Source organism: Homo sapiens, chromosome 10, assembly GCF_000001405.40.
Source record: "Homo sapiens chromosome 10, GRCh38.p14 Primary Assembly".
Taxonomy (NCBI): Eukaryota; Metazoa; Chordata; class Mammalia; order Primates; family Hominidae; genus Homo; species Homo sapiens.
In genome coordinates this window covers 16,395,018-17,548,450 of record NC_000010.11, presented here as the reverse complement: position 1 = coordinate 17,548,450, position 1,153,433 = coordinate 16,395,018, and the positions used below count along the sequence as shown (strand labels likewise).

Below are 1,153,433 nucleotides of genomic sequence, written 5' to 3'. Positions count from 1 at the left end.
TAATGCTGTTGGATGGCTGCCCCTCCCTGTAGGCCCACCATGAATGTGACCGCTGCAGGTACAGCCAGACTCAAGTATGTTGCATTGGTGCTGCAATCAGTCCTGTGATTTCCCCAAATGGTGAACCACTCTTGGCAAAGTTCCAAAACAAATTTTGGTCATTGCAGTCCTAGAAAATTCAATGTATAAAAACCTGCAAAAAAAGTAACAGTTTGGTTTATAGGTATGTTAGGGAAGCAGGAGCCAAGGAAAGCCAGGGTGACACCATTTTAAGAAGACCTCCATCTTTAAACTAGCAAAGCACATTTCTTGACAGGCGCAACCCATGGTTCCAAGATGCTTACAGCTAAGAAAGCAGCTTGGTAATCCCTGCAAGGACAAACTCCTACAGCATCAGAAAATCCAGATGCCCCAAAACCCATAAGAATATATGTTTTCTAGGTAATAATTGGTATGCTTTGGTGTACTCACACACTAGACTGTCAAGGCTAGTTTTTATTTTCTTTTTCTTTTTTGAGACAGAGTTTCACTTTTGTCACCCAGGCTGGAGTGGAATGGTGCAATCTTGGCTCACTGCAACTTCTGCCTCCCGGGTTCAAGCAATTCTCCTGCCTCAGCCTCCTGAGTAGCTGGGATTACAGGTGTGCACTACCATGCCTGGCTAATTTTTGTATTTTTAGTAGAGACGGGGTTTCACCATGTTGGCCAGGCTGGTCTTGAATTCCTGATCTGAGGTGATCCACCCGCCTCGGCCTCCCAAAGTGCTGGGATTACAGGTGTGAGCCACCGCGCCCAGCCAAGGCTAGTCCTCTTTAAATCAACAGAGTAACACATTTGTCATGATGCCTGCTCACCTGCGCGTGGACACAGCTCAGTGTTTAAGAAAGACTTAAAGCCAGGGCTTTCCTCTACTTCCTTTCTGAGGATGCCTTTCTCTGTAAGTTTCTAATAAACTCGCTTCTTTCACTATGCTCTGTGACTTGCCTTGAATTCCTTCCTGTGACAGATCAAAGAACCCTCTCTTGGGGTCTGGATCAAGACCCCTTTTTTGGGTAATATCTTTATCCAAGTTGAGCTCAGCGAGTCATCAGTAGGTTTTCATCTTCATGCAAGTCCTGAGAGACAGGCACAATCTTGGCTGGACAGGACTCTCCCTGAATTGCAGAAGTTCTCAAATTCCTGATCCCTCCCCGCCAATGCCAGTGATCCTCCCTGTTGCTGTGACAATTTAAACTCTTCCACTTTGATTTCCCCCACAAAGCCCAGGGTAGGCCTGCTGTGGAGAACCACTGATTAGGAAATTCTTTTCTTCATTTTTGAGGTCTTTGCCTTCAAACCAGTGATGAGAAATTACAACTAATTCCTGCACATAATTGAAAAACAAAAGTCAAAAAAAAACTCATTTATTTATCTAGTACTGAACTGTTATAAATGCAAAACAAAATGTTATATAGGCATGAAACAATTATTTGAAGGTCTGAATTTTTTTTTTTTTTTTGAGACGGAGTCTTGCTCTGTCACCCAGGTTGGAGTGCAGTGGCCTGATCTCGGCTCACTGCAAGCTCTGCCTCCCAGGTTCAGGCCATTCTCCTGCCTCAGCCTCCCGAGTAGCTGGGACTACAGGCGCCCGCCACAACGCCCGGCTAATTTTTTGTATTTTTAGTAGCGACGGGGTTTCACCGTGTAAGCTAGGATAGTCTCCATCTCCTGACCTCGTAATCGGCCCACCTCGGCCTCCCAAAGCGTTGGGATTACAGGCGTGAGCCACCGCGCCCAGCCCTGAAATTTTTTTTTAATTGTGGTTAAATACACATAACCTAAAATCGATGACCTTAATTTTTTTTTTTTTTTTGAGAAGGAGTTCCACTCTTATTGCCCAGGCTGGAGTCCAACAGCACAATCTTGGCTCACCGCAACCTTTGCCTCCCGGGTTCAAGCGATTCTCCTGCCTCAGACTTCTGATTAGCTGGGATTACAGGCATCTGCCACCACACCCAGCTAATTTTGTATTTTTAGTAGAGACAGGGTTTCTCCATGTTTGTCAGCCTGGTCCCAAACTCCTGACCTCAGGCGATCTGCCCGCCTCGGCCTCCCAAACTGCTGAGATTATAGGCATAAGCCACCACACCCAGTCAGTGTTTTTATTTTATTTTATTATACTTTAAGTTCTGGGGTACATGTGCAGAACCTACAGTTTTGTTACACAGATATACATGTGCCATGGTTGTTTGCTGCACCCATCAACCCGTCATCTACGTTAGGTATTTCTCCTAATGCTCTCCCTCCCCTAGGTCCTCACCCTCTAACAGGCCCCGGTGTGTGATGTTCCCCTCCCTGTGTCCATGTGTCCTCATTGTTCAGTTCCCACTTATGAGTGAGAACATGTGGTGTTTGGTTTTCTGTTCTTGTGCTAGTTTACTCAGAATGTGGATGAAGCTGGAGACCTTAATGTTTTTTCAAGCGTAAGTTCAGTGGCATTAAGCACATTGTCCTTGTTGTACAACCATCATGATCGTCCACCTCCAGATCTCTTTCATCTTGCAAAACTGTAATTCTGTACCCAATAAACATTAACTCCCTGTTCCCTTTCCCAACTTCTGGAAACCACCATTGTACTTTCTGTCTCTATGAGTTTAACCACTCTAGGAACTTCATATAAGTAGAATCATACAGTGTTGGTCCTTTTGTGGCTGGCTTATTTTTCTTAGCATAATGTCTTCAGGGTCACCCATTTGTAGCATATATCAGAATATTATATTACCCTAAAAAGGATATAGCATATATATCACCATTTTTTTGTTGTTTTTTGTTTTTTGAAACAGAGTCTCGCTTTGTCGCCCAGGCTGGAGTGCAGTGGCACGATCTCAGCTCAGTGCAAGCTCTGCCTCCCAGGTTCACGCCATTCTCCTGCCTCAGCCTCCCAAGTAGCTGGGACTACAGGCGCCCGCCACCACGCCCGGCTAATTTTTTGTATTTTTTAGTAGGGACGAGGTTTCACCATGTTAGCCAGGATGGTCTCAATCTCCTGACCTCGTGATCCGCCTCCCTCGGCCTCCCAAAGTGTTGGGATTACAGGCGTGAGCCACCGTGCCTGGCCTATATCACCCTTTTAAGGTTGAATAATATTCCATTGTATGTGTGCAGTACATTTGTTTACCCATTCAGTCATTAATAGACACTTGGTTTCTTCCACTTTTTGGCTATTAGGGATAGCACTGCTATGAATATGAGTGTACAAATATCTCTTCAAGACTCTGCTTTCAATTCTTTTGGGTATATCCAGAAGTGAAATTGCTGGATCATACAGTAATTTCTATGTTTAATTTTTTAAGAAACTGCCATACTGTTTTCCATAGCGACTGCACCATTTAACATCGCCCTCAGAGCATAAGGGTTCCAATTTCTCCACATCCTTACCAACACTTATTATTTTCTAGTTTGTTTGTTTTTGATAGTAACCTATTTGGTGTGAGGTGACAGCTTTGAACTTTTTTTTTTCTTTTTTTGAGACGGAGTCTTGTGCTGTCACCTGGGCTGGAGTGCAATGGCGTCATCTCGGCTCACTGCAACCTCCACCCCCCAGATTCAAGCGATTCTCCTGCCTCAGCCTCCCTCGTTGTAGCTGGGATTACAGGTGCCTGCCACTACGCCCGGCTAATTTTTTCTATTTTTAATAGAGATGGGGTTTCACTGTGTTGGCCAGGCTGGTCTCGAATGCCTGACCTCATGATCTTCCTGCCTCGGCCTCACAAAGTGCTGGGATTACAGGCGTGAGTCACTATGCCTGGCCAGCTTTGAACTTTTAACAGTTATTTTATTTGTAATGTATCACTATGCTATAAATCACATTCGATGAAAAACAAAGGCTTGTGAATGGATAGTCTAAATTATTAACACATTTTTTTTTCTCTAAAATGTTGATATTTAACTAGTAATATGTGCTCATTAAATACAGTTGTTAAAGGCCAGGTGTGGTGGCTCACGCCTGTAATCTTAGCACTCTGGGAGGCCATGGCAGGTGGATCACCTGAAGTCAGGAGTTCGAGACTAGCCTGGCCAATATGGCGAAACCCTGTCTCTACTAAAAAGTACAAAAATTAGCTGGGTGTGGTGGCAGGCATCTGTAATCCCAGCTAATGGGGAGGCTGAGGCTGGAGAATAGCTTGAACCTGAGATCACGCCACTGCACTCCAGCCTGGGTGACAGAGTGAGATTCTGTCTCAAAAAAAAAAAAAAAAAAAAAGAATGGAATTCTAGCTTTATATGTGTCTAGACAGTCTAGAACAAGGATTGACAAACTGTCCTAACTGTCCTGTGGGTCAAACACAGCTTGTTTCCTGTTTTTGTATAGCCCACAAGCTAAGAATGTTTTTACATTTGTAAGGCGATGTTTAGAAACAAGCAAACAAAAAGACTATTCAATGGAGATGTTCTGTGTCCTGCAAAGCTTAAAATATTTACTCCCTGGCCTTTTATAGAAAATGTTTGCTGACCTCTAAGGCGGAATAGAGACATTTCCCAGCCTCCCTTGCAGCTAGCTGGGTGGGTCTATGTGCCTAGGCTCATGGGTTATGTAAGGAAGTGATGTGTGTAGCTTCTGTGGTATATGCTGAAGGGAGAGGGCATGTTCCTTTTTTTCACCTTGTTTTTCTTACCACTAGGAGCACAAGTATGATGGCAAGCCACATGGATTAGAGGAACAACCTAGAAATGGATAAGTGACATGACTGAAGGAGCCCAAATCTCTAGGTGACTTTGTCAAGTACATACTATACCAACCGCAGATCACTCACCCACGAACAGTTGTGGGAGAGAGAAATACCTTTCCATTTCATTGAAACCACTGTTATTTGGAGTGTGTTACATGCAGCGATATCTAAGATGCCATAGATTGTATGCACCATTAGTTTATATAATGCTAAGGAAGAAAATATGCTTTCAAAATATACTACTTTCCTATGGCCAGCTGCAGTGGCTCACGCCTGTAAATCCCAGCACTTTGGAAGGCTGAGGCAGGAGGATTGCTTGAGCCCTGGAGTTTGAGACCAGCCTGGGCAACATGGCAAAAACCTGTCTCTACAAAAAATATAAAAATTAGCCAGGCACGTGGCACACACACCTGTGGTTCCAGCTACGTGGGAGGCTGAGGTGGGAGGATTGCTTGAGCCCAGGAGGCAGAGACTGCAGTGGGCTGCGATTGTACCACTTCACTCCAGCCTGGGTGATGGGAGTGAAACCCTGTCTCAAAAAAAGAATATACATATATGCGTGTGTGTGTGTGCGTGTGTGTGTGCACTTACATATGTATATATGTATATAACTCCCCTATGCTTTCCTATCACTTAAAAGTTTTTTAAAGGACATTTTAAACAAACAAAAAAAACTCTTATAGGCTTATTTTTGCTGAGGTTAAATGAATTAATTATATATCACTCTTCTGCATACGTGAGGCATACAGACGCTCAAAGAAATACAAGCAAAACAAATTGGTTAGGGTATTACTAAAACTTCAGCTTGCAGTCAAATTCCTCTAAATGAGTTTTGACATGAAATCATCAAGATTTGTGTTTTGCAAAAGATCTTGTCCTCTGTGCCAACAAGGGTGTTGTTGATGTGGCATTTCTTAAATGAGTGTTCCACTCTGGACTCTGGGATAGCCTTCCAAGTGGCTGGCACAGACGCAGAGTTTGGCAGTTTTGATGCTCATGCACACACAATGATAACTGTGTTGCAGTTGCTGCAGGAATGAGATGCATAATTGCAAGGTACATCTCAATCTCAGAGATATTAAAATCTGCAAAAGTGCGTCTTATTTATTTATTTATTTATTTATTTATTTATTTATTTATTTATTTATTCTGAGTCAGAGTCTCACTCTGTCACCCAGGCTGGAGTGCAGTGGTACGACCTCGGCTCACTGCAGCCTCCATCTCCCGAGTTCAAGCAATTCTTCTGTCTCAGCCTCCCAAGTGGCTGGGATTACATGTGTGCACCACCATGCCCAGCTAATTTTTGTATTTTTAGTAGAGATGGGGTTTCACCATGTTGGCCAGGCTGGTCTCGAACTCCTGTCCTCGAGTGATTCGCCTGCCTCAGCCTCCCAAAGTGCTGGGATTACAGGCATGAGCCACTGCACCTGGCCTAAAAGTGCATCTTAGAATCGATGAAATCTGTATTTGCAGAACACTTGGAAATTACTGACAAGCAGAAAGAACAATGTGCACTCTTACTTATATTAGTACTTTGGTGTATTTCCTTTCAGTATCAAGAACATTTTTATTTGTATAGTTATAATCACACCAAACCTATAACTGCTTTCTCCATTAACATGAACATTATTTCATATTGCTCTATTTACTAGAGATGGAGTATTCCATTATGTGGATGTCCAATAATCTGCTTTATTATCTAATTGATCATTTAGTTAATCAAATTCATAAGCCACAGTTGAATTTCCAGATAATTTTAAATGAATGAGAGTCAGGTAGAAAGGAAAATGAAATCAACTATATAAGCTTTAAAGGCTTCCCCTCCGCCAAGAAAAAAGTCCTCAGAATCTTCAATAACAGTTTGAGGCTGGGCACATTGGCTTACGCCTGTAACCACAGTACTTTGGGAGGCCGAGGTGGGAGGATACTTGAGCCCAGGAGTTCAAGACTAGCCTGGGCAACATGGTGACACCCCCATCTCTACAAAAAATTATTTAAAAATTAGCTGTTGTGGCGGTGCACACCCATTGTCCCAGCTACTTGGGCAGCTGAGGTGGGAGGATGGCTTGAGCCCAAGAGGTCAAGGCTGCAGTAAGCTGTGATCATGCCACTGCATGCCAGCCTGGGTGACAGAGTGAGACCCTATCTAAAAAAAAAAAATTGAGATACTAACCTAAGCTATTCACAGATTTTGCAGTGCAAACACTCTTTCCTGGCCTTATCAAATAATACTATCCCATGCTGCACGATCACCAAAAGATACACAGAACTCCCATTTCAGAGTAAGAATGTATTTTGCCCTGAAAAACATTTTATCAAAATGCCTTCTAAGAGTGTTGGAAGAAGATCTTAAATGCTAAGAGTTTAGGTTTTAAGAAAGACCCAAAGAGTGAAAATTACATTAAAAGCAGAATGAAAAACTCAGGTCAGGTTAAGGTTATCTTCTCATAGAAAAAGCTTCAAGGAAGAAGCTAAAAGAAAGAGGTGGTGTGAGTTGAGGGCATGTCAATGGCTTCCTGAAGATGGAGAGGGGAATGAACACAGCCAGAAAAAGAAGGAAAAGAAAGAAAGCAAAAGCAATACCCTCTAAAAGGAAAGATAATCAGAGTCGCAGAAAAGCAATGTCTATTTTATTCCGGACAATTACTTTGGTTGATGTCCCCTTTTATATAAACTTCTGGGTTATTAAAATTTGGAGATAGCCTAGACGGACATTATCACTTACACAATTAAGGATTATGGCGCCTAAAATGACTGTCATGTTTGAAACGCACAGCAGCCAGTCCTGACAGCAGGAAAGAAGAAAAAAGCAGCCCTTAAACACAGCAGGAAGTTCATCCCTGGTTATTCTGAATTTTGACAGGAGCAGCCTGTGGGGACTATCTGGAGCTACAAGATGGAATATTAGCCTCGATTTTATGAATAAGACACAAGAGGTGAGAGCACTTATTGGAAAACCGTTTATTTTGGGTTGTTTATGGATAAAAGGCAATGAAAACTGCAGTGCAAGATACAAAGGAGAAACAGTTTATAGAGAAATGAACTACACATTCAATGTCAAGGTAATATTTTTGAGAATCACATGTTAAATAATTTTAGAATGGTGACATTGATTTTCAAACCAGAAGGAAAGAAATGGAGAGAAAAATACCAGTGTGAAAGGAATTATATCCAGAGGAACTTTTTCTGGCATTATTGTAATCTCAAATAAGCAAACATAGAATGTGTTTGGTTTTAAAAAAATTAATAACATATGCACAGAGTGAAAAAATATTTGTAAATCATATATCTGATAAAGGGCTTGTATTCAGAATATATAAATAAGTCTTACAACTCAACAATAAAAAATAAGAAATAGTTGAATAGACATTTTTCCAAAAAAAATTTGCAAATGGCCAATAACCACATGAAAAGATGTTTCAACCTCGTTATGATTACAGGAATGCAAATCAAAGTCATAATGAGACATCATTGTACACCCACTAGGGTGGCCATAATTTTAAAAACTGGACAATAGCCCAGGTGCAGTGGCTCATGCCTGTAATCCCAACACTTGCGGGGACTGAGGCAGGTGGATCGCCTGAGGTCAAGAGTTCGAGACCAGCCTGACCAACATGCTGAAACCCCATCTCTACTAAAACACAAAAATTAGCCGAGCATAGTGGTGGGCACCTGTAATCTCAGCTACTTTGCAGGCTGAGGCGGGAGCATCACTTGAACTCAGGAGGCAGAGGTTTCAGTGAGCCAAGATTGCGCCCCTGCACTCCAGCCTGGTCAATAAGAGTGAGACTCTGTCTCAAAAAGCAAAAACAAAAACAAACAAACAAAAAACCTGGACAATAATAAGTGTTGGCAAGGTTGGATATCTAAAAATTGGGCCCCTCAAACATTGGTGGTTGTATTAGGCCATTCTTGGTTTGCTATAAAGAAATATACTAGACTGGGTAATTTATAAAGAAAAGAGAGGTTTCATTGGCTCACAGTTCTACAGGCTTTACAGGAAGCATGGTGCTGGCATCTGCTCAGCTTCTGGGGAGGCCTCAGGAAGCTTAAAATTACGACGGAAGGTGAAAGGGGACCAGGCATGTCACTTGGCAAAAGCAAGAGCAAAAGAGGGGGGAGATGCCACACACTTTTAAATGACCATATCTCACAAGAACTCACTACTGCAAAGACAGCACCAAGCCATGAAGGATCTGTTCCCATGACCCAAACACCTCCCACCAGGCCCCACCTCCAGCAGTGGGGATTACAATTCACCATGAGAGTTGGCAGGGATCAATATCCAAAGTATATCAGTGGTAGAGCTGTAAAATGGTGCAGCCAGGTTGGAAAACAGTTTGACCGTATGATGGCCAAAAACAGTTTGATGACCATAGCATCTCAAAATGTTAATCATAAAGTTCCCATATGACCTAGCAATTCCACTCCTAGGTATATACCCAAGAGAAATGAAAACTCTGTCACACAGAAACTTGTACACGAATGTTCATAGCAGCATTATGCATAATAGCCAAAAAGTAGACATACCTCAAATGTCCATCAATAGGTGAATGGATAAATACAAAGAGATATATGCACACACTAGAATATTACTAGGCCCTGAAAAAGAATAAAATACAGATTCATGCCTCAACATGAATGCACCATGAAAACATGCTAAGCAAGAGAAGCCAGTCAAAAAGATCACATACTGTATGGTTCCATTTATGTAAAATGTCCAGAATATATAAATTCATAGAGAGAAAAAGATTTGTAGTTGCCAGGGGTTTGGTGGAAAGAGAAAATGAGGGGTGACTGCTAATGGATATTGTTTTTAGGGGATGATGGAATGTCATAAAATTAGACAGCGGTGGTGCTTGAACAACCCCATGTATGTACTCAGAACCAGGAAATGCACACTTTTTTTTTTTTTTGAGATGGAGTCTTGCTCTGTTGCCCAGGCTAAATTTAGTGCAGTGGCATAATCTCAGCTCACTGCAAACTCCACCTCCTGGGTTCAAGTGATTCTCTTGCCTCAGCCTCCCTAGTAGGTGGGATTACAGGCGCCCACCACCATGCCTGGCTAATTGTTTTATTTTTAGTAGAGACGGGGTTTCACCATGTTGCCCAGGGTGGTCTCGAACTCCTGACCTCAGGTGATCCACCCGCCTCAGCCTCCCAAAGTGCTGGGATTACAGGCGTGAGCCACCACGCCCAGCTTGCACACTTTTATAAATGTGAATTTTATGGTATGTGAATTATAGCTCAAGAAAACTGTTATAAGAATTGATAACAATTACATTTAGACTGTAAACACTGAATTTCTAAAGAATCAGCACAGAGTCAGGTCTCTAGCTTTATATTTTACCTTTTCTTTCTCTTTTAATATTGTGAATAACTATGCTGTCTTTATTTATTGACTGAATCATGAAAGTAAAATTGAAGTGATAACTATTCTGTCATGTGACTGAACCTATCTTGACTTTGCTTTCATTCATTTATTTATTTCCCATTTCATTACAAATTAGGAAGGGAAATAAGACTTTTAATTAATTCTTGAGATAAAGAAAACATATGTACTATTTTTTCATTTTTAACTACTATCTTTGTGTGTTCTGATAAATGTCACATCTTGTTTTTCTCCAGAATATACCATTAAAAAAAGGTATATTCTCCATTGGAGGAGGGATACGGGAAAGAAAAGCATCTGTATTCTTGCTACTTTTACAGAACTTTCTTCACATTTAATTTCTTTTTCTTTGAGACAGAGTCTCGCTCTGTTGCCCAAGCTGGAGTGCAGTGGCCCAGTCTCAGCTCACTACAACCTCTGCCTCCTGAGTTCTAGCGATTCTCGTGCCTCAGCCTCCTGAGTAGCTGGGATTACAGGCGCCCACCAAGCCCAGCTAATTTTTGTATTTTTAGTAGAGATGAGGTTTCACCACATTGCCCAGGCTGGTCTCGAACTCCTGACCTCAGGTGATCTGCCCACCTTGGCATCCCAAAGTGCTGGGATTACAGATGTGAGCCACTGGACCCGGCATTTCATTTAATTTTGATTTTGTATTTCATGTGTACATTTTTATATGCCATGTAATAATTTCAATTGTATATTTTCCTTCAATTAACGTCGTATCAGAAATGCTCTTCTGTGTGATGGCACAGTGTCAGGATCATTGTGGTAAGCAGAATAATCACCTGTTTCCCTTCACCCCCAGGACTATGTCACCCTGTGGCAAGAGAGACTTTGCAAATGTGGTTAAATAAAGCAGTTGAGATGCGGAGATGATCTTGGATTATCCGAGTGCATCTGATGTAATTACAACGGTTCTTATGAGAGAAAAAAGGAGGTGGGAGAAACTGAGGAGATGTGACAGTTGAAGCAGAGATCAGAGTGAGGTGGAGACCAAGGGCTGAGTAATGGGGGCTGCGTGTGAATACCAGAAAAGCAAGAAGACAGATTGCCTCTTAGAGCTTCCGGGAGGAATACAGCCCTACCGATTTCTTTTGGACTTCTGACCTCCGGAATCAAAGATAATAACTTTGTGTTGTTTTAAACCATAAATTTGTGGTAATTTGTCACAGTATCAATAGAAAACTAATATAATCATCATTTTAAATTGTTGCCTGTTGGTTGGGAGTAGTGGCTCACTCCTGTAATCCCAGTGGTTTGGGAGGCCACGGTGGGAGGACCCCTTGAGGCTGGGTGTCCAAGACCAGCCTGCGCAACATACCAAGACCCCATCTCTACACAAAATATAAATAAATTAGCCAGGCATGGTGGTGTGCACCTGCAGTCTCAGCTATGTAGGAGGTTTGCTTGAGCCCAGGAGTCTGAGGTTACAGTGAGTTGTGGTTGTACCACTGCACTCCAGCCTGGGCAACAGGCTGTCTCTTAAAAAAACTTGTTGTCTATTATTTTCATAAGGAACCATAATTTCCCAATCACTTATTTGCTTGGAAAGAGCAAACATCTTGAAACAGCAATTGAATCCATTTAGCCAAGTCTGTGTGTGAAGGTTTGGTTCCTGATTGCAGAGGGTGACCAACTTCCATGAAGCCAGCCATCAGGGTGGTCTGGGGCCATGTCCACTGACACTACCATCTTGTTCTCCTCTCTAAAGAAAGCTTAACGTTGAACAGTACTAGACAGCAGTTTGTCCACCACTGCAAACAAACCTCATTGTTGTCTCAGGCATCACTACTCAAGTAACACAGCTGGGCAGTCACAAGCCCTGAGTACAGAAACCCTATTTTCTGAATGAAGCACTGGGACACAGAATATTTGAAATCAGAACTTTTGGGACATCTGGAACCTATTGTTGTCATACGTCTGAGTCAGTGAGGGATAGTTCATAATCCCCTTAACTGGTGGATAACACCGTAAGCACTTCAGAGAGCAGAACTTCATGTGCCTGCCTTCTTGATTAATGAGCGAGAAACAATCCCAAATAATTGCTTGTTGAAGCACTAGAAGTTTCCATCTTGCCTCTCAAAGTTAGCCTGAATCCAAACAGATGGAAGCACAGTAGCAGTGGCTATGATGGCCATGGAGAGAGACTTGTAAACAAAAGGAGGTAACAGGAATTTCGTTCCAAACCGTGGAAAGCCCAGAGCTTCCCAGCATTCAGATTTTTACTGGGGACAAAAAATTCATGGGACTAACGTTCCGTGAGATTCTTTCAACCTGTGGGCACATAGGCTAGCTTAGGCTACGTGAGTTATATAAACTGTGATATAGAAAGACAGAGTACACATTGTCCAATTAAAAGCACTTACTGTGACACATATGTGGTGATGTGGACTATTGTTAATATGCTGTATGGTGATGAGTGAAATGGCTGCGTGTCCACATGAATGACTGTCATTGGCATTCTTTACAGAAAGAGCCTTTTGTAAATTTTTTCTGGGACGGAATCTTGCTCTGTCACCCAGGCTGGAGTGCAGTGGTGTGATCTCGGCTCACTGCACAACCTCTGACTCCAGGGTACAAGCGATTCTCCTACCTCAGCCTCCTGAGTAGCTGGGACTACAGGTGCCCGCCACCATGCCCAGCTAGTTTTTGTATTTTAGTAGAGATGGGTTTTCACCATGTTGGCCAGGCTGCCCTCGAACTCCTGACCTCAAGTGATCTGCCTATCTCGGCCTCCCAAAGTGCTGGGATTACAGGCATGAGCCACCGTGCCCAGCACAAAAGCCATTTTTAAACATGTGTTTTCCTCTTTTCATTTTCAAAGTTTTCCAGTGTCTGTCATCAGAATCAGATCACTACTTCTCGTTCCATGCTCCCTTTTCTATGTAAATCATCAGACAGACCCACACGGAAAGGCAATGAATGGTCCTGAGTTCCTCCGACGTTCGCCCTGCACTGTTACTCAGGGGCTGAAGTCCCTCGCACATCATCCTCTTTCCATGACACTTCCCAGTTGCTTACCTGAGCGTTCTGGGCAGTGAAACTTGGTGCCAAGACTCTTTGACTTGCTCTCTGCATGCCTAGGTTAGGGAGGGTGGGGTGTCAGAGGACACTGAGCCAGCACTGTGAGAATTGATTATAGAAATTGAGTTATTTTTGTCATACCCAACTAAATAAAAGTCAAGGGACCTGGGAGGGAAAAGCACTCAAGGCACATAGCACCTGCTTCAGGAATCATCCCCAAGCCCAGCTGCTGAAACGACCTGCTGTAACCCTTAGGTATGTTTTACCTGGTAGCTGCTGAAACGACCTGCCATGACCACCCTAAGACTAGTTTTACCTATTGTCGTCACTCACCAGTCAGGGCTTGCCAGCTCCTCAAAGCTCTAGTGCCAATGAGCTTTCTTCCAAAACAATACCTAACACTGAACTTTCTCATAAAACCTCCAATCTTCCCTTTGTTCTTCAAGCATACTGAAGACCTCCTCCGTCTCTGTGTATGCCCTCAATTGCAATTCTGTTTTCCCAAACAAGATGTTTTGTTTAGAGAATCATCTGTGTGTGTGTGTGTATATGTATATGTGTATGTCTATATGTATATACATATATATGTATATACATATATATGTATACATATATATGTATACATATATATACAGATGAATATATACAGATGAATACATATATATATTATACATATATACGCTTTTTTTTTTTTGAGATGGAGTCTCACTCTGTCACTCAGGCTGGAGTGCAGTGGCGTGATCCTGGCTCACTGCAAGCTCTGCCTCCCGGGTTCAAGCAATTCTGCCTCAGCCTCCCAAGTAGCTGGGATTACAGGCACCCACCACCATGCCTGGCTCATTTATGTATTTTTAGTAGAGATGGGGTTTCACCATGTTGGCCAGGCTGGTCTCAAACTCCTGATCTCAGGTGATCTGCCTGCCTCGGCCTATCAAAGTGCTGGGATTACAGCTGTGAGCCATTGTGCCCAGCCTCATCTGTATATTTTTATTTAACTTTGACAGGACACTGTAAAAATTTTCTCTGAAGTTCAGTAGCACCCCAGGGGCAGGGCAGTGGGACCAGTCAGCCCTGGGAACAGGCACTAAGAGGATGCATTGTCTGTAGAGAAGTGGAAAGCAAGGAGAAAAGTGACTGAAAGGGGTTTGGCTTTTTATCATCACCGTGGAGCAGCAATTTTATGTAAAATTGATAAAATATCCCACCCCCTCTTTTTTTATTGTTTTAGATTCTGAACAACCACGGTTTCCTGCTGAATTTTAGTGCTATATATGTATGTCTCAAATAAGAACATTTTAGCTTCTGTTTTCATACACACTGAAGTCTACATAGAAGTTAACTTGGAGAATGTCCAGTTACATAACCGCACACAGACTAAGATGCACGTGGACTCAGCTACACAATGATTGCTTTGAGACTCAGTTTGTCATGGTTTAGAATCATTGGCACTCACTTCAGGCGTGGTTTAGGCCTCCAAAACCTGTGATACTCATATGCATCCCTGTGTTTAAACAGTGGATTAAAAATTTAAAAAGACAGCACAGAGATTGTAAAGACAAAGAAACCAGAAATTGAATTGCTTCAATCTGTCATTCTATGTGACCACTTGACATTTTTAATTTTGTTTAAGATTTCTTGACTGTGGGTACATCTGACACCTGCTAGAATTTATCCTGAAGAAATAAACACATAGACATTATTGCAAGTTCTGGGATTTATTGTAAAATCTCTGCCAAACTTATCTTTGTCTTTAAAACTTTTCCAAACTATTCATGTATCTGTGGCTTTGTGGGAAACAAAGGCTTTCAAACGAAAGTGAATGAAGTGTACTTTGGTCATCGGTGAGCATACATACCTAGATTGAGAGACTCAGCCCACTGTTGCATGACCATATATACAGAAAAGATCAGGTTTTTTTGTTTTTGAGATGGAGAATCTTGCTCTGTTGCCCAGGCTGGAGTGCAGTTGTGCGATCTTGACTCACTGCAACCTCTGCCTCCTGGGTTCACGCCATTCTCCCGCTTCAGCCTCCCGGGTAGCTGGGATTACAGGTGCCCGCCACCATGCCTGGCTAATTTTTGTATTTTTAGTAGAGACCAGGTTTCGCCATGTTGGCCAGGCTGGTCTCAAACTCCTGACCTCCAGTGATCTGCCCACCTCAGCCTCCCAAAGTGCTGGGATTACAGGCGTGAGCCACTGCACCTGGCCAGAAAAGACCAGTTTTGATGAAGTCATTTAGACTTTAAAATAGAACACGTTATTGTTCATTACTGAGATTGAACATAGATAAAAATGTTTCCCCTCATTTTCAAGATAAAAATATAAATCCAATTAAAAAGAATTAATTCATTACCTTTTTCTTTTTTTGTATCATAATATTAATTTTAATTTTATTAACAATGTTTTTTCTGGCATAATCATACAGAGAGAGTTAAAATCAATTTTCACTGTGTTTATTTTCTGGCCATTATTATGATTTATTTCATTGCACGGCTATTACTAAAAATAATTTTGGCCTCTTGGGGGTGGGTGGGCTAACAATGATATGCTGTTGATGTCAAATATGCTAAGTATGCCACTGCTGAAAGACTCAGCGTTTGAGTTTAGTGATAAAGTGACAAGAGGAAGAAGAAGTATTATAGAAAAGAGAAAAGTAGAAGAGGATTAGTGGTGACTCTGTGATTCCGAGTCCTTGTTTTGTTCAGAGAGTGGCTGCCTATGTGAATTGAAAGAGTCTACCTTCAGCACCATTTTGGTTTCAGGAGTGAGAGGAAAGCCATTGTTTCTTCCATTTGTTGGCCATTCCTTTAACGGGAAAGAAAGCTTTTAATTACACAATCAGAACCATAAGGCATATGGCCGGGCGCAGTGGCTCACACCTGTAATCCCAGCACTTTGGGAGGCCGAGGTGGGTGCATCACATGCGGTCAGGAGTTCGAGACCAGCCTATCCAACATGGTGAAACCCCGTCTCTATTAAAAAAATACAAAAGTTAGCCAGGCGTGGTGGCACACGCCTGTAATCCCAGCTACTTGGGAGGCTGAGGCAGGAGAAATGCTTGAACCAAGGAGGCGGAGGTTGCAGTGAGCCGAGATTGTGCCATTGCACTCTAGCCTGGACAAGAAGAGCAAAACTCCATCTCAAAAATAAATAAATAAATAAATAAATAAATATAAGGCATAAAATGTGGATGCCTTCCATTTCCTTAACAAATATTTTTAACTGTCTAATATATGATAATGTTCTCATCGCTGAAATCCAGCAATGAACCAAACAAAGCCCTGTCTTTAGAGAACTTACATTCTACTGGGGAAGACAGACAATGTAAAAATCAAGTAAGAAATAATGTAGTAACTCAGAATAGGGTAAGTGTGAAAAAAGAAAAATAGAGCAGGAAGGGAGATGGGAATGAGGGGGAGAATATATATATATATACATATTAATACTTTAGTGAGGTATGATTTATACATGTTAAAATGCATAAATCTTAAGTGTACAGCTTGAGATACGTCTACACACACACGCACAGACACAAGTGTGATCTCCATTCACATCAAAATATAAGATAGTTCCATTATCTCAGAAAATTATCTCGTGCCCTTTTGTCATCAGTGCCCACACCCTACATGCAACTTCTCTTCCGATTTCCAACAGCAGAGATTAGTATTACATATTCTTGAACGTCACATGAAATCTTACAATATGTACTTTTTTTGTGTCTGGCTTCTTTCAATCACCATAAATAATATTTTCACGACTCATTCATGTTCTAACGTGTATCTGTTGTTTGTTCTTTTTATCACTGAATAGTATTCCATTGTGTGAATAGACCATAATTAGTTTATGCATTCTCTTGTTGATGGACAATTGAGTTATGTCCACTTTTGACCTATCATGAATAAAGCTTTAATCAGTATTTCTGGAAAAGTCTTTTAGTGGACACACTTACCTGTTTCCCTTGGTTAGGAGTAGAATCTGTGGGTCACAGGTAACTCTGTGTTTAACTTTATCAGCAATTGCCAGTTTTTTCAAAGAGGTTGTACTATTTTACACTCACATCAGCAATATAATTCCACTGCCTCCCACCTACCCCAACATCTGCCGGGCTTGCACTGAATCTAAATATTAGTTTAGGGAGAACTGAAATCTTAATACCCCTAAGCTAGTCCATTCCATGAAGATTGTATATCACTCTTATTATGTCTCCTTTATCTCAGCAATGTTTTTAATTTTTAGGTTTGAGTACTCTCCACTCAAAAGTATTTAATGTCATTTATTCTAAGTGGTAACTTAAAAAAATTTAATTTTCTAATTGTTTTTTGTTGGTATATACAGATATAATTGATTTTTCTGCATTGCCCTTGTAACCCACAATCATGCTAAACTCAAATTAGTTCTAGGAACTTGTTGGTTCCTTAGGATTTCTATGTACAAAGCGATGTTATCTTTGAATAACAGTCTAAATTATTTCTTTCCAATTTTTATTATCTCTTTTTGGTGCCTTATTGCACTGGCTACAACCACTAGTACAATATTGAACAGAAGTGGTAAGAGTAGACATCGTTACTGTATTTCTGACTTAGGAGGACAACATTCAACAGTCTATTATTAAGAATGATAGTAGCTGCACGTTTTTTGTTGCCACGTTTTATCCAGTTGAGAAAATTCCCTCTATTATTGGTTTGTGGGTATCATGGAGTAGTATCCCATCCTGTGAATATAGCATAATTAGTTTATATATTCTCTTGTTGATGGACAATTGACTTTTATCTATGACCCAGTATTGACTTTTTTGTTTGTCTGTTTGTTTTTATTTTGAGATAGAGTCTTGCTCTGTTGCCCAGGCTGGAGTGCAGAGGCTGGATCTTGGCTCACTGCAACCTCCACCAGTTGGCCAGGCTGGTCGCGGACTCCTGACCTCAAGTGAGCCACCTGCCTCAGCCTCCCAAAGTGCTGGGATTACAGGCGTAAGCCACCGCACCTTCCCAGTATTGACTTTTATCTAGAGCTTTATTTTCAGATACTGAGATAATTGAATGTTTTGCCTCTTTATTCTGCTAATGTGGTGAATTACATTGTGTTAGTCCATTTGTGCTGCTATAACAGAATACCACAGACTGGGTAATTTATAAAGAATAGAAATTTATTCTCCCAGTTCTGTAGGCTGGGAAGTTCAAGATGAAAGCACTGTTCTTTCAGGGTGGAAGGTGAAAGCGTGAGGAAAAGGGAACCCACTCCAGCAAGCCCGTTTAATAGCAGCATTAATTCATTCATGAGGGTGGAAGCACCATGTCCTAAATACCTCCCATCAGGCCCCAGTTCTCAGTACTATTGCATTGGGGGTAAAATTTCCAATACATGAATTTTTGAGGAACCATTAAAATCATAGCTGTTAAAGTATTTTTCTATCCTAGAATAAATTGTCCTTTTTGTTGACATATTATCCTTTTTATAATATTACCAAATTTGACTTGTTTATATTTTATTAAGGATTTTTGTGTTTATATTTATGAGGACTCTTAGTCTGTAGTTTTCCTGTAATGTCCTTTCACCAATGTTATATTGGCCTTATAAAATGAGTTGAGGCCGGGCACAGTGGCTCACGCCTGTAATCCCAGCACTTTGGGAGGCCGAGGCAGGCAGATCACTTGAGGTCAGGAGTTTGAGACCAGCCTGGCCAACGTAGTGAAACCTCGTCTTTACTAAAAATACAAAAATTAGCCGGGCATGGTGGCAGACACCTGTAATCCCAGCTACTCGGGAAGCTGAGACATGAGAATTGCTTGTACCTGGGAGGTGGAGTTTGCAGTGAGCTGAGATCACACCCCTGTACTACAGCCTGGGCAACAGAGTGAGACTCAGTTTCAAAAAAAAAAAGAGTTGGAAAATGTTCTGTCTTCCTTTTTACACAAAAAGCTTGTGTTCTGTCTCCCTTTTTACACAAAAAGCTTGTGTATTATTGTGATTACGTCTTCCTTAAAAGTTAACTAGGATTCACCAGTGAAATCTGGGCCTGGAATTTTCTTTAAATTAGGCATTGGCCCTTAGTATTTCCTTAATGTCATAGGATCCAGAATGCTGTCCTTTTATTCATTCATGATATTTGTTATAAGTGTTTTTTCTCTTTCTTTTTTTTCCTAAGGATTACTGGTTTTACTAATCTTTCCAAAAACCAACTTTGGTTTTGTTGATTTTCTCCATGTTTTGTCTTTTTTTATTTCATGAGTTTCCTCCTTCATCTATTATTTCCATGCTTTAGTTTCTGTGGGTTTATTTTGCTGTTTGGATTCTAGCTTTTTGAAGTGAAAGTTTAGATCATTGACTTTGAATATTCTCTTTCTAATATGTGCATTTAAAACTAAATAACTTTTCTTCTAAGCGCTGCTTTAGTTGCAGACTATAGATTTTGATGTATCATTTTTATTATCATTTGGCTCAAAACATTTTCTAATTTCCAGTGTGATTTCGTCTTTGATCCATGGTTTACTGAGAAGTGTACTATATCATTTTCAGTTATCTGGGGGGTTTCCTGGTTACTGTATTGTTATTTAGTTCTGGTTTGATTTCCTTGTGACCCACTTCCATAGGCACACTTCATGTCTTTTTCAAGGTAAAGTGCCGTATTTCTTGTAATATCCTTCCTAACCATTTAACATATGGAAAACTGTGCTGCTCTTTTAATTAGGTTACTATTTTTTTAAGGTGTCACTGGCAAAGTATTTGAGTATTGTGCCCCAATGCTACTTTTTCCATAAACTCTGTGGTTTTTATAAGGTCATTTTGAATAGCATGGTGGGTTTTAGTAATGATCATGTTGCACCATGGCAAAACTGACTGGTTTGAGAGAGAAGTTGAGGTTTAACGGATTATGCTGATGAATGGACCATAAGTTTCAATGAACACAGTGGAGGGGGATTTTTGGGAGATAAAGAGCAGTTACAGGGAAGGACAGAAAAGCCATAGGCAGAACTGTAATCTTTTTTTTTTTTAAGACAGTCTCACTCTGTCATCCAGGCTGGAGTATGATGGTGTCATCTCATCTCACTTCAACCTCCACTTCCCAGATTCAAGTGATTCTCCTGCCTCAGCCTCCCAAATAGCTGGGATTATAGGCACATGCCACCACATCTAGCTAGTTTTTTGTATTTTTAGTAGAGACAAGGTTTCACCATGTTGGCCAGGCTGGTCTCGAACTCCTCACCTCAAGTGATCCACCCACCTCGGCCTCTCAAAGTGCTGGGATTACAGGTATGAGCCATCATGTCTGGCCAGAACTATAATCTAATAATCATTAGAACGCAAGATATAAGAAGTGATCTGGGAGTCAGGAGCTGCTGGGACTGAACTAGAGGCAAAGGGTAAAATGGGATTAGTACTGTGGTCTCAAGGTCGACAGTGGCTGCAGGCTGTGAGTGCTGGAGTCAGGAGGGCTGAAGTTCTGGACCCTCATTATTTCTGCCTAAGAAAGCGAGGAAGTATGGAAGTAAGGGGGTCAGTGTAGGTGGGCTTTCTCTAGGCACAAGGGACTCCTTGAGTTAACATTTGTGAGTACTTTAAAGATGAAAATGAAGCAATACTTGGTGTTTGTTTGGATAGGGGCAGGGGATTTAAGAAAAGGAAATGACTATGCCAGAAAATATGGGGTGGGGTGAGGCTGGAGGAACTTAAGCCAGCACAGGAGAAAGAACATAACAAAAGAAGGACATTTGAGACTCAATCGAAACAATTTCAGGGCCTTCCCAGTTTTGTGTTGCTTTATTTTCAGTATCTGAGCAGGAATTGTGATGGATACTTGGCATTACTTCTGTCAAAACTGTCAGGCACTTTATAAAATCGTTTGAGAATGGATGATAACTCTTTGGATAGAAAACATCCTTATTATATTTTAAAGATAAAGTTAACGTTCTTCCACCAAAAAGGTGAGTAAAGAGCTAAAAAGTAACGCAAGAAGAGGATCTCTTTCTCCGCCGAAACCTATTACTCTACCTTTAATATTTTAGTGTATTTCCTTCAAATATTTTCTGTTTCATACTGGTCCACTGGTATGAGTGAACCATAGACTAAAACCAAGAGAGCGTATACTCATTGTTATTTTTTAATTAACTAATTAATTTATTTTTAGACACGGGGTCTTGCTATGTTGCCCAGGCTAGATTGAAACTCCAGGGCCTAAGCGATCCTCCTGCCTCAGCCTCCTGAGTAGCTGGGACTACAGGCATGTGCCACCATGTCCAGCTGTTAATCATTTTTAAAACATTTCTTTCTGGTTTTAAAAATGTGCATCTCCTATTCACAATAGCAAAGACATGGAATCAACCTAAATACCCATCAATGATAGACTCGATAAAGAAAGTGTGGTACATATATACCATGGAATACTATGAAGCCATAAAAAGGAATGACATCATGTCCTTTGCAGGGACATGGATGGAGCTGGAGGCCATTATCCTTAGCAAACTAACACAGACAGAAAACCAAATACCACATGTTCTCACTTACAAGTGGGAGCTAAATGATGAGAACACACAGACACAAAAAGGGGAACAACACACACTGGGGCCCATCAGAGGTTGGATGGTAGAAGGAGGAAGAGGATCAGGAAAGATAACTAACGGGTACTAGGCTTGATATGTGGGTGATAAATAATCTGTATAACAAACCCCCATGACACAAGTTTACCTATGTAACAAACCTGTACTTGTACCCCTACACTTAAAAATAAAAGCTAAAAAAATAAGTGCATCTCAACATAAAAGTCAGGGAATATAGAAAAGTACAAAAGAAATTAAGACTGGTAAGAATTTCACCACCCAGAGGCTTATGTGTTTTCTTGAAGTCTATCTTATTTATTTATTTATGGTTCAACACCATAGTATCCCATTGTATTAGTCTGTTCTCATGCTGCTAATAAAGACATACCCAAGACTGCGTAATACATAAAGAAAAAGAGGTTTAATGGACTCACAGTTCCACATGGCTGGGGAGGCCTCACAATCACGGCAGAAGGCAAAGGAGGAACAAAGCCATGTCTTACGTGGTGGCAGGCAAGAGAGCTTGTGCAGGGGAACACCCATTTACAAAACCATCAGATCTTGTGAGACTTACCCACTATCACGAGAACAGCATGGGGAAAAACCCACCCCCATGATTCAGTTACCTCCCACTGGGTTCCTTCCATGACATGTGGGGATCATGGGAACTACTGTTCAAGATGAGATTTGTGTGGGGACACAGCCAAACCATATCAACCATGTGCAGTAGTTTTAAAGTATAGTTACCATAGGTCTATTCACAGGTTCAACATCAGCATTTCTCAAACTGTGGCCAGTGGACCAGCTACATCAGAAACTCCTTGAGCTTGCTGAAATCCTGATTTTTGTGCCCCATCTCAGAACCACTGAATGAAAGTCTCTGCGGGCGGCGGTAGGCCCTGGAGCTGGTATTTCTACAAACTTCTTAGCTCTTTCTCACAGTAAAGTTTGAAAATAGGATCTAGGTGGATCCTATATATATATATAGGAATCATCCTATATATATATAGGATCCACCTAGCCAATATAAGCCAATATAAAGAGGAACTTAGGTGCAGATGTCTGGCTTATTAGCCTTCTCCAGTAAAAAGAATTGAATCATTGAGGTCATTCAAAAGTGATCCAACTATCACTTGAGGTCAGGAGTTCGAGACCAGCCTGGCCAACATGGCAAAACCCCGTCTCTACTAAAAATACAAAAATTAGCTGGACTCAGTGGCACATGCCTGTAATCCCAGCTTCTCAGGAGGCTGAGGCAGGAGAATCATTTGAACCTGGGAGGTGGGGGCTGCAGTGAGCCGAGATCACACCACTGCACTCCAGCCTGGGTGACACAGTGAGACTCCATCACAGAAAAAAAAAGAAAAAAAAATGTTCACTAGGGGTGGAAGATATGACTCAAAATATTCCCATGCTTAGGAAAAAAACGTAATGATACAACTCAGATCTGAGCTGTAAAGGAAGCATCATTTTAATACACTGTAAATGAAATTTAACCTAAACTAAGTCATTTTTGTTTTGTTTTTAATTGACAAAACATCAATAACAACAAAACACAAAAAATAAAACCAAAAGTGATTAAACTAAAATTTATTCAGCCATAATGTGCCAGGTATTTTACATATGGAATCCAAATTTCCCCATGACTCTGAGTACAAATTTAGTGATATTAAAGATCTTATTTCATGAATTCATGCCCCTAAACTGATAGCACAGTCCAGCTTCAAACCTACCCAGTCAGCTCTGAGACCCTGTGCTGACATCTCCCTTGAGTTTTCTAGAAGCACTTGAGGATCGCGCTTTATTACTTCTGCTGATATTTCCCTTACTTACTTACTGTCTCTCTCTCCTTCCTAGTTCCACAGGTACCTCCATCTCCCTTACACAATCCCACTGGCACCCATTATATTATATGAAGAAATTAAATCGTTTTTATATTGCAACCTAGTTATTAGAGAACACATATTATTATGTATTAAAATGCTAATTCAGGTTTTTAAAATAAAGTATTTCGCTTTCACAAACTAAATTTAAACATACAAATTCTCTGATATTAAGGAAGAGGCATAGCAGTTTGGAGTATGTTCTGGTACTTAAATGGTTTTGCCTTTATTTTTTTACAAAAAAGACTGTGTTTGTCCATGCTTTCATATTTACTCATGTTATTTTATTTATATAGGTTTGACCGGGCATGGTGGCTCACGCCTCTAATCACAGCACTTTGGGAGGCCAAGGTGGGCAGATCACAAGGTCAGGAGTTCGAGATTAGCCTGACCAACATGGTGAAACCCCGTCTGTACTAAAAATACAAAAAAAAAAAAAAAAAAAATTAGCCAGGAATGGTGGCAGTCGCCTGTAATCTCAGCTACTCGGGGGCTGAGGCAGGAGAATTGCTTGAACCCGGGAGGCGGAGGATGCAATGAGCCGAGATTGCACCACTGCACTCCAGCCTGGGTGACAGTACAAGACTCCATCTCAAAAGAAAAAAAAAAAAAAGAACTCTATTTATATAGGTTTATTGCAAATAACATATTCATTCATTTTTGTCAACAAATATTGTTAGAAGGCTTCCTATGTGCAATTCCCGCAAGCATTGCAGATACCCCCACGGGCATGGAATTGCAGAGCAGTGGTGGAATAAACATCAAACAAACCATTACATAAGCAACCTTTAGCAACACGCATGGTCGCGGAGGAAAATGCAGGGTGTGACATATAATGGTACCATTGTTCTAGAATTGCAGGTTGGGAAACTTGTGGAAATTTCCTCAAGTGGAGGCAATAAAGGATGAATTAGAGTTAGCATCATAAACGGTGGAAGAAAAACTATTTCAGGCAGGGAAACTGAATGTACAAAGCCACAGAGACAGGAAAGAGTTTAGGGCATTTGGATAAAAAGAAGCCTACAGTGGCTAAAGCTAAGTGCAGGGGCCCCATTGGGCAGACCATGCAGCCTTTGTTGAGGATTTGGGGTATTTTCCTAAGATGAATAAAAAGCCTTTAGAGGATTTTAGGCAGGGTGGTGCCATGATCAGATGTGTAGTTTGAGATCACCCCGGATGCTCTGTGGAAAATGGGACAGGGTGGGGAGGCATGTAGCTCCAGTCTGAGTCCGAAAGCCCAAGAACCATGAAAACCAATGGTGTAAGTTCCAGGCCAAAGGCCAGCAGGCTTAAGATCCAAGGAAAGCTGAGGTTTCAGTTTGAGTCCTAATGCAGGAAAAGACTGATGTCCTATCTAGGGCATTCAGGCAGGAGGAATTCTCTCTTACTCACAAGACGGTTGGACTTTTTGTTCTATTCAAGCCTTCAACTGATTGGATGAGGTCCACCCACATGAGGCAGGGCAATCTGCTTTGGTCAATATGCCTATTGAAACATTAATCTCACCCGGAATCACCCTCACAGAGATACCCAGAGTTGTTTGACCAAATATCTGGGCACCCTGTGACCCAGGCAAGTGGATACACAAAAGTAACTGTGGTTACACCTTGTATAATAATTAACTCAAGATGGATTAAAGACTTAAATGTAAAACCCAAAACCATAAAAACCCTAGAAGAAAACCTAGGCAATGTCATTCAGGACAGAGGCATGGGCAAAGACTTCATGACTAAAATACCAAAACAACAGCAACAAAAGCCAAAATTGACGAATGGCATCTAACTAAAGAGCTGCTGCACAGCAAAAGAAACTAGCATCAGAGTGAACAGGCAACCTACAGAATGGGAGAAAATTTTTGCAATCTATCCATCTTACAAAGGTCTAATATCCAGAATCTACAAGGAACTTAAGCAAATTTACAAGAAAAAAACAACCCCATCAAAAAGTGGGCAAAGGATATGAACAGACACTTCTCAAAAGAAGGCATTTATGCGGCCAACAAACATATGAAAAAAAGCTCATCATCACTGATCATTAGAGAAATGCAAACCAAAACTACAGTGAGATACTATCTCATGCCAGTCAGAATGGAAATTATTAAAAAGTCAAGAAATAGATGCTGGCGAGGCTGTGGAGAAACAGGAACACTTTTACACTGTTGGTGGGAAAATAAATTAGTTTAACCATTGTGGAAGACAGTGTGGCGATTCCTCAAGGATCTAGAACCAGAAATACCATTTGACCCAGCAATCCCATCACTGTGTATATACCCAAAGGAATATAAATCATTGTACTGTAAAGACACATGCACTCGTATGTTTATTGCAGCACTATTTACAATAGCAAAGACTTGGAACCAACCCAAATGCCCATCAATGATAGACTGGATAAAGAAAATCTGGTACATATATACCATGGAATACTATGCAGCCATAAAAAAGAATGAGATCATGTCTTTTGCAGGGACATGCATGAAGCTAGAAGCCATGATCCTCAGCAAACTAGCACAGGAACAGAAAACCAAACACCGCATGTTCTCACTCATAAGTGTGAGTTGAACAATGAGAAAACATAGACACAGGGAGGGGACAGCACACACTGGGGCCCATCAGTGGGTAGGGGTCAAGGGGAGGGAGAGCATTAGGTCAAATAAAATACCTAATGCACGTGGGGCTTGAAACCTAGATGATGGGTTGGTAGGTGCAGCAAACCACCAAGGCACATGTATACCTATGTAAGAAACCTATACATTCTGCACATGTATCCCAGAATTTAAAGTAAAATTAAAAAAAAAAAGTAACCACACCTCTCGCCTATAATCCCAGCACTTTGGGAACTAAGGTGGGCGGATCCCTTGATGCCAGGCGTTTGAGACCAGCGTGGCCAACATGGTGAAACCTCGTCTCTACTAAAAATACAAAAATTAGCTGCACGTGGTGGTGCATGCCTGTAATCCCAGCTACTTGGGAGGCTGAAGCAGGAGAATCTCTTGAACCTTGGAGGTGGAGATTGCAGTGAACCGAGATTGCACCACTGTATTCCAGCCTGGGCAACAGAGTGAGGCCCTGTCTCAACAAAATAAAATAAAATTTAAAAGAGGTACCATCATACAACTACTCCTAAAAAGAAGAGAGGGTGAAGGCTGGAAGTAGTGTGGTGATGGGGAGTAATGAATGCTTTTGACAAATGAGTAAGAGGCAGAAATGACAGATTTGGATATGAATGAGGGAGAAGGAGGAGTAAGAACTACCGGCAACTTGTAGGATAATTAACTGGGTGAATGACAGTGCCTTTTGTTGGGAGAGAGCGTGTGTGTTCTAGGAGGAAGATTGTGAGTCCACTCTGGACTCACTATGTCAGCAGGACATGCAAGGAGAGCAATATTAAGTAGACAGTGTAGAGTGAGGAGCGTGGGCTGAGCTGTTGCTGTATAAAATGTTTTGTCTTTGATTGAATCTGGGCAGACTAATTTTTTGGAACTAAAAGCATTACTTCCAGACCTCCACTGACTTTTCTGCTCAATTTATTTTATGGTGATTGCAGCCTCCAAATGGATTTAGAAAGAAAGGAGCTGGTTGAAGAGGTGCAGTGAAGGTGAGCAAAGACTGATAGCATCATGAGTATCTCAAAAGTCTACACATGCAGAACAGGAACAGCTGCTCAGTCTTCTCCATGGCCCAGGTCTTATATATCAGACCTGGAAAATAATACTGGAGCAGGAAGAGAGTCTTTCCCTATTCTCTTCAGTTAGTCAGGCTCATTTTGTTTGCAATTCTCTTGGACTTATATTAAGTTGAAATGATCCCCAATACTAGATTTTCCTGGTGGTACTTTTTTTTTTTTTTTCTGTTGTTGCATACCATATTTTAATGGAAGTTCAAAATGCTATACCAGAAGTTACTAGACAAAAACCATTTCAAACTGGTGGTTAAAATTCTTTCTTTCTTTCTTTCTTTCTCTTTCTTTCTTTCTTTCTTTCTTTCTTTCTTTCTTTCTTTCTTTCTTTCTTTCTTCTTTTTTTCTTTCTTTCTTTTTTTTTTTTTTTGTCTTAGTTTCACTCTTGTTGCCCAGGCTGGAGTGCAATGACGCGATCTTTGCTCACTGCAACCTCCATCTCCTGGGTTCAAGCGATTTTCCTGCCTCAGCCTCCCAAGTAGCTGGGATTACAGGCACCAGCCACCACACCTGGCTAATTTTAAATTTCTTGCTTTCTGATTAAAAAATAATAATAATTGGATTTAGTTGAGTCTACATAAACAATATGTTGTTTAGGATATTTCCTTTTAAATATAATCAGAAATGTATAAAAATGGTACTTTATTACATTAAATAATTTCCCCCATTTTTAAAAATTTTTATTTTTAGTAGAGACGAGGTCTCACTATGTTGCCCAGGCTGGTCTCAAATTCCTGAGCTCAAGCAATCCTCCCACCTCAGCCTCCCATAGTGCTGGGATTACAGGTATGCGTCACCATGCCCAGACTCCCCCAATTTTTAAAGGCAGAAAATTGAAAGTGATGATAGGAACTGAACAAGTCCTTTAGTTTTTAAAATTTATATTTGAATAGATCAATAGTTAACATTAATGGGGCATTTTGTTTTATCTCATTGAATGATTTAGGACCCAGAATAAAAAATATAATGATAATATAATGGACCATTATGTTTCTTTCCAGTCAGGGAATATGGTATTACATTTTAAAAATAAGGGTCATGGTATTTACAGAGCAGCAAGAGAACTATATCCTTACCTAAGGATTTAAAATATATATATTATTTAGGCTCTTGTTCTTTCCTGCATATCAAGAGTACTCAAGATAGCCTTCAGTTTAATTCATAATTAAGTTACTAACTAATTCAGTCAGTTGGAAGATGGAAAAAGATAACATAAAGCTGAAATAAATTGAATCAGGGTTTCTTTAATGAAAAGCACAGTAGACCCTTGCACTTCATTCATTTCTTTTGTTTCCCTGGGCTCCTAACCTTATGAACACTTAAAGGAATATATTTTAACTGTAATGTGTAAAACATGTTAGGGTGTCAACAGAACATAAACACTATTTTGACCAAATATCAAGTTATCAAGTTAGTCTTTTCAGTACAAACATAAGGCCATCTTTTATAGTTTTCTTTTGTGCTGGTAAAAGCCTTTCTTCCTTCCCTCCCTTCCCTTCCTCCCTCCCTCCTTCCCTCCCTCCCTTTCTGCCTTCCTTCCTTCCTTTCTTCCTCCATCCCTCCCTTCCTCCTTCCCTCCCTCCTTCCCTCCTTCCTCCCTTCCTCATTTCCTCCCTTCCTTTGTTCCCTCCTTCCTCTCTTTCTCCCTCCCTTGGCCTCCTTTTCACACCCCCTTCTCTCTCCCCCTTCCTCTCTCCTTTGCATTCTTTCTTTCAACAAAGCACTAGACAAAACCATTTTCCCAAAATATGTCATGTCTTAGTCCATTTCTGCTGCTATGACAAAATACCTTAGACTTAGGTAATTTATAAATAATAGAAACTTATTGCTTACATTTCTGGAACCTAGGAAGTCCAAGATCTAGGTGCTAGCAGATTCAGTGTCCGGCAAGGCCTCGCTCTCTGCTTCCAAGATGGCGCCTTGTTGCTGCATCCTTCAGAGGGAACAAATGCAATGTTTTCAAATAGTAGAAGAGATGGAAGGGAAAAAGGGACAAATGTAGTGCCTTCACACAGCGGAAGACATAGAAGGGCGAGGCCCTCTCGGAAACCTCTTTCATAAGGACATGAATCCCTTTCATGAGGCCGGAAGCCCTCGTGACTTAATCACTTCCAAAAGGTCCCACCTTTTAATACTATCATACTGGGCTTTAAGTTCCAACAGTTGAATGTGGGGGAACATTTACATTCAAACCCTACCATGTAGGTGGTATGTTGATGCCTGTGGTACATGTGTACCCTTAAAATACCTACATCTAGTTGGGGAGGACAGATATACATGTACATAATGTAAGAGGGGAAACCAAGAGATTGAGTGAGCTGAAAGTGCACACTAAATTTGGTTGCAGCCAACTCTAGCATTCCAAATTAAAAAATTGGGTTTATGGTGTGGTCTTGGCAGGGCTGAGAGCAAGAGAACTGGCCAGACGGAAGGGGCTCTTTGAAATCACCTCAGTGACTGTAGATGAAGTGATTTGTTGACGACATTTCCAATTTGGTACTAAAAATAAGGATTTTTATGATTGAAACATTTTATGGGCAAAATTAGAAGCCGTTAAAAGCAACATTCAAATCCAAATGACCTCACTTAACCAAGGGCCCACATGACTTTGTGGATCACAGTTGCCAATGTGAATTGCTCTCAGAGGTGAATCCAGAGCCAGAACAGACTGGGGCCCAGTTGTCTGTTGCCAGGACAGACAGGTCAAGCCAGGACCTCTAAGTGAACAAGCTGCTGCACTCCGAAACCTCTGATACTTTGAGCGAGTAGAGAGAATTCAGACTCTGAAACCTCTGATACTTTGAGCAAGTAGAGAGAATTCAGACTCCGAAACCTCTGATACTTTGAGCGAGTAGAGAGAATTCAGACTCCGAAACCTCTGATACTTTGAGCGAGTAGAGAGAATTCAGACTCTGAAACCTCTGATACTTTGAGCGAGTAGAGAGAATTCAGACTCCGAAACCTCTGATACTTTGAGCGAGTAGAGAGAATTCAGACTCTGAAACCTCTGATACTTTGAGCGAGTAGAGAGAATTCAGTCTTGGTAGTGCTTCACTCGATGGTATTATGGATTCAAGACAAAAAAAGTCTTGCAGTTAAATAAGCTTACCAAACACTGAGTAACAACAAAGTTAAACAAGATTTTCTACTGCAGGATTTACTACTCTAAGATTTAGTCCAAGATTTGAACACACTAATGTGAGTGGTGAATTCACAAGAGTATTTCCCAAGTTTATTTGTCCAGCGAGCTCTTTTTCCTAGAGCATTTTCTGAGTTATGGTCCACAAAATACACTTTGGGAAACATTTTATGAGACTAATCTTTGGATATAGCCTAAAGCTGGGCTAACAATATTTTTTTATCCAAAGTGGGAGACTTTGAGAGTATGCAGGGGGCTGTTAATAATTATGCTTGATAGAAAATGTAATCTGGGATTAGCTTGGGCAAATCAGGATGCGTGATTCTCCTAGTTACAGCTAACAAGGGATGTCACAACAGCAGTTATTCTCTGTACATCAATATAAAAGCAACAGAACAGAGTAGGTTGGGTCAGTTCAGGAAAGCAGGTACCACAATGAGTGTAGATATGCAATAGATTTATTGTGTGAAACTTCTGTGAAGGATACAGGGAGAGGGAATAGAAGGGGATGGAGAGAGCTTCAGATGGTAACGTAGGTCTGATACCTGTGAAAAGAGAGAAAGGAGGAAGGAAGGGAGGTAGGGCTGGTTGGTTAGGAAGAGCTTCGGATTGCAGCACAGTTCTCTTTTTTTTTTTTTTTTTGATTTTGACAGAGTCTTGCTCTGTCACCCAGGTGCTGGCATGCAGCGGCGCAATCTCGGTTCACTGCACCTGCCTCCTGGGCTTAAGCAATTCCCCTGCCTCAGCCTCTCCAGTAGCTGGGATTACAGTCGCATGCCACCATACCCAGCTAATTTTTTGTATTTTTAGTAGACAGGGAGTTTCACCATATTGCTCAGGCTGCTCTCGAACTCCTGACCTCAAGTGATCCACCCACCTTGGCCTCCCAAAGTGCTGGGATTACAGGTGTGAGCCCCTGCGCTGGCCCCAGATTGCAGCACAGCTCTGAGAGACTTGACCAGGCTGAGGAGAGCCCCAAGCAAGGGCACCTGTTGGAGGAGTCCCGCACAGGCCAGCTCTGGTATCCCCACTGTGGAAGCAACACAGAGGACTCTTGTCCTCAGAATGAATGTCATGATGGATCCCAGGGGGCGGCGAGTAGAGACTCCCTGCAGTAGACTCTCTGGAAGGAAATCTGAGAGGCATACCGCTGTAGCTACCACTATGATCAACCTGCAAAAGGACAAAAATAGTATTTGCTGAATTACCATTATATTTATTTCAATTCTATTGTTTGTCTCTGGAAATTGCATCTTGGCTAGGTCCCCACAGCCCAGTGGAAGAAGAGGCGGGCATTTCTTCATAACTGGGAGATTCCTCCTTCTCCAAGCAGGCATTCAGTGGACGAGCCATCAAATTACCCGCAAAGATGCATTTCATCCTGAGAAACACTTCATGAATCAGTGAGAGGATTCCGTCCTGGACTTGTTTGTAACCTGGTTTCCAGTGAAATAATATTAAATAGATGTGCTGCTTTGTAATGGCCACAGGACTGTCCTGGCTCTGTGGTCGGTGGTTACATGCATGACTCCCATTCTTGGGAAATTCCAGTATGGAGAAGAGAAAGCAGAATTTCAACTGTTTGAATTCAAGGCCCTGACTTAGGTAGTGAAACACAGTTCTCAGAGATTTCAGTGTGCTCTCTGCAGAAACATGTTGTCTCATCAGAATTGGCGACCTATCTGGTAGATGGCTCTGTCCTCGTCTACAACTGTTAGGCCTTGGTGAAGATGGATTTTCATCAGCAGAGCAAAAAGTAGCATTTGTCTATGATAAATCCATTGTGATCATGGCTCTGCGACAGTTAATTTTATGTATCAACTTGGCTAGGCCATGGTAGTCAGATATTTGCTCAAACACCAGTCTGGATCTTGCCGTGAAGGTATTTTTTAAGGTGTGATTAAATCAGTAGATTTGAAGAATGCAGATTACCCTCTGCTAGAGAACGAGTGTTTGCCCCCCCCACAAATTCATATGTTGATACCTCAGTCCCCACTGTGATGGTATTCAGAGGTGTGGCCTGGGGGAGATGATTAGGTCATGAGAGAGGCACCCCCATGAATGGGATTAGAGCCCTTATAAAAAGAGGAAGGGAGGCCAGGTGCAGTGGCTCATGCTTGTAATCCCAGCACTTTGGGAGACCGAGGCCAGCAGATCACAAGGTCAGGAGTTCAAGACCAGCCTGGCCAACACAGTGAAACCTCATCTCTACTAAAAATACAAAAATTATCTGGGTGTGGTGGCAGGTGCCTATAATTCCAACTACTGAGGAGGCTGAGGCAGGAGAATTGCTTGAACTGGGAAGGCAGAGGTTGCCGTGAGCTGAGATCGTGCCACTGCGCTCCAGCCTGGGCAACAGAGGCAGACTCTGTTTCAAAAACAAAAACAAAAAAACAAAAAAGAGGAGGAGACACAAAATGTCTCTCTCTGCTCTCCACCATGAGAAGATACAACGAGACGGCAACCGTCTGCACAACAAGAAGCAGACGCCAGCCCTCTCAACAGCTTGATCTTGGACTTCCCAGCCCCCAGAACTGTGAGAAATAAATGTTGGTGGTTGTTTATTACAGACTCTCTTACTCCGGCTATGATAATTTGTTGTAGCAGTCAGAATGGATTAGATACCCTCCATCATGTGGGCGGGCTTCATGCAATCAGATGAAGTCCGGAAGAGAAGAAAGGCTGCAGTGTCCTGGGCAAGAGAGAATTCTGCCTCTTGACTGCCTTTGGACTTGAGCTGCAACATCAGCTTCTCCATAGATCTCTACCTGCTGGCCTACTCAGCAGAATTCAGACTTGCCAGTTCCTATAATCCCATGAGCCAATTCCTTAAAATAAACCTCCTTCCATCTCCCATGTAGATACACACATGCTATTGGTTCTGTTCCTCTGGAAACCCCTGACTGATACAGCCACCTAATAGTCAGGAGTCATAATATGCACAACCCTAAATGGTGACGAACTGAAGTACTTGGTAGATTACATTGAAACACCTTATCGGCCAACCCTGTGCATCCTCCTAATGATGGGGAAAACTATAAATAATAATACTGATCGTAGTACTGGCAAAGGGAGAGATTGTAGTCAGAGTACTCTTTTGGAGCGCTTACTAAGTGCTAGGCACTTTACATGTATAATGCTTTGAATCTGTAGTTAACAACTCGATGAAGTGAGCACAGTTGTTCCCATTTTATGCATGAGAAAACTGACGCATAGAGAAGCTATGCAGCATGGCTGAGATCTATAGCTAGGAGGTGGTGGAGGTAGAAAACCAACCCAGGTGGTAAAGTTCAAGAGTCCGTGGTCTTAACCATGGCATTCTATGGCCTGTCGTGCAGCCACACGTGACATGACATGATGCCCACTACATTTCAGCGGTGCCTGCTGGAAAGGCACCGGTCTCCTCTGCTCAGCTTGGTGTCTTCCCTCCACACCCAGATAGGCCAGGGAGCGCTGGTCTATATGTCCTCCTGTCTTCTCCAGAGGCCCAGAAAACACACCTGCCCTGTCCAGTTCCTCCTCTCCCCTCAAAGAAAGCTATGTTTTGGCTTGATTTCTAAGCCCAGGTAATAGAACTTTCTGTGGCAGGACCTCCAAATTTGATCCGCTGTTTCTGGGCTCTCTGGGAGGGTCTAGAGCTGACCTTCGAGATGGAAGACAGGAACTGCTGTGTTGAATGAATGAAACCAACGCCTATGAGACACACAGAGATTGTTCGAAAGGGATTAAAGCTCTGGAGCATGAGAGAGAAATCCATTTTAAACAGGGATCTGAATATCTTTGTGCCTATGGATCTCTTCTCAGAATGATGTTTTAAAATGCATTAAACAGGATACATAGGATTACAAAGCACACCAATTCTATTGAAATGTAGTTACCAGCTGGGCGTGGTGGCTCACGCCTGTAATGCCAGCACTTTGGGAGGCTGAGGCAAGGGAATCACAAGGTCAGGAGTTTGAGACCAGCCTGACCAACATGGTGAAACCCCATCCCTACTAAAAATACAAAAAATTAGCCAGGCATAGTGGCGGGTGCCTGTAATCTCAGCTACTGCGGAGGCTAAGGCAGGAGAATAGTTTGAACCTGGGATGCGGAGCTTGCAGTGAGCCGAGATCATTCCACTGCACTCCAGCCTGGGCAACAAAGCGAGACTCCAACTCAAAAAAAAAAAAAAAAAAGAAATGTAGTTACCAAACTATTAAAAATGTATTTGCAATGTAGCAATATAGGTGCTTCTTTATTGGCATCTGAACATAAGATTTAGTTATGTTAGTCTTGTGACTAGCAGAATTTCAAAGTAGTGAGTAGGTAGAAGTGATCTTCTGACATATCTGCAAATTGCTGTGATATGAAAATATATGTGATTTCAAGTGGTCATAAAACCACAGGTATTGCTAATACTGTTACAGTTTGTTACCAATATTTATAAGTGAAGAAAATGCTAGATTTCAGTGAACAGATAGTGAAAATAAAGATGTCATTTCCCCCTGATGCAAGTTTTATGATTGCCATATTAAAAACCATTGTTTTGGGTCGGGTGCAGTGGCTCATGCCTGTAATCCCAGCACTTTGGGAGGCCGAGGTGGGAGGATCACTTGAGGTCAGAAGATTGAGACCAGCCTGGCCAACATGATGTAAACCCCGTCTCTGCTAAAAATGCAAAAATTAGCCAAGTGTGGTGGGTCATGCCTGTAATCCCAGCTACTTGGGAGGCTGAGGCAGGAGAAAGGCTTGAACCCAGGAGGCAAAGGTTACATCAGTGAGCCAAGATTGTGCCACTGCACTCTAACCTGCTGAGCAACAGAGCAAGACTCTATCTCAAAAAAAAAAAAAAACCCCACAAAAAACAAACAAACAAAAAAACCTAAACCATTGTTTTAAAAGTTTCTAGACACTTCTCACTCAGATGGAGACCAAAAATCACCTTTGACAGTGACTTTTATTTTTCATTCTTGGAAGGATCACTTGTGTGGCCTCTGTCTACCCAGACACGGAGGTGCCTAACTGCTCTGTGGAGTGGATCATGCAATACTATTTGTTGTTTGACAAAGTCTCTGCTCTATAATCTTTAAAGTATTGGGTTTGGGGAAGTAGACAGGAGGGACATTCTTACACAGGGCTCCGGGAACCTCCAAGGAAACAGAGACCTCAATCTCTTCCCTTTGGAATTTAAGGGAGCTGTGGTTACAAGTACCGGCTCTGGAGTCCGCCTTCCTAGGTTCAAATCCTCCCGCCAGTTACAAGCTATGCTACCTAATCTCTTGATAGCTCCATTCCTTCATCAGAAAAATGTGGCAAAAGTTGAAAGGATTCCTATGAGAATTAAATGAACAAAGTACTTAGAACAGGCTTTTAAGTATTAATGTCATTACTGTTTCTGTTATTGAAGAACTGCTTTGAGAACTGAGGTGGTGCTGACTAATGTCTGAGGCTGGCTTGCATGGATACCAGGAATTTCCAAGACAGAACTCATATCAGGAAGGGATTGTCTGGGCTTGTGGCCAGGATCAACATAGGACCTTGCTTGTTGGTTTCAGGGCAACCTTTGGATGAGGCTGGAAATTGCTCCTGCTTCTGCTAGTCTGCATGGGCTTAGGGCACTGAGTAGGTGAATGCAAATAAAAGAACTATAGTCATAAGGGCCCTGCTGTGAAGTACCACAGAGAGAGGGATCTTTCTCCTTTTAAGAAACTTCACGGTCTGAGCAGTAGGATCATTGGAAACCAGAGTAGACAATGACACAGGGTCTTCAAGAAACTATCTGGCAGCAGCATTAAACAATGAAAATGAAAGTCAGGACTGATCAGATTCACAGTTTTCTCTCCTCTTGGAAAAACTTCCAGAATTCTTGGGGGCAATTCTGGGCAAGTGAGCACTTAAGTAATAAAATTAAAGATGTGTAATAAGCTTGTTTGTGTCTGAATGTGGCAAGATAGTCATGCTATTAAAAATATTCTTTAGATGGATATTATAATTATTTTAATTCTGTGAGTATATGTAGCCTTGGAAGTGGCACTAGGATTGGGGAATAAAGGAGAAAACCAATCTAGAATTTAAAAATATACTTGAGACTTGTTTTACAAGTAATTTGTATTAGCCCTTGTTTTAAAATATCACAAACCTTGGCTGGGTACAGTGGCTCACACCTGTAATCCCAGCACTTTGGGAGGCCAAAATGGGAGGATTGCTTGAGCCCAGGACTTCGAGACAAGCCTGGGCAACATAGTGAGACCACATCTCTTAAAAAAAAAAAAATTAGCCTGACGTGATGGTGCGTGCCTGTTGCCCCAGTTACTCAGGAGGCTGAAGTGGGAGGATTGCTTGAGCCCAGGAGGTTGAGGCTGCATGAGTTGTGATGGCACCACTACATTCCTGCCTGGGTGAGAGAGTGAGACCCTGTCTCAAAAATAAAAATAAGATAAAATAAATGCAAATCATTTTTTAGTTTTCTGCAGTAGTATTGATAATTCAAAGTTAATTCAACTTTTCCCCCTACAACTTCCAGAAACAGATGCAGAAATTCAAACCATAACAAATACTTTCTGAAGTGACAATGAGTCATATCAGAAGTGTGATGATCACGCAGATGGGCTGATATAACTCATGATCACCCATCCGGACTGTGGACGTTCTTGTTTTTCAAACGTATTTGAATGCGTTTGATAAAAGCTGTAAATTTCTGGCTAGTCTGTAAATTGCAAGCATTCTCTTTGGGGCTTACATGTCTACTTCCCTTAGCTGGGATCAGCGACTTCTCTTGGGCCTTTCCTCCAGCAGGCTGGGTCCCCTCTCTGTACAGAAGTTAAAAGGATGTTGTCAAGCACAGAAAGGTAAAGTACGTGGAGAAGCAAGAGACTGAGGTTCTTGTCTTCTCTCCACCATTTAGTGGCCACGCAATCTGGATAAGTCACTTAACCTTACTGGATAAAAAATGCCTTCGCTACCGAAGATGGGAACTGGACCAAATAATCCCTTAGGCTCACTGCAAAACAGCAATACTTCTATCCAGCTGCTAAAATTTTGTACGATGTCTCTGGGCAGGATTATTGTCTTTTAACATTCCCTTCTTTTTTCAAATATTATACAATGATAATTTATTGCTAGTTAAAATTATTTAACCAAGAATTTGCACTATTAGTACTTCTTTTTTTCCCCAGCTAAAGAATTGCTGAAATGTTGGCATTACAAATTTAAGAATTTTTGCTAACATAACTCTGCTTTCCATATGTTATTTCAAAAATGGGCTGGGCATAGTGGCTCATACCTGCAATCCTGGCACTTTGGGAGTCTGAGGCAGGAGGATCGCTTGAGCCTGGGAGGTCGAGACCAGCCTGGACAACATAGCAAGACCCCATCTCTACAAAAAAAAAATCAGATGGGCATGTTGGCACGTGCCTGTGGTCCCAGCTACACAGGAGGCTGAAGCAGGAGGATTGATTGGGCCCAGGAAATCAAGGCTGCAGTGAGCTGTATTTGTGACACTGCACTCCAGCCTGGATGACACAGTGAGACCCTGTCTCAAAAAAAATTTTTTTAATGTAGTAAAATGTGTAGAATTAATGATCTTGATCCTAAATCATTAGCAACACTGTCAACTTGAAGCACTAGAACAGAAAAGAGAAGCTGTTCTCTGGTATCACAAAGGCCACCAAAACTCTTGTTTGCGGTTAGTGCTGTGAGAGGTTCAACTTTAGAGTCCCAAGTTCCTTGTGGGTTGTGAGACCACAGGCCAGTTTTTTAGTATCTCTTTTTTGCTACCTGTAAAAGGAGAGTTGCTTTATGAATTAAATAACTGCAAAGCTTTATAGATAGCGTCACACTGTAAAGGGTAGATATTTACCAGCATTTTATAAATTAATTGTGCTAACAGAAGGAAATTCTTTTCCAATATTTTTTTCTCTGATTAAAAATATTTTTATTTGTCATATCATAGTCTCTGGCTACAGATTGCCAAATACAAGCTGTTATTTTATTTGCAATAATTTTCATTATCTTAAATTCAAATCTCGATATAATGTGATACATTTGCTATGTTTTGATTCTTTAAAACAGGATGTTTTTATTAGAATAGTCGTACTCTAGCCACAGTAAGAATGAAAAAATTGAAAGACTCAAAAACAAGTCATCATTACTTTGTTTATTTTCATCCAAGTATAATACGTACTTGAATATCATCTCTAAAATACCATTTCTACCAAATGAATTTGTTCACTAGTGTGGAAATATAGAAGGGAAAATAAAATTAAGGAAACTTTTAAGGAATTATTAGAAGTTAGACGTGTGTTTTTGACAACAAAGCAGTGGAAATGCCTCAACACTGTGAACAATTTAATAGGGTAATATTTTAAAATCTATACTTTAATAAATATCAATTATATACACAATTAAGTTGGTTTTTCAAGAACCTGATCTAGACACAAAAACAAGGATGTGCAAATCCCAATTTAAATTTTTTTATTTCATTACATACAGAATATTTTACTAAAGTTGCTTAATATACAATCTCTCTCTTGTCGCTTTGAAGACCTTTGTCATGAAAACAATAATTCATTTGCCTGATATTTTGCAATAACATTCTTCTCAGTTATTATATTTAGTCTCATTACTGAATAAAATTTGTGTTCTCATGAAACAGTTTTCAGTGTCTTAGCAGTTTCTGGGGAACTCTGATGCATTAATCAGCTTGTCACTTGACTAGCCCATAGAGTGGTGTGCCATGCAGAAGTGAGAAGATGTGGCTTTCTCACTGCAAAGCTTCCCATCCATTAGACTTGTGTGTATCTTTTCTGTCAGGAAATGTTCTGCAGTTTTGAGATAAGATTGCTTCATGTCTGACTGCTTAGTTGGCAATGATCACAGCTTGTGAGTTCGGTTTCACCAAAAATGTCCGTGGACCTCACCTGTAAACTTTAATCCATGCACTTTTTTTTTCTTTGAGGTGTAGTCTTGCTCTGTTGCCCAGGCTGGAGTGCAGTGGCACGATCTCAGCTCACTGCAACCTCTGCCTCCTGGGTTCAAGCAATTCTCTGCCTTAGCCTCCCGAGTAGCTGGGATTACAGGTGCCTGCCACCATGCCGGGCTAATTTTTTGTATTTTTAGTAGAGATGGGGTTTCACCAGCTTGGCCAGGCTGGTCTTGAACTCCTGACCTTGTGATCCACCCCCTTGGCCTCCCAAAGTGCTGGGATTACAGGTGTGAGCCACCACACCCAGCCTATTCCATGTACTTCTTACTTTGCCTTCCCTGGGAAATCAGTTTCCTGGAATATACCAAGGGGCACATTCTACTCCTTTTGCAGCATTCCCAGAAAACCATCGGCGTCCATGCATATGTATACATGTTTGCATATGCATGAACATAGTCATTCATTCTGGCTTCCTTTTCGAGTGGCTTGCGTCATTCTGCCGTGTATTTCCAGAGATTTCCCAGAGATTCCCCAGCGCCCCTCTGATGACTGGCTTATTAGCTTTGCTTGCCTTCATGTCTCTGTATCAATTTCCCCCGTCACCTATCTGTATTCCTTGCACCTTTCAAAAGACTGCCATTTTAGTCCCTTCCCCCAAACCCTGCAAACAGGAATGAGCTATTGTTTCTGTGTTGTATCGTTCAGCTTTCTGGGATTCTGCCATACGGTCTAAGTTTGGAAGTGTTCAGAAAACCCTTCAACTCAATCCCAGTTTGTCTGCTCTTTCTTCATCGTGTCAGAACTGGCAATGGCGTTCTGGTGGCTTGGATGGATACCGCTTTACTGCCTGATATAGTTTGGCTGTGTCCCCACCAAAATCTCATCTTGAATTGTAGCTCCAATAATTCCCATGTGTTGTGGGAGGGACCTGGTGGGAGGTGAATTACAGGGATGGTTTCCCCCATACTGTTCTTGTGGTAGTGAATAAGGCTCCCAAGATCTGATGGTTTTATAAGGGAAACCTCTTTCACTTGGTTCTCGTTTTTCTCTCGTCTGCCACCATGTAAGAGATGCCTTTCGCGTTCCGCCATGATTGTGAGGCCTCCCCGACCAGGTGGAACTGTGAGTCAATTAAACCTCTTTTTCTTTATAAATTATCCGGTCTTGCATATGTCTTTATCAGCAGCATGAAAATGGACTAATAAACTGCACATCTTTCAGGAAGCCACTGACTTACCCAGAAGTTTGTCCACACATCTGGTCTACTCACCAATCAAGGCACATATGTTGTCAAACTAGCTCTTCATTGTCACTGGGGACAGAGAACCTATTTCAATTCTCCATCTATTATTAAAGACTGTTATTTCTCATAATTCGCTGGGCTCAGTTGAGATGTTCTTCTGCTCCAGTGAGTGCGTGCTATGGTCACTCCTGTAGCTGCATTTAGTTTCTGCTGAGGCAGCAACATTCAAGTTGAGGTTGGTCGTTCACACATCTGGTACCTCAGCTGGGTGATGGGACTGGCTCGGCCTCTGTTTCTTTTCTTTTTAAATTTTTTTTTTTTTTTCAGAGAGAGGGGTCTGCTCTGTGGCCCAGGCTGGGGTGCAGTGGTGCAGTCATAGCTCACTGCAGCCTTGAACTCCTGGGCTCAAGTGATCCTCCTGCCTCAGTCTCTCAAGTAGCTGGGACTACAAGCACACACCACCATGTCCAGCTAATGTTTTATTTTCTATAGAGATTGGGTTTTGCTGGCCTGGAACTCCTGGCCTCAAGCGATTCTCCTGCCTTGACCTCCCAAAGCACTGGAATTACAGGCATAGACCACTGTCTCCATGTGGTTTCTCACCATGTTATAGTCTAGCCTATAATAAATGGCTTCCAAGAAAGCGAAAGTGGAAGCTACAAGTTCTTTTAAGGCCTTGGCTTAGAAGTCTAGGTGAAGTGATGTCCCATCACTTCCATTATGTTCTCTTGGTCAAAGCAAGATACAGCATAGCCCAGATTCAAGGGGGAGAGAGATAGATTGATGAATCTTGATGAAAGGAGTGGCTTGCACATTCAGGGACTGTGGCAATTATTGGCAACCATCTTTGGAAATGATCTACCATTGCACCTAATCACCCTCACTGGTGGTCAAAACATCTTGTTTCTTCTCCTTTCCTAATTACTTTGACTACTCTGGCCAGAGATTTACTTCCCATTTTCACTGGGTCTTCAATCTACAAAAGCTAGTCCTCTCTTGATAATATGCCTCTTTTATACATATTCGACAGGGCATAGCAGTACCAGTGGGTATGCAGCAGAGATATCACTTATATAACAGCATTGGTAGTACCTTTGGTAATTATTTAAATAGTTCCTTTTGTGCTTAAATCTAATTAATTATTTAAAACAAAACAAAACAAAACAAAAAAACTGTAGACTTCTCAAGATGAATCTGTTTACATAGTCTTTACGAGAACCTGGAAACTTTGCTGTAGCTATTCAACTGTTCCTGTCATATAATCCTCTTCGCGTCATTTTATAAGAGGCACACATAACAGGAAGTTCGAGCTGACTACTTGCAAAATTAGCCTCCTTTTCCTAGAATTTTAATGGGTGTGAGATCTAAGAAATTTATAGTTGCTCTTCTGGAGCTGCTGCTTGAAGCAACTAGTTGGCTTTGTCCTTGGGGAAACCTGTCGAGCCTTTCTGTCTCATTATCTCTCAGAGTTTTCTCCTAATGGAATAGGACGATGGACCTTAATGGTTTATCCTTCTTTCCCCATCCCCTCTCCTCAGAGAGTGCTTCTTGAATTAAAAACAGGTAGGAGATCAGTCTTCATGTAGAAGTGTTTCTTCCTTTTTTATCTTTTTTATTCTCCTCCTTTTTTTTTTTTTTGAGACAGAGTCTCACTCTGCTGCCCAGGCTGCAGCGCAATGGCATGATTTCAGCTCACTGAAACCTCTGCATCCTGGGTTCAAGCAATTCTTATGTCTCAGCTTCCCGAGTAGCTGGGATTACAGGCATTCGCCACCATGCCCGGCAAATATTTTTTTTTCTGTATTTCTTAGGAGAGACGGGGTTTTGCCATGTTGGCCAGGCTGATCTCAAGCTCCTGACCTCAGGTGATCCACCCATCTTGGCCTCCCAAAGTGCTGAGCCACTGTATCCGGCCTATTCCCCTGCCTTTTGTTATTATTTTAGTTCTAGGGAAAATATTTTCCCTAGCACCAAAATAATTTTGGGTCAGTATTGCAGAGATAAATTTTAAAGCCATGTTTTATATATCTTTAGTATGAAAAGAAATTATTTACTATTTGCCCTTTTCTCAGTAGGAATATCATTATTCAGATGACAGAAAGGTATGGCCTTTCACCTCATTTTACAGATATTTTGAAACCTCTTTTTGCTTCTCTAAAGGAGAAGTTCAAGGAGCAAAGGAATTTGCTTATTTAATTTGTTTTTTTATAGCTATGGAATAGAACCATTTAAAGAACAGCGGCCAGGCATGGTGGCTCACACCTATAATCCCAGCACTTTGGGAGGTCGAGGCAGGAGAATCACTTGAGCCCAGGAGTTTGAGACTACAGTGAGCTATGACTGCAGCCACTGCACTCCAGCCTGAATGACACAGTGAGACCCTGTCTCTGAAATAATAAATACATAAATAACAGGGAAGCTTTTCATCCTCACGTTACTATTGTTTGATTCCACATGACTTGCTTGGCCAGAATAAACCTAGTCTCATTCAACAGGTAAGGCAGATGCCAGGAAATGTCTATGTAAAGGCAGATGTTCTGAAGGGATACCATTGGCCAAGTGGGCAAGCATTAATTAGGGGGTCTGGTGAAAGTATTAGAGTGCTCTGAAACACTGGTCTGGCTTGGTGATGGAGATTGCTGGCACAAGTAATTTATGGAGCCCTAAGTGTGAACTGTTAGAGAAGTCTGTCATAGTTAGCGAGGACTCCAGCCACTACCAGGGTTTCAAGGCGGAAGTTGAAATTTTCCAAGCAGTTCATTAGCAGGAGCAAGACAGCACGTTAGTGCAAGAAGAGCTAAGTTTCTAGACAAGATTTCTCACTGGGTAATGAGAGAAAGACCATTTATCAGACATGCAACAGAGGCATCAGAATGCATTTTTACTGCTTGAGTTTGAACTCTTCAAATTCCTTCTAAGTGAGCTGTCTGCAGTGGTCACTTGGCCTCCTTCCTGAGAAGTGAAGACTTCACAGATTAGGGACCCTGCAAGCCTCATCGGTCGCAGTGCATTGTCTCTTGCACCAACTGTGACAAAGTATGTGAGAAGTTAGTGACTGTTTTTATAGTAAGAGATTTTCATACTTGTGATTCATATACTGCCATATTTTAAGTGGGGTTTTTGTCTCCAGGAAAATTTTTAAACGCTTTAAGTATAAAAATTCCTTCCTGTGTTTGACTCTGCAGGATGGGATGTAGTAGGTTACAGTAGTGGACAGAGGACGATGGGCATGAGGCTAGATTGTGGAAAGGGTTTAAGGATGTGTAAGATTCAATGAGAGGGGAGAAAATCTCACTAACTTTATAGTTGCAGTGAAGGTTGAATCAGATGTGGACCACTGCAATATCCATATCCACAGTTGATAGTCAAGACCCCTCATTTCCCAAATTAACTTTTTTTTTTTTTTTTTGAGCCAGGTCTCACTGTGTCACCCAGGTTGAAGTGCAGTGGCATGATCATAGCTCACTGCAGCCTCAACCTCCCAGGTTCAAAGCTATCCTTCTATCTCAGCATCCCCTCCTTCAAGTAGCCAGGACTACAGATGTACACCACCACACCCAGCTAATTTTTTGCAGAGATGGGTTTTTACCATGTTGCCTATGGTTGGTCTTGAACTCCTGGGCTCAAGGGCTCAAGGGATCCTCCCACCTTGGCCTCCCAAAGTGTTGGGATTATGTGATTGAGTCACCATGCCTGGGCCCAAATTAACTATTATTCACCAAACCCAGGCATTTACAATTTTATTACTCTAGACTTAGCTGAAAAGGCAAGGATTAAATGAATTGTATAGTCTGATCTCTTCCCAAGATAAATTTTAGAATTTCATAGACTGTAACAAGAATACAACTTCTAATAATATTTTTAAAATTCCGTCTCAGGTCAGGAAAATAAGATTGTGGGTTTTTTTTGCAAACTCATCTTTTCTGTCCTCGAGTCTGTCCTCAATTCAAGTCAACGAGCATATGTTAAGCACCTCTTGCACACTCCAGTGCCATGCTAAATGTTTTAAGCAAAGCCAAATCAGTCGAAGAGTTAACCTTAAGATCCATTCATTGAGCATTTCTTTTGCCAAACACCATGCTCGTTGCTTTATGTACATGTCTTATTTAACCCTCTCGATAATCCTTCGAGGTGTTGATCCAGTTACTACTGCTGTGCTAAAAATAACCCCAAAACTTGGTAGCTGAAAATGACCATTTTATCATGCTCGCAGCTTCTTTGGGTCAAGAATTGAGCTCATCTCTCTTCTCTTGCATTTTATCACAGACAGAAAGAAAAAGTCAAGTGGCTCTTTTAATATTTTCTGGGGAAATTTGCTTAGCTAGATCATCAAATTCCTTAAGCATATTTTCTACTTTTAAAATTTTTTTGTAATTATCATTTTCTCATTGTGTATTTTTAATTTTTTTATTAATAGTTTTTGGAGTACAGTTGGTTTTTGGCTACAGGGATAAGTTCTTTAGTGATGATTTCTGAGATTTTAGAGTATTCATCTGCAGAGCACTGTACACTGTACCCAATATGTAGCCTTTTACCCCTCACCAACCTCCCAACTCCTCCACAAAGTCCAGGACATCATTCTTATGCCTTTGCATCCTCATAGCTTAGCTCCCGCTTATAAGTAAGAACACACGATATTTAGTTTTCCACTCCTGAGTTACTTCCATAGAATAAGGGCCTCCAGCTCCATCCAAGTTTCTTCAAAAGACATGATTTCATTCCTTTTAATGACTGAGTAGTATTCAGGGTGTATATGTACCACATTTTTCATCCAACATTTTCTGTTTTTTTCACATTACCACATGTGACAGTGTGGCCAGACTTTCACCACTAGGCAAAATGATTTTGCTTTCCTCCAGCTTCTAATGACATTTTCCTTGCTTGTCTGCAAGTCCCCACCAACAGCCTTCTCCAGCCTAAGATGATAACAGTCTCCTCAAAGCCCGTTCAGCTGCTGCTAGACAGTGGTTTCAAAGTCAACGCCTCATGCTTTAGATTTTTGGTATAGTAGCACTCTATTTCTAGGTGTGAAATTTCTGTTCTGATTATTTTTGCTACATAACAAGTTATCCCCAAAGTTAGTAGCTTAAAGAAACTCTTTTATTATGTTCTTGCAGGCTGTAGCTCAGGAATTTGGACAGAGCAAAACAGAAATGGCTCGTCTCTGCTCCATGAAGGCTGGTCCTCAACTGGGAAGACTCAATGAACAAGTGGGAACTTCACAATTGAGGGCTGGCATCACCTGGACAGGTCTTCAGTCACATGCTTAGCAATGGATGCTGGCTGTTGGCTGGGAATTCAGTTGAGGCTTCCTACCAGACATTTAGCCAAGGGCCTTTTTGTATGACCTAGCTTTCCTCATAGCCTGGTGGCCTCAGAGTAATTGGACTTCTTAAATGCTAGTTTAAGCCTCCACAAGTGAATATCTCAGTGAACAGGGAAGAAGCTGCGTAACTTTTTTTTTTTTTGCTTAGTCTTAGAAGTTACCGAGTGTCGTTTCTCCTGCATTTCATTGTTTACAAACAAGCCACAAGTGTACCTAGTTTCAAGAGGAGGGCACACAGACTCTGCCTCTTCATGAGAGCGTTGTCAAATAATTTATGGATGTATTTTAAAGTTTTCTGTGTTATCATCTTATTTTGCAGATGAGGTGAAGTAAGTGGGCTGAACCCAAGTTGAGTTAACTTCACAGCCACACCTCTCAATTATTAAGGTCTATTGCTTCCAAATATGTTAGAGAATAAGCACCAGTCACAGAAGGGAGAACATGTTGGGCTAAAAGATAGACTTCTTGAGGTGAGCTTGGGAAGAAGTGATGATACAAAAGGTTTTCAATGTCAATACAAAAGAGAACACCAGTTTGTTATGTTGTTCTAAAATCATATGTTCATTAAGAGGATCATTAACATGTTGATGTTCTTAAAATTAACCCAGGCTGGGAAGTATGTCAGGTCAGAAGGAAGGAAGGCAAGAGGTATTTTCTGTGGGCTTTGGAAAAAGGGGAGGAAGAAAAGTCTCAAAGATGGAGAAAAAAGGGCAGGTCATGTCCAGAAACACGTAGTCCAAATTTTTTTGCGAGGAGAATACGTTAGATCTAGGAAGAGAGCAAAGGCTTAACAGGTAAGAGGATGGAATCTTTTTTTTTTTTGAGGCAGAGTTTCACTCTTGTTGCCCAGGCTGGAGTGCAATGGTGTGATCTCGGCTCATTGCAACCTCTGCCTCCCGGGTCCAAGCAATTCTCCTGCCTCAGCCTCCTGAGTAGCTGGGATTACAGGTGCCCGCCACCACATCTGGCTAATTTTTTGTATTTTTAGTAGAGATGGGGTTTCACCATGTTGGCCAGGCTCCTGATCTCAGGAGATCTGCCCACCTCAGCCTCCCAAAGTGCTGAGATTACAGCCGTCAGCCACCACGCCGAGCCAAGAGGGTGGTATCTTATAAGGATTTTGAATGCCATGCCTAGGAATTCAGCCCTTATTCTGTAATCGTGTCATCTAAGGTTCCAGAGCAGAAAAGTAATATGATTAAATCTTTGTTTCAGACAGATAATTATGTAAGTACTATGATTATGTAAATTATATAAGTAATGTGATTTAATCTGTGTTTAAGACAGATAATTTCAAGACGATAGATGGATTAGTGTGGTAAGGCTGCAGGAAAATAACTAGAGGATAATTATTAGGCATGATGTTATTTTATTTCAGGCGTATTTTCCTAAAGAGGCATTAATCTTTTGTCTTAGTTGTACCCTCCTAAAAATACCTCTGATTTTCTCAACAGCATTCTATAACTGAAGGACTTATTTATATGTATAAGTTTACACATATAAATAATATGCATTTATATGTATACATATGTGTATACTTTCATTTACTCTACAAAAATTTTGATGAGGGTCTAAAAGCTATATATAATATGAGAGTAATTTAAAAAATCAAGGCCAGAGAAAAATTTACATTCATTAGCAAGATAAAACAAACTAGAAAATATTATGGGCCGGGCGTGGTGGCTCATGCCTGTAATCCCAGCACTTTGGGAGGCCAAGGCAGGCGGATCATGAGGTCAGGAATTCGAGACCAGCCTGACCAACACAGAGAAACCCTGTCTCTACTAAAAATACAAAAATTACCAGGCGTGGTGGTGTGCACCTGTAATCCCAGCTATTCAGGAGGCTGAGGCGGAGAATCGCTTGAACCTGGGAGGTGGAGGTTGCAGTGAGCTGAGATTGAGCCCATTGCACTCCAGCCTCGGTGACAAAGCAAGACTCTGTCTCAAAAAAAAAATAAATAAAAGAAGAAGAAATAACATATTATGCAGCAATGCAAGGCATAAGGCCATTGGAGTTACTAAATTGGGTTACAAGTTTGACCCTGAGCATCCAGGAAGCCAAAGCAAAAAGGAAAACACAAACTCCTACAAAACATATGTCACCCATGAGACAAAAATTTCCTAAGGAGAAGCAGAGTGAATGATGGTCATGAATTTGAAAGCAGTTATCACATACAGTCAAATAAAATTAGTCATTTGATCCTGGTTTTAGTAATAGAAGGAGCACATTTGTGTAGATTTTTCTTTTTTCTTTTTTTGAGACAGGGTCTCACTCTGTTGCCCAGGCTGGAGTGCCATGGTGCAGTCTTGGCTCACTGCAACCCCCGCTTCCCAGGTTCAAGCGATTCTCGTGCCTCAGCCTCCTGAGTAACTGGGATTACAGGCGCATGCCACCACACTTGACTAATTTTTGTATTTTTAGTAGAGACAGGGTTTCGCCATGTTGGCCAGGCTGGTCTTGAACTCCTGACCTCAAGTGATCCACCCACCTCAGCCTCCCAAAGTGCTGGGATTACAGATGTGAGCCACCGTGCCTGGCCAGATTTTTCTTTTTTTCTTCAGAGACAGGTTCTCACTCTGTCACCCAGGTTGGAGTGCAATGGTGCAATCATAGCTCACTGTAGCCCTGATCTCCTGGGCTCAAGTAATTCTCCCACCTCAGCCTCTTCCCAAGTAGTTGGGACTACAGGTGCGTGCCGCCATGCCTGGCTAATTAAAAAAAATTTTTTTTTTTTTTTTTGTAGAGACAGGGTCTCATTGTGTTGCCTAGGCTGGTCTCGAACTCCTGGCCTCCAGTGATCCTCCTGCCTTAGCCTCCCAAAATGCTGGGATTATAGGTGTGAGCCACCATGCCCAGTAGATTTTAATAAACTGAGAAAAGTGGAGTCGGTATGGTGCCTCAAGCATCATGTGGAGAAAGAGGTAAATGAGATACAAAGGCGTAGACTAGAAAGAGAAGAAATTTGTTACAGCAGGTCCTGGTCAGGGTACAGTGGGAGGTCAAAATAGACAAGGAGGAGTCTTACTCTCATTCTGTAGCTCACAGAAAGACTATAGATACACACAGACACACTTGAAACGTGTATCACCAGTTGTGTTTTTCAGAGGTACAAGTGCAGGTTTGTTACAAAGGTAAACTTGTGTCATGGGGGTTTGTTGTACAGATTATTTCGTCACCCAGGTATTAAGCCTAGTACCATCAGTTGTTCTTCTTGATCCTCTCCCTCCTCCCACCTGCCACCCTCTGAAAGGCCCCAGTGTGTGTCGTTCCCCTCTAGGTGTTCATGTGTTCTCATCATTTAATTCCTGCTTGTAAGTGAGAACATGCACTATTTGGTTTTCTGTTCCTGTGTTAGTTTGCTAAAGATAATGGCCTCCAGCTCCATCCATGTCCTTGCAAAGGACATGATCTCATTCTTTTTTATGGCTGCATAGTATTCCATGGTATCACCAGTTTTTAAATTTTTTTTTTTTTTTTTTTGAGGTGGAGTTTCACTCTTGTTGCCCAGGCTGGAGTGCAATGGCGTGATCTCGGCTCACTGCAATCTCCGCCTCCTGGGTTCAGCAATTCTCCCGCCTCAGCCTCCTGAGTAGCTGGGATTATAGGCTTGTGCCACCATGCCCGGCTAATTTTGTATTTTAGTAGAGACGGGGTTTCTCCATGTTGGTCAGGCTGGTCTTGAACTCCCGACCTCAGGTGATCCACCCACCTCGGCCTCCCAAAGTGCCGGGATTACAGACATGAGCCACCGCGCCCGGCCAGTTTTTAAACATTTTAGCAGGTATTTCATGGGAATGTATAGGCCTTTTATTATGTGCATATTTAATTGATAGTGTCTAAAATATTAAAGAACCCACCAATTTAATTAATTGACTTGTAGCAAAGAACCCTATTGATGATGGCACCCTAAATGTGAAATTTGGCTGTAGGGTAAAAACCATTCCAAGGGCCATGAAAAGAGTCAGGAAACCTACAAAACCAATGGTTGTGCTACCGTGTCTATTCTATGAATCTTTACCAGTGTGATATCTGGCATTGGTATTCATTCCCTCTCACTTTTATCTTTGCTTTTTTCAATAAAGATCTTATTTTTGAAATGTAACTATTCAAGGCAAATGGCCAGGGATAATTTTCAGGGAAACAGACTTAAAACAAGACCTTTGACAGCCCTGTACTCTGTGGTAATGACTAGACAGCGGGCAGCACCAATTCTCTTGATAGATTCCTCCCATCATGAAAACAACCCAGCCGAGCACAGTGACTCATGTCTGTAATCCCAGCACTTTGGGAGGCCGAGGCGGGCGATCACTTGAGGTCAGGAGTTTGAGACCAGCCTGGCCAACACAGTTAAACCCCGTCTCTACTAAAAATACAAAATTAGCCAGGCATGGTGGTACGCACCTGTAATCCCAGCTACTTAGGAGGCTGAAGCAGAAGAATCACTTGAACCTGGGAGGCAGAGGTTGCAGTGAGCCAAGATTGCACTATTGCACTCCAGCCTGGGCAACAGAGTGAGACTCTGTCTCAAAAAAAAAAAAAACAAAACAAATTAAGGGACACTTATCACACTCAAAATGGATATCTAATATTTAGAAAACATCTTTAGCTATACTACAGATTTAACAGCCAGCCAAATTGGAGGTGAATAGCAGAAGAAACATTTCCTTAACAGAGTTATGCAAACCAATAAATTATATGTCCCCTTCAGTTCGAGTTCTGTCAGAAAACGTCTCGTTCCTGTTCCTGGATGAACTAAAGACTCTGCCTGGAAAAGAACTAAGCTGCAATATACACACACCTGACTGCACAGCTGCTGAAGAGGAGAACTTCTGTTTAATCTGTTTTAAATAATAGACAGGTCAGCTCTGAAGTGTTTACATGTTGGCAGACAACAAGTTCTTTCGGGTCTATCTTCCTCTTTTCCTCCACTTCCAAAGGTTGCAATAGCTTTTAGGTTTTTCGTATCTGTAATTCAAGTAAAAACGAAGCCAGGAATGAGCCTACTTCTCCTAAATTGTCAAGGGAAGATGAGCTCATGGTCCCAAATGGTGTGACTTTTTATTTGAGAAATGTCATCCAATTGAGGCAATTTCTAGTGGAAGCTTTACTGATTTCCTGAGAAATAGCTTGCAAAGAAAGCTTTAGCTCACATATCTAAAGTAATGGAAGAATGACGGAGCAGAGACTATGGTGCTCCTAAAAATGATTAAAAACACTTACTGGTCTTCATCCTAACAGGTCATTGAGTGACAGGACATTCAGAATCTTAACACTCCAAAAAGAAGGCTTAGCATAAGACGAACTGTTTTTGTATAAGATCGATCTGTTAGAATAATAGAAAAACGACTCAAAGGAAAACCTAAAATCTTCAGCCATAAGATAAACCAATCTGTACAAGCCCCCAGTCTGTGTTAATATTTCTTACTTGTTCAAAGAGAAGCTAAAATAGAAAAATAATATGGGATGGGGAGAAGAAAAGAGCTGAACAGGAAACCAAGAGACCAATTTCCACCATTCATTTCCTAAAGCACCTCTTTGAGCTCAAGTTTTCTCATTTGTAAAACAGGAGTAATAAACACTCTCATGAGTCTCTCCTAGGACTTTTTTTTTAAAAAAATAAAGTAAGGTAGTAGGTGCAGAAGCTTCTTTGAGTAACGTAAAATATAAGCTAACAATGATTATTACCATTTATATACATTTATGCCATTTATACATTTCTATTACCATTTATACACAATGATTAGGTTATACCAGACACAGGTTTTAAACATATTATCTTATTTAAGCACCACAACAAACTTAAGGTAAGTATAGTCACAATTCTATAGAAAAGACTGAGATTTATAGAGGCTAAGAATTTGCAAATGGTCTTGGTGGTAATAGAGGATAATGTAGATTCTCTGATTCAACAACTGCTACAGAGTTATGGAAGCGTTTAGTTTATTTAGTTCATTCTATTTTTGAGATAGGGTCTCACTCTGTCACCCAGACTGGAGTGCAATGGCCTAATCATGGCTCACGGTAGCTTCGACCTCCCAAGGCTCAGGTGATCCTCCTGTCTCAGCCCCTTGAGTAGCTGGGACTACAGGGACATGCCACCACGCCTGGCTAATTTTTCTATTTTTAGTAGAGATGAGGTTCCACCAGGTTGCTCAGGCTGGTCTCAAGCTTCTGGGCTTAAATGATCCAGAACCCCTCAGCCTCCCAAAGTGCTGGGATTGCAGGAGTGAACCACCATGCCTGGTCAGTTATGTAAGCATTTAGAACTGGAAGGACCTAATGGGTCATTTAGTTTAATCCTATCATTCAGCAAGTACGCCTATTTTCTTATCTTCCTCCTTCATTGTATTTTTTTATTTTGAGACAGAATCTTGCTCTGTCGCCCAGGCTAAAGTGCAGTGGCACGATCTCAGATCACTGCAACCTCTCCCTCCCAGGTTTCTGCAATTCTCCTGCCTCAGCCTCCCGAGTAGCTGGGATTACAGGCATGTGCCGCCACACCCAGCTAATTTTTGTATTTTTAGTAGACATGGGGTTTTCCCATGTTGACCAGGCAGGTCTCAAACTCCTGACCTCAGGCGATCTGCCAGCCTCGGCTTCCCAAAGTCCTCCTTCATTCTAAATCCTACATCCTCATTGTATACACATCCTTTTCCTAAGCACCTTTGAATTTCTCCTTGCTCAAAACACTCCTATCCTTGACTCGTCATTCTTCTAACTCTTAACCATCTTTCTGGTGTCAATTCAAACACCACTGTAAGGAGGTGATATCACACTTACCCCTGTATTGCTAACTTCAGCACAAATGTGGGCACTTAGAAGGTATATAAATATTTATTCAATGAAATGTTGAAGGAGGAAAACTGAGACCTAGAGAAATGAGAAACTGAGACCAAGAGAACATGCCATGTGGCAGTGAACCTCCGGATGTCCAGATCCACTGTTGTACTATATCACTGGTTGTAAAGTTTATTTCTGGCCTAAAAGAATGGGTTTTGAAGCTGAACACTTTGATCATAATCCATTAATTAAAACTGCAGTGATTGCCTAAATTAGCCATGTACTGTAAAAATAGGATGATATATTATTTTGGTTAAGAAAAAAATCAGCTGAGAGGAACACTGAGATAGCTAAAACAAGATTTGTGACCAATTAATAACAAGAGAATGAAAAGCTAGAAGCAATATGCAGCTATAAGAAAGAAAAGCCCAGGGCTACTTCTTATTAATTTTTGCATCATGTGGAATACTTTGTGTCAATCCAGTTTGAAGAATACAACATTCTTCCTCCTACTTAGCTATGCAAAGTTCAATTTCAGCTTTTTCCTGCTCGGGTGCAGCCTTGTTAAAATAAACTGAAAGATGAAAAACATGCAGGAATAAAAATTCTTACATAAGTAGAGGTTTTCATAAATTATGTTTAGGTGAACGTGTAATGCCGAGGCAGGATAATAATTTTAAATGACAAAAGATATTTTCATCTATTAAGAAATGGGATAATTTCAAAAGTGATGTCACCATGCCACACAGCATTGATAGATGGTGTTATTCATGCCAGTGGTATAATCCATTTTCTCTTTTGCCTATTTAGTATAAAGCAATCAGTATGTCACTGAGTGTTTATTAAAATTCATTGACAAATGATATAAACCAGCATCAAGGGAAATATGTCACCTTTAGAGTTTGATTTATTCTTTTAACTTAGGGCCCATTTTCAAACGGCTGGGTAACCTGAAAAGTTAATCTAGCATACTTATAGTAGATGCACTGACTGGTTGAGATAAATTTGGAGTAGAAAAAAAACAACAAAAAAAGCAGAACCATGTGTGTTTTCTAAATTCCCCCGACCGGAAATTTTAAGGATATACAAAAGTGTAGACAATAGTATAACAAACCCCAAGTCTCATCACTCGATTTTAACAATTATCAACTCAAGGTCAATTTTGGTCCATTTATACTTTCTTGCCTCACCAGATTATTTTGAGGCAAGCTCATTTTTAAAATCTGAAACAGTCTTATGATATTCTTTGCTCCAAAAATATGTTTGTATGAATCTGTAAAGCATAAGAACGCTTTTAAAATATAACCAGAGCATCAATATTAAACTTTAAAACGTTAATAATTTGTTAATATTCTAAGCTATTCAACTAGTGTTTACATTTGATTATCTCATAATTGTTTTACAGTTGACTTATTTGAATTAAGATACAAATAAGGTTCATACACTGCAATTTGTTAATATGTCTCTTTCTTACTTTCCTTTTTATCTATAGATTTCTCATCTTTCCCCTTCTTTTTGTTCATTATAACTTTTTTTTTTTTTTTTTTTTTTTTGAGACAGAGTCTCGCTCTGTCGCCCAGGCTGGAGAGTGGTGGCGCGATCGCGGCTCACTGCAAGCTCCGCCTCCCAGGTTCACGCCATTCCCCTGCCTCACCCTCCCGAGTAGCTGGGACCACAGGCGCCCACCACCACGCCCGGCTAATTTTTTTTGTATTTTTAGTAGAGATGGCGTTTCACCGTGTTAGCCAGGATGGTCTCGATCTCCTGACTCCGTGATCCGCCCACCTCAGCCTCCCAAAGTGCTGGGATTACAGGCGTGAGCCACTGTGCCCGGCCTATAACTTATTTTTTACACTTGATCTTAGCCAAAAGGCCGAGAAGCGATATAACTTATTTTTTAAGGAAGGCAGGACACTTCTCTGTCAAGCTTCCCATATTCTAAAACTATCTGATTGCATCCCTATATGTATGGTTTAACATGTTTCTTTTCCTTGCATTTCCTTTAAATTGGGTAGGTTCCTATCACCTATATGCTCATATATAAATAATAATCTATTTTTATTATTTTTCCTTCCATTCCATTTTCCACTTTTTTCTTATGATGTTTATTTGTCCTTGCTTCAGCAGTCTGGTTTAATTTTTTGATGGTAATATTTCCTAAGCGGGGTTGTATATTTCTATCAGAGGCATATATGTCTGGTTGGCTCTCTGTGATATCAATGGCCATTAATGATTTACTATTTCATTAAGGTTAGTAATAGAGTAATATTCTAAGTCTATCACGTTTCTTCATTAGCTAGAATGCTTCCAAATTTTTCCCTCATCAGTTACTGTCTCAGGTACACTTCAAACATATAAGGCAAAATAATGGCTTGATTTCATTTTATCTGCATCAGTTTTCAAAATAACGAGTTGATTCCTAGCATCTTCCATATGTGACCAGTGAGGTCTTTTAGTATCATTACTGACTAAAGGATTGAGACATATCTGGCATATTTCAATTAAGGGTGGTTAATATTCCTTCAAAATTCCAATGGTCCCATATTTGGCTAGTTGAAGACTCTTCAATTTGACTCCTTAAGGCATTTTGACATGATGATTTAGGCTTGTTTTGGCACAAAATATTTAAGATTTACAAATTTTTGGCATTTGTAATGCCAAATATTTTGGCGTTACAAAATATTTGTGTGTTTCTTGCCCTACACCTGCAATTAGCCATTTGTCCAAGAAGCTCTAGTTTCTTTTAGTGCAAAATAGTATTTATATTCCACAACGTAGACACCAGGGGTACTCACTGCTACTTGTTTTATTATTATTAAGCCCCCTTTTTTTTTTTTTTTTTTTAGGTGGAGTCTTACTCTGTAATCCAGGCTGGAGTGCAATGATGTGATCTCAGCTCACTGCAACCTCTACCTCCCAGGTTCAAGCAATTCTCCTGCCTCAGTCTCCCAAGTAGATGGAATTACAGGTGTGTGCCACCACAACCGGCTAATTTTTTTTATTTTTAGTAGAGGTGGGGTTTCACTATGTTGGCCAGGCTGGTTTCGAACTCCTGACCTCATGTGATCCACCCGCCTCAGCCTCCCAAAGTGCTGGGATTACAGGCGTGAGCCACTGCGCCCGGCCTAGTAAGCCCTTTTAAAGAACAGAACTGAAGTCTATATATGTGTGTATATATTTTAAAATTACATTATTAGTTCATATTTACATTTCCAATCGAAATTTTAGGATTATAAAGTTTTAATGTATTTATTTGATTCTATCTTTTTTTTTCTCAAGTGAAAAATCCTGGTTCCTAACAGCATGCACATAATTATTTACTTGATTTCTCTTATATATTATATAACAGCTTGGCCAGGCATGATGGCTCATTCCTGTAATCACAGCACTTTAGGAGGCCAAGGCAGGAGGATCACTTGAGCCCAGGAGTTCGAGACCAGCCTGGGCAACATAGCAAAACCCTGTCTCTATTTTAACAAAGTAATAGTTTCAGAATAGCAATGTCAATAGTATTAGTAGAAATTTGAATGCTAAAAAAACAGTTTAAGACTTTCTGCTTGTTTGATTTTATGGTACATACTACCAGGGATGTAACCTCAGATTACTGTATTTTAAAGTTAATTAAAATACTTCCTCCGTCTGAGCTTATGCCACCAACTCGTGGAACAGTTAGGTTTATTCGTTTCATTTTGCCTTGCTTTATAAAGATAGCTTTTAAAAGCAATTGTGTTATAATTGTTTATAGTAGTACTGTATCGTGTAACAACTACATTCTATAGGGTCACCCTTGTATCCATCATGTAATGATTGTTATACAGGTAAATATATATATTCAACGCCCACCTGATCCTTATGCCAATTCCTCTTCGGTCATTTGTTTGTCTTTTTCTAGTAGGTTCCTTAGGAAGGGCACAGAGAACAATACTCCATGAGTTCTGGCATATTCTTAACAGTTTGTGCATGACTTTAAACTTGACTGGGTATAAAATTCTTGCCTACATTTTCTTTTCTTTTTTTTTTTTTTTTTTTGGAAGGGAGCTTTGCTCTTGTTGCCCTGGCTGGAGTGCAGTGGTGTGATCTCAGCTCTCTGCAACCTCCGCCTCCTGGGTTCAAGCGATTCTCCTGCCTCGGCCTTCCGAGTAGTGGGATTACAGGTGCGCGCCACCATGCCTGGCTAATTTTTTGTATTTTTAGTTGGGACCGGGTTTCACCATGTTGGCCAGGCTGGTCTCAAACTCCTGACCTCAGGTGATCTGCCCGCCTTGGACCCCCAAAGTGCTAGGATTACAGACGCGAGCCACCGCGCCCGGCCTTGACTACATTTTCTTAACTGTTTGTAATATACTTTATTCCATTGCCCTATGGTATAAAATGTTGCTGTTGAGAAATCTGTCCGTCTTAGTCTCTTTCCCTAATGAGTGGCTTGGTTGTTTCACTTTGATGTCTAAAGATTTCATTTGGTTTTTCCCTTTTCTTTCAGTTCAATAAATTTACTTTAAAAAAAAGTCTCATTTTGGCCACTATCAATGGATTTTCCGAGGTACCTCATGTGCCCGTTAAAGATGTGGATTCAGATCTACTTGATATCAGTAACATTTTTCTGAACTATAGCTCCAGTTTGCATTCATTCCCCTTGCTTTGAGTTTCTTCTTTTGAGACTCTTATTACATGTATGCTAATATATAAGTAATAATCTATTACTCCCTCTCCAAACCATTTTCAAAAATTTTAAAAAATATGTTTTTTATTTTTGTAGAGACAGAATCTTGCTATGTTGCCCAGGCTGGTGTTGAACTGCTGGCCTCAACCAATCCTCCTGCCTCGGCCTCTCAAAGTGCTGGGATTACAGGTGTGAGGCACCACACCTGGCTTCTCCAGCCCTTATCTTTTTTTAAAATTTTGTTTTAATTTCTTATTTTCCTCTCATTCTATTTTCTCTTTTTTTCTTATGATGTTTATTTGTCCTTAAGCTCATCCTACTTTGGTCTTCATTTCTGAAATTATTTTTTCTTTTACTCCTAGTTCTTTTTAAAATTCTCTTAGCTCACATTTCAAACTTTTCTTTTGTCCAATCATCTCATTTTCTTTTTTTTTCCTCTTTTAAAATATTTTGAGACAGGGTCTCACTGTGTCACTCAGGCTGGAGTGCAGTGGTGCAATCATAGCTCATTACAGCCTTGACCTCCTGGACTCCAGCGATCCTCCCACTTCAGCCTCCTAAGTAGCCAGGATTACGGTAGCACACCATCATGCCTGGCTAATTTTATTTTTTGTTTTTTGTAGAGACAGGGTCTTGCTATGTTACCTAGGCTGGTTTTGGACTTTTAGTCTCAAGCAGTCCTGCTGTCTCAGCCTCCCTAAATGCTAAGATTACAGGCTCATTTTCTAATTCTGATTTATGGCATTCTTCCATAGCTACAATCATTTTCTGAAATTCTCTAAGCTCATTTGGAAATGTTGGACTAATATTTTTATTATTGTAAGTTCGTGTCTTTATGACATGATTTCATTATCTATAGGAATAATATTCTCTGTCCACTTAATCTTTTTTTTTAAATTTACATCATATGGGATATTCAAGCACAATGACGCTTTAGCTCACGGCTTTCCTATCCTCTTAGAGAGGAGGATGCCGGGAATATCTTCCCTAGGGCCGGTGTTCTAGGGCTTCGTTTTCTGCTGTTACTGTGCTGCATTGAGATCTATGAACTGAGATCCAAACATGGACTTAGATCTGAACACACCACATTCTGAGACGTGTTCCCTTTCCAGCTCGGTGTGGCTATCCTCTTTCTTAAGTTTTGGTGTCCCTGTTCTGTTCTGTTTCCATTCAATGCCTGGCAGTCTCTCCTCAGTATGGGGATTTGTCCTACTTTATGAAAGTGGCGTTGAGCATTTCGGTGCATAAATATTAACCGTTTTCTCTTCCTTGTGTATTTTAACTTCTAGAATTACAAACACTTTTTTTTTTTTTTTTTTTTTTTGGTGACAGAGTCTCACTCTGTTGCCCAGGCCGGAGTGCAGTGGTGTGATCTTGGCTCACTGCAACCTCTGCCTCCTGGGTTCAAGCAATTCTTCTGCCTCAGCCTCCCAAGTAGCTGGGATTACAGGCACGCGCCGCTATGGCTGGCTAATTTTTGCATTTTAGTAGAGGCGGGGTTGCACCATGTTGGTCAGGCTGGTCTCAAACTCCTGACCTTGTGAACCGCCCACCTCTGCCTCCCAAAGTGTTGGGATTATATGCGTGAGCCACTGCGCCCGGCCAAGACTTCTCTCTTTTTAAACACATTTTCGTCGGAGCAATCACAGAGTTTGCAGGAGATCTGGAGCCTGCAAAGTCACCCCCTTCCCCCACCAACAGTTTTGGCTGCTCTTGTCAGATTGACCTGATGGTCTGAGAGTGGACTCATCCCCTGGGGAATGGATGGCTTCCATGCTGACAGTGGACTCTTCCCTTTGGGAACGGGTACTCCAGCCAAGAGTGGAGTTTTCCTTTTGGGAATGGGTACCTTCCATGATGAGAGTTTACTCTTCCCTTTGGAAATGGTATTTTTCCAGGCTGAGAGTTTACGCTTCCCTTTGGAAATGGTATTTTTCCATGCCGAGAGTGTCTCTTCCCTTTGGGAATGGGTAGCTTCCATGTGGAGAACAGACTTTTCCTTTTGGGAGTGGTTGCCTGTTGCTAATTTGCTTTCTAGGCTGTTTTTTGGAAGTCGTTTTTCTTTCTTCTGTTTCTTCCTACGGCCGTTACCATACATATCTTATTGCTGTTAGTGGTTTGACCCCTCCTCCTCATGGGAATATCTTATCACTTTTGTTGTAGACGTCCACAAGATTTTGCTTTGCTGTATCAGTGGTTCTGTCTATTTTTGTAGGGGGACTGGGGGAGATTAAAACGTTTTAGCTGCTGCTGCTATTTATTTGCCTATGGGTAATTTTGGAGCAAATGTGGCACTGTAGACATTTTGAAGCATGTTAAACCCAAGGTGATGTTTTATATGTTTTCTTTATAATAATATTATCCTTTTCCTCTTCTTAAACCTGTCAGATAATAAACATAATACTGATGGAAAATACAATAAAAATCATTGAACAGGACCTGTAAAATCTCAGAGATCCCAGGAGAGAATGCTGTTTTGTCTGTTTGTAACATTATGGAATAAATCATTCCAATCCCCTTCAAAATAAATACTGAGAATTATGACCTTTTTTCCTCTATAATGAGCCTCTTAGAAAGTCAAGCTTAAAGAATGTATGAATAATAAACCAAGAAACACAAACTGGATGAATGAAAATGAAATCAATTTCTAGACTTTCAAGATCTGTCTATTAGTGTGTTACCATATAATATGCAGCTGCCAACATCTTACGTCACTTATTTTCTATTCAAAATGATTAATAACAACCCATAATTTCTTATCACATGATGTGACAATTAACTTATATAATTGTTTCTGTGTTGTTGTTGTTGTTGTCTGAAAAGAATTTGATTCTTTTCATGGAGTAACTAAGTACACTATGTAACATACAAAATCAGGGCCAAGTGCGGTAGCCCTGAATCCTGTAATCCTAGCACTTTGGGAAACCGAGGCAGGGGGGATTGCCTGAGCTCAGGAGTTTGAGACCAGCCTGGGCAACATGTTTGAACCCCATCTCTACTAAAATACAAAAAAAAATTAGCCGGGCCTGATGTCATGTGACTGTAGTCCCAGCTACTCAGGAGGCTGAGGCAGGAGAATTGCTTGAACCTGGGAGGGGGAGGTTGCAATGAGCTGAGATCATGCCACTGCACTCCAGCCTGGGCGACAGAACGAGACTCTGTCTCTTTTCTATTTTATTTTTATTATTATTATACTTTAAGTTTTAGGGTACATGTGCACAATGTGCAGGTTAGTTACATATGTATATATGTGCCATGTTGGTGTGCTGCACCCATTAACTCGTCATTTAGCATTAGGTATATCTCCTAATGCTATCCCTCCCCCACCACCACCCCACAACACTCCCCAGAGTGTGATGTTCCCCTTCCTGTGTCCATGTGTTCTCATTGTTCAATTCCCGCCTATGAGTGAGAACATGTGGTGTTTGGTTTTTTGTTCTTGCAATAGTTTACTGAGAATGATGGTTTCCAATTTCATCCATGTCCCTACAAAGGACATGAACTTATCATTTTTTATGGCTGCATAGTATTCCATGGTTTATATGTGCCACATTTTCTTAATCCAGTCTATCACTGTTGGACATTTGGGTTGGTTCCAAGTCTTTGCTATTGTGAATAGTGCCACAATAAACATACGTGTGCATGTGTCTTTATAGCAGCATGATTTATAGTCCTTTGGGTATATACCCAGTAATGGGATGGCTGGGTCAAATGGTATTTCTAGTTCTAGATCCCTGAGGAATCGCCACACTGACTTCCACAATGGTTGAACTAGTTTACAGTCCCACCAACAGTGTAAAAGTGTTGTTATTTCTCCACATCTTCTCCAGCACCTGTTGTTTCTTGACTTTTTAATGATTGCCATTCTAACTGATGTGAGATGGTATCTCATTGTGGTTTTGATTTGCATTTCTCTGATGACCAGTGATGGTGAGCATTTTTTCATGTGTTTTTTGGCTGCATAAATGTCTTCAAAGAGAATAAAATACCTAGGAATCCAACTTACAAGGGATGTGAAGGACCTCTTCAAGGAGAACTACAAACCACTGCTCAATGAAATAAAAGAGGATACAAAGAAATGGAAGAACATTCCATGCTCATGGGTAGGAAGAATCAATATCGTGAAAATGGCCATACTGCCCAAGGTAATTTATAGATTCAATGCCATCCCCATCAAGCTACCAATGACTTTCTTCACAGAATTGGAAAAAACTACTTTAAAGTTCATATGGAACCAAAAAAGAGCCCGCATCGCCAAGTCAATCCTAAGCCAAAAGAACAAAGCTGGAGGCATCACGCTACCTGACTTCAAACTATACTACAAGGCTACAGTAACCAAAACACCATGGTACTGGTACCAAAACCGAGATATAGATCAATGGAACAGAACAGAGCCCTCAGAAATAATGCCACTTATCTACAACTATCTGATCTTTGACAAACCTGACAAAAACAAGAAATGGGGAAAGGATTCCCTATTTAATAAATGGTGCTGGCAAAACTGGCTAGCCATATGTAGAAAGCTGAAACTGGATCCCTTCGTTACACCTTATTCAAAAATTAATTCAAGATGGATTAAAGACTTAAACGTTAGACCTAAAACCATAAAAACCCTAGAAGAAAACCTAGGCATTACCATTCAGGACATAGGCATGGGCAAAGACTTCATGTCTAAAACACCAAAAGCAATGGCAACAAAAGCCAAAATTGACAAATGGGATCTAATTAAACTAAAGAACTTCTGCACAGCAAAAGAAACTACCAAGAGAGTGAACAGGCAACATACAAAATGGGAGAAAATTTTCGCAACCTACTCATCTGACAAAGGGCTAATATCCAGAATCTACAATGAACTCAAACAAATTTACAAGAAAAAAACAAACAACCCCATCAAAAAGTGGGCGAAGGACATGAACAGACTCTGTCTCTTAAAAAAAAAAAGATCATTTCAGTTAGCAACTTCTATTGTGTATACAGCTACTACTTTAATTAATATGCCCAATCTCCTGGAAATGACTCTGCCAACCAATCAGTTGCCCAAGCTGGAAACTCAGATATCACATTAGACTCCTTCTTCCACCTCACCCCTCCTTTAAATGAGCTATCACATCCTGATTACTTCATCTAGAGATGTCTCTACTTCTCTCTTCTCCCTGCTACCACTTAGCCCTGGGCCACTGTCTCTCTTGCCTGGGCCACTGTAATATGCACCTTCTCTCTCCTCCTGTACCATCTCCAAATTTTAATTTTCTATTTAGTTATTTACTTTTGGGACAGGGTTTTGCTCTGTCACTCAGGCTAGAGTGCAGGCATGATCACAGCTCACTCCAGCTTTGACCTCCTGGTCTCAAGTGATTCTCTCATCTCAGCCTTCTGAGTAGCTGGGACTACAGGCAGGCACCACCACTCCCACATAATTTTTATTAGGAGGAGGTTTAGGAGGAGGATTACGTTAGGAGTTTGAGACCAGCCTGGCCAACATGATGAAACCCTGTCTCTACTAAAAGTACAAAAAAATTAGCTGGGTGTGGTGGCACGCACCTGTAGTTCCAACTACTCGGGAGGCTCAGGCAGGAGAAACTCTTGAACCCAGGAGGCAGAGGTTGCAGTGAGCCAAGATCGTGCCATTGCACTTCAGCCTGGGTGACAGAGCCAGACTCCATCTCAAAAAAAAAAAAAAAGCCCTGTTGCTGTAGGTTCTCCATGTTCTTTGTATTTTCTCCATAACACTTATCATCTTGACTGTTTCATGTACATTTCACTCAGTGGACGGTGAGCTTCATGAGGGCAGGGACTGACTATCTTGCTTACTACTCACTCCCTAGAACTGAACCCTATGCCTGATGCTCAGCAGGTGTTCAATCAATATTTCTTAAATTGCTTGGACTGCCATGAAATCCACATACATAACACAATACCCGCGGCCCAGAGCTAGAATTTGGCTGGTCCAGGGCCTCACTCACTTCTGGTGTAAAAGTTCAGAGGGTACAAAAAAAACATGCAGTAATTAGGATAAATAATATTTACAATGGTTAATGTTCTGTGTCAACTTGACTGGGCCACAGGATGCCCAGATACCTGATTGAACACTATTTTTGGGTGTGTCTGTGAAGGTGTTGAATATGTTTTTGGAACAGCCATCTCTCTGTTGCCCAGCCTGGAGTGCACTGGCATGAACACGGTTCACTGCAGCCTCAAATTCCTGGGCTCAGGCGATCCTCCTGCCTCAGCCTCCCAATCTCTTAAATACTAAGGGATTAGTATTTAAATGGAGGAACTGAGTAAAGCAGATGGTTCTGCCCAATGAGGGCAGGCACCACCCAATGCGTTGAGGGCCTGAAGAGAACAGACAGGCAGAGGAAGAGGAATCCGCCCTTTTACTGCCTGACCACTGAGTTGGGACATCAATATTCTTCTCTTCTTGATGCTCCTGGTTCTCAGGCCTTCAGAGTCAGATTGGAATCTACACCATTAGCTCTCTGGCTCTTAGGCCTTCCAACTACACCACTGGCTTTCCTGGGTCTCCAGCTTGCAGAAGGGAGGAAATTTTCACCTCTATAATCACATGAGCCAGTATCTTATAATAAATCTAAAAAAAGATTTAGATTGATTCTTCTATCTAAATTGGTTCTGTTTCTCTGGAGAACCCTGACTAATGTGATATTTTAAGATATCAAAATTAATATAAAAATATCCATGATGAACAAAATATCAAAATTTTAGATAAGGCAGGCATGGTGGCATGTGCTGGTATTCCTAGCTCTGCAGGAGGCTGAGCTCAGCAGGAGCATCCCTTGAGCTCAGGAAGTCGAGGCTGCAGTGAGCTATGATCATGTCACTGCACTCCAGCCTGGGGACAGAGCGAGACACTGTTTAAAAAAAAAAAATTTCAGATAAAGTCAGAATCAGTCACAGTGCTGTGTTGAGCCAGATTTGCAGCCTGAGGCCAAAAGAAAAAAAAAATTCAGTCATAATGATCCTGGCTTTATTTAAAAATTGGATATTTGTCTATCGTGGGTCTTTTTGCATTAATTTTGATTTATTAAAATATTGTATGAAGGCCGGGCACCGTGGCTCACGCCTGTAATCCTAGCACTTTGAGAGGCCAATGCAGGAGGATTACTTGAGCTCAGGAGTTCGAGACCAGCCTGGGTAATATAATGAGACCCTTATTTCTACAAAAAATTTAAAAATTATCCAGTCATGATGATGCACACCTATAGTCCCAGCTACTTTGGAGGCTGAGGCAGGAAGATCGCTTCAGCCCAGGAGGACAAGGCTGCAGTGAGCCGTGTTCGTGCCACTCAACTCCAGCCTGGGGAACAGAGTGAGACTCTGTTTCAAAAACATACAAATATTGTATGAAAATACTATTTGTCTGGATCACCAAGTATTCTGGAGCACCCTTAAATTTTTATTTTATTTTTTATTTTAAGTTCCATTAGTTTCCTCCATGCATTCACCTTCTTACAGTCTGTTGTTCCTAAAAGCCCAAAGCCCTTTTCCTTTGTCTTGTCATTTCTCTGTAAAATGATTGTTCTTTTATTATAATGCTATATAAGCCCAGGTTCTAACCACCCCTATGAGTCCCTCATCACTAACTTCTCCTGTGTGTATGCAGGATGGACGTGTTAATAAACTTTTTGTTGTTGTTGTTATTTTGAGACAGTGTCTCACTCTGTTGCCCAGGCTGAAGTACAGTGTTGTGATCTCCGATCACTGCAACTTTTGCCTCCTGTGTTCAAGCAATTCTCGTGCCTCAGCCTCCTGAGTAGCTGGAATTTCAGGCATGCACCACCATCCCCAGCTACTTTTTGTATTTTTAGTAGAGACAGGGTTTCACCATGTTGTCCAGGCTGGTCTTGCACTACTGACTTGATCCACCCACCTCGGCCTCCCACGGTGTTAGGATTACAGGCGTGAGCCACCGTGCCTGGCCTTTCTCTTGTTCATCTGACTTTCAGCAGTCTGATTTGCAGGGATCCAGCTAATGAACCTAAGGTGAGTAGAGGAAGAAGGAATTCCCCATCACTCAGTCTACATTGTACTATCTCCTGAGTTCCCACCAGAAAACAAAGTTTTCATACCCATCATTTAATTATGCAAAACAAGCAAGCACCTTTGACTAAATTCTTCTCTCTATGACTTGCCCAACGACCCCTATTTTCTAAACCTAAAAAGTTCATCTAGGTGTTTTTTTTTCCAATGAATATCCCATTTTCTACAAAAATATGTAAGCAGATGCCTCCACTCTCTTAGAATGCAAAGCTTAGCTATCATTCTTTCCTAAATAACTAAGAATTTTATTTTTTTACATATGGATCTTGTATTTATTAACAGTTTACTGCTTGCGAGGAACTATGCTAGATACTTTTCAGATATTTTTATACATTTTCTGTTCTTGCAACTATGCAATATGGATATTATTGCCTCCATTTTATAGATGAGAAAATTGAGGCTTCAAGTATTTTGGATGTGAGGGGGATCTGGCTGTGGCATCTGTCACTCCCTTGATGGCCAGGGTTGATGTGGCTGATCTGGCTGGCTAGGTGGGTGTCCCCTTCCTCACTCACTGCCCCATGTGCATCCCTCCTGAAGCTGTGTGCTAGGTTGAAGAGGAAGACCAACCCCGATAGAGGAGGACAGGTCTTTGGTTAAGGGTACATGAGTAGCTGCATTCCCCTGCTAGAACCTGCAAACAGGCTATCAAGAATTGTAGTATTTTGCTTGAAGTCATATAGCTAGTAAGTTGGTGAATGAATTTGAATCAGATCTAACTTCCAAGTCTGGGCATTTGTCATGAGACTGCCTCGCCTCCCATAATTTAGCTTGCCCCCTCCCTCCCTTCTGCCTTCCCTTCCTCTCTTCCTCTCCCCTCTGCTCCCTCTTTGCTTCCTTTCTTCCTTCTTTAAACAAATATTCACTGTAAATGTGGCAGTGTTCTAGGTGCTGAGGATACAGCACAGAATAAACCAAGTCCCTGCCCTCATGAAGTTTATATTTGAGTTAGTGAAACCAACTTTGCAAAGATTATGACAGTGAGAGGAATCTAGTGTGGCTGACTCCGTCTTGCTTCTAGCCTCACAGGCCAGCTGTCCTCACTCAATTCTGGGCAGAGGCCAAACTAACCATGGGAGGAATTTAGTTTATAGTTTAACTTGGAAGGAAGGATGATAACAGACCCTCCCTAAAACTGATCCCCTCCTTGTTCAGGGACTGAAACTGCCTTTGTAAGGCTAATAAAAGGCCACAAGATTAAGATTACAAGAGGGCCTGAAATCTGCTAAAATGCGGGTGTAGTTTCTATGATCCTTTACTGCTCAGGCGTCATGTGGCCAGAGGTCACAAGAATCGTGACTTCCCCAGGTGCACCCATAGACAACATCACTATTGTAGAACCTAACATTTGTCTTTTGAGATGTTTTTCAGACTTTTGCATTCTGGCAACTGACTGACCCCACCTGGATTTGTGATTCATGACTCAAATGGGTCTGTGGCCCCTACTCAGAGATGGACTTAGTGCAGGAGGACTGTTTTCCACACCCCTATAGTTTCACCCACAACCAATCAGCAGTACCCATTCCCTGGCCCCTATCCACCAAATTATCCATAAAATCCCTAGCCCCTTAGTTCTCAGGGAGACTGATTTGAGTAATAACTCCAGTCCTTCCACTTGGAGACCTTGGGTTAATTAAACTCTTTCTCTACTGCAATACCACAGGTTAAGTGAAGTGGTTTTTCCTGTACATCAGTCAGGAAGAACTCACTGGGCAATTATATTAGGACTGAATGTAGAGACAGACAGTAAACAAATAAGCAAATGTGTATGTTTGTGTGTCAGATGGTGGTAAGTGTTGAAGCTCCCACCATCGTTCCTCCACCCACCAAAAAGGGCAACAAGATATGAGGAATAGGGGTGCTGGGCAGGAGGTTTGCTGCTTTATACAGGGCATGCATATATGCAGCACAAGACCCACACATTTACTATTTATTACAATTGAAAATCTCTCCATCAGCCTCTTTCCCACGTAAATCTTTACTAAAGTGAAAAATAATTTGTCATTTATGTCATTCTTTTTTCTGTATGCTCTAAATGCTTTTAATGAATATATAGCAATATTGCATGCTCTTCTGTTGAATGTTTCTCAGCTCTCATCAACACAGCTTGTTGGTAAGACAAAGCTGAGTTTACTGCTTACCACGCTCTGGGAGAATGCTCCCTTGGCAGAGTTTCTACAGGGTTTCAGGGAGAAAGGCAAGGTCAGATTTTATTGAGAATCGGAAGTTTGGTTTAAGGTGGGGCTTTCAAAGCAAGAGTTTGACTAAGATTGGGTCAGGATCATGTTTACCAATTTAGAGTTAGTGGAAGTAGCATGGCAAAGAATTTGAGGCAAGGGGTTCAAGAGTCTGACAGAATTGTAAACCAACAGTTGATGCTTCCCAGTGAAAAGCTGACAGATCTTTTGGGAACTTCCAGTAACGAACAATCAAGTCATTTCCGAGGGCAAGAGTACCCTGGAAGAGTCAAGTTATGCCAATCAAGTTATACTAATAAAGCTACAAAGACATCATAGTAAAGTCATGTTAATGTAAACTCTTTGAATATATAAATAGATGGCATGCATAGTAAAAGTGGAATAAAGCTTCATGCAATTCCTATAAACCATAACATAGATACGTTTTTAAATTCTTGATAAGTTGGTTTTGAGAACTGTATGAAATGTCATGATCAGAGATGACTCCAGTGTCAAATTTGTTTTCTCTATTTTCTGTTCTGAAACTTCCGAGGTGTTTTGACATCCATTGTTTTTGTCATCTGGATCCACAGTCTAAAATAGGACAAAAATTTTGTTTCTGACCCATTTTAAATCTGTACCGATAGATTATATGAACACATATTATTCTATTTGCTTAAACTGGCTGTGATACAAATAGGGATGATTCTAGGCCAAAATATTTGTTCTTTGCAACTTTGCAATTTGGCATTTGATTACCAGGTCTTCACTCCACTTTTTTCACTTTTCACACCTGGGCCCCAATTTTCCACAGTGCTTCATATAGACGTGCTTCTTTTATGATGGTGGCAGTGGTTAGAAAGAGGTGAGGAGGTGGAATGGAAAAGTCTTAGCTGGCAAGTTCCCCAAAATACTTTTTCAAACTCTCTGGCCAATTTGGAGAAGTGATCATCATTCATGGGTGGCAGACGGGGCCATTCATCCTCTTTGATGCATTTCAGTTTCAGCACAGCTGTCAGGCCAAGGAAGTTATAAATCTTCCTACATGTTAACATTCACATTTAATTAATACTGATAGGCAAAAGTGTCCCTAGAGGGAGATAATGCGATAGAGAGAAGGAAATTTGAGAAGCAGATAATAAAGGTAGTGTATGATAGTGTTATATCTGGATCAATCCAGTTTGATTACTAACAATATCACCTTCCGTTGATATTTGCTTTTTTTTTTTTTTTTTTAAGAAGTGGCTCTTCTGTCATTTGGATTTGGAGTTTTCTAATGCTTACTTTAAAAGATTAGATATCTCTCCCTTTTTTCTTTGGAAAAGGTAGGAGAACAAACTCAGACCCTTCCAATTTCTCATGCAAGATTTTAGAACTTTTATACCCATTCCTGACATCCATCAGTTTAATGGAAGCCCCAGACAGTTTCTTTTGGGCATCAGGGTATGACAATGTCCGGAGGCTATGATTTCTAAATGGTCCTTGGGCTCAGCCAAAGTCAAGTTGACTCAGCAGCCATGAGTTATGCAGACATTAATAGTCCTTTCACAATTTCACCCTGCATTTTTTACATGCTAAAAAGCAGCCTAGAGGATGACCTTCCCTTAGGTGCCTAAGGCAATCCCTATTTAGATAATGAACAACCATGCAAAGTTGGGGGAAAAAAAACAAAAACCACAGCATACCCAGAACAGTCCTATTTGGTTGTGTTCAATGTGTGATATGCTTCTGAGATGGGTGATGGGAGAGGAAGCCTCATTTAACCTCTCTTCTTACATGCATACTCTTAACCTTCAATCTACGGCCGATAGGGTGGCCTCCTAGGGAATTTCCAAATATTACCCTTCCCCAGGTCATGTTTTTCACCAGAGATGATCTCAGGGATTGTCTGAGTACCTTGTAGCCACCTACAGAGCGTGGAAAAGTGGTCAGGTAGTCCAGCAACGTTGCATCTGGATGAATTTACTTTCTTCTCCAGGCTCTAGTGAAGGTAACTTCCCTTCCTTCCAGATTAAAAGTCTGACTATTAATGCAACAATATTGCCAATTGTTAAGACTTCTTTTTATATTTATTTACTTCTAGAGATGGGGGGCAGGGGTCTCACTATGTTGCTCAGGTTGATCTTGAACTCCTAGGCTCAAGTGATCCTCCCATCTTGGCCTCTCAAAGTGCTGGGATTACAGGTGTGCATAACTCCACCCAGCCAAAGCCTCGTAAACAATTCCTGTATCTGATTTTTGGCTTTTCGTTAGGATGGTGAGCCAGGATGGGTTGCTGGCTTTCTTTTCCCAAATCAACCCTGGAGAATCTAGTAGTAAGACAGAAGCTTGGAGCTGAGAAACTAACATAAATATGGCATGAACATCCTGGGGAATGTGAACAGTGGGGTGAACTCCTGTGTGTGGATGGTGGGTGAAATGGGGGCCAGGCTGGAGCGACAGAGACAGCTTGAGGAGAAGGATCTCACAGGCACAGTGAGAGCACAGCTTGAAAAAAGCTTTAATGTTCTGCTGTTTCTTCTTTCTTCCAAGGTCTTGGGTTAATGGTTGCTACACTCTTCACTGCAGGAATCAGCCATTATAGCCTGGGTCTTCAGGTTAATATCAGAGCAGAACAAAAGCCTTCCAAGAATGAAGAGTTTATAACAGTATACGAAAAATGACTAGCCACACTCTGGCACTTTCTTCACCTCTGTCTCTCTAGGGCAAGTAGGTTGTAACTGAGGGAGACTATCTACTCAAAATGCCTATTCTTTTGAGGAGTTTAAAGATGAATTCTTGACTGGAACAGGTGCTCACCAAGCATGAAGCATGATGAATACATTAAATAAATAAACAGCAACAAAAACTCCCTCGCCTAGATGCCATAGTCACATTTCAGAACATCAAAGACAAAGAGAATTATAAGTTTCTGGAGATAAACAGCAGACCATCTACAGAGAAACAAAAATCAAACTTTTCAATAGCAATGCTGGTTACAAGAAAACAATGGCTTAGCATTTTAAAACAAAGAGAAATGAACTTTGAGCCAAGATTTTTATATCTAGCCATATGGCATTTAAACATGAGGGTATACATAAAAATTTAAGTACTTTCTCCAAGTGTGTGTTGTTTGTTCAACAGCAGTTCAGGATTAATGCGGCAATTTCATGGTATGGGGGCCTATTCTCCTACTATTATGTTGTTGTGTCATCCTGAGGTGCTGGCCTCATCTGTATGATCCACTATTGTTACTCTGGATACCACCATTATATCTGCATTTCAGCCACCAGAAACAAGGAACTGGAAGACATACCCATTTCTGATATGGGTGATGGGAAAGGAAGCTTCATTTAACCTCTCTTCTTACATGCATACTCTCTACCTCCAGAAGCAATCTACGGGATTCCTGATAGGGTGGCCCTTTTTAAAGTTACAAGCAAAAGATGATCACATCAACTTCTACTCATATCCCATTGACCAGAACTTAATTACGAGGTCATATCTAGCTGCAAGAGAGGATGGTAAAGGCAGTCTTAATTCTGGATGGATATAACTCTAGTTAAAATTCAGAGTTTCTGTAACAAAGTGAAAAAGTGAAAAAAGGAGATATTTTTCCTACCACTATATACCCCAAAACAAAAAAGTTCACTTTATAGTAGAGGAAAAGACAAGAATGTATGTCTCTAACACCGCTACTGCTTAACATAATCCCAGTGAATGCCATAAAAAAAAGAAAAACAAATGGTGTATAAAGCTTGGTCAAGAAAGAGATAGATAACATAATTTACCTAGGAATGGAATCAATAGATGAGCTACTAGAACAATGAAGGGAGTTGATCAAGGTTGCTGCATACATGATCAACATAAAAATCAGTAATTTTTAATGCTTGTATTAACTGTCTAGAAAATATAAGAAAAATAAGGCATGATTTACAATTTCAATAAAAACTAAAGGTATTTAGGAATTAACAAGGAATAAACCTTTTTTGAGAAAAAAATTTTCAACTGAACAAAGGACATAACAATTAATCCAACTAAATACGCTTTCAATGTCTCTGGATGGATGTTAATACCATAAAGTTGTCAATTCTTCTCAAATTAATCTATATAGTCAAGGAAATTTCAATGAAATTCGTGGTTAAATTTACTACAGAATTCATGTGAAAGACTAAAGGTCCACGAATGGTCAATTTGATCTTTACAAAAATGAGAAATGTGGCTGCTCCTGTTCTATCAGATACTAAGACATACTACAAAGCCTCACAGTGCTAGAAACAGTGTGATATTGGTAGACAGGCAGACAGTAAAACAATGGAACAGAACAGACAATTCAGCAACTTAATATATGATGAAGATGGCTCTACAGATTAATATGAAAGCATACATGTTAGCAGATGATGTTGGAAACACTGACTCCCATATAAAGAAAGTTGAAACTGATTCCTATGTACCACCTGCAAAGTTGGACTCCAGATAAAGACTTGGATATGAAAAATATACATATCAGATTTAATAGAAAATATAGCATGAGAATATCCCCTTACATGAGGGATAGGAAAAGGCTTCTTCTATTTTTGCAAAAGATGTATCATAAAGAAACAACTAAGGATTTCCATGCAATGAAAGATGCCACAGACAAGGTTAGAAGTGACAGATATTGAGAAATCATTGGCAAGGCCTAAAGCTGACAAGGAACCGAAACCTAGAAAACACAAGGAACTGGGGATTTCTGCACATCAACCAGAAGAAGGTAGGGACTCTGACAAAACAAAACAAAACAAAACAAAAAATCTAAGAATACAGATAGGTGATTTACAGAAGGGAAAATTCAAATAAAAGTTAACAAACAGAAGAGTTGCTCCAATATATTATTCCTCAGAATTGTAAGTCAACATACAATGAAGTATCATTTCCACACAATAGCCTGGCAAAGGATAGGGATGTGGAATTACAGGCACCCTCATGAATAGGCTGATGGAAGTATAAATTGGTATTGCAGTCTTGAACATCCGGGCAGGAAATCTTTAAACTGAGTATGCATATTTCTAGGATACAGGAATTCTCTTTCTTGGTATTTCTGGAAGGAATTCACACACAGGCCCACGTTGGAACAGGCTTACGGATATTCATCATAGCATTGTTTGTGGGAGTTAGAGGCCATCAGGGTACCTATCTCTGGGATAGAGGATTAGTGTAATGTTCTGTATGTCTGCTGTGGAACACAGGGCAGCCCTTAGAAGCAATGCACTGAATGTCCACACAGCAACATGGCTCATTCTCAAAGACAGAGTGCTGAGTAACAGTTGGAAGAAAGAATGCTACCTGTAGCTCAAGACCATTTACGTAATACAGTAAGAAATGCACACAAGACCAGGCGCGGTGGCTCATGCCTATAATCCCAGCACTTTGGGAGGCCGAGGTGGGAGGATTACCTGAGGTTGAGAGTTCGAGACCAGCCTGGCCAACATAGTGAAACCCCATCTCTACTAACAACACAAAACCTAGCCGGGTGTGGTGGCACACGCCTGTAATCCCAGCTAGTCGGGAGGCTGAGGCAGGAGAATTGCTTAAACCTGGGAGGCAGAGGTTGCAGTGAGCTGAGATTGTGCCACCACACTCCAACCTGGGCACCACCACACTCCAGCCTGGGCAACAGAGCAAAATTCCATCTCAAAAAAAGAAAAAAATAAATGCACACAAACCTAAAATAAACTTCTTGAAAGAATAAACACAGATGAGAGGATATGCATCAGAGGAATTAGAAATTTTGGTGTGGCAGGGAGGTTGGAGGAGTGGGAGTGGGAAAAGAATAACTAGAGAAAGGAGGGAGGAGTCCAGCACAGACCATTACTGAAAGCATTTTCTGTTTGTTTCCCTCCTGAAAACATTAGGATGGGTGAGCTCTTGGAGGGATCCTGGCTCTGAAGGCACCTAGGTGAGAATGGACGTGGGATAGTGTGAGGGCATGGATTTGAGGCTGGTGGACGGGTGAAGGGATGACTTAAAAGGTGATTTGCTACTGATAAGGATCCCAAAGAGGAGAAAATTAGAATCCAGATGAGTACAGCCTTCTTCCTAGCTTTGCCGGCTTTTCCTTGGGAAAGAACATAATATTTACATTGAAAAAAAAAAAAAAAACAAACCAAGTCCAAGTACAAACCACAGGGGGGCACTTTTCCCTCATTAAAATTGAAGAGCCAGCATCTTAGAAAAAGGAGTCCAGAGAACACGGTGGGAAGGCTCCGTCTCACATCACTGGGGAGTTTCTGGCTCCACAATTAATTGCCAACACCTGGGCTAATTTCCCCAGGTGTAATTTGTCTCCACAAGGGGCCAACCTTTAAAGTCTTACAATGCATGAAATATAGCAGAGAAAATACAGTTGAAAGAAAAAAAAATAGCCATTCAAACTTTAAAATCACCTGATTGAAATAAAATTAAATAGCATAATACTGGTGTAATGCTATATTTGTTTCTTCAGATTCCCCAGAAATGCTTTATAAGTCTATACTTTAAAAATATTTAAACTCTTCTCTCTTAAAAACCTTCGTAAATCCTAAAATATTAGTTTTGGAAAGCTCTGATTTATTTCTTCCTAAAGCTGGGATTTTGTTTCTAATTTTGCTCTTGAAAATGATTTCAAATTCACTGACAAATGAAATAAAATAACATAATGAAAATTTTTGGAGTATGGCTGTAACAAAAAGACCAACTTAGTAATATAACAGCTCTATAGAATATCATCTTACATAGAGACTTTAAAATACCGAAGTGTATATTATTTTATTTCTTACGAATAAAGGTAGTTGGGGCAGATGTATTATCCTGAATTCAAAAAAAGACAAGACTTTTAAGTGAAAATTTCAAGGGAAGTATTGGTATTTGCGGTAGACTTTGAAAAATGGGTAGACTTTATATGACGAAAAGGTCATTGAAGGCAGAGGGAACAATTTGAGCAAAAGTTCACGTATTAGTCCTTTTTCACATTGCTATAAAGAACTGCCCAAGACTGGGTAATTTATAAAGGAAAGAAGTTTAATTGACTCACAGTTTCACATGGCTGGGGAGGTCTCAGGAAACTTACGATCTTGGCAGAAGAGGAAGCAGGCACGTCTTACGTGGGGACCCACAAGAGAGCTCAGGAAAAACTACCATTTATAAAACCATCAGATCTCGTGAGAATTCAATCACTATCACAAGAACAGCATGAGGGAAACTGTCCTCGTAATCCAATCACCTTCCACTAGGTCCCTCCCTTTACACAGGAGGATTACAATTCAAGATAAAATCTGGGTGTGGACACAGAGCCAAACTCTATCAGTTGAGAAATGATAAACGTGAAGACATGTTTGGGAAATGGTGTTTCTATTTGTTAGGCTCTAAGACTGGTCATAACAAGAAACACCAATATAATACCTACTAAGCGCTTGGTACTATTCTAAGTGCCTAATATACATATATTAACTCAATCTTTACACAACCCTAACAGAACACTTTTCAAGTGAAGTAACTGACACATAAAAAGTTGATATCTGAGCTCACACAGATGTTGAACCTTGGTGTCCCGGTGCTGATAACAACAAGGGTATAGTTTGTAGTTTGGATATTGACTGTGGAGTTAATGCAGGACAGGTGAGCCGTCAAAGTGGCGCTAAGCCCACGAAGTTTCTTGGCTTCACCCAGGAAAGAAATCAAGGATGAGCCAGTAGAGTTAAGACAGCAATCTTTTAATTGGATGCTACTGCTCCCTATGGAGTAGAGCTAACTCACAAGCAGGGCACCACAATCAGCAACAGCCTGGGCTGTTGGCCACTGTATTCATACTCACGTGAGCCCACTTTCAGTTACATGCAAATTGAGGGGGAGTTACTTTGAACTTTTAGGAAATGAGGCAGTAACTTCCAGGTTGTTACCATGGAAAGGAGAAGTAATTTCCTGGGTTGTTGCCATGGCATTTGTAAACTGTCATGGCGCTGGGGGGAGTGTCTTGTGCTAATAAGCAATGAAGATAGCTGGTGATCACTTTCCTCATCTTCTGCTGGTTCCTGCTGGTTGGTTTCTTTCCTTTCTTTTTTTTTTTTTTTTTTTGCCTTTTCTTTTTTTGAGACAGGGTCCCACTCTGTTGCCCAGGCTGGACTACGGTGGCATGATCATAGCTCACTGCAGCCTTGATCTCCCAGGCTCTAGCAATCCTCCCACCTCAGTTTCCTGAGTAGTTGAGACCACAGGCACAAATCAACATGCCCAGCTAATTTTTGTAGAGACAGGGTCTTGCTATGTTGCCCAGGCTGGTCTTGAACTCCTGGGTTCAAGCCATCCTCCTGCTTCAGCCTCCCAAAGTGCTGAGGTTACAGGTGTGATCCCAGCCTAGTTTCTTCACTTCATCCTCTTGAGACTGGGAAATAAGTCCTACCCATCTCCTACTCAGTTTCATCTCAACTGCCTTGCAATGGAGAGAAACTGCAAATTTGTTCTTGGAACAGCAGCATGGCATGAGACCTACGTGTGACAACTCTGAAGAAAAATATTTTGGAAGTGCCATATAGGATCGATCAGGTTAGGAAGTAAGTGAAGTCAAGGGACCAGTTTCGATGCTAGAAGAGGGGAAGGTGGTGACAGAGAAAATATATTGAAGAGGTGAAAAGAGGGGGAGAAATTAAAGATAAAGATAAATCTAGGAAATCTAACCTGCGAGGCTTGACAGTGGCTCAATAGCATCATCATAGGAAATAGGCCAAGAGGAAGGTTTAGTTTGGGCAGGAGGAGCAGATAAGAACTTAAGTGAGGTGCTGGTGGGAAATCACAGTGGCGAGATATCCAGGAAGCTTCCAGAAACAGGAGTGTTTTCTGTTCATTAGAGAGGACAAAGCTGGAGGTCAAATTTAGGAGTCATCCAGTTAAGGAACAAGGAAGCCAATCCGTGCATGCGAAGTGTTCCCTGAGAATCACAGCAGAGGGACAGAACTCACAACTGGACCACAGAGAAAAGCATTTTAGCCTACATTTTTCAAAGGTTTTTGACTTTCTTCCACCCGCTAAATCCAGAGCCATATAACATACCCACGCCACTAACAAAGCCTTTAACTGATTATTACAGGACTCCACATCAGTTTAGGACAAGGCGGCTTCACCAGAGCCTCTGGAAAGGCCACTCTCAGATGCTGAGGCTGAAAATCTCTTGCTTCTGTGTTAAGAATGATTCTCTTTCTGCCTTCTACCACTTGCTCCTATGCTGTGAGTGGGTGTGGTGGGTGCACTTCTTATAGCTGTGGATCTTGATCAATAAGCTATTATTTTATGTTTTATTTATTTATTTTTTTGTACAGATGGGGTCTCGCTATGTATTCCAGGCTGGTTTTAAACTCCTGGCCTCAAATGATCCTTCCACCTTGGGTTCCCAAAGTGCTGGGATTACAGGCACGAGCTACTGTGCCTGGCCCCAGCTATTATTGTACACTTTCTGCTTTTTCTGTTCCTGAAAGAATACTGCAGATGAGGACATCACTGGAGAACTTGCCTCCTTTCCCCAATAAAAATGGAATTTAGTCTGGCTTGCCAGGGTTTCAGAAGCAGAAAATGTTATGGTCTGTGTGTTTATCATGCTGGTGAATTCCATAGATCTGCCATTTTCAAATTCAAGAAGCCTCCGAAATTAAAAAAAAACTCAAGATACTGTCTGGGCCAAGTGAAAACTTTCTCTTCACCCTCTGAAGGTTCACTGGAAATCACTGAAAAGAAGCAGATTAACGAGAAAAAGCATACACATTTATTTGATCTTAATTTTTTTTTTTTTTTTTTTTTGTGAGACAGAGTCTTGCTCTGTTGCCCAGGCTGGAGTGTAGTGGTATGATCTCGGCTCACTGCAAGCTCCGCCTCCCGAGTTCATGCCATTCTCTTGCCTCAGCCTCCCGAGTAGCTGGGACTACAGGTGCCCGCCCCCATGCCCGGCTAATTTTTTGTATTTTTAGTAGACACGGGGTTTCACCATGTTAGCCAGGATGGTCTCGATCTCCTGACTTCATGATCTGCCCGCATCAGCTTCCCAAAGTGCTGGGATTACAGGCGTGAGCCACCGCACCCGGCCTTGATCTTAGTTTTATGTGATGTGAATGCCTTTAGGTGAAGACCCAAAGATACAAAGGTAATTGTCAATTTTTTACTTAGGTGCAACAGAATATGAACAGCCATGTAGAAATAGGCTTGGACAAAAGGGTCTGATCTAATGTTAATGGACTGAGTGGGGAAACCCAGCAAGGACTTTCTATCTAGATTCTTCTTGGCCTCTCTGTGCAGCAATTTTTCCATCTGGGAATGGGGCACAACCCTCTCTGGAATGAGGGTCTTATGACCTATAGTCAATGTATTTGTCTGTTTTCCTGCTGCTGATAAAGACATACCCGAGACCAGGAAGAAAAATGGGTTTAATGGACTTACAGTTCTGCATGCCTGGGGAGGCCTCACAATCATGGTGAAGGCAAGGAGGAGCAAGTCACATCTTACATGGATGGCAGCAGGCAAAGAGAGAGAGCCAAGCAAAAAGGGGTTTCTCCTTATAAAAGCATCAGATCTCGTGAGACTTACTCACAACCATGAGAACAGTATGGGAGAAAGCACCCCCATGATTCAATTATCTCCCACCGGCTCCCTCCTACAACACGAAGGAATTATGGGAGTTACAATTCAAGATGAGATTTGGGTGGGGACACAGCCAACCGTATCAGTCAAACAAGGTAGATCAAATAATTTCCTTATGGCTTGTGGGTTATTTGTTTTGTTTCGTTTGAGACAGGGTTTTCCTCTGGCACCCAGGCTACGTACAGTAGCGCGATTACAGTTCACTGCAGCCTCAAATTCCTGGACCCAAGCAATTCTCTGGCCTTAGCCTCCTGAGTAGCTGGGATTACAAACTTGTACCACCATACCCATCTAATTTTTTAATTTTTTGTAGAGTCTGGGTCCCAGGCAGGTCTCAAACTCCTGGACTCAAGTGCTCCTCCCACCTTGGCACCCCAAAATGCTGGGATTGTTCAAGAGCCACCACATCCAGCCCTTATGGCTGGTTTTTACATGGAAACTTTGGGATGGGGGAGTTAGAATGATATTTTTAGGTTTTTTAGCTGGTTTGGGGGAAAAACATTTCTGGTTCTATGACCTGCCTTGGGGAAGAAAGATTCTAGTTTCCATGGCTAGCCTTGGGAGAGAATGGGATGAGAGACGGAGGGCAGGAAAAAGAAAAAAAATTTTTGCTTCTGAGACCTTCATTTTGAGGTATTATTTTCTGAGTCCCAACAATACTATGAAATTTATTTACATTTATGAGACATCATCATAATGCATATTTTGCCAATGAACTCCTAATCTGTGTCTTTAATATGTTATGGATCCATTCATTCTGCAAATGTTTTCTATCACCTACTTAAGTAACAGTGTGGTTCAAAGTGCTGGGGATACAGTGTGAAAAAGACAGTCAACATTCCTGTCCACTAAGAGTGTTGACTACCAAACAGGAAAACTGTGAGTTTGAATGTATTTCCTTAAATGAAAAGAACAATTAAAAAGAAAATAAGAAAAAAAAGGTAAATTTAAATTTCTTAAATATAGAGACAAGTAAAAATCAATTTAAAAAGCTTAATTGGTCATTCCTTTAAAAAAAGTATGGGAGAACTGTTACTTTTATGTGGGGCTCAAAATAAGTCATATTATTTCAATATCAGTATTGAAACATTATAAATTCTGAATATGTGTTTTATGTAAAAACGAATGGATGAGAAAAAGGCATGAGGAATTTTCCTTCCCTCGGGTGTCGATTAAAGTGCTGTTTGTTTCAGAGAGAAGGAATCTTCCTCTCCTAGGCTGGATAATATTCATCTGTTCAGCTCTGCTTAAACCTGATGACCAGCTCTATAAAAAGGCACATTCTTAAAATGGCAACTCATCTTTAGTCTGTAATTTTAGATTTGGCAATCTTTTGTATTAAATTTTTATTATCTAGCTGTCCTTTCTTCTAATTAAATCTCTAAACATTTTGTGTGTGTGTGTGGTGACACTGGTCTATTCCTGTATCTCTATCCTATTATATCATTGACACATGCCTATAATTTATACTTACTTAACAAAACTCCTAAGTAAAAGTTGTTTCATTTTAAAGGCATTTTCTCTGAAAACATGAGTCCCAGTAATACGACTGATATTATTGCACTTATTTAAACTATTTTCCAGAACAGATTTAAAATAACTAGGACAACATCAGTAATTCTAAGGTGGAATGAAATCAGTAGCAGCAATAACATGCCATAGTTCTCAGAAGAAAGGAAAAATATCTTCTTCCAATTCAGTGGCAACATGAGGTCATATTTGTTGGGCACCTGTGGAGACAGTAGAGATTCCTGGGTTCACAGCTGCTAATAACTTGCTTTGGGACCTGGAAAAAGAATCATTTCTCTTCCCACGGGTTGGCTTTCACAGCTGGAATAGAAAGGGTAATTAGACTGTTGTCTGGATAAGGCAGGAAAGAAAATTGGAGCCGTGCTCTCCTTAGCCCAATAATCTAAACACAAAATATGATATTGGCTCAAATGATTTGAAAAACTCCTCCAAATTTTTATTTTGTGTGTATGTTGGAGACTTGATTGAACAGACAAAGTGGTCGTCAAAGAAAAATTGTCAAAGCAAAACAAATAAAAATGCCTGTGAGGGGATAAAACAGTGAAAATAATTGGCCGAGAGAAGTTCCAAGTTAGTAAGTTTCTCAGAGAAAGCGAGAAGAGAACGCCAAGTTGTCTTGGCTCTGTAATATTAGTTATAATATAAATTTGACTAAATTTCTATAAGATGTTAAATATCACTGAAACGTCTTAATGGAGTTAATGAGGTGATAAGATAGGGTACAAAAATGCCAGCTAGGTCACACATGAAAAGTTCATCATCAAAGTAGGCAAAATATAATTATATTCATTCTCTAGCCTAGGTAATCAATTCATTAGAATCAGGTGCCTCTGAACACAGGTGCAAAATCGGAATCATTCAAATATGCAAAACATAATTAAAGGAACATTTTCCAAGGGAAAATTAATTATGCTGGGTAAACATACGGTTATCTCACAACTTAAAAATGAAATTACCACTTAGAGCTCGTGTAGAGTCTGGGAGAATAAGAATTCTGAATTATAACCTAAGCAATTTGGAACAGCGAGGTGATCAGCATCCTTGGGATGGAGCCATCCTAAGTAATTCAGCGAATGTAAGAGTGTAAGAAAATGCTCTCCAAAGGCCAGGCACGGTGGCTCACGCTTGTAATCCCAGCTCTTTGGGAGGCCGAAGCGGGTGGATCACGAGGTCAGGAGATCAAGACCATCCCGGCTAACATGGTGAAACCCCATCTCTACTAAAAAATTAGCTGGGCGTGGTGGCGGGCGACTGTAGTGCCAGCTATTCGGGAGGCTGAGGCAGGAGAATCACTTGAACCTGGGAGGCGGAGGTTGCAGTGAGCCGAGATCGTGCCACTGCGCTCCAGCCTGGGTGACAGAGCAAGAGTCCGTCTCAAAAAAAAAAAAAAAAAAAAAAAAAAAAAAATAGCTGTAGCTGTCTCTCCAGATAAAAATAAAATTAAAAAAAAAAAAAAGAAAATGCTCTCTGGAAGCATGGTGAGTAGGAATATGTGAAATGCTAAACAGAGGTCTTCTCATCGAAAATTCTTCTGAGGGATTATCATTTCCATGGCCAAATATGAAGGAACGGAAGTGACAACGTCTAAAAGGAAGAGATCTGAAATGAGGCATTTTATTCATCAAGGATTTTCTTAATTATCAGAATATTTTGGCTTTAAATAACAGTTCCTGTGCTATTCATGTGACTCTAGATCAAAAATGCCTCCAGATCTTAATTTCTCACCTCCTACTCTTGTAGGGTACAGAAGAAGAGAGATCTAATTTCTGTGCAATTTCCTAATCACAACAGTACTATTTCTTAATCCCCAAATGACAACCTTTGGTATTCCATTTGGACATCCAATTTTCCATATTTAGCTTTTGGAACAAATAAGTCTCTTGGATGAGTGTTTGATTTTACTGAATTGTGCTTTTCTGGGCTCTCAGGCTTGCTTTTTAAAAACTTTGATAGTGATCCAAGAAACCTATTTTACCTGTGGAAAGCAATGGTGAAATGTACTGGGCTTTGAATAATTTATAGTATCTTTTTCGGAAAAAAAGTAAACATTTTATAGTAAATAAAATATATATTTAGAAGAACAACAAAAATATGAGATAGGTCCCTGGGTCACTGTTTGTTCAGAACACCTTTGCACAGAATGTGTTATATCTTTAGACCCACAATATATTTTATTTTTTTATTTATTTAGAGACGGAATCTCCCTCTGTCGCCCAGGCTGGATTGGAGTGCAGTGGTGAGATGGCAGCTCACTGCAAACTCCGCCTCCTGGGTTCAAGGGATTCTCCTGCCTCAGCCTCCTGAGTAGCTACAATTACAGGCCTGCACCACCACGCCTGGCTAACTTTTGTACTTTTAGTAGAGACGGGGTTTCACCATGTTGGTCAGGCTAGTCTTGAACTCCTGACCTCAAGCAATCCACCCACCTCATCCTCCCAAAGTGCTGGGATTACAGGCGTTTTCTTTGCAACAACTCTGGGAGAGAGATATTCTTATGCAATTAATGAATTCATTAGAATAGTTAAAACACATACCTAGCACTTAATTCTAAAAAGGCCAGAGGACTATACAGTGGAATGTGAAGTCTCATACCACTCCAATGCTTCCTCTCCTGAAATAACCACGGCTACCGCTTCGCTTCGTGTATATAGAGTGATACTTGAGTAATATGCTACTTTTCCTAAACAAGGCAAATGGGACCACACTATACATAGTTGTGCACCTTGCTTTGGGCACTTAGTATCAAGAATGATATTTTTGTCCTTATTTTATAAATGAGGAAATTGAGGCTCAGAGAAGTTGTCTTAGCAAACTGAGCAGAACTGACAATTCAGGTCTCTCTGACCCACGTCTCAGGTTTATTTTCTTTTCTCTTGTTGACACTTGAAAGCACAGGGATGCCTTTTCATCTATAAATAGCAGTGACTGCCACCAAGCCTGGGTGGATTTACAAAGCACCGGAAGTCCATCTTTTCCCCTTCCTTTGTGAATTCTTCTCCCACCTCCTAGAACTCTCTCCCAGCCCTAAGCTTTCGGTGCCCTCATACAACTCACAATGCCCTACTTTAGCTGTGTCCTTATTATAGGTCTCTATCCTTATGGTTTTCTCCAGAAATGCCTAATGCATCCCCTTCCAATTCTCTCTTCTTGACACCTCTCACTCAAGATCAGAAATTCTTTTTCTAAATAAAATAGCTAAGTATTGAGCTCTCTGGGGAAAGTACCCCACAAAGGGGAAAGGGGTGATCAAAGAACTCTGCAGGTGACGGCATGTGACTGCAGCTAGACAGCCACAGCCTTATCCCTCTTACTAGAAAGATGAGCTTATGACTCCAGCTGGGTCCTGTGGAAGGATTTTTCTAACTGAAGCTGGGGTGAAAGCCATCTCTTCGGGACCCTATAGGGCAATAGGTGTGAAGCTGCCTACAGCAGCTAGATGAAGAGAGCTCTCTTGCATTAGAAAGATGTAAGTTCACATGCAATGTGTTCAAGAAAGGCTTTCTGAGGGAATTTGAAGCTGAGATCCAAAGGACAAGTAGACATTAGCCAAGCGAAGGATGGATGGGTGGGTGTTGGGGGGTGTTGAGTACAGCATACAGGGGAGGGTCTTGGAGAAAACACGGCACGTGCAAAAGTCCAGAAGCAAGAGAGAGTATGTCACACTAGCTCATCTGCGGGAGGGCGAATGTGGCGGGAGTACAAAATGAGATGAGGAAACTGGAGAGGTGAGAGATGCTTGAATCCCAGAGCAATGCTAAGGATGTAGGCATGAACAGGAGGCCACTGGAAGCATAGGTTGGTTAGAAGGGGATGGAGGGACTGGACATTTCATGATGTGCCAGTCAGTGCTCCTGGTTACAAGTAATTGACCTGGGCAGCGGTGGAATTTAATGGGAGGACATTTATTGGCTAGTTCTGGAAACATCAGGAGGACTAGAGAACAGGAATTGGTAAATAGGCATAAACCCAAGGAGGCCAGGCAACAGAAACAATCCCACCAGGCATCGGCTACAGACACTGTTGTGCAATAGATCACTGCACGTTTGTCTTTTAGGGCCATCATTCTTTCTGCTGTTTGGGGAATGGAGGGGAAGTGGTGGTGGTGTGGTGGTGGGCAAACCGGCCACAATAAAATCAGATAAGAGGCTGTTGCAATAATCCAGACAGGAGAGATAGTGGTGGCCTGGACCATGGAAAAGGCAAATGGCAGTGTGGATGGAGAGAAAGGAATGGGTTCGAGAGATATTGATGACATTGAAAGTGTGTTGATGGGTTGGATGTGGTGGCTGGAGGCACTGAAGAAGAACAGGGAGTGAGGGGTGACACTCACGTCTGGCTCCGGCATCTTGCTGGCTGAGGGTGCCCTTCATTTAGAGAAGTGGTCCCCAATCATTTTGGTACCAGGGACTGGTTTTGTGGAAGACATTTTTTTCCACAGATGGAGTGGGGGTGGTTTCGGGATGGTTCAAGTGCATTGTATTTGTTGCGCACTTTATTTCTACTATTATTACATTGTAATATAGAATGAGATAATTCTACAACTCACTGTAATGTAGAATTGGTGGGAGCCCTGAGCTTGTTTTCCTGCAACTTGATGGTCCCACTGGAAGGCGATGGGAGACAGTGACAGATCATCAGGCATTAGATTCTCGTAAGGAGCAAGCAACCCAGATCCCTCACATGCGCAGCTCACAACAGGGTTCGTGCTCCTATGAGAATCTAATGCTGCTGCTGATCTGAGAGGAGGCGGAGCTCAGGCGGTGACGTGAGTGATGGCGAGCGGCTGTAAATACAGATGAAGCTTCGCTCACTCACCTGCCACTCACCTCCTGCTGTGTGGCCTGGTCCTAACAGGACACGGACTAATAATGGGGCTTGGGGACCTCTGATTTAGAGAACCCAGGAGGAGGAACAGAGTCCCTAGTAGGTTCACTTCACCCTCATTTTGCAGATGAAGAAACTTGGAGAAATTAAACATCCCACTCAGGGTCACATACCCAGTTAGTGGCACAGCCAAAATCCACACCAAACCTGTTTAAATAAAAACCTCATGCTCTGTATCTTACAACAGGGTGCTCTGAGTATCAGCATGGGAAGATCGCGGAGTAATCTATTAAAATCTCAGTACTACATTGACACGTCATCTTTTCCAAAGAAATATGACCAAGTGAAATTTTTAGCGGGAAAAAGTATTTTCATGGGAAAACAACTTGCTCGAAATTTTTCAGTCTGTGGCTGACACATTTATCTGCCCTTTCATTCTGCTTTATTCTGCACTGTTTACTGACGAAAGCTTCTCCTTATATTTACTTTTCTATCATTACTGTGATCGTACCCAGCATTTCTAAAGGCCATTGAAGTTTTCAGAGGAAAGGCAGTGGTTAGGTTAGCTACAGAAAAATGTCAGTTGCATATTATAAACACTTTGGCATTTACATTCATTTCTGTATTTAACAAATGCTTATTTTGTCCCTTCCATGTGTTCTAGGCACTGGAAACGCAGGAAAAGGGCAAAATAGCCCAAGTCTGTGCCTTCATGGAGCTTCCATTGTAATTGGGAGAAGTCTCTAGCAATGTACAAATAAATACATAATGTATTTGGTGGTAACAAGTGGTAGAGAAAACATAAAGCAATGTAGGGAGGTAGGAGATGTTGAGTGTCTAGGGTTGAAAGGTAGTTCTTATTTTATTAAGGCAATATTTGATAGGACTAAAGAAAGGGGGGTTAAGTCCAGAACATATCTGGAGCAAGAGCTTTTCTGGCAGAGAACAGAATGGCAAGAGCAAAGGCACGGTGACAAAATCACGTTGACCCTGTGTTTTACAACCACATCATACATTTCCTTCCCAAGTGTAGAGAACCGATAGAAGGGATGTAACCAGAAAATGATCTGAAGTTTATGCCTGATTCCCAAATATCCCTAAATATTTATACTCAATCTTGAAATATCAGATCATGTTCTAGAAAGATGCCTGGGAAAAAGAGGCCTTTAAATGAAAAGAAAAAGTTGAATTGCTTGTGTCAATAGACCTGGAAATTTTCTACCAAGTCCAAAACCTACATGCATATAAGTAGGGACAAAATTGGTCCTGTAAATCAGTAGTGAGGATTATTATTCTGGTTAGTTGCCAATGACTGTAGAATCAGCTATTTGCTAATTTTCTGTTCTCTATTGTCAGAGATAGGTACAAAATCAATACTAATTTTTAGTGTTAAATATAGAAATGGAACAACTGATACTTTTCAGTTATACTGATTCTTAAGCTACGGATGAAAGTGTTGAGTATTTTACATGGTTTTATTTAGGTTTAATGCTTCAATGATATTAAGAAACTTATTTTTAGTATGTTTAGTAGTCAAATGGCATGTCAAAAACCTGCACGGGACCATGGACACACTTCACTCAAACAATGTTAAGATCCTGTCTCATTCTTGGTTTGAAAGAAATTGTTTTTATTAAGCAATTAAGCATCTGGCTCCTTTTTGATTTAAGATATTAATTTGTGTTATCATTCTGTTTGAAGCTGCTGTCAAACTCATCTTGTTTTACTAAAGTTTCTTTTCTTTTTTTTGAGATGAGATCTCGCTATGTTGCCAGGCTGGCCTTGAAGTCCTGGGCTCAAGTGATCATCCTGCCTCAGCCTCCCAAGTAGCAGGGATTATGGGCACGAGCCACTGCACTTGGCCTCAGATTTTTTTTTTTTAATTTAGGAAAAGTTGCTAAATATATCCTTTCTAAGATGATAATGGTTTTCCTCCAATACCCCAATAATATGGTAAATAAAATTAGATTTTCTCATGTTGAAACATCCTTGCACCATAAGAATAAATAGTAATGGTTCTTGTGTTGTAATTTTGGGGATTTATGGTATATAAACTTTGTTCTTTCATTTGAATTGCTGAATAAACAAATAGATGTGGCCAGGCGTGGTGGCTGATGCCTGTAATCCCAGCACTTTGGGAGGCTGAGGCAGGCGGATCACGAGGTCAGGCATTCGAGATCAGCCCGGCCAACATGGTGAAACCCCGTCTCTACTAAAAATACAAAAATTAGCCTGGCGTGGTGGCACTTGTCTGTAATCCCAGCTACTCAGGAGGCTGAGGCAGGAGAATCGCTTGAACCGGGAGGCAGAGATTGCAGTGAGCCAAGATTGCACCACTGCACTGCAGCCTGGGCGAGAGAGTGAGACTCCATCTTAAAAAGAAAAAATAGATGTATATTTAATATCTGTCTTTGGGCCAGGCACGGTGACTCATGCCTGTAATCCCAACACTTTGGGAGGCTGAGGCGGGTGGATCACCTAAGGTCAGAAGTTCAAGACCAGCCTGGCCAACATGGCGAAACCCCGCCTCTACTAAAAACACAAAAAAATTAGCCGAGCATGATGGCCCACACCTATACTTCCAGCTACTCAGGCTGCTGAGGCAAGAGAATCGCTTGAACCTGGGAGGCAGAGGTTGCAGTGAGCTGAGATCATGCCACTGCACTCCAGCTTGGGCAAAAGAGTGAAACTCCATCTCCAAAAAAAAAAATCTGTTTCTGATACATATATATATTTTTGATCAGTGTAGTTTCCATGTCCTTTTCCTGTGTGCTTTTTCTTTTTTGCAATTGTCACCAGTTCAATCCGACATTGATTCAGATTTTTGCCATATAAGTTCTGCCAGATATTCTAAGTTCTGCAACATTTTTCTGTTTTGTTTTGCTTTAATGTTGTCAGTTCACTTCTCAACATATTCTACTGCCTTACTACCTCTTTTTCAGTTTTTCTTTCTTTGGACTTTCCTACCATAGTGTTTACATTATATTTAGTTTCCTGGGGAGTATGAAGTGATCTTGCTTAAATTTGTCTGCTGTTTCCTGGAGTAAGTCTCTTCCAACACATTTTCTTCACTTCCCTTTTTACTGGTTACATTTCTTTCCTTTTATCTTATATTTTCCAGAACATTTGCATAATTTCCTTTCCTGTCTGGTCATCTTTGAAATGTCATGTCTGTTCCTTTCTGCTACTTGCTAGGAATATTGTGAATGGAAATTCTCTGGCAGTCCTTCTTTTTTCTTTGTGCACTTGTTGAAATTTAGTTTTGCATTATGGGCTGGCTGTCGATTTTTTTTTCAGTTTACTGTTTATAGTTTAGGTTATATGGAATGAAGAGGTGGGGAAGAGAAGTTGGAGGAAGAAATTTGACAGAGTTTGACATATTATCTCTGCATGCTCACTCTCCACCCCTCAATCTGTTGAAACAACTGAAGTTTTGCCTGGTCTGACAGGGTCTAAAATTAGGCAGGATATTCTGACCCTGGGAGAGGCCAGTTTGGTGTGAAAACCGGTAAATCAAAAACTTTTTGTTATCAGATAGGTAGAACAGGTACTCATTTTTCCTTGGTAAATTGACTTTAGTCAGTAGCCACAACATTCTTTTGCAGCATCTCTCCCTCAGTTTAGCAGCATTTCTAGGTAACTAGCATTCCTCTGGCAAGAACGCTACATTTGCTGAAAACAGAAATGTTAGCTTCCAGCTCTTTTTTAATCTGGCAGCCCTGGCTATTCACACTGATTACTACTTGTTTTTACTGTGGTTTACTCGTAGCCTTTGCCCTTTCAAATTGAGAATTAGTAGGGCCTTAAAAACTTTTCTACTTTTTTTTTTTTTTTTTTCAAGAGACAGAGTCTTTCTCTGTCTCCCAGGCTGGAGTGCAGTGGCATGGTCTTGGCTCACTGCAACCACCGCTTCCCCGGCTCAGGTGATCTTCCCACTTCCCCTTGCCAAGTAGCTGGGACTGCAGGCACAAGCCACTGTGCCTGACTAATAAAAAAAAAAAAGATTTTTTGCAGAGACGGCGTCTTGCTGTGTTGCTCAGGCTTGTCTTGAACTCCTGGACTCAAGCAATCTTCCCGCCTCGGCCTCCCAAAGTGCTGGGATTACAGGCATGAGCCACCACACCCAATCAACTTTTCTACTTGTTTCCCACAAATATAAGATCATAAATAGAGGAGACATGTCTTGAAATTGGCATTCTTGTCCAATTAGTTCGCTTTAAGCAGGGAGTTTGTGAAATGGGATTGTTGCCATTTTATAGTCTTGAGATATTAATAAATAGTGTGCATTTCCCCTTTTAGTCCTTTATAGTGTTTTAAGTGCATTCCAAAGAGAGGGATTTAGGAAATGTGAATGTTTATATGTTAAAAATCTATTTTATAAAGTGAATAATAATTCTCATATTTAGTCCCGTAGTTTTAGTTATACTCTTTAAATTAAAACTACTTTATGCATAGAATTACTTTATTATTATTATTATTATTTTTTGAGACAGAGCCTCACTCCATCACCCAGGATGGAGTACAGTGGTGCCATCTCAGCTCACTGCAACCTCCACCTTCTGGGCTCAAGTGATCCTCCCACCTTTGCCTCTAGAGTCGCAGGGACCATAGGTGTGCACCACCATGCCCTGCTAGTTTTTTTTTCTTTTGGTATTTTTTATAGAGGAGGGGTTTTGCTATATTGCCCAGGTTGATCTCGAACTCCTAGGCTCAAGCGATCTGCCCACCTCAGCCTCCCAAAGTGCTGGGATTACAGGTGTGAGCCACTGCGCCTGGCCCCCAATCTTCAATATTCCACTAACAGCGGTCAAAAATCTGTAATAAGACATATTTGGAGAGATACTGAGGTCATTGATTTTTTCAAGTCATTTCTACTTTTACTTATGTCCTATGACTTATTGAAAATATGTAGTCTGGCAGGGCGCGGTGGCTTACGCCTGTAATCCCAGCACTTTGGGAGGCTGAGGTGGGCAGATCACGAGGTCAGGAGATCGAGACCATCCCGGCTAAAACGGTGAAACCCCGTCTCTACTAAAAATACAAAAAATTAGCCGGGCGTAGTGGCGGGCGCCTGTAGTCCCAGCTACTTGGGAGGCTGAGGCAGGAGAATGGCGTGAACCCGGGAGGCGGAGCTTGCAGTGAGCCGAGATCCCGCCACTGCACTCCAGCCTGGGCGACAGAGCGAGACTCCGTCTCAAAAAAAAAAAAAAAAGAAAAAAAAAAAAAGAAAATATGTAGTCTTGGTTATCATAGTCTTATAAACGTCCTCCCCAAGGTATAGCTTAATGTTATAAATGACCTATTGTCCTGTAGTCCTCACAAATCTTTAACGTTACAAAAACCAGTCAAGCAGTCTGAAACATCAGAAATCATCCTTTCTAAACAGAGAGGTAAAAATGTCTCCCGAATGAAGAAAAGAGTCTTTGGTGCATCAATTTTTTGTGCGTTTCTCACAGCATTCCTTTTTTTCCTTATATTGAAGATGTTCATATATACCAGTGAGATATATTTGTATCTGCTATGTATTTAGTGTGTATATACATAGTATACATGTATATGCATTCTATATACACATATTTATTTATATAGTGTGTGTATATATACACATAATCTATGTAGAGATATAGCATATCTATGTACACTCATTCACTGTTATATATCAGTAAGAATCTTCAATATAAGGAAAAAAATTATGGAGATACATTATAGCTATCAGTATATATACATACTATGTAAACAAATATATGTATATATAGTTTCTATACATTTATATTATATACATAATATATAATCATGTATATACACAATATAATATAATATACATAATATATATACATAATATTATATAACAATTTGCATATGCATAATTATATGGAATGTATATGCATAGTATATATATACATAATGTATAATGTATATATACATACATATATAGTATAATGTATCTAGTGTGTATATATACATTATATATTATATATGTAGTATATATTATGTATATATGTAGTATATACTATGTATATAATATATACATAATATGTATACATAATACGTATGTGTATACATAATGTGTATACACAATATGTATATAATGCTATATATTCTGTACATTATGTATTATGTATATAGTGTATATACATATATATTATGTATATATCAAATGTCAGGTAGACTCTTGATATTTGTGATTCATCTTTCTGAATCCCCAAATCCACACTTATGGAAATCTTACACGTTTCTAGCTTTCCCCTGAATCATCTTTTTTGTGGAAAGTCACTTGTTAGCCAAATAAGAAACCTTACACTCCAAATCAGAAACTTCAACTTTCAAGATTTCCATAGGCCTGGAGACTTTTTATATATCGAAACTTCCCAATCATTTTTTAAAAGTTATTTTATGAAGGTAAGGACATTCATGATGATGAATAAAGAATAACAAAGACAAAATGAGAGGCCCATGTGGAGTGGACTGGGTGAGTGAGGTAGGCTCGCCACTTACACAAGCTTGGGAGCAGCATCCGGATGTCAACCTGAGTTTACGTTTCAATTCCTGGCCTCAGCAGCATTTCAAATTACTACATGGCATAGATCTTTAGGGTTGCAAGTCAAGCCTGGAAATGTTAAGCTACCAAATGCACACTTTTCCAGTAGTGGTTCTATGGCTAATAATGTTAAGGTATCATTTTCTTGTCAGGTTTCTTTCTCTCTCAAGGATGAGCAAGATAATTCATATCTTACCCACCCAGGTCTTAAATTAGAAAGCTTGTGGTAAAGTTCCCTACTGTCAAATTTTAACACTGGGCTCAGAATTCCCATTGCAAATTTACACTTGTTTTTCCAATTAAAATGGGCTTTTGTGAGTCCCCTGCTGATAGCCATTGGCTTGATAAAAAGTAACTTCATTTGCAGCAAGGGTGTTTAGGGAACCCAGTGCAAGGCTGACTCTTCTGCTGTTGCCTTGAGCCCAGCTGTGCTGAAATATTAAACTTTAGTAAATTAGGTGAAATTGCAGCTTCCTGGCTGATACAATAATGCCTTTTTCTTTTTCTGCAAACCATGTTCAGCATTAGTTTTCTGCACAATTTTCTGCACTGAGATAAAAATTGGAATATCTTTCAAATCCAGGCAACTCTTCATTTTCTAGATGATTGTGCCATATTCTACTTATTTAACAAACGGCTTAAACTTTGAAATATGTAGAACTAGATTTCTGTATTATTCTATCACTACCTGAGTATAGCATTACTTTATGTCATACTCAGATGAAGCAACTGAATCCCTACAAATATTAGTTTTATATAAAAGTAGAAGCCTGTTTTTATTCCTGATTAGTACATATATTAACAGCAGTGATGAGCTATAGAAGGAAATCACATTCCTAGTCACATTTATTTTTAGTTTTTTTGCTCCATTTTCTCTTTAAAAATAACACTAGTTCTTATGTGCTTTTATTCATTGACTAAACATTTATTGATCAATTATTATGTGCAAACTTCTGTTTTGTATTCAACAAGATGTTTTTAGAGTAAATCCGGAATTAGCAGAAAGAGACTAGGGACACTGGTATCTCTTGCCTTGATATATGTTTTCTTGTGATGGAATCTTTGGTGACAGCTTTATTTGGCTGTCTGGCCTGGTTGCTCCCAAATGGCTCTCACTTGGGCCTCTTTCAGGTGAAGACCATATGCTTCTAGGAGATGTCAGTTGAAATATCATATTTTTGTTGCTTGGGAAAGTTAACTCATGAAAGCCTTTTCAAAATTGAAGTCATTTCAAAAGATCTTATCAAGGTACTCCCAAGATGGTGGAATCCAAGGGTTGCATTTGGAAAAATCTCGAAACTATACAAAAGTAAGAGTGAATAATTTTATAAGCCTGCATATAACCACAATGGAATTAAAACCTAGGGAAGTGGCTAAGTGGGGGCTTGGGCAGTCAGGATAGTTTAGGGCATAGAGAGTTGAGACCCACTTTTAAAAAAATAGAGAGCCAGTCTGTTTCATAGTGTCATTGGATCACTCTCCTGCAACAGATGAGATACTCGTAAATGAGATACTAACCAATATGATCTAGACCGTGGTTTAGTTCTGGCTGCCATAAGAAGGATACCATAGGCTGGGTGACCGAAAGAACAGAAATTTATTTTTCACAGTTCTGGAGGGTAAGAAACCCAAGATCAGTGTGCCAGCATGGTCAGGTTCTGGTGAGGGTCCTCTTCCTGCTTGGCAGAAAGCTGCCCTCGTGCTGTGTCTTTACACTGCACAGAGCAGAGAGAGAGGAGGCAAATTCCCCGCTGCCTGCTCTTATGAGGGAACTAATTCCACCAGGAAGCCTCCACCCCATGAACTAATCAGGTATGAAAGGCCCCACCTCCAGATACCACCACATTAGATTGGGGATTTGGGTTTCAACATATGAATTTTGTAGAGACACAAACATTCAGCCCATAGCAGTGTTAAAAGAAAAACATCAGACAAATTAAATTTAGCACAGTTTATTCGAGCAAAGGGTTCATGAATTGGGCAGCACTCACAACCAGAGGAGGTCCAGTGAGGTCCACCCCATGGTGTGAGCAGCAAAGCCTGATAGGCCAAACTCAGAAGCACAGTGGAGAAACTGATTGGCTATAGCTATGCAGGCTGCCTTGTGGGGCCTGGTATAATGAGTTGGTTGCCCATGATTGGCCAGTAGCCCCCTGTTCATTACAGCCTAATGTAGGTTTCCATTGTTAGGTGGGAACTCAACGTACAGAGACAGCCTCAAGCTAATGGCCTCTTGCTTATTTAAGAGCAGTATGCAAACTTTTCCTGGAAAGTTTCAAATGGTAAATATTTTAGGCCCTGTGGGCTATGCCACCTCTGTCATCACTACTCAATTCTGCCCTTGCAGCCCTAGATCATACAGCCATATGCAGTCACTGATAATACAAAGCCATGGGCATGGAGGTTTTCCAATAAAACTATTTGCAAATACAGGCAGGGGCTAAACGGGTCTCCAGGTAGTAATGTGCTCATGCCTAAAGGTCTCCTAGCCCCTCATACCAGTTCGCTGTCCCTCTGAATCTGGGTTGAAGTAAGCACAGGTTACTGCTTCTGTTCAGTGTCATGATCCACCCAGCAATTCCCCAGTCCCCAGCTTTCTTCATGCGTGGGAGGATCCAGCCAAGCGACTGCACAGTTTTGAAAGTTTTTGAAGCGGCCCCTTTTTCTCCTCTCCTCTCTCCGCAGGCAGAGTTGTGGTGTGGCTGGGTGGTCTGCGTGGGCGTCCGGGGGATTCGCGGGCACTCGGGACGAGGCGAGGGCGCAGAAAACTTGGAGCCCAATCAGCACGGAGTTGAGCTTCCGCGCCCCAACCTTCAGGTGACCCCGCGCGGCGGCGGCGGCAGCAGCAGTGGCAGCGGCGACCGGAGCCCGCAGCAGCTCCGAGCGCCTCCGGGAGGACAGGCGGCGAGCTCGGCGAATCGTCATCTGCCAGCCGATCGCGGCGCTCCGCGGGCCGGGGCCGGGAGCCCGGGGCGAGCCCGAACGCGGCTTCTTCTCCGCCCGCCGCGGAGACTCTGCCGGGTGGGCTGCGGGCGCCCCTCGCTGCCGCCTGTGAACGCTGTGGGTGCGCGGGGCTGCGGCCACGGCGGCGGTGGCGGCGGCGGCGGGAGCCGCGAGTCGGGGCCGCCCGGGCTGTGCTTCGCCCCGGCAGCAGCGGTGGCGGCGGCGCCTGTGGCTCAGGATGCGGCCGGGGGGCGCACTGCTCGCCCTGCTCGCCAGCCTGCTGCTGCTGCTGCTGCTGCGCCTGCTCTGGTGCCCGGCAGACGCGCCCGGCCGCGCCAGGTAACCCACCCACCCGCCGGCCGCGCCCCGCGCCGCGCGCCCCGCCTGGCGCCCCCGGACCCCCAAGCCGCCCATCGCTTCCCCTCGGGCGCGGAGACTTTTGGCCGCGGCGGGGAGCAGCCCACGGGCGGCGACGGCCTGAGAGTGGAGTGGGGGAGGGGGTCGCAGGGAGGCGACCCTCCGACCGGTGGACGGCGGCTGGGGAGCAGAGGGACCGGTCAGGGCTGCGGGGGCTCTAGCGCGCATCGCTGTGGGCGAGGCAGCTGTGGAGCGGGACCTGCCGTCGGGTTCCGCATCAGGATCTCATGCTCCCCATTCTGGTCCTTGCTGTCTCTTCCTTCCCGCCCTAAGGCTCTTCCAACTCTGGGGCTGGGGACCTGGCCTGGGAGCCGGGGAGTGCGAGATCTCCCTGCCAGGCAAGGAGCGCGACTCCCAGCCTTTCAGCCAACAGCTCCCGGCGGGGTGTAGCAACTTAAGTTTTCTCCCCGGCTGTGCAGGATTCTGGTGGAGGAAAGCAGGGAGGCCACCCACGGCACCCCCGCAGCGCTGAGGACGCTCCGGAGCCCGGCGACCGCGGTACCGCGCGCCACTAACAGGTACAGCGGCGCCCAGCGCGGGCGGACTGGGGCTCGGGAGCTGCGAGCCGGGCATGGGGCGCGGCTGCACCGGCTTGGACTCGTTGGGAGTAGGCAGGCTGGGACGGCGCGAGTGAGTGTAAGAGTGTGCGTGTGTTTGAAGAGGGCGCGGGGTTGGGGGGGGGCACCCTTCACACTCCCTCAACCCTCTAAGCCTGGATGTGAATGGTCTTTGAATCAAGGGGGATCCTCCAGCAGCTGCATTTGAAAAACGGGTGCTGAGTTTTCCTCTCGACAATGGTGTGTTGAAAGCACCCCCGCCCCCGACCCCGCCACCTTTGGAGAGAAGCAGCTCAGCCTGTCTTTATGGAGGGATTTGGTTGGTTTGCTTTTTCTTTTCTATGCTTTAAAGGGCACCGGTGTTAAGATTCAGGTTTGTTTTGCGTGCTAGGAATGATTTTGTCCTTAGTGACTGGAGGCTTAAATTTTTTTTCTTATCATTCACATGTGTTTTTATTCATAGGCAGTAATTGTTTTTTTTTCAGATTGTAAAAGTAATACAGCTTTGTGCAGAAAGTTAGAAAATAGAACTGTATAAAAGAAAATGTTATTCATTCAGAGTCCTTACCTCTCAGAGACCATATTCAAGGTGGTTTTGGTCTATATTTCTTCCAGTAGTCTTTTCTATATACATATATTTCAAAAATATAACTTAGATTATACATTGCAGTTTATGTTCTGCCTTTTTTCTAAAAATCCTAGACCTATACCTGTCATTACATTCCCCTCCCCCCACAAAAACATTGCTTTGGATTGTTGCATAACTTATTATCTGAACATGCCATAATCTATTTAATAGTTTCCATTTTCAGACATTTAGGTTGCTTCTTGTTTCTGTTTTATTTTGTTTGCCATCAGTAATTCTATGAAATGCATCCTTGTATGTAAATCTTTATCTTCATTTCAAATTAATTACCCAAGATGGACAGACAGGAGTTGAGATTAGTAAGTCAAAGAGTATGTACTCTTTAGATTCTAAGTCACATTGTCAGTTGCTTCCTCGAAGGGCTGAATCAATTTACATTTTCACAAGCAGAATGTACTGCTTCCTGCCTTAGCATTGCTATTATGATTGCAATCTGCTATACGGTCTCTTTTCCTCTTTTTATCTCTTGCAAATCCCTTTTCTTCTGCGTATGCTTCTCTATATTCTTGGCTCTTGGATCCACCTTAATCTTCTGATGGTGTAACTCCAGGAAGCTCTAGCACGGCTCTAAGAAGGGTCTGGAAGTGGCTGGATAAACCCTGAATTGAGGAACACCACTGCCTGCCACCCCCTCATTGGAATTTCACAGCATATTAGAGGCACTAGGACCTCCTGGAGTAACAAAAGCTTTTGAGAAAAATAGTGTCCTATAGTTTTATTCTATTCAGGTTGGTGTACTATAGGTAGCCTAGCTTTCTTGATGAGCTGAGAAGCATTCCATCTTTTCCCGAGTCCTGTGGCTATTACACATTCGAGGGTTGACCCTTGGGGAAAGTTGGAAAGAATGTACTCATTAAATGGTTTGATCTCAGGTCGTTTTTAGAGGTAATCTTTGATGAATTTTTCACTTTCTTTTGACATACTTCTTTTCTACTTGGCATACTTCTTGGGCTAATATAGGTAACTCATAATTCTGAATATGGCCCATTTTATTAAGCTTTCTAAAATTTATACCATTCTGTGTTTGTAAAAGCCTCTTTATGTTTTGATTTATTTTATGTCCCCTTTATCATTTATGATTTTGGTTATTTATGGAGCAGGGGTGCAAGTTTTAATCCACCATACTACTTGGTTGTATAGAGAAATTGTAATTTCTTCATTTTTCTGGAGCTGGTCTGATCTTCCCACATGAGCCTCATGGTAATAATGCTGGTAGGAATAAGGAGAGCCAACAGTTAATGAACTCTTCTTATGGGCCAGACACTGATCTAAGCACTTGACATTTTTAATTTAAAAATTTTTCAAAATAGGTTTAGGGGGTAAAGTGCATTTTTGTTACATGGATATATTGCCTAGTGGTGAAGTCGGCATTTTAGTGCAACCGTCACCCAAATAGGGTGTACTCATTGTACCCAATGGATAATTTCTCAGCTCTCCCCTCACTCTCACTCTCCCACCTTTCTGTGTCTCCAGTGTTTATTATTCCACAATCTGTGTCTATATGTACACATTATTTAGCTCCTATTTATGAGAACATGTGGTATTTGACTTTCTGAGTTATTTCATGTAAGAGAATGGCCTCCAGTTCCCTTCCTGTTGCTGTAAAAGACATTAAATCCTTCTTTTTTTATGGCTGAGTTCTAGTATGTGGTACATATATGCCACATTTTCTTTATCCAGTCCTCTACTGAGGGACACTTAGGTTGATTCCATGACTTTGCTGTTGGGAATAAGCACTTTACATTTAATTCATTGAATCCTTAAGAAATACTAAGACAAACTATTGTTATTCTAATTTTTACAGAGGGGCAAATCGAAGCAACAAGATGAAGTAAATTGCCCACAGTCACAGAGTTAACACATTGTGGAGCCTGGAGTGAAACCCAGGCCAGGAGAATCCAGAATCCCACACGTTTAATCTCCCACTGTGTTGCCTGCCATAGGTGCTGGGAAAGATGGTGTGTGTGTGTGTCTGTGTGTGTGTGTGTGTTCAAATATTCAATCCAGGCAAAAGCTTAGAGGTGACAATTGAAGAGACTCTTTCTGGCAATATTTGTTCTTTCTGAGGAAAAATGCCCAGGCTCTCGGATTGCTCCTACCATCTCATCTCACTTTAAGATGCTATCCAAGTAGGCCGAGCACGGAGGCTCAAGCCTGTAATCCCAGCACTTTGGGAGGCAGAGGTGAGTGGATCACTTGAAGTCAGGAGTTCGAGACTAGCCTGACCAACATGATGAAACCTTGTCTCTACTAGAGGATACAAAAATTAGCTGGGTGTGAGTGTGTGCACCTGTAGTCCCAGCTACTCAGGAGGCTGAGAGGTGAGAATCGCTTGAACCAACGAAGGGGAGGTTGCAGTGAGCCAAGATCATGACACTGCACTCCAGCCTGGGTGGCAGGCCAAGGCTCTGTCTCAAAAGAAAAAAAGAAAAAGATGACATTCAGGTATATTAGGGAGGGGGCCTTAGGTGATGCAGCGGTCAAGAGTTGAAACTCATGATTATGGTATCTTTTCCTTCTAATCTACAGGGTGATGTTGATCCTTTTCCATCCGGTGTCCAGGCACTCTGTTGAGAGCCAACGATAAGATCTGCAGCTTGTGGCTCTTTCTTTTCCCTCAGGTGTTGCACCTGCTGTTGCTCCTGGCTAGTCTTGTCCTCACCTCAGATCCTACTGATGTTACCTTTCAGGGATCTAGCAAAGATTCTCTTCTGATCCTATCTTGGGTTGTCTCTCTGCGACATTTGCTATGATGCTACTCACTCAGCTGTTGCTAGCTAGCTCCACAGCCACCTCTCACCTATTTCTGGGCCTCATCTAAACATATAAAAACCAAAATTGGTTCAGAAAACTAAATATCATGGCCTCCCTCTACTTGCTCCAGCAAGTAGATGTGACCCTACTCTTAGTTATCTCAGGATGGAGTGCTGCCCAAGAAGTGATCTATTTCAAAATCCTGATTGGAGGAGGAAGCAAAGCTTTTTTGTCCTTGTTATTACTCTTGTCACTAGCTTTTTATTGCCCCCATCTTTCTCCCTCTCTGAGCCAAAACTTTCCTCTTTCTTTTTTGCTCTTCTGCTCCTACTGACTCAGTTCCAGAAATTTGCAGGCTTCCCTGTTTCATATTCTATTTGCCCTGATGCAAACCTCCAAGTCTAACTCAAGCTCAAGCCTTAATGATAAATTGTGGGGACTAGAGGCAAAGGATTGGGGAAATTCAAGGAGCTGTGTCTTCCAGGTAAGATGGTTAATGTGCTAAAGTGGGAGAATGAAAAGAATTTGGAATATATTCTCTTGAGGCTGCAGAAAATTCTATTTTACTTGTCTAAAGTGGATTATTACCTTATCTTCTCTTTTTGCATTCTTTCAGGAAAAAGTCTTAATCTCTTCTTCCTCCCTGCAAAGATGTTTCAAGTGGTCTAGGGTAAGGTCATATACTCAGAAAGACAAAAGAGAAAATAAACTAGTAGTTTTCAAAATATCACCCCATTACAATGGATCCTTTCTCTTGCTAATAAGCTTTGTCAAAGTTTTTCATTGGCTTTCTTGTTCTTTAAATAACCAGCTCTTGGATTTATTTCTCAATTTATATATATTTTCATGTTCTATTTCCTTTGTGGTACTTTTATCTTTTAAAATATTCTATTTTTTCAACTTAATATCTTGAAATGAATACTTGATTTATTTATGTTATTTTTCCTCTTTTTTGTAACAAAAATATTTAATACTATGAATTTTCCATTGAATGCAGCTTTGGACTCATTTCTTCAGTTTCTATATATGTTTAGATTTTTAAAAATACATTCTAAACTGTTTATAATTACATTTTAGAACTTTTTGTTTATCTTCAGAGTCATTTAGGTGAAGACTTTGAATATTTTATTCTAAAATATTATTTTCTTAAATAATATTAATTTCATTTTGATTATGAAAGAAGCTCAATAAAACCCTGCCGGCCGGGCGCAATGGCTCACGCCTGTAATCCCAGCACTTTTGGAGGCCGAGATGGGTGGATCAAAAGGTGAGGAGATTGAGACCATCCTGTGAATGGTGAAACCCTGTCTCTAACAAAAAAAAAAAAAAAAAAAAAATTAGCCTGGCGTGGTGGCGGGCACCTGTAGTCCCAGCTACTAGGGAGGCTGAGGTGGGAGAATGGAGTGAACCCAGGAGGCGGAGCTTGCAGTGAGCCGAGATTGTGCCACTGCACTCCAGCCTGGGTGACAGAGCGAGACTCTGTCTCAAAAACAACAACAACAACAACAAGAACAACAACAACAATAAAAACCCTGCCATAATGCCATAAGTGAGTACCCAAATATCCAATCATTAGAAATGAGGGGTTGAATTATTGGGAGATTAATGAAACGGCCCGCACAAGCTTGTGTAACTAGCTAATTTGGAGTTCCATGGGAACATCCATGTCTTGGCTATGATTTGGCACCTTTTGGTGGCAGCTGTCCACTTTGGCTTTAAACATCTGTGGTGATGATTTGGGATTGTGTGGCTGGCCGTGACGTCCTGGACAGCAACTGCTGTTATTCTTTGAATGTCCTGGTTAGTTGGTGTCTGTTTCATTGGCCCATCTGTGATGATTGAACCATGAGTTTACCAGAGACGGGGGACCTCACCTTCATGTCTCTGTTTTCCTATAGAGGTTCGCCTGCTATTTATCTTAATGGCCTTTCTCTCCCTTTCCTGTGGTCCTTTTCCTCTGCAGAAGGACTTTGGCCTCTACTTGCTAATTGGTAAGGCTAATTAGAAATCCTCAAACTAGGCCAGGCACAGTGGCTCACACCTATAATCCCAGCACTTTGGGAGGCCAAGGCAGGCAGATCACTTGAGGTCAGGAGTTTGAGACCAGCCCAGCCAACATGGTCAAACTCTTGTCTCTACTAAAAATACAAAAATTAGCCAGATGTGGTGGCGGGTGTCTGTAATGCCAGCTACTCAGGAGGTTGAGGCACGAGAATCACTTGAACATGATCTCACCAAGATCGCTCCACTGCACTCTATCCTGGACAACAGAGTGAGACTCTATCTCAAAAAAAAATTTTTTTTAAATTTTAATATTAGTTAAATTAATCTACATAGTTTTTGGGGTCATGTGGCAAAGGGGTGGACTTTTTAGTTAGTAATTATTATTTTATTATACACTTTTTCCTATGAAAATTATTTTTTGATTTGAATTGAGTTATTGCTTAACAACCTAGTACTATTTAGATTATCTTTTCATTGCTTGGAATTTATCATTTTAAATGATCCCCTCCTCATTTCTTCAGTTCTTTGTTCTTTATTTCTTTCTTGGTCATAAGCTTGGTATTTATTTGCATAAGTCTAATATTTTTAGCATTGGAATATGGATTATAGTCATGAAACTTTAGATATTTGAGGGCACTTTTTTTTTTGGTAGTTCATGAAAGCTTTCCTTGTATTTTAAGGACATAATTCTTTTTGTTTTTTTTCTTTTGAGAAGGAATTTTGCTCTCGTTGCCCAGGCTGGAGAGCAGTGGCGCAATCTTAGCTCACTGCAACCTCCGCCTCCTGGGTTCCAGTGATTCTCCTGCCTCCGCCTCCTCAGTAGCTGGGATTACAGGCCCACACCACTGCACCTAGCTAATTTTTATAAAGATAGGGTTTACTAATTTTTAGTAAAGATGGGGTTTCACTATGTTGGCCAAGCTGGTCTCCAACTCCTGACCTCGTGATCCAGCCCCCTCGGCCTCCGAAAGTGCTGGGATTACAGGCATGGGCTACTGCTCCCGGCCACAATTCTTATTTTTCATACATGGATTCTGTTATTTGATCACAGCTTTATTATTTTTTCTCTTTTTCTTTTTTTTTTTTTTTTTGAGACAGAGTCGGTAATGGCGCTATCTTGGCTCACTGCAACCTCTGCCCCCAGGGTTCTAGCAATTCTCCTGCCTCAGCCTCCCAAGTAGCTGGGAATACAGGCAGCATCTGCCACCACGCTCAGCTAATTTTTTTTTTTTTTGGTAGACACCAGGCCAGTCTTGAACTCCTGACCTCAGGTGATTCACCTGCTGCAGCCTCCCAAAGTGTTAGGATTACAGGCATGAGCCACCGCTCCCAGCCCTTTTTTTCTTTTTATTCTTAAAGCTTTGTAGACATTTTTCCTCTATTTTGTGAAGTGAATCTTTGTTTTCTGTCTCGCATAGTTCTTATTCTGCCTTTTCTTCACCATCCCCTCCCCAAGTTAATAACTTTATTTCTCTTTCAGATTTTGGCTTTGTCTTTTTCCTCTGCTTTCTGGGATGGCTTCTCAAATTTGTCTTCCATGTTACTGAATTACTTTTCCGAAGTGTCACTTCTCTGTTGTGCTCTATCAAAAACAGTAAATTGGTTACATTTTTATTCTTTACAATTATTTTCTTCTCTCAGCCTGAACCTTACTGTATCAGTTTACATCTCAGAAAGCATTTAAGTAGCCTTTTACATCTCACTTTCCATTTGTTATTTTGTGTTTTCTTATATTTCATTGAGTCCACCAAGGGAATGTTTTCTAAAGATTTCCTGTTTCTTGTAGTTAACTGTTTTTCAAAAGTATGATTTTTCTCTGCATTTTAAGAGCAATAGCCTCCTCCTACATTATAGAATATTTTCATAAGTTTTGTGATTTTTTTTGTTTGTTTTCGACCTAGATGTCCTCAAGTGAGGAGTCCTCTGTCCCACTATGCTTATCAGATTGGAGGACTTAGGACTTGCTGCTGTCCACCTCAGGGACTAAAAGATTTCCCTTTTTACAGCATTATGGATACCAGAGCCATATACCCCTTAAACAAATCTCTGAATGTTTAAAGTTTGAGTTTTTTTTTTTAATTGTGATAAAATACACATAACATGAAATTTACTAATTTGAATTTTTGGATACCAGACCCCAAAACTATCTCTTGCTCTCATGCCTTGGTTTCATGACTGTCAGAAGTACATGCATTCCTAGGTGATCCTGGTCACCCTGACCTGCCGCTGCTGCCAGGAATGGTACGTGACAAATGTCATCTAATAACCCTGGGAGGGCTGGGTCCACCAGGCTGTCCCAGTATCCACCACCCTCTTCCTATCCTCAGGGTGCAAAGGCCAATTCACTCCCTTTCCCGTTTCCTTTCATTCTTTCAGTGTTGCTGTATTATGTAGTACGATACAATAGAATATAATGTAATCAACATGTAATCTCAAGAGGATGTAGGAAGACAGAAATGAAGGGGCACTGGGGACAGAGGCACCCAAGCAGCCCTTTCTGCCTCAGGCAGCAGATCCCTTCCTGTGTGGGAGAAGCTACCTGATTTTCCAGTTGGGGCAGGCTCTCTATTCTTTGGAAAAGAAAGGCAGACGGTGGGAGGAGAATCAAAACCTCTCTAGTTTTTTTCTCCCTGGACCTGGTCTGTTTCTGAGGTGAAAATTTACATCAGCTGCTGGTAATTCCTCAGAGTGGTTCCATATTTGCTTTTGTTAATAATATCTCTTCCCCAAGCCAGATAAATTTCTGAAGCAGCTGATCTGTTGCCACCGAAATGTGCGCTTGTCATTTTGTGTAGACTTGTGTCTGTTCGTAAGAATGTAAATAGTCTGGAAGAGAGAAAATCAGGCACTGTTTACTCTCTGCTGTCTTATATTGAAAGTTGTAATAATGTTTTATTTGACATTTTTTGTTGTATATGTTCACAATGGGATCATAACTACAGGCTTCAGAAAATTCAAGATGAGTGTGAACTAGAGCTTGAAAAAAGAAAACTAACCCTAACTCTAGAACACTTGATTTTTACCCTTTTACCACTTTCCTTTCCACCTCATGCTCCAAATAGATGAAGGCTATTAGATTTTACTTCCAAGAGCAATAAAAGGTTTTTCACTGTTGTGTCTTTGCTTTTTGAAGTAATGATACGAATATGTGTTCTGATTTTAAAAATTCAGAATGCTTTAAAGCTGCCTTGAGTCTGGTTTCTGAAAAGCTTTGAAATGGGCTTAAATCTTGCATTCTGCTTCTTTTTCTACTTCCTAATTCCATCTTAATTGCAACCCTTCTCTTTTAAGACTCAGAGGGGTTTCTCCCCCATCTCTGTTCTGATGTGACTTGCTTTTCTCCTTGCCTTCCCTGTTTGGAAATGGGTTTCACATTTGCTTCCCAGGTTGACATTTTTCAGTGCTTTCATTCTTTGTCACCTCTCTGGCTGCTCTGCTCTGGAAAAGCTATCAGGTGCAATTGTCCGGGGCAGCTGGCCCAGGTAGAGGGCTACAGAGTATGGGCTGCAGTCACCCCTGAGCTTCTGTGGGTGTCTTTTCACGTGCACAGGAGAGCCAGGGAGAGCTTGAAGGACACAAGGAAATGCCCTGCTATTGCCTTTCCTCTGTGGACTGGGTAGAGGAACAGGGCAGCAGTTCATGAAGAAATGGTGTCTGAATGACCCACCTCCCATTTCAGAGGTTGTTGGAGGTGGAATTTTATTTTCTGTCTCACTCATATAACTCTACTACTTACTTGACAGCACTTCTCTTAACAAAGAGGCTGGGATGTTTCTTTTTATGACTCACGAGGCAACGTTCGACAGACAATACCGTTTACACACATATGTCAAAGCAAAGGTGGTTTCCCTGCAACAAAAATCAAGACTTCCTTAGTTGGGTAGCGTTGTCTGGTCTTGTGTATTAATTCAGTGTCTCCTTATTAGACATTTCCTTTAAGGCAACAGGCATTAGCATAAATGTGAAAGAAGAAAAAAAACCTGACTGCCCAGGGGAGGCAGGAAGGATATCTTTGGAGGGGTGGTTATAGAGAAACACAGACATTTTGGCCTATTAGGTGCTAACGCTGGAAATAACGAGACCAGAGGCTTGGTTACAGCAGAAGGGATATGAAAGGAAGAAAAGGAAAGAAATATATCCCCTCTTTTGCAAGGTGCAGCGATTCCTTTTAGAGTCAGTAGTCTTCAGCTGTTCTGTGATCTAAGGGTGCGAGGGTTCTGTAATCTCTCATTTGCAGGGCAAAAAGAGAAGCCCTTTAAAAAGCCACGGATGGTTTGGTAAACATGAGAAAGGTGCTCTTTTCTTCCCCGATGCCTTGTTTTATAGCTTCCTTTGCCATTAGGAAGATGATCATTGCTGTAGTACATTTATCTACATACACTTAGGAGTTTAGCTTGTCCAGGGCAGCAAAGCCCATCTTTTCTATGTCCTCAGATTTAAACAAATTTATTATGATTTTTCACCAAGTACTAAGAATGATTTGTACATGCTGTAGATAATCAGTCATTAATTCTGGGGAACATTCATATCCATGGGCATAATTATTTCTAAAGATAATTTTATAGGGCACAACCTGTGCTTTTGCAGTTATTGTAAAACAATTTTTGTTATCTTGCTAGTTATTGTTGTTATTGTAAAATACACCGAAATTCTCTACCGTATAATTTTTAAATGCAGCATTCCCAGAAATTGAGGTTGTAAAGAGACCATTAATTTTGCAAATGATTAAAGTCTCTCACTGGTTGCTGGAACCTCTGTTGGAATGCTGTCTTTAGAAGCTGCATTTGGATTCCATATATTCTTTTTTTGAGATTATATCCCCTTATTTCCTAACTCTATAAAATAAATGTGTGATTCCAAAACCTGGTGTTTGCCAGGTATCTTCTAAGTCTATAATACGTATTTTATAATATTGTTGGTACTTTGCTATTTCAGGAGGACACCTATATCCTACATATTTATATTTGCCAATGTTGCTTTACTGTTTGCACATTAAGTTGTGGGCATATTTTTGTGTTTTTGAGCTGGGAGTCCATCCAACACACCATGTTCACTTTGGGTATACCAAAGTATTTACGCTTCCTATATCTAGGGAACATTATACATGCAATAGATTGTAGTTCTGGGAAGTCGAAGCCTTGTCTATCTTTTTCACCACTGACCCCATTTATAATCTAGAACAGCAGCTTTTTGGGATTTGAGTTTTGTTGCCTTGTCTAGGTTTTTGGAGGTGCACTTTACCATGTTGTATTACAGGATGGATAGACAGTGAGATTTACGTGACAAAATAGCCTGAGTTTATAGTTGTGTGCTTATGTGTAAGCATATAAAATAACATTTTCTAATTGGAAGAGGATGATTTAAACCTGCAGAGTTGAAAACCCATATCTATAATTATTTCTTAAAGGCAGACTGTATATTAACAAAGAATTTGAATAATAAGCTGGTATAAAGTCTTATGATATTTGTACTTAGGAGAATTTTTTCAAATAAATAATTTGGAGATTAATGATCACATATCTCTTCAGTCAATGCTAGCACTCGCTTCTGTAGGATTTTGAACACTCTTTGAAAAGCTACAGATCAATGGAAACTTTGTATAGAAATGTAACTTTAGAAAAATAATGATTTTAAAAAATGCATCTCCAAGGCAGAAATTAGTGTTACTCAGGTTTATTCTGGGCTGCTGCTAGACAATCCTTTTGAAGAAAAATGGCACATTCTAAGCTAAAAAGTGTTCACATAAATTTTTTGATTTTGTCGTATATCACTACTCACATATGTGAGTAGTAATATTGGTTTCTTGGGCTGGTTTCTTGGAAAAAGCTGTAACAACCTGGAAAATATTGCATTTACCAAACATTGCCCACTGTATAAGGTTTCTTCCATTTTCCTTAAGAGTGTGTTTTGGCAGAATGAGACACATATAACATTTTAAAAGATTGTTTTGGCCGAGTGCAGTGGCCCACGCCTGTAATCCCAGCACTTCGGGAGGCCGAGGCAGGTGGATCACGAGGTCAGGAGTTTGAAACCAGCCTGGCCAACATGAGGAAACCCCATCTCTACTAAAAATACAAAAATTAGCCAGGCGTGGCGGCAGGCACCTGTAATCCCAGCTACCTGGGAGGCTGAGGCAAGAGAATCGCTTGAACCTGGGAGGTGGAGGTTGCAGTGAGCCCAGATCACACCACTGCACTCCAGCCTGGGTGACAGAGCAAGACTCCATCTCAAAAAAAAAAAAAAATTGTTTTATATCGTCTTTACTATAAAAACAATAAAAATTAGAGCTTGTGTTTAGGGCCAATTTCAAATGTGGAACTTTCAGATAAGTCTTTTTAATAAATGTAATTTTATTGAGTTTGACAGATTCTTTCAAATGAAACTTAATTAAATTAATTAACAAATTTAGAGGGTGGGACTTCCAGATGGTGGAGCGAGGATAGTTTTCAACAAATGGTGCTGGCACAATGGGATCTCTATAAGCAAAAAGATAAGTTTAGATCCAGGGGCCGGGTGCAGTGGTGCACGCCTGTAATCCCAGCACTTTGGGAGGCTGTGGCAGGTGGATCACTGGAGGTCAGGAGTTCGCGAGCAGCCTAACATGGTGAAACCCTGTCTCTACTAAATACAAAACAATTAGCCAGGCATGGTGGTGCATGCCTGTCATCCGAGCTACTTGGGAGGCTGAGACAGGAGAATCGCTTGTACCTGGGAGGTGGAGGTTGCAGTCAGCTGAGCTCGCGCCATTGCACTCCAGCCTGGGAAACGAGCGAGACTCCGTCTCAAATAAATAAATAAATAAATAAATAAAGATAATTTAGATGCTTACCTTACACTATACACAGAAGAATGGTTTCCACATGGATCACAGACAAAAGCTACAGACAGAAAATGTCCAAAAGAAAACATACAAGAAAAATTTTAGAAGCTTGGATCAGGTAGCATTCTTAGATGTGGCACCAAAAGCATAATCAATAAAAGAAAAATTTGACAAATTATATTTTTCCTAAATTAAAAAAAAGTTTGTGCTTCAACAGACACCATTAAGAATATAAAAACATAAGCCATCCACTGAGAGAAGATATTTGTATATCATACATCCAATAAAAGACTTGTATCCAGAATATGTAATGAACTCTTGCAACTCAATTAACAAGAAGACAACCCCAGTTTAAAAATGGGCAGATGTGAAGACCTATCTTCAGCAAAGAAGATAGACAGATGGCTAATAAGCATGTGACAAAATGTTCTACATCATTAATCATTAGGGAAATGCAAACCAAAACCCCAATAAGATACAACTCCATGTCTTTTATAATGACTTTTGTAGCAATGCCACCGTGACATGGAGAAGGCTTCCTCCCAAGGTTAGCTTCTACTGCCGAAGCTCCTGACAGTGGTTCTTTAGCGGGATCACAGAAAGGTTTATTACTCACATAGGCAGGAAGTCCTGGGGTAGGGTTAGAGGAGGATAAGAAGTTTTAGAACACGGAGAGTGCATAGCCGGTGTAGTGCACAGGAGTTTTGTCTACTCCTTATGAATGTATGGATAGCCCTAAGACCTTGAGGCAAAGTTTAACATTTGAGAAACTATTACAAATTACATTTGAGGCTGGGTGCGGTGGCTCACACCTGTAATCCCAGCACTTTGGGAGGCCGGGGCAGGTGAATCACTTGAGGTCAGGAGTTCGAGACCATCCTGGCCAACATAGTGAAACCTCGTCTCTACTAAAAATACAAAAATTAGCAGGGTATGGTGGCGGGCGCCTGTAATCCCAGCTACTTGGGAGGCTGAGGCAGGAGAATTGCTTGAGCCCGGGAGGCGGAGTTGCAGTGAGCTGAGATCATGCCACTGCACTCCAGCCTGAGTGACAGAGTGAGACTCTGTCTCAAAAAAAAAAAAAAAAATACATTTGAGAAACTATTGAGTTGAGAAACTATTACAAAACTGACTAAAAATCAGTATCCCTTTGCCTCCAGGAGTTGTGGAGTAATTTCCTATTGCTTATGATTATGAAAGCCGTAGGCACTGTCATCCTGAATCCCATAGTTATACCCCATTCAAATTGCTGTAATGGAGTGAAGCCAGAGCTGGCATCTGATTTAAGATTGTTGGCACTGGGAGTTTATTTAAGATCTTCCTTTCCTCGTTGGAAGATCCACATAGTTCTAGGGAGTGTTGAATCTTTGTTGTACAATTGAAAATACCTCCATTTGTGTTCATGAACTTTGTAGGAACAGCTGCATAGATATTTTATTGCTCTAATGATTTCTAATGAGCCATTTCCTCCTGGGAGATAGCCTCAGCATGCCTTGTAGTGATTCCTCTTCTTCACATGCCGTTGGCCTGGGAGTCTCTAAATTGACACGTGGGAAGTGGGGGTAAAGTGAGCCTTGTTAGGATTGTGCAGGAGGCGACAGACACGGTGGGGAGATGAAGCTTAGAGATTGCTGGCACCAAATCAGACATTCATGGAGGTCCAAGTGCAGCTACTTTGGAAAAGAGTTTGGCAGTTTCTTAAAAAGTTAAACATATGCTGGACATGGTGGCTCACGCCTGTAATCCCAGCACTTTGCTGAGGCCGAGGCGGGTGGATCACCTGAGGTCAGGAGTTTTAGACCAGCCTGGCCAGCATGGCAAAACCCTGCCTCTACTACAAATACAAAAATTAGCAGGATGTGATGGTGGGTGCCTCTAATTCCAGCTACTTGGGAGGCTGAGGCACAAGAATCACTTGAACATGGAAGGCGGAGGTTGCAGTGAGCCAAGATTGCACCACTGCACTCCAGTCTGGGTGACAGAGAGAGGCTCCATCCCCAACTCCAAAAAAAAAAAAAAAAAAAGAGAGGGAAGAAGCACAGAAAGTAATAATGCATGACCTGTAAATCACATGTAGTGAGATGTGTAAAAAGCTGAATACCTAAACACTTGAGATATGAATCTGAAAAGCTGGAAGAGGAAGAAATGAAATTATCATTTTAAATGAAGAAGATAGCATTTTCAACTTGAAATTAAGTAGAAACTGTAAAACTGTAAAAAGCTGTAGTTTGGAAGGTGGTTTGTGTTTTTTATTTGCCATAATATGTCATCTTATGGAGGCTGTGAAGCACATTTTGGGTAAAGCAGTCTGAGTCAGTGACCAACACACTGGATTGAAAAAGAATTGTTAACTCTGAAAATGTGACTGAATTATGTGAAGAGGCTCAAAAGGTAAGAGTTATTCTAACAAGGTCTGTGCAATATTCTCTTGGTCTTAATCCCTTTTCCTCAAAGATGAGAGTTTGCCTTTCCTTTTAGTACAGAGGAAGTGTCTTTTACATGGGAATTTAATCTTTTGCTTTTAATAAATACCGCAAAGGTCAAAATGATTTTCTTTGTTATCTTCTGGTTTCCAAGTGTCTTTACTTAAATAGTCAGTATGACAGAATAGCTGAGGAGTTTTGGAAAAAGAGAGCTTAGCTTAGAGAAAGATAAAGAGGAGGAGGTGTAGGAAGGGAAGGGAAAGGCTTTGGACTGGAAAGTCTCAGCTAGCTCACAGGCAGTCTTTGAGTCCTGAATGTGTTTTGGAGCCTTCAGATACCAATTGAGATATGTGTCCTATTTGGACTGTGTGATTTTATAGGTGTCATTTTTTTTTTTTAGTTTAGTTTTCAGAAAAACAGACTCTTTGAATAATCTCCATAATGTTTGTATATGTTACCAGCTGGGGTCCCAGAGCTAGGAGCTATATTGGCATGCCTTTGAACTTTGAGAGCCCATTTGTAAATAAATTTATCTAGGTGATTCGGTTTAATGCCGAATACACAAAAGCCAAATTAAACTCTTAAGTGTGCAAATGAATTGGAGTCTAAAGTACATACTTATCAAGAAAGATGATAACTCTTCTCCAGTGGGGAAAAGTCCCTGTAACCAGGAGGGGAAAAAACCCTTTCTAAACAGGAGATCTCATAACCAGGACAGGGAAAGACCTCTCATAACCAATTCCCAAATAAAATCAAGCTCAGTAAAATAAAATAAAAAGAGAGTTTAGTCCAAGAGAGACTCAACAGGCAGTAAAAGAGGCAACCTACAGAAACAGGGGGGCATGGCCAGGCATGGTGGCTCACACCTGTATTCCCAGCACTTTAGGAGGCTGAGGTGGATGAATCACGAAGTCAGGAGTTCGAGATCGGCCTGGCCAATATGGTGAAACCCCATCTCTACTAAAAATACAAAAATTAGCTGGGCATGGTGGTGCCCACCTGTAGTCCCAGCTACTCAGGAGGCTGAGGCAGAAGAATCGCCTGAACCCAGGGGGCAGAGATTGCAGTGAGCCAAGATTGGGCCACTGCACTCCAGCCTGGGTGACAGAAGAAAGAAAGGAAGAGAGAAAGAGAGAAAGGGAGGGAAGGGAGGGAAGGGAAGGAAGGGAAGGAAGGGAAGGGAGAAAGAGAAAGAGAAAGAGAGACAGAAGGAAGGAAGGAAGGAAGGAAGGAAGGAAGGAAGGAAGGAAGGAAGGAAGGAAACAGGGGGTCCAAGGGGCCTGAATGTGGGTACCACAAGCCATAGTTCCAGGGCCTGTTGTTGATCTCTCCAAGGTGAGTCTGCTTCAGACCCCACTTCTGACACCAAGTATGCTGAAATCAAAATAAAATATAGAGATTGTCCAGGCATGGTGGCTTACACCTGTAATCCCAGCACTTTGGGAGGCCAAGCCAAGAGGATTTCTTGAGGCCAGGAGTTCATGACTAGCCTGAGCAACATAGTGAGACCATGTCTCTATAAACTAAAAATTAAAAAATAAAATAAAATTACCTGAGTGTGATGGCACATGTGTAGTCCCAACTACTTGGCAGGTTGAGGCAGAAGAATTGCTTGAGTCCAGGAGTTCAAGGCTGCATTGAGCTGTGATTGCGCCACTGCACTCCAGCCTGAGGCAACAGAGCAAGACCCTGTCTCAAATATATGTGAAATACGTATGAGAGAGAGAGAGAGAGAAATGAATCTGTAAGTGAAATGTTTTATTTGGGAATCATAGAATTGCAATTTGGGGCATACACACAGATGGAGTGTTCTTGGGTATGCCTGAAGAACAAAGAGAAGGTTGGGAGTTTGTATTAGTTAGTTTTCACGCTGCTGATAAAGACGTACCCGAGACTGAGCAATTTACAAAAGAAAGAAGTTTAATGTATTCACAGTCGCACGTGGCTGGAAAGGCCTCACAATCATGGTGGAAGGTAAAAGGCATATCTCACAGGGTGGCAGACAAGGGAAGAGGGCTTGTGCAGGAAAACTACCCTTTATAAAACCATCAGATACTATTCACAACAGCAAAGACTTGGAACCAACCCAAATGTCCAACAATGATAGACTGGATTAAGAAAATGTGACACATATACACCATGGAATACTATGCAGCCATAAAAAATGATGAGTTCATGTCCTTTGTAGGGACATGGATGAAGCTGGAAACCATCATTCTCAGCAAACTATCACAAGGACAAAAAACCAAACACTGCATGTTCTCACTCATAGGTGGGAATTGAACAATGAGAACACTTGGACACAGGATGGGGAACATCACACACCAGGGACTGTTGTGGGGTGGGGGGAGGGGGGAGGGATAGCATTAGGAGAGATACCTAATGCTAAATGACAAGTTAATGGGTGCAGCACACCAACATGGCACATGTATACATATGTAACAAACCTGCACGTTGTGCACATGTACCCTAAAACTTACAGTATAAAAAAACAAAAACAAAAACAAACCATCAGATCTAGTGAGACTTACTCACTAGCATGAGAATAGCACATGAAAGACCTGCTCCCATGATTCAATTACCTCCCCCCCAGGGACCCTCCCACAACATGTGGGAATTAAAGATGAGATGTGGGTGGGGACACAGCCAAACAATATTGGAGTTTTATCAGTAAGACAAGTGTTATGTATTGTTTTGAAAGAAAGCTCATTGGCACGATAGAAGGTTTTGGGAGCTGGCAAGCTCTGACTGGTGAGTGACAGTGGTAAGTAAAACTAGTCTTAGAGTCGCAGCAGGTGATTCCAGCAGCTGCTAAGTAAAACTCATCTTAGGGTTACAGCACATTGTTTTAGTAGCTGGGTTTGTGGATAATTTTTGAAACAGGTGCTATGTGCGGAATGCTTTCCCTCCGCTGGTCCCTAGACTCTGATTTATTTGGGTATGGCAAGAATCACCCAATTCACATAATCAACTTTCACAGAAGTAATTTTGTTGTTGGGATATGAGAGGATGTAACTTTTTGAAGTGCATCAACTTTTAAGAAGTCTCGTTAGGGAATCCACATTGTTATAAAAAATATCTTGAGGTGAGACACAGACACAATGGGCAAAATTCTCCATTAATATTCAGATTTCTTGTATTGCCTGCCCCCCACCCCCCCAACCCCCCATTTTATAAGCAGTTCAAGTCAGGGCTGAAATGCTGTTTGTTTAAGATAGAGAATAGTCACCCAAATGGGAGTCCCTGTGATCTATGGGGCTTTGTGTCAAGCTGAATAGAACCAAGGAAGTTTAGCAATTATTCAACTGTTCCTAAGTGCCAGGTTTCAGCAGCTTAGTATGATTTCATTTAATTCTCACCACAATGTTATTATGTAGAACTGGTAATATTCTCATTTTACCAAAGGAGAAGCCAAAACACAGAGAGGTCAGTAACTTGTCCCAGGCCACAAAGCTGAAGGCTGTGTTCCTCATGGTCTTTGCCCTCATGGGAATTAGGCTCCAGATGGTGAAACAGAGATAAGCTGCAGTGTGTCTCATAGGAAATGGAGATAAAGCTTTCTGGACATTTAGGGGACTTGGAAGAAGGAGGTGAGCACATATGACAGGCTTTTGGGGACAGAGGACCTTGGGGAGACCTGGAAGTGATAGAATTTGGCCTAGAAGCCACATACCATACTGAGAGGCAAGAGAACAGCTCAGATCTTTGAATCTCTTCAGATTACGAAGTCAAACTTAATGAATTCAGATATGCAGCAGCAACAAGGAATGCAGAATAAGCCACGCATGGTCAGCTTCAGGGGGCTTTCCAGGGGGCTGGCATCCCCCTGAGTGTAATTTAGGCCCCAGGCCATTTTTGAAAATAACCTGGAGAGCTTTCTCAGCATGGGAGTCCTTGCCGAATCTGGGAGCTTGGAGCTGCCCCAATCTGTGTGGGTGGGTCGGAGAGTCTGTGCCCAGCCTTAAAGGCGGAAGCTGGTGTTCTGGTGGCCACCTCCAGAAAGTTGCCCTCTCCAGAAAGTCACAAGAGAAACCATAAACCATGCCAGTGAACATGCACTGAGGCCTCATTATTTACTTTACCCAAGTTGCAGTTAACCAACTCAGTTTTCCTTTCCCGTGTGTGTGTGTGTGTGTGTCCTCCCAACACCTACAGACACAGGTTCACCCTTCATTCCTGCTGCGTACAGGCTGTATTTGTGGGATTGCACTGTACTTTCAGGAAGGTCCAGGGAATAAGCACATCCGCCTCATTCACCCTGAGTTTCATTAAGAGCAAGTCCCCTAAGAAAAGAATGAATTTATATCCAAAGATTCTATCCCAACTCACTCAAAAAGATGATTTTCTTTTCTTTTGAAAATATTCTTCTCAGCACAGTACTGACTCTTAGCACACAGTCAAAAGGTTATTAATGGCTTCATTCATCCGTTCAGTGGATATTTATGCTGCAGGAAACCTGTGCTCTTATCTTAGAGCCTGGGTACCAACAGGGTGAATATGCAGGTGGTACCTAATTTGATCGGGTAAAAACATCCTTCTTTCCTTAGGAAGGCAGGTGCTAGGTCCAGATCTGCAGTGTTTGTAGCAAAGCACGTCAATTGTTGAATCTTAGAAGATTTTCTGGGACTCTGCCCTGGTCAGCCGGAGTTTCAGAATCTGTGGACATAGTCCCAAGAAAGCATCTGTCCCTGCTCCCAAGGAGTCCCCCATCTAGAGAGTGGGAAGCAGCATGTGTAATGACCATTCTGCATAAATGCTGTCCTTGAGATATGTCTAGGCATGAAGAGGGGGTAGCCCAGGGGAGAGAAGCCAGGGGAGGCTAAACAGGTACAAGTGCCTGTTTTGAGTCTTGGAAGGATAAGTAGAAATTCCTTGAGCAGGCAAGCAGGGAAGAAGACATTTGCACCACATCTAAAGGCTTAAGGATATAAGAACAAGATGGGTTTGTGAAGCTGAAAAATCCCTCGGGATGGCTGGGTCCCAGGATATGTGTTGAGGACAGGTGAATGTGAGGCTGGAAAAGTAGATAGGGGGGCTAGAAAACAAAGGGGCACTCCTTGCTAAATAATTCAGGCATTATCTCACAGGTTTTGAGACTCTACTGAAGGCTTTTCAGGTGAATGACCTGATGAAGTCTGTAATTTGGAGAGATTACTGGGGCTACAGTGAGGCAGAGCTGATATTCAAGCCAGGATGGCCATACCAGTTATTAAAGTGCTGAGAGGGCTGCATCCCTGAGTCCCAGGTGCTCTGTCCCCAGCCCCTGGCCCTCCTTCCAGGGACTCCAGAGGTGGATACCTGGTTGAGTGGCTGTCTACACTGGGGAAGTGCCTACCATGGACCCAGCATCTGTTTCTGATCAGTTGGGGTCTATCATGAACATTAAGTATTATTATGTTTATATTTTTGTTAGCTTGATGGGCGAAAATGGTATCTCTTTGTTTTAATTGGAATTTCCGTGATTACCAACGGTTGGATATTAAAGCTCTATCTTACATCTTTAATCTGGCAAATAAATTAGTGATGCCCTGTGATTATTTTTTTGGACCACAGGTGTTTAACAATTATTTAAGCAAGGGTGTGTGTGTAACAACTTGATATAGATGTGTCACGTGTGTTTAACAAGCTGATATAAAAATGTGTTATTGTCCTGTTGAGGAAAGGTACAGGTTATTTTTTTTCCCCCAGATTTAAAATGTTCCTGAGTCATATAAAGAAGCCAGAGAAGTTGGGATGTGACCTGTCATTGGTCTGTTAATAGAGAAACTTCAGCCAAATTAAATTTAAAGGAGTTTAATTGAGCAACAAACGATTCATGAATTGGGCAGCTCCCAGAATCACGGCAGATTCAGAGAGACTCCAGGGATGCCTCATTGTCAGAGTGAATTTATAGACAAATAAATAAATAAATAAATAAGGAAGTGACACATAGAAATTGGCAGTGAGGTACAGAAACAGCTGGGTTGGTTACAGGTTGGCGTTTGTCTTATTTGAACACAGTTTGAACACTTAGCAGTCTATGAGTCGTTGAAGTATGGCCGCTGGGATTGGCCAAAACTCAGCTATTGTTATAGGCACATACTTCTAAGTTAGCTTTTCAATCTTGTCTGACTATTAAGCTAGGTTACAGTTCGTCCACAAGGACCCAAATATAGAAGTACGGAGTCCTCAGGCCATATTTAGTTTGCTTTAACAGGTCTCACTCATCTGTTTCCTTGAGCCATTAAGCAGGATCTAAATCAGACACCAATTTGGTGTCAACTCTTTGAAAAGCTGAAAAGTGTGTTTATCATTGTCTGTGAACTCATATGCAACTGCATTTGTTGGCTATATTTTTTCCTGCTAGCATGTTTTTAGCATAAAGGTCATAAACTGGCAATAATAATGTATCATAAACGCAGGTAGTCTCTTGAAATTCACATTCGTACGCATTACATCACGGCAAATGCGTGGGGTGGAAAAGGACCTTCTCCTCCTGTCTGCCCGGATTGTTGTAATTGCCTCAGAACTAGTGTCCCCTTCCAGAATCTATTCTCAAAACAGCACACTAAGTGGTCCTTTTAAATACAAACTCCATCCTGTCCTCTCCTCCAGTGACTCCTCAGTTCACTCAGTGAAAGCTGAAGTCCTTTCCGAGGCTGGTGAGTCATTAAAAAATCTGGTCCCCACTGCTTCTCTGACTTCATCTCTTTCAATTCTACTTGCTCACTGTGTTCCAGCTGCATGGAACTTCCAGTTATTTCTAGAACATAGTATGCTCTGGCGCCTTGTCTCCAACAGTGTTCTCTTCCTGGACTAAGGGTCTTTCATGAGCATCCCCCAGATACCCACCTAGTCTACTTCTTGCTTCCGGTTTTCGGCTTCCGGCTTCCGGCTGTCTCTCCCTTCAGCCTCCACTCCTATCCCTACTTTCCGCTTCCTCTTTCTTTGCCCTATTTTTTCCTGTACCACTTTTCACCATATGACACCACATATATTTCACAGTACTTGTTCTTATCTATCTCCTCCTACTAGGCAGCGAGCTCCATGTGGACAGAGATGTTTGTCTGTTTCATTTACTGTTGTGCCTGGAATAATAATGGCATATAGTAGAAACTGACTATTTGTTGGGCAAATTCCTTTTTTTTTTTTTTTTTCCAAACGAAGACCATGAGGCACAGAGAAATTGCAGTGATTTGCCTAAGGTCACACAGTTAGTAAGTATACAACTTGGGACTTGAACCCAGGACGCCTTCCCGCAGGGTTGTTTTTAGGACAGAGAGGATCTCACGCTGGCTTTCTGAATTCTTTCCTTGTTTTTCCAGCGGGCTCTGCGTTGTTGTTCTAACAGTTTATGCTTTTTCTACCATAGCCCAGGCGGGCTATATTTTTCAGAAATCCAAATAAATCTATATTACAGTCACACCCTTTCCCCCCCCTTAAAACGAAACTTTTATTCACTAAAATAACTGCTTTCAAATTGGTATATCATTATTCCGGTCACACTTTGAAATGATGTGCTTAAAATACTTTTAAAACAGCACTGTGAAGAAATTTCTTTTATATAAATGTTACAAATGTGGTTCAAAAGACCTGCCCTGACTTTCTTTCCCTTACCCTCCATCTCGGGGTGGGAGCTACCTGATCCTCAGGTGACTTCCAGCCATCCTCAGCGGCTAGTTCTCATCCTCATGTCGGCCAAAGGTGGCAGCCCTTGGGGCAGTCTGCATCACAGTTGAGAAGAGAAAAAAGGACGAGAGCAAAGGGCTTCTTCCTAATGAGGCTTTGCCTTTGTAGTTGAAAAGGAAATCCCTACTCAAAGATTTCTGCCTAAATCTTTTTAGCCATAAGTGTCACATGCTCAGCCTTGGCTTCTGGAAGTCTAGAAATATAAATGTCTCGCTTGGTGCCTGTGTATTGAAGGCAGGGAAAGGAAAGGGGTTTGGGAATGGCTTTGGGCCACTGTCTGCCACAAGAGGGAGCCCCAGATCACACTGAGCAAGTCTTTCACGTAACCTTAATAAGAACATAAAAGGAATAATCAGCAGAGCAAATAGACAACCCACAGAATGGGAGAAAATATTTGCAAACTATGCATCTGTCAAAGGGCTAGAATCCAGAATCTACGAGGAACTCAAACAAATCAGCAAGAGAAAAATAATCCCATCAAAAAGTGAGCAAAGGACATGAATAGACAGTTCTCAAAAGAAGATATACAAATGGCCAACAAACATAGGAAAAAATGCTTGACACCACTAATCATCAGGGAAATGCAAATTAAAACCACAGTGAGATACCACCTTACTCTGGCAAAAAAAATGGACATTATTAAAAAGTCAAAAACAACAGATGTTGGCGAGGATGGGGAAAAGGGAACACTTAGACACTGCTGGTGGGAATGCAAATTAGTACAGCTTTTATGGAAAACAGCGTGAAGATTCCACTAAAAGTGGATCTACCATTCAATCCAGCAATCCCACTATCAGGTATCTAGCCAAAGGAAAAGAAATCTATATGAAAAATACACATGCACACACGTTTATAGTAGCACAATTCACAATTGCAAAGATGTGGAACTGACGTAAGTGCCCATCCAATGAGTTGATAAAGAAGATGTGGTGTATATACACCATGGAATACTACCCAGCCATAAGAAGAAACAAAATAATGTCTTTTGCAGCAACCTGGATGGAGCTGGCGGCCATTATTCTTAATGAAGTAACACAGGAGTAGAAAATCAAAAACTGTATATCCTCACTTATAAATGGGAGCTAAGCTATGAGTATGCAGAGGCATACAGGGTGCATATAATGGTCTTTAGAGACTCAGAAAGGGGAAGATGGGAGGAGGGCTAGGGATCAAAAAACTACACATAGGTACAATGTACACTGCTCCGGCGATGGGTGCACTAAAATCTCAGAATTCACCACTGTACAATTCATCCATGTAACAAAAAAACACTTGTACCCCAAAAACTATTGAAATAAAAAAATTTTAACAAAGAATATAAATATTTGGAAGAGAAGAGATGCTATAGAAGAAGGTACCAGATGCTAAATGAAGCTCCAAATGGTAAAACGTGAAGTACAAATAGAAGTTGAAAAAGTAAGGCCAGGCATTGTGGCTCACGCCTGTAATCCTGACACTCTGGGAGGCTGAGGCGGTCAGATCGCTTGAGCCTAGGAGTTCAAGACCAGCCTGGGCAACATAGTGAGACCCCATCTCTACACAAGATACAAAAATTAGCTGAGCACGGTGGCATGCACCTGTAGTCCCAGGTATTCTCAGGAGGGTGAGGTGACAGGATCACCTGAGCCCGGGAGGTGGGAGTTGAAGATTTCATGGGCACACAGGGAGAAACACACAGGGAGAAAGTGAAAGGGAGGAGAGGCAGTTGGAAGGGCTTCCCGAGAAAAGCAGCCGCTGAGCTGTGTCTCCGGGGACGAGCTAAGCAACCATCCAGGTGGAGGAAGAGGCGGCCAAGCAGAAGGAACAGCAAGTAAAAGAAAAGCTGAATTCATGCCACTGCACTCCAGCCTGGGCAACAGAGTGACACCCTGCCTCGAAAACAGAAAAGAAAAATAGAAATAAAAGGTAGAAAAAGTACTGAGGAGTATGTGGGGGTGCTGGTGGTGGGGTTAGTCGTGGTGATGATCTATTATATCCCTAAAGTGAAAAACTGGCAGTATAAATGAATAAGCGATCATAAATTGTAAGGGTAATTGATGTAGTCCAAAATATGAAACCAAGTTTTAAAGAGATATATCTACTAATACTAGATATAAACCAACAGGAGGAGGGGGCACTACAGAACGAAACACAAGATGTTAAATGAAGCCCCAGATCCCGCTTACTGTATGTGCTACTAATATCATCATGAATCCCCACACACAACAGGAAGGGGGTGTGGCGGTGCAGCTCAGGCCACAAAAGCCACATAACATGTTGACAGCGTTCAACCCCCATTCATATCTCAGGTTATCATGGACTGACTTCTGCCCCACCTACTGTTCTCCCAGCAGGCTTTCTGCCGAGATGGTCGGCAACATAGCCAACAGGCATCTATCCTTGTATTACTTGCTTCCTCGAATTTGACCATGCCTTCCGCATCACACGATGCCAGCTCTGTGGCTGTCCTCTGCTTCTTGGCACTGCTCTTCACCTTCCTGTCCCCTTTTCTATCAATTCAGACACATTCTTCTGTCTGGCCTCTGCGCCCTTTTACTTGCTGTTCCTTCTGCTTGGCCGCCTCCTCTTCTACCTAGCCGGCTGCTTAGCTCCTCCCTGGAGACACAGCTCAGCGGCTGCTTTCCTCGGGAAGCCCTTCCAACGGCCTCTCCTCTCTGTAACTTTCTCCCTGTGTGTTTCTCCACATAGGTCAGTATGACGCCAGTGTCGACTGACTTTATTTGCCCACTTCTAGGGTAGATTGAGAACAATGCAACAGCAGGGACTACCCATCATTTTTGTATCTCCAGCATTTATGGAGGGTCATATATCAAATAAAAATAAGCATTTGCTACATCAGTGAATGAATGAAAGTATTAGGGTTTGTAATGTGCTCTACAGACAGGAAGCCATCAGCAAGACAACTAAGGAGGGCCAGAGTGTGGGGAGGGGAGGGGAAGGGCCGATGGCGGCTGCACCAGGACACACCCAGCTGGGTGCTTGGCACATATTATCTGCTTATCATCAAAGCAACCTATGGAATACATGTTCCAGGTTTTATGCGATAGCATTTAAAGAAATGGGCATTGAGGGAGATTTGGTCACTCACTTTAGTGAGGAAATCTGCTAGAGATAAGACTAAAAGTTAACAGGGCTTAAAATGAAGTCAAAACAATGTCTCAAAATGCTCTGACAATAAACACGATGATCTTGTTTCTTTTTCTTCATACAAATAGAAGGACTCTTGTGTACTTCTTGCCTACTCAAACTCAGAGGCAAAAAGAGAAAGTGCTAGTCAGGGCTGTCCTCTTTTCATCAGCAAGTGTGTTTCCATGAATCCAAGATACCTGGCCATTTCTGATAGGCCATTGCTCCTGCTCCTTCAGGAATAAAGGACGAAGTGCAAGGCATCGCCTTATCAACAGGCAAGTGTCCAATGATTGCCTCTGTGAGACTGAGTCTGACTTCAGTTCTCAATATTGTCTTTTTTGGAAACCCCTTGTCATACTGTCCCTGGAGAAGAATGTCCATGTATATCAGGACTTTGGCTGAATTCACATTCAGCTGCCATCCTCAAGTTCTTGTTTTCACTTGACTGTCTCCGTGACCTTGATCTATAGAAAGGAAATCCCATCACCTTCTCCTCTGTAACTGTGAGGCAGCAAAGACAAAGCTGCTGATTGTTCTATGGCTTCGGCTCATGCTGTGATGGTGCAGCGCACTTTGAAGAGGCCTCTTCTGGAATCATTCTGACTCTGTCACATCCCCATCCCAGGTCTCCATCAGGTCTCCATCGCTCTACATCTGAAAACCTTTGGTTGTAGAACCTTGGCCTAGAGCCAAGTGTGGTCCCCAGGCCAGCAGCATTGGCAGCACCAGGGAACTCCTTAGAAATACAGATTCTCAGATCTCACCCCAGAAGACTTAATGAGAGACCCTCCAGTTGAAACCCAGTCCCTCCTAATGACTTTGATACATGCTAACATCTGAGAACTCTCATTCCTCAATGCTGGAGGTATTAGCAGTATCTTTGATCATCAGACCGTGGCATTGAACATTTTTCTCTGTTTTTTCTTTATCCCCCTTTCCCCCTTTCATGCACAGAACTTTTTTTTTTTTTTTCAGACACAGTCTTGCTCTGTCTCCCAGGCTGGAGGGCAGTGGTGCGATCTCAGCTCATTGCAACCTCCGCCTCCGGGTTCAAGCTATTATTCTCCTGTCTCAACCTCCCAAGTAGCTGGGACTACAGGTGCACACCACCATGCCTGGCTAATTTTGGTATTTTTAGGACAGACAGGGTTTCACCATGTTGGCCAGGCTAGTCTTGAACTCCTGGCCTCAAGTGATCCACCCACCTCTGCCTCCCAAAGTGCTGGGATTAGAGGCGTGAGCCACTGCGCCTGGCCCCGTGCATAGAACTTTTTCTGTACCAAAAGATGAAGTCTTTCTGCCAGTAGATCCATGAATTTTGTGGAAAATATCAAGAAGGGACAGGATTTTGGTCTAAAAGACCACCACGCTTTTACATTGTAGCAGCCAGGCTCAGCCCGTAGCCCCTCAGGTCTTACAACGAAAGTGCTTGCAAGTCAACTTCCACCTGCCAGCCTGAACATTTCTTTGCTTGAGGGCTTTCTCTGGCTGGCTGAACCACTTTCCTTGAGATGTGGGAGAATTAATGTCCCTGGGAGCAGCCTTCAATTAATGACTGACAAGTGTTGGCTTTTAAAAACGCCAGCTCTTTTTCCCACTTGGGTATCTCTGAAGCTGGTTCTCACTGGCTCCCAGAACTCTCCACACCGTTTTTTGCTGCAGTTTCTCAGTTAGCCATGTAAAAACTTGCTAGATAGCATGCATTTTATGACATGCATTTCCTTATGTATCTGTTTTAATTGCCTCCTAGTCACCCCATTGGTAAAGGGAGATTCTCACCCCAGGATTATGGGGATACCTAGACACATGACACCCAGCACTAGATAAGGAGATGGATGGCAATGTATTAGTCCCACATGTTCACAGCAGGGCAGAAGAGGACATCGCGTGCCACACAGGGTCACCAGCACTTGGGAACAGAGTGAAGAAGCAGGGGCTGTGGGAGGCTGGCTTTGTAGTATCAGCAGGGTGGAGCTTCCTCTAGTGCCTGTGGGAGGATGTGACTGTCTCGTTTGAATAATGCTATGGGGTGGCAGGCAACTGAACCCCACTACTCAGAGATAAGCAGGAACCGTGACTGGTTCCTGTGATAAGGAGGATGGCTTGGCTAGGGTACCTTATCTGTGGAAAAAGAGTGGGGATGGGAACTTGCAGTTAGGGCATTTGAGGCCCTCACAGTTTTTCCCAGATGTCAAAGCATGCATAATATTGGATCTTAATTTTAGGCCTTATACCACCGTATCTCCACCTTCCCGCTTCCCTCCCATTTTACCTGCAATTATCTCCTAAACAACCTACTTACATTTCTTTCTTTCTTTCTCTCCCTTCCTTCCTTCCCTTCCTTCCTCCTTCCTTCCTTCCCTTCCTTCCTCCTTCCTACCTTTCCTTCCTTCCTTCTTTTTCTTTCTTCCCTTCCTCCCTCCCTCCCTCCTTTCTTCCTCTCTTTCTTTCTTTCTTCCTTTCTCTTTCTTTCTCCTTCCTTCCTTCCTTTCGTTCTTTCCTCTTTCTTTTGACAGGGTCCCACTCTGCTGCCTAGGCCGGAGTGCAGTGGCATGATCTCAGCCCACTGCAGCCTCCGCCTCACAGTTTCAAGCATTTCTCCCACCTCAGCCTCTCAAGTAGCTGGGATTACAGGCGCACCACCATGCCTAGCTAATTTTTATATTCTAAGTAGAGACGGGGTTTCATCACGTTGGTCAGGCTGGTCTTGAACTCTTGATCTCAGGTGATTCAGCCTCCTCGGCCTCCCAGAGCGCTGGAATTACAGGTGTGAGCCACCCATGCCTGGCTTATATTTCAGTCCTTGTCTTGTGGTCTGCTTTTGGGACAACCCACATTGAGACAACTATAGGTATACATGTATCCTGCCACTCGAGATGTGTGTATATGTAAATAAATATATATATAAAATATACGTATATGTTTGTAATTTCTGAAAGTCATTTCACTTTATAGAATATTCCTAGGTTATTATTCCAATGTTGAGTCCCAAATAGCTGGTGGTAAGATGAAGCAATTTTTTTAGAGTTAACATTGACGGGTGGCTGGGCGTGGTGGCTCATGCCTGAATCCCAGCATTTTGGGAGGCTGAGGCGGGAGAATCACTTGAGGCCAGAAGTTTAAGACCAGCCTGGCCAACATGGAGAAACCCCGTCTCTACTAAAAAATACAAAAATTAGCCATGTATGGTGGCTTGTGCCTGTAATCCCAGCTACTCAGGAGGCTGAGGCATGAGAATCGCTTGAACCTGGGAGGCAGAAGTTGCAGTGAGCCGAGATTGTGCCACTGCACTCCAGCCTGGGTGACCGAGACTCTGTTTCAAAAAAAAAAAAAAAAATTTATGATGTTATGTATTATTTCTTCCTAAAAGAAAAATAATTAGTGGTTGATGGGCACAGCTGCAAGTAAAACAGGGAGATAATGAAATAAGTATGAATAAATGGAGTGAGAAGAAATCTCATATTAGACCTGTCGAAATATCCTGTAAAATGAAAATACGGTTTGTCTTTTATCACTGACAATCAGAGCACAATCTTTAAATGAATACATTAATAGATGGCAGGCTTATACTCACACTCATATACTCACACACACACTGTGTGGGGGCACAGGCAGGATTGAAATATGGTGTCTGTTACAATGACAATGATGCAACAACAGAACTTGGAAATAGGCCAGGAACGGTGGCTCACACCTGTAATCCCAGCACTTTGGGAGGCCGAGGCAGGTGGATCACCTGAGGTCAGGAGCTCGAGACCAGCCTGTGCAAAATGTGGAAACCTCAGTCCTACTAAATATACAAAAATTAGCTGGGCATGGTGGTGTGCACCTGTAATTCCAGCTACTCAGGAAGCTGAAGCACGAGAATTGCTTGAACCTGGGAGGAGGAGGCTGCAGTGAGCTGAGATTGCACCACTGCACTCCAGCCTGGGCAACAGAATGAGACTCCATCTCAAAAAAAAAAAAAAAAGAATTTGGAAATAATGTTATAGAGGTCAAAGGTAAGGCAGTTAAGGCATCAGGTGGGGTGATGGAGAGAATGTTGCTGCAGGCAGAAAGTTAGAAAGTGTGAGCATGACCATAGCTGGACAGAAGGATTCAAGGGAGATTTGCTATCTGTCTGTCCTTGATGTGGGATAATTTTGCAATAACTGTCACGTGGTAGGTACTGGATGAACATGTGTGGTTTCTGCATCACTTTAGTTATCTACAGAGCACCTAGTAAGATATATATTGTGTGGTTCTGAAGATGATTTCAGACAGAGATGTAAGATTCCTGTGAGATTATTGCCTATGTATTTTGGGGCCCATCAGGGATGCCTGACTGCACTGGAACAAGTGATCTATTTTGGTGTGCAGAGTACAAAGGGGTGGGAGGGGCATGCCCCTTTTCTGTAGATGTCGTGTTGTTCTAGGGATGCTGTCTGCTATTGTATTCTCATCAGAGTGGTAGTGGAAGAGAAAGGAAGAGCATCTAGAGACAATGCAAGTAACAACCCAGAAAAGCCTGGAAAGTGAAGAGAACTGCTAGTGTGTGAGAAGATTATTAATTTATTAAAAAGTATATTTGGAGCACCTGTAATGTAAACCCACACTGTGCTAGGCATGCAAAGAACCAAACAGACATGAGGTCTCTAGACTCATGGAGCTAGTTGGAGGAGGGAAACACAAATTACTGAATCCCAGGAATATTAAGTTATGTGCAGGAAATGAAAATAAGATGCTACGAAAACAGATGACAAGGAAACCAACTCTGGGGGATTCCAGAAGTTTCCCCCAAGGAAATTAATTATTAGGATTTCGAGAACAGAAGTGCGCAATTGTAAATATAGTGAATTTCACAAGCTTCCACTTATTTGTTTTAGTACGTGTTTGGAATTTCTGGGATAGCTGCTGTTTCTGGTGCAGTTTCAATGCTTCTGTCTAATTACTTGCTAATTTGGCTGCATAATTTATCAGGTCCATATTTTTTGTTACCAAGCACTCCCTGAGTGTCTCCTTGGCTCCGGTGCAGCCAAATGAATGGCAGTACTATTCTATTAAAATTGCACCCATGCACATTTATTTTCTGTTACATTGAACGGGATTTTCATCATTTTCCACTTGGCTGTATTCAAAGTGAAATTAGCCTTGTGCATCATCCTATCTAGAACGTATTGTTCAATAATTTCTATCCTTTCTATCATTCGCTTCTCTATCTCTTAGCATGCTGAAAATTGTTCAGTATTTCTTGTTTAATTTTGGAAATTTTAGCAAAATTCAGTTGGCTTTTAAGTGATACTCAATCAGTGAAACCCAGTCATTCCAGGTAATTTTAAGTACCATTGACTGTAAAGACATAGACACAGCATCGTCATTAAAGTAGAAGAAGACAAATTGTTGCCCCTCAGAGTCAGTAAAATAGTTTTTTTACAGTCCGTTTCACTAAGTGTTTAGAATGTGTATTACCTGATTAATCAATGTGTCTTGAACCTTGACAATGTCAATGTATTCTCACTGTTCAGTACAGGATTGGCAGCGAGAGAGGAGTAGAATTATTAAGGTCTATTTGCCATGAAGTAGTACATTATCAGGCTTATGATTAAAGTAGCTGTTGGCTAACATTTGGTAAAGAGAAGATCAGAATTATGGGAGGACAGAAAAGGATATATAAATTTTGTCTTTCTGATTCACAGTAATTGGATCTGACTGGCTAACTCTTGTCCCATAAAATAACTCTTAATTACTTGTGGGAGGGGGGAGGTGCTTCAGGCAAAAATGTGGACCAGGGAATAAATTCATTATTTTGGACATTGAAAATGGTATTTCACAAACGTTTTAGAACAGTTGACTCTTTCAAATGTAAGCTTTTCCCTAAAGATTTTTAAATTTATTTTGCTCTTCAATATTCAGTTTTTTTCTCTTTTAGCGTGATTAAAGACTGTTTCTATTGGCTTAAAGATTGTTCTCTTGATTAAAAGTGAAAGAGATCATTGTTAGGTGTTCTCCTTTATTGATGCAGATTTAGGATTGAAGTTATCTTTATGTATGAAATTATAAATTCTATATTATAATAAATAAAATCTATAGTATAGTCTATAATAAATTCTGAAAAGGGCTGTATAAAGCAAACACTTGCAGAATCTTTATTCTTCTCTACTTGTTTCCTTTATACTTTGATGGCTGCGTACCCATGGAAAATATCGTCATCAAAAGGAAATAAAATTGAAGGCCGGGCACAGTGGCACCTGCCTATTATCCCAGTACTTTGTGAAGCCAAAGAGGGAGGATGACTGGAGCTCAGGAGTTTGAGACCAGCCTGGATACCATACTAAAACCCCATCTCTACAACAATTTTTTTTTTAAATTAGAAGGGCACGGTGACACACTCCTGTAGTCCCAGCTAGTGGGGAGGCTGAGGCAGGAGGATCCCTTGATCCCAGGAGGTTGAGGCAGCAGTGAGCTGTGATTACACCACTACACTCTAGCCTGAGCAACAAAGCAAGACCCAGTCTTAAAAAAAAATTAAGTTTAAGACTTGTTCTAATTTGTATGAATCCTTTTAATTCTAAGATCTCACTCATTCAGGGCTAGTTAATTGGGCAATTTATACACACAATTTTTTTGCATGCCTGTTAGAAGCACAGGTCAATTAAACTACATACTATACAATTTCTTTTGTATTACGGACTGCTGTAAATTGGATTTCCTGGGCAACACACTCTGGGATACAGATTTGTATATAGGACACTTATTAGGAAGTGCTCTCAGGAACAATGCCCATGAGGGAAACAGGACTAAGCAGCAGGAGAAGACAGATAGATCCTAATGCAGTTGCAACAGAGGACTCAGCCAGTTCCACAGGGGGCTTGAGGCTGGCATGGCCTTTCCCAGTTGTGTTCTACCCCAGGTAAGGGGCTAGGCATCAGTCAGTCATGACGTGGCTGCCTCTCAGGAGCTGTGATATGTTTTGGCTCTGTGTCTCCACCCAAATCTCTTGTCAAATTGTCATCCCCATGTATCAGGGGAGGAGCCTGGTGGGATGTGATTGGATCATGGGGCTGGATTTCCCCCTTGCTGTTCTCGCGATTTCACCCTTGCTGTTCTCGTGTTCTGTTCTCATGACTGAGTTCTCATGAGATCTGATGGTTTAAAAGTGTGGGCACTTCCCCCTTTGCTCTCTCCTGCTGCCCTGTTAGAAGATGTGCCAGCTTTCCCTTTGCCTTCCGCCACGACTGTAAGTTTCCTGAGGCCTCCCCACTCAGGTGGAACTGTGAGTCAATTAAACCTCTTTCCTTTATAAATTACCCAGTCTCAGGCAGTTCTTTATAGTAGTGTGACACCAATACAAGGTGTCACCTTGGAAGAGACAGTTCCTTTCACAGAGGACACCTGTGTGGGAAGGATCCAGTGTGGGCCATCAGCAGACAAAACTCCCAGTAGCTGGCAGGATGAAAGTAGAGGGCCTGGGTGGCATGCCACAGCATTCTGTACAGGTGTTATCAACTATCTCATGGTGCCTAAATCAGCCCCAGGAGATATGCATGAGTATCTAGTCTCTAGATGACCCTTATAGAGTTTTTGGGTATGATCACATGTAATGCAAATATTCACATGACTTTCACCATAACAAAAATGTGCACTAGCTTTTATTTTATTTTATTTATTTTTATTTATTTATTTTTTTGACGGAGTCTCGCTCTGTCGCCCAGGCTGGAGTGCAGTGGCGTGATCTCAGCTCACTGCAAGCTCCGCTTCTCGGGTTCACGCCATTCTCCTGCCTCAGCCTCCCGAGTAGCTGGGACTACAGGCGCCCGCCACCACACCCAGCTAATTTTTTGTATTTTTAGTAGAGACGGGGTTTCCCCGTGTAGCCAGGATGGTCTCGATCTCCTGACCTCGTGATCCGCCCGTCTCGGCCTCCGAAAGTGCTGGGATTACAGGCATAAGCCACAGTGCCCAGCCCACTATCTCTTTTATAAAGCACTTTAGAGTCTTTAGACTTTGAGGTAATAATTTTTTTTAAAAGTTAACTATATCATGGTTATCATTTTAAAACCTCCTCCTTATCCATTTGGAAAACGTGTGTCTATTTAAGTCTCCACCAGGTTGTAATATTTTTTAAAGGAAATTCTGATGATATAAATGCAAAAGAAAAAATAGGAAAGCATCTTTCAAATTAGCATGACTGCATGATATCAGATTCAGAAAGGGTAGGTGGAAAGATAAAGTGTGTGTTAAAAAAATGTGTGCAAATCAATGGCTGTGAAGTTGTAAGAAGATTGTAGGAAAAAAGCTAAAGGATACAAGAACCTCCAATGTTTTTTGATAGCCATGTTTTAAACAAAAACAAGAAAGGGATATGATGCTCACTGTTTGGAGCAGATGGCATATTGTTCCCTGAGGGTGGGGAAATCAGAACAGCTCCTTTTTTCTTCTGTCTATGACTTCCTTTTCAAAGACAATGATCTTCATATTGGAAACATCTAGCCATAAAGGAGGCAATGGAAACGCGACTGTGTGGAGTCGTTATTTTTTTTGTTTTTTTGTTTTTGTTTGCTTGTTTTGAGACAGAGTCTTGCCCTGTTGCCCAGGCTGGAGTGCAGTGGCACAAACATGATTCACTGCAGACTCATCCTCCCCCTCAAGCCATCCTCCCACCTCAGCCTTCCAAGTAGCTGGGACCACAGGCACACACTGCCATGCCCAGCTAATTTAAAAATTTTTTGTACAGACAAAGTCTCACCATGTTGCCCAGGCTGGTCTCGAACTCCTGAGCTCAAGCAATCTTCCTGCCTTGGCCTCCCAAAGTGCTGGGATTACAGGTGTGAGCCACTGCCCCCAGCTCTTCCAGTCATTTTAAGCAAATTTCATTCTCCACATGGAGAAAAATTACAGCCTGGTACTAAAGGTTCTTTATATGTGTAATTCGATACTTACTACTGGTGATCATTAATGAATCACAGAGAAGTTGAGAGATGATAGAAAATGACAAAGGGAAAAAATGTTATTTTGCTATGTAAAGGGAAGATAAAGATTTATTTTGGAAACCATAGATTGGTGAGCATGACTAAATTTTTCTTTTTTTTTTTTTTTTTTTTTTGAGATGGAGCCTTGCTCTTATTGCCCAGGCTGGACGGCAGTGGCACGATCTCCGCTCACTGCAACCTCTGCCTCCCAGGTTCAAGCGATTCTCCTGCCTCAGCCTCCCCAGTAGCTGGAATTACAAGCACCTGCCACCACGCTTGGCTAATTTTTGTATTTTTAGTAGAGACGGGGTTTCGCCATGTTGGCCATGCTGGTCTCGAACTCCTGACCTCAAGTGATTCACCTGCCTCGGCCTCCCAAAGTGCTGGGATTACAGGCATGAGCCATCGCGCCCAGCTAGCTTGACTTAAATTACTGTAAACAATTTGAAAGGAAAATGATAACAATTGGAGGCCATATGTCTGGCTAACCTCATTTCTTGCTTTGGAGGGAAGCAAGGAGAATGCTTGTAACAACAAGGGCCCTGTAGGTAAAAGCCATGGGTTCGAATCCTCCTTTTGTCATCTATCAACTGAATGACAGTGGTCATGTCCTATGAACACTCAGAGCTTCAGTTTTCTCATATGTATGTAACCTTGTTGAAATCACAGGCCCATGGCATTCAGCCCAGGCTGGTATTTCAGGAAGCACAACTCAACATGCCAGAAAAAAAATTTGTGTCCTTATTTTCCTTCTTCTTAAAGTACATAAAAAGGGCTCCAGGCTGCACATGGTGGCACATGCCTGTAATCCCAGCACTTTGGGAGAATCACTTGAGCTCAGGAGCTTGAGACCAGCCGGAACAAAGCAAGACCCCATATCTGCAAAAAAATGCAAAAAAAAATTAGCTGAGTTTGGTGGCACATGCCTGTAGTCCCAGCTACTTGGAAGGCTGAGGTGGGAGGATTGCTTGAGACCAGGAGCTCCAGGCTGCAGTGAGCTTTGATCGCACTACTGTACTCCAGCCTGGGTGACAGAGTGGCCCTAATTCAGAATCCTCATCTATGCTGCAATCCCATTTACTCTTCTCAGTTATTTATTTCCCACACCCTCTCCCAAACTCAAGTTTGACAAATGCTGAAAGAACTTTCTCACTTACACCTGGACTATATAGATTTCTTTCCCCTTCCTGTACTCCCTCCCCTACCTCCTCACATACACCTCTGTACTTTATTATTTTTGACTGACAACAGATTTCTCCAAGTCTTACCCCTCCTAAGCCTTTCAGGTTCTATCTTCTATTAATTCCCTGTCAACTCTCTAACTCTGATGTGTGAAGAGCCCAGGACTGGTCTAGCTGAGACAATTCTCCCTAGGAGACAGATGGGGCAGGAACAAAAGGAGAAGCAGGGAAGGCAATTAGGGGCTTATTTTGGCAGCCTGGAGCTGGGTGGAGAGTCTGAGATCAACTTCATTCTTTCAGTGAACATTCATTGTGTGCCAGGTCTGTGCTTGGTGCTGGAGAATGTGCAGGGAGCATGCCAGACAAAAGCCTGCCCTCCTGGAGCTCACTGTGCTAAGTGGTAGGAAAGAAGTCGAAATAAATGCTGATGGCGGGGGTGGGAGGTGAGCATTCCATAGGGAGTAGCAAAAGTCACTCTGAGGGGTTGACATTCGAGTTAAGACCTGAAGCACTAACAGGAACGCTCAAGGCAGAGGAACAGCAGCCCTAAACATGGCATATTTGAGAAGCAGAAAGAATGGATCATGGAGGGTGATAGGGTTTGGATGGTTGTCCCCTCCAAATCTCATGTTGAAATGTGAGCTTCAGTGTTAGAAGTGGGCCTAGTGAGAGGTGTTTGGGTCATGGGGGCAGATCCCTCATGAATGTCTCGGCAGTAATGAGTGAGTTCTTATTCTCTGAGTTCACACAAGATCTGGTTGTTTCAAAAAGCCTGGCACTGTCTCCTCTCTCTCTCTCTCTATCCATGTGATGTGCTGGCTCTCCTTTACATCCCGCCATGATTATAAGCTTCCTGAATCCCTCACCAGAAGCAGATGCTGGCACGATGCTTTGTGTACAGCCTGCAGAACTGTGAGCCAAATAAACCTCTTTTCCTGATGAACTACCCAGTCTCAGGCATTTATTTACAGCAATGTAAATGGACCAATACAGAGAGCAAAGGAGGAAATAGACCTACTAAGTCAGGTTATGTTGTAGGATGCAAGCCTTGGTGAGGATGAGTTTTATTCTAATAATAAGTGAAGCCTCAGAAGGGTTCTGAGCAAGGGCATGACAATATGTCATGTATGACAAGTATGATTTAAGTTTTTAAAAGAGTACTCTGATAGCTGCATAGAGAATGTGTGGCAGTCAGGCAATTGAAGCAGAAAGACTACTTATGGGGCCATGGCTTCCATCCAGACAAGAGCTGATGTGCCTTGAATGAGGCAATAGAAGTACCGATAAAGAGAAGTAGATGGATTTACGGCTGAATCGTCAAAAGCCCGGGTATAGGAGAGAAGAGAAGGACAGGAATCCGAATGATAAATGTTTGGCTTGAGCAGTTCATTACCATCCATAGAGATGGGGAAGACTGGAAAAGAGGGAAGTCAAAGGTTATGTTTTGGATATGCTACATTTGACAAGACTATTAGACGTCCAATTGGAAATGTCAGATGGGCATTTCGACCATATAAATGAGTCTGGAGCTCAAGGGAGAGGTCAGAACTGCACATATCAATCTGGGTGTCATCGCCAGAGAGATAGGACTCAAAGCCAGAGAGTAGAATGAGCTCACTTAGCTCTGGAGATAGGTGGAGAAGAAAAGGGGATCTAGGAGCAAGTTCTAGGGTATTCCCACATTTAGAGGCTTGAAAGAGAAGCAGAAGCCAGCAAAGGAGAGGCAGAGGGAGCAGCCAGGGATGCAGAAAGAAAACCAGGAGAGTGTGATGTGGTTTTCAGGGAAGAGGAGCAGTTGACTGGGTCAGGTGTTCTTGAAAGATCAAGTAAGATAAGTGCGGCCCAGTACAGTGGCTCACCTCTGTAATCCCAGCCCTTTGGGAGGCTGAGGCCGGTGGATCACTTGAGGTCAGGAGTTCAAGACCAGCCTGGGCAACATGGTGAAACCCTGTCTCTACTAAAAATAAAAAAATTAGCTGAGCACGGTGGCGCACCTGTAATCCCAGTTACTCGGGAGGCTGAGGCAGGAGAATCGCATAAACCTGGGAGGTGGAGGTTGCAGTGAGCCGATATCATGCCACTGCACTCCAGCCTGGGTGACAGAGCAGGATTCTGTCTCAAAAAAAAAAAAAAAAAAAAAAAAGACAAGTGAGGCGTCCATTGAATTTGGAACATGGGGGCTTTTGATGAGCTTGAGATGAGCCATGTTGGGTGAGAGAGCCCTTTCTTTCCACTCTGCATGTCTGATATTTGAGTCTGAGAAATAAACTAACAGATCACTTAACGAGAGAAAAGGCTAACACATATATTATGTGTATGCGTGCATTCCAGGAAGGTGAGTGTCCAATGACCCAATGGGATTTAGAAGCTTATATACCCTTCTTCACAGGGAGGGGGAAGGGTGGGATGCAGACAATTTAGAGGAGGAGTAAATGAGTTTTAGGGAAGATGAATGGGCCTGAAGAACAGATGGTAGTCTGAGACAAAGCCCATCTGGACTCCTGGTGTGTCATCAATTCTAGTCTTCTTTTCCTGGGATAGGCTTCAGTCTTCTCCCAGTCATTGAGATACCCTGGGGAAGCGATTGACAATGATTGAGTATCTTAGGAGAATCCTGTGTTTAGGTAGGGAGGGACCTTTGGGGAAAGTCCTTCTCTGCATTTGCTGCTCTCCATGTGCTCTCAGTTTGAAGTCTGAAGTGTCATATTTTGGGCTTTCATTTTCTGAGTCCCAGAAGCTACATTAGCCAGTTTTAAGTCTTCTGATGAGGGAATAGATTGTTGAGGAAGGGGAAGCAGTAATTTTAGATAATTTGTTAGAGAAGTGGTGCTTACAGGGGGTAGAAAAATGAGTTGGGAGATGGAGAGGGATTATGGAGTCAAGGGAGGAGCGTGTTTGTGTGCTTGTGAGAAGGATAACCCTAGTTATGTAAGAGAAGGAAGAGATGAGGGGGTCAGTAATGTTAAGAAAGTGAGACGGGCAGGAGCCAGAACATACTGGGGGTTACTGATTTTTGATGAGAGCAGGGACATTTTTTTCTGTTGTAACATATGGTAAGATGAAAAACACAGGCACTCTGAAGGACTGAATTCTGTCTCCCCAAAATTCATGTTGAAGCCACAGTCTCAAATGTGACTATATTAGAAGATAAGGTCTTTAGGGAGATAATTCTATTTAAATGAGGTCATAGAGCTACCCCTTAATTTGATAGGGCTGGTGTCTTTATAAGAAGAGGAAGAGACACTAGCACTCTCTCCCTCATGCATGCACCAAGAAAAGACAATGTGAGGACCCAGCCAGCAGGCAGCTGTCTGCAAGCCAGGAAGAGAGCCCTCACCAGGTACCAACGATGCCAACATTTTGAGTCTTCAAAATATGAGATGAAAAATTTCTGTTGTTTAAGCCACTCATTTTATGGTATTTTGTTATGGCAGCCCAAGCTGACTAAGACAGGCACAGAAACTTAGAGATTTTTAGATACAGTGGGAGCAGTATGAAAGTGTTGCTCCTCTGCAGGCTTCTATTTTTTTCAATAAAGTATGAAGTGAGGTCATCAGCAGCAGAGAGTGAGTGTGGAGGTGGGGATATGGGAGGTTGGAGGAGACGGGAGAATAAATAACAATTTTGAAAGAGGAAAATGAAATTTATTAGGAAAACATAGTAGGACTGCCAGGTATCCTTAAATGCCCATTTGAAGTTCATAGAACTTAGAGTGAAATCATTCAGGAGAGTTTCTCTAGCAGTATTTGGCTAGTTGGGGGTAGCCCCAAATGGCAAAGAGTTGGGTACATCCATGCCTCCAAATTTGCCAGTCAAGGACAACAGAAAAAGAAACAAGAGAGATAAGAATGTTTTCAAGGGTGTGAGTTGGGGAAGGAGGGAAATGAAGATAGGAGGCGTGTATGAAGATAGGAGGCGTGTATTGGGCATGGGGGCTTCTCAATGAGATTAAAGAATCACTGCAGAGAGAATACTAGAATAAGTGAGCTGGATAAATAGAATGTATTGACATTAACAGTAATATATTCATTATATGAAACTAGTGATAAAAAATACCCACTTCACAGGATTATTCCAAGGAACAAATGGAAATACTTGGTAAACGACAATGTGAGTTATCAGTCTTACAGTAACTAAAGTAATGTAGAAGATAAAACAGATCTTGATTTCTTTAGGCCATTCTACTACAACTATCATGAACAAAATCATAATATGTAAATGATAACATGCTAACTAGATTTATGACCATTGAAGAAGAATATCAAAATTGTTTATTCTGCTTATTTTTAGCTCTGGCCCAATTCTAGGGCCATTCCCTTGTCAAAATGGTCAGTATTTCTGTGTAAGACAATCCTTTATGTGAGAAATTTCAGAGTGGGACACTGTGTAAGTAAGCCATTTGGTGTTTTCCAGGTATCAGCAATGATTAGACAGAAGCGATGTCAAAGAACTATAATTTTAATTTCAGGAATTTTAAGCCAATAGTTGGAGGAACTCTGAAGAAATGTAGACAGTCTGTTTTTCTTATATCTTGAATTGCTCAAGCAGAATGAGAATGTGATAAGACTCGTAAATTCCAAATTACATTCGACTGTATCTAATAAAGAGATTTAAGAAGTTGAGAAAATATATGTTATTACTGGGAAAGAAATAGAAAGTTAAGCAAAAAAAAAAAAGAAGAGGAGAAGAAAAGATAATAAGTAGTTGAACTAAATGGAAGCGTTCAATGCCCAAGGAAAAAGCCCACAGCTGTAATAAAAATAATCATCCTGAATATTATATTCCTTGAATTAAAAAATGCATTCAATCTTTGATAGAGTTGAAAAAGAGGTGTTTTAGATAACAAAATGCTAGCACTGTGTAAACACTGATCTCAAATTCTCCTTAGTTCTCTTATACTAATGTGCACTTATATGGATTTACAGGTCCTTAGAAGTACTTACTGATTCATACATACTTTTATCTTTTGTTAATTGATGCATAATAATGTACATAGTTTTGGAGTACACATGACAATTTAATACATTTGTATAATTTGTAAATATCAAATCAGTATACTTGGGATATCCATTAAGTATTTGTCTTTTCTTTATGCTAAAAACACTCACCTTTTTCTCTTGTAGCTATTTTGAATTGTACAAAAGATGGTTGTAAACTATAATTACCCTGCTGATCTATCTAACATTAGGTCTTATTTCTTCTATCATATTGTATATTACCATATATACTTTTAAGTACTTACAGATATTTACCCATTCCTGTAAAATTCTTGCAGTCAAAGTTTCTACAGACCTGAATATTAGGAAAATGCAGGTTTAGTCCTAAAAAGGATACCGTGATGCAGCCATTGATGTAGCAGTGACTGGCTCCCCTAGGCTCAAACAATGCATTGACCTTTAGAGGGCAGCCAAGTGGAGCTCACGCAGGTTAATTCCAGTGCATGGCCTTGTTAGATCACATCATATCCCCTGCCTAGTGCCAGACACTTAATGCAGGAATAGTATGGTTTCAGGAGCCCCTCTCTGTCCAAAATTTGGTACCTGCTTCAGAGTCAGAATCCCAACTTTAGTGCCTTTGATTGGATTAATAATTTCTCTGAGCTCCAGGTCTGGGGATTGGGCTTGGCTTGGCAGTTGGGTTAGTCAATGGGATAGGATGTGGCTCTAGAGTTGCAGTGGCTGGAGGTTGGAGGGCCTGGGATGAGGGATAGGCTAGCAGGGAGAGCAGGCATTGTCCTAAGAAACAGAAGCCCAAAAATCTGTGATGTGAGGATGGTCACAGCAATTGCTAACCATGGTCAAGAGGGATCCCCAAAGGTGAAAGCTGAGAATGGCAAATCTCTTCAGCTGGAGTGGGGGTAGAAGTTGAGACAGGGGCAAGCATGGGCAGGCTAGGGAGGCAAGAGGGGCCAGGGTGCAGCGAGAGGGGCTTAAATGATTGCAGCCATTTGAACAGGCTGGCCATGGCTCTCTTTGGTTTTGCTTAAAGGCAACTGAGTTAGGAGTGAGGGCAGAAAAAAAAAAACATTCCTTAAAAGCATTTTCTGAAATGCAAATATATGTTCATCATGAAGTGTGAAACATTAAAAACTCATTAGAACTCATTGCCATGCATGATCCTGCTCACAAAGCCTAGTTTTTCAGATGAATAGGAAATAGGGCCAGGAATTAAAGAACAAGAACAGATATCCTCCAGGTGGAAGGTACTTTAGAGAGAAACCTGACATGTCTTGGAAAAGAGGTCTTGCAGGCAAATAGAGACAAAGCACCTGGGCTCTGCCAAGTTAGAATGAAGACAGCAAAGCAAAAGAAAATCTGCAACAAGACAAAGTAGCTCCAACTTAACTAGATGCAGGTTATTCCAAATTTAAGTGAAATAACAGTGGGGCATTTTATCAGCTGGGAAATTGGGAATAAGCAGATAGAAGATTAATACACTTTCATGCAATCAAGAGTTCAAGTCTGGGCCAGGTGCAGTGGCTCATGCCTGTAATCCCAGCACTTTGGGAGGCCCAGGTGGGAAGATCACCTGAGGTCAGGAGTTCGAGACCAGCCTGGCCAACATGGTGAAACCCCTTCTCTACTAAAAATACAAAATTAGCCGGGTGTGGTGGTGGGCACCTATAATCTCAGCTACTAGGGAGGGTGAGGCAGAAGAATTGCTTGAACCTGGGAGGCAGAGGTTGCAGTGAGCCGAGATCGCACTGCACTCCAGCCTGGGCGACAAGAGTGAAATTCTATCACACACACAGACACACACACACACACACACACAAAGAGTTCAAGTCTGTTGGGTAGGGTTATTCCTTCTGAGTTGTCTGAAATGACATGTGATTGATTGCATTTCTCAGAACCGACTACCACATTCAAGTAATTTTATTCCATCTTTTTTGAGGATCACTGTTTTGTGTGTTTCCTTGTTGAAATTCATCTGTAATTGTATCGCTTCATTTTGTGATTGATAGGTCCCTTGGGATGCTCTGCTAACCCTTCCTAATTACAGTTTACCTAAGCACAGTAAATTTGGTTAGCCAATTCTCTCACACTTTCATTAAATATTAATGAGAACACTTGAGTAACATCATTTTAAATATGGTAAAATCTCAATTAAATAGAATAAACAAGGATTGAGTTTTTCTAGTTAATTAAATCTTATAATTAGCTGAAGGTTAACCAGGGGATCTTTTGGTTTGAAACCCTCCTGGTGATTTTTTTCTAGTGTCTTATTTTGTTTTTCCATCTGATCCACTCCAGGTTTTAATTTTCCCTGGATGAGTTACCATCTTGCAATACCTCATGCTTAGTTGTCTCTTATTCATTCATTCATTTGTTCAAATTTATTAGGAGGCTACTAATAGATGAGGAAGTCATACCAGAGACAGACATGACAATGGTAAAACAGCACATAAAGGGCAAATTCTAGAAGTTGTTCTTTCAACAAATTCTAGTTTATAGTTTTTGCTATTATTGTCTTACAAAGCGTGGGTTATAGAAAAAAAAAATCTTGGTTGATGGGGAGATTCTTGTGTGCTTCCTGTTAACTGAATGAAGTAGTTTTCCTCCTTTGCGTTTCAGAATTTTGAAAATCATCATTATTTTTTGACAAGGCCTTTGCCTCATTTATAAAACTGTCTCAGTACGATGAGACATATCACTTGCTATTTATACTTTATTGTGACATACTCTTCTTGCTATTTCATTTCTTATTTAAGGTGCATGCAAATGTTTGGGCATGATTTCTGAAAGATTTTTTGCACTAATCTTTGTTCTGATGACACTCAGCTGAACTCCACAAATAAACCCCAAACAGTCTTTAGAAGATACACAAACACTCTCCAGTTTTGAATGTTAAACCAGCATATTAGGATTCTGTTCACTGCTCACATGTGTCTGACAACTAGTTTTTGTAGTGTTAGGTTTTCATGGTATATCATTTCCCTGGGGCTTCCACATTAATTAGGCAGCTTTTCCATATTGACTCCCAGACTTGGACCGGTTTTCATTGGTTCACTTCTTTCTTGCTCTGTTGGCCAGAAATCACTCTATGGTTTTTGTTTATTGTTTGTTTGTTTGTGATGGAGTTTCGCTCTTGTTGTCCAGGCTGGAGTGCAATGGCGCGATCTTGGCTCACCACAACCTCTGCCTCCTGAGTTCAAGCAATTCTCCCGCCTCAGCCTCCCGAGTAGCTGGGATTACAGGCATGCACCACCATGCCGGCTAATTTTGTACTTTTAGTAGAGACGGGGTTTCTCCATGTTGGTCAGGCTGGTCTCAAACTCTCGATCTCAGAAGACCCGCCTACCTTGGCCTCCCAAAGTGCACTGGTACAACCACAGCTTACTGCAGCCTCATACTCCTAGGTTCACTTTTTTTTTTTGGTATAGGCAGGGTCTTGCTATGTTGCCCAAGCTGGTCTTGAACTCCTAGGCTCAAGTGATCTGCCTGCCTTCGCCTCCCAAATTGCTGAGATCCTGCCTTGGCCTCCCAAATTGCTGAGATTACAGGCATGACCCACCACACCTGGCTGCTCTACCCTATTAAACTTTGTTTTGCCTTGTTTTGTTCTTTTAAAGAAGATTCCACAACACCCTCTACAGGAGTTCCTAGGTATTGAACCTGATGCTTTCCTGAAAATGAATATAAAACATGAATATGTAAAAGTTGAGCTATAGACTTGCAGATTGTAAGAGAATCTTCACTCTTAGATGAGTAAACTTATTTTAAAACTGTAGTTATGGTTCAAATATTTAAGTATTTGTAAATTATTTAATGTTACAGCACCTAATAGCCATCTCAAACACTCAAATTAGCATGGAGTCAACACTGAATACAGATAAGGTATTTTCCCATTAAAATTCTTATTTCAGCTGGATGCTGTGGCTCACGCCTGTAATCCCAACACTTTGGGAGGCCAAGGCAGGCAGATCACCTGAGGTTGGGAGTTTGAGACCAGCCTGACCAATATGGAGAAACCCCATCTCTACTAAAAATACAAAAAAAAAAAAAAGAAAGAAAGAAAATAAAATTAGCCAGGCATGGTGGCACATGCCTGTAATCCCAGCTACTTGGGAGGCTGAGGCAGGAGAATCTCTTGAACCCGAGAGGCAGAGGTTGTGGTGAGCCAACATTGTGCCATCACCCTCCAGCCTGTGTAACAAGAGCGAAACTCCGTCTCAAAAAAAATAAATAAATAAAAATAAAAAATAAAATTCTTCTCTCAAAATTCACTTATTTGAGTTTTAGTGAAGATGTATTTATTTATTCATTTATTTATTTTATCTTTTTTTTTTGAGACAATCTCGCTCTGTCACCCAGGCTGGAGTGCAGTGGCACCATCGCGGCTCACTGCAACCTCCACCTCCCGGGTTCAAGCGATTCTCCTCTCTCAGTCTCCCAAGTAGCTGAGATTACAGATGCCCCCATGCCCAGCTAATTTTTGCCTTTCTAGTAGAGACGGGGTTTCACATGTTGGCCAGGCTGATCCTGAACTCCTGACCTCAAGTGATCCACCCTCCTCGGCCTCCCAAACTGCTGAGATTACAGGTGTGAGCCACCGTGCCTGGCCTGAGGAAATATTTAATTAGCAGAGAAATTTACTTCTTTTTTTGGTTGAGAAAAAGAACTTGCTGATGGTGATTGCATAGCTAATATGGACACGTAAGCATGTATATAACTGACATTTAATGACATTTCCAGAACTCACATTCTTGGATTGGGTGTCTTCTCAGAAGCGACAGGGTTTCTTCGGTCGTCATCCAGTTTGCTTGCACAAACCCTATTCAAGGGTTGCATTTGTCGGGCTGGATCCAGAGCGGAGCCTGACTGGGTGCTTTGGCCATGATGGATGGGGGTTACTCTCTTCTCTGTAGCAGAACTCCTGGAAGACTGAACCATGCCACTGAATCAGGAAAATAATTATGTTAGATGTCCCCAGTAACATAAGTCTCCTCTTCCATTATTTCCTTTATTATGATTTTTATCTGAAAATTAAAAACAGAACACTTATTGGTGACATGATGAGAGCTCACTTTACTTTTGTAGCTTTCAAATGGACTCACTGCTTTTCCCACAAACCCTTCTGCCTATGAGACAGTCCAACATTTCTTGTGTGTGAAGTCTTGCTCTAGACTATTATGAAAAAGACGGTCAGGGCAGAAGAACTTGATCCAGGAGACTTTTAAGAACTTGTTACTCAAAGTGAGACCCTTAGTCCAGTGGGACTGGCATTGTCTGGGAGCTCGTAGATATGACACCAAACCAGGTTCATTCTGCCTGCACACAGTAAGCCAGTCATGGTGACAATGGGTTTTGCAAAAGAGAAAAGATTTACTCACAGGGCAACCCAGCCAGGAGATGGGAGAACAGCTCTCAAATCTACCTCCTCAAGGATAATGCTTAGGGATATTTATGGAGTAAAGAATTAGGATGGTCTAAGGTGGGGAAAGGTGATTGAGGGTGGGGAGAAGTGAGGTAACTGGTGATCTGAGCAAGTGCAGTCTGGGCTCACGGCTCTTCTTAGGACACATGGTCAGAAAATAGCAGTGTTAACATGATCTGAGGGTGGAGTTTTGGCCCTCTGATGGCAAGTGTCACTTTTCCGACATCCATGCAGGTGCATTCAGAGGGTTGGTGGTCTCAGCTGGTTTGAACTGGACAGGGGCCGCCCCAAGTTCCTGAAAGACAACTTAAGCAATTGTTACTATGGTGACATATATGTCAGAGTGTTATTTATAGGGAAGCTAGTGAAGGCTAAGTTATAGCATTTAGCAGCCTGACTTTAAGCTATGTGGGTTTAAAAAATCAACAAGCAGCAAAAATCAACAAGGTGCAAGCAACTTAAAAGATTAGCCCTCAGTAGCCGGACGTGGTGGTTCACACCTGTAATGCCAACACTTTGAGAGGCCAAGGCAGGCAGATCACCTGAGGTCAGGAGTTCAAGGCAGCCTGGCCAACATGGAGAAACACCATATCTACTAAAAATAAAAATTAGCCAGGTGTGGTGGCACATGCCTGTAATCCCAGCTACTTGGGAGGCTGATGGGGGAGAATCACTTGAACACGGGAGGCGGAGGTTTTGGTGAGCTGAGATTGCACCGTTGCACTCCAGCCTGGGCAACAAGAACAAAATTCCATCTCAAAAAAAAAAAAAAAAAAAAGATTAGCCCTCGGTTTCAGAAATGTAGAATATTAGGGCCTACCCTGGATCTACTCAACCAGAATCTGCATTTTAACACATTTCTCAGGTGATTCATGGGCACACTGCAGTTGAAGAAGTGCTGCCTTAAGAGGCCTGCCAAGACAGTAACAACCGCCGCTGTATAGACTATGAATGGGAGAAAAAAGTAACTCTTCCTCAACCCTCATACGTTTGTAGTTGGGACAGACTCACAAGAAAAGACAGATTAACAAGAGAAAAACAAGCAAGTATATTAATGCATGCAGTGCACATCCCGTGGGAGAAAAGTAACTCAAAGCAGTGGCTTTAAGAGTCTGGCTTATGTCGTATATTCGACAAAGAACAATACAGCTCAGAGAAGTGACAAGACAAAGGGGAAGCTGTCCCAGGATCCTAGAAGTGGGAAAATGTGGGAAGGCAAATTTATGGGAAATGAAGGGAGTGAAGTCCACTGGCAGAATCTCCTGGCTTTGTTGCTGAGCTGATAAAAGGTTGTAAAGGAGAATTTACATCCTGGCTTTAGGTGCAAAATAGGGGGAGGGTAGAAGACCTTTTGTCTTTGCAATTCTCTGCCCTGCTTTTAGGCAAACAGAAGGAAGGCAGAGAGCTTTTCTGTCTGCTTCTTAATTGCCTTTAGCTCAAAAAACATTTATGTCAAAGAGGCATATTTTGAGGTGACACATTCTGGTTTCTTTGAACAAATACTGCTGAATACTGATTATTAAGCAGGGTCTCCACTCCAATGACTGTGCTAAGTGTTTTTATGCATTGTCTCATACAGATTTTGCATCAAATTCATCAAAGAGAGGATTATTCTCATTTTGCACCTGAGGAAGCTGAAATCATAGAAGGGCTAAATAACTTTCTTCTTTTTTTTTTTTTTTTTTGAAATGGAGTCTTGCTCTCTTGCCCAGGCTGGAGTGCAATGATGGCATGATCGTGGCTCACTGCAACCTCCACCTCCTGGATTCAAGTAATTCTCCTGCCTCAGTCTCCTGAGTAGGGGGCACTACAGGCACCCACTACCACGCCCGGCTAAGTTTTGTACTTTTAGTAGAGACAGGGTTTTGCCATGTTGGCCAGGCTGGTCTTGAACTCCTGACCTTGTGAAATGCCCACCTCGGCCTCCCAAAGTGCTGGGATTACAGGAATGAGCCACCACATCCAGCCAATAACTTTCTTAAGGTTAAGCATCTAGTATGTATCAGAGCAGGAATTTGAGTGATTGTCCACTTGCCTTTAAAGTTTATCCTCTTGATCACTGTAATTTGTTTATTTGATTCAAATATGTTGTCAGCAACCTCATTTGAGGTGTTAAAAGATAATTTTCATATAAGGTAAAATCATGTATTTCATACAGCTACGAAAATGATCACTTTTTAAATATTTATTTTATTTTTTATTTTTTAGACAGGGTCTCACTGTTGCCCAGGATTTCAGTGGTGTGATCGTGGCTCACTGCAGGCTTGAACTCCTGGGCTCAGGCAATCCTCCTGTCTCAGCTTCTGGAGTAGCTAGGACTACAGGCAGGTACTACCATGCCTGGCTATTTTTTAAAGTTTTTTTATAAAGGTGAGTTCTTGAAATTTTGCTCAGGCTGCTTTCGAACTCCTGGGCTCAACCGTAAAGATTTAATTTAAATTATCAGTGAGAAAACTGGAAAGGTGTTATAACCAGTTCAAAGGAGAATCCACAGAATAGATACATTTACATGTATAGATCAGAACTATTGAGCTGAGTGTGTCAATGGAGGCAGAACTACTTTTTCCTTGTGGTGTGGGAGAGGGAGAGTTGCCTCTCCCCTGGACACAATTCATTTGCATACCTATGGATAAGAATTATTTTGTACTGTTATCAGTTATGCACAATTTATAGAATTGCAAAATAGCTCAGTTAAAGAAGAAAGTATTCATGACACTCGTTAAAACAGTATGGCAGAATTTATTCAGGACTATTGTGGTAGGTGTAGAGACTACTGCAATGAGGTTTGCAGTAGGAAAGAGAGATTGGGGTCAACTTCGAATACAAGGAAAGGTGGGGATTTATAGGCAAGGAGCAGCGCAGCGGGGTCAGTGGATGGAAAATCACTACGAGGAAACATCAGAGGTAAGGTGCAATTCTGGGTAAGGCTGACTAGGGTGATCAGACATCACCTAGGGCATGGTGAGGGATGAAGAATTTTATCAGAAATCAAAGATGGTCAGATATTAAGCATAGGGGATTCTGGCCAAACTGACTTAGTAACATCTTTGCTAAGATGAGCTCTTGAGGCTGTGTCCAAGGATGAGGGCTTGTTGAAAAAGAACTGGGGTAGCTTGGTTAAGGAGAACATCTTTGTCAGCTCCCATAGACTCAGAATTCGATACAATGGAGGGGCTGCTGGTGCTGTGGACAATGAGGTGGTTCTCCATTGAAGGGCAAATTTTCCCCTATGAGGGAGGTAGAATGGCGTAACGTCTGAGTTCAAAACTCCACTCCACTTCCAACTCGGACAGCGACTTCGGGTATGTTATTTAATCTTCCAGTGTCTCAATTTCCTCAGTTTATAAAATAGACCTAGTATCTAACCTGTATGTTCAATGTGAGAAGTAAATGAAATGAGATGACACATGTGTAAACTTCTTAAAACAATACACATGGCACCTAATGACCATTCAATATACATCACTCTTATGGCCTCCATTCTTTTTTTTTTTTTTTTTTTTTTGAGACAGTGTCTTCCTCTGTCACCCAGGCTGGAGTGCAGTGGCACCATCTCTGCTCACTGCAGCCTCTGCCTCCCGGGTTCAAGCGATTCTCCCACCTCAGCCTCCCAAGTAGCTGAGATTAAAGGCATGCACCACCACACCTGGGTAATTTTTTTTGTAATTTCAGTAGAGACGGAGTTTCATCATTTGACCAGGCTGGTCTCAAACTCCTGACCTCAGGTGATCCACCTGCCTTGGCCTCCCAAAGTGCTGGGGTTACAGGCATGAGCCACCGTGCCCAGCTCCTTCATTCTTAACTAAGATGGCATATAAGGATTCTTACATCAGGGAATGTGGATATTAATATTAAAAAATACTTAGCGTATCCAAGATTTTCAAATTCAAGGCACACTAAAGAGAGGTCAAAATAATCTTAGCTGTTTAGAGTAAGAAAAGATATGTATATTAGACCAGACAAGTGCAGTAATGAGAAGGGGAAAAAGAGTAGAATGAGGAATTCAATCTGTAACTGACGGTGAACAATCAATTGAGATAACTCACTACCTTCAGACCAGCCTAGAGTAAGAGAATATCGTTGGAAGTCGGTTAAAAAAGACAGAAACACTGTACTGTGGGTGAATTCCACACTGACTCTACACTTTTAGGCTTGCTTCCCACAGCCAAGGACCTGTCACTTCTGGACCAGTGAAATGAGGCACAGATGCTCATGTTTGCAACTTGTTTTCAATCTGTTTCTATTTTATTTTCTCTCTACTCGCCTAAAGACACCATTTCCTAATTAGGGTCCCACTTTTGCACACTGAATTTGAGGTTTTTATAAATCTCCATATCAAATCTGTCCTTTTGATAACTCCCACTTCAGGCAACTGAGGCAAGCCAATACTTTGACTGCCCAAAGGACTCACGCCTGAGCCAGGTCCATCTGTTTCCCTGTTTGGGGTAATCTGTGGGGTGGAGGGAGACTGAAATTCAGAAGAAGTGAGTCTGTGAGGTTCATTCCTGTGAATCCTTCCCTTAACATTAGAGTGATGGGCAGTGATAGTGTTCATGGTGTAGGGAAAATTTTGTGCCACAGTGGATAGGTTTGCACTGTTGAGATCACATACTTCTTTGACTTTTGTTGTTGTTATTTTTTATTATTATACTTTTAAGTTCTAGGGTACATGTGCATAATGTGCAGGTTTGTTACATATGTATACATGTGCCATGTTGGTGTGCTGCACCCATTAATTTGTCATTTACATTAGGTATATCTCCTAATGCTATCCCTCCCCACTCCCCCGACCCCAACAACAAGCCCCGGTGTGTGATGCTCCCCTTCCTGTGTCCAAGTGTTCTCATTGTTCAATTCCCACCTATGAGTGAGAACATGCGGTGTTTGGTTTTTTGTTCTTGCGATAGTTTGCTGAGAATGATGGTTTCCAGCTTCATCCATGTCCCTACAAAGGACATGAACTCGTCCTTTTTTATAGCTGCATAGTATTCCATGGTGTATATGTGTTTTCTTAATCCAGTCTATCACTGATGGACATTTGGGTTGGTTCCAAGTCTTTGCTATTGTGAATAGTGCCACAATAAACATACGTGTGCATGTGTCTTTATAGCAGCATGATTTATAATCCTTTGGGTATATACCCAGTAATGGGATGGCTGGGTCAAATGGTATTTCTAGTTCTAGAACCTTAAGGAATTGCCACACTGTCTTCCACAATGGCTGAACTAGTTTACAGTCCCACCAACAGTGTAAAAGTGTTCCTATTTCTCCACATCCTCTCCAGCACCTGTTGTTTCTTGACTTTTTAATGATCGCCATTCTAACTGGTGTGAGATGGTGTCTCATTGTGGTTTTGATTTGCATTTCTCTGATGGCCAGTGATGATGAGCATTTTTTCATGTGTCTGTTGGCTGCATAAATGTCTTCTTTTGAGAAGTGTCTGTTCATATCCTTCGCCCACTTGTTGATGGGGTTGTTTTTTTCTTGTAAATTTGTTTGTGTTCTTTGTAGATTCTGGATATTAGCCCTGTGTCAGATGAGTAGATTGCAAAAATTTTCTCCCATTCTGTAGGTTGCCTCTTCACTCTGATGGTAGTTTCTTTTGCTGTGCAGAAGCTCTTTAGTTTAATTAGATCCTATTTGTCAATTTTGACTTTTGTTGCCATTGCTTTTGGTGTTTTAGACATGAAGTCCCTGCCCATGCCTATGTCCTGAATGGTATTGCCTAGGTTTTCTTCTAGGGTTTTTTATGGTTTTAGGTCTAACATTGAAGTCTCTAATCCATCTTGAATTAATTTTTGTACAAGGTGTAAGGAAGGGATCCAGTTTCAGCTTTCTACATATGGCTAGCCAGTTTTGCCAGCACCATTTATTAAATAGGGAATCCTTTCCCCATTTCTTGTTTTTGTCAGGTTTGTCAAAGATCAGATGGTTGCAGATGTGTGGTATTATTTCTGAGGGCTCAGTTCTGTTCCATTGGTCTCCATCTTTGTTTTGGTACCAGTACCATGCTGTTTTGGTTACTGTAGCCTTGTAGTATAATTTGAAGTCAGGTAGCGTGATGCTTCCAGCTTTGTTCTTTTGGCTTAGGATTGTCTTGGCAATGCGGGCTCGTTTTTGGTTCCATATGAACTTTAAAGTAGTTCTTTCCAATTCTGTGAAGAAAGTCATTGGTAGCTTGATGGGGATGACACTGTATCTATAAATTACCTTGGGCAGTATGGCCATTTTCACGATATTGATTCTTCCTATCCATGAGCATGGAATGTTCTTTCATTTGTTTGTGTCCTCTTTTATTTAGTTGAGCAGTGGTTTGTAGTTCTCCTTGAAGAGGTCCTTCACATCCCTTGTAAGTTGGATTCCTAGGTATTTTATTCTCTTTGAAGCAATTGTGAATGGGAGTTCACTCATGATTTGGCTCTCTGTTTGTCTGTTATTGGTGTATAAGAATGCTTGTGATTTTTGCACATTGATTTTGTATCCTGAGACTTTGCTGAAGTTGCTTATCAGCTTAAGGAGATTTTGGGCTGAGACGATGGGGTTTTCTAGATATACAATCGTGTCATCTGCAAACAGGGACAATTTGACTGCCTCTTTTCCTAATTGAATACCCTTTATTTCTTTCTCCTGCCTGATTGCCCTGGGCAGAACTTCCAACACTTTGTTGAATAGGAGTGGTGAAGGAGGGCATCCCTGTCTCATGCCACTTTTCAAAGAGAATGCTTCCAGTTTTTGCCCATTCAGTATGATATTGGCTGTGGGTTTGTCATAGATAGCTCTTATTATTTTGAGATATGTCCCATCTATACCTAATTTATTGAGATATTTTAGCATGAAGGGCTGTTGAATTTTGTCAAAGGCCTTTTCTGCATCTATTGAGATAATCATGTGGTTTTTGTCTTTGGTTCTGCTTATATGCTGGATTACGTTTAGTGATTTGCGTATGTTGAACCAGCCTTGCATCCCAGGGATAAGCCCACTTGATCATGGTGGATAAGCTTTTTGATGTGCTGGATTTGGTTTGCCAGGATTTTATTTTGGAGACAGTCTCACTTTATCACCCAGGATGGAGTGCAGTCGCGTGATCTCAGCTCACTGCAAACTCCGCCTCCTAGGTTCAAGCAATTCTCCTGCCTCAGCCTCCCAAGTAGCTGTGATTACAGGTATGTGCCACCACGCCTGGCTAAGTTTTGTATTTTTAGTAGACATGGGGTTTCACCATGTTAACCAGGCTGGTCTCGAACTCTGACCTTAGGTGATCCACCAACCTCGGCCTCCCAAAGTGCTGGGATTACAGGTATGAGCCAATGCACCTGGCCAGATCACACACCTCTGAGTGTCTGATTCTGATCCTGTGGGAGCTATTTTATAACTCCAAGTTGCAGTTAACTGATAGCAATGCAAAATAATTCTTGTCCATAAATATGCAAATTATGTCCTGCATGATAGAGGTCCTAATGACTCACCCTGCCCCTCACTTTGCCAGTTCTTTTACTGGCAAATTCACCTCAATATTCCTGATCTGCAAAGGTGGTGGTGCTCTGCATTCTCCTTTGAACTGCTTCCCTCATTATGAGTAAAATAAAAGCTTTCACACATGTTCATTTTATATGTGCATGAGAGTTACAATTTTACTTTTTTTTTTTTTTTTTGAGACAGAATCTCCCTCAGTCATCCAGGCTGGAGTGCAGTGGTGCAATCAAAGCGTACTGCAGTCTCCACCTCCCAGACTCAAGCAATCCTCCCACCTCAGCTTCCTGAGTAGCTGGGACCACAGGCACACACCACCACATCTGGCTAATTTTTAAATTGTATATAGAGACAGGAGTCTCACTATGTTACCCAGGCTGGTCTCAAACTCCTAGGCTCAAGACCCTCCCCTACCTCTGCCTCCCAAAGTGCTGGGATTACAGGTGTAAGCCACCACACCTGGCTGATTTTACATTGTTGAAAACTATCTTGCAACTATGGTAGGAGGGCAAAATACATTATGGTAACTGACTCAGAAGCAGAGAGCTAGCTAATTAATCTTCATTGAGGGTAACTGAAGGCAAATAAAAGCCAACTAAGCAGATACTATTTGCAGACATTTTTGCAATTTTAAGCTGCCTGCAATGTTTGTGTATAAAAGAATGAAGTTCTATGAAGTCATTTTAAGAAAAGTTCCTCTATTTTGAATTAAATGGCATTCACCAAAACATAGAATCATGGTTTCTTGAAATTAATATGATTATGGAAGATAGCCGGCTTTCATTCTGCAAGCTCAGATGGTAATTGTGTGTTTACTTGTCTGTCATCCCCACCAGGCTGTTTGCTTCAAGGCAGCAAAGAAACTGTTTTCTACCTTGTTTTATCTCCAGAACTTACCATTCTCTGGCACAGATATCAGGTGAAGGACGAAATTAAAAGGCAGCCAGAATCTGCCCCTCATCTTTGTAGGCGCCGTGACTTGATTTTGTCAGTTCCTAAGTACAATGGATATACAAAGGCAGACTTTTGTTAAACAGATTCATACAAGACGATTTATAAATCAGAATATTAATTTGTTAATTAAAAAGAGTATTCAAACCATGCAGTAGACTACGATGCTTGCCTTTCTCCCTCAGGAAAACTACATGGTGTATGTGTGTTGCAGGGGCGGTGGCTACATTACAATTAGAAGTTTGCTTAATGAGCTGGAAGTTGGTGCACAGCTAATTACTGTGGCCTCTGTCCCAGGGGCAGGTCAGCCTGTTACATCCCTCTACAGTGCTCAGGATGCTGGTGGCTAGGGTGCTCTCCTGGCTCCTCATCCCTAGAATGAGGACAGAGTGTTTCTAAGTATATGGAAAGAACTGTATAACCCTTTGGGCTTTCTGTTCTTTGATAATATTCCCTGTCTGTTAAAACATTCTTTCTTCAGAGAGAGTAACATTGATTTGGTTTTAAGCTTTACATTTAAATTCACAATCCAGTTTTAGCCCCTGTATAGTCATTGTAAATAGAATTTGGGATATTCTTGAAACTCCTTTGTTGCCCATTTGCAGATTATTCTTTGGGATGTTTTACTTGGCCAGGGGACCGATTGCATGATTGTATTAATTACGAGTCATATACAGAGGGTGACATTAATTCTATGTTTTAGAGGTCTTTGTGGATGATCGGTAAGCACTGATGGCATTATTTTGTAGGGATTGAATAGTTTGTTTCCTTCAAGAGACATTCTTCGCACTATCAGAGTCTTAATTTTTTTTTTTTTTCCTTAAGATGGAGTCTTGCTCTGTCACCCAGGCTGGAGTGCAATGGTGCAATCTCGGCTCACTGCAACCTCTGCCTCCCGGGTTCAGGTGATTCTCCTGCCTCAGCCTCCTGAGTAGCTGGGATTACAGGCATGCGCCACCATGCCTAGCTAATTTTTGTATTTTTAGTAGAGACGGGGTTTCACCATGTTGACAAGCCTGGGCTTGAACTCCTGACCTCAGGTGATCCACCCGCCGCAGCCTCCCAAAGTGCTGGGATTACAGGCATGAGCCACTGTGCCCAGCCCAGAGTCTTAATTTTTCTTACTTGGCAGTAGCCATTGTAGTCTCTAAGCTTTTGGCTATTCTGTGGAATCTTGTCAGTGGGGCTTGTAAAGTGATCACTTTCAATTCAAGAATGACTTATACAGATATAATTTTTTAAAAGTATATCAACCATATGTGGATAACAGTGATAGCAGAACTGCTTGTTTTTGTGTATCTTTTTTTTCCAACCTTTTTAAAGATTTCCCCCCCGCAACATACTGAAGTGATGAAAACATGCCTAAAGTCTTGGTTGCCAGTACCAAACAAATTCTGTAATCAAATAATAAAAGCAGCCAGAAGCCATAATATAAGACTGGAAGGAATTAAAAAAGGGAAATGTGTACCAATTAATGGTTAACAAATGCAGGCAGGGGCCAGGTGGTGGATGGCTTTGCATGCCCAGTTAATAAGGAGTACGGAGCACATCTCAAGAGCGATGGGGATGGAAGGTCTTTGAGCAGGGAAATGATGTGATCAAATGTGCACAGGAGGCCAGGCGCGGTGGCTCACGCCTGTAATCCCAGCACTTTGGGAGGCCGAGGCGGGCGGATCACCTGAGGTCAGGAGTTCGAGACCAGCCTGGCCAACATGGTAAAATCCTGTCTCTGCTAAAAATACAAAAATTAGCCAGTCGTGGTGGCAGGCATCCTGTAATCCCAGCTACACAGGAGGCTGAGGCAGGAGAATCACTTGAACCCAGGAGGTGGAGGTTGCAGTGAGCTGAGAATACGCCATTGCAGTCCAGCCTGGGGGACAAGAGTGAGACTTCGTCTCAAAAAAAAAAAAAAAAACAAAAAACAATTTGCAAACGACACAACCCCTCGCGGAGAAAATGAGGATGGAGCTGAAGGAGAAAAAGGTTGGCAGAGATGTTTACAGGAAGCCAGCAGGCTAAGACATGAGACATGGAGGCAGTGTATGGGGGAACACCAGTAAACTGAATACCAGCCACTTACTTTAAATTCACATCAGAAAAAGAAGACTCATGGGAAACACCCACTCTTATGCACTGGCCCAAGAAAGAAACTGCGAAAGGACCCTGAGTAGTAGTCAGAGGTCAAAGGACAAGAAGAGAGGACTGTGGTGGAAGCCAGGTACTAAGTGAGTTGTCAGTGGTTCAAATACCCTCAGGGGTCAAATGGCAAATGTTGAAATAGCTCTTGGACTTGGTGATGCTTTCCAAGAATGGTTTAGTGGATTTTCAGGTAAAGAAAAAGGACAAGAGTTGGTTGCACTTTGAATGAAAGGTAAGGCAATAGATGGAGGAACACAGCAGAATGGGTGATTTCGTTTGTTTTTGATTTTGAGATGGAATTGAGCTGGGAAAGGACTGTGGTAGGGAAAGGGGAAATATTCAGGAGAGAGAAAAATCAAGGGATGGGCTGGATCTCAGAGGAGATAGAGAGGGATGTGATGGCAGGTGGATTATTCTTTTGTGAGAGGGGAGGCATTTCTTTCTCTGAGAAGGAAAGTCAGGGTGGCTTGTATTTACAGGCCAATGCTCACCCAGCTGCACCATGTTTCTCTGAAAAAGGAGCACAGTTAAATGAGAAGTTAGGAGTCCAGAGAATAGGCAAAGACAATAAGAAACAGTGGATGCCTAGTGTAGCCATGGAGGGAACTGGGCATGTAATAGAATTGCCAAGGTATATAAAAGGCCCTACAAATTGGACACTATGAATTTACCAAGGCACCAAACCACCCGCATGATTTTTTTTCCAGCACTCCTCATGAGTCAGGTATAGGAATATAGGATGCCAGGGGCTGTATTGCTACATTATGGCAGATTTGCCAGGTGACAAGATGTCAGTGGATCAGGGAATTGAGAGGGCTGTCAAGATGTGACAAATGCTACAAGTGGGCAGAAAAATAATCTTGCACAGTGACATGTGAACAGAGATTGTGATCTTCTAATGAAGCAATTAGAGAAGTATTGGCAGAACAGTTAGAGCCATCTCCACTCATGGGTCGGAGGCTTCTCATGCTAACCCGACTACAGAGCTCTAGCAGAACACCATGAGGGTCGCCATGGTCTCTCCCATAACTTATCTCTTTGGGGGCGCTCTCAACTGTATAGTTTGGCAGTTCTGATGTGAACAGGTCATTTTTTCTATTTCAGCTAATTCTGGTATGAAGGGTTTTTTGTTTTGTTTCGCTCTTGTTGCCCAGGCTGGAGTGTAATGGCACAATCTCGGCTCACCACAACCTTTGCCTCCTGGGTTCAAGCAATTCTCCTGCCTCAGCCTCCTAAGTAGCTGGGATTACAGGCACGTGCCACCACACCCGACTAATTTTTATATTTTAAGTAGAGATGGGGTTTCTCCATGTTGGTCAGGCTGGTCTTGAACTCTCGACCACAGGTGATCTGCCCGCCTTGGCCTCCCAAAGTGCTCAGATTACAGGCATTAGCCACCATGCCTGGCAAGTTTTTAAGAAGTGCTTTCAACAGAAAATTAGAATAAAATTAAAAAAATTTTTTTTTTGTCTCAGAATTCACAGAAACAGAATTCATACTTTGAGCCTGTAAGAGCCTGGCTTCAGGGTTTTGGTTCTTAGAGTTTGCCTGGCAACCCTACTGAGTCCTCTTCTTTTTCTGTCCCTAGACTCAACTGCTCAGACTTCTAACTTGGTTAGTTTTAGGTGGGTCCCTCTGCATTCATATGCTGGACTTCTACCTGGAAAGGAGTTCTCCTGCAGCAGGATGTGATATGATCCCCAGTATATTAGTCAATTTTCATGCTGCTAATAAAGATATACCCGAGACTGGGTAATTCATAAAGAAAAAGACATTTAATGGACTCACAGTTCCACGTGGCTGGGGAGGTGAAAGGCATGTCTTACTTGGTGGTAGACAAGAGAGAGAATGAGAATCAAGCAAATGGGGTTTCCCCTTATAAAACCATCAGACTTATTCACTACCATGAGAACAGTATGGGGGAAACTGCCCCCCGTGATTCAATTATCTCCGACAGGGTCCTTCCCACAACACGTGGGAATTGTGAAAGCTATAATTCAAGATGAGATATGGGTGGGGACACAGCCAAACCACATCACCCAGTAATCCTTCCTGGGCTTACAAATCAGCCCACGCTTGTCTTGCAGCTATCTCTTGTGCCACGATGTTGTTCCTGGTTTAGAGTCTTTGCAATTCCTACTTTCACCTGGATCAATTTCTCTCAATCCCCTATGACTTGTCTGAGAGATGTTCCCAAATCAGCATTTTTTAAAAAAGGACTCAACCCAACGTCTTCACTTGTGGTGTGCCCCAACCTCTTAGATGGGATCTGCTCACAGCTAGTGTCCTCTCTTATCCCAGAATTGAGAAGGTCTCTTTCTGGAGCAAGTTTGAATGACATTAGATGAAAAAAGGAAGAAAACTCTGAAGACTCTTGAAATGAAAAGGAGGGGACAGGGAAGGTACAGAAGCAAAGATAACTAAAAGGGCTTCTCTGTCTGTACCTTTCATTACTGGGTGACTTCTTACCAGTGTGAGATGCTTCCTACCTCTATGGCAATAACAATGACTGATTTGAGGAAATAAAGCAATAATGACTTTGAGAGAGTAAGAACACATCTATTTACTGACTTCTGCTTGTCAGGTGTTTTTATATACATCCCATTAAATTCCTAAAATTCCTTTATTGGGTAAGGATTTTTTTTTTTTTTTTCTTAAAGGCAATCCCAAAGCTCAAGAGCTAAAGTCAGAGAGTGGAGCCCAGATTCAGAGACTGGCCTTGCTGACTCTGAAGACCCTGTTTGGTCCCCAAGACTTCATTCCGTCACCTTCACTTCTATCCCAGATCCTCTCATTTGTTTCCACGTATCTTCTGTGATTTTAGTTTGCGCAACTAAACCTATTCTGAGTTTTTATTTAAAAAGATACCCTCTCTGATTTAAGAAGAGGCATAGGAGACACAATCCTATTGGTGCCTACTGGTCACAGTTTCACAATTCAATACTGCAACGCCATCGTAATTCAAAGCATTGCTGGCTTGGTAATTCACTTCATTAACAGTCCTGCCTGCATAAAATACAAGGCAAATGGGAAATAAACAAATCCTTGGACAGTATAATACATTCAGAAAGCACAGAAGGTGATGCGTGGAGAATGAATTAGAGGGAATTGGGAAGGAAGTGGCGGGGGAGATAAATTCTATCAGGATTAAGAGGGACTTTTGTGAGCCCATGTGTACTCTGCAGGCAGTTTTTAGAAAGGATTTCTGAGAAATATTGGAGAATTACTTATGAATCTGTCTTGTTTATTTCTTTACCTTTATGCCTTCCTATCCCTCACTTCCCACATCCAATCTCCTAGGAAGTCCTGTCAGTCTTGCCTCTAGAATGGATCTCAAATCTGTCCACTTCTCTGCCTGCCGATGGACACAGGTGTGCTGAAGTCTCCAGTTACACCTGTGTCAGATCTCCTCTCTGGGGACACAGGAGGGTGGCTCATTTCTGACTCCCACGTTGCAATCAGGTGGGGCATGTGACCAGCTCTGGCTAATGATGCATTGTAATTCTGGTTCAAACATTTGGATACAGGGCAAGACCTTCCAGCATGTTCTTCTCCTGCCACATCAATTATAGAAGCAGCTTATTGAAATGAAGGTGCCACAAGACTGAAGCAATTTGGATCCCTGTATTAGTCAGAGTTCTCTAGAAAAACAGAAACAATAGAGAGATAGCAAGAGATTTATTACGAGGGATTAGCTCCCATAATTAGGGGAGGCTGAGAAGTCCCATGACCTGCCTTCTCCAAGCTGGAGCCCCAGGAAAGCCAGTGGCGTAGCTCAGTCTAAGCCCAAAGGCTGAGGAGACTTTGATGGAAACCATGGGGCCAACAGTGTAAGTCCCAGTCTGAATATGAAGGTCCTAGAACCAGGAGCACCGATGTCCAAGGGCAGGAGAAAACGACGTCCCAGCTCAAGAAGAGAGAGTGAACTCACCCTTCCTCCACTTTTTTGTTCTATCCAAGTGCTCAGCAGATTGGATGCTGCCCACCCACACTGGTGAGGGCAGCCTTTACTCAGTCTGTTGATTCAAATACTCATCTGTTCCAGAAATACCTTCACATCACACCCAGAAATCATGTTTTACCAGTTATCTGGGCACCCCTTTGCCCAATCAAGTTGACACAGAAAATGAACCATCACAAGCCCTAAACCACATGGAGCACAGCTGCCCTAGACGGGCCTCCAGACATACAGTGGGCATTTCATCGGCAAGAAACAAACCTTTGTTTTGTAAAGCAACTGAGAGCTTGACGTTGTTATCACATCATAGTCTATTCTATCCTGACAAGCAAAAGGAGTTGCCATCAGCTCTCTCCTAGAGTCCTGCAGAAACCTCCTAACTTTTTCACTTCCTCTCTTGCCCCATTTCTCCTCATTTCTCTGCAATCACCCCATGGCTCTTCAACCTTGAATCCTATTATCTTTTTATTTCCTCAGATAATCCAGGCTGCTCCCCATTTTGGAACCATTGCACATTTATTTTTTTGAGACAGAGTCTTACTCTGTCACCCAGGCTGGAGTGCAGTGGCCCGATCATGGTCACTGAGGCCTTGGACTCCTGGGCTCAAGTGATTTACCTGCCTCAGCTCCCCAAAGTGCTGGGACTAGAGGTGTGAGCCACTGGGCCTGGCCTGCACACACTTTTTCCTCTGCCTTGAACGCACTACCCACTTTGTTTGGATCATCCTTGGGTGTCTCCATCTAAATGACACTCACTTGGAGGCCTCCTCTGACCCCTCAGTGTGAGTAGAGACCTACTCTTCTGAGCCACCTACTCTGGTTCAACCATAACCAATCACGGTTCATAATTCTATATTCATTTGTTTGGTTATTTGTTGATTGATACCTTTCTCCTTATTCAGACTGCAAGCTCCATTAGGGAATAAGACCATGTCTATTTTCTCTTCCTCTCTGTCCTAAATAACCTGTGTGTGGGCCCAACCCATATTAGGCTATCAACGAATACCTTCAGGATGATGAAATAAATGCATTAACAGCAAGTTAGAGTTGCATATATATTTTTTAAGTCTAAGGAAAGAGATAGTTGATTTTTTTTTGAGCACTTAATATATGTGACGCATGTTACAAGTGGTTTACATTGTTTCCTTAGCATATATATATCATGGCAATAACACTATGAGGTAAGCACAATTATCCTTGATTTAGAAATATGGAAGTCTATGCCTGGAGTGGGTTAAATAACATGCCTATGTCCCTGAGGCTCATTAGGCAGGCTAACTTTGTAACCCATGTCCTTAACCTGACTTCAGATTTTTTTTCTTTTGTTCCACCTCCAATTTTCAAAGTTTATAAAACAAATAGCACCAGGCCAGTATATTGCAGCTATCAGAATAATCAAAGGCCAGATTTGTGTTCATTATGGAGAGAGTTAATGATCTCCTATGTCTGCATATTTTCTACCGAAGAAAACATCCTTTAAAAATAAACGCGACTGGGAGCGGTGGCTCACGCCTGTAATCCCAGCACTTTGGGAGGCCCAGGCAGGCGGATCACGAGGTCAGGAGATCGAGACCATCCTGGCTAACATGCTGAAACCCCGTCTCTACTAAAAAAATACAAAAAATTAGCCGGGCATGGTGGCAGGCGCCTGTAGTCCCACCACTCGGGAGGCTGAGGCAGGAGAATGGCGTGAACCCGGGAGGCGGAGCTTGCAGTGAGTCGAGATGCACCACTGCACTCCAGCCTGGGCGACAGAGCAACACTCCATCTAAAAAATAAATAAATAAATAAATAAAAATAAAATAAACACACAGTGATTAAAACTATTAAATAACTTGTTCATTGTAAATACTAACCTCAGAATATGAAAACCTGCCAGTATAAAGTCCTCAAAGGCCAGGCACGATGGCTCACGCCTGTAATCCCAGCACTTTGGGAGGCTGATGCGGATGGATCATCTAAGGTCGAGAGTTCCAGACCAGCCGGACCAACATGGAGAAACCCCGTCTCTACTAAAAATACAAAATTAGCTGGGCGTGATGGCAGGCGCCTATAATCCTAGCTACTCGGGAGGCTGAGGCAGGAGAATCGCTTGAACCAGGGAGGTGGAGGTTGCAGTGAGCTGAGATTGTGCCATTGCACGCCAGCCTGGGCAACAAGAGTGAAACTCCATCTCAAAAAAAAAAAAAAGGTCTTCAAAATAGAGTTCTCTTATGTTTGACTTTACAGCGTAAGTTTTTTGTTTTTTTTTTCATTTAGACCCATCAGAGGTGAAAATATTAATTTCCTTTTCCATGGAGAAATCCAATAATGGAGTAAAGATGAGACTTCATTTGGACACACTTTATCAATTAAATCTGATTTTTGTTAACAATATCTTATAAGCTCTCATTTTAAATCAATCTTTTTAAAAATCTCTTTCATGAAACAGCACATATCTGAATGAGAAGTCGCTCCAACTGACGGAGAAATGCAAAAATCTGCAATATGGCATTGAGTCTTTCTCTAACAAAACGAAAGGGTAAGTTCTACTCTTCACATTTAATTTCCTTTTACAACAAGGGTTTTATTTTCAGAATGTCTGACAGTGTCTCTGAAGTCATTTGGAATATGAGACTGTTCACTCTCAGGCTTACCATTGGGCTCTGAAGCTCCTGTTAATGAGCATGATGGACCTGGGGCCAAACAATGTGTACCAGGGTCAGACCCTGGCAGTGGGACTCAACTTATTTGTCCCTGGATCCGCATTTGTTAAAAATACCATGTAGGGGCCAGGTGCGGTGGCTCATGGCTGTAATCCCAGTGCTTGGGGAGGCAGAGGCTAGAGGATTGCTTGAGGCCAGGAGTTTCAGACCAGGCTTAGCAACATAGCAAAACCCTCATCTCTACAAAAAATAATTAAAATTGGGTGGCATGTGCCTGTAATCCCAGCTACTCAAGAGGCGGAGCCAGGAGGATCGTTTGAACCCAGGAATTCAAGGTTGCAGTGAGCTATGATGGCACCACTTGCACTCCAGCCCAGGGGACAGAGCAAGACCCTGACTCTAAAACTAATTTTTAAAATTAGCTGAATGTGGTGGCTCAGGTCTGTAGTTTCAGCTACTCAGGAGGTTGAGGAAGGAGAATTGCTTGAGCCCAGGAGTTCAAGGCTGCAGTGAGCTATGACTGCACCACTTCGTCCAGCCTGGGTGACAGACCGAAATCCTGTCTCTAAAATCAACCAAAAAACTCCTCAAAACACCATGTAGTTATACTGGCTAAACTTTTATAGGCCCCCAATCCTTTTGAGAACATGATATGTATTCTGAATGCTATCCTAGAAAAATACACACTTGTACAAAATTGTGCTTACAATTTCAGCCAGGTGAACGATTTACCCCCCAGTCTCAGCTGTGACACTCCCTCAGCTTCCCCTGCGCTGCTTACAATCCTATATTTTAGAGGGTTTGCTACATCATCTCCTTCAAAAAAAGGAAATCCAAGTGCTCCATGCCTCATCTACATGGAAGAGGCACTGGTGGCCTGAGACTCTGATTGTTCCTAGAAGGTGCCCAGTCCAATGGTGCTGGACAAAGGATGTGTGTGTGTTGGGCAGGGACACGAGGTTATGCCTGTAACCTCCCTGAAAGGAAATAACCCGAGTTTCATCTTGCTTTATGCTTGCCTGACAACATTTGAAGATGGTTCAGGATAATGTAAACGCCCAGTGGTTTCACCTTGCCCACTGCCTAGACAGAACCGATTTATCAAGACAGGTGAATTGCAATGGAGAAAGAGTAATTCACGCAGAGCTGGCTGTGTGGGAGACCGGAGTTTTATTACTCAAATCAGTCTCCCTGAGCGTTGGATCGGGGATCAGAGTTTTTAGAGATAATTTGGAGGGTAGGCGCTTGGGCAGTGGGGAGTGCTGATGGTCAGGCTGGAGCGAATCAGGGAGTTGAAATGAGTTTTTCTTGCCATCTTCTGTTCCTGGGTGGGATGGCAGAACTGGCTGAGCCAGATTATGAGTCTGGGGGGTGTCAGCTGATCCATCCAGTCTAGGGTCTGAAAAATATCTCAAGTACTGATCTTAGGTTTTACAATAGTGATGGTATCCCCAGGAGCAACATGGGGAGGTTCAGACTCTTGGAGCCAGAGTCTGCATGACCCCTAAACTGTAATTTCTAATCTTGTAGCTAATTTGTTAGTCCTGCAAAGGCAGACTGGTCCCCTGGCAGAAGGGGGTCCTTTCAGGAAAGCGCTATTATCAATTTTGTTTCAGACTCAAACCACGAACTGAATTCCTTCTCAAAGTTAGCTCGGCCTACACCCAGGAATAAACAAGGACAGCTTAAAGATTAGAAGCAAGATGTAGTCAGTTAGGTCTGATTTCTTTCATGTCATAATTTCCTCAGTTATAATTTTCAAAGATGGTTTCAGTAAGAGGTATTGCTGATTTCCACATGCCAATCCTATACAAGGAAGACCCAGTGAGCGGTCTTCCTGCCTTCATGTTTTTCACTTTCTCTTCCTAATAATAATTCTCTTTCTCTCTCTCTCACACACACACTGCTTCTTTTAATGTTAGAAATAGTGTTTATACAGCTGCCTCTAATCCATTCCTTCCCTTCCCTGGGGGTGTTGGAGTTTGATCTGGGGATAAAGAAACCAAGGTAGGTAAACCGGTTTAACTGTTTCTCCACTGAGCCTCTGGGTAAATAGACTAACGATATTTGCTTAGAGGAAGAGACACATCCATTGAGTGTCCCTAGCAGGCTGATCTCTGGCTGAGGTCCTGCTTAAAGTTAATGGAATCCAGGATCCAGGAGGCAGGACTGCCTGGAGAATGGCTCAAAGGCTGTGGAACTCCCTGGGTCTAAAAGAGAAACCGTTTAACAATTTAAAGTTTCCTGCTGTGTGAGGAAGCCCACTGACCTCACCTAGAAACCTCACCTACGATCCTGGGCCATGTGCAGTGTGGGAAGACAGGACTGGGGTGTCCACCCTTGATGTCCCAAGCCTGTCTCTGCTTTGTCTGAGTCTGTTGACATAACCAGAAATTATGTTTTACCAGCTATCTGGGCATGCCTGAGCCCAGTCAGGTCGACACAGAAAATGAACCATTGAAAGCCTTAAACCACACACAGCACAGCTGTCCTAGACGGCCCTCCAGATATACAGTGGGCATTTCATGGGCAAGAAACAAACCTTTGTTTTGTAAAGCAATTGAGAGCTTGGCGTTGTTATCATATCATAGTCTATTCTATCCTGACAAGTAAAAGGAGTTGCAATCTCTCTCCTAGAGTTCAGCAGAAATCTCTTAACTTTTTCACTTCACCTCTAGCCCCATTTCCCCTCATTTCTCTGCAGATCTTTGAAATTATTAGGAAAGCTTGATACTGGCTAAGATCTCTGATTTGGGTTAATCGATGTGACAGCAGTCCAGTCCTGTATGTTAGCTCCGTTTCTCACAGAAGGATAGCCCTATGAAAATCCTAGTTTTCTGGGCCCGGCGCGGTGGCTCACACCTGTAATCCTAGCACTTTGGGAGGCTGAGGCGGGCAGATCACCCGAGGTGGGGAGTTCGAGACCAGCCAGACCAACATGGAGAACCCCCCCCCCCCCGCCCCACCGCCCCGACTAAAAACACAAAATGAGCTGGGTGTGGTGGCGCATGCCTGTAATCCCAGCTACTCGGGAGACTGAGGCTGGAGAATCTCTTGAACCCGGGAGGCAGAGGTTGTGGTGAGCCAAGATCACGCCACTGCACTCCAGCCCGGGTGACGAGAGCGAAACTCCGTCTCAAAAAAAAAAAAAAATTATTGTTTTCTTTTCCTTAAATTCCAACTAGCGGGCCTTAAGCTTGCAAGGGGAATCCACGGTGCTGTGCGTCTTCCACTGGGCCCACTCAATCCACTTTCACCCTCATAGCTTTTCACCCTCCAGTTTCATCTCTGCCTGACTTTTCCCAGGGAGGCTGACGTACGTGGAACTCACCAATAGGTTCTGGGCTCTTTTGCCATCCGGCTTTTCTTTGGAGCAAGGAGGAGCATGAAAAAGAGATCAGAAAGAGGGAGGTGAAAGACCATCCCCAGGGCCTAGAAGCTGGCGGAGGCCTGAATAACTCCTCCCTTCTCAGGCCCAGTCCCAAGGCGCAAGGCGGCTTACGTCATCAGCGTGCGTCAGCAAGATAGCAGAAGCGGGGAGAGAGCTGTTCTGAAGACCCAGAGAGAGGCCTACCGGGTATCACGTAGCAGTAGATACACAGACTGAAACACTTCCTGTTTACGGGAGACTGTAAAACCCCTGCCCGTCCTCATTTGGGGCTGATGCCATTTTAGGCCTCGGCCTGAAATGGCCTGAAGGTCTGCCTTCAGGCATTCATTAAAACTGCCTGTTGCTCCACACTGCCTTGTGTTGTTTGTTGGCGTTCTCTCAGGGTTCGAACCAATACAAGAGCCTTGCAGGAGGAAGGAGAAGAAACTCTGTGTTTGATGTCGTTGCAGGTTAACTACATGCTTTTCTTTCTTTTTTCTTGGAGACAGTCTCACCGTCACCCAGGCTGGAGTGCAGTGGTGCGATGTCGACTCACTGCAACCTCCACCTCCCGGGTTCAAGTGATTCTCCTGCCTCAGTCTCCCCAGTAGCTGGGACTACAGGCGCGTGCCACCACGCCCGGCTAATTTTTGTGTTATTAGTAGAGGCAGGGTTTCACCATATTGGCCAGGCTCCTGACCTTGTGATCGAGCTCCTGACCTTGTGATCGAGCTCCTGACCTTGTGATCGAACTCCTGACCTTGTGATCTGCCCGACTCAGCCTCCCAAAGTGCTGGGATTACAGGTGCGAGCCACCGCGCCCGGCCTGTGTGTATGTGTGTGTGTGTGTGTGTGTGTGTGACAGTCTCACTCCGTCGCCGAGACTGGAGTGCAGTGGCACGAACACAGCTCACTGCAGCCTTGACCTGCTGTATTCAAGCGATCCTCCTGCCTCAGCTTCCTGAATAGCCAGGAAGACAGGTGCGTGCCACCATGGCTGGCTAATTTCTATTTTTTGTAGAGATGGGGTCTTTCTTTGTTGCCCAGGTTGGTCTCAAAACCCTGGGTGCAAGTGATCCTCCTGCCTTGGCCTCCCAAAGTGTTGTGTTTACAGGCACTTGAACCCAGAAAATCTGAGACAGGTCTCAGTTAATTTAGAAAGTTTATTTTGCCAAGGTTGAGAATGCGCCCGTGACACAGCCTCAGGAAGTCCTGACAACATTTCCCCTAAGTAGCTGGGGCACAGCCTGGTTTTATACATTTTAGGGAGGTATGAGACCTCTGTCAGGCTTCTGAGCCCAAGCCTGCACTTATACATCCAGATGGCCTGAGGCAACTGAAGAACCACAAAAAGAAGTGAAAATAGCCAGTTCCTACCTTTACTGATGACATTACCTTGTGACATTCCTTCTCCTGGACAATATGTCTCCAGCTCTCCCCACCAAGCACCTTGTGACCCCTGCCCCCACCTGCAAGAGAATAACCCCCTTTAACTGTCATTTTCCACTACCTACCTAAATCCTATAAAACTGCCCCCACCCCTATCTCCCTTTGCTGACTCCTTTTTCCGACTCACTCCGCCTGCACCCAGGCGATTAAAAAGCTTTATTGCTCACACAAAGCCTGTTTGGTGGTCTCTTCACACAGACACCGTGACAACATCAATCATTATATGTAAGAAGTAATTGGTTTAGTCTGGAAAGGGGGTGACAACTTGAAGCAAAGGCAGGAAGACTCGAAGTGTGGGGGGAACTTCCAGGTCACAAATAGGTGAGACACAAATGGTTGCATTCTTTTGAGTTTCTGATGAGCTTTTCGAAGGAAGGCCATCAGATACGCATCTATCTTAGTGAGGGGAGGGATAACTTGGAATAGAATGGGAGGCAGGTTTGCCCTGAGCAGTTTCCAGCTGGAGTTTCCCTTAGTGATTTTGGAGGCCCAAGATATTTTCCTTTCACATTTCACCCTTTTTCTTTTTTAAAATCTTTTGGAGAAATGATTTTACAAAAAAACAAACAAACAAACAAAAAACAAAACAGACTCTCTGGTTTCAGATTTCATCTGATCTTTCATTGCTAGGATGGTTTACTCCTAGATGGGTAGGTCCCGAAAGTTCATTTTAGCAGGTTGTGAAGTCTCCTGTCCTGTGAAAAGAAAATTAGGGGGAGGAAGGGGGAAAAAGCTACAAACAAAAGAACAATCCTGGAAAAATTGATATAGGCCAATTACTCGGAAGTCCATACATTAGTAAGTAGGTATGAAAGTAGCTTATGTATGTAAATTGGTTGCTGTTATTTTCTTCTTAAGTTTAAATTGTCTGGCTTCAGTTCTCATGGTTTGAAGAAAGCACAGCTTAGATTTTAGTGACTCCAAATTAGGAAAACTGGAAAAAAAAATGAAAACATCATTTTGAAGACTTGCAGCCAAGAAAAATTAGAATTTGGTCCAAACTGTAGAAAATAATAAAAATGGAAAAGAAAACATTAGGCAAGACTAGAATTTAACACGTGTACTATCGTTTTGAAACACAATTTTTTTCTCTCTCCAGTTTCCCATGTTATTAAAGACAAATCATGGTAGCACTGGTTTGCTTATTATACTTGGCCTAATTATTTGTATATAGTGCAGCATGAATAATTATTTTTTACATAGTTTTTTAAATTGGCTTTGATGGAACTCTGTTCCATAGAAGCAATCTCAGATAAGACTTTTTAAAAGCCAAGCCCAGTCATGGATTTGTGCCATCAAATACTTACGAGTTTCGTGAATTTCCTCTCGAGGTTCCAAGTTTATCCTGGGGGTACTGTGCCTGTCAGAAAGTGACATTCTGTTTTTACCACAGGTCAGAAACCCTGTACAGGGACTGTGTACACAAAATTTGAGGCCAGTTTTTCCAAGGGCTTTATTGGCTCCGTAAGTCAAGTTTGATTCTTTAAAGGAAAGCACATCATTCCAGTCAAAGCCTTGGTAAAATAACCAGTTTCTCCAATTGTGTCCTGTCACAAATGAAAACAGATTCCTATTGCACTTACGCAAATAACTGTATTGCCATAAGTTAAGAATATACACAAATAGTTTCCAAATTCCAGAGAAATCAGTTAGAAACAAATATGCTCCAAATTTTGTTCATGGGAGTATACTAAATTGTTACAAGCTGTCAGTAGCTCAAAAGAAATGTTTTAAGAGTCTGAAAAACAAAACAAAGGATCAGTAAACATTTTAAGCAAAAAGTCAAAAGGATTGGTTTAGTCCATGCAGTTAATTCCTGTGTTTTGCTTGATACTCATGAATATTTTAGCTCTCCATGAGTTCTGAAAGTTTTTCCTGCATTCTGATATCACAATCTACAAAGTTATTAGAAACGTGCATTTAAAAGCACCTGTTGAAGTTTTATAGCTGATTATAAAACCACCCTCTAAAGAGGAACAAAACAAGACAACAATTGTCCATGGATGAAAAAGAAGTTTTAAGACAGCCATAGTCAAAAAACACAATTGACAAGAAAATTTATCTCTGTGGCACACAATGATTATAACAATTATGATTATTACTGATAAGGTACACTAAGGTATATCAGAATTACAGGAGTTTCCCATAATTTTGGAACACATATCAATAACATATTTATACAAATACAGCCCTAAGAAAACTAAATACCACTTTATATTTGACAATGCTTCCTGTATAATTTTTATACCAAATAAGCCAAATTATGTCATTTTTTGGACTTTAGGGAACCTAATGTCTTAAAGGATTAATTAGATTAGAAAAAGACATAATTGATAATTTGATTTTAGAAAGTTTGTCATATATCAAAGGTTTAAAACACTTGATATTACAAAATAGGATTACAGGTCATTGTGAAGTCATTTATTTAACCAAAGTGATAATTCAAGTATTAAAAAAAAAAAGTGAAAACCTTCATTCTTTGTGAGAAGAGACTTAATTTTCTAAACAAGAAGCCCTAATAAAAACAGCATGAAGCCAATTACATTTGTTCAAAATTTTGTAAACAGTCTATAAAATTTAATCTTCATTATAAAATATAACTTCCACAAGCCTTTTATAACCTTTATAACCTTTATTAAGGAGTTGGTTAATGCTTCTAGAAAATCTTGTTAATCTGACACAGGGATCCGTATACTAGTTTTGCATCAGTGTGCCTTTGACACTAATGGTTAATTTATAGAGAAACTAAACTTATTTTAACTTTCAAAATCGGCCCTTACGATCTTATGGGCCCACCTCTTTCACAGTAGTCCCTGGGCCTTGAGGTGTTGAATAGCTTTAATTTCTTGCCCTGTATCTCAGGCATGCAGTTTATTTTGATTGGCATCTTGTACGGGGCCTGAAGATAAGGCTTTAATTGCTATCAGTGTTTAAGATTTAGCAGGACTTGATGTCCTTTTCAAACCCAGGAGTTAAAGCCCTGTAACTCAATGTTAACAAGGACTTTAAAAGCATATACAGGGGCCAGGTGCGGTGGCTCACGCCTGTAATCCCAGCACTTTGGGAGGCTGAGGCCGGCAGATCACCTGAGGTCAGGAGTTTAAAACCAGCCTGGCCAACATGGTGAAACCCTGTCTCCACTAAAAATACAAAAATTAGCCAGAAATGGTGGCGGAGACCTGTAGTCCCAGCTACTCTGGAGGCCGAGGCAGGAGAACTGCTTGAACCTGGGAGGAGGAAGTTGCAGTGAGCCAAAATTGTACCAATGCATTCCAGCCTGGGTGATAAGAGCAAGAAGATACATGGATGTAATAAACTTAATTAAAAAAAAAATTATCACTGAAACTTCTTTTATTGGAAAATTCCCAAATATGAAATATCTATTATTTAATTTAATACAACTTTATATTCTAAATTATGACCAGTTTGTCTACAAGTATTTATCCCATTACATTTACGTAATTATTTATTTTAATAGTTTACCTAGATTATTTATGAAAACTGTGATAGTCATGATTTAAAGTTATGAAACCACCATTGCAAAATTATAACTGAGACCGTGAAAAAATTTTGACTTGACTCCATCTTGCTGTTAACCTTCAAGCTGTCCTTGTTCATTCCTGAACACAGGCCAAGCTAATTTTGGGAAAAACTTAGTTTATAGTTTAGCTTTGAAACAAAGACGATAACAGTTCTTTCCCAAAACAAACCTCTTTATTGTCTGTGGACTAGACTGCCTAAAGCCACAGGATTAGAAGTTATGATAATCTTACTAAATTTGAGATACAGCTATTTTCATTAAACGCATATCAATGTCTCACTTATTAAAAATTACACAAGCAAAGATCATTCTGTTTGGGGCTGGGTTTACAGTTTTGTAACCCATGCCAAATTTTGACACCTCATAGTATTTGGCAAGGATAAGTATGAAACTGCTTGATTAATAAATGCAAACAAAAATGTGTGCTGGCAATTCTTAAGACACTTATAATATTACTTTACCAATAATTTTAAAGCCAGCTTATTTATTAAAGATTTTACTTAAGTTATATAACCTTTAAAAGCATGTGACTAGTCTTTTTTGGTATTTGATTTAAGCACTTTTTTTTAAAGCCAATTAATTAGAGCTCTTTTGTGTATTTTTACTAGTGAAACATTGTGTACACAACACCTAAAAACATATAAAGACGTATTAGGCATGCCGATGGAGGTACATTTTATAGATTTATAACCCCACCCCCTTTTTCCTATTATAGACTTTCAGATTCTTGATAATGTGTTTTACAACCCTAGGTAGTTGTCAGCTAAATAGCCTTAAGTTTGCACATTAAAGGAAACAACTCAGATGAAAATCAAATAGCAAAATTTACATCATAAGGTATAGAGAGAATAAGTCTGGTGGTACTAGAGGGAGACACTTTCATTTTTATTTGAGTCAAATTAAACTACACTCTTCCTTAAAAACCCGAGTAAACTCTGTTTCAATAACTATGTTAGTCAAACAATCAGGTGACGACAGAACTCGTTCAACTGAGAAGATAAAGAAAAAAAAAAACTTTTGCTCAAAAAAAGACAAAATCTTAGGAGAGAAAAACAAAAAAAACCCCTCAAAACATGAAGGCCTTTCAAATACAAACACGTACACATACACACAAACACACACACACACGCACAAACACACATATACACATATGCATACACACAAACGTGTACACATACAAACACATACACACAAACACACAAACGTACACATACAAACACACAAACGTACACATACATTCACACAAACATGTACACATACACACAAACATGAACACATACACACAAACATGAACACATACACACACACATCTTGGCTGTTAGCCTTTTCATTAAGCTGACTTTTAATCATGGAGCTCCTTACACAAATTTGTTTTTTAAATCTTATTACCATATTTCAGCTAGGACAAAATGCTGCTATTTCAGAAGTACAGCCATTGCTCTTTCAGTTTGGTCTGGCTGGCAAAAAGGTGGCCTTGTTATGTAAATAAAGCCCCTTTTGTAGTTAAAATTAAAAATCTTTTTTTTCCTTTTGATGGCCATTTTCCTCCCACTTCAGAGACCCTGTTCCCCATAATTTAGGGTTCCCCTTCAGATTTGACCAAGACAGAAAGAAAAAACAAAACCATTAAGCAAAACTAACAATGATCACACAAATTATATGATTTCTGAGTGCTGTAAGTGTAAGCAGACATTAACACCAGCTGGTTGTTAAATACTAACTTTTGTTGTTTAAAATAATTGGCAAGATGGAATCCCAAACCAGTTTCTTACTTAGTCATGGGTCTCAAGCTGTAGACTGCTCTCTACCATGCTAGAAGCAGGAAAAAAACAAACAAAACAAAACTTATCTTCCCTGTTGGAAGTGAGCTCAAGGTCCATAAAGGAGGTACCTGTCTTCCATCGACATGGAAGCAGGAAAACTTGCCTTCCTGTTGGAAGCAAGTAAAGTCCCCCCAAAAAGGAGTTGTACAGAAAAATAAACTTTAGATCTCAACCAAATTTTGGGAGATCAGGGATTCTCTGGAGGGTGCTCTCAGACCTCAGCAAATTGTCCTATTGGTTTGAGCTATAAAGTTAGCTCATGCTGGTACTAGGCACCAAAAGGAGATTTGTCAAAGGTGAGGGGCATCTCCACTCAGAATCCCTTCATGGTTACCAAAATGTGAACCCAGAAAATCAGAGACAGATCTCAGTTAATTTAGAAAGTTTTTATTTTGCCACGGTTGAGGACACACCTGTTACTCAGCCTCAGGACATCCTGATGACACGTGCCCAAGGTGGTCGGGCATAGCTTGGTTTTATACATTTTAGGGAGACATGAGACATCAATCAATATAAGAAGTACATTGATTCGGTCTGGAAAGGTGGGGCAGCTTGAAGCAAAGGCAGGAAGCCTCCAAGCAGGGAGGGAACTTCCAGGTCGCAGATAGGTGAGAGACAAACGGTTGCATTCTTTTGAGTTTCTGATTAGTCTTTCCAATGGAGGCAATCAGATATGCATCTATCTTAATGAGCAGAGGGATAACTTTGAATAGAATGGGAAGCAGGTTTGCCCTAAGCAGTTCCCAGCTTGAGTTTTCCTTAGTGATTTTGGGGGCCCAAGATATTTTCCTTTCACAGGTGTGACCCGACACTCCTGGCCTACATCCTTGACTGAAAGAAGTGCTGCATCACGGAACAAACGCTAAGGTGATTATTAGGTCTCTCACCCTCTCCTTTTCTCATTCTTACTCTTTCTCTCTCACTTTCACTCTAGCTTTCCCTCTCTCTGCCTCTCTCCCATTCCCTCCACTGGACCCTTGAACTTAGGGATAAGCTGTTAATAGTCCCCTACTATTGTACCTGTATTTCTCTACAAGTTGCCTAGCTAGATCTTTGGGAAAAGTCCCTTCGGTTTTTTTTGTTTTTGTTTTTTTTTTGAGACAGAGTCTCACTCTTGTCACCCAGGCTGGAGTGCAGTGGTGCGATCTCAGCTCACTGCAACCACTGCCTCCCGGGTTCAAGCGATTCTTCTGCCTCAGCCTCCCCAGTAGCTGGGACTACAGGCGCCTGCCACCACGCCCAGCTAATTTTTTGTATTTTTAGTAGTAACGGGGTTTCACCATGTTAGCCAGGATGGTCTTGATCTCCTGACCTCATGATCCGCCCGCCTTGACCTCCCAAAGTGTTGGGATTACAGGTGTGAGCCACCGTGCCTGGCTGAAAAGTCCCTCCTTTAATCCCTTCTTAAATTCCCTCATTGGAGCAGGCCATCATTCCTGCCAGGACTCTAGGTTTCTATAGACTGGTTGGAACACTTTTGCAAATGCTTCTCCTCTTTCATGATAAAGTCACTGATTTTGGGGGTGGACTTAAAGTAGTTCACGCATTGGAGATGCACTACTTGCCGGTTTTGATGTTGAAGTTGTTGTTTTGTTTGTTGTTTGTTGGGTATGCGGGTGTTACACGAGGATCTTTATGAAGCTTTTCCTGAGGGACTTGAGTTCCAAACCTTTTGTGGCACCCTCCACACATCAGACATAGACAAAATGATGCAGGAAAAGTAGAATGGGAAAATTGGCCTTTGCTCCATCGGACCCTGTGGAAAGCTGGCTATATTCCTTGACAGATGTGCAAATTAGTGAGTAAAACTTGCCTTTGACTCTCTTCAGTGGTCTCTGACATTATCCGTTTTTGCTTTCCAAAGTGACAAAAGTTCTCAACTTGAGAGTGACAAATAGCTGTGTGTTTTTGCAAAACACCTGAGTGAGCGAGGATGAAAATTCTCTAATCATGGAAGACATCTTTTTCAAGGCAGAGAATTTGACAACTCTTTGATGTGCATCAACAAAAGTGGTTAACTGCGGTATGCTAATGAGAATGCCGGGTGCCCATACCCCCATGTTTGCCTTCTCACTCCTTCTCTGTTGTTTTGTTTTTGGTGCTAAGACCTTTTCTCAGCTATTCTTTAAGGGGATGCCTTTCCATTAAACACACGCAATTTTCAGCTGGCTTATATAATTAGCCTGCACTGGTATTCTGTTTGGCAAAGGTCTAGAGAGAGCAGGCATGAATTGCCTGTTGTTATAAAAGTGTTGTTTTGCACACAGGAGACTAATTTTTCGGTTGTATTGTCTATGGTCAGGGGTTGTGTGTTCCATAATCAGTGCTATTACAGACTTAGGGAGCACAACGGGGAAAGCCATTCAGTGTATGGCGATAAAAAAGTAATTTCGTTTTCTTAGAAATAATTATCTGGCCCTATTTTTGTCATGGTCTGTTAAAGACTTAGAATTTTCTCTTTCTTCAGCCTATCTGTCCCTTTCACATTGCTAAAATAGGATTTAGAAAGATGGAGTTATAGTGGGAGGGAAAAGTGCTCTTTTTCTCCCCTAGTCTTAACTATATTTTTTGAATAAATGAAAATTAGGCAGTTGCCATTAGGAGAACAAGTGGGATAGGGTCTTTTGTGCCATAATTCTTTATTCTGTGTTTCAGATTTTGAGCTCCAAAATGAATGGGACAATGTCTTGTTCACATGCCTATCCCCTGGTGCCAATCACAAGGGTGCAGCACATAGCAGTTGCTCAATTAATTTTTGTTGAATAAACAAATAATTAAATGAATGTTTTTCTTAGGTTTTCAAAGCATTTTTATACCATCTCTGTTAGGCGTGTCCATGTGAAGAGACCACCAAACAGGCTTTGTGTGAACAATAAAGCTTTTTAATCACCTGGGTGGAGGCAGACCAAGTCCGAAAAGGGAGTCAGCAAAGGGAGAGAGGGGTGGGGCAGTTTTATAGGATTTGGGTAGGTAGTGGAAAATGACAGTTAAAGGGGTTTTTTCTCTTGCAGGCAGGGGCAGGTCATAAGGTGCTCAGTGGGGAGCTCCTGAGATTCACTGTCCAGGAGAAGGAATGTCACAAGGTCAACTGGTTAATTAGGGTGGGGCAGGAACAAATCATGATGGTGGAATGTCATCAGTAAAGGCAGGAATTGGCTATTTTCACTTCTTTTGTGGTTCTTCAGTTGCTTCAGGCCATCTCAATGTATACCTGCAGGTCACAGGGGATATGATGGCTTAGCTTGGGCTCAGAGGCTTGACAAACTCTAATTCCTAGATGTAAAAAAAATTATAAATCTATAAACCAATACTTTTTTGAAACCTATTTTAACTTCTTTGACTCTTTCTCTTACTTTGAGTTTGTACTTTTCTGTTTTTTTTCTACCCCATCCTCTTCCCTTGAATATTTCTCTGCCTTTCTGCAGCTCTATTCTTTCTAGTAGGTTATCTCCCAGATAAAATATTATACTGTATTAAAAATGCTTTATAGCCATCTTATCACTGCTAGTTCGCTCATTTTTTAGTATGACAAACTTATTACTTGTAATCTTTCTTGCCTGTATTTTTAGAAAAATGTCTCTATGGATATCCAAGCTGTCCATCTTATTCCTCATTGCCTCAGATAAATGAAATGATTTTTCTAAGAGCAGATACTTAGAGGTGCTGACCCAGGAAATCAACTTATTTCCTTTTCTTGGGTTTTTCTGCTTCTGTTGTTTTGCCTTCTCTTTTTTATGCTTTTCTTTCATTTCCCCCAAGAGTCCTGGCTCCCAAGAAAATGGACCATTAGGTTTGTTCAGTTTCTACCATTTGGTTAGAGTAGACACACTGCTCTAATAAAAGCTCTCGGAAGTCTGAGCACAAAATTTTACTCTCTCTCGCACAGTGTAAAATATTCCTTCTTTATCAGGCAACGCTCCTGGGTGGCTTTTCCCCCAGATGTTGATTCAGGGATACTGGTTCCTTCCATCTTAAGATCAAGCCATTTTCAACCATCTTGCTGCTCAAAGAGTAGCTACTAATAAAGAGAAAGCGGATACTGCACGCAGCCTGCAGGGGGCGCACATCACTCCCATTCTCTGCCATCTGGGACTGACCCTTCTAGATGTTAGAGACATGTTGGGGGTTTTGACTAATAAAATGCAAGTGGCACTGATGTGCGGTGGGTGTTTGGGAATGGAGTGTCTGGCTGGGCAGCTGCTTGTAGCATCAAGTGTGTACTACAGAAAGGGAGCACCAATCAGTGGTAATCCGCCAGGCGTCTCTGCCACGTATGTATTAAATAGCTCTACCATTCTGATCATTCTATTGATTATAGGCCTCTAGGGTGTCTCTTAAAGGTGGGAAGAAACACTTTTTTTTAAACAACAGCAATCTTGTACATCTTCTGAGCACCGGAGCATTTAAATAGATCCTCTAGTAAGGGACTGAGATGTCTTCTAAGGAACAGCATGTAAGCCACTGCCCTGTAACTTTCTGCACAATTGCTAGGGCATGCATGGTGGGCTCACTTGTATTCAGATAGCTTTCTGGGGTAAAATACAAATGCTCAGAATCAAGATTTGGAACATCTGCCTTGCACAGACTAAGTGCGGCTTACGCCATAGGTGAGTGTCTATGTTTGATGAGCTATTTCATGCTGTACCACTTAAAATCACTGAGAACAATTGAATTTTCTGAAAGATATGTTCCTCATGGGGTGGCATAAAGTTGCTACTCGGGAGGCACCGTTTTGCAGGGTGAAATGCAAAGTGAACTGAAGACTTGCCCTAAGTGTTCTTCACTCTATTATCCTGGAGAGAACAACATGACCTGATTGCTGCTTGAAAAGAAAAGGCATAAATTATGGCCGATCAAACTTCAAAAAGCCCAAGTGTGAGCATATCACTTGAAAGCCTGCTAACTATGCAAGTAGTCCTAAGTTTCAAGTTGTCCATCAGGAAGAAAGATTTTTGGTCATAGACAAGATTTTCTTGGCCTAGAATGATGTATGACTTGTTTCCATTCTACTTTAAATCTATGGTGCTTTGATTGCTTTTTAAAGCGATGTGTACATTTTTGTCTTTCTACTCACCTCTGACCTTTTAACTTGCCTTTTCTCATCAGTTTTTAAGAGTTCCAGAGCTGGGCATGGTGGCTCACACCTGTAATTCCATTGCTTTCGGAGGCTAAGGCTGGAGGATCGCTTGAGGCCAGGAGGTTGAGGCTGCAGTGAGCTATGATCACAACCCTGCACTCCAGCCTGGGTGACAGAGTGAGACCCTGTCTCAAAATATATATATATGAAACTGGAAAAAAAGAAGAGTTATAGATCAGAAAATATTACATCCACACAAAACAGCCATTCATACCAACACACTACATTCTTAGTATTTTGGGAAATTCTTCTTGGTAATCAAAGCAAAGGCTGTGTTTGCTGATATAAAATTTCAAGTTGGGAGGGCAGTTGAGCTAAATATATATATATATATTTATTATTTATTTATTTATTTATTTATTTATTTATTTTTGAGACAGAGCCTCATTCTGTCACCCAGGCTAGAGTGCAGTGGTACGATCTCCGCTCACTGCAACCTCTGCCTCCTAGTTTCAAGTGATTCTCCTACCTCCGCCTCCCAAGAAGCTGGTGCCCGCCACCATGCCTGGCTAATTTTTGTATTTTTAGTAGAGATGGGGTTTCACCATGTTGGCCAGGCTGCTCTCGAACTCCTGACCTCAGATGATCCACCCGCCTTGGCCTCCCAAAGTGCTGGGAGGCCTATAATCATAGGCATGAGCCACCACACCCTGCAGAGGTAATAATATTGAGAGTATGATAGAAGCCTCTGAAAATGTTTGCATTTAAACAAAAGTTATGTCAAATTTATTAAAAGGTGGTTTAACAATCATTCTGTACTTCAAAGAGTACATGAAAAACAACTACAGTCTAAGAGTTTGAAAGCATAGTCTCTCTTAAATTATTTGAATTCGTATATTGTTTGTTTCAATTATGAGCATGTATGACTTTTTTTTTTAACTCCCTCAGTTTAAAGATAAAAAAATGGGATTATGATTTGTTCAAAGTCACGCAATCTGTTAGTGGGAGGATGAGAAATAGACTACTTTTCCCGTGTGTGTGTGTGTGTGTGTGTGTGTGTGTGTGTGTGTGTGTGGTGGTTGTTGATGTTAAAAGATAACTAGCATAATCCTAATCTGAATTCCTTAATTAACACTTGGTAAGATTTCCTTACTATCATTTTTACTATGCTGAAGATTGGAATCATGTATTATTTTATTATAAGTATTTGTCACTGGAAACAAAACTGAATTTTCTCTCAGAGAAAAATGGAAACACTGGCTTGCTAGACTACAATGTTGATTACGCATTCATATCAGAAGGCTTCCTCATAGTTCCTCAAATAACTAGTCATTTGAATGAAGCCTTTTTGGGAAGACCATGGTAATAAAAATAATCAAATTTATTTAAAGTCATTGAGAAATAATTGGAATTATTTTCAATTTTAAAAGTGGCACCGGGAAAGATAGCAAATCTGTTGCTGTTTTCAATGCCTTCAAATATAACAGGCAATGTTAAAGGTATAGTTTATTTGCTATTTGTGGTAGCCAGAGCTGCAAGGTGACTGTCATCCAAAAGACCATCCGAACGGCTAAAATAGTAGAAAGGAGGGCTTTATTGGCAGTATCAGTCTGCAAACTGGGAAGAGAGTCTCCAGCGTGGACCATAGGTGCTCTCTCTTTAAAGAGAGGAAGAGCAGGTTGGGTTTTATGCCTCGCAGGGTCTGTATTACATGGTAAAGTCAAACATATTCAGCAGGTTTTGGGGAAAAGTTATGCATATTTATAAGGGGGAGTCAAATGCATGTGCTATATATGTAACATACATCCCATATTCACTTTGGGGTGGGTTTTAGGATTTAAATGAGGTGGAATTTGGCTCCTTTATGTCAAAAGGTGAACTATAGGACACAAAGACAGTTTGTGCACAGCCTCTATAAGCTGATGAAATTGGTGTAAGATCTGCTGGAGTTGCTTGTCAGAAAACAATGTTTGTAAGGCTGTCCTCCGTCCAATCAGAGGTGAGGTTATCTGGGTTATAAATCAGCCTGATAAATTGCCTGATAGCTCCTGTTAGGGAGTTTAGAAAGAGTGTGTTTTTTCTTGCAGCCGTGGGAATTTATGGAGTTGCCATGCTGGATGCCCTGTACCCTCGATCTGTAGGTAACTTTTGTTTTCCTAACCTTGTGATCCTTCATAGTTCATAAAAGGGCATCTATTTTGGTCTCTCAGATCACAGCCTTAAAGATCCTCTCTTCCTGGTATTTATACACTTCTATAGTCCCTGTCAGCCTAAAGAGGGCTGCCCCATGAAACCAATAGAATATTGCAGAAATAATGTGTGACTTTCAAGAAAGGTCATAAGAGACTTTGTGAGTTCTGTGCAATAATGAATGTTTACTGTTATTTTAAGCCACTAAGTTTTGGAGTAATTTGTTACATAGTCATGGGTAACTAACCCATTACTCAGTTCATAATCCTTTACATTATTATATTTTTGTCATAATGACGATAATTATTATTACTGTAATAATCAATAGTGATAGTCACAATTACCATTTCTGTGGGCCGACTCTCTGCCAGGTAATTTAAATGTATGTATAGTTCTTGCGATATTTCTTCAGAGTAGGTTTTACTATTTTAATTTTACAAGTGAGACAAATGAGCTCTGAGGTTGGCTTGCAGAACATCAGCCAGTTACAAATAGCAGAGCTGGGATTTGGATAAAATTCTAACTATTCTATTTCCACTACTCCGAGGCACCACTCTTAATGACAGCAGAATTTTAAGTCAGAAATTTGAAAACGGAAAGCATTGGATTTTGATTTTATAATGTGAAGCTATTCAAAAGTGATCCAGCTCCAAAATAGTAACACACGTTCCTCACTTTTTGTTACTTATTTTACACAAGCGTCCATGATAGAAATATACTTAGATAGCATTATCTTACGTAGCAGTACCCTACTTGAAGCTCGGGTATCAGTATGGTTTCTCTTGGTAAGATCCTGGCTGATGGCTAATTATTGTCATTGTTCAAAATTGATGTCTGAAAGCTTTGGACATTTTTAAGTTCTAGTCGTACATTAAATATTAATTTCAGAAATACAAAGCAACTACTAAGTGCCCAATACCATGGCAAGCATAGGAAGAGTTATTTTCGACCTGGAGAGTGCATTAGACTCACTGGTGAGCTTTTTCAAAGTATACATGGTTGAGAATGGATTTAGAACTCTTGTATATAAGGAGCATGACAATAAATATATTATTTCTATTTCTTAGCAGTCCACAGTATATTAAGAGAGTTGTACATTTAAACAAATATTTATCATACAGTGGCTTTCCCTTCTCATTTTTTACTTTCTTTCTTTTTTTTTTTTTTTTTTTTAATGGAGTCTTGCTCTGTCACCCAGGCTGGAGTGCAATGGCATGACCTTGGCTCACTGCAACCCCTGCCTCCTGGGTTCAAGCGATTCTCCTGTCGCAACCTCCCAAGTAACTGGGATTATAGGCGTGCACCACCACGCCCTGCTAACTTTTTGTATTTTTAGTCGAGAAGGGGTTTCACCATGTTGGCTAGGCTGGTGTCAAACTCCTGATCTCAGGTCATCCTCCCACCTCTCCCTTCCAAGGTGTTGAGATTACAGGAATGAGCCAGTGTGCCCAGGCCCTTCTCATTCTTCACTGTAGATTCCTTCTCACGTCTCCTTATTTTTGACACTGGATGCCCCAGAATTCAATCCTCAGGCCTCATTTCTCTTCATCCTCATCCATCCGGGACCTCATTTAGTCTCATGTTTTTAAATACCATACTGACAATTCTCAAATTTCTATCTCCCACCTGAACCTCTTTGCAGATTTGTATGTATCTCTGCCCAGTCAGAGCTTTCCTGGAATGCCTGTAAGGGATCTCAAACCTAGTCTGTCTCACACTGATGTCCTGGAATTCCCTCTCAACTTTGCACTTTAGCACTCTTCCCTGTATCAGTTAATGACGTGTCTATCCTGTCAGTTCCTTGGGCCTGAAACTTTGAAGTTATCCTTGATTCCTCTCTTTTTAGCCATACCATGTCCCATCTATAATTAAATCTTATTGGCTACCTTCAAATCAAATCCAGAAGCTGCTGATTTCTTCCTAACCCCACCAATCCTACTTTGGTTTAAGCCACCTTCATCCTGCTGCTGGATTATGGCAAACATCTCTTAATTTTCTCTCAACTTCTACCTCTTGCTCTCTTAAGGACTATTTTCAACAAAGTAGGTAGGGGGATCCTATTTCTGTAAGTAGACAGATAACTTCTCTGCTCCAAAGTCTTTTAATTTCACTCAAAATAAAGGACAAAGTTCTTCCAGTGACCTGCAAGTTTCTTACAAGTGCTTCCCAAATATATATGCATACGTTTGCCATTAACAGCACCAAGGAAGTGGGTTGGAGCAAAGGTATACTGTGCTATAGAAATGACAAGAGATGATAAAGTAATAATGATAACAAGGTATAGTTGGGTTTGTAACATTAATAGGCCTAATACCTATAATAATAATATCATAATTAAGGAGAAAAAAGAATAGAGCTATGTAGGAATAATATTCCTATGTATCCCTACAATTAAACTAGTATAAATTTGAAGCTGATTCTGATAAGTTGTGTATGGTAAACCTTAGAGCAACCACATTGAAAATAGTTAAAATTATAAAAGATGTTAAGATGCTACATTAGAAAATATTTACCTAAGTCAAAACAAAGCTATAAAAGAAGAATAGAGAAACAAAAAAGAATATGAAACATACAGCAAACAAAAAGTAAAATAGCAGACATAAATCTAACTATATAAATAACAACATTAAATTTGAATGGATTAAATCACCCAATCAAAAGTCAGAGATTGTCAGGCAGGGCGTGGTGGCTCACGCCTGCAATCCCAGCACTTCGAGAGGCCGAGACGGACGGATCACGAGGTCAGGAGATCGAAACCATCCTGGCTAACATGGTGAAACCCCATCTCTACTAAAAATACAAAAAAAAATTAGCCAGGTGTGGTGGCGGGCGCCTGTAGTCCCAGCTACTGGGGAGGCTGAGGCAGAAGAATGGCGTGAACCCAGGAGGCGGAGCTTGCAGTGAGCCGAGATCATGCCACTGCAGCGACAGAGCTAGACTCCGTCTCCAAAAAAAAAAAAAAAGTCAGTGATTGTCACACTGAATTAAAAACATGATCCAATTCTATGCTGTCTACAGAAGACACACTTTAGACTCAAAGATACAATAGATTGAAAGTAAAAGGATGGAAAAAGTTACATTGTGCAGATAGCAACCACAAGAAAGCTGGAGTGGCTCTACTGATATCAGACAGAATAGACTTTTAAAACAATAAAGTTAAGAGATAAAGAAGGAGATTTTATATGATAAAGGTCATCCATTAGCAATATATAATAATTATAAACATGTATGCACCTAATAACAGCACCAAAATACATGAAGCAAAGAGAGAAACAAGTCAACAATAATAATTCAAAACTTCAATATCCACTTTCAATAGTGGATAGAACAATGAGAAAAAGATTATCATGGAAATAGAAGACCCTGAAGAACACCATAAACCCACCAGACTTAAGCACTCCATGTAACAACAGACTATGATGATCTTCTCAAAAGCACACAAATCATTCTCCGGGATATACCATGTGTTAGATCATTTTTTTAAATGCAGTACATTTAAAAGAATAGAAATAATACAAAGCATAATATCTGATCACAATGAAGTGATATTTGAAATACATAGCAGAAAAACAATTTGGAAAACTCACAAATGGGTGAGAATTAAACAACACATTTCTAAATATCCAGTGCATCCAAGATGAAATCAAAAGGAGAATCAGAAAATACTTTAAGATGAATGAAAATGAAGACATAGCATACCAAAACTTATGGGATGCAGGGGGTAATAAAGGATACAGGATTTTTTTTTGAGGTGATTAAAATGTTGTAAAATTGACTGCGATGATGTTTGAACGTATCTGTGAATATAACAACCACTTAACAGTACATATATGATGGGTGAATTGTGTGGCATACAAATTATGTCGCAATCAAGCTACTAAAAACTTTTAACTACATATCACCTGTGGGATTTTGTTTCAATATAGATTCTAATTTTGTGAGTCAGGGATGGGGCCTGAGATACTGCATTCTTAACAAGCCTATCCTATGTGATGCCAGTACCACTAGTCTCAGGTCCACCCTTTGAATAGCAAGGCCAATAGCATCAGACTTCTTATTACCTTTCTGATCTCATCTCCTGCCACCTTCATGACTGGATTCATGAGTGACTCAGAGGTGGATTACAGCCACCCACATCATTTCGTGTCCCTCAAACACACCATGCCTGCCTTTACCTCCAGCCTTTACAATTTCTTTCATTTTGCCCAGAATGGTCTCCCCACACTTGCACCACCCCCTTATATTTGCACAGCTTACTTAATTATTACTTTATTAATTACTTAATACTTTTTTCAAGTATTTGCTCAATTACCACCTCTCAGTGAGGGCTTCCTTGGCCACTCTACACAAACTGCAACACTATTCCTCGTACTTTCTTTTTCTATTGTCCTTCTTTCCTTTTTTTTTGTTTTTGTATTACTTAGTACATTGAAGTACCTAGCACTTTAACATGCTATTAATGTATGTATTATTTCAGTTTGCTATCAACCGTTACTACAATATAAACTTCACGAGAACATAGAATTTTTTTTTTTTTTTTTTTTTTTTTGAGACAGAGCTTCACTCTTGTTGCCCAGGCTGGAGTACAATGGTGCGATCTCAGCTCACTGTGACCTCTGCCTCCCAGGTTCAAGCAATTCTCCTGCCTCAGCCTCACGAGTAGCTGGCATGTGCCACCATGCCTGGCTAATTTTGTAATTTTTTTTTTTTTTTTTTTTTTTTTTGTAGAGACAGGATTTGTCCATGTTAGTCAGGCTGGTCTCGAACTCCTGACCTCAGGTGATCCACTCGCCTTGGCCTCCCAAAGTGCTGGGATTATAGGCGTGAGCCACTGCGCCTGGCGGAGAACATAGATTTTTGTGTTTTGTTGGTTATTACTGATGCATAGAACAGTGTCTCATGCATAGCAAATGCGCAATAAATATTTTTTCAATAAATATATGAAAATAAAAGGATAAGTGCTGTACGGATACGTAATAGATATAGGGGTGGTGCAAAGGAGAGTCAGGAGGGAGGGAAGGGTCAGCTCTGCTTATGTGTGTTCGGACAATTAAAGATGCAAAAGGTTAATAGCCACTCATATATGGTTTAAGAATCTTAGCAGGTGTTTTATGCATGCTTGCTTATTTACTGTTGTAACTTCAAGAAATGGTGAAATAGTGAATTTATTGGTTTTATCAGACTCTGCAATTTATAGGTCTTACTTGTAAAAACTGATGGTATAAGATCACTAAATTGTCACTTTCATCTCTCAATATTCTCTTATACATCTGGAGATTTCCTTGAAACTTGAAAAATGGGTCATCATTTTTTTCATCTTTAGAAATCTAACAGTGATTGTATGACAAGAGGAAATTCAAAACTCTTAAATATCAGACTCATTATTTGTTTATTGATTCTCTTTATCCTGGTGATATATTTGCAGGTTGCAGATATTTGTGAAGAAGAAGTGATATGGTTGGCTGTGTCCTCACCCAAGTCTCATCTTGAATTACAGCTCCCATAATCTCCATGTGTTGTGGGAAGGACCTGGGGGGAGGTAATTGAATCATGGGGGCGGGTTTTCTCGTGCTGTTCTCATGACAGTAAATAGGTCTCAAGAGATCTGATGGTTTTATAAAGGGCAGTTCCCCTGCACATATTCTCTTGCCTGCCACCATGTAAGATGTACACTTGCTCCTCCTTTGCCTTCCTCCATGTTTGTGAGGCCTCCCCAGCCATGGTGAACTGTGAGTTCATTAAACCTCTTTTTCTTTATGAATTACCCAGTCTTGGGTATTTCTTCATAGCAGTATGAAAATGGACTAATACACGAAGCTTCAAGATACTGAAAATTCTGTTTTGTATTTTGCTGTGAGCTACTGCTTGATTTTGGCATTGTATCAAATTTTCCATTGAAGTACAATTCAGTTACCCCAAAATAATGCTGAGAACTAACATCATAAATAAATTGCTGTTTGTGCTATAAATTCTTGGCTGATCATTCAGATCTACCATCTGTGCTTTTTCTTCTTGCTGCATGTCCTTGAGGCTGACTTCCTTGGACTACATTAGTTGGACCCTCTTTCTCTTACCCTTTGGGTTCTGGTTAGGTTTGGCCTATGGGAGTCATTGGCAGGAGAATGGAAGGTGGAAAGAGAGACAGTTTGGGGGATTTACTCCCATGGATCCCTCTCTGTGGGCTGGGATTAGGGATGACTGCATCTTCTACCAAAGGCTACCACCCTTGTCTTCACCTACAATCACAGCTCTTTCTGGGTCACCTGTAGATTTGGGGGTGGTAACAGCTCTCTTACTCTACCCTGTTGACGGCCCTAGTGTGCTCCACCAATCTATAGCTTTTGCTACGTCACATCCCACCTCTTTGTAAACAGATACACCATTCCCTCTTGGTTGGCTGAGGTTAGTCACTGCTCACAGCATTTCCTAGCACATCTTAAGTATATACTTAATACCAGTACCCAATAAGTTAATTTTGTAGAACAAAGGAAGCATCCCTTGAAAAAAAAAAAGAAAAGGATGCCTGGCTTTTTCAAATAATACAGTACAGCACTTTGGAGATTTCACTGGGGCTGTGAAGAAGTACATTGGCATCTTCAGGAGTTAATCTCTGAAGCTGTGTTCTAATATTTATTTAACTTGTCTTAGGGACATTTAAAGATATGGAGAAAATAAAAGTTGCAGATCCCTTTTTCCCATGCTGGTTGACAATACCCATGACACTCTAATTAGAAGTTACCATCGTGCATAGCTGAAAACAATGTAAATTGAACTCTTCTACCTTTAGTGGATGAAATGTCGGTGCCACTGCATAGCTCAACTCAGTCTACCAGCCACACACTTCTCCTAGTTTGGCTTTCATACACTCATTAGCTATTCCTTTAAAGAGTATTACCCAGTGGAAATGATTGACTGTATTGACTGAAAGTCTTGTAGCACTGTACTCGTTTGCAGAATTTTTTCAAGCAGAGCTGAGCTCTTCAGGGGCTTGGTGAAAATGCTGCAAAAGACTTTTTGATCTACACAGAACATCACTCAGAAAACTACTGACTTAATATTACTGTGTTGTTCCCACCCATTTCAATGGATGAAAAATGGCTGGCTTTCACCATGAAGAGATGTCATAGGAAACCAAATTGGTATCTCAGCTGCTTACATAAGACTAGTAAATCAGTATCTCCAAGATAACTTCTATGTACTTAGTAAGTACCCAATACAGTAGTTCCCCTTATCTGCATGGGATATTTTTCAAGACCCTCTTTGGATGCCTGAATCCACAGATAATGCAGAACCCTATGTATACTATGTTCTTTCAGTTTCATAACTGAGATGGCTACTAAGTAACTAAGTCAGCAGGCAGGTGGCACAGACAGGGTGGATCTGCTGAATGGAGGGATGATTTACATCCCAGGCAGGATGGAGCAGGATGATGTGAGATTTCATAGCTCACTCAGAGCAGTCCACGATTTTAAACTTATGAATTGTTTATTTCTGGAAGGTTCCATTTAATATTTTTGGACTGTGGTTCACCATGGGTGGCTGGAACTGAAGAGGATGAAACCATATGTAAGGGGGAACTACTGTAAATATTTAACCATTTTATTAATTAACCATAAATTATAGTGCTTGAAAAGCCCTATTTATATCTTAATTGAGATAAAAGTAGTCACAGCATGTGGGTCTTCATCTTCAAAGAGACGTTTCTAGAAAAATGTTTAAAATTTTAATATGACATTTATTATCATTTAGTAGGTTATTTATAATTTGTGGTTCGAGTATTACTAATAATGATTTAAATAGACATTATTCTTTTGAACATAACTTGCTGCATTATTTAGTGTGATTTATTTTATGTCTTGGGACAGAAAACATTTCTGATGGGATTAATTTTCAATTTCATTATGAAAATAGATGAGATACAATATGATATATTGGTAAGAGCCAGAATGTGAATCAAAAGACATGAGTTTAATTCTTAGCTCATCTACATACAAGGCAATATTGAGCAAGCTGTTTATCTTCTCAGAACTTTCAGTTTTGTCATCCAGAAAAACAGAAATGATATCTGAAGCAGAGCTACCTCCCAAGATTTTGGGGTGAGATCTGTGCTTTATAAACTGAAAATCAATTATATATGTAAGTGTGCAGAAAATATGATGTGATTTAGAACATTTTACTTAACAGGAAGCTGTTGCAGAGATACACCTATCCCCAACTTGGCCCACAGCTGGAGCACACATGTGGTTTTTCCTCCTCAAATGATTTTTGGTTACAACCATGCTTCCATTTTATAATTGTGATGATCCTGTGGCAATCTTAATTTTCTCAAAAAGCTGTTGGTGATTTAACTTTCACTAAAAAGGGCAAGCACTTAGAAAAAAATTCCCTTTTATATCCCTTATTCTTTTGTCTTCCCCTCTATAACGTCAGAGGATAAGGCTTCATTTCCAGATTGGACATAAAAATGATTTTTTGAACACTTAATCTCAGGGAGTAAGTACCTTGAGTACTGTCTTCCAATTGTAAAATGGCCAGAAGTATATCTAATAATAGATGGGTCTGCTATAAGGTATTCACTTGGTTTTACATACCAGTTACCATAAAGTCAAAGGCCATTTTATTCAGCTAACCTACCAGTAAGCTTAGATACATTATGATTGGCGTCTTTCAATATTAGGTTAAATTGGAACCAGCTACAACATATAGGGGGAGTGATGTTTAAAACAAAATATTTTAAAGACTATCCATATTCTACAATGCACATTTTTCCCAGTTGTCCATGGATGGCAATTTTAATGTTCCAGACTAAGCTCAATATACAGGCAAGAATGATTGCAAAACAATCTCTGCTTTTCAAGTAAGCTAAAATAAAAGTATCAGGAGCATTTGCACAAAATTTTGGTAGTAATAAAGTAATCTTTAATTTGCTAAGGTAGTACTTGCTGTTTGGATGTTATATGATAGTTTTGTATAACCCAGAACCTCTCTGGATCAGTCTTATTTGATGAGTTAGATGTGGCAGCAAAGTCTTACCTGGCCTTTTCAGCAAGCCTCAATGAAGCTCAAACTATGGGGATAATGAATGAGTATGAGCCAGCCCAACAGGCTCACAGCTGGGATGAGAAGTATAGGAGCTATGGTGAGCTCATTCATGTTTTACTATCAGCTTGGGTGGAGGGGGGAAGCAGAGAAACCTGATTTGTCAAATTTGCCAATTCCTGTGGTGTAAATGCTTCCACTTTGGCTGATTTCAAGCTACCAATAGTTTAATAACCTGTTCACAACATTCCTGAAAGCTTAGCGGTCAGCTCCCATAAGCTTGTATGAGCCAACTCCAGCATATTAATAAGATAAAGTATGGAGGAAAGGACGAGAGGATCCTCACACCCATGCCATGCCAACAAAGAGGGCTGAGAAAGGAGATTACTCTCAAGTCCACGAGTCAGCCAAAAGGAGGGATTTATTGTATTCTTTAAGTTGCAGAGGTTACATCACTACTACCAAGCAATATAAACCCCTTTCTCAATTTCCTATGTGAACTAATTGGCAAGTTCTACATTGATCATTATTGAGGGAGCTCAAAAAGGAAGATGGGTACAGTTAATGTATGCGTTACTCATGGAAAAAGGGGGTAGTAGTTTAACAGGACACACACACACACACACATATGCATGCCTTTAATGCTAAGAAACTAGCTGAATTGGATTACTGGATTGAGAAAATTGACTAATGAGCTATTGAGCTCTAACGTGAGAATTCTCAAGCGATAGATACATTGAAGGAGGGCTGGGCTTTAAATGGGGAGATTTGTAAATAGGAAAAGTCAGTGGAAGTAAGTCAGTACTGAGGGAAGTTTTAAGTGGAAATCATAATCCAAGCTTTGAGCTTATTCAGAATAGTTTATGACCTCATTACATGTTGTATTTATATTTAAACATGCATTTCCAGGCCAGGCACGGTGGCTCAGGCCTGTAATCCCAGCACTTTGGGAGGCCGAGGTGGGTAGATCACAAGGTCAGGAGTTCGAGATCAGCCTGACCAACATGGTGAAACCTCGTCTCTATTAAAAATACAAAAATTAGCCGGACATGGGGACGCGCGCCTGTAATCCCAGCTACTCAGGAGGCTGAGGCAGGAGAATAGCTTGAACCTGGGAGGCGGAGGTTGCAGTGAACCGAGATCCCACCACTGCACTCCAGCCTGGGCAACAAAGCGAGACTCCATCTCTAAATAAATAAATAAAATGCATTTCCTAGGTTAATGAAAACAAATCAGCATGTCGTAGGGATTGTGCTGGGCTAGAAAAGGTCAGTCCTCAAAGTCCTGAGGGGAAGGACGAGACCAAGAAACCAACATGTAAAGTCATAATTAAATTTAACATGAGAGAGGCTATTATAGAAACGTTGGTCAAAGCAGTCTGAGCGCTCATAGGAAGTAGCATCTTAGCTATCCAGGGAACTCTTTAAAAAAGTATATCAATTTAAATATACTGTAGGTTCATAATAAATCAAATTTCAAATTTTAGATATTTGATCCTTAAAAATGGCTGATATGTAATGCTTATTATCTTAGTTATAGCATCATTGAAAATATAATTTTTAGTTTAGTAATAAACATTTAAAAGTTTTTTGAGGAGTAATGTTCAATGAACTTCAACTTAAGTGTATAATTTGTCAAGTGTTGGAATATGTATACATCATTTCTACAATCATTAGATGATTATGTCATCTCTGAATAAAGACAGTTTTACTATTTCCTTTTTAATCTGGATGGCTTTATTTCCTTTTCTTCTTTATTGCATTGGTTGGACCTCTAATACAATGTGGAATAGAGATGGTGAAAGTGGACAATCATGTCTTTTTCCTGATTTTAGGGGGAAAGCATTCATCATTCAGTCTTTCACCATTAAGTATGATCCTAGCCATAGGTGTTTTTGCAAATGTCCTTTATCAAATTGTGGAAATTCTGTTTTACAGTGAGGGTTTTTGTCATTGCTGAATGTTGGATCAGGTCAAATCCTTTTGTGTGCTGAGATTATTATTTGTGCTTTTTAAAATTATGTTAATATGGTGAGCTGCTTTGATTGATTTTAAAATAAACCAAATTTCTGATATACCCCTCAGTAGGTCACAGTGCTTTATCCTTTCTTCATGTTGTTGGATTCAATTCAATAATATTTTGTCGAGGATTTTTTGCATCTATCTTTATAAGAAATGTTGGCCTGCCCGGTTTTTTTTTTTTTTTCCCAATGTCTTTTCCTTATTTTTGTATCAGGGTAACCCTGTTCTCATATAGTGAGTTGGGAAGTATCTTACTCCCTTCAATTTTCTAGAAGACTTTGCATACAATTGGTATTAATATTCCTTAAATGTTTGATAAAATTCTCCAGTGAAGCCATTTGGGCCGTGTGTGTGTGTGTGTGTGTGTGTGTGTGTGTGTTTTGTAGGAAGAATTTTAATTACAAAATCAATATTATTAATGGCTATAGGACTATTTATGTTATTAATTTCTTCTTGAGTGGCCTTTGGTAGTTTGTGTCTTTCAACACATATCTCCACTGCACCTAAGTCACCAACTATTTTGGCATAAAGTTATTATACTTTTAATGTTTTAAGGATTCTTAATGCTCCATCCTCTCTCATTTCTGGTACTGGTCATTTGTATCTTCTCTGACTTTTTTCTAATCAGTGTGGCAAGAGTTTTTATCAATTTAATTGATGTTTTCAAAGAACAAGCTTTTCATCTCATTGAATTTTAAAGATTTTATCAATTTCTACTCTAATCTCATTTTTCACTAATATTCTTTGCTTGGGAATATTATTTTCTTGTAGTAATATTCCTTGCTCAGAAATACACTATGAATATAGCCCTTCTAACTTTGTTTTAATGATTCTTTTTACTTTTATTTGCTTATTTATACAAAATATGCTTCATGTAGACAACATGTGGATTGGTTGATTCTTCTTCTCCCTCTTCTTCTCCTTCTTCTTCTCCTCCTCCTCCTTCTTCTTCTTCTTCCTTTTCCTCTTCTTCTTCCCTTCTTCCTCTTCTTCTTCTTCGTCATCTTCTTTCTTCTCCCAGTTTGAAATTTTTTGCCTTTTAATTGGTATGCCTAGATCATTTATATTTGTTGAGATTAGTCACACAGTTGGGCCTAAATCTGCCATCTTGCTGTTTGTTCTCTATTTACCTGTTCTTTGTTCCCTTCCCTCTTTTTCTGCCTGCCTTTGGATTATTTTTATGATAACATTTTAATGATTTTGTTTGGTTTTGCTCGTTGTTTTAGGTGAAGAGTGTTCATCTTTTTCTTATTGGTGTCAGTTGTCAAATGATTTATATCACTTCTATTTCCACTTTCCCACCCCCACCTCTTTCTGGCCTTTGTTCTATAGTTCATGCATTTATGTCTACATATATAAGCCCACCTCAAATATTATTATAGTCACTTTAAACAATTTTCTTTCAAGAAGACTTAGAAAAATAAGAAAAAGTCTTTCATGTATATGTGAATATTTTCCGTTCCCAGTACTCATCATGTTCTGTCAATCTAGATATTAGTCTGGTTTCATTTTTCTTCTCCATTATGTCTTCAACATATATTCTATCTCATTGTTGTAGAGCCTTTGATCACTAATACCTGGCAACTAATGAATAAGTTACTAATTGAAATAAAATTTAAGAGTTTTCTCACTCAAAGGGATACTTGCATTTCAAATGAGAACGCAAAGACTAAAGGATATTCTGTGCTTTAGAAATTAATACTTAATGGTGGAATTTCAGACAGGGAGAGATCTACCAGGGACTGGGATCCTGCTCAGTGCTTCTCAAACTATACCACTCTACCTATAGATTTTTATGTCAATAAACTTCTCTCTCAACAGTCCAATCTGGGTGTTGAATGTACAGTTCAAAATTATAACTTAAGATAATTATTTGGAGGAAAATTTTGCCTATACATTCCAAGGTAAATATGTGAACTTAGAGTCTGAAAAAATCTATTGAGTACATATTTATGGCAAACATCTATAAAACATCTATAAATATATATTTGTCAATTATTTTAAGCCAAGGTGAAATGTCCATTAGATACATATGCAAGTTGGTGTGTTGTCACGGTTTTTAATACTACACTTGGCTTATGACATGTGCAAATTATAAATCCCTAAACCAACATAATAATCATTTACAAATTGTATTTTCTCAGTGTTTTGAAATGAGTATGATTTTAATTATTTCTGCCTCACCTTATATCAAAAAATATTTATAGACTAAAGGGAGTAGATTATAACAGTATCTTCTAAGAAGACTTACATATGAGATCATTATTTTCTAATTATATTGACATTTAATTTTTAGGTATTCAGAGAACGACTACCTTCAGATTATCACAGATATACAGAGTTGTCCATGGAAACGGCAAGCAGAAGAATATGCAAATTTTAGGTAATTTTTTTCATAAATAATATGAGATTTTAAAAATGTCTTGTTCATTTGCTTTGTAGAAAAATAGGCAATATGTTATTAAAAAGAGAAGTAGAACCAACCCCAGCTGGCAATGAGGCCAACTGAATTCTAAGACCCTCTCATGAGGCACAGGGCATTCCATCTCCATCTCTTGTGTATAAATTTGCATTATGTTACTGTTTGAATTACAAAAGTTCCCAAATTCAAAAGAAAGATTTTAGTATGTTTTGTAAGTTATATTTTAGAAGATGTTGTGTTTTTTGGTACCATTTACATTTAGTATTTATTTGTTTAGTAAATAAAATGTCATCGTATTAAAGTATGTTTGGAAAACATAATCTCTAATCCCATCCCTTTAGAACAACTTTTGTTTTCTACCAGTTTTTCCTCATTCACTTTTTAACACAAGTGACATTCAGGGGCGTGAGTTGCTTTAAGTAATAACCCAGGAAGGAGGTGTCAACTGGCAAAACCAGGTTATCACTTGACCATTATAGGGCTGTAGCTGGAAAACTTGTAGCCCATCCAGACAGGAATAAATTTTGTTAAAGCAATATGCAGTGAGGCAGCATCAGTACTTATCTGATAGTTCTTACCCCCATACCTCCACATATCATAGATCAAGGTCAGTTGTCTCTGTGCTTGGTCTAGATTGCTCTGGTTTTTTTGGGGGGCGGGGCTTCTTTTCTTTTTCCTCCTCCTTCTTCCTCATCATCTTCTCCTTTCTCTTCTTCTTTCCTCCTCCTCCTCCTTTTTCCTCTTCCTCTTCTTCTTTCTTCTTTCCTCCTCCTCCTCCTTTTTCCTCTTCCTCTTCTTCTTTCTTCTTTCCTCCTCCTCCTTATTCTTTTTCTTCTCCTTCCTTCCTTCTTTCCTTCCTTCCTCCCTCCTTCTCCTCCTTCTTCCTCTTCCTCCTCCTTTTCCACATTCTGATTTTTTCCTGTACATCCCATTCCAATTTTGTGCTATGCCAAATTATTTTATCCTATTACAATCCAGAGACATGTCTTTATCTTTACTCATTATTTTCAAAGTTTACTTGAAGCATTAAACTTGTAAAAAAATTACTAAAGAGATTTTGCTTTCCCCTAAAATACTCTAAGAAATATCTGCAGTATGGTTCTCTTTTTTTATGTGGGAAGGCAGCTCTTCTTGTTTGCCTTATATAGTGGCTCTGCCTGTTCCTTCTTTAGTCAGAATATGCTGGTATGATTGGACCAACTGCCTTTGATTCTGCTACCAATGTGAGGAGGGTTCTGCTCCACCCCCAGTAGGTGAAAGAGTGCCTTCCTGGTGGTGTCAAAGCTAAAATGGGTATATCTTCCCTCCACTGGGTAGACACATGGATATCATGACTTCCTGGAGGATACCATTAAACATCTTTCCTATCTGATATTTTAGGAAGAGAGGCTGGAAAGGGGATTCCTGTTTAACGATTTCATTTCCAGGACGTTTTATGCCAAATTCAATCTATTTGAGACTGGATTTGAGAGGTCCTGGTGGCAGGAAGATGAGATTGAAAATTGCACAATCATAACCTAAATGATCACAGGGTCAACAAGTGATAACAGAGTCTGATTTTGAGAAACCTTTCTGCATATGCAGAATAGACAAAAAAAGAAGAGGGAGAGATTCAGGTAGTGAGCTATTGAGGATCAATCTAAGATAATTAGCTGGAAAGATAGATTTGTAATGACTGTAATGATCAAAGTAGGGAGTATAGGAGCTTTTACTTCTGGCTGTTAAGTTCAGACCAAGCCTCTTGAGAGTAATGAAAATAAAACAAAGTCTACCAAACACCTGTGTGAGGACACTGGAGCAGGTCCTCCCTGCCACGAAGGCAGGGAGAATTTAAAGGACTAAAGCCCAGAAGGTGAAAAGAACCCATCAATTTGGGCTGGTTTTTGTCATAAAGAACTTGCCGAATACAAAAGCAAAATTTGGCTGAGAGGCAGAGAAGCTGAGCAGAGCTTCCAGCAATCCCTGGAAAAACCAGTTTTCAAAAGAACTGAAGGCCAACTTTGAATCCCTGGAAAAACCAGTTTTTAAAAGAACTGAAGGGGCTGGGCGTATGGCTCACGCCTGTAATCCCAGCACTTTGGGAGGCTGAGGCAGGTGGATCACGAGATCAGGAGATCAAAAGCAGCCTGACCAACATGGTGGAACCCCGTCTCTACTAAAAATACAAAAAAAAAAAAAAAAATTAGCCAGGCGTGGTGGCATGCACTTGTAATCCCAACTACTCAGGAGGCTGAGGCAGGAGAATCGCTTGAACTCAGGAGGCAGAGGTTGCAGATTGTGCCATTGCCCTCTAGCCTGGGTGACATGACAGAGAGACTCCGTCTCAAAAGAAAAAAAAAAAAGAACTGAAGGCCAACTTTGAAACATTTCCATCCTGAGCTGGATTTAGATCTGCCCTTAACTTAGATGCCCGATAGGAGCAGAAGGAAATCCCTTCTTGGGGATTCCCTTGGGGGAAGGTAACCTTATTCAGAGCCTTAAATCATCTCTATAAGTATCCACTCACAATGTCTGGCTCCATTTAATAACTTATTATCTGTAAATCTTTTGTCTTCCTTTCCTTTCTTTTTTTTGGACAAAAATCAGTCTCTTCAAATCCAGAGATGTATGAAAGTCACTGCTGCAGATTATGAGGTATAGAATCTGTATAGATGGCTGGTCCATGGAGGGTACAGCCATTATTACCTTAGTACCATTTTCACATTAAAAAAAAATGCATCAGTAACCATGACAATTACTCCAAATGGCCTATCCATCCCTTCAGGGCCAATTTAAGTAAACATCTTAGGCCAGGTGCAGTGGCTCATAACTGCAATCCAAGCACTTTGGGAGGCTGAGGTGGGTGGATCACTTGAGGCCAGGAGTTCGAAACTGGCCTGGCCAACATGGTGAAACCTCATCTCTACTAAAAATATAAAAATTAGCTGGGCATAACGGGGCATACTTGTAATCCCAGGTACTCAGAAGAATCACTGAGGCGGGAGAATCACTTGAACCTGAGAGGCAGAGGTTGCAGTGATCTAAATTGTACCACTGCACTGCAGGCTGGCTGACAGAGTGACTCCACCTCAAAAAAAAAAAAAAAGTAAACCTCTGGGGCTATAATACATTTTGTTGTCATAGAAGAGAACAGGCACACAGACATTTATTTATTGACTTGAATATTTATTATATTGTAATGTTCTTTTTATGGGCATATTTCTAAACTATGCACTGTATAGTTTAGAGCACTGTAGTCTTTTTTTGTTCCTGCTAGAGTGCTGGGCACAAAATAGGGCCTCAACAAAAAAAAATATTAAAGAAATGGATGCATGAAAGTAAACAAAAAAGTGTCATGTTTTCTTACTGAACTCAAAGAATTTATAGTCACTTTAGAAAGACAAGAAATATAAGTATGAATATTTATGATTGAATATCAGAATGAGTGATTTAGACAAATACTGTCATATATTAATGCAAGATCACTGTGGGATATAGTTTTTTGAAATATTTTGTGAAAAGAGGCAGAACTTGAGCTATAACTCTGAAGATGGCTGCAAAGGGAGGGTGAGACCAATTTGGGAGTGATGAGGCCAGGAAGAAAGGCAATAAGATTCAAGGCCAGCTGGGCTGGAGCAATGAACTTGTACTATTAGGTACGCAAGATAAAGAGGATAATTTCAGGTAGACAAGGAAGGATCTGATGCATGGAGATCTGGTTATCAGAGTAAAGTCCACAGACATTCTGTAGCTACCAGGAGCCCAAGAGCAATATTGCTAGCAAAGGAATTACAAATTGAATTTACTGTTTTAGGGAAAGTATTCGGACAGCATAATGAATGAAAGCAAGTTGGAGTATTAGGAGGGAGGGAGTAGTGTAGAAAAATCAGAGCAGGTAGGGGCTGGTTGTAGACAAGTAACTACAGAATGGTGACCAACTACAACATCAACGGTAGCTATGAAAATATCAAGAGAGAGATGCTTGACTATGAGCCCTTTGGGGACATGGCATTATCTTGTTTATCTTTGTATCTCCAGTGCCTATCTCATAGATGGTACCCAATAAATTGCTCTATGACTGAAGACTTGGTAGGACTTGGTTACTTGTTGACTTCCAGTTCTCTCATTGAAGGAGAAGAAAAATAAAGTCAAATGAGAAATCCTGCATCTGAAATACTCATGCTGCTACTGACAGAAAGATTTCAAAGAGAAATTGGATTGAGAAGATAAAAGCATCTTGGACAGGATGTGTTTGAGCTGACTTTAAGACAACTGGATACAGAAGACCTTTTGCTTGGTCTGGGGAAAATATAAATGCTAAGAGAAAATGAATTCTCTCAAAAAAGAAAAGCAACTGCAGTTTAAATCTGGCTTTTGTAAGAGATAGGGCTTCTCCAAGTCTATCTTCTCAGCAATTTTATTTTAACTTTCTTGTTGTGCTACGAGGGGGTTTGTCCTCTTTTTATAGATTCCTAAGCTTTTACTCATTCAGCACTTAATTGTGGGTCTGAGAACTTGGCAGCTTGGCGCTTGAGTCTCAAACTTCCTTCAGCTTTTACCCGGAAACATGAAAGGCTTAACTAGGAAGATTCTTAATCTGAAGTCCATGAAAGCGGTTTCCTAAAACTCTCAAAATTGTGAGATTTTGTACACGTTTCTGGGAAAAGAATCTGTGGCTTTCATCAGATTCTCCAAGAGTCTAGAACCTTCCACATGGACTAATGTATTTCTAAGGATCTTTCTGGCCCTGAGACTCTGGGATTCAATTGCCTATCCAGGATGCCTATCCAATCACCTTCCAAGATGGCATGGTTATCCCAAGCATAGGTGTGAGTCTGGCTCAGATTTACCTGAAATTTACCGCAGATTCTAAGTTTCCGCTATGAATTTACATTTTGTGAGATACTAGTTGAACTCAGTTAAAGAGAGATTTAAGTAAGAGTTGAAGATGTCCTGCTCTCTGTTCTTTCTTGGTATCTAATTTCTTTTAGGTGTAGCAGTACAAAGTCAACAATGTTGAGGTGTCTGCCTTTTCTGCTTTTAAAAGCTTGATTGATTCTCCTATAAGAGGTCCCCACCCCCTTCCCTCCAAGGACAAGCTAATGCACAGAATAATTTGTGAAAAATCTACCTGGATTTCAGTCTAAGAAATTATTGCTCTTCACAGTCTCTCCCTCTGATTTTTAGAAAACTGATGGATAATCATTTGCTTGAGCGTGACACTCAGCTATTTGAGAATAACATTGAGATGGTTAAATTTAAATTAAACATGATATGAGACGCCCTCTAGTCCTCCTTCCCCAGTTCTTCTGCTTCACCCATGAAGGCTTCTTTGTGAAGCTCTGGAAACTTCTGGTAAGCAGGTTTTATCCCCGCAGATCTTTGAGCTCCAGTAATTAGTCTTAGATTCCCTAGGTAACTTGCATGGTAATTACTGCATTAGCTTTCTTGAATAGTTTTCTAACTTAAAAGAACTGTATTCATTTCTGTAGCCAATTACAGAAAACTAATAGGTACACAGTAACAGTCCTTAATTTCTATTTTACTTTCTTCCCGCCCCCAACCCCGAAATACACACACTATTATTTTGTTTCTTAGTTTCTTTTGGAGCCACTAATACCATTTGATTTTTATAGACATCGTCAGGTTTCAAAGAGATGAGCTGGAATCCAAGATGACTGAATATTATCAATCACATATTTACTGAAAACTTAGTGGCAGGAAACAGTGCTATTATGTCAACCCACACATTTATGACTCATGCAAATGAGATACCTTTCAAATGACTTGTAAAACAGGTATTTCGTGCCTGATTACTTTGTTACAGATAACTATTACACTGTGGCAATTTTATTAAATCTTGTATTATCCCCTCAGGTTTGATTAAAATTTCTTGGAAGTTATTCCTTTGTCTTTCTTGTGTTGGATATGTGAGAAAAGATTCCAGTGCTGTATTTGTAGATTAATTGATATTTCTAAAATAACAGTCACCATCTTGCTTTCATTTTTATTTATGTTCTTTGAAGAAAATAGTGTTAAACAAAATACACCTGCATATCTACCACCTATGTTAATTGTTTCAGCTATATGACATTTACATTATTCAAACCATACCATTTAATGATTTAACTTTGTGAAACGATATAAACTATGAAAAGAGATGGGATAAGTTAATCAAATTTTTGCATTAGATCATAAAACTGGAAAATCACACTTAGTTTTACCACAAAGTTTTCACTTTATTTTCTGAACTATTTCTGCAAAAGCAACAGTATTGTCTGACTTTGGTAAGTGTTTTGTGAGCTTACACTTTTTCATTCAATTAACATTTATTGACCCTTATTATGTCCCAGGCATTTTGTTCTGTAGGACAAAGTTCTTGGAGAAAACCAAAAATCATCTCTGCTAGGGGCTTCTTTCAATAATACAAGACTAAGTTCATTTTTCTGAGCCTCTAAATGTTTGCTGTTTACAATTCATACAGGGTGACTACATTGACAGCTGAAAGCAATACATATTTTATTTTTTTTTAATTTAAGAAGTGTGTACTTTATGATAGGTGATTTGGGTCAGCTGTCAGATTGAAAAAGCTTTTTTCTTTGTTTCCTCTGCATCAAGACCATTTTTCAGCATTAATATACTGTCATATCATCTTCTATTTGTCATTACCATACAGCATGCCTGTGCATTTAGAAAAAGCAACAGAAACCACACCATGTCATTACTTCTTCCGTATTTAATAACAGAAACTAACTCTTGCACATTTAGGGACTAGCTCCTCTCCTTGGTCTTCAGAATATAAACTTTGCCATCAAAGTATATGGAACTCACGTGGGGTTCACTGGTCTTCTAAATTCTACTTCAAAATTTATCTCCCAAGTTGTACTCAATATTAGCTATATATTTTTATGTTCACATGTCAAATACGCTCCCTTTCAGCCTGCCTTGTGTTTCAAATTCTCTTTTCCTTACAACATTGCTTGCCATGTCTTCATTGGTACATTACATTGTTTACACTGGTACAATATCAAAGTAGATAGATCTTTCTCCAGTGTTTTAACATTGTTCCTTCACTCATGAGTTTATATTTCAATTGACTTCCTATCCTTTGCTTTAATCATCATATTCTTTTATATTTCATTTTACCTTGCGTTAGTTCTGACACTCTACTCAAATATATGAGCTGGTCTTTTACAAACTGAACAATATCAATGTACGCATTAGCTGTTAAGGGAAAAACTTAGACATCTGAGTTGCTGATTGAATTTGGACTTTTTGAAGAGTTTTACTTATTATTCCTTTAAATTTAAATGTTTATTTTTAATTGATGAATATTGTATCTATTTATGGAATAAAATATGGTGTTTAGATATATGCATACACTGTGGAATAATTATATCAAGCTAATTAACATATCCATCAGCTCATATGCTTAACATTTTTTTTTTTAGTGAGAACATTTAAAATCTGCTCTTTTAGCAGTTTTGAAATCTGCAATACATTATTAGGAACTATGGTCACCATGTTGTGCAATGGATCTTGAAAAATGTATTCTTTCTGCCCAACTGAAACTTTGTACCCTTTGACCATCATCTCCTCCCAACCTGTTGTAACCACCATTCTCCTCTGTACTTCTATAAGTTCAACTTTCTTAGATTCCACATGTAAGTGAGACCATGCTGTATTTGTCTTTCTGTGCCTAGCTTAGTTCACTTAGCATAATGTCCTCCAGGTTTATTCTTGTTGTCTGCAAATGACAGAATTTCCTCATTTTTTAAGGCTGTATACTATTCCACTGTGTATATATACCACATTTCATTTATGCATTCAGCCATTGATGGACACTTAGGCTGATTCTACATCTTGGCTATTGTGAATCATGCTGTAGTAAACGTGGGAGTGTAGGTATCTTTTTAACATATTGATTTCATTTCCTTTGGGTATTTATTCATTTTCTTTCTTTAGCTGTCATGTTATGTGGGGCCCTAGGAGTTTGGGTTTCATCTAGTATGTGATGGTGGAATAATTTAACATAAAATGAAGGTTAAATATAGATGTCCTGGTTACAGTACTAAAATTTTTTTTTACTTTTATCCTGGAAGAAATTTAACTTTTTTTTTAACCCCATTTAACAAATGAAGAGGTAGAGGTTCAGAGAATTGAGATGAATTTTCCAAGGTGTCATCACTAGTAAATGAAGGAACTGGATATCTAGTCTTGGAATTCTCAATATCCATTGCTGCCTCTGCCATCACATGTCAAAATGATTAGTGCAGTAGACTTGTGCAGGATAGATAGGACAGGTGGCCTCTTCTGCACTAGGCCAGGTGTGAAGTGATGAAGACATGGACTGAGAAGCCCAGTAGAGCAATTAGAAGAGAGATGCTGGGGTGGGGGCAGGGAACACTCAGCAGTTTCAGGGAAAGGGAAAAGTGGCAAGATGATGAAATGAGGCTTCTCCAGTTATTGAGGTCTCGTAATATTCTTGGCTTTTCTGAATACCATGTCTTCCATTTTGTATCTCACTAGATTCATTAAGGGGCAATCACTGATGTCTGACTTTCTGATTCTAAATGTACAGGTCATGCCACCTTCCCAATTTTTTGAGGGAGCCCTAGTTTGAAGATCAAACTCTACTCTGAGATTAGTGTCATGGATTAACCTGAAGCAGGGATAACTATCAATGGCCGTATCTTACCTGTCAGTGTGATGTCAGCCTGATGATCACACAGACTACAGACAGCTCCCCTGTAGGTTGCTGGGATTTTTCCCAATGTACCAAGTGGCTAGTTCAATAGACAACTCTATTTTAACTGAGGTATAGAAGTGTTGCTAAAAAAAAAAAAGGTGGTGTCTATTTGAAGCTCTTAATTTTCCTCCAATCTATTGGGGCTGAAATGGAATGTTTTCCTGCCTTTGGAATCCCTAAATCACTGGATTTCTTAGATCATTTTTGTTTTGTTTTGTTTTGTTGAGATAGGGTCTCACTATGTGGCCCAGGCTGGTCTCGAACTCCTGGACTCAAACGATCCTCCCGCCTCAGCCTTCTGAGTAGCTGGGGCTAGATCACTGTTTTCTTAATAACATAAACTACTCCTTTGGTGTGAAGCAAGCATTCATTGTGAGCCAGTCGATTCTAAAATCACAGTATGTCAGCATGCCATCTCGATTTTATTTTTTGTTTCATTTCTTAAATACTCAAAGATGCTTTGTCCTCCACGACACAGCCAAATCCTGGAAGGAGCTGTCTATACCTACTCTTTCATAGTACCTTCTACTTATTCCATGACCTTCAAACTGGTCACCATGAACCACGATGAATCCTTCTCATCTACTTCTTGCCCAATAACTGGAGGGACTACGGACTTTGGCCACATCGCTCCAACCACTTCCACCCCTGTCCCAACCAGTTTAGAACCAGTTATCCCTTCCTCAAGGAAGCCTTCCCTGGACAACCTGATTAAGTCATTGCTGATGTATTATCCTGAAATTCACCTTCATTACACTAGCCACGATTAATACATTTTCATTTGTGTGTGTATGTGTGTGTGTGTGTGTGTTTATTTAATTTACAGACCTGGTTAATCTGAGTCATGTGTTTTATGTAATGCATCAGGAAGAACAAAGGATCTTTCTAGGTGGTTCAGAAAATAGGTCAAGACTCACTATAGGAACTAGGAGTTGGAAAGGGCTGGGGAGTACAGTCTGGTTTCTAGGCTCAGCTTTAAGTTGACTCCATGTGTCTTGTTTGTTTCAGGCATTTTATTATTGATGTTTCTTGTTTGTTATCCCTAATCTTTCATTTTCTTTTAAATTTGGTCTCCCCTGTAAGTGAATAAGTTACTACTAGAACATCTTAAAGGCAGCATTTTACCTTTGCCGCTGGTTATTTATGGCAACGTCTTTATTCTTATTAGGCTAAGCCAGTTTTCCTAGCCAGTGTCTTTATCAGTAAAATGGAGCAATACTTAACCTCTGTGAGTTTTTATGAATATTCAATATGTCAAATGCTCAGTACAGAGTCCGTTATATATTAGAATCTCAGTACATGGTAGCTATTCTGATTATTTCCAGTTTAATATCATTTTTCTGGCTTACAATTAATATTTTACTAACTAGTTTAAACTCTTGGTATCTGCAATAAATACAGCAAGTCTGTGATGGAGCAATAATGCTATAATAGTTTCTGTTCCAGTCCTCTGCCTAGGGGGATGTGTAAACAATTATAAACCCCAGTTTTGCTTTTGTGATCATTTCATATGGATTATACCACGTTCTTGGTAAGGACCAACTCTTCCTGTTCAGTTCGTTCTGTTTGAACTTTCTTTGGTCTTTTCATGATGGAAAGTAGGTCACACCAAGCAGAAAGTATTAAACTTCAACTTTCTAGGTTATCGTCTTTCTGTGCATTATTTTCCGTAGAAAAGGATTTACCTTTATATGAACTGTCTGTGGCTTGTCCCTCCCTTTCCAGATGGCCGGTCAAACCACGTGCTCTGAGGTCTAATCAGGAATCGCTCTGAATTCCCTGAAAATTAATCAGCTCGAGTACAGGCAGAGCCAAGAGTTACGCTTCCCGCCCCGCCCCGCCCCGATTACTTAGCCCTTGACTAGGGCTAAGTAAGGGCTGAGGAACCCAGGGTAGGAAGGATCATTCTTATTTGAGATTCTGCTGGGTGAAGCCTAAGGGCATAGATGAAAAGTTAGGATTTGGAAGGGAGCCAGAAGCCAAAAGCAGTTCCCAGAGGCCAGGCAAAAACAGAAGCTGAGTGTGGGACTGAAGCCAAAAAGCGGAAGATGATGAATTCCACAGCGAACCGTGGGAGCCGTCCTGGAACAATGCCTGAGATGCGCGCTGGCTTTCTGGGAGCAGTTAGGGCCCCTTTAGGTATGTGAACCCGCCTCACTAAATGGCCATGAGCAGAACTGAACTGCCTACCTGTTTCTCCACCTGTGCAAGACACAGTTTCTCAGAGCACAGACGAAGCTCCTTGAAATATACGTGCATTGCTGGCCCTTGCCTAAGCCTACAGTTAGGACTTGGCCTGGTAAATTGAAGTTCATGAAATAATGAGACCTTTTATAAAAGACAGTGGCATAAATACAAAATATACCACGAACATTTCCCTTAAGAAATGTTTCACAGAGTAGCATATTGGTGTAATTACACATAAGACTGATTCAGCATTATAATTACAAAACTGTTTTCATAGGATTCAGTGTTAATTCAGGCTCTCAATATGTTGCCAAAGTCTGCAAAAAAAAAAAAAAAAAGGTTCCTACTCTTCCCTTTTCCTTCCCTAAAAATATCTAACTGAATAAAAGTTTATAATCCGTCAACGAAAATTGGTTTCTTTACATTTTCTTCTTCACACATTGAACAATAATAGCAGTGACCTAGATTTTTTTTTTGTCTGCAAATTAAAATATATTCTGAAATCTTAACATTCATCTTAACTGTTGATTTTGTATTTTTAGAACTTGTGTTTTTCACACTTAGCAATTCACAATCAGCTTTAATTTTTTTTTTTTTTTTTTTTTTGAGACAGAGTCTCACCATCGCCTAGGCTGGAATGCAGTGGCGCAATCTCGGCTCACTGCAACCCCCATCTCCCGGGTTCAAGCGATTCTCCTGCCTCAGCCTCCGATTCTCCTGCCTCAGCCTCCCAAGTAGCTGGGACTACAGGCACGTGCCACCACGCCCGGCTAATTTTTTGTATTTTTAGTAGAGACAGGGTTTCACTGTGTTAGCCAGGATGGTCTCGATCTCGTGACCTCGTGATCCACCCGCTTTGGCAGGCAAAGGACACTCTTGCAATTAGACCCCTGGAGGGATCCTTGCAAGTCACTTCTGTCACAGCTTTATGCTCATTGCAAATGGCACCTGAAGGCAGCCGGATGGGTGCACCCCTTACTTCTTTCCAAAGATTTCACAGTCCTGCTTTTTCACAATCTCACTCCGATTCTGCAACGTGATCCCGTTTTTTTTTTCTTTACAAGTCTTAGCATGAATTAAAACCACAACAGGTCACCACCTTCATTATTATCATTGCCCTCTCCCCTCTCGTTTACGCTACTCTGTGTGTCAGAGAAGTCAGCATCCTTCTCCCAGTGGCCTGAATCAGAAAGCCCTGCATGACCCTTGCTGTCTTCTCCTTCAGTGTCCATTTCTAGTCCATCGCCAAACTTTTGCTAAAGTCTCACACCCTAATGTTTTAAATCTATCCTTTTGCAATCTCACCACCCATCTCTGGTCTGGGTTACTGGGATGGCTAATTGTATGTGTCTACTTGGCTAGGCTATAGTACCCAGTGATTTAATCAAATGCTAATCTAAGTGTTGCTGTGATGTATTTTGTAGATGTGGTTAACGTCAACAATCAATTGACATTAAGTAAAGGCGCTTTCCGTTGATAATGTGGGTGGGTCTCATCTCAATCAATTAAAGGCCTTAAGAGCAAAAACTGAGGTGTCCCAGAGAAGAGGTATTTCTGCTTCAAGATTGCAGAATCAACTCCTGCCTGGATGTCCAACCTGCAGGCTTACCCTACAGATTTTAGATGTGCTAGCCCTTGCAATTGTGTGGACCAATTCTTAAGTCTCGATAGATCGATAGATAGATACATAAATACATAGATACAAAGATACATAGAGACATACATAGATAGATAATACAGATATAAGATAGATAGATAGATGATAGACTGTTGATTGTATTTTTCTGGAGAGCCCAGACACACATAGCTATTGTTCTCTCTTAACTGGCATGTTGGTTATCTATTGCTGCATAATAAACTGCCCCCAAACTGATGGCTTAAAACAGTGATTTCATATTCTCTCTCAGTTCCGTGGGCTGCCTGGGCTCAGCTGGGGAATTTTTTTGTTGTTGTTGTTACTGTTTTTGAGACAGGATCTCACTCTGTCACCCAAACTGGTATGCAGTGGCACCATCACAGCTCACTGCAACCTTGACCTCCTGTGATCAAGCAATCCTCCTGCCTCAGCCTCCTGAGTAGCTGGGACTATAGGAGCATGCCACCAAGCCCAGCTAATTTTTGAAATTGTTGTAAAGATGGGGTTTCCCTATGTTGCCCAGGCAACTCCTTGGCTCAAGCGATCCTGCCACCTCAGCAAAGTGTTGGGATTACAGATGTGAGCCAGCACACCCAGCCCAGGGAACTCTTAATGGAGGGCTTTCATAGGGTTGCAGTCCACTGGAGTCATCTGAGAGCTCGCCTGAGTTGGACATCCAAGATGTGACGCTCACATGTCAGTTAAGTTACCATTGACTGCTTACTAGGAATTCAGCTAGAGCTGCCACCTAAAGGATCTTCAAAGGAACCTCCATATGTGACTTGAGCTTCTTGCAGCTCAAGAAGGCTCAATTCCTTTGGGGAATGGCTGGATTCCTTGGGGAAGTGTCCAGAGAATGAACGTTCCAAGAGATCCAGGCAGAAGCCACAACACTTTCTATGACCTCGCATTGGAAATCCCAGAATGTCACTTCTTCTGCCACATTCTACTGGTTCAAGCACTTCCTAAGGCCAGCCCCGATTCAAGCGGAGGAATTTTAGGTTTCATTTCTTGTCATGTGCATGTAGGGAGAGAAAGAGTTGATGGTGGCCACTGCAACACTGTGTCATTGCCTATCTTTCTAACTGATTAGTGGGATCTTTCTGCAGACCCACTAATCTATCCTCACTGAAGCCAGGGTGCACATCCTAAAATGCATATCCCATGTGTCACTTCCATAAATAAGACCCTTCAATGCTTTGCCCTCTCCCATAGAAGAAAGCCACATTGTTGATTTTGTGATGCCTGTAAGACTCTTGCTATAGTTCTCCAGCATTCTCCACCTAGTTCTCCATCTGCCAAGCCACACAGGATTTCTTTCAGAATTTTGCACATTCTATGCTCTCTCTCTCTTCTCCAGGCTTTCACATTCCCTCCTTCCTGCTTCTCAAACAGTCTTTACCCCTCCATCTCCTTCTCCTGCCTCACCTGGCTAGTTCTGTTTAAGTTTTCAGCTTAAGCTTTGTGTCTTCTGGGGAGCTGAGTCCCCATACTTTGGGTGGCTTAGGTACCTTCCAACGTGCTCTTGACGCCATGCCTGGCCCAGTTCCTTGGGCTTGCATGATTGTGGATTTGTACTCAGCCAAACTTGCTTGTACTTTGCTTTAATTACAGAACCAGCAAAATATAAACACAAGATTAGGGAGTGGATTGTCCCACTCAGAGCAGCACCTGAAATGCTCCAGGCATCTCAGTCTCAAAGGTCCACTGTTGTCACAAGAGGAAGTGGGCCTTTGTGCTGCAGTCTCACCCCTTGCAGCTCCTTCTGTGATGCCTCAGAGGTATATAGTAGGCCTGGCCTAGCCCAGCTCTTCCCTCCTCCTCCCCCTGCTGCAGTGTAGACTGACGGCACCGTGTTCTAATTGTTTGCTGTTGTCTCTCTCCCACTAGCTAAGAGTTCTCCATGGGATGGGATGTTCTCTGTCTTTTTTTCTGTTACATTCCTAGTAGTAAGAATAGTACTAAGTGCTTGATTTGTTTATCCATTCATGTCCACGTGAAAAGATATCCTATCTTTCTTGCAGGAGTTTGTCTTGGTTCACCCAGCCCCAAGCAATCTGTTGCCTGGGCATGGATTTTCACCCTTAGCCTTGACTCTGTGCACTCCAGTTTCCAACCTGCAGCCCCTTAACCTGTATCTGGCTGGGTCTTCCCTGGCCCTTGCGAGGGAGGGATTTGGACACTGTTTCCCTCCTTTCTTATGAATATAGCTGGGAACATTCAGCACAGCTTAAGAATATTTAATCACAATTTCCAAAATTTCCAAAGGTGTAGATATTTTCCCACGAAGGACAGATGATGTGGTTTGACTGTGTCCTCACTCAAATCTCATCTTGAATTATAGCTCTCCTAATGCCCATATGTTGTGGGAGGGACCCAGTGGGAGATAATTGAATCACTGGAGTGGTTTCCCCCATACTGTTCTCATGGTAGTGAGTAAGTCTCATGAGATCCGATGGTTTTATAAGAAAAGAGACCCAAGTGGTTTCGCTTGGCTCTCATTCTTTCTTTGCCTGCCACCATGTGAGATGTGGCTTTGCTCCTCCTGGCCTTCTGCCAGGACTGGGAGGCCTCCCCAGCCACGTGGAACTGTGAATCCATTAAACCTCCTTTCTTTATAAATTACCCAGTCTCTGGTATGTCTTTATTAGCAGCGTGAAATCTTACTAATACAACAGAGTTTATTCATGTCTTGTGACAGTGACTGTGTGGGCTTTCTTCTTGACTTTTCCCCCTCTGTGCATCTTTGCCATGGTTTATTTGTGCATATATTAGACAATAATTAGAGGGATATAGGGCAGTATTAAGAGCACACAGCTATTAAGACTAGACTGCCTGTGTCCAAGTCTCAGTCATGTCATTAGCTAGCTGTGTGACCTCAGGCAAGTAACTTCACCGCTCTGACCCAGCTTCTACATCTGAAAAATGGGGACAACAACAGGGATGATAATAGCGCTTCCCTCATAAGGCTTTTATAAGGATTAAATAATATATAAAGTGCTTGGAAGAGTGCTTGAGACAGTACAAGCCATGCATGTATTTATTATTATTATTTATGCATCTATAGACATGAGCTTCAAATACGTTTCCCTTTTTATGCTCCTATCTGAGCCACTGTCTGGCGTCTCTCTTTCCGGGCACTTTCTGTAGAACGTTCTATCTGTGTAAACCTGCTCCTCTGATCACGTGTTTGCATTTCTATCTGTCTATTTCATGTGTCTCTATAATCCTTGGTTTCTGTGGATGACTGTCTTTTGCCTTCTGTCTTCATCTCTTCTGTTTTTCTCAGGGCTCTCTTTCTGTGTTTTATTTCATGTGCCCATTACTTTTCTTTCCTCCTCTGTTTTGTGCAATGTTCACCTGTTTCTTCTTCTTTTCCCTTGGTTTCTGCAGTCTTAGTTTGCTCTTTCTCTTTAACCTCTCCACCTCTCTTCTGCAGGTACCAATAACATCAGAGCTGAAATTTAGAAACTATTTTCTGAGCTCATTAAATAGTTTTCTATTACCTTTTCAAACATTTATGAGCTTACGAATACAATATTTTCTGTGGCTCTCTAGGGGAGAATCAAATTGTTCTTTGCTTGCACAACCGTCTATTGATTTTTCTTCCTGTGGTTCAGTGACCCTTTGTAGAGAAAAGATTCCCTCTATCTTGCTGACCTTTCTTCCTGGACCATAGTTAACAACCGTTGTTCACCTTTGTTACCTTGTTCAGAGGCTTCTTCCACCTTCTGCTTCTCATCTACATTGTGCTGTCCCAGGAGCAAGAAGAGGACAGGCTGGGGGTCTGGGTCATTCCTTGGCATATCCCCAGAGCCTAGCACAGTGCAAGGCACCCGGGATGCCCTTGATGAATATTTGCGAAAGGAATGATTTGCTCTGGGAGTACTGAGGTTTAGGGGAAGACCAAGAAGAGCATCTCATATTGAGCCATTATCATAACGCCCTGCTGCCTTTGTCATTCTTATTTTTATTTTTTGAGAGGGTGTCTCTGTCACCCAGGCTGGAGCATGGTGGCGCGATCTCAGCTCACTGCAGCCTCCGTCTCCTGGGTTCAAGCGATCCTCCCACCTCAGCCTCCTGAGTAGCTGGGACTACAGGCACCCACCACTATGCCCGGCTAATTTTTGTATTTTTAGTAGAGAGGGGGTCTCACCATGTTGGCCAGGCTGGTCTCAAACTTCTGAACTCGTGATCCATCCGCCTTGGCCTCCTAAAGTGCTGGGATTAGAGGCATGAGCCACTGTGCCCAGGCTGTTCTTTCCACCTACTAAATATATCACAAGTCTCCTTCCTCCTCTTTTCAACTTTAAAATTACTTGTTTCATGTAGGCCCTTTTAATCTTTAATTAGGTGACTCTAGTAAAAACCTCGCAGCCATGTCCCAGCTGGCTTTCTTCCCTCTGATCTCCTTCCACTGCCATCCATCCTATATGACCCAAAGAATTATCCTCAAACACAAGTTTATTCATTCAATGAGGAAATATTTATCAAGTGCCTTCTGTGCGCTGGGTTCGGTGTTAACAGCTCCATCACAAAATCTCCCCTAACTCCCAGACTGGTTAAGTGCCCCTCCCCTGTGCTGCTCTCATAGCCTCATATGATAGTGAAATGATACTTAAATGCCAGTGATGCTTTGTGTCTGTCTCTCTTAATACACGTAAGCTCCCAGAGGGCAAGCCCCATCCATGTTTTATTCATATTTGTATTTAATACTTTGCAAATTGTAATACCATGACCTTGGGCCATGGACATCACCGCTGGCTGCTCAGTGAATGTGGGCTGAATTGCTCTATGTATCGGTCTTTGTCTCAGTCAGCTTGGGCTGCTATCATCAAATGGCATAGACAGGGTGGCTTTAACAACTCACATTTATTTCTCACAGTTCTGGAGGCTGTGAAGTATAAGATCAGGGTGCCAGCATGGTTCTGGTAAGTTCTGGTGAGTGCCCTCTTCTGGGTTATAGACAGCCAGCTTCTTTCTTTTTCTTTCTTTCTTTTTGTTTTTTTTTTTTTTTTTTTTTGAGATGGAGCCTTGCTCTGTTGCCCAGGCTGGAGTGCAGTAGTGCGGTCTCCAGTTACTGCAACCTCTGCTTCCTGGGTTCAAGCGATTCTCTTGCTTCAGCCTCCTGAGTAGCTGGGATTACAGGTGGCTGCCAACACACCTGGCTAATTTTTTGTATTTTTAGTAGAGATGGGGGTTTCACCATGTTGGCCAGGCTGGTCTCGAACTCCTGACCTTGTGATCCTCCTGCCTCAGCCTCCCAAAGCGCTGGGATTACAGGCATAAGCCACCGCACCTGGCCCCAGCTTCTTACTGTAACCTCACATTCATCAGAGCTCCACCTTCATGACCCTAAACACTTCCCAAAGACCTCACCTCCTAATACCATCATACTGGGGCTTTGGGTTTCAAAATATTTATTTTGGGGAGACACAAGCATTCAGTCCATATCAGTCCTCATTCTGTATCTTGAAGCTACAGAAGTTAAATCTCATTATTCCTTTACCTTATGGTCCTTAAAATATTTGAAGAGAGCTACTGAATCCTCCGAATCTGCTCTTCTCCAGCCGGGACGTTATTAGTTCTTCACCTACCATGGATTTCAATCTGTTCCCTCCAGACAGGCCCTGGTTTGTCAATTGCCTTTGAAAGTAAGCTTCCACAACAGATCCAAGCACACTAGGCATGGTTTTGAACATTATAGAGTTGTATGTATCTCTGTCTTCCCTTTGTAGCCATGATTCCTTTAAATATACAATTTCAGATCACACTTGAATTTTGGAAAGCCAGTGCACACTGCTGGGTTCTAGAAAGTCAAGTGAAAGCCTGTAAATCTTCCTGACTTCAATGGCCTCTAACCAGAGATGTCTTGTTCTCAACCTGTAATACCAAAGTATTCTTTCTCTTTCACCTTCTCTGGGCCTTGCCTCCCGTAGCTGCACAACACAAGCCCACAGGCAAACACACAGACTCCTGCAGTGTCTAGAGCAGTCACTGGGATATGAAGACTGTGTGTGGAGGCTGGGCAGCTAGGGTGCAGGGGGTAAGTCTTCTACACTATGTGACAGCAATGGAAAGGCCCCTTGAGCCCAGAAAGCTCTTTTATTTTTTGTTAAAGAAGTTCTTCCAAATACGAACTTGAGAAATCTAGAAAAATATTTTGGGTTGTAAGATACAGTGGCTCAGATAAGAACATTTTAATTTCCCCCATTGCACACCATGGTTTTGCTGGAAATAAATTTTTGGTGCTGCAAAAGAAATAACACTCAAACATAAATTTTCTCAGCAAGGCAATTTTACTTCTATAGAAGGGTGTGTCTCATGAAGGGAGCAATGGCGAGAGCACACCTGAACAAGGGAGGGGAAGGGGTTCTTATCCCTGACACAGGAAGCTCCTACTGCTGCGACATTCCCATATTGGCTGGGTTTGGACCGCACAGTCTAAGCTTAATTCCGATTGGCTGTTTTAAAGAGAGCAGAGGTATGAGCCAGAGTGGCGGGGTGAGCAGTTTTGGCAGGAAAGACAGTTACGGAACACGTGACTAAAGGTGACACAGGTCAGAGCAGGTGACCAGGGGTGACTCAGGATGGAGCAGGTGACCAGGGGTGACTCAGGACGGAACAGGTGACCAGGGTGACTCAGGACGAAGCAGGTGACCAGGGGAACAGATGTGAACTACTGATGAGAACTGGTGGGAAGGTTGTTTACGGAAACTAGGGGCAAGGAGACGAAGAGAACGAGGAAGTTAAACTTTAAGATGGAGAACAAAGAACTGAACATATCGACATACTGATTCTTTCAAGAGAAACTTAGAACTCACTGTATTTATCAGTTCTTTGCAGTGCAAGCCCTGGCAATGGCTTTAGAGGAATAGTTTGAATTCTGGGTTTGAATCTTTGCTTTGCTACTTACTGCCTTACAAGTCATCTTTCTAAACCTTTTTATTTTCTTTCCTACAGGATCACAAACACTATAAAGGCAGAGACAATGCTTGATTTATTGACCAATGTGTAGCCAGCACTTCTCATAGAGCTCAATATTTAATAGGTGCTAAATAAATATGAATGAGTGAATGAACGTGTCATATGTGACCTTCTTAACTTTATGATCCTAAGTTATCCTCATCTATAAAATGAGAATATTAATTGCATCTATTTTGTAGGGCTATTGTAGGGTTTAAGTGAAATAATCTATGTAAAATATTTAGCATGCAGTGAGAATGCACTAAATGTTGGTTATTGTTATTATTGGTCAATCCATGAATTACATGTCAAATGAGGCAAGAAGAGAAGTAAAAAAAGGGGGCACCAACAGGAGACAGGCAAGTGCTGGATTGTTGGCCTATGTATGTTATATTTTCGTGAAGAAAAAGAAATGTGGCCATTTTAGAAATGATTTGGATGGTAAGTAAATCCTTTGACTTTCTGCTGTGCTTACATTTTAAAACTCTTTTTCCTAGGACCCTCATTAGAATCATGGAGAATGAATTCTGGAAAGGTAGCTCTTTATCAATACCTGGAAAGTGCCTGCAGCCTCTACCTTATGGGAACTTTTTCACATCTCATTAGGGAGGCTCAGAGTTTAATAAACAGAAGAGGTGCCTGGGAGCCATGGGTTTGGGCCTTTAGGTCGTTAGCCTCGGTCTGTGAACTGTAAGCCTTAAGTAGTTGTTAACACTTCATGGAAATCCAGGAAGCACTGCATTTAGAACTGAAGAAGAATTTTGACCTGAGACTTGAAACAAATAAAAACAAACAAACAAAAGAAACAGAAAAAGAAAATAGCACCTACAGTGAAAAAAAAAAGGAATTTTTACAATTTTAATAAAGATCCCTTTCTCAAAAGGAATTTGTAATGCAAAGATGATTTGACATCTGGATGCAAAGGTGATTTTGCAGATCTTCGATTTCATCCTTATAGATCCAGGTGAAAAGCACTAAGTCAGATTCTCCCAGAACCAACCTACTCCTTGAAAGTTAAGCATTTTTCAAAGTATATGAACTCTCCTGAATTCTAGAACTCGGTGCAGTACAGAAAGTCTCAATTCTTTCCTTGGGGGATGCCACATGGATGGGCAGTGTATGCTCTTTTGAACCTGGGTTGCATGGAGGAAATTGCTGAAGGTAGAACGCAGCAAGAGTTAGACTCGCAGCAAGCCAGAGGCTTCTTTTCAATTTATTTTAGGGTGCATTGTTCGGGTCACCTGATAATCCTGCTCCCATAGGGCAGCTTATACATCTTCCACGTAAAAGGAGAGCCTCAAATGTCTCAGTTATACAGGCTTTGAAGCATTTATATGTACATTGTATGATAGCCTTTGAATTGAGTCTAGGTAGGTTTTTAGCAAGACGCTACCAGCATTACTTTGGGAACAACTATCTATGCTATGGTGGTACCATTTTGGAAAGCATCCAAGGGGAACAGGCTTAGATAATGACATTTCCCCAATTACAACATACTCTAGTGTAAACTGTAGAAAAGTGGATGTCAAAACACAAAGGTTTGAGTTGTTTACAAACTGTATGCTTTGGTCATATAACTTACCCTCTCTCAACCCCAATTTTCTCATCTTTAAAATGGGAATAACAGCCGGGCACGGTGGCTCACGCCTGTAATCCCAACACTTTGGGAGGCCGAGGCGAGCGGATCACTGAGGTCGGGAGTTCAAGACCAGCCTGACCAACATGGAGAAACTCCTTCTCTACTAAAAATACAAAATTAGTCAGATGTGGTGGCACATGCCTGTAATCCCAGCTACTTGGGAGGCTGAGGCAGGAGAATCAATTGAACCCGGGAGGTGGAGGTTGTGGTGAGCTGAGATCGCGCCATTGCACTCCAGCCTGGGAGGGAAGAGTGAAACTCCGTCTCAAAAAAAAAAAAAAAAAAAAGAATAGTATTTTCTGCCTCCTTGTGTGCTGTGGAAATCGGGTGGGGGTAATGGCAAAAGTGTACAGTGTTTTACCAGGTTAAGGCTTGTGCCTACTAATCTGGTGGGGATATTTACTGCCATGGAAGGTGAAACCTTGCATTATAGACAACTGAGATGTCATGGAAATGGCAGGATTTCTGATGAATACCCACAGTGTCCTCCATTTCTTAATGTATCCTCTTCTTTTTACCCAAGAAGGGAGCAATGGCCATACCCATTATTGTGAACATGTCTAGTTGACTTTAGAGTCACCCAAGATCAGAACTGATTCTGACTTTAGGGGTGATGGGAAATAGCATAATAGAGATAAAAATTCCATTTTGTTTTATTTGTTGTAAGCAGGTCAGCTTTATACCAACACTGGCTCTTACTCTCTGGCACATGGATGAGCTGGAAAGTGACAAAGAGCATATGCTTATCACTCCGCCACCGCACACAAAAGCTGGAAAAGTCCCCTTAGCCTGTGACATCTTAGATTATAATTCTGATATTTTTCCTGGGAGATTATAACGAGTGCTTTGGGGTTGAATGTTGATTTTTGATAGTGAGATCTTCAAAAGTTGCAAGGGGGATGGCTAAACCAACTCTGGTACATCCATACCATGGACTACTACTCCAGGAATAAAGAACAGTCTGCTGCTACACAAGGTGTATTAGTCTGTTCTTGCACTGCTCTAAAGAAATAACCGAGATGGGGTAATTTATAAGGAAAAGAGGTTTAATTGGCTCACGGCTCTGCAGGCTGCACAGGAATCGTGGCTGAGGAGGCCTCAGGAAACTTATAATCATGGCGGAAGACAAAGAGGTGGCAGGCTCTTCTTAAACGGCCGGAGGAAGAGAGAGAAGGGGAGGTGCTTCACACTTTAAAACAACCAGATCTCGTGAGAACTCAGTCACTATCACGAGAACAGCTAGGGGGAAATCCACCCCCATGATCCAGTCACCTCCCACCGGGCCCCTCCTCCAACACGGGATTACAATTCGTCATGAGGTTTGGATGAGGACACAGACCCAAACCATGTCATATGGTAGCATATATGAATCTCAAAACACATTTAGGCTGAGTGAAAGAAGTCTTACCTAAAAGCATACATGTAGGCCAGGCATGGTGGCTCACACGTGTAATCCCAGCACTTTTGGAGGCCGAGGGGGGTGGATCAACTAGGGTCGGGAGTTTGAGACCAGCCTGGCCAACATGGTGAAACCCCGTCTCTACTAAAAATATAAAAATTAGTTGGGTGTAGTGGCGGGCACCTGTAATCACATCTATTCGGGAGGCTGAGGCAGGAGAATCGCTTGAACCTGGGAGGTGGAAGTTGCAGTGAGCTGAGATCGGGCCACTGCACTTCAGCCTGGGTGAGGTAGTGAGACTCCACCTCAAAAAAAAAAAAAAAAAGCACACATGTGATATAATTCTGTTCATATACTAGAACAGGAAAAACGAATCTGTGGTGAAAAATCATCACAAAAGTGTCCTCTGGGGCTTGGCGGAGGGTCGGGAGATAGGAAGTGTTTGAAGGTGACATGCACTCAGATCTATAATTTACTTTGAATTGCAACAAGTACAACTATAAAATTGGATTAATGGACAGATACACAATAAGGCAAATATAGTGAAAAGTTAATTGTCAAATCTAACTGCTGGTTATTCAAGCGCTTATTGTCCAGTTCTTTTAACTTTCCTACAGGTTTGGAAATTTTACACGATATTTAAAATATATAATTTAAGAAAAAGGCCCAGTGCGGCGGCTCAGGCATGTAATTCCAGCACTTTGGGAGGCTGAGGCGGGCAAATCACTTGAGGTCAGAAGTTCGAGACCAGCCTGGTCAACGTGGTAAAACGCCATTTCTACTTAAAATACAAAACATAAGCCGGGCGTGTCGGTGCACGACTGTAGTCCCAGCTACTTGGGAGACTGAGGTAGGAGAATTGCTTGAACCCAGGAGATGGAGGTTGCAGTGAGCCAAGATCCCACCACTGCACTCCAGCCAGGGCAACACAGTGAGACTCTATCTAAAAAAAAAAAAAATTCAGCAAAAACTCTATTAATGTTTTAAAAAGCATAAGGAGAAATCTGATTTAGTGTTTTTGGTGATGCAATATTCTTGAGGGCATTGAATATCCTTAGAGAAATTGTTTGCCAAAGGTAAATGAGAATTTATTATGTTGCTTTTTCTCAAAATGCTGGATAAAAGAGCCACTAAAAATTATATACGCATAAGAATTTCTGAATTTGCAATATGTCACACAAATTTTTATCAAATTAAATGTATAATTAAAAACTACTTAGTATCATGTTTTTGACTACACACCATTTCATTTTCATTTTTTCTCTTTTGTTAATCTCCATGAACCATCTTTTTTGAATGGTAGGTTGTAAAATACAAAAAGAAATAATAAGTGGGTGACAGAATCCAATTAAGAAGGATATACTATTTTAATGAATATTTTAACATATTTAACTGATAAGAAGTATTTTTAAAAACCTTAACTTTGAGGTGCAAATATTACCCCTACTTTTCACGTCTTGAGAATTATTGGAATTCAGAAGACTAAATTTTAGATGACCTTGACAAATTAGATCGTTGTATTTTTGCAAAAGGGCAAAATTCAGTAGAAACATGTTTGGAAGCTTACTTTTCAGGACTAAACCAATAATAGAAGTGTGGACTGAGGAAGGACTATTTCTAATGACTCACTACCATCAACATTTCTTGCTGAATATTCACTGACTCTTGTCTTATGACTGGATCTGGCTTGGATACAGATTTTTAAGTAATACGGAGAAATAAGTTGAGGTTTAAAGAGAAACAAGATGACTAAAACCATGAAAAACTGGTCCTATGAGGAAAACCTGAGAGAAGAGAAAATTCTGTAAACTCTGCAAGACTGAAAAAGGCTAAAGCTTTGCTTGATTTCCATTTTCAAGTACGTGAAGTATTTTCACAAGGAGATTCTATGAAAACCTAACAAGGAAAATAGATTTACATTAAAACATAGTTTCGTTGTGCAAATGCAGAAATCTCTTTGACTTTAAGGTTGATTAAACCCTGGAACAATTATCAAGAGACTTTAAGGCATCTACATCATTGGAGAATTAAAGAAATGAAATATGAATTCTAAGTGGTTCTACATGCACTTGCCAGAGGTTGGGGGTTAACTCAGATGATCCTTGAAAGCACTTCCTAGGTCTACATTCCAATAATAATGTTTCACTCCATGGTAATCATTTTGAAACGTAGCTTGGTATTAATTTATGCTTTGCTGGGCTTTCTACAAGGAATGGCAACTTTAAATTCACCCCACTTAAAAATTCACTGTATATTTCTTTTTTTCATTGGACTTGTCTGATAATAAATGATTATGTATTGTTTTAGTGACTGTGATACTGTTCTTAACTTAGTTTCTGTATTTTATTATTATAATAATAATAATAATTTTTTTTTTTTTTGAAACGGAGTCTCGCTCTGTCGCCCAGGCTGGAGTGCAGTGGCGCTACTGCGGCTCACTGCAAGCTCCTCTTTCTGGGTTCACACCATTGTCCTGCTTCAGCCTCCCAACTAGCTGGGACTACAGGTGCCTGCCACCGTGCCCGGCTAACTTTTTGTATTTTTAGTAGAAATGGGGTTTCACCGTGTTAGCCAGGATGGTCTCGATCTCCTGACCTCGTGATCCGCCCGCCTCGGCCTCCCAAAGTGCTGGGATTACAGGCGTGAGCCACCGCGCCCAGCCTGTATTTTATAATTATTATAAAATCATTACAATGAATCCTCTCATTTTTTGTCTTTAGTGTTATAACAGTATCATCAGAAGAAAGTTCGTATTTTTAAAAATGTTATATTCATGAGCATTTTCTATTGGTGAGTAGGTCCCTACCTAAGTGTGTTTAACTGCTTTGCCATTTATCTTGCCAAGTCACCATGCTACAATCCAGGGCCAGTTAGAAGTCTAGTGAGATTTAAAAAAAAAAACCAGGTGCAGTGGCTCACGCCTGTAATCCCAGCACTTTGGGAGGCTGAGGGTGCAGATCACTTGAGGCCAGGAGTTCAAGATCAGCCTGGCCAACATGGTTGGACCCTGTCCTTACTAAAAATACAAAAATTAGCCGGACATGGTAGCAGGTGCCTTTAGTCCCATCTACTCAGGAGGCTGAGGCAGGAGAATTGCTTGAACCCGGGAAGTGGAATTTGCAGTGAGCTGAAATTGTGCCGCTGCACTCCAACCTGGGGGACAGAGCAAGACTGTAGCAAAAAAAAAAAAAAAAAAAAAAAATATATATATATATATATATATATATATATATATATATATATATATCCCAGCACCATTTATTAAGTAGGGAATCCTTTCCCCTTTGCTTGTTTTTGTCAGGTTTGTCAAAGATCAGATGGTTGTAGATGTGTGGTGTTATTTCTGAGGCCTCTGTTCTGTTCCATTGGTCTATCTCTCTGTTTTGGTACCAGTACCACGCTGTTTTGGTTACTGTAGCCTTGTAGTATAGTGTGAAGTCAGGCAGGATGATGCCTCCAGCTTTGTTCTCTTTGCTTAGGACTGTCTTGGCTATATGGGCTCTTTTCTGGTTCCATATGAAATTTAAAGTAGTTTTTTCTAATTCTGTGAAGAATGTCAATGGTATTTTGATGGGAATAGCATTGACTCTATAAATTATTTTGGGCAGTATGGCTGTTTTCACAATATTGATTCTTTCTATCCATGAGGATAGAATGTTTTTCCATTTGTTTGTGTCCTCTCTTATTTCCTTGAGCAATGATTTGTAGTTCTCCTTGAAGAGGTCCTTCACATTCCTTGTAAGCTATATTCCTAGGTATTTTATTCTTTGTGGCAATTGTGAATGGGAGTTCAGTCATGATTTGGCTCTCTGCTTGTCTGTTGTTGATGTATAGAAATGCTTGTAATTTTTGCACATTGATTTTAAACTAAAGAGCTTCTGCACAGCAAAAGAAGCTAGCATCGGAGTGAACAGGCAACCTACAGAATGGGATTTTTGCAATCTACCCATCTGACAAAGGTCTGATATCCAGGATTACAAGGAACTGAAGCAAATTTACAAGAGAAAAAGAACCCCACCAAAAAGTGGACAAAGGATATGAACAGACACTTCTCAAAAGAAGACATTTTATGCAGCCAACAAACATGAAAAAAAGCTCATCATCACTGATCATTAGAGAAATGCAATTCAAAACCACAGTGAAATACCATCTCAGGCCCATCAGAATGGCAATTATTAAAAAGTCAAGAAATAGCACATTGGGAGGCTGAGGCAGGCAGATCACTTGAGGTCAGGAGTTCGAGACCAGCCTGGCCAACATGGTGAAACCCTGTCTCTACTAAAAAAATTAACCAGGCATAGGTGGTGCACACTTGTAATCCCAGCTACTCAGGAGGCTGAGGCAGGAGAATCACCTGAACCCAGGAGGCAGAGGTTGCAGTGACCCAAGATCATGCTACTGTACTCCAGTGTGGGAGATTGAGTGAGACTCTGTCTCAAAAAATAAAAAAACAAAGTCAAGAAATAGATGCTGGTGAGGCTGTGGAGAAATAGGAATGCTTTTACACTGTTGGTGGGAGTGTAAATTAGTTCAACCATTGTGGAAGACAGTATGATTATTCCTCAAGGATCTAGAACCAGAAATACCATTTGACCCAGCAATCCCATTACTGGGTATATAGGCAAAAAAATATAAATCATTTTACTATAAAGGCACATGTACACGTATGTTTATTGCAGCACTGTTTACAATAGCAAAGACATGGAACCAACCCAAATGCCCATCAATGATAGATTGGATAAAGAAAATATGGTAAATATACACCATGGAATGCTACGCAGCCATAAAAAGGAATGAGATCATGTCCTTTGCAGGGACATGGATGAAGCTGGAAGACATCATCTTCATCAAACTGACACAGGAACAGAAAACCAAACACACCACATGTTCTTACTTATAAGTGGGAGTTGAACAATGAGAACACATAGACACAGAGAGGGGAACATCTCACACTGGTGCCTGTTGGAGGCAAGGGGAGGGAGAGCATTGGGACAAATACCTAATGCATGTGGGGCTTAAAACCTAGATGACGGGTTAATAGGTGCAGGAAACGACCATGGCACACATGTACCTATGTAACAAACCTGCATGTCTGCATATGTATCCCAGAATTTAAAGTAAAATTAAAAAAGAAATCAAAATAAGATTAAACAAAAGACAAAAGAAGAATGAAAAAAAAGAGAGTCAGTCCCAGTCCTCAAGGGATATGAAACCTGGAGGACAAAAATCAAAGTCATCTTTGTGAATAATTATCTTCTTTTTGAAAGTCAGTTTGGCAAAATCCTCTTCGGCATTGTCCATCGTGGTCTGCATTTTCGGTTTCTTAATCTTATACTTTGGCTTCCTTTTCATCCTTTTCCTTTGCAGAGCCAAACTTGCTTCCTGCTGTGATGCTGTTCAAAACTTTGTTGTTTCTCAGAATAACACTCCAGTTGGGACTAATATGAGTTACGAGGTGGAAAGCAAAAAAGAAATCCCAATTAAGAAGAACATTTTTCATATGTTTCCAGTGGTGAGTAAAGGTTTCTGGTGGGTTATTTGTGTTACCATTCCAGGTGAATTTTCTTTTACTTTAAGCTGTAACTTACAATTATGATGGACTCAATTAAAATACCATATTGTTATGTTGTATAAAATTTGGACAGTGAGCCATTTTTTAAAAGGGCCATTTTGAATGCAGTGTGGCTCTGTAGGGAAGGATTATTTATATCTTAAATGATAAGCTCTTCCAGTCCTGTCTTCCAGACTCTTCTTCGAATGAGATGAGACACTCGGGCTTCCTGCTTAGTAATTACTGAGGCTTGTGAAGACGGCCATTTTTCATCTCAAATAAGATTCTTCCAATTGTCAGTTATGGTGACTAAATCAATTCCTTCCCAAGGAACGGTGCGTTTATGTGGCTCATCTTTGGGAAGTAAATATGTAAGAATTTATAGTCAATAAACGTACCCACCATAAGATAGAGATTGTTGTCTGCTGTGTTCACAGATATATCCCAAACCCCTAGAACATTTCCCAGTACATATATGCACTCACTACCAATTTGTAAAATTAGAAAAATGAGTAATGATATGATATAAAACCACTTCACACAGTTAGGAGAAACTCGACCCTTAATGCAAACCCACACTTGGGGAAGTTTTGGTTCTGAGGAACATAAACATCTCATTGCTTATAAACATACACTCTCCAGCGTCTTTCTATGATTCCATTAAAAAACAATTAGGCCATATCAAGATGGTCAAAATAGGATCCCTCTATATGTGCAGTATACTAACTGTAGGATATGAGATTCTTACAGTTTTCTTTTATTGGAGCTTTGACCTCTTTCAGCTAATTTTTGTTGCTCATGTAAATTGTTCCAATTTTTTTTATATTAGGATTTAGAGGAAGAATAACTAGCTGAGAATGAATGAGAAATAAATAGAAAATGATAGAGAAAAAATACTGTAAATTTTCTGGAAGAAAAAGGGACAAAAATATAAAGCTTTCTCATGACGCCCTGAAATGACCAGTGATTGAAAAGATGATAAGGAAAGAGTATTTATCTTTCCTATCAGGGAAAGCCTTGGAAAGTTTGACAGTGAGCCCTTTCACTCATTCATCCATGCAGGTTTTGCCAGTGTCTGCCATGTTTTCAACTGACCAGAACAGAGGAGCAGCAACTGCTTTACCCTCATTTGGCACTTTGAAAGGATTAACTTAATATAGGCCTGATAATTATGTATGTAACTGGGAACTGCATCTGCTTTCCAAATTTATACTGATTTTCTTTTTTAAACTGGGGAGAGGAAATTCTGCAGTCAATACAGCAGCAATTGCAGAGCCAGGTCCCTATTTTTGTGTTGCTCCAGCCTTCTCCTTTCATAGACGGGGCTCGTGGTGGAAATGTCCTCTTTCCCACGTTGCTTTACTCTGCCCTTCTGCATGAAACTCTCCAGGACGAACTGCTGGGCACACAAGAAGACGGCATTAAACGTTTTAATGAAATGATATGGAGCCACTTCCTCCACAAACTTGGCTAAGTTACTTGCAGAGAAAAAAATAAAAGTTGATTTTCAACCAGAGTGGGCAATGAGCAGGCAGTGGAGCGTGCACATTTGCATTTTCTCAGGAGGTTTATTTAAGGAAACGTTGAGATTTGTAATTTATTTAAATTCATACTGAACATGAGATACTAAAGCATATAGATGTTTTCCTCCCAGTTGACCAAGAAACCAGAGAAAAACATTCCTTATTGTGAGTGCATAATTTGAGATATGTTTCCTTCAGTAATCTTTTCTATTTTATACCATAATGAGCCTATTTGCATTTTTGCATCCTACCCTATCTATAAACTTCAGAATTTATGGTGGCACCATTTAGTAGATACTGGCTGAAGACATCTTGAGCTAGAAGTTCAGTGACATGAAATAGCCTGAGGTATCTAGGAACCATTCATTTAAGAGCCAGTCACTCTGCTAGCCATTGCAGATATAACCAGGAATAAGATACATAATTATACATAATTAAGTTATCATTTTAATCCATGGAATTGTAAGAAACGATAATGTGTAGTGGTTTAGAGCAGGTACTCTGGAGCAAACCGCCTGGGTTCCTATCCCAGTTCTGCCACTTTCTAGCTGTTACTTGGACTCATGCCTCCATTTTCGCATCTGTAAAATACTCAAAAGGTTGCTGTGTAGGTTAAATGTGCTAATAAAGTATGTACTTGAAATAGTGCCTCTTGCATAAAAAGTGCAATATGACTTTTACATTTCAAAGGCAAACCTACAAAGAGAGTTGTACTGAAACCGAGTTTCTTTGCTAGTTGGGCAGCTCCCAGAGCCAGCATTAGGGGCAGACAGCAGTCACAATGATTCTGGGGCATCTTCTGTCACTCCGGACTGCTCAGAACCACATCGGCCCTGGGCTGTTGTCAGTTGGGCTGGTAAACTGACTTTGACAAGGGCGATGTGCCTTGATTTTGCAACCTTTGCCAAATTCAGTGGTGTCAATACCCCCACCCTGGACAATTTTTAGTTACCAATGCTTTAAAAAACCAGCTCACAAAATTCCTGAATATTTACCAGTGGCCCCTTCAATGGTTACAGGCCAGGGTCAGGTTCGTTCTGCGCACGTGCAGTAAATTAATTCCCGTGATACCGGTTTTGCAAAAGAAATAAGATTTATTCACAGAGCCACCTAGTGAGAAGGTGGGAGAGCTTGTTGAAAGCCCATGAGATGGGTATTGAAAGCTGTGCACATTGCACTACACAAGATCAGGAGGGAAAAATGAGGGGAAATTAAAGGAAATTAAAAATAATAAACAGCCTCTCTGCTCTTGAGGACTTACACCTTAATCCTACAGACAAAATCGGTAGATCAGGACCTCATCACTGGGAAGCACGAGCCGGCACCCTGGCCGTGGGCTCAAGGTCACATTATTACTTCATGGAAAGTGACCAGGAGAGGGAAGGAAAGCGCACCATTGAATTGAAAAGTTAGATTTCAGTCTGCAGAGAACTTGGGGAAAATAGGAAACCTTCTGGGGTAAGCAGGCCAGGTCCTAAAAGGAATAAGAAAGATTCAGGTCTTGGAAATTAATTTGAAATATGTCAGTCCAGTTGGTAGGCCTCCCTGAAGCACGCTGGCTGGTCATTCGCAGAGACGGCAGGCATAAATCTAATGCCTTACTGAGCCTGAAGGTCTAACTATTTAAGAAGCACAGGAAATTTTTGCTAAATCACCTATTAATTTTATGCCTTAGAATAGATTTAATGCTGCTTCCTAATTTCTTTATTTTCTCTTTCTTGCTGAAAATGTCCTTGTTTATCAGAAAGGCAGAATATGGGGTTTTGCCATTCTAATTTTTTTCCTTAATTATGTGATGAAAAATACATGATACTGTATTTTGTATTATTACATTATGCCGTGTATCCTATGATGTCTATTTCTCTCAAGAGAAATGAAACTTAGGTTCACATAATGATTTATTTTATTTTATTTTACTTACACATTTTTTAAAATTTAAGAAACAGAGTCTTGCTCTGTCGCCCAGGCTGGAGGGCAGTGGTGCAATCATGGCTCACTGCAGCCTGGAACTACTAGGTTCAAGTGATTCCCCTACCTCAGCCTCCCAAGCAGCAAAGACTACTGGCGCTCTTCACCAAACTCAGCCAATTTTTCTACTTTTTGTAGAGACAGAGTCTTGCTTTGTTGCCCAGGCCCATCTTAAACTCTTGGCCTCAAGTGACTCTCTCATTTTGGCAGCCTCCCAAAGTGCTGGGATTACAGATGTGAGCCACTGCACCTGGCTGGTTTTTTGTTGTTGTTGTTGTTTTGTTTTGTTTTGGAGACGGAGTCTCATTCTGTTGCCCAGGCTGGAGTGCAGTGGTGCCATCTTGGCTCACTGCAACTTCCACTTCCTGGATTCAAGCAATTCTCCGCCTCAGCCTCTCGAGTAGCTCGGATTACAGGCACCCACCACCACGCCCAGCTAATTTTTTTGTATTTTTCGCAGAGACGGGGTTTCACCATCTTGGCCAGGCTGGTGTTGAACTCCTGACCTTGTGATCCACCCTCCTTGGCCTCCCAAAGTGCTGGGATTACAGGTGTGAGCCACTGCGCCCAGCCCCAGCTGGTTCTTTATGCTAAGTCATAGTAAGTTGATTAGCAAACTGGGCTGCTGCTTTTTCTTGTTCGTATTCTTCTCCTTAGCATGTATAAAGAGTTAAGTTACTAGAATTAAGCTGTTGTCTATGGTTCTAAAATTAACGGTATTTCATGGTAGTTTTCCACTTTCTCCTGCTAGTCCCAGCCTTTTGTGGACTACCCTTATAATCAGTGTGCAGTGGTCGGAAATGGGGGAATTCTGAATAAGTCTCTCTGTGGAACTGAAATAGATAAATCCGACTTCGTTTTTAGGTAAGACCTGACAAATTGGTTTCTTTGAAACAATAGATCAGTTGGGTATTTCAGAGGGGGATAGTGTAAAGATATCCATTGTATATTTTCACCTTTGAGCTCTGTTACAAAAGTCTACAAATTACCCGGGAAGGTTTCCTGAAGTGTTATGTGGCTCATGAGTTCCTCAGAATGTCAATACCAGAAGAAACAAAATGTGCTATGTTTATATATGTTTAGGAAACTCTGGGTGAAATTGTGGTGAAAGAGGGTTTGGTAGTGCAGGACCTTTCAGAGCGTTCAGTACGTTAATGGCTACCTTGGGAGGACTCCAGAGGGCAGCATGTCTCAGGCTCACCTGACCTTGAAGATCTTTTTTTATTTGTTTGTTTGTTTTTGTTTTTGTTTAACAGCGCATTTCAAGGATGTTTTGTTCTTAGACAATACTTGGGAAAATGCTGATCAAGACATTTTTCAGCCCTGCAAACTGTATCATTATTTCGTTTTCTGGCTTGCAATTTAAAAAACAAATTTGTACAGCTTCTAAGTTCTGGTCTTTTAAAATGTTTTCTATCTGAATATCAGCTAGCATGCAAAAATAGAAACAAAATGGTTTTTCTGTGTGCCTTGTACTAATAAGCCATACCAAAGCATCTCCACTGTCTCAGTGTAATGGAAAGGTAATTTATCCTTCTGAGGATGGGTTTCAATTGAAATGCACCTTTTCAAAGAGTAAGTGGAAGTCTGGTTCTTCCTGTTTTAGGAGCACTGATTTCATACATCAGAGGAGATGCTTTGATCCCTCTTGATTTAATGCTGCCCTTTTAAGCAATTGAAAAAGAAACAGGGTTTCTAGTAAACAGCTCCCTCCCAATTTCAATCTCATTTTTAAATTTTGTGCTGCAGGTAATGATGAAGCCACAATAGACCCGACAGTGCAACAATTATTGAATGTGTTCTTCATGATTACTGTTAAAATGGCCAATATCTGAATGGTTTACACATTTTGTTCAAGTATCCAGTGTGAAAAAGCCATAAGGAAGATAATTCTTCTTGCAGTAGACTTTTTATAGGCTTAAAATTCCCAAAACATCTGTAATGAGGATCAGGCCTAAACATTCATTATACTTTATAGCAAGTATAGGCAATACAATAAGTTTTGATTTAAAACCCAGAAGAAAAATATCTCAGCAGATATTTCACTTATAATTCTAAAATAACTGTCTATGTTTCTAGATTCCACACTTGCTGATGAGAGGTATTTTCCCGAATATAGAATTTCCTTTAAAACTAGCCATTTGAACTGAAAGGCAAAATGAGGGCTAGACGTGTTTGGTGTCATTAAAATATACTTAATTTTTTAAGCCTGTACTTATTTTGGTGCTTCAGGTTGACAGTTCAGAAAACAAACTTTTATTTTTCATTTCAAAAGATTTGGAGCTATGAATAAAGTGTGTGAGGAACAAAAATAGGCAATGACTATATATACTACTGCTATATATGACTATACCAGTTTATATATACACATATATGTATTACAGTAGTAGTAATATATAATCACATATATATTACAGTAGTAGTAAAATATATAATCACATATATATTACAGTAGTAGTAATATATATAATCACATATATACTGTCGTATACTGTAATACATATAATCCAGTAGTATTTATATATTACATATTATATATACATATTATACATATGTATGATAAATATATAATACTGTGTTATAGATAGTATGTAATATATTGTACATTGTATAGTATATAATATAGTATATTGTATACTATATAATATACTATATAATACAGTATTATATGTAATTATATACGTATAATATGTATACATTACATATGTACATATTATATAACAATATGCATACATTTTATAAATCTATAATAGCATATATACATATATTCTGTATAAAATTATATAACAGTATTATATGTAATTATATATGTATAATATGTATACATATATACATATAATAAATACAATTATATAACAGTATTATGTGTTATATATTTATAATATGTATACATATTATATATTACATATTATATACACATTATGTGTTATATATGTATAATATGTATGCATATTATATATTACATATTATATATACATGTTATATATAATATACATATATTACATATATGCATATTATATAATATACTAATATTACATATAATATATAATCTATAATATGTATGCATGTACATATATAATACATGCATACATACCATGCATGCATGGTATGGTACATACCATGACCTATACTACTGTTTGTGTGTGTGTGTGTGTGTGTGTGTGTGTGTATACTCTATATTCAGGAAAATACCTGGCATCAGCAAAAGTAGAATCTAGAAACACAGGCATTTTAGACTCATGAATTAAATATATTCTGAGATATTTTTCTTTTAAGTTTTAAGCCAAAACTTATTGTATTTCCTCTATAAAATACCCTTCCCTATGGAGTCTCCTATGATATTCTACTAGAAATCACTTTTGATTATTCAGAAGAATATGAGACTGTTCTGGAAAGGACATATGTTGTGGGAGGCCCACTACTGAGATCACCTTTATGGCCTAGTACCTATGATTAATCTTTATCATTGAATATGTATTATTGATATTTGATTCATATTTATTTTACCAAGGTGCCGTATTTATTTTATTTTCTGACATAGCTTTTATATCAATGAGGGAAGTTCATGTTTCATTCATTCATGTGTTTTATAGGACATGGTACAGCTTATTTCATCTTCTGTCATGTTATAGACCACATCAACTTTGAACAACCTTCCTTAGGAAGCACTCAAAGATGCTCCCTTCTTATGTTTAGCCTTACTACTTGAAATTCAGTAAATGATATTTAGAAAGTCATAGCCAATTTTTCCTTTTTTGTGACAAGAATATAATTACTCAAAATTAGAATTCTTAATTTGTTTTCCAATTTAAAAGCAAATTAGTACTCAAAGGAAGATGAGAACATCAGTTTGAAAACATCACTATAAGAACATTAGGATTTTATTTATTAAAACCATAATTTGGTGGCAAAACTATCCACATGGGAATTGGGAGGTTTTGATTTGTTTAATTTAGTCTTTGCTTCTGGCAGACTGTATAACTTTAGTCACAGTACATCAAGTTTTTAAGAATATGCCAATTGGTGATCATACCACTATGGGAACATAATCAATAGAAATAATATAAATAACAATTTTAATAAAAGGATTGGGAACTCTTCTAAACTTAGACAAGGTGTAATTGTCATTTCTGGCTTTGATACTTATAAAAGTTATTATCCATATTGAAAGCATTTATCAAATTTGTAATTTTCGCCGGGCACAGTGGCTCACACCTGTAATCCCAGCACTTTGGGAGGCCAAGGCAGGTGGATCACTTGAGGTCATGGGTTCAAGACAAGCCTGGCCAACATGGTGATACCCTATCACTACTAAAAATACAAATTCGCTTGGTGCATGCCTTTAGTCCCAGCTACTCAGGGGGCTGAGGCAGAAGAATTGCTTGAATCCGAGAGGCGGAGGTTGCAGTGAGCCCAGAGCACCACTACACTCCAGCCTAGGCAACAGAGCGAGACTCTGCCTTAAAAAAAAAAAAAAAAAAAAAAGGTGTATATTTTATACAACATTGAAATGTCAACTAAGAACTGAGTAATTATTAAAGTAAATAATTTAAAATAGAAACCAAATGGATTCTGAGGGTCTCAATAGCAATGATTTCTCCAACATAAGAACAATTATTATAGATAGGTGTGTGTGTGTGTGTGTGTGCGCGCATATGTGTGTATACAATCTTTTTTCTACAAGTTCTATTTTGAAAATGATTTTCTTTTCAAATTTCAGGTGTAACCTACCCCCAACCACAGGAGATGTTAGTAAAGATGTTGGCAGTAAAACAAATCTTGTGACTATAAATCCAAGCATCATAACTCTGAAGTAAGTAGCTGCAAGTTACATAACTGATCAGGAACACTTTTTCATTGTTCAACATGTTTCTCAGCTTAAGCACTAATCTTGTTGCTGAGACTGACTTGCAGTACAGGTGGAATGAGTTTTTGGAAAAATATATAAGAATTCATTTGCAAATTGTGGCATTCTATCAAGGTCGTTTTTCCTAAGAGTTATGATTCAGTTGTACTTCCAATGTCATAAGCTAATCAAATGAGAACATATTTATTTCTTTATCTCTTTTAACAATAATGAAGCCACTTTTTTCCATTTTCTTTTAGAGTGTTAGCATTACTCTTTTTTCTTGGTAGCACTTTCTTGATAAAACTTACTCTATTTAGAAACTTCAGAGAGTAAGGGCTAAGACAACCTGGCAAAATACAGTTATCAAGTTAGAGTTTATTACTAAACAATAATTACCATCTTTCATTTCTGCAACATAACTACCATACAATTGTTGGCTAATAAGTAATCTTATACAAAGTTTTTACTCCATTGTTTTCGTCAAAAGTGACTGATAAGCATTAGTAATAGAATATGTTCGTGCTAATAGTTATAGCATCCCTTGAAAGAAAATAAAATAAATATTGAACTTGCCTTTCAAAGTATATTTTCTAAACACTCACGATTATACTTACCAGGATACTAAGTTATTTAAATCATACACATAGATACTACAATGCATGGAGGAAATTTTTAAAAATAACCTATACGTATATCTATATTTGCATTTAGATATTTTAAATCTTCTTTCCCTCTTTCCTTCCTTCCTCCCTCCTTCTTTTCTTTCTCTCTTTTTCCTTTCTTTTTCTCTTTCTTTTTCTTTCTTTCTTTTCTTTCTCTTTCTTTCCTTTCTGTCTCTCTTTCTCTCCTTCTTTCTTCCGTCTTTCTCTCTTTCTTCCCTCTTTCTCCCTTCCTTCCTTCCTTCCTCTCTCTCTCTCTCTCTCTCTCTCTCTCTGTCTCTCTTTGTCACCCAGGTTAGAGTGCAGCAGTGCAATCACAGGTCACTGCAGCCTCAAACTCCTGGGCTCAAGGGATCCTCTCACCTCAGCCTCACAAGTAGCTGGGACTACAGGCATGCACCACCGTTCCCAGCTAATATTTTTATTTTTTATAGAGATGTGGGGCGGGGTCTCACTGTGTTACCCAGGCTGTTCTCGAACTCCTGGCCTCAAGTGATCTTCTCGCCTCAGCCTCCCAAAGTGCTGACAAGCATGAGCCTCTGTGCCCAGTCTATTTTCAGTTTTCTAAAGGAAACTTATAATGAAATATGTGCAAAAGATGTACAAATCATAAGTGCGCAGCTCAATGAATTTTTTAAAATGTATTGATATGCATACTATGCTTGAAAAAATATTTTATCATTATACATTTGGAAGGTGTTTCAATAACAAAAAACAACTTTAGGAAAAATTAACGAATAAGAATAGAAAATAATACAAGAAATGTCTGTTCATTAAGGCTATAGCCCAGTAAGAAAGTAGAAATTGAAAGGATTCCAAGAAAGAGAGATGAAGATCTAGCTGTTGATATTGACATTATGCTTACTTGAATGAGTTTTCTCTGAGTCCACACTTTATCTGTTTTATATACAGTATACAAATCGTTCAGTGTTTTGACCAATGGTAAATTCAGCTTTATGTTATCAAAACTGCTACTTTGATTATTATTCTTGGGATTACTATAATTTTTTTTTAATTTGGCAGATATGGGAACTTAAAGGAAAAAAAAGCCCTATTTCTGGAGGACATTGCAACCTATGGAGATGCATTTTTTCTTCTGCCAGCATTTTCCTTCAGGGCCAACACGGGTACCTCTTTCAAAGTATACTACACGCTCGAAGAGTCTAAAGCAAGACAAAAGGTTCTATTTTTCCATCCCAAGTACCTGAAAGATCTGGCCCTTTTCTGGAGAACTAAAGGTGTGACTGCATACCGCTTGTCCACCGGCTTGATGATCACAAGTGTTGCAGTGGAACTGTGTAAAAATGTGAAGCTGTATGGATTCTGGCCCTTCTCTAAAACTGTAGAAGACATACCTGTCAGCCATCACTATTATGACAACAAGCTACCTAAACATGGTTTCCATCAGATGCCCAAAGAATACAGCCAGATCCTCCAACTTCACATGAAAGGAATCCTCAAACTGCAATTTAGCAAATGTGAAGTCGCCTAAACAAAGTATCTTAAAATGGGAATAATTTTAATATAATGCAGTAGGTGATTAACAATGTCTCCAAACACCAAAGGAGGTGGCTAAAGAGTATTTTGAGATGAGCCCCAAAATTTGGTTTGACCAAAGCTTCCCCACTCATTTTGCAATGATGGCAAGTCATTCAATCCTTCTCATCTTCATTTTTTCTCCTTATAACATGGACACCATATCTGACTCATACAAATTTTTATAATTTATGAAAATTATTGGCATGGCCTTTGGTGTGAGGTAGGGACTCAAAGAATATTTCTTTCTTACTATTTATACCAGCCATCTCCACCTTCACCAGACCGATAATAAAAGCATGCTTTCTTGGAGATCTCTTCTAAAGAGAATAGCTGCATTACCAGTATCCATTGGATTTCTTTCTGTGGCAGGTCTCTATCAATAATATCCTTCCCATTTTTCTGTCTCAAAGACTGCATGCAAGAAAATTATATACTTAAGCAAAAAGTTCTTGATCATTCGGGAATGAAATTCTTCTCTGAGTATGGCAGTATGCCTGCTTCTGATTAAATTCACTTTTAATAGTAGCTGTGATGATATTTTGGTTGAATTTAAGCCATTTATTTTCCTCTTATGTCTACATTTCTTCATCACTTAATAATTTTATTTTAACTTCCTGCCTCATTCTTACACTTTTTTCTCTCTCACTTATACGATATACTTCAAGGACGTGAACAGTTACAATACCCAGTCTTTCTTACCTGTTGTCTTGCCTGTGGGGTCACTCACTCAATTTTATTTTAAAATTACTGAATAACTACTTCATGCCAGGCCCTGCACCAGGCTCTGTGAGAGGACAAGAAGGATTATTGCCTCTTGTAGGAGAAAACAGATGTGCATATCATTAATTATGATGGGGTATGATAAGTATTACAATGACAAAAGCTATGAATAAAGTGCTACAAGGAACAGAAGCAGGGATAATTAAATCCATTTCAGTGGAATCTATTTCAATGTACAATAGTCTCCCCTAATCTGCAGATATGGGAAGACCCCCTGTGGATGCCTGAAACCATTGATGATATTAGAAATATGTAATTGATTAGTAAAAGTAACAAAATATACTGAAATAATTAAATATACAATGTGGGGACTTTATATGCTATTTTAATAAAACTTACATATAGTTAGGACATTTAGAGCTTACTTTTTTTTCCCATATAATATCCTATCTTAAAAATTTTTCTTTAGAACATCAAAACAGAATCTCTAGTATCACTGATATGGATTTCAGAAATATTCCAAATGGTGTGAGATCAAACAGCATAGTGATACCCATGTTCCAGTAAAAGCTTAGGAGAAAAAGAATGTTTGCGGGTTTTCTTTTGTGGAGAAAATTGTAGACATTTCCAAGTTAACACATCTGAAGTTTCTGGTTCGACATCTGTGTTGCCATCCTAAAAGCACGTGTGAAATTTTACAACAATCCTACCTAGATTCACGTTAGCCAAAAATCTTTGGCTAAACAGACACCCCGAGATTTCATAAAGTGTGTTATAGTCAGAATTGGTGGTAATTAATCTACAAATCTGCAAAATAGTGTTCATAGTTTTTCTTTTTATTTTGATCTTGGTGAAAAACTTGCAGTAACTCACCATTACAGAGCGACAAGAACTGTGACGCATGTTTTATGATTTACATAGCTGATGTGGTGTATTATCGATATCCATAATCTGTCATATTTAGACACATTCATTGTGACACATATAACATGTGCATTCTTTTTATCTTTTTCTCAAGTGGGTCTATAGTTGTGATTTCACAGCAGATTGGGGTTGTTGGCCATTGTTTGAAGCTCTCCTACTCTCTTTCTAGCATAGTCAGTGTGTTGCAGAGAACTAAAGGGAGTAAAAGACACAGTGCCTCATTGAATCCTAACATTTTCTTCCTGGTAGGGCATATATCCCACCTTCCATATATCCTGCTGTGAGGTGCCAATAATGTTCTTTTGTTCCAAAACAGAACATTACTTAGAACTTTCTAAAATATGATAGAACATGAATGTTTACAATACAGCATGTCAGCTATGTAAACTGTAAAACGTAAGTCACAGTTCTTTTTGTTCTGTATTGGTGAATCATTGCAAATTTTTCACCAAGTGCAAAACAAAAAGAAAAACTATAAACTCCATCTTGTAGATTTGTAGATTCGCCACAACCAAGTCTGACTGTGACACTCCCAAGAAATCTGTATGTAATCAGCATTGCTTAAATATTGTTAGATCTAATGTGATCTTCTGCTCTTAAAACTCAAGTACATCTAAGGGCATTGAGAATGGAAAGTCTGAGTTCTGGTACTAGACAAGAGCAGCCCTTTAGGCCAGGCGCAATGGCTCACACCTGTAATCCCAGCACTTTGGGAGGCCAAGGTGGGTGGGTCACTTGAGGCCAGGAGTTTGAGACTAGCCTGGGCAACATAGTGAGTACCCTTCTCTACAAAAAACAAAAAAATTAGCTGAGCATAGTGGCGTGCACCTGTGGTCCCAGCTACTTGGGAGGCTAAGGAGGGAGGTTCACTGGAGCCCAGGAGGTAGAGGCTGCAGTGAGCTGTGATCTTACCACTGCATTCTAGCCTGTGTGACAGAGTGAGACCCTGTCTCAAAAAAGAAAAAAAAAAAGTAGCCCTTTAGTTAGGATTCTAGCTCATAACGCTGCATACTACCAGTTTCTAAGAGAAATACTAGCTTGCTGGATTCTATTTTCCACTTGTTGTTCAGCCTCATTGAGCAATGAAACAGAATAACAAGATTCCAATATAATTTTCAGCCAAATCCAAAGGCAAGGCAGAAATATTCATTTAAGTATATAGTCCATAGTACTCTGTGGTCCCTGCAAAGGGCTTCATGATCAATTGCATAGTGTTAATTTTTGCGCAGTGTAATAATCCTCGAACATCCTTGAAGTCTCTGGTGCTTTTCCCTTGGAACAAAAGGCAATGACAAATAGATCATGGCTTTCACTAAAGGATATTTCCTTCTTCATGTAAGTCCTAACCCAGTAACTGCGTGGGCTCTCAGCCAGGTAATCAGTCAAAAAGTCTTTTTTTGAGGACTCTCTGTAGAATACAGAATTAAGCAGCAAATCAGACCTGTGTTTGCCTAAATTTTTCCTTGCTTATAAAAAATTTACCAGCTAAGTATTATGTAATGTCAAGTACCGTAAATCACTCCATGAATTAGGAAGCTTTGGGAAAAGTGGAAAATTTTGTGGAAAACAGGTCCACTAACATCCTAAACAGCTACTGCAGAAGTATAGTTAAGATGTGATATATAATATATTGTGATCTTCAAGACATTTTATTTATCTAACATGACATGGAAACACATTATTATGCCATTAAAAATTGAAGGCATTGTAGGAATTCATCTGATATATCTGATGCACTTGATCTGATAAATCCACTTGAGGCTGCTAGGAGTGTTGAAGATTTCCTATTTACATGTGGCTTCAGAAGGCTGATCCCATAGCGAGGAACAGTGTCACCAGTACCCTCCTGAGAGTGGAAAGGCAAGAATATTTCTCATGGTCTTTCTTATTTTGGGTCATCACTCTTCCAGAAGCATTCTTCTTTTTATAAAAAAAATGTGGGTGATATATGATAAAGATGCGCTACTTATGTAATGGAGACAGGGCAAACTCTTTAGCAGATAATATTGAAACATTGGCTCACTCTATGGAGAAAAATAAATGCCTACATTGCACCATATAAAAAGTTGGGCTCCAGAGGGATGAAAACGATGGATTAAAAAGAAAACTTTAAAGCTCATAGAAGAAAATGTAGGAGAATTATGTTTGAGATACAGGTGAGGAACTGTACTTCTTCAACATGACCCAAAAATATCTTTTTAAATAGTTGGGTTAAGAAAGGATGGCTATGACTGTATTAAAATGAAAGAGTTCTAGTCAGTGAATGACACCTTAAAGTTAATAGGCTGGGGACAGACTGAAATAGCTTTTAGTAATGCATAAAATTAATGACATTAATAGAGAGACATTCCAAGGAATTGTAAATCAACAAGTAAAAGACAGGAAACTCAATATAAAAATGAACAAAAGATAAGAATGTGATTTACAAAGGGGAAAGCTGAGTAGCTAATAAGAATAGGAAGTGATACTCAAATTTACCAGTAACCTGAGAAATGCAAATGAAAGTGAGATACTACATCCATTGCATTGGTAAAAATGAGTAAGGTCATTAACTTCAAGTGTGGAAGTATAAGCTGATTGAATCATTTTGGAAAGCAACCTAGGAGTACTGAGTTAGTAAAATTCATCATATGTCTGTCCTATAGTCCAGTAATTGCACTTTTGCATATACAGCCAAGAGGACCTGTTCTGATCCACACAAAAAAACAAGTATTAAGGTATTTATTCCATTATGGTTTGCGGTAGTAAGTAGACAAATTGGACTCACAGATATCTGTCTCTTCGGAAGTCAGTGAACTAACTTGACTGGATCCATAGTGTGGAATATGATACAGCAGTTAGAAGCAACTTACTGGACATATATACAGAAATAAGGGTATGTCCTTTAAATTTAGCATAAAGGGAAAACAAAAGCTTTAGCACAATGCCATTTAATTACTTTAAAGCGTATGCATGCATACATACAAACATATTCAAGGCTACGTGTCAAATACAAGAAGGGTACCCATTAAGAAGAGGGTAATCGGAGTGGGTTTAGGGATAAAGAAGAAAAATATACATGTTATTATATTTAATACAGCAAGCCTTTGACATATATATTCTTATACTCACATATGATATTCTTACTACTACATAAATAAATATAGAAGCTGACTCAAAATTGTAAGTAACTTATATAAGGTTGCATTATATATAAGAGCAGAGCTAGTATTCAACTCATATGTCTGACTCTAAAGCCAATATTATTTCCATTATGCAATTATAAAATGAAAAGAAAAATCAGTATTATCCCATGTCATTGACATGTAATAAATGGCACATATTTATGTACATGCATATACCCATGAAACCGTCTCTCCAATTAAGACAATGTATATATTCATTACCCCAAAATGTTTTCTTGTGCTACTTTGTAATCCCTCCCTCTTCTTCCTCCCTGTCCATCCCACCCTCGTCCCCAGAAAATTCCTAATCTGTTTTTCTATAGACATTTACATTTTTACACTATAGACTGTTTACATTTTTTAGAATTTTATATAAATGGAATCTTACTGTCTGTACTCATTTCTTGTCTTGCACTTTTGCTCGACATAATAATATTAAAACTCATTCATGTTGATTGTGTATCTGTAGTTTATGCCTTTATTTACTGAGTAGAATTATGTTATATGGATGGACCACAGTTGGCTTATCTGCTCATTTGTTGATGAACATTTTACTATCTCCTGGTTTTGGCTATTACAAATAAAGGTATCATGAACATTAATGTGCAAGTCTTCTTGTGAACATATTTTTATTTCCTTGGGGCAAATATCTAGGATTGGAATGACTAGGTCACATGGTCCATGTATGTCTAACACTTTTAGAAAACTACCATGCTGTTTTACAAAGTGGTTATAACATTTCATGTTCCTATCAGTAGCCTATGCCAGTTGCTGTTGCCTGACATCTTTGACAAAATTTGGTTTGAGTAGTATTTAATTTTCGACAGTCTATTGGGTACACAGTTTTATCTCTGTATCTCATTGTGATTTTGATTTTCATTTCCCTTATTATTTTTTCATGTGTTTATTTGACTTCCTTATATCTTCTTTGATGAAGTGTCTGCTGAAATATTTTGGCGGTTTTTAATTGGGTTGTCTTCTTATAAGTGACTTATAAAGGATATTTATATATTCTAGATACAAGTCTTTTATTAGAATGTATTTTGCAACTACTTTCTCAGCCTTTTCATTTTGTTAACAGTGTTTCTCAATAGCAGAAGTTTTTAATTTTACTAAAGTCTAGTTTATTAATTTTAAAAATTTTATAGTTTGTGTTTTTGGTGTCAAATTTAAGAAATCTTTGCCAAACCCAAGGTAACAGATTTTCTCCTATGTTTTCTTTTAGAAGACTTATAGTTTGTTATATTTAAGCCTATGAGCCATTTTGAGTTAATTATTTTACATATGTGTTCACAGTGTAAGGTAAAGTTTAAATCATATTTTTGCATGTATCTGATCAGTTGTTCCAGTAGAATTTGTTGAAGAGACTTTGTTGTACTGCTTTGCACCTATATTGAAAATCAATTGATTTATATTTGGGCTTATTTATTTGTAGACTCTATACTGTTTCATTGATTTGTCTGTTGTTATGCCAATATCATACCATTTTTATTACGGTAGCTTTATAAGTCTTGAGATAAAACTCCAATCTTAATTCTTTCTCAAAGCTGGTATTGGTTTTGTTTGTGTTTATGTTTTACTTTTTGCTATTCTGGAAGAATTTGCATAAGTTCAGCATTTTCTTCTTTACATTTGGAAAAATTCACCAGACAAACCATCTGACCTACAATTTTCCTTGAGGGAAGATTTTTAATATTGAACAATTTCTTTAATAGATGCAGGATCATTCAGACGGTTTATTTCTTCTTGAGTGAGATGTGGTAGTTTGTGTTCTTCAGGAAATTTATCTTCTTCATCAGAGTTGTAGAATTTATCGTAATAAAGTTGTTCATAATATTCCTTTATCTGTTAATATTGTGGAGTCTGCAATGATCCCCCTGTCTGATTTCTCACATTGGTAATTTGTGTCTTCTCTCTTTTGCCCCTGGTCTGTCCAGTGTGAGATTTATCTATTTTATTGATTGTCTCGAGAACCTGCTGTTTGGTCTCTGATTTCTTCTCTGGTCCTTATTATTTCTTTTCTTTAGTTGTATTTGCTTTTCCTTTTATAGTTTCCTAAAGTCATCGATTTGAGATACCTTTTTTTAAACTTGAGAATTTAGTGCTGTATTTTCCTCTAAAAACCGTTAGCTGTTTCCCACAAATTTGTATATGTCATGTTTTCATTTTCATTCCTTTCTAAATACTTTCTAACTGCCTTTTGAAATCTTCTTTGGACCAAGGGTTATTTAGAAGTATATTATTTAGTTTCTAAATATTTCTGATTTTTTTATATGTGTTACTGTAGATCATTTTAAATTAATTTCACTGTAGTCAGTAAATATGCTTAGTAGGATTTAAATCCATTTAAATTTATTGAGACTTTGTTACAGCCCAGAATACAGCCTTTCTTGGTAAATATCTTGTGTGCATTTCAAAAGAATGTGTGCTCAGTTGTAGTTAGGTGGAGTGTTCTACTAATGTCAATTAGATCAGATTGATGCTGTTAGTCAAGTCTTATCTTTCCTAATTTTCTGTACACTTCTATCAATTATAGAGAGAAGAGTGCTACATCTTTGACAATAATCGTGGCTCTATTTCTTCTTGCAGTTCTAGCGATTTTTGCTTCATGCATTTTGAAATTCTGTTTAGTATATGCATGAATATTTAGGATTGTTATGTTTTCTTGATCAATGATCCATTGTTATAAAATAATCCTCTTTATCCCTGCTAATATTTTTTCTCTAAAATCTAATTTGTCTGATATTATTATAGCCACTCCAGCTTTTTATGTTACTGTTAGCGTATCTTTTTATCGTAGTTTTACTTTTAAGTTGATTCTTTATATCAAAAGTGTTTTTAATTAACTGAATATAGTTGAGTTTTGCTTTTTGATATAACCTGGAAATCTGCCTTTTATTTGGTGCTTTGTAATTAATGCCACACATTATTCTTATACATATATTGTAAACCCCCAGGACATTATTATTTTTCTGCTTTAAACTGTCAGTTACCTTTCAAAAATATTTTTTTAAGGCTGGGCATGATGGCTCACACCTATAGTACCAGCACTTTGGGAGGCCAAAAACGCTGACTCGCTTGAGCCCAGGAGTTCGTGACCAGCCTGGGAAATATAGCGAGACCTTGTCTGTACAAAAAATACAAAAAAACCCACAAAACAAAACAAAACGAAAAACACACACAGCCATTGTGGCACACACCTGTAGTCCCAGCAACTTGAGAGGCTGAGGTGGGAGGATCGCTTGAGCCCAGGAGGTCGAGGCTGCAGTGAGCTGTGATCATGCTACTGCACTCCAGCCTGGGTGACAAAGTGAGACTGCGTCTCAAAAATATTTTTTTCTTTTTAAAGAAAATATTTTTTTCTCTTAGCTTTCTTTGTTTTTTTTAATTGATTAACTTATTTATTATTTTACTTTAAGTTCCAGGATATATGAGCAGAACGTTCAGGTTTGTTACATAGGCATACATGTGCCATGGTGGTTTGCTGCACCTATTAACCTGTCATCTCGGTTCCCTCCCCTCAGCCCCCAACACCCCAACAAACCCTAGTGTGTGTTGTTCCCCTACCTGTGTTCATGTTTTCTCATTGTTCAACTCACACCTATAAGTGAGAACATGTGGTGTTTGGCTTTCTGTTCCTGTGTTAGTTTGCTGAGGGCAATGGCCTCCAGCTTCATCCATGTCCCTGCAAAGGACATGATCGCATTCCTTTTTATGGCTGCATAGGATTCCATGGTCTATAGGTACCATATTTTCTTTATCCAGTCTATCATTGATGGGCATTTGGGTTGGTTCCATGTCTTTGCTATTTTAAATAGTGCTGCAGTAAACATATGTGTGCATGTGTCTTTATAGTAGAATGATTTATATTCCTTTGTGTATATACCCAGTAATGAGATTGCTGGGTTGAATGGTATTTCTGGTTCTAGATCCTTGAGGAATCGCCACACTGTCTTCCACAATGGTTGAACGAATTTACATTCCTACCAACAGGGTAGAAGCGTTCCTATTTCTCCACAGGCTCACCAGCATCTATTGTTTCTTGACTTTTTAATAATTGCCATTCTGACTGGCGTGAGATGGTATCTCATTGTGGTTTTGATTTGCATTTCTCTAATGATCAGTGATGTTGAGCTTTTTTTCATATGTTTGTTGACTGCATAAATGTCCTGTCTCGAGAAGTATCTACTCATAACCTTTGCCCACTTTTTGATGGGGTTCCTTTTTTCTTGTAAATTTGTTTAAGTTCCCTGTAGATTCTCGATATTAGCCCCTTGTCAGATGAGTAGATTGCAAATATTTTCTCCCATTCTGTAGGTTGCCTGTTCACTCTGATGATAGTTTCTTTTGCTGTACAGAAGCTCTTTAGTTTAATTAGATCTTATGTGTCAATTTTGGCTTTTGTGGCAATTGCTTTTGGCGTTTTCTTCATGAAGTCTTTGCCTTTGCCTATGTCCTGAATGGTATTGCCTAGGTTTTCTCCTAGGGTTTTTATGGTTTTGGGTTTTACATTTAATTCTTTAATCCATCTTGAGTTAATTTTTGGGTAAGGTGTAAGAAGGGGTCCAGTTTCAGTTTTCCACATACGAATAGCCAGTAAGAAAAGAATTTATATTTACTTATATTTACCATTTCCAGTGTTCTTCATATTGTGTGAAGATTTAGACTTTTAATGATTATCATTTCTCCGAGGGATTTTCTTTAACATGCCTTATAGTGCCAGACTGCCTGGTAATAAATTTTTTCAGCTTTTGTATGTCTGAAAAGTGTTTGTTTCTTCATTTTCAAGTGATATTTTTGCTGGCGATGAATTCTAGATTGATGGCATCTTTCACTACTTTAAATGTGTGCTATTCTTCTGACTTGTATCATTTTCAATGCAAAGTCTGTTGTCATCCTTATTTTTGTTCTCAGATACATCATATATCTTTTTGTTATTGTTCCTTTTAAGATATTGCTTTCTACCACTGGTTCTAAGCACTTTTATTTTTATATGTATTGGTGTCATTTTCTTTATGTGTTTTGTACTTGGAATTCTTTGAGCTTCTCATTAATAGATCTGTGAGCTTATAGCTTTCATTAAATTTAGAAAGTTTTTTTGCCATTATTTTCAAATCTTTTCTGTGTACTCCCTTCCCCTTTTCAGGGACTTCAATTACTCATACATATGAAGCCACTTTAATTTGTTCTGTAATTCACTGATTCTCAGTTCATTTTATTTGTTTTTTTCTTTGGAAAAGAACTTTCCAAAGTAAATTCTTTAGATAATTTCTATTATCTTTGTGTACTACATAATTTCTATTTGGATCATTTCTGTTCCTATTTCTTCAACCTAACTAGTATTTTCTTTTGCAATGTCTAATTTTCCATTAATCTCAATCTATGTGTTTTAAATCTAAAACACTGTAGAAGTCTGATTTGTGTCTTTTTCTATCTTCCTTGTCTATTGTCTTAGTCCATTTGCACTCCTGTAACAAAAATATCATAGACTGGCTGGCTTACAAATAAGAGAAATCTATTTTTTCTCACCGTTCTGGAGTCAGGGAAGTACAAGATGCAGGCGGCAGCCTTGGTCTAATGAAGGCCCACTTCCTGGGTCATAAATAACCTTCTTCTTACTGTGTCCTCACATGGCAAAAGGGTGGATGGAATTTTCTGGAGCCTTTTCAATAAGGGCACTAATCCCATTCATAAGATCTTTGGCTTCATAAGCTAATCATCTCCTCAAACCCCTACCTTCAAATATCATCACATTGGTGATTACGTTTCAACATATGAGTTTAGGGGAGTCATAAACATTTAGTCTATAGCATCTCTATTTGACATGTGCTATCATTCTTCTACCCTCTTCAACACATAAAATATAGTTTTAACTCTTCTAATGTCCTTTTCTACTAATTTCATCATCTGTGTAATTCCTGGATCTGTCTCTACTAATTAATTTTCTTCTCATTATGGGTTATATTTTCCTACTTCTTTGAATGTCTGGTAATTTTTTTATTGAGTGCCAGACATTGTGAATTTTACTTTGTTAGATGCTGGATATTTTGATATTCTGACAAATATCTTAAAATTTATTCCCAAAGCATTTGAGTTACTTGCAAACTTAGAAACAATTTGCTTCTTTCAGAGGCTTACTTTTAGTCTTTGTTGGAATGAGAGCAGTGGTTATTCTAGTTTTTTGGTGTTTATTTTAGTTTTCTCTTGTGTCTATTCTAATTTTTTCCTGTTCTCAGACAATACCCTTGTGAGTACACTACTCCAATTCAGGGTCACAGGTGGCCAGAGCCTATTCGAGCAGCTTCAGGGCAAGGAGGGAACAAAACCTGGCAGGATTCCCCTGCATCCCAGGACACATTCACACCCACACCCCACACCCAGTATTCTCATTAGACTGCAACCATGTTGACACACCAATTCACATAATATGCACATTTCTGGTATATAGTGAGAAATTGGAGTACCCGGAGAAAAACCAGGCATGTGTGGAGAGAACATTCAAGCTCTACACAAACAGTGGCCCCAGCCAGCAATTAAAGTTTTTTTTTTTCTCATCAACAATATAACAAAACAATGTTGAATGAACCCATGTTATTCAATGACCTGCTGGGCAAGGTTGTCCTTTCTGTTGGGTGGGAGCATGAATTATTGCTGGTCTTCTAAGTTTCAGGGGATGTTCCCTTTGCTCCTTTGGGGTGACTTTTCCCAGACTCAAGTAGTGATATGGTTTGGCTGTGTCCCCAGCCAAATCTCATCTTGAATTGTAGCTCCCATAATTCCCCTGTGTGGTGGGAGGGACCCAGTGGGAGATAATTGAATCATGGAGGCGATTTCGCCCATACTATTCTCATGGTAGTGAGTAAGTCTCACGAGATCTGATGGTTTTTTAAGGGGAAACCCCTTTTGCTTGGCTCTCATTCTCTTCTTTTTTCTGCCGCCACATGAGATGTGCCTTTCACCTTCCACCATGATTTTGAGGCCTCCCCAGCCACGTGAAACTGTGAGTCTTTTTTTTTTGGTAAATTGCCCAGTCTCAGGTATGTCTTTTTCAGCAGCAGGAAAACAAACTAATACAGGTAGTTTCCTCCCACACATGTGCTGGTCGGGACTCATTTGAAGACTAGAGGGAACCCTCTGCTGAGATCCATGAAGCTGTCTTCCCTCTGCAGCTCCCTTGGTGTTCCAGGCTCCTAGATCTGTAACCTCTCTACTCAGACCTCTGGACCCCACTGAGTTCCTCCTGCCTGTGCTGTAGTCTGCAAACCCTCCAGGCAGTGGGCTGGGCATCAGTAGGCTCACCTCATTTCTTTTCTCTTTCTTGAGGATCACAGTCCTGAGTTGCCTGATGTCCAGTGTCTGAAAACCATTGTTTCATATAGCTTGTCTGGTTTTCCTTTTTATATTTGTTTAGATGGCAGCTAAATCCAGTCCTTGGTACTTCACCTTATTCAGAAGGAGAAATTACCTTCTGATTTTATTTTTATAGTGTTTGTCTCTTGTTTTTATTGGGGTTGCTGCAAATATCTTCTAGTAGTTCCCTCTGCCCATCTGAAATTTGAGCCTGTCTTCTTAGTCCCAGGATTATGTGATCACTTTCAACTTAGACCACCAGAAGTCAGTGGGATCCCATGGCACTAATTCTATTAGAAGAAAGTTTTATTTTAATAAAAACATTTTATTGGCCGGGTGCAGTGGCTCCTGCTTGTAATCCCAGCACTTTGGGAGGTAGAGGCGGGCAGATCACTTGAAGTTGAGAGTTCAAGACCAGCCTGGGCAACATGGCAAAACCCCATCTCTACTAAAAATACAAAACTTATCCCGGCATGGTGGTGCAAGTCTGTGGTCCCAGAAACTTGGGAGTCTGAGGCACGAGAATCGAATCACTTGAATCCAGGAGGCAGAGGCTGCAGTGAGCAGAGATCACACCACTTGCTGAGGCGTTGGTGGTATAGTGGTTAGCATAGCTGCCTTCCACACCACTGCATTCCAGCCTAGTCAACAGAGCGAGACCCTGTCTCAAAAAAATTTTTTTTATTAAGTGCTTACTATATATTTGGCACCTATATAAGCACTTGGCCTAGATTATCTTATCTTATTTAAACCTAAGTCAGGGTAGAGTTTTACTATCTACATTTTATAAGTCTGAAACCTGAGGTTAAGAAAGGCTAAGAAACTTTCCCTAGGTTTTATAGTTACAAACGTTAGGGGCAAGTTTCAAATTCCGATTGTATACCCAAAGCCCAGGTGCTTAATCAGTATCTTTTAGTTTCATTGTTGTTGATGGTTGAAAAAAATAACATCTAAAATTTAAAAGTTTTGGAATTTGACCATCATTATATTGGTTTTTTGTTTTTTTTAAATTGTCCCGTTCTTTGTGATTGGTTCCAAATTTTAACTTTTCTCATTTAAGGAATTATCACTCAAGCTTATACTATAAATTTTGTTTATTCTACTGGATTTATTTTAAAGTTTAATTAACTTTGGAATTATCCAATATGTTGTACTCTGATAAATTAGTTTATTTTCTGGGCCTTTAATAAGAGTGTGTGTGTATGCCTGTGTGTGTGTGTGTGTGTGTGTGCGACATCCAATAAAATACCACTGCATTATTATTCTATTCTTTGTCTTTTGAGGATCTCAAAGAGATTGAAAACCCTTAACTCAGCGATTACAGTGTCTTCCCTGGACACTAATATCACCAACTCATCTGATGTGAAAATGCAAGCAATCAAAAATCCAGGCTGTTAAACATTTGCTTAATTGTTCCCTAAGTTAGTAGCAGGTATTCAGTGTGTAGACAACAAACACCCCACATCTGGTGTCCTTTATTAAAAGCTTGCTCTGTGTCGAGCACTGTGCCCAATACTTTACATGTAATATCATGAATTACTGGAAGAATGCAATATAGCTATCCAGCTGACTTTCACAGATAAAAAACTGGCTTAGAACCATTAGAGTGCTTTCAGCCACAAATATCAAAAAGCCCCACCAAATTCTTTTACACTGTTTGGAATTCTTGGCTCACAGATCTGGAAGTCCAGAGACAGGGAAGCTTAACAGTTGCCTTCACCCTTTGGTTCTGGCTTCATTTCCCTGTGGCGTCTTAGCCCAGTTTACCTCTGTGTGATGACTTCATGCTGAGACCAGCTGTTGAACAAGTGTCATACATGCAGGTCTCATATCTGTACATCTGTATATCTGCAATGTAGAGGAGAAGGTCACTTCTGGACTATCCCAGAAGAAAGAACTTTCCTTAAAGCCCCTACAAACCTTTGCTTGTTTCTCATTGGTTCAAACTGTCCACACGCCTATTCTATTCTATTCTATTCTATTCTATTTTATTCTATTCTATTCTATTCTATTCTATTCTATTCATTTATTGTTTTTATTTTTGAGATGGAGTCTCCGTCTGTCACCCAGGCCGGAGTGCAGTGGTGTGATCTTGGCTCACTGCAACCTCCACCTCCCAGGTTCAAGCGATTCTCCTGCCTCAGCCTCCTGAGTGGCTGGGATTACAGGTATGAGCCACCACGCCTGGCTAATTTTTGTATTTTTAGTAGAGATGGGTTTCACCATGTTGGTCAGGCTGATCTCGAACTCCTGACCACGTGATCCACCCGCCTCAGCCTCCCAATGTGCTAGGATTACAGGCCTGAGTTACTGCGCCCGGCCCACATGCCTATTCTTAAAGTAGCCATTGGCAAAGGGATTTGGGGTGTAACCTTCACCTTTAGTCTCATCCCTAGGGGTTCTAAGGCGGACACATGTGTACCTGAGCAAATTGAGGGTTCTGTCGGGAAGGAGGAAGGGAGGAATAAATGATGTTGGATGGGCAACTAACCATAGTTAGTATAAGTATCTTCCCCTATCTCCTAAGTGACTGAACTAGAGTTTGAGCTCAAATAGTTCGGTCTCCACATTTCGTGATCTTCTCTCAAGTCCTGAAGCTTCTTAGAATGCCATCCTGCTGATCACTGAGCAGATACGCTGTAGGTGACATTAAATTTTCCCCCATAAAATTAGTTACTAGACACGACATGCATTCACTCTAGAAACAATACTTACATCAATACCTTTTAAAAATTCCTTTTATGCACTGATTAAATTACATCATCGATATTTTATTAATACCACAGTGTGTAAACACTGGAAGATATTATATAAATATCATCGATATTGTGTTAATAACATAGTGTGTTAACACAAGATGATATGAAATAGATAAATATCATTGATATATTTTATTAATATCACGGCATGTTAACACTAGATGATATGGCTGGGCGCAGTGGCTCACACCTGTAATCCCAGAACTTTGGGAGGCCAAGACGAGTGGATCACCCGAGGTCAGGAGTTCAAGACCAGCCTGGCCAACATGGTGAAACGTTGTCTCTACTAAAAAATACAAAAATTAGCTGGATGTGGTGGCGCATGCCTATAATCCCAGCTACTCTGGGGGCTGAGGCAGGAGAATTGCTGGAACCTGGGAGGGGGAGGTTGCAGTGAGCCGAGATCACGCCATTGTACTCCAGCCCACGCCGACAACAGCGAGACAGTATTACAGGGGAGTGTACACACCCCCTGCGACATAGGGGTACTATCATCCTTTCTCTTCCTGGATATTACGACCGCTATCATAGGGGGGTGTATACATGCCCTGCGATATCGGGGGTACTATGAATCTTCCCCCCGCTGGGTTTTTTGACCAGTATCATAAAGGGGAGTACAAACTCTCTGCGACATTGGGGTCACTATCATCCTGTCCCTTCCTGGAAATAATATCCGGAATCACAGGGGAGTGAAAACGCCACATGTGATATGGGGGGTACTATCATTCTGTCCCCCCTTGGATACTGCAACCGGTATCACGGGGGGTGTACACATCCCCTGCGACATTAGGGGTACTATCACCCTATCTCCCTCTGAATATTACGACCGCTATCATAGGGTGGTGTATATATGCCCTGCGATGTCGGGGGTACTATCATCCTGTCCCACCCTTGATATTTCGACCGGTAGCATTATCCTGCTTCTCCCTGGATATTACGACCAGTATTACAGGGGTGTGTACACACCCCCTGCAATATTGCGGGTACTATCATCCTGTCCCCAATGGAATATTACGTCCAGTATCACGGACTGTAATTTTAGGAGTAATGTCTCTGTAGAATATGATAAATAATATCACAGAATGGACACCAACTGTGATATTAGGTGTAATATCTCCCTAGAATATTAAGAATAATATCCCAGTGTGTACACCCCCTTGTGATATTAGGAGTAATATCTCCCTAAAATATTATGAATAATATCACAGGGTATACACCCGCTATGATATTAAAAGTAATATTTCCCTAGGAAATTATGAATAATATCACGGTGGGTCTACACCCTTCATACTACCTGTGATATTGGGTGTACACCCACCGTGATATTAGAAGTATTATCTCCCTGGGATATTACGAAAAATATCACAGCGTGTACAGCTACTGTGATACTAGAAGTAAAATCCTTCTAGGACATCACGAATATCACAAAGGGTGTACACACATGGTGTACACCCACTGTGATATTAGGAGTAGTATCTTCCTAAGATATTACAAATAATACTCCTAATTATTTACTCCTAAATATTATTCCTAATATCACAGAAGGTGTATACTCATGATGTACACCTACTGTGATATTAGGAGTAATATCTCCCTAGGATATTACAAATTACATTACAGGGTTTACACAAATGGTATATGCTTAATGTGATATTAGCAGTAATATATCCCCAGGATACGTACAAATAATATCACAGGGTGTACACTCACTGTGGTATTAGGAGTAATATCTCCCTAGGATATTACAAATAATATCACAGGGTATACACACATGATGTACATTCACTGTGATATTAGGAGTAATATTTCCCTAGGATAGCACAGATAATAAAACAAGGTGCACAGACTTGGTGTAAACCCACTGTGATATTAAAAGTAATATCTTCTTAGAATGTTACAAATAATACCACAGGGTGTACACTCACTGTGATATTAGTAGTAATATCTCCTTAGGATATTACAAATAATTTCACACGGTGTACACCCACTGTGATATTAGGAGTAATATATTCCTAAAATATTACCATACTATCACAGAGCCTACCCCCACTGTGTTATTAGGAGTAATATCTTCCCAGGATATTACAAATAACATCACAAGGGTGTACACCCACTTTGATATTAGGTGTAATCCATGCCTAGAATATTACAATAGTATCATAGAATGTACACCTATTGTGATTTAGAAGAAATGGCTTTCTAGGATATTGCACATAATATCACAGGGTGTACACCCACTGTGATATTAGGAGTAATCACTCCCTAGGATGTTATGAATAATATCACAGGGTTTACACCCACTGTGATATTAGGAGTAATATCTCCCTAGGATATTATGAATAATATTACAGGGTGTAACACACATGGTGTACACCAAATGTGATATTAGGAATAATATCTCCCTAAGATATGAATAATAGTGTGTTAACACTAGATGAAATTATACAGCTATCATCGATGTACTTTGTCAATATAATAGTGTGCTAACACTAGATGATCTAGAAATAACATTGATTTATTTCATCAATATCATAGTGTGTCAACTCTGTGTCAACACTAGATGATATTACATAAATATCATCCATATTTATTAATATCACTAGATGATATAAAAATATCATTGATATTTTATTAATATCATAGTTTGTTAACACTAGATGTTCTGTATTAAATTGAAATGTAATATGGAGGATCTGATATTCTTATTTTTCTCTTTCATAAGACAATACCTTGATTAGTTTTTTCATCAAACAAGTGTAATGAAACGTGTGCTCAAGTGTGAAGTCTTAGAAATAGCTATTAAGACTAGACTTTGTAGTACACTTTCTGGACCTACTGATCTTTGGGTAAAGATAGTGATATTTTAACAAGTTTGTCTAAAGAGCTCAATGCTGATGGCTTCCTAAAATAGTTGCCCTTTCATTCAGTATTCACCCAAGCTGCTCTTCTAAGAATCATGCAGTGTCTTATACATTAGCAGCACCATAGTAGTTCTACTCACAGGACAATGGTTGGTTTCCTAGCAATAAACATCTCTGAAGACAATGCATCTTTTCATTTTACATCAGTAAGTCAACAGCTTATAAGAGTTTATTCTTTTTGTTTTGTTTTCTGATATTTATTTTAAAAGTCATATATTTGTATTAGCAAATTACAAAGAAAGGTATAGAGTAAAAAGTAAAAGTTGTGGAGTAAAAAACTCCATGAACAAAATGAAAATATAGTACACAAAGGATTACTCTCCAGACTATATAATTACTGACATTAAATCAAGACAAAAACATTTAAATACAAAAAAGTTAATAATAAAAAGAAGTAATTCACAGTTTTAAAAATCTAAGCTTCATTTATACTCAGGAAAATGTAATCATTGAAATCACACTGACATACCATTTTCAGTCCAAGAGATTGGGGGGGGAAGTTATGAATAACGCTAAATGATTAATCTCAATCTACAGTTAAGAATGTACATTAGAATCACTAATTTAGAGAACAACTTGACAAAATCTAGTAAAGATGACGATGCACATGCCAGAAACTCAGAAAATGAATTTCCAGGTATTTGCCCAAGAGAGACTCTTGCCCATGTGCTCGAAGAGAGATGTACTGGTAACTAGCATTGTTCATAAATGCAAATAAAAAATACAAATTAATCCAGATAGTGGATAAGTAAACTGCATATTACACACTACAATACCACGAGAAGACAAAAATTAACTAAATTTTAAAAGTCTATGTTTCAATGGGTTAATCTCAAAAACACAGTCTGGAGGGTTTTTAAAGAAAATTTGCAAGTAGTAGAAGAATATGTGCAATATTATATTATTTTATAAAGATACTATTTAATAGAGTAATCATATGTCCTAGTTTGCCCAGACAGTCCTAGTTTATCCTTTTTCATTCTCAAAGTTGTCCAGTTTGAATGGCAATGTATATAGTCACCAAGGTTCTTTGAAATTAGAATTTCATAAACAGAATTCATTAATAATGTACCATATCATTACTGAAAAGTTTAAAGTTCAGGTTTTTAAAACTCTTAACCAGAGATTGCATATTTCTAACTCTCTGAGATTCAAGAGGACATTGATACCTGGTCACACAGGTGTGTAAAGGTCTTTAGGGGAATTGCCTGAATTTTGAACGCTTTTTATCTCTACTGTGAATGGATTTTGTTTTCTGAATGGGCATCTCTCTAGAAATGATGCACAATTAGAAAACTATGAGGTCAGTTCCAGTACTTCCCTGATTCATTCCAGTACCAGCTTCCAATTGCGGTCATAAATATATTTAACCTCTCTTGTTCTTTTCCTTCATTCTAAGAAATGTAGATGGAAGTACCCACGCCACAAAATATCTTCATAGATTAATACGTTCAGCACTTTAAAGGCAAAAGCAACCTATCACTTAAGTATCTTAACATATTTATTGTCAGCTTGTCAAAATATTTCTGGATACAATTAAAGCTAGACATTGAAGACACCAGAGTAATTATAGCTCTCCTGAAGATCAGAAAAAAAATTCACGTGTGAAAAATAAAACTGGTCCTAATTTAAACATAGGTTTCAAAAGAAGACCTTATGCAGCCAACAAACATATGAAAAAGAGCTCATCATCACTGGTCATTAGAGAAATGCAAATCAAAACCACAGTGAGATACCATCTCACACTATTTAGAATGGCAATCATTAAAAAGTCAGGAAACAACAGATACTGGCAAGGATGTGGAGAAATAGGAATGCTTTTACACTGTTGGTGGGAGTGTAAATCAGTTCAACCATTGTGGAAGACAGTGTGGCGATTCCTCAAGGATCTAAAACTAGATATACCATTTGACCCAGCGATCCCATTACTGGGTATATACCCAAAGGATTAGAAATCATTCTACTGTAAAGACACATGCACACATATGTTTATTGCAGTGCTATTCACAATAGCAAACACTTGAAACCAACCCAAATGCCCATCAATGTTAGACTGGATAAAGAAAATGTGGCACATATACACCATGGAATACTATGCAGCCAAAAAAAGGGTGAGTTCATGTCCTTTGCAGGGACATGGATGTAGCTGGAAATCCTCATTCTCAGCAAGCTAACACAGGAACAGGAAACCAAACTACACGTGTTCTCACTCATGAGTGGGAGTTGAACAATAAGAACATATAGGCACAGGGAGGGGAACGTCACACACTGGGGCCTTTTCAGGGGTGGGGGGCAAAGGGAGGGATAGCATTAGGAGAAATACCTTATGTAGATGACAGGTTGATGGGTGCAGCAAACCACCATGGCACATGTATACCTATGTAACAAACCCGCAGTTCTGCACATGTGTCCCAGAACTTAAAGTATAATTTAAAAAAAGAAGAAAAATAAAACTGGTCCTGATTTAAACACAGGTACCAGCCCACTCAAGAGGAGGTGCCAATATTTATTTTCCCTGTTGACAAAATATTCCTCCCATCTCCATGGCACAGTAGTAACAGTAAATAGGCTTCCTTGTCTATACATGCCAGAGACAATTATTAACTTTTTTTTTTTTTTTAAGACCAGCAGTCTCCCTTTGTCACCCCGGGTTGGAGTGCAGTGGTGTGATCATGGCTCACTGAAGCCTCGAATTCCTGGGCTCAAGCGATTCTTCCACCTCACCCTCCTGAGTAGTTAGAACCACAGGAGTGTACCACCACATCTGGAAAGTTTTTTAAGTTTTTGTAGAGATGGGATCTCACTATGTTTTCCAGTCTTGAACTCCTGGCCTCAAGCCATCCTCCCTCCTCAGCCTCTCAAAGCACTAGGACTACAGGCGTGAGCCACCACGCCTAGCCAATTATTAACATTTTTATGGTATATTGGAAAACTTAAGAAAACATTTCTTTGCTTCTTGCTTTTTGTCTGTCTTTTCTATGTTTTGAGAAGCTACTAAAAATTCCATACAATTTCTAAATAATTCTTAATATCTGATAAATTTCCAGTTCTTTCCATTTCATTTAATACATATCTTTGGGTAAATATGTTTGTTTTATAACTAGAGGGCTTCTGTGATAAACAGCCTGTTTTACAATGTTTGCATTTGTAAATATTGAATATCACTGAGCACTGATGGCCATGTAATAAATATGGTATCAGCATATTTTCTTATCATAGTAGATCTCATATAAGGACTCAGCTACTTGTAACTGACTAAAACCAAAATACATAATCTATTATTTATAAATAACTTCTGAGATTTGTATAAACTATCACCAACTTTTCTTGAGTTGTCATTTTATTGAATTTTTTGAGGTTGTCACTAGTGTTTTATCCTCATTTTATAGATAAGAAAATTAAAGATTCAAAACTTGAGCTAGATTTATAGCTGATAAGTGGAAACTAAAAAAATACATGTATAATAACTTCTTATTTTGAAATATTTTAAATTTCCTAGTAATAATATTTTCAAGAATAGTATAATAAATTTCCCATCTGCTCCTTTAGATGAAATTACCAATTGATTTGGGGTTATATGAATGAGATTATGATTCTTCATCCTAGATTCCTAAATCACCAAGTCCTTTCTTTTCCTTTCTTTCTTTCTCCTTCCTTCCTTCCCTCCCTCCTTCCTTCCTTTTCTTTCTCTTTCTTTCTCTTTCTTTCTTTCTTTCCATATTTCTCTCTCTCTCTCTCTTTCTTTCTTTTTTTTTTTTTTTTTTTTTTGACAGACTCTTGCTCTGTTGCCCAGGCTGGAGTGCAGTGGGGCAATCTCGGCTCACTGCGGCCTCCACCTCTTGGGCTCAAGTGGTCCTCTCACCTCAGCCTCCCAAGTAGATGGGACTACAGACATGTGCCACCATGCCCAGCTAATTTCTTTTGTATCTTTTGGTAGAGAGAGGGTCTCACTATGTTGTCAAGTTTGGTCTAGAAATTCTGGGCTCAAGTGATCCTCCCACCTTGGTCTCCCAAAGTAATGGGATTACAGTTGTGAGCCATTGAGCCTGGTCTCACCAAGTATTTTCTAAGAACAGTATCATCTGCTTATATAACTACAATATAATTAGAAATGAATTGCAGAAAACAAACTTCCTTCTTTACCAACATACTCGATTGCCTCCTCCATCTGGGTGAAGAACAAGAGTATTATTTATGTCTGCAATCCTTGAGTCAGTTATTTATTCAGTTCCTGAGAAGAATTTTTCTAGTATTTTTGCTATTCTTTGGCATATTTATTTGTAGGCAACTGGTGAGTGGTATTTTACTTGTCAGGAAATACAGTCTGAAAATACTTCACAAAATTCTTATTATTATAACTCATTTTTAGCTAGCTTTTAAGCAGCCTACATGGTCTCTGGATGCAAATTAGAAAATTGAGCAAGAGATGAGAGTCAGCAGATTTTCTCTTCCAAAATATCATTCAACACATTTACTGCAGTGAATCAAACAAAACAGAATTCTTTGGTCTTCAGAAGTCTTTGGTTTCTTCTGTATGCCTTAAGAAAATGTCAGGGTCATTCATTTTTGTCACAGCCTTTCTCAGGATTATTACAAAACCCTGGAAGGTTTTAGGGTTCCCCTGTCTTCTCTCCATTTCCAGCAAAGGGGTGAACACTGGTTTTTAACACATCTTCAAGCAGAGGACTCTATAGGCTTCCTATGACATGTATTCCAAGGATGTTTTTCTTTCTTCTGCATAATAAAATTTGGAATCAATGAATTCTGACCTTAAGGACTTCACTACATTTACTGGTCGAGCCACGAACCTGGAAGTATTTTGTGAGCTCTCAACCTTGGCACTGTTGCAAGGCAAGTGACATGGTTTTGCTGTGTCCCCACTCAAATCTCATCTTGAACTGTGGCTCCCATAATTCCCTTGTGTTGTGGGAGGGACCTGGGAGGAGATCATTGAATCATGAGGGCAGTTTCCCCCATACTGTTCTCATGGTCGTGAATAAGTCTCATGAGATCTGATGCTTTTATAAGTGGATACCTCTTTCACTTGGTTCTCATGCTGTCTGGCCTGCCGCCACGTAAGACATGCCTTTCACCTTCTGCCATGATTGTGAGGCCTCCCCAGCCACGTGTAACTGTGAGTCCATTAAACCTCCTTTTCTTTATAAATGACCCAGTCTCAGGTATGTCTTTATCAGCAGCATGAAAACAGAGTAATACAGCCAGACACAAAAACAAACCAGCCACATTACAGCATCCCATCACAGGTAACAAGTTTGACTTTTCATTCTAGTTCCTCAGTAGAAAGGCAGTAAAATTGTATGTATAATATTAGGCACTTGGAGGTATGACCTGTCAACCTCTGAGACAACGGGGATGGCAAAGCACCTCCGTTTAATAAAGAGCAGTATGAACTGGCACTTCTGACATTAAATATAACATCCATCTTTCCCCAGACACTTCACGGAAGCTAGATTCCTGATGAGACAATGATGTCATTCCCATTTTATTTTTCATAGATCTACAGTCTCAAAGCTTAAAGCTGGCATATTTTTTTTGTTCCCAATATTTCAACCATATGTCAGATTCACGGAGTTGATGAACTCAAGTCCCTTGGCATGCTGAGGGCTCTGCCTGCTTAGCCACCCGCCAGGTCTCAGAAGAGAGCTCAGAGATGCCTGCCCTAAGAGGTTGGCTGTCCTCATCTCTAAAGTTCTCTCTTTCATTCCCCCAAATCAACAAACCAGTGATGACTACTTTGTCCAAGACAAGATGGGAGGGGAGGACATTTTAAAGGCAGGATGGGGCTGGACATCGTGGCTCACACCTGAAATCTCAGGACTTTGGGAGGCCAAGATGGGAGGATCGCTTGAGCCCAGGAGTTCAAGACCAGCCTGGACAATGTAGTGAGACTGCATCTCCACAAAAAGTTTAAAAAATTAGCCCACTGTGGTGGCACACACCTGTAGCCCCAGCTACTTGGGAGGCCCAGGTGGTGGGATCACTTGAGCCCAGGAGTTTGAGGCTGCAGGGAACCACGACTGCACCACTGCATTTCAGCCTCGGCAACAGAGCAAGACTCTGTCTCTAAATTTAAATAAATAAATACTAATTTTAGATGCAGTTAATTATTTCTTTGAGTTGCCTTGCCCATAAGGCTGTGGGGTAAATGAGCCATGAAAAGTGAGAAGCACATAGGGTCTCAACACATGTAGCCATAGCTGTTTATTACTATTATTATTATCTCACACACATTTCTGTTTTTTTTTTTTTATTTTGAGACAGGGTCTTGCTCTCTTGCCCAGGCTGGAGTGCAATGGAACAATTACAGCTCACTGGAGCCTTCAGCTCCTGAGCTCAAGCAATCTTTCTGTCTCAGCCTCCCAAGTAGCTGGGGATACAGGTGCACACCACCATGCCCAGCTAATTTTTGTTTTTTGTGTTTTTTTTTTTTTGTAGAGATGGGGTCTCACTATATTGTCCAAGCTGGTCTCCAACTCCTGGCTTCAAGCAATCTACCTCCCTCAACTCCCCAGTGTGCTGGGATTACAGGTGTGAGCCACTGTGCCAGGCCTACACATTCCTTTTATAACCTCTAAAAGTGTGGAACAGAGATGTGTCAATGAGAACATCCTAAAAGCTGACGGTACGCAAATGTAACTTGTAGTGAAATAAAGTCAATATTATATATGTAAAGAGACTTCTGCCATTATATTTAAACTGCAATTAATCAAGACTACATCGTAAAGCATCTTATTCTTTTTTCTTTTGAGGTATATAAATGGTTGTCTTTTAGTTTTGATTTCCAAGCGCAGAAATTTTTAGTAGGCACCCTGGACTTCCCCTACATTATTTTTGTTCCAGGGAAATGCAGCTTCTCATAGGTTCTAGAAATCTATACTTGAATGAAGTCATTTTTCAAAATAAAATAATAGAACTGTTTTCAAAGATATATTCAAATGACTGGATTTTTAAAATATTAATCGACATTCAAGAGAGGCAAAATTAATGCACTGTTTTTAAAGTATAAGTCAAGTATTGTTAAGATATTTCAGTCAGGCCAGGTGCAGTGGCTCATGCCGGTAATCCTAGCACTTTGGGAGGCTGAGACAGGAAGATCACTAGAGCCCAGGAGTTTGAGACTGGCCTGGGCAACATGGCAAGACCCTGTCTCTACAAAAGATTAAAAAGTTAGCTGGGTGTAATGGCAAGCACCGGTAGTCCCTGCTACTTGGGAGGCTGAGAAGGGAGGATTGCTTGAGCCCAGCAGGCTGCAGTGAGCCATGTTCACACTGCTGCACTCTAGCCTGGGTGACAGAACAAGAACTCGTCTCAAAAAAAAAAAAAAAAATCCAGGCCACGTGTGGTGGCTCACGCCTGTAATCCCAGCACTTTGGGAGGCTGAGGCAGGTAGATCACCTGAGGTCAGGAGTTTGAGGCCAACAAGGTGAAACTCCGCCTCCACTAAAAATACAAAAATTAGCTGGGCCTGGTGGCAGGCGCCTGTTATCCCAGCCATTCAGGAGGCTGAGGCAGGAGAATCACTTGAACCTGCGAGGCAGAGATTGCAGCCAGCTGAGATTGTGCCATTGCACTCCAGCCTAGGTGATGAAGCGAGACTCCATCTTAAAAAAAAAAAGCCCAATAACTACTTTGTGTTTAAATCCTTGAAAAAGTATAAAGATGCATTTGGTTCATTTGGCGACTAAGTAATGTTTTAAGGAACGAGCAAAGACATCTTTTTATTCTGTGTTTATGGTTTCTCTGCCAATGTGATTCCCTCAAAAACTTAAGAAAAGTCTCTGAAATTTTACTTCCTATCAGTTGCTTGTGTTAGTAACCAAACCTGTGTTCTTTCCTAGATGTAATCATCAAGACCAGTTAATTTTTTTTTTCTATCTCTCCTGCCTCTTTTTTTCCACTTATTTTTAATTACCTTAAGGCTGGCGGGGCGCGGTGGCTCACGCCTGTAATCCCAGCACTTTGGGAGGCCAAGGTGGGCAGATCACGAGGTCAGGAGATCAAGACCATCCTGGTTAACACTGTGAAACCCCCGTCTCTACTAAAAAAAAATACAAAAAAATTAGCCGGGCGTGATGTTGGTCACCTGTAGTCCCAGCTACACAGGAGGCTGAGGCAGGAGAATGGCGTGAACCCAGGAGGCAGAGCTTGCAGAGAGCCGAGATCGCGCCACTACACTCCAGCCTGGGAGACAGAGCGAGACTCCGTCTCAAAAAAAAAAAAAAAAAAAAAAAAAAAATTACCTTAAGGTCGTGCAATGTAGATAAGGCAGGAGGGAAGGCTTGGAAAAGTTGTCATGCTGAATCAAACTTTTGGCAAAACTGTCACTGCTACAAATTGGGAAGAAGACCACATGCCTACTAGAACTGTAGCTTTGAGGAAAGAACTTGGAAATCAGAACATTAGAAGTGTTCATTGCTATCACTTATATTTAGCAAAGTGTTTTAAGAATGAGATGAGCACATATAAGAAATGGCTGCTTTGAGACACAGATAGAAGGGAACCGAGTGAGACCATCCATCTGGTGATATGAACTGTTGGAAAATCCATGCTTTGCACTATGCAAGGGATGCTTTTGGATCCTATGCAAAAGGGGAAGACCCCCAAAAGCTTTCCCTGAGATTGCCACTGACCAAGCATCATAATTCTAAAGTACTAAATGCTACTGCTAACTCCTTTGTTTTAGTTGAAAATTCTAGCTTTCATAAATATAACTGGTAGTCCCCAGCTTATTAAGTGATTGCATAAATAGAAAAATCAGGCCAGGCACAGTGGCTCATGCTTGCAATCCCAGCAGCTTGGGAGGCTGAGGCGGGTGGATCACTTGAGGCTAGGAGTTCAAGACCAGCCTGGCCAACATGGTGAAACCCCATCTCTACTAAAAATACAAAAATTAGCCAGGCATGGTGGCAGTCGCCCATAATCCCAGCTACTTGGGAGGCTGAGGCAGGAGAATCACTTGAACCTGGCAGGCAGAGGTTGCAGTGAGCAAAGATTGCAGCACTGCACTCCAGCCTGGGTGACAGAGCGAGACTCTGTCTCAAGAAAGAAAAAAAAAAATAGAAAAAGCATGTAATAAAATGTAATGTAATCTTTATTAGATGATATTCAACTGCTCTTATTATAATTGTAATCTGAATTCAATAAGAGATGAAAATGCATTATCTTCATCTATAAAACACATACACAGCACATACATATTCACACACAAGTACACAACAACACACACACACATACATCTAAATTAGAGCTCTGTGACTCCTTGGCAGTGCCACTGGGAAACACAGATGACAGAAACTTTATATTTGGGTTTCTAGGAAAGCACGTTAGCATAAATTATAACAATGAGATTTTCTACCAATTTACGGTTTCCCTGTTATCTGCACTTACTTTAAAATCTCTCCAATAATGATCTTTACTGCAAGTATATTCACAGTTTACTTATAGGAAAAATGACATAACCATAGCTACCAGCCTGGTGCGGTGGCTCCCCCCTGTAAACCCAACACTCTGGGAGGCCGAGGCCAGCAGATTGCTTGAGCTCAGGAACTTAAGACCAGCCTGGGCAACATAGCAAGACCCCGTCTCTACCAAAAATACAAAAATTAACCAGACGTGGTGGTATGTGCCTGTAGTCCCAGCTACTTAGAAGGCTGAGGTGGGAGGATCGCTCGAGCCCAGAAAGTCGAGGCTGCAGCGAGCGTGATCTCACCGCCCCTGCACTCCAGCCTGGGTGACAGAGCAAGACCCTGTCTCTAAATAAATAAAAAAGTAGCTACTATTTATTGAATGTACTTGCTGGCATTTTACACATATCCTCTAACTTTCACAGTTGCCCTCATATTTAGGTACTATTAGCCTTGTAGTGGGTGTGAGTATTTTATTTTCTACTAATAGGAAATTCACTTTAAAATATCTTAAAAAAATAGGAAATTGACTAAAATATACTGCCTCAGTCAAGAGCAGTTTGGCCTCTTGTGTGACTTAAGCCAAGAAACGAAAGGCCATGGGATACCAAGACAGTCCCCTCTTCAGTCATGCTCCCTATGTCTGGAACCACATTGACCTTGATTTCCACATATGGCTTCTAGTTCTCTGCTGTCTGACTTTCTTGGCTTTTTCTCACACCTGCTACCCCACCATTCTCTGGTGCCAGTCACAAACAGAGATTCAGTGACAGCTATTTCATGTCAACTACAACTTCCCTGGAGAGGAAAGCTAATGGTTCGGTCTGGGTCACACATCACATCCACTCCAGATAATAGTCATGCAGTAACAAACATGGCTGCTAAATGAGTCACAATAGCCAACATATGGAAACAACCGAAGTGGTGAATGGATGAATGGATACAATGTGAAATATACATACACACACAATGGAATATTATGCAGGCTTAAAAAAGAAGGAAATCCTGCCATTTGCAACAACTTGAATAAACTTGGAGGACATTATGTTAAGTGAAACAAGACAGACACAGAAAGACAAACATTGCATGAATCTCATTTATCGTGGAAACTAAAAGAGTCAAACTCACAGAAGCAGAGGGTAGAGTGATGGTTGCCAGGGGCTGGGAGTAGAAGGAGAGGTGGGGGAACGGGGACATGTCAATCAAATGGTACAAACTTTCAGTTATAGATGAGATAAATAAGTTCTGGAGACGTGATGTACAGCATGGTGACTACACTTAATAATTACATATTGTACACTTGAAATTTGCTGAGAGGAGATCTTAAGTGTTCTCAACACATACACACACATACACGCACACAGAAATAATAACTGTGAGGCAATGGATACGTTAATTCAGCCCTCATAGAAACACACAGCATATTTTAATATATTAACATATATTAACTGGCTTGATTGTGGCAATCAATTCACAAAATAAACTTATGCAAAACATCATATTGTACTCTTTAAGTATTTGCAATTTTTTTGAAGAAAGGGTCTTGCTCTGTTGCCCAGGCTGGAGTACAGTGGTGCTATCATGGCTCACTGCAGCCTCCACTTCTCCAGGCTCAAGTGATCCTCCTACCTCAGCCTCACAAGTAGTTGGGACTACAGTTGATGCCACCACACCTGGCTAATTTTTTGTATTTTTTTTTTCAATAGAGACAGCATTTCACTATACTGCCTAGGCTGGTCTTGAACTTCTGGGCTCAAGCAATCTGCCCACCTTGGCCTCTCATAGTGCTAGGATTATAGGCATGAGCCACTGCACCTGGTCACAATTTTTATTTGTCAATCAACAAAGTTTTATTTGTCTCATTAAAGCTGGGGGAAAAAAACTCACGTGGTTGCCAACACTCCAGTCTGAGCAGGAACATAGGAGGAGGGGACTTACTTAGAAGAAGGATACTATGAGGTCTAAGCAGACACCGTAAGGAGATATTCTACAACCACTATCTTAAAAATAAGAAAGCAGAGACATTGAGAAGGCGAATAATTTATCCAAAGCTGCTAAAAAGAGGAGAAGCCAGCAAGAATTCAACTCGGGTCTGTGTGACTCCTAAGCCCATATCGTTAAGCTTTGCTCTCAGCTTCCTGTAAAGCATTCACCGCAGTTCTTTGAATCACCATCTTCTCATTTTATTATCTGAATTCAGATACATACAACTCCTAAGTAAATGAATAATCCATGATCATCATAATCCTCAACTCCTTTAGAAATGTTAATAAATTTTCAGTTAACCTGTCTTCTCCTTAAGGATTTATCCAACATGAATACACACTGGAGAAATAAGTAAGATTTTAAAAGCCTTACTATTAATTTATTTTCCCACTAAATCCAGTGGATTTCCCAGAAGTTGAATCTTCTGGGAAAAAATGTTTAACTCATTGATAGGCAGAAATGAGAGACCCATTGAGTAGATAATATGGTTCCTCCGGAGGTGACTTTTTTTTTTTCTTTGAGATAGGGTCTCACTCTGTTGCCTAGGCTGGAGTGCAGTGGTGCTATCTTGGCTCACTGCAACCTCCGCCTCTCCTGCCTCAGCCTCCCGCGTAGCTGGGATTACAGGCACTTACCACCACCCCCAGCTAATTTTTGTATTTGCAGTAGAGACAGGGTTTCACCATGTTGGCCAGGCTGGTCTCAAACTCCTGGCCTCAAGTGATCTGCCTGACTCAGCCTCACAAAGTGCTGGGATTACAGGTATGAGCCACCACACCCGGCTGACATTTTTAAAATCTTAAGGCCTGCTATTAGTTGTAGTTAGAGCCTTGTAATTCTTCTTCATAACTAAAATAATGGAACGCCCCTTGAACCAGCTGGTGTCTTAGTTATGACACTTCTGTTCTGCAAGAAGTGAAGGTGAATGGATGGCAAAATGTTTTCTGCTATCAGAAAATAAAGATTTTATGATTCTGAGAAAACAAAAAGTAGTAAGAGCAATTCCTGGTGAAAGATTCTGTGCAAAAATGGGTAAGCTTTTAATCTTACCGGAAGAGGAGTGATTCCGCTCTGTAGTGCTTGAACCTGTCTAAATGGAAAAAGGCTGTCACATAAAATCAGCATGAATTCATACACGCAATGGCTTTTTGATGTGGATTGACTATCCTGTAGGGCCCTCTAGGGACTGAACTGTAATCTCCAAAACTCGTTTCAATCAGACCCGAGAACCAGAGGTGAAACCACAGTGTTCAGGTGACCCACGTCTTCAGCTCAATCTTGCCTTCAAGAGATTTTCTGAAATATGTCATTTGACTTCATTCACTAGGTACAAAACTAATATTTGAGAGAGGAAGGAAAAGGGGCATCGTCATATTTTCTTAAAGGATTATTTATTTTAGCATAGAGTAGCTATCAGGGAACCGAAGTTTCATAATCACCACTATCTAATAACCTGCACTGTGGCTAAATCAGATTTGCTCTTCTCCTGAAATGAAGGATTAGCAGAATTGCAGGTGCTGAAATGGCAATTTAATAGAAGCTTCTATTTTCTACAATTTAACAGAGGTGAGAACGGTTGGCACGCATGGGACAGTGGAATGCATAATGCTGACAGCCCTGTAGAAATGCACCTGCTCTAATGGTTGATTCTTTCTCATTATACACAGAATGCTATTCACAAGCTATCAACTACAGAGAGTCAAAATATTAGATCGCAACCACAGGACACATTAAAAGTTAAACCGGCTGGGCGCGGTGGTTCACGCCTATAATCTCAGCACTTTGGGAGGCTGAGTCGCGCAGATCACGAAACGAGGTCAGGAGATCGATACCATCCTGGCTAACACGGTGAAACCCCGTCTCTACTAAAAATACAAAAAATTAGCCAGGAATGGTGGCGGGCGCCTGTAGTCCCAGCTACTCAGGAGGCTGAGGCATGAGAATGGCGTGAACCCGGGAGACGGAGCCTGCAGTGAGCCGAGATTGCGCCACTGCACTCCAGCCTGGGCAACAGAGCAAGACTGCGTCTCAAAAAAGAAAAAAAAAAAAAAAACAAGCTCTCCAGATTGCTAAATGGTGACTTGGGCTGATAGTTATTTTCAGCTTTTGATTTTCAAAGCTTTCTGAGGGTGCTTTGGGTTGCTCACAGGTCAATGTTCCTCTTCTTTTTGTTTTACAGGGAAATAAAATTCTCACCTCCTGGGTGTGGGGACAATTTTTCATCCTCAAAAAATTAGGTGGCAGGGAATAGTGGAGATCTTCCAGCTTGCTCAGGATTCAACTTGTAAAGCCTCCAGTATTCATAAATTTCAGCTCATGTGATCTTTATTGTAGACAATTTAAAAAATTCTAGCCTGGATCTCTTTTATGAAGTGGGTCTTCCGTGCTATAAATGATTTAGTGGGAACTCAAAAATATTTATTGGTTCATAATTTCATAAATGTGGTGCAAGTGACTGGGGAAAACGAAAAAGTAGTGCTTCTTTTAACATAAAATAACACTCGATAAAAAGTTAGTTCTTCTCTCCATTCTCAGGCTAGACATTAATCCCATGGTGTTCTTGGCATTCTGAAATACAGTAATCCAAAGGAAATATTTCTTTCTTTCCATGCACATATGTATGTTTGAATGAATGTAAGCTACCTTCTGTGTTTTCAACTGATTCTGAATTACTGGCAAAATAGCAATGGTAGTGCCACCAGAAGCCATTTGATCAGCATGAGTAATAGTGATACCAGGTTATAAAAAAGAATTATGACTTCTTCCCATTTATCTTTTTTCCATGAGGTCTTCAGGGTGGCAGCTCTTAACCAGTAGTTCAAAAGAGCAACGTTTACATTTTGATTTAAAAAGAAAAAATAGTAACTCTCCACCCAAACAATACTGACCCAATATTACAAAAAGAGATTGTTGAGAAGAGAGATTATTTAGACTTGACCTGGTATGCCTAGCAGCAGCCTCTTTTTTGCATATTAGTATTATACTAACTTGAATTTGGTTTATTCAAACTAGAACTGTTTATCAAATGACTTTTGTAGTCTGTGTCACCTGTACATACAGCTTGAATCCTTAAAAGGTGCAGGGTAAATGTATACAAATTTACCTATAAAAGGTGCATGGTAAATGTACACAAATTTACCTATAAAAGGTGCATGGTAAATGTGTACAAATTTACCTATAAAAGGTGCATGATAAATGTATACAATTAATGTCATACATGCATAGTAGCAGGTGGAGTGTTGCACAGAGTGGATGAGAAATGCGTTACGGAGTGAGTACCTGCCCCTGCAAATGATTGGTCTCACTTAGCTTCATGTCGCTGTCAAGGAAGGAAAAGCATTTAGGAAGCGAGTGAACACTTGAACTCCTGAGTAAACAAGAGAAGGCTGTCAGGATAGGAGACTGTTGTATTCAAAAGATGCTAAGGGCAATTAATTGCGGAAGCCGAGGAAACCCTCAATTTCACACCATGATGTATTCAAGAAATAATTATTACTGTGGAAGTCCATTTCTGACCATTCGTTTTGTGTTATGTGAACCCAAAAGTATCTGAGACATATCTCAATCAATTTAAAAAGTTTATTCTGCCAAGGTTAAGGACATGCCCGTGACACAGCCTCAAGAGGTCCTGAAAACATGTGCCCAAGGTGGTCAGTGAACAGCTTGGTTTTATACTTTTTTTTTTGAGACACAGTCTCGCTCTGTCGCCCAGGCTGGAGTGCAGTGGCACAATCTTGGCTCACTGTAACCTATGACTCCAGGGTTCATGCCATTGTCCTGCCTCAGCCTCTCAAGTATCTGGGACTACAGACACCCGCCACCACGCCCGGCTAATTTTTTGTATTTTTGGTAGAGACACAGGTTCACCGTGTTAGCCAGGATGGTCTCGATCTCCTGACCTCGTGATCCGCCCTCCTCAGTCTCCCAAAGTGTTGGGATTACAGGCGTGAAACCACCGCACCCGGCCGGTTTTATACATTTTATGGAGACATGAGACGTCAGTCAATATGTGTAAGATGAATACTGGTTCGCTCTGGAAAGGTCGGACAACTTGAAGCCAGGAAGCGGGCTGCCGTGTCATAAGTAGTTAACAGAAAATCGGTTGCATTCTTTTGAGTCTCTGATTAGCCTTTCACTGAATACACAATCTACCTGTGAGATGACAGTAGAGGAATAGTCACTCAAGCCTTAGTGTGGCTCAGTGAAACAAAAGGGCAGAGAAAGCTATCAGATATGCATTTGCCTCACATGAGCAGAGGGATGACTTTGAGTTCTGTGTGTCCCTTGTCCACAAGGAATTTCCTTGTGGGCAAATTGTGAGGGAGGGAGGTATCTTGTTTATCTTTGTAGCTTTGTTATTTAGGAATCAAATGGGAGGCAGCTTTGCCTGATGCGGTTCCCTGCTTGACTTTTCCTTATGGCTTAGTAATTTTGGGATCCTGAGATACGAGTCTCTAGGTCCCTCCAAGTACGTCCTAGATTTGCAAACTTGCAAGAATAAATCAGACATGGATCCTATGCTCAAGAATGCCACACACTAGTTAGGGAAATAAAATATGTAAGAAGCAATTCTAATAAAGCCTGGAAGTGAGCCACAGCATGTGAGAAATAGAGGGGGATAGCTCAGCTGTGCTGTGCAGACTTTCCTGCGGATCCTCCGGGAGGAGACCTGCTGTGGGGAGTGGAGTTAGCTAAAGAGCTCCACTGGCCACACCTCCAGGACCCACTGCAGACTTCAGCCAGGGCCATACACTCTCTGGGTTGCTCCCAGTCAGTAAGGATGGGACACCTGAGCCAAACCATTCTGCTCCAGTGCAGCACTCTAACAATCTTTGCTCCAGGGCACTCCATCATCCTGGCCAGGCTTTCTCAGAGCTGCACTGGAATCTGAGGTTCTTCCTGACACCTCCTCCTCCCTCTTCTTTCACAGGTGTCAGACTGCAAGCCTGGTCTGGAAGCTTTGCCGACTCTTGTTCCTCCTCTCCTTTACCTTCTACAGGGGATTCCAATTCCCCTAATAAATTTCTTGCATGTGTTATTCTATATTGATATCTCTTTCCTGGATGACATGAACTGATACTGAAAGCTAAAGTCTTTGAAGGTTCAGAAAAGTGATCAGTTTTCATTCATTTGCAGAGATTAGGAAAGAAGACAAAGATAAGGGAACATTTGAGCTGGGCCTCTCTATGAGGCAGATGGGAGTAAAAGTATAACAGTCTTTAGCACATTTAAAAATATGAAATGGTTTATATTAATGAATGAATTCTAAGACCATTCTTTGAGACTGCCATAGTGGTGCTCCATTGATTTCAATACCAACTGGTATGATTTGGATCTGTATCCCCTCCCAAATCTCATGTCGGATTATAATCCCCAGTGTTCGAGGTGGGGCCTGGTGGGAGCTGCCTGGATCATGGGGTGGATCCTTCAAGTATGGTCTAGCACCATCTTCTAGGTGCCGCTCTCATAATAGTGAGTGAGTTATCACAGGATCTGGTTGTTTAAAAGTGTGTACCTCCGGCTGGGCATGGTGGCTTATGTCTGTAATGCTAGCACTTTGGGAGGCCGAGGAGGGTGGATCACGAGGTAAGGAGTTCGAGACCAGCCTGACCAACATGGTAAAACCCCGTCTCTACTAAAAATACAAAAATTAGCCGGGCGTGGTGGTGTGCGCCTGTAATCTCAGCTACTTGGGAGGCTGAGGCAGGAGCGTTGCTTGAACCTGGGAGGCAGAAGTTGTGCTGAGCTGAGATCGTGCCATTGCACTCCAGCCTGGGCAATAACAGCGATACTCCGTCTCAAAAAAAAAAAAAAAAAAAAGTGTGTACCTCCCTCCCCCTTTCCCTTCTCTCTGGTCCTGCTCTGGCCACATAAGATGTGCCTGCTTCCTCTTCACCTTCCGCCACGATTGTAAGTTTCCTGAGGCCTCCCCAGAGGCAGAAGTCATCATGGTTCCTGTACAGCCTGCAGAACCATGAGTCAATTAAACTTCTTTTCTTAAGCTGGGCTCAGTGGCTCACGCCTGTAATCCCAGCACTTTGGGAGGCTGAAGTGGGTGGATTACTTGAGGCCAGGAGTTTGAGACCAGCCTTGCCAACATGGTGAAACTCTGTCTCTACTAAATATACAAAAAAATTAGCTGAGCATGGTGGCAAGTACCTGCACTCCCAGCAACTAGGGAGGCTGAGGCAGGAGAATCACTTGAACCCGGGAGGTGGAGATTGCAGTGAGCCTGCAGTAAGCCGAGATCACAAGACTGCACTCCAGCCTGGGTGACAGAGCGAGACTCCATCGCAAATATATATATATATAAAATAAAGCTCTTTTCTTTGTAAATTACCCTGTCTCAGACTACTACACCAACTGTAGCAAAATTCATCATTGGGATTCCATGACATCTCTTTCCCACCAGGTATTCTAGCAAATGGCTTACCTTGACCCCTTCTACCTTCCCTGCCTATGCTGTAGATGAGGGAACTACAGAGTTGTGAAGTTGCGTAAGTCACTGGGGGCAGCTGAGGGACAAAGTGAAGGAAAAAATATTCCACTAATGATCTCAGCCTTAAAATACTCAGCTGCCCCACTGGGATTTATGTCTTTGAGAAAAGAAACCATTATTGTCTAGCACCTCACTTCTATATTAATTTTCCTAAAACATTTACTAGCTTGCTCCAAAAGCTTCTCTGTGGCTATTCACTCCCTTGAGAAGGTCCAAGAAATACAAGAATCTCAAACGGCTTTCCACTTCACAAACAGGGCAGGTGTTGGGCATCCTATGGTTAAATAAGATCTAGAAACAGTTTGTACCATAGCATATACTGAGGAGGACTTACCATGCACATACACAGAGAAGGTCCTGGAAGTTCTAAAGTAAAGAAAACATTCAACTTCATTTACTTTCATGTTTGCCAAACTTATTTGATCACAGTGTTCTTAATTCAGCCACCCCCAATAAATATCTCACAGAATTTGTCCTCTTTGAGAAATTCTGGCTTGGAAGTTTCTTTTATTCTATTTCATAAAAGTTTTATTTTTTTTTTTTAGTCATAAAAGAACACTGTGATGGTTAATTTTAGGTGTCAACTTGACTGGGCTAAGGGATACCCAGATAGCTGGTAAAGTATTATTTCTGGGTATGTCTGTTCAGGTGTTTCCAGAAAAGACTGACATTTGAGTCAGTGAACTGAGGAAGAAAGATCTGCCCCCACCAACATGGGTGGCACCTTATAATCCACTGAGGGCCCAGAGAGAACTAAAAGGAACAGAAAAGGTCAATTTGCTTGCTCACTCCTGGAGCTGAGATGCCAATTTTTTCCAACCCTTGGATGTCAGAACTCCAGCATCTGCAGTTGTCAGACTCTGGGATTGCACCAGTGGCCCCCGCAACCCCAGATCTCAGGCCTTCAGACTGGGGCTGAGCCACAGTATTGGTTTCCCTTGCTCTGCAGCTTGCAGATAACCCATTGTGAGACTTTGCAGCCTCCATAGTCTTGTGAGGCAATTCCCCTCATAATTAATCTTTTTCTTTCTTTCTTTCTTTCTTTTTCTTTCTTTCTTTCTTTCTTTCTTTCTTTCTTTCTTTCTTTTCTTTTCTTTCTTTCTTTCTTTCTTTTTCTTTCTCTCTTTCTTTCTTTCTCTCTGTTTCTTTCTTTCTGTCTCTCTCCTTCCTTCCTTCTTCTTTCTATCTCATTTATCTGTCTATCAAATCATCTATCTGTCTCTATCATCTATCATCCTATCTATCCATTTATCTCTACCATCTCTCTTTCTCTATCTCTATTAGTTGTTTCTCACACTGCTATGAAGAAATACCTGAGACTGACTAGTTTATAAAGGAAAGAGGTTTAATTGATTCACAGTTCCACATGGCTGGAGAGGCATCAGGAGACTTACAATTATGATGGAAGGCAAAGGAGAAGCAGGCACCTTCTTCGCAGGGCAGCAGGATGGAATGTGTACAAGCAGGGGAAATGCCAGATGCCTATAAAACCATCAGATCTCATGAGACTCATTCCTTATCACTAGAAGGGTATGGTGAAGACTGCTCCCATAATCCAATTACCTCCACCAGGTTTTGCTCTTGACATATGTGGATTATAATTCAAGATGAGATTTTGGGTGGGGGGCACAGTCAAACCATATCATTCTGCCTCTGGCCCCTCCCAAATCTCATGTCCTCATATTTCAAAATGCAATCATACCTTTTCAACAGTCCCCCGAAATCTTAACTCTTTCCAGCATTAACCCGAAAGTCCAAGTCCAAAGTCTCATCTGAGACAAGGTAAGTCCTTTCCATCTACGGGCCTGTAAAATCAAAAGAAAGTTAGTTACTTCCTAGATATGATGGGAGCACAAGACTTGGGTAAATTCTCCTGTTCCAAATGGGAGAAATTGGCCAAAACAAAAGGGCTACATGCCCCATGCAAGTTTGAAATCCATCAAGGAAATCATTAAATCTTAAAGCTCCAAAATGATTTCCTTTGATTCCATGTCTCACATCCAGGTCATGCTGATGCAAGAGGTGAGCTCCTATGGCCTCGGGCAGCTTTGCTTCTGTGGCTTTGTAGGGTATCGTCCCCCACCTCAGCTGCTTCCACAGGTGGCATTGAGTGTCTGTGGCTTCTAGGTGCATGCTGCAAGCTGTCAGTGGATCTACCATTCTGGAGTCTGGAGGACAGTGGCTCTCTTCTCACAGCTCCACTAGGTGGTGGCCCAGTGGGGACTCGGTGGGGGCAAAAATCCCACATTTCCCTTCTGCACTGCCCTAGCAGAGTTTCTCCATGAAGGCTCCGACCCTGCAGCAAATTTTTGCCTGGACATCCAGGAGGTTCCATACATCCTCTGAAATCTAGGCAGAGGTTCCCAAATTTCAATTCTTGACTTCTGTGCACCCACAGGCTGAATACCACATGGGAGCTGCCAAGATTTGGGGCTCACAACCTCTGAAGCAACAGCCCAAGCTGTACTTTAACCCCTTTTAGCCACAGCTGGAGCTGGCACAGCTAGGATGCAGGGCACCAAGTCCCAAGGCTGCAAACAGCCGCAGGGCGCTGGACCTGCCCCACAAAACCATTTTTTCCTCCTAGGCCTCTGGGCCTGTCATGGGGGTAGGGCTGCCATGAAGTTATCTGTTATGCCCTGGAGACATCTCCCCCATTGGCTTGGTGATTAACATTTGGCCCCTCGTTACTTATGCAAATTTCTGCAGCTGGCTTGAATTTCTCCCCAGAAAATAGATTTTTCTTTTCTCTTGTATTGTCAGGCTGCAAATTTTCCAAACTTTTATGTTCTGTCACCTCTTGAATGCTTTGCTGTTTAAGAATTTCTTCTGTCAGATACCCTAAGTCATCTCTGTCAAGTTCAAAGTTCCACAGATCTCTAGTGCAGGGGCAAAATGCTGCCAGTCTCTTTGCTAAAGCATAGCGAGGGTCACCTTTATTCCAGTTCCCAACAAGTTCCTCATCTTCATCTGAGACCACCTCAGCCTGGACTTCATTGTTCACATCACTATCAGCATTTTGGTCAAAACCATTTAACAAGTCTTTAGGAAGTTCCAAACTTTCCCACATCTTCCTTTCTTCTTCTGAGCCCTCCAAATTGTTCCAATCTCTGCCTGTTACCCCATTTCCAAAGTTATTCCACATTTTCAGGTAGCTTTCTAGCAGCACTCCACTTCCGGTACCAATTTACACTGCTATGAAGAAATGGGTAATTTATAAAGGAAAGAGGTTTAATCGATTCACAGTTTATTATGGCTGGGGAGGTCTCCGGAGACTTACAATCATGGCAGAAGGCAAAGGAGAAGCAGACACCTTCACAGGGCAGCAGGACGGAATGAGAACAAGCAGGGGAAATGCCAGATGCTGATAAAACCATCAGATCATATGAGACTCACTCATTATCACAAGAACAGCATGGGGGAAACCACCTCTATGATCCAATTACGTCCACTTGGTCCATCCTTGACACATGGGGATTACAATTCAAGATGAGATTTTGAGTGGGGATACAGCCTAACCATATGACTATCTGTCTTCCTATCCATATATCTATCATCCATCAAATCATCTATGATTTATCAGTCTTCCTCTCTATCTCCCTATCTATCATCTATTTATCTTCCTATGTATTTATCTATCTAAACATCTATCTATATCTATGTCTATCCTCTATCTTCCTATCTCTCTAACTATCTATTAAATCATCTATTTATCTCTCTGTTTATCAAATCATCTATTCTCTCTCTCTCTCTGCCATTGGTTCTGTTCCTTGGAGAACCCTGACTAATACAAACACACATTAATTAAAATTAAGACTCAAAAATATGTGAAACAGAGAGGCAAAACCATCTCTGATATCTTGTCACATGACACTATTTAATTTTGGAGACCTGCTTTTCATATATTTCTTTATATCCATACACATATAGAATGATGCATAGATATTGATATTGTTTGGCTCTTCATCCCCACCCAAATCTCATGTTGAATTGTAATCCCCACATGTCAGGGGAGGGGCCTGGTGGAGGTGATTGAATCATGGTGGCAGATTTCTCCCGTGCTGTTCTTGTGATAGTGAGGTGTTCTCACGAGATCTGATGGTTTAAAAGTGTGGCACTTCCCCCCTCAGTCTCTCTCTCTTCCTACCATGTAAGAAGTGCCTTTCTTCCCCTTCACCTTCCACCATGATTGTGTTTCCTGAGGCCTCCCCAGCAATATGGAACTGTGAGTCAGCTAAACCTCTTTTTTTATAAATTACCCAGTCTCAGAGAGTTTTTTTTACAGCAATGTGAAAATGGGCTAACAGAGATACCATACATATTTTTTAATCTTGGGTCTCTCTCTCTCTCTCTTTCCTTCCCAAACATTGGCATTACTACCATCTCTCTCCACCACCAGAAGAAGCAGGGTACCTTGTGTACCAAGCTACTGAGCATCCTTCTGGACCTTCCTTCATGCTTTTGTACAAGCATAAACACAGACACAATGTGATTTAACTTTTTTTTTTACTAAAATGAAATCATATTATGGAAATTCCTCCATATCTTAGCTTTCTCACTTAATAATACATTGAAAAATTCTTCTGATTTGATCTATTTAGATCTAACTCATTTTAAAATTTTATTTTATAAATTTATTTAAAGTTTTTTAAATTCTTAGTAGGGGTGGGATCTCACTATGTTGCCTGGGCTGCTCTTGAACTCCTGGCCTTAATTATCTTCCTGCCTCAACCTCCCAAAGTGCTGGGATTACAGGCATGAGCCACCATGCCTGGCCATAACTCATTTTTAATAGCTGAACAATTGTACATGGTATGGAGGTATTAATATGTTTTCAGCCATTTTCCTATTGATTGGCATTTTCTTTTCTAAAAATCTCTACAATATTGCTGTAAAATCTCCCTGATCATATATTCCTATAGATTGTTGTGTTTATTTTATTTCCATGGGATGGATCCCTAGAACTTGCTAAAACAAATTACATACACACACACACACACACAACTTGAATTTTAATGGATATTATTGGATTGTTTCTCAATAGGTTGTGACAATTCATACTTCCACCACCAAATATAAGAGAATCTTTTTTTCCTGTGGGCCTCCAGCCATAAGCATCTGTAATTCCCCCTTGTAATTGCCAATATTATGGGGCACAATGATGTCTATTGTTTTAATGTGCATTTCCTTGCCTACCAGGGCAATTAACATATTTTTGCCCTAGTAGTTGTTGCAGATACTATCAGCGTTCTGTCAGGTCCTCTCACTCTTACCTTTTCTGTGAATGCCTGCTGGACTTCCAGCTGCCAACACCTGCATCTCCTTGCTAGAGGGCTTTCCTCAGCTGTGACAATATCTTATACTGCTGTCTTTCTTAATTGTAGATCTTCCATTATCTTGTCCATCCCTTCTATGGTAATTTGTTTATTCATGGTTGTTCCTTCCTCTGGGATCAATAGTGGCAGCTTATATTTTGCTAAAAAAATACACATTTCCTCCAGGTTTTGACCTTTATTTCTACGCATTGTCCTAGGATATTCTTAAAACTATTTTAATGCCTTCCTTATCTACGGTCATGTTTTCTTTCTCATTCCTAAGCTTGTATATTTCTGTCCTCTTTAATTCTTGATTAAACTCATGAAAGTTTGTCTATTTTATTGGTCCTTTGGAAGAACTGGCTTTGGGATATATTTAACCTATTATTACATTTTATTTTTTTGTTATCTTAATTCCTTCTTGTGCTACTTTTTGTTTTTTTATTTCTAATTTCTTAAACCAAGCATTGAATTTTTAAAAAAATTTATTGTTTCTTCTATAATCGTGGAGACATTTGTGCAGAAGGTGCTAACTGCAGGTCTGGCTGCTAAACTCCACATGTTCCCAAAAAAGGCCTGCCTTTACGATCAGCCCTAGCTGGCTCCTGGGAGCTGAGCTCTGAGATGTTGAAATATTCTGCAGGATCAGAGAGTTTTGCATGACTGAGGCCTGGGGCTACCTGGTACTAGTTTAGTCAGATTGTTTATGCTAACAATGTGATTTATGGTGATGCTTATTTTTGCTATTTTTGCTCTGAGAGGCTGAGGGCAATCATGCATGTACTACGTCTATGTTACTGACTCTGCCAATAAAAACCGTGGACACCAAGCCTCAGGTGAGTTTCCCTGGCTGGCAATATTTTGCATGTATAGTCACACATTCTTGCTGGGAGAATTAAATGCACCTGTGTTTCTCTACTGGGAGAGGACATCTGGAAGTTGGCACTTGGTTTCTCCTGGACTTTGCTCCATGACCCTTGGCATTTTGCTGATTTTAATCTGCATCTTTCCCTGCAATAAAGTGTAATTGTGAGCACAACGGCTTTTATGACTCCTCTGAGTCCTACTAGTATATTGACAAGCCTGAGGGTGGTCTTGGGGACCCCCAACACAGCTTTCAAGGTTGTAATCTCCCAATGAGTATAGTTGTCATTGTGTACCAGATGCTTTTATTATTATTATTATTTGAGATAAATTCCTTCCTCTGTTGCCCAGGCTAGAGTACAGTGGCGTGGTCTTGGCTCACTGCAGCCTCCACCTCCTGGGTTCAAGCGATTCTCCTACCTCAGCCTCCCAAGTAGCTGAGATTACAGGTGCGCACCATCACACCCAGCTAATTTTTGTATTTTTAGTGGAGATGGGTTTTCACCATGTTGGCCAGGCTGGTCTCAAACTCCTGACCTCAAGTGATCTGCCTGCCTCGACCTCCCAAAGTGCTGGGATTACAGGCAGGAGCCACCATGCCCGGCCTGTGTGCCAGAGGTTTTAGAATGTAGTGGCCTTCCTTTCACTGGTCTACCTATAGTTGATGATTTTATTTTGACTTTTCTCTTCTATCAAAGATTTAAGTAGAAGTGGATTTATTATTTTCTGAGTAATAGAGGCATAGTTTTATTTTTTGCTTAACTGTATCAGATTATGATCAAGGAATGTGGTCTCTTAAAATTTCTTCTTTTGAAAATGTGTTAGTTTTTTTCTTTGTTTGAACAATTAGCTTCATAATTAAATACTGTTTCTTGACTATTACATGAAAGCAAGATAGAATTCCTATATACTTCAGATACTCTATTTCCCTATTGCTTTTATTCATACACCAGAAAGAAGATAAATTTAGACTACTTTTAATTTTACTTAACTCACTCCCATCCCCTCAAGGCCTAGCTTTTCCTAAATTTATAACTTTTAGTACAAGGCTGTTGTTAGTATTTCACTCACAGTGCATGGAAGAAAGAGGCTTTGTACTCTATATGGATCAGATCTGTCAGAGGCAGCTTAAATCACTTCTATACTGTTGGGAATAGAACTGGTAAGGGAAGAAAAAGCTCTCTAAAAAATAGGAGAACAGGCACAGTGTGGTGGATTCATTATCACAAGGCCAGAAAGTTCACATCCTGAGTGGTAGGTTACTTATCACAAAACTGATGAGTTAATTTACAGCTGAAGTGAAGAAAATCAATTTCCCATAACAAACGTTTTCAAGCTTTGTGGTTAAACCATTATATTTACAGGCCTTGTTGTCAAACACTTACATTCCTCAGGAATTCCTGTTGTTGTTTTTTTCTTATAACTATCAGTAAATTTAGGGACAGTACCTCTAACTGAGCTAGCACACGGTTTGTTCTCCCAGACCATGAATGCTTTTAGTTTCTAGCACTGTTTGTTTGTTTAGAGTGCTCTCGTGGCCACCAGGAAATAAATATTCTTTATCTTTTTTTTGTTATCTTGCTAATGTCAGAAGTAAGAGCTCAGGGTCACAAAGAAAATGAGCAGTAAAACAAAGAATTTCTCAGCAAGGTAAATTTACTTCCGCAGAAGGGTGCTGCTCATAAACCTGGCTGTCACGAGAGCATGCGGAGCAAAGAAGAGTGGGGGTTTTCTTCCTAATGCAGATTCTGCCTCTGTGTCTTTCCCCCCATTGCCTGGGCTTGGACCGCACAATGTAAACTGGTCTCAATTGGGTAAACATTTAAACTTTCTTAGTTAAGGTAGGTGTGTGATAGAGGAGAGAGGGGGAGAAGGAAGGGGTCACCTACAGGGCACTAGAAAGCTAACCTATTCCCACATAAGGAAAGGAATGTGGACTGGGGCTGTGGCATGTCTAAGTATGTTTAGACAGGTTAAGGCGCAGCAAAAGCGGGGGCAGGGGGTGGGTACTTGGAATGAGAGAATAACGAACAGGAGAACTGGGCATGCTGTTTGCAGAGGAACCTAGCCGTATCTAACACTAAGAAAGGCAGTATTAGCACAGCCCTTAAGGACTTAAGTCACCAAATCTAGTTTCCTCACAAGGCTTCTCATCAAATAAAATGGCAAATTAGATTTCTATCACTAAGATCAGCCAAAAAAATTAAATGCATAATTTCTAATTTTTATATTCTACCATTCTCTGTTTAGGCTTAACAATGTATACATTTTTTGAAATGTTCTTTATTGGCCACTATTTAATCTTCTTTTCCCCTTTCTCTGTCCTCTGATATCTGAGATATTTTGTTGTTTGGCTAAAAGTTTTTTTCTTGAATATTCTCCTGGGATGTTCACAGATTATATAGTTTTGGAATTCTGGCATATTTATAAATGTCTTTGTTTTCCTTGATGGCTGAATGATATCTTAGATGGAAACACATTTCCTGGATTTTAGTCTGTGGGTGTCCAAACTCTTCCATGTTCATTCCACAGATAAATGTAATGCTAATCTTATATGTGTATGTATACATTACTAAATTTTATGTCTAGAATGTAAAAATTTATTCTTCATTTTGGAATTCAGCAATTTTGATGAAATGCATAGAGACGCCCCAGAACTCTCAATTATTGAATTTTAGACTCAGTTGAGGTAATAGGCAGAATAGTGGTCTTCCAAAGATGTCTAATCCCAAGAATTTGTGAATATGTTCTATTACAAGGGGGAATTAAGATTGTGGATGGAATTAAGGTTGCTAATCAGATGACCTTGAGATGGGGAGGTTATCCTCGATTATCTAGGTGTGGGAGGCAGGAGGGTCAGAGTCCTGTAGAGATTTGAAGAGGCTCCTTTGCTGGCTTTGAACATGGAGGAAGAGGCCATGAGCCAAGGAATGTAGGTGGCCTGGAAAAGGTAAGGACATGGAGTTTTTCCCTAAAGCCTCTTCAAAAAACACAACCCCACCAACAATTTTCTTTTAGTCCAGTGAGACCTATTTTGAACTTCTGACCTCCAGAACTGTAAGATAATAGATTCGTGCTGTTTTTAAGCTGCTAAATGCATGGTCATTTGTAACAGCAGTAATAGAAATCTCATACAGTTGATCTGGCATCAAGAGGGAAACAAATCCTGCCTAAGCTACTTCCTGTGGGCCTGGGTAGAGGCTTTGCTGACATCCTCCAGGTCTGCTAACCGCTTGCAGGTGCCAAACTGCAGAGAAACAGCTGGAAATTGGAGTCCAGAGAAAAGGACAGGAGGAAAGCACTCTGGAGTCCTCTCTGCAAAATCCTCATTACTTAAGCTTTTCAACCTTCTCTCCTGCCGTTCCCTAGCACCGTATCTTCATGTTAGCCCTGAGCTTCATTTCTCTAGTAAAACCAGGCTACGTACTGTTTTTCCATGCCATTTGTTTGAGTTGAAATATTCTATTGTGTAACAAATGTAGAGGTTGCAGGCAAGAGAGAGGGAAAAAAAAAAACACCTAGATCTGAAAAACAAACAAAACCATTGTCAGGTATTGCTCTTGTTGTCTGGGAGATAAAACCAGAGTTATGGGTCACAGAGATTTTGACATTCCCTGAACTGTGTAGGGTAAGAGAGCCTCTAACTACAGTAAGCAAATAAATTAGTGAGAATAATTAGCATGACTTACAGTAAGACCAGGGTTAGGCTAAAGAAAATAACTGACAAAATAGAGTTAAAGCCATGCCTGAGACTTTCAGTGAGGGAATTAAAAAGCAACAGATCTAATTAAGTAGTCTGGTACACCATTTGGAATTTGGAATTTGCTTGTTAATTAGAAGCCTTGCTCTATTTGGCAATAATTATTGCTGAGTGGAAAACGTATACATGCAGCAGTACTCTTTTTAATGAGGCAATGCACTCTCAAACACACTTCTCTGTCAAAAGTACATATTACCGCAGGCAAAAATAAGATAAAAGGCACAGGAATGTTTCCAGATATCAGACAGCAGTTTAAGAAATGTAAGTAAAATAACATCAAATGTTCAAGGAAAAATAAGCTACCTCGGATTTTGTTTGGAGGGGAGAGGATGGTGAATTGCAGAGGAGAGAAACCCACCAAGGATGGGCTAACACTGGATGATGAAGGGAGATGAGGGTTCTGTCTGAGTCCAAGAGTGGGCGAGAGGTGGTAAGAACAGGGTTGGGGAACTACACAGCCCCTGAGCCCAATCAGCCTGCTCATCATCGCAAATAAAGTTTTATTGGAACATAACTAGCACCCATTGGTTGAGTCATCATCATCTACAGCTGCTTTTGTATTACGGCAGCAGGGCTGAATAGTTGCGGCAAAGACCATATGGCCCCCAAGGTTGAAAATATTTACAGCCTCACCCTTTACAAAAGTAGTTTGCTGAGCCTTGGTTAGAGGAAGGTCTCTGGTCATAGCTCTCCATAGAAGCACTGAGATTAGTTGTGAGGTACATTGGGATTCAGTGGTAACTAATAATAATTTGATGGCCCAAGTTGACAAATGATTCACTTTTTAAAAATTAAAATAGAGCGGATGCAAAGTTATCCCCATGAAGAACTCTCGTATACTTTCCTTGGGAAAGAAAGAGATAATAGGCCAGGTGCGGTGGCTCATGCCTGTAATCCCAGCATTTTGGGAGTCCAAGGCAGGTGGATTGCTTGAGACTGGAGCTCAAGACCAACTAGATAACATAGTAGGACCTCCCCCCATCGCTACAAAAAATGTAAAAATGAGCTGGGCAAGGTGGTGCACACCTGTAATGCCTGCTACTTGGGAGGCTTAGGTGGGGGGATTGCTTGAGCCCAGGAAGTCAAGGCTACAGTGAGCTGTGATTGTACCACAGCACAACATCCTGGGTGACAGAGTTAGATCCTGTCTCAAAAAACAAAAGCAAGAGAGAGAGAGAGAGAAAAGAAGAAGAAGAAGAAAAGAAGGAGGAGAAGAAGAAGGAGGAGAAGGAGGAGGAGGAGAAGGAGGAGGAGGAGAGGAGGAGGAAAGGAGGAGAGGAGGAGGAGGGAAGAAGGAGGAAGGGGAAGGCGGGGAGGGGGAGGGGAGTTACAGCTACCAAGCAGAATTTTATATAGAAAGAAAGAGAGAGAGAAAGAAAGGAAGGAAGGAAAGAAAAAGCGAGTTACAACTAGCAAGCAGAATTCTGTATGTCCAGGAAAGAAAGTGAGTTACAGCTACCAAGCAGAATCTTCTGTTCCCTGGACATGAAATGAGAGTGAGGCTCTATCACGTGACTCACTCTCAGGGTTAATCCCAGCACTCCTTTTGAGTGAGTTGTGTGGTAGACATGACTCACATCTATCATGAATACCTGCTGAAAAAACAAAGTGAAAACTGCTTCCCTAGAGAAGCCTGAATTAAGGGTTTGGGGAAGAGTGTGTGTGTGTGTGTGTGTGTGTGTGTGAGAAAGGTGTCAGTGATGAGGAGACCCAGAGGACCTTTCTTCTTCAGCAGCACAGCCTGGCCTAAACCTCTACAAGGCTCACCCTGCGTCCTCCAGCTCTGATTCAGGGGTCATTCTAGGGCCGCCTATTTGACGGCCCTCCCTCCTGGTTGTCTATCCAAAGGTCAACATCAGGTTTTCCTTTCGATCCACTGAAAAGGCCTAAAGGTGATTTCAGGTGTTCCTTGTATCCTAAAAATGTTCTACTCTCTCTGTTGGAAGTTTAGGGTGGTGAGGGTGGTGGGGAGGTGGGTATGGAGTTGAGGACATAGGATGAGAGGTTTAGAGAAAATGCAACGTGTGATTGAGCAAATACCTAAGAGTGAATCTGTAAGCTACACGGATGAGCTTTGGTCAAGAATTAGGCTGAGGCAGACATCCGGGCCTGCATGACTTAGTGAGTTTAGGGCACAGGCGCAATACTCCACTTGTTATATAACCTGTTTGGGTAAGCTCATACCTGTCTTTGAGCCATTATTCTTTGAAAAAGTATAACTGCCCGGCTGACACTGTGCATATGGCTTGGCTCGGCCCAGCACGGAACGGAATGGCTCGACATGGCTCGGGCGCTGGTGCCCAGAGAGAGAGTAAGGCTACTTACCCCTGTAAGGGAGAGTGGGTCACCTTGAAGGCAGGCAGTGGGGAGCCAGGAACCAGCTTGTGCCCAAAGGGAAAGAGTTAAGCTGCTCTCCCTGTAAGAGAGAGCTGGCCTTGTAGGGCAGAGAGCGCAGCTGCAGGTGTGGGGTCGGCGAGAGCCTCAGAGCTGGAGCAAATAGCCGAGGTAAAGGTGGACGGTGTGAGTACGCTGCCGATGACAGAGCTGCTGCATAAAACCATATTCACCTGCCTACGGCCCCCTGAGTGTTCTTTCAGTTATCTGCCCATCCACCCACTCCCCTCAAACCTCAGCTGGGGCTCACACCTGAAAGAATCGCTTTCTGTTAGTCCCTACTTAACTGATACCATATTCTCTCTGGTTTGGGGAGTGGAAGGAGGTGGAAAGAATAATAGCAAAACGGTCTCCTAAAAACTAGAACGTCACAAACTTTTCCCAAGGCAGACCTGGGAACGTATTGAAGGCAGAGACGGGATCTGCAGAGAGAAATTTTGAAGCTCATAATTTTATGAAATGCTGAGCTATTTGCCTTCAATTCGACCAGGAAAAACAGAAGCTTTATGTCAAAATATGTCATTTTTTTCATAAAGCAGACCCCTGCTTTAGATTACATAGAAAGATACTTGAGTTTGTCTTGATTACTTTAGTCTTTTTTTTTTTAAAAAAATCATAAATGTAAATTCCATATGCTTTAAAGGTTGGGACTTTATCCTATCTCCTGTTAAATGCATCTGTTCTAGTGCCGGATAGCACTCAATAAATGAGTTGATTGCAATTAATCACAGACACTTCACAAACGGTCATTTAATAAAGTTGAGCAATGCTTATCCAGGTGTTTAATATGGAGGAGTGATTTCATTCCTGAAGGTGGGGGAAGAAGCTAGTGCTTCATTTGTGAGATCTGAAATGTTTTCTGATGTCTACCACCATAAATGTATTGTTCCAAATTCCCCCTTACACTCATGGTCTCGGAAAGGAAATAGAAAATGCGAAAAATTCACCATATATATATGTGTGTGTGTATATATATATATATATATATACACACACACACATAGATACACATATGTGGGTATATATATATATATACCCACATATGTGTATATATACATACATATGTATACATTATAGATATATACCATGTATGTAAGTATACCGTGTGTGTGTATATATATATAACATATATACCATGTATGTATACAATAGAAATAGAAAATGGGAAAAATTCACCATATATATGTATATATACATATATATACACACATACATAGTATATAATTTAAGCACCTGGAGGGCAGAGTCTTTATCTTGTTCACTGTGTATCCCTAGCACTTAAAATCTTATCTGACACACAGAAGAGACCAAGTTTTTTCTTTTCTTTTTTTGTTTTTCTTTGTTTTTTTGAGATGGATTCTTGCTCTGTCGCCCACCACCGCCTTGGCCTTGGATCTGCCCGCCTCAGCCTCCCAAAGTGCTGGGATTACAGGTGTGAGCCACTGCGCCTGGCCTGTTTATTTGTTTTTGAGACAGGGTCTCTCTCTGTTGGCAGGCTGGAGTGCAGTGGTGCAGTCATAGCTCACTGCAGCCTCAACCTCCCAAGGTCAAGCGATCCTCCCACCTCAGCCTCCCAAATAGCTATAGTAGCTAAAAGTACAGGTGCACAACACCATGCTCAGCTAATTTTTATATTTTTTGTCAAAACAGGGTTTCACCATGTTGCCCAGGCTGGTCTCAAACCCCTGGGCTCAAGTGATCCTCCTGTCTCAGACTCCCAAAGCTCTGGGATTCCAGGCATGAGTCATTGCACCTGGCCAAGGCTAAGTACTTTTAAAATTGTACTCTTAACAGACTTTTTTTCTTGTGTTGCTGTAGTTTTAACTCCTTAAGTCAAATATTCTGATTTCTGAATGTCTTTCTGCAACCACAGGGAGAACTTTACCAGATATTATGCAGATCAAATTTAAGATGTGAATAAACAAGAATAGAGAAGTAGACTTCATATATATTTGATTTCTCAAGAAAGTGTTCCTTTACTTCCCTTGCTTTATTCTGTCGCATCTTATTTATTTTGCTTTATCAATTCAAAGATATCATCTCAGTGTTTATTTTCACAAGGGGAGCCTGTGAGGTTGGGGGAGCTACTGTTTCTTTAGGGAAAAAGAAGCAGTGGTCTGGGCACGGTGGCTCATGCCTGTTATCCCAGCACTTTAGGAGGCCGAGGTGAGTGGATCACTTGAGGTCAGGAGTTCAAGACCAGCCTGGCCAACGTGGTGAAATGCCGTCTCTACTAAAAATAAAAAAAAATTAGCTGGACGTGGTGGCAGGCGCCTGAAATCACAGCTACTTGGGAGGCTGAAGCAGGAGAATCACTTGAACCTGGGAGGTGGAGTTTGCAGTGAGCCAAGATGATGCCACTGCACTTCAGCCTGGGTGACAGGGCGAAACTCAGTCTCAAAAAAAAAAAAAAAGAAGAAGAAGAAGTGGCAACTATAATAACTACAATGTACTCTTTACACAGCAAGGTCTTTGTGTAAAAAGAGGGCATTTACGTAAGTTTGAGGTAAATATAAAAATAACTTCCTCAGGCTTCCAAAACCCTTCACTATGCCCTATATTCTCTCTTTAACCAGAAATGAATAAAAGTGAAATCTAGAATGAGGTTAATATTTTAGAAGTACTGTGATCCCATCTGTTTGGTAAGAGAGAAATAATATAACCTTCACATTTTTAAAGTTCTTTCAAGAAGATTTGAAGTAAGTACAAGAAGGAATATAGGTTCATAACTTTGATCTACTACAAGTCATAGATATTTTAGGTTTCTATAGGAGGGATGGTGTGCGCCATAGCTGAGCCTGGTGTACATCATTCTTTTATAGCTATACATAGTGTTCATTTGCCTTCAAATTTGAGATATCCATTAACCTGAGGTTTCTATATTTATGTTTCAAGATAGCTGGAAAGAGCAAGAATCAACAAAAGGTGATGATTTAATAGGGGACAATTGTGTCATATTCTTAGACTAGTGAGTGGGAAGACTTCAGATTAGAAAATAACCAAAAGTAAGACTTTATTATTATTATTATTTGAGAGGGAGTCTCACTCTGTCACCCAGGCTGGAGTGCAGAGATGGGATCTCGGCTCACTGCAACCTCTGCCTCCCAGGTTCAAGTGATTCTCCTGCCTCTGCCTCCCAAGTAGCTGGGACTACAGGCGCACACCACCATGCCCACCTAGTTTTTGTATTTTTGGTAGAGGTGGGGTTTTACCATGTTGGCCATGCTGGTCTCAAACTCCTGACCTCAAGTGATCTTCCCACCTCAGCCTCAAGACTTATATTATTTTAACATTGAATTAGAGACTATAGGGTGAATTTTAAGGAACTGAATAAAAATTATCATTTTCTTTAATAAAAAAGTTGTATGATGTTTATAATCCTAAATAAAAGAAGGTTACACTGTTATTTTGAGTTTTTCTGTTTGACGATCTTCAACTCACTTATTTCTGGAGTATCAAAATAAGGTGGGAACTGGGTCCTACCAAGCTGCTGGGCTTCTCTATTTGAAAAAAATGAAGAGTTAGAATCATCAAGTTCATGTCATTCACACTTTGAAGTTATTTTACATAAACTTTAAAGTTTTAAAAAATCACTGTAAATTGAAATAGAGCCCAAGGTTAAGAAAGCAATTAGCGGGTTTGGAGGAGAGGCAGGAAATAGCTATTTGACTGAGCCAGTTTCTGAATAATGCTATAATTTGGATTTAATCTTCTGGCCGTGTGGTTTGTTATGCAGTCCGCTTTAAGACTTTCTCAAAATATTGAATACTTTTATGGAGTTCTTGATTGCCAACTATAGATTATATCATGCTAACATAGTTTTATTTCTCAGGTTTTAATGAAACTCTTATTCTTAAAAGAAAAATTCAGCATATTGATTCTTCTTTACTCATGTAATAAGCTCTGCAATATCATAGTAAAACACACTGGCTTCATTTTTTATGTTAGTAGTGTTTTGATATAAAATTCCTGTTAATTTTCCAGCTAATAGAACAGCAGTGTGTTCTGATTCAAATTGAGACTGGCCAGCTTTGTTGTGCGTATTTGATGGAAAATAATTGCCCTCCCTGCATGTCACCTAGCTAAATGGATTTTATCTCATTTCTGAGACGTTTTATATACCATAATCACATGGAACTTGAAAGGGACATGAAAGCTTGCCTGTGCTGGCAAATCTCACCTTATTTGAACCATTATTATGTGTTAATTTCCTTCTGTGAGTTTTTGCTCTGCCATTGATTATAAATCGGAGTCTATTTTTTCCAATGTATTAGTCATCAATACTTATGACATTTATAGATGGGTGGAACGTGGTAATTTTCAGTGATTTTTCATATACCTTGTCCCATTTGGCCCAAGGGGGCATTCTTCTTCATTTTGCAAAAGGGAAGGCCACAGCTCAGCAGGATCAAATGGCTCCAGGTAGACCCACAGTGGATGAATGACAGAGCCAAAAGCTGTGTTGTATTTCTGGCCTTGAGGATTGGTAGAGCTGTCTCACTCCACATGGGATGAGTTTTTAAGATGTCCATCATAAAATGCCAGCAACAATAATCTATGGTAATCATCATAGATGTTGGATTGAAGCTTCAATTTTCTAGAACCACTGCCTCTAAAGGAGCTCTAGTGTGTCCTACAAAAGGGTTCTATTTCATCTTTTGGTGTACTTCAGGAACTAGAAGTTTTCATACTAGAGATTCTCCAGAGGATACTGAATTATTTAAACTACTGAAAAGCTACCCTGAGAAGAGTGAGGGAACCACTTGAAAGATTATTTTAATGTAGAAGGATAATGGAACAATTTGCTGAGTTTTAAACCACCACATTAGCAAGCCAGTTGCTAAGCTAATTACGCCTCCAGCCCCATGTTGTGCCACTGAAAGCTGAAGTCCTCAACCAGTTGCCTCATTTCCATTCTCCTGTTTTGAGAGCCTGCATTTCTCCCAATGAAGAGGTAAACTGTTTCTTCTCTGGGAAAGCAGGGGGCTGCCTGACATTGACTTTCATGCTGCACCCTTTTGTGCTTATTATCCCGTAAAAGGGAGTCCCTGTCTCCTGCCACTGAAGTGTACCTAACACCTGGATTGTTGTGAGACGTGCACACTTTGCCTAGGTGAACTGTGAATTTTTGCAAAAATGTATCACTATTATAAAGGGCCCTGCCCTACACTGTTGTTCATCACATGCAGGATGTATAGTAAATGTCAGCTAATGGAGTAATCATTCGTCTAAGACTTTCCAGCTCCTTTTCTTAAGCTGGCAACACCTGTGCTAGGTGCTTTTATGTGTGTTTATTTTAAAAGAGAAGAAGGAGGCTTAAAGGGGAGAGCAAAGAAGCTGGCAAGCACCAGCTTAAGAAAAACGTTAGCAATTAAGATAGTGGGAGAGGCTGGGTGTGGTGGCTGACACCTGTAATCCCAGCGCTTTGGGAGGGCAGGGCAGGTGGATCACTTGAAGTTGGGAGTTCAAGACTAGCCTGGCCAAAATGGTGAAACCCCGCCTCTACTAAAAATACAAAAAAATTGGCTGGGTATGGTGGCACGCATATGTACTCCCAGCTACTTGGGAGGCTGAGGCAGAAGGATCACTTTAACCTGGGAGGCAGAGGCTGCAGTGAGTCAAGATCATGCCACAGCACTCCAGCCTGGGCAACAGAGAGAGACTCTGTATCAAAAAGGATAGTGGGAGATAGGGTGGGGCACAGTGGCTCACACCTGTAATCGCAGCACTTTGGGACCAATCCCACATTTCCCTTCTGCACTGCCCTAGCAGAGTTTCTCTATGAAGGCTCCGACCCTGCAGCAACTTTTTGCCTGGACATCCAGGAGTTTCCATACATCCTCTGAAATCTAGGCGGAGGTTCCCAAACTTCAATTCTTGACTTCTGTGCACCCACAGGCTGAATACCACATGGGAGCTGCCAAGGTTTGGAGGTCACACCCTCTGAAGCAACAGCCCAAGCTGTACTTTGACCCCTTTTAGCCACAGCTGGAGCTGGCACAGCTAGGATGCCGGGCACCAAGTCCCAAAGCTTTGGGAGGCCAAGGCCAGTGGATCACGAGGTCAAGAGACCGACACCATCCTGGCCAACAGGGTGAAACCCCATCTCTACTCAAAATGCAAAAGTTAGCTGGGTGTGGTGGTGCATGCCTGTAGTCCCAGCTACTCGGAAGGCTGAGGCAGGAGAATTGCTTGAAGCCGGGAGGCGGAGGTTGCAGTGAGCTGAGGTTGCGCCACTGCACTCCAGCCTGGTGACCAAGGTGTGAGCCCCAAACCTTGGCAGCTCTTATGTGGTATTCAGCCTGTGGGTGCACAGAAGTCAGGAATTGAGGTTTGGGAATCTCCACCTAGATTTCAGAGGATATATGGAAACTCCTGGATGTCCAGGCAAAAAGCTGCTGCAGGGTTGGAGCCTTCATAGAGAAACTCTGCCAGGACAGTGCAGAAGGGAAATGTGGGATTGGTCCCAAAGTGCTGAGATTACAGGTGTGAGCCACTGTGCCCAGCCCTATCTCCCACTATCTTCTTGGATACAGAGTCTCCCTCTGTTGCCCAGGCTGGAGTTCAGTGGCGCGATGTCGACTCACTTCAGCCTCTGCCTCCTGGGTTCAAGCGATCCTCCCACCTCAGCCTCCGGAGTAGCTGGGAGTACATATGTGTGCCACCACACCAAGCTATTTTTTTTTGTACTTTTAGTGGAGGCGGGGTTTCCCCATTTTGGCCAGACTAGTCTTGAACTCCCGACCTCAAGTGATCCACCTGCCTTGGCCTCCCAAAGTGCTGGTATTACAGGCGTGAGCCCCCTCGCCAAGCCTATCCCACTATCTTAATTGCTAATGCTTTTCTTAAGCTGAGACTCTGTCTCAAAAAAAAAAAATAGTGGGAGATACCCACTGTGGAATCCATGCTGCAGTCTACACAAGTAAGGTCAAGAGAAGCCAACTCAGGCTACTTTCTTCTTCCAAAATAATGGTTTGTTTAGTTATCCATTAGAATTCTTTCTACAACGTGCACCTCCATAAGAAATGACTCTCCTTAGTATTTCTGACTCATGAAGATACATCTCATGGAACTCGTGCCTTGACATGAATTTCTAGGCAATATCAGCTCTGAGCTTGGCTACACCCCAGACTTTGCAGAGCAAAACAAAAGCAAAAATAAAGGAGGCAGTGGGGAAAGAATTCCTTGAATAATCCATATCATAAACCATCACACAAAAACCACACTGAACTTCTTTGAAGCCTGAAATCTCTGAAGCTGACCAGTAGATAATTAGATATTTACATTCTCTAGAGTTCTAATTTAAAGCAGAAATGATGGCAAAGAAATCAGATGAGACAGTTTGCTAGTTTACCAGACACAAAAACCGTGTGTGTGTGTGTGTGTAAAATCTTATTTTCCTTTCTGAAAATCTGGAGCAGATTTTTTTTTCTTTTGAGATGGGGTCTTACTCTGTTGTCCAGGCTGGAACGCAGTGGCATGATCTCAGCTCACTGCAACCTCCACCTCCCAGGCTCAAGCTTGAGCAGCTTTTCTGAAAAGATCACTCACTCCTGATAAAATGAATTTCCAGGAACCACAGTATAAGATACATCAAGTCCATAGAATCCATAGATGGACTACTGTTAACCCTCAGATCAGAGTCATAGAATTTAGTCTGCCTACTAAAGAAAAGAGAAGAGGAAGCAAAGCAACACCTATTAAGCCCTCGTTTGAGGCCCTCCCTGTGATAGGTGCTTTTATTTGTGTTTGTTTTTAAAGTGAAGAAAGATGCTTAAAAGGGAGAGCAAAGAAAGATGACTTAGAATAACCAGAGTGCCAGATGCTTGCTTTGAGTTTACAGCTTGACTCTATCACAAGGTAAAGGATATAACCTTAAACTAGAGAACACTCTTTCATAGTCTCCACTCTAAAATACAATCTCTATTTAGACAACTAATGGTCCTTAAAATGTCTCATCAAGGAAGCTGTGGAACACGTCTAAAATGTAGAGTTGTTTTTCCTTTCTTTTTTCCAGGTAATAAACACTCGACATTTAGAAAATGCAGTTCTAAATTTACGAAGAACACCACGTTTTCAGCTGTGCTCACAGTCACACACGTAAATATTTCTTATTAAACAGGCTTCCATTTATTACTGTGGGAGTTACTGTCAGCTTTAGAAAGGAAGATTACTGCCTGTAATCTCTCTGTCTGTAAATGGAGAATAAAGTGATATTCAATTTAAAATTATGGAAAGAGAGATAACTACTTTGTAATTACTTACCCTGCCTTTCTTGGTGACTCATGTACCTCGCACAATTATGAATCATGGTTTAAATTGTATTCCCTCAGATCATCACAAGAAGGTTGGCAGTAGCTTTAGCAAAAAAAAAAAAAAAAAAAAAAAAAAAAAAAAAAAAAAAAAATGCAGGCTTGGTTCATCAGGGTCTTAGTGGCAAGCCAGATGTTATGGGAAGTCAGGGATCCCGAATGGAAGGACCGGCTGGAGCCATGGCAGAGGAGCATAAATTGTGAAGATTTCAGGGACATTTATCACTTCCCTAATAATATTCTTAAAATTTCTTACGACTGTCTTACTTTAATGTCTTAATCCTGTTATCTTCGTAAGTTGAGGATGTACGTCACCACAGGTCCACTGTGATCATTGTGTTAACTGTAAAAGTTGATCGTAAAACATGTGTTTGAACAATGTGAAATCAGTGCACCTTGAAAACAAACAGAATAACAGCGATTTTAGGGAACAAGGGAAGACAACCATATGGTCTGACTGCCTGTGGGGTCGGGCAAAAAAAACCATATTTTTCTTCTTGCAGAGAGCCTACAAATGGACGTGCAAGTAGAAGAGATATCGCTAAATTCTTTTCCTAGCAAGGAATATTAACATTAAGACCGTAGGAAAAGAATTGCATTCCTGGGGGGAGGTCTATAAACGGTCACTCTGGGAGTGTCTGTCCTATGCGGTTGAGATAAGGACTGATATATGCCCTGGTCTCCTGCAGTACCCTCAGGCTTACTGGGATTGGGAAACCCCACCCTGGTAAATTTAAGATCAGACTAGATCTCTGCTCTCGAACCCTGTTTTCTGTTGTTTGAGATGTTTATCAAGACAATACGTGCACAGCTAAACATAGACCCTTCTCAGGAGTTCCTGATTTTGTCCTTACCCTGTTTCCTCAGAAGCATGTGATCTTTGTTCTCCTTTTTGCCCTTTGAAGCATGTGATCTTGTGACCTACTCCCTGTTCTTGCACCCCCTCCCCTTTTAAAATCCCTAATAAAACTTGCTGGCTTTCAGGCTCAGGTGGGCATTACAGTCCTACTGATACGTGATGTCACCCACAGCGGCCCAGCTGTAAAATTCCTCTCTTTGTGCTCTTTCTCTTTATTTCTCAGACCCGCCGACACTTAGGGAAAATAGAAAGAACCTACATTGAAATATTGGGGGCGGGTTCCCCCAATACCACAGACTCCAACTCTAGCTATCTTGAACTGCATTTCCAATTTATTGGAATGAGATGGCAGATGGACGACCAGGCTTGGAAAAAACAGCCAAGAAGTCTGGGGAAGCTAGAGAGCTGGAATCACACAAAAGAGCACGCTGTGTCTAGTCCATAAATCATCAACCATGTGGCCGTGAACATGAACCTCAGACATCTCTCTACCTTCCTAACACTCACTGAAGATTTGAAGTCCAAGGAAAGAGTCCTCCATCCCTGACTGCTTTGTGGTAGAAAGAGGAATTGTCTGTTACTTAGATTTCAGTAGAAAGACTTCCACACTATGGGAGATTTCCTAAAAGGGAGAATAGGGTACTAACAGGAGAATAGTGTTGCTGTTGGACGATGCTTTGGATGACATTATATGCTCAACATTCAAGGACAAGCTTATCTAAAATAGAGAATATAATATATTCTTATATTTAATCTTATCTCTTGTTATAAGTAAAATGTTTATTCAGAAACAGAATGCTTGTTCCTCGGTACTGCAAGGAAAAATCACCATTCAGCCAAAAAGTTTTCTCAGCAAGGCAAATTTACTTTCTGCAGAAAGGGTGCTCCTCGCAGATGGAATAATGGCGAGAAGGAGGGAAGCAATTTTTATCCCTTAAAGTGCTTGCCCTTGCTACTGTGTCCTGTCTCCATTGGCTGGAGCCAGACCACACAATCTAAACTGAACCTGATTGACTAACAACTTAAAATTTTCTAAATAGATAAAAGCAATGTACAACAAACGAAAAGTGGAAGTTGTTTATGAAAAGACTTAGAAAAGTAGTAACATTCCTAAATAAGGAAGGGGTATAGGCTGCGAGCTGGGACATGCCTGTGAGCATGTCCAGCACAGATATCTTGGTTAAAGTACAAGGACATAGAATGTACTCATTCCTTTATATCTAACAGCTACATAATATAGGGCTTAAAAACGAGTTATTAGTGTGAAGCAAGGAGGTTTGAAGAAAGTTAGTCTTTAAAAGAAACTATGATTTCTAACACTTATGATTTATTCTTTAACAAGAAGGGATAATTTGAAGAGGAACTTTTTGCTTTCTACATCTCTCTTCCTCTGGCAATGAACACTGTTAAATCAAGTTTAGCCTAAAGTTACCTCCCTACATATTTTAAGTTCAGCCTAAAGGTTTCTCTGTACATAGTGAACCATAACCTAAATGGAATTGTAAACAGACTGTAGCCTACTCTTGCGCCAGTCACCAAGTTTTGCCAATCACATTGGCCAACTGTTCAAACCATGTTCAGATAAGGCAAATGCCAAGCAACAACCAATCTGGCTGTTTCTGTCCCTCACTTCCATTTTCTGTATGTCATTTTCCTTTTTCTGTCCATAAATCCTCTTCCACCACATGGCTGTCCTGGAGTATCTGAGCTCACTCTGGCTCAGGATGCTGTCTGAGTCATGAGTTGTTCTTTGCTCAATTAAATTATTTTAAATTTAACTTGGCTACAGTTTTTCTTTTAACCCCACCATCCCTACCACCAGTTTAAAAGCAAAGAAGACTATTGGCTATGATCTAGTTCAAAGTCCTCCTTCTACAGGTAAAGCAAGAATCTGAGATAACCATGGTTTTGCTCAACATCACCGGTGAAAAGTAACAGTGCTGGGCCTTGAACTCATTTCTTCTGAGCCGATATACAGTGACTTTTTCCGTCAATCATGCTCAAGTCTCAATCACCCAATAGTGGTAAAAACACAGGGCATTTTCACCAGCCCAATTAAATACTACTTTCTGCTCCATGAGGCTCTACCATAAGTTCTGTGGGAGGGAGAATATCTTTCACTGCGAACTCCATGGTCTTAAAAAAGTTGCTTAATTTCTCTGAGTTCCTGTTGCTTTGCTTGTAAAATACATAAATAAATAAAAACACACTCACCCTTCCTACCTTACACCATTGTTTTACAAAATGATGATGCTAATATGTAAGGAAAACATTTGTATACCGTAAAAAATTATCCGTGTGTAAAAATACTTTAAAATATCATTTAACTAATTACAATAATTAAAACATGACTTTGGGCTGGGCATGATGGCTCAAGCCCATAATCCCAGCACTTTGGGAGACTAAGGCAGGCAGATCAGTTGAGATCGGGAGTTTGAGATGAACCTGGCCAATTTGGTGAAACCCTGTCCCTACTAAAAAATACAAAAATTAGCCGGGCGTGGTGGCACACGCCTGCAATCCCTCAGCCTCCCTCAGCTCCTCAGGAGGCTGAACCAGGAGAATCGCTTGAACCTAGAGGTGGAGGTGGCAGTGAGCTAAGATCACTCCACTGCACTGCAGCCTGGGTGAAAAAAAAAAAAAGCAGGAATCTAGGTAGAGGAGTCAGGGGAGTCTAAGGAGCTACCGAACCTAAGTCAGAAAACACTATATCAATATTAATATCCCACTGTATTATGTAATATCCCACGGTGGCTTATGCCTGTAATCTCAGCACTTCGGATCTTGTAGATAACCTGAGGTTAGGAGTTCAAGACCAGCCTGGCCAACATGGTGAAACCCTGTTTCTACTAAAAATACTAAAAACTAGCCAGGCACAGTAGTGGGTGCCTGTAATCCCAGCTACTCGGGAGGCTGAGGCAGGAGAACTTGAACTCAGGAGGCAGAGGTTACAGTGAGCTGAGATTGTGCTACTGCACTTACAACCTGGGCAAGAAGAGCAAAACTCCGTCTCAAAACAAAAACAAAAACATAAACCAAAAAACCCACTGTTGTTAATAGCAACTAATTTTGAGGGCTGATTGCATAGCAGGACTTGACAGAGTTTTCTAATCCTCACACCGCCTACATTGTCATCTCTCTATTGTGCAGATGAACCCTGAAGCCCAGAGACACTATATAACCCAGCCCAAAGTCCTCCACCATTCTGGTGGTGGAACTAGGATTTAAACCTGCATCTTACTTCCTGCAAAACAGCATTCTGTGCTGTTCCACTGCTTTCTCTACCACACTCTTCCCCAAAGCCATAGTGCTATACTTAAAAATTAAGGGATGACTCTTGCCTGTAGTACCAGCTAATTTGGAGACTGATCGCTTGAGCCCAGGAGTTCAAGATCAGTCTTGGGAACACAGAGAGACTCTATTCTCAAAAAAAAGTGTGCTGGGGAGAAATAACAGCTGCATTATTTTGTCTAAAAATAATTATAATACAATCATTTATTGAGCAGTATATGTGCTAATGTGTTATCTGTATTATCTCATTGAATTGTTCACAATATTCACAATATACTCTGAGAAATCTGAGGCCTAGAAAAGTTAAGGAAGTTGTCTATGACCTGGCAGATGGCAAGTTACCGAGTCAGGATGCAAATTCACCTGTGACTCCAGATCCCCTTAGCTTAATTGCTTGCCATTGCCAGATTCTACAGAAAGCCTAAAGCTGAAACAGAATAAATTAACTACTGGGATTTCATTCTGTCACCCTAGCTGGAGCAACCATGAACTTCTGGGCTCAGGCGATCCTCCCACCTCAGCCTCCTGAGTAGCTGGGACTACAGGCATGCACCACCACACCTGGCTAATTTTAAAATTTTTGTAGAGATAGGATCTCGCTACATTGACTAGCCTGGTCTCAAACTCCAGGGCTCGAGTAATCTTCCCACTTCAGCCCCCCAAAGTGCTAGGATTGCAGGTGTGACCTACCATGTCTAACCTATGGGGGCATTTCTGATTCAGAACCCAAACACCTCTTCTCTATCATGATAAGTAGAATCTGTATATTGGGAATGGGTGTGAAGTAAATTTTTAGTATTTATTTATTTATTTATTTGGAGAGAGAGTCTCTTGCTCTGTTGCCCAGGCTGGAGTGCCGTGGTGCAATCTCGGCTAAGTGCAACTTCCACCTCCCGGGTTGAAGCGATTCTCCTGCCTCAGCTTCCCGAGTAGCTGGGACTACAGGCACGTGCCACCATGCCTAGCTAATGTTTTTTTGTATTTTTAATAGAGATGGGGTTTCGCCATGTTGGCCAGGATGGTCTTGAACTCCTGACCTCAGGTGATCCACCCACCTTGGCTTCCCAAAGTGCTGGGATTACAGGTGTGAGCCACTGTACCCGGCCAATTTTTAGTGTTTCTACATTAGGCAAACCCATCTTTCCTGGCAATTTTCTTATGTACACTTTGTTTATACTTTGAAACAACTGAAATTTTGAGAGCTATTTCCCCTCACATAGGAAGCCAATTGACAGGGGCCACCTCAATGCTCTTGACCTCTAGTGGGGATTGGACCCCACAGATTCTTGCTACTCAGTGCTGTCCCAGGCCAGCATATCAATATCTCTTGGGAGCTTGCTGGAGATGCAGTATCTCAGGCCCCGCCCTTGGCAGCTGAAACAGAACCTTCATTTTAACAAGATTCCCTAGTGAGTCGAGTGCAAATTAAAGTTTGAGAAGTACTCTCCTAAATCACAGCTTGGTCAATCAAGAAGCAAGTGGTCCCAGGATGTTTCTATCCTTTAAATGTAACAACAATCCCATTACTGAGTTTTTTTGTTTCTTTTATTTGTTTGTTTTTGTTTTTTTTTTGAGATGGAGCGTTGCTTTGTCGCCCAGACTGGAGTGCAGTAGTGCCATCTCAGCTCACTGCAACCTCCACTTCCCAGGTTCAAGCAATTCTCCTGCCCCAGCCTCCTGAGTAGCTGGGGCTACAGGTGCATGCCACCACACCCAGCTAATTTTTGTATTTTTAGTAGAGATGGGGTTTCACCATGTTGGTCAGGCTTGTCTCGACTACCTGACCTCAGGTGATCCACCCGCCTCGGCCTCCCAAAGTGCTAGGATTACAGGTGTGAGCCACCGCGCCCGGCAATTACTCAGTGTGTAATGTGAACCACAGGCACTTTGAGTTCGTGGTCTCTAATTACTGACAGAGTCATTCAGGGCAGGTATCCTCAATTCTCATTTCCAGCTGAGAAAGAATGAGATTTGGGAGACAAAGTAACTTGGTAGAAATTACACAGCCAATAAATGAAAGTTCCTGGATGTGAACACAGGTTTATCTTCTGACTGAGCAATATTGCTTCCCATTCTTCTTGCTGTTTTTCAAAGCACCGTTTTTGATGAGGTAGGTCCTGGGGTCATAAAGAGAAAGGAATTTTGTTCATTTTACTCTTCCCTGGACTGTGTGAAATATTTCAGGTACAGAGACTAAGTCAATGATTATCTATCTGGTGGATTAAAGAACAGACAATTCAGAAATGCTCTTGATGGTCATAAGTTAATTTTAAAAATTTATTTAGAAGGGATCCTCAGGAATGCCTAATTGTATCCACTGGATTTTAATACTTTCAATTCCGTGCAACTAAATGTGGCCCTTGGAAAAGTCCTGTGACTTCCGAACCCACCAGTAGATGTCAGTATTTCTTTGGACACCACAATGGCCTCTCAAGTTTTTGCCCTACCAGGCTCTTCACAAGATCCGTTGTGTCTGAAGAAGGAGCGGCGACTTTTTGTCTACATTTTTACTTGGTTGGAACAATCTTCTGAGATATCTTCAAGGGTGTTAGTGACCCCAAGGCAGTACTCTCTTGCCCTCTCTCTCTCCCTGTCTCTCTCTGTCTCTGTATGTGTGCGCCTCTTTCCTTCTCTTTCTCTCCCTATTTCCTCTCCCCATACTCCCACACTGACATTTTTTAATGAAAAAGATGATTTTCTCCCATGAAGATATTTCTGTGCAGATGTTAGAAAAGGACATTCGAAGACACTAAAGTCAGATTTTGTCAAGCCCTCTGGCTGGTAAACCAAGCAGATCCCACTCTCCAGGAATGAAGCAACTATTACGTTGGGGCGAAAGTTATTGCTATTACTTTTAATGGCAAAAAAACACGATTTTTTCCCCCAACCTAATACTACCATGCTAAATGCCAATTCAAAAAGGATTGCCCTTTGAAGAAAAAAAGGCAGAAGTAAGCAGGAAGGATAGCTCACTTGGAGTATCATCCGAGTTAGCTTAGGTAAAGACTGTAGCTTTCTACTAAAGCGTAATTTATTTCTCAAAGAATATTTTATATGCAACTATTTTCTGGGCTCTGTTCTGGAGCTTTATTAAATGTGTAAGAAGGCTGAATAATTGATCAGGTTTACCAAAGACTACAATTTAAGCTGACAGGCATTTGATTTTAGATGCTGGTGTCTCATTTGTGTGGCTTTTTCATGCATCTGCCAGCAACGGGTATGCTAAGACAATTATGTTCTTCCCACTGGACTGCTTTTTCTTGTCTCCTTTCCAGAACGATCCTTCTATTTTTTTTTTAGAAAAAGCTGTGCTTTAGGTTAACCACATAAAATTATTTGACAGATATCTGAAGAGACTCACTTTCTTTACAAGAGAGGTTAATAGTAGCTTCTCAGTAAGGAAAAAAAAAACGCTGAGAGGGATTAAATAAGAGAAATGCTTTCTGAGTCATTAGATGCTAGACAGGTTAAAATACCAGAAAAGTACACTGTAGCATTCAATTTGGCACGAGGTAATGACTTAATGATTTTCCCGATTTCTGATATTCGGTGTGGAACACTTAAGCCTTTCTGAGGCCTGATTAGCAAACAGTTTTATTTCCCTTTGCAGAAGAGGATGTAATCAGTTGTTAGGTGGACAATTCAGAAGTGCTTTAGGATTTTTCACACTGCCGGTTTTATAATTTAGCGATTATGTAGCTTGATGGTGAGAGTCATTACTTTCAAGAAGTTTGGAAATTGAACTAGTCCAGTGTTTCCCAGAACCTCATCTATTTACAAGCTAGAGAGTTTTTTTTTTTTTTTGCTATTAATACTCTATAGTGGTTGAGGACATATAGTGTGTAACTGCATTCAGAGCCCAGCTTTGTAATTTACTAGCCAAATGACCTTGTCAATATTACTTAACTTCTATAAACCACAGTTTCCTTATCTGCAAAATGGGGGTGATAATGCTTTATTTGTAGGATGATTGTGAAGTGTCTATAATGTTATTAGTTCTCTATCCCCATCCTCCACTCTGAGGACTGGTTTTAGGTATGTATGGGGGAGGCTGGCCTACCACAGATTTTATCTACTCTTTCAAAATAATCACAAGTTATGCACATACTCTGTGCCAGGCAGTATGAACTGAACACCGAAGATACTCCAGTGAACAAGACAGAAGAGGCTTCTACTGGCATGAAACTTACATTCTAATGGAGGACACAGAAAATTATAAAGTAAACAAACACATAAATACGGAATAACATAGATAGTAATGAGTGTGTAGAAGAAAAGTAAGGTAGGATAAGGAAACAAAGTAAAGAAGAAGATCAAGGAAAGTTACTTTGAGTAAATGACTGTGTTAGTCCCTTCTCACATTGCTATGAAGCACTACCTGAGACTGGGTAATTACATAAATTACCTAGTATAAATTTATAAAGAAAAGAGGTTTAATTGACTAACAGTTCTGCAGGAAGTACAGGAAGGTGCCTGGGGAGGCCTCAGGAAACTTACAATCAGAGTGGAAAGGGGAAGGGGAAGCAAATATTTCTTCACGCAGCAGCAGGAGAGACAGAGCATGAAGAGGGAAATGCTACACACTTTTAAACAAGCAGATCTTCTGAGAACTCATTGTTACCACAAGAACAGCAAGGGGGAAGTCCGCCCCCATGATTCAATGGCCACCTACCATGCCCCTCCTCCAACACATGAGGATTGCAATTTGACATGAGATTTAGCTGGGGACACGGAGCCAAACCATATTAATAACATTAAAGGAAAACAATAATTTTAAAACTTTAATTGGGCCTTCGTGTAGCTGATGAGGCCATCAAAGGATGGCTGGATATGTAATCAGTTTCTTTTCTCAAATGCAGAGAGAGCCAAGGCACAGTCTGAAAAATGAGAATGAACACATACACTGTTCTGTCTCAAAATGTAATATTTTCTCCTCATTGGAGGCTCAGAGGAATCTTTGCAGATTCTGCTGCATTTACGGAAATATTCTTCTTTAATAATAATTAGTGTGTGGCCCTGATGACCAAACAGATGACTATGGAGGTTCAGAGCTCCCTTTGAGAAATGGAATACAGCTGATTGACAGTCTCAAGCTGTCATACCCCTGCATTCTTTCTGAACCAATTATACCACTAGGCTGTTCCCACCCAATGACGTAGCCGGGCATGTACACTGGCATAGGACCATTTGCCTGTTGAAAGATTCCTCTAATGGGTAACTTTTGTTCAGGACACCCCATAGTCCTAGCCAAGACTTTTCTTAGAGAAGCTCTGTAAGCTCAGACTCTTCCAGATCAATTCTTCCTTTTTCCTCTCCTTTTACAGATATAAAACTTACACTGTGATCTGAAGGCTTGTCCTGCCTACTTCTTCTCCAGCTTCTTTTATCTGTCACAGACTGTATTAGTCTGTTTGCATGCTGCTGATAAAGGCATACCCAAGACTGGGCAATTTACAAAAGATAGTGGTCGAGTGTACTTACAGTTCCACGTGGCTGGCTTCACAATCATGGTGGAAGGCAAGGAGGGGCAAGTCATGTCTTACATGGATGGCAGCAGGCAAAAAGAGAGCTTGTGCAGGTAAACTCTCATTTTTAAGACCATTAGATCTCATGAGACTTATTCACTGTCACAAGAACAGTACAGGAAAGACCTGCCCCCATGATTCAATCATCTCCCACTGGGTCCCTCCCACAACACATGGGAATTCAAGATGAGATTTGGGTGGGGACACAGCCAAACCATATCACAGACATTTCATCCAATAAATCTTTTGTACATATAATCCTGTCTTGGCTTCTACTTCTTAGAAGACCTGAACAGACACAGTTGGAACCAGGAGTGATCAGAGAAAACAGCTAGTAAGATAAGGTCTGCAGGCCTGGACTGATGGTGGAGGATGGGGTGTCACTTAACCATTAGAAGCCAGGGAGTCACGATGACCATAGTGACCAGCAAGCTTGGAAGAGCAGCCAAAGAGTCTTGGCCTACAGAAAGTTGTGAAGATGGTTAATAGAACCTAACTCCTTTAGGGGAAAAATAGACAGTCAACCAGCAAGGGGCCTTCTTAATTTCTACAACAAGAAAAAAGGCAAGAATGGAGGAGCAGAAAACTAATGGTGATCACCCAATAAAAAGTTTTCATACCTTGCTCAGTTCTCAGACTTTACTCAATTTTCAGATCTAGAAGCTATTGGCTCAAGAGGTAGTTGGAGCCCTAAGAGAAAGAACTCTGCAATGCTGCAGCAATAATTCCTGTAATGATTCCCAAGACTTTTCTCCAGACAGATCTGTAGCTGTTTACCTGAGCAACTGTTCACTGGGGTAAGTGGAATCTCTAGACCTTTTGGGGGACTTTTGAACACAGGCTCTCAACTGATTATAGTACCCAGAGATCTGAAGCAACACTATGGCCCCTCTGTTAGAATGGGGGATTTGGGGACAAAGAAACAAACAGGGTTCTGGGTAAAGTGTAATTCAGAGTGGGCCCACTGGGTGCATAGACAAGTCCACTCATCATTTTTCTAGTCGGCAAGTGTAGAGTTGAAATGAATGTACTTGACAGCAGGAGTATCCCCACCTTGGGACATTAGCTTACGAGGTAAGAGCTATCACAGTAGAAAAGGTCAAGTAGAAGTCTGAATCTTGCCCCCTCCATGGTCAAGATAGTAAATCACAAACAATATCACATACCAGGGGGTGGCAAACATAAATACCATCATTAAAAACCAAAGGAATGCAGGAATGGTGAGCTCTGTCCTATCTCTGTTCAATTCACCACTGGCCTGAGCCTTGCAGAAACTGGCTGGATCTAAGAAAATGACTGTAGACTAATGATGCACACTCAACCAAGTAGTAGTCCTATTTTGGCTGCAGTGCTGAAAGTGGCATTGCTAGAACAGATTAATAATGTCTCCAGTAAGAGCGTGCTGCCATTGATTTGGCAAATGTGGGTTTGTGTGTGTGTGTTTTTTGGTTTTTTTTTGAGATGGAGTCTCATTTAGTCACCCAAGCTGGAGTGCAGTGGTGTAACCATGGCTCAGTGCAACCTCTACCTCCCAGGTTCAAGTGATTCTCCTGCCTCAGCCTCCCAAGTAGCTGGGACTACAGGCGTGTGCCACCATGCCTGGCTAATTTTTGTATTTTTAGTAGAGACGAGTTTTGCCATGTTAGCCAGACTGGTCTTGAACCACTGACCTCAGGTGATTCGCCCACCTCGGCCTCCCAAAGTGCTGGGATTACAGGCATGAGCAACTGCGCCCAGCTTCTATTCTTATCAGAAACAGTTTGCATTCACGTGGAATGGACAGGAACATTCATTTACAGTTTTGCTCCAGGCTTCTGTTAATTCCCCACTCTCAGCTGTGGTGGAATCCAAGGAGATCTAGACCTCCCATAGAATATCATATCCATTCCCCATATCAATGCCATCATACTGATTGAGCAGGACCAGGAAGAGATGGCCAGGACACTGAAGGCCTTGGTAAGAAACATGCATAGCAGAAGGTGGAGGATAAACCCTGTGAAAAGTCAGGGACCTGCTGCTTTATAAAGTATTTAGGGGTCAGAGGTTAGGGAAATGCCTGGCTATTCCCTCCAAAGTGAAAAACAATTGCTGCATCTTGCATCCCTTTCCCCAAAGAACAGCACACAGCCTGTTAAACCTCTTTGGAACCTTCTTGGTTTATGGAATGCTGCTCTTGTCCATACACCAGCTAACACAGAGGGCTGCCTGCTTTGTGAGTCCAGAGCAAGGAAGGGCTCTGCACAGGTCCAGCCCATGGAATGAGCAGCCTTGATTCATTGGCCATAACGTCCAAGGAAGGACTCTGCAGCAGGTCCAGCCCATGGAATGAGCAGCCTTGATTCATTGGCCATAACATCCAAGGAAGGGCTCTGCAGCAGGTCCAGCCCATGGAATGAGCAGCCTTGATTCATTGGCCATAACATCCAAGGAAGGACTCTGCAGCAGGTCCAGCCCATGGAATGAGCAGCCTTGATTCATTGGCCATAACATCCAAGGAAGGACTCTGCAGCAGGTCCAGCCCATGGAATGAGCAGCCTTGATTCATTGGCCATAACATCCAAGGAAGGACTCTGCAGCAGGTCCAGCCCATGGAATGAGCAGCCTTGATTCATTGGCCATAACACCCAAGGAAGGACTCTGCGCAGGTCCAGCCCATGGAATGAGCAGCCTTGATTCATTGGCCATAACACCCAAGGAAGGACTCTGCAGCAGGTCCAGCCCATGGAATGAGCAGCCTTGATTCATTGGCCATAACATCCAGCTGACGTTTTGATGTCGGAGGGGTCCTCGGTGAGAAAAGATGTAGTGTGTCATTTATAGAAAGTCCAAACAGGAAAAATACTATGCAGACCCCTGGATTCTGAAGGAAGGCCATGTCATCTGCAGAGAATCACATCATTGAGGAATAGTTACCGTTACTGCATCTTACTAAAGATGAAAATGATACATCCCAAGTTAAGCCTGAACAGGGCCAGAGAGCACAGGTAAGCTGCAGGATCAGGCAGCCCAGAGGTCCCCAAGTCACCATCCATGGTTGCATTAATCCCCCTTCCCCAGCTCACACCCGTGGCCCTATGGGGAGAGATGCCACACAACCAGATGAACGAGGAACAACTTGAGTTTGGTTTATATATGGGTTGGCTCAGTTTGTGGGTATATGATGAAAATACCTGGTGGTTCCATTGCTGACATATTCAGAGGTGGCCTTAGAAGATAGTGGGGGCTGGCTACAGTGGCTCAGGCCTGTAATCCCAGCACTTTGGTAGGCCGAGGTGGGCAAATCATCTGAGGTCAGGAGTTCGAGACCACCCTGGCCAACATGGTGAAACGCTGTCTCTACTAAAAATACAAAAATTAGCAGACACGGTGGCACGTGCCTGTAATCACAGCTACTCAGGAGGCTGAGACAGGAGAATCGCTTGAACCCAGGAGGCAGAGGTTTCAGTGAGCCAAGATTGCACCACTGCGCTCCAGCCTGGGCGACAGAGCAAGACTCCATCTCAAAAAGAAAAAAAAGATAATGGGGAGGGGAAAAAAAGTTTCCTAATGAGCAGGATGCAAGTGGTGTTTCTGGCATAGAAGGAGAAGGAACCCAAGGTAAGATTATATAGATATCCCTAGGCTGAGACGAACAGCATGGCTAGCGGGTCAAAGGCCTGTAAAGAAAAGGACCAGACCATTAGACACAAGGAGGGCTGGGGTAGAGGCAGGTGGATGGACAAAATGGAGATGCACAGCAATGAAAACATTAACATGTGATCCAAAAAGTTTTGTACACAAAGTTTTTGTATCACATGTTAATGGCCACCAGAGAGCATCCCACCACAGAAGTCACACTGAACAGTCAAGTGGACAAAATGACACAGCCAATTAATATTAGCCAGCCTCAGCATTGATCTCTCTGGAACTGGGAAAATGAGCATAAAAATGGAGTGGGCATGGTAGCCAACCAGAGGCTACACATGGGCCCAAAGCTATAGACACCCATTTCCCAAGGACAGGCTACCTACTGCAGGCACTGATTATTAAAGTCAAGCAGGCCTGCCCGCCTCTGGGCCACGTGATAGCTTTGCACTTAGTATGCATAACCAGAGACCCCAAACCTCTCTATGTTCTCTGAGCAGCTGGCTTGATTCCACAATTTATCTTCTCTAGCTTTGAAGACAGTAGTCCATCCTTAGCAGAAATCCATTTACAATGTATTTTTAGAACATCCAAAAAAACAACATTTGAAATTCAACTTTGTGTCATTCTAGTAGGCTCACATTTTATAACCTCAAACTTTATTTGCAGAAACCTATTAAAAAGAAGGTCCATTAACAAAATTATAAGAATGCAGAGTTGCTTTGGAATAGGCCACCTTGTCGTTTTTCTGATCGACCTTCTTTAGATAGTTGTTGGCATTACCAGGTCCTGCTTTTGTTGTTGACTTTAGCACAAACGGTAAAATCTCATCCACACAGTATTGTCAAGAGAACTTTATAGTCAAGCCAAGAAATGTCATTAGCTCATGGTACTGAAAGCCAGGCATAGGTCTGAATATATCAAATTCTTGAATACAACAGACTGGAACTGCATGGGTGACATTCTGTTTTCATTTTCTCCATCAGTTTGAGGCAAAAGAACTCAAATGGTAACTCGTGGCTTGAAAGGTGACTACTCACAATAGGCAGAATGATTTGCTAAAGCACATGGCATTTGGAACAACAATTGTCTGTACCTGTCAAACCCCATAGGGAGAAGCATTTTGAAATGTGTACTGCCTGGAGTGGATTGCATTGTTTCATAGGCAGTTCATCCTACCTACCACCTGGGGACAACGTCAACCTATCCATTTCTTTTTTTCCTCACAGTAAACCGATTTATGATCAGTGAATCACAGAGGGGAAGAGAATTTATCTGGAGGTGGTAAGGAGAACATTCAGTTATCTGACTACACCCGTAACCCTACATACACTGGATTCTACAATGGTAATTTATATTATCCATATTTAATTGGAATTCAAAGATAAGATTTGTGGGGTGAAATTGGCAACAAATAGAAAGAGAAACGTTTTTAAGATTGTCAAACATAATATGGGCTTTCCAGAATTAACTTCAGACTATGAATTTATCTAAAATTAATTTTGTTTGTAGTTGGTGGACAATTAGGTATGAAATCTGTGTATTGTCAAAGAAATCCTTGAAAAGTCATAAAGGGACATTAAAACCATCCATTCATCATCCTTTTTCCTTAAAGAAGGAACACATTTCTTCAGGTCAGAAGACAGGGGACAGAAAGAGAATGTTGGTACATGTTACAGAAAACTGTCAGAAAAACTTTTGGTTATATAATGCTGGCATCTCCCTTTTAAGGGTCCTCCTCGAGGTAATTTTCTAATTAATGCATGTTACAGCAATGCTTGCTCTATCAAAAATAAAATTTCATACACATGGGTTCATTCTTGAGTGCTTTATTATGTTTCCTTGGTGCCTGTTTCTGTACCAATCTACACTATTACATTTTACTACAGCCGTATCTAGTAGGATGTGTTTTTCTATCTTGATATTCTCCTTATCTTATCCCATTCTCACCTTATCTCATCTTACCTTACCTTATCTTATCTTATCTTGTCTTATCTTATCTTATCTTGTCTGGGGTGTCTTATCTCCTCTTGGCCTTTTGCTTTTCTTTATACATAATTTACCTGTAAATAGTTTTGGATTTTCCAAATAAGCAATAGTATCATTTGTAATTCATGACATTTTAATCTCTTCTATTACTATGCCTTTTTTTTTTTTTTTTTTTTGAGATGGAGTATTGCTCTATTGCCCAGGCTAGAGTGCAGGGGCACAATCTCAGCTCACTGCAAGCTCCGCCTCCCAAGTTCACGCCATTCTCCTGCCTCAGCCTCCTGAGTAGCTGTGACTACAGGCGCCCACCACCATGCCTAGCTAATTTTTTGTATTTTTTAGTAGAAATGGGGTTTTACCGTGTTAGCCAGGATGGTCTCCATCTCCTGATTCGTGATCCGCCCACCTCAGCCTCCCAAAGTGCTGTGATTACAGGTGTGAGCCACTGTGCCAGGCCACTATGCCTTTTAAGTCTTTATTTTTTTGAGACAGGGTCTCATTCTTTCACCCAGCCAGAAATGCAGTGATATGATCATAGTGCACTGCAGCCTCAACTTCCCAGGCTCAAGCCATCCTCCCACCTCAGCCCTACCTGCACTGAGTAGCTGGGACTACAGGCATGGACTACCATGTCTAGTTAAATTTTTAATTTTTTGTAGATATAAGGTTTCACTATGTTGCCCAGGTTAACCTCAAACTGCTGGGCTTAAGCAATCCTCCCACTTTGGCTTCCCAAAGTGCTGGGATTACAGGGATGAGCCACTGTGCCTGACCTTTTTTTTTTTTTTTCCTGTGGTACAATATTGGATAGGAGTGGGGATGGATAGTGGGTATTCTTTTGATCTTATAGGGACTAGTTATATTATTTCAGTATTGTTTTTTATATTTACTCTTGGTTTCTTTCTTTTTTTTTTTTTCTGAGACAGGGTATCACTCCCTCACCCAGGCTAGAGTATAGTGGCACAATCTCTGCTCACTGCAACCTCTGTCTCCTTGGTTCAAGTGTTTCTCCAGCCTCAGCCTCCTGAGTAGCTGAGATTACAGGCATGTACAATCATGCCCAGCTAAATTTCTTTTGTATTGTTAGCAGAGATGAGGTTTCACCATGTTGACCATGCTGGTCTTGAACTCCTGGCTTCAAGTGAACCCCCACCTCAGCCTCCCAAAGTTTGGTTTCTTATAGATCTTTTACCAAGTTAAGAAAAGTCTTTATATTCCTATTTTTTTCTTAAGTTTTCATAATGATTAGATGTTTCAACATGATTAGGCAGATCATGTTACAGCCTAGCCAATACACCACAATGTAGCAGTCTCTCGTTATGAGGTTTCGCCTGGAGTTCTTTGTCTCATGACCAAGAGAATTAAGGAGTGTGGACACAAAGGGTGAGGTTGGAGCAAAAGTTTAATAAACAAAAGAAGAAAGCGCTCTGCTGTGGAGAAAGGGCCTGGAAAAGGGTTGCCATTTTTACAATTGAATGCAAAAGCTTTTATAAAAAACCGATGAGGGCTAGACATCTCATTTGCATAAGGTGTGGATTTCTGGTAGCTCCACCCTGTCCTCCTAATGCACATGCAGGCCATTAGGTTGAGTTACTCCGTATTGTTTTGTTCCCCTTGGTGTGCACATGTTAGGGGACAGAATTTTCCATTGCAGGCATGTCTGGACAAGTCACCTGTGTAGTGTTTCTTATCTGTGTGGCTGTAGGCATGTCTCAAGCAACCCCCTTGTTCAAGTTCCCTTATCTGTGCCTGCAGCTTGAGTTTTCAGGCTGTTCTTTTGTTTGAAAAAATTCAACTGAGGACCCACCCTAACTGCCTGCCTGCCAGGTTTTTTCCTTTTTCCCCTCTCCATCACATGATTTTCTGCTTTAATTTTTTTTCTTCCTCTCTTTTTTTTTTTTGAGCTAGGGTCTCACTCTGTTGCCCAGGCTGGAGTCTACTGGTTCAATCATAACTCACTGCAGCCTCAATCCCTGGGGCTCAAGCAATCCTCCCACTTCATCCTCCTGGGTAGCTGAGACTACAGGCATGCACCACCATGCCCATCTAATTGTTTTTTAAATTATTTTCTTCTTAATTTTTTTTAATTTGTTGCACAGATGAGGTTTCACTATATTGCTTAGGCTGGCCTCAAACTCCTGGGATCAGGTGATCCACCCACTTCAGCCTCCCAAAGCACTAGGATTACAGGTGTGAGCCATTGCATCTCACCATTTTTTTCCTCTAATTTCTTAATGTATTAAATTGTGTACATCAATTTTGAATATTAAAATAATATTACTTTTCTGAGCTATATCCAACATGCATATTATCTTTATACACTGATAATACATTTAAACATCTTAGAATATATTGCTAGATTTGTGTAGTGGCAAGGAAAATAGATCATGAACATCTCTTGTTTCAGGGAGCATCATTAACTGACAGCTCCACTTGCCACCCTTCTGGATCATCACTACATCTGGGTCAAAAGCATGCTTCCCCCAGCCTCCTCCCAACCAATGACTGCATGTGGTAAAGATTATGATACTGACCCATTCTTATGGGACATAAAATTCATCTAAACTGTGACTGACTTAAGGACCCCCTCATTGACTTGGCCAAAATTTTCTTGAGTCTGCCCTGCAATCCGAGGTACTCCTATTCCTCCATCCTTCCCTCTCTCCTTTCGCTGGTGTAAGAGTTAAATTAAAACCTGAAGTCTTACCTGCCTACTCCTACTTCTTCCCATTTATCCTTCTCTACAAGTCTCTTGTACATCTAAGCCCACTTTTTGCTTCTCAAAGAACCTTAGCCAACACAATTGTTTTGCTGATACTTCATTAGGATGTTTGCCTCAATATCCCTGAATAAAGTTAGGCTGCAATTTTCATCTCCTGTTGCATCTCTGTATAGTTTTGGAATTAAGGTTATGCTACTGTTTTTGTTCCCTTCAAAATTCACGTTGAAACCTAATCCCAATGCAGCAGTATTGAGAGGCGTGGGCTTGAGGGGGTGATTAAGTCATGACAGTTACACTCTCATCAATGGGATTAGGTTTCTTATAAAAGGTCTTGACAGAGGGAATACAACCCTTTTCACCCCTTCCATCTCTTTTGCCATCTGAAGACACAATATTCCTCCAGAGGGGAACATTACAGCAACAAGGCACCATCTTGGAAATGAAGAGCTGACCTGACCAGACTCGGAACCTGCTAGCGCCTTGATCTTCGACTTCCCAGCTCCAGAACTATGAAAAATAAATTTCTGTTCTTTATAAATTACCCAGTCTCAGATATTTCATGACAGTAGCACGAATAGATTCACAAATATAGTAAGTTTGATAATGTTTCCTCATTTTCTGATCTGGAAGCATTTGACTTGACTTTGTATATTAAATGCTTGGCAGAACTTGACTTGACTTGATGGTAACGAGACTATTGAGATTTTTCTTTCTTTCTTTCTTTCTTTTTTTTTTTTGAGACAGTTTTGCTCTTGTTGCCCAGGCTGGAGTGCAATGGCGTCACCTCTGCTCACTGCAACTTCTGCCTCCCGGGTGCAAGCAATTCTCCTTTCCCAGCTTCCCATGTAGTTGGCATTACAGGCGCATGCCATTAGGCCCAGCGAATTTTTGTAGTAGAGACGGGGTTTCACCATGTTGGCCAGGCTGGTATTGAACTTCTGACCTCAGGTGATCCACCCTCCTCGGCCTCCCAAAGTGCTCGGATTACAGGTGTGAGCCACCGCTCCCAGCCTATTTAGATTTTTCATATCTTCTTCAGTCAGTTTTGATTGAGACTTCTTGTTTAAAAGATTTATGGTGTTTCATTAACCTAGTTGAGCTACCCTGCAATAAACTCTTCTTCAGTCAAGGAGCACACCAAATGCATGGTACTTTTGCACCATCATAAAGTGGAAAAATCATAAAGTAAACAATAGAAGAATAGGTTGTATCTATGGTAGATTGTATCTGCCAAAATTGCACACAATCTTATCTCATCTCACATGCTCTTCTGTAGTGTGACCTTGCCACTCTCCCATGAAGAAGTGGAATCTGCTTCTCTATCCTGGAATTTGGGTGGTCCTTGTGACTTATTTGACTGACAAAATATAATGGTAATTATCCTGTGCCATTTACAGATGCAACCCTTATCAAACCTGGACATTACTGCTTTCTGCCTCTTAGCAGTGAGTCACAATGCCAGAAGCATAAATAACCTGAGATCTTGCTGTGAGATGCCTAGGCCCTGGATTCTGAGATAATTAGTAGAAAGTAAAATAAGTCAAGGAGCACTGAAGAAAGAGACAGAAGAATGAAGAAGACATCTTACAAGTCCAGTACAGTTTGCTTCAGATAACCACAGCTCAGCTGCCATCTCATTGTAATTGCATGAACATTCCCTAGTAAACTCTCCAGCTGAGCCAACTCACAGAAACATAAATTGTTGTTTTAAGCTGCTGAGTTTTGCAGTTCGATGTTTCAGAGTGGCAATAGATAACTGGAATGCAAATGCTATTCAACTTATGGTAAGGTTACCTCCCAGTAAACAAATCTTAAGTCAAGGAGCATACTCAATGCATATCTCTTTCACACCATTGTAAAGTGGAAAAATCATCAAACCATTGTAAGCTGGGGATGTCTGTACCTCTCCCCTCCATAAAAACAACTATAGTATTTGGAACACACACACACACACACACACACCCTGCCCCACCACACACACACCCCTACCTGTTTGAATGCCTATGAAAGCAAACAATGCAGTCCTGAATTGAGTTGGAGAGTTATACTCCTTGAAAGAAGAAAAATATCCAAGGTAAAATTCATGTTTGCCTGGCTTTTCCCATGAGGGTAATTTCCAAATGAGGGAGAGAGAGCTCAAACATAAAATGGAATTCTTATTGGGCTTAGGGGACAGGAATTCATTCCAATTATTGGCCGTCTCCTAAGCTGCATGTTCAGGAAGAGGCTCCAAGAAACACAGCAGAAAACAGCACCCAGGAAGCTAAAAGTTGGGCAGAGATTTCAGCACCTGAGTAGTGTTGGAGAAACAGAAGTTAGAGTTTAGCTCTGCCAAGGTGGAAGGGCTTTGATAAACGCACGCAGGTTGTAGTTGAGGCCGAGAAATAGCCCACACTAGGGCTAAAGAACGCAGTTGGGAAGTAAGTACCAGTACTAAGATAATGTTAAAATAGACCAGCCCTAACAAAGGCTAAAACTAACTCTGGCCAGGATCGAGGTAATGCCTGGTTCTCCCTTTGCCTGTAAAAAAGAAAACTTTTCTTGTTCTTTAGAGGAAGAGAACATCATCCAGGTCCTACCTAAGTATCCATTTAAAAAGTCCAGCATTAAGGAGAAATTATGAGACATGCTAAAAAATAAAAAAAGAGAGACCAAATGATCATAACAAAAACAAAAGATGGATAAATGTAATTCACATGTTATTCACATGTTGACATTAGCAGAGAAGGACATTTAAGCCACTATGAAAAATAAATAAATAAAATAATATAAGTACAATTTATATAATTAACAACATAAAGGAGAAGATAATAGAAAAAATATCTCATATTCTGGAGAGACAGAAGCCTATATTGAGTTATGAACAGCATCAGGACTGGAATCTACTGTCTGAACTCCAAGGACAGAACTTGACCCTCCTTCAGGTTACCTTGCGTCAAGGAGAATTGAATTGAACTGAATTGACCTGGTGGTCTGCTTTGCCACATTTACCAAGTAAAACGGGTAGGCCGTACTGGTCAATATTCCTGGAGAAGATAGCTGTTATATGGGGACTGGAATTAATGGATTACAGTTGATTTAAGAAGTAGACAGAGCTTGCCTGTAAGCATGTCCTGTAGGCTTTACTTGTGCTGTATAGCTTTTGTATGTACTATGTACAGTTAAACATATATAGTACACCTCATGCATTTTCCTTATGTTCTCTGTTCTTTCCCACTAGGCTGATAGACTGTGAACTCAGTAACGGAGGAAACTTTATCATTGTACAGCCAGCACCTAGCATAGTGCCTGATACATACAAGAAACTGAAACTTCCTAAGAAATCGGCCTTCTGGTATTGTGGAATGAGAAAAATTTTCACTTGCGGGTACCCTACTTATTGACTCTTCCAAGGTCTTTGACGGCTGCCTGCTCACCTCCTACAGTGCCCTAAAAGAAGTATTTGCTTGACATGAAAGATCTTTGTAGAAAGACTCCATGGAACTGACCTCAAACTGCCCTGACTCTAGACAAGGGACCAAAAAAAAAAAAAAAAAAAAATGGAGAAGCTGGGCAGTCACAAATGATCAACAAATCTGTAAGCCATGCATTCCCTATCAATGATTTTGCAAATTTACAGCTTTTGAAAATCTGTATCACAGACCTATTGTGAGTACAGACAAGGAGAGTGTTTCCCAATGTTTAGTGGTGATCCTAGTATGAGCTGAAGTGTGTTTCCCCAAAATTCATATGTTGAAGCCCTAACCTCCAGTACTTCAAAATGTACTGGAGGGCTGGGCATGGTGGCTCACACTTGTAATCCCAGCACTTTGGGAGGCCCAGGTGGGCAGATCACTTGAGGTCAGGAGTTCGAGACCAGCCTGGCAAACATAGCAAAACCCTGTCTCTATTCAAATACAAGAATTAGCTGGGCATGGTGGTGTGTAGCTGTAATCCTAGCTACTTGGGAGGTTGAGGTAGGAGAATCGCTTGAACCCAGGAGGCAGAGGTTGCAGTGAGCCAATATTGTGCCACTACACCCCAGCCTGGGTGACAGAGTGAGACTCCATCTCAAAAAAAAAAAAAAAAATTGTAACAGTATTTGGAGATAAGGCCTTTAAATAGGTGATTAAGGTAAAATGGAGCCATATGGGTAGGCCCTAATCCAATGGGACTAGTGTCTTTAGAAGAAGACACTAGGACACAGACCAAACAGACTAAGGGGTGACCATGTGAGGTCATAGAGAGAACGTGTCATCTGCAAGCCAATGGGAGAGGCTCAGAATAAACCAACCCTGCCAGCACCTCTATCTTGGACTTCCAGCCTCTGTTACTGTGAAACAATAAAATTCTGTTGTTTAAACCACCCAGTCTGTGGTATTCTGTTACAGTAAAACTAGCTGAGTAGTACAGACCCTTCTTCATGCAGCTGGTCTGGCAGGTTGGAGAGGGAGACTTCGTGTGGGCATAGTGTCTGCTTTATCCTTGCTTCCTTCACAAAGCTCATGAGTAATCCTTAGGATGGAGCTGTCTTAGGCTGTTTCGGGTGCTGTAACAAAATCATGCACACTGGGTGGCTTTTAAACAACAGAAACATTTCTCACAGTTCTGGAGGCTGAGAAGTTCATGATCAAAGCACCAGCAGATTCCGTGTCTGGTGAGGGCCACTTCCTGGTTTATAGAAGGTGCCTTCTTGCTGTGTCCTCGCATGATGGAAGGGACAAGTGGGTTTTTAAGGGTCTTTTTTGAGATGGGGTCTCCTCTGTCACCCAGGCTGGAGTACAGTGGCACCTTCTTAGCTCACTGCAGATTTGAGTTCCTGGGTTCCTGTGATCCTCTCCCACCTCAGCCTCCAAAGTAGCTGGGACTATACGCACGTACCACCATGCCTGTTTTTTTTATATTTTTATTTTTTGTAGATATGGGGCCTCTTATTGTTGCCCAAGCTGGTCTTGAACTCTGGTCTCAAGCAATCCTCCTGCCTCAGCATCCCAAAGTGTTGGGATTATGGGCTTTTTTGTTTTATTTTATTTTATTTTATTTTATTTTTTTGAGGTAGGGTCTCACTCTGTCACCCAGGCTAGAGTGCAGTGGCATGATCTTGGCTCATGCAACTTCTGCCTCCGGGGCTTAAGTGATTCTCCTACCTCAGCCTCCTGAGTAACTGGGACTACAGGTGTGCACCACCACACATGGTTTGTTTGTTTTTTGTTTTTTGTAGAGATAGCGTTTCACGATGTTGCTCAGGCTGGTCTGGAATTCCTGGACTCAAACAATCCACCTGCCTTAGCCTCCAAACCTGCTGAGATTACAAGTGTGAGCCACCACGCCCAGCCTGGAGTTTCTTTTATAAGGGCATTAATCTCATTCATAAGGGCTTCAGCCTCCTGACCTAATCACTTCACAAGAGACATATCTGAATACCATGACGTTGCAGGTTAGGTTTCAACATACAAAGTTGGGGGGACACAAACATTCAGACGATAGTTGGAGTGAAAGTCTGTCTCCCTCCCCCATCACTACACACACTCACTCCCTTAGTCTCATAGCCTGGGAAGAGATTTTATTTTTTTAGCGCCTTTGTTAGCGGCTAGTTGTGGGAAGACAACTCACTACATTTTAGGCTAAAAGTAGACATTTGTTTCATTCACCAGCAGCCTTTTCCATCTGTCACTGTGAGAAAACTTAGTAGGACTTGACAGTCACATGAGTTCCATGGATTTCACCATCCCCTTAGTAACTTTTTTCAGACTTAAACACTTTAAGCCACCATTTCTTTCTCCCCATCCCCCTACTTTTTCCGTCTCCTTTAATCTTGGATTAATATTATACATGAAGGAACCAAGCATTAATCTCTCTTTCACCATAGGTGGTGAGAACATAATTTCTTTTTATAAATTTTTCAAAGTGGAAGATAAGGAAAAACACTAACAGTATAATTAAAGATAAAATAGAAGAAGACTGAAATAAATTTGAATTCTTCGGAGATGGGGCACCTGTGAAGCTTTTCATTATGGTCTAATTTCTGACAGTCACAGATAAGGGAGGCCCACTCCTCTTTTCCATTTCTGGGATGTGACTTTAGAAAGAGCTGTAAGATATTTTTTTTTTTAATTGAGATTCAGGGGGTATATGTGCAGGTTTGTTACATAGATATATTGCGTAATGCTAGAGCTTGGGCTTCTATTGAACCCATCACCCAAGTACTCAACAGGTGGTTTTTCAACCCTTGCCCTCCTCCCAACCTCCTCCTTTTTGAAGTGCCCAGTGTCTGTTGTTTCCATCTGTAAAGGATATTTTTTCTTTTTCTGAGACAGAGTCTCACTCTGTTGCCCAGGCTGGAGTGCAGTGGCACAATCTCGGCTCACTGCAACCTCCATCTCCTGGGTTCAAGCAATTCTCGTGCCTCAGCCTCCCGAGTAGTTGAGATTACAGGTGTGCACCACCACCCCTGGCTAGTTTTTGTGTCTTTAGTAGAGACGGGGTTTCGCCTTATTGGCCAGGCTGGTCTTGGACTCCTGACCTCAGGGGATCCACCCACCTTGGTCACCATGCCTGGCCTCCATCTGTAAAGGATTTTTAAGAGTGGGAGTCTACTAATCTCAATAGGTATGAGCAGAACTTGCTGTCCTGGTTCTTTTCCCCTGAAAGAAAACTGTGGCTTGTTTTTCAATTTTTAAAAAAATAATAATGAGTCTGGTGTGTGAAGAAAGCCAATATGGGGCTGGGGTCTTCCCTGGATGACCCTTATAAGCCAAAGGTGGGATACAAGTGGAAGAGGAGACAGGGATCCTAGGGTTAGGAGGCTGCGGGGAACAGTGGTGAGAATGGCTAAAGAACAGAAAGCAAAACGAAAAATCAAATAGAAAAGGTTTCATAAGGGCCCAAAGACCTGGATGTTTACACTAATAAAATTAATTATGCCATTGTCCATGTCAGTTGTTTGAATATGGGGGCTGAGGGGACAGACACATTTTCTGTAAGATTATTCTAAGGGTAGCATGACCTGACCACATACAATCTATTGTCCAAACTGTTATTATTAATAATTATGCTTACACAACAGTCATAAACCAAGAATGTCCCAAGTAAACTAGAATGTAAAGTTTACTTTTACATTTAGAATTTACCTTTAGAATGGCTAGGAGTTACTTCAGCAGCCAATCCTTTTTTTCTTTATTTCTAAGACAGGATCTCGCTCTGTCACTCAGGCTGGAGTTTAGTGGTACAGTCTTGGCTCACTGAAACCTCTACCTTCCAAGCTGAAGCAATTCTACTGCCTCTGCCTCCAGAGTAGCTGGGGTTATAGGCATCCACCACCACGGCTGGCTAATTTTTGTATTTTTTGTGGAGACAGGATTTCGCCGTGTTGGCCAGGCTAGTCCGGAACTCCTGACTTCAAGTGATCCACCCGCCTCAGCCTCCCAAAGTGCTGATATTACAGGCATGAGCCACTGCATCCAGCCCCAATCCTTTCTTTATTCATGCAGTACCCACGGTAACCAAAATGATGAAAATCACAGTGAACATTCCTGCAAATGGGCAGGGCTTTGTGAGAACCATCTCACTAGTTAACTCCAGAGAGAGGCAGATGCAAACACAGAAAAATTATGACAATGTCTACCACATCATTCTCGGAGGAGAGAAGATAATAATATTTCCATAATTTGAAACTTAGAGATGTCCGAGAATGTACTCGAAGTTTTCACTCCAGAACACACATTATTGACCATTACTACACTATTGCCTCTTGGCAATACCTTCTCTCGTCTATTTATGTAAGTTCTATGCTCACACTGAGTGCTTTCTAGGGAGCTTTCCATGACTGCCCCACTTCATTTTTATTGCTCCAGACTTTGAAACCTTATTACACCTACAGTTAGCACCATGCGATTCACATGTAATAATCTCATCTCCCTGGAAGAAAAGGTAGGAGGTTTTATTTTGTGCCTAATGCCATTCTCCAAACACAAAGGTCTTTACAAATATCTGTATCTATAGATAGATGGATATAGATATAGCTATCACACACACACACAATAAAGCAGAACGGTTTCATATATTAAATCTTGGTGAACTAGGCTGAGTGTGGTGGCTCATGCCTGTAATCCCAGCTTTTTAGGAGGCCGAGGGAGGATCACTTGAGCACAAGAGTTCCAGACTAGGCTGGACAACACTTCCAGACCCCATCTCTACAAAAAATTAAAAAAATTAGCCAGGTGTGTGGCTAGTTTTGGGAAGACAACTCACATTTTAGGCTAAAGTTAGACATTCGTTTATTTGTTTTGAGTACTCCTAGCTACTGAGGAGGCTGAGGTGGGAGGATTGCCTGAGCCTAGGAGTTGTTGGCTGCAGTGAACTATGATTGAGTCACTTTACTCCAGCTTGAGTGACAAAGTGAGATCCTGTCTTAAATAAAAGAAAAACTTGGTGAACTTTTTCCATTTCTCTGCATCTTGCTAGCGGAAGATAAGCCCCTATATCTTGGCAACTTCCTATGCTTTAACTCCCAAAGTGGAATTTGTGTTACTCATATGCTATATGTACTAAAAAAAGTTTTTATTTTTTAATTTTAGGAAGTCTGTTTGTTATGATTAAAATCACAGACCTGAGCTCATTTTAGAGAGACCTATCTTCATTTTGGTACAAGTTATTTTATTCGACACCACCTATTTGTAAATGTTTTTAAGTAATAATAAAAAGAAGTGAGGTCTATCAAAAATGACAAAATTAAGAACTACATCTCAAGCATAAATAACCTGAATTTATCAACTTACATGATTGTAATGACAAATTAACTAATAGGACCAAGTAGAGAATTGTTTAGATATTATCCAATAAATAACACAACAAAAGAGTTTTTCCAAAGATTTATTGAAGCAGAACCAAGTTGGTTGGATACTTGCTGGAAAAAAAAAAGCAGTTTTAATGGTATTCAAAATACCTTTTAAAAAGTATTCTAGCACAAGATTTTTCTGTAAACTAGATTATGTTGTAAACTTTTTTCTAAATCTTGTAGGAGTGTCGGTTGTTAAGAACTAGAGCTTATTCCTATTCCAAATCTATCTTGCGCTCCTGAAAAACTGCAGAAAGGCACTTGAAAGCTGTTTCTTTAAGATATGGATTTCTTTTTTATTCTTGCTGGTAATATATTGCTGCACTGAGTGTGTGCAATTTTTATTCAAGGTCATCGTGATGCTGAGAAGTTTCGTTGATAACCTGTTTAAAAAAAAAAACCAAAATAAATATAATGCCACATGCCAAAGACTAAATTATCCTATATATCACGGCAAATAAAAATCCTGCTAAATATATGTAATTTATTGTGCAAATCAGAAGGTTATGTTGCTTCTGCATGAGTGAAAACTAGAAGGGGCAGACACACAAGACCCTCTTCCACTACAGGCAATATAAGGATCCAGTGGAATGTTGTAACTTACAAAAAGAAATTTCTTAAAAAACTGTGTTTATAAAAGATGGTATAATAGTTGTACACAATACAGCCAAGTTTAAAAGCAATTAAGACATATTAAAATGTGCAGCAGGTACATTTTAAATTTATGTGCAAGGGAAGATTTCATGATGACTACAATAAATTGCAACTATTTCTTTCCTGGCATAGGGAGGTAATAAGAAACTAAATGATCGTATGGCACATGCTTGTATTATATAGATGGGTTTAGGAATCTATAAAGTATGGAGGTAGGAAGACACCATATGTCCAGGATCAAAACATTCCTCATATTGAGGTAGTCTAGTGAAGCTGTTTCATGTAGCTGCTTTAGGAAGTGGTTTAAGGAAGCTTACTCCCACTTCAAATTAAGCACCAAAGCAAATCACTAATTCTGGAGCACAGGAAGACTGCTATCTCAACTTCACATCCAGGAGCCAAATAATTAGTTGGCTGTGTGTACTGCTGGAAGAAGAAGCCTATTCTTTTTTTAGTAGGCATGAATGAAACCTGAACCTCTCAAATTAGCCAGCTGTATCTGAGATTCAGATTCACTGATTTTAAAATATATCAACTCCTGTCTGAGATTACCCTATTTTTTCCTTAAAAGATACCAACCTGTCCATCTCTAGTTTCAACCGTCTTAATCAGAAGTGTCCTTTTTGAGTGGGTATCAACCAGAGGGAGTGAATCCAGATTAGTTTCTAAATAAACAAACAGGCCAAAAATGAGTAAAAACGAGTTTTTTCTTGGAAAAACCAAGTAACCATTTTACTGAAACAATTATGATTTGTGGGGGAGAGGCAATTGTGTAAAGTACTACTCGCCAAATAATTTTAGGGTAGTCTCTGTTTGGAAACCCAGGCCCTGACACTCTTGAGCATCAGGATGAGATAGTACTTGCAGCAGGAAGAAGGAAAAAGGAGTTTGCATTTAACTTAAAGCATAGAATGCAAGAGTGTACTTGGGTTCGAAAATTATAGATGTTTTATAGAGTTTTCTCTTATATGGCATTTTTTCAGATATCCTAAAAAAAATGAATGCTTTGACATAAACACAGTGGTTACAAGCAGCTGACGTTTTTCCTAAAGGGAAATAAAATGCTTACCCCTCAGGTTCAGGGAGGAAAAGTTTGGAAGAGGCAGAGAAATCCTATAAACAGATGAAGAGAAACAGTAAAATTGTTGGCAAATAACTTCAACCACTGGGAACAAATTAACACACTTTTTGTTTTCGTCACGTAAGAAAACGTACTGTTTTAAATCATAAACTAGAGATTTGTCTCAGAAACATTTTCCCATGACTGGTCTTGTTAGTACATTTAAAATATGTTACTACAAGCATTTTCTCCACAGGAGCATGAACAGGAGTTAGGAGTGGAGGCTTTGACAGAGTTATGGGTTCAAATCCCAGCTCTGCTGTTGATTAACCCTTTTTCAGCAAGTCACTTACTCTCTCTCAATTCAAATTCCTCCTCTACAAAAAGTGGAAAGCAGTTACCTCAAAGAAACTTTCTAAAGATTAAATGTGACACTGCTTAGAGCCCAGTGGCACAGGGCCTAACAAATGGTCACCATTAGTTCACGCATCCAAGTCTGAGTTCCCTACCTGCTCTCCTCGCCTTCCAGCAGCTTCCTGTAGGTGGCAATCTCAATGTCAAGGGCCATCTTAACATTGAGCAGGTCTTGGTATTCACGAAGGTGACGAGCCATTTCCTCCTTCATATTCTGAATCTCATCCTGCAGGCGGCCAATAGTGTCTTGGTAGTTAGCAGCTTCAACGGCAAAGTTCTCTTCCATTTCACGCATCTGGCGTTCCAGGGACTCATTCTGCAGGGGGTGAGAAAGATGTCTGGTGTTATTTCTCAGAAAAACCCAGCTGTTCCCAGAACCATTTACAGACCTTCTGCAATAATTTCCATTAGCGGCAAATGGCGACCACTCTAATTTTAGGTGGAGAATGCGAGTACCAAGTCCTTCATATTAGAAGCAATGATATAGGCAAGCTAAAACCTTCAAGAGTTCCATGAAGTCCCTTTTGAGTCTGTCTTGATAACTCATTTTCTTTGCATTATGATATACATTTTTACTCACTCAACATTTTGTTCAGGTATCATCATGAGCCTAGTCAGCAGAATGGGTCATTATTTTCCCTCTTTTACTGCAGGGTTGGTACTCACGGTTCCTTTAAGGGCATCCACTTCACAGGTGAGGGACTGCACCTGTCTCCGGTACTCAGTGGACTCCTGCTTTGCCTGGCGCAGGGCGTCATTGTTCCGGTTGGCAGCCTCAGAGAGGTCAGCAAACTGTTGGGAAGAAAACAGAAATGTAGATTGCTCACATTCAAGTCTTTTGACTCTCTTAGAAAAAAAAAATCATATTTCTCACTGAATGTCTTCCAGTATAGGTTTAAATTTCTGTTTTGAAAGCCAGGGAAAGAGCAGTGGAGTACTGACATTAGTATTTTCAGAGTTCACTCTACAGTGCTCATTTCAACACAGTGGAGGTCAAAGGTATGGCATTGGGGTTTACTTGGAGGCAAGGTTAGGGGGAAGAGAGTCTGCTATTCTGAAGGAGGTGATGTGGCCAGGCGTGGTGGCGCATGCCTGTAATCCCAACATTTTGGGAGGCTGAGGAGGGTGGATCACCTGAGGTCAGGAGTTTGAGAGAAGCCTGGTCAACATGGTGAAACCCCATCTCTACTAAAAATACAAAAATTAGCCGGGCATGGTGGTGCTTGCCTGTGGTTCCAGCTCTTAGGGGGCTGAGGCAGGAGAATCACTTGAACCTGGGAGGCGGAGGTTGCAGTGTGCCAAGATGTTGCCACTGCACTCCAGCCTGGGCAGTAGAGCAAGACTCTGTCTCATAAATAAATAAGAAAATAAATAAATAAATAAAGGAGGTGATGTGAGTGGTGGGGAGGCTGTGGTGGCAAACACAATATGAGCAAGAAGTCAAAGCCAGCTTTGCATTGGAGCTAGAGGATATTTAGGAATCACACACAGGTATGGGGTTTTGAGAACACAATGCTTTTCTTTGGTTGAAGCCGCACTGATTTGTTTCCTACCTTGGATTTGTACCATTCTTCTGCCTCCTGCAGGTTCTTGGCAGCCACACTTTCATATTGCTGACGTACGTCACGCAGGGCAGCCGTGAGGTCAGGCTTGGAAACATCCACATCGATTTGGACATGCTGTTCCTGAATCTGAGCCTGCAGCTCCTGGATTTCCTGCAAAAAGAACAGACAGACGGTCAGCTCTGCCAACCGTGGGGGCTGCCTTACCCTCATTCATTCCCCGAAAGTCACTCCACTAACCTCTTCGTGGAGTTTCTTCAAAAAGGCAATCTCTTCTTGCAAAGATTCCACTTTGCGTTCAAGGTCAAGACGTGCCAGAGACGCATTGTCAACATCCTATTTTGAACAGAGAAAAGACAGGACATGGAGGATGTAAAAGTGTATGGCTTATCTCATTTATTTGTCTTAGATTAACCATCTGAACCTAGTCTCCTTACTATAGAAAAGCCGTTGACACATTTTATGACCCTGGAATAGGTTTATAAATCATTCAGTGCTATAATATGCTGTGCTTTCTCCTGCTCACTAATATATTTTAATTGTGACTGCTTGTGTTTTACTCAAGGTGGTGATCAGACAATTTTAAAATAAATAAATGTCCACACACATGGTAAACTGCACTCAATCATGACTGAATCCACATTTTACCAGTGATATTTTAAAATTACTTTTTAAGGCTGGTCATGGTGGCTTATGCCTGTAATCCCAGCACTTTGGGAGGCTGAGACGGGTGGATCACTTGAGGTCAGGAGTTCGAGACCAGCCTAGCCAACATGGCGAAACCCCGTCTCTACCAAAAATACAAAAATTAGCTGGGTGTGGTGGCACATGCCTGTAGTCCCAGCTACTTGGGAGGTTGAGGCAGGAGAATTTCTTCAACCCAGGAGGCAGAGGTTGCAGTGAGCCAACATAGTGCCACTGCACTCCAGCCTGGGCAACAGAGTGACACTCTGTCTCAAAAAATAAAGTAATTCATTTAATTTAATTACTTTTTAAATCTAGAAAATCTATGCCACAACATTTTTAAGATTTGTTTTGTAATTTCATGGAATAACATGATGATAGAGGTGGACAAATTTTCACAACTTCATGTACACTTGAGTACATGGAGAACAGAAACTTGTGCTTCAAGAGTTTTAGCTTTTCTTCTCCACTCAAATCTTTTGAAACTTATCCTTAGGCTCCAAAGCAAATATGTAGTCATCTGGCATCCATTGTACAAGGCTAGATTTATATTCAATAACCCAATTCAGGATATGCATGCCAAAGATTCAGTTCAGGAAAAAATGGAAAAGAAATGTAACTCTGAACTGTATTTGCTTGGCTTTCTCTGGTGGATTTTTCTTCTAAAACTCCTTTGACTCATCCTGTAAAGGCATGTCTTTTTCACTTGCCACTGTATCAGTTCAGTTAGCCTGTTTCAGAATGACTGGTCAAGCTTGCAAAGAATGAAACTACATAAAGGATTTTTGCTGATTCAGCCGTCCTTCTATATTTCCATTTAAAAAGCTCAGCATTCCAAATCAGAATATGTAATCTTGCAACTAAGATTTTATTTCCTCTCAAAAGGATGCGTGAGGATTGCTTATCTTGTCAGCAATTATATTTGGAGTTCATAGCCTTACGGTCTTAAACTGTTGAGACTTTTCTATCACCTTAGTGGAAAAATGAATGAAGAGTGGGTGACAAAAAGATCAGACTTGATGAAAACATTGATTTTTACTTGTTAAGCCCTGAAAAATACATAAAAGATATTTTACTAACCTCCAAAGAAAGATCAATGTGGTATTCTATCACATTGAAGAGAATGAGGAATTTTGCTTAATCTCGAAACAGAGGATCTTTTGTATTGATGTTGTTTTATGTTAACTCACTACACTGCAGAAAACATGACAGGTATGATAATCAAAAATGCTCAAGGACTAAAATGAACCACACACATTGCTGTGGTTAAATTAATTTGGTAAATGTATTTCAGTTTCAAAATGTTATACTACACTATTCATCTGAGAGTGCTTTGCAGTTAATCCCAGTAAATATTCCAGGGAATACAACTATAAACTATAATGGGGATCTTCTGGCTTTTGGATTCCAATTTTAAGTTAAAAATTCTGTAAGTCCATCTAATTTTGGTGAAAAAAAAAAAAAACACGCACAAAAACCCTTTAGTTAAAATTCAGTTTTTCAGCCTTGGGTTTATTACTGTTATTATTTTTTATGGCAAGAGTGCTAAAGAACACAAGAACCCAATCAAGAAAGGACTTTTAAAATGTGAGGTATGCTTGTAGCTTTAAAAACTTTTTACATTACCTACTTCTCAAGTCTGGGCCAGATATTAGATAACGGATGTTAGCAAATACTTGTGTCCAATTAGAACCGTGCTTACATCATTACATATTCAGTAAGAATGTAGCCTGTTGCAAAGCTTCCCTGGGAATACAAAGACTCCTATTATTTCTGTCCAGAGCCACCACATTTGCCAGAATGTCTGTATCTACATTCCATAGTGAAGCCCATAGAAACCATTAATACCCCTTAGCCAAGGGGACAGATGGCTCCTTTTCACCCTTATTAGATCACAAAATAGTTGTGCATAGTGATACTTCCATCGAACTTTAATGACACAATAGAATTTGCAAAGAAGAAAAGAAACTTGCTGGCTCCATTCCAGTTGGAAACTAAGTTTTCTTATCTTCCAACACGTTTTCCATTTTAAACTGCAGGGCATAATTGCGCTTTTTGTGGCCTTGTAAAAATTAAGCAACTTGACTTTGGCAAACCACAATCTAAAATTGTAACCGTTCGAAACCAGAAGGTCAATGTGTTGCAAAACTGTGCAACATTTGGGAAACAAAGTAAAAAGTTAAAAGATTTTTCTTTATGTCCCAAGGAACTGCTTAGAAATCATTCAAGGATCGCTTGAACCCGGGAGGCGGAGGATGCAGTGAGCCAAGATCTCGCCACTGCACTCCAGCCTGGGCGACAGAGTAAGACTCCGTCTCAAAAAAAAAAAAAAAATCGCTCAAGGGGTTTTATTAATATTTTTCTAATCATGAGAAGCTCCAACCTGTGGTCTTCCCGCCACTAGAGGGCTTTACGCGCAGCCCTGAAGTTTTGCACTTTTTAGACGTGAGTTAAGCAACTTTTAGAATTGCTCGTGGGTTGTGTTGGGTGGGGTCAGGCGGCTGCGAGTGGGAAGAGAGTCTACAAACCTGTCTGAAAGATTGCAGGGTGTTTTCGGCTTCCTCTCTCTGAAGCATCTCCTCCTGCAATCTGAAACAGTTGCGCATTAACCAAAGGGGAACGAGGAAACCGCCAGGGGCGGGGCGGCCACACCCAAACACCACGTATTCGCTCTGCGCCTCCAGAGCAGCTGCGCCACCTCCGCGCAACTAGCGCCTGCAGCTTTCAGACCTGCTGCCCTCGGCAGGTTTCAGCGGGACTTCGGGCACCGCGCAGAGGGGCAATCACGGTGGCCGCACAGACCTACAGGACAGCCCCGCCATCCCCGCCCCCGAGGGACCATCCCTTTGTCTCGCTCCCTCCACCGCCTTCCCCTCCTTCCTTCTCCCGCCCGGTGATTGGCAGCCTGCCAGAAGGGGCAGGAAACTTTCTGAAAGTTTGGAGGACTGGCTCTCATTGTGCCCAAGGGCCTTCAACTGCACACAAAGTGGTAGTTTTAAGAAATCTGTAACTTGAAACGGAGCGTCCTTGGGCAATGTGTGGGGACAGAGGAGGAAATGCGAACTGCAAGGTCTGGGTTCTGGGCGGGGCTGCGCCACCACAGCCACAGCCCCGCTCTCCGCTGTCTCCCTGGCAGGCCTCCCCCCGGCCACATCCCCAAGGGCGTGGCAGCTCTCGCGGGGGCCGGGGGGGCGTTCCCCTCTCCCTCCAGCCCCCTCCCGAGGCCCAGCTACTTGCATGGGCGCAGCCTTACTTCTCCCGGAGGCGCATGATGTCCTCGGCCAGGTTGTCGCGCTCCACCTCGACGCGGGCTTTGTCGTTGGTTAGCTGGTCCACCTGCCGGCGCAGCTCCCGCATCTCCTCCTCGTAGAGGTCCCCCAGGCGCGACTTGCCTTGGCCCTTGAGCTGCTCGAGCTCGGCCAGCAGGATCTTATTCTGCTGCTCCAGGAAGCGCACCTTGTCGATGTAGTTGGCGAAGCGGTCATTCAGCTCCTGCAGCTCCACCTTCTCGTTGGTGCGGGTGTTCTTGAACTCGGTGTTGATGGCGTCGGCCAGCGAGAAGTCCACCGAGTCCTGCAGGAGCCGCACCCCGGGCACGCTGCTCCGCAGGCGCACGGCAGAGGAGCGCGTGGCATACACGCCGCCCGGGGACGAGGCGTAGAGGCTGCGGCTGGTGCTGGGGCGCAGCGCGCTGCCCAGGCTGTAGGTGCGGGTGGACGTAGTCACGTAGCTCCGGCTGGAGCTCGGCCGGCTCGCGGTGCCCGGGCCGCCGAACATCCTGCGGTAGGAGGACGAGGACACGGACCTGGTGGACATGGCTGCGGAGGGTGGCGATGGCCTGGGCGGCGGCGGTGGCGCGGACTGGCTCCCGGAGAAGAGGCGAACGAGGGCGCGGTGGGTGTGGGTGGTGGGAGCGCGGCTGCGTCTCTGGCGCGGGGACCTCGGAGCGAGAGTGGCAGAGGACTGGACCCCGCCGAGGGCGCTGTTTTTATAACCCCGTTAGGAAAGAGGGTCCCCTCCCACTGCCATCCCAGCCGCGGAGCGCGCCAGCCAATAGGGACCTAGCGAGAAGCGGGGAGGGTGGGCGGGTGGGGTGGGGGCGCCCTCGAGCCTTCCTGCTCCGGGGCCTGGGACTGGGCATGGTCCCGTTACTTCAGCGCTGGGCTGGGACTTTTGGGGGCTTTCCGGATGATAGTCTGAGCTGGGCTCACCCTGGGGTGCTGAAAAAGGCGGGGTCGCGCGGTGAGGGGGGGGTCCGCCTGGGACTGAACCAGAGGGGTCCGGTGGCACCACGCCAAAGGGGCGTGGGAGGAGGTGCGCGGCGGTCTCGGGGCTGCGGTCAGGCGGGGAGACCCGCGGGCAAAGGAGCGGGAAGAGGAAAGAGTAAGGAATCCCTCAGATCTGAAGTCGCGGAGAAAGAAACAAAGAGCGCCTGAGATTGGAACGCGGGGTGGGGGCGCGCACAGCGCAGGAACGCAGGGCTCAGGCCTCGCCGCAGCCTCGCGCGCCGCCCGCTTGGAAAGGGGGGCTGCTCCGGCCCGCGCCTCTGTCCATCGACTTGCCTTGGCGGAGAGATGTTGGGGGGAGGGGAGGTTCTGTCGAGGGACCTAACGGGCTCAGTCCAGCTTCGGACGGCGGGAGTTGCGAGACGGCGGTGGCAGAGGAAAGCCCGAGGGAGAGGGGTGGGGTCGCTTAGTCACCGGCGGTGACTCACCGCGCCCTGCTGTCCCGCCGATTGAGGGCTCCTAGCGGTTTAGGGGAAACCGTTAGACCAGATTGATTCAAGTCTCAGCGGGCTCCGCGCGCGCTGCTAGTTCTCAGTGCTACCAACTTACAGCTGGGCCATCGCCTTGCTGTGTGCGGTCGGGCCCTGTGGGGGACAAGAGCGCCCCTAAGTTTTTAATAACTCGCTAAAGCCTGTCTTTGCTCGAATGTGCGGACTTTTTGTTAGCAAGAAACTTCTGCAGCCTTTGGAGAGGCGCCATACGTGGGCCTCCCAGATCACGATTGCACCGGGAAGGTTTTTCTTGCAGAGTCCCCGCCCCCGTCCCTCTGGTCTCCTCTCGCTCTTCCCCCTCCCCCCATGAAACCACACCCAACTTTTTAAACAAGATCTGAAAATTCTGGGTGAAAGAGGAAACTCGACGTCCGTAGTTTCAAAATAGAACTCAGTGATCAGTGGTTTTTACCCTGGTGGAAGTCATTAAAGGTATAATATGAGCCAGTTAAAGAATTAATTAGGTGTTGCTTAAAAACCCCAATTTGATTAATGAGTTCAAATGAAAGGCAATTATGTAACACAAATGACAGAATCTTTGGCGGCAATAGATTTATGTGTTAATTTTAGGACAGCAATGCACAGTACAGGGTTCACGGTGATTTGTCTGGGAAATGCCATAGGTCCTGTTTTCCAAAAGAATTCGTGCAATTGACCTTGGGGTGAGGGGGATAAAACTGTCTACGCAGCAAAAAACTTCGTGTCCAAGACATGGAGGGAGTGTTCAGATTCGGTCACCTTAACCTTTCTAGGGAAATCACTCAATTCAAGGGCTGTTGTTTCAATATTAGTAACGAGCAGAGCTGAGTACTTACCCGCCAAGGGAGATAAAAGGAGACTATGTAAATCAGTCTTCTCGTGATTTAGTAGCAATTGAAAAGGCACAGGTTTTTTTGAGTATTTAGATTTATGGTGTACTGAAAGGATTAACTGCAGAACCACTGTAAAATTGATTCTGCAGTGGATAGGAGAAAAAAAAGTATTTCTCTCTTTTTTTTTGGTGGCGGCAGGGGGTACTGCAGGTTACTTGGTATTTAAGAAACATAATTTAGAGGTAAATGAAGAGCGTATTCTGACTTCTTTGGACAAGCCTCTTTTAGGCAATATTTTGTTTACCTTATCCCAGTTCGTTCTTGCAAATGGTGCTTGCCAAGGTGGAATTACAGGACTCTCTACTGCCCAGCTCGCCTGCTGGGGCTTTCTTTTATTCTCTCTTTCACTGGGAGGCTGCAGGTCATTCCCCAAGAGCATTCCTGGGGCTGGGTGCCCTGGAGGACAAGCCTATGCTCTGAGTTACATCTTGCTTTCTGAGAGCCCTTTATTCAAGCCACTGCTCAGCAAATGCCACCATTGTGAGTGTGCCTGGAACCCTTAGAATGAGAAAAGTGATCTCCCTATGGGAGGAAGAGAGTGTGGAACTCACTTCTACGTGCAGTGCCGATCCCAGGGCAATGCGACGCTTGCTGACTGACTCACTATGGAAAAGGAGGACAAGGCATTGGCGAGGTGTGGCACTGTGCCCTGCTGGTGCCCATAGCCGATTCCTCAGGGCTGCGGTGATGTCTCCTGGAATGGGCACTGGTCCTCTTCATCATCTCAGGGATAGGTAGCTCCTCCTTCCAACCTGTCCCCATTCTGAAGTCTCTGGGCTGTGATAGGCTGCTCTCTTGTCACAGACATATGTTTGTTTGATGCATATAGAATGTATAAAAGTGTAGGTGTTCTGTAGTCCCAGCACTTTGGGAGGCCAAAGCAGGAGGATTGCTTGAGATCAGGAGTTTGAGACCAGCTTAGGCAACATATATATATGAAACCAAAAAAAGCCAGGCGTGATGGTGCACACCTGTGGTCCCAGCTACTTGGGAGACTAAGGCAGGGGGATTGCTTGAGCCTGGGAAATTGAGGCTGCAGTAGGCTGTGCACACCACTGCACTCCACCCTGTGCAACAGAGTGAGAACCTGTCTCAAAATAAAGTATATGTATGTACTACACACACATATACATACGCACATATACAGCGTTCAATGTGTTTTTCCTATTAGAAAATGCCATTGTTTTTGGTGGGCTGCAAGAGAAGTGAAAGTTGCAGAAACACTTTCATTCATTCATGTAGAATTCATGAGACTTAAGAATTCATTTCATTCTGAGATAAGATATACAGTGCCTCAATCAATGGGTGATAGTTTTCAGTCAGGGAGATCAATGAATCTGAACTCACATCCTTGAGTGAGACAACTCAGCCTGCTCTCTATGCTACTGTGTTCTTAGGTATCTTTTGGGTACACAGACATAGCTTTCCCGGGTTTTGTGTTTATTTTTTAATTGCTATGAAAACCTATCTGAGAAGTATTTTCAAGTGCTGGACTGGGAAGCTGCTTTCAACACAGCATGATGCAAGTTGCATATAAATAAAGACGTGGTGGTATAATTCATAGGCCAGGCATAAACACTACCACATCTAAATTACCAACAGTGATTTTGGAATTTGCAAGCTGTCATGATGTCAGTTGAATTGGGTGACTTAAACTGACGGACCAGCCAGCCGTGTGGACAGAAGCTTAGTGGCCTATGGAGGCTTTGGGAAAGCTGGCTAGCCATGCCAAGAGAACAGCATCTAGCAGGACTGTTTGGATGGAATGTTAGAAAGAAGAAGGAGGGTACACTGAGAGCATGAAAACCATAGCAAAACCTAAAATCCATGGAAATACAGGTAATAATAATAAATAGTATAATAGGTAATGTCGATGCCAACTGAATGACAGACACTGTGTATATATTTAATTTAACTTGATGCACTCACACCCTCCTGCAAGATAGACTTGATCATCCATTTCACTAATGAGGAGCCTAAGATGCAGGCTAGCAATTTTCTTGTGGTTGTATGACTAGCAGGGGTGGGAAGAAGGGGACAAGAATTTGAATCGAGGCCTTTCTGACTCTAAATGCACTTCTCTTTTCTGTTTGCCTTGATAACAAAATTTTGCTTACTATCAACCAGTTCAATTCACAAATATTAAGTGCTGGACTTATCATTTAGGGACCTACTGTGTTCCAGGAACTGAAGAGATGGGATGATTAACACAGATCTTGCTGCGAAGGGGCATATTTTTAGAGGAATTTGGCAGACAGCTATAACACCATGTTTACGATGTAAAATGATGTAAAAAACAAAATCAAATGACGTAACAGTGATCATACTATGTAAGAAGGGAGATTTGTTTTCACCTGCATTCTAAAACATTACTTTCATTAGTGAGTTAAAAATTTTCATTTAGATTCCATTTTGCCTCTTAGGAGGAATCACATTCAAGACTGGGTTTAGCTCGTCTCACGCCCTAAAGCCCATGAACCACCATCGCTTCCCCTGCCAGCTTCCCTGTCTATTCAGGGCAATACAGCAAAACAACAAGATTGGAAACTTTCATCATTGCCACTTCCTAACTAACTCTTCCATCTCAGATCCAATGGGTATCATGCCCCGCTCTTCCTGGATCCACTCCTCTGTTACGTTGCTGTCACTCAGATCCAAGCCATTTCATACCTCCTTCCTGCAATACTGCAATTGGCTTCCGTTCCTCCATGCTTTCTTGCTTTCTTTCTTTTCTTTTTTTTTTTTTTTTTGAGACGGGGTCTCGCTCTGTCCCCCGGGGCTGCAGTGCAGTGGCGCGATCTCGGCTCACTGCAAGCTCCGCTTCCCAGGTTCACGCCATTCTCCTGCCTCAGCCTTCCCAGTAGCTGGGACCAAAGGCGCCCGCCACCAAGCCCGGCTAAGTTTTTGTATTTTTTTAGTAGAGACGGGGTTTCACCGTGTTAGCCAGGATGGTCTCAATCTCCTGACCTCGTGATCCACCCGCCTTGGCCTCCCGAAGTGCTGGGATTACAGGTGTGAGCCGCTGCGCCCGGCCCCTCCATGCTTTCTTTTCTGCCACCAATGCATCTATCTTCAAGCCATCACCCCTTTTTCTTTAAAACTTATATATATATATATAGAGAGAGAGAGAGAGAGAGAGAGAGACAAAGGCTTGCTCTGTTGCCTAGGCTGGAGTGCGGTGGCGCAGTCATAGCTCACTGCAGCCTCTTAACTCTTGAGCTCAAGTATTCCTACTGCCTCAGCCTCCCTAGAAGCTGGGAGTGCCATCCATGCCCAGCTAACTTTTTATTTTTTGTAGAGCCAGGGTCTTGCTATGTTGCCCAAGCTGGTCTTGAACTCCTGGGCTCAAGCAATCCTCCAGCACTGGCCTCCCAAAATGTTGGGATTAAATGTGTGAGCCTCCACATTTGGCCAAAAACTTCCTTCTTTAAACTTCTTGGCAGGAATTGCTCATTTCCTCACTGGAATGTAATCTCCCTAAGGGCAGGTAGGAATTTTTCTCTCTTTTGTTGACTATTGTATTTCCAGTGGCTAGAGAAAAGCCAGGCACATCTGTCGAATATATACATTAATACATGAGTAGTTCATAGAAGGAAGAAATATAGGTGTGGGGCTAATATTTACTGGTGCTTATTATGTTTAAGCATTGTGCTAGTCACTTTAGACATGACTGCATTTAATCTTCACAAGGTATCGTGATACACAACTTTTATTCTTTTACTCCAAACATACTTATTGAGTATTTGCCATGTGCCGGGCAGTCTGGTAGACACTGGGGAAGGGACCAAAGCAGGTATGGCCCAAAGCCTCTTGGAACATAGTGTTGAGTCTGCGTATATGTATATGATACAGAGAGACAATACTCGTAAAGGAACAAACAAAATGATTGCAACTGGTGATAAAGACTATGAGGGAAACAGAAATTTTCCTGCAGAGGAGGTTGAGGATCATAGTTAACTAGTGGCCTTTGGAAGTTATGTCAAGTATATATATCTATCCTCATTTTCCACTGTTCCCCACAAGCAGCAATTTCAGTAGAACCCTAAGCTCCTTCTTCTTCCATGAATATAGTACATTTCCCCCACCCTCAGGTCTTTCCTCATATTCCATTTAACAGATAGATGTATTCATATTTTTTTGCACTGCCTGCAATGTTTCTTAGTATATTTCAGTAAGTAAGGTGCTTTTTGTGCCTCTAGGGATCTCATAGCTTTGTATAAGGATTAGAAAGCAGGTAAAGAGTTGGAATACATAGCAGAATGTGGTAAGTGAGTGCTGTAGCACAGATAGGATAAAATGCTAAAGAGCATAGGTGGAGAAATAATCATTGCAGCGCTATTCACAATAACAAAGACATGGAATCAACTCAGGTGCCCATTAACAGTGGATTGGATAAAGAAAACATGGTACATATACACTGTAGAATATTACATAAGCATTAAAAAGAATGAAATCATGTCCTTTGTAGCAACACGGATACAAGTAGAAACCATAAACCTAAGCAAATTAATGCAGAAACAGAAAACGAAATACTGCATGTTCTCACTTCTAAGTGGGAGCTAAACATTGAGTATACACAGACACAAAGATGGAAACAGTAAACACTAGGGATTCCCAAAGTGGGAAGGGAGGGAGGAGGCAAGGATTGAAAGACCACCTATCGAGTACTATGGTCACTATTTGGGCAACGATATCATTAGAAGCCCAAACCTCAGTATCACACAACATACCTATGTAACAAACTTGCACATGTACCCCCTAAATCTAAATTAAAAAAAAAAACTATAATACTATACCTAAAAATAAGTTAAATTTTGTTGAGAAAAAAAATGATCCTATCTACTTGGGGGAGAACAGAAAATGTCATTAGAAAAGATAGTATTTGAAGAATAAGTACAATTTCTACAGCTTATCATGGCAAAGAAAGGTTGCTCTAGTGCTGACCAAACAGTATAAGCAAAAACTGGGTGGGTGGCAGAGTGCTGAGGACATTTAGGGAACAGGAATAATCCCAGGGTTGCTGGATTATGGAGTATTTGTAGGGGAGAAAGGGAACTGAAAGTTAACGTGGGGCCATGCGTTGGATGAGTAAATGCCAGGAAAAGGAGTTGATAATTAATGTGGTGGGCAGAGGGAATGCATTGTGAATTTCAACTAGGAGAAAGACATGCTTGTAGCTGTATTTTAGGGGTGGAGAATGAGGCTGATTTGAGGTCTGCTTGAGGTAGATCAAGTGGATGGTAAAGGGAGCCTGACGCGGAGATGATTTAAGGAATTGTGATGTTTAAGGGCTAGGGGATAAGAAAAATCGAGTGGGCTCTGAGCCTTGTGAACAGGATAATTAAAAGAATAGATGCGGCTGGGCGCAGTGGCTCACGCCTGTAATCCCAGCACTTTGGGAGACCCAGGCGGGTGGATCATGAGTTCAAGAGATGGAGACCATCCTGGTTAACATCGTGAAACCCTGTCTCTACTAAAAATACAAAAATTAGCTGGGCCTGGTGGTGCCCGCCTGTAGTCCCAGCTACTAGGGAGGTTGGAGCAGGAGAATCACTTGAACCCAGGAGGCGGAGGTTGCAGTGAGCCGAGATTGTGCCCCTGTACTCCAGCCTGGCGACAGAATGAGGCTCCATCTCAAAAAAAAAAAAAAAAAAAAAAAGAAGAAAAAAGAAAGAATAGATGCATTCCAGACAGAAATAATTAGTTGGAAAGTTAATTTGAGTTGAAAGACGGTTAATTCAGGTCCCTTAACCTGGAAATATCTTCCCTTCTCTAGTCTATATAAATTATAGTCTCATGAAGGTGAGCTATAATTGGATAGTGTGGTTTTACATTATGCAGCAGTGGTCTCCAGCCTTTTTGGCACCAGGGACCGATTCCATGGAAGACAATTTTTCCATGGACCAGGCAGGGGGATGGTTTCAGGATGATTCAAACATTTCTATTATTATTACATTGTAATATATAATGAAATAATTATACAACTCACCATAATGTAAAATCAGTGGGAGCCCTGAGCTGGTTTTCCTGCAACTATATGGTCCCATCTGGGGATGATGGGAGACAATGACGGATCATCAGGCGTTATGTTCTCGTAAAGAGCGCACAACCTGGATCCCTGGTATGCACAGTTCACAGTGGGGTTCACGCTCCTACAAGAATCTAATACCCACCGACCACTATCAGACCATAGCCCAGGGTCTACAGCATTTCTAAGCACTTCTAATCTCTTCCCTTAAAGGAATAAAGTAGATGGTCTTTTATTGTCATTTAGCTGCTTTGAGTGTGTTAGTCTTGTTCCCATAGCTAGTATAAAATCATGAACATCACGATTCTCTAAAACAGTGTTTAAAACATCAGAAGGGAAAGAAAAACCTTAAAGACACTTTCTGGGAGGTATCTTTGAACATTTGAGGGGGAAAACATAGCTAACAATTCCCTGTAGACTATAAGTGATTTTTTAACTTCATCAATGTCTAATTCACAGTCTATGACAGAGGAAAGAGAAGGTGGTAAGTATGTAGGGGGAACACAAGAGTTTAATTAACAAATGGAGGAGAAATCTAGTGCAAAAATAAGTTCCAGCTGATGTTGGACAAAGAATTAAAGCCAGATTTTCAGTATTAGTTCACTTGATCAAAAAACAGTAACAACCAAAAACAAACAAAAAACCCATCAATCCAGTTATAAAAACCTCATGTCACTTGAAAGAGCCCTGAATGACATCATCCCAGTTTAGTTACTGGCTGAGTTAGACTACCATAAGAAAACTAGCAGGTATTTGCCCAGTGGCCTATAATGTTGTTTTTCCTTTTTTTTTTTTTTTTTTTTTTTTTTTTGTAGACAGAAAAAGATTATGCCACAGCTAGAAAATTTGCCAAGTGCAATTGGCGTCTTGGGAATTTACTCTGCCTACTTTGAGGAGGTCATGTAGTTCCCCAGTGGTAGAATTTTTTTTCTCAAGATATTTAGGTAAGGGACCTAATAATAATTTTGTTTAATAGCACAATTTTCTTTTTTAACTTTTATTTTAGGTTCAAGGGTACATGTGCAGGTTTGTTATGTAGGTAAATTCGTGTCATGTGGGTTTGTTGTATGGCTGATTTCATCACTCAGGTATTAAGCTTAGTATCCAATAGTTATTTTTTCTTATCTTCTCCCTCCTCCCACCCTCCACCCTCAAGTAGGCCCCAGTGTCTATTGTTCCCCTCTTTGTGTCCATGTGTTCTCATCTTACCTCCCACTTATAAGTGACAACATGCAGTATTTGCTTTTCTGTTCCTGCATTAGTTTGCTAAGGATGATGGTCTCCAGCTGCATCCATGTTCCTGCAAAGGACATGATCTCTTTTTTTTTTTTTTTTTTTGAGACAGAGTCTCACTGTCTCCCAGGTTGGAGTACAGTGGCACGATCTTGGCTGACTGCAACCTCTGCCTCCCAGGTTCAAGCAATTCTCCTGCCTCAGCCTCCCAAGTAGCTGGGATTAGAGGTGCATGCCACCATGCCTGGCTAATTTTTGTGTTTTAGTAGAGACGGGGTTTCATCATATTGGCCAGGCTGGTCTCGAACTCCTGACCTCAGGTGATCTGCCCACCTTGGCCTCCCAAAGTGCTGGGATTACAGGCGTGAGCCACCGTGCCTGGCTGATGTTCTTTTTCATGGTTGCATTGTATTCCATGGTGTATATGTACCACATTTTCCTTAGCCAGTCTCCTATTGATGTGCATATCAGTTTATTAATTTTCTTTTAAAGAACAGATAAATTTATAATGTAAATTTTTATTTGCCTTTATGGTAACCTGCGACATTGGAAGGGGATTATTGACCATCTATATAGTCATAATCTCTTTCCTCTAAATCTGCAAAATATAATGGAACTCCATCTTATGTATTTCAAAACTGATTAATGAATTGACTGATATTTTCAAAAATGGACAATTGGGAGATACTTTAACTCTGGCATATCACATTCACTCAGCCAGTGAAATGATTTTCTTCAGTATATTAAATATTATATTTAATTGTGAATATGTTTGATAAACTCAGAGTTTAAAATAAACCTCTCAAGCTTTGGTTTTTGTGTATAGTGACAAAGATCAGTGTGATTTGCAGAGGTTGGAAATGAAAATCAAAGACAAATTCTAGAAAAAAAATAACACAAAGTAACCCTAAATGAAGCCATGTAGCAAATGGAAGGAAATATAAAATGACATAATGACAATATGCAAGGATGAAAAGATAAGAAAATTCATTAACATTACAATGAGATATAAGTAAAGAAAGACCATTCAGAGTTAACTAGCAGAATAAAGGATTTGGCAGCCCTCTTTGTAATTCTACCATGACGATTTCCAAACCACTGAATAAGGTTTTGTATTTCTAATTAGCTAAGTACTAGAAATATGTTCTCTAATGTGACTCATATGGATATGTGGCATATGGACAAAAAAATTCTGTGGTACTCAAGCTTAATATAGATTAAGTACATGTTGTTTGAGACATAAATTATGAGAAGTTTTTCCGATACAATATTGTAATTTACTTGAATGGCATCTCTAGAACTTCAGACAGGTGTGATAGAATACGCTGCAGAGATATTTATGTGTTTGATCAGGGTTTTTCTTTTTCTTTTTTTAAGACAGAGTCTCACTCTGTTGCCCAGGCTGGAGTGCAGTGGCACTATCTCAGCTCCAACCTCTGCCTCCCAAGTTCAGGCGATTCTCCTGCCTCAGCCTCCCAAATAGCTGGGATTACAAGTGCCCACCACTACGCCCGGCTAATGTTGTATTTTTAGTAGAGATGAGGTTTCACCATGTTGGCCAGGCTGGTCTCGAACTCCTAACCTCCAGTGATCCACCCACCTCAGCCTCCCAAAGTTTTGTAATTACGGGCGTGAGCCACCACACCAGGCCAGGGTTTTTCCTTTGCTAACTCTAGGCTAGCTTTCACAGTCCTTGACCAATACTAGGTCCTTGAGCGAACCCCAAACAATCATCACCAGGCACACTTTGATATGATTGCTAAAACTGGAGTCTGACCTGGATAGAAAGGCTAATGATAACCGTAATGATTGCTTTCATATATTGAGTGCCTATGACATATGAAAGCAATCATTATGTACTGCCCATGGGTTAACTTATTTAATCCTCACGACAGCCCGGTTTGACATATGAAGAAACTGAGGCACAGAGAAGGTAAGTAGCTTACTCAAGTTTATCTAGCCAAGAAGTGGCAGACCTGAACACAGGACTTCTGGCTCCAGTCCCCGAACTCTAAACCTCACCGTGCTGTAGTACTTTATATGCCATAGTAATTTTGTGCTACCATTGGAGATGTCCCCAAATCTCTTTGGCATTGTTATCATGATGTTTGTCTCTTTGGTCTACTTTTTTCCTATTCTGATGCAGCAACAGGACCCATTTTGATTCAGAGAATATGGTGCCCTTAATGAATCATCAAGAAGTCCATAGACAGTTTTAGGGGTTTTCTGTGGAGATCTCATTTCTTAATTCTGACTCAACCCACCAGAATGAATGGATAATTATGGCATTTGAATCTTGCATATGATTAAGTGAATAAAAATGCTTTGCCCCATTTGCTAGTAGAAAAGAAATAAAACCACATTTTTGGAATGCAATACTTATATCAGTTAAAAACAACTTCTCCCTATACTTACCATCTATTAGTTTGATTTTTAGGGAGATTTATTAACATTTTAGTCCTTCATGGTAGTACTATTGTGCAATCCAAGAATTATGGGGGAGTTTTTGGAAATGAGAGGAGGCTCAGGGAATTATAGGCAACCAAGATTCTCAAGGCCAAACCCAACAGCGATACTGATAATACATGTGTGCTTACTATCCAGTTTTTAAATTTTCTCATGCAATACTAATCTCATTGCTTTTGTATGTCAGATTTTAAAATAGAGCATGCTTAATATACTTCAGATGTCTGCAAGGGGAACAGCAGCAAATACCACAGTCCCATGGTAAATATAAGGGAAAAACAAAGGCATATATGTGTTAACAAGTCTGATGAATGGCTCATGCCTGTAATCGCAGCACTTTGGGAGGCCGAGGTGAGAGGATCATGAGGTCAGGTGTTCGAGACCAGCCTGGCCAACATGGTGAAACCCCGTCTCTACTAAAAATACAAAAATTAGCAGGGCGTGGTGGCAGGCACCTGTAATCCCAGTTACTCGGGAGGCTGAGGCAGGAGAGTCACTTGAAACCAGAAGGTGGAGGTTGCAGTGAGCTGAGGTCACACCACTGCACTCCAGCCTGGGCAACAAGAGCAAAACTCCATCTCAACAGCAACAACAACATCAATAACAGCAAAGCCTGATGAAATCCTAACTCAGCAGTGGCGCAATTACTTCATAGATTGGATTATTTTGAAAAGAAGCAGCAAACCCCATTTGGTGGATGTATTTTGAGTCTTTTTTTTTTTTCTGAGACAGGAGCTTGCAATACCACCCAGGCTAGAATACAGTGACTCCATCACAGCTCACTGTAGCCTCGACCTCCTGGGCTCAGGCAATCCTCTTACCTCAGCCTCTTGAGCAGCTGGGACTACAGGCACATGCCACCATGCCCAGATAATTTTCTTAAAATATATTTTGTAGAGACAGGGTTTTGCCGTGTTGTCAGGCTAGTCGCAAGCTCCCGAGCTCAAGTGACCCCTCCTTGGCCTACCCAAAGTGCTGGGATTACAGGCATCAGCCACTGCGCCTGCGCGGCCTGCGTTTTGAATCTTTAGGTGAGCAGGCTCCCTGCTAGGTGCTAAGGACGCAGAAATGAATACCACCCCTCCCTTCCTCTCAGAGGGCTCCCAATCTGCTCCTCTTTTCTCTGTTAAATATTTTGCCTTTGAGTCTTGCATAATGATGTGGCCACATTGAGACCTAGTTGAACAGTTTCACAATAACTCCCTTAAGTCAGAGGGCCTTGGTGAAATAACATTGACTTTTACTCTGAAATCCATGGAAATACAAAATTTACTGTTTTGTTCTCCTTGATAAAATATAGCATAATAACTAGTTGCTGGGTTACTACCTAAAACACAGGCCCCAAACTACAGCCAGGAAGGGCAGTTAGCAATTAAGTAAAGGAAATGACTATGACTAGTGGGTCTGAAACCCAACACACTGCCCATATCCTTCTTAGCATAGGGAGGCATTGATGTTACTTAGGCAACTTTTATCACTAAGGAAGTAGTTTTGGTGACTCATGCTCATAACAGAATGACTTATTTCAAGACCTGAGTGTTCAGTAACCTTACCATTATGCTTCTGTTTTCTTTTTTTTTGGACTCAGACAGCAAAGCTCCCTTTGGATGACATAGATTTATTACTTAGTAGTATATTATGTATTGGCTGTCCCACATTTTGAAATTTAATGGACTCGTGGTGATCAGAATAAAAGGTCAGTATTTCCTACAATATGTTGATACGTTAAAGGCAGAACTAACACCTCATTTTCTAAGCAGAACTATTATCTTATTAAATGTCTAAGTTGACATTTCTTGCCAATTTTTTTTTACTTAATGTAACAGTGCTGTTTCAAATACTAGTCATTATTTAATAACTAAAATGGAATGCTGAAGAATTTTATGCTATGACATAAAATGCCGTATTTTTTCCCCAAATATATGAAAAATGGAATTAAAATCTCCACTGAGTGTTGCTATTACAAAAGGAAGAAATCCTAAGGAAATTCATTGGCTAGGTTCTCGGTTCAGATTTACAGCCTACCTGCTTGATGGCCCAACAGCATTTATTTCTTGACAATTGACATTTTTTTCTGTGTTAAAAATAGCTGAGAAGTTGTAGAAAAATTAGTTAATTAAAAGAGTTATAGGTTGCTAATGTGTTTGGAGAGCTTTATGGAAGAACTTACTGTTGACAGAAAAAGCAAGCCACAAGCCAAGGACCTGAGCTGGCTTCTGGGGTAGTGCAGGAGCAACTTGGCTTGGGTTCCAGGGTTTGTCGGGAGCCTTGGAGATGCCAGCTTCCAGTGTGGTCAGCCAAGGATTTACCTGAATCACTAGTATACCTTTTGTCCTAATTCCAGAAATCATGCCATAAGTCTCAAAATTTGGACAGTGTTACTTGAGCTGTTTTTATTTTGCTTTCAATTGAGTCCTTTTCTGGTTTTAATTTTGTAGCTGGAACAGCTTGAAAAAGGCAATGAGTCATGACAAATATTTCTTTTCTTCTCAATATAGAAGCCTTCGATGTGAGGCCCAGGCATTGAGTACCATGTGTGCGATTCACAAGCCTTGGCATCTGAACAATTTTTTGGAAGGATCCATCAGGACAACACGTCGGGGGTGTACTAGTGAAGTGATTTTCCAAATGTGCTACTCAGACCTGTAGCATCAGCATCACCGGATAATTTGTTAGAAATTCCAACTGTTAGGCCCCACTTTAGACCAACTGAATGTGAAACTCTGGGAGTACGTGGGGCCCAGCAATTTGTGTTTTTACAAGACTTACCAGGTGATTCTGAGAACCACTGTGCTAGTGAATTGTTCCTGTCTGTGGCCACGTAGAATAAGAAAACCATAGGGTTGGAAAATGGGGAAACTGGTGAGTGTTCGCTTATGAGGAAATGAAGAATAGATAGAAAAGAATTAGTTAACTTTTGGAATTCAAAAGAGAAGCAGTTTGTAAAAGCCAGGAATTTGATTTGAAGGACTAATTGCTTGCAGAATCTTTGCTTTCTCAGAGAGGGGCAATCCAGATCACTAGGTTACCGTGAAATATGTTGGTATGGCTCTAAAATTCTAGAATAATCTCTCTAGTGAGAAAAGGCATACCTTTCCATATTAGGACAAAACTTCAAATCAGGTTTGTAAAATCCTATAAGATTATTGTATCCCATTGCCATGGCCAACTTGTTTGTCTCTGGAGATCCCAGTTTCTACATCTGAAAACCATATGCATTCCTGCTCACCAGGAATTATCTCGCTGAATGAAGCAAGAGATTCAGGATGTGTAAGAGAATTTATGAAGCATTTGGATTACCAAGAAATGTGAAGTATAAAGATCAAGAATGATTATTACAAACACTGATGGTAAAGAGGTGTTTCGAAGTCGATGCAAAAAATGAGTTGCTTATTTCAGTCTCTCTTTGATATATCTGCCTTTTTAGTGCTGACTCTATCATGTATTCACTATTTGATTTTCAGTGAATCACATTTTTTAAAGCTTTTAATCTGTTTCCTCAAAAAATATATTTTTTAAAAATATTTACTCAGGATTGTTGTGAGAATAAAATTGATTCGATTGATATTTCAAAAAAGAAATATATTTTTAAAAAATAAAGCAATACCATTTTTGGATATGCTAGTGCTCTGACTGTTATTTTATGTCTGGGTTGAGGAATCCTAAAGGACTGTTGACATAATGACATCATCCAGGGGTTTGGAATAAGAGTATACATCAGCAAGTTTTCTGATTACAAAAAGTAGCTATGTTTACTTTTCTGTTAATTCTCCTTCAGTGGAATGTTTCAATTTTCTCATGAGATGGGGGAGATCCATTTTTTTGAGAGCTCTGTTTTATTAAAGAAAGCAAGTCTGGTGGCTCATGCCTATAATTTTAGCACTTCAAGATGCTGAAGTGGGAGGATCACCTGAGCTCAGGAATTCAAGACCAGCCTGGGCAACATAGCAAAAACCTATCTCTATGAAAAATTTTTAAAAATTAGCTGGGCATGGTGTTGCATGCCTGTAGTACCAGTCACTCAGGAGGCTGAGGTGGGAGGATCACTTAAGCCCTGGAGGACTAGGCTGCAGTGAGCAGTAAGCTATGATCATGCCACTGCACTCCGGTCTGGAAGACAGAGTTTGTTTAAAAAAAAAGGCAAATTTGATACTTTGTGTCCTTTGAACTGAGAAAATACATTTCATTCATTCTTTCAGGGAAAAAAAGTGGGACTCTGGAGTCAGAGTCCCCAAGGTAAATTTCTCAGCTCCTATGCTTAGTAATTATGCTACCTTGGAAGAGCCTCATTTTCTTGATATAAAAAATGGAGGTGATAATAACAGTTGTATGTGCATGAAATGAGAAATGTATATAAAATACATAATCGATTGTCTGGCCTAGAGTAAATCCTCAATAAGTGTTGATGGTTGGTGATGATATTATTAAACTATGGCATAAAGAGGAGAAAAAAGAACCTGTGTCCAAAAACCAAGGGCAGGAAGGAATAAGAAGACAAGAGAGCAGTTGATAAACGATCATTTTACAAATGAAAATTTGTGCAGCTCCTGTGACTTTTCCAGTCATTTATTAAAACCAAACCATTCTTTGATCACTTCTAAGGAGAAAAGTGATCATAGTAATTTACAACGCTTACATGTATGTAACTTTCAAAATTTCAATCTTGCCCAAGAGTTAATATCCTCCCTCCCATGGCTTGACTGTGCCTTAGGAAAGGGAAGTCCTGGGTTTCTCACTCTCCCTACTTAGGTGCCTCCCTTCCTCTTCCCTCATTTTGCTAACTAAGGTTTCTTGCCACTGCAGGATTAGAGCTCACAGAGGGAAAGAGGTGCAGGAGATAAGAAAACTCTTACTTGACAAGGGCTATTGGTGATCTGGTGTTTACACCTCAAGGTTTGGCATATGCTCAAAGCTGGCCCTTTTTCTAGCAGGTGCTTCTTTGGGGTTTTCTTCTCTCTCTCTCTCTTTCTCTCTCTCTCTCTCTCTCTCTCTGTCTCTCCCTCTCTTTCTCTTTCTCAAAGCTTCCCTGGCATGCAGACATGCCCTTGTGTCCTGCTTCTCTGTGACTGCTGCCACAGCCCCTAGGAGTCATTCAGTGGTATACCCCTTGTTCCTTTTTGCATGACACCTTTTTTTCTTGTGAGTGACCCCTTGAACAGGGCTTAAGACAGCTTTCTGTCTTGTATGGCTCAGATCTATCCAAGGGAATTACTTTGCCTCCCCAAACTCAAAGGTTAGATGGTTACATTTTAAACTCTCTCGGTGGTTCTCTGAATCTCCTTGTCTCAGGCTTGAGGTGAGAAGCAGACAGCCTCTATAGCATGCTGATAACTTTCTCCAAAGACCTTCTCTTTGTCTTCAAGAATCTTCAACTCTTTTATACCTTCAACATAAGTATATGGTTGTAAGAATTATGTAACTATTTCTGCCCCCCTTCCTTTGGAAAACTTGCATTATACTGCTATATTTCACTTTGGAATATGTTTCTAGTGTTTGGGTACCTTAGGCAAAATATACTCATTTTTTTTTTCCTTTTTCTTTTTGAGAGACAGGTCTCACTAGTCACCCAGGCTGGAGTGCAGTGGTACAATGATAGCTCACTGCAGCCTCAAACTCCTTGGCTCAAGTGATCCTCCTGCCTCAGCCTCCTGAGTACCTGGGACTACAGGCACACACCCCCACACCTGGCTAATGAAATTTTTTTGTTTTGTTTTGTTTTGTTTTGTTTTGTTTAAAGGCTGGTCTTTAACTTCTGGCCTCAAGGGATCCTGCTGTTCTGGTTTCCCAAAACACTGGGATTGTAGACCTGAGCTACTGCACTGCAATGGCCAAAATGTGGTCTATAGCGCCATATTAAAGGTAAAAGGGGGAATAAATCACTTTGTGGATGCCCTGACTTTACAGACCATCATCGTGTAGGAGGTGAGGCTGCTGAGGAGAAGATGCTTTACACACGCAAGGGTTGTAATAATGACTTTCAAGGTACTCAGTCTAATCACAAAATAGAGCTTTAAAGGTGAATTATTTTTGAAATGTTCATATTTAGTATTTTCCTCATAGGCAGAATTTTGAAAGAGTGCGTATCTGAGGCCTGACATATTGTTTTGGGAGCTAAAATGTGTTTAAAATGTAACGTTCAGAGGAAGTTAACTGCTAACTTTTCTCAGTTGTAAGATGATTCCAGATTCCCATGTATATAAAATACATCAGTCTTAAGACAAATTAAACAAAATGTATTATGTATTTTCTTTAAATTATTATTTTTTGCACTTCAGGCATAAATATTTTTAAATATGAAAACTCCACATAAACATATGCGTACAACTCTGAGCTCATGTCAAAAATGTCTGCGACTGCCTCATCATAGTTTTGGAAATAAACATCTTTATTAAAAGACATTCAACAAACTTAAAATTTTTTTTAAGGGGGAGGATGGAATCAAGGTTAACAGAAGGAAGTGCCTTTAATTTTTGTATACTTTTGTAATTTGTTTTACCCCTGGAAATTAGCATGTATTATTTTTAAAATTCAGAAAAATAAAGTCAGCATTTAAAAAGGGTATATATCTTTGATGTGTTTAATGAAGTACAGAACTGATAATGATAACATATTAGGTGAAAAAGAGCTAGGTATAAAACATATGCAATAAGATTCTGATTTGGGTAAAATACAATTAGTTCAAAGACTATGGGGGAGAAACCTCAAAATGTTAGCTATGGTCAGGCACGGTGGCTGACACCTGTAATCCCAGCATTTTGGGAGGCCAAGAAAGGCAGAACAGTTAAGGTCACGAGTTTAAGGCCAGTCTGGCCAACATGATGAAACCCGTCTCTACCAAAAATACAAAAATTAGCCAGGTGTGGTGGTGCATGCCTATAGTCCCAGCCTACTCAGGAGGCTGAGGCAGGAGAATCACTTGAATCCAGGAGGTGGAGGTTGCAGTGAGCTGAGGTCGCACAACTGCATGCCTATTTTACTATTAGCAAAAAAGAGAAAAAATGGTCAGAAGAGAGACTCTTGCAGTTATATTGAGCTTTCAGTACTTTGGGCTTTTCCAATGTTTGTTTATTAAGTCCCTTTCACTTTAGGTGATAATCAAAAATTTATTTTCCAAATAATAATGCCTCATCTCTCGAGGGAACAAGTAACACGATAAAACTGCTTTTTGATTTTAAAACTGTGCAAAGATATATAAATAATGCTGTTTGTTGCATTCTTTTTTCACTCTATTCTAGGATTTGGTCCTAAAATGAAAGGAGAAAAAAAAAAAAAGACATGCAGATTCCTGACATTCTTTCCTAACCAGAATCCTGTCTAACTCCTAATATGAAATCCTTCCTCAAATATATACTAACTCCCTTTCATTTTTATTTGATGAGTTCCAGCCTATTTTTTCCTCAAAAAACTAGTGTTATCGTCTAAATTCCCTTCTTTTAAAAATATGTTTGTGTGATTTGCAAATAAATCTGTTAACCTGCAGAATGTTAACTTATGTGACTTTGAGCAAATGACATGAAGTTTTCTACTTTTTATTTGTAAAAAAGTGAATATTAAGAAAGAAAAGCCGATAGGTCTAAAATGGGTTAATAAGCATTTTAAACATTTATAAAGTTATTTGAAACATACAAGTCATTATTGTGTTATTATTATTTTCCTATTAGTCAAACATACTTTTTCTGTCTTTTGGAATGTGGTCTATTTTCATCAGCCAGTATTCTCTGAGTGACTAAACATAGTACCAATCCCATTGGAGGATTTATACATTTTAACTTAGCAGTAATTACCTTAGATGGAAATAAAACATTTTAGTCTTGATCTGCAGGAATAAGTTTAACTCTGTAAAGTAAAGGTTGACAGCCTCTAGAGCATGAGGCTAGAGGAGAAAGTTTGAAAAATGAAATGTGCTTGTATGTTGTAATATGCTCACGTAAGTGACTTGAAACTGACAAGAAACGTTTTAATAATTTTAAATAATAGGAAGTTTTTTTCTTACAGAGTGAATAGATACAGTCATGGCAGTACTATGAAAGTGTTATTACATTTTAGTTATATTTGTCATTATTGGATCATATGAGAACAATTCTAAGTGATACTGTTGTCTACCTAAACTAGTACCTAAGTAGGGTAAAATTAAAAGTCTTTGTCTTTGAATTTTTTCTGGGTTTTAGTTTATCAGTTCTGATGATGTAGCAATGCAGAAAAAAGACTATGAAGGAGTGTGTGCCTGTGTATGTGTGTATGTGTATGTGTGTTTTCCCTTTCCTGGTGTGAGTAGGTCTGATTTGTGTTCTTTGGTTACCTTGAGCAGTTCTAAATGTTCAGATAAATTACAAGAGAAAAGGAGCAAAGTACTAACAGCTCTCCAAGGTACTAAATTCTGTCTCCTATATTCTCAACATGGGTCGTGTTTTTCCACCTGAAAAGATTGAAGGCTATAATAGAAAACAATACAGAAAGACATCTTGTTAGGCAATATGCAAATTAATCTCTTGGTAGTATACCCTTTATGAAAACATACTAGGAAAATAATTCTCCCTATTGTTAGAAGAAATGGGTTCTATATTATGACAAAGTTGTTCAGAAAGTGAAAGGAAACCAGTATTTATTGTTCTAGGCACATTATTGATATATATCTATCAGTGTGTGTGTGTACATATGTATATACTGATATATATACATATATACACACTTATATACATTGTGTTTATATTGAAATGTACATATATACATTGTCTATATACACACATTGTATATATAGGTATGTACACATATAAATGATATATGTATATATTGATATGTACACATATATAATTGATATGTGTACAATTATTTACACATGATATATATATACACACACAGTTACCTTGTTATCAAATATTTCCCGTTTAATATGTGAAGAAAGGGAGTATTTGAGGCAGGATCCATGGTAATCCATCTAGTTCTAAGGACCATATTCTTTGTCCTGTATCAAGCTGTCTTTGCAGGAGTGATTGGGCAGGGGATCTGTTATCAATGTTAAACATTAGTTTCTGAGATAGTCTCTATTTTGTGCAGCTATGTTAACATTTTTGTCTGGCTTTTATAGCATGCATTACCATATCAGATCAAGTTTGCTTCATAGATCTCTGAAGTTCCCCTCAGTCCTCAGGTCAGCCTGCTCTCAGGAAGTGACATATTGTGGCTCCTATGATTGCTTTGGTTTAGATCCCTGGCCTTGCCTGGGTGTAGAGGGGCAGCAGGCAGGACCAACTGAGTCTACTTAGTATCTTTTATACTAAGTTACAGTGTAGCTGTTGCTCTACCTCTCTATCTTTGCTCCCCATTCCAGAGGAGATTTGGTTTGAACAAAAGGCTTTATCTCTAAAAATAGTTTAAAAAACAGTGTATCAAATAGTCCTTAAGATACTTTCTAGTTCTAATTTTCTGTGAAGTTAAGAAAGCAGTTTTAAAGAATGGATCCCACTATATTTACTTTGAAACATCATCTTTTAAATTTGCTGCAAAATATTTTTAAATTGAGAATTTCAGAATGAGCCTCCAAGAGCAAAATCCATGTTAAAAATCTATGAGTAGTTTGAAATGGTAAAGTATGAGGCAAACGGCATGGTTTCTATTTTATTTGGCAGAAAATGTATAATTAACTTTATTCATGATTCATGATCCTAATTTTTAAAAACATGTTTTCTTTTTATTCCTTCTGAGATAAGTGTAAGATAACATTATTCACAGTCAGAAGTCACTAGAATATACTTTATAACAGAAAAGTACTACTTCTGGCTGGGCACGGTGGCTCATGCCTGTAACCCAGGCTTTTGGGGGGCCATGGTGAGTGGATCACTTGAGGTCAGGAGTTCGAGACCAGCCTGGCCAACGTGGCGAAACCCCGTCTCTGCTAAAAATATAAAAGCTGGGTGTGGTGGTGCACACTTGTAATCCCAGCTACTTGGGAGGCTGAGGCAGGAGAATCACTTGAACCTGGAAGGTGGAGCTTGCAGTGAGCTGAAATTGCACCATTGCACCCCAGCCTGGGTGACAGAGTGAGACTCTGTCTCAAAAAAAAAAAAAAAAAAAAGTACTACTCCTTAAAGACATCATGAAGTTCATTTTCCATCTGTTCTTTTTCTCTTGAAAGTTTATCACATCCACTGACAGAACACATCTGCTGTTCCTGTTTCTTTTCCTCCATGACAGTTTATCAGTAAGGTGACTGGATGATAGAGAAAGAGAAAGAATGTTTAGCTGTAAGGTTTGCTTTAATTTGAGTTCATTTTGCCCCATATTTTGGGGGACATTTATTTAAAATTGGTGCTCAGTATGCAATAATTGATGCACACATTCCAACACTGGTCATTTATTGATGGGCTATTAATAAAGGCTGTAACTAAAAGGGACCATCACTGCATAGCAGCTCTGCCCGATAGAACTTTCTGTGATGATGGAAATATTCTACATCTGTGCTGAGCAATACGGAGCGCTTGGTATATGCCTAGTATAATTAATCCAATTTTAATGTTAATTAAATTAATTTAAACTTAATTTACCAAATGTGGCTACTGGTTATCCTATTGGATAGTGAGAATCAATTAAATTAGAAAAAATCCCCTATGCTTAGGAAATGAAAGTATTCAATTGCATTTTTTACTATTGGCACTTTTATGGCCTGAAATAGATTATAAAGTTTTGCACTTTGTAAGTTTTTTGTTTGTTTGCTTGCTTGCTTGTTTGTGTTTTGAGACAGAGTCTCGCTCTGTCATCCAGGCCTCCCAAAGTGCTGGGATTACAGGCAAGATCCACCACTCCGGCTGCTTTTTAAATTTTTTTAATTGCAAATCTCCTCAGTGCCTAGCGTATGAAAGAGTCAACACATGACTAGCTGCTATAAGATAGGTTCCCCTCCTCTGCACCCCAGATCTCCCCAGTTCATGCATCCTGGTTAAGGTCACTGAAAAAATTTTCCCCGAAGATTGTCAGAGCTGTAGCTCTGGCCTTCACAGCAATCCTGGTTCTTCTGGAAGTTAAGAGTTAAGCGGTATCTATTTTACTATGAATTCTGCTGTCTATTGTCTGACTTCTTTATTTCCATGCTCAGCACCTACTCGGTCAGGGCTGAGGTAGCTTCCAGACTTTCAGTCTTTACTCCACGATGGTCTAAGCCGAGGAACCCTGAACACTTCCTACAGGGCCTAAAGCTGCCCTAGAGCCCTTGAATGTCTGTAGCCATCTGGTTCGCTCTACCATATGCTGATCTATGTTCAGTTTGTTTCATGCAGTGTTGGCTCCTAAAATGGGTATCACCAAGCTGGACTGTGACTAATGCGAGGGATCTGAATCATGCCAAGTGATAGTTCATAGCCGACAGGACTGAGAATGCATCACTTAGAGGATGTCATTGCACAGGCACTCTTTATTTAACATACATTTATTTGTATTGTGCTAGGCACCGGGCTAAGGGCTTTTAATCTTCATAGCAACTGCATGTCCTATTATTTATACATTTTAGAGGTGCACTTTGGCTCAAAAAAGGATGTAGTGACTTTCTCCACGTCACCTAGCTAGGGAGAAGCAGCAGCAGACGTGTGCTTCCTGTCTACACTGTGGCTCTGAAGCTTGCATTCTTAACCACAAAGCAAATCATTATAGAAGAGAAAAAATATATATATATTTTTTTGAGATGGAGTTTCACTCTTGTCGACCAGGCTGGAGTGCAATGGCACAATTTTGGCTCACTGCAACCTCTGCCTCCCAGGTTCAGTGATTCTCCTGCCTCAGCCTCCCGAGGAGCAGGGATTACAGGCATGCACCACCATGAGCCACTAATTTTTGTATTTTTAGTAGAGACGGGGTTTCACCATGTTGGTCAGGCTGGTCTCGAACTCCTGACATCAGGTGATCCACCCGCCTCTGCCTCCCAAATGCTGGGATTACAGGTGTGAGCCACCTCACCCAGCCCCCAACCGACTAATTTTTGTATTTGTAGTAGAGATGGGTTTCGCCATGTTGGCCAAGCTAGTCTTGAACTCCTGACCTCAGGTAATCCACCCGCCTCTGCCTCCCAAAGTGCTGGGATTACAGGCATGAGCCACAGTGCCCAGCCAGAAGAGGAATAATTCTTTAAAATCAGTGCAGAGGGCAAATCTAAAAGAAACTGGAATTTAGGAGACTATAAGGAAGAATTTTCTAATAATTCCAGCTGTTCACCATGAAACATTTCATTAGCAGTTTGCAAGCTGAGGCTTATTGCCCATGGATCAGGAAAATAGTAGAAGGCATTCTCAAATAAGTGGGAGCTCAGAAGTGGTAAATGAGCTCTGTTGGTCTTTCCAATTCAAATTTGTAAAATTTACTCTCTTGAGGACATTTCTTATAGTCAGTTTCTTCTCATATGACTTTTTCTTTTTCCATTCAATTCATAAAGACCTTCTTTTTTGGTATAAAGCCAGAATGCAACTTATTCATGACTGAAATTGGCATAAGCAGGGTGTCCTCAGACTGTAAGCGAGCCTGTATAGGAATCCACATCATGTTTTGCTGAGAAAGAGAGTGGCCTGGATCACGGAAATTCAAAGATGATTGAAAAAGCATTTTCAGCACTTGGAAAACTTTATTTCATTTAATTAGATATTAATGATCAGTGAAAGAACACATAAGGGTAGAAGATAAAAATGTCATTAGATTCCAAGCCCAGTGCCTTCAATAATTGAGTGTGTGCTATTACTCTTTTACTATGGTCCTTAGTATTGTGATGTGCCCCTTAATTATTTCTGATATGCTTTATATGTGCCTTTATTTTCCAGGTGTTAATTAATGTGTTTTTTTTTTAAAGAAACGCATTTTCTGCTTTTAGAGAAAATGTAGTAAATATACTAACATTCCAGTTTTGATATTTGCTTGCTTTTTTAAAAGTATGTCTAGTTTCTCTAATTAAAATATAAATAGTATTGTACATATCATTGAGGATGACTTTATGGGAAATTATGGGACTAGAGAGTTTTTCTTCTCTCTTATGAGCCTTCGGGATTTGCTTTCGGAAAAAGTAATCAATATTTACTTTCATTCTGCTCACCTCACTTTTCTCCTCAGCTACTCCCTATTGTACCACCTCCACCAGCCCTCCCACTCTTCCACCAAATCATGTAATTTGTGCCAGTGATTGGAAGACATTTGCATACATAATCCCAGGGGGCCTAATATCTACAGATGCTTCCATGGAGATAGTTGTAAATTATGATTATGGAGAGAGTTTTCATTCTTGAAATAATTATCACGAGATAAGCCTCAGAGAGGAAATAATACATAAAGATGTGGCACATATGAGGTGACAATTGGGCTAGAATAACTGGAAGGATTGAATGACAAGTACAAGGGTGATCTGTATTTCAGAAGATGAGGGAGACCTAGGAGTTGCAATGTGTCAGGATATTTTAGGCTGGGAGTCTAGAAGGAAGGTTCCACTTGAAGTATAGGTCTTAAAGAAGTCTAGGAGATTTCTAGAGAAGGGAAAGAACAAAAGCAGAGAAGTGAACTGAAGGGCATGTTTGGGGAACACCAAGTAGTTTCATTTACAGCAGAGTTCAAGAAGAGAAAAAAGTTAAGGAAGAAAAGTAAGTTCAGGGCTATACCGTGAAGATCCTTAAGTATCAGAGTAAACAGTTTGTAATCAGCCTGTGTGGGGAAGGGGTTTGAGGCTCCTTCCTCTCAGGAGGTTGGTATTTTTCATTAACTCTGCCATGTGTCTGTACTGTCTCTCCCCTACAGGTAAGGTCTTTTGTCACATTTATTTTGATTTATAGCACGAATGCTGAAAATTCCAGATTTGTTTAATATATTGGTTTTTGGCTATATATAAATCACTGTGACTATATAGTTCCCTTTACATTTTATGTACTGATGTTTATTTCTGGTACTATATGTAATAAATATTTAAAAAGTTTGCTTCATGCATTATACATATGTCAGTGTGTACATGGTTTCTGTAAGCTGAGTTAGTTTAAGAGTACATTTGCTTAAAGCAGGTAACAAGTCTTCTTTCTACATATTTCAAATTCAATAAATAATTAACACGTTGCCAAATCAGGTCTCATTTTTTCTAATTTGAATTCAGCCATGAATTCATTTCTTGGAACTAAAACACCCTCAACAATCCATCTCTTTCTGTTCCCTTCTGCTTTATCTTACAGATGAGGAAACCAGGGTCATCTCAAAGTCACACAATCAGTTAACTGGCAACGCCAGGGCTAAAGCTGAGTTATCTGGTATCTTTCTACCATACACCTCTTCTTATCTGAAAGTGACTAACAAAAAGCAAAGCACGTGGCCAATGCACATGTACAATTTAAAAAGTTAATTTCATAGACCACATCAAAAGGAACCAGTGAATGTTATAATTTGGATGCAGTGGTTATACTTTTATTTGTTAACAGCATTACATTAGCAGGCATGCAACATTTCTAACAAATCAGTTATTGTTATTACAAGTGGTACCCCCAAGTTCCCCCTAACAAAAACCTGTGGCAGTGTTGGGAACAAAGAGAAAAACACTTCACAACGGGAACATTTTCTATCCTCCATATGGGTACATTATTTTTATTTATAATTGACTGTAAACACCGCTCCCCCCACAAAATTTCTAAGCTCCCCCCAACTGACTGATTGAACACCTCCACCAAGCGGATTCCAAAGAAACTTGAAAAACTAGTTCAGGCCATGCTGGGAAAGGGAAGTCAGACATGCCTCATTATACTTTCCTCTCTTTGGAGTTCAGGCACAACTGACCAGTATTATTATTAAAACAAGAGATCTTCATACCGACATAACAGACTCTTCTTAGCAATAAGATACCAAAATTCCAACATGACTCTAGTATAGCATCACATGAAAGATAGCAGGCCCTAAATCAAAGCATTTTACCCTAAAATAAATTTCTTTGACACTTTTTGAAATGGCCCTACACAGCCATCTCTTGTGGGGAAAATCTACATTCTATAGAGACTCCCTTTCCCTTTCCAGGTCTTTTCCTGATCCAAGAGATATTTAACTAAGAGTCTGGCATCTTTTTACACATGATAAGAGACATTTGCCAATTATTCTCTCTGAAGCCTGTTACGTATGAGACTTCGTCTACATAATAAGAACCTTGGTCTCCACCTTATCTTAACCCAGACACATTCCTTTCTATTGATTCCAGGTCTTTAGGTCACAACTTAACTCTTTCAACCAACTGCCAATCAGAAAATCTTTGAATCCACCTGTAACCTGGAATCCTTCCCCTTTTTGAGTTGTCCCATCTTTATGGACCAAACTAAGTACACCTTCCATATACCAGTTAATGTCCTTATGTCTCCCTAAAACCATATAATCCCAAGCTGTAGCCCAACCACCTTGGGTACATGTTGTCAGGACCCTGTGGGGTTGTGTCATGGGTCACGGTCCTCACCTTGTGCTCAGAATAAACCTCTTCAAACATTTTACGGAGTTTGGCTTTTTTCGTCAACATGAGCCTCTAACAGTTGGTTACTGGATCATCCTGAGGAATCAAGGCCATAGCACTTAAAGACCCATAAATAATCCTACATGATATTCACTGTGTATTCTATGTAGGTGTAATTTCCAAGCTAAAACATAATTAACCCCACTAATAGACACAACAAACATCCTCTGTATTATCAGCACGCACACAGGGCTTTCTCTGCTGCGAGTGGACTTGTGTCCTTACTTATAATTCTGGAATCTTCTCTAGGGGAGAGGCTGGTCTAATTTCTCTCTATTGACCCAGGGCAGGCAGGAAACAAGGCACACTGTGGAAAGAATGTTTGAATGTTCAGGCTTCTAAGTGACAGAAAAGCAGCTTGTCTGAAAAATGATTTTTTTCTGGCTTCTAACCAGTGTTAATTCACTTGGAAACCAAGGCAGTTTTCTCCCCTTTACTGAACTCTGGATTTCTTTTCCAATCAAGGCCCCTGACACCAAAGAAGGAAATGGAGCGTAAATCAGGCTACAGAGTGGCTGCCATTCATTCGGGAAGCCTTATTGTTTTCCGTCCTTTGTTCCCCTCTAGACCCTTGCCAATCCCCAGGCCGCGAGGCCCTCTGAAGCCCTGAGCCTGGAGCGGTAGGAGACGGGGGAACTGAAACGCCGCGGAACCAGAGGCTGAGGGAGCGGCGCGATGGAGGGAGGAGGAGCGACGGACCGGCAGGCCTAGCTCCGGGGCTGCGGCGGCTGAGGCGCGGGGATGGAGCCCCTGCGGGTGCTGGAGCTATACAGCGGCGTGGGCGGCATGCACCACGCGCTGAGAGGTGAGAGTCCATCTAGCACCCCTCTCTCTATTCGCTCACGGGGGCTGGTTGGAGCACCCGCGCCGGGAAGGGGCGGAGCGGCGAGACGCAAGGGGCGGACACTGTGGGGCGGACACTGTGGGGCGGCCCTCGGTTGTCCTGGAAACAGCTCCTGCGCGCCGCCGTGTCCACCCCTCCAGACGCTGACTCCCTTCTCCTGGCGCCGAGTCTGGCTCGAGGGGCCGCACATGGCGCCTCAAAGGGCCCAGTTGGGAGTCGGGATTCGCAAGGCAGTAAATCAACCTCAAAGGGTATCAAAGGGGCGAGACCCTCGCCTGGTGCCAAGCCCCCATTCTAAGTGTGCAGCCACCGAGAAGCATGGAGACTCGGTCCTTCATCCTGGGGGGCTTCCCAGCTGGGGAGGGAGGGAGTGTCAGGGGCTCCCCTGGTGAGAGATGGATCTTGGAAGGGATAATAGCTACAATTCAAGGTAGAAGTTTGCGAATGCTAAATAGGATGGTAGAGGAAGCTTGAAGAACTTGGACGTCTGATCGTTGGAAAGAAACGTGTCTTCTGTAGTTCTGCGTTTAGATGCCAGAGAACTGAGTTCCAGCTTGGTGGCAGTGTGACGTTGGGCTACTTCGTGAACAGTGATGAACCTGTTTCCTGGTTTTAAAAGAGAATGATTATTATAAGGATTAAAGTCTGTCAAGTGCTTGTTAGTGCCTGATACATTGTAACCACTCCAAATATTATACATTATTATCACTATTACTTTAAAACGACATCACGAGATATTATCAAGCAAACTATTACTTTTATGCACGTCTTTGATTTTGAGGTTTTTGATTTCTTTCATGCTGAGTTGGAACTGAAAGTTTTACTTTTGGTGATATTCACTCAAAATTATTTATTGAGCTCCTATTCTGTGCCAGATTTTGTGCTAGGAGCTGGGGATACAGAATGACAAACAGGCTTTGAAGGTGCATGTTTATTCTTAAATTACTAAGACAACCACCGAACTGAAACTTCCCTGCTTCCTTATTTAGGACCAAGAGTAACAAGAGTAACTGTAAGATACAGACAATATTTAATGGGTTTAGCGTATAAGTTTTTTGAGCAGATTTATTGAGTTTCAATTCTAGACTAGGTTAATGATCATTAAGTTTTTAGTACTTGTTTGCCGGCTATCTTTATTTCTCATTTTAAAACTTAGCAGCATCAAAGCAAAACTCTAGTACTATTTACTCTTTGTTAATTCTCTAAAGTGATATAATGTCCGCGTTTTCCCATATCTTGAAACTCCTTAATGAATTGCTTAGTACTTTATCATAAGCTGTAATTCAGCCATTCCTTAAGTGTCGAATATTTAGATCATTCTTCAGTTTTTTTGCAAGTACAGTGTGCTACAGTTACATTCTTGAGCATAATGCCGATTTTCTCTTTAAGCATGTTTACTAACTGTTGGAATTAATTCAACAGTAAGACTTAACTGTGTGCTAGTTACTAAGTGAAAAACAGAATTTTTAAGGCTTTTGAGAGAGAGGATAGCAAATTGCTTTTCAGAGATTTTTGAGTGCCTTAACTACATATTCATCAGGGATATGTATTATCAATTTTTAATCCTTGCTAATTTGTTAGGGGAAATTGTGTAATTTTAAGTGACAGTTTTGGGATTAATGAAAGAGTAAAATATTTTCTCTCCTATTAGCCAATGCAATGTGAATTTGTACACGTTTTTCTATTGCCAGTTCTACTGTTGTGAATCCAAGCTATTAAGTTCTGTAATTTAAATTATTAACATAGCTTCCCAGCTTCTCTCCTTACTTCCATTCTGCCTCCCTACTCCGTTTTCCTTCTAGCAGGCAGCATGATCATTTGCACAGTAAACCAGATCATGTTACTTCGTTGCTTAAATGGTTGCTTTTGAGATTGTAATCACAGTCCCATCTTAACAGGCTTGTGAGTTCTGGCTTCTGTCTTCTCTTCAATTTTATCTGCCACTCTCCCTTCAGCATCCCGCTTCACCGTCAACACCCAAAGCTGAAATTCTAATTAAACGATTCCCTGAATTCTTTCCTCAGCCTTTCTTGTCGAGGCTTACTGTTTTTCTTTCTCTCTACTCCTCAAACCCTCGAAGTTCTTCGATGTTCTGGCCTTTGCTTTTGCTGTTGCCTCATCCAGAGTGCTCCCTAACCCCAGACTTTTTCACTCTAGCTTCGGTTCACATTTCATGTCTTAGTTCATATATTGGCCTTCCCTGGCTGACCCTGTGATCCAAAGCAACTTTCCTGCCTCCCTGTACCTCTCTGCTCTCTCATCTTTTCGGTGGAAATCTGCATATTAGGGATATAGACTCTTAATCATATTGATGCAAATATTTTTCCACACTTGTTTGCCTTCCCATGTTCACTTATTTGATGTACTAAAGTTTAAAATTTACCTGTAATAAAATGCATTGCTCCTTTCCAGGTGGTTTTTAATATAATAATAAAGACTAATAACAGCAGCTAACTTTAGTGTTTATTAGGGATCTTTTAAATTCAGGTCCTTTTTTAAGTATGTAATAAACTAGTTAGCGGTAGAACTGGTATTTTAACCTAGGTCTACCTACCTGACCTTTTAACTATGCTATGTTGCCGTTGTTCTGGTTAGAACTACTAACTTCCTTGGATCTATACATTAAATAATATAATAAGCAGCACAAAAGGAATAATATTGAACTTCATTTTTGACTGATTTCTAGATAAGGTTCATAATGGAATTTTTTTATTGTGGTAAAACACAACATGAAATGTATCATTTAAACTATTTTTAAATGTATAGTTCAATGGCATTAAGTACATTCACAATGTTGTGCAACCATCACCCTTGTTCATTTCTAAAACTTTTTAATCATCTCAAACAGAGCTCTGTACCTGTTAAACAATAACTCCAAATTCCCTTTCCCCCCAGTCCCTGGTAACCTTGATTCTGCTTTGTCTTTATGAACTTGTCTACTCTGCGTACCACACATAAGTAGAATAATACATTTGTCCTTTTGTGTCTGGCTTATTTCACTTAGAATAATGTCTTCAAAGTTCATTTATTTTGTAGCCTGTATCAATATCTCAGTTCTTTTTGTGGTTGAATAATATTCCATTGTATAGCTGTACAATTTTGTGTATCCATTCATCTGTTGATAGACACTTGAGTTGTATCAATTACCTGCTGACCATTGTGAGTAGTGCTGCTTTGGATATTGGTATATAAGTATTGTTTGAGTCCTTACTTTTAAGTTTTGGGGTATAGACCTAGCAGTGGAATTGCTGGATCATATGATAATACTGTGTAACTCTTGAGGAACCACCAGCCTGTTTTCCGCAGCAGCGGCACAATTTTCCATTGCATGAGCACTCCGTTTCCTCTACCTCCATATTCTCCACTTGTTATTCCATTTTTTAAAAATAATAGCCATTCTGATGGATATGAAATCATATCCTATTGTGGTTTTGATTTGCATTTTCTTAATAACTAAAGATGTTGAGCATCTTTTCTTTTTCTTTCTTTTTTTTTTTGAGATGGAGTTTCGCTCTTCTTGCCCAGGCTGGAGTGCAGTGGCGCGATCTCAGTTCACTGCAACCTCCGTCTCCCGGGTTCAAGCGATCTTCCTGCCTCAGCCTCCCGAGCAGCTGGGATTACAAGTCCCTGCCACCATGCCTGGCTAATTTTTTGTATTTTTAGTAGAGATGGGGTTTCACCATGTTGGCCAGGCTGGTCTCGAACTCCTGACCTCAGGTGATCCACCCACCTTGGCCTCCCAAAGTGTTGGGATTACAGGTGTGAGCCACTGTGCCGGGTTGTTGAGGGTCTTTTCATGTGCCTGTTAGTCATTTGTTTTCTTCAATACAGAGAAGTGTCTGTTCAAGGCCTTTGCCCATTTTGGAATTTTCTTTTTGTTATTGAGTTGTAGGCTTTATATATTCTGGATCTTAATGTCTTATTGGATATATGATTTGCAAATATTTTTCCCCACATTACTGAATTTTCAGTTATAAAAAGTATATTTAATTTCTTTAGCAACATGATAGATTTGCCTCAAACCCAGTGAACATTTAAAAAATATGTCAATAAAAGTTTTTCATCCTTATCAGCATATCCAGTATGCTGTTGCATTTTTACAGTCACTACATAGATGCTTCTGTATTTTCTAAATTTCATTTAACTTTATTTATATCTATTTTCCCATGTATTTACATGGCTTAAATGTAACATTCTTTGCTGTTCCTTTCTGTTCCTGTACAGCCTCTAGCACAGTACCACACTCTTTCTAGCTTACTATTGAGGTTACTATTGAATTGATAATCCTTCTGCTATCGTTTTATCAAATGATGAAGGTTTATTTAGCCCAGATTCTTTTTTTGTATTATATGTAGTTCTTAGTTGCAACCCACAGAATCCACTCTAGCTAACATAATCAGGAAAAAAAAAATTAAAAACATTTGGAAACTCACAGAATCTCCAGGACACCCAACAAACAGGTTAGGTGAACAGGAGCACTGCCCACACTATAGTGTGGGTATGGCCACAGTGAAGCTTTATCCCGACATCACAGCTTACACCAACAGTGCTGGGTTCTGGAAGCCAGAAGTGCTGTCGCAGTTTTCCCTTGAGAGGTGGATGCCTCTTACCACCTCCCTTGCCAGAAAGATGGGTTTCCTCGTTTGTTTAAGTTCTTCCATTGCTACCTCTGAATTGAAGTCTCTCCTCACACTGCTAACTCTAAACTGAGGTCTTATCATGTGGATGCAGGTGGTTGGTAGACACTAGATACCACGGCCAGACAAGGGAAGCTGAGAAGGTGAGTTCTGGCTTCTATTTGGGGAAGGAAGGATCCATACTGTGGCAAATTTTCAAACACAGGAAACATAGGCAAAGATTCTAGATGGCCACAGTATAACAATGTCTATTACATTTTTAAATACATATTTGACCTATACAGAAACTACTTATGTGTACTTTGATATTTATGTCTGCACAGTCTACAAAGTTTTGGCTAATGAGAATCTTCCAAGTGAAAATATCTTCTTTCAGAAAGCAGTGGAAGAAGTAGTGTCACAGGTTATATATCAGTGGAGCCTGCAAGGTCACCTGCAAATATATGCAAATAAGATTCTGTATTTTTCTCATTTTAAAATGTAGTATCAGGAGAAGAGTAAAGTGTGGTTTAAGGTGGTGAATAAAGGAAAGCTCTAGCTGGATGACTGTTTTCTATATAGTCAAATATTGGAGTCAGCCTTAAAAGCAAAAAGGCCTGTCTGCCAAATAGCTTCTAAAGCTCTTCCAAGGAGTTGGCTTTGAGTTTTACCCCATAATACTTCATTGTGTTTAGTAAGAATTACTCAGCCTTAATATTTTCTTTTAAAATGCTAAGCATCTCATTTGTCACGTATTAATTATTCATTTTCTGAATCTCTTTTGTCTTTGTTCCTCAACGACTTACATGCCAACTTGGGAGTCTACTAGACCAGCTTGTAACTGGGTGTGTTTGTAACTGAATCAGGCAACTACATTACGATGAAGTGTATTTGTATGTAGATATGAATGTCACCTAAGGATATTTTTATAGCATCAGTTGTTAGGGGCTGGCCTATGAACCGCTTAATTTTTTTTTCAGTTATACATACCTGTCTTTGGGATTATAAAATTTTCCTTTTCATGCCTCTTTCCTTCTAGTTACTCTTATATAGCAAGTCATATTTAAAGTGAAGCAACGTAAAAAGTTGTCCTATTAAAATAAATTTATCATTTCTTCTCTGGCAGCTGTGGAAGTTAATAAACTTGAAATACAAAAAAGAAATACGTAAGATGAATTTTGAGTATTCAGTAAAAGAGAACTTTAACTTCCCATTAGACAATTGAATTACTTATCTTTTCTTGTGAGGAATAATGTGTGCTTACTTCACTGCAAAGTATTTTTTGGGGTTAGGGGTAAATTTTTTTTTTTTCAGCTTCTAGATTCAAGGGGTACATGTGCAAGTTTGTTACTTAGGTATATTGTGTGATGCTCAGATGTGAGGTATCAATGATCCCACCACCCAGGCACTGAGCATAGTACCCACAGTTAGTTTTTTAACCTTTGCTGCCCCCCTTCTCTCTCTAGTAGTCCCCGGTGTCTATTGTTGCCATCTTTTTGTCCATGAGTATCCAATGTTTAACTCCCACTTATTAGTGAGAACATGAGGTATTTGGTTTTCTGTTTCTGTGTTAATTCACTAAGGATAATGGCCTCCAGATGCATCCATGTTGCTACAAAGGATATGATTTTGTTCTTTTTTATGGCTGCGTAGTATTCCAATGGTGTATATATACCACATTTTCTTAATTCAGTCCGCCATTGATGGGCACGTCTTTGCTATTGTGACTAGTGCTGTGATGAACATGCAAGTATATGTGTCTTTTTGGTAGAATGATTTTGCTTTCTTTTGCATGTATACTCAGTAATGAGCTTGCGAGGTTGAATGGTAGTTTTGTTTTAAGTTCTTTGAGAAATTTCCAAGCTGCTTTCCACCATGGCTGAATTTATTTACATTCCCATCAACAGTGCATAAGGGTTCCCTTTTCTCCGCAGCCTTGCCAGCATCTGCGTTTTTTTTTTTTTTTGACTTTTTTTTTTTTTTGAGTCGGATTCTTGCTTTGTTGCACAGGCTGGAGTGCAGTGGTGCAATCTTGGCTCACTGCAACCTCTGCCTCCCGGGTTCAAGCTATTCTCCTGCCTGAGCCTCCCTAGTAGCTGTGATTACAGGTGCCCACGACCACGCTTGGCTAATTTTTGTATTTTTAGTAGAGACAGGGTTTCACCATGTTGACCAGGCTGGTCTGGAACTCCTGATCCCAAGCAATCCACCTGCCTCGTTCTCCCAAAGTGCTGGGATTACAGGCATGAGCCATCACGCCTAGCTTTTTATTGACTTTTTAATCGTAGCCATTGTGACTGGTTTGAGATGCTGTCCTATTGTGGTTTTGATTTGCATTTCTTGAAGATTAGTGATGATGACTATTTTTTTTCATTTTGTTGATGGGCCACTTCTTTTGAGAAGTATCTGTTCATGTCCTTTGCCTAGTTTTTAAGTGGGGTTGTTTGTTTTTTGCTTGTTCAGTTGTTTAAGTTTCTTTTAGATTCTGGATACTAGACCTTTCCCAGATGCATAGTTTGCAAATATTTTCTCCCATTCTGTGAGTTGTCTGTTTACTCTGTTGATAGTTTCTTTAGCTGTGCCGAAGGTCTGTAGTTTAATTAGGTCCCACTTGTCAATTTTTGTTTTTGTTGCAATCGTTTATGAAGACTTAGTCATAAATTCTTTTCCAAGGCCAATGTCCAGAGTGGTGTTTCCTAGGTTTTCTTCTAGAATTCTTATTGTTTGAGGTCTTACGTTCAAGTCTTTAATCCATCTTGAGTTAATTTTTGTATATGGTGAAAGGTAGGGGTCTAGTTTCATTCTCCTGCATATGGCTAGCCAGCTATCCTAGCACCGTTTATTAAATAGTGAGTCCTTTCCCCATTTTTTTTGTCTACTTTGTTGAAGATCAGATGACTGTAGGTGTGTGCCTTTATTTCTGGGTTATCTATTCTGTTTCGTTTGTCTGATATGTCTGTTTTGTACCAGTACCATGCTGTCTTGGTTACCGTAGTCTTATAGTATAGTTTGAAGTCCATTAATGTGATACCTCTGGCCTTGTTCTTTTTGCTTAGGATTGCTTTGGCTATTCAGGCTTTTATATGGTTCCATATGAGTTTTAGAATAGTTTGTTCCAATTTTATGAAAAAATGATGCTAGTAGTTTGACAGGAATAGCACTGAATCTGTAGATTGCTTCAGGCAGTACTACCATTTTAACAACATTGATTTTTTGAATCCATAAGCATGGGATGTTTTTCCATTTGTTTGTCACCTGTATGATGTCTCTTAGCAGTATTTTGTCATTCTCCTTGCAGAGATCTTTCACCTCCTTGGTTAGATGTATTCCTAGGTATTTTTATATGTTTTTTGTGGCTGTTATAAAGAAGATCACATTCTTGATTTGACTCTCAGTTTGAACATTATTTGTGTATAGAAATGCTTCTAATTTTTGCACATTAATTTAGTATCCTGAAGCTTTGATGAAGTCATTTATTAGTTCCAGTAGACTTTTGGTGGAGACTTTAGAGTATTCTAGGTATAAAATAATATCATCTGCAAAGAGAGATCGTTTGACGTCTTCTCACTCTGTCACCCAGGGTGGAGTGCAGTGGCTTAATCTTGGCTCACTGCAACCTCTGCCTCCTGGGTTCCAGCGATTCTCCTGCCTCAGCCTCCTGGGTAGCTGGGACTACAGGCATGCGCCACCATGCCTGGCTAATTTTGTATTTTTAGTAGAGACGGGGTTTCACCATGTTGGCCAGGCTGGTCTCGAACTCCTGACCTCAGGTGATCAGCCCACCCCAACCTCCCAAAGTGCTGGGATTACAGGTGTGAGCCACTGTGCCTGGCTCCTTTATTTCTTTCTGTTGAGGGATTGCTCTGGCTAGTACTTCCAATACTATGTTGAATAGAGTGGTGAGAATGGGCATCCTTGTCTTGTTTCAGTTCGCAAGGGGAATGCTTCCATCATTTGCCCACTCAGTATGATGTTGGCTGTGGGCTTGTCATAGATGCTCTTATTATTTTGAGGTATGTTCCTTTGATGCCTACTTTCTTGAGGGGTTTTTATCATGAGGAAATGTTGGATTTTATTGAAAGCTTTTTCCACATCTTTTGAGAGGATCATATGGATTTTGTTTATTCAGTGTACCTTGATGTTCAAATACGTTTAGAAACTCTCCACACAACATCTTTCCTTGAGACCTTCTCAAGACACGTGAAATGTATCAGGTTTTGAGAAGTAAAGAAGCTGTTTGGCTTAAAACAGTGCTTCCCATATGTATTTATATTTGGGCAAGGACCCTGCTGCTCCTGCCCCTCGCCCACCCTTTTGTTTTGCGGGGAAGGAGAGCACACCTACATTGTGAAAACAGTGCTCCTTAGTGCGTGTTTCCGGAAATGTCTGATGGGCAACAAAAGGGCAGTGATGGAGCTGAGGGAGATGCTGGGGTTGTGAAAGAAAAGATGCGCCAGGGCTATACATATTAGCCAACTATGTTCATAATTTGGACGAACTTTGAAATAAGCTTCTCTGTAATATTTCTATTAGGCAGGTATTGTCATTCTTACTATCTCTGTTTTCTCCTAGAATGCCCAAAGCTGAACTACTGGTCTCTGATCCCTTCCAAAACTTGCCACTCTTGTAACCTGCCTCACCCCAATAACAGGTGGCTTTGTTCTTCTAGTTGCCCACACCTGAGCCTTGGAGTCATCTTGTTTCTTCTTTTTCACCCACATCAGCCAGTTCTACAGGCTTTACCTTCAGACTATATTTATAACTCTATCATTTCTCTCCATTTTCACCTTTACCACCTGATCTATAATCTCTCTCCTGTCTTGTCAGACTTAATTTTTGCGCTGCCCGGATTTGCTTGGCCCCACCTGCCTCCTGGCCTGGGGCTGCTGGTTCAGTGTCACACCCTGACTAATGCCACCTTGCCTCATCTGACACTGTCAGGGGGTGATGGCCGAGCTTGACCCTCAGAATGATTGTCGACCCCTGTACCTGGACTCAGGTGAAGTGTCAGGCTGTGGGCATGCACTCTGTCTGCTCAGTAGCTGTCTTGAGGAGTCAGATCACAAAACCTGACTTGTGTGTGTAGGTAGCAGGGAGGTGGGGAGTCACGCTTTGGGGGGACTTTTGACCAATAACAGACAGGATGAGAAAGGAGCCAGAAGATACACTCTCTCCCTCCTCCCGCAATGGTGCTCCTTGCTCAAATGCCAGTGAGAAGATGGGAAGTGCTATTTCAGACCCAGTAGCGTCTCTACTGCAGGGCATCTCATCATCTCCCACAGCAGATACAGCCCTCCCCTGACAGCTCTGAGGTGTGGTCATCCCATCCAGCCTGGCTCTACCAAATCCCTCATTGCCAGAGCAGTTGGCTGGGTTTCTGGGAAGCATTGACCGACGTGCTAATGCACTCCCTCCTTCTCTGCCTCACTGCCCTAACTCTTGCCGCTTCGGAGTTTTCCTTCCAGATAAAGCATCTGCAGCTAAGCTTGGCCTGAGCTACTTTTCTGGGACCCTGGACAAAGCATTATTGCAGTAGCCTCTTTACTGATCTTGCTTCTGCTCTGGCATTGCAAGTTTGTTTTCAGTAGAGTGGCCAGAGTGATCTTTAAAAAATATATCTGATAAGTTATTACTGTGATTAAAACTCCTGAGGAGCTTCTCCGACCACTCAGAAACCAGAGTCCTGAATGGGTCCCCAGGCCTGCTTGGGCTAGAGACACTTTCTCTCTGGGGCCACATCTCCTGTGGCTGTCCCCTTGCTCACTCTACTCCAGGCTCCCTGGCCTCCTGGTTGTTCTTCCTACAAAACCAGCATGTTCCCATCTCTGGGCCTTTGCTGTGTCTCTTCTCTCTGTCCTAGAAAGTGCTTCTCCCTGATATCTGTCAGGCCCATCCCCTCATCTCTTCCAGGTTGCTGCTAAAGAGACATTCTGTAACCGACCTACATAAAACTAGAACCACTCCCTTCTCCCATGCTGTCTTGCTCTGGTTTTTAGTTTTCTCCATAGTACTTTTTATTGTTAGGCATAATTTAAACTTGTTTGTTTATTGTCTGTCTCTCTCCTCTAGAATGTAGGCTCCATGATAGGATAGGCTTTGTCTGGAATAATCCTTTTATATACTTGTTGAATGCGTGAATGAACAAATGAAAAAATGAACTATAGGCATGCTTGCTGTGAAATATCTGCAGCTTGATGTAGATATCATCCTTCTGTGATAAGTTTAAACTTAAGTATTAAGTCTGAATCATGAAGAGTTTTTGTAGGCATGGTTGTGTGTGAGATTTTAATAGATAACAAATATTTTTCTGTAATACATGATAAAACATTTTTGTTCTTTTTATTTAAAACATTTTAAATATTGTCAAAATAATCAGGGCTTTTGAGAATAAATTGGTCTTTACTCACTGTAAAATTTAAATCATATGCTAACAGTGAGCTATGGCCAAAATAATTAAGTTTAAGTGGTTTTTTTTTTTTTTTGCTCTTTTATTCCTGTCAAGAAATATGAACTCTTTATTTTTCAAAGTTGAAAAGAAGTTGATGTATGAGAGCAAATCTACACATAATTACACGGTGATTATTATCATAATGATAAATAAGGTCAAGGTTACATGTACAGTTTGGTGTCTGGAACCTTTTTAGAATCTCTGTTGCCTTTTGCTTTCCCATGGAACATTATCAGAAATATTGGTGAAAAGTGCTACCCAGGAATAGTGCCAACCAGCTCTCCTCTTGTCTAAAAGCGTAAAATTATATCTCATTTTTAGCGACTAGGTAAAGTGTATGTTGGAATTTTAAAAATTACCGTTACTTCGCCTGGACCAATGGTTTCTTTTACTTATATCCACTAATTATTTTCATTCTGAGACTTTAAATCAACACAAACCTAGCCAAACCCCTTTGTGTAAAGTAAAACAGCTCTATTAGAGAGCTGAACATTAATATTAAATAGTTCTTGTGCATCCATTACTGATTTTTGTTCAAACTCAATAATGAAGTTAATTACCCTCTAGTACTCAATGAATGAGACTCAAGAAACAAATGCCAGAGTCTTTTAGCACAAACAGGACCCCATAGACTTTGGCAGATGCCTTCATTAGAGTTGAATTTTGGTTCAAAAAGAACCTATAATTCAAAGGATTTGTAGTTTAAAAATTCTAGTTAAATTGAAATCATATGTTAGCATATGATTTTAAATTAACTAGAATTTTTAAAACTATGCTAAACTTTAATAGATCGCTAAGGTTTAGATGGTAATAAAGTACCAGAATAATTTCTCTGCTTCTTCAGAATGGATGTTTTTCTTGTGTTCTCAATTTATTTTTGTGTTATTGTTTGCTGAGATAATTGTTAAAACTATATTATTTGAATATTCAGATTAAATGATGTTCTTTGTTGATTGTGACTTAATCTCTAGCTTGTTCTCCATCCAGTGAGATTTCTTTTCATTAATTTTGAACTGTCAGAATGTTGGTACCATGGTTTGAAGAAAAAGCTGTGAATCTACCATTTTTCTAAATTTTTTATGGCTTTGCATATCCATATATGGCAAAGGCACTATATTTAAAATCCAAGGGTTTTTCGCTATGAAGACATCATCTTTTGCATTTCCTTCATGACTGTAAATTCAAAACGCTTGTGATCCCAGTATTTTAACTAAGAACAAAAACAAAATACAAATATATATACATACACTCTTATAGACATGTTTGGCATAAATTCTTCTATATGAGATATTCATTTTACCTGAAAAATTATACTTCAGAAAGAGAGTATGGCCTTATAATTTAGTCTTCTGAAAGGAAATCTCTTCATATTACTCAATTACTAAACTTTTCAAAAATAGCAAATCAATAAAGTACTGCTTGGATAAACTACATTAGCCTGAAGAAACTTAATATCATTTCTAGATGCTTATTGAGGTCACTCAATGGAATTGGCCAGAAACCATAGAAATGAATTTAAAGATCTAGAAGTAATTTTTAGGAGGATGACCTCACAATTACAAGTGTTGGATGTTATTGTAAACAAGCCTTTTGAAAATTACTTTATAAAGCAATACAGTAGGTGATTACTTCGCGGAAATCACAAATAGCTACTGGGTATTTGTGGTGGGCATAAAATTTCCAGTGACATCATTATACACGAACTCAAAAAGGGCTAGTTCTCAAGTAACTCTGACTGAAGGAAAGTTGGTGTGTCCTTGAACACTGTTAGATGATTTAAAAGGTGGCTCTGTTGATGATAGTGACCCTGATTTCAAAGAGGCACATGAGAAAGTAGAATAAAATCATTTCATGAACTTTGAGTAGAAAATATACAATATTTCCAAATGAACATGCTAAGATAGTGCTGTATAAAATATGTTGGAGGCTTCTCCTTGTGTGAAGCTCTGTGGGAGCAGGGATTCGTTGTTTTATCATCTCTGCCTGGAGCCAGAGCCAGCGCCAGCGTCAGTCATGCTCAATAAATATGTCTTGAATTCATAAATGAACCTGGTTATAAACTCACAGGAAATACTTGCTGAAAATATTTTGCAGAGCATGAATAAACACTTGACAGGGTTGGTAAAAGGTTTTCATAAGCATTGTCCCGTTCAGTAGTCAGGGGATAAATCCTTTCTCTATTTTTTAAAGATATTACCTGGAATTATATCTTTATAAATTCATAACAGATCCTAAAGATTACCTCAGATGGCTTCTTCAAGCACATATTTATTGAATACAAGCTAGCCAGACCTGTTAAATGGGATAAATACCCTTTTCCCTTCCCATGTTAACACCTAAGAGCTGTAATTCTTCATGCCAGTTAAAAAAAAGTTCAAAAAACAGAGTTTGTTTTACTAATGTAAAACATTAGTAAAATTAAGTTTACTAATGTAGAACTTAATTTTAATGTAAAAATAGTAATTAAACTGAATATAAAAAATAAAGTATGTTTAAATTATAAATTATACAATATGAAGTCATTTGACTATTTTGGCTACATCCTTAAACATTTATATAATGAAAATGGCCAGAAATCTAATTTTGGATATTTTCATGGGGAAAATAGGGGATTAACGTTTATTCTAGTTGTCTTATGTTTGGGCACATACAGTGGGTATGTGTGTAATGTATTTGTGTTTAGACACAGAAAAAGGTCAGGAAAGATGCACAGTGAACTGTTCTCAGTACCAAAACTTGTATCCTCTGCCCTGCCTCCCTATCCTCTGGCCTGTTTTGTTTTTCACTTTAACACTTATTACTGCCTATCATATTTTGTATTGTACTTGTTTATCTTTAAAATTGACTGCCTCCTCTTCTAGAATGTAAGCTCCTTGAGGGTGGGATTTTTTTGTTGCATTTTGTTCTATTTTGTTCACCACTGTATCCTTGGATCTAAAAGCACCATTGTATGTTGGATGCTCAACAAATATTTGTAGAATTAATGAATAAGCTATAGTACATGAACATTTTAAAGGTTGTTGATGATTGTCAAATTATTTTTTTAAAAGGACATACTAGTTTATATTCAGTAACGTCTCTGTGACCATAAATATGCCAATATAATATGTTAACCCATATAATTTACTAGGTGAAATTGTTATCTTAATTTTTGATTACTAGTGAAGTTGAATATTTAAAAATTATTATTATGTGCATTTCTTGTTTTTTATTTTTAGCAATATTAGTAATACATTTGTTAAAAAATTGGGACACACTGAAAATATTCATTTATTCAGTACATAACTATGGAGTGATTTTTCTTTGTTGCTTACTGTGTTGTATGGTGAGGATACAGCATTGAACGAGACAGTCATGTTCCTTTTTCCAGAGATTTTGCTCTACTGGGCAATACCAATGCTACACAAATAGAGAAGAAAATTTAAAAAACTCACCAATGATGCTAATGCATAAACACTGACATAACACTGGTGAAGACATAAACACTGGTGAAGGCTTAGATTAAAATCTTTATTCTAATGTGACCATGAACATTAAAATAAATTATAGCTTTCTTTCTTTACTTAGAATATCTTGAATATTTTCGCTTGCCATTAAATGTAGAATTTATAAACTTTTAATGGTTGTATCATACTCCACTTTATGAAAGTACAGTATTTGTTCGAATTAATCATCTATTCTGGGACATTCAGATCATTCATAAATTTGCACTATTATAAATAAAATAGCATCACTTATCCTATATATAAATATTTTCTTTACATCTCTAATTATTATCTATGTATGAGTTTCCTATTGCTGTTGTAACAAACATAAACTTAGTAGCTTAAAGCAACACAGGTTTATTATCTTATAATTCTGGAGGTCAGAAGTCTTAAAATCAAGTTATCAACAGGGCTGCATTCCTTCTGGAGGTTCTAGGGGAGAATTCATTTGCTTGGCTTTTCTGGCTTCTAGGGGCTGCCCATAGTACGTGGCTCATTATCCCTTTTTCTATCTTTGAAGCCAGAAGTGTAGCATCCCAAAGCCTTCTCTCTGACCTCTACTCCATCTCCAAATCCCCTTCTCTGATTTTAACCTTCCTCAGTCCTTCCTGTGATTATACTGGGCCCACGTGCATAATTCAGGATAATCTCCTCATCTCAAGTTTAATCACATCTTCAAAATCCTGATTCCCATGTAAGGTAACATTTTCACAGGTTTCAGGGATTAAGATGTGGATATCTTTGGGGATTATTATTTTGCCTATCACACCTTAAGAAATGTGCCAAAACATAAAACTAAAAAATCCAAAGTAATTTTTTGGGTTTTAAATGTATACCACCAAATATTCATTGAAATATTGACTGTTAATTGATGCTCACAACTGCATTGACCATATTTATTTATTTATTTATTTATTTATTTATTTATTTATTATACTGTAAGTTCTAGGGTACATGTGCACAACATGCAGGTTTGTTACATAGGTATACATGTGCCGTTGGTGTGCTGCACCTGTTAACTTGTTATTTACATTAGGTATATCTCCTAATGCTATCCCTCCTTCCTCCCCGCACCCCACAACAGGCCCCGGTGTGTGATGTTCCCACCCTGTGTCCAAGTGTTCTCATTGTTCAATTCCCACCTATGAGTGAGAATGTGTGGTGTTTGGTTTTCTGTCCTTGCAATAGTTTGCTGAGATTGATGGTTTCCAGCTTCATCCATGTCCCTACAAAGGACATGAACTCATCCTTTTTATGGCTGCATAGTATTCCGTGGTGTATATGTGCCACATTTTCTTAATCCAGTCTATCATTGATGGACATTTGGGTTGGTTCCAAGTCTTTGCTATTGTGAATAGTGCCGCAATAAACATACGTGTGCATGTGTCTTTATGGCAGCATGATTTATAATCCTTTGGGTATATGCCCAGTAATGGGATGGTATTTCTAGTTCTAGATCCCTGAGGAATCGCCACACCAACTCCCACAATGGTTGAACTAGTTTACAGTCCCACCAACAGTGTAAAAGTGTTCCTATTTCTCCACATCCTCTCCAGCACCTGTTGTTTCCTGACTTTTTAATGATCGCCATTCTAACTGGTGTGAGATGGTATCTCATTGTGGTTTTAATTTGCATCTCTCTGATGGCCAGTGATGATGAGCATTTTTTCATGTGTCTTTTGGCTGCATAAATGTCTTCTTTTGAGAAGTGCCGCACTGACGATTTTTAAATCACACCTGGTCCTTTCTAGCATTTGATATTCTCATTTTTAAAAAGTCTTTGCACTTTCAATAATAATAATGGCAAACATTTATTATATGCCAGACACTAATCAAATAGTAATCCCCAAAGATGTCCATGTCCTATTATAGTTATTAACTCATTTAATCCTCAGAAAATTCTATGGTGCGGGTACTTTATTATCCTCTTAATAGGTGAAGATACTGAGGCTTAAAGACACAAAGAAACTTGCCTAAATCACGCAACTGGAAATAGCCAAGCTAGGATTTAAATGCAGAATTCTAGCAGAGAAAGAGAGAAAGAAATACACAAACAGATATCCATATTCTAAATCTTCATCAGGACGTATGAACACACACACAAAATAAAAAATTCCATAAGACTGTCCCTAAGATAGCTTTGATAAAAAATAAAATAAGAATGCCTAATGCTGAATACTGTGTGGCTTAGTGGAAAAAGATTTGTAGAGAATGATATAGTTAGGAGGAGACTTGGAAAGGGGAAATGAGTGAGGCAGTTGAAGTGCATAGGTCTTATGACAAGCCTATACTTTCTGGCCTAGTGCAAAATTGTAAAACTTAACTCTCCTTTTAGAGGTATCTGTAGCAGAAATTATACTGCTAGTGTTTTGCAGGATAGGATTTGAAATTTTATTGAGTCAATAATGATGAAAATTAGAAGCTTTCAAGGAGGGCTAACTATAAAGCAAAGGAGGCTCAGAATGGGAAGACAAATTTAGAGAGGATTTTCTTAGGCTAATTTTAGGGATCTTTGTGAGTTAATTATTATATATATTATACTATATGTTATAAAATATTAAAATAATTATATTTTTACAAGTCTTTAAAAAATTCAGTTAACTAGATATAGAGTACTAATGTTTATGTCACTTCTCATTTTTTCATTGACTTTTCCATAAATATGTCAGAAATGATCACCTCATAAGTTATGAGAAAGCATCAGTAAAGAGGACCGTAAACATTTTATAGTAAGGAACCATTCATGAGTGGTCATTCACTCAAAACAAATGTATGTAAAACAAAATCAAAGTCTTTGTTGTTCACACCTGTAATTGACTGCATCACATGTGTTTCTATTATTTCTTGACTTTTTAAGTAGTTTATATCTTTTGACTTCTATAAGCATGTGAATAGGTTACTTTCAGCTCTACATTTTTTGGGCGTATGCTAGCTACTTGATGATCTTTAGAAGACTTTCATAAGGTAGTTTAATTTTTAGTTTTTCTTTTGATTATTGTTGAGTTAGCAGGTAAAATAATGCACTGAGTTACAATTGTTGTAATTATAATGAGTTATAATTGTTTACTGGTGTGTATGTGCCTGTGACAGGTCACAGCACAATTGGCATGCCTTGAGAAAAGAGCCAAACCTTTCTTGTCTGACCTTGTTACTTTCCTTTTGTTGTTTCTCAGGGTCAAAACCAAGAGCAGCATTGAATTCTTTCGTTCCAAAATAAGAGTCATTTTTTTGTTTGCTTTTTGCCAATTATAAAAATAGTACATTCTTGCCAGGTGCGGTGGCTCATGCCTGTAATCCCAGCACTTTGGGAGGCCGAGGCAGGTGGATCATGAGGTCAGGAGTTCGAGACCAGCCTGGCCAATGTGGTGAAACCCTGTCTCTTTCTAAAAATACAAAAATTAGCCGGGCGTGGTGGCACACACCTGTAGTCTCAGCTACTCAGGAAGCTGAAGCAGAAGAATCACTTGAACCCAGGAGGTGGAGATTGCAGTGAGCTGAGATCATGCCACGGCACTCCAGCCTGGGTGACAGAGCAAGAGTCCATCTCAAAAAAGTAACTAAAGATATAAATAAAATAATAGTATATTCTCAATGAGAAAAAAATCGAATTATTCAAAAGAGTTTAAAGAAAGAAGAATTACCTCCAAATCTCACCACCAGGGGATAGCCTCTGTTGATATTGGCTGTTTTCTCTGTCTTAAGGTGCACACATACACATACACATACACTTTATAAAACTTGGATTTTTACTCAAGATATTCTGTAACTGCTCTATGTAGTAAATAATATGGATATTGCTTTGTGACAGTAAATATGGATGTTATCTTTTTAACATCTCTATTTTCATACATGTATGTAATGATACACTCTTATCTTTACATACTTGTTTACAATTTTCCTTAGCGAACATTTCCAGATGTAGTATAACTAGGTCTAATAATCAGAAGAATTATGTCAATTTATACCACAAATGACATGAAGGACAGCACATTTTCTTAAATCCTTGCTGGCATTAGACAGTGTTCATTTATCCAATCTTTGCCAAGCTGCTAGGTAAAACTGGTTAATGTGGATTTCTGTCATTATTGGTGAAGTTTGGCATCTTTTATATGTTTATCGATCATTTAAAATTTGGTATTTTTGAATTGCTTGTAATGAAATTTCTATTTTAACTGTTTTACTTTCAGGACTTGAGCTTTGTAAGAATTGATGAGACTGGGCAACTGAAAATATTCTGTGCTCCTTAAAAGACATGGGAGCTATAGTTTATAAGTAGCTCTCTCTCTGTATTTGTTGTATTTAGTATCCATATATAGAAATAAGTGATTGGGTATTACCATAAGGAAGTCTTCACTCCCCAAATTGAAGACTCTTGACCTTCTTTCTTCAATTTAGAACAGTTTTATCAAGAAGAATACTTCTATTTTGTAGATGTATGGTTAATTAATTACTTATTTACAGGACTTTTGCATTCATATTGCTCTGTTTGCCAGTTTGGAATTTGAAATGCTTCTCCTCATAGGAACAAATGGCATATTAGTTTGTGTTCACCTGATTGCCACTTAGAAGTGTTATTTGCAAGTGACAGAAACTTAGCTCAGACTGGTTTCCTAAAAGTTGTAACTCTGGACTCATTTAATTGACCAGGTCCAAATGTAGGCCCAGTTAGGGGTAGAGTTTGAAGCAGGGGCTCAAATCATGTCACCAGAAACCAGTTTTTTTCTCCATGTATCTCAGCCTTGTTTCTTCTAGGTTGGGTGCATTTTTATATATGTTCTCCCCTTATTGCATCAAAATGCCTGTAGTAGCCTCTGAACTTATCTCCATCCAAGGTTTAACGTGGTAAGAAAGATCAAGCTACTCTTGCTATTAATAGTTACACAAGAAAAAGCCAGGGGTCACCTCTTATTGTGCCTAATTGGCTTATTTTGAGTTGCATGCCCATCCTGAAACCGGTCTGGCTAGTCTTACTGGCTCAGGCACTTGACCGAGGCTTCTAGAAGCTAGGAGAAGGGGATTTGAGGCCATCTGAACCACTTCAACAGAGCATGAGTGAGGTAAGTTTCCCCCAAAGAAAATCTGGGACTATTGCCAGAAAAGGAGGGGCCAGATGCTGGTAAAACAGAAAACAAATGTCCACTCATTTTGTATCCTCAGTAGAGTGCTCAGTACATGATAGGTAATCTCACAGATATTTACTTACTGCCTGACAATAGCACTATTGGGACTATATTTAAGACATTTGTAACATAAATAGAATTTTGTAGGTTTCCTGGGAACTTCATTGTAGGTGTTAAAAAATTTGACCTAAATGTCAAACAATTACTTAAAAATGAGCATTGAGATAGATAATCATATAAGTTCAGACATATTAAATACTTTTTAAGCTAGCAGTGTTCTCAGAAACAGGAGAACAAGGAGGGTAATCAGTAATAATCTGGAGTTGATTTTAGGAAGTATAATTCACTTATTCTCTTGTATGTATTCAATTAATAGACGTTTATTGAGCGCCTATTCTGTGCCAATTACTGCAATGCCTGGGTGCTGAGAGTACCCATATGAATGAGACATGGTGTCAGCACTGAGATGATTGAGTAGTCTAGTGAGGGAGCCACTGTCCTGGGAAAAATGTGACAGCAGAGTGAACTGGAGTGTGATGAGAGTGCACGGATCAGCCTTCATGGTCCGTCACAGCAAACGGAGCTCAAGTCATTACATCTGCTTTCCAAACCTCCAGTGGAAAGGCCAGAGAGCATAGGGAACTACCACTCTCTTCCTTTATAGAACACTCTCTGAGAGTGTGATGCACTTATTCTGTCTCATTAGTCTGACTTTAGTCCATGGCTGCATCTAGCTGTAGAGGGGTGGCAGATATCCTTTTAGCAGGGTGCATTGCCACAGTGAATAAATTTGATGTTTGGTTATTGAAGAGGAGGAAGAAATAAATGTTGGGATATGCAAATAATTTTTGTAGAGATAGTATAACTAGAAATCATATTTTTGAGTCATTAGTAAAACATATTAGTAAAATTTCATTAGCAAAATTTAATTTGATGTAAAATTTACTTCAAAGAGACTGAGCACTAAGGAGAAATTGTGAAGTTCCTTGAGTTCTGAAATAGGAAAAATATGTTGTTTGCTATCCATCTTTCATACTGTTTCTTAAGTACTCATTTGCTTAGTGTTCAGTTTAGCATTTTGCTAGGTAGTTTGAAATGGGAAGAGGGACAAGGGAATTAAAGATTGATTATCATGAAAAAAAGCACGGCACTATTTCACCTAAGGTGCAGCTTTGTCTAGGAAATACTAGTTTCTCTCCTAATAGACAGTTATAAGTAGAAGGAAAAAATTAAGCATTAATGCAATGTTACTTCATGTTGATTCCCACAAATCAGGTTTTCTCTGTACCGAATATGGAAAGAGAGTTTTTTTTTTTTTTTTTTGAGACAGAGTTCCGCTCTTTTGCCCAGGCTGGAGTGAAGTGGCGCAATCTCGGCTCACTGCAACCTCCACCTTGTGGGTTCAAGCGATTCTTCTGCCTCAGGCCCTGAGTAGCTGGGATTACAGGTGCCTACCACCATGCCTAGCTGATTTTTGTATTTTTAGTAGAGACGGGGTTTTGCCATGTTGGCCAGGCTGGTCTCAAACTCCTGACCTCAGGTGATCCACCCGCCTCAGCCTCCCAAAGTGCTAGGATTAAAGGCATGAGCCACCACACCCGGCAGAAAGAGAAAATTTATATTGTTTGTCGTAGTTCACTTACTATTTTTATTCTTTAATAGTTATTTTAAACGTAGTATCTAGGAAAGGCAAATTAATAGACAAACATAGCCATAAAAGAGCATTTCTCTTGTATCAGTTCTTTAGTTTCTAACCAGTGAATTAGGGTGAAAAGGCCAAGATCTTTGTCAATAATGGCAGGTAGTAAAAGATGATCTGAAGACCTATACTTCTTACTTAAATGCTCATAGAGTATCAGGGCTAGAAAGTGTCTTTAGGGATTGCTTAGTGGGACTATCCTCCTCCAAATTGGAGAAAACAAGTAATAAATATCCTGGGAAGAAAATTTTTCTGCCCTGTGTTAAAAAAATCCTTTCCCCAATACCTCCGATTTCTCTCTTTCATTCTAGGGTTTGATAGCAAGGTCAGGAAAGCTTTTCCCATCAATGCTAGTCTCTTGGGATTAAATTTTAGCCCGTTTCTGTTTTTCCTTTTTTTTTTTTTTTTTATTAGTAGAGATTGGAATCAGCTAGTTTTTGTCATTTGTGAAGATCTCTTCTTACATTACTTGAAACTCTTTCAAAAATATTTCTCCTGCAATTCATCTCCCAGATGAACAGTATGAGTCTTAAGCTTTTGTCACTGGTCTAATTTTCTAACCTTAATTATAATGATAATGATTGTTTTAATTTTGATTTTTAAATTTTAGTTAAAATAATCATTATCATTATTATTTTATCTATTTAATCTATAATATTCCAGATAAATGCCAGGCAGTGAATATGAATTTTAATAATTATTGAGCATTTACTGTATCCTAGGCGTTCGTTACCTATATTCTTTTTAGAGACCAGTTTATGCCCTTGGAAATTGAGGTCCCTGCATCCTCAGGACTAAGGGTAATGCTGGGCTATGTGGCCTTTCTGTAGCCCCTGCTGAAAGTGAATAGCTAAATTGCTTTTTCTCTTCTCTTCTGCCAAGGAAAGCTTCAGGGCTGGTGCGAGGTTGTGGGTTGAGGGGCTGGAGAAGCTGTATTAGCTACCTCATGACATCAACATGACTTTAAATAGACTTTCTAGAGACGTTCCGGAAAGATTACTCATGCCTTAATTTTCTTTCTCAAGGTCCTCCTCAAAACTCCAAATTGCATTATACTACCTGACATAACATCTTTATTTTCCATTCCTTGTAGATTCCTTCACTGTGCTCCTTTTTTTTTACATTAATTTGCCATATTTCTCTCTTCCACCACTTCTCTGGCTCTGGTATGTCTTTTGGTATTTTGTTGAAAAATAAATTCTCCTAAGATATAGTGTCAAGGACGTGATAATTTCATAGATCTCCAGCAGTTCCTATCCGTATTTTGGCTGGTGGTCTCTTATATTTAGTCTGGTGTTAGTAACAATAATAATCTAAGGTATGTCTTGACACAAAGTAAATTTTGTTTGGACAGTTAGCTGACTATGGAAACTTTCTAAGGAAACTGGATCTTTGAAAAATATTTTTAATGTATTTTTTATTTTATTCTTGGAAATAATTTATCAGCAATTTTTAAAATGCAAGAACTTTTTTTTTTTTTTTTTTTCCGAGACAGAGTCTCATTCTGTCATCTAGGCTGGAGTGCAATGGTGCAATCTCAGCTCACTGTACCCGCTGCCTCCAGGGTTGAAGCGATTCTCCTGCTTCAGCCTCCTGAGTAGCTGGGATTACAGGCGTGTGCCACCATGCCTGGCTAATTTTTGTATTTTTAGTAGAGATGAGGTTTCACTATTTTGGCCAGGCTGGTCTCAAACTCCGAACCTCAAATGGTGTGCCCTCCTTGGCTTCCCAAAGTGCTGGAATTACAGGTGTGAGCCACCTCACCCAGCAAAATACAAGAACTTTTAAAAAGAACCAAACAATATACTTTACTAATAGTGATAAAACATTTGGCAGCAATTTTAAGTTCAGATCCTTATGGGTCTGTACGTTCTTTAGTACTTTTATTCCTAACTAAGCCAGCACTTTGAATGAAAGGACATTGGATGTATTCAACTGATCTTTCATCTTACAACTAGATGTCAGTGTTAACATACTTGATTAAATGTCTCAGGTGTGAGTATAATGAGTAATTCAGTAGTTACTCACCTATATGAGATATAGATTAGAAAATAAATAATAAAGAAGGAATAGAATTTTAAAAATTTCTTTCCTTATTTCAAAGTGGACTGGTTATGCCTTAATTTTCTTTCTCAAGGTCCTCCTCAAAACTTCAAACTGCATTATATTATCTAACATAACGTCTTTACATTTACATTTTTTACATTTGCATTTACATCTTGTAAATATTGATTTTTTTCCCACATTAATAACTACACAAGAACAGTTAAATTTTTTTATTTATTTGGTTAGGAAAGTCAAGAAGAGTGTGAACTTGTAAAGCTTTTCACTACTACCAACAAAAAGTTCTTCCCTACAGCGTTTCCAGAAAGAAGAATCATCAGAAAAAGAAAGGAAAGTATTGCTATTCAAATGTCTGTGTGTGTGTGTGTGTGTGTGTGTGTGTGTGTTTCTTGTCTATTTTTGTAAGAAGCATATTGAAAGCAAGAATTATGTATGTATCCTCAGTGACATTTCTAACATCTTACCTAGAAGTCTCTCTTGAAATAACTAAATCTACCTTTTAAATTTAGTCCTCATATAAATGGAAGCGTGATGTCCTTATGTATTCCTTTCGGAGCCAATCTGACAACCTTTTAAAATAATTTGTACTGTGTTTTTCAGCCAAGCGTGGTGGCCCACACCTGTAATCCCAGCACTTTGGAAGGCTGAGGCAGGCAGATCACTTGAGGTTAGGAGTTTGAGACCAGCCTGGCCAATATGGTGAAACCCTGTCCCTACTAAAAATATAGAAATTAGCTGGGTGTGGTGGCAAGTGTCTGTAGTTTCTGTTACTCTGGAGACTGAGGCAGGAGAATCAAATTGCTTGAACCTGAGAGGTGGAGGTTGCAGTGAGCCGAGATCATGCCACTGAACTCCAGCCTGGGCAACAGAGTGAGACACTATCTCAAAAAATAAATAAATAAATAAATAAATAAATAAAATAAATGTGTTTCTCTAAGTAGGATATCTCACCTTTTTTTTTTAAACCAGGCTTCCTGTTAATAAATATGAAATCCTGAATAATAACTGAAATATCATGAATAAAGTCTAGGCAAAGTAATACATCAAAGTACTGAAAACACATCCTCTTCCTCTGTTTCAATGAAAAGATACTCACGAATCCCTTTCCCAAATTCTGCCTCCTTTTTGAGAATTACTACTCTTGGATCACTCAAGTGATGGAGCTCACATAGGCAAAATTCTATAGAATTATATTCACTTTGACATTTTTAATTATACATTTTCAAAATCTATATATGTAACTTAAAAGTAAAGAATTTTGGAGATTGTAGATTTAAACTGTATACTAAGAAATATCAAGGCAACTAGTCTTTGGAATTCAAGTTAAGATTTTGACAGAATTGACAGGTTTGCTTTTTAAAACTTATCTGTAAGTTTAACCTTTTCCTTAGAAACAATAACCACCCCCCAATTCTATTTTGAGAAGGCAAGTTGAATTAGTGTCAGTAATATCTTAGTACATCCATTTCTCTTAATAGAAATAACTTTTTAAGTTATGCAGTAGGTCCTAATTTTATAACAGTCTAAAATATGTGCATCAATCCATGCAAACAGTGCATTTGCTTATTGGCTTTGAAAATCTGTTCTTTCCTGAGAAAGAAATTTCAGTTCATCAGTTTTTGGATCACCATATGAAATACTCATTTGGCAGTTGATTTTTGTCAGTTTTTATGACCTCCAGGCATATAACACAAGAACATAAAATTAATTATTGATTACAGTGCAGATTCAGCACATCACTGTACATTTTCACTCTGCCTGAAAAAAGATACAAGTCCTATTAACCAATGTCAGGCAATCCCAGTTTGCTTCATATATGGTGGAAATACAAGCAGGCTACATCATGCTGATTACAACATATTTAACAAAACAGTAAAATAGTACAATGAAGTTTATTTAATTTTCAGCTCTCTTACAGTGATTAGTAGTAGCTTAATTCTTGACTTGAATTATGATAGTTTTGTGTTTGCAAATGGATCCTTATATATTAATATTTTCTTTTGTTTAGAAGCCTTCTTGATTTATGTTTCAAGATCTGATGGCTTTAACAGATACAATTTATAACCTCAAATTTATTTTATACTAAGGCCAGTAACTAGTTATTGCACTTCAATGCAGAAGAGGCAGCTGTCTATGGCATTACTGATTAGACCACCAAGTTTGCAGCACGCAGGGGATCTTACTTTTCAGCAGGATACCTGCTGAGTGTCTTGAGCCTAGCAGCCATTTAGTATCAATCCTTGGAGACATTTGTGCCTTTCTTTTCTTCCTGGCCTCATCTCTTCTAGGCCTCAGTGGAAGGTTATGATTGTTTTCTGAGCGTGTGTGAGCCTTTCTCCTTGCCCTGTCTCCTGTGGTCTGCTTTTATTTCCGGGTGCCTGCTGCATGAGTCCTAGTTCCTCACACCACTCTTTTTTTTTTTTTTTCCTTTTTTGATATTTGGGGTAAGCTAATCAGCTAACTATTAATCAACTAATGGTATTAAAGAATCGGCTACTTGGATCTACTATGTAATATTGTATTGCTTTCTCTGATGATTTTCTGAAGTCTCAAATACTTTCATTTTTAAAACTTCACACTTTCTCCTGACTTGGGTCAGGGCATGCACATAATTGGTTTTATACATATTTGGGGAAAGAGGGTGGTCATTGTAAAATATAGCTACGGCTACAATTGTGGAGTTCCAATTTCGGCTAACATTAAAGAATATGCTAGAATTCTCTGGATCTGAAAACATTTTGAAAATGGTTTTCTTCACCAGCAAGACAGAAGGGCAGTGAAGGCATTCCTTTATAATTATTTCCCTTATTCTTCTTATATTCTCTTCTGGTCTGTCAACATTTAAAATGTTGGTAAATGAACCATTTACATTTGGATACCAATTAATTGTTCATCTCATTTAAAAACTTATGTAAGCTCTAATTGGGTGAATTTTGTCAAATGTGAATTACATCTCAATAAAGCTGTTACTAAAAAAACAATTAAAGCATTTTCAATGGTACTGTGAAGCAACATTGTATTAATGTGAGAAGGTGCAGAACAAATGGTAGTTTATTTATATAAAGTTCTAAATCATAGGGCTTTTAGAATATATCTCACTTTTCAATTTTTAGTTTGTTTTAACTTAGGAAAACTTTCTATTTGACTTATAAGTGTGTCTCTTAATGAGGGAGGAAAGCAAATATAAGAGGTAAGCACTAAAATATTTAAATCTTCTCTTTAGTATTGGAATGCTGTTTAGAGAGATGAACCAGAAGTCCATGTTCAAATATTTCACTTCATGCCTGGCTTCCCCTGGCCTGACCTTCCACTGACAGTCTGAGATGAGGCTAATAAATGAAGAAATAAGGAAATGGATTACTAAATTCTGCTATTTTGATTTCTTTCTATAATGAACTTAAGGACTTTTCTTTTCAAGATACTCCATTTATCATTACAGAAAGCTGTATACCTGCACAAGTGGTGGCTGCCATTGATGTCAACACTGTCGCTAATGAAGTATACAAGTATAATTTTCCTCACACACAGTTACTTGCCAAGACGATTGAAGTGAGTAATTGTCATTGTTTTAATAAGTATGTAGCAAGGGAAATGTGATTGAAAAACACTGCCTAATACTGGTTTCCGTTGTCTTAATTGGAAGATAAAGCATATATAAATTTAAGAGTTCAGGAGAAGGAGATTAACATTTTATATCCTATCAGAAGATAGCATGCTTTTAAAAAAAAGTCCAGCTATAGACAGGGAGATCAATATTTTGGTCTTTCAGAGAAATAATTGAAATGTAAGGATATGCTTGACTTCTAAATGCTTGGTTCTGTGGTGATATTGAACTTCGAAAAAGTATTTACTTTTATTAAATACTTATGCAATATATATAGCATGCAGTAAGAACAAGGGAGAAAATCATTGGCTTTTACTGAATGCTTCTTATTTTAGCAAACCTGTCAAGGTTAACCTTTTTCACCTGTGGTGACTTCAGCACAAGTATTGAAACACTGATTTATGTTGAGTTATTTTTTAAATAATGTGAAATTGGCTGGGCGCGGTGGCTGACGCCTGTAATGCCAGCACTTTGGGAGGCCGAGACAGGTGGATCACGAAGTTATGAGTTCGAGACCAGCCTGGCTGACATAGCAAAACCTGGTCTCTACTAAAAATACAAAAATTAGCCAGGTGTGTTGGCACATGCCTGTAGTCCCAGCTACTTGGGAGGCTGAGGCAGGAGAATCGCTTGAACCCAGGAGGCGGAGGTTGCAGTGAGCTGAGATCGCGCCACTGCACTCCAGCCTGGTCGACTTTGTCTCAAAAAAAAAAAAAAAAAAAAGAAATTGTGTTGTTTCTCCTAATTTATCATGAAAAATTTTACAAACAAATTTCTCATGAAATTTCTCATAATTTACATGCAATAAATATGTAGTTTATTGTACGTAATTTTAAGTGGGCAGTTTGAGTTTCGACTCAATCATCAACTGTGTAACTACTACCACCACAATCAAGACTTAGAACACTTCCATCATGCTAAATTGTTCTTAGTGCCACATTTCTGTCAGTCTCCAACCCCAACCCAGGCGACAATGGATCTGCTTTCTTTTCATTATGGATTAAGTTTTCCCTTCCTAGTATATCACAAATAAAATCATAAGAGTGTAGTTCTTTTGAGTGGAACTGCTTTTGTTTAGTGTTGATGGTTTTGGAATTCATCATGTTTTGTTGTATATCAATAATTTGCTCTTTTTTATTGTTGAGTGATATTTTGTACAGTAGAATATCATATACTACAATATGTGTATGTATTCACATTATTATAGACATTTAAGTAGTTTCTAGTTTTTTACCATTACAAGTAAAGTTGCAATGAACATATATGTACAAATCTGTGTGGATCTTAGTTTTCATTTATTGTGGATAAATACCTACATTTATTAAACTTTATGAGAAAATACCAAATTTTCAAAGTTTTTGAAGTGTTTTTACCATTTTACATTGTCACTATTTTTATTTGGATTTTTAAAAAATTCATTATTCTTCACTAATGTCTTTTTAAAGACAATTAGTCATAATATTTATTCAATGTAAACTGAAATTTATTTTTAAATATCTAAATATCTATATCTATCTTTGTTTTATTTTCCTGTTGGATTCTCTAGGGTTTACAAGATGCATCTTTTACTTGTGGAAGCCCGCCTTCAAATAACATTATACCACTTTATGTTTAAATTTTAACAGTATTCCTCCAATTTCCCCTACTGGTCTATTTTGATATTTTGTCTTGCACTTTACTGCTACGAATGTTATAGGCACCAACATACATTGTTACTGTTTTTTGGATTAAATAGTCAAATATCTATTAAAGAACTTTTAAAAAGCACAAAGTCTTTTATATTTATCTATATACCTACAATTTTCAGCACTTTTTATCCTTGTGTTTTAGATCAAAGTTTGCATGTGATATAATTTTTCTTCTTCCTGAAAAACCTTCTTTAGTGTCTCTTGTTGGTTATATGTGGAAAGGGACAAATTACCTTGGTGCTTTTGAGTAAAAAAGTGTTTTATTTTGTCTTCACTGTGAAATATAATTTTTACTCATTTTTTTTTCTTTTTTGGAGAGGCAGGGTCTCACTATGTTGCCCAGGCTGGTCTCAAACTCTTGGGCTCAACTGGTCCTCCCATATCAGCCTCTCAAAGTGCTGGGATTACAGGCATGAGCCACTGTGCCTGGCCCACTGAATCTTTGATTGCATTCATTTTGAAAGATATTTTTGTAAAAATCTGTTTGTTTTCTTTTAATACTTTCCAGTGTTATCTGGGTTTCTTAATTTCTGACTTAAGGTCTGTAATAATTTCTGCTTTCATTCCTCTTAATATATTGTGTCTTTCTTTGTCTACATTTAAGATTTTATCTTTATCACGTGTTTTGAAAAGTTTTATTTTGATGTGCTCTGTATGTTTTTCTTTATTTGTAGTGCTTGGACCTTGTGGTGCTTTTCTTATTTATAATTTTCATCAAATTTGGGGGGTTTGACCATTATTGCTTCAAAAATAATCTCTGTTCTCTTTCTTCACTTTCTCCAGTTACATACTGTAGAGTAAATGATAGCTACCGAAGACAGAGTGATCCGTGATAAATATCATTAATGCCTCTGAAGAGGAGAATGACTCCAGTGGAACAAAAACTCTTAATAAAAATAGATAAAAATTTTTCTAGAATGAAATTTACAATATAACATCCATGAGCCCTTCTGGAACAGATGACTGCATCACTTAATCTAGCTGAGCAAGAGATGAATCAAAGTAGAAAACCCAGGAATGAAGCTGCCGTGTTAGGAGGAAAACTATGGTTAGAAAATAGCTGAAAATGTTGTAAAGCTTTGCAGTGTAGAAATAATAATGTAATCGGAGTGGGAAGAGGCAGTGAGACACAAAAAATATGTCTTTGCAGATAAATGAAACTATCAATTTTTTAGGACATTATTCAGTGTTGTTGTCAGGGTCTCAGCAGAGCTGGGAAAGAGAAAGCTCAGCTGTCAAGAGCGTTAAAGTAGCTGATTAAGGCCACAAGCCAAAAACAAAAGAGTTAAGCCTTCACTCACTTACAGTGGTGTTACTGGCAAGAATCTAAAAGCAGAGACAATGCCACTCTCTCGGTTCCATTTACCCATGGATCAGTGTATACGTGAGGGCCCTCTCACTGTTGAGGGAATCCTTGGCCTTAAGGGAAGGGAAAGCAGGGAGGGCTAGCAGTGGAAAAGTGCTGGGGACTGAGTCAGAATGGCACACTCTTCAGGTGTCATCAGTGTCTTCAGGGTTTCCCACACCTCCCCACACAAGGAGGCCTTGGCAGAGAAGTTCTGCTCAAGGCCTCAGATAAGGACACCTCGGAATGAAGGCTCTGGGACTAAGAATGCAAATGTTCCAAGAGCCTGACTGCTGGCCTGGTTGCCTGAGATCTTGACTACACACACACACACACACACACACACACACATCTAAATCCAGTAACATACCAAATGGTGAAACTTTAAAAGTATTCTCATTAAAATAATAAAAAGACAAGGATGTCCACCATTAGCACTATGACTTGATATAGTTGTGGATCTGTTAGCTAATGTACTTACACAGAGAAATATCATATAAATAGAAATATTTAAAAATGTGATTGAGTATGCCGGAAAATACCAACAAGTTAAGCAAAAATAATATATGAGGAACAATTAGTGCTTTAATAAGGACGCTGGCTACAAAAATATGATAACCTACAGCATACAATATACAATATGTCTACTAGAAGACATAATAGGAGAAAGTTCCTATTTTTAGTAACAACACAAGAATCTGTATAACAAGAAATCTATATAACTCACATGGGAGTTAAAGAGATTTGAAAAATGATGAAAGCGTACTGTGGTCTTGGATAGGATGGCTGAATATTGTAAAAATATTGGCTCTGTTTCACTATAACTTCAATAAAATAGTCAAAAGTTGTTGTTTTCTAATCTACCAAGTTCTTCCTAAAGTTCAAATGAAAATTCAGTTTAAGAATAGCCAGAAAACTTTCTGAGAAAATAGGCAATAAGGCAGGCAGAGGGACAAATACACCTGCCAGTCAATACAGGATGAACAGTGTTAGCCCACTGACTTGATCTAATATTATCTGAAAGCAAAAGTATTTTCCTTAACTTGTATAGTCATATAAGGTAAAAAATCAATTTCCTTTGGCTTTAAAATATTTAGTCATTAAAAATAACCTGTGTATTTCCATGACTACTTTATTTAATCCAAATACACTTTCATTGACCTAGAATACCAGGTTAAATAAGTTGTGAAGGGTTCAATTTAGTGATGAATTTTTGCCTAACTGCCTTATCAGTTGGCCTACACTATTAAAAAAATCACTATTTTCAAGAATCTGTTAAAGCTGTAATTTTTTTAGTGGCTAGCTGTATTAGAGACATTGACTCTGTTTACTTCCTTTCGATTCTAGACATAGGATGCCCCTGGAATAATTGCTATGAGAGATTGTTGTTTTTTACTTTAGTTGTAGGAATTTAGCTGTTATCATTCCACGTCCAGTTGCTTATCATAATGGCCCTGTATGTACAGGCTGTTGAACTTGAATGTGATGTGCTAATACCCTGCCCCGTGTGTTCTGGCAGACTGCTCAGTGTAGGATTTTCAGATTGCTTTCCTTAACACTGGGGAGTCGAGAAGTGCTTTAGGAAATTTTCAATATCTGATTTTGATTTCATTTTCACAGATGTATCTTTAATTATTTAAAATCCTATGATCAAAAACTGATAGACAAGCACATTCAAACTGTTAATACAATGGAGACAACTGACATGTTCCCACGTTAACTCACTCTTTACAGAATTCAGAGTAAAGCTTTTCCTGCTTTATTCATGTGCTTGAACTTCTTAGAAGTGGGCTATAATTAGGAAGGTTTTGATTCTGGGCTCATTTCTTTAAGTTTCTAGCTAAAGATGTGCACTGAGAGTGCTTAATGTGAGTTGGCAAACCCCTGACGTGTGCTTCCCTGTGTTTGTCTTCTGAGATATAGAAAAGGAGCAACACAGCACAGTTTTCAGCTACTTAGCCCATTAGGAATTCTTTTGATGCATCTTGTCAACAGTCATTTGAAGTTCATTGCACACAACTGCAAAACAAAATAATTGTGGATATCTGAGAATGAGGCCCTTTTCCATTTGATAATATATTAACAGATGTATATGAAAGGGATGGTGACTGGTCTGCATATCACATTTGCTAAATAAAGAACATTATTGACAGGTAGGTATTTAAAAATTTCCTAGACCCCATCTCCATGAACGTTATCAATTATAAAATAAGGTTCTCCACGTTTTACTCTAGAAAACAGCAGTGTTACACTTGAGGTGTGATACAGGCCAGATGTGCTTAGGATCCAGGAAACAACTGTTCCAGCTCTGGGCTGGTGCTGGGACCTTGGGGGAAGTCACTTAATTTCTTGTAGCTTCAGTTTACTGCCCCACTTCCTTCACAGTATTGCTTTGAGAAGTTAGTTAACCAAAGTTGATTTGACAAGCATTGTATTATAAACTGTTTCAGTTTCTGATATATTTAATTATAGTTAGTATTTTCCCTCTTCCCCATTCTATCCATGTTTTTATGTTCTTTTTTCCCCCTAAATGTTCATTCCTCAGGGCATTACACTCGAAGAGTTTGACAGATTATCTTTTGATATGATTTTAATGAGCCCTCCCTGCCAGCCATTCACAAGGTATGTGTCATAAATATTTCAGTGTTGTATTGGTCCATTTTCATGCTGCTGATAAAGACATACCTGAGACTGGGCAATTTACAAAAGAAAGAGGTTTACTAGACTTACAGTTCCATGTGGCTAGGGAAACCTCACAATCATGGCGGAAGGCAAGGAGGAACAAGTCACGGGCAGCAGGTAAAGAGAGAGATGTTGTGCAGGGAAACTGCCCTTTATAGAACCATCTGATCTCATGAGACTTATTCACTGTCACAAGAACAGCACAGCAGAGACCTGCCCCCATGATTCCGTTACCTCCCACCGGGTCCGTCCCACAACACGTGGAAATTCAAGATGAGATTTGGATGGGGACACAGCCAAACCATATCAAGTGTAGAGAAAGTGCTTTTGAAGGACTTACTAAATCAGATCATACTGTAGTGTCAAACATGGACACTCTGAAGTTTATTAGCTGCATTTCATAGTTCGGAAATTTTTTCATAAATCCTTCTATCTACTTATGTATGTATTTATTTATTTTTAAATAATAATAATTATTGGGACAGGGTCTTGCTCTGTCACCCAGGCTGCAGTGCAGTGGCATGATCACAGCTCCCTGCAGCCTCAATCTCCCAGGTTCAAGCAATCCTCCTGCCTCAGCCTCCTGAGTAGCTGGGACTAAAGGTATGTACTTCCATGCCCAGCTAATTTTTAAATTTTTGGTAGAGATGGCGTCTCACTATGTTGCCACGGCTGGCCTAAAAGCCCTGGGCTCAAGCTATCCTCCCACCTCGACCTCCCAAAGTGCTGGGATTATACACGGAGCCACCATGCCCAGCCTCCATTCATATTTATAATTAAGCATTAATCACAAAGGAAATAGCAGTTGCTACCAGATGAGCAAATTAATTTGGTCAAAAGTAGATATGCAAGACTGTAGGATACCTCTTTTATACTTACCTAAGACACAATGTTTATTTCCAGCCCAAAGTACCTTAATTCATTTAAACTAATGAGCATTCAAGAATATCTTTCTAATACTGATTAAGCAAAGTGAATTTCCACAATAAATATTCAAGTCCTAAATTGCTTAATTGTACAATTTAAAAGCTAGTTAAGCATGCACTTGTGAACTTTACATTTCTTAAAATTCATATGTACATTGAATAATTCTGACTTTTCATAGCAACGTTATAAACTCTTCATTTAAAAAATTATATATATGTGTGTATATATATATTTGGCTATATGTTTCAGGAAATTATATCTTCGACCAAATCTTGACTAATTGATTTTCATTTAGATATTTTTAATAAGAGTATTTTGGATTATTTTAAATGAAAATAGCAGTAGTAATCCTCTAAGTGTCTGTGTCTTATGCAGAGGATGTCATTTAATTTAACAAGCTTATGGGGTAGCCATTGCTGTTACAATGATTTTACAGATGAGAAACTGGGGCATAGAAAGGTTAACTTTCTCAAGGATATACAATTAAAGAATGTCAGAGCCAAGATTTGTTAATCATTTTATATATTCCATGATTTTAAGTAGAATATCATATGTAATAACCAGTCTAATTCAGTGAATGAATATTCTAATGCCAAATTTCCATCTACATTTGGATTTATTTAAACAATTCTCTAGGAAATGAATTTCCCAAGGATTTGTGGTTCACCTACAAGCCAGGCATTATTTTTGATGCTGTAGTTCCTGTCCTTTGGGAGCTCATAGTCTAATGGGAATGGCTGACAAATAATTATCTTATAATGTTATCTTAAATTATCTTATAAGCTATATAATAAAAGAATGCTGAAAGTGTCACAGGAGTACAGAGGAGAAAAGGGCTTGCTGCATACCAAGAGAAGGGAATTCTTTCAGAGGTGATGTCTGAACTGTGTCTGGAGGTAGATTAGGAGTATATCAGAGCAGGCAGAGGCCATTCCATCTCAGGGTGGCTCTAGGCACGTGCAAGAGTGTGGCCTGTGGAGTACAGTGAGCAGGATATACACAGCGGAATGCAGCTCCAGCTCTGTGAAGCCTCAGGTAATACTGCAGAGGGCCCCGTAGCTTTCCTACTCCCACCTCCCCCTTGTCTTAGCACAGCTCCAGCTGCTGATGGCAGGAGTAACTGATTCTGTAGTCCTCATGTGAAAGTCTGACAGGAAAGGACAAATAAGAACTGAAGATTTCTGAGAAGTCTGTTCACATCCAGTCTAATCCCACAGCTGAACCTCAGATCCACTGATGGTTTTGGTCCTGCCATCAGGTATGAGGAAACTGACCAATGATGCCAGCTAACTTATTTAAGACTCTGAAGATAAATAGCATGCTTTTTTTTTATTATTATACTTTAAGTTTTAGGGTACATGTGCACAACGTGCATGTTTGTTACATATGTATACGTGTGCCATGTTGGTGTGCTGCACCCATTAACTCATCATTTACATTAGGTATATCTCCTAATGCTATCCCTCCTCCCTCCCCCCACCCCACAACAGGCCCCGGTGTGTGATGTTCCCCGTCCTGTGTCCATGTGTTCTGATTGTTCAATTCCCACCTATGAGTGAGAACTTGCGGTGTTTGGTTTTTTGTCCTTGTGATAGTTTGCTGAGAATGATGGTTTCCAGCTTCATCCATGTCCCTACAAAGGACATGAACTCATCCTTTTTATGGCTGCATAGTATTCCATGGTGTATATGTGCCACATTTTCTTAATCTAGTCTATCATTGTTGGACACTTGGGTTGGTTCCAAGTCTTTGCTATTGTGAATAGTGCCACAATAAACATACGTGTGCATGTGTCTTTATAGCAGCACGATTTATAATCCTTTGGGTATATACCCAGTAATGGGATGGCAGGGTCAAATGGTATTTCTAGTTCTAGATCCCTGAGGAATCCCCACACTGACTTCCACAATGGTTGAACTAGTTTACAGTCCCACCAACAGTGTAAAAGTGTTCCTATTTCTCCACATCCTCTCCAGCACCTGTTGTTTCCTGAGTTTTTAATGATTGCCATTCTAACTGGTGTGAGATGGTATCTCATTGTAGTTTTGATTTGCATTTCTCTGATGGCCAGTGATGATGAGCATTTTTTCATGTGTCTTTTGGCTGCATAAATGTCTTCTTTTGAGAAGTGTCTGTTCATATCCTTTGCTCACTTTTTGATGGGGTTTTTTGTTTTTTTCTTGTAAATTTGTTTTGAGTTCATTGTAGATTCTGGATATTAGCCCTTTGTCAGATGAGTAGATTGCAAAAATTTTCTCCCATTCTGTAGGTTGCCTGTTCATTCTGATGGTAGTTTCTTTTGCTGTGCAGAAGCTCTTTAGTTTAATTAGATCCCATTTGTCAATTTTGGCTTTTGTTGCCATTGCTTTTGGTGTTTTAGACATAAAGTCCTTGCCCATGCCTATGTCCTGAATGGTATTGCCTAGGTTTTCTTCTAGGGTTTTATGGTTTTAGGTCTAACATTTAAGTCTTTAATCCATCTTGAATTAATTTTAGTATAAGGTGTAAGGAAGGGATCCAGTTTCAGCTTTCTACATATGGCTAGCCAGTTTTGCCAGCACCATTTATTAAATAGGGAATCCTTTCCCCATTTCTTGTTTTTGTCAGGTTTGTCAAAGATCAGATAGTTGTAGATAAGTGGCATTATTTCTGAGGGCTCTGTTCTGTTCCATTGATCTATATCTCTGTTTTGGTACCAGTACCATGCTGTTTTGGTTACTGTAGCCTTGTAGTATAGTTTCAAGTCAGGTAGCGTGATGCCTCCAGCTTCGTTCTTTTGGCTTAGGATTGACTTGGCAATGTGGGCTCTTTTTTGGTTCCATATGAACTTTAAATTGGTTTTTTCCAATTCTGTGAAGAAAATCATTGGTAGCTTGATGGGGATGGCATTGAATCTATAAATTACCTTGGGCAATGTGGCCATTTTCACAATATTGATTCTTCCTATCCCTGAGCATGGAATGTTCTTCCATTTGTTTGTATCCTCTTTTATGTCATTGAGCAGTGATTGGTAGATCTTCTTGAAGAGGTCCTTCACATCCCTTGTAAGTTGGATTCCTAGGTATTTTATTCTCTTTGAAGCAATTGTGAATGGGAGTTCACTCATGATTTGGCTCTCTGTTTGTCTTTTATTGGTGTATAAGAATGCTTGTGATTTTTGCACATTGATTTTGTATCCTGAGACTTTGCTGAAGTTGCTTGTCAGCTTAAGGAGATTTTGGGCCGAGATGATGGGTTTTTCTAGATATACAATCATGTCATCTGCAAACAGGGACAATTTGACTTCCTCTTTTCCTAACTGAATGCCCTTTATTTCTTTCTCCTGCCTGATTGCCCTGGCCAGAACTTCCAACACTATGTTGAATAGAAGTGATGAGAGAGGGCATCCCTGTCTTGTGCCAGTTTTCAAAGGGAATGCTTCCAGTTTTTGCCCATTCGGTATGATATTGGCTGTGGGTTTGTCATAGATAGCTCTTATTATTTTGAGATATGTCCCATCAATACCTAATTTATTGAGAGTTTTTAGCATGAAGGGTTGTTGAGTTTTGTCAAAGGTCTTTTCTGCATTTATTGAGATAATCATGTGGTTTTTGTCGTTGGTTCTGTTTATATGCTGGATTACATTTATTGATTTGCTTGTGTTGAACCAGCCTTGCATCCCAGGGATGAAGCCCACTTGATCATGGTGGATAAGCTTTTTGATGTGCTGCTGGATTCGGTTTGCCAGTATTTTATTGTGGATTTTTGCATCGATGTTCATCAGGGATATTGGTCTAAAATTCTCTTTTTTTGTTGTGTCTCTGCCAGGCTTTGGTATCAGGATGATGCTGGCCTTATAAAATGAGTTAGGGAGGATTCCCTCTTTTTCTATTGATTGGAATAGTTTCAGAAGGAATGGTACCAGCTTCTCTTTGTACCTCTGGTAGAATTTGGCTGTGAATCTGTCTGGTCCTGGACTTTTTTTTGGTTGGTAAGCTATTAATTATTGCCTCAATTTCAAAGCCTGTTGTTGGTCTATTCAGAGATTCAACTTCTTCCTGGTTTAGTCTTGGGAGGGTGTATGTGTCGAGGAATTTATCCATTTCTTCTAGATTTTCTAGTTTATTTGTGTAGAGGTGTTTATAGTATTCTGTGATGGTAGTTTGTATTTCTGTGGGGTCGGTGGTGATATCCCCTTTATCATTTTTTATTGCATCTATTTGATTCTTCTCTCTTCTTTATTAGTCTTGCTAGCGGTCTATCAATTTTGTTGATCTTTTCAAAAAACCAGCTCCTGGATTCATTGATTTTTTGAAGGGTTTTTTGTGTCTCTATTTCCTTCAGTTCTACTCTGATCTTAGTTATTTCTTGCCTTCTCCTAGCTTTTGAATGTGTTTGCTCTTGCTTCTCTAGTTCTTTTAATTGTGATGTTAGGGTGTAAATTTTAGATCTTTCCTGTTTTCTCTTGTGGGCTTTTAGTGCTATAAATTTCCCTCTATACACATGCTTTTGAACCCTGGTCCTCTGTTCCTGCTGCTCAGGCTCAATTCAAGTCTTCATTTCTGCTTGATCCTCTATTCCTGCTGCTCGGGCTCAATTCAAGTCTTCATTTCTGCCTTATCTTTGGTCATGTTGTGAATCTTTCTTGTAGGATCTATTTGCTAGCCCAAGTACTGCCTGTTTACATGACTTGTTTTGACCCTGGTTACTCTAACCAAGTTGCACCTCCTGCTTATAGAATCTAGACTTCAGCTTAAGTCTCTCCTATTTACTTTGGACAAAATTGTGTTAGTTTTACCTACTGCTTTGATTGGCTTAGATTGGCCACCAGTGCCATTAGCTTCGGGTTGCTACTCCATTCAGCAGTTCGTTCCTCTGAACTCTGGTTACATCACCAAGGGGAAAGCAAAAAGTGTAGTCAGCCAGCACATGTGTGTGTGTTTTCCTAAACATAGTGATTTTAAGAGAGCAGTTGGTTTTATTCTGCATTGACTTCTTGTTCTTTTTTGATTAATGTAAGTCATTTGTCATATTGTTTTATAAAGATAAATTTTAAGTGTACTTATTAGATATGTAAGGATTTTTTTCTTTTAAACCTCTGCCTTCCAGGTTCAAGTGATTCTTGTGCCTCTGCCTCCTGAGTAGGTGGGATTACAGGCGTACCCCACCACGCCCGGCTGATTTTTGCATTTTTAATAGAGATGGAGTTTTGCCATGTTGGCCAGGCTGGTCTGGAACTCCCGGGCTCAAGTGTTCTGCCCACCTCAGCCTTCCGAAGTGCTGGGATTATAGATGTGAGCCACCACGCTCGGCCTAATTTTTGTATTTTTAGTAGAGACAGGGTTTCGCCATGTCGGCCAGGCTGGTCCCGAACTCCTGGCCTCACGTGATCCACCTGCCTCACCTCCCAAAGTGCTGGAATTACAAGCGTGAGCCTCTGCGCCTGGACCCCTTTTTTCTTTATAAATGAATAAATGTATTTTCTTCTCTGTAACAACAAAGATGACCCTATTTTTTGTGAGGACCAACTTATTTTTATTCTCCTTTTGACTTAAAAAGTGATTTGACATCTTTTTATCAGATTCTTAATAAACTTTCTGTGTTTTTTTTTGTTTTTTTTTTTTTTTACCCCTTTAGGATTGGCCGGCAGGGTGATATGACTGATTCAAGGACGAATAGCTTCTTACATATTCTAGATATTCTCCCAAGGTAAAAACTTAGGTTCCTGTACAAGCTTACCTTTCATTTGAAACTCCAGGTCTGGAAGAATGTGACGTTTGTCATTTTGTAGAGGATAGCCATTTATACATGCTCCCTTGAGATATTGGGCCTGTCATTTATCTTCTCCTACCATGACTAATAGAGTAACTGCAAATGTTTCACAATTCCATGCTTGCCACCACGGTGAGTGACAGGGAATCACAGCCTACTAGCTAGATTCTGCTGCCTCTGCTCATAGTGTTGATGCAGATGGTGCTAATGTTAGTGAATGCTGTTACCCATGGCCTGGAAATATGTGCAAACCCTTAAAGCCACCCTTCTATGTGAGTAGCCGCCCTTTCAGTTGACACCACAGAGGCTCTGTGTGAACCCATGCTTGAGATAAACTTCAATGGAAATCAACATTTCAAATGTTAACTTTATCAAGTGTGCTGTGTTTAAGGGAAAAATGAATAAAATATATGTTGTCTCCAGCCTTATAAAATTCCATTTTAAAAAGAGTTCAGAAAATTACTTACCTCGTATTTCCCACAAGTAATGATTTTCTTTACTTTTTCTTCTTAGTAATGAGATATTTAGAATTCCATTTGTTTATTTTTTTATAGATTACAAAAATTACCAAAGTATATTCTTTTGGAAAATGTTAAAGGTTTTGAAGTATCTTCTACAAGGTAAAAAAATGTATTTGTCTTGCATACATCTTAGACTTGGTATATCTTATAGTAGGAACTGTTGTGAAATAAAAATCTTAAAAACCAGTGCATACATTCTGACATTTTATATATTAAATGTCTTACTCATCAGTATTGATTTTACTAATAATGTATTAGTAAGTATTACAATAAGTATTACCAAGTTTTGTTCAACTGATTCTCTTCTATTTTGATATTTTCTAATTTTTCTAGAGTAAGTGGTTGGTAAGAATGGCATTTCTCAGTTTTAGTCATTTATATTGGTGCTTATTTCTGTGGAAGTAGAAATGTTTTCAGTAAGAATTGGTCCTGTTGACAAGTATTTTCTGCCCTACAGTTGGATGCAGGAAGAATTCCTGTGTCGGGGTTCTTTCAGATGGTGGCTCAGCTGGAGAGAAAGCATCCACCCGAGTCCTTGAGTCAGCTGCTGTCTGTAACAGTGCTCCCATCTGACTGGCCACCTTGAAGATAAAGTTCTAGTTCCCATGCAGATTGATCATCACTAGATTAGCAATTCTGACTTTCATCAGTTTGGATAATTTATCTGGCAGCTTTATTTATTTGTAGTAATGAATTATGTATATCTTTTGATTCAATATTATTTCTGAGGTGCTGAACTTAGTAAAAACGTAGGGTCATTATCTTTCTAAACAAGTGAAGTTACAGTTTTCACTTAAAATGAGGTTTTGTGGGCCGGGCGCGGTGGCTCACGCCTGTAATCCCAGCACTTTGGGAGGCCGAGGCGGGTGGATCATGAGGTCAGGAGTTCTAGACCAGCCTGGCCAAGATGGTGAAACCCTGTATCTACTAAAAATACAAAAAAATTAGCCAGGCGTGGTGGTGGGTGCCTGTAATCCCAGTTACTCAGGAGACTGAGGCAGAGAATTGCTTGAACCTGGGAGGCGGAGGATGCAGTGAGCCGAGATTCTGCCATTGCATTCCAGCCTGGGCAACAGAGTGAGACTCTGTCTCAAAAAAAACCAAAAAAACAAGAAAACAAACAAAAGAAACCCAGCTTTTGTGTACATTATTTAAATAAGAACTGCCTTTCCAAGTAAGAATTAAAGTTTTTTTTTTTTCTTTTTAGAGACCTCTTGATACAAACAATAGAAAATTGTGGCTTTCAGTACCAAGAGTTTCTATTATCTCCAACCTCTGTAGGTATCACAGTTATAAATGCTTATATAAATTATAATTTAAAGGCTTTTTTTCCCAAAGGAAATTTGATTCGATAAGCAGAATGGCTTTATTTTGGATAATATTATAGGTAAACTGAAAATAGTTTAGATTATGGGTCTTCCTTCCCAAAGAATTTAGTGCATGCATATAAATTCATTCATACATATTTTATGAAAAACAATTATATAGCTTGAAAGAGAGACTATATTTCTCTTTTAGAGAGCAAAGGATAGCATATTTTGAAAATACGTCAAGTTTGGTATTTCCAAACTTGGTGTTAATAATGTTAATAATTAATAATGTTAATGTTTCAAAATAATCCAAAATAGAAAACAATATAAACATGTAGTAACTTTCTAGTTACTGCTTTGGGGACATAACATTAAGTTGAAAACACTGCTTCCATTTCATGGATAAGAAATTTAAGTAATTGATCATGATAAGACAAGTTATTTGACAGATTTGAATTTTGCAAGTGTTGCTGTCAGCTTTTTGTTATTGTTCTTGTTAGTTTCTTGTCATCTTTAGCCATATTATATTGTTCTTTGCCCAGAAATTAATAGAAAACCCATTTCAAAAATTCAAGATACAAGCTGTGGAAATTGGCAACATATTTGATCTCTTAAAATTTATTTCATATTTATTGCCTTTTAGCTTGTAAAACATAGTGTATCATCCTTTTTTAACAAAATGAGGTAATAAATAGCCAAGAATAGCTATATTTGAATTTTTAAATTATTAATATATTATCAATAATGAATGTAAAAATATCTATACTACGTCTTAGCTGGGAAATATAAAATGGAAGTGACTTGTAGATATATTTGTCAGTTTCAATCTTTAACTCATTCAAATAAAAGTACAAAGTAGCAACTTAATAGTTTAAAATGTACTACAATGGAGTCTTCTACAAATCCGTAGCAAATTTTGCTGTGGTAGAAGCTAAATGTAGGCTCGTTTGAGTTTTTTGTTGTTGCTGTTTAACTTGGTGCTAAAGTTGGTACCGCTCTCTTTAATTTTTTAGAGTAACTAACTGCTTTGCTTTGCTTACAGCTTGGCATTCCAAATTCAAGGCTACGATATTTTCTTATTGCAAAGCTTCAGTCAGAGCCATTACCCTTTCAAGCCCCTGGTCAGGTATTATTATTGGAATTTTATTATGAATATTATGGCTTATTTATTATAAATATATATTAGTCTGCTAATTTATTTTCAAGAACTACTTTGTGTAGCTGTCTCTGTGTACTATAGAATCTAAAGTATAGACCATGCCCTAGGTCCATCTTCAAGGCTGTTTTCATCTTGCCACTTTTATTGTTTTAAAACAAAACAAAAACAAAACAAAACAATGTTTCTTTTTCTCATTAGAAAACAAATGAGTTAAAAAACTTATCATTAGTATTGTTATCTTCCTCCTTCCCCCATAATTTCCCTTTTGACCGTTGACTATTTTGCATTTATCATTTTATCCTTCCCATAGAAGCCATTGGTTACTTTTGATAATATTTTATCTTAAAAGTGGCTTACAAATATTTTAATACATGGGTTGCATTTTCTTTAAAGCCAATGCTATTTAGCTTAATTGATTAAAATATAGTAATGATTAGTACAAGCTAGAATAAAATGCTTAATTGCTACAGAAAGAATCTCTAATTATGTGAGCAGTTTTACATGCTTAGGTCAAAAAACGGGGATGGATAACTGAGTTTCAGCATTTCGGCGAAACTCTCCCTAACTTTCATAGGTAAGGACACAAAAGTCATGTCTACTAATAAGGGATTGGTAGTGTCACCTCAATCCCTTTATAATATGATACTAATATTGCTCCCTTTCCATAGTAGCCAATTCCAATGTAAAGTTAATATACCTTACACATTGTATTAAGTTAACAGTAACTTTATACATTGACTTCAAGGACTTCATCATTAAAAATTCCTGGAATGGTTTTCCTTTTACAAAATAGGACTTTATACATGGTTGTATGTTTTGCAGAAACAAGTTTTTCCCATAGGACTCATGAGTAGAAATAACCTTTCACAGTGAAAACCGCTTTTCTTTTTTTAATTGCTAGTTTTCCTTTAGATCATAGCTATGTTTTGGTTTTTCCTTTTTAATGAAGGAGTATGGCAAAACTTGATTCAAAACATGTTTTCTGGAAATGTTAGTGTTGCTTTCTAAACTTCTTTTCCAAATAAGATACAAATATGATTTATCTATATTCAGTATATACTTTCTGTTAGTTTATTGAATGTTTTTATTAATAAATACTGTAAACACTAATCCATGAAATAAATCATCTGCAGCCTGATGACAATATAGCTATATGATTAATAACGTGTAATAACTTGTACAAATACAAGTAAACCACAATTTCTATCTTTTAATGGCAACCCCATAAAGGCTAATGAGGTTGTTTTCGTAATGTTGACTGGACATTGTTAATTTCTCTTATTTTTAATGCAACTTTTGACAATTTGTGTATTTTTATGTAATGCCAGGTACTGATGGAGTTCCCCAAAATTGAATCTGTACATCCACAAAAATATGCAATGGATGTAGAAAATAAAATTCAAGAAAAGAACGTTGAACCAAATATTAGCTTTGATGGCAGCATACAGTGTTCTGGAAAAGATGCCATTCTTTTTAAGCTTGAAACTGCAGAAGAAATTCACAGGAAAAATCAACAAGATAGTGATCTCTCTGTGAAAATGCTAAAAGATTTTCTTGAAGATGACACTGACGTGAACCAGTATCTTTTACCACCAAAGTCATTGCTGCGATATGCTCTTCTGTTAGACATTGTTCAGCCCACTTGTAGAAGGTCCGTGTGCTTTACCAAAGGGTAGGTTTTAAAGATCTATTGATCCTGTATCCAAAATAACCAGGTTTTTTAAAGCTATTGTTTCTTTAAGTTCTTCTAAAAACAAGGAGCATTTTATAAAATGTTTTTGCTAGAATGAGGTATTTTCCCTTAATTGCCTACTTCATGTTCCAGTAGAACACAAGTAAAAATTCCGTTTGGCAGAACATTATGTGCACCACCCACAAAAGTGCTCATAAAAGACAATGTCATTTGTTTGGTGACCTTCATAGGAGCTTAAATACCCGTAGTGGAGACATGGTTTCTGTAGACTATTACTTGCTAATTCTTTAGCACTTCTGTGGCACATCATACCTCAAGTGTTCACTCTTATGATCAATGTATAATAAGAAATTAAATTTTAAACTAAAGATGTAATATTGAGTCATCTGGAGAATACTAGGGTAACTTTTAAATTTAAATTTTATTCAGGTTTTTATATAAGTAATATATGCCCAAGGTTTCCAATTCAAAAGATAACTAAGATTGTAAGACTCCCTTCCATTTCTGTCTCTTGACCATTCAGTTCTTCTCCCCACATGTGACCAATGATATCAGTTTACTGTATAATCTTCCAGAGGTATTGTATCTGAAAGTGTATTTAAGTATCCATGTATATTTTATCCCCCTTTATAAGTAAATGGCAGGATATTATATATATGCCCCTTTTTTCACTGCACAATATAAATAGAATATTATCGCATATCAGTACTTAAAGGACTTTCTGTTTTCATGGTGTAGGTATATTATATAATTTACTTTACTGGTTACCTATTCATGAACATTTAGAGGGCTTCCTTTGGGTTATTACTTGAACATTTAATACAGTTCTCACTAATTTTTTTAAACCTAGAAAGGGGAAAATTAGACCTTTTTAAGAAAAATTTTGGCCGGGCACGCTGGCTCATGCCTGTAATCCCAACACTTTGGGAGGCTGAGGCAGGTAGATCACCTGAGGTCAGGAGTTTGAGACTAGCCTGGCCAACATGGTGAAACCCTGTCTGTACGAAGACTACAAAAATTGACCAGGCATGGTGGTGGGTGCCTGCATTCCCAGCTACTTGGGAGACTGAGGCAGGAGAATCGCTTGAATCTGGGGGGCAGAGGTTGCAGTGAGCCGAGATCATATCCCTGCACTCCAGCCTGGGCGACAGAGTGAGACTCTGTCTCAAAAAAAAAAAAAGAAAAATTTTGCCAAGGATCTCTGTCTGTGCTTTCTGAATGCTACTCAACCTCATTTGGTAGGTAGTTGTATGATTTGTCAATTCAGGCTTTCTGTTCTTACCTTCTAGCTAGCTATTAATATCTTGTATGATACACTGTACCCCAGTAGAACCATACCAGAGTCATTCTGAATTTATTATACTCTGCCCTTGTACTTCAGGGGAAAGAGTTTATTGCTTTCCATTATCTTGAAAGACTTCACTGGGCTGTTGTCAATTACCAAGTTCAATAGGTTCTGTTTAGGACTCTCATAAAATAAGACTTAGCAATTTTGTAATAAAAAACAACCTTGAAATTCTTTTCTAATTATAAAGATGGCATAAAAGGAGCCTGATGGTAAAATTTATTTTGGTATAGATACTGTGTGTATATACACACGTATTTATATGTGTAATATATATGAAAAAGACAGTTTGAAAAAAATTATTTTTTTCCTGGTTTGACTTTTTCCCTCTAATTCTTATTTTAAACTGTTTTCTTTGTGAAAAAGAAATAATGCTAATATGTTGAACAGCCAGCTTGGCAATAATCTTAGAGAGAGAAATACTGCTAATGACTTGCATTTCTGAAGTGTTTTATACTTTCTATGGAGTTTTTTATATAATGGTCTGATTGTTGTATGAAAGTGATCATAAAATCATACTGTGTTAAATGACAAGCAGACATAGGATCAGTGGCACTGTGTTTGCTGTGGTGTTAGAGAGCAGGGCGGTGGGTTCCTGAGAGGAAATGATGGTTCAGGCCTGATAAAAATGGCAGCAATTTCTTTTCACCTGTACAACATTTAGGTTAATGTGGCAAGGGAGCCAATATTGAATTATATTTGAATATAAAGTGCATCCTTTCCAGTGATGAACATTCAAGACAAGACAATTAATAAAAAGAAATGACAATTTATATTTCATCATTCAGTGGTGTTTACTCAACTCAAAAAACTGTGCCATGTTTCATTTCTGAGACATTTATTATTTATTATCATTTTTTTGAGATGGAGTCTCACTCTGTTGCCCAGGCTGGAGTGCAGTGGCGTGATCTTGGCTCACTGCAACCTCCGCCTCCCAGGTTCAAGAGATTCTCCTACCTCAGCCTCCTGAGGTAGGCACGCACCACCACGCCTGGCTCATTTTTTAAATATTTTTAGTAGAGACAGGATTTCACCATGTTGGCCAGGCTGACCTCGAACTCCTCTGACCTCAGGTGATCCACCCGCCTGGGCCTCCCAAAGTGCTGGGATTATAGACATTAGCCACTGTGCCCGGCCCATTGATGAGACGTTTAAATGAAACTATATTATGTCTTTTACCTAGTAATTTTTTACCTACAAAGGATATTTATGTGACATTATTCAAGATATTTCAGAAGGATGTAACTGTGTAGATTGATTAATTCATTCAATAAATATTTAAGAAATTTAGCATTAACACATACATCAGGTGCTGCATAATTGTTGTGTTGATTTTTCAGATATGGAAGCTACATAGAAGGGACAGGGTCTGTGTTACAGACTGCAGAGGATGTGCAGGTACTATGCATGTTTTAAAGCTAAAACACTTTAAAACTTTTAACTAAAATTGTTTAATACTTTGAGAACATTAGAATAATTTTATGCATTCAACTGGCCATGAATATATATTTTATTCATTCATATGTATATTCATATATATAATATTTTATTACTGTGGAATAAATCTTTTTCTTGTTGCTCTACATGAGTATATGCACAAGGAATGTTTTATGTTTTTCTTTTTCTTATTTTTACCTTCTGCTTTTCTTTTATTCCATAAATAGTAGTTGAAACTCAGCCTACAATAGTTAATGTTCTCTAAAATGTTGTACAAACATCTTAATATTGGAGCCCTCCTTTGCAGCACACACTATAAAACTTCCTTTTAAGGAAAAAAATAATCTTAACAATGTGCTTTATGAATACTTCAGTTGTTAACTCTTCATGGTGTCATGGTTGAATACAAGTCTAATATATAGCAAGTTTTATATTTTTTTGAATACTTTTAAAGTGAGATCACATTATCTTTTATACTGATTCAAACTTTTAACTACTGATAAAATTTACCCATGGTAAAAATTCTGTTATAGGCAATTGAATATCTGGATTTGAGAAATTATATTTGCTTAATATATTTAATCATTTTAAGGAAGTATCTTGATGAACCTGAGTATAAAAATAAAAGTTTTAATGATTCTCCTGTTTTATTGTAAAATTGACTTTGTTGTTTTGTCAAGCTTCTTTTGCATTTTTCACTATATTTCTTTTATATTGTCATTTATTGTTTATACTCTTATGATTTTAAGGGCTCAAAAATGACAGACACCCTGAAAAATATCCTGATCTGTTGAATGTTAACCTTTTTTTCTTTTCAAAGTTTACATTGCCCTTATTGAGCCAATATGTAGTCTATTGCACAGAGCCATTTTGCCCTGTGCACTTTGCCACTGTGTGTTACAGCAGACTGTATGTCCATCGAGTTTCAACTATCTCACAGCAGGAGATCTTAAATCTAGTTGCACATTACTTTTTTAGTTATCTTGGGTATTTTCTTACAGGTTGAGAATATCTACAAATCCCTTACCAATTTGTCACAAGAAGAACAGATAACAAAGCTGTTAATACTTAAACTGCGATATTTCACTCCTAAAGAAATAGCAAATCTCCTTGGATTTCCTCCAGAGTTCGGTATGTGGGATACGTGCAGAATTCAGCTTTCATGTATTAAAACTCTCAAAAATCTTTAGGGACTTGTGTGTCTAGGACTTGCCTAAACAAATGGGCTCAAGAAACCTCTTTCCTTTCCTGATCATGCCATTTATGGCATCTTTCTGCCCTCTTTCCCCTCATAACTGCCTCATTCGGTTCTCTACTGACTCATTCTCCCCCTCTCTAACTCCAGTAGTGGGTCACAGAGGTTGGCATGGCTAGAAGGGTCACATTGGCAACTCCTTGCCTCTTTCCACAGATGGCTGTGCATAGCATCCCCTTTCCAGCTTATTTTCTTTTCCAGAGGTCCTCTCCTAATCACCCCACACTAGAGCTTGTGAAAGAATGCTTTCGATTGGCTTTTTATAAATTAAAAGGCAGTTGAGGGATTATTTTCGAAGGGTGGGGGTGTATTGGTATTTATTCTCCTCAGAGATACACCTGTGTCAGCTGTGTGCCCCTATCCTTCCCTACAAGGGGTAGGTGGAGAAAGAGGAGGTGGAGAGGCTGTCTAGGAAGGAGCTTTCATAATGGAATGAAAGGGGGACTCAGAAGATGAAATTGACACAGGAGATGAATTGACACAGAGTTAATGAAAGATTGGGGATCTACAGCAAGGAATCTCAAGAACAAATGGGAAGATTTAGTTGTAGAGTGAGAAAGTCAAAGGCCTAATTCCATTGGCAGTCCAAGAAGTCCAGGGATTGGTGCTCTGAAGAGATTGGACACACTGCTTTGGCCTTCTCAGAGATGCCCCAGCCCATCTCCCTGATCCCACTACCGGGGCCAGTGCTCTCAGCTCTGAGGAGGCTGTGGGTTTCTTAGGCCTGGGGTGGGCATGCTCCCAGTACCTGGCTGATGGGCTGGGAGGAAGACTCACGTCCCTCGAATGCTTCCCTGGCTAGAGAAGGAGGAAATGTGCTTTTGAGGACTCTTGAGAGTTTGAATGCAGAAAAGTCAAACTTTGTTAAGTCCAATACTTTTGTAATATTAATATGGCACTATCCCTCAAATAAATAATGGGTTTAATAGATCGTGTTTCAAATTCTAAATAATGGATTTAAGCTGAGGTTTTGGAACACAACCATTTTGTACATAGGGAACAAACTGCCAATATAATTTGACTACTCTCTTGGTAATTGATTCTCTGAGTGTAGTCGCAGCAACCAGTTTTATTTTGTACTCCCTGCCTCTTTCTTGGTGATCTCATTTTTGTCCCAAATATCCTGGGGAGTGTTGTTTAAGAAAAACACAAACTTTCCTTGTAGTTTATGTCACAAAACGAGTGACAGCATTACAAAACAAATAGAAGAGCTGAGAATTAGACTTAAGAATTCTCATTCCTAGTCTGCTTTCCTAGCTACTATTTTTTTTTCCTTTTTTCAGATGAGCAATCAGACATACTCTTGAAGACAGAAAAGAGATTAACTATTCAATTAAAATGAATTCCTCAGCTTTTCTTCAGTGCTTTTTTGTTTTCAAAGGGCAGTAGTCACTTTGGTAATACTGAACCTTGGTAAGGAGCACAGAGCCCAGAGTCAGACTGAATGATTTCATATCCCAGCCCCACCTTAACCGTTCCCTTCTTTAGTTTACTTCTCTGTAAAATGAGGATGATCATAACTCCTGCTTCATAGAGTTATTGTGATAGTTAAATGAGTCAATGTTTATGAAATTCTTATCTAATATCTGAGACATAATGTAAAATTTGTTTTAGCTTTCATTTTTAGAATGAGCCATGTATTTACTTTTATAATCTTTATTTCATAAATATTTTTCTCATTTTTTAAAATTTTAAGTTGGTGAAATAGAATTTTTCAAAGCTCTTTGAATATATATGTATAATACTTAGAAAAACAGCCTTTGAAATTACTGAACCTCCTTCTAAAATACGTGATATGTTTTTGGAGTTGAGCTTACCCTGATGTCACCACTGAGCAGCACCGTGACACAACTGTCCCTCATGTGTGTTTCCAACATTATTGACCCTGGGTCCAAAAATGGGCATTGTTTGAGCTGTTTGTCTACTGGCAATGATGGATCTGCATTGATCCTTCCAAACCCTCTGTCCTGGTTCTGTGACTGGTGGTGTGTATTCTGCGGTAGCGGGCTTTTGAAGAAAAACACTAACCTGTCCTTACGGGTGAAAGCTGATATCTTGACCTTGTTCATCCCATGTTTCTTTGTTTTTGAGGATTATTATTGTTATTTTTAATGTATCTAAGTTTTTTAAAAGTTGTCTTTTAACTTAAAAAATTATGTCATTTTTTTCACAAATTGTTAGATTGGTAGAAAAGTAATTTGCCATCACTTTCAGTGGCAAAAACTTCAATTACTTTTGTGCCAACCTAATAGTTTAGATTTAAAGAAATATGCACAGATGCTTTACTTTCAGTGGCAAAAACTGCAATGCTTTTGCACCAACCTAATAATTTAGATTTAAAGAAATATGCACAGATGCACGCACACACACACACATGCACACACACATAGATATAATTTGTACGAATCTTACTTATTTGTTTTCAAACCTTTCTTTCCTTCTGAGGTAATTGTAATATTGCAAAAGATCATCTCTGGGATAGTCTAAAAGCCTGTTTGTAGGTACATTTGTACCTCTGGCTACTTTGAAGTAAATAATTTTAGATAAATAATGTGCTTACCTAAGATATTATCTTTAGAATAGAAACTTTATGATCATGTTTAATTGCAACAGTAATTGCTGTTATTTTATTGCAGTTAATAAAATGTCAAGTGTCAATGAAGCAACTTTATTGTAACTAATTCTACCTTCCTGTCCTCATGAGTATATGAAATTTTGCTATTCTTAATGCTCCTAATTGTTTTTCATTTTCTTATCTAACTTATTTTTCCTTTATTTCCTTGCTATGCTAGAGTATGCTGAATGTGGAATCCTGCCATTATAACTAACATTATAGTGCACACGCTTGTACGTGGACAGTCTTTTATGCTGATATTTGCAAGGCCTTCTTCCAGCATATAAGGGATCCATGGGCCTTTTTGTTTTAAGAAAGGAATGTAGCAAATGGAAGTCCAATATGAGAAAGGCAATTTGTGGAAGCAGAGTGTAAAAACACCCGTGGGGTACTTGTATCCAGAATAGGTAAAGGACTCTTACCATTCAACAATTAAAAAAAGAGAAATCCAATTTTAAAATGGGCAAGGATTTGAGTCAACATTTCTCCAAAAGGAATAGATAAATGGCCAATAAGCACATTAAAAATATGTTAGTTAGTTATTAGGGAAATGTAAATCAAATCACAATGTGATATTACTTCATACTCATTAGGATGGCTAAAATAGAAAAGACAAGCAATAACAGTATTGATGAAGATGTGGAGATATTGGAACCCTCATACACTTTTGGGTGTGTGAATGTGAAATGGTGCAGCTGCTTTGAAAAACAGTCTAATGGTTCCTCAAACATTAAACATAGAGTTAGTGTGTGACCCAGCAGTTTCACCCCTATGTATATATCCAAGAGAATTGAAAATACGTATCTATACAAAAACATACATGAATGTTCATAACAGCATTATTCTCAACAGCCAAAAAAGTAGATACAATCCAAATGTCTATGAACGAATGAATGGAAAAATAAAATGTGATAAATCCATACAATAGAATATTATTCACCACCAACAAGGAATGAAGTATTAATACATGCTATGACATGAATGAATGTTTAAAACATGTTTAGTGAAAGAAACCAGACACAAAAGACAACATATTTTATGGCTCCATTTATATGAAATATAATCCAGTAGACACTCCTAGAAACAGAAAGTAGATTAATGGTTGGGGGCCGGGAGGTAGTAGGGAGTGACTGCTAATAGGTACGAAATTTTTTTTTGAAGAAATGAAAATATTCTGGAATTAGATAATGGAGATATTTGAAAAACTCAGTGACTATACTAACAACCTCTTAATTGTACACTTTAAATGGGTGATTTTTATGCTATGCAAATTATATCCATAAAAGGATTATTAAATCAAAGAAAGAACTGTGAAATAATAGCAGCCACAGCTTTTTTAAAAAGTGCACTAATACATGCATTTCTCTGAGTTCTGTGGATATTATATGTGTACATGTGTGTGTGCTGAGCATAACACATAATGTGATGTGTTACTATCTCACTGTGTAGGCAATATAATGTTATAGAATATTTTTGGCTCCAAATTCTCTTTTGTTAATAAAACTTCATGGAGACCTTAGTGATTTACTTATGAAATGACCGCTGTGCCCTTACTAAAGGATACATCCTTTCATCTCTGGAAATTGTGATTACAAATGATTTCTTTAAATTGTTCTTTGTCTTTTTAGGATTTCCTGAGAAGATAACAGTGAAACAGCGTTATCGCCTACTTGGAAATAGTCTCAACGTGCATGTAGTAGCTAAACTAATCAAAATCTTATATGAATAATTTTGAAATAACTCTGAAAGATGGTCATATGATATTCCTTCATTTTCAGAGAGTAATTCTGAAATTCTGTTTTGAACTAATTCTGGTGAAATTTAACTAAATTATTTTAATCTGTCCTTATTAAGAAATTTGGATTTTATTAAAAAAATCCATGTGTTTCATCAAATTTATATTACTGTATTTTATAAAATACGAACTATTGTTATGCTTTATGGAGAGTATATTTTCATATGAAACTGATAAATATATATGTGGAATATTCTTTTTAAAAACAATTTTATAAACAAATCAAGGAGCACTAGAGCTTTAGTGTCTACATGAGTATCTTGTGAAGTGTCATAACAGGCATAACATATTTTTATGTTAATTAAAGAAGTTTTTTATTTCTAATTTTAAAATAATGATTCTAATTCTAGCCCATTGAATGTTTTACTTAATTTCCAATCCTGTAAATATTTCTTTATTTCATCTAAACAAATGCATATGATATGTAAACCAAATTATCATCATTCAGTTTATACAGCAGACTGAAGAATATGTCAGGAAAAATAATCCTAAATGTTTGATTACCTCTCCATGAAGCGGCCACAGAAACTGTTGGTGCACATTATCTACATTTTCCTCAGCCTCTATCTGAAGGACAAAACTCATTTTTCCTTCTTCATTTTGTATGTACTTTCCTTTAGTTGACTATTATCAAAGCTTGTTTTTGTCTTCTCAGCTTCTGAGTTGAATTTGCCTTTGCACGCTGAGGAATGTAGCATGACGTTAAGATTTCAGGGAGGAAGCTGCCCTCTGATCCCATGTCATATGACAGTACTCCCCTCCCCCCAGTTGTTCTTTATTGTAGCAACATACACTCTCAATGAACTTTTATGACTTTTAACTTTCTCTGTCTCTCTTCCTCAGCAGACCTCTTGGAATTAGGGTTTCTAATCAAACTAAGTCTTGCATCATAAATTCTATGGTTTGTGATAAAAGCAAGTGACAAAGAGAAGAGAGATGAAAAGAAACAAGTCCAGAAATCATATTACAAGATTTTAATTCAAATTTTTCTTCTTAAAAATCAGCTATTTAGAGGTGGATAAATTGGAAGTTTGTGCATTGCTTGTGGGAACGTAAAATGGTTCAGCTGCTGTTGGAAAACGCTATGGAGGTTCGTCACAAAATTCAACATAGAATTACCCTATGATTCAGCGATTCCACCTCTGGCTATAGATCCAAAAGAATTGAAAGCAGGGACTTGAACAGATATTTGTACACCAGCGTTTATAACACCATTATTTACAGTAGCCAAAAGGTAGAAGCAGCCCAAGTGTCATCCCATTCACCCATGAATGGATGCAGGAATTGTGTTCCGTGCATGCAGTGGAATAGTACCAGCCTTCCGCAGGAAGGAAATTCTGACATATGCGGTGACATGGATGAACCTTGAGTACATTATGCGAAGTGAAATAAGCCACCCTGTGGGGATGGAGAATGGGTAGTTAGTGCATAATGGATACAAAGTTTCTGATTGGGGTGATGAGAAAGTTCTGGAGGTGGATGGGGAGGATGGTTGCACAACAGTGTGAGTGTACTTAATGCCACTGCAACTGTATATTTAAAAATAGTTAAAATGATAAATTTTACATTATGTATATTTTACTGCAATTGAAAAAATCATACTCTATTACCAATTTTTCAGAACTCATAGATAAATATGAATGTAGGGAAGCTGTAAGCCAGCCCATATACAGAAACTATCACTATCTACATTTTTCATATGTGTTCAGACAGAGCCTATTACAAGTCTCATAAATTTCAGTAAACAATCACAAATTATTTTGGCACACTTTCATGTAGGTTCTGTTCACTGCTGAAATATTCTAAATAAAATGGTTTAGAGTTTTACTGTAACTATGAATAATTATGCTATAATTATAGTATCCCACATTCGGTTGAGCAACATTATACAAAATAAGTGTCGAGTTACTGTGCACCAACTATAAATACTTGAAAGGTCTGTAGAGACATTTGCTTACAAACTGGTAGACAGAATGTAGCTTAGTGGAATTCTTAAATTATGGGAATGTATTCACAGGAAGACGGTGATTCTTGCCCTTAATTCATAATTGAAAATATGCAGTAACAAGCATAAAACTCACATCTTAATGAAGATGTATCTACCAGTGTCATTCAATTAGCAGATGTATATGTATGCATAATTAATTTGGAAAATGTTATTTTATGGAATGTCTGCTATATGCTTTTGGTAATAATGCTGTATATAAAATTTGCACTGGAAATTCTGTTTCCTGATATTTGGACTTGTACATTTATTCAGATGTTGGAAAACATAGCTTCTCATTTTCAGGAGAACTATGTGTAATTCAGTCTTCACCATACCTTACAGTAAACCGATTTTTCGTTCTCCTTTTCCCATCATCCCTGCTCTTTTAAACGGCTTGCCAGATAATTGTAAGGTATTTATTACCCTGCTTCATATTTTTAGTATGTCTTCAGGATCCAAAACTAATTCTAAGAGATGACCAAATCAATTAATGTAAACAAAATGAGTCATAGTTGGAAAATGATTTCGAAGAGGTGGGTAGTCATTGTAGGAGGGGTCAGAGCCTGACAATCCTCAGTGGCAGGCAAGAAAGAGGAATGATGGCATCACCTTCACAGAGGACCCTGGCCATGGTGTTCTGTCTGTGAAATCAGACCTTCACCATGGGCACTGCCCTATGTCTGGAAAGATGAGAAAATACCTCCAACCTTCAGCCAACTTATTCTTCCTCAAAAAGGAGAGCCTTCTAAAGAGGCAAAAACAGTAGTTGAAATTGTGAACAGTGAGGGTCCACCCAGCACTTTTTTAGAAATTTGAGGGTAAACTGTTGCTTGAAATTATCCAACTTTTCAAAGAGGTAAAGTTATTTAGTAGAGAGGCTTTTAAGTTGCCCTGAAAGGCTGTATTGCTACCATGTGGGATGTAAAATTGGATGGGGTTAGAGATGAGTGCAGGCAATTCAACGCATTGGTAGGGGTGGAAGTTCTCAGCAGAAATCACCATCTGGGTTTTTGCTCCCATCTCAACCTAGTTGAGGTCTAGAGTGATTAAGCTGGAGACTTCTGAGGAGAGAGAAATGAACTAAAGATAAATACAACTGATTTAATTTTAGCCATAGCAGAACAGAACAAAGAAGCAACCACATTTCATCTAATATCAAGCACCTACTAAAGGATGCATTCTGCAGGCCAGCTGCATCTGCATCCAAACCAAAGTCACTCTGGTTGCTCTTTTGCTTTGATAACTTAAGAGTTTAGAAACAAGCGGTTTCTAAAAAAGCCAAGATAACACAATAAGGACCAAATTTTAATCCCACATAGACAAAGAGATTAAAGTGGGTTTTCCTGAATTGCTTATGTTATGAACAGGTTACCTTGTCATAATTTGGCCTTCGGCTTGGGATTCTAACTGTTTTAGGCCACCAGTTATGACACTGACTTACTAATAGCTTTGGACTTTGAAACTGTGTGAGGGTCATATAGCCTCAGCAGTTTTCTTGTAGCCTGTGATTGCATTGAGATTATATAATTTTTAAAGACATGGCCTTTGGACCTCTGTCTACTAGTTAATCTCTTCCATCTACCATTCAAATGTGCTATATACAACTATCATATCAGCTTCTTAGCAAGCACTTTTCTGGACCTCTGTCACACCCACCAAGATGTCTAGTTATGCCTTTCATTTGAGAGTTTCCCTTTGCTGTTTTTTTTGTTTTGTTTTGTTTTGTTTTGTTTTGTTTTTGAGACTGAGTCTCGCTCTGTTGCCTAGGCTGGAGTGCAGTGGCGTGATCTCGGCTCACTGCAATCTCCCCCTCCTGGGTTAAAGTGATTTTCCTGCCTCAGCCTCCCTAGTAGCTGGGATTACAGGCGCATGCCACCACACCTAGCTAATTTTTGTATTAGTAGAGATCGGGTTTCACCATGTTGGCCAGGCTGGTCTCGAACACCTGACCTCAAGTTAATCCACCCACCTTGGCTTCCCTAAGTGCTGGGTTTTACAGGCATGAGCCACCACGCCCAGCCTCCCTTTGCATGTTTTTTAAAAAGGCATTAAGCATCTTGCACATGTTCTTTAGTTTCAGTTTGCATGAGTCAACCTGTGTGCATCATTTTCCCTTTCACTATTTCTTGTCTTTGCTGGTGAAATTTTAAAGCTTCAGTTTAAAAAAAAAAAGAAAAAGTATTTTTTGTTGTTGTTGTTTCTAGCTTCCGTTTCTCTCTTTAGGCTGTCTAGGAACATTTTAAGGTACTCATGCTCTTCAAAATCTTACACAATCAAGATCCAAACTCCATCACCATTCATGTCTTAGCTTGTGAATTTATTTCTTTTTAAATATATTTGTTCAAGAAATATGAGCATGTACAATGAGCTGTTTTGGCTTTGTATTCCCCAAGTTCTCATATACATTGGCTTTATATTTACCATAGATTCTGAGTCTTACTTTCAGCCACATCCAGCACTTACTGAAGTCTCCCTCAAGTACACCACACTTGACTCCTAAAGCTTCCAAAATCTCATTTTTCCTATAAATATGAGACCGGAAATTTTCACAAAAATTACAAGATAGGAACTGAGTTCTCCCATAGAACTCTTTTCTGAATAAGCCTAGGGTTTTTTCATTTCTTTGCTTGTACCTAGCATGGCTTCAGTGTTTACTTCAAATATTTGCTCTGTATTTTGTTTGCATTTTGATTTCTATTTTTATCAGGACAGATTGAAATTATAAGAGTGTACATAGAGAACATGTTTGTTTAGCTAAATTAGCTCTATAATCAGATGAGATCACCTAGAGGGTCAGAGGATGAGAGTGAAAGAGAGAAAGAGAAAAAGAAGAGCAGAGGCTTGGAGCTGACTTATCTGAAGGTTCCGTCCTCAGGTCTCTTTCTACCCTTCACTTTTCATGCCATTTTTCTTAGAGATTCTCACCCTTTCCTACAACTTCAGCCATTTTGCCGATGACACCCAGATGACTCTAAATCTGCTGTTTTCCTAAGTCCTATTCTAGAATCTTCATGCTGGGACATTTTTAACTTGGATATCTTGCTATTCAAGTTGTATCGGATTTGCATCAAATTTAGCATGCTTGCAACCTAAGCACACTCCATTCTATAGTCAGTTCCACTCTTGACTTTAATATTTATGGTACGGTTAGTCTCCACATCTTCCAAGTTCAAGCTTCATAACCAAAGATCATCTTCACCTTCCTTCTCACTCTGCATTCCATTGGTCAGCTTCTGTTAAAATGGCCTTCCTAAGGCAGGCCTCTGAACGATCATTTATTTTTAGGAAAACTTATAAAAAGTCACTGAGATTTAAAAACACCCACACATATATTTGCAATCATATTTGTGTGCTTGGTTAAACATGTCAACATTTAACAGATTTGAGCCTTCTAAATTTAATCCAGCATGAATGTCGTTTTTACTAAAATATTTGCTATTTTACTCACTTAGCTGGTTCCTTACACAAGTCCAGTTAAATTTCACATGTGAAAAAAATGACTGAAAACACTGAATGGAATGTGATACTCCTTGTGTAGTAGAAATGAGTTGACTTTCATATTTAAGAGCTGATCCTATGAATGAGTAGACAATAAGCTGAATAGCTGTTACGATCTGAGTTTTAAAAATGGAAAATGTTTCATGTTTTAGAGAATGTAAACTTCCACAAGGGCAGAGATTGTTAATACGTTGTCCCCCCAGTGACTTAAAACAGTACTGGCACATAGTAAGCACTCAATAAATAGTTGTTGAATGAGTGAATGTAGGAACCATACTGGAATCAATATTGAAGCTACATAGAAAGCACCACACTGTGGAGTTCAAACAATGTCTTTAAGTTGTTCTCTTGAAAACTATTTAATTTGTCTGTTACTGCCACTTCTTCCATGCCCAGAGGAACAGCCAAAGTTACTCAAGTCTGGAACACATGATTTAAAAAATAATTCTGGGATAGGCTTTTGGCTTTTGGAAAGTAGCGCAAATAAAACTTTTTAAAATACTGTATTCTGACTTCTGGTCTTGACAAGAGAGTGTAGATTTATTTCTCCCTGCTCCTCCCTGAAAAGTGTAATTATAAACTCTGGGTAAGTATAATTATAAAATAATGCAAGAGGAATCAGAAGGAGAATTCTGAAAGGTGGGACCAGGAAGACACACTGCGGAGGGACCCCAAGACTAGAGGAACAACATGGTTCCAAGACATCTGACCCCTCACCCAACAGAGGAAGGTTACCCAGGCTTGATGTTTCCCGACCTACAACCACACAATAGAAGACAGCCCAGAGAGGCTCGTTCCTACAGAAGAGGGAACTGAAGTCTGGTCGGTAATACCAGATGAGTCTGGCTCTACCAGCACGGGGGTATATCAGGAATCCCACTGACAAACATCCAGACCTGAGACTTGTCTTTTGTGCTGAGAGATGAGCATCCAGGGGCCTCTGGCAAAAAGCATCTAACCCAGGAAGATTTTTTATTACCCTGAGCCTGAGACTCCCTTCTCCCAGAGATACCATGGGACCTGGCTTGGGAGAAAATCCTTCTTTCCCTAAAGTAGCATCATGAAGGACCATTCGGGAACCCCAGCAGCACCAGATAAACCAAGCAGACCAAAATAACACTGCAAAGGCTTTAAAAACTAAATTACCACTGGACTCATAGCCCACAAAAACTAAGCCAGGGCTTGCATGCTAAACACAAATGGAGTGACTGCCTACTAAAAATAAAAGATTAAAATAATAGACAAAAGGTTCAGGATACGATGTAAAATAGCCTGTCATACCAAGAACCAGAAAAATCACAACTTGAATAAGAAATGACAGTCAACAGATGACAACACTGAGACAAATCAGATGTTGGAATTACTTGACAAGGATTTTAAGCAACTCTCATAAAAATGCTTCAACAGGTAATTACAAGTTGTCTTGCCACAAAAAATAGAAAAGCTCAGCAAAGAAATAGAAGTTAACAAAAGAACCATTATGGTAGGTGCACTATATGCCAATTTTTAAGAATAGAAATAAATGGCAGTTATGTAACTGAAAAATAACCAAAATAGAAAACATTCTGTGGTAACAGATAATTTGATTAGATCCTGGACATTTTGTCTGTTACATTAACTTTATTTTCAGAAATTTAATTATGATGTGTCTTGGCATGAATTTCTTTCAAAGTGGCAGATATTTCAAAGTGAATGTAATATCCTGTTTGGTGTTCATTCACCTTCTTGAATCTGTACATTTATATCTTTTGCTAAACTTGAGATCAGTAGTAGAGAGGAAATGACAGAAGATAGAAATCAGTGAACCTAAGGACGGATCAGTAGAATTTACCTGATCTAAATGATAGGGCAAAGATAGGCTGACAAAAAAAATTAACAGAGCCTTGGGGACCTGTGGGACAATAACAGAAGAACCAACATTTATATGTTTGGGGTGCCAGAAGTAGAGGGGAAAAAAATGGAGCTGAAAGAGCATTTAAATAATGGCTGGAAACATCCCAAATTTGGCAAAACCTTAAAAGCAGCTGGAGGCTGGGCGCGGTGGCTGACACCTGTAATCCCAGCACTTTAGGAGGCGAAGGGGGGCAGATCATAAGGTCAGGAGATAGAGACCATCCTTTCCAACATGGTGAAACCCCGTCTCTACTAAAATCAAAAAAATTAGCCGGGCATGGTGGTGCATGCCTGTAGTCCCAGCTACTCGGGAGGCTGAGGCAGGGGAATGGCTTGAACCCAGGAGCGGAGACTGCAGTGAGCTGAGATCGTGCCACTGCACTCCAGCCTGGTGACAGAGTGAGACTCCGTCTCAAAAAAATAAATAAATAAATAAAAGCAGCTGGAGAAAAATGACACGTTGCCATGGGGCGGGGGACACAATTTGGATGACAGTAGATGTCTCATCCAAAACCATGAGGACCAGAAGGAGGTGGCATTGTCAACTATGAATTCTATATCTAGCCAAACTATCCTTCAAGAGATCTCTGTTTTATCTATATATGTATCGATACACATATACCTCTATGCAGCTCTTTACAATTATTAGGGCGAGCAGGTAGTTAACATGGAATTAGGCTTATCTGATATGTGAAATAATCAAAGATGAAAGGAAGACACCTAACGTATAGCTAATGATTATAACTGTGAAATTATTCATCTAAAAATAGATTGGAATAAAATAATGATAGCAGTTATGTTAGAGTAATAGCATTTTAATTTTTCTTGTTTATATTTTTCAATTGAATGTGATCTTTTTTGTTGTTTTTGTTTTCATCAATGTGGCATAATATTAGTTTTATCATTTAAAATGTTCTTTCTTTCAAAACACTCAGTTTCAAGTCTTTACTGTAGAGTCTGTTCATTGTAAGCTTGTAAGTTGCTACCTCATTTGCATCTTGATGCTATGTAATATAATCCCCTCCCCTGCTGACTTTTTTCCTCCAGAGCAGAAGCTACATCTTGCCCATTTGTGTATCCTCAGTACCTTTCTCAGATGCTGACAGATAGTGGGTACCTAATAAATAATTGTCCAATTAACTGACTTAGATATGAGTATGCTGAGTATGGTAATAGAATTGTAGGTTCTTTCATGGCTTGGGGGATTGTTTGAATAATTCTGTCAGCCAAAAAGAAAAGAAGTGCTGGGCATGGTGCCTCACACCTGTAATCCCAGCACTTTGGGAGGTCGAAGTGAACGGACCATGAGGTCAGGAGTTCAAGACCAGCCTGGCCATGATAAAACCCTATCTCTACTAAAGGTACAAAAAAAAAAAAAAAATAGCTGGATGTGGTGGCATGTGCCTGTAATCTCAGCTATTCAGGAGGCTGAGGCAGGAGACTCACTGGAACCTGGGAGGCGGAGGTTGCAGTGAGCCGAGGTCGTGCCATTGCATCATTCCAGCCTGGGTGACAGGGCAAGACTCTGTCTCAAAAAAAAAAAAAAAAAAAAAAAAAAGCACACTAGATGTTACTGGAAGAATATTTAATGCCAAAATTGTGTATAACTCCTAGGGTATTGTTTATGTCTCTTCTAAACATAGTCTAGGAATTGTTGACAAAGCTTGATTTAGCAGTACTTCCGTAACAAATATGGTCCAAGTCACTATAAAGAAAGCATACAAAGGTGTTGTTTTTTATAGATCTTAGAATAACGGCATTGAAAAAGACAGAAGTGAGGTCATCTCATCCTTTCTGCCATTGATGACAACACCTTAAATCTTCCCACAGATCTATGTGGCACTTCAATTAACAAATCCCCTGGGAATGATGCCCCTTTGTAAGGCATCAGCCTTGTTAAATCACTCCTCTAACCGTAAATCACATCCGTAATGCAAAGCTTCCTCTCACAAGATAAAGATGCCTGTGTGTACTGCTTCTGCGTCTATCTTCCCAATTAAAGGTACAAGAGGCAGAGTCTGAAGAGTGCCAGGTATCCCCAAACTTTGTTTTCTTTTTCTTTTTTTTCATTTTCCTTCCCAGAAGAGAACCAAACTGTTTTTTTCTTCCCCCCATCGGTGGTGACATCCTCACCTCTCTTGCTCTCCTCCCCTAATAGAACACAAAATATCATCACAAAGATGTACTTTCCCCTTTTCCTAAGATCAGATCCAATATAAGTTGTTTGCAGTTATTTACCACCTACATTTCTTCTGTCATTCATGCTGAAGTCTGAGTGCAATCAGACATTTTCCTTTGATTATCGTATGAATGGTGTCTAAATATTTAACTTCACCGCCTTGTTTGGGGAATTTTAGGGGTCACCAAGTAGAAAACTCATTTTGTCCTTTTTAGGTTGATTTGGAACAGGATGGCAGGAGGGTTCACCTATGGTAAACTCCGCTTCATTGCTTCACACCTTGGAAACCAAGCTTGGATTAATCCAATGGAGCTGCTGAAGTCCCCATTCCGGGAGCTGTTGGAGGTAGAGAAAGCTCTGTTGATTTTTTTACTAGCTTTTGGAGCCTTTAATCCTAGCAATTAGTATCTCCTCTGCTATGGCTGATCCTTATAATGATGCGAGACCCTCCAGTGCATATTTTATGTTTTCTGTAACATTTGCTTGAGTTACAATTAGGAAGCTGTGTGTGCACACGTGTGTATACATGTGCCACGAACACCCCTGTGCTCCTCCTCCAAAGCCCTATTCCCCTATTGCGTTTGTCCCTCTGGATTTGAATTTCGTTATTTTTTTCTCATTGTTTATGAAGGGATTATATTACTTAAAAAAAAAAACTTGAAAAAAGTGGAAAAGTTCTCCAAACTCTCAACAATCTGCTTTCTCAGGAAAAGCTCTGCCAAACCTCAGCAATTTAAATGTTAATGATTAACTCATAATTCTTTTTCATTCTACTCAAAGATAATTGTAGTCATTGTAATAATGAGCATGGAGAACAAATGTCTGCTTTATGTGCCTTGAGCCAAGACCACACTGCTTTCAAAAAGATCAGTTCATCACAGTAGTAGACTTGGTAATTTCCTACATGGTAATGCACTTCCCATGAAATGAGCAAAAGAATAGTTTTAAATGTACCTTGATTTCCATCATTATTTTATGTAATCCTTCATGGAAAATGAAAGAATTGGAACAATGTTATATTGCCCTGAAATTTTGCAGAAAATCACAAAACTGACATATGTAAATGTATCTTTTAAGCAATGTTACGTCCCTGAAAAAGAGAATGAATTAAGTGTCATGAAGGTTAAAAGATCGTTATATTCACAAATGTTTCCATTAATGACTAAAAACCAGATTAATTCTACAGTGTTCTGTTTTAAACTGATATGAAAATGAAAAGGGACTAAAAAAAGCACAAAAGCCAGATTGAAGCTATAACATGTAATGGGAGCTAGCATTAGGGGTGTGAGAATCTTGCCAATTTGTCCATCCTCCAACGCACCTCTGCATCTCAACCCTCTCCTCATTTTTATGACTCCCACATTGATCCAGTCCTCCAGATAAATTCAGCTGGCCTAGCAGAAATATCACATAAGGATTATTGCACTCAAGATAAAAGAACATCCCCCTATTAAAAAGATTAAATCAACATTCTTTAACCTGCCACTTAAGGCCTTCTGTCGATGTCTCTTCCTTTACCCAGCCACTTTCCTTCAAGGTCACCCTGCTGGACAAGTGGAACAACCTTTTTTTTTTTTTCTTTTTTTTTTGGCAGAGTTTCGCTCTGTCACCCAGGCTGGAGTGCAGTGGCTCTCGGCTTGCTGCAACCTCCACCTCCTGGGTTCAAGCGATTCTCCTGCCTCAGCCTCGCCTCCTGAGTAGCTGGGACTACAGGTGTGTGCCACCATGCCCGGCTAATTTTTTTGTATTTTTAGTAGAGACAGGGTTTCACCATTTTGGCTGGTCTCAAATTCCTGACCTCAAATGATCAGCCCGCCTTGGCCTCCCAAAGTGCTGGGATTACAGGTACGAGGCACTGAGCCCGGCCAGTGGAACCACTTTCTATAGTGTGCCCATACTGGGCCTTGGACATCTTTCCTAGTTTGGTACCTGCTGTTTACTTAACAGCATGCTACTGTGTATCTGTGCCATCTTGTCACACTTGTCTTTGTAATGTTGCCTAACTCTGGCTCTCCAGATTTGTACATTACGACTTTATTGTAAATCAGAGAAGGTCAATAAATTTACTTCTTTCAAATTTCCCCCATGGTCAAGGACTTCGTATGTCTTCACTAAATGCTTATTAAGCCTCTAAAACAATGGAATTTAGATAAAGCTGGTAGGAATAAAAAGTGAACATTGGTATAAAAAACAGCAGTGAAATATACTAATGTGGCAATGAGATGCTCTTCAAGAATTTGGAGAAAAATACAGAAAATAAGAGGGTAAGTAAAGTCTGTACACTTAGTATAAAATCTCCAGTCACCTCTACTAGTCCAGGTAGAAGACTGGAGAATTTTTTTCTGAACGTCTCCAGGGCAAGATGCCTTCAAAGATGGGCATTTGGGGTTCCCCAGTGAAATTGTCAGTTTGCCATTCGGTTGCTCTGTGGCAAAGCCTACCAGTTATAATCGCCACCCATGCACACAGAGCCTACCATCCATTCTGTAATGTGTTATTTTTAAATGTCAATGAACATATAAGGATCCATAGGTATTTGAGGAAAGCCTCTAGCATGAATTAGAAAGACCTAAACCAGCAAACAAATGGGAGAAAAACAACTTAGAGAAAACAGAGCCCATACAGGAAACAAGAAAACATCAAAAAGCAACTATCTAAAAATTACTAGATGATGTTACAACTACGAAACAAGAGCAAAAATCAAAAAAGGGGTTTTCAAATTTAAAATGATAGCAACATTTTAAAACAAATTACTAGAAAATTAAAAGATAAATACTTTCTCAGAAAGTATAACAAAACAAGACAAAGAGGTGGAAAATAGAAAATTATTTAAAAATTGGAGAATCAATCTAAGAAAAATGTAGAAATGGAAATGCAGACGCAATGGCAGGGACCACTTGACTCTCGTCATGAGTGAAGGTGTCTTTGTGCTCCTAGGTCACTTTAATGAGTGTACAGATAATTGGCAGGGAGGAGGATCTTTGTAAAATGAAGATTCTAATTCAGCAGGTTGGCAGTAGCACCTGAGATTTTGCATTTCTGACACGCTCCTGAGTGACGCCTGTGCTGGGTCTGTGGACCACACTTGGAGTAGCAAGGTTCTAGTCTACGCCATCTCTACATCTTCCCCACTCCCATCTTAGATGGTTAAACCACTTGCAGAGAGTGAGGCCTGTGAAGCAGCAGAGTGGTTGATATTCCTTAGAGCTCTATGTATCCAAATCTGAACTATCTTTCCTCCAAAATCTTCTTCCCCTGATTATTCTCTTACTCAATTAATGACATCTCTTTCCTTCCAATTCCAATTTTCCAAGCAAGAAACCTCTGTTCTTTTTTTTTTTTTTTTTTTTTTGAGACAGAGTCTCCCTCTGTTGCCCAGGCTGGAGTGCAGTAGTGCATAGTGCAATCATGGTTCACTGCAGCTTCCGCCTCCCAGGTTCAAGTGATTCTCCTGCCTCAGCCTCCTGAGTAGCTGGGACTACAGGTGCCCGCCACCACGCCTAGCTAATTTTTGTATTTTTAGTAGAGACAGGGTTTCACCATGTTGGCCAGGCTGATCTTGAACTCCCGACCTCAAGTGATCTGCCTGCCTCGGCCTCCCAAAGTGTCAGGATTACAGACATGAGCCACTGCACCCGGCCAACTTCCCCCTCTAATAGTTCTAATGAAATATTAACTACCCAAGTATTTCTGTAGCCTGTTTTCTGAATATCTTTCTCACTGTCTCCTCATCTGACTGTCCATTGCCTTAAGGCTCCCCAGGTCACATCTCTTTAAGTGTACTCTAGGCGGGCCGATCATGAGGTCAGGAGTTCGAAACCACCCTGGCCAACATGGTGAAACCCCGTCTCTAATAATAATACAAAAATTAGCCGGGTGTGGTGGTGTGTGCCTGCAATCCCAGCTACTCAGGAGGTGGAGGCAGGAGAATTGCCTGAACCCAGGAGGCAGAGGTTGCAGTAAGCCGAGATCACGCCACTGCACTCCAGCCTGGGTGACAGAGTGAGACTCCATCTGCGGGGGGAAACATGTACTCTAACCTCCTTACCAACTCTGGGTCTCAGACATGGCTCCACAGGGTTGCTTGTAAAATGCAAACATGACCATGTTAATCTCTTCCCTAAGAGACTCTCATAATTCTGCAGTATTAAAAGTAAATAAAATCTAAGCTCATTAAAATGATATTTCAAAGTCCTTCTTGATTTGGCTTCCTGTTCATTTTTAAAACTTCATCTCCCACATATAGACACTGCTGTAGCCCTGCTGAGCTACTTTCTACTGAAAAGCTTTGTATACACCATTACTCTGCCTGAAACTCCTCACTCTACTATTCTACCTGGGAACTACTCAGATGGACTCCTGGGAAGCCTGCATTCCCCTTCCAGGCAGAGTTAATTCTCTCCTCCATTGTTCTCCAATAAAGGTCTCTCTCTCTCTCTCTCTCTCTCTCTCTCCCTCCCCCTCCCCCAACCTCTGTTTTTGTCCTTAGCCATATTCTGATTACCATGACCCCTTCTTAACCTTAAATTCCCCTCATATGAAATTCTAGTATACTGGGATTAACTTTCATGTATGTTTTTGATGACCACAGGAATTTTTATTTGTGAAGTCTGTGGGAATTATTTAAAGGAGGAGCAAAGAACTGAGCATTCAGAATATAAAGGGAGGAGAAGTGAATGTCACAGAAGGAGAAAAGGTTGCACAGAGATATCTTGAAAAACATAAAAAACAGGAGAAAGGAGTAGTTCATTCTGATTCTTACAACCACCTTCAGGTGGTTTTGGAAGGAGGGAGGGAGGGAGAGAAGGGAGCTAAGACTTCAGTGAGAAAGGCTGTGGAGCCAGGATGAGGAAGAAAGAGAAAGGTGAGACCATGCGACAGGACCGGAGCAGAAGTCAGCAGGTCATGAATTATGGATGAGCAGTACACTGAACATTTGGATACCACCCTCATTCCATGTACCATGTATGGTATCAGCAACAATGCAAAATACATTTGCATGTGTCTTGCTGAAGAAGTCAAAGAGAGTAAAGGCTGATGAGTGGAAATCAACAGTACAGCAGACACCATTATAAACTTAAAGTCTACAACATGCCATTAATGTTATCAGTGTTCTGACCTAAGGGTTTTATTTATTTTTTATTATTTTATTTTATTTTTATTTTTTGAGACAGAGTCTCACTCTGTCACCCAGGCTGGAGGGCAGTGGCATGATCTCAGCTCACTGCAAGCTCCGCTTCCCGGGTTCAAGCCATTCTCCTGCCTCAGCCTCCTGAGTAGCTGGTACTACAGGCGCCCACCACCACGCCCAGCTGATTTTTTGTATTTTTAGTACAGACGGGGTTTCACCGTGTTAGCCAGGATGGTCTCCATCTCCTGACCTCGTGATCCACCCGCCTCGGCCTCCCAAAGTGCTGGGATTACAGGTTTGAGCCACCGCGCCGGGCCCTAAGGGTTTTATTTTAATGAATGCGTACAAATGTGCATAAGGGTTCCTTAGGTAAACTCTCCAACTAGGTGCCCTCCTCCAAACACTGAGCAGCCCCCAGAGCAGATCCTCCCTGTCCGAGGGCTCCATTGCTAGCACCCCATATAAAAGCTTCCTCACCCTGGTTACTCAGTTCCACTCAAGGATGATACCGTTTCTTTTGGATTGCCTGCTCTTCAAAACTCTTGGATTTAAATGGAATCTTGCTCTCCACCCACCAATGTGGAGTTGTTCTGTGCTTCCTGGAGTCACCTTGCCTTGTTCTTAGACATCAGTTACCTTTGCCTCACACCTTTAACTCCAGGTCAGCAATCGTCTTCCTCACTCAAAGTCCCCAATTCATCTCTCTGCTCTGAAATCCTCTTTTATAGGAGAAATGATCAGACACCCTTGCTTCTCCTTGTACCCAAGATTATAAAGACAGCTGTGAATTCTTTTTGTCATTTTTTCTTTTAAGGAATCTAAACCCAAGAGAGGATACAGGAGGGTGAGGATTATTATATTTCTTTACATGATATTGATAACAGCTTATATTTAATGAACACTTATTTTGTGCCAGTAACCTAATGTGCTAAACATTTTACATAACTTCAGTGCTGTTATTATCTGTCTGCTGATGAAAAAACAAGGTTCCATGGTCAGTAAGTGATGGAGTCAGACTTTGAACGCACATAAATGAGCTTCAGGCCCGTGTTCTTAACCTTCAACCATGTGGTCTTCCCTAGACTGGAGGCTTCAGAGGGAAGAATCTGCAATTTACTACATTTCGTGTTCCTATCATCTTATAGATGGCTAATATGTAAAGGGCACATGCAGAATATTAGGGGAATGCATTCTAGATTAGGGAAGAGACAGGAGTTTTACTAGTCAATGAAAGATAGAATTTCAGGTCTATAGAATGTTTACCTTGGGAGAGGAGAAGAAGAGAGGTTATCTACCATATAGATCTGAAGGTCATAGATTCTAAAACTACTTTAATTCATCTTTCCTGAAGTATTTCTGAATAGAGTAAGTAAACAGAATGAGTGCCAATCCCTTGGAAACAGCAATTGATTTTTATATTGCTTTTCACAGAGTCAACATATGCAGACAGTCTGACTTGCCTATTGATCTGAGCTAGAGTTGAGTGAATGAGCTGGATGTAAAATTCCCTAACTCATCACTAAAAGTCAGTCAGACCTTGAACGACGGTTACTTTCTTTTTTTTTTCTAACATGGGTGACAATGAGCAATTGAATGCTTAGATTGGGAGCTGAGAGATTATCTTTACTTTGTTGAGTAATAAACACATTAATTAACAAAACAGGAAAATCCTGTCAAAGAGGAAGTCCTTATTAAGATCATGCTGGAGGCCTTTTCTATTGCACTGGAAAGATTAGCTGAGTTCAGTGGTCTTTAAGAAAGTATAATCATGAAAATAGTTACGTCCAGAGCTCAGAGAGTTTGAATTATCCTTTTGATTGGAAGATTCTAGCCCAGACTATTTTATCCTATTCTAAACTTGCCAAAAATTTCATATTGTCAAACTTTCCCTCCACCCCATGCCAAGTTGTTAAGCTTTCAAATAAACAAATTTATTATGATAAATTTCATCTCTATTGATGTAAAGGCTATTGGATATCTTTTCTTAGCATTTAGTTTAATACCAAATTAATATTTTGTATCATCCTGATATATGAAGACATTTACAAATATAGAAGAGAAATAATTTTAATCAGTTTTATTGTGCTGTAATTTACATCTGCCAAAGATTATCTATTTTAACTATACAGCTTTATGAGTTTTGACAAATTTATACAGTCATGCAACCACAATCACAATCATGATACAGAACATTTTCATCACCCTTAAATATTCCCTCATGCCTCCTTGCGATCAATCTCCTCCCCAACCCCTGGCCTCTGATTTGTTGTCTATCAATCAGTGTAGTTTTGGCTTTTTTAGATTTTCATATGGAATCATGTGATATAGAATCACTTAGGAAGTAGTCTTTTGTGTCTTATTGTTGTCCTTGAAAAATATTTTTAAGCAAGCAAAATGACTTGCCACAGGTTGGCAGAAAAATATTTGCAAAATACGTATTTGAAAATTCTTGTATCTAGAATATATGAGCTCTTACAATCAATAAAAGACAAACAACAAAATTTTAAAAAATAGGCAAAATATCTAAACAGACAGTTCACCGAAGAAGATAAACAAATGGCAAATATACATAAAAAGATGCCCAACATCTTTGGTCATTAGGGAAATATAAATTAAAATTGTAATGAGATACCTATGTTGACACAAAGACCTGTTCACAAATGTTCATAACAGCTTTATTTATAATAGTCCCAAACTGGAAATAACTCAAGTGTTTATCAACTGATGAGTAGAGAAGCAAACTGTGGGATAGCCATATGATGAAATACTACTCAATAATAAAAGGGAACCAATTAATGATATACACTACAGCACAGATGAATTACAAAAGCATTATGTTGAGTGAAAGAAGCAGATACAAGAGACATATAGAAGAAATTGGGAAGGTTTAAAAAAAATTTTTAAAAGCAGTGACTATTTGAGTATCACAAGTAAAGTTTTTTTTTGTTTTGTTTTGTTTTTGAGACGGCATCTCGCTCTGTCCCCCAGGCTGGAGTGCAGTGGCATGATCTCAGCTCACTGCAAGCTCCGCCTCCCGGGTTCACGCCATTCTCCTGCCTCAGCCTCCCGAGTAGCTGGGACTACAGGCGCCCGCCACTAAGCCCGGCTAATTTTTTGTATTTGTAGTAGAGACGGGGTTTCACCACGTTAGCCAGGATGTTCTCGATCTCCTGACCTCGTGATCCGCCCGCCTCGGCCTCCCAAAGTGCTGGGATTACAGGCGTGAGCCACCGCGCCCGGCATAAGTAAAGAATTATAAGCTATGGTACATAATGATCCTCTCCTCAAAGAGCCTACATAAGTAAGACACAAAATAAGTAAAACACAAACAGGCTTGTCCTGAAAGAGCCTGCATGGGTATTAACCAATGCAATGGTAATTACCTAGAGATTTTTCTTAGAAGTGAAATTTTTACAGCTCTCCCTCAAATTCAGTTTTGTCTGTGTGCTCATGGAAAGTCTGAGTGCATCAATAGTTGATTTTACAATCGAAATGTAGAATATTTTCATCACTCTCAGTGGTTTCTGTAGTCCCAGCACAGAGTGAGTGGGGACATCAGTGCTCCATGTCCTCAAACCATATATCCAGCTGGAAGGGTGTATAGCGCAGTGTGGAAAGTGGGAATGGATTCCACAGCCGTCCATAGGTCCCACAGGGATGATAAAAAGTAAAAAGTACAAATTCTTTGTACATTCTGGATATTAACCCATTTTCATATATATATGATTTGCAAATATTTTCTTCCATTCTGGGAGTTGCTTTTTCACTCTGTTGATGTATTTTTTGATGCACAAACGTTTTTAATTTTGATGTATTCCAATTTATATCTTTTGGTTGTCTGTGTGTTTTTCTTTTTTTGCCCATGCTTTTGGTATCATACTCAAGAAATCATTGCCAAATCCAAAATCCAAGGTCATGAATTTTTGTCCTATTCTTCTGAGTTTTATGTTATAGTTTCAGATTTTTTGAACCATTGTGAGTTAATTTTATAGTTTTAGCTCTTAGATTTAGATCTTTGAACTTTTTTGAGTTAATTTTTGCATATGGTATGAGGTAAGCCTCCAACTTCTTTTGCATGTGGATATCTAGTTTTCCTAGCGCTGGGTAAAGGTGGAACTCCTCTGCAAGGGAGGTGAGGAAGGAGGGGAACAGAGAAAGGTGTAGATAATGACCAGTTTACTTTTGTTGAAACCTAGTTACTTCTTAAGCAAAGATTGTTTAAGTGGATGTTTTCAAAGCTGCTTGTTACTGTTTCAAAGGTCAAATAGATAATGATTAAGTTGCGCATCACTTAAGGTAGATTTTGACCTCTCACAAGTTGAAGAGTACTGAAGATCTAAGATCATTTACATCCCTCTGGAAGAAAAAATAACATAGCCTTCTAGGGCAAAGAAGAAAAAACTCAACAGTTACAGGATATTCCATGGTTCAAAGTACACCTGCCTGGTTTGCTGTTCTCCAAAATCCCATGCTCAGTTGGTTGGAGTGGCCTCACTCTTACCTGCCAACCTGGGAGGTTGATGATGAACATGTCTTTACCTTTTCTTTGGAGTTTGCTTACCTTATTAATATTTGCTGAAGTAAATGGCGAAGCTGGAGAACTTGAGCTGCAGAGACAAAAAAGAAGCATCAATCTCCAACAGTAAGTAAACACATGGGTCATTCCTGCTCAGGGACTAGGCTAATTCCTCACCAGTTTTCCCAAATAGCCAGATAAACAAAGGTGCAATTTTTCTTGAGGAAAATTATGTTGAGAAGCAAACAGGGAAAAACATTTAGACTGAGGTATGAAATTACTTTCCTATGCACAAATTATTATCTGTCATTTTGCAAATAATCTGTTTGCAATTGCCAGGAGGTATCTCTGAGAAATGTGCAGAGAAAAAAGTGGCAGATGAGCAGGGGCAGTTGGGTTGAGATGATCAAAAAGTGAAGATGTATTTGGCCTGTAGTTATTCAGTAAGAAACTTTGTTATTTTGGTTTAAAAATTGTACTTGCTAATTACTGATGCATTCTCTCGTTTGAATTATATAGGCCTCGAATGGCTACAGAGAGAGGAAATTTGGTGTTTCTTACGGGGTCTGCTCAAAACATTGAGTTTAGAACCGGATCCCTGGGAAAAATTAAATTAAATGATGAAGATCTCAGTGAGTGTTTACATCAGGTAATACACTGGAAATATATTGAAGTCATTTTGTATATCCATATACGGTGACTTAATTGAACAAGTCTAGATTAATCTGTACCTTGAATCTTTTTTAATTATTATTTTTTATTAATACATAATTTGATACATTCCTATAATGTGTAAAGTTCAAATCAGGGTAATTGGGATATCCATCACCTTAAATATTTACCTTTTCTTCATGCTAAGAACATATGAATTGTTCTCTTCTAGTTATTTTGAAATGTACAATAGATTAATGTTAACTATAGTCACCCTACTGGTCTATCAAACACTAGGTCTTATTTCTTCTATCTAACTATATATTGTATTCATTAATCAACCTGTCTTCAGCCTCCCTCCCCCTTCCTAGTGTACCTTGAATCTTTAGCATAGAGAACATAATTGGGCATCAGACATGTTCTTGTAAAGGACGATGGCCTGGGGTTAATAGTGGGTAGAGGGAGTATGCTAAAAGATAGAAGCTCATTGTGCCAGACAATGCACCCTAGTCCAGAGAAGGCACGGAGGGTGGAACTGAAACTCCTCCACAGGGGATGCGAGGAAGTAGGGGACCAAGGATATGTGGACATGTGACCAGTTTGCTTTTGCCACAGAACAGAATTGGCCAGTTATTCTCCTGCCTTACTGGGTGTTTTCATTTCCCAATAATCACTGCATATTTCAGTCATAATGTTAGAAGTCAGCATTATTCAGAGCTTACTGTGGGCCATCCACTGTGCTTAGCACCGTATGGATGTTATCTCATTTGACCTTCACAGCTGTCCTATGAGGTGGCCTTTATTGTCACCCTAGTTTTACAAGAGGTAAAGAAACCCTGAAGCAGTTAGGTAACTTGCCCAGGACAGCAATAAATAGCTGAGCCAGGACTTAAAACCTAAACAGTCTGCTTCCAAGCCAGGTTTCTTAATAAGCACCCTAAACTGGTATTATAGGAAAACATACAAATGGAAAATACCTTGATCTATTGTTACTGAAAAGGATAAGTGGAATTATGCTGTGGCTATTTTAGCCCAGTGTTTATTACGCATGGTGTTGTTTTGGTTTTTATAATAATAGGCAAGATCTTAGTGCTTAAAGTAGAATACTACTCAAGTTTTTAATTATGTTACTGTAAAGATAAATATGATATTTTCACTAGTGCTCTTCATTTCTTCTTCTTTTTCTAAAATTAGATCCAGAAAAACAAAGAAGATATTATAGAGTTAAAAGGGAGTGCAATTGGTCTGCCTCAAAATATATCTAGTCAAATCTATCAGCTTAATTCCAAGGTAAGTCTGACATCTACGTCATAAGAACCGATGAGTTCTCCCTAGTTCTATTGTATAAGTAACCGTTTTGTAGGGGATATACCAACTTTGTGTGCTCTTTAGAGATTTAGCATGTAACTACTCACTGTTTGGTTAAATGACACAGCTGTAATGGAGGCTGTAGAAGTGATGGACAGAAGGCAGGAAATGCTGTGCAAGCACTTGTTGCAGAAGTAGGCCTTGGGCTGGGAGCAGTGGCTCACTGCAAGTGAATGGATGATTAATATAAAAAACTGCCTGTAATCCCAGCAGTTTGGGAGGCCACAGAGGGAGGGTCGCTTGAGCCTAGGAGTTTGAGACCAGCCTGGGCCACATAGTGAGACTCCGTCTCTACCAAAAAAAAAAAAAAAAAAAAAAATAGCTGGGCATGGTGGCATGAGCCTGTACTCACAGCTACTTGGGAGGCTGAAGTGGGAGGATGGCTTGAGCCAGGGAGGTTGAGACTGCAGTGAGCTATGATCATGCCACTGTGCTCCAGCCCAGGCAACAGAGTGGGACCTTGCCAGAAAAAAAAAAAAAAAAAAAGAAAGAGAGAGAGAGAGACAGAAAGAGAGAGAGAGACAGAGAGAGAGAGAGAAAGAAAGACAGAGTGAAAGAAAGAGAGAGAGAGAAAGAAAGAAAGGAAGAAAGAAAGAAAAGAAGCCTTGCTGAAGTTCTGAGAGCAATCTTCTTATTGGGGAAGTGGATGCATCACTGACATTTATGAACATTTCCATAGTCACTGCCTACAGAGAAGCAATCGGTCAACTTATCAGTGGGTTGTACTTTAAAAAAAAACTTAAAAAAACCCCAGAAATCTATGTGATAGGAGGGAATAGGAAGGAAGAAAATCCTGAGGGGAGAGGAATGAAGAGGAAAAAGGGAATAAAAGGAGGAATGAACAAAGTGTGTCCCTAGCAGAGGGCATTAGGACAATATGTCAAGGATATAACATCACATGTGCAATGCCTTTGAACCAGCTAACTGAAGCTTTTTCTTCCCTATTGCCAGCTGGTGGATCTTGAGAGAAAATTCCAAGGCTTGCAGCAGGTAGGTCTCATGCTACTACATACCCAAATCTTTCACAGAAAACATACTAGAATCATTAATAGAGCTGCTATTCTTATTTTGAAGGTGAATGGATGATTAATATTAAAAACTTGCTTTTTCCCATAATTTAATTCTCATCCCAGCATGTGCTTCCCAGGATGCAGATGCAGAGCTGAGTCTAAGACAGATGAAATGACAAGGCTGAGGTCTCCGAGCCTGTTAGGGCTTCTGACCCTGAGTTTGCAGCCCACAGCCCACATCCTTTACCATCACCCTTTAGCTGTGTGTGCTGTGCTTGGTCAGCTAGTGATCTCCCAACTTGCTGATTCTCCCATCAGGGACTGGGGCTCGGAAAGCAAGCATCCTCTCTGACGCTAAGCTCGGAAGTCTAGGTGTATCACAAAATAGTCCGAATTTTCTTAAAATGACATTTGCTGGTAATTAAACTTGAACAGTTTCTTACAGAAAACATTGTATAACTGTACTACATGCTTGTAGACTGATCTATGTAAACTTAGGCTTCTTACCCCTTTTGTAGGAAGCTGACCTTTTAAAGACTTTCATGGAAGCTGTAACCTTCTATGCAGAGAAATGTACAGAATCTCTTCATGTTTAAAATTTTGCATAAAAATCTGGGGATTCCAGTGTAAGAATTTCTGCAAAAATATTCTTCATCTGTTTTGCTCATGCTTCAAGCATTTTCCTCTACTTTTAAGTTTGATCTGTCCCACTGTGAAGGACAGATACAAAAAAAAGGACTCATGCAGATTGAGGCAGGTCCCACCATTCTGGCAAGGATTGCTGCTGCAAACCTTTTTGTCATTTGATGATCAAGTTCGTGTATTCCTTTTCTCCACTTAGATAATACATTGACCCCTCAGCTGTCATTTTTAAGAGAGTAGTTAAGCGAAAGAAAATGAGTAAAGAATAGTGCTGTGGACCGTGACACTGCACTCAAGTTTTGTCTCCTGGAGGGCTTCATTATATTCGCTCAGCCAGTCCTCCTACCCTCATCCCTCAGGAGGAATGTTGAATGATTTTCAAATGTGAATGCTTTGTGCCTTTGGATAGGGCAAATGCTCTCTGGCCACCACAGTCCCCACCACTCCCTATTGTCTTCCTCCTGACTCCTGATTTCATTTTCTACTAGGCCCCTGTAGGCTTTTAAGATTTTAGTCCCCAGACAGTGTTGCTTTTGTCTGACAGAAAACCTTTGAATGAGTTTGTGGTTAATGTTTTAAAGAGCATTCTATGATGGACAGAGCCAATTGTTGTGCTAGCACAAAGAGAAAAATAGAATAATGGAATAAAACAGGGTTCATAAAGAGACCCCCAGACGTGTGGTCATCTAATTTATGACCAAAGTGGAGAAGGAATGTGCTTTGCAGAAAATGGTATTGAGTCAGTTGGCTATCCTCTGGCTTTCTATTTCATCCATAAAATGAAGGAAACAGACGTAATTTTTTTTTATGAGTCACTGTATATAGTATGTTGTATTTGTATGTGTGTGTGTATGTATGTGCATATATATAGACACATATATAATATATATGTATGTGTGTGCATACATATATATGAAATGTAATCAACAGTTTGCCCCTATTTTAACTTTTTAAAAGCAGAGAATTAGGTTGGGTACGGTGGCTCACGCCTGTAATCCCAGCACTTTAGGAGGCCGAGGCAGGTGGATCATGTGAGGTCGGGAGTTTGAGATCAGCCTGGTCAACATGGTGGAACCCTGTCTCTACTAAAAATAGGAAAATTAGCCAGGCGTAGTGGGACATTCCTGTAGTCCCAGCTACTGAGGAGGCTGAGGCATGAGAATCGCTTCAACCCAAGAGGTGGAGGTTGCAGTGAGCTGAGATCATACCACTGCACTCCAGCCTGGGTGACAGACCGAGGCTCCATCTCAAAAACAAACAAACAAACAAAACAACGATACCAACCAAAACCCAGACAATTGGACTATGAGTGAAATTCATAAAGTGGCCATCATTGCATAATCAAGTGTTCCCTCTAAAGAAGTTTTCTCTGGCTGGGCGCGGTGGCTCACACCTGTAATCCCAGCACTTTAGGAGGCTGAGGCGGGCGGATCACGAGGTCAGGAGATCGAGACCATCCTGGCTAACACGGTGAAACCCCGTCTCTACTAAAAATACAAAAAATTAGCTGGGCGTGGTGGCGGGCGCCTGTAGTCCCAGCTACTTAGGAGGCTGAGGCAGGAGAATGGCATGGACCCAGGAGGCAGCGCCTGCAGTGAGCGGAGATCGCGCCACTGCACTCCAGCCTGGGCGACAGAGCAAGACTCCGTCTCAAAAAAAAGAAAAAAAAATCAAAAAGAAAAGAAAAAAGAAAAAAGAAAAAAAAGAAGTTTTCTCTGCACCCAAAGGCAGTAAAAATCTTAACAAGATTCAAACTGGTAGCTGACATAGGGTCAGATTCCCCAGGTTATGTAGATGTAGATGTAGACAAAGGTAGGTCTGTTTGTGATCTGGGCTGAAAGCAGTCAGGTGAGCACCAGGGTGAAAGATATGTCTTAGCTGGCCACATTTCTAACAAAGGGACTTGGAGCAGGAGTTCAGTCACCTTAACCCATGGGAGGAGGGGCAGCAGCAGCAGATGATTATATTTCAAAGGCTCACCTCGAGGGACCAAAGATAAGAATCACCGGTAAAATAACCGGAATCTCCATTTTATTTTCTTTGTGCAATAGCAACATCCATTATTATTTCCACACCTGAAACCTTTACTCCTGTCCACTGAGGTCTCTTTCTCAGGTGAGAATAATACTTTTCCAAGACAAAGTGAGAATCTTCTCCCCTCAGACTTCATCCCACCCGTGGTCAAAAGCATGCTGAGAGTTAAGGAATAGGAACAAGATTGATAATAGAAAATGCTTTCTGTTTTTTCACAAGAGAGGTGATTTGAAGAAGAACATAAGTAATGGCTTTAAAGTGTAGAAGGAGACCCCCACTGATTAAGAGTTAAATGTAATCCCACGTGCACGGTAACATGCGTTTTGTTGCTGCTGACTGCAAGTCATCTCATTGACTGTCCTGTTTTTGTTTCAGACTGTTGACAAAAAGGTTTGCAGCAGCAATCCTTGCCAGAATGGTGGAACCTGCCTCAATCTGCATGATTCCTTTTTTTGTATCTGTCCCCCACAGTGGAAGGTGAGTCATCTACTCTTTGGTTAAGAATGATGGCAGGTCAGCATCTGTGGTTTCCTTGGAATCATCAGGCATATTTAATTCTCCATCTAAAGTTTCTAGGATTCTGTGGCCTCCCAAATCAAATTGAAATATACCAGGTATGCTAAAACCCAAACAGTGGTGAGTATGATTGTATAACCCACCAAATACTAAAGCCATTGAAAGGAGAGGTTCACTTGATTGGATAACTGCCTGGAAGAACACAATATTTCTGTTAACATTAATTTAAATTGTTCAGCATTGGAAAGTACCAAACAAATCTTGACATACCTATGCAAATTTTCTCATTTTCTTTGTTTGTTTATTTTTTCTGATAACGATGGAAACTGTCTCCAGCATGCACATAAAAAAAAAAGTTAAGTAAGTATTCCCAGATGTAGCACCACTGTGAACTGAGGATTCTATTATGTTTAGATAAGGATTCCTCTCCTGTGACTGCTGTGATCTTATGAAGAGCTCTTGTGTTCTATTAGGTGAAATCTGAGTTCCAGAGGAAGAATAGCCAGGGGTTAATATCAGTATTATTGTATTTGACTTTATGAGGACTTATATACTGTCCACGTATAAATCCTTAAACGTATCATGTGAATGTTCGCTCCAGATACCTCTGTGACCTTTGGCACCTGACTTTGTTCCTTATATGATCACAGGGTCCTCTCTGCTCAGCTGATGTTAACGAATGTGAGATTTACTCAGGAACACCCTTGAGCTGCCAGAATGGAGGCACATGTGTTAATACAATGGGAAGTTACAGGTAACTTTTTTTTTTTTTTTTGGTAAATATCAGTATATTTTTGAAGGCCTAAAACATCCCATAGTTAAGAGCATCCTAAATTAACTATCTGTATTCCACCAAAAGTTGGTACTCCATGAGGAAATATTTAGCTCTTGCTTAACGTCTACATAGCTATTTTTACTTAACTGAAGAAAAGCTCATGAGTCCTTTACTCTCACCCCGTGAAGAAATCCTTGCTCTAACATCCCCAAGGAACCGGAAGAAGGCTCCCGTGATTGGCACAGAGAGTAAGCATGGCCTGGTGCAAAAGGAGCTGAAGACTTAGGAAGAGCCGGAGCATTGAAGGGGAGCCACTGAATGGCCTTAAGTAGAAAAGGGGACACCCCACCACACCAGTGTCCCCAGCTGTACTCTTTCCATGTATTAGCAAGCTCATAGTTTTGGGTAAAGAGAGCTTTATTCAATGCTATGTCAAAATGTGACCATAACGAGGTCAAAGATTAAACTGAGGTTCAATGAATGAAGTAACTCTCTCTGACCACAGTCATCATTATCAGTACAGCTCTATCTTCTCTTCTGACTTATTCTGTCAAGTGACTTGTCCACAGAATTCTCCTGCTCAGCTCAGGCATCACTTTCTGCAGGAAACTTTCCCTTCCCTTTTTAAGCAGAGTGAGGCATCTCAGGGCCTCTATGTTCCCATCATGCTCTAGGGATATCCATCGTCAAAGCTTTGCTGATGCCACACACATTGTCTTTCTAAAAACGAAGTCCAAAAAATTAAGGCAGATCAATGCCAAACTTACTTTTGTACAGTTCTTTGAAGTCACCTTTTAAACTAGACAGTGTCTTTCCTTATAGTTTGGCTGGTCTCTTTTATTTTGTGATTTTTAAAAGATTAATAAATAAATTCTGCTATAGAATGAACAAATCCTTTCAATGCTCTGGAGTAGAATCTCACTGGATTGAAGAGCAATTATTTGCTCTCTTACTGGTGTCTCTGCTATCTTGTTCTTCAATTTCCACATAACAATATCCATTCTAGTCTTTCCAGCAAAAATGAGTGCAGTAATTTTGTTTTTTAAACCATCACTATTTTTTTTAAATTTTATTATTATTATACTTTAAGTTTTAGGGTACATGTGCACAATGTTCAGGTTTGTTACTTATGTATACATGTGCCATGTTGGTGTGCTGCATCCATTAACTCGTCATTTAGCATTAGGTATATCTCCTAATGCTATCCCTCCACCCTCCCCCCACCCCACAACAGTCCCCGGTGTGTGATGTTCCCCTTCCTGTGTCCATGTGTTCTCATTGTTCAGTTCCCACCTATGAGTGAGAACATGCGGTGTTTGGTTTTTTGTCCTTGTGATAGTTTGCTGAGAATGATGGTTTCCAGCTTCATCCATGTCCCTACAAAGGACATGAACTCATCATTTTTTTATGGCTGCATAGTATTCCATGTTAAACCATCACTATTAATGCACACTTCTAAAAATGCAGTCACAAACCTTCTCTTTTTATTTGATACTTTTGTTTTTTTGATCTGATCTTTAAAACTTTTACTCATTCCAGGTTATAAACTCAAATTATTCAAACTTCTACTAGATATGTCTATGAGTTCAATCATTATGCAAAAGTAAAATTAACCACTTCTGACTTAAATTTAGTGTTATGTTATTAAAGAGCTTTTTGATTCCAGGACTCTGTTTCTCATTTAAATGAAGCCTTTTTTCCCTGCCTTTGTTAGGCTTGGGCTGGAAGCAAAATGCAGTCTAGTCTCTCATTTCCGTGAACCCATTATCTCCTGATTTCTGTTTATGGGCATTTATCAAGGAGGATTGCTACATAGAGGCATTGGTGGCAAATGTCCAGGCTCCTAGAACTTCTGCTTTCTGACCTTCCTGATATCTAGGAATGTTACAGAGATTAGATTTCACTCCTAGTCTTCCTTTATCATCACTGTCTTTTGGAGTCTTGTGGGCCAATAGAGCGACAAGTATGGGCAAACTGTGATGAGATCCATAGACCAAGATAAAGGCTGTTGCTGTTTTCAGCACGTTATTTCTTCCCCCTGCAAAATGAAAAACAAAACAAAAACCCTTTTACTATTTACCACTCTGCAGCATGTCAGAGGTTAGAGTTCTTTATCCACACACACATATGACAGAATGAGAGCTAGGAGGAAAGGAACCATTTATTTGTTGAAAGCTGCATTTCTAAATGACAGATTCAACTTTGTAAGAACAGTACGAAATTCTCTCTTGCACTCTTTTATAAAGGAGAGCAAGAATACAGAAGAACTGATGATGTGTGGATGGCTTTGGAAATGATCTTGATTCCTAGACTCTGCCCTTCATAGATTTGCTGGAGGACATTAGAGAACAGAGCATTTAAATCAGGGTTCTTTCTCTTGATATGGGAATAGTTTCTGAAACCTCATGAATTCCATTTCATTATCTACACTTTAAGTCCCGTAATTCAGGCATATGTTAGAGACTTTTTGAGGGAATAAAAGAAAATGAAAAAAGGTGCATGAGCATAAGATTAAATTATTGCTTTGTGGAATCCACGTGTAATGAAACAAGTGAACATTTAGATACTTTCTTGAGTTCTGTTAATTATGTGAGGTTAAATCCTTGTTAATCAGGGTATTCACTGAGGCTAGAAAACCCTTTGGGAAATTTCAGCACACATTAGCTAAAAGAAAACTTGAGCCTCAGAATCATCTGGACCTGCAAAAATGTAGTCATGGCATCAAAGTTCGCTTTGGAGTTTGGACCTCATTCAGTTTCTTTAACTCTTTGAGCTCTTTTACTTGGACGGAAAAAGGAGTCTTTAACTGGATTAATAATTTGCCATTGTAAAGACCTCTGAAAAGGTGCAGATACTCATTCATGGAAAGTCCTGTTTCATACCTGTTTCATAGGTAAACTTCTGGTGGAAATTCTTTTTTAGAACAATGATTATAGCACAAGAAACATCATTTTCTGTTTCCACTGATTCTTTTGGCTTGAGGTCTAGACCCAGAGCTTCAGACAACTAACACAATTACATTTCGCCACTTCTCCATGCTGTTACTCCCTCTTTGTTCTGAAGACGTGATTCTTGTTGTTTCCCTGCTCACTTTGTTTTGTTTTGTTTGTTTTTGTTTGTTTGTTTTTGAGACAGAGTCTTGCTCTTGTCACCCAGGCTGGAGTGCAATTGCTGCAACCTCTGCATCCTGGGTACAAGCAATTCTCCTACCTCAGCCTCCCGAGTAGCTGGGATTACAGGCACCTGACACCATACCCGGCTAATTTTTGTATTTTTAGTAGAGATGGGGTTTCACCATGTTGGCCAGGCTGGTCTCAAACTCCTGACCTCAGGTGATCTGCCCGCTTCAGCCACCCAAAGTGCTGGGATTACAGGCGTGAGCCACCGTGCCCAGCCTCCCCTGCTTACTTTGGATTTAAGACAGCCCTTGGGATCTGAGCTTGCCATGCATGGATGGTGTGTGTTGTACATTTAGGGCTCAGATCTAGAAGGCTTTCCAGAAAAACAAAAAGTTGAGTTTCTCTGGTTTTCCAGAAACATGATGATTAGTAAATTTTATTTCACTTATTTCCATTCATATCACTGGTAGATTTTACATCATGCAGAGTTTAAACAATGAGGATAATCTAGTTTTAGCTCAGGTGGTAGTTAGGTATTAAACTTATTACCTTTTTCACTCAGTCAGTAAAATTAGTATTGAACCATGGACTCTAACACAAGTTAAACTATGACTATCCAAGTGTGTTTAACCTCTTCTCAATTGCCAAAATGCACTTGCAGTGTTTTCAAAGAAAAGCCTAGATTTGTTCTGCTGGAACCAAGTTGGCAATAAAAGGTCATAGAAAAGACACTTCTGCTATATCAGTAACTAATAACTAAAGCAGGAATAGTAGTAAGTTGGTTTTAAAAATACAATATATGGCTTTTATTTTCACTTAGGGAGGTATATAAGTAATTGTTCATTTTTAAAGGCCATATCAAGACACCTTGAAAATATATTTTGCCTGTTAACCCTGTTATGTTTAAAAGGTACATGAGGCTGGGCACGGTGGCTCACACCTGTAATCCCAGCATTTTGGGAGGCCGAGGTGGGTGGATCACCTGATGTCAGGAGTTCGAGACCAGCCTTGCTAACATGGTGAAACCCTGTCTCTACCAAAAAATGCAATACTTAGCTTACGTGCTGGCACGCATCTGTAGTCCCAGCTACTTGAGAGGCAGAGGTGGGAAGATCGCTTGAACCTGGGAGGCAGATGTTGCAGTGAGCCGAGATCGCACCACTGCACTCCGCCTGGGCACAAGACCCTGTCTCAAAACAAAACGAAACAAAACAAAACAAAAAGGTGCATAAAAATGCAGCATCTTCATATAACTCTACTTATCAGAATGTAAGAATATAACATGCAGGAACAATGGTGCAGGAGTCGGGTAGACCTAAGTGTCTATTTATCTTCTGCCAATTATTCATTTTGTGGTTTTGGGAAATGTTAGTCTGTAAAATGGGATTAATAATACTTGTCTTTGAGGATCATAGGAAGGAATCCTATGGTTTACTTGAGTTTCTTCCTCCCTTTCTCTATCTTCTCACATCATCTAAACTTAAGTGAAAGAAGTATACTCTGTAGCTATTTAGAGAACAGTATAGGATTAATGCCTACTCATCTCCCAGTGATAATAGCAAGGATGAAGGAAGAGAGAGATAAAGAGAAAGGATTTAACTGCAGGTCCATGAACCAGAATCTCCTCTCAAATCTTATGTCATTTTGCAATAGTTAAGCACTTAGTGATAAAATAAAGACAATCTTCTTAGCACTTGCTACAGGGGAATGCCTGTAGACTGCAATATGACCATAATTCACAGAGATTACCACTATTATTTCATAAGAAATTGAGGCAGAGGGAGTTAGTACATTGTCTGGGTAAACAGTTAACAGGAAGGACCAAAATTTAAACCTAGGCAATCTTATCCCAGGGGTTTCCAAACACTCAGATCTCCCAGACATAGAAAATAGAAAGCTAGTAACAGTTGGTTTAAAGATTCTTCAGCAGGGTGCGGTGGCTCACGCCTGTAATCCCAGGACTTTGGGAGGCCGAGGTGGGCAGATCACCTGAGGTCAAGAGTTCGAGACCAGCCTCTACCTCTAGAAAAGAGACTTCTGCTAAATCAGTAACTAATCAATTGGTTTCACCACATGGTGAAAACCCATCTCTACTAAAAAAAGAAATAAAAAATTAGCCGGGTGTGGTGGCACGCACCTGTAGTCCCAGCTACTCGGGAGGCTGAAGCAGGAGAATTGCTTGAACCTGGGAGGCGGAGGTTGCAGTGAGCTGAGATCATGCCACTGCAGTCCAGCCTGGGTGACAGAGTGAGACTCCATCTCAAAAAAAACAAAAACAAAAATAAAAAAGATTCTTAAACATTGTTGGGAGGTGTTGGGACAGGTGGCAAAGTAAACTTTTAGTAATGAAGTCTCCTGGATCAAATGCTCAAATATGTGTATGAACTGTTTTAAAGTTCCATAATCCTCAAGAGTCTAATTAAATTCTCTATACAAATATTCTATGTAAAGATGGGAGGACAAAGAGGAAAGAAAACAATATGAGAAGGAAAGTAGAGAGAGATGCGGGGAATATAAATGTCTATGGGGGGGATGGATAATTCAATTTCTCTTTAATTTTAATCATTTATTGTTATTTTCCTATGACTTTATCTTAGTGAGCCGTTCCAAAGGCAACTTTGGAATGCTCAGAAATGTCATATATTAATGAATCAGCTTTTATGTAAATATATACTGATGTCGTAAATTGCATGGAACATATTTATACCAAAAAATATTCATTTATTGGAAACTCACATTTATTTGGGCATGCTGTATTTTTATTTGCTAAGTCTGGCCTCCCGACTTGAATGCATGGATGGTGCTCCCTGCATTCTTATTCTCCATTTCTGGCCACACTCATTGCTCTCCTCTTCCTTAGAAACTGCCAAAAAGCTGCCACCCCAGCAATTGGTTCTGGGGCCCACCACAGGCAAGCCGAATCCTGTGCCTGGAGGTTGGTTCTTGATGCCTTTCAAACAGTCAAATGCTAATTTCCCACAATGTCGTTCATACATTGTCATCCATGAACATTACTAAGCTCCTTGTACCTCACTGTGTCTTGTTAAAATAGCTCTTTTCCTTTGTAGAATGGCATGGGAGGGAGGCCTGGCCACGCAGGCACGCCCTGTTCCTTGTCTCTGACCCCTGGCACCAACAGTCATTTCCCCCATGAGAGCTTTTCTTGCCAATTCTGCTCAAGTCCGGCAATCGGCAACCTCTGGGCCTGGCCCTACCTCTCCATCAGATGTGCCCTGGCATGTGGGGATAGGCTTAGGCTTCTGGGACTCCTCTACCCTCCTCCTCCCCTAGCTCCCATGCTCAGATCATAGAAGTTCCCATTAAGCTGCAGAGATAAGGCTAAAGCAGCTTTAACAATGACAAGGGCTTAAAACAACATTGCTTATTTGATTATCATTGGACTTAAATCTTCTAGTAACAAAGCACCCACTGCTAGCTTACGCATAGTGTAATAATTACCACATTTTGTTGGAAATTCAAGTGTGGCTATGAAAGAAATGCCACTGTATTATATTATATAACTACGCTTTTTATGGATAGAAGACATATTGCCCTTTGTAAGATAATAATAATGATCATAGACTGTGAGGTGTGGACACTGGATTGCGTGTGGGGTTATATAATCCTAGAGAGCATTCAGAGTTATCAGTGTAGCCCACGTTGCCTGTGCTTCATGGCAGGTCCAATTGGACAGATGATGAATGGATTTGCTGATCTCTCCCTTTACCTTCTTGAACTAACTCCATTACCTTTGGCTTATACACATCTGACCTTTGAAAATGCTGTTTGATGACCTGATAACACAAGAATTTATAGTGCTAGGCTTACCAGATAATAAGTTGTGATTCACCAACATTGTATTTACTCAATCCACCACTTGGAGCACAGCAGAGTGATTTTCTCCCGAGACTCCAGTCAGTAAATTTGCATTGCTGGCTGACGATTCCAAGTTAACATCGTTGATTTGTAATTTGAATTATTTTTCTCATTGATATTAAGAGACAGGCACTGGCCCCAAAGCGCGTGCCCTGACATTGTGCTCTTGTGTAACCAACAGTTGTCACTGCCCACCTGAGACGTACGGACCCCAGTGTGCATCCAAATATGACGACTGTGAAGGGGGTTCTGTGGCACGCTGTGTCCATGGCATCTGTGAGGATTTAATGCGAGAGCAAGCTGGAGAGGTGGGTCCCTTCCCCAAATGTGCCTCCTTGCAGAGAGCCATGGTTAGTAGCTCCTCCTCCTCCTATGCCCACTGCATACAAGCACTACCTGGAGCTTACAGAGGTGAAGTCACTTCCTGTCTGTAAGTAGGACATAGGCGAGGAGGGGAGATGAACTATGCAGGAAGTAGGACCCAGAGATTAAGATGTCATTATGTAAAATAGGATTTTTTTTTTTTTTTTTTTTTGAGATGGAGCCTCACTCTGTCACCCAGGCTGGAGTGCAGTGGCACGATCTCAGCTCACTGCAACCTTCACCTCCCAGGTTCAAGCAATTCTCGTGACTCAGCCTCCTGAGTAGCTGGGATTACAGGAGCATGCCAACATGCCTGGCTAATTTTGGTATTTTTAGTAGAGACGGGGTTTTGCCATGTTGGCCAGGATGATCTCGAACTCCTGACCTCAGGTGATCCACCCGCCTCAGCCCCGCAAAGCGCTGCGATTACAGGCATGAGCCACCGTGCCCGGCCGAAATGGGACCATTTTTATTATCCCGTCATGACTCTCTCTGAGATAAGACCTTCTCTTGGCCTTGTAAGTTTTATTTTAACAGTGACAAAACACAGGAATATAAAAGGACCAGTCTTGTTGGCAACATGTGGTTTCAAGGAGTCTGACTTTTCCCGGCCTGGGTCTCTGGAACTGCTGCAGACTCTAAGAGCCCACTCCCCAGAACGACCCTCCATGCCCTGCGTCCTGATGACTTTGACTCCTGACCCTCAAGGTTGTCCAGTCTTGGCTGGCTTGGCTCTTCATGAGAACTTCAATTCTTTATTTTTAGTTGTATTTTTTCTACCCATGTGATGGAAAATAATTCCCGTCCAATGATGGGGATGGAAGGGTTGAGGAGGTGGGTAGGAGGAAGAACTTTCCAAAGAAAAACAAACGGAATTGATTTTCCAAGGTCTGTGCCTACATGGGTGTTTTTCCCTCTAAAAACATAGCAGGCTGAGTTGATTGACTTTAATTATATTGACTTACAGTTCTTGATTGTTGTTACTCTTTCCCTGGCATCTTTGGGAGAAATTATAGCTTGCTTTTACTCTGAAATAAAGATGTTTCCCTTTTTGCATGGTCTGGTCTAAATGCTTAATCATATGGGAAGAAAAAGAGAAGCCAGTGGATTGGCCTTATGGAAATGAACGTTAGAGGATAAACAGTTAGGGGCTTGATGAAATGTTCAAAGGCTTTTCTTGCTGATTTTCATGATTGTCTTTATTCACGCTGTTGTCATCCTGCCAGCCCAAGTACAGCTGCGTCTGTGATGCTGGGTGGATGTTTTCACCCAACAGCCCTGCCTGCACGCTGGACAGAGACGAGTGCAGCTTCCAGCCCGGGCCTTGCTCCACACTTGTGCAGTGTTTCAACACTCAAGGCTCTTTCTACTGTGGGGCCTGTCCAACAGGTACATTCTCAGGGCCACAAGCCAGGCTCTGCATGCCAGGTTGGCGAGGTGCCAGAACCAATTTTCTTTCACTATTGATGAGTAAGAAGACAATTCTTAGGAGGTGTTCAAATCCAGTTTTGTGTCCTGGTTCTGCTCGACGATCTCACTGCTATCACAATTCCACGTCAAAAGGGGGAGGCTTGTCCAAAACTGTGCTAGAGTCAGACTTTGGGGCAAGGTTAGCCATAGAATTTGTAAGTTAGACACTGCATTGCAGTGACCACCAACTGACCAGATTTGAGATCAAAAGAGATACTCTAGTCCCACCTTTCATACTAACCAGATGTTTGTACACATGGGGAAATTATTTGACCTCTTTGCATCTCCACCACAGTCTAGTAGCTCTTGCCTGGGTGTGTCATTAGAGTATCTTGCGGCCTTGACCTAAACAGAGGTATCCAGCTCCATTATGCCCTGCAGCAACTGAATCTCCAGGGATGCCATATGTTGAGTCATGGAAAACATGGGCTCCGTTAGTCAAAGACTGCCTGTGTTTGAATCCGAGGGCATCTTTTGTTTTATGAGATAGTCATCATATATTCCACACATTTTTTTTTTTGTAGGATGCCTACTATGAGCAAAGCACTGTGCTGGGTGCATTGGTAGGCAATTAGCCAGACCTCAGGTTCATCTGCGCTCCAGGGATGTTCTTAGAAATGGAGCCACAAAGATAATGTAATAATAGTAGCTGGTTTTGTTTTGTTTTGTTGTTGTTGTTTTGAGACAGAGTCTCTCCCTGTCACCCAGGCTGGAGTACAGTGGCATGATCTCAGCTCACTGCAACCTCCACCTCCTGGGTTCAAGCGATTCTCCTGCCTCACCCTCCCGAGTAGCTGGGATTACAGGCACACCTCACCACACCCGGCTAATTTTTGTATTTTTAGTAGAGATGGGGTTTGCCATGTTGGCCAGGCTGGTCTCAAACTCCTGGCCTCAAGTGATCTGCCTGCCCTGGCCTCCAAAACTGCTGGGATTACAGGCGTGAGCCACCACACACGGCCTGGTTTTTATTTTTAATCAAAGTGTTATTAAGGCATTGTATAAGCAATTTTTAATTCTTTTAACTACAACAAAATCAAGACATGGTAAAAATAAGTATTACTCACATTTTACAATATGAGAACTTGAGCTTAAAGAGGTTGAATAACTTGCCCAAGATCGCATAGCTTTACAGATAGCCAGAATTGAAACCCAAGTTTCTTGGCAAGTTTCTTCTCGCCAAGAAACCCCACACACCTATTGCCCCATGTAGTGATTTTTGGTTTAGTGGTTTTCTGCGTGTATATATTTAGATCTTGTAAAACTGGAAAGAAATGGAAAAAAAAAACCTATAAAGACTTTTTCCCTCTTAGTTCTCAGGGGCAAGCACAATTTGCAAGCAATCACATTTTGAAGGTAATTTATCATGGACAATCTTTAAAAACTATAAATCAGAAAAATAAATTATTTAAATTAGAAGATTGGCAATGTTTTTACATTCTTCTTTTTATTGTTGGAGAGGAAAAAGAGAAACAATTTTTTTGTTTTCTTGTTTATCACCCTATTTTTCCTGAAATATATGGTAGTTATATTTTATAAGCAGCAAAGCAATATATGCTGCTTATAAAATATCACTACAAAAATATGGAAAAAATAGAAAAAAATACCTTTGATCTTATCACACAGAGGACCATGATGAACATTTGGGCGTTTTTTTCTTCCAACTTTTTTTCATGTACACATTTTGCCATGCACAAATATGATAATTTTCTTAGGCAGAGTCTTAGAAGAGGATTCTACTTAAATCAAAGAATATGAATATTTTTAAATCTTTAAAGGTTTTTAAGAATTCTTATAATTTTAATAATTTGAATTATAAATCTACAACCATTGAATACAATGGGAACCACTAAAGTAAAATTCTTAAATCTCATCTTCCTAATGACACCATTAGTCATTTGTTCTCCTTCCTCTTCTACTTTATTCTTCATTTGTACAAGCACATATGCAAGAGTTTAAAAAATTCTTTCCCCAAATTAGGAGTATGAGCCCAATCCTCCATATGATTTTAACAGTTTGTTTTTGTTTTTGAGACAAAGTCTCGCCCAGGCTGGAGTGCAGTGGTGCAATCTTGGCTCACTGCAACCTCCACCTCCCGGGTTTGAGGGATTCTTCTGCCTCAGCCTCCCAAGTAGCTGGGACTACAGGCGTGAACCACCACATCCAGCTGATTTTTGTATTTTTAGTACAGATGGTGTTTCACCATTTTGGCCAGGCTGGTCTTGAACTCCTGGCCTCAGGTGATCTGCCCACCTCGGCCTCCCAAAGTGCTGGGATTACAGGCATGAGCCACCTTGCCCAGCCACATTTAGTATTTTAATTAATGTATATACAAAAATTCTTTCAATGTGTGTGTATGCAAATGTAGGTATACAGGTGTACACATGATATTAAAAAGCGTTTTTAGTATTTGGTCACAAAGATGAGTCATAAGGTGTTCAGCTATGCTTCTATTGATAATTGAGGGTTTTTTCCCTATTAAACAGTGCTGCGGTAGACATCCTCTTACCTACTTATACCAGTATACTAAGATGTATACTACCATCTTAGTATACTGGTAGTTTTATCACAATAGGCTGAGTTTTAATAGGTGCAACTGGCAGTCAAAGTCTATGTATTTTAAAAATTTTAGTGAATACTGCCAGAGCTCTTTCCAAATAGGTTATATCAATTTAATGTCTAGCTATCAGCATATAAGAGGAGCCCATTTGCCCACTTTGTTGTCAGAATTTGATTTTAAGAATTCAAAACAACTTTTGCCAATCTGATAAGCATATCTCATTTTTATTTTATAGTTCCTTAGGTGGAGAAGGTTTTTATATGTTTTGACTCTTGTATTTCTTCCTTGTTGACTTGTCTATAGAGCTAAACTTTTAAATCCTCTTGTTTTCCTAGGCTGGCAAGGCAATGGATATATTTGCGAAGATATCAATGAATGTGAGATAAATAACGGCGGCTGTTCTGTGGCTCCACCCGTTGAGTGTGTGAATACACCTGGGTCTTCCCACTGCCAGGCCTGTCCACCAGGTGCTGCCTCGGTTCAATGTCAACCTCCTGACCCCAGCACAGGGAACACAGACATAGGAATACGGAATCTAGTGCTCCATTTAAAATATGATTTCTGGCTGAGTGCAGTTGCTCATGCCTGTAATCCCAGCACTTTGGGAGGCTGAGGTGGGCAGATCACATGAGGTCGGGAGTTCGGGCCTGGCCAACATGGTGAAACCCTGTCTCTACTAAAAAGACAAAAATTAGCTGGGCATGGTGGTGCATGCTTGTAATCCTAGCTACTCGGGAGGCTGAGGCACGAGAATCGCTTGAACCTGGGAAGCGGAGATTGCAGTGAGCTGAGATCGCACCATTGCACTCCAGCCTAGGCAACAGAGTGAGACTCTGTCTTAAAAAAATAAAAAATAAAATATTATTTCTGTCTTAGGAGAGGAAATAGTACAGAAAGTTTTGCTTATCTTGTGAATTCAGGACACATTAGTACAACTCTATGATAAGAAAGAAAAAACATTTTGAATATCAGTAGAAAACAACAAACTTTACAAACTGTCAAATAGCTACAGAGATAATGCAGAATTTGAAAAGTTTTCTGAGTGGATCACAGACTTACTGTTCCATTGCCCTCACGAATAATTTGTTAATATCATGCACTCCTGAGTTGTTTTGCATATACCAAGTTTACTAAACCACAGGCATCACAGTAGGCATATATCGTAATTGTTGGTTTCCCTCCTTTTCTGGAAAGAAGTCTTTTCTGCTATTCTCTAATCTAAATCGAATTACTACCCAAGAAGTTCAGGGAGTACTAAGGGATAAACTGAAACCTTGTATGTTTAAATAACATGGAACTACAGTACTTTGGGCTTCTATAATAATTGACCTCTAAGAACATCAGAGTCACTGTAATATAAAAATATTAACTTTCTTAGTGTCAGCACTTTCTAAGTCTACCAGTAGTTTTATACATATTTTTTTCATTAGAAACAACCCAGAACATTGCTTATGAAATCAGGTTACTAATTCTTGTTATTTTTCTTATTTATGAAATTTCATTTGTTGATGACATTTTATACTTATATTTTTTGTTTCGATGATAGAGGATCCCTGATTGGTCCATTTCATGATATTTGAATCCTAGACAGGCTTTGTCCTCCCATCTTCTTGACATTGTTTCTTATGACCTGGCTCTTGTTCTCATCAGGGTACCAGGGTGACGGAAGAGTGTGCACACTCACAGACATCTGCTCAGTCAGTAATGGAGGCTGCCACCCAGATGCCTCATGCTCCTCAACTCTAGGTAATGACTCATCTCTCTCTTTGGCTTTGGGTATTGTAATATGACCTTCTAAACCAATTCAACATCTTAAACACAAAATCCTCTGTTCTCAAAATTGTTATTTTGACCTTCAAACCTAAAATTAATCCATGCCATAAAACTACACATTTGGCTTTCTTAAATATGTAATAAACTATGCTCTTTAATGGTCTGCTCTGATTTAGGAAATAAGGTAATTAAGCCAGTTAATTAATTAACGACTGTATTCCAACAAGCAGGCAGGAGAAAAGGAGGAAGAAGGCAATGCCACCTTCTTTTGAAGGACTCTTCCATTTCTAGGCCATTGCTTAGAACTGAGCTTTGCTGCAAAGGGAGTTTGGGAAGTACACTCTATATTTCAGGCATCCTGAGTCCAGCTGAAATAAGGAGTTCAGAAAGAAGGAAGTAGAAAATAGATCTAGGGTGACAACCAACAGTGTTTGCAATGCTGCATAGAAGGGTTTAACCCTGTAATTTAACAAAATATATACTGCTAAACTTTCTCCAAGAAAGATTGTATCAATTTATGTATTCACCGACAGTGTATAAAAATACATATTTACTCCATCTTTGACAATAATAGATATTATTATTATTTTTCATCTTGGTCAGTTTTATAGGCAAAATTAGTTTTTCCATTATTTTCATTTATACTTTTTGATTACTAATAATTAATACTTTCCACATTTTCACTGGGCATCTTTCTACTTGTTCATCCCCTTTGCTCTCTTTCTTTCTTACTGATTGGTAAAGTTTCTTTATGTACTAAGGACATTATCTCATTATCTGTCTTATGTTTTATAAGTGTTTTTCCTGGCATGTTGTTTTTGTTTTAATCTTGTAGTGGTAGTGCTATTCAGAAGTTTAGAATTTTTACGTAGTCAAAAAGATAAATCTTTTCTCTTACTATTTCTCCCTTCACAGTCATGTTTAGGAAGGCTTTCTTTACTGAACTCTTTAAAAATTGTCAAGTACATGTTCTTTTATACTTCTATGGTTTCTTTTTTTATGGTAAGATATTTTATATTTTTAGAATGTATTTTTTATCCGTAGCATCAAATAGAGATCTGGCTTGGTATTTTTGCTCAAATAAGTGGACCCAGTTCCATTTCTTGAATAATCATGTCTCTTGCTATTTCAAGATACCACCTTTATTTTTTATTAATTTGTCATATACTTGCATATATAGAAAAGAACATATATGTGTATGTAAACACACACACACACACACACACACACATATACTTGTGACTAAATGCTTATTAAATGATTATCAACATACCAAAGTGGTTAGGAGCATGATTTCTAGATAAAGACTGCTTGCATTTTTCCCTGGGCTCCACCAGATTTTAGCTGCTTGTCCTCAGTGAAGACACTTAATCTCTGTGCTTTAGTTCTTCATCTGTAAAATGAGGATAATAATAGCACCTACCTCAGGGTGCTTCAGATGATTAAATGAGTCCTTATATGTAAAGTGCTTGTAACAAATATTATTACAAAAATAACTGTTTTTTAATATGGAGGACAGTCATAATGTTGATGACATGAAGTATTAATAACACTTTGTGTACTTTTAGGCTGCCCTTCTTTACTGCAACCTGTAAGTTTACCCTGGGAAACTTAAAAAATTTCTACTCAGAGCTTCAACAGTTTCAGAGCTTGCTTACTCCATTTTTCCCTATAAATATTTTTAAAAGAAGTAATTAACTATAAAAAAATGCATTTCTAGGCAATTATTTATTTAAAAGAAATATTTGTGTTTTTTAATATTGAAGTGGAATCTTGCAAGTAATATAAGCTGAGAACATAACAAAACTTGTATTTTTGCCAGGCGCGGTGGCTCACGCCTGTCATCCCAGCACTTTGGGAGGTCGAGGCAGGTGGATCACGAGGTCAGGAGATAGAGACCATCCTGGCCAACATGGTGAAACCCCGTCTCTACTGAAAATACAAAAAATTAGCCAGGCGTGGTGGCGGGCACCTGTAGTCCCAGCTACTCGGGAGGCTGAGGCAGGAGAATGGCGTGAACCCGGGAGGCGGAGCTTACAGTGAGCTGAGATCGCACCACTGCACTCCAGCCTGGGCGACAGAGCGAGACTCCGTCTCAAAAAAAAAAAAAAAAAAAAAGAACAACTTATATTGTCATTCAATTCTACTGTAAATCTGTCACATTGTGTAATTTGTTCTATTTTTTAAATTATTCAGCAGGGTTTTTCTATCCATCTTTAACAGTTCTTGCTGATGGAGGAATGTAGTTAACTGCCACATTGATTTCCTTGTATTATTTCAACCATTGTGCAGTAGTAGAAAGAACATATATTTCTGCAATGAGATGTGGCTTTTTGCTATTAAGTGAGAAATCTGGAAAACTCTCTGGATATTAAATTTAGTAAAATTTTGTAATGTCTATGACGAGTATTTTTAACCTAACATTGCGTAAGAAAACTGTCAAGATGCTGGATGCTCTAAAACTATTGTTAGCTATTACCTCATGTACATCATAATTAATCGTGGATGTTAATTCATGTTTTAAATAGACACGATCATTTCAAATTCCTTTTGACCAAGTTCCTTCCTAACCTAATTCGATTGCCATTGTTTTAACCTTGTACCTTGGCAATGAGGAGCTCATCAGAAGTGTGGGAGAAGTTTTGGTGCTGGTATTTTGTTGATGTCCCCATATATTTATGTTACTATATTATCTTCAATCTGTGGTTTTATTGCAAACGTCTTTTAGAGACTTAAGTTCATTCTGTGATAGCTATTTAGCCTGTTTAAAACTGGCAGCATGCAATCTGCACATCCACATAACTGGGGACATGTGGCCTGCCTGTGTAAGCCACACTCCTGTACAGGTGTGCTGTAGGCAGCCTACACACGAGGGGAGTGCTTGCTCTCTGGGCTCCCCTCATTCTAGCTGTGTGTGTGTGTCCTTGGCCGGGACAGGCTGTCTGTGTACTGGCTTCATCTGTAAAGTGGGGATTATAAGAGAGTACCTATATAGGGCTTTTTTTTTTTTTTTTTGAGATGGCGTTTTGCTCTGTCTCCCAGGCTGGAGTGCAGTGGCAGGATCTTGGCTCACTGCAACCTCCACCTCCTGGGTTGAAGTGATTCTCCTGCCTCGGCCTCCTGATTAGCCTGGACTACAGGCCACCATGCCCCGCTAATTGTTTTGTATTTTTAGTAGAGACAGGGCTTAACCATCTTGGCCAGGCTGGTCTCAAACTCCTGACCTCAGGTGATCCGCCTGCCTCGGCCTCCCAAAGTTCAGGGATTACAGATTCCATAGGGCTCTTTATTAGTATTATTATTATTATAATTAAAAAATTTTTTCTTGGAAATGGAGTCTCACTCTGTCACCCAGGCTGGAGTGCAGTGGCACTATCTCAGCTCACTACAACCTCTGCCTCCTGGGTTCAAGTGATTCTCCTGCCTCACCCTCCCAAGTAGCTGGGATTACAGGCGTGTGCCACCATGCCTGGCTAATTTTTGTATTTTTAGTAGAGACAGGGTTTCTCCACATTGGCCAGGCTGGTCTCGAACTCCTGAACTCAAGTGATCTGCCCTCCTCAGCCTCCCAAACTGCTGGGATTACAGGCGTGAGCCACTGTGCCTGGCCCTCTATTGGGCTCTTGGGAGGATTAAATCAGTCAGAGTAAGTCCAGTGCTTGCAACAGATAGTTTCATCCTAAGAATCTCCTTTTCTGCATTAACTCCTCCATGATGAGGAATGTCTGTCTTCCCCAGGTGCAGCTCACCTTTGTGCACAGCTCAGGACCATCTGACATATGGGCTGACAGCACCCATGTCAACCCAGTACGTCAATAATGTGTGGAAGGCATTTAATGGCTTTCTTATTTTAAGATAAGAAATACAAAAATAAAGATTCTAATATTTTCTCCTCATACCTTGTTTTGTCTGCCCGTCAAAATACACAGACTGGATGTTGGTGGATCCTTGTCTAGACAGCAGATTCTGAGTTTAGATACTGCATCCGAACAGAGGAGGAGACCTGTATTTACACGTTTGTTTTTATTTCTGAACAGGTTCCTTACCTCTCTGCACGTGTCTCCCGGGTTATACTGGAAATGGTTATGGGCCAAATGGATGTGTGCAGCTCAGTAATATTTGCCTAAGTCACCCCTGTCTAAATGGACAATGCATCGTGAGTCCTTTGTTTTTCCTGTGGACAGAGAGTACCTGAGAATTAGTTTCACGCCTATAAAATGTAACGTTATAGGATTCAGGAATGTCAAGATAATGAGTCAAGTTTCAGATAAGGAACTGTCGAGAACTCTCAGATGAAAGATAGATAATGATTTTAGTTCTTAGGAAAAAACATTGAGTTAATTTTTTGTCTCAGTGGTTTATGAAGTACTAAAACTACGCCTGCAGTTTGATCTAAATAAATCTGACATACAAAACAATTACCATTTAAACCTATTAATAACAAGTAGACTACTAGAAAATACTTACATATAAACACATATATATTTGTAGCACCTGTTAAATATATCAGTAGGCCAGGCGTGGTGGCTCATGCCTGTAATCCCAACACTTTGGGAGGGTGAGGCGGGTGCATCACGAGCCAGGAGATCAAGACCAGCCTGACCGACATGGTGAAACACTGTCTCTACTGCAAAAAGTTAGCCAGGTGTGGTGGCGCGTGCCTGTAATCCCAGCTACTCAGGAGGCTGAGACCGGAGAATCACTTGAACCCGGGAGGCAGAGGTTGCAGTGAGCTGAGATTGCACCACTGCACTCCAGCCTGGCCGACAGAGCGAGACTCCATCTCAAAAAAAAAAAAAATTATATATATATAATTATACATATATAATTATTACATAAATAATAATTATTTTTAAATATATAATTATATATTATTTTATATATAATAATTATATAATTATTATATATTATATATCTCCATGGCACTACATTCCTATTATTTGGGTTGATTAAAGTTTAGTGTCTATCCATTTGTTTTATGGTATTATGTGTTTTTTTTCCCCTTAGGACACTGTCTCTGGTTATTTTTGTAAGTGTGACTCAGGTTGGACAGGTGTCAACTGTACAGAAAACATCAATGAGTGTTTGAGCAACCCCTGTTTGAATGGAGGAACTTGTGTTGATGGCGTTGATTCTTTCAGTTGTGAATGCACACGTCTCTGGACTGGAGCTCTCTGTCAGGTTCCTCAGCAAGGTACAGTCAGCATTTCTTATGCCACGGATGCTCACAGCATAGCAGCAGCATCCTTTAGTGAGTCCCTCAACAGATTCCTCTGCTGAACCCACTTTCTTGTCCAGTTGCTCAGATACTGAGAACTAAGTCTTTCCTTGCAGAAATGGTATAAAATTCACAAGCTAAATATTTATAAATCTCACTGTAAGCCAAGAACTTTTCTTCCAAAGAATAAATACATTAGTATTTGCCATTTTCACTATGTCCTTTTTGAATATAAAACATGCTAAGGTATTGTCTTTTATGGTTTTCTAAAGGGAAGTTTTCTGAGGAGCAGCCACTTAATTTCCCTAGAGTACTGCATTGAATCAAGTCACTCTCCCTTTCCAGGATACACAGTGGCTTCCCGTTGCCTGTTAAATAGAGACTGGGATTAATTTTCAATGATCTTCTATAACCAAGTCTCACTCAATCCATCTAACCTTTTTTTTCACTAGTTCCCTAGAAATAACTTCACTCAAGCAAGTTTTCTTTCGTCACCGGACCCCATGTACCACCATGAGTATTTTCCACTGTGTTCATTTATTTGGAATGTTTCTCCCGATAAACCTCCTCACACATCTTCCTTGTTTCTCATCCAGATGTGTCTGTCCCTCAGGAGCACTTCCCTCTCAACTTCTTCCATAAAGTCACTTTTGACTCTTCTGCCCCTCACTTAAACTCCTGATTTGGAATCAACACATTTATTGAGAGGTTGTTGTTATATGTTTAGGACAATAGTAGACCCTATGGAAAAATATGAAAGTGTAAAATACTGTCTCCACTTATGAACTGCTCACCTTGCAGCTGAGGAGACAAGACCAACCCCAATGGGAGAACAGATACAAGAGTTAAAGACATGAGCTATGTTGTGTGGGGTGAAATTGGGTGTCACAGGGACACAGAGAATGGGAATCAGTGAAAACATAAGACATGGCAGTTCATGGAGCAGGTGATGAGGCATCAGCTGAGCTTTGAACAAGAGGTGGGATTTCTATGGAAGTTGACAGAAAAAGGGCACAGAGGAGAGGGAATGGCAGGGCTTTTATCTCCAACCTTCATTACTCAAATTTTCTCTAAGTTTATCAGCAGCAGGGTTACAGTTGCCCAACCTCTTCCTTTTAGGAACCTCTGAAAAGCACAGTTCATCTTTTCCTTTGCAGTTTGTGGAGAGTCCCTCTCAGGAATAAATGGAAGCTTCAGCTACAGGAGCCCGGATGTTGGTTATGTTCATGATGTTAACTGCTTCTGGGTTATCAAAACTGAAATGGGAAAGGTAAATGTAGTAACTCTTGCCCAAATGCATATTATATTTGTATATATAAATATGGAGTATGTGTATATTTTATTACATAAAATACATGCAATGATAATTCAACTATCATATATTGAGTGCTTACTAAGTACGGAGTGCCATTATTTTGGCTAGACATATACCTACCTTTTCATAACCTTACATTAATTGTTTGAAATAAGTCACAGGGGCTGGGTGCAGTAGCTCTTGCCTGTAATCCCAGCACTTTGAGAGGATGAGGTGGGTGCATCACCTGAGGTCAGGAGTTCCAGACCAGTCTGGTCAATATGGCGAAACCCTGTCTCTACTAAAAATAAAACAAATAAAAAAAAATTAGCCAGGTGTAGTGGCACATTCCTGTAATCCCAGCTACTCGGGAGGCTGAGGCAGGAGAATTGCTTGAATCCAGGAGGCGGAGTTTGTAGTGAGCAGAGACAGTGCCACTGTACTCCAGCCTGGCCAACAGAGTAAGACTCCATCTCACAAAAAAAAAAAAAAAAAAAAAAAAAAAGAGTAACAAGGCCAGGCCTGGTGGCTCACGCCTGTGATCCTAGTACTTTATGAGGCTGAGGCGGGCACATTGCCTGAGGTCAGGAATTCAAGACCAGCCTGGCCAACATGGTGAAAATCCAGCTCTACTAAAATGACAAAAATTAGCCAGGTATGGTGATGGGTGCCTTTAATCTCAGGTACTCGGGAGGCTGAGGCAGGAGAATCACTTGAGCTCAGGAGGCAGAGGTTCCAGTGAGCTGAGATTGCACCACTGCACTCCAGCCTGGGTGACAGAGCAAGACTCTGTCTCAAAAATAAATAAATAAATAAATAAATAAATAAATAAATAAATAAATAAATAGGAGGATCCTCCTTTTATAGATGAAATAATGAAAAGTAGGTGAAGCTAAACATTTTTTGTTAACACTTCTTAGCTTGTAATTGTAATAGTTGAATTTCAAAGTCAAGTTTGTCTGGTTCCAAAGTCCATGCTTTCTCCAGCATGAATGATTCTCTACACTGGTTGACTGACTGCAAGCCACTAGTTAATCTGTAAAATCATGTTGTTACTGAGACAGTATTTTAGAAGATGGTTGCTTAGTTTTATGTTGATTATTGTGCAAAAATGGCCACTGATATTAAGATAGTTTTCTTATCAAATGTCTTTGCTCTGCCATGTTCTATACTAAGTGCTCCATATACATTACAGCATTCCATTTTTAACTCTCATAACCCTGAAAGATAGAAATTATTATCTTCATTTTACACATGAGGAAACAGAGCCTAGTGCCATTGAGAAGTGTGTCCAGGTGCATGTGGTTCGAAAGTGGCATGCAGTGACTCAGACACAGGCCAGTCACCTCCACAGCCTGTCACTCTGAGCCGCTCCGTGAACGCTCTTCAAATTAAGATCCAAGTCCAAGGTTTTTAGTGCTCTTATACCCGACATTAATTACCCAGGCATTTCTAAATATTGTTTCTCAACCACCTCCTGGATTCATAAAAATAAAATGGTATGTCTGAATAGATAAAATTTTCCCTTGAAATCCTATTAACTTTTTCCAGCAAACTATTACAGAGGGCATTGTACAAGGGTCAAAAAACATTTTTTTTTCCTTTGAGGAGGGAGGACTATTTGCGACCTGGTAACCTCACACTAAAATAAACTCCAAAATAAATTTCCCAGTGGGTATGCTATGTGAATTTCCTTCCTTCCATTTAGTTTTCATGAATTCTATTTCCTGGCATTGAAAACATTCTTTTGAAAAAAAAATATTCTTAGGTGAGAAACTTGTAATACTTTCATTACCAATTCGCAAGAAAATTCATCTTGTTTTTTTCTTGATTATTGTGATTTCATATCTTCTCACTCATAATGGACATAATATGGTAGAAAATATATACAAATCAGGATAGTTCAATTAGTGAACATTTGAGTTTCATTTAAACTGTTTTAAGAAAGTCATGTAGTAATAGGTAACTGATCTTAAAATACCCTAGCACAGAATTTAAAAAATTCCTTATATTCTTTTTCATTAACTGAATATTGTTGTGATTTTAGGTTCTGATGAAAATTAAATTCGACAGCCTTCTTTTGATTGTTTATCTCAAATGAGGTTGTCAGTACGTTTTATAAGTTATATTACTATATTTGAAGTCTGTATTCTAATCCATTCGGACACATTTTTGTGTTTATTCTCTTCTACTTGTATGCTCAGTATTTTTCCTGTTATTCTTGTATGCTCAGTATTCTTCCTCTCATTCTCTACTCTTGGTATTACTCATCCTTTAATTATATCCAGTCCCTGAAGCCGTCCAGGCCTTGCTTGTCTACATCCCGCCTACTCCGCCCACACCTGAGCGTGTCGGTCTGGGCTGGCGTCAGAATCTTAGCCCCTCTGGAATCAACATCCCTGGCGGGCAGTGATGAACGTCTGTGTGTTTGATAACAGGCCACAGGTTATTCAGGGAATTAGGGTGTACATTCTTGTGAATGGTAATATTAGCCAGTTCAACTTAATTCAGGTAGATTTTCAAATCTCCAATTTATTTTACTGCTTTAGAAACAATGTCAGTTATATATTTGACATACCTTGGTCTGGTGGACTTGACAAGTTTAATGAAATTGGGGTAAATCTATGTTATTAACATTAAGATTTTTTGATATATTTTGATATTAGTTGAAGTTTGTTTTTAACAATATTTAGCACAAGTTATTTAGTATATAGATTGCCATATGTACTGGTGGATAATTAGGGAATGATAGGTCTAGCTCTTGAAAGTGCCTCAGTATGAATGCTGCCTAGGAAGTGGGAGAAATACTTTAAAATTTACATGGAAGTAAAAGATAATATATGTGGCCTTTGTATTTTTAGGTCCTGCGTATCACTTTCACTTTTTTCCGGTTAGAATCCATGGACAACTGTCCACACGAGTTTCTTCAGGTTTATGATGGAGATTCCTCTTCTGCTTTTCAACTTGGAAGATTTTGTGGCTCCAGCCTCCCTCATGAACTCCTCAGCAGTGACAATGCTCTCTATTTTCATCTCTATTCTGAACATTTAAGAAATGGGAGAGGCTTTACAGTAAGATGGGAAACACAGCAACCAGGTATGTGTGAACCTGGAGAAAAAAGCAAGCAAAATTTTGAGGTTATTAAGTGTTCTTAATCAGTGTTAGACTTTTGGATACATGAGATGTTTTGGGATCTGAAGATATATAATATTTTTATAATTTATTTTATTTTATTCATTTATTTATTTTGAGACAAGGTCTTACTCTGTTGCCCAGGCTGGAGTGCAGTGGCCTGATCACGGCTCACTGAAACGTCGACCTCCTTTGCTCAAGTGATCCTCACACCTCAGCCTTCTGAGTAGCTGGGACTACAGGTGTGCACCACCACTCCAGGCTAATGTTTTGTGTGTTTTTTATAGAGATGGAGTTTCTCTATGTTGCCCAGGCTGGTCTCAAACTCCTGGGCTCAAGCAATCCATCTAATTTGGCCTCCCAAAGTGCTGGGATTACAGGCATGAGCCACTGTGACCAACCATAATTACTTTAAAATCAAATCAACCTAGAATTAATTAGAATTTATTTTGTGTCTAAAGGCAACAAAATAAGCATGAAATAGAAGGGATTAAAAAACATGAGTCTTAGTTGGTCCCTTATCAAATTACTGAACAGCCTTTTTATAAGCTCTACTAGTAGTTTACTGCAGGAATATTGAGGACATTGTCCACCCCTTCATGTAGTATTCCTTCATCTTAATGATCACTCAATAATTTTTTCTTTTTGTTATTATTTTGTTTTAATTATTCTATTTTCTTTTAAGTTTTTACTATGCAAGTTTTAAACAAATAAAAAGTAAAGAGATCAGTATACCATGCCCCCAATTCATTCATCAATACATCTGTGGATCAATTTCAGCATTTTCTCATCTTTTTTACTGGTGTTTTTATCTATCCTGATGCTACCTAGGCTTAACTTCTGATGCTTGAAATCTGAGAGTGTAATTTCAACTTTGTTCTTTTCAAAGATGTTGGATATTCTGCATTTCCATATAAGTTTTTGAATCAACTTGTCAGTTTTCCCAAAGAATTTTATGGGAATTACATTGAAACTATAATTAACTTTGGAAGAAATGACATCTTAAAAATATTCAGCCTGCCAATGCATGAACATAAACTATTTTTAAATTTAGTTCTCTTTTCATTTATCCTGGCAATGTTTTATAGCTTTCAGTGTCTAAGTATTCCATATCTTTGTTAGATTTATTTACAGATATTTGATATATTATGCTTAGTGAAATATTAATTTTCTAAAATTTAATTTTTCACTTGTTATGTAAAAATATGTATTTTTTAAATATTTGATTTTGATTCCATATACATTGTTAAATTCACTCATCATGTCTAATTATTTTTTGTAGATTCTTTTGGATTTTTTAAACGTACATAATTACATCATGTGTGAATGAAGGATATTTTTCCTCTTCCTTTCCAGTCTTTGTAACTATTATTTCTTTTCCTTGACTTATTGCCCTGGCTAGGACCTTCAATACCAAGCCGAATAAAAGTGGTGAAAAGGAAATCCTTGTCTTTTCCCCAGCAGCATGGGGAAATGCTCAATATTTCATTGTTGAATATGATGTTAGCTGTAAGTTTTCACAGATAATTTTTATCAGATGAAGAGTGTTCTTTCCTATGTCAACTACTATTGCTGTATAACTAATTTCCCACAAATTTAGTGTTGTAGAACATTAATCATTTGACTTTGTTTCTGATTTTGTGGGCCAGGAATTTGGAAAGAACCTAACATGACAGTTGCTACTTGAAATCTATTCAGCAGTTATAAGCGGGTGTCAGCTGGGACTGTAGCTGTCTAAAGGCTGGACTGGGCTGAATATCCAAGATGGCCTACTCCAGTGGCTACCAATTGATGCTGGCTTTCAATGAGAGTTCAACTAGGCTATGGACCTGAGTGCCTACATGTGGCTACTCTAAAAAGTTTGTCTTAGAATAGTGAAACTTTCTTCGTGGCAATTGGCTTCTCTCAGAGCAAGCATTACAACAGAACCAGACAGGTGCTGCGTGGGAATTTTTCAGCCTATGTTTGGAAGTCATTGTGTTATTTCTGCCATACTCAATGGGTTAACTTAGTCACAAGCTGACCCAAATTCAAGGCGAGGGGACATAGGCCCACTTCTAAATGGGAGAGGTGTCAGAATTTATAAAGAATTAAAAAAAAACCCACACCTTTTGTTCCTAGTTACCAAGAATTTTAAAAAATCATGAATGAATGTTGAAACATATAAAATACTTTTTCTGACTCTATTCAGGTGATCATATGTTTTTTGTCCTCTATTCTGTAAATATAGTGAGTTAAATTGATTGATTTTGAATGGTGAATCAACTTTGCATTCATCAAATATTTTCCATTTGTTCATGGCAAGTTATGCTTTTTATACATTGCTAGATTTTATTTGCTAATATGTATTTTTAGGATTTTTATATCTATATTTGGGTGATATTCTTTTGTAATTTTGTCAAGTTACAGGTAATGTCAATGTTTTAAAATTAATAGAAAAGTGTCCTCTCTTTTTATATTCTCTGGAAGGATTTGTGTAAGATTGACAATATTTCTTAAATGTTTGAAATAATTTACCATAAAGTTAATTGAGCCTGCAGGCTTCCTTGTGAGAAGGCTTTAAATTATGATTCAATGTATTTAATATAGATCTATTCAGAGTTTACATTTCTTCTTTTTTCAGTTTTGGCAATTTTTTTCTCAAGAAACTCATCTGTACTTTCAGAATATTTTCTTACTATGTTTTAGTGTTCGTAGGCTCTGTAGTGATGTCGTCTCTTTTCATTCCTGATATTGATAATTTATGTTATCTTTTTTACCTTGATAAGTCTTACCAAGGATTTGTTAGTTTTACTAATGTTTTCAAAATTCCAACTATTGGCTCCGTTAATGTTTTCTGTTGATTTTTATTTCATTGATTTTCCTCATGGTTTTATCATTTTCTTCCCTTGTGTTATTTTGCACCTAATGTATGGTTACTTTAACAATTTTTTCCTAGCTTCTTGACTTGGAAGCATTGACAAATGAGTTTGAACTTCTTAGAATTTCTAATATATGCACTAATACTAATGCATTTTCCTTGGAGAACTTTTATTTGCATCCCACAGGTTTTAATATGTATGTTTTCATTAGCATTCGGCTGAAAGTATTTTGTCATTTTTATTTTGAATTCTCTGTGACCATAGGTTTTATTAAAATTATACTGTTTATTTACCAATGTGATCACTAATCATGCAGTATATTATTTCAATCTTTAAAATTTGTTAAGATTTACTTTATAGACCAAAGTCTATTTTGGTGCATTTATTGTATGGACAGGAAAGAATGTATATTCTGTAATGGTTAGATGTAGTCCTCTACCTATATTAACTTAGTCAAGTTGGTAAATAGTGTTTTTCAAATATTAAATTTCTTTACTGATTTAAAAAAATATTTGCTTTATTACTTAGTCAGAAAGTTATAGTAAAATCTCAAACTATGATTCTAGATTTGCCAGCTTTTTGTTCTGAAACTTTTGCTTTATTTATTTTCTTACATTATTTTTATCTTCTTTTCCCAATATTTCAAGCATTTATGTTTTCCCAGCTTTATTGGAGCTTAACTGACAAATGAAAGTTATATATATTTAAGATGTACAATGTAATGTTTTGATATTTTGATATATGTATAACTTGTGAAATGATTACCACAATGTAACTAATATATCTATCATACATAGTTACCATTTTAGTCAATATGGTGAAAATATTTAAGATCTACTGTCAGCAGTTTTCAAGTGTATAATACAATATTGTTAATGATAGTCACCATGCTGTACATTAGATCTCTAGAAGCTATTCATTCCAGAGAACATAAACGTTTTAGCCTTTGACCAACATTTCCCTATTGCCCCCACCTCTCAGCTCCTGGCCACCACCATTCTACTTTCTGCTTCTATGAGTTTAACTTTTTTTAGATTTCACATATAAGCGAGAGCATGCAGTGTTTGTCCTCCTATGTCTGGCTTATTTCACTCAGCATGTCTCCCTGTTTCATCCATGTTGTCACAAATGACAGGATTTCCTTTTCTTTTTAAGGATAAATAATATCCCATTTATGTCTGTGTGTGTGTTTTTGTGTATTTATATATTGCACTTTTTCTTTATCCATTTACCTGTTGATGAGCACTTAGATTGATTCCATATCTTGGCTATGGTGAATGTATGAATGTATTGTGAATAATGCTGCAATGAACATGAAAGTGCAGATAGCTCTTCCAGATATTTATTTAATTTTCTGTGGATATATAACCAGAAGTGAGATTGCTGAATCATGTGGTAGCTCTGTGTTTAATTTTTTGAGGAACCTCCATATTGTTTTAAATATGGCTGTACCAGTATACTTTCAACAAGGGTTCCCTTTTCTCCACATCTCATCAATACTTGTTGTCTTTTATCTTCTCGATAATGGCCATTCTAACAAGTATGAGGTGGCATCTTATTGTGGTTTTGATTTGCATTTCCATGATGATTAGTGATGTTGAGCATTTTCTCATATATTTGTTGACCATTTATATGTTTTCTATTCAGAAATGTCTATTTGGATCCTTTGCCCATTTTTAAGATTGGGTTAGTTTGTTTTGTTGATATTGAGTTGAGTTTTTTATATATTTCAGTTGTGCTTTTGTGGTCATATCCAAAAAAATCACTACTCAGACTAATGTCATAGGGCTTTTCCTGTATGTTTTCCTGGATTGGTTCTTCAGTTTTAGGCCTTATGTTTAAGTCTTTAATTTTGAGTTGACTTTGTATGTGGTGTGGGATAAGGGTTCAGTTTCATTTTTCTGCAAATGGATATCCAGTTTTCTTAGCACCATTTATTATAGACTATCCTTTACATGTTGTATGTTCTTGCCATGTTTGTCAAAAATCAATTCAGCATAATATATGGACTTATTTCTGGGCTCTCTATTCTGTTCCATAGGTCTAGATATCTGTTTTTAATGCCAATACCATACTGTTTTGATTACTACAGTTTTGTAATATATTTTAAAATCAAGTAGTGTATTTTTATTTTAAATGTATTTTTAAATCAGGATGCCTCCAGGTTTCTTCTTTTTGCTCAAGATTGCTTTAGCTATTTGGGGTCTTTTGTGGTTTCATATGAATTATAGGATTCTTTTTCTATTTTGTGAAAAATACCATTGGAATTCTGTTAGAGATGGCATTGAACTGTAGACTGCTTTGCATAGTATGGACATTTTAACAGTATTCTTTCAATTTGTGAACACCAAATATTTTCTTTTTTTCATTAATGTGGTATAGTTTTCAAAATACAGATATTTCACTTTCTTGGTTAAATACATTCCTAAGTATTTAACTTTTTGACACTATTGTAAATGGGATTTTCTTCTTAATTTCCTTTTTGTACAGTTAGTTGTTAATGTATAGAAATGCAACTAATTTTATATGTTGATTTTATATCCTGTAACTTTACTGAATTAGTTTGTTCATTTATTAGTTCTAAAAGTATTTTAGTGGAGTCTTTAGGGTATTCTATGTATGAAAGATCATGCCATTTGCAAACAGACCATTTTACATTCTAATGGGATCATTTTTCTTCAGCCTGAAGAACATATTTTAATATTTCTCACAGAGCATGTCTGTTGAAGACAGATTCCCTCAGCTTTTGTTTAAGAATGCATTTTTTACCTTAATTTTTGAAGGATATTATTACACATAGAATTTTAGGTTGACCATTTCCTATTAGCTCTCTAAGAATACCACATCAGTGTCTTGTCACTTCCATAATTTTTTTGGGGAGAGGAACCTCAGCAGTAATTCTTGTTGTTCTCCTGAAGATAATGTGTCTTTTTCTCCACCCTCACTGCTTTTATTGTGTGTTTATATTTAATTTTCCACAACTTGATTATGGCGTATCTAGATCTGGTTTTCTCTGTGTTTGTCCTGCTTGAGAGTCACTGAGAGTTTTGAATCTATAGGTTGCTTTCTTTTATACAATTTTGAGAAATTTCAGCCAATATTTTTTCAAATATTGCATTGCCACTTTTTTCCTCTTTCTTCTCCTTCTGAGACTCAAATTACACATATGCTGAAGGTTTTGACTGTTTCTAATAGTTCTTATGGTTTTATATTCTTGCCTTCTTTTTTTGCTTTGATTCCATTTGGTTATTTTGTTTTGGAAAGTCTGTAAGTACTGTTGAAATGTTCTTCAACTATTTTGTCAACCTTTTCCTCTAAGTTTTATCATAATTATTTTGGAGTCATTGTTTGGTAGCCTCAGTATCTGGAATGTTTCTGGCTTTGCTGAGATTGCCTGTTTTATTTATTATTGGGTTTTGGTTTTTTTTTTACTACTTCCTCACAGGCCTAGTCAGTTTTTATTGTGAGCAGGACATTATACGTGATATGTTGCAGGGGTTCTGGATTATATTATCTTCCTCTCAGAAGGGTTGGGTTTTTTTCTAGTAGGCACTTATGTTCCTGGCAGATCACTTTCATTCAATCAAGGCTTGAATTTACAGGGGACCTATTTCAAATTTTCCATGAATCCTGGTGGATTGCCATATTTCCTAGAATATGAATCTTACTCCTGTAGCATACTTTTCTCACGTTTCAATTCAGTTCTCAGGGTTTTCATAAAAGTATCTCCTTTCTGACTGAATGAGGCAACACATCCCTTCAGTATTTATTATGCAGTCTCTCTTCAATTCTTAGCAACTTCCCTCCCCTCCGAAACTGTTCTCTGTTAGTTAGACCTGCTGTCTTCTCTGTGCATTTGCAGCTTGGGAATGAGCTAAGGACCCAAGGAAATGCCTGTACATTTTTGAGGTGCCATTTCCATGCAGCTGCTTTCCTTATAGTATGCAGCTCCAAAACCGCCAGATGCTTTGGTAGCCCTAAATCGTGAGTTGTTTGTTTGCCATAGCAAGGGTATTGCTGTCTCCTTGGGCTTCACTTCTTTGAATTCTTGAGTGTGTATGGGACATACTTTATATGCTTCTCTTTTCAGAGATTACAGTCCTTTGCTGTTTGTTCTCAATGCCTGAAAATGATAAAAACTAAAACAAACAAACAATAATTCCTTACTATTATCAATCATTAATCATTGTTCATTTTTTCTTAAGTGAGAGCAAGTTTATTAAGACAGTAAAGAAATAAAAGAATGGCTACTCCATAAGCAGAGCAGTGGCATGGACTGCTTGACTGAGTATACTTACAGTTATTTTGTGATTATTTGCTAAACAAGGAGTGAATTATTCATCAGTTTTCTGGGTAAGAGGTGGGCAATTCCTGGAACTGAGGGTTCCTCTTCTTTTTAGACCATGTGGGGTAACTTCCTGATGTTACCATGGCATTTGTAAACTGTCATGGCACTGGTAGGAGTGTCTTTTAGCATGCTAATGCACTATAATTAGCATATAGTGAGCAGTGAGGACGACCAGAGGTCACTTTCCTCACCATCTTGGTTTTGGTGGTGTTTGACTGCCTTCTCTACTGCATCCTGTTTTATCAACAAGGTCTTTGCGACCTGTATCTTGTGCCGACCTCCTATCTCATCCCGTGACTATGAATTCCTTAAACTCCTGGAAATGCAGTCTAGTAGGTCTCAGCCCTATTTTATCCAGCCCCTATTCAAGATGGAGTTGCTCTGGTTTGAATGCCTATGGTTTATTACCCCACTCCCTTTTACAAGGGGACCTTTAATCCTAAGGGTTGTAGAGGGATGTCAGTCCATTTTCTGTAACTCCTTCAGGATGAATAGGGGTGATGATATTCCTGCCTAACTATTAGGGTCTCTTGTATTCAGGGTAGAGAGGAGCTTAGTCAGAAAGCGTCAGTATGGTGAGACCCGTTCATAACTCTGATAAAAGGTGATATCCACAGTCTGCCAGTTGGTGCTACAGTCTGTTTCCTATGGGTCAGGGGTTTTCTCCGTATCGTCCCTGTGGGGTTTGCCAGGAAGATGTTACCAGAAAGGATTCCTGATCTAGACCCCAAGAGAGGGTTCTTGGACCTTTCACAAGAAAGAATATGGGGTGAGTCCATACAGTAAAGTGAAAGCAAGTTTATTAAGAAAGTGAAAGAATGAAGAATGGCTACTCCATAGGCAGAGTGGCCCATTGTTCAAATTTATTTGTGAAAGAAATGGATTGTTTGTTCTGTAGATCATCCCACATCTTGGATTTTGCTGTTTATATTCTACATGCCATTTGTCATGTTGTTTGTAAACTGGTGCTTATACCAAAAAGTTTGGTTAAATCCAGGGGGTTTTATGTGGTAAAAAATAATCTTTTCAGGAGATACATGAAATCTGCTTTTCTATTATGAAGTTAACATTGGTCAGAGTGTTCTGATCTCCTCAGGTTGAACTTCCCATTAAAAGCCTCTTTTGCACTTTCTCTAATGGTTTTAGCATTCTTTAGGTTCAGTATTTAGATGAGTTATTCATTGAGACCTACAACATGATAATAGTTTGATTTTATTATTTCTTCTTTATTTATTTATTATTTGAAGTTCTTTAATGGAATAGAAGTTACTCATATCAGCTATTTGGTTGCTCTCATACAGAGATCATGTAGGAAAGGTAGGATAAATGCTTGATTTTCTCTCTTTTTCTTTTTTTTAAAAAGTATTCAAATTAATAACTTGGTTCCTTAGCATTCTTCAAAATGGTCACTTATTCCATTTTATTTTGTTTTGTTTTCGATATCTGTACATTTATATATTATATCACATTTGATGTGCTTTAATCAATTCTAGGCATTTAAAAATGAAACACTTTTCCGTGTTTTGTTTGTTGTGTTTGTTAATAATTTGTTTTCAAAACTCTGGAAAATTTTCCAGTTAGTTTCTGAACTTGTTTTAACCAAACTCCAGTTACCTTTGAAAGCTCCTTTGCTTTCTGGTCAGAAAAGATGTTCTAGGCTCTTCCTGCACATTATTTACCTCAGGACTGAAAACCCTGATTTCCCTAAAGAGCTCTGACTTTTTCTGTGGGAAATGGTATTTAGATCTCACAATCTGGGTGCTACGGATGGCTATTGGTACTGGGTGTGTCATCGTCTCTAGACCTTTCAGTGGACAGAATTAGAAAAAACTTTTTTGTTGTTTTTTAAAGAAAAAATACCCTATATATTCATAGTGATCTTACACTATATTGGAATATTGAGATTATAGAGTTGCTTTTTTTTTTTTTTTTTACTTTACATTTCTACCTCTTCTCTCATACAGTAAAAATCCTGGTTCCCAATGACATGAACATATTATTTATGTACTTAGTCCTACTGTACATATTTTCAAAATAACAATACTAATATTATTACTAATGGTATGATAACTGGAAACCATTTAAGATTTCTTTGTTCTTTTTTGTGTATTTAAAATATGTTTTGCTTGAGCGGTATAGTCAAATTACAGTGTTTAAGGTCCCTTGGAATATTTCTACTCTCTATGGTTGTCAGCTCAATGCAATTATTTCACCAGTTTCACTTCAGTTGTGATTTTAAATATTTCTTTCATTTTTCTCAAATTTTGCTTTATAATTATGTAAAATATATTTATAGTTCCAAAGCCAAATCAATGGGCATGGTAGATTATGAGAGGTCTAGCTTTTTTTTTTCCTGTCCCTTCCACTCTGTTCTTTCTCCCCCATTAGAGAACAGTTTTTATTAGTTTTTGATTTATCCTTCTATTTAAAAATTAAGCAAATGATCTCATATAATTGTATTTTCCTCTTTCTTAGATAAAAGGGAGCATAATATACACACTGGTCTATAGTTGGCTTTTTTTCACATCATATATCCTGGAGATTACTCCATAATCAGAGCATAGTATGCCGCTATGTGATGTCTCATTTTCTGTTCAATCAATACTCTATTGACGGACATTTGGCTTGTTTCCAGTCCTTTGGCCATTTTCTTTTTAGTCTTTTGTTTTTTATTTTTGAGACAGGGTGCGATCGTGTCTCACAGCAACCTCAACCTCCCAGGCTCAAGTGATCCTCCTTCCTCAGTCTCCCCAGTAGCTGGGACTACAGACACGCACCACCATACCCAGCTAATTTTTATTTTTTTATTTTTTGTAGCGATGGCTGCCCAGGCCGTTCTTAAACTGGGCTCAAATGATATTCCTGCCTCAGCCTCCCAAAGTGCTGGGACTACAAGCATGAGACATCACACCCAGTCTTGTTTCCAATCTTTTGGAATTCCAAATGTTACTGCAACAAAATACCTTATTCACTTGTCGTATTGTATTTTTGCCAATGTACCTTTGCGATATCTTTCCAATGGTAGTATTGTTTGGTCAAAAGAAAATGAAATGCATAGGTTTTTGCTAGGTATTGCTATATTCTCTTATGTAGTGATCGTACCATCTTGCATTCTCTAGCAATGTGTGAGAATGTCTATGTCCCCACAGCCTCTCCAATAATTTGTTTTCAAAACTCTGCATTTTTAACATTCTGAGGGGTAAGAAATGGCATCTCAATTAAGGTTTTATTTGCTCCTTCTTTGTGATGAGTGAGGTTGAACATCCTTTCATATGTTTAAGAGACATCTGAACTTTTTTCAGTGCACTCTATTCATGTCTCTATTCTTTTTAGAAGTTCTTTATATTTTAGGATAATAACTCTTTGTTGCATATTGCATTTTTTCTTATTTTGTCATTAATCTTTTCCTTTGCTTATGCTATTTTATGCATTTAAAACTGGTAACTTTTAAAGTATTACATTGGGAAATGCCTCTTTTTCTGAAGAACTGAGATGTTTTCTCAGTAGGAACAATGAGACTCATGGAACTAATTTGTTTCATTTTTTACTTTGGCAGGAAAATTTTTATTTGAACAACCTGTATAGCTATGTAAATTTCATATCTTACACATCTAAAATGTTACCTATCTCACTTATTTCTAATGTCTGTATTACTACAGTCTGGATTTTTATTATTTAGTGTTTCTGTCATTTGATTTACAGTAGCATTTCTCATAGAAATCTAAGCCACTACAGATTCTTTGTTAAATAAATGTGGGTATTAATGAAGAGCAGGTTCTTCCAGTCACTAGTCAGCAACGTTAGGGGGCCGATGTGGTATAATGAGGATGGTAGTGGGGTCAGCATCAGAAAGCCTGGCTCAGTCCCTCACTTGCTCCATTCTTGGAACAGTGGCTCGATCACTACAGACATTTGAATTTTTTCATTTATTAAATGAATGTTTTAACTATATGATAGTATTAAGAAACCTTCTCAAATGAAAATTATGTCACACTTAACCATTTTAATATGCAAAGTGATCTGGTTTGCTGAAACACACAGAGGTTGGCAGAAGTTCTGGAATTCTTTACAATTTCACATACAGAAATTAATATCATCAAAGTGAAAAAGATGACTCTACAATCCTGGTATTCATCGCTCAGATGGTTCAGCCCTGTTTAAATAGTGTCAGCATGTGATGGCTCACAAGCACAGAGCTTGACACATGGGTGATTCATTTGTTTATCAATTGATACTTCTAGACTTGTAACTTTATAAAACTGGAAAATGTAAATCTTTTTTAATTTATGAGGGTGTCTAAAACTGCTCATAGTTATTTAAACAAAGTTTGGCTTCTTACGCCAAGGGCTCTGATCATTCTCCATAAATTATAGCATCTATACAAATGTAACATTATTTTTCCCTCTTATTTTAGAGTGTGGAGGTATCCTGACTGGTCCTTACGGTTCTATTAAGTCTCCGGGGTATCCTGGAAACTATCCCCCAGGAAGAGATTGTGTCTGGATTGTTGTAACTAGTCCTGACCTCCTGGTAACATTTACTTTTGGGACCTTGAGCCTCGAGCACCATGATGACTGCAACAAAGATTACCTTGAGGTAAATAATTATATTTAGATAGAACATATCACAATATGATTAGGACTCAGGGCACTATGGTCTAGCCATGCCCATGGATGACCCCAAAATATTAGCTGTAGTTAGGTGTGTTTCTCAATAGTCAGTCAATATCTAACTCTTGCAAAGTCTCTATTTTTAACTGTGCCTGTTTGTTGCTTCTTCTTCTGGGTTCCATTTGAATCTGGGAAACAGATTACCTTGCCCTGCTATGGTGTTACCTGGAAGCTCACACCCCTGCCATGAGAATGCAGAATTTATGAAATAAACACTCAGTAATAGCCATCTCCTTCAATGCAGATTCAAACCTTCAGTTGTCTGTGGTAAACTGGCAAGGTCTTTCACAGCTTAACTGTAGCATTCCACGAAGAGGCCGGGTGTGGTGGCTCAAGCCTGAAATCCCTGCACTTTGGGAGGCCAAGGTGGGCAGATCACTTGAGGTTAGGAGTTGGAGACAGCCTGGCCAACATGGTGAAAACCCATCTCTATTAAAAATACAAAAACTAGCTGGGCGAGGTGGCGGGTGCCTGTAACCCCAGCTACTCGTCAGTCTGAGGCAGGAGAATCGTTTGGACCCGGGAGGCGGAGGTTGCAGTGAGCTGAGATCGTGCCACTGCACTCCAGCCTGGGTGACAGAGTGAGGCTCTGTCTAAAAAAAAAAAAAAAAAAAAAAGAAAAAGAAAAATAATAGTGATTGTGTTGAACTGGGTTAGGTTCCTGGAATAAAGTAATCATTATTACTGAGAGGAGAGGTATCAGCCGAAGCTCCTTCTGCCTACCCATTAGTAAAAGATTAAAATATGGAGGAGGAGAAAAGGCTCTTATATTCAAATGCCGTTTGTACGTAGGTGCATCAAAAAGTGTTGCTCTTCATTTGTAGACTGACAAGATAATGGAGAAGATTGAGTTCCCAGGTTGTCCTGTATTTTTTATCACCATAAATCTCAGCCCCTTGCAGCAGTGTGAAAAAGACAATACGCATTTCCAAGTCCATTAGAGAGGAATAGAGTCAATGCAATTATTCATAAAGGATAGAAGGATGTGGTGTCAAAAAGGGGCTCTGCAAGTAAAAGTCATTAGTAATTCAGCAATAATGGATTTGAAACCTTTGGGAATGACTGGAAGATCTGTCTCTCTCTGGAAAATTTCTGCAAAATGGTCATTTAAATGTTGACAGAAAAGTGAGTTATCTTGAAATTAATTTTCAATAAATTCCATCAAGTTAAAATTAGAGGCTTTAAAAAATTCCTACACATTCATTTCTGGAGACCATATGGTAGAAAGTGTCAACCACTCTGACAATATTGAAATGTCTCTCATTTCTCTTTAAACTACAGTATTTCAAAGAACCAGTTAAATATTAGAATAAAGTTATGCTGCCATCTAACTTTGATCCCAGTAAGAAAAGTAATTTGAATAGACAAAATTGACCATATTAAAATATTCTTTAGTTCATTGACTCCTCGGTGGTTTATATAGTATAGAATTTGCAATTACAACAAAATTATAGAGAGATTGACATGATTACATCATAGATTAAAAACCAACAATTAGAAAAGGATTTCTAAGGTCACGTCATTATCATTGTAGTACTTACTTACTATCAAAGTTGCATTTTTAAATTCACTAACCTGTCTTTCTGTTGTGTCTAATCTGATGGCACTTCCTCTCTACCTCTGACCCTTCTGAAAACCTGGACCAAGTTATGAATCAGTTGGCATCAATGGTGTTCCTTCTTCTGTTTTCTTTGCTTATATTCATTTTCTTCTAGATCACTAAGAATTTATAATGAAAAAAATCAAAAGGGAAAGATCTTTGATTAGTAACATCATGACAAAAATTCTAACTATATGTCCAGCCTTGGAATTGAAATCCAGTCACAGGCCAGGCGCGGTGGCTCATGCCTGTAATCCCAGCACTTTGGGAGGCCGAGATGGTCAGATCATGAGGTCAAGAGATTGAGACCATCCTGGCCAACATGGTGAAACCCTGTCTCTACTAAAAATACAACAAATAGCTGGGCGTGGTGGCAGGTGCCTGTAGTCCCAGCTACTTGGGAGGCTGAGGCAGGAGAATTGCTTGAACCTGGGAGGTGGAGGTTGCAGTCAGCTGAGATCGCACCACTGCACTCCAGCCTGGTGACAGAGCAAGACTCCATCTCAAAAAAAAAAAAAAAAAAATTCAGACAGAGAGAAGGCATTGGGGTGATGGGAGAAGGAGACACACTTTGCTGAACCTCAGCCATGAGTTACATTTGGATGTGATGGGGAAACTTCCTTGAGCGATCACTTTTAAATGATAGATTTTATGAAGTTAATATCCAAAGTGACCTAGTTTGTTAAAAATCTGACCACTTTGAGCTTAATGATTCATCCTTTTGTTTTAGATTCGAGATGGTCCTTTGTATCAGGACCCCCTTCTTGGGAAGTTCTGCACCACTTTCTCTGTCCCACCGCTCCAGACTACTGGCCCCTTTGCCAGAATTCACTTCCATTCAGACTCCCAGATTAGTGACCAAGGCTTCCATATCACCTACTTAACATCACCTTGTAAGTAACCTACCAGTTGGGGGCTTAAGAGGGATTTGAAGGCCAATGCTATGCTTACATCTGTTTTATATTTTAATGTGATTCAGAGGATGACTGACTGTCTTAGACCAAGAACATTTCTTTATAAATATTTCTCTCATAGCTTCATATTTTTTCTTTATCTTCCCAATGCTCTATTATTAATACTGCAATACCCTTTGATCCCTAAATTATGGGATCCACATCATGATAAAGATGTATGAGGCACCCAAACTTAAATAATTCAGGGCACCAGGTCCCTCGTGGTGTTTGATGTTTAGTTGTGAGAGAGGTTTGTGCATGCGAGCAGTGCAGTCTCTCTGGATTTTATCCTCGGGTCAAGTCCAGCTGCACAGGGGCTGGGGCTGGCTTCCAGCATCACAGTGTCCCAGACTCTAGAGCTTCACTTCCAGCCAAATACTATTAGCTGTTAGGACCTCAGTTGCTTTGATACCTTAAAACAAACAAACAACAAAACACAGGAAATACTCTATGATTTGGATTTTTTTAGGGAAGTGGAGGATTTTGTTTATGACATCTATTATTGTGCCCTTAATAAATGTTCTCAGAAAAAGTACCTTTTAAGTTTCAATATCAGGAAGAGTAACAAAGAACATCTTTACTTGTCCCCTTTCTTCATTTCCTTTTCTTTCCACGGAATCTGGTGCCAACCTCCTGTTCCCCTTTCAATTGTTTTCCGTGCAAATCAACTCCCCCTGGCTACATCTTGCTATTCTGTATTCATTTTTTCTTTAATCTGCTTCATGTATACAGTTATGTAGTTTATTTTGTTACATGTTTTTAATAACCATCTCAAATCTTATTGAAATGAAGCAGAGCATTAATGTATTTAAAAAGCAACTTATAGAAGAGAATGGCAGATTGGAAGCTAGATCACACATCTCTGCATCTATTTCTTTAAGCCACTACAGAGATGTCCCACAACACATCAAACTGAAAATCTTAAAATTAGAGGCACAAGCCTATAGAGGGTGAATAAAATGGATATGTGCTTGTGTGTGTGTGTGTGTGGGTAAATTTTTAGAAATTGGATCCAATGCCTGCAAGCCAGAGCAATGCCATTGCCATGACCTGTTCGTCTCTTCCCTGTTCTTAGCGGATCTGCGTTGTGGTGGGAACTACACGGACCCAGAGGGTGAACTCTTCTTGCCTGAGTTGTCTGGGCCTTTCACTCACACCAGGCAATGCGTCTATATGATGAAGCAGCCCCAGGGAGAACAAATACAAATCAACTTCACCCACGTGGAGCTGCAATGCCAGAGTGACAGTTCTCAGAATTACATTGAGGTAACTTTCACTACTCAATCGCCCTTAGATGACATTCATCAACATTTTTATATTCTGCAGAGTGGTGGTCTTCAAAAGATTGTTGGGCCACCAGCAGCCAGAATACCTGAGAGCTTGTTAGAAATACAATAATAACTAAGCTCTAATGACTAAGGTGCAGGCAAATAAGGCTGATAGGATGTACTAATAAGATACAGATTTATTATCTAGAATAATTAATACAGGAAAGAACTCAACCCAGGGAAGTGAAGGGATTTGCCCAGATGACCCAGCTAGTCAAGTGGTAATAAAGTTTAAGTGTTGAATGACCCTTGTTTTGGAGGTTAGGGTTTTTCCTTCCTTTATTCTGCTTGCTCTCCTCCAGAAATCTTTAATTTTGATTTAAGTGTGGGTAATGATTGTAATACAGGGAATATTTGAAACAGAGACAGGCTGTTTTTGTTTGCTGGGCCTGGTATTTCTTATGCTAAATTATTGGTCAAGCCACAAATTAAAGTGTTGAGCAAGATAAAACATTGTTTTTTTGGGCATAATCATTTTACATAAACTAGAGAAGAATTTACAATTTTGTTTGTTTGTGCAAGTTAAATCCATTTATTCATCCAGGAAAAACCTATGTGACCTCCTGTCCTCTTCTTTCTACATTTAGACAGAGGAAACAGAACTTTAGCATAAGATCTAGCTAGACTTAGTTGAAGTGCATTGACCATAGCACTACAGCAGTATGTATGTATGTATGTATGTATGTATGTATTTATTTATTTTGAGACGGAGTTTCGCTCTTGTTGCCCAGGCTAGAGTACAATGTCATGATCTCAGCTCACCACAACCTCTGCCTCCTGAGTTCAAGCAATTCTTCTGCCTCAGCCTCCTGAGTAGCTGGGATTACAGGCATGTGCCACCACGCCCGGCTAATTTTGCATTTTTAGTAGAGATGAGATTTCTCCATGATGGGCAGGCTGGTCTCAAACTCCCAACCTCAGGTGATCCTCCGGCCTCAGCCTCCCAAAGTGCTGGGATTACAGGCATGAGCTACTGCAACCGGCCTGCATTTTTTTTAATCCAGAAATTTTTATTTAAGATCATTTCAGAATGGGTATATTTATTCAATTTAGGTTTTCTAAAGTCTCTTATAAAGTATATTAAAGTTTTACACTACGGAAGAATTTCAAATATTTTTATGTAAATCAAAATTAAATTATTAACCCTTTTTTTTTTAACTTTTGAGAACAGCAAAAATAGCTTTCAATTAGAGAGTGCTTCCTGTACTCCAGGCACTATTATAAGACTTTAAAATAGTATAACAAATTAAATAGATAATGATCATTGTCAGCTTACTGCCTGCCATGTGTGGTAAGTGCTTTTCGTGAGTTATTTCATTGAATCCTCTCAACAACCATTATTATTTCTGTTTTAATCTTAGGAAACTGTAGCCCAGAGAAGTTACTTGTCCATGGTTACATGTCTAGCAAGTAATGGAGCTGGGATTCAAATTTAGGAGATCTAGTTATACTTATCTTCAGTAAGAACAGAAATGCAATTGTGTGACGTTGACTACAAGAGGTGTCTCATCTTCCATAGGGAGGAAGGTCTTGTGAATTACCCAATTCCATACCTGGCTCTCCGATCACGAGACTAAAACATGAAGCCGAGCATCATGATTTTCTCAGATACGCAAGAATGTAACTATAATTTTCAGGGAAATTTGGGGCCCTTTCTGTTAAAGCCTTCATGGTGATTCTCTGGTTCTAAAGAACTATCAGTACCTCTGAATGGTTCATCCTCTCAGGCTTTGCAGAACACTAGAACTGAATTTCAGTGAGCGGTTCCATGAACTCCTCTGAATTCTTCTGAAAAGTTTGCACAAAAAATCATAAAACTGGCTTTGGAAGTTTTAATTTCATAAACCAGAATGGTGGAATGTTTTGTAGCCAGAAGGGGATTAAAGTTAGTTCACCTAACTTCTTATTTTAGTTCATTTGTCAGATGACCGTATAACCTTGGACAATTCTTTATCTGGATCTTTCAGTTCCTACTTCAGTAAGATGTCCTATCTATTTCTCTAAACTTTGGGGGTAGAATCAAGGAAATAAATGATAAAAAGAAGCTTGAAGTGTTAAAAAAAATAATGCAAATGCAAGGTTTTTCTGGAACAAAGTTTTAACTCTAGCCTTGAATTTATCAGTTCAGAGACAGCCGATGTGGCTGTCACAGTTGGCCAGCGAGGTATCTACATTCTGATGTAACCACATATCCTCAAAGTCTTGACCAAATTTCCCTCAAGGATTGTTGATGGAAAAAAAAACTGTATTATTCAGAAGGAGAGGTCATGTACGGTGATTTAAATATTAATAGATAGATTTTTATATTATATCTTTGACCAACCAACCTAAAGGAATACAACCAACCTGTAGAATTTTGGCATCAGCAAGGACCTTAATTTTACAAATGAGAAAATTGAGGCTCACAAAGGTCAAACTCTAGTTATTGTCAAAGTAAAACTTAGATGTACCTCTATGAGATTCTAGATGGACGTACATTGACTTTGGTTAAAGCTCTTGTCTTTAAATCATCTCTATCCATTGGGAAAATTTGTGAACTGAACCCGTTTTCTAAAAAGTATATTCACTTCTCTTGTTGTTCTTCAGATAGTGGTCATACAAGAAAGTGATACAGGAACCAAATTCTAATGACATTATTATGACTCAATATATTGTTCCCTAAAATGATGTCTTCATTTTTTAAAGCTATCTCTAAAAAATGAAATATTTATGAAAAAGAATTAAAAAAAGAATGTTGGTATTTCAAATACTTTGGTGGTTTAGAGGGGGGTTGACTTTGTCCTTTACTGACTCCATTGATGAGTAAAAGCAGTCCACCCAAAATTTTAGAAAGAGTGGAGAAGAGAAAAGAAATTCTACAGAGATGTGGGAGAATGATCCTAAGGACATTTACTTTGCATGTGAATAGGTGTACTTTTAAGAATCCTAGATCTTCTCTTTGTGTGGTTTTAGGTGCCTTGGTTGCCAGGCAAACATATCCTTCAAATGAAGATTAAGGTACCATTGCTGAGTGTGTATCTTTCACAGATACTGTGGTTTTGAAAGACTTACTTTTGCTCAGTAAGAGAGTTCCATAAGCACTCATTAAAGAATAGATTTTAACTGCAAAAGATAAGAATGATATTGACCCAGTGTAGCATATCTTTCTTTTTTTTTAACACAAGGAACACACATTAACATGTTAATTCTTAGATTTATATATCTCTCTTAAGTGAAGTTTCTACTTTTAAAGATATACATTACCCATGGAAGATGTGACATGGCTACAAATGAATGAATACAAGAACAGATCAATTGTTAGTTCATCTGTTTTTGTCGAAGAGAGCTTTTAAATTGTATAGAATAGTTCAATGAAGGTGATGGAAGCATCTTTCCAGAATAAAAAGCAGCACCTCTCATTAATATTTCATAAGTGATTTAAGCCATCAGAACTCTGAGTGAAGGACACATAGGTAGTAATGAAAGTTTAATTTTAAATCCCAGAGAAGGGAAGTTGTAGGCTGAATAATAAATTCAGAAGGCTATACGATGTTAAGGTGAAGGCTTGAGGTAGGATACGAAGGGAAATGAGTAGAATTGTTCACCCATCAAATCTCCTTGACCAATCCCAAAGTATCTGCCTCCTCTCCCCAGAGACACTGAGGAACCAGAAAGGGGGCTCTACAAGAGACGCAGGGAGAGCGATGTGCCTTCTGGAGAAAGAGAAGGGCTTTCGAGAAGTTGTTGTTTCTTAGATGTGGAAAGCAAATACAAACAGAAAAGTTGAAAAATATAATCAATAAGACAGGAAGGAGTAATTTACATTGAATTTTATTTCTGAAATCTAGGGAATATACCTGTTCTACAAGTGGCGTTGAACCCTAATTCATCATATTTTAGACCTCTATGGCAATCCCAGTAAATTAACAAAGCAGAAATTGTACATCTCTTCACAATATAACATAACCCAAGATTATTTATAAACATTTTAAAATGCCCAAGTGTGTGGAAGTATGTGAACTCTCCAAAATAATCATTGGCTTGAGAAAGAAATAAAAAATGAAAGACTACATAGAAAATGACAAACAGGAAATGCTGTGTATCAAAACCTGTGAGATGTGATGAAACTCAACTCCCTGGTAAAATCTTTAAGATTTAAAAGAAGAGAACCAAAATAATTGGGAAAGCAGGAGAGCAGAAGCTGAGGCAGGAAGGTCTGTCCTCCGTCTGAACCTTTTCTTTCACCACCTTCCCCTGCATCCTTCCCTCTACTTCTCCCTCCCCGCTACACTCCTGCTTCAGCCTAAGCAGCCCTCCCGCATCTCCTGCATGTCTTTAGATGAATGCAAATTCACAAAGGACCTCCTTTTGTGACTTCTTAGGCATTGAGATGATTCCACTATGAGCTTGGGATTGGGTGGGGGAGAGCCAGGACTTGTGGAATGCATGAGGCACTTGCTTCCCTCAAGTGGACCTGCTGCTCAGAGTCTCATGGCTGCAATTCACAGACTACACACCTAAATGTCAGAAAAAGAATAAGGCCTGGAGCAAGCAAACACACCACATAGGCTGAATAGTATTGTGTTTTTCAGTTAAGTACATATTGAAATTAATTGTAGGTCAGAAAAATATCTTTCTAGAGAGGGTAGGATAAAGGGAAAAGGGGGAGATCCTCAAGAGTTTGTACTCTTGGCCAGGCATGGTGGCTCATGCCTGTAACTCCAGCACTTTGGGAGGCTGAGGTGGGTGGATCACCTGAGGTCAGGAGTTTGAGACCAGCCTGGCCAACGTGGTGTGAAACCCCATCTCTACTAAAAATACAAAAAAGTAGCCAAGTGTGATGGTGGGCACCTGTAATCCCAGCTACTTGGGAGGCTGAGGCAGGAGAATCACTTGAATCCAAGAGGTGGAGGTTGCAGTGAGCTGAAATCACGCCACTATACTCCAGCTTGGGTGACAGAGTGAGACTCCATCTAAAAAAAAAAAAAAAAAAAGAGTTTGCATTCTTGAGCATATTGGATTTAGGGTTTTGACAGAGACTAGGAACATTTGGTTAGACTCTGAGCTCTGTTGTTGTGAGCACAGTTTTTCCACAACTGCTGGACCATCGTGATGCTTTTTAGTGAAGGAAGAAGATAGGCCATTCCTCTAGTGAAATAATTCTGTAGGTTGGAGTAGTGGGAGGCAGGAAACAGACTGAGAGATGATAGAACACCTAATTTGGAGTTGTGAGAACTTGTAGAGAATACATTTTTGCTGTGTTTGAAGGAGTTGCATGCTCATGTAGAAGCTGCAAACCCATTGAACATGCGTGATGTAGAGCAGTAAGCAGGAATAAGAGGATATGGATGGACCATTATCAAGAACATTACAAATTCCTAGGTCAAATAGAGGGTATGGCTGGTACTTTTCTGATATAAAATGGAAACAATATTGCATGGAAACATGATAAAACCCTTCAGCTCTCTGTGTTACTAAAGGCAAGATACCTGTAAGCCACAGCTTCCTCATGTGTAATAGGGATAGTACTAGTAGTACTAGTAGAAAGAGACCATTCATTCATTTATCTATTCATTCTCTAAATATTTATCAAACCACTTAGGTTTCAGTCACCATGCTAGGGAATGGGTATGTAATATAGATATTAAATAAGTAAGCACACACTACATAATTTCAAGAGGAGATAAGTATGGGCAGGAAAGAAACAGTACTGTAAGAGAAAAGAACAGAGCTACTGACTTCAGTGGAGCAGTCTGAGTTTGCTTCTCAAGGGTCTTTGTATGGCTAGCTCATTCTCATCTGTAGACCCTGTATGTAGGATCTGCAGATGAGGAGTGAGCAATGCAAAGAACTGAGAGAAGGAGGACTCCAGGTAGTGGTGCTAACCCAGCCCTAGAGACTGAAGTCAGAAAAAATAAACTAAAATAATTGGAAATAGACCAGGGTGGCTGGAATCACACAGGGATGGAAAAGAGAAATATGAGTTAGGCAGGAGCTAGACCCTGAAGGGTCTTGTAGACCGAGATAAAGAGCCTGGGTTATATTCTATATGCAAGGACAAACAATTAGAATGTTCCTTGTCACATTGTGCCTGTCACACAATGAATGCTCACTAAAGTTAACATCATGATGATAATGACGATGATGATGATGATGATGGGGAGGAGAAGAGAGGGCAGGAGAAGGTGACCTACTGGAGTTTGCAATCATGAGGGAAGGCACTTCTAGGTAAAACTTATTCATGTGTTCTTGATTTTAGAATATCAGATCTTAAAAGATCAGATTATATTTATTAATAGAGATGTTAGAAGGGACACTTTCACAAGGCATGAAAAGGTTTAAAATACCAACTCTAAAAATCATGAAACATACTAATAAAGAACAAAGGATAATAACCAAAGTAAATGATTTTGAGATCCTAAATGGCTTCTCTCATCTCTTATCCTCCTCACCCCTTATTCTCTCACTGGGGGCAGGGCCTCATTCCTCTCCTGCTCACCCAGATTAGCCCAAGGCTCCTCCCTAAGGTCCAGTCTTTACTTAGCTAAGATGTATGTCAGCCTGAAGCTCACTTCACAGAAAGCCACATGTTAAACACTACCATACGGTGTGGTTCTCTTTTCAGCTCTCAGATGGACTAAGCGTAAGTGCCAGCATATTTGAATTGCTTTGAATTAAAATTTAATGCTTATTATTTTAGAAATTATAGTATAAAACCAAATCTGGATTCATAGCAGAGGAAGACAAATGAGCGTGCGTATTAAGACATGGCTTTGGGACTTGACTCATTCCAGATGTTAAAGCTCACGACTCACTAGGCTCAAAAGCCCACATTTAAAATTTCATGTAAATGGTGTTTCTCAGCAAAGTAAATTTTAGTTCTCTCTATAGAAAATCATTCCTTTACAAAAACTCGTTTTTTTTTATGAGTAGTTTCTCTTCTGGAACTAGTTTAATCTGATGAATGTAAAAATTGGAAGCCATTTGGAATACACCATATGCTGAACATCCTGGGACCTGAAACCTTCAGTGTTTCCTGGACGAATAAGGCAATCCACAAGAAATCTGAACCTGGTCCGTGAAACACTAGAATTTTGAATTGGTTCTTGTTGTTTCCTTGCAAATGCGATTCACTAAAAAGAATGAATTCACTGTGACTCCTCTGCAAGTGATCACGGCATGGCTTCACCTGACTTAGAAAAATTCAGTTTTTCTGCACAAACCAGACTCAGATATTGGTCATCTTTCTCTAGGTTATGCTGCAATAACAAACAATTAGTAGCAACAACCAGAAAAATCAAAAACAATAACAAACCAAAAGCGTCTGTGGCTTTCAATAACGTGTTTATTCTTTGCTCACAATAGCAGGTTAGTTTTGGATCCATTGCAGTTCTGTTTCCTATGTCAGTTTCCTGTGCCTTCACCGTCCTGAGACCCAGGCTCTAGAGCTTGCTGGGGGAAAAGTAAAAGATGGTTGAATTATGCAGTGACTTCCAAAGCTTCTATGTGGAAATTGGTGTATCACTTTTGCTCACACTCTGTTGGGCAAAGCAAGTCCTATGGCTAAGCCCATAGTCAATGGGAAGATTATGTATTAATTCTCCGTATGGCAGTATTGCAAGTCACATGGCAAAAAGCATAGATAGTCAATCCTTTTACAGGAAGGGAAGTGAATAACTATGTAAAATAATGCCATCCATCCCAGTTCATGAGCATAAAGGAAAGAGGTTTTTTTTTTTTTTTTTTTGGTGGGGGTGCAAATTTATCAAGTCCTAGATTATTGAACGCAATACATGCTTCAGAGGTAGCTAGGGTCACTTTAGAACATTTGATGAATTTTATTCTAGTGTCTCTTTCAAAGGAGTTGTAGTTAAAGTATTGCCATGTCTAGAATCCAGGGAGAATACAGGCTTTCAGAATTAATAAGGTTTCATTTCCACAGAGAGAGAGAGAAACAGAGCCAAAATCAATTGCACCTTCTAGGTTCAGGGCCCTTGAGCCCTATGAGTTCCTCTTAAAACATTTGGACTACAGCTGCCTTTCTCCTTGTTAAAATCCTTGAATTTCATTAGTTGGGGCCCAGGGGAATGGCCCACTTTAGCTTGCAGTGATGCTATTTGGCTGTTTTTTTTCCTTCTTGTCATCTTCTAATGGGCGAAATAGAAAAGAGAGACTACAATCTTCGAAGAAGCAAATAGAACCCTGGAGGATTAGAGAGCAGGAAGATAACTTTGTGTTTCATGCTTTCTAGTTTTCAAGAACTGCAGTATGTCTGTATCTCTAACAAAAACTGAACCATCATACTGTACCTTAAAATTAATGAATCAACAAGAATTTGTCAAATACCTATTTGCAAAGTTTTTTTTATTAGATGCTGAAGGGCAAACAGAAATTTTTCCCTTCCCTCAGAGACTTACTGTTTGGTTAGAGATAAATTTAGCATAGCTTTACTACAATATGTGAAATTTGTGTTACAGATGTTGTAAGAGCTCAGAGAAAGGAACTAGTATGAGCCTGAGTCAGTGGAGAGGCATGTGATTTTTCATGTCTGTGTCAGACTCTATCATATGGCTGAATCATTATTTATTTAATCACCTCACTATTATTAGGCCTTTAGAATGGTTTCAATTATTGTTATTATAGAGCAGACTTTGATGTGGATCTGTATATGTCTTTTCCTGCATCTTGAATATCCTTGTGATACAGTGTTAGAAGTGAAATACCCTTAATACATATTGTCAGTTTATTTTCCAGAACTTTATACTTCCACCAGTTATGGATGAGAGTAACTGTCGCCACATCCCTACCAACTTTGAATATCATCCTTTTAAAATCTTTCCTTTACTGGCTAGGCACGGTGGTTCACATCTGTAATCCCAGCACTTTAGGAGGCCAAGGCAGGCAGATCACCTCAGGTCAAGAGTTCAAGACCAGCCTGGCCAACATAGTGAAACCCCATCTCTACTAAAAATACAAAAATTAGCTGGGCGTGGTGGCGTGCCCTTGCAGTCTCAGCTATTTGGGAGGCTGAGGCAGGAGAATTGCTTGAATCTGGGAGGCGGAGGTTGCAGTGATCCGAGATCGTGCCACTGCACTCCAGCCTAGGTGACAGAGTGAGACTTCATCTCAAAAAAAAAAAAAAAAAAAAAAAAAAAAGAAAACAAAGAAAAATCTTCTCTTTACTACCTGTTTGCCTTGGCCTAGATAACTCCTACTCAGCTTTCAAGTCTCCGCTTAAATGTTATTTCCACTGAGTTTTCCATAATCCCCTGGGTGAGTTCAGAGTCTTTGGTTAACCCAGTGGTTCTCTACAATTTAAGACTTTTTAATATCACTCCTTGATTATTCAGAAATGAAATACACTGATTTAACCCCACTAGACACATTATATTTAAAAATATGTAAAGTTGTAAGAATAACATTAAGAAAAAATAGAGTAACAGAATAAAATCACATTTATTTCAGTATCTGAAAACCTAGGCAAGCTGTACTTGAAGACAAAATAAAGCAGTTGATTGTCTGGACCCCAAATTGCTATGAATATGACAGTACAAATGCAGGCTGACACAGTTATGTGGGTTGGTGACTAATTTTTCAGAAATAGTGACTAACTCTTGACAGATTTCCAGGAGAAAGAATCTTCAATTTACACTCTACTTGTAATCCTGGAAAATTCAGTATGCATTAAAATTGCACAAAACTACTTTGCGCTTAATATGTAAAATAGAGCGAGATTTTATACCCAATAACAGAACTTTCACTTATGTGAATGTCACACAGGTTCAGGAGAATTCTTGTTGTGTGTGACGCTCACATTTCAGGCTGCCTCGTGTCTTTGGTCCCTTGCTACTTACTAAATGCCAGTAATGCCCCATGATTGCTGTGATAATAATTAACACAAAACCAAAAAGGTACTCTCACACATTTCCCAAATGCTAGATTGTGGTCCCTGCTGAGAACCATTGGTTAGGTAACAATGAAGTATCCTGCGCTTCCCCAAAAACCGCAGTCATCATACTTTTCAAAAATGTTCCTGCCTATTGTAAGTTCCTTGTGAGCAGTGACTGTTTCATGGTATTGTCACCTGCACAGTTCCTGGCATTTATTCATGCCTTGATAATGTTAATGAAGTGAATGAATTAATATTTGGATGTCTGTATCCTTCAGAATAATTGTACTGAACAGCGGCGGTATATATATCCATCGAATAATTCCTGCTCATAGTAGCAAGCCTCCAGTGTTTCACCTCCAAAAATGTCCAGAATAACAACAGCTATCCTTAGTCAACATTTTCCATTACCAAACATTTGGCTAAGGAATTCACACTATTGTTTCATCTGTTTGCTTCAACAATCCCATGAGCTTAGATAGAGTAACTTGCTCAAGGCTATTAAGTGAGGTGGTTTGTAAGTGACAGAGGTAGGTTTTGAACCCAAGTCCATAGACTGTATTCATGGCCACTATACTATAAGAGCTGGCTATTTGGCCGGGCGCAGTGGCTCACGCGTGTAATCCCAGCACTTTGGGAGTCCGAGGTGGGTGGATCACCTGAGATTGGGAGTTTGAGACCAGCCTGACCAACATAAAGAAACCCCGTCTCTACTAAAAATACAAAACTAGCTGGGCGTGGTGGCACATGCCTGTAATCCCAGCTACTTGGGAGGCTGAGGCAGGAGAATCACTTGAACCCAGGAGGCAGAGGTTGCGGTGAACTGAGATCACGCCATTGCACTCCAGCCTGGGTGACAAGAGCGAAACTCCATCTCAAAAAAAAAAAAAAAAAAAGAGCTGGTTATTGATTTAAAATCAGTAGTCTATTATATGAAGGAAATTCCTTTTTTTTCTAATAAAACAGGAATGCTAACAATGTTTTTTGAATTTATGGAGTTATCATATGGCTTATCTTATCTGATGTACTGAGGAAGTTAATTTATAGTTTATAATTTCTAACCTTTCTTGCACTATTATTATTCCCATATTTGATCTGGTATATAAGCTGGCAATGGACTGTGAATTTATTTTTCTAGAACTGTGTTTAGGATTTGTGTATCTATATTAATAGGTGACATCAGTCTATAGTTTTTATTTCTATAATCTATGTTGGGATTTGGTAACAGCGTTCTAACAAAAATTATTTGGAAATTATTCTATGTTTGAGGATGGCTTAGAATAAATTATACATGGGAATTATCTCTTCCTTAAAAGTTTTAAAGAATGTACTAAGTAGAGCATCTTATGGGAGATTTTTCTTTTTGGGGGTTGAGGGTGGGATGGGAATAATTATTTGATAATGTTTTCAATTTTATTTATGACTTATGTCTGTTCAAATCTTATTTTTCTTCTCCTTCAGATAATTTTAATGTTATACTTTTTCTGAAAATAACCCATTAAAAACATTCATAGAGTTGTACATAGATTTCACATTTAAAAAAATCTTAGTATCTGTGTCTTTGTCATTTTCAATTTTGTATATTTGTGCTTATATATTTATTTTCTTTTTAGACTTGCCAGAGATTTGTCTTTTATATCCCCACCCATAACCTTCCTCAAAAAAACAGTTCTTGAATGTATTTATGAATACCACATGATTTTGTATTTCATTTATTAAGTTTTGCTCTTCTTTTTACTGTATTCTTCCTCATTTTAAGGATTTTTTTCTAACTTAAAAAAATTGTACATAGAGCTGGGTCTCACTGTGTTGCCTAGGCTGTCTCCAATTCCTCTCACCTTGGCCTCCCAAGGTGCTCAGATAATAGGTGTGTGCCACTGTCCCTGGCCTTCTTTCTAAGTTTTTAAGTTGACTCCTTACATTCTTTTACTTTCTCTCTCTTTCATCAACTTTTCTTTTTTTTCCTTTTTTCTTTCAATGGCAAAAGTAGTTTAGTCCATAACTTTCTTTGATTGCAGATTTGGCTAACACGTGTATTTTTTCATAGGTAATATTCTCATTTTTTATTGTTTTCCAAGTAGTCTAAATTGTGAATTTATTTCCTCTTTGACATTGTGAAAATTATTAGGAGAACATTCTTTAAATTCTTGTGCTTTTGGACTTTATTGGCTTAGGATTTTATCAGCATTTCATGTTATTGCATTGTGCTTAAAAATGACCTACTGCTTTAGAAAATAATAGAAATATGTAACTCAAATTGGATTATCATTCATTTTGAATCTGCCATTTTTTCATCTCCAAGTAACGCCACCATTGCCGACGTAAGTTTCTTTATTTGAATTACATCTCTATTTTATTTTTCTCTTTAGGTTCGAGATGGTGAAACCTTACTTGGAAAAGTCTGTGGCAACGGAACCATCTCTCACATTAAATCCATTACTAATAGTGTCTGGATCAGGTTTAAAATAGATGCTTCTGTTGAAAAAGCTAGTTTCAGAGCTGTTTATCAAGTCGGTAAGGAAACATATAATTTTTAAATGTCTAATTTGCCTGATTGTAATATTTTAATTCTTCAAAATAATTTAGTCATTTTATGTCCTCAAGTGTTAAGTGGAAAATATTCTCATAGAAATGTTATATTCGGTTATCTCCTCAGGCAGTATTAGATTTTGCAATAAAATTGAGATAAAATTATTAATATCTGGACAAGCACTACTATAATTTTTATGCTTACAGCTTGCGGGGATGAATTAACTGGAGAAGGGGTCATTCGCTCGCCTTTTTTTCCTAACGTGTATCCTGGAGAAAGAACCTGTAGGTGGACCATCCACCAGCCCCAAAGCCAAGTCATTCTCCTCAACTTCACTGTCTTTGAAATTGGAAGTTCTGCCCACTGTGAAACAGATTATGTTGAGGTAAGAGGGAAAAAATCTTTGAATTTGTATTTGGTTGTATATTATAAAAAATATTATGGGTTGTTGTCTTCAAATCTGTTATAGGAAATGAAAGTAGTTTATGTAGACCAATATGTCTTATGGATACATATGTAAAAATCCTCAGCAAAATACTGGTTCAGTGAATCTAGCACAAAAAGAGGATTTATATACCATGATTAAGTGAGATTTGTCCCGAGAATTCTAGGTTGATATAAAACCCCAGAATCAGTTAATGTGATACATGGTACCAATAAAATAAAGAACAAAAACTCCATGATCACCTCAATAGATGTGAGATCTGGATTTTGCTGGATTTGACAAAATTCAACATCCTTTCATGATGAAACACTCAACAAACTAGGAGTAGAAGGAACCTTCCTTAATCTCATAATGGACATTCATTTAAAAACTCACATCTAACATCATATTTAATTATGAAACACTAAATGCTTTGCCCCTATGGTCACAAAAAGACAAGAACGTCTGTTCTCACTACTTCTATTCAGCATTACACTGGAAATTCTAGCTAGAGCAATTAAGTAAGGAGAAGAGATAAAATGCATCCAGAATGAAAGGGAACGAGTAAAATTCTCTCTATTCACAGATAACATGACCTTGTATATAGGAAATCATAAGGAATCCACACACATAAAAAACTATTAGAACTAATCCATTCAGCAAGTTGTGGGTTATGAGATCAAAATATAGAAATCTTTCTTTTTCTATACACCAGCAATGAACAATTTGAAAATGAAATCAAGGAAACAATTCCATTTACAATAGCATTAAAAAATAATAAACATGAAGGAATACAGTTTTAAAAATAAGTGTAAAACTTGTCCTCTGAGACTATAAAACGTCCTTGAAAGAAATTTAAAAAGACCTAAATAAATGGAAAGACATTTAATGTTCATGGATTAGAAGACAATATTGTTAAGATGGCAATACTCCCTAAAGTGAGCTAAAGATTCAATTCAATCCCCATAAAAATCACAGCGGGCTCTTTTAAAAAAATACATAAGCTGATCGTAAAATTCATATGAATATGCAAGGGAACCAGAATAACCAAAATGTTCTTGAAAAATTACAAAGTTGAAGGACTCACACTTCCTGATTTCAAAACTTAGAACAAAGCTACAATAATCAAGACAGTATCTTATTGAAGTAAGGATATAAATATAGATCTATGGAACACAATTGCAAGTCCAGAAGTGAACACATACTTTTATGGCCAATTGATATATGAAAATGATGCCAAAACATATCAATGGAGAAAAATCATTTTTTCAACAAATGGTGCTCAATAGCCACATGCAAAATTATGGTGCTGGACCCCTTCCTTATAGCATACACAAAAATTAACTAAAAATGGATTATAGACCTAAATGTCAGAGCTAAAACCATGAAACTCTTAGGAGAAACCTAGGAGTAGTCTCTATGCCCTTCAGTTTAGGCAAAGCCTTCTTAAATATGACACAAAAAGTACAAACAAAAAAAGAAAAAAGAAAAATAACTTCCTCAAAATTAAAAACGAATAACTTGATTTTTAAAATGGGCAAAGGAGGCTGAGCACAGTGGCTCACACCTCATCCCAGCACTTTAAGAGGTCAAGGTGGATGAATTACTTGAGCTCAGGAGTTCGAGACCAGCCTGGGCAACATAGTGAGACCCCATCTCTACAAAAAATTTTAAAAATAGCTGAGTGTGGTAATACACGCCTGTAGCCTCAGCTACTCAGAAGGCTGTGGTAGGAGGATCACTTGAGCCTGGGAGGTAGAGGCTGCAGTGAGCTATGATTGTGCCATTGCACCCTAGCCTGGGTAACAGAGTGAGACCCTGTATCAAAAAAAAGAAATGCCAAAAACAAAAGGACACACCCATAGGATAGCTATAATAAAAAGAGTCAGATAATGGTGTGGACAAGGATGTGGAGAAATTGGAACCTTTATACACTCCTGGTGGAGATGTAAACTGGTACAGCCACCTTGAAAAACAGTTGGCAGTTCCTCAAAAAGTTAAACATAGAGATACTATCTGATCCAGCAATTCTACTTTTAGATATATTCTCAAGGGGAATGAAAATATATGTCCACACAAAAATTTGTATGTGAATATATCTACAGTCATCATCTATAATAACATATACAAATAGCAAAATGCAATCATTATTTTTAATTTTAAAAGTAGAAACAACTTAAGTGTCCATCAACTGGTAAACGGATAAATAAAATGTGGTATATCTTTACAGTGGAATATTACAAGGCATTAAAAAAGAATGAAATAATGATCCATGCTACAACGTGGATGAACTTTGAAAATGTTATACAGTGTGAAAGAAGCTAATCACAAAAGACCCCATATTGTATAATCCCATTTTGTTTGAAATGTCCAAAATGGGCAATCTACAGAGACAGAAAGTAGATTAGTGGCTGCCTGGGGCTGTGGTTTCAGGGGAATGAGGAGTGACTGCTAAAGGATATGAGTGTTTTTTGGGGGGTGACTAAAATGTGCTAAAATTGATTGTATTCTCAAATTGATTTGTACTCCATTAAAAACATTTCAGAAATAATTATTCTTGAAGCAGTTTTCAAAATTGATATACAACATATTTGAACATATCTTCTCTAATTTTAGATTGGTAGCAGTTCCATTTTGGGTTCTCCTGAAAATAAAAAGTATTGCGGTACAGACATACCTTCATTTATAACATCTGTGTACAATTTTCTTTATGTCACATTCGTGAAAAGTTCTTCTACTGAAAACCATGGTTTCATGGCTAAGTTCAGTGCTGAGGATTTGGGTAAGAGACTGTTCCCTTTTTTTTTTCCTCCTCTTGGGCTTGTATCAGAATAAGTGAATGATAGAAATAAATTATATGAAAATCATCTGTACTGTGAAAAATTTTAAAGTACACTCAAAGACAAAGAATGTATATTTTCTAATCAACATTTATATCAAAAGTTAATTGTTACTTATTAATAAGAGAAAAATCAGGTTATCTTAAGTGGCAACTAAGAAACATTTTTCCTTTTAATCTTTGAAGAGGTTATTATCAGAGCCTTTTAATTTGAAATCCAGGTAGCTTGGTTACTTGCTGCAGTAATTATAATTTTTATTTCAACAGCATGTGGAGAAATTCTTACAGAATCAACAGGGACCATTCAAAGTCCTGGCCATCCAAATGTCTACCCCCACGGTATCAACTGTACTTGGCATATATTAGTCCAACCTAATCACCTGATTCATTTAATGTTCGAAACATTTCATCTGGAGTTTCATTACAATTGCACAAACGACTACTTGGAAGTTTATGACACCGACTCTGAGACATCCCTTGGAAGGTAAGGTTATGTTTGTTTGTTTGTTTAACAATAAAACTTCACTGATTTCCTGCTTCAGTGAAGGATCTTAAAATTGACCACGTTGTGTTATGAAAACCAGGTGAGATCCTCATGCTTCTTAATGACCATTTCTACATAACTACTCTGTAGTTGTGGCCTTGTAGGCATTAAGTTTTGACATCTGTATATATTCATGAAGTCAAAACCAAAATTAAAATAATGCATATATCCACTACCCACAAAACTTTCTTCCTTTCCGTTATAATTCCTTGCTTTTGTTCCTCACCCCCACCCACAGGAAACCACAAATCTACTTTCTATCTCTGTAGATTCGTTTGCATATCATCTAAATGGAATCATACTATACGTACTGAATGTTTTTCTGACTTTCCTCAATTAGCATAATTTTTGTTGAGCTTCTTGGATCCGAAGATTTGTAGTTTTATCAAATTGAAACATTCTTGGCCACTGGTTCTTAAAATATTTTTCTGTCTTTCCTCCCCATTAGGGACTCTGATTTCATGTATATTAGGCACTTGAAATTGTTCTACAACTCTCTTGATAGTCTGTTTGATTTCAAGCCTCTGTTCTCTGTGTGTTTTACTTTGGAAAGTTCCTATTACTATATATTCAAGTTCACTCATCTTTTCTTATGCAATGTCTAATCTGCTATTAACTTTACCAAGTGTATTTTTCATCTTAGATATTGTAGTTTTCATTTTAGAAGTTCAATTTGAGTCATTTTATATGTAGTCCATGTCTCTACTTTACACATGAATTTTTTTTCTCTAGCTTAAAAAATCTGTGAGATATAGTTGTAGCTATTTTAATGACTTTATCTACTAATTCAGACATTTGGATTGTTTCCTGCTATGGTTTTATAGATTGATTTTTCCTCTCTTTCTGAGTTATACTTTCCCACGTCTTTTCATGTCTGGGTAATATTCAGTGGGATACCAGACATTTTCAATTTTATGTTTTTGGCTGCTGGACATTGTCATATTCCTGTAAGTATTCATGAGCGTTGTTCTGGAAAGCAGTTAAGCTACTTGGAAACAGGTTGATCCATTTCAGTTTTGCCTTTAAACTCATTTGTTTCCTGTCTCTGAAGGTTTGTTGTCCTACATTGCTTGATATCCAGTGTTTTGAGAGCCATTGTTTTATACGTTTTTGTCCAGGATTTTTGTTGTTTCAGGTGCAAAGTTAAATCTAGCCTGTTATTACATTTCTGTTGGAAATGGAAATCTTTTGATATTTTAAAATGTCTTTATCTTGCATTTTATTTTCTTTATTTCTCATTCATGTTTTAAATATCCTTCTTATCCTAATCTTTCATCTTTTTAACTTTCTTCTTTTTCTTTTTTGGGAAGGTACTTAACACATCACCACTGCAAAATACAGAACGTTTGCTGAATGGCATAAACTATAATGATCTTCCCCAAATTTCATATACATGGGCATATACGAAGGCATTTAAAATATCAATTAGTTCACCTACCTTTATTTTGATGAAGATATTAAATTTTTTTTCACACTGCAATGGTATTATACACCAAATTTTCTTTCTTTTTCTCCTTTAGCAATTGACGTATCCATTTCCCGTACTCAACATTTCCTCTCTTTTTGGTTTCTATATTTGTTTTCTTTATCATTTCTTTTGGTTAATTTTACCAAGTGTGCTTTGATTTGAGATTCCTATTTTATTGTCACTTCTTCCTACAGGTATTTCTCCAGATAAAAGCTCATGGCATTCTGTCTTTTATCACAACTCTCTTTTTAACATTAATAGAATAGTTTTTCTGAGCTAAACTGCTTTTGTTCAGCAGAAACATGGCATGGCTGAATCATCACTCTTATCTCTTTATAAGTGAGCTGTTTAAGGACAATAGATTCCCTCTATAGGGGTTACGATTGTAGGCACTGTTCTAAGTGCTTTATATACAGGGTATTAACTCATCACATTCTCAAAACAACTCTATGAAGTAGGTACTGTCATCATTCCCATTTTAGGGATGAGGAAGGCAAGGCACAGGGATTGAGTGATCTATGAGTTTAGATTAGAGAGATGACTCTATGATTTTATGATATATTGTTTCCCTTTGTTGTATAAGTTTATTACATTTCTATTAAAAAGTGTATTAATATGCTATATGGCAATCTAGTGTAGCTTTTATTAAACTTCTCATACATGACAACTCACATAGCCAGTCACATACCTAAAACCATTTCAGGGATATAATCATGAACGGGACAATCTTTCGTAAGTTTGCAAATCTTTTTTGCCTGAAATATATTTGTGTTTTAAGGTTGATGAGAGGTAGAGAACAAAACCTATTATTATATTTACATGTCCAAATTTTTGTTACATCATTTTCAGTATACCAAACTAAAATACACACATCTGTCCTTTCTTGGTTTGGAATAGATACTGTGGAAAGTCGATCCCGCCATCTCTCACAAGCAGTGGTAACTCATTGATGCTGGTGTTTGTGACTGACTCCGACCTCGCTTATGAAGGCTTCTTAATAAACTATGAAGCAATCAGTGCAGCAACAGGTAACAAAACAGCATTGCATACTCGGTTTTATTGACTCCATTGCAAAACAGTGCTAATAGCTAAAACACAATGAGAATACATCATCCGCAAACCTGTGGCACACAATGAGAGCTATATTTAGAATAAAGGGTAGTGACTTAAATACCTTCCTTATTAAAAGTAGTGACTAGATAAGAATATTGTGTCAATATTAAATCTTCTAATGTTGGTAATTGTACTGTGGTTTTGTTAAAAGAACGTTTTTTCTTCCCTTAGGAACAATACACTGAAGTTTTCAGACGGTAAAGAAATATAATGTCTCCAAAGTACTCTGAATTGGCTGAGATAATAAGTGTGAATATTTGTGTGTCTGTGCATGTGTGTGTGGGGGGGGGGGGAGAGAGAGAGAGAAATGATAAAGTAATGGGAGCAGAATACAAATACATAATAAATCTGGGTAAAAAGAATTCAGGAGCTCATTCTTGCATCTTTTAAAATTCTATCAGAATGAAAAGTTACCAAAGAGACTGAATACTTATGTTAAGAAATTAGAAACAGAATAACAATGTATAAAAATTAGAGACTACCGCATGAAATTCCAGGGAAAGGAATGGAAGATTTCTTGGCAAAATATGCATTTCTCAATTTGACCTAATGAAGTTAAACTTTTCAGCATTTATTCCTTTCATTGTATTTTTCCTATTACTTAATTTCTCATTATTACTATGCCCTTTGCAAATGAAGTATAGGAAACAAATCCCTTTTGCAGGCACAGTCTTTGAGGTAAGATGTGAACCAGAGATGCTCCCAGCCCCAAGAGCCTGTGCATGGGATTGATGAAGGAGTCATATTTCGTTAGGCTCATGTTTCCCTAGGATGTGTTGTTTTTTAGAGACTCTGAGCTTTCCTTTTGCATCATTGTATTAAAGGACCCAAATAACATCCAGCATAGACCCATAGTAGGCATATGGTGACCATGCTTCCAAGCATTTCTCCGCTTTGGGATTACCCCAGCAGCATGGTACAATTCACTGAGCTCCCTCCAGAAAGAACTGGTAGCTTTTCCTATGTTGGGACATGCACCCTGTGACACACTCTGGCATCCTGAGAACCCCAGATGCTTATCTTTTAAAGTCCCCACTCCCTAAAATAAATAAAAGTTTAAACATCTCCCACTCAAAATCTTACCCAATTTCCCATTTATTTCTCCTTCAGAGGGGCTGGCCACTACTCTTCATTTCAGGCAAAACTCTGCAGCAGTTCAAGTTCTATGTTCAAAAGCATGGCTTTAGATTTGCTCCAGAATCCTGAGTGTGAGAGAATCAATCAATACTTTTCTCCCAGGTAGGAACCTCTGCAGGAGCAGTTCATTATCCAGCTCAAGTGCAAGCACATGCGAAATGGAATCCCTGGCAGTTACAATAGGCTATGGTGTGTGATTGACGTATTCACTGGACTTCATTCAGGTGGTTAACATCCAGTGACCAAAATTGGTTTCTTAAGAAATTATAGGGTGCACACAATTTTTCATGCTGTTGTAGTTTTATCTGTCTGGTATGTTTGGCCCCAAAGCACACTGAATATTAGATCAGGATTTGGAGCAAGTCACTTGAACTCTCTAGGCCACAGTTTTCTCATCTGTAAAATTAAGGAATTGGATTTGGTAATCTTCGAGAGATGACTTCTGGCTTTAATCATCTATGAACATAATTTTAATTTGGTGCATGAATAAACTGGCTGTATCTTAGATAACATATAATACAGGCAGGGCCTCCTGAAAATGTGGAAATCTTTGTAATGATATGCAAAGTAAGACATACCTTTGTAAAACAATTCTATTACCATCCTAGCTTGTAAGGCAATATTTTGTGCAGAAAGAACCCAGAGCAGTTAAAATAATTGGGCAGGGAGGATATTAGATTTTAATTCTAAAAGTTTTCAGAAAGATAAGATACACGTAAAATAAAAATGAGTCAGGAAAAGAGATAGAAGCAAACTGGACAGGAAAGGAAACTATAAAGAAAGAGAGAAGAAAAAGCAAGCAATAAAAGTGAAGGGGAGACGATGTTTTCATAGAAACTCAAAAGATTCTCCAGCTGGCTTCCCTGTGTGATAATCATTACTTTGGCCTCTATTTGGTCTGCATAAGGCTGAAATCACAGACGAGGGAGTGTTTGCTTTCTGTCCCTGGGCTGAGCCCGGCTGGTCACTGTGCCCGCTTGTTGTTGGATGAACTCATAGGTCTGACTAACACAGTCAAGCCATTCTAAATAGCAATCAGATGACGAGATCCAGGAAGACACAACACACCTTCTGTTTATAATTCTGGAGCCTGTCACAGTTTCCCATAGATCAAGACCTGAGAGATCGGCTCTCATGCATTGCTGAGGGGGGGTCCTGCAGCATTTTTTAGGGAAGGGCTGGTGTCAGGAGACTGAGCTGGTGTTGGGCTGGTGACACCAGGTGGTGGGCTAGTACTTTAAGGCAGTGGCTAGACCTAGAAGGCAGCCAGAGTCAGAGTGAGCTGCTGGTGTGGAAACACAGAGATGCTAGGACTCATTCTTTTCAGGTGTCATCGTATGTTGGATATTTTCTGCAGAATAAAATAGCATCAGGGAAAAGCATCAAGGGAAGCTCAGTCATTTGCCCTCATCTTACTTTATTGTTCTAACAGAAGTTATTTCCAGAGCAGTAATGTTGGTATTTGGTTGTTGATTTCTAGCTCCTCAGCCCAACAGGTGTGAGTTTGCCTGCTGAAGTCTTTCTTGTCTTCATCTGATAAAGGTTAAGTTTCCGGATTTGAGTTCAGATACTTTTCCATCTGTAGTTTGTGCCATGTGGCTATGATGTCAGCCCCAAAATATGTGTTTGGGAGAAAAAAGATTGGTTTCTTGTGATTACTGGGACTTCCTCCCTTGTTACTTTGTTTCTGCCTTTATCCAGATGTGCCTGGGAAAACAGAAAGAAAAGAACTAACAAGTACAGGTTTAACAGGTTAAAACTCTTACGAAGTTCTTAGAAACTACAAGACTAAGCTTTAATTTAACGTATTAGATTTTGCTCATTCAAACTACAAAATATTTGAATCCTGAGAGACTATAATTGACTAATGTTATCAATTTAAAGTAAAATTTTATATTCTATTAACATGTATTGCATATACATTAATATATAATCCTGCTAAGAGGGAACTTTAAAAGTATAAACAGGGACAGATAAATGTACCGGATTCATTTTCAACTTTAATATTAGAGGAAAACCTATGTAACATCTAGTCCAGTGCTTTTCAAACTGCAATTCATGACTCATTCGTGAGTCATGAAATTAATTTATTCGGTTGCTACTTGTGATTGCTAAAAGTATGGAGTAGGATAGAAAGGAATAGGAGAGAAAGTATCAGAGTTTATCATACAAAGTAAGGTGCCGCTTCATGAGAACTGTTTGTAGTATCTCCGCGCATGGGTGGCTAACGTAAATGTATTTTTTAGGGTATGTCAAGAAAGTTTGAAGCACAAATCTATTCCAGTTACCTTAATTTTTAAATGAGGGAGATAGAAGTCTAGGATGTTGAATTTATCCTCCCAAGAATACATAGCTGATTGGTTTGAAAGTCAGACTAAACAACTGAGTCCCGTCTTAGAATCCATTGCTTTTGCCATGTCTAGGTTAGCTCTTAGAAACGCTCTAAATGAACTGCATATAACAGCTAGTAACATTTAATTCAGGGCTATCATCAAACTGTGGTGGATTTTTCATATTTCCTGCAAAGCGAAAACCTTCACAATTGTCCAGGGAAATGGCCAAGGATGATCCCAACAACAACAACACAGGATTAGAGATGAGCCCTACTGGGCTTTCTTGGCCTCCCTCCTTCCCAGGGCAGGGTTCCCACCTACTCATCAGTGGGTGGTTAGTGCTGTTTTTTATCAGTGATCCTGGAATGAGCTCAGAAGAGGCATCTAGCAGTGCAAAGTTAAGAAATGATGACAAACATGCCCAAAGAGGCCTTCTTTACACTAAACGGGTAAAGAGAGTTCTGTTTCTATTTTAAAACTTCAGTTTGGGAGTGTAGTGTTCTCAAATTCTAGTGTTCATAAGGAATTTGAGATGGGGGATTTTCTTGCTATAAATTCAGGCATCTGGGCCCCACCCAGAAATTCTGATTAAAATAGGTCTAGGGTGCTTGTTCGCCAAGCAATTCAAGGGGTTCTAATGAAACTTTGTAGTTTATCAAGGACTCTGAAAGTCAAGCCTTAGCATGTGAATTGCTGTAGAATTACAAGGGAGATACAATAGTGGATTGGACTGTAACTGCTCATGATGGAAAGTACTATTCATGACACAGGGAAAGGGGATGCTGTAGGGAGGTCAGAAGTCTTGGTCCTACTCTCAGCCTTGATACTAATTAGGAATACTTTTGTTTGTTTGTTTTTGGGTTTTTTTTGTTGTTGTTTTTGTTGTTTGTTGGTTTGTTTTTTGAGATGGAGTTTCACTCTTGTTGCCCAGGCTGGAGTGCAATGGCAATATCTCAGCTCACTGCAACCTCTGCCTCCTAGGTTCAAGTGATTCTCCTGCCTCAGCCTCCCAAGTAGCTGGGATTACAGGCATGGTCACCATGCCTGGCTAATTTTGTATTTTTAGTAGAGACAGGGTTTCACCGTGTTGGTCAGGCTGGTCCTGAACTCCTGACCTCAGGTGATCCCCCCGCCTCAGCCTCCCAAAGTGCTGTTATTACAGGCATGAGCCACCGCACCCAGCCATAATTTGGAATACTTTGGACAACTCACAAGCCTCTCTGATTATTTCTATCGACCTTGAATTCTGTATTCTTTGCTATGAGAGATTCAGATATTTTCCCTCTGGAAAAGGTGTTGTAGTAAGTCGATTCGTCTTTTAAAGATTTACTTTCTTACTGGCTAGTGTTTTCTCATAATTTTGTATGTACAGGTGTCCCAGCACTTCTCTGCTCAGTTCGTTTATCTTGTTTGTTATATTTCTTACTCCTTAGAATAAAAATGCAACAAAATGCTTAATCATGATATTCTGAGTTCCCTACTTGTCTTCATCCTTAAATTGACATTTCCTGTGTAGAAAAACCAGGGATTGTGGCCAGGCAGGGTGGCTTATGCCTGTAATCCCAGCACTTTGGGAGGCTGAGGCAGTCGGATCACCTGAGATCGGGAGTTCGAGACCAGCCTGACCAACATGGAGAAACCCAGTTTCTACTAAAAATACAAAATTAGCCAGGCGTGGTGGCTCATGCCTGTAATCCCAGCCACTTGGGAGGCTGAGGCAGGAGAATTGCTTGAACCTGGGAGGCGGAGGTTGCGGTGAGAGAAAATCGCACCACTGCACTCCAGCCTGGGCAACAAGAGCGAAACTCCATGAAAAAAAAAAGAAAAAGAAAAGAAAAACCAGGGATTGTTAAAGAGAATAGGATTTGGAAAGAGGGAACTTGGGTTCATATTTTATCTTGGCCATGTCTGAAGTTAAGTGTCTTTTAGAATTTAATCTCCAGGAACCTGAGATCTCTCATCTACACCTCTCTAAAAAGTGTGGTGATAATGCCTGGCTGTTTTGCAAAGTTGAGGAAGACAAAATGAGACATTCAATGTGAAAATTACATTAGAGTTGTAAAGGACCATGACTTTGCCAGATATAAAATATGATTCTCAATATCCAAGGACAATTTTACAATAGCTACTTTGCTTATTTCTATATGAATCTGCACTGGTCATCTGAGAGGGAAAAGAAAAAGCAATGACCATGACCGCCTAGCAGAAAATTGTAGCAAAATGTTGAGTTTGATTGAGAAGGCTTCTTCTTTCTTAAGGGAGAAACTGAACCTGTAATTATATCTTCCCTTGGGTCTTCACTTTGAAGGATGCTAAACCAAATATGTCTGTGGAAGCAGATGATGGCTCCTGGGTTAGCTGTTTATTTAGCACATTCCTAGAATATCAGAGGTCATATGGATTCATTCAGAAACCAAACATTTCATAAGTGATTTCAGAAAGCATAGCCTAAAGATTGAGCCTCAATGTAATTGGATAGTCACATAAATCATCCCATAATGCAAAGCAGGAAGGAGCTGGAGCAGTTCCCCATAATCTAGAGTCTCCCTATGAGATGCATTCCTCTCTCCAGAGGATCAGCTTATCCTATTTCTGTGGCTCAAATTTTATGGGACTGATATCATTGTTGCTTTGTGGTTTGGAAGGTTATAGATGTTTCTCATTTTCCCCTTTGATAATGAGCCAAGTCCTGTGTTACAAAAACTTATTTGAAAATGTTTAGTGAAGGCAAAGATACATTGTGAGTTTTAGAAAAGTCTAGTTTTGTGATTTTTGTAATGGTCCACAGAAGGCATTTGTATGTTTTTTCATTTCTTTCTTTACATTTTTTTTTTTTGAGGTTGGTCAGAGAGAAAAATATGTGAGTTTTGCCAACAGTTGTCTTTGATCCTCAGAGATGTGCTTTTCCATTGCTAGTTCAGTTGAATTTAGGGGATAGGAAAAATGTACTTTCATTTTTCATTTCTTTGTAAATGTTCTTAGACCATAATAAAAGGCTAAACTGATATTGGATATGAATTTTCCTTTGGCAATACAAGATAAAATAAAAGGCATAGATACATTTTTATCTTTGCATTTTGTATTGATGTAATAATAAGCATCATGCCAACACATAAATATCCTTGTATGGAAACACATTCTAATTTAATCATTTGTGCTTTGTTGAAAATCACAAGAGGAAACCAAAACTTAGTATTGATATTTTTCAGTATTACTATTATTCTAGAAGGAGCCATTTATATTGTCAAGGGAAGAAATGTAAACATCTATAGAGTTCAGTGATAGTTAAGAGGGGTTTTTAATCTTTCAAGAAATAGATGCATTAAGTTCAGAGAATAGTAATTTTTCTCTCTATGAAATTTGAATCTCATAAAACTACCATCAGGTTTTAAGATTAAATATCCTATTGTTTAATACGTGTAGCAGGGGTCCCTTCAAATATGATGTTTTATTTCTCTATTTCAATTTTATGTATTCTTTATTAGATATCTGAATTATTTATTGGACTTTCTCTAGAGAGTGCAACCTGTCTGTGCACAGAACTTTCAAGCTTTTAACATAATATGGATTTTTCCCTGTAATTTCAGTAAATTTATCCATAATTTTCAGAATTGTGTACACCCATTTAACTACCTCTCCATTCAAGCTATCGAATACTTCTGTCCCTCCAGAAGGGATCCTCGTGTTCCTTTTATTAGTTTCCTCAACAACCTCTATGTCAGCAAACACACACCTGGTTTCTACCAATATAGAATAGTTTTAACTGTGCAAAAGGCAGCTGTGAACAGGAATACATAGTATGTATTCTTTTGTGTCTGGCTTCTTTTTTTTTTGAGACGGAGTCTCTCTGTCACCCAGGCTGGAGTGCAGTGGCGCGATCTCAGCTCACTGCTACCTCCGCCTCCCAGGTTCAAGCGATTCTCTTGCCTCAGCCTGCCCAGTAGCTGGGATTACAGGTGCGCGCCACCATGCCCGGCTAATTTTTTGTATTTTTAGTAGAGACAGGTTTTCATCATGTTGACCAGGCTGGTCTTGAACTCCTGACTTCTTGATCTGCCCAAATTGGCCTCCCAAAGTGCTGGGATTACAGGCGTGAGCCACCGCACCCGGCTTGGCTTCTTTCATTTGGCATAATGTGTCTGGAAATTTTTCATGTTGCTGTATTCATGTGTTTTTTTCTTTCTATTGCTGACTAGCCTTCCATTGCATCGATATATCATAATTTGATTATCTGTTCACCTGTTGTTAGATAGTTGAGCTTTTTTTTCCCAGTTTTTAGCTATTACAAAAAAAGCTACCATGAACATTGACTTGCAGGTTTTTTGTGGACGTATTCATTCTCTTGCGTAAAATACCTAGGAGTAGAACTTCTGGGTCTCATATGGTAATGATATGTTTAACTTTATAAGAAAGTGCCAAATTGTTTTCCAAAGTGGTTATGCCATTTTATATTCCCACCTATATGATTGACAATTCTGAAATAGGAGTTGGGGCTCCACACCAGACCAGATGGAAGACTGGCTAAAACAGGGAAGAGACAGAAGCACCTCTGCATAAGACATGCCCAACAGCGCCATGACAGTGTGCCATTGCCATGACAACACCCAGAAGTTACCATCCTTTTTCTAGACATTTCCAAATAACTCACCCCTTAATTTGCATGTGGGTGTAAATATGACTGCACAACTGCGCCAAGCTGCTACCCTCAACACGTTGCCTATGGGGTAGCCCTGCTCTGCAGGAGCAGTCACGGAGCTGGAACACTGATACCTCAGTGAAGCTGATTTTTTCTACCACCAGCTCACCCTTGAATTCTTTCCTGGCCAAAGCCCAAAACCTTCCTGGGTGGAGTCCCAATATGGGGGCTTGCCTGCCTTGCAGCAGTTCTTTTCTCCATCTTTCCCAATCCTTAATATTGCCAATCTTTTCATTTTTAGCCACTGGCAGTTGCATAGCAGTATCTGATGGTTTTATTTTGCATTTCCCTGATGACTAATAGTGCTGAGTCCTTTTCACGTGCTTTTTGACAATTCATTTATTTTCTTTTGTGAGGTGTTCATTAAAACCATATGGTTCATTTTTGTTTGTTTCTTATTAATGAGTCATATGTTGTATATTCTGCATACAAATACGTCCTTTGCCAGATAAATGTATTGCAAGTATTTTCTTCCAGTGTGTGGCTAAACTTTTCTTTTCCTTATGGTATCCTTTGAAGAACAGAAGTTCAATATATCCTTTTATCCCTTTTATGGTTAGTGCATTTTGTATCTTGTCTGAGAAATATTTCACTACCGAAGTTATCAGGATCTCCCACGTGCATCCTTCTAGAAGTTGTTTTTTTTTTGAGACGGAGTCTCACTCTGTCGCCCAGGCTGGAGTCCGGTGGTGCGATCTCGGCTCACTGCAAGCTCCGACTCCCGGGTTCACGCCATTCTCTTGCCTCAGCCTCCCGAGTAGCTGGGACTGCAGGCGCCCGCCACCATGCCCAGGTAATTTTTTGTATTTTTAGTAGAGACGGGTTTCACCGTGTTAGCCAAGATGGTCTCGATATCCTGACCTTGTGATCCGCCCGCCTCGTCTTCCCAAAGTGCTGGAATTACAGGCGTGAGCCACCGCACCCGGCTCCTTCTAGAAGTTTTATAGTTTGAGATTTTATACGTGTTCTATGATCCATTTTGCATCAATTTTTCTATATGGTGTGAGTTATGTGTCCAAGTGTGTTTAGCAAATGGTATTTAATTGTTCAAGCACCATTTATTGAAAAGATTCTCCTTCACCCCCACTCCCACTGAATTGCTTTTGCATTTTTGTTGAAAATCACCTGCCTGTGTTCATGTGTAGGTCTGCTTCTGGAATCTCTATTTCATCACACTGCTGTACATATTTACCCCTTTAACAATAGAACATTATATTACTTAATGTTACATAATTTCATATTGTATATTAAAATCTGGAAGTATAAAACCTCTAGATTGGTACTTATTTTTCAAAATTGTTTGGGCTATCCTAGATTTTTTGTGTCTCCATATTCATTTTAGAATCAGCTTTTCAATATATAAAAAAACTTGAGAATTTGATTGAGATTGCATTGAATTTACAGACCAATTTGGGGATAAAGGTCATCTTAAATTCAGCCTTCCAATCCATGAACATATTTTACCTCTCCATTTATTCAGATCTTCCTTCATTTCCTTCAGCAATAAAGTTTTCAGTGTAGAGTTTGTGCATGTTTCTATTAAACTTGTTATCAAGTGTTTCGTGTTTTTATGCTATTATAAAATGACATGCCATATTATATATGCTATTTTAAAATTTTACTTTCTGGTTGTTTGGCTGATATATGCAACATAAATGGATTTTTGTATACATATCTTGTATTCTGCAGTCTTGTTTAACTCAGTTATTAGTTCTAATGACTTAAATAAATCCTTTAGTATATACTACATAGATGACAATAACTGTGAATAAGTTAAATAAGTTTTATTTTTTCCCTTCTCTCTCTCTGTCCCTCTTTCTCTGTGTATGTGTATTGCTGTGATGGCTAGAACTTTCTGTGCATTCTTGAACAGAAAGGGTGAGGTTGGAATGTTGGCCTTTTTCTTAATCTTGACAGGAAAGCGTTTAGTCCTTTACCACTTAAGTATGATGTTAGCTTTGGATTTTCCATAGATGCCATTCATCAGTTTGTGGAGTTCCCTTCTGGGCATACTTGCTGAGTTTTTATCCTGGATAGGTGTTGAATTTTTCTGCATCTTTTGGTATCTTTCAAAGCTTTTCTTTTTTTATTCTGTTTAGGTGGTAAATTATGTTGATTTAGTTTTCTACTGTCAAACCAATCTTGTGTAATACATCAGAACTCCACCTGGTTCTGATCTATTATAACTTTTACGTGTATTCAGAATTGTTATGCTAAAATTTTCTTATGGATTTTTGCATCAGTGTAAGACATACTGAACTGTAATCTTCCTGAATTTCTTTGTCTGGTTTGGTATAGGAGTAATATTGGTCTTGTTAGTTAGAAAATATCTTCTCCTCTATTTTCTGAGTTTGTGGAATATAAACAATTTCTTAATTGTTTGATACAATTCCACCAGTGAAATTATTTGAGCCTGTAGTTTTCTTTGTAGGAAGGTTTTATATTACAAATTTAATTTCTTCAATTAATAGAGACTATTAAAGCTTTCTATTTCATTTTGAGTCAGTTATGGGAATTTTGAAAGAATTCATCTATTTTATGTATGTTGTCAAATATATTTGCACAGTTTTTTGTAATGGTGTCTTTCTATTATTTTAATGTCTGAAGATTCTATAGTGACATCCCCTCTTCATTCCTGAAAATGGTAATTTGTGTTTTTTTTCTTTTTTCTTTGATCAGTTTTGGTAGAATTCTATCAATTTTAATAATTTTCTCAAAGAACCAATTTTTGACATTGTTTATTTTCTCTATTGCTATTGCATTTTCCATTTAATTGATTTCTGTTCTTATATTATTTCATTTAATTCTTGCCTTAGTTAGCTTTTCTCTAGTTTCTTTAGATAAAAATTAACTACAGATAGATAGATATAGATATAGCCTTTAAGCACTACTTCACTTCACCTCCCCAGTTTTTTTTTTTTTTTTGAGACGGAGTTTCACTCTCGTTGCCCAGGCTGGAGTGCAGTGGTGCGATCTCAGCTCACTGCAACCTCCGCCTCCTGGTTTCAAGTGATTCTCCTGCCTCAGCCTCCCAAGTAGCTGGGATTACAGGCGCTCGCCACCATGCCTGGTTAATTTTTGTATTTTTGGTAGAGACGGGGTTTCACCATATTGGTCACCCTGGTCTTGAACTCCTGACCACGTAATCTGCCCACCTTGGCCTCCCAAAGTGCTAGGATTACAGGAGTGAGCCACTGCGCCCAGCCACCTCCCAAATTTTAATGTTTTATTTTCAGTAACTTCCAGTTCAAAATATTTTCCAATTATCTTGTGATTTCTTCTTTGTTCTATGGATTATTTGCAAATGTATTATTTAACTTTCAAATATTTGCAGGTTTTCTAGATGTCTTATTGATTTATAATTTCAGTTTTATTGTGGTTAAATGATATACTTTCTAAGTTTTCAATTGTTTAAAATTTATGGAGAATTGTGTTACAGCCCTGCATGTGGTCTATGCTGCTGAATGTTTCATGTATGCTTGAAAAACTGTGTTGTCTGCAGTTATTAAGTGTAGTGCTCTCTGTCAATTGGCTTTAAGTCGGCTGAGTGTTGGTCAGATTTTCTATACCCCTATTCATCTTTATCTGTTTCATTTTCGGTTACTGAGAGAAAGGTGTTAAAATCTTCAACTCTAATCATGGTTTTATTTTTTTCTTTAATTTTTGCCTTTTCACTTTCCTTCGTGTATTTTGAAACTATTACTTCATGCATGCACATTTAGGATTATTATGTTTTACTGATAAATTGTCCCCTTTGTCATTATGAAATGTCTTTCTATAAATCTAATAATATTATCCTTCTTGAAGTCACTTTTGTTTGATATTATTTCAGTGATTTCAGCTTTCTTATATTTACTGTTCATATGGTATATCTTTTTTCATTCTTTTAGTTACAACTTAGTTTCACCATTATATATAATGGCATCATTATATATAATGTGCATGCATAGTAAAAAACATATAATTGGGTCCTGCTTTTTCTGTGTTTTAGTTGAAGTATTTAGACCATTTACAACTAATGTAATTATTTTTATGGTTGAATTTAACATACCATTATGGTAGTTGTTTTCCATTCATCTCTTTTTGTGTTGCCATTATTCTGTCTTCATTTTGGTTTACAGAATATTATTAGTATTCCATTCTATTTCCTTCATTGTCTTTTTAATGATACCTTTTTTTTTGTATTTTTACATTAGGTCTAAAAATATACTCCTTAACTTATAAGCAAGTTTTCTTAGAGTTAATATGCAGCTGCTTTACATTTCATACCTTCCAATTCATACCTGACACTTCATATTACACAAATTCCCCTTTATACTTCACAAGTGAAATACTGTCATACTAGTGTAATTCCATGTGCCTATCCTTCTGTGTGCTGTTTTAGTTATATCTTTTACTTCTCTCTGTGTTATAAATTCACCTTACTATTATTTTTGCTTTAAATCACTAATTCTCTCTCTCTCTCTCTCTTTTTTTTTTTTTTTTTTTTTTTTTTTTGAGACTGAGTCTCAGTCTGTTGCCCAGGCTGGAGTGCAGTGGCAAGCTCCCAGCTCACTGCAACCTCCACCTTCCGGGTTTCAGCAATTCTCGTGCCTCAGCCTCCCGAGTAGCTGGGACTACAGGCATGCACCAGCACGCCTGGCTAATTTTTGTATTTTTTTTAGTAGAGACAGGGTTTCACCATGTTGGCCAGGCTGGTCTCGGACTCCTGACCTCAGGTGATCTGCCCACCTCGGCCTCCCAAAGTGCTGGGATTGCAGGCATGAGCCACCGCACCCAGCCTACTTCTCTCTATATTATAAATTCACCTTACTATTATTTTTGCTTTAAATCACTAATTCTCTTTTAAGGAGATAATGAAAAGAAAGCCTATCATTTATATTTATACAATGATTTATCATTTCCAGTGTTCTTCATTCCTTCTTGGAGATATTTTCTGTTTGGTATCATTTTCCTTTGGCCCAATGGATATTATTATTTCATACAGTACAAGTCTTCCAGTGACAAATTATGTCAGCTTCTGTTTGTCTAAAAATGTTACACTCTCGTTTTTTAAAAAAGTAGTTTTGCTGGATATTTAAACCTGTTTTCCCCATCTCAACATTTTAAAGATGTATTCCATTTTCTTCTTGCCTCCATTGCTTCTGTTTAGAAGCCAGCTGTCATCCTTATCATGATGTCCCTGTATGTGATGTGGCTTCCCCCCCGCCCCAACTGGCTTCTGTGTTTTCCTTGTTTCTGTTTTCTAATAGATTCACTCTGACATGTCCAAGTGTAGTTTTCTTTTATTTCTCCTGTTTAGTATTGACTGAACTCCTATATCTTACTAGACATTTTTCATAAAATTTAGGAGAATTTTAGCCGCTATTTCCTTCTCCTTTTTTGGCCCATTTTTATTACCTTCTTCTTCTGGTTCTCTAATTGTATGTGTGTTAACCTATTTGTTGTTTTTTCTTTGTTTTTTTAAATATCTGTCCATTTTCCTGGAGTTCTTTTTTCTTTGTTCTTTAGATTAAATTATGTCTATTAATACATATTAAAGTTTACTGACCTTTTTTTCTTCTGCCTACAGTTTACTGTTAAACTTGTCATGAAGTTTTAATTTGAATTAGTGTAATTTTAAGTTATATAATTTTCATGGTTCCTTTTAATAATTTTCTCCCTTTTTGGGCCAAAATTTCATATCTGTTTACTTTTTAAGGCTTTTTCTTTAAGTCTTTGCACATATTTTTAATGGCTGCTTTAAAGTCTTTCTCTTTTAAATCTAACACCTGGATCATCTTTGAATCACAAGATGACATTTTTTTTCTCAACTATGACCACATTTTTCTTGACTACTGATGACATTTCTTTTCTTGATTTGATTCATATTTTCTCATTTTTTGTTTTGTTTTTTTAAGACGGACTCTCACTCTGTCGCCAGGCTGGAGTGCAGTGGCATGATCTCGGCTCACCGCAAGCTCCACCTCCCAGGTTCAAGCGATCCTCCTGCCTTAGCCTCCTGAGTAGCTGGGACTACAGGCGCCCACCACCACACCCAGCTAATTTTTTGTATTTTTAGTAGAGATGGTGTTTCACCATGTTGGCCAGGATGGTCTTGATCTCTTGACCTCATGATCCACCTGCCTTGACCTCCTAAAGTGCTGGGATTACAGGTGTGAGCCACTGCACCTGGCCCATATTTTCTCTCTTTTTTTTTAATATTTGTAATAGTTTTGGGTTTTATAGTGGACATGATAGATTGGGACATGATATGGGGGTCCCATATCATGTGGGTAAATTATGTGTTGTAGACACTCTGTATTATCTTATCTTCCTCTGAAGCTAGTTTGATATCTAGCTGATTACTTTGTATCTGCATAGGTTTATATCTGTACTTGCTAAAGAATATTTGTGAACATCCCTGTTTCTCGAGCCCCTCTAACTTGCTAGGTCTCTACCTCCAACTTCTATGATTCCTGCAGGTCTTGTTAAGACTTATCCTTTGGCCCGGAAGTTCTAGAGAGCCCTACTCTTGGCCATGGTCTTCACTTGTAAGATATGGCCTTTTAGGTGTCTCATTTGAATGCCTGAGGTGTTAAGGAGGTATCCCCATTCTGGAATGGGAGAGAACTCTAAATGATCTTGTTTCCGCTTCCAGCCTAGTAGCAGCTCCTGTCTGACATGCTTTCTGAAGTCTCACCTTATGTATTCTCAGCCCAGGCTTAGCTAAGAATCCATGGGAAGCCCTACTCAGATGCCCGGCTTTCCTCTCTATATACTTCTTCTTCTCTGTAGAATTTCCATATAGTTCCAGCTGCTTTGGCAACTCTAATCTTTGCATCATCAGCTCAGTAGGACTGTCATTCACTACTTGGACTTCAGCTCCCTTCTGTGGTCAGGAAATTCTGCACAGGTAGAAAGCCAAGGAAATCAAGAGTCGTACATCATGAGTTTCCTTTCTGTCAAGAATCACAATCTTGTACTGCAGATTGTCCAATATTTTGTTCAGTTTTACAGTTCTTAAGGAGAGCAGCTAGTTTAGTACAGTTGCTTGTCATAGCTGGAATTAAAAAAATATTAAAGAACCTCAGCCAACCAGGATAGAGTACAGGAAGAAGAGAGAGAGAGGAAAAATGAGGTGAGAAAAATAGAAGTCGTAGGATTGGAGTTTAGGGGTAGTTTGAAAGAGAAGAACTGAATGGAGTAGGGAGAGTGGGAGGAACTTAGATGCATGTACCAGTCCCCTTCGTTTCCAACACATCATGTAATAATATTTCAACAACTACTTACTGGGACCTCATCTGGGCCAGGTACTACAGTGATAGTAAATAATGGTTAATAAAGTCTTAGTCATATCCCAAGGTTTAGTAAGGTAAATATACTCACATAAAAACAATTACAAAATATGTTTGGGGTTCAAATTGCTATTTGCATAAAATTTTATTATGCTAAATAAATTAATTCTGCTTGGTTGGGAAAGGTTTCAGCCAACCTTAAATGATGGGTAAGAGTGTATATGTTAAACTGTGTATTGGCAGGGGTTGTTGGGTGGCGGGTTAGGTAAAGGGTAAAGCATTTCAGACAAAGTGAATGGTGTAAATATCATTGGAACACATCAAGAACTGTAGTTTACTTTTGTGCCAGCAACAGAAAAGAAGCTTGGTGAGTAAATCAAAATTTCAGTACAGATTAACAGACTCCCACCAGTTGTTCCAGAATAATCACATTCATGTAAGCAAGATAAAGGGAAACTACCCATCATTATTGCCCCAAAATGTCATTAATTCAGGTTCCTCCACCTGAGACCTAATCACACTTAACATTCTCCCACAGACAAGTTGCATTAGAGATATGCAAGACAATTGTATTTCCCCTCCAGGAGTACAGTGAGTAAGCAAGAACAAGTGACGACAGATAATTTCCTCTAAATATTTGATTTACTGGCCAAAGCTCTCTGTGTGTGGGTCAATGAGTCTGTCTGTTCTGTCAACTCAGGGATACTGGGTCATTGCTTTCATTTGATGTCCTTTTTTTAGCTTAGTAAGTTTCATTACTGGGTCTGAAATATTAATAGACCAATGCTATACTCCTCCCCGCTCTCTTTATCCCTCTTTTCTGCCTTTCCTGTTGTCTCCCTTCTGTCTGTCTTATTCCCTTCCTCTCTACCTTCCTTTCCACTTGTGGAAATATTTTGGCAGACTACAGAGAAGCATACTTTTCTATACTTTTGGAGTTAAACATAATCTTTGGTGTTAAATGTCACTGTGAATTCCTTCAATAAAGTAAAGCCTTGATTGCTTGCTGTTTAAAATAGAGTAAAATCAAATATCTGGCGAATGCCCATTCCTTTGAGAGCTACACACAGATAGTAGAACCTATAATATGTTCTATGCATCTCTATGTTTTCAATACCAATGATTCTTCTTTTCTGAGCTTGGGGATTATATAGCAGCAACTAGGGAAACAGCATAACTAAACATCCTTATTATTATTATTATTATTTTGACTCACAATGAAACACAATAGTTTATTGTATCCAAAACCTTTCAGTAGGAGACCTCTGTCTACTCCTATACCCTAGATTTAGGTTATGGCTGGATGCAATTGGAAATACATTAAAAATGCATTTATTTGCTGGGCATGGTGGTGCATGCTTGTAGTCCCAGCTGCTGGGGAGGCTGAGACAGGAGAATTGCTTGAACTCGGGGGGCAGAGGTTGCAGTGAGCCAAGATCCCGCCACTCCACTCCAGCCTTGGCAACAGAGCAAGACCCTGTCTCAAAAGCAAAAACAAAAACAAAAGCATTCAAACCAGATTTTCTTTGTAAAATATTTCAGATTTGGAGGGCATAGGAGATTGAGTGGGTGGTAATAAACACAGAATCGACTGAATAGGTAACGTTAAAACTGTTAAACTAGAAAAGTTTTTAAAGAAGATATTTATTTAGGACTTCAAAATTGTCCAGGTACTATGCTAAATGTTTTATAAATGACCTAATGTCTTCCTTATAAAGTAAATGACCACCATTTACTGAGTGCATATCATGGGCTAAGCCCTTGTAATGCATTATCTTTAACTCTTAAACCTTCAGTCAAAGGTAGCAATCCTCTTCATTTGCGAGATGTGAGAACTAAGGCTTAGAGAAGTACAGTAACTCTCCCAAGGCTGCAGAGCTTGACAGTGTTTGAGAGGGTTTTCATTCGAGATCACTCTGATCCTTGAGCCTGGGCCCTTATTCTTCACCCCGTGGTGGAGGTACCTGCTTTGTCATTTCTCATAAATGCATGCTTTGGTGAAAACCACTTTAAAGGGAGCTTATGAAAAGGCAAGACTGAATTATTTCTAGGCCCTCCTGCAGTGGATCCTAATTTTTAATGTTTATGGTAATTTGCAAGGATTAGAAAAACGTAACACTTTCAAGACTTAAAGGGTTGTTTACTCAAGATATATATAACAATTTCCTCTCCATAGCTTAGATTTAGTGTTGGTAATTATTTTGTCTTTAAGATTACAAAAACTTTGTTTCAGAATGAAGTCTTTATTTGCACATTCCAGAATGGCTTATTGAAAATCAAGTATAGGCACAAATTAATGAAATACATATTACTGGATGTATTATAAACATATCAATATTTTCTATTTTCTCTCTTATGGTCTGTTTCTGTTCACAGCATGTTTGCAAGACTACACAGATGATTTGGGGACATTCACTTCTCCAAACTTCCCCAATAATTATCCCAACAACTGGGAATGCATTTATCGGATCACAGTGAGAACTGGCCAACTGATTGCAGTGCACTTCACAAACTTCTCCTTGGAGGAAGCCATTGGAAACTATTATACAGATTTTCTGGAAATCAGGTCAGCACTTTTATTTATTTCATTATAATCTTTTCATTATTTATTCTCATTAATAATCTTTCCTAGGAAGATTAAGGAAAAAAATATGGAAATTCTCTGCAAAGCTCCCTGCTGTGCACTTTCTTGCAAGAAATAAAGTTTGTCATTTGGAGCCTGACTTAGGAGAAATACAGGAATTGCATAAGATTCTGTGGTTATTTTGAAGTGATTATTTTATTGGAAATACTTGAAAATAAACTCCAGATTTTATGTGGGCAAAGAAACAGATGTGCTACTACTCTGAAATGATGTAACTTGCTACTGTTGAATACCTACTTTAATTATGTAAAATCGATGTAAATTTTAGGCTGTTTGCTGTTCATTTAATCTAATTATATTATAAAATGATGGCAGGATAGCAATCTTAAAGTTTTCACAAAGTTTTCATGTTCAGGTAATAAAAGTCTAGGCTTGTGAATTTCAGTACAAGGCATTATTCTTTCATTATCATCATTTTGAAAGAATGTGTTTAAAAAGTTATATTTGCAGTAAAAGTAAGTTAGCTTATATGTTACTATCTCTCCATGCCACTACTTTGAGTTAAATTAGGCTAATCATTCTGGTGGGCATCTATATCAAATGTTTTATTTGGGATTTTAAATCTGGAATCTTATGTATTATAAATGTTATTCTATAATATAAAGTAAGGTATTAAAATAATAAATCATAATTGGACCCTATCGTGCTAAAATGACATAATTTTCTTAATTTACAGCAGTTACTCACTGGACTTTGATGTTGAATAAATCCCTTTTTTGTTGTTTGTTTCAAAAAGCTACAGATTATAAACTAGAATTAAGGCCCCAGAAGTTTTTAGGAAAATGCTATTTCCAGAATTTTGCTAAGTATATCAAATATGATATATTACATTTCAAAAATTTCCAAATCAGAAGGAAAACGTTGAAAGATTCTCTGTAAAATACAGCAGTATGTTTATATAGTTAATAGTATAGTTTCTTTATCGTGTTTTCTCTGACACATTTGCCAGAGGCTTTATTCGAAAGGGTGAAGATTAAACATATTCTCTCAGTTTGTGATTGGTTATATAAAACACCATACCAGCTATGAATGATGGTTATTCTTTGTTAAGTCATTCAAATATGATTTTTAAAAATTTAAAAGTGAAAATCGTGTTTTTTAGAGTAAGTGTAGTGTTTGAGAGAAATTACTTCATCCAATAAACTGCTAATGTTTGCAATCCCAAAGTTCAAATTATGTTAAATGTTTATACAGTAATATTGTCAGTAACCCAATAAATTTTAATTTCTGTATTCTGCCAGAGATGGAGGCTATGAAAAATCACCATTGCTGGGAATATTCTATGGCTCAAATCTACCCCCAACAATCATCTCTCATAGTAACAAACTATGGTTAAAATTTAAGAGTGACCAAATAGACACAAGGTCTGGATTCTCAGCTTACTGGGATGGGTCATCAACAGGTAAATAGCAAAGAGCTGTCTTTTACTGGAGAAGCCAATCTGATTGGTTTCTTGATTCTGGGATTGTCATGCTCTGTCCCTCACTTGTCCATGTTTGCCCAGCTGTATTTAAACTTCAATATTGCAAATAATTTTAAATTAACAGCAGCCATTTCTTTTTAACAGACAAAGGGAGAAAGTTCTAGTTTCTTTTTATCAATAAATAAGAATCCTGGTTAGAATAAGGAAATTGCATTAATGGAAATTGGGGCTGGGTGCTGTGGCTCACTCCTGTACTCACAAACACTTTGGGAGGCCGAGGCAGGGGGATCACCTGAGGTCAGGAGTTTGAAACCAGCCTGGCCAACATAGTCTCTACTAAACATAGTCTCTACTGGCCAACCCCGTCTCTACTAAAAATACAAAAATTAGCTGGACGTGGTGGCAGGTGCCTATAATCTCAGCTACTAGGGAGGCTGAGGCAGGAGAATCGCTTGAACCTAGGAGGTGGAAATTGCAGTGAGTCAAGATCATGCCGTTGCATTCCAGCCTGAGTGACCCAGTGAGACTCCATCTCAAAAAAAAAAAAAAAAATAGAAAAAAATAAAAATTGGATTTTTAGGCTATAACTACTCTTTCATGATGCCATTTTGCTGTGCAATTTGATTTAAAGGATAGTAGAATGGCACCAGTTTAATGCAGACAAAAAGATTCAATTTCCCCAGAAGGAAAGGGGTGTGTGTCATTCCACTTCTTTCTCCTGTAGGTTGCGGGGGTAATCTCACCACTTCAAGCGGCACGTTCATATCTCCCAACTACCCGATGCCCTATTACCACAGCTCTGAATGCTACTGGTGGTTGAAATCTAGCCACGGCAGCGCATTTGAACTGGAATTCAAAGACTTTCACTTGGAGCATCATCCAAACTGCACTTTAGATTACCTGGCTGTATGTATAATGTTTCCATCATATTGTTCCCTGCTCCCATCTCACCCAACGCACAATGCACTTATTTTTATTTTCGAGATTCAGGAAAGGGGAGCATCTAAACCGAACATCCATATAAAAATTCAAACAAAATAAAAACATAAAAGAAATTTGGTGAAAGTGACCATCTTCGAAGTACTCAATGGCTCGATACACTAAGTATTTAAAATATATTGATAGACTATTAAGATATGGTGAAAATCTCCTGAAAGGGATTACAGGATTTATTATAATCATTATTTATGTTTTTCCACATATGCATTGAAAAATCACAATTTAGAAGACAGTTTTGGCGAAGTAGAGAAGATAATATGAGTCATTCCACTAGGATTTTTCACAGTACAGCAATTCACCATTGTTCATTTGTTAAAAATCTAAATAAAAATGTATTGAAGTGTCATGAATCATAAACTATGGAATCAAAAAACAAGGAGGACAGTTGACATCAGCTGTGGCATTACAATATGTATTGGGCTTTCATTTTCAATATTCAGCCTTCAGTGTAAGCTCACACGCTTATTACTGCTGCACATGTCCACAGCTTAATTGCCTGAGTTTATGGCCTGAGTTTATAAATACCTAAATATAATTTATAAGGTTATTTTATTTCATGGCTATTCTTTTGTGATGTCATATATATAACAAAAAATATATATTTATTATATATAAAGATATATTTATTTTATATATATTTATGTTTACATATAAATATTTAATACATATATAAATATATGTATTTAATGCAAATATAAACATATGTGTTGAATACATATATAAAAATATATGTATTAAATAAATTTATTTTATAAATATATTATATATAATGAATATTTATAATATTTTATATATAATTACATATATTTATTTATAATATATATACATAATAAATATATATATTTTTTCTTCCTCACTTCTTCTGGATTATAGTCCTTTACATAATGTTTATAGTCTCAACCATCTAACATTCAAAATATTTTCTTAAAGGTATATGATGGCCCAAGTAGCAACTCTCATCTGCTAACTCAGCTTTGTGGGGATGAGAAACCCCCTCTTATTCGTTCTAGTGGAGACAGCATGTTTATAAAACTGAGGACAGATGAAGGTCAGCAAGGACGTGGCTTCAAGGCTGAATACCGGCAGAGTAAGTGTGAATACCGGCAGAGTAAGTGTGTATACTGGCAGAGTAAGTGTGAATACCAGCAGAGTAAGTGTGAATACTGGCAGAGTAAGTATGTATACTCGCTGTTCAGTGCCTAGAGTGGGCCTTCAAATTCTTGAAACAAACTGAAATAAGTGTAACGCATTGGTGTGAGCAATTGAACTTCATCTTAGTTTCTTCTGTGAATCGTTTAACTCCATTTGAGGGAGAAATACGTATTAAATTTAATCTCATATAACTAAAACATCTGGCAAACTATAGAAACTTAGAAGAGTATTTAATATGCTGAGAGAGTTGCAATTCAGTGAAAGATCAGTGTACCAGACTAATGACTAATAGCTTTTCATTTGCCTCACACATTGCAATCTTGCAGTGTACATTATATTATTCCAATGTACATAGTATTCTATCACACTAGTCTCTACCTTAAAAAGTACCTTAATTTTATTAGGGAAAGCTGTGGTCCATGTGAGTCATGCATGGAATAAGCATGTTCTTTACAGTAGAAAAATCTGGCCATTGTACAGATGCCATTTTAAATCTACTTTTCCCAGATAGCAACATGATGGAATTAAAGGAACACTGAGCAAAATGTCAAGGGGCCTGGGGTTTGTTCTGGCTCCTAACCCTTGAGAAAGTCACTTTTCTTTGTGGTCCCATGGTTTCTTCTTTTAGAAAAGGAGATTAAATTAGATGGTCTCTAAACCTGCCTTCTAGCTCTAGAATTAAATGCTTTTTGAAGTTAGTTCCAAAATGGACATTCAAGAAAACAATATTTTCTTGAATTTGTTATTTGATAGAGACTTTTACTTTATCAAAGTAAAGTCTAGGTTTTGGAAACATAATTCTACTGAATCAAAATTTATCCATAATTTTACACAATTATCTTTTCCCACAGAATCAAAATTTATCCATAATTTTATGTAATTATCTGAAAGTGGAATTAAAAGTCACAAAATTATTAACTGTATACACAATATCCCTTGAATTAACTGAAAGAGTAATAACATTTAACCTTGATTATGTATGAATTTTAAGATTCACATTGATTTATATCTGGGGATTAGGCTGAATCCTAGATAGTTTTGAATATTAAGTTTTAATATATAGCTTTGTTCTTCAGAAATGTATCACTAGTACATAAAAAGGTCTCCTAAGTTCTATCAGAGATACATCTGTTTGACTATGTAATCATTTATCTAATTTTATTACTGCTGTGCTAATCTATTTCTGGTTATAATCAGATTGTTTAAGGGTTTCTTTTTTTTCTTTTCATTTCTGAGATATTTTTCTGTCATAATTTCAGAATCCTGAAAGTGTAAATGAGTGCACATAAGAGGCAAAATCAGAGCAAACTAGTGAGATTATCTGTAAAATTTGCCATGGGAAATTGGAGATTTACAAATAGTGTAAGGTCTGAGTGCTGAGAGTGGCCCATGTGGTTTACTGGAATGTATTTTCCTGGGCCCTGTGTTGCCCCTAGTCATCGAGGCACGTGATGCCTATCTGCCTAATAGGTGTACCTTCTCACAGTCTTCTAAAACAATAAGATTATTCTTTAAAAATCCTTTATGGACAAAACTGTGACCTAAAGATTTTCAAACAGAATGGGTTTAAGTATTCTCCCTGCTCCAACAAAGCAATATTTTGAAGAGCCACAAATGTACACTTTTTTAAACCAAAGTTATAAATGGTGTTCTACCCACCTTCAGAAAGCATATCGTAGTAGGAATACATCTATGAATCACACTTTCAGAGACAGCTCATTCCATATAATGTTTATTTCCCGTTCTCTTTTATTGCACATCATAGAGATAATATATTCCTTGTTTAAGTCATTAGGATTGGCTGAACTGGGCACCCAGGATTAGACATACTTAGAGGTATCTGGTTTGGTTTTGTTGAAAACTCAGCTCAAGAAAATGCCACCATTGGATTGAAGACTTTTTTTCTGTAATTTCACATTTTCCTTTCTTCTTTAAATCCTTTCTACTCTATCTATTCGCTTGGTACTTCCTGATGACTAACTAGAGGGAGAACGGAGCCTTTATTGTGAATTTCATGCAGACTTTTGAATGTTCAACAAAGCCATGTTGTTACTGGTTTTTAGCATTCCCATAGGATTTTGGGTTTTTAAACTGTTGAATTTAAAAGTCAGAATTTCTGTCCCTTCCACGTGTTAACATTAAAAAAACAGCAGCACAGAACGTCGAATGCGCTTCTCTAACAAACAAATCAGACTGATCCCTGAATATAACCAAGTTATTCTGCTCTCCACAAATTCAAGGGAATTTGATGCCTATTTTAACATGACTATTTAATTTTCATGACTCTTTAGTTTGAATTCACTTCAGTATTATTTCACATTTCTTCTAAATGGAAATCCTTTCACTATGAAAATACTGCACCAAATATATATGTGTGTGTGTCTCTGTGTGTGTATATATACACACACATATATACACATCATATATGTGTGTGTGTACATACACAGATGATTTTTATTTATTTTTTTTAAAGGAAAATCTCATCTTGGAGCACTTATGAAGTATATAATAGTGGTTCTTAACAGTCATTTCTTTTTCCAGCATGTGAGAATGTGGTAATAGTCAATCAAACCTATGGCATCTTAGAGAGTATAGGGTATCCGAATCCTTATTCTGAAAATCAGCATTGCAACTGGACCATCCGGGCAACAACAGGCAACACTGTGAACTACACATTTTTAGCATTTGACTTGGAACATCACATAAACTGCTCCACAGATTATTTAGAGGTATGTATTATAAAGCTTGATTGATCACTGCTTTTTCAGATCAAGGGAGATGTGTCAAGTTAGAATCCATCATGCTTTTTAGAATAAAATCCCTAACTCTGCCCCACGCATCTATAACACACCAACCACCCATGGTATTTGAACAGGTATATTTCATATTTAATGTATTAAATTGTGAATACAGAGAACTATCTATGTTTTTAGGTTTCAGTGTAACTTCTGGACTCATTGACCTCATATTACTTAACTTACATGGAAGGAGAGTAATAACCTCTATTTTTTGTTGGTTGTTTTTATGTTTGTTCTCTGTGTATAAGAGATCAGAAAATGTTTGGGTATCTTGGATTTATTTAAGATGTCATTTTTCTAGTATGAGGTATCATGGTTTTAATTGTTGTTTTTATTTTTAAATGTAAGTTCATTTCAGTATATTTTTATTTTTGTAAAATTGAAGTTTCAATTGTTATAATCATGACCACTAGTAACATTTATTCAACTGTCTGTATGCAATTTCAGGCAATAAATCTTGCTTAAATATTAGGCAACCTTGAATATAAGGTAATATGTTATTTTTGCAATAAGAAATTTTAACTTAAAAAGCTTTTTGATAACTTGCATATGTAACTTTTAGGGCTACAAATTGGGAGGTTATTTTGGCATCTACGTTTCATCATCAGTAAAATAACTTTTTGAGTCATCTAAGGCATTATCTTTATTTCTGTCTATATTGTTAATATATAATACTTCAAAAAATCCACATATAATGTTTTCACTAGATACCCTTTCTGAAGTGATAAGTACTTGCTCTGATAACAGGACATTTTTTTTCCCACCTGCCCTCCTACCTGCAGCCTAGTGACTTAAGGTAGTTGTTTTTAAGGTGGTCAGTGATTTTTAGAAGTCTTACTTACAAAGACTTCAACATCCATTGCTGGCAACTCTGGGGTCATATTCCCAGGAAAAAATATGTTATTCTTGTAAAATGTTCTTAATTGTGTTTTTACAAGTTGTATAGGAAAACTAGCATTGGTTGAGGTTGGTTGAGGTTAACATATATTTTCCAAATAGCACTTTTGTTTATGAAAACAAAGAGTGACAACAAAGCATTCTGCACTTTGAGAGACTCTGTGAGGTCCTAACTATAAGGAGATTCCCTTGTTTTTCAGAGATAATTTTTTGGGAAAAAATTTTGCCTTATATTTACAAAAGTACAATATTACAGAAATATTAGCCATAGTGTTTACCCATTAGAAAGTTTTGTTTACCAGTATTCTAAGAAAATATGACACAACATGAAACAAACTTACAAGCACGTACTTGGCAATGGTTTTAAAGTCCACCTTCCTTGACCTGGAGTTCAACTGGTCTTCACAAGCTTAATGATACCAGGATGGTATCATTAAGATACTACTAGAATAGGCATCCATTTCTTCACATGGTGAGACCTTGTTTGTGTTTTAGAAAAAGCAGAAAAGTTGCTTTCAAAGCCCTTTGTTTATACCGTGAACACAGCAGTTGGTCATACCTCCTTTTACCAGTTAGGACTATTCTGATTCCCACTGGACTGTGGGCTTCTCGAAGGTCTGTGCTGTCTCCTACTAACTTTGTAACCCAGGCACTTATTATACAGGTGGGACATTACAGGAGTTCAGTAAGTTCAAGTTGAATTGAATATCACAGCCATATTTTAGTATCAGTCTAATGATAACTACTAATGAATGAGAAAGATTGAATTCCAAACTGGCGTTTTTGTACGACCTCCTACACACGCAGTGCAATCCTACAAATTGGAGCACAAACCAAAATAGGACTCATGATCTTGCCGAGCGTTGCACGTATAACAGTGTGCTGGGCACCATAATCGTGATTTGGTAAAGCGTAATGGAGAAAGCCACAGAAAGGAGGATGCTTTTGAATTGGGCTTTAAAGGAGGCTTTGGCAGAAAGAGGGGGGAGGAAAGAGATGAAACATTTCCAGGACCTGAACTCCATTTCTTTCGACTCATTTGAGGATGAAATGGCAACAAAAAGGTGTTTAAAAACTCAAATTAAAAAATGCTTGTTCCAGCAACTGCAGAGTAGCTCATTAGAGCCCCTTATGGATGACGTGTCTGTCATGTTATGGTCATGCCATTTCTCTTGTGCAACATTGACGGTGAAAGAGCAAAAATACAAAATGAGAACCAGAAGTTCAGAAAGGCCTTCCAAAAAAACGGCGCTGTTGCCAGAGGGAGGAGATTGTTTTCCATCTCTGTGAGCCAAGAGGCCAGACCAGAGCAATAGCTGCAATAGCTGGTCTATGATGGAAATTTTAACACACAAACAACCATTTACAGAGAGAAAACTCACACACACAGAAATCTAGCTTCCATTATTTTAATCGCTTCTGGGTTTTTTCAGCTGACTTCCCCAAATCCCAACTGGATGCCTGTTACTAGAGCCAGAATTTAGTTATTCTGAATTAATAAAATGGAAACTACAAAAAGACTTAATTACGTGCTGGTCAGACACTATCCCGCCTTGATGAGAGGAATGGGTTTGAAAAGATCCCATTGGAAACCAAATGCATCCTTTATTATTTCACCCTCTGGGCAAAACAAAATATTTCAGATCTGGAAATAAAATATACAGTGGGAGAAGGGACCATTTGCTTAAAGGAGTGAGACCATTTGCCCGTGCAAACATGGGGAATCAACCTGAAGAGTTCTGGCTGTATTTTACAACTTGATTTCAGTCTTCCATTTTTATTTTGAGTCTGAGTCTCCATGCAGAAAAGGAGATTTCAAACGAGTGATTGAATATAGAAATGGAAATGATAGATTTGGGAGAAATCAACATGGAGATGTATAGGAAGCCCAGGGTATTTGTTAAGTCAACAGGGAGCATGTGTGTAGTGAGAAGAGGAAGTAGGAACACTAAGAGGTGATTGTGGCTGGGCACGGTGGCTCAGGCCTATAATCTCAGCTACTCAGGAGGCTGAGGCAGGAGAATCACTAGAACCCGGGAGGCGGAGTTTGCAGTGAGCTGGGATCGCACCATTGCATTCCAGCCTGGGTGACGAAGTGAGACCCTGTCTAAAAAAAAAAAAAAAGGTGACTGTGTCATGGGAGCCAAGGGAAGAGCAGTCGAGAGAGGTTGTGGTTCAGAAGGGTCCCTTGGAGATCAATGTGACTCTGGTCAGAGCAGTGTTTGTGGGGCGAGAGCAGGAACCAGACAGTGTAAAGAGGTACAAAGAGGAGAGTGAGTGTAGACTGAAGTCTAGGTCCCTGAATTCTGAGGCTCTCTGTAACAAACCAGAGTAAGTGATGGCTTCTTTTCTCCAATCCTTATCCTTCATTTCCCTAACTGGTCCTCATCTAGTTCACGTGTGTGGGACACACTCCTTTGCATGTTCTCTTGTATGTCAGTGCCTCTTTAAATGTGGCCCCAGAATTGGATGCAACAGTTCAACTAAACCTGGCTAGGCCCAAGTAGGTTGGAACCGTATTATCCAGTTCATATATTTCTGGTGGTCTATGCTGAAGTTAAATGGGGTTTATTGTAGCTAAGTCATGATATTGGCCTATATCAAGATTTATAATCTCCATATCACTTTTACATGAATTATTATGAATTTATGATTATATGATTTTTAAGAATCTAAACAGAGATATTTTTCCTAATAAATCAGATTTGATTTTGTCTGAGAATCCCAACACATCATGACCTCCCTAAATCTTCATTCATTGCTTTTCAGAGCATTATTCATTTGCATACAGACTCATTGGCCACTGACCTAGTACTTCTTCAAAAATAATTGATAAAAATGTCAAACAAGATTGCATCTATTTCAAATACTCTTAAATGATAAGTTCTTTTGGTTAAAATTGATCTATTATTAAGTGCTTTTGGAATAGCACTATTCAAACTACTAGGTAATAAAAGCTAATATTTATTCAGCATGTATTATTTGCCAGGTAATTCTCACAGCAACCCTGTATTATAAGAAATATTATCCCCATTCGTTAGGTGAGAAAAGTGAGGCAGATATAGGTTGTTCATATTCAGAAAGATTATAAGTGTCAAGGCCGGCTTTCTAGCAGGCACTGTAACTCCACACCGATGCTCTCAGCCATAACACCACATACCCCGGGAGCACTCTCACAGTGTCCTGTCACCCTCACAGGGATCATGGGGAAGTGTTCCTGCTGCCCCCAAGTCTACCATTCTATTGACACTGCCGCAAAGAGAAATCAATGTTTTGCATGACTCCATAGATAAGCAGGTGCCATTTATTATAATCACCTCTTTCTTTGCTTCATGTTGACAAATTATTTTTAGTGTCTAATTTAGAATTTTTCCAAAAATTACTGTTAATCTTACTGATCTACGAGATTCTAGAATGAATCTTTCCCCATCTTGGAAGCTGGAACGTTTTCCCTTCAGCCCCCTGGCAGCCCTGCTGGTTCTCCTTGTCTGGGCTCGCACTCTTGGTGGTGGCACCGAAACACAATCTGAGCCACATGAAGAGGACAGGCGCATGTGACAGGCTGGTTACTTTGAGAAGGCTCACACCTCCCCACACACAGGAGAGGCTGAGAAGCCTGGAGAAGGTGGGAAGCCAAGAGAGTGAGGCAGATTCTCCACTCCCACTTCCTAAGGCTCTGCTCCTGCTCCCTGACTGTTCCCATCCATTCCCATCCCTCTCCCCAAAGGCTTCCTCTGAGTTTCAGCAACCTCGGAATTTTAGCTTCAACAACATGACCACCCCAGCCTTGACCCTACAGGATCATTTACCTCAAGTGCTTGCATACAACCAGACTTTCCCTTGGTGACAAATCCCCAGCACAGGGAGCTCATGTGTTTGAGCTCGACAGCAAATGCATGGGTCTAGCCTGCCTATGGACGATACTCATTAGGGCAGTGTAGCCAAGCCCTCTAGCCGGTGATGTTCACAGATTATGTTCTGGGCAGAAGCAGAACTTGTGAGCAGGGGCATAGATTCCGCTGGAATGCTAAAACTTTTTTTTTTTAATTTAACTTTCAAGTTCAGGGTATGTGCACTACCCTGATAGTAGTACACATACCCTGAACTTATTTATTATGTAGGTAAACTTGTGTCATGGGTGTTTGTTGCACAGATCATTTCATCACCTAGGTATTAAGCCTAGTTCTCATTATTTTTTTGGATCCTCTCCCTCCTCCCACCCTCCACCCTCAGGTAGGCCCCAGTGCCTGCTGTTTCCCTGTCCTGTGTCCATGTGTTCTCAGCACTTAGCTCCCACATATAAGTGAGAACATGCAGTACTTGGTTTTCTGTTTCCTGCATTAGTTTGCTGAGGAAAATGGCCTCCAGCTCCATTCACATTCTTGCAAAGGACCTGATCTTGCTCTTTTTTATGGCTGCGTTGAAAACATTAACCATGAACTATGCACCCATGAATTCACCAAGATTACAAAATCAGCTCTGTAATCACTATACCTTTCAGTGCTGTGGCATATAATTCCCTTAAGCCTGGAAAAGTTCATTGAAAAGAGTTGACTCTTTTATCTTCTAAACTGGAATTCCATGTCTCTTCTTCCAGTTTCAAAATCAAACTAGGCATGTTTCTACCTCCTCTTCATTGACATCACACTCTCTTCTGAAAGCATCCATGCCATCCGTGTTTCCCTCTTTCATTTGCCCTAGTCACAGCCTTAAAATTAGACATTTTTTCTAATGTTCAACAATATTTTTCTGTGCCATTTCCCAAAGTTTAGCTAGTTCGTATGTGTACCCATAAAATGGTCAGAAAGTTCCATGGAGCCTCTTGGATTTCTGCTTAGATTGATTTCTTTAGAGGGTTCTCCTTTTTTGCACCCCCCAAAATTATTCCTGATTTTGTAGTGAGAATTTAGTTTTTCAGAATTTGCCAATTTTCTAGAATGTTCTTTCCTTTTTCAATTGCGTTTTCATTTGTTTATTTTTTTTTTTTATCCATAGGTTTATATCTTGTTTTGAAGTTTGAATCCCCAAAACCTTAGTCCGGTTAAGTGGTCAGCCATCACAGGCTCTAAGTTAAGGCAAGGTGATCACTGTCTCCTATTGTCTTGGTGACTTCCATATTAACAACCACTTCTTTGCTAGCCAGAATTAGTCCAGAGTTGCACTTCTCTTCACTGTCTCCTTTATATGAAGAGAGCATATAAAGAATTCAACAAATGCTACATTTTTTGGGGGAACAAGACATCTCATAGGTGTCCAGATTGTTGAAACAGTCTCCCCGTCGCCACTCCTGTAGATCTCTTTTGGTACATTAGTGTTTATAGATTTCCTTTACAAAAGATTGCAGTCTCTACTGAAAAGAAGCTGAGGTGGGAGGATAAAGTCCTTATAACTGGCTACCAAATCTGGCTGCATTCCAGAATCATCTGGGGATCTTGTTAGAAAAATTTATTCCTAGTCCTCATCCCAGACTTAACCAAATCCTTGAGGATTCCCCAAGAGCAAGCTTTGCACAAGCCCCTGGTCCAGCACTTGAGACCACTGTTCATAGCCCACTTCCACCAAGATAGCCTGTTTTATCCTCACTTCAATGCTCTCTCCTGGGGAGGGAAAAGTATCTTAATAGGCATCTTGTTAACATACATTTGCCTGCTATTAAATGTTACTTTCCAGTGAGGACTTACTCTTCCATTGCTATGGCTGAGTTATGTATTTTATCTCACCAAGGCCTGGTCATACAGTTGATATTATGTTTACCTCATTATATTAAAAATGTCAGATTCACTTTACAGTTTTTGTATTCTGATTCTAAACTTTCTCCCCCTTTTCCTTATCGGGCACCTTGACCACTATCATCTTCCATTAAATCATTTCCTTATTCCTTCCCCTTTTCCACTAAAGTCCATTTCAAGTCCTCGTGATAGTGTGGGGGACTTCAGTCAAAGGCATTTCCCTCCAGTCTTTATAACATGCATTTCATCTCTTGCCAAATCCTTGCTGATGTCATCCTGTTCACCCCAGATGCTTATATCACAGTTTGTTGCACTCCCGTATCCTCCTTTCAGTTGCAAAATAATGCATTCCAAGAGGAAGAATGGATAAAAAACATCACCAGTATCCCTGAATCTTGCAGTGTCACATCCATATTCTCCATGTCTACAGCCTAAACAACATTTTCCATATACCACGACTGAGAAACATCGGGCTCATGGGATATTGTCAATACTTAAAGTGATGCTAGCTGTTATGGAGAACTCATACATTCTCAGTTGCTTACTGCAACACAGGTTATTTCTAATCACATCAGAGTAAAAGGCAGGTGTTCCTGGCTTCCATGTGGTAGTTCATGAAACCAAAGGAAGGGGAAGTCAATTTGCAGAAGCCACATAACTGTCTCTGCCACAAATGTTGGTAGATGTTTCACAAATAGAGACCTATATTCTAATAAATCTGCGATATGCCAAATTAAAACACAATTAAGCAGGGTTTGTTGTTTTGTTTTGCGTTTGCTGTGGTATTTCCTCAGGCTGTCACTATCCTAAATATGCATTCTTCATTCCTTTATCCATGTATCCAGTCAGTAGGATATATTTTAGACACTTAGGCTATGGACATGTGACTGTTTTAGCATCAGTTTTCCTTGTCATGATGGAGGAAACACACCTTAATCAATTTATCACACAATAAAAATTTAACCACAGGCAGCGTTAAGTGCTGGGAGGGACAATTATAGTGCACCCAGAAGGCATGAGATGGGAACTGAGCTCCTTTGTGGGTCAGGAAAGGCCTCCCTGAGGATGAATAACACACCAGGTGCCAGGAGGCTTGAGATGTGAGGGACTGGAAGGAGAGCAGTGTGAGGCTCTCAGGTGGACAGGGACCTGGCCTGCAGAGCAGGGTGGGCACATTAAGAGTTTCAGAGACCTCCTGGAGAGCAGCAGGAGGTCTTTCAAGGATGTGGTCAGATCTGCACTTTTAAAACAATCACTCTGGCTACCAGAATAAACTGGAGGGAGGTAAGAGTAACGGTGGAGACCCAGTAAGGGGATTGCTATAGGCCAAGGGAGAGAGAACTCCAGGTCTTCACCATTGCTGGGGAGGAAGCATGAGATCGAATGATTTCAGAGCACTTAGGAGGTACAATTGACAGAGATGGATAACAACAGGATGAAGGAAAGGGAGACATCAGAATATAGCCTGATAGATAGAACTGGACGCAGGGAAAACCACCAGGGGAGATTAGTCCCAAAGAGATTATCCTTGCCCAGAAGTCTGATTAATGAACATCTATTGGACATTTGTATTCCATAGAACATTCTGAGGAAAACATTATTCTAGAGATATTTTCCAAGTTTATTTCATTTTCCCCTCATACAAACAAGCAAACTTTGAAGTTCATGAGGCATTAGAGAGTTATTCGCATCTCAGATGTTATTTTGAGAATTACAGTAATATTTGTCATTAATGGAATGCCCATCATGTGCTAGACACTACTACCAATACTTTGATAGATATAATTGTCTGTCCTCATAGTAGTCCAGTAACTGAGTATAAGTATGCTCACAGGAGAACAGGGATTGAGATGGGGAACCATACTCAGTGCAGGAAGTGTCATCACTACATGAAGTGATGAAACTACGTTCACACTCAGTGCTGCACGAATACAGTGTGGGCTCTGGAGTCCACCTGGCTCCAAAGCTCTTTACCAGCTGTGATCTTGGGCAAGGAATTTAACGTCTGGCTGCTTTGGTTCTCTCGTGTGTAAAATGAAGATAATAATCCACACACCTGGAAAATATTGAGTCCTCAGGAAATGCTTATTACTCCCCTCCACGCCCCTTCTGGAGAGAGCCCAGCTCCTGCCTGGTCATTCAGCTTCTTCCTGGGACACTTCAGGAAATGGTTTCTCACCCTTACACCAGCTGACCTCCATCTCTTGCAAATGCCATCTCCATTCCTTGTGCCCTGCCAGTTAGGAGCAGTGGCTCCTCCCTGGCGAGGTCTATCTTCCTCTCCAGGCAGAGTTCACATTTTGTTTTCTTTCTCTTCCGAGTTCCCTAACTCGATCCATGGACTTCTCCATAAGGGCTTTGCTTTCTCTCTGTGCTCTCCGAATCTGTTTAAAGGCAAATTTCTTCTGTCCTTGGAAAGACCTTGCATCCGCTCTAATAAGTGAAGCGTAAATCAGTGTTTGTGTTTGCAGTGCACGTCACTGCTGGTCACATGATGGCATAACAGATTCCAAACAGGTGCCAAGGATGATTCTTCAATTTCCAAATTGCTTGGTTTAAAGGTAAACGCCAGTCTTTAGCTCCCTATTGAAAACAGCTCCAGGCACTGTGCTTTCTATTGTTCTAGAGGGGAGTCACTGGAATTAGAACTGCCTCAGCCAGCACTCTTCTATCTGGTGACTACCATGGGATGCTAATGACAAAGATGTAGTAAGTCCTCTAGCACTCGTTCGCAAGAGAATGTCTTCTAGGCACCCAGACATATGATAGAATGTGCTGAATTGGTAGTCTCTGTACCTGCTTCAGAGTGAAGCAGGTAACTTCAGAATGAAGTTTAAACCCAAACTCCACTACTTAGTAGCTAGGTGACCTTGGGCAAGTTCCTTAGTGTCTATGTGCCTCACTTTCCCTTTCTGTAAAACGGAGTAATAAGAGTCAATGAATCCATATATGTAAAGAGCCAAAACAAGGTCTGGCAAATAGAGAACAAATCTATAAATGTTCACTGTTATTATTTGCACTGATGCTGATGTAAGAGAAACATCTCAGTAAGGTATAGAGAAATTCACAAATAGAGAGCCTTCAATTCTTTAGGTTGAGATATAATTAATGATTCATTTCTCAAGACATTTAATTTTCCTCTTGTTTTCTGCCTGCAGCCTGCATGGTTAATGCATTTTGACACTTCTCACTAAGGATAAATGACAAATGATAAAACCAACAATTTTTGTCCACTTATTTTACTCAAAGCTCCGTTAAGAAAAATAATGAAAAAAATTTTAATTTCAGTGACTAACAGGAGTGTTCGTATTGTCCCTATCATTTTAAAAATTGTTTTGGTTACTCTCTATTATTACAGAGAATAAAGACTTTCTGTATCCTGGAGTTTAACAACTCTTATTTTATTTTATTTTATTTTTGAGACAGAGTCTTACTCTGTCGCCCGGGCTGGAGTGCAGTGGCGTAATCTTGGCTCACTGCAACCTGTGCCTCCCGGGTTCCAATGATTCTCCTGCCTCAGCCTCCCGAGTAGCTGGGGCCACAGGCACCCACCACCACACCTGGCTAATTTTTGTATTTTTAGTAGAAATGGGGTTTCACCATGTTGGTCAGGCTGGTCTCGAACTGCCGACCTCAGGTGATCCACACACCTCGGCTTCCCAAAGTGCAGGGATTACAGGCATGAGCCACCACGCCCGACCAACAATGCTTATTCTTAAGAAAAGAACTGCCACAGAAGGAAATAGGAAAAATTCTTCTTCAGTAGTTGATGCCTTTCAAAATATTAAATTACTAAACCTCTACCTACCTCAGTTTCCAGAACTCTAAAATGAAGATAACAATACTACCTGCATTACAGAGCTGCTAGGATTTTTAAATTAGAATAATGACCAGCATGGAATAAGTGCTAATACATATTATCTATGGTTATTTTAACATAAACATAGTCTCATGGATTATTTTTTTGTGCTCTGAAGCAGGAGACCCCAATCTTTTTGGCACCAGGGACTGTTTTTGTGGAAGACAGTTTTTCCACGGACCGGGGGTGGGGTGGGAGGGTGGTTTCAGGATGATTCAAGTGCATTGTATTTATTGTGCATTTTATTTCCATTAGTCTTACATTGTAATATATAGTGAAATAATTATACAAGTCACCATCATGTAGAATCAGTGGGAGCCCTGAGCTTGGTTTCCTGCATTAGACAGTACCACTGGGGGGTGATGGGAAACAATGACAGATTATCAGGCATTCGATTCTCATAAGGAGCACGCAACCTAGATCCCTCGCGTGTGCAGTTCACAATAGGGTTCATGCTCCTATGAGAGTTTGATGCCACCAGTACTGGTCTGGGGACTGGGGCTCTTGCTCTATAGCATTTTGTGGTAAATAAATCTGTGGTTTCCAGAGCAGCCTTCCCAGTTGTAATTAACATCAATTGGCCCCACTGTGTTGAAAGCAGTGCTGCTTCTCCTGCCTCCCAGTTTTCCTACAAAAGCCACTGGGATTGTAGATAAAATCCTGTTTTCCAGTTGGCGAGATGCAGAGAAGCAGATGAGATTTTGTCTGAGCAGCGGTGGATCTGAGCCGACTTTGATTATGGCTCCACCGCCAACGCTTCCTGGGCAGATGAGTCATGCTTCCTGGAACTGTCTGTCAGAGGAAGTTTGCTTCTGGGACTTTTGCATTTTGCTTAGAGCTTAGAGATAAGCTATTACAATTCTAAGTTCAGCTGCTATTCAAAAACATGCATAAAAGCTGGGAAGAGTTTACCAAACATTTCAATTTATAACTTGATACCAGATATGAGTCTAGCACCGTACTAAGCATGATACCTGGATTCAAAAAAAGTTTAGAATGAAGTATATCCATTAGTTAGCGAAGCCAGATGCTTTGTAGTGTCGTTGAGTTTAGCATGAGGCATTTTAGAAGAAATTTTGGTTTTAAGATTGCCTGAGTAAAATGTGATTTTTTAGTTATAAAAAATTGAAAGAAGAAATGTTATTTCAGTGTGATCAGAATCCCTTTCCTTAAAAAGAAATGCTGATCTTTTCTGACCATCTTTCACAATGAAGGATTTTCGTATGATTGCATTAATTTGCAGCAGTTAATGAACCAACGTTCCAACCTTCAAAAGAGCCTCTGCTCTCAGATTCAAAAGAAACTCTGCGTGTTTCCTCTCTTCAAACATGAAGGACAGAATTAGGATGAATAATAATCAAACCTAAAATAATTTCTGAACTACCCTGAAGCAGTAAAAATTCCATTAGATGCTCAGAACTTGAATTGTCCTATGCACACTGCCTTTCCTGGTTGACCTCAGGTTGCTCTGCTCCTCAGACTGGCGAAAGGCAGGGCAACCGAAAGGTCTCTTCCACTATCAGACAGGCTCATGGTATGAATAAGCATGCATTGAGCAAAATGCTAAATTTTAAACACTGGTAATCACAGTTGTGGGTTTCAGTTAACTATATTGACTTTCTACTTTTTAAAATGGGAAAGATTTCCAATTGCAACATTACAGAATTTTGTTTAAACACGTCTTTACCCTGCAGTTCCTACATTGGCTCTTTATTTATTTATTTATTATTTTTTCTTTCTTTCTTTCTTTTTTTTTTTGAGACAGAGTCTCACTCTGTTGCCCAGGCTTGAGTGCAGTGTTGCATTCTCAGTTCACTGCAACCTCCGCCTCCCAGATTCAAGTCATTCTCCTCCCTCAGCCTCCTGAGTAGCTGGGATTACATGCGCCCACCACCACGCCTGGCGAATTTTTGTATTTTTAGTAGAGACAGGGTTTCGCCTTGATGGCCAGTGTGGTCTCGGGCTCCTGGCCTCACGTGATCCACCCACTTCGGCCTCCCAAAGTGCTGGGATTACAGGCGTGAACCATCGCACCCGGCAGGCTCTTTATTTAATAGACTTTCTTTTCCTGATCTCACTGTCTTCAGGGAGAGCCCGGATGGCAGTCCTCTGGCTTCTTCCAGCTCAAAGGTCTATGATTTCACGTTGTTCTATGAACCAGGTTCTTCTCTGTTCCTGAGACCATCTGCAGCAGGTGGTGAGAATTTTAAGAGGCATAATAATAATAATAATAATAATAATAATAATAATAAATGTTTAGTGTTTTACTGTAGCAGGATAATTGGCAGAGGGAAGGCTGAGGTTTATGGAATTAAATTTTCATGTATACACAGGAGAGTATGCTTAGCTTTCAAAGCATTTCACTTACCACTAGGGAGGGATTTAGGAGCCCTTGCTCCATCAGTGACTATCGAAACATATGTTTACATGAAACCGTCAGTCCCTGAACATCTGAAGACATTATTATTTTTAAAATTTTTAATTTTTGTGGGTAATTAATAGGTGTATATATTATGGGGTACATGGTGTGTTTTGATACAGGCGTGCAATGTGTGATAGTCACATCATGGGAATAAAGAAATAATTTTTTGTAAATAATTAGCCTAATTAATAATAAAAATCTAGTTATGATAAAAGGAAGCATTATAGGCAAAATATGATTTTAAATTAATGCTGGAGCAGATTACCTTACATGGTAACATTTCAGTGGATTAATTTTTACATATAACCTTGAGATACTTAAGAAAAGATTATGGAGATAGACAATTTAATATTTTTAGTAGGCCAGGTGTTTATTTGACAGTCTAAAAGGGTATGAAATTCTGAGATTGGAGAAGCATTACTAATGCATATCTCTACTGCCATGTCAATAGGTCCCCAAAGATATTGCTTTAAAAATAAATTTATCAGATCACAAAGGAATTTATAGTCATTATAGGAAATTGGGAAAATGTAGAAAAAGCTAGATTAAAAAATCCTAAAGTATATCATTATTACTAATATTTGGTGGTATTGATTTCCTGTCATCGCTCCTTGTATATTTATTTTATTTTAATATTCGAAGGAGATTATTCAGTACATACTAACCCATAATGACTTTTTTCACCTAACAATAGCTTGTGACTATTTCCCCATGTTATTTATTATGTCATTTTCAACATTGCTCATCCCATCATCACAATACAGCCACCAATTCCTGTTGTGAAACACTTAGAATCTTTTCAAATCTTCACCATTAGAAACAGTTCTGAGATAAGTATCTTTGTAGTTAAATGTTTTCCCACACCCATGATTGGACAATGATTTAAAAAATAAAAAGACTCAAATTGTGGCTTCTAATAGGAGTAATATATAGAAAGCAGAATAAAAATGTAAATTCTAGTAAGAGCAGACAGCAACTAGCCACCACATAGAAAGGAAACGCTGGTTTTTATATGAGACAGACCTGTAACTCAGGGTGACACCAAGTAACTCAAAATGTGGTATTTCGATGGGTTTTTTGCTCTCATGCAAAGCCCAACATTATGAGTAATTGTTACTTTTAGATGATATTTCATATTTCCTGCCCCACCCTGTCAGCACATGGCAAGGCGGCTTTTTCTGTGCCTATGTCAGGGAGCATGCTATGAGTGGCCATGTGCCTTATGGAGGGGACTTAGCCTCCCAAGGGCCATCTTGGAGTCGGCTGGGATCAACCATGCTCTGCTTATCAGCCTTCCTCTACATTTGCCTCATTTATCCACCATGATTTGATTTTGCATTTGCCCCCTTGGGCTTTGCTTATCCACAATGGAAGCGCTGTATCTCCTCTGTGATTCTTATTATTTATTTATTTATTTTTTTTTTTGAGAGAATCTTGCTCTGTTTCCCAGGCTGGAGTGCAGTGGTGCGATCTCGGCTCACTGCAAGCTCCACCTCCTGGGGTTCAAGTGATTCTCCTGCCTCAGTCTTCCAAGTAGCTGGGACTACAGGCGTACGCCACCACACCCGGCTAATTTTTTATATTTTTAGTAGAGACAGGGTTTTGCCATGTTGCCCAGGCTGGTCTTGAACTCCTGGCCTCAAGTGATCACCCGCTTCGGCTTCCCTAAGGGCTGGGATTACAGGCGTGAGCCACCACAACCAGCCTCTGTGATTCTTGCTTTGCAATTTCTACTGTTGTTACAGGAACATTTCAAAGCCCTTCAAATTTAAAGTAACCTGAACTTGGATAAAGTTCCAAGTTTTTCCAGGAGATGTGAGTGCAAACCTCAGCAACAACATTTTTAACAATCACCCTAATGAGGCCTCTCCACAGATCCTGCTGTGGTGGTTGTTTGGGGTGGGGAACATCTGAGCAGATGCCCTGAGAATTCCCTAGGTCCCATCCTTCTGGATCTCCAGTGATTCAGCAGCAGGAACTACAGGGCTGGGTAGGACCCAAAGGGGAAGGGAGGCTGCAACAGGAAGAGATGCTGCTCACTTTTAGCATGAGAGCCACTTTGCTTGCCAGTGGACTCTATCCACCTCACCGTGGCAGCCTTAACAGCCTCTGGTTTCCTAACTCTCTTTGCTGCTGTCCCCTGCATGATCTGTCCTCCCGCAATCCCTTCCACACACACAGCATGCTTATCTCCACCCCACACAGGATGATTCGCCTTGGTTTCTGCATGGCTGTCCGGGATGCCTCAGTCTCCACAATGCCCAAGTTGTCATAGCAACACACTGCGAGGATTGGCCTCCACCTCCTCACTGAATTCATCACTTCCCCATCTGCCCTACCAGTGACGATTTCTGTGAACTCTTTTATGTGAGTCAGCTCCTGTTCTCTAATCCCCAACATCTTTCTTTTCTCATAGCTATTTTGGGTGGTTTCTCTGGAAAAAAATGTTGATTCCCTTTGCCTCTGACAAAGAGTTAGAGTAACAATTTGAGCACATTCCACATGCCAGGCCTCATAGCAAACCTTTTACGTGGTTTATCTCATTTGCTGTTGGCAACAATATTATGAGATAAGTACCATTATGGTGCCAGATTTATAGATAAAGACATTTTAGCTTGAAGAAGTTCAATAATTTTCACAAAATTGTGTTCTCTAAATTTTAGAGCTGGGCTATGAACACAGAGCCTGGCTCTGGCCACATTGACATTAGTCAAGTACATTCTACAATAAAATTGCTTTCCTGCTTGTGATTGAAATATAATCTTCTATTAGTGACACTCACTTCAAAATGCCACTCTATAAACTGATTGAGTATAGTTCTCAAAAATTGAACGATCATCTTTTCATTGAGTAGAATTTTTATTCTATAGAAAGAATAGGGGATTCTCTACTACACCCAAAATTTCTCCTCACAGCAGATGAATTATTTCAATTACATATTAAGCTCTAAAGAATAGAGGTTTTATGGAATTTGCAAAGATTTATAATTGGAAATGGACCAAATTATTCTCCAGAAGTTTCTCCATGTTTTAATGATATCATCCTAAAGAAACTCTTGAGTTGCTTTTTCTACATGAACTATATTTAATTAATTCTTAAAATTGATCTCCTATAAAAAAGAATTTTCTTCCAGAAGACCTTCCAGGAAATAAAAGAAACAACATTTACAAACAGTATGAATTAGATGTCAATCTAAAACAGAAAGGGCTGAGTTTTAATTGTCACTCACTGTGATTCTAAAATGAGTTTGGGGCTGGGCATGGTGGCTCGCACTTGTAATCTCAGCTCTTTGGGAAGCCGAGGTGGGCAGATTGCTTGAGCCCAGGAGTTCGAGACCAGCCTGGGCAACATGGCGAAACTCTGTCTCTACAAAAAATACAAAAAAAGTAGCTGGGCATGGTACTGCATGCCTGTAGTTTCAGCCATCAGGAGGCTTAGGCAGGAGGATTGCTTGAGCCTGGGAGGGTGAGGCTACAGTTAACCTTATTGCACCACTGCACTCCAGCCTGTGCAACAGAGCAAGATCCTGTCTCAAACAAACAAAAAAATAGTTAAGAAAAAAAGTTAATCTCTACATCCCAAGCTCATATATATAAGATAATTACTTGTAATTTTAATTTATTACAGTTTTAAATTTTTAGCCATGAAACAATTTAGCAAGCAAGGCACTTGAAAGACATATTTTTGTTCTTGGAGATCCTGCAGTTCATAAAGTTGATTTCTACTGAGGGGACAGGTGGGGTGTCTGGGTCTCTGCTCACTTAGAACTTGACTTTCAGTGACTCCTAAGTACCCTCAATCTTACAAAAAAATTGGATCTCTATCAGTGATTGACCACACGTGGTGTCTTTAGTGTTATATCCTCCCCTTTGTTATGGGTCCTTCCTATTTAGAAGTCCACGGATCACTTCCTATTGCAACTGGAGTCTGAATTCACTAATGGTATTGTAAAGTATGTGCCAAATTATCAAACCCGCACAAAGGAAGTAGAAACTGGTAAGTATGGCTAAGGCAAGAGATTTCCTTCCTCTCTGAGTGTGTCAAGAGGAGTTGAGATATTTGGGGGTAGGGTGGGGGTGGGGGGACCTAAGCCACGAAAATCCTAAATGAATAATCTCTTTAAGAGAATAACAAAAGATTTCACAGAGGAAGGTTTTGTAATATACACATCTCCGCATCTGAAGATATATTTAATGGCCAATTTGAAAATGTAAGCATTATTTTAGTAATTTAGAAAAATACCCCTAAACACAGTTATAGAAATTAGATCTGCATATTCAAGGTGAGAATCGCAATCTTTCTTAGTTTTTACTAGTTTCCTTTCTGTAACTCAATTAGAACTTCAAGTATTGTTCACTCTGAGTAGATCTTCAGGCTCTCTAAAAGCAGGGCCACTCCAGCTTGCTTGTCAGTAGTTGCAATGAGTCACAGCTGGAACGTCCTGTGGTTAACATTCTGCTCTGAAAACAGAATCAGAATCAGTGAGACGGCTTTCCATGGTAACCTGTATTTGTATACTTTGAAAAATGACTGTTCCTTTTTGTGTGGTTTTGGGTGGTCAATTTGCGCGGGAATGAATTGTAGAGGTGACGTTACCCATCTGTGTGAATATAAACAAAAAACCTGATTTTATTAACGGCAAACTTTAAAAAACGAGGTATGAGTTTTTTTTTTTTTCCTTTTCGAGACATTGTTCTACACATTTATTACTAGATTGGACATTATATTTAAGCATTTTCATAAATGTCTATTTGATGCTTATTTTAATGCATAATTTTCTCCCCCCAAAGGCAAAAAGAAACTAATTGTCATTCATCAGTGTTGCCCCCCAAACCTACTGCCTAGCCCCTCCACCCCCACCCAGTACTTTTACAATGTGTTATTAAAGACCACTGAACAGCTGAGATCCAGGGGTCTCCTTCAATGCGTAATCCCATCCAGAAGGAAGGAAAAAAAAGAAATCTCTTTAAGTCACGTGAAAATGCCACATTTCTTAATCTTGCAGAGCTGACAGGCAAAAATGCTATGCTGTTCATGACCTTGTGCAGGATTGAAATATAATTCCGCAACATGCTGCGACCTAGTATTCCGTAAGACACATCGAGCTTAGGGTGATTATAGTTATGGAGAAATCTTACCTATGTTTTGTTGGATAAGGGTTATGATGACTTAGCCTGGGCTCAGAGGCCTGACAGAAATGAAATAATTTATGCTTTGGTCACTAAATTACAATCCAAAGGTTAAGATTTGGGGAGTGAAAGATGGTAGAGCATTTGCTTGCTAATTACTCCACTACTTGGGAGCAGTATGTTTGTTTCTGTGCTAATTAGTTTAGAACTGTACTTCATGCCCTAGAATTAAGAAAAACTCTAAAGCTGAGATGAATCTCCTGCAGGGAAGCAGGGATTTAGAAGCACAGGCTGCAAGGTTGGCCTCTCGCCCTCCGGTTTCTCCGCCTGCAGGAGAGGGTGGGACTGAACGCTAAGGTGAAAAGCTTCTGTTCCGTTTCGTTTCCCTCTTCATTTTCTGTTGCTTTATTCTTCTCTTATTCTCCCCTATTCATTATAGGGGAGGCTTCTGATAAATGTGTAGAATATTAGAAACTTGATAATAAATATACACATTCAAAGCAGCAGTACGAAAAACAGAAAAAAAGGAAGCTACAGCAGTAAGCCTGAAAAATAAAACTCATCTTTATTCATTTGCTTAAAATGCTTAGGTTTAGTGCTTTGGGGTGAATGACATAATAGGCTTCTGAGCTTGTCTTTTTAAAAATATCTGCTGACCTTCCCTGAAATCTCACAAGCACTTATGATGAGCAGCCGATTTGAGAACTCAGCGAGACAGGCCAAGGTTTAAAAATCTGCGATTTATCATAACCTTAAACAAGGCCCTCACCTGGTTCTCCCTTCTACGGAGTGGCACAAAGGGTCCAAATCCTTTATGGTCTAAGAGGAGCCTGTTGAAATTGAGGATTGTATGGCACTACTACCTATCTAACTGTACAGAGTGCAAATAATCGTGCAGATTGGGTCCTAAGTAAAATAAATACAGCTGGCGGGGGAAATCACTGCGTTCATTCATTGGAGATGCATGGGGAACCTGCCTTTATCAAAGCCCTGCTCTGGGCAGTGAGGGGAAGGCCAGAGGTGGTCTGTGCTTTAAGGCGACTCACAATCAGTAGGGGAGGTAAGACACACAAGCCCATAACAAGAATGCCTGGGGATGTGATCATTTCCACAAAAGAAGCACAGATGAAAAGCAAGGGCTTTCAAAGGCAGACTAATTTATGCCTGACTGCAGGGATTAGGGGCGGCTCCATGGAGGTGCTTTGTAACATTTGGTGGTAAAGTTCTCCACACTCAAATCAATATGTTTCAAACAATATTTCATGTCATAACATTTTTTTTCAATGAAAATAATTTGATCAGTCTGGAATTCATTGAATCCAGATTATACATTTATGCACGGACACGTGCAAACACACAGACACTCACACATACTCTTAAGTAGATGTACTCTCCAAGGGCATCCTCGAGGAAATCCATGAGTCCATTACCAGGTATTTTATGTTTCGTTGTCATGGGCAGCTTATCCCAAGGGTAACTGGAACAAAGTGTTTAAAGGGAACATGAAGGCGATTAGGTGAAAATGTAATGGCCTTAGTCCTGAGGAAGCCAGTCTTGTTGGATTGCCATTATCTTTCTCAAGTGAAGAGATATAGTAGAGAGATTTTTGTGTTTTTTAATTTTTATTTTTCAGTTTGGAGATATACAGCTGATAAAATCATTAAATGAGGTAGGTTAAGGGGACACAACCTTGCACCCTCCATTTCTCCTTGAAGATGTATAAATACCTCAATGGAAAAATGGACGAAGACATCAGTAAACAATTTACAAGAGAAGAAATCTAAATGCCCCTAAACATGAAAAAAAAAATCCTTCAATGTCAAAGTAATTAAAATAACACAAGTTAAGACAATTACAAAAAGGCAGTTTTTCACTGTCAGTACTAGTTTAAAACATGATCGTCATCATAATTGACAAAGCTCCACTGAAAGAAACACCTCTGTTAACTGCTTGTGGGAGGATAGGTTGGTATAAACTTTCTGGTAAGAAATTTAATAATATTTTATAAAGAGCCATATGATTATACTGTTTGTTATTCCCTTTCTAGGAATCTTTTAAAAGAAACATTTGAAGTATCAAACAGCTATTTATATCAGCAAAAGATTGGAAATATCTTAAATGAAACAACAATAGAATTATAATATAAATACATTATATTTGTGGCATTTTACACCAAGGTTTACACAATTAAGTGATATGTTCAATGAAAAACAAGAAACACAATTAAATACATAGCTCAAATGTATAAACACATATATACACCTGCACAAATAGGTATATTACACATATATACAAATGAAAAAAGTATCAAGAGAAATTTTTGGATTTAATGAAATATTAACAGTGTTTGTCTTTAGTCGAATCAATATTTGTATTTTCCTTTTTCATATATTTCTAAAATGTCTGATTATTTTACAGGTAGCATTTATTTTAAAAATTACCTCTTGAAGGGATGGCTACCCCATTTTCTATGATGTGATTATTATACATTGCATGCCTGTGTCAAAGTATCTCATGTACCCTATAAATATATACACCTACTATGTACCCATAAACATTTAAAAATATTTTTAAATTATATCTTACAATTATAATAGCTGCTATTCATTGAGCCCCCCTATGTGTTGTTAATATGTGAATGCCTACTATTTCCGTATTCTGAGCCTGAATTATACTTTGGACTTGCTAGGTTGACATAAAACCAAAAGTTACTAGTTGGGTTTCCAAATTTATTGGGCTTAGGAATCAGATCCATCTCTAATACCCTCTCTATGCAATTATCAATTTTTAATTCTTATGTTGAGTTCTGTGTACTCAACCCACCTCAGCAGATTTACCTCTAACTTTTGAACCAAGGAACAGCTTTTGCTACTTGTGTAGACTTGGATTTTTCCATCCCACAAACCATGTGTTTTTATATGGGAAAGTTTCTCTTCAATTTCAGCTCTATGATGGACCACGGCAGATGGGACGCTACTGTGGAGTAGACCTGCCCCCTCCAGGGAGTACTACAAGCTCCAAGCTTCAAGTGCTGCTCCTTACAGATGGGGTTGGCCGCCGTGAGAAAGGATTTCAGATGCAGTGGTTTGTTTACGGTAAGCCAGGTGCTGATCTCAGTTGTATTTGCAGTTGCTATTTGGCCAAGAATTTTTTCTTTTTCAGTTCCAAACTTAGAAACAATACCATGAACAAATAATGGAACCCAGGTAGTAATCTCATGCAAGGGTTTAAGAAATATACTTAGATATTGGTGGAACTTGGAGAGTTAAGTCTGTTAGGATTAAGAGAGGAAGTGACATCAAAGTGGAAAGAATTTGGTTAATTGTAGGTGTAGTAATAAATTGCCTTAGATAAAGAAAGAAGCAGAATGAAGTTTCTAGGGATGAAGAGTTGAACCTGGGTATAGCAAGCTAACTGCAAGTTGGGGTGGGAGTATCTCAGGTGCAATGGAATAGAATGAGACTTAAGGCTCACCTTGACGTTAAGCAGAGAAAGGGTAGGGATAGACTAGAAAGAATGAAAGTCAGACAGGGATGGGGAAAAGGAAGGGGTAGGGTTGGCCTGAGAGGAGGAGAATTTGAGCTGCGATGCACAAAGCCAGGGGCATGTGTTGTACTTGTCAAACAGGAAGGGGCACATCTGGATCCCACCTACGAATTGGTGGTTCAGGAAGCAGGTAGGGATCATCATTCCTCTGAAGATGAAAGGTCTTCTTTAACAAGAGATCTGAAATGTCTTCAAATCTCAGGTGGGCCAATCTGCAAGTGGAGAGCCCCAGAGCAGTGGTTCCCAAAATGTGGTCCCTAGAGAGCAGCGTCAGCATTACCTGGAACCTGTTAGAAATTCAAATTCTTGGGCCCCATCCCAGGCCTACAGAATCACAAACTTTGAAGTGGAGCCCAGTAATCTGTGTCTTAACTGGTCTCCCTGGTGATTAAAGTTTGGAAACTACTGAGAGGTGAAGCCGGCTGAGCTTCTGGGTCAGGTGGGGACTTGGAGAACTTTTCTGTCTAGCTAAAGGTTTGTAAATGCACCAATCAGCGCTCTGTGTCTAGCTAAAGGTTTGTAAATGCACCAATCAGCACTCTGTAAAAACCCACCAATCAGCGCTCTGTGTCTAGCTAAAGGTTTGTAAATGTACCAATCAGCGGTCTGTAAAAACGGACCAATCAGTGCTCTGTAAAATGTATGAATCAGTGCTCTGTAAAATGGACCAATCAGTGCTCTGTAAAATGGACCAATCAGCAGGACGTGGGCAGGGCCAAATAAGGGAATAAAAGCTGGCCACCCTAGCCAGCAGCGGCAACCCACTCGGGTCCCCTTCCACACTGTGGAAGCTTTGTTCTTTCACTCTTCACAATGAATCTTGCTGCTGCTCACTCTTTGGGTCCACACTACCTTAATGAGCTGTAGCACTCACTGCGAAGGTCTGCGGCTTCATTCCTGAAGTCAGCGAGACCATGAACCCACCGGAAGGAAAAAACTGTGGACGCATCTGAACATCTGAACAAACAAAATCCGGACACACCATCTTTAAGAACTATAACACTCACCACGAGGGTCCGCAGCTTCATTCTTGAAGTCAGCGAGACCAAGAACCCACTGGAAGGAATAAATTCCGGACACATTTTGGTGACCCAGATGGGACAATCACCAAGCGGTGAGTACCACTGGACCCCTTTCGCTTGCTATTCTGTCCTATTTTTCCTTAGAATTTGGGGGCTATATACCGGGCACCTCTTGGCCAGTTAAAAGTGACTAGCATGGCCGCCAGACTAAAGACACGGGTGTCAGGCTTTCTGGGAAACGGCTCTCTAACAACCCCCAACTCTTCGGAGTTGGGAGCGTTGGTTGGCCTGGAACCAGCTTCCGCTTTTCCTGTACTTCTGGGCTGAGCTGAGGGTTGACAGAGAGGAAAGCCATTCAGCTCTGGGGTCCCAACAACAAGTTGGTTGGCCCTGCAGCCATGAGTAAAACTCTCAAAGTCATGTCACCCAAGCAAGACTTGCCCATCTATCCTATCTATCCTGACCCTTGCCTCCTGGGTCCTAATGCCTGTCAGACAAATTTCCTCTCGCCTCTCTTCTCTGAGGCTAGTCCCGCTTCTAAAAACCACTCCCTGTCTCTGTTGCTTTTCTAGGTTCTCCTGTAAGAATGATTTCTAATATAAACTCCAGGACTCTGTTACCTTCTTTAGGCACCTGGGTTCACCAATCAGAAAGACATAATCTTTGCCCAAAGCCCCATTGTAGGGGGTACTATCTGGAATTTTAGGATCCCTCCTCAGACAAGCAGGCCTATCAATAGCTATTCCTGAAGCTAGGATATGGGTAGCATCAGAAATTGTATCCTTCCTATTCATATAAGTGAGGACAAAAGGCATCACTCTTCCAACTCTGGAGATCCCTTCCCTTCCTCAGGATATGGCCCTCTGCTTCATTTTTGGGGCATAACACCTTTATACGATGCGGGTAAGGTCCCAGTACTAACAAGAGAATGCTTAGGACTCTAACAGGTTTTCAAGAATGTGTCAGTAAGGGCCACTAAATCCAATTTTTCTTGGTCCTCCTTGTGGTCTAGGAGGACAGGCAAGGGTGCAGGTTTTGGAGAATACATTGATAAGGGCCACTAAATCTGACCTTCCTCAGTCCTCCTTGTGGTCTAGGAGGAAAACTAGTGTTTCTGCTGCTGCGTTGGTGAGTGCAACTATTCTGATCAGCAGGGTCCAGGGACTGTTGCGGGTTCTTGGGCAGAGGGAGAAACAAAACAAACCAAAAGCACGGGCAGTTTTGTCTTTCAGATGGGAAACACTCAGGCATCAACAGGCTCACCCTTGAAATGTGTCCTAAGCCATTGGGACCAATTTGACCCGCAAACCCTGAAAAAGAGGTGGCTCATTTTTTTCTGCACTATGGCCTGGCCCCAATATTCTCTCTCTGATGGGGATAAATGGCCACCTGAGGGAAGTATAAATTACAATACTATCCTGCAGCTTGGCCTTTTCTGTAAGAGGGAAGGCAAATGGAGTGAAATACCTTATGTCCAAGCTTTCTTTTCATTGAAGGTGAATACACAACTATGCAAAGCTTGCAATTTACATCCCACAGGAGGACCTTTCAGCTTACCCCCATATCCTAGCCTCCCTATAGCTCCGCTCCCTATTAATGATAAGCCTCCTCTAATCTCCCCCACCCAGAAGGAAATAAGCAAAGAAATCTCCAAGGGACCACAAAAACCCCCGGGATATTGGTTATGTACCCTTCAAGCTGTAGGGGAAGGAGAATTTGGCCCAACCCAGGTACATGTCCCCTTCTCCCTCTCTGATTTAAAGCAGATCAACGCAGACCTGGGGAAGTTTTCAGATGATCCTGATAGGTACATAGATGTCCTACAGGGTCTAGGGCAAACCTTTGATCTCACTTGAAGAGATATCTTGCTATTGTTAGATCAAACCCTGGCCTTTAATGAAAAGAATGTGGCTTTAGCTGCAGCCCAAGAGTTTGGAGATACCTGGTGTCTTAGTGAAGTAAATGATAGGATGACAGCTGAAGAAAGGGACAAATTCTCTACTGGTCAAAAAGCCTTCCCCAGTATGGATCCCCACTGGGACCTCGACTCAGATTATGGGGACTGGAGTTGTAAACATCCAATGACCTGTGCTCTAGAAGGACTAAGGAGAATTAGGAAAAAGCCCATGAATTATTCAATGATGTCCACCATAACTCAGGGAAAGGAAGAAAATCCTTCTGCCTTCCTCAAGTGGCTATGGGAGGCCTTAAGAAAATATACTCCCCTGTCACCTGACTCACTCGAGGGTCAATTGATCCTAAAAGATAAGTTTATTACCCAATCAGCTGCAGATATCAGGAGAGGGCTCCAGAAGCGAGCCCTGGGTCCTGAACAAAATCTGGAGGCATTATTAAACCTGGTAACCTCGGTGTTCTATAATAGGGATCAAGAGGAACAGACCCAAAAGGAAAAGTGAGATCAGAGAAAGGCCACAGCCTTAGTCATGGTCCTCAGACAAACAAACCTTGGTGGTTCAGAAAGGACAAAAAATGGAGCAGGCCAATCACCTGGGAGGGCTTGTTATCAGTGTGGTTTACAAGGACACTTTAAAAAAGATTGTCCAGTGAGAAACAAGCCGCCCCCTCGTCCATGTCCACTATGCTGAGGCAATCACTGGAAGGTGCACTGCCCCTGAGTGCAGTGGTTCTCTGGGCAAGAAGTCCCCAACCAGATGATCCAACAACAGGACTGAGGGTGCCCAGGGCAAGTGCCAGCTCATGTTATGACCCTTATTGAGCCCCGGTTACATTTAACCATTGAGGGCCAGGAAATTGACTTCCTCCTGGACACTGGCATGGCCTTCTCAGTGTTAATCTCTTGTCCTGGATGACTGTCCTCAAGGTTTTACCATCCAAGGAATCCTGGGACATCCTGTAACCAGGTATTTCTCCTACCTCCTCAGTTGTAATTGGGAGACTTTGCTCTTTTCACATGCCTTCTTGTTATGCCTGAAAGTCCCACACCCTTATTAGGGAGGAATATATTAGCCAAAGCTGGAGCTATTATCTACATGAATATGGGGAACAATTTACCCATTTGTTTTCCCCTACTTGAGGAGGGAATCAACCCTGGAGTCTGGACACTGGAAGGACAATTTGGAAGGGTAAAAAATGCCCACCCAGTCCAAATCAGGCTAAAAGACCCCACCACTTTTCCTTATCAAAGGCAATATCCCTCAAGGCCTGAAGCTCATAAAGGATTACAGGATATTGTTAAACATTTAAAAGCTCAAGGCTTAGTAAGGAAATGCAGCAGTCCCTGCAACACCCCAATTCTAGGAGTACAATAATCAAAAGGTCATTGGAGACTAGTGCAGGATCTTGGACTCATCAATGAGGTGGTGGTTCCTCTATGTCCAGTTGTACTGAACCCCTGTACCCTGCTCTCTCAAATGCCAAGGGAGGCAGATTGGTTTGCTGTTCTGGACCTCAAGGATGCCTTCTTCTGTATTCTCCTGCACTCTGACTCCCAGTTTCTCTTTGCCTTTGAGGATACCACAGACCACACGTCCCAACTTACATGGATAGTTGTGCCCCAAGGGTTTAGGGATAGCCTTCATCTGTTTGCTCAGGCACTGGCCCAAGATCTAGGTAACTTCTCAAGTCCAGGCACTCTGGTCCTTCAATATGTGGATGATTTACTTTTGGCTACCTGTTTGGAAGCCTCATCCCAGCAGGCGACTCTAGATCTCTTGAAATTTCTAGCTAATCAAGGGTACAAGGCATCTAGGTCGAAGACCCAGCTTTGCCTACAGCAGGCCAAATATCTAGGCCTAATCTTAGCCAGAGGGACCAGGGCCCTCAGCAAGGAACGAAAGCAGCCTACACTGGATTATGCTCACCCTAAGACATTAAAACAGTTGTGGGGGTTCCTTGGAATCATCGGCTTTTGCTGACTGTGGATCCCCAGATACAAGGAGATAGCCAGGCCCCTCTATACTCTAATCAAGGAGACCCAGAGGGCAAATACTCATCTAGTAGAATGGGAACCAGGGGCAGAAACAGCCTTCAAAACCTTAAAGCAGACCCTAGTAAAAGCTCCAGCTTTAAGCTTTCCCACAGGACAAAACTTTTCTTTATACATCACAGAGAGAGCAGGAATAGCTCTTGGGGTCCTTAGACTCATGGGACAACCCCACAACCAGTGGCATACCTAAGTAAGAAAATTGATATAGTAGCAATAGTCAGAGGCTATCAAAATAATACAAGGAAAGGATCTCACTGTCTGGACTACTCATGATGTAAATGGCATACTAGGTGCCAAAGGAAGTTTATGGCTATCAGACAACCGCCTACTTAGATACCAGGTGCTACTCCTTGAGGGACCAGTGCTTCAGATACGTACATGCACGGCCCTCAACCCTGCCACTTTTCTCCCAGAGGATGGGGAACCAATTGAGCATGACTGCCAACAAATTATAGTCCAGATTTATGCAGCCTGAGATGATCTTTTACAAGTCCCCTTAGCTAATCCTGACCTTAACCTATATACTGATGAAAGTTCATTTGTGGAAAATGGGATACAAAAGGCAGGTTGTGCCATAGTTAGTGATGTAACCATACTGAAGTAAGCCTCTTCCCCCAGGGACCAGCAACTAGTTAGCAGAACTAGTGGCACTTACTCGAGCCTTAGAACTGGGAAAGGGAAAAAGAATAAATGTGTATACAGATAGCAAGTATGCTTATCTAATCCTACATGCCCGTGCTGCAATATGGAAAGAAAGGGAGTTCCTAACCTCTGGGGGATCCCCTATTAAATACCACAAGGAAATCATGGAGTTATTGCACTCAGTGCCAAAACCCAAGGAGGTGGCAGTCTTACACTGCTGAAGCCATCAAAAAGGGGAAGGAGAGAGGAGAACAGCAGCATAAGTGGCTGGCAGAGGCAGGGAAAGACCAGCAGAAAGGAAAGAAAGAGACAGAAAGTCAGACAGAGAGACAGAGAGAGGAAGAGAGAGACAAAGAGGGAGTCAGAGAGAAAGAGAAAGAAAGAGAAGGAGACAGAGAGATAGAAAGTCAGAGAGTGAGAGAGAAGAAGAGACAGAGAGACAGAGAGAGAAAGAGAAAGATAGGAAGTCAAAAGAAGGAGACAGGAAGAGACAGAGAGAAAGTCAGAGAGAGAGAGAGGAAGAGACAGACAAAGTCAGAGAAGGAAAGAGAGGAAGAGACAAAGGAGTCAAAGAGAGAGAAAGGGATAGAAGTAGTAAAGAAAAAACAGTGTACCCTATTCCTTTAAAAGCCAGGGTAAATTTAAAACCTATAATAGATAATTGAAGGTCTTCTCTGTAACTCTGTAACACTCCAATACCACCTTGTTGTCAGTGTAAACAAGGGCATAACCTGAAAGCACTGAGGCCACTGACAACCCATAGCATTCCTATCAAACATCCTTAACCCAGCAAGTTTCCTAACAGGGGATCTAAATCTTAATTACCATACAAAGGTCCCACCAGACATAGGAGGAGCTCCCTTCAGGACAGGATATAGATGGTTCCTCCCAGGTGATTAAGGAAAAAGACACAATGGGTATTCAGGAAACTCTTATGGAAGCAGAGTTAGGAAAATTGCCCAATAATTGGTCTGCTCAAATGTGCAAGTTGTTTTCACTCAGCCAAATCTTAAAGTACTTACAGAATCAGGAAGGAGCCATCTATACCAATTCTAAGTTAATATGGATGGAATGAGGTTTTATTAATAGCAAAGAAAAATTAAAATCCCAAACTTACAAGGTTTTCTACTAACGTAGAGTTTGCTAAAAGTTAACAGTGTAACATGCATTATCCTACTACCACACACTCTCAAAGCATTTCTCAGACAGTTTGCAAGAAATAACAAAATCTGTCCAGTAAGGATAGTAACTACAATCCCAAATAGACTCTTCGGCAGCAGTGACTCTCCAAAACTGCTGAGGCCTAGACCCTCCTCACTGCTGAGAAAGGAGGACTTTGCACCTTCTTTGGGAAAGAGTGTTGCTTTTACACTAACCAGTCAGGGATAGTACGAGATGCCACGCAGCATTTACAGGAAAAAGCTTCTGATATCAGACAATGCCTTTCAAACTCTTATACCAACCTCTGGAGTTGGGCAATATGGCTTCTCCCCTTTCTAGGTCCCATGGCAGCCATCTTGCTATTACTTGCCTTCGGGCCCTGTATTTTTAACCTCCTTGTCAAATTTGTTTCCTCTAGAATCAAGGCCATCAGGCTACAGATGGTCTTACAAATGGAACCCCAAATGAGCTCAACTAACAACTTCTATCAAGGACCCCTGGACCGACCCACTGGCCCTTTCATTAGCCTAAAGAGTTCCCCTCTGGAGGACACTACAACTTCAGGGCCCCTTCTTTGCCCCTATCCAGCGGGAAGTAGCTAGAGTGGTCATCACCCAATTCCCAGCAGCAGTTGGGGTGTCCTGTTTAGAGGGGGGATTAAGAGGTGAAGCCAGCTGAGCTTCTGGGTCAGGTGGGGACTTGGAGAACTTTTCTGTCTAGCTAAAGGTTTGTAAATGCACCAATCAGCGCTCTGTGTCTAGCTAAAGGTTTGTAAATGCACCAATCAGCACTTTGTAAAAACACACCAATCTGCGCTCTGTGTCTAACTAAAGGTTTGTAAACGCACCGATCAGCACTCTGTAAAAATGGACCAATCTGCGCTCTGTAAAATGGACCAATCAGTGCTCTGTAAAATGGACCAATCAGCAGGACGTGGGCAGGGCCAAATAAGGGAATAAAAGCTGGCCACCCGAGCTAGCAGCGGCAACCTGCTCGGGTCCCCTTCCACGCTGTGGAAGCTTTGTTCTCTCACTCTTCACAATAAATCTTGCTGCTGCTCACTCTGGGTTCACACTACCTTTATGAGCTGTAACACTCACTGTGAAGGTTTGCGGCTTCATTCCTGAAGTCAGCAAGACCACGAACCCACCGGGAGGAACAAATAACTCCGCACTACCTTTAAGGGCCGTAACACTCATGGTGAAGGTCTGCAGCTTCACTCCTAAAGTCAGCGAGACCACGAACCCACTGGAAGGACGAAACTGCGGACACATCTGAACATCTGAACAAACTCTGGACACACCATCTTTAAGAACTGTAACACTCACTGTGAGGGTCCGTGGCTTCATTCTTGAAATCAGCGAGACCAAGAACCCACCAGAAGGAATAAATTCCAGACACACTACTGTCTTAGAGTGATCTAGCCCTGGAACATGTAGTGCTTGTGGGTCTCATAGCAGTAGTTCTCAACCATGATGCTAGAGCTCATTGGTGTATTTCAATCAACTGGAAAGAGAAGTGGAGTTCCAAGATTATACCAGGAACCAAGCATAGACATCTAAGCTGTGGCCCTGCTGTCAAAATCAGGGCTGAGCTCTAGCTGAGCACACATGAATGTGTGCAGTGGTTGACTCTTAACATTGTTCACATTCTGGTGCACTCATTATAGGAATGTCAGAGCTACTTATAACTGAATAGCCCTATTATACACTTAGGAGTGCTAGGCGTTCTGAGATTATAAACTGGGCTCTGAGTGTATGTCTGTTAAAATATGTATGGGGCTTTCAGTATTTAAAAATAGTCAGTGGTCATCCACAGAGCTACTTGCAGCTTGAAACGTACATTAGGAATTCCCAAAGTAAATGAGTTGTGATAACTAAGCTTGTAGAAGTTCTGGACCTTCCTCTTCATCAAGTGAGTAGATATTTATATATTTATTTATTTATTTATCAAGATAGGATCTTGCTCTGTCATCCAAACTGGAGTGCAGTGTCCTGGTCATAGCTCACTGGAGCCTTGAGCTCTGAGGCTTAAGTGATTCTCTCACTTCAGCCTCTTGAGTAGCTGAGACTACAGGTGTGTACCACTGCACCTGGCATTTTTTTTTTTTTAGTAGAGTTGAGGTCTTGCTATGTTGCCCAGTCTGATCTTGAACTTCTGAGCTCAAGCAGTCCTCCTGCCTTGGCCTCCCAAAGTGATGGGATTACAGGTGTGAGCCACTGCACCTGGCCCAAGTGGGTAGATTCAACCTAAGTCAACTCATGGATCCGTTAAATGCAGGGATTGGATTGATTCATCTCTATAATACAGATGATCTGTAGTATTCCGTGATTCTGAAACACATGATTCTAACTAGAGACAGTGTGAAAAGAGACAGAAAGGTCAGGAGAATCCTGGGAAATGGCCCAGAATTTCAAGGGCTGGGGCATTCTCCAGAGCATACGTGCTACCCAGATGCTCCTGTGCACATGAACCCTGGGGATCTTGTTGGATAGAGGATGGGGTCTGGGGCAAGGCCCGTGAATCTGCATTTCTAACAAGCTCCCGGGTAATGCTGCTGGTGCTGCTCTATGGACCGCTCTGAGGAACAAGGTGAGAGCAAGTGTTGAGACTGGAGAAATGAGATGGTAGAAAGACAGTATCCCTAGAGACTGGAGAATCCTTCTGAGATGTTGAAAGGGCACATTGTACTGTTTGTTTTAATGACAGTAGGATAATAGCAAGATCTAAAGCAGAGAGAACTTTCCCCCAGGGACAGAAGTGTAGAAGGTAAGAAATGTTAACCAGGAAGCCTGGGCTCAGGGCCCTGGAGAGTGTTCTCAGTCCTAGATGCACCATTGGAATTGCCTGGGAGTTTTAAAAAGTGCCCATGCCTGGGTTCCAATATCCAGAGACAGGATTCAGTTGGTCTGCAGTGGGGCCCTGACTATTGCTAATTTCTAAATGCTCCTTAAGTGATTCATCCGTACAGTCAGGATGGAGAGTTTGGGAGGGCAGTGATTTTGCTGATTACTTTCTCCTAAGTGGCTGCTTCCTCTCCCCTCCAGGCTGTTCTAGCCTTACTAGCCCAAGGCCACTCTAAGGAGCTTGATTGAACGGTCATGGCAGGCTGTGCCCAGATTACTGTATCAATGGGCTCTTCCAGCCAATGTGCTGAATATTCTGGTGAAATCTCTGAGTTTTATGTTGGGAACATTTTTTTCTACCAGTTCTACTTGGAATCTGTCTTCCTTTGGGAGAGTCAAAGGCACCCTCTGTCTATTCTGCTTTCCTGTTTACTATTTCAAAACTTTCTCCCAGTTGCTGGAAACTTGGAGCCAGAGTTATGCAACAAAATGTTGCCAGCTGGGACCAGAACCGAAATATAAAATTGTTTTTTAACTCTGTGCTGCTCACAATATGTAAATTATACTTGGGAGGAAACTTCTGGAAAGGAATTTTTAGTCATTTAGATCTGTGCAAAATTGACTATCATATTCTACAGGTATGCAATGCCACAGGTACACAGAGTTCAATACTCTGCATCTGAAGTAGGTCTTTAGTTTGAGATAACCTGAGAAGGGGAGCCCACAGAGAGGGCGAGCTCTTCCATGGGAGAGGTCCCGCCATTTTTGATCCATTGGAGTTAAATGCAAGACGTAAATCATGATGTATCATTCACGCATTTGTTCATTCCACAGACACTAAGGATGTCTTTTGTGCCAGGTACTGTGCTGAGACGGGGGACACAGAGTGACTCAGACCAGCAGGCCTGGTTTCTACTCTACAGAGCTAGGCTAGGTGGGAGAAGCAGACATCACGCAAAAACACACTTAAATAAATAGAAAATCAAAACCATGAGTAGTGCCAAGCGGGCACACACAGGGCATCTGACTTGGGCCCAGCAGGAGGTCAGGGATGATCTCCACGCAAATGAGACCTCTGAACCAAAACCTAAAAAATAAGCAGGAGTTAACTAGGCAAGCAGGATAAGGAAAAGGATTCCAGGTAGAAGAAAGACCCTGTGATAGGAGGGAGTGGGGAGAGCCCGAGGGACCTGAGAAGTCAAGAGGATGGAACTGAGTCGAAGAGAAACAGCGCTGCCAAGGTGGCTGCAGAGCTAAGCACATAATGTGGCTAAGCGCGCACACACACACACACACACACACACACACACACACGAGCAGGGATTCTGCAGCCATGGGGCCAAAATAAATTTAAAAATTACTCTCAATGCTCAAGACACACACACACACCACACACACACACACACACGGGGAGGGACTCTACAGCCACAGGACTAAATAAATGTAAAAATTACTCTCAGTGCTCAAGAGACACACCACACACACACACACACACACACACACACCACACACGGGCAGGGACTCTACAGCCATGGGGCTAAATAAATGTAAAAATTACTCTCAATGCTCAAGTGTAATTGTAATTTTTTTTTTGAGACGAGGTGTCATTCTATTTCCCAGGCTAGAGTGCAGTGGCGCAATCTCAGCTCACTGCAGCCTCAGCCTTTTGATAAGGTGATCCTCCCACCTCATCCTCTTGAGTAGCTGGGACTACAGGGGTGCACCACTTCACCCAGTTAACTTTTGTATTTTTTGTAGAGATAGGGTTTCTCTGTTTTCCAGGCTGGTCTCAAACTCCTGAGCTAAGCAATTTGCTTGCTTCGGCCTCTCAAAATGCTGGGATTACAGGCATGAGCCACTGAGCTGGTCATAACATTCTTAAATGCATTTGTGTGAGTGTGTGTAACATATCAGAAGGAAAATAATTAGAAAGGCTTCTCCTTGCACAGCCCCGCAAGGGATGTTCTCAGAATCAGGTGGAGGGCTCAGGACAGCCCCGCTAACGCTGGTCCTGGAGTTGCTCTTCGTGCCCTGGCCAGGTCAAGTGGCTTTAAACTCCTAGCCTCTTTTCCTCAGAATCCTATCACCTTGCAATCCCTTCCCCCTGCCCCACCCTCCCCACTGGACTCTTTTCTAAACTGTGCAGTACGATCTCCAAACACCAAGCAGAGAGTTCAAACTTGGCAGCGACATCATTTCCTGAGCACTGCTTCTGAGGAAGAGTTCCTACACACTTCATTCATTTCCCCAGTTCATACACAAACGCATTTACAAAATATGCTTCTTTGTGAACGACACAAACCTTCTATTGGCTTTAAGAAAACGGATCTACAACGAGGCTTTATCTGTGGGCTCTTTCTGAACATGGCCATGCAGACATGAGACAAAGTAACATTGCAGGGCCTTTTATGCGGGTCCTCAAAGAGGGCCCCACCCTGGAAATAAAGAAATGGCCACAGTTGCCCTGTCTCTAATCGGTTCATGGTATTCAGCCTTGACAGCATTGTCCAGCGGCTGAATTCAGCCTTGGAGGCCTCCATCTGGGTTGCAGGGGGAGGGGGTGGGGGATAGGGGTGGGGAATACAGAAGTTTCCGCAGGCTGTGTGAAAAGTGGCCTCCCAACCAGCTGCACAGACCCCCTCGCCTCTTCTGGTCGTTGCTCCCAGAAGCCTTCTTTCACTTAGTGATGGAATCCAGCATACAAACAAGGTCAAGGAGCTTTGTGAGCGAGAGAGTGACATTTGCAAAGGGAGCGAACCCTTCAGCTGGGAGCTTGCAGGAGCAGGGCTAAGGGGCATGTGATCAGGAGGTGATGTCACCCAGGATTTCCACAAAGGAAAAAGTGGCCTTTTCTTTGGGAAGATAGATGACATCAGCCTCTCAAATGGGGGCTGGGTCCATTTTATCTTCCTTTTAGCTATTAAGGAGATTTCTCAAGCCTTGAGAAGTTTCAGAAATTAGAAGAGAACATTTTAAAAACCGTGTCAACATCTTTTATGACTGGCTCGGTTTGGATGTAAGCCAGTGCCTTCTTGACTACCTGTGGGCATGAGGCACTGTACCAAAGGGCTTTTAAAAAACATCTTTAGAGCACTGGCAGAAAACCGCCATGAGGTCGGCAGTGTTTCTCTTAAAGTTAGATCTTTGCTCCAGGTCTCTTTCTCTCGAGTGGTCTTTCATTAGCCTTTGTTTATCACTGGTCTTTCGGGGGAATTCCTTCTCATTCAAAAATTTTATTCCTTTTGTGACTTAGAGTACATGTAGTACGATTTCTGGGAGGTTCACCCTTTAAAGACAAAGGTTTTATCTTTTGTAATTCTGTTATCCACTTGTCTTGTGTGAGAGAAAATGCCTTAGGGTGTGAGGGTGAGTAAGCTGGGCTCTAGGAGAAGATCTGCTGGACCCAGCCTATAATGAACAGGCAGCTACAACTGTGAATCATGTTAATTACATGATTATTTACATGTCAATTACACATAACCTCTGCCAGCAGATATTTTTTGAGAAGAAGTTTTTCATTCATTCAACCAACCATCCAGCACATATTTTGGGCTTGTTGTCTAAATATAGAGAGTATTAATTTGCTTGGGCTGTCGTAACAAAAATGCCACAGATTGGGAGGCTTAAGCAGCAGAAGTGTGCTGTCTCCTGGAGGCTGGAAGTCCAAGGTCAAGGTGTCGGCAGGGTTGGTTTCTCCTGAGGCCTCTCTCCTTGGCTTGCGGATGCTGCCTTTTCCCTGTGTCCTCACATGGTGTTTTCTCTGTGTGTGTTCATCCTGATAGCTCTGTGTGTCCAAATTTGCTCCTTATAAGGACACCAGTCAGATTGGATTACAGTCCATTCAGCTTCATTTTAACTTAATTGCCTCTTTTTAAAGGCCCTATCCCCGAGGACAGTCACATTCTGAGGTCTGGGAGTTAGAACTTCAACATATGAATTTTGGCAGAGATACAATTCAGCCCATACCAGAAAGGAAGGAGATCACATTCTTGACTTTGGGGAGTTAGTCATAGAGTAGGCAAGGCAGGTAAACCAAGTGTAGAAATATATACATAATCCAGGACGCCATGGGAACACAGAAAAAAATAGCTAGGACAGCCTGCGGAAGTTCAAAGAGACCTCCAGGCAGCTTTGACATTTGAACTGAGTTTTAAAGAATGGGCAAGAATTGATCAGACAAATATCTGGGAGAGGAAGGCTTTTCTAAGTAGAAGCAGCAAGGTGTGAGGGCACAAAAGTTTTGCAAAGAGCAAGTCCTTCAGCTAGACCACACATTCTCTGCATTCTCCATTGGGGCAGTATCAACTCCAAGGAGGTAAAATTGGCTCTTGGTAGGGGGATTAAGAAATTCTTACTCTTTAATGTATAAAGCATAAAGATATACAGTACATAACAGATATGCAATATACTTGTGGTATTAAATTTTCATGGTTGAGAATTTGGAAAAAAATGTCCGAACAATCTCCTTAGGGGGCTGATAATGAACAAAAGGTGAGAAACACTAGGGAAAGGGAGTGATAGAAGTTGACGCAGGACACGTTATCAGAAACCAACTGATAGGAAACATCACAAGAATTTGGATTTTATCCTGCCATCAGGGAAAGACCACCAATGGATTTTTAAGTGGGAAATTTAGTGATGCAAACAGAAGTACACTTTAGAATAAGAGTTCTGGCAAGTAGAGGGATGCCCAAGAAGAGGAAGAGACTGAGAGTTTGGTGACTAGTCAGAGCAGGGAGAAAGGAAATGAGTAGTGGGTGAGGCAGCGTATTAAAGAGCTGTTTAGGGCTGGGTGCAGTGGCTCACACCTATAATCCCAGCACTTCGGGAGGCCAAGGCAGGTGGACCATGAGGTCAGGAGTTTGAGACTGGCCTGGCCCACCCCATCTCTACTAAAAATTCAAAAATTAGCCAGCTGTGGTGGTGCGTGCCTGTAATCCTAGCTACTCAGGAGGCTGAGGCAGGAGAATAGCTTGAAACTGGGAGGCAGAGGTTGCAGTGAGCCAAGATGGCACCACTGCGCTCCAGCCTGGGCAATAGAGTGAGATTCTGCTAAAAAAAAAAAAAAAGAGCTATTTAGAAGGTAGGATGGGCAGATCTGATGGTGGAGTAGATGTGTGTCAATCTGGGAGACAGAAGAAGGAATCATGGATAGCTCCCGTTTTCCTGCGGTGTATGATTTGGTGCATGGTGGTGCCATTATTCATAGATAGGAAATCCCAGATAAAGACCATGTTTGGGGGAAAATTGTGAGCTTCTATTTGAACATGCTGAATTTGAGATGTTCAGGGGATGTATCCTTTCAGCAATTGCTGGTGTCAGTATAAAAATTAGGTGAGGTTTTGGGCCAGAGAAAGAGACTTTGGAATAAACTACATGTTGGTGAATTTGGAGTTGTGAGCATGATGAAATATATATCCAAAACTGTGCAAGGTATTTTTAGGCATATGAAAGAAATACCACGTTAGTCTTTGTCTTCAAGCTGAGCATGATCAGTTAGGAAGCAGGTGTAGAAAACTAACAGAAGTGCTGAACTGTGAGGTGCCTATTGCAAGGCTAGTAAGGAGGCTGGAAGTCATTGGGGAAAATCTTCACGGACTCTGTGAGATTTTAGAGCCCTTGAAGAATGATCAGGACAAGAAATGACAGATGGTGCCTGGATAAGCATGAGCCAAGAAAGAGAGAGAAACAAGCCTGATGTAATGAAGACAGTGGGATATGAGGCTTCGTAGACCTCCTGGGCTAGATTCTTTAGAATTCTCAAAGCCAGCTAGACTAGTGTGAACTTAACGTAGTAAGGAAAAGGGAACCACTGTTGTTTTAGACAATGGAGTGGGAAATGTCAAGGGAGGAGATTACAACTGGAGACATCATAGATCACAGTGACAGAGGCAACCCCAGGGGACCATTCTGGGTCCTGGTTACTAAGAGCGAGGAATAGCGGTCTGCAGAGACAAGACAACTGATGATCCAAGGTGAGTAACATTCTGATGAATCCTCAGCAAAGACACTCAAGGGCTATGTGGCCAGTGCTGTGATAAATCCTGGCACAGAAAATATTAGATCAATTGCCGCATTCTCTCTTCCTAATAATTTCTTCAAAGTTATAACTTTGAAATACAGACTCATGATTACCTAAGTTTTCCAGTTTGAAAATGATTTTAGGGCTCTTTTTTGTTATTGAACAAAAAACTTTTGTTGAACGAAAAAATTTTATTGAACAAAAAATGTTCAATTTAAAATTTTTATTATTGTGTGTCCTTGCTGCCACGTGGTGAAAAAATTCACAACAATCTGGAAGTATGATGTTGGCAATGAAAGTGATTTATGAATTGTGGTCAGCAAAGATTCTAGCGCAGGTTCACAGGGCTGGGCTGTGAATCACACTGTCTGGTTCTAATCTCAGGCGCAGACCTTCTCTCCGTTGGTAATGGAATTGCTTTCACAGTGTCGCTTCCTGCTAGGCTGTGATAGACATAATGTCACACAGAGAGAAATGGTAAAGCACCCATCCATCCGCCTCCAAAGTAACCTCAAGAATTTGATGTCAGATAAGGAAATCCTGCTTGGTTTTGGTAGAAATTTAAGTAAAAGAGAAGCTTTTAAAAACAACTAGCTCTGTTTAAGTTAAGAGATATTTCCCTAAATGCTGACTATTCTTTCTCTCACATTTATACATGCTATATCCCATCCTGTTTATGATGGCTTTTTCAGCCTATTTGATATTTTGGGCTTTTGTCTTTGTGATACTCTTAAAATATTTTTAAGCATGGAGACTGGAAATGAGTTCCTTCTTAGTGTGGAACCAAAGCACAGGTTTCTGCATCGTGATACTGAGTCTGATTTGTATTTATGACAAATTTTCACTTATATCTTTTCTGCAAAGAAATTCTTAATGGACGATGCTCATTTCTAAGAAATCTGTTTCTAAATAACTCCTTGTTGTAAAGTTGGGATAGTGACTAAGAAAATCCCACAGCTCTTTTGGCCTTGACTTCAGAGTTTCTCCAGCAAGGTCCCAATGATCAGAGGCAGCATTAAAGCTGTGCATATGCAGACCTTTCAGAATGAGTGGAAAAGCTCACTCCTGACATTTCTGCCTCCTTGACGACAGCAGTAAATACACATCCACACAGTTGACCTTCATCTCATGTTGGCTCTGAGTCTCTTCACCAGCAAGGGCCTCTCAGGAGTCTCGCCTCCCCATTCCCATGTCGCCACTGTTTGAAAAAGTTGGAGTTCTATTTCTATTGCCACTCTTTGAAACAGTTATAAAAAGAAAAAAAAATAACCCTCAAACCACCATGACCTTCCCAAATCACAGATTGCACAATTTGTAATAACAGTCCTTGAGATCTGGGCCAAAGAAAGGGCTTTCTCGAAACTTCTGTTTGTGTTCTGGTTCCCTGGCAACAATATCCCCAATAGAGGAATGCATGTACTTTGCAGGGGATTCCACACTTTTTCGTATGACACAAAAACCAAAACCACACTTTTTTTTTTCAGTTTCAAATATCATAGCAGCCAAAAATGAAGTGTAGAAACTTGAGTTCTAAGCCAACTCAGAACAAATGTGACGTTCAGCGTAGAACCTGAATTTTTGTCCCCAGAGGTTTCTCTTTTCGACCATTGACTTAAATGTTGCCATATTTGTTTCAAACATTACATATCCAAGGACTTGTTTTGTGTGAATGCACTGTGTACTCAGAGGAACAGAGGAAGCAGTGCCAGGTGGCAGCAGCATTGTCTCACAAACAGAACAAATCTGGTGGAGGACAGTAACTACCACTTATAAGAGTTAGTAGAATTTGATAATCTGTAGATCAGTAATGACAATAATATACTCTGTCCCTGATTTTTTTCTCCTCCTAGTTCCACAGGCTACTCAAATATAGACTATTTTGACCCTGTGTACCAAAATAATGAAATTGAAGGAATGCAGGATAAATAATATAGATTTTACCACCTAAATGTAATCTTAAATTTGTCTGAAGATATTATGATAAAAATAAACTATCTTGCCATGTAAAGAGTGAATGAAAATATGATTAAACGCTTAGTGCATTGGTTTAATTGACATCTCATTCACTATTACTGTTGTTGATGTTATCATTTTAAAACATGACTCAACATGTGTAATTTAAAAATATGATCTTGAGAAGTGAAGCCAGCTGGACTTCCTGGGTCCAGTGGGGACTCGGAGAACTTTTCTGTCTAGCTTGAAGCATTGTAAATGCGCCAGTCGGCGCTCTGTGGCTAGCTAAAAGTTTGTAAATGCACCAATCAGCACTCTGTAAAAACAGACCAATCAGCACCCTGTAAAACGGACCAATCAGCACTCTGTAAAGTGGACCAACCAGCGCTCTGTAAAATGGACCAATCAGCAGGATGTGGGCGGGGCCAAATAAGGGAATAAAAGCTGGCCTCCTGCGCACCAGTGGCAATCCACTGGGGTTGCCCTGCACGCTGTGGAAGCTTTGTTCTTTTGCTCTTCACAATAAATCTTGCTGCTGCTCACTCTTTGGGTCCGCACTACGTTTATGAGCTGTAACACTCACTCCAAAGGTCTCCACCTTCACTCCTGAAGCCAGCGAGACCAGAAACCCACCGGGAAGAATGAACAACTCTGCACACACCACCTTTAAGAGCTGTAACACTCACTGTGAAGGTCTGCAGCTTGACACCTGAAGTCAGCAAGATCACGAACGCACCAGAAGGAAGAAACTCCGGACACATCTGAACATTTGAAGGAGCAAACTCCGGACACACCATCTTTAAGAACTGTAACACTCACTGTTCAGGTCCGTGGCTTCATTCTTGAAGTCAGCGAGACCAAGAACCCACCGGAAGAAACCAATTCCGAACACAATCTCATGTCTCATCCCAATAATTTTCTTAAATGAGCATTATCATTCCCTTATTATGGATGAGAAAACTGAGGAAGAAGCCTGAGACAAGTTAAGTGATGTGTCCAAACTTACACATCCACTAAGCAATGGAATCAGAACACAAAACTCAGTGTGTGATGTCAAACTCAAAGGCCGTGCAATAAGTAGCACGATGGTGCCTGAAAGCAAATATTTTTTCCCCACAGCTTTTCATTGCAAAAAAAGGTCAAATGATATTGCAATGCAAAGAAGGTCAGAGCTTATAGTAGGTAATTTTATAAATTCCCGTAATAATAAATGTTTTTAAAAAGATGTGTGCAATCTTACCCAAGTAAATGGTGATCCAGTTTCAAAGGCTTCCCACTAAGTGACACAATTCATTCTTTCTTTAGGTTCAAGTAGCAATAATATGTGGGTTGGGGCGGAGGGGCGCATTGCTAGGCAAAAGACAAGTTCGAAATAGCTGATGTTATTTGCAATCCTTAAACACAATTTCTGCTTTATTACTCATTTATAAAGTGCTGTTCTGGAGCTGCTATATATGTTGCTGATGGAATCCACCGATCTGGGAGAAACCACGGAGATCATCTGGTCAGTTGCCAAGGTTTAGTTATACAAACTCGCTTACAAGAGGGAGAAGTTATATTAAAGTGAAGAGTAAAAGGGTAGCTGCTCCCAGAACAACTTGGCCGGGCTAGAGTGGACCATGGGAATGGGGTGGAGCATGTGAGGATTTGGGTAATTTAGTTGTTTTTCTTCCCCTAAGCTAAGGACCCAGGCTGGCTGGATGCAGGATTTGCCCTGCGAGGGGCCTGCAGCATGGGATGTTGTAATCAGAGAAAACAACCTTGAGGCTCAGATTTGGACAGAGTTTAAAGGGTCACAGAACACCACTGCCATGGACGTGGTGCTGCCCACCTGTGTCCATTTCTCCGGGTGGAGTCCTCTCCCTGCAGAGGGAAGGTTAGAGGTTGGAGGAGGTGAGGGAAGGAATCAGGGAGAGGCCTGCAATGTAGGTCCCTGGAGGCTCTTTGAGCTTTTCCCTGCAAGAGCCCTGTGTACCAAAATAATGAAATTGAAGGAATGCAGGTTTGAATAATATTTCTAAATAGAAGTATGACTGTTGAACTTGGAAACTGCCTACAGAGAACATGTTTTCTCTGTCTTTGTTTGTTTGAGGGATTTCATAAAGAAGCTTTCAGTAGCCTTAGGCATGACTGCTTATTTCAGGGAAGGTTAGTACAGTTATCTTAGTCTCATTTCTTTCCTTGTACCTTTTTATACTAAACTTTGTTTAGAAGTCTTCAATCATTTCAAAAACATCCAAGGAGAGGGAAAAGAGATTGATCAAATGATTGATTTCTCCTGAAGAATTGTAAGCAAGGGATTTCTACTGGGAAACCATTTTTTAATTTGATTGAAATTAGTAGCTTAAAAGGAAACTGATAAAGTTAATCAAAGTGAAAAGATGACAAGATTGGCTAACTTCTCTAGGTTAAGACGAAAGATAGTATCCTTTTGTATACAGGAAATTAAAATTTATATTACACAGAAACTCCAAAATTATGGCTTCTTTGGATTTCTTTCTCTTTGATGATGTACTAAAGGGAAACACATCAGTATTTAGATCTAGGCCATCTTAGATAGTCAGATGGCTATGACAGTCTTAACTTTGAGTATTTATATGACATCTTGAATAGGAATGTAAAGGTCATTATATAGCGGTCCACAGCATTGATTTCTAAGCTTCTTGTATCTGTTTTCCAAGTCACTGACTTCATGCAATAACTTATTCTTTCACTGTTTTTTATTGTATCTCTACCATTGAAACCCGATGCTCTACTTTATATCCACTGCTGTATAGAAATTAGTCGAATAAAATGGATTATCACAAAATATGGGGCAAGGATGAAGTCTCCATGGAACATGAAACTTTCTAAACGTTCATTGACTCTCCAACACTAAAAATCGTTATGACTTAACTCCCTGGTTCTTGGGTTTACCTGTTTCTTCCTGATGTGATACCTGGCCCTGTATTTGCTGCTAGTTTTCTCAACAATAGACCTTTTCTGTTTTCATGAAAATCTTACCCTTGACCAACCATCCTCTAAACCTCAAGATGACAAATAGGAAGTAATAATTACAAGATGGAATACAGAAAGTTTACAAATGTGCACTCCTTGAATACCACACAAATAGTTGTTACCATTTTGTACCTACCTGGGAGTTTGGCCACCTCAATTATCAGGGAAAGAATGAGGATACATTAGCTTCTTAGGGCTACTGTAACTAAGTACCACAAACTGGGTGGCATGGGACAACAGAAATTTGTTCTCTTTATTCTGGAGGCTGGAATTCCAAAGTCAAGGTGTTGGCAGGGTCATCCCTCTGACGGCTCTAGGGAAGACCCTTCCTTGCTGCTTCTAGCTTCTGTTGATTGATGGCTGTCTTTGGCTTTCTAAGCCTTGTAGATGCATAACTCCAATTTCTGCCTCTATCCACACATGACCTTCTTCCTTCTTGGTGTCTGGGACCAAATTTCCCTCTTCGTATAAGGATACCAAGAATATTGGATTTCAGTTCCACCCCAATCCAGTATGATCTCATTTTAACTTGACTGCATCTGCCAAGGCCCTTTCCTCCAAAAAGGTCACAGTCACAGGTTCCTGGTAGGCATAAGTCTCGGGGGACAGTGTTCAACCCAATACAGGGACAACTCTCTCCTCTCCTGGAGTCACGATGTTTTGTCCTCTTCTTCCTTTTCACTCTCTTCTTTCTTCCTTCTTTTTTCTCAAGGAAATTTTATGTTCCTTGGCCTTTATATTACTTGATTTTCTTCTTTGATTTCATCTCGTGATCACTCCAGTTTGTGTCCCCTTCCTCACAGAATACATGCTATCTGACTAAATCCCTCAGAAAAATCCATCTGCACATGCTTCATGTCCTTATGAATTTGAGGAGCTCCACCCTTGGCCTTGTGTTCAGAGAGGACTAGTGACCCTAGTAGGACAGATGCCTATCACTTGGCCACATACCTGTGAAATGTTGGGGAATTAACTGGTAACATCAAACCAGGAATTACTGACTTTTTGTGGTTCTCATTACATGCCAGTCACCTTTGGACAACTTTGGCCATTTTAAGGAGCACATATTCCTGTCCACTTCCCCACCCTCCCTGACCTGAAAGTTTCTGTTCAAAATCCTTGTAATTACGTTTTTTTATGTTTCATAGATGTATCGGAAGTGAGGCCTGTATACTCACTCCAGGAAATAGTTCACTTTGCCTTGGGTTGGGCCTTCCCCAGATTCTGAGCTCTTAGTTACCAATTCACATCACACCTGCCTTACCAAAAGGGTCCTTGCTGGCAGTTTCTCTTCTGTGTCCTCCCTTCCTCCACAAGCTGCCTTTTTTTTTTTTTTTTTAGATGGAGTCTCACTCTGTTGCCAGGCTGGAGTGCAGTGGTGTGATCTCAGCTCACTGCAACCTCCACTTCTTGGGTTCAAGTGATTCTCCTGCCTCAGCCTCCTGAGTAGCTGGGACTACAGGTGCCTGCCACCACGCCCAGCTAATTTTTTATATTTTTAATAGAGACAGGGTTTCACCATGTTTGCCAGGATGGTCTCGATCTCCAGACCTTGTGATCGGCCTGCCTTTGCCTCCCTAAGTGCTGGGATTACAGGCATGAGCCACTGCGCCCAGCCCACAAGCCGCCTTTTTACACAATGAAGGCAAACTGGCCTTGCCAATGAAGCACATCTCAAGGTCTTATAGAGCAGAAAGAGTTTTTATTGTTAAGTTATAGAAAAAAAGCTATTAAAATATAAATTGAGCATTTTAATGAAGCACGTGAACATCCTCACTAATTACTTTTAAAATTTAATTCTCTTTCACTGTGCCTTGGCTTTTGGCTTCGTTTTAACAGCAACTGTTGATTTCCCAGGCATTTCCTTTAGGAATGAAGGGATAAGGGTGGGAGGGTGTCGGTGATGAATCACTTCTCTCTTCCTTTTCTGCCATCCTCTTTGGGCTTTAGCCATGTGTATTTCAAGATGTTATTCCTCCTGATGCCATCAGTTTATGGCATATAGTTTCAGGAAAATGCCAGCCAGCAAAGCGCTGACTGCATTTGAGCAGTCGCCGGGCAATACAGCAGTTACTTTTTAAATTTTGTGCCTTGGATTCCATTTAGCTGTTTCATTACTGGTTTGCTTTTATTAAAGCTCTTATTAAAAACACACAGATACGAACTTAAAGATAGTACCTACATAGGAGATTATTATTAAATGTTTCAGTACTGGAATTTTATAACTCATGGCTTGTTTTGGACAAAAACCAAAACAATATTAGTGAAGTTCTTTTATGAAGGTATTTTAAGTTATCTACACAAGTAAGCAGGTTTAGCAACAGCTTGTAACTCTTGGTTGTTATGAGTTCAGCAGATCAATGTGCTTCCTGCAGATAAAGCAAGCACTTCCTTTCGGCAGATGAGTGAGAGTTTGGAGGAAAATCAAGGCAAACAGATGATCAGTCACCAGCTCTAAAACTTTTATAAAGATTAACTCTTTAAAACTGAAAAACATAGGCTTCTCTTCAGGGCATTATTTTATTCCAGTTCAGCTGATGTCTAATGATGTATTCTGTTAGATTTTGCCTCAAAGTCAATTAAAAGATTTTTGCTTTGTTTACGTTTTCCAGGTTGCTATGGTGATTGTCTTCAGTGGAGGGACAGGACAGTAATGAGGGCAGCATTCAACATTGTTAGTTCCGTGCCTTTGAGCTGAAGTTCTCGGCAAGGCATGGGGGAGAGAGAACACAGAAGTGGAGGTCAGGATCGGGGAGGGTGGGTGTCACAATAGGGTTTTGTACCCACATCTGCCATTCACTAAGTGATATGAGCATGTTCCACAGCTTTCTTGAACCTCACTTTGCTCACCTCTACAATGGGCCTGACATCATTGTTACCTGCCTCCCGTTGTCATGATTAATTTCAAATAAAATAATGCATTTCAAATAAAAATAATTCAAATAAAATAAAAGCACTTGAGAACTGAACTACCATAAAAATATGGATTGTCTTTTAAAAAATTTTTGTGCACCTTAATGAAAAACCAATTTCTTACCTCTTCTCTAGCTATTCATGATAGCTTTTTAACCAGTAATTCCTCTTCTAGCTCCAAGTCTTTGTCTCAAATCTGGGGATAAAGTCTTGTGAGGATACAAAACACGGCCAGGTGTGGTGGCTCATACCTGTAATCCCAGCACTTTGGGAGGGAAAGGTGGATCACTTGAGCCTAGGAGTTCAAGACCAGCCTGGGCAATATAGCAAGATCCTGTTTCAAAAGAAAAGAGTAAAAAAAAAATGTAAAGATAGAATACACAGCATGTGTGAAAGGATTATGATATGCACAACATTTAGCTAAAAACTTTGGATTGTTTCATTCATTCTATGTAACAACCCTATGAAGTAAGTATTCATACAGCTATAGATGAAAGAAAGGTTAGATTACTTACCTAGGAACTATCACAGCCAGTTTAGGAACCCATTTGTCTGAACTACAGCCCATGCTTCCTCTGTTACACTATAATGTTTCCAAAAGTTTTGCAATCTAACATGCCAATTAAGCAGTTCTAAAATCGTGTCTACTCCATGAAAACTTTCTCTTACCAAAGTGACAAAGAGCCACTGTGTCTATTTCTCTCAAAACTCTTTATTCCTCATGTCACTGTTCCTTTCTTGGTTGGTATTTTCATCTTTTTCATTTTTGAGACGGGGTCTTGCTCTGTCGCCCAGGCTGGAGAGCAGTGCTGTGATCTCGGCTCAATGCGACTTCCACCTCCTGGGTTCAAGCAATTCTCCTGCCTCAGTCTCCTGAATAGTTGAGATTACAGGCGCATACCACCACGCCCAGCTAATTTTTGCATTTTTAGTAGAGACAGGGTTTCACCATGTTGGGACAGGCTGGTCTCGAACTCATGACCTCAGGTGATCTGCCCACCTTGGTCTCCTAAAGTGTTGGGATTACAGGTGTGAACTACCACGCCTGGCTGGTATTTTCATCTTTTAAATTATCTTCTTTTATCTTCTTTTGAAAGGCTTTTCTAAATCATTGTCATCTATTTTAGATTATGAATGACCGGTGTTAAAAACTTCTGTATTTCTTTTACATTTTATTGTTCATTCAACCAGACAGGTAACCGGATGACGACAAGGATGTTGGTGGTCTAAACATCCCTGCCTGTGTTATTTCCTGATGGGTATTGGTTTATATAACTTCTTTCCTCTCCAGACTTGTGTATTCTCCATCTCTTTTTCCCTTCCCTGTTTGTTATCCCTTTGTCATGCATCCAGAGTCGCAAATATGACTGGTAATGGCAGGATGAGTTATTTATTCTTATTTGTAACTTACCAGTGATTAACATGTAAAGGATAGAATAGTATTCAGGTTGTTTTCTTCAAATAAAAACTTATTGAAATTACTCTTAGTAAACTGAAGGAGAAGCAAAAAGGGTTTAATAACTTGCAAGAAGACATGTGGGCAATAACACTTTTTATGTCTATAAATGTCTTTCTTTTTTTCAAGAGATATTAAATATGCTTGGCTTCTATAGCACTGCTTGTATTATGGGCAGATGCTCAATAAACACTTATGAGTGAATGAAGGAATAAATAAATGGAATTGGGAAGCTATTTTACCTCTTTCAAATTTTAGAAATACGAAGACAGTTAAGTTTCTACCGTAATTACCAGAATTACAACGTGCAGGTTTGTTACATATGTATGCATATGCCATGTTGGTGTGCTGCACCCTCCTAGTACTGTATAATTTTGACCAGAAAGTACCACTAAATTAATCTATCCTATTTTGCATTTGCTGTGAACTTTTAATTCAAATGTTTCCTTTTGATATGTTAATCCTCAGAGGTAGTGAGAGCATGAAGGAGAAAAAGAAAACTTCAGAGATTTCAAGCCCTAACTGTTTCTTTCCCTCTTTCTCATGATCATACAATATTTTTCCTGACAGAGTATCACTTATAAAATTGAAATTTCTCAGCTGGGCATGGTGGCTCACACCTGTAATCCCAGCACTTTGGGAGGCCAAGGCGGGTGGATCACCTAAGGTCAGGAGTTCGAGACAAGCCTGGCCAACATGGTGATGAAACCCCATCTCTACTAAAAAAAAAAAAAGAAAAGAAAAAGAAATTTTTCTTTAAGAAGCATACATATATGTGCTATTAACAAGATATACTTAAAAGTAAAATTTTGCTCTTTTTATTAAAGAAAACCTTGTGGATTATTTGCTTTAAATACTAGGAAAAAAGACATTGTGGGTCCATATAACTATACTGTAATTTTTTTAAAGCAATACTGAATGCCCCGAATCTGTATTACCATTCCAGTTTACAGCGACAATTTAAGGGTATTAGTATCCTGTTATTTGCGAAGGAATTCACAAGGAAATGTAAAACAATTGGAAAAGACAATGGAAAAATGTTACACAGAGTTTTATGTGAATCAACTAAGATAAAAAAATTGAATCAGATTGGCTGATGAACGAATGCTAAATAAAAATGCAGAAATGAGCTATCTAAACTTTCATTTCCTTCTTATCTTTTATATCATGTGGCCATAAAGTTATTTTCCTCTAGATTTTTTCCATTGGATAATTTATTTGATACTACTGATAGAAAGAACCATCTGAGCTGAAAATGCAAGTTGAGAAAAAAATTTCAGTAACAGGCTTTGCTTACCTGTAATGTATTTTAGTAAAAGGTGGTACATCTTAACACGAGTTACATGAGGCACTGTGTTGTACCACTCCGGAAGCATCCTGTTATAGAATGTCCTGTGAGCGGTGCTCCCTGGAGTTGGGCATTGGTACAGGAGATACGGACAATCTGTGATGATTTTGGCTTCAGGAATATTTGCCATGTGTTGTTGTAGTCGGACAAATATTTTCTCATCTTTTACGGTACTTGTGTTTTTTTAAGATTCATCATAGTCTCTAAACAATGTCAGCACATCTAATTTTAAACAGCTTTTTCGTAGGCTTTAGAAATAAAAGCCGGAACTTTTTAGGACACAGGAAAGATATTGCTCTGTGCAATACATTTAAAGTCTGAAAACGCAGAGGTTTTCAAGTGAAAGGAGACTGAGAAGTCAAGAAGATAGTAGTGCTTTGAGCTAGAGTCAGATTTCTCTGCCGAATCAAGATTCTTAGAATTCTCAGTGCTTCTCAGTGCAGTGGGGAATTCTGCACGGAGATTTTTTTTTTAACTCCTTAACTTTTAAAAGCTTTTCTTCTAACTCACTGTACAGGAGGAATTTGCATAGAGTGGACAGTAGACAAGATCTCAGACTTGGTGTCTTACTTTAGAAGCCATGGTAGTTTAATGTTATGTGAAAAATGCACGTTTACTCATAATGGAGTGAGGAGGCACTGTTACTTTTATTTTATTTTTTATTATTATACTTTAAGTTCTAGGGTACATGTGCACAATGTGCAGGTTTGTCACATATGTATGCATGTGCCATGTTGGTGTGCTGCACCCATTAACTCGTCATTTACATTAGGTATTCCTCCTAATGCTATCCCTCCCCCCTTCCCCCACCCCATGACAGACCTTGGTGTGTGATGTTCCCCACCCTGTGTCCAAGTGTTCTCATTGTTGAATTCCCACCTATGAGTGAGAACATGTGGTGTTTGGTTTTCTGTCCTTGTGACAGTTTGCTCAGAATGATGGTTTCCAGCTTCATCCATGTCCCTAAAAAGGATATGAACTCATCATTTTTTATGGCTGCATAGTATTCCATGGTGTATATGTGCCACATTTTCTTAATCCAGTCTATCATTGTTGGACATTTGGGTTGGTTCCAAGTCTTTGCTCTTGTGAATAGTGCCGGAATAAACATACATGTGCATGTGTCTTTATAGCAGCATGATTTATATTCCTTTGGGTATATACCCAGTAATGGGATGGCTGGGTCAAATGGTATTTGTAGTTCTAGATCCCTGAGGAATTGCCACACTGACTTCCACAATGGTTGAACTAGTTTACAGTCCCACCAACAGTGTAAAAGTGTTCCTATTTCTCCACATCCTCTCCAGCACTTGTTGTTTCCTGACTTTTTGATGATCGCACATAAAAAGCCTTGATGAAGAATAAGAGAAGGTAATTGGAAGAATTTACCAACCAATAAAGAATATTTAAAAAAAAAAAAAAACAGAAAAAGAGGCCCAGAAATGTTAAGAGCAAAAAATGTTTTGTTAATCACCAAAAATTGCTGTTGGAAAACAAGATAATTTCTTTTCTAATTGTGTCTCTCATAAGCCTTCCTCAAATTTTACCTCTTCTGCAAAGTTTTCTCTTCCTCTCCATACTGAAATCTCTGTCTGAATTCCTGCAAACGATTTGAGAGCCTGTGCGGTATAGTAATGAAGTATTAAGATACAACCAGATCACCTCAGTTAGTATCCTAGCATCAATTAACCTTGGAAAATCCACACCACCTCTGTTTGCACTGATTTGCTCATTTAAGAATTGGATCCTAACAGTACCTACCTCATGTGGTCCTTATGAGTACGGAAACAGAAAACACATGGAAAGCCCATATGAGGACTCAATGAAAGGTGGCATTATTCTACTGTGTGCCGCAGGCTACAGCATTTGATTATTTGTTGTCATGGTCTGCCTGAATGGCTTTCTAAGGCATGACATATCAAGATTCTGAAACACATGCTGTTGTCTTTTTCCTTGGTTGGATTTTTCTATATCCATTGTATTTTTTTTAATGTAAATTTGCTGAGTTAGGAACTATATAATTTACTTGTTTATTTCTTACAGTCTTTGGTACAAAGCTAAGGATTTTTAGCCCTTAAAATTCTAGTTCTTAGATCTGCACGGGACTGCAGAATAATGTATTAGCTACAAGGACACTGAAGGCCCAGGGACCTGAAGTTCACGACCACGGCTCACACGGTCCATTGTACTTCCGACTATGTTATGTAATTCTTACCTTATTATAATAAAGAAAATCTAAAATTAGAATGACTTTTTTTTAAAGTACGAAGGTTTGATATGGTAAGAAAAAGGATCGAGCATTATTGTACTAAATTATATATAATCCAGTGTTTTTGAAAGGATAAACTTAATAAGTTGTAGCCATGATTTTTTTCTCATTGTTTTATAACTGCATAATTATAACTTTATTGTAACTTAACGGTTTTCTCCTAAATTAAGCATTGTATATTTTTGATGGCCTTTCGGTGAGTTGAATTTGGAATTATTTTCCATGTGCTGTTGCCCACTTTGAACTGACTGAACCTTTCTGTTTTAACAGGTTGTGGTGGAGAGCTGTCTGGGGCCACAGGCTCCTTCAGCAGCCCCGGGTTCCCCAACAGGTATCCACCAAACAAGGAGTGTATCTGGTACATTAGGACGGACCCCGGGAGTAGCATTCAGCTCACCATCCATGACTTCGATGTGGAGTATCATTCAAGGTGCAACTTTGATGTCTTGGAGGTAGGAAGTGAGATGGTTTTTTCAGCACATTCCAAAGTTTGGGGTAGAACAGGAAATCACTCTGCCAAGATTCCGAATTCTTTCCAGTAGTCAGCAGTGTTCTATTCTTAGACATTTTAATGAGCATCAGCCCTTCGGTGATCATTTGGTAGACATGGGATTAATGTGTGGTTTGGGTTTTCCTGAAGCAATGCCTGAGGGCCTTGCAGCAGCTGAGTTAGGAGGTAATGCCAGGAAGCCGGAGCCCAGGACGAGTGAGTGAAGGAAAGGAGGAGGGGGAACCAGCAGAGGGAGCCCCTGGGGGCAACTTGGGCTCCATCCGCTGGGACCTTCTGAAGGACCACAGTGGAGGCACTGGTCCGCCAACTCTGGTTCCCATTGGTAAGGACTGCACTTGGGATGGCTAACACCTCACACTTGCAGTCTGAGAAAGCTCCCCCAGAAAGAGCATTCGTGTGGCGGAGCATAGAGACTGGGCACTGCCAACAAGCACAGGGATGGCCTACCAGGGCTGCCGCTGCTCTTCAAGGGGCCGCCAGGGCCATCTGCCGCAGAGCGCTTTTGTAAAAAAATGGCCACCTAGGTAGCATGAGGCATTTGAAGATGAAAATTTTCCCAGCACTTCTGCGAAGGGTGTGTCTTGGATCATTAAAACAGTCTTTGAGAATCTTGAGCCCAAAAGTTTATTATAATCAATGTTTAATTGCAGGAATTTAGTCATTAGAATATGTGTGTGTGTGTGTATATATATATATTTTAAATATATAGCTTTAAAATATTTTGTTGTAGTTTATAAAATTATATAATTCATTATAATTATATAACGTACTATATAGTTACATTATTTATGTAATATTCTTATATAATTTTATAACATATATAGATATGTCCCAGATATATGTAATATATTATGTAGTATATTATATACTTACACTATAAATTATAATAATTAATAATTACAATAATTAATATTTATTATAACAGATTATTATATTATATATTTTAATGTAAGTATATAATACACTACATATTATGTAATATGTTATATATAGTTACATGTATGTAACACATTTATTATGTATACTTTGAACTTTGACCTGTCTGCAAACTTTAATATCTTCCAAATACACACAAAAATCCTGTGACCTCAGCTCTAGGGACTGCTGTAGCACAGCATGACAAGGATTCTATATCCAGTAGAACCTAAATTCCATGAGGCTAGATGTTTGTTTGCTTTGTTTTACTGCTATATTCCCAGCTCCACAGAGTACCTGGCAAAGAGTAAACACTCAATAGATGTTTGTGGAATGAATGAAAGCATCAACGTCTCTGATTGTCACACCATAATAATGCACATTTAGGGCACTGTACAGAGGAATTTTTACCTCCATGTTCTCATTTAAACATTAAATCGTTCCATGAGGTAAGAGGGGAATTTTATTCCCATTTTACAGTGGTCAAAACTAACGCTCAAAAAGATTAATGGGCTTTTCCATGACCACATGGAAGGGGAGTGGAAGAGCTAATAACTGAAGCCAGTCACTGCTCAACACTCCAGTAAATCCTGAGACCATAGATGGGTGCAGGGTGCAAGGGGTCGATATGAATAGTATGGACGTTACAGGAAACTTTAACAAAAACTTTAATTATAAAACAAGTTCTTACCTTGAAAAGAAATGGAATTATCCCCTCAGTGAGAGTCACTAGGAATTACTTTTAGTAATTCATCACTTTTAGTAATTTAGTAAAGTCATCCTTCTCAGTGAGAGTCACAAGGAATTACTTTTAGTGGCTCTAAAAGACTTACCATTTCTATCTCTGATTTCATTTACTGTAGCTCTACAGACAATTTACTATTGTAATTGTAAATGAAATCAGATAGAACTGGAAAGTCTTCACGGAAGGACTGTTGCCAAGTCATGACTCCATCTCAGAGGAGAAACAAGGTGCCTCCTGAAATTCACACTCACAGCACAAAGTAGGACTAGCATCCATGTGCAGAATGTTCAGATGGCCTCGCTCGCCTGCAAGGATATTGCTTGGTTGCATAAGACCCCTTATCACTTACAAAGGGCTGGAGGTGGATCTTCCACAGCTATGTGCAATGTTCCAAACCCTTTATTTTCATACTCCAAAGTGCATGTGATTGTTGCCCACTTGGCAAATTATAAATGGGCCAATTGTGTTTCGGGTTGTGTCATACCCATTACGGGAGAAAGTAGAGACAGGGGCTGTTCCCTACAAGCAGGCCTGGGGCCTCAGGGACGAAATCAGGGACTCCAGGCAGAAGCGGCTTTCAAGGAGAGCCCTATGCCTGACAGAAATGGCTGTGAGAAGACGCACAGTCTGCTTGGGGCTTATTTTTATTATGACAAGCTGACATTGCAGTGGCCTCCCGTGTTCCACCAAAAGCAGGGTTTGGGGGACTGTTCTGAGGCTCTTAAATATTTGGGGAAAGTTTTTTTCTGAAAGCTAAAAGGAGCAACCCTCTGACATTTTGTTCAAAAGCCTTGTTTTGCTTTTCTGCAAATGTTCATTTGGAAAACGCTGTAATAAAATTGGGCTAATGGTGGTGGAATGGTTTTTTTCACCCCTCCCTAGCTGCTGATAACATGTTAGTAGTGGGTTTAAAAGTTTGTTACCCATGATGGGCATGTGATCTAAAAACTTTGCTGACTTTCTCAGCCTGCATGTGAGTGTAGTCAAGTGGGGCCTTACAGCCACTAAGTATTGGGCTTACCTGGGTTTCACAAAATTTATTCAGAAGCCATTTTTCCCTTGAAAAATCAGAGTCCGGAAAGTGGCCCATTGCAAAAAGCAGCAGCTGTTTGGTTACTCATAACCCCGGAATGCTGACTTGATTGTAACAATAAATGGAGCTAACAGAGCAGAAAGAAATGTTCAAAACAGATTAAAACCATAGGCTTTGAAATGTCCTCCATCCTGAGCATTTGCTAAAACACATTTTTAAATCTCTGATCATCAGACCACTTCTTTTTCCCCCAAAGTTTAGTCATATGCTGTAGTTGAATGAACCATGCCCTGAAATTCTTTCCATCTTTTTCTTCTTTTGAAGAGTCATGTACTATCGGTTTTATTTGTGGAAGCCAGAAGGACCATTGTTTCGGTCATGGAAACACTCTGCCTGATTTTACTTTAATCTCTGAGAAAGTCTTTAGAGAGATTCTGAACTGGCATTAGGCAGAAAAGGAAATCCACTCCTTGGAGCAGTAAACCAGGACAATTGCTTGGTGTGGACAGTTACCTCAGTCTGGCCTCTCTGCGATAGGCTTTTGTGAGCTCAGCCTTGCAAGAAGGGAAGTAAATAATGTCCAAAGTGGCAGTGTTTATTCTTCTAGAGGCTTCTGGGTCCAGCCAACTCATACCCATTATGTTTGTGATCTCAAGGGGATGTTTGAGCAGAGAAAACAAAGAATATTTTGCCGACGTGCGAGTTTTCTTTGTTAGAACTTAACACTTGGCGTTCAGTGGTCTTTCCAAATATGTGCTGTTGATTGGGCTTGGGTGATTGGGAGCACATGCTGTCAGTTTCATGCTGTGGGGACTGTGCCCTAGGCGAGGGGGTAGGGAGATCTTGAAAATGGGAAAGAAAGCTGGCTCTACACACCATGCAAGCTTGCTTCTGCCATTTGCATATGTGTACGTGTCAGGGGCCACACAGGGCTCTTCCTAAAGCCCTGCTTTTGATGGGACTTGGGGGGAGTGCACAAACATCAGCTCCTCCTAATAAAAATAAGCCTGAAGCAGTCGGTATGCTTCATTCCTTTGCAATTACTGTCCTTGTGCTCAGCCCTCTGTGTAACAGCCGTTTCATTCATTTTGGCCTTTACCGGATGGCTGGGGGGAATTAATCAGACAAAGAAATCATTATAGATTCAAATCACACACTCCTCCCCAAAGTAGGCTTCTTGTTCTCACTCCCTCTCCCCAGAGAACACTTGAGTGATTTTCCTATCAGTCAGCAGTGGGTCCTGAGGGTGGGCAAGGGCCGGGGGTGCTGAGGAATGGGGGCAGAGTGTCCCGAGGTGGGGGAAAGGCACAGAGGGAGGGTGGGAGGGCGCTGTGCCCAGATCCCCCTGAGAGCCGCCTTCCTGGCTCTGGTCCTGAGTGCCTGTACATGGATGGCTGCAGTTGCAGTTATGAAGGTCTCAGATACCAACTCTTTGAAAACTGTCTCCCAAAGATGGTCTTTCTTTTACAAATCGAAGTTTGAAAAGACCTGAAGATGAGGAGTCAGCATCTTCTATTTGATTCCCATCCTGCCTTCGCCACCCTCCCCAGCCCCACACATACACACAGGAGATAAACAGGACCCAGAGGAGACTGAGAAACCTGTCTGTGAGGCCTCCTGGAGGCCTGGCCTAGGCTATCCTTGCCTGCAAGATGCCCTCCGTGAGCCCAAGGAGACTCTTTCCAGAGGACTATGTCACTGGGGTATTGGATTCCAGTCAGACAGACAGTTTGGGAGATTTGGAGGAGCCTACGTGGTCTGAAGTCATGTGTGATAGATCTAGAAGTGAAACAAGAGAGTTCCCTGACCACCCCGTCGCAGGACCTGTGACAGGGGTGTGGCACATCTGTTCGGCTGTGGTGCCCTCAAACCCCTTATGGGAGGGGGAGCATGCAGATTGGCAGGTGCAGGAACCCAGGCAAGATGCTACCCACAGTACGGTCTAGTGGTGGGTGCCTGTGACTCTCAAAGCCCTCATGGGCAGGCTACAGTATTCTTTTAGCTCTGCCATCCACAGAGGGCTCAAGTGTTAACCAGCTCAGTGACTCTTGGTACCCGACTTCCTGTCTGGCATCCAGGAAGAATCAGGTCACACACGGACTTGAAGGATGGTGAATGTGGGGATTTTATTGGGCGATGGAGGTAGCTGTCATTGGAATGGATGGGGAACTGGAAAGGGGATGGAGTGTGAAGATGATCTTCCCCATAGAGTTTCGCTGTGCTGTGGATGATCAACTGTCTGACCATCCCCGGCCAAACTCCTCTCAACGTTCAGATGCTCCTTCTCTCTCCTTCTCTGCCACGTTGTTCTTCTCCTCCTCTGCTCTTCTATTCATCTGCCCATCTGCTCGTGGAGCCTGGAGTTGGAGGTTTATATGGGTACAGGAGATGGGGACGTGGCAGGCCAAAAGGCAACATCTGGGTGTGGAAACAAGAATGCCTGTTCCCGTTTAGGGCCGTGGGTTTCCAGGCTTGGGGATGGGGCCTTTGCCAGGGAACCTCCCTCTTCTACCCAGTGTTTCCCTGTCTGCTGTCTATATCAGAAGGAGCCATCTGGAGACTAAGGCAGAGTCTAGGGCAATCCCTGAGCAGAAAAGTGGGATGCACTTAGTCAGGTTCCTGGGCATGGGCGTGCTGGGAGCAGGCACAGGGAGGGTGCATAGCATCCCCTTCCTTAGGCTCCAAAACACACCCAGAGAGCTGGTATTTCCACTCCTCCTAAAGAAGCATACGTGTTATATTCAATGTGTGGTCTTAGAAAACATTCAGTTTGCAGGGTAGGTGGAAATTCCTAAAAATATAACTGGGATATTGGTAGCCTTCAGTGAACTCAACTTTCATAACAAAATGGCTTTATGCTAAGACTAATCATATGTGCCAGAGTTAGAAAATCAGACATTTCTTTTTTTAAAGGTCCCCCTAAAATTCAGAAAATCGACTTAATATTGTATGATCTGTAATGTTTCTGCTAGAGAAAGCAGGAAAGCCCACAAAGACATGAAAAAGACAAAAAGAGGAGATAGGGAAGATTCTGGAATAATCTACTCCGTCCTCCTCTGCAATTCTGGCTGATGAAACAAGCAGGCATTTTATGGGTGATTGAACTTGTGTGTTCCTAAGGCACAGGGAGTGCCTTTGAAAACTCAGCTCAAGTTTATAGTGCATCCCCACCCAGGGAGGCTGAGATTTCAATCTCTAATAATCATAGAACCCAAGGAGCCGGGGGTCAAAATGAGCCAGAGCAAGGGCCTGTAATTGCTTAAAATATTTTTTAAAGTCTTTTTTCCTACATCCCATGTTAGATCTATGGAGGCCCCGATTTCCACTCTCCCAGAATAGCCCAACTGTGTACCCAGAGATCACCTGAGAACCCCATGCAGGTCTCCAGCACTGGAAATGAGCTAGCAATTCGATTCAAGACCGACTTGTCCATAAATGGGAGAGGCTTCAATGCGTCATGGCAAGCAGTCACTGGAGGTGAGTGAGAAAAGGAGGTTTCCTAAAGTACTTAAGCCGAGCCCTCGTTAAATTTCATGAAATGCTTGGGAAAACGTATGAAGGCTACACACTTATAACTTAGTGACATCCCAAAGGGCAGCCTACTGAGACCTGACATATACCCTTCCCTAAAATACGTGATAAAGTTTAACTTCCTAAGGGTCACCACATATGTGAAAGCAAGAATGTAAGTGTGTAAGTCCATGGTGAGAGCAGAACTAGGGTGATAGGCCAGACCCACTCTCCAAGGGCTCGTACCTCTTAACCAGCCTCCATACCTCATGCCATAGTACAGACCTTTAGATTCTTGGCAAATATCAAACTTGCAAACATTAAATTTGTGAATCCCAAGGAATTACTGTGTGTTCTATGGTGACTTTCTGCCCAAGATTTTAGGCAGTCTAAATAAATTGCCTATTGTATATTTTTAAACTATAGCAAAAATCTATGGCACAAAATAGTGTAACAGATGTTAGCATATGCAACTACTAGAGATAGCCACATTTGCAGAATGCTTACTGTGTACTAGGCACTTTTCTAACTATTTTATGAGGATTATCTCTAGTCCTTACAACCACCCTGTGAGGGAAGTCCGCTTCATATCCTCATCTTACCAGTGTGGACACTGAAGCTTAGAAAGGTTAGTGTCTTGCCCAAAGTTCCACAGCTAGAAAACGTCAAAGCACATATGTGATTCCAGACTACCTTATGGCCACACTTCTTCAACTCTATCATAACCAAGGTATCTATATAAGAGCTCTCCCCTAAAGTTAATTATGTAGGAATTTAAATAAACACACACACACACACAGACACACACATTTAGTGTTTAGATTACCCCTGAATGATTCTCCATTATTAGAAAATAGTGCCAAAGTTTTCTATTATTGGCTTATATTATCATAAATCCAAGAAATGGTGGGTCATAGAGAAGACATTGAACTAACAGGTATTTGATAACATCAAAGGAATTTTAAAAAACCTAAGTAACTGTACTATATCCGAATATTAAATTTTTAAAGGGTAGATATTAAATTATTTTTAAATGCATGCACTACTAGATTATCACAATTCTTGGAAGGAAACATGTTATTCTTCCAGTATGCTATATTTTTAGAGGACAGTGAAGAAGCAGCATTCCATGGCTTTGTGAAAACGTGATTTCATTTGCGTTTCCTTTTAATTATTTTTAAAATAAATTTTGGCATCTGTATTTAAAGTGTTTGAAGTATTTTCTTAGTATCATCCATGTCATCCCTTCTTATTCTGTTGGGATAAATGGCTTAATGTGGATATCAAATTCTTCAGTGTTTTTAGCATCGACTAACTGATTCAAGCAAAGTAATGTATTGATCTATACAACCAGGTAATGGATTATTTTCGAGCATCCATGATTCCTCTCATGAAATAATTGTGTTCCCCACTTCCAGGTTGTGGTGGGATTTTCCAGGCTCCCAGTGGAGAGATTCATTCTCCAAATTACCCCAGTCCTTATAGGAGCAACACAGACTGTTCTTGGGTCATTCGGGTTGACAGAAATCATCGTGTTCTCTTGAACTTCACTGACTTTGATCTTGAACCACAAGACTCTTGTATTATGGTAAGTGACATAAATTTCAAGCATTGTCTCCAGTCAAACCTCGGTCAAAACACTGCCATATAAGCATATTTAGTGAATGTATTACTTATGGGTGTTTTTAATGTCGATTCATAGGAAACCAAACTATTGGCAACTTAAAATATAAGGACATTTATTTTTTACCTAAAAACAAATCAGGAAGTAGATAATCTCTAGGTTTTTTAGCAAGTCAGTTTCTGCGCTACCATTATTAGCCTGTTGGCTTTTCATTTTGTTGTTACTTCATTGTCAAAAAATGGCTGCAGTGGTTTTTATCTGAATGTCCTACCTGAGTCTACCTCTGAAAAAAGGAAGAAGCAATAGTGTTAACTATTTCTGTTTTGTTTGTGTTTCTTTTAATAAGGAAAGCAAATTTTCCAAAAAAGCCCCTGATATATCATTAGCCAGAACTGACTACAAAAGAGATCCAGAAAGTATCATGGAATAGATTTATCATAAATGTTTTAGATCAATTATTATTATTAAGCATCTGGGATTTTCACAGGATTCTGCTTCTCTTGAGACAAGGATATCTTGATTTGCTACTTGAACAAATCCATGTTCTGATAGAACAGGTTGGGAGATGGGAGTGGAGGAGAAGGAATATGGCTATGAATTGGTCAGATGACAAAAAGAGTTTCTGCTACTGAGATGGGAGGGTTTCCTTGACTCCTTTACAGGACTTGCGAAGGGGGTGGCTTATTTGCTTGGCTGCCTCGCTGAATTCAGGAGGGAGCACACGAATAGACGAATGCAGGAACCGGGGTGAACGAACCCTAGAACTGGCTGGTCCCTCATCTCTGGTGGGAGCAGGCTCTGTGCACGGCCCACGGCAGCGTCCAAGCTTGTTACAATGCTCTTTTAGCTCTGCCATCTCGGAGAGGGTGTCTGCGACCCCAAAAGCCCCAAAGGGCATGTGTTGCAATCAGTGCTCTTTTAGCATTTGCCGTCCATGGACAGCTAAGTGTTAACCAGCTCAGTGGAGGGTCAGGGTGACAGCCTTTTACACCCTGACCTCTTGGTACCCAAGTTCTTGTCCAGTGTCCAGGAAGAATCAGGTCACACGAACAAATTGAAGGGTGGTGAATGTGGATAACTTTATTAAGAGGTAGAAGTGGCTCTCAGCAGGAAGGCGAGCTTGAAAGAGGTTGGAGGAAGTGGGTTGCAGGAGTCTGGCCTTCCTTGGCTGAACTCCTCTCTGACCATAGTCTCCGATGTCCAGCTCCTTCTTCTCCTCTTGACGTTCAGACACTTCTCTCTTCTGTGTGTGTGTGTGTGTGTGTGTGTCTGCTGAGTCTGGGGCTTGGAGTTCTTATGGGCACCAGATGGGCGCAGGGCAGGCCAAAAGGCAACATTTGGGTGGGAAAACAGGGATGGTTCTCACTTTGAGTGGCAGATCCAGGCTTGAGGGTGGAGCACTCACCAGGGACCTCAACCTCTTCTACCAAGCATTTTCCTGCCTTCTGGCCCATCACTACTACCAACACTTTTAATGCATTCCTACCTGAAACTAATGCTTTGCGCTTCATATAAGAGTGAATGAAGTTCTATTTTGAAGGGTTTTTTTTTTCTTTCTGTTTTTAAATTTTTTGGCTACCTAATTTTCTTTTATTATTGTTATTATTATTATACTTTAAGTTCTGGGATACATGTGTAGAAGCTGCAGGTTTGTTATATAGGTATACACGTGCCATGGTGGTTTGCTGCACTCATCAACCCGTCATCTACATAAGGTATTTCTCCTAATGCTATCCCTCCCTTAGCCCCCCACCCCTCGACAGGCACCGGTGTGTGATGTTCCCCTCCCTGTGTCCATGCGTTCTCATTGTTCAACTCCCACTTACGAGTGAGAATATGCGGTGTTTGGTTTTTTGTTCCTGTGTTAGTTTGCTGAGAATGATGGTTTCCAGCTTCATCCATGTCCCTTCAAAGTACATGAACTCATCCTTTTTTATGGCTACAAAGTATTCCATGGTGTATAGGTGCCACATTTTCTTTATCCAGCCTATCATTGATGCACATTTGGGTTGGTTCCAAGTCTTTGCCATTGTGAATAGTGCTGCAGTAAACATACGTGTGCATCTCTCTTTATAGTAGAATGATTTATAATCCTTTGGTTATATACCCAGTAATGGGATTGCTGAGTCAAATGGTATTACTGGTTCTAGATCCTTGAGGAATTGCCACATTGTCTTCCACAATGGTTGAACTAATTTACACTCCCACCAACGAGTAAAAACGTTCCTATTTCTCCACATCCTTGCCAGCATCTGTTGTTTCCTGACTTTTTAATAATTGCCATTCTAACTGGCGTGAGATGGTATCTCATTGTGGTTTTGATTTACATTTCTCTAAGGACCAGTGATGGTGAACTTTTTTTTTCATATGTTTGTTGGCTGCATAAATGTCTTCTTTTAAGTGTCTGTTCATATCCTTTGCCCACTTTTTGATGAGGTTGTTTATTTTTTTCTTGTAAATTTGTTTAAGTTTCTTGTAGATTCTGGATATTAGCCCTTTGTCAGCTGGATAGATTGCAAAAATTTTCTCCTATTCTGTAGATTGCCTGTTCACTCTGGTGATAGTTTCTTTTGCTATGAAGAAGCTCTTTAGTTTAATTAGATCCCATTTGTTAATTTTGGCTTTTGTTACCATTGCTCTTGGTGTTTAAATCATGAAGTCTTTGCCCATGCCTATGTCCTGAATGGTATTGCCTGGGTTTTCTTCTAGGGTTTTTATGATTTTAGGTTTTACATTTAAGTCTTTAATCCATCTTGAGTTAATTTTTGTATAAGGTGTAAGGAAGGGGTCCAATTTCAGTTTTCTGCATATGGCTAGCCAGTTTTCCCAACACCATTTATTAAATAGGGAATCCTTTCCTCATTGCTTGTTTTTGTCAGGTTTGTTAAAGATCAGATGGTTGTAGATGTGTGGCGTTATTTCTGAGGCCTTTCTTCTGTTCCATTGGTCTGTATATCTCTTTTGGTACCAGTACCATGCTGTTTTGGTTACTGTAGGCTTGTAGTATAGTTTGAAGTCAGGTAACGTTATGTCTCCAGCTTTGTTCTTTTTGCTTAGGATTGTCTTGGCTGTACAGGCTCTTTTTTTGTTCCACATGAAATTTAGAGTTTTTTTTCTAATTCCGTGAAGAAAGTCAATGGTAGCTTGATGGATATAGCATTGAATCTATAAATTACTTTGGACATTATGGCCATTTTCATGATATTAATTCTTCCTATCCACGAGCATGGAATGTTTTTCCATTTGTTTGTGTCCTCTCTTATTTCCTTGAGCAGTGGTTTATAATTCTCCTTGAAGAGATCCTTCACATCCCTTGTAAGTTGTATTCCTAGGTATTTTATTCTCTTTGTAGCAATTGTGAATGGGAGTTCACTCATGATTTGGCTTTCTGTTTGGCTATTACTGGTGTATAGGAATGCTTGTGATTTTTGCACATTGATTTTGTGTCCTGAGACTTTGCTGAAGTTGCCTCTGTCTCAGCTTAAGAAGATTTTGGGCTGCGACGATGGGGTTTTCTAAATATACAATCATGTCATCTGCAACAGAGACAATTTGACTTCCTCTCTATTTGAATATGCTTTGTTTCTTTCTCTTGCCTGATTGCTGTGACCTGAACTTCCAATACTATGTTGAATAGGAGTGGTTAGAGAGGGCACCCTTGTCTTGTTCCGGGCTACCTGATTTTCTAACAAAAAGTTTTTCATCTTTCATTTGTGTATATCAACATTTCATTCAAATACAAACCAGATTCTCTTGGTTACTGGATCTTTCAATGTTAGTGTCCTGATAGTTTCCTACACAAGATCCAACTGGCTAGCTTCTTTCAAATTTAACCCAAGAAAACTCAAAGGTTTGTTTACATTTTTCCAAGTAGTCCATTTTAATGGTATGATTTCAATATTATTTTACAAGATTAGGTTATTAATGAAAGTTAAGTTTATTTATCACTGTATATTAACCATCCAAATGAGTCTTCAGAGTCTAAGTTGGCTAAGCATCATGCAGACTGAAAGCGTAGAACATCCAGCTACTCTCCTGACAAAGACCATTTTGAAATTTTGGATGACATTTACAAACATCTTTCTAAAAGTAGCCAATGGTTCATGAGGTAGTGTGAAGTTTCTGAGTGAATATCTGAGAGAGGTGTGAGTCCAGTCTTTGGGACCATTTTTTCCTGCAGGGCCTTTACTGATCCACAAAGGTTTAGCAGCTCTTCTGAGAGCCTCTCAGGACAAAGAGGACCAAAGTTTGAGTCCAGAGCTTTGTTAGAGTGGCAGTCTTGGTAAGCCATTCGTATCTTAGGTAAAATGAAAGGAAAACAGCCTTCACTGAGACTGCATTCAATATTTGAGTTACCTGAGTGAATCCCCAAAATCTGAAGCCATGAAATAATGAGAGTGAATCTTGTATTTCTCGTGCATCTAGGCACTGGACATCCAGCAAAAGCAATTTAAAATCTTCTTCAAAGAGAGATATTAACATTCTAGACATCATTTCTACCTATAATTTTTCATGTGTAATAGCCGATTAAATAAGAGAGTTCCCTGACCTCCGTTACAGGACATTCAACAGGGGTGTGTCTCATCTGTTCAAGTGCTGCAGGTTCAAACCCCTTATGGGCAGGGAAACATGCAGACAGGGGTGCAGGAGCCGGGGAGAGTGCTTCTGGACTCCGGGCCCCATGGTAGCATCTAGGGGTGGGTGCCTACAACTCCCAGAGCCCTAGTGGGCATGCTACAGTGCTCTTTTAGCTCTGCCATCCTCAGATGGCTTAAGTTTTAACCAGCTCAGTGTCCTCTTGGTACCCATCTTCTTGTTTGGTGTCCAGGAAGAATCAGGTCACACATGGACTTGAAGGATGGTGAATGCAGGGGTTTTACTGGATGATGGAGACAGCTCCCAGTGGGATGGATGGGGAGCTGGAAAGGGGGTGGAAAGGGAAGATGATCCTCCCCCTGGAGTTCACTGTCCCATGGCCGATTTCTTCTTTGACTGACCCTGGCTGAACTCCTCTCAATGTTCAGATGCTCCTTCTCTTCTCTCTTTCTCTGCTGTACTGCTCTTCTGCTCCTCTGCTCTTCTATTTATCTGCTCATCTGCTTGTCTACTTTTGAAGCCTGGGTTTAGGGGTTTATATGAATACAGGATAAGGGGGTGTGGCAGGCCAAAAGGCAAAATTTGGGTGTGGAAACAGGAATGCCTGTTCCCATTTAGGGCCATGGGTTTCCAGGCTTGAGAGTGGGGCCTTTGCTGGGGAACTGCCCTCTTCTACCTAGTATTTCCCTGTATCCTGTGTGTATCACCAACACACTATCAAAGATAGTCATGTACTTGAGGGGACAATATAACAAAAATGAGATGTAATATGAGTAAGAGACAATAGAAACAAATCCACTAATATGCCAGATAGTAAAGTTACCTGGCACACTTGCTATACAACTGTGATTACTCAACTCATGGAAATAAAAGTCAAACTGAGAACTTTCAGCAAGGAACTGCATACTATAGAAAGTGACATTGCAATATGAAGAAGACCCAACTACAAATTTGAGAACTGATAAATACCATAGCTAAAATTAACACCTCAGCAGAAGGCTTTTTGGGGGGACTAGGCAGAGATGAAGAGATAAATAGTGACTACAGAGAAACAGTGAACTGGAAGATAAGTCAAGAATCTACTCAGAAAAAAGTATGGATAAAAAAAGGATGAAAAATATATAAGAGAGGTTAAGACACATAGAGGACACTCAGAAAATATATAACACACACTTAATTGGAGTCTCACAAGGAAAAGAGAGATATATGGAACAGAAGCAAACTTTGAAGAGCTACTGACTAAAATTTTTCCAAAACTGGTGGAAGTCATCATTAAAAAAATAGAATCTCAAGGAACCCAAACAGCAAAGCAGGATAAATAGAATGACGTACTTTTCTAAAAAAAAAATAATAATAACAAAGATAAAGAGAAAATGTTACAGTCAGCTAGAGGAGTAGGTAGGTGGGGAACAGATTGCTTGTTAGAAAGTAGAGACTAAATGCTGACTTTTCAACCAGGATTGGAAGTAAAAAAAATTTTTTTAAAGACAATAGACTGATATATTCAGATTAAAGAAAAAAAAGTAACTACCGGCCAGGAACTCTATGCTCTCCTAAAATTCCTTTAAGAATGAAGGTGAGGATGTGTATGGTAGATCACACCTGTAATTTCAGCACTTTGGGAGCATGAGGCAAGAGGATCACTTGAGCCCAGGAGTTTGAGACCAGCCTGGGCAATGTAGTGAGACCCTGTCTCTACAAAACAGTTAAAAAATTAGCCAAGCATGGTGGCACAGACCTGTAATCCCAGCTACTTGGGAGGCTGAGGTGAAAGGATCACTTGAGGGTGGAAGGCAGGAGTTGCAGTGAGCACAGATCTTGCCACTGCACTTCAGCCTAGGCAACAAGCAAGACCCTGTCTGTTAAAAAAAAAAAAAAAAAGGAATAAAGGTGAAATAAATATTGAAGCAAAAGAAGGGTCTTGGCCTGGCGTGGTGGCTCACAACTGTAATCCCAGCACTTTGGGAGGCCTAGGCAGGCAGATCATGAAGTCAGGAGGTCGAGACCATCCTGGCCAACATGGTGAAACCCCATCTCTATTAAAAATACAAAAACTAGCTGGGTGTGGTGGTGTGTGCTTGTAATCCCAGCGACTTGGGAGGCTGAGGCATGAGAATCGCTTGAACCCAGGAGGTGGAGGTTGCAGTGAGCCAAGATTGCACCACTGCACTCCAGCCTGGCGACACAGCGAGACTCCTTCTCAAAAAAAAAAAAAAAAAAAAAAAAAGAAGGTCTTTAAGAGAAGTTTGAATGGGCCAGAGACAAAGCTACTTATAGTTTTGACCATGGTGGGTATTGCTCTACCCCTTGTTTCCTCCCTCGTCTGCATGGTGTTCTTTTCTTTGATACAGTGCAGAATCCATGGAATTTAACATACAAAGTGTGTCACCAAACCAAAGCCTAGGTCAACAGCATGCCAGCATGGCTAGGATTTTCCCTCTTGTGGTCATGAGGAGGGTTTTCCACCTACATGGGACATAAACACACAGACAAGGTTTTCTATGAACACTGCCATATTTCAGCATGCAGCTGGGCTTGGCTTAACAAAGTGCAGCAGGAGGAAACAGCAGGAGTGAAACCTCAAATGTGATCGGGTCTTAGGCACGGAGATGGAAAATAAACTCAAAAACAAGTGCTGGGAGGAGTTTGGGCTGGTAGGTAAGGCAAAATATAAAATGTAATAATAGTCCAAACAAGTTGTCAGAATCAGATAATGCTGTATGAAGTACAGTTGACTCTTGAACAATGCTGGGATTAGGGTCATTGGCCCCCTGCTTCCCTGTCGTGCAGTGAAAAATCTACATACAACTTTCAAGTCCCCCAAAACTTAACTACTAATACCTATGACGGACAGAAGGCTTACCATTAACATAAACAGTCAATTAACAGATATTTTATATGTTTTATATATTACATACTGTATTCTTTCAACAAAGTAAGCTAGAGAAAATAAAATGCTATCAAGAAAACTGTAAAGAAGAGAAAATATATTTACTATTTATTAAGTGGAAGTTGATCATCATAAAGGTCTTCATCCTCATCATCTTCACATTGAGTGGGTTGGGGAGGAAGAGGGAGGGGGCGCTAGTCTTGCTGTCTCAGGGGTGGCAGAGACGGAAGAAAATCTGTGTTTAAGTGGACCCAGGCAGTTCAAACCTCTGTTGTTCAAGAGTTAACTGTAGGCCGGGCGCGGTGGCTCACGCCTGTAATCCCAGCACTTTAGGAGGCCGAGGCGGGGGGATCACGAGGTCAGGAGATCGAGACCATCCTGGCTAACATGGTGAAACCCCGTCTCTACTAAAAATATAAAAAGCAGCCAGGCATGGCGGGAACTCGGGAGGCAGAGCTTGCATTGAGCCAAGATCACGCCACTGCACTCCAGCCTGGGCGACAGAGTGAGACTCCCTCTCAAAAAAAAAAAAGAGTTAATTGTAGTTGGAAAATCCCAGCCAGTGGGCAGAAGAGACATTAGAAGCAAATACCTCTAAGAACCCAGGCAAGACATTAAAATAAGAAGTGAGCCACACCGATAGTGTGAGTCAGCACAGTGCTTCAGCTAAGAAATCTAGCTCTAATATAGGGTGGTTCTGGGGCTGAGCCTGGACTTTGTGATATTCTAGCTGTGTTCTTTGGAAGAAAGTTAACCTTTCAGCTTCAGTTTCCTTAATGGAAATGGGGATAATAAGAGGACCTAGGTCAGATTTATTGTTAGGTATTTGAGATAATATAGATGACCTGCTTGCTGTCACATAGAGAGTTCTCCACTTGTGCTAGCCATTATGATGCTGCTGATGGTGAGTGTTTTGGGGGAGGTTCATTTAATGAGGACTAGAAGAAGAGACAGCGCGGAATACTAGGAGCAGAAATGCACTTAGAAGTCAGAGTCAGACATGCATGCCCGTGTTCATCGCGGCACTGTCCACGATAGCAAAGGCATGGAATCAACCTAGATGCCCATCAATGGTGGATGGGATGAAGAAAACGTGCTACGTATACACCAGGGAATGTGACACAGCCACAAGAATGAACAAGACCATGTCCTTTTCAGCAACATGGATGGAGCTGGAGGCCATAATCCTAAATGAAGTAACACAGGAACAGAAAACTAAATACTGCATGTTCTCACTCAGGAGTGGGAGCTAAACACTGAGTACATATGGACACAAAGAAGGGAACAACAGGCGCCAGGGCCTACTTGAGGTTGGAAGCTGGGAGGAGGGAGCAAGTTGAAAACCACCCATCACGTTCTTTGCTCATTACCTGGGTGACAAAATAGACTGTACACCAAACCCCCATGACAGGCAATTTACCTCTATAGCAAACCTGCACATGGACCCTTGAACCTAAGGTGAAAGGTTTTTAGAAAAAGAAGTCAGGGTCAGGACTTGCCGTCTGTAATTCTGGGCCTCAAGCTCTTAAGCAGAAGAGCCCACTTTCGAATCTTCCTCGTAGTATAGCACCTAGGATTTAGCATATCTAGGGCTCAGTGCTCTGGAATCATTGTGAAAATGGCCGACATCATTCATTTGGGCCTGGAAGCCAGGGAAGCGTTCACACTGGAGGCGACATTTAAGTGGCAGAGTCTCGCCAGTAGAAATGCAGCAGTGAGGCCACGAGGGGAGGCTGCAAGGGAAGGATGGGGAAATGGTGCACGCACATTTGGGAATAAAAAATGAGAGTGTTGTCCCTGGAGCGTGAAGAAATGCCGGGGAGCATGTGGAGACCAAGGGGCTACAGAAGACATCTGAGCTCTCTTCTGCTCCAGTTAAGAATTTGAAATTATCCTATAGGTAGTATGGAGTCAGTGAAAATTTTCTGTAAAACGGGAATAACATACTCAGAGCTGTATTCTACAGTGACAACAGGCAGCAGTGTGTGAAGAATGGCTTGGCAGAGAAAAAGAAAGATGGTAGCATGTCTGTTTGGGAAGCAATGGAAAAAGCTTGGATCAGAGGTGATAAGGTCTCATAGTAGGCAGTGGTCTTGGGACACATGGAGAGCGCAGGGACACGTGGAGAACTGTCACGGTGGCAGTCACTAGAATTAGAGGCTAATTACATGGTGGTGGGTGGGGCTGGTGATAGAGATGGTGGGGGGAAGCCTATTTGCTTGAAGAATGAATGAATGGCCGGGAGTGATGGCTCATACCTGTAATTCCAGCACTTTGGGAGGCCGAGACAGGAGAATTGTTTGAGCTCAGGAGTTTGACACCAGCCTGGACCCCATCTCTGCAAAAAAATTAAAAAATTAGCCTGGCCAAGTGGCACATACCTGTATTCCCAGTAACTCAGGAGGTTGAGGTGGGAGGATGGCTTGAGCATGGGAGGTCGAGGCTGCGGTGAGCTGTGATCACACCACTGTACTCCAGCCTGGGTGACAGCATGACCCTGTTTCAAAAAAAAAAAAAATTGTGAATGATGAGGCCATTAACTGAGTAAAGGGAGTAGATGATAGTGAGTTTGACTTGTAAACTTTTGGGTTTAAATATTATATAGTTTGACATAAGAGTTCAGAGCTTGGGATAGGATCTGAGCTAGACATATACAATTGAGGATAATTTCTGTATATTGGGTGGTTATTAAAGTTGTGGGAGTAGGTATGATCACTTTTAGGAGTATTTTACCAAGAGAAAGGGGCCAAGCCAACTCCTGGGGAAACACTGCCATGTAACGGGTGGATGAAAGATCAGAGGAGAGGAGGCTGAGGAGGTGCGCTGAGTGCTTGGTGGAGAACCAGAAGAGAGTGGTAGCATTCAAACCACGAGGGAAGCTGAATTTCAAGGGTGGGTGATCAAAGGTATCAAATCCCATGCAGGATGCCAACGAGCGTGAGGATTGCAACAAAGCCCCTGGATTCCGTCTTTAATAACCTGCAAGGAGCAGGATTGTGGCGGGTGGTGGTGGAAGACTCAAGGTCACAGTGGTTAGGAGGTGCAGGAGCTTCTGAGCTTTTCCCCAGAGTTACGGAAATGAGTGGCATAAGGAGAAAATGGGCAGTAACCAATGGGTTAACCAAAATCAGTGGAGAGTTGGTTTTTTAAAAAAAATGGAGAAATATAAGTTGTGTGAAGAGGGCAGGTGGAAAAAGAGCAGCTGAATGTGAGAGCCAGGCGAACAGTAGAGAAAATCATGTTTTCAGGACAGAGACACCAAGAAGCGCCAGATTGGTTCTATGAATGTTGTACTTTTTAGAATAAGAAATTGAAACCCATGGCTTGGCACAAGATTTTTCTGATTTATAAATTCATTATGTTAAAAATTGCATAAATTGTATACAAACTAAGTCATTTTTTCTTGGATGATTTATAAATCAACTTTACAAAAAGATAAGGAAGTTTTAAAAGAAAACAAGACTGTCCAGGTAAGTTGGGGTAGAGATCTGCTATATATTTGCCAAATGTGCCCACTTAAGGGGACAGGAGGTCTGCAGAGGTTTGGAACCAGACCAGGCAATGCCCTGGCAAGGCTGGAAGCTTGTTAGTTAGTTGTCCAGGGATTCATGAAGGCCGGAGTTGAAGCACCAGCCCTCTATCTTTACAGCCAGATGGACACTGGACGGGAAACGTACCCCAAAGTCCAACATCTTACATAATATCTCTGCAGTCTCAGTTCATATAAAGCCAATCCTTCATTTTGGAGACATTCAAGTTAATGTCCTGGTCCTGTTGCTTAGACAGAGTTATTAGCAAAGAGAAAAATATTCAGTTGCCAGTGATGCTGTCAGATAATGTTGGGGTTCAGGAGATTTTTAACAGAGTTCAAGTGTACTCTTTAAATACCAGTGAAAATTATGCTGGAATGGGACCAGCCATCCTGTTTTTTCAAAACTTCTATAACAATTTGGGTTGTTAGAAGAAGAAATAGTAATTTAGCTGTATGTTAAATATGATTTCACATATGATTAACTGTCATAAACCTATAGATACATAGAATGTTAAGGTTGGAAGAAGAAAGCTTAGAGTTCGTTTGCTGTTGTCACCTAATTTTTTAAAAAAAGACATTGAGGTGGAGGTGGGGCAGTGCAAAAAATAAAAATTAATTAAAAAATAAAAAAGATACTGAGATCCAGAAATGTCAGGGTCAAGGCTAAGTAGAAATTAACAGCAGGATCAGCACTAAAACGAAAGCCTTATGCTTCCTACGAAGTGAATAAGTATTTTGGTAAAATATAAAAATTGCAGTTATGTACAGGATACGGAATGGCAGACTAGAAAAATAGAGGGAGAAAATAAATTTAGGGTCAGGCTGGAGCCACTTTGATTTTTTTTTTTTTTTTGAGATGGAGTTTCACTCTTGTTGCCCAGGCTGGAGTGCAAAGGTGTGATCTCAGCTCACTGCGACCTCCACCTCCCAGGTTCAAGCAATTCTCCTGCCTCAGCCTCCCAAGTAGCTGGGATTACAGGCATGTGCCACCATGCCCGGCTAATATTTTGTGTTTTTAGTGGAGATGGGGTTTCACCATGTTGGCCAGGCTGGTTTTGAACTTCTGACCTCAGGTGATCCACCCGCCTCGGCCTCTGATTACAGGTGTGAATGCTGGGATTATAGGCGTGAGCCACCGTGCCCAGCCCACTTTCACTTCTATATCTGATAAGCCCAGCCTTCATTTGTCAATAGAAGGAAAAGTGTTAAGAATTCAAATATGAAATGGAAAGTGTCCTTGCTTTGAAGTCAGGAGGTCAGGGTTTCCTTCATTACTTTCCCCTTCGGTGCCAAATATGTACCAGACACTGCCAGGTGCTTGTTTCTGGACGTGTACCACCCCTCACCCTCTTCATGGCTTGGGGTTCTTAGTTTGCTTATTTAGAAAATCAGGTGCCTGGGGAACAGAAGCAGAAAGAAGAAAACTAAGGAAGAGGATTCAGTTAGGAGTTGCATTTGTGGGTAAGAAAAGGAGGACAAGATGGCAGATGAAATGGCCACTGAGGGCCCAGTGACGTCAGTGGTGGTTTCATCCTCAAAGTTGAAGTCAACCTCAGGCAGCCACCAGGCTTCACATGATCTCTGGGTTACAAGACTATCCCCATACTCTTCTGGGAATACAATAGAAAGCTCTTCTTAGAGTAGGCCTAGTCCCTATAGGTTCCAAATTGAGGCAAGCTAAGCCCACATGTAACAGCCATTACTCTTGGTGTCATGGAAACAAAGGCAAAATTCGCCAAGTAGAAGAAACAAATGAACATTTAAAAATGGAACAGTAGACTGGGCTCAGTGGCTCACGCCTGTAATCCCAGCACTTTGGGATGCCAAGGCAGGCGGATCATGAGGTCTAGAGATTGAGACCATCCTGGCCAACATGATGAAACCCCGTCTCTACTAAAAATACAAAAATTAGCTGGGTTTTGTGGTGCATACCTGTAGTCCCAGCTACTCGGGAGGCTAAGGCAGGAGAATCACTTGAACCCCGGAGGCGGAGGCTGCAGTGAGCTGAGATCGTGCCACTGCACTCCAGCCTGGCAACTGAGCAAGACTCCATCTAAAAAAAAAAAAATGGAGCAGTAATACACAGCCTCCATCCTCTTTCACAGAACCCACAGCAGTAGTCTTTATATCGCCAAAGCACCAATGTTTTTGATGCATGAATTGTTAATAGATGCATAGCTGAATAAATGAATTTTTGTCATCTCTGCTCCTGCAATGCTCAGTGCTTTGGTGGAAAATCTCAGAGGACACCATTGGGAATGTGCTGTACTGAGTTCACTCCCTGGCATTGTTATTGATATACAATCTTCGTGTTGTGAGCCACATGAGCACTTAGATAACATCACAGAAGTGCGTTTTCTAGAATTGCATGCTGCTATAATGAGAAAAGGGAAAAACTGGATTTTTTGACTTCTATTGAAATTGTGATGGCATCGAGGGGAGCTAATCAGGAAGCTGGACTTGCAGGCAGGTTTCAACACATTTGGTAATATATTTGCACTTTCTGCTCAGTCACCTTCAAGTGTCTGGTGTAATTAACCTTGGGCTCTCCTCAATGACACATCAGGAGCATTTCTTGCTAAGGAAGCTGTGGGACCCATCGGCTGGGCATGGCCTTGTCTGGTCAGCACACAAGTGGCTTCATTACGTTTCCTTTCACGAAGGCTGAGTATTAAAGTGACCTCTGACTGACAGTTAAATTGCTTAATTAGAGCCTTTCTTCTAAGTCTTCGATTCATGTAGCTCTGCAAGCTCTTATTGATCTCCTAGAAAGGCTGCTTGTAGCTCAGTGTGAGAGCAGGAAGAGGAAAGTCCGTTCAGCAGCACCAGCTGGCCCCTGGAGATTCCTGACCTCTGCTTCCAGCATCCTCTTTGCTCAGATCATTGGAATGTCTGCTTTGTGAGAATCAGCAAGGAGCAGCTCAAAGCAAGCCGACCATGGTCCAGGTCCTGCCTCTCATTTGGAGGAAAACACAAACGAGGGCTAACAGAGCCTGGTACCAAAAAGCAAAAGCAAAAGCAATATGATTAGTAACTTCTGAAGCTTTTTGTGGCTATCTAGGAGAAAGAAAGAAAAGTGTCTGATGTGATCCGGAAAAAAAAAAAATTCCCTGTGCTCCCACCCAAAGCTGCAATGTCTGTTGTTGTTCCATTATTCGACAATAAAATGCAGGGTGGAACAGGGCAGATACCTAACGCAGCATCCTCTTTTGTTGTATTTTTGTAATACACCACCCATGATGTGTTTCCTTTTAAAACACTGATGGTTTCCAAAGCAGAGCAAACAGACACAGGAATAATAGAACTCTGGGTTTCAAAGAGATGATGGAAACAAGTCTTCTTTAAATATTTACTGTTTTACAAACAAATCCATGACAGAAACCAGTCTCTCTCTCTCCCCTCCTCTTCCTCTCTCCCTCTCTTTTCCTCTCTCTCTCTTTTCCTCTCTCTCTCTCCCTGTCTTTCTGTCCCTCTTTCTTTCCCTCTTCCTCTTGCTCTCTCTCCCTCTCTTCCTCTTTCCCCCTCTCTCTCCCTCTGTCTCTCCTTCTCTCTCTCTCCCTGTCTCTCCTTCTCTCTCTCTCCCTCTGTCTCTCCTTCTCTCTCTCTCCCTCTGTCTCTCCTTCTTTCTCTCTCCGTCTCTCCTTCTCTCTCTTTCTCCCTCCTTCTCTTCTTATCTTTCCCTTTCTTTGTTCCTCTCTCTCCCTCTCCCTTTTTGTCTCTTTCTCTCTCTCCTCCCTGTATCTCTCTCTCACTCTCTCTTTCTTCCCTCCCTCCTTTACGCCCCACCACAGGAATTTTTGTTTCCATCTGATACTTGAGGATGATCTTTTTCAAACGTTTATCTTGTGACTTGCATTTGTATTAACATGCTTAGCTACTTTGCTTCCTGGTGCGGGTGTCTTATTAACAACCAAATGCTGAGCCAGTGCTTTGAATCTGCAAGATGAAGGAAGAGTTGAGTTGAAGCCACAGCTCTCAATCTGTGGACACGGGTTTGGTTTGGCTTGGTTTCCATTTCAGCTCAGACTCTCCTTAAATGTTTATTTGTGAAAGTAAAACGAGCATCTTAGATTTCTTCTCATGTCAACATTTCCAGGAATCTTTGAGTCAGTGCTCGCAACAACTGCAAGTTTTTAGAGTTTATAGTCTCTTGTAAGATGTGAAGACTGAGTGGGAGAGTGTAGAACAAAGAAATAGGGGTGAACGCATCGTGATATGAGATGTGGGGTTGTGAATTGAACTTAGTATTGAATTTCCAAGGAGCGTAACTGGAAAAAAATCACTGACAAAGGAAACTGATGCTTCCTCCTTCCTCAGCCCCAAGAAGAGATGCTATAATGAGTAATATTTTCATTTCCTTCCGCATTCACATTTATGACTGTAACAGCTTGTATAATTTCCTGAGGGATTTCCCTCCCTATCACTTAATGTTTCCTCTATTTTGGAGAAGTTCGTATTCCAAAGTGGCAATTCCATTAGCAGGTATACCGCCATATTATAACATGTGAAAATACCTCATGGACTCTCGATCCTCAAAATCACTTTGCACCTCCATGTGAATTATCTCTCCTGTGCCCTAAATGTCTTATTCTTCACCACATTTTTGCACCCTGCTAAGATCAAAGGCAATCCAGGGCAGGAGACCTGTGTTACCATCTGGAGTTAAAAATGTAGCAAAGCGGGACTGGCACAGTGGCTCATGCCTGTAATCCCAGCACTTTGAAAGGCCAAGGTGGGTGGATCATTTGAGGTCAAGAGTTCAAGACCAGCCTGGCCAACATGGTGAGACCCTGTCTCTACTAAAAATACGAAATGTAGCTGGGTGTACTGGTGCATGCCTGTAATCCCAGCTACTTTGGAGGCTGAGACATGAGAATTGCTTGAACCTGGGAGACAGAGGCTACAGTGAGCCGAGATTGCACCACTGCACTCCATTCTGGGCGACAGAGCGAGACTCTGTCTCAGAAAAAAAAAAATGTAGTAAAGCATAAGGGTCCAGGTGAGAAGGAGGCCACACTAGACCAGAGAATGGCGGTTGGACCAGAGAAGGACAAGGAGGAGCTTTATATCTGAATCCAGGAATAGAATCAAGTTTATGTGGCAACGATAGAAGTTCTGGGTTTATGTATTGACCCCAGACACTGTGCTCTTTGTTACCCATTCTGCTAAGTGAGCCATGCTGGGAATCCCATGCACGTTCACTGGAATGGAATGCAGGACAGATGCCAACCACTTGGAAAGCCACGGGAGCCCAATATAAGACTTTCTCAAATGCTACTGAGGATGCTTGATTGCAGGTTCAGATGCAAAGGATGGGGGACTCCCACCCTATTTCCAGAGCTGCTGTGGTTTTCTTTCTTGGAGACCGTGAATATCTCACTTAGCTTCACAGAATCATGGTCTCTCAACATTCTAACTGAATGAATACAACTTGATTTCACCTTTTCTCTAGGTTTAATCATACTTGGTCGGACGTCAGACAGATGGGGTTTGTATATTGGCTCTGCACTGCTAAGCGTGTGATTGGGCAAGTCATGTATGTTTTCAGAGCTCAGTTTTCCCTGCTGCAAAGTGGAACTGTAAGAATCAAATGTAAACAAATGTATTTAAGTACCTATCAGTGTCTGGTTCAGATAAGTATTTGCTGCTATTCCTAATTTTTCTATTACAATGACTCCTGCTTCTATTACTATTAACGCTATGTTAAAGATCTTAAGGAATCTTTTAAAAAAATTTTCTCCCTGAGCAAGATGAAACTTAGTAAACAAGATAAAAAATCCAGTAGAAAAAAATTCCTCACTTCCTACTTTCCAACAATCTCAGGGAATATATTCCTGTTTTTTTTTTTTTTTTAGAAATAAAAATACAGATATTACTGAGGAAGCTACAATTCATTTCCCCCTCAGTCATGAGGGGTGCAAACGATGACTGACATTTCAGTCAGGTGGTCACGAGCCATTTAATCACCCCAGGGTTTTGATTACAGCAGAGAGGGGCAGCCGCTGAAGTGCTCTGCATCACGTCCACGTCAATCACGTGGTCTTTAGTGCTTAGGCAAAGCATGCGTGATTACTGGTCTTTATTTCGTGCAATTTAAAAATGTATGCTCAGCTTTACTTTAGTATGTGATGTTACATTTTAGAAAGCGCACGCTGTGCACTGAGTTGTTTTGAGACTGAATGGAAGGAAGACACAAATGGAAGGCAGGGGAAATTTCAGGGTGTTGTAGTGGCCTAGGCAAGATGTAATGAGGCCCCACACCAAGACACCAGAGAGGGACATGGATGAAGTAGAGGGAAGGAGCCAAGCGATACATCGGACAAACAGATGTTAGAACATGCTGATCCACTACATGTAGCAGGGATGGGGGCGGTTCCCCAAACGGTCTGGCCGTTGGGTACATGCTTCCGGCATTTACTGTGGCAAGAAATGTAGGTAAGGGAGAAATGAGAGGGACAGGAAGAGGGCTTCAGTTTGAGACACTGATTTTCGGGGTTTGTGGAACATGGAAGAGATGATGTCTACGATACAGTTGTCTATACAAGCCTAGGGCTTAGGGGAGAGGACTGGGGCACAGTTGTAGATATTAGGCAATGAACAGATGCTTTGGAGATCTTAAAACAGAAGCCACGTCCATTAAACTTGATACATTCCTGGCGGCAGCAAGAGGCTAGATTAACTGGCGTTAGTAGCCATCTGGCTTGGGTGCTGCAGTGCTGTTATATGAATAGTGCCCTTTCATGTCTGTATGTAATCACTTATGCGTCCGAGTGATGAAACACTAAAGAACTTTTAATATAGATTTTATTTTTAAACCTTACATGCTCCTCATATTAAATTTGTAGAATACAGAAAAGAAGAAATAAGAAATTATTGCCATCCTTAGTATTACAATATAGATACAAGCTATTGAAATTTTGGTTTATTTCCCTCACAAACACACACATACAAATATATACACGCACTCATGTACACACAAACATGCATAGTTAAGATAATATTATATATAATTTTGTATCTTGCCTTTTTCACTTCATATTATTTGAAATTTTCTTAAATAGTTTCTTTGGCTAGTCAATGAAATGGACGTGCTGTAATTCAGTTAGCCACGCTTTATTATTAACCATTTGGATTATTAATGGGTTTTTTCTTTTCTTGTTATAACAATGCTATGAGGAGTATCTTTATATGTGAATCTTAGTACATTTCCTATTATTTCCTTTATATAGCTTTTCTTTTCTTTATTGAACACTCTACTATGAAATATTTTAAGTATGTAGAGAAATACCGACTATATAATGCATACAAAGTATATAACATACAAAAACTTCTCCCTGTCCAGACTGGCCAAATCTTCATATTTTGCCACATTTGCTTCAAGTTCTTTTGTTTTCTCCCAAACAGAAATGAACTGTTCAAGACACAGGTGAAGTCCCACATGCTCCTATCATTGATCCCATGCCCTGTTCCCCGTCCCAGAGGAAACTGCTAATGAGATTTCTGGTTTGTGATTCCCATGAAGGTTTTTATAGTTTTTTCATTATATGCATATATCCATACACACTATGAAATATTATTTTGCATATTTTAAGACTTTATGTACATCATGTCACACGCTACATATCCTTCTTCAACTTGCTCTATTCACTCATTATTCTGTTTTTCACATTTTCTGCATTGTAATGCATACAGATCTAATGCATTCTTTTAGTCACTACACATTCTATTTTATATATGCACCACAAGTCATTTGCCCATTCTCCTGTTAATGAACATTTAAGTTGCTTGCAATATTTTTCCTTAGCAACTTTTTGTACCGAATATTCTTGAAGCAATATCTGTATGTAACCACCTAAGACTTTCTCTAGTGTAAACCTGCAGAAGTGGAATTGCTAGCTTTTAACTTTTCTGTATGTTAAATTTCGTTAGAAATTTATATATGAGGCCGGGCACAGTGGCTCATGCCTGTAATCCCAGCACTTTGGGAGGCTGAGGTGGATGGATTGCTTGAGGTCAGGAGTTCGAAAATAGCCTGGCCAACATGGAGAAAACCTGTCCCTACTACAAATACAAAAAATTAGCTGGGCGTGGTGGTGTGTACCTGTAATCCCAGCTGCTTGGGAGGCTGAGGCAGGAGAATCACTTGAACCTGGAAGGCAGAGGTTGCAGTGAGCACCACTGCACTCCAACCTGGGTGACAGAGTGAGACTCTGTCTCAAAAAAAAAAAAAAAAGAAAAAAAAGAAAAGAAAAGAAAAAAGAAATGTATATATGAGAATTTCTGGAACGAAATGAGAAAAACTTACCTTCATACTTGTAATCAGTTTCCACAAAACTTTCAATACATTGTCTTATTTGATCTTTACAATAACCTTATGAGGCTGCAAGGGGAGTTTACCTACCCTCATTTTTAGATGAGGTCTCTGAGGTGGTTACTGCAAAGAGCAGTACAGCATGTGACTTGAATACAGCACTGGACAGCCTCATTCTTCGGAAGCCTTTGTTCTTCATTCCACACCCGCAGACTTACCCCAGAACTTACCAGCTTAAGACAACAACATTTACAGTTTCCGTGGGTCAGGAAGCCAGGTGCCACTCACCTGCATGCTTCCTGGCTCACTCATGTGAATGTACACAGGGTTCAGTTCCTTGCAGGCTGTTGGCTGAGGCCTCCCTTGACTCCCTGCCACACAGGCCTCTCCACGGAGTATCTCAGAACACGGCACCTTGCTCACCAGGGCAAGCAATAGAGAGGACAAGAGAGAGTCCAACAAGACAGAAAGTGCTAGCAAGAGGGCAGGAACCATCTTTTCTCACCTCATTATGGAGGTGACAGACTATCACTTCCATTGTATTCTGTTAATTAGAACCAATCACGAGGTCTATCCCATACGCCAGGGAGGAGATTACACAGAGGCATGAATACCAGGACGTGGGGCTCACTGAGAGCTGGGTCAGAAGTTGCCTACCACCCCCCACCCCTACAATCTCCAGTTGGAAAATTTTCACTTCTTATCTCTCCCACTCCTACCTACCCATATTTCTGGACAACCCCCACCCCACCCCTTGGTTCTCTTTTCTTTTTTGCCTCCATAGCTTTCTAATTCCCTACTTCATTTCTTACACAGCAATTTAGCTCCCACTTTGTCTCACTTTGATACTAGAGGCTAACATCTATCACATGCTTACTACATGCCAGCCACTCTCCTAAGTATTGTATCTTTTAACTTATTCTTGTGAACAGTATGAGCTATATATTCATATTAATCCAATTTTGCAGATTAAGAAATTTAGCAACAGATGAGAAAGCAAAGAGAAGGGGGCAACTTGTCCCCAACAACATAAAATAACACCTCCCCTACTATACTCATGTTCTGAGAGCCTATGAAGATATTTTCGTCAATAAAGATTGCTTTTCCGGCCGGGCGCCATGGCTCACGCCTGTAATCCCAGCACTTTGGGAGGCTGAGGCGGGCGGATCACGAGGTCAGGAGATGGAGACCATCCTGGCTAACACGGTGAAACCTTGTCTCTACTGAAAATACAAAAAAATTAGCCAGGCGTAGTGGCGGGCGCCTGTAGTCCCAGCTACTCAGGAGGCTGAGGCAGGAGAATGGCGTGAACCCGGGAGGCGGAGGTTGCAGTGAGTCGAGATCCCGCCACTGCACTCCAGCCTGGGCCACAGAGCGAGACTCCGTCTCAAAAAAAAAAAAAAAAAAAAAAAAAGGGATTGCTTTTCCCTCTAAAAGGAATCCTGCCACCAACTTTTAAATAATGCAACATGCTTTTAAATAATGCTTATTTATAAGACAAAGGTGTGTATGAGAATTAAAAAGTTCCCTTTGCTTGGCTTCTTTATTTTCCCACATTACCGTTCTTTAGAACTATGATCACAGGCCTCCAGAACTAGAAATGCCACCAGGAAGGGATGTTGGTCTCACACTTGAATGGTTTTCCTCCTGTGTCACTTGACATGTGACAAAGTTGAACACATGTTAACTTTAGAAATGATGGACATTTATGCAAATCTCCTCAAGGTATCGAAGCATCAGGTATGAAAATTAAGGCCGGGCACTGTGGCTCATGCCTATAATCCCAGCACTTTGGGAGGCTGAGGTGGCAGGATCGCTTGAGCCAGGAGTTCCACACTAGGCAATACAGCAAAATCCCCTCTCTACAAAACATTTAAAAATTAGCCAAGTGTGGTGGTGCACACCTGTAGTCCCAGCTATTTGGGAGGCTGAGGTGGGAGGATCCCTTGAGCCCAGGAGGTCAAGGCTGCAGTGAGCTGTCACACCACTGTATGCCAGCCTGGGTGACAGGGTAAGACCCTGACTACAAAAATAACAATTATAATACTAATTAAAAGAAATTTCATAAATGTTTGGCTTAGTTCTCACTTCTGGCTAGAGCTGAGGATGTGGAGGGGACTTGATAGCACCATAATATATCATGTGTTCAGAATACTCTGGGCCTTGGGGACGGGTCCAATGTCCTCTGCCCACATTCTGCCTCTGCCTTCTCTCACCCTGTTGGTGAAGGGCCCCTGGGAGCGGAGTGCATGACATTGGCTGTGCCCTGTGGTTGGGCCCCTTCATTCTCCTTCAGACCTGGCATATAGGAAGCCTGCCCAGAAAGCAGCCGAGCTGACCTCCGTCCCCCTGTGACTAACCTCTTACCCACAATTGTGTCTACTATGTGTTTACAGCATTGAATCTATGAGGGCAAGGACAGCTGTTTCTTAACTCAGGGTTTTCCTCAACCCTAGTTCTCAATTTTTAGAGACCAGCAACTGTCATACATATTCATTTATTCATTTGTTCATCAAACATTTATTGCCTGTATGTGCCAGGTTCTGTACTTTTTAAAAAGTCTCCTATTTTTATATAATAAAGTTAAGCTTTTTGTTTTTGTGGGGGTTTTTTGTTTGTTTTGTTTTGAGATGGAGTCTTATTCTGTCACCCAGGCTGGAGTACAGTGGCACCATCTCCACTCATTGTAGCCTCTGCCTCCTGGGTTCAAGCAATTCTCGTGCCTCAGCCTCCCAGGTAGCTGGGATTACAGGCACACGTCACTACGCCTGGCTAATTTTTGTATTTTTAATAGAGATGGGGTTTCACCATGTTGGCCAGACTGGTCTCAAACTCCTGACCTCAGGTGATCCACCTGCCTCGGTCTCCCAAAGTGCTGGGATTACAGGCGTGAGCCACTGCACCCGGCCTCATATGTATTTTGAATATGTGTGTTAGTATCTTGGCATTTTATAAAATTCTGGATATTTTACAAAAAGACTGGTCAACTTTTCTGTAGAAATTAAATGACCACTCCATTAGATCTGCCTCTGTTTTAAGAGCTTCGGCAGTTAGAATTCTCTGGGGGACAGTGGCCACTTTTTATTTTGTGGCTTCAACTTCAAATTTTTATTTTATTACTATCATCTAGAAATGAATTAGTTGACATGTACAAAGTTTTATTTTGTTTGTATATTGCCCTGACTTTTACCACTTAAGTAACGATCAGAAAATCAATGCTGAGGCCTAGCAAACTCTTGGCAGTAGACTTAAGTAAGAATTATATGTTATATTAATATATGTGTATCCAATAGTAATATCATTTGCTAGCTTTGCCTTGGGAACTAAATGGAAGTTAAGGTGAAATTCATATCGATAATTTTTATGACTTTAGAATTGTAAATGAATGGGAGCAAGGTTTCTCATATTTTCTTCCTTGAAGTGCTTTTCTTGTGGAATTTTATAAATTGAAACTTTAAATGTGAGTTGTTTTTTGTCTTTTTTTTTTTTTGAGACGGAGTTTTGCTCTTGTTGCCCAGGCTGGAGTGCAGTGGCACTATCTCAGCTCACCACAACCTCTGCCTCCTGGGTTCAAGTGATTCTCCTGCCTCAGCCTCCTGAGTAGCTGGGATTACAGGCATGTGCCACTACATCTGGCTAATTTTGTATTTTTAGTAGAGATGGAGCTTCTCCATGCTGGTCAGGCTGGTCTTGAACTCCCGACTTCAGGTGATCTGCCCACCTCAGCTTCCCAAAGTCTGGGATTACAGGCGTGAACCACCACACGAAGCCTGAGAATAATGATTTGATATTATAAGTGTTAAAAACACTCAAATGAAAGAATTTATATTTCAAAATCTGTTAAAAATATTCTCCCTCCTTGATAGCCTGAGGTTTCAAAATTTCATAAAATGACAATTAGGTACATAAAACTTAATAACTATAATGCTACGGTTTGAATGTGTCCCCTCCAAGTTCATGTGCTGGAAGCTTAATACCTCCTCTAGTGTCAGGAGGTATGGCCTTTGGGTGGTGTTCAGGTACTGAAAGCCTTGCCATCATGAATGGATTAATGTTGCTATAAAAAGGGCTTGCAACAACAGGTTCTCTCTCTTCTGCACTTCTGCCACTTGGTGACATGATGTTCCTCCCCACAAGAGGATGCACCATTCAAGGTACCACCTTGAAGCAGAGAGACCCGGCTGTAACTTGCTGGCAGCTTGTTCTTGGACTTCCCAGCCTTCTGAACTGTTAGAAATAAATTTCTGCTCTTTATAAATCACCTGGCCTCAGGTATTCTATGGTATCACAAAGAAGCAGACTGAGGTGTGTCATGAGCATTTTAAAGAGAAGTAACATGGTAAATCTAGAATTTGGAGAGAGAAGACGCTGCTACTCACTAGTGATGTGAACTTGGATGACTTACTAGCCTACATTGAATGAGACAGTAGTTTAATAGCTTAGCACTTGCCTCCCTGTCTTTATTTTTATAGAAAATCACACAGGTTAGGATGTTTGTGATGGAGCTTGTAAAATTATAACATGCTCATCACATTTGGGGTGTCATTGGTATATAATTTGAATTCCGGGACACATGAAAACCTTCTTTTTATTGAGATGGAGTCTCACTCTGTCACCCATGATGGAGTGCAGTGGTGCAATCGCAGCTCACTGCAACCTCTGCCTCCTGGGTTGAAGCAAATCTCATGCCTCAGCCTCCTGAGTAGCTGGGATTACAGGTGCCCACCACCATGCCTGGCTAATTGTTTTTTGTATTTTTAGTAGAGACATGGTTTTGTCATGTTGGCCAGGCTGGTCTTGAGAAAACCTTCTATTTTTGATCCATTCCTTGTGAAGTATTACTTCAGCCAGATGAATTTTAGCAGAGGTCTTGTAATTCCAGGACCTCAGGGGCTGGGGGTAGGGGAAATAGCTGGGAAGTCTGTAAAGCTTCTAGGTGTGCCCCTTTCAAAGGACCCCCAAGGAAATGGGTGATTCGGGTGATTTTCTGAAGATTTCAGCCTTAATATTTTAGTTTACTTTTGTTCCCCTTATTTCCTCTTGTCCCTTGAGAGGATTCCAACCACTCAGACTGAAAACAAGGACTGTGAGAGGGAAGAAACAATATGTACTTATTCCTTGGACCTTTGAATTTCGGAGAAAATTTTTTTAAAACCAGAAGAGTCTTATTTTGTGAGTCCATGGACTTGCAAAATCTTAGAGTTTTTTCTTTTTTTTTTTTTTGAGAAGTCTATAAACACCATAGAACCCATTGTTCCACTAGTTTAAAAAATTAAGAAATGCTAGACACTTAGGTTGATTCCATATTTTGGCTATTGTGACTAGTGCTTCAGTTAACAAGGAAATGCAGATATATTCAACATACTTATTTAATTTCCTTTGTCTGCTTATCCCAGGAGTGAGACTGTTGGATCATATGGTAGCTCTATTTTTGATTTTTTGAGAAATGTCCATACTGTTTTTCATAATGGCTGTATCAATTTACATTCCCATCAATAGTGTGTAAAGGTTCCCTTTTCCCCACATCCACACCAGCCCTTATTATTTTCTAATTGGGATTAAGTGGTATTTCACTGTGGCTTTGATTTGGATTTCACTGGTGATTAGTGATGTTGAGCATTTTTTCATTTACCTGTTGGTCATTTGTATGTCTTCTCTTGAAGACAAAAAGACTTATCAATGGATGAATGGATTTTTAAAATGTGATATATATAAACAATGGGATGGTACTTAGCAATAGAAATGAACACAATCCTGTCATTTGTGGCATCATGGATGAGCCTGAAGGACTTTATGTTCATGGAAATAAGCCAGGCACAGAAAGATAAATATTGCATGATGTCACTCATTTGTGGAGTGTAAAAATGCTGATCTCGCACAAGTACAGGGTAGAATAGTGGTTACCAGAGGCTGGGGACGGTAGCAGGGAGGAAATTATGGGGAGATATTTGTCAAAGGGTATACAATTACAGTTAGGTAAGAGGAATAAGTTCTGATGTTCTATAACACAGTAGGGCACCCACAGTAAACAATATTCTGGTTTATAAATATTATAGTGTGTTAAAAGTAACTAGAAGAGAGGATTCTTAATGGTCTCACCACAAATAAATGATAAATGTTTGAATTGATGGACATGCTGAATACCATGATTTGATAATTACACAATGTATATGTGTATTGAAACATCACACTATCCCTCATACATGTGTTCAATTATTATGCATCACTTAAAACCAAAATAAAAAATAAATATAAACTGTATATATTCATAAAATTGAATCTTAAACTTTTATAAAAATGAAAAAATGCTATTCTAAACAAATAAATGAATAAATTATCTTGAGAGAAGTAAATAGTCTGTGCCTTAAGATTCAATTGGTGTATTCTCCATACTCTGTAACCACAGATGTTCTAAGAAGGTATTCATTATCCTTTGATATTAAAACTAAGACAGTATTAATAGAATATTACTACAAGCTTAGGACACTGTATCTATAACCTTAGGACAGCATAAAACCAAGTATAGAGATAATAAAGACTTGAATTAAACCAATGGTGGTGATATTTGAGAGTAGACTCAAGTATGAATGTAGTAAGAGGTTTTGTAGTGATGGTTTAAATGTCATTTTGTCTACTGTTTACAGTGTTCAACGTGTTCAAAGGAAGGATTCATACTAGATTGGAAATTATAATTTGAATTGGTTAGAAAAATGGAATTTAGTTTTTAATCAATCTTTGTTGAATGAAAATCAGTCATCAGGTTTCATTTATTGGAGATATATATATATATATTTAAATTTTGAACATTAAATAATAAAAAAGAAAAGATTTGCTGCTCCAGAACAGACCCACATTTGTTTTAAACTTATTATTGTAAGAGCTTTAGCTCCTCAGAAAGTTAAAAATCCTATTGATATTTGATTCATGGGCTTGTATAAGCCAAACTGAGAATATCCTGCCAATCATACCTGTGGCTAAAGAGAACATGCAGAATCATACCTGTGTGCTAAACAGAACACTGATTATAATCATCACCAGATTTTTAAAGTCACTTGCGAGTAACTTCCTTACATTGAATCTCCGAACTTTCTATTTTTTTCCCCAAGATTTTCTTATGAAATATAAATGGCAATTTGTTTTTAATGAAATGGCCATATTTTACCTTCATACTTTCAGTCACATTCTAATGGTTGGCAGGTTGATGCATGCGTCCTGCTCAGTTGATACCTTGCAGTGAACAAGAGGAAAGGGTTTCAATTCTGGACTCTGGAATCTAGTGGTCTGATTCAACGTGACCTGCTCCCTCTTAGGAATTGTGTGACTTGGGCCCATTACTTAGGCTCTCTGTGCCTCTGTTGTCCTGTTCTTAAAAACAGAAAGAAATTTGGGAGGATAAAATGGGACAGTGTACGTGAAGGGCTGAATCCAGTTCCTGGCACATAGTAAGCACTAATGAATGGGAGTTATTATTAATCATCCAAGCAAAGGAACTCATTTCCCCCCTGATTTACACATAAGAGTATTCAAAAATTCATCCAGACACTGAGTTCCAAGCAAATTAGTAAGCTTCAAATTTTACAAATCAATACAGAGATTTCAGGTATATGTGACATAGATTCCATTTCATTACATGCCTGGAGGGTCAGCTAGGTCCCAGCATGGCACTAGGCAAGACAGAGACCAACAGTTAAAAAGAGAGAGGTAATTTTCTTTTCCTTTTTTTTTTTTTTTTTTTTTTTTTTTTGAGACAGAATCTCGCTCTCTGTTGCCCAGGCTGGAGTGCAGTGGTGGGATCTCAGCTCACTGCAACCTCCGCCTCCCAGGTTCAAGCAATTCTCCTGCCTCAGCCTCCTGAGTAGCTTTGACTACAGGTGCACACCACCACACCTGGCTAATTTGTGTATTTTTTATTAGAGACGGGGGTCTCGCCATGTTGGCCAGGCTGGTCTTGAACTCCTGACCTCAGGTGATCCACCCGCCTCAGCCTCCCAAAGTGCTGGGATTGTAGATGTGAGCCACCATGCACGGGCAAAAAGAGAGAGAGGTAGTTTTCTAAATCAGCCTTATATCACCCCTATCGTTTGAAAAGAATTCTGCCATTTCTCTTCTCTTGAGCATTACCCTATCACGAAACTTATGAAGAACAAACAGGTCCAACAAATGTTGGGATTCTGACAACAAATGCTCATCACTCATCATTATTTCTCGTCTGTTTTCTCATGTGTCTATTCTTGCATTACACATTTCCAGCACATGTTGTGGGCATGGCCTGTGAGGTGACTACACTGGGGTTGGGAAGGAAGGGGAGTGTGGAAGGGACGGCATTTATGAAGATATCAAGAAATCTAATAGTGGCTCTGACAGAGGAAGTCCTGCTGAAATTCACGTCAGCATCCCTAGAAATGACCAAAGACTTGTTACAGCTGTGAGAAAGGACAATAAAGCCAGTTTCCCTAGATCCAGCAAACGTGTGATTATCCACTAGTATATCGGCGTGCAGACAGTTCGTGGAATACAGGCCTTCTAGATGTGAATCTGAACCACTGTTTGCCCTGTCTCCTTTCTTGTAGGCATACGATGGCTTAAGCTCCACAATGTCCCGCCTTGCCAGGACGTGTGGAAGGGAGCAGCTGGCTAACCCCATCGTCTCCTCAGGAAACAGCCTCTTCTTGAGATTTCAGTCTGGCCCTTCCAGACAGAACAGAGGCTTCCGAGCTCAATTCAGGCAAGGCAAGTACCCTGTGGATCTTCCCAGGCACAAGAGAAATCTTCAGTGCTCTGTTTGGTGCAACAGTGAAATGAGACCTGTGCTCAGAAATTGATCACAGCCTTCTACTTAACATGTAAAAAATTAAATAGAACAAAAGAACTGTGACTTACAATTATCCCAACTCCTGATGCTTGTAACCTTCTCCTTCTCTGACTTCCTTTGGACCCGCATCTCTAACAAGTTTAAAAGTGCTTTTAAGACTAGAAACAGTATAAAAAAGTTTTATCCAAATTCACTGATCTAGCACTACCCAAGGCTTTACACTAGAATGGGATACACTGCTATCAATTACAAGACTTGCTTGTAATGTATTCAGATGCCAGCCCCTGGAAGCAGTGGTTTCCCTCATTTCTGAATCCTGCCATTGTCCAACTGAGGAGTCACTGTTGTTTTCCATTTATTTTTCTTTCTTTGTTCCCTCCCTTCCTCCCCTCTTCTTCCCCTTCCTCTCCTCCCCTTCCTTTTCCTCATCTCTCTTTCCCTCCCCTTCCCTTTCTTTCCACAGGGTCTCTCTCTGTCACCCAGGCTGGAGTGCAGTGGTGCAATCACGGCTCACTGAAGCCTCGACCTCCCAGGCTCAGGCAATCCTCCCACCTCAGCCTCCTGAGTAGCTGGGACTATAGGTGCACCCCCACGCCTGGCTATTTTTTTTCTTTTTTAGAGATGGGATCTGCTCTGTTGCCCGGGCTGGTCTCAAACTCCTGGCCTCAAGTGATTCTCCTGTCTTAGCCTCCCACCATACCTGGCCATTTTTGTTCTTAAATCACCACTTCTCCAAGACCTTTTTACCCATTGCCTTTCATCTGCTCGTTCTAAGAGATGAACCCCTTATCCCATAGTCAGAGATGACTTGTATTCAGATGACTCAGAACATTCACTACAAATACATTTAGTCTGTGTAGTCATTATGTCTATCTTAGTCAACTCGCTTATATTCTGTAGTAAAGAGCTCTGGATGGGGACAGTGCCTGGATCGAGGTCTCCCAAATACGCACCATAGACCTTTAGACTTTGGAGCAAGACAGACTATATTCTTGTTGATTTTAAAGAAAAACTAGTTTCCTAATAGTTCTTTTGCATGTTATTATTCACTTGTTTGTTGCTTCATAGTAAAAAGTCCCTGCTAGCTTTCATCCGGACTGTAACAACCTCCTGAAAGTCACCTACCCTTACCCCATCTCTCTCCAAAGTCGCCTGTAAAAGCCCTGCTCTGATCATGCCATTGGAATGCTCAATGTCTGTCCCGTCTCCACCTGGCCTGGAGAATAAAGCTCAAGCTCCTGCAGATGTTAACCAAGAGCCCCAGAACCCACCCTGACCTCTCTCCAGCGTCAGTCACCCACATCCCTGGGGCACCCCATGCTCCAGCTGAGCCTCTATAGATGCTCCTCTGTGTCTGCTCAGGCAGTCCCCTCCCTGGCCTCCCTTTTCTCACCCTCCAAGTCCTAGTTTAGCCTCGGCCTCCTCCTCAGCAAGACTCCTCTTACGCCCTCCAGCGGTGACCGCCTCTCCCTCTTCAAGACTCACATCGAATTTTGCTCTTCTCTAGTAATCTACAGTCATCCTTATGAAGCCTTATTCAATTGAGTATTTATTTTCCTGAAAAAAAGAGGTCATTTATAAGCAGATTATCCCTATGCCTATGATTTATGAGTGGGCAGTGTAAGTGAATCCATGCAAGAATTTTGTTTGAATGACTTAGGCAATTCATAGACATTTAATCTGTTGCTTTTTGCCACTTCCTACTTCCTGTAGTTGAAGAATAATTGTTAAAAATATAAACTGTGCTCCTGTTTTCTCATGGTTTATGTACAGCTCTCCTTATGGAGAACTTTCTTGGCGTGCATTTTAGAAATAAGAAGAAAAATCATTGATGGTTTTATTCATCAAATAATTGTTTTGTACGGTCAGTAGAAATGAAAAGCATATGACATGTATGTGTGTTTGTGTGTTCCCCAGCCTGCGGAGGCCACATCCTCACCAGCTCATTTGATACTGTTTCCTCTCCACGGTTCCCTGCCAATTATCCAAACAATCAGAACTGCAGCTGGATCATTCAAGCGCAACCTCCATGTAAGTAACAAAAATGAAAAAGAAAAGGCACACAGGAGAGAAGGTGTCTGTGGGAAGGTCAGTCTATGAGTAACCTTCTTATCTCAGTGCTAACAATCGATGGCCTTCCTCTTCATCTTTTGCAAGTCCCAATTCCTGATGTGCTTAAGAACAAGCATTTCCTAATCTGATAGGGAAGTCATTTCTACAGTTGCTTCTAAATTTAAAAACAATTTCTTTTTTTTCATGTCAAGGCCTAGCAAAGGTTAAAAAACACACACACGCACAACAACACAACACACCTACAACCTTGCTGTATTAACAGGCGTATGCAGGCGTATGAGATTGGGGGTAAACCAAAATAATCGATAAATAGTTTTTGACATGTGTGCCTTGAGTATAGCTGATGTTCAAGACAGTTGCTGAGTGAACAAATGAAGAAGAGTCACAGACTGGAGAATCAGTGACTCACGGGCCAGAATGCAATGCGCGCACCTATCCATCAAAGCAAACATTCATAAAACCTGGGCTCTCCTGCAAGGTACTATTCCAGCACAGGCCTAGAAGAAACATTGAATAAACGCTTACTTTCTTTTCTTTTTTGGAACCCTAGAATCTTATTTTCTGACCTGGTAACAGTCCGATGGTAAGGACTTCTGTCCTCATTTTACAGACAGAGAACATCAGGAAATGCCCCTCAAGGACATGACAGAATGGCTGCAAAGCGGGTGATGCTGGGGCCCTTCTGAATCCTGTTTCAGAGGAGCCCTGCCCTCCTTTGAGGTTTGCAGGAAAATACAGTTTCAGGCATAATGTAGGAAAGTCTTTAAGTTCTTCACTCTGCACAGTAATTAATCGCCTGTGTGAAAATAGGGAAGTCACTTAAGCTAATCAGGCCATGAAAAAGTAATCTGCAAAATGAAGAGTTTGGCTTAAATATTCTCTAGCACTTTCCCCTGGGATGTCAGGAGTTAACAAATTGCTAGTATCTTCATTGACATGCATAAGATGTGGCAGCCGATGATGTCATCCTTAGCCAATTCAAACGGGGAGGTGGAGCCCCAAAGAAAGTTGCCAGCCAGCCAGAAACTGAGCTGTAGATAAAGAAGCCCCCTCCCTTGAACTGAGAAGTTTGTGCCTGAGGATTATTTTCTAATGAGTTGTAAAGCATTTAGATGAAAGATCTCACTGGTTCAAGAACAGCAATAGGAAAAGATCCTATTCTGAAGATTAGGGAGCTTAAAGAACAACAAAAAGAAAATGTATCCAGGTGCTTGCTGTTCTGCAAGTAATTCAAAACTTTCTTGATAAATGTCTCTGAACCTTAGGGCACTAGCTCTAGCCTGAAAATAAAACTGAGTGAGCTAAAATGTGGGCTCCAGGGAGAAAAGAATGCCTTATTTACAAGCACATGCAAAGAATCCGAATTTAAGGAAATGAGTCTATTGAGAAAAATGCTTCTGCGAGGAACACAGCAATGGTGATATAAAAACTGGAAAGACGGCATTTTCCAACAAGATATTCCCTTATAGTGCCTGGAATGAACCTACCCAGGAGTCCTCTTATTTACCACTGCCAGTGTTTCAGATGCCACAGGCAGTTTCAAAAGCATCTATTCCGTTACTCTTCAAAGGAAACCATCTATTCTATTACTCTTCAAAGGAAACCATCTAGGATAGAAGTTGTCCCCTTCCCTTGCTTTATCCCTTCAACCATGTGCAAATCCGCCTCATTCATTACTTCTCTGCTGGAGAACCCTTACATGAAATTACCAGAAGTAAAATTTATCTCCCTGTATGTTTTTTAATTTTAATTTTATTTTGTAAAAAAATTTTATTGTTAATTTTTGTGGGTACATAGTAGATGTATATATGTATGGGGTACATGAGATGTTTTGATACAGGCATGCAATGTGAAATAATCCCATCATGGAAATGGGGTATCCATCCCTTCAAGCATTTATCCTTTGTGTTACAAATAATCCAATTCTACTCTTTTAATTATTTTTAAATGTACAATAAGTTATTATCGACTACAATTACCCTGTTGTGCTATCAAACAGGTCTTACTCATTCCTTCTATTTTTTATAGTCATTAACCATCCCCACCTCCCCGTCTTGCCCCATCTCCCTGTATGTTTTATTTGCCAGTACTTTACGAGAGAGTCTTCTCTTTTTTCTTCCAGTAAATCATATCACCCTCTCTTTTACCCACTTTGAACTTGAAAGAAGCACAACGTGTGCACGTGACTTTGTAGAAATTTTGGATGGCGGCCACGAAGACGCGCCCCTCCGAGGTACCTCAGCGTTCACTCATCTACATCTGTGGTCTTGGCTGTGCTTTATTTATAGATCCGCATATTTATAGGCTGCCATTCTAGGTTGCAATGTTTCCAATAAATAGAAAGAGCAGCCTAAGCCAAATAAAGATGATTAGAGGGTAAGAAAGCAGGCTTGAATGTGGGGTTCAGGGAACTCAGCCTGTTTATTAATATATTCAAACGTGTGAATAGTTTGTGTATATGTTTTAAAACATTTAAAAATTGCAGCTGCTTTAAAGAATAGTGGAATGCAACCCATCCCAGCATTAGGTAGCATTCTATCAGAAATTTCTTGTTAATATTTGACCAAGTTCTTACATTCACATGGAGTATGTTTCTTTCAGCCTTGTCCTTAGTGGAAGCGAAAAAAAAAGCACTTAATTAGATAATTAATTAATTAATTCCATTAAAAATCTGTCTTTTTGTTTGTTAGACATCCCAATAAAATTAAAGAGTGCCGCTATCTAGTTTCTGAAATGCTCTCAGGCAAAACAAACAAACACACACACACTACACACACACACACACACACACACACACACCAGGCCATTTAAGCTTTCTCCGTAAATTTCCTAACTTTTGAATTTTGTTGTAAAAACTTCTCATCCTGCACTAGAAGACAAGGTCTGTCAGAGAGGAGACTGTTTGGCCTGTTGCCTAATTCCCAGTGCCCAGGACAGTGTCTGAGACAATAGTGAACAATCAATGAACTCTCCACACCCTATGCACACCTCTCACAGCATTTGTTAGTAAGCATTTGACCAAGGATAAGGGTATATTATTTAACAAGCTGTTACATAGCAATACCTTGCGCTGAGTACTGTTCTCAGTATGTTATAAATAGTAGGTCAATCCTTGTAATCTTATGAGATAGGTTTCATTATTTTCAATATGCCCCTTTTTCCAAGTGAGGAAACTGAGGCACCAAGCACGTAAGTCACTTGCCTAGGATCACACAACTAGCAAATGGCTGAGCCAGGGGCTGAATCCAGGTAGCCTGGCTCCAGCATCCACACTTTTCTGTGCTACAAAATAGTGGATATTAGTGCATTTATTTGTATGGGTCCGACTGGGCTGGAGATTTTTGCTTTAGGTACATGTGTCCCTTGGTCATCTAAGTTTTTCCTCTGGTCCTATTGTTCTTGATCATGTTTATAAATCACCTCTCCTATATATAGCTCCTATATATAGTTTATTTTAAATCATCAGGTATTGTCTCAAACATTGACCCTGAATGAAGTGGTTCTCCTAGTGGCAATTTCTTCACTTTGTTTTGGTCTCTTGTAATTCGAGTAAAGATGTGTTTCCTAGAAACAGCGGTCTCTGCCATGTTGTCATTCATTCTCCTTGTCATTATCTTCATTATTTAGGCCGTTACTGTGGCACCGACATGCCCCATCCTATCACATCCTTCAGCAGCGCCCTGACGCTGAGATTCGTCTCTGATTCTAGCATCAGTGCTGGGGGTTTCCACACCACGGTCACCGCATCAGTGTCGGGTAAGAAACCCTAGCACCTGACTCTAGCGGTTAAAAGGGATGTGGTAGAAATTCTTGGTTTGTTATTGGGGACTCTGACCTTCGTAGTTGGGAGCCAGTTTCCTGAGATCACCTCTGGGCCAAATCTTACCTTCTTCCCAATTAAGTGATCGTGTTGTCAATTCTAGCAATAATGAACTCTGGAAGTGTGGAGGATTGGTTGGAAATGTAGCTGTCTTTTCAGCTACATGCCATGCTATCAGATGACTTGGTGTTCTTTTGTTGTTTTTGAGATGGAGTCTCACTTGGTCGCCCAGGTTGGAGTGCAATGGCACGGTCTTGGCTCACTGCAACCTCTGCCTCCCCAATTCAAGCGATTCTCCTGCCTCAGCCTCCTGAGTAGCTGGGATTACAGGCACTTGCCACCACACCTGGCTAATTTTTGTATTTTTAGTAGAGACGAGGTTTCACTATGTTGGCCAGACTGGTCTCAAACTCCTGACCTCGTGATCCACCAGCCTCGGCCTCCCAAAGTGGTGGGATTACAGGTGTGAGCCACCTCGCTCACCCTGGTGTTCTTTTTGGCTTGTTTGTTAAGGCAGCCCTAACCTGGGGAGGAGAGGAACGAGGAGCTACCCAGGACTGGGTTTCTTAGCCTCTTAGCCCAGAGAGTGCTGTTGGTCACTGCCATCTTCCTTGTTTTTAGTGGTTAAAAGCTACAGAACACCTAGAAGATTGGTGTGTGCATTTCGGTGCTCTACTGAGAGGGAAAGCAAGCATGCTGCGTTGGGTTCTAGGCCAGGGTTGAATAGAATCCTGGTCACAAAAGCCAAGTGGCTGTAGGATGGTAAACAAGTCTTTTATTCTTCAAAGTTACCGTTCACAGGAAGAAACGGCTTTGAGAAAAGACATTGCAGAAATTCCTTCTAATCCACCACACTGCATGGCCCTTGGTCTTCAGTTTGCAGAATTGTTCCCTTATTTTATATGACATGAATGTTTTAAAATGTGAGATGGAAATACTATCTATTCTTTTACATTGATAATGGCTCTAGCGTTCTTTCTCCTTTATTTTATAGTGTCTGATGCAGTCTTTGCTCTGATACTCACTTTATTTCTATTTTCTTCCAGCTTGTGGTGGAACGTTCTACATGGCTGAAGGCATCTTCAACAGCCCTGGCTACCCAGACATTTATCCCCCTAATGTGGAATGTGTCTGGAACATCGTCAGTTCCCCTGGCAACCGGCTCCAGCTGTCTTTTATGTAAATCCTTTTTTATGGTGTATTGTTTCAGTGCTAATGAATCTGTAGGAAAGAAGTTCTGGTGCTAATAGGATGGGCAACTCATAGTGTACGTGAAATTTAGGAAGTATTTTTCCAAATTTCCTCTGTTTCAGTCATAGTTTGAGTTATAAATAGCATGAAGTTTCTCTCGACCATGGTTCTTGGGTCCTGTCTAACATTTCCAAAAGTACATTCTTGAGTCCTTGGTGAATGAATGAATCTGTGGCGCATTCATGTTCAGAGTACAGGAATCTTATCTTTTTTTTTGGAATTAGACACATTAAGGTTCTTCCAGGGAATCACTAGTATTGTTTATTCCAGCAGAGCCCTCCCATCTCAATTAAGCATTCTTTACGCTTTTATCTTATCCCTACCTCAATCCACCTTTCCTTCTATTTCTGTCAGAAGAATGGTTCTGGGGCTGGGTGTAGTGGCTCATGCCTGTAATCCCGCACTTTGGGAGGCCAAGGCGGGTGGATCACTTGAGATCAAGAGTTCGAGACCAGCCCGGCCAACATGACGAAACCCCGTCTCTACTAAAAATACAAAAATTAGCCAGGAGTGGTGGCGGGCACCTGTAATCCCAGCTGCTTGGGAGGCTGAGGCAGGAGAATGCCCTGAACCTGGGAGGTGGAGGTTGTGGTGCACTGAGATTGAGCCACTGCACTCCAGCTTGGGCAACAGAGTGAGACTCCATCTTAAAAAAAAAAAAAAAAAAAAAAAGGAATGGTTTTGGAAGTTTTTTTAACTTCCAAACTTAAACTTACTTAAACTTTAAACTTAATTTTTTAGAACACTTTCATATTCCTCATTGCACTATAACACTTTTTGAAATGGACTATAAATATGGAATTAGTAGTAGGATCCTATCACATTCTGAGTGGTCTTAGATTAAATTAGACAGCAACAATAATATGTCCTAGAGTAGATGTAAAAAGCACACATTTTAATCAACTGATAGAGAGGTATATGTGACACGTCACACTGATAATGGATGCTTATTATATATTGAGAGATAAGATCCTGGAATTTAAATTGCCGTTTTGAATTGAAATTTATTTACCAGTCTATTTTACATATTACTAGGCTGTGGTTGGGATTGCTAATTCTGTTTTGAAGCGAATATAAGTAACTTATGGTTGAGAGAAGAGGATTGTTTTGAGGACCCTGTCCTGTTTATTTAAAAGTCTTACTTTTCTTCCAAGACTTGCTAATCTGTGCATCAGGAACTGATTAAAAATATGGGACAACTATCCTATTTGTGGACCAAGTTCAAACATCTCAAGTTGCTTTTTTTAATCCATCAATCAGACAGAGCCTCTTCAGGGTATAAGTGGCCTTGTGTTAAAACAAAGACACCCTCTGCATGCCGAAAGGCAATGCAAGTTTAAGCTGCCTCACAGGAAGGAGGTTTTGGTTTGTCTTTTTTTTTTTTTTTTTTTTTTTGGAGACACAGTCTGGCTCTGTTGCCCAGGCTGGAGTGCAATGGAGTGACCTCAGCTCACTGAAACGTCGCCTCCGGGGTTTAAGCTATTCTCCTGCCTCAGCCTCCTGAGTAGCTAGGATTACAGGCACATGCCACCATCCCAGGCTAGTTTTTATATTTTTAGTAGTGATGGAGTTTCACCATGTTGGCCAAGCTGGTCTCGAACTCCCAACTTCAAGTAATTCACCCACCTTGGCCTCCCAAAGTGCTGGGATTACAGGCATGAGCCACCGTGCCTGGCCTGGTTTGTCTTTGTCTTCACTAAGAGCACAGCGTTCTGGATGGGAAGAAATCTATATACTTTATAATGTTTACCAGACATATATTTATTCTTTCACTCAACAGATATTTATTAAGCTCCTAATATGTGCTAGGCATGTAGTTGGCACATGCTACTCTCCTATGAGGTGCCTTCTATATATTGATCAATAAAACACCATCATTGTCCTTAGAATAAAATCCAAAGCCCTTCGCACAGCTTTAGTAGGCCTATCAGAATTGCCAAATAAAATGATTTTTTTTTTTGGTCTTTTCCTGTTTGTCTCTACCACATTCACATTGTTGACTGCTCTCATTCAGTGGTTGCCAGGAACTGAGCTAGGTGTTCAAGACAGATAAGATTTCAGGTCTTGACAAATTACTCATAAGCCAACATTAAGAAGCTATTTAATTAAATTCATTTTATTTCTGTGGGATAATAATAACAAGTTTCTATAAACAAATTTATAGTAATTTCAAATTTCTAGGACTGTGAAGGTTAAAGAAGATGTCAAATTTAAAACGCATACCACACAGCTAGTGCATAGCAAATGTTTGGTGACTTAATTCTCTCAATCTTTACCATTTCTGAAGTATCTTCTGTGATAGCTCACAAATAAATCCAAACGGGCAGCACTAGGCTCTCCTTCCAGAGGATGGGAGATTACACACACAGAAAGCAAGTTTCATCTATTTCAGTGCTTAATAGACATTACATTTTAATTACCATATAGAACATCGTAATGACTCAGCTATTTCCTTTCTCGCCTGTAAGAAGTTAATTTTGATTCCTCTGAGTTACTTGCTTGAGTTTTATTTTTAAAATGGACGTTTTAGGCTGCAAGATGCCTCTTTTTTTGCAGTTGATTAATGAGAAGGCAAGGCCTGTGAGTTATTTCTGCCCTGGTCTAAATTCTATCCAGATGGATGCTTGGAAACATTACCCTGGGGTGTGTGAGAGCGTATGAGAAGCATGTGTATCACATCAAGTTCTAAAACATGGGGCTGGGATTGTGGTGAAACTGAGTAGGGAAGAAGACTGGAGAAATTATGGTTGAATCTGCAACAAAAAGGAACGGGGAGAAATAAAACCTAAAAAGGAGTTTTTTGTAAGACATATATTTAACCATTTATTACCCATAATATGACCAAAAATGTGAATATGGTAAATTGTTTTCTTCTGCTTCTCAGAAAGCAGAAAGGGAAGAAAGGGAGATCATTTTCCTCAGAAGGTAAATTACATGCAGTTGTCTCTAAAATCTTTCTATTCAAAGTGCAGTGCAATCTTTCTGACCAGTTACTTCACCCCTGCGGTTTGGTGGGCAGGGAATTGACAGAAATTGTATTTTATACTTGCAGAGTGCTTTTAGAAAGTGATAGGTCTCAGTTCAAGAATCAGAATGAGATAATAAGAAACAGTGATTGTACTATTTTTGTTCCACATCCTACATTTACTAACAGATCTAAGCCAAAGGGTGTAGTTGCTTATAAAATGTACCAGCCTAAAGCAAAGACTTCCAAGCATAATAAAGCTTTTTTTATAGTTTAATTTAATCCTTCTAGGTATTTGCCTACCACCATGTCCAACGGAATGTCTTTTCTGCCATCTAGCACTGGATTGCAGTAGTCAAGTACTTAGAAAAGACCTTCACTTTGTAATCTTCTGGAGCATCGGACAGAATGCTAATGTGCATGTTGATCATCTAGGATCTTGCTGAAATTCACTTTCTCACTGAGTTGGTTGGTGGGGCCAGATTCCTTGTTTCAAACAAGCTCTCCGGTGATGCCGATGTTGCTGGATTATGCACTTTGCATAGAAAGATTTTAGAGGCAACTTCGTGTAATTTACGTTCTGAGGAAAATGATCTCCCTTTCTTCCCTTTCTGCTTTCTGAGAAGCAGAAGAAAACAATTTTGCGTATTTCACATTGTTGATCATATTATGAGTAATAAAATTGAGCCTGAATGTATACACAAAAGTTGGCAGCCATCCCAAAGATGGATTTAGACCAATTCCTTGCAAAATAAAAAAAAGATTGAAGATAGAAATATTGTGTTATAAATCATCAGATTGTCAAAGGAGACAAATATGTGGTTTGTTTTGTCTGATGTGGATATATCCTGATTTCAATTATCAGTTATAGCTTGCTGTGAAAATTCCATCTAGTCTAGTCCAGATGGTCTATACTGTAGTGACCCACCTTGGTGGGATTCTGAGAGCCACCAGCTTACCACCAGGCTTACTGATTTGGTTAGAGACCTACCAATGCTAGTATCTGGCTTGAGAGCTAGGTTAGAGCAGAGCTGACCAGTTACTTCACCCCTGTGGTCTGGTAGGCAGGGAGTGACCAGAGATGTGCCTGGTATATTGATTAGTGGTAGGGCTTGAGGTGGTCAGAGCCTCCAGGCTGGTTATCTCTAACTATTCTCCTCCATTAGCTGAGATAGAGCCCCAGGGGAGCACTATACTTAGCATAAAGTAAAATCTTGCCATGGATAATGTTGAGCATTAACAGAAAGATACACATGACAGAGAAGTACATTTTTCCTTTCCTTTCCCCTTCCCCTTCCCCTTGCCTTCCGTTCCCCTCCCTTCCCTTCCCTTCCTTTCCCTTCCCCTTCCCCTTCCCCCTTCCCTTCCTTTTCCCTTCCCTTCCCTTCCTTTTCCCTTCCCTTCCCTTCCCTTTTTCCTTTACCCTTTCCCCTTTCCTGTTTGTTCATGCTTTCATTTCATTGGGGTATAAACCTAGAAGTGAAATTGCTGGTTCATATGATAATACTATGTTTAACTTTTTGAGGAACCACCAAACTTTTTTATAGGGATGGACTATTTTACATTCCCGTTAGTAATGCGTAAGAGTTCTAATTTCTCCATATCCTCATCAGCACTTCTTATTTTCTATTTTTAAATAATAGTCTTCCTGGTGGTTTGTAGTGTTATCTCTTTGTGGTTTTGATTTGCATTTCTCTAATGACTAATAATGTTTGAAAATCTTTTCATGTTTTTATTGGCCATTCATAAATCTTCTTTGGAGAAATGTGTATTCGGTTTGTTTTCCATTTTAATTGGGTTATTTGTTTTTAATTTTCGAGTTGCAGGAGTTATTTTATATTCAGGATACTACCTTGGTCATGTGTTTTTATTTTCTTTGGGTATATATTTAGGGGTGGAATTTCTGGGCATTAATTGGATGTACATTTAATTTTATGAGAAACTCCCAAATAATTATTCAAAGTGGCTATGTCAGTATGCAGTCCCACGAGGAATATATAAGACTTCAGTTGCTTTGCACGCTTGTCAACAATTGATCTTGTCAGCCTTTTAATTTTAGCCCTTATGATGGGTGTGGAATGATATCTGACTGTGGTATTTAAGTTGCATTGCTCTGATGACTAATCATGCAGAGTACTTTTCACATTCTTGGTAGCCATTTTCTTGTCTTCTTTTATGAATATCTGTTCAAGCCCTTTGTCCACTTTTAATTTGGTTGTTTTTTCATTATCTGTAGGAATTCCTTTTATATTTCAACTTTGAGTCCCTTGCTAGATAAATGCTTTACGATTATCTCCCATTTCCCCACCCCGGTCTGTAACTTGCCTTTTCATTTTTTTAAATATATATATATTTTCTGGACAGAGTCTCACTCTGTTGCATAGGCTGGAGTGAGTGGCACGATCACCCCTCACTTCAGCCTCTATCTCCCAGGCTTAAGCCATCTTCCTGCCTCAGCCTCCCAAGTAGCTGGGATTATAGGCACAGGCCACCACACATAGCTACATTTTATTTTTTGTAGAGAGGGGGTTTCACTGTGTTGCTCAGGCTGGTCTCAAACTCCTGGGTTCAAGTGATCCTCCCACCTCAGCCTCCCAAAGTGCTGAGATTATGGTTGTGAGCTACCACACGCAGCCTATTCATTTTCTTATTCATGTCTTTAATGAAATGTTTATTTATGAATTCAAATTTATTAATTTTTTATCTTGTGGTTAGTGCTTTTTGCATTCTATGTAAGAAATATTTGCCCATCCCAAGGTCACAAAGATTTTTCTCCGTGTTTTCTTCTAGGATCTTTATGTTTCTAGCCTTTATATTTACATCCTTGAGAAATATTAAGTTAGTTTCTGTGTACGAAGATAGGCAGAGGTAGAGGTTCTTTTTTTCCTCTCTCTCCATAAGGATATCCGTTATTGCATCACCATTTGTTAAAATGAGTTTTCCCCTTGATTTGTCTTGGCACCATGGATTGAATTGGATTGACAGTGTATTTGTGGGTCCCCTTCTGGAAATTCTTTCCTATTCCATTCATCCATTTGTCTACCCTTACACCAATACCACTTTATCTTGAGTAGCTCATGTTTTTAAGCAGTAAGGCCAAGTTTTGAAAGTACTCAACTAGCACCTACATGTTCCAGACTCTTTAGATATGTTACCTATGAACATCATATGAGGTAGATACTATTTCCTATCCTCGACTCCCCAACACATCGTAGTTGCAGAATATAAGACAAGTTGAATAGGTCACATTCAAGCACCAGCGGGTGTTGTTACAAATCCCATAATTTTGCTGCCTCTCCAGAAATTAAGTACATACACCTTTGCAGCGCATTTAAGTGCCACCTAAATGATCCCATCATATTGCCCCAGTTACATGTTTTAATGGTTTCTTTTTTTTTATTATTTACCTTCAGCCAACCCACACCATGTCTTAGAGGTACTCAGTGTTTTAAACAAACCAGGTATCTCGTGGTTTTCTGAATATGTCCCGCCCTTCTCTGCACATGTGCCTTGGTGGCATGCTTCTTTGCCCACCATCTATAGTGCTTACATCCAGCTCACATGTATATTTCCATCTCAAAAAGTCTTCCCATCAAGCTATTGCAGAGCACCACAATCAAATATGATGCCTCTGCTTTGCAATTCTTAAACGCCACTTTATAACTCTGATGGCACTCACACTATTCTGCCTTATATATTTTTTTTCTGTATTCTCGTCCAGTTTTGCCCACTAGGAAGAAAACTCCTTGATGGAAGTGTATTCGTCGTCTTTGTAGCTATTGGATACACATTTCAACAAGTCCGAGTGAAAGAAATTTTTTGAGACAGCCAAATAATGTTGTGATCAAAGTTAAAGAAAGTTTAAAAAAGTGAACGGGTTAACCTAGCATGTGATCCGGGAGAATCCCAAAGTCTATTCTCTCAATTTAATCCCTTTAAATATTTTTTTCCCCAAATCAGATCTTTCCAGTTGGAAGACTCTCAGGACTGCAGCAGAGATTTTGTGGAGATCCGTGAAGGAAATGCCACGGGTCACTTGGTGGGACGATACTGTGGAAACTCCTTCCCTCTCAATTATTCTTCCATCGTTGGACATACCCTGTGGGTCAGATTTATCTCAGATGGTTCTGGCAGCGGCACGGGCTTCCAGGCCACATTTATGAAGAGTAAGTTGTTTCTATTTTAGTGATAGCTTCCAGAATATGTCTTACAAACTAGAAATAATAATTTTCTCAGTAATATATTAAGCAAGAACAATCCTAAACTCTACACTATTTTCCTACATTGTCTTTGTGAATTACCTTATAACATATTAGAAAAACTGAATTGCATATGAATGGCTCAATAAGGGCAAGGGAGAGCACTCTCAATGGTTCTATTGTTCTTTTTAAGCTCTAATTTCTACCTAATGTTAAATTAGTTTTTTTCATGACGTTGTGTTAGAGTCTGGTAATATATTATAGTTTGGGTTTGGTGTATTTATATCAAGTGTGTTTCATTTGATTTCATAAACTCTACGTTCTTCACATTTAAGACATTTAGTATTACTTTGGGATTGGCTTAAGTGCTCACATATAACAACAATAGGGGATTCTTCTAATAGTATAAAATGTTAAATATTTTTATTCTCTAGCTCAACTTTTCCATTATTGGCTATTTCATATGTAATTTCAAACTATCAGTTTTTCTTGTAAATTTCTTTAAATGTTCCATTCTTTTGAAAAACAAAGTAAAATAGATAAACCAAAATTAGAGAGTGGGGCTGCTCACCCCACCTTCCCATGTCCCCAAGTCCCCTAGGGGCTCAGAACCCCTTTTCACATGGGAAGTTGTGGCCTCTTTTCACACCATGCAACGTTTTAAGGACCTTTTCTAAGGAAGTGATAGCCCAGAAACCAAAAAGGAGGCAGTATTTCTTTCCCTAGTCAGAAAAGAAATCACAGTCAATTAAAAGTCCATCCTTTTCAACACCCTTTGCCTTTTGTTTTTTTCATTTGATTAAAGAGCAATTCTAAGTGGGTCTGATTTACTACTCTGTCTTCCCTCCTAGTATTTGGCAATGATAATATTGTGGGAACTCATGGGAAAGTCGCCTCTCCTTTCTGGCCTGAAAACTACCCACATAACTCCAATTACCAATGGACAGTAAATGTGAATGCATCTCACGTTGTCCATGGTAGAATCTTGGAGATGGACATAGAAGAAATACAAAACTGCTATTATGACAAATTAAGGGTGAGTTTCCACATGCAATCAATGTTCATAAATATTGGTGAATTGCTATTGGTAAAAATAAATCCAAGGTAACGTCTATTCAAGCATTTGCAAATCATGTGGGATAGTCTGCTCTAAATCATGTTTAGAGCAGACTGCCTCTAGATTACATGGACAAAGGCAATTTCAGTATTGTATTTATTATTTTCCATTTCATATCTAAGGGGTTTTTTAGGATTATTATAATTTTCCTGTTGAGCTTTGTCTAAGCATGCATGTATGTCCTAAATAAGTATTTATTCTGTCTTATTTCCTACTATCCTCTTTGTTTTTATGTTAGAGTATTAAAAATTTTAATGATCATATAAAAATAAATATAAATATAAAAATCATGGTGATCATTGCTATCCAGACATTGGCTACCATATCAGTTCCAGAAACACAATCGGATGCTTACAGGCTATGACCCCACCTTATTCATCTTGGATTCTTGGTCATGAATAGATCCCAGTGCCTGATGGGTGCCCAATATGTATGGGAATGACTATTACATAATTTGTTTGGTAGAGTATTTTATAATAACTGTTCATATGAATTTGTCCTGAGCTATTTAAAAATTATCACAGAATATGCCTCAAAATAGGTAATTTGAGATTTTAAAACCAAAGGTAGGAGATTTACTAAGTGCTTTGAACATGGTGAGCCCTACAAGTTTTGGCTATTTTGTTGTCATTAATTCTTCTTTCCTTCTGTGGAAATATGGACTCCTTTAGGATACCTGTCCACTTTCTCTCATTAAAGCTTTTCTCTTCTTGTTATTTTCCCTTCTTTCTTCCTAATTCCTCCCTTTGAAGCCCCAAAGCACATTTATTAAGTACTGTTGGTAGGCAACCATCCTGGTTCCTATTTTTCCATCCACAAATTTTACTGTAAATCATCTTATGAGTGATTCCCACAGTGCATGTTTATTAATATAATTCTGCAACAAAGATGCAAATGTTTTCAAAACATTAAATTACCTTCAATAATATTTTATATTCTCTGGCAGTATGTGTTTTAAGCTAAAATTAAATGTTTACTCATTTGTCATTTTTTTGTTATGATAACATTGTAATAATATAAGGCATCTTTTTTATTTTATCTTTTTATGAAGAAAAATATAGATAATACAATGCTCTATTATCTGTTTTTATGTACAGATCTATGATGGGCCTAGCATTCACGCCCGCCTAATTGGAGCTTACTGTGGTACCCAGACTGAATCTTTCAGCTCCACTGGAAATTCTTTGACATTTCATTTTTACTCCGACTCTTCAATCTCAGGGAAGGGATTCCTTCTGGAGTGGTTTGCAGTGGATGCACCTGATGGTGTTTTACCTACCATTGCTCCAGGTGTGTTTGGTAATAAATGAAGTTCTTTTTAGGACTGATATGTGCAGGCCAATGTTTCAAAGGATCCTATCATAACAGGGGTCAGATATAAAAATAAGTACAGCCCCAAAGCCCTTCCACCATATGTTCAGATGTTGTTTTAAATTCATAAACACTACCTTTTGTAGAAATTGTACGTTTCTTTCTAAAAAATGCAGGTCCCATTATATTTTTTATATTAATTAGGGGCTTGATATCCATAAGATCGTCTACTTACAATTTCTAGAGACCACTTTAGAAATCCCTGAAAATTTGATTTGCAGATACTACACATGTACATTCACACACACACACAATCAGTTAGTTAAGGATCAACTCATAAAAGTAACTATTTTTCCTCTGCATTTTATTTCAAATGTAGCTTCAGAAATGCTTCAGTTTCTCCTTAGCTGGTTGTAAATTTCCATGTTTCAAAGTAAAATGGGCCGAATTTTAAACTTTTATTTTACTTTTTTACATTCCTAATCCCCTCAGTGAAAGTGATATTGAGCTAGCATTGTTTGGGGAGACTTTTTTCTTGAAAAATTTTTAAATGAGACCGGGTGCGGTGGCTGATGCCTGTAATCCCAGCATTTTTGGAGGCAGAGGTAGACGGATCACTTGTGGTCGGGAGTTCGAGACTAGCCTGGCCAACATGGCAAAACCCCATCTCTACTAAAAATACAAAAATTAGCTGGGCGTGGTGGAGCGCGTCTGTAGCCTCAGCTACTCGGGAGGCTGAGACATGAGAATTGCCTGAACCAGGAGGCAGAGTAGAGTTTGTAGTGAGCCGAGAACATGCCACTGCGCTCCAGCCTGGGCGACAGAGTGAGACTCCGTTTCGAAAAGAAAAGAAAAGCAATTTATTTAAATGAATTTGAGCGTTTCTTATGGATTTCAGGATTGACATAGAAGAAATTAATCAGATATTTCTTGGAGGATATTCTAAGTCCTTGAATGCTTGATTGGAACACAGAATCACGGTATCTCATTGAAGAATATTCGAACTCTGAACTTGTTCTATGACTTAAAAGATTAGCCTATTTGCTTCTAACTTCTTATATCAGCAGAAGTCACTAATGAAGATAATTTGTACTTATATTTATTTAATGTCCCTTAGTATTCCATTCTGAAATGTTGTTCCTACCTCTCTAATAAGGTGCTTTCATGACACTGAATACAAATCTCTTACTTAAAATATTGATCTGTCTATCTAAGAGCAAAGAACCATCAGCAAGACTGACAAATGCAATTTAGAGGCAACATTTAAATCTGGATGGATATATCCAGAGCTCTTAGAAATAAACTTGAGTTAAGCTTTCTTTTATATTTACAACCCTCAAGGTAGAAAAGGAATTATTTACTTGTGTAAAATATTATACCAACAAATTTTCTTCTAATATTTTATTACGAAATTTCATAATTATATGATGTAAGTGGACAGGTGAAGAAGAGAGCCATAAACCTTATTTTTCTTAGTCAAGAAGAAAAAGAAAAAAGGAAAGTAAGGGGTCAAGAGAATTTTAGAGTTTACTAATTATCTAGATGGCATAAGTGATTATCCTGTAATGATACCACACTGTGAAAGTGTCATTAAAACTTAAAAAACCTTAATATTTTGAAATATGTCAACTTATTGAGCATTGTCCTATCAGTATTTCTTTCTTTTTTTTTTTCTTTTTTTTTTTTTTTTTGAGATGGAGTCTCGCTCTGTCGCCCAGGCTGGAGTGCAGTGGCACAATCTCGGCTCTCTGCAAGCTCCGCCTCCCGAGTTCATACCATTCTCCTGCCTCAGCCTCCCAAGTAGCTAGGACTACAGGTGCCCACCACCACACCTGGCTGATTTTTTTGTATTTTTAGTACAGATGGGGTTTCACCGTGTTAGGCAGGATGGTCTCGATCTCCTGACCTCATGATCTGCCCACCTCGGCCTCCCAAAGTGCTAGAATTACAGGCGTGAGCCACTGCATCCGTCCTGTCCTATCAGCATTTCTTATACACACATATATTTATTTTAAATCAACGCATATTTATTGAGAATTTATTATGGATACACTGAGAAGACTAAGAAAGGAAAATGAGGTACAATCTCTACTCTCCAGGAGCTTAAAAGTAATGGGAACCAGGCACAGTGGCTCATGCCTATAATCCCAGCACTTTGGGAGGCTGAGGCAGGAGGGTTGCTTGAAGCCCAGGAGTTTGAGACCAGCCTGGGCAACAGAGGGAGACCCCATCTCTACAAAAGATTAAAAAAATTAGGTAGGCATGGTGGTGCATGCCTGTAGTCCCAGCTACTCAGGAGGCAGAGGCAGGGGAATCACTTGAGCCTACATGCTGCCAGTGAGCAGTGATCATGACACTGCACTCCAGTGAGACCCTGTCCTAAAAATAAATACATAAATAGTAAAAATAAATAATAAATAAAAGAGATTGGGAAAGAAAAAACACTCATATGTGAGTTAAGTAATGGTATCGTAATTAAATGGGTACATGACAAAGCAAATGGTAACAGTAGCAAATAAGCAAGGGAAGAAAAATGAGCTTACTGTGGACTAGGGTCAACTGAAGGAAATTCAATGTGTCAAGTAGGAAAAGCAGTCAGTGTGTCAGTCAGGAAAAGCTCAGCCATATGGCGGTAACAAACAATTTCAAACTCTTAGGTGCTGAAAACAACAGGTCTCCTTCTACATGTTCCTCTCGTGTTAACTGGGTGCCTCTCATCATCCATCACTTCCTAACTCAGGCTGTTGGAGCTGCCATTGTCTGCGATATTGCCTGAGACCATGGCAGTAGGCAAAAGAGCCCTTGGATGTCTCGGTTTAAAAGTGCTCACTGTAAAGTAACACATGCCTTTTGCTCATAGTTCATTGGCCAAAACTGGTCAAATGGCCTCTCTCAGCCACTTGCAGAATGCAGTTCTACCATGTGTTTGGAAGTGGAGACAAAGGAAATATTTGGCAAACAGCACTAATGACCCACAGTCATTATAACCATATTTTACAAATTCAAGATAAGAAATATTTCACATAGAGGAAAACCTTAAAATTTGAAGATACTGGATAACATTCAGCATTCAGATTTTCCATGTGAAATTGCTTTAAAAAAATCTGTAGCCTACATAGTAATAGGGTAAAGAAATCAGGACCTAGTTCTACAACATTTTATATTCACTTCCTGTTGGCCCTGATAAGATTCAAACATATTATGGTGTACAAGTTGTAAACTTCTGAAATGGTGAAGATTGGATCTCTGAAATATATTGCTACATAAAAGTGATGGCAAAAATAATTGTTAAAATCAACTTTTTGAGAACTCTGGAAATAGACCAAAGCCTTATAGCAATCTGCGGCATATTTATTCAAGAAAAATCACTGAATCTAAGTAAGAGTCATTTTTGTGGCATTCTCTTCCTATTCCCATCTCTCTCTCTCCTCCTAGCTTTGTAGTAGCCTCATGACCACAGTAGCTGTGAAAATGAGCAGCTTTAACAGCTGTGGGTGGTGGGGCCGCAGAGGTCCAGAAAACAGCGCATCTCCTCAGCATTGCCATTATTCCAGTTCAGCAACTTCCTGGAAAACTGCATTCTCAGGTCTTGTCTTCACAGGACCTGGGCAAGAGCTCACTCTTTTGTAAACAGCCCTGTCCCTGGGGTCTTTGCCGAAAACAATCAGCAACAGCTGTTTCACATCACAACCGTGCAAGGCAGTGACACCAGTTACAGCTAATGAGAAACTGACCAGTAAACTTGAAAGGAAAAAATGGGGAAGGAGATGCCCACTGGGGCTTTGAAAAGCTCCGACATGTTTCTGGAAATCTAGAAGGCCACACACATAGCCCAGCTGTGCACATGCCCAAAAATAGACCCCGAGAAGGACCTAATCTGTCAACTCAAAATTGCCTAGATATAAATTACAAAAGTAACTACGCAAAAATGATAAAGAAACATGAGAAACACAGGAATGAATACAGTTCTACCTCAGTAATACAGGGGATCCTCTACGTGTCTTTATTGATGCCTAAATAGTCAGCACTTGATATTAAATGGGTTATATAGCAAAATTATGGTGAAAATGGAGAACACAATGCATTTTTTTTACATCAAAGATCAATTGCGGAAATTGCAGCTTTCCGAATCAGTGGGTTACATACGATATTCATTGATTTCTCTGAGAAATTGTTTCAATTGGTTGCTTCTTTTCAGTAGAGGGCTGTCACTTTCAAGTGAAAAAGTGCTAGCTAGCGTCTTTTCCATTAGGGCTGTGTCAAAGATGTTGCTTTCTATTCTACAGGTGCTTGTGGTGGCTTCCTGAGGACGGGAGATGCACCCGTGTTTCTCTTCTCCCCGGGCTGGCCTGACAGTTACAGTAATAGAGTGGACTGTACGTGGCTCATCCAGGCTCCCGACTCTACCGTGGAACTCAACATTCTTTCCCTGGACATTGAATCTCACCGAACGTGTGCCTATGATAGCCTTGTGATACGAGATGGTGAGAACATTATAAAGAATGCTGAGTTTCAACCCTGACACATAATTAGTTCTAGTCCATTATCATCAGACTTGCATACTGCCTCCATCCGTTTGGTTTGGAATTACACAGATATTATGGTCAAGGAAGGCATCAGTACCAGAAATGGCTACAACTTCTGAAGGACATAGAAAGTATTAAATTACCGGTCACAGAATATCAGGAATAGCACATTTCTATAAGGAAAAAAGGCTTTTTTAGAGGCTTAAGAAGGAAAGAATAGTCTGAATGTCAACATTGTTCACCTGTCCTATTGAGATACCTCTGAGATAAATATTGATATTTTATGTTTCTGGCTGAAAAAAATACTTATAATTGTAATGTGACTGGACATAGTGGTTCACACCATAATCCCAGCACTTTGGGAGGTCGAGGAGAAGGATCACTTGAGTCCAAGAGTTCCAGACCAGCCTGGGCAGCAGAATGAGACCCTGTCTCTAAAATAATAATAAGAAGAATATAAAATAGTAATGTATTCATTTCTCTTTGTCCCCTGAATGTGGGTAGAATAGGTAGAGTTAAGGGGTGATATTGTTGTATTCTTTCCTTTGTACACAGGCATGGTGTTGCTATGTGACATAAAGTTAGAGACATAAATATTGCTGATGTATGCCTTATACAAAATTGGGCTTCACAGTCTGCATGGACTGGAATGAAGGAGGACAGCAGAAAGGCCACATCCTCCACGTCAGTATTTCTCAGTGTGGCCCCCAGATCCACAGCATCATTTGTTAGATGTACATGTTCTCAGCAAAAAGAAACGTGTTTGTCTTTGGCCCACAGGTTGCTAGTGTGCAAGATCTTGTCTCCCTTATCCCTGATCCCTAGACCCCTGCCGAGTGAGAAAAATCGAATGGTGAAGGTGCTTTATGTCCCTTCTGTAGAGGCAGAACACTAAGTAGAGACTCAAATCAATCATACACACATGATGAGATGTCAAAGCATGACACTCCCCCTTTTTCCCATCAGCAATCGGCTATCAGCACGTTGCACAGAGGAGTATCAAAGCACCAGAATGCCCTCTTCACATCTAAGCCTTCCTGTGCATACTGAAATTTAAAACTTTTCATGTAATGGAAAGGATGTGCATCCTTGCACACATATTCTAGTGTTCAGAACCTACTAGAAGTTTTAAAAAATATCTTTGAAAAAAATCTTAAGTAGGTAACTGCATCTATGAAGTAAATTATGGTTATTCTTTTAAAATCACATTCCATTGAGTTGTTTTTGTTCCATCACTAACTTCTCTTGGAAGCAGAGAGTCTGGGGAGCAGTCCTTTTTTCCTGTGTGGCTTTGCACAGGTCACAAAGTGGCTCCAAACCCGTTCTACCTGTGAGATAGACAAATACCTCCCTCACAGGCTTTTTCTGAGGATTAAGGAAAGTAATAAATGAAATCTTTTTAGCAAAAGTACAAGCATTTTGTAGATGATGAATTTGGAATAGTTTAGATTTCAGTTTACTTAGATGGAAATTTCTAAGAGAGGTTTAATCAGTGCCCTTGCTCAGGCACAGGGCGGCTTGAAAGAGCTAAAGAAACTCAGGTGCGTGCCAAAACAACACAAATGTTTTAAAGTGGTTATGCGGCCTTTCCGTATGGATTCCTTTTTATGCACTGGCAATGTGAGTAGATGCTCAATAAGGTTCCTTCCTTCCTCATTTGTTTAATTATTTATTCAAGAAATAGTTATTGAGTGCCTGGTCTGTGTCAGTTGGTGAGTATTGTAGTCATTTACACATTGTTAATATATTTTTATGACTAAATTTGATGTTTTTTTTTTTTTGAGACGGAGTCTCACTCTTTTGTCCAGGCCGGACTGCAGTGGCGCTATCTTGGCTCACTGCAAACTCTGCCTCCCGGGTTCATGCCATTCTCCTGCCTCAGCCTCCCTAATAGCTGGGACTATAGGCACCCGCCACCGCACTCAGCTAATTTTTTTTTTTTTTGTATTTTTAGTAGAGGTGGGGTTTCACTGTGTTAACCAGGATGGTCTTGATCTCCTGACCTCGTGATCTGCCCACCTTGGCCTCCCAAAGTGCTGTGATTACAGGTGTGAGCCACCACACCTGGCCTATGACTAAATTTTAAATCCCACTTCAATTATTTGTTCTTTGCCCAGCCAGCCTTTTGCTTCTGAGTAGCAGAAGCATGTAACATTCTGAAGCAAATATCTAAAGCCAACTGGCCACAGACAAAGATACTTATAGGCTATTCCTGCTCATGCAATTGGCCTGTCATCACAGGCCTTTGGCCGTATGGAGGCTGTGAACCTTCCTGGGCTACCCCAGAGAGGGTCATGCAGCATTCTTGGGAGAACTGAGTCACTGTCCCACCTGCTTATTCATTTTATAGAGTTGCCATGGTTCAAAATGAATCAGTTTCTTCCAGACCACGCATCTACCCATTCTGTATACCAAAGATCCCTCCAAACTGAGAGTCCATGAAACTACATTGGTCCTAGCAAAACTTTTAAATAGAAAAGAAATTGTATAAAAAAATCAGTAATCCTTTAATCTAGTTCCAGATCTTAAGTGTACTTTCTTCATGACCTTAGATAAATCATTTAATAGCATGGTTTTGGGGCATCTGAGGTTAATCTGCAAAGGTTAACATCACTGTTAACTTCTATCTCTATGCCCTTGCATACAGCAAAGTGGCTTGTAACTCCTGTAAGATTCAGTTCCTCATATACAAAATGGGGATAAAAATAAATGCCCACCTAATAGTGTCACTGTGAACATAAAATCAGATAGTACATGTGAAGCACTTAAAGGGGTATATACTAATTGCTCAATAAATGTCAGTCTTGAATAATCTTGGGGCCTCAGTGTCTATATCTGTAAATTGAAGAGGTTGGACTAGAGAAAGAATTGCCAAGTTGCCTTCTAGTGCTAGCCTTTACTGTTCTTTGACTTCCCCTCCTCTTTAAAGATTAGGCTCAAGATTAGGCTCAATCTTTCTGCAATCTATATGTTGAGGTTTTGGAAGGCTCCAGAAATACCCCAGTACTCAGTATGAAGACTGAAGGGGTGGATGGGCAAGTAACAAACCATCTGTGATTTTTGGGTCATCTTCCCACTAATGAGTAGGCTAATCAACAAGCACTTATTTTGAGATAAGCATTGTTTCACCAGATGATCTGGAGTGAATTTTAGAAAAGAAATCAAAATCAATAGACTCAACTCACTTTCATCCAGTGATAAAATATACACGTGAACTAATAACATATAATAAACTTCAAAATTTTGTAGTACAGGTAATCAGAGAATAAGTCAACAAAAAATAATATTGGGTGAAATGTGTAGCAAAATAGCATAATGAAGTGCACTTACTATAAATGCAAAAGAACTATAAGAGATACACTTTTGAATTATAAAGAATGCAAAAGTTTCCAGCGATCAGAAACCCTCCAAAGAATGCCATTTTGAGCATTTTGTATTTATAACTCTGCCATTACATTTGTAATCACAAGAATAGAAAATAACTTATTTTCTAAAGTGGTTAATAATGAATGAGTTTCAAGTTGTAGTCAGTGCCACAAAGAATCCATGTGGCTGGTTGTATAAAAGGGCATATTTACTCATGTCTCATATTCTATTTTTGTTTTTTATAAACTCGAGATTTATTAATTCTCTGCCTTAGGACAAAAGAGAAAAAAACAACATATTTTCCCAGCCACGGCATCCAAGTCTGCTATAATCCCCTTTGCTCCATTTTGGTTTCAGCCGGCACAGGGGCTTTGATCAAAGCTTATATCCAAGATAATCAAGATGAAAGGAGACGTGTGGTGCCCCTGCTGTCCTTTGTGTCTCTGTGGGGGTGGGGCACAGTTGCTGGAACTCTTCTCTCACCCTCCACACAAATGTGTGGTTGTTTTTATACCAAAACAAACAAAAGCAATGAACAAACACAGATGAAAAGTTTTGTTTAAAAAAACCCCACTGGCACTGAAGAAAGGGCACATACAATTGCATACCTTTTGGTGAATGATATTGTAACATTAGTGTAGGATCTGAGGTCAAAGAGCCAACTGTTTTTTTTTTTTCTTTTACCTACTTGACCTTCAGCAATCAGAGTAACTGAGGTCAGAGTCTCTAATCGACAGACATATCATCACTGGGTCTCCATCGCTTCCCAATCCCAGGTACTCTGATTTTGAGTTTTAGTGACAGGGAGAACTGGCAGCCAGTTTTTAGAAAGACGGTGGAAACTGTCAAAGACGTCTTTATCAAAAAGGGTAAAGAACCCAGCACTTTGGGAGGCTGAGGAGGGCGGATCACTTGAGATGAGGAGTTCAAGACCAGCCTGGCCAACATGGTAAAACCCCTGCCTCTACTAAAAATACAATAATTAGTCAGAAGTGGTGGTTCACCCCTATAAAACCAGCTACTCAGGAGGCTGAGGCAGGAGAATCACTTGAACCCCAGAGGCAGAGGCTGCATTAAACCGAGACTGTGCCACTGCACTCCAGCCTGCGCAACAGAGGAAGACTCCATCTCAAAAAAAAAAAAAAAGGGGGGGGTGGGGTGGGGTGGGGGTAAAGAAAAGGGCAGGAAGCACCATTGCAAGCTGGAGCCAGAATGATATCACCCCTGAGGGGTCCTTCTTTTTGAGGATCCCATTATCTCCTACGAGTCCTGATGTTCTGAGAAAAATGTGTGAGCTGCTTTGGCTAAGCTGCAAATGATTGTAGAGTAGATTCTCAAGATGTATTTTCATGTTGTTCCCTTTCTTTCAACGTAGGAGATAATAACTTGGCCCAGCAGCTAGCAGTTCTCTGTGGCAGAGAGATCCCTGGGCCCATCCGGTCTACTGGAGAGTACATGTTCATCCGCTTCACCTCGGACTCCAGTGTAACCAGGGCAGGCTTCAATGCATCCTTTCACAAGAGTAATGAGTTCAAATATTTTTTAATCCCATGTTATCTCATCTCCTCTCTTTTCCTCTCTCTTTCTCTCTTCCTAATATAATGTTTTTGGGCACCAGGACACAAGACAAGTCAGAGGACATGGGTCTCTGCCCAGGCTCTGGATGGCTGGCTCCCCTTACATCAGTGCTGAGTCCTCATCCAAAGCACTGGGGCCAAGTCGTACAAAAGTGTGCTGCCTTCAGGTCTCTGGTGTGGCATCTTCGCTCCAAAGGAGGTGTGTCCAGGGAATGCATGAGAGAGAGCTTTAAAGCAATTTTTCAGCCTAGCTGAGGGCTGGAACTAGATAGAGCACAGCTCATATCCATAACTCATCGAAGGAGCAAAACGTCATCATTTATTCTCATAAATTACTTGGTTGAAGTCAGCCATCTGAGGGTTGGCAGGAAGAGTTTGTTGCTCTTGAAATATGAATTTGATGAGTCAAAAGCGGGCACCATATATGGGATACCATCATGCACAGTATGATTGAGACTTTTCAAACTTGACATGTGAAGTCCAGTAACAGCCTTAAATCCAAACTAACTGAAAGGTGATAAAGTAGTCCAAGGAAGAGTGAAAGACTCTCATGTTTTGATCAAAAAACATAATTTTAAAGTAGATTCTCAATCTAACATTAAAAATTAATCTAATATTTCCTCCATGCTTATATATACCTTTTATAAAGTAGGGAGCAACTGAAGATAAGTTGTGTTCCTCACGCTCAAGGGAGGCAGGCTGCATAGTGGCTTAAGAGCATGGGCTTTGGAACTAGACCTAAGATACATTTTCACCTCTACAATTTAACTAGCTGTGTGAGATGTCTGCCCTTACTGATGAGCTTCTGGTCCCTGACAACTGGAGAATTAATGCCTCCTCCTTTTATCCTCTTCCTTTATCTCCTGCCCTCTCACTCTCATGTATATATTACTATGTATCGCAACTCATTATACATACATACATGTATACACATGTATGTATATAGTAAGGGTGGAACCATTGGAATTAATATGTGTGTTTATATATGTATATAATATATATAAATATGTGTGTGTGTCTATGTATATATACATACTTGGCAGCTCCCGGTCTAGAATGTATTTCAAATTTAACCTGTGAGTGGTATAATGGACTTTGGAGACTCAGAAGTGGGGAGGATGGGTGGGGTATGAGGGATAAAAAACTACATATTAGGTGTAATGTATACTAGTCAGGGAACCAGTGCACTAAAATATAGACTTCACCAGTATGCAATTCATCCATGTAACGAAAAACCACTTGTATCCCAATTAGACTAGATAGATAGATAGATAGATAGATAGATAGATAGAAAAAAAAATTTCACCTTTGAAAGTTGAACACTTTATTCCCACCCTTTTCCATGCCACCACCCCCCAATTCTACACTCCTCATAATCTCAGCAAATGGAAAGTACATTTTTCTCATTATTTAAGTCAAAATCTTGATGTTATTTTTGACTTTTCTGTTTGTCTCACACTTAACCATCAACAAATCACACTGGCTCTACCCTCACAATGTATCTAGATTCCAACCACGCCTCTCCATTTCTGTTGCTACCAGCCTAGCCCGTGCACCTATCATCTCTCCTTGGCCTCAGGCGGTCCCCTCCTTATTGGACACTCTGCTCCTGTCCTTCCCTGTCCTCCACCCCTTACAGTCTAAGGACTGCACATAGAGTGACATTTTCAAACTTAAGTGAGATCATGCCATTCTGATGCCCAAAACCCTTCAACATCTTCCTCTTCTTATTCAGAATAAGTCTTTTCAGTTTCCTGCATGACCTAGCCATGCTACCTTTGGAATCTCTCATTCTGCCTCATCCATTCTGACTTCCATGATGTACCTCTAACACATCAAGCCTTTACACTGTTTTCTGAACTGGAATGTTTTCTCCCCCATAACTATCTGGCTTGATCCTTCATTTCATTCATGTCTCTGCTAAGATGTTACTCCAATGACGTGGCTTTTCTAACTTAACTCTAACAATAAAGTACCCTTCTCCCTCCTCTCATCCATTTTTCTTTATAGAATTTATCACCATCTCACATATCATGTATTTGTTTATTGTATGTCTTCCCCATCTATAAAGAAATCTTTATGAAAGCAGGTAATTTGTCTTGTTTACTTACCTCTGTATCCCAGATCTCAATGACCACCACAAACTGAGTAGCCAATAGCATGTGCTCAATACATGCTTGTTATGATAATCATTTCCTGCACTCTGGCTTTATTTTCAAGCATTTTTATTGCCTCCACTTTGAAAACCCCCCAAGAAAACTAAGAAAGCATAAAAATCCAGTTGCCAATGCTATTTAAATAACCGACCTTTGTTTCTTTGTGGGAAGGCTGCGGTGGATATTTGCATGCAGACAGAGGGATCATCACGTCCCCCAAGTATCCAGAGACTTACCCATCCAACCTCAACTGTTCTTGGCACGTCCTGGTCCAAAGTGGCCTGACCATTGCTGTCCATTTTGAACAGCCTTTCCAGATTCCAAATGGAGATTCTTCTTGCAACCAGGGGGATTACTTGGTGGTAGGTCTTGCTGCTACCCTTTCTAATTACATTTTCCATAGACTTCATTCAGAAAACAAAATGATAATTTTTCTCTCCTGGGACATAAATGGATAAGAATTGCGTACTCCTTCTTTTGCAATGTAAAGGAGTTGATGAAATTTTAATTTGTCTTTCCAGCTAAGAAATGGTCCTGATATCTGTTCTCCACCCTTGGGACCCCCTGGAGGAAATGGTCATTTTTGTGGCAGTCATGCTTCATCAACTCTGTTCACCTCGGATAATCAAATGTTTGTTCAGTTTATTTCTGATCACAGTAATGAAGGGCAAGGATTTAAAATCAAATATGAGGCAAAGAGTTTAGGTAAGTATTTTCACTGAGAATTATATCTGCTTTTCCTGCAATTGCTTGATCTTCTTTGATATAAAATTTTCTTTTCTGAACCAACAGTAATAGAATTAATAAGAATGCCTACTCTCAAGTACTTATTATATTTGATACATTCAATATCTCATCGTGACTACTTTTCAAGTAAAGTATCATTATTTCCATTTTAAAGATAAATAAAATGAGGCTTGGACTTTTCCAAGGCCACATACCTAATTAGTGACCAAAGTGAAATTTTCCATGAGTATAAAATAAACTATTCTTCTTGATCCCTGGAATTCCTTAGACCTTTCCATTATAAGATGTCTAATTGTAAGTTAATTCTAGTTACAGAAACATTATAAGACTTACATTTGCCTTATTTTGTAATAATTTGTATGCTGTTTTCAAAAGAACACATAATTTTTTGATTCTATTATTACTGATTTAATTATATATTACATGATATCTGTAATTGCTTGTACTTAATTACACTTGATTATAATTGCATTTAATTCTACTGTAATGATTTGATTTTGATGACATTTGCTTTTTAGTAATGTTTAATTGAATAAATAAATAAATAAATAGGCATCACTTCAAAAAAAGGGAGTAATGTCAGTAGAAAGTAATATAATAATAAATTTTTCCTTTGTCCCACCAGAAGTTAGATAATATAGATTTCAAAATGATCCTATGACTTGAATCCCAGATTCATATATATATATATGTAAATGAAATCATATGTTTTATTGCACATTGTATGAGATTTAAAGTCAACATGGTTTCTTTATTTTGGTAAAAGAGATGAATAAGAGTCTTCACCAACTGACACACAAAAATAAGCAAATAGCTTGAGTAAGGTCCAGAACACCAGGGAAGGAGCTTTGGTCACTTCCCAGAGCTCTGGCACAAGGAGGGAGCTTTAATGCAGCTCTGTGGGCACCCGCGCCATTGCTTTCTAAGCTGGGACCTTCTCATCCCTCCATCTCTTGATGCTGAGCTTTGCAGCTGAGTCATGAATGGGCAGTTTTCACCTGGTACCAAAGCATTTCAAGAGTAGCAGTGTCCTGAGTCTAGTGAGTAGACGTCAGCCCATCCTACCCATCCTACATAACTCTACTCTTTTGTTTTTGTTTATAATAGACTCAGTCTTTTTTTTCTTTCTTGAGACAGGGTCTCTCTGTCGCCCAGGCTAGAGTACAGCGGCATGATCTCAGCCTACTGCAACCTCTGCCTCCCAGGCTCAAGTGATTTCCTGACCCAGCCTCCCTAGTAGCTGGGATTATAGGCATGCACCATCATGCCCAGCTAATTTTTGTACTTTTGGTAAACATGGGATTTCACCATGTTGCCCAGGCTGGTCTTGAATTCCTGAGCTCAGGTGAGCCACCTGCCTTGGCTTCCCAAAGTGCTAGGATTACTGGAGTAAGCCACCGTCCTCAGCCAATAGACTCAGTTTGATTTATATTTTTAAAGTCAACATTTAGTGGTAATTCAGATACACTAAGAGATACACTAAGGGTGTGTTTGACATTGCACCTCTTCTATTCCTTTGTGGATTCACTGTTCATGCAAGTATGGTTATGGCCATTACTTTCTCCCTGTCTTTCTTGAAGCTTATTATGACTGCTGTTAACATCAGACTTAAAAGTCTTTTGATTTCACAACCTGTTCTTGGCAACCTGAAACAACAGCATCACTGTTATTTCTCTCTACTTACCAACTCAAGATTGTTCCATAACTATAGCCAGCCTTCTACTTCCCACGTCTATCTGGCTATCTTCCCACCATATCTATTTCCATGCCACTCCCACTTCTCAGCCTTTAACCTAGGTCCTTTTGTGAACATTTTTTGACATCAAATCACCTAGTTTTATACCATTTTTCTCCAGAGACACTCCTTCGCTATGGTTGATTGAGATTTCTAGGACCCTGTGGTAGATGCCTTTTATTCTCACCTGATTAATAGGCCTGTTAATTAATTAGTCAAACATTTACAAGGTGTTTCACATCATGCAAACCACCGAGTTCTGCCAAGGAGTTCACAGTGTGGTAAAGGAGACAGACAAGCAAAGGCACAATTAGAACATGATATAAGGCTGGGCACGGTGGTTCACGCCTGTAATCCCAGCACTTTGAGAAGCCAAGGCAGGAGGATCACTTGAGCTTAGGAGTTTGAGACCAACCTGGGCAACATAGAAAGACCTTAGTTTTCAAAGTAGCTGAACATGGTGGCGCACTTCTGTGGTTTCAGCTGCTCAGTAAGCTGAGTTGGGAGGATCACTTGAGCCCGGGAAGTTGAGGCTGCAGTGAGCCACGATCATACCACTGCACTCCAGCCTGAGTGACAAAGCGAGACCCTGTCTCAAAGGAAAAAAAAAAAAAAAGAACATGGTATATGGTATAATAAGTGCTAGAAAGAGGAATGCACAGAACAGAAACACCTACTTCAGCCCAGGACATCAGAGAGGGTTCCAGGGGAAGTGGATGAAGAGATTTGCCCATCAGTGATAAAAAGATGTGAATGCATAGAAAATCTCAATGTTACAAGTCATATTCAATAATTTGAAAGAATTCACTACTGCTAGAGATCAGAGTCAAAAAGAGATAAACATAATAGTGATGAAGCAGGCAGGAATCACTCTGCTCAGGGCCCTGGATGCCACCCTCAGTTAGTTAAGATGTTAATCAAAAGGTTATGGGAGGCATTGGAAGTTTTTGCTCCAAAGCCTGAACAGCGTGATCAGATTAAAAACACTAATGTAGCTGCAACACTGAAAACATTGGAGATGGGGAAGGCTGAAGAGAGAGAGACCAGATGAAAGAGTAATTTAGGGAAAAAATTTACTCCCTGAACTAAGGCAATGGCAGTAAGAAGGTAGGAGAGAGGGCATATCAAAGATATTATAAATACAGGATTGAGTGAATTTGGCGGTCAGTTGGATGTGAGGCAGGAGGGAAGGGATGGGAGGAGCCTTAGGAGCAGTTGTTAGGTTTTTGGCTGGGTGGATCCATTCTTCCCACAGACATTTATCAAGAACTTTCCATGGGACAGACACTGTATCAGGCCCCGGGGATGTGGCAGTAAACAAACAAAATCCATGTCCTCATGGAACCTAATTCTAGTGTTAAGATGCAGACAATAAATAAGTAAAATATATAATATGCCATATGGTGAAAGGTATCAAGGAGAAAAATAAGGCAGTAAGAGTGGATGCAGAGTGTCCATAGGAAGAGGGGCTGATGCTGTCATCAGCAGACTCAGGTATGGAGCTCTGGATGACGAGCAAATGAGAATGTTCATTTGAGACAAGTTCAGTTTGAAATCTCTGAATTACCTCCATTGGAGATGCCCAGTAAGTGGTCGGAACAGGAATCTCGAGGTCAGAACAGGGATCTAGACTGAATCTGTAAATACGGAATAATCAACAGACTGCTTATCATTTAAGTCATGAGGATGTATGACAGCAATTGGGGAATTATTCAGAGTGAGATGAAAGGCCTACAGGAGGATTCCTGAGGGCCTCCAGCAATGTCAGGGAAGCCCTGGAGAGATGCGCCCAAGGGCCAGAGGAAGAATGACATGAAGAGTAAAAGGAGGAGAAGAGCTTGGTGTCAGAAGCCAAGGGACAAAAATGTAAAGAAGAACAGTGTGATCAACTGTGTTAAATGCTGTGGATATAAAATAAGAATTTAAAAAGTTCTTTGGGCATATAACTGTGAGGTGACTTGGGAGAACATGAGTGCTTTCATAGGGTTGAAGAAGGAAGGGCAAAAAGAGAGAAGGAGAGAGACAGACAGACAGATAGGGAGAGAGAGATTAAATAGGGCAAGATCCTGGAGGAGACAGTAGGATGGGAACTTGATCCAGAGATACAGGAAGTTAATGTACAGAGGGAAAAATAGAGTGTAGAGATGCAGATTAATTTATTGAGGATAGTAATAAATTAGGGGTAACAAATGGAAGAGATTCTCATCTGATTTCTTCTACTTTCTTTGTAAAGTGGAGCCTAATGTAATGTGCTTAGAATCAAGAGGAAATGGGGAAAGTCAAGGGCTTAGGGAGTAAAGTTCCAAACAGCCATTGTAGTTTATATGAAAAGTAATGGGTGAATTGCTTGGCTGTGTTGAGATGGGAGAACATATATTTGCAGGGGCATCAATTTCCATGAATGAATGGCTTGAATTGAACACAACCACGGAGTTGGTATTTTGCAAGGGAAGTTTGAAGGAAAGACACGAAGCGAGGGAGTTGGAGCTCATCAAAGGGATTTGCAATTTAGAGTTTCAGAGATGGGGGAGTTGGAAGTATGACAGAATTCAGGATGTGACTGTAAGTGGATGAGTGACAGTGGACACAAATGTTCTAGAGTTGAGCAGATCAAGTATGTGTATGGCTAAGTGATTGGACAGGTTAATTTCATTGGCATTGTAAGTACTTTTACTCCTATCTGGTTTGTTTGTTGAAAATGCCAAAGAATATTTATTGATAATAGAAAAATATTTTTTGATAATGCTTTGGTTTTTTAGAAAAGAAATATTAAAAAGCTCCTTTATCCTCTGGCATAACATTACTAATAAATTATTTCATTCCATTGATCTTGGTTCTCAAATGCATCTAAATCCTGAAGAAATCTAATGAATGAATGCTCCCCGAGTTGTGCAAAGATATATCTGCTTAGTCTTTTAAATATACCAAGATCATAGCTCTGCATCATTCTGCTGTACTGAATGCTCAGTGGGAAGCTGTAACTGCTAGCATACTTACATGCTTATCGAAGTGGTGGATATTTATTCATGCTTCTGTGATGTTCTGCCCCGTGCACCATGTGCCATAATCATTTGGTTGGCTTTAAGAAAGAATGAAATTTCCAATGAGAATAGATAAATGGTCTGGCAAAATAAAAAGTGTCACACCTCGTAGCTCCCTCGATAGCAAATTGAGAATTTGTTTGCTGGAAAAGAAAATGAGGATCATAACAGATGAAAGGAAATGGAGACAAAATACAGAGAAGTCGACTTTAAAAGATGATTTGTGGCCATTGACTGCATCCCCTTCACCAGATCATAGACTGATTTAAGTGTGTTTGCTCACAGCCTGTGGGGGCAACGTCTACATCCATGATGCTGATTCTGCTGGGTATGTGACCTCCCCCAACCACCCTCATAATTATCCCCCGCACGCTGATTGCATTTGGATCTTAGCGGCTCCACCGGAAACACGCATACAGCTGCAATTTGAAGATCGATTCGATATTGAAGTAACACCCAAGTATGTCACTTCCATTTTCATTTTTTTCCTACCCCAAGTTAGTATTTTTTAACCGTCATGTCTCAAAACAGTCCATTTCTTTCAGTAGCACATACTGCAAGGAAATCTAGGGGAAAAGGGAAATGCTTAATGGCTCAGGCCTGAAAACACAGTCGGCCAGCCACTCTCCCATCAGCTGAGCCGGTTATGTACGTGGATACTGTCCCTTGTGACCCTAGACACTTCCTGCAAGGGACACTGAGGGTGGCTACTTGAGATTGATGTTATCCATTCTTCCTCCCACAGGAAATATATCATGTTTCTGATAGATGAATATTTATTTGACCAGCCTCATATTCGGTGTCACAAATGATAAAATGTCTGTTTAACAAATGGGAATTTGTGTGGTGTGTCACCAGGGGTCAGCACTGTCGGAACAGTACTAAAGCATGCACAGTATAATTTCTCAGTCTTTATTTAATAAGAGTTCTGAAAGGATTACAAAACAGTAAGTCTTACTATGTTGAAGAGAAAGAAAAACTATATTGATCGTAGAAAACATTTTTCTCTTTCCTTGAACAAAAGTATGTATACATTTGCATGAATGCAGCTGTGGTGCAAAACTTGGATATAAGATCTTCTGTTGCTATTTCTGGCACTGGGTCTAATACTACTTTTCCACTCATGGAGCATTAATTGGCTAATGTGACTTCCTGAAGAAACGTTAGATACATGCTTATCTACTTTTATGGACACAGAAAATTCCAGTTGGGACGCTCCATTAGTCCCAATTACAGAGCTGTTAGAGAATTTATCTTTGTCCTGTGAAATGTATCAAGTCATTGTGTGGAACAAAATATTTGTTGTTTTTTGAAATTCCTAGGGACTAATTTGAAAGCAACATTTATGTTTGTAAAACCAATACAGAATATGGAAGGGAAGTAAATATTCTTGAATGTAGAACATGTAAAACCTGTCTTTTGAGCTACTAATAAAAGAATGTATTATTAGGAAAAATATCATACAGCATTTTAAAGTGACATGGCTTATGCTGATTCTATCATAGTTTTTTATGCTAAGAAATGATGATTTAATAATATCTTCAAAGAAAGTAAGTAAGGTTGTCATTATCAAAATAAGCATCTGACCATGTAAATTTAACAGAATTTTGTTCCCACTTCAGCTGTACTTCCAACTACCTTGAGTTGCGGGATGGAGTGGATTCGGATGCACCAATACTTTCCAAATTTTGTGGGACATCTTTGCCCAGCAGTCAGTGGTCCTCAGGAGAGGTTATGTATTTGAGATTTCGATCTGACAACAGCCCCACACATGTGGGATTCAAGGCCAAGTATTCTATAGGTAATAATTTTTTTAAAACTTTTATTTTAGGTTCAGGGGTACATGTGCAGATTTGTTATATAGGTAAATTCGTGTTTGGGGGTTTGTTGTAGAGATTATTTCATCAGCCAGGTACTATGCCTAGTACCTAATAGTTATTTTTTCTGCTCTTCTCCCTTCTCCCACCCTCCACCCTATCAAATGAAAGAAAATTCCGTGCTCATGGATAGGAAGAATCAATATTATTAAAATGGCCATACTGCTCCCCAAAATTTACAGATTCAATGGGATTCCTATCAAACTATTATGACATTCTTTGCAGAACTAGAAAAAACTATTTTAAAACTCATATGGACCCCAAAAAGAACCCAAATAGCCAAGGCAATCCTAAACAAAAAGAACAAAGCTAGGGGCATCACAATACCTGACTTGAAACTATACTACAGGGCTACAGTAACCAAAACAGCATGGTACTGGTACAAAAATAGACACATAGACCAATAGAATGGAGTAGAGAGCTCAGAAATACGGTCTCACACCTACAGGCATCTGATCTTCAACAAAGCTGACAAAAGCAAGCAATAGGGAAAAGATTCCCTATCCAATAAATGATGCTGGGAGAACTGGCCAGCAGTATACAGAAGATTGAAACTGTACCCCTTCCTTATATCATATACAAAAATTAATTCAAGATGGAGTAAAGACTTAACTGTAAAACACGAAACTATAAAAACCCTGGGAAACATTTTTATATTAAATAAGAGTTATTATAGAATGAATATGTTAAAACTTTTTTAAAAACCATGACTTTTTAAAAATAAGTCTATTTGCCTAATTTTAAAAATATTTTAATGCTAGAAATAAGTAAGGAGTGTAAATGTTTGAAACTACAGTCATTAATCAACTTTAATTTCTCTTTTAATTTTCATTTTAAAAAGTAATCTTAGTAAACTTAAATATTTTATATTTTCTCTAACTTATTTGTGAAGAAATATATGTGGTTAAATCAAACTCCTGTTTCTTCAGCTTACTATGAAATACAGTAGTTCTCTCTTATCCATGGTTTCATGTTCCATGGTTTCAATGCCCTTGGTAAACAGAGGCCCAAAAATAGGTGAGTACAGTACACCAAGATATTTTGAGAGACCACATTTACATAACTTTTCTAACAGTATACTATTATGATTCTTCTATTTTATTATTAGTTATTGTTGTTAATCTCTTATGTCTAATTTATACAGCAAACTTTATCATAGGTCCATATATAGAGAAAAAAACAGTCTATATGTCTGTATAGGGTTTGGTACTATCTGAGGCTTTAGGCACTCACTGGGGGTCTTGGAATGTATCCCCCAAGGAAAAGGAAGAAATGCAGTATGTTTATTACTTTAAGTAATAAAACCATTTAAGAACCAGGTAACTCTATTTAGCACAGTGTCTTTGAATTCCTCATCAAATATAAAATAATTAACCTTTTTTTTCTCTGAGTCTCTAGTGCCAAATCAGTCACTGGATAAAAAGCAAACATGTCAGTGGGGCATGGTGGCTCATGCTTGTAATCCTAGCACTTTGGGAGGCTAAGGCAGGTGGATCACGAGGTCAGGAGTTCAAGACCAGCCTGGCCAAGATGGTGAAACCCTGTCTCCACTAAAAATACAAAAATTAGCCAGGCATGGTGGTGGGCACCTGTAATTCCTACTACTCAGGAGGCTGAGGCAGAGAATTGCTTGAACCCAGGAGGCGGAGGTTGCAGTGAGCCGAGATTGCGCCACTGCACTCTAGGCTGGGTGACAGAGCAAGACTCTGTCTCAAAAAAAAAAAAAAGAAAGAAAAAGAAAAGAAAAAAAGAAAGCAAATATGCCTCTTCAGCATTTTGATTTCCTTATTTAAAAAATGAGCGGTTGAAGATTCACTATAATATGGTCACAATAGCACATAATTTGGTATCTAATAGGTTTAGACACAAACCAAACAAATATTTAATACCGCGAAAGTTCAGAAAGCCTAGTGGTAACAATGTTTAACTACACCATAGATCGTGTTATATCCTGAGTCAAGCTGCATATAATTCAATTAGCTATCACACCCAGCTAATAAGACATAATTGAATAGTAATTTTCAAGGCCCTGAGATATCAGTTACTGTAGTGAACTGTTTAGTTGAGAGTAAAACTAGGAATGGCAGGTGTCCCCACAGTACCCCTTCCAGCTGAGCTTGGGTTCAGTCTTTAGGATCAACACAGGGTACTAGGCAGGCCAGATCAGCCTATCAGTTGGTTCTTGAGATGAAACTTACTTGCGACTATTAGCTCTTACATAGTGTCCCAAAAGAATTAATGTGACATTACAGAATATTCCATTTAGTCATCATCTTCTGTTTCCCATTATTGTATTGGACTTGTGGTATCATTTCTGTTTACATCAACAGTAGAATTCAAATAATGAGGAAAGCACTAACCGTTTTCAGAATTTTTAAAACTTCAATTCAGAGTCACTTGGCACCTAAAAGTTTTCAAATGTGCTGGTGAAATGAAGAAAACAAAATTTGTAATAGAATCAATCTTTCTTGCTTGCTTGCTTTCTTATTTATTTATTTATTTTTATTTTTTGCAGCTCAGTGTGGGGGAAGAGTACCAGGGCAAAGTGGTGTTGTTGAAAGCATTGGACATCCAACACTTCCATACAGAGACAACTTATTCTGTGAGTGGCATCTCCAGGGGCTCTCTGGACACTATCTCACCATCTCTTTTGAAGACTTTAACCTTCAGAATTCTTCTGGCTGTGAAAAAGACTTCGTGGAGATCTGGGACAATCATACCTCTGGTTAGTAAAATATATCTGCTCTCTTTTGGGTGTTTATTTTCACATGTACTTATTCAGCCTCTGAAGTTTCTTCACTTCCAAGAAAGGCAAAAGCACATCTATACTCTGCAGAGAAGTGCAGACTAATGAGCTTTGGGCAGTACTGGTGATTCTCTCCCTCAATTCTACCATTAACAATGGATGCCCAGAGCCCAGGTGTCATATAGCCCACCCTGGAGGCCACTTGGGGAGAGCAACGGTAGTGGGAAGGCACCTCTTGCTGCTGAGACATCCCATTGCCACATGCCGTTATTTGAGGGGTGTTCTATAGCTTGAGATGGGGAAGGGATCATGCATGTCTCCTAGTGGTAGCATAAGGCAGATACTTGTCACTGTTGTCTCAGATCATTTTTTCAACCAAATGAGCAAGCCTTCCTCATTGTGCTGAGATATCCTTCCCCTAATTGGTTGCATTTTTTTCACTTCTTCATGTATTTGAATATGTTCATTTTTATTCATGTTTTCCTGTTGTCTTGACAGAGATTAACGTTTCTTCATAGGCAGGGTCTTGTTTTTTATTATTTTCTTTGTACACACAGGACACCTTGAATAGAGGGTAAAGGAAATCAATCACTTGGACATGTATATTTAATTATTTGTCTCTCACAGGAAACATCTTGGGCAGATACTGTGGAAACACCATTCCTGACAGCATAGACACTTCTAGCAATACTGCTGTGGTCAGGTTTGTCACAGACGGCTCTGTGACTGCCTCAGGATTCAGACTGCGATTTGAATCCAGTATGGAAGGTGAGTTCATTGATTCATTCAACACAACATTGAGCACCTGCATTGGACAGACACTATGCTAGGCACCAGTGTTAAAATATTTGAAAAACAAAACAAAACATGACCCCTATTTTCTTGGACCTTAATCAGAAATTCACAGTGATAAATGAAAAATTACAGCTGTGATCAATGCTATAAGGGAAAATAACTAGTATCACGAGAGAGATAATAAGAGGATGAGAGTTATACTGTAATGCCCACCTTAAGAGAGTCCTGTAGTTACTCAGAATTTGTCTTACTGCAAACCCAACAAACTCAAATGAAATAAAGATCTTGTTCAGAAAAACTGGGTACTTAACATTAACTTTCTGATTTTCCTCTTTTTTTTTTTTTTGTGAACATGGGGTCTTGCCTTGACCTCCCAAAGTGTTGGGGTTACAGGTGTGAGCCACCACTGCTGGCCAATTTTCTTGATTCTTTTTTTTTTCTTTTCTGAGACAGTGTCTCGCTCTGTTGTCCAGGCTGGAGGGCAGTGGCATGATATCAGCTCACTGCAACCTCTGCCTCCCGGGTTCAAGCAATTCTTCTGCCTCAGGCTCCTGAGTAGCTGAGATTACAGGCGCACGCCACGACGCCCGGCTAATTTTTGTATTTTTATTAGAGACGGGATTTCACCATGTTGGTCAGGCTGGTCTTGAACTCCTGGCCTTGTGATCTGCCTGCCTCAGCCTCCCAAAGTGCTGCAAGTGTGAACCACCATGCCTGGCCCGATTTTCCTGATTCTTAAGTTCATTACATTCATTGGTCTCTCATTTCTTGGGCCATGATGATAACTAAATTGCTGCCTGTGGACTATCACCCATGGAAGGCAGGGTTAAATATTAATAGAGATAAAAAATGAATGTATATGTTCACTAAAATCCTCATGCACATAAATAAATATGGAGACTAATTTTATCTAGAAGGATAATTTTTAAATACCTGAATTTTGAGAGCTTTCTTGATGGAAGGAAACATTTTGATTTGATTGAAAGTTTTCTTGGCTTTTTCCCCACGTCAGAGTGTGGTGGGGATCTTCAGGGCTCTATTGGAACATTTACTTCTCCCAACTACCCGAACCCAAATCCTCATGGCCGGATCTGCGAGTGGAGAATCACTGCCCCGGAGGGAAGGCGGATCACCCTAATGTTTAACAACCTGAGGCTGGCCACGCATCCGTCCTGCAACAATGAGCATGTGATAGTAAGTGTTCCCTGCCGCCTGAGATGTTATATTCCATCATTTAAAGAGTTTACCGACCCATAAATCATAGTCAGAAAACTAGGTCAGGAAAATTGCCATCTATGCAACTATAACTCAGACAAATTCTAAGTATTGTTGAAAGAACAAAATCACAGTAACCTGTCAAAATAATTGTAAAAGTTGTTTGAAGAGACTATCAGCTATCACTCTGTGCATCAGGGTCATAGAATAAATTTTAAGAGTGAATGATCACGACAAATGGCAAAACCGGAGAGGCTGTGGGAAGCTAAGCCTACAGCAGCACACAGCTGAATGGGACCAGAGTCACAGCACAAGCCACCACGAAAGTTCTGAGCAGGTGGGTGGTCCTGCATAAGCACTGCTCTCTCCAGGGGTACAGAGGGACTCTTGGTGGGAGAGCACTGCTACGTGACCTCCATGTCACCAACCTCCAGTGGTTTCACATGTGTCTTCAGCACTCTCAGCTTCCTGCAGTGAAAGAAAGCAAATGAGATCCCTGAGTGTGAATAACAAATAGATTGTTAACTGTGAAGTGCTGTGCACACATATGTGTGTGTAGATAGGAAGATTGGATTAATATTAGTAAATTTATCCACCCAACTTGCCCCTTCTGCAGTGTTTGTTATCTCAGTAAATAATTCCAAACTTCTGGTTGCTTGGGTCAAAAATCTTGATGTCTATTTTGGAATCCTTCCTCTCACACCCTATATGGCATCTATAAGCAAGTCCCATTGGGTGTATCTTTAAAAATATCCACAATTGAACTATTTCTCATCATATCTGCTACTAATACCCCCACCGTTCACTTGGATTATTTTAGAAAGTTCCACCTCGTCCCCCTGGTTCCGTTCTCCTCTCCCTACGTTCTCAACACAGCAGCATGTGATGGTTTTAAACCTCAATCGGATCATGTTGCTGCCTTTGAAAATCCTCTAATGGCTTCTCATCTAACTCAGAGGAAAATCCCAAATTGCACCTGTGGCCCACCTGGCTGACATTATCTGCTGCCCCTCCCTCTTCTACCTGTTTGTCTTATCTCAAACTCCTCTCTTCTTTGCTCTCTGGGATCCAGCCACCTGGCCTCCATTCCGTTCCCTGAATGTGCTGAGATGCTCCCCATCTGGCTGTTGCCTTCATCTGGAATGCCCCTCCCCAGATGGCGGCCTGCTCCACACCCTCACTTCACTGGGGTCTCTGCTCGAATGCCTTTTAATCCATAAGGTCTAAGTACCTTATATTACAGACCCCACCCTGGCCTGACCCTTCTCTGCCATGTTGTTTTGCAGCACTTCACACCTGCTGCCATACATCATTTTGATTTGTTCATCAGTTTATTGTCTGCTTCCCCCACTAGAATGTGAGCTCCTTGAGGTCAAGCCACAGTTTCATTCACTGCTGGGGATTCACTGAATCCCCAGTGCCTGTACATAATAGAGATAAATAATTGTTGAATGAATGGATAGTAGAGGTACTATCATTATCCCTTTTATAACAAGCCACTTTTGTTTTCAGTTTAATCGTCTCCTGTTGGGTAGTGAATTTCAAAAATATGAAATATCTTTGTATCTTATGACCACTTTGTATTGCCGTAAAATGATCTTATTCAACCTTCAGATTTTATTTCCAAGTTCTAATATCTGAAGGACTGAACTGTTTTCTTTCAGATCTTGAAAATAAGAAACCAAGTGTGTTTTCTTTTATTTGAGAGCCAGGAAATTTTGGACTAAGGTTGTTTATTATAAAGAAACTTTTTTCCTATTATTGATTGAATTATATAAACAAAGATGAAGTAGAAAAAATACTAACCACTCCCACTATACCACATTTTGATTCATTTTCTCATCTCTTCTTGGCAAAGCATACTTTATGTACTTGTAATCATGTGATATAAATCCACTTGAATTCTGATTTTAATCTATTTTTCTGGTTATAAATATAATGGATGCTTATTGAGCAATATTTGGAGAGTTCAGAAAATAAAAAATATAAAGATATTTTTAATTCTACTCATGTATTACTAAAATTTTGATGTATGTGCTAACAGTTGTTTTTTACCTTTGAAATTATTTTCATAGTTTAAATCATACTGAATATAATGATTATCAGGAATTTTACAAGCAGAGTATTCACATGTCCTTTAGGAAAGAGAATATGAACAGTCATAGTTTTAGATCTCAAATAAAAGTTACAGTCACAACCACAAATTCCAAAGCAGATCTTACTTGTCATCTCCCTATCCCTTAATTATCAACTTATAACTCTTGCAGCTACTGCTGGTGGGTTTTATGTCATTATTTCTAAATAATATTCCTATTCTACTACTCCTTGCTTTTTTTGGACATTATCTATCCACATCCTACTCTAGAAGATGAGACTTACCCCTTTGCCACCACAAACACACATGGGGTATGCAATGTTTATATACTTTCCCAATCGTCTCCCAAAATACGTATGTCACGCTTTTGCTTAAATTGCTGTTCAGTTGACATTACCATGATTATGTAAACACCATTCACAACTGAGCCAAGTAGTGTAGTATGGCAACATTTGCTTTTGTTTTCCTAAGGAATAATAATAATTGGGTCCTCTTTACATTTTCTTGGGTTTTATGCATTGATCACCAATTCGTCCACACCCTCTCCACCCCAGATGTGCATCTCTACCTTCTGTAGTAAAACATATCAGTTCCATTTCTTTTCCTCAGTAATATCCTTCCTTGAGCCTTTGTACGTCAGCTGCAAGCCTGATGCTAGCTGTCATTTCAGAATTTCCCTTTGCCATCAAATGTGCAAGTTCCTTCATTCTTCTCCTGGGCTAGAGAGCTGACTTTGTGATGCTATGCACGTCCCTTTCTTGGTTAATTTCCTCTTTTGGTGAGGCATACCCTCTTGCGGCTCCCCAAGGAAATGGGCAAGGGCAATAAATCTTTTGAAAAATGGTATACCTGAAATTATCTTTATTTTACCATAAATCTTTGAAAAGTATATATTTAAATATTTTATATGTTTGATATATTAATATATATGAATATATTAATAATAATTTTGAAGTTTTGTGTTGCTCATTTGGGGTCAGTTTTCTTCATGTTCCTATCTCCTGTTTACTAATATTGGTCTCTGCCTTTTACATTAGTCACTTCCCTAAATGTCTGCTGATCCTTGGCTATTCATTCGTATTTAAGAATGAATTACTGAAAGGATGACTGGTATCTCTGTATGCATGAGGGGGCCCTGACTCTTTAGCAAAACCTGCAAACCTACAAATGTCATATCCACAGGTCTTTTCTCTTGGGGAGGTTAAAACTCCAGCGACGAATCACTTTCAGAATTAATTTTTCTTCTGAGTCTTTAGTTCTAATGTCCACATTCCTTTTTTTGAAATGTATTTTTATATGTTCAATGTTTATTTTGGTTCCTCTTTACCCTGCTCCAAACAAGGGCATGTGGGTTGGCCTTTGCCCCTACTCTATTTGATTGAGAACTTGCCGAAAAGAGGAAGAAGAAAGATGAAAGAGGAAGAAGAAGAAAGAGAAGGAGAAGGAGGAGGAGAAGAGGGAGAAGAAGAAGAGGGAGAAGAGAGGGAGAAGGAGAAGAGGGAGAAGGGGAAGGAGAAAAAAAGAAGAACAATAAGAAGGAGAAGGAGAGAAGAAGAAAAGAAGTAGAAGAAGGAGAAAGAGAAGGAGGAGGAGAATGAGAAGGAGAGGGAGAAAGAGAAAAGAAGAAGTAAAAGATGAAAGAAAAAAAAGAAAAGAGTGAAGAAGAAAGAAGATCTGCTGGTGCAGAGGAGGCAGCTTTAACTTTCATTGCACTGCTTCCTAGCTAATACCTTATCCAGCTGGAATGAGCCTAAAATTTCTCTAAACCCACCTGCCTATCTGACTCTCTGTACAGACAGAGAAAATAAAAAGCTATGCCACCCAGTGTGTCCTACAATAAGACCTGTGTCTGATGTTGTCCCTGCTCATAGCAGATCCTAAATCTCACGTGCCTGCTTCCTATCCATTTGTACTCTGAGAGTTGTAGTTTCTAAGTACAAAAGGGATTAGAGGACAATGATGGGAATTGCATTCTGGTTGCTTCTAACAGCAGAAGTCCATGTGATAAATGGATGACTATAACATGTTCAGTCATTGTGATTCTATGCCAAAGGCAGACTCAGAGGCAGGATAACAGCCATTGATCACAGTTTCCGACATGTCCCATTAACCTTATGGTTGGTTCTAATCCCTTTTGATTCCATCAATGTGGTGCCCATTCCTGTTTTCAGCATTATAGAAATATTTTTCCTCATCTGTTTCTTTATGCATTACTTAATGGTTTGGAATCAGAGGGATGGTTTGAATCCCAGTTCTATTATTACATCATCTTTCTGGATTCTGGTATCTTAATCTGGAAAACAGGGATACTGTTATCTGCCTGGGAGGGTGTTTTGTTGATTAGATAAGACAGGCTGAGTGGATGATAAGCAAAGACTGGCATTTTTGTCTGCTCAGTAAATGATAGCAAACTCTTCTTCTGGTCCAGTGAGCCAGAAGACACTTTACACCAGAAGCCCCCAGAGAGCTAAATTTGATTAATTATAGTAAATTTAAAGAGATGACATCTTGGCCGGGCGCGGTGGCTCACGCCTGTAATCCCAGCACTTTGGGAGGCCGAGGCGGGTGGATCATGAGGTCAGGAGATCGAGACCATCCTGGCTAACAAGGTGAAACCCCGTCTCTACTAAAAATACAAAAAAAAATTAGCCGGGCGCGGTGGCGGGCACCTGTAGTCCCAGCTACTCGGGAGGCTGAGGCAGGAGAATGGCGTGAACCCGGGAAGCGGAGCTTGCAGTGAGCCGAGATTGCGCCACTGCAGTCCGCAGTCCCGCCTGGGCGACAGAGCGAGACTCCGTCTCAAAAAAAAAAAAAAAAAAAAAGAGATGACATCTTTTGTTGTGGAGTGCATTCTCCTTCTGCATAACTGTTAGTGCCATAGTCTGAGTCATTATTTCTAATCTTGAGTCATTCAAATCCTTTTAAAAATGGGAATATCAACCATTCAATCAATGAATTATTGTTCAGTTATTTCATCTAGATTTTTTTTGAACTGTGAAAACCAGTCATGCAAATTCATTTGATTTTATAAAGCATTGGAAGAATAGTTTGCGAATTATTGTAACTATGTGAATGACTACAGCTATTATTTAATATTTTAGAGTCAATAATAATCCATTATTGGAAATTCAAATAAGTAAGAAAATTGAAGCTTTGAATCCATAACTAATGAGGAAAGAACTATTATGTTTAATTGCAGATGGAGATTGATTTTTCAAATTACTTTTCAAAGTATTTAAAAATATCTGCTTGCTGGGTGCTGTGGCTCACACCAGTAATCCCAGCACTTTGGGAGGCCAAAGCAGGTGGATCACCTGAAGTCAGGAGTTCAAGACCAGCCTGACCAACATGGTGAAACCCCATCTCTACTAAAAATACAAAATTAGCTGGGCGTGGTGGTGCATGCCTATAATCTCAGCTGCTTGGGAGGCTGAGGCAGGAGAACTGCTTGAACCTGGGAAGTGAAGGATACGGTGAGCCAAGATCACACCGCTGCACTCCAGCCTGGGCAACAAGAGCAAAACTCTGTCTCAAAAAATAAATAAATAAAAATTAAAGTAAATAAAGAAAAATATCTGCTTTATTATGTACATGAAATCATCAGAAACTGATATTTAAGCTTCCCTTCCAAGTAACAAATGTCCTGATGCATTGTTAAGAAAAACTGCCCATCAGTGAGCTCTGCAGACCACATTGTAAGCACAATGGCTCATCTCCTTTACATTGAGAGCACAGTTTCCAGTTGCAAAGTGTATAGCAGCTTTTAATCTATCACCACATGGCAGGAAGGCATTACTGCAATACTTTCATTCTAGTGAAATCACCCTGAAGTCACAAAATGTGCTCGGGGTAACAGTGGCTTGTGGCACTGCGATAGAAACCTGCATTGTTAGGTCATTCATTTTGGGGCAGGGTTCCCATAAAAGGAAGTGGGTCTGGGCTGGAAATATCACCTCCTAGGAAATATGCAGTAAGATGGATTGTGTGCCTGAAGGTTAAACTCTTTTTCCAACAGGTATTCAATGGCATTAGAAGTAACTCACCCCAGCTAGAGAAACTGTGTAGTAGTGTGAATGTAAGCAATGAGATTAAATCTTCAGGAAACACAATGAAAGTCATTTTTTTCACGGATGGATCCAGGCCATATGGCGGCTTCACTGCTTCCTATACCTCCAGTGAAGATGCAGGTAATGTAGGATGTTGTAAATGCCCCCCATTTTAATCAGGGGCACTGCAGATGCCCCCATCTACTGCCAATGGCAGCAGAGCCATCCATTTTCCCTTTAGTGATACTTGAAATCTTTGACATAAGACAAACACACATAAGCAGATGAAAAACGCACTGCAGACAGAAAAAAAGCTTTCTGATTTCAGAAAGAAACTGCCATAGTGAATTTAAAACTTTTAATGCTATTAGATTAGCTTCTAGCACAGTTTCAGGTCATGTTACCATGAGGGTTGGTGACCTGTTCCGTAGTCCCTGGTCAATTCTTTTGTGCTGAAAGAAACCATCTACCTCCTAGAGGGTAACTTAGTCTCAGAGAGTAATTAATTTTGCTGGGGACAGAACAGGCTTTATTGTTTCTAGTCATCTATCCACACACATATTTCCAGTGAAAATAAATGGGAGGTTTGATTTGATATAGAATATTCCAAAATTAAGCAAGATATGGCCTCTAATTATAAATATCCTCCTATTTCCTGAATTGGGTTCAAAATTTTAAAGGGTTTTAAATTTTAGAAGTGGGAGTGTTTTAAAATTTAGAAGTTTTAAAATTTAGAAGTGGGAGTGAATATTAAAAGAAAAACGCTAAGTTATTTCATTGGTACAAGAAGCATCTGTTCCTTTATTAAAAGGGGGCAAATTAATGGCAAATTAATGTCCTATTATCTGTTTGATTTAAAATAATTTATTAGATCAAGTGGAGAATTGCTAATCAAGCCATTAGGACCTGCCACCATTATATTTATGTATTCCTCTAAAGTAAATATTAATGAACAGTAGGCCTCAATATTTGGACCTATTGATACAGAGCCAAACGCCCACCACTTAATCTACAGCAACAGGAAAATAGAGAAGTTGTTGATTTTTGCACATCTTTCCTTTATAAACTTGCAGAAACTTCCATAATTTGCATGCCTTTTACCCATAAGCTTGACTGCATCTAGAAAAACAAATCAAAGCAGTAATGTTGATGTTTTAGTTACTGTTCCTGTATTGTTTATCTCTTCCGTTGTGGCCTGAATCTTACTACTACTTTCTCTGTTGCCTTCTGTTTTCTTAGTGTGTGGTGGGTCTCTTCCAAATACTCCTGAAGGAAACTTTACTTCTCCTGGCTATGACGGAGTCAGGAATTACTCAAGAAACCTGAACTGCGAATGGACTCTCAGCAATCCAAATCAGGGAAATTCATCCATTTCCATTCACTTTGAAGATTTTTACCTAGAAAGTCACCAAGACTGTCAATTTGATGTCCTCGAGTTTCGAGTGGGTGAGTTCTATCTAAGAATGCGTTTTCCCATTTATCTACAATATTCTTTTTATCTTTTTTGTTGTTGTCGCTGCTGTTGTTGTTGTTTTGAGACAGGAGCTTGCTCTCTTGCCCGGACTGGAGTGCAGTGGTGTGATCATAACTCACTGCAGCCTCAACCTCCCAGGCTCAGGTGATCCTCTTGCCTCAGTCCCCCAAGTGGCTTGGACTACAGGTGTACATCACCACATACAACTAATTATTAAAATTTTTTGTAGAGATGGGGTCTCCCTATGTTGTCCAGGCTGGTCTCAAACTCCTGGCCTCAAGTGATCCTCCCTCTTTGGCCTCCCAAAGTGCTGGGGTTACAGGCATGAGCCACCACGGCTGGCCTACAATATTCTTCATATGCTTGGAGACTACTAACAATGAAGGGAGTCAAATGGCTCTAACATAGGTACACACGATCCAAAAGAACTCTGTTCGAAGCCATAATTCTGTGTGTGCCCAGCTGAGGAAAACGAACCCCAGGAACAGTGAGTGAGGCGGATCACTGTACAACTAGACTCTGTGTTACAGTCACTTCGTTTCCCGGCATGTGACTTTTGCCGAAGCGAGAGTCCACTACTATCAAGACTCCTTTCCAAGGAGACTGGGACTTAGCATGCTCAGCATGTGTTGGCAGTTTCCTGAACTTCCAGGATTTATGAAGGGGCTGTGAAATTCTCCTGAGGCCTTAGGAGTTAAAAGAAGTTTTGCAATATACCAGATGGAGAAACACATGGAAGCTATTTGGGGAAATAACCCCAAAGCAGTCATTTGTCTTGGTTTTCGTGATGGAAAAGGATTGCGGTGTACTCAATAAACCATAATTCTCTTAAGAATTTTTAAAACTCTGTATTCAAAGAGGATGAATCAATTTTCTTTCTTTCCCATAGTCAAGGTGTAGGTTATTCATTAGGTTGCTTCCATGATTATGCTGACACGTTTTTCTCAGTAAATAAACAAGTAGATAGAGGAAGACAATAATATTGTAAATAGTACGTAATCATCCATACTGTAAAAGTTTTGCTGAGTTCTGTGTAATCCCAAAATTTAAAGAAAAGGAGGCTGAAAGCAGCAGAAGCTCATCAGTTAGTTGGTGGAGAAGTCCTTGGGAAACTGAGAGGTCAATGTTAATTACCTTTGAGAACGTGAGCGACAGAATTTTCAGGAAGGAGAATTTGATAGAGCCTGTACCCACGGGCCAAGGGCCTCAGCCAGAGAGTCCTCCAACCTCTCTGAGGCTGAAGAGTCTAAAAAGGCTTATAAGGGAAAGGGAAGTTGTGGTTTGAGAATGTTCTCCATGGAATTCTGATAAACCCTCACCCCCTCTGCCTGTTTCAAAACCACCGGCTTGTGGTCTTAAGCAGAACAGCTGTATCTCAAATTTCAGTCAGCTAAATGCTGTCTTCTCTTTATTTGCTCAGGTTTAGAGGCAGTTAAAATACTATATATCATTGATTTAGAAGACCAGTGATGTTTATCTGACAGAATAAAAAGAAAGCAGATAAATGAGAGCTCTGTTGGTGCTCTGTACATGTTCATCAAACCCACGAAATGTAATCTTCATGAAAAATATTAGGCTCAGATCTGACAGCTCTTGGCCTGAATGCCGAATATGGAGTCCATTTCAGTTGATTGAATATAGTGAAGAAATCTTTCAAATTTTAGGCAATGATCACTTTATCTTGAGGATATATTTTATCACTGTTGGTATTATATTTCTTACACCCTACAAAAGGTGTGTCCAAAAGTGCTATTTTAATTCATTGTATCTCTGTTTAGATATGCTGAAATAACTATGAAAACACAAATTGGAACAAAATGGTGTCCATCATAGAGGTTCATTTCAAAATTGCTTTGATTTTTTTGTGTTTGTTTTACCCCCTTGGAGGGACTTTCTGTTGCAGTTAACAGAGACACACAAATATTGTGCAATGTCTGCTACTAAATCAGAATTTAAGTGTGTGTCAATGAATATCTTGAAATTTGTTTTTATCAAATTCATTGAATGTATTTCTCAAAAGCTGTATCAATGATGGCACTTGGTATATTATTTTGTTCAGGTGATGCTGATGGGCCCCTGATGTGGAGACTTTGTGGTCCTTCAAAGCCTACATTGCCATTGGTTATACCTTATTCTCAGGTATGGATTCACTTTGTCACCAACGAACGTGTAGAACACATTGGATTCCATGCAAAGTATTCCTTTACAGGTAAGAATTATAATTAAGATCTTGATAAAATTACTTATAAAGATTAATGATTTTTTTCCATAAAGATTTCATATATATTTTGTTAGATTTATTTCTACATAGCTATTAGTTTTGTTAATATTATCAATGAGATTTTCTAAATTACATTTTTTAATTGGTTGTGGCTGATATCTAGAAATTTTATAATTTGCATAATTTAAAATTATTATTTAATTTTAAAATTATTCAATAATAAACTGCATAATTTTAAAATTATTAAATTTTAAAATTATCCAATAATTATTTAATAATTAATAATAATAAATAATTATTAATAATAATTATTATTTAATAATTTTAAAATTATTTTGTAATTTGCATAATTATTATAAATTTTATAATTTTGCATACATGTAACTTTAGTCCAAAGATCTAGCTATCCTCTTATTAGTTTTAATATGTTGTCTATAGATTCTCTTTGATCTTTCTGTGTAAACTTCTGCAAATGTTAGTTCTTTATGCTTTCAGTCATAATACAGAATTTCATTTTCTTGCATCCTTTTGCTAGCTAGGGCCACCATCGAATATTGAACAGAAGGAATGATAGCATCTTGTTTCTGACCTGGATGTGACTATGACATTTTATTATTAAATATATTGGTTGCTCTTAAGTTTCCAATAAATATCTTTTGTTAAAGAAAGTCCCTTCCATCCTTAGTGTGAAAAAGCTTTTTTTAAATGTAAATGGGCATAGGATTTTATCAGATGATTTTCTGCATCCATTGAGATGATTCAACTTTTTCTCCTTTCATAAGTTAATGTGATGAATTATATGAAAGATTTATTTCTCTTGGTAAACCATCCTTGCATTTCTGGGATAAATCCTATTTTGTCATGATGTGTGTTTTATACATATAATGGGTATTATTTGCTAGTGTTTTGTGTTGGATTTGCATATGCAACATTCAGAGTTTGTGCTGGAAAACCCAGCCCTACTCTTGACTGCTTCCCTTGGCAATGGGAGGTTTTCTAGTCCCTTTTCACGAGCATGCCAGTTTGTTTAGATTCCCAACTTCTTGTAAAAGTCTCAATTCCAGTCCTGCCTTCTGTGGAGACCCAGAGCCCTATCTTCTCCTCCTACCCAGTCATCAAAACCTCAGAGCCCAACCCTGGGACCCAAACCTGCATTCTTTACCCTCTCAGACTTCACTCTTTCACTTTCACTCCTCTCACTTTGAGTACACTTACTGCTTCTAGATTTTGGGGAGCTGCTTTTCTTTCCATTGAGTTTGCTATGAATCAAAATATGTTTTAGTTATGGTTTTATCTAACATTCCTTTGTGTTATAACCAAATGGCTGGTTGAAGAAGGAGTGAAATTGATTATCTACTCACTCAACCATCTTGCCAGTTGATTTTCCTTCATCAGATTCAAAGAAGAGTCAGGTTTCAGTAAACAGTATTATTTGTATTGAACATCAGACCATATTATTCTTCAGAAATGTATTTTTTTTTCAATTTTCAATTTTCTATGCTAATACCGTATGGAATTTTGTTATTCCTAAACTTTTACCCAATTTTACTTTTCTTCTATTTAATTTCATTTATTTTATACATATATATACATAAAATATACATACACAAAAAAATACAAAATATATATATACAAATATATATACTATATATACACAAATATATATGTACTATATATATACAAATATATATATACTATATATACAAATATATATAGTATATATATACATATATATACTATATATATAAATATATATACTATATATACAAATATATATACTATATATAGTATATACAAATATATATATACTATATATAGTGTGTATATATATACTATATATGGTGTGTGTGTGTATATATATATACTATATATGGTGTGTGTGTATATATATACCCTATATATGGTGTGTGTATATATATATATACACACTATATATGGTGTGTGTGTATATATATACTATATATGGTGTATATATATACACACTATATATGGTGTATATATATATATACTATATATGGTGTGTGTGTGTGTGTGTATATATATATATATATATATATATATATACTATATATGGTGTATATATATAATATGGTTTTTTTTTGAGATAGAGTCTTGTTCTGTCACCCTGACTGGAGTGCAATGGCATGACCTCGGTTCACTACAGCCTCCACCTTCTGATTCAAGCGATTCTCCTGCCTCAGCCTCCTGAATACCTGGGATTACAGGCAGACGCCACCAAGCCCAGCTAATTTTTGTATTTTTAGTTGAGATGGGGTTTCACCATGTTGGCCAGGCTGGTCTTGAGCTCCTGACCTCGGGTGATTTGCCCACTTCGGCCTCCCAAAGTGCTGGTATTACTGGCGTGAGCCACCATGCCTGGCCTTACTATGTTTTTAATCACAAAATCTGATGGTTATGATTACTACTTACTTTGGCATTATCGGTTCTTTTTTTTACTTCTGTTTTATTGAGAGGGTTACCAATCTCATTTCAGATTGTGGCGGAATACAGATAGGTGACAGTGGAGTGATCACAAGCCCCAACTATCCAAATGCTTATGACAGCCTGACCCACTGCTCTTCGCTGTTGGAGGCCCCACAAGGGCACACCATCACTGTGAGTGCTAATGACTGGGTGAAATGCTTCTGAGACAATAGAACCACAATAGCCTGTCCTGCATGAAAATGGAGCTCTTTTATTAAGCAAGTGATTAGAGAAGGCTTTGATTCTACAATGAGATCACTGTTTTTCCCTAACATTTTCTCACTAGAGCACATACATTGGCATTTATTATTCATGAAGAGTGAAATCTCTTTTTTAAGCATAGGGAAAGATATACACAGAAGATAATTCTGCGTCTTAGAGAGAAGTGTATTCAGTTTCTTAATATGTGTTGCCATCCCAAACCAGGGAAATGTCTTTTCTCAAAATTTCCAAGAGAACCTTCAATAAGGAAAAAAAAGTAGAGGGGAAGGGAGAATTAAATAAGAGACAAAAATACAAATTATAAAAATAAAAACAAAATTAAACGATTTGTAAGGGCCTTATCTTCGTAACAGTTGATAAAAGCTCACTGACAACCATTTTCTTTTTTCTCCTGCAGCTCACATTTAGTGACTTTGATATTGAACCCCATACAACTTGTGCTTGGGACTCTGTCACTGTCAGGAATGGTGGGTCCCCTGAATCACCCATCATAGGACAATACTGTGGAAATTCAAACCCCAGGACAATACAGTCAGGTTCCAATCAGCTGGTCGTGACTTTTAACTCAGACCATTCATTGCAAGGTGGTGGATTTTATGCTACGTGGAACACACAAACTTTAGGTAAAAGAAATGTTTGCTCCATTTGATTTTCTTTTTAGTGATGTATAGTATGAACTCATAATATGTACATTTTGTACCTACTTTACATCAGGCTTAGTTCTAAATATTTGCACATGTCATCTCATGCAGCAACCCTGGTGGGATAACACAATATCAATACCTGGCATCTCTATTTTGCATGGGCAGAGACTGAGGAAGCATGGGTTGATCATTTGCCTAGATACATAGCCGATAATTGGTAGAGTCGGGATTTGAATAAAGGCAATTCAGTCCAGAAACTTTGATCTCAACACTTCATGATGCTGCCTTCATCGGCAAAAGGGTATGGCACAACCTGGGAATCTCAAGTAATAGAAACATGAGTTGGAATCCCAAGTGCTTGAAAATATCTGGAGCCTAAAAGCAGAATGCTGAGTGGTGAGCTGAGGGCAGGAAAATAAGTCCACAACATAAAGAGCCTTGGTTTATATGTTATCCCTTGAACAATGGGAAACTGTTGAAGAGTTTTGAAAACGAAGGTGACAAGATGAGATTTGTAATTTAGAACAAATGCTGTAGTGAATGGGTCCTGAGTCAAAATATGACAGATTTCATTTTAAAAGAATAGTTTTTGTGCATAGAAAGTATAAACATTGTGAAAATTCTCAGAAAATACAAGGACTTGTATCACATACTTTATTAGGGATTTCTGTAAATCTTGTATATCACACAAGACAATTATTTCTGGTAGAGTCACAGTTATTATGAAGCTCTTTGTTGACTGAGTCAGACTTCCCCTGGTTAACAACCACTGGCTGTTATTGAAGTGAGAAGGGAGTTTTAGGTGAATCCCTGATTTCCAGGGGTTTCACAGCAAAAGATTCGGAGAATGCCTCTTTAACTTCATTTTGTTTTGTATGAAAATTCTAGATTTTTCTTCCTTTGAATCTACATAATTAATTTTGATCCATCAGTCAGTTTCAATATGAATCAATCAGATTGCTTAATAAAAGAATTTTCCCCAACTCAAAATCACTTTCTCTAGTCCAGTTAGAGTAACGTTGCAAATGGAGTGTAGAGTAATATTCTCATGTGTGAATGGTAATAAAATACAGAACTTAGCATTGCCAGGTTACATATACTACATAGGCTCAAAGAGAATAAAAATACAGCTCTTGTTTGGAGACAGGATGGAAATCTATCCTCTCTATGGCACGGATTAGTGTTCTTGGTTGAATTCAATATCATTGTAACACAACTGTAACAGCTGAAATTTTCTCTCAATTTAACTCACCTTTCCATTTATGGAGAGAGCTTGCTGTGCACCTGACTGGAAGATGATCACTTGTAAAAAATGATGAATTGAAATCTCACATTTGGAAATGTTCCTTCTGTAGCAGTCTTGAGTTTCCAAAATTACTTTCCTTGCTGATTGATGGCTTTTTACATGGCAATATTTCAGGTTGTGGTGGAATATTTCATTCTGATAATGGTACAATCAGATCCCCTCACTGGCCTCAGAATTTTCCCGAAAACAGCAGATGTTCCTGGACGGCCATTACTCACAAAAGTAAACACTTGGAGATCAGCTTTGACAACAACTTCCTAATCCCCAGCGGTGATGGACAATGTCAGAATAGCTTCGTGAAGGTTAGTACACTTGTTCATTTAATTGGAGCCAAGTTGGTTTTGTGAACATTAGTGTTTAAGCTAGAAATGATTCATTGTCGCTCAAAGTAAGAAAATTTTGCTGCCTGGATTCCTTGGATGAAAAGTGAGAAAGTGAGAAACCTCAACTGTTAGGAGCTAGAATTTCTTTTCTTTCTTACTTTTCTAATAGATCCTAAAGGGAAAAATGCCCTTTATAATATAGGGCACTACCACAGGCAAAATTTAAAGCATGCCACAAAAATTACGGAACGTTGAAGGAGCAGCTAATGCCAGCCTTCACCTTGGGCATTAAGACCCCACAGTCTGAAAAAACCGTGAGAAAGCCATGTAAAAATGATGGGAATGGGGCATCAGGAGAGCAAAGCTCTTTCAAAATCTAAAGTTATAAATGCTGCTCGTGTGGCAGTGGCTTGTCACTTTCCACTGACTTGTGACTATGATGACTGTCTTAGAAATTCATTTCATCTGTACTGTTTTGCATCTTCCAAGTTATATCTCTAAAAGTCTGTGACTTTTAGAGAAAGAGTGCCTTATTTCCACTGTGCCTTTCCAGTGGAAATAACACTGGTCACGTTAGCCCCTCCATTCATGTCTGTCATACCTACCACCTGCATGTTCTTCTCTGAGCTACTTAAACAATTGGCCTTTAAGTTATTCAACTGTAGAATGAAGAGCATGATTCCTTCTTCAGTGGGGCTGTTTTAAGCATTGGAGATAATACGATGTAATAACATAGGTAGTGCTAAGTACTTGGAATTTAAAGTCACTTGATGAGTCAAAGTGGCTTTTATTGTCAGTGTTATTACTTCCTATCAACTCTCAAATGATGTTTTATATCTCATTGACCCATGCTTACTGTTTAAATGAAAATCTCATATGTGTATAACATATATATATATATATATATACATATAATAAAATACATTTAATATACACTTTTCTTAATGGCTTTTTCCATGAACTAAATGAACTCTCTTCTCATGAAATGAATCAATATCAAGTATTCAGACTTAAGTAAAACTTTCAAGTGCTCCAGTTGTAAAACTGGAATGTGGAAAATGGCCTAGGCTCATTCCTTCTCTGGATTGAATGGGGGTCCCTCTGATAACATCGGGCAAGCCCAACGCTGCTGCCGAGTGGGATGTATTAGGAACCCTGCCAAAAATAAGTGGCCGTGGGAAGCACTCGTCTTCTCCTAATGGGCCCGAGATGCTTGTTTCTGCCAAGAAATGCTGTGTGGGTGGACGGAACCAGTAAAGGGACCCAGCTTCGGCAAGCAGCCCCCGCAGGAAGCCACTTAACACCTGTAAAGCTGAGATTCTCTTTACCCACCCAGAGACACCAGGGTAGGTGGGACTGGAAAAATGGGTCCCAGTCACAGAAAGGGGCCAGTCTGGGAAGCCTCTTTGTCCCCACAGGCCAGACCTGCTCCTCTTCCACCCAGAGACATTGAGGTACCCGGGGGTATTGGTAGGGGAAAATTACTATACCCTTTGCCTTCAACTGAGAAACACACAGAGTCCCTCAGGTAGCACCAGCAAGAACCAGTGAGAGCCCCGGTAGCACCAATGTAAACCAAGCAGACCAGAATTCCACCACACAGATTCTGAATATTGAAGAGCAACTGGAACTGTAACCCACAAAATGTGCAAGGCACGTGGTAAACATAAACAGGGTGACAGCCTGCTAAAATAAAAGATTTGAATAGGACCCAAAGTTCCCTAACATAATAAATGACATGTCCTGGGTACAATCAGAAAGAACACGTTGTATCAGGAATCAAGAACATCACAACTTGAAAGAGAAAAGAATCAAGTGATGTCAACAGTGAGATAAATCAGATGTTGAAATATATGACAAGGATGTTGAAGTAGTTTCCATTAACATGCTTCAACAATCACTGACGAGCTCTCTTGAAACAAATAGAAAATATCAGCAAAAAAACAATGGTTACAATAAAGAACTAAATAGAAATTATAGAACTGAAAAATACACTAACATAAATAAAGAACATGCTGAATAGGCTCAATAGTAGCATGGAGATGACAGAGAATAGAATCAGTGAACTTGAAGATAGAACAATAGAATTCACCCAGTCTGCACAATAAAGAGAAAATAGACTGAAAAAACAAACAAACTAGATCAACACAGACTTAGGGACTCATGGACAGTAACAAAAGATTCAACATTCTCTCAAAGGGAGAGGAGAGAGTGCAGCTGAAAGAACAATCAAAGAACTAGTGGCTGTAAACTTTCCCAAATTTGGCAAAAGAGACACACCTATAGGTTCAAGAAGCTGAGTGAACCTAAACCAAGATAAACACAAAGAAATGTAAGTTCAGACATATCTTAATTAAACTTCTGAACACTGAAGGCAAACAAAAAGTCTTGAAAGCAGTCAGAGAGAATTGGGACATTACCTAGAGAGGAAGACCAGTTAGAATAAAAGCAGATTTCTCATCTGAAACCATGGAGGCCCTAATGAATTGACAATATATTCTTCAAGTGCTGAAACAAAGGAATTGTCAACCATACATTTTATATCTGGAAAACTATCTTTCAGGAGTAAAGAGGAAATAAAAACTTCTCATATGAAGGTAAACTAAACAAAATTATCACTAGGAAACCTACCATTAAAGATGGTCAAACAGAAGTTCTTCAAACAAAAATGAAATTATTAAAGAACCGTGGAGCATGAGAAAAGAAAAAGGAAAGTGGAAAAAGCAAAAATATGTGTACATACAATAGAATATCCTTTTCCCCATAAAGCTTGTGAATCATATTTAATAAAACAAGAAATTATAATGCCCTCTGTTATTCAGTATAATGATATGGAAAAGTTGAAAGGGGACCTAAATGGAAATCACATTTCCACAAGTGGTCAGATGTGGATGGTGGTAGACTACTATAATCACATAGGCACATTGTCACACACAGAACAACCACTACCAAAACTGTGTGAAGAAATGTACAGAAAAACGCTAATATCAATCAAAATGGAATCCCCAAGATATCAAGAAAAGAGAAATAGAGGACCAAAAAGCAGATAAAGTAAACAGAAATTATATAATAAAATGTAGACACAGAACTGATATATATCAGTATAATTGTAAATAGTTTAGTTAGACCAATCACAATACAGGTTATCAAGCCAAAACATGATCTAAGTGATAATAAACTGATTTCCAATTCAACCACGTAGGTACATGAAAAGTAAAAGGATGGAAAAGGATGTCATGCAAAGGTTAACCAAAAAAGCAGGAGTGGATATATTTATATCTGATGAAGTAGACTTTAGAGTACAGAAAATTACAACAGAAAAAGAGGAATCTTACATAATGATAAAAGGATCAATCCACCAGGAAGACATAATGATCCTCCTAAATGTGTATGCACCAAACAACAGAGGCACAAAATACATAAAGCAATAACTGATAGAGCTAAGAAGAGAAGTAGACAAATCTTCGGTTATAGCTGAGGACTTCAACACTCTCCTCTCAGTAATTGATAGAACAACTAGACAGATAATTGACAAGGATATAGAAGAACTCTACAAAACCATCAGTTAATAGGATCTGATTGACATATATATGTGTGTGTGTGTGTGTATATATATGTGTGTGTGTGTGTGTGTGTATAAATATATATATGTAAAATACACCACACAGCAACATCAGAATACACAATTTTTTAGGAACTCTTGTAACATTCCAAGGTAGATCATATCCTGAGACATGGAAAAACCTCAACCAAGTCAAGGAATTGAAATACAGAGTGTGTTCTTTGAGTATATTAAAACTGAACTAAAAAACAGTAACAGAATATCTTATTAAGCACTGAGCTGAGCTGGAGAGAACTGAGCTGCCAATTGTTGGAGCAGCTAATTAAAACAACAGGCCAAAATGTAAGTAACAGTCCTGTCTTTCATCATTTTCTGCTGTGGTGTAAGAGGCCAAACAGGAGAAAGCTCTGTCTCCCTCAATCGTCCATTCTTTCCCATGGGAAGTGCCTGGTAAGGATCAGATGGATCAGTGTAGATATAGAAATGGTCTCATTGCCAAGTAAGCCCCAAACAAATATGTGCAGGATCTGAGTGCTAAAAATAATGAAATGCTGGCATAAACCTAAATGAAAGAGACAATTATATTTATGAATTGGAAGACTCAACATAGTAAAGATGTCCCTTCTCCCCAAAATGATGGATAGGTTTAATGCAATTCCTATCAAATTTTCTCCAAAGTCTTTTGTAGGCATAGACAACTTTTTCCACAACTTATATGAAGGCAGAGACCCTTCAATGGCTAAAAGAATCTTGGAAAAGAAGAATAAAATGGGAGGAAGAATTCTACCTTACTATTTACCTAGGCTTACTTATCTAAGTTACAGTAATCAAGACAATGTGGTATTGGTTGAAAACCCAGATGAAAACAGAGAACCTAGAAATACACTCACACAAACATCCTCAATTGATTTTTGACAAAGGTGCAAAAACTTTCCAATGTAGGAAGAATGGTTTTTTCAACAAATGGTACTAGAGCAATTGAACATCCACAGGCAAAAAATATGAATCTCAACCTAAACCTCATTATTTTGTAGAAAACCTCACTCAAAATAGATGATAGACTGAAAAGTAAAATATAAAACTTCTAGAGAAAAAAAAATAGCAGATGTCTTCAGGACCTGGAGATAGGCAAAGAGGTCTTAGATTAAACAACAAAAGAATGATTCATAAGAGAAAAAATAAAATGATAAATTTTACCCCATTTAAATTAAAAATCTTATGCCATGTGAAATATTTTCATCCAGTCTGTAGCCAGTCTGTTCATTTTCTTCACATAGGCAATGTACTACTATGTAAAATATATAAAGAAGTCTCAAACTCAAGAGTAAAATACAAACAGTTCTATTAGAATATGGACAAAAGACATGGGCAGATAGTCCACCAAAGAGACTCTACAGATGATAAATACCAGAAAAGATGTTCAACGTCATTAACTTCTGGAGAAGTATGAATTAAAACCACAGTGAGCTATCACTACACACCTATTCGAAGACAAATATTTACCAATTGCATAATATTTACCAATTGCACTCTGGGCATTTATCCGAGAGAAATGAAAACTATGTTTACACAAAAACTTGTTTACGAATCTATATAAATAGCACCTTTATTTGTAATAGCTGAAACCAGCACTAAGGCCTTTCAACAGGTGAATGGTTAAACAAATTGTGGTACTTGCTTACCGTGGAATGTAACTCCTGAATAAAAACAAACTATTTATAGATTAACAATCTGGACAAATCACTGAGGGATTATGCCAAGTGAAAAAAGGCAGCCTCCAAAGATTACATACTCTGCTGTTCCATTTATATAATATTTTGAAATGATAGTGTTTTAGAAATGGAAAGCAGAGAGCCAGAGGTTAGAGAGAAGGCAATGTAGGAGTAAATTGTGTGTGGTTATAAACAACAAAAGCAACTTAGGGATTCCTGTGGTATTGGAATTTCAGTATCTTGAATGCAATTGTGTACAACTTGTATATAACTTAATACACACACACACACACACACACACACACGAGTTCAAGTAAAACTAGGAAACTGAGTAAAATTGGTGTTATGTCAATGCCAGTAACCTGGTTGTGATAGTATACTACAGTTTTGCAAGATGTCAGTATTGGAGGAACTCAGAAATGTGTACAAGGAATTTCTCCATATTATATCTTACAAATGTATGTGAATCTGCAATTATGTCTGTAAACATTTGTTTAAAAAATAGTTGAATGATAAAATATAACCTACAACCTGACTGAATTATATAGAACACTAAGAAAAATCAGAAAGTTTTTGACCTGATGACAGTTAAGTAACATTTTGTAGGTTCAATATAGTTTTGATGAGTCCTCTGTCATATAGCCAATGAAATGAGTTCTTGATAGGCAAGGCAGAAATGAATATTGAATAACTCTTTACCATTGTCATCACCATTATCATCATTATTATTAAACTTATGTTCCCAGGCCAAAAGGTAGAGTTGTCGAATCTATAATTAATGACTTCAGAAAAGTATAAGCACTTAAGCATTCTTGGATTCCTTCATTAAAGAACTTGAGGCTCTTTATTAAGTTTTAGCCCTTCTTACTTTGCCTGTTTAGTAATGTTTGTAAAAATATAGTATATGGCCCAGGCATGGTGGCTTATGCCTGTAATCCCAGCACTTTTGGAGGCCAAGACAGGCAGATCAGTTGAGTCCAGGAGTTTGAGACCAGGCTGGGCAACACGGGAAAACCCCATCTCTGCAAAAAAATACAAAAAACTAGCCAGGCATGGTTGCACGCACCTGTAGTCCCAGCTACTTGGGAGGCTGAGGTGGGAAGATCACCTGAGTCCAGAAGGTCGAGGCTGCGGTGAGCTGTGATTGTGCCACTGCGCTCCAGCCTGAGTGAGAGTGAGACTGTCTCAAAAAAATACATATATATATAAAATATATATACAGATTATCTATTGATAAATTGTGTTTATAATTTTATGAAATGTGGATAAAAAACTGCCATATACTGTTTCCTTGGATATATTATTAGGGGGAAATCTAATTAGAGATCATTAAGTAAAATTGAGTAGGTGCATTTTTTTTCCTGACATTTTTATTGATCTTAGGCATTTGGCAGAATATCTGCACTTTTGTTCTCAGTAGGTCCAGCGCCAGGCACCTCCCTTATCTAATAAATGGCTAATATAATTTGTCTTCAGTAGGATGACTAACAGCTGGATACCCAGTGCTTAAAAATCAATTGAAACAATACGGCTTTAAAGAGCTGAGAATTATTAAACCAATGCTATGAATCAGTGCTATTTCACATCTCTTGCTATGGACTGATTTCCCAATAGAAATGTTTTTAATGACTTGATGTTTTATTGCTGTGGGTGAGGAATATCCTTGAGAAGAGATGTGTTTGGAATGAGTAATTTGGTATCATTCCATGTGAAGAAAATGTTGAATAGTCAAGTAAGATTAATACACATCCAACTACATCCTTGTTTGAGATAGTTGTCTGTTGATAGAAAGGGCATATTGGGTATTGCAGATTGTGTAGCAATAGTCCTGGCCCCTACCCACTAGATACTACCCATCACACCGAGTGTGACAATAGAAAAATGACTACAAACCTTGCCAGAGGTCCCAAAATTGCTCCTAGTTGAGACCTCTGAACTAGGACGAGCTTCTCTGGTTAATATGTTTAATGTTTTTGGGGTTTTTTTCCCCCAAGTTTTGTATATTCATTACCTAATATGCATACTTTCCTTGAGTGACTCAGCATTGTAGATAACCATGATCTCTCACCTGAACTAGGGCAAAACCTACCTGACTGTTTTCCGGCATCCTTTCTGACTCCTATTTTCCGAATTGTAATGTTTTCCAAAAACCAATCTTCTTGGTGGCTCCTTGCTGTATTCAGGACAGTGGCCCGAGTCTCTAACGTGTCCTGCAGCCCCCTCTGCAGGCTTCCTCACCCCTTCCTCCTTGGTTTTCTCTCTCTTCTCTGAACTAGCCACGGCCTTTCCTGCCATCGGGGTTCGCTCGGGGCAGGCTCACTTCCCCCAGTTAGGTAAAGCCACCAATTATATATTCTCAACAGCCCCATCATAATGCCTTGTTTATAGCTGGAATTTTGCATGTAAATTTATGATTCTGTGATTCATGTCTCTGTTTTTCCCTGGACTGATAAGAATTGGTTTGATTTGGAATTTTGGTGCTCACCGTTTATTTCCTAGCAACTGTTTTTTGCATGAGTATATAAATTCAGTCATTCGAGGTGGCCAGACCAATTAAGTGACAGCCCAGGTCTACTTGGGAGTTGCCAACCAAATTTTTGGTGAATAGCACACACTGACTGGATGTCAGCTTTTCATCAAAATGGACCCTACAATTCCACACAGCCAAGAAGTGTTCTGATTTATTCCATTTCATGCTGATTATACGTATACTTGGAATTCATGCCCACTTTCTTCATGCACCACGATGTGCCTCTTGCTTGCTGGTGTTGTCCAGCTGTGACCACAATCTGCTATCTTCCCAGGAGCAGGGCTGAGTTCCACCTGGCTGCTCCGTCTCCCTCAGCACCCGGGAAGCTCGGCTAGGTCAGGGCAACTAGAAGTTATGAGGAAACCGAACAGTGATCCAGGAAGGTGGATTTTTAAAAAATCACCACCCAGCTATGCAAAAAGGAACACCATCTCCTTAGAGAAGTCAAGAATGGGACATGCTATTTTAAAAACAGCTTTAAAAAAATTATTCTCAAAAGAAAATACTACAGATTTGTCCATGTTTTGTTTACTCTTATGCTTAGTTCTGTATACGTGTGAGTGCCATTATTTTGAAACCTAAGTGCATTAAAATATTGATGGGAAACCCTTGAGCATTAAAGTTCTGTGTATGTCCGTGCTAGGTGTGGGCAGGAACTGAGGAGGTGGACAAAGCCCTGCTAGCCACTGGCTGTGGGAACGTGGCTCCGGGTCCCGTTATCACACCAAGTAACACATTCACTGCCGTCTTCCAGTCTCAGGAGGCACCAGCTCAGGGCTTCTCCGCGTCCTTTGTTAGCCGTAAGTAGCCCTAAGAACCAAACCCAGAGGTCTTTGCGGGAGTGTGGTTGTCACAGGCAGGCAGGGTTGGCTAAACCTGGGGGTCTAGGGGAGGAGTATGGGGGTCTACGGGGAGGATGAGTCACCTAATCCCAAGAAGACACCTTTCTTCCAAATAGCAGTGAGAACAGAACTGAATTGAGAAGTGATATAAAAGCCATGAGGGGCACTAACCAACGTCTAGAAATAAGCCTGGCATCCAGAGTGGGCTGATATTGGGCAGAAGCGCAGATGGCTAGTTCGTTAGCAACAACCAGTGTGGCTGGCCTGTGGCACCTTGACCACAAAATCCCGTGGGGGGCTTGAAACACATGCAGATTCCTGAGCCTCACTCCAGGCCCAACTGAATTCAGAATTTCCATGACGAAGTCTTTCCTGTTTTTTTTTTTTTTTTTTGACACGGCGTCTCACTCTGTCGCCAGGCTGGAGTGCAGTGGTGCAATCTCGGCTCACTGCACCCTCCACGTCCTGGGTTCACGCCATTCTCCTGCAACCTCCACCTCCTGGGTTCAAGCTATTCTCCTGCCTTAGCCTGCCGAGTAGCTGGGACTACAGGTGTGTGCCACCATGCCCAGCTAATTTTTTTTTTTTTGTATTTTTAGTAGAGACGGGGTTTCACCATGTTGGCCAGGATGATCTTGATCTCTTGACCTCGTGAACCGCCCGCCTCGGCCTCCCAAAGTGCTGGCATAAGCCACCGTGCCCGGCCGGTCTTGCATGTTTTAACTGTCATCCAGAGGGTTCTCATGCTAAGTCAACTTTGGGAGCCAGTTTCTTTGGGAATGTTCTTTCCTAATTTTGATTAGGAAGGATGGATCTCCTTTTCTAGCTATTGTACACTATTAGATTCGTGGGAAATGTAGCATTTTTCAAGTCAGAGAAGCAATGGTGTGTGCCTGTTGGCTGAGTTAAATCAAGTGTAGCCACTCATGGCAAACCACTGTTTAGGGAAAAGTTTGAGGAAAGGAATTAGAGGAAGTAATACAGTAGACAGGTTTTTCAGACTGAATCAGAGAGTGCTGGAAAGGAAGTACTGAAAGACAACCCTAGACCAAATCTTAGGTCTGCAGGTGGTTCACTGTGTAAGTGTGCACGTGTGTACTTGTGTGTGTTTTAATGTCAATTTAAAAGGATAGAGATATTTTCGTGCTTGATAGATCAGAGAGTGAAGTGGATTAACTAGTCAATGGTTATATGAAAACAAATCATTTTAGTGGTGAAAAGATATTTCTTTCTGTTTCGAAAACCAGGGATGCATGTAAGAATTTGATAAGAGTTGGGATTAATAAATCCAGCTAGTTTTAAAAAGCAACCATTGTTGTGGCTAGATTACAATGGTAATGAAAATAGCAGTTTTCTAATAATAAGACATTTTAAAAACATTAATTGTGTAAAGTACTAATCAGATACAAATCATTTTTTATCTGTTTTATTTCTTTATCTGCATGAACCATATTCTATCATTGCTCGTTTATCCTTTCTTAATATCTTAATATTAAGGGATTTGCAGTAGATTTGTGGTAATATTACGAGGACTCAGTCCATAAAACTCTGCAGCATTTTCTAAAAATGTATAATATTCTTATTAAGCACATATGTATGTTTTTAAATCAGAGCTTTATTCTCTTCATTCTTGCTTCTTCCATTTGGAATATCTCAGGGAACTATGTCTATAGATAATTTAGGAAAATGCCTCTTTCCTTCATGGACAAAATAGATACACGAGAAATAAATGATCTGATGATGACTTTTTGTTCCCACATAGGATGTGGAAGTAATTTCACTGGCCCTTCAGGTTACATCATTTCTCCAAATTACCCAAAACAATATGACAACAACATGAATTGCACCTATGTCATAGAGGCTAATCCTCTGTCAGTGGTCCTCTTGACTTTTGTGTCCTTCCACTTAGAAGGTAAGTTTATTCTTTTAAAAAAATTACGTTTAATTGACAAACAAAAATTGTATATTTATGGTGTACAACATGTTTTGACATATGTACATGTTGTAGAGTGGCTAAATCCAGTTAATTAACATGTCTGCTCACTCACTTACTTAGCACTTTTTGTGGGGAGAGCATTTAAAACCTCTCTTAGCAATTTTTAAGTATTCGGCAAGTAATCAAGTATTTCAGGTATTCAACCTTGTTATTCGCTATTGGCACCATGTTGTACAGTAGATCTCCTGAACTTATTCCTCCTAGCTGAAATTTTGTATCCTGTGACCAATATATCCTAAATCTCCACTCCCACATACCCTACCAGCCTCTGGTAACCACCATTCTACTCTCTGCTTCTATGAGTTCGACATTTTTAGATTCCACATCCAAGTGAGATCATGCAATGTTTGCCTTTCTGTGTGTAGCTTATTTCACTTAGCATAATGTCCTCCAGGTTCATCCATGTTGTCACAAATGACAAGATTTTATTCTTTTTTAAGGCCAAAGAGTATTCCATTGTGTATATCTACCACATTTTCTTTATCCATTCATTCACTGGTGGACACTCAGGTCCATTCCATGTCTTGGCCATTATGAATCATGCTGCAATGAACACGACAGTATAGATAATCTCTTGGACACGCTGATTTGATTTCCTTTGGATCTATGCCCAGAAATGAACTTGGTGGATCATATGGTAGTTCTATTTTTAATGTTTTGGGAAACTGCCATGCATTTTTCCATAATGGCTGCACTAATTTACATTCCCATCAAAAGTGTACGAGGAAGAGTTCCCTTTTCTCCACATCCTTGCCAAAACTTATCTCTTGTCTTTTGATAATAGCCTTGGAAGATAAGTTCATTCTTAAGTAAACTCTAATTGGTTCTTCAGAAATGAATGAGGAGTAAGTAGAGGCAGAAGTCTAAAACTCACCATTTAAAGAAAATATTGAAAATATGTTACAGAGTAGATTTAATGTAAACGTGATTAAAATTTCATCCAATTTTTAAAGAATACAAGTATTATTCTATGTATTCCATCTAGAAGTAAAAAAATAGTGACAGAACTTTAACAACACAAGTATTGCATAAATTGCTTAAAGAAAATAAGTCTGAAATGTTTCATGTTAACATAGCTTTTAATTTATTCACTTGCATTTAAAGTTTATAGACATACGTGTGCACACACACACCCACATTCATGCACACACTATTAACCAAACCAGTGAGAGAAACTGTCTTATTGAGTCAACATAGGTGTTCGACAAATATTGAATAAGTAAGTAAATTAATAAAATTAATATAGGCTGGGCACGGTGGCTCACGCCTATAATCCCAGCACTTTGGGAGGCCAAGGTGGGCAGATCACCTGAGGTCGGGAGTTCGAGACCAGCCTGACCAACATGGAGAAACCCTGTCCCTGTTAAAAATACAAAATTAGCCAGGTGTGGTGGCACATGCCTGTAATCCCAGCTACTCGGGAGGCTGAGGCAGGAGAATCGCTTGAACCCAGGAGGCGGAAGTTGCGGTGAGCCTAGATCATGCCATTGCACTCCAGCCTGGGCGACAAGAGCGAAACTCTGTCTCAAAAAGAAAAAATTAATATATGTGCCCTGCTTTTAGTAAATACTACCATTGGGCGTTCTTTCTTCTGCTCCATCTCGGTCATCTTCATCTTCTCAGTCCTGACTCTTCAGTGCCTGAGTTCCTGGCCACAAGTGCCCTCTGTGTTCATTCTCCCACTCTAGGGAATGGGCCGTTGGCAGAGGGAACAGTAGAGATGCCGATTTGGGCTGGGCTTTGACTGACAATAGACACCACTTGGTGTTTAATGGAGGCTTTCACACAGTGGAAAGGAAATTCCTTCAAATAGATGGGTATTTTCAACCACTCATAACCATATTAATTTTCTTGTTACATATCAGCTTTCTATTTCTAAACCACAATTTATCTGCAGATTTGTCAAGCTACCTCGGTATATTCGAAATTTCTTACTCTTGGGTTAGTCTCTCATGGCAGTGAAAAGTTACACTTTGCAAAATGTTCTATAGCATTCAACATCTGGGAAATGTATGGTTTATAAAAATGACATGTCAGAACTCATAAATGGATAAATTTAACAAAGCTTGTCTCACTTAATCCTTTTTCCTATGACCTCACTGCCTTTTCATACATCTCTGCAGTTGTAATTTTCAGCACATGTGTTTGCTTAAAAAAATGCCAAGTGTAAATCAATGTATGTCACTGTAAAAATGGAATATAAAGTAAAGTGTCATCTTTTCAGCATTTGCTAGCCCAAAATCCCAGTACCATAAAAAGATGCCCATGATATATGAAGGCTTGAGGGAGGGTAAAATAGTTTGTATAAGATGATCCAATTTTCTTTCTAAAATAATGTGTGTGAATAAAATCTATAAGGCTATTAACCAGTACATTAAGAGTTGTCACCACTGTGTGATAGATTTATTCGAGATGCTTATTTTCTTCTTTATAGCTTTTATGTTATTTTTATAATTAGGACAATTATTTTAATAGCAGGGGAACAACATGTGGCTTGGATTTTGTGTTTGTGGTCATTAAGTTAAATAAACAGTGCATCTCACAAGACCGTATCACTCAGACTAAGAAAGGAGACTCTAGTAATTGTACTATAAAGCCACAGAAAGCAATGCTGATACCAGTGGTATATGTATTATTATAAGAGACTCTATCATGACCTGAGACAGCTCCCTGAGCTCAGTTATCAGGTGAGAAAAAGGGGAGCAGCCCTGGAATATCTCAGTATAGTACAGGGAAAGTGAGCACAGCATTTAGGATGGATCTTAATGCCAGGTCAGCCACTTACTGCTATTCAAGTGACTTTGTGCAAATTACTTCACCTTTATTTCTGATACTTATATATATATAGCACTTTGCTATATATGTGTGTATGTGTGTGTCTAATATATATTTATTATATATGTATAATAGTAGTTCTGAAAGTCAGATAATGTTAGATTGATTTCTGCTTCCGCTAATGGATTTGCCAATCCTCACTCAGTTGAAGACTGATTCTTTTCTAAGATGGTATCCTTACAACAATGCCTTGTGACATTTCCAGTGTTTAAGTGTTCAGCATTTTCAAACTGCTGCCTGAGTAATTTCTGGCTATAGATTCATCTAATTATGATGATTCCCCAAAAGGGTGACTTTAATCAAATTTATTTTATAATTAGCTTCTTATCCTTAACCATATCAATGCTGACATTTATTGAATACCATCACCGAGCTACAGATTCGCTAGCTACAGTAAAAGTAACCTTTCCCCAGCCCTTCTAAAGTGAGCCTGAGGGATTCATGTGCAATATATTGGGATGAAACCGAGGATTGCTCTGAAGGAAGGTCATAGCTTTATTGAGGGAGCCTTGGCCTTTCTAGCTGCTATAGGCACTTGGAACTGTTTCTGAGAGACTCTGTTCAAATGGCTAAGCATTTCTGAGCCCAGGATCCCAGCAGAGCCAGTGTTGACTTAGGTGGTGATGAAGGTTCTAGATCTGTCATCTTGGTGGACCATTAGCACAAAAGGTGGGATTGGCAAGGAAAAGATGTGGTATCCCAGGCTACAAAATACTGTGAGGAAACACACTTGTCCCTATATGGCGTCTACTAAACATTGACACCTGCTTAGGGAGGGTTTTACCATGAAGGGAAAAATACAGATTGTTGAACCACACTCAACTCTTAGGTTACAAAGGCTCAGTGACCTACTTTCCGCTTACCACAAAGTAAGTTGCTCCAAGTTTAATGTTGGTCTAAATTTCTCTAACTTTCTCATTACTTTTACATTTCCAGTACTAGACATTCCATGAACTACAGACCATTGATGTTTGTCCTCATTTTGGAATCTGGTATTATTAAATAACTGCTTATTTTATTTTCCCAAATATTAAACAGTCCAAAATTTTGTGTTCTCATTATTCATGTGGCCAACTAGAAGCCCTCAATCTGCTAAAAAAAAAAAAAATTATAGATCCAGTTTTCTTACTTCATAGATAAAGCACTTCTTGAGGCAAAATGAAGCAAGCCAGTGCCTTCTAAACCTTGATTATTCTTTCATTAAAATTAGATAGTAGGCCGGGCATGGTGGCTCACGCCTGTAATTCCCCCACTTTGGGAGGCCGAGGTGGGCGGATCATGAGGTCAGGGGGTCGAGAACATCCTGGCTAACACGGTGAAACCTTGTCTCTACTAAACAAAATGCAAAAAATTAGCCGGGCGTGGTGGCGGGCCCCTGTAGTCCCAGCTACTCGGGAAGCTGAAGCAGGAGAATGGCGTGAACCCGGGAGGCGGAGCTTGCAGTGAGCCAAGATTGCGCTACTGCCCTCCAGCCTGGACAACAGAGCAAGACTCTGTCTCAAAATAAATAAATACATAAATAAAATTTAAAAAATGAAAAAAATTGGGTAGTAACATTAATTCACCTTGGTGATAATGAGGAATTTAGAAATTCTCAATTTAAAAATTCTACACGCCGTAAACTGTAAACTCAGTGTTTCTCAGATCCAGTAATTCTTGACAAGCATTGGAGGGTGCAGCAGCGCTTAGCTCGTGAGGTGGAAACACCAAAGGGACAAATGCCTTTGCTTGTTGTCCTCTAGAGATGGCTTCAAAGCCCCAACAGGAGTGGGCCCAGATTCACACCTAATATTTGCCTAAATTCTCTTGGATTAACTGAAGTCCCAGTTTATGGGTTATATCTAATAGAAAGCTTAAAGAAAAAAAGTAAAAAAAAATTAGTTTTAGATTTTTCTTTTTGACATTTTTTTCCCCATCAAGAAGCACAATAAATGAGCTTTGTCAGTTTTCTTTATTTCCTCCTATTTAAATTTTTTAAAAACTGGTATTGCTCAACTGCTGTTTCTTCTCTTTGCTTTCTCAGTTGTTTCTAAAGAACTCAGAATGTGGTCGCATTCCACATTACTTTAGAAAAAAGTGGGCAGTGGTCCTTTTGAAATGTTTCCTATTGATATTTTATTCAACTGGCAGAGCACTGGAGCAGATGGTGTAGTTTCTGTGAAATCCCTTGTTTGCCTGTGTTACACTCCAATTTGCTTTAATTTGTTTGGCCTTCGTGCGCAATGGAACTTAGCTGTATACTAGTACATGCTTCCCCCTCCTCTGAATCATGCCTCCGTAGAGGAGACCAGTCTCCCAGCTACTCAGGGTAAAGTTAACAAGACAGATGATAGGTCTCAGTCACTGCTGCCTGGTAATTCATGTGCCTCTGCCTAGAACCCATTTCTTTCTTCCTTCCTTCCTTTCTTTTTCTTTCTTTCTTCCTTTCCTTTCCTTTCCTTCCTTCCTTCTTTTTCCTTCCTTCCTTTCTTTTCTTTTCTTTTCTTCACAGAGTCTTGCTCTGTTGCCCAGGCTGGACTACAGTGGTGCGATCTCAGCTCACTGCAACCTCCGCTTCCCAGGTTCAAGCAATTCTCATGGCTCAGCCTCCCGAGTAGCTGGGATTACAGGCACCAGACACCATGCCCAGCTAATAATTGTATTTTTAGTAGAGGTGGGGTTTCACCTTGTTGGCCGGGCTGGTCTCAAACTCCTGACCTCAAGTGATCTGCCTGCCTCGGCCTCCCAAAGTGTTGGGATTACAGGTGTGAGCCACTGTGCCTGGCCCCTAGAACCCATTTCTATTTCCTGAAAATACTTGATCTTATCTACAACATGGAAATATCCCAAACAAAGGGTTTTCCCTCATCTCTAGTCCTCTTTGGTGTCTCGGCCCACGCCCTCCCCCCACTTTGGAGAAAAACTGTGGTCCAACTCTAAATCCCACAAGTTTATTCTATTTGTGGAATTACTCATCCTTAGTTTTCCTTCAGTTCTCTCATAGTTCTTAGAACTATGATGAAGTTTGGAATTAGACATTGCCCAGTAATAAATCCCGGAAAAATAGAACAAAAAATTAAATTTTACTGCATGGTATAGAGCCTTGCCCATTGCAAACGATGAATATGTTTTAAAGTTTTTAGGAAGGATGGAAAATAGTCATAAAAACAAATGATAGGGAATCGTTTTGCAGCTCAGAGATTTCAGTAGTAAATGTCTATCAAATCACTTGTTGAAGACAGAGTTAAGAATTACTGAGTTCCCGGTCCCATGACGTGGACTCTAGTCCACGGAGAAAGTATTGTTCAATTTCAGGGTGCTTCTCTTCCTCACAAGTTCGCATATGTCTGATCGAATGCTGCCTCTTGGTCATAAACTCAACTGTGATATCCATCTTGCTTCTTGAAGAAGTTTTTCCAAACCTCAACTAAGTTTCCTTCTCTCCCTAGAAGACAGTCACCCCAATTATGAGAGTGTTGTGTATATTTTGATTATACATACAATTGGCTCTTCCAATAATGATGAGAAAGTGTTTAATATAATTATTTTCTGATGCCTTTAGTCTGTCACCAACACCTTCTCACTGAAGAATCAGGCTGATATTTTTGATCTAATGCAGTGATGGGATATATAGAACTTTAGAATATGATATATGTGTGTAAAGTACTTAATGTCTAGTGACACACATATCCATTTTCTTGCATATTACTTTGTTGATGTTAATTTTTTATATTTTCTTAGACTTTAGCTAATTTTACCAGCTTCTAATATTATGTACATGTTTGATTTCTTTTGGAGAGAATTTGAAAGGGCATAACATCCTACCTTAAACAAACGACTACTAGAAAGGATACAAGAATGTTTTAATCCATGAAATAAGTTGCCAGATATTATAATTTCTACATTTTACTGAATTAGGCTTTGAGAAGCAGACTGTCTTACATAATTTGTTTAGTTAGTTGATATTCTATTGCCATCTACAAAAAATCTAAAATCCCTTGTCAACTTCCTCTGCATTTCCCCAACAAACTTCCTTATTGTTCAATACAGACATTTAATAAATTGTTGATGAGTTTTGATTATGTCTCGTACCACTGCCATTTCATGAATGAACTTTCTGTATTTCAACTAGTTCCTTTAATCAACTATTTGTCAACATAATCAAGTATAAGTGACACTATACCTTATGTTTCACAGCCTTTTCACTGTTTTCTAAGACAACTGCCACTGTGATCATTTATATCATTAGCCCACAACTTAACAACTAACTCTTTAATACCTAACACATGCATAGCAGCCTATTTGATCAAATGTGGGACCAAGATTTCAATCCAGCATCAGCAATTTTTCCCTACATTCTGTGATTTTGGTTTTATAACTTGATATATTGTTGCTAAATAATTTCTATAACTAATGCACAATTTTTTTATTCTCAAACTCATCTACTTTGAATTTTTTAAAATTCCAGTGGAGCTTTTGATGTCTTAAAGACAAATACTGAGGTTATAACTAAGGTACATAATTTGGCAATATTCAAACCATGAATCTGAGTTTAACTTATTTCTTTTTTGTCCTCTTTTTCCACATCATATTGCTTCTAATTACATGAAAAGGCCATTGAAGTTCAGTCTTTCACTCTTTCAACTTATAGATTTATGCCCAATTAGAAATATTTCTATTCCAGCATTTTCAAAATAAGGGAATTCTTTGAGGTTAATTTAAAAATGTATATCTTGAATTGATACCTCAAGATTTCTGCAGGCTGAATAGAAACTTAGCGAAGGAGCTGAATGTATTCTTAAAATGATTTAAGAATGTGTGGTAACTCTTTAATGCACAGAGATGCTTTTTAAAAGTATTTGTCAAGATTCTTTGAATGGCAAGTTATCTTCAAAAGTTAGCTTAGATACAAAGTAGGGTTTATAAGAAGGATACTGGGTGATTTCATCTCATCAAAGGAAGGGCTTCTAGAACAAAGGAAACCAGGGACAAGAATCTGTCAGCATGCTCTCTCTTCCCCGCTCTTTTTGCTGATTGCTGCACAACTTCTTTTTCCCTTACGGCAGCCTGGCTTCCTTAATGTGTCAGGAAACATGGCTGCAGACATTTTTTAAGTTTAGTATCTTTGGCTCCTACCATTGACTCTTACTCAGTTGCAGTTTGGACACATCTGATTGGCCTGGATTGGGTCTGATGCCATGCCTTGCCATTGATTGACTGGAATTATCAATCAGTCAATCAATCAACCATGGTCAGGATGGTGGGGTTGTATAAACAATAGCAACAGTGACTCTAATCATGAAAATATCTACCATATCCATTAGGAGGTTTTATGGCACAATTAACAGGAAACTTGATTCAACCTGGTTTAAACACAAAGGAGCAATTCATTGGTTTTTAATTCTGGAAGGTTTCAAAGTTGGGTGTGCCTCAAATCTCTCAATTCAGCATTTTAATTATGTCATCAAATATTCAACTGTTTCTGTTTTTACTTTGTGCTACTCCAGTGTGAGCCTCATCCTAAGGCTGGCTCCTCTCATTGCTGTAGGGGTGCTGCTCTCACAGTGGGTACTCCTCACCCACATCAGAAAGAGAGATGGCTTCTATCCTGTGGTAAGCTAGAGTTGGGTTGCACCATCTTGCAAGAGTCAATTTTGCTCATCTATTCCTATTCTGCATTTAATGACTTGTTGTTAATAGCTTGAAATTGGCTATCGTGGGAGTATTTATACGATGGAAATTGGCAAATGCCACAAATCTCTCGGAGAGTTGGTTGTTATATTTACCAGCATACTACTACCTCTATTCCAACTTCCAAATATCAAACAAGGGTGTTGAAATTCACCTTTATTGGACTGGATTGGGTCACACACCCACCTTTGAACCAAGGTCTATGGCCAGGGGACTTGGAATTATAAAGTAAGTGTGCATAACGATTTTGTCAGCGTGCTCTTGTAGGAAGAGTATTCTAACAGCAAACAGCAAACAGGATGTCTGATTTCAGAGTCCACCGTGCCATAGCATGTGCTTATATAAAATAATGTAGTTTGGGTCATTCCCAATGGGGCATTTGTAAGTAAGTAAATTTTGTGTGTTGGGGTGATGTGGATCATTAGATATATGTTCAAGTTAGCATCGCCATGAAATAAAAGCATTTTGTTCTTGTGGCTTGTAAATGAAAATGGGAAAATATTTCACATTGTTAATCATCAGAGCAATTAAAATTAAATATCACAATGAAGTTTCGTTTCGCATGCACCAGAATGGCTAAAATTAAAAAGACTGACAATGTCAAATGTTGGCATCCCTGCAGAGCACTGGAAGTCCCACACATCCCTGGTGAGAATGTATACTGATGTAACTACTATGAGATATAGTTTGGCAGTTTCTTGTAAAATTAAATACATACCTAATTTGGGGGCTAATAATTTCACTCCCATTTATATACCCAAAGGAACTGAAAGCATGTGCCCACACAAAATCTCATGCATGAATGTTCATAGCAGCATTATCCATAATAGCCAAAAGGTGGAAACAAACCAAATGTCTGTCAACTGATGAATAGATAAACAACATGTGCTATCACTATAAAAAGGAAAATATTCAGCCATAAAGAGGAATGACATACTGACACATGCTACTACATGGATGGACTCAAAAACATTATATTAAGTGAAAGAAGCCAGCCACAAAAGGTCACATATTGCATGATTTTATTCATGTGAAATGTCCGGAGTAGACAAATCCATAGAGGCGGAAAGTAGTTTAGTAATTATGTAGGGCAGGAGACCATATACAGGAAGGATGAGACTGGAGTGATTGTTAATGGGCATAACATTTTCCTATGGGCAATGAAAATGTAGAATTGGGAAGAATGTCAGATGCCAAAAATGTTGTGGGAGAGTAAGTCGGCAACACCAATCTAGGGATCATTTGGTAACCTGAAAAATAGTCTTACCTTAGTGCCAGTATCTAACTTCTGAAAACTTATTCTGATGAAATGATGAAAAACTTCCTCAAATATTTATGTACAGGAATGTTTGTTTCAACAATATTTTTATTTACAGAAATGTGGAGAATATAGAATTTCAAGCAATAGGGGATTGATGGAATGTGGATGGCACATCTATATGTTGGAATTTGATATAGGCATTAATATATTATGTTGGTGCAAAAGTTAGGCTGGTTTTTTTCCTTTCCTTTCATAATAATATAATGTTTTATTTTATTTGAGATGGAGTCTTGTGCTATCACCCAGGCTGGAGTGAAGTGGCGCGATCTCAGCTCACTGTAACTTCTGCCTTCCAGGTTCAAGCGATTCTCTTGCCTCAGCCTCCTGAGTAGCTGGGACTACAGGCGCGCACCACCACACCTGACTAATTTTTGTATTTTTAGTAGAGACAGGGTTTTGCCGTGTTGCCCAGGCTGGCCTCGAATTCCTGAACTCAGGTGATCCGCCCGCCTAGGCCTCCCAAAGTGCTGGGATTATAGGCGTGAGCCACCATGTCTGGCCCTAATATAATGTTTTAGAAGAATATTTAATCACATACAAATGCATGATGGATGTAATTTCATATTGATACAAATTAGGTTACCATATGGGTGTCATTTCCTATTAATACAAATTAGGTATGATCCAAGTTAATATTTTAACAGTATGTGTTCACCTACAAAAATCACTGGATATGTTGTAGTGGACACATATCTTTTTAATTTCTTGTTTATTTTGTTTTATATTTTTCTTTGGGGGATGGTAGGCTGGAGCATATATTCACATTATAATTGGCAAACAAAACAATAATATATATTTTATAGTCCTTAAACACTAATAGTGTTTGTGTGAACATCTAAAATGGTTGTTCAATAAACATTAAGGAGTTTCTAATGATATCTCCATGATAGGAGTCCCTTATCTGGACATAAGCTTGGAGCAAGTTTTCTCAGTAGCAGCGCTATTGACATGTTGGGCTAGGTAGTTTTTTGTGGGTCCCAGAGGGTCCGGGGTGTAGGTGCTGCCCTGTGTATAGCAGCATCTTCAGGAGCAACCCTGGTCTCTACTCCACTCTACAGTGTGACAGCAAAAATGCCTTCAGATAGTGCCAGGTGTTCTTGGGGAGGCAACACGGTCCCCAGTTTACAGTCACTGAGTTAAAGGAACCGTTATCTAAAGAAAGGAAATTCTGAATTGTTTCAAGGTGGAAAGTGTCTACTGTGAAGTCCTACCTGTTTTATCATACCTGTGCTTGTTTTGTAGTTAGAGTAAACATTGTTTCAACAGGAAACTAAGTTAAATATCTCGTTTCTCATTTTAATTTTTATAGCAATTGCATGAGTCATCATCACATTTTTGTTTTTATTTTTATGGCCTTAATTGTTTGTGTAGGTTCTGATCATAATGCGGTTGTTCCATGCCTTTTCCAGCTCGTTCCGCTGTGACGGGAAGCTGTGTCAACGATGGCGTGCACATTATCAGAGGTTACAGCGTCATGTCCACCCCATTTGCTACTGTGTGTGGGGATGAGATGCCAGCTCCCCTCACCATCGCTGGGCCGGTTCTGCTTAACTTCTACTCCAACGAGCAAATCACAGACTTCGGATTCAAGTTTTCCTATAGGATAATCTGTGAGTAGCCATAATGACAGAGTTTGGAATTTTCTTCTTTTCTGAGTAATGTATACAAAGAGTTTTCACTGCGATTCATACAGCACTAACTTGAAGATTCAGAGAATTTAAGGGAAAAAGATTGTCAGTGAGGTTCATGGTTAAAAAATACATATACACATTTTTTCTTAAAAAGAAGAGGACCTTTTTCAGGAACTTTGGCTAGAACTACTCTGAAAATCAAATGAAGAATTGACATTTGTTTTGTAATTTAATTTAAATAAATACTACTGCTATTTTTTTGTTTTTCTTACCTTACACAAAGTTGCCTGTTGGTCCAAATTATCCAGATGCCTGTTTTGTTTCCCCAAGTCATTTTGCTAATACAAAAATTAATATTTTATATATTTAGAAGAAATATAAGAGAATGTCTTTACAGTCTGATAGGAAAGACTTTTTTAAAACACTATGCCCAAAACAAAAGCCCTAATGGAAAAGATTGATATATTCAACTATGCTATAATTTACAACTTCTCTGCATCAAAGGCAAAGAGAAAAGAGGAGCAATAGACTGGACAGAGGCATTTGTTGCTACCCAGAAAATTCTAAGATTGCATTTCCTGATCTTGAATAGTCTTTTCCCCTCCTGCCTGGTTAGTTTGCTGACAATATTTATGCACTATCTAATAGACATCTCAGCTGCAGTCAAACTGGCACACAAATCTTGTAACATCTTTCTTGAGTCTATTTCATCTTTGCTCCACCAAACCCATTGCTAAAGGTAGAAAGTTAAATAGTTTCCCTTGGAATAAATTATTGTTCCCATCTCCAGAGAAGACTAAAAACATGTATTTACTTCTGAAAAGGCCCTCCATAATTTGTTCACATTAGCTGCTATCGGCATCCTGACTCCCACAGTTTGTAAAGTATGACTACATATGGCTGTGTAGCTCTGTTGGCTCTAGCAGAATAGAACCACGCAATTAACGTTTCCTCTCCCGTCGTCTTGTTGAATAAAGAGAAGGATGGATTTGTTTTATTCTTTTGGCACAACTGCTGCTTTGGAGAGGTAAACTCCTGCTTTATATTCTTCTTCTCTTTAATCTCTCATTTTCCTACAAGGAAGTAGTCAAGATTCAATATATTCTAGTATAAGAGTCCCACTTAAAGAGTGTCGTTGATGTGAAGACTTCAAATGCTGATATTGTGCAAAGATGGGAGTTATTTAGGCCTTGATAAACTTCCAGAGACCACATAATTGTGTATAAAGTGAAAAGGAGTGATTGCTACCCTTATCTGACATGTAATTCACTTTTACAGATGGACCTGGGGGTCTGAACACACAAGTACTTACAGGCACATAGAGAAGAGTGCTCCCTGCAAGGTGGGCTCAGTTGAGGCAAAAACAGTAAAGAAATAAAGAGCCTGACATGGCAGCCTCAATTTGTTCCTCATTTCTGAGGATGTAAAGTGGAACGTGTCCACTGATAGTGTATAAACCATGGAAATACTTCAAAATGCGTTAACCCCATTATAATTTTAGAATCATAAATATACATAGATAGGTCTTTCCACTGCAGGGAGAGTGATCATCAGGAGGTACAATCTGATCCTCATATGTAAACCCAAGCAAAAATAATCACTTTATATTGTGGATAAGAAGGCTTTATTACATTTTTATGTCTGTCGTTTTATTGACTAATGGATCTAGCTCAAGGCTCTGAGCTGTTAATTGCTGGAATCCTGGAGAGGAACGGGCCTGGCCTCCTCCTGCTTGTTGAGGATTGAGGATCAGTGATATTAATACAAACTGGGGCAAGTTTAGTCCTTACCAGTCTCACAACTGACTGCAAATCCACCAGACTGGAGAGCTATACATTTGAGCCCACAGAAGGAACTAAACTGGAAAGCTCCAAAAATGATTTCCAGTAGTTTACCATATAATATTCTATCCCTGACAGGAGAGACAGGGATCTCTATTATTTCAGATTTCCAGATCACAACCTTCCTAGATCTGTACGCCCAGAACATCATTCTGGCCGCCTTTTCCGTACTTCGTTACTGTTGTCATCCCTCTCTCAACCTGTCAATGAAATACAGCTAAGTGATGGTGAAATGTTCCTGCTCGTCATTTTCACTCTGGCCATTAATTTGACTCAGACTGATTCCTTTCCAAGATGAGCCTTTAAATATTCTTCCCTGTTTCTACCCTCTTGCTGTCTTTCATCTTCCTTCCTAGTGGAAAAATCAGAATTATGTGTAAACACAATGAAGGGAGATATAAGTCACTTTAAGAAAAATAATTATTACCTCTTTTAGGGAAAAATGTACAATAGTATAGAATCTCTTAAAATCATTTTTCCATGCTGGGACTAATCGTTGTTCTCTTCATATTCCCTTGTCTTCTGTTGCAGCCTGTGGTGGTGTGTTCAATTTCTCTTCTGGAATCATCACAAGTCCTGCCTATTCATACGCAGACTACCCAAATGATATGCACTGTCTGTATACCATCACCGTTAGTGACGACAAGGTGATCGAGCTCAAGTACGTAAGACAAATTGGCTTTCTTAAGAAAATCCTTTCAGCATTATTTATAGAAGAGCCATTCGTTTATTGATGGAGGGCACTGATTCTCATCGGCAGTCTGGAGGGAAATCTACACAGAGGAGTGATGTTCCTAGATGACAGTTCAACCTGGGAAATGACGCTCCCCCTCTCCACACAAGCCGGTAGTAACTAAGGGCAAAAAACAAGCACTCACCAGTTAAAACAGTCGTTATAGTTTCCCAACAATTGTGAAGGAGCATCATAACATGGATTGTCAAGGTATAATAAGCCCATCTTGAAATCAAAGGAGAGAGGAAGGGCAAGAGAAAGCAGTTGCCATGTGTTGGGTATTTATTATACACAAAGAACTTTGATTCACACGTGCCGTAATTGTCTCATTGTATTCTTAAAACAGTCATATGAGGTATATATAGATTCTAGATTGGGAATTGTATAGATTATTCCCATTTCACTGATGAGGAAACTGAGGCTCAGAAGGATCAAATTGCTTTCCAAAAGTAACACACACATAAAGAGTCAAAATGTGTATTCATGCCAGGCTTCCTCCAAACACCACATCCTCAATGTTTCCCAATACTGTCTCTCAAAGTATACATTTTCTTTTTTCTTTTCTTTTTTTTTTTTTTTTGAGAGAAGGTCTCACTTTGTCACCCAGGCTGGAGTGTAGTGGCACAATCTCGGCTCACTGCAACCTCTGCCTCCCAGGTTCAAGAGATTCTCCTACCTCAGCCTCCTGAGTAGCTGGGATTACAGGCAGGCGCCACCATGCCCTGCTCAGTTTTGTATTTCTGGTAGCGACGGGGTTTCACCATGTTGGTCATGCTGGTCTCGAACTCCTGACCTCAAGTGATCCTCCCGCCTCGGCCTCCCATGGTGCTGGGATTACAGGCATGAGCCACCGCACCCAGCCTCAAAGGATACATTTTCTAACTACTTAAGAAATCTATTTTTATACCTGTGTCAGAACACCTCTAAACTGATGCTATGAGAGATAGCTTGAGTCACTGGTCAATTTTCTTCCCAGTCTTACCTATTCCCAACAAGACTGATGAGGGCAATGCAACCTCCCACTCTCCAGAATGATAAAGTTCAAGACTGTTTTCACCTGACAGCCTATTTCAGTGATATACGTATGGCATGTGGTGGGAAACTCTGACAGTAATATTGTTCATGGTCATGTAGGACTTTCCATACAGAAGCCTGATGGGCTAAGACCACACCTACCTACCTACCTACCTACCTACCTCCCCTCTATTTGTCTGTGATCATTTTCTACCCTAAAGATTCTGTACTCCCTGCAGTTTACTTCCAGAGGCCTCATGTATCAGTTGGCTCTCCAAGTGAACAAGAGATGTCTTGATGAAAGACATCTCTCATCAAGCCTGATTTGGTTCCTGTATCAGGCGTTCTATAGGCTGGACCTCGAAGAAAACTGCAGCTCTTACCTGGACTATTTGTAGGAAAACAGAGTGTCTTTTAGGTCTTGGGGACAAAAGAACAGAAACTGTCAGATGGCCAGGAGCAGGAGTTCTGTGAAGTATGCCTGCACAGGCGTGAAAGTGTAAGGGGGAGCCATTTGCTACTGTGACTCACTATTTGTTTCTCATATGTGTAGGATTGATTATTGCCTTGTTCTGTTCAGGTTGCTTTAACAAAATATCATAAACTGGGTGGCTTATAAACAACAAAAGGCTGCAAAAGTCCAAGGTCGAGGCAGATTCGTTGTCTGGTGAGCTCCTGTTTTCTGGCTTATAGAAGGTACCTTCTTGCTGTGTCTTCATGAGCTGGAAGGGCCTCTTATAAAACACTAATCCCATTTGTGAGGGGTCCTCCCCCATGACCTAATCACCTCCCATAGGCCCCACTTCCTATACCATTAGCTTAGGGAACATATGAATTTAGGGGAACACAAACATTCCAACCATGGTATACATACCAACTCATAGAGGTATGTTATATATTCTCTCTCTCTTTATCTGTCTATCTATCTATATATATATGTATGTATACAATCTAAATGTATTTTTTCAGTTTTCAGCCTGGATCCTGGAGCTCACCATAATGAAATTTACATCTGCATGTTTATTTTATTTTACTTATTTATTTATTTGAGACTAGCTCTCACTCTGTCGCCCAGGCTGGAGTGCAGTGGCGTGATCTCAGCTCACTGCAACCTCCACCTGCTGGGTTCAAGCGATTCTCCCACCTTAGCCTCCTGAGTAGCTGGGACTACAGGTGTGTGCCACCAGCCTGGGTAATTTTTTCTTTTGTATATATATATATATTTAGTAGAGATGGAGTTTTGCCATGTTGGCCAGGCTGGTCTTGAATCCCTGACCTCAAGTGGTCCACCTGCCTCGGCCTCCCAAAGTGCTGGGATTGCAGGTGTGAGCCACCACACCCAGCCTACATCTGCAGGTTTAGAAAATTATTTATTGCGCACTAAGAGCCTACATTCTAGGAAACAGATAAGATTCTAGGTGTGGTAGAAGATGCAGACATTAATAAAAGGCTCTCAAAAGATTGTGGTTACACAAGCTTTTCTGTCAATGGGCTTTTCAGATCTCTTCTGTGCTCTCCTGGGAAAATGATGTAAAATAAAAAGCCAAAGCAGATTTAAGTCCTCTTAGAAACTCAGATTTTATCTCTCTTTGTGGATTCTTTTTGTGAAAAATAAATGTGTTGTCTGTAGAGAATTAAAATGAATACAGTGTTGTTGGAAATTATCTAGCTATTGTTCTTCCCTGATCTTTTACAATAACATTAAATGTTAAATGTGGTAAAAGAAAATCAATACGGTTTTCATCTTGTTCCTCATCAGTCTGAAAACCTTCAACCAACCAAAACCTTTTAGAAAAAAAACCAACAATTTTTTTTCTCAAGGCTGTTGAAAGGAAGCATTTATTATATATTTTATATATAAATATATATTATTTAGTCTATATTTTCAAAATTATTCCATATTATGGATTGTTTATTAGAGCTACTGCCAAAATAAATTGAAAATGCAGGCTGGGCATGGTGTCCCATGCCTGTAATCCCAGCACAGGGAGGCTGAGGCAGGCAGGTCACCTGAGGTCAGAAGTTCAAGACCAGCCTGGCCAACATGGCAGAAACCTCATCTCTACTAAAAAATATACATGTAATTAAAAAAAATAGCCAGGCATGGTGGTGGACACCTGTAATCCCAGCTACTCGGGAGGGTGAGGCAAGAGAATCACTTGAACCAGGGAGGCAGAGGTTGCAGTGAGCTGAGATTGTGCCACTGCACTCCAGCCTGTGCAACAGAGTGAGACTCTGTCTCAAAAAAAAAAAGAAAAAGCAGAAGAACCTATAAAAATGAGGACAGGATATCAAATATTATTTTTTTAAACAAGTTTTAAAAATAAGCTATAATAAACCCACCACAAAACTCTAAAGTAAATCCATGTAAGAAGCCTTGCTTGTTCAGGAACTCTAGAAATCGTTATTTGAAATGACAAAGAATAAGACCTGAATTAAACACTGTATAAGACAGAGAAAAGTTAGGGATGCATCTGTCAGGATAGGTTATGCACATAGTAACAAACAACTCCACCTCACAGCAGCTTAACTCAACAAGTTGATTTCTCATTGTAATGAGCATGTTCAGTGTGGCCTGGCATGGAAGCTCTGCTCATCGTGGTCATCCAACAACCCAGGCTGATGGAAGCTTCGTTTTTACATTTGCTTCCATGATCATCACTGCAGTGGGAAGGCAGTGTGGCAAAGCAAGTAGTCATTTGTAAAGCTTCTTCCGTAAAGTAATATGTATCCCTTCTGCTTACATTTCTGTGGTCAAAGCAACTCCTAGCAGCCATGTCAAGCCTCAAAGTGTGCCCCTAGGGCAATCCTACCAGTGCTGGGGAGGCAGAGAGCTGGGACCATGTGCAGAAGTGTCAGTGACCACCACAGAGGTCTTAAATGTAAATTTCCTGTTCTTCACCTGACCTTAACATAAACTTCATTTTAAAAGAGGAAAATGAGACTGTGAGGAGAATGGAGCTGTGATTCTAAAAGCAGCATTTCTTCTATTATATTAACATGCTTCCCATAAGTTCTACTTCATCTCATAAAATAACAAGGGAAGAGTAAATATGGTATTTTTAATGAGACCTAAAAAACTAAAGTATTGCTGGGATAGTAAATATCAGTTCAACTTGTCAAAAGTTGTTCTCAGATGGACTTTAATATGCCCTAGACTGTGAATTCCTTGAAAAGTAAGACTGTATCTTACTCACTTTGACATCCCCAGCTGCTGTCACAGTTTTTGTTGTATTGTAATTACTAAAAACAAATTTGGCTAAACTTTTGAACTGATCAGTAAAGTACTGTTTGATTTCTAATATTTCATATCAAGTGAGTTTTGAATGCTCTACTGGTAGTTTTTTCCTTGTCATTTTTTTTGCAAGAGCTAAAGCTACAATTTAATAGAAGTCCAAATGGAAACATCAGTATTAACAAGGTACATTTCACAGGTTCAGTGATTTTGATGTGGTTCCCTCCACCTCCTGCTCCCATGACTACCTGGCAATTTACGATGGTGCCAATACCAGCGATCCCCTTCTTGGCAAATTCTGCGGTTCCAAGCGCCCACCAAATGTGAAGAGCAGCAATAATAGTATGCTCCTGGTGTTCAAGACAGATTCATTTCAGACAGCAAAAGGCTGGAAGATGTCTTTCCGGCAGACATTGGGTAAGAATTCTGGACTTGTAAATCTATTTGTCAGGACTGTTACCTTTCTGCTTTATTTAATTTCCCCGCCCCCCCCCCACCCCCACCTGATTATGATTGCTTTTCCTTGAAGCTTAGAAGAATATGCCATGTAAGGGCTTGGTTTTAAAACTTACGTATGACATATTTTAATGTTGTAAAAAAATCACTCAACAAATGTACCCAGCACTTTGGGAGGTTGAGGCGGGTGGATCACCTGAGGTCAGGAGTTCAAGACCAGCCTGGCCAACATGGTGAAACCCCATCTCTACAAAAATACAAAAATTAGCTGGGCATGGTGGTGTGTGCCTGTAATCCCAGCTACGCAGGAGGCTGAGGTGGGAGAATTGCTTGAACCCAGGAGATGGAGGTTGCAGTGGGCCAAAATCATACCATTGCACTCTAGCCTGGGTGACAGAATGAGACTCTGTCTCAAAAAAAAAAAAAAAAAAATCACTTTGGTAGCACAGTGGAGGAAGGCTAGAAGAACCTACAACATGGGAAGGAAGAAGCTTATGATAGAAATCTAGATGGGAAGTGTCAAAGCCTTGAACGGACCCAGAGGGGAAAGAGATAAAGGGAAGGGCAGAAATCTGAGAGACGGAAGGCAGAATACATTGGAAGCACAGTGTTTGGACTCTGATGATATTTTAATGAGGACATGAATTGAGGATGACTTTCTATAGGTAATTTGTTGGATGATGGTGGCTTAGGAGACTAAGATTTAAGGGAGAAATGTTTTATTTAATTTGGAGTATTTTAAGTTGGAAGACCTGTTTAAATGGAGCTGTCTAGTTGGAAGCTGATGCTTGAGAAGGAATTTGGACTGGAGAGGGTGATGTAGCGGGGGTAGGTAAAGTTAGGTGAGAGGATAAACTGAAAATATGCCCCAGATTACTCCCACTGCATGTGAGAAATAAATTATCCACATCAAACACCACTGGTGAGAAATACCCATATCAAATTAACTCAGAATTTTGAATAATTTAAAATAAAAGGTAGTTAATCAATTACCTGTTTGGCTATTCTAACAGCATCAGTGACACAGTCTAAGATCATTAATATTCGACTCTGGAAAGTGTTTTGATCCTTTTCCTTTTGAATATAGATGTGATTAATGTTCTAAAAATGCACAACTCTCCAAACAAATCTCATACTCTGTGAAGACTCAGAAAAATCCAGGCAGTTTTCTGTAATAATAACCCTGATTCACTTTTCAAACTTTCTGTTTCTTCCATAGTGTGGATAAACTTCGTTTCTCTGATGCAAAACGGAGTTTACCTTCAACTTCTTGATATTGGGCATGTGAATTTTTCCATGCAGTACTTGAGGAAAGCAATTAGACATTGTGTTTTGAAGGCTTCCCGGTAAACCACACACCTCAAGACAAATTGTATCAGAAAATCCCTTTGCCACCTCCCCTACTTAGCTGTCTCAACAGTAACTTGAAAGCAAGTCTCACGGGCAGTGAGAGAGTGTTGCCTTAACAGAATTGTGTAGGTGAAGTAGCATACAAAAGCCAGAAGGCTATTTTGAAAGAAAAATTAATTTTCCTTTGGAGATTTTTTTTTGCACAAAAAAGGGATATATTCTTGCCTTTAGCACAGACTTTAGACCAAATGTCCTATGTCTGCATTTGCTTTGCTACCTTTCAAGTTGTTTTTCTTTTTCCTAATATAGTCTCACAAGAAAATGGTAATTGTTGTGTTAACAATCTCCTCACTGCTATCATCTGCATGAAGCTTCTCAAGTGAGCCAGGGTTCCCTAGCCTCATTAAATTACCATGTCTTTCCAAGCCACAAAGAAGACATTTTTAGACCTATTGTGATTTAACAGAAGGAAAAGTCTTACACTGTCAGAAGCATTCTCTATGCACGAGTCATTGAACAATTACAGTCACTTACTGTTTTCCTCTGGCCACAGTTAGGGAAAAGGTTTAAGTGGAGAATGTAGAAACGGAACTCCTTGCCAGCATTGTGTTACCCCTGTATTTCATGAAGATGATTTTTACCTCTTTTTCATCTGCATAAATGCCATCAGCCACTTGGAAATACTTCAAGTCATTGTAACTACTCTTTGATGGTAATGTTTAAGTGAAAACCTAAGTATTATGATTTTGCATTGCAGTGGTCTTACAAAGCTTTCAAGACCACACACTGACAAGTTTATTGATCATTCTGCATAACTTTCAAATTTTGTTTCATTTTGGTTTTTATTGTTTGTAGTGAGGAGAGGGGGAAGGAACAATAAGAATAGCTTTGACTGTAAGGTTTATAGGGTCGTTTAGTTATAGCTTTGGATGAAGACAAACTTGGCTAATAGGATGCCCCTTTTGCCTCCAACTCATTTATGTAAAACAACTCTGTCTTTCCCCTGAAGAGAGGGAAATCAACTTTGTGGACCAGATAGTGGATTTTCATTTACAAAGCTGTTTGCTCAGCCTGGAAAACAATATCTTCACTTAGTAAATAATTGATGTGAAGAGGAGACCATTTTAGTCTATGACATTTCCGTTTCGATCTTAACTAAAACACTAAGTAGGGTTTTGCAGATTTGCTATTTAGATTATACACTTGGCAATGTTTTATGTACATCTGCTTCAATTTTTCAGGATGAAGAGATTGGCTTATATAATTATGTGACTATTAGGTTCAATTCGCCTTGTGCATTTGTTATATTTGTATTGCTAGCGAGTCACAGCAAATTTGGGGGAACTATCCCTAGTTGCTAATTACTAAATATGTAGTGAAATTGGGTCTCCTTTTTCCTCGGAACTTCTGCTGCTGGAGGCCCATATGCATGGATGCAAGGTAAGGAGAAAGCACATTTGGCAAGCATGAGCTGATCTCTAACTGCAATGGAAATGTGCCTGCTTGTCTCCCCCCTGTGCTCCAATGCTATATGAATAATTGATCCTGAATGGCTGACAACCAGCAAAATGATCACACTGGGCTGCAGCAATCTGTGAAACTCTGAAATAATCTGCAAATCGGAGCATTTTTCCTAACCGAGTTCATAGTTTGCATCAGATTGTCAATGGCTTCTATGCTCCTATAAAGTTTAAAAAGCTGTTGGTTCTGTGGATTTGGCTAAGTGGGCATGGCCTATAGGCAGAACGGATGCTTTTAAGTACCTTCTGTCCTGTTAACTTCTGCTAGTTTAGTTGCTGCCCCTTCCTTTACCAGCAGGGTCGTCTCCTGCCTTGACTCTGTTTATGTGTGTCCTGTACAAATCACTTCACACTTGCAAACGTATTTTTAACCATCAGAGCCTCCAGTTCTTCCTGAGGGGGTCTCATACCAGAGAGTTGCTTGGCCTATTCACAATATGCATGTCACACTACACATCAAACTTCTACACATAGGGTTAGATCAGGGGCTTTCAGTAAACTTATTTATTTACTGTGCAGTAGCATCATTGTTTCATTTTTTTTTTCTAAAATGATGTATTCTATAACACTTCAGCAAAACTTCAGTGTAGAAAATGGAACTTGGCTCTATTAGATGGGAGGTCTGCAGGCATTTCAATTAGTGAGTTGCCAAGGAGAGACTGAGGGGTGTCCCCTGCAAGACAGCAGGGGGACAGACAGCACAGGAAGACAGATGGGGAAGACGCACCCTCAGGGACAAGTGGTGGCAGTGCCTGTGTTTCTGGAGTTGGTTCCTTCTGGTGGGTTTGTGGTCTCACTGACTTCAAGAATGAAGCCATGGACCTTCGTGGTGAGTGTTACAGCTCTTAAAATTGGCATGGACCCAAAGAGTGAGCGGTAGCAGGGTTTATTGTAAAGAGCAAAAAAACAAAACTTCCGCAGCGTGGAAGGGTACCCGAGCAGGTTGCGGCTGCTGGCTGGGGTGGCCAGCTTTTATTCCCTTATTGCCCCCTCCCATGTTCCATTTTTGTCCTATCAGAGTGCCCTTTTTTCAATCCTCCCTGTGATTGGGTACTTTTAGGATCCTGCTGATTGGTGCATTTTACAGAGCGTTGATTGGTGCATTTTACAATCCTCTTGCTAGCTACAGAGCGCTGATTGGTGCATTTTACAATCCTCTTGTAAGACAGAAAAGTTCTCCAAGTCCCCACTTGACCCAGGAAGTCCAACTGGCTTCACCTCTCACCTGGACTCAAAGCTCCCAGCCAGCCCCTGTTGCCCAGAGCACACATGCTGATGACGAGGGCCACTGTCTGCCTTCCTCCACCTGGGGTATTTGTCACATGGAGACTGAGTCAGGTTGCATTAAGGTCAGTTCAGAGACCTTTGCTAAGAGACCAAGGCAAAAATACCCAAGCACATATATAACAAGGACAGAATGAATTACAGTCCAACAAATGTATAAATATGTTCAGGTAGGCTGGGCACGGTGGCTCACGCCTGTAATACTGGCACTTTAGGAGGCTGAGGCAGGCAGATCACTTGAGGTCAGGAGTCCAAGACCAGCCTGGCCTACATGGTGAAACCCCGTCTCTACTAAAAATACAAAAAATTAGCCAGGCATGGTGGTGCATGCTTACAAACCCAGCTACTTGGGAGGCTGAGGCAGGAGAATCACTTGAACCCAGGAGGCAGAGGTTGCAGTGACCCAGTGACCCAAGATAGCACCATTGCACTCCAGCCTGGGCAACAAGAGCAAAACTCCGTCCCAAAAAAAAAAAAAAAAAAAAAAAAAAAAAGCTGGGCATGGTGGCTCACGCCTGTAATCTCAGCACTTTGGGAGGCCGAGGTGTGTGAATCACCTGAGGTCGGGAGTTCGAGGCCAGCTTGACCAACATGGAGAAACCCTGTCTCTACTAAAAATACAAAATTAGTCAGGCATGGTGGCACATGCCTGTAATCCCAGCTACTCGGGAGGCTGAGGCAGGAGAATCGCTTGAACCTGGGAGGTGAAGGTTGTGGTGAGCCAAGATTGTGCCCAGCCTGAGGAACAAGAGCAAAAAAATCCATCTAAAAAAAAAAAAAAAAAAGAAAGAAAAAAAGACATATGGCCAGATGGAAAGAGCTGATTGATGCATGATATCATTGCTTGGTGATACGGCTTTAGAAAAGCCCTATAACGTTTTGAATCTCAATTTTTATCTACTAAAAAACTGATCAATTTGAAATATTACAACTATTTAAGAATGTGATGGGGATAAAGCAGATAATTTCTGGAAAGCACCTTAGCTGTCAGAGTGAAAGACTCTATGTATTAGAAAGTAATATTGAAGTCCCAAATTTTCAAGCCCCCCGCCCAACCCTATTTCCAAGGTTGGAGGGTGGCTGAGGGTGGGGTGGGCAGGGATCAACATTCTCAACAGGACCACATCATGCTACAGTGATTTTTCGTTCTTTCCTACCCACTTTGCAGTGACACCTAACCGTCAAATCCTAAAGTACATTTTATAACCTAAATCTGAAATCAAAAGCTACATTCTGATTAAATCCCCAGGCCTTGCACAATTGTTACTCCATCGATATTGTCCATATGAGTGATTTACAGAATAAATGGATAAATTGTGCCTACTTCAAAATCATATTTTATAATGAGATATAATAATATACCATATAGAACACATTAGATTTTATCTAGATTCAGCTCATTCTCAAAATTCAATCCTGGTTTATATAATTGTTGGGTAAGCTCTACACAGGGAGGTAAATTGAATCACTTTCATCTTCAGAGAATTAGGAATACCGGATCACACTCAATATTTAGGTCATCTGTGTTTCTCTCCTGTGAGTTTTTGCCTGTTACCTTAACATCTGGAAAATGTCTCTCAAACACGTTAAATGAAGACAGTGGGAGTGGCAGAAGGAAGTTGAAGGGGATAAAAAAGAAGGAAACAGGAAAGAAAGAAAGAAGGAGACAGAGAAAGCTGAAGAGAGTCTAGGGCCACAAAGATGGAAAACATGGTCACAACAAATGGAAAAAAAAATCTAACATGTCCAATTCAGACTTCTGCTTCTAGTTATTTTTAAGTTTCCCAGTTTTGGTGTTAAATTTAAACTTTGTGAGGCATTCTAAAATAGCTAAACAATACAAGAATAAACTTAAAAATTCAATGGCATAAAAAATATATGTATATGTCTCTAGGTACCTCTTGGTGGCCTGATTGAAGTTGTCAGCTCACGTTACTGTTAGAAGTACAAATGTAATAAGGAAGTTGAATTATAACTTGAATAATTGGATAAATCACTGATCAAACAACTCTCAGTTTAGCAATAATGAGGGTATTGCTCCAAAGCAACCATGGAATGTCATTTTTCTGGTTTCCTAATGTCATTTGCTCCCTGTGATGAAGTCTGAGAATGAGATGAGCTGAAACTGTAAACCCATTTAAAGAAAAACCCAACTAAGCTTATTTCCGCTCTTTTTAAGCCCTGTACCTTTTACTGGTGATTAGACTTCCCTTGGGGGATGATCCTAAAGACAAGGTTATCTTCACGTTATTCTTTGTGGGTTTTATGGGGAAAGGTTTTTTGCTGAGCTGAGAATGTGGGAACGGGATAAAGAAACCAACAAATGCTTAGTTCACCAAAACTTTACAAAAGCAAGTAGACAGGAGTTAAATACCAAATCAGCAAGAAGAAAGGAAAGGTTCTTAATAAACATATTTCAACACTGGAGTCTGTGCCCCCACCAATGACTAGATTGCCACTCCTGGTCTTGAAGGATGGGGCTGTCCTTGTGAAAATAAAACCACATGGTATTGTGGAGACCAAACTAAGTGATAAAATTGAGTTAATGGTAAATTATAGGATAACATTTTGAAAAACACTGAAGGGAACAGGTGCTGGGAAGAAGCACTTATTATGTGTAATCTAAAACACAAGACGCGACCTAGTTTTGTCGCAGGTAACTGGTTATTTTGGGTTAAATTATTTGTACCCATAAATTCCCTATAATAATCAACATCCTTACTCAGATCAGCCTGGCTTTGTTATAGCATTCCCAGGAACATAAAAACAAAATATATGCAGTGAGCAATAAAAATTTTAAAACATTCTTTTGTTATAAATAAACTGTTAGGAAATATAATAGTGGGACCGTGTTCTTCTCTTCATTCTAATATGTGAAAAGTCTGTTAACATTACATGGTAGCTGTACATTTTGCTCACTCACAAGTAAAGACTTGTCAGGAAATCCCAGGGCATCGTGAAAATCACTGCTTGTCCCTGAACCTGTGCCCTACCAGATGTAGCATGAGCTGCTTGATGTATATTACTTTATCTAATCCTCAGAGCTACCAGATGAGACAGGAATTACCCCATTTTACAAAGGAAGAAAGAAAAATTTAAGAGATTAAGTAATTTGTCTGTGGTCCAAAGGGTTTGTAAGAGGTAAAGCCAGGCTTTGAACATGAGTTTGACTGTCCCCCAAACTCCTGATTTTCTTAGTAAGCCTTCATTGCCTCTGTGGCAATTGATAAAAATACCCAGGGATGTGATGTGTGTGTGTGTGTGTGTGTGTGTGTGTGTGTGAGAGAGAGAGAGAGAGACGGAGTCTCACTCTGTTGCCAGGCTGGAGTGCAATGGCGTGATCTCCGCTCACTGCAACCTCCTTCTCCCAGGTTCAAGCAATTCTCCTGCCTCAGCCCCTTGAGTAGCTGGGATTACCCGCGCATGCAACCACGCCTGGCTAAGTTTTGTATTTTTAGTGGAGACGGGCTTTCACCATGTTGGTCAGGCTGGTCTCGAACTCCTGACCTCATGATCCACCCTCCTCAGGCTCCCAAAGTGCTGGGATTACAGGTGTGAGCCACTGCGCCCAGCCCCCAGGGATTCTTTTTAACAGAAATGTATGCAAAAGGGCACTGGAAGCAAGAAAGAAGGGATCTATGGTACTTGGATGTTCCGTGGAAGAAAGGACACAGGACTGTTAGAGGATGCACCTCAGAGAATGTGAGTCCTGAATTATGGTGCAGTGGGTAAGAGGGTAAACGTGGAGCATCACATCCCAGATTCAAACTCAGTTTGTACATCTCATTGAGGTCGATCTTGGACAATTTACTTATCCACTCTGAGTCTTGATTTTTTTTTTTATCTGTAAAAACAGTACACTAATAATAATGACCTTATAGGGTTCAGTGATTAAATTAGAAAATACTTGTCACTCATTTCACATGCGAGAATTTTTAGCTATAAATAGTATTATTTTGGAAGGATAAGAAGGCATTCATTGGCCAGGCATGCTGGCTCACGCCTGTAATCCCAGCGCTTGGGAGGCTGAGGCGGGCTGATCACCTGAGGTCAGGAGTTTGAGACCAGCCTGGCCAACATGGTGAAACCCCATCTCTACCAAAGAATACAAAAATTAGCTAGGCTTGGTGGCACACACCTGTAGTCCCAGCTACTCGGGCAGCTGAAGCAGGAGAATCCCTTGAACCTGGGAGGCAGAGGTTGCAGTGAGTGGAGATCACAGCACTGCACTCCAGCCTGGGTGACAGAGTGAAACTCTATCTCAAAAAAAAAAAAAAGGCATTCATTGGGAAAATGGACAATCTATGGAGAAATAAAACACATGCACAAAGTTACAGGTGCATCCCATTTCAATGGATGCCAGCTAACCTGAACATTGGTAATGCTTTGGGGCATAAGGCAGAGAACAATAGGTGCTGAGAGAGGAGAGATATGCAAAGGCCAGGCATGGAGGGCTCTGTATCATGTGCAAAGAGGAGCCAGTCATTGTTTTGAGCTGGAGCGTGCTATCATCTGGTCAGATTTATTTTAGAAAGCACATCCCAGCACCTGTGGGGATGATGTTTTGAAGCAGCATTCCAGGGAAAAAGTTAGAAAAGTATTGCAATAGTTTAGGCATGGGATGATAAGAGCAGTGGTACCATGAAAATAAAGAAAGAGACTGAAAGGAGAAATCCTCAAGATATAGAATCAATAACACAGTGTTCCATTTGAGAGAAGCAGCTTGGGAAGAAGAAATAATAATGCTCCTAAGGTTTCTGGACAATGTCTTGTGACACCACTATTCAAATAGAAAATTACTAGGAGAGGACAGTGCTTTGCAGAATAAAATAATAAAAATGTTGGGTTTTGTCTGGAGAATTTGATGCCTTTAGGATATCCAGCTAGTGATCAGTAGGTAGTCAGATAAGAGAGTTAGAAGCTCAGTAGAAACATCTTGGCTGGAGTTTTGCTCTTTTTTATTTTGAAGCCATATAATGTGGCACATGTACATTTATAATTATTATATCTTTCTAGTGGATTGACTGATACCATTATGTAACAACGTTTTTAAATGCTTTTTGCCTTAATTTCTACTTGTTCTGATTTAGTATAACTTCCATAGCTTTCTTTTGATTCATATTTGCGTGATATGTTTTTAAACCCTTTTATTTTCAACTTGTCTCTATCCTGAAGAATATATTTGGCTTTTGTTTGGCTATGCCTTTCTATTGAAGAATTTAATGTGTTTATATCTGATAAAATTACTAACAATATTAGTTTTAGATAGACCTTTGTACTATTTGTGTTTTGTTTGTCCCACTTCTTTTTGTTTTCCTTTAACTATCTTTTCTTTTTAAAATTAATCACTTTTTTATTACTCCCCTTTTAAAATTATTATTTATACATCCTGTGACTCTTGTTTCAGTAGTTACCTTAGAGATTACAGTATTCAACCTTAATATGTTAGAATCTAATTTAAAGTTGATACTTTTATCATGTTATAATCAATAATCAATCCAAGGACCTTGGAACATTTTAAACCCACTTACCCACTTCCTGTCTTTTGTGCTATCTATGCCAAGTATTTTAATTCTACGTACATAATAGGTACACAAAACATTTTTATTGTTTTATACAATTACTAATAATGTAAAATTACCCTTGCTGTTATTTTTCTTTTCTTCCTGAAATTCTATGCTTCCATATGGGATTAATGTATTTCTTTTGGAAGACCTCTCTTTTATGTTTCTTTCATTGGAGATCTTCTGGTAAAAAGTGTTCTTTGTTTTTGTTTTTCGAAAATGACTTGATTTTCTTAAATTCTGTGGGATTCTTGCTCTGAGTATAGAGTTCTAATTTGGCATTTATTTTCATTCAGGACTTTACGATGCTATTCCATCATGCTCTGGCTTGTATTATTTTGATTAGGAAGCCATTGCTTTCTATAACTGGGGACCCCCATCCCTCCCCTGGTCATCTCATTGTAGAGTACTGTTATTGTTGCTGTTGTTGTTATTTAATTTTATTTTAGCCATTCTGGTAGGTGTGTATTAATATCTCATGTGATTTTAATTTAATGGTGAACAATTTTCACGTGCTTTTCGTCATCTATATATCTATTCTCTGGTGAAATATCTATTTATATCTTTTACCCATTTTCTAATTGAATTGTTTATTTTTCTATTGTTGGGTTTTGAGAGCTTTTTATCTATTCTCAATCAATGATCCTTTGTCAGTATGTGGTTTGCAAATGTTATTTCCCAGTCTATATCTTGCCTTTTAATTTTCTTGCCTTATATTGGCCTTTCACTGAACAAAAGTTTTTAATGTTGAAGTTCAATTTATCGACTTTTTCTTTTATAGATCATGTTTTTGATACCAAGTCTAAGAATTCTTTGCCTACCCCAAGGTCCCAGAGATTATTCTGGTGTTTTCTTTTAAAAGTTTTATGATTTTACATTTTTCATTTGTGTCTATGATCCATTTTGAGCTCATTTTGGTTTAGATATGAGATTTAGGTGGAAGTCAGTTTTTTGCCTCTGGATGTCCAATTGCTCTAGCACCATTGGTTGAAAAGGCTGTCCTTCCTTCATTGAATTGCATTGGCACATTTGAAAAAAATCAGTTGGACATATTTGTATAGGTCTATTTCTGGGTTCTGTATTCTATTCCATTGATTATGTGTCTAACTCCTCACCAATATCACACTGTCTTGATTACTATAGCTACATGGTAAGCCTTAATATCAGGTGGAGTGATTCATCCCACTTCATTTTTCTTTGTGAAGTTGTTTTAGCTATTTGAAGGCCTGTGCCTTTCCATATAAATTTTAAAATAAAGGCTGGGGGCAGTGTCTCATGCCTGTAATCCCGGAGCTTTGGGAGACCAAGGTGGGAGGATCCCTTGAGGCCAGGAGTTCAAGACCAGCCTGGCCAATAATAGCAAGACCCTGTCTTCACCAAAAATAACAAAATTAGCCAGGCATGGTGGCATTTGCCTGTGGTCCTAGCTAACTGGGAGGCTGAGGTAGGAGGATCCCTTGAGCCCAGGAGTTCAAAGTTGCAGTGAGCTGTGATCACACCACTGCACTCCAGTCTGGGTGACAGAGCAAGCCTCTATCCTAAAAAAACGTAAATAAATAAAAATAAAAATAAGTTAAGCTTTTTGATGTTTGCAGAAAAACCTTGCTGAGATTTTTATAGGAATTGCATTAAATCTATCCATCAATTTGGGGAAAACTGATGTCTTTACTATGTTGAGTTTTCCAATCCATGAACATATATGTATCTAGACTTATTTAGGCCTTCTTTTATTTATTTCATTATTTTGTAATTTTCATCACATAAGCCTGTATCTGCTTCATTAAGTATATACCTAAATATTTCATTTTTTTGTAATGATTATAAATGGTATTGTTTTTTAATTTTGGTCTCCACATGTTAATGGTTAGTATATTAAAATTTGATTGATTTTTGTGTATTGTTCCTTTATCCTGAGTTCTTGCTGAACTCATATGTTAGTTCTAAGAATGTTTTTCCATATTACTTGGGATTTTCTGCAGCTAATAGTTACTTGCAAAAGTGGAAATTTTATTTCTTCCTTTCCAGTCTCTCTATATATTTTTTCTTGCTTTATTCTGGCAAGAATTCTAATACTACGCTGAGTTAGAGGGGTGTGAAATCAATATCGTTGCCTTGTTCCTGATCTTAGGGAGAAAGCGTTTAGTATTTCACCATTAATTATGCTGTTAGCTGTAGGTTTTTGCAGATGGTTTTTATCAAGTCAAGAAATTTCTCCTCTATTCCTAGTTTGCCAAGAGTTTTTATCATGAATGTGTGTTGGATTTTGTCAAATCCTTTTTCAGCATCAACTGACATGATCATGTCATTTTGCTTAGTAAATTATTTTTTTAATTTCCAAGTTGGAAAGAATGATTCTCATAAAATGCCCTGGGGCTAATGATGTATGCATAGAGCATTTTCAGTGATATCTAAATAATGCAAGATAAATTAAAAGATAACGATAAAATTTTCCTTCTCCTAAGTTCTTTATACAAGTATTGCTCTTTTTCTATTAACTACAGCTACTGATTAGCTTGCTGAAATTACCTTTCTTTTAGTAAATTACCATTCTTTTAGTTTTATGATTCCTAAATATTACCAGACTAAATACACATTTTAATTTAGATTAAGCTGGGTTTCAAATTAGGATAACTAAAGTGAGTCAAATTAAGTGAAGCAACTAAAAACAAACAAAACAATAAAAAACCTCATTACAAAAACTACTAACTTTTTTCTTGTAAAACATAAATATTATACCTGAAGTATTGTACACATTGGAGATTAGGGAGTAAAATAATAAACACTGTTTACTTTTAGAGAAAAAGACAAAACAGGTTCGTCTGAAACCTAGTAGAATGTTTTTACATGAATACACTGCTTTGGAGCAATTGTGTATCTGCAGCTTTATAAATTACAGTAAGGCTGATTCCAAAAAAGGATAATGCATTTCTAGCCCTGCATCCCTGGGTGGTAGAAAGGAAGCTGTCTAGGTGTGCTCGAATTTCCCTAAGGCACCAGCTTTAAATGTCTTTGTATTCTGCTTCCTGTAGTTTCCAGTAAAGCTTCCTTCAGCTGCAGCCTAAAGCCACAGATGGCTTGCTGGAAACAGGAGAGGGCCTGAAGTCAAGCCAGTCTGTATCTGCTCGTACAGCACACTGTGCACCTTCTCAGTAGTGGTCAACCAGAGACAGGCAGAGATACTATCCAGACAACCTCAGGAAAATGTCAGCCGTATAGAATGTGAGCCACAAAAATGTCAATTCTCCAAATAATGATTTAAAAATGTATCTAACTCCACTGAAGCCTTCGAGATGTTTTATCCAAGAGAATGTAACTATTTTTTCCCTTATCAGATTGATCTTGGCTTAAGCTTCACTCTGAGGTTTAGTCATTGGAAGGTAATAATTCAGGATTCGGTTACCGATTTTTAATTAAGTAGATTTAGACCTGGATCTCACTCCTTATTATGGGGTTATATTTCCAATATTTCTTTAGCCAAAACATGTATTTTCTCTGAAGAAATGGCTCTTTTGTGTGAGAGAGATATTTCCAATTCAGGGAAGAAAGAGTGACGTTTGTTCTTGGACGCAGGGTGTGTCATCAGAGAGTGACTGACACACCTGATTGATGAGGCAGGTGCTGATGGATGAGAGCTGTCTAGGTGGCCCCAAAATGTGTAGTAATGAGGAAATGATGGATTGGTGATGCTAAACATATCAAGGTTAAGATGGCTTATACATTAAAAAATGCAATTTCAAAATATCAGTATGGTAAATATATATGACTTTCTGATGCGTGGGACTCTATTGCATAGTCACAGAGGTCGCCCTTGTTTATATTCCCCCACCATTGAAACACAGAAAGAGCAATGTGGCAATAGCTCCTTTTGGGAAAGAACCCTTCTTTTGTTAATATTGATCATTACGTTTTCTCAAAGACATATACACTTACATTTCATTTTGCATGGAGCAGTTTTGCTATATTTAAGCACTAAAGAGGGGGAATTAGAGCAATTGCTATTCCCTGCACTACACAAATAACTGTTCACTCATGTAATATGATATTCACTTCAAATATTTGATTATTTTGGCCAGGATTATCTCATGATATTTTTCTCCATGTTCTTTATTCTGTGTGTATATTTTGTGAATTGAACAATGAGCTCTATTATAGTTTGATAGCTCAAACAAGCTATTAATATTAGTTGTGTGTATTAGTCTGCTATTACCATGACAGTGCTACTTAACAAACCATCCAAAATTCAGTGTCTTATAATGAAAGCATTTGTTTTTATCACTTATGGGTCCACGGACTAGCTTGCCTGCCTCCGTTCCAAGCTGCGGGTTGGCTGTAGTTGGCTGTAAAGTTGAGTCTGGGTTCAAGTCTGCTCCACATGAATCCACTTTTTCTTTGAACCAGCAGTTACTCAGCACATGATATCTTAGTGGATCACAGGAGCACAAAGTCCTAGACAACAATAAAAACAAGAACAAAACGTAAGCACGTTTAAGGCCTCTGGCTGCTTCATGACCACTAACACTCATTCTAAAGCAAGTCGTAGGGCTAAGCCTAACATCAAGTGCACAGAAAAATATACTCTCCATTTTAGTGCAGTGCAAAGAGAGATACTGAAGAATTAAAAATCAGCCAGTTAAGCTGGGCATGGTGGCATGCACCTGTAATCCCAGCTATTCAAGAGGCTGAGGTGGAAGGATTTGCTTGACCCCAAGAATACGAGACCAGCCTGGGCATCATAGCAAGTCCTCATCTAGAAGAAAGGAAGGAAGGAAGGAAGGAAGGGAAGGAGGGAGGGAGGGGAGGGGAGGGGAGGAGAGAGGAGGGGAGGGGAGGGGAAGAGAGATAGAGAGAAAGAGAGAGAGAGAAAGAGAGAGAGAGAAAAAAGGAAAGGAAAGGAAGAAAAAAGAAGGAGTGAGGGAGGAAGAGAGGAAGGGAGGGAGGGAGGGAGGAAGGAAGGAAGGAAGGAAGGAAAGGAGGGAGGATGGATCAGCCAATTTACCACTCAATCCATGGCAAACACATCAGTGATTTAAGGATGCTTGTTCTGGGGTTCCCTGGAATGTGGGTGTGCTGCTTTATGGCATTAGTCATAGCAGTAGTACTACATAATAAGTGTGTGTAATGGCATTCACTGGGCCCAAGTACAATTGCCATCTTGCCCTTATGAACTTATTAGTAACAGTTAATAAACAAGTAGTGATAAATATAGCTTGAATGTTTAAAAATAACATTTAGTTTTTGAAGCTGATGATTAATAGAATAATGCCCAGCAACAGCATTTTCCTGTCTACCTACCTCCAACTCTTCAGTGCTCCTACCTGCAGCCCTCACCACAGCAATGTCCTTTCACCTGGTCTCATCTCCTTCAGTCTCGTTCCCTTGCATGTAAAATGCTGGTTCTGGATCAATTTTTAGATCAGACTTGATTAGCAAGTGCATCCTGATTCTACCACTTATTTGATTAAAAATCTTTCAACTGAATCCCATTAGCCAAAGAACACAGTCTGACAGCCAAACTCTGTATAATCCAGCATTGAAGGCCCTCTGTAGAAGACCCCATCCTGTTTTCCCAATCCTAATTCTCATTATTCTCCTTCATGTGCCCTATTCTTTTCTCAGAGTTATGCTTGCCCATGCATATAATGTAAATTCTTGCCCATTTAGCCTTGGATCAAGAGATTCTTTCAGGCTGGAATTGCCAATGCCAATTCCATTTCTACATGGTTTTATTCTATTTATGCTTCAAGACCCAGATCCAAATCACCTCCTCCTTGGAACAGTTGAGATCCTCATAGCCCAAAGTAATCTTCATCTTTTTGCAAAACTGTAAGACGTTTCTGCCTCTTTTACTGAACCTATCATTTTCTAAATTGCGTCATCATTATTTATCTATGTCTTACTACTAATGGACTATCACTTATCTTTTTCTACTTAAATACTAAATATACTTTCTTGAATATTGAAACAATATGTAATAAATAAATTTATCAATCCATTCATACCCTCAGTCATCGTTCTTCTGTGCTACGCATGCCAATAAGCTTAAGTGGTTTCCTTAAGTAACAGTCAGTTCACACTGGAATCAAAGCTGCTCAAACTCCACAAACTCCAACCCTCTCTTGAGTTTGCAGGCCCATTTCAGATTAGCAGAATCATTAGCAACATGTGGTGAAGCACTGCGTATTGCTTACGTTTCAGAATAATTTTGTCCTATATGACCTCTGTGAATATATCAGGGACTGGGCCTTTGGAAGCATTTCAACTTTGGGAAATGTCTGACTATGCAAATACTCTATAGTTTCGCCTGACTTAGAAGCTATGGACAGGCCAAGCCTGACCTACTAAGTAATGTGCCTGTAACAAAAATCACCCTGCACGTTTGCTATCTATCCATTGGATTTACAGACAGGGTTCAGGAGAGCCACCATTGTTCATGTTTACTGCCAAGGTCCAAGTACAAAATCTTAGCACCCCCTAATGTTGAAAGCAGTCTTTTCACCGTGAGCAGAAAATGGAATGAGAAAAATAGACTGAAGGCCAATCCCAGCGAAGTTTAACTTTGGAACTAGCCATGACCTATATTTGTGTAGAATACAAGCTTTATAGACATTAATTTCAGCACCAGTTTAATCCCTGTTCCTACTAGGGCTATTTTGAGCTTATTTCACCATTTCTTTCAAAATTGTCAATAAATTGTTCATCCCTTTATGCTCTTCTTAAATCATTTCTGAGCTGTCTGCTTAGGCCATGGAGTAGACAAAACTAAATCTTATGTTCTGAGGATTGTTTTTTTGTATTCTTTTATGGTAGACCGTTTAATCATCTTGAGATTATTCTTTATCTCTCCTTTGTATTTTTATTCTGAATTATAAAATTTTTATCTGAAAGAAGGCCTTTTTCTTCTATAAAGATTTTTTCCTTTAGCTTCTCATGTTTTGGAAAAGAAAAAGTTAAATATAGAGTGTGGCTGAATATAAACTGGACTGCAGTGTTAAATGCCTCTCAGCCTCTTTCTATCACACTGTGTAAATAAAAGATTTGTTGGCAGCAATTTTCTTGGTTTGTTGGGTAAATTCTTCATAAATTCAGTTTTCAGTCTGACAGTGTTCATGAAAGCGGAACATAAAAGTAAAACATATGCACATTTTCCACCAGCTTTATTATGCAAAGTACTTGATTTTGTATAAAACTGGATTTTTCAAGGCCAGGAAAATCTTCAATAAATCACATCAGCAATCCCAAAAACGTCTGTAGAACCCTATGTGTTTTCCCACTTCTTTCAGCAACTCCGTGAATAAGAAGGAGACACCTGAAGGCTCTGCTATGGAAGCAAAGAGCGAGGGAGGCAAAGATAGAGTGAGGAAGGGAAAGATAGACTGAGGGAGGCAAAGATAGAGTGAGGGAGGGAAAGATAGAGGGAGGGAGGGAGGGAAAGATAGAGGGAGGGATGGAAAGATAGAGTGAGGGAGGGAAAGATGGAGGGAGGGAAAGATAGAGTGAGGGAGGCAAAGATAGAGGGAGGGAGGGAAAGATAGAGGGAGGGAGGGAAAGATGGAGGGAGGGATGGAAAGATGGAGGGAGGGAAAGATAGAGTGAGGAAGGGAAAGATGGAGGGAGGGAGGGAAAGATAGAGGGAGGGATGGAAAGATGGAGGGAGGGAAAGATAGAGTGAGGAAGGGAAAGATAGAGGGAGGGAGGGAGGGAAAGATAGAGGGAGGGAGGGAAAGATAGAGTGAGGGAGGGAAAGATGGAGGGAGGGAAAGATGGAGGGAGGGAGGGAAAGATAGAGGGAGGGAGGGAAAGATGATGGAGGGAGGGAAAGATGGAGGGAGGGAAAGATAGAGGGAGGGAGGGAAAGATAGAGTGAGGGAGGCAAAGATAGAGGGAGGGAGGGAAAGATAGAGGGAGGGAGGGAAAGATTGAGGGAGGGAAAGATGGAGGGAGGGAAAGATAGAGGGAGGGAGGGAAAGATAGAGTCAGGGAGGGAAAGATGGAGGGAGGGAAAGATAGAGGGAGAGAGGGAAAGAGAGTGAGGGAGGGAAAGACAGAGTGAGGGAGGGAAATATAGAGGGAGGGAGGGAAAGATGGAGGGAGAGAGGGAAAGAGAGTGAGGGAGGGAAAGACAGAGTGAGGGAGGGAAAGATAGAGGGAGGGAGGGAAAGATGGAGGGAAGGAAAGATAGAGGGAGGGAGGGAAAGATAGAGTGAGGGAGGGAAAGATAGAGGGAGGGAAGGAGGGAGAGATGGGGCGGGTGGGGGGAAGGAAGAAAGAAAAGAAAAGAGGGAGGGAGGAAAGGAGGGAGCCCAGGAGGGAATGATCTGATCATGTTCTCAGAGTGTGACAGAAAATGGAAACTATGTTCTTTTTAAAAACCCTCCATGTACAATGTAAGGTCGGTTCTGTTTGGTCTGCATAGTGATGTCTTTGTTTTAATGCAGGGCCTCAGCAAGGATGTGGTGGTTATCTGACAGGCTCGAATAATACCTTTGCCTCTCCTGATTCTGATTCGAATGGAATGTATGACAAGAATTTAAACTGTGTATGGATCATAATTGCACCTGTAAACAAAGTAATTCACCTCACCTTCAATACATTTGCTCTGGAGGCAGCAAGTACTAGGCAAAGATGCCTTTATGATTATGTAAAGGTAAGGCTGTTTTATTTTTTTAACAGAGTCTATTCATCCCAGACTCTAATATAGTGTATTCCAGTTTATATCGTTACAGGAAGTCCTGCTAATTTTGAGTACAGGTGCTACTGCTTTTTAAAATGACCTTTTCTTCAGTGATGCTACATTTAATATTATAGATGCTCTATCTTCATATCAAATTAATCTTTAATATGGGTGACTCAAATATTTTGTGTGACTGGCTTCCAACATTAGCATTTAAATCTCCTATTCATCAATGTCTTGCAAAAGACGATCTATAGGAAGGTCGGTTTTCTGGAGAGAGATACTCAAAGGACCTTTGGCAAATCCTAAAATAAACAATGTCAGTGACACAAATAATCACCTCTTAATTTGTCTATTTCTTAGGCTTATAGATTTGCTTATCACATTATGTTTAGATATTAAAATGGTTCTGAAATCCCATTAAAAGTAAATAAAGGCTGGGCACTGTGGCTCATGCCTGTAATTCCAGCAATTTGGGACACCGAGGCAGGAGGATCACTTGAGGCCAGGAGTTTGAGACCAGCCTGGCCAACATGGTGAAACCCTGTTTCTACTAAAGACACAAAAAATTAGCCGGGTGTGGCGGCGGGCGCCTGTAGTCCCAGCTGCTCCAGAGGCTGAGGCAGGAGAATCGCTTGAACCCGGGAGGTGGAGGTTGCAGTGAGCTGAGATCTCGCCACTGCACTCTAGCCTGGGTAGCAGAGCAAGACTCCGTCTCAAAAATAAATAAATAAATAAAATAAAAAAGTAAATCAAGAAACTTCTGTTCAATTTTTAATGACTTTAATATTAAATTATTATACCTATCAGGTTATATAGGTTCAGATTACAAGTGTTAAGTAGCATCAATCAGTATTTACTACTGCACTCTCAGGGGAAAAATAAAAAGTATGGCAAGATTTGTATTTATGAGGAGCTTAAGTCTGATTAGAAAATTATGGGATGACACATGCAAATTAAGAATGCATAGTTCAGGATAGTCAGCATTTAAGCGCTAATGAATGCATTCGATGCAGGCTTGAAGCAATGTGCAAGCTTAGAAGGAAAGAAAGTTCATGAAACTCGTGTGATCAAGAATGACTTGATAGAGCGAGGGAAAACTTACTCAGGTCAGGAGAGAATTCAGGCAAGGTGAACATTTTCAAAAAGGCATAGGAATTGATACGTGCATGTTCTCGAAAGCGTAAAGAGGCTGGCTGTGTTGAAGCAGAATAGTGCTAAAGAGTAGCAAGAAATAAGATGGCCTACATAGAGAAATACCGAGATTACAAAGGATCCTGAAAGTCAAACTAATGACTTTAGACTCTGTGCGGGTGAAAATAAGGAGTGGTTGAAGGTTTTCCAATGAGTGAGGTGACAACAGCAGTAGCTAGGGAAGACTAACCTGAAATCAGCAGCTGTGGGAACTGGAAGGAGAGGAGGCTGGGAGGGCTCCAGAGAGAGGTCCCTCCTAGGTGAGAAGGTCAGTCTTAGACCTGGATCAGGGGTGCAGCCATGGCGGTGATGGCAAGAGGGGTGCAAGAGAAACTTAAGTTCTAGGATTGCAATAAACTTTAGAGAAAATAATTTTAAAAGAAAAGGAAGGAAAATTTGTGGAGGGAATACCCATTTGAGCACTTAGTTACATGCTTTTGTTTTTACTATGAAAGGGGCTAAGGTTGGGAGGCCAGAAAAATAACAGTGTGGTTTGGTGAGAGCAAGACAGACAAGTGAGACTGCAGTGGGCAGAGAATGGAACGGGGCTCCGGTGAGAAGACAGCTCCACGAATAGAGAGGACACAGCAAAGAGCCTTCCTTCCATCAGGAGAAAGGATGCTTTCTTAGAGGGAGTCAGCATAGATTTCAGAGAGTCAGGCTCTCAGCTCCAGGAAAAGTACCCAGGGAGGCAACTGGAGAAGGCAAAAGGCACAGGAAAAGAACAGACGCGTCATGAAAAGATAAATGTGAAGACCAGGAATAGTGTAGTATCCCTGAAGTCAAGGGGCAGGGGGATTCTTTTACAAAGCATGGGTGGTCAATACTATTGAATTGTAAAGTAGAGGCCAAGAAAGGGAAAGATGAAGAACAGCCTCATTGCACTGGATGACAACCATTTAAATAAAGTATTGGCACAGAAGCTGGATCAGAGGAGTTCATGAAAGACTAAAGATAGCAAGGAATGTCAATTCCAGTTTAATTCTCCTTTCCTAAAATGAGACCTGGCCGGCCGAGTGCGGTGACTCACGTCTGTAATCCCAGCACACTGGGAGGCAGAGGTAGGCAGATTGCTTGAGCTCAGAAGTTTGAGACAAGCCCTGGCAACATAGTGAGAACCCGTCTCTACAAAAAATACAAAACAATTATCTGGGTGTGGTGCTGTGCACCTACGGTACCAGCTTCTCGGGAGACTGAGGTGGAAGGATCCCCTGAACCCAGAAGGTATAAGCTGCAGTCAGTCGTGATTGCATCACTGCACACCAGCCTGGGCAACAGAGTGAGATACTTTCGCCAAAAAAAAAAAAAAAAAAAAAAAAAAAAGGCTGGGAGAGACCAAAATGACTAGAGCAGTCCTAAAGCTGAATTCAAAACTGTTTGAGAGCTCTCCTGGCTTTACAGAAAGGTAATAAGGTTTAGAGACGGAGAGTATGGGGACTCTAACCCAATTTTGCTGTCAGACAAATTTCCTAATCTCCCCGATTCCTCATCATTTCGTCAATTTTTCTTTAAATCACATAATAGTACCTACTGTGAAAGGCAGTTTTGAGGATTGAAATTATGTGTACTAGAGCGTTTAGCACTGTGCCTGACATAAATTGTAAACAAATTTACCTCCCTTTTTTTCCCCGTTGGAGTAATTCCAAATAGGCATGGGCACTATGGAATTTCTTTTTCTTAAAAACTAAAAATAATGGATTTGCATATAAAATTACAATTTTAAATTCTTATAGAATGATTTGAGTATGGCCCTGCTAGGAGAGTTGACTGGATTTACTCTCAAGATCCATTTTTATGGAGTGTGATTTGATAATGTCATCAAAACAGCCTGTCATTGTCTGAATTTCCGCAATTCATTCAGGCCAGAAACTGCAATATCAAAAACAAGGAGTTATTTTCTTGCTTCAAAATAAAATATCGTTTTTTTCAAATAAATTCTGTTCAGAACTATTCTTGTTTTCCCCCTTGGAAAAGCAATTTCCTTCCATTGGCAACGTTTCCAACTACCACTAAACTGGCAGATCAAAGAATAGCCCTTGGAATGTGGAGCTTGGAGCTTTCTTTATTAAAGAGATTTTTCTGTGATAAATGGGACGGTTGATTCCTTTTAGATTTTTTTTTAGAGATTATAATCAAATCACTTTTTAGAAAAGCTAATTTAACTGAACTCTGTGGTAGATACACAAGTAAAATCATACCAATTCCATTATTCATTCATAATTCTATCATGATCGTTTGTGAAAGGGTTGACTTGGAGAGTAATTACGGTAACTGAATCACGTAGTGAATTGTGCATGTCACTGAGCAGTCTCTTTTGAAATCCACATCGCATCCATTGCAGGAGTTAGTTGGCAAGGGTATGTGCCAGGCCCTGTACCAGCATCACTGGAGATGTAGAGAGTTAAAGACATCTCTTGAAGAGTTCAAGCTTCTTGAGGAGCTGCTAGTAAAGTGTAGGAGACTGACATGTAAACAAAAAACATACATTTAAATAATTACATTTAAAGTACAAATAAAATACATTTTTTTTTTTAGTTGGAGTCTTGCTGTTTTGCCCAGGCTGGACTGCAGTGGTGCTGTCTTGCCCAGGCTGGACTGCAGTGGTGCTATCTCGGCTCACTGCAGGCTCTGTCTCCCGGGTTCACGCCATTCTCCTGCCTCAGCCTCCTGAGTAGCTGGGACTACAGGCGCCCGCCACCACACCCAGCTAATTTTTTGTATTTTTAGTAGAGATGAAGTTTCACTGTGTTAGCCAAGATGGTCTCGATGTCCTGACCTTGGGATCCGCCCGCCTCGGCCTCCCAAAGTGCTGGGATTACAGGCATGAGCCACCACGCCCGGCCAAACACATTTAAATAACGGACATTTTTTTCACATTGTATAACGTGTTGCATAACATGACAAAAATCATAAATAGAAACAACATAGAAGGGCAGAGCAGAAGAGGCTCTGATTGGCTTTGTTTTGGCTAGGAAAGGCTTTCTAGAGGGTGATGGCTGAGCTGGAATTTACAAAATGAACAGAAACTCACTCCCTTTTGTTATCCTTTACGAAACTGAGAGGAGCATGAACCTAGCTGACTTTTTCTGCCAGGAAGTATGGAACCAGCAGAGAGAGGTCCTCATCCTAACATTGCCCAGTTTTTCCTCAACCCCATCCGTGCCCCTTTTCTTTTTCTTTTTCTTTTCTTTTTTTTTTTTTGAGACAGAGTTTCTATCTTGTCACCCAGGCTCGAGTGCAATGGTGTGATATTGGCTTACTGCAACCTCTGCCTCCCGAATTCAAGTGATTCTCCTGCCTCGGCCTCCCAAGTTGCTGGGATTACAGACATGCACCACCATGCCCAGCTAATTTTTGTATTTTTAGTAGAGACGGGGTTTCACCATGTTGGCCAGGCTTGTCTCGAACTCCTGACCTTAGGTGATCCACCTACCTTGGCCTCCCAAAGTGCTGGGATTACAGGTGTCACTGCCCCTTTTCATAGCCAATATTTTGTAATCCTTCCTTTCCCACCTGAAGTGAATGTCATCTATGCTATAACCTACCCATAATGTAATTTCAGAAAATCACTGTACTATCCCAAAGGCAATGAAAAGGAGAAATAAAAGGAAAGTATATAAAATAGTGTGTCTTCGTATATGTAAATACTCTAACACTGCTACACAAAGTCACATAATAAAATAGATTCCTTTTATATGTAGAATGGTGGTGAATAAAAAGTATAAATGTAAACAAATACGGGTGGGTTATATTTGCAACCCGCATGCCAATAGCAGCATCACCATCTGCAAGATAAGTTTCCAGAATGGTGGAAAAACTCAAAACAAACATTTCTAAACCAAACAAAGTACAGTCTTCCCTCAGCTTACACAATAATTGCATTTCTGGAAATTTGGTGCATATCAAAACTGTGCAAAAATATTTTTGTGTTTATATATAAAATGGACTTAGGTTCTGGGATCAAATAATTATAAACAAGTTTTTTTTTACACAAATGTCTGACAGGACATTCAAAAGTTATGTGGGACAAAAATCTTCACTTTGCAAAACTGTCCTGTGAATTACTAAATGCCAGTTATAGGCCCAAATTATAGTGATGACCCAAAAACCACCACACTTGTGCAAAACACTCCCTATGGGGTGGTATTGACCTCATTGAGAAGGTCTGACTTAATGCACCGGGCTTAACCATTCAGTCTGTGTCAGACACTGGAGCTGAGGAGGGGCTGTCCATCTTTGGGGAGAGGATCAGCAGTCTATGGAAGGCATCACGTTCCTATCCACATGAGGTCGTACCTACTATTCATTCATTCTTTCATTCAGTTCAGTGTTAATTAGCATACCTACTATATTCTAGACATTGCTGCAAGAACTAGAGAAGAACATTGAGATTTTAGAAAACAATACTAGGAAAACTCCTGCTCTTGTAGAGCTGATTCTAATCATTGCTTCTTTGTGGCTTTTTCCCAGACATCTGGGACTAGTATAACTTTTTTCTCCAGAAGATTCTGAAATGGGTCAGAGTTTAGCCCCAAACTGGAAAAGTCACTCTCTATTCTTCTTCCCATACTAAATTATGCCCTGGCATGTTGCCCAGCAGACCTCATCAGAGGTTCTGCAATAAGATCAAAGAATTCATGAAGATACTCTAAGATTCTGCTCCCAGTAAGAATATCAAAATCCTCTTGTGATCAAATTCCCAGGAAAATATTAAAAGATAAAGTCCTAAGGATATTAATGTATGAAATTATTACCTTTGAAAAGAATTGTAGTCCAATATCAAAGTCTATTGCCCTTGTGCATTAAAAGTTCATAGAAATTAAAATCCAAAAATTTTCTTTCCCAGTTTTTCTAACTGCTCAAGTCAATAGCTGGGTGAAATGTGGGATTTTGCCGTGGTTGTAGCAGAGCCTGCCTGCCACTAAGTTATTTGTACAATGCCTTCAGGATCTTTAGCAGATTCTAAAATGATCAGATTTCTAAAAGTTGAGAAAATATAACATTCTTCTCAGCACTTACCCACATCCACAAGACTTAGAACGTAATTCAAGCTCCAGGTCCATCGCAGTTGTGCCAGGAAATGTTTGCTCCCAGAATGTGGCCCGTAGCTGCGTATAATGGTGTAGATCCTAAAGGCACCATTTATATCCCAGTTTATATATGATTCCCCCTCCTCATCATTGGATAGGGCGTCCCCTGCAACGCATTGTAGGGCAACCTGGCAAAAGTCTGTAGTGAAGGTTTAGTGTTATCAGAGAACAAGAGAGCAGATAGAGATCTTGGGTTTGAGGCAGAGGAGTTTAGAGCCTCCTATGTCAGTTATCCCGAGGCCACAAGCTATTTCAACTCACTTAGGAGAAATCTTACTGTGGCAATGAATGAACTAACACAAGACCAGCTTGGGGCCAGGTATGTATGTCATTTCCTTCCATCCAGCCCTGGCTTCTGCCTCCTACCTTCCTTCACATTTACCAGTTATCCATTTAAAACCCAAATCTGATCTTACATCACGTAGGATCAGATCCAGACTCCTTGGATGAAATGTATGGAACTTCACAGCTTTGTTTGTTGGACTTCGTCATTTCTCCTGTTCTCTCACCCTGGCCTCCAGGGCCAATGAAGGGGGTCAGAAGTTGTTGACACGTGCCATGCATTTCACACTTCCATGGCCTGGCATTTATTACTGTCTGGCTGGGATACCCTTCCTGTTTTGTAGGTCTGGAAGGTCTTTTTTTTTTTTTTTGGGGACAGAGTTTCGCTCTTGTCGCCCAGGCTGGAATGCAGTGGTGCGATCTTGGCTCACTGCAACCTCTGCCTCCCGGGTTCAAGCAATTCTCCTGCCTCAGCCTCCCAAGTAGCTGGGATTACAGGCCTGCGCCACCACATCTGGCTAATTTCGTATTTTTAATAGAGATGGGGTTTCTCCATTTTGGTCAGGCTGGTCTCGAACTCCTGACCTCAGGCGATCCGCCTGCCTCGGCCTCCCAAAGTGCTGGGATTACAGGAATGAGCCACCACGCCCCGCAGGTCTGGAAGGTCTCTACTTACATTTAAGGGCCAACCCAAATGTCTGTCTCCATCACGTGGGTTCTCATGATACACTCCCATTATTTTATTGTAGCACTTATTTTTCTCTATTTTGTATATAATTTATATACACATATATTTATGTGTATGCATAGTGTATGTGCATATTACACAAATATATGTATTTGTATATTTAATTTGTAGACCTTTACTCTCCTTTGTTCATGAAGGGGTCTTATGTCTTGAAGATCTGGAAAGGGCTTTACATGTCCTTGTATGCCTGGGATCTAGCACAGAGGCCTGGCATACAGGTCCCAGAATAAAAATGCTTGCTAATATAAATGTGATCATAAAGACAGCAATGATTATCATGAAATTTTAACTTGTTTACCAGAAAAAGTGCATGACCTAAAACTTGGCAAATGTGCTCTTCCATGAAACAAAGGGGTGAAGATTAGAAAACTCGAGTTTCATCTGATTCTGAATTAACTAAAATCATGTTTAAGTTGGAAAGACAGTGCCATCTAGTGGTGCATTTCTTTTTCTTTTACAATGACTGGTTTTAGTCATTCCTGTCTTACATAATCCTAGCACTTTAGAATAATGTCAGTGGTCATGGTCATGGCTGTTCTGAGGCCTTGAACACATAGCTCTGTTATGAATTGAATATTTGGAGTTAGATACACACAGACACTCATTTTAGAAGTACAATGGAGATTACTCAGAAGAAAACATTTTCTAGTTATGTGTTTCAGGGAAATCCAAGCACCCACTATTTCGATGGATGTTTCTAGAAGGGAGCCATGGTTGGGAATTGTTCTGGGTGCTGGCGACACCACAGTGAAGAAGTCAGACAGAGTCTCTGTCTCCCCACACGTGGGACTTACATCCTTGTTGGGAAAGAGACCGGACAAAGTAAATAAACAATAAATAAGATCAGTTTTGATTATAATAGGAAAATAAAACAGGATGATGCTATGGGAGGGCAACATTCAATAGCATTGGCTTCTCTGAGGAGGTGACATGTCAGGTGAGGGCCCATGACAGGGAGTCCTTAGCTGTGTGGGTTCAGCTTCACCTGAGGAAGGAAGAGCAGCAGGAACAGGGCTGTGGACAGGAGTCCTCCTGGGATGAAGGAAGTGCAGCTAGCAGTGAGGTGTGGGCAGCCTGGGAAGGAGGCACAGGCCAGAGCAGCTGGGGCTTGCAGACTGTGGGAGGGAGCTGGAATTTTACTTTAGGTGCAATGGGGATCTGCCGAAGCATTTTAGACAGAGCAGGAGCATCACCTCATTGGAGTTTGCAGACATGCAGGCAGTTCAGTGGAGAACACTATGGCTGCTCCGGAATTAGGCCTATTAAGAAGATGTTTCAGTGGGAACAGGTGAAGGACGATGGAGATCACCTGGAGATGGAGCCCTCTGGGATATATTTTGAAGGTAGATTGGAGTAGTTGTGGAGTGAAGAGAGAGAGAGAGGAATCAGAGATGACTAAAGTTGTAGGCTTGAAACATTGAGGTAAAGATGGCTCTGGGAGAACAGTTTTGGGAGGGCTAGTGGGACAGAGGAATCAAAGCACTTGTTTATTTATTTATTAGATATTTATTGAGAGCCTCTCACGTGCAGACACTTTTCTAAAAACTGGGAACATGGCAGTGAGCAGAAAAGAAATCTGTACATTCATGGAACTTGTATTGTCTTCAGAGAGAAAGCCAATGAAATAAGCAAGTTTAGCCTGGACAACATAGGAAGACCCCATCTCTAAAAATTTTTTTTAATTAGCTAGGCATGGTGGCATGCACCTGTAGTCCCAGGTACTTGGGAGGCTGAGGTGGGAGGATCACTTGAGCCCAGAAGTTCAAGGTTGCAGTGAGCTATGATTGCAGCACTGCACTCCAGCCTGGGCAACAGCGTGAGACCTTATTTCAAAAAAAAAAAAAGCTAAATATGTAGTATATAGAAGAAGGTAACAGTTGCTGTGGAGAAAAATCAAGCAGGAAAGGAGATGGGAATGTTGGGAGAGTTTACATCTGGAAGGCCTTATTGAGTTGGGGATATCTTTTTTTTTTTTTTTTTTTTGAGACAGTCTTGCACTGTCACCCAGGCTGGAGTGTAGTGGCACCATCTCAGCTCACTGTAACCTCCACCTCCTAGATTCAAGTTATTCTCCTGCCTCAGCCTCCCAAGTATATGGGATTACAGGGGTGTACCACCACGCCCGGCCGAGTTGGGGATATGTGAGTAAAGACCTGAAGAAATGCACGAGGACAAACTATGTGGATATACAGGGAAGAGCATTCCAGGCAAAGTGAACAGCAAATGCCATACCCAAGAAGCAGCAACACACCTGGTTTGGCTCAAGAAGCGGAATCGAACAAAGTGAAGACAATAAGAAATTAGATTAGAAAGGTCAGGGGTGGGAGAGGAGAGAAAGCCATTGTGATGCCTTTGGCTGTTTGATTGAGTGGATGGGAAGCAGTTAGGAGGATTTCAGCAGAGCAGTGACATGGTGTGACTTACATTTTAACAGTATCCTCTCGATGACATTTTGAGGATACACTAAAGAGGAACACGAGCAGAATCAGGGGCTTCATGGGAGGCTGCAGTGATCATCTAGGCAAGAGATCAGAGCAGTTGGGGCCATAGTGTGAGTCGGTGCAGAGGTTAAAGTAGCAGTGGGTGAGCGGACTCTCATAACACCTTCTTTTAAAAATCATATATTTCCCAAAGAGGAAAAAAATGTTAGGCGTCATAACAGGTTTTTCCTGAAAGTCATAATATAATCAATCCAATTATAATTCTGTTCCTAAATTAAGACTACCTCTAAGAAAATCAATGTAAAAATGTTTACCGTGACCTATTGCAACTTCGCGTCCAATTTAGTGTGAAATATGCAATTTTTTGTAAGTAATGGAGAAGTAATGAATTGTTTTTCTTCTCAGTTATATGATGGGGATAGTGAAAATGCGAACTTGGCTGGAACGTTTTGTGGTTCCACAGTACCTGCTCCTTTTATCTCTTCTGGTAACTTCCTTACGGTTCAATTCATCAGTGACTTAACATTAGAGAGGGAAGGATTTAATGCTACATACACCATCATGGACAGTGAGTAAATAGAAGCATTTTTATATGTTATGAAATACACATGTATTTATGCACTGAAAAGAATGCCCTGCTTATTATATCGAAATTTCAATGTTAATTACTAAACTCAATGTCAATTACTATCTAAACTCAATGTCAATTGCTAAACACCATGTTAATTACTGTATGTTTAATCTGTGGTACAAATTTGATACAATCTTTAGTCAAGGATATAAACCCTGAATTCTTAATAGAGTAATGAAAATATAGCTCCTCCGGGGTGGGAGGCAGGGAAGACAGAATTGCAAAGATTGCCTGAGATGAGACATGAATAAAATGTCTCCTGTGTTGCTTTTTCCTCCCTCTCCAGTGCCTTGTGGTGGAACATACAATGCAACTTGGACCCCACAAAATATTTCATCACCCAATTCATCAGACCCAGATGTCCCATTTTCCATCTGTACTTGGGTCATTGATTCCCCTCCGCATCAGCAGGTCAAGATAACTGTGTGGGCATTACAGCTGACCTCGCAAGACTGCACGCAGAATTACTTACAGCTTCAGGACTCACCGCAGGTAACAATTATAAGATGAATGGCAGTCACATCTAGTGACCTTTTCACCAGTATTTGCAAAACACTTGAAGTAATGAAGCCATGATGAAATAATTTTCTTTTTTTTAATTATACTTTAAGTTTTAGGGTACATGCGCACAATGTGCAAGTTTGTTACATATGTATACATGTGCCATGTTGGTGTGCTGCACCCATTAACTCGTCATTTAACATTAGGTATATCTCCTAATGCTATCCCTCCCCCCTCCCCTCTTCCCCCACCCCACAACAGGCCCCGGTGTGTGATGTTCCCCTTCCTGTGTCCATGTGTTCCGATTGTTCAATTCCCACCTATGAGTGAGAATATGCGGTGTTTGGTTTTTTGTCCTTGCGATAGTTTGCTGAGAATGATGGTTTCTAGCTTCATCCATGTCCCTACAAAGGACATGACCTCATCATTTTTTATGGCTGCATAGTATTCCATGGTGTGTATGTGCCACATTTTCTTAATCCGGTCTATCATTGTTGGACATTTGGGATGGTTCCAAGTCTTTGCTATTGTGAATAGTGCCGCAATAAACATACGTGTGCATGTGTCTTTATAGCAGCATGATTTATAATCCTTTGGGTATATACCCAGTAATGGGATGGCTGGATCAAATGGTATTTCTAGTTCTAGATCCCTAAGGAATCACCACACTGACTTCCACAATGGTTGAACTAGTTTACAGTTCCACCAACAGTGTCAAAGCGTTCCTATTTCTCCACATCCTCTCCAGCACCTGTTGTTTCCTGACTTTTTAACAATCACCATTCTAACTGGTGTGAGATGGTATCTCATTGTGGTTTTGATTTGCATTTCTCTGATGGCTAGTGATGATGAGCATTTTTTCATGTGTCTTTTGGCTGCATAAATGTCTTCTTTTGAGAAGTGTCTGTTCATATCCTTCGCCCACTTTTTGATGGAGTGGTTTGTTTCATGATGAAATAATTTTCTAAGTTACTTCCAGCTTAATGTGTTTTTCATCCATACACAAAGCCCTCCAATCAGGTGTGTCGAGAAACTTGAACTTGGTCCTGCAGGTCCAGAGCTCTCAAAGCTTCATGTGCCTAAGAATGCATTAAGATGCATCTTAAAAGTGCATCCTCCCTGGCCCACCCTCAGAGACCGAATCCCCCATATAACACCCATTTATCTGAATTTTTGACAAACACCTCTGGTGTTTTGGTGCCAGTACCAGAACTCCATGGACCATGCTTGGAGAAATACCTCTAGTTAGTGGGATTTATGTATAGGTTGAATTGAAAGGGTCAGTACAGAACACAAGAGAATCAGTGAAGAGGCTGTTTGGCACTAGTCTGATAGGTTTATATTCATGGTAATATAAGAGAGATAAAAAGAAAAGGGCTGGGTGTGGTGGCTCATGCTTATAATCCCAGCACTTTGGGAGGCCAAGGCTGGTGGATTACCTGAGGTCAGGAGTTCAAGATCAGCCTGGCCAGTGTGGTGAAACCCTGCCTCTACTGAAAATACAAAAAATTAGCTGGGTGCAGTGGTGTGCGCTTGTAATCCCAGCTACTCAGGAGGCTGAGGTAGGAGAATCGCTTGAACCTGGGAAGCAGAGGTTGCAGTGAGCCAAGATCGCGCCACTGCACTCCAGCCTGGGTGACAGAGTGAGACTTCGTCTCAACAACAACAACAACAAAATCCATTTTGAGCTTTAAAAAAGGCTGAGTCTGAATTTCCTCTGGAATAAGATGTTGAGGAGACAGTTGGACACAAAGTGGGTTGTTGACCAAAGGCCCAAAGATTTTTGTGCATCATCATTATCATGATAGGTAATTGAAAAATGAGAAGAATGAGATTATCTGGGGAAAATATGCAAAGGGATTGGCCACGAACTGAGGATGGATACCAGGAGAACATCTGAGAATACCTGGATTGTCTTTCTGCAGTTTGGGGAGCAACTAACCCTCCCCAGTTCATTCCAGTAAAATGTCATGGTCAAAGCCCCATATGCTGGACTAGTAGAGTATCTGTTGTCTTCTGAGTTTTCAGGGTCCCCTTCATTATAAATCTGGGGTCCCCTGCTTCTCATGTGGTCTTGCTGGGGAAAGAAAAGTCCAGGTTGTGTGACTCCAGAGTGGAGAGGCGTGAGATGTGCTGGCAGCTGAATAGACCCTGGACTTGCTGAGTTTGGTGCAAAGCATATATGCTGAGATGAGCTCCCAAGGTGGACAAGATGCTAGATTATCGTCATTCCATTGGTAATGGTTTTCAGGACAAAATCTCTATTACCCATTGGTACCCTAGAGGACTTACAGCCAAGTGGAACAGGCCCTTTGGGTGAAAGCTCTCTCAATTTTCCCTGGCTTCACGAAGCTAAGACAATGGGGATCAGGGTGGACCACTCAGCGGGGCACAGAATGGCACTTTCAGGGCACGAGACACCGTCTGAAACATAACAGCAGCTGGAGCAGCCTCGAGTAAGACCCAGTGTTTGTCATGACTGAATAATGTTTTCCACTGAATGAATACAGGAAACAATCAAGGGTTTCGGACTGGGTAGGTAGGGAGGAAAGACAAACATTGACGGATGAGCTGGGAGAAACTGGGATTCTCGGGGTATCCAAGAGTAGACAGAGCAGCCCTAATTGGCAGATCATGAAGGAATGATGTGTAGGGTGGTTACGGAGGATGTTCAGTGGTTAGCTGGCACTGGAGATGAACAGAGATGCAGAGATAGAAGGCCCTAAGGTTAAGAAATATGAAGTTGAGGGTGTTTAATGGCTTGTCTATAAAAACACAGAAACCTCTAAAGGGTTCAGAAAGGAAATCAGGGGCAGGAGATGACTATGAGCTGAGACACCTCAAGTCTTTCATAAATGAAGGGAAGTAACTGGGAGAAAAGTAAATGAGAGTGACGATAATGGTAAGAATATCTTTGGCCAGATGTAGAGACCGTCGAAGGAGAACCAGCTTTGAGACGAGGATGGAAGCTGCAGTGAGGAATGTGGAGCCTCCCTCCCTTCCCCCGAGGCTGGCCCCCCACCCTTCCCACTCAATGAACTGTGGAGCATGGGTAAAGAACAGCCTCTACCAGGAGGCTGCTGGAGAACCAGGTTTTGCTAAGGCCACAAAGTGGAAAGGTGGGGGATGTATACCGAGAATGACTGACAGTGCAGTTAAAGTTCACAGGATACAGCAAAGTTAGACAAGGACCAAGAGCAGGAGACAGTGGGGAAGAGGGGTGGAAGCCCCGAGCAGTTACAGGAGTTTTGCAAGCAGAGACGGGTGGGGTGTTTCAGTAGGTTCCTAAGAACTGCAGATATTAGAGACATTCCTGTGACAGGGAGGCTGCAAATACCCTGACTTTGGTACAACTTGTTTTTACCCAAGAACTGATGGGCATTCGACTGCATTTACTCCAGGCTTTTGAGAGGTGATGAGGGCTGCCCTAGTGTTACAAAGGGGAACCGGTACCTCATGACAGGCCCCGGCTGGCTTGGGGGATGTACAGTGGAACCAAAGGCTCTGATTAGATTTGCTAAGGGGTAGCAAGGGCTGGATCAGGGTGATGGTGGTTGTTAGTCCCATGGAGCTCAGGACAATGGCAAAAGCCCCAGGAGGAGAGATCCAGTGAGCTCTCAAACAGCCTAGATCCTCAGAGCAATGGCACAGGCCTCAGCTAGGAAGTTGCATAAAAGGCGAGGGATCTTATTTTCAGCAGGGAAATGTCTGTGGTTTCAGCAGAAGCTTTGCCTCCCTTCCTCCTGCCCCTCTGGGAAGGTGCAACTTGCATCAATTCCAAGGCCAACGTGAGTCTTCTTGCAGAGCACTTCCAACAGCAGAGCTGGTTTCCATGGCTAAATATTTACACCATGCTTTTATATGCAGTCTAATTTCTGTTATGGCCTGTTCTCTTCTAAGACTAAATCTAACATGATTTGGCTCCCATTTCATTTCAGGGTCACGGAAATTCAAGATTTCAGTTCTGTGGCAGAAATGCTTCGGCTGTGCCAGTGTTTTATTCTTCTATGAGTACTGCAATGGTCATTTTCAAATCTGGAGTTGTAAACAGAAACTCTAGAATGAGTTTCACCTATCAGATTGCAGGTGAGGCCAGGAACTTCATCTTTTATTCAAAAAAGCTGCCATCATTACCATTATTCGTAGAATAATTACAATTATTTCTAGAATTGACTCCTGTGAGTAAATTAGGATTTGTTAACAAAAACCACATCCCTCTCTTAACTAGAACCCAGCCCAATTTAGCAAATTACTACAGTTGGTTTCTAAAGAGATAAAGAGAATATAATACTATCCAGGATGGTTAGAATGCTAGCATTTTCTTCAAAGTATATGTAGTTGATTTTAAAAATATGCCAATTATCTTATTAATTATACACTTAACCACATTGAATATACATTTTTATTTACAAGAAATATATATGTTTATTTACAAAAGCTTTATCAAAATATAATTCTCATATCATACAATTTACCCATTTAAAGTTTATATTTCAGAGGTTTTTAGTATTTTCACAAAATTGAAAATCTTAGAAAATTATTTTGTAAAAATCAAAAAGCCTTGAAAGAGTTACCTGATTATTATAAGAAGTTTATTTTCACAGAACACTTTATTTAGTACTTATTTTGAATTGACTCAAATGAAAGCTTCCTTTGGTTAAAACAAACGAAAGTACTTTTGGTATTTTTTTACCAAAAAAAAAAAAAAGGTAAATAACGATTTGCCACAAATAACTCAACAATGGATTTAAAATCCTTGTGCAAAACTCTGTCTTGGAGGTAGCATCCTTGTCGAAAAGAGAGTCTGAATGCTACTTCCACCTCAACGTGATCAGAAAAGTTCAAAGGATGCTCGAGTATTCGTCTTTAAAGGAGAAGCCTCCTGTGTCATGCTTCCTGTAGGCGTGTTTGTGTGAACGAGCTGTTGCATTGCACCTGTGTGTGCTGCTTGAGCAATTCACTTCACTGCTCAGGGTCTCAATTATCTCAAAGGTAAACGAAGAAGCTGGATTACTTTTTTCTAAAGTTTATCAAATGCAATGATCTTTTTGAATGATTCCTGTGAAGTTGAAAGAGCACTAAATATTGGAATGCGTACATTAATTATGCCTATTTTTCCTCTAAGATTGCAACAGAGACTATCACAAGGCATTTGGCAACCTGAGAAGCCCTGGATGGCCAGATAACTACGACAATGACAAGGATTGCACCGTTACTCTCACAGCCCCCCAGAACCACACCATTTCCCTCTTTTTTCATTCACTTGGCATCGAGAACTCAGTTGAATGCAGAAACGATTTCTTGGAGGTGATATGCATTTGAATATCGTTTGAATGAATTATTTAAAAGATGGTGGATCACTTAAGATTTTACACCTTTTATCTAGTGCTGCTAATATTATATGATTCTTATTTGTTTCATTAATTTATTCATTACCCTTTCATTCCCTAAACATCTACAGAGCACCAGTCCAAACACCGGAAATTGGGAACCTTAGGGCCCGCAGGAGACTCCTAGTCTGGCAGGAAGGACAGATGGGGTATAGCCAATTACAGCACAATGTGGAAAGGACTAACTGAGTCCAGCATGGGTTGGGGTTCCTAACTCAGTCTGGGAACTAGAAGGCTCAAGAGGGCAATATGTAAGTTGAGACCTAAAAGGATCAGAGGGAAGTCTAAGGACAACATGCTGGTTCTGTAAAATGAAGCTCAATGATACTAAATAGCTCACCTAATTTTCCTGACAGCTACAGTAAGTTTGGGGCATCGTCAACATCCTCTAAAGACAAGTGTTTCCTTGAATAAATGCTCCCTGGTCTCAGGGGGGTGTGGTCTGTCCTTTCTTCACCACAACTCCAGAGCTTGAATTTGGGCACAGAAATGACTTCACTGTTTGCCCATCGTCCACACACCCACCCCCCACTCCCACCCCAGGACACACTGAGAGAGAAGCCCCCTTGTGCCTGGAGCAGGCAGAACCATGCGCCTCGTGGGCCTGAAACTTTGGGGTCCTCCAGTGCCCCCGATGAGCTCCCTCTGTGCTCTTTCTGCCCCATCGCTGCATTGGGCATATGAGATGGAACATGAACATCATCGCTCATAGGCAGGAGATAGTCTGAATAAGCCTCATGTGATGTGGACCCAGTGTGTGGAACTCAGCCCCTGTGTTTTGCCAGAAAAACCCCAGAGCTCACGGGGTTTGAGCTTTGCAAGCTCTGTCGAAAATGCATTCATCCTTAGGAAATATACTTAGGTGGAACCTAAAAACCAAGAGCATAAAGATGCTGAGTTCCTCTGTGAGTGGAGTTTAAATCTAAACCTCATCCTGACCGTCTCTAAACTGGCTTTGTACCACACAAGAGTCTTCAGTAAAGTTTCCAAAAAGTGTGCTTGTTCCTCTACCCCTGATCTGGAGTTGTATTTTTTATTTTATTTTTTTTCTCACTGCCTCTTTAATCAGGTCTTCATTCAAAATAAGCTGCCCAAGAGGATTTGACCTTTGTAGCATAAAGAAATGTACCGGTGTAGGCAGCGGGCTCCTTTCATTCTGTGGGACGATTCTTTCTAGCGGGCCTCTGCTCAGCTGATAGTTTCTTGGTAGCTTCAGCCTTTGTTCCCAACAAAACATCTTCTGCTTCTTAGCACCAAGGGCTTTCTTTCTTTCTTTTCTTTCTTCTTCTTTCTTTTCTGCCCTGCAACCCCCCTCATCCGATTTGGCTCCTAGGGCTGCTGGCACCTTCTGCCCAGCCTGGCCAGGAAGGGTGTTCTGGCATATGGTCTTTGCATATGGGTTTAGCTTCAACATGATTCCTGATGCGGAGTTTTATCATCCTGGAAAGCTCTCCCCTTTGGAATTCATCTAAATCCTTTATTAATCAATAACCTTAACATATAGTGCCATAAATAACACTCGGAGGAAGCTCATGCCTTTTCTAAAGGAATACTCGCCACGACAGGAGACCGAAAGATGTATATAGCAGGGAGGAAATGAAGAGGCAAATACAGTTATTCTTTGTGCCGGTCAGGTTATTCAACTTGGACCTGTGTACCTCCCCCACCATGGAGATCCAAATATTTATATGAAGTGTAAAGCAGAAAGAATGAGGAGAGTGGGATCTGGAGGAAAGATGGAATAATCCCGTTAGGTTGGAGTCACAGTGCAACTAACTCTTAACTCACTCCAGCTTGAATGGACCATTATTGATCAGAGTCAACGTTTGCCATTTGCCTGATAGATGCTGGGAAGCAAAGCCTTGCTTTCCAGCCGTGGAGAGTGAGAATTCCTCCTCCTAGCTGTCCTTCATTACTCCACAGAATGGATCTGAAACTTCCTGTCCCATAAGCAAAGAAAGGAAACCACCGCTTAGGCCTGTAAAATGTAGCTCCATCTGGCTCTCAGTGGGAAGGCTGTGGGCATAGTTTCTTGGCAGCTGTACCAGGAAGCCTCAGCATTCCGTTCTTGTGAACTGCGGTGGGAACGGAAATGTCTGACTGAGAATTCTGACTGTGTTACTACCAAGCGAGGGCCGAGCTCTAGACCATGCTTGGAATCTGTTTTCATGCCTTCACCTCCCCTTTCAAGATCCTCTGATGTCCCAGAGATGCCCACTGCTCTAGGTGGCCCCATTCTTCCTAGGAGAGGAAAGTGAATAAGACAAGTTGTCAGCAGTGTCAGTGGAAATTAGTATCCTGCTGCTCCTCTCAGAGCAACGGCATTTTGAAAGAGGACCCTGAGGGAAAAACGCCCAAACTCAAAAGCGTGGTGCTGGCTATGGCAGCCCTCCCATCTACTAGTGGATGACTGGCTACTCTGTCATGGCAAGGTTACTTTGTTTAAACACTTAGCAGAATAATCCCCAAAGCACTAGAAAGGCATTATTCTCTCCCATGGGCTACTACATCGACCTAAAAGGAATCTCACCTGATCAACACAGCCCAGCAAGATGTCTTAACTTTGTGACTTAAGATACCAGCAATTAACCAAAGTTTAAACCATGGAATTATATAGGGAACAGAGGAACTTCCAATATTTTGAATACATAGATCAGTAAAATCAGCATTTCCGCATGTCAGGCTGGTTCCAACATACATTGCCCGCGTAACGTTTCCGTAAGAAGCGTCGAGAGCCCTCCTGGAAGCAGGGCTGGTTGTGAATGCAGGGTAGCAGCCAGGCTGGGGGACAGAAAGTGGTTCAGTTCACAGTGTAGTTCTCTCTCCCCATAAAACACAGGCTCATCTCCTGTTTTTATATGTGTCTACTCAAAAATGAGTTGAAACAAAAAAGCAACAAGGCCTCGGAATGTGTTTGTAAAACACATTTAACAACAGACATTGTATAGATTTATAATTCTGTCCTTTGCCCATACAGAAATTCCTTTCGTTCTGAACTTTATTATACTTTGCATTGTATTTTTTCATAGCCTCTTTACAGCCAAGTAATTTTCAATGGGAAACACGTGCACACACACACATACACAAACACACACACAATGAGAAAGGTGTAATAGTTGACTGGAAGCAGAGCAGGCAACATTGCCCCCGCCCATCTCCACCTTTTAAAAATTCACTTTACCTACATTCTCCAGAATGTTTCCCCAAAAGCAAAGGCTGCAGGATCACAGCACAAACTACGGTATAAAAAAGCTGCCTGGTGTTTTAATTGCTGTAGGTTAACAGGTATTTCTGAATCCAAATGCAAATGTTTTTTGATCTACACGTGGAACATTTTTCCCCTTTGCAAGTGAAGGTGACTTCTGCATGTATTTTCAGAAAACGCTTCATTCTTAACTGTATAAAAAGACAAAGCTTTTCCGACCAATGTCATCATTCAAATTGTCTCCATTTTAATGTATATACCTTAGAGAAGAAAGTGTAAGTTTAATAATGAATGACTCCTTCCTAAAGGTGAGAAATGGAAGTAACAGCAATTCACCATTACTGGGCAAGTACTGTGGAACTCTGCTGCCAAACCCTGTCTTCTCTCAAAATAATGAACTATACCTACGATTTAAGAGTGATAGTGTAACTTCTGATCGTGGATATGAAATCATCTGGACTTCATCACCCTCTGGTAAGACATTTGCACTTTGTACAGGAAAGCACTGTGAGAAAAACATGAGGTGTCTAATAGTAAAAGGCAAAGTAACTTTATATTTTTAGCTACCTGTGTACCTGATTAGTTTATGTTAAGAATAGAGATTTTAACATTGAAAGTACAGATTACTTTTTTTTTTTTGAAATGGAATCTCGCTGTGTCATCCAGCCTGGAGTGTAGTGGCGTGATCTTAGCTCACTGCAACCTCCACCTCCCAGGTTCAAGTGATTCTCCTACCTCAGCTTCCCAAGTAGCTGAGATTACAGGCATGCGCCACCATGCCCAGCCGATTTTTGTATTTTTAGTAGACAGAGCGTTTCCCCATATTGGCCAGGCTGGTCTCAAACTCCTGAACTCAGGTGATCCAACCTCCCAAAGTGCTGGGATTACAGGCATGAGCCACCGCGCCCGGCCAGATTACTTTAAATTTTACATTTATTCATTATTTCTGTTTATAAAAGAATATATATTCATATATGAAACATATATAAGGTAAGGTAGGAAGATTCAAAAATTCCTTGGTAAATTAAATTTTGTTAGACTTTTTGACTTTTGGCTTGACCATCAAGGAAGTTCTTTGAGAATTTAAAGAAAAATTTTTACCAAAAATCCAACTTATGAACACATTCTGGCATATATATGAGTAGTTGTGCTTCTCGCAGGCCCTGACATTTCTTGGCGGTTCTGGAGAGAAATTGCTTTTTTTAGGGTAGTAAGTATCTTCTCACATTTTTGGCTGGCTGTTTATCAAACAACTAAAGAAAATTTAAGTCATGTCAATACATTTAATTCAAGAGAGGAGGAATACCTTTATAAAATATCCCAAAATACCAAAATACCTTCAAAATAAGAAAGATAAACAGAACTCACTTTAAATATCTTAAGAAAAGCGTTCTATAAAGATAATCGTGGGTAATGGAATCTTGGCACCCAAAGGAAGCTTAAAGGTGACCTCCAATGCTCAAATTTTATCAACGAGCAAATAAAACACCAAGATTAAGCTAGGTGCTGTGGCTCACACCTATAATCCCTGGGAGACCAAGGTGGGTGGATCACCTGAGGTCAGGAGTTCCAGACCAGTGTGGCCCACAGGGTGAAACCCCATCTCCACTAAAAATACAAAAATTAACTGGGTGTAGTGGCACATGCCTGTAATCCCAGCTACTCGGGAGGCTGAGACTGGAGAATCACTTGAACTTGGGAGATGGAGGCTGTAGTGAGCCGAGATCACGCCACTGCACTCCAGCCTGGGTGACGGAGCAAGACTCCGTCTCAAAAAAAAAAACAAAACAAAAAAAACCCACCATGAACCCGGGAGGTGGAGCTTGCAGTGAGCCAAGATCGTGCCACTGCACTCCAGCCTGGGCGACAGAGCAAGACTCCATCTCAAAAAAAAAACCAACCAAACAAAAAAACCCACCAAGATTAATGAGTTGCCCAAAATGCTCCACTAGACTGAGGTGAAGGTGAGATTAGACCTCAGTGGTCAGAGGCCCAGCCACGTGCTCTGTAACTATGCCAGCCAGCTTCTTCCTGTCCCAGAGATGACCTGGATCTCCACAGATATATAGTCTAAATCATGACAGCCTTCATATACAGATTAACAAATTGAACAAATTAACACCAAAACTTGAAGTATTTGACCTTAAGTATGTCAGTTATTAGCCTGGTAAAGTCACTTTTATAATGAAGTCATTCCTGCCGTCACCTACAATAACGCACTCCCTCTTGGTTTAGTGCTGAATTTTACTTCTAATTTTACTTCACTCACATCACTGGCGTCAACTCTGGGCATGCAAAGATCTCTACACCATCGAAAGCACACAGACAACAACTTGATTTTCTCCCACAGTTACTTTATCAAGTTTGTTTTTTTTTTTTTTTTCCATTCTGCTCTCAACCCCCAATTTTCAAAGTACAGTCCTGGAGGAAGTTATCCCTGGGTTGTGATATGCAGGCAAAGGCACGTGTGTGGAGGATGGAAGAGGTGGAGGTGGCAGTGGGAAGAGAGGGGAAGAGAGGAGAAAGGGTGTAGCCCAAAGAAGAGGAAAAGGAAAAGGGATTTCTGCCTCCATTATTCTTGCAGAGTCTCAGCACCTTAAGAAAATAAAGTCTTATTGCCTAACAAGCCAGACTGGACGGCTTATATGCTGTTGAATCAAACTTCCTGTCCTGTTTTCCTTGCAGGATGTGGTGGAACTCTTTATGGAGACAGAGGCTCATTCACCAGCCCCGGCTATCCAGGCACATACCCAAACAACACGTACTGCGAGTGGGTCCTTGTTGCTCCTGCTGGAAGGCTTGTCACCATCAACTTCTACTTCATCAGCATTGACGATCCAGGAGACTGTGTCCAGAACTATCTCACACTCTATGATGGGCCCAACGCCAGCTCTCCATCCTCTGGACCATACTGCGGAGGCGTGAGTAAAACAAACATTTTATATTCCCATTTGTTATTTTTAGACAATAATGAGTCACTTAGTGTAGACTTTTTTTTTTTTTAAGATGGAATCTCGCTCTTGTCACCCAGGCTGGAGTGCAGTGGTGCGCGCAATCTCAACTCACTGCAACCTCCGCCTCCTGGGTTCAAGCAATTCTCCTGCCTCAGCCTCCTGAGTAGCTGGGATTACAGGTGCCTGCCACCACACTCAGCTAATTTTTGTACTTTTAGTAGAAACAGGGTTTTGCCATGTTGACCAGGCTGGTCTCGAACTCCTGACCTCAGGTGATCCACCCGCTTGGGCCTCCGAAAGTGTTGGGATTACACGCGTGAGCCACTGGGCCCGGCCTAGTGTAGACTTTCAAAGGCAGACACACTGCAGAGGAAGAAGCACAGCCTTTAACAAATTGAGCAGTTTTCCAACTTGCCTTTCTATTATGGGAGCATGAGTGCCATCTGGTGGGCATTGCATTAAATTACTATTAAGAGTTACAAAAATCAGCCCTGCGTCAGAATCACCTGTGGAGTTACTTACATTAGACTTCCAGTTCCCACCGAAACCCACTGAATCGGGATTTCCCAGGGAGGAGTCACAGCACGCTGTTTTTTTAAAAAAAAGCTCCCTCTGTGACGTCAGTGCACTGCCTAGGGTTGAATACCCATGTTTATTTCTGCATAAATAGAACTGTAGAAAATTTGGACACGTGGCTCTATTTTATCTACTTCTTGCTGAAAATTGCAGAAATTATTTGAAGAAATGGTGACCGATAGTTTGTTTTTGTAAAGCTCTGATATCTTCCCTAAAAAAATCAGAATCTGACGTTGATTCAATATTGCAGGCATCTGTGCTTACGATCCTCTCATTTGATGTGCAAGTAGATACTTAAAGAGAGTAAGGGCTCACACCTGCAATCCCAACACTTTGGGAGGCCCAGGCAGGTGGATCACTTGAGCTCAGAAGTTTGAGACTAGACTGGCCAACATGGGGAAACCCCGTCTCTACTAAAAATACAAAAATTAGCTGGTATAGTGGCACACGCCTGTAATCCCAAGTACTCCGGAGGCTGAGGGAAAATAATTGCTTGAGCCAGGGAGGCGGAGGTTGCAGTGAGCCGAGATGGCGCCACTCCACTCCAGCCTGGGCGACAGAGCCAGACTCCATCTCAAAATAACAAGAGAGTAAGTAAGGGAAAATTGGCTGTTGGCAAGCGGGTATCTGTTTCTGATTTTTCTGCCCTTTAATCACTTAGACTTTGTAATCAAACTAGACAGAGAACTGTATCAGCTGGAAATCTAGATGGTTTTTAAAATATAACTTACTATTTATAAAATTGATAAATGCTGTTTTCAGAAGTATCAGAAAATAGGCTAATTTTTCTAAAACCCTGGGCATTCTCATATATTCTTAACACCTTTCTTTGAATATATTTGCATATATTTTACATGCATATTTTTTACTGTTTGATGGTGTGTTTTTTCTACTTACCAATATATCATTAGTAACATATCAATAAAAACACTGTTGCATCATATTTAAGTTTTGGAGAGTATTCCGTTGCACGAGTGTGGCCTAATTTATTTAATGAAGCCCCTCTAAGTGGACATTTAGGTCTCTTGAACTTTTTGCAACTACAGACAACACTTAATAAACTTTTTGGTAGTGATATCTTTATACATATAGTTACATTACTTGGTGAGAAATGGTAATCACAGGACCAGCAGACACTGTATCACGGGGATGCACAGAAGGCCCACAGAGAGAGAGACCCCAGTAAATGTGCCACACATCAGATTTAGAAGCTAATCAGCTCTTAGACATTGAATTGAAATTTACAAACATTTCAAAAGGGAGGAAAAGAGGCAATTTTAACAATACCATGACTTTATATTGGTAGGGGTTTTTTTGTGGGCATGGTTTTCAGTGGCTTGCAAACATACAACCCCATTTGATCCCCACAGTGACACTCCCATAAGGTGGAAAGAACAAGTATATCCTGGACTTGTATAAACCGAGTTCAGGTTTATACTGAACAAGTATAAACCGAGTCACTGAGAGAAGTGACGGCCATTTAATCCAATGCCACGTTAAGTTGAAGTATATAGCGAGATAACATCAATTTTTTTAACTGTTGGTGTTTACGGTATTTTCCCAGTTTTACATTTTTTTATAAATGTGGATATAATTTCATGTGTAATTGTTTTTTTTCTTAAAGGTACCACTGATTTCTTTAACACTTTATCAATGTTAAACATAAATGAAAAAATGTAAAACATAAGTATAAAACATGAAGTACAGAGGTAGCTCTTGTTTTGCTAATATTTACATACAACTTTTTGTAAGTTGTAATATTTTACTAATATTTACATACATACTTTCACATGTTACATACATACATATTTACATGCATAATTACATACATATGAAAGTTGTATACTTTTGTATGTATACTCCTTAAGTATACAATTCAACTTTTTATGTATGTAAATATGTTTGTTAAACTTGTAATATTTATATACATACAGTATTTAAATACATACAGTGTACATACAGAGGTAGCTCCTTATTTTGCTAATATAAACACAAACCCTGATTTGGAGATATTTTATATTACGGTAAATACCATTGTTCACAGGGAAATCCTATATCCCTTGCAGCTGCAGAAAATGAAGATCTAGCAAATGAGAGAATAACGGGACAAACAAGGAGAATCAAAGGAGATTCTAAAACTTCTGTTGACCGTCTGTTGACATACTAGTTTGTCAAAATAAAAGAAGTTATTGAAATTTGGAAGCAGATTAAAATGGGAGTAAAAAGTAGATGTGTATAGGAATAAAAATATTGTATATTCCTTGATGTATCTCTTACAGAAAAAAAAATCTACACTCACTTGAGTAAGTGAGTATCTTGGAAATAAGCCTGTGTTTTGATGACTTGGGGTAGGGCTGAGGCAGGAGAAGCCAGTCATGTAAGCATCATGAGAGCAGGGCTTTTTGCCTGTTTTGCTCATTTTTTAATGTCTTAATACCTGCAGCGTGGCAGTGCCTTGATCAATATTTGCCAAATGAATGAATAGAAAGTGAGAGACAACGGGGACCCATGTATCCCCCCAACACACACACACACACACACACACACACACACACACACACACACACTGTTCCACAGAAGTATATGAAAATAAATCTCAAGAGGAAAAACTATAAACACTGAGGATGAAAATACTATATTTTACTTAATAGGATCATTTTAATTATATATGTTTGTTTCAGAAAAATTAAATTTGCAGTAAGAACTTGAATAAGAAGTTCAAGTTTTTTGATAACAGTTTTATTGAGATACAATTTCAATACCATCCAATTCATCTCCTTAAAGTATACAATTCAGTGGTTTTTCGTAGGTTCACAGAGCTGTGCGGCCATTATCAGCACAGCCAATTTTGGGACACTTTCATTACCCCCCAAAGAAACCCAGTACCCATTTGCAGTCCTTCCCCATTTTCCCTCAACTCCCCACGCCCAGAAATATTCCTTTGTAAAGCATTTGCATTCATTCTTTGCAAGGTTACTTCAAGAAATATATGCAGGTTCACCATAAATTCTATAAAGTTTCTTTATGTGGTACTTTGTTACTAGGCTAACATTCCTAGAAAAACGTTCAAATATGTGAAATATATAATTGGATACTTTTTTTTTCAATTTTAGGACACCAGCATAGCTCCCTTCGTGGCTTCCTCAAATCAGGTCTTCATAAAATTTCATGCTGATTATGCACGGCGTCCATCCGCATTCCGATTAACTTGGGACAGCTAAGTGGGTAACAACTCGTGTTCACTCAGCACTTTCCCTCTGCAGCACGCTGGACAGCACTCTGCCATCCTGATACATGACCCCTGCTGATGCCACAGAGAATAAGCTGAACTTGTATGGTTTTTCACCAAACCATGGATAGAATCAATATTTGTAGGCCAGGCGTGGTGGCTCACCCCCCTGTATTCTCAGCACTTTGGGAGGCCGAGGCAGGTTGATCACCTGAGGTCAGGAGTTTGAGACTAGCCTGGCCAGCATGGTGAAACCTCATCTCTCTAACAATATAATAATTAGCCAGGCGTGGTGGTGGGTGCCTGTAATTCCAGCCACTCGAGAGGCTGAGGCAGGAGAATTGCTTGAACCCAGGAGGCAGAGGTTGCAGTGAGCTAAGATCACACCACTACACTCCAGCCTGGGCGAGACGGCAAGACTCCATCTCAAAAAAAAAAGAAACAAAAAAAACCAGAATCAATATTTGTACATTTTCTCGAACATAGAATATAGCTTCTTTAGTCTTGAGTGTGCATTTCATTCTAATATTTTGAGCTGAAATTTAAAAAAACTTTGAAAGAGTTGGAAATGATTATGGCATATGTGACATACATTTTTAAAAGTTAATAATAATAGCCAGGGGCAGTGGCTCATACCCATAATCCCAGCACGCTGGGAGGCCATGATGGGAGGATTGCTTGAACCTAGGAGTTTGAGACCAGCCTGGGCAACAAAGTGAGACCTGATTTTTACAAAAAATCAAAAAATTAGCCAGGCATGGTGGCATGCACCCGTGGTTCCAGCTACACAGGAGGTTGAAGCAGGAGGATCACTTGAGCCCAGTAGGTTAAGGCTGCAGTGAAACCCTGTGAATTAACCACTGTACTCCAGCCTGGGTGACAGACTGAGACCCTATCTCAAAAATGACAACAAGAACAACAAAAGTTAATGATAATATAGAAGCATAAATTTCCTGTGAATGTTCAATTACACATAATAAACATTATTGAATTGTACACAATTATGCTGCATTAATTTTTTGACTTATTAAAACTCTGTCTTTCACTATGGGACATATATAAATTTTCAAGTTTAATTTTTACATTTTGGCAAAGAATTCAATATATATATGAATCTTCCAGAGCTTCATTTCTGGAGCCAAGCTGCCTGAGTTTCAATTTTAACTGTACTAGTTAAGTGCTTACACAATCTCTCTGTGCTCAGTTTCTTCATTTGTATAAGGGGATTATTTTACCTGTCTCACAGGGTTGCAATAATTAAGTATATATGTGTAAAGACTCAGAACAATACCTGGTGCATATTAAGTAATTGGTAAATGCTAGCTTCTATGTCAATTAGTAGTAGTATGACTCTCCTCCTTACCATACAGATGTACCTGCTTTTCCCATACTCCTCCAAAGCCAGGCCCAAGTCTCACCTGTGTTTACCTTTTGCCATGCCCCTAGGTCAATCTGAGCTTCTCCAAAGACCTTGCCTTAACTACAGAGAAGTTTGCCGTAACCTCTGAATTCTCTATTTCCCTCCCATTTGACTCAAACTTCTGTTTCTCCTGGCCACGCCGAACCTTTTCTTCATTTATCCCCAGGACCCTGTACTCTCCTGGTTATTTAATTTCTCTGAGTATTCTCCACTCTCCTGTAGAATGGTGGCCCTCTTCACACAGCTCCACTAGGCAGTGCCCCAGTAGGAACTCAGTGTGGGGCCTCCGACCCACATTTCCCTGCTACACTGCCCTAGTAGAGGTCCTCTGTGAGGATTCTGCCCCTGCAGAAGGCTGCTTCCTGAAAACCCAGGCTTTTCCATACCACCTCCAAAATCTGGGGAGAAGCTGCCAAGAATCTACCACTCTTGTACTCTGTGTGCCTGCAGGTTTAACACCCCGTGGAGGCTGCCAAGGCTTATGGCTTTCATTCTCCAAAGTGGCAGCCCAAGCTGTACCTGGGCCCCTTTGAGCCGTAGCTGGAGCTGGAGTGACCAGGGCGTGGGGAGCCCTGTCTTGAGCCTATGCAGGGAAGCAGGGCCCTGGGCCTGGTCCATGAAATCATTCTTTCCTCCCAGGCCTCTGGGCCTGTGATGGGAGGGGTTTCAGCAAAGGTTTCTGAAATGCCTTTGGGGACTTTTCTCCATTATCTTGGATATTAGCAGTTGGCTTTTGGTTATGCAAATATCTCTAGCAAGTGGATGCCTCACAGCCTGCTTGAATTCCTCTCCTGAAAAAGCTTTTTCTTTCTCTGCCATATGGCCAGGCTGTAAATTTTCCAAATTTTTACACTCTGCTTTCCTTTTTAATATAAGTTCCAATTCGAAGTCATTTCTTTGCTCCCACATCTGAGCACATGCTATTAGAAGCAGCCAGCCCAAATCTTGAACACTTTGCTGCTTAGAAATTTTTTCCACCAGATACCCCAGGTTGCCACTCTTTAGTTCAAACTTCCACAGATCCCTAGGGCATGGACAGAATGCAGCCAAGTTCTTTGCTAAGGCATAATATGTGTCACCTTTGCTCCAGTTCCCACTAAGTTCCTCATTACCATCGAAGACCTTGGCAGCCTGGACTTCATTATCCATATCACTATCAGAATTTTAGTTGCAACTTTTAAACAGTCTCTAAGAAGTTCCAAATTTTCCCTCATCTTTATGTCTTCTGAGCCTTCCAAACTCTTCCAACCTCTACCCATTATCTTGTTCCAAAGTCAGTTCCACATTTTCAGGTATCTTTATAACAAAACCCCACTCCTGGTACCAATTTTCTGTAATAGATCATTCTTGCATTGCTATAAAGAAATACCCGAGACTGGGTAACTTATAAAGAAAAGAGGTTTAATCTGCTCACAGCTCTGCAGGCTTTATAGGAAACATGGTGCTGACATCTGCTTGGCTTCTGGGGCAGCCTCAGGAAGCTTATAATCATGGAGGAAGGCGAAGGGGAAACAGGCATGTCACACGGTGAAAGCAGGAGCAAGACAGCGAGAGTATGGGACAGGTGCCACACACTTTTAAGTGGCCAGCTCTCATGTGAACTCAGAGCAAGAGCTCACTTATCACCAAGGGTATGGCCCAAGCCATTCATGAGGGATCTACCCCCACGATCTAAACACCTCCCACCAGGCCGATCTCCAACACTGGCTTTTATAACTCAACATGAGATTTGAGCAGGGACAAATATCCAAACTCTATTATGTATTTACGCTCAGGAGTACAAAGTTTCCATAAGCACCACCATTGCCTATTCCTTAACACAATATGTTAAGTTATAAATAAACAATATGGTTTGCCACTTAACAAGAAGTAGAAAGTTCAGTAGCACATCCTTATCTCCAATGCTGCCAGACATGTAACTAAGTGAGGTAGTTATTAGCTTCCTTTTCATAAGAAAATTCAATGCTTTTATAAAGTTTTTCAGTGCCTCTAGAAAAGCGGAAGCCTTTACAAAGGAGATTTGCTTTATGTTAATTATGCAAAATCAAGGGTTATTAACAAAAGACCATGTGAATGAGAGAAGCTGAGGAATGTAACTTCATCTTACTCTAATACTCAAATGGCAGATAATTATTTCTGGACAGAGTATGGAGCCACAGAAATAAAATACTCTAACCTTGAAAATTCAGCTACTCAGGAGGCTGAGGCTGGACAATCACTTGAACCTAGGAGGCGGAGGTTTCAGTGAGCCAACATCGCGCCACTTCACTCCAGTGTGGGTTACAGAATGAGACTCCATCTCAAAAAAACAAACAACAACAACAACAATTCCTGCTCCCTTTTTGTATTATGGATAGACATATCAACTTTATGGGTGACAATTACATTGGAAAGGACAGTGAATGCGATAAGTAACACCATCAAATCCAAAAGGTCTTGATAAGCTACAACAATGGGCCAATTGTAACAGACGAAATGTGACAGATATAAGATCTTCCTCTTTTATCAAAAAATGAATTGCAAAAGTACAGAATACAGGGAAAGTTTAACAATAACATGAAATGACATAGTACTTTTCTGAAAGAAAGATTAACATGATGTCACTGTCAAAAAAATGATGCTTAGAGCATGGACTGCATCATTAGAGTAACGGTATCATTTCCACTCAGAAGGGCATGCTTTTCTAGGAGGCATATTGGAATATCTGGGAAGTGTGTACCTGAAATTGAGGAAAGCATAGTCAATATTATTATGTAATTTTAAAATTAAAAATACAGAAAAAAAGAGACAAAATGAAGCTTTACAAAATCTTCCAGGCTGGGCATCTAGGAAATAAGCAGTGATTTTTTAGTGGGTTAGGGATGGTCAGGCTTGGGAGCATGACATTTTCGTGTATAGCCAAGGGAAGTAGTTATTGAGTAATTCAGTTTTTGAGTAATTCAGCTGGAAGAAGGAGAAAAGAGTCAACTGTACTCTCATTCGTAAGACCCACCGTATATCCTCTGGTTCTGCTTTACATTTAATTCACTTGTTTCCAAATGTTTATTGAGCATCAGCTATGTGATACGTACTCAGCGCACTGAGGATAAAGCAGAGAACAAGACAGCCATACAAGACTATCAGCTGATGTCTCCCAGCTTCACAAAGCACACTTCCCAGCTCCATCTTGCTTGATTTCCTGAGCCAGTCCTGAGGCAAAAACCTTAATATTCTTATCTGGTGAAACATACATTGAGCCAACTTCCCAGATCTAGTGGCCAAGGGATAAGTTTCCTGATTCCAAATTGTGTCACCATGAAGTTTCACTGCTAGCAATCAGGACCCTGGACAGGCTAACCATCATCCTAGCAAATTAATCAAACCTGAGAAGGGGGTGTGGGAACCCTGATTTATAGCTGGTCAGTCAGAAGTGTAGGTGACAGTCAACCTAAAGTCTTGTGGAAATGAACCCTTAACTTGTGGGATTTGACTATAAGTTGAGGTAGACAGTGTCAGAATTAAGTTAAACTGTAAGACACCGAGCTGGTGTCTGCTGGAGAACTGTTTCATGTGTGGGGGATTCTCTGGTGTCAGAAGTGTTGAGCCAGTGGAGAGTAGCAAAAACAGTTTGGTTTTTCCTATCTCAAACAGGAGTGAAAACAAATTCCTATGAAACAGAAGTGAATGGAGGCATGCAGCTCAAAATAACTTCAAGAGAGACATGCAGGAGGGCTGGGACTCTCTGTTCCAGGTGTAACCTGGATGTGGGGCTGGCTGGTGCAGTGTGAGGGGCTAAAACCAAAGTCAGGGAGTTGCCCTAACTGGCACTCACAATCCACCATTTCCCTCCACCTGCAAAGGTAGCCGGGTGATGACCTGCAGGCATAATACTGGGTTCTTGCCTCTGAAGAAATTCGACTATCAGTCTAGGGATCTAGGAGGAAAACAATACAAACAAACAAGAGACCACTCCAGCTATCTAGAAAAACCAGTTCAGATCTTCACACTTGAACTCAAAAGAACAACCAAGAATCAATCACCAGAGAGGGGAAGAATCTTTCTTTTCTAGGGAAAAGACTAGATAAATACACGTAAGAATGGACCCTTGAAGAAACATAATTGAGTGAACAGAAGAGAGGTTTAAAAACTATTATCCTCGGTGATACCTGAGAAGAGAGTACATTCATGAAACAAATGCAGGGTGTTATTATAGGCCGGCAGTCCAATAGGACTGGTGTCCTTAGAAGAAGAGACACCAAGGGTGTGACTGCATAGAGAAAATGCCCTGGAGGGACACCAAGAGAAGACAGTCGTCCACGAGGCAGGGGAGAGGCCACAGGATAAATCAAATCTGCTGGCACCTTGATCTAGAACTTCCAGGATTGTGAGAAATTTCTGTTGTTTAAGCCATCCAGGCTGTGGTATATTGTTACGACAGCCCTAGCCGACTAACACAGGTACTGTATGTCTTCAGCCTACCTAGGCAAGATTCACTATTAGAAATTGATAGAATAAGAAAAATTCTGATTGCTTCAAAACAGGACTTTTGCTTTAAAAGAGTTAATGATTCAAGAAATAAATGTATTAGGAGATTACCTACTAATACGTATTGATGAAATTATGAAGTTAGAAAATCATCAGTGGATGCTAAAACTTGTGGGTAAAAATTAGATGAGGAATGGGGTGTAATCAAGTAGCACCTCCCCCCAGCATTATTTTTAATCATAAAGAAAAAAATAGTAACTTTATGGTGAAGAAACCTGGCAGACACTACCTTATTTAAGTGAACATCACCTATACTGGGAGAAACCGATGCCATCTGTACCTTGATATCATGCACTGGAAAAGACACATCGCTTTAGTGGTGTTTCTCCAAAAATTCATAACCTGAAAGGGAACATCAAACTTACTTTGAAGGATATTCCACACAATACCTGGTCTGTATTCTTAAATAATGTCTAGTTCAATAAACATAAAAGCCAAGGACGGTTCCAGATCAAAGAAGACTAATGGAGGAATAACTCTTTCATCTGGAATGTTTTTTAAGCAAGAAATACCTGCTTTCGAATTTAAGAGTGCAGATCCTTTTTTTATCCAATTGGTTCGGAGATATAATTACATTATTTTACCACATCTCCTTAAGGCTTTGATCCCTGCTACAATCTACAATATATAAATGCATATGTGTGGCATCCGTCTTATCATCAATTTAGGTGACCAGTAGAAGAAAAGTGCCTGGTGCCAATTTTTATTCCATAGTATAAAATAGTCTCTCAGGACAGGGTTTTTGGTGAGAGAAGCACAGGATGTTGCTGGGTGACTGAGACTGGGTCAGGAAATAGGGAGGCAGAGGGCAACAGTTTCTCTAGAATTTAAAATTTGGTTGCTTTTGGAAGAGAAAGCAAGAGATTCCTGGAAGCCAGAACGTCATGTTTCACAAATGTAAAAGTCCTAGTTGGGAAAGACACATCGCTTTAGTGGTGTTTTCAAATGACTTTTAAAATAGTAGGGTTTTACTTGTAGGTTCTAGCTACAAGTAAAAAGGCTAAAAGCCAGCCTTAGAAACCTGTCAAAAAAGATTTCCAGCAGGGCGCTGGGGAAACGCAGACCGCGCCGGAATCCCCGCCTGGAGAAGCTCTTAATAGGGCGGGAAACTGCGTGCCCCACAAGGTCCCTCAGAGGCACATTGTGGAGACGGGCTCAGGGTAGCAACTTCTGGCGAGTGGAGCGGCTATTACACAAGCGAAACATTCGGAAGCAATTTACTTCCAGCTTTCGCAACACCCACCCTGAGCCACCACCCTCCCTTACACAGTCACGCCACAAACTTCCCCACTTCCGCCCACAGCCCTCTGGGCTTCGACCCATCAACTGAGCTTGCGCCAAGTCTACTGCGCACGCGCCAACTTCGGCCCAATCAGCGTCCCAAACCGTGGGGTGGACGCCACCGGGATAAACTATCCTCAGCGTGGGGCGGGGTCTCGAAGCCGAATAACGAACGTGATTAGCCAGCCTCTTCCACAGACTTTTAAGGGCGGAGCCTGGCCCTGGAGACACGTCTGGAGAGCTGTTCTCCTAATATGGGTAGGGTCGGGCGTGGAGCTGGCAGCGGCGCTGTGTGCGCCTGCGCGGGGCGCCGAGACAGGGCGTGTTCGCTGTTCAGTGCCGGTGTTGCAGGGAGTGAGGGCAGCTGGAGTGCGTTCTGCCGAAGCTTGTGGTTGCACGCCCATCGTCTTAGGGGCTACCTTCCGTGGTGAGTGTGTGCGGTGTTGCACTTGGGGTTGCTTCTCGCTGCGTGGCCGCAGCGGGGCTGAACCCTTCCCACTCCATCCCCTCCCCGCACCCGGACCAGCCCCTGGGACGCCCTCGGACGCCCACCCGCTCCAACCCTGGGGAAGCCTCAGAGTGGCAGCGAAGGCCTCTTGCCTTTCCGCCTCTGCGCTTGCTGTCATCGCCCACGTGCTTTGTTGTTGTTCGGTGCAGACCATGTCCAAGTCTCTGAAGAAGTTGGTGGAGGAGAGCCGGGAGAAGAACCAGCCCGAGGTGGACATGAGTGACCGGGGCATCTCCAACATGCTGGATGTCAACGGCCTCTGTGAGTTCTCGGGCAGGACTCTCCCGTGGATGAGCTGGAAGGCTTTCTAAGTTTGCCAATTCACTGCTGGTCCTGCTGTGAGCGATTGTACTGGTTTAGACCCCAGCCCCTGCTTGTAAACCTCACTTGTCAGGGGCTTCGCGCAGAGGGTTTGCAGTAGGATTTGTTCTGTTCCACCTGGAAAACGATCCTGAGAGTCCACGATGAGAATCACACAGACAGCTGTGCCTCATCGGTTGTCTCTGCTGTATGGCATTGAGGTGGATTTTCCACAGTTTGCTTAATAGTCACTTTAATTATAAATTGAAAATTAATTTTGAGTCCTTCTTCCTGTCTCCTAATACAGTCTTTGTCCATGAACAAATGACACAGAAAAGTTCCATGGTTAATAAGCATTCTTGTGCCTGGAGCGTTTTAAGCATTTCTTGAATCTTTACATTCTTCTGAGTATTTATTCTCCGAACTTGGTTCAGGCTTTTGTCACCTCCTCATGCTGTGGTGAAATCCTCCTAACTTGCCCTCTTGCCTTCAGTTTCACTGCCCAGTTTAATCACTGGGTCACTTTCAGTGTCATTTTCCTGTAACCCCTGTCTATGGTGTTACCCTCTCCCTTAAAACCAGGGATTGCAGATTCACATGCCTCCAAGTGAGGGCGGTCAGGGGCGGTTATGAACTAGGTGATAGGTGTCCCACTTGAAGGGGCCAGCTGCTGCACCTGCTACTCAGACACATGTCACCATAGGAATGTTGGCCCAATGTGCCAGATTATTTTCTTAAAGGAACCAAGATTCTATATTTTTATGTGAAATTTGCTAATTTTTAGATGTTGGCTACTAATTCTAATATTTGAAAAACCTGTGATAAGTGAGCTAAAGCAGTTCTTCAGGCTGACGTGGCTTTGGTTTAAACCCTCTCCGCACTTCTCCAGGTTGTCCATTATCGACGGTAATGCTCCAGGTTTCTTGGCGTGATGTACAAGGCCTTTCTGAATCTGAACACAACCTTACCCTTCCATGCAGCTGGCATTCCAGCCATTCTGAACCTGTTGCCCTTCCTGGACCAGAGCCTACTCGTTCAGATCTTGGTGCCTTTACAAATTCTGTTTTCCCTCTTTCTCAGTCGTTTGCACCTGAAATCCTTTTACTTCTAAGAGTCAGCTTAGACATCACCACCTGTGTAAAACCTTATCCGTCTGCACCAGGCTAACATATCCCTTCCCTCCTCTGTGAAGGTGGTCGTGTGTATTGCTTTGTGACTCCTCTCACATAGGATTGTACTGATTTTTTTCTTTTTTAATCTAGAAGTCTCTCTTCTCTGCTGGGACATTGGGAAGACAAAAGCTGTGCAATATTCATGCTTGCATTTTTTTAATAATAGTGCCTGGAGCACAGTAGATGCTCAAAAATAGTTGAGGAATGAAGAAAATGAAAGAATGATGGATTAGGCCTGTGAGTTTGGGATATCAACTCCAGGATGTGACAAGAGAGAAGAAGGGAGATGTTCAGGAGACCCTGAAAGGCGATGGATAGCCATTTAGGCATGGAGAGAACTGCAGAGTCAGGTTTACTGTGAATTCACGGTTTTCACGGTTCGAAAACCTGCCTGGGACAGAGGTTGGAGTTGATGCTATTGATATGTCTTGGCAGAAGGAAAAGGGAGGAAACGTAGATTTGCGTTTCGTAGGCTTTATGAAAATACGTGCCATTAAACTTAGGTTGTGTACTAGTTAGCCTCTCAGGCTTGGTGTGTGTTGGTCTCTTGCATTCCGTAAGGGTCCTTGCTGTCAGCAACTGAGCAGATGCCTCTGGAATTGGATATCTGAGTTTGCCCCTTGCTGCGCCTGCCCGGCTCTGCCATGACCATGGTCATTATTGGGGGCACTGTTGATACAGAGGAGAAAGAGAAGGGGATAGGGAAGATGATGCATAGCGGGAACCTTGGCCCCATGGCCTTCCTCCCTACAGCACTCATTCTCACCAGGTAGAAGAGAGGCTGCTTTCAGCAGAGGAGCTTTGTACCCTTCGGCTTTTGAAGAGGAGACTTTATGTAATATTTATAAATGGGGAGAATGGCTTAGCTATTTCGGTTCAGCTCCGTTATCTCTTTGAAGCCTTGGCTTTTATTAAGGAAGAAAAGCCACTTGCTTCCTGAAATATATTTCCGGTATAACATTGGGTGGTGAAAAGCGAGATCATTCTTAAATTTTCCTAAAGAAGTAGCTAACAACGGATAATAGTACTTTTTGGGAAGTTGGGTGGAAGTGAATTTGGAGATTTGCAGATTCCATCTCCTCTGGCTTCTGTAGCATTGAGCCAAGGCTGCTCTCTGCAAACTCCCTGACCTCAGGACTTCTCGGAGCCTAGGGGGTTCCAGGATGCTCTTCGAAGCCTCCACCAGGGCTCACTTCTCAGCAGTGCACACACACTGACACAGTGCTTAATATATACAAGTATTAAAATACTTCACATGGCTACATTAATTATAAGTGTAAGAATTTTTTTTTCTTTTTTTTTTTTTTTTTCCTGAAAACAGGGTCTCGCTCTGTCACCCAGGCTGGAATGCAGTGGTGCAGTCACAGCTCCCTGGGGCCTCACCCTCCCAGGCTCAAGCAATCCTCCCACCTCAGCCTCCCGAGTAGCTGGGACTATAGGTACACGCCACCACGCCTGGCTAATGGTTTTATTTTTTATTTCTTTGTAGAGATGGGGTCTTGCTATGCTGCCCAGGCTGGCCTCAAACTCCTGGGCTCAAGGAGTGCCCCCATCTTGGCCTCCTAAAGTGCTGGCATTACACATGTGAGCTACCACACCCAACCTCCATGTTTCTTTACTGATAAACTTTTAGCTGTAACCAGGAAGTTTTATATACTAGTATCCAGCTTAAACACAGCTTAAACTTGTATGTACAGAGAATAGCTGTTTCTTGCATCTCAAGTTTTCCCTTTATTATTCTTACTTTGTTTAATTTCTCAAGAGGTTAGAATTAAGCTTTGAAGATAAAAGTAAGGTTTTGTACTACTAAGCATATGAGATGCCCGTCTTTCTTCCTGGGAGAGTTGTATCTTCTAACGCAGCCCTTCCTTAGAGACAGCAAATTACCTTTAAAAGATGTTTTGAGGAGTTTAGGTACCAAGAACTTTCTGATGGGGAAAACTTCTTAGGCTGGAGACAGGTATCAGACAGGTTCTACAGTTTTCTAGTAGTCCAGCCAGATTCTAGAAATGCTCACTTCCTACCATGAGAGGCAGAGGAGTACAGCACATAGGAGGGGAACCTGGATTTGGATAGACGTGGATTCAAATTCTGCTAGTTAGTACTGTGTAACCTTAGAGAAGCTACTTAACCTCTCTGATCCTCAAGTTACTTAATAATTGGTAGCCTAAGAAACCACTTCATAAGACTGGTTTAATGGTTTGCGTTAAATGCAATAATGCACATTAAATGTTAGTTATTAACTAGTGTTAGATCCAATAATGTACATTAAATGTTAACTATTAATATGAATATCCAGCTATAGACCCATATGTCTCAGACATACCCAGTTCCAACATAGTCAGTAGCCTGAACCAAGAACTTTACTTTGTTAACTCGACTGGGTAAGGCATTTGTATCAGGTGTTGGAATTTTTTGTGTGGCTTATTAGAACCTGTAGTGTTTGGTACTTTTGCCTAAGGTTCTAATTGATTTAGATAGCTATTTATTTAAAATTTGTCCTAATTTATTTATTTTCCATCATTTTGTTTTAACATGGCATGTAATTTGCACACACATTCTCGTTAAAGCTTCCAAGAACACCAGTGTGGGCAATAGAGTGAGACCCCATCTCTACAAAAAATTAAAAAATGAGCTGAGGGTGATGTGCAAGTCCCAGCTTTCAGGGAGGCTGCGGTGGGAGGATTGCTGGAACCCAGGAGTTTGAGTTTGTAGTGAGCTATGATCGTGTTACTAGGTGACAGAACAAGACCTTGTCTCTTAAAAAAAAAAAAAAGCTTCCCAGCATAATCGTAATGCTGCTGATTTTATTCTTTTTATTAAAGAGATTTCACTGCAGAAACTCTTTCCCAAGCAGCAGCTGTCTTCATCTGGTTGATAAAGTTGATTTTGAAGGGCCCTGTAATCAGCTTCCATTTCCATAGAGACAGAATCCCAGCTGTAGCCGGAGGAACTTTCTTTCATTTCTCTTATTTAAGTGTTTCCTGATTTTTTAATCTCTTCAAGTGTATTGCCCTCTCTGGGTGGTCAAGCCTTTATCATTTTTTTTCCAAGTTAGACTAAAATATTTTTCAGATAAATCTCGAAAACAACCTGCTTTCAAGGGAGTGGTCTTTCTAAAGGACCAGGCAAAATAATAAACAAATATGATCATGGGTTATCTGGAAGAGCTATCTCAAAAGTCTTGTTAAACCTGGAACACATGCTATCCATGTCGACCTTCTTTGGGGGATAGATTAAAGAGCTGGGGAGGACCTGTAATTTTAGATATAATCTATTAAAATCATTTTTTTGTTTTTTAATTTTTGTTTTTTGTTTTTGAGATGGAGTCTTGCTCTGTTGCCCAGGCTGGAGTGCAGTGGCGTGATCTCTGCTCACTGCAGCCTCCACCTCTTGGGTTCAAGCGATTCTCCTGCCTCAGCCTCCCCAGTAACTGGGGTTACAGGCGTGCGCCACCACACCTGGCTAATTTTTATATTTTTAGTAGAGACGGGGTTTCACCATATTGGCCAGGCTGGTCTTGAACTCGTGACCTCAAGTGATCCACCCGCCTTGGCCTCCCAAAGTTCTGGGATTACAGGCGTGAGCCACTGTGCCCGGCCTTAAAATTATTTATGTTTTCACTCCTCTAGGTTGTGTGTATGTGCCCACCTTTCTGTTTTTAAACACGCCGCTTCTTGGCCTGGGGAGCCCTTTTCGTTTTTCTCGCTCCAGCTAGCCCTTGCCCCCTTGTCAGTTAGTGCTTGTTGAAAGAAGGAAGGACTTAACTATTCACATGACTCCATTTCCTGTGACCTCCTCAAGGAGGCCCCTCGAGAATACTCAGTTCTGACCCACCATCCCATCCAGCCTAGCTGAAGTGTCTCTCTACTTGGCATAGTACTTGGGAAAAATTTATTGAAGAAGGAATGTTACTGCTTTTAGTTAAGAGATTCAGGTTGGCTAAGGGAGAAAGCATAGCTCTGGAGAAGGAGCATGTACTCTGTCTCCTTCCTGCAGGCTTCTCCGCAGTTTCCAGAGGGAAGCAGTTTCCAGCTATCAGGAACAAGATGGAACTGACAACTTCTATTTTTGATTGTATGATAGGGTTAAAACTGGAAATGCTTCATTGAAACAAAGAAGAGGTGTAGCCCCTTTGGCATGACTGAATCGGTAATGGCATTTGACTTTTTGTCAGTCCTCTGACATTCTGGCTCTAGTGGCCCTGGTGGCTTTTTTGTAAGCATCTTTTTTGTTTGCTACTAGCTGTGTATCCTTGGGCAAGTTGCTTGACCTCTCTGTGCCTCAGGTGCCTCATCTATAAAATGGGAATAATAAGAGCACCTCATAGGGTCATTGTGAATTAATATCTATAAGGGCCTAGTGTACCACCCGGTACCTGATGGTCTTAATACTTGCTATTATTAGAACACTCATGCATTACTTAATGGTGGGGATACGTTATGAGAAATGCATAATAAGATTTTGTCATTGTGTGGTCATTCCCAGAATGTCCCTACACACACCCAGATGGTGTAGCCTACTACACACCTGGGCTAGATGGTGTGCTTGTGACTCAGGCTTTTGCTCTTAGGCTACAAAACTGTACAGCATGTGATTGTATGGAATCCCATAGGGAATTGTAACATGATGGTGAGTGTGTGTGTCTTTATACAAAAACATACAGTAAAAATATAGTACATTATTGTTATCTCGTGGGACCGCTGTCATATTTGTGGTCCATTGTTTGTTTGTGTTTTTGAGACAAGGTCTCACTCTGTTGCCCAGGCTGGACTACAGTGGCATGATCTTGCCTCACTGTAGCCTCGGCTTCCTGGGCTCAAGTGATCCTCCCACCTCAGCCTCCCAAGTAGCGTAGATTACAGGCACATGCCACCACTGCCGGCAAATTTTTGTAATTTTTATAGAGATGGGGTTTCGCCATTTCTCCCAGGCTGGTGTTGAACTCCTGGACTCAAGCGATCTGCCTGCCCCAGCCTCCCGGGTGGTTCATTGTTGAGTGAAACATTATTAAGCGGTGCATGACTATTGTAAAAACCATTTTATCTGTGATGGTGTAACAAGTGCAAAACAATATCTTTATTTCTTGGAAACGTTGGTGATGGTACTTCTCAGTGGTCTTTGCCCACCTGTCCCATGGTCTTGTCAAACCAGCACACCCACTGCCTTATTCCTCACCTGAGTCAGAATTCCCAGGAGAAGTTGGGCGGCTGGGCCCAGTGTGCTAGGGTCAAGAGGAACAGCCGTTGCCACACACTGGCGAGTTCAGAGCTGTGCATAGCCCGGGGGGCGGCTGCTGGGGGAACAGCAGCAGGATTTTCGTTGGGATGTGCTTGTGGCCAAGTTTCTGTTGAGAATGGCAGACATGCTTTGAAAACTGGTAATTTTTCCACTAATAATTAAAATACTCTGTGTCCTGCAGTAACTATTTATTGAATGTATTTTTTTATGATAGGCATTATGTAACCAGAGTTCGTTTGGGAGTTTACATTGAATTTTTTAATTTCTATTTTTTTATTTTTTTATTTTTTGAGACACAGTCTCACTCTGTTGCCCAGGCTGGAGTGCAGTGGCGCGATCTTGGCTCACTGCAACCTCCGCCTCCCAGGTTGAAGCAATTCTCCTGCCTTGGCCTCTGGAGTAGTTGGGATTACAGGTGCCAGCTACCATGCTCCGCTAATTTTTGTATTTTTGGTAGAGATGGGGTTTTGCCATGTTGGCCAGGCTGGTCTTGAACTCCTGACCTCAGGTGATTCACCTCCCCCCCCCACCCCCGGCCTCCCAAATTGCTGGGATTACAGGTGTGAGCCAATGTGCCTGGTCTTATATTGAATTTTAAAATTATCTACTGAGAAATTATTGTTTGTTATGTTAAGATGACTATAAGGTGTCTATTACATGTGAAGTAGTTATATTTTCACCATAAGAACTATAACACTCACTGCTTTGCCATTATAACCAATGCTACAATTGGTATGGATAATAATTGAAAACCATACCCTGTATTATTTATTCATAAATTCACATGAACCTAGTTGAAAGAAAACACAATCTAGATACAGGAGATCCATTGTTAGAGAAAAGACTAGAGATGACTTTTTTTTTAATTCAGCGTAAAGACCTCTTCTTTGGATAGCAAGTTTGTGCAGGTGGGTTAATTTTTTTATTTTTTAAACCAAAGGATGATGTAAAAATGTGGCCAAGGAGCATTTGGTCTAGATCAAGTGTGTGAGCAGCAGGGGTCAGTGTTGAGCCTCTGTGTTTTGCTCCTGGGCTCCCTGGGAGGCTGGACACAGCTCGTCTCATCTCCACACAGAGCTTTGCTGCCTCTACAGTTCTTCCACCTTCATTCGCCAGGTTCTGTCTTTGGGTAGAGAGATGGAGTCTTAATGGCATTTTATCTGTGTAGCTCACAGTGAAAGAAATCTCACGTATGTTACAGTCAACCAGAGCATCTTTGAGGTTGGCATGTTTCACAGCTGCCTTGCATGTGGCCTCTGAATAGAGAAGTGCTGATCAGAGCATGTTTCCAATCAAAGGAAATGGAATTTGCAGTGTCCCCATTGAGCAGATTCCATCAGCGTGTGATGCTTAATGCTGTAAAACAGTATTTCAGGTTTGAGGTGCTAGCAAAGCCCAAAAGGCCAATAATAGGATTAATAGTACCTACTTTGTTAATGTCCTACGGCTGCAAAACAAAACACCGCAGGCTGGGTGATTTTGACAACAGAAATTTATTTCCCACGGTCCTGGAGGCTGGAAGTTCAAGATCATAGTGTCAGCAGGGCTGGCTGCTCCTGAGGCCTCTCTCCTGGGCTTGCAGGTGGCCGTCTTCTTGCTGTGCTCACATGATCTTCCCTCTGCATCCCTGCTGTCCCTCAGTCTGTTCAGTTTCCTCTTCTCATGAGGACAATAGTCAGATTGGGATAGGGTCCACCTTAAGGACCTCATTTTAACCTGATCGCCTCTTTAAAGGCCCCATCTCCAAATATAGTCACATGTTGAGGTATTTGGGATTGGGGCTTCAGCATATTAGTTTTGGGAAGACATAGTTCATTCCATAACATCTAGATTAGAGGTTCTCAAATGATACAGACCTGAGTGCCTACTCTGTGGTAAGTGCTTCTCACACTCATAACATCCCTCTTTGGTTCACCTACCGTCAGCATTTTATAGATGAGAAAGTAGAGAGCTATGGAGGTTCTATAAAGTCCCCAGTGTCACTCAGGCAGTGGTGGAAACGGAGTTCACTTTGTTTTTTTTTTTTTTTTTTTTTCTTAAATGGAGTTTCACTCTTGTTGCCCAGGCTAGAGTGCAGTGGCATGATCACGGTCACTGCAGCCTCCGCCTCCCAGGTTCCAGCGATTCTCCTGCCTTAGGCTTCCAAGTAGCTGGGATTACAGGCACCTGCCACAACGCCTGGCGAATTTTTTTAATTTTAGTAGAGATGGGGATGGGGTTTTGCCATGTTGACCAGGCTGGTCTTGAAATCCTGGCCTCAGGTGATCCACCTGCCTTCGCCACTCAAAGTGTTGGGATTACAGGTGTGAGCCACTGCGCCCGGTTGGAGTTCACTCTTGAGTGTGTCTGAAAGGTTTGCTGTGTGATACTGTGCTGTGTTGTATCCTAGCCCCGAAGGGCTCACCAGGGCCAGGCTTGGATGCCAAGGAGAGGTGACTCCTAGGGCCTGCCTTACCGTAAGGCATTCATTTTCAGAATTCTTTTTTTTTTTTTTTTTTGAGACAGAGTCTTGCTGTGTCACCCAGGCTGGAGTGCAGTGGCGTGATCTCGGCTCGCTGCAAGCTCTGCCTCCCAGGTTCACGCCATTCTCCTGCCTCAGCCTCCCCAGTGGCTGGGACTACAGGCACCCGCCACCAAGCCCGGCTAATTTTTTGTATTTTTCGTAGAGACGGGATTTCACCGTGTTAGCCAGGATGGTCTCAGTCTCCTGACATCATGATCCGCCTGCCTCAGCCTCCCAAAGTGCTAGGATTACAGGTGTGAGCCACCGTACCTCGTCTCAGAATTCTTTAAAACACTGTGTTAAGCAAATAAAATAGTGTTATTGGGCTAGCCCTGCCAGCTTGGAAACTTGGGTTTACAGGATGGTTGCAGAGCTTTAACTGTTGAAGAAAACATAAGAAGCAACTTAATCTCCATCAATATTAGCAGAACCCTCCCCACTTTCTTTATGGTTTCCTGAAAAACTATTAATCTCAATAGAATGGAATGATCAGATGTGAGATCTTTGTATACCGTATGTTAATTCATTTTCTTTTGTCTTCAAACTTAGAACATTAGCTTAAAACACTACAAAGTATGGGGCTGGAAAAGATTGTGTTGGGGAAATATTGGTTCATGTATCAAATAGAATAAACCTGAAGTACATTAAATGGTAGTTTTAGTTATAGTATCCATACCTCATAAAGATCCTTCTTATTTCATCCGTTTCTTTGCATATCCATTAATTATTCCTTTGGACTCTGTGTAACTTATAATTTTAAGGGTGAGGCCAAATGAAAGGCACACATCAGAACAAGCAATTACTTGCAAGGAGGTTTCGCCTCTTAGTTTTTCAGGACACAGTGCAGACCGGAGAACGGTAATGTGGTTTGCAATCTCAGTGTTTGAATGGTGGTCTATGTAACTTGGTGTTCTTAACAGCTGTAAGTGAGGCTGGGCGCAGTGGCTCATGCCTGCTGTAATCCCAGCCTGACTCATGCCTGCTGTAATCCCAGCGCTTCCGGAGGCCAACGTGGGTGGGTCACCTGAGTGAGGTCAGGAGTTTGAGACCACCCTGGCCAACATGGTGAAACCCCCTCTCTACTAACAATACAAGAATTAGCTGGGTGTGGTGGTACATGCCTGTAATCCCAGCTACTTGGGAGGCTGAGGCAGGAGAATCACTTGAACCTGGGAGGTAGAGGCTCCAGTGGGCTAAGATCACGCCATTGTACTCCAGCCTGGGCGACAAGAGTGAGACTCTTTCAAAATAAATAAATAATGAAACAGCTGTAAATGCTTAAGTCTTTAGGGCGTGTCAAAGATGCCTATGTAATTTATTATATGTTTGTATTCTACAACGTTGTGCACTCTTTGTTAGGAGGATGAAAATAATAGATAATATGATTGAAATACCATGCCATCTATGCATGGAGTGTATTAATATAATACACGCACACATTTACCACATACCAGGCATTGTGCTAAGCCCTCTGTATGGATTAATCTTTCAAACCTCACAATGTATTGTCATTATATAGTTAATAGGTAAGGAAACAGATTTAAGGAGCATCATTAACTTGCTCAAAGTCACCCAGGCAATAAGTGGTAGAGCCCAGATTTGAAGCCACACCTGCAGACGTCGGAAGCAGTGTTCTCAGCTTCTCCTGTTTTGCCTTACTGGTTTCTGACAGTCATATGCACATACCCTGTGGAGGAGATGAAGATAACGGCTAATTCAGCGAGCATGCTGAGTGCCTGTGGCCACCCGGTCATGTTCTAGAAGCCATGGTAGCTGTCCTGTCTGGGCTAATGATTCTGTAACAATTTAGGAATGCATTCAGGGACACTACCTATGTTTATCCCATTTGAACCAGGGAAACAGGAACCTTCATCTTCCCAAAATACTTACACATAGTTTTAAAAAAATCTATTCCAAAAAACCTTATTGAAGTATTCGTATCGATAAGTGCATAATGACAGTACAAGTTGACAGATTTTCAAAGCAAGAAACATTATCAGTAGGTTGGGAGCTGGTGCTCCTCCTAGTCACTCTCCCTTTAAGTCCTGAGACTGCCAGCCTCCTGAGCTTATACTGGTAGTTCCAATGGAAATACATAACAGAATGCAAGGCTTTTACTTAACTCCTCCTTCTAGTCCTCATCTTGACCTCCCTTCCACTCGGAAGCGTGCCTCTTACAGATATGGGTGATGATAGAATTGGAATATCTCACAGTCTCAGATTTGGTACCTGACACGCAATTAACAATACTAATATTACTAATGCCAGTATTGCTAAAAACAGTTGTCTTATGCATATGCTATCTTCATTCTCCCTCTTTAAAAAAAAAAAAGCTTTTTTTTTTTTTTTTTGAGACGGAGTCTCGCTCTGTCGGAGTGCAGTGGCGTGATCTCCGCTCACTGCAAGCTCCGCCTCCCGGGTTCACGCCATTCTCCTGCCTCAGCCTCCCGAGTAACTGGGATTACAGGCGCCCGCCACAACGCCTGGCTAACTTTTTTTTTTGTATTTTTAGTAGAGACAGGGTTTCACCGTGTTAGCCAGGATGGTCTCGATCTCCTCACGTCGTGATCCACCCTCCTCGGCCTCCCAAAATGTTCGGATTACAGGCGTGAGCCACCGCTCCCGGCCAAAAAAAGGCTATTTTTTGAAGAGCAGTTTTCGATTCACAGAGAGCTGGAGCAGGAAGTACAGATCCACGTCTCTCCTCCATCCCCCGTTCCTAGTTTCCCATATTAACATCTTGCATTGGTGTGTTACGTTTGCTATGATTGCTGGACCAATATTGATGCGTTATTATTATTATTATTATTTGAGATGGAGTCTCACTCTGTCACCCAGGCTGGATTGCAATGGTGTGATCTGGGCTCACTGCAGCCTCTGCCTCCCAGGTTCAAGGGATGCTCCTGCCTCAGCCTCAGCCTCCCGAGTAGCTGGGATTACAGGCAGGCGCCATCACACCCGGCAAATTTTTTTTTAATTTTTAGTAGAGATGGGTTTTCACCAAGTTAGCCAGGCTGTTGATGCATTATTATTAACTAAAGCTTATAGCTAACATCAGGGTTCACTGTATATAGTATAGTTTTATGGGTTTTGGCAAATTAATGTAATGTATTCACCGTTACAGTATCACATGGAACAGTTACACTGCTCTAAAAATCCTCTCTGCTTTACCTCTTCATCCCCTCTCCCTCATTATCTACCTCCAAAACCTCAGACAACCACTGAAATGTTACAGTTTGTCTCTATAATTTTACCCTTTCCAGAATGTCATATAGCTGGAATCGTAGGGTATATAGCCTCTACAGATTGGCTACTTTTGCTTAGCAACATGCATTTAAGATTCCGCCATGTCTTTTTGTGGTTCGATAGCTCATTTCTTTTTAGCAGTGAATAATACTCCATTGTCTGGATGTACCACAGTTTGGTTATCCATTCACCTATTGGATGATATTTTGGCAGCTTCCAACTTTGGACAATTATGAATAAAGCTGGTGTAAACATTGTTGTGCAGATTTTTGTATAGACAGAAGATTTCAGCACATCTGGGCGAATACCTAGGAATGTGATTACTGGATCATGTGATAAGATTATGTTTAGCTTTATAAGAGACTATTAAGCTGTCTTCTCGAGTGGCTGTACCATTTTGTTTTCTACCAATAAAGAATGAGGTTTCCTGTTGCTCCACATCCTCACCAGCATTTGGTGTTGTTGGTGTTTTGGATTTTAGCCATTTTAGTGGGTATGCAGTGGTATCTCATTGTTTCCATTTGCAATTCCTTAATGACATATGATGCCGAGCATCTTTTCATATGCTTATTTGCCATATGTTTATCTTCTTTGGTGAGATGTCCATTCAGATTTTTCACGTACTTTTTAATTGGGTTGGTGTTCCTGAGTTTTAAGTCTTTTTTTTATATTTTGGATACTAGTTCTTTATCAGATATGTGTGTTAACAAATACTTTCTCCTTGTTGGCGCTGGTCTTTCATTCCCTTAATGATATTTTTCACACAGCAGAAATTTTTAATTATAATGAAGTCTTATCAAGTTTTTCCTTCGTAAGTTGTGCCTTTGGTATTGTATCTAAGAAGTCATTGCCAAATCTCAGGTCAACTAGATTTTTCTCCTTTGTTATATCTAGAAATTTTTATAGCTTTGTGTTTTTCATTAGGTCTGTGATTCATTTGGAGTTCATTTTTGTGAACGATGTTAGGTCTTTGTCTAGATTGATTTTTGTGTGTGTGTTGATGTCCATCTGTTTCAGCACCGTTTGTTGAAAAGACTCCTTTTCTCACTGAATTGCCTTTGCACTTTTGCCAAAGATTAGCTGATTATATTTGTGTGGGTCTATTTCTGGGCTTTCTATTTTATTCCAGTGACCTACTTGTCTATTGTTTCACCAACTCCACACTGTCTTGTTACTATAACTGACATTAAGTTTTGAAGTTGGTCAGTGTCAGTGCTCCAACTGTATTTTCTTCAATATTGCATTGGCTGTTCTGCCTTTCCATGTAAATTTTAGGATCAGTTTGTTGATATCCATAAACTTGCTGGTATTTTGACTGGAATTGATATGTAGATCAACTTGGGAAGAACTGACATCATAACAGTGTTGAGTCTTCCTGTTCATGAACCTGAAGTATCTCATTGTTTATTTAGGTCTTTGATTTCTTCCATACTAGCTTTGAAGCTTTTCTCATATAGAGCTTGTACATATTTTGTTAGCTATATATCTAAATATTTCATTTGTTTGGTGTTAATGTAAATGGTGTGTTTTTAATGTAAAATTCTATTTTTTTATATAGAAAAGCAATTGCCTTTGTATATTACCTTGTATCCTGCAAACTTGCTGTAGTTATTAGTTTCAGTTCTTCTTTGTTGATTCTTTGGGATTTTCTACGTACACATCATATTATCTGTGGAGAAAGACAGTTTTAATTCATCCTTTCCAATCTGCATACATTTTGCTGCTTTTTCTTACCTTACTGCGTTAACAAGGACGTCCAATCTGATTTTGGCTAGAAGTGGTGAGAGGGGACATCCTTGCCTTGTTCCCAACTGTAGTAGGAAAGCAACTAGTTCCTTAACATTAAGTATCTTGTTAATTGCAGGTTTTTTGTAGATATTTTTTATTAAGTTGAGAAAGTTCTTCCTCTATTCCTAGTTTGCTAAGAGTTTTTATGGGTGTTGAATTTTTCCAGTGCTTTTTCTGCCTCTATGCATATAATCGTATGGATTTCCTTCTTTCACCTGTTTGAAGTGATGGATTGCTTTTGTTTTTGAATTTGAACCACCTTTGCATACCTGGAGTAAGTTCCACTTGGTCATTGTGTGTACTCTTAGTACATTTTTGAATTTATTTGCTAACGCTTTGTAGAGGATTTTTGTATCTATGTCCATGAGAGAGATTGGTCTGTAGTTTCTCCTTTTTGTAATGTCTTTGGCTTAATGAGTTAGAAATTGTTCTCTTTGCTTCTATTTTGTGAAAGGTATTGTAGAGAATTGGTATAATTTCTTCCTTAAACGTTTGGTAGAATTCATGAGTAAACCTATCTGGGCATAGTGCTTTCTCTTTTAGAAGGTTATTAATTTATGATTCAATTTCTTTAATAGACGTAGGCCCACTCAAATGATCTGTTTCTTCCTGTGTGAATTTTGGTAGATTATGTCTTTCCAGCAGTTGGTCCATTTTATCTAAGTTATAACATTTTTGGACATTGAGTTGTTTATAATGTTACTTTATTATCCCTTTAACATCCATGAAATCAGTAGTAATGGCCCTTCTTTCATTTCTGTTTGTAATTTGTTCGTTCTTTTTTTTTTTTTGGTTAGCCTCCCTACAGGATTACCAGTTTTATTGATCTTTTCCAAAAACCAGCTTTTGTACTCAGAGATTTTCTCTATTATTTCCCCTTTTAAGTATCACTGATTTCTGCCCTAATTTTTATTAATATTTTTCTGTTTACTTGTAGTTCAATTCATTCTCATTTTTCTTGTTTTCTAGGGTAGAAGTTTAGATTATTGATTTTATTAGGTTGGTGCAGAGGTAATTGCCGTTTTGCCATTACTTTTGCACCAACCTAATAGAACTGTCTTGTTTTGTAATACATGCATTTAATGCTATAAATTTCCTTTAGCATTGATTTTGCTGCAGTTCACAAATTCTGATAAGTAGTATTTTCGTTTTCATTTAATTAAAATATTTTTAAAAATTTTTTGACATTTCTTTGACATGTTATTTAGAAATATGTTGTTAATGTCCAGATGTTTTGGGATTTTTCAGCTATCTTTCGTTTGATTTCTAGTTTAATTCCAATGTGGACTGAGAGCATATATTGTATAATTTCTATTTTCTTAAGTTTAAGGGGTGTTTTATGGCCCAGAATGTGGTCTATGTCTATGAATGTTCTGTGCAAGCTTCAGAAGAATGTGCATTTTTCTGTTAGATGGAGTAGTCTATAGATGTCAATTATATCCAGCTGATAGATGGTGGTGTTGTGTTTTTAACTCTGTCCTTACTGATTTTCTGCCTGCTGGATCTGTCAATTACTGATAGAGTGGAGTCTTGACGTCTCCAAGTATAATAGCGGATTTGTTTCTTTCTCTTTGCATTTCTATAAGTTTTTGTCTAACATATTTTGACGCTGTTGTTAGATACATTCACATTAAGGATTGCTGTGTCTTTCTTGGAAAGTTTACCATTTAATCGTCATGTAATACCCTTTTTTATTTCTGATAATCTTCCTTGCTTTGAAGTCAGCTTTGTCTGAAATTAACATGACTACTGCAGCTTTTTTTGTTTAGCGTTTAGCGTCATATCTCTTTCTCCATCCCGTTACTTTTAATTTAGTTGTATCTATATTTTATATTTAAAGTGGATTTCTCATAGATAACATATAGTTAGATCCTGTTTTTTTTTTTAAAAAAAAGATCCACACTGATAGTCTTATAATTGATATGTTTGGTTATTAACATCTAATGTGATAATTGATATTACTTAGATTAATACCTACAAAATAAGTGTTTTCTATTCTTGCCCTTGTTCTTTTTTTTTTTGTCTTCTGCTCTTTTTCTGCTTTCCGTGGCTTTAATTGAGCATTTAATATGATTTCATTTTCTCTTCTCACAACATATTCCGTTTTCTCTTTTCTCAGCAAATGTACATTTAAAAATTTATTTTTTAGAAGGAGGATAAAGCAAGGAATAAAAACTTCTTAATGATAGCCCTAGAGTTTGCAATATACATTTACAATTAATCTTAACTCACTTTTAAATAACACTGTGCCACTTCAGAGCCAGTGCAGGTAACTTAAAATCAGACATTTCCAGTTCCTTCTTGTTGTTCTTTATAGAATCGGTATCATTCATTTCAGTTATCTGTAAACTATAATCAACCAACATGCCTGTTACGCCTTTTGTAATTATCCCATTGTTCTTAGATATTTTGTCTTACTTTTCTCCTACTCTTCTTTCTCTTTGCTTTTCAGTTTAGGAAGTTTCTGTTGACATGTCTTCAAGATCACTGATTCTTTCCTTGACTGTATCCATTCTACTAATGAGCCAGTCAGAGGCGCTCTTTATTTTTGTTACAGTGTTTGTGAACTCTAGCATTTCCTTTCAATTCTCTCAGGGATTTTGTCTCTGCTGACATTACCCATCTTTTCTTGCATGTTGTCTACTTTTTCCATTAGAGCTCTTAGCATATCAATCATATTAATTTTAAAGTCGCAGTCAGATAACTGTAAAATATCTGCCATATCCGAGTGTGCTTCTTTTGCTTGATTTCTCTCCTCAGCCTTTCTTCTTTTTAGAGTACCTTGTAATTTTGTTGTAAGCCAGACATGATGCATTGGGTAAAAGGAACTGAGGTAAATAGGCTTTTAGTGCGAGTTCTCACATTTTTGTAGCTTTGGGTGTCAGAGGGTAAAATTTTCTCTTGTGTCTTCCTTGTGTTTTCCTCCCCTTTTCTCTTAGATTTTCCCTGTTGAATCCTTAAATACTGTGTGAGCCTTGAACTTCTGCCGTAATTCCGTATTATTTTATAGGACCCCTTCTGATGAGAAGGCATCGGGAAAAGGGAAACGTTCTGTAATCCTGTGCTTAGATCTCTCTAGTGAGCCTGTGCCACTTGGCTGTGACCTTCACAGCTGTTTCTCAACTTCCCCGCATCCCCTCCCCGCCCCCGGCTACCAAATTGAGACAGGAAGGTGTGAGCGGGCTGGAGTTGGGTATTTCCATCAGTTCCTGTTGGTCAGGCTCTGGTAAATCCCAGGTAGCCTAGGCTCTGCTAAATCATTTCTCTGTTTGTTAAGGAGAGCAGAATGCTTTGGGCTTCTTTCACAGTGGTTGCTCTTCTCCCCTTCCATGAAGCACAGAGGGATTTTTTTTTCTAATTTTTTCACCCTTAGAACCTGGTAGGGCTCTTAGAGGTAAAACTCAGCAAAGTACAGGAGACCCCTTAAGACCGGGCCCCCAGGAACTTGTTGTTGTTTTTGTTGTTGTTGTTGTTGTTTTTAATCTCTCAAATTAGTTTACCACTCAGTCTCTGGCAATTCGGCAGTTACCCTTGAGGCATTCCTACCGGTTGCTGGCTCCAGCAGGTATTTCTGCTCCTACTATGCTGTGATTCTCTGTGTTTGCCTGTCTCTAGATTTCGGTATGGTGGTTTGCCCTGTGACCTGAGTTTTCTAATGAATCTATGGAAGAGTTGTTTGTTTTCTGTTTGCTCAGCTTTCTTCTTACTGTGAGTATGGTAGTGACAACGTCCAGAATCTCTATTTGCTAACCAGAAACCCGATACATCTCTAATCTGGTATTAATTTTGGAAATACGGCTCCCTGCTTTTTAGAATTTGAACTGTATCTAGATTTTCAGCACATATAGCCATTTCCTATGATACAGTCTCTCCTTTAGCCCTCACGTAGTCTTAGTTCTACAGGCACCCCTATCTTTTATGCGCATTAGGAGTCCTTAGGACAATGTATCTCTAGTTATTTTGATTGTCTGAAGCTTATACTCTGGAATATTCCTCAGAAAGGCATCAAGAGAATAATCCCAGAGTTTTTTCTGTGGATAGTACATAAAAATTTGTGTTCTTTTTACATGAAAGTCAATTTTACAGGTATAGAGACTCGACAGTTTCTTTTCTGGAGTGTTGTCGATGTGTTACTCTATTTCTTCTGGCATAAAGCATTGTTTGAAAGTCTGGTGATACAATTTTATTTCCTGTAATTTTACTGGAGTATGACTTGGTGTAGGGCGTAGGTCATTCTGGTCTGATTATTTCCCAGGTATGTAGTATGCTCTTTAAAGTTTGAAAATTGTATTAGTCTGTTTTCATACTGCTACAAAGAACGGCTCAAGATGGGTAATTTATGAAGGAAAGAGGTTTAATTGACTCACCATTCAGCATAGTTGGGGAGACCTCAGGAAACTTACAATCATGGCGGAAGGGAAAGCAAGGTGCCTTTTTCACAAGGCAGTAGGATGGAGAAGTGCTGAGCGAAGGGGGAAGAGCCCCTTATAAAACCATCAGATCTCATGAGAACTCACTATCGGGGGAACAGTATGGGGGAAACCACCCCCATGATTCAGTTATCTCCACCCGGTCTCTCCCTTGACATACGAAGATTATGAGGATTACAGTTCAAGATGAGATTTGGGTGGGAACACAGCCTAACCATATCAGAACTTTTAAATACCTTTTATTTCAAGAAAGTATTTTTATTGTGATTTTTAGTCTATGAGCTCTTTCCTTATGTTCTTTATGGTTTTCTGGGGTCTGTATGTTGATTTTTTTGCCCATCTTTAATATTTGTCACTTTTGCCCAGATCCCTGTTCTTGCTTCATTTCTTTGTTTTAAAAGAAATCCCTCATGCCTATAATCCCAGCACTTTGGGAGGCCGAGGCAGGCATATCAGGTGAGGTCAGGAGTTCGAGACCAGCCTGGCCAACATGGTAAAACCCCGTCGCTACTAAAAATACAAGAATTAGCCGGGCGTGGTGGTGGGCACCTATAATCCCAGCTACTCTGGAGGCTGAGGCAGGAGAATCCCTTGAACCCGAGAGGCGGAGGTTACAGTGAGCCGAGATTGCCCCGCTCCACTCCAGTCTGGGCAACAGAGAGAGATTCCATCTCAAAAAAAAAAAAAAAAAAAAAAAGAAGAAATCCCCACTTTAACTTCTGTTTCTTGTAAAGTATTACGTATTGTGTTTATTTGCTCTTATATGTCTTTGAATTTAGCTTTCATTTCTGAAATAATTTTTTTTGTTTCTAATTTTTTTCTTAAGTTTTGTCCCTTTATTGCTGAATTTTTGGAAATCAGATTTATGTTTCTGTTTTGTGTCATGTATCATTGTTGTAATGGCTTTTTACCTTGTTTTGAAATAGTCAATTATAGTTTTGCCCTGTGTTCTGGGCATCTTTTTGGTTAGTGAGTTTTCATGGTCAATGATGTTCTTCTACACTTTCTTTTTCCTTTTATTCCATAATAACGTTATGGGATTTGCTCCCAATATTTTTTATGTTGCTCATTTTTAAATGAAATTAATTTTCCTAAACTTTCAGAGGAAGGCTTAGTTCTAGATAGCTTTTCTAACTTTACAGAGCTCTGTCCTCTGGTTGATTTTATGTAGTTTTCAGAAATACAGTGGCTTGCTTTCAGATGACTTGGTTCAGTCCTTCTGCCCACTTTTATCTGGATCTTCTCTATCCTTGGTCTCTTTTTCTCTCTCTTTTTAAAAGCGTTTTATTTTTACTTACTGCTCCTTGTGGAGTAGGGCTACCCTATAGGCAGTGTGCCTCTATCATTGGTCTCTATTATTTCTGTCTTATCCAGCTTTGATTCTAGGCCCTGTCCTGCAAGGGAGCCCTAGGTGGTCAGTTTCCAGGTCACAGGGCCTAGACTTGTCCTAATCCATCAGACCCTACTGCAGGCCCTGCTGTTGGAATGGGCAAACCCTTCCTAATTTCAGCTGCTATTCTCACAGAGGTCTTCTGGGCTTTCTGGTGAATTTGTTTAGCTATTCGGGGGTTCTCAGTTGTCAAGTTTGTTAGTTGCCCCTTGGGTTCTCTCTGCTTTCGTCACATGCATGCTGATATCATGCCAATCTTTGGGTTACTGGTAGCTTGTCCTCATCTACTTGTATTTTGGAGTTTTTTGTGGGGACACTTTATAACCTAGTTTTGTTGTAAATTGTGTCCTTGAATTTTTTCTTGCTGCCTAGTTTCTCTATTTTGATGTAGGGTTTCAGGATTCCTAAAATCTGCCATGCTGCCTCCACGTTTCCTGCACCTACACTTTTTCCTCCTTGGTACAGTGGGAAAAATAAGCTTCTCCTCAAATGAAGGATAATGTGTATGTAGTATCTGATGCAGACCAGGTACTCAAAAAATGATCATTGTGATGAACAGTTTGACAATTTCATACTTGTTGAGCAGTGGCATAGTCTGTTTTGAAGCTGCCATTGTGGGAGCTCTGATAAGAGGGGGATTTAGGGGTGAAGAGTCTAATGGGCCTTTGGGGTGAGGAAAGAACAAGAGGGTGAGGGTTTGTGGGTGTCATTGATGGCAGATTTGTTTGCAGTGTTGAGAGAAAGGTGGAGGGAATGGACTGGAGCAGGACTGGGAGAAGAGACATCACACACAGTGAAGACGTAGCGAGGCCCTGGAGCAGATCAGAAGAAACACACCTAAGTTTGACTTAGGGGCTGATTGATGATCAATGTCAATCTAGGTGACTGGTTATAGGATTGGAGAAGGCAACACTTGGAGGCCAGGATAAGGGATGACATGTGGGGAGAGAATCAAAATCCAAGGTTAAAAATAATGGTTGAGCTGCCTACGAGACCAAATCATGTTTTGCCTTCGGGTAAGAGCAGGTGGCACACCATGGTCTTCTAATATTTAGTGACTGTTGAGGGACTTAGAACTCTTAGAGCTCCAAGAGTCATGTGGCTTTTGTACAGACAGCAGGTTTAGGATTCCAGCTCCTCCTGCTTGAAAAGAAGGTTTACTTTTCCCAGGGAAATGTGGGGCCAGGTTCAGGTGAGAAGTATGGGGGAAGGTTGAGGCGGACGCAGAGAGCTGCTGCTCAAGCGGAGAATGGAGAGTGATAGAGAAACGTCTGACATCAGCCCCTGGGAAGAGGGTGCCGGTGCCTCACCTGGGCGGCTTGTTTAGGGGTCCGGGGGGTTGAAGATACACCCAATTTTCTGAAATGCAAAGTGTGCACAGTTAATACTGCTCATGTCTTAACTTTGGCAAAAAAACAACCTGTGTACTTAAACTCCTTGTCTTTTGAACATCATAAAATGCCATGCAGTTGGCAAATTGTGGATGCAACCGGTGGCATATTTGTTTAGCCAGTAAGACAGTATCAGAATTAATCAGCTTCTTGTTTGGAAACAGCTTTTAGGGGGTTCTCTCTGCTTACTAGTTCTGAAATCACAGACAAGTTACATAACCTCTTGTGTCTCATTTTTCTCATCTAAAATTGAGAGGGAAGAAGAGACTACTATTGCCTTGTAGGGTTATCGTGAGAAATAGGTGAATTGATAAAGTTCTTAGAACTGTGCCAGTCATGTTTTAAGCATTTGGTAAGCATTAGCTATTGTTGTTTGTTATTACCTTATTTTTTTTTAATTTTTTTTTTTTTTTTTTTTTGAGATGGAGTCTCACTCTGTCGCCCAGGCTTGGGTGCAGTGGCGCGATCTCGGCTCACTGCAACCACTGCTTCCTGGGTTCAAGCAATTCTCCTGCCTCAGCCTCCCCAGTAGCTGGGATTACAGGCACCCACCATCACACTTGGCTAATTTTTGTATTTTTAGTAGAGATGGGGCTTCACCATGTTGGCCAGGCTGGTCTCGAACTCCTGACCTCAGGTGATCTGCCTGCCCCGGCCTCCCGAAGTGCTGGAAATACAGGCATGAGCCACCACGCCGGGACTGTTCTAACATTTTTGATTCTAGTGAACACATATGTAAAGTGCTCAGCACAACACAGTGATGTAGTGGTCATTACATAAATAATCTTTTTTCTCTCTTTTATTTGTTTCATTTTAAAGATGAGGAATTTGTGCTCCAGAACAATCCAGTGATTTTTCTCAGGATCTCATGGGATGACAGGGCAGGTCTCACCTGCTAGGAACTGTGCGTTCTTTGCTTTGCTTTTGTGTCTTATTTTATTCTAGATAGGAAGGAATTTTCCATTCAGGTTTATATTATTTTTATTATGGTTGGAATTGCTGTCATAAAGGACATTCCATCCAGGTGTCAATAATAATTTTCCAGTTTGCAAAGAAGAAGCTCAAGATTTAGAATCTGGAAACCTTGATTGTACTCTGTTCTGATTCTGCTGGCCCGTGGAATCTTAGAATACCTTTACTTCTCTGGCCCACTGTTTTCTTATCTGTAAATTGAGGAGCTTAAGTTGTTTGATTTCTAGAGTTCCTTTGGCTCCAACATTCTATAACCATGATTTCTAAAACTGCATAAGTTTTGTGTTACACAAATAAAATAGTTTATGCTAGAAAAATTAGTCAATACAAACAAGCTAAAAAGAAAAAAGAAGAGACAGAGGAGGAAGGTAGTTAGAAATAAAACAAAATGGACTCTGGTCCTTGAAGGTTTTATTAACCCTAAAAAAATTTTCAGGCACTTCCCTTTTAATGGGAGTTTCAAAGCACCTTAGTACTTTTATGGTACAAGTCTGCCTGTCAGAGTTCTCCAGAGAAACAGAATCCATAGGCAATATATATATGGAGATTTATTATGGAAATTGGCCCAGGTGATTATGGAGGCTAAGAAGTCACATGATGTGCTGTCTGCAAGCTGGAGAACCTGGACAGTTGGTAATGTAATTTAGTGCAAGGCCAAAGGCTGGAGAGTCATAGGAGGGGTGCGTGTCAGTGATGCAAGTCCCAGAATCTGAAGGCCCAGGAACCAGGAACTCTGATGTCTGAGGGCAGGAGAAGATGGATCTTCATGAATTCTCCCTTCCTCTGCCTTCTTATTCTATTGAGGCGCTCAATGAATTGGTTATTGCTCACCTGCATTGGCAAGGGTAGGTCTTCTTTACTCAGTCCCCTGATTCAAATGCTAATCTCTTCTGGAAACACCCTCACAGACCCTGGAAAAGAACATTTTACCAGCTATCTGGGTATCTCGTAGCCCAGTCAAGTTGACAAATAACATTCACCATCACTTTCTGTATTGTATCCTAGTGTTTTATTTCATCTCCTTATTGCAGAGGAAGCTCATTGAGGGCAGCAGCTGCATCTCACTCATATTCTATCCCTGTCCCACCAAAGAAGTACAGTGGCTTGCAGAGTAGCTGTAGCTCACCAAGTTTTGTTAATACCATCCAGTGACTGCATATCTTAGGTGGCTTACTATATTTTTCTCTTTAATTCTCTCAGGCATCTTCAGAAATAGTTTTTCTGTGTATTTTTTCCTGGAGCAAAAACTGTGTGTTTGGACAAGAATGATGTGGGCTCCATAATTTAAATACCAGTGTCTTGGGTCTGTCTGTCTTCTTTCTCCTTAATGTCCTGATGGACTCATAGACTCCAATTAGTGACCAGCTCATGGGGGGTTCTCAAGATAGGTGAATTTGCTGCTATTATGTGTAGAAACAGGGGCCATCTTTTTTTTTCAGTTGTCATTTATGTTCAATTGTTTTGTCATTGATTGAGAGAGGACTTAATTGTGATTGATAGACCCTTTATCTATAAATAGTAGAATTCAGTCAAGTATTCAAAATTTCAAGTGTTTTGAAAACTTACTACTGAAGAGTTTCAGTAACCCTGCACACTAATTAGTTGTGAAATAAGGAAAAGCTTTCATCCCACCGTGATATTTTAAAAGTTTTACCTTATGAACAAAATTCAGAAGAAAGCTTTTTATGATTCTGGTGTGTTGGTGAATATGATATTTTTATTATTTATTGATATCAAATATTTTATTGTCTGTCTTCATTTTAATACATTGTCAGAACCTGCATACGTAAGTAGATCAGAATCTGTGTCCTACTACCAAGGGTGAAATAACTTCAGCCATGCGACATGGGCAGGCGTTTTAAGCAGCATCACGGAGATGCAGAGCTCAAGTTGGTCAGCATTGCTGCCCGGTGCTGACATCTGGCCAGCTTCCACATTCCTGTGGAGCCTCTGATGAGGGTTATTTAAAGCTGTGGCTGTTTCTAGTCCACCAGGGAACCAAAATGGAAAAGCCATTTACACCGTGCTGTATGTTAAGATCCAGTTAATTCTTTGTGGTCTAGAACTCTGGGATGATTTGCATTAACGTGGCTGTCTCTGTGCACAACTGCCGAGGGTTCTGTCTACAGTGCAACTTGTAGAATCTTGCAGAATTGGAATAGTGCAGCCTGCAGTGCTAAAACAAGGCAGACTCCTTTGAATATTCTAGAAGGTATGGTGGTTCTTCCAGCATGTTACATTTGAAACCACAAGAGGTGTGAAAAAGCCCTGGCCGGGCGCAGTGGCTCATACCTGTAATCCCAGCGCTTTGGGAGGCTGAGGCGGGTGGATCACGAGGTCGGGAGTTCGAGACCAGCTTGGCCGACGTAATGAAACCCCGTCTCTATTAAAAATACAAAAATTAGCCAGTTGTGGTGGTGCGTGCCTGTAGTCTCAGCTACTCGGGAGGCCGAGGCAGGAGAATCATTTGAACTCGGGAGGTGGAGGTTGTAGTGAGCCGAGACTGTGCCACTGCACTCCAGCCTGCGACAGTGAGACTCTGTTTCAAAACAAACAAAAAAGTGATGAATCCTTTGCAGATAGCAAAGGCCTTTTTAGTGGCTTTCATTCGGAATGCACAGTCTGTGAGCTGAACTGGTGATTGCAGTCTAGTTTTTATGACCAACGTTACAGAACCTTTCATTTAGAGTCCAAGATGGCCAATGCTCACCCATGAGAAGATCTTAGAAACTTCCAAGTTCCATATCATTTTGTGTGTTTTCAGGCCTCATTTCCCGTGTCTCATCCTGGCTTTGTTCGCCCTCATCTGTCTGGATGTAAGTGCCATTCTGTGACACTAGAACTTTTTCCCATCTCTGAAGTGCTACTAAAGGAATCATTTGCTTCCTAATTTGCCAGATTGAAAACTATGGAGACAAGTTCCAGAGTTCCACATCTTTGTGATAAGTTGGGCCACCTTGGGAACGAGTCTGTAATGTCATCTTACAGGGCTGTGGATTTTATCCTGCTTATTTTGCCTTCCTTATATTGTCTACTTTATCCTGAAGAAGAGGAAAAAGCGGGACCTATTTCAAATACTGATACCTGCTTCCATGAGTTATCTAGACATAATGATTCTTTCTCTAGGAGTTTTAGTTTTTCGATTTTTCTTTTTTTTTTTTTTTTGTTTTTTTGAGACGGAGTCTCGCTCTGTCGCCCAGGCTGGAGTGCAGTGGTGTGATGTCGGTCACTGCAACCTCCGCCTCCTGGTTTCAAGCAATTCTTCTGCCTCAGCCTCCCAAGTAGCTGGGACTACAGGTATGCACCACCATGCCCGACTAATTTTTTGTACTTCGGTAGAGATGGGATTTCACTATGTCCTGAAATCCTGAACTCCTGAGCTCAGGCAGTCTGCCCACCTCGGCCTCCGAAAGTGCTGGGATTACAGGCATGAGCCACCACACCTGCCCAGTTTTTTTATTTTTTATTTTTATTTTTTTTGACAGGTGGCTCACGCCTGTAATCACAGCACTTTGGGAGGCCAAGTCAGGTGAATCACCTGAGGTCAGGAGTTCGAGACCAGCCTGGCCAACATGGTGAAACCCTGTCTCTACTAAACATAGAAAAATTAGCTGGGTATGGTGGTGCATGCTTGTAACCCCAGCTACTCAGGAGGCTGTGGCACGAGAATTGCTTGAAACTGGGAGGTGGAGGTTACAGTGAGCCAAGATCATGCCACTGCACTCCAGCTAGTTCTTTGATTTTTCTGAATTTACTCCATTAAAATACTGACCACTCCTTCCATGTTATATCCTGTATTAGTATGTTCTCACACTGCTATAAAGAACTACTTGAGGCTGGGTAGTTTCTGAAGAAAAGAGGTTTAATTGGCTCACAGTTCCACAGGCTGTACCTGGAAGCATGGCTGGGAGGCTTCAGAAAACTTATAATCATGGTGGAAGGCGAAGGGGAAGAAATCACGTCTTCGTGATGGGAGCAGGAGAAAGAGAGAACAAATAGGGAGGTGCTAACACACTTTCAAACAACCAGATCTGGTGAGAACTCACTCACCATCATGAGAAAAGCAAGGGGGAATCCACCCCCATGATCCAGTCACTTCCCACCAGGTCCCTCCCTCAACACAAACGATTACAATTCAACATGAAATTTAGGAGGGGACACAGAGCCAGACCCTATCATATGCCTTCCCTGTTTTTCATCTCTGTGCTCAGATAAGCCTGGGATTGACTCCATCACCCGTGAGTTGTGTAGGTCCCCTGGGTGCATGGTGTACTCTCTACCCTAAAGCATTTCTCAGTTTGTCATCCTACGATAAGTAACATCTCTTTCTGAACTGCCATTGTCTTTCTAAATCCACCTCTCAGTGTCCATGATTCTTATACCTAGCGTGTTAGGTGGTTGGTCCATATTCTCTGTTCCGTAAGTTGTGTGGTCGTGTAGCTTATCCTCCAAACCAGGACATTTTTTAGAGGGACAGCTGGTATAATCCAAGACCATTCCAGGCTAATCAGGATGTGTGGTCGATGCTGCCTCTAAGAGAATCTCCAAGGTAGAGACGGCCGGCGCTCTGAGTGTGATCAGTAAATATCCAGTCAATAAGTGCCTGCGTGAGTCCTTGATTGTCTTTCTTTTGAAATTATTGAACCAACTAGTTCCTTTTGAGCATTTTCCTGCTGATTCCCTTCCTGGCTCAAGAATAAAAAAATCATAAATCACAGGGACAGTGCCAGCAACCTCACCCTGCCCCCACACCCCACAAATGCTTCCCTCCCATTGATTTTGCTTCCCTCTGTTCATTTTGGCCAGATCCAACGTTCACCTAAATAACATTCCTAAAGAGGCTAGAGTAGAATGATAACCAAGGCACTGTAGTATTTAACTGTGCACGTCAACACGTTTTCTTAGTTACTGAGTTGAATTTTGAAATGTATTCTACTCTGAAAATGCCCGGGCAAAGCATAGTTGAATATTGCTTTAGGAATTTTAATAACAGTTTGTTCTCACTGCTTTGGGGGAGCTCATTCTGAATGGTGTCTGGTTAGCAGGAGCATTAGAAGATGTTATCAACACAGCAGAAAATCTACCAGGTGTGATTACGGTCAGCAAGGCACCAGTAGCGGGTCAGTGGTACAGCCTGCTCCCATTTTCCCGACACGTTCAACGGGGGCAGCTTTTGTACTTTTAAATAACCCATTCTATTTCGGTAGACCTTTTCTCCCTTCTTTTCTAACAGCTCAGTTTCCATACAAGACTCACAGTGAACTCACCATTCCCGAGTGGAAAGGAGTGACTGGTTGTATAAATATGTCTGTCTCCACTTGGTCTTTGCCTGACCGGGCTTTGTGGGGGTCTGTTGATTCTTTCAGCTTCACTGCCTTCCCTGCAGACCCGACCTGGAGTCCTTTGTTGCCCTAAATATTTTTCTCAAAGATCTTTTATTAACTTTTTCTTTTCTGCTCTTGTTTTTCTTCCTCTTACCTACTTTACCATGTGGTCCTGTGGCAAGAGTGAGAAAGAAAAATACATTCTAGTGGTGTGATCGGCTGAAGCAACGACTGAATTTCTCTTCTCCATTAAAGAAAAAGAAAAGAAAACACAACTTTTAAACTTTTTTAGTTTCTCTCCTGCTAAGTGTTTGTTGAAAGGACACAATGAAATGACTGAAAAGAACCAGTTTTCCCTCATTAAATCTGTCCTCGTGAACCTGAGCTTGTGAACTTTGCACTTTTTTGAGAAGAGCAACATTTTTTTTTCCTTGCTAATTAGTTGCTTGTGCTATTTTCGGAGAAATTAAGGGAAGATGGGAGTACCTTCAGTTTTCTTTTGACTTCAGTGACTCTCAGATGGATGGTCTGCAGGTGTGAGACACTGCTAATTGTCTGCCAGTTGCAGCTCACCCATCTTTCTTGGTAATAAAACCCCTAATTTTTAGCTGGCACGTGGTCACCCAGAAGCCAGCCTTGTAGCTAGGCATCACTGTGTTACTGAATTTTGATTAATTGCTTGTAAGTGGAAATACCTTGTACAACTTCTTGGAAGTGTCCTGAAGGAGGAAGCCTTCTTTATCCTTTCCTTTTTCCTGAGAGGAATGTAGATGTGATGGCTGAGCTCAGGCTGTCGTCTTGGATCTTGAGGTGTGTTTTAGTCAGCTCTGGCCGTTATAACAAAAATACTATAGACTGGGTTACTTAAACAACAGAAGTTTTTTATTCGTGGTTTTGAAGCCTGGAAAATGCAAGATCAAGGTACTGACGGATGCATTGTGTCCGGTGAGGGCTGTCTTACTGATTTGTGGAAGGCCACCTTCTTGTATCCTCACCCAGTGGAGAAAGAGATCGTGTCTCACATGTCTCCTCTTATGAAGGCACTTAACCTCATTCATGAGGGCTCCACCCTCATGACCTAATCACCTCCCAAAGGCCCCGCCTCCCAATACCATACACTGGGGATTCGGGCTTCCGTATATGAATTTTTTGGGGAAAACGTTCAAATGTGTAGTCCCTAGCAAGGTGGGAGCCATGCATAGGGGATGGCTTGGTAACGGGAAACCAGGGGCCTCTGGACTGCCTATGAGAGAAACTCCTGTTTTGTGTAACTCCTGTTGAGTGTGGTTTGCTCTTACATGAAGCTGAGCATAGTCTTAACTGATACATCTATGAATCTATTTAATAATCTTGTTTGTTATCAGGGATTTCTGGGGAGATTTTTTTCATGTCAGACTATACATCTCAGGGATAGAGCAATGCTTTGTCTGGTGGACAGAAAAATCTGAACTCAAAGAAATAAAAATGTGTGAGATTTCTGCAGCGTATAAAATCTTAACCATGATGTGGGAAACCACTATCAGGATTCTGTTTAAAAGCCACAAAAATGCTTTTCTTCTTCCCCTTAGCCTCTTTCTGTGCCATTCTGTAACAATTCAGTCCTAAAGCCATTAACTGGGTGTATTAGTTTGTTTTCACACTGCTAATAAAGACATACCAAGACTGTGTAATTTATAAAGAGAGAGGTTTAATGGACTCACATTTCCACATGGCTGGAGAGGCCTCACAGTGATGGCAGGAGATGAAGGAAGAGCAAAGGGACATCTTACATGGGGGCAGGTAAGAGAGCGTGTGCAGGGGAACTCCCATTTATATAACCATCACATCCTGTGAGACTTATTTACTGTCACACGAACAGTATGGGGAAACCACTCCCCATGATTCAGTTATCTCCATCTGGCCCCGCCCTTGACATGTGGGGATTATTAAAATTCAAGGTGAGATTTGGGCGAGGACGCAGCCTAACCATATCAGTGGGACAGGAAAACAGAGGCGTTCAGGGGTGGCCTGCGGGGGAGCATTGGCGCCTTGGTGAAGGGAGCAGCCGTGCGGGTTGGGCAAGTCGGGGCCCAGGCAGAGTGAGGAGGGCGTCCTGGTGGAGGTGGCCTGGCATGGAGTTTAGTATCAGGGCAGAGTGAGGAGGAAGGGGTGATGGGGAGATTGGTTGCTCTACATAGTGGAACACGTGTTGGATAATTGAAAGGGCTCGCAAGATTCCACAGCACCTGCTCACGTGAAGACTTAATAAAAGCACAGGAGGTGGTTCAGCTGTAGGAAGAAAGCACAAGCCAGCATCAGTGACCCAAGAGACTCACTGTTGTGGCTCCAAAGGGCACATTTTGTCTCCAGATTATGAACCATCAACACGTGTCCAAGGAATCTTGGTGTCAGGAGAGCCTGGGCAGAAACATCAAGCACTGTCTTCTGTGCTTGGCCAGTCACCAAGCCAACCCAGGCCCTGTGTCCAGGTGTAAGGCATCGATCCGATCCGCACCTCCCTGAATGTTCAAGCAAGCTGGCTCTGGGGACCACCAGGGGCGTTTTTAACTTTAAGCTGGCCCACTCCTCCTTATCTTGATTAAGAATCAGTACCAAACTTCCAGGTGTCCTTGCAGATGAGCACAGAGCTGTCCCGGTTTCACTGTAAGATAACCATTTTATGTAGCTCTATATAGGGGCATTTATTAAATAAGTAAACGGTTTAAAGGCCAACGAAGCGGAGTTCTCGTCGTTAGAGGAGAGAATTACAAATACGGGAAGGGAGAAAACTAGAATGAGCCCTGAGATGTATTGGAATTGGGTAGATTGGGGTGAACGTAGGGTGTTTAAAAATAGAAGTAGACAGTGAAATCAGTACAGGTGTTAGGAGTGTGTTATTCCCTAGCTCTGACCACTGAGAGGGGCCGAGGGTACCTGACTCCCCCCCACCCCAAAGTAATGAGCACATCTAGTGCCTGAATTTTGGCTTATAAATATTATTTCCCACAAAAAGGAACCAGAGATCATGGGATAAATGGCTGATTCCAGGACTGTGGCAGAAAAAATACAAGATGAACCTGAATATCTTGTGTCAGAAGGCAAGAAAGTGCTGCAAGAATGAGGGCGTGTGTCGAAAGGACTAATAAGCCAGCTTGGATGGACTCATACTGGCCAAATCAGGGGCAATTTAACCATCACTGTAAATAATAATGATAGATTATAACCCGTCAGCTAAAATAGCAAGCTGCAAAGCCATGCAAGTATAACTAAATAAACCATGATCTCCCAGCACCAATGCTCTTGACCTTTTGGAGTGGACGATTCTTTGTCATGGGTTCGGCTGCCTTGCGTGATGTAGGATGTGTGTCAGCATCCCTGGCTTCCACCCACTACACCAGTGCTTTACACTAGTGCCATCCAGCAGACAGAGAATGCCAGTCACCAACGAAATTTTAGATTTTCTAGTGGCCACAGTTGTTACAATCCAAAATGTCTCCAGACATTGTCAGATATCCCAATTGTGGGGGGTGGGGAAGTTGCCTTGATCGGGGACCAAAAGACACAATAAGTTTAGAGTTTGGTGAGGAACAGGATATTGACATTGTGTCAAAGTACCCGTCCTCCTTTTCCCAAATTTACTAATTACAAGAGGGGAAAACAAGACATTGACAATGGAGAGGCCAGGCAGACTTACGCGATCAAAGTGAAGATCCTTATCAATGGGATAAATGGAAGTCGTGTGTCCTAGGTAGGGTGCCATGACAAGAGCACAGTGTTTCTGCGATATCCCTGCCAAAGATGCTGATATGGTTTGGATCCGTGTCCCCACCAAACGTCATGTGGAATTGTAATCCCCAGTGTTGGAGGTGGGGCCTGGTGGGAGGTGACTGGATCACGGGGGCAAAGTTCTCATAAATGGGTTAGCACCATCCCTCCTGTATTAGGGTTCTCTAGAGGGAAAGAACTAATATTATATATATATATATGTATATATGTGTATATATATATGTATATATGTATATATGTGTATATATATATGTATATATGTATATATGTGTATATATATATATGTATATATGTATATATATATAGAAAGATAGAGAGAGAGTGAATGAGTTTATTAAGTAGTATTAACTCACACTACCACAAGGTCCTGCAATAGGCCATCTGCAAGCTGAGGAGCAATGAAAGCCAGTCCAAGTTCCAAAGGTGAAGAACTTGGAGTCCAACATTCGAGGGCAGCGAGCATCCAGCACAGGAGAAAGATGTAGGCTGGGAGACTAAGCCAGTTTAGCCTTTTTCTACCTGCTTTATATCCTGGCCATGCTGGCAGCTGATTAGATGGTGCCCACCCAAAATTAAGGGTGGGTCTGCCTTTCCCAGCCCACTGACTCAAATGTTAATCTCCTTTGGCAACACCCTCACAGGAACACCTAGGATCAATACTTAGCATCTTTCAATCCAATCAAGTTGACACTCAGTATTAACCATCACACCACCTTTGTACTGTATAGTGATAGAGTTCTCATGAGATCTAGTTGTTTAAGAGTGTGTGGTACCTCCTCCCAAAGCCCCACTTCCTCCTGCCCTGGCCATGTGATATGGTTTGGCTGTGTCCCCATCCAAATCTCATCTTGAATTATAGCTCCCATAATTCCTACATGTCGTGGGACGGACCTGGTAGGTAACTGTATCATGGGGGTGGGGCTTTCCCATGCTGTTCTTGTTATAGTGAATAAGTCTCACGAGATCGAATGGTTTTATGAAGGGGAGTTCCCCTGCATACGCTCTCTTACTTGCTGCCATGTAAGATGTGCCTTTGCTTCCTCTTTGCCTTCTGCCATGATTGTGAGGCTTCCCAGCCATATGGAACTGTGAGTCCATTAAACCTCTTTCCTTTATAAATTATGCAGTCTCAGTTTCGGGTATGTCTTTACTAGCAGCGTGAGAACAGGCTAATACCCCATGTGAAGATGCCTGCTCCAGCTTTGCCTTCCACCATAAGTTCCCTGAGGTCTCCCCAGAATCAGATGCTTCTGTGCTTCCTGTACAGCCTGCAGAACCATAAGCCATATAAACTTCTTTTCTTATAAATTACTCAGTCTCAGGTGTTTCTTTATAGCAATGCCAGAATGGACTAATACCGATGAATGAATCAAGAATCAACAAATGACAAATCTCCAGCCTGGGCAACAGAATGAGAACCCATTTCTAAAAACAAAACAAAATAAAACAAAAAAACATTTAAATCAAGCAAGAATGGTGCTGTGAGCCTGTGGTCTCAGTTGCTTGGGAGTCTGAGGTGGGGGGATTGCTTGAGCCTGGGATGCTGAGGCTGCAATGAGCTGTAATTGCACTACTGCACCCCAGCCTGGGCAACAGAGCAAGGTCATGTTAAAAAAAAAAAAAATTGTACATAGAGGGACATAATACAAAACAATTGCCCCTGCAATCTTCACAATTGCCAAGGTCACGAAAGTCAAGGAAAGAGAAATTCTCAGCTTAGAGGAGACGACAAAGACCTGACAGCTACCTGCAGCGTGAATTCTCAACCAGATCCTATTTCTTCCCTAAAATAAATGATTGGGACATTTGGAGAAACTTGAATGGGGGCTAGGATTAGATGGTCCTCATGTACTGGGTTAACTGTTTTAATGGTTGTATTGTGGTTATGTCCATTTTTGCTTGTAGGAGATATACCATAGACTTTATGGGGCATCAGGCCAGCAGCTTAATCTCAGTGGTTCAAGCTGGGAAAACAGGTTTTTGTATTGCATTTTGAACTTCTCTATAAGTTTGCAATGGTTTGAAAAAACAAAAAACAAAACAAAAAAAAAAACATGCGGCCGGACTCGGTGGCCCACGCCTGTAATCCTAGCACTTTGGGAGGCCAAGGTGGGAGGATCATGAAGTCAAGAGATGGATACCATCCTGGCTAACATGGTGAAACCCCATCTGTACTAAAAATACACAAATTAGCTGGGCGTGGTGGCACGCACCTGTAGTCCTAGCTACTGTGGAGGCTGAGGCAGGAGAATCGCTTGAACTTGGGAGGCGGAAATTGCAGTGAGCTGAGATTGCGTGGCTGTATTCCAAACTGGTGACAGAGTGAGACTCAGTCTCAAAAAAAAAAGCAAAAGTTGTGGTCAGTAGAAGTGATGCATATTTTCTTCAAAGCGTGCTGAGCCCCAACATCGAGACCCTTCCTGAGAAAAATTTTTATCTTATCCGTTTAAGGAAAAACCTCTACTGCATTAACAGAATGTTCTTAAAGAAATAATATTGGAGGCTGGACACAGTGGCTGATGCCTGTAATCCCAGCACTTTGGGAGGCTAAGGTGGGAGAATTACTTGAGCCCAGGAGTTTGAGACCACCCTGGGCAAAATAACGAGAACCACATCTCTACAAAAAATACAAAATTAGCCGGGCATGGTGGCATGCACCTGTGATCTCAGCTACACGGGAGGCTGAGGCAGGAGAATCATTTGAACCTGGGAGGCGGAGGTTACAGTGAGCTGACATTGTGCCACTGTACTCCAACCTGGGCAACAGATTGAGACCCTGTCTCAAAAAAAAAAAAAAATAGGAAAAATTTACACATACACACACACACGTGTATATGCATATGTGTGTAAATGCTGACACATACAGTAAAGTTTTAGACCCCAGAGTAGAGGGGAGATCATTTCTCTCTTTTACTTTTGTGGCTCTGTATATATTTTCTTTATTTATAGTTAGAAAAACCATTCTTTAAGCAAACCTAATCTTACTGAGCAGATTAAACCACCATGATAATGTTTGAAGCCAGAGAGCAATCTGCATTTCAAATCAGTGCTTTGAAATGTCAACCAAAATATGTTTAGAAGAAATTGTGAAGGGTTTCAACTCTGATCATCTGATACCATGGAGGAGAATTTCTGGATGGGCACGGAACATAGCTGAAGCAATAACACTGGCGGCCTTCTGCTAGATAAAGTTTCTGTTTGGATGAAGTGGCTTCAAAAATAATAATAATTAAAATTTTTTAGCACAAGGTAAGGCCCCTGTGCACCTCTGCCCCCTTGGCTGGTCTTTCTGACTGGCACAGATAATTGAAATGGATCACTAATGGCTGGGCAAGCAGGTCGGGGCGCCACGCAGAGCTAACTGGCCCTCGTCATGTTGGATTCTGTGACATTAATCTGATTAGCTCTAACTTGCTGAGCTAATTGCACCGTTAGTTGCATGCCTTTTCTTCCTTTGGTTTAACATTGAATAGATCGTGTTACATGAATCCTAGCTTCTATTTTGGTGAGCGATAGTGCTTCAACCTGTGAAAATAACTTTGCCGTTTGCTTTGTAGGAGTACAGGTAGAATCCGGATACAGTGATACATTTACTGACTGACCTTTTTTTTTTTCTTTTCTTTTTAGTTACCTTATCCCATATCACACAACTGGTCCTCAGCCATAACAAGCTAACAAGTAAGTGATGTTTCTCATTTGTTACAGTTTCTGACATTTAGGTAATCCTATGGCACTGCTGAGTCTGTTACTGTTTCCTTGGGAGAAACTAATGAAGAATGATTATTTGCAGAAACCTTAGTTTACTTTGGTGACACTAAGATGAGAATATTGTCATCCTGTATTTTGTCCTTTTGTAGTTAGCTCTACTTTGAAGATTCTTTTCTTTTTTTTGAGACAAGGTCTTGCCGTGTTACCCAGGTTGGTCTTGAACTCCTGGGCTCAAGCGATCGTCCTGCCTTGGCCTCCCAAAGGGCTGGGATTACAGGCATGAACCGTGGCGCCTGGCCTGAAGATTCTTTCTTATCATGTTTATAAACCAAAGAGAAAAAAAATGACATTGTTGCTCTGGAAGTGGTTCCATTCAGAGATAGTAAATGCTATGCTGACCTGAATTGCCAGACCATTGGTGAGCATTTCATGAGCAAAACTTACTTGAAAGCATTGAAAACTTGAAATTGTTAGAACAAGTTCTTTGTTTTCATTTATATTTCCTCCTCGAAAGGGAAAGTTTTAACTGTTTAATACACTTTCTGTCCCTGCTTGATGGAGGAAAAGATGCAAAATTGTATACATGATATACCTTTACATCTGCATTTTTCAAATTTTTGAGTCTGGCTTCCCCAAAAGAAAAATTCTGCTGGGTATCCATAGAGCCCCACAGTAGACGTATCTGCTTAGCATAGATGAATGCCTATTTTTATATGACTATCTTGTGTGCATGATGGGCCGTTTTCTTCGTAGAGCTGTGGCTTTAAAGATTTTAATGACAGGGACCCACGCTCCTTTCCCATTCCTAATGACTCAGTTCTTTTTGCTTGCCATTTTTCTTGCAGACTTGAATGATTTTCTAATCATGTGGCAAGAATTTGTGAAGGAGCTTTCCGAGTCCAGTGAAATTGAGCAGAATGTCATGTTGAGGGATTTGTGTCATGAATTTATGTGTGTATGTGCATTATATACAGCTTGAAGCGATGTCACAGAGCTGTTGATTATTGAGAATTAAGAGTGGCAGCAGGGTCCCCTCATGTGCAAGAAACAAGTGGATTAGTCGTTGTTAGCCAAAGCGTATATTTGTAAGGCAAAGGCAGAGTGACGGCACAGTTGTCACACTTAAGTAGTGGTGGCCACAGAAGCCAAAAGTGAGACCTACAAGTCATGTGTGGTCATTGTTGTAACAGGTAATTTATTGCCGGTTCCATTGTTTTTCTGGGAAATGGTCCCGTGGTCCACAGAGACCAGATTCTCAGTTCAGAAGGGATTCATGGTCTGTTTTGAAGCGTGGACCACGTGATTCCTAAATCCCCCAAGATTTGTGAGCAGTAATAACTGACATGTTCTGTTGTGTAGTTTAGTAAAGTATTTCTTAATTGCTAAGCTTACCATTGTTACAACAATGATACCTTGTTTTGCTTATCTTGTGCAAACCAGTTTACACAAGAAAGCAAAACTGGCCAGGATCAGTGACCGATGCCTGTAATCCCAGCACTTAGGAAGGCTGAGGTAGGAGGATTGCTTGAGCCTAGGAGTTTGAGACCAGCCAAGGCAGCATACTGAGGCCCCCATCTCTACCAAAAATCAAAAAATTAACCGGACATAGTGGGTCCAGCACCTGTGGTCCCAGCTACTGAAGAGGCTGAGCCCAGTAGGTCGAGGTTGCAGTGAGCCATGATGACGACCCTGCTCTGCAGCCTGGACGACAGAGGTAGACCCTGTCTCCAACAGGAAGAAAGCAAAACCTTTATTTCTATTATATCATTCATTGATCTCTTCTTTAAAAACATCTTTCAGATCACTGTAGTTTATTTCTTTTTACATCTTCACAAAGATAGAAATCTCAGGAGTCAATGGATCAGTTTCTTCCTCCAGGCATTATAATATTAGGTTAATTTAGAGGAGCATATTTATATGTGGAGTTACATTGTGTTGGCCATTCAGGAGACTGACTGTGAAAGAATCCAAACTTTATATTTCTGCCTTGCCAGTTTTTTTTTCCTTTTCTTCACTCCATTTGAGACACTCTTGACCTAATCCAGTAAACTCTAATTAATAGTCTTGGTAAATTCTGTTTCAAGCCATCCTGAGTAGCGTCACTGACACCCGATCTGTTTCAGTAAGGTCAAATTAGCATCCTTTACTATTTTTCTGGCATTTAAATGAATGACTTTGCTATGGTTTTTCAAGTGTTTATAGTAAATATGTCCATTTGATGGAAATATAAATATGCATTAAGTGTAAGTGGCTAGGCACACCCTGCTGTCACTTTTTATGGTAATCAGTGTCTTTCACTTTCTGTTGTTTTTAATAGGGACCAGCTGACAACGCCACATTAAAACCACAGGGACTCAAAAGATAACTCCCCCACCCCCTCACCCGGCACTGCTTTTATCTTGCAAAAGTATTCATGTTTTTCTCTTAGTATGCCAATTACACCGTTCTCTGACATTTCCACTTATGTACTCATGGAAGGAATGAATGGTTTACTCAAACTGGGACATTGATTTGGGGACACTGTTGACTCCACTGACTTAAGATCTACAGGGTTATTGAAACAGTGTGGCACGTGGTTGACTTGCCTTTTCTTGCCAGTGGTTTTGGCCTTGACATGTCTACCCAGGGCAGTAAAAGTGAGGCGACAAGGAAGCTGAAAGTGGGATCTGTGATTCTGAAATTCCTCAAGAATCTGGGAGCAGAAATTCCTGAACTTTTAAATACTGCAGTTCATAAAAATATTAATGTATTGTCAAGCTAATTGCTGTTAATGCTCCAAGACTATTATGGTGCCCCTATTTGAATTTAAACCTGGGAGCTTGGGGCAGCGTTGATGGGTTTTTGAAGTCAGCGGGGGACTTAATCTGTCTGTAGCAACTTTCCTAGATATGTATATATGCATGATGTGTTTAAGGAGACGGGAAGAATAGTTGCAAGTGAATTTTTTTCTTCTGCCTTTTTGCTATGAATGGGCAGGTACTAACTTTGAATGCAACAAAGTCATTGGCAAAGTCAGAATGCAAAGCCATCCTGGCCCAATGGGAAGAGTTTCAGATTGAAGATCCTTTCGGAAATAATGCTTTCTTTGAGCACCTGCCTGTGATGCAGTACGCACCTGGCAGAAGGCTGGCTTACTCTCATGCACTCACTGCCCCTCTCTGCCTTTCAGAAACTGCCCTAATCTGCCCCACATCCCATGCCAGCCTCTCCTCTCCATTTGCTGCTCTAGGAAGATGGATCATCTTCTGTCCCCCCGTAGCCCTGCCTCTGGGCCCAGGATCTACTCTTGCCTGCCTCTCCTCCTCCCTCCTCCTCTCTACCAGCCTCTCCCCATCCTCCCCTGGGGGCCCCCTGGCTGGTCTGGCCCATCTGAAGCCTTTCCTCCCCAAACTCTCTTGCATGTAGACTCTTTAACTCTAGCATGGCATTCCCTGTCCTTCTCTTCCTTTGTGTTTTTTTTCTCTCTCCAAATAGATGGTCAGCTTTTGTGGAAGCATGGATCATTTCATATTCTTCCTGAATGCCTGTGACTGGGCCCTTAGTGGCTTCGCAGTAATTACCTGTATAAACCGAGTGTTCATTGCTCCCAGGAGGTATGTGAATGACAGGGAAGGGCAGAGAGGAAACTGCTGGCTGGAGAGAAAGTGGGGAACATTGGGATCAGATGGTTTCTTTGGGATTAACTGGTATAGGGACTTGAGTAGATGTGGCTGCCACAGACTTCTGTTTCTTACTCGTTGTGTGCTCATTTCAAACATGGTAGAGCGTGATGCTCTAAAGATACATGACCTTCAGCCTGGGCAACATAGCAAGACCCCATCTCTTAAAAAAAACATGAGCCAGGCATCTCAGCTACTGTGGAGGCTGTAGTGTGAGGATCACTTCAACCCAGGAGTTTGAGGCTGCAGTGAGCTGTGATTGTACTACTGCACTCCAGCCTGGGTGACAGGGCAAGACCCTATCTCAAAAAAAAAAAAAAAAAAAAGGTATATGACCTTATGTCCAATAAATGATGGCCATCTCATCTTTACAATCATAGAGCCAAGGAATGATGGGCTGTGATGTGTTACTCAGGCACACAAAGGACTCGCAGCCAGGGAAACTGTTTTCATGACCGCTCAGATGCGTGGGAAGGCAGCAATAATGCCGAAGGTCATCTTCCTGTGTTTCTTTGCTTTTCCTTCCTGCCCCTGGCCTCTGTGGTTACCCTCCCTTTCAAGCCACTGTCAGCTGAGTCTTTTTTAGTCTGCTCCTTAATCCAATCCCTAGGTTTTATGGTGTTTTGGAAGTGTGAGCTTTGTAAATGCTTTCCTACTTGTTTTTTGTTTTTAAAAAGGAGTTTCTTTTGGGGACAACCATTTTAAGACTTGTCCACTAGAGGTCACTGTTGAGACACATATGTCTCCTCCAGGTTTTGTACCTAAAGATTAGAAACCACCTTTGTTGTGAGAATAAATTTTGTGCAGGCTCTCCGGCCCTGCACCACAGGGCATGTTGCTATTGCTGCTTACACAGTGCAGTTTTTACCACATTTAAGGTAAATCCTTATAGAAGGAGGTATGCTGTGTTTTTTGTTCTCCTACCATGAAAATATTCAGTTTCACGTATCATTTTTTAGTGTTTATTATGGCTACTTTCTCAAATTAGAAACATTTCTCTTCCTCCAATATCCTTACGTTGAAAGAATTATACTGCTTTCCATAGTATTTTGTATTGGGCATATTTGAGTTTTTTTTTTTAATCTGTGGAAGAAAGTTTGAAGTATTTATGTAACCAGATTTTAATTCAAAAATAACTGTAAAAATCAGGAAAATGTGTATTTTGTGCATATTTATGCTGATTCGTATACTGCTCAATTCCATTGTGTTGGGGAGAATATGAAATGAATGTACAACAGGAAATGAATTGCATTCTGTAGCAGTGATAAAACAAGCTCTGGGCATTACGTTTTTAAGTGAAGTTTTCCTTAAGTTTTAAAAAAATTTTATTCCAACAGCAAAACCCACACGTAAACATTGCAAGCTACTACTGCACTCCAGCCTGGGTGACAGGGCAAGACCCTATCTCAAAAAAAAAATTAAAAAAAAATAAAAATATGACCTTATGTCCAGTAAATGATGGCCATCTCATCTTTACAATCATAGAGCCAAGGAATGATGGGCTTAAATACGGCAGTAGTTTTTTTTTTTTTTTTTAAATTTTGTGACCCATGTGTGTTGAGGATTAGACATTCGTCATTTTGTGCAAGAAATAACCAAGGATATCTTTTTGCTCTGTGCAAACATTGAGGAGCCGACATTTATGTAAAACTTTTCAAAAGTGTGGGTCTCTGAATGTAATTGTTTAGTTTTATACTTTTAACTGCCATGTAAAACCTTTTCCTGAGGTATTGGCAGTTTTGCCTACAATTTCAGGTCTTCACTGTGACCATATCTCATCATTTAATGCATCGGAAATGGCCAGGCAGGTAGTAAACCTAAGTTTTATGGCAAAATGTGGGTTTTTTTTTTTTAATATACACTATTTCCTATTAGTTACAGCTTATGTATGAATTTAGAATTATAACAAACAAGAAATACTAAGATACCTTCTTTGGTGGTTTCAATAATTTATTTATCAAAGATAATATTCTAAGTACATAGAATTTAATACTTTTAAATTTTATGCAGATGTATACATTGATTATCTACCATAAGTCATATTATAAACAAATTAAGCAGCATATTTCACATGAAAATACTGCATTCTTAAAATTTGTAGATCCAATTATAATGAAGAAAATTTAGCAGTTTTTAAAAAGCATAATACATTGAAACCTTTTTATGCAGACATAATAGATTGCTGGGATGATTGAGAAGAATTAACTGTCTGAATTCCTGAGGACGACCTTCACCACTCTTCTCAGACCTTGCTGTTCTTAAGTCTGTAGTTATTCCCTCCTTCATAGATTATTTGTCATGCTTTATGCAAAAGTTCTTGTGCATGGCTTGTATGAAATTAAACCATGAGGGGGGAATATGTAAAATAAATGGTCTCTGTGTCATGAATTTATCTTGTGACAATATCAAAACAACTTGCTGTTCGCATTTTAACAGAGTGTAAATGTGTTTATAATACAGAGGCTTTGATCAATAACTTATTTTTTTAAATTACTGCACATTTATCAGTTTGCTTCTCTGCCATCATTAAAAGATGAGAGTTAAAAAAATATGCATAGTATCTTTGAGTCTAACAGCTATTAATTAAACAATATCTATCTGATGGTACCGGTAGTCAGGTTACCATAAAAAAGCACTGGCAGTTGGGCATGTGTTGCGATTTTTTGGCTGTAGTGAGTGAGCACCTGAGATCATGCTATGGGAGGGTCTGTTGACCCAGGAACCCAGAACCAGTGCAGCCAAGGCCAGCGAATGAAGTCGAAGACGTGTCCTGCCGGTGGCATCTAATCTGTCCTCAGCTTGTAGACTGTGGCCACCCCCCACCCCCATTCCTTTTGTTGTCAGCCCCACCAACCAAAATGTACCTGTTCTAGAATCCTTTTTCTAGAGGTCCTGTTTTGTGCTAAGCGGAAGCCAGCTAACGTGCTAATTCCTCCACAATATATTTTTAAATGGAACCACCCCAATCGTGAGAACTTCAGAACGGTGGCAGGCTGTGGAGAAAATAAGACGGGGGAGTGTAAGCCTGTCACTTTCCAACTCATAATTAGCCCATGTGCGGGGCTGATCCTGAAAAAGGTTTCTATTGCTATTGATGATAGAATGTCTATCAAACAGAATTGATTTAATAGCAAAATATTATACGTACATTTTCAGTTGATGCCCTCTCTCCTATATCACTTGATGTGTGTGTACATGTGAGTATGTGTGCAGAATGATAGAGGAGATACACTAAGAGGTGCAATACTTAGGTACATACATTCTTGTAGAGCATCTCTTCTCTTTTTTTATGTTTTTATTTTTTAGAGATAGTGTTTTTATCACCCAGGTTGGAGTACAGTGGCACAATCCTAGCTCACTGTAACCTGAAACTCCTGGGCTCAAGCAAGCCTCCTAGATAGATGTGCACCACCACGCCTGGCTAATTTGCCCAGGCTGGACTCAAACTCCTGGGCTCAAGTGGTCCTCCTGCCTTGGCCTCCAAAAGTACCAGAAATACAGGCCACTGTGAGCCCCTGTGCCCAGCCTTCTTAACTTTTCTTAAGTCACTGATCTTTTTAAATAATAGAGTGAAAACTACAACCCTGATCTGTAGAGAAGTGCACGTGATGGTTGTAATTCCAGCAGAGGCTTGTGGATCCCATTGTGTTCATCCATGAATTCTTTAGAGGTCCATGCAGCTCAGATTTAGAAACTCCAGAATCGGATGAAGATAACACTAGTATGTTTGCATGCAGTGTGGACATAGGGATGCTATTTTTTTGTTTGTTTGTTTGAGACAGGATCTCACTCTGTCACCCAGGTTGGAATGCGGTGGCGTGATTTCGGCTCACTGCAACCTCCATCTCCCGAGTTCAAGCGATTCTTCTGCCTCAGCCTCCCTAGTAGCTGGGACTACAGGTGTGCACTGCCATGCCCAGCTAGTTTTTGTTTTTAGTAGAGACGGGTTTCACCATGTTGGCCAGGCTGGTCTTGAACTCCTGGCCTCAAGCAATCTGCTTGCCTCGGCCTAGTGATGCTATTTCTTAAAGGAGATGCTCCTTGGAGATTTGTATAAAACTTTAGATGATTTTTAATGCATCACAGAACTCATTCTTGATGACTTTTTAAAAAATATTGATAAGTGCCATCTTATTAATCTGCTTAAATTTACATTTTGTTAAATAAGAATTTGCAATCCTGTAGCTCCCAGGGTTGAACAGAACGTGTGTGGGCATATGGGCATATGCAGTTTTTTTTTTTTTTAACGGAATACCTTTCCCATTTCCATTTTTCTTTCTGTTCATCAGTCAGCCTCATAGACCAAAACCACTCAGATACAATTGATAACCAGTAACAAACTCATTGACCTTGCGTTTTGCTGTTTTCAGTCTGAACCCTCTTTTGTCTAATTTTTTGCTGGTTCTTTAGCTTTTTTCCCCTGCCTATCTATTCTTTGTTCTAGTCACCTGATTTTTTTAAAAAAACTGATGTTCCTACCCCTTTCTCTGAATTTGGCTTATCCTTCAGAAAGTTGAGATGAATGCTCATCTTTCTCTGTGAAGCCCTCCTTTTCATCCAACTGAACCAGCACTGTGTGGAAAGAAATACAAGGCACCCCACAGCCTGTGGGACCATCAAGAACAACACCTATATAATAACTTCAGCAGGAAGTGAAAGAGAAAAGAGTGAATTTGTTGAACCCCCACTCTGTATTACGTGGAGGAGGCAGGTGTAAAGTGATTAAGTGACCAGAATGAGGAGGCGACAGAGCTTTCTGTACAGCTTCCAAGTGGCTGCTCCGCCGTGTCCCCTGCTGCCTCTGCAAGTGATCTGTGTGTGCACTTGACGTCCCGTTAGGTCAGTGTAGGAGCTCCATGGACGAAGCGTTCCTGTGGCTCTGGATCCTTACTCCTTCCAGTCGAAGAACGGGAGAATTCCTAAGGTTAAAAGCCATAGTTGGGTTATTTCGAAGGGAATGATCAAAGCTCCCATGTGGATTTGGTGGATTTTCCTAGCCCTGGGCCTCTTCCTTTTCCTCCCCTTCCTGCCCTCCTCATGCAGTGACCCTAAACATAAGGTCTGGTAGGAAGAGAAGCAGTCCACTTGTGGCCTCTTGATGGATTTGATGGATTAATTCCTTTTCTTTTTTTTTTTCTTTTTTTTTGAGACAGGGTCTCAAGTTGTTGCCCAGGTTGGAGTGCAGTGATGCAATCTCAGCTCACTGCAGCCTTAACCTCCAGGCTCAAGTGATCTTCCCACCTCAGCCTCCGGAGTAGCTAGGACTGCAGGCATGCACCACCATGCAAAGCTAATTTTTTTGTAGAGGTGGGGTTTCGCCCTGTTGCCCAGGCTGGTCTGAAACTCCTGGGCTCCAGCAATCCACCCACCTCGGCCTCTCAAAGTGCTGGGATTACAGGTGTGAGCCACTGCTCCCAGCCTAGATTAATTCTTAATTGTGAAAGAAGACAGAAACTAATGACAAAACGTGCTTTTTCTGTGTGCATGTAAAAGAGTGCAAGATAGAATGTGACTTGCTGACTATCTACCTTGTAATGTTAATAATCGAGGCTTATGTGTAGATATACATCCATATATATTATACATAGTAAAGGCATGTACTCATATAAAAGAGCCTAGATCAGTCCTTTTATAACACTGAGACTGCTTTTTTCCATTGATGGATTGAAGTTTTTTTTTCTTGTTTTTTTTTTTTTTTTTTTTCATATTCTACTCCTCTCTCTTTCCAGTGTTTTGGAATTTTCTAGGCATTTTTCCTACCCTTCCTTTTCTTACCCTTCGCTGGATGTCACTTCCTCCCCAGGCCACTGAATGCCATTTCCTTTCCTCTCAGTGCTGCCTCTCCCTCCCAGCTCCCCAATTAAAGCTCTTTATTGATGTATGGCTTTGCTGGAGGGGTCGCACATCAGAATTGTAGTGCAATTTAGAAGTGGTGTTCCTGCAAGATTTCAGAGTTCATACGTCCTCCTGAAGATGCTTTGGGAGTTAACACAAGATTCAGGCATTAACTAATTTTTATATCCTCAGAGGAGAAGAAATCCATACTTGTCAGCTTTTTAGGAAATTTGTTTGGTTATGCATACATACTTTTTATAGCTCAGGAACATACATTTTTGCATGTTTGGCTTTATCCTCTAAAATCGACCTTATCACTTGCTTATGCCTTTTTTCCTCTAATTTTCACGTAATTGATTTTTCACATTGCTGGTGAAAGAGTAGGGCCATTGTTTTGCGGTGAGTTAAGCCAGGGGATATTTTTGTTTACTAAAATGACTTAGGCTATAGAATCCTGAGGCAGCTCATGATAGCATAGAGTGAGCGTGTGCTTTTGGGGCACAGGTCCCCAGTAATACTTGTTGTTTATTAACCAAAAGTACATTACCATTGTTATTTATAAAGCTAATAATTGGAGGATGTTGGCCTTTCTTGGCGTAGATGCTTAGATACTTTGCTATTTTATGTTTACCTTGAGGAACATGTAGAACCTTTTAAATGAGAATTTGCTTTACTGTTTCATAAACTTTATGTTTTTAAATAACCTGGAACTACCGTAATTCACTGCTTTAATAGCTGCTTTGGGGTAAATCCCATAAAATCTGTGAAGACAGTTATCATTAGTATACTTTTGAACATCAGAGTCTTGTGGTAATATGTAATTAGTTCATTATTGTCCACCTTGTGTTTTTGGCCAGAAAACAAAGGTAATTAATCACTATAACTACAAATGACCTTTTTTTTTGGCATATAAAGTGCTGAAGAATGTAATTATTCCTACGCGAGAGTGAGAAGATTCTTCTTTATGTATAATCATTAAAATGACATTGAGAACTATGATTTGCTGAAAGAATCGGCATGTATGTAATTAGTCTAGACACCACCTCTGTGCTATGAATGGACTCATGTTCTCCAGTTATTACAGCTAGAGATTAAAAAGGCTGTGCTTTTACTTTGACCATGGATGCCCCATGTCATATTTCATCTAGTTTCTGCTAATTTGATTTTTTCCTCCCTTACTTCATTCAGGCCAAAGGGGGACACTTGTTTTTCACTATCATATTCATCAAATGCTGGGGCAAGGAAATGTTTGCTTTCACCATTTTCTCATAAATGGTCCATCCCTCCCCTCCCGTATATATAATGAAGAGCCTCACTCATTTTCACCTATTCTCATGTTTTTAGTAATTTTTCTAGTGACTTGGTTGTAGTAATGTAACATACTAAGTTATCTAAATAACAAGCTAATTTTAATATCCTCTGCCATCCTCTGTCCTTCTATGCTTTATAAAAAAAGCTGCAGAAATATATGACATTGTGAACATCTGCCCAGGCATTTTCATTTGTTATGACAACAGACAAAAACTTCCTTTTTTTTTTTTTTTTTTTTTTTAAATAGCAATATGTCAGGTTTTTAGAAGCAATACTACTCAGTTTCATTTTGCTGTGACTCATTCTATGTAGTTTCTTTGGGGACTCTTTGGCCCAAGGATTGGTGGCACTTTTGCTTCCTGGAAATGGGCACGAGACAGTAGCGTTGCCTCCATTGCAGCACAAGGGCGGACATGCCGCGATGCCACCTGCTGTCCTGGCCCTGGCTGTGAGCAGTTGCCTCCCACGAAGTACCTGCCTTAAGTCCTCCTCTTCATCCCCTTGCTGTAATTCACAATCCATCACTGGAGGCAGAGGTTGAGCTATCAGTTCACTTGTTTCAAAGAGGCTGGGTCCCCTGGCTTTCATGCCCTGGGCCAGCCCTAGCTCAGGAATCACCAGCTCTGAAAACATCCTTTGGTGCTTCTGCAAAAACAGTTGGGTGTAGTGCAGCCCCCAACTCCCCAGAAGTTTGGTGGAGATGGTGGGTGGAGGTCACCTCCAGATTTCATGCCTGTGCTGCGGAGGGAAAGCGCCATGTGTTTGGAGCAGCTTCTGGCTTCCTGGCAGCCGTGGGTGTGTGTTAGCATGGTGCAGGGTCTAGTGCTGCCCTTCTGGAGCTGAAGAGGACCTGGCTGTCGGTGGTAACCATATGGCTCTAAAGACCAAAGTGTGACCCCCTGACCCTCCCGTGGGCTGCACCCAGGCAGAGCTCCTGTCCTTATGTTTTTTGCGTGGTGCCTGCTGCTCCCAGAGTCTGTCGCTCCTTACGGCTTTGATTTTTTTTTGCCTCAAGGGCCCCAAGATGCTTTTGCTCAAAAAGCCCCCAAATCAGCTGCACCCAAGCCGATCTGTCTGTACCGTCACTACCACCCAGCATCCTGCCATTAGGGTTCAGTGTTTTGAAGCCAAGCAGTAGAGCAGGTGACATCTCTTTGTATGACTACCCTTGGTCATGATGAATTTGCCACTGAGTGACTTAATTCAGTGTGCTAGGGAATTCAAGGCTTTTCTCCTCTGGAAAGTTGTCCGTCTTAAGCAACAGTGATCTTACCATAAAATGCTGTATGGGGAAGCAGAAGTTGACTAGAAAGGGTTTGATTGTAGCATCCACGTTGAACGTGTTAAGCTACCTAGAGTATCATTTGTTTCACGTGTCATCAGTTCCCCAGGCTCAAGAGGCATCTTTATTTGGATCAGATTGATTATTATACTCATCGCATTATCGCATGGGGTAAGGGACATATGTGTTGGATTGATAATCGTGATGCTGCCAATGAATTAAAAGTTTTCTGAGCCAAAAGAGGGTTCCCAGACCAGCAACATCGGCATCCCCTGGGAAGTTGTTGGAAATTCAGAGTCTCAGGCTTTACCCTAAACCTGCTAAATCAGAAACTCCGGGATACCCCTCCATCTGTGTTTTAGCAAGCCATCTGGTGATTCTGACGTCTCTGTGGTTTGAGACCCACTGCCATCGGGTAGGGCTGTGTAATAAAACATTTTGCGGTGATGGAAACGGTCAGTATCCCTGCCATGCAGTAGTGGAGCCACTGGTCACCACATGTGGCTGTCAAGCTCTTGAAATGGGGCTGCTGTGACCAACAATAGCATTCATCATTTTATTTAATTTTGATTAATCTAGATTTAAATTCAAACAGCTGCATATAACTAGTGGCTGTCCAACAGAAAGCCCAGCCCAGAACATACCCTGCTAATTATTATTGTATAAACTCCTAAAATGCTTTGAGTTGTTGGTTGTGGAATTATTAATTTTAGATCATAGAACAGAATCTTCCTTACTCTATTCAACAGAATTGAAACTGCGATTGTTACAACAGGTGATTTTGATTCTTCCTATGGAGGGGAGACAGTTTGTGGGCTGCTGACCAGTTGGGGGAAGCCTATTCTTGAGCTGATTGATTGTTGATTTTGTGAATGTGCATCAGTGGTGCAGTACCGGCTGGCACATGCCTGTTGCAGGTATTACCGATGGCCGTAGATACATGTCCTTTTAGGAGTAAAGCTGTTGCTCAGGAAGGGGCTGTGTCAGTATTTCACGCAGATGGACTTTGGTTTCTCCAGCCTGTCCAGCAAAGTGGAGGTGCTTCTGGCCAAAGAGAAGTTAATGAACCCTTCAGGCACTTTGGGCTGCTTGTGGAACCTTCCAGAAACTGCTGGGGGAGATGGGAGTGCTGAATTGCCAAGTCTGGGCTGGCACGTCAGATGGACAAAACTCTTGAATCACATTCAGTTCTTCAGTTTAGGAGGACCTGAAGGAAAGAAGGTCATGCCGGGTGTGTTAGGCGGAACTGCTGCTGCAAAGTCCAGAAGAAACTTTGAGATTTGTCTCTGGGGTGATGTGACCACATCCTTGTCACCTTTCCAAAACAGCAGAGGCTCTGGGATGAGAGCGTCCCCAGCAGTCCTGTGATCCTGTGGCTAGAGCGAAATGGGACATTGAGGAGCCAGGGGATATCTGAGTCCTCTGGGACTGTTCCCGCAAACCTAGCAACTGAAGTCTCAAAATTAAAGCAGCCATCTTTGGCTAGGCAGAAAATGATACTCAATTCTCTGTCAGAAGCGAAGTTCTACATGACTAAGCTTCCTAATTGAGAGCCCCATTTGTTGAATTATTTAAAGCCATATCATTGATTTTCATAATCCATCTCCTTTTAGAATCCTAGAATGTTAAAATGAGGTGGAAGAGACCTTGGAAATGGTCATAATCCAGCCTTCTTATTTTACAGAGGCCCAGAGAGGTTATGAGTTGAGTGAGGGCACACACAGCACTGTAGGGTCAGGGACCACGTTGCTCTTTAGTTCCTTTGGTGTCATAGGTCAGCTGGGGTCATAGATCAGAAGCTGGACAGATTGATGAAAAAGGATCGTTTCAAAGATGTAAGAAATATACTGATGTGCACTGTTAGCTTTTAAAATGCTTCTTGCTCATGCATCCTGTAGATATCTAGAAAATTCCAGTAGAATATTTTGACTGGTAAAATATTGCAGTGGCCTTTTTGGAATACCTAAAATTGTTCCCGCCACGTATGTATAGGATTTAGTCATAGCACAATTCATATTGCTAACTGGTTATTTTTTTCAGAGAGTTTGGTTGGGAGTAGTTTATTTTCCAAGCACTAGGCCTGTTTCAGTTGATTGACTTTGATACCCTGTCTTTTGTAACTTACTTTCTTTAAATAACATGCCTCTCCTATTTTATCTCCCAGGTATTGAGATGCTGTGTGTGCAAAGTATGGCACTGTGCACCTAATCAGCATTCTCTAAATATTGGTTCAAAGAGTGAATACCATCCCATCCAGAAGGGTCTGCATGTTAATTTCTTTAGATTTTCACTATGGCTGGGGGTTAAAAAAAAATTCCGTATATTGAGGGAGACTATTAGCTGTGTATTATTTTTTTTTCCTCGTCTAGCTTGAATGGAGTCTTAAACGAAAAATTCACATGCTCACCAAAAGGCTGGGAGAGGTTTTGTAAATTGAATATGGGGTTATTGTTTGCGTTCACAAAACAAAGCCCTAAATCACATTTAGCATAATTTGTGGTTTTAAATTGGACTGATTTAGCAAGGAGAGTGAAATAATCTCTCATCCTGTCAAAAAGGCGATACCTTTAGACCAGCATTTAATTGCACTGGCAGAGTAACTTCGGGAAGACGGCAGTAATTCTGGCTGCATTATTCTTGGTTTGTGGCTAAATTGAGATCATCATTTTCTCCTGGTTTCACTAACTTTCCTTATTGCTCTTCAAACTAATCAGATGAATGTGCTCTTCAAACTAATCAGATGAAGGCTTAGTGGTAGCTGGAGGGTGGACAGGGGAGGGATGAGGTCTGTGGGCAGCTGTAATGTATATACTTTATGATCTGGGGGGAGAAGATGACATCCAGTGACCCAGAAGGCACAGCCTGGTGATTTTCTTTTCTTTTTTTTTTTTTTTGGACATAGAGTTTCACTCTTGTCACCCGGGCTGGAGTGTAATGGCTTGATCTCGGCTCACTGCAACCTCTGCTTCCCAGAAGCGATTCTCCTGCCTCAGCTTCCCGAGTAGCTGGAACTACAGGCATGCGCCACCATGCCCAGCTAATTATTTATTTATTTATTTATTTTTTGTAGAGATGGGGTTTCACCACGTCGGCCAGGCTGGTCTCAAACTCCTGACCTCAGGTGATTCACCTGCCTCAGCCTCCCAAAGTGCTGGGATCACAGGAGTGAGCTACCACACCAGGCCAATCTTTTCTCTTCTCGAGATAGAGTTGTACTCTTGTCACCTAGGCTGGAGTGTAATGGCATGATCTTGGCTTACTGCAACCTCTGCCTCCCAGGTTCAAGCGATTCTCCTGCCTCAGCTTCCCGAGTAGCTGGGATTACAGGCGTCTGCCACCATGCCCAGCTAATTTTTGTATTTTTAGTAGAGTCAGAGTTGCACCGTGTTGGTCAGGCTAGTCTTGAACTCCTGACCTCAGATAGTCCACCCACCTCGGCCTCCTAAAGTGCTGGGTTACAGGTGTGAGCCACCGCTCCCGGCCCTGGTGATTTTCTTGGTAATCCCTTACACACAGTGAATACCATTCATTTACACAGAAGTGTTCCATGGACTGTGCACCTAAGAAAGAATGTACATTTGCAGCCACACTGTACAGGTAGGGTTCATTTGCATTCCTGCAGGTATCCCAGAGGGAGGGTTCTGGAGGAACTTTGAGCTGTCTAGATTACCCGATGAAAACTTGTTCTTTTATCAACGGCCACTTCCGGAGCTCGCGCAGGGGCCGCTCACTAGACCACTGCTCCCTGCCCGTGTGCCCCAGTTCAGAGTAATCTGTATTCTTCACAGTCCCTTCTTCCAGTGAAAGCATCTCTTTTACCTTTCACCAAGCCTTACCTCTAAAAGGCCAGTGATACCTTAGACATTTCAGAAAGCTCAAAATGATGACTCAAAACTATAATAAGCAACGTGCCTGTCCCTTTACTTTTGTTCCCCTGGGAGTTATCAATTGGTCGTCTTGAAATGGCTAGCTGCTTAAATATTTTAGATGTATGTTTGGCATTTTACACACACCTTTGTGGTGGTTCTAATCACAGGTGCTCCCGGGTCTGAGTTTAGGTCTGACTGCAGGAAGCAGGTTGGTCTCCCAGCCTCCTGGGGCACCCCTGGAGGAAGCAGATGGGATGGGAAGTAAACCTGACTGATAAGAGACATCACACTTTCTCAGGCTGAGTTCCACGCCCCTGTTCATGTTCTTAGTTATCTGGATAGTCTTGGTATCAGAGTTTACGTGAACCATGGCCAAGCTTATCACCCACAGAAATGTTTGTAGAAAGACTGAATAGCAAGTGGGATAGATGAATTACAGTCTATGGAAACTCCTGCTGCTGCCAATTTACAGTTTGTGCTTTTAAGATAAAGATGCCTTTGGCTTTTACATTTGTATTTTCAAATGTATATATTCTAGGGAAGGAGGAACCTTTCAGGTCCCCAGTGGCTGATTTTCACCTTTGATCTGAATACTAGTATTCATAGCATGCTACTGAGTTGACTTTTTGTATTTCTATATAATAACAGTGTATCGATCTCTTGCTAATCTGATGTAACCTTTGTGTGTGTATATGTATGTATGTGTGTGTGTGTTACTGATCAAGTTAAATTACTCCAGAGGCCAAAATCAGAAACTAGGGAGGGTGAATATTTCATCATTTAAAATTGAGCTTATATTGTTATTAATGCAATGTTAAGAGGACAGCTTTTCAGATACTGGGTTATTTAAGCAGCTTCAATGTACATCATCCCGGAAGGGATTTGGAGATCTCCATCTTTCTTCTGGTGGCAATGCAAGAAAACCAAAAGAAAAAAAAAATTGCACCTATAAGATCATATATGACAACCATAAGTATATATGCTTCATAATACTCATTTTTATAGACTGTTTGTGGTACAGAAATTCTCTTTTGTGCATTTTTGCTCTGTTTCTCCCCCCCCATTAGCCATCTGAAACAAACTGTGCCAAGCACTTAGCTAATCATATACGAAGAAGCATTTCTTCTTCTGACGGCAATGCAAGAAAACCAAAAGGAAAAAAAAAGTTGCACTTAGAAGATCGTATATGACAACCATAAGTATATATGCTTCTTAATATTCATTTTTATAGGCTGTTTATGGTACAGAAATTCTCTGTTGTGCATTTTTGCTCTGTTTCCCCCCTCATTGTCCATCTGAAACAAACTATGCCAAGCACTTAGCTAACCATATATGAAGAAGCATTTAAGCAGCCACTCAGAAGTGAGTGACTGCTTATGAAAAACCTGTAAAAAATAAATAAGACCGGTAGGTGAATTCGATGGCCCTTTTGAAGTTATGTCTTTCTTTGCTTTGAAAGAAAAACAAAATGTGCCGCTGCCATCCCTTGCTAGGAGTTCCATTCCCAGATTCACACTCAGCATTTTTGTTTCCATAGTGGTGCCACCGAACATCGCAGAACTGAAGAATTTGGAGGTGCTCAACTTTTTTAATAACCAAATCGAGGAGCTGCCCACACAGATCAGTAGCCTTCAGAAACTCAAACACCTGAACCTTGGGTGAGTATCAGTGGAGCGGAAAGGATGGAGAGGAAGAGAGTGGAAGGGGCATGCCGGGTAAGGCCAGGGGAGGGATTCCTTTTATATTATTGCACAGAAATGGATTTCTAATTTCTTTTTATGTTTTGGGTCTTAAAAAAATTTTATTGTTTTAATATATTCTTTCAGTGGCCTACATTAGTGCATATTTGAGAGCTAATTGAGAGGCTAATTGTTGGCGCAATAAGGAAGTTAAATTTTTATTGTATTTTCTGTCCAGTAAAATTTTATCTCAGTTCTGCTGACCGAGAAGGGACTTATTTGCATAGCATGAACTGGCGGACAAGTGGTAATATGGCTGATTTCTTTTTCCTCTCTGTGTTAAATTGGAATAGTTTACAAAGCACCTTCGTGCCGTGGAGGGAAGAATATTTTCCCTAATGATGCTTCATTCATTTATGCAATTCTTCTCTTTAGCTGAGAGGTGACAGTCCTGTCTTTCTTTATGCAAAGGTGAAGAGAGGAGTTTTGATTCAGCTGAGGTTGCAGAACCAGGGAGCAGTAAATAATAATAATGATAATCTATTTTTGTGTATTGCTTTGCAGCACTTGACCCTCTCAACATTTGTGAGGTACGGAGGGCAGGTTTTAGTGCTTTCATTGTATACAGAGGAAGCCAAGCCTTTTCAAAGGGGCTAAGGGCCTGGCTCCTGGTCACCCCTGAGGTTAGCGGCCAAGCTGGGAAGATGGTTCTGGGTCTGAAGGCTCCTTCAGACCCCATTGTTATGGTCTGGGTCTGTGTCCCCAGCAAATCTCATGTGGAATTGTAATCCCCAGTGTTGGAGGTGGGGCCTGGTGGGAGGTGATTGGATCCTGGGGGCGGAGCTCTCCTGAATGGTTTAGCACTATCCCCTCTTGGTACTGTCCTTGTGATAGTGAGTGAGTTACTGTGAGACCTGGTTGTTTAAAAGTGCGTAGCACCTCCCCCCTTGTGCTGTCTTGCTCCTGCCATGTAATAAGCATACTCCTGCATTGCCTTCCACCATGAGTAAAAGCTCCCTGAGACTTCCCCACAAGCAGCTGCTGCCACGCTTCCTATACAGCCGGTAGAACCACGAGTCGGTTAAACCTCTTTTCTTGTAAGTTACCCAGCCTCAGGCATTCCTTTATAGCAATGGGAGAACAGACAAATAGATCCATAGACCCCAACCGGAACTGCGGCATCAGAATTTCATCTTCATTGGCGCAGCTATCAGATGAAACTGCCCACTCATGCTGCAGTCTCTGTGCAAAGTCATATGTTCATTAAATTTGTAGCCACTAAATGCTCTAGTTAAGTTAGTGATTGACGTGGAGTGGCAATAGATGCTGGCCAGGTATTTCCCAGGTTTTTTTGTTTTTGTTTTTTTTTTTTTGAGACAGAGTCTTGCTTTGTCACCAGGCGATCTGGGCTAGCTGCAGCCTCCGCCTCCTGGGTTCAAGCGATTCTCCTCCCTCAGCGTCCCGAGTAGCTGGGACTACAGGCGTGCGCCACCATGCCCAGCTAATATTTGTATTTTTAGTAGAGATGGGGTTTCACCATGTTGGCCAGGATGGTCTCAATCTCTTGACCTCATGTCCGTCTGCCTCCGCCTCCCAAAGTGCTGGGATTACTGCGTCTGGCCGTATTTGCCAATATAATAGGGAGCAGTCATGAAAAAAAATCTCATTCATGGAGTGATTTTTAGTTTATTGCTCCCACAAGGAATTTGGTCAGACACATTATTTTGAAGTTCACTTGGGCTTAGGGACCAACTTTATGAGATCCATGGGCAGCCTTTATTCTTATGTCTGAGGGAAAGTGAAGTTAAAAGGAGGGAGGAACATCGCTTGAGATGAGATGGTTTTTTTTTTTTTCTCCCTACAAATTTGGAGCCTGTATACCCATCTGGCAAAGCAGAAATGAAAAGATGCTCCATTTATATCTTGGTTTTACAGGCTATTCTATCCTGATCTTTAATTTGTATGTGAGAAAGAAGCTAAAACTACATATAGATGTATATTCTTACTGTTAATTTGTTCATTTATTAAATGAAATATATGTACACATTATATCTATTTTATATATATATATATAAAATCTCAATCACTAGGAACAGTGCTTGGCACATACTGAGCAGTACCTAGTATTAGTTAGCTATTGTTATCATCATAATTGTCTTATTTACGTTTTCATTGATTCCATGACTATGTAAGTGACTATTCTATGTCAGGAATCTTCCTAGTACCGGGGAGCCAAGGTGAAGGTTATGGTCCCTGACCTTACCTATTGGGGCAAGGCTGGTTATAAACAGGAACAGACCAATGAGGTCACAGATATGCTGGCGGTTGTGGACCAACAGGGGGAACAGCAAGACCGGGGAGCACTTTAGTCCACAGATGAGATCTTCAGGAGCACAAACACAGCAGGGAGCACAGGAGCCGAGACTTGATGCGTGAGAATTTCTCAGACTTACAAGTTGAAGGAAGGCATCTCAGATGGAGTGAATGGCACTCTTTTGTTTTGTTTTGTTTTTGAGACAGAGTCTCACTCTGTCGTCGAGGCTGGAGTATGGTGGCACAATCTTGGCTCACTGCAAGCTCCACCTCCTGAGTTCAGGAGATTCTCCTGCCTCAGCCTCCCAAGTAGCTGGGACTACAGGCGCCTGCCACCACGCCCAGCTAATTTTTTACATTTTTAGTAGAGATGGGATTTTGCGGTGTTAGCCAGGATGGTCTTTATCTCCTGACCTCATGATCCACCCGCCTCGGCCTCCCAAAGTGCTGGCATTACAGGTGTGAGCCACCGTGCCCGGCTGAGAATGGCATATTTAAACGCTCACAGCACTGCCTGCCTGGGGCCTGGGAATTGTCAGTTTTTTGGCACTGTTGAGTATAAAGTGTGAGGCGGGCGGCTGTCAGGTCAGAGGTCAGGCTAGACAGGGAATCCTGGATGTCTGTTGTTCAGTGAATGAGGATTTACCAAGTTCCTTACCATGTACCAGGCATTGTTCTAGCTGCTGGCCATCCAGCCCTGATGGAGCTTCCATTACAGTTGGAGAAACCAACTATAAACAAATAAATGTTTATAATAATGACAGGAAGTAAAAAGTGCTAAGAAAAGCACTCTGTGCTAAATAAAGCAGCTCCTCTCGGGCGTGGTGGCTCATAGCTATAGTTCCAGAAGTTTGAGAGGCTGAGGCTGGCAGGTCATCTGAGGCCAGGAGTTCGAGAACAGCCTGGTCAACGTGGCGAAACCTTGTCTCTACTAAATATACAAAAATTAAGTGTGGTGGCACGTGCCTGTGATCGCAGCTACTCTACCTGGGAGGCTGAGGCAGGAGAATCGTTTGAACCCAGGAGGCAGAGGTTTCAGTGAACTGAGATCGCACCACTGCACTCCAGCCTAGGTGACAGAGTGAGACTCCATCTCAAAAATACATACAAAAATAAATAAACGAGCTCCAATTTTATACTGACCCTTGAGAAATTTGCATAGCAGAGTAGCAGATAGGAGATATGGTCATATTTCCGTATGAAAGAGTATGGAGAAGAGGGTGGAGGGAGGTAAACTAGAGGTTAGGAGACCAATAAGAAGACGAGCTTCATGTCCCAGGTGAACTAGGACAGTGACAGTGGAGGTGGGGGGGATTTTATATGAAAAATATACAGGCGGTAACGTTGACAGACAGTAACTGATGGGATGGAATGATACCTTCATTTCTGTGTTGGGCAGCTGAAAAATACAACAGATGGAGACAGGTTTGGGAAGAAGATAATAAGCTCAAATTTTGTTCTTTTTTGACTTTCCTAATAACATTTTGGTTTGAGGCAGCAGAGGACAGAGTCGTACACTTTTCTTTTTTTTTTTTTTTCTTTTTTTGAGATGGAGTTTCTTTCTTGTTGCCCAGGCTCCAGTGCAATGGCATGATCTCGGCTCACTGCAACCTCCACCTCCTGGGTTCAAACGATTCTCCTGCCTCAGCCTCCCGAGTAGTTGGGATTACAAGTGCACACACCCACACCCAGCTACTTTTGTATTTTTAGTAGAGATGGCGTTTCACCATGTTGGTCAGGCTGGTCTGGAACTCCTGACCTCAGGTGATCCACCTGCCTCGGCCTCCCAAAATGCTGGGATTACAGGCATGAGCCACTGCGCCCGGCCCTAAACTTTTCCTTTTCAATGAATGCATGTTAGTTGCCTTCTTGTTCTCTTTGGAGTTGTTTGCATTTTTGGCTGTCGGTGCTGTACTGATTGTGTAAAGCTTTTTGTATTTAATTACATAGCTACATAGACGGAGTTGTCAAAGTTTGAACAAAACTCCCAGTTCTTTGAGAAAGGAGCTAAGATGGGTTTCACTAAAGGATACTCTGTCCTCAAATGGCATAAAGAATTGTACTCACACAGTGAGGCAAGTTATAGGGAGGACTCCTTATTCTAAGGAGCCAGGGTGAAAAGCATACACACAGGAGATCACAAAGTGGAGATGGGAAGCCACTTGTATGTGTGATCCATCAGAATTTGCTTTCAAAGTTTTTATAGTATTTACAGTTTATTCTGATGATTGTAAGACATGAGAGAATTTTAGGCCACCTGAATAAGTAAAAGAAAGTTTAGTTCTGTTCTCAATTCCTTAAATGCGGTTTATTTCATAGAGTTATTTTCCAAAAAGTGTGAAGCCACATAGGTTGATGTGGCTTCAACAATTATCCATGTTGATGATTATTTCTAGGGTAACTTCACTGCAGGACCACCGTGCCCAACTGTTCGGGAATAACGTTTGACCTCGTTTGTTGCTAGAGCTTGTCTCATAAACACATAGAAGTTTTTATTAAGTCCCTTGTTGGATATTTGTGGATTTGGATTATTTATTTATATATTTTTTGAGACAAGATCTCACTCTGTCACCCAGGCTGGAGTGCAGTGGCATGCTCTCCGCTCACTGCAACCTATGCCTCCTGGGCTCAAATGATCCTCCCACATCAGCCTCCTGAGTAGCTGGGACCACAGGTACGCACCACCACGCCATGCTGATTTTTGTAGGTTTTTTTTTTGGTATAGACGGGTTTTTGCCATGTTGCTCAGGCTGGTCTCGAGCTCCTGAGCTTAAGCAATCTGCCTGTGCTGGCCTTCCAAAGTGCTGGGATTACAGACGTGAGCTACTGGGCTCGGCCTGGATTTTTTTAAATTTTTATTTTTGATAAGTGTGAGTAGGTCACTGTGGAGGTGAGAAAAATTAGTGCCTTTAGACAAGAAGGTTTCTTTGAAGCTGGAGGTGCTCAGGACAACCTGCGGAGAAGAAACTGCTCTGAAAAGGAGGCATTAGTACAGACCTTTCTGGGGCTTTAGAAGACAAGGAAAAAAGATGCTGAAATAGCCTGAAACCCCCTGGTTTTATCAACTTCTCCATCATATGCAGGCATTTGCCCACTTCCAACACGCATTTGAAAAATCTTCCCATGCAAACAAAAGAATTGATACCACTTGGCATAGCTGAGCCCTGCGAAGCTTTATGTTTCAACACCTGAGGTCACCTGAGATTAACCAAGTGTGGCACAAATAGAAAACCACACTTGATAGTTGAGACTATCCAGAGTGGCTTGTCATGAGGTGAGCTTGCTCGCTTAGGGCTAAATCAAAATTTTCTCTCAAATCTTTTGAAAAATAATTCTAGCAACAGCTCTCATTCCCTGAGAAGCCACGTGTGAGCCATGGATTGGGTGTTGGGTGCTTCGGATATTTTCTCTCTTATCCTCTCAGTGATCCTGCCCTGAAGGTGTTGTCAGCCTCATTTTATAGTTGAGGAAACTGGGTCTCAGAGAAGCTGAGTAACTTGGTGAAGGTCACGCAGCTAGCAAGTGCTGGAGCCGGTCTCCTCACCTAGCTGTCTCCTACCTTAAAGCTCCATACTTTTCCTACCGCCACTGTAGCCTCTCATGGAAACCTTGATTGCTAGCAGTGTCAGAGCGGGGCCCTGAGCATGGAATTCCTATGTGTCAAAATGTGGATGGATGGAGATGGATGTTAGCACCTGCTGGAGGGAGGGGGGACAGCCAGCATGTTCCATCCTTCATTCTGCAGAGAGAGAACCCACCATGTCACCATCCACCTGGACTGGTGTCCGGAGAGGTGGCCAGAAGTCTCTGCAGTTCCTTGGCCGCTTTGTAGCTGGGGCTGTTGCTAGCAATTCTTCTGAAGTTTTAGCATTTGTTTAAGGACTTCTTTCTGCCCGCCAGGGTGGTGTGCCTACCACTGTTACTTACTGCTGTCAGCGGCACATGGGACTCTGCTGTGTTCCTTAAATGTTGTGGGTATTGGTTTGTCACTCAAAGGAAAAAGGAATCTGCAATTAAGTAGATTCTTGCCACCAGGAGGTGGAGGGGCTCCAGGCTTGCTCTGGGCTGAAGATTGAGTGGGAGCTCTCTCTCAGGTGAGATGCCTCTTCCCTCTAAGCCTGTCTAACCGTGGATTTCCTCTACCTAATATTGCAAAAGTGTATTTATTTGCAGAGAAAAATGTTAAGGAATCAGCAGTTTTCAAAAAGAGATAACCGAAAGCAGCGTTTAAAGACAGAAGCACCTAGTGTGGTCTTCTCTGCTGTCCTTCCTTTGACTTGCAATTCTTCTCAGAATCCTTGTATCAGAGCCCAAGGGTCTGGAGCAGCTTTGGCCTCCGTGCGGTATGGGGTGTTTCCAGACACATGTCGCCTTCATCAGTCACTTCTGAAGTCTTGGCTCCTCACCCTCTCTTAGGCTGTTTTTTCATCTCAACATAGCATTAATGACAAGCTCCATCTTACCTGTATTGCAAGGTAGTTTTAGTGAACAAGCGAAGTCCTTGCCATAATGTGCTTCACAAATTGTGACTTCATGGAGAATGTTTGTTCTTGCTGTCGTGGCAGTAGATAGTCGTGGAGGTAGTTTTGCTGGGTGTAGTCTGTCTGGGAAGTTTTCTGCCTGACAGGGGGAACCCGCGTTTCCCTTTTGGTTGCCCCCTCTGCTGTCAGCTGTTTCTGGTGAGGCCCTCTTGGTAGGGCTGGATGGAGCTGAATGTGTTAGGAGAAGGATCGATGGCTAGAATGATTTTTATTGTCACAGTCCCTTCCACCTTTCAGTATCTGTCAACTTTTATTAAATTTTTTTTTTAAAAATTGGCTTTTAAGTATGCTCAAAGGGAACTGCGTTAAGAAAAATAAGGGGCTTGAAGAAAGGATAAAAGATAGTGTAGAAAAAAATTCCCTTAGACTTCACTGGAGACACGCCCACACACACACACGCACACCCACACATACCCACACGCACCACACCCACAGCACACACACATACCGTGTACAAACACACCCACACACACACCACACACACACTGCGTACACACACACCACCACACCCCCAAACACACCCTATACACACACCACACCACACTCATACCTACCCCACACCACACACATACCCGCCCCCACACAGCCCCCCACGTCCTTCACACACCACACCCCACCCCTCACACACCACACGAAACACCCAGATACACATACACATAACATCACACACAATACCACACACACACAGCACACACCCCACACACACACTCACACACAATTGACCCTTGAGCAACACATGGGTTGCGGGAGCAACACAATGACTCATGCAGTCAAAAATCCACACATTACTTTTGACTCCGAAAAATCTTAATTCCTAATAGCCTACAGTTGGCTGGAAGCCTTACCAAAACTAGAAATAGTTGATGAACACATATTTTGTATGTTACATGTATTCTATTCTGCATTCTTACAATAAAGTAAGCTAGAGAAAAGAAAATGTTATTAAGAAAGTCGTAAGGAAAAGAAAGTGCATTTACTGTGCTTTAAGTGGAAGTGGATCATCTTAAAGGTCTTCGTCCTCTTCATGTTGAGTGGGCTGAGGAGGAAGCGGAGGGTTGGTTTTGCGGTCTCAGGGGTGGCAGAGGTAGAAGAAAAATATCCATGTCTCATTGGACCCAGGAAGTTCAAACCCATGTTGCTCAAGGGTCAATTGTATGATTTAAAAATTTTTTAGGTTGTGATAAAATGCACACAAAATGTACCGTCTTTGTAGTAGACAGTTCAGTGGTGTTAAGCGTATTCACATTGTTGTTCAGCCAATCCCCAGAATTTTCTCATCTTGCAAACCTGAATCCTACGCCCATTAAACCACACCTCTCCATTCCCCCTCCCTCCAGCCCCTGGCCATCACCATTCTAATTGAAGATAATTTTCAGTGTTAGCAGTTGTAGAACAAAAACATGATTTTCCCTCCAAAAAAGGAATAAATGGAATGAAATCAAGCAAAAGCCTGAAAACTACAAAGCTTCATGTGTATATTTTGAGATATTATCACTACGTTCATAGGGAAGTTGTTCTTTACAAGGAAAGATATTTTGTAATGGTTTGAGTTTTTGTGTAAAGCAGTGATTAAGTTTCACCGTTGGAGGAAAATAACAGCTAAGAAATTTTCAAGTGTTTCAAGATCATGTAAGCTGTCTGACTGAAATTATTAGCCTAAATAGGACAACATACCACACCTTCTCACTTATATGTGGAATGTAAAAAAGTAAACCTCATCGAAACAGGGAATAAAATGGTTACCACAGGCTGGAGGGAGAGGGGAATTGCAGAGATGTTAGCCAAAGGACATGAAATTTTAGTTAGGAGAAATAAGTTCAAGAGATGGATTGTACATCATGGTGACTGCAGTTAATAACAATATGTGGTATAATTGAAAATTGCTAAGAGAGTGAATTTTAAGCAGTCTCACCACAAAAGACAAAAAAAATGACAAGCATATGAGGCAGCGCGTGTGTTAAATAGTATGATTTAAACCATTCCATGATGTAGTATACATACATCAGAAGTATCATGTTGTACACCATAAGTATGTACAATCTTTGTCATTGTAAATATTAAATAAATGCTTTTTTTAATTAAAAAAAAAAAAGGATGGGCATGGGGGCTCACGCCTGTAATCCCAGCATTCTGGGAGGCCTAGGTGAGAGGATTGCTTGAGCTTAGGAGTTTGAGACCAGCCTGAGCAACATGGCAAAACCCCATCTCTGCAAAAAATACAAACATTAGCAGGGCGTGGTGGCGTGCATCTGTGGTCCCAGTTACTTGGGAGGCTGAAGTGGAAGGATCGCTTGAGCCTGGGGAGGTTGAGGCTGCAGTGAGCTGAGATCATGCCTCTGCACTAAAACCTAGGCAACAGAGTAAGACCCTGTCTCAAAAAAATAAAAAATAAAAATAAAGTATAAAGTGACTCTAGGATCATGGCACTGTCTTACACTTTCAGCGTCTGAAACAGAGGTGCCCTTGATAGTCTGTATGAATGTGTCTTTGGTGTCATGACATAGATTTTTGTCCCCCTGCAACAGCATGAACAGGCTGAACACTTTGCCACGAGGCTTCGGCTCCCTGCCAGCTCTTGAGGTTCTGGACTTGACGTACAACAACTTGAGCGAAAATTCTCTTCCTGGAAACTTCTTCTACCTGAGTAAGAAACTTTCAATTCTATAAATCTCCTCAACCTTGTACTTTGCGTTCTGAGAGGGAAATTTATTTGCCAGGACCCAAACTCCAAGAGAAATTATTGGACAGAGATAATTTTTTCTTTAGAGACTCCTTTTGAATATTCCTTCGTAGCTCAGCAGTATGTGCATTTGATAGATCGTTATGTGACACCATTGGGCTGAAGTGGACTTAGTAATGTCATATTAACATTCTGAGAGAGATTATATACCTAAATGAGATCAAGCCTCACATTTAGCTAAGAGACTTGACTTTCTTTTTAAATAGCATGCCAAAAAAAAAAAAAAAAGTATCTTCCTATGTTGCTATTAATTCTTTGTAGGATATTTGCCCAGGATATTCCAACCAATTATTTATTAAAAATATTTATTAATAAACCAGTAACACAATTTTAAAATTTTCCAGCCAGTATTCCTATTTTGAGCCTTTTAAAAAGTACTCTTATTGACCTATTTATCCAGTACACAGGCATTAAGAAATTATTGGCCACAGGTGAACACACTTTATTCTTTCATATGCAAACAAATTTCTTGCTGGAGATGCTTTTGAAAATTAAAAAATGATTTCTTCTGGGAACTCATGCACTATTTTGGACAAGGTTTGCTTCCCTTAAATCAGTGTTCTATTTCTTCAAATAGTAACTTGTGTGGCATTCAGAAAATCTGAATTTTCAGAGCTGATCTCTAAAATTTTATTTTTTACCTTACGTACATTACCTTTCTATGACTTTCTCAAGCACATGAAACCAACTATAAAATATTTTCTTGGGCAGTGGAGCAACTATTTTTATTATGTTATATTAACATGCAGTTCTCGGGAGTATGAGCTACAAAGATCACTTGAGGCTAGGAGTTCAAGACCAGCCTGGGCAACATAGAGAGACCCTGTCTCTAGAAATAAAAATTTAAAAAGTAGCCAGGCATAGTAGCATGAGCCTGTGATCTTAGCTACTTGGGAGGCTGAGGTAGAAAGAGTGCTTGAGGCCAGGAGTTTGAGGCTGCAGTGACCCACTGCACTCCAGCCTAGGTGACAGAGCGAGACTCTGTCTCTAAAAAATAAATACGGGTAAACAAAACATGTATCTAATTATACTCAGCTTTTTTGGTTGAAGATAAACAGATGCTTTAGAATTTTAGCCTTCAGTAGGTTGGAATCGTATTATCATTGTGTAATAATTATGAACAAATTTCTGACTACTGATATTCTCCTTAAGTTAGGATTTACTCTGTTAACTTCATGTCATTATTTTAGCCTCTTTGTCTTCATTTACTTTTGTCCTTAAGGCTGTAGAAACACGTAGTAATAATTAGTCAGATTATGGAACTGATGAGCTGTGGTTATAGCCTCCATCACCAGAAAGCCTTCCATTAATTTGTAACACAGTGCTATTTACATAGGAAAAGGTCTATTTTAACAGAGCTGTATTCTCTTGAAAGAACCCTTTTGCCCTAGGTATCCATAAAAGTGGCACAGTAGTGTTCTTTGTTTTACTTTGGATGCAAATGGAGAAATAAATGTGAATCAAAAGTAATCTATGAGAAGTATAGCAATCTTTTCTGAAAATGTGCTGAAACTCTGTGCCCCAAAATGCTGGCGCCCACAGTTGTTAATTGCGTCATTCCTCTTGGATATAGATGTTTTCCTGGACACACCAGCTACACAATAAGCCAGTAAATCTAAGTTTGACCTGCTTGTTATTATTGGGAGCCCTAGGTATGTCAAAGGCTTTTCACCAAGCCAGGGTTATTAATCAAAGCTGACTCCCTCGTATTGATCAGACCTCAAATGGTTGTGTTCCATGCCACCCTGTTTATATATTGCTGTTTAATTTGCAGCCACCCTGCGTGCACTCTATCTAAGTGACAACGATTTTGAAATCCTGCCGCCAGATATTGGGAAGCTCACAAAGTTGCAGATAGTAAGTAATTTATCTAAATTCTTAGAAAATCAATTCACTGCTGCAGCCTTGTAGGGGTAGAATCAAGTCAATTTGAGCAGGAGTAAGGTTTGTTTTGTGGGAATAAACCACTACTCCTGATAGTGTTTCTTGATTATCCGCCGGCACTTGTAAATACATGGAAAGGATTGAGCTTTAGTAGAAGAGAGGACATAGAGGATGAGAGTTTCTGTGGAGCACCTTTTAATGTGTAAATATGTTGACAACTTGTTTTCTTCTGTTTAGCTCAGCCTTAGGGATAACGACCTGATCTCGCTGCCTAAGGAAATCGGGGAGCTTACCCAGCTTAAAGAGCTCCACATTCAGGGGAACCGCCTCACCGTTCTGCCCCCAGAACTAGGTAAGGTTGCTGATGAATGAACTTAGTTCTGGGTTTCATGAATAACAATTATCCTAATGTAGCAATTCTGAACAACCTCTGTCCTCTTCTTGGCAACTACTCTCCACCTAGGCACACGATGCTGATCATTTGAGAACCATTTGTCATTGACCAGAGTTAGCTGTTACAGGTTTGACCTTCCCGGATCCTGTGTTCTGCAGCTGTAGTGTCCCCTGTCTTAGAAACTGCTGATGAAAGATGACCCCGCTCAGCTCCCTGCGTGATGTAGTGGGAAAAGCATGGGATTAGTAGTAAGAGCCTTATCCCTGGCTCCTCATTGACTAGCTGGGTAAGCTTTCTGGGTCTTGGTTGGTTATTAATAACTTTAAGTATCACTCTTACTTTTTAACCCCTTAAATTTTTATTGACCTGGAAAAACTTTTACCAAATAGTTAAAGTAGTTGTTATGGCTACTTGAACATGTTGATACCTCTGCGGGTCGTGAATTTGCCTCTCTCCTGATCCCATCTCTAGTAGGAATTGTTAAATATGTTCTTGCTGGGAATGGATCCTACTCCTGGCCGCTGAATCCTAATCCTGTTTCTCTGCCAGGTCGTTCCTATTTCCAGGGTGGGTTTATGTCCCCCGCCAGAAATAACCTCCAAGCCAGTAATTCTGTTACTGCTTCGTTCCACTGCAAAAGGTTCACGAGTTCCCTTATCTTTTCTTGTGCAGACCCTCCATAGCCTCTCATTTCTTCAGTCCTTTGAACCACATTGTTTTCTCAAACTGCGATTATTTGCTTTTCTACTCCAAAATACCATCATTTTTAAGAAACACATTGAGGAAGCAGTTCTTTAAACAAGTTTGGCAGTTTGAAGAGGCCATTTGTTAGAAATTAGAATGCAATCACCAGGAGGGCAGGGACATTTTTGTATTTGTTCCCTCGGGTACAGTAGGTGCTCAGAAAACACTGACTGAATGAATTAATGAAGCAAGGACCTTGGATGACAGGACGTTAGGAAGGTTATGAGCAGGCTCATGTGGCTAATGGTTACGCATAGGAAGACTGAGACACAGAGCACGCCTATCAGCACCTTGAGTTCTGTTGGCAGCCATATTAGTCTAAAGGGAAGGCAGTCACGTGATTTCGTGGACCAGCTGGGAAGTCCCGCCTCCTCTCTTGCCATTTCCCTTAGCTCTCTTGCTAGTGTTAAAAATCCACCTAGAGGATTATTTAATGATTTTTTAAGGGCTGAGGAGCAACTCAACACTTCTCTTTACTGAGTTGCAAGTAGTCACGTGTTGCTTTGGGAGCAGGGTGACAGAATCAAGAAACGCTTTTTGCAAACATTTTCAAGGCAAAAAACTTCTTGTTAAAGGAGAGATCTCGGGCCGGGCACGGTGGCTCCCAGTTGTAATCCCAGCACTTTGGGAGGCCGAAGCAGGCGGATAGCTTGAGCCCAGGAGTCTGAGACCAGCCTGTGCAACATGGTGAAACCCCGTCTCTACAAAAAGTACAAAAAATTAGCTGGACGTGGTGGTGCATGCCTGTAGTCCCAGCTACTCGGGAGGCTGAGGTGGGAGGATCACCTGAGCCTGGGAGGTCAAAGCTGCAGTGAGCAGTGATCGTGCCACTGCACTCCTGGCTGGGTGACAGAACAAGACCTTGTTGAAAGGAAAAAAAAAAAAAAAAGAGAGATCTTGTACAGTGGTTAATAACCACAGATGTTAGCATAAGTAATAGCTGGGGAGCTTCTGCAGAACTCAAAAACTTGCTCCCTCCCCAACCTACTAAATCAGAATCTCCATGTGTGAGGTGAATTCTTCTATAACTTGGTGTAAAGCTCACTTAATGCCTCTGACATGTATGCTTGGTTAGTGTGGTTAGTAGAAACGGAAAAATAAATGTGTATTTTGATGTCATTTGATCTTATTTCATTTTTCAAGCAGTGAGGCAACGTAGGATATTAAACAATTATTTTATCAGACAGTAATTTGCCACAAAAATGTCTAGTTGAACCTACGCATGCCTATGTATATATTTTAAAATCTTACTCATTTTGCTTATCTTATTTAAATACTGCATGAGGTCATATTTGTTCAACATTTCTGTAAGGCTTTCCATTAACAAATCATGTATATTTTTATTCAGGTGTAGAATTGAGGGGGAAGGCTTTAAATGACTTTATTTTTGCGAGCCGTATGTAGAAAAGCTTAATCTTAACATTTGCCTGATAGCAGTTTTTCCTGATTATAGACAAACAGTTGTAAGTACGTGATAAACCTTTAGAAGTCACTGTCACAAGCAAAACTCAAGATGAAGACAAATGGACTATTTATTTTTGAATGGTGATTTTTTTTAAAAAGTCAAGATTAGTATACTACTAATACAGTAACAGCTATTATAATAATAGGTAGTATCTATTAAGGCCTGGAATTGCAAGGCACTGTAAATGTTTTTCCTGCAATATCACCTATAATTATCGTAAGAATTATAAGGAGACTTTTTAAAGATGAGGACACTGAGGCATAGAGAGAGTTGGTTGCTGACAAGTCTGTGGGGACACAGCTAGTGAGTCAGGTGAGATTTGAACCTGACAGTCCCTCCTCTGGGTCCAGCTTCCTGATCACGGTGAGGTCCTTTTTCCCACCCATATGCTGGTAAGAGGATTCCTAGAAATGCAGTTTCCAAGTTTGAACAAAACACAACCCCAGCACACTCTCCCGAAAAGGCAGGCGGAGAGATGTTGCTGGATGGTGAGTTGGCGTGGGCTTTGCCGGCATGTGAGCAAGGCTAGCATAACACTTTGCAAAACGCAGCTGAGATGGCCTCTGCAAGACAAATTGCTGGCCCTTTCCAAGCCAGTTGCGTTGTCCCCGTGTCTCTTTCCCCTCAGTAAACATGCCCCAGGATGGGATCGTCTTTGGTTTTTTTGTGTCCCCAACGCCTGAGGTGACCATCTGGATGCTGCTCCGGGCTGGCTGATGGGCAGTGCTGGGCACTGGTGATGCATATGAAGCTTATGCTGCAGGTTTGCTTCTGGGGGTGTTTTAAAGTGTGGATGATGATCTCTCGCTGTATATTTTTTACATATCTGAATACACGAGATAAATGCTTTTGAGATTTCTGTGAAATTTCCTTTCATAATAAATCCAGAGTTTATTGACTTGTAAACTTTTTGGTACTGGTATTTGAGCCAAGCAAGAGAATCCAGGCGAGTTCTGATTTATCAGGTCTGAGAACATACAGGGACACAGCAAAATAAAGTCAGGGGCTTGGCTGGAGGTTTAATACGTGATTGTGTTACTTTACCTTCACTGTGTGTCTTTGAATAAGCCATTTAAACTGTTATGTCTGGTTCTTAAGTAGTAAAGCACTTGCTTTCATATTAGTCTATATACCTATAAGAAATGAGATGTAAGTTGAGTCTCGTGTACCCATTCATTCATTTATTCATTCAGGTTAAGTTCCTATTTGAGGGCAGACCTTTGAGTCCAAGGAACTTGCCTTTTCCGGTAAAGTAAGAGTCACTTACTCAACAACTGTTTGTTGAGCCCCTGGTATTTGCTAGGGATTAGAACAAGAGACAGAACACGCGTGACTGATGATGTTCTAGCGGGAGAAGACAGAAGAAAGAGAGAGAGAATATGAATGACAGATATGTGGTATTAAGAGCTCTGGGAAAAAAATGGAGCATGGAAGGGAGAGCCCGGCTGGGGAACGGGTAATCAGAGAAACCCTCACTCATAGGGTGGTGCCCTTTATGCAGAGACTTAAAGGAAGGAGGGAGGTCCCCTGACAGAGAGAATGGTAAGTGCAAAGGTCCTGGGTGGGCTTGTGTTGAGGAAGAGCAAGGCCAGTGTGGCTGGAACAGAGTGAGTGAAGGGGAGAGAGTTGTAAGCAATGAGCTTAGACAGGAAATGGGGTCTGGTTCACATGGGAACTGGTAGGACATTGTCCGAACTTGGGCTTTTACTCCGGGTGAAATGGGCACTCCTATAGATGCTCCCGTCCTAATCACCAGAATGTGAGAATTTGTTACCTTATATAGGGAAAGTGACTTTGCTTATGGACTTTGTAGTCTTGAGATGGGGAGATTATCCTGGATTGCCCAGGTGAGCCCGGTGTAATCACAAGGGGCCTCCTAAGACAGAGGAAGGAGGGTCAGAGGTAGGAGTAGAAGACATGGTGACAGAAGCAAGAGGCTGGAGTCACTCATGGAAGGGGCCACGAGCCGAGAAGTACAGGCAGCCTCCAGAAACTGGAAAGGCATGCAGCCGGATGTCCCCCCTGCAATCCCGAAGCCTCCAGAAGGAATGCAGCTTTATTGGCACCTCAATTTTAGCTCCATAAAATCCAGTTTTTGGACTTGTGCACTCTACAACAGTAAGAGACTAGATTTCTATTATTTTAAGCCACTGCTTGTAGTCATTGGTTAGAGCAGCAAAAGGAAACTGATACAAATGGGAAGACATTGAAGGGTTTTGAGGAAAGGCATAGCATGATCTGACTTTCTTATTTAGACACAGAGTCTCATGTGATCACCCAGGCTGGAGTGCAGTGGTGCAATCATAGCTCACTGCAGCTTCTGTCTCCCAGGCTCAAGCCATCCTCCTGCCTCAGCCTCCCAAGTAGCTGGGACTACAGGCGTGCACCACTGTGCCCCACTGGTTTTCTCAGTTTTTTGTGGAGATGGGGTGTTGCTGTATTGCCCAGGCTAGTCTCAAACTCCTGTGCTTGAGTGATCCTCCTGCCTCAGCCTCCTGAAGCACTGGGATTACAGGCATGAGCCATGGTGTGTAGCCCCTGACTGTTTTTCAGAGGAGTTCTTTGGCTGCTGTGCTGAAAATAGGCTGGAGGGCAGAGGGCAAGGGTGGAAGTGGAGAGTCTGAGAGATAGGAGACTATCATTGCAATCCTGGTGGGAGTAGATGCTGGCTTCATCCAGATGGTACTGGTAGTGGTAGAAGTAATGGTCGGATACTGGATCTGTTTCCAAGGCAAAACTAACAGGAATTGGTGACAGTTTAGATGAGGGGTGAGAGAGTTAAGGTTAACTGTGAGGTTTTTGGTCTAAGCAACTGGAAGGCTGGGAAAGATTTTAGGAAGAGTAGATTAGGAGAGGGATTGAGGAGAGGAGGTCATCCTGACCTGAGCCTCAGATATCTTAAATTTGAGATGCCTTAAGGGTGTCTCATTGAGAAGGCGATAGGGTATAAGAATCTAGAGTCCAGAAGAGACGTCTAGGCTGCATATATAGTTTGGGGCATTATCAGCATACATTTAAGAGTACAAATTGGATGAGATCCCTTGTGTGTGACTGCAGAGAGTGAAAGATTGAGCCTGAAGCACTATGGTTCCTAAACACTGAAGCCAGAAGGATCGAGGATGTTAATGGGTCGGGCTGACTCCCAGGCAGACATCCGTGGCCATTCAGGGACTGTGGCCACCTCGGTTGACACCACAGATGGCTCCCCATTGCTGGAGCTGTGTGGTGTGTTTTAGCTTCATAGGAAAAAGGGGTTCTCTTATGAGACAGATGGGGGTTGGGGGATTATTCTCTTTTTCCTGACATATGCAGTTAACTCGGCCAGGACAGGACAGTGGAATGCACATAATTGAAATATCCTCCGGAGCCTGCCTGAATGCAGAAGTCTCTTTTTGCCCAGTATTTTCAGCCAGCATCCAGACTCCTAAAAAGCAGCCAGCCGTGTGGCTAACTGAACTTTCACCCCTTTTTTGTTCTTTTATATATTATTTCTTAGAAGAATTAATTAGTAGAGAGGATAAAAATCCTGCGTTGGTAGTGAAGAAAGGAAACTCAATGCATACCCTGAACAATCCTCAGAATAGGTCAACAGCCCCAGGAAAAAAAAAAAAAAAAAAAAAAAGTGATTTGGGAGCTGGTGACGTCACCTGGGGTTTGTTAGCAGTTTTCTATTCCATTTCTGCATTTTCTCACCTGCCGATGAGACCGCTGTTGTGTGAGCTGAAGATCTGGATTCTGTGTTTTGCATAATTCTCTTTCCTGAGCATTCCATGGTTTCTGCTGCTTGTTCTGAATTGGAATCGTTTCTGGTTGCTTGGCTTCTAGGCAGTAATGGGACCTCTTGTCCCGCATTTGTTACCCAGATAATTTTGCCTTTGGAGAAGAGGGAAAAAAAATCACATTGGTCTGCTCGGCATGCAACAAAACAAAGTGCTATAGACATCAAAACCTTAATTTGCACCAATCCCAGCAGCCTATGGGACGTATGTCTGCAACGCTGCATACACCTGGGGCTAGCCAGCTTAGTGCCCTGCAATATGTGCCCACAATCAATAACATTTTTTACTACAGTAACTATGAGAAGCATAGTATTTTCTAGCATACTTGTGAAGAGTGGAAACAAATACTAATCCCCTTCAGAGAGTAAAGGATGTTATGAATTGAGAATTTCCTCTCAATTATATACTCCAGAATAAACAGAATTAACAATGAGTGGATGTACAGTCAAAAATCTCTTGTTATATCTCTTAATCCTTTTCCTGTGGACATTAAGAAGCTAAAGAAAAATAACTTTCTTTTCTGAGGCAGGGAAGAAGAAAATCCAGTATTTGTTTGGTCAATTAAGTCCCTGATTATAAGTGTCTTGTTTATCTTCTCTTCTGTTACTGTCATTCTGTCAACTGGTTCCCATTTATTTTATCCAGAGGTTTAAAACGTTTTTTAAATGTAAACAGTAGAGGATAGAGGTTAAGTGCTGGACTCTCCATCACTAGGCTTGGGTTCAAACCTCACTCTCCCACTGCCTTGTTCTGTGACCTTCAGATATTGATATGATGTGGCTCTGTGTCCTCACCCAAATCTCATCTGGTAGCTCCCATAATTCCCACGCGTTGTGGGAGGGACCTGGTGGGAGATGACTGAATCATGGGGGCGGGTCTTTCCTGTGCCGTTCTTGTGATACTGAATGGGTCTCACAAGATCTCATGGTTTTAAAAATGGGGGTCTCATACACAAGCCCTCTCTTGTGGCTCCTGCCATTCATGTAAGATGTGACTTGCTTCTCCTTGCCTTCCACCATGATTGTGAGGCCTCCCCAGCCTCGTGGAACTATAAGTCCAGTTAAACCTTTCTTTTGTAAATTGCCCAGTCTCGGGTATGTCTCTATGAGTAGCGTGAAAACGGACTAGAACAGATAACGTTATTTTACCTCCCTTCTACACCTCATGTAAAATGAGGGTAATAACAGCTCCCACCTCCTGGTGTCTTTGTGAGGATTAAAAGGATAATCTGCTTAAAGAATTTAGCCTTGATTCAGGAATGAGTACAGCTGCTCAGTGAATGTTAGGTAAATGAACACACACACGCACATACACATACGGGCACAGTGGATATTTATGCTATTAAACTTTGACTGTTTAGAGACCAGCTTTCTGAAACCTGGGCTCTTCTGAAACAGTCTAAGCAGAGAGGTCACCCCAGCCCCACCCTTTTGACAGGGAAGAGGCAGTTAGTTACCGAGTGCCTAGTGAGAAAGAAACAACAGAGTAGATCCAAAGCCAAAGTCTCACCTCACACAGTGGGATTGGTCAGTGTATCCTGTGGATAAAAGAAAGGCTGGGAATTATCCTCCTGTGTGAAAACTGAGGCACATAGGAAGGGTCAGAAGAGAAAAGCGAGGGAAAAGAAGGGGCAAGAGGGAGGAGCTCAGATGAAGGGATTCTGCATGGCCAGTACTCAGGGTGGACAAAAGACATAGCAAGAAGAGTATGCCCGCAGTCCATCCATCCTAAGAATTTTATAATTACAAGCAATTTTCCAAGTCTGTGCCTTTCTTGGGAGTTTTATATTGAGGCTGGGAGCAAGTTCTGGTTGTTCTGTGTAAAAAGCTCTGATTGGCTTTTTGGTTGGACCATTGGTTGTTTCATTCACTCATTCACCCATTCATTCAATTCTTTCTTTTTGACATCCTTTATATGATTATTAACTTGTTCCTAGTAAGTGTTGGGTACTTTGTAGTACTTGCAGTAACTGATTAGACTCACTTCTTTATCCATATTAAGATCTTAAACTACCTCTCTGCAAGTGACAACATTATTTTCTAATTGTTTAATTTCTCACTGTCTTAACATTACCTTTTGTGACAGCGCTTATTTCATTGGGGATTTTTTTTATTCTCCCAGAATTCATGATAACAACCACTGTTCTGAACCAATTGCTTCATTTGTTATATCAGTTGTGTGCCTACACTATAATGCATTTGTCACTTGTCTACATATTAGTAATTTATTTCATGTTTAACATATGCTATATAAATCCATCTTTTGAAATCTTTATTATCAATTAAAAGCATTATAGAAAAAGAAGTCTCTTCTGGAGGTCGACAAAGTAGTTCAGCTCTTATATGAAATCTTTTCTTTCTTTCTTTTTTTTTTTTTTGAGACAGAGTCTTGCTCTGTGTCACCCAGACTGGCTTGCAGTGGCATGATCATGGCTCACTACAACCTTGACCTTCTGGGCCCAGGTGATCCTTGCACCTCAGCCTTCCAAGTAGCTGGGACCACAGGCATGCATCACCATGCCTGGCTAATTTTTTAACTTTTTTAGAGATTGAGTCTCCCTACGTTGCCCAGGCTGGTCTCGAACTCCTGAGCTGAGGCCGTCCTTCCACCTTGTCCTCCCAAAATGTTAGGATTACAGGAATCAGCCACCCACCTGGCTAAATCTTTTAACTATTTCCTTAAGAAAAGATGTAGTGCGATTATTAACTATGTCTAGAATAAGCAGACTCCAAATACATAATAAAAAAGTTAATTTTTTTAGACTAGATTTTTGTTTCGGGGTAATTACCTTCCCCAACCCAAGGCAGCTTTATGTTGTTAACAGAATTGGTTTTCTTGCCTAAATCCTATTACTATGAAAAGAAGGTCTAGCTTAATAGATAGAGCAGTAAGTGACAAGGATGTTCTTTATGGAATTGTAAACTGTGCCACTTTCGCATGAATAAGATTGACTTTGTCAATTGATCACTAACATTTTTCAGATTAGTTTTAAGCTAGATATAATTACAGACATATCTTAGTTTTTGTGCAGAATATCGTAATTTGCAGAAGAGTTTCATGCACTTAATCTCAGTTGTATAATGTAGGCAAGGAGAGCTCTCTGGCCTCTTTTTAAAGATGATGGGACCAAGGGAGATTGTGACTTGCCTAAGGCCACGTTATTGACATGGCTTATTATAGACAGAATCCAGTTTTTAGTTCAGATCTTCCTAATTCAAAAATAAGCATTCCTCCCAATGGTATACCCATCAATGTGTCAAAACTGAGCCAATAAAAAGGCCTAATTTATTATTAGGTGACAGATTGCTGTGGTTCCAAATATATGCCTTAATTTTATTTGAAAAAGAAAATGTTGGGAATAGAATATTTGTACCCAACTTTGAATTTTGACTTGGATTTTATTGCATGCTCCTACGTTTTAATTCTGCATTAATATTTCTTTTGCCATACTTCACAAAAAATCATACCATATCCTTTGATTCCCCTGGCCTTCACTGATAATCAAAAATGACTCCCGTCAAGTCTCCTACATGATATTTTTTAACAAGTTCCATTTTATATATTCTATTTCAGTGAAATCTTTAGCCCCAGAAAATGTTTTCAGCATGGATTTTTAAAATGCTAAGTGAATTGTATTTCTGCCTGGTGAGTTATTGCCTTAAAGGGGTTGGGAAGTTGCAACACATAAAGCGTTTCCGTTTTGTAGTATAAATTTCAGGAAGCCCAGTGTCAGGTTCAGCGTGATTGAACATGTGCATCAATCTGTGTTAACACCAGCTGGAAAAGCTTGCCACTGTGTGCAGTGGACTTCCTTTGATTTAATAGGATGCTAAATGTATTTTGCCCTGGGAGAAATGCCGGCAGTGCTAACGTTCCGGATTTAATTTTTTTTTTTTTTAAATTCCAGAGGCATGTCTCTAAATACAGTTGTTATCACCTCAATACATATATAATATCTTACATTTATGTAGCCTCTCCCTTTGAGGCATCTCCTATATATTATAGTGTTCCTATGTTAAAAGAAAAAAAAAGCAAGGTTATACTGAGTCAGACCCAAATGGTATTGCATGCGTGTGTGAGTGTGAGAGTTTCTTTCAGAGTGCAGTGGGAGTTTGAAAGGAGTGAAGTGGGTGACAGTTGTCCCTCATGTTGTCAACACCTGAAATCTAGGCCTTACCGTGACATCATGGATCAGTCTTTCATATTTATATTTAGACCTTTCCAGAATTCTTCACATTTTCAACTGAGTATTAATTCCCTAAGTTGACTACCCATTACACAAAAGCATCTAATTGTACCATTTATACTCCTGTGAAGTTTTGGGTGATAGCATTCTAATATTAGTAAATAAGCTTATGCTCATTTTTTCAACATACGTAGAGTGATTTTAACACGCCTAGTACTCTCTGTTGCCTTTTATATTTGCTGTTTTAAAAATATCGGCTCTTCTCCTTGGACAGCCCCTATTGAATCCATCTTAACCATACCAGAATCTGACTTCCAACCCCATATACATTATATTTCTGTAATCAGTTCAGTTTGGGGAGCACTGGTTAAATGAAACATACATAACCCTTACCTTCATGAAGAAAATCTTTGAAAGAAAGAAACAGCTGCACAAATAAACATTACAAAATGGCTGCTAGAATGTAAGCTTCCCCAAGACATTGGTTTAAGCCACCCTCATCTCTCACCTGGGTTGCTAGAGTAACCTTTCAACTGGTTTCCTGCTTCCTACCTTCCCTTTACAATCCATTCTTCACCCCGTAGTCAAGGTGATCTTAGAAAATTACAGAGTGGATTGTATGCCTTTGTCAATTAGAGCTCTTTAATGTTCCCTAGGAATATTTAAGGCCCATCTGGCACCCATGGTTTCCATGCTACTTATCACCCTCACTCACTCATGAGCCGCTGTCAATAACCTCCTCTCACTTTTTCATGATCTTTGCTCTCTCCTTGGAATTTTCACCTGAATATTTTTGCAGCTCATACCACACAATTCATACATTCTAAGTGTACAATTCAGTGTTTTTTAGTATGTTCAGAGTTGTACAACCATTACCACAACTTTAGAACATCGTTTGTTACCTCAAAATGAAATGCCATACCCTTTTCTTTCCCACTCCAATCCGTCCATCTCTCCTAGCCCTAAGGGTTTTATAGTTTGGCTCTTACATTTATATCTTTGATCCATTTTGAGTTAATTTTTGTATGTGATATGAGCTAAGGATTCAGTTTTATTCTTTTGCCTGTGGCTGTCCTGTTGTTCCAGCACCATGTGTAGAAAAGACTGTTCTCTTTTTATCAAATGGTCTTGGCACTCTTGTCAACAACCAATTGACAGCAGATATATAGTTTTATTTTTGTACTTTCAATGCTATTTCACTTATTTATATGTCTATCCTTATGCGAGTACCACACTATCTTTAGTACTGTTGCTTTGTAGTAAGTTTTTAAATTGGGGCATGTTAGTTTCAACTTTGTTATTCTTTTTCAAGATTGTTTTAGCTATTTTGAGGCCTGTGAGTTTCCAAATGAATTTTAGAATCAGCTTGTTAATTTATACAAAGAAGCCAACTTGTGTTTTGGTAGAAATTGCACCGAATTTGTAGATTATTTCAGGGATTATCATAATCTCAACAATATGAAGGCTTCAGTTCAGATCCATGAACATGGGATATTTTTTCCATTTATTTAGATCTTCGATTTCTTTCAGTAATGTTTTGTAGATTTCAGAGTTTTTGATACTTTTGCTAAATTTTTTCCTAAGCATTTTATTACTTTTGTTGCTATTATATATGAAATTATTTTCTTAATTTTACTTTTGGGTTGTTGGTTGCTAGTATGTGGGAAGACAGTGGATACTGTATTGATTTTATATTTTACAACCTTATGAACTCAGTTATTCTCATTGTTTTTTAGTGGATTCCTTAGAATTTTCTCTTTATGAGAGCTGTTTTACCTCCTCCTTTCCAATCTGGATGTCTTTAATTTTATTTTCTTGGCAATTACTTTGGCTGCAACTTCTAGTACAGTGTGGAATATAGATGGCAAGAGCAGACATCCTTGTCTTAAATCTTAAGGGGAAAGCATCCAGTCATTCACCATAGAATATTATGTTATCTGTAAGATTTTTTTGTGTAAACCTTGTCAGATTTTACAAATGCCCTTCTATTTTTTGTTTGCAGAATGATTTATCATGAAATGTTGAATTGTGTCAAATGCCTTTTCTATGTCTATGTGGCTTTTATTTTTTGTATCTTCCTTTTTATATATTTCTGGATTTCATTTGTTAGTATTTTACTTAAAATTTTTCCACGTTCATGAGGGATATTAGTTTGTAGTTTTCTTCTGGTATTATAGTATCTTTGTATAGTTTTTGTTTCAGGACTATCGAGTCTCATAAAATGAGTAAAATTTGATAGTTTTTCTTTTTTGAATGTTTGAAAAAATTCATTATTGACGCCATCTGGGTCTTGAATTTTCTTTGTGGGAAAGTTTTGAATTATGAATTGAGTTTTTTGATATAAGGCTCTTCAGATTTTCTGTTTCCTCTAGAGTCTTTTGGTAATTCTCATGTCTTAAAAATGTACATTTTGGCCGGGCACGGTGGCTCACGCCTGTAATCCCAGCACTTTGAGAGGCTGAGGCGGGTGGATCACCTCAGTTCGGGAGTTCAAGACTAGCCTGACCAACATGGAGAAACCCCATCTCAACAAAAAATACAAAATTAGCCGAGTGTGGTGGTGCACACCTGTGATCCCAGCTACTCGGGAGGCTGAGGCAGGAGAATTGCTTGAACCCAGGAAGTGGAGTGAGCTGAGATCACACCATTGCACTCCGGCCTGGGCAACAAGAGTGAAACTCCATCTCAAAAGAAAGAAAGAAAGAAAATGTGTAGTCCCAGCTACTCAGGAGGCTGAGGCAGGAGAATGGCGTGAACCTGGGAGCCGGAGCTTGCAGTGAGCCGAGATTGCGCCACTGCACTCCAGCCTGGGCGACAGAGCGAGACTCTGTCTCAAAAAAAAAAAAAAAAAAAAAAGGAAGAAAATGTACATTTCTTGCAAATCAAAACCACAATGAGATACCATCTCACACCAGTTAGAATGGTGATTATTAAAAAGTCAGGAAGCAACAGATGCTGGAGAGGATGTAGAGAAATAGGAACACTTTTACACTCTTGGTGGGAGTATAAATTAGTTCAACCATTCTGGAAGACAGTGTGGCAATTCCTCAAGGATCTAGAACCAGAAATACCATTTGATCCAGCAATCCCATTACTGGGTATATACCCAAAGGATTATAATTCATTCTACTATGAAGATACATGTGCATGTATGTTTATTGCAGCACTATTTACAATAGCAAAGACTTAGAACCAACCCAAATGCCCATCAATGATAGACTGGATAAAGAAAATGTGGTCCATATACACCATGGAATACTATGCAGCCATAAAAAAGAATGAGTTCATGTCCTTTGCAGAGACATGGATGAAGCTGGAAGCCATCATTCTCAGCAGCCTAACATAGGAACAGAAAACCAAACACCACATGTTCTCGTTCATAAGTGGGAGTTGAATGATGAGAACACAGGGACAACAGGGAGGGGAACATCACACCCTGGGGTCCGCTGGGGGGGTGGGGGGCAAGGAGAGGGAGAGCATTAGGACAAATACCTAATGCATGTGCGGCTGAAAACCTAGTTGATGGGTTGATAGGTGCAGCAAACCACCATGGTACGTGTATATGTACGTAACAAACCTGCAAGTTCTGCATAGGTATCCTGGAACTTAAAATAATTTTTTTTTAAAAAGTACATTTCTTCTGAGTTAGTCTGTATTGTCCCCATTTTTATTGTTAATTTATGTTTTCCATTTTTCCCCCCTTTGATTGATTGGTCCAAATAGCTGATTGTAGTTTCACTGAGTTATTTTATTCTTTGTTTTGTATTTCAATGATTTGCTTTTCTTCTTCTGAGTACAGCTGGCTGTGATTTTTCTAGCTTGTTTAGGTGAAAGCTTACGTGATTGATTTTCAGTTTTTCTTCTTTTTTTTTGAGACAGAGTCTTGCTCTTTCACACAGGCCAGAGTCCAGTGGCGCTATCTCGGCTCACTGCATGCTCCGCCTCCTGGGTTCACGTCATTCTCCTGCCTCAGCCTCCTGAGTAGCTGGGACTACAGGTGGCTGCCACCGGGCCCAGCTAATTTTTTGTATTTTTTTTTTAGTAGAGACGGAGTTTCACTCTGTTAGCCAGGATGGTCTCGATCTGCTGACATCATGATCCGCCTGTTTTGGCCTCCCAAAGTGCTGGGATTACAGGCGTGAGCCACCGTGCCCGGCCTCTTCTTTTTTAGTGTAAGCATTTCAAGTTAGAAGTTTTTCTCCGTTGTTTTAGCAGCATCTCACACATTCTGTAATTTCATTATCATTCAGTTTCAAATATTTTCTTTTGTAAGACCTGGGGCCTGTTATTTAGAAATTGAGAATTTGTTTGTTTTCAAGTATTCGGAGATATCCGAAACATTTTGTTACTGATTTCTAATTTAAATTATGTCCTGATCAAAATTCATAGTCTATATAATTCTAGTCCTTCACAATTTGTTGATTTGTTTTATGGGCCTGCGTATTCTCTAGTTGGTGAATTTTACATGCACACTTAAAAGTTTTATGTGCCCCATCAGTGTTCCATAAATGTTAGGTTACATTAGTTGATATGTTATAACTCCCAGTAATATTGTTTTTTTTTTTCCTTAAGTTAGTTTTCTTAAATAACTTTAGAGAGGAGGAAAAAGTTTTTCACATTGACTGCCGCTTCTCTATTTACCATTTCTGATGCTCTTCTTTCCTTGATGTAGATAGGCGCTTCCATCTGGTATCATTTGCCTTTATCCTGAAGAATTTTTTCTTTTGTATTTATTGTAGTACAGTTCTTTTTGGTCATTAATTAGCTTTTGTTTATCTGAAATATTTTTATTTTGTTTTCAGTTTTTGGAGGAATTTTTTTTCAGGATATGAAATTTTAGGTTGACAGGTTTTTTATTTTTTTTACTTCTACCTTGCTTCAAGGGTGTTTTCTTGTCTCTGGTTTGCATTGTTTTAGTGTCTTTCTTACATTGTTCTCTGTGTCTATTTTTCTGTGGCCTCTTAAAATTTTCTGTTTATCATTGGGTTTTAGCAGTTTCTCATGTAACATGTTCTTTATTTCTTTTTGACAGTTTTATGGAGCTTGTCTCATATATGGGTTTATAGTGTTCATAAAGTTTGATAAATTTTCAGCCATTTTTTAAAATTAATTGATTGGTTGGTAGGTTAGTAATTTTCAGCCTTTTTTTTTATTGATTGATTGATTTCCCATCTCTCTCTCCTCTCCTAGAACTTACATTACTCTTGTGTTAGATCACTTGATATCTTCCACAGGTCACTTATACAAAACTTTTTATCTTGTTTTGTTTCTTTTCATCATCTTCCCCCCTCCCCTCCCCCACCATCCCCCTTTTGGCTTCAGTTTGGATAGTTTCTTGTGCACTGTCATTAAGTTCAGTGATTTTTTTTGTTCTGTAGTGTCTAATCTCCTGATAAGCATATTCAGTAAGATTTATTGTTTCAGATGTTGCATTTTTCACTTCCAAGTGTATGCAAGGTATAGCTCTTTTTATAATTTCATTTCTCAATTTAGATACTATTTATTTCCTTATTATGTTCATGTTTTTCTTTAAATCTTTGCACATATTTTAAATTGCTGTTTTAACATTTTTATCTGGTAATGTAATTTCTGATTCTGTTTGCATTGATGGATTTTTCTTTTGTTTGTAAGCCACTTTTTTCCTCTTACTCTGAATGTCTAGTTTTCTGTGGGTTTTTTTGTTTTTTGGTTTTTGGTTTTTACTGTATCGTAGACATTAAGAATAGTACATTTTTGGTTGTATGAATTCTTTTTGTCTTTTTTTATGGTCTGTTGGGTTTCATTCTAGCAGGTCGTTAATTTTTGGTTAGCTTGATTCTTTCAGGGCTGGTTTTTAATGCCTGTTAGACTTGGTCCTTACTAGTCTTTACTCCTGGGCTAGATTAACCCTAATCTTAAGACTTCTGGGATTACTGCCTCTTGACCAGGGTGCTTAGTAACATCGTTACTCTCTGGCTGATCAGAGTGTGAGTGTTTTCTAGTTCTGTGAAAACTCCAGTGATTGTTTAGCTTATATCTTCCTTGTAATTGGTCTTTCCCTGGTAGTTATATCTTCCTTGTAGTTGGTCTTTCCCTGGTAGTTTTTGTTTTTTCTTTCCCAGCCTTTAGGAGTCTTGTCCTGAACATTGTAGTTAATATTTGGCAAAGATTCATGGGAATTCCTGTGCAGCTTTCTGGGCCTCTTTTTCTTCATAGCTCCTTTCCTGCTATGCCCTCCTTGCCCCACAAATTCCAGCTCCTTGAGTAGCCTCAAACTCTGATTTCTGTCCTTTCAATTCAGCATTGCCACTGTATTGTTTGATCCACTCTTGCACAGCTGTCTGGAAATGCTTCTCAGAGAAAACCAGAGTGAATGTGGAGTTTTCCTTACTCATTTTCCTTCCCTCATGCATCATAGTCCTGTGCTGCTTGTTTCCTGATACGGTTTGGCTGTGCCCCCACCCAAATCTCATCTTGAATTGTAGTTTCCATAATCTCCACATATGGGAGGGACCCAGTGGGAGACAAATGAATCATAGGTGCTGTTAGTCCATGCTTCTGTTCTTGTGATAGTGAGTTCTTACAAGCTCTGATGGTTTTATAAAGGGGTTTTTCCCCTTTTGCTTGGCACCTCTCCTTGCTGCCGCTACGTGAAGAAGGACATGTTTGCTTCCCCTCTGCCATGATTGTAAGTTTCCTGAGGCCTCCCCAGCCATGCTGAACTGTGACTCAATTAAACCTCTTCCCTTTATAAATTATGTAGTCTTGGGTATGTCTTTATTAGCAGTGTGAGAATGGACTAATACATTGCCCAATATCTAGAAGCATTTCTATTATACATTTTGTCCAGTTACTTCAGAATGCCAGAAGCAAAAGTCTGGATTAATTTTTGATAACTGCCAATGTGGAAAGGTATAATTATTTTTCTGCTCTTTTCTTACCCATTTACACAACCGCCAGAGGTTATTTTTGCTCAGGTCATTCCCTCAACCCTGCATTCACTGGCTGGATTCCATAGCAGACATAGCGGTATTAGGATGCATATCAGACTTCATGTTATGTACACATGTTCTTTAAGACCATTTTCATCTTTATTCTTGGTATTAACAAGTTTTTAACCCCTAGAATAATTTCTTGGTCTTTATTGCTTTTTAACTTATCTGTTAATGCACTATTATAGCCGAGACCAACTGTATTAGTTTGCTGGGTCTGCCATAACAAAGTGCCAAAGACTGGGTGACTTAAGCAACAGAAATAAATTTTCTTGTGTTCGTGGAGATTAGAAGTCTAATGTCAAAATAACAGAATTGGTTTCTTCTGAGGGTTTAAGGGAATGATTTTTTCTAGACCTCACTCCTTGGCTTGTGGGTGGCCCTTTTCTCCCTGTGTCTTCACTGTGCCTTCCCTCAGTACCTGTCTGTGTTCAGCTTTGCCCTTCTTGTAAGGACAACAGTCATATTGGATTAAGATCCACTCATATGACCTCATTTTAACTAAATCATCTCTGTGAAGTCACCATTTCCAAATAGTCACATTCTGAGATATTGAGGGTTAGGATGGAATTCAGCCCATAACACCAACCATTTCTCATGTTTCTTACTTTTTGCTGCTGAGCCTTGGTGTAAAACTTGATATCCTGTGATACTGTTGCATTGTTCACCTGCTTATTCATGTCATCATTCTTTTTCATTATTGCAACAATAAGTCAAGTTACCTTAAGCCATTATTTTTCATCTTTTCAGAAATCTTTGAGAAACAAGTGAAACCTATGGAGATAACCCCCCCAATATATATTTTCACATATGACATTTTACATCTAATTTGGAGAGTTTTAAGATGCCCCCATATCCACGCATGTGCCCTTTAGTGCAGAATTCCCGCCCCAAATATTCATCATTGTAACCCTTTATTCTAGGTTCCATCCACTGACTGGTATAGATGTCATTCATGTATAACTACCAGATTTCCCCCTGAATCACATGCAGATGAAGAAGAGTGTGTGAGCACAGGATTCATGAATGCCTAGTGCAGGAAGTTATAGGTATTGAAAGGGAAAAGCAATACATCACTCATTTGATCTGCTCTCTTTCAGATCATAGGATGTAGTGGTAGATGGTCACATATTAAACTTTAAAGAGGTGTTGGCTTTCTTCCCCCTTGCATTTAAAAGGTGATGTGCTGCAATGTGAGACAAATCATGATTCACTACAACAGTGTTGCAGTCAGTTATATAAATTGCCAATGAAACACTAAATCTGTCACTTTGTGTGTTCCGACAGTTTAGCAATTGGAGTCGTGTTGGAAGAGGGCTGACTGGGAACAAAAGAAGCTGATATAGTGGCAGATGCAATTAGCAAGATCAATGGTTAGTGTTAAAGGTTCATTGTTTGGTCATTTTGGTTGACTGAATTGAAAGCAATTGCTATCTAAAAGACTTTGCCAGCTGTAATTTGCTATAAGAGAATGCAGAAAAGTTAGTTGCCCAACTTTATAACATCTTGGAGACTGTTATTTCTCAACTTGCTGTGTTCCTAGGACAGTGACCAAAAGATTCAGCTTGTTCTTCTCATTCAAGCTCATTCAAGCTTTTAATAGATACTCTAGAATTTCTGCATGTTCAGTATATATACGTTTTTTACTTTAGCTGTTCACCTACTTCTTTCACAAAAATTTTTGGGTCCGTGTTATAGCCTTTATAACAGTTCTTTGAACCCTAATTTATTACAGCTTTCTGTTGCTTCAGACTATGAGAGTTTTCGCTGATCACTACTTGAACTATAGCAAACACCACTTTGAATAACATTGGGTTTTCTGTTTTTGTTTGTTTGTTTGTTTTGCGACAGAGTCTCACTCTGTCACCCAAGCTGGAGTGCAGTGGTGTGATGTCACTTCACTGCACCCTCTGCCTCCTGGGTTCAGGCAACACTCCTGCCTCAGCCTCTTGAGTAGCTGGGATTACAGGCACCTGCCACCACGCTTGGCTCATTTTTTTTTTTTTTTTTTTTTTTTTATTGTCGTAGAGATGGGGTTTCACCATGTTGGCCAGACTGGTATTGAACTCCTGACCTCAGGTGATCCGTCCATCTCGGCCTCCCAAAGTGCTGGGATTACAGGCATGAGCCACCATGCCCAGCCGGGTTTTCTATTTTAATAAGATTTATATAACTTTGCATTTCAGTGCCTTAAATTGACCAGTTTTTAGAAATGAATATAGGTGAAAATATTTGCCTAGTAATGATGATGGCTGATGATACTAATAGTCCATTTATGAGTGCTTATCTTCCCTAAGATAGGTCATCTTAAATAAGATATTTCTGTGAGCTGGAGTTACTTTTTTCCCATTTTACAGATGAGGAACCTTAAGCTTAGAGTAACCTGTCAAAGCCATGCAGGTAGACTTTATCAAACTCCATCCATGCTTCCAACCTTGGAAGTTAACCAAGAGCTTTTAACCACTTCTGCAGAAGTGGTTAAGAACCTATGAAATGTTTATTAAATTCTTATCTAATATCTTCGTAAGCCTTTCTGAAAGGCACAAAAGGTATGACCCAGTTCTGTTTCTAACAGAGCTACTAACCTAGTGAAACTTGAAGAATAGTTAACCTGTTAAATTGGAACACCAGGTGTCACTGCAGTAGAAATGTAGCCTGGGCAGAAATCATCATGGCTTGAGATAGTCTAAAAAAGCTTCTGCAGTATCTTAGTCAGCTTGGGCTGCTATAACAAAAATACCATAGACTGGGTGACTTAGACAGCAGAAATTTATTTCTCATGGTTCTTTGGGCTGGGAAATCTGAGATCAAAGTGCTGGCTAATTCATTTCCTGGCAAGAGCTCTCTTTCTGGTCCCAGGTGACACATCCTTTCTGTATCATCACATGGCAGAGAGATCATTTTTCTTGTGTCTGTTCTTATAAGAGCACTAATCCTATTTATAAGGGCTCCACTCTCATGACCTAATTCTCTTCCAAGGACCCTACTTCCAAATACCATCACATTAGCACTTAGGGCTTTAACATATGGATTTGGAGGGGTCATAAATACTCAGTCCACAGGAAGTAGAGGTGAGATTTTAGCTGGCACATAGCAGAATCAACAATGGTAAGAGAAAATGCAAAGCAGTGGTATATATTACATTTCATGACTTGAATATAAATTTAAACTGTTGTTAGGCTATGGTCTCTGTCCCTTTGTGTACTTCCCATGAGCACTCATCAGAACTGCTTTTCATTCAGTTAGGTCTTCTGTGACTAGTTGGGTAATACTGAGGCATCAGTTTGGTGGAAGCTACTGATACTGTACTTCCTCATTTAGCCCAGTTGGTTCTCAGAGTTTATAAGTCCATTGGCCCCTTAAGGAAGTCAATGAAAGCCATAGATTCTGTCTAGGAAAAATTGTATATACTTGACCATGGGACCTGGGATTAAATATCTCTGCCCTGTCCCAACAATATCGGCTTATCTTAACCACTCTCAAAAGCGTTGGAGATAAATGGCAGAAAGCTACTTTTTATACCTCAGTAGAAAAAAAAAAATGAGCAAGAACAGATATTTCACAAGAGAAGATCAATGACCAAGCCTATAAAAAACTGGTCAGCCTTAGTAGCAGTCAATGAAATGCAGATTAAAACAAGTTACTATTTTTTAGAATATCGATTAACGAAGATTTTAAAAATGATAATGCAAAGTGATAGTAAAGGTTTGGTGCAATAGACATTTTCATGCATTGCTGTTGGATTGTAAATTAGCGTGTTAATTCTAGACCCATTTTTGGAGTATATGCCAGGCACCGTAAAAGCTTCCAACCTTTTGTTGCAGTAAGCTCCCTTGGAATTCTATCATCAAGAAATAATCAGGAACTCAGAAAAGGTTAGTATAAATATGTTTCTTGCCACAGTATTTTTTTTTTTTTTTTTGAGACGGAGTGTCGCTCTTTCGCCCAGGCTCGAGTGCAGTGGTGCTATCTCGGCTCACTGCAAGCTCCGCCTCCTGGGTTCACGCCATTCTCCTGCCTCAGTCTCCCAAGTAGCTGGGACTACAGGCGCCCACCCCCGCGCCCGGCTAATTTTTTGTATTTTTTAGTAGAGACGGGGTTTCATTTGCCACAGTACTTTTAACAGTAGAAGCTTTGAGCCACCTTGATATAAAAATGGTTAAATTAACTAGTAGATGATGGAACATAAAATGACACGAGAATACTTATAATAGCACATTATAAGATTGCATTTACAAGGCCGGGTGCCATGGCTCACGTCTGTAATCCCAGCACTTTGGGAGTCTAAGGCAGGTGCATCAGGAGTTCTAGACCAGCCTGGCCAACATGGTGAAACCCCATCTCTACTAAAAATACAAAAATAAGCTGGGCGTGGTGGCGGGCATCTATAATCCCAGCTACTTCAGAGACTGAGGCACAAGAATCGCTTGAACCCAGGAGACGGAGGTTGTAATGAGCCAAGATCACGCCATTGCACTGCAGTCTGGGCGACAGAGTGAGACTCAGTCTCGCTGAAAAAAACAACAACATTGCTTTACAGTGTGATTCCAGTTACAGAGAATATTCACATAGGTGCATAAATAAATGAAAAAATTATTGGTTAATGTCTCTGTATGTTGGGATTCTCAGTGATTTTATTTTTCTACTTTTTATTTTTTATAATTTCTCCAGTGTGTTGGTGTTAGCTTTATAGATTATATCAAGTAACCTTTTGCTGCACCAAAAAACCCCCCAAATCTAGTGGATTAAAACAAAACCATCTTACAATTTTGTCAGAACTGTCTAAGCTGATATTTACTGGGCTCTCTCCTGAATGTGGGGTCAGCTGGGGGGTTGGCTAATAGGGTACCCTAGGATGGTCTCACTCATCTGTGGTGGTTGGCAGACCGTTGTCCAAGACACTGCACTTCTCTTCCGGGTGGCTTCTCACGCCTTCTGATGTGCTAGCTTGGGTTTGTTCACATGGTGGTCTCTTCCAGGGATAGTACAAGGTACAGCTCACGTGCATGAGGTGCAAGTTGATACAGTTTGGATGTTTGTCCCCTCCAAATCTGATGTTGAAATTTGATCCCCAGTGCTGGAGGTTGGGCCTGGTGGGAGGTCTTTGGGACATTGGGGCGGATCCCTCTTGAATGGCTTGGTGTGTCCTCATGGTAACCAGTGAGGTCTTGCTTTATGAGTCCCCAGGAGAGCTGATTCTTAAAAAGAGCCTAGCACCTCCCTTCCGTCTTGCCCTCCATCCTCTCGCTGTCATCTATACACAACAGCTCCCCTTCCCCTTCTGCCTTGAGCGGAAGCTTCCTGAAGCCCTCACAAGAAGCAGATGCTGGCGCCATGCTTCTTGTGCAGCCTGTGGAACCAGGAGCCAAATAAACCACTTTTCTTTGTAAATTACCCAGCCTCAAGTATTCCATTATAGCAACACAAAAATGGACTAAGACATAAGCCCAGGTACACAAGCACTTTCCAAGTCTGTTACATTCACATTTGCTAATGCCCTCTCTATTGACCAAAGCAATTCACTTGATTAGGCCCAGAGCCAGTGTACAAGGAAACACCAGGGGCATGGAAGGTACAGAGGAGAGGGCGGGATGATCACAGCTGTTTTTGCAAACAATCTTTGACATAAACAGTGATATCAATGCCATAAAAAAGAAAAATAAACCCCTAACCCATCTGAATCCTAGTGCAGAGCCTTCTGAGAGTGATAGTATCTTTATGTTTTGACTGCTTCAGAGGTCTCCATATCTTTTCATGCCTTTGTGGTTACAAGGAGTAGCGAAGACGGGGGCGGGCAGATCAGTGATCACCTTCCTTGGCCTTCCTTGGCCATCTAGCATACAGTTAACCTTCCTTGACTATCTAGCCTTCAGTTCCCCTACCACTCCCTTTTCAGCCTGAGTGGCCAGGTACTTGGGCTTATCTGTTAATTTTTCTTTCTCTTTCACTGAAACTTCCTGCCACACCCAGAAGAAAACCAATAGCATGGTACTCACAGGGAGGTGAATAGAATTATAATCGAAGAGTGCTCATTTTGTGGGTCTGAATTGGAAGTGTATTTTTGTTTTTGCAATATCACTAATAATGTTTCCTAGCCTTGTGTAAGAATTAAAATGTGTTGCATTTCATTGCAAATTTTCTGTGCCAAGACAAAAGTAGATTATTCTACTCTCACTTTGTGTAACAGGAGGCAAAAGCTTCCATAGATGCTTTATGAATAGTATTTTGAGGCCTAGAAAAATAAGTTGCAGAGTAGCTGAAAGTGCTAATGGAGATAAATACGCGGCATATGTTTGCATAGTGCCTTAGTTTCCTATTGCTGCTATAAACAATGAGCACAAACAGTGGCTGAAAACAGCACCGATTTATTCTCTTATGCTTCTGGAGGGCGGAAGTCTGAGATCTTTTTCACTGAATTAGACTCCACATGTCACCCAAGTCACTTCCTTCAGGAGGCTCTAGAGGAGAATGGCTCCTTGCCTTTCTCAGCTTCTAGTGAGTGCCTGCATTCCTTGGCTTACAGCCCCTTCCTTCATCCTCAGAACCTACCACATCATTCTCTGCTACCGTCATCACATTGCATTCTCCTCTCACTCTGATTCTTCTCCCATCCCTCTTATAAGCACCACTGCAATTATATCAGGCCCACCCAGATAACCTCCCCAACTCAAGATCCTTCACTTATCCACTTCGACAAAGTCCCTTTTGCCTCATGAGCTGATATGCGCAGGTTCCAGGGATTGGGACAGAAATATATTTGGGGAGCCATCACCCCGCCTCCCACACATAGTAACACACCTATGAACCTCATAGTTCCGTTGCGTTTGTGAAAGTGGTTTCTTTCCCCTGCTTCATGATGGGCCTATGTGTCATCTTCTGGATGAGCTGGCTGGTCTGCAGGGTTCTGCCTCACTTCCTGATCCTGATTCCACTGGGATTTGGGTCTGGGTATGATGAAGGGTGTAGGTGTATATGTGACTGATTTTTATTCTTCATATTGGGGAGAAATGAAGTTTATTTTGCTCTCCTCCCTCATTCTATATATTGATATTATGATTAATAGCTTTTGACACCAAACTATTTTGAAATATGAGTCTTTTATGACGTATTTTGACAGCAGCAATGGCATGCTTTTCGCTGTTGTAACAGGAGTAAATGACAGGGGCCACTCGCTCATTATTTTATACCCAAGTAATCAACCAAAGATGTCATGTCCAGAAATAACACTAAAATGTCAACCACCCAAATCTCTTGCAAATAGTCTCATTCAGAGGGTTGGAATCTGCCTTACTGGCAGTTTTGAAAGATACAATTTGTTGAAGACAGGGAGCCCTAAGTGATTTCTTTCTCTCTCCGAGATGCCAGATGGGTGTTGAATGAAGTCCAGTTTTTAGTTTTTCTGTAGATAATTTTTTTAAGTTTGTGGTGGTGTTTCGGATCTTCATCCGTGTGTTCTCCCTCCTCTAGCCCCCCACGGCTACCCACAGCCTGGCAGCGGTATGGTTGCCTTGGTACCTGTTCCTGAAGGCTGTCTGCAATGAAATTTGGTTGTCTAAATAGCACGACTTGTCATCTAAAAGTAGAAGTCATTAGCACGATGCCGTTTGGCTAGTGGTATCTTGAATGCTGTTTTAAAAATTTTCTTATTTTATCACTTTACTGTTACTGTTTACTCATGTCATCACTGGAGATTTCAGGGCCTGCTTCACACTATGGATCCGGAGTGAAAAATACGAAATGTTCTCCCTAAGAGTTTCCCAGAACTTGCGCCAAAAACAGTGGCCCGAGTTGGACATTTTGTATATTTTTAGAGACACAGATTTTGAAATTCCAGCCGTTGTTACCTCGCGTGATCAGTAATACTTGCATATTGGTAGCGGCAATCCATGATTGAACAGCCTTCTGCTGTTTCTGAGGGAAATGAAATTTCTGCCAGCTTCTGTTTGAACTTTAATTGGCCTTCACTGTGGTCGTGAATTTGCCAGAAACACGTATTTATCTCAGAAAAGGTAGCATGTTTTTTAAGTTTGATATAAAAGTTGAATTGGGTGCTTTGGGAGGATTTGTGTCCATTTGCCTCCAATCAAGTTATCTCCTCTGTGAAATTATAACAAAAGATGCAGCCAGGCGGAACATCGTCACTCTTTCCGCCCAGGTGAGTCCACTCTGAAGTCAATGACTCCTGTCACTATAGGTAAGATGGGAGGCCACATCCTGTTCCCTTGTGGTAGGCATCTTGGCAAAAACCACCAACTGGCAGCCTGTGTTGTGAGGAATGCACATTAATTAGTTCCTTGAAACTCTTCCCTCATTAACTTCAGGTAAGTTGTTAAAGCAAATGTTCTGGAGTTCAGAGTGTTGCTTTTGATAATGAGAAAACAAGTTTAGTCATCAGAATCTGTCATCTTGTTTATAAAACAGTCAAACCATATGCAACGCCCTTCTGCATGGTGGATTTTGTTTTGTTCCTTGAACCTACTGGCTCGCTTCATCCAATGCCTACAGATAGTAAATAAAGAGGTCCATTTTTTTAGGTACATTAAATACTACAAATTTTGGGAGGGGAGGTAGAGTAGGAGGGTGGTGGGCAGAAGGCAGCCGGGCCATTTTTTTGGCAACTAATTCAATATGAGAAAAAAGATGGTATTGCTCTCATAAAAGTAATTTATATTCATTGTTTTCAACCAACTGAAACATTCAGAAAGCTAAAAACATTTCAGTCAAATTCCCACCACCTTGAAATAATCAGAAGTATGTTTTGGTGACCATCATTCAAGATACGTTCTTGGCCGGGCGCAGTGGCTCACGCCTGTAATCCCAGCACTTTGGGAGGCCGAGATGGGTGGATCACGAGGTCAAGATATCGGGACCATCCTGGCCAACTTGGTAAAACCCCGTCTCTACTAAAAACACAAAAATTAGCTGGGCGTGGTGGTGGGCACCTGTAATCCAGCTAGTCAGGAGGCTGAGGTAGGAGAATCACTTGAACCTGGGAGGCTGAGGTTGTAGTGAGCCGAGATTGCGCCACTGCACTCTAACCTGGTGACAGAGCAAGACTCTGTCTCAAAAAAAAAAAAAAAAAAAGATACGTTCCTAAGATAGACAGAAAGGTAGGTCAAGAAGCAGGTAACTATATTGACAAATGAAGAAGCATAATATTTTTAAATGTAAATTTGAATCTAAGAAAGGAAAATCAGATGAAGTAATTTCTGAACTTTTACTATGTGAGTCCAAGAATATTAAGCTATTACTTCCTAAAATATTACTGTAAAGTAAAAATAACAATTATTGACAATATTGAGAAGTTTTATATGTATATACACATATATACGTGCATATGTATCTACATTCTATGTATGTTTTATACATATATAACTGTATTTTAAACTGTAATTTTCAAAATAGTTTTGATAGCTTTTTGATTTGTTGCTTATTTGGCTAGATTTAATTGCCAAGAATTTTATTTTTGTTTATTTCAAATATGGTTTATGTTACATATCCTTTGTTCCTGCATACTAGATGCCTTAGTCCATTTTGTGCTGGTTTCACAAAATACTTGAGACTGGGTAATTTATAAATAATAGAACTTTATTTCTTACCATTCTGGGGGCTGGGAAGCCTGAGATCAAGGAGCGGACAGATTCAGTTTTCTGGCGAGGGCTGCATTCCATCTGGTGACACTGCATCCTCTGGAGAAGAGAAATGCTGTGTCCTCCCATGACAGAAGGCAGAAGGGCAAGAGGAATGAACTTCCCTTCTTAAGCCCTGTTATAAGCGCACCGAATACCTTTCACAGGGGTTTAGGTGTGCTTGTAAACATCATGACTTAATCACCTCCTGAAGGCCCCCCGCTCAAGATGCTTTCGTTGATAATTAAGTTTGAACTTGAATTGTAGAGGGAACAGAAGCATTCAGAACCTAACACTTCAGAGTATCTGTTCCTTTCTCATTTAATAGATAATTCGTCTAGGTATAAAAATCTCGAGTCACCTTTTCTTTTACTGGAATCTTGTAGATACTGTCTTTGGGCATTGAATTTCCTTAATGTGATACTGGGGGCTAACTTGAGTTGCCCACTTAATGATGACTTGCTTTCTCTGCTAGGATGTACATAGGATTATTTATTTTTATTTATTCATATTCTCTCTCTCTTCTCCCATCTCTACTATATTTATTAAAGCATCGTACATGTACACAAAAGCGCATATAACATAAGCTTATAGTTCAGCGAATGATCAACATGCCAAAACTCACGACAACTATTCAGGTGAAGAAATAGAACACCACTGGAGTTTCAGAGTTTCCTCTGATCTCCTTTCAGTCATTAGGCAGGCCTTCCTCTCTGCTCAAAGGTAGCTACTTCTTCAGCTTCTAATATCATTGACTTTTGCTGTTTTGGGATTCTACATGAACGGAACCATTCAGTATGCTTTCTGGCTTCTTTCACTCAACATTGCTTCTTGAGATTGATCCCGATTGTTGCATAGAGCAGTATTTCATTCATTTTCCTTGCTCCCATGATATGTGAATTATCTGTGTGTCAGCCCTAGTTCTCGTTTGAGCTACTTACTGGCTTAAGCAACAGCCTTGTCACTTTTGAGTCATTCCCCACTTTGGGACTGGCAGTGAAATAGAGGCTGTCAGTGGGTTGATGAGTGAGCACTATGTCCCCTCCCTCGTTCCTGTCACCTCCTTCTCGGACAGTAAAGTCACTGTTCGTGATTCCCCCTTCTGCTCCTCTTCTGCCACGTGCTGTTAGCAGGGTTTCTCTGGGGATACCCACTGCTGCCCCTTTTCTTTTAGTATGTTCTCACTCAGATCTTAGCCCTTTAGCCAATGGCTCATTTCAGTGGTCTTTTAGGACGGAGAAAAATCTGTGTCATGCTTGCGTTCCAAGGAGCCATGTGTTCATTGCTAATGCCCTCCCTCATTTTGGTCCAGTTTCCCTGTATTCAGCTAATGTTCATTATAGTTTGTGGTGTTGGAGTAATAACCATTTATTTATGAAACCATTTTATTATATTTTATTCTTTTCTCTTTCACAGTAGATTTTAGGGAAGGAGAATATACAGAAATGTTTTTGTTCCTTCCTGTTTAACTGCATGTCTCAGCTGGGCCCGGTGGCTCATGCCTGTAATCCCAGCACTTTGGGAGGCGAAGGCAGGCAAATTACCTGAGGTCAGGAGTTCGAGACCAGCCTGGCCAACATGGTGAAGCCCCGTCTCTACTAAAAATACAAAAAAATTAGCTGGACATGGTGGCAGGTGCCTGTAATCCCAGCTATTGGGGAGGCTGAGGCAGGAGAATCACTTGAACCCGGGAGATGGAGGTTGCAGTGAGCCGAGATCATACCACTGCACTCCAGCCTGGGCAACAACAGTGAAACCCCATCTCAAAAAAATAAATAAAAAGGCATGTCTCATAAATTAGCTTAGGAATAAGTGCATTTAACAACCCAGGACTGATAATGTGAGGATTACTAACATGGTGAATATTTACCATGTTGGTATATCTCTGCACGGGTGGACTGAGTTTCCTTTTGGGGCCATCTCAGTCACCTTCTTCCCCCTCATTTGTCCCAGCGTCCTGCCCTCCACCCTCTAGTCCATCTTCCTGCAGGCCTGGCTGTCCACTGTCCTGTGTTAGCCCTGACACCTGCCAAGCCATCTGAAGCTTCCCATTCTTCTTGGAGGCTGATTAACTCAGAAGAATGCTTTAACCAGAGGGGGTAAACTATAGTATGCGACTAGCTTTATGTTCCTTTATAGGTTTTTAATATCAGCGAATGGAGAATTATTCTATACTGCCTTTGAGTATGAGCTTAATCTCATTCATCATCAAAAAGCATCTGGAATCTGCCATTGGAGCTCTTGCTCAAATGCTTGACTGAACTGTAGGGAGGTGCTTTTTGTTCTAGTGTGTATAATGTGTATAATTTGGTGCCAACATGGCAGCCCCTTCAGATCAGAGCCATAACTTTACAGAAGGAACAGTATCTCTTTAAAAATAGACACAGGTTTAAGATTTAAAGTGACAGCAACATTTTTGAGAAAATTTTTTATCTGAAGGTTGAAAAAACGTTGGATCTTATATAATTAAAGAGAAATGTAACCTTTATGTCTGACTGTATCTTTGCTTTCCAGTTCACCAAAATGGTACCCACAGTTGAAAACACTCATAAGAATAATGAAGTCACATTGCGATGGACTTTGCTCTCCCAGCTCAAATTATGTGCCAACTAATACAGCAAATCGTATGATATATGTGTGTATATATATATATCACATGATATATATGTGTGTATGTATGTCTATATACATATACATATATGTGTGTATGTTTGTGTCTATATGCATATATGTATATGTGTGTATATATACATATATGTATATGTGTGTATATATACATATATGTATATGTGTGTATATATACATATATGTATATGTGTGTATATATACATATATGTATATGTGTGTATATATACATATATGTATATATGTGTGTATATATACATATATGTGGCTGTATACATGTATATATGTGTATATATGTATATAGACACACACATACACATATATACAGATATACACATATGTAGTTTGAGTTATATAAAAAGTGTGCTCTTAAGACAGATAGCTTGCTTTTCTCTAACCTCTATTGTCTGGAATATTGTCTATTTGGCCCTTCTGTAAATGCTATGTAGACCCATAATATCCTTAACTTTAATTTTGGATTTCTTCACTCATGAGTTCTAACTCCATATCCCCAACCTAGCTAGACCTCTCACCTGATACCCCAGATGATAAATCTTATTGCTTGGTGGATATTTTCACTTTCATGTTCCAGAGGCACCTCACATTGTAACAGACCTGAGGTTGGGCTCCTCCACTCCTCTTGAATTCTGTGCTTAGGTCGATGACACCACCATTCATACATCCACCAGCTAGAAGCCTGGGTGTCAGCTCCCATGCTTCATCAAATCCTTTTCCTGGATCAGAGGTTCTTACTTTTCATCTGTTTTCTTAAACAATATTCCCACCTCATTAGTGTGGGATATGTTCCAAGACCCCCAGTGGATGCCTGAACCTGCAGATAGTACTGAACCCTAGAAAAACAGTACTCTGTTTTTCTGATACATGCATACCTTTGATAAAGTTTAATTTATAAATCAGGCACAGTAAGAGATTAACAATAATAATCAAATAGATCAGTTATAACAATATACTGTAATAAAAGCTATGTGAATGTAGTATCTCTCTCTCAAAATATCTCTTCATACTGGACTCAACTATTTTTGGACCATGAGTGACTAAAACCAGGAAAGTGAAACCACGGATAAGAGAGAACTACTATGATAGTACAGTGGCAGTAGCAATAGTCACGGTAGTAATTAATAATAAAAATTTCTCTTGTACTTGCTATGTAGCCGGCTTTGTTCTAACAGCTTTACATTGATGTTTTAATCCCTTAGTAAGGTAAGCACTTATAATCCTTATTTTTAGATGAGGCAACTGAGATGCAGAGAGGGTAAATATGAACTTGTCCAAGTTCATATTGCTAGTACATCTGGGATTCTAATGGCAATGTATGGAAATGGAGAAGGAATACCAGGGCGTCGATTTTCCATTGCAGTTATCAAGTGATTTGCCACCCACGTCTGTCCCACTCAGAAAAGCCTATTGCAATGCAAGAGAATGAGCGTGATACCATTAAAGGGTTGATCTTGGATCTAGTCTAATTTGTGAAGAACATTTTATAAGTCACTCAACCATCATGAGTAACAAATCGCTGGGGAAGTGGCTTAGGCCTCCCAGCCACATGCCAGGAAGCCTGTGTTTGGCAATGACTGTTGCTCTGTACAGAATGGCTCAAGTGTTCTATTGGAAGCAGTTGGACCTTGTGGCTTTCATGCTGTCACCCTTGTATTATTTCTTGGTGTGTCCAGGTAAAGCTGGAGCTCCTTAGCCCAGCCAGAAAGGCAGCTCATGGTGCAGCCCCTGCCTGCCTCTCTGGACTCATCTCCCCTGCTTCCCTGTTTGCATTGTGGTTTTTGCTTTCCGCCTCCAGAGATATTGGAGACTCTGCTGTATTCACTATGATCTGGTTAAGCATCTCCTCCAGAAAGTCATTCCGAGCCTCTTCACTGTTCTCTCTACACTGGGTCAAGAGCCTGTGGTGTTCTCATGAGCTCTTTCTTCAGTATCCATATGAACCACTAGACCAAGAGCACCTGACGGACAAGTTATTTATCTTCATGACACAAACTGTACTAATGGAATGTTTGTGAATGAAAATGTACTTTGATGAACCAGAACCAGATACTCTATTTATTTATTTATTTGTTTGTTTATTTATTTATTTATGTGAGATAGGGTCTTGTTCAGTTGTCCAGGCTGGAGTGCAGTGGTGCAGTCTCAGCTCACTGCAGCCTCAAACTCTCAGGGCTCAGGTGATCCTCCCACCTCAGCCTCCCAAGCAGTTGGGCCCACAGGAGTGCACCACCATGCCCAGCTAATGACTGTATTTTTTGTAGACGTGGGGTTTCGCCATGGTGCCCAGGCTGTCATGGCAGCCCTAACAGATGAATCCAGTGGCATATGAAATAACTGCTAAGAACCATGTGATAGCTGGATGGGGGTTTGTCTGTGCACATATGCACATACACACAAGACATCCACATGTGTGAAAGAGGGTGTTGCATTCCTTAAGAGTAGTATACTTATTTATGTATTCTGTGTAGGATACTTATTTATATGAGAAACTCTAGCGCATGAGAAAATGTTGAACAAGAATTTAAGAGGATTTTCTGTTTACCCTGAGTTTAACTATAAAATTAGAGTTCTTCCCTAAATATTATTGTTAATATTATACATGTTGTTTTTTGCTGTAAAATATTCAGAGATTATCTAAGTAATTCTGCCACTATCTGTCATGATGTAGTGACTATGTGCATTTCTGTTGGACATTTAATTTCTATTTGATAATTTATTTCTGTTCAATATGTATATTTGTAGAATTATTTCTGAGATATAGATGTTCATTGCTATCCAGAATATTTTATGTAATAAACTCTATGTTTTCTGTCATAACTATGGTTAGGTACTGGTTTAGGGATAATCAGCCAGTTGCCTTGACCCCAAAGAACATCAAGATTTATTTGCCATTGCCACTGTCATGTTTCTTTAAAGGGAAGAGACGGGGAAAAAGGAAAGATTGGAAAGAGTTGCGGGAAGGAAAGCAAATGTCCCTTCAGACATGTGATTGTGCCACATAGGAAGGAACAGACCCTGGTTTGAATCCCAGCCTTACTGTGTATTGACCCTGTGACCTTTGGGAGATGAGTTAATCCTTGCACCACATTTTCCTTGGCTGCAAAGCACCTCAATTTGCAGGTTCCTTTGAGGGCTGAGATTATATACATAAAGCATGTGGGCTAGTCTCCTCTGGTGTATATATGCAGAAAGCATTGTCCCCAATCTTGAATTGTTAGATATTCATTTAAGGCAAACATTTTTGTTTTCTTTTTCCTTACTGAATGAGAGAAGCTGGTAAGGAAACGGTGGGATGTGGCCAGGTGATAGGAGCGCAGACATAGCAGCCATTGATGCAGACAGAGCTTAGAGAAGGCGTCATCACCACGCATCACACTGAGCAAGTCTGTGCGGCCCCTGTGCCCATGAGGCTTACAGTGCAGTTGGAAAAGCAGACCAAAGGGAATAAACGTGAACAAGATAATTGCAAAATATAGTAAGTACTGTGAAACAAACCAATAGATTCTGGGAGAAACTAAAATAAGAAGGAGCAACTTTTAGTGGAGACATCCAGGAGGCGTCTCTGAAGAGGTGACAGCAAATAAGTTACGTTTTGGGAAGCAGAGGGGAGAAGAGGGTATTGGGTAGGTGAAGAAGCGCGACAGCCCATGGTGTGTTTGGGTGATACAAGTGAGCCACCATTGTCTGATGGAAAGGGACTGGAAAAGAAACTGGATTGCTGTAAGAATGATTTTGAATGACATTGGGGTTTTTCTGGTTTGTTTTTGTTTTTGAGATGGAGTTTCCCTCAGTTGCGCAGGCTGGAGTGCAGTGGTGCGGTCCTAGCTCACTGAAGCCTCAAATTCCTGGGCTGAAGTGATCCTCTTGCCTCAGCCTCCTGAGTAGCTGGGACTAGAGGCATGCGCCACCACACTCGGCGAATTTTTTATCTTTTTGTAGAGATAGGTTGTCACTGTGTTGCCGAGGCTTGTCTTCAACTCCTGCCGTCAAGCAATCCTCCTGCCTTCAAGCAATCCTCCTGCCTTAGCCTCTCAAAGTGTTGGGATTACAGGCATGAGCCTTACGCCCAGCCAACATAATTTTTTTTTTTTTTTTTTGAGATGAAGTTTCACTCTCTGTTGCCCAGGCTGGAGTGCACTGGCATGATCTCAGCTCACTTCAACCTCCACCTCCAGGGATCAAGCAATTCTCCTGTCCCAGCCTTTCGAGTAGCTGGGATTACATGTGTCCGCCACCATGCCCGGCTAATTATTGTATTTTTAGTAGAGACGGGGTTTCACCATGTTGGCCACGCTGGTCTTGATCTACTAACCTCAGGTGATCTGCCCGCCTCAGCCTCCCAAAGTGCTGGGAATACAGATGTGAGCCACCATGCCGGGCCACCACTTTTTTTGTTGTTACTTTATTTTACAATTTTTAAATACAGTTGTATAAAATTTGAGCCATGAGTCTGACCATTCTGAGAAGGCCTACTTTTGTTTCTCCTAAGATGTGCCATTTACCGTTTTAAATTGTCATCATTGGCTAGGGGACCTGGCTCTCCATTAGATTAGAGGACACCATTTGTTCACATTTGTTGATGTCAGACTACTACCAAACAAAAATTTTTGCCCTTGTGACCATCTCTTTGACTTTCCAGATCAGGATAATCAAATAAAATGATAAATACAAATAATGTATAACATGTCACATATAGTTTATTTACTGCCTAAGGTTGTTATTTTGTGTTTAAAATGATTCTTGCTACTGAGTATAAATTCTGTGTACCCTTTTTTGATGTCAATTTTTATTATATTAATGCTAAGGAATATTAGAATAGTCTGGAATTTGGGAATTGATAGTAGCAAGCTGGAATTTGGGTATGGAAAATGCTGTGTAAACCAGTAGCAAGAAGTGCCAATGCTTGGAGTCAAGCCAGGGCCCAGATATTCAAGCTCTATTTCTTTTTCTTTTCTTTCTTTCTTTCTTTTTTTTTTTTTTTTAAATAAATTGAGCTTTGGAAACACCTTCACATTTGAAAATGACTTTGTGTTTGTTGATTGTTTTCTTTCTTGAGTAGAGTATCATAGTACTTTCTTTTTTTGTTATTTGTTACTGTGACAGTATTTCATATTTTTAACCCAAGACAGTTGGCTTTCCAAAAATACTGGAAACAAATGCATGATGTAATCATCCTCACCCGCGTCCAAAATTGTGGTAGATCTCCACTTTCACTCTGTTATTTATAGTAATGCGTTTTTTTTGTGTTAGGACTGGTAAGTTGCCTAAGTAGATCCTTGAGAGGCGGGATAGACATTTTTTCCCTTGAGTCATATAGTTAATTTGCTTTCATTTTTCTTGAGTCCTACTGTTAAATTTTTGAAGTACAACAGTTTATGTCCTTGGTCTGTGCTTGACTGTGGAGTAATACTAGACAATAAGGCATCCTTTATTTATATTAGCTTTGGTATGTTGTTTTTGCTTTTCTCAGATTTCTCCAGTCCTAAAGAAGGTTATGTACATTTATCTGTGTGTTTACATACATGGTTATATGGAAATAATTGCTTTCAGATAGTTGTGGTTTTCTTTTCATTGTTTCTTCTGAAATATTCTTGTTAAACCTGAGAACAAGTGAAAATGTTTCATGAAAATGCATTAAAATGCATTGTTAATATATAACCTAAAAACTATTGGATTGGTTTATTTTTAGCATGAAGAATTTTGAATTCACTGGAATTTAAGTTACAGTTGTTGCAGTTTTTATGTAGACTTGGCAGTTATGTCACTTATACTTCTTAATTATCTTTGTACATATTTTATATGACATAATATCTGCACACTCACCATCTCCAGCCTCTGTAGAGAATGTAACACATAGCACCAAAGTAATAAAAATATAAGCCCCAGAGCGGGAAGCAAAGCTGAAACAAGCCATTTTTACATATAACTTAAGTTTAGGTTCTGTATAGTAGGTTGATCCCTTACTTAACCTTTAATAAAATTGGATTCAAGGGTATTTATATGTAAATAAAAAAATAAAGTTAATTTCGTTTCATACTTCCCTATGAGCAAGTGTCTAGTAATATATTACAATGACATTTAAACTTCAGTATTTGTCCTATTGGCTGAAAAAATTCCCATACTTTTTTAGCAACAGGGTTTGAGGTTAGACATTAAAAAGGGAAGGTTCTTAAGATGAATATTAAGATTACGTGATCATATGCACAGTGATGAAATCAGTCTGTATTTGTTTGACCTCTTGTCTCCTATGAAGGTATCTAAGAAGTCATTTCCTCCTATTACATATTTTAGAAATTAAAATTTAATAACGCTTCATACCCTCCAAACTTCTCTGAAAGGGCTCTTTAGTTGTACAGGCATCTAGATCATGGTCAGACTCCTTTTCTAAGTAATGTTATCAATAGTGTATTTGTATACGTGGTTATAGATCAAAGGTTGAAATACGCTTATCAGTGCCTCCTGAAGAGGCAGTCCCCTGGAGTCTTCTTATCTCACCTGATGAGTGTGGTCTTTTGGTGCTCATATCATGTATGGAAGGAGGTGGCAGGGATCAGGAGGGCATATCCCCTTTGCCTCTCATTCCCTACCCGACTTCCCAGAGAAAGCAGCATTTTCAAACTTGCAGAAATATGTGAGGGCTCTCAGAACTGCTTAGGATCAGCCATGTACATTGTGAAAAGTGAGTCATGGCTTTTTCTCTGCAATAGTGTAGACGTTTCTACTCTTAAAAATAAAGATAGATTAAAATATAACACCTCAACTCCAAGAGCTCCAAGCCTCCCACAGAACATCGTAGTCCTGCTACACTCAGTTGAACATTTATGCCCTGGCCCTGGCACCCACCTCCCTTAGCCTGCCTGTGAAGGCGTCTCTCTGATGCCCTATCTAGACCCGTTCTTCCTTTTCCTACATTTGAACTTTTTCTGAGATAGTTTCAGTTTCCATAATCTCTGTGTGATGATTTTCATCAAGAATTCCGACTAAGGAGATTTTATTCTTTTAAGAAGATTTGTTCAACATATACTTACATGAGATTTTGTTCTTTTTAAAGACTGTGTAAATAAATTATCTGATTAAGAAAAATTTTTCTACTTTGTTTTGACTCTTGAATAGGGAAATGCTTGCCTATATTTAAATGCAACCTGCTAAAAATACTTGTTCTGACCTATTAGTGAAGTATATCACACTATCTAAAGCAATCTGTAGATTTAATGCACTCGCTATGAAAATCTCGCTGATGTTTTTTGCAGAAATAGAAAATCCCACCCTAAAGTTCATATGGAATTGCAACAGACCTCAAGTAGTCAAAACAACCTTGAGAAAGAACAAAACTGAAGGATTTAACAATTCCTGATTTCAAACTTGCTACAGTTCCAGTAGTCAAAACAGTGTGGTACTGGCCTAAAGGCAGATATATTGACCAATGGAATAGAATAGAGACCCCAGAAATAAATCCTTGCCTAAATGGTCAAGTGATTTTTTGACAAGTGTGCCCAAACCACTCAATGGGGAAAAGACAGTCTTGTTAAGAAATGATGAAGTGAAAAACTACATAGGCATATGCAAAAGAATGAAGTTGGACCCTTGCCTAATAACATATAGAAGAATTAACTCAAAATGAATAAAAAACCTAAATGTAAGAACTACAACTATAAAAATTTTAGGGGAAATTGTAGGATAAAATCTTCAAGACGTTGGACTTTAAGATGACTTCTTGGCTATGACACCAAAGGCACAGACAACAAAAGAAAAAATAGGCAAATTGGACTTCATGAAAATTTAAGAATTTTGTGCATCAAAAGACAACATCAACACAATGAAAAGGCAACCCAGAGCAATATGGCCAATGAGAGTTGCCTAGTGCTCATCCCTCCCCCAAAAGGGGATCTAAACAACAAGTAAACAACTATATTTCAACTAGAGTGACGAGGAAGTATGCTGGACCGCACTAGGGGAGCAGCAAACTTCCTGTGGTGCATGGAAGGCCAGGACAGCACCATGGACAGGTGAGCGAGGCATCCTGCCTCTGCCACAGTCTCCCCCAGTGGAGACTTGGCAGTCATGGGGTGCTGTTTATGGGGAAATGTATGCTGGTGATTCCCAGCAGTCCCCATTGCCACCAGAAATGCTAGCAGTCTTTGATATAGGAGTCCCCTAAACTTCACAGGCCCCCAATCCAGTTTGGAGAGTAGCCGGGAGCTCACACAGATGCAATGCCTCAGTGTCCACATTGAGGACCCGCAACCTAAGCAGCTTCAACTCTGTCCCATCTTGAACCTTTCCCACTGCTAGAGTGCATCCTGCCCTGCGCACCAGTAGCAATTGACTCTTTTCATCCTGGAGGCCTAGCTGTCCTTATACCACATTCACACAGGTACCTGCAGCACTATGACCATAGCTACCCAAAGCATAGGTCACATGGAATGACTGAGACCCCAGTGTTCAAACCCAAGTGACACACCACATCCCCCCACCCCCCAGGGAACAGGCAGATCTGTACGGTGCTGAAGTCACTGAACAGTCAGCCAATTACCTCTCCTGCACGTACCTGCACCATAGCCACCTGTCCCACCAAGCGCGGTGCATCCATAGCTGGTCCAACTGTTGGTCCTGTGGCAGCCTCGTTCCCGCATACAGACACCCAAAGAGCAGCTGAATGCTGCTATTCTATGTCTAGCCTGACAGCTGGTCCAGTAGCAGCCCTCCCTCCCAAATAACTGCAAGGCTGCCCAACCCCATTTCACACTGGCATCCAGCCCAAGAGCTGGGCCAGTGGTGGACCTGCTCCTCTAGACAGACTCCTACAGGGCCACCTGACACAGCTGCACCTATGTGCAGCTGGCACAGCATCAGACCAGTAGACTCTTCATCCATCCTCTTGAAGAGACAGCCACGTAGCTGCTCAGCTAGCCACACCCATATGCACCTAAGCTCAGCCCAACAGCCAGACTAGTGGTGGCCCCACCTCCCTGAAAAGCCTGTTGGAGAGCCTTTTCGCCCTCCACACCCATACATATTCAGCCCAACAGCCAGCCCAACACCCCTACTCCCAGCAAAACCACACACTACGACCACCACAAATACCTACAGCATAGGCCATTGAGGCAATTGCAGACATTGCTGATGAAGATTGCAGCTGAAAAAACTACATGTAGACCATGCTACTGAGTCCACCCAGAACTAAAGCTAACTCACCACACTCAAATGACACCTTGGGACCTATCTACAGGAAGAATTATCTCCTAATGAAAGTTACTTCATAAACCTGGAAAGGGTCACTATTCCACTAGATGTTCAGATATCAGCATAGGGACACAAGCAATGTGAAAAAGCAAGGAAATGTGATACCTGCAAAGGAATACAATAAGTCTTTAGTAAAAGACCCCAAAGAAAAGGACATTTATGAAATGCCTGAAAATAAGATAATCTTAAGGAAACTCATGGAGATACAAGAGAATACAGCAAATAATTCAGTGAGATCAGGAAAACAATTCATCATCCGAATGAGAAATGCAACAAAGATAAGTGTCATAAAGAACCAAACAGAAATCTTGGAGCTGAGGAATTATGAATGAAATAAAAAGTGCAAGTGAAAGCTTCAACAACAGACTAGATCAGGCAGAGTAATTTCTGAACTTGAAGACAGGCCTCTTGAATTATCCCAGTCAGAGGGAAAAAAAAATAAGAATTTTAATTGAAGAAAGCCTGTGGGACTCATGCGATACCATTAAATGAACAAATGTGTGCATTATAGGAACTTCGTAGGGAGAAGAGTTGGAGAAAGACACAGAAAACCTATGTAATGAAATAATAGATGAAAACTTCCCTAGTCTTGGCAGAAATACGGACATAGGAATTCAGCAAGTTCAGAGGTCCCCAGTTAGATTCAGTCCTCTCTGAGGCACATTATAATCATACTCTCAAAAGTTAAAGACAGAATTTTAAAAGCCACAAGAAAACAGTGTCACATCACACACAAGGGAATGTCCATTAGACTACTAGTAGATTTCTCAGCAGAAACCTTGCAGGTTAGAAGAGAATGGGATGATATATTCAAAGTGCTGAAAGAAGGGGGGCTTGTGGGGAGGAGGAACTGTCAGCCAAGAATATTATATCCAACAAAGTTATCCTTCAGAAATGAAGGAGAAATAAGACCTTTTCAGACAAGCAAAGGCTGAGAGAATTTGTGACCAGTAGGTTGGCCTTATAAGGAATGCTTAAGGGAGTGCTACCACTGGAAAAGAAAGGACAATAATTATCATGAAAACATGTGAAGGTGTAAAACTCACTAGTAGAGGTAAATTCATAAAATACTCTAGTGATTTAATGGTCCTATGTAAATCTCTCAATCCTCTAGTATGAAGACTTAGAAGTCAAAAAGGTCAAAAACAACAACAACCACACTTAGTGGCTACAAATATATAATAAATAAGTAGATTAAGGCAACAAAAATATTAATTGTGTATGGGGTTAAGTCTAGAATATTTTCATGCAACCAGATTTAAATTGCTATCAGGTTGATGTAGTCTATTGTAACTACAAGACTCTTATGTTAGCCCCATGGTAACCACAAAGAAAGAAATTACGACAGAATAATAAACAGTAAAGAGAAAGAAAACAAAACTTCGCAGCACAGAAAACCACCAAACCGCGAAGGAAAATAACATGAGTAAAAGAAAGGGGAAAAGGATCTACAAAACAAGCAGAAAACAACAATATGGCAGGAATAAATTTTTATTGATATGACCTTGAATATAAATGGATTAAAGTCTCAAATTTAAAAACACAGAGTGGTCGAACAGGTTTTAAAAATAAGACCCAACTATCTGCTGGCTACAAGAGGCTCACATCATCATTAAAGACAAACATAAACTGAAAGTGAAGGAATGGAAAAACATATTCCATACAAACAGAAACCAAAAGTGAGCAGGAGTAGCTATAATTGTATCAGATAAGACAGATTTTAAGTCAAAAACTGGAAAAAGAAAAAAGGTCATTATGTCATGATTAAAGGATAAATTCAATAAGAGAATATTGTAACAAATACATATGCACTCAACCCTGAAACATACAGATGTACAAAACAAACATGATTGCACATAAAGGTACAGATCAACTGCAATACAATTATAAAAGGGAAGTTTGGCAAAGAAATATCAGACTAAAACTACATCAAAGACCTAATGCACCTAGCAGATATTTACAGAACATTTTAACAGCTGCAGAATACAAATTCTTCTCAATTACACATGAAACATTCTCCAGGATAGAGCACATGCTAGGCCACAAAACAAATCTTAACAGATTTGAGATAGAGATCCTATCAAGTATCTTTTCTAACCACAGTGGTATGAAACTAGAAAACAACAACATGAGCAACTTTGGATACTTTGAAATACGTGGAAATTAAACAACATGGCCCTCAACAACCAGTGGGTCAATTAAATTAACAGAGAAATGAAAAATTGCTTTGAGACAAACAAGAATGCAAACACATCTTACCAAAACCTGTGAGACACAGCGAGAGAGCAGTTCTAACAGGGAATTTTATAGCAATACACAGCTACATTAGAAAAGAAGAGAGATTTTTAATGAACAACCTAATGACGTACCACAAGGAACTAGAAAAACAAGAACAAACTGAACCCAAAATTGATAGAAGGAAAGGTAGAATAAGGCTCAGAGAAGAAATAAAGACAAATTAACATTCAAAAGATCAAGAAAACGAAGAGTTGGTTTTTTTGAAAAGATAAGCAAAATCAACAAACTTTAAGCTAGACTAAAAAAAACAAGACTCAAGTAAAATCAGAGATGGAAAAGGAGATGTTACAACTGATACTACAGAAATACAGAAAATTATAGAGAATATTATGAGCTGCTATATGCCAACAAATTTGATAATATGGAAGAAATAGATAAGTTCTTGGACATATACAAACTACTGAGATTCAATTATAAAGAAATTAAAGATCTGAACAGACTAATAACTAGTGAGACAATTAGTTATAAAAAGTCTTTCCTGGATAGAGAAAATGTGGCACATATACACCATGTGGAATACTGTGCAGCCATAAAAAAGAAAGACTTTATGTCCTTTGCAGGAACATGGATGAAGCTGGAAACCATCATTTTCAGCAAACTAACACAGGAACAGAAAATCAAACATTGCATGTTCTCACTGATAAGTGGGAGTTGAACAATGAGAACACATGGACACACGGAGGGGAGCATTACACACTGGGACCTGTCGGCGGGTAGGGGGTAAGAGGAGGGATAGCATTGGAGAAATTCCTAATGTAGATGATGGGTTGATGGGTTCAGCAAACCACCATGACACATGTATACCTATGTAACAAACCTGCACTTTCTGCACATATATCCCAGAACTTAAAGTATAATAAAAAATAAAAAAATTTAAAAAAAATGTTTCATCAAAGAAAAGCTTAGGACCTGATGGCTTCACTACTGAATTCTACAAAACATTTGAAGAAGAACTAATAACAGTTCTCCTCAAACTATTCCAGAAAATTGATAAGTGGGGAGTATTTGTAAAATTTTATGAGGCCAGCATTACCCTGATCCTGAAACCAGACAACGATACAACAACAACAGCAAAACTACAGGTAAGTATCTGTAATGTGAACATAGATGCAGAAATTCTTAATAAGATATTAACAAACTGAATCCAGCAGCACATTAAAAAGATCATTCACTGTGATCAAGTATTACTCATACCAGTGTTGCAAGGGTAGTTTAACGTATGCAAGTCAATAAGTGTAATACATCACATTAACAAAAAGAGACAAAAACAATATGATCATTTCAGTAGATGCAGAAAAAGCATTTGACATCCTTCAACATTCTTTCATAAAAACTCAACAAATTAGTTATGGAAGGTATGTACCTTAACACAGTAAATGTCATGTATGAAAAACCCACAGCTGACATCATACTGAATGAGGAAAAGCTTTCTTTTAATATATGGAACAAGACAAGGATGCCAACTTCTGCTACTTCTGTTCAACATAGTACTGGAAGTCCTAGCCTAAGCCATTAGGGAAGAGAAAGATATAAAAGGCATCCAAATTGGAAAAGAGGAAGTCAGATTGTCCTGTTTGCAGACATGATCTTACATATAGAAAACCGAATGGGAGAAAATTTTGGCAACCTTCTCATCTGACAAAGGGCTAATATCCAGAATCTACAATGAACTCAAACAAATTTACAAGAAAAAAACAACCCCATCAAAAAGTGGGCAAAGGATATGAACAGACACTTCTCAAAAGAAGACATTTATGCAGCCAAAAGACACATGAAAAAATGCTCATCATCACTGGCCATCAGAGAAATGCAAATCAAAACCACAATGAGATACCATCTCACACCAGTTAGAATGGCAATCGTTAAAAAGTCAGGAAACAACAGGTGCTGGAGAGGATGTGGAAAAATAGGAACACTTTTATACTGTTGGTGGGACTGTAAACTAGTTCAACTATTGTGGAAGTCAGTGTGGGGATTCCTCAGGGATCTAGAACTAGAAATACCATTTGACCCAGCCATCCCATTGCTGGGTATATACCCAAAGGACTATAAATCATGCTGCTATAAAGACACATGCACACGTATGTTTATTGCGGCACTATTCACAATAGCAAAGACTTGGAACCAACCGAAATGTCCAACAATGATAGACTGGATTAAGAAAATGTGGCACATATACACCATGGAATAGTATGCAGCCATAAAAAATGATGAGTTCATGTCCTTTGTAGGTACATGGATGAAATTGGAAATCATCATTCTCAGTAAACTATCGCAAGGACAAAAAACCAAACACCTCATGTTCTCACTCATAGATGGGAATTGAACAATGAGAACACATGGACACGGGAAGGGGAACATCACACTCTGGGGCCTGTTGTGGGGTGGGGGAAGGGGGGAGGGATAGCATTAGGAGATACATCTAATGCTAAATGACGAGTTAATGGGTGTAACACACCAGCATGGCACATGTATACATATGTAACCTGCACATTGTGCACATGTACCCTAAAACTTAAAGTATAATTAAAAAAAAAAAACCAAAGGACTCTACTAAAGAACTGGTAGAACTAATAAATGAATTCAGTAGTTATGGGATACAAAATCAGCATACAAGAATCAGTAGTCTTTCTATATATTAACCATTATTAATATTGGTTCATTAACTATCTGAAAAAGAAATCAAGAAAACAGCTCCATTTACGATAGCTTAAAAAAAAAAAGATAATAGAAACAAAACCAAATTGAAAGCTCTCTATATTGAAACTCTAAAACTTTAACAAAAGAAATTGAAGAGGACACAAATAAATGGCAAGCTACTTTGTCTTCATGGTTTGGAAGAATTAATATAGTTAAGATGGCCATATTACCTAAAATAATCTACAGATTTGATGCAATTCCTATCAAAATACTAATGACATTCTTTACACAGATAGAAAAAAAAATCCTAAAATTCATATGGAACCACAAAAGGACCCAAATAGCCAAAGCAACCCTGAGCAAAAAGAAAAACCTGCAGGTATCACACCAACCAAGTTCAAAATGTACAGTTGACTCCTAAAGAACTTAGATTTAAACTGTGCAGGCTCACTTTTATGTAGATTTTCTTCTGCTTCTGCCACCCCTGAAACAGCAAGACAAATCCCTCAACAGGAAGCCTACTCACCAGGAAGACAATGAGGATGAAGACCTTTATAATACTCCACATCCACTTAATAAATAATAAATATATTTACTCTTCCTTATGTTTTTCTTAATGACATTTTCTCTAGCTTTATTGTAAGAATATAGTATATAATGTATGTAACAGACAAAATATGTTAATTGACTATGTTATCCGTAAGGTTTCTGATCAATAGTAGGCTATTAATAGTTTTTTGGGGGAAGTCAAAAGTTGTTCAAGGGTCACTGCTACTACAAAGTTATGGGAACCTAAACATGTTACTGGCTTTAAAAACAGACGCATAAACCAGTGGAACAGAATAGAGAGCCGACAAATAAATTTACATACCTATAGCCAACTAATTTTTCATAATGGTGGCAAGAACACACATTAAGGAAAAGACAAATCTCTTTAGTAAATGGTGCTGGGAAAATTGGATATCAACATGCAAAAGAATGAGTCTAGACCTCTACCTCTTACCAAAAAAAAGAAAAATCAAAACAGATTAAAATGTAAATGTAAAACCCAAAACTATGCAACTACTGGAAGAAAACAGAGAGGAAACTTTTCACAGCATTGACCTGGAGAAGGGTTTTTTAAACAAGACTTCAAAAGCAGCAGGCAACAAAAGCAAAACTAGACAAACAAGATTACATCAAATTATAAAGCTTTTGCACAGCAAAGGAAGCTATTGACGGAGTGAAGAGGCACCTAAAGAATGAGAGTAAATATTTACAAAGTATGTATCTGGCAAGAGGTTAATATTCAGAACATAAAAGGATCATAACAGCAAAAAAAAAAAAAACCTGATTAAGAAAATGGGCAAACTACCTTAATAGACATGTGTCCAAAGCAGACATACAGATGGCCAACATGTATATGAAAAAATGCTCAACATCAGTAATCATCAAGAAAGTGCAAATCAGAACCACGATAAAATACCACCTCACTCCAGTTAGCATGGCTATTGTTAAAAAGAGAAAATAAGGGTTGGCAAGGATGTGGAGAAAGGGAAACACATTGTTGGTGGGATTGTAAATTAACCATTATGGAAAAGAGTATGGAGATCCTTCAAAAAATTAAAAATAGGACTACCATACAATCCAGCCATTCCATTACTAGGTATATATCCAAAAGAAATTACTATGTTGAAGAGAAAACTTCAACTCCCATGTTTATTGCAGCACTGTTTACAATAACTAAGATACGTAATCAACCTAAGTGCCCATTAATGCAAGAATGAATACAGAAAATGTATATATACATAATGGAATATTATTCAGCCATGAAAGTATGAAATCTTCTCATTTGCCACAATTGGATGAACCTGAAAGAAGTCATGTTTTGTGAAATAATCCAGACACAGAAAGACACATAACACATGATCCCACTCATATGAGATCTTTTTTTCTTAACAACAACAAAAACAGAGTTGGTATCCTTGAAACAGGAAGTAGAATAGTGGTTACCAGAGACTGGGAGGGGCGGGAAGAGATGGAAGGGTGCAGAGATGTTGGCCAGTGGGTACATAGTTACATTTAGACAGTAGGAATAAATTTTGATGTTCTGTTACACAGTAGACTGACTGTAATTAACAGTGAAATATTGTATATTAGGAAACAGCTAGAAGAGAGGCTTTCAAATGTTCCCACCACAAAGAAATACGTGCATGAGGTGATGAATACTAGCCACCCAGATTGGATAATTATATAGCATAGATAGGTATCAAAACATCAAATTGTACCCCCATAAGTATGTATAATTCCACTGTGTCAATTAAAATTTTTTCTAAAATTTTCTAAAATTATTTTTTCTAAAAAGACCACCCACGGAATGAGAGAAAATATTTGTAAATTGTATATCTGATAAAGGATTAAAATTTAGAGTATATAGAGAACTAAAACTCAACAGCAGCAACAATAAAAAACACAACCCAGTTGAAAAATGGCAAGGGACTTGAATAACTTTTTCCCAAGGAAGGTACATAAATGGCCAATAAGCACATGAAAAAATGTTCAACATCTCTAGTCATTACGGAAGTGCAAGTGAAAACTACAATGCTATATAATTTCATATCCATTAGGGTGGTTACTATAAAAAATTTACAAGTATTAAAAAGATGAGGTTGGGAACCCTTGAGCACTGTTGGTGGAAATGGAAAATTGTATGACAGTTTCTCGAAAAATTAAAACTACCATACGACCCAGCAGTTTCACTTCTGAGTATATTCCCGAAATAATTGAAAATGGTCTCAAAAAGATATGTGTACAGCCATATTTATAGCAGCATTGTTCACAGTAGCTAAAATGTGAATGCAGCACACGTGTACATCAACAGATGAATGGATAAGCAAAATATGGTGTTTACATTTGGCCCTTCGTATCCACAGAGTCTGCATTCATGGATTCAACCAACCACAGATCAAAAACATTTGGGCTGGGTGTGGTGGTGTGTGCCTATAATCCCAGCTACTCAGGAGACTGAGGTAGGAGGATTGCTTGAGCCAAGAAGTCCACCACCAGCCTGTGCAACAGAGACAGCATCTCTCAAAAAAGGATCAGCCAATAAATAAATACAATGTGTGGGGGCTGGATGCAGTGGCTCACTCCTGTAATCCCAGCACTTTGGGAGGCCGAGGTGGGCTGATCATTTGAGGTCAGGAGTTCAAGACCAGCTTGGCCAACATGGTGAAACCCCATCTCTACTAAAAAATACAAAAATTAGCTGAGTGTGGTGGCACTCGCCTGTAGTCTCAGCTACTTAGGAGGCTGAGGCAGGAAAATCGTTTGAACTGGGAAGCAGATGTTGCAGTGAGCTGAGATCACGCCTCTGCACTCCAGCCTGTGTGACAGAGCGAGACTCTGTCTCAAAAAAATAAATAAAATGCATGGGGAAAAAAAACAAAAATAGCAGAACAACAATTTTAAAGATACATATTTTAAAATATAGTATAAAATCATTTATGTCACATTTACATTGTATTATAAATAATGTAGAGATTATTTAAAACATACAGAGGATGTGTATAGGTTATATGAAAATTTACACTATTTTATATGAGAGACTTGAGCATCCGTGGATTTTTGACATCCACAGGGGTCCTGGAACCTGTCCCCCATGGATACTGAGAGATGACTGTATATACAGTGGAATATTAGCCTTTAAAAGCAAGTTAATTTTGACATATGCTACAACATGGATGAACCTTGAGGAAATTATATGAAGTGAAATAAGCCAGTCCAAAAGAAAAAATGCTGTGTTATTCCATGTATATGAGATACTTAGAACAGTCAAAATCACAGAGATAAGCGGAATGGTGGTTGCCAAGAGATAAGGGAAAGGAGAAATGGGGAGTTATTGTTGCATGGTTTTAGAATTAAGGTTTTACAAGATGAAAAAAAGTCATGGAGGCAGATGGTACAGTGGTGTTTGCACAAAATTACAAATGTATTAATATCACCAAACCATACCCTTAAAAATCATGAAAATGATAAATTTTATCCTATGTGTATTTTAATGCAAATAAAAAGTGGGGGAAAAATTAACCAGTCAACTAACAAAAGCAGAGTATTTTATTTTTTTAAAAATAACCAATTTAAAGTAGAACCAAAAAAACTAATCAAAAAGAAAAGAAAGTGTATTCACCTAATGCATTACCCCACTAGGGTGTTTTAATTTAAAAATAAAATTTCTGCAGGTAATAGGGCTTTCAGCCCAAAGGGAATGATTCTGATGACAGAATTCTGGGCCCTGTGAGGGAGGTGAGTGACTTGTTTTTGTGTATAACTCCCCAGTGCTCCTAAATCATCTCACATTATTGATTATACCAACAATATTCAATACCTTTTGAAAGGAGGGAGAAAATCTGTTAAGTGTCATGTACTGGAAAGACCAAGGCCTCTGAAAGAGCCAGATAAATTGGTTTTTAAATACCTGCCTGGCTGCCTACTAGTCACATGACCTTGAGTATGAATCCTAAACCCCCAAAATGGTAGTTGCTGCTTCTTAATTTTAAGATGAGATCATAATAATGCCTTCCATGCAAGATTATTGTGACACCCTGGAATAATGTATGCAAAGCTCCTGAAATGACACCTGGTACATGGTACATGTATAACAAATAAAAACCAATATTATTATGATAATGATGATTCTCCAGTTGGTAGGTTTTTATCCTTTGTAGAACTTGTGATAGTATCTAAAAATTCAGATTTCTTTTTCAGTACTCAAAATAGATTTAATTTTTTCTTTTATTTAAAATTTTAAAGTTCTAATGTTAAAAATTTTATCCTTGTGAAAGAAAAGGGATTTTCTTTTAGAGTGTGGTCCTTCGACCAGAAACACCATCATCCACTAAGAACTTGTTAGAAATGCAAACACTAGGGCTTCACCCAAGACCTATGAAACTAAAAACTCTGAAAGTTGTAGTCACTCTGTAAAAAATATTCTGATGCACACTCAAGTTTGAGAACGCCTGCTTCAATAAATCTGGGAAACAGAAAAGGGTAGCATTTATGATCTGTCATCCAAAAATAACCACTTTAAATTCTGAGATTTTTTTCCAGTCTTTTCTCTGTTCATATGCATATACACTTATATGTGTATTTCTTCTAGTCTTTTTCCTATACACCTGTGTATATATTTATGGTGTTTTAAAAAGTTAAGATCATGCTGTATAAGTTTTACAGCCTTCATTTTGACCTTCAATATTATGTCATGACCATTGCCCCATGTCATTAAATTTTATTTGAAAACATTTTTAATCATATGGCTACATATTATACCATGCTCTGAGTGTCTCATAATTATGAACCAACCCCCTAGACATCTGAGTTGTTTCTAGTTGTTCAGAAGGACATAAGCAACACTCAGTTGAAAATCTGTATTCATAAATCATTGTTAATATGAGTGATTATTTCCTCCGCATAAATTTATTACTAGGGTGGAATTACCAGGTCAAACAGTATGAACATTTTTACAACTCTTAATAGAAATCGCCAGATTGCTTTTCAGAGAAGAGGTGCCAGTTTGGATTCTAACCAGCAATGTAGGGAAAATGTTTGTCCATTCCTCTAACACAACCAACGCTGCTGTATTAGTCTGTTCTCGCACTGCTATAAAGAAATGCCTTAGACTGGGTAATTTATAAAGAACAGAGGTTTAATTGGCTCAGAGTTCTGCATGGCGTATAGGAAGCATGATGCTGGCATCTGCTCGGCTTCTGGGGAGGCCTCAGGAAACTTAAAATCATGGCAGAAGGCAAAGGGGGAGTGAGATGACTCACATGGTGGGAGCAGGAGCAAGAAAGGAAGTAGGGAGGTGCCCCACACTTTTAAACAACTAGATTTTGTGATTACTCGCTGTCACTAGAACAGCACCAGAGGGATGTTGCTAAATCATTCATGAAGGATTACTCTTATGATCCTGCCACCTCACACCAGGCCTCCCTCCGACATTGAGGTTTGCAGTTCGATCTGTGACTTGGGCAGGGTTGCAGATCCAAACGATATCATTCTGCCCCTGGCCCCTCCAAATCTTGTATTCTTCTTACATTGCAAAATATAATCATGCCTTCCCAACTGTCCCCCAAAGTCTTAACTCATTCCAGCATTAACTCAAAAGTCCAAAGTCTCACCTCAGACAAGGCTGGTCCCTTCCACCTGTGAACCTATAAAATAAAAAATAAGTTTGTTACTTTCAAGATAGAGTGGAGGTATAGGCATTGGGTAAATACTCCTGTTCCAGTAGGGAGAAATTGGCCAAAAGAAAGGGGCTACAGCTCCCATGGAAGTTCAAAACCCAGCACGGCAGTCATTAAATCTTAAGACATCAAAATTATCTCCCTTGACTCCGTGTTCCACATTTAGGGCACTCTAATTCAAGAGATGGCCTTCCAAAGCCCTGGATGGCTCCCTGTGGCCTTGCAGTGTTTAGCTCCTGTGACTGCTCTATTGGGCTGGCGTTGAGTGCCTGCAGCTTTTCCCGGTGCAGGGTTCAGCCTGTCAGTGGATCTACCATTCTCTGGTCTAGAGGTTGGTGGTCCTCCACTGATAGCCCCAGTAAGGCGGTTCCTCAGTGGAGACTGTGTGTCTGGGCTCCAACCCCATATTTCTCCTTCACACTGCCCTAGTAGAGGTTCTCCATGAGGGCTCTGCCCCTGCAGCAGGCTTCTGCCTGGACATCCAGGCTTTTCCCTACATTCTCTGAAATCTAGGCAGAGGCTTCCCGTCTTCAATTCTTTCACTCTGGGATTTGCCCAAGTCAGTGAATAGTTCTTGAGATCAGGAGCCAGATCCACCAGAGTTTTGTCCATTATGTCCTAACATTACCTGAGCAATAAAAAGGAAATCTGGCAAGGAAAAACAAGATTGCCTCCCACATTTAGAAGAATGATTGAGAAATCCTAAATGAATGCCAGGTTTAAAACATAAATTATTTACTTAACAGCCATTTCAACTTGCAACATAAGGCAACCTTGGAGGTGACTGTTGAGGATGGCACTGTTCTGTTGCTGGTTAATTATATTTATAAGCAACTGAGAGCTTCTTCTATCCCTTCTTAACCTGGACCACAGATATCAAATGGCCAAGAAGAGCATCAGATGGAAGCAATGTAAAATGCTATTTTTCTTCATTGGCATAAGGACTTCTGGGCCTCTTCACACCAGCACACACTTAAATCAGGTGCTGCTTGTGTTGGAACTATTTGGTAGGGTGGTGGTTTTCTCTTTTTAAATCTTTTTGTGTGTGTGTGTGTGTGTAAGTTGTACTATCTTCCCCGACTAGATCCGAAGAGTAGCCGTTTATTTTAGTATGTATCTTAAAGCAGCAATGCAATGCATGCATTAAATGTACAGAATGCCTCTTTTAAAAATGTGTTGCTGGAAAGGCCAAGCAGACAGTTGCCGGAATGACAGTGTGGCCTTGCATTCCCCACAGAATAAATTTGAGAGCTGTCATGAGACATCCCAGCTTACATTGCGTTGATGATGTACAGAAAGAAAAGCAACTTCAGACCTAGATTCTCATTCCACTTAGGTTTTTAGACCGTCATCTATTACGCAGACAGAAGAGAATGGGCCACAAGCGTGATGTTCACTGCAATAGGCTATACTTAAATTAAAGGATACTGTTTTGTACCAATTAGTGTGCACCATGTGCTTTTAATTTGTTTTTGACCATTCCCTTTCAATGTACTTTAATCTTTTTTAATTATGAGAATAATCCATACTGTTAACATGGAATTCTCCAAATCGGTAATTAATGTTTATCCTTTGCTCTGCCAGTTCAACCTCCTGCCCTACCTTAATTTGAGAAAACCAACATTAATATTTCCCTTATTTGAGAAAATCAACCTTAAAAACTTAATATTATCCTTTTCTTCTTTTACACATAAACATTTAGTCATATACATATATGGATTTCTACTGTATTTTTTCAAAAATTGGTTGATAGCAAGCTTGGTAGATCCTCATTGTTTTAATTATAGTTACAGACCTCCCTCCAGGTCAGTGCATACAAATAACTCTGTTTTAATAACTGAATAGCATTTCACAGTATGGCTATAGCACATTATTCTGCTTATCACCTGGTAATGAAATTTCCGGTTGTTTACAATGTTTAGTTACTGCCGACACTGTCTATTACAATATGAGCATTTTATAGGCCTTCTGATCATTTTCCACTCAGTAAAGTGTGTTCCTAAAGAAGTGAAAAAGTAGGAACTTTCCAGAGTCGGCCACTTGTCTGTAATCATGCACTGCTATAATTAGTAGCCTAGCACATGATAATGAGAATTATGGAGACTTATGTGTAGAATCTTTGTCTATGTGGGAGAGTCCCTAAATGTAGCTTTTATTTTGTATCGGAGTCATTTGTGGTTAGCTTCCATGTGAGGATTCGCCGCAGAGAAGAGGTGATCTTTCAGCTGTTATTATGTCCCATCTCGATCCTTTCTGAGCAAATCAATTGCTTGGTTTTGGAGAAATCTAGTATAGTAATGATGGGCTATACCCAATCAGCCACTTTTTTTTAGTTTTACCTTGTTAGACCACAATCTTAGATATTTATGAGTGAATGAGAGAGCGTGGCTTTTGGAGTGCATTAATTTTAAAAAGCTCTCTGTGGTACTATTTTGAAATTAGGAAGGGAGGGAATGCTACTTTGATGACGTGAAAAATTTGCCCAGATCGCCTCGATTGCTTACTATGTGATAAATGGTGCCGCTAGCCACATGTTTCAGGATTTTGAATACTCAGGAAGAATTCTTAGAGTGTGATTATGGAAACAACCAATTTCCATAAGTGAAAATGAGCATGCTTATTAATGGGGCTGCAATTGTCTATTGCATTCAGTCACATTTATAACCAGCAAGGAGAATGAGTGTTTTGCATGATTTAATGTTTACACAATTGCAGTTGCATGGCAAAGCTTGCTGTACTAGAGGCTTTGGAAAGAAGCATATGTGGTCGTTTTGCAGGTAATAAAATGGAAAATCCAATTTGCAATTGCAGAATAAGCCTCTGAGTGATATACGATCTTCATAGCAGCATCGGTCAGAGGGTCACTGCTAATCACGGCGCTGCCTGGCTTCCCCAGTGGCCTGCGCCTTCCAACTGAGGAGTGAGCAAAGTGAATCTGTGTCTGGGAGCCAGCCAGCGTGTCTGTAGATGCACCACTTTCTAGCTTATTAGATCCTCTTTGTCACAGTGCTTAATCCTGCTGCCTGATCCTTGTTAGAACACCACCAGAGCGCCGCTCAGCCTTCTAATAAAGGGGATGGGTGAGGGCTCCTAACTCAACGCACTGAAGCGTGTGGCGTCAGAGCGATTGCAGGCTGACTGACAGCGGGGTGAGATGCTTCCTGCATGTTATTACTTAAAAGGGAACCTACCTCCGACAGCTGACAGACGAGCTCTGCCGAGGCAATGGTAACTTGTTGCTAGGCCAATATGAGTCGGGTGTCATCTTTTCACACAATATAATGGCCAGCTTTACTCTAATTATATTAACCCTCTTCTGAAATTGCTTCATCCCCAACTGGTGCAGAGTGAGGCAAGAGAACCCAGAGACAAATCGCTTGCTGGGAGGGTTGCAGCGCTACAGAAACAGGTATTGTGTTATCCACCGGTGACATTAAGTTGAAAAACAAAACAAGCATGCCCTATTACAGCAAGTCCCAGTTCTAACTCCAAAGAGACATTGCTCTGTTTCGCTCGCGCGGTTTCCATTTCTGTCATTTATAATAGTTTCCTCCTTTAAGGTTTGCCACGGACATTATACCTGGGTTTCATGGCTCTTTGTTAAAAAGAAAGACCAACATCATACAAGAAGCTTTTTTCTTTTCTTTTTTTTCCCCAGGGAACCCTAATCATTCTTTTCTATTAGGCTCTTAAGTTCATGTAGCTTTAGGAAGCACTTGGGGATTTAATTTAGTAGCATTGCTTGATACTGAAGTAAGTAAATGAGGGTGGGGAGGGTAACCCAGTCATCTGTACCCTCCTTGCCACTCCCCATCCCAGCTAAAATATGCAGATGGGTTGGAAGTGATATAAGTGAAGATGATCGTGAATAGCCTGTGGTCCTTTCTGTTAACTCTGACTTGTAGACATCAGCGTGTGACTCCTTTTCCCTTAAGGGAGTATGTCTAGCTTGCATCCAGCGTCTCCTGTGTGCTCCAGTTAGCAGCCATCATTAGCAATCTGTGATGCCTCTGCCGTCTCCACTGACAGCACCTAAATAGAGACATCACTTGGGATTGACAGATCTCCAGGGGGTTACAGGCTTCAGACAAAAGGGCCCAGAGAACATGGCTGACCTTTCTTGGCATTATTCTCCTTCCATGAGTGGCAGTCAGGGAGCATAGAACTTTAGTACATTATTTTCAGAGGATTACCACTGAAAAGACTGCACACTTAGTAAGATGCTGTTAATAAGTTAACAAGAGGCTGTGTGCGTTCCAGAGTGGTTTTGCAGGCCGTCAGTAGTAGAACACGAGTGCTTCTTTCCCGCAGAAATACGTCCCTATTCCTTAAGTTCAAGGAGGGGTCTTTAAAACCAGCTTTACTCATAACATACCTTCAGTTTCGGATGATCGAGCAAGGCTTGGGACTCGGCGGAAGGGAGCTTGTGATGCAGGCTAGAAAAGAGGAGTCTCTTCCCCTCATTATCCCAAGCAAGTCTTCCCAGGGAAAATTTGAAATAGCTGAGACTTGTGTGTGTCATCCTTCCCGGATCCTTTCCCTGCTCCACGTTGTTCTCATGCTTGCCAAGGGCCCTGAAAATACAGTGTGGTGAGAAATGCTGCTCTGTGCCCAAATGTAGCTGACTTCCCTCCTCTTCTCCCTCTTCCCAAAGTAAAAAAAAAAAAAAAAAAAAAAAAAAAAAAAAGGTGTGTTCCTGCAATCACCCCTCTGAACCAGATGTTAAAAGCAAAGCAGTTGTGTAAATGATTGAAAATCCTGGACGCTTCTTCAACAGAGTAAAATTCTACCAACTAGAAGTTCCGACTATATTTCTCATTAGGATAACCAATTTTGCAGAAGAAGGAAAGATATTTAGGGGAAAATACTCACTAACTAGAAAATCCCCTTAGCTTAGGAATTCATTTCTGTGCTATTCCATAAATATGTAGTTTATACTTTTCATGGCTTCTGCTGCTTTTTTTTCATCTACTTTGCAATACACATATTTTTTCTTTTTCTTTTTTTTTTTTTAAGACAGTCTTGCTCTGTTACCCAGGCTGGAGTGCAGTGGTGCCATTTCGGCTCACTGCAACCTCCGCCTCCCAGGTTCATGCAGTTCTCCTGCCTCAGCCTCCCAAGAGGCTGGGACTACAGGTGCGCACCACTGTGCCTGGCTAATTTTTGTATTTTTAGCAGAGACTGGGTTTTGCCATGTTGGCCAAATTGCCTTGTGGTCTGGAACTCCTGACCTCAAGTGATCCACCCGCCTTGGCCTCCCAAAGTGCTGGCATTATAGGCATCAGCCACCACTCCTGGCCAAGAATACACATATTTTTTCCAAACACCTCAAGTTTATTTTTTTCATAGTTGATTCATGCTGATGTCTGTGGGCAGAGATTAGAGGCATGAAGATGACAAGATGTAAGCATAGGTTGTTTCTCAGGTGAATGTTTTAAGAGAGATATATTGAGCTGCAGCACTACCATTCCCAGCTGATGAGGGCATTGCTGCACCGTGGTCACTGTTGTCCAGTTTGTAACCCCTTCCCTTACTAGTCCTGCCTCCTGTGCACAATGGGCAACATACCATCGTGCACATAAAATACGACACATCAGAAATAGACTTGTTTTTAAAGGGATGGCTTCTTTCCAGGAATGTATATTATATTCATTTTTAGGAAAAGGAAAAATTAGAGAAAAAAACCATGAAGGAATTATATGGAAGACAAGATAAATTGAGTGCAGCAAACTAGATTTTAAGAGGAAATAAGAATTATAGAGAAATGTAAACAAGGGGTCAGTTTCATTCTTGGGACTCTAAAAACCCCCTCCCTAAGTAAAGATAAAAACAAAGATCAATGGCAGCCCCTTGCCAACAAGATGAAACCCAGGTGAGATACTCAGCTAAGCAGAATGCATACCACCCCTGGGTTTTCATTCGCCCTAGGCAGCTTTCTGACTCATGGTTTAGAGAATCAAGCTCACTAATTTCCCAAGTGACTTAATATCTGACTAACGATGTTTAACCATTAAGATGAGGAAATTGACAATATTGATAATCTTGGAGAGAAATGGATCTGCTTATTTTTGTACCAAGCGCCAACAAATTCTTAGTAGCTTTGGAAACATGATGAATTACTCTCTCTTGATATTTAGTAGTGTGTATTTTCTTAAAAAGATTTTGTGAAATTGTAGTCGTTTTTCTTTTGTTTTTCTGAATAGTTGCAAGTTCATAGAACAAAAAGGAAAGATTCAAAGTATCTATTATTTTGTTTTAACAAGCAATATTGCATTATCTTCCTCATAAAAAAATTCATTTATCCTTTCATTTCCAAAGCTCAGATCAGCTAGGCAATGATTTGCTTTGTACTTGCGTCCCAGGATATGTTTTCATTGTCCTGAGTTACCATCTATGAAAACATAGGCAGTAGAACCTGGGAACAGCAACAGCACGTAACTTCGGTTGTGTCTTAGCAAAAATCTTTGCTGTGTCTCTAGGTTCAAACAGTACCAGGCCATGGATGAGAAGTGTGAAAATTGATTTCCTCAGTAGGACTTTTAGGGACAGACCTTCACATATATCCCTGCTGCCTAACTTCTCTTTCTCTGCTTCTTGCTTTCATAGGCGAGCGCATTTTAGGAAGTTCTTTCACACTTTGCCTTTTCCATTTTTGAATATATCAAAAAGAAAAAAAAACAGTCAACTGGTCATTAACAGAGGATATCCAGATGAGGGGTGCTTGCTGGCTTTTTTATGCTACCTTCATTAAATCAACCTTATCTAAATTGATATGTAACCTGATGGCCTCACCAGACACTGTAGAAGGTGTATGAGATTGAGCATCAGCTTGAAATCTTCATGCTGGCTTTTTCTGATCTTGGGCATATTAGTTAATTTCCTTAAGTTTCCATTTCTTCACCTATAAAGTAATATTAGTATCTGACCTTCCAGATTGCTGGAGAATGAAATGAGGAATGATTTTAAAAGGTAATTAGTCTTTATCACTGCCATGTTAATGAGATTCATTTAGGGCTGATTCCGAGATGTGCTTATGCTCTTATACTTGAGTAACAACGGTTTGGCTTGGGTAATATTCCTGTCTTTCTCCATTCATACGCTGTCTTGATTGGTGAAAAAAGTGGTGTTGATCAGATTGGGCCCAGATCAGCCAGGACAAGGCATGATGCATACTGACATGGTCAAGATAGAATTTTAAATGGTTTTCATATTATCACTTCTCTTAATTTTGAACAAGTCATTTTTGTCTCTGCAGCAAATACCTCCTTCCCTCTGCTCTGCTTTCCTTTTCCATCTGTCTTCTTTCTTCCTTCCTTTGTTCTTAATTTCTGGGGCCAAGGTACTGTCATGACTGTGTACCTGTGATGACTTGGGTTAAGAAATTTAAAAGACATCAAATGATCCAAGAGGCACTTAGGGTTTGATTTAGGGTACTTAGGCTGTGATTACTGAGAAGGACTTCTTAGACCTGATCTGTATTGGATGAAGTGACCTTCACTTTTTTTTTCCCCCCCCCCAGGAAACTTGGATTTAACTGGCCAGAAGCAGGTATTCAAAGCAGAGAACAATCCCTGGGTGACCCCCATTGCAGACCAGTTCCAGCTTGGCGTGTCCCATGTTTTTGAGTATATCCGTTCTGAGACATACAAATAGTAAGTAGACTCTGATTTTCTGAAATAGTAGACTGTGATTTTATAGTATTTATAATTACGCCTTTAAAAATATTATGTGACAGTATCCTATTGATGGCAGTTAGCACTTAGCATTTTAAGATGTTTTATTAAAAACTGCATGTCGGCCAGGTGTGGTGTGGCTCACAGCTGTAATCCTAGCATTTGGGGAAGTCGAGACTAGAGGATTGCTTGAGCCCAGGAGTTTGAGACCAGCCTGGGCAACATAGCAAGACCCCGTCTCTACAAAAGAAAAAGAAAAAGAAATTATCCAGGCATGGTAGTGCATGCTTGTCATTGTAGCTATTCTGGAGGCTGAGTTGGGAGGATCACTTGAGCCCAGGACATTGAGGCTGCACAGAGTCGTGGTCATGCCCTGCACTCGAGCCTGGATGAGAGAGCACGACCCTTTCTCAAAAGAAAAAAACAAGAAAAAACAGCATGTGGTCATTGTCTCTATTTGTAAATTGTTTTTTATTGATATTTTCAAGGGGATTTTTACTGATTTTCTTTAGAGAATTTTTGAGGTATTAAATTAGTTGAATATTCATGGCACTAAGGAAATTCACCATTCAGATCAGAACATATTTTTTTTCTTCTGTGAATGCAAAGAATTACAAGTGTTCTGAACAAAATTGTTAAGCAGTTTATTTATAAAATCAGTAGAGAGTACTAGCAATGCGTCATTCTATTATAGAGAAGCTTGTACTGTAGTGAGATGATAATCTCTTAGAGAAAAGGGGAAGGCAGGAGAGGAAGCGGAATCTGCCAGCTTAAAGTCACAGCATCCAAATACCTCAAGTCCTCACTCCAGGTGAAAGGAGTCTATGCAAAACTGTCCCAAAAACCTCACGATTCCTGCTTCTTTCTTCCTCCATGTGTCAAGGTTGAAAGGAATTCTGCCACTTCCACGTGCTTCTGTTGTTATATGTACCGTCATTATTTTCCTACCTTATCCCAGCCCCCAGCTGCAAAACAAACTGTCATTTATCAAATACTTGCCTGACCCCAAATGCTGAGATCTAGTATAATTTTAAGCATATACAAAAAAGACAAAAACATCCCTACTCAAATGTAATCTGTTTTTGTGTCTGACATCAACTTTTAAAATTTATTTTTTAATTAATTAATTAATTTTTTTTAAGAGACAGGGTCTCACTGTATTGCTGGGCTGGAGTGCAGTGGCACAATCACGGCTCACTGCAGCCTCAAGCGCCTGGGCTGAGGCAATCCTTCCATTTCAGCCTTCCAAGTAGCTGGGACTACAGGAGCACACCACCATGCCCAGCTAATTTTTTTAATTTTTTGCAGAGACGGGGTCTCCCTTTGTTGCCCAGGCTGGTCTCAAACTCCTGGTGTCAAGCAATCCTGCTTTCATCTTCCAAAGTGCTGGGATTACAGTCATGAGCCACCATGCCCAGCCTGGCACCAACTTTTGAGAATCTAACATCCCAACTATTGGAAGAAAGCTAGAAGATTGCTAAAGGTCACATTTAGTTAAGAGTTTCTTTTCTTTTTTTTTTTTTTGGTATCAGAAATATGTCCCACACTCAAGAAAACCCTGTGAATCTGTGCCAGGCCAGTGGGTCGGGATTGATTGGCAGGGCAGAGCCTCTGCCCAGAAGTGGCTGGCTGCATTTCTGCAGTCTTGCAGCCTGAGCGCCATGCTCCTGGTCAAACATTTAGCACTTGCTGTGGCCATGTTTCCACCAGACAGAAACAGAGAAGACAAGCTGTAAAGAATAATGGCCAGCCGGAGCATGGTGGCTCACGCCTGCAACCCCAACACTTTGGGAAGGCAAGGCGGGTGGATCACTTGAGGTCAGGAGTTTGAGATCAGCCTGGCCAACATGGTGAAACTAAAAACACAAAAATTAGCTGGGCATGGTGGAGGGGCACCTGTAATCCTAGCTATTCAGGAGGCTGAGGCACAAGAATCGCTTGAGCCAGGGAGGCAGAGGTTGCAGTGAGCTGAGATCGTGCCACTGCACTCCAGCCTGGGCGACAGAGCAATATTCCATCCCAAAAAAAAGAAAAAAGAACAATGGCCTTAAAATGAAATACACTAAAATTGCCAAAATGATACCGTATCCTCCTATATAAAAGCAATGTAAAGCGTGGTTTAGATTACTTTAGACAATACTATGACACTTACAGTATAAGTCTAAAGACTTACCTTAAGGATAAAATGAGATAGGTATAGGATGTGTATTAATTGTTTCATAAGCCATATAGATATGTACAGTTATTACAGATTCAATTTTTTTTAAAAAAATACGAATGTAGCTCACCCTTAGAAATTAGTTAATTATGAAAATGTGTGAAAATATAGTCACAAATTAGCAGATGATTGTTTATCTTCTTCTTTGTAAATTGTTAATCATTGCTATCGTGAGTTTTAGATGGGGCTCTAATTTTTTCTTAGTAAACAGGAAGCTATTTAGAGCTTGGTTTGTATGGTATCTTGAAAAAAGTCATTCTGTATATGATAGTATACAGAAAAATGCATGAACAAACTCCTAGCCATCTGGAATTAGAGGAAATTCTCTGTTTATTATTCTGGTTAACAATTTTTAGTTTTCCATAGATCACTTTATAATTTATAGAGGATGAGAATACATTGCATATGAAAGTGCTTTTAATTTTAAAAGATTAAATTGTGAGTTTCTGGATTTTGTATTACCTCAAAGTAATTATTAGGCAATTAATCACCATTCTGCACTGTTACAGACTATTTTAACTGATTTGAATGTGGTTAGGATTCTGGATAAATGAGAGGTATCTATAACATAATTGGTATATCTGTTTTTATGTCTGTTATTAGCATCCTATTTTGGGGGGTTGGCGTAGTCTAAGCAATGTGTCTGCTAACTTTTTCTGTTTCATTTCCTCATGGAGCCTTGGATTACCTTTTATGCAGTTAAGTCAACATTAAAAAGTTTCAGTAGGCTGGGTGCGGTGGCTCACGCCTATGATCCCAGCACTTTGGGGTGAATTGTGGGGTGATTCACCATGAGGAGGGTGAATCACTTGAGGCCAGGAGTTCAAGACCAGCCTTTCCAACATGGTGAAACCCCATTTCTACTCAAAATACAAAAATTAGCCGAGTGTGGTGGTGGGTGCCTGTAATCCCAGCTACTTGGGAGGCTGAGGCAGGAGAATCGCTTGAACCTGAGAGGTGGAGGTTGCAGTGAGTTGAGATAGATGGCGCCACTGCACTCCAGCCTGGGTGACATAGTGAAACTGTGTTTCAAACAAAAAAAAAAAAAAAAAAAAAAAAAAGAAGCAGCAGCTTCAGTAAGCACCGGAGAGCCATTGCCTCCTTTCCACGGGGACCAGCTGGTTCCATAACAGCTGCTTTTAGGGGCATCTACATGATGCTCTGCTGGGAGGTCACAAGGTACATGAGCTATGCTAGGGCAGGGGCCTGCTGTGAGTTCTCTTCTGTCCTCCTTGGGAAGGAGAAGAAGGTTGGTTACTTTGTGTATTTCAGTTTTTTTGTCCTTCTGTCATTCTCCTGTAGCAGCTGTCGTCACCCCTTTGTCAAACATACTAGCCCAAAATATGGACTGTTAGCTGATAAGACAATAAGTCAAACTCTTAATCATTAAAAAAAAAAAAAAAACTGCACAAAAATGCCGCTATTGTGTTTCACCAGATTAACACAAACTGATTTTCAAAATTAAGGGCCTCCTTTATATGAATAGATCTGTATTATATTAAGTATATCCTCATACAATTAGAACCCAACTCAACTCTTTGTGTGAAGCAGCCATTTCATAATTAGGGGATTTTTAGTATCCTATCTGAAAAATATTATGCGAATTAGCAGGTATTTGGCTACTTTTTAAAAACGTTTTACATGTGGCAGCCTTCAGGGGAGGCAGTTTATTCATGATACTCATAGTTTTTTTAAAAAAGCAAATTTCACATTCATTGCCTTAGTTTTTGATCTTCTAGTCTAAAACTTATTATAGTTCCTAATTTTCACTTCTTTGTCTCTGTTGTTTAAGCCGCATACTTCCCCTTTATTAAAAAGAATCCTTACTTATATATTTATCAGTGTCTGTGTGTTGCGGATGTGTATTTGTCTATCTTTAAACTACCATGAAAACATACTTTTGGTTTTGGCACTTAAAACGCCTATGAACCTCCTCCTCCTTCCCCCACCCCAACCGCTTTTTTCTAACCAGTTAACCCATTACCTAAATGAGAGGAATAAAGAACTAAAAAACTTACCGGAATGTTTTCTTTTCATTCATGTCTATGATCGGCGTTCACAGTGACCTTCCTCAGAGCACGTCCTCAAGTTCTTCTGAGTCTAGGGCAGAGAGGATGGATGATCTGATTTATAGGCTCTAATGGACTCCAAGAGGAGACATGGATACTTGAAAGAAAACAATGAATTCAGTGTGTCAACAGAATTAAAATACTTGGAGATGACTTAGCTTCATGAAGATGGGAACTTGTTCCATTAAGCAGGAGGGGTGTGGCTGGTAGGATGGTGAGGTATAGTTCTTCAGAGATTGCTCTTTGGAGTAACATTCTGGGCATTAATCACGGCCCCTTCATCATGTCTCAGGTGGAAGCTGCTGTCTCTTCATCTTTCGTGCCTTCCACAGGGGAACTTGTTGGCTGATGTCACTGAGTTGCCGGTTAACATGAAATTATGAGCTTGGTTGGGTCGTTGAAGCTTACATCCTACATGCTCCACTGTGTTTTTAAACTGTCGCTGAGTTATACAATTACCTGTTAACTCTTTATTTGATGGTGGTTGTCTCTTCGACCTCTTTTATTTCTTTGAAGCAGAATTATGATGGAATACTCATCACTTAAGTTTCCAGAAGGTAGATTTTTTTCCCCCAGGAGAGGCAGTCAAGTTGAAGTCAGCACCCTTGACAAGATTCTTTGTGAAAGGGGGTAACTCACACTTTGCACATTTCCATCAAGGAACGTGGATACCAACTGCAAGCCATTTTAAAAGCTGACAAGTTAACTCTTGTCAACAAGTTAACAAAAGAGGTTTGACAAATGTTAGGCTGGAAATGCTTCCCTTGAAAGAGGTATTTGGCAAACAGGCGTCATCATGAAAACTGCAATTTGCCAAGCATGGCAGTCCTAAAGCCTCATTTCCAGCATGGCATCACTCACAGGATGCTTCCTCGTCATTCTGCCTGTCTTTTTCACCTTTCTTTTCTCTCTCCGGAAAAGTTCCCCACTCATTTGTGTTTTGTGTGTTCCGTTTTTTTAACCTTAAATGAAAGACCAGCCATACTATTATTCATATTAGTTAACAAAAACATTTTAACAAAGCAGTCTTTGGTGAATGGTGGGAAACCATGAGATAAAAGCTGAGAATTCCTCTTTATTAGAAATCTAGCCAAATAAATCATCCTGTTTGATTTATAAGGAAACATTCTTTTGGCTGTTGGTTATTGTTTTTCACATTGTTTTACTTGTGGAATTAAAGCTAATTAATGTTTTATTTTTCTTCTGCATGCTGTGCAAACCTGTTACAAGCTGTAATGGACGTACATGGGCTTTATTAAACAACTACTATATCCTCTAGTGACTGCTGAGTCAGTGGCCTAGAAATTCTTTAAATAACTTCACTGATACAACCAGTCCACCACAAGGCTAGGGCATTTCAAACCTAATAGGTGAGCCCATTCATTTTAAAACAGCCCTTCACTGTAGGAAATTATCTCTAAGAAAAACTTAATAAACATCTGATGAAGTATAAATGGGTGCACAGAGCTAGCAGGTGATTTTATAAATATCTTCACAAAGATGGAGGAGAGGGTTAAATTTCCAGGATCTTTCTAGTGGTTAGTAAATTGAACATAGTGACAATCAGTATGTAGAACAATGTAGACTCTTCTTTTTCATTGCTGTATCTGAAAATAGCTCAAATTAAGCCACAGAAAAACAATTTCTGTGTAGTAGACATGAAAATGAAGAACTGTTTTTCTTTAAAGCTTTTTTTTTTTTTCCTTAGGGACACAGTATCACTTTGTCACCCAGGCTGCAGTGCAGGGGCACCATGATAGCTCACTGCAGCCTTGATCTCCAGGGCTCAAGCAATCCCCCTGCCTCAGCTTCCCTAGTACCTGGGACTACAGGCACACACCACAACGCCTGGCTAGTTTTCTATTTTATTTTTTTGTGGAGACTGGGGGTCTTGCTATGTTGCCCAAGCTACTCTCAAACCCCTGGCCTCAAGAGATTTTCCTGCCTCAGCCTTTCAAAGCGCTGAGATTACAGGCACGCACCACGGCACCTGGCTTTTAACATAAAGGTAGTTTTTACATTTTACAAGTTGACTATGTATTCTCTTCCTGGTGATATATATTTTCTTCATAAATGGTACATATTTGTATTATTTTTTCTTTTTTTGAGACGGAGTCTCGCTCTGTCGCCGAAGCTGGACTGCAGTGGCGTGATCTGGGCTCACTGCAAGCTCCGCCTTCCGGGTTCACGCCATTCTCCTGCCTCAGCCTCCCGAGTGGCTGGGACTGCAGGCGCTCGCTACCACATCTGGCTGATTTTTTGTATTTTTTTTAGTAGAGACAGGGTTTCGCCTTGTTGGCCAGGATGGTCTTGATCTCCTGACCTCGTGACCCGTCCGCCTCGGCCTCCCAAAGTGCTGGGATTACAGGCCTGAGCCACCACTACTGGCCTATATTTTCTTTTTTAAAGTTGAAAATGCATTATCACATTTTATCCATAATATGTGATTCAAAGTTTTGGCATCTGTGGACCTATTTGCAAGAAAATATGTTGCATTTAACCAGTATTGCTAAAAAGTATCAGAGAAAAGGGAAACCCATATAATATATTTGGGGTATATTGTGTCACATCTCTTATTTCATGTTAACTTCAATGATAAAATTAGGTAGCATCACATTTTAAAACACAAAAAACTCCAGAATGTTTATTCTACTGAATAAAAGTAAGCCAATATGTAATACTAACTTTTGAAGGCTGGGTGCAGTGGCTCATGCCTGTAATTCCAGTACTTTGGGAAGGCGAGGCAGGAGGATCACTTGAGCCCAGGGAGTTCAAGACCAGCCTGGGCAACATAGTGAGACTTCGTCTGTACAGAAAATGAAAAAAAATTAGCCGGGCATGGTGGCACATGCCTGTAGTCTCAGCTACTTGGGTGGCTGAGGTGGGAGGATGCCTTGAGCCCAGAAGGTCAAGGTTGCAATGAGCCAAGATCACACCACTGAACTCCAGCTTCAGTGATAGAGTGAGACCCTATCTCAAAATAATAATAATAATAATAATTTGATTTTTTGTTTAATTGCTCAACTGTTCCTGTATGTGATCATGAGGTATCAGTTACCCTGCTAAATTGATACCTCCCTCTTTAATATGACAGGAGGAATACAGAGGATGTAAGGAAGAATACGTAAGTTCTTACTCTCTTCCAAATGTTGTGATAGATTGCTTAGTGTATTTTGCATTTAAAGGATTTTTTTTTCTGCCTTGTAACTTGGTTAACACTATTATTCATATATACTTCACAGGTAACTAGTATTTTTCCCTTTTTTGCATTTTCATAATTTATTCAATATATGATGTTTTCACAGGCTTTTGAGGCTTTACTTTTCTGTAATTTTATAGCTCATGCAAAATGGTTCAGTTTTTTAAATGGAAGGTGCTTGTTCCCATTTGATATTTCCAGGACACTTGGATTCTGTGAGTTAAGTTGGGAACTTCCATCCCCTAATCCTATGAAGGTCAAAGGTGAAACTCTACTAGGGCTTAAAAACCAGCTTCAGGAGACTAGCTGTATTCCTGAAGACATCTAGTAAGACTCCATTGTATACGTGTCCTACTCTGGAGTGTTTTTCACTGTGATATGCAATAGATGCAAATAAAGACTTGGAAAATGTACCCTCCCATATCCACGTTGCTTTCTTCACTACTTCCCTCTGGTCCTCTAATGTGGTTAATCCTCCAGCACTCTGTGCTTGCCTGGGAGCTCTGACTGGGACCTGGTAGGCTCAGGTTTGACCAGTGAGAAAAAACCCTATGCTCCTTGCCTTTTTTACTCAATGCAATTTGCATTTTATTCAATGACTAGTGTACTTATCTTTGAAGAGTTGTGGATAACTATTAGAGGGGCATAGGGGAAAAAAACTACAGCTGCAACATCAAAGGGAGAAGAGAGATTTATCCTGAACCTTGCACTACAAAAGGCTTTTCCGTAGGACTTTAAAGAGTAAAACTATCTCAGTCTCTCTCTGTGTGTGTCTCTCTCCTCCTATTCCAGTCCCCTCTTTCCCCTGTTCCCTTCTCCATCCCCCTCACTTGATTGTTGACTATCAAGCCTGCATTTGGCATGCCTTATACAGCTCCTAAAGTGGAGCATGATACATTACAGTATCAATTTAAGGTAAATAGAATATAGATAATTTGTCTCACTTGACAGAAGGAAAATAAATATCAGCTAGACTCCATCCATACTCCAAAAAACCCATAATGTGTCAGGTTACATTCTCTTCAAGAGGAGCTATTCTGAGCTCCTTTTTTTTGGATGCTATTCATTTGATATAATCATATTGAACTATTGGATATTGACCTCACTGAAGTGAAATTGGTCACCTCTACATATTGATTATTAACTCCCAGGAGTCTTAAAAGTTCAATGCTTGATGCTTTCTATTCAGCTGAGATGAATTATTGCCTGCATTTGCTGTTTTTATTTGAGAGATAAATTTAAAAGTGGCGCTTTTATAATCAAACAAAACTGTTTGTGGTTTCTAATCTCTACACAGTAATAACTTGTTTTATTACATGCTGGTTTTTTATTGAACTCTGGTTTCTTATCCTGGCCAGGCATTGTTGGAGGTTTTGTGGGGTTTTTTAAATTTTTAATTTTGGGCATTTAAGGATTCTTCTGTGTTGTCAGTTATTTTAGATTAAAATGCAAAATGCTATGAAAGGAGTTTCAATCAACTTTATCAGATAAAAAACTTAAATGTGAGTTATGTTCACAGGCATTTATCCATGCCTCAATGTATTCATCAAGCATTAAGGAAATAACTTTCCATATTTTGTTCTACTGTGTTTGCATATTATTTGTTTATAAGACTCTTGATATTTTTTAAAATGTAGTCAAGAATAAAATATTATTTTCCACTTTAATAGTTCTCTCTGGGACGCATGAACCAGAGCGACTCCATCTTCAATGGTAACTGAGTAAAATGAGGCTGAGACCTGCTGGGCTGCATTCCCAGATGGTTAAAGCATTCTAAGTCACAGGGTGAGATAGGAAGTCAGCACAAAATACGGGTCATAAAGACCTTGCTGATAAAACAGGTTGCAGTAAAGAAGCTGGCCAAATCCAACAAAACCAAGATGGCGATGAGAGTAACCTCTGGTCGTCCTCACTGCTACCCTCCCATCAGCGCCATGACAGCTTAGAAATGCCATGGCAATGTCAGGAAGTTACCCTATATGGTCTAGAAAGGAGAGGAATGAATAATCCACCGCTTGTTTAGCATATCATCAAGAAATAACCATAAAAATGGGCAAACAGCAGCCCTTGGGGCTGTTCTGTCTGTGGAGTAGCCATTGTTTTATTCCTTTACTTTCCTAATAAACTTCCTTTAACTTTACTCTGTGGACTCGCCCTGAATTCTTTCTTGTGTGAGATCCAAGAATTCTCTCTTAGGGTCTGGATCGCGACCCCTTTCCTGTAACAGTTCATTTTTAAATAATCTTATTTGGTGTTGTTTGGTTTTGAGACGGAGTCCCGCTCTGTTGCCCAGGCTGGAGTGCGGTGGTGCGATCTCGGCTCACTGCAACCTTTGCCTCCCAGGTTCAAGCGATTCTCTTGCCTCGGTCTCCCGAGTACCTGGGGTTACAGGCACACACTACCATGCCCAGCTAATTTTTTTGTGTTTTTAGTAGAGATGGGGTTTTGCCATGTTGGCCAGACTGGTCCCAAACCCGTGACCTCAGGTGATCCGCTCACCTCAGCCTCCCAAAGTCCTGGGATTACAAGCATGAGCCACCATACCCGGCCTAAATAATCTCATTTGGAACATATACAATACTGTCATTGTCAAAATGCACATACTTTATATTCTCTATCCAATTAGGTAGTGTCTATTTGGAAATTAAATTATTGAAGTTTTGGGGTTTTTTTGTGACAGGTTAATGAATAAGTACAGTGGCTTTTGGGTGTTTCTTTTTCTTTTCCTGGTGACAGCTGATTTTGTCTTTACTATTTGTATTCGTTTGCTTTGGCTGCCATAACCAAGTACCACAAACGGCATGGTTTAAAAGCAGAAATTCATTGTCTCATGTTCTAGAGGCCGGAAGTCCCAGATCAAGGTGTCAGCAGGATTGGTTTTTTCTGAGGGCAGTTAGGGAAGGGTTTGTCTAAGGCCTCTCTCCTTGGCTCTTTTACCCCTGTGCTGCTTCACATCATCATCTCTCTAGGTATCTCTGTCTCTGTGTCCAAAGCTCCCCATTTCACAAGGATATCAGTTATCCGGGGTGAGGGCCCACCCTAATGACTGCATTTTAACTTGATTATCTCTTTAAAAACGCTGTCTCCAAATATGACCATTGAGGACTAAGCTCTGGTTTTTTTATCTTGCCAAAATTCGTATCTAGAGAGTTGGGGAGTCATGCCCTACTAACCATAAATTCTTATCAGATGGGTTTTATTTAACCCTACATATCCTGACTTACTTTCCAATCTGACTCTGGCATAACATTATGTGACAAAGAAGAAAATAAAAATCGTTTACCCCAAAACATGTTTCTTTGCTATATTTTGAAATGGCCCTGCACAGCCATCCTTTGTGGGTGAAAATGCGCATCTGTAAAGAATCTCTGCTAGCATAGCTAGATCTTTTTCTTTCACCACCCTCCCAATCCTGAGGAGATGAACTGAGTGTCTAGCACCTTGTATAGGTCTGAATAGGGAACATTTGTCATCTGTTGTCTCTAAGGACAGCCAGTATGACACTTCAAGAATCTTGGTCTCCACAATCTTTTATCTTAACCTGAGCATTTCCTTTCTATTAATCCCAGGTCTTAGACAAACTCAACCAATTGTCAACCAGAAAATGTTTAAATTTACCTAAAGCCTAGAAGACCCAGCTTCGAATTGTTCGAAGTTGAACAATTGAATTGAAGTTGAATTGTTGAACCGCCTTTGGACCAAACCAGTATATTTCTCAAATGTATTTGATTGATGTCTCATGCCTCCCTAAAATGCATGAAACCAAGCTGCGCCCCAACCACCTTGGACATATGTTCTCAGGACCTCCTGGGGGCTGTGTCACGACCGTGGTCACTCATATTTAGCTCAGAATAAATCTCTCCAAATATTTTACAGAGTTTCTCCTCTTTTTGTTAGGAGGTTAGGACTTCAACAAAAAAGTATTTGGTAAATTTGCCATATAAAATAACTAAAACTTCAATGATAATTTACTCAGTCTCCATATAAACAACATCAATCAAAAGTATGTGCGTGTCAAAGGTGATAGAATTGTCTGTCTTCCCAATGAGATGATTTACAAATTAACCATTATAGTGGAAAACAGTATTTCCTGGGCTATTTTTTAATACCATGAACCTTATAAACACATATGAAATAATATACAAACACAATAGAATGAAATATTTATTGTTACTCAAATGCCCAGAAACGGCATTGAGTTGTTTATGAATTTGTTCCTTCATTTTCCTCTCTTCATCTGTAGCCTCTACACCTTCACAGGGAGACACGTTCTGTTTATGAGCCAGTGTGTTTAAATGGCTCTCCAAGTCTTGATCCACACCCCTACCACAACACACACACACACACACACACACCACACACCCATTCCTCTCTTAAGGCTTGGGTTTCAACATCATGTTATTCTCCAGAAATGCACATTTACCACTGTTTCATTGTAAGGAATGGCAGAGGGGTCTGTTATTGTTAATCTTTTAAGAATGGACCCTGTTAAAACAAAAGCTGCTTTGAATTCGAAGATGCGTTAGGAATGAAAGGTACCTAACAAACCACCTCTTTGTCCTATTTGGTAGAGAATTCATGAAGGGAGGGTTCCACAGAGCACCAACCCCTATTGTGTCCTTCACTCATAAGGAGGGCATGTGCGGTGTGGAGGGTCTGTGTCATGTGATGGGACCCCCTCCAGTAGGTGTGGATCCTGGGACCTGTGTGGTCCTGTGTAATGGCTCTTGGAGTTTTGTTACAGGAAAGGGGTCCCGATCCAGACCCCAAGAGAGGGTTCTTGGATTTTGCACAAGAAAGATCCAGGGTGAGTCTGCAGGGCAAAGTAAAAGTAAGTTTATTAAGAAAGTAAAGTGGTGAAAGAACAGCTACTCCAGAGACAGAGTAGGTGTTCCCGAAAGTAAGAGGAGGAACGCATGTCCACCCTAGGTAACATGCATGCATGTGTGTGTGTGTGTGTGTGTGTGTGTGTGTGTGTGTATGAATGATTTTAAAAGACCATGGAGAGATGTGTTCTGCTACAAGGGTTTCTGATAAAGGATTAATTTTCTTAATTACTATATTTTGCAAGAATCAATATTATCTTTAAAGCAAAATTAGGAATGCCTTTGTTTTCCAGATATCGGGATATCAGGACACTCCCAAGTCTGGGTCTGTTTAGTCAACATTATCAGTCTGTTCCCGTAACTATAAGCATTTAGAGGCTAGGAATGCCTAGCTGCCTGGGAGTGCAGCCCAGCAGGTCCCAGCCTCATTTTCCTAGCCCTCACTCAAGATGGAGTCACTCTGGTTCGAACGCCTCTGAGGGTTTTGCCCTATAGAGTGTGGAGTCAGAGATTCCCTGTCCCATCTTGGGACTCTGGTCACCACATCTACAGCCTTCATGATTTTTGTCTCATTTTTCCTACCTTGTCCCAGGAGATCTATGGATTGGTGGGTAGCATCAAGAGGCACAGAATTCTCTTCTCATGTAGTTAAAGCTGGCTTGCTTTCTCAGCATGCCAAGAGAGGTATCAAAGATGGAGTGCTTATTTTCATAGGATGCACCATGCTGTAAAGACACAGTGACTCTTCCGTGAAACACTAAGGAAAAAAGAAGGGGAAATAAGGAATATAGGACTTGTTAGAGGAAAAAGGCTCCAGGTAGAGATGGATTGATTTTTATTATAAATTTGAACTTTTTAAAATCAAAATAACATTTTTAAAAAACATACAGCACATATATATGGCATATACATAGGACTTGTTCTTAGATTACTCATCTTAGAGGTGGCTTCTAGTGTCAGTTTTCTCATGGCAAATGACCTCATCCCACCCACCTCAGCTTCCCCATCTGCACAGCTCAAGTTTCAAACTAGATCATCTCTGAGGGTCGTCCCAGCAATGATTTCTAATCCTCAGTTCTTTATTTTTCTAGGAAACATATTTTATTGACATCAATTCATTATTTTTTTAATTCAATTTAATTCTTAAATTTGCCTCCCATCTGGATTTGCTTTATCGATTTTTTTAAGGCAATAGAAGACAATGATGACCCTGAATACAAATTGTTACGGGAAAATGGATCCAAGATAAAATTACCAGATCAACCTTTTTATTCCATATTTTATGGAATATCTAATGGATGTTTGGCAGTAACTTATTCTTACACACGAATTCCTGACAGTTTCGATTCTTCAGACTTATTAATCAGTGTAGTCAGCACCAGAGCAATTTTATGAGACTTAACAGTCATCAAAAATTTATTATCAGATAAATCAGAGAAACAACGAGCATCTTAATAGGTTAGAGAAAGTGGCATGTAAAGGATCATTTAAGATGGTGCTTTTTGTCAGTTGTGCGTTATATTTACAACCAATATCTAAGAACTTACTCATAATTTCATGCAAATAGTCAGCAGGGTGATAGTTGCTGTCTTAGGTCAACCTTTTCTCTTTGTTTTTCTCCAGCAGAATGTTGTGTTTGGTGTAACTATAAGGCTAAGACTGCTAAATAGACACACAATAGGAAGCATCATTTCCCAATGTTAAGCCTATAGCATTTATTTTAATGCAGTATCTCCATTTTCTTCTGGATTTTATTAGAGTTGTCATCCAAAATTAAGAGTTACTGAGCTCAGCCCTTTCCCTTGGGAACAAGGTGCTAAACTTGAGCTCTTTGTTTTGTTTTGTTGTTTCATTTTTTCCTGACATAGTTTGGATATCTGTCCGCACCCAAATCTCATGTTGAAATGCAATCCCCAGCATTGGAGGTGAGGCCTGGTGGGAGGTGTTTGGATCAGAAGGGAGATCCCTCATGAATGGCTTTTGCCGTCCTCTTGGTGATGAGTGAGCTCTTGCTCTGAGTTCACACAAGATCTGGTTGTTTAAAAGTGTGTGCCACCTCCCTCCCTCCCCTTCCCTTTCCTCTTGCTCCTGCTTTTGCCACGTGACATGCCTGCACCCCCTTCATCTTCTGCCATGTTTGTAAACTTCCTGAGGCCTCCCTAGAAGCAAGCAGATGCCAGCACTATGCTTCTTGTACAGCCTGAAGAACCATGAGCAAATTAAACTTCTTTTCTGTATAAATTGCCTAGCCTCAGGTATTTATAGCAACGCAAGAATGAACTAACACAGTCCTTGTTTTTTATTTTTCTTCTTCTTACTATTTTTTTAAACTTGAGCTCTTTGGAATGTCATGGGAAAATGGTATTCAGATTGCCTTTCTTATGTCCAGGCTTCACGTGTACATTCTGTCCTGAGACACAGGCCTGTGTCTGCTGTATTCTCGGCACTGTTTTTGATACCCCGTTAAAGGTGTAATAAGAGACCAGATTTCTTAAAAATCCGGTTTTTGGCTTTGTGCGATGTCTCACACCTGTAATCCCAGCACTTTGGGAGGCGAGGGCAGGCAGATCACTTGAGGTTAGGAGTTTGAAACCAGACTGGCCAACATGGTGAAACCCCATCTCTACTGAAAATACAAAAATTAGCCAGGCATGGTGGTGCACGTCTGTAATCCCAGGTACTCCGGAGGCTGAGGCTGGAGAATCGCTTGAACCTGGGAGGGAGAGATTGCGGTGAGCCAAGATTGTGCCACTGCACTCCAGCCTGGGCAACAGAGTGAGACTCTGTCTCATAAAAAAAAAAAAAAAAAAAAAAAAAAAACTTGAGTCTTTATTGTGCCAGATGAGGGGAGTTTTTCCATCACCGTATCTTTGCCCTGAGTGTTCCTGCATCACAGTATCCTCTAGGGCAGAAGGATGGTGATGGTGGGCCACGTGGGAGCTGAGCTGGCAATAGAGAGCCTTCAGACAGAGCTGCTGGGAATGGACCCAGAAAGACAAGGCCGGGTTACATCCCAGCAGAGATACAACCTGCTTTCCACCTCACGTCCACGTGTGCTGCCTTGTCTGTCTGGAATGCTCTTTCTTCACATCTTTACCTATTAAATGCCCAGTTATTCTTCAAGTGTCAGGTTAAATATCGCTTCCTCAGAGATCTTTTCTTGGAAGGTTTCCCTACTGCCCATCAACTCTAAGCTCCTTTTATCATCTTTCTTTAGGGCCTCTACTTTCATTAGTAGTAATTTTAATAATAACAGTGGCTATCACTTCTTTCCCAGGTGTCAGACATTGTATGCCTTGTATGTACTGTATGTAAGTTTCTCACTCAATATTTATTGGTGTGAATACTACCTGTATTTTAGTAGTTAAGTATGTGTTTTTTTCTCCTGTAAGAGACTGAAGTCTTTTTGAAAGCAAGATTCCTTCTTGACTGGGCTTTGCACATGACATCCCCAGTGTCTTATATAACTTCTGACAGGTCACCCTAATTTCTGAAAAGTAAGACCATTCTGGGGTCTGGAGTGTTCCAAGTTATACAGTTCATTGTTTTTGGTGGTAGGTAATAAAAAGTACTGGAAACATTAAAATGTGTTCTCACTATCTAATACTCAGCTTAGATTATGACTTCCCTATGGTGCTTCGTTATTTTTATAGATCTTTTTACCACATTACTCTTATGGTGCAAATGAAACATTTCCTTAACCAATAAACTAATTATGTTTGAAAGCAAGACTTTTTTTTTTTTAATTCAAATCTGAGGGATCTGTGATTCACTTGTCTGCCTTCTCTTTTTCCATGATGGAGTAGTCCATGGGGCATGTGGAATGCGTGATTGTGCTTGTAAGTGGATGGAATATTCCTGAAGGATAGGCAATAAACTAGTAATGTAGTAATGGTGGTTATCTCTAGGGAAAGAAACTGGATGGCAAGAGACAGGGAGGAGTGGGCACATCCTCTTCACTCTTTATCCTGTGGTACCTATTGAATGTCCTATTTTCACATGTATTCACTATTGAAAAGATTATTTCTTAAAAAAAGAAAATACTCCCCAGTAGGAAGTTTTTACTTCCCCATGAATGTATAAAGGAAGAAACCACAAAGAATGTGGCTTTGTAACTGGTTTTGTCTACACTATCTCCTATTTTCATTCATTTGAAGATTGTGTGGAAGTCCTCCTTTTTAGTCTCCCTTTGATCAGGTACACTAAAAATTTTCAAGGTGATATCACCTCGTAAAATGAGTCCCGAATCTTGGAAAGAGACAATTTGAAAGACAGCTTGAGAGAAGGTTTCTCGCTTAATGCATGGACCATCCCAATTCTTGGCTGAAGCATTGTGAAATCTTCCACTGTTTATAACACCTGTCAGATAACATTAGGCTTTCCTATGTTCTTGGAAGAATCTGTGGCAGTCTGTTTTTCCTTGAGAATCAAATGAGAAAAGATGGTCATTCATGAAGACCAACAAAAGAGAAGAATAAAGAAAAAGCAAGAAAATGGATTTCTACGTTGGGTTTGTTTTGTTTTGTTAGGGGTATTTTCCCACCTAAGACTTTAAGTGAGAGAAAAGCTTTTCTATTTTTGAAAGGGCATGAGGGTTTGAAATAAGGAAGAATGGATCTTGAAAGAATTGATTGTGTCTTAAAGGATGGAAATGCGCTTCGGATTCCTACAGTGAGACAAGGATTTTTTTTTTGTTTCTTTTCTCCTTAATTTTTTTAAGCTGTCAACTAAGATGACGTGTGTGTTTCAGACTGTTTATGTGGGATTATGAGCATGTTTAATCTGTTCTTGTGCATTCCCAATAGAAACTGCGTGAGTGGTGTGATCTTTTAATAGAATGTGTCTTGCAACTAACAAATGTATTTTGGTGCTAAATTCTGGATAATTCCTAAGAAATGTAAATGTTGTCAATAAAAGTTTTTGTTTTGAAATACTTATAATCTTGGAGCTATATTATTTTAAGTTTTCTGAAGACAGTCTCTGCTTCATTTTTCTAAGTTTAGTTGAGACAGGGCAACAAGAAAAAATACTGGCCATAAAGTAAAAATATTCTCTATAAATTTTTGGAACATGGTTAGAAGAGAACTGCAAATGGGGAAACAGCTCCTTGCAGGCCACTGTACACATGCATGATACAAGACGACTTGGGTTTACTCTGGTTTCAGTACTAAGAGTATTGAGTGGCTTTTACTAGAAAAATTCAGGACCTGCATTATAAAGTCAGCTACTCCCAACTTCCTACCCCCATTTTTATTTTCTTCATGTAGATTAGTGTGTGATACAGTTTGCCTCAATTACACTAAGGAGAGAGAATTGACATTTATTGACTTCTGTGTTCCTACCATGCACATCCAGGCCCTGGTGAATTCTTTACAGAATTCATCTCCTGTAGGTTCACAGTTTGCCTCTGCTTTCAGACGAGAAAACGGACAGTCATCGTTTAAGTAAAACAACTGAGGACAAAGCCAGAAATCAAGTTCTGGCCAGTTTAAAAGAACGTTGTCTCATTTTCCATGTTGCTTTGAGTAACATCTGGGAAGAAAATAAGAAAATGTTAAGTTTATGTTGATACCCTCAAAGGGAAGCCAGTGTATGAAGTTTAGGGGAATGTACATGATCATTTGACTTTTCTGGTTCTTGAATCAAATTCAGCTTCCTACAAGGCCTCATCCTCATACTAGGGTTGCAGGCACATGCGACATTCAAGGGTCCCTAACAGTATTCCTACTGCCAGCTCCTTAGTCCCTCAGGGCTAGCTTCCTGCAATTCACCCTGATTCTAATTTAGCAACCCCTTATCTGAGTGGTTCTGGTACAACAAGTACAAATCTATCTTTCTGCTAGATACACCCTCTGATTTTGGGATTAGGGATACTCAACCTGTATAACTGCAGCCCACAGTGGATATATAACACACATTTATACAGGTTGAGTATCCCTAATCCAAAAATCCCAAATCTGAAAGGCACCATATCTGAACCTTTTTGAGTGCTGACGTGACACTCAAAGGAAATGCTCATTGGAACATTTTGGATTTTCAGACTAGAGATAATGCACTGGTAAATAGAGTACAAATATGTCAATCCAAAAAATCTGAAATCCAAAATACTTCTGGTCCCAAGAATTCTGGATAAAGGATTGATATGGTTTGGCTGTGTCCCCACCCAAATCTCATCTTGAATTGTAGCTTCCATAATCCCCACATGTTGTGGGAGGGACCCAGTGGGAGATAATTGAATCATAGGGGTGGGTTTTTCTCATGTTGTTCTTGTGATAGTGAATAAGTCTCATGAGATCTGATGGTTTTATAAAGGGCAGTTCCCCTGCACACAGTCTCTTGCCTGCCACCATGTAAGATGTGCCTTTGCTCATCCTTCATCTGCTGCCATGATTGTGAAGCCTCCCCAGCCATGCAGAACTGTGAGTCCATTAAGCCTCTTTTTCTTCATAAGAAGTTTAATTTATAAACTACTCAGTCGTGGGTATTTCTTCATAGCAGTATGAAAATGGACTAATACAGGGATCAACCTGTGTTATTTTGTAGTCGGGCTTCAGTCTGTTAATGCATATTAAAGGGTATGACCTTTCTCTAGAATACTTACTAGTATTTGTCTCTTTTGGACTTGAGGATGGACTCCTGGCTTTTCTTGGCTCATCATGTACCAACTGACTGTAATCAGATTGGCCAGGACAGTCTTTACCAAGCTTTCTGCGTGATCCCTTCTTTGTCTTTGTTTTATTAGCTCTAGACTCAGGCTCTAATTCTGTTGCCCATCCAAGAATGAGCCCTTCTCCAGGGAGCTCTTATCCACTAAGTGGAAAATCATATTAGCATCCAAATCTGAGGCCCAGGAAAGTTTTAGAGCATGGAAGCAGAGGCAGGGTGATGTCAGGTCTGCCAGCTATTTGAGTGACAAAGCAGAAAAATTACTTTCTACTCAAAGGAGCACGCGTTCATGTTGATGTTCTCCATTTACTTCTATCTTTTTTACATTTATTTTGTCCTTACTATATTACCAGAATTTATTAATCCAGTCCCCCTTTGCCAAGCCATATGTACTAAATGAAACCATGTGTTTATGTGAATAGTGATCCCATATTTCCAAATTTTCCTTTTCTTGTCTCTTCCTGACGCTGGTCTCTAGTGTTCTGGAATTGGCTGCCAAGTGTGTAAGCTCAGGAAGTTCCCCTTGTTACTGTCCACAGAGCAATACCTGCCTGAAAAGAAAAAGAAACAGCGACCTCCTTCTAGGTTTTATACTTTAAAAAAGAAAAAAAGAAGTGTGGGCCACTCAGTAGTAGAAAGCCTTAGGTCACCTGATGTCTAGGTAGAATACCATTTAATTATGGAACAATAACAGTGACATCGGGAAGACATAACTACAAAACCTTTTGAAGTCTGTTACCTCCTGATTTTCTTGGGCACTAATGTTTGTCTTTTAACACTAACAGCTTTACACTTTTTTTTCTTTCTTTTTTTTTTTTTTTTTGAGACAGAGTCTCGCTCTGTTACCCAGGCTGGAGTGCAGGGGTGCAATCTCACCGCAACCTCCGCCTCCTGGATTCAAGCGATTCTCATGCCTCAGCCTCCCAAACAGCTGGGGTTACAGTATGTACCACCATGCCTAGCTAATTTTTATTTTTATTTATTTATTTTTGATACAGGGTCTCACTCTGTCGCCCAGGCTGGAGTGTAGTGGCACAGTCTTGGCTCACTGCAACCTCCGCCTCCCAGGTTCAAAAGATGCTCCTGCCTCAGCCTCCCGAGTAGCTGGGATTACAGGCGTGTGCCACCACGCCTGGCTAATCTTTGTATTTTTAGTAGAGATGGAGTTTCGCTGTGTTAGCCAGGCTGGTCTCGAACTCCTGAGTCTCAAGTGATCTGCCCACCTCGGCCTCCCACAGTGCTGGGATTACAGCTTCTGGCCGGCTTTACACTTATATTCAGTTTCTAAATGACCTTAGGCTTGCTGTCTTATCTCATTCAAGTTTCAGTTCAAATGCCATCTCAGCAAAGTTTTTTCCATTATCACTGTATCTAAAGTGGACCCCATCGCCCACCACCCACTCCTGCCTCCAATTTTATCGTCTCTCTTATGCTTAGAATGGAGTCTCCTGCAAGAGCGGGAGACGTAGTTTTGTACACTGCTCTGTCCTCAGGAGCTTCAGACATTGCCTGGCACCTAGTGGACTCTCTGAATATTCGATGAGAGCTGTTGTTGTTTCAAGCATACTTTGTCACCTGCAGTGTAAACATTTCTGTTAGAGGATTTAAAAAAAAAAAAAAAAAACCTTCCGTGACACATCCGTGACACATTTTCAGTGTTTCCCTTTTCCTTGTGTCTGAGTTGCTCAGATTTCATATTATTACTGCCACTTCCATCACCATAAATGTTGCTCTGATGTTTCCAAGGCTGCAGCCTTTCCCAACCAGCTATTTCCCATCAAATCTAGTCGCTCTTTTTAGCTAGGCTTTGAAAGAAACTCCTGCACACAGAATTTTAAAGGGCAATATCGGGGGCCAGGGGGAGGGGAACAAAACAAAAACAGACGCTTTGTTTGACCTGGACTCAGCCCACTTGCCTTATATTTTGTTTTGTTTTTGAGTCAGCCAGGCCTCCCATCCCCTAACAGACACCTCTGTGTGTAGGACCTAGATATTGGCTGCTGAGAGCCTCAGGATGCAGGTGTTGCTTTTGTGTTCCATCACGATGGTGTGAAAGAGCCTATAAAAGGTAAATTGGCAGGCTTTGAACTATAGTAATTGCTTGAAAATAAACAGCAGAGGAGAGGGGAGGGGAGGCAGCTCTTCTTCCCAGCCCTTAAAATATGTGCGGGTTACGTTGGCAAGTCAGAAAAAGTACTTAGAGCCTGATCTCTGAACCTAAGGACCTAGGCAGAAGCGAGCATAAAGAGTCCCTCAGTCATCACGCAGTCTTTGGGTGCCAGAGGTCTCCTGATCAGCCCCATTGAGAAGCATCTGTGTGCTGCAGGAGGCTGTGCCGTTGCTCATCCTTCCACCTGCGTCATTTGAGATGGAGCCTGACCTGTTGAACACAGGGACATCCAGCGCCAGTCAGGCATGATCACGTGCTTCAAGAAACATTTGGCTTTTCTCCACACAGAAGAATCCTGTCAAGACAGGGCTTCTCCATTTGAGCTTAAATTTTCTCACAGATGGAATTAATTTCCTATATTGCTAAGAAAAATTCTCCCAGTCAAATTCCCATTGTTAATTAAGTGTTGAGGAGAAAATTGGTATTTTGTTTCTTTCTCCTAAAATGTGGAAATAACATGGTTTCATTTTAATTATGTATGGCACCAGTAAAAAGAAAAATTTGTAGCTGCTCTGTTCATGTTGGAGCAAATGTCCTGCTTTTGAGAATAAGTGTGGCTGCATGCTATACAAAAGAGAAACAGGGACTCCACAGCAATTGTCAGAACCACAGTATCACAGCGCTTCTGGTCTCTGAGTCCTACCAGGTACCGGAGATGAACGCTTCTCCCAGCGGGACTTATGGACCCTGAAGAAGCATTTCAATGGGGTCAAAGGACTTCTGAATACCCTCTAAGGAAATGTACAAAAACTATGAAGTGCCTTTTAATGAGGAGCAGGTGTAGCCTTGGAGAATAAGCTTGCCCTAGGAGACATGCTAGGTTCTCTTCCACCTGTAGACCAGTGGGTGTAAGCCTGGCCCTGGAAACAGGCTGCCTGGGTTCAAGCCCTACCCTTACCTTTTGCTAGCTTTGTGACATTGGGCCAGATAGATTTGTTTTTCTTTTAACATCTTTATTTGACAACAATTGGCATACAACAGACTACAATTAGGGTGTACAGTTTGATGCATTTGATAAATATATACATCTGTAAAACAATCAACTTAAGACAGTGAACAAATTCCTCATCCCCAAGGGTTTTTTTATGCCCATGTATAAACCATATTTCTCATTTGTGCCTCTCCCTTCATTTCCCCCATCCCCAGGCAACCACTGACCTACTTTCTGACTGTATGTTTGCATTTTGTAGAGTGTTCGATAAATATAGACATATAATGTGTACTCTATTTAAAAAAAAACAACTGGCTCCTTTCATTCAGCATAAGTATTTTGAGAGTCATTCATTCTTGTTCCATGCATCAGTAGTTGATATCTTTTCATTGCTGATTTGTAGTCCATTGTGTGGATATACCTCAGTTTGTTTATCCTTTTGCCTGCTGGTGGACGTTAGGCTTATTTCCAGTTAGGGGCTATTAGAAATAAAGCTGCTGTGAGCTTTTGTGTAAAAGTCTTTTGTTGAACATGTGCTATTGTTTCTCTTGGGTAAACACCTAGGAGTGGAATGCGTGGGTCATATGGCAGGTATGGATTTACCTTTTTTTTTGAGACAGAGTCTTGCCCTGTCGCCCAGGCTGGAGTGCAGTGGCGTGATCTCAGCTCACTGCAAGCTCTGCCTCCCGGGTTCACGCCATTCTCCTGCCTCAGCCTCCTGAGTAGCTGGGACTACAGGCACCCGCCACCACGCCTGGCTAATTTTTTTTTTTTTTTTTTGTATTTTTAGTAGAGACGGGGTTTCACCATGTTAGCCAGGATGGTCTCAGTCTCCTGACCTCATGATCCGCCTGCCTCAGCCTCCTAAAGTGCTGGGATTACAGGCATGAGCCACCGCGTCTGGCCAGATTTACCTTTTTAAGTAACTGCAAAACTGTAAAATAAGATAATCCTGGATTATCTGATATACAATTTCTCACTTAAAAGCCTTTGAGCCAGCCGGGCATGGTGGCTCATGCCTGTAATCCCAGCACTTTGGGAGGCCGAGGGGGGTCGATCACAAGGTTAGGAGATTGAGACCATCCTGGACAACATGGTGAAACCCCATCTCTACTAAAAAAATACAAAAATTAGCTGGGCATGGTGGTATGTGCCTGTAGCCCCAGCTGCTTGGGAGGCTGAGGCAGGAGAATTGCTTGAACCTGGGAGGTGGAGGTAGCAGTGAGCCAAAATCGCGCCACTGCCCTCCAGCCTCGCAACAGAGTGAGACTCCATCTCAAAAACAAACAAACAAAAAAAAACACCTTTGAGTCAGGTGTGGTGGTATGCGCATGTAGTCCCAGTTACTTGGGAAGCTGAGGTGGGAGGATCGCTTGAGCCCAGGAGATTAAGGATACAGTGAACTCAGATCATACCACTGTACTCCAGCCTGGACAACAGAACAAGACCCTGCCTCAAAACAAAAACAAAACAACCCCCTTTGGGGCCTTTGAGGAAATGACTAATTGCAGGTCCCTATCAGGAGAATGTAGAACAAAGCCTCAAACATCTTAACAATCCAGAAAGCAAGGGAGCTATCAAAGATTGTCAAAAGATCACACCTGTAATCCCAGCTCTTTGGGAGGACAAGGCAGGAGGATCACTTGAACCCAGGAGTTCCGAGACTAGCCTGGACAACATAGTGTGACCCTGTTTCTACCACATTTTCTTAATCCAGCCCACCATTGATGGGCACCTAGGTTGATTCCATGTCTTTGCAATTGTGAGTAGTGCTGTGATGAACATAGGAGTAGGTGTAAATTGTTCTACCACAAGGTTCTTTCATTTCAGTCATTTCAGGAGCTTTAACAGGGTTCTGGCTGGGTGTGGTGGCTCATGCCTGTAATCCCAGTATTTTGGGAAGCCGAGGCAGGTGGATCACCTGAGGTCAGGAGTTCAAGACCAGCCTTACCAACATGGTGAAACCCCTTCTCTACTAAAAATACAAAAAATTAGCCGGGCGTGGTGGTGGGCCCCTGTAATCCCAGCTACTGGGGAGGCTGGAGCAGGAGAATCACTTGAACCTGGGAGGTGGAGGTTGTAGTGAGTCAAGATTGTGCCGTTGGACTCCAGCCTGGGTGACAAGAGCAAGACTCAGGCTTAAAAAAAGAGGTTCTGTGGCGCTATCCATGGTGCTGACCAGTACTGACCAAGGGAACACCAGAAGAAAAAGAGGCAAAGCAGGGAGCATGAAAGATGAGTTTGGTCTTATGTGCACTAAATTTGAGGTTTTGGGAGACCCTTAAGTGGAGAGATATCTAATTGAGAATGTCTTATGGGCTTGGAATTCAGGAAGCAAGTTTAGGCTGGAGGTAGAACTTACCTTCCTGTGGCCAAGTCCTCCCAGAAACCCTGCTTTGATTAGTCACCAGCCTGGCAACCCCTCATTATGGTGCAGCCCAGAATACTGCAGCAACAGAATATTCTAGCTTCAGGGCCTTTTGCTTTGAAGAGGTAGGTTCTCAGTTTATCAATTCATGTCTGTGGGTATGCATTGCTAGCTGCTTTGAGGAGTTTTGTTTATCAGATTGAGTGGCCATATCTTGGATCTTACCATGGAATAAAAAGGGGTCTTTAGCATGTACGATTATGTAGCAAGCTCAGTGAACACTGTCGAAATCTATCTCTTTTCATTTTAGGCACCAAGCCAAGTTTGCTAGCCCCTGCGCTTTCTTCTGTAATTTAAAATGTTCTACGTTTTTCCTCCTTAGTTATTCTCCAGCATAAGCAATGGGAAGTAAACAATTCACCTGGTCAGCTTAGAAAACAACTTACTGAATTGATTTGCACTACATGGGCCTGAGTAGAAACTGCTTTATCTAGATCTTAGTTTTATAATTTGGGAGAAAAGATGGACCTAGACACCATTTGTGAGAGACTACAGTTTCTATGAACTCCTCTTAATCAGTCTATAAGGTAAGAAAGACATACTATATGCTATTAAATACCAGTACTTTTGCCTTCTTGCTCTGACTTTGGGCATGTAAGTATGAATAAAGAAGAGAAGATGAATTTACAATAGCAAAGACATGGAATCAACCCCAATGCCCATCAGTGATAGACTGGATAAAGAAAATATGGTACATATACACCATGGAATACTACGCAACCATAATATAGGAATGAGATCATGTCCTTTGCAGGGACACGGATGGAGCTGGAAGCCATTATCCTCAGCAAACTAACACAGGAACAGAAAACCAAACACCACATGTTCTCATTTGTAAGTGGGAGCCGAACAATGAGAATACATAGACACAGGGAGGGGAACAACACACACACATAAAACAAACAAAAAAAAGAAGATGAAGAAATGGCAGCTTTTGTAGATGAGTGTCACTGTTAGGAAGAGGGAGGTTTCTCTTTGATGATGTGGAAAGAAGACATTGGCTTGGCTTTCCCTGGGGTGGGTAAGTAGCCAAACACGGTGAAAGATCAGCAGCTGGTAGAAATTCCAAAAGGGGAATTAATGAAAAATGGTTAAAAAGCAGTATGGTGCTTTGGGGGGGGAAAAAAAACAGAAAATGTTAATTTCAAGAAGACAATACAACAGAAATCACATGGGCCTTTTAGAGTGAGGCAGGCCTGGGTTTGAATGACAGTTCTACATTCTGGGTGGTCACATGATCGTGAGCGCATTATTTTAATGCCCTGAATTTTTTTTCTTCTGTAACATATTAGGAGTTGCACGTTTGTAGGTCACACTGTGCACAGCTCTGGTCTAGCATTTGTTTTGGGAAAAATAAGATCTGATAGCAGAATTCTAACATTTGTATAAATGTTCCTCTTAACAGAAACTTACAAAGACTCTTTGTAATAGACTGCAGGTCAAAGTAGTGAGGCTTGAACCGCTACAGAAAGCACAACAGTATTAAAGGAAAAGTGCACCACCTCTTGGTGAATGAACATGTCTATGGCCATAACTATATATAAGATTATCTGAGAAGTTTGGTAACCTTAAACATATAACCAGCCATATTTGTACACAACAGGCTTTCTGAGGAGACATAGTTGCCTGGAATCATGTCAGTGGCTGATACTCTTGAAACGGCAAATTGACATCACAGTGGGAAAAGTGTAAACCACCATCAAAGACAGAAAATGAGGTCACTGCAGTGTGCCTCCTTTTATTTACAGATCTAGGAAAGTTAATAATGAGGGAGATCAGAGGAAGGGGAGTAGAAAGGAGACAAAATAGGAATGCTCTTGAAATTTATATCTGAGGACCTTTGTGACTGCACTGAGAACCAGGGAAAGCAGTAAAACTTGGGGGGAAAAAAAACCATGTTCAATTAAATCCTATTTCAAATGTTTTATGATGTTCAAATTTTATAGAATTATAAAGTTCAGGAAACCATAGAAATGATCTCATTTTCCTTGTTACTTTTTAGATGATGAAATTGAGTTCCAAAATGATTAAATGACCAACCCAAGACGATCTAGCTAGGTAATATATTTTGCTCACAGGATCTTCTCAACCACTGGTCCCTCTGCCTGAAACGTGTCTTCTATACAATACTCATCGTCCTTCATTGCACAGTTAATTTCCACTGTTCTGCAGATTTTAGGTCTTTTATCACTTTCCTTTGGGAGTCTACCCTGATCACTGCCCCCACATCTCATCAAGGTCAAATAATGATAATAACAGAAAACAACCTCATCTAATGTTCATTGAATACTTATTAATCATGATAACTCTATGAGGTGAATACTGCTTATCCCCATTTTCTCAAAGGAGAAGCTGAAATACAGGGGGATTAAGTAACTTGCTCAAGGTTACAGTTTTAATATGTAGTAGAGCCAGAATTGAAACCCAAGCATTTCTCACTGCAAACTCCAAGCTCAGTCCTAGTCTACCAGTTATTCTATTATCAGAATACCTTGCTCCTCCTTTAGCATTTATTGTTCTCATATATTTATATTTATTTGTGTGGTTATTTGATTAATACGTTTTTTTCTACTAGAATGTAACTTTTAGGCTCAGATTACGTATCTTTTTGATTCACCAAATTTTGCTTAGAGCCTAAGTACCTGATATCTGGCAGGCTCATTGAATATAGTTCATATGTAAAGTAGAGGTGATAATAGCATATTTTGGCCAGGCACAGTGCCTCATGCCTGTAATTGCAGCACCTTGGGAAGCCAAGGTGGGCAGATCACCTGAGGTCAGGAGTTCGAGACCAGCCTGGCCAACATGGCAAAACGCTGTCTCTACTAAAAATGTAAAACTTAGCCCGGTGTGGTGGTGCACGCCTGTAATCCCAGCTACTTGGGAGGCTGAGGCACGAGAATCACTTGAACCCAGGAAGCAAAGGTTGCAGTGAGCCAAGATAGCACCAGTGCACTCCAGCCTGGGTGACAGAGGGAGACTCTGTCTCAAAAAAAAAAAAATTAATAAATAATAGAGTTAATGGCATATTTTATGGTACTATTTAATTGTACCCTAGTACTAATTGCATTGTTTGGAGAATTGAGATAATATATACAGAGTAGTCACTAGTTCATGTCACTCGCTAGTACTCAGTAACTGAAAGGAGGTTAATTGTAATAAATAGATTTAGCTTAAGATAACAAGACAGAATCTGAATCCAAATGCTCAGTGCTCTTAACTTTTATTCCCTACCCCTTTGGGTACCTATAATGAACATTATTAGAAAAGTGAATCTTAGAAAATATATTGCTTCCCAGAGATGATTTCAGATTAACTAACAGACAGCTAAAGTATAAGTTCCCTCCTTGGTGTCAGTTTTATTCTTGAGCTGGAGATAGACCCAGAGTCTTTATGACTCAGTGGTAATTAACAGATAACTTGTTTTTTTCTTTGTTTTTTGTTGTTGTTGTTGTTGTTGTTGTTTGTTTTGCTTTGTTTTGGTTTGGTTTTTTTTGATGCGGAGTCTCACTCTGTCGCCCAGGCTGGAGTGCAGCAGTAGCGTAATCTCAACTCACTGCAACCTTCGCCCCGCAATGCTGGGGTTCAAGCAGTTCTCCTGCTTTAGCCTCCTGAGTAGCTGGGATTACAGGCATGCGTCACCATGCCTGGATAATTTTTGTATTTTTATATAAAGATGAGGTTTCACCATGCTGGCCAGGCTGGTCTTGAACTCCTGACCTCAAGTAATCCACCCACCTTAGCCTCCCAAAGTGCTGAGATTACAGGTGTGTGCCACCGCACCCGGCTGATGGCTCATTTTTTAACACCCTGAGTTTAAGGTGGCTGTGAGCCCACCTAGAGATTTCCCAGGGGCAGTTAGGTCTATCCTTGCAAAACACAAACTTGTTATAATAGTTTTGGACTATTTTTAAATACTTTAGTGCAAACACTATGTGATCCACCTGCCTCGGCCTCCCAAAGTGCTGGGATTACAGGTGTGAGCCACCACGCCTGGCCCAGATAACTCTCTGAACCAGCATCTCAAGCTTTGGCCATTAGGAAAGTCTAAAGTAAGTATCTTCAGATCAACATGTTATTTGAGAGTGCAGTTGTGATGTCCTTGTTCAGTTACTGCAGGAGAAGGGTACTTGCTTCTTTACCCTTTCTTTGACCTTTTAGATGTATTTGTTTCTACACGCATTCTGTGGCTTTCTGTGTATATTTCAAAGATGTAGATATGATCTATTATTTCAAATCATATCCTTGAAGTTCAGCAGTGCTATCTCTAGGTATAAAAGTACTTGTAGTAAGGGATCATCAATGTATTCTAGTATACAGACCTAGAATAGCTGTAGAATAAAAATTGAGTTATATTAATAACCTGTAAAATAGTCACAGATAAAATGGTGAAGAGATCAAAATTAATCTTAAAAAAGCATAAGCCAAAAATGCAGATATCATAGGGTCAAAAATAGTGATATTCATGAAAGTTATGATTAATTATTTAATCCCAAGGACACAGTATACTTTAAAAATATATTTCAGGTTCACAATTGACTAGCTATTTTATGTGGCAGAATACCAGCTTTGCATATTTATTAAAATTATTCATAACTGCATAGCAGCCTAGTTGAACTGTTGAGTCCTTGTTCCTTTGTCCAATATGTTACCTTGTCCATTTATCATAGCACTGTAATAGAAATTTGTCTAAATTTTAGGATGATCCGTGGAATATCTTCAGTGTCAGCATGTCTTAAATATTTTATTCTTTCCGTTTTGCCTAATATGATCTTTTTACATAGGTTTAGAAGATATCTCCATGGGGAAAAAAATGCAGTTTTTTTAAGGAATAAATTTTAGACAGAAGTCTTTGTTCAAAACGAAAAGTTATTATATATCATTAATATTTATGTGTCAAAATATTTCTCTTACATAAAAATCTGGACAAGATGTGAATGCTTTTTGTGGAAGAATGGAAGTTTGTGTTCTTCATGCAGATTTTGAGATAACTATGTTTGCTTTGAGTATTATTTGTTGAGAATTTAATGCATTGCTGTGGTCATTCAATTTAACAGTGTATTTGGGTGGTGGGTTCTGGAGTCAGACTTCCTTTAGTTCAAATCCTGAGCCCACCACTTAGTGTTTATGTTGTTTAACTTTCTGAGCACCAGTTATCTCATCTGTAAAATTAGATGATAATAGTGTTCTTCTTGGAGGGTTGTTAGGAAAGAGTGTATGAGATAATGCATATAAGAGCACTTAGAACGTGACCAGGTGTGGTGGCTCATGCCTGTAATCCCAGCACTTTGGGAGGCTGAGGCAGGTGGGATCACCTGAGGTGAGGAGTTTGAGACTAGCCTGGCCAACATGACGAAACCCCATCTCTACTGAAAATACAAAAATTAGCCCAGCGTGACAGCATGCGCCTGTAATCCCAGCTACTCAGGAGACTGAAGCAGGAGAATTGCTTAAACCTGGGAGGCTGAGGTTGCAGTGAACTGAGATCGTGCCACTGCATTCCAGCCTGGGCGACAGAGTGAGAATCTGTCTCAGAAAAAAAGAAGAAAGAAAGAAAAAAGAACTGAGTCAGACACATAATAAGCATTCAATAAATACTAGGTGCTGTCAGTGTTAATAATAGTATATCATGGAATGCCTCAGCAAGCATAGGCTAGAGTTTTATCAAGAATATATGGTAAAGAGAAGTTTATTTCCGGTATTATGTCTCTAAACTGCTAAAGACTTCATTAGAAGATGATGTTAGGAAAGAAAAGTTGTACAACTCTTTAGCTAGAATATTAATTAAATTATAGTAGAGTTCAAAGAAGTCTCAGATAATCTAGTTTAATGACCTCTCTTTGCGTAGGTAAAAAGTGTAGTTCCCATAGGTCAAGTGACCACTGCAGGATCACCCATCTGGGACTGCAGACTCTAACCCAGGTCTCCTGGTTCAAAGCCTAGTACTCGGCCTGTTTTGAAACACTCATTTATTAGCAAGAAGCATTCATCAATGTTGTCTTAGATGCAGCAATTATTTTGGGAAATAAGCAGTACATGAAATTTTAGGCAGTATGTAACACTTCCTTGCTTCTCTGGGTTTGGTGTCCTAGTGACTTTTAAGCCTCCAGAAATATCTTTCCACATACCTAAGAGTCACACAGAAAGTGATTGACTGTCGCAGAGCTAGAGCCATCATCAGTGCGTGTGAGCAGCTCTCCCTGAATTCCTCATTGGGACGATAGTGGTCGTTTTGGTATGGGTACAGAAAATGGAATATCCGTGGAGTGATCTGTAATTTCCCTCAAGACCTCATAAACTTCTAAAATTAACATAAAGCCTTTCTTCCTTATAAAATAGAGTCATGTGTTAAAGGAGATGCATTAGATGCTTCTGTGCAGTATATTTTAGTAGGTTCTATAAAATTTGCAATAAAGGAAAGGTCAGTGTTGGTACCATAAACAGTGTTCGTGGAGTCATATTTAACCCTAGTCCCTTCTGTGACTCCTGGAGTGTAGAGTAATTGAACTACTCTTCTTTGAAAATGCCCCTGTACCCGTCACTGCCCAAGAAAGACCCCACTACTACCCAGCACTCTTTTCTTAGAGGCACTACCTGCTCCTGGCTCTGGGACCCACCTGTCACCAAAGGGCAGTCTGAAAAGAGGGTGGATTTCATCTCATTTACAGCATGGGAGTGGAAGCTTCCCTTCTGGCTCAGCCACAGTTTTGTAGTTGAGGTGAAAGTGAAAAGACTGTCGTCACACTGATCTGTGGGGTATGCAGAGCAGAGTCCTCCTTCTGTATTTTGGTGATCACATGTGAAACTAAGAGAGTGCAAGGGTGACCTCTGCATACTGACGACACATGTAGTTGTACTGCGCGGCGAGTGGCTATTCATGTGACCTTTCTGGCTGTAGGCGTAGCTTCCCAGCCTGCAGAGGCTCCTGCACTGTATAATGGCAGAGATAATGGCCCTGGGCTTGTTCCACAGAGCAGTTTTCAAGCTTAATTGAAGAATATTTTTAACCCATTATCAAGAGCATTAGGAGGAAATTTTCGAAGAGTCTTGCTTGATACAGCTCTTTCAATTGAAGAAAGTAGACTCCCAAGTAAGCAAATTACAACCTTAAATAGTAATCCATCTTTATTTGCAATCCCTTCATCTTTCCAGGATAAAGACTCCTCTCTTCACTCTGAAAGCATGAAAAGGGGCAGATCCAGACAGAGCATCACACATGCTTCTTCCTCCTGGTGTACAGGAGCACGTAGGGCCCTTTGTTTAGAACAGGATGCCTTTGAATGGACTGCCTTGAAAAAATTTTTCAGAACGATCCTAACCATGTCTGCCAGGCTCTCATGGCGCATACAGATCTGGTTGGAAGATATTTAAAGGTGTTCAGGCAACGTGAAGGGAAAGCACCCATCTGAGACACCATGAATGGGCTTTTCTTTACGTCATTATTTCTAGCTCCTTTCTGTTTCTACGCTGAGCAAATTTGCTCTCATCCTTTCAAACTTAGAGGGTTTTTTTTTTTTTTTAAAGATTGCTGAGAGATGCCCCCGAAATTATGATTACCACAGCCAGTTTCTCACTCAGTCATGGACTATAGTCAAATTTAATCTTATCTTTAACTTCACAGAATAGTTAATGTTATCACACGCTTGATTTCTTGGATTATTTTGTCTTTTACTTTTAAAATGGCAGGAGAAAAATAACCCGATTTTTTTCTGTAATTAAAATAAGTCTGTATGAATTAGCATATGAGTGATCAGATAATATCTAACCAGTTGAAGTTTGGAAGTTCCTTTCGTTTAAACAAAAATAGAATTTCAGCACCATTTTCATTTATTGATTCTTCTTTTCCTGTATTTCACAGTTTTTAAAAATGTGTTTGAAGTCACCAAAAATATACTTCTAATGCTGTGACTAAATTTGCCACAATTAAGACACCCAAGAGTCCATCAGGGTTAAAGTAGGCTACAATATGTTTATAAGGACAGGCAAAAGGTGTCAGTGTAATTTTATTAGGAAAGTGAAAAAGAGAAGTCTATGGGCAGTCAGGAACAAGCTGAGTTATTTACCAAAAATATATGGTAACTTCTCTTTTAGGTGTGTAGTGTGTATCTCAAAGAAACACATGTTAGTTCACAAGGATTTATGATTTTTTGATTAATCAGAAATCCATTCAAAAAATTTACCAGTATTTCTCAAAGAGAAGTGCTGTCTGTAGACACCATGGGCACATGAAGTAAAATAATCTGTGAAAATTCTTTGTCTTGTAAAAATAGGAGTGCCAATCTGATCAATGTATTGTGTTATACCAGCTGTGTGGGTGTTACAGAATGAATTTTGGTCTCAATTTTGTAACTTACAGAAAAGCTATAATTGCAGTCTCTCCTGCCCACTTGTATGGTCAACTAATTTTAACCATCTCTAAAAGGCACTTGCAAAAAGGGAAAAATGCCCAATTCTTGGGTGCATGGGCAAAATATACATATAGAAATGATAGTTCATGAGGACCAGATATTCTGAAAACCTTCTCACCATGGTAGACTAGATGCAGAATGAGTCAGAGAAATGTATTTTATAACTATATTGCTGAACTTGTAAGAGTAGAGGAAAATCCTCAAGGGGCAGAAAGACCTTATAATAATTTGAAACCAAAGAAATGTGCTAAAGGAGACCAGGACTGTCTCAATAGCAATGCCCATGTAAGGAACTCAGAACTTAACCACTATGGAAAAAGATGACTAGGCCTGGGGTTTGGTTGCAGTTGGAGGACGAAACTCTTTCACAAAGCTAGCACATTCAAAGGGGCTACCCCCTCAGAGAAAGTCAGAGCTGAAAAAATTAGCCTACCAAGAAAGGAAGCAGATGGGAAAATGTGTCTGCTTTTGCCATTGCTCTACATCAAGGAAAAATAGTAGTCATCATAGTCATCTTCTCTCCTCTCCTAACCATTTGTGACTATAAGCTTAATGTTGGATGGGCATGCAGTATAAGTATACGCTACTTGCCAGGTCATGGAAACTACATTTAAAAAATGTAGATAATTTGTTTCCAAATTGGTGGAACTCTGTGGCATTTGGTAGAGATAAGCATAAATCTGGAGCAAAGCATTAACAAAATCGTGTCCTAAGGATTCCTACAGATTCAACTGATATGAAGTCATCATAAATACTTACACACACACACACACACACACACACACACACACACACACACGCACTCTCTACATATCACACATACACTCTCAGGGAAGCAATGAAAAATTACCAAACAGGGAATAACATAAGCCAAAATTTGCAAGACTCAGCAGAAACAAGAAACACAGATCTACATCCCCCATGCCTTATAACATTGGGGTGCAGAATACTGCATATAGAAAAATACATGTGAGCTATATAGAGAAAAACGTTGAGCAAAGAGTCAGCAACCATCAAAAACAACCAGAAAGATCTGAAAAATAATAGAATAACAAGAAATGAAAAATATAATCATTGCAATTAAAATTTCAGTAGATAGGTTAAAAGGGTATTACACATAAATGAAGAGAGAGTAAGTGGGCCAGGAACAGTGGCTCACACCTGTAATCCCAGCACTTTGGGAGGTTTGCAGTGGGTGGATCACTTGAGGCCAGGAGTTCGAGGACAGCCTAGCCAACATGGTGAAACCCCATCTCTACTAAAAATACAAAAATTAGCTGGGCGTAGTGGTACGTGCCTGTAATTCCAGCTACTAGGAGGCTGAGGTGGGAGGATCACTTTGAGCCCAGGAAGTGGAAGTTGCAGTGAGCCTAGATGGTGCCATTGCACTTCAGCCTGAGTGACAGAACGAGAGCCTTCCTCAAAAAAAAAAAAAAAAAAAGAGAGTTCAAGAATAAATGAACTGGAAACTCATGAAAAAGATAACACAAAACACAGAGTAACGAGATGAAAAACAGTAAAGAGAGAGTAAGACATAGGGATGACAAATTGAAAAGATTTAACATATGTTGATTGAAGATCCACTATATTAAAATACTGAAAATGAGAGAAGTTAAGAATTGGGAAAGGTTTGAGATTTTACCTTCCTTCCAAGCTCATAAATTAGCTTCCCACAGTTTCATGGATGCTGTTTGAAGACACAACATTCCTGGGTCAAACACAAAGGACTTTATTTCTCACCGCACAACAGGTAGCGTGAACTTTATGTTCAAGCCAATTCCCCCTGCTCCCCAAGTCCCATGGGGATGATGTGGCCCTGATGCACACTGGGCGTGCAGTGAGTTTGGGTCATGCCCAAAGACACCTGAGCTTCGGAAGCCCAAGCCTTTTAAAATGGTCTGTAAGCAAATGTGCTCTTTACCTTGGAGGGAGACATTATCTTTAGTATTATTTATCGTAGTAGACAGTATTACCTTACTAGACAGTAAACAAATCTGCTGTCTGCTCCAGAGAGACACTATCTCTATCTTCCAAATATCCTTGAATAGTTTTTTCTGAACTGATGCTGTCAGGGCCTCTGCTCACAAAATATGCAAAAGTTTGTGAGTCCCATGGAGAATTATTTCCCACTAGTGGAGAAACAATTTAAGACTGAGACGTTTCAGAACGCTAGAACATTGGAATCCTCTGATACAGTTTACACTTTGTATACCAAGCAGCACTAATACATATATAGTTAGACCTATCATGGTGGACACCAAAAACAAAAGAGGAGACATTAAAAACAACCAGTAAGAAAAGAGTTCAAATTGACAAGCTAATTCTGCAGTTATTTGGAAGAGTGAAGGGTCAGAAATAACAAAAACCCTCCTGAGGAAGAACCAAAGTAGTAGAGATGGGCTGTCTTGCCTTAGAGACATTAAGGTCTGTTATAAAGCTATAATAACGAAGACAGCCTGGTATTAGGGTGCCAGTGTAGTTACAGACAAAGAGACCAATGGAACAGGATAAAAAGCCCATAAATAATCTCATGCATATATGCACACTTGACTTACAATGGAAGGAGTATTGCAGATCAGTGGGGAGAGACTGAACTAATCAATAAATCATGCAGTTACAAGATCATACATGTGGAGAAACAAAATGAAACCAGATCCTGAAGTACACAAAAAATCGGTTCCAGGTATATTGAATATTTGTATTTTTAAATCACCAACAGAAAGGTTTTAAAGGAAAGGAAAACAGTAGAACTTTCAAAGAACTAAAAAAAAAAAAAAAAAAAAAAGAATATAACCTCAGAGTAGAGAAGGGTTTCTTACCCCAAACTCAAGGAAACACAGATTGTAAAGGAAAGATTAATAAATTCAACTACATTAAAATGAACTTTCTCTTTATCAAAGGATACCATTAATAAGTTGAAAAGATGCAAGCCACAACTGAGAAAAGTGGTCTGCAACACACACATTGCTGACAGCCGATTAGTATCTAAAACATTTAAGAAAGATAAATTGATAAAAGGTATGAACAAGCATTTCAAAGAAAGGAAAACATGACTTGCTAATATACATGAAAAATGGTCAACTTCAGTTGTAATTAGAGAGCTAGAAATTAAAACCATGTGACAGCATTTTATATGTACCAGGTTGGCAAAATTAACATTTGGAACAATACAGTTTGTGGGCAAGGATACGGAGCCACAGAAACTCTGATGGTCTCAATCTAATTCCCTGCAAAGACCAAGGCAGACATGTATAGTCTAAGTTCTCTAGGGTTTTATCAAACATAAGAAGAAGCTGATTTAACAAAAATCTTATCTGTTCTTCTTAACGAGCACCAAAATATTTTTATTATTTATTTATTTTAGAGATGGGGTCTCACTCTGTCACCCAGGTTAGAGGTCAGTGGCGCGATCTCAGCTTACTGCAACCTCCACCTCCCGGGTTCAAGCAGTTCTCTTGCCTCAGCCTCCTGAGTAGCTGGGATTACAGGTGCCTGCCACCACGCTCGGTTAATTTTTGTATTTTTAGTAGAGACGGGGTTTCACCATGTTATCCAGGCTGGTCTCGAACTCCTGATCTCCGGTGATCTGCCTGCATCAGCCTCCCAAAGTGCTGGGATTACAGGCATGAGCCCCTGTGCCCGTCCACACCAAAATATTTTCAAGCCAAATTGTTCTCTGGTCAAACCTTGAATATTGAGATAGATGTGCTTTATATTTTCAAGGGGAAATAAATACCTGCAGAGAAAAATCCACTGCATCCCAGATGGATACCAGTTTTGTTTATCTTCATCCCAATTTCCAAGGTTAGATAATTCAAAAGAGAACCTTAAGGAATAGCCCTCTTAGATATATTCTGCTTTTATTTCTATTGCAAATGGAAATTGACAAATTGACATACAAAATGAAAAATTAAAACACAAAATATGTAGTGATTGGAATAAAGGAAAAGGCACAAACTGCTAAAATTCTCCATGTTTGAGAGAGAAATCAAGCAACTGAGCCCTGTTATCCCCTAGAAGAATCCCCCGGGGCATCAAGTTGCATCTTGTCATGAACCAATGAGACAGGATTACAGAATTTTTTATTATTTTTTTTTGAGACAGATTCTCGCTCTGTTCCCCAGGCTGGAGTGCAGTCGTGTGATCTTGGCTCACTGCAACCTCCGCCTCCCAGTTTCAAGCAATTCTTGTGCCTCAGCCTCCCGAGTAGCTGGGATCACAAGTGTGCACCACATCTGGCTAATTTTTGTATTTTTAGTAGAGATCGGGTTTCACCATGTTGGCCAGGCTTGTCTCGAATTCCTGGCCTCAAGTGATCTGCCCGCCTCAGCCTCCCAAAGTGCTGGGATTACGGGCGTGAGCCACCGTGCCTGGCCCTTTGGATTACAGAATTTGACGATAATGGGTTCAAAGCTGTCTGGAGGCATAACCTCCGGGGCAGCTGAACAAGATTATAGGAAAGGAATAATAAAATATTCTGAAGTCTGTCTATGCAAACAAACACAGATGTCTACTCTGGAAGAATAAAATGTACCCTAGAATTGCTTTTTTTTTTTTCTAGTATGATTGAGATGTTATGGTAATATTAAAAATGAAAAAAAAAAATCCCAAAAGTCTAACCTAGAATAACTGCACTGATCATATTGCCTTGTTCTTTAAATTCTTAGTATCCAAATAACTTTCAGTATTTAGTGAGACATATTCGTACATACTCTTACTACCAGACAGCCTATTTATTAAACATTCTTAATTCTTGAACTAAACTGAATGGTCAAGTAAGTTACCTAATTAGCCAGGGAAGCTAAAGGAAGTACTAGGAGTTACCATCTTAGGGAAAAATTTCCACACTTGGATTTGAATACTTGTGAAACTCGGTAGCAGTGAACTAGATCTGAATCAATATCTCTGCCTGCAAGTCATATAACCTCTATGAGAGGTTAATGTGGCTCCTGTTTGACTCTGTGTTCTCCATCAGCTAAGCATGTGCATGTGTCATTCATATTTTGTTTTCAGCTTGTTACACTGACAGGAAAATCTCTGCGGAATAAAGAACCAGTTTTCTCAGCCTCTAAAGCTATACTGTATTTGCATATTTCCAAGATTTAAAGAGAACAGTGTTTTCCTTGTGTGGACGGTTCTTCTATTTGTACTGTACTGGAAAACACTGACAGCTACCAAACTGTCTCTCATTTTGTTCCTGCTCATTACTAATTTTGTTGATTCAATAGTGGAAGTGGGGAATTTTTTAATTAGATGGCATATTTCAAAACCATTTTCTTAAAAACCCTGAATAAAATGTCCGACTTTTGTTAAAGCCACTTTGCTTTGTGCATTACATGTTGTGTTTATGAAAGGATTAATATATATAAGCCGATTCTGTTAGGTAGATAAGACCTTCTAGTTTAGCTCTGTTAATTCCATACATGATTGTGCATATGCTTGTGCATACTTGGTTGGTCAAGGATGGAAAGGAATAGCGAAGCTAACTGAGAATCACTTGTTTAAATACATTGATTTTATACAATCTCACTTTGCAGGCCCTGGTTGACACCTTAAAATAAAATAGAATTCTTTAGCTGGTGTTCTCTTTATTTTGTACGTAAGGTAATCCCCTTAACAAACAAGCAAACAAAAACTTAATCTCATTTGTAATACTAACAATTGGAAACAACAGAATGCCCTGTGAGATTTGATTGATTAAGTAAATAACAATGCAACAATATGATTGAATCCTAGGCAGCCATTTCAAGTTGCGATGTATAAGATGGTTTAATGACTTTGAGAATTTTCATAACATACTATAAATTTGAAAAGCCGAGAGTCTATATCCCAAGGCAAATCTGTATGGAAACAAAAAAAAAGCTTTGAAGGATACATGTCAAATATTAATAGTTTTCTTAAGTGGTAGGATTGTATGTGGGTTTTTTCTCTCTTTATGCTTTCCAGTACTTTGTAATTTTTCTCTAATTATTATGTGCAACCTAATTTATTTTTTTCTAACAACATGTAAATTTCAATAATTTATTATTTTGGCTAAAAACATAGAAATGTTTTAATAAACTTTCATAATGAGAAATATATTAAGAAAAAAATCACATTTCTTGTATTTTTATTATCACAGTAGTATTCAATATAATTACAGGCAGGCCTCAAAGATATCTCAGCTCCAGAACACAGCAGTAAGGCAAATAGTGCAATAAAGCAAGTCACAGTGCATGTAACAGTTACATTTATACTGTACTAAGATATATTGGGCGTGCAATAGCATTGTATCTAAAAGAAATAGTGGACATACCTCAATTTAAAATATGTGCTGCTAAAGATGCTGACGTGGAAATACAAAGTAAACACCTACTGTTGGAAAAATGGCACCCAAAAGCTTGCTTGACGTAGGGTTGCCACAAACTTTCAGTATCTCCAAAGCATAAGAAAACAAGGTATGCCTGTATTATAGGCATATGCTTTAAATGCATATATAATTAACAATTTTATGAATATGAATTATATAATAAGCAATTATATTACTGCATACATATGCAAATTGTATATAATATATAATTATCAAACAGTTATTGTATATCACATACTCTGCTAAGCTCTTTATACAAGTTTTCAGGCAGGCAGAAAACATAATCATCGCCACTTTGTAGGTCAGCAAACTGAGGATTTGATCAAGTGCTTTGCCCTCAGTAGTGTTAACCTCTAAGTGACAGATCCCAGCTTTGACCTGGAGCCTAAGTCCCAAGCCCGTGCTCTTAAGCATTGCCCTTTTGTCTTTTACTTTATTTAATTGTTGTCAAATATTAGCAGTGGTTTTGCCTTTATCCCTTTCTTGTCTTCCATTTCTCATTGCAGAAGAAGATGCAAAATTCATTTGAGAGAGAATTATAAAGATTGTCACAATTGAATTGAAGCAAGTGATATTTTTAAATATCTATTGACTAATTATTAGATTGCATTTCACTTATTTTATTGAATGATACAGAATGCATTTCTCTCTCTCTCTCTCTCTTTTTTTTTTTTTTTTTTTTAAGGGACAAAGTCTTTGTTGCCCAGCACTCCAGGCACATTCGTGGCTCACTGCAGCCTCGATTTCCTGGGCTCAAGTGATCCTCCCACCTCAGCCTCCTGAGTAGCTAGGGCTACAGGCACGTGCCACCACACCCACCTGTTTTTCAAAAAAAAATTTTTGTAGAAATGAGGTCTCACTATGTTGCCCAGGCTGGTCTCAAACTCCTAGCCTCAAGTGATCCTCCCACCTTGGCTTCCAGGAGCGCTCGGATTATAGGCATGAGCCACTATGCTGGGCCCATTTCTCTATTTAGAAAGGAAAAGGTGCACTTGGGCTGTGTTAAAGGTTGTGATTCTTAAATTCACACTAAATCATTTCCTTTTTTTTTTTTTTTGTTTTTGTTTTTGAGATGGAGTCTCACTCTGTCACTCAGGCTGGAATACAGTGGTGCAGTCTGCCTCACTGCAACCTCCACCTCCCGGGTTCAAGCGATTCTTGTGCCTCAGCCTCCCAAGTAGTTGGGATTACAGGCACACGCCACCATGCCCAGCCAATTTTTGTATTTTTAGTAAAGACAGGGTTTCACCATGTTGCTCGGGCTGGTCTCAAACTCCTGACCTCAAGTGATCCACCCACCTCAGCCTCCCAAAGTGCTGGGATTACAAGCATGAGCCACCACACCTGGCCAATTTCCTTTTTTTTTTTTTTTTTTTGCAAATTTAGGTGTAGGCAACAAACCAAATATGGCACACATTTGTGTTTCAGGGTCACACCATATGAGCGGTGGCACACACTTGTAATCCCAATGCTTTGGGAGGCCGAGGTGAGCTGATCACCTGAGGTCAGTAGTTCGAGACCAGCCCAGCCAACATGGTGAAACCCCATTTCTACAAAAAATACAAAAATTAGCTGGGCGTGATGGTGTGCGCGTGTAATCCCAGCTACTCAGGATGCTAAAGCAAGAGAATCGCTTGAGCCCGGGAGGCAGAGGTTGCAGTGAGCCAGGATCACACCATTGCACTCCAGCCTGGGTGACAAGAGCAAAACTCCATCTCAAAAAAAAATGAAAAAGAAGTCACAGTTACCCTCTTACTGTAGGCACTTAGGGTTACTTGGGGGTGTATGGAGAAACAGGCATTATTAATGTAGAGCCTTTACTTGTGTGTTTATAAATCTAGGGATTAGCTCTGGTGTCACATTGGGCATCAGTGAAATTCTGTGAAATTCCTTTGATAATTCAATCTCCCCTCTCCCCAATTTTCGTACCATTTCTAGAAAGCATATGCCACTTATTAATGCACAGGTAGTATGCTCTTGTCCGATATTATCTTCTTTCTGCTCTTATGAAATCTAGTACAGCTGGCTTCAATCAAATCATAATACAAATTGCATACTGAAATAAAAAATAATACTCAGTGTTTGTAGCCAGAGACCCCTTTTGGCCCTAAGTATTTAGCTTATATGTATTTTTAGGCACAAGTATTACTTGTTGCAGAATTTTCAACCAAGGAGTGAATGAATATTTAAGAAAAAAAAATCTCGATTGTTTCAGTTCATGCTCTCAGTCAAAGCACATCCCGGCACATTTATACTCATCCATCCTGTGTGGGCGAGGAGGGAAAGCCGTGTTACTACCATGTGAAACTTGCAGTGGTTTTTATTTTTACCCTCTGCACACACACAACAGAGTATTGTTTTGTGAGAAGAATTATGTGTAGGAGTTTTAGAGATCTATTTGTATCCTAGCTCTTTCCTAATTGTATATCCTTAGGGATGTCACTGAACTGTTCTGTATATTTCATCAACTTTAAAATGGAGATAGTGTTAATAGCCTGTTGTAACACAGAAACTTGTTTATTAAAAGTAGGTAACATATGTCGGAGTTACACAGACTTGAAGCCTGCTTCTTCCCTTTCTTTGCTTGCCTCATGAGCACTGTTAGAGCCTTTGGAAAGATACTTCTTTTCCAATGGTGATGCAAAGTTTAGTGGTTTGTCTCTTGGCTTTACTTGTATTTTTTTCCCTAGATTTTTTTAGCTCTCCCTTGTATATTTTTCTGTTCTCTATGTAAAGAAAGATTCATTAAAAATTAATTAGGCCAGGCATTGTGGCTCACGCATGTAATCTCGGCACTTTGGGAGGCTGAGGCAAGCAGATCACTTGAGCCTAAGAGTTTCAAACCAGCCTGGGCAACAGAGCGAGACCCCATCTCTTTAAAAAAAAAAATGTAGCCAGGCATGGTGGTGCACCTGTAGTCCCTGCTACTTGGGAGGCTGAGATGGGAGGATCATTTCAGCCCTGGAGGTTGAGGCTGCAGTGAGCCGTGATCACACCACTGCACTCCAGCCTGGGTGGCAGAGTCAGATCCTGTCTCAAAAACAAATAAATAAAATAAGATTTTTAGTTTTGTATCTAATACATTCAAATAAACTTATACATTTGCCATGTTTATGAGTTCTTTTTTAATTGAAGTGTAATTTACATACATTTGTACAGACCGTGTGTGTGTGTGTGTTTGTGTGTATATAATATAGTTCCCTGAGTTTTGACAAACGTGTATAACCAGTATACCAGTTTAGGTATGGAACATTCCGATCATCCTGGAAAGTTTGGGAAATGTTTTTTTCCACTTAAGAATGGCTCATTTCTCCAGATTCTCGGGTTTTTTTTTTTTTTTTTTTTGCTTTGGGGCAGGTGAATCATCTCTTGTTATCAGCGCCCCTCCTGTAGCTTCTGAGCTACAGTCTTTCTCAATCAGCCTCCTTTTACTGATGACATGCTTCTTGAAGAGGAAAAAGTTTGCTTTCTTTTTCTATGAGAATTTTCCAGTTTTTCGTTTTGTTTTGTTTATTATCTTCCTAGCATCTCTCTTCCTCATTTCCAGGTGATGCTGGCAATCTATTTTACAGTTTAGCACAACCTTTAGACTCTAAAGAGGTCATTTAAAGGTGCTTTCCAATAAGAAGCATTTTAGTGTTGTCTCTGAAATGTTTTTACTCTCCCCCTGCACCACTCAGAATTTACATAGTTTTTGCGTACATAAATGTGCTCTCTCCTCCCCCAAATTTAGTAAAATGTAAAAGTCTGAGTTACTGTCAATTTTGAGATATTTAGGAAATTTAACTCAATACCAAACCAGCCATTTCTTTGAAGTAGAAATAAATATTTCATTTACTTACTTTATTTTGTTTTCCTCTTGGCAAACACATAGTGTTACATTAGTTTAAACTATGTCTGTTATTTTAAGTCAGTTATTTGTTATTTTTTAAAGGCTTCATTAGGTATAAAAGCTATCTGTAAGTCAAGCTTTTAAAGTACTATTGAGATTTGTCAGCCATAATTCAATTTTTATTCTTTGAATCAAGACCTAAACTAGTACCTTTAGAGTAATATTGCAAATGAGCACTACTTATTAGAACTGTTTTTGAAAGTATGCAAAGTGTGTTTGTTCTACCTTGCCTTGTATATTTACACCTCTTCGATTTTGCTTTATGAGGAGCAAAAGAAACTGTCACTATTTGCTGTAAATTGAAGCTTTTAATAACTAAGTCTTTTCTACAACATTTGTCAGCTTTGAATATTCTGTCAGTGGAAAATAAAAATAGCAGGGAAACCCAGCAGTGGTGACACTGAGAATTTATCTGCTTATGCTACACTAAGGTAAAAAAATAAAATCTTCAAGGGTGAGCATTTGACATTTTTCTTTCAAACAAAGTACATTTGAACTGACACTTCCTTGAATAAATTTTAGATGAAAAGTTGGCAAAATAAATGAATAAGTTTCATCATTAAACACAGAACACCTTTTAACCTAGAAACAAGAGAATAAAGAGGTTGCTTCATATCATTGATTCAATCCTGTATGCCTTGTTTGACATGAGCTTGAAAAATAAGCTTTATAAATACATAAAAAGGAACATCATAGCTCAGTAGTAAAAACGTTGATGCATATGGCATTTAAAGTTTTAAACTATTTCATAGTAAAAATTCATGTGCAGATCATCTTGAATATGTGACAATAAAAATTAATTTATCTAATAAAGATGATTCAAGTAAATCAAATCTAAATTCCATACTCCACATTTTTGTTCGTAAATTGTGTGCATCCGTTATAAATATTAAAAACATGAATGAAATATACATTATGAAAAACTCCTGCTTTCTCTTTTTGGATAAAAACATTGAAAGTTTTTCAGCCAGGTGCAGTGGCTCACGCCTGTAATCCCAGCACTTTGGGAGGCCAAGGCAGGCAGATCACGAGGTCAGGAGATCAAGACCATCCTGGTTAACACGGTGAAACCTCATCTCTGCTAAAAATAAAAAAAAAAGTAGCCGGGTGTGGTGGCGGGCGCCTGTAGTCCCAGCTACTCAGGAGGCTGAGGCAGGAGAATGGCGTGAACCCAGGAGGCGGAGCTTGCAGTGAGCCGAGATTGTGCCACTGTATTCCAGCCTGGGAGACAGAGGGAGATTCTGTCTCACAAAAAAAAAAAAAAAAAAAGCTTTTCAGGACTCCTTATTAGTGCTGACTTCCAGTTTTAGTTAGATCTGCTTCTTGTTCTTCTGCCTCTTTCTTTTCTTTGCCTGTCTACTTGTAAGTCTCTTCTCAAAAGATGCCTTTATCATTGTCTTTATGAATAACAGTGAACATTTATGGAGGACCTACTGTGTGGCAGGTTTGATAAATGTAACAATAGGTCAGCGCTATTTTGAGGAGGAAGAAAAATGTTGTTGGAAGTGTGCTTAACTATGCTACTGTATAATCTTCACTTAAACTTCTGTTATAATAGAAAGGTGATTAATGAGACCCCATGAACCTGCCTCCTCCTGTCAACCTTTTGACGTGTCTGCAAATATACAGAATTTTAAAAATAACCTCTCAGTGAGCTAGAGATAGTCTCAGCTTTTACAGAATGGACATGCCTGCATCTTTTAATTTAGCTTTCTGTTAGCGTGATTCCATTCTTACAGATTGAGCCTGAGGGAAAGAGAGAATTATTGTCAAAATAAATGAGATAATTACATGTGTGTAATTTTACAAAGCGCTCTACAACTGTGTTTGTCAGTGATGAGAAATGCCTAGTTCTAAAAGTTCCTTGGGAAGGAGTGGAATTTGAAGAGTTTTAGATGGCAAGATGTGTTTACTTTTGGTTTTAAACAAAAGTCCTAGTGTAGTGTTAGGGCCTGGTTTTTCACAGTGATAAATTGGGACTTTATTGCTGTATGAATGGTGGGGTTTTTTCCCCCAAAAATTAAATCTCCTTATGTCTCTTATGAAATCTCATTTCAAACAAGATTACAGGAGTCATTTCTGGTAAAATTTGGACATTAACACACATTAGTGATTTGTGAAGATGGTTGAATTTTTTGTACGGAGAATTTTTATACTAAATTCAGTAAATAGTTCTGTTGTGCCGTGTGCCCCCTAGAAAAATCACGTGCCTATAAAGAACTTAATAGGGAAAATTGAAGATAATGATTTTCCTCTTTGGCAGTTTTGTCGCTGATTTGCAAGGTAGTAACAGGGCATTTGAGTTCATTTTCTGTTTTGTGTGTGCCCCTTCCATATTGCAAAGTTACAATTTTTATTTGCTTTTGTCTTTTTTTAGTAGTCTGATTTCGAGTACCTCTTAGGAGTTACAAAGCTGTCAGGTACAATATTTCTCTTTTAAAGACTGATAAGATTTTCCCCTTTGAATATGCTTTTTCTTTTTAATTGTGTTACTTGATTTGGATAAATAAGCTACTCCAATTGTTTGGATAATGAAATAAGATGCATATCTCTGAGAAGGAGACTGATTTAATTCCTCGTTTTCATACATGCTGAATATGCCTTCGTGATTCATAAGAGCCATTTCTAATCTGCATTTTGTTAGGGTATTTGTCTTGCTTCTAAATAAAGAGAATGAAAACCTTTTTAAGTTAAGACTGCATTGATGGTTCAAAAAATAAATTAAAATAAAGATGAGATTGTTTAAATCTTTGATTAATAAGCAAGCTCATAAAGTTCTTGTGAATTTTAAGGGAAATAGTTAAATGGATTTTTCCTAACCATTTAAAAGTCTCAGAACGGAATCATTTTATAGAGTATCTACTGGAAAGAGGAAAGTGAATATACCACAGAAGTCTTTCTTTATAAATAAATGAAATCCTAAAGTCATCTGCTAATGACTTTTATACTAATGCTTTTATAGTTGTGACTTGGGTAAACTGTTTAACATTTTACAGCCCACGGTTTCCTGTTCTTAATAGTAAAGCAAAGCTATTTATTTATTTATTTATTTATTTATTTATTTATTTAAAGTATCTTGGTTTTCAACAATAAACTGTGAAAGCTGGCAGCTCTTTGTTCTAAATCTTCTGAATATAGTCCAGGTACATTTAATTTTCTGGAAAGCAGTGCTTTCAAGTAGAATAGTGAATAATTGAATTTCCCATTTGATTTTAGAAAAAAAATGAATTCCCATTGTTTACTTTAGCCATCTGTTCATCTCCCTTCTTCACTGTTGTCCCCTTCCTGCCCTTTCAAACAAGCCATAGACTTGGCTAACTGTAGACTACAGCTTCTCCTCCTCTCTCTCAAATGTGGAGGCTCGTAGCAAACTTTGACCTATCTTCGTAGGCAATGTGAAGGAGAAAAGCAATAAGCTCTCTGCCCAGAGTCAGCACATTAGCATTTGAGAAATCAGGTTATCTGACTTTGGTTGATTGAGCTGCCTTTGAACTGCCTTAGTTTCCCCAAAATGATCATTCTTTGTGAGATGGAAGACAAAAGTGATTCAAAGACACTTCATTCAGAAGAAAGCACGTAACGCTAGGTGTGGAGGCTAGTGCCTGTAATCCCAGCACTTTAGGAAGTGGAGGCAGGAGGATGGCTTGAGCCCAGGAGTTCAAGACCAGCCTAGGCAACATAGTGAGACCTAGTCTCTTAAAAAAAAAAAAAAATTTTTTTTTTTTTTAAATTAGCCAGGCACAATGGCTCATGACTGTAGTCTCAGCTACTTGGGAGGCTGAGGTAGGAGGATTGCTTAAACCCAGCAGGTCAAGGCTGCAGTGAGCCCTGAGCAGGCCACCACACTCCAGCCTGGGTGACAGAGCAAAACCTTGTCTCAAAGAAAAACAAGAAAAAGAAGAAAGCACACAGTTTAGCAGTCATCCCAATTCCTGCCTATGTGCCAGTCAAAGAATAGTCAGATGCCAAAGAGCTCATGTGGTGGTGGAGTTTTTTTTAAATAGCTTTATTGAGATAAAATTCACATCCCATACAATTCACTCATTCAAAATGTGCACTTCAGTAGCTTTTTATATATTCATACAGTTAGCATTCATCCCTACAGTCAATTATAGAACATTTTATAATCCCCCCAGAAGATGCCACAACCCTTAGCATCACCGCCAACTTCTCTTCCCCCAGCCCTTGGCAACCACTCATCTACTCTCTGTCTCTCTACATTTGCCTGTTCTGGACATTTCATATAAATGGAGTCATACCATATGTTAGTACTTAATTCCTTTTTATGTCTGAATAACATCATACTATATGGTTTTACCATGTTTCTTTGTCCATTCACAAATTGATGGATATTTGGGTTATTCTGGCTATTATGAGTAATGCTTCTGTGAACATTTCCGTACAAGTTTTTGCATGGACATACGTTTTCATTTGTCTTGGGCGTGTACCTAGGAGTGGAATTGCCGGGTCAAATGGTAACTATGTTTAACCGTTTGAGGAGCAGCCAGACTCTTTTCCAAAGCACCTGCAACCACTTTACATACCTATCCACAATGTGTGAAAGTTCCAGTACGGGCTGGGCGCGGTGGCTCACACCAGTAATCCCAACACTTTGGGAGGCCGAGGCGTGTAGATCACGAGGTCAGGAGATTGAGGCTATCCTGGCCAACATGGTGAAACTCCATCTCTACTTAAAATATAAAAAATGAGCTGGGTGCATTGGCACGCATATGTTAGCTACTCAGGAGGCTGAGGCAGGAGAATCGCTTGAACCTGGGAGGCGGAGGTTGCAGTGAGCCGAGATCACACCACTGCACTCCAGCCTGGAGACAGAGAGAGACTCCATCTCAAAAAAAAAAAAAAAAGTTGCAGTACCTCCACATCCTGGCCAACACATGTTACCATCTGACATTTTGGTTCCAGCCCCATTTCACACCCACTGGTATGAAATGCTATCTCATTGTGGTTTTGGTTTGCGTGTTGATTCCAGCCTCATTTCACACCAGTGTGATGTCTCGTTGTGGTTTTGATTTGCATTTCCCTAACGGCTTTGATGCTGGACATCTTATCCATGTGCTTACTCACATATTTTAATATTATTAGTTACAATGCCTTGCAAGCTAATGCTTGCCACCATGGTATCTTTGAGACTGTTACTCAGAAGTATTGACTGACATGTGCCATGTAGTAACCCCTGGAGCTGGAAGGAGCTTGAGGCCCTGCCTCGGTGACATACAGGGTAGGAGGAAGGAAAAAAACACTTTAAATATATGAAATAAAGTGTTCGGGGAGCTACGATGGAAGTGTGTGCGGGGACCAATGGGAACATCAGGGTGGAAGGGTTTGATTCTGCTGGAGAGAAGGGACTTGATCGGGGCAAAAGAGTCAGAGAGGAGGTGATGGTTCATCTGTAAACAATGATGTTTCAGTCATTGAACCAAGAAGGAGGATACCAGGATGAATAAACCACGGCTCCTGACTGTACGGATAGTGAGCAGGGGCTGTTTTGAGTCTTGATTCTTGACAGTTAAGATGTTTGAGGCCACAGTTGAACACAGCGTTCCTGACCTGGTGTCTTTCTCCTTTACTGAAACCCTCCCAAATGGGGAACGGGCTTTCTCCTATCACTCAGAAGGGGTGGGATATCACAAAACACCAGAATGAGAGCTGTGCCCAGTGGTTCCAGAAACTGCTTTCTTGCTGTTGCTTTTGTTGTAGTTGTGGTTTCTGTTTTGAATGCACATTTATATATGTATGTGTGTGTGTGTGTGTGTGTGTGTGTGTATATATATATACACATATATGTATATACACATATATATACACATATATGTATATACACATATATATACACATATATGTATATACACATATATATACACATATATGTATATACACATATATATACACATATGTGTATATACACATATATATACATATATGTGTATATACATATATGTATATACACATATATGTATATATACGTATATATTTTAAAACCTTCTAGACAAAATGTGACTTGTTTTTGTTGTTTTTTTTGTGACAGAGTCTCGCTCTGTCGTCCAGGCTGGAGTGCAGTGGCGTGATCTCGGCTTACTGCAACCTCCGCCTCCCGAGTTCAAGTGATTCTCCTGCCTCAGCCTCCCAAGTAGTTGGGATTACAGGTGTGCGCCACACGCCTGGCTAATTTTTGTGTTTTTAGTAGAGATGAGGTTTTGCCATGTTGCCCAGCCTGGTCCTGAACTCCTGAGCTCAAGCGATCCGCCCGCCTCAGCTTCCCAAAGTGCTGGGATTACAGCGTGAGCCACCGCACCCAGCCACATTGTGACTTGTAATCTTTGATTTATGAGAGATGAAGTGACTATCCTAGGTCTGTTGCATACATGAAAGAAATTTTTTCTTTTGGAAAAGTTTATTTTCCAATGAAATGTTTGGATTTTCAGGATTTTTCATTATTATGATTCATTCTTTTTCTGATATCTTCTATGACATTTTGGAGGAAAAGATGAGCTTTTGGGAAACATGCAAACAAACAAAACCACCTTTGGTACTAAATCTCACCTAGAATGAATACTTCTGCATTTTAAAAACTCTCCAAGATATGGTTTAAAAGATGAGAGTAGAAGTGACCTTCACCAACCTTGCTAGCCCAAATCCTTATTTATGTTTACGAAATTTGCAACTCTGACATGATATTTTAGAAAGCCATATAAAATGATTTTGCCCATTGGTTATGGTGTTTAATGGCTTAAGGAAAAATATATTTGTATCTTGAAACTTCTGGACCCATTCCAACAAGACTGCTTTTTCCCCCCTTTAAGATATATGAGGAAGCGTGTTGAGAAATCAGAGCTATTAAATATTATCATACAATTTCCTTGATTTCATTTTCTTGCAGATAAAATTAGACCAGGAATATAGGGTTTTCTGGAATGCTTTCATGAAAAAATAGGTGATTGCAGAAATGCCATGAAATAATTAAATCTCAATTATTTGTACTGGTGTTTTCTTAAATGTAATTTAACCTGTCACAATACACATTTTTGCTTATCAGATCACTTTTATTAATAGGATTGAGAAAATGTTCACTCTTACTTCCTCCTGCTATGAATATTGCTCTCCTGTTCACCATAAATATTCCCTTTCCTTTTCTTCTTTCTGCAGATCCATTTAGCGGGCAAAATCAGAACACTGCGCTATGTGTGGCAGTTAATGCCACAGGTCTGGGAGACCCAGAGCCTGGTTTCTGTTCTAGAGTCACTACTTTTTAGCTGTATGACCTTGAGCAAGACCTTTAAGTTCTCTTAGGGCTCAATTTCCTCTTCCGTAACATGTAAAGTCTGTTATAGCACATATATCCAAGCACTACTTTGAAGAATAATAAGATAGTGCAGAAAAACACACACAGCCAGGTATCTGGCACGTGGGAAATGCCACTCACGTAATGTGTAATCACCGTATTTGTGGTTATGTCTCCTTAGGGTAGGAAAGGGGAGTGTTTAAATTCAGATCCCTCAGACTATCGAGAAACATGTTTGTTGTGGAGATGACTCACTTTGAAAACATGAACTTCCTATATAATTTGTAAGTCATTTTCATTGGGGAGCATAGTAGTGAGTTGTAGATAGGAATTGCCTCAGCTTATAGTTATTGACAGCTTTGCAGGTGCCAAATACAGCTCTAGGGACTATATAATCACTCTTCAGTAACCATAGGGGATTGGTTCTAGGACCCCCCCCCACCACCCTCTGCCCACCTTACAATACCAAAATCTGCAGATGCTTAAGTCCCTGAAATAAAATGGTGTATTTGCATGTAACCTATGCACATCCTCCCCTATACTTGAAATCATCTCTGGATTACTTGTAATACCCAATATGATGTCAACGTTATGTAAATAGTTGTTACACTGTATTGGTTAGAGAATAATGACAAGTTTTTTTAAAAAAAAAAATCTTCACTTGTTCAGTACAGACGCAGCCATCCATTGTTTTTTCTTTGAGTATTTTTTTTATTTGGAGTTGACTGGGCTTGCAGACATGAAGGGCTGAATATACTTGCATTCTCTACTTTAGCCTTAACAGCGACCCTTTAAGGCAGGTGCTCTTAGTATGCGCATTTGGAGAACCATGTTCCAAGTCTGTTATGTAGATTTGGAAACTGAGACACAGAAAAGTTAGCTAACTTTCCCAAGATCACAGAGTTAATAAAGGCAGATAGGTAACTCTATGGGCTGTTTTGCATACTGCTCACTTTATGTTATGTGAGTGAGAGTGAATATGAAATACAAGGTGTTTGTCATTTTAATTCTTGGAAGGAGGAGAAGTAAGGCAATAAGAGTTCCAATATACTTGTTTCTAACCTAATTTTGTATGTAATATATAATTTATATATTTTAAGTCATGCATTCATTATTATAAATAAAGCTTCTGCCCACAAAGTACTAAGTTAATAATCTAGCCAATTTTTTAATGTATGAGCATTATTTATGTACTGAAAATAACTTTTACATCTTCAAAGTATCTACTAGGAATCATTGAAGCAAAGGGTAGCTATCATTTTTAAGGCAATGATGGTATTTCATGTCTCAGTAACAGATCACATCTTCCATGCTCTTCTATAAATTGTTATTTATGTGTTTGAAGTCATCCAGACAAATCCATATCACCCCCATAGCTGGGCATTACTGAGTTCATATACTGTATTATGATTATTAAATAAACTAGTTCTGTACAGATTCACAACTGTCCTTCAAGGTGATATCTCTACATAGCCGTGCTGTTTTACAAATCCCATCATTATGAAAATATTAATTTTTTTTGTCTCCTAAGTAAAGTAAGCAGTAAACACTTGTACTTATCAAAAAGGACTTGTTAACATTTCACCTCTTAAAATTAACATTTTAATTATAAGCATTGGTAGTTTTTTGTTTTGACTTGTTATTTAAAGAATAAGCATGAAATTTTACTGTACATAAATTATACTTCAATAAACCTGGCTTTTAGAAGGCAAAGGAATGCATAACTATTGGAAAGGTTGAGACTGGCGAAGAAGTATGCATAAATTCAAAACGGAATTTACAAGGATTTTGTTTGATGCGGTGGTTAGTCTTTTGGAAATAGGTTTAAGATTAGTGCTTTTACATACATAATATATGATTTCAGGGTCCATTTAGAGAATATTTATCTGTATGACTAGAAGAGAATGTTACAAATTGAATTTTAAGAATAATGCTCTAATTTTACATAACGCCAAGCATGATGTTTCTTTGTTTACCTACCATATTAAAAGACATGCCATCCTGGATATCATTAATGGCCAAAAAACTTAAGACGAAAGTGGCTCTTCCCCCAGCATGCAGCAGACAGTCTATGAAAAATCACTGATAGGAAAGGTTAGAGACTCAAAAATCTATCACTGGTAATAGATTCCTATTGCTAACCAGAGTCCAAGGTGAGAAGCTGGCATTGGTGCAGTTTCTGCCTGCAAGATGCCCTCTGTGGGTCTCCGCAGAGCAGCACGTTGTTTTTCTACAGCTTCTCTGGATTATCCTGTTTGGTTTTGCATACATTTATTACCATGTCCCTTGCCTCTTTTCCTCCTCCCTACCTGCCTGCCTTAGCTCATCTCACTGTTTTTTTCAGTAACGTTATTACAGAGAAAGTGGATTTCAGTATTCCTCTCTATCAGGTGATGCGTCAGGTGACAGAGAAAATCAGAATCAGACTGAAATCAGACTGCTGCCTGTTATCAATTCCATCTCTGTTTCCATATCCTAAAAAAATCAAGAGCAGCAGGATGTTTTTATAAACCTGTAATACCAAGTTTATGAAAGTTAGCTGAATCTTAGATTGTCAGCGCTAAAAGGAATCCTGTGGGACACTTTTCACACTTGGAGCAGCCAGCTTGTCAGAGGGTCCTGGGCCAGGTTCCAGGCCCTGCTGCCCGCTCTGCTACATGGATCAGGTTTCTGATGCCTTACCCTGCTCAGAGCCAAACTGTACAACCCAGCCCGTGCCTTCCTGCTCTCCTGCCTGGATGGGAAGTCGGTCTGCTGTGAAAGTGGGCACGACTGCTACTGGATGTGAACCTGGGATGAATATCCCTGGGTAGTAGCAGAAGTTGAAGAATTACCCAGGCTTTCAGGCTCCAAGTCACATTCTGGGAAGGCAGGGGCTGTTGTTGGCAATGGAAATCTGGCCTGAGAGTTTCAGAGAGCCAGGTTCATTAATGGGCCCACCCAAGCCCTGGCTGTGTGCTTGTCCTAATAAAGATGTACTTACAACAACCAATTCCATATGCAGATGTGAGTGTGGGTGTGTGAATAACCTTTTTAATTTTTTTTTTTTTTTTTGAGATAAAGTCTCACCCTGTTGCCCACGCTGGAGTGCAGTGGCACAGTCTCGGCTTACTGCAACCTCCGCCTCTTGGGTTCATACGAGTCTTCTGCCTCAGCCTCCCGAGTAGCTGGGACTACAGGTGCCTGTCACCACGCCCGGTTAATTTTTTGTATTTTTAGTAGAGATGGGTTTCCACCATGTTGGCCAGGCTGAAACTTTTTAAAGTCTTCAATCTGCTTTGAGGAAACAAACAACCTGAAAACATAACCAATTAGTTGGTGGACTGTAGTGTTGTCAGGTGATTCCATTTGTGATCCTAGAGCCTGAGTGTTTATTTTATTTCATTTTAAGTTCCAGGGTACATGGGCAGGAAGTGCAGGTTTGTTACATAGGTAAACGTGTGCCATGGTGGACTGCTGCACCTGTCAACCCATCACCTGAGTATTAAGCACAACATGCATTAGCTAGTTTTCCTGACGTAGAGCCTGACTTTAATGGTGGCCATGGTGGGAACAATGATACTACAAGCCTTCTTCCCTAATAATAATGCTGTGGGAGGACCCATTGTTCAATTCCATTCTTTCAGTCGCAGCATTGCCTCAGAACCTGTTTCATGTTTATGACAGGCCCTTGGCTAAGGGATTCAGTGGTGCCTGAAGACAGGGAGCTTCATAAATAGATGTAAGCTCAAAGCATGGTGAATCAGGCTGTGCTATGAGAGCTTGTAACAGGGGACCCAACAGCCAGCTGAACCCCTGAAGAGGGGCAGGAGCTAACCAGGTGAAGGAATGAGAAGGCAGGTACCATCCGGGTGTGAGCCTGGAAGGCATTCCCAGCAGAGAAAAGCACACATGCGAAGGCCCTGTGGCAGCAGGGGGTAAGGCCCATTTGAGAAATTGACTATGCTTGGAGTAGTCACCAGTGGTCCCAGGGAAGGTCAGAATGCAAGCAGGGGCTACCTTATTCCAGGCCCAGTGGCCCATGTTCAGGATTTTTATCCTCTAGTAGCAAATGTGAAAGGGCAGGGGTGTGATCAGATTGACTTTTTGAAAAGATTGCTTTAGACTCTGTGCATAGAATGAGGTGGAGAGGCCGGTTGCTAGGCTATTTCAGGAGCCAGATGAGAGACAGTGGAAACTCAGACCAGGGGGATGATGAAGAGGTTAACAAAGTTACTTAGGGTTGAGAATTTGGCAGCACCTAAGTGATGATTAGATAAGAGGAGGTGTGAAATATCAAGGGTTGTTTCTCGGGGTTATGCTCCCACCACAGGCAAAATAAATACAGGATCTAAAATTAAAAATGCAATTCTAAATGACCAGAGTCCAGCATTTATCCTCTTTCTCTCCCTCTCCTTCCTTCTTTCTCCTTTTCCTTCCCTCTCTTCCCCTGTCATAATTTTTCTGATTTTCTGGTTTAAACTCAGGCAGAAAGATTGGGTACTTCTAAAGAAACTTTGGAAACTTTGGCCCATAACTTTGTAGATACCCAATGCTAGATCGGTTCCCATTAATATGAAATGGAATTTTGATATGAAACCTTTCTAAAATATATTGTCTCATTTATATTAAAAAGCATACAACTTCTGAGCATTTATTTGAAGCTCGCTGGTGAGATAAAACATGAGCTGGCTGGGTTGTTTCTAGGTGCTAAACCAAATGTCCGCTTGAATTGCGGTGTTGCTGTAAATATTTCCAGGCACAGACAGATAGATGCAATAGGAAAAACCTGAACAAATTCTTAGGATGCCAATATTGTCACAAAGTCTCCATGCAGAATGAAGTTGTTTGACAAAGTGTTTCCCTGGTGATTTGGCTGCAGATGAAAATGTCTTTGGCAATAAAATTTCATGCCCGAGTCTCAGCTCTGTGCTCTCATCAGTCAACAAATGACATATCAAGGATCCCTTTTGCTGTATTAGTTAATATGTTGGCAGAAATATGTGAAACATTGTTATTCCCCTCCAGTTCTGTGCATAGATTTGTTTCTACCTTTAAACCCGCATTAATTGTACCAAAATATTTTGCCAGCTATAATTTAATACTAATCAATAGGATTGCCTTAGAACAGAGATAAAAGGTTCTTTATTACAAGGGTTCTCTTACTTCACCAGTATTAGAAGATATAATAGTAAGGGCTGCTGTTTTGCCATCGTTTGAAAATGGTTTGAGGGAAATTTAAGGATTGGTAAGGCAATTAGTAGTGAAGCATATTTTAATTATAGTAACTGGATAAGCTGCTTTCAGCTTTATGGATTAATACGTTATTGTTTAATAGGCCGGAGTCACGTGTGATTTTGATCACACTTCTCACTGTAGCCACAGTTTTATTAGCAGTGGTGTTTTATAACTTAATAATTTATACATAATGAGTTCAGAAGTTCCATTTACATGATATCCAAGAAATAATTTACCCCATACATTACCACTCGTCAACAGGAAAGAAGTCCTTCAGGATCACAACGAAATAACTGTCCGAGATTGTTTTGCATTAAAGGATACTTTTAATAATGAGATCATTTTACACTGCATTATGTTATTTCTGTTGATGCCAAGTCTGGGTTTTACAAAGTCATTTAAAACACAGGAGGAAGATGAATCACAATAATTTCACACATATTTAATAAGCATGAATTATCCACTGAAGTCTACATCCATTCTTTAAGTTGTGAAAACCATAAGGTGTTTGAGTTAATGCTCTGTTGTAGAATTTTCTCGTCTAGCGCGGCCCTCCTCCGTGCACCCCACCATTCCCGCCAGGCCTCCTCGCATTTCAGAAGCTGTTATATGGACGAGATTGAGCTGTGTGTATTTTAATGACACGTGTGTCATGGTTTAGCTTAGGGTTTGCAAAGCCTCTGTATATGCTAGCCTCTGGGCATCCATTACCATCTCCGAGAACACAGTCTCATCTCATCCAAAACGAACCTCTCAAAGAGCCCCCTGTGAGGACACCTTGGGGCCCCTGTCCTTGTGCGGAAGCAAAGAAACTAACACTCGGTGATTGACTACTTTACAGCAGATGCCGTGCTAGTTTATACTTGTCATTTTCCTAAGGATTTTTTTTGAACTCATAAACCCACTGGGGTTTCAGTTCTGCAAAGTCTTTTGAGGCCACGATGTGTGATATTGCAGAATCTTTTGGCGGGGATGATCTGCGTAAGACACAAGGATGTTAAAAGGTACTACACACATGCGCGCGAAAAAAAGGCATTACGTTCAAATGAGCTTGGAAACCTTGGCGAGACTGTTTTCTGATATGCAGTTGTACATCATGAGTGTCCAGGGAGCCGACCCAGCTTGCAGCATTTCCCAAACTTAATTGACCATAGAACCCTTTTTGGAAGAGTAGCTTAACTTCAAGTTCTTTGCCTATAAAATATATAAATCTAAATCAAAATATATGAAAAAGTACATCGCTACAATCTTCTGGCCACCACTCAAATTTTATCAGGGCAGAAAAGACAAGGTATGTTCAGGTGATTTACAAGCTGGAAAGTACCATAAAAATGCAACAGATGATGATTTTTTTCTCCTTTGGTCTTTTTGGAAACAGTGTGGAAGAAATGATGTGCCCATGCTTTAATTGTTCAGAGTCTAGGGATGCGGGTACTGTTCTTTGTGTTCCTTTATTCTTCCTATCCAACTCTCCTCTCTGCTAGGAAAATCACTTTTTTTTTTTTTGAGGATCCATATTACTAATTGCAGAAAATTGCCGTTAGTCAGCGCTTGGTCTTGAGTTCTCATTTTAAGTGGCTTTACTAGTCATGTTTACGCGGTCATCTAAATGCTCACTCTTATAATGCCTAGAATGGCTTCTCTTCATAATGGGGCCCTATGATTATCTGTGTGTTCCCTCTGTTTTCCATGCTCTGCTTTTCCAGCATGGCCTAAGGTTTACTAAAAGAACAAAACTAAAAAACAGGGAGTCTTGTGTCTTACACAGATCATCCCCGCCTAAGGATTCTCCAGTATCACACATCATGGCCTGAAAAGACTTCGCAGAACTGAAACTCCAGTGGGTTTATGAGTTAAAAAAAAAAAAAAAATCCTTAGGAAAATGACAAGTATAAACTAGCACGGCGTCCACTCTTAAGGGAGTCAGGATGGGGGAGCAAAGTTCACTGCAGATTCCCCGCTGCACAGGTTGGTAGATGGCAGGCCCCTGCGTAAACCCCATTTTGGTCCAACCTCCTGATCCCTCCTGTCTAACTAGTTTACACTCACAGTGGCATGTTCATGAATGTTTACTGAATTAACAGATAACTGTGGATATCATAAAAGTGCTCTTTTTATTTCATGTGGGGGCAAGATTGAATTTCTTCATGGTTTGATTTGGTGCAGTTGAAACTGCTTATGGTGGCTTGGAGAGCAGTGGCCTCAGCTAGCTAATTTGTTAATAATGTGGTTTATCTGTAATGCTTTGGTTGCAGGAAATAAAGGAACATGTTCCACTCAATACAAGCATAGCCGTTTTTTTATTATTCATTCATTTATTCAGCCAATATTTATAGTGCCTGTTTCTTACAAAAGGGAATAAAATACAGAATCCCTGTCCTCATGCAGTTTGGAGTCTAGTGGGGAGACAAACAGTGAACAGATGGCTGTGTATTGTGCCCAATGGTGGGTGATAAGAATGTGAGGGGTAGGGGATGTGAGGGAAGGAGATTGCGCAGTTATAGCGGATCAAAGAAGACCTCAGAGACCTAAAGGATGTGCAGAAATTTAGAGAAAGAATGTTTCAGACAGTGGGACTGGCAAGTGCACCCACCCTGCCCCCCAGGGATAAGCAGCTTCACACAGGAGAGAGCTAGGAGACAGATCAGATAGGAGGTCTCCTGCACCATTTGAAGGAGTTTGGCCTTTGTTCACAAGGAGACCCGAAAGCCTGGGTGGGTTTTAAGCAAAAGAGTGACAAGATCAGAGTAATTTTTTCAAAATGATCACTGCTACAAGGAGGTAAAAAGGGAAGCGCAGAAAACAGGAGGCAACTGCAATCATCCAGGCAAGAGCTGAAAGTGGCTTGGCCCAGAGTGCCAACCACAGACAGGATGAGAAGTCGTAAAATGCTAGGTATTTATTCGAAGCGGGAGAGGGACAGAGTTTGGCAAAGAATTGGATGTAGGTTGGGAGAGAAGGAGAGGAGTCAGGGCTCACTTTATATTTTAGCTGAGCGACTTGAAGAATGATGTTGGCATTACTAAGATGGGGGAATATTGAGAGTGAACAGATTTGAAGGAGGGGGCAGTTTGGGGATAGTTAAAGGTGAGCTGCCTCCAGATATCTAAGTGGAGATATTCAGTAGGCAGGTGGCTCTAGGCATCTGGAGGCAGGATTGAGATCTTGGCTGGAGATAGAGATGTGTTGTTGGTTGATAATGATGAGTCTGGAAGAGATCACTTAGCAAGTGAGTATAAAAAGAAGAGAAGTACTTCATACACCAAGCCTGGAGGCACCAGCAGCAAGAGAAGAGACTAGCACAGGAAACTGAGGAGGAGCAGCCAGTCATGAAGAAAACCGAGAGGGCGCAGTGTCCTGGAAACCAAGGGAGTTGAGTATCTCCAGAAGATAAACGTTGTTCGCTTTGCCCACTGCTGTTGATGACTGGAGTAACATTAAGAGGGAGAGGTTGCCTTTGGAGTTGAGGATGTGGAGGTCCTAGCAAGGCCAGGAGCTGGCTTTGGTGACGAAATGGGGCTAGAAGCTTACCCGTGATGGGTACAACATGGATAAGCCCTTGAAGAGTTTATTCCAAGTGAAGGCAAATAAATTGCAATTGCTGGAAGAGGATGTAGGGTTAAGGAATGGTGTTTTTAAGAAAGGCAGTAGCACAATGTGTCTTTTGTAATTGCAGTTGGCTAACAGAGTGGGGACAATGAGGTAGGAGATAGGACCAGTTGCTGGGACAGTATCATTTTGCAGAGAAAAGGGATTGGGATCTTGAATGCCAGTGGAGGGACTGGCCTTGGCCAGAGTCCCAGCGACAGGGGAAAAGGCAGAATGTATAGTAGCAGCATGGTAGGCTGCTAAGGGTGTGGGGACCAGACAGAAGTTCTCTTTGGAGTGTTTCGGTTTTCTCAGTGAAATACGAAGCAGGGTTATCAGCTAGCTGAGAGGGAGGATGGAGGAGAAAGTATTATCATATTAGAGTTTTGCAGAGAGAGGAAAGGATATGAAATAGTTGGTTAGCAGAGGGATAGAGAATGGACTGAAGAAGAAAAGTAGAAAGATGATAATTCAAGAGGTGATAACTCAAGAAAATTGAAGTTTCTCTTCTCATTGCTGCATCAGGAGAATTTGGTTTGGATATTGGCAAAAGCAGCCAATATTCCATTGCACATGTATACCACAATTTGTGTATTTCATTTGCCTATATTGGGCATGATTGTTATTTCCAGTAGGAGGCTGTTACGAATACAGCTGCTGTGAACATTCATTTATGGACGTCCGTTTTCTTCCCAGAAGCAGAATGGCTGGGTCATAGAATAGGTATATAATAACTTGGTAAGAAACTGCCAAACAATTTTCTGAAGTAGTTGTTCTGTAAAAGTAACCAGGCAAATGTTTCAGCCCTGAAGATAGAAAATGAGCTATAATAAATGAAAAGTAGAAATTTACAAGTTAGAAATTTAGATAGAATTTCTATCACTATAGAAAGTCAGCTTCTGTCGTTTCTACTTAGCCACAGCTAAGTCTTAGCAAATCTTAGGAACATCACCGAACATCCATGGACTCAATTTCCTTAGGTAATTGAGGTAACTGGGTGACCTGTAAGGTCCCTTCCAGACCCCACATTCTTTGATTTTTGGTGGAATTGTGCCAAATGGTAATGGATAGAAAGACACCTCTGTGTACATTTTTATCCCATGGGAGTTGAGCAGCATTTAATATACTGGACACAGTAAGAAAAAATCTAGAACATAAGATGCAGAGGCAAAAGGATGAGGCTGCTACAAAGTATATACTTTTGTGTGAAAATCACATATTCTTTCAAAAAACCATTGTAAGGTGATACAGGACTCTACTCGTGTGTAAAAAGTTATATACCTATGAATAGCTCCAATTCTGTTTTAATTATAACAAATACCGGGAGATGCATTTGGATGGTTTGAGGAAAAAAAGGTTGCGCATCCACTGTTTGGAATCTTGTGGCTTGTTTTGAAGCCAGCGTAACAAAACATTTGCCTCTATTACTTTTGCAGTACTGCTGGGCAAGTGTTTTGTCTGCCTGGGCTCTCTCTAGCCAGGAGAGAAGAAATTTCTGTTTCCTCCCACCAGACAGAGTCGGTAGCCCCAGGGCCATCTTTGCGCTAGCTCTGGTCTGTAAATGTATCTAAATAAGCCTTGCTATAAATCTTTCTCTGTTAATCTTCTAGCTGTTCCCAAACTTCAGCACTGCCTGGTGAAGGTGTACTTCGCCAAAGACTGAGGAGTCATGGTTCACTTGGTGGAAGCTGTCTGATAAATAGAGGATGCTGGAAAAGACAGATTGAACGTCAGTGTGAGATCGTGCACTGCCGTAATCTGTCTTTCAGGTTAATGAGAATTAGGAATTGGGAGGGGAAAACCAGTTGGAGATAGCTCCGAACCAGGTGGTGATCAGTGGTGGAGGTAGATGTCCAATCGGTCTCGGTCACCCTTCGGGGTCCAGGGGTTGTGAGATCCTGACCCACCCAGGGCAGGACAAATGCCCTCTGCTTGTCACTGCCTTTTTGGAAGGGACTCTGAGGAGTGTGAGCATTGAAAAGTACACAGAAGCCCATGGAATCGTGGAGTTAAGACAGTGGAGGTCACTTAGGCCAAACTCTTGACCTGGGTGGAGTCCTTTTCACGGCCTCCCTGAGCTGGTTGTCGTCTGGCCCCTGCTTGAATACCCCCAGTGACCTGGGACTCACCACCTCAACATAGTCACTGTATAGGACTCAGGCATTCCAGAACATTCCTTGAGGACTCAGTCTCACCACACCAGTGCTGAATAACCTTTCTTCCATGATAAGAAGAAAGACTAAAGCTAGCTTGGGGTAACAGCTCTGGATGTTTTTTTTTCCTCTCCCCAGGTGGGGATGGGTGTTGGACACAATAAGCATTTTATTTCTGTTTTTTCTTGGAGGCACAAATTAACATTTTTTCCTACCCAGGGGCCATCATACCCTAAGCTGTGCTGATTTTTAAATTGGTCTATAGAGACAACTCGTTTCCCATGTTCGGCTGATGCTCTCCATAGCTACCCAAAAGTCCATTTATTTGTAACTCTAAAGCAATGACTCCCAGCCACAGCAATTTCACACACACCCCCACTCCCGCTGGGGACACTTGGCGCTCTCTGGAGACACTTTGGTTCCCACAGCTGGTGTGGGGGTGCTATTGATATCCAGTGGGTAACAGCCGGGGGTGCTGATAAAGACCCTACAGTTCACAGGACAGCCCCCCAAAACAAAGAATGATTTGACCCAGAACATCTCAGTGCCAAGGCTGAGAAACTCTAGTCTAAAGGTACCATAAATAGCCAACCAGTAGGACCATCTGCATTTATATTTGTCTTCAGGGTTTTTTTTTAAATTTTGTTGTTTGAGATGGGATCTCACTCAGGCTGGAGTGCAGTGGCATGATCTTGGCTCACTGCAACCTCTGCCTCCCAGGCTTCAGAGATCCTCCCATCTCAGCCTCCCTAGGAGGTAGGACGTGTACAGATGTGCACCACCACACCCAGCTATTTTTTTTTGTATTCTTGGTAGAGACGAGGTTTTGCCATGTTGCTCAGTCTGGTCTCAAACCCCTGAGCTCAAGTGATATGCCCATCTCGGCCTCTCAAAGTGCTTGGATTACAGGTGTGAGCCACCACACTCGGCCTGTCTTTAGGGTTCTTACAGAAGAGTTTGTGTAGAAGCAAGCAGTTTGCTGTAGAAAGAATTCGTGGAAAATCAGGTGTTGTGGGGCATGGTGGTTGTGATAGGATGCAGGGGCACTGCAGTTTGCCAGCTTTCAACCATAACTTTCCTCACAGATTGGTGGATATCTTTGAATCATAATTAGGAGCTTTTTTTTAAAAGGTCTCTCGGGTTTTGTAAGACACGTCCAACTTATTACTAATAAACCAAGGAGGTATCTGTTACCTTCAATTAGAGGAGAAGACAGCACGGAGTCCCAATCAAAGAGTTTTAAAAGGCCTTGTTTTTTCAATAGCTTATTCATCCAGTTTAAGAAAGCAATTTCTTTGCTGTAGTTTATGGAGAATTCTAAATCTGGTAAATCGTTTATTGCTTCATAGGGGTTTGCTTTGGTTGATCTCATGTATGTACCAGGGAAGACCAAAAATATTTTTTTTGAAAAAACATGTGAGGTCATGTTTTTTCTCCTTGACTTTAGAAGACAAAGATAATGATGCAAGTGTTGCTATATGGTGGTGAGATGATGACAGACAGAGGCACTGGGTCATTCCCACACCCGCTTTCTGGGGTAGGGCCCATGCTGAGAGAGGAGGTGGAAGAGCTTGTCAGTCAAGGCAGCAGCTAATTTCACTGAGCTCCAGGACTCTACGGACTCTTCCAGAATCAATCACATTTGCCATGAACATCAGGTCCCCTTGTCCCCCATCCCCATGACCGAGACCAATCCAAACTTGAAAATGGATGAAATCAACATTTCTGGGGTGCCCCCTCTGTGCTGGCCTTATCTGTGGCTTGGTACAAGATCCTAGAATGGGAACAAGAGGTGTGCACTCCTTAGGGACAAAGAAGTTGGGGCAAGGAAGGAGTCCTGGGCCTACCATGTGCTGTCACTTGGCAACATAAGACCAGCAGTATAAACAAAGGACTGTGGGATTCTGAATTGTCCCACCAGGTAAAATCCTCTTTTTCTTTTCTGGCTTGTAAGCATAATGATTGAGTGACACTTTTCACTTTTAAAATGAAAATGGCAAAACTTAAATGAGGGAGTTTTTGTTAAGTCGTGGTGGCCCAGTTGGAGTTTAAAGATGTTCTAGGGCACAGTACAGGGATCCTCCTCCAATTGTGTGATTATTTTTTCCCCCATGGTAAAAGTCACGCCGTGTTTCCCCTCCTTGTGAGGCTCATGGAAACACACAGCCGAGGTTCTGATGGTGGCCACCGCTGGACAAGCGCACTCTCTGAGATGTGGCCATGTCCCTGCCGTGCTAACAGGCCCCAGTGCCAGTGCGCCCTGGGCTTATTTGTGGCTTAAATCATCTCAGCACCCTGAATTCTTCCCTCTGGAGACACGCTCGGAACCGTCCCCCCAATTGATGACATTGCAGCTGTCATGCAAGAGCTTGCCTTCACATCTCTCCTGTGGAACGTGACAGTTTTCTCTGTGATGGCCAAATTAATTATTAGAAATGGTTTGCTAGCAGACAGTTGGATGCTGATTACGATTGGAACCTTAGGGACCCTGGAACCCAAATGTGTTGATGTTTGTTGTTGCTGAGAAAAATGAAAAACCATAAAATAAGAAAGAAATGTTTTTAAACTGAAAACAATGCAGATTAAGCCAGGAAACTTTTGGACTGAGTTAACTGAGATCTGAGTGAAATCTACCCAAACCCTTGCTCGCAGTGAGAAGGTTTAGAGAAGTGGTTAATTAGTTGCTACTTTCTGTTAGAGAGGGGATTGAGCTTGGCTATTTCTATGTAAAGCAAAAAGACTGGCATTGATTAAATTGGAGATGACATTTGGGAGGTGTTCTCAGAATATCTAAGTTTGATTATCTAATTTGCCTTCATACTGTGTCCTGGGTTTGTGAAGCCTTTCTAGCAAGTACCACCCAGGAAGAAATATTTTCAATTAAATGGATCATGACCACTGCAGAAGGAATCATGAAACGCACCTGTAGCGTGGGGTCATGGTGTGAACAAAGCTGCCAGGCTCACAAAGAGACAGTCTGGGAGTCGGCTGTGCTAATGCCAGCTTTGAGCATCATTTCACTCCTTCCCATCAACAGTTCCATTAATGAGATACAGAGATGAAGGCAGGCAGATACTTCATGGAGCTGTGTGACGCAAGATTGATGCTGTCACCAGCTCTCATTGGAACGAATAAGAAAGAGGCCGACAGACCCTTGATCATTAGAAGGGCTGATAATCTATTGTGAGTTTGTCAAAAGAGGAGGAAGAAGATCAAATATTAGTGGAGAAAGAACACAGAGTAAAGAACACGATGGAAACTTCCTAATCATTTTGTGTAGTTATGAAATGGGTAGCTTTATTTAGCAACACATATGATATGATACAGGCAATATTCCAAGCATGCATTCTAGAGTAATCTTTAATAAATAAGTAAACAAAGGCCAGGGCGGTGGCTTGCACCTGTTGTAATCCCAGCACTTTGAGAGGCCGATGCAGGAGGATCACTTGAGCCCAGGAGTTTGAGACCAGCCTGAGCAACATGGTGAGAAGCCGCCTTTCAAAAAATAAAAAAAAAAATTTAAAAACTTTAAAAAGTAAACAAAGAGCATCCATAAATACTTTTTTGGGGATTCCGTGGGATTTTTTAATAGTCATTTTTTTCTCAAAGAGAGTTAAGTAATTTATAATTTCTTGTTAAATGAGGGTGGCTGTTATAACAGTATAAAAAATAAGTTTTGTCTAATGTTGCAGCTCAATCGTTATTCATCATACAGGACTGTCTGGTGGCAGACACAGAAATTTCCCCTTAGTGTCACCTGTGGATGCAGCAGGTCAGTGAGTTCCCCCACTTCCTTTAGAGACACGTGAACCACTCTAAATACTGTCATTTCTCAGGGAAAATTTACACAGAGGTAATGACAGATACATAAATTCCATTGTTCCAGAGCAGAACAAGTATGGTTGAGGGAGGAATGATGTTATAAGAAACTGCTTTACAGTCCCTGAGATTCTTTTCCAATTACATTTAGGGTTGAATTTTCAGATACTTTTTGTTGCATCCAAGGAAGGAATTTTAGGGGAATTATATTTATTAAATCTCATTTTTCTTTGCTTCATCCAGCTTTTCCTTGATACTTTTAATTCTTACCATGCAGTAATTCAGTGACCTCAATTCTCCCTCCCCTGAGCCAGAAAGGAAAGCCCTCTGTGTTTAAACAGACTCAGAGCCTCCTGCCTGTCCTAGTTCTGCAGAAAGGAAGCTGCACCTTTACAGAGCCCCTCTTGGCACAGGTAGAGATTGGCAGTTCGGTCCTGTTCAAAAGGTTAAGGAGGGTAGGGGCCGGTTCAGCAGCATAAACATCTGATACTCAAGTAGGGTCTCCCAAACAGCAGCATCGATATCACCTGGTAACTTGTCAGAAATGCAGAGTCTGAGGCCCCACCCCAGACCCACCGCATCAGAATCTGCATGTGCACAGGGTCCCCAGGCAATTCCTATGCACACTGAAGTGTGGAGAGCTCTGCAGGTCTAGCAGGCTCCCAGGCAGACTCCAAGCTGATAGACACAGGAACACAGCCTGAGTTTCACTCCATGGCAGCGGTGTTGATAGTGCTGTGGCCAAGAGTGATGCATTTGAGGAATATATGAGGAATGGAGGACAGTGAGGAGGGATGAAAATGACCTGAACACACAAGCAAAGCTGTAAAAGTGAAAAATCTCTCTTCATGGACCTTGCTGCTTGTGTGGTTGAGGGAGAATTTTTTTCCCACCGTTGGAGAAGAAATTCATTCTACATTGATTGACTGGAAGGTCAAACAATGAACGAAAAGTAAGAATTAATTTAAAAAAAGGAGAGAGAGAGGGAGGCAAAAACTTAATTATAAACCAAGGTTCTCATGTTCGGCTAAACTACAGGGCACTTTGCCCCATATTTTTTCCCTGTAAGTTCACATTTCTTATAAAACAACTACAAAGTAAAAAAATCGTATGTGTCATATAAAACAATTATTTGTGTCTCTTGTTGAGAAAAAATATACAGCATGCATTAACAAATGCCTTTCCTTTCTCATGTAGTTGTTTATTGAGTTTAAAGTGTAAAATTTCTTGCAGTTTGTTTATTCTAACTAATAAGTGAACTTGACACCTCACTTTCACAGAAAGTTAAATGATGTGGTCAGTGATGTTTTTAAGATTTATATCGAAAGAAATTAAGTATTAGGTACACGACTTAAATTGATTAGAAGGTAAATCGAATCTACTGAGAAGTGTGAGCATATAAGTATGTTAGCACGTGGTATGAATAATGTGTTCTGATATGGAGGAAGATGACATAGTCTTTGATTTTATAATGCGCTGATATTCTTACAGAAGGTCAAAGCAAATCAAAGTGTTGCAAGAATGTTCAAAACTATCCACCCTAACTTCTAGGATCATGTTCTCCAAACTGCTAATTAATGAAAAGTCAGCTTCATATATTGAGATGTTTAATCAATTGGCAGATTGTTGTCAATAAATATGTGTCGTAAGTGGTTTGTAATAGACAGGCTAATGAAGTACCCTCTGTGAGTGTCAGAGCTATTTGGAAAAATCTCTCTCCCTTCTGGGCGGTTTGCCATACGTTATTAGTCTCCCTCTAACTCAAGGAAGAGTGCCCTTCAACATCGCTGGTCTCGCCTCTGGATGGAGGAGCTGGAGAAGCAGAAAGTAAATTTCATTTTCTACTAGCAGTTAGTCAAGCAACAGGAGGCGGAAAGAAGGGTGGCTACTGATAATATTAATGATCATCAGAGAAGCCAACATTTCTTAGGCAGTTGCTTCTATATGTGCTGGACTCCGCAGTCAGTACCATAATTCGGTTACTTCTTTTTTTTTTTTTTTTTTTTGTATTGAGATGGAGTTTCACTCTTGTTGCCCAGGCCGGAGGGCAATGGCGCAATCTTGGCTCACTGCAATCTCTGCCTCTCAGATTCAAGCGATTCTCCTGCCTCAGCCTCCTGAGTAGCTGGGATTACAGGCATGCACCACCATCCATGCCTGGCTGATTTTTTGTATTTAGTAGAGACAGGGTTTCACCATTTTGGTTAGGCTGGTCTCGAACTCCTAACCTCAAGTGATCCACCTGCCTCGGTCTCCCAAAGTGCTGGGATTACAGGTGTGAGCCACCATGCCTGGCCAATAATTGTTACTTCTTAATCTTCACTCTATGAGAAAGATTCTGCAACCTCTCAGATCCTTCATTACAAACATTTTTGTCATGCCACTACAATGCTGAAATAGATCTTGTAGCTAACATAACCTACTCTACACGTAATTGTTTTAAAAGTCATTATAATTCCCCAACTATAACATAATGAAGAAATAAAGGGAATAGAATTGACTGTTGAGTACATTCAATATATAAGTTACTTGTTTCTGGCTATAACGGAGGGAAGTAATAGACATTTGCATCTGTGCATAGAAATCCTGCGAATCTAACAGCTGTAACTGCAGACTGATAGCGAAGTGATGTTCTAGCTACTCACACTAGAACTGGTCGTCCTGTCAGTGAAGTGATATTATAAATTGGTGAATACTTCTTAGAAAAGTTCCCCAAATTCAGTCTCACCTCATTTGCACAGGAATATCAGTATACATTCTTACTGGCCAGAAAATGCTTTGCATTCACATATAAAACAGATTTAGGTTCTAGGCACAAATATTTGTAAACAGGATTTTCGTTTCCACGACTACCCACTGGGACATCGAGAAGGTATGCAGCCTGGGAGACCACTCCCAATGCTCCAGGCCTGGCTTATTCATGAAAGACATCTGGCATCCAAACCTTCATTCAATAAATACTAGTAGAATCCCCCATACATGAGATCGATCATGAACTGCCCTATAGATTTCCAAAAGTCTACAGTGAAGCGTTGCCACCCCATGAGACCAGGCCACTAGGATTTTCATTTCTCCTTTTCAGATGTGGCAACTGAAGCTTCAGTAGTTTCCCCAAAGACAAAGAGCTAGGAGGTAGAGGAGTTGGGATTCAGACTCTGATCTGTCTGACCCCAGAATCTCTGCATTTAACCCACTGTTCCATCCTCCCCAGTGCATCCAGACAGGCCAACATTGCCACAGAAGAGCCCGAGTAGGCTTACTGGATCATTTTTTAGAATTGTGCTTATGAAAAGGAAAAGGATTGATCAGGCATGGTGGCGCATTCCCATAATCCCAGCACTTTGGGAGGCCAAGAGTTCAAGACCAGCCTGGGCAACATAGGGAGAATCTGTGTCTATAAAACATAAAAAAACAAGTTAGCCAGGTGTGGTGGCATGCACCTGTGGCCCCAGCTCCTCAGGAGGCCTAGGTGGGAGGATCACTTGATCCCAGGAGTTCAAGACCAGCCCAGACAACATAGGGAGACCCTGTCTCTACAAAAAATTTAAAATAACAAATTAGCTGGACGTGGTGGCATGCACCTTTAGTCCCAGCTATTCAGGAGGCGAGATGGGAGGATCACTTAAGCCTGGGAGGATGAGGCTGCACTGAGTCCTGATCGCATCATTGGCACTCCAGCCTGGGCAACGGAGTGAGACCTTGTCTCAAAAAAAAAAAAAGAAAAAAGGAAAAGGATTGGTTGAAATGCACTGAGCGCCCATCCCATCTCTTGCCAGCTGTAATACCATGCCCCAGTGTTTTGTGTATGTTACCGAATGTTCACAACAGCCCTGCAGTGTAGTTAGTTGTGAGTAATCCCTTTTCACAAACAGGAAGCCTGAGTCTGAGCCCTTTCCCCAGTCAACCAGCCTATGAGAAGAACTGGATTGATTTCAATCTTGTGTTGACTTCAAAGCCCAACCTCTTGCTCCTACTCCTTAGACCAGAATGGGCCCTCAAGAGGATGGGTGTGTATAACCTGTTGATGCCATTCACCCACCTCGTCTTGATTTCCGTCCACTTTCTTTCTCATTACCTGATAAGTAAGGTGAGCAAATAATTTATTGGCCAGGCAAAGACATTTTTGAGACTGACAGGGGACACTTCCACCAGGACATTGATGTGGGTCACTCAGTGATGCCTGTTTCAGGGCCTTGAAGCAGGTAGCAGCCTTACCAAGTCATGGTTGATGCTTCTGTACAGAGTTGGAAACGTGTCGTGGGTTTCCCGATCAGAACGCACTGGGGACCCTGCCGTCACAGGAACACCGCTTTGCTTCTTTCAGTGAATGCATGATTATCTTGAGGATGGTGAGATTTTTCTGTTGAGATCTTTTCTAGTTTAAAAAGTCCCCACTGTTTTCGTGAGGCAGGGATAGGTGAGCCTCCGGCCATCATGAGAGTGGGTAGGGGCGGGCCTGGTGAAGACAAACCAGACCCCACGAGACAGAAGCTCTTCCCAGTTGGTGACTGGGAGAGAGTCTGCTTCCCAAGTCCAGTCTGGCTCACTTCCTCTCAGGAGCAGGACAAGAGAAGGCTTCCTTCAGCTTACATGAAAAGCTTGCAGTAAAAGAGTACAAGTGACGGATTCTGCCTGAATTTCCCCAAGTTTCTGCACTTGTCTTTGTTTATTATATTAATAAATACTATGCAGCTAATGTTCCCATCTGGCAGGGCAGAGAAAAGAGCATAAAAATGAAGTTGTGGCTACATCACTTAAATACTAATGAAGGTGATACCCACTTGGCATGGTGGAAAGGTGGGTCTTTATTTTAGAGTTCTTAATTAAGAACTGCAAAGTGACTAATATTAATTAGGAAGCCAGCTGTAGCCTTCAGTTTCATGGTATATTTCTTCTTAGGAACCTGTGACGGGAGTCAGTCTGAACTTTTTTTAATCAATCAGCCCATGAGCAATTACCTATTAAATATACCTTGTGTGCATGGGACCAGACTATGTGGACAGAGATTTGTAAGATTCTGTCTTTGCCTTCAGAATCTCCACCTAATCAAAGAGTGTGCACAGATAGAGAGCCAGTATTTCAGAGAGAGAGGTCAAAGCATTTTCACAACACTATGAGTGAATAAGAGAAGTGTCGCATTATGGGGGTCAGGGAGCTTTTCAAACTACACTGGTGCCCTTCCTGCTCTGGGGTTGCAGTAGTGAGCTAGTGTAAGTGATGGGAGGGTATCATACCCCTGGGAGTCTGGGGCACAAGGGTGGTTACGGACCACCTGGCAGGCTGAAAGCTGGAGTTCAGAGGGAGGATTGACAGTCATGGGCAGAAATAGTTGGGATGGCTAGAACTGGGCTCTCAGGAGGAGGGATCATATTTCCAAAAGGTGAGGAGTGATGGGCAGCCACAGAGGTGGAAGGAAAGAGGTTAGGGCAGTGGGACCAGAAAGGGAAGTAACTGGCATTGAGCTGGGATGTCTACTCCAGCCCTTCAGCTCTCAGTCGGTCTACCAGCCATTACATTATTGATATTGTTGACTCTGTTCACACTTACAGACACACACACACATGTGCAAGCTTGGCCTCCTGCAGGGACCTGATACCCTGAGCTAGAGGGCGGGGAAGTGGTCAAAGAGGGGACTCAATACACTATGTGTAGTTGACATGACCACCCAGCACGTCATAAAATTGTACCTAGAACAATACCTAGTTATGGGTAATCCCTTTTTACAAACAGAAGACTGAATGTGAGCCCTTAGACTGAGAAGCAGAACTGGGTTTCATACTCATTTTGACTTCAGAGCCCAAGGTCTAAGATCTAAGGAGCCAGGAGCAAGAGCTCAAAAAGAAGCACCTTAAAACCTATGTTTTAATGTCTCTTGACACTGATGTATTAATATCCACTGAATTCTAGTTTCTTGAATCTCTTGTAACTGGAGAAGGGTTTTATGAAGATAAGTTGTAATGAGGGGCCAACAAACATGAAAAAATACTCGACAGCACTAATCATTAGAGAAATGCAAGTTAAAACCACAGTGAGATACTATCTCACACCAGTCAGAATGGCTGTTATTAAAATGTCAAAAAACAACATGCTGGCGAGGCTGCAGAGAACACGGAATGGTTATATACTGCTGGTGGGAATATGAGTTAGTTCAATCACTGTGAAAAGCAGTTTGGAGATTACTGGAACTTAAAACAGAATTACCATTCAACCCAGCAATCCCATTGGTGGGTATATATCTAAAAGAAATCATTCTCCCATAAAGACACATACACTCGTGTGTTTGTTGCAGCACTATTCACAATAGCAAAGGCATGGAATCAACCTGGGTGCCCATCGGTGCTGGATTTGATGAAAAGAATGTGATGCATATATACCACTGAATACTACACAGCCATAAAAGAATGAGATTACATCCTTTGCAGCAACATATGGAGCTGGAGGCCATTATCCTAAGCGAATTAACACAGAAACAGAAAACCAGATTACTGCATGTTCTCACCTATAAGTGGGAGCTAAACATTGGTCTTCATGGACAAAAAAATGGCAACCATAGAAACTGAGGGCTACTAGAGGCAGGTGGGAGAGAGGGAGCAAGGTTTGAAAAACTATTGAAAAACTATTCTCAGTACATGGTCAATGGGTTCATTAGTACCCCAAACTCAGCATCACACATTTTGTCCAGGTGACAAATCTCTACATGGACCCCCTGAATCTAAAATGAAAGTTGGGGGAAAAAAAAAAGATTAGAATGTACTTTTTCTTGATTTACACAGTGTGTTAATTATTACAGTTTTTTTCAAGTTGAGTTGTAGTCTCACATGCAGCTCTCTCCTAATTTCATACTTAGACATTCAGATCATTGAATTGTATCTGCAAAATTGCAGTTCTTTTAAATTAGCTTGCCAGAGCGCTGTGGGTCCTGTTCAGGGGCCCTGAGGCCAGGCAGTCTGTGACTCTGCTTGCTCCTTGATAAACTTTCATGAGTAGCATTTATTTTAAATCATCCAAGAACACCTCAAGGGCAAGGATCCTTAACCTTGATCCTGGGCCGTGGTGATTCACAAAGGCTTATCCTTTGTAGATTTAGGCTCATCTTTCAGGGAGCTCAGTTTGATATGCTTTTCTCTCCTCGAACTCTGCCATTCAACATTTTTTTTCCCATATCTATTCTCACTGAGTGCTAATTTTAGTTCAGGTTGCACCTGTGTGTATGTGTGTGTGTAAACCCTCTGTAGCCCTAGTTTATAGCCTTTTTCAATAAAATCACATATCCAGAGAAATTGTTTTTCCACATGAGCACTTTTTCAGAGTGTTTTCCAGAACTCTGCCTGCTGTTCTAAAGTCAACATCAGTTGCCCTCTTTAGAACGCTTCCCTAATGCAATGGTTCTGAAATCCCTGAATATATTGTTACAAGCACAGTTCTCTTCAGAAAAAGAAACCTTGGAAATGGTGGATCTATGCTTTTGTTTTTCATTTTGGAGCTTGGAGAAGTTTGTTGACCTCACGTCATCATCAGCCTCCAGTTGAATCTGTTAAACAGCCAATGTGAATAGTATCTATATAAAAACACAAAGTAAGCACAGAAACACTTTTTCAGGGGAGGTATTTTGTCATATTGAAACAGCACCTGTATTGGGGTTTTAAAATTTTAATTTTTGTGGGCATTTAGTAGGTATGTATATTTATGGGGTACATGAGTTGTTTTGATACAGGCATGCAGTACAAAATAATCAGAGCATGGAGAATGGAGTATCCATTCCCTCAAGCAAGGCACCTGTATTGTTATAATGTTTTTCCTTTAATAAGTTCAGTTCTCAAATTTATTTCTAAAAAACTATAGCAGTATTCTAAATGAAAACTAGGTTTAATTTGCTATCAATAAAATTACATACATAGTCATTGATATGGTTTGGCTGTGTCCCCACCCAAGTCTCATCTTGAATTGTAGCTCCCATAATCCCCATGTGTCGTGGGAGGGACCCAGTGGGAGGTAACTGAATCATGGGTGGCAGGTTTTTCCCATGCTGTTCTTGTGATAGTGAATAAGTCTCATGAGATCTGATGGTTTTATAAAGAGGGGTTCCCCAGCACAAGCTTTCTTGCCTGCCGCCATGTAAGATGTGCCTTTGCTCCTACTCCACCTTCCACCGTGATTGTGAGGCTTCCCCAATCATGTGGAACTGTGAGTTCATTAAACCTCTTTTTCCTGATAAATTACCCAGTGTTGGGTATGTCTTTCTTAGCAGTGTGAGAACAGACTAATACAGTCATTAAAATTGACAACTTGCATCAGTGTACACATAGAATCTTCTCATACAACACCTTTGGGAACCACTACTGGAAGGAAATGTTACATTTCAGGGACTGAGGCTGGGTACGGGAAACAGAGCCAGTGTCCATAGTGTTAATATTCGTAGGGGCCTCAGATTTAATTTTACCTGTAAGTTTTTCTTACACCAGAAATTTTCAGCCTTAGCACTCTTGATGTTTTGGGCCAGGATGTCCTGTGCAGGGTGGCATGTTCAGTGGCATCCCTGATCTCCACCTGCTAGATGCCAATAACACACCCCCACAGGCGCCCAAGGTGTGACAATTGACAACCAAAAATATCCCTAGACATTGCCAAATATCCCCTGGCAGAGGCAGAATTGCACAGGTTACTACTGTGCCTGTGTCACAAATAAGTCACACATAAGTCATTTTGTTGCTTTAATTCTTCTGTGTGTCCTTGGTCTTAAACTGTTACTTGGTTAAGTACGCAGATTGAAAAAACACTGCAAGGGAATTTTTTAGAGTCTCTCTGCACCTATTCTGGTTTCAGGACTGCCCAGTTTGCATTGTTGTTCAAAATGGAAAGAAGAGAGGGAGGAATTTTTTACAAAATAAAATTCACTACCATTTTTGAGACTTTTTTTTTTTTTTGAGATGGAGTCTCGCTCTGTTGCCCAGGCTGGAGTGCAGTGGCGCGATCTCAGCTGACTGCAAGCTCCGCCTCCTGGGTTCACACCATTCTCCTGCCTCAGCCTCCCAAGTAGCTGGGACTACAGGCACCCATCACCACACCCAGCTAATTTTTTGTGTTTTTAGTAGAGACGGGGTTTCACCGTGTTAGCCATGATGGTCTTGATCTCCTGACTTCATGATCCGCCCGCCTCGGCCTCCCAAAGTGCTGGGATTACAGGCATGAGCGAGACTTTTTTTTTTTTTTTTAACATTTTGTACATATGCCAGTAACTCCCCTCCCGCAAAAATGGAAGATTGTCTTGACCTCTCGTGAGACCTGCTGAGGCCACATCTGGTTCCCCCACTGTAGAGGTGAGTTAGGTCTCCCCACTGAATGTCAGTTCCCAAAGAAATCTCATGTGTAAATGAAAGAGCAGATCCTCCCTCCCCTCCTCACTGTTTTTTGCTTATATGTAGATGTGATTCCTTTCAAGAAAACTCCGTGAGAAATTACTTCACTATCATCCACTATTGACATCAACAGCAGCCTACATTTTTTCAAGATACTTAAAGTGCATTTTCGCTTTTAACTTTCACAACACTTTAATGTTGCTGGTTAATATTATTGATCCCTACTTTTTTATGAGAAAAACTGAACCTCAGATAGGTTAAATAACCTGCTCAAAGCCACACCACTGACATTGCTATTCTGATAAAGCAGAATATTTGAAGCAGTTTCCCCCAAAACAGAGCAATGTTCACGTTAATTATGAAACATAGCATGAATTCATAGGTAGCCTGTCAATAATTATGAGTATGTGGTATACTGATGTCATAATTTTTATATAAATGTATAAACCTGTTGGCACCCTGTGATTGTTACTGGTTTGTTTTTTTAAGTACCTTGGATGAAAACTTGAAAGAAATATACGAAAATAGAAGCAGAAGTTATGTTTAAGTGGGATACTTCTGCAGTTTTCTTTTGAACTCCCTTGTGAATTTCTAAATGGGTTGCAATATATTTTTACTTCTTTGGAAAATGAAATTTGTAAGTTAAAAGTGAAGGGAGATAGATATAGCTAACATAACTGCCAAAGTTGCTTTTTCTCTGTAACTCTAGCTAAGAAATGACCATATTCTGTCCATGTGTCCATAAGTCTAGGCTCAGGAGTCTTTCAGAGTTTATTTGATGTACCATTGAGCTGAGGGCTCTGTCCTGCCACCTTTTGTTCAAGGAAACACACGAGGCACTTCCTTAGGGAACCCAGTGAAGATACCTACTGATGGGAAGCAGGACAGTTGATTCATTCCCTCTGTTTCTGTTTTAATGCTACACTGGGGTGAGATTAAGTGGTACCTCCCAAGAGAAAGAGCAGGGAACCCGATGTGCCTAGATTGGTTCACTGTGAATCACAGCAGTTGTTCCCGTTGACATCACAGAGGGGACATTGATGGTAGATCATGTCACCATCAGCTCTCCCTAGTGAAGACTCCTATCTGGAACCACGTGGAGAAGACTGTGAGGTGAAAACATGCTACTCTCTGTCACATACTGCCAGGTAGATGCTTGCTGCTGGCAGAAGGCATAGAATATTTTGTAAACTACGTGAGTATTCTATCAAGTAATATTTTTCTGAAGCAGGCTTCCATCTGTCTTGCCATTCATTTTTAATTTCTTAGCACTTCATAGTAGACGTGTTTTGAGTATTTTGGTCAGAATTGTAAACATTGTCCTCTAAGGGAATCATTCTCAATGAGGTGCTAAGTACCTGATGTTCAGTCCTCATAACTACTCTATTAGGTAGCAGGTGGAATGCCCATTTTATTTATAATTTTTTTAAAGTTCTGGGATACACGTGCAGAACACACAGGTTTGTTACATAGGTATACATGTGCCATGGTGATTTGCCACACCTATGAACCATCATCTAGGTTTTAAGCCCCACATGCATTAGGTATTTGTACTAATGTTCTCCCTTTCCTTGTCCCCTACCCCACCACGGGCCCCAGTGTGTGAGTTCCCCTCCCTGTGTCTTTGTGTTCTCATCATTCAACTACCACTTATGAGTGATAGCATGTGGTGTCTGGTTTTCTGTTTCTGTGTTAGTTTGCTGAGAATGATGGCTTCCAGCTTCATCCATGTCCCTGCAAAGGACTTTAACTCATTCTTTTTTATGGGTGTATATAGTATTCCATGGTGTGTATGTGCCCTATTTTCTTTATCCAGTCTATCATCAAAGGGCATTTGGGTTGGTTCCAAGTCTTTGCTGTTGTAAATAGTGCTGCAGTAAATATACGTGTGCATGTGTCTTTATAGTAGAATGATTTATAATCCTTTGGGTATATACCCAGTAATGGGATTGCTGAGTCAAATGGTATTTTTGGTTCTAGATCCTTGAGGAATCGCCACACTGACTTCCACAATGGTTAAACTAATTTACACTCCCACCAACAGTGTAGTAGTGTGCCTATTTCTCCACAGCCTTGCCAGCATCTGTTGTTCCCTGACTTTTAAATAATTGCCATTGTAACTGGTCTGAGATGGTATCTCATTGTGGTTTTGATTTGCATTCTCTAATGACCAGTGGTGATGAGCTTTTCTTCATGTTTGTTGGCTGCATAAATGTCTTCTTTTGAGAAGTGTCTGTTCATATCCTTTGCCCACTTTTTGGTAGGGTTGTTTTCTTCTTGTAAATTTACTTAAGTTCCTTGTAGATTCTAGATAATAGACCTTTGTCAGATGGGTAGATTGCAAAAATTTTCTCCCATTTGAAGGTTGCCTGTTCATTCTGATGGTAGTTTCTTTTGCTGTGCAGAAGCTCTTTAGTTTAATTAGATCCCATTTGTCTATTTTGGCTTTTGTTGCCATTGCTTTTGGTGTTTTAGTCATGAAGTCTTTGCCCATGCCTATGTCCTGAATGGAATTGCCTAGGTTTTCTTCTAGGGATTTTATGGTTTTGGGTTTTACATTTAAGTCTGTAATCCATCTTGAGTTAACTTTTGTATAAGGTGTAAGGAAGGGGTCTGGTTTCTGTTTTCTGCATATGGCTAGCCAGTTTTCACAGCACCATTAATGAAATAGGGAATCCTTTCCCCATGGCTTTTGTCAGGTTTGTCGAAGGTCAGATGGTTGTAGGTGTGCGGTGTTATTTCTGAGGTCTCTGTTCTGTTCTATTGGTCTATATATCTGTTTTGATACCAGTACCATGCTGTTTTGGTTACTGTAGCCTTGTAGTATAGTTTGAAGTCAGGTAGCATGATGCCTCCAGCTTTGTTCTTTTTGCTTAGGATTGTCTTGGCTATATGGGCTCTTTTTTGGTTCCATGTGAAAGGTAAAGTAGTTTTTTTCTAATTCTGTGAAGAAAGGCAATGGTAGCTTGATGGGAATAGCATTGAATCTATAGATTACTTTGGGCAGTATGGCCATTTTCATGATATTGATTCTTCCCATCCATGAGCATGGAATGTTCTTCCATTTCTTTGTGTCCTCTCTTATTTTCTTGAGCAGTGGTTTGTAGTTCTCCTTGAAGAGTTCCTTCACATCCCTTGTAAGGTGGATTCCTAGGTATTTTATTCTCTTTGTAGCAATTGTGAATGGGAGCTCACTCATGATTTCACTCTCTGCTTATCTATTATTAGTGTATAGGAATGCTTGTGATTTTTGCACATTGATTTTGTATCTTGAGACTTTGCTGAAGTTGCTTATCAGCTTAATGAGTTTTGGGGATGAGACAATAAGGTTTTCTAAATATGCAATCACGTCATCTGCAAACAGAGACAATTTGACTTCCTCTCTTCCTAGTTGAATACTTTCCTTCTCTTGCCTGATTGCCCTGGCCAGAGCTTCCAATACTATAGGAGTGGTGAGAGAGGGCATCTTTGTCTTGTGCCATTTTTCAAAGGGAATACCCGTTCAGTATGATATTGGCTAGAGTTTGTCATAAACAGATCTTTTTGAGATATGTGCTATTAATACCTAGTTTATTGAGAGTTTTTAGCATGATGGGATGTTGAATTTTATCAAAGGCCTTTTCTGCATCTATGGAGATAATCATGTGGTGTTTGTCCTTGATTCAGTTAATGTGATGGATTACTTTTATTGATTTGCGTATGCTGAACCAGCCTTGCATCCCAGGGGTGAAGCCTACTTGACCTTGGTGGATACGCTTTTTGATGTGCTGCTGGATTCAGTTTGCCAGTATTTTATTGAGGATTTTCACCTGTTGATCTTCATCAGGAATATTGGCCTGAAATTTTCTTTTTTTGTTGTCTCTCTGACAGTTTTTGGTATTAGCATGATGCTGGCCTCATAAAATGAGTTGAGGAGGAGTCCCTCTTTTTCTATTATTTGGAATCATTTCAGAAGGAATGATATTAGCTCTTTTTGTCTCTGGTAGAATTTGGCTGTGAATCCATCTGGTCCTGGGGTTTTTTTTTTTTTTTTTTTTTTTTGGTTGGTAGGCTATTAATTACTGCCTCAATTTCAGAATTTGTTATTGGTCTCTTCAGAGATTTGGCTTCTTCCTGCTTTAGTCTTGGGAGGGGGTGTGTGTCCAGGAATTTATCCGTTTCTTCTAGATTTTCTAGTTTTAGTAGAGGTGTTTATAGTATTCTGATGGTAGTTTGTATTTCTGTGGGATCAGGGGTGATATCCCCTTTTTATTTTGTCTATTTGATTCTTCTCTTTTTCTTTGTTAGTCTAGCTAGTGGTCTATTTTGCTAATCTTCTCAAAAAACCAACTCCTGGGTTTACTGGTTTTTTTAAAGGGTTTTTCCTGTCTCTGACTCCTTCAGTTCTGGTCTGATCTTATTTCTTGTCTTCTGCTAGCTTTTGAATTTGTATGCTCTTGCTTCTCTAGTTCTTTTCCTTGTAACGTTGGGGTGTTGATTTCAGATCTTTCCAGCTTACTGATGTGGGCATTTAGTGCTATAAATTTCCCTCTAAACACTGCTTTAGCTACATCCCAGAGATTCTGATATGTCGTCTCTTTGTTCTCATTGGTTTCAGAGAACTTACTTTTTTCTGCCTTAATTTCGTTATTTACCCAGGAGTCTTTCTGGAGCAGGTTCAGTTTCCATGTAGTTGTGCAGTTTTGAGTGTTTCTTAATCCCAAGTTCTAATTTGATTGCACTGTGGTCTGACAGACTGTTACGATTTCATTCTTTTGCACATGCTGAGGAGCGTTTTAGTTCAAATTGTGTGGTTGATTTTAGAATAAGTGCCCTGTGGCATTGAGAAGAATGTATATTCTGTTGATTTGGAGTGAAGAGTTCTGTAGATGTCTATTAGGTGCACTTAATCCAGAGCTGAGTTCAAGTCCTGAATATCCTTCTTAATTTTCGGTCTTGTTGATCTGTCTAGTATGGACAGTGGGGTGTTAAAGTCTCCCACTACTATTGTGTGGGAGTCTAAGTCTCTTTGTAGGTCTCTCAGAACTTGTTTTATGTATCTCTGTGCTCCTGTATTGGGTGCATTTATATTTAGGATAGTTTGCTCTTCTTGTTGCATTGATCCCTTTACCATTATGTAATGCCCTTCTTTGTCTTTTTTGATGTTTTTTAGTTTAAAGTCTGTTTTGTCAGTGACTAGAATTGCAACCCCTGCTTTTTTTTTTCTCTCCATTTGCTTAGTAAATATTCTTCCATTCCTTTATTTTGAGCCTTTGTTTGTCTTTGCACGTGAGATGGGTCTCCTGAATACAGCACACCAATGGGTCTTGACTTTTTATCCACTTTGCCAGTCTGTGTCTTTTAACTGGGGCATTTAGCCTATTTACACTTAAGGTTAATATTGTTATGTGTGAATTTGATCCCATCGTGATGCTAGCTGGTTATTTTGCACATTAGTTGATGCAGTTTCTTCATAGTGTCCTTGGTCTTTATATTTTGTTATATTTTTGCAGTGGCTGTTACAAATTTTTCCTTTCCATATTTAGTGCTTCCTCAGGAGCTCTTGTAAGGCAGGGAATGCCCATTTTAGATATGAGTAAATGAGGCTCAGACCTGTTCACGATTCTTGCCTCGGTGGCTCTGCATGGTGATCTATTCCTTAGTGAGTCCTCTTGAATTTGGGGTAAGTCTATTTATTGTCTGTCATCTAAGGCAGCTTGCTTTTTGTCTTCTGGTGCATATCAAAAAGTGGCTGTTTCCTCTTTTAAAAGCTTATTTTTAATTTTTGTGGGTACACAGTAGGTGTATGTATTTATGGGGAATATGAGATACTGTGGCTCAGGCATGCAATGTGTAATAATCACATCTTGGTATATTGGGTATCTATCCTTTTGAGCATTTGTCTTTGTTACAAACAATCCATTGATACTCTTATTTTTAAGTGTAAATTATTGATTACAATTCTCTTGTGGTGGGGGGACTATAGTGCCTCATTTAATTATTGTTCATTCTATTTTTTTTTTTAACCATTAACCATTGCTACTTTTCCTCCCAGCCCCCTACTACCCCTTCCAGCCTCCGGTCACCATCCTTCTCCTCTCTATCTCCATGAGTTCAATTGCTTTGATTTTTAGATCCCACAAGTTAGTAAGAACATGGACTACCTGGTTCTTGATTTAACATCTACAACATTTTCAGATTATTTTTGCTTGTTTACAGTTTTTATATGTTATACCTAATTTGAAATTTAGATATTGGTGAATTAACTGCTAAGCATGATTATTTCCATTAAGTACGGGGGAGCTTTGCTTACCTACTTTGTACTTCTTGTTCCTAAATGTTAGGGTTATATAGCTCATCTCAGCACTAACATTATTCCTTACCCATGTTTTGAACTTTTATTTTTCTGGCGTTAATGCTATTGCCCACAATCCCTGCGAGTACCCCTGAATCCGACCCAGTAGTTTTGCCTTGTAACCTCCAATTCCCAAGGAATATAGCCTGGCAATAGATTGTTTCATGTATTTTTACACACATGTGATCTTCATATCCATCAGTAGTTAGTCTTCTGCACTCACCAGAAGCAAGATGTCATGTCTGGGGAAAGGTTTGTTTTTTTTGTTTTTTTTTTTTTTAAAGAGCTGTAGACATTTTAATAAAAGTTTCTTCTCAGCTTTTCTCTGATGCATATCAGGAGGAAAGTATAGTAACAGAGAATATAGCATTACTGCAACATGCCTGTCTGAATACATTTCAGTTCATTGAGCTAGATTTCCCTGAAAAGGGAACATTCCCAGCCAAGTCTGCCCTAAAATCACAACCAAGGTGGCAAGCCCAGATTCTTGATGTCTGCCAGTGTCATTTTTGTAATATTTTATTCTCCAGCACAGTGGCAACCAGGATCAGAGCTAATAGTCTAATCAAAACGAAAGATGCCCAGGCTCAGATGGGGATGGGATGAAGCCCTACACCAAGTTAGAGTGGTGAAGTCCACTAGTGTTTCTGAACAAGGTGCCGACTCTTGGCATGAACCCACACAGTCTCTGAACCATTGTGCTGGTCATGACCACTGAGGCGTGGCAGGAAGGTGGTCTCTGTGGAGACTCACAGCCTGCTTACAAGCAATTCCAGGAGCAGGAAGCACAGAGACATATGGAAATTCCACTCTCATGCTTAATATACAACGTGCAAAATGAATTTTTCATATTGGCTTTTTTAAAAAATGGAAGAGTTCCAGCTTTGCCTCACTGGTGTGCCTTTTGGAGTTAGTGTCCTTTAAAGCAGCCAGAGGGGGAATAACTGTAATGTAAGCAGAGTGGTGTTTGCAAGTGAGAGCTGGGGGAGAGGCGATGATGATTTTGGAAACATTATTCTGGGTGTTGAATTGAACAAAGAGTTATTACTGAAGGAAAAAATACCCAGAAATGCATTGTTAATGCTCTCTCAGATTTGGGCCTGGAGAACCATACTGTGAACTGAGTGGAAGATAAATAGAGAGGAAAATAGCAAATTAAGGGGACAAATAACCAGGGGGAAGAGGAGGGGGGAAGGTTGCCTGCTGGCATCAGGAGAGGAGAATATATAACCAGTGTCTGATGCATTTCCTTAAGAATCAGTGTGTTTGCAAATTGCTCCATTGCATCTTAGCAGAATCTAATCTGGGTAACGAAGAGCTGACTAGCGAACATAGTTGGATGAATTCCCCAAGTACTCCTGAAATATAACAGAGCAAGGAACAGTATAATGAAAAATAACAGAGAGTGTAGCTGGAGGCTTAACTTATGATCAGTGTTCATTACAACAAATGACATTTTCACTGCAGAGTTACCGTAAGATTATTGACTCTTACGTAATATGGTTCCCATCTGAACAGATTCGAGAACAGCTTAGCCTGTGAATGGGAGAGCTGCAGAGGACTGAAGATATACTCAGTCCCCTTATTCATGTTTTCAGTTAGTCCTTGGGAGCTGCCTGTTCAGGACCATGGACAGAGCAAAAAGAGTTTGCACCTTCCTCCAGGCAGAATCTTGGTGATTGTCTTTGGCAATGACTGGCATGGTCATGTGTAATATTCAGTGAAAACCAGGCTCAGAAAGTGACTAAACTTGTTGGTAGTTTCATATCCAAGGCCTCCTCCTTATGTTCTCTGCCATTTGCTATTTTCCTCAAGCATACATATTGCAACATTTAAAAAATATATATCTCTTTGGAAAGAAACAGTGTTTTGTCTAAAACGTTGGGCACACAACCATAAGGCATATTGCAACTCTATGGCTTCAACCACATTTGAATGGACAACCCCAGTTCTGAGCGTAGTGTGGCATTGCCTTGGTTTATTGAGCACCTGTTTGATACCTGCTGAGCACTCTGTATTTCTGTTATTTTGTCCTCCCAACAACCCTATTGAGTTATGTGCTATTATTATCAGTCCTGTTTTATGGAGGATAAAGCACTTTTATCAGAGAGGTTAGGTAACTTGTCTAAGGGTACCCAGCTGCCAAGAATCACGAATGAATTTCAAAGTCATTTCTACCAGTCTGCTGTACATTATAACTTTCACACAGGTGCTGAACATAAAGAGAGATTCATTCATATTCATTCTCTCTCACTCTCTCTCGCTCTCTGGAAAAGCAGCCTGGATAGTAAGTCTATCCAGAAGCCTTGCTTTCACCCAGTATTCATGAGTCATACCAGCGTTGCTTGCTGTGTATTTTAAAAGTTAACTCTATACAGGTGTCTCCCATGAGAAAGGGTTTACTGTCACTATTAGCTGGAGGTGCAGATGTCAGCCCCCAGTACATGGGAGTTAGAAGCAGAGCAAGAGAACACAAAGAGGCCAGTGGGTGAGGGGCTGTCTTGTTGCAGGGAAAGAAGCAAAGTGGTATTTGGAAACAAATCAACAGTTGTCAAAAGAATAATGAAGACATCTATGGGAACTCAGTAGTAGCGTCTTCGGATCTCACCTTTTCTTTAGTTTTCAGTTGTGTATTTCTAAATTTTATGGGAAAAAAATTCCTCAACAAAGAATGGGGAAGTTAAAAAATACAGTTAGCCCTATTATAACCAGGGGATTTCTAAGCAGTTTATTGCCTTGTTTATAAAAGCCTGATTGGGACGTCCCTCCTCCTGGCCACTGCAGCCTATTCTGGAGACTTCCCTGCAGCCCGTCTTCCCTGGCAATGGGCCCAGAGGCTAGACGTAGTGTGGCCACTCGAGAAGGATCACAGCTGAGTGAGGAAGTCTGGTCCACCCTGGAAACGGCAAACTCATGAATGCACCCAAGCTGTAGTCACTGCTGCTTGAGCCCCCAGGGAGGGCCTCATGGATAATGCACTCTAGCCAGCCGGGCGCTGGGGACCTTTGGCTCTTAAAGCTGCTTTTATGTTTTTGTGCTTTGGGGGAAGAGAAGGACTGAACATATTTTCTCCAACCAAGTAGCATTTACGGGCTTCAGGAGTTATTCATTTTGGCTTAAAAACCTTTCCAATATCACAACTATTACAAATAAGGACATTGGGAAAATCTCTAGGTAAACGGGACTCTAGATAACAGATTTCCTGTGTGTATCCTTCCTTACTCGAAACCAGCAGTTTCCAGCCTTTTTGGCACCAGGCACCAGTTTTGTAGAAGACAGTTTTTCCATGGACCAGCAGGGTTGCGGGGAGATGGTTTTGGGATGTGTCAAGCACTTTACATTATAGTGTGCCTTATTTCTATTATTATTACATTGTAATGTATAATGAAATAAATATACAGTACACCATAATACACAATCAGTGGGAGCCCTGAGCTTATTTTCCTGCAACTAGACAGTCCCATCTGGGGGTGATGGGAAATAGTGACGGATCATCAGGCATTAGATTCTCATAAGGAGCGTGCAACCTAGATCTCTCGCATGTGCAATGGGGAGCAGCTGTAAATAAAAATGAAGCTTTGCTTCCTCGCCTGCCACTCACCACCTACTATGCAGCCCAGCTTCTAACAGGCTGCGGTTAGGTACCTGTCCACGGCCCAAGGGTTGGCCACCCGTTTTCTAAAGTATTAAAAGTAACCAAGTGCCAGGATGACAGGAAAGGGGCCGTCAGCCTTTAAAATGTCTTTCATCTAAGTACAAGAAGGTGGCTCAACTCCACCATATTCAGCTTGTCTATATCTGCTGTGCAGTAGCATAGCCACCAACTATAGGTGGCTCCTGAGCTGTTGAACTGTAGCTTGTCTGACGGACAGTGTGCTCTAACTCTAAAATACTCACCAGAGTTCAAAGACATAGTACTCAAAAAATCATTAAATTTATGTAATAAATTTACTAAATTATTCATCATCAAATTACAGATAACATAGATCATGAATCATTTTTAAATTGATGACATGTTGAAATGATATTTTGGCTATATTGGGTTAAATAAAATATGATATTAAAATTAATTCCATCCAGTCTTTTTTACTTTTATAATGCAGCTATGAGAAAATTTAAAGCTACATTCATGGCTCAAATTATATTTTGGACAGCGCTATTCTGCAGAGATATGTGGAATATGGAATGTGTCTCTGCAAATTGGACGTACTAATGTGTGTTTAAGAAGATTTTAGAAACAGCTTATGAGAAGAGAACTTAACTCACTCGAGGTATTCAGTGAGCAAATACTAAATAAAAGAGGGCTTGTTTTACCTTTTTGGGGAGATATGTTGGATGGAAATCTTCTTGGATGATCGTTTTTCAGGGAAGAATACTTTTCCATGAGAATATTGTTGGGGTAGTAGGAGACGATTGTTACAGAACATGGTTGGTTGACATTTGAAAATAACCATGGTGCACACTTTCCTTTGGAATGTTCCATCCAGTGTCGTCGTACGGGGCCCGGGAGGTGCTTGGCTTTGCAGACACCTGCTCCTCTGCCATCTCCACCCCACGCTTTTACTTCCACCTCGCTTTCACCAGCTGTATTTAGCATGCTCTAGCACCTTCCAGGGGTGTTTTGTGGGTGAGATTCTTAGATGAAACACTTTGGATTCTTGGATGCTAGGGGCTGTTATGACAAGCTTCGGCTCTTCCCTCCCCACCCACAGCCACAGTTTTGCTTGCAGCCTACGGGGCCTGTTGGGGGCATGAAGCAGCTAAGGCTCTCCCCTAGCCAGAGGCAGCTCCTAGGTGAGGCAGTGCCAGGGTCCCACTCAATTCCTTGCTGATGCATGGAATCTTCTCATAGATCATAGACATCTTTATTTTTAAGCTTTTTGCACTTGCAGACCATACATTTTTCTGAGATTCTTAAAAATCTGATTTTAGGCTGGGCACCGTGGCTCACACCTGTAATCCCAGAAGGTCTGAGGAGGAGGAGGTCTCAGGCCAAGGCAGGAGGATCATTTGAGGCCAGGAGTTCTATATTAGCCTGGGCAATATAGCAAGGCCCTATCTCTACAAAATATTTAAAAATCAGCCAGACATGATGATGCACACCTGTAGTCCCAGCACTTTGGGAGGCTGAGACAGGAGGATCTATTGAGTCCAGGAGTTTGAGGCTGCAGTGAGCTATGATGGCACCGCAGCCAGGGCAACAGATCAAGACCCTGTCCCTAAACTAGGAGGAAATGGATGAAAATTATTAAGTCTGCTGAATCTACCCAGGGCTACAAGTATTTTTTTAAACTTTAAACTCTTCATTCTTTTTCAGGATTTTTTTTTTCCAAAAAACTCAAAAATGTGAAAGTGAAAAAAGAGGAGATGGAGTTCAAAGTCTCATCTCCTGTTGAGCTCTCGGAGATGCCGTCTCCATTATCCCATTGCCAGGTGTTCACTTGCTCCTAAATACCACTTTGCTCTTTCTGCACACCAGCAGAAATGAGATGCTGTGTTTGTGGATAGTATTTGCCACTTCAAAGAGAACACGGCTTACATGGGGAAGTTTGTCTTTGCCAGGGAAGTGGGAAAAGGTACCAGATGCAGCTTCTCCGAGCTGCTTCTGCCTAAAGCTCACCTGGTGAGAGCCGCATGGATAATGCACATGTAGGTAGTAGGTAGCTGGGTATTTTCTGGCGTTGATTCCTAAGGATTTTTAAAATATCATTACTCTACTTGTTTTTGTTTTTAAACAGACATGGGGTATTGCTATGTTTCCCAGGCTAATCTTGAACTCCTAGGCTCAAAGGATCCTCCTGCCTCAGGCTCCGAAAGTGCTGAGATTATAGGCATGGGCCACCACACCTGGTCTGCTCCATAAGTGGAACGTCATTCACCTTCCAGAAAATCCATGGGCGATGGAGGAGGGGAAAATAATACAGTGCTGTCTAAAATCTCATGATACTGGCCGGGTGTGGTGGCTCACGCCTGTAATCCCGGCACTTTGGGAGGCCAAGGCGGGTGGATGGCTTGAGTCCAAGAGTTCAAGACTAGCGTGGGAAACAAGGCAAAACTCCATCTCTACAAGAAATGCAAAAATGAGCCGGGTGTGGTGGTATGTGCCTGTAATCCCAGCTACTTGGGAGGCAGAGGTTGCAGTGAGCTGATAATGTTCCAATGCACTCCAGCTGGGTGACAGAGCAAGACTCTGTCTCAAAAAAACTCACGATAATTATAGATTATCATGCCATAATCTAACCAGAGCACAGAAGGAATCTTAGAGGTACAAGCCCTGTAGAGTTTCACGTAACATGATTTGGTTAAGGGGTAAATATGTTAATATTAAAGTGATTTGCTCTACAGGGTTCCTGGGCAAAGCATGTTAAGTTCCATTCAGATGCCCAACCCTGACCAGGCTGAATCCTTTGCCTGGAGTGCTTTATCTTTGTGAGGTCTGGCACATTCCAACAGAGCACCTGCTCAGTGTGTGATATCTGCCGTGGATATGAGATGGGGAGTAGCAGTGCTCAGGCCAGATAGTTACCACCCCTGTTTAGATCCACACACCTCCTTTTTCTGTTTGGGGAAATGCAAATCACCCTGCTAGTGGATTAATCCCAAAGCCTTCTGAATTCCAATTCACCATTCTCTGCCCTGCACTCTGACACCTATAGGCCTGAACTTAGATTAAACGTGATGTCCAGCTTTCCACTGACATGGTGTATTAGTCCATTCTCACACTGCTATAAAGACATACCTGAGACTGCGTAATTTATATAGAAGAGGTTTAACTGGCTCATGGTTCTGCAGGAGGTACAGGAAGCATGGCGGCTTATGCTTCTGGGGAGGTCTCAGGAAACTTAGAATCATGGTGGAAGGCAAAGGAGGCAGGCACACATGGCAGAGCCAGAACGAAAGAGCACAAGGGCGTCAATGCTGCATGCTTTTCAACAACCAGATCTCGCGAGAACTCACTCACTATCACGAGAACAGCACCAAGGGGATAGTGCTGAACCATTCATGAGAAACCGCCCCCATGATCCAACCACCTCCAACACTGAGGACTACAATTCTACATGAGATTTGGTGGGAACACAGATCCAAACTATAGCACACGGCCATGTGTCACCTGCTGTGGTGAAATCATCAGGTCACCTGGGCAGAGAGAAACTGAGAGGGAGGGACAGTGCCAAGAGCAGATGGCCAACAGCCACAAATAGGGAGAGGAGGAGGAATATCAGTGGTGATACTAATACCACTATGTATGGTATGCTTCTACCGTTTGTCCTTATCGTAAAACAAGAGAAAGCAAAGGCTTCTCTCTAGATACTGGCATTCCTTTTCATGGGACACCAGATCTGTGTAATGTCACTACCTCTAGAGCCACAGGACAATGTGTGCTCCACATGGTTTCCTTCACGTGATATTGCTTAAGGCTTCAATGACTTAGTATATACAACGTGGCAGAGAAGCTTCCTGTGTGCACACTACAGGAATCCTGCCCTGGTGATGACCAGCCTAATGACTCAGAGGTCATGAACGACCCTCATCTGCCCATGTAGGAGCCTCGTGAGGCCAGAAAGACTCTAACCCTTCCATGATAATAAAAATTCATTCTGATTTTTTTTCCAACAAAGGGAAGAAAACACTACTTTTATGTTAATTTTAGCTGGGCCTGGTGAGTTGTACCTGTAATCCCAGCTACTCAGGAGTCTGAGATCACTTGAGGTCAGAAGTTTGACACTAACCTGGGCAATATAGCAAGATCCCATCTATAAAAATAGTTTAAAATATATATATAATGTTAATTTTAACCAAATTCTCTTATAAATTACTATCTTCAACTAGTTCTTATCAACATTAAAAATCATTAACATTCTATAAAAGTCCTTTGTATCTTAAAGGAATTTAGTAGAATCACCCTGGTCACGGTACTGTACAAAAGTGTCCGCAAGAGGACAATGGCCTGGCTCCCAGAAGGCCTCACGAAGTGGCGCTGCAGCACCTTTACTGAGTGCCTGGTCTTCCCTTTAGCCTTAGAAGCCCTGCAAGCTGGCAAGGTGTGCCTGTAATCCCAGCACCTTGGGAGGCTGAGGCAGGAGGATCACTTGAAGCCAGGTGTTTATGAAAAAAAATTAGGCATGGTGGCATGTGCTTGTGCCAGCTACTCAGGAGGCTGAGGCAGGAGGATCACTTGAGCTCAAGAGGTGGAGGCTACGGTGAGCCATGATCGCACCACTGCACTCCAGCCTGGGCAACAGAGTGAGACCCTGTCTCAAAAAGGCAAGAAAAATGAAACCCTGCAGCCAACTGAGGAAAAAACATAAGAAGTTGTTGGAGGAACCGGAGTTCCACCACAGAGGATAACTGCCCCCAAAGACGGGAACACTTGCCTCGGTCTGCACAGCACAGATCCCTTCAGTAGACAGCTCCAGGTGGGAAGCTGATGGTAGTCACCTGATGAGCGTGGAATTGAGGACATCAGGAAGTGATGCTTGGCTCAGATGTTCAGTCACTCCATATTTTTGGGGTGACAGTTGTGTATGAGGCACCAGGCACTGGAGAAACAAAAGTGATGTTGGCCTAGTCCCTGTCTCAGAGGCACTAATGATCCAGTTGGGATCCATGTATTTGGATATTTGTAATACTTCCTAGTAAGTACAGCTATACACACTTTCATTAAGTCAATCAACAAACATTTCTAGTGTGTCCCAGGGACACTGAACAAGACAGATAAGGTTCTGGTGCTCTAGGAATGAACCTTCTATCAGGGGAGGCAGGAAACAGACATCAAATAAATAACTAGATGGTGACGAGTGGTATGATGGAAATGAACGTAGTCAAAGATAGAAAGTGTGGGCAAAGATGGCCTGGCTCGGGAACTCACATTTGCAGTAGACCAGAGTGGTGACGTATTCATCAAGACCAGCATTGCTTTGATTACAAGGAACACAAGGCCTAAGAGGGAGGGGGATTATTTTGATGATTTTACACTAAACATCATCCAGCAATACAGCTGACTTCAGGCATTGGGACCCACACAATGTCCTTAGGCCCAGTCTCTCTCCGTCCCTCACTCCTGCTTTGTCTGCTGGCTTCTCCCCCAAGCAGGCTCTCTCGCCACAGTGCTAGGACAAGGTACCAGCAGATCTGGGCTCATCCTTCCTACTTCAAGTAAAACAGAAAAGAAAGGACTTTTCTTCCCACGCGGTTTGAGCTCCCATGTGAGGCCTGTTTTTCTCGCTGGCTCTTGTTGGCCCCGTGCTTGTGTGTAAACCAGTTACGGCACCCAGGGTGACAGGACACCCTGATGGACCTAAGACTGAGTCATGTTGACACTAACATCAGGGAAGCACAGCCAGACCCCGGAGTCTGAACACCTGCAGTCACATCACGGTATTTAAACTCTGGGCCTTGTTTCCCCACCTGTCAAATGGGAATGGGGGTAGCGCCTGTCTCAGGGGGACCTTGAGATGAGCATTCCAGGCAGAGTGAATAGTGATGGGAAACAGAAGCCCCTAAGGAGTTGGGATCAGGGGCATGGAGGGTCGCGGCAGAAGGTATAGGAGGGGAGCTGGCCAGAAGCTGGACCGTGCAGGTGTGGATCGCGTGTGCCGGGTGGGCGGTGCTGTGTTGTTTTCTGTGATTCCTCCTAGGCACACAGTCCCGCCAGGGCATCCACAGAACTCACAGCCGCTGGTCCCTACTGCCTGCATTTTCTCCCCCGTTTTCAGTGCTGACTCTGATGGGCAGGTTCTCTCTCCAGCTTTGCTGATATCCCTGGTCTGCTTATAGTCGAGGCGCACTGGTCTGGGAGTTAAGGCTGGTGTTATTTTGGGTGACTTTTCATGTTTCTGCTTCGATCTATTCTGTGTTGATTTTTATTACTTAACACCCAGGGGAAAACCTTATTTCCCCATACGTTCAAGTTTTGGGGTGGTGCCTCACTCTTGCCCCGACCAGAGTCATCCCCAGCTAGTTCTGTGTTGGCAGGGCATAAAATCTGAAGCAGGTCATGTTAATATATGGGCCAAAGTGATCATTGGTGACTGTATCATATCATCCTCCAGCTAGAGGACATTTTAAGAGGTCCATTAGATGATTACTATTTAGGTTCTGAGAGCTAGATTCAAGTTAGTGCATTTTCATAGTAGTGGTTTTGAAGAGTAATTTTTAAATGGGTAAATTGCCCATACAAAAATAATTCCTAACTTACTTCCTTATATTTATGAATAGGTTTGTGTATCGTTGTATTACAAGCACATACATATACAGTTGGATGTCTCTTTTTAGTCTCTGCAGATGCCAAGTACTAAAATGATTCTTTCTTTTCATAAATAAAAGAAATCCACTCCAGGTATGAAGTCTATCAGGGAAGTAACTTACCATTGCCCTTGGACTGATTTCCTTTTGCCTTTGAGTTTATTCTGGAAATTGCAACATTTAGCACTTTGCAGTTTAATTTAAAAGGATTACCTATTTTCTTAAATGCTTAAGCAGGGAAGCAAGGTGCAGTTATTGATTTTTCTCTGCCTGTATTCTGTGAAAGCTCCTTCCCCAGGGAACATACCTCCTGAACTGCATGCCTGCTGGTGACAGCTTGGACCTCTGATACATAACCAAAGACCTTACCTAATATCCTTGCATCTGCTCCGGGAATTTTTATTAAGTAAAAGCATCATTAGAGTAGACAGGATGATGAAGTTTAATGAGCATCTTTTTTGCATGATATTGTTAGTTTTGCTCTGCCAGAATCCTCATTTCTCCCCTCCAGTGGGGCAGATCGTGAGTCTAGAATATATGGCTGTTTTGAAATCTGCCTTATATATTATAGCCTATTTTTCATATAGCTTGCTATCTGTCTTAAGCCAACTACACATTTCGTTGTGGCTGTTTATATAGATGCCATTTGTGCATGTATGTTTATACTTTCTTTCTCCACTATGTTGGGAACAGAAAGCAGGTTATAATGGAGAAGAATGTGACAGACACACGCTGCCATTCGTAAATTGCATGGAACCATCTCTTGGAGGTTTGATCTCAAAAAGAAAAAAAAACATTTCCTTTTGAATTAATGAGACTTCTCACAGGAATTAGGGTAACTGTTAATTTTTTTTCTTTAGGACTCAGCAATTTACATGCTCAGGTTCTGTCACCAGCCCCTGATAGCCGCCGGCTAGGAGAAATAAAGCTATTACAAGTGCTTATTAATAATCTCGGCTTCACACTTTGTCCACAGATCTATTTGCAGAGATTTTAAATTTAGCATCCTACCGGAAGATTACAGATTAGAAGCAAAATTATTTTTCTCCATTATTTTCACTGGCCATATCCTGAGATTTTAAAATTGGTTCTTTTCTTGGTCTGTATGAGGACTTGCCATGGAAACACCCAAAACAACAGTAGGGATACATATGACACGAGCAAACGACTTCAGAACAGCATATTGCACCTCTCATATACCTGGCATTCTGAAAGACAATATTTACATAGCACACAATGTGTTTCTAGCAGTGCCTGGAGTGTATAGACTACAAAAGAAGTTAAGCCTGCACTCCCTGCCCTGCAGAAAATGGTAGACTTCTTAAGAAAACAAAACCAAGATGGGAGATGAGGTAACTTAGTGCTTTCAGAGTTTGAACTTTGGAGTCATTGCCTGGGTTTATCGGAGCCTCAAGCTGCTAAGCCTCAATTTCCTCATCTGACAAATAATGATCATAATAGGAGCTTCCTCGCTGGGTTGTTGCGACAGTGAATAATGAATGCACGTTAGCTGCATTGGAAATGTTGTGCTGTGATCACGGCACTCTGCTGATGTTTTGAGGTAACATGCCAAGGTCAGGAGTCACTTTATGTATCATCAAGGACTTAGTGATGAGATCCTGATACATCCCGTAGGGCTTTGTGATGGCAGAATGGAGAAGGGGAGGAGGAAGCTGTGAAAGTCTTCAAGGCCTCAAAATATGGACAGAGGAGATCTCAGTTGCAGAGGGGACCTAAGCAGGCATTCCTGGCAGTAATAACACAGATAAGCAACAACAACAAAAACAAGCCAAAAGGAATGTTGGCTGTCAGGAAAGGCTTATCTCAGGCCTCAGATTGAGTGAGCCATTTTTTCATTTTTCAATGGGTGAGCCCAAGGCAACCTGATTACCAGTTCACCTGCCAGGGAGATAATGAGCGAATACTCCCCTTTTCCAGTTCCGATGGCAGAGGTTCTGGAAAGATATAGGACTCTGAGGCTACTCAGCTAATAGGTGGCAGAACTCACACTCACTCCATCTTTCCTGCACTCTGCCCTGCCTGCCTCAAGCCCAGCCTTACCTTGCACACGCCTGTTAGTGCAGAAAGAGAGGACATTAGGCGAGCCAGATTCCCCAGCCACATGCGCTGTGGCTGCTCCATGCCAGGTGCCAGGCTAGGTACCCCATCCAGGGGCCAGAGGTTGCTGTTTTTCATCCATGCACCAGGAAGAGTTCAGACATCCTGTGTAGGACACACTGGGAAGGGAAGTCACCTGCATCGGGAAAACCAAGAAGGGAACCATTATAATATTTGAATGGCCATGTGACATGGGCCTGATTAAAGAAGAAAAAAGGAGTGGATGATGGAAATAAATGAGGTACCATAAAACAGCTAATTAATGAGTTATGGGCCCTTTGAGGAGCTGATGAAAACTGTGGTCCCTTTCTGCCGAAATATACATATACAACTTTACTTAGAGTTTCAGACACTTCTAGGGTCCTAGGCTAAGAACTTCTACTGTAGAGGAAACTAAATTCCTATCAGACCTGATTAATATGGTGACCAAAAACAAAAAGAGGAGAATGTCAAAATAACTTAGCATTTGCTCCTGAAGTTCTGGAGACATGGAGGGACAGACCTGTGGAAGGTGGGGTGAGGGACTCTTCCCTGCCTTTTGGGGATTCATAGCCAAAGTGTCCCAGTGGGCTGATGAGGACTTGGAGAGCAGCTGCTCGGAGACAATCATTAAAGTTATAAAATTAGATGGAAAGAAGACACAAAGACAGACAGGACCAAAGAGGTGTCCAGAGAGAAAACAAGAACCAGGATGACATCCTAGAGCCAAGCGAGGACATTTTTAAGAATGAATGGCTCCGCGGGGTGGGGTCTTCCTTGCTGCTGCAGCAAAGGGATATGAGACCCTTGGATCTGACATAAGACTCAATTTTTCCAAAAATAAAGATGCCCATATTAAATAAAATCCACCTATCAGCCAGGCGCTGTGGGTTACACCTGTGATCCCAGCACTTTGGGAGTGTGAGGTGAGAGGATTGCTTGAACCCCAGAGTTTGAAACCAGCCTAGCAACATAGTGAGACCCCATCTCTACAATAAGATTTTAAAATAAGCTGGGCATGGTGATCTGCACCTGTAGCCCCAGCTACTTGGGAGGCTGAGGCAGGAGGATCGCTTGAGCACAGCGGTCAATGCTGCAGTGAGCTGTGATCATGCCACTGCATTCCTGGGTGACAGAGCAAGACCCTGTCTCAAAAACCACCCCCCCCTAAAAAAAAAAAAACACGTGTCAGTAATAGAAAATCATGCATAATATATCTGCTTAATCAAAAAAAAAGTTGCAAAATTTATTCTGAGTACAGTGGACTGGAATTTTTTGCTGTGCAATCTTAGCTGTCCAGGCGGTAGTGGTCAGTTGCACGGAGCTTGAAGCGGCCTGTCTGCAGGCTGTTTTAACAGCACGTCACCGAAGTCACCAGCCTGCCAACCCAGGCAGTCTCCAGGATCATTTCCCCATGATCCTTCTAGAAGTGGGCTTCAGCAGGGGTTCCTGGGGTGGCAGCTCAGGGCAGCGCCCACTCCCACGTTGGCATTTGGGCTTCACAGTGAGATCAAGAGCCCTTGTGAGCCTAGCAGACTGGTTCACTCATCTCCCACCACTGAGAGCGTCGCAGGCATCTCATCTTTGAAACCATCTTCAGTGACAGAAGCCTGTTCATCAGACTCTCAAGAGCAACTGATCCTCTTGTGTCACTTCAGAGTGCGGTTTCTCGTTTTTTTCCCACTTCTTAATCATCTCCCAATTCTCCTCTCCAAATCCCGGCTATCAGGGGAGAGATGCTCTAGGGTTCCATGTCAAAGGGTTTCCTCCAGTTCCTGGGCTAAGCATTTTACCCACCAGCCACTGCAGCCCCATGGGTGACCTTGGGCCAGGCTCCCTTTATCACTCTCCAGCTGTCATAGCCGAGTGGCAGTGCCCGCCGAAGCTTTCCCAGAAAGATCTACACCAAAGGCACAGGCTGGCAGTGCAGATTCCGGGCAGCACGAGGGCATGGCAGCAGCCTGCAAGAGGTGGAAGGAGTTGGCCCTGGTAGCCTGCGTCAGAGAAGCTTCCTAAGAGGTTAGAAGCGGCAGCTGTCATTCTGAAATGCCTACTGTGTGCCCAAGGGACAAGAGCGTTTCCCTAATTTAATCTTCTCCCAAGCTCTCCATGGTAGCTGGGAATCTTCATCTTCCTCTTGCATATGGAGACATCAGACTGTGGGAGGTGAGGGAGGTTCCCCAGGGCACACATCGTTCAGGGCTGAGTAGGGTGTCGAAGGCAGAGGTGGCTGTGAGTCCCAGAGACTGTTCTCCAGGAATCCCTGGTGCAGGATGTGGTGGGCTCCTGTAGGGCCAGACAGGTACCACATGAGCAGAGAGCTGCAGTGGCCCTGAGGGCACATGCTGTCTAGGAGGGGACAGTGGTGCCCGGGTTTGAGGGATGGTTGGCGTTTCCCAGGTGAAGGAGATGGAGAAGCTTTGTTCACCAAGGCCCTGGGGGAAAAGTACAAGTTACAAGAGGTCAGGACAAAAGTTTTTTGCCAATCCTGGCACTTCCCCGCATGGCCCTGCATGGTATGCCACACTCTTTCCTCTCAGGAACTGCAAGGAATAGGTTGTCTTTCAATGGCACTGACTGTTCTGTCCTCTGTAGTCAGTCACTGCTATAAATTCAATCCAGGTACATGCAAAACACAAGCCACGAGTGTTAGCTTCAGAGGATGGTGGGACAGGGACCAGCCAGTTCGTAGTAGCAAGGGGACAGTTTGCAAAGCTGTTTGCACTTCCTCTCGTAGAAACAACACCCATTTTTCCTTTGGGACACACCTTGCCTCTCTGCGTCTTGGTTCTTTCATTTTTCCATCTTTTTAATTTATCCCAGAAACTCATTTTCCCTATTGAAATTAAGCAGAATCCTCACGGACAGGCCACCCTGTCAGGCCCAGAGAGGCTCACCTACTATGTTAGTTCTCTATTGCTCTAACACATTACCAAGAACTTAGTAGTTGAAAACAAAACGAATGTATTACCTGACAGTTCTGGAGGTCAGAAGTCTGAAACCAGTGTTGCTAGGTTGCCTCTTGCAGGAGATTCTAGGGAAGAGCATTTCCTTGCTTTTCTGGCTTACACAGACCACCTGTGTTCCTTGGTTCATAGCCCCTTTCCCCATCTTCAGAGACTGCAGTGTAACATCTTCAAATCTCTTTCACTTTGACCCCCTGCCTGTTTTTATTTTTGATTGATTGTTAAGGTCTTGCCCTATGGCCAGGCTGGAATGCAGTGGTGTGATCACGGCTCACTGCAGCCTCAAACTCCCAGGCTCAAGCGATCCTCCCAATGCAGCCTCCCAAGTAAGTAGCTGGGACTACAGGTGTGCTCCACCACACCTGGCTAATTTTTTTTTTTTTACTTTACTTTTTGTAGAGATAGGGTCTCCCTGTATGGCCCAGGCTGGTCGTGAACGCCTGGCCTCAAGCAATCCTCCCGCCTTGGCCTCCTGAAGTGCTGGGATTACAGATGTGTACCCCTGCAGCTGGTCCCTCCTGCTGCTTTCTTATAAGGACCCTTTTGATGACACTGAGCCCACGGGATCATCCAGGATTCTCTTCCCAGCTCAAGGTTCTTAACTAAGTCATGCCTGCAGAGTCCCCACTGCCATGGAAAATAACAGTCACAGGTTTCAGGGATCAGATGTGGCCATCTTTGGGAGCTGTGATTCTGTCTACCACACTTACTTGCCCAGTTGAGGCCCCGTGGCTCGTAACTGGCAGAGCCAGGAATGGAACACCAGACTTTGGAGCTTGTTGTGACTGCACCGCCACTGCCATAGCCACATCCCTGTGAAAACGGCCACTTATGGCCGCTTAGTAAAACGCCAGCTCTCATCTGCCCACACAGCTGGAGGAGTTAAAGGATCGTGCGGCGGACAGCAGCGTCATCCAGCCCTGCCGATGACTCACTGAGGAAGTGGGCCATGCATTTAGCTCTGTCTTAGTTGCTTTCTTCAAAAAGGATTAAAACCTTTGTTCCAGAGGTGTTTGGGGATTTAGTGTTGATAGAAAATACCCTGTTATTTTGCAGGGGAAACAGCCCTAAAGAAGGAAGGTAATCATATAATTATCTTGATTTAATCACTCTTGACTGTAACTCCATGTCTGTCCTACTTTTCAATAAGCATTCGCTGACTGCTTCCAGTAGGTTTGCCATGGTGCTGGGCTTACCGAAACACCCTGCAAGGAAGACAAACGACATCTCTAGCTTACAGATAAAGAAACTGAGGCACGGAGAGGGAGGCAAACATTGCTGATCATTTGCCCAGAGTCATCAGCTAATAAACGTCAAAAGCAGGATTTGAGCAGCAAGTTCAGGGCCACTGGCTCCCACCTGGCCCTTTGTAGTGACTTGTTCTGCAGCCCCAGGATGTTCAGACACACACAGTGGGATCTGAATATAAAAAGGCAGAGACTGAAACAGTGGAACATTCCAGTTCGCTCCGAAAAAGGAGAAGAGCCCTGCAGCTTTTGCAACCCCTTCTGAAATCGCTTGCCTGGATCCCCATCGTCAGGGCCAAGCTGAACACCCACCTCAGCCCTTCCCGCATTCAACACTTGACTCGAAGCAGGGCCTTGTCAATTCCTCTCAATTCCTACTGCTCCTCTCCCTCTGCTGACCTCTTATCATTGCCAAGACTCTTTCCTTACACTCGGGTATTGCTAGGTTTCCATGGGCATGAACAGTGGAGTCATCTTTCTGTCAACTTTTAGAATCCTTACAGTTTGGAGGCCAGGTGCGTGGCTCACGCCTGTAATCCCAGCCTTTCCAAGGTGGGTGGATCGTTTGAGGTCAGGAGTTTGAGACCAGCATGTCCAACGTGGCGAAACCCCCTCTCTACTAAAAATACAAAAATTAGGCAGGCATGGTGGTACACACTTGTAATTCCAGCTACTTGGGAGACTGAGGCACGAGAATCACTTGAACTCGGGAGGCAGAAGCTGCAGTGAACTGAGATACTGCCACTGCACTCCAGCCTGGGTGACAGAGCAAGACTCCATCTGAAAAAATAATAATAATAATCCTTAAAGTTTGAAACTATCTTTGAATAAAAATGTACATACGTATTTTTTTGCTCTGTGCGGATAAGGGGTTTGGGAAACAGAGGAAAGATCTCTGAGGCTGGAAGGAAGCTGTGTGTGTAGCTGAAGCTACCTAGGCCGTAGGTGCCTGTGTGAAGACACAGAGTCAGACCCTTGCTTCCTGCCAGGTGAGGGGAGCTTGGAGACCTGATGCCTCCAGGGTTTATTACTCTGCAGTGCTAAGCCCTTGAGCATTGAGTCAGTGGCCCTGAGTAGATCAACATCTGAGGACAAGGGCAGGTGCTGTTAGAGGAGTACGCATGTTTCGGAGCTTGGAGGATGAGGAATAGAATGGAGGGATCTACTTTGAGCATTTCCTCTGCCTATCTGTTGTGTCTGGGAGAGATGCCGAGGAGGAGGAACACGGGTTGAGTCCACATGGCTAATGCAGGGTGGTCCTTAACTTCGACACCTGCAGAGCCCCTTTTGTCATGTAAGGTAACATACTCCCAGGTTTCAGGACTTGAACACAGGTATCTTTGGAAATTGGGGGCAGCAACAGAGACAAGGTTGGACCCGCTGAACTTTACTCCCTATCTAAACCAGTGGTCTCCCACCTGGGACACAGGACCCAGGACCCCCAGGTGCCCATGGCCTCGTCTTCAGGGGGACCCGTGACCCTTTTAAAAGTGTAGGTTGGGGGAGCCCCTATAGGTTGAAAAATGCGCTTTCATGGAGCAGATTTTTTTTTTTCTGAGACAGAGTCTCACTCTGTTGCCAGGCTGGAGTGCAGTGGTGTGATCTTAGCTCACTGCACCCTCTGCCTCCCAGGTTCAAGTAATTCTGCTGCCTCAGCCTCCTGAGTAGCTGGGACTACAGGCATGCACCACTATGCGCAGCTAATTTTTTCTTTTTTTTAGTAGAGATGGGGTTTCACCATGTTGGCCAGGATGGTCTCCATCTCTTGACCTCGTGATCTGCCTGCCTTACCCTCCCGAAGTTCAGATTCTCTTAAGGAGTTGTTTCTTCTTCTGTGGCTTCAGAGGAGGCACAGCCGGGCTGGTCAGGACAGGGCTACTGTCTCCATTACACAAGCAAAAAGGCCTCCAAACTAATTCCTAGAGATGTGGAAAGCCAATTTGCAGGCTCTTATGTTCTCTGTCTAGGACATATGGAAACTTCTTGATGCAAAAGAATGGCCTCCCCTTTTCCTGGAGTGCAATCCCAGCACCTGGCTGGATGTGCACGCTCCGGCTCGTAGGTCTGTCTCTGGCCAGCTCTGAACCCTGTGTTCTACACTCCGTGAGAGTGACCGCCGATGGAACCTGCTTGTACCGCCTCCAAGGCAACACTTGGAAGACTGGAATAGTTAGAATACAGTATGGCCTTTCAAAACCATAGTGTCCAGCTTTCCTGGATCACAAAATCAACTGGGCAGTTCCATCTGCCAGCCCTTCCCCTCTGCCTGTCAGCCATGGTGGAGATGTCATCAAGAACACTAGTATTGGACGCCAGGCACAGTGGCTCATCCCTGTAATCCCACTTTGGGAGGCCAAGGCAGGAGGATTGCTTGGGGCCAGGAGTGTAACACCAGCCTGGGCAACCTAGTGAGACCCCATGTCTATTAAAATAATTTTTTTGTTGGGGCATGGTGGCTCACGCCTGAATCTCAGCACTTTGGGAGGCCAAGGTGGGTGGATCACTGGAAGTCAAGAGTTCAAGACCAGCCTGGCCAACATGGTGAAACCCCATTGCTACTAAAAATATGAAATTAGCTGGGCATGGTGGTGCATGCCTGTAAGCCCAGTTACTCAGGAGGCTGAGGCAGGAGAATTGCTTGAACCTGGGAGGCAGAGGTTGCAGTGAGCCAAGATCACACCACTGCACTCCAGCCTGGGCAACACAATAGGACTCCATCTCAAAAAAAAAAAAATATATATATATATGATATATAATAGATAATATAGTATATTTTATATGATATATATGATATATTATCTATATGTATCATATATTATCTATGATACATATAATATACAGATAATATATGATATAGATAATATATGATATATATCATATATATCATATTATCTATCATATATATCATATAATAGATATTATATATGATATATATATTTTTTTTAATTAGCTAGGCATGGTGGCATATATCTGTAGTCCAGCTACTCAGGAGGCTGAGCCATGAGATCGCTTGAGCCCAGGAGTTTGAGGCTGCAGTGAGCTATGATCATACACTGCCCTCCAGCCTGGGGAGCAGAGTGACAGAGTGAGACACTCAGGAAAAAAAAAAAAATGCCGGACGCCAGTATATGCTAAACAGCCCAAGATGCCAGCATCCAGAGAGTGTGCATATTCCTTGTGTGGATGCTGGAGCTGGGCCACCTGGTACAGGGACGTCAGGCTCTGTGCCAACCCTCATTCACAGCAACTGCGGGCTGTGGAGCCGGGTATGCCCTTGCTGCAGAGGACCTGAGACACCCACCAGGCTCTCTTGGAGACACAGTTATATCAATAAAAGGAGTTAAGTTTGAGCTGTATTTATTTTAGGGTGGCTTTTAATTTGGTTTAATCAGAATTACTCATAAATTATCGATTAATTACCTTCTGCTGTTCAGTTAAATCCTCTCAGCCACGGAGCCAGCTTCGCTGCGCAATGAATGCCATCCACCGTAATTATAGGGCACTTTGTCAGCATTTAATCAGCGGTACTTATTAATGTGGCATTGATGTGTGGTGGCCAGCCCCACGCTATCCATCATGGGTGAGCAGCCAGCACAGATTTGGACACCATTGCTCTCTGTCCCATTAGCCAGCCCCTGGGCTTTCGGGCCAAGCATCATGCTCGCTTTTCACTAAATGGACACTCTGTCTCTTCCATTCAATCCCATTTTTATCACTGTCGACTTAAACACTCATAAGCTTTTGAACTTCAGTCCAGAACGGCTGAGCAGGGCCTGACCACTTCTCCCAGTGAGTGTGAAATCCCAAGAGACTGGTCCGTGATCGGACATCATGGCATGGCGTGCATGTGTAAGAGAATTTTATATTCAACACAGCGTAGCACCCAGAGAACACAGAAGTGATCTTTTGGTTTTCTTTGGCTTACTGAATATTTTTGGAGATTCTTCTATTCCTGAAAGCTCTTCCAGTGAAAGCTATCTTGTGTTGGCAAAATAGATCTGATAGTGTCCTTTCTCTGTCTTTGCAGCCTCTACGGCAGACACATGCAGGCCAACCCAGAACCACCGAAGAAGAATAATGACAAATCGAAAAAGATCAGCCGGAAACCCCTGGCAGCCAAGAACAGATAAGGAAGGGATTGGCATCGGCTGGCCTTCCAGCACCTTCTCTCTCCAACACTTCATTCTCTCTTGCCCTGTCTCTCAAATAAACCCAATGCTGCGTGTGAGGCCTTTTTTATTTTTCTTTTCACTCTCTTTCTAATGCTTCCCACCTTACCTTTTAGATTCTTTTGCTAGGTGGGAGATTGTTATAAGGTCTTTAAACCATTTCCATTTGTTTCTTTAACATTACCAAAAGCAGGGAACAAAGCTCTTATTCAACTGCGAATTCCATAGTGGGCTCTGGCTTTTCTTGAATAGATATCACAAGGTTGCTTATTATCAAAAGAATAATTAAAATCATGTAACCATTTAAATGTCACTGTTAACACTTTTCACTCTTTCTGTTGATTCACCTAACTCATTATTTTGCTTTATTAAAAGTCTTCCTTCACCACCGAGATATGCTAATTTAACTTACAAATGATTTTAATAAAATCTTGAGTTTGTATCACATGTTACTTATTGACTCAGAATAAAAGAACAGTCTGATCTTGGGGTATAACACATTTTCATTTACTTTTCTCCCCCAAAATCATCTTATCCAATTTTATTGGTTATACATGATAAACTTTTCATGAAAGAAATGCAAAATTAAATCACAGTTCGTTTCTTCTCACATTAATTTGTCAAGTTTTTTTTTTCTTTGAAGACTTTCTAAATTAGGAAGCAGAAAAACAAATCTCTAGGAGATTCTGCCAAAGGATTTTGGAAAGTAGCATTCCTTCGCCGAAGAAATGGTGATTTCTGCCAGGGGCTGGTAGACAAGAACTGTGAAAGAGAGAGAGAAAAAACCTCAACTGTGTATTTTGTCACGGCGGAAAATCTGCTCGCATCGAAGCATTCTTCTAAGCGACTTCGATGCCAAGGAAGTTGTGTAAATGTGCACGCGCTACACCACACCCAGGGTGGAAACCACAGTTGCAGAGTCATTAAACAATCAATTGTTTGTTTAACATCTGTGATAGGCAGCTTTCCTTCTTTTCAACAGTGATACCTACGAAAATCAAAATAAATGCAAGCTGAGGTTTTGTGCTCACTGAAAGGGCTGTCAACCCCAGAAGGCCGACACAAAAAAAATGGTATGTGAAGATGCACCGTCTTTTCAAATGGCCTGGGAGAGTCAAATGGCCTGGGAGAGGGGGCCTGCCCTTCTCTGCTGTGTCCTTTCGGCTTCCCAGTTGAGCTCCCAAGACCAGGACCCACTGGGGCATATAAAATCTCTGCTGTATCCTTTCGGCTTCCCAGTTGAGCTCCCAAGACCAGGACCCACTGGGGCATATAAAAAAGTCAAAAATCAAAATCAAACAACAAGTTCTGAGTTACTTAGGAAACAGACTTCGCATTTCAATCAGAGAGGCCACAGAGCAAGGTCTAAACTTCTGGCTTCTAGACAAATTCCTGATAGAACATTTAAATGTGGGAAGTGGCTTCCCCAGGTCCCATCCCCTGTTTAGGGATAGAGTTGATATCATTTTTATAGGTGCCATGTATGCCTCTGCCTGAATTTTTTTAATTGACTTTTGAGCTTTTGAGATTGCACGAGGGAGAACAAGGCCTTTGCTGTTGTGGATAGGAAAGACTTAACCTAAAATTAAACCAGCAAGAAAGCATTAGTAAAAATCTAACAATATGAAGGGCTCTTATGAGTCATTTTTTTCAAAAGATGAAAACTCCAGAAACGCACAGGAACGAAATACCTCCCAGAAACATGAAGCAATCATCGAAGACTCACTGGTAATATTTTTAAAAAGTATACAGATCAAAGCAAAAAGAAGCCATGTGTAACAAAGAGAAATGTGCAAATATTTTTTAAGGCAGTATTAAGTGCAAGAGGAGTAACATGAAATAAACATTCTTTCACATGGCTACTGGGAATATAAATTTCGCTCCAGAAAGGCCGTAGCAGTTTGACGATAGGTGGCAAAACCTTAAGATTGTGTACTGGGGCCCAGAATTTTTATTTCTAGGAATGTATCCTGAGGAAATTATCCGAGATCCCCACAAACTGCAATGTTTAGGAATTGTCCTTATAGCATTGCATACACAAGAAAAACAGAGAAAAGCCTGATCCCTGTCAGTGGAAAAGGGGTTCAATGAATTACGGTGTGTCTGCATGAGGCTTTTATGACATTAAAAATTGTTGAACAACGGCCAGGCACAGTGGCTCATGCCTGTAATCCTAACACTTTGGGAGGCCAAGGTGGGAAGATTGCCTGAGCTCAGGAGTTTGAGACCAGCCTGGGCAACACGGTGAAACCCCGTCTCTACTAAAATACAAAAAATTAGCCGGGCGTCGCAGCATGCGCCTGTAGTCCCAGCTGCTCAGGAGGCTGAGGCAGGAGAATTGATTGAACCCGGGAGGCAGAGGTTGCACTGAGCTGAGATTAAGCCACCGCACTCCAGCCTGGGCGACAGAGCAAGATTCCGTTCCCAAGAAAAAAAAATTGTTCAACAATAAGGGCAAAGGGAGAGAATCATAACATCTGATTAAACAGAAAAAGCAAGATTTTTAAAACTAACTATATAAGGATGGTCCCAGCTGTGTCAAAAGGAAGCTTGTTTGTAATACGTGTGCATAAAAATTAAATAGAGGTGAACACAATTATTTTAAGGCAGTTAAATTATCTCTGTATTGTGAACTAAGACTTTCTAGAATTTTACTTATTCATTCTGTACTTAAATTTTTTCTAATGAACACATATACTTTTGTAATCAGAAAATATTAAATGCATGTATTTTTCAAAATCAAATTGGTATGTCATGGTATATTATGCAATCCAGGAAATATATATTTAAGCTCAAGGCATAATATAAAATGTCAGGAGGGTTTTTTCTCTTTTTGTTACCAAAATGGATTTCACGTCTTTTCCTACAGTTTTTAGTTACTTGATATCTGGATCAGCAAACAAAATATCCAAAGTTTGAAAGGTGGCCTTTTTTTTTTTTGAGACGGAGTCTCTCTCTGTCACCTAGGCTGAAATGCAATAGCGTGATCTCAGCCTACTGCCACCTCCGCCTCCCGGGTTCAAGCGATTCTCCTGTCTCAGCCTCCCGAGTAGCTGGGATTCCGGCACCCGCCACCACGCCCAATTAATTTTTGTATTTTTAGTAGAGACGGGGTTTCACCATGTTGGCCAGGCTGGTCTCGAACTCCTGGCCTCAGGTGATCCATCTGCCCGCCTCGTCCTCCAAAAGTGCTGAAATTACAGGCATGAGCCACTGCGCCCGGCTGAAAGGTGGCCTTTTCACAAAGATAACCTAACCTTTTTAGCCCAATGATGAAATTAGCTGGCCCCCCCACCCCGCCTTTGATGCCTTGCAGTCTGGTCTTCCAAGTGCTAAGAGCCCACATGGGAAGCCGTGCATATTTTTTTATTCCTCATTCGAAACTTCTTCCACAGGGTTTCTCCCCTTTATGTAAAACACTGTCCTTGCCCACGTGGCTAGGTAGCTTAGAGATGTTATGCAAAATACTTTCATACACATAATCACATGGTTTGTGCAAGAGCCTTGTGGGATAGGTAAGGCAGGTTATTTGAGAATAAACTGTATAATGGTTCTCAGATCTAGGAGAGAAGTGTTTCTCTTTATTTGCTGGAGGTGATATAATGTTTATTAGGAGCCTTTTTTTTTTTTTTTTCAATTAAGGTAGGAGCAAGTAGAAAAAGTGGATGGGCCATTTGGCCACAGAACCACTTCTCTAAGCTTTGTACCGCCCTTATAATCTGTGGAAGCCACGTTAGGAAATACTCTGTGGGACAAAGCGACAGGCCCCCAGTCACATCAGGTTCACCCTTTGGAATAGAAGTGACTTGTACACCACTCTGCAGAAGTGAATCTTCACTTTGATAAACTTAAATGTAGAAGAGAAAATCCTGTGACTGCAGAGAACTGGGTTGTCCCAATCATTGTGTCCATATTCACTGAAAACACAAGTTGCCCCGTCCATGTTTTTTATCCTGTACTTTTACCTCCTTCTACAGACTCTGCACACAACACTTGTTTGTTGCCTCAGATTGCAAAGTTAAGTCACTAATAGTTCAGTTTCTAATAAAGCTTCGTAGTCATAATATCCCACAAGTACTATGTTAGAAAATCCTCTAGTCTCTACCTGCAAAACATAACATGAACTGAAGACTTTGCACCATCTTCTTCCACACTGGCCCAGGTCACCCTGCCTTCTTGCCTGCTCCACTCTGGTATCCTCTGGTGGGGCTCCTGCTTTTGCTCTTGCACTGAGATCTCCATGCAACAGAGCAAATTTTTATGTGCTGACATCACATCAGGACGCTCTTCTGCCCACTGTCTTCCAGTGAAGTCCCCTTGTGTCTTTCACTCAGAGTGAAAGCCTAGGTTACCAGGGTCTAGGGTCCCCCTACTCCTCCAGGTTCTTCCCCCTTCAAGACTTTTGTGCAGGTGATCCTTTTCTAGAATGTTCTGCCAAATGTATACCTGTAACTCCTTCATCTACTTCAAATCCTGGTTAAACAGTCACTTTCTCAACAGAGCCTCCCCTGATTACCCTGCTTTAAATTTGCAATTTATTTTGTCCGTCACCTGCCTTCCACCCCCAGCGAAGTAGAGGTTCCTCCAGGAAAAGGGTCAGCCAGCTACAGCTCAGAGGCACCCAGAAGCCAAACCTGGCCCACGCCTGTTTTTGTAAATAAAGTTGTGGGAACACAGCCATTCTCATTCACTTAAGGTCTGTGGCTGCTTTTTTCTTTCCTTTTTTTCTTTTTTAATTTTGGAAAGGGAGTCTCCCTCTCTTGCTCAGGCTAGAATGCAGTGACACAATCTCAGCTCACTGCAACCTCCACCTCCAGGATTCAAGTGGTTCTCATGCCTCAGCCTTCCAACTAGCTGGGATTACAGGTGTGCACCATCAGACCGAACTAATTTTTTTTTTTTTTTTTTTTTTTTTTTTTTGAGACGGAGTCTTGCTCTGTCTCCCAGGCTGGAGTGCAGTTTGGCTCACTGCAAGCTCCGCCTCCCGGGTTCACGCCATTCTCCTGCCTCAGCCTCCCGAGTAGCTAGGACTACAGGCACCCGCCACCATGCCTAGCTAATTTTTTGTATTTTTAGTAGAGACGGGGTTTCACCATGTTAGCCAGGATGGTCTCCATCTCCTGACCTCGTGATCCGCCCACCTCTGCCTCCCAAAGTGCTAGGATTACAGGCTTGAGCCACTGCGCCCAGCCTAATTTTTATATTTTTAATAGAGACAGGGTTTTGTCATGTTAGCCAGGCTTGTCTCGAACTCCTGGCCTCAACTGATCCATCTGCCTCAGCCTCCCAAAGTGCGGGGATTACAGGCATGAGCCACCATGCCCAGCCAGTCTGTGGCTATTTTTATGTGACCACAACAGAGCTGACTGGCTGACACAGAGACCTTATGGCTCACAAAGCAAAAGGTTTCTACTATCTGGCCCTTTGCAGAGAAACTTCTGCTGATTATTCTATCAACTGTTACATCCCCAGCACCCAGAATGGTGCCTTGTATACAATAGGGGCTCAATAATTATTTAATTGAATAGACTACAAATTGGATACTTGTGATTTGGATGATATAAAGCTAATATTAAGGTAGAGGGAAGGGAAAAAGTCCTAGACATCCCTTTTATACCTCATCATTCTGGGCTACTTTATCAAAGCTGAATTCTCCTAAGGGAAAAAAAATGTATGGATATTATTACAGGTGAGAATTTATGCAACCCTGTTAAGAGTTCAAACCTTTACCTGGATGTTTGGTTTTCCTTATAATTACACAATTGTTTCATACTTGACCATTTAGCCTTCCTCAAACAACCATCAATTTCTTCAGTAACAAAACCAGAAAGGGCTGGCACCCCAATTTACCTGTATGAACCCAGAAGAAGGGTTCATGTCAAAGCCAAAATCCAAACTGGCCTTGTCAATGTGAGTCAATTCAGATGTTTAGAAGCAGCAGAATTGGCAAGTAAAGTGAAAAGTCTCTGTTCTCTGGACATTTTGTGACCTAAAATTAGACATTAATCATTCCTGTGTGTATCTCTCCATTTATAGTATCATGTGATCCTACCATATATGGTGTGTCCTTATTTTTATAATTGATCTTCCCATCAACAACAGCTTTGGGAGACTCCTGGGCTCTAACATCATGTTTCTGTTAAGACTGCATAAACATTTTGTGTATTACCTCTTTCTTACCATATGCTTATTTTGTACACAATAGAATTTGGTGATTGGCCACTGTTAAATTTCCCTCTTAATCTATTTTCTTTTACTAATAATAGCACTCATTGATTGCAGCCTGTTCATGTATCAGGCACTTTGTTTCCTTTCATTCTCACTCAATGGATATCCTCATCTTGTGGGAAATTTGACCTCAGAGAAATTAAGGAACTTCCCGCAAGAGCCCACAGCTGGCAAGTGGCAGAGGAAGGATGGAAAAGAACATGCATTTGACTGTAGAGCTAATGTCCTTTCCTTAATCCCACATCACACTCTGCTGTCAATCAAGACTCCCTTGGCCTATCCAAAAGGCAGCAATTTTCCTTCCGATGAAGGAAGTTTCTGCTTTTGAGCTCCTTAAGTGTTCATTTTATTAACACATTCAAGTTACTGCATGATGACAGCTTTACCCCATTTCTATAAATGACAGAAACCTTTGGTTTCTGCTGTCTCTGTTCCTCATGCTTGGTCAGGCGACAGCATCTCTCTGATGGTTCAGTGATGGATTGACCAAAGCGGATAAGCCTCACTTCTGAGAATAACTTTGCCCTTTCCCCGTCTCATCCAGAAATTCACTTCCAACACTGTCCTATCAGTGAACTATTTTACTCCAAAGGGGATTCCCTCATATGACCCACCCAAAGAGCAGCGCTTCCTGAAATAGATAGAGAGTGGCTTTGGGTTTCGTTTTGAGGCAGGTTTGGGCTAGCATCATCAGACCACCTGGAGACTTTGTTTTTTAGTCATTCAATCAGAGACTGAGGGCTGGGTGAGGTGGCTCACATCTGTAATCCTAGCACTTTGGGAGACCACGGTGGGAGGATCGCTTGAACTCAGGAGTTAGAGACCAGCGTGCAACATAATGAAACGCTGTCCCTACAAAAAAAATTTTTTAGCCAGATGTGGTGGCACAGGCCTGTGGTCCCAGCTACTCGGGAAGCTGAGGTGGGAGAATCACCTGAGCCTGGAGATGAGAATTGCAGTGAGCTGTGAACTTGCCACCGCACTCCAGCCTGGGTGACATGGTGAGACTCTATCAAGGAAAGGAAAAAGGAAAGGAGAAAGGAAAGGAAAAGAAAGGAAAAAGGTAAAGAAAAAGGAAAAGGAAAAGGAAAACCAGAGAGGAGAGACCGCATCTCATCCATCCTGGTCTCACAGCTAGTGAGTACCTGAAACCTTGGACATTCAAACATTATTGCATGCATGTTCCGTTTCCACTGGAAATTTCTAATGCCCTACTGACATTTTTCCCTAAGCATTTATACTCCCTCTATAAATGGAGAGACCATGTCCTGTGATGGGATATAGGAGTCAGCCAATATCTCTATGTTTTCAGACCCAGGAATTGGGAGTGAATTAAGCAATCAGGGTTGGATACAAATATAGCATTATCAGAAAAGACTTGTAATTAGAATTGCTCATCTCCAGTTACTTATGGTTTGTGTCAGACCCTCCTTAGAATCAACAAGACTTCAGTTACATAGCTGACATACACACAGCTCCCTGGGGTCAAGAATTGTGCTGTCCCCCAACGTCCACCCCAGGAAGCCTCCCAGTGTCTGCATTCAAAGGACCAACTTTATCTGTCTCTGGAGACACAGTCTTCTGTATACATCTACTGCCCAGCACATTCTGATGCTGCCATTTCCAGTGTACAGATGTTGTCAGCAAAACTGACTCCTTCCTGCCCTAGGAAGAAAGCGCTTCCACTCACTAATAGCTGAAAGCAGGGAAAGAAGCACAGTCCATTCATAACTCCCCCAGAGCGCCACCCAAAATAGCCCTGCCACACCAGGTGGACAATCTCACTGTTTGTGTGGGCTGCTGTATTTGTCATTGTGCAATCAGGATTTTAACAAAGAGCCACTTTTTAACTCGCCGTGCACAATGCAGCTGTGAAACCAGTATTTTCATTAAGGAAGGCTGGGTCTGAGATGCAGATCATCAAACCATTTAGCAGCTCCAGTGTGACGTGGAGCTTTGCTGTTGCCGGTTAGGATCAGTAACTGGAAGGATTTGAATGAAAGGCCATAAAGACATGAGGCCAGGCACAATGGCTCATGCCTGTAATTCCAGCACTTTGGAGGCCAAGGTGGGAGGATCTCTTGAGGCCAGGAGTTTGAGACCAGTCTTGGTAACATAGGGAGACACTGTCTCTACAAAAAAATTCTTTTTTTTTTTTTTTTTTTTTTTTTTTGAGACACAGTCTTGGTCTGTCACGAAGGCTGGGGTGCAGTGGGGCGATCTCTGCTCACTACAACCTCTGCCTCCCAGGTTCAAATGATTCTCTTGCCTCAGCCTCCCAAGCAGTTGGGATTACAGGCATGCGCCACCACACCCAGCTAATTTTTTTGTATCTTTAGTAGAGACGGGGTTTGGCCATGTTGGCCAGGCTGGTCTTGAACCTCTGACCTCAGGTGAACCATGCACCTTGGCCCCCCCCAAGGTACTGGGATTACAGGCGTGAGCCGCCACCATGCCAGGTCTAAAATAAACATCCTAAAAATTAGCCAGGCATGATGGCAAGCACCTATAGTCCTAGCTACTTGTTTCCTAGGCACACTATATTCAAATACCACCAACGTGGTGGCTTGTATTCTCTAACATTGCTCTTCACCATGAAGAGCAATTAGCACAAATTGAGTTCACCATTGCACCGATGTTTCATAAACTGTCATAAAATCAGAGCTCTACAAAGACACTAATATGAAATATTTAGAAATAGTCCTTGCAGATGTAGTTAGTGATGTTAACTACATCACTAGGTAGGCTGGGGCTGGAGGATTTCTTGACCCCAGTAGTTCTAAGCTGCAGCAAGCTATGATCATGCCACTGCCCTCCAGCCTGGGTAACAGAGCAAGACCCTAGCTAAAAAAAAAAAAAAAAAAAAAAAAAAAAAAATGGTATGAGAAAGTAGTTATTTAAACCTCAGGTGTGTAAAAGATACTGGTGTCCCTGCTGGCTGGGAAGACCCCGCAGAGAGTTGGTCACACTTGCCTGCCTTGGACACTGTTCTGGGTTGAAGAGTGTGTCTCAAAGATTCATGTCCACCGGAACTCTCAGAATGTGACCTTATTTAGAAATAGTCTTTGCAGATACAGTCAGCCATGTTCAAATGAGGTTATTCTGGATTAGGGTGAGCTCTAAATCCAATGACAGTGTCCTTATGAGAAGGCTGTGTGCCAACACAGGGACATGCAGGGAAGAGACCACTTGATGAAACAGGCAGAGATTGGAGGGATACAGTAATAAGCCAAGAGAGCCTAGGACAGCCAGAAACAGGAGAAGCTGAAAGGGGCATGGAAGGGTCCTTCCCGTGAGACTTCAGAGGGATCGTGGTCTTCCTGACACCTTGATTTTTGGACTTCTCACCTCCAGAAATGTAAGAGAACACATTTCTGCTAGTTTAAGCCACCACGACATTGGTGGTACTTGGATATAGTGCACTTAGTAAACAAACACAGGCGCCCAGAACGAAGCTCAGAGCAGACGCTGCAACATGAAACGTTGCCTGCAGTGGTTGCCACTGTACTCAGAACAGGGAAGCCAGAGCAAACCAGGGCTGTCTGGCTCTGCATTCCGTTGTTGGCAGGCGCAGAACTATGTGTGACCAACTGCCTTGGATGAGGCAAATCAGCCTGGGCAGTGAATCCCCCGGAGTGCCTTGGGGACATTCTCTACCCCAGCCTTGTGTTTCCGGCTCCCCATTTAAGAACCCAAATGGGGCCAGGCACCGTGTCTCATTCCTGTAATCCCAGGACTTTGCAAGGCCAAGGCGGGCAGATCACCTGAGGTCAGGTGTTGGTGATCAGCCTGGCCAACATGGCAAAACCATGTATCTACGAAAAATACAAAAATCAGCCAGGCATGGTGGCAGGCACTTGTAATCTCAAATGCTTGGGAGGCTGAGGCAGGAGAATCGCTTGAGCCCCAGAGGCGCAGGGTGCAGTGAGCCGAGATTGTGCCATTGCACTCCAACCTGGGCAACAGAGGGAGACTCTGTCTCGGGAAAACAAAACAAAACCAAACCTGAAAGGTTCCTATTTCACCAGGTAGCTTCTGTTGCTAAAATAAAGTCTAAGAACAGAATTATCTCTTCTGTGGAAAGAAAATCTTTTTGGTTACCTCATTAAAGAATTCTCCTTTCTTTGTAGGAGTTGGGTGACATTCTATAATCATTGTTGATTTTCTGATCCAGAGCTATAAACAAAGACAAAAAGATTCAATATGAAAAGGTTTGTTTTTGTGTTTTATTTTTCCTGAGCTGGCTAAATTATGGGTTTTTTGTTGTTGTTGCCTAGGTAAGGCTTACTCAACACAGTTTTATGAACAGAATGAGAAGCTCTCATCTAATTGCCCCCATGAAAAACTGTCACAATGGGTTTGTAATAAGAGTGATTCATGAATTAATTCATCAAAAGACTATTTGTTGAACATATGTGAAATATATGCTTATATATTCACAGATTATCCCAAGAATGAGATCTAAGCAATGTAACAGAGGTTGCATCTGGGGATAGAAAATGAAGACTTATTTTTACTGTATACCCTTTTTAAAAAAGCATCAGTGTGACAATCATCATTGTGATAATCATCAATGTGTATATATATGAAATATTTAGAATTAAGTTTTTAATATGGCAATGTTTCTCTGAAATATATATATAATACACACACACACACACACACACACACACACACACACACACACACAGTTTTCGAAACAGAGTCTTGCTCTGTTGCCCAGGTTGGAGTGCAATGGCATGATCTTGGCTCACTGCAACCTCCACTTCCTGGGTTCAAGCGATTCTCCTGCCTCAGCCTCCCCAGTAGCTGGGATTACAGGGGCGTGCCACCATGCCCAGCTCATTTTTGATATTTTTAATAGAGACAGGGTTTCACCATGTTGGCCAACCTGGCCTCGAACTCCTGACCTCGTGATCAACCCACCTCTGCCTCCCAAAGTGCTGGGATTACAGGCGTGAGTGACCACACCCAGCCCTCTAAAATATTTTTAAAATAAATACTTATTGGGTGCTTATTACATGTCTATACTGCACTGATTATGAAACATCCATACACTTTTTTTTTTTTAACTTTTAGGTTCAGGGGTAAATGTGCAGGTTTTTTATATAGGTAAACTCTTGTCACAGGGGTTTGTGGTACAGATTATTTCATCACCCAGGTACTAAGCCTAGTACCCATTAGTTACTTTTTCTGATCCTCTCCCTCCTCCCACTTCAGGCAGGCCCCAGTGTCTGTGTCCATGTGTTCTCATCATTTAGCTCCCACTTGTGAGTGAGAACATGCTGTCTTTGGTTTTCTGTTCCTGCATTAGTTTGCTAAGAATAATGGCCTCCAGCTCCATCCATGTTTGTGCAAAGGACATGTTCTTGTTCTTTTTCATGGCTGCATAGAATTCGATGGTGTATATGTACCAGGTTTCATTTATCCAGTCTTCCACTGATGAACATTTAGGTTGATTGCATGTCTTGAGCATATAGTTTTAAATGAAGCAGACACAATCTCTGCCCTTATGGAACTTAATAGCCTAGCGTAATGGAAGAAACTATAAACTAATATTCACAAAATAATTGTGTCAATCAGAATTGGATAATTATCTGAAAGAGAAGAATTTGGTACTGTAAGAATGCATAATAAAAGGGACCAAGTAAGATCAGAGCATCATGGAAAACTGTTGAGGGAATTATGAGTCATCTGAAAGAAAGCAGAAGTTAACTAGACAAGAAGAAGGAAATTAGCGGCATGATGAAGCTCTTCAGCAGAACAGGAGCGTGGTCTGTTTCTCTAACTGGAAGAAGGTCAGTGTGGCTGGAGCAGAGTGAAGAGGTAGGAAAGAACAGGGACAAGACCTTGCAGGATCTTTATTCATTCAACAAGCATTCACTGGGCACCTACTCCATGCCTCATGCTGTTCCCAGCACCAGGGACACAACAGTGAACAGACACAGGGCTATTCCAGCCATCTCATGGAGGTTGGATTTGCTTACAAACCCAAAGGGAACCCACTGAAGGATTTGAAGCAGAGAATCCATATGATCCCATGTAGTTATTTAAAAGACCACTTGGGAGAGGTGGAGAATAGATGTATCAGACTGTCTTGGCACAGTAGCCCCTGGGTGATGAGCTGTGTCAGGCCATTTTCTGCATGGAGACCAAGGTGAACAAGACCAGCATTTATTTTACTGGCCTTAAATAGCAAAATGGCAGCCATTCTATTCCACAGCAATGGTATATCCATACCCATTTCCATTCTTGTAGAAAACCAAGAACTGGGAAGATGGCATTTAATCTGGTTATTGGTTTTGACTGCTAACTTTTTAAAAGGGTAATAAACTTCTTTTCAGCATGAAGACCAATTAGCACAAATTGAGTTCACCACTGCACCAGCATTTAACAAACTGTCATAAAATCAGAGCTCTACAATGACACTAATCTGAGTCCAGGCACCAACTCGTCACACTGAATCAGATAATGACATTCCTGTTATAAGACAACTTTCATTTTGCCATTTTACCCTTCAAGGGCACTAATACAGCCCTCCTAGCTTCTCATTGATTTCTTTTTCTATATGATTTCTGACTGCAAGAGAACAGAGATCACCAACTTTATAGAGATCATATGTACACATTATAAAAGAGTTCTTACCACATTTACATTTTTCACATTTTCCCAAGAATGCTTCCTTGCATATAGTTAGCAACTTATGCCATTATATATGGAGACAAGAGTAGATAGATATAAGTTTCCTACTCAGCCAATTTCGTTTAATCAAAGTTTTGGGAAAAAAAAAATACTGTCATCATCTTATCCACATCCCCCTCCTCCTCTTATACAAAGATCATAGTCTGAAAACTGGATGTCAGAGAACCTTGAAGGATGTGCTCAGGCAAGGCTTCCAGAGAACATCTTGTTCAGTCCCTTTATTTGGCTGATGAGAAAATAGAAGCACAGAGACAAGTTGAGTGATCCCAGAAATTCAAGAGTCTCACAGCAGATTAGTGGCAAAATAAAAGACAAGAATCTGGACATCCAGACATCATTAAAGAATCATCTCAGTAAAATACTAAAGAAGAATAGAAACAAACCAACGAAATGTATGCTAATGTGGTCTATCCTCAGAATTTCTTTTTTTTATTGTTTTCTTTTTGAGACAGGGTCTCATTCTGTCACCCACGCTGGAGTGCAGTGGCATGATCATGGCTCCCAACATCCTTGACATTCCAGCCTCAAGCGATTCTACCGCCTCAGCCTCCCAAGTAGCTGGGACCCTATGCACGCATGAATCAATCAATCTATCTATGTAATATATATGTATATATGTAATACATATATACACACACATATATATACACACATACATATATATATGTGTGTGTATATATATACCTCACTCTCCTGAAAAGTGGGAATGACAGTATCTGTAGCTTTTGTCTCTTTTATGAGGAGTTGAATGATTTAGGAGATTTGCTATTTGGAGACTGCATGGAGTTACCAACAGCAAAGTGTCAGTAGCCTAAGAACGTGGCATAATGGTTATTGTGCCACAGTGCAAAACACTCAGCCCCACTGTTGGATTTGAAGGCAAACCACCAGGGTCAAGTCAAGCTGATTCAAAGCCCACATGGTAAAAGCCCTGATACCTGGAACATGATATAACAAGATGTTTATTTGGATAACGTCAGAGACTGATTGAGGTTGGGGTGAAAATACAACCCAAAAGACCAAAAACAACCCCCTTTCATTAATTATCTCAGAAAGGCACAATAAGAGCTCATGCAAAGATGAGCGTATTTTGTTCAAAACCAATGAGAAAGATCAAGTAAACCGAAGGGCTAGTGAAACAGAGCTGGTAGTTTCCTATACCTTTTGAAGACTGCCTGAAGCAGAGAACTATATTTGAGTTAAAAATCCATCTCAATTCCCTTAGCAGACACATATATTTCCAGCAGGTCTCTTGTAGACCATTCTGTTCATTTGGAACTAGATTTCTCTCCCAAGCTAACAGAGCCAGAAGATAAAGGAAGAGAACTAACTATGGTTTGACCTGGTCTCTGATATGTTCTGGCTCCTTACACATTGTTTCAGTTAAATTCAAATAACCCCAGCATAATATGGCACTGCTAAGTTGTATGTTTACATATCCCCACCCATTGATCTTTTTCATTCACCCAGGGTGGGACAAACATTAAACCTGTATGAAATGAACAGCAGCATCCTGTTACATCTTTTCCTCCCCTACTCCCTCTCTCACCCCTATAAACCCTCGATCTCCTCTAAAACAAGGATACAAACCCCAAGCAGCTCTCCCTAAGAGGGAGCTTGAATCCATAAAAAATAAGGAATCCCCAGAATAACTAATTATCTAGAAAGATGTTCGAGGGATAGCCCTTGAGTAGCCTTGTTCATGGGCATCAAAAGCCTAGAACTGCCAGAATAACATGGAGGAGGCAGGTGAGGGTAGCAGAAAAATTGTCGTGGAAAATCTGCATGACAATAAAAAATTAACAACCAGAATGATGGGAGTCACATTTTCATTCAGTATTGTTTGAAGTAAAGGCAAATCATCCTAAATTGCCTTCATCATGCCTCTATTTTGGACACGTAAATTTGGTTAAAGTTTTTTGTTTGTTTTCCAGTCAGATCAACTGAAATCCTCCTCTTAAGGGTGTTCATTTCTCCTCCCTCTGGAAATACACAGCCAAGGAGCGGACTTCTGCCCACTTTTCAACAGAAAAGTTTAACGTGGCAGAAGTTTTGAGAATGATGTTGTCTACCATAATTTTATGCTTAGATCTGTGTGTGGCGCAAGAGTTGTTAAGCATCGGTACAGGCTCTAGCTAAATTCCACTGCTTCAAAGGTGCCTAGGGAGTGAGCTCTGAAGCTTGCAGAGTCACAAAAGGGTTCTGCACTGGGTGGAGGGGGTTGACATTACGGAAGAGTCTGTTATAGATGTGAACCTCTTGCTGTATTTCAAAGGCTGTGTTTCTTGAAACATTTTAATGTCCTCCCTCAGTTGGAATCATCTGTGTCCAAAATAACAAATGGTCCCCCTATTTCCCCCCGCCCCCCAGCTCTGTATCTCAGGAGGCTTGCTTTTTTGAAGTAGATGGAAATTGGTGTGGAAATCATGAGGTTTAGAGAAGAATCAAATCAGCCATTCAAAGCTTCCATCAACCCCTGGGCCCCCTCTAAATTGCTATTTCCATGTCACAGAATTTTTTCATTTTAAAACATTCTGAGATATTTTCATGGTGTTGTGGCTAACCATTTTTAGTCAGTTAAAAAAATGCCTTTATCACCTCCCACCAGGAAACTCATGGAACACACTGTTGGAGATGTTAAAACTTTTTTTTTTCATTTTCTCCTTTAAAAATATTAATGGTAAGCATTAAAAAAGAAACGAAAAGTCTTTAATTTGGTTTTCAGACAGCTTAGTTTGAAATTAAAAATTGTTCATATCACCGTGAATCAAGCATCTGTGAGTAATCACCGTGAACCAACCTGATCATTTTTATCAAACAGCAGGGTAGATGCCAAGTTCTCCATTCCACTGAGTGGGTGTAAAGTGCCAGTGTGCACTGGTGGAAATGGCTCTGGGTTGGAGGGCTCTGAGTTACAAAATTAAAAAGCTTCAGTTCACAAACAGTAAGAGGTCTGGTGGATGAGAAAGACAAAAGAAGAGGAAGGTAGCCAGGAGCTAGTATAAATGAAGAAGCCAAGACCAGACAGCTTCTCAGCTTGGCATAATGAAGAAGGCTGCTATCCACCTGATGAGCAGGAGTCTTTGTTAGGTCTCCTCTCAGTTTCCATCTCTTTCCAGCAATGAAACTCAGGGCTCCCTCCCATCCAGCTTCCCTCCAGGCCAGGGGCAGAGTGACTGTGGTCCTAAATGACCATCCAGATGATCTTTGTGTTTCCCAAAAGCAGCTGAGAGTGCTCACTCAACTTTTCATAGCTTACAAACCCTTCCTGCATCCAGAAGAGCTTGAAAGTTGGTAAAAGGTATTATGTTTTGCTTTGGTTGGTGGACTACATAAACCATGGCCAACTTCCAGCCACAGTCTCTCATGGAAGAAAAGGATGGCAACAAGACAAAAATGCACTCACAAGCTCCTGGCCATTGGTATTTTCCCCCATTGTGGGAAGAAATGCAAATGAATACAATATGATTTTCCCCCTTTTTCTTAAAAAGAGCAAGAAAATAAGTGAAATGAAGTTGGAAGGGAAAAGAGTGACAGAAACAAAACCAAGGAAGATAACATAATTATTTTTAGAAATAGCTCAGTATATGCACAATTTCCACAACAGCTTTCACCTCCAAGTGGATCAGAAATCCACCCGTAGTCAGAGAAAGGGAATGTGCTACATAGAAGGGAGACCCAGTACACTGAACACTTGGCCAAGTTCTTATTTCCTCACTTATTTTCTCTCTCTGGAAAGATTATTTTAAAATCTTTTTAAAGTCTTTAGTAAACAGACACGTGAACTAAAGCACATAAATGAGTAGTGCTCTTAGGGTGAATTATACCTCCCCAAAAATTCGTATGTTGAAGTCCTCAGCAATGGAACCTTATAGTGTGACCTTATTTGGAAACAGAGTCACTGCAGATATATTTAGTTAAGATAAAGTCATACTGGAATAGGGTGAGCAACTGATCCAATATGACTGATGATCTTATTTCTTTTAATGTTATTAAAAAGAGAGACATACAAAGAGAGAAGATAATGGGAAGAGACACAGGGAGAAGATGAATCTAAAGCCAAAGAGAGAGGTTAAGATGGATCCCTCCTTCTCAGCCCTCAGAAGGAACCAACCCTGCTATCATCTTGATATCAGACTTATAGCCTCCAGAACTATGAGACAATAAATTTATGTTGCTTAAGCCACTCAGTTTTTGAGACTTTTGTATTAATCTGTTCTCACTCTGCTAATAATGACATACCCGAGATTGAGTAATTTACAAAGGAAAGAGGTTTAATTGACTCAGTTCTGCAGGGCTGGAGAGGCCTCAGGAAACTTACAATCATGGCAAAAACAAAAGCAAACACATCCTTCTTCACATGGTGGCAGCAAGAAGTGCTGAGCAAACGGGGAATAGGCTCTTGTAAAACCATCTGATCTCATGGGAACAGCATGAGTAACAGCCTTCATGATTAAATTATGTCCACCTGGCCCCTCCCACAACATGTAGGGATTATGGGAACTACAATTCAAGATGAGATTTGGGTGGGGACACAGCCAAACCATAACACTTTGTTATGAAAGCTCTAGCAATCCAATATAAGAAATTTCTTTAGAGCAAGATAGTATCACATAATATCAAAAGTAAATGAAAGCTAAAATCCATTGAGCAATTTCTAGGTGCCAAGGCCTATGTATTGTATATGCATCACTTCTGTTAATCCTCACAGTTTCAATCTTCAGTTGCATCAGGATTTGATGGCTGGAGCTGTGGCAGCCATTTTTATCCACAAGTGTGAAGACTGAAGCCAACATACTGAACCCATCAGGGTTGAAAGACAGAAAAATCTGAGTCTCTCATGATGACATTGGGCCACTGAATCAACCAACTCTAGAACCCTCTATATCTTGAGACTTTTTAAATGCAAGATATTATTTAAGCCACATTTTGTTGGAACTTCTGTTACTTGCAGTCAAAAGCATACCAACTGATACACTTCCCTCCTAGTAAATGTTTTTTTACTAACTTTCTCCAAAGGTAAGGGTTATGTTATGCTAATTTTTACATTTCTAGATCCAACCAAAGGGACCATCATATGGAGGTAAAATTCAATCAGCATTTGTTGAATAAGCAAACAGGTAAATTTCTCCTCAAACAGATGTCAGTGGTGTTTGACAGATGGAGAGATGAAAACTCCATGAATTTAACTGATTTGCTGAAGACCATGCAGTAGTTCAGTGATTCAATGATAAGGCAGGAGTCCCGTGACCACCTCACTTTCACACTGCACTGCCTCTTTTACCATTTTGTATAATTATGGAATGTTCCCTATAATTCTCTAATATTCTCTCTTCCTTCTCCTCTGCAATACTTTCAACCTGTACACGATGTCCATACTTCCTACTTGTCCATTGTTTAGAATTTTGTTTTTTCTGCCTGTGAATACTTTACTCATTTGTATAAGTAAAAGTCTCAAAGCCAGGGACCATATCTGTGCTGTTATCTCTGTGCAACACCCGATATAGCTCAACTTTAATTTGTCAATAAATAAATCTTCCTGGATGATGATGGTATCTGAAAACATAAAATGAACTCTGCAGAGAAATAATCTTCTGTTCTCAGCCCATATCCTATATCCTCTTCAGGAGGGAATGGCTAAATGAGAAATTAATAGGATTGGAAACATGTAGTACCTGTGGACTGAACCACATAGATTTTTTTTTAAAGTTTGTGAGTTTATGACCTTTGTACTTTGTGCAAGTTGTAGTTGTGGAGAAAGTAGTCACACTGTTCTGAAGTCGTATCTCCACATTTGGGACTGGTAAATGTGGAATGATTATCTTAAAACTCTGGTCTTCATCTCCAATTGCCTAGTGGCTTTTTTTTTTTTTTTTTTTTTTTTTTTTGGAGACAAGAGTCTCGCTGTGTCACCCAGGCTGGAGTGCAGTGGTGCAATCTCGCCTCACTAAACCCACCGCCTCCTGGGTTCAAACGATTCTCCTGCCTCAGCCTCCTGAGCAGCTGGGATTACAGGTGCCTAGTGGTCATTTCTATTGGAATGTTTCATTGCTACCTCTATTTCAACATGGTTATGAAAAAACCCACGATCACCTGTGAACAAAAATTGGCTTTTTTTTCCCCCAAATCTTGTCACTTTTATTCCCATCCTTGAGGCCACCAAGATCAAAAACTTTATCTTCTAATTATTCCTATCTTTCACCCTCCATATCTAGCCAGGTTCTGTCCATGTTCCCTATAAAATTCATCTAATCTATTACCACTCCCTTCTGTTCCCCTTATCGTCACCTAATTCAGTCCCCTAGCTGCCAAGGACACTGTTATATCTTCCCAATTTGTTTCCCTGAATCCAATCTGTCCCCCATGAAATCAATCCTTACAGTGCAGGGAAGCCAACTCCCTTACACACACTCATCAGGACAGTGACCTATTTCTTTTTATATCTAAATACATTTGTATTTCCAGTCCTGTCCTAATTCTCCTATGTAACCGTATTTTCTGCTATTCACTCATGTGGATTAGTCCTTGTTAATGGATTGGTTTTAGTATATTCCCAAGAAAATCAGGGTTGAAAGACACACAAATTCTGGGTCTCTCATGATGACACTGAGTCACTGAATTAACCAACTCTAGAACCATCTTGAGATGTTTTTCTAATATGAGATAGTATTATCATTTAAGCCACATTCTTTTGGAACTTCTGTTACTTGCAGTCAAGAGCTTAACAACTGTTACGGGACAACTGATACAGCCCTTGGGAACTGATATTTCCAAGACATTCGGGACACAAGAACATGCCTACGTATGTTCAGAAAACCAAAACACTCTGTTTGTTTGGTAGAACCAAGTATTTTAAGTTGTAAATATGTTGTTTTGCCCAACAAAAGTAAAGGATCATCCTACTCTCTCAGTCTATTTGGGATGTTGATAGAGCCAAGTTCCAGAAAGGAGAATGTTTCTCCCCAGGGACTCATACAGTTTATGATGACTAAAATCAATCCACATTCATGAGGGAAAACTTTTAAATATAAAACATACAGCACAAAATTAAAAATAAATCTTGGTCTCACTGTCCAGGGATAATCACTGTTAATAATTTGATTTATTCATTCAGTTTTTAAAAATGAGTATACAGGGAGGGTAGGAGGAGTAGGAAGGATAAAAAATCTACATATTGGGTACAACGTATATGACTTGAGTGACGGGTACACTAAAATCTCAGACTTCACCACTCTACAATTCATCATGGAACCAAAAACCACTTATACCCTTACAGCTTTTGAAATAAAAAACATAGAATGAAAATTAAACAATGACTACATATACCTGAATATACTGTAAAAAGTAAAGAGCACTATACATTCAAATACTTTACATTTATTTATTTATTTATTTAGAGATGGAGTCTCACTCTGTTGCCCAGGCTGAAGTGCTGTGGCACAATCTCAGCTCACTGCAACCTCTACCTCCCGGGTTCAAGTGATTCTCCTGCCTCAGCCTCCTGAAGAGCTGGAATTACAGGCACATGCCACCAAGCCCAGCTAATTTTCTTATTTTTAGTAGAGATAGGGTTTCACCATGTTGGCCAGGCTGGTCTCGAACCCTGGCAGCAAGTGATCTGCCTGCCTCGGCCTCCCAAAGTGCTAGGATTACAGGCGTAAGCCACCTCACCTGGCCTACTTTGCTTTTATTTATTACTATTACTTTTTTGAGACAGAGTCTCATTCTGTCACCCAGGCTGGAGTGCAGCAGCATGATCACAGCTCACTGTAGCCTCTGCCTCCCGGGCTCAAGCCATCCTCCCACTTCAGCCTCCTGAGCAGCTGGGACCACAGGTGTGTGCCATCACACCTAATTTTTTTTTTTGGTACTTTTATTAGAGATGGGGTTTTGCCATGTTGCCCATGCTGGCCTTGAACTCGTGAGCTCAAAGTGATCCACCTGCCTCAGCTTTCCACAGCGCTGGTAATATAGGCATGAACCCCTGTGCCTGGCCTACTTTGCTTTTATTTAAAACACACACACACACATTTTTATTGCAGACATCTGAGAGTACTTAAGATAACAAATAAAATATTATCCTCCCTCCTTTTATTTATCTCATCAATATTTTCATACAGATAACCCCTGTTAATAATTAAACTGTATCTTTCCTGGTTTTTCTATGCATATGCAAATATATCTTTTTATTTTTACAAAAATAGCATACATATTGTTATGCATCATATACATTTCTACATAATATATTTTGGATAGCTTCCTACATGGTATAACTCTATCTCTTTCTTTTAAATTTACATTGTAATACCATTGAATAAATGTAGCAAAAGATTCTTAACCAATCTCCAATTATGGCTTGTTGGATTCTTTGTTTTTGCTCTGACAATCGCTTTTGCCGAGAATGTTTCTGTACACATGTATTTCAATACTTGAGCAAGTTTTACTGTAAGACAGATTTGAGAAGTGGAAATACTGAATCAAAAATGTACAATCTAAATTTTGTAATTAATAGGAATTAATGTGGAATGATTATCTTAAAACTCTGGTCTTCATCTCCAATTGCCTAGTGGTTTTTTTGTTTTTTTGTTTTTTTTTTTGGAGACAGAGTCTCGCTGTGTCACCCAGGCTGGAGTGCAGTGGTGCGATCTCGCTTCACTAAAACCACCGCCTCCTGGGTTCAAGCGATTCTCCTGCCTCAGCCTCCTGAGCAGCTGGGATTACAGGTGCCTAGTGGTCTGTAATCTACTGTGTAAATGTGTAAATCTACACATTTAATAGATACAGATACTATCTATCTGCCCTCCAAATATTTTCTGATTAGCTCTTAAAAATGAATTTATTTGGATCAAACTTGTTGAAAATTAGTAGAGTTTTAGTAAAGGATTCACATGTGTAACTACTATTCTTATTTTAATTTGCTTGCAGTATAAGGTCAAAATTATATACCAAGTTGACTTTTTAAAAAAATGGTGAGTACATAGGTGTATATATTTATGGGGTACATGAGATCTTTTGATCCAGGCATGCAATGTTTAATAATCACACCATGGAAGATGGGGTTCCCATCCCCACAAACATTTATCCTTTGTGTTATAAATAATCCAATTACACTCTTAGTTATTTTTAAATGCACAATTAAATTATTTTGACTATAGTCTCCCTGCTGTGCTATCAAATACTAGGTATTATTAATTACTTCAGGGTTTATTTGTAGCTGTTAACCATCCCCACTTCTCCCTACCCCATGCTACCCTTCCCAGCCTCTGGTAACTATCTTTCTACTCTCTACCAGATTGACTTTTAGTTTTGGGTTGAGTCTATCCTTATTCTCTGTGCAAAATCTCTCTTCCATTGAACAGAGTTGGACTGTCTTTGATGTCTGCATAAGTAGGCACCAAGGTTTGCAATAAGAAAAGTAGTATACCTTGGTGACTGTGAAGTCAGACAGATTACATTTGACTCCTACCTCTTTTAATCATTAGCTGTGTGTCCTTGGGGAAATGACGTGACCTCTCTTAGTTTCAGTTTTCTTTTCTGCAAAAATGGAAATGACAACAATAATTGCTACCTTGTAGGGAGGTTTGGAGAATTAAAACTCGTTCTACAGTGCCTAGCATGCAATAGACGCTTGTTGGGTGGTTTCCTTCTAAGGGTGCAACGGGTATGGCTCAAGCAAGAATGAAACCTATTACTGAAGATGATCCAAAATGAGATGCCAGAAGGTAGATGTCAGACCAAAAAATCCCACTGTCCACATCAGTCAGGCAATTGGCATTGGTAACTCTAGAAGACTTTTAAATCATCCTTATCATTTAGTTTCCCTAATAATGACAAATAAAAACAAAGTGGAAAGTGAGATGCCTAGATTCCCCTGCAACTAGATTTACCTTAAGAGCAAAGGAGGCCAGGCATGGTGGATCACGCCTGTAATCCCAGCACTTTGGGAGGCCGAGCTGGGTGGATCACAAGGTCAGGAGTTCAAGACCAGCCTGGCCAACATGGTGAAACCCCGTCTCTACTCAAAATATAAAAATTAGCCGGGCATGGTGGCAGGTGCCTGTAATCCCAGCTACTCAGGAGGCTGAGTCAGAGAATTGCTGGGAGGCAGAGGTTTCAGTGAGCTGAGATTGCACCACTGCTCCACAACCTGGGCCGTAGAGTGAGACTCCATCTCAAAAACAAAACAAAACAAAAAACAAGAAATAAACAACCAAAGGAGACCTTTCCACAGGTGTTAGTTGACAGAATTATAAGCCTTGCACATCTAGGATGAACCAGACAAGGAATATTTTGCAAAGATTAAGGCAGCAAGGAAATGTTGTCATTCTTGCGTAAGCAAAGTCTACGTTATTCTGCTATAATCAGAGCATTTTGCATTTGTGCAACAATTCTTGCTCTTATGGGTACATCAGAGCTCAAGTGTGCCATGAAAAGGTAATGGCAATAAATTCCACAAAAGAATGAGTGACAGTAATTGGAAGGAATTTGAGCAGAAGGGATATGAAAAAGTAGCTTTTGATTATTCTCTTCTTTTTTATAATATAAATGATCATTGGTAACACATTTAATTTGACAGTAGTCCAAGGCCTTCAAAAATATTCCTACGAACCAGTTATAAACTGTGATAATCAATTTCTTGGCAATTACACTGATTAAGGAAATTATTCATCTACTACATTCTTCATCTCAGATATTTTTCAAATGTCACTTGAGCCTCTTAAGCTTAAAAAAACCTTGCTATTAGCCAGTACACACAATAAATGTAAAACCGATGGCACCAATATTATGAATAGTACCTCTTAGGACAAAATCTGATTTGTTTGAAGGCAGATGACATTATAAAGGATAGTCAAGATGTCACTAGAGGGACTTTGTATGCAGCTTGATTTACTTAGCATCTTTGTCACTTTATAGATTGAGATATGATTGATAGTAACATTAATATAGAAAGTATGTTAATATTAGAACAGACTTTAAGATCCCCTACTAGAAAATTCTCCACCTCCTCAAATTGATATAATTTGGAATAAAATGCCCTAAGGATGCAATGATTCTTAGTCTTGCTACCCCTTGATGTAAGCTTTTATTTTTTTTAGAAAATTAAATCAGTTTTATTGAGGTACACTTTATATACAATAAAATAATACACCCAATTTAAGTATACATTTCCGTAAGTTTTGACAAATGTGCACACCTGTGTAACCATTACCACAATCAAGGTACATTTTATCACCCCAAAAGTTCCTTTTTGGTCCTTCCCAGGCAACACCCTCTACCCCTCAGCCCTAGGCAAATGCTAACGTATTTTATATCACTATGAATTGGATTAGATTTCTCTTTTCTGGAGTTTTATATCAATCAATCTTAAAGAGTGTAGAATTTTGTGTCTGCTTCCTTTACTCAGCACAATGCTTCTGAGATTCACCCACGTTTCCTGTATCAGCCGTTCATTTTCTTTTTTCGGCTTGTGAGAACATAGTGTAACATGTGTAGACATTCAATTGATGACAGCCATTTTTGTTTCCAGTTTGGGGCCATTATCAGTGAAGCTGCTTTATCTATTCATAAATAAACCTTTGTTGTGGACATATTTATTTCTCTTGGGTAAGCATCTAGGAAGAGTATTGTAGGGCGGCAGTCCCCAATCTTTTTTGTACCAGGGATTCATTTTGTGGAAGACACTTTTTCCACAGACTGTGGGTGGCGTGGGATGTTTCTGGGATGAAACTGTTCTACCTCAGATCATCAGGCGTTAGAGTCTCATACAGAGCATACAACCTAGATCCTGGGCATGCACAGTTCACAATAGGGTTCCACTCCAAAGTGGGTGGATCATCTGAGGTCAGGAGTTCAAGGCCAGTCTGACCAACATGGTGAAACCCCATCTCTGCTAAAAATACAAAAAAGTTAGCCAGGTGCGGTGGCATGCACCTGTAATCCCAGCTACTCGGGAGGCTGAGGCAGGAGAATCGCTTGAACCTGGGAGGCAGAGGTTGCAGTGAGCCAAGATCACATCACTGCACTCCAGCCTGGGCGACGAGAGCAAAAAACTCCCATCTCAAAAAAAAAAAAAAAGAAAGAAAGAAAGAAAGAAAGAAAAAAAAAAATCGAATGTCCCTGCTGATCTGACGGAGGGTGGAGCTCAAGCAGTAATGCTAGCTCCCAACTCACCTCTTGCTGTGCCGCCTGGTTCCTAATAGGCCAGGGACCGGTACCAGTCCACCACCTGAGAGTTGGGGAGCCCTGTTGTATGGCACATGATAATATGATTTTATAAGAAACTATCAAACTGTTTTCAAGAGGGGTTGAACAATTTTATATCCTCATGAGCAGTGTATGAGACTTCAACTTGTTCCTTACACTTGCTAACACTTGCTGTTGGCAATCTTTTCACTTTCGGCCATTGTAGTGGGTCTGTAGAAGGATGCAGTTGTGGGTAATGACTAATGATGTTAAGCTTCTTTCCATGTGCTCAGGCATGTGAATATTGATTCATATCATTTCTCATTAAAAAAAATCAGGTTGTCTTATCGTTGAATTGCAATAATTCTTTTTATTTTTTAGATGTAGTCCTTTGCTGGATATATGTATTATAGGCTGGGTGTGGTGGCTCACACCTGTAATCCCAGCAGTTTGGGAGGCCGAGGCTGGCGGACCACTTGAAGTCAGGAGTTTGAGACCAACATGGCCAACATCGTGAAACCCTGTCTCTACTAAAAATACAAAAAAAAAAAAAAAAAAAAAGGAAAAAAAATTAGCTGGGCTCTATGGCTCGTGCCTGTAGTCCCAGCTACTCAAGGGGCTGAAGCAAGAGAATCTCTTGAACCTGGGAGATGGAGGTTGCAGTGAGTCAAGATTGTGCCACTGCACTCCAGCCTGGGCAACACAGTGAGACTCTTTTTCAACAACAACAACAAAAACAAACAAACAAAAAAAGGATATATGTATTATGATTCTCCAATCTGTGGCTTGCCTCTTTATTTTCTTAACATTGTCATTTGAAGACGAGAAGTTGTGAATTTTGATGAAAAGGGATGCTTTTCAATATCTACTTTGTCTCCTCCACAGCTTTGAACTTGGAACTGGGCTTTTTTGAACACAAAAGTGGAGCCTTAGTTAATTTTTGTTTATTGACAAATTAGAAAAGGCAAAAAAATTCACTCTGAATTGAGAATTCTTTTTTAAATATTGTCATTCTTGCTTCAAGTAAATTATGCACATTTTTAAAAAGCAGTCCCATGAGGTCAAAATATATCACTGCTCCCATTTCATAGAAAAATAACCTGAGGTGTGAAAACCTGAAGCCCACGACCCGAGGTGATGAAAAATGACCGAGGCAGATCAGGGGATGCAGTGAAACTAATTGGTCACAGTGAAGGGTCTCAGACGAGCCCTCGGGGGGCTGGCGCTGGTGCCTAAACTCACTGAGCTAAATAATTACAGCAAGGCTGGGGCCTGGAGGAATTCACCCAGGTCTGCTGCTGTTGACCCTTCTTGCTTCATTTTATTTCTTCTTCCACCCTCCTTTCCTCTCTTCTTTCCCTCTCTATTCTTGTCTGCTTTCAGTTTCGTATGAACTCCATTCAGCTGTGCTTGGTTCTGCAATTCTTTGTCTCTCCATTTCTTTCTTCCCCTCCTCTCCCTCCCTCTTCTCTCTCCTTCTGTGTGTCTCTCTTCCCCTCACTTCACCTCTCTACCTCTCCCCCGTTGTCTCCTCCCCATTCTTTCCCTCTGTGTGTCTCTCTCCCCTCACTCCACCTCTCTCTCTCTGCCTCTCCCCCTTTCTCTGCCTCCTCCCTCACTCTTTCCCTCTGTTTGTCTCTCTTCCTCCCACTCCACCTCACTTTGCCTCTCCCCCTTTATCTCTGCTTCCTCCCTCACTCTTTCCCTCTCTGCCTCCCTCCCTCTCGCTCTGCCTCTGTGTACCCCGTCACCTCCCACTTTCTGCCTCCCTCCCCAGGCCACTATTCACCTCCCTCTTTGCCTCCTTCCCCATGCTCCACTTCCCTCTCTACCTCTTTCCCCACCCCCGCCTTTCTCTCTCTCTCTCTCTCTCTGTCTGTCTGCCTATCTTAAATGAGGAACTCTCCTTTCGTAACTGATCAAAGCTTGATCTCCATGTTGTACGGGAATATATATGTGTGATTACAGCTATATCATCTTCTGAGGGTGACAGGACCCAAAGCAATGGCGAGACTCCCCTTCAAAGGCACAGATACCAGCCTGGGCGAAAATACTGACTGCCGAGTGGCATCCACTGGGACTGAAGAACACACCTCATTTTAGTGGAAACCCCAATATATTCTGGATTGTTGTTCTCTCAGGTTTACCAAAACTGATAATTTTCCTATGACTATACCTTTAAAAAAAACAGCAGTCACCTCTCTAGACTTTAAACACAGTGATCTTCTCATGATAGGACATTTCCCTGCTTCAAGCTTGGATGAAGTCCTAAATGCTTCAGGTAGCCTACAAGGTCCTATCTAATTAGGATCTCTCTCTGCCCTCCCCTCATCTCTGAACACTCCCTCATGTTCCACTGTTGGGTTTTTTTGTGTGTGTTTTTTTCCTTGTTCGTTTGTTTCACACCAAGCCCCTCCCACTTCAGACTATTCCCATGAGAATTCCCAGTTCCGGAAATGCTCTTCCGCCTGTTCAGTTGACTTCCTGCCACTCACCTTCTTCATAGTAACTAATAACTATTTGTTTACCAAAAATGCAGTATGCTTCAAATCAACAAACTCAAGCAATACAGAGCTCAAAATAGAGTCTTAAAAAAGTCAGTTCACCACTAATTACTATCATTCACATTGAACATTGTTTCAAACCTTGTTTATGTACACAAATACATAAATATGTATACATGTTTAAGATATGTAGTACATATTAAATACATACACAAACACACATAAAATATATTTAATATACATATGTATATACATTTAAATGTATGTTACATATAATGTATATATATTTTATACATGCTCATGTGATATATATTACTTACATAATACATATACACACACATATATACATGTAAAAAGTACTTCATGCTGGGCGCAGTGGCTTATACCTGTAATTCCAATACTTTGGGAGGCTGCGGCAGGCGGATTGCTTGAGCCCAGGAGTTTGACACCAGCCTGGACAATGTAGTAAGACTTTGTCTCTACAAAAAAAAATTTCTTTCTAATTAGCCTGGCATGGTGGTGTACCCCCGTATTCCCTGCACCAGTGCACTCCAGCCTGGGCGACAGAGTGAGACCTTATCTCAAAAAAAAAAAAAAAAAAGAAAAAAAGGTCACATGCAGTGGCTCATGCCTGTAATACCAGCACTTTGGTAGGCCGAGGCAGGTAGATCACCTGATGCCAGGAGTTCAAGACCAACCTGGCCAACATGACAAAACCGTGTCTCAAAAAAATTCAACTGTCTACTGATAAATTTTTCAGAATGGAACCATCTGAAAATTACTAATGGTTGTTTTATTTCTATTTTAACAAGGGAAGTAAGGAAAAAAAAATCCCAATCCATGTCATAATTTGGAATTAAGAAACAACAAAGCCTCGTAAGAGCAAGTCAGGAACTGTGCACACTCTGTAAGGATGTGTTTGTATTTCATAAAAAGCTAAAGGGCAGGAGCAAGAATGACTGCTGTGTGGCAAATAAACCCTGTTCTTTATACTTCCCCCAAGTGTTCCTCTTCTGCCTGGCCACCATCCCCAACCTCTCCAAGCATTTGGTATCTAGCGCAGCTTCCCTCACATGTAAGAAACAAGCAGCTGGGTGCAGGCGGTCACGCCTCTAATCCCAACACTTTGGGAGGCTGAGGCAGGTGGACCACCTGAGGTCAGGATTTCGAAACTAGCCTGGCCAACATGGTGAAACCCCATCTCTACTAAAAATACAAAAATTAGCTGGGTGTGGTGGTGGGCACCTGTAATCCCAGTTACTCAGGAAGCTGAGGCAGGAGAATCACTCCTGTGAGGCGGAGTTGCAGTAAGCCAAGATTGCACCACTTCACTCCAGCCTGGGCAACAAGAGTAAAACTCTGTCTACAAAAAAAAAAAAAAAAAAAAGGAAAATCCCCCTAAAGTTAATAAAAACACAGACTAGTAAATAGACTTATTCTGTTTTATAACAGCTTTCTGGAGCTGTACTTGACGAATTATAAACTGCACAAACTCCAAGCATTGAAGGTGGTAAGTTTTGTCTTTGTACGTGCCATGAAACCATCTCCATACTCGAGAGAGTGAACACACCTTCACTACCAAAAGTTTCCTCGTACACTTTTGCAGATTCCTTTTACCCTTCCCTGCCACCTTTCGCCAAACAGATGTGCTTTCTTTCTCTATAAACTATTGATTATTTTGAATTTGTTAAGGGTTTTCTATAAATAGAATCATATAATACACACTCATTTTGTGTGGCTTATTTCACTCAGATAATTATTTTGAGATTATTTGATGTGTTGTTGCATGCATCAGTAGTTTATTCCTTTTAATTACCATATAATATTTCATTGTACCTATGTACCACAATTTGTTTATCATTACCTGTTGATGGATATTTGGGTTCTTTCCAACTTGGGGATACTGCAATGATAAATTGGACTTCCTCACAAATTTAAAGCATCTGCTCTTCAAAATACATTGTTGAGAGGAAAAAAAGACAAGCCACAGACCCAGAGAAAATATTTGCAAAGCACGTATCTGATAATGGGTATCCGAGTTATATAAAGACTTCTCAAAACTCAGTAAGTAAACTAACAACCCATTATAATTTTTAAATCATGTATTTTGATTTTAACAGATTCTGTTGACTCCTTGCTACAAAAGATTAGAAAATTAGCATTCATACTTTCTCCTACAATTTTTCCCTCCTCCTTCTAGTTTTGCAGTTTTATTACTATTTTTATGTTGTCAAGGTTTATAAGGTTTTCATTATGGCCCTAACCACAACTGCCATTATGTTTATCCTTAGTCCTTTATCTAAAGAGATTCAGTGTTCACAGCTAGTTCTTCCACTATATCATCTTAATTACTAAATTTATTTATTTTTTTTAGAGGCAGGGTTTTACTATGTTGCCCAGGCCGGTCTTGAACTCCTGGGCTCGAGTGATCCTACCGCCTTGGCCTCCCAAAGTGCTGGGACTACAGGCGTCAGACACCGCACCTGGCCTAATTACTAAATGTACACTAAATTTGGTAATTAAGGTAAAATTTTAAATTTGTATTGATTCATGAGCTGCTGGATCTTGTCAACAAGCAACTTTGTCCAACAAGGGCTCACAGCACCCTGTTCCTTAGGTTCTTGAATGCTTGACATAGCTTTCTGTTGCCGTCACTCCTGATGCTTGGTTGTGTCTACATACCTTCTGTGAAATCTCAGCCTAAAAAGTAGTGATTTTTAACCCTTTTCCTGTTTGCCCTGAGAATACTTGCCAGCAGTACTTGTGGATGCAGCATTCACCCCGAGATAACTTTGCCACAAAATAGCTCACTTTTATTATTATTGTATCGCTCTATTTCATCGACTTTGGAAACCAAAGACATCATTCTATTTATAGCATTCTGTTTTTAGTAGTGGCATTTCCGTTTACAAAATATAGTAATTCTCAATTGCTGAAAATGTCAAATTCTAGAAAACATGGCATTCCTACACATGATGTTAATATGATTCTCTAACAGCCGTAGGCTGAAAATTCATTTCATGAATCTGATTTTTCTGGAACAGACAATTCTGATGATTCGGATGATTCTGATGTTAGTTTTGTTTACAAATAACTCCAAGAACAGGATTTTTGTTTTTGTTTTTGAGATGGAGTCTCGCTCTGTTGCCCAGGCTGGAGTGCAGTGGCGAGATCTCGGCTCACTGCAACCTCCGCCTCCTGGGTTCAAGCAATTCTCCTGCCTCAGCCTCCTGAGTAGGTGAGACTACAGGTACCCGCCATCACACCCAACTAATTTTTGTATTTTTAGTAGAGACAGGGTTTCACCGTGTTAGCCAGGATAGTCTCAATGTCTTGACCTCGTGATCCGCCCGCCTTGGTCTCCCAAAGTGCTGGGATTACAGGCGTGAGCCACTGCGCCTGGACAATTTTTGGTGGAGGCAGGGTTTCACCATGTTGGCCAGGCTGATCTCTCTCAAATGATCCACCCACCTCGGCCTCCCAAAGTGCTTGGATTACAGGCATGAACCACCATGCCCCAGCCATGTTTTATATTTCATTTTCACATTGAAAATCAGTCAGATTTGCTTCAACTTCAAAGAGCGTGTTTATGTAAAATTAAATGAGTTCTGGCAGCAAGCTGCACTTTTACTAAATGGGAAACGGGTAAGTAAGGTTGCATTAGTCCATTCTGGAATTGCTATAAAGAAATGCCTGAGGGCTGGGCGTGGTGGCTTGCACCTGTAATCCAAGCACTTTGGGAGGCCGAGTCTGGCAGATCACGAGATCAGGAGATCAAGACCAGCCTGGGAAACATGGCGAAACCCGTCTCTACTAAAAACACAAAAATAAATAACCAGGTGTGGTGGTGCATACCTGTGGTCCCAGCCACTCCGGAGGCTAAGGTGGGAGGATCACTTGAGCCTGGGAGGCAGTGGTTGCAGTGAGCCAAGATTGTGGCACTCTACTCCAAGCTGGGTGATAAAATGAGACCCTGTCTCAATTTTAAAAAAGAAAAAGAAATGCCTGAGACCGGGAAATGTATTTTTTAAAAAATAGGTTTAATTGGCCCATGGTTCTGCAAGCTGTACAGGAAGCATGATGCTGGCATCTGCTTGGCTTCTGGGGAGGCCTGAGGAAACTTACAATGAGGGCTGAGGACAAAGAGGGAATGAGCACTTCACATGGCCAGAGCAGGAGCAAGAGGGAATGAGGTGGGAGGGGCCACACACTTTTAAACAACCAAATCTCATGAGAACTCAGCATAGTGAGGACAGCACCAAGGGGGATGGTGTAAAACCATGAGAAACTTCCCCCATGATCCAACCATCTCCCACCAGGCCCCAGCTTCAACATTGTGGATTACAATTCAACATAAGATTTGGGTTGGGACACAGATTCAAACCATATCAGAGGCGTTCCATTAATTTAGGATTTGGCTAATCAACCTGTACCCTACCTCCAACTTACATCCTAAGACCATAACTCATCAATGATTTGGCCACTAAACAAAAAAGAATTCACGTAAATCATTGACGAGTTATGGTCTTATGTAAATTGTTGTATGTAAGCATGTTATTGTATACTTAACAAGTATAATAAGTATGTTATGGTATACTTAAGTATGTTGCGGTATACATCCATGTCATGGATGAGTTATGGTCTTATGTAAGTATGCTGTATGTTGTTATGTTCACATAAATCATTGAAGAATTATGGTCTTATATAAGTTGAAATTTTCTAAAATGTAAATTTTAAGGGTAGAAATTTTGTCTTTCTTGTTTACCACTCACTCTTAGAACAGTTTGTGGTTCAAAGTAGGTGCTCAATACATTGGCTTATGCATTTAATATCTATTGTTTGAGGAACTGGAGATACTTTAATCAAATAGACAACAACAAAAAATCTCTGCCTTCCTGGAGCTTGCATTCTGGTAGGGTGAGGCAGAAAATGAACCCATAAACATATGTAGTATGTACAGTGTTTTGGAGAAATAATAAATATAATTTCTATATATTAAATATATAATATGTAGAGTGTTTCAGAGAAAACTAAAGAAAGGCAAAGGGATTATGGTGATGTGAGATGCATACTGTTTGAATATGGTGGCCAAGGAAAGCCTTACCTGCAAAGCGACATTTAAGAAAATAGCTCAATCAGGCAGCATTCACTTAGGACCAGGACGAAGATGGTAAGGAATGAAGACAAAGTGTGACTAATGCAAACATGAGGAGGAAGAAAGCAAGCTTAGAATGGATATCTAATCTCTTTCTTATTACAGAAGTCCACCTTCAACTGGGAATTTATTCTGAGCTAAGTGGCAGAAATATAATTTGGATTTTCTGATTCACTTCTTTCCCTCAACCATCCCTGTTACTGACCAAGGAAGGAAAGGATGTTGGGAAACCCTCTCAGCGCTCTGTGGGACTGCTAGATCTCAGTCACAAAATAGCAACAAAAAGTAACCACCTCTCTAAACCAAGCAATTTTAATGAAATAACTCCCAAAAGGTTAGGAGTTTCTGTTTTCCTCTTGTATGTACCATAAACTGTACAACGTCTAGGGGATACAGTTGTGTGCATAGCAGATAAGGGTCTGTCCTCCCCGCATCAAGCTTCCAGCTTAGTTATTAATACTAGAGGGTTACACACTAGATTTACACCACAGAAATGGGCAAACCCTCCAAATCAGAGCTTCATTTCTCATTTGTTGATTTTCCAGGCTTTAAGTGATGGAGAAAATGTTAATCCTACACACACAACACAAAAACGTGTTGTGTGTGTAGCTGCTACGTTGCATACAGCACAGAAGCATGAGGCAGTATTCTAGTATTCAAAAATTATTGCCTGAGAGGATAAGAACACCAAAGGGGGAGAAATGACAGAATAGGAGGCAGAACTAATCTGCATCTCCCACTTCAAGGGACAGAGCAGTGTGTGGAGAGCTACATCTTGAACTTTTGCTCCAAGGACTAATGCAGGAACATACCAGGAAAGCTAAGAGAATCCACAGACCCTTTGAAGGAGGTGGACTGCTGCTGCAGGCTCCGTGGGACAACTGAGGAACTGTGAGTCCGCTTGCTTTCAGAGCTGGGAGGCTTGTATCCTGGGGCAAGTTCTCAGCCCTGCTCACTGGCTACCTGGAAATAAACTTGGTGCTGTTGGTGGGGCATGGTTGGAAAGAGAGGAGTCTGGCCTTTTGGCTGCAGGCTGTTTGAGAGCTAGGTGAGGCCTGTGTGTGGCTGCCTGCTTTTCCTCACTTCTTTGGTGACCTGTGTGATGCAGCAGAGACAGCCGTAATCCCCCTGGGAACATAACTCCATTGGCCTGGGAACCATATCCCCATCCCCTACGGCAGCCACAGCAAGCCCCACTCAAGGAGAGTCTGAGCTCAGACACGCCTATCCCTGCCCCCACCTGATGGTCTTTCTTTACCTCTCCTGATAGCCAAAGACAAAGGCCATTATCTCTTGGGAGCTCTAGGGCCCCCACTACCACCTGATCTTCCCTATGCTACCACAACTGATATGCTCTTGAAAGTGCCAGCTCCTGGCTGGAGGCCAACACAAAAGCAGAACACTTAACAAAAATACAACCAAGGACCCTCACAGAATCCACTTCACTGCCCTGCTACCTTCACCAGAGTAGCTACTGGTATCCATGCCTTACAGACCTGAAGATAGATCACATCACAGGATTCTTTGCATATGCTCCCCAGTACCAGCCCAGAGCCCTGTAGCTCTGCTGGGTGGCCAGATCCAAAAGAGAAATAATAATCACTGCAGTTTGGCTCTCAGAAGCCCCATCCATAAGGGAAAGGGGAGAGCAACACATCAAGGGGGCACTCTGTGGGACAAAAGAATCTGAACAGCAGCTCCTGAGTCCCAGATCTTCCCTCTGATATAGTCTACCCAAATGAGAAGGAACTAGGAAAACAATTCTGGTAATATGACAAAATAAGATTCTTTAACACCCCCAAAAGATCACACTAGCTCACCAGCAGTGGATCCAAACAAAGATGAAATCTCTGAATTGCCAGAAAAAGAATTCAGAAGGTCAATTATTAAGCCAATCAAAAAGGCACCAGAGAAAAGTGAAGTCCAACTTAAAGAAATTTAAAAAATGATACAGGATATGAATGGGAAAATCTCCAGTGTAATAGATAGCATAAATAAAAAAAAATCACAACTTCCGGAAAGCAAGGACACACTTAGAGAAATGCAAAAATCACTGGAAAGTCTCAGCAATAGAATGGAACAAGTAGAAGAAAGAACTTCAGAACTCAAAGACAAGGCTTTTGAATTAACCCAATCCAATAAAGACAAAGAAAAAAATAACTTTAAACAATGAGCAAAGCCTCCATAAGTATGAGATTATGTTAAATAACCAAACCTAAGAATAATTGGTGTTCCCTAGGAAGAAGAAAAATCTAAAAGTTTGGAAAACATATTTGAGAGAAAAATTGAGGAAAACTTCCCTGGCCTTGCTAGAGATCTAGACATCCATATAGTAGAAGCTCAAAGAGTGCCTGCGAAATTCATCACGAAAAGATCATCTCCTAGGCATATGGTCATCAGGTTATCTAAGGTCAAGAGAAAGGAAAAAGTCTTAAGTACTGTGAGGCAAAAGCATCAGGAACCTATAAAGGAAAACCTGTCAGATTAACAGCAGATTTCTCAGAAGAAACCTTACAAGCTAGAAGGGATTGGGGTCCTATCTTTAGCCTCCTTAAACAAACAAGTATGAGCCAATAATTTTGTATCCAGCAAAACTATGCTCCATAAAGAAAAGATAGTCTTTTTCAGACAAACAAATGCTGAGAGAATTCACCACTACCAAGCCAGCACTACAAGAACTACTAAAAGGAGCTCTAAATCTTGAAACAAATCCTTGAAATACACCAAAATAGAATCTCCTTAAAGCATAAATCTCACAGGACCCATAAAAAAAATACAATGAAAAAAAAAAAAAGAAAGAAACAGGATAGAGGCAACAAATAGCACAATGAATAGAATAGTACCTCACATCTCACTACTAACATTGACTGTAAATGATCTAAATGCTCCACTTAAAAGATACAGAATGGCAGAATGGATAAGAACTCACCAACCAAGTATCTGCTGTCTTCAGGAGACTCACCTGACACATAAGGACTCACATAAACTTAAGGTAAATGGGTGGAAAAAGATAGTCCATGCAAATGGACACCAAAATTGACCAGGAGTAGCTATTTTTATATCAGACCAACCTTAAAGGAACACCAGTTTAAAAAGACAAAGTGGGACATTATATATAATGATAAAAGGACTAGTCCAACAGGAAAACATCACAATCCTAAATACATATGCACCTAACACTGGAGCTCTAAAATTTATAAAACAATTACTATTAGACCTAAGAAATGAGATAGGCAGCAACACAATAATAGTGGGGGACTTTAATACTCCACTGACAGCACTAGACAGTCATCAAGACAGAAAGTCAACACAGAAACAATGGACTTAAACTATACCCTACAACAAATGGACTAAATAGATATTTACAGAATATTCTACCCAACTGCAGAATATACATTCTGTTCATCAGCACATGAAACATTCTCCAAGATAGACCATATGATAGGCCACAAAACAAGTCTCAACACATTTTTAAAAATCAAAATTATATCAAGTACTTTCTCAGACCACAGTGGAATAAAATTAGAAATCAACTCCAAAAGACACCCTCAAAACCATGCAAATACATGGAAATTAACCTGCTCCTGAAAATTGTTATGTCAACAATGAAATCCAGGGGGAAATTAAAAAATTCTTTGAACTGAATAGTGACACAACCTATTAAAACTTCTGGGATACGGCAAAAGTGGTGCTAAGAGTAAAGTTCATAGCATTAAATGCCTATATCAAAAAGTCTCAAAGAGCATAAATGAACAATCTAAGGTGACACCTCACGGAACTAGAGAAAGAAAAACCAAACTGAAACCCAGCAGAAGAAAAGAGATAACCAAGATCAGAGCAGAACTAAATGAAATTGAAATAAAAACAAAAGATAAATGAAACAAAAAGCTGGTTCTTTGAAAAGATAAATAAAATTGATAGACCATTAGTGAGATTAACCAAGAAAAGAGAGAAGATCCAAATAAGCTCAATTAGAAATGAAATGGGTGATATTATAACTGATACCACAGAAATACCAAAAATCATTCAAGGCTACTATGAATGTTCGCCTTTACATGCATAAATGAGAAAACCTAGAGGAGATGGATAAATTACTGGGAATATGCAACCCTCCTAGATTAAACCAGGAAGAAATAGAAACTCTGAACAGACCAATAACAAGCAGTGAGATTGAAATGGTAATTAATAAGTTACCAACAGCAACAAAGCAGCTCAGGACCAGGCAGATTCACAGCTGAATTCTATCAGACATTCAAAGAAGAATTGGTACCAATCCTATTGATGCTATTTCAAAAGATACAGAAAGAGAGAACCCTCCCTAAATCTATGAAGCAGTATCACCCTAATACCAAAAACAGGGAAGGACATAACAAAGAAAGAAAACCACAGACCAATATCCCTGATGAACATAAATGGAAAAATTCTTAACAAAATACTAGCCATCAGAATACAACAGCATATCAGAAAGATAATCTACCATGATCAAGTGGGTTTCATACCAGGGATACAGGGATGGTTTAACAACCACAATAAATGTGATACACCATGCAAACAGAATTAAAAACAAAAATCACATGATCATCTCCACAGATGCAGAAAAAGCATTTGACAAAATCCAGCATCGCTTTATGATTAAAATCCTCAGCAAAACTGGCATAGAAGGGACATACTTTAAGGTAATAAAAGCCACCTATGGCAAACCAACAGCCAGTATTATACTGAGTTGGGAAAAGTTGAAAGCAACCCCCTGAGAACTGGAACAAGACACAGATGCCCACTCTCACCACTTGGTACTGGAAGTCCTAGCCAGAGCAATCAAACAATAGAAAGAAATAAAGGGCATCCAAATTGGTAAAGAGGAAGTCAAAATGCCACTGTTTGCTTATGACATGATCGTATACCTAGAAAACCCCAAAGACTCATCCAAAAAGCTCTTAGAACTGGTAAATGAATTCAGCAAAGTTTCAGGATACAATATTAATGTGCACAAATCAGTACCTTTGCTATACACCAACAGCAACCAAGTCGAGAATCAAATCAAGAACTCAACTCCTTTTACAATAGCTGCAACAACAACAAAAATACTTAGGAATATACTTAATCAAGGAGGTCAAAGACCTCTGAAGGAAAACTACAAAACACTGCTGAAAGAAATCACAAATGATACAAACAAATGGAAACACATCCCATGCTCATGGATGGATAGAATCAATATTGTGAAAATGACCATACTGCCAAAAGCAATCTACAAATTCAATGCAATTCTTATCAAACTACCACCAGCCTTCTTCGCAGAACTAGAAAAAACAATCCTAACATTCATAGGGAACCAAAAAAGAGCCCACATGGCCAAAGCAAGACTAAGAAAAAAACAAACAAAAAACACACCAAATCTGGAGGCATTACCCAAATTCAAGCTATGCTATAAGGCCATAGTCACCAAAACACCATGGTACTAGTATAAAAATAGGAACAGTGGAACAGAATAGAGAGCGCAGATATAAAGCCAAACACTTACAGTCAACTGATCTCTGACAAAGCAAACCAAAACATAAAGTGGGAAAGGATACCCTATTCAACAAATGGTGCTGGGATAACTGGCAAGCCACATGTAGAATGAAACTGGATCCTCATCTCTCACCCTATACAAGAATCAACTCTAGCTAAATCAAAGATTTAAATCTAAGACCCGAAGCCATAACATTCTGGAAGATAACACTGGAAAATCCCTTCTGGAAATTGGCTTAGGCAAAGACTTCATGACCAAGAACCCAAAAGGAAATCCAACAAGAACAAAGATAGATGGGACTTAATTACACTACAAAGCTTCTGCACAGTGAAAGACATAATCAGCAAAATAAACAGGCAACCCATAGAGTGGGAGAAAATCTTCACAATCTATACACCTGACAAAGGACTAATGCCCAGAATCTACAAAGAACTCAAATCCGCAAGAACGAAACAATCCCATCAAAAAGTGGGCTAAGGATGGGAACAGATAATTCTCAAAAGAAGATATACAAATGGCTGACATGAAAAAATGCTCAACGTCACTAATGATCAGGGAAATGCAAATCAAAACCACAATGAGATACCACCTCACTCCCGCAAGAATGACCATAATAAAAAAAAAATACATGTTAGAGTGGATGTGGTGAAAAGCGAACACTTCTACACTGTTGGTGGAGTGTAAACTAGTACAACCTCTATGGGAAACAGCGTGAAAATTCCTTAAAGAATTAAATCTACTATTTGATCCAGCAATCCTACTCCTGGTTATCTACCCAGAGGAAAAGAAGTCAATGTACAAAAAAGATACTTGCACATGCATATTCATAGCCACACAATTCACACTTGCAAAAATAGGGAACTAGCCCAAATGCCCATCAGTCAATGAGTGCATAAAGAAAATGTGGTCTGTATGTATATATGTGTGTGTGTGTGTGTGTGTGTGTGGGCCATCTACCATGGCCCAAGGTAATACACACACACACACACACACACAAGCGTGCACACACACACCATGGAATACTACTCAGCTCTAAAAAGGAATGAAATAATGGCATTCACAGCAACCTGGATAGAATTGGAAACCATTATTCTAAGTGAAGTAACTCAGGAATAGAAAACCAAACATCGTACGTTCTCACTTATACGTGGGAGCTAAGTTATGAGCATGCAAAAACATAAGAATGATACAATGGGCTTTGCTGACTTGGGGAAAGGGTGGGAAGTGGGTGAGGGATAAAAGACTACACGTTGGTTACAGTGTACACTGCTTGTGTAATAGGTGCACCAGAATCTCAGAAATGGCCACTGAAGAACTTATTCATGTAACTGATCGCTACCCATTCCCCGAAAACCATTGAAATTAATAAAAAGTTATTACCTAAATCTGCAAAGGAGCCACTCATATCATTGACAAATGAGTGAAATCCCTATATACATTTCCTTTGTTGTTTTACTTTCCTTTTTTACTCATTAAGGAAAACATCAACCAACATTCATGTCAGAATTATGCTCCTTTGTCTTTCACACAGCACGGCCACAGATACAGGTATTCCTCAAAAGGCAACATTCTGAACAATCGGTTGGCTCACATTAGAATCCATTGTTGTTTCTGTCCACAGCATCATCATGATCTTGAAATGAAAAGACAGAAGGGCAAATGCTCTGCATTGCTTGTTGGTTTGTAACCAAACATCTACCATGGCCCAAGGTGAGTAATGGCAGGGGCTGAATAATGCAGCAGGGTTAGCAACACTGGGAAGACTGACCAGGATAAACTGTACAAAGTTTGGGAGACACGGCTGTGTGTAGAGCAGATACTCACATCCCCACATCAAGCTTCCAGCTTAGTGATTAATGCTAGAGGGTTACACACTAACATTTACACCATGGAAACGGGCAAACCCTCCAAATCAGAGCTTGATTTTTAAAATTTAAAATTTAATTTTTTTTTGAGATGGAGTCTCTCACCCAGGCTGGAGTGCAGTGGCGTGATCTCCGCTCACTGTAACTTCTACCTCCCAGGTTCAAGCGATTCTCCTTCCTCAGCCTCCCTAATAGCTGGGACTACAGGCATGCGCCACCATGCCTGGCTAATTTTTCTATTTTTAGTAGAAACAGGGTTTTACCATGTTGGCCAGGCTGGTCTCAAACTCCTGACCTCAGGTGATCCACCTGCCTTGGCTTTCCAAAGTGCTGGGATTACAGGTATGAGCCACTGTGCCTGGCCCAGAGCTTGATCAATTATTTGATTTTTTGAGGCTTAAGAGAGTGATAGAGAAAGTGTTAATCATGCCAATTAAACTAAAAACAAAAATTTTTTCAACTTGCATCTGAGAAGGTACCTCTAGTGAGCCTCCATCATGCGGGTTTACTCCTGGATCCTGATTGTGAGACCTACTGCATTGAATTGTTCTCTCCTCTTTTTGCCTAAGGCTACCATTGGGCTACTGATAGGTGTGGCAACAAGCTACACCTAAGGATTAAGTCAGCACTCATAAAACTGTGTTACCTCTGTGAGAAACAGGGCCCACCTAGGGCGCTAATCCACAGCCTAGGCTAACTGGCTCTTTAATACATATTCATACACAAATGTTAGATAAAGAGCTGGAATAGCAGCTCCACTTTTGTGGGTTGAGCCTTTGCATTTGAGCATCCCTTCCTCAACATTTTCCTGCAAACTCCAGCCATAAATGGCATATTATAAAAAGGGCGAGAAAGTTTATATTCTGTAACAGTCTAGGAATTCACTCCTTTGAGGAAGTATCTCTACTTTATACCAAGATGTGCCAGTGTGACCAAATGAATGGGTTTCTGAATAACTATGGATAAAATATGTGTTTGAATGACCAGGACACTCAGTATATGCTTGTTCTCAGTGCTTGCTAATTCTGGGCTTTGTAGATTTAGTGATGCCAAGTACCTATTGAATGCATGACATAACGGTAAAGGAGGAGGAAGTAGAGTTCTTCTTCAGAGTCCCTGGAACTGGATCAGCTCCTGGCCCAGAGGACCAAGCACACAAAGATTTGTGGCATCATGGATTAGATGGCAAAGCTGGATTTGGGATTCTCAATTAGGTCAATGATCTGTCTAGCAAAACGTTTAACATGTTGTTTTACTAAATGCAAGAACGCGTTTTCCTTTAGCAATTTATTAATGAGCTAAAAGCATTCTTAAAGTGGTGGAAGCTCACCAGATGTGCTTAGGGTCATTGTTTAACTAAAACAAAGTTATATATATACAGATTTATTCATGCACACATATATTAAAAGTGTCATATATATTTACATGCACGCAAAAAGAGGCATGCATGACTCATGGGATGCTCTTATGGTTGGGATCTAACCAGGAATCAGAAACCATTTGAGTTTTTAAAAAAGGAGGAGTTTAGGCCTGGTGCAGTGGCTCACGCCTGTAATCCCAGCACTTTGGGAAGCTGAGATGGGAGGATCACGAGATCAGGAGATGGAGACCATCCTGGCTAACATGGTGAAAACCCATCTCTACTAAAAGTACAAAAAAAAAAAATTAGCTGGGCGTGGTGGCTGGCCTGAAGTCCCAGCTACTCTGGAGGCTGAGGCAGGAGAATGGCGTGAACCTGGGAGGCGGAACCTGCAGTGAGCTGAGATCGTGCCACTGCACTCCATCCTGGGAGACAGAGCAAGACTCCGTATCAAAAAAAAAAAAAAATCAATTAAAGGGTTAAACTCATGCCTAGGTCGTAACACACTGTGCCAATTTACTGATTGGATTGTCCAGTTGCATGTCAGGGTCATTTTTTTTTTTTTTTTTTTTTTTTTTGAGACAGAGTCTCACTTTGTTGCCCAGGCTGGAGTGCAGTGGCTTGATCTCAACTCACTGCAACCTCTGCCTCCTGGGTTCAAGTGATTTTCCTGCCTTAGTCTCCCAAGCAGCTGGGATTACAGACACATGCCACCACACCCGGCTAATTCTTGTATTTTTAGTAGAAACGGGGTTTCACCATGTTGGCCAGGCCGGTCTCGAACTTCTGACCTCAGGTGATCTACCCACCTTGGCCTCCCAAACTGCTGGGATTACAGGCATGAGCCACCATGCCTGGCCAACAGCCAGCATTTTAAGTTGATCAAAGTAGATGTTTCTCCTCTTTTTCCTAACTCAGGCCCAGGAAGCTGTCCCTTCACATTGTGTGTGGCCAACTGAGACTGGAGACCATCTTAGACTGGATTAAGACCATCTCAGACTGGATTAAGGCTGTGATCAGTTTCTGCTGCTTCCCTGCTTTGCTCTTCTTTTTCCCTCCGTGTTGCTCAGTGCAGTTTCCAACACCTTCACAAAGGGGGCAGAGAAGTGACGAGCCTTAAAGAGGGGCATGGAGGGTAGGGCAGGAAACTTATTTGACCAGTGCTGTGGAAGCTTGGCTTCATGCTTTCTGGGCCTGGCAGATGTTTAATGCTTCCTTTCTCTTGTAGACATGTGTATGGGTTTCTTGGAGACGTTTCCAGGGTTGGGCATCTCCTACCTACAGTTCCCTTGTATTTGTCTGTTTTCACACTGCTATAAAGAACTACCTGAGGACAGGCACCATGGCTCACGCCGGTAATCCCAGCACTTTGGGGGCTAAGGTGGATGGATCACTTGAGGCCAGGAGTCTGAGACCAGTCTGGCCAACATGGCAAAACCTCGTATCTACTGAAAATACAGAAATTAGCCCAGTGTGGTAGCAAGTGCCTATAATCCCAGCTACTCGGGTGGCTGAGGCACAAGAATTGCTTAAACCCGGAATGGGGAGGCTGTGGTGAGCTGAGACTCGGTAATTTATAAAGAAAAGAGTTTTAATTGGCTCACAGTTCTGCATGACTGGAGAGGCCTCAGGAAACTTACAATCATGGCAGAAGGCAAAGGGGAAACAAGGCACGTCTTACATGGCAGCAGGAGATAGTAAGCACAAAGGTGCAAGTGCCACACTTCGAAACCATCAGATTTCATGAGATCCCACTATCACCAGAACACCAAGGGGGAAACTACCCCACGATCCAATCACCTCCCACCAGGTCCCTCCCCTGACACATGGGGATTACAATCTGAGATGAGATTTGGGTGAGACACAGAGCCAAACCACATCATCCCCTAATGAGGAAGAATGAATTTCTTTTCCCGCTGGTCTCTAAAAGGCTCCTTTCTCAGCCTCTGTGAATCTGCACTTCACCTCCAGCCTCTTTGCACTGAAGTTCCTTCACATTGTGTGTGGCCATCTCAGACTGGATTAAGACCAGCCCATCAGCACCCTCCCACATGATCCATTTCCAATCTGCAAGAAATCTTGTTGCATCCTTTGCTCCAGTAAACTCTCATGGAGCAGGGAGTGCCCAGCTCAACTGTTCCCCCTTCTACTAGCCAGCCTGCTTTCCACTCTCAGGAGTTGCAGTCAGACACTGGGCCGCTCGCTGGGCCCCACCGTGCCACTCTAACTGTGGGGTCCTGATGGAACTCCACTGGGCTTGAAGTACAGGGCAGAGCCTCTCCATCTGCTCCTTGGGTGGGGGTGGTAGAAGGGGACACCTAGCACCCTAATTGCTCCTTTTACTCCTTCAATGTGGGTAGGGGCTTTGGAATCTTATAATACTTTTTGGTTTTCTCTTTTAAAAACTTGCAGCTTGGCTTGGCACTCAACTAAGCAATATCATCTATTTTATCTCAGTGCATCAGTTGAAATTTATTTTTTCCAGATGGGGAATCTTAGAACTAAGGGAATCTCCCGATTGCATGAAGAGAACATGCCCACATCTTGAGAGAAACGGATGGATCTTCCAGTCTCTACTTTTTTCTCCCATACTGAAACTATCCCACATACAGCCCTGGGGATATCATTTGACTTTAGAGACTAGAATCCAACACCACACTCAACAACTTTCCCACCTATGCGGGAATTCTAATAAACTTAGTAACTCGGACAAATGTCTGTGAGCATTATAAAAATCACATTTCATCAGCAAGCTGTCAAAAGCAACTTTAGTTGACTTACAGCTCAAAAAAAAAAATCAACTTCATTTTCCCTGCAGCATTCATGTTATGCCTTGGTGTTTCAAAGATTTCTCATGTCTCAACATTGAAACATCCATCTTGACTAATGGCAAAATTATACCCACAGGGTTTTACAAAAGACAAAAATTTGTCCTCATTTTCTATCAGAGTATCTCCTACAATGTTTCAGTCCAGTATCTTTGAAATACCATGTTTCATCAACTGTATTTATCCTTATATAGCTGGTAGACCCCTTACAGTTTGTTTTCTTGTCTTGCTGATGCAACGGCATATGAAGGCATTTTGTATGTCACAAATTAAGAGGAAAATAGCAAAGTTGTATCAGGAGAAGAGAAACAAGTTGTTCACAGAACAAAACAAAAAGCCTACATAAACAAACTGCGCTTACTAAGTGGATATCATAAAATACATGATTTGTTAACCTAGGCACAAATCCCCCTTTCCAAACTTGGATTCTGCCATTGTCCTATACATTTATTGTCACTCACATGTCATATTTTCCCCAAATACCAATTTTCAATCGGAGTTCCCCAATTATAAACACATTTCTCTCTGCTTGGAATGACTTTCTCCTTTGTGGCCTGATATCCAGGGATTAATTCAAATGTCTGTTTCTCACGTTTGGGCAGAATCGGTTTTTCTATTCCTTGTAATCCCCTAGAACAGAGGTTGACAAACTACAGTCCTGTGGGTCAAATCCAGCTGACCACCTGTTTTTATAAAGTTTTATTGGAACACAGCCACCTCATTCATTTACATATTATTTGTGGTTGCTTTCTTGCTAGTATGTAGAGTTAAGCGGTTGCATCAGGGACTTCTTGGCCCACAAAGCCTAAATATTAATTATGTGGCACTTGACAGAAGAAAACTGCTGACACCTGCTGTATTAGTCCGTTCTGGCATTGCTATAAAGAAATACCTGAGACTGGTAATTTATAAAGAAAAGAGGTTTAGCAGGGACATGGATGAAGCTGGAAACCATCATCCTTAGCAAACTAACAAAGGAACAGAAAGCCAAACACCGCACGTTCTCACTCATAAGTGGGAGTTGAACAATGAGAACACATGGACACAGGGAGGGGAACATCACATACTGGGGTCTATTGGGGTGGGTGAGGGAAAAGGGAGGGAGAGCATTAGGACAAATACCTAAGGCATGCAGGGCTTAACCTAGATGATGGGGTTGACAAGTGCAGCAAACCACCATGGCACATGTATACCTATGTAACAAACCTGTATGTTCAGCACATGTATCCCAGAACTTAATGTAAAATAAAAAAATAAAGACGAGAGGTTTAATTGGCTTACAGCTCCACAGGCTGTACAGGAAGCATGATGCTGGCATCTGTTCAGCTTCTGGGGAAGCCTTAGGAAACTTACAATCATGGTGGAAGGCAAAGGAGGAGCAGGCAGGTCACATGGCCGGAGCAGCAACAATGGAAGTAGGAGGGAGGTGACATACACTCTTTAATGACCGCATCTCAAGAGAACTTACTATCACAAGGACAGCAGCAAAGGGATAGTGCTAAACCATTCATGAGAAATCCAGTCACCTCCCACCAGGTCCCACCTCCAACACTGGGGACTACGTTTCAACATGAGATCTGGGCAGGAACACACATCCAAATGATATCACCTGCCCTAACACATTGCATATGTACAATAGGGCCCTTGTCATCCTGGATGGAGATTGTTTGCTAACTTACAAGTTCACCCCCACCCCCACCCCCAACAGTGATAGTCTTTCCATGTACAGACCAGGAAGAACAAGGTGTCTGAAAGTTTCAAGTTTTAGCTCTGCCACTTATGAGCTGTGTGGCCTTGAAAAAACTATGTAATCTGTCTGAGATGCTGGTTTCTCACTTGCAAAATAGGGATAATAATAACCGCAAAGGTTTACTGAGAGGATTAAATGAGATATACCAAAAGTGCTTCCAATACTGTCTGGAACAACAACAAAAAAATGTTAGTGATAAGTAATCTTTTTATCCCACATACCATGGAAGTAGCCCACACTAGTAGAGTGCCTGAAATCTAGTGTCTTCTCCATAAAGTTTCCTGCATTTGTTGGCAGAGTGAATGAAAAAAGATATAAATATTCCTGGAAGATTAAAATAATGGAAAATATCCAAAGTCATAGACTGATTCCATGCACAAAGCAGAAGCTTGACTCAACATAAAGGAGGTACAATAAAGCAAAGACGTAAAAATCTTCATAGAAGCATGTCTTACTCCATTTGCATTGCTATAAAGAAGTACCTGAGGCGGGGTAATTTATAAAGGAAAGAGGTTTATTTGGCTCATGCTTCTTCAAGCTGTGCAAGCATGGTGCCAGCATCTGCTTGGCTTCTGGTGAGGGTTCAGGAAGCTTAGTGGTAGATGAAGGGGGAGCAGGCATGTCACATGGCAAGAGTGGGAGCAAGAGAGAAGCCAGACTCTTCTAAAGCACCAGTTATTGTGTGAACTAACAGAGTAAAAATTCGCTCATTACCATGAGGAGGGCATCAAGCCATTCATGAGGAATCCACCCCCATGACCCAAACACCTCCCACTAGCCCCACTTCCGACATTGGCGGTCCCATTTCGATATGAGATTTGGAGGGGACACATAACCAAATCATTTCAAAGGAGAAAAACTGGAAAGCTTTGTTAAAGAATATAAATCCTCCTTGAGTTACATGGTTAGTTTGTGTAAGACGGAAATCACAGAAATGTAGTAGGAAAGTCTACCCTCCACCCCGCTCTGCTATTCTGTTGAGTTTGAAAGAAGGAAGACAAGACACCAATGTAATTCTCACCTGCAGTTCATGCTAAGTGAGGAGACTCCCTAAATCCTTATGTACCATGACTTTTTTTTTTTGAGATGGAGTCTCGCTCTGTCGCCCAGGCTGGAGTGCAGTGGCGCAATCTCGGCTCACTGCAACCTTTGCCTCCTAGGTTCAAGCAATTCTCCTGCCTCAGCCTCCCTAGTAGCTGGGACTACAGGCGTGTGCCACCATGCCCAGCTAATTTTTGCATTTTTAGTAGAGATGGGGTTTCACCATGTTGGCCAGGATGGTCTCGATCTCTTGACCTCGTGATCTGCCCACCCCAGCCTCCCCCATGACTATTGAATTAACCAAATACATGTTATACAAGAAATACCCACAACTTGGCCCCCAAATGGGACTAGATACTCCTCCAGCTTGTGCTACACCCAGGGCCTCACCTGCCCATCTCTTTCCTAAGTCTATGGGTCCTATGCTCTTAATTCTGTAGCCTCTCTGCAGAACCCCAAGCCGGAGCACTGTAGCTGTGTCACTGGTAAGGGGGAACTGTGCTCATTTGCCATGATTAGAAGATCTTTGAAGGTCTTTGGTAGTTTTCATCAAGGCATAAAAAGCAATTATTGCAATTAATGCAATTTACCATGTGTTACTCTTCCAGAAAAGCTATTTCAGGGTAGGTCTGCCATCTGTCCCTTTCAGAGCGATAAGCCTTATCATTTAACACTGTCCAGAGTCTCAGGGTTTGCATGTAAAACCTCAGGGAGTATCCTCAGAGAAACCCACTCCAGCATTTCCTGTGGGGCTCTTCCAGGTATCAGGTTCATAGACAATCTTCACTTCCAACAACAGAAAAGCGTTTGTGTCTGGGTAGGAAGAAGAAAGAACGCGGTCTCTAAATGGATATTCAGACATTCGTTTCTGCAGAGGGAGCCCTCAACCAGCAGAGGGAGCTTACTTTTTGCCATCAACAACCCTTTCCCTTAACACAACACTGATGCTTGAAGATGTTGTCTACCAACATTGCTTCTGACAACCAGGAAATACAGAGGAAACACCATAACTGGCATATGTTGTTGCACGAGCCAAGGGGAATAGAAGAGTTCTTGCCAAAGAGATCCAAGCTAAACAGGAAGGAAAGGAGACAAAATCACGACTCATAGTTTATATTGGGTGATTTTTCAAACATAAAAAATAATGGACATTTAAGACCAAAGTCCAACTATCACAGATCAAGTAAAAATCCACCTGCTATTTTTATTCTTTTGGAAAAAAAAAAAAAACCAACCAAATACTTGATTCCTGTCTTTGTCTTTTTTAGATGGATGATGTGGGGTTCTTGGGAAATATGAAGTGGTATAAACCATTTTAAAAAGCATAGTGCCAGCCAAATGGCTGGAAAACTCGTACTTTGCTTCTCACCAATCTCCCTCATTCCTCTCTAAAAAATCTGGCTGCAGGGCTGCTAAGTGTATCGTGAAAAGAGAAACAGGGCAGGCTTTCCCCCGTGAAAATAAGATTCACGAAGGCACTGAGAAGCAAACCAGCTTTTCTCCTCATTCACACATTTGGTAGAAGCTGCCATTTTCCAAGTTTGGCACCTTTTTCCTTTCCAATAACCAAGAAGATTTTATGTATAAAATATTTATGTATCTATCAAGTACTGCCTCTATGCTTTTTAATGACTAAATGTTTCTATAATTCTTAAAATCCTAATGCTTTGGTTTGTACACTGTCTTTTTTTTTTTTTTTTTTTTTTTACTGTCAGCCATGTAGCCCTTGGGTTTATGAAAAGTTGCTGCAAAATAAATTTGGCTCTTTGAGATGATATTTGGAACCCTCTGCACTTGTTTATCAGGAGACAGGCTGTTCCCTCCTTGCCTACCTTCCAATGAGCCCAAGGGACTGGGGCAACGGTGTTTGCCTGAGGTGTAACGACAGCTTGTCCTTCTTCAGTGGAAAGAGCAGGGGTGGGGCAGAGAGTTATGTTGATTGTTCCTGAAAACTTTCCATTTTTCTTCCAATAGTGAGCTAATGCAGAGCTCTCATTTACTTTTTAGATTTTTTTTTTTTCCAAAAGATACTTCTGTACTAAAGGCTTTTATTTATGTGGTAAGGGAACTAGAGATGTCAGTTTCATTGTCAGTTTCTTAAAAAGACGGTTTTCTTCACAATGTTTGAACAGCGTGTCCACTGTAACATTTTATATTTGCTATCAGGCATTTGTTGACAAGATAGATATTTAAAAATTACTACCAGGGTTGGGTGTGGTGGCTCATGCCTGTAATCCCAGCACTTTCCGAGGCCAAGGCGAGTGGATCACCTGAGGCCAGGAGTTCAAGACCAGCCTGGCCAATGTGGTGAAACCCCGTCTCTACTAAAAATAAAATTTAAAAAAAATTAGCCGAGTGTGGTGGTGGGCACCTGTAATCCCAGCTACTCGGGAGGCTGAGGTGGAAGAATCGCTTGAACCTGGGAGGTGGAGGTTGCAGTGAGCTGAGATCACGCCACTGCACTCCAGCCTGAAGGACAGAGTGAGACTCTGTCTAAAAAAAATTACTACCAAGATGTTGCATTGAAGTTATTGGAATATTTGAAGCTTTCAAATTTTAAGGTATTGAATACTTGAAGTTTTCAAACAAGATTCAGTTTTGCATATCTGATGTGCAAATGAAATATAAATTGCAAAGTAGACTAAAGTTAATAGATATGAAAAATAACCAATGAAGAGATCATTATTGTTGTTACAACAATGACCCACCTCCCTGCTTTTGTTTTCTTCACACCCTTCTGCCACTTCAGACTGATGAGCTTTGAAGAACACAGGTGATAACTGAGATTCACGTAAACAGAGTACGAAAGCAAGGCACCCCACATGTGCCTATCATGGTCGCAGACAACTCAACCGTTCCTTCTGCAAGAGCAGCCACTGACTGGACCAGTGGCTTATCGGGGGCCCCACAGACAGCCCCAGAGCCACTGGGCACAACCCACAGAGTCCCACAAAGTGCCCTAGACAGCCTGGCCATAAACCTGTCCAATGACCTGACATGGCCTCAAACAAAGCACTCTTCCCAAAGTCGCTGTGGTAATGAACTAAACAAAGGAAATGAATTCTCTCTGGAATCGAAGAATACATAAAGGCAGGGTCAGTTAGGACCTACAGGAGAACTGAGAATCAGCGAAACAAGAAGCCATACTTAAGAGAGAACATACAGACCAGATGAGAAAGCCAGCAGAAAGTCTATCTTTGAACACGCCTCACTTCCTAATGGTTGTTGCTCTAGCCCACGTGTGTTTTTATGCTCTATGCCACTTGGCTTAAGTTGCTCGAGGGAGGCTGTGTTCCTTCTTTCCAAATAATCCTAGCACCACAGGTGAGGACTACTGTAAATAACTCAATTTACTCCCTGGAACAGCGAGTGCTGTTATTCTTAAATATCTCATAAACGTGCCTTTAAACCTGTTGTATTAGTTCGTTTTCACACTGCTATCAACATACTACCCGAGGCTGGGTAATTTATAAAGGAAAGAGGTTGAATTTACTCACAGTTCCACATGGCTGGGGAGGCCTCAGGAAGCTTACAATCATGACGGACTGGGAAACAGACACCTTCTTCACAAGGTGGCAGAAGAAAAAAAGGAAACCTATGGAAACTGCCATTTATAAAACCATCAGATCTCGTGAGAACTCTCTCACTATAACGAGAACAGCAGAGGTGAAACCGCCCCCACGCTCCAATCACCTCAACACCTGGGGATTACAATTTGAGATGACATTTCAGTGGGGACACAAAGCCAAACCATATCACCTGTACAGAATAAAGACCACTTTTTATTTTCATTTAGTACTCTGTAGACTCGACTTCTGGTAATAGGGTATTTTTTGCTACACCAAGGCTATACAGATGATTAAACAGTTCTCTGAAGAATACAGTTACCTGGTGCATACCCACCTAGAGAACCAGGTGCCCCTAGAGACTTCTCTAGTGAGAATGGTGAGAAAAAATATGATATTTGTTTGCTTGCAGCTGTTTTTTTTACTTAGGTGATTTCAAAAATAAATTTGGAGGCCAGATGCAGTGGTTAACACCTGTAATTCCAGCGCTTTGGGAGGCTAGCTGGGAGGATCTCTTGAGGCCAGGAGTTCAAGACCATCCTAGGAAACATACCAATACCTTGTGTCTACTAAAAATTCTTTTTAAAAAATTAGCTGGGCATGGTAGCACGTACCTGTAATCCCATCACTCAGTAGGCTGAGGCAGGGGGATCACTTGAGCCCAGGAGACCAAGGCTGCAGTGAGCTGTGATTGTACCACTGCACTCCCGCCTTGGCGACACAGTGAGGCCCTGTTTTGAACTCCTGACCTGAAGCGATCCTCCCACCTTGGCCTCTCAAAATGCTGGGATTACAGGTGTGAGCCAGCATGCTAGGCCCTCAGTAGGTTTTCTTATAGCAGGTCTTCACAGCTGTTATGAGTTTACCAGGGCTGCCATAACAAAGTACCACAGACTGGGGGGCTTAAGCAACAAAAATGTATTGTCTCATGGTTCTAGAGGCTGAAACCCATAATTCAAGGTGTTGGCAGGGCTGATTTCTTCCAAAGGCAGTGAGGGAAATACCTGTTCAGGGTCTCTCTGTAGGGCTTGTGTACGTCCGTCTTCGGGTTTATTCAGTATCTTCCCTGTATATGCCTGTGTTCCTATTTCTCTCTTTTATAAAGACACCAATCATATTGGATTACAGCCCACCCCACTCCAGTGTGACCTCATCTTAATTATATCTCCAATGACCCTATTTCCAAATAACTTCACATATTCTGAGATACTGTGGGTTAGGACTTCAGTATAGGAATTTTTGGGGGGGGGGGTGGGGAATAGAATCCAGCCCCTAACAACAGCTTTTGTGAAGCTGGGTCTTCCAAAATTGTACATCAGACAAAGTCAGTTCCATTCTCCACCTACACTAAGATCCCTTCAATGAAAGAGTGAACCCTAATGTAAATTATAGAGTTTATAATAATGTGTCAGTGTTGATTCCCCAATTGTAATAAATATGCCCACTAACGCAAAGATTAACATCTTTAGTAATAGGGGAAACTGAGGCAGAGGAAGAGGGGAGAAGATACCTGGGACCTCTGTACTCTCTGCTCTATTTTTCTGGAAAGCTCAAACTGCTCTTAACAATAGTCTATTAATTTTTTTTTTTTTTTTGAGACGGAGTCTCTCTGTGTCACCCAGGCTGGAGTGCAGTGGTGTCATCTTGGCTCACTGCAGCCTCTGCCTCTTGGGTTCAAGTGATTCTCCTGCCTCAGCCTCCTGAGAAGCTGGGATTAAAGGTGCACAACACCAAGTCTGGCTAATTTTTGTATTTTTAGTAGAGATGGGGTTTCACCATGTGGCCATGCTGTCTGGAACTCCTGACCTCAGGCAATCCGCCCGCCTCAGCCTCCCCAAGTACTGGGGTTAGAGGCGTGAGCCACTGTGCCCAGCCCATTTTTTAAAAGGGAAAAATCCTATGTTTTCCTTTTTTTAAAATGGAAAAAAAGAGCCCTTTGCCTGGCTACAATGACCAGAGCCTCCAGGGACCTTGGGGAGTTGCTCCCTTCCTTCTGTGACCCCTCCTCCCGTTCACTTCACTCTGCACCAACCATACTGACTTTCCTTCTGTTTCTAGAGCCTGCCAGTCTCGTTAAAAATCAAGTGCCAAGTGTTCCCTCATCCTGGAATCTTTTTCTCTCCTCAGATTCTCCAGGTCCCAGTTTACCTGTCAGTCCTCCCAGAGGACAATGCCCCAGCTCTTATTTTCCTCACTGAATTTACCATTGCTAGGTTTGATTCCTTCATCTATTACCTGTTTCTTCCTTTTCTGTCTCTGATTCTTGCTCTCATTGGGCCCCCTCTGTCTCCACCAAGACCTCCTGGTCTAAGCCACCATCTGACTTGATCTACAGCAACTGCCTTCTCACTGGTTATCAATAAGAAACTAATGAAGACAGGTGGAAGTCCTTGAAGATCTGTCCAACAATTTTGTTCTTTCACTGCAATCTGAATTTAATGAACAAGGATGTTTTTCCTCCCTATTTTCCGCTTGAACAGTGTTGCTGTAAACACACACACACACACACACACACACACACACACACACACACACGCACACTCTGAACGCCCTTCTTCACAGAAAGATCTTCGTTCAGCATTTCCGACTGAGCATCTTGGAACTGTTAGGGTAACCGCCTTAGTTGATTTCAGCTGGTACAGTTGAGAAAGGTGATCCTGAGAACAGCAAGAATTTATGAGGCAATTTAGAAAGAGATAGATTTAAAAACATTGAGTGTTCCTGGTAGATTTGGGAGCACAGGTGTACTATCTTTGATTTGGAAAGAATTGCAGAGAAATGCTGTCCAACACTGTACATGAGCTGATGTGTGGGAACAGCTTCTACATTACCGTGGAGCAAATGGGCTTTAATAGGCGATCGGAGAGGTAGAGGAGGAGGGCAGGGTTTTTACGCTTTGTTTTCTGAAGGAAATCACCTTTATTTCTCAAAATACAATCACAGGGATGAGTGAGTTAATGGTTTTGTTTTGGTTTTTGTTTGATGTTTGTTTTGTTTGGGGTTTTGTTGTTGTTGTTTTTCAAACAGCAGAAACAAACTCAAACCAGTTTAAGCAAACAAGCGGGGGTTGAAGGCAGGGACTCAGGAGCATCGAGTGGAAAGGAAGGACAGAGATGGACATTGGCTCCACGAAGCTCCCAAGCCTGCTCCCCTCTGTCCGACTGTCTAGTCCTCTTTCTCTGTGAACTGCCTGCCTTCCTCTGTTCCACAAGGTAGGCATCTGCTGCCCCTCTTCTATTGCCTAAATATAAAAATATAAGTCTTGCAGCCAGAAGAGGATGCCATGAGTCTCTTGGTCTCAATCCAAGTTCCTGGAAGAAGTAATCTGCATGGTACAGTGTCCATCTGTGGTCCAGTCTACTATAGCCAAGATGAGGGGTGTGCAGAGACTCATGGTACAAACACTCCTACTTTCCCTCCATGCTTTGCATGCTGTGGAGGAGAAATGAAGAGACAGGGAAGTGAGAAGATCCTCAGAGAAGGGAGCTGTTGGGAGCTCAATTAATATTCCCCAAGGGTCCCACAGAATGGGTATATGTGTCATTCATTCATTGAAGATTTATTGAGCCACTACTACAAGAGGGCAGAATTTCAGGCCTTAGGGACAACTCTCCCCTTTAGAAGCTGAGATGCTAGCTGGGAATCAAAACATGCATGCATGAAATTGTCAGGAAACATGTAAATAGGACCTTATTTAGGAAAATATTCACCGAGTGTCTGCCAATGGCAAGATACTGCAGGGTGTTAGGGAGCAAGAGTACTAAGCACTAGCACCCCTCCTTCTTGCCCAAGTTCTAAGCCAACTGAGAAATGAGAAAAAGCCAACAGAGACGAAAGCACTACCTCCATGACCAGCAAAGGCTAGGTTGGAGGATGTAGTTTATAGCGGCAGGCAGATGGGCTTCCTTTTCTAAACCCCAGAACGAGGCAGGGATGGGCAGAGATGGGCACAAATGGATGGGCAGAGCTGGGCACAAAGAATGATCTTCCAAAACCCATTCACTGAGCACCTTCTGCATGCCAGGCACTACTCTAGATAAGGAGACACTGCAGTGAATAAAACTATGTTTCTGCCCTTGTGAACTTGATTTCTAGTGAGGGAATATAAACCCCTCTTCAAAAAAAAAAGTTAGATAGTCATATATACAGCTGTGTTACTTTGCTCAGGCTGCCATAGCAAAGTAGCATGGACTGGGTAACTTAAACAACAGAAATGCATTTTCTCAGATGGGTGCAGTGGCTCATGCCTGTAATCCCAGCACTTTTGGAGGCCAAGGTGGGTGGATCCCTTGAGGCCAGAGGTTGGAGGCCAGGAGTCTAACCAACATGGCGGAACCCCATGTCTACTAAAAATACAAAAATTCACCGGGCTTGGTGGTATGTGCTCTAATCCCAGCTACTGGGGAGGCTGAGGCACAAGAATTACCTGAACCTGAGAGTCGGAGGTTACAGTGAGCCAAGATGGCACCACTGCACTCTAATCTGGGCAGCAGAGTGAGACTCTGTCTCAAAAAAAAAGAAAAGAAAGAAATTAATTTTCTCTCAGCTCTGGAGGCTGGAAGCTGGGACCAAGGTGCCGGCAGGGTTGGGTTGTTCTGAGAGTCACTAGGGAAGGTCTGTTCCAGGGCTCTCTTCCTGGTGTGTAGATGGTCTTCTCATTGCATCTTCACAAGGCCTCCCCTCTGTGCATGTGTGTGTGTGCTAATCACCTCTTTCTTATAAGGACACCAGTCATACCAGATCAGGGCCCACAAGAATGACCTTATTGTAATTTAAAGATCACCTCTCTAAAGACCCTGTGATCAACAAAGTCTAGGTTGGAGGCTGTAGTTTTTAGCTGCAGGCAGATGGGCTTCCTTCAATAAACCCCAGAATGAGGCAGGGATGGGACACAGCTGGCACATAGAAGGGTATGCCAAATACAGTCTAAAGACCCTACCTCCTTTACTTCCAAGATTGGGTTACAGAAAAATAATAATAAACAAAACAAAAAATAAAAATAAATAAGAAAAGACCCTATCACCAAATCACCTCCCTTCTGGAGGCTGTGAGTCTGAGATTCAGGTGTCTGTGGGTTGCTTTCTTGTAAAGTCCCTGTCCCTGGCTTGCAGACGGCCACCTTCTCCCTGTGTCTGTCTTCACACGGTTTTTCCTCTGTGCATGTCTGTGTCCTAATCTCTTCTTCTTAGGAGGGTACCCATATGACCGTATTTGACCTTAATTACCTCTCTAAAGACACTTTCTCCAAATACAATCACATTCTGAGCTAACTAGAGGTTGGGACCTCAACACACAAATTTGGGGTGAGGAGGTACAATTCAGCCCATAACATCATAAAGAAAAAGAAAGCAGTGTTATAGGATTTTGGCCGACGGAGCACTGTTTTACACGGAATGACCAGGGAAGACATTTCTGAGAAAGAAACATTTGAGTAAAAGCTTTCGTTTTGGTCGAGTGCAGTGGCTCACGCCTGTAATCCCCACACTCTGAGAGGCCGAAGTGGGAGGATTGCTTGAGACCAGGAGTTCGAGACCAGCCCGGGCATCTGTCTCTACAAAAAATAATGAATGAATGAATGAATGAATGAATGAACGAAAAGTTTTCTTGTGATGAATAAGTGCCTTGAGATCTGGAGCTCTTGGAGGCATTCTAGCTGAGTAGCATAAACAAGAACTGGGCCTTGACATGTGTGAGAAATGTCATGGAAAGTAAGAAAATAGATCTGGGGGTCATAGAAGAGTTTTATTTTGTTTTGTTTTTAGTAGCAATAGAAATTAACGTCCTATGCAGGGTGATATGCTAAAGTTATAGCAATAGAAATTACAGTCAGAAGTCAAAGACTAAATAAAGTCATAGTTAGGTGATAAAGTACAATTAATGAGAAGTTAGAGATTTGGGATTAATCTTGAGACAACTGGGTTGAGAGAGTCCTTTGAAGTTTCAGGGAAATGGGAGGAATCATGAACATGGTCTCATGGGAAGAAGAATCTCAACTCGGTACACAGAATGAATGAGAATTGGGATAAACTGAAAGGCCAGGTGACTGTGCAGGAAGCTATTCTGAGGCCCTGTGTACGTGGTCATAAAGGGCTGCTTTAAATCGCAACGGTAGCTGGAGAAATACAAAACTGGAGATAATTTCAAAGGAAGAATTGACTGAGTCAAAACTGGCATTGAAATCTCTTAGTTACGTGAACTAAGTCACACTCATTAAACTCCCTGGAAATGGTAACCTAGAAAGGAGCTATGCCATATCTACAGCTCATCTGATGCCACAATTAAAATGCATGAGGCGCAGCAAAACTCGGATTGGAAAATGCTGAACAGGTCTCTGGTCTCAGGAGACTGCAAGTTCCCGGCCATGCTGTGATTGGAATTTTCATCATTCCTTCATCTCTCAGGCATATTCACACCTAAACTGCTTGTTATCGGCTAAATTCTGTCTCTGCCAAATGCATGCATTGAAGCCCTAACACCCAGTACCTGAAAATGTGACTGTTTTTGGAGATAGGGTCTTTAATGAGGTAATTCAAGTAAAATGAGGTCCTATGGGTACCCTTCTAAGAAGAGAACAGGACACAGACATGAACAGATGGAAAACCACATGACGGGGGACACGGGGAGAAGAGGGACATCTACAAGCCCAGAGATGGGCCCTAGAATAAACCAACCTGCTGACACCTCGGCCTCAGACTTACAGACTGTAGAACAGCGAGAAAATTAATTTCTAGAGTTAAGCCACCCAGTCTGTGGATACTTTGTTAAGGCAGCCCAAGCAAAAGATTACACCATTCTACTCAGTGGCCACTTCTGAGCATGCCAGGGGCTTCCAGGAACCTTTCTTGATCCTCTTTTCCAGTGATTTGGCTCACGGCCAATACATAGCTTCATTGCTTCCTCTTAAATCCATTTTCTCTTGCTCTGTCCTTTAGTAGAGAAAATGAATTCATATCATCCTCATCATACTGTATCATCTAATACATAACCACTGGTCACTTATGGTTATTTATTTATTTTAGACGGAGTTTTGCTCTGGTCGCCCAGGCTGGAGTGCAGTAGCGCGATCTCGGTTCACCGTAACCTCCGCCTCCCAGGTTCAAGTGATTCTCCTGCCTCAGTCTCCCTAGTAGCTGGGATTATAGGAATGTGCCACCATGCCTGGCTAATTTTTGCATTTTTAGTAGAGACGAGGTTTTACCATGTTGTCCAGGCTGGTCTCAAACTCCTGACCTGAAGTGATCCACCCGCCTCAGCCTCCCAAAGTGCTGGGACTACAGGCGTGAACCACCACACCTGGCCCACTTATGGTTATTTAAATTACACTTAATTAACATGAAATAAATATAAAATTCAGATTCTTTCTTGCAGCAGCTACATTTTAAGTGTTCAATAGCCACATGTGACTAGTGGCTAACTTATTGGATGGCACATATAGAACATTTCCCTTATCGTAGAGAGTTCTCTTGGACATGCTATAGGAGAAAGCTTAAATCCCCTCTTTTAGAGCCCCAACCTGGTTGTATGTGTTAAGGTTCTTTCAGTTGCAAGCAACATAAACCTGCTTGAGGTAGATTTTTCTTCTTTTTTTAAGGTGGAATAGGAAGGTAGTTGTGGGCCTTATTGGAAGATATAAATATGCCATGAGATCAAAAGGACAGCTGGAAGAACCAAGGGCAGCTCTGATGACTTTGGCAGCAGGCTCTTGTGGCCTTTCCTCTATGGAGCTGCCAGTGGTCTTCAGTTTCCATGTTTTTTTTTTTTTTTTTTTTTTTTTTTTTGAGACAGAGTCTCACTCTGCCGCTCAGGCTGGCGTGCAGTGGCGCGATCTCAGCTCACTGCAACCTCCACCTCCTAGGCTCAAGCGATTTTCTTGCCTCAGCCACCCCAGTAGCTGGGACTACAGGTGCCCACCACCATGCTTGGCTAATTTTTGTGTTTTCAGTAGAGACGGGGTTTTGCCATGTTGGCCAGGCTGGTCTAGAACTTCTGACCTCACGTGATCCACCCGCCTCGGCCTCCCAAAGTGCTGGAATTATAGGCGTGAGCCACTGCACCTGGCTAAGTTTGCATGTCTTTTTGTTCCAAGTCTCAAAAATCAGGAAAGAGAATCTGATCGGCCCATGTTGGGACAAGGGTTCACTTGGTCAAATGTGGCTGGTGAAAATGTGGCAACTGGGTCCTCAAGGACAGAGGACAGCATGGCTACCGGTCGCCCATCCCAGTGTCTTCCCAATGATCCTGGAGAACGAGGAGTCACTCTGAGTGGGACCACAACCTCCATAAGGATCCAGGGTACTGGATGAAGGTGTCCCTTTAGCGGCTGATCCAGAACCCTCCATTGTACCATAAGAACTGCAAATGCTTTGATCTTAGCTTTACACAAACATGCTATTTCTTTTTACTCATTTGGAAAAAAACAATTATTGTGGCCTTACTTGGTGCACAGGTGCTGGTATAGATGTTCTGGGACATATAAAAGGGAAGAAGATATGTTTTGTTGCAAATATATCCAACCCCTGAATACAGACTTTTTCTATCCAAAACTGAATAATTTGAGAACTGAAAGGAGGCTGGCTTCTTTGCTGCTTCTTTCTTTAACAGCCTTAAGAAATATTTTTATGATTTTGCTGCTTCATCATTATGAAAAACGAAACAAAACAAACAGCCCTCGAATCTGAGGCCCTCCTTTCCAAGAATCCTGTTTACTTGAACAAGATCTTATTGTCAGAATCAGCGATGGTGTTTATATTATCCTCCTATAGCCCCAAATTTTTTGTTACTGAGAAAAATCCTATCATTTTTCACTTTCATGAATAGTTCATCCAAAAAGATTTTTCCAATTCCAATCGTGTACATTTTATTTAAGTCCATGAAGACACGCCTCAATCATCCCACTACCTTGGACTCTAGGATTGCAGCAAAATTCCTCCCAAAGACTTCGAGTCCCCTTAAAACAGGCTATCTAACACAAAGAAGCCAGTTCATTTCAGAGAACTCAGTTTAGATTAAACTCTCTCCTACTTTAAATTTAAAAATATTACACATGTGAGGGCAGGCACGGTGGCTCACGCCTGTCATCCCAGCACTTTGGGAGGCCGAGGTGGGTGGATCATGAGGTCAGGAGATCGAGACCATCCTGGCCAACATGGTGAAACTGCGTCTCTACTAAAAAATACAAAAATCAGCTGGGTGTGGTGGCGGGTGCCTGTAGTCCCAGCTACTCAGGAGGCTGAGGCAGGAGAATCACCTCAACTGGGGAGGCGGAGGTTGCAGTGAGCGGAGATCGTGCCACTGCACTCTGGCCTTGTGACAGAGCAAGACTCTGTCAAAAAAAAAAAAAAATTACACATGAATAATTAAAATGATTGCATTTGTGGTTAAAAAATTAAATTACGAATGATTCCAAATTTAATAATCAGGAAACAAAGGGAGGAGTATATAAAGAAGATGACAGCCAAAATGAATCTCCTGGCTAACGAAACAGTGGAGATTTTAATTTGGAGTTGCCCACTCCCAGCCCTCCACTCAGAGCACACATCCATCAAGTTTCTGATGAGTAAAAAGGACCGTGGTTTATCATGCCACCAGGGCGCTCATTAAAGATGACAGTAGATTTTGAGTTGGTGGAAGAAACTGGCACACAACAGCATGGCAGACTTTCACATTTCCTCTCATGCCTCCCTTCTGGCTATTTGCTTTATTTCTTTCTCTCTTTCTTCTTTCTTTCCTTTCTTCTTCTTTTTTTTTTTTTCTTTTTTGAGACAGAGGCTCCTGCTGTCATCCAGGCTGGAGTGCAGTGGTGCAATCTCAGCTTACTGCAACCTCTGCCTCCTGGCTTCAAGTGATTCTCCTGCCTCAGTCTCCTGAGTAGCTGGGACTACAGGTGCATGCCACCATGCCCAGCTAATTTGTATTTTTAGTAGAGATTGGATTTCACCATGTTGGCCAGGCTGGTCTCGAACTCTTGAGCTCAAGTGATCTGCCCACCTTGGCCTCCCAAAGTGCTGGGATAACAGGCGTGTGCCACCATGCCTGGCTAATTTTTTGTATTTTTAGTAGAGACGGGGTTTTGCCATGTTGGCCAGGTTGGTCTCAAACTCCTGGCCTCAGGTGATCCACTCGCCTCGGCCTCCCAAAGTGCTGGAGTTACAGGCGTGAGCCAGCGCACCTGGCCTCCCTACTCATTATTTTTAATTGCACTGAAAAATAGTGTAACCGTTGTTTCGAAGAGGCTCCAATTTTTCGATACACTCACAGTGCTTCAACATCTTTCCATGACCATGACGGGATTCAAACACTGAACTTGAATATGCTGCCATGTTTGAAACTTGAGTTATTCTGAGAAAGCTTGTCTGTAAAGCCCTCAAATACAGCAGCCAAATCATTTTTCTCCCTCATTTAGATTCTCCTTTACTAATGGAAAGTACCCATATTTATTCTTGTATTTTCTTTTTTTGAGACGGGCTGGTCTGTCACTCAGGATGGAGTACAGTTGCACAATCATGGCTCTTTGCACCCTCAACCTCCCAAACTCACGCAATCCTCCCACGTCAGCCTCCCAGGTAGCTGGGACTACAGTCACATGCCACTATGCCTGGCTAATTAAAAAAAAAAAAAATTCTGTAGAGACAGAGTCTCACTGTGTTGTCCAGGCTGGTCTCGAACTCCTGGACTCACGCTATCCTCTTGCCTCGATCTCCCAAAGTGCTGGGATTACAGGTGTAAGCCACCATGCCTGGCACGTTCCTGCATTTTTTTCTCCCTAGCTCCATTCTCTTTTGTGTTATGTAAAAGTATTTACTTCCCCTGTTTGGACACATAGTTTATTATTTTGTTAGAGCAGTTTGCCTGTTCTCTTTTGCTGATGGAAGAGTGTTACCTTTTGAGCAGTTTTTGGTTCTGGGTATTAATGCAACCATCCCAGGGATGGCAGTACCTTCCACTAAACCCATTTCCAGTTCATTTGCATTGCACAATATACATTTCCATATTTGTGTCTAGATCTAAGAGGAGCTGAAGATCATTAAAATTCTTACTATACTGAATGCTCAAAAATCTTCAGAAAATTCATTGGCTGTCTCAAGAATACCGTGATGCCTTTACCTTGCATATCCTTGTCTGTATTTTTGAGACTTTGAGTAATTATGCAATGACTTACTATAGGGCAAATTAAGGAGTTCCTGGGGTTGAAATAAATTTTCTAATTATAAGTTACAAATTAAATGTGAGGGGGAAATGGCTTTTATATTTGCAGTAAGTAGATCAGTGCTTGCATATTCAAAGAGGGTGCATACAATTGTTAATTTTTTATTACAGTAGTTCCCAGCAGTGATGAATATCATTATCAAATAGTGTTGACAATCATTTTCTGTTTTCAAAATTGAAGATTTCAGTGTGATTTCGTTAACTTCCTATTTGCTCAAGGTTGTGTTTTTATAATACAAGTAGTAACATTTTTATATCTGTAGTAATTCATGGGTCAAAATATTGTAGGCATGACTTGGGAACAAATCTGCCAAATTGTTTAATTTTTTTTTTCTGCAGCTAGTCACACACATTTGACTGATCTTTTCAAATTACTTACTGAAAAGAAACAGAAATGTGGAATTTATTTGCATTCGTTCTAGCTGAGTCTCATCACTCCAGTGATAGCATTTACTGCACTTTTGCTTTTTATTTGAAAACGAGTTGTCACTCCTTCTGGTGAAAAGTTCAGTCTCTGCTCTTCAATCTATCCCATCCATTCTGTTCTTGCTAATTGTGCATTTTCTTGGGGTAGTATTTGCCTCTTATTCAACATGTCAGCTTTCTTTGAATGAATTTCAAGGTGTTCTAGGAAATGGTGAACTGGGTAAGACTTGAACTGCTTTAGTTCCTCATTGAGAAACAATGAGCAAAAGCAGAATGAGGTAAGTGTTTTCAGGAGGAGACATTCAACGTGCTTGGGAGCACAGGGAAGAAAGATCCAGTGGTTGGCAGTTCAGGGCTCAGGGTGGAGGGATAGGGGAAGGAGGTGACTTTGCAGCAGGGTCTTGAAAGAGTGATAAGATCAGGAGGAGTGAGAGCCGAGCGTGGTAGCTGATGTCTGTAATTGTAGCTGACGTCTGTAATTTCTTTATTTTCTATAAAGCCACCTTTAATTAGTATCCATGATATTATTTTATATCCCTTACTTGATAAATTCTTCCCAGAATTCTGAGATAGGAAAAAATCTCCTGTCTCATGAAAAACTGGAATGTTTATTTTAAAAAATCATAAGATAAGGGTAACTTGTAGTGTTTCCCTTTTTGCCTTGGCTATTGGGAAACTCAGAAAGTATTTTTATTTCTTATATAGCAGCTATCATCCTTGACATAGCACTTCTGGTACAATTCTTTCTTTTCCATGGCCCTTCTTTCAGCCACATAACTGTAGTCTCTTATTTTTATTAAAAAAAAAACTATTTTGTATGTCTAGGGTATAGACAAAATACTTGTCCACAAACCTTAAAGAGATGAGGTGAAGAACCTCATAGAATATCCACTGAGGTACATAATTTAGGTGGTTCATACGGCCACCATCTTGGGCAGAAATCTGTGAGAAAGTCATGTTCTCTTCCAGTGACCACAGTGCAATTTCTGCTTCCACCACACACATGGTGTGAGACATTTAGAAACCACAATAGTTAAACAAATCTAATCATGTATTTAAACTATTAGAACCAGTTCCAAATGTCAGCGGGTCTGCAAGCAACCCTTCGCATCACATATAAGGTCTGACATCCAAGGCCCTAATACATTTTAAACTCCAACTCTTGTGCAAGTTATCTCTCTGTTCTTATCTTTACTTCTTTTGTAAAGAATTGACACTAAGCTGGCTCTTAATCTAACCTCTCTGGCAGAGTTGAAAGAGTGTCCAGTCCTTTAGGGAAAGTGGGTCATAGAAATGCCTAATTTTCAGTCCAGGCTTGTTCACTACATCTAGGTTTCTTAAGTTTATAGAATATTTTGCAAGCTGGGCTATTTGTTCCCAATTCAGCCATTCAAATAAACAAACATGTATTTAGCCCTAGTAAATGTGTCCTTGGTGCCTGGGTGTGGGAGTGAGGGTGGGGTTGGAGACCAGAGATTAAGAGACTTTGTATTTCTCTCAGTAACAGGAAAAAGGATGAGGGTATATGGCAAAAGGAGAATGAGGTAAGTGTTTTCAGGAGGAGACATTCAACGTGCTTGGGAGCATAGGGAAGAAAGATCCAGTGGTTGGCAGCTTGGGGGCTCAGGGTGGAGAGATAGGGGAAGGAGGTGACTTTGCAGCAGGGTCTTGAAAAAGTGATAAGATCAGGAGGAGTGAGATCTGGGCGTGGTAGCTGACGTCTGTAATTGTGGCATTTTGGGAGGTGGAGGTGGGAGTATTGCTTGAGGCCGGGAGCTTGAGACCAGCCTGGGTAACATAGTGAGACCTCATCTCGACAAAAAAACAAAAAAAGAAAAAAAGAAAATGCCTGGTGAGGTGGCAAGTACCTGTGGTTCCAGCGACTTGGGAGGCTGAGATGGGAGGACTGCTTGAACCTGGATGCTGGAGGCTGCAGTGAGCCATGATCACGCCACTGCATTCCAGCCTGGACTGCAAAATGAGACACTGTCTTTAAAAAAAAAAAAAAAAGAGAGAGAGAGAGGGAGGAGGTGGGTTGAAAGAGTTAAGGGGAAGGCAAAATGAGAAATGACAAGGTGATTTAAGGTGTAAATACCCGATAACTGAACAATGGAGTAGAAGAGAGGGCCAGTTATGAAAATGAAACCTGGGAATTTAGAGAAGCTTTGCGCCCATGGTGCAGGGCCTGGCACCAGGGAGTTAGACTTTCTGACAATGTGGACAACAAGGAAGGATATCATTGTTTCTGAGCTGAGTGGGCACAGGCTGTGAGCAGTTGATACAGGAAGATGACCACTGATGCCCTGTGTGACACAGTTTGGAGATGGGAAAGGCTGGAGGAAGGGAAATAGACAGCAAAGTCCACTTCTTTTCTTGCATGTTTTAAATTAAATTGAATTAAACATTACACATTAATGAGAAGATAATAGAATGGATATACCCAGAGAATTCATTCTAACCAGTGCAGTCAAACATCAGATTAAAACATTGGATTAGGGCCTTCTGGCTCTTTCAGAATTTCTGAAGGAAAGCTTGATTGTGTAGTTTAGATTTAGTGCATGATGTTTTAAAAAAATGTTTTATTTTTGAGACAAAGAGGGTCTCAGTTTGTTGCCCAAGCTGGAGTGCAGTGACACCATCACAGCACCAAGCCTGGCTAATTTTTTATTTTATTTTTCATAGAGATGAAGTCTCCCTATGTTGCTCAGGCTGGTCTCAAACTCCTGGACTCAAGTAACCCTCCTGCCTTGGCCTCCCAAAGTGCCGGGATTACAACCATGAGCCACTGTGCTTGGCCCAGTGCATTTTTGCTGAGGACACTTCTCCTAAAATCCCTTTTAATTCGCTCCTAATTTCTTTTCTCTTTTGTGTTCAAGAACTTTTACAAAACTGCCACTGAGGCTGAATGCACCCTCATTCCCGGGGAACATGGGCAGAGGGCCAGTCGGTTGTCTGTTTCATGACAGAACAATGTTCCTATGTACTGGAGCTTTGGACAAAAAGAAACCATCATGGGTACTCAATGTCTGACCCTCATTATGTAGCCATTGAGACCCTCTGCCCACCTACAAAAACAAATTCTTAAGAGTAAATGTAAAAGAAATAATATACGTATGTATAATGGAAGGCATACACACAAATGTAAATACATAATGGATAATGGATATCCTATTGGATAATAGACATGTTCAGGTAATCCCTAAATTTAATCGATAGTTTTAACTTTTTTTCACCCATTGATAACAAAACAAAAACCAACCAGCCAAAGAAACAAATCTTACCTCTGTCCTTGTCCCTGCAAAGTTGCTGGCTTACTGGAATGGTTCAAACACCGCAGCAGCAGGCAACAAAAGGCTAAAACTCCCAGGATCATTAGCATCTTAGAAGTGGCTAGAAAGGGGAGAAACCTCTTAACTGCTGATATGTAATTAGAGGGGCCTGTGTGAAAACATAGATGCCTTTGTGGGTATTGGCAGGTGTAAGGATTTCTACTTGTATCTTGACTAATCCGGGACAAACGAAAACTCCAAATCTCCATTTAAGTAGGACCAGCTTTCACAGACTTTTTCCACTTTCCAGAGCCAGAGATTAAATTATCGATTAATGAATTAAAGCATGAATTGTTACAGCTACTTTCAGTGGGAAACACTGAGGTATACAACTACTTCTATGGAACGTACAGCCACTTGCAATAGGTTACTTTTGTCTTCTCTCTTCTCCTCCTGCAACTAAAATACCTTACTTTTAGGACTATGGTTTCAAATTATATCTATTTTTACATGTTACAAAACTATCCCCAAGAGACTGCCTGCATTAGGGAAAAGCTGATATGTCTATTTGCACGTAAGTACCCAAGAGACACGGTATCTGTTTACAGGATGTGCTGCTCCTCGTTGAAGGTAACTTGCTCTGAAGCTACATTCACATAGGAGTGGGGCTGAATACACTTTCCCATGGTGTTCATGTCTCCTCCAGCCTTATTATTTTAAGAGCCAGATTCTAGAAATATCAGTCGCTCTTGGCAAGTTCTGGCTCTGTTGGGGGCTCTCTGCAAACTCTGCTTTCAAAATGCGTGATGCTTTAGGTTTTTTGAACAAAACAAAAAAGTACAGTAAGACAACTACGATTCTCATCACTGCCTGCCCAGTTGACAGCTTCTCACCTGACTTCCTATGATATATCTTTTGTTTGAAAGTTCCCTGTAATCTAATGGCAGCTGCTTTTGGTTCTTTGAATTCACTTATTTTCCTTGTATGATGAGTTATCATGGCTATAGCTTAGGAGGACTTGCTAAGCTCTCAGATCTCATTCTTGGTAACTTTTCCTTTAATTCTACATCAAGTAAGGTCATACGGATTGAACATTCTATGTATGGCAGGTATAAAGTGTCACATCCATACTTGAGATTTCATCCTTTTCTTGACTGATATAGTTAGAATTTTGGACCAACATGAAGCCATACGTTGTACATTGAGTCTTCTGTAATGTGCTGGTAACCATCTCCATTTAGCGGTTCAATAATTTTTGACAATACACCTGCCAAGCTAGCTTTCCAACTTGCCTTCTATAGAGAGTTTCGTGTTGAAAATTCCCTAGAGATGTGGCTATGACTTAGGTGTCTTTCAGAGTGACTGCTCTTCTGGTTCATGTACAAAGTGGGGCCGGGCTCAGTGGCTCACTCTTGTAATCCCAACACTTAGGGAGGCCAAGGCAGTTGGATAATTTGAGGCCAGGAGTTCGAGACCAGACTGGGCAACATTGTGAAACCCTGTCTCTACTTAAAAAAAAATTTATATATATATACAAAAATTAGCTGGTATGGGGTGCATGCCTGTAATCCCAGCTATTTAGGAGACTGAGGCATGAGAATCCCTTGAACCTGGGAGGCAGAGGTTGCAGTGAGCCGAGATCATGCTACTGCACTCCATCCTGAGTGATGGAGTGGGACCCTGTCTCAAAAAAAAAAAAAAAAACAAAAAAAAACCAACTCCCAAAACAACAAACAAACAACAAAACAAAGCAGCCCTCTCTGGCATGTTTGCTTTTTTGAGAATTGTTATCCACAGAAACAGTTCCTGAATATCGACCTCAATAATTTTTAAGTACATTTGCAACTTGTTGACTTGCGGAATTCCTAGAGGACAAAAAGCATGTGTTAATACATCCTACTAGGTCTTACATCTGAAAACTTGGGCTATCAAAGCACAATGAATTCAAATGACCTTGATATAAAACTTTGTCTTCTTACTTTGGAGAAGAGTCATGTGATCCTTGTTTTGAGTTTTGAGTTTTGTTTTGCTTGATATTACAGGAGAGTACACCTTGGCAACTCTCCTGGAGAATTTTGGTGTTCCCCTCAGTTTTATCTAAGTCTAACATACTTACCGTTCATTTTATGCCATTTGTCTTAAGTCAGGCCCTTTGGTTTCAGCTTCCTTTACTAAGCCTTGCATTCTTCCATTCAATTCATAGGCATACACTACTCATTAGTCCTACAATATACTAAGTTGATAGTTGGCAGTTATTAGGCTCTTATTATAAATTGGGTACCATTGTAATTATATGCATTAACTCACTTACTCTTCACAACAACCCTATAATTTAGGTATTAGTGTTATTTCCACTTTACAGAAATGGAAATTGAGCCTCTGGGAGATTAAGAAACTTTCACAGCTCCTAAATGAGGAAGCTAGTATTCAAATTAAGACCCATCTGATTCCAAAGCCATAAGAATATACGGCTTCCCTACATAACTCCAGGCAGACTCTTTCTGGTTAGAAATGTACAGTTCTTCAGTCAAAGGAGTATATGTTCTGAAATGAAATTTGGAGACCGCAAAATTAAAGATAAATAGCAGATCTAGTCCCAATTTTTTTTTGTATTTTTTATGTCTGATTCTCTAGACAGTCCTTGGGTTTGTTAATTTATTATTATTTTTTCCTGTTCTAAGAAATGCTATTTCTGCTTAAGTGCTGCTGGATTTGGAAATCATTTTCATGACTAAATATTTGTCTGCCTGGTGAGAGCCCAGCGTAGGGCTGTGCTGTCCGTAGATACTCAATACTGATTAATGGATGGCCGTGCATGTCTGTGTGGGAGTCGTGTGCTTAGGATCTGCTCAGCTCTCTGAAAGCAACAGAAATGGTGTGGGGAAGAAGAAAATCACAGGATTGTGATCCAACCATGATCACGGCTTTCTGGATTGGACTTCATCTTCTGGAGGGTCCACAAGGTCCAGGTACAGGTGCAATGGGAGTAGGGAGCCTGGTGTTTTCTTGAGAGATGGTTGGGAGATGCTGCAGAAATGAGAGTCCAGGGCCCACTTCCAAGATTCTTATCGAATATGAGAGAAAACTTGGTTCTCTAATGAGGACTGAAGAAAATCAAATATTTTTTTAATTGACACGTTTTCTATTATTATATATATGAAGATGATGAGTAATATGCCATATCAGATGGTTTATCCAAACTGTCAGAACAAGAGCTGAAGCGTGAGTAACTTTGCAGAGAACCTTCTGGGAAATTCAAGCAGTAGAAAGTCTCAGTAACCAGCCATAAGTTCGTTTACTACCAAGTCATCCTTGAAAATTGTGGGGGAACCAAAAGGTTCCCCCAAAGTGCACAGTGAGATACTTCTGGAGGAGAGGAAGGAGACCAAGAATTTAAATTTGCTTCACTACAGAGCCAAATATCCATGTGTTGCCCAGGCTTGTGCAGTTAATAGAAAGTCTGGGGTCAGCCACGTGGCCTGGGAGGGAGTGACTTCATGATGAATGATGACTGCTGAGTGCCTTTCTAAATCTCAGCAGAGCTTTAAAATGTGAGGGCACTCACTTGCAAAATCAAATTTGCTTTGGCGTCAGAGAAAGTAGGAGGAAAGCCTCAGTTACTAGAACTAGTATGGCCAGTCTCGGGCTGGGATGGGATATATCCATATTGTGTAGAGGGGAGTACAGCAGCAAGCTCATTGAATGGCATTGATCCTCCTGGAAGCTCTCTGTTTCGGTCTCATCATCTGCATGAACAGAGAGTCCATTTCAACTCTTAATATTTTATAAGCATTGATGAGCATTTTATGAGCATTTGACTCCAATATATCTTAAGCGTTAGTCAATGGGAAAACTCCACATAGCTTGAGGTTTTGATGAGAACTTCTCTATACATCTCTACCTTTTAAAAACTCCTTTTGTGTCACCTACAGAACTCTTCATAGCAATAGAGAGGCCTTATGAAATTTGATAATCTGGTGCATCAGAGTTTTATTAATATCCTACCCCCCCAGTGCTGGCAGCAAACCTCACCATTTTGTCCTCCAAAAGGAAGGTGACTTTTAAGAAGCAATCCAGAAGGTGTGTTAGGAAAGTAAGTATTATGGCCAGGAGACAACTTATTATGTGTTTGCTCCTTAAAAATATGAAAATAAGGCAGCTCATGTGAACAAAAATATTATGGAACTATGTGTATAATTATGCCCAAGCAATAGGCGCGCATTTATAAAACCACTACCCTAAAATAAAAGTTAAGGGCTTGAGAAGTGGGAAGCCCTATTTTCCAATACCAGGAGCAGTGTGGCTCTCTCAGTAGCCAGGAGGTGGAGACCCCCACCCCGCTGAGCCACACAGCACAGCTTTTAGGGTTGATTCTCCCAGCCAAGGCCTGAAGGAGCTACTGACATTTCTCTTAAAAGAATCATTCAGTCTTTGTTTCCTTCTGTCTGCTCGTTTGACCTTATTTTGTTTTGAAACAGAGAAGAAAGAAAGAAAGAAAGAACTAAATTGGTGGGGTGGACTGGAGTAGGCTGGGGGGCGGGGAGATTGAGGCACAGGGAGGAAAGGAGAAGTCCATGCTGTGACACCCGCAGACAAGATCACAGGCTGCTGATCGTCACCCAGGATGTTACTGTTTGCTTGCTGTAGTCTTATTTGTTCCTGCTTTTCTCATTTCAGATTCTCACCCTGATGTAATAAGTCACCGTCTTCCCAGCCATCATCCTCGTATTGACAAGCAAATGTCACCCACGTTTGATTGACATCTGTTGCTCCTGAATGCAAAAGTATGATTTAGGATTCAATTCTACTTATTTATTTAAAGCCATTCTTGTGTGTCTTATGTATTTGTTGGTGGGGTAACTTGCCTGATATCTACCCTGGAGGCCTTCCAGTAATATGATAAACCATGCTGTTCCTTCTGCAGCTCACCCACTGAGAATGGGGGCTCTTCTTTCTTGTATTTCTCCTACTTCTCCCCTCCCTCAATGTATATTCGGGAAATCTGCTATGGAGCTTATAGAACTCTTTCCATATGCTAGGAAAAGACCTTGCCCAGCACTTGTGCAAAAGCTTCTTGCTTGATCTTTTGACGCCATTTTGACAAGTGGTTATTTCTTGTACATTTAGCGACTTTAAGTAAACGCAACTTCAGGGCCATTGGCGGTATCCCCCGAAAGACTGCTAGAACTGTAAGACTGTAAGCACAGTACGTATGTATGCACTCACCACGGTGCAGCATTTGTAAAAAGGACCAACCCCCTCCTCCCCCAGAGGCGGTGGACATGTTCATTTAAAATCATTCACAAATGTTCTTTGGCTTTTCAACATACCTCACTGTTCTTGGGGCAACATCTTATTCATTTACAAGGCAGAGGAGGAAAACCATCAGGTTAAAAGAAAATCACATCTACCATCTGGAAAATTCTAAAAGGCCCTCCTTCTGTTAACAGTGGCATTTTGAAAACACCTGAAGCACTGATTGTAGAGGAGCTAGCAAAGAAACTGTCAACTCAGCCACCCTCCTTTCAACCTTCACCTCCACCCTCCAACTGGGGCTGCTGGCAGTGGGGAAATCGGGGATTTAGGTGTGACCCTTGAGCTCTGAAAGCTGTCGCACAGCTGTCTCCCTTCCCCAGGTGGGTCCAGCAGGACCTGCCATCGCTTGGTTCAGCAAGGGAGTATTCAGAATCTCACTGTTCATCCATGTGCAGAGAGAGAAAAAAAGAGAGGCCGAAAAAAAAAAAAAAATCCCACATTGTCAGAGTAATGCCAAACTCTCTCTGAGTGGGATGAGCAGAGCAGATGCTGCAATGAGATGCCAAAGCGGCTCCCCTTCCTCTGTGCCTTGGGTGCCTATAAATTGCTCCGGCGCGCGTTTGTCAGCCTCCTCTTCTCCTGGCAGGTGGTACCCAGGCAGAATTCTGCCTTCAGTCTCTCTCTCGCTCCGCTCCCGGCCGTGAGGCGCTCGCCGCTGCTCGCTCGCTCCTCCGCCCCAGCTCTGAGCCTCGCCGTGCCGACCGTGCCCGCCGCCGCCGCCGCTGGGCGCACCCGGGGGACGCCCGGGCCCACGCGGGGCTTTGGGGTGCGCGTCTATTCGAGTTGTGGTGGTGGCAAAGGAGGAAGAGAGAAAGGAGGCAATAAAAAAAAAAGGCAGCGGACGGGCGAACTGAGCGAGCGAAAGAAGAGGAGGAGGAGGCAGAAAAAGGCAACTTCAGACGGAAAGTTGGTGCGAACAGGCGCAGTCTGCAAAAACGGAAAAGTCGATCGCAGGCGGCGGCGGCATAAAAGTGTGAGCTGCCCGGGCGAGCTCAGGAGGCGGCGGCTGGCTCTGCCCTCCCGGTGGCCGCGCCGGCGCCGGCTGCAGCCACAGGTGCGAAGGAGCTCGCGGGGGGCGAGGGCGCCCCGCGCACCCCTCCCCCGGCCCCCACCCCGGGCTCGGGACTTCGGCTCAAGTCACTGGGCGCCCGCGCTCCCTCCCCAGCCGCAGCCTCCGCGGGGGGAGCAGGAGTCGGCAGCAGCGGCCGGCGCACGCACGCCCAGGGGAGTTGGGGTTCGCAGGGGGTTGTTTTCGGCTCTGAAGAGGTCCCCGCCCAACCTTCAAAATTCTGTCCAAAAGCAGACAAGAGGATCGCCCCGCGCTGAGCCGGCTGGTGGGCAGCAGGAGGCGCCTGATCGCCGCCGGGGCGCTGGGGGTGGTGATGGTGCTGCTGCTGGTGATCCTCATCCCGGTGCTGGTGAGCTCGGCCGGCACGTCGGCGCACTACGAGATGCTGGGCACCTGCCGCATGGTCTGCGACCCCTACGGGGGCACCAAGGCGCCCAGCACCGCTGCCACGCCCGACCGCGGCCTCATGCAGTCCCTGCCCACCTTCATCCAGGGCCCCAAAGGCGAGGCCGGCAGGCCCGGGAAGGCGGGTCCGCGCGGGCCCCCCGGAGAGCCCGGGCCACCCGGCCCCATGGGGCCCCCGGGCGAGAAGGGCGAGCCGGGCCGCCAAGGCCTGCCGGGCCCGCCCGGGGCGCCCGGCCTGAACGCGGCCGGGGCCATCAGCGCCGCCACCTACAGCACGGTGCCCAAGATCGCCTTCTACGCCGGCCTCAAGCGGCAGCATGAAGGCTACGAGGTGCTCAAGTTCGACGACGTGGTCACCAACCTCGGAAACCACTACGACCCCACCACCGGCAAGTTCACCTGCTCCATCCCGGGCATCTACTTCTTCACCTACCACGTCCTGATGCGCGGAGGGGACGGCACCAGCATGTGGGCTGATCTCTGCAAAAACAACCAGGTGAGCGCGGGCGGGCGGCGGGGAGGGCGGGGAGGGAGCGCGGGAAGGTGCGGGCGAGAGGGAGGAGACCCCGGAAATGGGGGTGGGAGCCCGCGGAGGAAGGGCGCGGCGGCCGGGCTCCCTGGAGCGACGGCAAGGGGGGACGCCGTCCCACCCTGGAGAGGCGGGGGTCGTGCGCGCAGGAGGGCGCCCCGCGGCCTGGAGAGGGCAGTTCCGGAGTCTGGGACCCTCGATCGGTGCGCGCCCCTGCGAGCGCGACCCTCGAGGGGCGGGAAGCCGGGAGCTGGGTCCCGGGGACAGCTCGTGCGCTGGGGAGTCCCGGCGCGGGAAGCGACCCCTGGCCGTGGGATCCTCCGCAACAGAGGGTAGCTTACGGGCTTTCTGGGGAGTGGAGAGGCCTGGGGGAGTCCGGAATGGGCGTGGCAGGGTGACCGACTCGGGGGTGGTAGACAAAGGCCGGAGGGAGAAACAAGGGCCCCGAAGGAATGAGTCCAAGCAGGGCTCAGCCACAGCGGAGGAGCGACCGTGGGGCTCGCCGTCGCCGAGTCCTTGCGGTGTCCCAGGCCGTGAAACTCACATATAGTCAATTTCAAGGCGCAAACTCCAGTTTCGTCTTCAGCCAAAAAATAGCGGAGGGGAGAGGCAAGGAGTGCTGATAACAAAAAGAATAGTTGAGATTCGGGGGTTCATGCGGTGAAACACAGCGCGCAGCCAGACTCAGAACCCAAACTCTCTATGGAGTCGGAGGACGCTCAGGCAGGTGGCCTGGGGGGCGACCGGTTCGAGCCCAGCCCCGGGTCTATCGGCCTCTGGACCAGCCGGCCAAGAGGATTTGATTCCCTGAGCCGGTCGGCGCCGCTACAAGGGCTACGCATGGGTCTGCAGTATTCTGCTGGGGCCACTTTACTGTGGAGAAATTCGAGGTCATTGCAAAACCGAAGCTTGTTTGATCTCTTAGTCAAAGGAGGAAAATAATATTTGTAACTACCTAAAAGTGTAATGGGACCTTCTGTGCACGCTGAATCAGTAGCCACTGAGGCGAGGCCTTGCAGCCTGCAGCCTGCGGTGTGGGCTGAGTTTCTCGGTTTTAACTTTGCTTATTGAGTGGCATAGGGGATGGCCCGCGACCCTGGCATCGCCATCAAGAGACCTCCTCTCCTGCAGCAACTTTGACTTAACGAGGTCTATTGGGCTTTAGGTAACTCGACCCCTGGACATTCAGAGATTCTTAGCTATAACCCAGGTTTCTGTTAAGCACCATTCAAGCAGGATTCGGAAGACCTACTTCAGTGTCAGAATTCTTTCAAAAGTGAAAGACCAAAAAAAAAAAAAAAAAAGTCCTAAATGCGTAAGAGAGAAAAAAGACAAAAAACGTCCTATTCTCTACCCTATCCTACAAATAGCTTAAGGGACCCTCAGGACACATATAACAAAAAGAGGAAAAATGGCCACCAGGAGGCACTGACAGGGTTGTTTATTATAGTTATTATGCATGAAAATAATATTAAGATAAATAAAAATTATTCACAGAACAGTAAAACAGTTATAGGCAAATGGCTAAAACGGGCAGGACTCACTGTACCAGAATGGAGCTATTGAATCACCCTCACAAAAAGGCTTATGAACAGTCCCTCAGCAGGCAGCCATGAGACACCCCTTTATTTGCAAATTGGCTCTCTTCTGACTCAAAGGTCAGGTCTGGAAAATACAATCGGGCTGAAGAGATGATTTTTAGAGGTATCAATTAAAATGAAATGATTCCAATTTTATCAGCAAATGTGTAAAAATGCTCACATCTTTAAATATCTGGAAATTGCAATTGCATGAAAAAAGAAGGGATTAATACATTTAAATTAGTTTAAATGTTGATGTCTAGACTGCTGAGCCTGTGTATATTACACTGATTTGAAGAAAATAACACCATGTAGGTGTTCTATGTGCGTTTTGTTTTTAAAATTATTTCACTGTTTGGGGTGTAAAATCTTCCTTTGTATCACACTAGCACACACATTCCATGAGGATCAGGAAAAATAGTAAGGTAAAACAGCTGACCTTATAATGTATAAGTCTTTTCATTGGTAATATTAAGCTGCTACTTCTGCAAAAGGTATGCAACAGGTAATTCAGAAAAATAAATCTATAGTGGTAAACATTTTTTTTTAGTTCAGTGTGGACTATTTTGGAAAATGGTTACTACACTACTACAGTTAAGGAATTTTATCTCTAGATTAGAACTATTTTGTCAAGTCCAGTCTGCAGGCAGTTACAAATGAGAAATCTTTTAAAATCTTTTTATTAATTTTAAATAATACTTCACTCTTGCTTTTCAATTATATTCTGGTCTGATCACTTCTTAGAATGGCAGGTTCCCTCTCTGAGCTGACTTAATTTTTCATAAAACAGAAACTCAGAGATCCATGTCAGTGTAATGTTCTATGGATTAAGTGGATTTTGAGAAGCACAAAAATTAAACTAAAAATGCAGTTCCCTCTAAGAGAGAGAAATGCTTCTGGACTGTAACCATATGAGAGCCATTTTATTTATACTTTGTGTAGAATGTAAGATCACAGATGGAAACATCAAAGACCAGTAAATTAACCTGATGTGCCACTTAACCTTTTGTTTATGATTCCACAGAAGTACAATGAAAATGAAATTACGAGAACATCAGTAGCAATTAATTAAATTACAAATGTCACCATAAATATGATCTCTAATGATAGATCCTCACTAATAAGATAATGCTAAAACTATGAAACCTATTGCAGACACAGAAACATATCCCTAAAATGACCGCAGCTCTCATACTCCCCATGAAGCCATCAACCTAAATTTAATCCTACCATTTGTTGAAAGCCCATGACAGTGCATATTAAAGGTAAAAGTTCAACTCAAATAGCTTTACATTTGGAAAGAGGAAATCTCTTTAATGTTGATAATCCTTTTAGCAGAAAACATGAAGAAAAATTGCTATTTGAATACAATCACTCTAATGCCACTATAATAAATAAGCCACTCGAATGAAAACTAATACTGTTTCAGGATTAAAAGCATAAAATAATTAAAGACCAGTTGGTACTCTTAAAAATTTATTAGTTATGGCACCGATGCCCATGAAATATTTTTAAAAGGATGAGTGGTTTGTGGGTTGGTATTCGCTTATTAGAGAGATCAATGACATGTCAAATTCATAATCTTTTTAGGGTTAAAGAAATACGGACTAAACATAAAGCAGAATCTAAATAGTTATCTTGTAATAAGAAAAGATATTAGAGTAAATTCAGGTAGAAATCGGTTGATTGCGCTGAAGGAAGGATGGATCTTATTCCCAGACAGAATGCTGAAATCACTGTACATTTAGGAATCTGGAAACAGCCTCCAGGGTGAACACATTGCCTTCCTCAATAGTTTGATGGCTTGAAAGAATTGTTGAAGTCACTGAGCTGAATACTAGAGCTTGAAATTTCAAGTCCTGTTATATCTTTAGAGTAGGATCAGGTGAGCAGCCATACCAAAATCATGCCAGGTACACTGGAGTATGGCAATTATTTAATTGGGACAGTCTTACGGTACAGTATAGGTTAAAATCTTACAGAATTACATTCATTAAAAAGCAACCACACTGGCTTGATCCAACAAAGGTGGTAGAAACTGTGAGGGTAACCTTTCAGTCTGTGGAATCACTCTAATGCATTCGCAGGAATTTGTGGTTACGCCTACTGAATAAAAATGGTGACGTTCACTCGGTTTTGTGGTTACACCCTGGAGAATAAAAATGGCATTATATTTTTAAAAGGATTATTGTGTCTAAATCAAGTAATTTTAGTATGTCCTGTTTCTCCAATACCTTCATGTAGAAAACCATGTTAAAGCCCAGTAACCATAGAACATGTCCTAAATACCCAAAGCACTGAATAAAATATGTCTGGTTATTAGTAATAGCTGAGGAGTATATTATGGGTTGATAACTAATGTATTACTAATATAGCTCATGAATATTTTGTTTTTAATTTTTTTCACCATTAAAAATCCAAAGATGAGAAAAAAACACAAGTCATAATAGCAATATCCTTCTTGTAGATTTGTTTCCCTGGGAATTAATGGCTAGATGAAATTAATGAATCAAAGCATTCAACTCCTACAAACTCATGATTAATCTTTAGAAAATATTATGAAGTCAAACTGCGTCATTATTTAATGGTCAAAACGGACCACTTTACTAAATTGGCATATATATTGGAGTCAGTGCTTCCAAGCATAATTACATGGTATATTGCTTTCATTATATTAGTGCCTGTTAGTACAGCGTTAAGCAATTCTAAATCCTTTAAGCCATTTTCTCCTTTTGCTATGTGATACCCAGAAAGACACTTTAAAGATACTACTCAAATGACTTTACAAGTTCAGCAGTGTTAAAGAGTCTTCTTTTTTTAACATTTCAGCATTAACGTGAGACTATATCACAAGAAAATTTAATTGGAAAACTCATCATTTAAATTTTGAAAGAAATGCATGGAAATTCTTGACTTCTGTCTCATTTCTCTCATTTTGCCAAGTGATAAAATCCAGCATATTGTACCCCAAATCATGCATTATTACATAGTGCAGGTTTACAAAACCACTAAATCACTTGCTATGTTATTCAGGGAAATATCATTATAGTGGAATAGAAATGAAACAAGCCACAAAGTAGAAGATGTTTTACTGAAATAAATCAAATCTAAGTCTGCCTGTTGAAAGATTTTCCAAGGCAGAATCACAATATATCTAAATGAATATGAAGCCTAATTTGAGCTAAGGATCTGACAGAATGTCCACAATGCATGAGATGATAGGCAATTTGACTGTTTGTAAATGTCTATCAACTCACTAATGAGATCACAGGCTTACCATGGGCAGATTATAAGCAGCCTCTGCCCTCAAATCAAGCCACATATTTAGAATCTCCTAAGTGTAAGTGGATATTCAACGAAATCATTCAAAAATTCTTGAAACTTGAGAGGCCTCAGAGCATGAAAATTTAGTCCTTTCTTTAACTTTTAGATATGTTGAGGTTAAATTCTTGATTTAAATGCACATGTCATAGTTAAGTAATAAAAAGACACGATGGAAAAAAGAACTCTGAAAACTCAGGTGATATAATCAAAGATGTATAAATGAGCTAAGCTTCTGAAGCAGCCTGGTAAAGGGGGCTTTACATGAATTAGATTTGGAAAGCCCTAAATCAAAAGACTTTTTCTTTTTTTTTTTTTTCTTTGTAAGTAGTAGAGGAGTTGGTATTTTCCTGGGTATTTTTAGCTATTACATACCTCAATTTTCTAATAATTGTGGTGAACAGCTGAACTTAGACTTGAACTTCTGTACTCATAAACAGCTGATTAGAATATTGCTATCTGGCTTAAATTAAAATGCAAAAAATACTATTAGTTTCATTTCAAAATGTGATTGGGCATAGGGATCGAAGGAGTTAGAAAAACGAGTGATACAGGAAGATAATAAATTGTATGCATAGTTTAGAATGTGTAGTTAGATAAGACTGCCAGAATGGTCCCCACTGAAGCACTATTTTGTCCCTTTCTGTCCTCCTTCTCACTAACGTAGCGGAAACTGCCACAGCACTATCCTCATAAAGCTCTGAGGTCAACATGGACTTTGCTATGCTAAATTCTGTACTATGGCAGCAAGTCAGCTTGTGATGCTACATGAATGGCAAAAAAGAAAACTTGAGAATTCTCATTTACGCATCCTAATTCTTGTCTGTTTCACATAGGTGCGTGCTAGTGCAATTGCCCAAGATGCTGATCAGAATTACGACTATGCCAGTAACAGTGTGGTTCTTCATTTGGAGCCGGGAGATGAAGTCTATATCAAATTAGATGGCGGGAAAGCCCATGGAGGAAACAACAACAAATACAGCACGTTTTCTGGATTTATTATTTATGCTGACTGATAATGCAGAAACTAAGCTTATTATTCTGAGTTTGAACACTGGATTCGTATGGCTAACGTCAGTGAATCAAGGATCCCAGGGGATGCCAATGGCAGGGCACCTCAGTTGTGTATATGTGGGGAAATCAAATGCTACCTGACTCACATCTGTATCACTCAGAAACATTATGTAAAAAATATCAAAGCAAGATAAGCAGATGTGTGATCCACTACCGCCAAAGCAAATACTCCTTATCGTTAGTGTCCATGTGAATGAAGTCCTATATAGATCACAAATTTTTATAGACAAATCTAAGACATTGAATTATTTCTTCTATATATATGATACTTTGGTGTACTGTGATCTTGCTGCTTTTATCCATATGTCAGCTTTGGTTCTTGTGAGTTTACCTGCTTATTATGATACTTGGAGTCCATTCATAGTGTGGGGAAGAATGATTTTTGCCCTGCAGGAGAAGGTCTAATTGAAATAATGCTGCTTGTCCCCAAAGAAATTGTTTGCCTTGTACTCTTGTTAACCTTAGAGCTAGACCTGGGAATGATTCAACTTCAAGCCTTAACCTGGAATTTTCTGGATTTGAGGGAATTCCCAAGCCTATGATCTTTTTCACATTTTCTTTTTCTTATATGAATTTTCTTTTCTCTCTTTTCTGGTGATAGTCTTTAAAAATAGAGATTGACAGTGTATCATAGGATTACCCTCTAAGTGTGAAAATGTGTAATTATGTACGGTATTTAGAAAAAGCCCTTATGTGTCCATTTTGTCAACTGAATACATTTAGATTCACTGGGAAAGTCAGAGAAATTTATTCTTTAGTATCAAATCAAACCGAGGCTTTTGCCATCTTTGGAAGAAAAGATTATTCATAACCCAATGCACAAAGGTTTAATTTGAGCTGCTGCATACGTCACCAAGGGGACACTAGGTGAGGCCTTCAAATGATTACTACAAGTCTGTGGCCTGAGGTTATTTTAAAATTAACAATTTCGCATATAGCCTATATGACAACAGAGTGTTTATATTTTATACAAATATCTGCTAAACATGCACACATATACTCACACACACATATATATATTAGATGAAATGTTTTATTTATGTATAAAACATATACATATAAAACATTTATATATATGGCTTTATTCCACAGGGCACAGTGGCTGTATAGCCTCAAAATTTTAATATAAAAAAGTGTATGCATATATACACACACAAACATGCACAAATTATTTAACTTATTTTGGGTTAAAATATATTTTGAATGACAATATATGGAGTAGCAAAAACAGTTAAAATGACTTCTCTTTAAGAGTTATCCAGAAAATTAATTGTATTAGGTCAAAATGCCCTTTATTTCACAGGTCTGTAAGTTAAGGCTATGGTTGCTCTATTACCATATGCCAATCAATACTTTAACTGCATTCTGTGACAGACTGTTAATATGAGGACTGCAGACACCAAGTGGCTCTCCTTTGCAGTGTTTATGAATTACATGCATTTGAGCTATCAATTTTTTTTTCTTTTTTCTCAGGTGGAGTGAAGCTGACAGTACAGTAGATTTGGAGAGTAATACAAATCCTTTCTTTCTGGTTAGAACACACTGCCAAAAGCCATCTCTTTCATCTAAGGAAAAGATTAAAAATGCATGTTGATATCTCCTAACTATCACACAACTTCCACTATTACAATGAAAAATCTGTTCCCCTTTCATTGCCTCTGAAAACTCTTTGACGAGTAGATTTCAAAAACAGAGATTTTAAAAATTTGCTTGCTTTACTGGTGAAGGACATTTGCATTTTTTTTTTTTATTTATTTAAAGGAATTAGTTTGTTCTCCTGGCTCATTCCTCTTTGTTACTTTCTGTTCCAATACACAGAAAGCTTGATCATCTTTGATCAGCAGAAATATCTTTTATTTAGCAAAGCTCAACTTCCCAAGAGTTATGCATGGTGTGCCTATCTGAAGGTGGTGTTAGCTCTGTTGAAATGCCTGGGTCTGAGTAACTGTCATGATTTTTATGATTAAAAACAGACTCTTCATCAAGAATAATGACTAATTCTAATTGGTCTTTGTGATATGTAAGATAACTCATAAATGAATTGCAATGGATTTTATTTCGAATTAACTATATATTTATCAAAGAGGAACTGGCAGCAAGGGTTTGGAGAATATTTTTAGGTACCAAATAGCATAGTGAGGATTCAACCAAAAGATGAATTTATAAGCAGCAGTGCCCATCACCTAAGTGTTTTAACTAACAGGTTTTAAAAACATTTTATTTACACAAAATATCAGGGCTGGATACCTTTTAAAGAGGAGGCTCAAGTATCGGGCTGTCATTTCCAATAGATCTGACCTTTTCTTCAGATACATAAGCATTATTTTCTCTGTTTAGGTCCAAGGAAAAACAAAAGGTAAAGGAAATAAAGGGAATATACATAAGGCAAACATTTCTCTTTTTTTTTTTGCATTATATCTTACCAATTAATTAAATTGTGGCCTTTGTTATTATAAATGTAATGATTCATTAAACTATATTATGTAATATATTTTGACTTTTATGATTGAATTTTTATAATTCAGTAGTGTTATGTGTTCTTATACAAACTTTGCAAAACAGCAAAATGTATGGCAAAAATAGATACCGGAAAGCCAAAGATATCAAAATCATTTCAGTAGAAGAATATATAGATAGGTGGACAGTATAAAATTAACCTTTCAAAATATTTTTATCATTGTGAATTGGTAATTGTATTACAGTCAGTATCCTTTGGGGAAAAAAGTCTCAAAATTTAACTTCCCTTGTTGCAGAAGCTATTTTACAGTGCCATATTATTCATTAAGCATTAATTAAAGAACAGCAGGATAATTAGTAGGATCATCAATATTACAAGAAACATTAGATCGCTCAAGAAGGAAATAATTTAACTAGAAACACTTTAAATTTTCTCAAGTAGTGCAGCTGATAGATTAGGGAGAAAAACAACAACTCCGCTTAGGGGATATAGACTTTAAATCATTGTTTAGAAATAGGTACTTCTGTATTTATTTTGTTAAGTTAAAATAATAGGGCTCAATTAGGCTGAGTAACTCCCTAGAGGCACAGTTGTAATAGCTGGTCTCAGAGAAGGCAAACCCTCCTAGTTCTCATCAGAAGGAAATGATCTGTCATTAGTCCTAGGTAACTGATTAATATCTCACAGTGGACTGGAAATCGCTGAATGTTCTCTGCAAGTTTTATACTCAAGGTGTGAATTCATAAGCAACCATCCTATTTGAAAGTTAGCCATTGCTTAGGGTTCTCTATTAGAATCTTATCAAGCACATTCTCAGTTATGCCTCTCAGCAACATTTTAGGAACAACATTGGTGAGTATATGAGAATAGCCGTGACCTCCATATTTCATCAGCCGGGTTTTCGTATGTATGTCATGTGCTACCAGAATTCGATCTTCACAGCCCTCTTCCACCAGGAGACGCACCCTGTGAAAAATGTTAACTCATTAGATGTCATTTGTCTTTCATTTTCGCTTTTCAGGATGCTTTCAACTTTTTACTCATTAACCTATTGTGCTTGTCGTAAAGATACTGACTTCTACTGTGGCGTGTGTACTGAGAGACCTTTAATAAATATTGTGTGGTGACGATAAAAATATTGCTGCATCCTAGCAGGAACATATCCTTATTCCATGCATACAGAAATTTCTAACCTGTGACATTTATGACCATGCCTGGCAATACCGCATTAAAGATAGCTTCTAATAGGATGTGCCAGTTTGGATGAATGACCATTTTGGCATTTCACTAAATAACTTTGTTCTGGATTTGTATTCAGCAATCCTCTCTCAAATGCCTCTCCCTGTGGGCCCATTTTTCAGATCTCATTCTTGCTCTCTCCTTTTATCTGGCCAAAAAATATCAAGGACTGTTTGCGATTAAAATAGGGAAACAAAAGGAATCTCACTACAAGTAAAATATTCTGAGAGCAAAATCAGTTGGTCTGCAAGTGAGGGGCATTTGATAAGCTACAAAGCCACTGAAAAAAGGTTGGTCAGCATTTTAACCATTTGCCCCTTTGAAGTCTATGGCAATTTTGATTTAGTTGTAGCCTCTGAGCATTGGATTAAACTGACCAATACAAATATATTCTGTCTTCTTTCCATGTCAGCAAGATTGCTAAAATAATAAGCTGTTCCTTTAAATTTATAGTCAGTGGACTAAAGAACAGCTTCCTGACTATTCTCTAAAAATGAAATCCTCTTTGCTTTGTTAAATGCTGGAATCTGTAGTGTGAGTCACCTCCTGACAGCCACCATCTGTACGTGTCTGGACTCTGGGCAGTGTCTGTCGTGACTTCCATGGGTCTTTGATGGTAGAAGATGCCACTCACAGACAATGGCTCTTCTATGGGATTCTCTGAATAGTTTTTTTGGCGTCTAGATTCTAAAGTGGATCTAGACGGACGGACAGTGCCTTCCTCCAGAGGCTGATTATTTGAAAGGTATCTTTTTTGTTTCAAAAGCATTTCTTGGTGTCCTAGTACATGAGTCATATTTAATAACTACTACAGTGAGCAAAACGTGGGGTACTACACACACAAAAAAAACTCAAGCACAAAGCCCTGCCCTCTGAGAACACATATTTTAAAATAAATTATAATGGAAGAATAGACTTTGTATCTGCAGGTCAAAGGAATGCAAGCACTAGCAGAGAAGAACCATGCCTGTCCTATAAGTGCATGTAATGACTTTTGTGCCACTATGATTTTTTGCCTCATTGAAATTTGTATACTATCCTGAAGTTCTGATCTGCAGTTACTTTTGGAACACACTCAGTTTAGGGGAATTATCTAAGATAAGTTATATTATCACATAAAAAGACAAAGATTTGACAGAATGCACACACAATACTGAAGCTTAGGGTGACAAACCTTGATCCACAACTGCAAAGAAGTATCACGGTATAGGAGGTTTTAGGAAACACTTTCTCCCTGATATTTTCTGGGCATTTTCCAAAATTTTTGCCTATGTTTCTTATCTGATAAATATAATTTCTCACACTATAAAGGCAGATCATGTGGATAAACAAATTCCTTTAAGATGTCCTTTGTCAGACCTTGAAACACAATGTTATCAAATCATGAAGTAGAATGAAAGAGTATAGAGGACAAGATACTCATACTTAAAACCGGGAATCCTTAGAACCCATTAAGTCAAGAATCTGGAGACTACTTATGAGAAAGATAACGTTATGGCTCTGGACACACAATCATATCCTGACTATGAAGAAAACCTGCCCCGTCCTGCTTACACTAAAAGATCATCTCTCCTGTTGTGCCATTATATGGAAGAACAGGAGTTACAGAGATGCTGCCAGAAAAGGGGGAGCCACTACAGACGAGAAGACAAAAAATCACGGTAATTATAGAAATACAAATGAGTTAGTGTTTGCAAACAAATATTAGAGAGAGACTACAAAGTGTGAAAAGGCAGAGATATAATAAGATTTGAGAAATGGAGCAGAAGATTGAAAACAGGTGTTAGACACAGAATTTCTGGTGCTGAACACCAGAGGTAGGCAGAAGCGTGCTTCTGTGTTCATGCACTTCAAGGTTTAAGACTACGATGGCTCAGAAAAGGACCCTGTGGTCCTTTCATGCATGATGAAAATCAAGTGTGCAAGACAGTGGGTACTGGAGCACACGCAACCCAAAAGGGCATTCAGTGCTTAACATGGGCTGTCCTTGGGTCAAGCGAGAATGCATGGTTTAATTTAAGGAAGATTAAGCACACACACATACACGTACGTATGGAATAGCACACAGGTATTTTATATATATATACACAGATTTATATTATAATAATTTTTATTATTTCCATACATCCAGAATAGCTATATTTAGCACAGTAAAGGGTAAACAAATGGCTAAAAGGAGCTAAGAAGGAATGCTGGGGGAGCCATCGGTCATCTGACCCTTCTATCTCCTTCACAGATGCCCCTTTACGGATCTTCTTTCTCTTGTTCTAGAAGGTCTGGGAGCCTCATGCGAGACACAGGTGTGCAAAAGATGCACCTCACTACCACAAAGGGGCTTCGGAAAAGGAAGCCGATCCAGAGTGCAAAGTTCCCATTTCCAAGATGATTTAGAAAACATGTGTTGAGGCCGGGCGCGGTGGCTCACACATGTAATCCCAGCACTTTAGGAGGCCGAGGCGGGCGGATCACGAGGTCAGGAGATCAAGACCATCCTGGCTAACACGGTGAAACCCCGTCTCTACTAAAAATACAAAAAATTAGCCGGGCGTGGTGGCGGGTGCCTGTAGTCCCAGCTACTCGGGAGGCTGAGGTAGGAGAATGGCGTGAACCTGGGAGGCAGAGCTTGCAGTGAGGTGAGATTGCGCCACTGCGCTCCTGCCTGGGCGACAGAGCAAGTCTCCATCTCAAAAAAAAAAAAAAAAGAAAAAGAAAAAAAGAAAAAAGAAATAAAACATATGTTGAGGGCATTGATCAGGAAATCATGTTTTTGAGATTGTGAAAGATGAGAATGACTGAATGCACTGCACTATTTTAAATTCCAGATGCCCTTAGGCAAGGAATAGTCTCCTCTGAGTATAAACTAACTACTAGGGCTTTAGGGGAACAGGTTCACCTGTATTGAATCGGGTTCCTGGGCAAGTAAATTAAAATAATAAAACAAAAATAAACAAAGAAACAATACATCTACTTGTCAAATAACTGATCTGAGTATTAAAAGACAGAACTTCATTGGTCAAGACAGGTGAAGTCATTTGCTCATGTAGAGTTGAGAGTTGCCATCTTACTTAACTAATGCAACACTGATTAACTAGCTTTCCCTAATGATACTAAACTTGAAGCATAGTACTATTAATGAGGTGATCAAGGCAGAATGCCAGTACTTGGAGACAGCAGAAGGCATACAGACGTAAATGTGACTTCCCAGGGAAAGATCCTCAGGATGTCCCAACTATGACCACTGGCTCAAGATCTTCCCCTCAACCCAGTGTGCCTTATTCAACTAGCAATACTTGAATCTCATGGTTCCTGGACATCACTTCTCAATTCCAGCTTTGCTACTTCCACGGCAACCACTTTTCTGTTCTCATAATTATATTCTAGTTCTTGTTATCATAGGGAACTACTGCTCCCCCTCTGAAATCTCCATCTTCAGTTTCCCACTCCGATCATGTTACATTTTTCTACTTTTTCCACTCACTTCTTCTACTGTGTATATATATACACACACACATATATATATACACATACACATACAGTATATATATTTGAACATATATATATATATATATATGCTCCACCCACTTCATTAAAGCCTGCAGTCCACTTATTTGCCCTGCTATGCTTTTCCTGTCTATCTGACCATTCCTCTCTATGCTTTCTTCCCTCCAACTTGGATCCCATGACCCTCATCTCAACTCCTCCATTGTTATCCATCTCTTTCAGATAGAATCCCAACCCTCAATCTCTTGAACTGTTCCCATTTTCTGCTTGTACGCACACAACTTCTCTGGTTCCACTACCAAAACGCAAAACAGTTTTGCTTTGGAAAATAATCACCAAATCGTGTGCATTGGTGCCAATACACAGGCATGCAATCATGATTTCTAGACTCAACTAGGTCTCGCACATAACACATCCATGTCAAGATCTCTCTCATTGACCTGACAGCCATTCCTAGCCTTTCTCCTGCTCTACACAGTGCTGCCCTAAATCCACTCTTTTTTTCTCAGGAGATAACCATGTCCACCTCACAGAGACACTAGAGGACATGTGGCCATGTGTCCTCAGTCTCCTGTTTCCCTCACTAAGACTTCTGTTTGCATTCACCCCATCGCTGTGTCATGCCCTCTCATTTCCATGGAGAAAGCATCCTTTCAACCGACTTTCTATTTGTTCCCCAGATTCCATCTATTTGTTGCCTTAGGAACCTTGCTCTATATTTCTTATCTATCCAGAGTTTTTAAAGTCAACATCTATTGAACACTTCCATATTCTGCACCAGACACTCAGACAAAAACTTGGAAAACATTATTTCATGTCAATTCTATAGTAACCCTGTGGAATGGGCACCACTTCCCTGGACTCATTCTCTCTGGCTCTGTCTCTGCTTTTGCTCTTAAGTCACATAAACATTGCTCAACTCTTACTAGAAGCTTCCCTTGATCCTTTATTGACTTGTAACTCCAGACCCATCTCCTTGCTTCCCTCCACTGCCACGCTTCTTGAAAGAGTCACCTCAACATCCTCTCTCCTCTTCCTCACGGCCCACCCATTTCTCAAGCCTTTTCCACTGAGATTGCACTCTGTTTATAAAATGTGAGCCTCCTAATTGTGAAATCCAATGGATGCTTTTCAGTCTTTATTTCCCTTGATATTTGTCACTTATTACCGGCATTCAAGCCCTTCTGCCCTGAGACTTCCTCTCTACTGACTTCCATAAGAATATATATCTCTCATGTTATCACTTTGAAAACTTCTCCTCGACCTTTCCTTGAGAAACGGTTCCTACTCCATTCCTTAAATGTCTCTGTCCCCAGGTCTCTGTCCTCATCTTCTTCTCTGAGTGATGTCATTCATTCCCACGGTTCAACTATCACATACAAACCATATCTTAGGGCTTCACTGGGTAGCAACACTTAGATATTCCCAAACGAAAGCCTTCCTTGTCAATCTCCAATTTATTTCTCCTCCTAGGTATTCTAACTTGGTTCATTCAATCTTCTTATCACCATGTGACCAAGACCAAACTAGGTAGCTATCATTGACGCCTAAAATTTTCTACTTGATTACAAAGAATGACTCCTACAATTATCTGCCAGCATCACACATTATACAGTTTTGGAAGGTTGCATTCATTTTACATAATATTTAGTCTTTAGACCTTATACTTTTAGCATTTAACTTGAAATCACCTTTTTAATGAAAACTTTTGATAAAGCATTTCAAATATTACTTGTAGGAAGTTATGGCTTTAGTGTGGTCAACCTGAGAGAGGAACAGCTTATTTCATTAGGGGTAAATAGAGGAAAATGTCTTTTGTTCTCTGATTTTCATGGCAGGGGTTGGGTATTATCTGTGTTTCCTGTCAGCTGCCCATCTGCACTGAACTTCTAAGGCTCTGCTAAGCTTTAGCCTACTTAGGATGACTCATTTTCTCCTTAAAATAATATAGAGAGATTTTTCTCCCTGAAACAGCATAGATATATTTTTCTCTGCAAGTCTGTGGTTCGGCCTGCTTACTGTTTTCTGAATCTTTGCTAATACTTCCCTAGATATGACAATCAAAAAGGGCTAGGGAAAGGGAATGCTATGAGAGGCTTTACCATATTTACCTTCTAATTCTTTTGTTATCATCAGGCATGTCAATATCTGGGCCGAGTTGGTAATGAAGTAGTTCAGTACCAAAGAGATCATATTCCAAGTAGCAGCCAAGTTGAGCAAACTCCAAGAGCTCTTTCTTATCAAGAATAGTCCTAGAAACAATGCGACAGATGAACTGTTATTATGAAGAGCCCATTTTCCACATGTACATACTAGAAGTTTTAAGCACACAATGTACAAGAACAAGAACATAGTTGAAGTCGAGTAACAGACACTTCTGAAATGGCTCTTAATGATGTGAGTATAAAACAGTAAGTTCAATTTGTTACTAGAAATAACAGAACTTACTCATCTAAAAAGGAGTTTTCCCCTCTAAAGTACTTGGGTACTACAGACTTAGTTTAATGATGCTTCCATTATTCCAGAGCAAGTTTGGAATTCTCCCTCAGAACTGTGTTCAGAAGATGCCCCCACACTATTTTGAGAATCCTTAATGGGGTAAATTTTCATCCTCTAAAGACTGCTATGAACTGTGAAAACTATTAAAGGAAATCTGGCCTCAGGTCTGGTGAATTAGGTGAGTAATGCTAATCTGGGTAACACATGAGGCTTTGCCTTGTGGTAGCAGGGTGATTTTCTTGTGAAGATTGTAAAGTGGTTCTAAAATTAATTCTAAAGCCTTTAAAGAATATCATTCCCACATTTTCTTGAAGGCACAATACTCATACAGATATTTATGCTCTGGAGTGCTTATTTTTTAAATAAAATTTATTATTTTATGATAAATTTTATGGATATCTTCTCATTTCAATAGATGTCATATAAAGAATGTAACTATTTTAGGATGTAAGATTATGTAAATGAAAGGGAAAGGAGAGAAATGTAAGACAAGTACAGGCTACAGACAAGCGTAGAGTACAGAGCAAGAGTAGATTATATCAAGAAATTTGCATTATAACAAGTAAAAAGAGATGCACTAAGGTAACCCCAAAATACCACTGTAGAGATCCAATCACACAGAGAGCTAAGAAGGAATAAAAACATCCTAGCAGAAAACAATATGGGAAAAAAAAAGTGAAGGAAAAATATACCCCATTAGACATTTCATGAAGGGAAGGAAGACATTGCATGAAGGGAATGAAGGAAAAATATACCCCATTAGACATTGCATGAAAGGAATGAAGGACCTAGAGAAATGTAAGGGATCGTTTCGGATCGGAAATTGGCGTGGAGATGAGTTGGGAACATTAGACAGTCATTGTCTTATTGGCTTTTTATCCATGCTGATATTTCTATTACTTTGGCAACTCCACGATGTGAGGATTAAAGCACTACTTTGTGGCAGGGTGCGGTGGCTCAATCCCAGCAGTTTGTGAGGCCGAGGTGGGTGAATCACTTGAGGTCAGGTGTTCCAGACCAGTCTAGCCAACATAGTGAAACCACGTCTCTACTAAAAATACAAAAATGGCTGGGTGTGGTGGCTCACACCTGTAATCCCAGCACTTTGGGAGGCTGAGGTGGGTGGATCACCTGAGGTCAGGAGTTCAAGACCAGCTTGGCCAACATGGCGAAACCCCATCTCTACTAAAAATACGAAAAATTAGCTGGGCATAGTGGTGGGTGCCTGTAATCCCAGCTACTTGGGAGGCTGAGGCAAGAGAATTGCTTGAACCTGGGAGACGGAGGTTGCAGTGAGCTGAGATCACACTATTGCACTCCAGCCTGGGCAACAGAGTGAGACTCTGTCTCAAAAGACAAAAACAAAAACAAAACAAAAATTAGCTGGGGGTGGTGGCAGGCACCTGTAATCCCAGCTACTCGGGAGGCTGAGGCATGAGAATCACTTGAAACCAGGAAGTGGAGGTTGCAGTGAGCTGAGATCGTGCCATTGCATTCCAGCCTGGGTGACAGAGCAAGACTCCATCTCAAAAAACAAAAAGCACTAATATGTGGCTGGGTGTGGTGGCTCACGTCTGTAATCCTAGCACTTTGAGAGGACAAGGTGGGTGGATCATTTGAGGCTAGGAGTTTGAGACCAGCCTGGCCAACATGGTGAAAACCCATCTCTACTAAAAATACAAAAAAAAAAAAAAAAAAAAAAAAAAAGCACTATCATGTGTCCATGAATCTACTTCTAAGAGGTCAGAAGTATTTTCAGAGATTTTTTTTTTTTTTTTTTTTTTGAGACAGAGTCTCCCTCTGTCGCCCAGGCTGGAGTGCAGTGGCGTGATCTCGGCTCAATGCAACCTCCACCTCTCGGGTTCAAGTGATTCTCTTGCTTCAGCCTCCCGAGTAGCTGGGACTACAGGTGTGTGCCACTGCTCCCGGCTAATTGTTGTATTTTTAGTAAAGACGGGGTTTTGCCATGTTGGCCAGGCTGGTCTTGAACTCCTGACCTCAGGTGATCCACCTGTTTCAGCCTCCCAAAGTCCTGGGATTACAGGTGTGAGCCACCGCACCTGATCAAAGCTTTTCTTATAAACCACAGGAGAACCAATTAAGCCTCCCTGTGCCACGGGTGCGGGAAGTTTCTCCTTTCCTGTGAGATTCCTGGGAGTTGACTACTGACTTTCATTCTGAGCTATCATACCCTGGCTGGCTCCTTTTCATTTATTCACCAAATTAGCATAACTTAGAGTTCACGATGTTGTTTTAGGCAGGGAGGCTAAAAAATCTTTCCTTTCTACTATAAAATGTACATTAGTTCTGTGCTATCTTCTATTAATACTACTCATTTTCCATCTTCTTACCATGGAGACCATCTTTTGCTTCCAAAATTACTAGGCTGAAAGAATATGTGTTTTTCTATAGAAAACATATTCTGTTTTCCCCAAAGAACCATACTTGAAAAAAACAAAATATACACAATTAAAGTAATGTAAGCGGGAAGAGGTAAGTTTAGTATTTTTCCTTTTGAGTAAATTCAGTGTGTTAATTATCCAATATGGGCAGGGTACTGGGGGAGGGCAGGAGTCAGCACGGAAATGGAGTCACCAGTTACAGGTTGGATCATACTCTTATTTCTGCTCCTAATGTCTTTTTCTGTCCTTTGGCCCAATGCCTTGAGAATAACTTTCCTAAATTTTCAGTGCTATATCGAGGCATATACTTAGTGAAAAGTCCGTGGTAAATGTAAAGCCTTAGAAAACTCTTTAGCCTTAGCTCCAATTGAAAATAAAAAGTAAAGTCACTTAGCATCATTATCATCATGCTGACAATTATGAGAACTTACTATGTGTCTGACATTGTGCAAAGTGCATTATATGTATTATCTCATTTAATACCCTCCATGATCCCAGCAGCTCTCAATTCTGAAGACTGAGAAACTGGGACTTGATTAGATAGTCACTCAAGGTGATGTGCTAGAATTTAAATTCATCTCAAAGTTAGAACTTACGCTGTAAACCACCATACTGTATGGCTTCTCCTATTGCTAAATATTGTTTTTTACTCAAAGGACATTTTCCAGAATTACAATGACTGAATGTGCACAGAGTGTGCTTTAATTTTTAATTTGAAATTTCCTCCCCGTGGTACCCTCACACTGCACTTGAAAAATGGAGAATTTACCATCAAAGGGTAGTATGGGGGGAAGAAAGTGAAAATCCCAGAAAGGTAAGAAAGGATTCACTTGTGGAGATTTTTAACTGCTAAGTCAGAGGGTAACTATATATAGTAAGCAGGATTAAATCTTTACAGTTATTTTAGACAATTTGAATGACATGATCAAAGAGAAAGGAACTATGGTAATCATGACAACTGCTTACTTTCTTACTATGGGGTGTGTGTGTGTGTGTGTGCATGTGTGTGTGTGTGTGTGTGTGTGTGTGTGTGTGTGTGTGTAGTTATTCATTTTTTTAACTGACATATAGTGATATGACCCCCTCTGGATAACTAAACACTAGTGTGAAGTCAACTAAGAAATGAATATTACAAATATTGGCTGAGCATGGGGGCTCACACCTGTAATCCCAGCACTTTGGGAGGCTGAGGCAGGTGGATCATTTGAGGTCAGGAGTTCAAGACCAGCCTGGCCAACATGGTGAAACCCTGGCTTTACTAAAAATACAAAAATTAACTGGGTGTGGTGGCACGTGCTGCAGTCCCAGCTACTCAGGAGGATGAGGCAGAAGAATCGCTTGACCCTGGAAGGCAGAGGTTGCAGTGAGCCGAGATCGTGCCACTGTACTCCAGCTTGGGTGACAGAGTGAGACTGTGTCTCAAAAAACAAAAATAAAAAAATAAAATAAAAGAGGAATGGGGAGATGGCAGGCATGGTGGCTCACGCCTGTGGTCCCAGCTACTTGAAAGGCTGAGTGAGGAGGATTGCTTGAGCCCAAGAGTTCAAGGCTGCAGTGACCTATGGTCACACCACTAGACTCCAGCTTGGGTGACAGAGTGAGCCCCTGACTCTAAAAAAAGAAATATAAACAAATAAAAAATAAAAGATGAATAGGGACTGTAGGGACCCAATTCTCCAGATGCAATGAAATATAAATGTTACCTACGTTATAAACGTTCACTGAAGAATCTCACAATAAGCAGAGATGTCTTTCTAGAGGAAGACTAACACTGTCCCATAAGATTCATCCACACATGTAAGTTTCAAAAGTAACCCCTGGCCGGGCACATTGGCTCACTCCTGTAATCCCAGCACTTTGGGAAGCCAAGGTGGAAGGATCCCTTGAGCTCAGGAGTTTGAGACTAGCCTTGGAAACAAAGCAAGACCCTGTGTCTACAATGAAACTTTAAAAATTAGCAGGGTGTGGTGGTGTGTGCCTGTGGTCCCAGTTGCTCAGGAGGCTGAGGTGGGAAGATCATTTGAGCCCAAGAGTTTGAGGCTGCAGCGAGCTATGGTCGCACTGCTGCACTCCAGCCTGGGTCGCACTGCTGCACTCCAGCCTGGGTGACAGAGTGAGACCTTGTCTCAAAAAAAAAAAAAAGTAATCCCTATGAATTCTTATCCGCTCAAAAACTTATATAAAGCGGAGTGACTTTGGGGAAGCTGGTTCCTCTGTTAAAATGCTCTTAAAAATTTCATGATCACACGTGAGGGGAGATTGCTTCAGAAGGGAAGCAATTAGGCTGATATTTTAGACATTAGGAAAATGCAGTTAAAAAAAAAGGGGCAAGGCCAGATGCAGTGAGTGGCTCATGCCTGTAATCCCAGCACTTTGGGAGGCCAAGCCTCTGGGAGGGTTGCTTGAGCCCAGGAGTTTGAGACGAAACACAGAGAGACCCTGCCTCTATAACATAAACAAACAAATAGAAAGAAAAAGAGGGGAAGAGAAATTTGCTGTCATAAAAAAAACCAAGACATACATACATATATATGCAGTTTTTTTTCTGATTTTTTAACTGACATTTATTGATATGACCTCCTTGGGGTAACTAAACATTAACGTGAAGGCAATTAAGAAATGAATTCAGCTGCAGACAGTGGCTCATGCTTGTAATCCCAGCACTTTGCGAGGCTGAGGTGGAAGGGTCACTTGAGCTCATGAATTCCAGACCAGCTTGGGCAACATGGCAAAACCCCATTTCTAACAAAAATACAAAAAATCAGCCAGGTGAGGGTGGTGCACACCCGGGGTCCCAGCTACTCGGGAGACTGAGGTGGGAGGATTGTTGGAGCCCGGGAAGTTGAGGCTGCAGTGAGTCACGATCAAGCCACTGCACTCCAGCCTAGGTGACAGAGCAAGCGAGACCCTGTCTCCAAAATATAAATAAATAAATAAATAAAATAATTAAATTAAAAATAAAAAAGGGAATGAATTCCTTTAAATTCTTCTTATTGACAAAGCAAACTGAGTGCAAAATTCAGGGGAAGAAAATAGTGTGAGTGATCACACAGGTTTTCAAAGGAAAGTCCTGAAAATAAGTAGTATGTGGTATGAGATATTAATAAGGGGTGGGACGGGAAACAAGAAAATCAACACCTGATAGTCATCAGGTATTTAATACAGCCCCAGCTCATTTAATCCTTACAGAAGCTCTATCAGGAAGGTGTGACTGTCCCCATCTTACAGATGAGGACTTTAAGTCTCAGAAAAGATAAACTCAGGTCTCAACCTGAAGAGCTTCAAACAAACCCAAACTGCTTTTGTGTTGAGGCCGTGTTCTTAAACCAGGCTGCCCCTCCAGGGGTAAGAACACCCAGGCACCAGGGCAACTCCGTTCCTCCTCCAAGGCACTCACACTACGGAGACACACTCACCATCGTAGTGACATCTAGGAACAAGCACCTTGCGCCGTGAACGTCTAACAAGGTGACTTACCCATGTGAAATTGACATTCAGCTGGATGGCTTCCAGGGACTGCCAAAGCGCTACTGAAGTTGCATTTATGCAAGTGACTTTCTTTTTCACTTGGAGAGGGTTGACCCCTAATGTCAGTATATTACCATGGGAAAATGAACTCTGTGTGCCATCCAGCAGATGAGGATTAAACAGAGGTCCTGTCCCTCCCAGTCACCAATGATCTCATAGCACATCTTAGAAGAGTGGAGGTGCTAACCTCAGCCAGTTTTCCTCATTCTGCATTCTATATCCATGAATACTTCTTGAGAGTTGTTTTTTATTTTAGTTTTTTGAGACAGTCTCGCTCCGTCACACAGGCTGGAGTGCAGTGGCGCGATCTTGGCTCACTGCAGCTTTCATCTCCTGGGTTCAAGCGATTCTCCTGCCTCAGCCTCCCGAGTAGCTGGGATTACAAGTGCCCACCACCACACCCAGCTAATTTTGTATTTTTAGTAGAGATAGGGTTTCGCCATGTTGGCCAGGCTGGTCTCAAACTCCTGACCTCAGCTGATGCGCCAGCTGATCTGCCTGCCTTGGCCTCCCAAAGTGCTGGGATTACAGTGTGAGACACTGCGCCTGGCCATCCATGAATAATTCTATTCTTTCTTACTCCAATCTTTCCCAGCTTTTAAGGTCGGTATTTTTCACTTCTTCCCCTGAAAAGTCAGTGAAGTGATTGTGACGCACAGAAGAGCTACCGCATTTCACACTGAAGAAAAGTCCCATCTTCAAGGTGGATGAAATGATTGCAATGTCATTTACAAAACATCCTGGGATTTCCCAGAAGGAAGACCAGATTTTGGTATCAAGTACTTGTTCATGTCATTCATATGATATCATTTCCTCTGCTGCATATTTTATACTTTTGCTCAACTAGTAAGTAACTTTTCTGTATATAAGAAACAGGCATAAATTTAGGGAAAATAAATTGTCATCAGCTAAAAAAAAAAATGGTGTCCAAAGTGATTCGGCTCTTTATTGTCAGAATACAGTTATCATATACCCAGTTTCTTAAGGCTGGTACTATAATGCAAGACAGGTGATTCTATTTTCAACCCCCTTTTATATTCTAGATCTTATCCATATGCTGAGGGGTTTAGTTTAATGTCAAAATGCACTCTGTGTGGGAGAAAGGAAGTCTGCATGAAGTGATAATTTAGACAAGGGTCTGTGGGCTCCCTAGCTAGAAAGAACTAAGGAGCAGAGGAAAGAATTTGATCCGTGGGTAGGATCAAGATAACAAAAGCACCTACCATTTGTCTTGGGCTTTACAGTTTCAAATAACTCTCAGGTATATTATTTCATTTCACACATTGAAACACACCTTCATAAATTAATTCAGTGAACATCTACTATCAGCTATCTTGTGCTATTCTCTGTGTTAGGAATATAGACACGAATAAGAAATTTAAGATGCTGTCTCAAGGAAATTAAAGTCTGCAGAAGGAAGATGTTTAAGCTAATAATTATAGTTAAATGTGCTAAAAAACATTGAAGTACAAATAAATACACAGTATTGCGAACGAAGAATGAAGCACTTAATTTTTTTCACTTGATTCACTTTGATTCATTTGAGTTGAGTCTTAAAGGACACCATTTAGACAAATGTTGGTAGGGATCAAGATGAATGATCCAGAGAGGCTGGGCATATGGCTCATGCCTGTAATCCCAGCACTTTGGGAGGCCAAGTCGAGTGGATTACCTGAGGTTAGGAGTTTGAGACCAGCCTGGCCAACATGGTGAGACCTCGTCTCTACTAAAAATACAAAAATTAGCCAGGCATGGTGGCAGGCACCTGTAATCCTAGCTACTTGGGAGGCTGAGGTAGGAGAACTGCTGGAACCCAGGAGGCAAAGGCTGCAGTGAGCCGAGATCGCGCAACTGCATTCCAGCCTGGGTGACAGTGTGAGATTTCATCTCAAAAAAAAAAAAAAAAAAATCCAGAGAACCACCTGCTGAGAGGCAAAAAGGGAGCTTGCTGTTCCTGAATATAAGGGTGTAGTTTATCAGAGGAAGGGGAGAAGAGAGGGGAATCATCCATCCATCTATCCATCCATCTATCCATCATTCCATTTAACAAGAAATTGTTGATCACCTACTTGCAATCAGCCATGAGCTGGGAAAGCAAACACAAATAACACCAGTCCCATCTTGGAAGAATTTCAGTATCTACTGTGGAAAAGAGACACGGAAACAAATACTTGCTATACAGAATTTACCAAGTGTCATGGTAAGAGTGCTGCTAGGAACTAGGTTGGCAAAGAGAAGGAGATATCAAACAGTGGTTGGCTGTTTCTGGAAAAGCTTCATAGAGGAGAAAACCCCTGGTGAATTGCATTCTGAAGAAAGATTCTGCTAAATAGATAAGGGGAAATAGAACATTCCTAGCAGAGAGAATAGCATGTGTGAGATGCATATAAGGACAACCAATACAGGGCACTCAAAGACATGGTCAGTGTGGCTTTGGCTCAGAGACTGTGTGCATACTGGGAATAACGAGAGATAAGGTGGAGGGAGGCGAGGGAACCAGAAGACCAAGACCTTCGGATTTTGTGCCTGAGGCAAAGGTGACCCATTGGAGGCTTTTAAGTCAGGATCAGGGATATAATTAGATTTGCCTTTGGAAAGATCTGGTGGATTGTGGAGGCTAGATCTGGGACCAAAACTAAGGGAGGGATTTGTGTTTGGAGACTTATAATAATTCAAATGATAAATGAGGGGCTGAATTCAGAGAACACCAGAGGAGTGGACAGGAGAGCTTGTATCTGGAGGTCTTTAGGCTAACAGCTGGGTAAATAGCGCTGTTATTAGCCAGATTACGGAGCACAGCAGCAAGAGTGAAGGATGAGGCATTGGCACCACAGGGACAGCCACGCAGGAGGAGAATCACAAGCCTGTCTTGCTTGGGCAACTGATTAGATGTTGGCACCATTAAATAACAAGAACAAGGAGCAGGCTGTGAAACTCACAATAGACTGGTGAAATAATTATGTCACGTATTAATGTCACTGCACAAATAAAGAAAGGAAAGCATGGGTGTTCTTTAAAGTGACCCACAATGCAGGTATTCCAACTCCTAATCTAGTGCCCTTTCCATTGTGCTGAGCTTTGATTTAATTGTAACTCCTCAGCCATTTGACTCTGTGAATTCCTTGGGCAAGTGGTGGGCCTGTGAGGGCAGCTCTATGTGGCTCATGGAACTAGCTCAGGCCCTGACATCTGAATTTATGCATCATAAATTGCATTCCCTGATAAAACTTACAGACTTGATCAAGTATGTTTTAAAAATTGGCATACAAATAAAATAACAACAGAATGCTTATATATACAACTGATTTATTGAAAAAATTGTTGAATTTCAGTGACTGATCATTAAAAATTGTTTACCAAAAAAGTAATTGAAGGTTGGGCATGGTGGCTCACGCCTATACTCCCAGCACTTTGGGAGGCTGAGGTGGGTGGATCACTTGAGGTCGATAGTTTGAGACCAGCCTGGCCAACATGGCAAAACCTCGTCTCTACTAAAAATACAAAATTGGCTGAGCGTGGTAGTGCACGCTTGTAATCTCAGCTACTTAGGAGGCTGAGGCACAAGAATCGCTTGAACCTGGGAGGTGGAGGTTGCAGTGAGCTGAGATGGTGCCACTGCACTCCAGCCTGGGTAAGAGAGCAAGACACTGTCTCAAAAAAAAAAAAAAAAAAAAGTAATTCCAAAAAATCTTTGTACTCCTCCCCCTTGAGTTTATCAATTTAGAACCAATGAATATTTGTACAGCTATGTGGAATTCTTATTTTTTTAAAGTTTTTCAACAACTACTTAAAATAATTACTAAACTCAGCTAGAATTATAGACTTAATAACCTAAAATTAATTTTAAAATGTTTATAATGCAATATTTAAAAAAAGCAAATTACTATAATTGAGTGATTGTAACCTAATTTACTATACTCTAATTTGATATTAACATAATTTTAAAACATTATTCATGTATATTCTTACACTGCTAATGACAGCTCCACTGCAACTATGAGAGCTGAGAAATTCTTAATTGAAGAAATTTAACTGATCTCAATTAATTAAAAATAAATTTAAATGTCAAAAATAGAAAGTAAATAGAGATGATGTAAGTTTTTAATGTGTGGTCTAAATATTGCCTATGATTAAAAATATGTAATTTGCTACTTCCACTAATAATTTGCCAAGAATTTTAGTTTGATCCAGACCCAAGCCAAAAATGAGAGTGGTACGTTTGCATTAATGTACTAGTTTATGACCAAATACGTAGGTATTTCAAAGATTTATTTTTTATGGGATTCTTTTTGCACGGAGGCATGACTTTCATTGAACAATATTTTTGATATTGGAGAATAACTGGGAATGAAAAATAAAATAATTCAGTATGCTATTATCCATATTTTAACAAGCATCTCCCCCCATCACTTATTCAGTTCTCTGACTGCTTGGGTCGCTAAAGAAATGTTTAATGACATCATAAGGAAGGAGTGACGTCACCCTTTCAATATTATGACTTAAGTGTAGGCTTAAGCAAAAGGAACAGATGGCTGCAAGAGAGAAAAACCCTTGTTTAAATTAGACTAAACCCAGAAGTTGGCTCCGAATTACAAAGTGTAATTAAAACTTTATTTTAGAATGCATTTCACAGTTTATACATCCCAGGAAGAGCTTTTTACCATACGAACTCTTCAGCTACCACATAGCACAAAAGAGGTTGCGTTTTTCATGTAAGGCGATACACGGTTCAGGGAATGACGGTATTGAGGAGAGTGAAGATAAATCTCACAGACCTGGCAATCCTATTTGTTAAAATGTCACATTTCATGGGAATGGTGTCAGAGTTATGAAAAATTGCTTTAGAAAAAAAATTACTCGTGGAAGGCTTTGGTGGGTAGAATGTACTGGATAGAGCACATGGCCAGCGTTTCCCTTTCACCAGGAAGGCAGGTCTGCCCAAAATAGTATAATCTGGAATACTCCACAATTAATTATTAATTATCACCATAACTTTATTGCATTTTATTTGGCACTATTTATGAATATACAGAATTTTGGTGCATTTTACTTTGTCAGATATTTGCCTGGATTTCTTTCTGTTTCCTTTTTTCCTTCTTTCTTTCTCTTCTCCCTCCCTCCCCTTCCTTCCATCCTTTCTGCCTCCCTCCCTCTCCCTTTCCCTTTCTTCCTTCCATACGTTCTGCATGTTGAGAGAAAATACACAGTAAACAATAACTAGGGCAGGGGTGGGGAAATTTTGCATAACACTTTAGGGTTAAAAATAATTTTTCTGGCCGGCTCAGTGGCTCAAGCCGGTAACCCCAGCATTTTGGGAGGCCAAGGCAGGAGGATCACTTGAGGAAGGAGTTCAAAATTAACTTGGGAAACATAGCAAGTCCCTGTCTCTTTTACTCTTAAAAATTTAAAAAAAAAATTGTTTTTAAGAATAAAAGAAACTCAGTGTCATATTCATAGGATTCTAGATGTTACAAACAAATACATGCACATAGCATTCCAATTATTCTCAAACACCCCTGTACTACTTAACGATATCACGATGTTTTGCTCAGTTTCAGTTTGTCAAACATTTGCTTGGAATTGTTTTTGAATGACTTCCCGTTAATTCACGAATATTCAGAGGGATTAAATGTGTGTAAGTTCCAAGGAAACCAAATAATTATTTTTTGTGGTTTTTCACAGAAAACCTTAAGGTTAAAAATCACCATAATTATAATTAAATAATGACTTTGAAGGCAGAGAGTGGGTTGTTCTTCAGGCTACAGCCCAACGTCTGGTATATGGTAATTAGACATGCAAGTATTTGTGGAATGAATGAATGATGTGATATCCCACTCTCTTATTTCATCTAATTAAGAGCATGAAAAACATATCAAAATTATAGCTTTCCAAGAGTTTGGCCAATTTGGCACGAATGATCAGAGGCAAAGGGAATAAAATGTGCTGTCGGCCAGTTCCCTAAATGTTTCCCTCTTGTTGTCTTTCAGAAACCCTTAGGTCAATTCCTCTACCTTCCTCAGCTAGGAATTTTCAAAGACAGTGATGCGCTATTTTCCTTCACTTAATTATCATTGTGCCCTTAATCAAACTCTAGGCCCTGGATTTCTATCAAAGCCCTTTGGCTTGTTGAATAGATAACCAAGTAGAAAAAAGATTCAGGCACACAGCACCTGTCTGTTTCCCCTCCAGGGGGCTCAAAAATTAATCAGTAAATAGTTGCTACCCAAATACCTGCCAGCCATGCTGTTTTACTCAGCTTTCATTGGTAAAGAATTTTGTCGTCATAAAAATACCTACAGCTACTCTAATAGTCCATTAAGGATAAAATCTCCTTGAAGATGAATGGCAAAAAGGATATATGTGGGGTGTTGTTTTTTTTAATCGCATCTAGCCTGTATTAGACCGGAGGCCAAGGCAGTGCTATCATTACACGTCACCTGGACACGTGGGTAGAGTTTTAACAGGTAGTAAAATTATAGTAAGTGATTGAAAGGCAGAAAGCCTTCATAGATTAAGACCAAACAGGAACACTTAAGTGCCAGGTGCTCTTTTCCAATAAATGTTGACTTTGGGTGGCTGTAACTATCAAGGGCAGCCCCCTGCAATGTTCCCTAGGGTTAAATTCACAGCAACCAACAGGCCCATGTTTCTTAAAGGGAGCAGATGGTTAGGGGACGGCCTAGACACAGAAGCAGATTTATCTTGTCAAGCTGTTATCTCCTAGTAAATGACCTTAAGCAGGTCACCAACGGTCACATGACAACAATGTAGTTAAGAGGTCTCCTAAGGTGATGGCCATTCATTAACTCTTCCCTCTCAGGGTCCCAAATGCCCCTTTTGGATAGCCATGTAGCAATTTGTTGTTGTTGTTGTCACAATGAGTGTATGTGTGTGTGTGTGTGCACCCATACAAATGCATGAATCCTAATGAAGATTGTATATCTTCAAAAATATTTACCTGCTTCAATGTGATTGGGGGCACACTGTAATATTTTATTTTTGTATACTGAAATGATGGAAATACTACTTTAAAGGGGAAAAATAAACTGATCATGGGTAGGTAAGACTGAGGGTCAGTCCCATTGGAGAGTCCCAGCATTCTGGAGGGGGCTATGAAGCACAGCGACGGCCTGATTATCTTCCAATCACAAGGTAGCCTCAGATCTTTTTTTTTGGTTTTTAATGTCTGAAAAGGCATGATGGGGGAAATGAAATGATTTGCCATTTTGTCTTGGTTTTTATTTTTTGGAGGCCTTGTTTTGGGGATGCAGGTCTGTTTCGTGAGGCTTCTGTGCATTTCGTTGCATGAAATACATGCCCTTTGTGATTTGTCCCCGTTACAGAAAGCTGAAGTCCTTGGCCTTTCAGTACGGCTCAGATCGTATGCACAGCCCTGCAGACCTCAGAGAGTCTGTGAGAGGCTGACCCAGTCAAACTTCAGCATGGCCACTGTCTTGCTGTGAACAGCCACTTCAAAGAGCTAACAATGCCTGCATCTGCCTCCCTGATTATTTTTTTCTGTTACTTTATTCGGTATGTTTTTCCGAATGCACTGCTTTTTCTAAAGCCATGTTCCCTAGCTGCCTCCCTTCTGAAATGCTCATACTTTCATGTATGTCTTTTTCATGCACTGGAACCGTGAATAATCCATCAGATAGGTACAGAATGGATGGCTGCTCTAGCGATGGTCTCAGAATTTTCTAGAATGTTCTGAGTTTGTCTGATGTCAGGTCAACCTTTCCATTCTGTTCTGACCCATTCTAGAGAGATATATTGAAACTGCAGCCAAATGGAAATCTGGTAATGTATCTTTATTGTTTAACAGAAAAAAAATACATATGTGTGTGTATATACATAAATATATACATATGTGTATATATAGGTGTAGTGTATACATATATGTATATCACTAGGCAATAAAGAAAACATTTGCAATTTATATATTGTTTGATTTTATGAGCAGGGAAATACTACTGTGGTAGAAGTAAGGGTTTATTTCACATTTTCCAGTGAAAGCTTGTTTTCTATTTGTGCCAAGCATAATTTTCTAACTTACATACATGTCTAACTGTAAATAGATGGAGATAGAAAGCTTCTTCTTTACGAATCATCTTGAGCCAGTTTCAAGCAGTATGGCAGACTAGATGTTCACAGAAAACCTTTCCAGCAGAATGCATGTAAAATACTACATTATATTGAAGAGAGAGAAAAAAAACACCCTATTTTGAAATGCTTGGTTTAGCTGGTGGGAAAGTAACACTTACTTGCTCGCGGGACAGAGACAACAAGAGAGCTGAGAAAATGAGGAATAAGTTGAGACCTAGAGCTAGCATTTGCCTAAAAGGTATTAATGAACCAAGTAAGACAGAGCTTGGGCTTGAACTGAGTAGGAGATCAGACTGGAGACATATAAAGGGCTACTCCCTTTATATGGAAGGCAACACCCTTGAGGATGAAGTAGGTAAAAACTTGCCCCATATACAGTTTTTGGAGATTACAGATGGTCCCTGGCTAGTTCACCTTAATGCTTTTTGGACTTTACAATGGCGTGAATGCAATACACATTCACTAGAAACCGTACTTCAAGTACCAAGAGAAACATTCCGTTTTCCACTTTCGGTACAGTATTCAATACATTATATGAGCTGTTCAACACCTTATTATAAAATAGGCTTTGTGATAGATGATTCTGCGGAAGTATAGGCTAATGTAAGGGTTCTGAGCATGTTTAAGGTAGACTACGTTAAGCTGTAGTGTTCAGTGGGTTAGGTATATTAAATGCACTTTCAGCTTACAATATTTTTGACTTACAATGGGTTTATTGGAACATAACCCATCTTAAGTCAAGGGGTATCTGTATGTATCTTTCTCAGTCTTGTCTTCTAGTGAAAGGAAGGTAAGTTGAGAAAAAGTCTCCCTTGAGAATCCATAGCCCCATTCCTGCACTTGCTAAGCTGAGGGGTCAGAACTCATAGCACCTGTGTGGGTCTAAGTCTCTCAAGTCTAAAATTTAGTTTAAACAGTCACAAAAAGCTTTATGTGATTCCATCTACATGAGGTACCTAGAGTAGTCAAATTCATAGAGACAGAAAGTAGAATGGCGTTTGTCACAGGCCATGGGGAGTGAATACACTCAACATTACTGAACTGTACATTTCAAAATGTTTAAAAGATGATAAATTTTATGTTATGCACATTTTACCACAATTAAAAAATTTAGTATAAAGTGTCCCACGTAAGTAGTGCCACAACTGCCTACCAGAAATAAAAAATAAATAACCAAAAAAAAAAAACCAGGGGTAAGAGGAAACCAACCTAATACTCATAATAATTTCCAAGATGTCTGATGTTACAACAAAAAATTGTACTCTAAAACATAAGGAAATAACCTCCTATCAATGACAGCCAGAAGAACTAGTAAACTATATCAGAGTAAAACAAAGGCAGTAGAAGTTAGATTTATCAATTACAAGTTATACATTGTATGTTTAATATTTTTTTAAAGGTTGAATCGAAACCATGTTGAAAGGAACATAAATGATCAAAATTAACCAAGCAGATTTGAAAAGTAACCAACTAGAACTTAATAGGTAACAGAAAAACCATGTAGTTCTCAACATTATAAACCAAATATATTGGCTAAGTGACAGATTGATTCCGTTGGAAAGAGAAGTAGTAAATAGGAAGATCAAACTGAAGAAATTATAGCTCAGTGATGCACGTGGATGGAAATATGAAAGAGGTGTTAAGAAATACAGAGTATAGGTAAGAAAGCCCTACATATATCAAATTGGAGTTTGTGATACAGATGATAAATAACATGTGAGTGAAACAGTATTTAAAGAGATAATGGCTGAGGCTTTTCAGAAACAATGAAAGGTACATCCTTACATTCAGGAATCCCAAGGAATGCCAAGCACGCAATTAAAAGAAATTTATGACCAGGTACAATGGCATATGCCTATAGTCCCAGAACTTTGAGAGGCCAAGACGAGTGACTTGCTTGAGCTCAGGAGTTTGAGACCAGCCTCGGCAACAGGGCAAGAACCTATCTCTACAAAAAATATAAAAATTAGCCAGGTGTGGAGGCACATGCCTGTAGTCCCAGCTTCTTGGGAGGCTGAGGTTGGAGGATCACTTGAACTTGGGAGGGTGAGGCTGCAGTGAGCCAAAATCATGCCACTGCACTCCAGCCTGGGCAACAGAGAGACAGACTCTCTCTCTCTCTCTCTCTCTCTCCATATATATATATATATTTAAATTAGTAGAAATGCAGAATACTTGAACATGATAAATGATTATGTTCTAATAGACATATAGAACAATTACACTGTATAATAACTGCAGAATGCAACGCTTTTAAGAATCTAAAACATTTTATAAAATTTAAAAGTATTAGTGTAATACATTTTTGAAGGTATGAGGTACTTCACAATGTTTAAAAAGTATCATCCTTACTCAGTAAATGTGCTACATATATCCCATATCATACAAGGCAACATTATAAAATACATTGTTTTAAATTCAAATTAAGCTGTCCAAGATGTTACACCAATGAGAGTTAGAATTCAAAGTTCTCACTGGGTCCAAAGAGTCTAGTTTTCACAGTCTGATGCATTGTCTCTGTGACCAGTATATAGAAGCATGCCTCTACTTTATCAGTGCAACCAGAAGATTCCTCAAGATAGCCAAGTATGGATCTTGATACCAACCTGGTTGCCAGGAGAATTACCTTTATCCTATTATGCCTCAGTTTCCCCATTAATACTGACTTCTCTGTTCTGCTATAACTACAACTTGTTTATATTTCCTGCACATGATTTCACAGTATTTTTTATTAAGTAAAAGAATTTTTTTTTTCTTGAGACAGGGTCTTGCTCTGTTGCCTAGGCTGGAGTGTAGTGGTCATGGTTCACTGCAGCCTCATAAGGAGAGGCATTTTATCAATACATTTTGCAGGACTGTTAGTTTATGAAATAGCAATCTGTCTGGTCTGATAATCAGGATTTATCAATATGTTAATATGGCTTTACTCCAATAGGCAAGATAGAAGTAACTATAATATATTATTAGTCTCACTGGTGCTGTATTAATTCTATAATAAATTCAACTGAAGGCTAATGAGTAGCCTTAGCAACAGTTAGACTTGTTCATAAAATTAACAGCAGCTGGCATTTCTTCATTTAGTCATTCATTTTACTGTCCCCTATGCATCTAAAATAATATGTAGGGATTAAATGGTGAACCCCAACAAGATAGGTCCATATTCTAACTCTTGGAACCTCTGAAAGTGACATTATTTGGGGAAAAGGTCTGCAGATATAATTAAGTAAATGATCTGAGATGAGATTATTCTGGATTATCTGGACGGGCCATAAATCCAATGGCAACTGTGGTTGTAACAAACAGAGGAGAAGACATAGACAGTGAGGAAAAGGCTATGCGAAGACAGAGGCAAAAACTGTAGTTATGCAGCCACAAACCATGGAACAGCTGGATCTGAGGCTATGGAAGAAGCAAGGAAAGATTCTCCCTGCAGCCTTTGGAGGAAGCGGGGCCCTGACAAAGTTTCATTTCAGACTTCTGGCCTCCAGAACTTTGAGAGACTAAATTTCTGTTGTTTAGGGGCACCCAGTTTGTGATAACTTGTTACAGTAGCAATAGGAAACTAATGCATGATACTACCCAACACATGCTATACTTATTACTATTATTTTTTATAATTGCATTTTCCAAAATTCAGATGATTCAAACCACAAGTGACACAAATGTGAACATTTATATTTGCGGTTTTCTTCTCTGGGTGAAACCATTGACATTCCCTCCCTTTATATGTGTGATAACTTTATTACTCCAACTACTGGTAAACATTGAGCAAGTGGAATTGGCAGCTACTTTGATAGCATCCCATGAGACAAAGAAATGAAGTAGACAGTGACACCTGTTATGAGTTATAAAGGATTGAGTAAATTAAAGGAAATGACTTATGCGAAATATCTTATGTGAAATACCTAGGACACTATCTGACACAGAGGAGGGACACAAAAATGGCAGCATTGACTTTTATTCATGTCAGTTGTGAAACTTTATAAATACTACCTTCCATATAGTTAGTGGTTTTCTCTGCGTGATTAGTATTGCATTGACTGATTACTGTAGATTCTTAATTTGATCATGCATTAATTATATGGCAGTTTGCATCCATTTGTAAGACAGCCTACTTACCTATCCAGGTGTGACATGACTGTTTTGGAGATGTCTGCGCCTGCTTCTTGCAATATTCGGATAATCTGAAATGGTGCCCTGGAGCTCCGTCCAGGATGGATAATAACAGGACAACCAAGCTGAGCCTGGGCATGAGCTGTGGCCTGGAGAACCTTTCTTTCACTCTCAGTCAAAGGCCAGGAGCAACCAATTTCTCCAATAATGCCACACTTGATACTGGTTCCATCAGCTCCATGGAGAATTTCATTCATAAGGACATCGGTAAGCTAAGGAAGAGTGAGAAGGAATATATTTTATAGGTTGTGAAATTTATCAAAATAGATCCACCACAGTATGTGAATGAATTTATTTATTTTGTCATTCATTCTTTTAAAAATGTATTCAGTATTTATCAATTAATATTGGCCAAGGAAAAAGGCATTTTGCTGGCCAAATCAAAAATCAACAAGTTGCACTAAATCCAAGATTCGATAATATCATACCATGATTATTTAACAAGAAATTTATAGCTTTAGGAAGCTGGAGGGGGACAAAGTGACTTAATGAGAGTACATTCAGGATGAAGCAAAAAAAAATCTGTAACTTAACCTGGGGAGCAGCATCTAGAATATAGAAAGACCGCCAATGAATTGAATCTATGTCCCGTGTATCAAGTCATTCTTTTTCTTTCTTCTTTGTTTTTTTTAAAGAAGCAGAGGTCTCACCATGTTACTCAGGCTGGACTTGGAACTCCTGAGATCAAGTGAACCTCCCATTTCAGGCTCCCATGTAGCTAGGACTACACGCTTGCATCACCGCACAAGGCATCAAGAAATGCTTTAATTCTCTCCTATTTATTCCAGTCTTTTATCATAGACAGCATAGAAAATTCACAGCACACTATACTACTATTAGACTTTTGGGTTCATATGTATAGTTACCACTAAAAGTGGTTGGAAGAATATATAATCCTCATCATCAGCATAGTCTTTAAACAACAAAAATACATTAAAAAAATAAAGTCCTGGTTGGAAAATAATGCAGAAAAAATTTTGAAATACAAAATACTCCAGAGAGTAAGTGATCTTTTGCAAAGAATGAGCTGACACCCTATGCCTGTCATGCAGGCAATGGAAGATACATACGAATATATACATATATGTGTAAACATGTATAAATAGATACATGTGTGTTTAGAAAGAGAACACATACACGTGCAAAAAAGGTTTTGCACCTTATTCTTTTTGTCCCTAAACAATTTACTTCCTTCTGCCCATTCTTAAGACCATATTATGACAAAACACAGGGGAATGAATTTTCTTCCACCTCTCCTGTTTTGTGAAAGGAAACTGAAACATATTCACAAATGTGCCAAGTCTTTGACTGCCAAGTTTCACCCTACAGTGAATCTTCATTGCTGGTTATTATAAAATCCAGGGTGAAAAAAAATCGAGGTAGCATAACTTAAGATGGAAAAGTGAGGTTTACAAATAGACTGTGGTGCCAATACTGAGGACAGATACGATACACACAAATCTAACTATTATCACGTTGGATTTTGCAATGACCAGTGCACTAAGATCTCTTTCCTTGACACTTATTATTATTATTTTCTTTTTTCTTTACCACAAGGCTTGCTTGCAAAATTGGCACTTTCTTTATGAAATACAGTGTTACTAACTGGGGCCCCAACTGGCAGATGTCTTTGCTAGCTAGCAAATTTCCGTAGCATGCCCAGCTACCTCTGAACCCAGGGCATTTCCAAGGTTCTGGCTGTTCTGAATTTATGAACAAATACTGTCAAAGAACTTAGGCTTTTTACCTGCTCCACTGACATGGCCCTGGTCTCTGAGGAGTGAGTTGCATCCACATAAAACCCGGCTCCAGATATGATATGGACGCCAGTCTCTTCTGCAAGCCTCTTCAACGTCTGTGTGTCTCGGCTAATCCCAGTGGTTGTGTTTTCCACCAAAGCCCCTCCACCATTAGCTTTAAAATACAACAGTTCTTCCTTTATGGCTTCTGTCTCCTGATTTAATTGAAGGTTTTCTTTATGGGAATAGGCGTTTTTCTGAATCCAATATAAATTTTTCATCACGATAGGTTCTTTGGAAATAGCTTCCTGGCACGGGGGAGGTGGACAGTAACAGCAGTCAAAGGTCATGGCCAGGTGTTCATGGGTCAGGGTACGGCCCAGTTTGCTTGGCTCTACAAGGCCCAAAACGGTTTGGACTTTTCCACTTAAGGAAGACATTTCTGATGGTACCACCAAGAGATGTTCTAAAAAGAGGATTTCTTTTTTCTAAAAACAAACAAACAAACAAACAACTACAATCAGAATATTTAACACACACATAAACTCTTGTCCGTAAGGGGTGGGAGGCTGTGAACATATACCCATGTAAGAAGGCAAATCAATAAAACTAGAGATACGATCTCACAATCCTGCCGACTTCAGAATCTATCCCCACTGCAGATCTAAGTGACGTGCGTGGTGTTAATTGCCTCCCACCCCTTCTACTGGGAGTCCTCTGCCTGAGTTAGTCCTAACCTTATCTACTGGAAATATTCTTTGATATTCAGTTCACTTTTCTTTAACTTAATTGTATCTCTTAATCATAGCTATGCATTCTTGGATAAATCAACAGTAATTGTAATTAAAAAAAAGTATTCAGAATCAATAACTTACATCCAAACTAACCATGTATCAGTACTGTTTCATTTGTCACTTTTTAGCTAAATTAAATATCCTGAAGCAACTGATCTTTCCTCCTTTTTTTTCTTTTTGAGGGAGAGTCTTGCTCTGTTGCCCAGGTTAGAGTGCAGTGGTACGATCTCAGCTCACTGCAACTTCCGCCTCCGCCTCCTGGGTTCAAGGGATTTTCCTGCCCCAGCCTCCTGAGTAGCTGGGACTACACGCATGTGTCACCAAGCCTGGCTAATTTTTGCATTTTTAGGAGATGGGGTTTCCCTATGTTGGCCAGGCTGGTCTTGAACTCCTGACCTCAGGTGATCTGCCTGCCTCGGCCTCCCAAAGTGCCTGGATTACAGGTGTGAACCATCACTCGTGGCCACAACTGATCTTTCTACTGTTCCTCCACTACCCAAGCAAACAAATTTCTGTTGAAGGTCCATGATGTGTCAGAAATTAGAGCCATAAAGAAACAAAAGACAAGATCTCTGACTCACACGACTTCATAGAATATGCCCCTCCCCAAAACAACTGAGGAGCACACTCGGTTGAATAATGAAATAACAACAAGAAACGAACCTCTTCAGGTTGAATGCTTGATTGTCTAGGGCACACAGAAACACACTTCAAAAATACTGAAAAGCAAAGATTCTTAGCCATAATGAAAGCGATTGTGATTTATTGAAACTGAAATCGGCTATCTCTAAAAAGAGCAAAGCCCTCTCTATCCTCGATTTGCTTTCATTTGTAGCACAAATTAAGTGTTCACCAATGTCTATCAGTGATACCAAGAACTCCAATTCCAGTACTTTCCTTTAAAAGTACATTTCCTTTTAAAAAATTTGTTTAAATTAAAAATTAAATGGCCAGGTGCAGTGGCTCATGCCTATAATCCCAGCACTTTTGGGAGGCTGAGGTGGGAAGATCACATAAGGCCAGGAGTTTGAGACCAGCCTGGCCAACATGGTGAAAACCCGTCTCTACTAAAAATACAAAAATTTGCCAAGTGTGGTGGAGCGTGCCTGTAATCCTAGCTACTTGGGAGGCTGAGGCAGAAGAATTGCTTGAACCCAGGAGGCGGAGGTTGCAGTGAGCCGAGATCGCGCCACTGCACTCCAGCCTGGGAAACAGAGCGAGATTATGTCTCAAAAAAAAAAATTTTAAGTACATTTCCTAAATGAAGGGTTTATAAAGGAACAAGAGCTACTGAAAATAGTGAGGACAAACTCCTGCATGGCCAAGAGCAAAATCAGGACTCGAGTCCCAGACTCTGGGAACTGAAGAAAAGGAGCATCACGTGTTTCCAAGCTCTCAAACTGTTCCTTCAAATAGTGTTCTGAAGTCATCATTTCCCCCATATCCCTTGAAAGCCTTCTTTGACTTCCATTTTTGTCATCTGTAAATTAAAATAACGAAGCACATTTCATAGACTGTCGTAAAAATAAATTAGATACCACAGGTAAAAATACCTGTAGATGCATTTGGCACGCAGACCATATTCAACAAATAGTAGCTTTGTTTTGCGAATTCTAGGAACTATTCACGTATATCCTAGATTATTTCTTTTCAGAGAAAGTGGCTGATGAGAGGGGAGATGATTTGGGGGAACAAAGGGGAAAATTTGTGAAGGGTATAGTACACACGTAAGACAAGGTGAAAACAACATCAGAGGTCAGAGGGTGACAGAATTGTAGGCCAATTTATAGCAAGCCACTGCAATTATCTGGAACTCAGGTGTTTGCGATATATTGGCTTATAAGGCATAAATGATGGATTTAGACTTTTGGACAGAACTTAGGACTTGTGGCTAACATGGCCATTGATTTTGTTTGATAGTGCCTTTCTGGAAGCCAAACTTCTATCAGCTAGGCAATTCAAATGGTGGCTAAGAGAAAAGCAGGCAGTGTCTCTTCAGAGAATCACCACACAGCTGCCAGGCACTATACAGGGCAATATTTTCCAATGATGATGGATAGGAATTTACTGTTCAGTGTCTTATTCCTTGCTACTGAGAGCAAGGAGTGTGTAGTTCATGCCTTCCGTTGATGAAATCACAGTACCATTAATAATAGATGCAAGCTTCCATATGGGTTAATTTGCCGTTTCTTTCCTTCTGGCTGACCATCTTACAGACGTGTTCCAGAGAGTCACAGAGGGGCAGAAACTGAGCTAAATTGATAAAATGCTACCACTTTTGCTAGAAAAGTACCAAACTGCATATTCAATTGATGCATATTTGAAAGAGCAATGTTGGTACGTTTCAAGCTCACAAGCTGTGAGTCTTTCTGAAAAAAAAATCACTTAAGAAATGTCATCCCTTCTGGGAGATTCCTCTAATGCTCTCAGGCAGAACTGGCTGGCACTTCCTATGATCACACACAATGTAACCTCCACTCAAAGGATAAGAAACGATTAAAGAACAAACTGTAGCCAACATTGCTCTAAGCTGGAATGTCTTTGAGTGGGGTGGAGTGTGTATCTAGAATACACGCTTCCTGTGCAGGGAGGGAGCCCTTTTCCCTCTGCATTCAGCTTGGAGGTTGCTCTCTTCTCAACATACAGGCAAGAGGTTATTCATGGCCTTCCCCCATAGAGAAGAGAGTTCACAGAACAAGGAAGAAGGTAAGGAACGATGAGAGCAGCTATACCCAATGGTGCAAACAGGACTGGTTACCAACAAACAAAGCAGGCTTCTGGCATTTTCCAGAGTATGCCTGAGAGGCTTAAGCATCACTCACATACACCGGCACAGAAGCTAGTGAGAAAGTGGGTAGCCAGAGCTACAAACACATGGGTCAAAAGTTCTGTTGCACTTCAAATGTGAAATTTGAACAATCTGAGGACTGAGGATAGACTGCAATTACTATTACAGCCTAGCCAAGGGGAACAACATTTCTAATTCTGATGCATCTAGAACTGAAAAAGCACAGAGGGTTTAAAGACAAAAAATAAAAGGGATAAGAGAAGAGAATCAGAGGACAGTCCTCCAGCACAGCTGAAAGCCAGAAACGATAAATAGGATTTGTCTTATTTAAAATACGCATGTTTAAAATATGTGTATTCTAAAACCATATGCATAAATCAACTTCTACAAAATACTTAGACAATTCACCTAATTGTTGAAGATTTGGTGTGCAGGACGGTAGTTTGGGGGCAATTTTAGTTTAGTTTCACTGAGAGTTCCTCACAGCTATTTCACCCTGGCCATTATACTTAAGATGATTCCGTCTATGTAGATTGAATATATTTTTCAGTGGCATTTTGAATTGCAGAGGGTAGGACTTTCCAGGACTCTATTTTACCTGTGAATGAGGAGAGCTTCTCTTAACTGAAATACACTGTCCTTATTTCATAAACATAGGCTCTTCTCCCACCCCGGACTCTGTTATACCCAGCCCTTGACCTGGTTGAAGGTACTCGTCTAACAATTTTAAATGCAATGGTCAAATTAGGTCAGGCACAGTGGCTCACACCTGTAATCCCAACACTTTGGGAGGTTGAGGCAGGCAGATCACTTAAGGCCAGGAGTTCGAGACCAGCCTGGCCAGCATGATGAAACCCTGTCTCTATAAAAAATACAAAAATTAGCTGGGCCTGGTGGCACATGTCTGTCATCACTCGGGAGGCTACTCGGGAGGCTGAGGCAGGAGAATTGCTTGAACCTGGGAGGTGGAGGGTGCAGTGAGTCAAGATTGCGCCACTGCACTCTAGCCTGGACAACAGAGCGAGACTCTATCTCAAAAAAAAAAAAAATGCTATAGTCAAATTACAAAACTGAGTTTTGGTGGATCAGTTTTCAGTTGACTTTCCCAACTCCTCCCCCAACCATGAAAGGTCTAATTCTTATCATACATCCCTTGTTTCATTCTACTCATAGTATTAGGTTGGTGCAAATGTAATCACGGTCTTTGCCATGACCGTGATTACATTTGCACCAACCTAATACTATGAGTAAAATGAAGTGATGGTAAAAACCAGAATTATTTTTGCACCAACCTAATAGTTTGGTGGCTCTGAAGAAACCCTAACTGACAAAAAAACGGGAAGGCATCTCAGGGTTTTTTGCAGACAATATGAAGTGAAGAGCCTGGCAGCCGTGTACGAATGGATGAAGGGAGGGGGCCCGTTGTACCTGCAGGGAGCCCCATAGGATGTCGCTATTATCCAGAAAAAATCAGGTAGTGTCTTGTCTGAGATGACACCAGTGTAGATGGCAAGAAACCAGAAGCAGTAAGAGGCAGAGCAGATGGAACTTTCTAACTGGACTTGCTGGTACTATAAAAGTATCCTCCAAATAAATGGACTTCTAAGAAAAAAGTGCTGTCTGGCCCAAATAGATCAGCACTTCTATTTTTTGAAGTGTTACATCACAGAGCGCGGCTGCACTCTAGAAACACTGCACTTAACACTGACATTTGATTTGTCACAAAAATATTTTTTAAATGCATCCTTTTTTTTTTTAAAGCTTGTTTGAATACTTCCATTGTGCATACAGGTTCAGACCTGCAATATATCTTCTTTGAAGCAGCCTGGGCCTGGACACTGACCAACGGTGACACCAGGAGTCCCTCCTTGGACACAGTCATCATGCTTCTACTCTCTCAGCTATTTATGGTGTAATGGCCCTACTGCATGTGCATTTATAACTTTTAATATTAAACACTGTCAAAAGAATCAGTAACCATGCCTGAATGAAAAGAAAGAAATCCCACCACTTAAGGATACAGAGCAATAATGGGACCCAGCAAGTTCTTTAAACTGTGACATAAATAAAGCAAAACTGCTCAGAGACACAAATGAGCAGCTTGTCGTTGGAGGAAAATGTTGGGTTTCATTCCCAAGCTTTCCTTTTTTTTTTTCAAATTGACTAAGAATGTAAGAAGAAAACCTGAGGAAATGTGCAAATTCTAAACAATTACGAGGACTATGGCAGTGACGAACCCAGGAAGTGACAGTGCTGGGAAAAGGCCTTTGCAGACAGGTCAGCCTGGGAAAGGTCTCCTCCTCTGGGTCAGCTCAGGCTTTTGCCATCCTGCATTCCTTGATGTGAGGTGTTCATCTTAAACTGGTAAGTAAATCCATTGAAGCCATTTGAAAACCCAGAAAACACATCAGACTCCTTGAATAAAAAAAATCGGCTTGTGGCTTCATTAACTCTTCAGTTTAACTTGGGCCAGTCAACCTCAAGTCACCAGGGTTGAGCAGATGGCCTTTGTGTAGACTGTGGTCTACAAACTTGTAACTGGTACCAGTGGCTTCCCAAATTTCTCTGTTTAGTGGCCAACTGAAAACATTTTTTTTTTTTTTAAATGGGGCTGGGCACGGTGGCTCAAGCCTGTAATCCCAGCACTTTGGGAGGCTGAGGCAGGCAAATCACCTGAGGTCAGGTGTTCGAGACTAGCCTGGCCAACATAGTAAAACCCCGTCTCCACTAAAAATACAAAAATTAGTCAGCTGTGGTGGCAGGCACCTGTAATACCAGCTACTCAGAAGCCTGAGGCAGGATAATCGCTTGAACCCGGGAGGCGGAGGTTGCAGTGAGCCAAAATCGTGCCATTGCACTCCAGCCTGGGCAACAAGAGCAACACTCCAACTCCAAAAAAAAAAAAAACGGAAACGAGGGAGGAAAAGGGAGAGGGAGGAAGAAAACAGTATTTCAACCCAGATCGAAGTGCAACATTACTCACTATAGTAACATCCTAGAGTTGGGACAAGTGCAATATTATTGTCAAGACACTGTCGGAATAACTGACCTTTAAATTTTACTTAATTTGAAAAACGAGATCTCATCTCTGCCCTTTTCATTCTCAGAAGGTTCCACACTCAATGCCTTGAGAATGTTTGATGTAAAATTCTTGATTTTACTAGCAACATATATTCCTGAGAGTGAAACATACACCAAGTTATTTGAATACAATGGTTATCACCTGCTTTTCTTCATGAAGAACTCTCCACGTTGAAGTCTGTCCTCTGCTTTTTCTACAGGGGATTTTCTGTCCCATGAAACCCTAGTCATAGGTTGCCTCCCAGAAACAGTGATACTTTGAGCCAGCTGCACAACTGGTCTTTAGCTGTATTTGATCAGTAAAGCACTTAAAATTTGTATTACTTTTAAGTCCTGGCAAACTACAGACAAATGTTTTAAACATGTAAAATATCTATATTCCTCTCATAGTTTCATCTGGAAGGCTATTCTTGAGGTGGTGTGGTCTAGTTGGTAAAATGATGGGTTCAGAGGTAAGAATCCATGGCTCTTCACTAAATAGCTGTGTGGGTTTGGGCAACTTGGTTAACCACTCCACACCTGTTTTTCCCATCTGTGAAATGAAGGGGTTGACCAGATAACTTCCAGATGGCATCCATGCATCAGTGATTCCTTTAGCTTGAAATGGATATTACTGACCACCTATAGATCACTAACAAACAATGAAAGCTATACTTGCACAATGGATTTTTAAATGTATATTTTAGGCTGGGCACAGTAGCTCACGCCTGTAGTCCCAGCACTTTGGAAGGCCGAGGTGGGTGAATCATTTGAGGTCAGGAGTTCAATACTAGCCTGGCCAACATGGTGAAACCCCATCTCTAAAAAAAAAATAAAATAAAATGTGTATTTTACATGCATGTGCAGACAGACAGACATCCATCTATCTATCTATCTATCTATCTATCTATCTATCTATCTATCGAAAGACAGAATGAATTTCCAGTTCACATCCTTCAAAGTTTAAAAGAAAACTCTAGGCCCAGCATGGTGGCACATGCCTGTAATCCCAGCACTCTGGGAGGCCAAGGCAGGCAGACTGCTTGAGCTCAAGGGTTTGATACCAGCCTGTGCAATATGGCCAGCCCATCTCTACTAAAAACACAAAAATTAGCCAGGCATGGTGATGTGTGCCTATAGTCCCAGCTACTTGAGAGGCTGAGGTGGGAGTATTGCTTGAGCCTGGAAGCCAGAGGCTGCAGTGAGCCCAAATCACACCACTACACTCCAATCTGGGTGACAGAGTGAGACCCTGTCTCAAAAAAAAAAAAAAAAAAAAAAGAATTCTAGGATGGAGGGGTGGTTTGAATAAAACCCCAATGCCAGGCACAGCAGCTCAAGCCTGTAATTCCAGGACTTTGAGAGGCTGAGGTGGGACAATTGCTTGAGTCTAGAAGTTTGAGACCAGCCTGGGAAACATAGCAACACCTTGTCTCTACAAAAATTAGCTGGGCATGGTGGGGCACTCCTGTGGTCCAAGCTACTCTGGAGGCTGAGGTGGGAGGATCACTTGAACCTGCGAGGTTGAGGCTGAGGCTGCAGTGAGCCTTGATCACACCACTGCACTCCAACCTGGCCAACAAAGTAAAACCCTGTCTTAAAAAAATAAAAAAGAAGAACCCAAAACTTGGAGTCTTGGCTCCAGTGTTTTCTGGCTGTGTGACTGTGGAGCATTTAAAAGCTTCTCATGACTTAGTTTCCTCACTTGAAAACTGGAATATCTGCCTGATTAACCACATAAGATTTGAAATAAAAAGCAAGTAAAACGATACCTAAAAGCACCACTTAAATAAGAAAGTATGAGGTCGGGCATGGTGGCTCAGGCCTGTAATCCCAGCACTTTGGGAGGCCGAGGTGGGCAGATCACGAGGTCAGGAGTTCGAGACCAGCCTGGCCATCACAGTGAAACCCTGTCTACTAAAAATACAAAAATTAGCCAGGTGTGGTGGCACGCGTCTGTAGTCCCAGCTAGTCAGGAGGCTGAGGCAGGAGAATCGTTTGAACCCGGGAGGCAGAGGTTGTAGTGAGCCAAGGCCGTACCATTGCACTCCAGCCTGGGCAACAGAGCGAGGCTCCATCTCAAAATAATAATAATAATATATAAATGTTCAGGATTATGATTATTAAACTGATAAGAACAGACACTACACTTGATCTTTGCCAAAAGGCCAAGAAGCAATAGGATTATGATTATACATTAAACTTTGAACTATTTTCCAAATATTTGCTGAGTATCCTTGGACAAATCAGCATAAACTTGTTCTTTCAAAAAAATTAGCAATAAGGGGCTTAAGTTTATGAACAAAACTGAAGCTGTAATTTGCTTATCCTCTAAATGAATTTCTTCATTTGAGGCCTGTGATTAAAAGTAGATTGACAGCTGCAATTGACATCACAACTCATTAGGTTTTTGGAAACGATGCACCAAAGTGACTACAGCTACAGGAGGTCCTCATTATCCATGGATAAGCAGTACTGGAAATGACGTTTTCGATGAATGTGCTTCCTACAGTGGGTTAGTCTCCATGATGACCTTCAGTGCATTCCAATACTCAAATCCTTGTGTAGCCCCCTTCTACCCTGTACCAGAGCTGGTCGGTGAATCACTTTAACCAACAGAATGTGAATAAAGTGATGCAAAGCCAGTTTGGGACCCATATCATTGGAAGCAGCTTCTGCTTTTGTGCCTTGCAAAACCCCGAGTTGCAATGTAAGAATCTGGCTACCTTCCTACATGGAGAAGAGGCCCTGAGACAATATGGAGAGAAAGAGAGTCTCCAGCCATCCCAGGGCCCCCAGTCATTTCAGCCTTGAGGCCGTCCCTGTGAAGGTAGCAGATAAGTGAGTTACCCTGGACATTCTAGTCCAGCCAAGATCCCAAATGATGTCAGGCCCAGCTAAATGCAACTGGCAGAATCTGACCAACCCACAGAATGATGAGGGACAATAAAATGGTGGTTGTTTGTAACCTCTGGCTTAGGGATGGTGCTATAAATGTGTGTGTCCCTCCAAAATTCCTATGTTGAAATCCTAATCCCCAGTAACAGTATTAGCAGGTGGGGCCTTTGAGAGGTGATCAACTGATGAAGGTAAAGGCTTCATAAATGGAATTAGTCCCTTTATAAAAAAGACCCCAAAGAGCTTCCTCCTTCCTTCCACCATGTGAACACACAGCAAGATGACCATCTGCAAACCAGGACATAGGCCCTCCCAGACACCAAATCTGCCAGGGCTTCAATCTTAGACTTCTCAGCCTTCAGAATGATGAGAAATAAATTTGTTTTGTTTTGTTTTTTGAGATGGAGTCTCACTTTGTCACCCAGGCTGGAGTGCAGTGGTGCGATCTCGGCTCACTGCAACCTCTGCTTCCTGGGTTCAAGCGATTCTCCTGCCTCAGCCTCCTGAGTAGCTGGGATTACAGGTGCACGCCACCATGCCCAGCTAATTTTTTGTATTTTTAGCGGAGACGGAGTTTCACCATGCTGGCCAGGCTGGTCTCGAACTCCTGACCTCATGATCCACCTGCCTCGGCCTCTCAAACTGCTGGGATTACAGTTGTCACCCACGAAGCCTGACCAAATTTCTTTTTTTTTGGTAAGCCACCCAGGCTATATTATTCTGTTAGAGCACCCCAAATGGGTAGGTGGTTTGTTACACAGCAGTAGGTATTCAAAATATAGAGACTAACGCCGAATAATATGTCATTTTTAAAGGGCTTAAGATTTTACACTAAAAAAAATCAAAATAAGTCATCATTATAAATATGCCCTAATGGTTAGAACAAAGAATTATTTGAGTGTTAGATTTGGTGGGGAGGGAAGATCATTTTTCTGACAAAATTATGTGAGATGACATTCTTTTCTTGACTTTTGTACCCCAGTGATGAAAAAAGTTTTGCAAAAATATTTTTGAAGACTATCATTTTCTTTTTTAACCAAGGTCCTCTATTAACTGGTTGTTATGCAACTTCTATTCTGAAGCACTTGTCTTGATACCATTCCTACCAATTTCTCCTCTTGGGCTGTTAAGGGTCTAACTCCCAGGTTCAAACAACTTTCCTGCCTCAGCCTCTCAAGTAGCTGGGATTACAGGCACATGCCACCACAACTGGCTAATTTTTTGTATTTTTAGTAGAGATGACGTTTCACTGTGTTGGCCAGGCTGGTCTCGAACTCCTGACCTCGTGATCTGCCCACCTAGGCCTCCCAAAGTGCTGGGATTACAGGCCTGAGCCACGGTGCCCGGCCAGGTACTTTATTATTTAAGTAGTGCTTTTAGGTATCATTTTACTTGCTTTTTATTTCAAATTTCATGTGGTTAATCAGGCAGATATTATTCCAGTTTTCAAGTGAGGAAACTAAGTCATGAGAAGCTTTTAAATGCTCCACAGTCACACAGCCAGACTTTGGCTTTGGAGGTATTTTGGCATTTCTCCAATATCTCTTTCAGCAGCTTCATGACAAACTGCATCTTTAAGGTTTTCAGTTTTAGTTTGCAATCTCTTTGCATCTTATTACTTGATATTTATGAGCGTTTACAGCATTCGGCCAGAGACGAAGAAAAAGATGCGGAGATGCAAGGCAGGAACAGAAAGTGATATTAAGGACACAGGAATGCTTACAGGAGAACTAACTGTTTTTTTTTTTTTTTTTTTTTTTTTTTTCGGATGGAGTCTCACTCTATCACCCAGGCTGGAGTGCAGTGGTGCGATTTCGGCTCACTGCAACCTCCGCCTCCCGGGTTCAAGCGCTAGGAGAACTAATTTTTAATAGTGAGTTCATTTGTGCATAGATTTGGTTTATCTAAGGAACTTACTAACTGGGGTGTGCTGGAGAGGAGGACTCATAATGAATATATCATGAGGTTCCACAGTATATTCCAGCACTGCGTGGATTTATCTTCCTTTGACTTCATCAGGGGCTTCGTCAGGTTAGAGGTGGGGTGGGCAGAAGGCCTCCTTTATTCCCAATAGTTACATAGTATCTAGTGTTTATTTTGCATCAGTGAGACTCATTTGAGCCGAATAAAGAGAAGGAAAGTATCACAACTAGTTTATACCTTAATTAAAGAATGAAAGAGCCAAACGGTTTATTCCAAAGTGAATAAAGTACAATGTGCTCTAACTCTAAAATTCCAATAAAGTTTTTTCCTTTTTTTTTTTTTGGTTGAAGTTTGCAAGGAAATTGGGTATGTAATATGGAGAGCTATGCCCTAAGACCTACTCGATTAAATTACTCTACAAATACTTTATCTTTTATGTCCAGACAACATGAAGTCTGGTTTAAATGTTGACTTCTTAGAAATGAAGAGAATAGAAGCTACATACATAAAATTCTCACTTCTACAAACTAAACCTGAAGCACAGTGTATTTTATTTGTATAAATTCCAGATGGCACAACATAATAGAAAACTGTTCAAATTTCAAAAAGCTGTCCAGAGGTCCAAATGCCAAAGAAGTAAAGTATTTATTAGGAATTATTATCCTCAGATAAACCCCAAAACATGGTGGGGGAGAAGGACTGTATTAGTCTGTTCTCAGGCTGCTAATAAAGATATAACTGAGACTGGGTAATTTATAAAGGAAAGGGGTTTAATGGACTCACAATTCCATATGGCTGGGGAGGACTCTCAATCATGGCGGACGGCAAATGAGGAACAAAGCCATGACTTACATGGCAGCAGGCAAGAGAGCTTGCACAGGGGAACTCCCATTTATAAAACCAGCGGATCTCATGAGATTTATTCATTACCAGGAGAACAGTATGGGGGAAACCGCCCCCGTGATTCAATTATCTCCACCTGGCCCCACCCTTGACACATGGGGATTATTACAATTCAAGGTGAGATGTGGGTGGGGACACAGTCAATCCGTATGAGGCATACATGATTCCAGTTTTATCATGGGATAAATGCTAAATCATAAAAATAATATCTATATAATATTTAAGGAACTTATACTAGCAATACGAGAAACACCAAATAACCAACTGCAATTTTTTATTTATAGATATCCAGCTTCACATTCAAGATGAAATCTTTCCATTTAAAATGGTAACTTAGTCCTTAAAAGTTAGCAGTAGTCATATTGTGGGAATCCAATAGAAAGCATCACTTGAGAGACAGTTACAACAAATCCAGCCCGTTCATTGACTCATTTGTGAAAATAGGAAGATTGTAGTGAGCGTGGAGGTATGACAACCTCCTAGCCACACGCTGGCAAAAGTGCAAATTTGCCCAACTTGTCTGAAAAGTAATTTAGCAGTAAGTATCCCAAGTCTTAAAAATGTTGCTCTGCTGGTGAGAATCTGTCTTAAGAGAATATTTAGACATGTGTAAAAAAGATTTATACTCAAAGAGTCCATTATGGCATTATATAGATGGCAACAAAATGTCTTATAACATAGGAATGTTTACATATAAACAGGATGGAACATTATGCAACCATTCAATTATATTTGCAAAGAATATTTAATGACATAGAAAAATGCTCTTATATTCTGTATGCTCTTTGATGTGAAGAAAAAAATGAGGAAAATAAAGAAAAATGCTCTTATTACCTGAAAAAGCAAAACACAAAACTAGTTTAAGTATTTTAAATACGATAAAAATTTATACGGAGTGTATGTATCTACACATAAATAGGACTTAACAGCCAGAGACACTAAAATGTGAAGCTCATCTTTGAGCAGGAGGAGTGAAGATCGACCATTTTTTTTCCTTCATTACAATTTAATGTATTTTCCAGTTTTTAATGTTTATAACATTTATAATCAGTAAAAGGGAGTAAAATGGGAAAAGATCAATGTTACTAGTGTAAATCCATCAGATGCTTATTGTAATGTCACAGGTAAAATAGTAACATATACATTTTGAATCCCCCAACCAAAACACACAGGCAGGCAACGAGTTATGAACTCAAGAGCTATTTCAAATTCTTTATTATCACAAAGTTGCTAATTGCCTGTCTTGCCTGAGACTTGATATTGTTCCTGCGCAATATTTCAGATCAAATTACATGCCTTTCTAGTGCTATGGTTCATTTTAATTCAATTCAAGCTGTTTGAGGTAGTCCATCGCCGACTGATTTTGACTTTGGTGGAAGTCTTGAAGCCCAGTGACAATTCTAGAAAAAGCTCCATGGCCTGAATAATTCGTATCACAGTTAAGCCAGACCAGGAACAAGATCTCATCTGAACACACTCATATGAGGGGTTAGCAGCGGAAATGGAGGCGGGGGTGTTGTGAAGGGAAGTTCTTAATCATAAATTAGGAAGTGTCAGTCATCATTTTTAAGTTAAAAAAAAAAGAATCAAGAACAATAAATTGTAAGTAAAGATAAACCATAAAAATAGAACCATAGAAAGAAACCTTTTTAAAGAACAGAACCATAAGAAGAATTTTTTTTGTTTTTTTTGAGATGGAGCCTTGCTCTGTCACCCAGGCTGGAGTGGAGTGGCACAATCTTGGCTCACTGCAACCTCCACCTTCCAGATTCAAGTGATTCTCCTGCCTCAGCCTCCCAAGTAGCTGGGATTACGGGCACCCGCCACCACACCCAGCTAAGTTTTGTATTTTTAGTAGACATGGGGTTTCACTCTGTTGGCCAGGCTGGTCTTGAACTCCTGACCTCAAGTGATCTGCCTGCCTCGATCTCCCAAAGTGCTGGGATTACAGGCGTGAGCCACCGCTCCCTCCCAAGAAACCCTTTTAATGGAGGGCGAAAAGCCTCAACAGGATGAAATAAAAAGTTACTATGGATTTGATAAATATGTATTAAGCAGTTAATAAGTGTAAGATGTTATTCGAGGCAGGTAAGGTCTATGGGAGATACAAAGATAGATAAGAGTCCTGTGGCCTCACTTGGAGGCTGGGAACCAACAATAATGCCTTTTGTTCATTGACTAAGCTTCTACTATGTGTTGCTTAAAGCACTTTACATCTCTTATCTCAAATTTTCACGAATGCATTGCTGGCTTGATATTCTATGAGGAAAGTAAGGCCAAGAAAAGTTAAGAAACTTGCCCCTGGACTGAAAGGCTGCAATTCCAACCTAAGTCTGCTTAGAGAATGCCAAATATTGACTATGAACAGCACTTCATACACAGTTCTGCTAAGATTAATTAGACTAGTTTAGCCGACAATAACAATAGATAGCAACCTTATTGTAAAATTACCATGTGCCAAGCCCAGCACTCGGTAATTTACATGACATTTCTATATTTTTCACATTCTCTCTGATGCAACATCTACAAATGCTCTTATTTAAATTAAAAAAAAAAACAAAAAAACAAACAAAAAAAACAGCCAGGCACGGTGGCTCATGCTATAACCCCAGCACCACTTTGGGAGGCTGAGGCAGGAGGACTGCTTGAGCCCAGGAGTTCGCAATCAGCTTGGGCAACAAAGTGAGACCTCATCTCTAGAAAAACAAATCCCAAAATTAGTCAGCCATGGTGACATGCACCTGTGGTCCCACCTACACAGGAGGCTGAGGCAGAAGGATCACTTGAGCCTGGACTCGAGGCTATGAGCCAAGTTCATGCTCTCAGAAACAAACAAACAAACAACAGAATGAACTCAGATTTCATCCAAGACTCCTGCCTCACCCACACCCACTCAGTTTCTAAATCCCGTAAATTCCACCACTTTAATAGCTCTTTGATTCCTTTTCCCCTTCATTCTCACAGTCACGATCTTAGTAGGAACCACCATCATCTCACAGATGGATTCCAGTAAAAGCTTCTCAGAAGTCTCTCTGGCTTTGCAATCCACCTTAGGAAGCCTATACAGCGCTCTTTCTAAATCGCAGACAAGAATGTGTCTCTCCCTGAGTCTTCTTCTAATCTTAAAAAACAAATCTGAACATAGAGCCTGATAGTACCCTATGAACCCACTCTGCACTCACCTGCCCTTTCCTGGACTTTTTATCTTCTCCCCTGTCGCAAGGTCTCTGAGCAGGTTTCTGCCTCTTTGCTCTCAGCTTGCAAATCCAGCCCACTCCCACTCTGCCTCCCTAACCCTTTCCCAGTCCTGGCCAACTTCTACTCGGCCTTCAGCACTCTTCCTAACTAGAAGATTGTCCTGTGGTTCCTCCTTGTTGCTCAAGCAATACAGGTAAGATGTCAATTCTAGGTACTCTCATAGCACCTCAATTTCACCTTAATAATGCACTTCTTCTGATTTTTGTTTTTTGGCTTTTTTTTTTAAGAGACAGGGTCTCACTCTGTCACCCAGGCTGGGGTACAGGGGTATGATCGTAGCTCATTGCAGCCTCAAACTCCTGGGCTCAAGAGATCCTCCCACCTCAGCCTCCTGAGTAGTTGGGACTACAAGTGCACGTTGCCACACCCAATTATTTTTTTTATTTTCTATAGAGAAAGGGGTCTCCCTGTGTTGCCCAGGCTGGTTTTGAACTCCTGGACTCAAGGGATCCTCCCACCTTGGCCCCCAAAGTAATGGGATTATAGGCATGAGCCATTGCACCTAGCTACCTTCTTCTGTTTTATGTCTTTTCCATCAGACTTTGAGCTCGTTGCGGTGAGTCACATCTTTGCCTCTCAGTCCTCAGTTCCCTGCAGTGCCTGGTACACAGTATGTATTTAGCGAACATCTAGATGCTTGCTTGTTTTAGTCCCGCTTTATCCACAAAGGGTTTGAGGAGACTCGCACAAAGGAATCATACAATAAAGTAAGAAAACAAAAATTAAAGCAGAAGCAAAGAATTATAAATAGAAGTGGAATTAGCACTAGAAAAGAACAACAAAAATGTGTAGTTAATAGAGGTTAAAAGTCACTAAAAAAAAAAAAGAGCTAAACATTTTCCTGGAAGTTTTTTGTTTTGAGATGGAGTTTTGCTCTGTCACCCAGGCTGGAGTACGGTGGTTTGATCTCGGCTCACTGCAACCTCTGCCTCCCTGGTTCAAGTGATTCTCCTGCCTCGGCCTTCCGAGTAGCTAGGATTACAGGTGTCTGCCACCACACTCGGCTAATTTTTGTATTTTTAGTAGAGACGGGGTTTCGCCATGTTGGCCAGGCTGGTCTCAAACTCCTGACCTAAAGTGATCCGCCTGCCTCAGCCTCCCAAAGTGCTGGGATTACAGTCATGAGCCACCATGCCTGGCCATTTTCTTGGAATCTTTATTTAATATATTTCTGACAATAGATAATTCTGAGATCACAGCACAGCCCTTTTACGGAATATGACATTATTTTCCCAAATCGGAAGAGCTAAAAATTATTAAAAAGCATGGAAAATGTTTTTCCCAAAGTGTTTGGGCTCTGGATTTTGAAGCCAGGTTTGCTTTTTCAACTTTCCTGTATCTTCACACTCCAAGTTCTCAGAAGGCAGCAAATATACTATTTTATTTTACTATTATTATTGAGACATAATTTTACTCATGTAACCCAGGCTGGAGTGCAATTGCACACTGCAACCTCCATCTTCCAGGTTCAAGCAATTCTCCTGCGTCAGCCTCCCGAGTAGCTAGGATTACAGGCACCCACTACCACACCTGGCTAATTTTTGTATTTTTAGTAGAGACTGCGTTTCACCATGTAGGCCAGACTGGTCTCGAACTCCTGACCTCAGGTGATCCACCCACCTCAACCTCCCAAAGTGTTGGGATTACAGGCATGAGTCACTGAGCCCGGCAGCAAATGTGCTATTTTAGATTATTATTCTGTACCCAACTACATAGGAATACATAGCCTTTTTATGTTTTGTTTTTGTTTTTTTAACTTTCCCTTACTATCCACAGTAGTGCCCTCTTATCCAAAGAAAATCTGTTCCAGGGGCCCCAGTGGATGTGTGAAACCGCAAATAGTACCTAACCCTGTAGATACTATGTTTTTGTCCCATATATACATACTTATGATAAAGTTTAATTTATAATTTAGGCACAGTAAAAGATTAGCAACAATAACTAATAATAAAATAGAAGAATTATAACAATATGCTGGAATAAAACTTACGTGAATGCGGTTTCTCTCCTCTCTCTCTTTCTGTCTTAAAATACCTTAATATTTTCAGACTGTGGTTGACTACAGGTAACTGAAACCACAAAAAGCAAAACCATGGATAAGGGGACAGTAGTGTAAGAGCCAGAATCTTGAGCATATAAAAAAATAACAGCAAGTGACTTCATCTCCAAAGACATTTCCTATCTGCATTGGTGGAAGTCAACTGAAAATCAGAAAACTAAAAATACTTAGTAAAGTTACTGCAAGTGACTCATGGCCATAGGTCTTCCTTTATAAGAAGTAAAACTGGATAATGGCTCTTAGGTAAATGTTTTAAATGTATAGACCATCCTCAGGAATTTCTTGCTAAGGCCGTTTAATTTTTAAATAAACTTTGAATCACAGAAAGGCTGTATGATTCAGTTGCACAAATAACAATACAGTATATCTAAAAGGTATTTCCCACACAAGTCTCCCCAGGTCCTTTGAAGATCACACGGTAGACTCTCCAAGAAAAGTCTTGATTTTGGCTACCACGTTTTGTTAATCCAGAGTTGAAAAGAATCAGGCCAGGTGCAGTGGCTCATGCCTGTAAGCCCAGCACTTTGGGAGGCAGAGACAGGCGGATCACTTGAGGCCAGGAGTTTGAGACCAGCCTGGCCAACATGGCAAGACCCCATCTCTACTAATAATACAAAAATTAGCTGGGCGTGGTGGCCCATGCCTGTAATCCCAGTTACTTGGGAGGCTGAGTCATGAGAATCACTTGAATTGGGGAGGCGGAGGTTGCAGTGAGCTGAGATGGTGCCACTGCACTGCAACCTGGGTGACAGGGCAAAATTCTGTCTCAAACAAACAATCAGTGCAGATACCTGTTTTTAGATGGTCTAACCTAGCCTGTTTGGTGTAAAAAAAAAAAAAAGGTAGTTATAACAGAAAAAGGTCTGACAGCCACTAGCAGGGAGCTCAGAGACTTTTCCATTCTGACTCTAGCCCTTGCCTTGCTCTGGTCTGCTGCCTGCCTGGACACCTGCCTGGGAAAGTCAACACCATAATTGATGAAAAGGAGAGTTGTACTTGTAACTAGATTTTGTTTTGATAACTAACTCCATTCCCATACTTGGAACACTAGGTACAACTCTAAGCTATAACAGTGATATGGTTTGGCTTCACGTCCCCACCCAAATCTCATCTCAAATTGTAATCCCCATAATCCCTACATATTGAGGGAGGGAACAGATGGGAGGTGATTAGAGCATGGCGACAGTTTTCCCCATGCTGTTCTCATGATAGTTAGTGGGTTCTCATGAGATCTTATGGTTTTATGAGGCAGTTTTCCCTGCTCTCACTTGCCCTCTCTCTCCTGCTGCCATGTAAGACATGCGTGATTCCCCTTCCACCACAATTTTACGTTTCCTGAGGCCTCCCCAGCCAGGCAGAACTATGAGTCAATTAAACCTCTTTCCATTATAAATTACCCAGACTTGGGTAGTATCTTTATAGCAGTGTGAGAATGAACTAATACAAACAGCAATTGCACAGAGGCAGATGATCAATAAATGTCTGCTCAACCAATGAGCAAATATTTCTGTTCTATCCACCCTTCAGTTCCATACTGATGGAATGTAATTTCAGCCACAAGCAAACCTATGTTTTCGTTGGCATTATGTCCTCTTTATAGGCTTGTGACCAATGATCTTTATGCTTCCTGAAATATTAAGAAAAACTGCTTTGATTTACAGATCTGAGGGGGCAACTTCGGTCTTAAGTTCTCAGGGCATAGGAAGGGAATTCAAGGAAATCAGCTTTCCAAACGTGCTAATTTCACCTGCATACATTTCAATTTAATGTTGCAAATGTTTCCTGAGGATCTACTAACTTCAACTGAAGATATGCAGGGAAACGAAGATGAAAAAGAAACAATCCTGGCCCTAGGAGAGGAGCCACCAACACAGTGCCTACCTTAGCACATATATGGTAAGCATTCAATGAGTCACTCATCGTTTTTATATATTCATAGGATACTTACGATACAAAGCAGAGTGCAGTAAATGTCAGGAGAGAGGTACTGATATGGTTTGGCTGTGTCCCCACCCAAATCTTATCTTGAATTGTAGCTCCCACAATTCCCATATGTCATGGAGGGACCCAGTGGGAGGTATTTGAATCATGGGGGTGGGTCTTTCTCATGCTATTCTCGTGATAGTGTTTAAGTCTCACGAGATCTGATGGTTTTATAAAGAGGAATTCCCCTGCACGAGTTCTCTCTTCCCTGTTGCCATGTAAGATGTGACTTTGCTCATCCTTCCCTTCCCACCATGATTGTGAGGCCTCCCCAGCCATGTGGAACAGTGAGTCAATTAAACCTCCTTTCTTTATAAATTACCCAGTCTCAGGTATGTCTTTATCTGGAGCATGAAAATGGATGGATACAGGTACAAAGCAAGTGCCCTGTGAGATCGGTGTGGACAACATTCACTGATACTGGAGGAATGAGAAGGCTTCCTGGAGGAGGTGGCTTGTCACAGAGACATTCTGATGATATGAGCAATGAGGAGCATGTTTCCAGACTTTAAAGCATCCCGTAAAGGCTGATTGTAGGTTGTACATTAGCTTACAGTGAAAAATACTGACACAAGGGCTTGGCCCAGAGGATGAGAACTACATAAGGGCGATCATTAAGTAGGCAGTTGGAATACAGGTTGAAAGCTGGAGAAACCAGAGACCAGGAGACGAGTCAGGAAACACAAGCCTAAATAAATACTGTTTTCCCCCCTGCTCCAACTTACAAAAGTATTGTAATAATCATAGTTTGAAAACAAAATAGGAAAGCCTTCAAAGTTGAGTAAAACCAGCATGACCTGAATACTTAACTGATCTCTCGATTGTGTTTATTGACAGGAAAAAAGTTAAATCAAAATGCTGAGAACAATTAGAAAGTTCCTAGGAATTGAATTCTGAACTCTCAAGGCCACAATGATGACCACTATTAATAAAGTATTGTATGGATGTGTCTTCATAAAACTCTGACTATATTAAACCCTCAGCTTTCTATATTGCTGGTTTCATTACCTTCAAGAGATTATGGAAGATCAGAAGTGTTATCTGCCATAATAATGCTGTGTGTTTCTCTGAAGAGCTTAGATCCTCTACACACTTTAATTAAATCTCCTAATGTACCGGTGAAGTAGGCAAGGGATCAACAGAAGGTGAGTCATCAAAAACAGTGGAAGACCGGACCGTCGGATGTACTTTGAGACGAAATCCACTTTTATTATTATTGTTCCCATTTCACCAATGAGGAAATGGGGTTATTATTGAGACAAGGATGATGAGCTGTATTCCACTTTCACTAAAGGCAGAATCCACTGCTATAGGTTCCTTAAGCATCCTGTGGGAGACCTTTAAAAATAGTATAACAACCATGACCTCTGAGATTTCTCCTTTGGGCGTCGACCAACACTTATTAATAAACACCTAAAATGTGGGCCAAAGAAAATATGCGTTGGCCGGGCATGGTGGCTCACGCCTGTAATCCCAGCAGTTTGGGAAGCCGAGATGAGCGGATCACCTGAGGTCAGGAGTTCGAGACCAGCCTGGCCAACACGGTGAAACCGTGTCTCTACTAAAAATACAAAAATTAGCCGGGCATGGTGGCACCCGCCTGTAATCCCGGCTAATCGGGAGGCTGAGGCAGGAGAATTGCTTGAACCCGGAAGGCAGAGGTTGCAGTTAGCCAAGATCGCGCCTGCCATGGCACTCCAGCCTGGGTGATAAGAGCGAGACTTGGTCTCAAAAAACAACAAAAAAAAGAAAATATGCATCACCTGTTTCTTATAAAAGAACACAGGACAAGAATCCCAATTTATCATGATAATCCCAATTAACATTTATCATGATAATCTCTTAGCTTTAATTAAGTGGTTTATCAGGAGCTTGGCTGAGTTCTTCCCTCTGTCTCCAAGTTTCCCTCAGCTAGACAGATGAGTGAGAAACAGTATTTTTTTTTTTTTTTTTTTTTTTTAGACAGAGTCTCGCTCTGTCGCCCAGGCTGGAGTATGGAGTGCAGTGGAACAATCTTGGCTCACTGCAACCTCCGCCTCCCGGGTTCAAGCGATTCTGCTGCCTCAGTCTCCCGAGTAGCTGAGACTACAGGTGCCTGCCGTCAAGCCCGACTAATTTTTTGTATTTTTAGTACAGACGGGGTTTCACCATGTTAGCCAGGATGGTCTCCATCTCCTGACCTTGTGATTTGCACTCCTCGGCCTCCCAAAGTGCTGGGGTTACAGGCGTGACTCACCACGCCCGGCAGCCATCAATCTTAAGGAGGTAATGTTAAGAGTAGATTATGTGGCCGGGCATGGTGGCTCATGCCTGTAATCCCAGCACTTTGGGAGGCTGAGGCGGGTGGATCACTTGAGGCCAGGAGTTTGAGACCAGCCTGGCCTACATGGTGAAACCCCGTCTCTACTAAAAATACAAAAATTAGCCAGGCATGGTAGTACATGCTTGTAATCCCAGCTACTCAGGAGGCTGAGGCAGGAGAATCACTTTAACCTGGGAGCCGGAGTCTACAGAGCGCTAAGATTGCATCACTGCACTCCAGCCTGGTCAACAGAGCGAGACTCTGTCTCAAAAAAAAAAAAAAAAAAGTAGATTATGTGGAAGACACAGCACAAATCGCAGGGCTGGAAAAATTGCAAAGACGAGAAAACTCACAACAAGTCTTAACTCTTGGTTCTACCCTTAGGATACTGCTATAAACAAACCCTAAAGTCAGACTCAGAAAAACAAACACAAACGCCACCATCATATATGATTTAATTTGTAAACCAACTGTACTTCTTATAAAGGAAATAAATAAAGGAAGTAAACCACTTTGACAGATTATCCACTGCTCTCTCAATCCAACCACCTCTCATAAAGTCCTAGGAAAAGGCTGGGCGTGGTGGCTCACACCTGTAATCCCAGCACTTTGGGAGGCCGAGGCGGGTGGATTGCTTGAGGTCAGGAGTTCAGGACCAGCCTGGCCTTCATGGGGAAACCCCATCTGTACTAAAAATACAAAAATTAGCCAGGCGTAGTGGCAGGCGCCTGTAATTCCAGGTACTTGGGGGGCTGAGGCAGGAGAATTGCTTGAACCCGGGAGGCAGAGGTTGCAGCGAGCTGAGATCATGCCATCACACTCCAGCCTGGGTGACAAGAGCAAGACTTCGTCTCAAAAAAAAAAAAAAATCCTAGGAAATACGGTCATGGCTTCCAGTAAAACAGAGACCCCAGTTTGAAAAAAAAAGTCATGAAAAAGATAAATGTTGTTATTTTAGGTAATGATTTGGTATCACTCAAGTCTTAAAAAGTAATGGAAATGCATATAATGAAACCCTAGGGCAATATATGGTTATAAAATAGGTATATTGATTCAGAATATGCTTAAAATGGTTTGATGATTACAAAAATGAAAAGACAAAATCAAAATTTTGTTGAGAGTTTGTGGAACTCCAAGTTTGAGAAAAATTGCTCTAGAGGTCGCCTTTATTAATGGTCTAGGAAAGAACTCAAAGTAACAAATTTTGTCTGGTCCTAAGAGAGTGTGGCACCTGACAGAGAGAAGTGTTTTGGGGAAAGACTAGTATCTGATGTACTAAAAGTAAGGTAACAAACAGCTAATTTCAACTCCTGAAAGCTGATTTACTACAATGGGGTCAAGGGCAAATCTGTAATGACTACATGTGTCATAGAGCAATAATCACTCTTTCCTGGTCTTTGAGATGGCTGAGAAAATACTCTAACTGAATTCTAAATTCTCTAGCGAAAAAGTCTCACAAAAATAGAAAAAATCTCCACTATCAAATAACAAATTTTAATTAACTCATATGTATATATAATTATATATGTAATTAAATATAAAGGAATTTAATTATATTTAATTTGCTAAAATTTAATTTGCTTATATATTTTCCCCATAAAAATAAGCTGCAGTAAAATATTTAGAAAGGTTCCTCTAGTACCATAGCTTAATTGAGCACCTCAATCATTGCTATCACCTGCTTCCTAAGAATTCACAGAAAATCACATATTTAAAATATTATTTGAGACAATGATTTATCTATATACTTATATAATTATGCAAGTGAAAAATCTCCTTTCACTGTAGTTTTAACTGTAATTTAACAATATTGCCGATATATCAAATGACTGTAATTTTTGGCCAGGTGCGGTGGCTCATGCCTATAATCCCAGCACTTTGGGAGGCTGAAGCAGGTGGATCACCTGAGGTCAGGAGTTCGAGACCAGCCTGGCCAACATGGTGAAACCCCGTCTCTATCAAAATTACCAAAATTAGCCAGACGTGGTGGCGGGTGCCTGTAATCCCCGCTAATTGGGAGGCTGAGGCAGGAGAATCTCTTGAACCCGGGAGGTAGAGGTTGCAGTAGGATGCCTGGGCAACAGAGTGAGACTCTATTTAAAAAAAAAGACTGTAATTTTCATCTCTTTTTGATTAGACTTATATCTGCAACTTTAATAATTTTAATACATTTCTTAAATAAAAAAAGAAAGTTTAAGTCAAATTACAAATCTACTGCTAAAAAATGTCAAATTATTAAATGTCATCCAAGTAAGGACTGGTTTTAAATTGAGATTAATGGTTTTTAAAGTAGGTAAAATATATTATTAAGTATTAAAATGTATAATGCTTAAAATAAAAATATTTGCATTTCAATTAATGTTAAATACTATTTGACTTTAGAATTTTTGAGCTGGAATAAACTATGGAGATCATTTAATTTGATGACTTCATTTTTAGATGCTAAAATGGAATCCTTAATCTTTTGAAGGTCAGATAGCCTAAACTAGAACCCAGTCTCTCAACTTGTCCAATGTTTGTTTTACTAACTATGTAGGTATTTACTATGAACATCAAAATTAGTTATTCTTGTCTCTGTTAATAAAGAAGTATTAACCCAAGGTAACATCACATCTTAGCCTAAAAAAGAGGCTATGCTAACCCAGGACCAGAAGACCTAATCTCAATTCCACTGTTCACTGAATGACACGAAACAAGCCCTTTAACTGCAGTGTGCTTTCCTTTTCCTAATTAGAAAAATAAGACTCTAGTAATTTAAATTGTCTTCTTCATTTGGTCATTGCAAGAAGGGGTAATAAATATAACCCTGGGCTGGGTGCAGCAGCCCCTGCCTGTAATCCCAGCACTGTGGGAGGCCGAGGCGGGCAGATCACCTGAGGTCGGGAGTTCGAGATCAGCCTGACCAACGTGGAAAAAACCCCATCCCTACTAAAAATACAAAATTACCCAGGCATGGTGGCGCATGCCTGTAATCCCAGCCACTCAGGAGGCTGAGGCAGGAGACTCGGTTGAACCCGGGAGGCGGAGGTTGTGGTGAGCCAAGATGGTGCATTGCACCCCAGCCTGAGTAAGGAGAGCAAAACTTGGTCTCAAATAAGTAAATAAATAAATAAATAAATAAATAAATAAATAACTCTGAAATATACAGCATATCTAAGTGCAAAGCAAATACTTACTAACAAAAACTCAACTATATTTAGACCAAGGAGCAAGAACTAGTTTGAGTCATAATTAGGAGGGAATACATACGAGCTGCTGTGTGACCTCAAAACATCTGAACTAGCAGATGCAGGGGTGTATCTAACAAGTCCTGTAGTTCCTAAATGTTCCTAGTTTTTTAAAAATAATCGATATTTATCTAAACCGTACAATAATTATCAGTTTGAGAACAAATTAGAGCCCTATGATTTCTCAAAGGCCCCATTGATTCCTTAAACAGAGACAAATGTGGAGTAGCTACAGCACTGCTGGTAGAATCTGAAGAATTTACTATAGACCCACCCTGTAACTGATATATGCAGAGTATAAACCTTTGCAAGTATGATTCTCTAATAGTAAAATATACTTGCCCAAGTGACACGTAAAATCGTCCAGCTTCAGCTGACCTTTAAAAAACAAACAAAACTTATCAACTGGAATCTCTTGGATAAGAAATAGATCTTGCGACTGGAAGGGGTGAGAAGAATCACTAAGTGGGTTTTAAAAGTGTTGTAGAATGCAAATTTTTGAAGAAAAATACATTGATACTATGCATGGAGAATAGTCTGAAAGAAAATACCCAGAGATGCTAATATAGGTCATCTCTGGGGGTAGAATTTTTAAGGCTTTTTAAAAATCTTTTTTCCCTTTGCACTTATCTGTTCTGTCTGATTTTGAATATGGACTAATTTTGTTGTATATATAAAAGGTTATTATTCATGGAAAAAATTGTGCTTTAGTCTCTTGTATTGAGGGAGGTAAGGTGCTTTATGCTCACTTCAAAAATGAAACAAAAAGGCTGTCAATGTTAGTGGTTGTGATAGGAATGGAAATTGGACTCACGCTTCTTGTGTCTTGGTACTGTTTTTGGTTGCTTTAGAGGACCAGCAGAGAGGGAGCAAATCTGGAGAAGCAGCTTCAGTGACAGCTTTCACACCCAGTAAATACTAAAGGGCAGAGTTGCAAATGGTTTCTAGATACTTCTAAGCTTACACTCGCCATGCACTCCTTCCCCACAACTTTCATTCCTGGATTGCACGTCTCTGTCTCAAATTTAAACAAGCATTGCTTTCAGTGTTTAATTACAATTTAACGGAAATATGACTTGCATTCCAATTAGCTTTTGGTTTTCACATCATGAATGTGCATCTAAGTTATTGTGTCATTATAATCTCCTGTTCTAATGGCTTCATAATGCAAGTCCCTGCAGGGTTGAATTAGTAGTTTCCTATGGTAATCGCCCATCACTATAATATCATAATCGCATAAGCACAGTCCCCCCATGCATACACTGCAATCACTTTGACATTGTAAGAGCATTTTAATAGTATTAGCATAGATTCTCCAGAGAAATCATCTCATTGTCACTGCATTACCACATAAGATTAATTGTGATGGAGCCAAGTTGTGATATGAGAGCTTAAAAAAAAAAAGTGCTGGGCAGCAGCAAAACATTTCACTTCTCAAAAGTTCAACCCATTTTGCAGTCAGGTCTTCCTACAATCTTTAATTGAATATAAGGTCTTTCCACAAGATAATAGGGTTTCTTTTGTTTTGTTTTTCTTTCTGTTTGCTGACAGTTCATACAACACTAATAAATTGGGTCAGACCCTCTCTACCTTAGAGACAGAAAAAGCAGACATGGTGCCTGTCTTCAAGGAGTTTGCAATTTAATCAGGTTTATAACAAATTTTATACAGCATGTAGGTAAATGGAATGAATACACTTATGATAAACAAAATACTTTGAGGGCCCCGCATGGTGGCAGATGCCTGTAATCTCAGCACTTTGGGAGGCCAAGGCAGGTAGATCACCTGAGGCTGGGAGTTGAGACTAGCGCGGCCAACATGGTGAAATCCCGTCTCTACTAAAAATACAAAAATTAGCCACCACACTACAGGTGTGGTGGCACGCACCTGTAGTGCCAGTTTCTGGGAAGGCTAAGGCAGGAGAATCACTTGAACCTGGGAGGCAGCGGTTGCAGTGAGCCAAGATCAGGCCACTGCACTCCAGCCTGGGTGACAGAGTGAGACTCTTTCTCAAAAAAACAAAAACAAAGTACTTTGAAGTAACTGGCATTACATAGCGGTGAGAGTAACTAAACACGGCTTTCCTAAAGAAGAAATGCTTAATAATCAACTAAAGGGGCCGGGCACAGTGGCTCATGCCTGTAATTCCAGCACTTTGGGAGGCCGAGACGGGCGGATCACGAGGACAGGAGATCGAGACCATCGTGGCTAACACGGTGAAACCCCGTCTCTACTAAAAAATACAAAAAATTAGCTGGGCGTGGTGGCGGGCGCCTGTAGTCCCAGCTACTCGGGAGGCTGAGGCAGGAGAATGGCGTGAACCCGGGAGGCGGAGCTTGCAGTGAGCCGAGATCGCGCCACTGCACTCCAGCCTGGGCAACAGAGTGAGACTCCATCTCAAAAAACAAACAAACAAACAAACAAACAAACAAAACAACTAAAGGGTTAAACGTATTAAAGCGTTAATGACTATGAGGCAGAAATGAAGCGCATGTAACTCGCTGAAGCCTTTGTATTCACTAATTCACTCTGGGAAGAAAGAAGGGTGTTTTCATGCTGCTGATAAAGACATAACCGAGACTGGGTAATTTATTTAAAAAAAGGTTTAATGGACTCACAGTTGCACGTGGCTAGAGAAGCCTCACAATCATGGCAGCAGGCAAGAGAGAATGAGAGAGCCAAGTGAAAGTGGAAACCCCTTATAAAATCATCAGATCTTGTGAGACTTATTCACTACCACGAGAACAGCATGGCGGAACCCCCCCCCACCTTCCCCATGGTTCAGTTACCTCCCACCAGGTCCCTCCCACAACATGTAGGAATTATGAGAGCTACAATTCAAGATGAGATTTGGATGGGGACACAGCCAAACCATATCAGCCACCAAAGACACTAGCAATGGACACAGCCACAGCCCTATCCAAGAAGAGAGCAAGAACAGGTAATGCGCAAAATTCTTCTCCCCTGCGGGTACCTCTACTGCTTTCAGTGGAGAGAATGGAAGGTGGGACCTTGTTCTTTATTGCTAAGAGAAGAACAAGCAGAGCTATTCTTCTGAAGCCTGAGACCAAGAGCCAGAAAAAAAGGAAACTCCTATGCAGAACAGCATTGCCCAGCTTCCAAGAGTCTCCTTGTTTGCTTTTCATAGTTGCAACAACAGTGCAAAATGACTACCCTATGTCAATGACAAATGATGCACACTGCGGAGACTGGCAGGATATTGTGTTCATTTGAGGGGCCTCTAATCTCCTGGCATTCTCTGGGGACACCACAGGAGAACTACAGAAGGATTATCATAACTCTTAAAGAATCATCTCTGCTCAATGTTTAAGTGAGAACAGGATCACAGACAGCATTTAGTACAATGGATGGCCCATAGCAGGATTCTGTAAATGTTTATGGATGGATGGATAAGTGAACTTGACTGGAAAGAATGTACGTATTTTAGAGCTGCTTTGAGTCTCAAAACACAGGTGAACAGATTTAGAATATGTACTCTCTGGTAGCATTAACAGAAGAATGAACAACTGGCAACGTCTTTTGCACTGTGAAAACTCACTTGCCTTCTTGGTTATGGCAAATCACAGCATTCCGGGGATGATGGTTGTTCATTTTCCCTGTCTCAGTTTCTGTTGGCCTGGGAGAACTCAGAATTACTTAGATGCTCGGTTTCCAAAAAAAAAGTAATAACACTTTTTAAATTGGAACACACTAAGTATAAAGATGTGTTCTCTAAGTGCTCAAAGTTACTTTTACCAACAAGCTGTGGAGCAATCCAGTATAAACCTATTACAAACACAAAATTAGCTGTCCTTCCTTTGAAATTATTTTTCACTTCATAGGTAAAGTCTCTATGGCACTTGCTATTTTATTCTTGAGTTCTTGTTTAGGTATCAGATGAAGTTAAACCTTTACCTCTTGGCTTGCTCTTTTTATTTTTTGAGAGGGTCTCGCTCTGTTGCCCAGGCTAGAGTGCAGTGGCATGATCGTGGCTCACTGCAGCTTCAGCCTCCCAGGTACAAGTGATCCACCTCGCTCAGCCTCCTGAGTAGCTGGGACCACAGAAATATGCCATCTCACTTCACTAATTTTTTTATTTTTAATAGAGACGAGGTATTGATATGTTGCCCAGGCTGGTCTCAAACTCCTGGGCTCAAACGATCCTCCTGACTCGGTCTCCCAAAGTGTTAGGATTATAGGCATGAGTCACTGCACCTGTTAATTTGTCACTGACACGTGATAATCATTTTATGCCACGGTTGCAAATATGGAAAGCAAACCAAGGAAACTATTGGGGCCAGGGCAGTACTTTTCTGCTCAGAAGTTTCTCTTTTTTCTGGCCCTTGGTCTGATGCTTCAGGAGAACAGCTCTGCTTATTCATTTTTTTTTTGTTTTGTTTTGAGACAGGGTCTCTCTCTGTCATCCAGACTGGAGTAAAGTGGCATGATTATAGCTCACTGCAACCTCTGACTCCCAGGCTCAAGTGATCCTCCCACTGCAGCCTCCCTAATAGCTGGGACTACAGGTGTATACCACCATGCCCAGGTAATTTGTGTATGTTTTGTAGAGACAGGGTTTCACCATGTCCCCCAGGCTGGTCTTCAACTCCTGGGCTTAAGTGATCCACCTTCCTCAGCTCCTCAAAGTGCTGGGATCACAGGCATGAGCCACTGCACCTGGCCAGTTTAGTCTTTAGGTAACTTATTTCGTACAGTTTTCATTATGCATTAATATGAAAATGTTCTTTTATTACATTTGATTATCAGCTTTTATTATTTCATTACTATATAGTACTTATTATCAGTTTATTATTATATATTAGTATTTATTGTTCTATTATTTATTGTTATTAGACATAATTGTAGATTAAAAATCAAGAACTTGGAATGTTTAAATGTACATATACTTACTTGCCATAAAAATGGAAATTATATTATATGTCTTGACATTGCTTAGAAAAATATGTTTTTCTCTCTTGTTCACGTATATTAGAAACACAAATAATTCCTGATTCAATAGGCTAATTCTCTAATTCAATAGGTTAATTTTTTTTTTTTGAGAGTCTCATTCTGTTATCCAGGCTGGAGTGCAGTGGCGTGATCTTGGCTCATTGCAACCTCTGCCTCCCGGGTTCAAGCAATTCTCATGTCTCAGCCTCCTAAGTATCTGGGATTACAGGTGTGCACCACCACGCCTGGCTAATTTTTTGTATTTTTAGTAGAGATGGAGTTTTGCCATGTTGCCCAGGCTGGTCTTGAACTCCTAGCCTCAAGCAATCCACCCACCTCAGCCTCCCAAAGTGTTGGGATTACAGGCGTGAGCCACCGTGCCTGGCAGGTTAATTTTGTATTTATACGAATAATAGTAGTTATAAAGTATGTTCTGTGCCACCAAAAATTAATGTTAACTTACTGTATTTCAAAAATGGATTAGAAGTGGAGTTGGTTGACCATGGAATTTCTGTAATTTAAAATAAAAGTGGATGCTATTTCACTGTACTCCAAAAAATTGTCTCCCTCACAAAAAAATAGACACAGACGGGATGACATAATGCTTTCTGAACATATCACTATTTCCCCAAGAGGAAGAAAAGCTAAAACTTTACCAACTGCATAAATGTGACACAGCTGATATGCCAGAAGCACATATTTGGGCAAATCACTTAGTCTGAGGACCTCAGTTTTCTCATTAATAAAACAAGGGAGTGGAACAAAGTGATTTCTAAGCTTCCTTCCAGATACAAGTTCTATGAGTCTATGTGGAAAGATGTTACATGGGCTCTAAATGACCTCTCCAGAAGCTTCTCCATTTGTTCACATCTGTTTAAATATTACATGAACAGGGATATATGTATAGTAGAAAATCAGACAGACCATTTTGTTACAAGGAATGTGAAAACCATTGATATCTTTCTTTATATGAATTTTTTCTGATGTCCCATTAGGCAAACCATACTTAAATGAACCATATTCCAGTATTTACTTTACTATAAACTTAGTATAAACAACAGATTATTACTAACAGATGCATGAAATAAAAATACTTCACAACCCAGAAGTTCCAGATTGTTAATTATTTATTATCATTCTTCATACTGCTTGTGAGTAAGAATAGAGGCGCAAGTATACAATAATGGTGTCTTTATAGTAGCCTTCAAATACGTGATGCTGACTGCCTAAGCAACTGAAAACGGCTGGCTATATCCCAAATAAAAGTTCATATAATCCACTATCTAGGCATATATGTATTATATATATGTATATATGTGTGTCTGTATATATGCACAATTTTTAGTTTCCAATAATCACAACACAACTACAGAAACTACTCTGAAAATTTTGTGCCAACTTAACCAAGAATAATTTTATTCTTTAGTAGATGGTGAAATAAGTGTTAAAAAAAATCAATAACCTGGCCAGGTGCAGTGGCTCATGCCTATAATCCCAGCACTTTGGAAGGCTGAGGCCGAAGAATCACTTGAGCCCAGGAATTCAAGATCAGCCTGGGCAACACAGTGAGACCCCACCTGGACAACATATTGAGACCCCATCTCTATTATATTAAAAAATAAGAAGAAATGGCTGGACGCAGTGGCTCACGCCTGTAATCCCAGTAATTTGGGAGGCTGAGGCAGGCAGATCACTTGAGGTCAGGAGTTTGAGACCAGCCTGGGCAACATGGTGAAACTCCGTCTCTAAAAAAGTACAAAAATTAGCCGGGTGTGAGGGCATGCCTGTAATCCCACCCACTTGGGAGGCTGAGGCAGGAGAATCACTTGAACCTGGGTGGTGGAGGTTGCAGTGAGCCAAGATCATGCCACTGCACTCCAGCCTGGGTGACAGAGCAAGACACTGTCTCAAAATAATAACAATAATAATAAATGAGGAAGAAGTAGAAGTAGAAGAAGAAGAGGAAGAGGAAAAGGAAGGAGAAGGAGAAGGAGAAGGAGAATCATCATCAGCAGCAGCAGCAGGAGAAGAAGAAGAGGAAGAAGGAGGAGGAGGAGGAGAGAAAACAAAAAGTCACAGCTGGGCGCAGTAGTTCATGCCTGTAAATCTCAGCACTTTGGGAGGCTTAGACAGATGGAGTGCTTGAGGTCAGGAGTTCAAGACCAGCCTGACCAACATAGTAAAACCCCATCTCTACTAAAAATACAAAAATTAGCTGAGCTGAGCGTGGTCATGCACACCTATAGTCCTAGCTACTTGGGAGGCTGAGGCAAGAGCACTGCTTGAGCCTGAGAGATGCAGGTTGCAATGAGCCGAGATCATGCCACTGCACTCCAGCCTGGGTGACAGAGTGAGACTCAATCTCAAAAAAAAAAAAACAAAAAAAGTCAATAATCTGCTTGGCTTTTTTCAGTGCTTTCAAAAACTGTGATATTATATATATGTATATGTATATATATGTGTGTGTGTGTGTGTGTGTGTGTGTATCCCACTGGTGGTTCAAACTGATTTTAGGTGATATATGGGCATTTAAAACTTTTTTAAACAAGTTGTTATTTATTTTAATGTGTTTTAGAAAAAAGAAAGTAATCAACATTGCAAGCCTGTGATTTCATAGATATTATTGTTTAGGATGGAGCTAAAGTAAAAAAAGTGGATTGGTTTAAAGAAAAACTATTAAGTAATTAGTGGTAAAGGTAGTACACAGGCATAGCCAACACTCTGGAAGATGATACGAGCATAAATCAAGTTTCACAAGAACTGATGAAAATTATACTGAGTTTCCAAAAATTAAAGGGCTTAGCAACATCTCCACAATGTCTTGTAACGAATTCATTTTATTTCATCTATGAAAGAAATCCTTTTCTGGGGGGTAATAACCCTCCCAACACATCAGATATATAGACTGACTTCTAATTAGGCAGAGAAAACTACTGTCCAATTTTATTTTATTTATTTATTTACTTTTGAGATGGAGTCTCACTCTGTTGTGCAGGCTGGAGTGCAGTGGCACAATCTTGGCTCACTGCAACCTCTGCCTCCCGGGTTCAAGTGATTCTCCTGCCTCAGCCTCCTGAGTAGCTGGGATTACAGGAGTGCACCACCACACCCAGCTACTTTCTTTTGTATTTTTAGTAGAGACAGGGTTTAGTAATGTTGGCCAGGCTGGTCTCAAACTCCTGATCTCAAGTGATCCACCCACCTTGGCCTCTCAAAATGCTAGGACTACAGGCGTGAGCCACCACGCCCAGCATATTAGCCAATTTTAACTCTCAAACCTTGTGATGGTTAATATTGAGTGTCAACTTGATGGACTGAAGGATGCAAAGTATAGTTCCTGAGTATGTCTGTGAGGGTGTTGGCAAAGATTAACATTTGAGTCAGTGGACGGGGAGTGGCAGACCCACCTTCATTCTGGGTGGGCACCATCTAATCAGCTGCCAGTGCAGCTAGAGTAAAGCAGGCAGGAGAAGATGACAGAGCAGGCTTGCTGAGCCTTCTGGACTTCATCTTTCTCCCATGCTGGAGGCTTTCTACCCTCAAACATTAGACTCCAAGTTCTTCAGCTTTCGGACTCTTGTACTTACACCAGCGGTTTACCAGGGGCTCTTGGGCCTTTGGTCACAGACAGAATTTTAAGGATGGAGTTCTTTAGTGCGTTTTGGGGTTTCTGGAGTTGACTGCTTAATCTAACGACATCCAAAAATGCTAAGTACTCTACTTCTAATAGTATGGAGAACGCTGATAGTCCTTAGTGCAAACTGTTTAAAGAGTTATGCAAAATAGATGCATTTGATACTCCTGATTCACCACTCATGAGGGGCAAGGGGTTTAGTGACTCTGTACATAATACCTTTGACCATATGTGGAGAACCAAGGAATACAATAAAGTTGGTTGGTTGCTACTTAGTTCGCTGGACAAGGTAATGAAAGCAAAGGATGAGTTCAGGGATTCTAACGTCCAGCTCCAGAAGCACATACTGAGCCTCTTCTAAGATTGCCCTGAAGGAGAGTCTTATCTCCTGTAGACAAAGGGCTGAAATTGTGGAAAATCAGACACAAGCTTTTATCATGTGAGTGGCTGATCTGCAATGAAAGGTGGATGCTCAGTCTCATCAGATGTCTCCTGTCAAAGTGAGGGCATTGACTGGAAAAGAATGGGACCCTGCAACTTGGAATGGGGACATGTGGGATGACCCAGATGAAACTGGGGACACCGAGCTTATAAACTCTTATGAGCCTTTTTATTTTCTTTAACCAGAGGAAACAGCTTCCCCATCCCCAGTGATGGCAACATCCCCTCTTCCACCCATACTGCCATCAGCCTTTCCACCTTTGTCTGAGGAGATTAACCATGCACTACCTGAGGCAACAGTGATGGCCTCTCCTGAGGCAGTTGCCAGGCAAGACAATGTCAATTCTCCTCAGGACCCACTCCCAATACCCGTTTGCTTCTAGATATGTAACTAGACTAAAGTCCCAGTAGGCCCCTAGAGATGAGGTTCAGAGTATGACCCATGAGGGGGTGCGCTACATTCCAGAAGAATTGCTTTACTTTTCTGACTTATATAGGCAGAAATCTGGAGAACAGGCATGGGAATGGATATTAAGGGTGTGAGATAATGGTGGATGGAACATAAAGTTGGATCAGCCTGAACTTACTGATTTGGGCCCACTAAGCAGGGATTCTGCATTTAATGTTGCAACTCAGGGTGTTAGAAAAGGTTCTAAGAGTTTATTTGTTTGGTTAGCTGAAATGTGAATCAAAAGATGACCCACTGTGTGTGAGCTAGAAATGCCTGATTTCCCTTGGTTTAAGGTAGAGGAAGGGATCCAAGGGCTTAGGGAGATTAAGATGCTAGAGTGGATTAGTCACTTTAGACCTACCCATCCCAGCTGGGAGGGCCCAGAAGATATGTCCTTCACCAATACCTTGTGAAATAGATTTGTGAGAGGAGCACCTGCATCCTTGAAGAGCTCTGTGATTGCTCTTCTTTGTATGCCAGATCTTACAGTGGGAACACCAGTCACTCAACTACAAAATTTAAATGCAGTGGGAATAACTGGATCCTAAAGTGGCAGAGGGCAAGTGGCAACACTCAACCATCAAAGACAAGGTGGGCATTGTTACTGTAATGGACAGCAGAAGCAAAGAGGCGGAGGTTGCAGTGAGCCGAGACTGCACCACTGCACTGTACCCTGGGCGACGGAGTGAGTGAGACTCCGTCTCAAAAAAAAAAAAAAAAAAAAAGAAAATTATTGTTGAAACCCTTATCCAAGAGTAGCTGGAAGAACATCTTTTAATAGAGTTTTAGCTCAGGTCTGAAATACAGTGGGTCCAGTGGGTCCCTGGACTCACCATGTGGTAATTTCCCTAGTACCAGAATGCAGAATTGGCTTAGACATACTTAGCACCTGGCAGAATCCCCACAGTGGCTCCCTGAATGGTAGAGTGAGGGCTACTATGCTGGGAAAGGCCAAATAGAAGCCATTAGAGCTGCCTCTACCTAGAAAAATGGTAAATCAAAAACAATATTGCATCCCTGGAGGGACTGCAGAGATTAGTGCCACCATCAAGGACGTGAAAGACGCAGGGGTGGTGATTCCCACCACATCCCTGTTCAACTCTCCTATTTGGCCTGTGCAGAAGACAGACGGATCTTAGAGAATGACAGTGGATTATTGTAAGCTTAACCAAGTGGTGACTCCAATTGCAGCTGCTGTACCAGATGTGGTTTCATTGCTTGTGAAAATTAATAAATCTCCTGGTACCTAGAATGCAGCCACTGACTTGGCGAATGCCTTTTTCTCCATTCCTATCCATAAGGCACACCAGAAGCAATTTGTCTTCAGATGGCAAGGCCAGCAATATACCTTTACTGTCCTACCTTAAGGGTATATCATCTCTCTGGCTTTGTGTCATAATCTTGTTCAGAGGGACCCCGATCGCTTTTTCCTTCCATGACTTATCACACTGGTCCATTACATTGATGACATTATGCTGATTGTACCCAGTGAATGAGAAGTAACAAACACACCAGACTTATTGGTGAGATATTTACATGCCAGGGGATGGGAAATAAATCCGACTAAAATTCAGGGGCCTTCCACCTCAGTAAAATGTCCAGGGGTCCAGCGGTGTGGGGCCTGTCGAGATATTCCTTTTAAGATGAAGGACAAGTCGCTGCATTTGGCCCCTCCTACAACCAAGAAAGAGGCACAATGCTTAGTGGGCCTATTTAGACTGTTGGAGGTAACACGTTCCTCATTTGCGTGTGTTACTCCCACCCATTTATCAAGTGACCTGAAAGGCTGCCAGTTTTGAGTGGGGTCCAGAACAGAAGAAGGCTCTGCAACAGGTCCAGGCTACTATGCAAGCTCCTCTGCCACTTGGACCATATGACCCAGCAGATCCAATGGTGCCCAAGTTGTCAGTGGCAGACAGGGATGCTGTTTGGAGCCCTTGGCAGGCTCCCATAGGGGAATCACAGCAGAGGCTTCTGGGATTTTGGAGCAAGGCCCTGCCATCTTCTGCAGATAACTAGTGTCCTTTTGAGAGACAGCTCTTGGCCAGTTACTGGGCTTTGGTAGAAACTGAACGTTTAACTATGGGTCATCAAGTCACCATGTGACCTGAACTGCTTATCATGAACTCAGTGCTTTCTGACCCATCCAACCAGAAAGTAGGGTGTACACAGCAGCATTCCATCATCAAATGGAAGTGGTATATAAGTGATTGGGCTCGAACGGGTCCTGAAGACACAAGTAAGTTATGTGAGGAAGTGGCTCAAATGCCCATGGTCTCCAATCCTGCCACCCTGCCTTCTCTCCCCAGCCTGCACCAATGGTATCATGGGGAGTTCCCTATGATCAGTTGACAGAGGAAGAGAAGACTAGGATCTGGTTCACAGGTGGTTCTGCACAATATGCAGGCATGAATATATGCAGGCATATATATAAATACGATGTATGGTGTAAAGAATATGGACCAAGACCTTATAGTCAGAGATAGTATAGCCACTTACAAAGCTTTCGCATATTTATAGATAAAAGGTCTAAAATTTAATACATCATTCTTTGTATAGAAACAACTTATAAAAAATTGTCCTTAATGCTAATGTGAAATTGTTATGTTATATAGTAATAATGAATGTAAACCTATTTTGACCAAGTTATTACTAACACAAAAATAAAAACAGAGAAGTGAAAACAGGTTAACAAAAAAACTGGTGTCACTACATAATGCATTACGAAAATTCCACATAAAAAATATTTTACAGGCTTAGTGCAGTGGTTCACACCTGTAATCTTAGCACTTTGGGAGGTTGCGGCTGGAGGATCACTTGAGGCCAAGAGTTCAAGACATTGACCTGAGCAACACAGTGACACCTTATCTCTACAAAAGTAAAAAAAAAAAAATTAGGTGTGGCATGTGCCTGTCGTCTCAGCTATTTGAGAGGCTGAGGTGGGAGGATCGCTTGAGCCCAATAGTTCAAGGCTGCAGTGAGCTATGATGGCACCACTGCACTCCAGCCTGGGCAAGAGAGCAAGACTCTGACTCAAAAAAAAAAAAAAAAAGAAAAGAAAAAAAGGCCGGGTATGCTATCTCATACCTGTAATTCCAGCACTTTGGGAAGCCAAGGGAGGCAGATCGCCTGAAGTCAGGAGTTCAAGACCAACCTGGCTAACATGGCAAAACCCTGTCTCTACTAAAAATACAAAAATTAGCTGGGCATGGTAGCGCACGCCTGTAATCCCAGCTCCTTGGGAGGCTGAGGCATGAGAATTGCTTGAACCCAGGAGGCAGAGGTTGCAGCAAGCCGAGATTGCACCAATGCACTCTCGCCGAGTCAACAGAGGGAGACCCTGTCTCAAAAAAACAAAACAAAACAAAACAAACAAACAAACAAACAAAAATGTCTTACAATCTTGGTGGTCTATCAAAATAGAAAAGAAAGAATTAAGAAATTAAGCGTTTTGACCTCACCATGGCAACAATAACGAGTAGCAACAGTCCATGAAATGTTTCTAATGCTAAGAAACTGCATATGTTCTTTAATATATATAACAAATCTAACAATTAAATTCAATACACAAATGGGACTATGTAGAGTCTTCATGGAGAACATTTTAAACTTGAACTTCTAACTTGAAATAGTTTGATCTCTCTATCTAACTACACTAACAGGCAAAGAGTGAAAAGATAACACTTGAGAGGAATGATCATCAACAAGGGGCACTGCACCAGCCTGATCAACATGGTGGAAACACGTCTCTAGTAAAAATACAAAAAATTAGCCAGGCATTGTGGTGCACGCCTTTAATCTCAGCTACTCAAGAAGCTGAGGCACAAGAATCACTTGAACCCGGGAGGTGGTGGAGGTTGCAGTTAGCCAAGATCACACTGCTACACTCCAGCCTGGGCGACAGACCAACTCTATCTCAAAAAAAAAAAAAAATGTTGGGGGTGGGGTGGCGTGCATTGCACCTCTATTTGTAAGAGCCTTCTCCCCACCCCCGAACATTCAAGATCAACTATGGTTGCAAGTCAAAGTCTCAGTAATGTCAGTATTGGAAATAGCAAATTCTTTACCACTTATGCACTGAGCTGCTCCGAAATATCTGGCACACAGGAGAAAGAGAAACACTCTTGAAGATGCACTTTACTAAATGATAACGGGGCAAGCTCAAAGCAGCACCAAAGCAAAAGGGAATCATCTATGCCAGGCCTGACACTTATGCAGAAATGTGAGCGAGACTCACAGGCCCAGGACAACTTCTCATCCTAGATATGGAGGCTGAGAGGACTTGGATGGGCTTTGGCCATGTCAGCCCCTCAGGAGGCAGTGTCCTCTGAAGACCACCCAGGAGACAGCATGGCTTCCTTGGTGTCAGCCTGTAGGATCCTTCCTACAACAGCAGGGAATGTTTTCAGAGAAGACATTGGGCAGAAGGCACTAGCCACGCATGGTGCATCAGTGCATCGGAGACAAGTGGCCTCTTTGTAAGTTTCTGTGTTCACCGGATTTGTGCCATGGCTAATAGGCTCTGAAATCAAAGACTGAGCTTGGAGACACTGCAGCCTGAGAGCCTGGGAAATGCTAACTGGGAGAAAGGCACTGACTCATGGAAGTAATAGACATGTCATATGCCAGAGAAGCATAAATAAAAAATGTCTCAAATAATCTAGGCCAAAACTAGGAAAGATACTCTTCCAGCTACTCTTGGATAAGGGTTTCAATAATAATTTTCTTTTTTGTTTTTGAGATGGAATCTCACTCACTCTGTCGCCCAGGCTAGAGTGCAGTGGCACGATCTAGGCTCACTGCAACCTTCGCCTCCCAGGTTCAAGCCATTCTCCTGCCTCAGCCTCCTGAGTAGCTGTGATTACAGGCAGGAGCCACCACGCTCAGCCTCAACAACACTTTTCTACAGAGCGATTGGTAGTTAAAACCATACTCGACTTAATATTGTCTAACATAGGCATGCATACCTCATTTAATGTGTCCCTTATATAGGTATCGAATTTTGCCTCACAGGAGGCCATATATTTCACTCATTTATTCTCCTTTTTAAAAAATAACTTTTATTTAAACTTTTTAATATGGACATTCTCAAAAATTCGCTAATGTAGAGAGTGCAGTGTAGTGAACCCCTACTCATCCATCACACAGCTTCAATAATACATTTCCACTTAAAACAGTTTTAAAGAGAAAAGTGTTTTACAGCCCATTCAAAACCCCAAGTTTTACTTATATACTCTTACATACCCATGTAACAACCCTCTAATATTTCTGACTACCAATTTACTACGTAAGATTCTTTTAAGGATTAAAAAAAACCCTATTATTCTATTCTGAGGGAACATTGTAAAAGCTCGTCAGAAGCAAAGATAGTATGCATTATAGATATGGACAGATAATGTCAAACTGAGGCCTTCTGTGCCTTCACATTCCCCAATATTTCTTTGAATATAAGAGCTTTGCTAGCTGGTTGTGGTGGCTCATGCCTGTGATCCTAGCATTTTGGGAGGCCGAGGTGGGAGGATCACTTGAGCCTTGGAGTTGGAGACGAACCTGGGCAACAGAGTGAGACCCCATCTCTAAAAAAAAATGTTTTTAAATTAACCAGGTGCATCCCTGTGCCAGGAGCCAACCTGGTCTTCCCGAGGGGTAGTGCCCCAGTGAAGACAAAAGCACGAGAATAAAGTTCCCTGTAGGTCCTCTGTCCAAAAAAAAAAAACCAGGCGTGGTATTGAGGTATTGAGCACCTGTAATCCAGCTACTCAGGAGGATCGCTTTAGCCCAGAAGCTCAAGTGAGCTATGATCACCACCACACTCCGGCCTGGGTGACAGAGCAAGACACCGTCTCAAAAAAAAGAAAAGAGGCCGGGTGCGGTGGTTCATGCCTGTAATCCCAGCACTTTGGGAGGCCGAGGCGGGTAGATCACGAGTCAAGAGATTGAGACCATCCCGGCCAACATGCTGAAAATATACTAAAAATATAAAAGTTAGCTGGGCATGGTGGCACGTGCCTATAGTTCCAGCTACTCGGGAGGCTGAGGCAGGAGAATCGCTTGAATTCGGGAGGCAGAGGTTGCAGTCAGCCGAGATCGCGCCAATGCACTCCAGCATGGCAACAGAGCGAGACTCCATCTCAAAAAAAAAAAAAAAAGAAAAAGTTTTTAGCTTCCTAGGCTCACATCTTTTCTCACAGACCTTTCTGTTTTCAGTTGATAGTATCGTGATAATTGTAAGACACAACATATTTAAGCAAGATGAGCACAAGATACCACTTTATAGAAAGAGCAGATAGGACCACAGCATACTCTAGCGATCCTCTGGCCCTTTTTGATGGTACACGTAAGTACATGGACTCATCATAGTAAGTTTCTGATTCGGAGAGGAAATTTTTGGTAAAAATATGTGCGAGTTGTTACAGCAAATATTTGGATGTTTGTCATTCAGACTGCAAGGTACGCTTGATTATGTACATTTTTTTCTTAACTGCTTGATGAACTCTATCCAAGTCATTTAATAATGTTGCTTCCCTTTTTACCTAATTACATAAATGTTTAAAGTCACGAGCATTAAGCTCTCCTCCAAGTAATGTTAGTTAAAAAGAAGTTCCTGAACTGAGGAGATTCTCCAAAGATGTGTAGTCATCACTTGGAAGGTCAAATTTAACAATCAAAGAAAATAACTCCAAAAACAGTAGCTTCCAAACAGACCATTACTATTGCAGTGGAGCATTTTGGGCTCAGTTGTATCTCCCTGCAAAATTTGTCTGTTGCAGCCCGAACCCTCAGCACCTTAGGATGTGGTTGTATTTGCAGATAGTCTTTACAGAAGTAATTAAGTTAAAAGGGGGTTGTTAGGGTAGGTCTCAATCCAATAGGACTGGTGTCCCTATAAAAGATCAATACCCAGACATGCATAAAAGGGAAGACGGCCATCCACAAGCCAAAGAGAGAGACCTCAGAAGAGGCCAACACTGCTGACACCTTGATCTGGGACTTCCAGCTGCCAGAGCTGTGAGAAAATAAATGTCTGTTGTTAAAGCCACCCAGTTTGTGGTATTTTGTGATGGCAGCCCTAGGAAGACAAACATAGTGAGTAATCAAGGTCATCTAATCTAAGCTACAGAAATGGCCCTTAATTACACCTGGGGGCTCTACATTTTATTTCATCTTATTTTTATTGTTTTTGAGACAGAGTATCACTCTGTCACCCAGGCTGGTATGCAGTGGCACAATCTTGGCTCACTGCAACCTTCGCCTCCCGGGTTCAGGCGATTCTCCTGCCTCAACCTCCTGAGTAGCTGGACTTACAGACGTATGCCTGGCTAATTTTTGTATTTTTAGTAGAGATGGGGTTTCGCCATGTTGGCCAGGCTGGTATCGAACTCTTGACCTCAAGTGGTCCGCCTGCCTTGGTCTCCCAAAGTGCTAGGATTACAGGCATGAGACACCACGCCTGGCCTGCAGGCTCTGAATTTATAAAGTGAGAAGAAAATCTGTCAAAAGAGCTGGCCAGGCACATGCAAGTCAACCTAATTCTTATTTACTTATTTAATAGAGATGGGAGTCTCACTGTTGCCCAGGCTGGTCTTGAACTCCTGAGCTCAAGCAATCCTCCCGCCTTGGCCTCCCAAAGTGCCGGGATTACAGCATGAGCCACCGTGCATGGCCAACCTAACACTTTTAAACAAATTCTGATGGCAATCAGATGACAGCTCAGGGCATGGGCTCTGACCAAATAAATCTTTATTTCAATTTCTCAATTACATGGTCGGGCTTTATCTGTCCTCCAAACTGTTAGAGAGCAAGACTGATAACATCTAACCTTTCAGATATGCAAGAATGTAGGAGATGAGACATGTCGAATTGTCAAGGCATAAACATGAGATAACTTTGAGAATTTATGAAAATTTAAAAAATGTTTTTAAAAATCAACAAACAAATAATTTGGAAAATAGTAAGCCACATCAGGAAAGAAATTTTGTGGGTACACAGTAACACCAAGGATTTTGTGGTCGCAATGGGCTTTCAGTTACATAAAAGAGCACGAAATTAACAATATTTACCAATATTCTCTTCAAAGTGCTCTTCACACACCAAATAATTACCCAATTAAGCCACTGCAAGATAAGTTGCTATTACTCTGGATTTAGTAAAAAGAACTAATAATTACTCTTTTAACAGTTTCTGTGAAGAAAGAACTCAGTGTTTACCATACACAAGTGAGCACATCCCACCCGTTTAATAAGTAGGGAACAGGAAAAAAAAAAAGGCTGATTATGTAAGTGAATTCAGTGGAGGACACAGATGACTAAGAACCACAACCTGTGAAAACAGAGAATTTAATATGTAAAGCAGAGACCACCATTGGCAAAAGGCTATTTATGAATACTGCCAATACTTAGCATTGCCAGCTGACAATAGAAGATCTTCGGTCATGCCCCGAACAACATAATTCATCACACTAGTGCTTGGGCCAGTCACGTCCAAGCAATTTATCATCATCATATCACTCGCCTGACTATAATAAGGGGAGAACTTTGATTGTTAACCTCTAGGGAGACTGGATTTATAGCCAGTGTCCCCTAAGAATGCAGCACAGCTCTGTCCAAAGCACAATGCTCCCGGCTTGCCTTCTGTTTAACTCAGAATAAAAGAGTGAACACACTGCCCCTAGGACATTAACAGCAAAACCTAAGTCTGATACTCTTAGATCCGAAATCAGATAGCCAGGAAATCATATTTAAAATACTCTTTGAAGCTGCCTGAAAAAAAACGTATTAGTCAATGGTAAGTACGGATGATTCATTTCAAATGTCCTTCAGTGACAAAATAATTTCTGAAATGTATCCACTGATAACTGCATTTGGGAAGAATCATCTTTTCACAACTCACCCACGAACATTCCTCTGTATTGGAAAACTTGGAAGTGCACTGAAAATTGTTAAAAATATATAAATTGTGTTTTTCAAAGTAAAAATGAAAGCCTTGATTCTTATCCCTTCCAGGCATACAGCCTTTACCTATTTTACACTTTAACATGGTCTGCCCTTACAGAATGCAATTAAACATCTAAACGCCATTTTTGCCACTCTTGATTAAAATCACAAAGCAGACTGGAGCATGATGGGAACAGCACACCTGCCATCTCCCACACAGTAAAAGGAGCATGATTCATAGGACAAGCCTCTTTCAGGGCCCTCCCCACAGCTCCCAAGGTATCTGGTAAACCAGAGCCAGAAATCCCCGCATACATGCAGCTTATCTGATAATATTCATTACGCAGGCTTGACCAGGCTAGGCCACAGTAACACTCAAATCCCCGAATCTCAGGGTCTGACCACAACAAAAGTTTATTTCTAGCTCATCGAATACGTCTAACACAGGAAGGCAGGGGGCTCCGCTCACTGTCCTCTATGACCCAGGCTGAGACCACTGCCTCTATCTGGATGGTCACTGCGGCAGAGGGAAAGTGATTGTGACAAATCTTTCACTGGCTTTTAACACAGTTTTACCTGGAAGTGACACAGGTCACTCCACTTGCGTTTCGTTAGCCAAACAAGTCACGTGGACATACCTGCCTGGAAGGAGACAGGGAAATGGCTAACATTCACAGCTCTCACGCTGAGCAGGCACAGAGGTATTTGTACTCAGGTGGTTATTGTTTTGACAAAATAGGTACAACCACAGAGCCAGTTTATGCCAAATGGAACCAGATATTTTATTTTTCTTATTCTTTTTTCTTTTTCTTTTTTTTAAGAGATGATGTCTATGAATGAGAAGCCTTTTGTTATAAAAGTGTTATTAAGGGCCGGGCGTGGTGGCTCATGCCGGGAGGCTGAGGCAGGTGGATCACCTGAGGTCAGGAGTTCAAGAGCAGCCTGATCAACATGATGAAACCCCGTCTCTACCAAAAATACAAAAAAATTAGCTGGGCGTGGTGGTGCATGCCTATATTTCCAGCTAGTTGGGAGGCTGATGCAGGAGAATCACTTAAACCTGGGAGGCAGAGGTTGCAGTGAGTCAAGATAGGGCCACTGCACTCCAGTCTGGGCAATAGAGTGAGACCCTGCCACAAAAAAAAAAAAAAAATCTTGTTAGGAAAACCTGGACCACTGAAAATACACTAGAAACAACAGCTAAAGAAAACAGAACAAAGCCACATTTGATGTATGAAAATATATTCAACAACTACCTCAGTCAAGTTCATAGGGATACTGAGCAGACTCGAGCTTGATCAGAAATTCTCAATATTATTACTATATGGCTTACTAGGGCATTTAATAGATTTGAAGTTGGCTGGCTGCCGTGGCTCACGCCTGTAATCTCAACAGTTTGGGAGGCCGAGGTGGGAAGATCACTTGAGCCCAGGAGTTTAAGACCAGCCTGGGCAACAAAACAAGACCCCCCATCTCTACAAAAATAAATAAACTAATAAATATTTTAAAAAGAAGATATTTAAGGATAAACATTCCTCCTGTATGAATGGGTCCTGTATGTATGTATGTCCTGTATGAACACTTTGCACATGGAAGCAAAGGTGGACATTTACCAAGCTCCTCTCATGCTATACAGTTCATCATTTTGTCTTTAAGCTTAAAACTGAGACAATCTCTAAAATTCTTGCATCAGGGCTGCTTACTCAACTTAAAATAGTCACAGGGATCCTATGGCCAAGTCCTGGCACTGAGTACACGGTCATGTACTTCTCCAGATTCTAAATGATCTATTTTTGTGTTCTCTTACTCTCTGCTTCTATTTGGCTCAAAATTTACTGACACTTCAAAGGATATTAAATTGCATTTTTTTTCAGAAATGCTTCTCACTTTAGCCATATTGAAGGTATTTTCTGTCCTTCACAGGGAAGGGGAAATTTGCCCAGTGAAACTGATCTTTCCCTAAGTCCCTCCAGAAAAGCCACTGTCCTGATTTTCCTCCTGTCTCACTAGCCACCTTCTGGCTGGATACTCCGCTACTGACCTCCAAAATACACATTTATTGATCTTTGATTGAATAAACAGACCCTTCCTGACTACCTTGTAATTTCAGCAGCAAATATGACCCAAAACTGGAAGACCCTCTCAATCTATTCTGGTTTGAGGGCTGCCCAATTAAAAAGGAAAAAAACTGGCCCAAAATATCATTAAATGGTAAAATCAGGATCTTATCCTCATAAATCCATAGATTATTACATCCACTAGCGACCTAGAGACCACTTACCTTTTTTTTTTTTTTTTTTGAGACAGAGTCTTGCTCTGACACCCAGGCTGGAGTGCAGTGGTGTGATCTCAGCTCACAGCCGCCTCTGCCTCCCAGGTTCAAGCAATTCTCGTGCCTCAGCCTCTCCAGTAGCTGGGATTACAGGCATGCCCACCACCATGCCCAGCTAATTTTTTGAAGAAAAGAGGTTTCACATGTTGGCCAGGCTGGTCTCGAACTCCTGGCCTCAAGTGATCCACCTGCCTCAGCCTCCCAAAGTGCCGGGATTACAGGTGTGAGCCACCGCGCCTGGCCTGAGACCACTCACCTTAATGTGTCTAGAAAACAGGCAGGCCAGGCGCAGTGGCTCACGCCTGTAATCCTAGCACTTTGGGAGGCCGAGGCAGCCAGATCATTTGAGCCCAGGAGTTTGACACCAACCTGGACAAAATGGCAAAACCCCGTCTCTACCAAAAATACAAAAAAAAAAACAAAAAACAGAAAATAAAAACTAGCCGGGCGTGGTGGTGTGCACCTGTGGGAGACTGAGCTGGGAGGATCACTTGAACGGGGGAAGTGAAGGTTGCAGTGAGCTGTGATAGCACCACTGCACTCCAGCTTTGGTGAAATAATGAGACCTAGTCTTAAAAAGCAAGAGGCCGGGCGCGGTGGCTTACGCCTGTAATCCCAGCACTTTAGGAGGCCGAGGTGGGTGAATCACAAGGTCAGGAGTTCGAGATCAGCCTGGCCAGTATGGTGAAACCCCGTCTCTACTAAAAATACAAAAATTAGCTGTGTGTGGTGGAGCGCGCCTGTAGTCCCAGCCACTCAGAAGGCTGAGGCAAGAGAATCGCTTGATCCCGGGAGGCGGAGGTTGCAGTGAGCCGAGATCGCACCACTGCACTCCAGCCTGGGCAAGGGCGAGACTCTGTCTTTAAAAAAAGCAAAAGAAAACCAACTTGTAGAAAGTCACTGAGCTGGAACCAGAACTAGAATAGGGCTCTACTCTTTCTGGGTCCAAAGTTCTTTAAATCAGCAACCCCTCTTACTGCCTATGTAAGGGTATACCTTTAGTTCCTGTTGACTTGGGATGTACAAAGAATGAGGTAGTCTAAGAGAGTAACAGCACACTGGCTGTGGAGTCAGAAAGACTCCACCTCTAAACTTTGTTTCCATCTCTAAACTTTCCAGCAGTGTGGCCTAATTTTTCTGTACCTTAGCTTTGTCGTTATCACTAGAATCCTTCACAGGGCTGCAGAGTGGATTAAGCAAGAGTGCACAGGACTCAGACATATGACCGCTGGTAATTGGCTTTTATAAACTGTCAAAAAATATAGACCTGTAATGCCAGCACTTTGGGAGGCCGAGGCAGCAGACTGATTGAGCCCAGGAGTTCGAAACCAGCCTGGGCAACATGGCGAGACACTCTCTACAAAAAATACAAAAATAACCGGACATGGTGGCACGTGCCTGTAGTCGCAGCTACTCAGGAAGCTCAGGAGGCTGAGGCAGGAAGTTCGCTTGAGCTCAGGAGGTCGAGGCTGCAGTGAGCTGTGATCGCGCCAAATGCACTCTAGCCTGGGAAGCAGAGCCAGACCCTGAATCTAAAAAAAAAAAAAAAAAAAAGCTTATTAAAGGAGGCTTAGCACAGCTACCCGATGACGCCCCCGGGCATTGCTGTCGAGCCACAGGGAGCTGGCGCCACACGGGACTGGCGCTCTTTGCAACGTCCCTCAAGCACTTAAGGAGAGGCGGCAGGGCCCAAGCGCAGCGGCTAGAAAATCCTTCCTTCCGGCAGGACCCTCGCGTGGAGCTCTGCAGCGAACCCTGGCCGCGCGGCCTCCGCCGTCGGGCCCCACTCTTCCTACTGGGCCCACAGTTCCGGCTCCTGCTCTGACTCCAAGAAGCCTTACCTCGGGTACAACGCGCTGCCTTCTCCCTGGGAACTTCCGGCAGGCCAACTTCCCTGGCCTTTTTAGTCTCCCCTGTGCCCTCCCACTTCGCCCTCTGGTTCTCTCCCCGCCCCTGGCCCGAGGTCACGCCCTCACCGAGTCCTAGGACACGCCCCGTGGGTCCTTGCCAAGCCCTACCTCTTCGTAGGACACGCCCTTCAAACCCTTGCCACGCCCCACCCTGGTCCGGGGCCGTTCCCCGCGTTTTTGCCTGGCCACACCCTCCTGCAGGCGCTGTCTGACTGTCGGTAGTTTGGCTGAATGAAAAAAATTCGGGGCTAGATCCCCAAACGGAAAGAAACTGTTGCATTTTCCCCAGATCCCAGTTCTCCATAGAACAGTCTGGAACAAGGGAGCATTCCGTAGCTCTTTTGGTTTTCCCCAAGAATAAATCGGAGGTGGTGCTCTGGCAATTTGATGTCACAGTGGGTTCTGGATCCTCATGCTGCATACGGAGAACTTTGGTTTTTGTGTTCCCACTTGTCACTGTTTCCTGCCCCGGTGCCGCGTTTCCTTCTCTTTAGAATTAGAGTGCCGTGCTAGAGCACTTGAACTGGCCCTGGTACTTGCTGTGACTGAAATAAACTTAGTATGTGTGAGTCTGTTGGCAAAACATGATGCTTGGAGCAGCTGCCACAGTAAAGAGTCATACCTTTAGGTATTGTAGGGGGCCAAGGGCAAACCTCTCCTTCGTCCTCTGAAAGTTTGCTGAAAATCAACTGACAAAAGACAGTTTCACAGTAGAAAAGGCATACAAATATACTAGATCGTAACTTTATGTGATCCGGGAGCCTTCAGAATGAAAACCCAAAGATGCAGGGGAAACGGTCCATTTTTTCGCTTAGGTTCAATAAAGTATGGACCGCCATGTATTCAGCTGGTGCAAAAGTAATTGCGGTTTTTAATGGCAAAAACCGCAATTACTTCTGCACCAACCTAAGAGATACTACGATGGCATAAAAAGGGTCTGAGCTAATGCCAATAGACTAAGTGAGCAAGCCCTGTCTGTTTAGATTCTTTTTGGCTTTTCTGTGCAGTGTTCCTTCCTTCTGGGTATAGAGCAGGATCCTTTCTGGAATGGGGGTCTTATGACCTACAGTCAAACAAAGCAGGGCAGAGAATTTCTTTACCGCCAGTTTTGACACAGAAAGGCAGGGGACACGCAGAGTCAAACTTTTAGGTTTTATGCTTGGCTTTGGGGATGAGGGGTTCTGGCTTCTGTGAATCACCTTGGGGAAGAGGGATTCCAGTTTCTAGAATGAGGGGCCAGAGGCAGGAGGACATGAGGTTAGAGAGAGCTGCTTCTAAGGCCTTCATTTTGGGGTATCATTTTCTGAACCCCAACCATATTACACTGTCATCAATTATTATTATTATTATTTTGAAATGGCTCTGTTGCCCAGGATGGATTTCAGTGGTGCAGTCATAGCTCACTGCAGCCTTGAACTCCTGGGCTCAAGGGATCCTCCTGCCTCAGCCTCCTGAGCAGCTGGGACTACAGGTGTGCACCACCACACTCAGCTAATATTTGTAATTTTTGTAGAGATGGAGGTCTCGCTATGATGCCCAGCCTGGTCTCAAACTCCTAAGCTCAAAGGATCCTCCCACCTCAGCCTCCCAAAGTGTTAGGACTACATGCATAAGCCACAGCACAAGGCCTAGTCAATTAATTTTATCCTGAATTCTGAGAAAAAAGAGAATAGGTATGCAGATGGGCAGAAGCTACAGATGTCATTTCAAAGGAAAGTAGAGTTTTAATAATAATATTAATAGATGATGTTTATCGGGGCCAACTCTACCAGGTTTTGTAATGGGTGTATGTTATTTTGTTTAAGATTTTGAGCAACCTGCATGTGGCAGGAGCTATTTCCCTCCAATTACAGACAAGAAAACAAACTTAGGCAAGCACCTTGTTCAAGGATAGGACTAGGGACCCAGATTAGTTGATATCAGTCACTACACTTGCCTTCTTAGTAAAGAATGGGGAATTTTTTTGGTTTGTTTGTTTGTTTGTTTTTGAGACAGAGTCTTGCTCTGTTGCCCAGGCTGGAGTGCAGTGGTGCAATCTCACCTCACTGCAGCCTCCACCTCCTGGTTTCAAGGGATTCTCCTGCCTCAGCCTCCTGAGTAGCTGGGATTACAGGCACGCCCCACCATGCTCAGCTAATTTTGTGTAATTTTAGTAGACATGAGGTTTTGCCATGCTGGCCAGGTTGGTCTCGAACTCCTGACCTCAACTGATCCACCTGCCTTGACCTCCCAAAGTGCTGGGATTACAGGCGTGAGCCACCGCACCAGGAGAGAATGGGGTGCTTTGATAGGAGATTAATAGAAATAAATTAATTCATTTAAATCAGAAAAAAAGGAGGAGAAAAGGATATACAGGTCTCGTTCTCTGTTTTTTGTTTTTTAAGGGTAAAAGTACAAGAAGTCATTTAGAAAAGGGGTTGGTTGGTAAGGGACAGTCAGGGAGAAGATACTGAGGAAAAAATTGGTTCTTAAGGAGGGTGGCTGGGTAAATCCTAGAAACAGAAAAGGGATAAAAATAGGGCCCAAGAGTAGGAAAGACAAGAATAACTGTAGGGGTTAAGAACTGCAGAGGCATGAGTGCTGGGACAGTTGGATATTAGTAGCAATGACGGGCTCACACTGAGATTCTGTAATGAGGAGATGGATCCAGGGAGGCTTCTGGAGTGATTTCAGTGCTGGCTCCCACTTTGTGTGTGCTACAAGCATGGAGCCATATAAATGTGTACCCGACAGTGGGTGGTAAGGAGAGGCTCGAAAGTCCATTATTTATAATGTTACGTATTTTAGTAGTCTATGCTGCTAGATGTTAAATGATACATGAGGTCCTTGTTAAAAAATGACTTCAGGCCAGGCGCAGTGGCTCACGCCTGTAGTCCCACCACTTTGGGAGGCCAAGGTGGGCAGATCACTTGAGGCCAGGAATTGGAGACCAGCCTGGCCAACATGGTAAAACCCCATCTCTACTAAAAATACAAAAATTAGCCGGGTGTGGTGGTGCATGCCCGTAGTCCCAGCCACTCAGGAGGCTGAGGCATGAGAATTGCTTGAACCTGGGAGGTGGAGATTGCAGTGAGCTGAGATCATGCCAGTGCACTTCAACCTAGTGACAGAGAGAGACCCTGTCTCAAAAAAAAAAAAAATTGAAAAGTAAACTTTAGTTTTTCTTTATGGAAGTTACTAAATTCTCCACTGCCCACAGTAAATCCACTGAGCAAGATTTGTGATGGATTTCAAATGCACGCTCTTATTTCTGTGGCTTTACTCCTTAAAAAGATACTAGTAAAGAGATTTTATTTCTTTTTTGAAAGAAGCAGCTACAAAGAAATTTCAAATTAATATGCAGGAGATTTATTTCAGGAACTTTCTCAAACTATTGCCTACAGGTGTGTTCAAAGAAAGGCAGAGGCCAGGTGTTGTGGCTCACGTCTGTAATCCCAACAATTTGGGAGGCCAGGGTAGCAGATCCCTTGAGGCCAGGAGTTTGAGACCAGCCTGGCCAACATGGTGAAAACCTATCTTCCCTAAAAAAACAAACAAACAAAAAAAACAGGCCAGGTGCAGTGGCTCATGCCTGTAATCCCAGCATTTTGGGAGGCCGAGACGGGTGCATCACAAGGTCAGGAGTTCCAGATCAGCCTGGCCAAGATGGTGAAACCCTGTCTCTACTAAAAAACATACACACACACACCCACACACACAAAACTAGCTAGGTGTGGTGGTGGGTGCCTGTAATCCCAGCTACTCGGGAGGCTAAGGCAGAGAATTGCTTAAACCCGGGAGGCAGAGGATGTATTGCGCCAAGATCACGCCACTGCACTCCAGGCTGGGCAACAGAGCGAAACTCCATCTCAAAAAACAAAACAAAACAAAACAAAAATTAGCCAAAGGTCATGCCGTGCACCTGTAGTCTCAGCTACTCAGGAGGCTGAGGCAGGAAAATAGATTAAACCTGGGAGGTGGAGATTGCAGTGAGCCGAGATCGTGCCACTGCACTCCAGCCTGGGAGGTACAGCGAGACTCCATCTCAAAAAGCAAAAACAAAAACAAACAAACACAAACAAACAAAGAACAGTGGAGAAAATCATGTAAATCCAATGCACAAGAATGGAAAACTTTTTAGCATATAGCACCTGTGTACATACTGTAATCCTATTTCACTAAGCACTGTTGTTAGTTAAACACTAAATGCTACTGAATCTTTTAGAAAGTAAAATAAACATTCTTCACTACCGGACTCAAAATCTACTAGCCCTGGGATAGGCAGACAAGAATGGGTGAAAAGGGTTCTTGAGGATGTTCTGCTGTTAAACATGATAATCTGGCATCAAGCTTGTGCCCAACTTTATTTTTCAGTCTTTCTTCCTAGAGAAGCTTAACTTGGAAATAATTTTTGAAACCAAGAATATCAATGTACTGTCGTATGTCTGTGATGAAGTAGCAAAGTTGAAAATCACATTATTAAGGAACCGAGTTTCCAAATCGATCTCTCAGTTAAAGGTTTAGTTCAAATGCACTCTCATTTCTACAGTACTTGCTTTTCCTTTTCATAGTATCTTTGAATTTTGACAGTACCTGTACCCGGGAACACTAAATTGGCAAAAAGAACGAAATCAAAAGCAAACATCCAAAGCCCCTGCTATTTGGGTTAAAATTCTAGAAAACACCCAGGTTTTCATCACCCTAGTTAGTTGTTTTAAATATTTACACAAAAGTAGTCTACAGAAACAATCTGGGGAGGGCAAAATAGAAAATAATCCAGATAATTATCAGATAAGCAGCAGGAAAAAAAAGCAGGACCTATGATGTCAATTCTATCAATGATGTTGCTGTTAGGTTTTAATTGTTAATTGGAAGCTGAAATTTACAGTGCTGCAGAGATTTTCTTGGTTTAATTTTGAGTCATGGTGTGATAAGCCATTCCTATCATTTATAGGACACCTATTAGATACTAATGTCACAAGAGAACTAGAACAGAACTTTGAACACACAGATCGTTTTCTATCAAATTCCTATTCTTTGTACCCCCCAGAAAATACAACTAAGTATTCAATGTATATTATTACTTCACTTAGAAGCAAAGGAAAAGTGAAATTTAAATCATTCTAGATCTTTTTTTTTTTTTTTTTGAGATGGAGTCTCTCTCTGTCGCCAGGCTGGAGGGCAGTATCGGCTCACTGCAACCTCCGCCTCCCGGGTTCAAGTGATTTTCCTGCTCAGCCTCCTGAGTAGCTGGGACTACAGGCATGCACCACCATGCCCAGCTAATTTTTGTATTTTTAGTAGAGACGGGGGTTTCACCATGTGGGCCAGGATGGTCTCGATCTCTTGACCTCATGATCCGCCTGCCTCAGCCTCCCAAAGTGCTGTGATTATAGGCGTGAGCCACGGCGCCTAACCTCATTCTAGATCTTAAAGAGCCAGATTGAGAACACACAACCCCGATACTGAGTGAGCCTTTCATCCAGGACTATGTCTTCATCAGTACGTTTTTACAACCTTTTGTAGAAGCCAACTACAAGTTTGTCTTAAAAAATATTTTGACTTTATAGCTGCTGTGGATAATGGGCAGGCAATTCCTCAAAAAAAATCCATCATAATTGCCATGTGATCCAGCAATTCCACTTCTTAGTGGAATTCTACCAAAGAAGTAAACGCAGGAGCTCAAACAGTCTTTTATAGCATTATTCACAATAACCAAAAAGGTGGAAGCAACCCAAATGTCCAACAGATGAGCAGATTATTAAGAAAAGGGGGCATATAGGCACAATAGAATATTATTTAACCTTAAAAAAGAATAAAATTCTGGGCCAGGCGCGGTGGCTCATGCGCGTAATCCTAGCACTTTGGGAGGCTGAGGTGGGTGGATCACCTGAGGTCAGGAGTTCAAGACCAGTCTGGCCAACGTGGTGAAATCCCATCTCTACCGAAAATACAAAAAATTAGCCAGGTGTGATGGCGGGCCCCTGTAATCCCAGCTACCTGGGAGGCTGAGGCAGGAGAATCACTGGAACCCAGGAGGCAGAGATTGCAATGAGCCGAAATCACACCATTGCACTCCAGCCTGGGCAACAAGAGAGAAAATTCGTCTTTAAAAAAAAAAAGAAAGAAAGAAAGAATAAAATTCTGATAATGCTGGAGCTTAGATGAACCTGGAAGACATTTTGCTATGTGATATAAGCCAGACACAGAGCAGACATTGTATTATTTCACTTCTATGAGATACCTTGAGTAGTACACTTACAGAGACAGAAGGGAGAAAAGTGCTTACCAGGGGCTGAGGGAAGAAGAAAATGAAGAGCTGTTATCTGTTTGGGATGATAAAAAATTTCGGAAGAGCAGCAGTGTGGGTACTTGTACAACAATGTGAATGTACCCATATTGAACCATACTTCAAAATGGTTAAAAACAAAAATAATAAAAGGTTAAAATAGTAAATTTTATGTTGTGTATAGTTTGCCACAATAAAAAATATTTGACTTTAGATGGCTGTGTAGATAACCAGCAATAACTCGAATTAGAATACCTATTACTCTCACTAATATTTGCTAGTGTTAAAGAAAGGGTCAGAATTTTAAATTATATCACCATTACTTAAAAAAACTTGTTAATCAAATCACTTTGTTGATATATATATCTATATATAATATAGATATGTATAGACATATACATATTATATATATTATATATAGACATATACATATTATATATATTATATATAGACATATGTATTTTATATATATATAATATATATATTATATATATGTAGACAGAGAGTCACTCTGTCACTCAGGCTGAAGTACAAGGCTCAATCTCAGCTCATGCAGCCTCTGCCTCCCAGGTTCAAGCAATTCTCCTGCCTCAGCCTCCTGTATAGCTGGGATTACAGGTACGTGCCACCACGCCCAGCTAATTTTTGTATTTTTCGTAGAGACAGGGTTTCACTATGTTGGCCAGGCTGGTCTTGAACTCCTGACCTCAAGTGATCCACTCACCTTGGCCTCCAAAAGTGCTGGGATTACAGGCGTAATCCCCACCTAAGTATTGTTTAGCTTAGCAATTTCTTTTGGTAATTGTAATTGTGCCCAGCCTACGTATTTTTTAGCTTAGCAATTTCTTTTGGTATTTGCGACGGAGACTTAATGGTATTTGGTGACTGTGCTCACTGAACCCGTTTCCCACTACTCCTGGACACATAGCTATACTACATTTCCCAGTCTCCCTGGCAGTTAGGTGCGTTCCTGCCACCACATTCCAGCCAATGGGATGTGGGAGAAGTAGACATATTCCTTCCAGAACCAGCCCATCAAAACCATCCTTCCTCTCTTTGTTCATCTGTGGGCTGGCTAAAGCGAATTCTCTAGGACCTGTAGAATGCAGCTGCAGGAGGGCAGGGGGCTATATTTGAAGAGCTGTGTGGAGCAGAACCCTCCCACCAACCCTAACATCTGATGTAAATATAAATGATATAAATAAAAGATGTAGGCCAGGCATGGCGGTGCACACCTGTAATCCCAGCTTCTCAGGAGGCTGAGGCAAGAGAATCGCTTGAACCCAGGAGGCAGAGGCTGCAGTGAGCCAAGACCTCACCACTGCACTCCAGTCTGGGCAACAGAGAAAGACTCTGTCTCAAAAAAAAAAAAAAAAAAGAAAGAGAGAGAGAGAGAGAAAGAAAGAAAAATGTAGTTTTATTGTGGTAAGTCACTGAGATTTGGGGATTATTTGTTACAGCAGATAGCCTACCCTAATTAATATGGTATTTGTCCTAGTAAGAGAATTTGAAGAACCTGTATGCAAATTGAAAGCCACCTTTCTTTAACAAGCCATTAATAACTAATATTAAATAGGTCCCAGGATGACTTCCAAATCCTTGGGAGAATTATTTAAATACTAGAGGCATCTATTAGCACACAATAATGTGATTATTGGTCTCTAATAAATACAATGTTGAGAGCTGGATTAATTAAACAGAAGGAATGAAACTCTCAAAATGATGGCCGGGAAGCTATTTATTAACTGGAAGCTCGAGCATGTGTGTCTGTGAAGAACGCCAAATGGTGGTGTTCCCATTGTTGAAAAACAATGTGGTCTGGAACCAAACATTGCAAGGATAACTTGAATTTATAAATCAAATTCCTTGACTTTTTATCTTTAAGTAATATGAATAATTTGTTTTCATTTGAAGGTCTTCTAAAGAAATTTTTCTGCCATGGAGTTAGTTAAAACTTCTAATCAGAAACTTTGTTTAATACTGTTTTTAGGCCGGGTGCAGTTGCTCATGTCTGTAATTCCAGTGCTTTGGGAGGCTAAGGCAGGAGGATCACTTGAGTCCAGGAGTTCAAGAGCAGCCTGGGCAACATAGGAAGGGCCTGTCTCTACAAAATGGAAAAACTAGACATTAGGCAGGCATGGTGGCACGCACCTGTGATCCCAGCTACTCGGGAGGCTTAGGTGGGAGAATCTCTTGAACCTGAAAGGTCAAGGCTGCAGTGACCCGTGATTGTGCCACTGCACCCCAGCCTGAGCAACAGAGCAGAGACCCTGTCTCTTAAAAAATAAAAAAAAGTCCTGTTTTTGATTGCACTATGTAAGGAACACAGGCCTTGGCAGCTTTAGTTACTAAAGAACTCCTCTGCATGTGTAGTTTGCAAAATTGTGTCACTTAGTAAATATTACCAGGATATATAAAAATATCTAGGATATATAAAAATATCTAGGATATATAAAAACATCTAGGATATATAAAATTATATATAAAAATAAAAATCATAGATACAATATATAAAAATTATGTTGCAGCTAAAATAACCAAAGAGTTTGATTCAATCTCCTAGCTAGAATAAAGGGGAACTATCAGAGTCTTGTCTTTGGAATGAATCTCCTGCCAGGGTGTGCTGCATCATGTGGATTCTCTGTGAACACGGGGGACCAGGCGGTGTAGACCAGTCCATTGGAAAGTAGCTCTGCAGTCAGATAGACCTGACTTCAATTTCTGGCTCCTCTCTTTTCTTGCTATGAGAACTCTTAATATCTCCGAGCTATGGTGTCTTCATATAAAGTGGGGATATTATTACATTGCCCTGGCCAACTCCAGGTTGTCTCAAAGATCCTTTTCCCTTTTCTGTCACACAACTAATTTAGTGAGGTTCATGGCCTCCCAGTTAAAGATGACATTGCCCAGCCTCTCTTGCAGCTAGGCATGGCCCTGTGACTAAGAAGATTAGGTGCATATCCCACCCCACTGGGAGACGATGAGAATTGAAGAAGCTGCCTGGAAGCCAGAGTTTAAGTGTTGAGGATGGCAGAAACCCTGTACCTTCGTAGGACTGGTGTGGGAATTAAATGACACACAATATGAAAGTGTCTTATTTGGGGTCTTTAGAAAAACACTGTGGAGTTTGCCAGACAAGAGAGGGTAATTAGGATTTAAGTACAGAGAAGTCAGAAATAGCAAACAGAATTGACTAAATAATCTGCTTTTAACTGAGGTCAGGAGTTCGAGACCAGCCTGGCCAACATGGCAAAATCCCATCTCTACTAAAAATACAAAAATTGGCCAGGTGTGGTGGCACGCAGCTGTAATGCCAGGTACTCGGGAGGCTGAGGCAGAAGAATTCCTTGAACCCAGGAGACAGATGTTGCAGTGAGCTGAGATCGCACCACTGAACTCTAGCCTGGGCAACAGAGCGTGGCTCCATTAAAAACAAAAAAAAAAAGCTGGGGATGGTGGCTCACACCTGTAATCCCAGCACTTTGGGAGGCCAAGATGGGCAGATCACCTGTGGTCAGGAGTTCGACACCAGCCTGGCCAACATAGTGAAACCTTGTCTCTACTAAAAATACAAAAATTAGCCAGGCGTGATGGTGCCGCACCTGCAGTCCCAGCTACTTGGGAGGCTGAAGCAGGAGAATCGCTTGAACCCGGGAGGTGGAGGTTGTGGTGAGCCAAGATCATGCCACTGCACTCAAGCCTGGGTGACAGAGGAGACTCCATCTTAGAAAGAAAAAAATAGTTCTTTTAGACAGAAGGGTAGGTGGGACTCAGGGTGTGGTAGCCTCAGCAATCACCATGCACGGAGCATCTGCCAGAAGCCCAGGATCCAAAGGTCAGGAGGAAGGATCCAACACCATGACTGCGGGCAGGAAAACCAAGTTATCAGTGCCCTGAATGGAGAGTCTAAGTGCAATGATTTAGGAATCTCAGTCAATATAGTGTCAACAACAATAATAACAGTGACAAAAATAACTATCATTTATTAACAGTCTGTTTGCCAGTCTCTATTCTAGTAGTGCTTTGTAAACATTTTAAAAGTTTACAGGCACATAATCCCCATTTTACTGACACTCAGATATGTGAAGTCTTTTTGCTCAAGGTCTCATAGCTAATAAACGGCTAAGTCAAGATTCAAATTGACATGGTTTGGATGTGTCCCCATCCAAATCTCATCCTGAATTGTAGTTCCCGTAATCCCCATGTGTCATCGGAGGGACCTGGTGGGAGGTAATTGAGTCACGGGGGCAGTTACCCCCATGCTGCCGTTCTCGTGATAGTGAGTGAATTCTCACAATACCTGATGGTTTTATAAGGGGCTTTTCTCCCTTTTGCTCAGCAATTCTCCTTCCTGCCACCATGTGAAGAAGGACGTGTTTGCTTCTCCTTCACCATGATTGTTAAGTTTCCTGAGGCCTCCACAGACCCACAGAACTGAGTCAATTAAACCTCTTTCCTGTATAAATTACCCAGTCTTGGGCAGTGCTTTACAGTAGCATGAGAACAGACTAAGACAGTAAGTCTAGGACGAGCTGACTCTAAAACTCAAACTCTAAGAACTGCTCAGTAATCCAATCCCAGTTATTTGGGAGGCTCAGGCAGGAGGATCGCTCCAGATCAGGAGTTTGAGACCAGCCTGGGCAACATAGTGAAACCTCATCTCTTAAAAAAAAAAAAAAATTAGCTGGACATGGTGGCAGGCTCCTATTGTTCCAGCTACTCGGGAGGCTAAGGCAAGAGGATTGCTTGAGCCCAGGAGTTTGAGGCTGGAGTGAGCTATGATCACGCCATGGCACTCCAACCTGGGAAACAGAATGAGACCCTGTCTCTTAAAAGAAAACAAAACAACCCAGTAATCTAAGTGAAGTGTTTAGCACAGTGCATAGCAAAGGGATCAACAGATGTTAGCTGTTATCTAGACAAGGGATTGTTAGGTACAGATCAGCAGAAACAAAGTGGAAACTCACCTGGAGACCCTGTGAAGCCAGGCTCCTTATATACTGGTGTATGTGTGTGCGTGTGTGTGTGTGCGTGCACGCAGTCATGTGTGCATGCATGGGTGTGTGGAGGGGAGGCCAGTGTGTAGGTGGAGGGACACAGTGGGAGGTGTTCTGGTGAGTAAGGAAACTTGACTCATATCAGAGAGTAAAGAAGTGAGGAGTCAGAAAGCAAAGGTATTCCTAATTTCAAGCATTCTTTTTTCTCTCCAATTGTGCAGAGAAGGAACCAGATGCTTTCATAACAAGGAAGCTGGAAAGAAAAGCTAACACTCTTCCTGATTATCACAAAATGAGAGAGGTTTAGAGCCAGAAGAAGATCTTAAAAACAATCTAGTGTCCAACCCTTTCCTCTTGGAAGGAGGCAAAGGACATTCACTGGGATTTTAAAAAATCACCATCTGCGGAGAAATAAGCAAACTCAAAAGGGCCTTTAATGCAAAGAGCCTGAAGTCTCAGAGAGAAGCAGGGTGAGTCAGAAAGCACTTCATAATCACAGCATATGTGTGAGATTAAGGTTAGAATACGTGTTAATAGGAACAGATGTAATAGGAAAACTTTCATATTAGGCTTTGCATTCTTTTTCTTAAGATTCCTTAAACTGTTTAAAAATAGAGTATTTCATTATTCTGATATTTAGATGGTAATAGGATGTGAGGATGATTGGGTCATTTTCATAAAGAACTATCTTTGGCTGGGTTTGGTGACTCACACCTGTGATCCCGGCACTTTGCGGGGCTGAGACGGGAGGATGGCTTGAGCCCATGAGTTTGAAACTAGCCTGGGCAACATAGCAAAACCTCATCTCTACAAAAAATAAAATAATTAGCAGGGCTAGGTGCAGTGGCTCATGCCTGTCATCTCAGCACTCTGGGAGGCCAAGGCAGGCAGATCACCTGAGGTTAGGAGTTCAAGACCAGCCTCACCAACATGGCAAAACTACGTCTCTACTAAAAATACAAAAATTAGCCAGGCGTGGTGGCACTTGCCTGGAATCCCAGCTACTTGGGAGGCAGAGACAGGAGAATCGCTTGAACCTGGGAGGTGGAGGTTGCAGTGAGCCGAAATCACACCACTGCATTTCAGCCTGGGTGACAGAGCGAGCCTCCATCTCAACAACAAAAACAACAACAACAAAACAAAATAATTAGCCAGGTGTGGTGTTGCATGCTGTAGTCCCAGCTACTTGGAAGGCTGAGGTGGGAAAATGGCTGGATCCCAGGAGTTTGAGGCTATAGTGAGCTATTATCGCCCCACTGCGCTCCAGCCTGGGTGACAAAGCAAGACCCGGTCTCAAAAAAATAAAAAGAAAAAAACACTATTTTTTTAATCTAAGGAGCATAAATGTGGCAGCTCTTATTTGAGGGCAAGCACACAGGTTTTTTTTTTAATTGATACAGATGAATAATGCAATATATATTATGTAATTTATAAGGCCTAGTAATAAGGTAAACAGCTGTGAACCCAACCCAGCATCGTTAATGCCATTGATGTTCTTTGCATATCTCCCCACTGCCACATTTCTCACCTCCCCATTGCAGGCAGCCACCCCCCTGAATTTTATGTTAATTATTCTTTTTTTTTTTGAGACAGAGTCTCACTGTCATCCAGGCTGGAGTGCAGTGACATGATCTCGACTCACTGCAACCTCCGCCTCCTGAGTTCAAGCGATTCTCCTGCCTCCGCCTCCTGAGAGGCTGGGATTACAGGTGTGTGCCACCATGCCCGGCTAATATTTGTATTTTTAGTAGAAATGGGGTTTCAACATGTTGGCCAGGCTGATCTTGAACTCCTGACCTCAGGTGATTCATCTGCCTCGGCCTCCCAAAGTGCTGGGATTACAGGCAGGAGCCACTGTGCTCAGCCAATGTTAATTATTCTTCTGTTATTTTTAGAGACATCCAGTACTGCAGGCCTTTCACCACCACCACCTCCTGCAGGCAGGACACAGAATAGTGGGAAAGTGTTACCCTTGAAAATCAGACCTGCAAAGTGACAGCAAATGCCATTTTTCTTAATACAGTTTTGCTCAAATTTAAGTTGTCTTTAAAGTTAATGACGGTACTTTGCAGACATGGAACATAAGACATAAGTCACTTATAAAAGTTCCTTCAAGCGCTAGAATCAACAACAGTATTCAACACATAGTATGTCAGTTAGCCGCTATAACAAGTCAATACACTTGACTTTTTCTAAGCTTTTTAGGGATAAAAATTCCCAAAGGGCTAATTTCTAGAGTAATTACCTATTGAAAGACTGTTCTGTGTTTGTCAGATTTTTTTTTTTTTTGGTAAAGGTGGGGATCTCGCTACATTGCCCAGGCTGGTCTTGAGCTCCTGAGCTCAAGCGATCCTCCCGCCTTTGCCTCCCAGTGCTGGGATTACAGGTGCCAGCCACGGCACCTGCCTACGTTTGGCAGATTTTGAATGATTGAGAAGAGTTCCTGGCTCACTCCTCTGCTCTTTAAGTTAGAGATCCCAAGGGTTTACTGGTGAAACTCTATATTGTAGAAACAGAATGACTCTGTTTTTGTAGGCACAGCGTGGGCTGGGAAAATTCTTCAAAGAGGGTAAGACCTTGATAGGGGCAGTTCTGGCCACACTGGCTTCCCTGTTGAAGTTAGAACAGGGGCAGACCAAGAGCCTAAGCACCAAGACTTCAGGATCTATGGGATCCACCGCAAGTCCCACTGAACCTTCAGAACCTCAGTTAACCCCATGGTGTCCGAGGAATACTGCGGATAATAGATCCTTCATCTCAATACTGCTCGGACTCTCCCAGTGAAACATCTTGACTCAGGTCATTCAACAGAAAGAAATCTGAGAACTAGAGTCCAAGAGCAAATGATGATTTGGGATAAGAAGGCATGTGACTGTCAGAGTGTGGAGTGCAAATGAAGAGGAGAAGAAAATGGAAGGCAGTCCTGGCTTTGTCTTTCTCTCCAAATAGTAAGTCAGTAACTAAAGACAATGATGTTAAATAACTTGCTTTATTCTTTTGAGTATTTTGATATCAATGGTTTGAAAAGGAATATTGGTTGTGTCTTATTTTGCAGCTAATTTTGGCACATTTCTCTCTACCTCTAGTTTTGTGTTCCAGTAATAACACTGGCAAAGGTCTCAGAATGCAGATGCCGGTGGCTACTACATGCCTGCTCTGAGACAGTAGTTTATGTTGTGTTCTGTTGAAATGCTACCATGAGCTGCTGAGTGTTGCCGTAGAATTTCTGTACCTGATTAGCAGATTGGATAAGTTTCCTTTGCCTGGCTTGAGAGTTGTGCTTTGCTAATGAATTGCATGAACACGTAATGTGGTTCTTAATGGCTCACACCTGACCTTGTAGTTGCACCTGTACCGAGTGATTCCTGTGGTTCTGTTCACATTCAAAATCCTTAACCAGCCTTATTTAAAGATGACTTCCTGATTGGTAGGGGGATAGACAGAAAGGCAAGGAGAGAAAAAGTTGGAAAAGACAGGATTTGAAATTACCCAGGGACTTCTTTAAAAGGACAAGCTATTATTACTCACATTATTTATTATAGTAATAGAAGACAACCTAATTTTGTTTGGACATCAGGCAAATTCAATATTTTACAAGAAATCTTGTAGGAATAAGGTATCATTTGTACCCCTCAGAGATGGGATTATTGCTTTCCTTCTGGCATGGGTACAATCATAGAAATGTTTATTTCCCTAACTTTTTTGCTTGCCTTCTTTCCTCTTTTAGATAACAGGACAGCCTGGCTTATCAGCATAAAAAATATTTCTGTCAGCATCCAGAGAACACCAAGTAAGTGTAAAAGGAGAGCAGTTATGTCAGCCTGCACTTTTAACCTAAGCCTAGACACCAAGGGCTGCCGTAAATTTAAAAAAAAAAAAATCTCAGGCTGTCACACTAATTAACAGACGATAAGGTACAAATATGTTAGCACATCCCTTTTGACAGGTGATAGAAACCGCACATGAAAATATTTAATTGGATGTGAGTATTAAGGTGGAAAACATGACTTTAGGTGGGAAGAAGAAAAAAAACCCTCTTGCTACAGCAAGACACATTTTCCCTTCATTTGGAAAAGGATGCAGTTCAAAATAACAGTCTACGTGTGTATCGCGTCTTCGTTGAATTATGATACTGACATGATCTGCTCATCTCCCAAAATAAAAGTGCTATCACCAATTTCTTTTGAATTTATTCAGTTATACTGAGAGGTGATGTTGGAAAGTTCTCTTAGGATCAAGTGAATCCCTAATCTCTTTAAACTGAGAAACTTAATTTTAAAATTAGAATGGTATTGACATGTAAATTCGGGGTCTTGACTAACACTTCACTTTACAGAAGAAATTAATATTTTCTGGGGGTTCTATTACAGGTGCTTTTCCTTGGAGGCAAATCTGAAACTCTCGTCATAAGAATAAATTCCAAATACAGAATTAAAAATTGTGTGCTTTTGAGTAATGGTTTTAAAATAAGGAAATTAACCCATTCTCCATAGAGAAGCCGGGGAATTAAAATGTGGTTGTTAAACTTCAGAGCACTGGAGAGTCACAGAGTATTGTTAGGCTGTAACTTCATATTTCTGAAGGTCTCCACTATTTTGCACACTGTAATTACATCAATTTACAGTGTGCTGCAGGAAGAATCACATTTGGGTGACTTCCTTAGAAGCAGCCTGTTATAGCTGGCTGCCTCTGGAAATGAAAAATGGTGGGTTTTTCTTTTCTGGTAAGGGTAGTTCTAGGCAAAAGATTTGCATCCACAAAAAAATGTCTTTTGACTGGGCGTGGTGGCTCATGTCTGTAATCCCAGCACTTCTTTGGGAGGCTGAGGCAGGAGGATTGCTTGAGCTAGGAGTTCGAGGCCAGCCTGGGCAACATTGTAAGACCCTGTCTCAAAAAAAAAAATTGTTTAAAAAATTAGCCGGGCATGTTGGTGCAGGCCTGTAGTCCCAGCTACTCAGGAGGCCGAGGTGGGAGGATTGCTTGAGTCTGGGAGTTTGAGACTACAATGAGCTATGATAAGCCCACTGCACTCCAGCCTGGGCAATGGAGGAAGACCTTGTCTCTATTTAAAAAAAAAAAAAAAAAAAAGCCAGCCAGGCACAATGGCTCATGCCTGTAATCCCAGCACTTTGGGAGGCCGAGGTGGGCAGATCACGAGGTCAGGAGTTTGAGACCATCCTGGCCAACATGGTGAAACCCTGTCTCTAGTAAAATACAAAAAATTAGCCAGGCATGGTGGCACACACCTGTACTCCCAGCTACTGGGGATGCTGAGGGAGGGGAATCGCTCAAATCCGGGATGCGAAAGTTGCAGTGAGTTGAGATCGCGCTGCTGCACTCCAGCCTGGCAACAGAGCGAGATTCCATCTCAAAAACAAACAAACAAACAAACAAACAAAAAACCTTTAATGTCTCCCACCATTTTCCCAATGCATTTCCATTTCTGTCTTTTTGATGATTCTCACACATGCTCTCTGTTCTCCATTGCATGCTCTCCTCACTCTGGGGTTTCTTGTAATTTTTACTGGGTAGTGCTGTACATGAGTTCAGCTGCTCAGCAATTTTCCTCGTCGACGCCCTAGCGCTCACTAGGTATCACCATTCTCTATTAATCACACCAACATGAAAATCCCCTGTTGCTGCAAGTTTCAAGTTTTTTTGATGAAAAAAAAAAAAAAAAGCCTTACACCTGTAATCCCAGCGCTTTGGGAGGCTGAGGAAGGAGAACCACTTGAGGCCAGTAGTTTGAAACTACCCTGGACAATATAATGAGATTCGCAAATCTACCAAAAAAAAAAAAATTCGTGCTCAATTATTTATGCAGGATAATGTATTCAGGAGTTGCCCATCTAGTTAGGATATTTGCATACTGCCATGGTCTGAATAATTGTGTCACCCCATCCTCAAATTTATACATTGAAACCTAGTCCCCAGTGCAATCGTATTAGAAGGTGGAGATGTTGGAATGTGACTAGGTCATGAGAATAGAGCCCTCTCATATGGGATTAATGCCTTTATAAAAGAAACCCCAAAGAGCTAGCTAGCTCCTTCCACTATGACAGGTGACAGTGAGAAAGTGCCATCTATTAACCAGAGAATGAGCTCTCACCAGACACCAAATCTGCTGGTGCCTTTAATCTTGGACTTTCAGGTCTCCAGAATTGTGAGCAATAAATGTTTTTGTTTATAAGCCACTCCATTTATTCCGCTTTTGTTATAGTAGCCCCGTCAGACTATGATACATGCTCTCAGTTGTCACCTGGGAAAGACGCCTTTTTTAATCTGAGTAAAACCAATCTCATAAGACGTATTATAAAACAGTGTCCCATTGCCAATCAGGTTTGAAACGTACTGCCTATTATGTCACATTTTTTGGAGATTTGTAATTCTTAGCTTTTCCAAACGCCAGTAAGTTTTATGGTAAATGCAACTATTTCTTTAAATCTAGGATTTCTTTACATTCATGGACATTAATGAACATCTGTCTGTGTGTATGGTTCTTTTCTTAGTATGACATAGATTAATGCTCTGTGGAGTACACACTTAGAGATATATACTGCCTTCATTCAAAGTAGTGATTTGTCTGATGGTATGGGTTTCAGACACTGTGATGACAACTTGGGATAAAGTTTTTTTTGTTGCGCAGGCTGGAGTGTAGTGGCACAATCTTGGCTCACTGCAACCACTGCCTCCCATGTTCAAGTGATTCTCCTGCCTCAGCATCCCAAGTAGCTGGGATTATGGGCATGCACCACAACACCTGGCTAATTTTTGTATTTTTAGTAGAGATGGGATTTCACCATGTTGGTCAGTCTGGTCTCGAACTCCTGACCTCAAGTCATGCACCTGCCTCAGCATCCCAAAGTGCTGGGATTATAGGTGTGAGCCACCATGCCCACCAGGATAAAGTTGTTTTTTGTTTTTGTTTTTGAGACGGAGTCTTACTCTGTCGCCCAGGCTGGAGTGCAATGACACAATCTCGGCTCACTGCAGTCTCTGCCTCCTGGGTTCAAACGATTCTCCTGTCTCAGCCTCCAGAGCAGCTGGGATTACAGGCGAGCGCCACCACGCCCGACTAATTTTTGTATTTTTAATAGAGATGGGGTTTCACCATGTTGACCAGACTGGTCTTGAACTCCTGACCTTAGGTTATCTGCCCGCTGCGGCCTCCCAAAGCGCTGGGATTACAGGAGTGAGCCACTGCGCCATGCCAGCATAAAGTATTTTGAAGTTAGAGAATCTTTCAATACTTCTAAAGTCAGACTGTGTAAATAGTTGTCTATTCCATAAATGTGGTGTTAGCTTTCTTATCCAGTTTACCTTAATCAATAATCACTTCTGTTTATTTGGTTAATTCAAACAAATCATTTACATATCCTTTACCCGTTCTTTTAGCTGCTCATTCAAGACAGAGGACTGTGTGGCCACAAAGAAAAGCCTCGTCATGTTTCTTCCAGCCAAATGTTGACCATTTCTTTTCACCCAAAGGAGACAATCTGTAATAACAAGGATCGTTGCTCAGAGTGTGTCACTCCCACGAAACATAACTCTGAAGGACCAGCGATCATTGTTGGAATCTGGAAGACTGAGAGAGGCAATCTGTTTCCCTTTGCCCTAGATCAGCTCTGCAGGAGATGCTCTGTGGGTGTGAGCTGGGAGCTATCTCAAGGACTCCAGTTGCCATTGCAAAGCTGCACTGTCCGAGCATGTATGCATAGGAAATGGCTTGCTTTTATTTAGAGGCATTTCTTCATATAATTTGGGATTAGGAATAGAGAAGCGACATACGGTGTTGATGAAAAGAGTCAAACTCTGTAAAACGTTTGAAGAGATTTATTCTAAGCCAAATAAGAGTGACCATGGCCAGTGACACAGCCCTCAGGAGGCCCTGAGAACATGAGCCCGAGGTGGTCAGGGCACAGCCTGGTTTTATATATTTTAGGGAGGCATGAAACCAATCAAATACATTTAAAAAATGCATTGGTTTGGTTCAGAAAAGTGGGACAACTCAAAGTGTGGGGCTTCCAGGGTATAGGTAGATTTAAACATTTTCTGGTTGACAACTGGTTGAGTTCATCTGAAGACCTGGGATCAAGAGAAAGGAAATGTTCAGGTTAAGATAAAGGATTGCAGAGACCAAGTTTTACTGTGCAGAGGAAGCTCTCAGATAGCCGACTTCAGAGAGAGCAGGTTGTAAAATGTTTCTTATCAGACCTAAAAGGGTGCCTGGCTCTTAGTTGATTATCTCCTGGACCTGGAAAAGAAGGAAGAAAAACAAAGGGGAAAGGGGATTCTCTATAGAATGTGGATTCTTCCCACAAGAGACTCTGCAGGGCAATTTCAAGGTATGGCAAGGAAATATATAGTGAGGTTAAATATTTTGATTTTTTTCCTTGTGTCATAATGGTATGCCAGAACCAGATTGGAAAGTAAGTCACGATATATAGGATCAAATAAAACCCATCTGGCTGGGCACCTGTAATCCCAGCAATTTGGGAGGCCAAGGCGGGCAGATCACTTGAGGTCAGGAGTTTGAGATCAGCCTGGCCAACATGGCGAAACCCCGTCTCTACTAAAAATACAAAAATCAGCCAGGTGTGGTGGCATGTGCCTGTAATCCTATACAATTTGGGAGGCTAAGACAGGAGAATCACTTGACCCTGGGAAGTGGAGGTTGCAGTGAGCCGAGATCGCGCCACTGCACTCCAGCCTTGGCAACAAAGCAAGACTCCATCTCAGAAAAAAAAAACAAAAAAAAGACATCACTTTGGAGATTCCCAGGATTTCAGGAGTTGCAGGACAGGAAACAGGGTTGAAGACCAAATAAATGTATATTTCATAATATCACATTCTCTTTTCAGCAACTCTGTCTGGCACATGCTCGCACTCTTAAGGGAATTAGAATCAACTGGTCCTCACATAAGATAGCATCAATAATTTTATTCCTCTATAAATTGGGAAGAGATTAGAAATAAAAACCTTAATAGAAGCACAAGCATGTGTTAGTTTAAATTACTCTAGGGTGTGTAATTTCTGGTGAAAAGTAAATAGTATGTACTGGTTTACAAAGGAAGTACTCATGGAATAGTTTACTAAAGAAAAGTAGATTCATCCATCACACAGTACTTTTCTTGAACATTATTTAAGAATTTATGGGGAAAGATATTGTTCTCCAAAAACCACAACAAACAAGAAATGGTAAAAATGGCACACATTAGAAGCTTAATTTTGTTCTAAAACAATGTAAAAGACATTAATATTTGTCTGTATTTCCTTACACTTTAACATGACTTTCCTCATGCCTGTAATCCCAGCAATTTGGGAGGCCGAGGCAGGCGGATCACTCGAGGTCGAGAGTTTAAGACCAGCCTGGCCAACATGGTGAAATCTTGTCTCTACCAAAAAATACAAAAATCAGTCAGATGTGGTGGTGCATGCCTGTAATCCCAGCTACTTGGGAGGCTGAGGCAGGAGAATTGCTTGAACCGGGGAGGCAGAGGTTGCAGTGAGCCAAGATCACGCACTGCACTCCAGCTTGGGTGACAGAGTGAGACTCTGTCTCAAAAAAAATAAAAAATAAACAAATAAATAAATATGACTTTTAAAAAATATTGCTCAGAACTTTCAAATATTGCTCATAAAAACTATAGTTTTAAAGATGTACAGGTCAAATTCTGCTAAGTGAGAGTTTTGATAAACTCCACTCAGTCTGTTTACTGGAAAAATATACTGGGCATATAGTAAATTTTACGGATTATCATAGTGTGAAAGTATTATATAACATAAATACGAAGCAGATCAAATTGCTATTATTATACTGTAATTCAAATTTCTTTTGGGGGAAAAGTTATAGAAAGCAAGCTGTTCTGATTAGAAAAGGTAGGTCAGGTGTGGTGGCTCACACCTGTAATCCTAGCACTTTGAGGGGCCAAGGCGGGTGGATCACCTGAGGCCAGGAATTCGAGACCAGCCTGGATAACATAGTGAAACCCCGTCTCTACTAAAAATACAAAAATTAGCCAGGCGTGGTGGTGCATGCCTTTAATCCCAGCTACTCGGGAGGCCGAGGCAAGAGAATCTATTGAACCCGAGTGGCGGAGGTTGCAGTGAGCTGAGATTGTGCCACTACACTCCAGCCTGGGCCACAGAGTGAGACTCCATCTCAAAAAAAAAGAAAACATAATAAAACATAACTGTGGCCCCATGCCAGTATGCCAACGAGCCTCACAGTGCCTCTGTCCCCATGCTCCGGTGAAAGAACTGGAGTTTTGAATGCTCATCCTCAAACACTGGCTGACCCTAGATTCATGAGAACAAGCTAAATAATATTTTCTACCTTCTAAGAAAAGAGTTAATGCATTTGGGAAAGTTGTTCAATAACAAGGATTGAAATGAAAATGTTTTCTGTTTAACCCAGAGTTAAACAGAAGTTTATCATTGTTAAAAATTACAAAGCACATTCAAACTGACCACAATACCTTTTAGTGAATATTTATACTAACCCAGGAGAACAGGGACTTTTCAGAAAAAGGATACCACAGGAAAAAGGGTGGGCATAGGATGACCTGGGCCTATGGGTTAAAATGCATATCAGTGGGTTCCGCACCAAGAGATTCTAATGCATTCATTTAGGCTTAATAATTTTCCCAGTCAAAAATCATGACCCCTTGGCCAAGTGTGGTGGCTCATGCCTGTAATCCCAGCACTTTGGGAGGCCGAGGCAGGTGTACCACCTGAGGTCAGGAGTTCAAGACCAGCCTGGCCAACAGGGCGAAACTTCTTTTCTACAAAAAATACAAAAAAAATAGCCGGGTGTGGTGGCACATGCCTGTAATCCCAGCAACTCGTGAGGCTGAGGCATGAGAATGGCTTGAAACCAGGGGAGGCGGGAGGTGGGGGGAGCTGGGGGTCGGAGGTTGCAGTAAGTCAAGATCGCGCCACTGCACTCCAGCCTGGGTGACAGAGGAAGACTCCATCTCAAAAAAAAAAAAAAAAAAAAAAAGAAATCATGACCCCTGACTGGGGCTGTGACTTATGTCCATAATCTGAGCACTTTGGTAGGCCAAGGCAGGAGAATTGCTTGAGGCCCCAAGTTTGAGACCAGCCTGGGTAACATAGTGAGACCCACCCCCCCCACCCACCTCCTCACCCTCATCTCCACAAAAAATACAAAAATTAGCCAGGCACGGTGGTGCGTGCCTATAGCTCCGGTTACTCAGTGGGCTGAGGCAGGAGGATTGCTTGAGCCACAGAGGTCTAGGCTACAGTGGGTCGTTATTGTGAAACTGTACTCCCAGGCTGGGAGGCAGAGGGAGCTCAAAAAACACACACAAAAAAGCAAAAACAGATGAAGCTACCCCTCCTATCCTCACCCCCACCCCAACTCCCTCTGATGGTTTTCATGCAAGAGGTCTGCAAATGCACTTTGAGAAACTCTGCCTGTATCTTATTGTCAAGTTGTTAATATTTATCTTTATAAAATGTATCCTAAATATATGCATGCAGAATTCTGGATCAGAGATAGATTTCATATCAAACACCTCATAGTAAATGTAATAAGTGCGCTGGTACCCCTAGCTTCAGTCTTACTCCTGAGGTAACGTGATGAGAGCCAGGTCAATTGTCCTACAGGAGAAGGCAAGAACAAGGAAACTGATTTCTCCTGTTCCTAAAAGGGTAGGAGGCAGTTGCCCCCTCCGCTCCTGAGAAAGTCTCCTCCTTATCCAATCCTTTTGTGTGGAAATAAAATCTAGCCAGAAGCTGGATAGCTTGGGTGTCTCTGCCTTAATGATCTTGAGACTTCTTTAAATTCCCAGCCTTGGCAGGATGTGGTGGCTCACACCTGTAATTCCAGCATTTTGGGAGGCCAAGGCAGGCTGATCACTTGAGACCAGGAGTTCGAGACCAACCTGGCCAACATGGTGAAACTCCATTTCTACCAAAAATACAAAAATTAGTTGGGCATGGTGGTGCAGGCCTGTAATTGCAGCTACTTGGGAGGCTGAAGCATGAGAATTGCTTGAACCCTGGAGGCCGAGGTTGCAGTGAGGCGAGATTGCACCACTGCACTCCAGCCTGGGCAACAGAGAGAGACTCTGTCTCCAAAAAAAAAAAAAAAAAAAAAAAAATTCCCAGCCTTGTTTCTCTCTGAAATGCAGATACCTAGAAATGTAGTATTGCTGCTTCTCTTGCAACTTGGGCTCAGCCTAAGGTACCTACTCAGGCTGTAACTCTTTGGTTCACCTGGGGAGATAAGAGAAGTTAGTACTGTTTCCGATCAGAACAATTAACTAGACAAATGGCTACAGATGAAGGCTAGGGCTTCTTATAGAAACACCGAAAAAAATTCAGGGAAGTTTTCTTTTTCGCCTCTTATTTACCAGGAGGAGAAGGAAAGAGAAACTTTCTAGCTGATCAAAGCTGCAGTAGAAGAAATTCTTTCACGTGGACCTTATGATTTAGCAAATTCAATAGTGCCTGTGCTCTATTGGGATGGGTTATGGAACTTGTGTAAAACCCTGGTGGATTTAAGCTGTAAAGCAGCCATTTTTATGAATGGATATCCAGTAACAACAACTGTCAGGAAGGCAGGAAGGCAGGAAGGCAGGTAAGAAGGTCTAAATAGGAGGAAAAGGAGACTAAGCAACAAAGGACAACGGAGCCAGTCCAGGGGCCCAGTATAGTGGCTCATGCCTGCAATCTGAGCACTTGGGAGGTCTGATGTGGGAGGGTCACTTGAGCTCAGCTCAGGAGTTCAAAATCAGCCTGGACAACACAACAAGACCTCATCTGTCTTTAAAAAAAAAAAAGAGCATTTTCTTTCTTTCTTTCTTTCTTTCTTTCTTTCTTTCTTTCTTTCTTTCTTTCTTTCTTCCTTCCTTCCTTCCTTCCTTCCTTCCTTCCTTTCTTTCTTCCTTCCTTCCTTCCTTCCTTCCTTTTTTTCTTTCTCTTTCTCTCCCTTCCTCCCTTTCTCTCTCTCTCTTTTTCTCCCTTTCTCTCTCTCTCCTTCTCTCCCTTTCTCCCTTCCTCCCTTCCTTCCTTCCTTTCTTTTTTTTTTTTTTTACAGGCAGGATCTCACTCTGTCACCTAGGCTGGAGTGCAGTGGCACGATCTCAGCTCACTGCAGCCTCCTCCCCCCAGGTTCAAGCGATTCTCCTATCTCAGCCTTCTGAGTAGCTGGGACTATAGGCACTCACCACCATGCCAAGTTAATTTTTGTATATTTTGGTAAAGACGGGGTTTCACCATGTTGGCCAGGCTGGTCTCAAATTCCTGACCTCAAGTGATCCACCCACCTTGACCTCCCAAAGTGCTGGGATTACAGGCATGAGCCACCGCGCCTGGTCTGCATTTTCATTTTCATTTTCACTGCCACTGCTGTTCTTAGGCAAACAGCCATTTACACCAATGAATGCTATGCTCTTAATGCCACTCAGGCCCCAGGAAAACACTTCTGGACATCTCCTTCTCTACATCCTTGAAACAAAATGCCACTCTACCCAATGCCGTGAATGTAGGTAGCATCCCTGCCAACATTAGAGATGAATACTGCTTCAGAGCATACGGAAAAGAAGGAGCAAAAGAACTTAGGTAGGAGAAGTGCAGAATTAACTAGTCAGATCCACCTCAGACACTATCAATGCAATTTATTCTTACATAGGAAACGACATTTCTTAGCAGAAATGTTGACTATCCAAGGATCAGGCACGGTGGCTCATGTCTGTAATCCCAGCACTTTGGGAGGCTGAGGAGGGTGGATCACCCAAGCCCAGGAGTTTGAGACCAGCCTGGGCAACATGGTGAAACCCCGTCTCTACAAAAAAAAAAAAAAAAAAAAAAATGTTAAACATATGCTTTACTTTCCTGCTTCTTTTCATGTTCTAATTTGCACTCCTGAGGATGCTCACAAATTAATGTGGTCTTTGCTATAGTGACACATGGCGGTTGAGGACATGTTTGCTTTATGAATTCATGTTACTCGTAAATTTGTAAATACTTAGGTCTAGTCTGCCGTTGTCATCTCCGGAAATTGGATGCTACTGCCATTGCCACCAAAAATTTTGAGTCATTTGGTTCTCAATTCTGAGTGAAGAGTTTATGTATTGATAGATCAAGGACCAATAGACCCAGTGCCTACCTGCAAGGGATTTGGTATTGTGGGGCTTCTATAGTAGAATGTGGACTTTTTCTCCTACCAGTTCCCAAATGGTGCCTATTGCCTAAGTATAGAAAAAGGCCCAGATAGTGTAGGCAACCAAAAAAGCAAAATGAGACAAAATGAAAAGACAGTAACAAGTCTGCAGCACCCTGTAATTCACATTGTGCTATGTGAGCAATAGGACTGTGCTATAAGTAAGAGTGGTGGGTGTATGCGTAGATATTGATTACTTTTCTTTTAAAAATCTTACCAGGAGGGCCAGGTGCGGTGGCTCACACCTGTAATTCCAGCACTGTGGGAGGCCGAGGCGGGCCGATCACGAGGTCAGGAGATCGAGACCATGTTGGCCAACATGGTGAAACCCCATCTCTACTAAAAATACAAAAATTAGTTGGGCGTGGTGGCACGTGCCTGTAATCCCAGCTACTTGGGAGGCTGAGGCAGGAGAATTGCTTAAACTGGGGAATCAGAGGTTGTAGTTAGTTGAGATCGCACAACTGCACTCCACCCTGGTGACAGAGCAAGACTCTATCTCAAAGAAAAGAAAAAAAAAAAGATCTTGCCAGGAAAGATTGCTACCATTGAAGATAACAGCTTTTACACGTTTTTGATTCTCTGCTTCCAGTACATTTTTTGAAATTAAGCTTCTAGCTGGTCCTATCTTTTCTTTTCTTTTTTTTTTTGCTTCATTTTCTTTATTTTTATTTTTAAAATTCTATCTTGGGAACCATGAATAGTCTTCTTAACCACTTTTCCAACACAACGCACAAGCTCATTTTCTTTATATATTTTCTCAAGGAAGTTACTAGGTGATATGTGTCTGTCATCTGGGTAGCTGTTAAAAGTACAGATTACTGATTTACGGACATGAAAATTTAAATGTTATATACAATTATGCATCACTTAATGATGGGGATGGGTTCTGAGAAATATGTCATTAGGCAATTTCATCATTGTGTGAACACTGTAATATACTTACACAAAACCAAGATGGTGTAGCGTACTACACACCTAAGCTAGATGCTACAGCCTGTTGCTTCTAGGCTACAAATCTGCATAAACTCCTGACCTCAAGTGATCCACGTGCCTCGATCTCCCAAACTGCTGGGATTATAGGCATGAGCCACCGCACCTGGCCAACACATGCATATCTTGATATATAATGAATCTCTCTCCTCTATTGTATGCGTTTTCATGCTCCCTCTCTATTTCTTTGCAGACTTCCATGTTTAAGTAAATAGATGTTTCATGAGACACATGAAACAGAACCTCATACTTCTGTGGTTCTTCATATAAAAACAAAACAGCATCAACAACACAAGGTAAGGTAAGAGAACATCAACAAATATGTAACAGGTACCTTTGCTAATGTAAACCAGAACTGTGTAAATAGGGATGGTGTGAGCTATGCATTTCTACAAACACAGAAATTTGGTGCCAGATTTCCATGGCATCACCCTCTAGATCTATTATTATTCCCTTCCATTTGAAGAAAGCAAACATATTTTTTAAATTCACAAATATTGAAAATTTGGACTTACTATTCCTTATCTCCTCCATCATGAATGCAGCTGTTCATTTCAAAACATCAACATCCAGGCATGCTTTGCAGCAACTGTTCTTCAAAAGAACACCAGGTTGTATGAATGTTGAGTGTGGATTTCCTGGGCACACTGTTGATCACAGGAATCTTCCACCAGCAGATTGGTGGCTTTTGAGGCTTTAGAAAATGTGAAATTAGTCCAGGTTACTTCCTTACTGCAGTTGGTGAGGCTTTTCAGCTCATAGGAGATAAGATGTTTAATGAGGCAGGGCAAACAAAGAAACAACATTGAGTGCTGAGGTTTCAGAACTTCTCAACTTTTCCCAACTTCAAGGAACTTCACCATCAACAATGCTACAATGTTCCCAGCACACAATCATATTACCTCACTCCCTCCTTCACTCCTTCACCAAATCCCAGACATGAATCAGATTCTGCAGGTCATATAGCTGTGTGTGTGTGTGCGTGCGCGTGCGTGTGTGTGAGACAGAGACAGAGAGAGAGAGAGAGCAAGAGCGAGAGAGAGCATGCAGGCACTGGTTCCTTAATCACGTTGATAACTTCTTTTTTTTTTTCTTTTTTTTTGAGACAGTCTTGCTCTGTTGCCCAGGCTAGAGTGCTGTGGTGCAATCTCAGCTCACTGCAACCTCTGCTTCCTGGGTTCAAACGATTCTCGCGCCTCAGCCTCCTGAGTAGCTGGGATTACAGGCGCCCGCCACCATGCCCAGCTAATTTTTTTGTGTTTTTAGTAGAGATGAGGTTTTGCCATGTTGGCCAGGCTGGTCTCGAACTCCTGACCTCAGGTGATTCATCCGCCTCAGCCTCCCAAAGTGTTGGGTTGTATCTCATGTGAGTACACAGAAAAAGAATTTTGCTTCCTTGAGATTTAGTACCTAATATTAGTCATAATTAAAATTAAAGTGAGAAAATAGAAATAATTTACCCAGTTGGTTTTGAGTCACACACAGTCAATTTTGGGGTGTGTCCTACTTGTGAATATTATGGGAATACATTTTAAAAGCAAGAATCAAAGTAGCTCACAGCCATTTATCCTAGAAAATGTAAAAGGAAGCCATATTCTTTCAAACGCCTTGTTGCTATGGGAAGTTTCGTGGTGATATGCACCCTAAACTATTTTCAAAAATGAAACAGACAATGCAATAAAAGTGAAGTTCTTTGTTTTTCTACACATTTTAAAAAGAGGTAGGGTTTGATCATAAAATGTCTAGGATTTCTCTTCTATTAACATGAAAAAGAAGTTGTCTTCATTTGTGATTTTTATAGAGGCAAGACCTCCTTAGTAGCTGTTCAAAAATAGAGTGATAAAGCTGGATATAACAGAGATAACATACATGACACCTAAAAACAGGCACAGTGGGAGACACACACAGGAACTGAAGTGCCAGGGCTGAAGACACGTGCACAGAATGCTGACTGCAGGAAGTACAAAATTCGATGGATTATTGCCAGATTCTCATTTGTTTAAACTGAAACAAAGGCAGAGAAACATTTAAGAGAGTAGAGAAACAAGATACTATCAGGTAGGAGCCCAACCTTATGTGCAAGGCAAATGAAAGGACTCTGTGACCAACATGATCAAAAGCAGCTGCCATTTCTAACACAAATAAGATCCGAAAATGTTGGTGGAGCTGCTTATACGTCTATTCTGACTCCCAGAGAAAGACCCTATTAAGTCAAACTAAATTGTTCCAAGTGCCTTAAAGAGATGGCTGTCTGTTTTACTTTTCCTGACATTCCTCAGCGAGGCTTGGTCTAATAGTGATTGTATGGAACTATTAGGAATGCATCTGATAGAAAACTGCAGTTGTCAGCTACTGCTTTATTATTCTGATGCTATACAATAATTTTTCTCTTGACCATTTGTTACAGTAAAAGGATATATTGACCTATCGTCTTACACCCTAATTAAGCAACAATGAAATTTTATAATAATATTGGATTCAAAGGGAAGATTGTATTGAAGATTGCATTTATCTTCAAACCTTACCCCATTATCGTTAGTGTGCTATTCTAGACATAAAGAAGTTCACTTTAAAAATGGATTTAACAATGCAATGCATTTTGTTCATTATTTTTTTAAAATCTAATTCCTTAAATTAGCTGAGTTTTTAACACTTACTTTCCCTTTAAAAATGAAGGCTAGAAAAACTTTATATCTGGCAAAGACATTTGGTAGGCACCTTTTTTTTTCTTGTATTACAAAAATAGATGCTATAGAAATGTCACATTGCACTAATAATATATTTTGATTGTTTAAGTGATGAACCAATCTCAGCAGATACAAATTAACCTGAAAGAAATGAGGGGTTCTTTTCCAAACAGAGAGACCACTTCGAAATTAGTAAGAAAATCGATGAGGTGAAATTAGTCAGCTAGTGAAACACAATGAAGCAAAAAAAGGATTGATCACAGCTTGATTCATTTGTGTTTATTTTAGGCACACATACTTTTATTTCCATCTTTGTACTTTCATAATTCGGTATTTCCTGGCCCTGACCGTCATAATCATTAAGCTCCTTGCAAGAGCCAGGTGATCTGTGCCCCCTGCGTTCCTGCCTGCTTCTCCTGACCACTCCTTCTGTCTCAGTGCCGTCAATTTTGATTCTTGTCCTAGTTTATCAAATACTATTTCAGCCCCAACTGGCCCTCTGTTTTTCCTTTCAAATTGGAAGCAATATATTTTCAATTTCTGGTGAAAACAGCACCTCCAGCTGCTTATAGGGTCTTTACACACAATATCATTTAAGCAGCAACATTTCTATAGGGAAGTTATAATTATTCTAATTGTTTTCATGTAAGAAGCCAAGAGTCAGAAAGGAAAATGACTTGCCAAAAAAAAGTATCTCATTGCTGCTAAGTGGCAGGGGCAGGATTTGAACCCAGGGCTGTCCAACTTTGCAATAAATGCTCTTTCCCCCTTGTAAGCCACACCTTCTAAATAGAGACCCTGAAAACATTTTGGTGGATGTCTCGGTCTGTTTGGGCTGCTGTAACAAACTCTCATAGACGGAGTGGCTTATTAATAGCAGAAATTTATTTCTTGCATTTCTAGAGGCTGGAAAGTCCAAGGTCAAGTCTCTGGCCAATTCAGTGTCCTGGTTCTTAGATGGCCACCCTCTTTCTGGGTCTTTCTATGGTGGAAGGAGTGAGGCAGCTCGCTGGGGTCTCCTTGATGAGGGCACTAATCCCATTCATGAAGGCTTCACTCTCATGCCGTGATCAAGACCCAATCACCTTGGGGATTAAGCTTCAATCTATGAATTTTGGGAGGGACACAAACAGTTCGTTTATAGCAGCGGAATTGTTGGACAAGTGCCTGAGAAAACAAAATGGTCTGTGGAGGGACCATGTAGGGGGAAATAATGCTTAGGGTGATTGGCTAAGGATAGGATGGGTTAGCACATTCGGAGGTGAATCCTGAGATATTCAAGAAGTTGGTGGTGATAGCAGCTGTGTCTTTTGGGCTATCTGAGTGGATCGCAGAGTGCCCAGCAGTGAAAACCAGAATCAGCTCTAGTGCAGCAGTCCCCAACCTTTTGGCACCAGGGACCAGTTTTGGGGAAGACAATTTGGGTGGGGAGAGACGAGGAATGCTTTCAGACTGATTCAAGTGCATTACATTTGTTGTGTACTTTATTTCTATTATTATTACATACTCACCATAATTTAGAATCAGTGGGAGGCCTGAGCTTGTTTTCCTGCAACAGTCCCATGTAGGGGTGATGGGAGACAGTGACAGGTCGTCAGGCATTAGACTCTCATAAGGAGCGCACAACCTCGATCTTTCACATGCACAGTTCACAGTAGGGTTCACACACCTGTAAGAATCTAATGCTGCTGCTATTCTAACAGGAGGCAGAGTTTAGGCGGTAATGTGAGCAATGCGGGGTGGCTGTAAATACAGATGAAGCTTCTCTCACTCACCTGCCACTCACCTCCTGCTGTGTGGCCTGGTTCCTAACAGTAACTGGTACTGGTCCCTGGCCCAGGGGTTGGGGACCCCTGCTCTAAGGCAGCCGTTCTCAACCAGGGGTGATTTTGTGCCTCCCTCCCCCTGCCCTGGGAACAGCTGACAATTCTAGAGACATTTTTGGTGTCTTAACTTGGGTGGAGGGTGCTACTAGCATCTAGTGGTAAAAGTTCAAAAATGCTGCTAAACATCCTACAATGGACAGGATAGCTCCCCATAACAAACACTCATGCAGCCCAAAATGTCAGAAGCACTAAGGGTGGGGATCCCTAGGCTATGATCCAAAGATATCAGAGTAAGAGAATGGTGTTTCAATATGGTCCATTTCACTGCCCTAATTTTTCTATGTATGGACAACTGATTTCATTATTTTCAATGAGTTGGATTTAAATTATTTTAAAATGAATGAAGCCATTTTCAGCTTGTTCATTTCTGTTGGGTTGATAGCTATTTCACTGCTATGCTATAGATGCAAAGTGTTTTCTAATGTATCTTCCTTCATTATTCTTCAACCCTAATGACTTTGAAGTAACTACTAACTTAAAAACAGCACTCTGGGTGGGCGTGGTGGCTCACGCCTGTAATCTCAGCATTTTGGAAGGCCAAGGCAGGAGGATTGCTTGAGCCCAGGAGTTCGAGAGTAGCTTAGACAGCATAGCGTGGCCCTATCTCTACAAAAAATGAGTGGTGCATGGTGGCGCACACCTGTAGTCTCAGCTACTAGGGAGGCTGAGGCAGGATGATTGATTGAGCCCAGGGGGTCCAGGCTGGAGCGAGCCGTGATCGCACCACTGCATTCCAGTTTGGGTGACAGAGCAAGACTGTCTCAAAGAAACAAAAACAAAAACGAAAACTCAGCACTCCACTTTGTCTGTGATGGAGGCAACATCTTCACTCTTTGCATTGTTTTTAAACCAGAGGTAGAGCGATTTTGAGAGAAAGAGAGACTGAGAGAGAGAGAGAGAGAAAGTACTTTATTTGCGACCCTCCTTCAGTTTGTGTCAAATCCCATAAAAGTCAGGGAAGGCATGATGGCTTCTGACAGGAGACAACTTCTCAGAATGTGGTATCATGCTGTCCAATCTTTAAGTGAAGATACTTCTTCATTCTCTGTAGGTTTCTTTTCAAAACACCACAATGAAATCATTCCTTTCTCCCTCCAAGATGGAATCTAAGATCTAGCAGGGTATCAGCGGCTCATATATTCATCAGCCTCTTTTATGTTTTGAAGATAAGGTTTCTTCTGTGTCGAGTATGAAAAGGCATTTTAATGCTATCTCTCTGACTTATTCTCCTGTGCACCTCCCCTTCCATGCTCACATTATTCTCGGTGATATCCACTCTTATTTCTTTTTAAATAGTGTGGCTTTTGATCAGGGTAGACTCTGGTGGAAATGATCAGGGAGGATTTCATAGAAATATTGCTTCTAGCGAAGGCTTTAATTCCCCCTCCTAACAGACTGAACGAGAACAGTGTTTGTCCTCTTTCAGTTCCTCGGCCCAGAGAATATTTACTGCTCTTCTTTATCAAAATCTCCTGCTCTTGAGGTTCTTGAAAGATGAATCTGAAATAAAGTATTGTTTTCCCATTCCAGCTATTGATAGGCCATTCTGTGTGAAAGGATATTGATTATGATCTTGGATAGAGAATAGTGCAGAAGAACAGAAGGAGTGATTCTCTGCTACTTTTTTTTTTTCCCTGACAATGTGCTGCCTCCACAAAGCAGTCACTTGGCAGCGTCTCACTTGGGGCCCCAATGTCCTCATTTGCTAGAAGTAATGCAAGCTGCCCCTTCAGTCCCCCACCTCTATGCAAGGTACCTGATGTTCCACAGATAATGGCGCATAGTAACTACAAGATTCTCAGGAATTTCAACTACCCAACACAGTTTTACTAAGCACTCATTAATAACCAGATTAAAGAGGCTTGAACACAATTGTTTACATGCATAGTCTGCTCCAGGTCTGCATTAGTGAATATTGTTGTCATAATTAAGTTCAAAAGGCCAGACCATTAACCCATATTTTAAGGATCAAAGGTCAAGATGAGGCACATTGCAGTTAAGAGGAAAACTTCTTATTTTTAGGTAACCCCCTAAACTAGAACTGAGCCTGAGGGAACCACAGCCTGGCTGGGATTGTCACACTTTGCTCTTCTATGTAACTACGGTAAAGTTCATGGTAAAGTTCATGGTAAAGTTCATGGTAAAGTTCATGGTAAAGTTCATGGTAAAGTTCGTCTCTTTCTGCATTACCCTCCTACCCACCTTTCTGCAAAAGGATTTGCTGTAATCCGATAGGCACTCTATCTCCATATACAATCTCCCCCATTTGATCTTTCTCTAGCGATGTTTCATCTTTGTTCTTCTCATACTTATTGGGCACTCATTAAATACTAGGCTTAAACATTCTGACATTTCCAGAATGTAGGTACCAGTATTAGCTCTCATTTCACAGGTAAGAGGCTGTGATTTGGATACTTAGCCCCTTGCCCAGAGTTACCCAGTGAACAAGTGGTGCCACCAGACCTTGAGCCCTTAGACTTTTGAGGTAGGAGCCAGGACTTGCCTCAGGAAGTGGGACTTGACTCTGAAGACAGGGTTCTAACACCGGGCCAAATTGAGGACTAGTTAAAACAGTGACAGGCCGGGCACGGTGGCTCACGCCTGTAATCCCAGCACTTTGGGAGGCCCGGGTGGGCAGATTACTTGATGCCAGGGGTTCGAGGCCAGCCTAGCCAACATGGTGAAACCCCATATCTACTAAAAATACAACAACATTAGTCAGTCTTCGTGGTGTGTGCCTGTAATCCCAGCTTCTTGGGAGGCGGAGGCACAAGAATTGGTTGAACCCAGGAGGCGGAGGGTGGAGGTTGCAGGGAGCCGAGATCGCGTCATTGCACTCCAGCCTGGGCGACAGAGCGAGACTCAGGGACAGAGCAGAGGCAGCTTTCCATAAAGCACACCCACCAGTGTGCCATATCAGTTTACCATTGCTATGCAGCACCCAGAAGTGATCACCCCTTTCCATGGCAATGACATAATGACCCAGATGTTATCACCCATTTTCTAGAAATTTCTGCATAATAGCTCCTTAATTTGCATTTAATTAAAAAGTAGGTATAAATAGGACTGCAGGACGGCCTCTGAGCTGCTACTCTGGGCGTGCAGCCTATGGGGTAGCCCTGCTCTGCAGGGAGCAGTGCCTCTGCTGCTGCTGTGCACTGCTGCTCCAATTAAGGTTGTTAAGACCCCTGTAATCCCAGCACTTTGGGAGGCTGAGGCAGGCAGATCACAAGGTCAGGAGTTCAAGACCAGCCTGACCAACGTGGTGAAACCCTGTCTGTACTAAAAATACAAAAATTAGCTGGGCGTGGTGGCACGCGCCTGTAATCCCAGCTACTCAGGAGTCTGAGGCAGGAGAATCGCTTGAACCTGGGAGGCAGAGGTTGCAGTGAGCCGAGATCTCACCATTGCATTCCAGCCTGGGCGACAGAGAGAGACTCCATCTGAAGAAAAAAAAAGTTGCTAAGACCACTGGTTCACCTTGAATTCTTTCCTGAGTGAAGCTAAGAACCCTCCCAGGCTAAGCCTCAGTTTTGGGCTCACTTCTCCTGCATCAGCTTAGCTGCAGAGTCAGTTAGGTCTACTGTATCTGACAGACTGCTGTATTCTTCCGCCACCAGAGAAATGAATCAGTGTTGGATGCACATTTGTTCTCTGAATGATCTTTGTCATTATGGCTGTGGAAACCTAGAGATAGTATGAGCCACCTGTTTACCCTTGTGGATCGCCAAAGATCACCCTTCCAACTATAGTGAATGGACAGTTCTTTATGTTCTTAGTAAAAAGAACTGAATCCCAACTTCCTTATTCTGAGGCCTGCAACTATAGTAAAGAGTTGTGGAATTGAAATGAAAATTTTGGGAGAATGGTAAGTTCTTTAAAAAAAAACAAAGTGTGGACCAGGCTCATGCCTATAATCCCAGCGCTCTGAGAGGCCGAGGTGGGAGGATCATTTGAGCTAGGAGTTCGAGACCAGCCTGGACAACAAAGTGAGACCGCATGTCTACAAAAAGTAAAACAATTAGCTGGGCATGGTGGTGCACGCCTGTAGTCCCAGCTTCTCAGGAGATGGAGGCAGGAGGATTGCTTAAGCCCAGGATATCAAGGCTGCAGTGAGCTATGTATGATTGTGCCACTGCACTCCAGCCTGGGCAACAGAGTGACACCCTATCTCAAAAATAACAACAACGACACAGTGCATGATACATTATGGATAATTCTGTTTATTTACAAACTCACACTTAACATGATATAATGGAGAAACATGTTACTATCTCTAAGAGAAGTATGAGGTAGCTTTCTTTTCCACTTCCTGAGATCACTTACCAGTGGTTTTGACATTTTAGTTTCAGAGAATTTTACTGGGCCCTAGGTTAATGTCTGTTACTTCACATACATGTTTGTTGTCTCATGGTGCTTGAGTAAAGCGGTTTTTTTTTTTTCTTCTCTGGTCCCTAGATAGACCTTCATTTTGTTTAGAGAAAATTGAAGGCTCCTATTGCTAAAAATAAGAGAGATGAATTGATAGTTAAATGTATTAAATAAAAACATTATACTTGGCTGAAAATGAGACTAGCAAGACATAAAAAATACCATTATAATATTTTCCACTTCTCTTAATTTGACACTAAACGGCTTGCTTTCCTTTATACATAGTCAATATCAGCTCACCAGAAGGTTTGGTAGTTAAGAAACAAGCTGTTAAATATTAAAGCTGTATCTATGTAATGGAATGTTTTTGGTGTGGCTGTGTTCTAAATATATCCTATTAAAATACTGTTCTACAGAGATATTTAATTACTGACATCTAATCATGCTACTGCTGCTTCTTTAACCAAGCGAAAATATGAAGTGCTAGAAAGAAAACAGTTTCATTTTAAACAGCAACATTTTATTAATCTCAGCCATAAAAGCAAACTCAGATCTCCAAATGAGATCAAACCATTTTTAAAGACAGCATTTTTCAGTTTGGTAATCCTTATGTAATGCGGAGATATATGGCTATACTTCAGGCGTTAAAACATTCTCACAAATAATGCACACAATAAAAGTTAATTATGCTCATTTATTACATCAAAATAAAATCTCAACTATGAAATTCACAAGGAGAATTTCACAGTCAACTATGGAAGATTATTTTAGATGTTTATGACCATAACAGTTTTAATACCGTAGACAATTTAGGAAGACATTAAGACCATAAACAGACAATAATAATGTCTTTCACTTGTGGAGTGCTTTCACAAATTCACGAACATTACCTCATTTTATCAAAACAGCAGTTCTGTGAATTAGGTGGGGAAAATATTGTTATAATCATTTTGACATATGGAGAAATTGAAGCCATGGAAAGGTGTGTGTCTTGTTTTAGTTCACAAAGTAAGTAGCAAAAGTGGAATTATAATCCAAGACTCTTAATTTCAATTTTTGAAAATTAGAAACCATGTTAAATGTTAGTAGTTTTTAATAGTGGTTTCTGGTGTTCAATCTTATGCTTTTTAAAATTAAGAAGGTACTATTTAAAGTGATGTGGGCTGGGCGCGGTGGCTCACGCCTGTAATCCCAGCACTTTGGGAGGCCGAGGCGGGTGGATCATGAGGTCAGGAGATCGAGACCATCCTGGCTAACATGGTAAAACCCCATCTCTACTAAAAATACAAAAAATTAGCTGGGCGTGGTGGTGGGCACCTGTAGTCCCAGCTACTCGGAAGGCTGAGGCAGGAGAATGGCGTGAACTCAGAAGGCAAAGCTTGCAGTGAGCCAAGATCGCACCACTGCACTCCAGCCTGGGCGACAGAGTGAGACTCCGTCTCAAAAAAATAAAAATAAATAAATAAATAAATAAATAAATAAATAAATAAATAAAGTGATGTGGCAAAAATGACTTCATCAATAAATATTTTCCCTCAGTGCAACATACTAGAAGTTCTAACTTCATACAAAGACCACAAAACAACTACAAAGCCATTTTGGTTCGAAGGTAGTATTGTGGGGGGAAGAAGCCTATTTACTGATTTTTCTCCTCATTCTCACTAAATAAATTTACTCTTACAAACACGCTAATTTTTCCCTCTGTTTTTTTTTATTTTGGATATGGAATCTTGCTCTGTCACCTAGACTAGAGTGCAGTGGCACGATCATGGCTCACCATAATCTTGACCTCCCAGGCTCAAGTGATCCTCCCACCTCAGCCTCCTGAGTAGCTGGGACTGCAATCACGTGCCACCATGCCTGGCTGATTTTTGTATTTTTTTGTAGAGATGGGTTCTCAGTAAGTTGCCCAGGTTGGTCTTGACCTCCTGGGCTCAGTGATCCTCCTGCCTTGGCCTCCCAAAGTGCTGGGATTACAAGCAATAGCCACTGCACTTGGCCAAACAAGTTAATTTCTATCAAGGAGAAGAGAGTGACTCTTTCTTCCTAGTGTCTGTGAATACCTTCACAAGAGGCAAGTAGGAAGGAGAAATGATGTACCTTCAATGCTAAAAGGAAAGTTGCCCCTGTTAAATACTGACATGATGATTTGGTCCATGTTCACAATGAAGGAGTCAGGAAATTTAAAGTTTGATCTTTGAATAAGAAATGGGATATAGCACTCTCTTATCCCAGCTATCAAGATATTCAAAATAAATAAACTGACCAGCTTTATAATTTCATGACTTTGAATTAAAATGTCAGCCCACTAATCTACTGGGTAAGAGACAGCCCAGCCAAAGAGATGGACAATCAATCAATATCCATGATAGTGAAATACGTGAATTCAGCTTTCTGATTTTTGAGGTTTTTGTTTGTTTGTTTGTTTTTTGTTTTTGGTCACGCCACACGTGAACCCATGAATTCCGCTTTCAGAATGTTTAATCTAACCTTCTTTGAACAAAATTGTGATTTTTTTTTTTTTTTTGAGACAGAGTCTCGCCTTGTCACCCAGGCTGGAGTCCAGTGGCATGGTCTTGGCTCACTGCAACCTCCATCTCCTGGGTTCAAGTGGTTCTCCTGCCTCTGTATTCTGAGTAGCTGGGATTACAGGCGTATGCCACCATGCCTGGCTAATTTTCATATTTTTAATAGAGATGGAATTTCGTCATGTTGGCCAGGCTGGTCTCAAAATCCTGACCTCAGGTGATCCACACACCTCGCCCTCCCAAAGTCCTGGAATTACAGGTGTGAACCATTGCACCCAGCCAAAATTCTGATTTAATGATCCTTTTGTAGTTCATGAGCATGACCATCGAGTGTTTACATGCATGTGTGAGATATGACACCTTCTGAACCTTGTTACGGAGTTGGCATGTTACCCATCTAACCTGAAAAAAAATTGTTATTTAACCTTTCTAATTATCTAGACCAGTAGTCAACCAATATCTTATGTAAAGTGCCAGACAGTAAATATTTCAGGCTTGCAGAGCCTAGAGTCTCCATTGAAACTACTCAACTCTGCCATTATAGTGCAAAAGCAGCCACAGCCAGTGTGCTAACAAATGGATCCCTCCGCCTTTCAGTAAAACTTTTTTTTTTTTGAGATGGAGTTTTGCTGTTGTCGCCCAGGCTAGAGTGCAATGGTGTGATCTCGGCTCACCGCAGCCTCTGCCTCCTGCCTCCCAGGTTCAAGTGATTCTCCTGCCTCAGCCTCCTGGGATTACAGGCATGTGCCACCACACCCAGCTAATTTTTGTATTATTAGTAGAGACAGGGTTTCATCATGTTGTCCAGGCTTGTCTCAAACTCCTGACCTCAGGCAGCCACAGGTTGCAGTTGGCCAACCCCTGATCTAGACAGGTTGGATTTTGTTGTTTTATCTATGAAACTTTATGACAAAATGATGAATTTCATTGTGCTTTTTCTTCCAACCATTTACTTTGGCCTGTTGATTTTACTTGCTTGTCAAATAATAGCCTTACAGCAAAATTGTCCTTGCTCTCTTTTTCCCTTAGTTTTCTTTGCCACGAATATTCAGTTTAATTTATTGAACATCTGCTAAGTCATAGGCAACATCCTAGGCCCTGAAGAAACAACTTGAAGACCCAAGATACCTCGCTCTGGGGGATAATAGTCTTTTCTTTTCTTTATTGAGCTGGAGCCTCGCTCTGTCACCCACTCTGGAGTGCCGTGATGCGATCTTGGCTCACTACGACCTCTGTCTCCCGGGTTCAAGCAATTCTCCTGCTTTAGCCTCCTAAGTAGCTGGGATTACAGGTGTGTGTCACCACATGTGGCTAATTTTTGTATTTTTAGTAGAGATTGAGTTTCGCTGTGTTGGCCAGGCTGGTCTCCAACTCCTGACCTCAAGTGATCCACCTGCCTCGGCCTCCCAAAGTGCTGGGATTACAGGCGTGAGCCACCGCGCCTGGCTGATATTAGCCTTTGAGGGTGACTTCTGTAAACAAATTGTCCCTTAGTGTTATGCAGCTGACATGGACATTTCTAAATGGAACACTGGGCTCACAGCGGGTAGACAGAATTATGGCCCCCAGAGATGTCCATGTCCTAATTCCCAGAGCCTGGGAATATGTGACTTTACATGGGAGAAGGGACTTTGAGATGCACTGTGGATCTCAAGATGCAGAGATTATCTTGGATTATTTTGGTGGGTCCAATATCATCAGAAAGGTTCCAGTCAGTGAAAGAGGGAGGCAAGAGAGTTGCTGCAGAGAGGGAGATGAAACTTGGTAACAGAGATCAGAGTGATTTGAGGAAAGGACCACAAGCCAGGGAATACAGGCAGCCTCCAGAAGGTGGAAAAAGCAAAGAAACACATTTTCTTCAAAAGCTTTTAGAAGGAACACAGTCCTGCCAACACTGTGATTTTAGGACTTCTGACCTCTAGAATTGTTAGGTGAGGCGAGATGGCACCATTGCACTCCAAACCTGTTAAGTCATTAGGTTTATGGTAATTTGTTACAGCAGCAGTAGGAGTAAAGACGGGGGCCAGGGATTGAGGTAATTCTGCTGAGCAGAATGGGAAGAAGATGATGGGAGACCAGCACAGTCGTTAATGCCTAGAATCTAAGCTCTTTGAGAGGCTGAAGCGGGAGGATTGCTTGAGCCCGGGAGATCGAGACCAGCCTGGGCAACATAGTGAGAACCGCTCTCTACAGAAAAATTTAAAATTTAGCTAGATGTGGTGGCGTATGCAGGTGGTCTCGGCTACTCAGGAGGCTAAGGTGGGAGGATTATTCGGGCCCAGAAAGTTGAGGCTGCAGTGAACTGTGATTGAGCCACTGCACTCTAGCCCAGCAACAGAATGAAACTCTGCCTTAATAATAATTATTATTATGTAATTATATTTAATTATTTTTTAATTATTTTAATTATTATTATTATTATTGAGGGAATGGTTCTTGAACTAGTTTTGAAAGATAAGGTTGTATTCTAGAGGAGAAAAGGGTTTGGGTGGCAAAGGCCTTTCCAGGCAGAGTGAGCAATTCAAGAACAGATTCAGAGGCACAAAATAGGCTGGTGTCTTTGGGTAGTTTTGAGAAATTTGCTAATTCACTTGCTAATTTAACATCCTGGTTTTGTCCAAGCCGGGCTACAGAGACAAAACCTGGAGAAGGGGATCAACTTCTAAGTCATTGTGAGTGGGAAAGCAGTACTTCCCTCTTATGCCCGAAATCCCCTGATGTCACAGCTGGAAGAAAGCGGGCCATGCCCGTGCCTCTGTCCCCTGTCACTGAAATTTTGCAGCTAGAGGCTACTGCCCTCAGCTGTGTCACTCAGTCTTCCCACCTTGATCATCTCTCAAAGGAGCTTGCAGAAATGATGGGGAGAAATGTTGCAAGAAGTGTATTTGTAACTGTAACGTTAATTCATTTAATAAACTCTTTTGGACCAAAAAATAAACTCTGGATGCCTACCTTAAAAGAAAATACAGCCACATACCAGGAGAGTGCTTACACGGCTAAACTGCTGCTACTTTTCCAAGTGGATTGCTGTTCCTTCAATATAAAAGGCAAAAATGGGCCAAGCGTGGTGGCTCAGGCCTCTAACCCAGCACCTTGGGAGGCTGATGTGGGCAGATCACCTGAGGTCACGAGTTCGAGACCAGCCTGGCCAACATGGTGAAAACCCATTTTTACTAAAAATACAAAATTAACTGGGCATGGTGGCACTTGCCTGTAATCCCAGCTACTGGAGAGGCTGGGGCAGGAGAATTACTTGAACTTGGGAGGCGGAGGTTGCAGTGAGCTGAGATCATGCCACTGTACTCCAGCCTGGGCAAAAAGAGTGAAACTTGGTCTCAAAAAAAAAAGTGATTGGTGTTTTTCATTGAGCACATTATCAGCTCTTTGCCAAAAATAACTATGTACCTTATACTGGGCTCATATGTGAGATTTTTCCCACCAAAGAAAGGCAATCTAGAGTTTCGGTCATGCAGGTAGAGGTGTTTGTTTTCAGAGTTCTGCCGCTGACCATTGGTTGTTTCTGTTTTTGTCATGAAAAAAAAATGCATGAAACAAAGATTAATCACTCATTTGAGCAATGACTTTGCTCTGATGATACTATTTAAGACATGAAAGTGTATTTGAACTGTTGCATTTCAAACAAGGGATCTGGCTCCAGGAAAATACTTCTCAAGTGGGACCAGTTCTGATTCAGGCAGACACCATCAAAATAAGGAAGCATAAAGAAGAATAAAGAGCCAGGCTCAGTGGCTCACACCTGTAATCCCAGCACTTTGGGAGGCTGAGGCAGGCAGATCACCTGAGGTCAGGAGTTCCAGACCAGCCTGGCCAACATGGCAAAACTCATCCCTACTAAAAATACAAAAATTAGCAGGGCATAGTGGCACGTACTTGTAGTCCCAGCTAACTTGGGAGACTGAGGGAACAGATCAAAAACCTGTCTAAAAAAATAATAATAATAATAAGGATAAAGAAAGAGATAATTTATGAGTGTTTAGCTCACACATATGCTCACTTTTCCTTTCTTTTTTATATATATT

General features: G+C 40.5%; 7 protein-coding genes, 7 long non-coding RNA genes, 1 other non-coding gene and 1 pseudogene across 56 annotated transcripts, besides 48 other annotated features; 10 read left to right on the top strand and 6 right to left on the bottom strand.

Annotated features, from left to right (window-relative positions):
• Positions 73,567–73,861: a silencer, noted in NCBI's record as "tiled region #15274; HepG2 Repressive non-DNase unmatched - State 13:Ctcf". NCBI's record gives its function as "represses a minimal TATA promoter and a strong SV40 promoter by Sharpr-MPRA in HepG2 cells {active_cell/tissue: HepG2}" and the evidence as "EXISTENCE:reporter gene assay evidence [ECO:0000049][PMID:27701403]".
• LOC105376437 (uncharacterized) lies at positions 75,464–76,812 on the top strand. Its single transcript, XR_930714.1, has 3 exons — positions 75,464–75,538; positions 75,916–76,051; positions 76,585–76,812. It is a non-coding gene; the product is annotated as an uncharacterized LOC105376437 (long non-coding RNA).
• Positions 93,856–233,030, top strand: ST8SIA6 (ST8 alpha-N-acetyl-neuraminide alpha-2,8-sialyltransferase 6). Of its 7 annotated transcripts, NM_001345961.2 has the most exons (9): positions 93,856–94,296; positions 94,794–94,892; positions 157,831–157,920; positions 169,026–169,094; positions 188,851–188,937; positions 216,899–217,043; positions 221,325–221,437; positions 225,294–225,386; positions 227,105–233,030. In NM_001345961.2, the coding sequence occupies exons 6-9, from the start codon at positions 216,975–216,977 to the stop codon at positions 227,571–227,573; spliced, it is 744 nt and encodes a 247-aa protein (NP_001332890.1). In that variant the 5' UTR covers positions 93,856–94,296; positions 94,794–94,892; positions 157,831–157,920; positions 169,026–169,094; positions 188,851–188,937; positions 216,899–216,974; the 3' UTR covers positions 227,574–233,030. The 7 variants fall into 7 exon arrangements, 6 of the variants coding, with proteins under 6 accessions (NP_001332890.1, NP_001004470.1, XP_016871663.1 ...); NM_001004470.3 differs by lacking the exon at positions 169,026–169,094; NR_144322.2 differs by lacking the exons at positions 169,026–169,094; positions 221,325–221,437.
• On the bottom strand, positions 101,672–111,161 carry LOC105376436 (uncharacterized). Of its 3 annotated transcripts, none has more exons than XR_007062074.1 (4): positions 111,131–111,161; positions 107,165–107,213; positions 104,072–104,184; positions 101,672–101,917 (listed from the first exon to the last, which is right to left on the bottom strand). It is a non-coding gene; the product is annotated as an uncharacterized LOC105376436 (long non-coding RNA). The 3 variants fall into 3 exon arrangements; XR_930710.3 differs by lacking the exon at positions 101,672–101,917 and adding an exon at positions 102,895–103,161; XR_930709.3 differs by lacking the exon at positions 101,672–101,917 and having other exon boundaries at positions 103,208–104,184.
• Positions 140,165–161,515, bottom strand: ST8SIA6-AS1 (ST8SIA6 antisense RNA 1). Its single transcript, NR_034129.1, has 3 exons — positions 161,376–161,515; positions 149,249–149,346; positions 140,165–140,483 (listed from the first exon to the last, which is right to left on the bottom strand). It is a non-coding gene; the product is annotated as an ST8SIA6 antisense RNA 1 (long non-coding RNA).
• Positions 203,954–204,154: a silencer, noted in NCBI's record as "peak886 fragment used in MPRA reporter construct". NCBI's record gives its function as "represses an SCP1 promoter by STARR-seq MPRAs in K562 erythroleukemia cells {active_cell/tissue: K562}" and the evidence as "EXISTENCE:reporter gene assay evidence [ECO:0000049][PMID:32103011]".
• Positions 309,387–309,681: a silencer, noted in NCBI's record as "tiled region #14556; K562 Repressive non-DNase unmatched - State 18:Pol2". NCBI's record gives its function as "represses a minimal TATA promoter and a strong SV40 promoter by Sharpr-MPRA in K562 cells {active_cell/tissue: K562}" and the evidence as "EXISTENCE:reporter gene assay evidence [ECO:0000049][PMID:27701403]".
• Positions 310,858–320,210, bottom strand: VIM (vimentin). The gene is made up of 10 exons (NM_003380.5): positions 319,927–320,210; positions 318,466–319,175; positions 317,741–317,801; positions 314,769–314,864; positions 314,520–314,681; positions 313,633–313,758; positions 313,062–313,282; positions 312,562–312,605; positions 312,072–312,157; positions 310,858–311,221 (listed from the first exon to the last, which is right to left on the bottom strand). The coding sequence occupies exons 2-10, from the start codon at positions 319,026–319,028 to the stop codon at positions 311,180–311,182; spliced, it is 1,401 nt and encodes a 466-aa protein (NP_003371.2). The 5' UTR covers positions 319,029–319,175; positions 319,927–320,210; the 3' UTR covers positions 310,858–311,179.
• Positions 318,302–318,481: a silencer, noted in NCBI's record as "silent region_2182". NCBI's record gives its function as "represses an Ori minimal core promoter by ATAC-STARR-seq in GM12878 lymphoblastoid cells {active_cell/tissue: GM12878}" and the evidence as "EXISTENCE:reporter gene assay evidence [ECO:0000049][PMID:35858748]".
• On the top strand, positions 318,466–334,212 carry VIM-AS1 (VIM antisense RNA 1). Of its 2 annotated transcripts, NR_108060.1 has the most exons (4): positions 321,553–321,595; positions 330,776–330,849; positions 332,177–332,284; positions 333,087–334,212. It is a non-coding gene; the product is annotated as a VIM antisense RNA 1 (long non-coding RNA). The 2 variants fall into 2 exon arrangements; NR_108061.1 differs by lacking the exons at positions 321,553–321,595; positions 330,776–330,849 and adding an exon at positions 318,466–319,106.
• Positions 318,792–318,881: an enhancer, noted in NCBI's record as "active region_3108". NCBI's record gives its function as "activates an Ori minimal core promoter by ATAC-STARR-seq in GM12878 lymphoblastoid cells {active_cell/tissue: GM12878}" and the evidence as "EXISTENCE:reporter gene assay evidence [ECO:0000049][PMID:35858748]".
• Positions 321,517–321,731: a silencer, noted in NCBI's record as "fragment chr10:17268719-17268933 (GRCh37/hg19 assembly coordinates)". NCBI's record gives its function as "represses an EF-1alpha promoter that drives an FKBP-Casp9 reporter gene in an ReSE screen in K562 erythroleukemia cells {active_cell/tissue: K562}" and the evidence as "EXISTENCE:reporter gene assay evidence [ECO:0000049][PMID:32094911]".
• A 12,566-nt stretch (positions 334,213–346,778) lies between the features above and the next one.
• On the top strand, positions 346,779–411,115 carry TRDMT1 (tRNA aspartic acid methyltransferase 1). Of its 17 annotated transcripts, none has more exons than NM_001321007.2 (12): positions 346,779–346,880; positions 373,791–373,900; positions 378,912–379,141; positions 379,534–379,610; positions 386,214–386,285; positions 386,903–386,968; positions 388,077–388,146; positions 389,222–389,305; positions 390,667–391,010; positions 393,717–393,774; positions 394,815–394,944; positions 399,311–411,115. In NM_001321007.2, exons 4-12 carry the CDS (start codon positions 379,573–379,575, stop codon positions 399,409–399,411), a joined length of 963 nt encoding a protein of 320 aa, NP_001307936.1. In that variant the 5' UTR covers positions 346,779–346,880; positions 373,791–373,900; positions 378,912–379,141; positions 379,534–379,572; the 3' UTR covers positions 399,412–411,115. The 17 variants fall into 17 exon arrangements, with proteins under 17 accessions (NP_001307936.1, NP_001338152.1, NP_001338151.1 ...); NM_001351223.2 differs by lacking the exon at positions 399,311–411,115 and adding an exon at positions 396,352–397,730 and having other exon boundaries at positions 379,075–379,141; positions 390,667–390,989; NM_001351222.2 differs by lacking the exon at positions 399,311–411,115 and adding an exon at positions 396,352–397,730 and having other exon boundaries at positions 390,667–390,989.
• Positions 347,082–347,141: a silencer, noted in NCBI's record as "silent region_2181". NCBI's record gives its function as "represses an Ori minimal core promoter by ATAC-STARR-seq in GM12878 lymphoblastoid cells {active_cell/tissue: GM12878}" and the evidence as "EXISTENCE:reporter gene assay evidence [ECO:0000049][PMID:35858748]".
• On the top strand, positions 418,640–724,485 carry CUBN (cubilin). Of its 5 annotated transcripts, NM_001081.4 has the most exons (67): positions 418,640–418,807; positions 419,201–419,330; positions 420,527–420,622; positions 421,652–421,690; positions 424,762–424,863; positions 425,553–425,656; positions 432,854–432,980; positions 434,262–434,424; positions 437,401–437,532; positions 438,716–438,811; positions 442,876–442,994; positions 443,846–444,032; positions 445,214–445,326; positions 448,212–448,446; positions 460,106–460,287; positions 462,692–462,854; positions 463,990–464,180; positions 476,480–476,624; positions 476,847–477,025; positions 479,681–479,846; positions 480,171–480,387; positions 482,813–482,943; positions 500,848–501,037; positions 502,357–502,517; positions 503,263–503,444; positions 504,468–504,624; positions 507,231–507,418; positions 528,468–528,618; positions 557,936–558,117; positions 564,172–564,346; positions 565,798–565,967; positions 593,903–594,062; positions 596,062–596,175; positions 598,340–598,450; positions 599,845–599,973; positions 601,084–601,216; positions 608,214–608,419; positions 609,304–609,488; positions 610,667–610,859; positions 615,167–615,364; positions 620,148–620,294; positions 622,677–622,867; positions 623,027–623,210; positions 628,314–628,488; positions 629,651–629,829; positions 632,421–632,630; positions 633,279–633,419; positions 634,459–634,640; positions 640,772–640,943; positions 642,042–642,248; positions 644,336–644,485; positions 646,992–647,113; positions 647,601–647,826; positions 649,268–649,455; positions 657,924–658,080; positions 659,885–660,034; positions 671,354–671,554; positions 673,948–674,077; positions 678,598–678,815; positions 697,008–697,216; positions 707,404–707,566; positions 707,916–708,121; positions 712,069–712,216; positions 713,256–713,437; positions 717,034–717,199; positions 719,411–719,646; positions 723,369–724,485. In NM_001081.4, exons 1-67 carry the CDS (start codon positions 418,686–418,688, stop codon positions 723,474–723,476), a joined length of 10,872 nt encoding a protein of 3,623 aa, NP_001072.2. In that variant the 5' UTR covers positions 418,640–418,685; the 3' UTR covers positions 723,477–724,485. The 5 variants fall into 5 exon arrangements, with proteins under 5 accessions (NP_001072.2, XP_011518010.1, XP_011518012.1 ...); XM_011519708.3 differs by lacking the exons at positions 657,924–658,080; positions 659,885–660,034; positions 671,354–671,554; ... (8 more) ...; positions 719,411–719,646; positions 723,369–724,485 and adding an exon at positions 652,040–652,285; XM_011519710.3 differs by lacking the exons at positions 418,640–418,807; positions 419,201–419,330; positions 420,527–420,622; ... (22 more) ...; positions 504,468–504,624; positions 507,231–507,418 and adding an exon at positions 522,694–522,761.
• Positions 432,084–433,283: an enhancer, noted in NCBI's record as "MED14-independent group 3 enhancer chr10:17157167-17158366 (GRCh37/hg19 assembly coordinates)". NCBI's record gives its function as "activates an origin of replication core promoter dependent on BRD2, BRD4, P300/CBP and CDK7 cofactors, and independent of MED14, by STARR-seq in HCT116 cells {active_cell/tissue: HCT116}" and the evidence as "EXISTENCE:reporter gene assay evidence [ECO:0000049][PMID:35650434]".
• Positions 443,774–443,974: a silencer, noted in NCBI's record as "peak884 fragment used in MPRA reporter construct". NCBI's record gives its function as "represses an SCP1 promoter by STARR-seq MPRAs in K562 erythroleukemia cells {active_cell/tissue: K562}" and the evidence as "EXISTENCE:reporter gene assay evidence [ECO:0000049][PMID:32103011]".
• Positions 450,135–450,335: a silencer, noted in NCBI's record as "peak883 fragment used in MPRA reporter construct". NCBI's record gives its function as "represses an SCP1 promoter by STARR-seq MPRAs in K562 erythroleukemia cells {active_cell/tissue: K562}" and the evidence as "EXISTENCE:reporter gene assay evidence [ECO:0000049][PMID:32103011]".
• Positions 484,999–486,198: an enhancer, noted in NCBI's record as "MED14-independent group 3 enhancer chr10:17104252-17105451 (GRCh37/hg19 assembly coordinates)". NCBI's record gives its function as "activates an origin of replication core promoter dependent on BRD2, BRD4, P300/CBP and CDK7 cofactors, and independent of MED14, by STARR-seq in HCT116 cells {active_cell/tissue: HCT116}" and the evidence as "EXISTENCE:reporter gene assay evidence [ECO:0000049][PMID:35650434]".
• Positions 541,327–541,621: an enhancer, noted in NCBI's record as "tiled region #1431; HepG2 Activating non-DNase unmatched - State 24:Quies". NCBI's record gives its function as "activates a minimal TATA promoter and a strong SV40 promoter by Sharpr-MPRA in HepG2 cells {active_cell/tissue: HepG2}" and the evidence as "EXISTENCE:reporter gene assay evidence [ECO:0000049][PMID:27701403]".
• Positions 551,978–552,122: an enhancer, noted in NCBI's record as "145 bp enhancer 283 fragment used in the MPRA reporter construct; PK_construct_4261". NCBI's record gives its function as "activates an SV40 promoter by MPRA in K562 cells {active_cell/tissue: K562}" and the evidence as "EXISTENCE:reporter gene assay evidence [ECO:0000049][PMID:23512712]".
• Positions 552,042–552,059: a transcriptional cis regulatory region, noted in NCBI's record as "GATA motif; enhancer activity is reduced when this motif is scrambled". NCBI's record gives its function as "necessary for full MPRA enhancer 283 activity {active_cell/tissue: K562}" and the evidence as "EXISTENCE:site-directed mutagenesis evidence [ECO:0005528][PMID:23512712]".
• Positions 563,411–563,570: a silencer, noted in NCBI's record as "fragment chr10:17026880-17027039 (GRCh37/hg19 assembly coordinates)". NCBI's record gives its function as "represses an EF-1alpha promoter that drives an FKBP-Casp9 reporter gene in an ReSE screen in phorbol 12-myristate 13-acetate-treated (for megakaryocytic differentiation) K562 erythroleukemia cells {active_cell/tissue: K562(+PMA)}" and the evidence as "EXISTENCE:reporter gene assay evidence [ECO:0000049][PMID:32094911]".
• Positions 579,498–580,061: an enhancer, noted in NCBI's record as "OCT4-NANOG hESC enhancer chr10:17010389-17010952 (GRCh37/hg19 assembly coordinates)". NCBI's record gives its function as "activates a minimal SCP1, AML or CMV promoter by ChIP-STARR-seq in primed H9 embryonic stem cells {active_cell/tissue: H9 hESC(primed)}" and the evidence as "EXISTENCE:reporter gene assay evidence [ECO:0000049][PMID:30033119]".
• Positions 618,897–619,490: an enhancer, noted in NCBI's record as "OCT4-NANOG hESC enhancer chr10:16970960-16971553 (GRCh37/hg19 assembly coordinates)". NCBI's record gives its function as "activates a minimal SCP1, AML or CMV promoter by ChIP-STARR-seq in primed H9 embryonic stem cells {active_cell/tissue: H9 hESC(primed)}" and the evidence as "EXISTENCE:reporter gene assay evidence [ECO:0000049][PMID:30033119]".
• Positions 646,773–647,490: an enhancer, noted in NCBI's record as "OCT4-NANOG hESC enhancer chr10:16942960-16943677 (GRCh37/hg19 assembly coordinates)". NCBI's record gives its function as "activates a minimal SCP1, AML or CMV promoter by ChIP-STARR-seq in primed H9 embryonic stem cells {active_cell/tissue: H9 hESC(primed)}" and the evidence as "EXISTENCE:reporter gene assay evidence [ECO:0000049][PMID:30033119]".
• Positions 655,981–657,180: an enhancer, noted in NCBI's record as "MED14-independent group 3 enhancer chr10:16933270-16934469 (GRCh37/hg19 assembly coordinates)". NCBI's record gives its function as "activates an origin of replication core promoter dependent on BRD2, BRD4, P300/CBP and CDK7 cofactors, and independent of MED14, by STARR-seq in HCT116 cells {active_cell/tissue: HCT116}" and the evidence as "EXISTENCE:reporter gene assay evidence [ECO:0000049][PMID:35650434]".
• Positions 660,655–660,855: a silencer, noted in NCBI's record as "peak882 fragment used in MPRA reporter construct". NCBI's record gives its function as "represses an SCP1 promoter by STARR-seq MPRAs in K562 erythroleukemia cells {active_cell/tissue: K562}" and the evidence as "EXISTENCE:reporter gene assay evidence [ECO:0000049][PMID:32103011]".
• Positions 692,005–692,205: a silencer, noted in NCBI's record as "peak881 fragment used in MPRA reporter construct". NCBI's record gives its function as "represses an SCP1 promoter by STARR-seq MPRAs in K562 erythroleukemia cells {active_cell/tissue: K562}" and the evidence as "EXISTENCE:reporter gene assay evidence [ECO:0000049][PMID:32103011]".
• Positions 725,435–725,586: a silencer, noted in NCBI's record as "fragment chr10:16864864-16865015 (GRCh37/hg19 assembly coordinates)". NCBI's record gives its function as "represses an EF-1alpha promoter that drives an FKBP-Casp9 reporter gene in an ReSE screen in HepG2 liver carcinoma cells {active_cell/tissue: HepG2}" and the evidence as "EXISTENCE:reporter gene assay evidence [ECO:0000049][PMID:32094911]".
• Positions 727,194–730,752, bottom strand: LOC105376435 (uncharacterized). The gene is made up of 3 exons (XR_930708.3): positions 730,695–730,752; positions 729,709–729,770; positions 727,194–727,623 (listed from the first exon to the last, which is right to left on the bottom strand). It is a non-coding gene; the product is annotated as an uncharacterized LOC105376435 (long non-coding RNA).
• Positions 730,409–730,458: an enhancer, noted in NCBI's record as "active region_3107". NCBI's record gives its function as "activates an Ori minimal core promoter by ATAC-STARR-seq in GM12878 lymphoblastoid cells {active_cell/tissue: GM12878}" and the evidence as "EXISTENCE:reporter gene assay evidence [ECO:0000049][PMID:35858748]".
• Positions 730,489–730,578: an enhancer, noted in NCBI's record as "active region_3106". NCBI's record gives its function as "activates an Ori minimal core promoter by ATAC-STARR-seq in GM12878 lymphoblastoid cells {active_cell/tissue: GM12878}" and the evidence as "EXISTENCE:reporter gene assay evidence [ECO:0000049][PMID:35858748]".
• Positions 730,609–730,718: an enhancer, noted in NCBI's record as "active region_3105". NCBI's record gives its function as "activates an Ori minimal core promoter by ATAC-STARR-seq in GM12878 lymphoblastoid cells {active_cell/tissue: GM12878}" and the evidence as "EXISTENCE:reporter gene assay evidence [ECO:0000049][PMID:35858748]".
• Positions 731,027–957,840, top strand: RSU1 (Ras suppressor protein 1). Of its 3 annotated transcripts, NM_012425.4 has the most exons (9): positions 731,027–731,136; positions 731,367–731,478; positions 766,367–766,417; positions 783,941–784,061; positions 793,462–793,580; positions 795,451–795,533; positions 795,798–795,912; positions 853,296–853,428; positions 954,955–957,840. In NM_012425.4, the coding sequence occupies exons 2-9, from the start codon at positions 731,370–731,372 to the stop codon at positions 955,055–955,057; spliced, it is 834 nt and encodes a 277-aa protein (NP_036557.1). In that variant the 5' UTR covers positions 731,027–731,136; positions 731,367–731,369; the 3' UTR covers positions 955,058–957,840. The 3 variants fall into 3 exon arrangements, with proteins under 3 accessions (NP_036557.1, NP_689937.2, XP_047281573.1); NM_152724.3 differs by lacking the exon at positions 731,367–731,478; XM_047425617.1 differs by lacking the exons at positions 731,027–731,136; positions 853,296–853,428.
• Positions 731,389–731,548: an enhancer, noted in NCBI's record as "active region_3104". NCBI's record gives its function as "activates an Ori minimal core promoter by ATAC-STARR-seq in GM12878 lymphoblastoid cells {active_cell/tissue: GM12878}" and the evidence as "EXISTENCE:reporter gene assay evidence [ECO:0000049][PMID:35858748]".
• Positions 752,495–752,554: an enhancer, noted in NCBI's record as "active region_3103". NCBI's record gives its function as "activates an Ori minimal core promoter by ATAC-STARR-seq in GM12878 lymphoblastoid cells {active_cell/tissue: GM12878}" and the evidence as "EXISTENCE:reporter gene assay evidence [ECO:0000049][PMID:35858748]".
• Positions 752,765–752,984: an enhancer, noted in NCBI's record as "active region_3102". NCBI's record gives its function as "activates an Ori minimal core promoter by ATAC-STARR-seq in GM12878 lymphoblastoid cells {active_cell/tissue: GM12878}" and the evidence as "EXISTENCE:reporter gene assay evidence [ECO:0000049][PMID:35858748]".
• Positions 760,515–761,015: an enhancer, noted in NCBI's record as "H3K4me1 hESC enhancer chr10:16829435-16829935 (GRCh37/hg19 assembly coordinates)". NCBI's record gives its function as "activates a minimal SCP1, AML or CMV promoter by ChIP-STARR-seq in primed H9 embryonic stem cells {active_cell/tissue: H9 hESC(primed)}" and the evidence as "EXISTENCE:reporter gene assay evidence [ECO:0000049][PMID:30033119]".
• Positions 760,546–760,695: an enhancer, noted in NCBI's record as "active region_3101". NCBI's record gives its function as "activates an Ori minimal core promoter by ATAC-STARR-seq in GM12878 lymphoblastoid cells {active_cell/tissue: GM12878}" and the evidence as "EXISTENCE:reporter gene assay evidence [ECO:0000049][PMID:35858748]".
• Positions 760,806–760,875: a silencer, noted in NCBI's record as "silent region_2180". NCBI's record gives its function as "represses an Ori minimal core promoter by ATAC-STARR-seq in GM12878 lymphoblastoid cells {active_cell/tissue: GM12878}" and the evidence as "EXISTENCE:reporter gene assay evidence [ECO:0000049][PMID:35858748]".
• Positions 768,652–768,701: a silencer, noted in NCBI's record as "silent region_2179". NCBI's record gives its function as "represses an Ori minimal core promoter by ATAC-STARR-seq in GM12878 lymphoblastoid cells {active_cell/tissue: GM12878}" and the evidence as "EXISTENCE:reporter gene assay evidence [ECO:0000049][PMID:35858748]".
• Positions 789,017–789,169: a silencer, noted in NCBI's record as "fragment chr10:16801281-16801433 (GRCh37/hg19 assembly coordinates)". NCBI's record gives its function as "represses an EF-1alpha promoter that drives an FKBP-Casp9 reporter gene in an ReSE screen in K562 erythroleukemia cells {active_cell/tissue: K562}" and the evidence as "EXISTENCE:reporter gene assay evidence [ECO:0000049][PMID:32094911]".
• On the top strand, positions 810,247–832,454 carry LOC124902384 (uncharacterized). Its single transcript, XR_007062072.1, has 2 exons — positions 810,247–814,472; positions 816,924–832,454. It is a non-coding gene; the product is annotated as an uncharacterized LOC124902384 (long non-coding RNA).
• LOC124902385 (uncharacterized) lies at positions 860,682–870,694 on the top strand. The gene is made up of 2 exons (XR_007062073.1): positions 860,682–860,860; positions 861,137–870,694. It is a non-coding gene; the product is annotated as an uncharacterized LOC124902385 (long non-coding RNA).
• Positions 949,856–950,431: an enhancer, noted in NCBI's record as "H3K27ac-H3K4me1 hESC enhancer chr10:16640019-16640594 (GRCh37/hg19 assembly coordinates)". NCBI's record gives its function as "activates a minimal SCP1, AML or CMV promoter by ChIP-STARR-seq in naive H9 embryonic stem cells {active_cell/tissue: H9 hESC(naive)}" and the evidence as "EXISTENCE:reporter gene assay evidence [ECO:0000049][PMID:30033119]".
• Positions 949,856–951,342: a biological region, named in NCBI's record as "BRD4-independent group 4 enhancer GRCh37_chr10:16639108-16640307".
• Positions 950,143–951,342: an enhancer, noted in NCBI's record as "BRD4-independent group 4 enhancer chr10:16639108-16640307 (GRCh37/hg19 assembly coordinates)". NCBI's record gives its function as "activates an origin of replication core promoter dependent on BRD2, P300/CBP, MED14 and CDK7 cofactors, and independent of BRD4, by STARR-seq in HCT116 cells {active_cell/tissue: HCT116}" and the evidence as "EXISTENCE:reporter gene assay evidence [ECO:0000049][PMID:35650434]".
• Positions 950,447–950,741: an enhancer, noted in NCBI's record as "tiled region #4915; HepG2 Activating non-DNase unmatched - State 24:Quies, and K562 Activating DNase matched - State 8:EnhW". NCBI's record gives its function as "activates a minimal TATA promoter and a strong SV40 promoter by Sharpr-MPRA in HepG2 and K562 cells {active_cell/tissue: HepG2 | K562}" and the evidence as "EXISTENCE:reporter gene assay evidence [ECO:0000049][PMID:27701403]".
• Positions 961,756–961,995: an enhancer, noted in NCBI's record as "active region_3100". NCBI's record gives its function as "activates an Ori minimal core promoter by ATAC-STARR-seq in GM12878 lymphoblastoid cells {active_cell/tissue: GM12878}" and the evidence as "EXISTENCE:reporter gene assay evidence [ECO:0000049][PMID:35858748]".
• Positions 977,420–977,649: an enhancer, noted in NCBI's record as "active region_3099". NCBI's record gives its function as "activates an Ori minimal core promoter by ATAC-STARR-seq in GM12878 lymphoblastoid cells {active_cell/tissue: GM12878}" and the evidence as "EXISTENCE:reporter gene assay evidence [ECO:0000049][PMID:35858748]".
• C1QL3 (complement C1q like 3) lies at positions 1,026,572–1,034,717 on the top strand. Its single transcript, NM_001010908.2, has 2 exons — positions 1,026,572–1,027,973; positions 1,033,744–1,034,717. The coding sequence occupies exons 1-2, from the start codon at positions 1,027,386–1,027,388 to the stop codon at positions 1,033,921–1,033,923; spliced, it is 768 nt and encodes a 255-aa protein (NP_001010908.1). The 5' UTR covers positions 1,026,572–1,027,385; the 3' UTR covers positions 1,033,924–1,034,717.
• Positions 1,026,632–1,026,861: a silencer, noted in NCBI's record as "silent region_2178". NCBI's record gives its function as "represses an Ori minimal core promoter by ATAC-STARR-seq in GM12878 lymphoblastoid cells {active_cell/tissue: GM12878}" and the evidence as "EXISTENCE:reporter gene assay evidence [ECO:0000049][PMID:35858748]".
• Positions 1,027,132–1,027,351: a silencer, noted in NCBI's record as "silent region_2177". NCBI's record gives its function as "represses an Ori minimal core promoter by ATAC-STARR-seq in GM12878 lymphoblastoid cells {active_cell/tissue: GM12878}" and the evidence as "EXISTENCE:reporter gene assay evidence [ECO:0000049][PMID:35858748]".
• Positions 1,027,662–1,027,721: a silencer, noted in NCBI's record as "silent region_2176". NCBI's record gives its function as "represses an Ori minimal core promoter by ATAC-STARR-seq in GM12878 lymphoblastoid cells {active_cell/tissue: GM12878}" and the evidence as "EXISTENCE:reporter gene assay evidence [ECO:0000049][PMID:35858748]".
• Positions 1,028,021–1,028,521: an enhancer, noted in NCBI's record as "H3K4me1 hESC enhancer chr10:16561929-16562429 (GRCh37/hg19 assembly coordinates)". NCBI's record gives its function as "activates a minimal SCP1, AML or CMV promoter by ChIP-STARR-seq in naive H9 embryonic stem cells {active_cell/tissue: H9 hESC(naive)}" and the evidence as "EXISTENCE:reporter gene assay evidence [ECO:0000049][PMID:30033119]".
• Positions 1,028,522–1,029,022: an enhancer, noted in NCBI's record as "H3K4me1 hESC enhancer chr10:16561428-16561928 (GRCh37/hg19 assembly coordinates)". NCBI's record gives its function as "activates a minimal SCP1, AML or CMV promoter by ChIP-STARR-seq in naive H9 embryonic stem cells {active_cell/tissue: H9 hESC(naive)}" and the evidence as "EXISTENCE:reporter gene assay evidence [ECO:0000049][PMID:30033119]".
• PTER (phosphotriesterase related) lies at positions 1,029,431–1,111,441 on the bottom strand. Of its 11 annotated transcripts, XR_007062017.1 has the most exons (7): positions 1,111,404–1,111,441; positions 1,110,706–1,111,094; positions 1,063,635–1,064,114; positions 1,061,834–1,062,099; positions 1,043,291–1,043,431; positions 1,036,229–1,037,405; positions 1,029,431–1,031,735 (listed from the first exon to the last, which is right to left on the bottom strand). XR_007062017.1 is itself a non-coding variant. In XM_047426006.1 (6 exons), exons 2-6 carry the CDS (start codon positions 1,110,781–1,110,783, stop codon positions 1,037,195–1,037,197), a joined length of 1,176 nt encoding a protein of 391 aa, XP_047281962.1. In that variant the 5' UTR covers positions 1,110,784–1,111,094; positions 1,111,404–1,111,441; the 3' UTR covers positions 1,034,706–1,037,194. The 11 variants fall into 11 exon arrangements, 9 of the variants coding, with proteins under 9 accessions (XP_047281962.1, NP_001001484.1, NP_109589.2 ...); XR_007062018.1 differs by lacking the exon at positions 1,110,706–1,111,094; XM_047426006.1 differs by lacking the exon at positions 1,029,431–1,031,735 and having other exon boundaries at positions 1,034,706–1,037,405.
• On the bottom strand, positions 1,072,287–1,072,448 carry RNU2-18P (RNA, U2 small nuclear 18, pseudogene; annotated as a pseudogene).
• Positions 1,082,354–1,082,554: a silencer, noted in NCBI's record as "peak880 fragment used in MPRA reporter construct". NCBI's record gives its function as "represses an SCP1 promoter by STARR-seq MPRAs in K562 erythroleukemia cells {active_cell/tissue: K562}" and the evidence as "EXISTENCE:reporter gene assay evidence [ECO:0000049][PMID:32103011]".
• Positions 1,110,847–1,110,896: an enhancer, noted in NCBI's record as "active region_3098". NCBI's record gives its function as "activates an Ori minimal core promoter by ATAC-STARR-seq in GM12878 lymphoblastoid cells {active_cell/tissue: GM12878}" and the evidence as "EXISTENCE:reporter gene assay evidence [ECO:0000049][PMID:35858748]".
• Positions 1,110,917–1,111,096: an enhancer, noted in NCBI's record as "active region_3097". NCBI's record gives its function as "activates an Ori minimal core promoter by ATAC-STARR-seq in GM12878 lymphoblastoid cells {active_cell/tissue: GM12878}" and the evidence as "EXISTENCE:reporter gene assay evidence [ECO:0000049][PMID:35858748]".
• Positions 1,111,517–1,111,566: a silencer, noted in NCBI's record as "silent region_2175". NCBI's record gives its function as "represses an Ori minimal core promoter by ATAC-STARR-seq in GM12878 lymphoblastoid cells {active_cell/tissue: GM12878}" and the evidence as "EXISTENCE:reporter gene assay evidence [ECO:0000049][PMID:35858748]".
• Positions 1,149,692–1,149,796, top strand: LOC124902585 (small nucleolar RNA U13). The gene has a single exon (XR_007062418.1). It is a non-coding gene; the product is annotated as a small nucleolar RNA U13 (small nucleolar RNA).
• The last annotated feature ends 3,637 nt before the right edge of the window (positions 1,149,797–1,153,433 follow it).

What these genes read in the sequence shown, in the direction of transcription:
- CUBN (NM_001081.4), top strand. Translation starts at nt 418,686, where the DNA reads ATGATGAACATGTCTTTACCTTTTCTTTGGAGTTTGCTTACCTTATTA. An exon ending in AATACAATGGGAAGTTACAG is followed by an intron (nt 425,657 to 432,853) that starts GTAACTTTTTTT and finishes TGTAACCAACAG; the next exon opens with TTGTCACTGCCCACCTGAGA. An exon ending in GCCTTTATGATTATGTAAAG is followed by an intron (nt 697,217 to 707,403) that starts GTAAGGCTGTTT and finishes TTTTCTTCTCAG; the next exon opens with TTATATGATGGGGATAGTGA.
- PTER (XM_047426006.1), bottom strand. Translation starts at nt 1,110,783, where the DNA reads ATGTCTGAGTCCTGTGCACTCTTGCTTAATCCACTCTGCAGCCCTGTG. An exon ending in GGGCCATGTCAGTGGAGCAG is followed by an intron (nt 1,062,100 to 1,063,634) that starts GTAAAAAGCCTA and finishes ACTCTTCCTTAG; the next exon opens with CTTACCGATGTCCTTATGAA. An exon ending in GATAACAAAAGAATTAGAAG is followed by an intron (nt 1,037,406 to 1,043,290) that starts GTAAATATGGTA and finishes CATTTTTCACAG; the next exon opens with GGTGCGTCTCCTGGTGGAAG.
- VIM (NM_003380.5), bottom strand. Translation starts at nt 319,028, where the DNA reads ATGTCCACCAGGTCCGTGTCCTCGTCCTCCTACCGCAGGATGTTCGGC. An exon ending in TGAAGAAACTCCACGAAGAG is followed by an intron (nt 314,682 to 314,768) that starts GTTAGTGGAGTG and finishes TTCTTTTTGCAG; the next exon opens with GAAATCCAGGAGCTGCAGGC. An exon ending in CTGGAAGGCGAGGAGAGCAG is followed by an intron (nt 312,606 to 313,061) that starts GTAGGGAACTCA and finishes ATCTGTTTATAG; the next exon opens with GATTTCTCTGCCTCTTCCAA.
- ST8SIA6 (NM_001004470.3), top strand. Translation starts at nt 94,196, where the DNA reads ATGCGGCCGGGGGGCGCACTGCTCGCCCTGCTCGCCAGCCTGCTGCTG. An exon ending in TTCTCTAACAAAACGAAAGG is followed by an intron (nt 157,921 to 188,850) that starts GTAAGTTCTACT and finishes TTTAATTTTTAG; the next exon opens with GTATTCAGAGAACGACTACC. An exon ending in TTTTTCATATGTTTCCAGTG is followed by an intron (nt 217,044 to 221,324) that starts GTGAGTAAAGGT and finishes TTCTCCTGCTAG; the next exon opens with TCCCAGCCTTTTGTGGACTA.
- RSU1 (NM_012425.4), top strand. Translation starts at nt 731,370, where the DNA reads ATGTCCAAGTCTCTGAAGAAGTTGGTGGAGGAGAGCCGGGAGAAGAAC. An exon ending in CTCAAACACCTGAACCTTGG is followed by an intron (nt 784,062 to 793,461) that starts GTGAGTATCAGT and finishes CCCCTGCAACAG; the next exon opens with CATGAACAGGCTGAACACTT. An exon ending in CGTTCTGCCCCCAGAACTAG is followed by an intron (nt 795,913 to 853,295) that starts GTAAGGTTGCTG and finishes CCCCCCCCCCAG; the next exon opens with GAAACTTGGATTTAACTGGC.
- TRDMT1 (NM_004412.7), top strand. Translation starts at nt 346,817, where the DNA reads ATGGAGCCCCTGCGGGTGCTGGAGCTATACAGCGGCGTGGGCGGCATG. An exon ending in CATGCACCACGCGCTGAGAG is followed by an intron (nt 346,881 to 373,790) that starts GTGAGAGTCCAT and finishes TTATCATTACAG; the next exon opens with AAAGCTGTATACCTGCACAA. An exon ending in TTCTATTATCTCCAACCTCT is followed by an intron (nt 388,147 to 389,221) that starts GTAGGTATCACA and finishes CTTTGCTTACAG; the next exon opens with CTTGGCATTCCAAATTCAAG.
- C1QL3 (NM_001010908.2), top strand. Translation starts at nt 1,027,386, where the DNA reads ATGGTGCTGCTGCTGGTGATCCTCATCCCGGTGCTGGTGAGCTCGGCC. An exon ending in ATCTCTGCAAAAACAACCAG is followed by an intron (nt 1,027,974 to 1,033,743) that starts GTGAGCGCGGGC and finishes TGTTTCACATAG; the next exon opens with GTGCGTGCTAGTGCAATTGC.